The following is a 1,153,433-nucleotide window of genomic DNA, read 5'->3' as shown; positions in this document are numbered from 1 at the left end:
TTCATCGAAAAAAATGACGTTTTGCCATTTGTGCACCCAGGTTCGTCGTTGAGTACACCATCGCAGGCGCTCCTGTCTGTAATGCAGCGTCAAGAATAACCGCAGCCATGGTCGCCGAGCTGATAGTCCATGCTGCTGCAAACGTCGTCGAACTGTTCGTGCAGATGGTTGTAGTCTAGCAAACGTCCCCATCTGTTGACTCAGGGATGGAGACGTGGCTGTACGATCCGTTACAGCCATGCAGATAAGATGCCTGTCATCTCGACTGCTAGTGATACGAGGCCGTTGAGATCCAACACTGCATTCCGTATTACCCTCCTGAACCCACCGATTCCATATTCTGCTAACAGTAATTGGGCCTCGACCAACGCGAGCAGCAGTGTCACGATACGATAAACCGCAATCGTGATAGGCTACAATCCGACCTTTATCAAAGTCGGAAACGTGATGGTACGCATTTCCCCTCCTTACACGAGGCATCACAACAACGTTTCACCAGTCAACGCCGGTCAACTGCTGTTTGTGTATCGGTTGGAAACTTTCCTCATGTCAGCACGTTGTAGGTGTCGCCACCGACTCCAAACTTGTGTGAATTCTCTGAAAAGCTAATCATTTGCATATCACAGCATCTTCTTCCTGTGGGTTAAATTTCGCGTCTGTAGCACGTCATCTTAGTGGTGCAGAAATTTTAATGGCCAGTAGTGTAGTACTAGTGGAAAGATATCTTTGATATCAAAGTAAAAGTTTTTTCATTACAAAATTGAGAGATATCACGAGTAACTAGAATCTGATGTCCAGACGGAGATATGAACACCTTTCCCCCAAGTCTAATGTCTTAAGCACTGCACTACGTTGCTTTTTATGAACGAAGAAACCTACCAGTGATATATGATAATCGTTCCACTTTTTGAGCTATGCCCGTTCGTAAATTGTAGATTGGAGGGATGTAGTCACCGTCAGCGTTTTTAAAACGTACTACCTTTCATCCATGCCATGGCAGTCTACAAATAGCAGAATCTAGTCCATAGAGCTGACACCTGTAGCACCAATAAAGGTATAACCGGTTGGGGATCTAGTCAAACTGAGCTTGGATGACAATCCTGCTTTAACTCTATGCGAGGGTTCACCAGTGTTTGCGTCTGTCGATTGGTGGCGTGCCAGTCTCTCGGATACTCAGGACCAGATGTTTTCATTGGTTGACAGATATGGAGGACGTGCTGGCCATGGCGTCAGTCGAACAGCCTCGCTTTCGAGGTAAGTCAGGAAGCCTTCGTCAGCCCTTCTATTCGAAATTCGATTGACAGTCACGGACAAGCAACGGTCCTGTCGCAGTAGAATTCCGACACGTTGTGGTAGACATCTGTCCTCTTTGCACGTCGCATAACTCGAACTTTCAGAAACAATGAATATCGAAAACCAATTACTGGAAGAAACTTGCTTGTGAACAGGTATATCATTTTCATCCGATATTTTCAAAGTGCATTGCTCTTTATCTATAACACGTAGGTGCCTGGGGTTTTATGGAAACACTGAATGACATTAGGTTAAACAATAGTATAAATCAAACAGCGTATCTCAAACCTTTTGAGTCAAATTGAAACACGTCATTGCGAGTCCACAACTGAATATAATGAGATGAGGAACCAATGGTCACCAATGCACATTTATTGTGTTATGAATACATGGAGTTCTGCCGCACCCTCACAGAAACCACGGGTGCCTGTTGCATACTGGAACAGGCAGCGTGTAAAAAGCAGCGTACATCCCTGACTACCAAACAGACGTACTGTACACAAATTAGCTCATATCACGTGTGCACTGTGAAGACGGCATGCATCGCACCGGCGTAGTAACTTGCACCTCACGCACACCACAGTCTCTGGTGTTAGTTGTTTTTGCGTCAGACAGCTTGTGATGTGTCCATGGTGAGGTGTGTTACTCTTTACAGAGCATGACACGTAGTCAAAGACAGAATGGTACACGTCCCGAGAGTTGGTAGACATTCATTTAATGTACGGTGTGGCAAGATGCAGTGCCCTTAAATCAGCACAAATGTACAGATAATGATTTCCCAATAGACTTCATCTCCGTGGATACCAACTTGCGAGAGACGGGGTTGTTCACGCAGCAGAGGGCAGGCGAAAGTTCCCGCCAAAGACGTGTCCGAACACTAGACTTTGAGGAGATGATGTGGCTCGTGTGTCCGACCATTCAGCAATAAGCACCTATCAACTGCCCGTGGAAAGCACAAGTTGAAAGATGCAGTATGGAGAGTGGAAAAGGTATTACACTCCAGTCATTATAACGTGTGCCAGCATTACACTTCTGTGAATGGATTATCCACCACACTGCTATAATGCCGAATTTCGTACAGTTTTTATTCTTCATGGATGAAGCACCATTCACTCATGATGTTGTTTTCAATAGCCACAACAGCTATGACTGGAGTAAGGACAATCCCCACGCCACTCACATCGGTGGCCACGAGCAACGATTCTCTGTCAACATTGCTCAAGCACATGCGTTTGATATTGGAAACTGTGCTAGTCCAAAAAATGGTTGAAATGGCTCTAAGCACTACGGGACTTAACATCTGAGGTCATCAGTCTCCTAGACTTAGAACTACTTAAATCGAACTAGCCTAAGGGCATCACACACATCCATGCCCGAGGCAGGATTCGAACCTGCCACCGTAGCAGGCGCGCGATTCTGGACTGAAGCGCCTAGAACCGCTCGGCCACAAAGATCGGCTAAACTGTGCTAGCCAATATCTCCAATCTCGTGCAGGTGTGCCGTGAATATCACAAGTTTACATGCTGTGTGGAAAGAGTTCAGTTCACACAATGTCACCAGGATGCAATGTTTTCTCATTAATCTACAAAGTCACTTAACTTCCAGACACGAGTGTACACTTCGGTATTACAGTACTGGCATTATTATTGTAAAATAGAGTGTATGGAACATGACTTCGCAGAATGAGCTATGCTTTTCGAATATCTAAAAAAGGTTATTCCACCTCTGAGTATGATTTATATGAAGTACATTTTCAGATTAACAGCACAAGCGGTTCTGAAACATCAGGTATCGACCCTTGCTGAAAAATCCGTATTAGTATATGGCGTATCCTCCACAGGCGGCAGTGCAGGCGCTGACTCTGGCATCAAGTCGATCGTATAGATGACGAATACTGTCCTAGGATATGTTATGCCACGCCTATTCCACGTGTTCACGTAGTTCTGTAATAGTTGTTGGTGACGAGTCGCACGAGTCACTTCTCGTCGTATCATATCCTACACGTGCTTGATTGGAGATAAGGCCAAAGATCAACCTGGCCAGGGACGTTGCTGCGCGTCTCGCAGAGCACATCGAGTTTCACGGGCAGTGTGGGAGGCCAGCTTTATCCTGATGAAATAACACATCACGCTCCTGCTGCAATAATAGGAAAAGAACGGATCTAAAAACATGTTGCATATACCAAGTCCTGGTTAGTGTTCCATCCAGAAACACCAAAGGTAAAGCACAAATGTAGTTTATCGCACCACAGACCGTAAGTACTGCGTTGGAGCCAGTGTGTTTTGTACGAATGTATTCTACAAGTCAGAGCTCACCAAGTCTACATCGTACTCACAAATTACCATCACTCGCATGCAAGCATCACAGGAGACCACGGCGCCCAATTCCATTTTCCAAATGATCCTCTAATGACATTAGCCGAGCCTCGCACTTCTATGCTGCGGTATGTGTGGAAGACGGGTTAGAGGCGTGCGTGCCCGTAGTCCCACCGCGAATGACCGGTTCCCAACATAAGCATTCTTATCGGTGCTGTGGTAGCTGTACAATCTGCCACTGCTGCCCTTACAATACGACGATCCTGGCGCACGTCTGTGCTGCGTGGACGTCCAGAACCTCTTCTACAGGTGTGAGAATGTTCACGTAACCACTAATGCCAGCATCGTTGCACAACTGATGCAGCACGCCCAACTTGTGAAGCAATTCTCCGAAATGACCATCTCCATCTCGCCACTCGGAAGACCAACATTTGACCCCTTTCAAAGCCCTCTCATTTGGCTGTAGGAAGCACGAGTGCGTCTCCCTGACATGATCGTCTACTTACTTCACACCTCTGCACCACGCTGAGCCTTCTGGCTGTGAGCATTCCTATTAAAGGGTAGACACAGACGGCGCTATTGTAGCTATGCTGCTACCATTCCTATCGGTGGACGACATTGAAAGCATTATCAGTACATCTTCTATCCCGCATGTTGGATATGCCGTCATCGGATCAAAATCGATGTCATGTACCTAGGTAAACAAATCTGTTGTGCGGTTCTAAGTAAAGAAGGGAAAGCAGAAAGGTGGAAGGAGTATATAGAGGGCCTATACAAGGGCGAAGAACTTGTGGACACCATTATTGAAATGGAAGAGGATGTAAATGAAGGTGAAATGGGAGATATGATACTGCGTGAAGAGTTTGACAGAGCAGTGAAAGACCTAAATCGAAACAAGACACCAGGAGTAGACAACATTCCATTGGAACTACTGACAGCTTTGGGAGAGCCAGCCCTGACAAAACTCTACCATCTGGTAAGCAAGATGTATGAGACAGGTGAAATACCATCAGACTTCAAGAAGAATATAATAATTCCAATCCTAAAGAAAGCAGATGTTGACGGATGTGAAAATTACCGAACTATCAGTTCAATAAATCATGGCTGCAAAATACTAATGGAAATTCTTTACAGATGAGTGGAAAAACAGGTGGATGCCAATCTCGGGGAAGATCAGTTTGGATCCCGTAGAAATGTTGGAACACGTGAGGCAATACTGACCCTACGACTTATCTTAGAAGATAGATTAAGGAAAAGTAAACCTACGTTTCTAGCACTTCTAGACTTAGAGAAAGCTTTTGACAATGCTGACTGGAATACTCTCTTTCAAATTCTGAAGGTGGCAGGGGTAAAATATAGGAAGCGAAAGGCTATTTACAATTTGTACAGAAATCAGATGGCAGTTATAAGAGTCGAGGGTCATGAAAGGGAAGCAGTGGTTCGGAAGGGAGTGAGACAAGATTGTATGTAGCCTATCCCAGATGTTAATCAATCTGTATATTGAGCAAGTAGTAAACGAAACGAAAGAAGAATTCGGAGTAGGAATTAAAATCCATGGAGAAGAAATAAAAACTTTGAGGTTCGCCGATGACATTGTAATTCTGTTAGAGATAGCGAAGGACCTGGAAGAGCATATGAAAGGAATGGACATTATCTTGAAAGGAGGTTATAAGATGAACATCAACAAAAGCAAAACGCGGATAATGGAATTTGGCGATTTAAATCGGGTGATTCTAAGGGAATTACATTAGAAAATGAGACACGTAAAGTAGTAAATGAGTTTTGCTATTTGGGGAAATAAATAACTGATGATGTTCGAAGTAGAGAGGATATAAAATGTACACTGGCAATGGCTAGGAAAGCATTTCTGAAGAAGAGAAATTTGTTAACATCGAGTATAGATTTAAGTGTCAGGAAGCCGTTTCTGAAAGTATTTGTATGGAGTGTAGCCATAGTGAAACGTGGACGATAAACAGTTTAGACAAGAAGAGAATAGGAGCTTTTGAAATGTGGTGCTACAGAAGAATGCTGAAGATTAGATGGGTAGATCACATAACTAATGAGGAAGTATTGAATAGAATGGGGAGAAGAGAAATTTGTGACACAACTTGACTAGAAGAAGGGATCGGTTGGTAGGACATGTTCGGAGGTGTCAAGGGATCACAAATTTAGTATTGGAGGGCAGCGTGAAGGGTAAGAATCGAAGAGGGAGACCAAGAGATGAATACACTAAGCAGATTCAGAAGGATGTAGGTTGCAGTAGGTACTGGGAGACGAAGAAGCTTGCACAGGATAGAGTAGCGTGGAGAGCTGCAGCAAACCCTTCTCTGGACTGAAGACCACAAAAACAGTGTAATCCTAATGGAAAAACGAAGGCTGCGTTTAATGTCAGTGAAGCTCATACTGAGTAGAACTCATTGAAGAAGCTGTGGCTGCATTGCTGTTGTGGGCTGTGTAGCTTGGGTTACTGACAAACAAACTTGTAGTGAGTCATTAGAAGTGTGGGAGGTAGCTAGCTAACACTGGAGTACCGGCGGGCGGACTGGCGGGCAGGGATATTAATTCTGGGGAAACAACAGCTCCTGGTAGGCCAATAAATCAACGCCAGCCGCCAGAGTGGAGGCGGAGGTCGGAGTGAGAGTCACCCCGGTGGCTGCCGCTCGCTCGGACACGTCTTACTTGACCCCTTCGTCGGCAGCCGCTGCTGTGCGACTCGTGGGCGGTCCATTAATTAACTGTCAACTGGAGAATGTTTGCTCTCGGACTATCCCTAACCCCTGCACACATACTAGTTTTTTTGACAAGCACTGAGAAAGACTGCGCAACAACTATAAAACTGCTTCATAATCTAGGGAAACTAATTATTAGCAGCAGCCATGAAAGTAATCAGTTAGCAAAGAAAGATAAAAACCCTTGCAACAGATATAACTTACAGACACGTAATGGGTAGTGTGTGAAGTATACCAACGAAAAGACACAATCAGCACGCTCACTGCGCTATAACAATGGTAATGTTACGAATGACAGTGCCACTGAAGCAGAGTCACTAAGCACAGTTTTTCGAAATTCCTTCGACAAAGAAGATGAAGGGACTATTCCTGAATTCGGATTTCGAACATCTGAGTAACTTAGACGTAGACATCGCCGGTGTAGCGAAGCAGCTTAAATCACTTTATTAAGGCAAGGCCTCTACTCGATATTATTTACCAGTCTGGTTCCTTTCAAAGTATACTGATACAATAACCCCTCTACTTAGCAACAGTATACAACCGCTCGCTCCTCAAAAGATCCGTAACTAAAGGCTGGAAAGTTGCACAAGTCACACCATTACCGAAGGAAGGGAATAGGAGTACTCCGCTGAATTGTAGGGCCGTACACCTGACATCGATTTGCAGTGGGATTTTGGAACATATTCTGTCCTCGAACATAATGGCCTACCTTGAAGAGATTAGTTTATTGACAAACATCCAACATCGATTCAGAAAATGTCGTTCTCGTAAACTCAACAAGCTCTTTATTCTCAACAAGCAACGGGTGCCATCGACAGGGGTTGTCACATCCATGCCGTACTTTCAGATTTCCAGAAGGCTTTTGACACCGTTCCTGACAAGCGACTTCTAATCATGGATTGCGTGCCTATTGATTATCGTTTCAGCTGTACTACTGGATTCCTGATTTTCTGTCAGGAAGCTCACAGTTCGTAGTAATTGAAGAAAAGTCATCGAGAAAACAGAAGTAATATCTGGCGGTCTTCAAGGAAGTGTTACAGGCCCTCTTCTATTCGCGATCTACAGGGCGGCGCACGAAATGTGTTACCATTTTGTTTTTGAATATAAACTTTATTGTCAATACAGTCTGAAAGGAAATGTGTCCACCATTTCGTTTCCTAACTTCCTTCAAACGAACACTGAAGTTAGTGATTACCCGACGGCATATGTCTTCCCTAATTTCACTGCAAGCTTGAAGAATAAGTCTTCTGAGCTCCATTAAATCACATGGACGTTTCGGGAAGTTATTTTCCTTTAGGTGCCCCCAAAGAAAGATTGAGGTCTGGACTACTGGGGGGCCAATTTTGTCCGTCTTTGAAGCGACCTGCAAACCTGAGTGAAATGATCCGCATGTCGAAATGCTCGTGTAAAAACTCCAACACAGCGTTTGCAGTATGTGGCCTTGCTCCATCTTGCATGAACCACTGCGTGTCGAAGGGCAATGCAGTAGCAAGAAGCTGTGGAATGAAGCTATTGCGAAGCATGCTCAAATAACGCTCACTGTTCACAGTTTCTTCAAGGAAAAAGGGTCCAATAACTCCGTGACTGGAATTTGCTGCCCACGCTGTAACCCTCGGAGCATAATGTTGTCGTTCATGAAGCACTTGTGGGTTTTCAGTGGCCCAAAAGCGTACATTTTGTTTGTTAACCTCACCGTCTAAATGAAAATGCGCCTCGTCTGAAAACCAAACGTTGTTGAGAGTTTCTTCCCTATCCTCCGCCCACTGAGCAAACAGTAGTTCTGCTGCTTGTGTTCTTCAGTGAGCTTCTGTGCATAGGTCATCTTGTATGGGTACGTATGGAGGTTACTGCGTTGAACGGAGCGTCTGGATATTCCCAGTTGCACTGCTGCCTTTCTACACGATTTCCCGGGACTTCTCTGTACAGCAACTCATACCGCTTCAATATTCTCCGGCGAAAAAAAGGCTTACGCCGAGGTCGCTTCGCTTCCAATATTGTTCCTTTCTGTACAAATTTATTGTGCAATCTGTGGATGGGCTTCTTGAAAGGGACCCATCGTGTGTTAAAGTGTTGTCGAAAACGCCTCTGAGTCACAACAAGGCTTTTCGTTTCATGAAAAAGTAACACAATTGCGGATCGTTGCTGTGTCGCCAGTCTTCCATTGTCAGCCATTGCTGCTTACTAGTCTCCTAGCGGCAGTATCGTGAATTACACGTCATTTCGTAACTCATTTGTTTTTCCAAGCTCTGCTGGTACTGCTGTGGATATCCCAGCGGGATATCTAATGTGCGTCGTAAATTGTGAAAGAAACAATTGGTGACACATTTCGTGCGCCACCCTGTACATAAACGATTTAGGAAACGTCTCGGAAACCCTCTTAGATTGTTTGGTTATGATGCTAGCATTTACCGTGTTATAAAGTCATCAGATGATCAAAACCAACTGCAAAACTATTTCGACAAGATGTCTGTATTGTTCGAGAAGTGGCAGATGACTTTCAATAGTGAAAAGAAATCCGGTAACTTTCTTTTACAGGATAGAACACACAAACCTAAACGCTGTCAATACAACTAAATGCTCAGGGATTACAATTACGAATAACTTAAACTCGAACGATTATATTGATATTGTTATGGAGCAAGCAAACAATAGATCGCGATTTATTGGCAGAACACTTACAAAATGCAAAAGGTCTACTAAAGATACTGTTTACACTACGTTTGTTTGCCATCTTCTGGAGTATTGCTGTGCGGTGAGGGCCTGTACCAGAGAGGGTTGACAGAGGATAACGAAAAAGTTCAAAGTAGGGCTTCAGGTTTTATACTATCACGAAATAGGTAAGAGTGTGCCACTGGTATGATATGTGAACTGGGGTGGCAATCATTACAGCAAAGCATTATTTGTGACAGAATCTTCTCACGACATTTAAATCACCAGCCTAGTACCCTGTGTGTGAAAATATTTTATAGGCCTCCCACCTACATATGGAGGCACGGTCAGCATAAAAAGAAGGTAAATCAGAGTTCGTACGTAAAGATTTAAGTGTTCGCTTTTTCCGCGCGCTGTTCGATGGTGGAACGATAGAGAAATGGCTTGACGGTGGTTTGATGAACCCCCAGCCAGGTACTTAATTTTTAGTTGCAGAGTAATTATGTAGATATATATGTAATTCGTATTATCATAAAGTATGAATAAAAACTGAGAGATATCACGCCTTATGCAAGACACCGTCTGTTTAATTTTGTTTACCCAAATATATATCAATATATTTTGTGCTATTTTTAATGAGATTTTTTAATTTTTTTATTGGTCAGTCTTACTCATAGCTAACAAGCTATTTTATGCAGGTAGCTTCATAACTACCACACATTTTAAAGCCTCTAATGGATTTTTATCCTGAAGCTTTGTTTCCCGTTAGTTTCGCTGTGTTGAGACACTTTATTTCGTTAACGTACTTTGCTTATGGCTACACAGGAAGTTCTATTTTCTCGTGTTTTGTCACAGAAACACAAGGTTTCTGTCGTCACCCAGCGTGCGACAACATCCAAAGATGATTATAAATTGTAAGGTATGAAAGATCAAAAAGACTAGTGATTATGTAATGTTATCTGATTTATAAACAATGTAAAAACTGTAAAAAAGCTCTCTTCGGAACAAGGGTTGCATCTACTTAAGTAAGTTCCGTTAGGGTGGAAATGTAGGGATCTAATAACGTTGTAAGCCTTATTGAAACGTTGTTCTGGTGCGTGAAATCGTTCTTGGGAAATTTCTGTGGTGCTATTTTCGTCGCTCTTCATACAGTTGTCCAACAGGTAATAGCGCTGGTGTTGTAATTTCCGCCCACTAAATGAAACATTTTTTATGGATGTTAGCATACAATATCAAGAACATACTTAGACAAACAAGCTAGCTTTGTCGATTGCATAGTCTAGAAAATCACAAACACAAATATTAGCCCAACTTGCAAGAGGCATCTTGTGATACATTGTTAGATCCGTTGGATGATGGGGAGGTTACTGATGCAGCAAGTCGTTGGTTCTGGCGTCGATTGGTAGACTGGTAGCTTAACATCTGAGGTCATCAGTCCGTAGACTTAGAGCTACCTAAACCTAACTAACCTAACACATCCATGCCCGAAGCAGGATTCGAACCTGCGACCGCAGTAGGAGCGCGGTTCCGGGATGAAGCGCCTACAACCGCTCGGTCACAGCGGCCGGCAGACTGGTAGCATGCTGGCATATAGGCCGTGGCATTAAACGGAAATTTTGTTGAATAATTTGGTTTTGTAGACAGTAGAGTGGAAAATAATATCGTGTATTGGAATCCTGAAGAAAACCAACCTGCTTTCAGAAAAATGTGTGTTGCATTACTCATTGATGCCCCTCGTAATAGCACAAGACCTTGTATTGCCAACGTGTGTGTCCAAAGCACCTAATGTTTTTGTGGTTTTACCGGATTTTTTGTCTTTGGCTTTACTTTGCAACGTTTAGTCGTCGCATTAGAAATTTCGAACAAAGCATGTAAGGGATCAGCCCATAAAACTGATGCTGATGGTTTTGAATGATGTTTCCTTTTTCCTACTGCGTTCGTAAACATTGTAGACGCAGCAGGATAGCATCGATGCCAAGCACAATACATACAGATCTGGATCACACTTTCGAAAAAATTCACAGTCTATAAACTCTTCTGGCTATCAATTGTGGTGCAGTGATCATTGGAAGCTGCACATACCCTTCGTCACGATTTCATTTAGCTGCGGCATAAAGCTTCGCTTCTCCGTCGCGTCATAAGACAAACATACTATGGTTTATCACACACCATTATAACTTCGTGCTAATGTTGCGGGCAGAGAGTCTGCTGTGACTTTTATATCATAGCTTTCCGCTGGAAACAGCACTACAGATGACAGTTCTCCTCGGCAGGCTGGTGTATGATACATAAGGAGATGCAGAGTCCTTACGGAAAGCTAACGCACAGTATATCTCACTCACACTAACCAAGGTGAACTGCAGATCTTGTCAGAGTATCACACTGAGTATGTGGTAGGCTAGTGAAAAAATGGAGGCGAAATCAATGACAAATCTGACTGACACTTTTGTGTTAGCAGAAGAACCAACACCGTGTTGCGAGTGGAGGCCGAAATCCACGCGTTTTAGCTGAAGCAGGCTAGCGAGAGGAGGAAAGAACTATACTGACGTGAGGTCTGGAACATGACAAGGAATGAGAATTCAGAAAGCGGACGTAATTAGTTTCATACTTAACTTTAATCCATTAATGATGAACGTCGCTCTTGACGGTACATGATTCACAATATTATCTGTTCAGAAAACATTCTTGAAGTAATTATAGTAACTGAATATGGCGCCTTGCTGGGTTGTAGTAAACGACGTAGCTGAAGGCTATGCTAAACTTTCGTCTCTGCAAATGAGCGCGTATGTAGACAGTGAACCATCGCTAGCAAAGTTGGCTGTACAACTGGGGCGAGTGCTAGGGAGTCTCTCTAGACTAGACCTGCCGTGTGGTGGCGCTCGGTCTGCAATAACTGATAGTGGCGACACGCGGGTCCGACGTATACTAACGGACCGCGGCCGATTTAAAGGCTACCACCCACTAAGTGTGGTGTCTGGCGGTGACACCACAGACACAATCAAAAATATTATTTGCCAACGAAAATGACAGGAGTATAATAATGGAATGAGATTCGACCGGAACAGATTTGTGGAGAGTAGGTGAGGTAGATAAGGCATTCACGTGGAGTGCAGCTCGACTGGTTGTTAGTCTATTTGGATCCTAGTGATGTAACAAAATTTTGTTGGCGTTCATCGGTCGACAAAGTGAAGAGAGTTGGTATAAAGTTATGATCGCCAGACTTCGCACCAGTCTCCTAGATTAAATTCTGAAGCCCTTGTGCGTGTTGTCCTACAGTGACAGCATGTCGAATGACACTGTTACGCAGGTACTTTGAAGGAAACCTCAGCCACCGAATTCGAAAAGTTTTCTTTCTCTCTTATACAATTATGTTTATGTTGTTGAAGACGATAAGTGGAAGAAATGGTACTCCAAACGCGGTGCCACCACAAAGCCTGCTCCTCTCAGATAGGACCAACGACGCTGAAAGCCTAGCGTTCCAGTGGAACTGACGCACTACTATAAGTGTCGACACAGGCGCTCACGCCATGAAGCACTTCCGAGAGTTCAGGTATTTATCCCTTGTCATTGACACAAAGTCTGGTGATCGAGAGCTATAACACAATATCCCTCCTACGGTTACTGGTTAAATAGCGATAATTATTGTTTCCCTCAAGATGTGGCTCCGTATTAAAGACATCGGAATGTTTCAGAAGGAACAGGCTATAAGTCTCAGACCGGCCACCATTGTTTAACTCCGGCGTGCGTCAAAAATGTGTGTGAATTCTTATGGGACTTAACTGCTAAGGTCATCAGTCCCTAAGCTTACACACTACTTAACCTAAATTATCCAAAGGACAAACACACACCCGTGCCCGAGGGAGGACCCGAACCTCCGTCGGGATCAGCCGCACAGTCCATGACTGCAGCGCCTAAGACCGCTCGGCTAATCCCGCGCGGCCCGGCGTGCGTCCCCTAAATCAGTGAAGCCAGAGTTATTTCTTTCCTTGCCAGTGCCCAGCTAAGCTACTGCTCCGAAATTTCCTGACAAAAATTTGTACGTGACAGTGGCTTCCGAGGGAAATTTTCTTACCAATGTTTCTGTTTTTAATTGTTTTTCAGTCTAAGTGGCTTAAATAAAAAATAAATAAGAAGAAATAATTTCCCTAATGGGACTCGAAACCACGACTTTTCTTACGAACTAATTACTACTTCTCAAAGCTGTGAAACAACTAAAACACCTTTTTTCCCCAGTGGGCTATAGGCCAGAGGAGACAAGATGGCCAGGCGTCGAATCCCATGACGTGGCAGTGATTCCTCTCCCCTCCCATCGCTGACGTGCACCTCCACATGCTCTCTTTTTTCACGTTTGTGCACTGGAAAAACAAAACTATTTCACCCATCCGGAAGCCTGAAAACCCCACAAGGTGCTAAAGGACGACAAACTGATCGAGTCCAAGAGGTAGGCGTGTCATATTTCGTGCGGAACCGGGCGGGCGCCTGCCATACCGCAAACATGCTAGCTTAGTAGGGGCGTGGCGAAACCACTGTTAAGATAATTGGCGCGATAACTGGAACAGCGCACAACATCCGCATGTTCAGTCTGCAAGTACTCCCAAAAATCGAGGAGCTAATGATGAGCATCTCCTTATACGTAGATAAGCCAGCGCCCAGTCCTTCATCCAGAGAACCATTCGAGAATTTATGGCAGGAAAATATTCCAGCGCTGGGCGAAGAAACAACCCTGGATCAATAGCATGCAACGGCACTCGCAGAAAACACGCGACCAGTCGTCGCCCTTACAATCAGACATCCGCAGCGGCTACACAGTTGAAGCGATGGTGGTCGCCGTCGACGTTACGTCCGACTGTGCAGAGAGGAGAATCCGCCAGTCGTATGACATGGAGCCTCTGGTTAGTTGGATACTGCTTACATCATTAGGATTCGAAACGGCTACCAACGAGTAGACTCTCAACTCGCCAGCATGCGTCAGCGACCTCGACTACAGAGGCAAGTCTGGAATTGAAAGAACTAATTGGGGGAACCGAGTATTCTATGTGACTGGTTTTGACCGCCTTTTAGCGGGCCTACGTGAACCTCATTCGGCCAATCTGCCTGATTTATTCGTTGGGTGAACACGTGTTCGATGGATAAGTAGTCTTTGCTGAGTCTGTACCGGCAAAGAGACACAAAATACAGATGATAGAGAGGAAGAATTCTACGAGATGTGATGGGAGATTGTCGATGGATCTCGGTTTGATACTAGATTGTCAGTGTGGTAGCTCTCACAGTCTGCTGTAAAAATCTTTTAATTCGTTCGTGGATAAATACTTGTTTGTGCACTGAAATTCTGGATTCATACTGTGCAGCTGATCCCGGCGGAGTTTCGAGTCCTCCCTCGGGCATGGATGTGTGTGTTTGTCCTTAGGATAATTTAGGTTAAGTAGTGTGTAAGCTTAGGGACTGATGACCTTAGCAGTTAAGTCCCATAAGATTTCACACACATTTGAACATCATCTGGATTCATAATTAAGAGAATCAACAGCAAGGGAGGAATCTATATTAGGATTCATCGCACCACCGACGGGAAAATCGTCAGTGACACTTCAGAAGCTCGGATTTGGGAAGGATGGGAGAGGAATATCGGCCGTGCTGGTTGAAATGAATCATACCAGCATTCACCTCAATCACGAAAACCCAAATATGGAACCCCGAAAGAGAATTTGAAACAGTGTTCTCGCTAAGACGAGTTCAGTGTTTTACCGCTGCCACACCTCGCCTATTAATATAACCTTCAGCGGCAACTCTATTTAACTGTAATGGAGCAATAAAGCTGTGCTTGCGTTATCTTGTGAAACGAAGGATGAGTATTGTGAAAGAAGTCTAATGTGTTGTAGTTGATGGTCGTTGATTTTCCGTTTAGAAATCCTTGCTGAAATTTTTTGTCATGAGGTATGAGGTGAGCGCATGTCATTGCATGCAACTTACGACGGTTTCATCGTAGGGAGACATTTTCTTTACAGAGGAATCCGCGCATAACTACCTGTTATTAGACTGACGGTTGGGCTCCCTTGGAATCATCGATAGTATACACGACTTACGGCCTCCTTTGATATTAGTACTTGCTTTGAAGTTGGACATGGATGTTGGGCAGCATATGTCAAGTGCCAATTTTTTGCCCTAATTCCATATACCACAGATTAAATACAGAAGTATCTTTTACTTACGTACATTGCGGGAAGGAAATGCAACAGTCTCAAGGACCGTGTTCTGTGGCACCAAAGTATAATATGTTCGTATTGAGGATCTGTAGTGTTGCTGACTCATTTGTCAAGGTCGTCGACTATCAGATTGTGCTCAGGTGGCCTGTCTGTGCAACCTCTGTTTTGACTCTGCAGACAGTTACTGTGCTGAGTTTAGAGGTGAACAGTATACGCACCATTTATTCTAGGGTACAACCACGTCCCACCGCCGATTGCGTACTCCTCTTCAACAAAGCACTCCGTCTTCAGGCCACAAGTGGCCCATGGGGACCATCCGACCGCCGTGTCATCCTCAACTGAGGATGCAGATATGAGGGGCGTTTGGTCAGCACACCGCTCTCCCGGTCGTTGTGATGGTTTTCTGTGACCGGAGCCGCTACTGTTCGGTCGAGTAGCTCCTCAATTTGCATCACGAGGCTGAGTGCACCCCGAAAAATGGCAACAGCGCATCGCGGCCCGGATGGACACCCATCCAAGTTTCGGCCACGCCCGACAGAGCTTAACTTCGGTGATCTCACGAGAACCGTTGTATCCACTCCGGCATCCATTTGAACGGGGTCACTTTGTGAGCCTGCGGGAATCTGGAGAGAAGTATCGACGGACGGCTTCACATGTTAGGCGCAATATATCGGTGATCTGCCGCTGCTTTCAGCAGTGCTCTGTGAAAGATTCCCACACATGGTGACCTAGTATTGGACGTAAGCGTAATACAGACGCACGCCTAATCGGCTACCGAACATCATCCAGGGCAAAATTCGTATACACGTTGCACCTGCTATGTCTTCAGGGACAATTGGAAACCGTCTGCCTGCAGTTGGATTAAGATCACGTGCGTCTCTGACCAGGCTACCACCGACACCATGAGACCGCCAAGGATGGCTTCACTGTGAAAGAGTTGACTGAAGAGTGGAATGGTGCTCTGATGTTTCTGTGGCGAGGGAAGGTTCTGTGTTTATGCGAGTGATGAACTTACAGGTGTATAGCGTAGACCTGCTTATTCCACAATGCATTCTCCCATGACACTAGGTCTCATTCCAGATTTCATGGTGTTAGAGCTCATCAGTTACAATTTGAGGTCATATTTGGTGTTTATGCAGAGTAAAGTAACCAGTTCCCGCTACATTGTACAGCCTGTCATCCCCGTGCTACTGCCATTTCTTCGACAGAAAAGTGATGCGCTTTTTCAGCAGGATAATGCATCGACATACAGCAGCTGCGACGCAATGTACTCATCGTGGCGTACAACTACTGCCATGGCCAGCAATATCACCAGAACTTTCGCCCATTGAACACGTATGGGATATGATGAAGCGGGGACATACTCGATCTCTAGAGCGTGCAATAACTATTGCCGAATTGCAACAAATTGCGCAAGATCCTTGGGACACACTACACACAGGATGCCATTCGGGATCTCATGATAGTTTCCTTGAAAAAGTACTCACCTCCTTTGCCGCCAGAGTGCGGTACACCGTGTGCTGATGCGCCTGGTTTGGCACCCTTAACTGTGGTACATGTGTTTCGTTGGGTCGGAATCTGCTATCATCTACTCCTACAGTGATGAACTACCTTTCACCTCACTTGTCAATAAAATGATCTGGCCCTTCATGTGTTGCAGACTTTTATTCTGTCAGTGTATACAAAATGCCATTAGTCATTTCATTAACGAAAAGTTGTTGTGTTTTTCAGTAATAGTTAGCATCAGGATGTGTACCACAACACAAATTTCACGAAGCCATCGCTTTTTTCTCACATTTCTCAGGAACTAAAAACCTTTATATGCCCATAACGCTGCCGAAGCCGTAAAGAACATGAGTGCAGTACGTGTAATCAACAACCGAACGTCACCTTGCTCTGAGAATCACTACTTGTTCATGAACTGCTGTCAGCTACTTACAAATCTGGGCTCGAAATTAAACAAGAAGCATAATTACAGGTAATCGATGTGATTTGAAAGCCAGGCTCTTAACGACGGTTCCTATGTCATTGGCGCCAAATCGTTAAGTTTTAACTCAAGTCAATTTCGCAAGAGTTTGGTGTGGAAACCTAACATGTTTTATTTCTTATTGCGCATATGTTTCAGTAATTTCAGGACAAGGACGATTTATTGACAAGTAAGATGAAGGGTAGTTCATCACTGTAGGAGTAGATGATAGAAAATTCCGTCCAAATGAAACACACATACCACAGTTAAGGATGGCAAACCTGGCGCATCAACAATCAGTGTGCCTCACTCTGGCGGCAACGCATATGAGTATTTTTTCAGGCAAACGATCATGAGATGCAGAATGGCATGCTGTGTGTAGTGTGTCCCAAGGATCTTGCGCAATTTGTTACAATTCGGCAATAGTTCTTGCACGCTCTAGAGAACGAGTAAGTCCCCGCTTGTGCATAGCGAAAACAGCTTCAAGATCAGTGGTATTCCACACACAAGAGAACATCATGTCCTTTACTGTTCGTGAATCAGATTATTTATGAAATTCATTTTATTTTTCGATATTTGGGATCCTCTTACAAATGACTCTCTTATTCCCAAATGCGAGAAAAGTGCGAGTAAGAGTGGATGATTGCTGAGGTCGACATTACCTTCCAAATTTCTACATCCAAACACTATTAGTGTCACCTTACACTGAGGATTTACGGTAGAGAACACAATAACTCCACGAAACTAAGTGAACGACCACAAATCCTCCTTTTAGTCAAAAACAAAACTTCGCCCGAACTGGCCATGAATGCCCAACTGTACCGGCTGGCCGCCGCGTCATCCTCAACCGTCATTGGATGCTGATATTGAGGGGCATGTAATCAGCACACCGCTCTCCCGTCCATATGTTGGTTTACGAGACTAGGGCCGCTACTTCTCGATCAAGTAGCTCCTCAGTTTGCATCACAAGGGCTGAGTGCACGCCGCTTCTCATCACCTCTCAGCAGACCGGATGCTCAACCATCCATGTGCTATCACAGCCCGACAGCGCTTAAACTTCGGAGATCTGACTTCTTAAGAGATTGGAAATGAGGACTGGAATTCGAATCCTTAACCTTGAATTCTTCAATCACTTGGGTTCTTTAGCGTTGTGAAACAGGCTATAAAGAAGCCTAGATTTCTTGAATGATTTATTTTCTTGCTGTTGTCGAACATAAATGCCTACTTCGGATTCCACTAGGTCTCCGACGTCGTTATTTCCGAGTTTGCGGGAGATTTTCAGAACGTATACCTAGTGGATATCAGGAAAAAATATCGCATTTCCACAAACATCTTGACCAGTGCGACAGCGAAAGTAGCAAGGAGCACATCCTTTCTGCTAAAACCAAATCCCCAACTTATTTTCCTTTCACAAATTACTTGCTTGTAATCATCAACACTTCTGTTGAGCGCACTTATTTCTCTAGATGTTAGTGTATTGTTGCGTAAGTGCACCTGAACCTAGAAAGAAGCTTACGAAGCAGAGCTCTAGCTGTTTAAGTTCTCTCAAGGATTTGACCTTCCTATCGGATTTGATCCAGATCTTCGTTTTTATTTATCAGAAACCTCGATACTTCTATCGGTGTTAGCTTAGAGAATTTAAAAAAAATGATAATTCCGTATTCTGTGACAGAAAAACTGAGTTCTTTCTTACTGTTTCCTACACATATTTCGGGGGGTTACACCACCCTCTGTGAGTTCCTATTTATTTTATTTAGCAGCACGTTTGGTAGCTTGTGCTAACATTTTATTCCCTATAACAATTCATATCTGAATGTATTTCATCGCCAGCAATACTTTCTTTCGACAACTTCAATAAATACGTGAATATTTTTTAGATACCAGTTTTTTATTATTTGTTGGGTTTTACAAAAGTGTTTTTTCGCTTTTTGCTGTTTTCAGTGTGTTTCGCACTATTACCCTACGTCATTCTCTAACAATAAATGGCTTGAATACGTAGTACAGTAGAGTTAACTATGGAAAAACCATCTCAACCAGTCGTAAGGAATATTTACATTCGTTTCTAGCGTTTTCAATCCAAAGTGCGCTCTTTAGTTTCCATGGCATTTGTTTGCTTTGTCCTCAAGTGTCGCACGTTACTTGTATTTAGATCGTCGAAAATTGCAGACTTCTACAACATAAACTTCTAATAAACCTGTGAATAGTTGGAAATAGAACAATAAAGAAATATGGGATCATAAGAGGCGACGAATATGACCCCAAAAATGTCAAGACACATCTGGAAAGGCTACGTTGCGATTTAAACCTTTATCGCACAGAATGTGATGGTGGTCATTACTTTTCATGTCGAAGCAATAAAGTCCCAGTGCCTAGCTTTGAGACTGTCGGATGGTCGTAAACCGCGTCCTTTCTAGAGTGAATCGTAGACATATTGTTGGTAAATGAAGGTAATAAAAATTATGTTACTCCCATGAAATCGCCTTAGGGGACAGAGCCGAAGTAAGACAGGAATTTTACACAAGGACATTAAAAACATTCTATGTTATTTCGTACCAACTACAGCTGCAAAACTTCTCTTACACAGTGTCCGTGAACATGGAACGAAACTTCTGCTTTAGCTGTTTTGCAAAGTAAAATCTAGTATTATGTCGATTGTGTAATAGCTGATTTTATAGCCCCCGTCAATTCTCTTGACGACCAAATGATTTCTTGTAACAATCTATGAAATTGTTATTATTGTCATTGTTATTGCCTATTACGCTAATAAAGCCTAATAAATTAGTTCGATATTGCAGTTAGTGCGATATTATCAACCCTTGGTGACAATTTGTAATACACGCATCGCAAGGACTGGAACCCATCCTTCCTGCGTACCGTAGAAAGCCATCCTAGCCAATTAGGCCACTTAAGTACACTGCCTGGACCGATTCAGGCTTTCAGCATGAAATACGTGTCCCCCACTTATTCCTCAACTCTACTGTGTGAACGTGTCTTGTATGTAACAACAACACCTCTAAGGTATCGAATTTGGCTTCACGACAGATCCATTCGTGTCAACAGCCACACAGACCATTTAAATCTCTTCACCGTCGCAGTTACCGTAATATTACTAAGCTATGATGACAATCAAAAATTTATGCCTTATCAATAACTGAGATGTGGCCCTTAAAGGGTGCTCGTATGGTGTAAGTGGTATTGAGTTGAATTCCGGTATAGAAAAAGAGCATGAATTTTTGGAATGGTTTCATTGTCCTTATTGATTCTAATCACTTTAGCAATATCTAACACGTATAGAATGAATGCTTTGTAAACAGTCTCCATCATAGACTGACTTCATTTCCTCAGTATCCTGCCTATAAAAAGATGCCTGACACCTCCTTTACCTACGACTAACCAAACATGATCATTCCATTTCATACCAATACAAAATTAAAACATTTGTTGTTTGCTTGAGCTCAATGAATCCAGTTGCCAAGCACTGATATTCTAGTCATAGGATACTACTGTTCTGTAAAATATTTCCTTTTGTTTTGATTTTTCTCCGACTTCATCTGTTTCACGTGAAACCTCATCACCTCTGACAACTTTGAAATTCAATGTAGAACACTCATGAAGGTTCGTTTTTCGTTTTAGATCGTAAGGCCAACTACAAGACTAGAGCTGTCATCAACGGCACAGCCAAAAGACGGATGATGTCACACTCACTCATAGCAGTGTTTTACACTAGGAATCACTCGACAGTTATATTTGTGATAGCTGGCAGCAGAGTTAGACGAAATTCACAACGAGCTTTTACCGACTCTGTCCCTGCAGACTGTCGGGGGTGGGGGTGATCTGACAGTTAAGGGATAAACGGTACGAGCTAACCGCTAGCGATGGGAGCATGTGAAATGCGGGTTGCCGTCTCTGCAGGGACTGCTGTCAACGCAGCTGCGTGACATAAATATGGCCTTTACAAAGGGACATGAAAATTTCGTTTGAATGAACAATTACGCGAAAACGCCGGGGTTTAGTGGACACCGTGAAATTTGGCTTTGACGCTGTTCTCTAATAAAACTGTAAATGAATCTCACAAAATACAGGAGGCATAAATACAGGACGTTTAACCCATTTGTCAGGTTTTGGTAAAAACTAAAGGCATGTAAACGTATTACACAAACAAATACTTGTTGACATATGAGTATTTTCTGCCGAGAATGGCCAGTACTCAGTATCATGACCTGTTTCTTGTTTATTGCCAATTTCATATGGTTGTGAGGGCAGATGCAAATCCTTTAATCATAATGGAAGTAGGGCATCAGGTCGATTCTAGTGTTAGTATTTGGACAGGAATTCTGAGTGACAGACTCATAGGGCTATATACTTTACCGTATAAATTAACAAGTGCTGCGCGACAAATCATCTTCGGTATTGGATAACGAAAACGTCGCTAAAGGTCTAAAAGGATATGGTTTATAGATGACGGTCACCACTCTATTTTCTACGCCTCTTACGGTAGTAACTAACACAAACGTTTAATAAACAATAGGTTGGTTGAGGAAGTCATGTAGCAATCCCTCACCATTCATCTGACCTTAATACCCTATATATCTGTTCACTGGGGAACTTTAAGGCGTTGTTGTATTCTACGCCCACTACAACGTGCACAAGCCTATCGTCTTATGGTACGTGGCGGAGGGTACCTTGCAGCATTACTTGCCATTTCCTTTTCTGTTCCACTCGCATACAGAGCTGGGGTAAAGCGACTGTCTATATGTCTCTGTACGAGCCCTTCCTATCTTACCTTCAAGGTCGTTACGCGAAATGTACGTTGGCTGCAGTAGAAACGATGTGTAGTCAACTTCAAATGCCGGTTCTCTAAATTTTGTTAACAGTGTCCCGAGAAAAGAACATCACCTTCTCTCCAGGAATTCCCATTTGAGATTTCGAAGCATCTCCGTAACACATACGCTTTAAGACAAAGAAAAAGAAGTTACACACCAGGAAGGAATTGTATGAATGGGACGGAAATCAGTAGATTCGATGTAAATGTGCAGACAAATAAATGACTACAATTTCATAAAAAATATTGATGATTTGTTCCACAGAAAGAGCTTCACAAATTAAGCAAGTTAATAACGCGTTGATCCACCTATAACCATTATACAAACAGTTACTCGGCTTGGTGTAGATTGTTAGAGTTGTTGGATGTCCTCCTGAGGGATAGAGTGTCAAACACGCTCCGCTTGCCGCGTTAGATCGCCAGATGCCGAGATGGTCCGAGGTCCTGTTTGTAGTATCACGCTGAACCACCAATCCTGTCGCAGCAACTCAGCAACGATGTCTGCAGCAGGGGAAAGAAAGGCAATCTGCAAACCAACAGGCTTCACAACAGCCTAACCGGGTACCCAATATCGACGATCCGCCGCATATCAAATTATAAGTTCTTTTCCCAGTTACTCGAAAAATCCATAAAGAAAAACATTAAGCTGTAGCAGATTCACCCTAGAGGATAAGGATAGACGCAGCAAAATTTACCAGTCCCTGTTGTAGAAAAGTTTTATCGTAAAAAAATTTTTCACATTTCAACAAAGCCCCAGAGTTTCTATATGTTCGTTGTGCGGTCTCACATTCCTTGATATCTTTGCCAGAATAAATTAAAATTCTCCTAATTTTTCCTTAAACTATTAATTAAGGTCACTAAAGAATCAATCTTGTTCTCATTTAGCGAAATATTCCACTTTAAAACCGATCTTCTTGACCACAATCGCCGATAAAGTTTTAAAACAAGACTTTAATACCCTTCACAGTATTATTTTCAAAATGTCAATACTTGTCGACTTCTTATTAATAAAACTTTAAACTAGTTAATTATTGAAGATCGTCCACACTCCTGATAAAATTCTGCCAGAATCTCTTCAAGAAGTCTGAATTTTAATAAAATTTACAAAATTCACACATAAGTAATATTTACGATGTATGTCGTAAGAAGAGAGTCAACTGACTGTTTTAACTTCCAACTCGAAGTTTATTTTACAGTTGATAGCCAATTGACATCCAATTACAAACTTTATCATTCCAGATTCAACATTGAACTCCTTTTCATTTTATGTAAAAAAACATAAAACATATTTTAATAATGGTCAGCATGATGTTTCAACGGTTCTTCCAGCCGCCAGCCATCGGCTACGATGCAATAGTGGTTAGATCTCATCGTCCGCCGCGTCTGGAGACCCCACTGGACCATCTTGCTGCCAAGCTCGACATGAAAGAAAAGAAACAAAATCTTTTTAAATAACAAGTCTCCACTTAACATACTACAAATAAATAAATATATACATTAACATTTCTTACCTGGCGTCGCTCAAGCGGTAAAGAAACGCAATGTTTCCTGATTAGACTTTTGAAACACCACAGTATTCCAGAAGTTCTCAGTTGGAAGGAATCAGGCGACCTTGCTGGGCGAGGTAGGAACTGACAACCACGAAGGCAAGTAGTAAAAACTCTTGCCGTATCTTACTGAAGTGTAAGTCCAAAATAGTTTGCCAGGAAGGGCAACGAGCTGGAACGTAGAATATCGTCGACGTACCGCTGAGCTGTAAGGATACCGCGGATGACTACCGAAGGGGTTCTACTATGAACAGAAATGGTACCTCAGAGTATCATTCCTAACAGACGGACCGTATGGCACACGCGGGGGGGGGGGGGGGGGGGCGACAGTCAATTGGTATCCCGCTGCTGTACAGGGAGCCTCCAGACTCTTCTTCGCTGGTCAGTGGAGCTGAATGCAAAGCGTGACTCAATTCTGTTCCAGCCAGCCTATTGCTGTTGCAGGATATCCCAACCTCGGGGTTTAGAAGCGGTGGCTAGCTTATTCCGCCGCATCATCATGCTGAATGATTGTTCTTGCATTCTGAAAATGCTTTTTGTTCTCCATAGTGCCTGGCCATTGAACTAACAGACAGTTCTCCCCCTAGAAACCATTCTACCGAATCTCCACTGGACACTTCATTACGCTAGACTGGGTTGTGGCGAAACAATAGTAACCTCAAATGGCTGTAGGCGCTATGGGACTTAACTTCTGAGGTCATCAGTCCCCTCGAACTTAGAACTACTTAAACCTAACTAACCGAAGGACATTACACACTTCCGTAGCGGTTGCGCAGTTCCAGACTGTAGCACCTAGAACCGCTCGGCCATTTCGGCCGGCAATAGTAACCTCAAACTTTTTGCACATGATGCCTTTATTTGTAATTACGTACTGTACGAAAAAAGCTACAAAAATGCAAAGTCACAGCTTGATAAGATTTCAAAGAAGTACGAAGACTGGTGTCTGACTTCAAACATTTAGAAATAAAAATCTGTGTACTTCACATAAGATAAAAGTGTAGTGTCCAGTTACTACTACTTCAACCAGTCACCAACTGGAATCAGTCAACTCATTGGAATGCCAGAGTGTAACATGACACACACCCTATTAAACCCACCGTTATTGACGAGTGGATTATAATTTAATAGTTTAAAATAGTTGGACCGTGTGCAACTGATAAAGGCTGACCGGTTAATATTTGCACGGGAGTTCTACATCCACACGGATACTCTGTAAATCACCTCAAGTGCCTGGCAGAGGGTTCATCGAACCACCTTCACAATTCTCTATTATTCCAATCTCGTACAGCACGCGGAAAGAATGAACACCTATGTCTTTCCGTCGAGCTCTGATTTCCCTTGTTTTATCGAGGTGATCGTTCCTCCCTATGTAGGTAGATGTCAACAGAATATTTTCGCATTCGGAGGAGAAAGTTGGTGATTGGAATTTCGTGAGAAGATTCCGTCGCAACGAAAAACCCCTTTCTTTTAATGATTTCCAGCCCAAATCCTGTATCATTTCTGTGACACTCTCTCCCATATTTCGCGTTAATACAAAACTTGCTGCCTTTCTTTGAACTTTTTCGATTTACTCCGTCAGTCTTATCTGGTAAGCATCCCACACCGCGCAGCGGTATTCTAAAAGAGGACGGACAAGCATAGTGTAGGCAGTCTCCTTAGTAGGTCTGTTACATTTTCTAAGTGTCCTGCCAATAAAAGGCAGTGTTTGGTTAGCCTTCCCCACAACATTTTCTATTTGTTCCTTCCAATTTAAGTTGTTCGTAATTGTAATACCTTGGTATTTAGCTGAATTTATGGGTTTTACATTAGGCTGATTTATCGTGTAACCGAAGTTTTTGAGTACCTTTTAGCACTCATGTCGATGACCTCACACTTTTCGTTATTTAGGGTCAACTGCCACTTTTCGCACCATTCCGATGATTCTTCTAAATCTTTTTGCAGTTTGTTTTGATCTTCTGATGACTTTATTAGTCGATAAACGACAGCGTCATCTGCAAACAACCGAAGACGGCTGCTCAGATTGTCCCCCAAATCGTCTATATAGATAAGGAACAGCAAAGGGCCTATAACACTGCCTTGGGGAACGCCAAAAATCACTTCTGTTATACTCGATGAGTTTCCATCAATTACTACGAACTGTACTGTTTCGTGTCAAATCCAATAAAGCTAATTAGGATGTCAGGTATCATTTATCGGTACATACTTTGTTGCTAATGTTATATATCTTTCGTCTAAGCAGCACGAATGAATCAGTTACTCCCTTCGTCTCACGAAGTAATAACGGTTAACTTATCACAGGTCGCCTATTAATGTCGTCACACCCCAATATCATTCATTTGGCACTGAATACGCAATCCTCATTGCAATCCAAATCGTGGGTGTCCGGAGCGGTTGTCGCGTAATCACGGTACATAAATGAACACTTAAACACATCAGGTAAATCACTCAATTAACGCCATTTACGTATTTACTGGAGCTCTGGCCCACGGGTTTGGGTGACACACACAGCCGTTAAACAATTGTAAACGTGGTCGGCCGTCCTGCCGAAATCCGCTCTGCTCATTTAGCAGCCAACAACTTACTTGCTTGGAGTCTCAACACTGACCACTCTCTGGGGCACTGGGCGCTCGACCATCGATAATACCTACTGCGACCTGCGTGAGGCAAAGATATATTGTCCTCAATACGTAAGAGGAATCTGACCCCTTACAAACAGCTTTTTGGAATATGAAACGCCCATGTAGTCTCAAATGGCTCTGAGCACTATGAGACTTAACTGCTGAGGTCATCAGTCCCCTAGAACTTAGAACTACTTAAACTTAACTAACCTAAGGACAGAACACACAAACATGCCCAAGGCAGGATTCGAACCTGCGACCGTAGCGGTCACGCGGTTCTAGACTGTAGCGCCCAGAACCGCTCGGCCACTCTGGCCGGCCGTGTAGTCTCATTAGCAGGTAAAGCAGATGGCAGAAATGTATCAGTCCACAAACCAGTTAGTTCACAAAACACTGATGCATCCTTGAATATTCCTCAGCTGTACCAAACAGGACAAATAGTGGATATTCAACGTATACAGAGAAGGGCAGCTTGAATGGTCGCAGTTTTGCTTAAACCCTCAGGAAACGTCACTGATATGCTGGAAAAACTGAAGTGACAGACACTTTATGATAGACACAAACTGTTCTGAGAAAGCCTACTTTCAACGTCTCAAGATCTTCGAATGACGAAACTTGGTATATACTACACCGCCCTAGATATCACACCTGTTGGGACAGCGAGGATAAGAGGAGATTAATTACAGTTAGCATATAGCCACGTAAACAGTCTTACTTCTCACACTCCTGAAGTGAATGTAACGGAAAGAAACACTAATACCTGGTACAATGGGAAGTAAACATCGCCATGCATTTCATAGTAGTTAGCAGAGAATGGATATAGATGTAAATACAGGTAAGGCCATTTTGCTAATTTTAGTTGATACTGTAACTCCCGTAAGAATATGGGACACTTTTCTAACTCTCTGTATATACTTTTAATTATAACATTAAACTGGACAAACTGTTCTTCACTACCACAAACAACAGCGAGTTTCGAGATTTAATCTCTAGTGGAATTTGTCTAAAAAACCAACCACTGGAAATCTTTTCCTGTCACGTGTCTTGAAACCTGAGTCTAGCCGGTTGATTGTCTTTGTCTGATTTTAAAAGTGATGTCCACTGTCCACACTGCACCTTGTATATCAGACACGCATTCCTTCCCTTACCACCAAGACAGCAGTACTTGCTTGAGGTTGGGTCTTGGTGCCATATTGTCCGTGCTAGCGTGGTCGAGCCTGCGTGCATATACCCACTAATCCTGTTAAGTGGTTCCAACTAAAAGTATATCATTGAATCAGAATTATGAATCGGTCGTCGCTGGCCGCGCAACCTTAGTGGCCAATCGAAACGGTCTGAAAAAAGGTTCTTTAATTTATGACTGCAATGGTCTTCAGTGCCAGTTGTCGTTATTATTGTATAAACTTCTCGTCAGAAGGAAAAGAATCTACGAATATCTACGTTTTCCATACTTGGCAGAAAGTTATAGTATTAAATTCGTACTTCCTAAATATCACGAACAATACCTCCCTCTTCAAATACCTTCACCTCTTTACAGAACGTGGTCCTAAGATTTTTGATCTTCTGATTTACCTTGAGTACAGTGTATGTGTGCAAACTTTTTCCAGAATTCGGCAAATTTCGGATTTTCATAAACCTTTCAGATGAGTTTACACCTGCAGTAGAATGTATGCTGTCTTGAAACTTTAGACCAGATTAAAAATATCTGCTGAAGTTCACTCCAACAGCGGACATTGGACTCTAACGCGCAATTGCTCTACCGACTGAGCTATCCAAGCAGGACTCTTGTCCTTACAGCTGTACTTCCGCCAGATCCTTGTCTCCTACCTTCCGAACTTCACAGTAGTAGCCCTGAAACCTTATTTTTCCCGCGCCCGGGTTCGATTCCCGGCGGGGGATCAGGGATTTTCTCCGCCTCGTGATGACTGGGTGTTGTGTGATGTCCTTAGGTTGGTTAGGTTTAAGTAGTTCTAAGTTCTAGGGGACTGATGACCGTAGATGTTAAGTCCCATAGTGCTCAGAGCCATTTGAACCATTCTTTTGAAACCTTATTTGACTAGTACTCCTGGAAATAATCATATTGCGGAAACATGGTTTAGCCATATAGTGGAGAACTGTTTTCGGAATGAACTTATACTCTATAGTGGAATGCGCTGGTTGGAATCTTCATGGAAGATTAAAACTGTGTGTCGGACCAAGACTCGAACCTAGGACCTTCCATCCTCGAAGCAATACCCCAGGCGGTGCGTTTCTCCGTAATATCTCTTCTTCAGCGAGTGCTAGTCAAACAAAATTACTCGAAAACTTCCGTGATGTTTAGGAGTTAGGAGATGATGTCCTTGTGGAAGTAAAGCTGCAAAGGCGACTCGAGAGCCGTTCTCAGATAGTCCAATCGATAGAGCATTTTTCCGCGAGAGGCAAAGGTTTCGATTTCTAGTCTCTATCACACATACAGTTTTAATCTGCCAGGAAGTTTCAAGTTTCATCTTCTGTTGTCTACCAAATTCACAGAAAAGATCTGTGTAACTCTGTGGATCATTTTATAAGTCCTTTAGACGTCTTGTCCGAAGTAGGAACACGCCATGCACCACATATTTACCTATATCCACAAAATGGGATACATTCCTCACCATTATGCTAAATTCTGTGCTACACCGAACTGGCGCCACAAACTAGCCTCGGAGATTTAAAGCCAACTGCCAGTCTGAGGATGTCCTGCTTCAAGGCGAAACCAAGACGTCCACCTGAATCTACCAAAGTGCGTGCATTTCCCGTTTCACTAATATGCATACAATCTACCAATCATCCATGTTTAGGGAAAGTGGGAAAAGGCAGGGCCTACATTGACGCTGAATATCAAGTGTAATAAAAATCTGAATAAAAATCAGCTAGATCGGTATCCAGCACTGCCTTTCCCTCTGGAGTGATAATAAAAGACGGGGGGCGTGGGGAAGTCAGTCTGAAAAGACGTGACATGTAAAAGTATACGATAATGACAGATAATGGTATTAAATTTGTAGTTTTCTCAGTTTCTAGGTTTACTGGTGGCAGTCGCATTGACGTTTCATCACTGCAGCTGGAGGTAAGGGACAGCGATGGGGTACAGTGTGGGATGGGGGAGGGGGGAGGATGTGCAAAGTAAGTGACATATCAGCGTATCTCCCTAATACCTCAAGGAATTTCTACCCAAACTGGCGCACAAACCAGCTGCCATCTGGAATCATTTACCATGATTGCAACAAACCTATAGCACTCCTATGCCATGGGGTCTGAGAAAAAAAGGCGTGACATCAAAGCAAAACTCAGGAACGCCTGCAGAAATTTCAATCAAATTTGATGTATACATTACTCATCTGTTTACATATATATATATATATATATATATATATATATATATATATATATCAAGAAGAGTGTATGTATGTGTGCACATTTGGGATTTCCTCCCAAACCCTGGATGGATTTCAACCAGAGACAGCTGGCCTCGAGTATAAGCACTGTGGGGTTTAAAACCTCCTAGCTTTACTAGGAGCGGAGATAAGGGAAAAAATGTCTTTTTTTTCAGCACCTGGCCTCTAGGCCGCCATGCATGACAGATATGTTATCTGGTAACAGCACAGGTGTGCCTAGTTGAGCTGCTTTGCAGGGATTCCTATATCCCAAGAGCAAGAGACGGTTTTCTGGGCCCAGACATGTAGCTTGCCCTGCATGACAGACATGTTGGGTTGGAGTAGTATTTGCCTGCTTTGTCAACCTGCTTTTGCACGGCAGCCTGTACGTCAGGGGCAAATAAATGATTTTCAAACCCCTGATCAGTCTCCCCTGCATGACAGACGTGTTGTGGGAGTAATGTCAGCGTGCTTTATTGAACTGTGCTGCATGGGCTACATGTGCTAATGAGCATGGCTGTGTACAGGATGAGACTAATAGAGGAGGGAATGGACAGAACAAGGGGACACAGGTACGGACAGAGAAGTGGAAGGGTGAGAGATGCATGAAGCAGTTGAAAAACGTAGAGTGGACAGGGGATGGACAAAGAGTGGAGGAAAAGGACATGGTCAGAGGGTGTGGGGAGGAAGCTAAGGTTAGAGAGAAGGGGTGGAGGAAATGGACAAGGAGAGGGGAGGAGGAGATGAATAGACAGAGCTAATGCAAAAGAGGAGATAAACAAATAGCTATGATAGGATGAGATGGACAGATAGAGGGAAAAAGAGGTGGACACAAAGAGGGGGAGAAAAAGATATGCTGAGTTTATGTATCGAATGCATACACGGGCAGGGTATTGGGTAAAACGCTAGTTATTTGTATAAAACTTCTGTGGGAATACGATTCCCATAGTATTACTAGAGATGGGGATAACCTTGAGAAGGGAAGGCATGTATAAACACCCGAAAATGGTGTGTTGCTATAACTTTCATGTGACTAATTGATTTGGAATATTTAAAAATTACAAATCCCAAACTGTCTGTTAATTTGCGGTATCCAGGACTTCAAGTGCGTGGTGAGAATGTGGACTGCAGCTAGCAGATATGTATGGTTCAAATGGTTCAAATGACTCTGAGCACTATGCGACTTAACTTCTAAGGTCATCAGTCGCCTAGAACTTAGAACTAATTAAACCTAACTAACCTAAGGACATCACACACATCCATGCCCGAGGCAGGATTTGAACCTGCGACCGTTGCGGTCGCTCGGCTCCAGACTGTAGCGCCCAGAACCGCACGGCCACTCCGGCCGTCAGATATGTATGAAATATGTTAAATAAATGTAAAATGTACAGGACATACGCATGCGTGGTGAAGCAAAGAGCGAACATCGATTGAATTTGCCTCATAGTACGAGTAACCGGCAGGCAGAGTGGGCCCTCACTAAATTCCATCAATACAATGTCCAGTTTGGAACACAACGGTTTTAGAATACGATTTCCATACTGTAATGTCCATTCATTCGATACAATTTGAAACGAGACTCGTCCGACCAGGCAACATGTTTCCAATCATCAATAGTCTAATGACCCCACGTAGGTGGGGTGTTGCCATGTTTATCGTGTGGCCGGATGGCAGCTCAACCGCCGTGGGCACGAGCCGCGGGCGGCTTAGGGGCTGTGTTAACGCCTCTCTCCTGAGTAACTTGGCGGGCGATAAAGGATCGGAAAGTGTGGTGTGGGCGCGCGCTCTCGAACGAGCCGAGACAAATGGGCGGTCTAAGTTGCGGAATCTGCGCCGGCCGCGCGCCATATTTCACCGGCAGGTGGTGGGCGCTGGTCTGGGAAATCAGTGTTATGCCAGCCACCCAGGCGGGTAGCGGGGAGCCGACACGACACGGGGGATTGGATGGGATGCCGTGGGACACTCATCGATCGCCGCCGGCCCACTGGCTTGCCGCCCGCAGCTGTTGCCGCGGTAATTCCTTGATGTAGCCTTCTTCTCCGCCCGCGCCGCGTCGCCCTTTCCAGAGTCCGGGTCCCTTTGTTCCTTCGCGGCTTACCGCCCCACTTGCTGTTGATCTGAAAGCTGTACCCTGGATTTCCCAACGGACACCCCAGAGTGAGTACCAAATCGTCCATTGACAAACGCTCATTAGCATCCAGATTAGGAGGGCTCGCGGCGACGTCCTCGTGTCGTTCGAGCGTTGTCACCTTTCAGATTACAACGGCTGCTGGATATTATTTCCTCTGTAGACTGTCGTGTAATAGCTCAACAGCCAGCGTATAGCACGCTCAGTGTTTTCTGTACAAGTACAGGGTATCCATATTAAACCTCCCTGATTTGCAAATTCAATCACACTAACGAGCCAAAGAAACTGGTACATATGCCTAATATCGTGAAGGGCACCGGCGAACATGCAGAAGTGCCAAACCAAGACGTGGCATGGAGTCGACTAATATCTAAAGTAGTGCTGGGGGGAATTAACACCATGAATCCTACAGGGATGTTCATAAATCCGTAGAGTACGAGGGGGTGGAGATCTTTTCTGAACAGCACGTTGCAAGGCATCCCAGATATGCTAACAATGCTCATATCTGGCGAGTATGGTGGCAAGCTGAAGTGTTCACTCTCAGGAGAGTGTTCCTGGATCCACAATGTAGCAATTCTGGACGTGTAGGGCGTCGCATTGTCCTGCTGGAATTACACAAGTCCGTCGGAATGCACAATGGACACGAAAGGATGCAAGTGATCTGACAAAATGCTTACCTACGTGACACCTGTCAGACCGTATCTAGATGCATCAGGATTTCGTGTTCACTCTAACTGCACACGTTCCACACCATAACAGAGACTCCACCCGCTTGAATAGTCCCCTGGTGGAATGCAGGGTCAATAGATTCATGAGGTTGTTTCCATACTGTAATGTCCATTCATTCCATACAATTTGAAACGACACTCGTCCGACCAGGCAACATGTTTCCAATCATCAACAGTCTAATGTCGGTGTTGACGAGCCCAGACGAGGAGTAAAACTTTGTGTCGTGCAGTCATCAAGGGTACACCAGTAGGCCTTCGTCTCCGAAAGCCCATATCGATGACGTTTCGTTGATGGTTCGCACGTTGGCACTTGTTGATGGCGCAGCAATGGAATCTGCAGCAATTTGCGGAAGGGTTGCACTTCGGTCACGTTGAACGATTCTCTTCAGTCGTCGCTGTCCCTGTTCTTGCAGGATCTTCTTCCGGCCGCAGCGATGTCGGAGATTGACATTTTATCGGGTTCTCGGTACACTCGTGAAGTGACCGTACGGGATAATCCCCACTTCACCACTGCCTCGGAGATGCTGTGTCCCAACGCTCGTGCCCCGACTAGAACACCACGTTCAGACTATTTAAATCTTGATAACCTGCCATTGTAGAACCAGTAACCGCTCTAACAACTGCGTCAGACACTTGTTGGTTTATATAGGAATTGCCAACGGCAACTGTGTATTCTGACAGTTTGCTTATCTCTGTATTTGAATACGCATTCCTATACTAGTTTCTTTGACGCTTCAGTGTAAGAAAGCTTTGAGCCACAGTTACGAGGGTTGATCAGAAACTAATGATACAAAACCTGATATGAACCCATGCACTTTATTTCATACAACCAATACAGCCAGTTTATAGTATATATATTGGATCACTTTTCGATATAGTATCCGTATCGGTTTAGGCACTTGTCGCTTCGTGAGATGGGTTTGAATATGTCCCCGTGGTAAAAATTATGTCCTTTCGTGTTCAACCACGTTGTCGTGAACTCTTACATCTCCTCGTCTGAAGAGCATCGTCGGCCATCTAGGTGATTCTCCTGTTATCCTGAATCTGCTCCTATACGCGAGCTGTGTTCAAATCTGTTGATGCCGTGCTGCGTCGGTCGCTGACATCAGCGTCAGCGACGTTTTCTCTACCGGCCGCAAACTTTCGACACCATTCTGCTACATGCTGACGAGACATTACAGTCGCTCCTTGAGCCTCAACCAGCTAATGGTGTTCAGCCACTGTTATACCTTTCGCCAATAGAAACTGATAACTGCGTGGATGTCTTCGCGAGACCACTTTTCTGCACGAGTCGCCTTTTGTGTTTACTTACAACTAGTGCTGTCGATGGCGGGTTGCTGAAACTCTACATAGTAGCCAACAGCATGTATCAGTATTATCGCCGAGTAACAATTTCTCTACAACAGACGAAGCTCCAGGTATATCGACCTTGCAACCATAGTTTCTGATCACTCCTCGTACTTCTTCTTCCGTATCCGGATGCACCAATTATATCTTCCCTTCCCAGTACTTAGCAACGTAGTTTGCTTTGTCATCGACTTTCAAAATATCATCTTTAGTGCATGTTATAGACATATCTGGGCAAATCAATAGGTGGTCCAAGTCCTGTATTGCTCCGCATTCACACCTATCGCTATCACTGTAACCCCATTTAAATAGGTTTGATTTGCACCCAGATACTCCAGTGCGCAGCCGGTTTAATGACCTCCAAGTTGTAAAAGGTAGTTGAAATCCTGCAGATCCCTCCTCAAGTAGTTCCATTGTGGAGTGTGGCACCATTTCTTCCCAAAGAGATAGCCGCCTTGCGACGGGCTTGGTGGCAAGCTCTTCAGTAGTTTCAATGAAACTCCTGCGGGATTTCAGCCTGACACGTTGTTTTCGGTGCTTATGCATTAGGTGTCGAGGATCATTCTTTTGTTTTGATCTTTCGATCTCGGCGGCTACTTGTCTGCGGATAGTGGGTGGTGCTATGCCTATGATGGGATAAATGATGTCTGTGGGAGTTGGTTTGAGGCATCCTGTGGCAATACGTACAGTTTCGTTTACGGCGACGTCAACTTTCTTTGTGTGAGCAGAGTTCCTCCAAACTGGCGCCGCGTATTCCGCTGCTGAGATACTCAGCGCCAGACCCGTGGTGCGCAAAACATGTGGTTGAGCTCCCCACGATGAACCTGTTACCTTCCGCAGTATGTTGTTCCTGGCACAGACCTTTTTTTTAGTGTTGTGACACTGCTGCTTAAAAGTAAGTGCTCTGTCCAGTGTTACTCCCAGGTGTTTTGGGCTGTTTGTATGTTTCAGCTCTTCCCCTTGCCACATGACTCGGAGTTTCCGTTTGGCTTGTTTGTTCCTAAGATGGAAGGCGGATACTTGAGATTTACTAGGGTTTGGTTTGAGATTATTGCCGTCGTAATAGGTAGCAAGTTCTGTTAAGGCTCCTGTGAGATTCTCCTCCACTTGTTCAAAGGTTTTATCCTGAGTGGCCACTGCTGCATCATCAGCATATATGAACATTCGTGTCTGGTGGCTGATGGGAAGATCATTGGTATAGATGTTAAATAATATTGGAGCCAAGACACTACCCTGTGCAAGTCCATTTTTCTGCAGGACCCTCCACGAAGATTGCGTTCACCACTCGAACAACAAGCAATCGGGCGTCCCCTGGAAACGACCTAGTCGGCCAATCCTGCAAACACCGGAGCACTCCTCGTACTTGTGGTTCGCAACATCATGTAAAGTAACTTAAAAAATTTTGCGCAAGAAATTGAGACATGTCAACATCGTCTCCTTTCGTGAAATGTGAAGTGTCTAGTTGGAACTCTGGCTTAACTGATGTACGCTAAGGCACGTCTGGGGTGACGGAGGGAACTGGATCTACATATCTCCTACGTAGATGGCTAAGATCACATACACGCGCGGCATACAAAACGTCTATCCCATACCCTTACAAGAAGAAATGGAGATGGGTTACGTCCGGAGATTGCGGTGGCTAATTGGCTGGTCCGTTAAGTTGTATCTACCGCTGTTGAAATGAACAGTGTAGGCCACGAACATGTAAACTCCATTGCGGTGGTGCACCGTCCTACAACATGACCGCATTTGGTAGCTGAAGGGAAAGAAGACGAAGGATAGTAAATTGCTCAACCATGTCCAGATGAACGATTCCTGTTACGAAGAAAAATGTTACAACTGTGTTGTCTTTCATCGGCATATAACACACATCCGCCTTCTCGCTGTCACTGACATATTCCCGAAAACTGTGAGAGTTTTCCAAGCCCAAGATGCGATTAACCTTCCCACAAGTGCGGAAGGTTGCTATGTTAGAGATAAAGACATTTCCTGGACATTTGGCGTTTTGTCTGACCCGGCCCAACGTCTCAAATTCGTGGCAAAGTCGCAAGTCTTTTCGCTTCACTGCTTGCATAGTTTGAACTTCGTAATGGTGCAAGTGAATTCGTTTACATAGCGTATCGTGAGCCGCTGAGCGACGAAAGCGAAGCTCTCCACGATGTTTGAGAAACTGTCATCTAGGTTTACTAACAAAATCTCTCTGATCTCCTACCATTTCATCAGATGACAGCTTTGTGACAGAATTTACCTGTTTACACTTCCAGTGGCTAGGAACGTATCATAGCAAACAATAATCATTTAAACTAATGGTGGTTCCATTTGAAATACACATCGAAAATATCTTGGGACAGCAATAGATGATTTCTTTCCGTATACCCGATCACGCACTGAGCTCATTATTTAGGTGCAGTAATTTCTCGTAATTATAAGAGGTGATCAAAAAATTTCCGTTCGATTGCCACATTAACCTCTTACTGCAGATCGGTGTTTATATACCCACGTCGGAGTCGCGCTAGGTTACATATATGTTGCCAAACGCCATAATACGGAAGGATTTTATCGTCCCTTGAATTTAGCACTGGAAACAAAACAAAATGAACCGTTTAGAAAAAAAATCTTACGTGATGCCACAAGCCGTAAGTATCTAGGCGTCCTTTTTTGTTTACGTTTGGATATAAGGGAAGCCTTATGTGGACATACAATACACGATGTCTCAGAAGGACACGACCACTGCAGTTCTGGGATTGGGAATTCTTTCAGCAGTTAGTGAAAAATTAATTAATTGCATAATTTTTGAACGTTTACTATACAATATAAAAACCACATAGTAATGTTTATGAGCCATAAACATCAGTTTTTTTTGTACTTTTTTGTTTCTGTGACTGTTTTACATTTGTATGACGTAATCAGATTGCAAAACTAAATAGTAATGAGAAAACCTGTGACATGCCGTAATTATTCTTGAGCAGTGAATCCCAAAGTCTATGTCTTATAGTGTGTGTCGTGGTCCGTGTTCTACGCTTGAAGATTTGGTTTCTGGAGTATGCCAAAAATTTACTCTGTTTTACCTGGAACATGGTGGCGAGACCTAGTTGAGTGCGTAGCTCTGTCCGTGGTGACGTATTTTGGGAAGATGATCAAATTGAAGAAGTGATCCACAGTTACCCTCATTTGTTTGTAAAATATTTTGTTCGTTTGCTTTTCCGGCACCAGATGTTGACATACAAAACTAGTATCGATTGTAAAATCTCGATTAATAATGTTACATATTTCGTGGAACCTTGACAACTTTTCTGAACTTGTTTAAGTATTTTTTTCTCTCATACCTGCGTCTCTCCTGCTCCCTATCAATTTCATCCCAAATATTAGCTTACTAAATACTTTGCACGTACTCTCAAATCGTCGGTCGTCGCTCCTTTCTCTGCTACGATCCGACTCCCACTGGCTTAGCGTCCCTTACGTCGGGCGCACGCTGTTATCACATGAACAGCATTCTGGGGTTGACAGGAACAATAAATCGTCAGAGAATCCCAATACTCTCCTGGACAATTCCATTCCTTTATCGTACTGTTTTAATCTGACAGCTACATAAAATGCTCATTGAGTTCAGGGGCGACGTTAGATGTTCATTTGCATAGAAAGAATTTTAATCATCTGAGCATTAATAAAAAAAATGTTCAAATGTGTGTGGATTCCTAAGGGACCAAACTGTTGAGGTCATCGGTCCCTAGACTTACACACTACTTAAATTAACTTATACTAAGAACAACACACACACCCATGCCCGAGGGAGAACTCAAACCTCCGGCAGGAGTGGCCGCACTATCAGTGACATGACGCCTCTAACCGCACGGCCACCCCGCGCGGCCATTAACAAAAGCGTGAACTGACAGCTGAAGCCTCCGTAGATAAGATCACCTTACAGTGCGGATGCAACCTCGAACAGAGGTTCGGAAGTTCTTAGACGTGACTGTTACACAGTTGATGGGATGCATTGCAGGGGGTCCATGGTCGCGGACGTAGCTTGCCATGGGCTGCACGGACCGGTCAGTGGGTGTTCGGAGAACGTAGAAGGCCGCTGGTGTGACTAGCGGCGCCGGCCGAAGTGGCCGTGCGGTTAAAGGCGCTGCAGTCTGGAACCGCAAGACCGCTACGGTCGCAGGTTCGAATCCTGCCTCGGGCATGGATGTTTGTGATGTCCTTAGATTAGTTAGGTTTAAGTTGTTCTAAGTTCTAGGGGACTAATGACCTCAGTAGTTGAGTCCCATAGTGCTCAGAGCCATTTGAACCATTTTTGACTAGCGGCAGTGTACGGAAGTCCACCGGCGTCCCGTCGCCGCTGCTCGTCGCTGCGCTAACTAGTGCTCGGCTGTCCGCCATGCTCTGCCTTGATTGCCTCTAACCTCCTTTTTTACCCGTTCCATTACCGTGCAAACCTTCCATTCCGTGTCGCTCTGATTGCATCGACACATACATGAATAAAACATTCGGCGTCCGGTCACTTCTGTGAGTGAAACGATTGCTGTAAATATTTACGGAGACCCGCAAGGGTAACTGCTTCGGAGGGCATGTGAGTTCTAGAAGGCGCAAAGTGTGGCTGTTGTCCTTGAAGATTATATTAACGATAAACCGAAAAGAAAACTATTTCTGTGCAAGTGAAAACAGATGCGTCATTAAATTTTTTTTCCGCAGAAGAGCTGGAGTAACTTCGAGAAAGAAAAGTGTATCTCCAGTGTTTCCCAAACCCTTAGTCAATATTATATTGAGTAGGTGAGTAATGTGTTTCGTCGCCATAAAGACAAATCAAAATTCAGACTTTATCATGGAAAAATGAATTGACAGTTTCCTCTCTGTCAAAATTAAAACACTAGCTAGAAAAATTTAACAACGAAACGCTATAAAGCACAGGGCGAATTAGGAGGAAAAATACATGCTTTAAGGGGTGATAGTATTCGTGATTCTGAACAACAAGCTTCATATAGATATATGCCATATTCCGAATGGTTTTCGAGATATCTACACCTACATGGATATTGTGCAAATCACATTTAAGTCCGTGGCAGAGGGTTCATCGAAACACCTTATAACATACCACATTTAATATGAGTTTATTTTGAATAACCACGGACTCCAAGGAACACGTGTGGCTGTCCAAAGTTAAACTTCATTAGATTTCCTACAAAAAGTTGTGTTCCTTTTTCTTCTAGGGTGATAAGTTTGTGCGAAGAGAGCGAGACATACCATTGGAAACCTATCGCGACGGTCATCAGTTGCAGTTTATTTACTTTATTTTCTTTATTCATTTAATATCACCTGATTATGGCCATGAGACATTCTCTTACATCTAACTAGGATTTCACATATACTGTACCTTTTTTACATTATATTTACCTAAAAAATAACAATTTTAGTATGACAAATCGCATGAAAAACATTTGGGTGTCTATAGTGTCACTATGAGTAAGTAATATCGATTGTGAACTAATGACGTTAATACCCACACTACTTGTATTACTGCTGCTGCTGCTGTCACTTAAAGTGATAACAGAGAGTAGTTTTTGTAGGCCACCGACTAGACAGATCACAAGTGTTCCATATCAAATTATTAAAAAAAAAAAAAGGTTCAAATAGCTCTGAGCGCTATGAGACTTAACATCTGTGGTCATCAGTCCCCTAGAACTTAGAACTACTTAAACCTAACTAACCTAAGGACATCAAACACATCCATGCCCGATGCAGGATTCGAACCTGCGACCGCAGCGGTCACGCGGTTCCAATCAAATTATTGGTCTCTAATTCATCTACACTATTGTGGTACTCTGTTAGCAATCACTATGCACTGAACAATACAGAAAATAAATAACAGTGTTAATTAAATGTGTTCTACCAGGGAAACCATTCGGAATTAGGCATAAGTCCATATGAAGCTTTTTTGTTCAGAATCACCAACATTGTCACTCCTCAATGCACGTACGTTTGCTGCTGACTCATCCTATATGTGACGTACAATAGGAATCACTTTCGTTATGGACAGAGGAAAGGTAAACCGAGGTGAAAAGATGCTGAAAATATATCGGAAAATGGGAAGGGGAAGAACTGACTTAAATTTTATTATTTTATAACCCAGAACTAGTAAGACTGATCATATTAATTAAATAAATAAAGCACTTATAGAGCTTCTTGATTTGCAGTTACACTATGTATCTAGTAATACAGAAAAAGTAGAGGAGTTTCAAGAAATAATCTCAAAATTGCAACTATTTTTAAAAGAACGAAGTAGGAAACATGCAAATTAGATGAAATCGTCAAATAATAGGCCAGGAGGAACTATTTAAAATAATAGGCCAGGAGGAACTATTTGTCTCCTGTAAAGAAAGTATATTGGTACAAGAACTTGATTAACTGATCTGTCACCGTGGTTATTGATTTCAACAACATTGTCCACATTTCATGGATTAAGAGATGGGGTAAATGACCTGCAGTACGCTGTGTCAAGCAGTGAAGCTTCTTATGAATCAAACGTGTACGTTTCGCGCGCTGAGAGAGTCGCTACGATAGATACCTAATCATCTTGCACATCTAACCGTGACAAATCACTGCTACGTAGTTCTGGGCATTTGTGCTGTGTCATACATACATACAACGCGTTCTGGCAATACTTACAGCTCTGCTTCGCTAGTGTGTAGCACTGCTGGTTGCTTGAAATTGAATATCCAAGCCGATCTCTCGTTGGTCGCGCCGCACATTCAGGAATTGAGTGTTACTTGTGCAGCTAACCTTGTCACCCCCGCTGCGTGACTAAACTGATTCAGTGACAGAACAGCTGAAAATTTTTAATGAGAGCAAACCAGTTGGTACCTGTGACCAAAGTAATGTGTGCCGATGCTTGTGGAAAAGTTTACCTTTCTGGAAATTAATTGTAAAGGAACGTTTTCACGGGATGTCGCTTGTGTCTACAGCAACATATTTCTATCTTTCATGCGACTTGTATGTGGCTACTGATTGATTAAGGATCTTTTAGAGAACACCAAATCTATTTTTAATAAGGAACAATACCGTAACAAATCGAAGATTTCTGCAAATCAAGTTCTGATCTGTCTTCCAAATTGTCTGCTTAAAAGAAGTGATTCAATCTATACGTCTATTAACTAAAGAACTGGAACCGAAATAACGTGACCAATTCTTCATTTCCTTTGAGATAGTCTTAGATCTTCTCAGATTCGTCTTTTATATGCATTCTGTATATCATGCAAATGTCTGCCGTGTCTTACTTTAGTTTTCTTTGCTCTTTCATGTTCTTGGGCATAGGTTACAGACGCCTCTGATCACTTACTGAAGCTGCCACGGAGGGTCTGTTGTAAGTGAATTTTTCGAAGCAATATTAGAGCTCTCAAGATTTCATGGCTAAATTCACTGGAAGTTAAGATCAAATTGTGGCCGCGAAGCCGTTTCCCGATAGCATCTTGTGTTATAATCCCCTCGCCGTAAGAGCTAGAATGGTCCGAGAACACGCCACCTGGTTTTGTCCCCAACACGCAAACGCCGCACCAAGCTGAGCGTCAACCGCACACTGGGAGCAATTAAGCTACCGCACACTTTGTGGTTTATTACCACTTTCTAATTACCTAATATTCGTAAAAACGCTTATATCTCCCCTGATAGCAAGTCAAGCCTGAGAAACGTGTATATCGGAGTCTTTCCATCATAGGAAAAACACTTCTATTTTGTGCAAGTCATACTAATAAAAAAAAACAGTAAATACGTACGCGTCATAAACGCTTTATAAAAATGTACTACATCCAATTTTTATACATATTATCTGGGTCTGTATTAAAAGACATCATTGTTAGTAGTTCAGATAATATTTACACGGCTAGTATTTACTTCTGTTAAATCTCACGGCCTGAGCGGCCGCACGTGCCCGCAGGCTTAATCAGAAGTTATCATTTTTTATTTTTATTACATAGGATGTGAAAAAACCACACATACAGATTGTTAGAGTTGTTAGATGGCATAAGAAGAAACATTTTTGTTACGAGAAACAAATGCCATATGTGCAACATTTCCCCGACACGAGTCGTTGTAGGATTTGATCTTGGACTTAAACTAGGCCAACGTTCACAGTGCAAAATCCACAACGAAATATCTGGACTTTGTAAAAACCTGTGGCAACTCGTATGTTGTATCATCAACACAGATCTTCCATAAATATGTGGGTTAGTATTGTCCATGACTATCTGATTTGGCTGTATCTTCTGCCTAACACGCTCGGTGGGAAAAATTATGATCCCTTTCTCTGATTTGGCTGTATCTTCTGCCTAACACGCTCGGTGGGAAAAATTATGATCCCTTTCTCTGTGAAACAAATGCCACATGTGCAACATTTCCCCGACACGAGTCATTGTAGGATTTGATCTTGGACTTAAACTAGGCCAAATGTTGGACAACGTCCAGCTAGCAGTACGGCAAAGATTATGGTTCTAGTATGATGGTGCCCTACCACACTTTTCCGATTGTTAGAGAAAGTTTAGACAGTATTGTGCCCAATTTATTAGCAGGGGTGAGCCGGTAATGTGTCCATCACTCCTATGATTTGCTTTTAGTGGAGCAAAATGAAGCGTTTTGTGTACAAGACACCGACAAACACCACCACAACACCTAGTCGTCCGTTTGGTTGAGTCATTATTCGTGAAATACCCGGTTGTTTTGAGCGTCTCGGACAGTTCTCTGCACCCAGATGCTAGTTGTGTGTGTGAAATCTTATAGGACTTAACTGCTAAGGTCATCAGTCCCTAAGCTTACACACTACTTAACCTAAATTATCCTAAGGACAAACACACACACCCATTCCGGAGGGAGGACCTGAACCTCCGCCGGGACGAACCGCACAGTCCATGACTGCAGCGTCTGAGACCGCTCGGCTAATCCCGAGCGGCCCAAATGCTGGTAGTTCATTAATTTTGGCAACATCTCTAAAATAATATTAATTACACGTAAGTCTAAACGGTATCCGTGAACATCACTTGCGTAAAAACCTGGACCACCATTGGGGAAACGGTGCATCTGCGAAACTTTTGTCGCATAAAAGAAGTATTTCCGTTATCTCCTCTTAACACTAAAATTTTTTGTATATGTAGTTCTTTTTTACAGCTTGTATTTCAGCCTCCGGTCACTACGAAGGTATCATTACCAAGTCATGATCAGATGATCTGTAAAAAAGGAAGAAGGAGGTTCAGAGTCTTGTACTGTATGAAGCAACGGAGAGGATGTTTTTAAGAGTGTGGTACAAGCTCCTCAGTAGTAGTCCTTTTGCAAACTGGAGTAAAGTCCATAGGTAATCTTGCTATTACAAAGTTTAGTCTCGCTGTAGTCACTAATCTGGTAGCTGTGCACAGTCGTAACCTGCGATGTGAACTGAGCCCGCTCTGTGATGAACTGACAGACGCCAACTGGAAGAGTCAAGTGAGTGAGGCCAGAAGATCATACGGCGATCAGTAGCTACCACTGGGCCTTCAGAGGCATGTTCCGACTGGAGTTTAGTTTTATGTGGTAAATTATATGGCCGGTGAAACCATCTTGCATAACAAAAATGAAATTACACAATTTCGGAGATTTTACTGGTCTCATACAGATTTTATTTTATGTGTAAAGACTGAAGCGGCGAGTGATAATTTCTGTCGAGGCCGGGAATCGAACACAGGTCTCGAGCTTACTAAGCAGGGGCGTTAGCCACTAAGCCGCTTTGGCACAGCGGTTCACACAACTGTACGGATTACCCTGACACGTCTCCCCCCTCGATCCACATTCTCCCCGCCGACCCATTCTGGTATAAATTTCCCCTTACACACGTAAAGAATTGTTGATGTGGTAGCTATGCACTGTCGTAACCTGCGATGTGAACTGAGCCCGCTCTGAGATGAACTGACAGACGCCAACTGGAAGAGTCAAGTGAGTGAGACCCTCCGGTTAGCGGCGGTGGCCTGAGTGCATGCTGGCGAGAGGGCGTTGTCAGCGCGTTGCGTGTCGGTGTGTCTCTGGCCTCTCTCGTGACAGGCGTGCTTGATCCAGCGCCTACTATCGATCTTCGCTTCATCTTTGCCGACTGGTGTACTGTCGACAAGTCAAACGGACTTTGTACAGAATTACACGTTCTTGAATATGCTACAAAGTAACTTGTCGACTGAGCAAGTCCAGAGAGGTGATCGCAGTCTAACAATAATTTCACTCTGAAAGCAACACATGACTATCGAATCATACACTGCTCTGAAAAACTTAATGACGAGCTGGATAAAGTAACGTAACTTATTAACTACTTGGTGGAAGTCAGTGACATTGCCGGAGCATCTTTCCAGAGATCTTCGTGTCTTGTACACAAAGCTGGATGTCACATGGCGTGGGGCCAGCATGATGCTGTCGCGAAACGGGGCTGGCCTCGCAACACGAGGCAGTTGAAGGAACGGAAAAAGCTAATGTGTCTCAGCCAGAGAGCAGTTACAGTGAGTTGTGGTTGTGCTCTTAATTACAACATGGCCAAGGGACAACAATGGATGACTTCACATGGGAAACAACCACTGGGAAAGTGGAAGAAAATGAAGTGTGATGATTATAGCCAAGGGGCTTGGCATTGTTCACAGCATTGTTTCAAGTAAATGTAGAGTGTTCCGAATCACAGCCACTGTTACCTAAAGAGAAGGAGGTAGTGGATCATGGTCGGTAACAGCAGCAGATAACAGCTACGATGTGATACAGGCAAGCAAGTATCCACCTCAAATTGAGTGTGCAATTGCAACCACACTTAACAGACCTGCAAGACCCCCAGTCTCACGCTCCAGCGTGGTATGGCGACTGCAGAACGTTGTTTTGCCAAATTCATTGGGAGGGATGGGCCAGTAACGTGTCCATCACTCCAATTGCTTGCTTTTAATGAGGGCGTAACAGTTTATAGTGGTGTCAAGAGTACAGGGACTGGAGTAACGGGGAATGGGGTTGCGCTCTCTACTTCAATGAGAGGAGATTTAGTCTGAGTAGTAATGCTGGACACACCCTCATATGGCGAGAGATTGGAACACGTAATATACCGAAGAACATTGAAGAACATGATTGTTTACGTAGTCCAAGTGTTATGGTGTGGTGAGGCATAATGTTGCCTCGGAGTACTGACCTCCATATGGTTAAACACGGTACAGTAACCGATCATAGTTATTGTGATACTGTACTTATTCCCCATGTGCGTCTTCCCAAGACTACATTCGTTCCTGACTTCAGTTTCATGGATGACTATGCGCGGCCACATCGAACAGCGCTGGTGGAGGAGCTCTTCGAATAATAAGATATTCGGCGAATGTACAGGCTTGTGAGTTTCCCGATTTAAATCACTGAGCACGTGTGAGAAGGGTGGGAGAGACGTCGCGCAGCATGCTCACATGCACCATCCAGAAGTTGTCAACTGTGATGGTGTAGAAAATTATTTTCGTGCTTAATTTTGACACATCGCAGTATGAAAATACAACTTCTTAATTATTTAGCAGTTTTCATTCTCCACTCCAAAGAGTAGTGTGTTCTGTTTTCGTTCTGGCCCATTAGACTCACGGTTCCTTTCGTCCACTATCGGCTTTGCCAGAGGCGGTTCCCATCTCTTCGATACTTGTACGAGTACGAAATAAATGCCCAGTCTTTGGAAACGGTAACATTCTTCAAGTATCTGGGTGTGACTATTCGAAATGATCTCGTATGAAATGATCAAATTACACAAGTTACGGGCAAGACGAACTCTAGATGGAGGATTATTGGTAGAAGCCTGAAGCGATGCCTTCAACAAAGGAAATAGCTTACAATAGTTAGTTCGTCCAGTCTTAGAGTATTGTTCGTCTGTATGGGCTCCTTACCACGTGGGTATGATTCAAGAGATTGAGAAGGTCCAAAGAAGAGCGGCAAGATACGTGACTGGTACATTTAGCCATCGCGAGAGCGTTACAAATCTCATAGAAAGTTTGAAGTGGGACTCACTTGCAGATAGACGGCGCGCTAAACGGAAGGGGCTGCTCACTACATTCCGAAATCCGATCTTCACCGAGGATGTAGAGCATATATTATTACCACCGACTTTCAGACCACCACTCAAAGGTAAGGGAATTTAGAGCTCGTACTGAGGCGTTCAGACAGTCGCTTTTCCCCCGCGCGATCCGAGAGTGAAACAGAGGAGGGGGGGGGGGGGGGGGGAATATAACTTCGGCGCGAATTGTGCCCTCCGCCACACACCGCTTGGTGGCTAGCGGAGTATATATGTAGATGTAGAGAGAGAGGGAATGGGAACTTAAGAATTATGCCTCATCACTGGTGATTTTTGTGTAATATAATAGATGTGGATAGATTAACTAGAATTTTGCCGGCCGCGGTGGCCGTGCGGTTCTAGGCGCTGCAGTCCGGAACCGCAGGACTGCTACGGTCGCAGGTTCGAATCCTGCCTCGGGCATGGAGGTGTGTGATGTCCTTAGGTTAGTTAGGTTTAAGTAGTTCTAAGTTCTAGGGGACTGATGACCTAAGATGTTAAGTCCCATAGTGCTCAGAGCCATTTGAACCATTTGAACTAGAATTTTGTAAACTTTTTCGTTTGAGGTTACCAGTAATTCCGGCTTCATCGATTAAATATTAAGATATCCGTTTTTGTTACGTTATGTATATAGACTGTAGGGGTGAATGAAACTTTATACCAAAGCCGGGACTGGAACCTGGGTCTCCCACTTACTAGGCAGGTGCGTTAGCCACTAAGCCACCTTGGCACAGCAGTTCACACAACTGTACGGATTACGCTAACACCCCTGCCTCCTCGATCCAAATTCTCACTGCGCACCCCAATCTACGAGGTGCTATTCCAAAACTTGAAGAGCCTCGACAATTCTTTACGTGTGTAAGGGGAAATTTATACCAGAATGGGTCGGCGGGGAGAATGTGGATCGAGGGGGGAGACGTGTCAGGGTAATCCGTACAGTTGTGTGAACCGCTCTGCCAAAGCAGCTTAGTGGCTAACGCCCCTGCTTAGTAAGCTCGAGACCTGTATTCGATTCCCGGCCTCGGCAGAAATTATCACTCGCCGCTTCAGTCTTTACACATAAAATAAAATCTGTATGAGACCAGTAAAATCTCCGAAATTGTGTAATTCCATTTTTGTTATGCAAGATGGTTTCACCGGCCATATAATTTACCACATAAAACTAAACTCCAGTCGGAACATGCCTCTGAAGGCCCAGTGGTAGCTACTGATCGCCGTATGATCTTCTGGCGACTGGCGTCGTCGGATGCGTGTATGAATGGGCGTGAGATACTAGACTACATACGAAGACCATTACATTCAGCCCATAAAACTGTTATTGTGTGTCTATGGTATTTGTATACTTAATGTTATTGGTTCAGCAGAATGTCATATTATATTTTCTTTGACACAGTTTTTCTTCTTTTTAGGATTCTATACCTCAGACGCTAAAAACTAAAACGGAACCGTTGCAGGATCGCTTCGTTGTCCGTATTATGCTCTGTCTGCCTATCTGTCCGACTGTTGAAAACCTTTTTTCTTAGCAACCGGTAGAAGTAGAAAATTGAAATGTATGGCATATGCTAAAGTCTATAGGCTCTTGGCGGTGTAATAAATATAAGCTTCTGAGCGAATGCAACAAAATTTGCGGCCAGCTACGTCACACAATTTGATACACGCAAACGCACTCATCAAAGTCTGTAGAGTACTTCCAAAACGGTTCAAATGGCTTTTAGCACTATAGGACATAACATCTGAGGTCACCAGTCTCCTAGACTTAGAACTAATTAAACCTAAGTAACTTAAGGACATCGCACACATCTATGCCTGAGGCAGGATCCGAACCTGCGACCGTAGCAGTCGCGCGGTTCCGGGCAGAAACTCCAAGAACCACTCGGCTACAGCGGCCGACGTAGAGTACTTCCTGTTGATCTACAATTATGAAATTTGGCAAGGATTAAGGTTAGGAATGACTGTGTTGCTCGTATGCCACATTTCGGAATTTATCTGTCATCACATATCCAGGAATGAGTACTGCATGTAGATATGGTGTTTCAATCTGTATGTGTAACGAACATTCGCAGACTAGTCATTCCTTACGCGGTGTTTGAGTTTTACGATTGCGATCGAGTCAGTCTGAATGGAAATGGCTCTGAGCACTATGGGACTTAACAGCTGAGGTCATCAGTCCCCTAGAACTTAGAACTACTTAAACCTAACTAACCTAAGGACATCACACACATCCATGCCCGAGGCAGGATTCGAACCTGCGACCGTAGCGGTCGCGCGGTTCCAGACTGTAGCGCCTAGAACCGCACGGCCACTCCGGCCGGCCCCAGTCTGAATGGAGATCTAATTATTATAATAGTGTTCGCCTGTCTCCTGCATAACCTCAAGTCACATTTACATTACTGAAATTAAAACATTCTCGAAAATCATGGAACCACTGGGACCGACGTCTTTCCAGTATTAATGTTAATAAACGGCAAGAATGGGTCGAGATTCTCGATTCCTGGAACAGATGAACTGTATGCAACACAATTAACTTTGCACCGAACTGAAGCACCTAGATCATCTCAGCCGCAGTATCTGGCTAGGATGAGCCACGTTTTGTATATATTGACCACGTTTGTAGCCATAAAACGCAGAGAGGTGTATGCTGAAGCAGTTTTCCTAGAATTAAATTGCAAATCACATAGTGCCCGTGCTAAAATGTGGATACTTTATATGCTGGCGTAAGCTGTCACCAGCACACCGGTAGGCTAAGATGAAGCGAGAAGATCGATTATTAGGCGCTGGATCAAGCGGCCCTATCATGAGAGAGCCCAGAGACACACTCACAAGCAACATTCCACCAACGCCCTCCCGACATCATGTATTTAGGCCGATGCCACTGACTGGAGGATGTGACGTAATCGTCCAGTTTGGCGTATGCCAGTGACTCGCAGAGCGCGTTTAGTTCGTCACAGGCTATGACAGTATATTGTCACCAGATTAGTGACTATAGTGGGACTACTACTGATGAGCTTGTACCACAAACACGAACTCTATTCAAATTAAGTAAATGTTCCAGTTCACGTAAATAAAGAACTGTTTTCATCGATGTGTACATTTGTGTTGTACGAGGTGCATTCAAGTTCTAAGGCCTCCGATTTTTTTTCTAATTAACTACTCACCTGAAATCGATGAAACTGGCGTTACTTCTCGACGTAATCGCCCTGCAGACGTACACATTTTTCACAACGCTGACGCCATGATTCCATGGCAGCGGCGAAGGCTTCTTTAGGAGTATGTTTTGACCACTGGAAAATCGCTGAAGCAATAGCAGCACAGCTGGTGAATGTGCGGCCACGCAGAGTGTCTTTCATTGTTGGAAAAAGCCAAAAGTCACTAGGAGCCAGGTCATGTGAGTAGGGAGCATGAGGAATCACTTCAAAGTTGTTATCACGAAGAAACTGTTGCATAACGTTAGCTCGATGTGCGGGTGCGTTGTCTTGGTGAAACAGCACACGCGCAGTCCTTCCCGGACGATTTTGTTGCAGTGTAGGAAGGAATTTGTTCTTCAAAACATTTTCGTAGGATGCAACTGTTACCGTAGTGCCCTTTGGAACGCAGTGGGTAAGTATTACACCCTCGCTGTCCCAGAACATGGGCACCATCATATTTTTTCAGCACTAGCAGTTACCCGAAATTTTTTTGGTGGCGGTGAATCTGTGTGCTTCCGTTGAGCTGACTGGCGCTTTGTTTCTGGATTGAAAAATGGCATCCACGTCTCATCCATTGTCACAACCGACGAAAAGATAGTCCCATTTATGCTGTCGTTGCGTGTCAACATTGCTTGGCAACATGCCACACGGGCAGCCATGTGGTCGTCCGTCAGCATTCGTGGCACCCACCTGGATGACACTTTTCGCATTTTCAGGTCGTCATGCAGGATTATGTGCACAGAACCAACAGAAATGCCAACTCTGGAGGCGATCTGTTCAACAGTCATTTCGGCGATCCCACAAAACAATTCTCTCCGCTTTCTCGATCATGTCGTCAGACTGGCTTGTGCAAGCCCGAGGTTGTTTCGGTTTGTTGTCACATGATGTTCTGCCTTCATTAAACTGTCGCACCCACAAACGCGCTTTCGACACATCCATAACTCCATCACCACTTGTCTCCTTCAACTGTCGATGAATTTCAATTGGTTTCACACCACACAAATTCAGATAACGAATGATTGCACGCTGTTCAAGTAAGGAAAACGTCGCCATTTTAAGTATTTAAAACAGTTCTCATTCTCGCCCCTGGCGGTAAAATTCCATCTGCCATACGGTGCTGCCATCTCTGAGACGTATTGACAATGAATGCGGCCTCATTTTAAAACAATGCGCATGTTTCTATCTCTTTCCAGTCCGGAGAAAAAAAATCGGAGGCCTTAGAACTTGAATGTACCTCGTAGAAAGAAGATACCAGCCACTCACAACAACATCTTCTCCCTTGCTTCCTTCCGGTACAAGACTTTATTCTTTGGTGTATTGTATCCCAAATGCACGACGTATTTATGGCACAGAGATACACACCACATAAGTTTTTGGGTACATTTGATGTTTTATTAACTTAAAACGAGATCTCAGCAGGAAAGAAAGGAAATCTGTAACAGCCATCTTGCTATAGATTTCTAATAAATCCGAAATCGATAATAATTTGATTCAAATAGGTAGATTGTGCAACTTTGTTGTTCAATTCTTCACGCACACCTCTTCATGTTTGTAGCTAAGCACCTTGAAATGAGAAGTAAATTATTTAGGAATAATAAAGATTTACACAAGAGCTGACAATTTGCGACAAGACTATTTTCTATGTTTTTGTAAGTTTCAGTAGGATCGGGAAGCTGATTCCGTAATTTGTTCTTTCTTTTCTTTTCTGTTTTTCATTCTGTTTATTGAAGTTTGAATGGGGCGGTAATCAAAAGCCACGTTTGACTTCGAGCCCCGACGGACGAGCAAGCGTGCCGGAAATCCGGCAGCGCGGCGCAGTCACGTTCGGCCGGTCGACAACGTGACAGCAGGGCCGTGGCATGGAGTGTGGGCAGGCCAGCTCGCGACCAGGGAAAGCTTTTAGCAGCCGACATCAAATATGGAGCGGCGCGCCGCCGCCTGCATACTGCACGGCCGGCGTTCATATTTGATCGCGCGCGCGTGTCGCCGGAGATTCGGCCGACTGGCAGTCAGCAAGTGTGCCGTCGGTCAGCGCGGGGCATCCCCGGCTGTGGCGTCGCGGGCCCCTTAATGATGCAGGCCCGCCACACGTCTCGCGCGCAGACAGTTTACCGCCGACACTTGGCGGCTGATTTTCCTCCTAATCCACAAATCAAATATCGGCACCTGTCACCGGGACCAGTGCGACATTTCGTGATGTTTTCTTTCCATGAATACCTCATAATGCGTAGTAAAATGCATTTTCGAGCTTATTTAAAATTATCAAAACTCTAGGCTCTGGAAACTAGACATCTACGTTGAATTATAGAAAATGAGGGAGAGTCTGTATAGTGGTGATGTGATCGTGCTAATAACAAACGTGGAGTATGGGAATTTCTTTTCATTGCACAAGGTGATTCAAAAACATTCGTCCAATTTCTGAAGACTATACCTTGTACGTGTATCAGGATAAACTCTTTGGGGAACTTCTTAACATGAACATATATAGTAGTAAAACTATCGTAGCCTACCGTAACCAAGCCTAGACAAAGGTAGTTTTCCTAATGTAAATGTCGTGTGACTAGGGCCTCCCGTCGAGTAGACCGTTCGCCGGGTGCAAGTCTTTCGATTTGACGCCACTTCAGCGATCTGCGCGTTCATGGGGATGAACTGATGATGATTGCCGGCCGGAGTGGCCGTGTGTTTCTAGGCGCTACAGTCTGGAACCGGGCGACCGCTACGGTCGTAGGTTCGAATCCTGCCTCGGGCATGGATGTGTGTGATGTCCTTAGGTTAGTTAGGTCTGATTAGTTCCAAGTTCTAGGCGACTGATTACCTCAGAAGTTAAGTCGCATAGTGCTCAGAGCCAACTGATGATGATTGGGACAACACAACACCCAATACCTGAGCGGAGAAAATCTCCGAACCAGCCAGGAATCGAACCCGCCCTTAGGATTAATATTCTGTTGCGTTGACCACTCAGCTACCGGTGCGGACAGATTTCCTAATAGCTTTGATCAGTTAAGTTTGTAATTTTGTTACCTGTTTTTTAGGTATGTTGCACACCAGTTGGGCATTACCTCGTAACGATCGCTGTCTTTACGTATGCGATCAGTGTTTTACTAGGCTCTTCTCAAACTCGGAAGCGGTAACCCATCTAGAAACTGAGTCAGAATATATAGAAGTGTTTGCACAGCAGTCTCCGACATAATGTAACTGAGGCGGAATAAGGGGAACCAGCCCGCATTCGCCGAGGCTGATGGAAAACTGCCTTAAAAACCATCCACAGACTAGCCGGCACACCAGACCTCGACACTAATCCTCTGGGCGGATTCGTGATGAGGACCGGAACGCCTTCCCGCCCGGAATGCAGTGCCTTAGACCTCAATGCTAACCGGGCGGACAAACTTCCCATACTAGTACACACAAAATATGCACACAGAATCCGGTGTGAGGCGAAAGCTTAGTTTATAAAGGAACGCAGCATGGAGAAATATGCTGTAAAGTGCCTCTGTCATCATCTGGAAACTCTTTCTTGCATTACTGAAGCATAAGCAAAATACTGTGCACGTAAAATCCAGTCTGATGTGTTAAATTAGTTCTGCGTAGCTTCAGTTTCACGTAAGTAAGCTATCTACATTTTACTGCCCAATACATTTCTTTTCATATGAGTTACATCCCCAGCTGCAGAAGGGAAAAGAAGGGAACCAATGGAAAATTTCACCTATCGGAGTACAAAAAATTGTTAATATGTTCCTGTTTATTTAAAAGCCTCTGGCGAAAATTTGGAACCAGCTCACACTCTCTAACTTCCTCAGTACCTCTGAAAATGTTCTCAAAAATTTTATCTTGAGATCATTGTCGGGCTATGTTGTGCTAAGAGAGAAGAATACTGTGTCATTAACAAAGAGAAGGAAAAGCAATAAAAACAGGAAGAAAATATTCACTGGTTGTGTTATAGAAAAAGAGAAGAAGACAACTGCAGTTTGAGAGAAAAAGACGTACAGAGTGCCAGTGGAACATAGTTGACAGTGGCAGAACGGTGCTAGGAAAAGAGCGAAGGATAGAGTATCAGGCGGGAGTGGAAGTGGTTGAGAACTAGTGATACGAGAGAAAGAGTATACGACAAGGATGGCGAGGAGGAGAGGGACACTAACAGGGAGAAGAGACAGCAAGAGTGCGAAGGAAGGCATGAGATAGAAGCACTAAGAGAGATCAACAGGGCGACAGTGGCTGTGAGGGCAGACGGTAGTAGCAGGATAGAACGGAAGGGCCTGTGGCTGTGACACAGGAGAAAATTACAGAGAGACACGAAGAGATAATGATAATGAGTTGGCCTGAATGAGTGAGTGAGAATGGGCAACTGGGAGTAGATGGATATGAGCGACTTGCAACGATGAACTAGTGGGTGAGCAATAGTTAGGGGAGCTGGCTGGAATCTGAAGTGAGTTGCATGTTAAGAAAAGCGCGAATATGTTCGTATGCCTAAATTTTTGCCAAAATTTTTGAAGGTGCTGTGGAAGGTAGAATGGAGCATTTGGTACCCCACGTTTCAGTTAGAGTCTTTTAACTAAGTAGAACATATTCGCATTTTTTGTGGTCCGATAGGACCTACTTTCTGCTGATATATAGTAATGAACAAATGATGTTCCAGAAATGTCAAACTTATTAACACGTGTCAAGTCATTTCCCTTTCCATTTGAAATGATATCTAACAAATATATGGTAAGAGTATACAACGAATCAAATGTGTAGTGGACGATTGACGTGGAGAAAAGGAGGAAGGAATTGGGCTGGGTAAGGAAATAAGATGAAGGAAACGAAACGGAAATAGCTATGGACAAAGAAGGCATAAGTAGTTTTGGCAGTGCCGCAAAGATGCATGTGTTGCTGCTGGATATAAGAAAGACAGATAAGACATTATCAAATCTAGAAAGCAGAGAGCGTTTGAGTTAGAAATGGGGTTACTCGAGAATTTGTTCGAGAGTTATATGGCTGAAACGGTGAACACGGGAAAAGATTTAGTCCATTGCAAAGAATAGCCAAGGTGCTGGACGTATCTGGCCTGTTCTTAAAGTATGGAATGTTGATAGGTGTGCGATAAGCGAGCAGAGATATTAGGGATACCACTGGCTACAAAACCGACGAACATAAGAGAGTGTGGAAGTCACAGCACCTGTCAGGTTAAAGGAATACAGATCCTTCAAAAGATATCGCCTAGTTACAAGTGTACCTGGAGCCGTTTATCGCTAAATCTCAAATAGTTTCCACTCAACGCTAGACATACATAAAGTAGTGTACAAATTAATTGGGACAAGATGATTAAACTTCAACTGTGCACATTTATTTCTATATGTATAATGCAGTTAGTAGCTTACTAAATATTAGTAAGTACTGTATCTTCCTTTTCCTTTAATGAGCTTCTGAATACGTTGTGATATACTGTAGAATCAGCCAGGTTAGAGCAAATTTTTCGCAGTTGATCGTCATAAGACCACACTTGTAACACCTTTACTAGTATGAATGCTTTTGTTGAACAGTCCATTTTACCAAGACGCTTTTTCACAAGACTCCACAAATTCTAAAAAATGGTTCAAATGGCTCTAAGCACTATGGGACTTGATGAGGTCATCAGTCCCCTAGACTTAGAACTACTTAAACCTAACTAATCTAAGGACATCACACACATATATGCCCGCGGCAGGATTCGAACCTGCGACCGTAGCAGCAGCGCGGTTCCAGACTGAAGCACCTAGAACCGCTCGGTCATAACTGCCGGCTCCACAGATTCTCAATCGGACTTTAAGTCTGGTGAATTACCAGGCCACTGAAGCACAGTGATGTTGTTTTTTCCATGAACGCCTTGACTGCTTTAGATGTGTGTCGCCGGGCCACATCGTGTTGAAATCTTCCTCCACCATCAGCAAAACGTCTGTAGGAATGGCACAATCATGAGCCTAAAAGTTTTTATGTATTTGGTTAAATTCATTATGCCATCAACTGGAACTTGCAGCCAAGAAACCACAAAGCATTTTTTGACGGTGTTTTACAGCCTTTTCAAAATGTTCATCTCTCACTATGTCGTGGGTGCATCGTCTGCACTGTATACTTGAACAATAAAATTTTACTCATCACTGGAATTACACATTTCCAGTCATCGGAAGTCCGAGAATTATATATTTTAGCCCATGCCAACCGTTTTCTTCTTAAGGCAGGTGTTAACAAGTGCTTCTTTATTGGATTTGGTTCCCCTCGCTCACAATCGAGAAGCCTACGCTGTACCGTTGAACAATCAGTTTCAACTACATCTACATCTACATTTATACTCTGCAAGCCACCAAACGGTGTGTGGTGAAGGGCACTTTACGTGCCACTGTCATTACCTCCCTTTCATGTTCCAGTTGCGTATGGTTCACGGGAAGAAAGACTGCCGGAAAGCCTCCGTGCGCGCTCGAATCGCTCTAATGTTACATTCGTGATCTCCTCTGGAGGTATAAATAGGGGGAAGCAATATATTCGATACCTCATCCAGAAACGCACCCTCTCCAAACCTGGACAGCAAGCTACGTCGCGATGCAGAGCGCCTCGCTTGCAGAGTCTGCCACTTCAGTTTGCTAAACATCTCCGTAGCGCTATCACGCTTACCAAATAACCCTGTGACAAGACGCGCCGCTGTTCTTTACATCTTCTCTATCTCCTTTGTCAACCCGACCTGATAGGGACCCCACACTGATGAGCAATACTGAAGTATAGGTCGACCGAGTGTTCTGTAAGCCACCTCCTTTGTTGATGGACTACATTTTCTAAGGACTCCCCAATGAATCTCAACCTGGCTCCCGCCTTACCAACAATTAATTTTATATGATCATTCCACTTCAGATCGTTCCGTACGCAGTAGCCAATCAGTCTTTCTCAGAGTTCTTACTTGTGAGGATGAATTCTACTGTTTCTATGTTTAGTTTTGTCAGTTCTGGGGGTGGTCTCTAGGTTTCCTCAACACCTACATTTTCTCTTTGGAGACAATGAGGCACTATAACTGTATACCCTAATAAGTTTTGAAACCCTAAATTTTCCCACTCCAACAACAGAGACAGTGTTTCTTACAGTCATAGATGTGCGTTCATGAAGAGCAATTATTTTTGCGTGCTTCTTAGGTGAATTGTCCATTTTAACATATACTCAGAGTTTTCCTGTTAAGAACATAGAAACAACAGCCGCTGTTGCTTCACATACAAGTACTCAGTTAAACTGGAAGGGATCTACGATTGTTCAATTGTTGTTCATAGTCAAGCCAACATGAGGCCAACAGTTGGGCAGATAAAACTGGCTACAGCTGGCTAACTTCAGTTCCTTGTAAAATGTGAGTTTGTCCCAATTTATTTGCACATTATTGTAATTCCGTCTATTTCGGACCTTGCGTTCGCTTTTGAGGGTCAGCCGCTACCCCGGCTACTGCGCTCCGCGCTTCCATAGACTCCCGCGATAGTGACTTATTTTCGCCGCCTGCCGAAGGCCGCTGTCTTTGTGGTTCCCAATTCACGGCTGCGCCTGCGCCTACGGCTGCGGCTGCGTTATTCTGGTCACAGGCGGACTCCCCAGCGGCGGACGTGGCCTTTTCATCGCCCCCTTTGAGGCGGACGTCACGCCGTCGGCAGTGGCGTCGGCCGGCAGCTTTCCCCTCAAAGCAGCTGCCGCCCCCACCACTACACCAGCCCTCCACCCCCTACCAACACCGCACTGCGCCTTAACTGGTTCCGCATCCACCAATCACTGGTCGGACTTCCGCAATTCTGCTTTTCAGCTGTCCTTACACAGAGGCCCTTTGATAGGTCGGAGATTCATTTCGTTCGGTGTAAAGGAACCCGTTAAAAGTGTTTGGAGTTTCTGTCAATGGGCGCAAGAACACACTTCCGGAGAAGAATTACTTCTATAAACACAGTCTTTATTAAGCTACAAGTATTCTGAAGCAAAGGAACAGTTGAGCCAAGTAAGAACGACAGGCTCTGAAAGCCGATCGAGGTGGATCTTCTTTACGTGTCTGATTGTGGTTGCTAGCGGTGCCTTATGTGTTGCTTCCATGGCAACGCGTATCTGTAGAGGCTTGCGTCTGGCTAACGAAATAAAAGAGACTATGATTCGTTTAAAGAAATTTTTGTAACCTTTCGAGGAGGAGGAGGAGATTAGTGTTTAACGTCCCATCGACAACGAGGTCATTAGAGACGGAGCACAAGCTCGGGTTAGGGAAGAATGAGGAAGGAAATCGGCCGTGCCCTTTCAAAGGAAACATCCCGGCAATTGCCTGAAGTTATATAGGGAAATCACGGAAAACCTAAATCAGGATGGCCAGACACGGGATTGAACCGTCGTCCTTTCGAATGCGAGTCCAGTGTGCTAACCACTGCGCCACCTCGCTCGGTAACCTTTCGATTAGCTGATAGATGATGTATCAGAATATCAGTGTTTCGACGCGACTACTCTTTCTTTACCACTTATTGTTATTGTTGTGATATTTGCAGGAATGTGCTGTTTCTAGCATCAGGATTTTCAGACATGTTTCTTCAGTATCTTCATAGGAAGAATTCGCTGCAGAAAAGTGACTTATCATCGTATTGACATGATATGTCACGCACACAACTCTGAGATTAGATTATCATAACCATTATTATTATTACTACTACTATTATTATTATTATTATTATTATTATTATTATTAGCAGTAGTAGTAGTAGTAGTAGTAGTAGATGCTCAGGATGGATGTAAGAAAGTTACTGAAGTTCCTAATGTTACTAGTCGAAACAATAACATAAATAAATTGTCGCTCTTGTAAAATGTTCTGCTGTTAGGGTTGGGTTGGATTGTTTGGGGGAGGAGACCAGAGAGTGAGGTCACCGGTCTCATCGGATTAGGGAAGGACGGGGAAGATAGTTGGCCGTGCCCTTTCAAAGGAACCATCCCGGCATTTTCCTGGAGCGATTTAGGGAAATCACGGAAAACCTAAATCAGGACAGCCGGACGCAGGATTGAACCGTCTTCCTCCGAATGCGAGTCCAGTGTGCTAACCACTGCGCCACCTCGCTCGGTGCTGTTACTTAACTGGAAATGTATGTAGTATCTTAGCTCGTTAAGAATAAAATAGTTATTTTTTTCTGGAATAACCTTCTCGCCAGCTTATTAATGGCGATATACAGGGTGAACCAGAATTCCCTGACGAACTTTCAGAGGTGTTTTGCTATGAGGGACGCATGATCTCTGTCGGCTCGTTCATAATTATTTCGGCTTCTTTCTTGCTCCCTCTTAGCTTCGTATCTATGTTTCACTGAAAATAGTGCTCGACGATATAAACGTCGACGGTATCCACCGTGTGCTTTCGTTGGAAACAATATTTTTCCATTAATTCAGGGTACTTGCTGTTGACAATAATAAGGCCTAGTTCACTCTTCGTCCCCAAGCCTACATTAAGTACTGCGCAGTTGTCGGTTGGGTTTGTTTCTCTGGCATTGTTATTTGTAAGGTAACAGAGATATACAGCAGTATGGATAGGTTTACTGATGAAGAATCGGCAGGTATGCAGGTATGGGTTCAGTGAATACTATGGAAACGTGGCACGAAGATTCTATCCTCAGTTGTTCGCATAGTGACAGCAAGCACATCACAGTACATTGACTTGACAAAAGTCATGAGATATCTCCTAATATCGTATTGGACCTCCTTTTGTCCGGCAGTACAGCAACTCGATGTGGTATGGGCTCAACAACTCGTTGGAAGTCAAAATCAGATTGTTCCCTTTCTCCTTCTGAATCTGTGTGTCACCAGGAAGACATTTGTTCATAGGTTAGTATTAGACAGACCTGTAAGAATTTTCTTTAGAGTGCCCAAAACAGTTTCAGTAGATCGTATTTATCTGTATTATAGTTCAGTTCTTTTATCTTGGCGGCTCGCGCATACCCGTCCAGACGCGGGAGATTGCTGCGTTGCCAGTTGCAAACGACGCACACGCCAAGAGAAGCAGCGCCATAGTATAGCATAGTTCGCAAACTTACGTTTAGGGGGGAGCGCGCAGTTTATGAAGTAAAGCCACCACGGCCGCATTAACCCTTTCGCTACTACAGAGATGTGCTCCCCGCATTCCGCGATGTGCGTGGTTTTGTCATCATTGTACTGCTCGCCTGTGCAGACACATGGTGTTTCGACTGCTTTGACACACTTTATCATTCGATTTCACAAAAACTATTTGGCCCAAATATTTGATTTTTACACATCTTCTTGACTGATACCTTCCCTCCATAAATGACTTAATTTTGTTTCGATGTTCAGCGCAGTTATTGTGCAGCATTAAATGTAGTAAACCATTGCACGAAATTTTGAAGAGTTTGCAGAGGTAAAAGTCCGTAGCGTATACTTTTCGTATGGTCGATTTTAGTTGCCACAATGTTGAGAATGAAATGTGGACAAGATACCTAAATTTCATATAAAATTCACTGTATAACAATATCTTATTTAAGTACCAAATAGGTGTCGTATGTAATATTGAGAAATATTCCGTCTTTTGCGACTGTAATAAAAGTTTTATTTATACCAGAGTCATTTCGCTTTTTTCTAAAAAGTTCTGATCAAAACAAAGTTGGCAAAGTACACAAAACTGAATTGTGGACGTAATAAAACATAGAAAATAAAATATATTGTCAGTGAGGCGCAATGTGCAAACAATTTGTGCTTGTCACAATGGACAGCAAGTACTTGCCAAACCTAGATCAGTCGACGAAAACATTGAATATGATGATGTTGCCAAAGCAGCGAAGCAAAGAATTGCGTCGAACAATCAGGTAGCTCGGCAACTTACGAGCCGAAGTTCTGCTCTAAATAATACTTTTAATACTGTCGAAAAAGAATATGTCAATATGAATAGTAAAACAGCGACTGTGGAAGAAAAGATATACAAACAAAACAGATAACATGAATATTGTATGTGTGCCTCTTCACTGTTTTTAATTTCTGTGAAAAGAAATATTGGAGGACAAAATTAGAAAAACCTAAAACTTATTATGATTATAATGAAGAGACAAAGCGCTAGAAATTCCAAAAAATTACATTCAAGCGAATAAAAGTCATTAAGTAAGACACTTCGGTATTGTTTTTAAATAAAGAAAATATTAAGCACCACACAAGGTTTATACTAAGAACCTTTTACTTCGCAGCCAAACACCTTAACCATTACGCTAACGCAACTCGTCGTTTAACAGAATTCCTGGAGCACTCTAAACGATGTAAAAGTTCACGCAACATACCGACAAACGCTGTTGGTATGACTATGAATTACTCACGTTTCGTCGAAGTACAATAGGAAATAAACAATTACTGCTGTTCTTTATTGCGAAAAAGCAGTTCATGAAAATGATACAAACACCTTTCCTTGCTGAATTAGGAGGCTTATTGCTTGTTTGGTTTAACTGATTAATAGAATATGAAGCAATTGTTATAAAGAATGCTTTTTCAGACTTACTATAAAAGAAAGTCTGCTATCAAGACATTGCTTTTGTTCAACTACTTTATTTATGACTGAACGTTTCTAAAACTGAGGACACTCGTCCATGCTCTGCACTACAGTCGAGCTCTGGCAACGTCGTTCTTTGTTCATTGGCTTACTGTGTTTTGTGACGTCAGATTTGCAGAACGAACCTAAACTCGGCCGCCGTCGTAAATGACGCACACTATAGTAGACCTTCTGTGTCGATGACAGTTTTTGATAGACCGTACTCATCTGTATAAACACGGTGTGTTCTATGGTAAGTAACCAGTCGTCTGGTTTCTTTGGCTGTAATCCATGTAAAGGTTCAAGATCTGAAGATGTAGTATATTACACCCTACAGTTTTGAATAAATTTTTATATTAGAGAGGCAGGTGCACTGGAAAATGCATGATTAGTCTTATGCCATTTATAAACACTGTGAGAAAGAGGGACACAGACAGGAAACAGAATGATTTAGAGAGGCGAACTAGATGTGTAACGAAAGCAACTAACGGAAGCAAAGATGAAGAGTTGTCTAGTCACTCACTGAATCCTTCCATGACCTCATTAATCTCCTTTAGAAACTTCAGTCACTGTTTTCAGCAGTGTGCTGTTTTGGTTGTATGAGAAACATCTTCAAAGTACGTGTTGTAGATAAAAACAAAAATTTTAAATGTATGTATAGCACGTCAAATTACTCACTTTAACGCATAATTTTCGTAACATGTGAAAAAGAAGTTAGTGGAAAAATTAATTTAATTTTTCGAGCTGTAAATAATTATTATATTTAGAATAGTTAATTATGTATTCGACAAAAATTGTCAAACATCCGCACCATGCTACTTCAAAAATAAATGAAGTGAAATGGACTCTACAACACATTACTAAAACAAGGCAATTGAACATTATGGAAATACAACAAAATTTTTCAAAGTTATTGGAGAGAATGTGATGACGCTGCTGCATTCCAAAAATATGAAGAACCCAACAGAGATAAAAAGACTGAAATATTTGAGTATTCATTCCGATTCCATAGAAGGGAAATTGTAAAGAGTTACCTAATCACCGAACTTATTTCACATGCCAGCAAAGTCGTGAAACGTGCTGGCAGATTAAAACTGTGTACCAGCCCGAGACTTGAATGCCGGACCTTTTCCTTTCGCCGGCAAGCGCTCTATAAACTGAGCTGATCAAGAACGATTCAGGACCAGTCATTACAGCTATACCTTATATTCTACCTCCAAACTTCACATACATACATTATGTACATACAAACACACACACACACACACACACACACACACACACACACACACACACACAGAGAGAGAGAGAGAGAGAGAGAGAGAGAGAGAGAGAGAGAGAGAGAGAGAGAGAAGCTCTCCACTGAAACTTGCGGTACCTGCACTCCTGGAAGAGGGGATATTGCAGAGACACGGATAGCAACAGCCTGGGGAATGTTTCTAGAATGAACTTTTCACTCTGAATCTGAATATGTGGTGGTATGAAACTTCCTGGCAGATCAAAATTTTGTGGCAGACCGAAACTCTCAATCGGGACCTTTGCCTTGCTCTATCAGCTGAACCACTCAGGAGATAAGAAATTATGTATTGGCGGAAGTAAATCTGTGAAGTCGGGATTGGGTAGTTCAGCTGGTAGAGCACCGTAGTGACAAAGGTGAAGCTCCCAAGTTGGAGTCTCGATCTGGGATGCAGTTTCAATCGGCCAGGAAGTTTCGCATCAGTGCACAATACACTGCAGAGTGAAAAATTCGTTCTGGTAGCAAAGTCATGCTTAACATTTTAGAAAACAGACTGCGCCAACATGTAGCCCGAGAGCCATCTGTAAAACAAGCAGGATCTCGTAAAGCAGAGAGCAAACTGCCAGCAATCGATGAATTAGTGAGAAAACTAGAGAATTGCGTAAAGATGTGTATTTCTGCCTTATTGATCATGCTAAGGCCTATGACTGTGTTGACCACAATGAATTATGGTTAGTGAAATCTTATGGGACTTAACTGCTAAGGTCACCAGTCCCTAAGCTTAAACACTACTTAACCTAAATTATCCTAAGGACAAACATAGACACGCAAGCCCGAGGAAGGACTCGAACCTCCGCCGGGGCCGGCCGCACAGTCCATCACTGCAGCGAATTATGGTTAGTACCCGAGAATATAAGAGTACCAGATCGCCTCATTTACCTCATACGGAAATATTCTCTGACCGAGAAGCAATGGTGAGAAACGATTATGGAGCAAGTAAATAGGTGAAGATTTAGAAACGAGTACAGCAAGGCTGTATTCTGTCATATAACACGTATTTATTTTTTATGCAGAATAAAGTACGAGGATTGCTGGCTGAGATGAAAATAAACCGGAGTTAAAATAGCTAGGACAAATATAAGTAACCTTAGATACACGAGTGTTATCATCCTGCTGGCAGAAAGTCAAGAAGAGTTAAAGATTCTCTACTGAAAAGAAATGCGAAAGAAAAAAGGCTAGACTAATCGTGAATATCAAGAAAATGAAAATTGTGGCAACCACACCTATCACTTCATAGCATGTAGGAGGAGAAAGTTGTTACTTGATAGAAAGGGAAGTCCAGCCGTGACAGTATTTTAAGAAACAGACACATACAATACGTTTAACACCTAAGACAAGTATAGTAAGAGCTGTGATGTACCGTTGTAGTACATGGACCCCAAGAAAGGCTGAACGCCATAGAATAGACCCTTTTGAACAATAGCGCTGGAGGAAACTTGTTAGAGTTTCATGGACTACAAAGAGAACGAACAGTTCTACATTACAGCAAATAAAACCAGACTGATCTTCGTAAGCTCTGATAGTGAAACAAAAACTATCCAACTCTCCAAATTTCATGAGAAGACATGATTCTCTGGAGAAGGTCTTATTGTAGAGGATGATCGGTAGCACAAGAAGAAGAGGGCAGCAAAGGATGACATAGATGAAATCACAGAAGAAATGGATTCCAAGGTGGTAAGTCTTCGGGAGGCAGTGCAGGACAGAAGAAACTGATATGATTTACTTCACAGAGAGTCGACTAAACGACTAGAGACGGAGAGAGATGCATCAGAAAATTTCCTTAAATGTTATAGGGTTTTCAAGACCCTTTGTAGACAAAAATCTTTACGATACGTTTCAGTTACTAAAACGGGGTTCTTTGTTTTGTAGTAACTAATTACGGTGTATCTCTATTCTAGTGAGAAGACGTTCTGCGTCTTTCTACAACTTCAGCTACATCATCCTCCGTAAGCCACCTACCGATGTGTGGCGGAGGGTAGTTCTAGTGCCGTTGTTTCTCCCTTCATTGTTCCACTCTCAGGGAAGAATCGTTGTCGGTAAACCTCTGCTACAATTAGCTACATTTTCTCGAATTTTTTCGTCGTGGTGAATTCACGGAATGTATGTGGGAGAATCTAACATGTTGTCTGACTCCTCCCTAAAAGTACTCTCCCGCAATTTCAGTAGTGAACCTGTCCGTGACGCACGACGCCTGTCCTGTAACGCCTGACAGTGGAGTTCATTGCGCATTTCTGTAACGGCCTTGCGTCGACTAAACGGTCCCGTGACGAAATCCGCCACTCTTCGTTGGATCTTCTGCATCTTTTTTATCATTCCTACCTGGTAATGATCCAGATTCATGAACAGTACTCAAGAATCGGCCGAACAATCGTCTTGTAAGCCACTTGAATGAGTTACATTTTCTTAAAATTCTTCCTACGAATCTCAGTCTGGCATCAGCTTTTCCTACTATTTGTTTTCTGTGGTCATTTCAATTAAATTCTCGCTCTAGCTTCAGCTACACTAGAGATAGTGTCATTTAGCAGATAGATCTGTCCAGGTACAAATGGTTTGAATCAATTATATCCGCTTTGACTGCAGACCTCTGTAGCGACTTTATCAGTGTTAATACAGTTTTTGTGTTTCGTTTCTAACCGTGTACGAATGTAAGTCAGAATATGCTTCTGGTCTTTTGCGTTGTTTGTCATATACTGTTTGAGGCATGTAGCTACTTCTTCTGATCCTGGAGAACCTTCTTTTTCTGGACATATGTCCATAAACTCTTTGTTGTTATTGAGATCATGACAACCATAATCGTATACGTACAAGTTTCGTTTACAGTACGCATTTGACGTTGTTAGCTTCAGGTATAAGTATTTAGGGGCAATGCTGAAAAGCGATGATCGGAATATCGAAACGAACTAAAAAACGAAATGAAGTGGGACGATCAAGTGAAATCAGTTTTCAGGAGGGCGAACATAATACTTACTTCATATACTGAGAAGCAAACGCTGTTAGACACTTTGGCCTCCGAAAGCTATAACCAAATGATAACTTACCATGGAAAGTATCGTCATTTAGGGGAGATCGGGTCGGAACAGCCCGCCTAACGTTTACTATCAATGCCGAAAAATATTTTAGAAAAATTAGAAATCGTTTATTCCATCATTTTTGTAATAAAATTTGCAATTTAAGATTACATAAAATAATCAATTTTGTTTGTTATATCAGTAAACTCAATAAGTGTCTTTAAGTCATTTCCGCCCTGTGCACGGGACAGAATGGATTCCGTTTTTATTTTTACTGCCGTAGATGACACATCTTCCAAGTAAGCTGTTGCGGCGGCGCGGTTACTTTCGTCCATTTCCTGCGCCTACCTGTGAACTCGTTGCAGCAGGGAGCCGGTAGGAAAGCCAGGCAGAAACCTACCGTACTGCAACTCACACCAGGCTGCATAAAACATAACTATTCCAAGAATCGGGAAAAGCCACTACTTAACTACTGCAAGTAGTTGCAGTTTACGGCGGGTCATGGCCCATCGAGCACAGGCCGGTGTGAGGTGGAGGTTACACCATTAAGTTAAGTAGTGGCTTAGACTTTGTATATATGTACTGTTTGTGTTTGCCTTTTTTCGTTTGTAAATGTATAGCTATGGTGGTCTTTTAATCATTGACAAAGGTCTTCGTAGGCGCTTGTGGGTTTTATTGTTCTGAGAAAGGTGTAGTTATCTACGCCGAAACCTAGGTTAACACTAGGTGCTTTTTTCGCAATCGAGGAGAGTTTCTAGTTAATAATAAATTAACAGAACAATTCACAAAAGCATTCTCTTGGCCTGTTTCTTGAATGTCTGTGTTCACTACTGTCCTCTAGCAGATCAAAATAAGAAATATGTACTCGACTGAGCTCGCTTCAGACCATCTGTCACTGTGCACGCATATGTCATTATCCCGATACACAGGCCCTAAAAAAGAGCAATATAAGGTGCCACGCGTCACTGTCCTTCAATATCTGTGTCAGCACTCGAGTTTGAGACCACAGTTTGCACTGCTTCCTAAAACTTAAGTCGAGATGACTACACAGAAATGCAAGGACCCAATTTCTCCAGCCATTTTTGTTTCATTGTGGAATGGGTGCGGGCATCTGTTTCGTTCTGCGATTAGATACATTAGTATGTGCGGTACTTTCGTAGCCGTACCAAACTAGCCCTTGCTCCTCATTGGAAACACACTGACATTGTCCACTGACCACGGAGGGACGGACTAGACCAGAATAAGTTTCCGCCCCGTACACATATCTTTTGAGAAAATACTCAGTAAGCACCGTGAACAATTTTTTTCAAACTGGATTGTATACAAAGATAGTTAAGGACATGTTGATTTAGGTAGACTAATTGTTGATGGTGAAGAAAAAAATATGACATTAGGAAATGATCAGGAAAGGTATAACAGAACGATCAATTCTCTTACTTCTCTAGGCAGACTATGCAACTCGAGCACGACAACAGTTGCAGCCTTACTGAACCATAACTGATATTAGTTTGTTAAACATGTATCAGTCTGAGCGCACCCTGTCGCCTCCAGATAGTTAAGGACATGTTGATTTAGGTAGACTAATTGTTGATGGTGAAAAAAAAATATGACAGTAGGAAATGATCAGGTAAGGTATAACAGAACGATCAATAATTTTACTTCTCTAGGCAGACTATGCAACTCGACCACGACAACAGTTGCAGCCTTACTGAACCGTAAGTGATATTAGTTTGTTAAACATGTGTCAGTCTGAGCGCACCCTGTCGCCTCCAGACGAAAATTGACGATGAGACTGCTCCGCCCCGGTACCCCATTCCGCCCCCAGGCTCCTCAAATGGTTCAAATGGCTCTGAGCACTATGGGACTTAACATCTTTGGTCATCAGTCCCCTAAAACTTAGAACTACTTAAACCTAACTAACCTAAGGACATCACACAACACCCAGTCATCACGAGGCAGAGAAAATCCCTGATCCCACCGGGAATCGAACCCGGGAACCCGGGCGCGGGAAGCGAGAACGCTACCGCACGCCCACGAGCTACGGACCCAGTCTCCTCCACTGGTGCAAGAATTAATGAGTTCAGTGAAACATTCCGGCCATTGAAAATATGTACACTAAAGCGTCAAAGAAACTGGTATAGGCCTGTGTATTCAAATACAGAGAAATTTAAACAGGAATAATACGGCGCTGCGGCCAGCAAATCCTATATAAGACAACGAGAGTCTGCTACTACAACGGTTCTGCTGCTACAATGGCAGGTTATCAAGATTTAACTGTGTTAGAAAGTGGTGTTATAGTCGGCGCACGAGCTATGGGACACAGCATCTCCGAGGTAGCGATGAAGTGAGGATTTTCAAGTACGACCATTTCACGAGTGGACCATGAAACTCCAACATCGCTGCGGCTGGAAAAATATCCTGCAAGAACGGAACCAACAATGACTGAAGAGAGTCGGTCAACGTGACAGAAGTGCAACCCTTCCGCGAATTGCTGCAGATTTGAATGCTGAGCCATCAGCTAGTGTCAGCGTGAGTACCATTCAACGAAATATCGTCAATGTGGACTTTCGCGGCAGAAAACCCATTCGTGTACCCTTGATGATTGGACGACACAAAGCCTTACGCCTCGCCAGGGCCCATCAACACCGTCACTGGACTATTGATGACTGGAAACATGTAGCCTGGTCTCACAAGTACCGATTCAAATTGTATCGACCAGATGGACCTGTACGGGTATGGAGACAGCCTCACAAATCCATGGACCCTGTATGTCAGGAGATGACTGTTCAAGCTGGTAGAGGCTCTGTAATGGTTTGGGGCGTGTGCAGTTTGGAATGATATGGGACTCATGATACGTCTAGATACGACTCTGATACGTGACACGTATCCTGTCTGATCACCTGCATCATTTCACGTCCATTGTGTATTCCGATGGACTTCGGAAAAATCCAGTAGGCCAATGCGGCACCCCACTCGTCCAGAATTGCTGCGAAGTAGCTCCTGGAACACTCTTCTGAGTTTAAACACTTCCGCTGGTCACCAAACTCCCCTGCAATGTACATCATTGAGCATATCTGGGATGCCTTGCAATGTGCTGTTCAGAAAAGATCTCCACCCCGTCGGTTTTATGGACAGCCGTGCAGGATTCAGGGTGTCACTTCCCTTCAGCACTACTTCAGACATCAGTCGAATCCATGCCACGTCGTGCTACAGCACTTCTCCGTGCTCGCGGGGCAGGTGTATCTTTGGCTCTTCAGTGTATATATTTCTGTGTGGTTTCCGTAATCAAGAGTAGAAAAATTGTGAAAAACTGAGTTAGTCGACTTGGCTGCGGAGTGGGATTTGATACAAGATGGTGCTTACAGCATTGTCCGAGTCGTATGATTAGTATCCGAATGAGTGAGCCATGCTGGTTGTCGCCATCTGCGGCCGGAGGCGCTGCGGTTCACAAGCTGCGAAATACTACAATCAAGCCGGTAGTTAGTTACCGCGGGCAGCGATGCGAGTGTGTGAAGAACGGCGCCTGCCTCCGCTGCACGCTAGAGCCTCCGGCTGCCGTCCCCTGGTATCGCCGGGCGTCTGTGGCGGATCGCATGTGTCTTCATCCATCACGCGGGCGCCCGCGGGCGCTGTTTCTTAGGCGAGTGCCCCGGGGCACTTCCTCCTCAAACACTAGGCAGCGCTCGCAACGTTAACACCGACCATTTGCTACCACCCTACATCTCACTTGACTATTTGTAGAAGAGCCTTTGGCAGTTTAATTTATTATTCCCGTATCACTTTACTACGGGCACCCTCTTCATGCTACTGAACATTGAAGCACTTTCCTCGTTTCCTTTCTGGTACCCACGTGACAGGCAAGACAAAATGATATGAAAGAGGCATTCCGCAGTAATTCTTTTAAATACAGGTTTCCCATGTACCTTGACCACTGTAAGTATTGCTGCTCCACAAGCAAATTAAAAAAACGTATCAAGCAAATGTTGTTTAGCTGTTACGGGGAAAGCATTCTCCCCTTTCTCGTACTTTTATTCTTCACCGTATTCACTTCAAGGTTTGTGTGTGAAAACAATGTACAACAAGGAAGACGAAATGAAACTTGTACATATTGTTTACTGTACTGCACGTTCCTGAGCTGTAAATACGGAAAGACTATTGCAATCGTTGTTCCAACTTACGTTCTCCGTAGGTAAGTACGCTTTGGCACATTCTCCTCTTTGGTGTACAAAGTATTCACACAGGTTTTCAGCTGGACAGTGGACTGAATAATTGGCGTGCATTTTTCTCGTGTTTCTGTTTGATTACTGGACGAGATACGTTACTCCAGATACTTTCACTGTGTGCTAATAAAGCTGAGCCAAACTCAGTTTTGCGTTGGTGTCTTTATAACGTCACCTTTACGACAACAGCGTATCGTGGTACGTTCTTGAACGGGTCTTCAGGAGAGGAACTGGAACACTAATAAAAAATATAGTGCACCATTCAAAAAAATATTAACAACTGTTCATTTCTTACTACCGAACAAAGTTACAAGAAAGACAATCATGAGGGCTACTGTCCTTCTGGTTACTACACAATATCTGCTTGGTACAATTTCATTTTGCAGCTCGACTTCCTTTGAAGGCCCTCCCAAAATTAAAACACGAATCAATCTATGTGATGACATTTTATCAAAACTTGTAACTTACTTCCTTGAATCATATCGACAAGACACTGCCTGCATTATTTGCGAACTATCAGCCATGTCGTACTAGTGCATAGCGGTTTTTCTACATTGAATTGCGTCGGTGATTAATTTTAATAATCATAGATCACTCTTTGTGATCGGCTGTTTATTACAGGCGTATTGTTACTCATCATCTTCCTCAGTGTCCCTGTAAATTACACGCAAAGATATTACGGGCAGTGGAAAATTTGGAAATGGGATCGAGAATTTTGTCATGCTGCAAAATCACCCGCTCATGTATAACACTGTACTGTAGCCGTTTGTCTTTCAGTGCTCAGCCGGCCGGAGTGGCCGAGCGGTTCTAGGCGCTTCAGTCTGGAACCGCGCTACCGCTACGGTCGTAAGTTCGAATCCTGTCTCGGGCATGGATGTGTGTGATGTCCTTAGTTAGTTAGGTTTGAGTAGTTCTAAGTTCTAGGGGACTGATGACCTCGGAAGTTAAGTCCCATAGTTCTCAGAGCCATTTGAACCATTTTTTTTCAGTGCTCAGATAAAAGACAAGTCAATTGCTTTCGATAACAGTCTCCTGTAAATATTTTGCCTGTTTCAGTAGCTTCGAAAGGCTTCTCTTTTCAACGCCACGCCTATCTTCGTCCGCGTAATCATCTTTCTTGAAGCGTTGAAACCATTCTCTGCACGCTCCTTCACTAATAAGTGCCTTACCTTAGGCCTGCCAAGCTTTTTTTATTAGCCTCAGGCGCATATTTCTTCACGTTAAAGCCGGAAACTTGAAATTCACACAAATGAGGAGACGTGGGCTCATAAGTTGACATACTCAGTCGAGAGTAGTTTTATGATGTAATCACAAGTCGACTAATATTTTGATGGCCTTATATTTACAAATACCTAATCTTAATGTATGACACTAAAGATCTACCACCTGTTCCACCACTTGCCGCTATTTCCATCTATTGCAAAACGGCGTAAGCAAAATTGTAGACCTAATATATATGGCAATAATACAAATCGTTCATTACATCTTATTTTAAAAATCTCAGATCACATATTTTGCGGAAATTGACGCTGATACTTTAGTTTTTATCCCAATCCATTTCTCAGAAGTTACGAGAACTGACAAGAGCAACGATACTCCTCGTCTTATTAAGGAACTACAGGGTGATTATAAGTCTCGATACAAACGGTGAAAGAGGTTACTAATGTTTATTTGATTCGTACTACTGGTACCGTATGATACTACAGTTACAGCATATATTCCAGATGACTCCCGTCCTTGTCGGCGCACACTGATACTCGTTCTAACGCGGCGAACACATGACAACGTATCTTCATTTATTTGTCAGCAAGCTATTGTGATTCACATCATGTCTTTTCTGCTGGTATACACTAAGTTTTAAGGGATCCGACACGCGAAAGTCCGTTTGAGAGAGGTCAGGTGACCTGGATGGGCACTCTAGCTGACCATGTCGGCCTATCTAGTGTCCAAGAATCTACTGCCCCAACCATTCGCGCGCTTGAGTGACACGTCTTGTTGGAGAACGCGGAGAAGTGTCCACTTTCGTCCAAGATTGACATGAAGATATCATTTTTCTGCATCATTCTTCTGACTATGATGCGGTCCTCCACGAATTTTTCTCCTGTGCCAACTACTATATCTCACAGTAGCACTTACAGCGAATATCGTCAATTAATTGTTGGATGCACTTCAATTTCTGTATTCCGCCCACAGTTTTTACCCTCAACAGCTCCCCCAAGTATCTTGATGACTCAACACATGTGCTGTCATCTAGGCCGTTCTTCGTGCCAGTGTTTTCCATATGTTCCTTTCCTCGTCGATTCTAGAGAGAACCTGCTCATTATCTCATCTTATCAATACACCTAAATTCCAACATCCTTCTGTAGCACAGCACCTCAATCACTTCGAGCCTTTTCCCACAGTTCATGATTCATTTTCATCCAGTGCTGTGCTCCAAATATACGTTCTCATAAATTTCATCTTGAAATTAATACCGATATTTGATACTGATAGATTCTTTTTTTCAAAAACTCCCTCTTCGACTACGCTAGTCTGCTTTTTATGTCCAGTTTGCTTCGTCCGACGTTGTCATTTTGCTTCAGGAGGAAAGAGTATGTTCCACTTCGTCAACACATAGTGATCTTCAAATTACACTACCGGAAAGAAATTAGTACAACGTGAAATATGATGACGATTTTGATCCCATGAGAGTATATACCACCTGGGAGATAGTAGATGTACAGACAATGATTTCAGCGTCGTCCACCAACAGAAATCGTAGTGGCGCAGCTATCAGAACGCCATCTGTGTCTACCTTTTATCAGGGAATGCTCACTGCCATAAAAGTAAGTGCGGTGCAAACGTGTGAAGCAAGCAGGAAACCATGCCACGAAGGCGCATTCGTGCTTCCTACAGTCAACTGAGCGAAAGGAGTCATATTGTGGCCCTCCCAGTGGCGCCATGGTCCCATCGAAGAATTGCTCTAGGCGCTTCAGTCTGGAACCGCTTGACCGCTACGATCGCAGGTTAGAATCCTGCCTCGGGCATGGATGTGTGTGATGTTCTTAGGTTAGTTAGGTTTAAGTAGTTCTAAGTTCTGGGGGACTGATGACGTCAGATGTTGAGATCCATAGTGGTCAGAGCCATTTGAACCGTGTGAAGAATTGCCACACACGTCGGACGTGCTGCGTCAGTTGTACACCGATGCTGCTATCAGTGCTCTCGTAAATATTCTCACACCCGTAGACGATGTTGTGGATGTTCACGCAGCATAGACGCCTGTGTCGTAAGGGAAGCAGTGGCAGATCATACAGCAGTCACAGAACAGATAAGAGGGCTTGTGATTCCAGGCGTGCCTAAACGAAATGTTGCAAACCAGTTATTAGCAACGGGACTATTCGCACACACACCTCTATCCCGTCTGCCACAATATCGAGGTTCACGGGGCGATTGGTGCCCCCGAGCGGTTCTAGGCACTATTGTCTGGAAGCGCACCACCGTTACGGTCGCAGGTTCGAATCCTGCCTCGAGCATGGATGGTTGGTTATGTTTAAGTAGTTCTAAGTTCTATGGGACTGATGACCTAAGATGTTAAGTCCCATAGTGCTCAGAGCCATTTGAACCATTTTTTTTATTGGTGCCATCAGACGATCACTTGGAAGATGGAATGGCACTCCTTGGTGTTCAGCTATGAAAGGAGATACTGCGTGCACGTAAGTGACTATCGTTTGCGCATTCAGGGCAGACCTCTTGAGCGCTGTGTCGTAGAGTGCTTTCATTCAAGACACACTGATCCCACGGGAGCCCTTATGGTCTGGAATACGATAAGCTACAACTCTTGTTCACCTTTGGTGTTTCTGGAAGTGATGCTAACCAGCGCTCGGTACGTGTAAAATGTTACTAGACCCGTTCTTTTGCCATTCTTGCAACACGAAGGTGATGTGTTGTTCCTAGAAGATAACTCTCACCCTCTCACTGTCCGGAAACTCAAACCTGCTCTGCAGCAACTTCCTTGGCCGGCACCATCTCTGTACTTGTCTCCACTCGAGTACATGTGGGATGATAGGACGAGAATTCACTCGTGCGACTCTCAACGAACAACTCTTACTGAACCATGTCAACAGACGTTGCATAACATATCCCAGGACAGTATTCGACTGGATTCCAGAGTCGGTGTCTGTATTGCCGCCCTTGGAGGCTACACCACGAACTAATATTGCTGTTTCAGCATGGGTCGCTAGCTGGTACCTCAGAGCCGCTTGTGCTATTGATCTGTAAACGTAATCATTTGATGTACTCCAGGCTGAAGTGGCCGAGCGGTTCTAGGCGCTACAATCTGGAACCGCGCGACCGCTACGGTAGCAGGTTCGAATGCTGCCTCGGGAATGGGTGTGTGTGATGTCCTTAGGTTAGTTAGATTTAAGTGGTTCTGAGTTCTAGGGGACGGATGACCTCAGATGTTAAGTCCCGTAGTGCTCAGAGCCATTTGAGCCATGTACTCTATACGCGCTGTTAAACAGTAAATCTTGAGCGAATTGGAATTTATTCGGCAGTGTATTTTCATTCGTAACCTGAATTTAAATGCTCAAATTCTGTACAACGCCTGACGCAAATACGAAACGGCGGACCCGGCCGCCAGACACGCTAGGCAGCTAGCAGTGGCCCCCCGGCCGCAGCTACAGCTGCCTGCCTGTCCGCCGCTGCTGCTGCTGCATTTCCTAGCGCCGCGTCCCATTTCCTCCCCATCTGGCCCGCTTCCGCGTCCGCTGTCCGGCACCAGAAGCGCTGCGCCCTTCATAACGCGGATTTTTTCCCGCCGTCGCTCTCCATAAATCGCGGCTGGAACTTTGGGTAAACTTGGCGGTGTTTCGGAGCAGCCGGCCCGCTCCCGCCGCCGTATTTCACCCGCCACCGCCGCCTGAGCGCGCTGGCGTCGCGGGAATATTTCCCGCTTTTTTACTCATTAATCATCCCGCTCTTCCCGGTGCCGTCCGCTTTTTCCCTGGGGCTCACTTTCGTCTTGATACCAAAGTAATATTAAAAGGAATGTAAGTGTCTGAGTCAGGCTTCCTACAAAACTTGCTGTCCAAATGTTATCTCCGAAAGTCCAGTTTTGGTTCAAAATGGTTCAAATGGCCCTGAGCACTATGGGACTTAATTGCTGAGGTCATCAGTCCCGCAGAACTTAGAACTACTTAAACCTAAGAACGTCACACACATCCATACCCGAGGCAGGATTCGAACCTGCGACCATAGCGGTCGCGCGGTTCCAGACTGAAGCGCCTAGAACCGCTCGGCCACTCCGGCCGGCTCCAGTTTTGGAACGCATTTGGGAACCACAGTCCACTCGAGCAGCTGGACTACCAGCTATGGCTCTTCGACAAGGAATTCAGTACCCATAAGTGATAGGTCAACAAAAGAGAAGTGGAGGTTCTATTTTGGAAACACCGACGTCAACGGTCAAGTAGGCGGTGACCTAACTTCGTGTCTGCCCACACTAATGACCAGAGATGCCAAGGGAGCCTCTTAATCTAACTGCAGTATTCACTTTTGTGGAAACTAAAGAGTATGTCGACAGTGTTGTCTATATGGATGCATGGTACAAGTGGAGACATGCAATAGTATCCAGCATGCAATGAACATCTGTAAGGAGCGTATGAACAGGGATGGGTTTGGACAAAGGTTTGCTTGAGGTAAAATTTACTATTTCGTGATGAATACTGTAATGGTACGATCCTAAGATCAAGTATTCGAATACATTATAGGCGCTGGACACTTTGTCTCTCTGAGTTGGGTTTACTAAGATGGGAAGGGCCAATATCCAGAGCGTCTAGCGTTTCCAATTTCAGATAAAAGAAACCAGAAATGTTCGAAAATAGTCACCCCAGAAGGCCACAATATTGGTGCAAGTGGGTTTCCGCGAGCAACAACGACACATAACGGTCATCCTTAAGGATGCCTAGCAAACACTGTGCGTCAAATACTGTTTCAGCAAATCACTGAACAGTTAAACACAAACCATTAAAATTAATGTTTAGAAGAAAGAATTAGCAGCTTACCTTAGAGACAAGTCTGATAGATATGAGGATAAGTTCGAAGTGGGACTCACCGTTGAAGACAATTCTACTCCAGTCAATGAGATTCCAGGTCAAAGACGTGACTGGAGAGGCCCCGGACAACAGTGGGTTACAAACATGACTGAAGCATATATGCACCCAGGAGTGCTGGTCTGGGGTGTCATTTCTTTTCATACCTGGGCATCCATGGTTGTTATCCTTGGCACCCTGATATCACAGCGGTAGCCTGACGGTACTCTACGCCCCGTGTTGTTGCCCTTCATGCCAGCCCACCCTAGGCTTACATTACAGCAAGGTAATGCCCATCCTCACACGGCGAGAGTTTCTTCTGGATTTTTTCGTGCTAGCCAAATCCTATCTAGGCCAGCAAGGCCACGAATCGCTTCTCAGTTCAGAACATTTGGAGGGCTATGAGCAGGGCCCTCCAGCCAGCCCGGGATTTTGACGATCTAAAGCGCCAGTTGGACAGAATTTAGCATGATAACCTTGAAGAGGACATCCAACAACTCTATCAATTAATGCCAAGACGAGTATCTGCTAGCATAAGGCTCAGAAATGGACAAACACCTTACTGACTTGCTCAATTTTTGAAGCTCTTTCTCTCGAATAACTCAACCAATTTCTTTCTGACATTGTAATCATCTGGTTTCCTATACCTTTCCCATTCGGGTAATTCCTTCGTTCTTTGTCGTTTCATATGTCTTAGAGTGTAGTAAAAAGTAATAAAAAAGCTCCGTCTGCCCAGAATTCTCTATCACTCCCGACTGAGACGAGATAAAATTGTCTTCTATAAGAGACTTAGTGGCATTGACTTAGTAGGCTGAAGTAGGCGGATTGGTATGCCGTCCTGGTACTTGGTAGCAGTGCTGAAACTCGTTTCTGCCCGTTAAATGTAAGAAACATTTACGTATCTGTGAGAATAAAGAGATTTTTTGGATGGAATTACACTCCTGGAAATGGAAAAAAGAACACATTGACACCGGTGTGTCAGACCCACCATACTTGCTCCGGACACTGCGAGAGGGCTGTACAAGCAATGATCACACGCACGGCACAGCGGACACACCAGAAACCGCTGTGTTGGCCGTCGAATGGCGCTAGCTGCGCAGCATTTGTGCACCGCCGCCGTCAGTGTCAGCCAGTTTGCCGTGGCATACGGAGCTCCATCGCAGTCTTTAACACTGGTAGCATGCCGCGACAGCGTGGACGTGAACCGTATGTGCAGTTGACGGACTTTGAGCGAGGGCGTATAGTGGGCATGCGGGAGGCCGGGTGGACGTACCGCCGAATTGCTCAACACGTGGGGCGTGAGGTCTCCACAGTACATCGATGTTGTCGCCAGTGGTCGGCGGAAGGTGCACGTGCCCGTCGACCTGGGACCGGACCGCAGCGACGCATGGATGCACGCCAAGACCGTAGGATCCTACGCAGTGCCGTAGGGGACCGCACCGCCACTTCCCAGCAAATTAGGGACACTGTTGCTCCTGGGGTATCGGCGAGGACCATTCGCAACCGTCTCCATGAAGCTGGGCTACGGTCCCGCACACCGTTAGGCCGTCTTCCGCTCACGCCCCAACATCGTGCAGCCCGCCTCCAGTGGTGTCGCGACAGGCGTGAATGGAGGGACGAATGGAGACGTGTCGTCTTCAGCGATGAGAGTCGCTTCTGCCTTGGTGCCAATGATGGTCGTATGCGTGTTTGGCGCCGTGCAGGTGAGCGCCACAATCAGGACTGCATACGACCGAGGCACACAGGGCCAACACCCGGCATCATGGTATGGGGAGCGATCTCCTACACTGGCCGTACACCACTGGTGATCGTCGAGGGAACACTGAATAGTGCACGGTACATCCAAACCGTCATCGAACCCATCGTTCTACCATTCCTAGACCGGCAAGGGAACTTGCTGTTCCAACAGGACAATGCACGTCCGCATGTATCCCGTGCCACCCAACGTGCTCTAGAAGGTGTAAGTCAACTACCCTGGCCATCAAGATCTCCGGATCTGTCCCCCATTGAGCATGTTTGGGACTGGATGAAGCGTCGTCTCACGCGGTCTGCACGTCCAGCACGAACGCTGGTCCAACTGAGGCGCCAGGTGGAAATGGCATGGCAAGCCGTTCCACAGGACTACATCCAGCATCTCTACGATCGTCTCCATGGGAGAATATCAGCCTGCATTGCTGCGAAAGGTGGATATACACTGTACTAGTGCCGACATTGTGCATGCTCTGTTGCCCGTGTCTATGTGCCTGTGGTTCTGTCAGTGTGATCATGTGATGTAACTGACCCCAGGAATGTGTCAATAAAGTTTCCCCTTCCTGGGACAATGAATTCACGGTGTTCTTATTTCAATTTCCAGGAGTGTACTACGCGTTGTGTGTTAAAACCAGCACCATGTAGACCAGGGCTTCACAACATACGTGCTCGCGGAGCAAGCTGTGAGCAGCAAGGCGCGAGCACGGAGCAGCGCGAGCACGCTACCCCTACTACCGGACCAGAGCGGAGAGTGGGGAAAGTCACGTGGGGCAAACAACAGCTGCCGCCAGTCAATGTAAATCCGCGGCCACCTGCAGGGATATCACTCACGAATTATAACTGCGACAAATGAAACAAATAAAGGAGAATGTACACATGCCACATAATTTTATTAGCTTAGTGTATGCCTCTACATTCGCATTAATTTGTGAACTGTTACGCAATAAAAGGTGTCACTGAAGCGTGGGATTCTCGGTTATCTTGTACTTTTTGCCCTTTACAATTGCGTCTATGCTCGGAGTAATTGTTCTTGTGCATTTTAGGCGCAGAGTGCAGTTTAAATTTCGATCAGACAATGCGTTTCTCAGGCGCGTTTTGTTACATTTCATTGCAGAGAACAGTTGTTCACAAACATACGTGGAACCGAACATTGATATTATTGTAGCCGCCAGTTTGTGCAAACGAGGAAATCTATCCTGAGGGAAGTGTCTGTAGAATTCCAAAATGTTTTTCTTGTTCTGAAAGTTGTCTCTGTATTCTCTGTCACACTGCAGGTCAATAATTTCTTGCTGCAGCTCAGGACGAATCTCTTAAATATTCGCTGAATATGGAGACGACAGATCAAAATCACTGTCTAGTGCTGTCAGATCTTGAAAGCGCTGATCAACTAAACTATGTGAATAACGTTCACAGTCTTTGTGAACATCTTGCATGGATGATAATTTAGGAAAATGAGCTAGGTTTCCTGTTTCCAGCTGACTCACCCAAAGTGTCAATTTCATTTTAAAAGCTCGTATTCGATCTATGAAATGAGTAATTAGCAGATCTTTACCTTGTAGTAAAATGTTCAAAGCATTAAGATGGCTAGTGAAATCTGCTACGAACGCGAGATCACATTCAAACGTGCGCGCGCATTTCCCCTCCCTGCCCTCCCACCCTACTCAGCGACCTAGCACCTGCTCGCGAGCACGTGCCTGAGCAGACGGGAGTACTCGCGCTCAAAACCGGCCAGTTGTTAAGCCCTGATATAGACGATCTGATATCTGAAATTCTTTGCTGTTGCTTTTCTAAAGGTGTTTACGTGGATTTGAGCTCTCGGATCGTCCGAGAGCTCACATTCCTGGCGACCAGTACGGATCGTAATGTTGTCTGTCGGCCGTTGCAGGCAGAGCGACATACATATAATTATATGTACTAAGGCTTTTCTCGCTCAAGACACTCACGAGAAAAAGCAAGCTTAACGTTCTTGATGCTCTTGTGAGGTGATGGGTGTATATACACTAAAGCGCCAGAGAAACTGGTGTAGGCTTGCGTGTTTAAATACAGTGAGATATAAATAATAAGGTGCTTCGGCCGGCAATGCCTATATAAGACAACAAGTATCTGGCGCAGTTGTTAGATCGGTTACTGCTGCTATAATGGCAGGTTATCAAGATTTAAGTGAGTGAACGTGGCGTTACAGCCAGCGCACGAGTGATGGGATACAGCATCTCCACGGTAGCGATGAAGTACGACCATTTCACGAGTGTACCGTGAATATCAGGAATCCGGTAAAACATCAAAACTCCAACATCGCTGCGGCCGAAAAAAGACCCTGCAAGAACGGAACCAACAACGGCTAAAAAGAATCGTTCAACGTGACAGAAGTGCAGTCGTTCCGCAAATTGCTGGAGATTTTAGTGCTGGGCCATCAACAAGTGTCAGCGTGCGAACCATTCAACGAATCATCGTTGATATGGGCTTTCGGAGCCGAAGCCCACTCGTGTACTCTTGATGACTGCACGACACAAAGCTTTAAGGCACGCCTGGACCCGTAAACACCGACATGCGCCTGTCTATGACTGGAAATATGTTGCCTGACCGGACGAGTCCCGTTTGAAGTTGTATCGAGCGGATGGGCGTATGCGGGCATGGAGACAATCTCATGAGTCAATGGACCTTGCATGTCAGCAGGTGACTGTTCATGCAGTGGAGGCTCTGAATGCTGTGGGGCGTGTCCAGTTGGAGTGATACTGGACCCCTGATACGTCTAGATAGGACTCTGACAGGTACGACGTATGTCAGGTACGTAAGCATCCTGTCTGATCATCTACATCCATTCATGTGCGTTGTGCATCCCGACGAAGTTGGTCAGTTGCAGCAGGACAATGCGACAACCCACACATCCATAATTGCTACAGAGTGGTTGCAGGAACACTCTTCTGAGTTTAAACACCTCCGCTGGGCACCAGTCTCCCCATACATAAACATTATTTAGCATAGCTGGGATGCTTGCAACGTGCTGTTCAGAAGAGATATCCACCCACTCATAATATTACGGATTTATGGACAGCCCTGCAAGATTCATGGTGTCCGTTCCCTCCAGCAGTACTTCAGCCATTAGTCGGGTCCATGCCACGTCGTATTGCGGCACTTCTGGCTGCTCGTGGGAGCCCTACACGATATTCGGCAGGAGTACCAGTTTCTTTGGCTCTTCAGTTTAAATCTACCTACAGATTCAATCCCAGCCAGATCAGGCGTGGAGACAGACAGGTGAGACGTATGTAAGCATCCTGTCTGATCATCTGCATCCATTCGTGTCCGTTGTTCATCCCGACGAACTTGGTCAGCAGGACAATGCGACACCCCACAGATGACAGAAGCATCAGACCTCCGTCTTTATCATAGGCAGTACTGTTATCAACATATTCTTCGCCTGTTTTGAATTCCAGTTTTAATTCTTACAGCACAGTCTTGTTAGTTGATGGTGAAAAATGTGGTGTCACCGCCAGACACCACACTTGCTAGGTGGTAGCCTTTAAATCGGCCGCGGTCCGTTAGTATACGTCGGACCCGCGTGTCGCCACTATCAGTGATTGCAGACCGAGCGCCGCCACACAGCAGGTCTAGAGAGACTTCCTAGCACTCGCCCCAGTTGTACAGCCGACTTTGCTAGCGATGGTTCACTGACAAATTACGCTCTCATTTGCCGAGACGATAGTTAGCATAGCTTTCAGCTACATCATTTGCTACGACCTAGCAAGGCGCCATTATCAATTGCTATTTATCTTGCGATGCATGTACCGTCAGACTGATGTTCACCAATTATGGATTAAAGTTAAGTATTCCAGAAGCTACGTACTATTTTTGCTACTATAAAGACCTTGTCCTGTTCCAGACCTCACGCCATCCTGCGTGAGCTTAAACGTGTGCCTGAATTGACGTATACAGTGATTTTTAAGGCTCATAACAGCCTTTATTTACGCAGGATGTTTCAGTGTGGGATAGAAGTAGTCGCAGTGGAAGGTAGTCTGGGACGCTCATGTAACGGCACTACACATCAGCAGGGGTTTGCGCTACGTAGTTTTTCCGACTGAATCGCCTGACTTAATACGGTGAACTTTTTCCTCTGTGGCATTTGAAAACACTGGTTTACGAATCTCTGGTACAAACAGTTGATGGTTTTTTTTGTATCCAGATGTTCGCCAGAAATACGTAATCATAAGTTATGTTGCAATTCTCGAAGCAGTTTTTCTTAATCGTTAAGTTTGGTAATATGGTATACTTTTTCAGCTTGTTTGACTCTCTTTTGCACCTCATAAGATAGTTATGGTTTATTGTGCATTACTTTTCATTCATACAAATGAAAATAGTTAAACTATCGGCTGTTAATTAACATTTTTAAATGATTGACTGAATACTGAATGAAAAATTTTAAGATGGGCTGTTCGGATGACGTTCTGTAATAATGATTCCCCAATTGTCAACGATGTGCAGTGTTTCTGCGCTATGTACCTAGGCATGGGTTTCTACACCCAGTGTATTCCTCACCCCTCTAAGAAACAAGTAACAATTTACGTGATATATCAGAGAAGTACTTTTCTCTGTAACTTATAAAATAGAATAAATGTTGTATTTGTTTGGATAGTTAAACGTAAGAAACGTTACTCTTTCTGTGGATTAAGAGCATAGTTTATCCAGATGTTTTCCAGTGATTTACAGCTGCGGGTGGTAACTTTTTAAATAGGATACTATTTTTTCTATTACGCAGCCGGCGTATTTAAACAAATCGAATTTCTATCAGTTTTGGTTAAGGAGTTATAAACCTTCAAAGATCTAAGAATGCTTGCAACACCTTGTAGGTAACTGACTGTTTCAGGTGAATATTCTGGTGCAGAATTTTCATTTAAGTGGAGTGCTCATCTGTGTCTGTTTTCCTCAATTCGCCACTCAATGACACCTCTAAACAATCTGTGGATGATAGGTAAAGCTGCTAGCATCGCAGGGCGACAGAAATCCGCTCTTTGGTAACAGAGCTATTCACGAATAGCTGTGTGAACGTCCTCATATTTGGAAAACCTCTTTCTCCCCCAATAAGTCCTTCCAGCTTACCAGTAAGATATAAATCACATGCTGCGAGATCTGGAATTACCGATCAGTATTCACGTCTGTACGGCCTTGGTCGAATTTTTGGCATCATTTCACTACAGTTAGACGCAATATTGCATTTGGTCCACAAAGTGCCAGAATTTCACAGTGAATCTGTGCACAATTTAGGCGTTTTGCCCATAATAATCCTACTCTCCTGCGTATTTTGTCTTTGGAATACGTTTCAGTTGCCGCGCTGTTTCGGTAACACCAGTGTTGCACCTGCTACCTGTACTGCAACAGAACTGCCTCTGCAGGAAACCAGCAACATGTACTCTCTTCTCACATTACGCCACTCCTCTTGCGCGTTGGATGACACTCGTCATCATCATCATCATCCTTTCAAGGATTAGGCCGGTATTACACTATCAAATTTCTTTGTCCAATATCTTTGTCAAAGATATTTGATTGTGTAATAGGGACTTTGTCAAATGTCGTCCAATATTTGATCAAATCTAGGGCCTCGCTGTATATTTGATCAAAGAAAGCGCTTGTCTTCTGTTCACTGCAGTGTGACATGTTGCCACATGGAGCGCTAGCATCGCTGCAGCGTCCTGTCGTCTGTAGTGTTTTTATAACTATTGCCGGTAAATACAATTGGTGTGTGCCGACAACTACAAAATTAATAGAGATGTCTGAAGCTGATGAGGCGCTTTACAACGTGAGCCACCCTGAATACAAAAATAGATTAAGAAGATTGGAGACCTAACCTGACCGAACCTAACCTAACATAAACCTCTCCTGTAGCAAGGAATCGGAGTGTTATAGTGAGCCTGTATTCTGAAGATGTAGCAGTTCTTAAGTGAATATTGTGCTTTGTGATATGAGGATACACTTCATTGAGAACATACAGAAATGTATGCTCATCCATTCTTAAGTAATTGATGTACGACTTGATGTCTTCCACTGTAAGCTCACGTAACAAGTTTTGTTGAATGCTTTTATCGTGTCGTCGTAAAACCCACGGCTTCACCCAGATTAGATTAGTTTTTCGTTCCATAGATCCGTGCTGAGGAGATCCTCGTGGATGTGGAACATGTCGATTTTTTAAAGCTGAAATAACAATACTAATAGTATGAATAAATACAATACATCATTTGTTTCTATTAAAAATTTCGCCAGTGGAGTAGAAGGAGTTGGCCAGTAGTAAGTCTTTCAGGCTCCTTTTAAACTGATCTTTATTTCTAACTAAATTTTTTTATGTTTGCTGGCAAATTATTGAAGATGAGTGTTCCTGAGTAGTGGACCCCTTTTTGAACTAAAGTAAGTGCTTTTAAGTCCTTGTGCAGATCATTTTTGTTCCTGGTATTGTATGTATGAACTGAGTTGTTTGTTGGAAAAAGAGGTATATTATTTACGACAAATTTCATTAAGAAGTAAATATACTGAGAGGCAGTAGTTAGTATACCCAGTTCTTTGAAGAGGTTTCTGCAGGATGTCCGTGAATTTGCTCCACAAATAATACGTATTACACGCTCTTGGACCTTGAAAACCTTTGTTTGACTTCAAGATTTGCCCCAAAATATTATCCCATATGACATTATGGAATGAAAGTATGCAAGCTTTTTCATTTTTATGTTGCCTATGTCTGCTAATACTCGAATTGCAAATACAGATTTGTTAAGGCCTTTCTGCAGTTCTGTGGTGTGCTCCTCCCAACTGAATTTATTATCAAGTTGTAATCCCAGGACTTTGAAGACTGTCAACCTCGTATGTATGGTTCCATTTTTCCCCCCACTTCTTTTCCGTATGTGCACACAATGCAATTGGAGTACGTAGAACAGCTGCGGTTAATAACAAGTTGTTGTCAGCCATCTTGAACTTTGACGAAAAATTTGATGACAGTGCAATACCCTTTGTAGCGCTACGTCAAAGATCTTTGTCAAATATATTGGACGGTATATTGGATCACATCTTTGATCAAATCTTTGACAAAGAAATTTGATAGTGTAAAACCGGCCTTAGGCTGCTGACTGTTCCGAACTCACAAACTAACAAAATCTTTTCTATCTTTTTCGAGATCTTTTGATAACTCTTTTCCCATTCGGCCTGTGGTTCAGCAGATTCTGGGGAATTCTATGACCTAGCATTCTCATGAGGTGTTGTCCCCCGCCTTCACGATATTTCTGAATCTTTTTATTTAATTTGAAAATATTTAATTCTGCTGTAATATCTTCATTTCTAATCATGTCTCTTCCTCCGCAGCCTTCGTCTTCCTTTGGAACCTCATGTATGCTGTTTGAATTTTATTGTCCTGCAATTTTTTTTTTAAATCCAGCTTTCACTTCCGTAAGATAAGACACAAACCGCCATCACATTGTACGAGGGTTGCTCAGAAACTAAGGCACCGCATTTTTTTTCTCAGCTGAAAGCAATGCTACAAATGCGAAACGTTACGTATATATTATTTGAAGTCTTCTGAGAGAGTGCGCCAAGTTTCCGTCGCTTCCAATAGCGTAGCTGCAGAACTGTTTCAAAATGGGGTCTGTAGGTGAGGTACGTTGCAAGCAACGTTCCGTCATTGAATTTCTCAGTGCAGAGAAAGAAACTATGGGGAATATTCAAAAACGCCTGTGGCAAGACTATGCAGCATCTGCTGTCGACAGAAGTACAGTTAGTCGATGGACACGGAGGGCGAGGTCACCAGCAGGAGGTTCGGTGGAGCTCCACGATCTGCAGCGGTCGGGGAGGCCATCCACAGCTGTCACACCAGACAAACCTGACCTAGCTCCCTCGGACTTCACTTGTTTGGGCCATTAAAAGATGCCATCCGTGGAAGACAGTTTGAGGACGACGAGGAGGTGATTCACACAGTGAATAACTGGCTCCGCCTCCAGGACAGGGATTGGTACCGACAGGACATAAACGATTTTGTTTCGCGCTGGAGGAAGGCCATAGAATGGGATGGAGATTACGTACAAAAGTAGGGTATGTAGATAAAACACCATTCTCTCGTGTATGTAATTCTCATTATGTTCAGTAAAGAATTGTTGAAGAATAAAATGCGGTGCATTACTTTTTGCGCAACCCTCGTAGGTTTTCAAGACGATCGTTTTTTGTACTTTATTTCTCAGTGTTCCACTAATGGTACCACAAATAGCTTGCAATTTGTGTATTTTATTTCCAATATAACAATTTTTGATCTGACTGGATGTTTCCCCAGAATGCCATTATTCTCGTTTTATTACTAGACATTTTAAAGCTGTATTTCTTGCATATTTAATTCAGCTTATATATTGATCGTTGGAGGTTATCCTCCTTCCTTTAAATAATAAAGACGTCATCTGCAAACAAATGTGCGTTCAAGTACACCTCATACACCATCTTAATTCTTTCGTTTACTTCACATTTCCATTTACGAAGAATGAAATCAATGCAAATATTAAAAATGATAGGTAATAGTCCACACCCTTGTCTAACATATTGGTTAGTAATTATTTATTCTAATCGATTTCTGCCTGTCTTTCTTACAATGCGAGTATTTTTGTATAGATATTCAGGCATAATCTTGCACAGGCTATCATGGCTCACACGGTCAAAAGCGTCTAAGATGACACGTGGAATCTATTTTCTGAAGTCGCTACGTAATTGTTCAAAATTGGTTCAAATGGCTCTGAGCACTATGGGACTTAACATCTATGGTCATCAGTCCCCTAGAACTTAGAACTACTTAAACCTAACTAACCTAAGGGCATCACACAACACCCAGTCATCACGAGGAAGAGAAAATACCTAACCCCGCCGGGAATCGAACCCAGGAACCCGGGCGCGGGAAGTGAGAACGCTACCGCACGACCACGAGCTGCGGACTACGTACTTGTGATAGTCACTATGGCCAATTAAATAAAGTGTTCGGTATAGTTTCGTCAACTCACTCTCAGAGTGTTTTGTTTCAACTCGACCTAGACCTGAGCCTACTTAGAGATCAATCTGTCGCCACAAGCTACATTCCAAAAAACAATGGAGAACCAAAAGGAATGATGTCATTGATCTGTTTATTGGTGAACACGTTACTTCTGAACTAGCAGAAATTGAAAGACTTCGAGGTGCTGATGCCTTGCGCCTGACCTCTGGAACTAATAAACAAAAATTATTAATAATAACACTATGCACAGCACTATGGTAGCCGCTGCGCAGCTACTGTTGTGTTATGCTGCCAGTAAGTTAGCTTATCGGTTTGAAAGTGAGTAATGAAGCAGTTTACGGTCCGTTGTAGCTTTTACCTGCAACTTAGAGAAGAAATTTTCATGCGACATTAATCATTTATCACTGTTGTTGCAATATAAATGTCAAATGTGTGTGAAATATTATGAGACTTAACTGCTAAGGTCATCAGTCCCCAAGCCTACACACTACTTAACCTAAATTACCCTAAGGACAAACACCCATGCCCGAGGGAGGACTCGAAGCTCCGCCGGGACCAGCTGTTGCAATAGACCCTTGGTTCAAAGTACAAAGGACAGGGTGGTTATAATTAAACTTATGCTTCTACAGCCAGTGTAGACGGAGAACAATCTTGTGTATGGGCATCCAACTTCATAGGAATGATGTTGAGACTGTGCGCTGTAGGATCCGCATTGTTATTAGTGCTAGTGTCGTGACTAGATGTTAAGCATCTGTGCTGATACTGGTACGATGACGTAGGATTGAAACACATTGCAGTTGCAGACGGTCAACCTGGGTTTGGAGAAGTTGAGCGGGGCTTTACTCGAAATCTTTTCTGTCAAAACAGCAGCAGTAGTGCTGCTACTCATGGCGAGTATCGACCCTTTCTCCTGGGGTCACTCGGTTATTCCGTAACACATTTGAAGAAAACTTTAGCACTATCCGAGCGTTCCAAACTGCGTCGCCGCCAAGGTCAACAGATTCGAATATGTGTGATTTCTGGCTGTGAGTTTACCTAAAGGACAGGGATTATCAACGGGACACCATCTATCGCTTGAAGATGAGCATAGTGAGGTTGGTAGCCAACATCCCGCTTGAGGTTTTTTGGGCAGCATTAGAGTATTAAGAAGGGTGTAAGACAAAGCTGTAGCCTTTCGCCCCTACTCTTCAATCTGTACATCGAGGAAGCAATGATGGAAATAAAAGAAAGGTTCAGGAGTGGAATTAAAATACAAGGTGAATGGACATCAATGATACGATTCGCTGACGACATTGCTATCCTGAGTGAAAGTGAAGAAGAATTAAATGATCTGATGAACGGAATGAACAGTCTAATGAGTACACGGTATGGTTTGAGAGTAAATCGGAGGAAGACGAAGGTAATGAGAAGTAGTAGAAATGAGAACAGCGAGAAACTTAACATCAGGATTGATGGTCACAAAGTCAATGGAGTTAAGGAATTCTGCTACCTAGGCAGTAAAATAACCAATGACGGACGGAGCAAATAGGACATCAAAAGCAGACTCGCTATGGCAAAAAAGGCATTTCTGGCCAAGAGAAGTCTACTAATATCAAATACCGGCCTTAATTTGAGGAAGAAATTACTGAGGATGTACGTCTGGAGTACAGCATTGTATGGTAGTGAAACATGGACTGTGGGTAAACCGGAACAGAAGAGAATCGAAGCATTTGAGATGTGGTGCTGTAGACGAATGTTGAAAATTAGGTGGGCTGATAAGGTAAGGAATGAGGAGGTTCTACGCAGAATCGGAGAGGAAAGGAATATGTGGAAAACACTGATAAGGAGAAGGGACAGGATGATAGGACATCTGCTTAGACATGAAGGAATGACTTCCATGGTACTAGAGGGAGCTGTAGAGGGTAAAGCTCTAGAGGAAGACAGAGATTGTAATACGTCAGGCAAATAATTGAGGACGTAGGTTGCAACAAGTGCTACTCTGGGATGAAGAGGTTAGCACAGGAAAGGAATTCGTGGCGAGCCGCATCAAACCAGTCAGTAGACTGACGACCAAAAAAAAAAAAAGGAGTAATCTGTACTGTGGTTTGAAAATGTCGTCGACGCAGGTGGTCTTCACGTTGAACAACGTTTGTAGACTCGAACGTAAACAAGGTACTCAGTTAACAAATGTTACCCTCTCATGTGGAAACTGAGAAATGTTTCTTTCAATGGTTAAATGTTATTTATTTTCCGCATGCCCTTCCAAAAGTTTCTACAAATTTTCATTGTCGTATGATCACTAGTTTTTCATAGGGGCGCCCCCAAGTAACGAAAGTGTATGTCTATATTGAAATATACTGAAGAGCTAAAGAAATTGGTACACCTATCTAATATCGTGGAGGGCATCAGCGAGCAGCCAGAAGAGGTTCAACACGACGTGACATGGACTCGACAAATGTCTGAAGTAGTGCTGGAGGGAATTTACACAATGAATCCTACAGGACTGTCCATAAAACCGTAAGAGTACCAGTGGGTGGAAATGTCATCTGAAGAGCACGTTGCCAGGCATTCCACATATGCTCAATAATGTTCATGCCTGGGGAGTTTGGCGGCCAGTGAAAGAGTTTAAACTCTGAAGAGTGTTCCTGTAGCCACTCTCTAGTAAATCTGGTCGTGTGATACGTCGCATTGTCCTGCTGAAATTGCCCAAATCCGTCGAAATGCACAGTGGACATGCAGGTGATTAGACAGCATGCTTACATACGTGTCACCTGTTAGGGTCGTTTCTAGACATATCAGGGGTCCCGTATCACTCCAGCTGCACACGCCCCACACCATTACAGAGTCTCCACCAAATTGAACAATCCCCTGCTGACATGCAGGGTCCATGGATTCATGAGGTTGTCCATCCGCTCGATACAATTTGAAACGATACTCGCCGCGCGGGATTAGCCGAGCGGTCTGGGGCGCTGCAGTCATGGACTGTGTAGCTGGTCCCGGCAGAGATTCGAGTCCTCCCTCGGGCATGGGTGTGTGTGTTTGTCCTTAGGATAATTTAGGATAAGTAGTTTGTAAGCTTAGGGACTGATGACCTTAGCAGTTAAGTCCCACAAGATTTCAAAACAAAACAAAGAAGAGATGCTCGTACGACATGGCAACATGTTTCCTCTCATCAACAGTCCAATGTCGGCGTTGATGTGCCCACGCTAGGCATTAAAAAAAAGGTTCAAATAGCTCTGAGCACTATAAGACTTAACTTCTGAGGTCATCAGTCCACTAGAACTTAGAACTACTTAAACCTAAGGACATCACACACATCCAAGCCCGAGGCAGGATTCGTGCCGACGACCGTAGCGGTCGCGCAGTTCCATACTGTAGCGTCTAGAATCGCTCGGCCACTTTGGCCTGCCAAGGCATAAAGCTTTGTGTCGTGCAGTCATCAGGGGTACACGAGTAGGCCTCCGGCTCCGAACGTCCATATCGATGATGTTTCGTTGAATCGTGAGTGTCCTTAATGGCCCAGCACTCAAATCTGCAGCAATTCGCGGAAGGATTGCACCTCTGTCACGTTGAACGATTGTCTACAGTCGACGTTGGACCTTTTCTTGCAGAATCATTTTCCGGCAGCAAGCGATGTCAGAGATTTGATGTTTTACCTGATACCTCATATTCACGGCACACTCGTGAAATGGTCTTACGGGAAAATCGCCACTTCATCGATATATTGGAGACGCTGTGTCCCATCGCTCACACAGCGACAATAATACCACGTTCCAACTAACTTAAATCTTGATAGCCTGCCATTGTAGCAACAACAAGCGATCTAACAAATGCATCAGACATTTGTCATAGATTGGCGTTGCGGACCGCAGTGCCTTATTATGCCTGTTTACATAGCTCTGTATTTGAATACGCATGCCTATACAAGTTTGTTTGGCGCGTCAGTGTATATCGAACGGTTTTTATTATTCTAATACACTACTGGACATTAAAATTGCTACACCACGAAGATGACGTGCTACAGACGCGAAATTTAACCGACAGGAAGTAGATGCTGTGATATGCAAATGATTAGCTTTTCAGAGCATTCACACAAAGCTGGCGCCAGTGGCGACACCTACAACGCGCTAACATGAGGAAAGTTTACAACCGATTTCTCATACGCAAACAGCAGTTGACCAGCGTTTCCTGGTGAAACGTTGTTGTGATATCTTCTGTAAGCAGGAGAAATGCGTACCAACGCGTTTCCGACTTTGATAAAGATCGGATTGTTGCGTATCACGATTGAGGTTTATGGTATCGCGACATTGCTGCTCGCATTGGTCGAGTTCCAATGACTGTTAGAAGAATATGGAATCGGTGGGTTCAGGAGGGTAATACGGAACGCCGTGCTGGATCTCAACGGCCTCGTATCACTAGCAGTCGAGATGCCGCGGCTGAACGGATCGTGCAGCCACGTTTCGATCCCTGAGTCAACAGCTGGGGACGTTTGCAAGACAACAACCATCTGCACGAACAGTTCGACGACGTTTGCAGCAGCATGGACTATCAGCTCGGAGACCATAGCTGTGGTTACCCTTGTCGCTGTATCACAGACAGGAGCGCCTCCGACGGTGCACTCAACGACGAACCTGGGTGCACGAATGGTAAAACGTCATTTTTTCGGAAGAATCCAGGTTCTGTTTACAGCATCATCATGGTCGCATCGGTGTTTGGCGACATCGCGGTGTACGCACATTGGAAGCGTGTATTCGTCATCGCCATGCTGGCGTATCACCCGGAGTGATGGTGTGGGGTGCCATTGGTTTCACGTATCGGTCACCTCTTGTTCGCATTGACAGCACTTTGAACAGTGGACGTTACATTTCAGATGTGGCTCTACCCTTCATTCGATCCTTGCGAAACCCTACATTTCAGCAGGATAATCCACGAGCGCGTGTTGCAGGTCCTGTACGGGCCTTTCTGGATACAGAAAATGTTCGACTGCTGCCCTGGCCAGCACATTCTCGAGATCTCTCACCAATTGAAAATGTCTGGTCAATGGTGGGCGAGCAACTGGCTCCTCACAATACACCAGTCACTACTCTTGATGAACTGTGGTATCGTGTAGAAGCTGCAAGGGCAGCTGTACCTGTACACGCCATCCAAGCTCTGTTTGACTCTATGCCCAGGCGTATTAAGGCCGTTATTGCGGCCAGAGGTGGTTGTTCTGGGTACTGATTTCTCAGGACCTATGCACCCAAATTGCGCGAAAATGTAATCACATGTCAGTTCTAGTATATTTGTGCAATTAATACCCGTTTATCGTCTGCATTTCTTGTTGGTGTAGCAACTTTAATGGCCAGTAGTGTATATTCTGGAAAAATAGTTAAGGAAACAAACCCAACAAATTTCGTTTTATTCCCGCCGCTTGGTTACGAATTACTGGTCTACGGTATAATGTAAAGCTGAAATAAATGGGAAGCGCTGGGATCCAGTTTTCTTGTCACAGGCAATATACGGAGTGCTTCCTTATCGTGGCAGCTATCGATGTGCCCCTGCCCACTTGTCAGACAGAATCGGGCTAACGTGACGCGGACTGGTGGCGCGTCCCGGTGCAGAGCGACACGGACGGAGACAGGTGACTTGGCCCGAGCACAGCCCCAGGTCCCAGGGCGGCGGCGACCCGGCGCCGGGACGGAAAGGTGGCGCCCCGAGTTACGGCCGGCATGGACCGCGCCGCGCCGGGCGCCGAAATTGGAAAAGACAGGCGGGGCTGGGAGTCGGAGCCGGCGTCGTTTGCATGGAGAGCACAGCGGGTCCCCAGGTGGCGCCGCCCCGCCCCACCAGCGAGGGCCAACCGCGGGGCAGCGCTGCACAGAGGCGAGGGCGGCCGCTAAGTACGATTTATGCCGACCGCGGGGTGACGGGTGGATGGCAGAGCGCTGTTTGCTGTCCGCCGCGCATCAGCTCTGGCCGGCGGACTCCAGCACTCGGGTGCCAACGTGCCTAGCGCTAATCTTCTGCCCCCGCATTAGGCCTCCTCCGGCAGCAGTACAGCGTCTCGCTCGGGGGATCTACAGCACCGCAATTAATTTCCCCTCTTCATTCTCCGTTCTCATATAGTTTATAGAATGTACGTAAAGTCGCTAAGTGGGCCCAAGGCTTCTATACAGTCACTGGTTCATTAGTCTTATATGGCAGTAGCAGACGGGCAACGGGAAGCCGAACTTTTAAGCTTCAAATGTAAGAAATCGTCCACGCTGGAGAACCGTATTAATGCACAGAGGTAATAGAAGTCATGGGATAGCAATATGTACGTATACAGAAGGCGGTAGAACGCCTATAGAAGTTACAAAAGGGCAGTGCATAACTTTGGCACCAAGGAACACACGTCTATGAACTGTGTGATTAAATGTTCTTTCTGAGAAGTTTCCTGCAATTACTATTCTAATTAAAAAAGCTCGCAAACTGAGTTAGTAACTTCTCTTCTACTTCACTAACTATTAATCCGTGGAATCTCACAACAATCACACACACACACACACACACACACACACACACACACATACACACTTGAATAACGAGTTCAAACATCGTCACTGGGATAAAGAATCACTGGTCAGCATAATATAAAATTTCAGATAACAGTGTCAAGGCTTTCCGTACTGGTTATGCGAAATGGACGAGTGCGGTAAAACGCTTGAATATTGGGGACGAAATCTGTTACGCAGGAGGGGAAGATAAATCAAGAAAATTTCATCAAATTCGGTTTGTCAGATTGTGTTGTTAGCGGTTTAGGCCGATCGTCAGTAGGTGCCTGTTATAAAAAAGCCTGTAACTGCGGCTGTACAGGTTGGTCCACTGATCGTGACCGGGCCAAATATCTCACGAAATAAGTGTCAAACGAAAAAACTACAAAGAACGAAACTTGTTTAGCTTGAAGGGAAAACCAGATGGCGCTATGGTCGGCCCGCTAGATGGCGCTGCCATAGTTCAAACGGATAACAACTGCGTTTTTTAAAACAGAAATCTCCATTTTTATTCCATATTCGTGTAGTACGTAAAGAAATATGAACCTTTTAGTTGAACCACTTTTTTTGCTTTGTGATAGATGACGCTGTAATAGTCACAAACATGTGGCTCACAATTTTAGACGAACAGTTGGTAACAGTTAGGTTTTTAAATTAAAATACAGAACGTAGGTGCGTTTGAACATTTTATTTTGTTACAGCGTGATTACCTGTAAATACCACATTAATGCAATAAATGCTGAAAATGATGTCCGCCAACCCCAATGCATTTGGCAATACTCGTAACGACATTCCTCTCAACAGAGAGTAGTTCGCCTTCCGTAATGTTCGCACATGCATTGAAAATGCGCTGATGCATGTTGCAAGGCGTTGTCGGTGGATCACGATAGCAAATATCCTTCAACTTTGCCCACAGAAATATATCCGGGGACGTCAGATCCGGTAAACGTGCGGGCCATGGTATGGTCCTCCGACGACCAATCCACCTGTCGTGAAATATGCTATTCAGTACCGCTTCAACCGCACGCGAGCTATGTGCCGGACACCCATCATGTTGGAAGTACATAGCCATTCTGTCATGCAGTGAAACATCTTGTAGTAACATCAGTTGAACATTACGTAGGAAATCAGCATACATTGCACCATTTAGATTGCCATCGATAAACTGGGGGCCAATTATCCTTCCTCCCATAATGCCGCACCATACATTAACCGGCCAAGGTCGCTGATGTTCCACTTGTCGCAGCCATCGTGGATTTTCCGTTGCCCAATAGTGCATATTATGCACCGCTGTTAGTGAATGACGCTTCGTCGCTAAATATAACTCGTGCAAAAAATCTGTCATCATCCTGTAATTTCTCTTGTGCCCAGTGGCAGAACTGTACACGACGTTCAAAGTCGTCGCCATGCAATTCCTGGTGCGTAGAAATATGGTACGGGTGCAATCGATGTTGATGTAGATTCTCAACAACGACGTTTTTGAGACTCCAGATTCTCGGCCAGTTTGTCTGCTACAGATGTGCGGATTAGCCGCGACAGCAGCTAAAACACCTACTTGGGCATCATCATTTGTTTCAGGTCGTGGTTGACGTTTCGCATGTGGCTGACCACTTCCTGTTTCATTAAATAACGTAACTATCCGGCGAACGGTCCGGACACTTTGATGATGTCGTCCAGGATACCAAGCAGCATACATAGCACACGCCCGTTGGGCAATTTGATCTCAATAGCCATATGCCAACACGATATCGACCTTTTCCGCAATTGGTAAACGGTCAATTTTAACACGGGTAATGTATCACGAAGCAAATACCGTCCGCACTGGCGGAATGTCACGTGATGCCACGCACTTATACGTTTGTGACTATTACAACGCCATCTATCACAAAGCGAAAAGAGTGGTCCATCTAAAACATTCATATTCCTTTACGTACTACACGAATATGTAGTAAAAAATGGGGCTTCCTATTTTTAAAAATACGCAGTTGATATCCGTTTGACCTATGGCAGCGCCATCTAGCGGGCCAACCATAGCGCCATCTGGTTTCCCCCTTCAAGCTAGACGAGTGTCGTTCTTTGTAGTTTTTTCGTTCGATGCTTATTTCGTGAGATATTTGGCCCAGTCACTATCAATAGACCACCCTGTATGGAATGTGTGTAAAGTCGCTAAGTGGGCCTACGGCTTCTATACTGTCACTCGTTGATCAGTCTGATACGGCAGTAATGGGAAGCCGAAGCTTTAAGCTACAAATTTAAGAAATTGTCCACACAGGAGAATCGTATTAATGCGCAGAGGTAATAGAAGTCATGGAATAGCGGTATGCACGTATACAGATGGCGGTAGAACGCCTATAGAAGTTATAAAAGGGCAGTGCTTAACTTTGGCACGAAGGGACAAACTTCTATGCGCTGTGTGATTAAATGTTCTTTCTGAGAAGTTTTCTGCAATTACTGTTCTAATTAAAGAAAGCTCACAAAGTAATATATTGTGTTCTCTTCTATTTTACTAACTATTAATCCCTGAAATCTCTCAACAATGGCATACACACACTTCGAATAACGAGTTCAACCATCGTCACTGGAGAAGGGATCACTGGTCAGCATAATGTAAAATTTCAGATTGTGTCAAGGCTTTCCGTACTGTTTATGCGAAATAGACGATTGCGGTAAAACGCTTGAATATTGGGGACGAAATCTGTTTCGCAGGGGGGGGGGGGGGGAAGACAAATCAAGAAAATTTCATCAAATTCGGTTTGTCACGTTGTGTTGTTAGCGGTTTAGGCCGATCATCAGTGGGTGCATATCATAAAAAAGCCTGTAGTTACGGCCATATAAGCAGCAACCAAGGGCGGACATTGTTAATTCCATCATCACCGTCATCGTCAGAATTGTGTTCCAGCGGTCCGGCTAGATACTTTGTGAACGATATGCCTCCATTGGTCTCTCTCCTGATACAGCTTTTCTGTCTCCACCGCATCCCACGTTACTCTCCTCCTCTTGTGACCCTCATTAACCTGGTCTGTCTATCTCTTTTCTTCGTACTTCCATCTCTAGATACTGACGTGGAGTTAGAGTCGCATGCATTCGCTAGATATGACCTAACCAATTCAGTCTTTTCTCTATGGGCAAGGCTACCTGCAGATCTCTCCTTACATATCCGTCCCTGACTTTGTTTCTCCTGGTTTTTTGTAGAGCTGACCTAAGGAACTTAATTTCACATGCCTGTATCTGAGTCTCTTCTCTCTCAAGACTAAATATCAAGACCGGCAGCAGATAGGTTTTATACATGATCTGTTTAGCTGTTGTAGGGAATCTTCTGTCCCGGCTTCGGTTTCATACTTTGTGGAACAAGTTGTATCCCTTTGCTACTCGGTTTAAAACTTCTATCTAGTTTGGTATTTCCATTATCTGATATGATACTACCGGAATAACTGACACGTCTCATGCATTGAACCTTCCGGTACGATGTTCCAAGACTTGGATGTCTTACTCATCTTCATTGCCCCTACCTTGCTCTTACTCACAGACAACTTGGATTCCTTAAATTTTTGTTCTGGTTATCTAGTTTTTATCGAACCTCCATTTCCATCCCTATCCCTATTGGGCGCGTCCCAGGTGGCGGATAGGGGGCTCCCCGGACTTATACAGATTGTTTCGGCTAAATAAAATACCACTCTTGAACCAAAAGCAGACACTTTGCAAACGTTATAGTGAAGCCATTAACAGAAACTTACACTGAGAAGAATATATAGTGAAGTCATTAACGGCAACGTGTACTGAGAAGAATACCTCTTTGGTACGGCGCAAGTGGCGGATGAGACACCCTCTCCTTTCTAAGGGCTAATTAAGAGAGGAACCACCGCCATAGGACGAAGAGGGGTCTTCAGAGGCTGGAGTACTAAACCCTGAAAGAAAATCCTCAGATGCGTTAGGCTTAACAGGCCAGCAGAAGAGTAAAAGATGTTATTGCTTTCAATGAAAGAACGAGCCTCTGATTGTTAGTTTACATCTTAAAATATCTTCGCGTCCAGCTCATCGGACAAAACCTTATTCACTCCCTCAAAAGAACACACTGCTCGCTTAGGAGCGCTTTAGGCGGTGTAGAATTTGTATCAAACGATCATATGGCACTACGCCGCGGTCGTAAGTCATGGCATTGGAATGGTGCGGATATGCCTGTCGATTCTATGCAATCAGCACAGTAAGATGGGTCGACGTCGCGACGCATCAGAATGGCAAAGAGGAGCTGCCGAGTTTGGGCCTGTTAATGACAACACCTTGAATGAAGTTGCCCGATTAGTTGCTGTCTCAAAGTAGGCTGCCCAACGTGTCTGCAAGCAGTGATCACTCACTCGCAGCGTATGTAAAAAGGAGTGAGAATAGTGGTCGTATGAAGATCCATTACACAGGGACGGGAGACCACTGCCAGGACTTGTCAATATCAGTAGGGTTTTAACTCACCGGGAATTGCTGCTGATAGTAAATCCAAATCCATCTCAAACCGCTTTAGAGCCAACATTGGGAATGAAACTACACTCCTGGAAATTGAAATAAGAACACCGTGAATTCATTGTCCCAGGAAGGGGAAACTTTATTGACACATTCCTGGGGTCAGATACATCACATGATCACACTGACAGAACCACAGGCACATAGACACAGGCAACAGAGCATGTACAATGTCGGCACTAGTACAGTGTATATCCACCTTTCGCAGCAATGCAGGCTGCTATTCTCCCATGGAGACGATCGTAGAGATGCTGGATGTAGTCCTGTGGAACGGCTTGCCATGCCATTTCCACCTGGCGCCTCAGTTGGACCAGCGTTCGTGCTGGACGTGCAGACCGCGTGAGACGACGCTTCATCCTGTCCCAAACATGCTCAATGGGGGACAGATCCGGAGATCTTGCTGGCCAGGGTAGTTGACTTACACCTTCTAGAGCACGTTGGGTGGCACGGGATACATGCGGACGTGCATTGTCCTGTTGGAACAGCAAGTTCCCTTGCCGGTCTAGGAATGGTAGAACGATGGGTTCGATGACGGTTTGGATGTACCGTGCACTATTCAGTGTCCCCTCGACGATCACCAGTGGTGTACGGCCAGTGTAGGAGATCGCTCCTCACACCATGATGCCGGGTGTTGGCCCTGTGTGCCTCGGTCGTATGCAGTCCTGATTGTGGCGCTCACCTGCACGGCGCCAAACACGCATACGACCATCATTGGCACCAAGGCAGAAGCGACTCTCATCGCTGAAGACGACACGTCTCCATTCGTCCCTCCATTCACGCCTGTCGCGACACCACTGGAGGCGGGCTGCACGATGTTGGGGCGTGAGCGGAAGACGGCCTAACGGTGTGCGGGACCGTAGCCCAGCTTCATGGAGACGGTTGCGAATGGTCCTCGCCGATACCCCAGGAGCAACAGTGTCCCTAATTTGCTGGGAAGTGGCGGTGCGGTCCCCTACGGCACTGCGTAGGATCCTACGGTCTTGGCGTGCATCCGTGCGTCGCTGCGGTCCGGTCCCAGGTCGACGGGCACGTGCACCTTCCGCCGACCACTGGCGACAACATCGATGTACTGTGGAGACCTCACGCCCCACGTGTTGAGCAATTCGGCGGTACGTCCACCCGGCCTCCCGCATGCCCACTATACGCCCTCGCTCAAAGTCCGTCAACTGCACATACGGTTCACGTCCACGCTGTCGCGGCATGCTACCAGTGTTAAAGACTGCGATGGAGCTCCGTATGCCACGGCAAACTGGCTGACACTGACGGCGGCGGTGCACAAATGCTGCGCAGCTAGCGCCATTCGACGGCCAACACCGCGGTTCCTGGTGTGTCCGCTGTGCCGTGCGTGTGATCATTGCTTGTACAGCCCTCTCGCAGTGTCCGGAGCAAGTATGGTGGGTCTGACACACCGGTGTCAATGTGTTCTTTTTTCCATTTCCAGGAGTGTACATCCAGTGGACCTCTGGAGTCGAGGACGTAGCAAAAGGCCATTTCTCACAGAGGCACATATTAAAAACTGGAATAATGGAACTGGACTGTAATCTTTATATATGATAGGCCATTACCCGACCGACTGATTCACTCAGTCACTGACTCATTATCGCCCAACACAAACCACCAAGGATACAACTTGAAACTCGCAGAGGCTGTTTACCTTATACCGTAGATATTGTTTAAGAACAGATTTTTTGAAGTTCCGTCATTAAGTGGCTGAAATAGGGGATGAAAAGTTTTTAAAATATGTAGCTAATAAGGCAGTTTTGAAGCTAGACCTACAAAACTGGTACTTGGTTTCTCGGTCAGAAATAAAGACACCGGTGTTCCAGCATTTTTGGAAATTTAACCCATATTGGGGTGAAATAGTGCGTGAAACATTTTTGAAAATAAATCATTGTTAAAGAACTACTAATTTATTTTTAAAGCTACCTCCTAAGAGGGCGAAGTATGCGATGACATGTTTTATGGAAATACTTCATTACGAAATCATTTTGAAGCTAAAACTATTAAAATTTGAATTTGGTTTCTCGATCAGAAATAAAAACATACATACTTCACTGTTTTTAGAAATTCATCCCCTTTGGAGCTGAAATATGGGATGAAAGTTTTTATGGAAATATTTCATTATGGAACCATTTTTGAAGTTAAATCTATGAAAATTTGTATTTGGCTTCTGTGCTAGAACTAAAACAGAATACGCATTTCACTGTTTTTGGAAATTCAACCCCTAAAGGGCTGAAATACGGTAGAAATGTTTTATGATAATATTAAAATGTGAGAGCATTCTTAAAGTTAAATTTTTAAAAATTGGTATTTGGCTTCTCAATTAGAAATGATAAAATACGTGTATTATTGTTTTTGGAAATTCAAAGGGGTGGGATAGGACCAAACTGAATGACTGGATCCTCATTGTCTAACCCAAACCGCTAAGGATAGGGACATGAAAATTAGAGAGGTTGTTGATGTTATACTGTAGGCATCGTTTAGGGAGGGATTGTTCGAAACTCCACTCACAAGTTGGTGAAATAGTGGATTAAATAGTTTTTGAAAACCTGTCATTCTTAAGACAATTTTGAAACTAGTTCTATGGAAATTGCTGTTTGATTTCTCAGTCAGAAATAAATACGTTTTTCAGCATTTTTGGTAATTCAACCAGAAAGGCGGTAAAATAGTGGCTGAAAGGTTTTTGGAAATAAATCATTATTAAAGAACTAACTAATCCATTTTAAAGCTACACTTATGGAAATTGGTTAGAAATAAAAGATTATATCTTTCAGTATTTTGGGAAATTTAACTGCCGTAAGGTAATGAAAGACGGGATGAAAAGTTTTATAAAATCATAAGAGCCTTTACAAAGCTAAATCTTTGGAAATTTGTATTTGGCATCCCTGTTAGAAATTAAAAAATACGTGTTTCACTGTCTTTGGAAGTTGAGTCACGAAGGGGAAGAAAATTTTTAAGAAAACATTCGTTTCACTTGTAAAAACTGAATCCATGAAAACTGGTATTTCATTTTTCGATTAGATATAAAAAAATATGTTTTGCGCATGAAAGTTTTCATTGAATACGCAAACGATGTGATTAACAAAAACCTTGGAATCCAGCTACCAGAATTGTTTTTGTGGTCAGAAGTGCGTTCGGAAAAGACCATGATTTAAAATCTTTAATTAGTATGAAAAGTTTAGAATGTTTTGAAATTTGTAAACTAAATCAAAGAAATCTGTTTAACAGTCACCTTGACAAACTGACTTCGTCAGAATGGCATATAAAAAGAAACGGCTCCTTAATCATAAATTTTCAGTAGGTCTAAAATATGTTTGTAAAATTATTTTTGATGTAATTATCACGTAAACGTGAGCGAAGCAGCGGGCGCTTGGTTAGTACCGTAATATTTAATAACATTTAAAACAATTTTTTTGTTCCGCGTAAATAAAACGTGTATGAAGTGTGACTCCTCTCGCCACACTTTATAAACTTCCCTCCGTGGTTTATTATTCGTGTAAACTAAAAATTCTAATGTTTACAAGAACATCTGGAGTGGTTTTTGAAGCTCGTGGCGCACAGAGGACAACTTGCTGTTAGGTGCAGGTGACTGCGCGCCGTGGTGGAGTTAAGCTGTCGGGTGCCGCCTGCGCTGATTGAGCGGTATCCAGGGAGAGTGGTTTATCGCGCCACCAGCAGTCGCGCTGAGACAGCACTGCCGTACAATAAGGAAGCCGCGAAATAAAGGAGGGCTACGAAACGCCCGTGTCATTCGCCGCTGCGAACATCCGTCCACTGGTGTGTCCATTTTATGGCGGAGAAACGACGCCGGCTTTATGGCAGCCCGAAACTAGCCTCTCCGTGTTGTCGCCTGTAATCCCAAACCGTGAGGCTGTGCCACGTCTCAGAGAGAGAAATAAGCATTATATGGCGGACTGTATAATTCAGAATAACGCGTCCAGGGGGCATAGATAGACAATATTTTCCACCTAATAGAGCGTGGCCCTTTCAGCAGCAGTGCTTTATGTTTCTGGCAGCAGGTAACATCCCGTGGACACTCATTACCGTGTGAAAACACCTAGTATAGCAACTTTATGATTCAGTTTCCTAAGTTCCCATTTACACCTTTCATATTTTTCCTAGAATTCTCCTTCTTTCTTTAGTCGATTTTGTTCTTGTATCTTATTTATGGATTCTTCCGTCGCTTATTGATAGAACATTCCCATATTGAGGGTTAAATAACACTTAGGCGGTATTTTGTTCTACTGAGTTTTATTTGTATGAACTATATTTCGGCTTATTAGGTAATCTTCAGATAACTAATAGCTATTGTTTACAAGAAAATTGTGTTCTTACGAACCAAACATTCTGGGCTAAGATACAACGCACTTACATGCAATCTTTAGTTGTTGTACTGCCTTCGAAATTGCCAGACGAGTCTTTTGACTTCTTGTTCTATAAAACTGTTCTTTAACGTAATTAATTACATTTCATGGTTTGACAGTACCATGTATGACAACAATTAGAATTATTTAGAATAAGAGTCGAGGGGCATGAAAGGGAAGCAGTGGTTGGGAAGGGAGTGAGACAGGGTTTTAGCCTCTCTCCGATGTTATTCAATCTGTATATTCAGCAAGCAGTAAAGGAAACAAAAGAAAAATTTGGAGTAGGTATTAAAATCCAGGGAGAAGAAATAAAAACTTTGAGGTTTGCCGATGACATTGTAATTCTGTCAGAGACAGCAAAGGACTTGGAAGAGCAGTTGAACGGAATGGACAGTGTCTTGAAAGGAGGATATAAGATGAACATCAACAAAAGCAAAACGAGGATAATGGAATGTAGTCGAATTAAGTCGGGTGATACTGAGGGAATTAGATTAGGAAGTGAGCCCCAAAAGTAGTAGATGAGTTTTGCTACTTGGGGAGCAAAATAACTAATGGTGGTCGAAGTAGAGAGGATATAAAATGTAGACTGGCAATGGCAAGGAAAGCGTTTCTGAAGAAGAGACATTTGTTAACATCGAGTATAGCTTTAAATGCAAGGAAGTCGTTCCTGAAAGTACTTGTATGGAGTGTAGCCATGTATGGAAGTGAAACATGGACAATAAATAGTTTGGACAAGAAGAGAATAGAAGCTTTCGAAATGTGGTGCTACAGAAGAATGTTGAAGATTAGGTGGGTAGATCACGTAACTAATGAGGAGGTATTGAATAGGATTGGGGAGAAGAGAAGTTTGTGGCACAACTTGACTAGAAGAAGGGATCGGTTGGTAGGACATGTCCTGAGGCATCAAGGGATCACAAATTTAGCATTGGAGGGCAGCGTGGAGGGTAAAAATCGTAGAGGGAGACCAAGAGATGAATACACTAAACAGATTCAGAAGGATTTAGGTTACAGTAGGTACTGGGAGATGAAGGAGCTTGCACAGGATAGATTAGCATGGAGAGCTGCATCAAACCAGTCTCAGGACTGAAGACCACAACAACAACAACATTATTACAAAATAACAATTTCTTGGTTCCAGAATGAGATTTTCACTCTGCAGCGGAGTGTGCGCTGATATGAAACTTCCTGGCAGATTAAAACTGTGTGCCCGACCGAGACTCGAACTCGGGACCTTTGCCTTTCGCGGGAAAGTGCTCTACCAACTGAGCTACTGAAGCACGACTCACGCACCGGTACTCACAGCTTTACTTCTGCCAGTACCTCGTCTCCTACCTTCCAAACTTTACAGAAGCTCTCCTGCGAACCTTGCAGAACTAGCACTCCTGAAAGAAAGGATATTGCGGAGACATGGCTTAGCCACAGCCTGGGGGATGTTTCCAGAATGAGATTTTCACTCTGCAGCGGAGTGTGCGCTGATATGAAACTTCCTGGCAGATTAAAACTGTGTGCCCGACCGAGACTCGAACTCGGGACCTTTGCCTTTCGCGGGCAAGTGCTCTACCAACTGAGCTACCGAAGCACGACTCACGCCCGGTACTCACAGCTTTACTTCTGCCAGTACCTCGTCTCCTACCTTCCAAACTTTACAGAAGCTCTCCTGCGAACCTTGCAGAACTAGCACTCCTGAAAGAAAGGATATTGCGGAGACATTTAATAAATACCAAATATTACATTGTTATAGTTGTGTTACAGTTAGGAATGTAAACACATAAGGGTTATTACATTATATTGGGGTGTGAATTTGTTAACTACTGGGACATTTTGTGGTTAGTAGCAGGTTTACTGTATTGTGTAATGTTTAAGAGTTGTGATGTGCTCGGTTGGAGTTGTTCATTTAGAACCAGCTGGGGATTTAGGGCTAATTGTTTGTTAATTTCAAGTGCTTCTAGTAGGATGAGTTTTCTCACTTTGTTGGCTATATGTAGCACTTCTGTGTGTGTTAGATATTTGTCTCCTTCTTTGCGCACATGTTCGGCAAAGGTGGAGTCTGATTTATTTAATCTCCAGTTGCGTTCATGTTCAGTCAGCCTTGTTGATGTGGCCCGGCCTGTTTGGCCATTGTACAGTTTATTGCTATCAGACAAAGTAGCTAGAACAATGAAATCCTAAAATTATAAAAGAGGCACTACAACTAATCTCCTATTCAACAGCAAGGACAAAACAGATAAACTAAGCAACTGTGGAGTCTACAAAATAAGACTGACTGCAAGAAACTGTATATTGATCAAACAGGCCGGGCCGTAGTCCAGAATGTTTGTTTCGAAAGAACAGAAGCACCTTGTAAACAATAGCCAGTAGTTATCTGAAGATGGCCTAATAAGCCGGAAACTAGTTCATACAAATAAAAATCAGTACAGCAAAAAACCGCCCAAGTGTTATTCAACCCACAATTTGTTCTTGTATTACGACAATTGTTTATCTATGTAGGCATCTATCTCAAACTTCCTAGGAATGTCTATCCACTTGGGGTAGCGATACGAACATATACAGTTTTCCGTAGAATCACATACACGAAGTGTAAAAGGGCAGTGCAGCGCCGTCATTTCTATTCAGGTGACTCATGAGAAAAGATTTTCGATGTGGTTATGGCCGCATGACATGGATAAACAGACTTTGAATGCGGAATGATAATTGGAGCTAGACGCATGGGACATTCCATTTCAGGGGTCGTTAAGGAATTCACTATTCTGCGATCCACAGTGTCAAAACTGTGTCGAGAATATCAAATTTTAGGCATTGCCTCTCACGACGGATAATGCAGACAGATGCCTTCACTTAACGACCGAGAGCAGCGCCGTATGCGTAGAATTGTCAACGATAAGAGACAAGAAACACTAAGCGAAATCAATGGGGGTAGCTGATGCGCTGCTTCCTGGACTTGGGTAGGTGCGCCACCCACGGATCGAATCCGCCTGGCGGATTATCGACGAGGGCCGGTATGCGGGCCAGCCTGGATGTGGTTTTTAGGCGGTTTTCCACATCACGCTAGGTGAATACCGGGCTGGTCCCCACGTTCCGCCTCAGTTACACGACTCACAGACATTTTAAAACGTTCGCACTCGACACAGGCAGCTGGGGTACACTTATTCCGTCCTGGGGGGTTCGGAGTGGCGGCAGGAAGGGCATCCGACCACCCTCTGCCACTAACATTGCCAAATCCGTCATAACAAGGCCGACCCTGCGTTCCTGTGCGATAAAGGCCTACATAAAAAGAAAAGTATACGTTAGGACAGTGCGGCGAGACTTGGCGTTAATGGGCTGTGGCAGCAAACGAACGACGCGAGTGCCTTTGCTATCAGAATGATATCACCTCCCGCGCCTCTCCTGGCTCGAGACAATATCATTTGGACCCTAGACTACTGGCAACCGTGGCCTGGTCAGACAGGTCTTGAGAAGGGACAGTGTATTATCGAATAAAAACTATAGGGTGCTGCTTAAAGACGACCTATTCGTATCTTTGTAACGAACCAGTTCACAAAAAGGTAGTGAGGCTTGTTAAAGTCACCCTGGTAATCAAACAACTTTTGCTTCATACATGTTTGTTTATTTTGCTATTGGATAATAAGTTAATCAGGGCGTCGAGATAAATGAGATATCCTAATGCGCGTATGGGTCTGTAACCACGAGCGCGAACCTGTTTCTGTGTGTGTGTGTGTGTGTGTGTGTGTGTGTGTCTCTGTGCGTGTGTGTGAAGTGATTCAGACACTAGCGTTGGGGGAGTGACTAATGCTTGAATACTGTTTGTCGGTGTGGGAGTCTGGTGGTTTAATGGAAGATGTAGGACAGATACATGAGTTCTCATAAGGCTGCTAAATATTATACTTGTAAACGTTACATAAAGACAACATTGCGCATCACATAAGGTTTAAATAAAGAATGAGTGAACGTTCCAGTACCAGTCTTTCATCACGTTACTTCCCGCTCTCGTGTAGTAACAGAGGTACGAATATACGTGCCTCGGCTCAGGTCTTTAAACCAATTCAACAGTATTATACATTTCTTTTCTAAGAACGTAACATCTATTATAGACAGGGCTATTACAAATGATTGAAGCGATTTCATAAATTCACTGTAGCTCCATTCATTGACATATGGTCACGACACACTACAGATACGTGGAAAAACTCATAAAGTTTTGCTACAAGCCCTGACACCCAATGACAAAGTCAAACGCTTTGAATTTTCGGCGCGGTTGCAACAGCTCATGGAAGAGGATGCGTTCAGTGCGAAACTTGTTTTCAGTGATGAAGCAACATTTTTTCTTAATGGTGAAGTGAACAGACACAATGTGTGAATCTGAGGGGTAGAGAATCCTCACGCATTCGTGCAGCAAATTCGCAATTCACCAAATGTCAACGTGTTTTGTCCAATCTCACGGTTTAAAGTTTACGGCCCATTTTCTTCTGCGAAAGAAACGTTACAGGACACGTGTATCTGGACATGCTGGAAAATTGGCTCGTGCCACAACTGGAGACCGACAGCGCCGACTTCATCTTTCAACAGGATGGTGCTCCACCGCACTTCCATCATGATGTTTGGCATTTCTTAAACAGGAGATTGGAAAACCGATGGATCGGTCGTGGTGGAGATCATGATCAGCAATTCGTGTCATGGCCTCCACGCTCTCCCGACTTAACCACATGGGATTTCTTTCTGTGGGGTTATGTGAAAGATTCAGTGTTTAAACCTCCTCTACCAAGAAACGTGCCAGAACTGCGAGCTCGCATCAACGATGCTTTCGATCTCATTGATGGGGACATGCTGCACCGAGTGTGAGAGGAACTTGATTATCGGCTTGATGTCTGCCGAATCACTAAAGGGGCACATATCGAACATTTGTGAACGCCTAAAAAAACTTTTTGAGTTTTTTTATGTGTGTGCAAAGCATTGAGAAAATATCTCAAATAATAAAGTTATTGTAGAGCTGTGAAATCGCTTCAATCATTTGTAATAACCCTGTAAGTCTAAGTCGTCTTTACGAAGCTGTGCATCCGCACATATCAGTATTCTAATTTTCTCTTCGTGCATATCGTTAGGTTCTTAATCTAACTATCTAACTTGAAAAATTTACTTTGCTTTTATCTACCTCCAGCCCTTACGTAGCTCTATGTTACGTACAAGAAAACAAGATAGTATTCCAGTTGCTACCAAACAATAGCCTTTCGTCAACTAAGCTGACTACTGTTTTCGTCCTTTCCCTTTCAATCAGGGCCAAAAATATCCAGTCTCATTAGCTGTGCATTACATTAAGTTACTGCAACATAGAAAAACTGCTCAGTACCTGTGAATTTATTGAAATAAAATATTTTCTTTATATTTTATACTACGCTCACATCGATATGGTTATGCGCTGCTGGAATATTGGATTCTTATCAAGCGAGAGTCACATAAATATTTATTTTTTTGGACCAATATACTAGCACGTTAGTATTAGATTTGTGAAACACTCATAACCATACACACACACACACACACACACACACACACACACACACACACGGACGCACACACGTACATTTACTGACCGAAGCACATTCACTTACATAAAGACTAAAATTCATCACGAACGGACAGATATAACCTTCGTACAATGTTCAAAGCGTACCGTAAAACCAGCTAGCAAATGCAATCGCTGGGTTACGTAGTTAGCTCTCGGACTATCTGCAATTCACAGGACGTCGTTTATGTTAATTTCTCGTAACCAATAATTCGAATTGTTTACAGAGAATTCCATTATGTTTGCTAAATTCACGTAAATTATCTGGAAACGAATTCACCACTGTGAAATGTTCAGCATTCTGAAAATCTAAAGAATTTCGGCAATGTCCAGCAAAAGCTTAGCTAATAAATTTGAGGGAACTGCCTTAAATAAAGACAAAATCTTAAGCCTGGCACAATAAAGAAAATTATACTGTAAACTACAGCCATATACTTCACGATAAATCTGAAAGGTACAAGAAAAATCCGACCACAACGACTGCCACCCTCTAACCACTGATGCCGATCAAAAATGTAGAAGATGTCTGGAAAATTCTGGACTTGGAATTACTCTCAGTGGAAGGTATTCTTTTTCAGCGGTTCAGAAGTTGTCGTGGAATAACTCGAGTCTTAATTTCGAAGAAAAGTACCTTCAATTATTTTTTTAACATCCTTTGTACATATGGGTCCCTACATCAGTTGTGTACCTCGGGGTAAAGGTGAATTAGCGTAACCGTGTGGGACGCCAAGAACTGATCCCGTTGACAAGAAATTACAGCTGTAAGACAAAACCGTGATGTTTAACCCTACTTCAGTCAGGAGATCCAAAGAACCTCAGGCGAACCGCTTTTTGTTTGTTCCGTCAGAAAGTTGCGCTCGGGAAATCGTTCTTATCTAGTGCTCTCGCTGAACTGTTGTTGTCGGAGGGAACTTGGCCAATCACACTCTCGCGACGTTTTTATGGGTTGATTAATAGCTTTGTCGAGAACTTCGGGACGGCAGCTGATGCGCAGAAGTTAGCGAGAAGCGACGAGGGCAGCGATTTCTCTGCGCCCCTCGGAACCGCGTAACACAGTCTTGCTTCCTAACACGAGACAATTTATAGAGGATAACATTATCTAAAACGAATTACATTAATTTAGAATAGATTGTTTCCTTAACTATTTTTCCAGAAGGTATAAATTGGGATAACTTAATACTTTGGATATTACAGTATTTAATTAAGCGAATATATACGGTCGGTATTAATAAATTTGTGATTAACTCCTCGAAGAATCAAGCTGTAACCGTGACGCCGTTCTCTACGCCTCTGCACTTCAATATGACAAAATAATTTCCAGTGATAGATGAGTCACCGGAGACCTCGGATATTGTATGTCTGACCAATGTTCCAGTTCAAATATTAATTCATCATCTTGCTGGGAAAGCTTGCCACATAAAGCATCCTTCATCCCAGGAAAGAGGAAGCAATGAATGGGTGCCATGACCCTAGAGTACGTAAGGTGAGGCTAAATATGACAACCCAAAGAAGCATGTACATATAATCGGGACGTTGCCGTGGAGCAAAAGCACCCCTTTGGACAGCTTCCCACGACGCAATGTCATGATAGACTCCTGTACCCTGACCAGCATTTTACTGTAGCATATTCCTATGACGATGGGCCCTTCATAAGCATAACACATGAGCACACCACCATGGTAGTTCCTAAAAGCATTCAGCATCACCTTTCCCGACATTGGTTAGATCTTAGGCTCTTTCGGCGGTGGTGAATCCGTATGATTCCACTGCTTGCTTTGCTCTTTTGTACGGGGGTCACAGCAATTCATCTAATACTCGTCTAGGTGATTAGGCTGCTAAAGATATCCTCTGAACTGTCCTTACACAGCTGCAACATTCCCACTGCCGTCTCATCTCCGAGAACATTTTAAATGGGTGTGAGCAGTCGCAGTCACATGTCGTAAATTCTTGCAGGATGTTGAAAATAGATCAATGATCGCTTTTCGATTATCAGCTCGATTATGAAACGCTGGCCTTCGAGCACTATGGTCTCCAGTTCTCTTGCGATTCCCGGTTCTTTACAGAGATGATCTAGCACTTTCTTCTTCGTTCTTCAGACTTGTTTGATCACAATGGAAGTCTATGCGCCACCTAGACAATGTGTCATATGGTGGTGCATTGTAGACGTACAATTCAACCAACTCAGTAGAGGTTGTTACAGCATTGACTCCTTCGGCCGGCTGCAGTGGCCGATCGGTTCTAGGCGCTACAGTCTGGAACCGCGCGACCGCTACGGTCGCAGGTTCGAATCCTGCCTCGGGCATGGATGTGTGTGATGTCCTTAGGTTAGTTAGGTTTAAGTAGTTCTAAGTTCTAGGGGACTGTTGACCTCAGAAGTTAAGTCCCATAGTGCTCAGAGCCATTTGTACCATTTGCACTCCTTTGTGGTTTTACCCATCACTGGATGTCTAAACTCAGTTAAAATCCGAGTCCCCATAAGCTAAATGACACCACAAGTCCATATAGTGCACAACATCGGTGGCAACGATGAATTACGTTTTGGCTTTAGACCATTCCAACACACTGATCCCGGGGTTCTCTTGTTCTAATGGTTCTATGTCCACCTTATTAATAAAAAATACGAAAGACTAATGCACAGTACGTAGTTTGTTAAGAAACACTGTTAACAGGAATCATAATTCACCGCTACGGTCGCAGGTTCGAATCCTGCCTCGGGCATGGATGTGTGTGATGTCCTTAGGTTAGTTAGGTTTAAGTAGTTCTAAGTTCTAGGGGACTTATGACCACAGCAGTTGAGTCCCATAGTGCTCAGAGCCATTTGAACCAATCATAATTCAAAACATCCATAATAACAAACATCTCCCATGTTGTTTCACTGTTATCAACTTAATTTTGGCGGACAGTCGCAAAAATTACGCGAATAAGTACGTCACATGACGTATCCCAGTGTCATCACACCCTGAACAGCCTGTGGCATCCCTTAACAATCTATATATAAACATGCCTCTACTCACCAATTCAGGATATATGAGGTCACAAAAACAAAATAAAAATATGTATTTCATAAATAGGTAAGTTGCCCGGTGGCAAGTAATATTTTAATTTATAATACCTTTAACAGTAAAGAGATTGTCACAGAAAAGAGGATCTCAGAAAGTATACAAACGTGGTAGCAATAATACTAGAGTCTTCTACTCCATCCACAAATTGTTCGGCTATCTTAGCGAAGTAAAATAAATCTAGTTCTTACAAAATTTAAAACAACTGAAGAACTTTGTGTAATGTGTCTCGCCTTAAATCATTTGTTGTGCTGATTTAAAAACCGGTCTTGGATTTTGTGTGTCGGTCATATTTCCAGTTATGGATAATGTAACATTAATATTTTTTAAAATTAATTCACCTGATTGTTTGGCATCCAGTTGCAGGTGCGTAACATCTTTTAATTTTTAATTTGATTTTGATACTTCAGAGCGGATTCCTTTGCTCATGTTTTATTCAATTCTGTAATTAGCCAAAAGGATAGGTCCCCCATGAAATCTATTATAGTATCGTGATTTTTGGTTGACATGGATACTCGATTCATGGCAGCAAAGTACGGGGTAATGGATTTATCTGTTTTAAAATTGAAAATATGAATTTCTTACAGGGATCTGAAAATTCAGTTTCATAATATTTGTTTGCTGAAAAAGGCAGCAATGTAATGTTGGTGTTAGAAACGTACGTTGTGTGTATTAAATATAGAATTTACGTAATATCAAGAAAGGTTAGAAAAAAAGAGTTTGTTGTAAGGGGTTGCGACTGACTTTTCTTCAATGTTAGATAGCCGATTACTTACATTCTATCTCACCCTTGAGGTGAGTGAGAGGACGCCATTTTGTACTAGGACTGGAGGCATGTACTTCCAAACGAACAAAACATTTTGAGGTAACCTCACTATTTCGAGTCGATGATTAAAACTCTCATGCACTATTAATGATAGAATAATTTTGATTCCGTTTTCACAATCACATTTCATTATGATTTATTCCATGTAACATAATTACGAAAATTACTCTCCAAACCCGTAAAATAAACATTCATCTTGCAATTTTCTCTTAGGGCAGGTGACAGAGATTAAGACCCTCAACTAACTTTCAAGAAGAGGATTCCACCATCGTTTTCTCACGGTATGCTTAAATTACCAATTCTTTATCTGCACATGCACTATGATGCATTTTCAGTATTTTTTATTTACTATTTGAAGAGCTTTTGAATCTGGAGTTGGGTTTGTGGAGTCGGAATGACTACTGACACTGAGACATGGACATAAGCGTGAAAATCATTCAGATAATGAGGGCGAGCAATAGAAAGTCGCACGTTAGGAATTGTAGGAGAAATATCCAAGTGACGAGGGAACAGAAGACATAGTTATGACCGTAATGCAGAAGAAGTTGAAAGTGGACGGGACATGATTCCAGGCAAATGAGTGTTAGATGGACCAAGGACGCTGTCTGATTGGAAAAATGGCAAGTGACGAGGGCCTCCCGTCGGGTAGACCGCTCGCCTGGTGCAAGTCTTTCGATTTGACGCCACTTCGGCGACTTGCGCGTCGATGGGGATGAAATGATGATGACTAGGACAACACAACACCCAGTCTCTGAGTGGAGAAAATCTCCGACCCAGCCGGGAATCGAACCCGGGCCATTAGGACTGACAGTCCGTCACGCTGACCACTCAGCTACCGGGGGCGGACATTGTAAGAGATAAGAAAGGCTGAAACGACGACGGAGTGGTAGATGAGTCGATGATGTTAGGAAACGTATTGTAGTAACAGGAATGAATGTGGCTGAAGACTTTGACAGAGAGAAAAGCGTATGGGGCAGCATTCAGCATTTATCCAGCATTGTGTGGGGAGTAGCAGATGATGGAAAGTCTGAAGATACCAAAGGAAACATTAGAGCTAAGAACCTAAAGCGAAAAGACATCCCATGAGAATGAAAAGTAAATCGTAGAACAAGGGAACATTGTAATTATGTAGAGAGTGGAAATTAAATACAAATACAGTGATCACACAGAGAATAAATTAGCAGTTTACTGAAATATTCTCGGTAATTAATAGAGCACTGAAAAGCAAACACAGAGCAGTGTTTCAGATTTACAAAATCTAGTCTGTTTCTAAATTATAGTATGCTAATGGAACTTCATCGTGAATAAATAACAACTTTGTGTTCGACAAATAGCAAAAATAGTATTCCTGAAAGCAATGAAATGATGTATTAGATTAAACAGAACTACAATTAACGATATTAGAAATGAATATGTAGTAGAAACTAAAATCAACTAGAATGAAAATAGGTGATTTAATATGTTACCAGAAAGCGTAGTAAAAGGCTGTATCTCAATATCTTAAGATACAATCTTAAAATAGAAAAAGTCGAGGAATATCGGATGGCTATCTCAATAGGTCAATATTTATTACTTTAAATGTAACGAATGAAAGAAGGGAATAACTTGACTGAATATGCTGTCGATTTTCAGTTTACTGAAGGAAAACGGAGTGTGAGGAAAATGACGACCACTTCCTGTTGTTAGGAGCCATTTGCCTTCAACAATTGAGAACACCATGAGAAATTCCAATCAGAATGACATGATCAGGTAGTCCTGTGACTTCATTACAAAATCACTGTTTTCTACATTCAGTTCGTTTCACTAGTAACAACAGTACCGTATTCTTCTACAAGATGGTAGTCTACTAAGAGAAAGAGCTCAAACATTAAAAATATGCAGTTTAGGACTATACGTATTGTCGCGTCGGAGGTTCTCTGCACGTATCACTCAATCTATTGCTCACAGCCAATGAGAGTGTACCCTGCCCTTACTTCAGTGACGACACAGTCTCCTTCACTGTTGTCAGCAGCAATACTTTGTAATGAATAGCACGGTGATAAGTGTCTCCCTGTTCTCTGCATTATATATCTACATATAAACTCCGCTAGGCACCAAGCGGTGTGTGGCGGAGGGCACAATTTGCGCCAAAGTCATATACTCCCCCCCCTTCCCCCCCCCCCCCCCGCCCCGACTCTCTGAAAAAGATTGTCTGAACGCCTCAGTACTACGAGCTCTAATTTCCCTTATCATTGACTGGTGGCCATTGCGCGATTTGAAAGATGGTGATGATAATATATGCTCTACATCCTCGACGAAGATCGGATTTCGGAATTTAGTGAGCATCTGCTTCCGTTTAGCGGTCGTCTGTCTGCAAGTGTGTCCAACTTCAAACTTTCTATCAGATTTGTAACGCTCTAGCGATGGCTAAATGTACCAGTCTCGTATCTTGCCGCTCTTCTTTGGACCTTCACAATCTATTGAGCCACACCTAACTGATAAGGGTCCCATACAGACGAACAATGCTCTAAGACTGGACGAACTAACTATTGTAAGCTATTTCCTTTGTTGAAGGCATCGCTTCAGGATTCTACCAATAATCCGCAATCTAGAGTTCGCCTTTCCCGTTACTTGTGTAATCTGACCATTCCATTTGAGATCATTTCGAACAGTCACACCCAGATACTTGACGGATGTTAGCGCTTCCAAAGACTGGGCATTTATTTTGTACTCGTACATTAATGGGGATTTTCGCCTTGTTATACGCACTCACTAATATTGAGAGATAACTGCCAGCCATTACACCACACATTTATTTTCTGCAAATCCTCATTGATTTGTTCACAACTTTCGTGTAATACTACTTTCCTGTAGACTACAGCATCATCGGCAAACAGTCTAATATCACTGTCAATAGCGTCAACCAGATTGTTTATGTAAATCGTAAAAAGCAGCGGACCTATTACGCTGCCCTGGGGCACACCTGAAGTTACGCTTGTTTCTGTTGAAGTCACCCCATGCAGGACGACATTCTGCTCTCTGTCTGTTAGAAAACTTTCTATCCAACCGCATATGTTATCGGATAGACCGTAAGCGCACACTTTTTCGAGCTAGCTAGAGTGCGGAACTGAGTCGAATGCCTTTCGAAAGTCGATAAATATGGCATCAACTACTACTTAGTACACACTTTCCCTTGCACAGTGCGCTATCATTCCCTCTTAACGCCAACGGCCTTGCCTTTCTGAAGACACCGGTTCCCGTCAGATCACCAAAATTAAGCAACGCCGTGCGTGGCCGGTACTTCGATGGATGACCGCTCGAGTATGCCACACGCTGTTCCCAATTTCTCTTTTGCACGAAGAGTGGTGGCCTACATAAAGATATTTCGCGAGGGAAAGATGCCAGTGTGTGTGAGCTATAGGAAAAAGGTTTCCAATGAATTTACTTGATTAGGTGATTGCAAGGGACTCTCCAGTATCGTGGAGGGCTCGGAGATAGAAATGCGTGAGCAGTTTATACTTCATTTATTGACCCAGACACTGTTCATCAAGACAGTGTTCGATGCCGTGGTGTGGTCGCTCTTTCACAGCCCACAAGAGGCCTCCATGACGGAATGCTCAAGCTGTGCAACAGCTGCAGGTGACGTCGGGTCCTTACCGATCCAGTAGTGTGGCCAGCTCCACGGCGCAACTCGGTCAGTGGCCTGTGACCTGTGAGAAACGTGCAGGAGTTCCAAGTCGACAGGATGCTTGTAGACCGGATGGTTTTTTATTTATTTATTTTTGTGATAAGTTCTATGGGACCAAACTGCTGAGGTCATCGGTGCCTAGTCTTACACACTACTTACTCTAACAAACAAACTTACGTTAAGGAGAACACACACCCACATGGCCGAGGGAGGACTCGAACCTCCGACGGGAGGAGCCGCGCGAACCATGCCAGGACGCTCCTGACCGCACGGCTACCCCGCGTGGAAGACTGGCTTGTGAGTCAGGCGATGGACATAACTGAGAAGCCTCGTACTGGCGTATCCCATCCGTAGCCCTGAACTGTTACCACTGGCTGTCAGTGTGCGGTCCAATGTGGACTGGCCATACAATTGACCAATGAGTGGCTGGGGGACTGCGTCGTTGGAAGGCTGGGTACCGAATATTTTGTCTGCTGAGCCAGGAGTGGAACTAGGTTAGTTGGCTGCCTACAGAAACGCCACGCTGTGCCACTCCACGTAGCAGAATGACACCCCACTGATGATACAACGCTGCGTTGCTGGTTTCCTGACAACCTATCAAGAGCTTGTGCCAGCGCTGCTACACCATCCAAAGGTAGAAATGTGACATCGGCTGACATGCGTATAATTCGATTGGTGGCGAAGGCCCGTTGTTGCTTGGGGCACAGCACCGAGAGTTCGTTTTCACGCACCACTAACAGCACAGCCCCTGTTCTGGTTGAAGTTGTTCTTAGACATTCTAATTGCTGGTTCAAATGGCTCTGAGCACTATGGGACTTAACATCTATGGTCATCAGTCCCCTAGAACTTAGAACTACTTAAACCTAACTAACCTAAGGACATCACACAACACCCAGTCATCACGAGGCAGAGAAAATCCCTGACCCCGCCGGGAATCGAGCCCGGGAACCCGGGCGTGGGAAGCGAGAACGGTACCGCACGACCACGAGCTGCGGACTCATTCTAATTACTAGTGTATCTTTAATAACTGAATCCCTGTATCAGTGTTGTTATAGGAACTCAAGCTAAGAATTCATTGCTCTTTTTTTTGACACCTTGTGTTCCTTGAAGGCTGGTGGATTGGGTAGATCTCATGGAAAATTGGGAATGCAGCTTCATGAAACTCCAAAAAATTGAAACTTCCTGGCAGATTAAAACTGTGTGCTGGACCGGAAGTTTTAATCTGCCAGGAAGTTTCATATCAGCGCACACTCCGCTGCAGAATGAAAATCTCATTCTCCAAAAAATTTCTGCCCTATTGGTGTATTTTTCCATTTTGAAGGGCAGGAAGACATTCTCCTCATGAGCTCCTAGGGACAGAAAACTGCCCTTCTGCCCCCGTTATGTAGAATTTTCCACCCAAGACGCCTTCGAATTTTTTTTTTAATTGCCTCGTGATTCCATTTTGATTTCTTTGAAGCTACCATTCTGACAACAGTCCCTGAGGAAAAAAGATAGCTTCTGTATGCTTGTGTGTACAGTTGATTCTGCCCTGTGTGGCGCTGCACATATTGTCGGAGACAGGGACGAATATGACTGGTTTAAAGACTTACTGGTATTAATACGTAGGTAAGTTTCTTCTACAAAGGAATGCTCCTTTTTCTTAATTAATGCACATTTTAGACAGACTTAGTAGACGTTTGTTAAACGTGTCAGTATAGGGACAAAAATTCCTATGAAGCATTAGTAACAATAGATGTTAACGTAACAACGGATTTCTCATCATTGTGTAAGGGTTCAGTGGGTTCTCAAGTGGGTACGTGAGATAGTTCAATTCACGTTCAGCTTAGAGACAATTGTGACGAAATCGGAAATACCCGGAGTGTGAATAGACACCCACTGTGTGAACCCCGGTCTCAGCATCTGGCTAGCAGCGTTTGGTGGTGGTAGACGCCCGGTAAATCTGCAGTCGGGAGGGCCTCAGTTCGACTCTCGATATGTCGGTACTGTGGCTGACCCCCTAATAGGCGACCCAAATGCATTGTGAACGAAGGTAGCAGCTCCAGTGGTAGTTGCTGAGCAACGACAACCTTACAGCGATGGTGCACCCTGCATCGGTCCCCGATTCAAAGCCATTTGCCATCTGGACGGCCAGTATCTATACGCGCCAGGGCCGGCTTGTTGGTGAGCAGAGCCGGCCGGTGTGGCCGTGCGGTTCTAGGCGCATCATTCTGGAACCGCGTGACCGCAGGTTCGAATCCTGCCTCGGGCATGGATGTGTGTGATGTCCTTAGCTTAGGTTTAAGTAGTTCAAAGTTCTAGGGGACTGATGACCACCGATGTTAAGTCCCATAGTGCTCAGAGCCGTTTGGTGAGCAGATGCCTCATATTGATGCATGCCGCCGAAGCATTCCGGGTTTCGGTAACAGCCGTCGGTCACCGACTGAGCACTCGTGCTGGTACCAAGACGATGGCAAAATGCCGTGCTGGCTGATTACAGCAAGAAGTGCGATTACATCAATAGGAACTTGCAAAGGCTCACGCCGCATCAGCTGCCAAAGACAATAGGAAAGTGATGTGTATAGCAACACGCAAGTGTTCTCCTCTACTTCCGCAGAACCATCTGTTTCTGCTTTCTGGGATGTTAAGAAAAAAAAGAAAAGAAAACTGATCGGCGCTGGTATCTGTCCTTCCCCTATAATAGAATGAGGTGGCAAAAGCGATGGGATACTGATGTACACACATACAGACGGCTGTAGGACCACTTACTAAAAGGCCAATGCATTGGCGGCGTTGTCATTTGTACTTAGTACTTCATGCGCAAAGGTGTCCGATGTGATTATGACAGCACGACGGGAATCAACAGACTCTAGTTCGAGCTAGAGGCATGGGTTATTCCATTTCGAAAAATATTCCGTGACCCACAGTGTCAACAGTGTGCCGAGAATACCGACTTTCGGGCAGTACCTCTCACCTCAGACAACAGAGTGGCCGACGGCCTCCACTTAACGACCGCGAGCAGCGGTGTTGGCGTACAGTTCTCAGTGCTAACTGACAAGCGACACTGCGCGAAATACCCGCAGAAATCAATGTGAAACGTAAGACGAACGTATGCGTGCGGCGAAATTTGGCGTTAATGTGCTATGGCAGCAGACAGCCGACTCGATTGCCTTTCCTAACAGCACGACGTCGCCTGCAACGCCTCTTCTACACTCGTAACCATATCGGTTGGACCCTAGATGACTGGAAACCGTGGCGTGGTGAGATGAGTCCCGACTTCAGTTGCTAAGAGCTCGTGATAGGGTTTGAGTGTGGCGCAGACCCCAGGATGCCTTGGACCCAAGTTGTCTACAGGGCACTGTGCAAGCTATTGGTGGCTCCATAATGGTATTGGCTGTGTTTACATGAAACAGACCGGGTCTTCTGGTCCAAATGAACCGATCTTTAATTGGATATGATTATAATCGGCAACTGGAAGGGCATTTGCTACCTTTCATGAACTTCATGTACCCAAACAGGGATGGGATTTTAATTTCTGCGCCAAGCCGCCAGTCGCAATTGTTGGCAATTGCTTACAAGCGAACCACTCCATCGCATCCCCCTCAGATTTGGTTATAAGTTGGCACGGTGGATAGGCCTTGAAATACTGAACACAGACCAATCGAGAAAACAGGAAGAAGTTGTGTGGAACTATGTAAAAAATAAGCAAAATATACAAACTGAGTAGTCCATGCGCAAGATAGGCAACATCATGGATAATGTGACTTCAGGAGCGCCGCGGTCCCGTAGTTAGTGTGATCAGCTGCTGAACGAGAGGTCCTTGGTTCAAGTCTTCCCTCGAGTGAAAAGTTTAATTTTTTATGTAATCAACTTCGCTCTCTGAAATTCCAGGACATGTTCAGATTTGCTTGGACATGTGCAGGATTTGACGGTCTACACACGGAAAAATTTGAGAACGTTAAAAACATATGTTTTGACAGAGCACAGGGAAAACTGTGCGACTGTGAAACTGTTGCACTCATTTGTTGCAGTTTATGTGACAAATGTTTTCATCACTTTTTTGGGAGTGATTCTCACATCCACAAGAAAACCTAAACCGGGCGAGGTAGAAATATCTTTTTACCCATTCGCCAAGTATACAAGTTAGGTGGGTCGACAGCATATTCCAGTCATGTGACGCACATGCCGTCACCAGTGTCATATAGAATATATGAGACGTGTTTTCCTGTGGAGGAATCGGTTGACCTATGACCTTGCGATCAAATGATTTCGGTTCCCATTGGAGAGGTACGTCCTTTCGTCTACTAATCGCACGGTTATGCGGTGCGGTCGCCAAACACAGACACTAAACTTATTACAGTGAACAGAGACGTCAATGAACGAACGGACAGATCATAACTTTGCGAAAGTAAAGAAAGTAAACTTTTCACTCAATGGAAGACTTGAATCAAGGACCTCTCGTTCCGCAGCTGCTCACGCTAACCACGGGACCACGGCGCTTCTGAACTCAGACTATCCTTGATGTTGCCTATCTTGCGTATGAACTACTCAGTTTGTATATTTTGCTTTTTTTTTCATAGTTCCACACAACTTCTTCCTGTTTTCTCGATTGATCTGTGTTCAGTTTTTCAAGGCCTATCCACTGTGCCAACTTATAACTAAATCTGAGGGGGTTGCGATGGGGAGGTTCCCTTGTTGGAAGAACATTCTGAACTATTCGAGCGAATGATTCGACCACCCAGTTTGCCCGACGTGAATCCCAACGAACATTTATGGGACATAATCGAGAGGTCAATTCGTCCACAAAATCCTGCACCAGCAGCACTTCCGCAATTACGGACTGCTATAGCGGCAACATGGCTCAATATTTCTGCAAGGGAGTGTTTGCCACGTCTAGTTCTTGCATTAAGCCGGGCAAAAGGAGGTCCGACACGATATTAGGAGGTATCCCATTACTTTCGTCACCCCAGTGTGTTGCAGCAAGCCTCGTCAAACTGTGAAAGATTAGTGGAACGCTCGCACTAAGTATGACTCGCTTGTCTCGCTCTGACGGCTTCCTCGCCGCATGACGTCGTTGCTAGGGTTCGCCACAGCCCCTGCAACGCCAGCAACCCGCTTCGCTCGCGCTTGGCGTGGATTACAATCGGCGCTTTCGCCTGCGGTCTCGGCCCGGTCCGCCAGTCTGACGTTTAATTCCACCGCCGCTGCGTTATGGACGTGGCGGCGGGCCGGCGCAGCTCGCAAAATTACGCCGCCGTCTGCGTAAAACGAAAACGCAAAAAATTCTCTCACTCTCAGAACTGGTAGAAGAGCGTGTATGCGCTGGCCGGTCGGGCGTCCGCTGCTGTGCAGTTTAATTAAGTCTGATGTATGACGGGTAGGTTAGGCTGCACCAGCACAGCGGGCACGTCTCTCTGTGTTTTCCTGCAGTCGCCCACACTCGCACGGTTTACCGCGGCCGCATTTTGCGATCCGCGCTATTTTGTCCAATTTGCCCTCATTTCATATTCTAATCTTTTTTTCCGTGGGATGTATATTAACTCAGTAATGTGTAACTGCACGTACGAACTGCAACTAGGGGCCATTTGTTACTATCACAAGGATTTCGCATATTTATTTTCCACTGTGCGTAACAACACCTGAAGTCTTTCAAATATTGCGATGCGTATAGCATCGCTAAGCAGAGGAAACTCCAAATAACGGCCATTTGCAACCATCCCAAGGATTTCACACTTTTATTTTACACTTTGCACATTCATAGTTGTGGTCTGTAAAATGCTGTTACGCGTGCGGCATCGCTAACCATAGAAAATTTATTAGGGGTATACCTAGGTACAGTAAAGTAGAAAAAAATAAAAACACCTAAAGAGTTGGAGCACAGTTAAAGACACTGGACAGGTATTCGAAAGCACGATGGTTCAAATCCACTTCCGAGCACGAAGATTTAGTCTTCTCGTGATTTCCTTGGATTACTTTTTGTATGATCCTTAGAAAAGACCACGGCCGATTTTCATTCCGCAACCTTCCCCAATTCGAGAATGCGCAACACCGTAATTTCGGTTGCTTGTTTGGTTGGTTGCTTGTTTGGTTGGTTGGTTGGTTGATTAGGAGGAGGGGATAAAACAGCGAGTTCATTGATCCCATGGGGTTAGGGAGGGTGGGGAAGGGAATCGGCCGTGCCCTTTCAAAGGAGCCATTCCGGCATTTGCCTGAAGTGATTTAGGGAAATCACAGAAAACCTAAATAAGGATGGCCGGACGGGGGTTTGAACTGTCGTCCTCGAGAATGTCAGTCCAGCGTGCTAACCACTGCGCCACCTCGATCGGTGTAGTTTTCCTTTCTGTTCTTGTAGAGAAGACGTACATCCTTTCCTACTGGCGTAATTTTCTTGTCTAATTATTGTGATGTTTATCAGTCACATACTTGAATACATTGCTAGCTTCATTTACAAAATCGCAACCATCATCACTGGAATACAGAACACATCTGCCGTTCCCAATACATATGATTTATTGTTACTCATTGCAACGTATCTTTGCTTGCTGGCAGATAATGAATTGAGCAAAATAGTTAAATTTAGCAAAAAGAATGTATTGCATGAATAGAGGTTTGCCTAGGGAAAAAGACACATCCCTATTATAACACATATCACTCAATAATCAGTTACCTTGTTATACTGTGTCACATTCATTTAGATTTTGTAGGTCATCACGTAGTATCTTTCTTTTGATGTGTCAGGCCCTGAAGGGTATTGTACGTCGTCATTATTTGAAAGCATTTTGTCTTTGAAAATTTAAAACTGATGTCCGCGTAAAACGTGGTTATAAGTATCAGTTCGAACGTCGTAGAAAACAGTCTGCAGGTTCCACCTTTTAAGAATGTAGTATTTAAACTACACGATACGATAGGCTACCGGTCGTTCTACTTTCAGACAATGTGTGCACAGTTTCTAATAGATTCACCTGCAACATAAAACTCATGCAATACAATTAATATTTCAGTACTTAAAGTTTATACAGTGAATCCATACACATTATTATTCAACAAATGAGATAAATTACAGAGTGTTATCACTCTTACATCCTATAGGTTCGCAAGCAACATTTGAACGAGGCTACAAGAAGAGGAAGGCTTCTCTTCCGACTTTTTTTTTTTACAAAAATTGAATGAGGTTTACCGCTTCCCTCTGACATTTCCCGTATACATTGTTTCTGAATTACAACCAGTATTCATTCCCTACACTTTGATGGTAACGTATTTTATGACATGGATCTTTCACAGGTGAATTATTTCATCGTCAGAATTTTTTAAAAACTGAAAAATAATACATCTTTCTCAAGATACGCTTCATGGTCTTTACTTTCAGTAGTAATGTCTCACTGGTTTGACTATCCGACGTCACCTAAGAACTAACTAAAACCTACCTCTCTCTCTCTCTCTCTCTCTCTCTCTCTCTCTCTCTCTTCCTCCTTTATTTAATTTTTTTGGCGTTCGATAGCGGCACTGCTCCATTATCGACAGAATGGACTTCGTATCAAAGAAGGATGGAACTGCTGAGGTCGTTTTGTAACAGACGGTAGGATAGTGTCGCATTACCTATATAGTGGATATGACGCATTACGGTAGAGGGAACCTACGTGAAAAAACATGAACAGCGAGTGAGTCGACACTTTTTTCGTTCTGTGATGTACTGTACTGATCAAAGTATTGCTTGCACTACTTGGCAAATATTTGTCATTCCATCTATTTTTCGACCTTCAGTTGTGTCCGTACGGTGTGACCGGTCTAATCAATATCCTTCAGACGTGAAGCAGTTGGCGAGCAATTTACGACAGACGTATTTACGCGCTAATACTGTACATGATGATAAATTCAACAGTTCCTTAGCAATACGAGCTGAGTAACTTTTTGTCGCGGTAGGTCGTTACAGCGCACGATACTCTAATGATCTAAGAACTCCGTGTATAACGTCTATATGAGTGTAATAATTATTATGCAACATCTTGTGTATGGCGCAAGATATGTTATTTTCTGGGCCCTCTTGTTTAGGTTGTTAGCTGTTGAACTAATAAATGTTGGGTATGAGCATCAAGTAAAACTGTCATCTTTCCGCTTGCCATTGTGCATCAGACTTTCCACTCGTGATATCAGTGTCCACGGAAGGTATCTTTCTTGCATGATCGTAAGGAACTGAAGAACGACCTATAAATACTTTTCACTTGATTTAGTCAGTGTCAATACTCCTGAAATGCAGACAAATCAAACAAATGTAATATGATTCCTATTCAAAAGAGAAGCGTCGCTGTACGAACATAATCCTATACATTCGCGCTCTGAGGGTTCCGTACAAATTTAATTATGTATACAGACAGTTCATCCGTCATGGGAAATTTGAACTTCGACTATTTTTGCCTGTCACCGACATTCACTCTAGCTAGATATCGAACCCCGAAATTCCAAGACTTTCGATAATGTTTTAAGTTTGAAGTCGGATAAGAAAGGCAGAAATTTTTTTGTGTGTCATGTAATTACAAATTTACAACTTTAGAATTTTTTCCTTCACATCTACTGCGAAACCTTGAGTCTTTCTGATTTTCATTATTGTAGGTCAACGGGAGTTACCCTATAGATTTTGATCAGTGGTTTGAGGAAGAATCTAAATATATAACCCAAATGGGCGTATCTTTTGAGTTCACTGACTTACCTTTAATTCTTTACACCATCAAGGGACGATGGACCTTAGTATGTGACGTAAACTTCGACATGATATATATCTACCCGTTATGAGAAAAAGGATTTTTAACAGTCGGACGTACAGACAGACAGATGGACAACGAAATGGTCTTATAAGGGCTCCGTTCTTACCGATTGAGGCACGGAACGCTGAAAAGAGCCCTACAGTATCTGATTATAAGATTAGTAGTAGATTAATGAAGTCTTTCAAATCCTTATAATACTTATAAATTATATGAACAAGCGGCATTAAACGGAATGGACATATATATTCACCGTTACGGAAAACGAATTGGAGACTTTGATTTGTTGAACGAATGGTACATTAGTATAGAAAATCGCATGCCATGTGTTAGAGGGACAAATTCTTAATTACTGCTCCAGTACACGGGGTCATTGTCAAGTGTATACCACAGCAGACAACGAACGAGGCCGCAGGCGCACTGCTAGATTCGGAAAACGTCAGTACACTCTGCTGGTAAGTTTAAAAATGGTTCAAATGGCTCTGAGCCCTATGGGACTTAACTTCTGAAGTCATCAGTCCCTTAGAACATAGAACTACTTAAACCTAACTAACCTAAGGACATCACACACATCCATGCCCGAGGCAGGATTTGAACATGCGACCGTAGCGGTCACGCGGTTCCAGACTGTAGCGCCTAGAACCACTCGGCCACCCCCGTCTGCGGTAAGTTTTACTACAAATGCTGAAAGAAGTGAAAGTGTAATACTCAGAAGAGAGGCGGCAATGGACCTGTATAAACGTGAGGGTAACTTTAGAGAACCGGCATTCGAATAAAAGTGAGAGACAATTGTGCTACCTACATTACAAACTGTTTGGGCACACATCATCGGAAGGGTTCTCCCATTTAAAGATGCAGCTTATATGAAGCCCCAGTGTTGCGGCTACATGCTGTCTGTGACGGGATACGATAAGTTGGAAGTCTGTTATAGACACGTGGCTAGTGAAGTCGGCAGCACGTCGTTAGGTATCCGATTTTGACCGTGGGATGACATACGTCGCAAGATGCACTATTACAGACTAACGTATCGAAAATTATACAATAATTCCGGTTGTAAAGATCAGCAGCATAGGTTGAATCGTCAGTATCTCAGAGACAATTTCTCGATACACGCAAATCGCTGCACAAGGCGTATACAAATGATTGGCTTTACGCCACTTCCACAGAGCCTTATCAGGCAATTGACGCTTTACTGGAAGTCAGATCACTACCGATTAGAAAGTGGGGCGTCAGCAACACAATTTTACCGGAAGTGCACAGAGAAGGGTGCACAGAATACGTAACTCTTTGGTAGCCTCATGCGCAGTAGTGTGTCACTCCGTTTAAGTGAAGTGACTCCAACATGAGACAGTTCCATGTGAAAATGAATTATGTTTCCCCATCTAAGTTCAAAAATGGTTCTAATGGCTCTGAGCACTATGCGACTTAACATCTGAGGTCATCAGTCCCCTAGAACATAGAACTACTTAAACCCAACTAACTTAAGGACATCACACACATCCATGCCCGAGGTAGGATTCGAACCTGTGAACGTAGCGGTCACGCGGTTCCAGATTGAAGCGCCAAGAACCGCTCGGCTCCATCTAAGTCTTGACAGTTTAGGCAATACAATATATCTCTAGTTGTAGAGTGTTCCACGCTAAATAATTAAGAAACTGTTGAGGGATACAGGGGTCACAGTGTACAAAGAATTAGAGTAACATTAAAACATTTATGCAGAATGTTTCACAATCCATCTCATAAACTTCTAGGGAGCTGTAGAGTGAACATAGCAGATAAATCATTTTGGAGATTGGCTGGCTCTGAGCACTATGGGACTTAACAGCTGTGGTCATCAGTCCCCTAGAACTTAGAACTACTTAAACCTAACTAACCTAAGGACAGCACACACATCCATGCCCGAGGCAGGATTCGAACCTGCGACCGTAGCAGTCGCGCGGTTCCGGACTGCGCGCCTAGAACCGCGAGACCACCATTTTGGAGATTAAGAAGCCGCTTCTGCTGTATTTAATTTTTCTATTACCAGATCAGGAACGGTATCATGGTACTGAAAACCATATCCACAGGAGTCACAGTCACAAGAGCTAAGTAGTCTGGAAAATGGAGACCAACTTTCGTTGTCTGTCCAAACTAGATAGAGGGACGTTGTTGCCCTATCTACAAGGTTAGTAGATAAAGTTTCGGTAAGAAACCTATGGTCAAAATTGTATCGTTGTGACATGTTGTTGTTGTTGTTGTTGTTGTGGTCTTGAGTCCTGAGACTGGTTTGGTGCAGCTCTCCATACTACTCTGTCCTGTGCAAGCTTCTTCGTCTCCCAGTACCTACTGCAGCCTACATCCTTCTGAATCTGCTTAGTGTATTCATCTCTTGGTCTCCCTCTACGATTTTTACCCTCCACGCTGCCCTCCAATACTAAATTGGTGATCCCTCGATGTCTCATAACATGTCCTACCAACCGATCCCTTCTTCACGATGGCCAACGAGAGAATTACCCGAATGGGACGGAAATCGGTAGATGTGATGTATATTTACATACAAACAAATGACAACAGTTTCACAACAATCTGATGATCTGTTCAAGAGAAAGAGCTTCACCAACTGAGCAAGTCAAGAACGCGCTGCACCAACTCTGGCGGCTGCTTCTGGATCACGGGGTCGATTCCGGGCCGGGTTGGGGATTTTCTGTGCCCGGGGACTAGGTGTTTGTGTTGTCCTCTGTGCGAAGACCATGGGTAACATAGAAATAAATAATGGTTATAATAATAATATGTTTGTTACAGTCGTTTAAAAATTATACAGTAACAAGATTTATTACAAGATGGAAGAGAATTTCACATCTTTGTAATTAACGGATAAGAAAGTTTTTCCTTCCCATTAGAGTCACTTCTCCACTACCAGAACACGACTGAAGCTTTGAAATGCACGGCCTAAGCTATAGCAGTGGAAGGTTACAAGTCGGACGCAGCCAGCGGAGCCATTGTGTCAGTAACGATGCCAGGATCTCAAACGGAACACCTCTCACCGGAGAGTGTTTCCTGAGTGGCAGCGCTGCAACAGAGTCGTGCTTTTACCGTGTGTCAGAGCTAGTGTTAGCGGGAGCTCACCAGTACTACCTCACAGCTCTCTCATCCGCCACTAATGATGCCGGAAAGCCGAATTAGCTGCACGGGCTTCTGTCGACTACAGAGGGCCGAGAGAATGATCGCAGCAAAGCCGTATTTTCGGCGCGGACCTTCCGCAAGAGCGTTACTTCTGTATCAGGACGCGGAGGCAGGTTACCCGCGCGCCCTCGTCACCCGGTGCTCCAATATTTAAAAGCACGGCGGCTAATTAGAGGAGGGCGTGGTAACGGATCCGGCGGCTCGACTTCAAAGGGCGCGTCGGTGTGAGTGCGTCTCACGTTGCCCAGTCGCGTCGTTGGCGTCGGCGTTGCAATGCGACGCCGTCAGCTGCGGCATCTGCTGCTACGCGCTGCTGTGGCGAAGCCACGGGCCCAGCAACTGGAGCCGCCGCACCTTCTCTCAAGACCAGCATCTCCTCCTCCTGAGCATGGGGCTTCAATGAGGAGGCCACGAGAGGACGGCCAGACTCGCCTCATCTCAAGTTCAGATGTGACAGCACTTGACATACAAGGGTTTTAAATACTCTACTGGCCATTAAAATTGCTACACCAAGAAGAAATGCAGATGATGAAAGGGTATTCATTGGACAAATACATTATACTAGAACTGACATGTGATTACATTATCACGCAATTTGGGTGCATAGACCCTGATAAATCAGTACCCAGAACAACCAACTCTGGACGTAATAACGGCCTTGATACGCCTGGGCATTGAGTCAAACAGATCTTGGGTGGCGGGTACAAGTACACCTGCCCATGCAGCTTCAACACGATACCACAGTTCATCAAGGGTAGTGACTGGCGTATTGTGACGAGCCAGTTGCTCGGCCACCATTGACCAGACGTTTTCAATTGGTGAGAGATTTGGAGAATGTACTGGCCAGGACAGCAACTAACATTTTCTGTATCCAGAAAGGCCCGTACAGGATCTGCAACATACAGTCGTGCATTATCCAGCTGAAATGTAGGGTTTCGTAGGGATCGAATGAAGGGTATAGCCACGGGTCGTAACACATCTGAAAGGTAGCGTCCACTGTTCAAAGTGCAGTCAATGCGAACAAGAGGGGACCGAGACGTGTAACCAATGGCACCCCATACCATCACGCCGGGTGATACGCCAGTATCGCGATGACGAATACACGCTTCCAATGTGCGTTTACCGCGATGTCGCCAAACACAGATGCGACCACCATGATGCTGTAAACAGAATCTGGATTCATCCGAAAAAATGACGTTTTGCCATTCGTGCACCCAAGTTCGTCGTTGAGTACACCATCGCAGGCGCTCTTGTCTGTGATGCAGCGTCAAGGGTAACCGCAGCCATGGTCTCCGAGCTGATAGTCCATGCTGCTGCAAACGTCGTCGAACTGTTCGTGCATATGGTTGTTGTCTTGCAAACATCCCCATCTTTTGTCTCAGGGATCGAGACGTGGCTGCACGATCCGTTACAGCCATGCGGATAAGATGCCTGCCTGTCATCTCGACTGCTAGTGATACGAGGCCGTTGGGATCCAGCAAGGCGTTCCGTATTACCCTCCTGAACCCACCGATTCCATGTTCTGCTAACAGTCATTGGATCTCGACCAACGCGAGCAGCAATGTCGCTATACGATAAACCGCAATCGCGATAGGCTATAATCCGACCTTTATCAAAGCCGGAAACGTGATGGTACGCATTTCTCCTCCTTACACGAGGCATCACAACAACGTTTCATCAGGCAACGCCGGTCAACTGCTGTTCGTGTATGATAAATCGGTTGGAAACCTTCCTCATGTCAGTACGTTGTAGGTGTCGCCACCAGCGACAACGTTGTGTGAATGCTCTGAAAAGCTAATCATTTGCATATCACAGCATTTTCTTAGTGTCGGTTAAATTTCGCGTCTGTAGCAAGTCATCTTCGTGGTGTAGCAATTTCAATGGCCAGTAGTGTATTATCTCGAAAATATGAGCCACATACTTATTTTTTGTTTGCTTACTTGTTTATGGGTACATCTGTGTAGTAGTGGTACACACACATTGAGGTGACTAAAGTCATGAAAGAGCGAAATGCATATAAGCAGGTGGTGGTAGTATAGTATCGCGTACACAGCGTATCAAAGAACAGTGCGTTGGCGGAGCTGTCATTTGCGCTCATGTTATTCATGTGTAAAAGTTTACGATATGTTAATGGATATTCTGAGATCCACAATGTCAAGAATGTGCCGAGAACACCAGATTTCGATCATTATCTCTTACCACAGACAACGCAGTTGCCGACGGCCTTCACTTAAAGATCCAAAGCAGCGGCGTCTGCGAAGAATTGCCATTGCTAACACACAAAAAATACTGCGTGAAAAAACCGCAGACATCAATGTGGGTCGCATGACGAACGCATCCCTCAGGACAGTGCCTCAAAATTTATCGTTAACGCTCTACGGCAGCAGACGACCGACGCAAGTGTCTTTGTTGACAGCACGACATCACCTGCAGCGGCTCTCTTGGATTCGTGACCATAGCGGCTGGACCCTTGACGACTGGATAACCGTGGTCTGATGAGATGAGTCCCAATTTCAGTTGCAAAAGTTGATGAGAGTATGGCACAGTTCCCAAGAAGTCTCGAACCCATGTAGTTAACAAGGCACTGTGCAAGCTTTTTGTGGCTCCATAATTGTGTGAGTTCTATTTACGTGGAATGGACTGGATCCTATGGGCCAGTTGAACCGATCAGTGACTGCAAATGGTTATGTCCCACTACTTGGAGACCATTTTCGGCCATTCATGGACTTCATGTTCCAAAGAACGATGGGATTTTTGTGTATGACAATGCTCCACGTCACCAGGCCACAATTGTTGGCGATTGGTTTGAAGAACGTTCTGCACAATTCGCGTGAATGATTTGTCCATCAAGATCGCCCGAAGTGAATCACATCGAATATTTACTGGACATAATCAAGTGAGCAGTTCGCGCAAGGAACACTGCACCTGCAACAACACTTTCGCAATCGTGGACGGCTATAGAGGCAGCATAGGTCAAATATTTCTACAGAGGATTTCCAGCAACTGGTTCAGTCCAAGCAACGTCGGGTCTCTGCACTGTGCTGGGAAAAAGGAGGTCCGACACGATATTAGGGGTTATCCCATAACTTTCGTCACCTCATTGTGAATCCCTAACCCTTGTACACTACTGCAGTATTCAGAGTAAAATGGCTCAGCCCATTGATGGAATGAGGAATTGTGCAATTAATTCGTTTCGCACCAGCGGAAACTTTGACGATATGTTACCATGGATTAGCGCTGGGTGCCCATTGTGCCCCTAAGATACTGAATCCAATCAAGCAATAAAAACATGAAGTTTCGCCCAACTGAAAAAGAAGAAGACCCAACTATTATCGGGGAAGGTGACGCTGGGTCTTTTCTTGTGACTGCCATGGCGTGTCGCTGTCATAATATACTCGTAACGGCCCAACTGTCATAAGACAAGACTGAGTAAGGCTGTCAACAGGAACTGTCATGCAAGCTGTTCAAGGGCTATATAGGGTGTGAAGGGTATAAGTCCAGATATGCCTACTGATAACTAAGGATGGTGTACTGAGCAACATTACATCAGAATTTACTTCATAATTATAGCTATTTGGAGCAGTATGTTTTTGGATTTGTTAGTACCTCCAAGTACACATGGCATAAACAAGCCATTAACATTTATTTTCGCCTGGGCAGCAGGTCAGGTACTGAAGCGTGAACACATGAATATAAGGTAGGTAGTCTATACTGACAGGTATATGGTATATTTACATCTGTGCAGAAAATACCAGGTAGTAAATTATGCGATGTTTTGTGGGATGACTGTTAGATGCAGATAAAAAACAACTTAACACACTAAAGTGGATGCATGTTAAGGTACCAACTACAAAAATATCTGTATGTATACCTCTAACACCTTGTAGTACGTTCCACGACAATACCCCACCAAATTCTGCACAGGACATAGTGAAACATGCTGCTACTTTCAGTTATCAAAATATCCATCCTCTCTTCCCTCTCCTCCTCCCACCATTTTGTGCTAACAAGGCACTCAGTGACTTTGTCCCCTTTCCTCAGATAAAAACACATTATGTTGAAGGCCTTTCCAGGATAATGATGTGGTAATTTTCATCGTGGGACATGTCCTTAATAGCCAGAATACAGAATTTTAAGCCGGCCGCGGTAGTCTAGTGGTTCTAGGCGCGCAGTCCGGAACCGCGGGACTGCTACGGTCGCAGGTTCGAATCCTGCCTCGGGCATGGATGTGTGTGATGTCCTTAGGTTAGTTAGGTTTAAGTAGTTCTAAGTTCTAGGGGACTGATGACCACAGAAGTTAAGTCTCATAGTGCTCAGAGCCATTTGAACCATTTTTTTAACAGAATTTTAGAATCGAGGTCTCCGCCAGGTCGTCCGTCGTTGGGGAAAATATGTGTCATTGAAGTTTGAACGTATTAGGAAGGATTTAAACGTCTCCAAATTTCCTATCCCCAGCTTGTTCTTTTCTTTCCGAGGTGATAATTAAAGCTTTATGGCCCAATCACGTGTAACTGTCCTAAAAGGGGTGTCATTTAATTCGCGCATTACATTTACATATTCTGTTGTCTTGTGGAAACATCAGAGACCAACACTACACTTTGTCGTCTTGTGGTAGATTCATATTGACAACGATAACACCAAGTATCGTCATCCATCGTTTTAGGGTGGGGGGAAGAGTTGTCCGCGTTTTTCATTTTAGTCGCGGCAGGCGTACTCGCGTCGTTGTTGTTTTTCGTTCAGGAGTCAAGGTGTGCTTGCCTTACGACTTCCTTCTCACAGCTGACTTGTCCAGTGCATGTCTGTTGTATGCAGTTGCTATACGCCAGGAGTAAAATCAGTTCGGTACTTTTCGGACGTGAGTGTACATAAACATACACTCAAACACAAACGATACAATACATTAATGTAAAATAGTTCTAATCCCCATGTTCCGCCATGGTTTTCGTGTGGTTTCGCTTGGTTGTGAAGCGAATCCACTCCCAAATAATCTCGCTTTGCCCCCCTCTGTCCGACATCTTACATACTGGCGTACGTGGCTGAAAAGAATACAGTTTGTTCCAGAACATCTCGGCCTGTTCTCAGGAGTAGGGAATAAAAATGCGGCGAGCAACGTAAAATAATACACACGTTATCGGGAAGTCATGTTTGGAAACGGTGTACGTTCATATAACATTGCAAATGGAAATTTCCTGGATACAGCATAGTGTCATATTGTAAATATACTGATGAAACCAATGTTTCTACGACGGTTACAGTGACCATCTTCTGGGTCTACTGGTGTATTTTTGCCATCCATAGCCACTTATATTTTTTCATGTATGCTCTGCAGACCATGATATTACAGTAAAATTTTAAAAACGACTGCACTATTTGTCGGCGGTGGCGGGAGGAGTGGGAAACTTCACTATAATAGGTTTCCAGTGGTGGAAGGAGTGAGGAGCTGCTGTTCTATACTGCCTCTTACAATGGGTGCCACGACCGACATTCCCCAGCAAATTGGATGTGGACATTTGGTTTCCTCATGATACCTACTGTAAAAAGTAGTAGATAACAGTAAATCCGCACACTCTCCACCACAGCAAACCTATTACAATAAAGTTTCCCACTTCTTTAGACATTAACGACCAATAACATCGTCATTTTTACAATTCTGTAGTAATCTCATGATTAGCAGAGCATGCATGACAAAATACGAGTGAATGTGGATAACAAAAATAAAGCAGCAGACCCCGAAGGATGCCATTGTATACGTGGCAGGAATGTTGGTTTCATCAGTTATATTTATTCACAGTACGACTCTAAACTGTACCTAGAAAACTTCCATTAAAGCCGCCTACGGCCACAGAATCCTACAGATTTACACGATCCGGTAATCTGTCAGAATCCAGAATAATCACCTTTTGCAGCGTGGACGTATGGGGAAAGTTACCGAGAACGATGTGGAGCCGCTGCGGCTCCTCGGGAGGACGACGGTTCAATCCCGTCACCGGCCATCCTCGTTTAGGTTTTCCGTTATTTCCCTAAATCGCTTCAGGCAAATGCCGGGATGGTTCCTTTGAAAGGGCACGGCCGATTTCCTTCCCAATCCTTCCCTAACCCGAGCTTGCGCTCCGTCTCTAATGACCTCGTTGTCGATGGGACGTTAAACACTAAGCCCCTCCTCCTCCTCCCGCTGCGGCTCCAGTGTCATGGCTAGCTGCGCTAGGTTTCTTTGTTGAGGATCCAAGGTGTCAACAGCCCTATCATGGCGATTCACAGGGTCTTGAGAGGCTATGAATCCGGCGAGTTTGGTGAAAAGGGGAGCATAGTAAACTCATCTTGGTGTCTTAGATCCAAACACACATACTGCGAGCTGTGTGACTCGTTGCACTGTCCTCCTGGTTGATGCCATGGTTTCGAGGAAAAACAAACTGCATGTAAGGGTGGATACGTTCCCCAAGGATAGATGCATACTTGTGTTGATCGACTGTTCCGTCTAGAATGACGAGATCACAAGGGGAATGCAACAAAAACATTTCCCAGCCATAAAACTTCCTCCTCTTTTGTGTACCCTTCCCGACGATAGGTGTTTGCTTTCAGACGTTTCAAGCCTTACACACCAAGGCTGTTTGTCTGATGCAGTATAAATCGAGATTCATGCGAAAACGCCACCTTTCGCCACTCAGTGGACGGTCCAACTGCGGTTGTTGCATACAAATTCCAGTCTTCGTTGCCGATGTACAGCAGTCAGCATGGGCCCATGAACCAGGTGCCTGCAGCAGTATCCCATACACAGCAACATTCACTGAATATTCGTTGAGGAGACACTTTTGGTTCATCTGGGCAGTCAGTTACTCAACAGTAGCACATCTGTACAGCTGTACACATCTCTGCAGCGGTAATTCATCCCTGTCATATGTGGCCCATTGTGCACCAGAGTTGCTTCAGCGCCAGTTTTGGATAGCGCGATTTTGCGATGTATAGTATACTTTAACCAAGACAGTATGTGGACAGTTTACAACTAGGCCGTTTTAGCAATGCTTCCAGCCTTGGCCCGAAAGCTAGTCATCATGCCTTGTGGGATATCACATAAATCCCTCCGTTTCCATGTTACAAGATTACAAGAAGGATTGCACTGTTTTCCGCCCCCCCCCCCCCCCCAAGATACGGTTTACATACCCTCCACTGCATGTGCCGCGAACTGTCGTCTGTGAGTGGGTGTTGCATATTGTCGAACATAGGCGGTGATCACATTAATGTGGCTGGAGAGTGTATATGGAAAATTAATTCCTAGTGATGTCATAAACAACAGAACTAAGCCAAATTGTTGATATGAAGCTATGCTTAGCAATGTGCGTTGTCGAAATAAAAGCGCCATTGAAAATACAGTAGACGGTTTTATTAAGTTTTCCATTAATTTCACTGTCTCGGTTTTGCTAAGAGTAACCACTGTGGCTAACTTAACATATGTTAGTGTTGTAACCAAGTAGCAACCCCTGCTTCGCTTTAGCCTACAACATGCAGGTGTGAGATACCGCTGCCGGAGCCGATGCCTCGCAGGTTGCGCTGCTCCCGGGAGATTTGTCGCTTCCGGCTGGCGGCGCGCTCCTGCAAATAATCCCACGGCGGACCCGCAGCCGCCTACCTGAGCGACGACTCGTAATTAGTCTCTGTGGGCCGCCTGCCTTGTTACGCCTCCTGTTTACTGCCGGAGCGCACCTCTTGTCGGGACACGCAGACGTGTCGTGTTCGCAGTCACCTGACACCACACATACCTTGTCGACACACAAACGCTATGCGCTCCCGAGGCGACAAGTTATGCTAAAGAGCGACTCCTATTTCAAGAACGCAAATATACAGTCTCCCGTCATATTCTACCATCGGTGAAGTTCTGTGAGCAAACATCAGCGTAATGTTGAGAGGTGGAATGGAGCCCGATATCACAATGAAACATTCGTTATACTCATTTGTTTACCAGCTCCCTCCTCCCCTTTTTGCACATGTCTGTGCTCGACACATCCACATTTCGCCTCCCTCTATCTGTCCACCTCATCGGCTCAACTCTATCTGCCTGTCTTCTCCAACACACTATTTCTCTCTCTTCATCTCCTCCTCCTTTTGTCGATTTCCTCCACCACCCCTCTCTGACCTATTTTCCTCACCTTCCCACTGAACATATCCTCCACACCATCTCCGACTCTGTCTTGCTCCTCTTCCCCCTGACCACATTTTCATTCCCTCCTCTCCATCTCCAACTCCCCTCTTTCTTTTCCACCTGTCCATTACCGCTCTACACCTTCAACTTGCCTCATACATCTCCCACTCATTCCCTCTCTCTGCCCATTTCCCACTCCGCCTCACACTCTCCATCCCCTCTTCTATCCCTCTCAACCAGTCTCAGCCATTCTCAGCAAGTGTAGCCCCTGCAATATTAACTACACAACATGCCTATCACGCAGTATACACTTCGTGCTGGGCCCAGAAAACAGTTTCTTGCTTCTGACATAGATACTGACAATCCAAAATATTATGATCACTGCCCAACGCAATGTTGGATGCCACCTGCTGGTGTCGCTGGCACGTAACATGGTAATAAAAGTATGAAAGCGGAGCAGACTCAGACGTGGGATCACCCTAGCGAAGATATGGTCTGCAAATGGGGAAATACATTGAGATAAGCGACTTTGCAAAACGGTAGATTATTATTATTACGCAAAACCTGCGAGCGAGTGTCTCAAAAAAGGTGAATCTGGTCAAACGTTCGTGTGCTACTGTCCTGATAATCTATAGAAAGAAGTAGAAGGACATTGTAACTACTGTTAAACGCTAAATGGTTGGACGTCCATGACTCTTCAAGGGTGTGGCCGAGCGGTTCTAGGCGCTTCAGTCTGGAACCGCGCGACCACTATGGTCGCAGTTTCGAATCCTGCCTTGGGAATGGATGTGTTTGATGTCCTTAGTTTAGTTAGGTTTAAGTAGTTCTAAGTTCTGGGGGACTGATGACCTCAGATGTAAAGTCCCATAGTGCTCAGAGCCATTTGAACCATTTTGAACTCTTCAAGGAACATGGGGTTCGGAGGCCTGCCTGCTCTGTAAAATATGATAGATGGTGATCTGTGGCATCTCTGCTGAAAGAGCACTATGCTGATGCACGCATAAGTCTTTCAGAGCACACCGTTCATTGTATGTAGTTGAACATGCAGCTCTGCAGCAGGTCACCCTTTGGTGTTCACATGTTGATCCAACAACGTCGTCAGTTACGGCGGCAATGGGCACAGGACCTTCAGGATTCAACCATCGATAAATGGAAACGTGTCGGCTCTTCGAGTGAATCACATCTTTGGTACACTAGATAGATGGTCGTCTCCACAACCGCCGTCATCGAGATGAACGGCTGCTCGAAACGTGCAGCGCACCATGGACGCTGGCTGGTGGGAGCAGTATTATGCTATGGGAGCCATTCCCCTGCGCTCCCAAGGGACCTGTGGTAGTCATCGAAAGACACGCTGACAACTGGAGACCACCTACATCCATTAATGCTTGATGTGTTTCCTGATGGCGATGTCATCTTTCATCAGTATAATTGTCCATGTCTCGGAGTCAGAACCATGCTATAGCGGTTTGAGGAGCATTACAGTAAACTCACGTTCACGTCCCGGCGACCAATTTGCCTGATATAAACCCTATGGAACCCAAGTGGGTCGCTATCAGGTGCCATCATCGCATACACAAATCAGTGGCCCGTTACTTATGCAAAATACTTCATTTCTGCACAGACACCTAATTAATGCCACACACATCGACAAACCTACCAATCATCTGTTGGATCTCTGATATGCAGAATCAGGAATGTATTTTGTTCCAAAGATGGACAAACAAGCTATTAAGGAAGTGGTCCTAATGTTTTGGCTCATCAGTGTAGGCTGCCTTGCGAAGTCAATTGATTTGGCAGGCTGATACCGTTTCCACACAACATGCCTGTCATGGAGGGCAGCGTGTACTCCTGGGACTGTAAAAACACGTTTTATCATATCTCCACTTCTACTGGAGCTAGGAGGCTAGAAACCTCACATTGCTGATACACATGATGCCTGTTTTTTCTGTGGCTAATTTTGATGAAATCGTTCAGGGTGTTTGGGAGAAAATCGCAGACATACAGACCTACACACACTCTGATCTATATAAATGAAGAATTTGTTTTCGGTTCAGCCCTTTAGTATCACGAGATACTTTTTCAGTTCGTCTTCTTTCTTCCGAATAACTTTGAATTCTCTCATTCTTCCTGTTTCTGGCTCTATGATATAAATTTTTATTCTATTGTCATTCCACCCACACTCTTCCATTTTATCCTATATAGATGCACCTCTGCATAAGTTTCTCCCCTAATTCCAGTTGGTTTTCAGCTGTACACTTTTGTTAAATAGTTGTACACGCTTTTTTTTTTTTTTTTTTTTTTTTGCTTAGTCAATATAATATCGTCCATCTTTATGATTTACCTCCAAAAATCAGAATATCCAGATTCCTCTCAAAATATATCTCTGCTTTCATTCCAGTCATACTCAGGCTTTCTTTTCTATGGTTCGCCTCTACACACCATGGTCCACCTTACAGTGTGTGACACTTCCTAATTGATCTCATTGAATCTTCTCTACCTTTTCTTTTATACTGCGAGGTAAGAGTAAGCAATTTTTAGCTTATCTCAAGAAAACAGTACCTTTATAGTTGCTTCATTTCGAGAGTAACTTACTTGAGTAGAATCTTGATATCGCTTACTTAAAGTTGGTGCTAGGATTGATGAAAAACTTTCACTAGCAAGAGAATTCTAGTTACATTTGATATGAATTTTTACAATATCTTTTATTTCAGATGATCAATAAAATTTTCTCCATACGCAACTAGTTGTCTGGAGTAAAGAGTGGCAGCAAATATAAATTGTGGACTTGTGCACATTACTGGTATTTAAACCTTTAAGGTAGAGAGAAAATCTATTTCTCGAAATTAGACGTGAGTACAAAATATTCTGCCACATGCTGCTTTTTGTTATATCTCTGCAGAAAGACCGTGGCACACACTGAATCCAGAAATTAAACTAGCAAGAATTAGATAAATCACTGTTTCTGGTAACAGTCTTTATAAAATGTATTTCTAAATCTTAAATAACGAATAGCATACTTGTGGTTCAAGACTCATCCGATATCAGCTTCCACATAACTTACACTTAGGACTAAAAATGTATTTGTGTAAAGGTATGCTATTTAAAGGCATGTACAGAGACCTAGTGTACATTTTGCAGTTGCGTTTGGAATCAAATTTTCAATTAATTTTCACAGATTTTCAGTGTTCCCCAAACCGGGACTACGAGTAGCACGAGAGAGACCCCTCCCAGAAATCACATGGAGCAGATACTAAACACTTGGTGCCAAAGTTTCGATCCTTAAATTAAATTAACCCCAATTTCCTATACTGATTCATGTAGAAGATACAACATTGTCAAAACAGTTCAAGCTCTGTGAAACAAGCTATGTTTTTAACAATTTCTACATTGCACTTTCCTTTATGACTTATTGTTGACAAAATCTGATGATGCCCGTCCGCCGTAAAGTGTTATTACAGTTAATGTGGAAAACAAATGTGCAACCCAGACCATTGTTTTGTTGTACACAGGCGAAGGCCTAAAATTTGGAGATTTCAATAACAACACAAGCCATAGAACGCCAGCATTTGCCGTGTCTGATACGAATTGCTCACTTCCCTTCTGAAGTGGATAGTTCTGATACAGACAAGCACTGACTGTCTGGTATTCCGTGTGTGGGCGCATGTGTATCTACGAGACCGCATAGGTAGCAATCAAATACCGAAGCGAAAGCCAGTCCGGAATGGAAACGGTGCGTACCGGTATTCGCATCGCTCTCCACGTCGCGCCGCCGCGACTAACCCGGCGCGTGTTCGCTATTGGACGCTGCGACTCAGACCGTGATTGGTTCAGTCCCTGTTAGTGCGCCGCGGATGTACCGCCGAGTCTGGGAACTAACCGCCGGCGCTAACACAGATTCGGAGGGCTAAGTCCCCAATAACAGACGGACGTAATTCTCGCTGCAGTACAGGGCAATCAAGCTAAACTCCGGACACGATAGCGCGGCTGCCAGCCTGAGCGGCCGTGAAATCCTCGCCGAGGCCGATTCGAAACCGGAAATCGATACAGCGACGGGTGGCGACGCGCTTAACTGAAATCCCGAACGCGCGAGCGGTCTGTGCCAGGATTAGGCGCTCCACGTTTGTGCTCGCAGCCGCTGCCGCCGCGTCCAATTCGAGTCACTCGACTCGTGTTCCGTGCGGGCAACTTTCGGCAAAGCAGCGCAGCGCGGGGTTGCATACATGCCAGGGACACAGCATCATGACTGCAAGTTCTCCTGTGAGCGAAATAACGGAAAACGGGCCATACTGCGTTACGGCCCAGATATACCCTCTTTTTTTTTTATTCCCACGGAAGTATTAAATTAAAACCGAAGATGGTCCATGATAAACGAATCTCTTTCTGAGCGACGGAAAATGTGTAAGACAGTGGGAAACTTCTTTCATTAATCAGTGTTATTAAATCGTTTCATTTTGCTAGCTGCCAAATAACATCTGAGCACAATAGAATACGAGGGAACTGAGTATCTGAAAAATTTATATGGATGTGTCGGGGGTCACCACAGAATATTATAAGACTACCTCCACAGCCACCGGTGTATTTTGAGAGCAGACACTTAGTATAATGTTGTCATTGGTTCGATCATTACTTTATATTTAAACTGGATTGGCGACCTTTCATTGCGCCAATCTACGGCAATATTTGTTTCCTTTCTTCGTATGCTTAAATTTAGACAAGACAAAAACCAGGTGCAGCGATTGTACCTACAAAAGGAAAATATATCGACTGTTTATACCATAACGTGTTTATATTTCACCTAGTTAGAGTCAACGGTCTTTCAGTATGTGTTTGTAACATTTTAAGTATTTTTGTAGTGATATAAATCTTAAATGAAACCTCCCTGTTGGTGTGCACAGGCTATAATAGTGGTTTATTCCTTGCAATTTCAACATTCAGTTCGCTTTCTTGTGGGGCTCCAAAAAACGAAGGAATAATATCAACACTTAGTCAGATGAATATCTAGCACCCCCGCAGTGTATTTTGTGCTAGTACAAATAGTTCTTCCAGGTAATTCTTAATAAGGCTCCTCAAAAAGTGATGGTTCGACCAAGGTGAATTATACAGCTGCAGTTAAATGCCATTTGTGAGGAGATTACTTTTCATGGAGTCAAAATAAATTAAACGTCGTGTGTCTAGGGCCTCCCGACTGGTAGACCGTTCGCCGGGTGCGAGTCTTTGGATTTGTCGCCACTTCGGCGACTTGCGCGTCGATGGGGATTAAATGCTAATGATTAGGACAACACAACATCCAGTCCCTGAGCGGAGAAAATCTCCAACCCATCCAGGAATCGAACCCGGGCTCCTAGAATTGACATTCTGTCGCGCTGACCACTTTTCTTTTCTTTTGTTAATCTCACTTTCTTCGTTTGCGTTCGTTGTATCTGCTCAGGGCGGACGTCGCAAGACACCCGTTTCAGTTCGTCGTTGATCAATTAACTGAGTTTTTTATTACAGAGGGCAGCTAACCCTCTGACCGAACACGCTGAGTTACCGTACCGGCACTCAGCTACCGGGGGCGGACTTAGGTGGACTTACGGAACCGTCATACATGATCCAAGAGAGGTAGAAGTCGATAGATTATTTATACGTAACAATTCTGCGAGTTCTCTGTTGTCTATTTCAAGAGCAGCTACGGAAATACTGTTTAGCGCAAGGTAGCCTAGTACATCATACCAGATCCAAAGATCTCCATAAATGAATACTTTTTCTGGTCCGCGTCATTACAAGCGACAATGAGCGTGCTGATTAGCTTGTCAAAAACATGCAACAACTCACGCTCACTGTAATACCTCTTACACTGAGCGGTTACTATAGAAAGCGTGCATTTAAGGCTAAGGAGCAATGGTCATCACTGATGTAATGAGAACATTAGCTGCAAAGAACATTGACGCTGGGCTATACGAGAGAACATACCTCAGTTCCTATAGTTGCTTATGTAGAAGTAGCTAATAGCAGTAAATGAAGGACGGCCATATGACTGATAACAAAACGAAACACCTATTAAATTTAATATTCTGTCCAAGTTGCGATTATCGTGAAGCTGTCGGAGAAATCCTGCATTTTTATTTGACTGTGTAAAATAAAAAAAATACTACACGGAGGACTCAAAATTGTGGATCACCTTCACTCCGACTAGTTCTAAGTCTTTTGAGCTACTAAAAATATAAATTCATTAAGCGTGATTATAGGTATCTCGATGGATTTTTTTATGTTTGTATTTATCCTCTCATTGGTTACATAAAATATGAAAAGCGTACCTCTGAAATTCAAAATTTTCAATATCTTAAAATTTATGGAAACAAAGTGTACCAGCGTTAATTTCAAGAATTGCACTACGTTTGTTTCCTATGTATAAAGTAAAAACAATTTGATTTTCCCTCATATTTCTGAATATTGTATGGGTTTTTGCTAGAATCAATTTATAATAAATAAATAACGAAAATAATATATTCGCATTATCCCTCTTCCTACATTTCACATATGACATATAACCTTAGTAAGCAGTATAGAGAAGTAAGGAGAAATGTGGAAAAGGTGTTATAGTTCAGGAATAACAGGTAAAAACTTTAAGGTTTTCCGGTGACATTGTACTGTAATCATAATTTAGGAGATTTTTATTGACACTGTAGAAAATATAGAAACACAAGGCGATACTCATCCTACGATGTACTTTAAAAAATGTTGAAGAAAAGGTAATGCACATTTATATCGTATTTAGGCTTAGAAAAATTCCTTAGTAATGTTTATTGGAATCTCTCTTAGGAATTTCGAAGCTATAAGGGCTGGTTAAAGAAAACATAGAGTTACCTACAATTTATTCAAAACTAGACTGCAGTTGGAGGGTATGAGATGGAGGCAGTAATTAACAAAGGTGTAAGACAAAGTGGTAGCCAATACCCAAATGTTATTCCTAAGTTACCTAACAGAAGCTTATTCAGACTAATTGTCGTTTCCCTACTGACACGGAAAGCAGCACTGGTGAATAATAAGGGCTATGTTACTGGAACACTTCATCTCAGTTCACCAGAGGAAACTGCATTTCACAATTCATTTTTCTTAGCTACTTACTTGCCTTTTCGTCAGACATTCAAACTCATGACATTCACGACATATTCGAGAGCAGCGTACAATGCAGTGGCGAGATGCCATTTAAATATTCATTTACGTAATGAAAATAACTGATCATCTATTCTTAAACAGACCGAGCGGGGTGGCGCAGTGGTTGGCACACAGGACTCACATTCGGGGGACGACGGTTCAAATCCCCGTCCGGCCATCCTGATCTAGGTTATCCGTGATTTCCTTAAATCGCTTCAGGCAAATGCCGGGATGGTTCCTTTGAACCCCAGATCAACTATACCTATACTATACCTAGATAGCACCTTCTCTACTCCTGCTCAACAAGCAGAACGGTGATACTCGCTCCCCCAGAACAGCTCAGTGTTTACCATAGAGCCAGGAGTCGTAATGCTATCTCTCCAGGCTGCTTGGAATGGAAAAGGTCTAATTGTAACTGACTGATACGCACAGTCGGCTCCCACCACTGCAGCACTGCAACAGTGTTCATCTTACGAATGCAGTGCAGGGCGGGACAAAGCTACAGAGACTTGAAACTACTTTGAAATGGCTTGGTTCAAATGGCTCTGAGCACTATGGGACTTAACATCTGTGGTCATCAGTCCTCTAGAACTTAGAACTGCTTCAACCTAACTAACCTAAGGACATCACACACATCCATGCCCGAGGCAGGATTCGAACCTGCGACCGTAGCGGTCACGCGGTTCCAGACTGAAGCGCCTACAACCGCACGGCCACACCGGCCGGCGAACTACTTTGAACTTTCTACGAGTAATCATTCCGCAACACCCACTAAAAAGCGTACACCGACCATTGTGCAAACGAAGGCACGCGAAACTTGGACTTACTTATGCTTGATTCCAATGGAATCGACCACATCCTTGGCATTCCCGTGAGGACATACCTCGTTGTGAAATAAATCTGTACACAAACATGATGGCAGAGAGGACGCCAGTGCTGTAATCTATTATTACGGTATACATTGAGGTAACGAAAGACATGGGATACTTCCTAATATAACGTCGGACCTCCTTTTTCCCGGCGTAGTGCCGCAGCTCGACGTGGCATGGACTCAACAAGCCGTTGGAAGTCCCCTACAAGCACACAGGAATGGCCAAACTATTGGCTTGAATTGCCCAGAACGTTCTCCAAATCAATCACGAACAATTGTGACCCGGAGATATGACAGCGCAGTTTGGGAACATGAAGCACATGAATTGCTGTGAATGGTCTCTAAGTAGCCGAAAATAACCATTTCCAGTCAATAATCTGTTCAGTTGGATCAGTGGACCCAGTCCACCATGCAAACACAGCCCGCGCTGTAATGAAGCCACCACCACTCATCTGACCAGGTGACGCTCTGAAGTCGTCTAGGGTCCAACTGATATGGTCATGAGCCCAGAAGAGGCGCTCCAGGCGATGTCGTACTGTTAGCAAAAGCACTCGGGTCGGTTGTCTGCCGCCATAGTCCATTGACCCCAAATTTGGCCGCGCTGTCCTAACAGATACGTTCGCCGTACATCCACATTGATTTCTGCGGCTATTTCAAGAGCGTTGTTTGTCTGTGAGCCATGACAACTCTACGCAAATACCGCTGCTCTCGGTCGTTACGTGAAGGCCATCGGCCACTGCACTTCCGAGGTGAGAGGTAATGCCAGTAATGTGGTACTATCGGCACACACTTAACACTATGGATCTCGGAATATTGAATACTCTAACGATTTCTGAAGTGTAATGTCCCGTGCATCTAGCTCAAAATACCATCCCGCGTTCAGAGCCTGTTAATTCCCATCACGCGGCGACAGTCATATCGGAAACTTTCTGACATGAATTACCTGAGTACAAAATGACAGCTCCGGCAATCTTCTGCATTATATATCTTGTGCACGCGATACTACCGCCAGCTGTACATGTGCATATCGCTGTCCCATGACCTTTTTACCTCAGCGTGTTTTGATAAATATGAAAACACACGTTTAAAAATCTGAAAGCACATTCGTGACGAAAGTACTTCCCGACAGCTTATCAGGTCACACATTGCCCTAATCTCACCCAATCTTTTGGTTACAGCCTTGTCGCAGTTGTTGAAGATCTTGTTGGTTCCCTTTTTATGACAGAATTGATCTTCTTTGTAGACTGTTGCTAACCTCGTAAGCAGTTATGCCAAAGTCTAATTCTCAGTTAACTCCTACTCAGTATATTGTTACTGCTCGCAGCTGCTCTCAAACTGCACTTTGTTTTCCATTTAATCTCGTCGTAGGCACCACACATTGATTCTAGTTTACAAATACCATTTTATTTCACTTGCATATAAAGCCGCAATAATTCCGCACATAGCCTCTCCCCCCCCCCCCCGCCCCCGTCATTCTACTTAACCAAATCTCCATACTTAGCTCACTCCTGATGACACTATGAAAGGTTTTAAGGCCGATGTAACTTCTGTTATAACATCCGTAATGAGAGGCTGAGATCGATATATGAAATTATTCGCCAGGGTTTCGTGCTTGTCTGCAGAGGACATCTTCAAAGGTGAAGCACAGAAAACTGCGTTGAAACCAGAAGGGGCCACAATTTTAGACAAGCATAATGAGAGATATAGAGGACATCATAATTCACCATTCGATATGGAATCCACTCGATTTTCTCTGACAGGTGGTATTACTGGTAACCGTTACTAATCAATAGTTAGAATTCCACTCTTTAGGCGAAGTCGTAGTCGTATTTCATTTTCTTTAACCTTCATTTCCTTTCTCTCAAAAATATTAGGTCCATGAAAATTCCGTTCTCTCTCTGTACAAGCGCTGGTGACAATGTGTTGGCATAGCTAAATACGAATGAGAGTGTCCGCACGTTCGAACACCGCAGGTATCATAGCTGTGTGTGGCGAGCAGGCAAGCAGAAAATTGGACAGGCTTGCGCATGCTTTGTTGCGATGACGACGGACGCCTGCCCAACGACTCAATGTTCTTTTGTTCACTGGCAGGTCCCCGCAGACATTCTACAAGCGCATATGAATATCTGCGACGCTCTGGTTTTTCTCCAAAAGAAACTGAATGATGGCCCTTTGCTTCAAACACATCTCCGTTACAGACGCTATTTTGAAGGCTTCGAATAGCGCCGCCACCTATTCGAACTTCATAAAACTATAGCGAGTCAAACAGGAATATTCCACCATATCCCACAACAAATTCCGCATTTTTTTAAAACAAAATTGTCCGAGAAGAATAATGTGTTGCATTACTTATTGAACGCCGCTCGTAGCTACGTTTCTGAAATTTAATTCCATACCCTCCCCACTGCGAAGTATGTTCCTAGACAAGACTCAGCAGTGTGTACGAAGAGACAGTTACTCTTGTGTAACGGTGACTGGGTGCTAATACATATCTTCGTTTCTAATATTCAGTGATGGGCCAAAACATGACGACCATTGCCCACCGCGAATTTTAATGCTTCCTGAAGGTGCTCCGGGCACCTTATGCGGTAAGGAAAGTGGAGCGGAAACGAATGGTGAATAATTCTAGAGACGGTATGGCCGAAAATACGGAAATCCACTAATATAAGCGCCTTCGACGAAAGACATATTGTTGTGCTGAGCGCTTAGGAACGAGCACCTCAGAAATGGAGAAGCTAATCGGACCTTCGTGTGCTACTGTCGTAAGCATCTATGGAAATTGCTTGAAGAATCGTTGAAACCACAAGTAGACGACAGTGTATTGTACGTCCCCCATCTTATTACTGAACATGGGGGTAGAAGGCTTCCCTGCTCTGTGAAGCTGGATAATGTAGCAGATCTGGCGGCACAGTGCTATCCTGCTGCAGGCACAACTGTTTCGGAGCACACAGCCCAGTGCACCTATTTCAACATGGGGCTTCACAACAGACGACACATTCATGCCTCTATGGTGAGATAAATGTACCAACCGATCCTGGCTCATATGAGGTGTTCGATCTCCAAATTGAAGACTCAACCCAGAAGTATGCTACCATATAGCTATCTGAAAATGTATAAATGTCAGTATATACCGGGTGATCAAAAAATCAGTATAAATTTGAAAACTTAAGAAACCTCGGAATAATGTAGATAGAGAGGTAAAAATTGACACACATGCTTGGAATGACATGGGGTTTTATTAGAACCAAAATAAAAAACAAAGTATTGCTAGACGCGTGAAAGATCTCTTGCACGCGTCGTTTGGTGATGATCGTGTGCTCAGCCGTCACTTTCGTCATGCTTGGCCTCCCTGGTCTCCAGACCTCAGTCCGTGCGATTATTGGCTTTGGGGTTACCCGAAGTCGCAAGTGCATTGTGATCGACCGACATTTCTAGGGATGCTTAAAGACAACATCCGACGCCAATGCCTCACCATAACTCCGGACATGCTTTACAGTGCTGTTCACAACATTAATCCTCGATTACAGCTATTGTTGAGGAATGATGGTGGACAAGTTGAGCATTTCCTGTAAAGAACATCGTCTATGCTTCGTCTTACTTTGCTATGCTAATTATTGCTATTCTGATCAGATGAAGCGCCATCTGTCGGACATTTTTTGAACGTTTGTATTTTTTTGGTTCTAATAAAACCCCATGTCATGCCAAGCATGTGTGTCAATTTGTACCTCTCTATTTACATTATTCCGTGATTTATTCAGTTTTCAAATTTATACTGACTTTTTGATCACCCAGTATATAGACACTTAATGTAATTAATATGATATTTATGAACTTATTAAAAAGATATACATTGATGAACAATTATTTCTACTTTATTTTTTAAATGTTTGTTTCAAAGATGATTTTGGACGAATAGATCCATATATGATAGTATCGTCTTTGCTGCATGTTGTTGCAGGTAAATCTTTTTTCTTGTTTAGTAAGAGTTTGGAGCACGAGTGGAGATTGCAAAATTTCACTGTACTGAGAAGTGAAACTGCTAAAAATACGTCTACTCAATTGCATAAACTCCACCAATTCTTATGTTATTTAAGAAAATGAATCCGAGCATCCTCTAGACCAGCATATGAAGTCACATTTTAGAATCTAGGAGGGACTTCCGACAACTACGAAGAAGAACAATAACAGATGAGTACTACAAAAGCTGTTCATTTAAATACTACCGCTGGTAGATCTCCTTGCAGTGTATTACTATCTCAGCATGGTATGTGCCGTGAAATTGTGACTAGCCGCCCAAATTTAAACTTACTCCAGAATTAATGAATAGACTTTGGGTTATAAGAGGTTGGTGACGGTCAGACGACATTGGCACAACGAAATCGTCAGTTCCGATTTCAGTGGGCAGGGGACCATAGAAACTGGATCTTGGATCATTGGAAATATGTCACCTTGTCGTGTGACAAATTTACTGTTACAGCAGGTCAGTGGTTGTATCTGGAAACACCGTTATACAGACGAACGAGTGCCCGTAAGATAAAAAACGCCAGGCACACAGACGGGAAAAGTAGTACTGTACTATGTCGGACATTCGCCACGGCCTCCGCAGGACATGTGGTGGAAGTAACCCAAAGTACAATTATGAGCCAAAGTGGTCCCAACGTTAATGACTCCATCATCTATGAAGATGTCGTTGCCGGATGGTAAGCTGAGGAGCGGATGCGATGAACCAGTTCTCTTCCCGAACGGTCGCTAATTTGAATCGGCAGGGGTAATGACAACATTTAGTCAACAGAAATCGATAGAGTCTGAATAGTTTTTGCTCCAGTGGCGTGCGCTGATCCCGGATGGCAGTGCTTGCTTAGCTCAGCACGCAGCAGCGGGAGACGGTCACCAGTGCATTGACGGCAAGCCGAATAGGCAGCAGCAGTGAACTAGCAACGTCAGCGCCTTGGTAGGCGCGGAGATGCGTCACGGCTGCAGGCGGCAGCCTGCAGTAGCAGCAGCAGCAAACCCCAGAGTAGACCGGCAACGCCGTTAGGGGCAAACGCGGCGGACAGTGGACCGGGTGCAAGAGGCACTCAAGAGTGGACAACGTACCAAGGTCTCTCGGATGCCCCCTGGAGTTGATGTCTCAGCTAGCTGAGAGGCACTAGTCCATCTCGCGGCAGCATCAAGGCCAGCCAACCCCGTAGTCCTGCAACTAGCAGAGACAGCGTCTAGTTGTAGTTGTGACTGGCTGAGCATTTTCCCGAAGCAAGCTGCAGAATGTGATAAGCAGACAGGTGGTGCAAATGACTGCGTATTAAGGATAGTAGTGGCATAACACAGCCATTACAGCCGTGGACAGCATACTTTACTCTTTCGTGCTTGTTGTCTTCTTCAGTGGCCATTGTATTTTCCAGCAGGAAAACTGTTCGTGTCACAAGGCCAGAATCGAACTATACTGGTTTGAGGAGCGTGATAGTGACCTCATGTTGATGGCTACCATATGTACAAGATCTGGTGTCGATGGAAATTATGTGGGCGCCAACTGCGCCCCAGATTAACCATTGGCCACTACTTTGCGCAGATTGCTTAACTCTTTCGAAGACGCCTGGTGCCAAATACCTCCGGAAACGCACAAAGGACTTGTGAAATCGATTCCACTCCTAACTGTTGCCATATTGCGTTCCAAATGATAACCAACACACTATTAAAAAGGTTAAGATAATGTTTTGCCTCATCGCTGTACGATTGGACAAAACCCGGGACAGACTAAACTATTGATTCCGAGTAATAAGCTACAACGCTCTAGGCTTGCGTGCCTCAACGATACAGATAGCCGTACCGTAGGTGCAACCACAACGGAGGGGTATCTGTTGAGAGGCCAGGCAAACGTATGGTTCCTGAAGAGGGGCAGCAGCCTTTTTAGTAGTTGCAGGGGCAACAGTCTGGATGATTGACTGATCTGGGCTTGTAACACTAACCAAAACGTCCTGGCTGTGCTGGTACTGCGAACGGCTGAAAGCAAGGGGAAACTACAGCCGTAATTTTTCCCGAGGGCATGCAGCTTTACTGTATGATTAAATGATGATGGTGTCCTCTTGGGTAAAATATTCCGGAGGTAAAATAGTCCCCCATTCGGATCTCCGGACGGAGACTATTCAAGAGGACGTTGTTATCAGGAGAAAGAAAACTGGTGTTATACGCATTGGAGCGTGGAATGTCAGATCCCTTAATCGGCCAGGTAGGTTAGAAAATTTAAAATGGGAAATGGATAGGTTAAAGTTAGATATAGTGGGAATTAGTGAAGTTCGGTGGCAGGAAGAACAAGACTTCTGGTCAGGTGAATACAGGGTTATAAATACAAAATCAAATAGGGGTAATGCAGGAGTAGGTTTAATAATGAATAAAAAATAGGTGTACGGGTAAGCTACTACAAACAGCATAGTGAACGCATTACTGTGGCCAAGATAGACACGAAGCCCACGCCTACTACAGTAGTACAAGTTTATATGCCAACTAGCTCTGCAGATGACGAGGAAATTGATGAAATGTATGATGAAATAAAAGAAATTATTCAGGTAGTGAAGGGAGACGAAAATTTAATAGTCATGGGTGACTGGAATTCGTCAGTAGGAAAAGGGAGAGAAGGAAACATAGTAGGTGAATATGGGGCTAAGAAATGAAAGAGGAAGCCGTCTGATAGAATTTTGCGCAGAGCATAACTTAATCATAGCTAATACTTGGTTTAAGAATCATCAGAGAAGGTTGTATACATGGAAGAACCCTGGAGATACTAAAAGGTATCAGATAGATTATATAATGGTAAGACAGAGATTTAGGAACCAGGTTTTAAATTGTAAGACATTTCCAGGGGCAGATGTGGACTCTGACTACAATCTATTGGTTACGATCTGTAGATTAAAACTGAAGAAACTGGAAAAAGGTGGGAATTTAAGGAGATGGGACCTGGATAAACTGAAAGAACCAGAGATTGTACAGAGTTTCAGGCAGAGCATAAGGGAACAATTGACAGGAATGGGGGAAAGAAATACAGTAGAAGAAGAATGGGTAGCTTTGAGGGATGAAATAGTGACGGCAGGAGAGGATCAAATAGGTAAAAAGACGAGGGCTAGTAGAAACCCTTGGGTAACAGAAGAAGTATTGAATTTAATTTATGAAAGGAGAAATTATAAAAATGCAGTAAATGAAGCAGGCAAAAAGGAATACAAACGTCTCAAAAATGAGATCGACAGGAAGTGCAAAATGGCTAAGCAGGCATGGCTAGAGGACAAATGTAAGGATGCAGAGGCTTATCTCACTAGGGGTAAGATAGATACTGCCTACAGGAAAATCAAAGAGACGTTTGAAGAAAGGAGAACCACTTACATGAATATCAAGAGCTTTCATGGAAACCCAGTTCTAAGCAAAGAAGGGAAAGCAGAAAGGTGGAAGGAGTATGTAGAGGGCCTATACAAGGGCGATGTACTTGAGGACAATATTATGGAAATGGAAGAGGATGTAGATGAAGATGAAATGGGAGATATGATATTGCGTGAAGAGTTTGACAGAGGACTGAAAGACCTGAGTCGAAACGAGGCCCCTGGAGTAGACAACATTCCATTAGAACTACTGACAACCTTAGGAGAGCCAGTCCTGACAAAACTCTACCATCTGGTGAGCAAGATGTATTAGACAGGCGAAGTACCCTCAGGCTTCAAGAAGAATATAATAATCCCAATCCCAAAGAAAGCAGGTGTTGACAGATGTGAAAATTACCGAACTATCAGTTTAATAAGTCACAGCTGCAAAATACTAACGCGAATTCTTTACAGACGAATGGAAAAACTGGTAGAAGCCGACCTCGGGGAAGATCAGTTTGGATTCCGTAGAAATGTTGGAACACGTGAGGCAATACTGACCCTACGACTTATCATAGAAGAAAGATTAAAGAAAGGCAAACCTACGTTTCTAGCATTTGTAGACTTAGAGAAAGCTTTTGACAAGGTTGATTGGAATACTCTCTTTCAAATTCAGAAGGTGGCAAGGATAAAATACAGAGAGCGAAAGGCTATTTACAATTTGTACAGAAAGCAGATGGCAGTTATAAGAGTCGAGGGGCATGAAAGGGAAGCAGTGGTTGGGAAGGGAGTCAGACAGGGTTGTAGCCTATCCGCGATGTTATTCAATCTGTATATTGAGCAAGCAATAAAGGGAACAAAAGAAAAGTTCGGAGTAAGTATTAAAATCCATGGAGAAGAAATAAAAACTTTGAGGTTCGCCGATGACATTTTAATTCTGTCAGAGACAGCAAAGGACTTGGAAGAGCAGTTGAACGGAATGGACAGTGTCTAGAAAGGAGGGTATAATATGAACATCAACAAAAGCAAAACGAGGATAATGGAATGTAGTCGTATTAAATCGGGTGATGCTGAGGGAATTAGATTAGGAAATGAGGCACTTAAAGTAGTAAAGGAGTTTTGCTATTTGGGGAGCAAAATAACTGATGATGGTCGAAGTAGAGAGGATATAAAATGTAGATTGGCAAGGAATGCGTTTCTTAAGAAGAGAAATTTGTTAACATCGAGTATTGATTTAAGTGTCAGGAAGTCGTTTCTCGAAGTATTTGTATGGAGTGTAGCCATGTATGGAAGTGAAACGTGGACGATAAATAGCTTAGACAAGAAGAGAATAGAAGCTTTCGATATGTGGTGCTACAGAAGAATGCTGAAGATTAGATGGGTTGATCACATAACTAATGAGGAGGTATTGAACAGAATTGGGGAGAAGAGGAGTTTGTGGCACAACTTGACTAGAAGAAGCGATCGGTTGGTAGGACATGTTCTGAGACATCGAGGGATCACCAATTTAGTATTGGAGGGCAGCGTGGAGGGTAAAAATCGTAGAGGGAGACCAAGAGATGAATACACTAAGCAGATTCAGAAGGATGTAGGCTGCAGTGGGTACTGGGAGATGAAGAAGCTTGCACAGGATAGAGTAGCATGGAGAGCTGCATCAAACCAGTCTCAGGACTGAAGACCACAACAACAACAACATCCAGAAAAAGAGGTTACTGGGTAAAAATCACTTTTCTGTTGTTGAATCCCATACTATAAGGGATTTACTAGTTTCCATTGTGGAATGTATTATTTGTTTGATGGTTATGACTCAATAATGCTGTTATTTTAATAACTATGTTAACTATCCCCATTCGCAGCCACGAATACACGAAATGTTATGCATATCAGCTGTCGCTAATGAATGAAGTACATTATTTACAGATCTAAGGAACTCATATATGTTTGTTTCAACTTCATGCTTGGCCAGCTGTTTACATTGTGATCATTACAGCTTTTTATCAAGAAGACTAAAATTATTCGGTTGGCATCTGTTCCATATCCTTATTAAAGTGGTCACTCATTTCTTTATCTGACAAAGGAAGCTTTCACCTAACGGGTCGCAGACGTAGTACATACAGCGAAACAATAGATAGTGTTCTAATACCATACTTTTCTCGAAAATTATAGAGAAATCGAGGTTTTTCATTGTACAAATCTAAGGCCCGGCTAAAGCAACATATCAAAATCTGCAAGTACTGCTTTCGAATAACGTCTCTTTTTTCCTGTCCTTCCACTAAATACTTGTATCTCTACAACAAATCATATTTCTTTCTAAAGCAATAACAATAATTACGCTAATCACTGACGTACATTCATGCTGAGGTGTTAACGAGATGTAATAAGAAATCGTGTTGAAACGAACATTTACTTACCGATATATTCATTCGCATGTTAAAAGTTGGTCTCGGTGAAGATATTACACTTACAATTCGTCGCCGTTGTTGGTAGGTTGACAGCGTTTTCAATGGTGTCCATCATAAAACCATAAGAGATGTAATGTAAACTTGCGTCAAACACATTTTAGAAATGTCATTTTTTGCCCCCCCCCCGCCTCCTTTTTATTACTAATAATTACAGAGAAAAACACACCCCAGCAACATTTAAAAATATAGCCGTTAATAAATAATTTTTGGATTCAAAACATGCGTACTTCAGTGTAGGTACAAATACAGGAGGTGTTACCTATGCCAACGAGTGAAACGTAATGTAATCATCACGATTTAAAAATAATTTCTTTGGCTCTGCATCAACTTAGAAACATTATACAATCGTTTAAGGAGCTTTCTTGACTTGGCTATAGTAAAGCATACGTTACAAGAGAGACACAGTGGTGTCACAACTGCTTATTCGACTTCGACTGTTTCTCTTCATGAATGTACCGAAACAGTTATCAACGTTATTATTGCTCCTTTCGGAAGAAATATAGTGATAAGAGAAACTGTTTGGATTGACTCGTGGACAATAGATTCTAAGGACGAAGTTAGAACACAGTACGGGCGGACTTCTGCTCAGCCGCCTTAGCTGTATGCGCTAAATCCGCTGCCCGACGGCTGGCGCTCTCGAACGGTATTCAGCAAACTCGTAAAATGACGAGTGTCGATTTACTGTAAATGCTTGATAAGCGCATCGCACTGCAGTAGCGTCCGTTTCGTGAGGGAGGTTATATAACTGCGTGAAATACTAGTTAAATCGGCGACTCGTTGGATGTACGCCTCTTTTGTGAGCTGCGCCGCTGTAAAATTATGAGTACTGTGGAACGTTTGTTGCAACTGACGGTCCTCAGATTTCACCCCGCTTCAGTAGGCAACCCAAGTGCACGTCGCAATCCGCAGGCTGCCTATACGGCAGGCGCACCAAGCTGCGTGCGGATTAGCACGCCTGGAGCTGCCCGCACCGCTAACTCAGGCTTTCCGCGCAGCGGGAGGCGCCGGTGGTGGTTTAAATCGGCTGGAAATACGACCACGTGGCCGACACGCTCCCACCCCCCCCCCACCCCCACCCCCTCCGACCACTGCCTCTGGAGAACCTGCGCGACTCTCTGCTGTTCATGCCCGATAATACCACCAGCACACACGTACCCACTGGCAGCAAGGAGTAGGCTTGTTTAATGTACAGGGTTGGGAAAATAAAACTGGCCTAGAAAATATTTCATCCATCTTAGCATGAGCAACACAGCTTACATCATCGCACTTAGGACAGATGACGTTAGCTGGGTTGTCCATCTTAAGGTGCACGAAATATTGTCGAGGTCTGTTTTACTGTACAACAAGGGTACAAATGCTGTAAACTAGGGTAGCGCTTTCCAAAACCATGGTTTGGTAGTTTTGGTGCAGTACGTAAATGAAGCAGTAAATGACAAGGTTACCGGCAGTATTTGCAACTCTGGTAGAGAAAGAAACATAAACGGACTTGGTTTGCAGATTTGCACGTAATTAGAACCGCATATCATTCAGTGTTAATCCATTCTGTATTTCATACCCTTAAAGAATATAAATTGTATTTTATAAGAAATAAGAATTTCGGCGCTTCCTTGTAACCAAAACAATTACTATCGATGCAGGTACAGTTTTTACATGCACAAACATAAAAAAATTCTGTGTAATTGTTGTTATTTTGTTCTGAACGGAACGTTCTTCATCGTGACCAAAGGCAAGAGCTTCATGTTATTGTTAATAAATGTGAAATTTGTGTGCGAAAAAACCAAACATGTTTTATGTAAGTTTGACAAAGTATTGAAGCGATGTTTGATGTTTTTTTTTTTTTTTGATAAATTTTTCCTTTTTTGACGAAATTACTTTTTCTGGGCGCTGTGTAACAATCTTTATTGTTTCTTTTACTTTTACTTCACTATCCCTCCATTTCACGTTACAAACCAATATTTTCGAATAAAGTCTGAATTAAACATTGACATTTTCAGTTTTGCTATTAATAAAGTTCATTTGGTTTATTTCCACTCGGCTTCTAGACGGTTCGCTGCTTCCAGTTTCTAGCAGAATCTAGTAGACACTGGCCGCACACATTGATAAAGGCATCGATATGGGGTAAAGCTCGATAGGTATGTAATACACCTGACGTATAGGTTAACGTGCGTACGACTTTAACTGACCATAGCTACTAGCAAAATTACGGTAATCTACGCTTACTTATAATTTAAGGTAACCTACTGTAGTTCCACAACTCTGTGTACAACCAAATTCAAGATCATCGTCAGCCACATGACACACGCTTGTAAGCTTCCCTTCCCTCCCCCTACATTTAAATTGTTGTTATTAGCCGCAAATGACACTAAAGGCAAACGGAAATTATTTAGTTTTCGGGCGAAGAACTCAGATACGACCAAGCAAAGTAAGTTTAAGAGCTCCGATTGTCGGCTTAGTGCCAATCCCATTTCCATGTTTGAGTGTTTCAGTGGTAACTGATTAATAGTAAATGTATACTCATGTAAAGACACGTGGTCCATTTTAGGGTGCTTGTATGTTAAATATGTGATTTTGTATTCGTTTCTGAGCAATGTAATAATGTATACTAGACATTTGTCTCATTTAGAATTCTTACGAACTTATTTTTCGCACCTCTTATTTTTATTAAAATCTTTACATGTTTTCAGTAGAAAATTACATTTCGTTGTCGCTACATCTTAAGCAGAGATACGAGGCCTGTTCAGAAAGTAAGCTCCGATTGATTGCCAAGTTGAAACCACAGTGAACATCAGAAATGTTTTACTTGTAACAATTAGCTACACCTTTCAGCTACTTCTCTACGTAGTCGCCGTTCTGACTTAGACTTTTGTCATAGCGTTGTACCAACTTTTCAATAGCCTCATCATAGAAGGCAGCCGCCAGTGCTTTCCGCCAATTCTCCACGCTGGCCTACACCTCGTTGTCTGTGTCAAAATGTTGTCTTCAAAGACAGCGGTTCATGTGACCAGAGATGAAACTCAGGGGGAGACAATTGCGGACTGTATTGTGGGTAATCTCACATTTCCATTTGAAAACGATGCAGGAGCATCTTCATTGCCCCTGCAGAATGCGGCTGAGAATTGTCTTGAAGAAGAAACAGCACGACAGTTATGTAATGTTAGCTGCATAGCTTCAGGCGAAATTTCTCACCAGACCCTCGTACTTGGCGGCAGACACTATTTTCTAGACATCTTTACGCACTCACTGCGAGCTCAGAAATGAGAAGAGCGACGTGATGCTAACTGGGGTTATACTAGAGACACTACCCAACACATCTGTGCAAAGCTTTATCGGATTTTCATAGTCGTTTCCATTTCGCGACCGATCGGAGCTTACTTTCTGAACGCCCTCGTAGAATAAACTTACTTCAGCAGTAATGGCAAATTTTGATTTATAATGAAATTTTAACTAGCTGTATAATTTCTTATTGCGGTGGAGCTTCAAGGCATGTGCTTCCAATGACGGAGGCATCGATATCCTGCTGTCACATTAGCTTAGATCTTTTCAGTTGTTTAGGTTTTGTAGGATATAGAGTGAAAACGTATTTGCATTGACCATTTCCACGGACATGGGGTAGTAAACAAATAAATTTCTATAGTTCCTATGTGCATGAGATATGTTGTAATGATTATAGTTCCAGTTTTGTCTTGGTGTACCTTATGTTAGACTCCCTCATAATTCTTCCGTTTCGCTACGAGAATGTTAGATTGCATTTGTTCACTTCTGGCTAATTTTTCACCGTAAAGTTTCGGAACACTGGAAACCAGGATCGTAGTCTTTTATGAACACACACGTTAAGGGTTTAGAATACTGACAGGCTTTCAACTTCTTATGCATACCTTATCCTCTGCATACTCTAACATTCTCCTGCTCGTCACAGTTGCACTGCTTAATCATCTTAGACATCTAATTCACATAAATGGTCAGCACTGTTATCTATAATTCTGTTCCATGCCAAATGCCGCCTTCCTCCACTCGGACTGCAGCATCCTAGCTCCTGCGATTTACACTCGACTGCCTCGAAAACGCATTCGAGTTCGAACTGTAAAACTCGAATTGTCAATTCGACAATGCTCAACGAGCCTACCAAAGAACGTGGCCTCTGTTACACATGATACGCTTAGACACTGCTATATGAAGGCCTCCTTCAGAGTTCAGTCATACGAAAGAACGTTATTCCTCACTTTCTCAGACACCATCGCAACGCCATCCTACAGACAGTCGGCTCAGACTTTTCTTATGTCGTACAGGGCGATGTGACGTAGTGTCTAAGACGCTGAAGGAGCACTGGAGGGTACAGTGATACTAATCTCCATATGGCAAGCCGGATGTAGTTTTCCTGTGGTTTCCAAAAATACTCAGAGCCAATTCCAGATGGTATTTTTGACAAGGACATGACCGATGTTTTCCCAGTTCCTTCCCAGTCCAAGCGTGAGGTGAGATCCATGATCACTTAGTTCTGGAAAGTACATTAAACTTTTATTTTGCCAGCCGTCTTCTGAAAGGCTTGATGCTGTCATCCACAACTACTTCTCCATTTCCAAACTCTTCATTCCCCAAAATTCTTTCCATTTTACGTCACTGGTTGCTGATACATCCAGATAGGGCCTTTACATTTCGCCTTTCAGTTTTTGTCACTTCTCTAGTACAAAAAGATTTTCTTCTTCTTACGTTCCCGAATCCTGCAAAGAATTTTCTATCATTCATCCATTCATGTGGCTAGAAGAGGCGAGCAGCCAATTCTATTTCACTTTCCTTACACTATTAGTTACTGCTTCCACTAAAATTTTACTCGTTGTTCAAGAAAGCTAAATACACATCTGACTAACTCCTTCGCTTAAATAGCAGAAGACGAATGTGCATAAGCAGAAGCACAAATTCAAGGGAGAGTCACTCTTCTGCATTCTCTCTCTCTCTCTCTCTCTCTCTCTCTCTCTCTCTCTGTGTGTGTGTGTGTGTGTGTGTGTGTGTGTGTGTGTGTGTGTGTGTGAATATGACCATTGTTCTAAGACTGATTTGCACGTCTAACTGTACCGGAATACGTTAAAATAACAGCTCAATAGATTACGGTTGATTGGTGAGTTAGGAATGAAATAAAAGAACAATGAGTCACTCACCCTGAAAATACATTGAAACATCAAGAAGCTACGCTGCGTATCAGATAAGTTTGAGTACACACACGTTTATATAAATCTGAATATCTTTCGAAACATTTTTAAACACTTTGCTGAATCTTAAAAGACATACAACATTTGTCCCTTCATAATGGACAGATCTGCAAGTGACATAAACTCTGTCCTGTGACTTGTATGGAAAGTACACACCTTGCTTGCTATCTGTGACCCACATTTCCTTTTACAAAACTCCTCGGTATGAGAAATGCAATGACGATCATTCCGTGACGTGACTCGTACATAATCGACAACGTTGTGTGCTCACCAAGATCTAAGAAAGTGATAGTGAAATTACCACCACTCAATACTTTGAACCGATAATGGGTATTATAAAGTTTCTAGGCCATAGCACTCACGATTTTGGCACAGAAAACAATTCTTTGCCATTGCTCAACGTGTCTATTTTTATTTTCTTGGTCTTTTTTTTTAACACAGGTACAATCTGAGGTAGTATACTTACACTAACGGAAATGGGAGCTTTTATACCAAGTAGCGCGAGTCCCGAAAATGGTTCAAATGGCTCTGAGCGCTATGGGACTGCTGAGGTCATCAGTCCCCTAGAACTTAGAACTACTTAAACCTAACTAACCTAATGACGTCACACACATCCATGCCCGACGCAGGACTCGAACCTGCGACCGTAGCGGTCGCGCGGTTCCAGACTGTAGCGCCTAGAACCGCTCGGCCACTCCGGCCGGCCGCGAGTCCCATATTTATCAAACTTTGCGGAGATTTTCATCACGTAAGAGGCATTAAGTAATTAAACTTTCTTTGCATTGGATGCTGATATGAATCATTAACATCTGGTACGAGTCTCGACCCCAAATGGCACGAATACATTCTTGTATTCGTTGTGACGTGGAAGTAAACAGTATCCAGATGTCATTCTGAGGAATTTCATGCCACACCTGAAACACTATTGTGTCCTTTCATGAAGACAGCAGGCAGGCGGTTAGTATGAGAGTGTGCATCTTCGCATCGCCTTCTAGACATGCACCATCAGTCACAAATCAGGGAACTGAGCAGCCCAAACAAGTATTCGTACATTCCTCAAGGCGTTTGTGGTGTGAACTGCAGTGTGTGGCCTTGTATTGTACTACACTAACACCACTCAATGTGCCAGTTGATTATGGCTTTTCATCATGCAAGGTTCTGTTTTGTGTGGTATGGTGTTAATAGCAAACGTCACATGGAAATTGAGCCCTCAAACCAGCTTCGAGTAATCTGCTCCAGCAGTCCGTTGTGACACTCTGCCTGTAACCTTATCGCGGATTTCAGCTGTTGTCATCCATCTATTCGTCAGAGCTGAAAAGTCCTAGCATTTCTTCGTAGTGTAATTTTAAAAGAACCCATGCATACTCTCACACTCTCATTGCCGCACAGTTGTCCTGAGCCCATCGCATCACCTCTCATTCTACACTCACTCCACTACAGTCAGCTGTCTGCAGTCTGTCCGTATGATACTCACATGCCATGGGTCCCAGCTTCATCGAAATCTGAAATACGGCGACAAGCGATCTGTGCACGTCCTCTTTACATGCTGTGTCACCAAATCCACCTGACGACATCCAATAGCACTACTCGTACCCATTAGCCGTAATTTACTCACATCATTCCTCATTTGTAGGAATGCCTTTTTTCCTGTACTGAAAATAAACTCGCCTAAGGATGAAACTTCTATCAACATATGCGAAAGCCATGGGAATCCTGGAGTATCAAGCCTGGCGAAAAACTTCCGTCTTATATCAGTGTAATCCAACACATACCGTCGACTGTTATAACAGCAGGATATTTTCTGTACATAACCTGTCGCTGCCTGCATTTCATTCGTGCTACCTTCATAATTTCAAAGATGTATTCCAATAAACGTTATCAAATGGTTTCTCGAAATATGTAAATGTCATAAGCACAGATTTGTCTTTCCCCAATCTTTGTTCTAAGATAAGTTGGCTCGCGCGTTACACATTTATCTGAAACACAAACGGGTCTCCTCCAAGTTCATATAATACCAGCCTGTCCAGTCTTCTGTAAATAATTTATGTCAGTATTTTTGGAAGTATAGCTTAATAAACAGCTCTGTACGATTCATATGGGTTTCATCTCCATTATTACTATATGAAAATGAAGAAATTCTTCCACGCTGTACACGGACGGTTCTATTCTTTGCAAAAGGGTGTTGCTTTTGTCGCATTACCACAGAAATGACTATCAACAGAGGTACGATACCGAGGATTTCTTGCTAGGAAGGAGAGAGCACGTTATCTTGGATGAAAATTCATCGACAGAATTAGAAATAAGTTCCGGTGTGCCGCAGGGAAGAGTGCTGGGATCACTGCTGTTTGATGTTGTATGTTAATGATGTGTCAATCAATGTTAGGGCTGACCTTAGATTTTTTTCCAGGTGATGTAGTTATTGACAATGATGTACTAGCATTTCACCCACAACTTTGCCTGCATACCCATATGGCATACATATTATTGCATACGTCTCCCCTTCCCCCTCACTCTGTTCATCATGCCCCCATCTTGCCCATTATCTCCATATATCATCTCCTCGCCCTCTCTTTGTCCACATCCTCTTCCACCTCTCTCTGTTCCTTCCTCCTCCCTCCTCTCTGTCTGTCAATCTCCACTTACCCTCTTTTGCTGTCCACCTCATGCTCCCCTCTTACTATTTCTTCTTATTCTCCACCGTCTCTCTGCTCATCCATGCACATCCACATGTACAGCCCCAGCAATACATTCCAGTGCTACCTACATAACAATCCTGTCAATCAGGGCAGACTAGATGTCATAGATTACCAAATTTTATAATCTGTGTCCATTTTTATATGTGTTTATGCTAATTTGAAAAACTTACACAAATATGTGGGTGCAGAGTTTTGCAGCTTGCTTTAAATGTTCAGAAACGCAGAATTCTGCTCTTCACAGACCAGAGAAAAGTAATAACATGTAACTGCAATATCACAATCAATTGATTCGCACAATGGAGCGGATGTAACAACTTGTAGTGGCCTGACTAGGAATTTTCACGTAGGCTGAATACTACAGAATGCAGGCTTCAGGTAACTGGCAGGAGTCTGGGAAAATGCAAACAGTCTGCAAAGGTGACTGCTTTCAGATCCCTTGCGCATCCCATCTTAGTTTATTGATTAACTGCATGGAACTCGTACCAAATACGATTGACATGGAATATTGCACATATGCAAATAAGCGTGGCATGTACGATCACATATTTTTTTAATGTAGAGCATCAAGGATATAGTTGCGATGATGACAGACGCCTCGCCTAAGGTTTCACCGGGCTTTTGTTCACTGCCAGGTATCCGCAGACAGTCTGCATGTCCCTATGAATATCTGCGATTCTCTGGCTTCCCGTCAAAAGAAATTCAATGACAGCTCTCTGCTTGGGAGGGACGACCGTTACAGAGGTCATTTTGAATGCTGCGTATAGCGCCGCCATCTATCGGAACTTCGTGAAATTCCAGAAAGCGGAATTATCCTACGAAGTTACACAACATATTTCGCATTTTTTCAACAGAAATTGGCCGAGAAAAAATGTGTTTCATTACTTAATGAATGGCCCTGGTACATATAGGAGCCGGCCGAGGTGGCCGTGCTGTTCTAGGCGCTAGAGTCTGGAACCGCGTGACCTCTGCGGTCGATGGTTCGAATCCTGCCTCTGGCATGGATGTGTGTGATGTCCTTAGGTTAGTTAGGTTTAAGTAGTTTTAAGTTCTAGGGGACTAATGACCTCAGGAGCTAGGTCTCATAGTGCTCAGAGCCATTTGAACATATAGGAAAATGTAAATTAATGCAGTAGAGTATGAAAACCGTTCGAAAATGTTCGAAAGAGGTATTAGTGGTGTTCTGCTTCATACCGTGTCTTAGATTAAATATTTAGACGTGATGCAGCAAAGTGAAATAGAACAATGACGAAAGGTCACTTGGAAGGAAGAATAACGATTGTCTTCTGTTTCTAGTACAGTGGAGTTCACGTATAAGGTACGCTGCATACAGAACACTTGCACGACCGACTCCTGAGTACTGCTCGAGTGTTTGATATTCCCACCAGTTCCGACTAAGAAAAGACATCCAAGCAACTCACACACTGCTAGATTTGTTATCAGTAAGTTTGAATAACATGCGAGTATTACAGAAATACTAGATGAACTCAAATGGGAAATTCTGGAGGAAGACGACTTTATTTTCATTAAACATGGCTGAGCAGAGGATATTACCGTCAACTGTAGAAATAAAGGTAAAATTCTTTAGGGTGTTAGGCTGCGTCATGTTCCTCTCTACGCGACGACTTGCCAACCCACCTTCTGGGGTGTGCTGGTGTTAGCGCTTAGCTGAACATTGTAGATTGAAGAACTGTCCTACCGCCACATGCATACCTCTCGCTTAAGGACCACGAAGACAAAATAAATCACAATGCGCAAGGATGCATGAAGACACTTGCTTTTTCCTCGCTCCGTCTCCGAGTGGTAGAGGCTAGGGAAAGATTAACAGTAGTACAAGGCACCAACCGCTGTGCATCGTATGGTAGCTTGCTGAACGTGCAAGTAAATATACACTACTAGCCAATAAAATTGCTACATCAATAAGAAAAGCAGATGATAAACGGGTATTCATTGGGCAAATATATTATACTAGAACTGACGTGTTCACGCAATTTGAGTGCATAGATCCTGAGAAATGAGTACCCAGAACAACCACCTCTGGCCGTGGTAACAGCCTTGATACGCCAGGGCTTTGAGTTAAACAGAGCTTGGATGGCGTGTACAGGTACAGCTGCCCATGCAGCTTCAACACGATACCACAGTTCATCAAGAGTAGCGACTGGCGTATTGTGACGAGCCAGTTGCTCGGCCACCATTGACCAGACGTTTTCAGTTGGTGAGAGATCGGAGAATGTTCTGGTCAGGGCAGCAGTCGAACATTTTCTCTATCCTGAAGGGCCCGTACAGGACCTGCAACATGCGGTCGTGGATTATCCTGCTGAAATGTAGGGTTTCGCTGGGGTCAAATGAAGGGTAGAGCCACGGGTCGTAACACATCTGAAATGTAACGTCTACTGTTCAAAGTGCCGTCAATACGAACAAGAGATGACCGAGACGTGTAACCAGTGGTACCCCATACAATCACGCCGGGTGATACGCCAGTATGGCGATGACGAATACACACTTCCAATGTGCGTTCACCGCGATGTCACCAAACAGGGATGCAACCATCATTAGCCGGCCGGAATGGCCGTGCGGTTCTAGGCGCTACAGTCTGGAACCGCGTGACCGCTATGGTCGCAGGTTCGAATCCTGCCTCGGGCATTGATGTGTGTGATGTCCTTAGGTTAGTTAGGTTTAAGTAGTTCTAAGTTCTAGGGGACTGATGACCACAGCAGTTAAGTCCCATAGTGCTCAGAGCCATTTCAACCATCATTATGCTGTAAACAGAACCTGGATTCATCCGAAAAAATGACGTTTTGCCATTCGTGCACCCAGGTTCGTCGTTGAGTACACCATCGCAGGCGCTCCTGTCTGTAATGCATCGTCAAGAGGGTAACCGCAGCCATGGTCTCCGAGCTGATAGTCCATGCTGCTGCAAACTTTGTCGAACTGTTCGTGCAGATGGTCGTTGTCTTGCAAACGTCGCTATCTGTTGACTCAGGGATCGAGATGTGGCTGCACGATTCGTTACAGCCATGCGTGTAAGATGCCTGTCATCTCGACTGCTAGTGATACGAGGCCATTGGGATTCAGCACGGCGTTCCGTATTATCCTCCTGAAACCACCGATTCCACATTCTGCTTACAGTCTTTGGATCTCGACCAACGGGAGCAGCAATGTCGCCATAAGATAAGCCGCAATCGCGATAGGCTACAATCTGACCACTATCGAAGTCGGAAACGTGATGGTGCGCATTTCTGCTCCTTACACGATGCATCACAACAACGTTTCACCATGCAACGCCGGTCAACTGCTGTTTGTATATGAGAAATCGGTTGGAAACTTTCCTCATATCAGCACGTTGTATGTGTCGCCACCGGCGCCAACCTTGTGTGAATGTTCTGAAAAGCTAATGATTTGCGTATGACAGCATCTTCTTCTCGTCGGTTAAATTTCACGTCTGCAGGACGTCATCTTCGTGGTGTAGCAATTTCAATGGCCAGTAGTGTATTATCTCGAAAATATGAGCCACATACCTATTTTTTGTTTGCTTCCTTGTTTATGGGTACGTCTGTGTAGTAGTGGTACAGACACATTGAGGTGACTCAAGTCAGTAGTGTAGATGTGTCGAGAGAGAGTGAGCTCGTCGCAGTATCGACTGGTTGACAAGAACTTTCCCCCCGGCAGGCATGAACCGTGTACCGTGTACTTGCGCGCGAGTTTCCGCTGTAAGAGGCGCCTTCGGTGCAGTGAACAAGCTCGACGCGTGTGGATAATTAGGGAGGTGCAGGTGAGATGCGATGCGATGCCGTGAAAGCCTCCCACGATAAGGGGCGGCATTTGCGCTCGCTACCCCAGGGGAGGCGCACGCATTAATGAGGTGTCCCATTGGCAAGGAGTCGCCGCAGGGCGTGCACGCTCTTTTCATACACCCCACCGTCAGCCGGTGCTCTATACACCTACCTGCAGCAACAGTCGCGCGTCACGAATTTCGCACTCATCCACCTTTGCGAATTTCCATCGTTGCAAGTTATTCATAGCGTTGCAACACCTGCATTCCTTTGCAAGCTTCGACGTTGAAACCTACGTGAAATAAATATCTGTTTTGAAAGAAAAAATTTAACCTGATGAACCATCTGCCCCTGCTTCTGCTCCACGGAGCAAGTTGTTATGTAGGACGTATACCACCGTATTTACGCTGCTGCTCAATGAACCTTCAACACACCGAAGGAGAAATTTTACTCATTTTGCGTATACAGTACAGCTGCACCAATACATTACTAAAGTTGTGAGTAATATAGGAGCACAAAGGGTGCGAAATTTCGAACACATAGCTGCTACCTCTAACATAAACAGTGGTTCCAACACGAACTGAGCCTGGATCGCAGAGGCGAGTACTTCATTCTGTTTTGCTTCAAATCAGGGCTACAGTCCATTAATCATAGTATCTGGCGAGTGATGGAGTAGCATCCTCTCGGAAACCCATGGTCAGATGTTTTCAGTGACTGAGAGATACGAAGAATGAGCCGGCCAAGGCTGAAGTCAATACAAGCCGCCTCGCCGCAAGTCAAGATGGCACGGACAACATGCGGTCTTGCATTACTTTGTTGACGCGTAACATCACAAAAACCTCGTTTGTAGAGCAGGTCGTAACGCGTGAAAAATGTAACGGTTATTCGAACAGGAGGTGATTGTGTTTTGTACCTGATGGCACCCCAAATAATCACGCCAGGCGTTGGGTTTGTATAATGGTGACAAATGCAATCTGGCAACGTTATATCCCCTTATATTGTTCACATGCCGATAAATCCGTGCCGCGCCGGATAGCCGAGCAGTCTGGGGCCTCTTGCCACGGTCCGGGCGGCTGCCGCTGTCGGAGGTTCGAGCCCTCCCTCGGGCATGGGTGCGTGTGTTGTCCTTAGCGTAAGATGGTACCGCAACTACGGTGCCATGTTGACAGTCAGTAGCGCTTCAGACGTCATTGTATTGTACGTGTGAATAGTTTTCTTGTTGCAGATAAGCCGTTTCCTGACTGAAGATACGTGACGTGGCTGAACGGCATTCACTGCCGACGAAGCATATGTCTGCCCTCTCGGGCGCTGGTCAGGTTGCTTTGCGTATAGACCTCACGAACCCGCCAGTTCCATACTTATATGGTAATCGTAATATTTTCTTGGCCACTAAATATTCAAAAACCAAATTCTTCTTCTGGGACAGAAAAAACGGATGGAAGCTAAGGAGAAATTACAGATGACACTTTGATTTGTCCTTAAGTTTCAACAAAATATTTTCCCCCCAAGGTGTTACTGTCCCACAGGAGGAGTTTATATTTTCAAATATTTAGTCGTCAGAAAAATCCTCTAAAGGAAATAAGGTAGCTCAATCGATGAGAGCTCTACTATTACTATGAAACGTCCCCTTAGAAAAATTATATATGTTACTGTGCTATTAAACCTCTTACATTATTTGATTTTCAAACAGCTCAGCAGAACTGAACGCACTTAGACATTTCGCTCTTTACCTATTCTGATCAACACTAAACTGACACACAATATTTTTAGCGCGACGCAATCTGACTTTCAAAAATCTCTACAAAAGAACGGCCCTGACTAACATTAACCTATACGTTTCACAAATCACTTACCTCACAAAAATCTTGGTTACTCGAACTACTGCAATATAGCGAGCGCCACTACTGCCAGCTAAATAAAAGATTCAAACTACGGAAGGCACTAACTACTGATAGGCATAGTTAGCAAATGAAAGATTTTGACAGAGAACAAACAATGTATTTACCTTAATAGTGTTCAAAAGTCATTAAATATACACTCCTGGAAATGGAAAAAAGAACACATTGACACCGGTGTGTCAGACCCACCATACTTGCTCCGGACACTGCGAGAGGGCTCTACAAGCAATGATCACACGCACGGCACAGCGGACACACCAGGAACCGCGGTGTTGGCCGTCGAATGGCGCTAGCTGCGCAGCATTTGTGCACCGCCGCCGTCAGTGTCAGCCAGTTTGCCGTGGCATACGGAGCTCCATCACAGTCTTTAACACTGGTAGCATGCCGCGACAGCGTGGACGTGAACCGTATGTGCAGTTAACGGACTTTGAGCGAGGGCGTATAGTGGGCATGCGGGAGGCCGGGTGGACGTACCGCCGAATTGCCCAACACGTGGGGCGTGAGGTCTCCACAGTATATCGATGTTGTCGCCAGTGGTCGGCGGAAGGTGCACGTGCCCGTCGACCTGGGACCGGACCGCAGCGACGCACGGATGCACGCCAAGACCGTAGGATCCTACGCAGTGCCGTAGGGGACCGCACCGCCACTTCCCAGCAAATTAGGGACACTGTTGCTCCTGAGGTATCGGCGAGGACCATTCGCAACCGTCTCCATGAAGCTGGGCTACGGTCCCGCACACCGTTAGGCCGTCTTCCGCTCACGCCCCAACATCGTGCAGCCCGCCTCCAGTGGTGTCGCGACAGGCGTGAATGGAGGGACGAATGGAGACGTGTCGTCTTCAGCGATGAGAGTCGCTTCTGCCTTGGTGCCAATGATGGTCGTATGCGTGTTTGGCGCCGTGCAGGTGAGCGCCACAATCAGGACTGCATACGACCGAGGCACACAGGGCCAACACCCGGCATCATGGTGTGGGGAGCGATCTCCTACACTGGCCGTACACCACTGGTGATCGTCGAGGGGACACTGAATAGTGCACGGTACATCCAAACCGTTATCGAACCCATCGTTCTACCATTCCTAGACCGGCAAGGGAACTTGTTGTTCCAACAGGACAATGCACGTCCGCATGTATCCCGTGCCACCCAACGTGCTCTAGAAGGTGTAAGTCAACTACCCTGGCCAGCAAGATCTCCGGATATGTCCCCCATTGAGCATGTTTGGGACTGGATGAAGCGTCGTCTCACGCGGTCTGCACGTCCAGCACGAACGCTGGTCCAACTGAGGCGCCAGGTGGAAATGGCATGGCAAGCCGTTCCACAGGACTACATCCAGCATCTCTACGATCGTCTCCATGGGAGAATAGCAGCCTGCATTGCTGCGAAAGGTGGATATACACTGTACTAGTGCCGACATTGTGCATGCTCTGTTGCCTGTGTCTATGTGCCTGTGGTTCTGTCAGTGTGATCATGTGATGTATCTGACCCCAGGAATGTGTCAATAAAGTTTCCCCTTCCTGGGACAATGAATTCACGGTGTTCTTATTTCAATTTCCAGGAGTATATATATATATATCAGTTCATGATATCCAGTCTTACATATTTACTGTCTCTTTCCAGATCATCCGCTATCAAATCTCCGCCATCTCACTCCCCACATCCACCACTGCTGGCTCACCTCCAACTGCGCAACGCTACGCGCTGTTAACAGCCAACAGCCCAACACTACAATGGCCAACAACAATGCAAACCAGCCACAGACTGCATACAGCACAGCCTGTGATTTTCATGCAGAGCGCTACGTGGCGTTACCAATATAAAAACGTAAACAGCCTACTTACATTACCTTCAAAAGACAAAGCGCCGGGTTCGAATCCCATTCTCAGAGAAAACTTCATTTTTCAAAATCCGAAATTTCGAGAGAATCCGAAAATCAGATACTTTCACCTGTCAAAGATATTTCTTCCAGTTTACCACTCACGAAATGAAAAGGAACCGCGTAAACTGTTCCTGGTACGCTAGGGCCCCTCCGTCGTGTACCATATGATGGCTGACGTAGCCGAATTGTAAATGTAGGTATGTACTCCTCACAGTGGGAAACAGTGTTACTATCTCGAGGTAAGCAAACGGAGCAAAACTTTACTTACCCCCACGAGTTATCAAGCTGACAGTGTATTAAAAGCGTCTAGTCTTGATAGCGGCGTCAATCTAGCGAAGAAGAGCATACACAAGTTTCTTCATCTGTACTCTACCCAGCTGAAGTCACTCATTGATAATTAGATTACGTAAAACTATGAGAGTGTGTTTAACCTGCTGTTCCAAACAGCGAAGGACATATTCTATGGGATTACGGTCGAGTGATTTATTGAACCAGTCCAGGCATAGTAGGGAGCCTGAGTGATTATCAAATAAGGAATTTATGCACGTGGCCCTGTAAACAGGGGCATCGTCATCTTAGAAGACAGAAGCGTCCACAGTATACTCATCATGAAGAGAAAGAAAGGGGGCAACGCTTGATCACGGAAAATGTTTAAATAAGCATCGTGGTTCATTACCACAATGTAACCTCAGTGATAGGGTCCAAATCATGGTATGAAAAACGTCCACAAAAATCTTAGAACTATGTCTGGTCCCACCTGTGCCCTCCACACGCACCTCACTAGCCCGTGTTGTCGACACCTTGCATCATGTGAAAAGAGGCAAAATCACCACTCATCGGATCTCACTAAACACACCCTGCAAACTATTTTCCGGTTAATATGTTGTTTGGATCATTGAAGGCGTGGAACTTAAGGTGTCACTTTGACCAGTGAACTTTTACGAGATACACGTCTTGAAATGCCTGTTTGATTAGCAATGATCGTTCAGGAGTTAGTTGATATGAACTTGATTTCAATGACAGCCGAAATTCTTGGCGGGTTTGAAATCAATTGTCGTAAAGAAAGTGCGTTAGTCGGCTTCGGTTTCCGTCAGTTAGGATTCTTTAAGACTACCGTTTTTACGCCGTGTTACTTGGGTGTAGTGCATCATTCCTTGCTGGCACACGCTGGACTGTCCTCACGGTATAGTTACGGGCACGTCCGAAAATGGTAGCGCCGCTAACCCATTCTGTCATTGCACTGATTCGAAACAACCGAGTGGTACATGCACACGTCTCCGCTGCCGTGGACTCCTGCTACAGATTTTATACCATTTGCAGCGCTCGAAACAGACCGGTGTACCCATTTAAGAGAGTGATTGATACAGGAATGGACAAAAATATGGTGACGCCAAAAAGACAACACATTATAATACCTCATACAGTGTGGGAATACCGGGGTAGGAAAACAGCTTCCAGTGGTCTCGGAATGGGTAAATACAGGTCCTGCATGGGTTTCGAGGGAATCTTATATTATTCTTCCTGTAAAGTAATGGCAAATACAGATAACGATGATGGAGGTAGGTAGCGATCACGCACCTTTCTCGACAGAGTAGATCACAAGGCTCAATAACAACCAGATCTGGTGACTGTAGTGGCTAGGGAAGATGCCATCATTCATCCTCATACTCGCAAGCCGGTACTGCACGATGCAGGCTCTGTGAACAGCAGTGTCGACTTGGAACATAACATCACAATTACGAGAGCAAACATTGTACCTAGGGATGAATCTGATCAGCCAAAATAGATACACATTCCTTGAGAGTAATACGACCTTACAGAACACTCATGGGGCCCAAGGCATATCATGATACAGCTCCTCATATCATCACCAAACCTCCGGCATGTTACATGCTTTTGGGACGTAAACTCAGCCAGAAGTAGAAAACAGTGTGTAATAAGGCTCATCCGATCAAATAAGTTTCTACCATTGTTCCATTGTCCAGGTGTTACGGCTTCGAGGCCGTGTTTTCCTGGTACGGGCATTTGCATCACTGATGAACGATTTTGGAATTCCTTGTCGCTCTGCAATTCCGTGATTATGGATGTCCATTCGTGTTATTTTGGTGCTGACAGGATAAGAGAGTGCGAGATTCAGCTCTGCAGTGATTATGCGGCTTTCGTCCTCCTATTTTACGTCATAGTCCGTAACGTCCCAACCTCCCCCTTCCTAATCGGCCTATTGAATTGCGATATAAAAGACAGTGATCGCGTATCCCTAATGACATTTTACAGTGAGTAAGGCTATGATTACCGAAGGAAAATATTGCCGGTTAATAGGAGGAAAGTGTACAACATACCCTTCTGAAGGAAGAATCTATTCTAAACCTAATCTAGATACTGATAATTTTGAAATGGTGGAGTATAGTGCAATCGGTCACGAACCACACAAGAGGAAAACAGTACCACGTGAAATTTGATACAAAAAAATACTGATTACAAAAAAAGGGTAATTAAATGGTCTCCAGCCCACTACGGCAATGAATTTCCAAAACTCTAAGAAAGGCAATGACAAAGAAACTTAAACAAATAATAACGTATGTCTGTAACGCTTTTCCGCAACACAACAGTTCATGAGAACATAAATGAATCAGGAAGCAATGAGTTTGCTGAAACACTAAATTTTCATGGCTCAAATCGTTCAAATGCTCTGAGCACTATGGGACTTAACATCTGAGGTCATCAGTCCCTTTAACTTAGAACTAATTCGACCTAACTAACCTAAGGACATCACACACATCCATGCCCGAGGCAGGATTCGAACCTGCGACCGTAGCGGTCACGCGGTTCCAAACTGAAGCGCATAGAACCGCACGGCCACACCGGGCGGCACTAAATTTTGAAACAAAAGTTAAATAAAATAGCTGCTTAAGTAAATGATTGGCTATACCTGAAACTTTCTTATGTAAAAAATGCCTTCCAGTAACCTCAGCGTAAAGTAATGCAAAGTCTGGAAAAAGGCAAGCAATTTAGTTTTAATTATTGAAAGATTGAATTGAATTTACTTCAAGTAAACCAGCTCCTGATTTACTTTAACATGAGAGCAATAAAATACTGTACAAGACAGCAGTAGTCACTCACTAAGCAAAATACAAAAAAATGAAATTGTACCCTCTTAATTTGTGCTGTATCTTTGCCAACGAAATTTTACGTTACTTTAAGTGAGTGAAGTTAATACTCAAAACTGCAAATTACTTAAGCCTCTGTTATGGAGTACAAGAATTAACAGTTACTGAGGCAGCAAAATTTAGACTGAAACTGGTCATTAGCAAACAAACAAAACTGGCACTAAAAAGTTGATCAGTTTTCATATTTCTACGGCACTCGGTGACTGCATCATGGAGAGGAAAAGGCCCTGCTTGGTTACAGTCCTACCAGTTTTAACTATTGCAGGTTATTGGGCCCTGCTTGGTTACAGTCCTACCAGTTTTAACTATTGCAGGTTATTATTCAAGAAAGTTAGTTATTCGAGTTTGTAAAAGATGCGCCACGGGGTAATGCCTGCAAAGCATTAGTAATGCTGTGTCAGTGAACGGTTTTGGGTGTTGTACCTGTGCGGACGGCTGGGGGCGTGGCCGGTGACAGGCCTGACTGCTGCCGTTGTTGCTGGTTGCGAACCATGAGTCGTTTCCAGAACCACGGATAATTATCAGAGAGGCAATAGTTGTAATTGTGGCCTTAACGGCCAGTCCACTCCGACCGTGTTGTCAATGCTCGTGGGTTGACAGTCATGGCAGCATACCGCGCCTGCGACAGCGACCAACAAACTCTTCCGCACTCTTCCAAGATTTGTGCTGTTCTGCTTCCTCTCAGCTGGCAGCGTCACAGTCTCCCCAAGCTCAAAGATAAACGACGGCACAGCTACTGCCACTTCGTCGTTGCTATTGCCACATTTAAATAAAGTACCGTTTGTTATTACCGAGTAATTTATAACATTTACAGTATAATTACAATCAATTACACTGAAGAGCCATTGAAACTGGTACACCTGCCCAATATCGTGTAGGGGCCCCCCGAACACGCAGGTGCCGCAACATGACGTGGCATAGACTCGACTAATGTCTGAAGTAACGCTCGAGGGAACTGACGCCATGAATCCTACAGGGCTGTCCGTAAATCCCTAAGAATACGAGCGGGTGGAGGTCTCTTCTGAATAGTACGTTGCCAGACATCCCAGATATGCTCAATAATGTTCATGTAAGGGGAATTTGGTGGACAGCGGAAGTCACTCAGAAGAGTGTTCCTGGAGGGACTCTGTAGCAATTCTGGACGAGTGGGGTGTCGCACTGTCGCTCTGCAATTGACCAAGTTCGTCGGAATGCAGGAAATGGAAATGCTATGTGGCTATGGCCTCCCGTCGGGTAGACCGTTCGCCTGGTGCAAGTCTTTCGAGTTGACGCCACTTCGGCGATTTGCGTGTCGATGGGGATGAAATGACGATGATAAGGACAACACAACACCCAGTCCCTGAGCGGAGAAAATCTCCGATCCAGTCGGAAATCGAACCCGGGCCGTTAGGTATGACATTCCGTCGCGCTGACCACTCAGCTACCAGGTGATGGATGCAGGTGACTAGATAGGATACTTATGTACGTGTCACTTGTCAGCGTCGTATCTAGACGTATCAGGGGCCCCATATCAGTACAACTGCACACACCCCACACCATTACAGAGCACCCACCAGCTTGAACAGTTCCCTGCTGACATGCAGGGTCGATGGATTTATGAAGTACATGTCCAATCGCTCGATACAATTTGAAACGAGACTCGAACCACCAGGCAACATGTTTCTAGTCATCAACAGTGTTGACGGGCCGCACGAGGCGTAAAGCTTTGTGTCGTGCAGTCATCAAGGGTAGACCAGTGGACCTTCGGCTCCGAAAGCCCATAGCGATGATGTTTCGTTGATGTTTCGCACGCTGACACCTTTTTATGGCCTAGCACTAAATCTGCAGCAATTTTCGGAAGCGTTGCACTTGGTGTGTCACGTTGAATGATTCTCTTCAATCTTTGTTGTTCCCGTTCTTGCAGGATCTTTTCCGGCCGCAGCGATGTCTGGGATTTGATGTTTTGCCAGATTCTTGATATTCACGGTGCATCGTGAAATGGTCGTACGGGAATATCCCCTCTTCATCGATACCTCGGAAATGCTGTGTACCATAGCTCGTGCGCCGACTATAACACCACGTTCAAACTCACTTAAATCTTGATAACCTGCCATTGTAGCAGGAGTAACCGATCCAGCAACTGCGCCAGACACTTGTCTTATACGGGCGTTGCCGACCGCAGCGCTGTATTCTACCTGTTTACGTATCTCTGCATTTGAATTGGCATGCCTATACCAGTTTCTTTGGCACTTCAGCGTATATACATCGAGAAATAAATACATTATTACGTTTATTACGTAATATAGTTTCTGTAATAAAACTTACAGATTCAGAATTAGCAGTACAGTAGAAGTTATCAACGGATATTGAACGGCGGAAAACTTTGGTATAGAAAGTATTTTATCCACATTTCCGGTGTTACAAGTCCTTTTTAGTGGCCGTCTGTCACTACCACGCCGGCCGGTGTGGCCGAGCGGTTCTAGGCGCTTCAGTCTGGAACCGCGCGACCGGTACGGTCGCAGGTTCGAATCCTGCCTCGGGCATGGATGTGTGTGATGTTCTTAGGTTAGTTAGGTTTAACTAGTTCAAAGTTCTAGGGGACTGATGACCTCAGCTGTTAAGTCCCATAGCGCTCAGAGCCATTTGAGCCACTTGTCACCGCCACTCAACACTCTTTGGTCCACGTTGCGGTATAAATCTTCGAGCGGTGCCTATTACGACACCAAATACGTCGGCGGCCTTGGAAAGACGCACCATACGTTCAAATGGTTCAAATGACTCTCAGCACTATAGGACTTAACTTCTGAGGTCATCAGTCCCCTAGAACTTAGAACTACTTAAACCTAACTAACCTAAGGACATCACACACATCCATGCCCGAAGCAGGATTCGAACCTGCGACCGTAGCGGTCGCGCGGTTCCAGACTGTAGCGACTAGAACCTCTCGGCCACTCCGGCCGGCCCACCATACGTACACCAACCATTTGGCCACGTTCTAATTCACTTATCTCCGACATAATGCACTGATAATTATGCAGAACACTGTTCTGACCAGAACGGACATTCGCACACTTGCAAAGTATTGAAGATGTTACACATGTGCCGTTCGCTGTCAAATGCGACAGCGCGACATGCAGGCTAGGCTGGCGTCTGCACGTATGTTCAATCACGCATTTCTCACAGTGTTTCCATATTTCTATCCAACTCCTGTATGTCGCCCCGTTGATTTATCTTTCACCCAATCGACAAGTTTTGCACTCATCTGCATTGCCCTGCTGCACGTGTGTCTCAGCGTATACAAGCAATGCGACCTTCCTCGCGAGAAATGGCCCCTCTCAGAGAGCTGACGGCGGAACTCGCACGGTTACGTGTATCGATGCGATTCCACGCAATTTCACGGCCGCGGAGCAGCGGCGCGCGTGCGGGCGATAAATCTGAGGTATTCAATCCCGCGAGCCGCCGCTGCGGGGGGAGGCGCCTTGGATATTCCACGCCAGCGCGATAGATGTGGGGCGGCACGGGTCGGAGCTTCGCAGGCGCGCCTCGCTCTCAAAATCATCATCGGAAACCCCGGGCAGCCCGCCGCCTGGGATGCGGAGAAATTGGCCGCGGCCGGTGCCAGCCGATAACGAGGTTTCCGCTGAAATTTTTAAGGAGGAGGTGGGGGCGGAGGGGGACGGAGGGAGTGGTGCTGATAAACCTCGCCACTTGGCGCTCATTTCCCTGTGAAAAAAGGGGCCGGCCCACGTCAAGGTGAACGGCCCTAGGAGGAATCGCAAAAGTTTTCTTTTTCTGTCGCTTACTCTATACGCTGGGAGAAGCAAGTTTAGATATGAAAAAAAAAGAAGAACTGAACAAGCAGGGCACTGATGTGTGATGAGTTGTGGGCTTCCTCTTATTTCAGACACCATTTATTTGCAATTTATCGCCTTCTATTACAACACTACTTGTAAGCTGAATAATAAGGAGCGCAACTGCAACGTATTGACACACTTGGCAAGCAGACAGCGAATATGATAACACTATATGTCGCTGTAGGTGCTATGGTTGTGTGACATATTGGTCGATATGTGGGGGCGTACGTATCATAGCAATGGTGTATGTCACAGCAACCCGACATTCAGGTGCGAAACAACGATTTTTTCTGTATCAGAATCCAGTTTAGCATAATGAGAGCTAGGGTCAGTCTGAGACCCACTAAGAATTTTTTACTATTTTTATTGTTTACTATTTCTATGTTTACTAAATAAAATGGTTCAAATGGCTCTGAGCACTATGAGACTTAACATCTGTGGTCATCAGTCCCCTAGAACTTAGCACTACTTAAACCTAACTAACCTAAGGACATCACACACATCCATGCCCGAGGCAGGATTCGAACCTGTGACCGTAGCGGACTCGCGGTTCTAGACTGAAGCGCCTAGAACCTCACGGCCACACCGGCCGGCTATGTTTACTAAGCTGTAAGCTAATTCTAATTATATTGACAAATGGACGATGGTTGAATGAAAAGTAATGCCTCCACCTTCGTTAATTGGGTTTGGATGGGAATATTTTAATAAATCAAGCGCAGAAATAATCCTTAGAATATGATCTTTAATTAACAATATTCACTTTTCCACATAATCACCAGCCAGTTGGATACATTTCTGCCAACGACGAGCAAGTTTTCTGAAACAATTACGGAAGAAGTTAACACTCTGTTTCCGCAACCACAGTCTCACAGTTCTCTCAACGTCTTTATCAGAAGCATAATGATGTCCCCGCAGATCGTCTTTCATTATCAGGAACAGATGGAAGTCAGACGGTGCTAAATCTGGGCTGTATGGGGGATGCCGTACGGTGGTGAGATTTAGTCTGTATAGTTCTGCTGTGGTGGCACGTGAAGTGTGTGGTTTGGCATTGTCATGCTGCAGGAAAACATTTCCCTTTTCCTTTGCGATCCTTGTTAGCCTTCGTTTCAGAGTTCGCAGCGTTGTAATATAACGCTCTGAATTTCTTTTTGTTCCACGATCAAGGAAATCAACATGGGTAACACCATCTGCGTCCCAGAACACTACAGTCATAATTTTTCCAGCTGAGGGCTGCGTCTTGAATTTCTTTTTCTGGGGCGAGTCCTTTCGACGACATTCCGGGTCGTAATGGTGTACCCACGTTTCGTCTCCTGTCACAATTGAATGGAGAAAGGCGTCACCTTCATTCTCGTAACGCGAGAGGAGTTCCTGACAAATTTCAAGTCTGTGCGCTTTCATTTCAGGGGGCAGCATCCAGGGTAACCGTCGTGCACAGATCTTCCGATAGCTAAACAAACGTTCTTGTGAAATGCCGATTGTGCTTGCAACTTCTCTCTGAGTGATACGACAATCGCCCTGAATCAATCTGCCAACATTTTGCTTTTGAAGCTCGGTGGTTGCTGTCACAGTACTCACATCAACATAATCACCATAAACTTCTCATTCTCTGGTGAATCTCCTTTGGGGTGACATCTTCTGCTGTCAAGAATTCAGTGACTGCGCTTTGCTCAAATCGCATTGACCGACCATGTGCGAAGGGTTCCATATTTTACACTGTAACAACACAACCGTTCAATGCTAGGGCTTCCCGCCAACTGGAGTTGTAGAGAAGAGGCTACGGAGAAAGCCAGTACCTGCCCCATACCAATGCTGCCAACTGTTGAAGAGTTAAGAACGTGGAAGCATTCAGTCAACCCTCGTACAACAATCAGTCGCTGATAATTTGTTCCATGTTTACTAATCTGTAAGTTAATTCTAATTGGACTGACAAATGCACAACAATCTGTCGCGAATAATCTGTTATTAGCAGATATGGAGTTCACTAACAATCTGTTCTATGTTTACTAATTGTGAACTAATTCTTATTGGACAGACAAATGCATAACAATCCGTCGCGAATAATCTATTACCAGCGGATATAGATTTGATTTACTGTGTGCTACCACTTGTACGCTGAAATACATTTCTTGTGACGTATTTCTTATTGAGTTTAATGTGTTCTATTCTAATTGCGAGTTTAACTCGAGTGTTCTTCTACTTCTAATACGCAGCCAGCACACTCTCAGCTAGGCAAAACCTTTATCAGACTCGGTTCCATAGGGAAAGAGTGTGCTCAGCGGACTATTTATAATGTAACGCAAAGCAGTGATAATAACCACACAGTGGTTAAAATATAGATATGCAGTAATCATATCCTACTTCTAACTATACAGGTCTCACCTTTAAATAAACACAATCTCTGACCACACCCCTTATATATGGTATCGAACCTGATAAAAGTTTTGCTTAGCTGATCATGTGCTATGTATTATAAAATACACTGGTAAACCCAAACATTATGACCACTGCCGATCGCGACGTTGGATGCCGCCTGGTGGTGTAGCGGGCAGATGACGGGGGATCACCCTAGCGATGATATGGATTGCAGATGGGGAAATCTATTGAGATATGCGACTTTGACAAAGGGCAGATTATTATTATACAGAATGTGTGAACTAGCATCTCGAAAATGGCGAAGCTGGTCGTATGTTCATGTGCTACTGTTGTGAACATCTACGGAAACAAACAGAGGGGCAATGAAACTGCCACTAGGCGTTAAATGGTTGGGCCTCCGCGACTCTTCACAGAATGTAGGGTTCGGAGGCTTGTCTGCTCTGTAACGTAGCATAGGTGGTGATATGTAGAATCTGCTGAAGGAGCACAATTTTGGTGCACGCACAAGTGTTTCGGAGCAGACCGTTCATCGTACATCGTCGAACATGGAGCTCCGCGGCAAACAACCACTACGTGTTCACATGATGACCCAACGACATCGTCGGTTACGACTGCGGCGGGCACCGAACCTTCAGGATTCGACCGTCAGTCAATGGAAACGTGTCGGCTCTTCGGGTGAATCACATTTTTGCTACACCAAGTCGATGGTCGTCTCCTCAAACGCCGTCATCGATGTGAACGGCGGCTCTAAACGTGCAGCGCGCCGCGGACACATGTTGGTGGGAGAACTATTATGCAACGGGACACATTCTCTTGCGCTTGCATGGGACCTATAGTAGTAATAGAAGTCACGCTGACAGTTGCGGATCACCTCCATGCCTTGATGTTGATATCGTCCTCGACGGCGATGTCATCTTTCAGCAGTATAATTGTCGATGTACCGGAGTCAGAACCGTGTTATAGTGGTTTGAGATACATTATAGTGAACTCGCGTTGATGTCTCGGCAAACAAATTCGCGTGATGTAAATCCTATGGAACCCATCTGGGTCGCTGTCGGGCGCCATCACCGCGCACGCAAATCAGCAGCCGGTTATTTACGCGAATTACGTGACCTCTGCGTAGACATCTAATGCCACATACCTCCACAAACCTGCCAACAAAGTTTCGAATGCCTAATACGAAGAATCAGTGATGTATTTCGTTCCAAAGACGGACAAACAAGCTGTTAAGCAGGTGGGCGTAATGTTTTGTCTCATGAGTGTATATATGACTACTTGAGTTAAACTAGCAGTTACATTCCAGCACGTAAACATCAATATGAAAAGCAACGCCAAACAAGATCTGAGATAATCAGATTATAAGTGAGCGAGTGATTGCTCTGTATCTGTAATAACCAGATAATTAGCGAGTGCCTGCTGTATATTTCTCAACTTTAAGTATACATATTCGCTGAGCCCACCACACCCATATGAAATAGAACCTGATAATTGTAATAAGAAAGAAATGATGGTTAGACGCTACCGAAAAAGTATGGATCCCTCTGATGTAGTACGAAACTTGCTAGTGATCATTGTTGGGTGCCAAGTAAGTCAGACGGCGTTAAAATGCACTGATGTCTGACCTGCTATCGGTTTTCAACTGTATATGGAATTAAGTGTATCAAGTGTACGCTTTTTATGAGTAATCGCATTGTAATGGTGTCCCAAACTAATGTTTGAAGTAGATTTCCTACCCACATTTCCAATCATAGCCACATAATCAGAAATATTGCAGATAAGAACGTTTCCAGTGCACTACTATATCTACTGTGAGGGGCGACATCAACGAAACTTGGTAGGAGGAAGTCCTATCCGTGGATTCGCAAAAGTAATATAAGAAAAGTTCATCTTTTCGCTGCTGTCTTGGATGAAAAGGCAAGATGAGTTTTACTTTACAGCCCCTACGTAACCACCTACGGACTCGTGCCTATGCTGAGAAAGACATACAGAGACAGAGCACGAGGGATTTTGCTAGGTATTGTAAATATGGGGGGGTGGGGGGGGGGTGCTCTATATCCTGCTTCACAATTCGTTTCGTATGTAACGTATTTCTCTCTCTCTCTCTCTCTCTCTCTCTCTCTCTCTCTCTCTCTCTCTGTCTATCTATCTAGCAGTCTACGCATCTGTCTATCTCTCTCTCATTTTCTGCATCTGCATCTACATTAACAATCTACGCTCTTTGTCTGACCTTTATCCATTGATGACACCAGTCACTGCGACGACGGCATGACTAACCCCTACGGGCATGAATACATGAAAATGTCCTTTCGACACAGATACTAGTAGTGCGCCGAAATACTAATCATTTTATATTCAATAATGCAGTGCATTACACGCTAATGTGACGCATGTTGCATGAAGTTAGAATTTTAGTGGCTAGCTGCATACTTCAGGTGAGTGATTCGGTTAACTCGTCCCTTTCTCGTGCCCCAAACAACCTCCAAAAGAAAAAGATGTCATTCGTTAGTTGAGACATATTTAATATGGCTAAAATTATAATATTATGCTAATAAAATACTTTTGTCTACTATCTCAACCTGTACGCTTTTACAGGAGACAGTTTAAATCAAAGCCTCGTAAATTCGACAGAGTTGGTGTTGTTTTTTCAGCTGTACAACAAAAAGTTTTTTAACTGACTACATTTTTCCGTAGTTGAAGTCACTGGTGTTTGTGCAAAAGGAAATCCGGTAATGTGGTACTAGCTGTTGAATAATCGCCAGGTAAAGAGATCTTCATCTTTTAAACATGACAACATTTTCATCGAATCAAATGCATAATTTTCATAATGAATTCCATTTTAATCTTCAAGGATCCTAATGATTTCGTCAAAACAATGATATTGCCATGAATTGGAATATTTTCACTGGTCGTAAGATATTCTTTGAAAGTTAAAGAAAGCCAAAAAAACACCCAGAGAATTAAACTGTCCTTCAAGCATTGATTAGTAAGTAAAATCCTGATTGATAACTTCAAAGAACTGTTGGCGAAAACGGACTTTATAGAAAAGTTAAGGTTTCAAATATACATGACATAAGTTCTTAATAATGTGTGACATAGGCCACTGCCCCCGCACGACCACTTAAAATGTGTCAACGTTTGCAACACTGCAATTCGTGCTCGTAAATGCGAGAGCAAGTTTACGCTATTCACAGAAATAAAAATTTCAGTTAATAGGTCGCTTTAAATATCGTACGCAGCTTGTAATCTGAGAAGCATATCGTCACTATATTACCTCTCTCAATTTAAAAACACTACCGCTAAATTGTTAATAAGAAGAGATGTTTCACAAGAAGTTATATCTGTTGATAATTTATCTTAGTAGAGAGACCAGTTGTCTCATGAGTATTCTGATACACTATAACAGAATTCACTTTCTGGTGATTACAAAAATCATTGATAATTTTCTGGCTTCTGCAAGCAATATACAGTCTTTTAATAAATGTAAAACAATCTACTAAGGGAAAAAATAATCACATAAATATATATCCATAAATTACAGTTAGTTTCTTGTCATAGAATGCTTTGTGATTTTCGGACACAGATTAAAGATTCTCTGAATGCAGAAAAAATTAAAAGTACCAAATTTCTTGGGGCGGTAATTCTACCTGGAACAGTCAAGTAAGCTAGAAGTATTTTTTTCGTTTTGAAATGTTAAAGAAAGATGAGCAGGTAATTGTAAACATTGCACGAACTTGTAATGGACAAGAATGGAGAAGGATAATGTCACTGTTCTTTTTGACATTAATCAACCCGAAATTCATCTTAATCCACAGAAAACCTAAATTTTGATTACCGTACATTCAGCTGCTTCAGCAAAACTCGTCACTGGCACAGTTCTAGGTTCCAACCTTTGACTCCCGCAACTATTTTCACTGTCATTGATGTAACTTTTCATTTCCGTTGTTTCAGATCCTTGTTCCCCAACGGGTATATCAGAACCATCCGGAAACTCAAGGAGTCTTGTATAAACACCTACATTGCACCTCAAAAGAACCTGTCTTTTAGAATTTCTCCAGACCCCAAACAGGCATCTGACCAATGGCTCTTTACATACCCCCGGATGACCAGAACTTCTGCAGGGCTAACTCGGCACAGTCACCCTACTTGTAGAAAGATATTTACCGGCAAAATGCGATAATTCATGGAGACAGTCATGTTGGCTGTCCCGGACGCAAAGTTAGGAACTGCCGTGTGACGCGCGTCTGTTGGTGTGCATATTTTGACGCTTACAGCACCATCTGTTGATCAGATTTTTGTCTTGTTGTTCAGTGGCGTTTCCCCCTGCGTCAATAATATGATGTTTAAAGTTGACGTCATTCTGAACAGTGGATCTCTTTCTACAGAGTTTTGAAACTGGAACTTTAATTACGGACCCCTTGTGTGTACAAAATTCTGTGTAAACACTTTTCACAACCACACAAAACTATAGACTTTTTTGTGCCATTGCGATTCCTGTAGGTGGGATGTAGTGTTAGAAAGCCGAGAGTCCCCCGGACAACAGCAGGATGTTCGTCAATGCAATCCACTTGCAGAGCTACTGGTGACGTCGTGTAACAAAGTCGCACCATTTACTAAGAAGTTGTGAAACCGTATACCCGACGGTAGCACGCCGGTGCTCGCTCATCTTCTGCCGAATGTGTTTGTCGCTTGCGATACAGGAGCGCAGATTGTGTTCAGTTGTATGACTTACGTCACTAGTAGTTAAGTGGTTAAATCAGTGGGCTGCTAACTTTTTCAGTAATGCACCTACAGTTTGTCCGAATTCGTCTGCAGATCAAGTAAAAGAATACTTACTTTCCGTGTCCGGAACCAGACTTCAGACTTCCAAAAATCAGCAGCCAATATGGCATTGTCATTTGTTTCCCATAAGTCATTCATTGTGCAGGGCTGGTCTAAATATGGACAGATAAGCAGGTGTTGAGTATCCTGGACAGAACCACACAGACAGTGAGTGTACTCATTCTCTTTTAGGAAACCCCATTGCTGCAGGTTTGTCTTGCACTTTGGCACTTCTACCCTCATACGGTTTAGGGTTCTCCAGACTGTGTATGGTAGGTCTCTACCAGGCGCCAGTTCTTCTTTTACTTCTTTTGGGGGTTTCTCAGGTCGATTCCCCACCATTTCAAACGATTCTCTGCAGCCGACCCTTCCAGCGCTCGGGTACGTGACAGGGAACTCTTCCTCGAACAAAGCCGTCGGCCAGCGGGCTGGTATCCATATAAAGGGTGACGCATGTCCTTTTCCTGCTTGGTTTTTTCGGCTTCGGCAGCGATGTCACGTCGTATGTTGGGCGGTCCGATCCCCATGATTAAGTACATCTTGTGCACTGGGATTGGCCTCAATCATCCGGTAACAATCCGTGCCATTTCATTCACCGCGACATCAACTTTTCTCGCGTGTGTTGAGGCAGACCATACTGGAGCGGCGTATTCCGCGGCTAACACACTGAGCGCAAGGGCTGAAGTTCTCAGAACTTTTGGGTTTGCACCCCAGGATCCGCTGGTTAGTTTCCTGATGATGTTGTTTCTAGTTGAGACATTTCCCTTGTGGCATTGCAATGATCTTTATAGGTCAGTGTGCGATCCAACGTGACACCAAGATATTTGGGCGTTTTACAATGCTCGAGACGTTCACCTCTCCATATTACATTTAATTGACGATTTGCCTCCCTGTTCTTTAAATGGAATGCACAGACCTGCGTCTTGGAAGGGCTCGGCCTTAGGTGGTTTGCCTCATAATACTGGGAGAGAGCTTCAAAGGTACTGGTTAATTTCTCCCCTACATCCATAAAATTGTGACCTTGGGCTGCAACTGCAGTGTCATCGGCATACATAAATTGGTGCGTGATGTTTGGCACTGGCTGGTCATTTGTCTATATGTTATACAGAGCTGGGGCGAGGATGCTTCCCTGAGGTAAGCCATTTCACTGATTTCTCCACCTGCTTTTCTTGCCCTGGAGACAGACGAAAAATCTCCTATTATACAGGAAAGTACCTATCAGTGATGTTAAATGGTAATCTCTTGTTACATTATATACTTTCCTAAGGAGCCTCCGATGGTTTACAGTATCATATGCAGCTGAAAGGTCTATGAATGCCACTCCCGTGATCTCTTTTCTCTCAAACCCATCCTCAATATGTTGGGTCAGGTTCAGCACTTGACCGCAGCACGATTTGCCTGGTCGGAAAACTGCCTGCTGTGGGATGATCTGTTGTTCCAAGACGCTTTCTATGCGACTTTGCGTTAGGCGTTCCAAGATATTAAAACAGTGACTTAAAAGAGACACAGGTCGGAAGTTTTTTGGATCATTAGAGTCCTTTCCTGGTTTCAGAAGTGTAACCACTCGGGCTTTCCTCCACATCTTTCGAATATGGAGCCTTTCTACACTTGCGTTTATCAAATCTAGCAGCCACTGTAGGGTATTACTGCCTAAGTTTTTAATTTGCTCGACTAGGTAAAAGAATGATATCACTGTTTTATCCGACAGTGTTGTGAAGAATCACACAGCACAGGTTATTGTGAATTCGTGAAAAAGGAATATCAGCTCTGCGGCTGCAAGCTTCGAATGCAACTAGGTGTGACATACGTTTCCTTGGAAAAATAGCTCGCGCCATCCTCGTAGCTAAACGTGTGAAACAAAGCATTTGAGGCATCACTTTCTGAACGTATTTGACTGGGGCGTGATGCATAATAAATCACAGTTGAAACGGAATAATTTCCTATTCGCAATTTCACCCAGTGCGCCCTCAAAACAGGCGACTCCTTCGCCTCCGACTTCAGGAGCGAAGTGTTGCCTCCTAACTCTGCGCGTGACCTCATCACAATACCAAATCAAATACTTGAATTAAATCAGCACGCTGGGACAAGTCGGCCACAAGTGGAATTAGCGCCAGCTCGCGTGCTAAGACTGGGGCGCCTCCTACCATCAGCCTCCCCCCTCTAACTCCCACCTTTCCCCCTCCCCCCCCCCCCTCCCACCCGCACAACCTCATCTTTCACCCTCATCCGCCAGCCCTTTTACCAGAAATCACTTCCTCCGTACGCGCTTTAAATCTTTCCCTCCTCGCAGAACATTCATTTCCAGCAATCTGAACCCAATCTACATTTTAGGTGGACGCCCCTTCTCTTCCTTTCCAATAATGTATTCCATTCCGCTCAAAGTTCAGATCTATGCATACCACCCGCGCGGCTTCTATCGCTTTTTTTCACCCATTATTATATTCTGCTTTCTCTCGCCTCTCCATTTATATTTGTTCTCCTCGAATTCCTTTCAGATTTCTTTTACAACACTACCGGCACATCAATAACGATCCGTGAGACTCACTCTTTGCCGAGTAATCGGCCACTGGACTAAAGCTTCCGTTTCCCTCCGTAGAAAGATGGCTCGAGCCTGTTAACCTCCGATAAGAGCACGTCATTAAATTTTCAATTTCATCCTCTATAGCTGTGCATCTCCCTCACTTTGCTCTCCTAATACAAGTATCTATCAAATTTTTTAATGGAAGAAGCCCTTAGTTCTACCACATCAGACAGGCGACTAATATCAACAGCGTTGCAAAGAAACTAGTTCTTGCACTCTAAAACAAATTTTTAATGCTATACTTTGCAAATGAGCTGCTAACTTCCTCGTTGCGTTATTATTCATCTTCGTTCAAGTTACTTACTGCTTCTTTCTTCTTTCCTTGTTCCTCTTTCTTTTTACTTGCTTTGTTTCTCAATCTTCCCATTTCTTTTAGTTCCAATATTATTTTGCTTTCCTCTCACTCTCATTACAATTTCCACGTAAAATACACTTTTGTTTAATGTTAATGTCTTTCTGTTGCAGGTAAGGCATCTAAATTCTGATGTATAAATGGTGAATGCCGACGAAACACTTGATTTGGAGAATCTTCTGTGGTCCGAGACAGTATGATCTACACAGGGTGAGTACGCTGCGATGTAATGTGTAAAAAAACATGGAGATAACACTAACAATATTGTCTCATGAATCTGTAAACACATATGTTTCGCCATTTTCTACTAAACTGCTTCTACTGTTGGATCGCCGGTTATGCGTTGGAGTCAGTATGTGCTCACACCCTTCAACAGAAATTTGTAATTTGGCATTGGTTTAGTGCATAGTTGTTCCTAATTTTTATTATATAGCAGTTATCACAGCCAAGAAGTAATTGATATCTAAGTGAATCATCCATGATTGATAAAACAAACACACAAGAGCTGTTGTGTGTCAAGTTACCTGTTCGTTGTATCTGATATGAACTCTAAGCAGTTACGCTTCCAGAAGTTACAGTGTGAAGGAGCTAGAGGGAGATGTTGCCCAGATGAGGAATAATCCAGACAAATAGCGAATTTACCAAATATCGCATCAGGAGAACGAAGGAGGCATCGGAAAACCTTTTGAAGAAAGATAGTATGAAATATTTCAGACTGAATGGAAATAAATGAAACATTATTTGCTTTTTCACAGTTCACAGCCCAAAGTACCAACATACTTAACGCTACAGTTGCTTTGAACTAAAAGAGTTTATGTTGCACTTATCCTATAGCGTGTTACAGGGATGGAACTCAAATTTATAATCGTATGTAATCTATATTCCTGCTTTTATTCGAATGCATTATGAAGTTGCAATCTCTTGTCTTTATAAATTGTTCAATGATCACCATTTTGCCTGTGTATAAACGTTCGTGGATTTTATGGAATCATAGTAGCTTCTACCTTGAACTTCACCTTCTATTCTAATTTACAGACGTAATTTCATCAGACTGCACGATTTTTCGACACTTAATCACACAGATAACGTCATTTATATTTATAAAAAACATAATTTTACGTAGTCTTCAAGAAAGTGGTATAACTATGGCAGGATATGTAATACGAAAGGTGGCATGTCTCTCGTTCCAGAGTCGTTACTACCTGATTACCAGCGCCTTGAAAAGCAAAACATGTATGTTCGTTAAAGAGACATCTAGTATTGTCTCTGACAACCAGTTTTATCAAAGTGTCAAATTGAGCTATGCTGTGTTATACACTTCATATTTCATGCAGAGATATCTATTCTTCACTGGGAAGTAAATAACATGTTGTGCTACTGCAACAGAGTGATACACAGAAGTAATACTTTGATCATTCACGAACAACACTTTCGTGAAAATCGGGTACGACTATATCAATGACATACGTTCAAACATTTGAATTAATTTTTAGTAATAATAAAATAGTTAACGAAATACACTTGTATGGGAAATTACGCTAAGCGCATTAAAATCAGTATCGTATTAAATCCGAGGTGCTGAAAGCCTACTAGATTGTATTTGTTTCTTTACCAAGCATCCAAGAAACATCGAATAACGACGTTCTTATGAAAGAAGACACCCATGACCTGTATAATCTGCAACAGGTGAGCAAAAGCGTGAAAACTATCGCAGTTGTAGAACTCCATAAGTTAGCCATGAAGTGGGGACTTTCCCGCACGACCATTTCACTTCGTGAATATCAGGAATCCGGTAAAATATCAAATCTCCGACATCGCTGTTGCCAGAAAAAGATCCTGCAAGAACGGGACCATCGACACACTGAAGAGTATCGTTAAACGTGACAGAAGTTCAGCTCTTTCACAAATTCCTGCAGATTTCAATGTTGTGCCACCAACAAGTGTTAGCGTGTGAACCATTCAACGATATGGGCTTTCGGAGCCGAAGGCTCACACGTGTATCCTTGATGACTGCACGACACAAAGTTTTGCGCCTCATCTGGGCCTGTCAAAACCGACATTGGACTGTTGACGACTGGAAACATGTTCTCTGGTCTGACGAGTCTCGTTTCAAGTTGTATCGATTCGATGACGAGTACGAGTATGGAGACAACTTCATGAATCCAGGGAGCCTGCATGTCAACAGGGGACTGTTCAAGCTGGTGGAAGCTCTATAATATTGTGGGCCGTTTGCAGTTGGAGCGGTATGGGACCCCTGATATGTCTAGATAAGACTCTGACAGGCGATACGTACATAAGCATCGTGTCTCATCACCTGGATCCATTCATGTCCATTGTGCATTCTGACGGACTTGGGCGATTCCAGCAGGACAACGCGACACTTCGATAATTGCTACAGAGTGGCTCCAGGAACACTCTTCTGAATGTAAACACTTCCGCTGGCCACCAAACTCTCCAGACATGAACATTATTGAGCATATCTGGGATGCCTTGCAACGTGCTGTTCATAAGAGATCCCCACCCCTTCGTACTCTTACGGATTTATAGACAGCCGTGCAGGAGTCATAATGTCAGTTCCCTCCAGCACTACTTCAGACATTAGTCGAGTCCATGCCACGTCGTGTTGCGACACTGTTGCGTGCTCGTGGAGTCCCTGTACTATATTAGACAGGTGTACCAGCTTCTTTGGATCTTCAGTGTAACATCACTTACACTCTCAATCAGTGAAGTTTAATTTCGTTTCCTGCTTTTTTTGTCAGGGATCGTTTAAGTACTTCGCACGATCTTAAGTATTGAGTGAAAAAGTTTAACTATAAGACGTATTCCATATCTCAAATTATTAATTGATATTTGCACCTTTTGACACAATGTTTAAAACATTAAACCGCGGTTCGTAACCAAACGAGATGGCGTAACGGTAAGACATCGGATATGCTCTCTGGAGGATGGCAGTTCATTAATACTTAAACTTTTCTTAAATTCTCTAAATCACTTGTGGCTGATAACGGGATGATTCTTTTCAAAAGACACGGCTGATTTCTTTCTCTATCTTTCTCCATCGTAAGGATTGCTCAGTCTCTAATGACTTCGGCGCCTACGGGACGTTGAACATGAAATTCCTTTCTTCCTTACGAAGGAAGAATGGAAACGATGGTGAGACCTGGATCTACGAAATATCCGAACCGGAGCAAACACTTGATAGTGGGGCCCGCTCCCCCCTCTAGCGTTTCAGATAGGACATCAACAATTTAAAAAAAATCTATTTTACTAGAATATGTTGATTTTGTAGCGCACATATTTGTGAAGAGTTTGATATATAAAACATGTATGTTCGAGTAAATGTAAGACCTGTTATTCGGTCTTAAGTGTGCCAAAGTACTTTGCCACGCCTCTTAATACAGCATTCTTCTGTCGCACGGCGCATTTTGATATGTGGAATTCAAATGTGTATTGAAATCACAATTAATAGTAGGTAGGTGGGTGGTATCATTTGTGCCCGAGAGAATAAGAAATAAGAACTCTTCAGAAAATTTGTACTCTTTATTACCATTTACCTAATTGCTTTCTTCCCCGTGTGACATAAAATTAAATATAGGAAACATAAAACCAGTAAAGACAAGAGATAAGCAAGGTACGGTAGTACACATTTCTTCATGCCTTAGGTCGCACCATTTTTTTCTCTCTATCTTGGTACAGTTTTATACGGCGTGCTTCCCTTTCCGTGAAAGAATCTGTTACCTTGTCGAAGTTCTTCAAACGTTTTGCTAAATGAAAAATCAAAATTCCGTTGTCTAATACTGAAAAAGCTGTTAATGAGAATAGTACCCAAGACTGGTGTGATTTCTCAATTTGATTACGTCTATTTCGTCACTGTTTGCTAGATAAAACGAAATAGGCCTTTCTGTTATTGCAGCAGTTGTAACACGCGCCAAATAAGAGAGACAGTTTTGGCACAAATGGTCATTTACAAGTACCTCATTTACATAAATAACACGACAGAATATAATTCACGAAGCACCAGTATCAAATGTCTGTTATTCGTAGTATAAGCAAAAGGTTTATGTTAGAAAATAGTTTGACATTTCATTTATATGCTGCAGTTTCTCAAGCATGAGATCGAAAAGTAATAGTACGAAATTTTTACATGCCTTTGGAATCGTCATATTCTTCCATTAATTTGTCAGCTGTCCCCGTTTCTTTTCCTTCCTCGTTCTAACAGAGAATCTTGGTCATGACTAATTTGCCATTGTCAAAACTTATTCTCCGGTTAACTTCACTAAGCCTGCCGCAATCATTGGTTCAGCTATTCCGCGTTTATTCTCTGGGTAGGTGTTACTAAGTGTTCGTAGAATGCATTTTTCACGCTATTCCAAGAATAGAATAGAAGCGGCTGCTAACCGGGGACTGTACAAGTGGTCCTTGTATTGTATTGTACTGTATGTTAACGGGGGACCTAGAAACGACGGAGATGCTCCGTCCCAGCCGCAGCCGCAGTGGTCCACAACCCCACGACGACTACTGCAGTCCACTTCACCCCTCCGCCGCCCCACACCGAACCCAGGGTTACTGTGCGGTTCGGCAGCCGATGGACCCCTCAGGGAACGTCTCACACCAGACGAGTGTAACCCCTATGTTTGCGTGGTTCAGTAATGGGGGTGTACGCGTCGTGGAGAACCTGTTTGCGCAACAATCGCCGACGTAGTGTAACTGAGGCGGAATAAGGGAAACCAGTTCGCGATTGACATTCATCCTATCGGCTTTATTCGCCTCAGCGCGTGTAGCCTGGTCCCATTTTGTCCGGGGAAAGTCTTTTTATTTCTAGATACGACAGGAATTCCCATGGCAGCATTCAAAAATCAACTTATGATTCATTCAGAAATCAACTTAGAATGAGTTCAAAAATGATCAAAAACTAACTGGGATGTGTTTCAAAATCATATGAACAGTCAATAGACCAACGTACGCTGCCGCGCGGAGCCGGCCGTTGTGGCCGTCCGGTTCCAAGCGCTTCAGTTTGGAACCGCGTGACCGCTACGGTCGCAGGTTCGAATCCTGCCTCGGGCATGGATGTGTGTGATGTCCTTAGGTTAGGTTTAAGTAGTTCTAAGTTCTAGTAAGTTCTAGGGGACTGATGACCTCAGAAGTTAAGTCCCATAGTGCTGAGAGCCATTTGAGCTGCCGCGCGGGATTAGCCGAGAGGTCTGAGGCGATGCAGTCATGGACTGTGTGGCTAGTCCCGGCGTAGGTTCGAGTCCTCCCTCGGGCATGGGTGTGTGTGTTTATCCTTAGGATAATTTAGGTTAAGTAGTGTGTAAGCTCAGGGACTGATGACCTTAGCAGTTAAGTCCCATAAGATTTCTCACATATTTGAAGATTTTGAACAACGTACGCTGGATGTTAGGCGCTTTGTGAAACAACGTTTTTTTCTTCACGAATACGGATTTGGCGCCCCCTGAAATTGCCGCCTGTGGCAGATGAGATACCCCGGTTTGCTTCACCCTCTCCCCTTGATCCGGATCTGTCGATGGTACTGTTTCCCGATAGGAGCCACTCGCAACAGCAGCGTGTTTCGCGGCCAAACTGTGTTCCGGCAGAGGCGCCAGCGCAGGCGAGCGACCTCTAGGTGACCTTGGCGCACAGCCGGCGCCGCAGTAGCGAGCTGTTCCTGCTTCCCGCCTGCGCTGCAGCTGTTCGCCACGACCACTACGGCGGCGCTGCGCGGAGAGCCACTAGCATTTCCGGAACCAATACGTCAGGCGCGCGGCCCCCGGAGCTACTAAACTTTTGATGGGCGCACTCTGGAGCCCAAGAATTAGTCGTAGAATTCGGAATGAGAGGTCCCGAGATGGCAGCACAACGTCCTCGCCCCAACACGGCCACGACTCCCATCTCCGTTACTTCCAACCCGCCCCCCCCCCCCAATCCTCCCCAATCCCCCTCCACACCATTTCCCCCCTTCCACTCCAATCCGTCTTTTTTTTCCTTCTTCAGTTCCGCTCCAGAGACCCTGCTACCTTTCCGCTTGCCCGCTCAGAGGACAGATCGATACCTCATAGTGAGCCTGGGCGGGAGGAAACGTATTGAGGAGCCCCCCGTGGAAATGTATTGGGAATACATTTCGGGTTTCGCCATCTTATCAAATGCTCTTTTCCCCCGGCGCCTCGGCCGGCGTTCCCGGGAATTGTCCGCCGGTCGGCCGGTGTCGGGCGCGGTTTCTCGGCCTAACCGCGCCATCGCGCCTTATCTACGGTTCTGGACCCCTCCACTGTGAGCAGGCCGTTTGTCACGGACGCCGGTCGTTACCTGCAGGCGGCGTTTATTCGAGAAAGACAGCCCGCCATGGAAAGCCTTTCGTCTCGGTTCCGTGGCAGATGATAGCCGACGGAGTGGTTTCCTTCCAAGACGCGAGAAAATACTTATTTTCAAGTTTCGGGGCATATGCTACTATCCTTTTATGCTGCTCTTCTTTTTTGCCACGTTCTACAGTGTATACTCTTTCATTTGTAATGTGACTCTCCTGTGTAGAACTGACAGTTGACGTCTGTCATTTCCCTCTAAGTGTTGCCAAATAAATGACAAAAAATGATAACCAAAGTCATTTGATTAGATAGACACAAAATTGCCGTATTTGGTGATATTCGCACCCATGCGCTTCTACACGTAAGGTTTATGCGCTAACCATCAAAGCTACGCCACTACGCTGCAGAAGAATGTTTTAACTCTGGTCCCAAGCACAACAATGACTTTGCAGCCTTCAAAAATTCGGCTTCACACAGTCTCTCAAAATATAATAAGTGTATAAGTGACGCTAAATCGTGTCGTATGAAGAAGGAACCAGTAATGGTTGGTTTGTGCTGTGTGTAAAATGGATGTATTTTGTTAACATCGTTGGTATGTAGGTAGTGGTCTTGAGTGCCGGCAAGGTAGCTCAGCGTGTTCGGTCAGAGGTGTCAGGGATTTCTCCTGCCTCGAGATGACTGAGTGTTATTGTGTCGTCATCATCATCATTCATTCCCATTACGGTCGGAGACAAACCAGCTCCACTAGGACCTTGCGTAGTACAGCGGTGCGTGTCTCCCGCACCGTTTCTTACGCTCCTCTCATCTCTAACGTCGTTGTGGGTATGCATGTTGGTTTTGGTGTGGTTGTGATATATCATGAGATACGAGATAAAAGGGCGAGACCCAGGATTCGGGATCAAAACATATCAACAAAGAAAGCTTGGCATCGAATTCGAAGTGAAATGACCTTTCTTGTGTCAATTTGGCAATGGCGACCAGTTCGGACGCGACGTTAAGCGCTCTGATTGGAGGAAAGCTTCAACGCGGGAAATGTCAAATATGAAGTAATCTTAGTCGAACTGTACAATACTAGCAAATCCTAGCACGCTCCAATTTGTAAAAGCAATGCTCTATCGTAGACAAAGTTACAACTGGCTCTGAGCACTATACGACTTAACTTCTGAGGTCATCAGTCCCCTGGAACTTAGAACTACTTAAACCTAACTAACCTAAGGACATCATACACGTCCATGCCCGAGGCAGGATTCGAACCTGCGACCGTAGCGATCGCTCGGTTCCAGACTGCAGCGCCTATAACCGCACGCCCACTCCGGCCAGCTACAGTGTTACAACTCATTCTGAGTACAGCATGAAAAATGAAAGTTATCAGAGCAGTTCGCACTTAGCATTAATAGCTCCACAGTAAAGAGCAAGCACAGCAATAGAAAACTGAACAGAGGTGAGTATGAAAAATCGTCTCTAAGGTTCCAGTAACTGTACATGTGTGTTAAGAACTCGTCTTACAGTCGGTCATTGTATAGTGTGGATGTACGCCCCAATTTGTGATCCTAACAGTCAAATATGAATCGCTGGATATGTGTATATCTGTAGAATCAGGTACAGTATCTCTTCAAGTTGTACCAGCGTCACACTCGCCTTACTTACTGTGAAATGTCTTTTTCCAAATAAATATATAATATTTAAAATTGAGGATGCTATCTTTGATGCGTAATTATTATGTGATAATTATAGAATGTTTTGATCAGTACAGCCAAGATTTTGTATCACACTGTCCAATCGTTTAATACGGTGTATTGTATTCTATTGCTTTCGCAACATCCTACAATACATATACTCTTTTAATTTCGAAGATGAGTGGTCTGTTTACAATTTCATTGCTGTAGTTCAGCCATAATTACTTATCAGTTGACGTCTGTCACTTGTCGCTACAGTGCTACATCACTGCCGGCTACCACTCGGTTGTTAAGGACACACAAACACGGCGGGTCACTTCACAAATGCCGTTAATGTGTAAAACGTGTAGCGTTAATCCCACATCCCTGCCTACATGTATTACATTTCGTTACTATGTATTAACGCACAGAACAGGAATATTTTCTAAGATAGGCTAGTGAATAGGTAGGAAAACAAAGCAGACTCATCGAACGACACGCCAGATGATCACATAGCGTGAGCACGGCAGGACGACCAAGAGCCGTATCGTACTGGAGCAGGGAGGGACAGTAGGGATTCACCTACCACTATGGGCGCCAAGAAACGTATCTTTTATCGTTTATATTTACCGTTTAATCACTAATATACGGCTCCAACCATTCTGATGATGTTACTTGCACTGAGGACTTGTTAACAACAATTTAAGTACCAGGCAATGCTCATTACAAATTTTAGTTATTGTCAGTTCTTATTGATCTAAACGATGCACTAGTGCGCACTGAAAGGGCAGGGGCCAAATGGCTAAAATAGATCACTCTTAGTCTATGATCGGTTTCCAAGGAGGTACACATGAACCCATCTGATCTCATGTAAAGATGGAACAGTCTGTTGAAAAATTGCCTCAGATGACGTACTTTTACGATGTTGTGTTAATACACTATTGGCCATTAAAATTGCTACACCAAGAAGAAATGCAGATGATAAACAGGTATTCATTGGACAAATATATTATACTAGAACTGACATGTGATTACATTTTCACGCAATTTGGGTGCATAGATCCTGAGAAATCAGTACCCAGAACAACCACATCTGACCGTGATATCGGCCTTGATACGCTTGGACATTGAGTCAAACAGAGCTTGGATAGCGTGTACAGGTACAGCTGCCCATTCAGTTTCAACACGATACCACAGTTCAACATGAGTAATGACTGGCGTATTGTGACGAGCCAGTTGCTCGGTCACCATTGACCAGACGTTTCCAATTGGTGAGAGATCTAGAGAATCTGCTGACCAGCGCAGCAGTCGAACATTTTCTGTATCCTGAAAGGCCCGTGCAGGACATGCAACATGCGGTCGCGCATTATCCTGCTGAAATGTAGGATTTCGCAGGGATCCAATGAAGGGTAAAGCCACGGGTCGTAACACATCTGAAATGTAACGTCCACTGTTCAAAGTGCCGTCATTGCGAACAAGAGGTGACCGAGATGTGTAACCAATAGCACCCCATACCATCACGCCGGGTGATACGCCAGTATGGTGAAGACGAATACACGCTTCGAATTTGCGTTCACTGCAATGTCGCCAAACACGGATGCGACCATCATGATACTGTAAACGGAGCCTGGATTCATCCGAAAAAAATGACGTTTTGCCATTCGTGCACCCAGGTTCGTCGTTGAGTACACCATCGCAGGCGCTCCTGTCTGTGATGCAGCGTCAAGGGTAACCGCAGTCATGGTCTCGGAGTTGAAGGTCCATGCCGCTGCAAACGTCGTCGAAGTGTTCGTGCAGATGGTTTTTTTCTTGCAAACGTCCCCATTTCTTGACTCAGGGATCGAGACGTGGCTGCACGATCCGTTACAGCCATGCGGATAAGATGCCTGTCATCTCGAGTGCTAGTGATACGAGGCCTTTGGGATCCAGCACGGCGTTCCGTATTACCCTCCTGATCCCACCGATTCCATATTCCGCTAACAGTCATTGGATCTCGACCAACGCGAGCAGCAATGTCACGATACTATAAACCGCAATGGTGATGGGCTACAATCCGACCTCTATCAAAGTCGGAAACGTGATGGTTCGCATTTCTCCTCCTTACACGAGGCATCACAACAACGTTTCACCAGGCAACGCCGGTCAACTGCTGTTTGTGAATGAGAAATCGGTTGGCAACTATTCTCATGTCAGCACGTTGTAGGTGTCGCCACCGGCGCCAACCTTGTGTGAATGCTCTGAAAAGCTACTCATTTGCATATCACAGCATCTTCTTCCTGTCGTTAACATTTCGCGTCTGTAGCACGTCATCTTCGTGGTGTAGCAATTTTAATGGCCAGTTGTGTACAAGGCAGTCTGCGGTCGGTTTTCGGGATGACAACACGCGAAATAGTGAGACATCTTTAGAAGTCGTGAGGAAAGTAACTTGCCTCCAGTTGTGATAGGGAAAGTGATTACAAACATTTCTTGCCAAAATTCACCGTAATTGTTGGCCCTCATAGCGAAAGACATATTCTGCGTTTAAGTGCTGGGTGATACATTACTCACAAAATACGAGAAAGACCTCCACCATGACACAATGAGCTTCGTTTGTATGAAAGGTGCCAAACGCTGATCTGAAAATAGATGGTGTGAAACACACGCACATACTGTTGAATAATAAATAATACATTACAAAATCAAATGCGTACAACCATGTCCCCCGCATATTCTTCCAACTCAACTGTGACACTAATACTTAGGCTGTGCTGGTTACGGAACAGTTTCGAAAAGAACCGGCAGAGAAAATGCAAGTATCCGTGAGAAGACAATGCGTGAAGCCTAAAACAATTTTCATACTCATATCCGGGCGAAGTATCTGTTAGAAAATCCTAGGAAGTCCTGATCATATGATTGTCAATGAAATTATTTAAACATTCCGTCCAGTCTCTCGTAGATCAGTCCTATGTTGCTAGTGTACAACAAACAGAGAGTGACAATAATAAATTAACCTTTTACAGTAGTATTCAGGCGTCGAAACACTGCGATACCAATGTTTGACCGTTTGCCAAATTAAGAAGGAGAAGACACTGTAGGAGGTACCACTGTTATTGAACAAAAATAAAAAATATAGAGACACGATCATACCGAATACTTCCACAAATATGTGATTGTATTGAAGACAGTTTGACCAATAGAAACAGTTACGTTACATTGGACGGCTGATATTCAACAGAAACGAAATAACATCGGATAGGCCCCCAGTGATATTAATAACACCGCTAAAGCTTTTAATGTGCGTATAAGGTACATTATATGTGGTGTGGTCGCACTTTTAGATGTTAGCTGGCGACGCTTTTCTGGGCAACAAACCATCGTTACTGAATGGCTGTAAGTACATTTGGAACGACTTTCTGTTATCTTGCGTTTATCCACATTTAAAGAGAGCTGGTATTCAATGAGATTTCGGACTTGCATCCGGGTGACAACATCTTGCCACGATATTTCGGATGACAATCATTCAGCAATCTTTAGGTGAGTGTTTCACACTAGACAGTGTTGATCCACGTCACTGACTTCAAACCAGGTAGTTATAATTAAAGTGCAGCTACTCACAGAGGTCCGGTGCAGGCTATAATTATTATATGGCGGCAACACTAGGAAGATATTCTAATGCGTCAAACTGAAACCGATTTACTCTGTAAAAAAAGTTAGTTACAGCTTTGGCTACCGGGCGCAAATCTCCAAGAAAGACGTATAGAAATGTTGTCATATGTAATTGTATTAGGAATGGAATGTAGGCAGAAAAGGTTATACAAGTCAGAAAGGCATGATTCTGATTTTATTATAAGTCGCCACTTGCATACGTTGTTCACTTCAAATGGTTCAAATGGCTCTGGACACTATGGGACTTAATATCTCTGATCATCAGTCCCCTAACTAACCTAAGAACATCACACACATCCATGCCCGAGGCAGGATTCGAACCTGCGACCGTAGCAGTCTCGCGGTCCCGGACTGAGCGCCTAGAACCGCTAGACCACCGCGGCCGGCACTGTGTTCAGTATGAGCGTAGGAGACGTCGGCGAACGGTGGAAAGCTCTACAGCGCCGCTTTGCACCTGGTGACCAGATACGGAGCTAATTTTGTCACAGCGTAAATCGATTCCTCATTAACGCATTACTATATCTACCTGGCTTCGCTGACATGACGTAATCATATTCCACACTGGACCTCTGTAAGTGGTTGCACTTCAATTCTAATCACCCGGTACATAAATTGGCACGGAGGCTCACGAGCATATGTCAACCGCTGCATAAGTGCCCTCTGTCCAGTTTACCTCCCTCTGTCAGTGAAGTGCACCAGCAATCTACAGTGTTAAACTAACTTGAATGGGGCTGAATGGTTGTCAGCCGAAATTTCGTGGCAATATGTCCACTTCATCCGCCTGCAAGCCTGAAATCTCGTGGAATATTCATTACACCGGCAGAACTTCGAGAATCACAGGGTTTGTTATTCATTACATCAAGTGTAAAAAAAAAAAAAAAAAAAAAAAAAAAAAAAAAAAAAAAAAAAAAAAGTCGAAACTATTCTGTAGTTACCTTTGAGTTTGGAATATGGACTAGGATTCTGTAGAAAACGGCCATTACGAATGTAATTACATGCACTTATTCTTCAACTCCGTATTATTAACAGAAGCGAGCTGTAATGTTTGCCAAGCACGCGAGGCTATTCGGAATATGCGAAGTTTTGAATAAACCGAGCCACAAGAGAAACTGATACTGCAACGTTTAAATGCGAAACGCAACATGACCGCCCACCTTTTTCTCCTTGAGTATAAGTTCGTTTTCTTTCAGTACTAGGGAAAGCTTATTCTCATATCACCCATTTGTGATTGTGAGCAGCAGTGAAATTTTTGGGCGGCGATTATAACTAGTTCCAAATTTGAATAGCATAGTTCAGTTGTCTGTCTGTTACCTTCACTTTGAACGCCAATTATTTGGAAATTAATATTCTCGTATCACAACATAATTAAGTTATAGCAGAATAAGGTGGAGAGGTGAGATTGAATGGCGCAGTGGAAATGTGGTTGGAGAATACAAGTCACGTACAGAATATTCTCGGCAGCCGCGATAATTTGGCGACAATCTGCTAACAATCTCCGTAACGACTGAGCATTTGTACGGCGTTAAATCTGGTTACAATACACGCCAAGACTGCGAAGCGTTTGATATCACAGAGCGTAGTTATTATCCCTTGCACTTAGCACAAGGCGAGATGATTGGCAGAAAATTAGATTCGTTAACAGTTGCTCGCAGAAATTACCTTCTCGCTTTTGCTAATGCTCCCCCCAGGAACAATCGGAAACAAAACAATGAGCAAGCATCCGCCACAGTGCTGGAGAGCAGCTGCGTACGCACACGCCAGTTGGGCCCTGATTTGATTTTCATTAGCAGGCGCGCCTATCAGCCGACAGCAGTCGTAATTGGCCTAATGACTGTCGACGCTCGTCAAGTTCTCAACTGTTCCCGTATGTCGCCAGAGGCTCTACAAATATGGACAACATTCGGTTCGATTCTGCAATTAGATAACTAGAAATATTACACTTAACGGACTTCTCTCATTGTTAATATTTCTGCATCATCTGTGTTAATATACTAACGGAAATGGAAAACTTCAGTCCTTTATTTAACAAAATTTTTGTTTAGCTGTTCATCACCTAACGTGACGTATTTCGTCAATTCGCATTATAACAAAGTGACGCTAAAGAATGGAAGGCTAATTTTTTTTAGCACCAGTGACGCTTGGTGCGGATTCTACGCGAAGATACCAAGGCCTCGCAAATGTGATGCCGTTTTCTGAGCGTTTCAGAAACTTGCTGTTCCCGCATTTGTTTACGACGCGACGACGCATACACGAGAAATTAGCGTCAATGTCTGGAGAATTGCAGGTAGCTGCAGAGGTAAATTTAGTTCTGAAAGTCATTTGTTTGTTCCATAGTCAAGGGCGCACATACCCAGTGGCAACAGGGGGCACGTCCCCCACCCCTAGCTCTCAGATAAAGGAAAAAAATATAGTGTAGTCAGGCGTTTCTCTTTCAAGAAATTGATTTAAAAATCGGTATTACGCAGGTTTTTAACAGGGTCGGAACTGGATCATTGTTATGACTGCTTACAAGCCATCGTTTGTCTTACAAAACATTAAAAATACTCCATATCCCCGTGTCTTGCTCCCCCGAACCCCTAAAAGCTATCGTATGCACATTCTTGTCCATAGTATCTGTTACGTGACGTAGATTACCTTTTTATGTTTCCCAGAAAGTTTCCCCTAAAACTTCATTCTAGACAACGCAAATATACCGGGTGATCAAAAAGTCAGTATAAATTTGAAAATTGAATAAATCGAGAGGTACAAATTGACACACATACTTGGAATGACATGGGGTTTTATTAGAACCAAAAGAAATACAAAAGTCCAAAAAATGTCCGACAAATGGTTCTTCATATGATCAGAATAGCAAAAATTAGCATAACAAAGTAAGACAAAACAAAGGTGATGTTCTTTACAGGAAATGCTCAATATGTCCACTATCATTCCTCAACAATAGCCGTAGTCGAGGAATAATATAATAGGAATAGGGATATACAGGAGCACTGTAAAGCATGTCCACAGTTCTGGTGAGGTGTTGGCGTCGGATGTTGTCTTTCAGCATCCCTAGAGATGTCGATCGATCACGATACACTTGCGACTTCAGGTAAACCCAAAGCCAATAATCGCACGGACTGAGGTCTGGGGACCTGGGAGGGCAAGCATGACGAAAGTGACGGCTGAGCACACAATCACCACCAAACGACGCGCGCAAGAGATCTTTCACGCGTCTAGCAATACTTTGTTTTTTTTTTGTTCTAATAAAACCCCATGTCATTCCAAGAATGTGTGTCAATTTTTACCTCTCTATCTACATTATTCCGTGCTTTATTAAGTTTTCAAATTTATACTGACTTTTTGATCACCCTGTATATTCAAGTGGGATAATCTCTAACAGTGTTTATTGAATGCCATCTTTTGTGGCTCTTGTCTTTGAAATTGGAGCCACATTGTTAGACTGCGGGGATTTGCCTCACAATATCTGCAACGATTTGCCTTATATCGCCATTTTCTGACACACACGACATTTTTGATTTTCGTGACCAATTGGAACACATATTTCCGGCGAAAATGAAGCTTAAATACAGTAGTTTTAACGAGCAATTCGTTGATTCTTCTTTTCTAAGCCTGCATTATTTAATGTTCAAGTAATACGTCAGAAACATTACAAGTAAGAAGTAACAACTACACTTACCTCTTCTTATCACCTCTGGAACGACCTGTCGGGACGCATTTTCATCGACAATAAGTTACAATCAGACAAATCTACTACCTGGTAATCACGTTCTGAATCGATGGCAGTCAGTTCAAAAACTCGGCGCGGGCTTTACCCCCACCAAACCCCAGTAAAATGAAAGTCTGTGCTATCTAAGTCAGACACACACAAGTAAAGCCAATAGATGCTATTATTTTTGTAAATATTTAACAGTTTCTAAATTGCAGGTAGCAAACTGGAGACTGTAGTGTCGGTAGCTGGACCGACACCGTGAAGTTTATTGTTGAAAATGAAAGCTAGACTAACGCTGTAGCCGATAGTGCACGCAAGGCTAAAGCAGACGGGCGTGAAGTCTGGAACATGAGAACTTATAAATGAATAAGAAGAAAAGTAGGTAGATGCTTTTTACTTATCTTTTATTTAGGCCTTGGAATACATCTCTCTTGAATACTCGTAAGCTATAGGCACTGATCAAATGGCTCCTTGCTAGTTCGTAGCCATTAACTTAGCTGATGGCTATTCTGTCTCTCGGCTAATGAGAGAGAAAGGCTTCGTACAACTGGGCGATAGCTAGGTTCGCGTACAACTGGGCGGTAGCTTGGTTCTCGTACAACTGGGGCCGAGTCCACTCTCGTATCACGAGACCTGCCTTGATGGTGGCGCTAGGTCTGCGATCACAGTGGCGACACGCGGGTCCGACATGTACTACATGGACCGCGGCCGATTTAAACTACCACCTAGCAAGTGTGGTGTCTGGCGGTGACACCACATTCCTCCCCCGCAAATCGGCGAACGGTCGTGTAATAAGGCTTCCGCCCGCCGTGGGGAGGACCACATGTTGACGTATGCGATGAGGTGGGGAGCCTAACAACAGGCGAGGCTGTGCCACCCGCACCCGGCCATCCGGTCCGAGGGGAGCTAGGAAACGCCTGCAAAACTAGTCCAGGGTGCACGTCAACATGCGGTGTATGCGCCCGTAAAGAGACATGAGGTACTGAAGGGTCGACGTCCATGGCGTCGGGGTAGCCGACGCGCGATGACGTCATGTGGTCCGGAGCGGGCGGGCGTTCCATGGCGGAGGACAGCTGGTCACGGGAAGCGATCGGCGGCGCGTGACCCTGGGAGGCGCTTGGCGGCTGCAACGAAGCGTCGAATGCGGTCGGCGGCGGCGGCGGCTGCTGCTGCTGCTGCTGCTGCGGCGGCGGCGGCGCGTCGCCATGGGGCAAAATGGAAGGCATCGTCGGTAACACCTGGGGATGAGGCGAGCCAGTAGATGGGTCCCCAGGGCGCTGACCGGACGGCACCGTCGCTGAAAGCAGACGGGGAGCGGCAGAACCCGAGCGACGACAGAGGCGCAGCTGATTGAGATGCCGACGCACCTCACCAGAGGCCCCCAAAACCAAATACATCGCGCGGCCGAGGCAGCGAAGAATGCGCCCTGCGAGCCAACGCCGTGAACCTCGATAGTTGCGATAAAATACAACGTCGCCTGGAGCAAAAGCAGGAGTCTGCCGCTGCGCAGGAACCTGATGCGGCGGATGCAGCAAAGACATCAAGGTGCGATGAGGACGACCGTGGAGCAACTCAGCCGGCGAGCGACCATCTCGGGGCGGAGAGCGATACGAAGACAAAAAGAGCAACAATGCGTCCTCCCGAGAATGCGACTCTTTCAATTTCAACATCTGTGACTTGAAAGTCCGGACCAATCGTTCAGCGGCACCGTTGGACTGAGGCGAAAACGGCGCGGATGTCAGATGTTGAATACCATTGGCCTGGCAGAATGACTGAAATTCTGCGGACATGAATTGTGGGCCATTGTCGGAAACAATAGTCTGCGGAAGACCTTCAATGCAAAAGATAGCAGACAACGCTTGGATGGTGGCGGAGGACGTCGTGGAAGACATCCGGACAACAAAAGGAAAATTACTGAAGGCGTCGACCAGAACCAACCATCGAGCATTCCAGAACGGACCAGCAAAATCAATGTGCAAGCGTTGCCAAGGGGAAGTGGCTTTTGGCCACGCAAAGACTTTCCGCGGCGGTGCGGACTGTTGTTCGGCACACGCCGGGCACGAAGAACACATATTCGTAATCGCAGCATCGATTCCGAACCAAGTACAGTGCTGACGAGCAAGTTGTTTCGTTCGCACTATACCCCAATGTCCTTGGTGAAGAAGCCGTAAAACAGAGGACTGTAACGAACGTGGGACCACGACTCTGGACTGATCATTATCAGAACGCAACAACAAAACACCACGTCGAACAAAAAGTCTCTCCTTGTGAGCAAAAAATCGGCGAACCAACGGATCCTCGATCCGAGACTTTGACAAAGGCCATTGCGTAGCAACAAAACGTAAAACAGTAGCAAGGACAGGGTCAGCAGCTGTGGCTGTAGCGACACGACGAAAATCAATCGGAAACGATTCGACCACTTCATCGGTTTCCGAATCAATGAACATGCAAGCAAGTTCGGAAGAATCGAATGCTTTATCCTCAGCAACAGGCAAACGGGACAACGCATCGGCGTTTCCGTGCTTAGCAGTGGACCGATACAAGATATCGTAGCGGTACTGCGAGAGGAAAATAGACCAGCGAATGAATTTCTGCGCTGTACGTGGAGGTACAGGCTTGGTCGGGTGAAAAAGCGATGTCAAAGGTTTGTGGTCTGTGATGATGGTAAAGTGACGACCATACAAGAAATCATGGAACTTAGTAACACCAAACACGAGAGCCAAAGCTTCTTTCTCTATCTGTGAATAATTTCTTTGCGCAGACGAGAGCAATTTGGACGCAAAGGCAATAGGGCGATCATGGGAGCCAACTTTGTGCGCAAGCACAGCACCGATCCCGAAATCCGATGCATCTACCATCAACAAAAGGGGTTTCTGGGGATCGAATGGCGTAAGGCAAGTATTAGAAAGCAACGCCGATTTCAACTGGCGAAAGGCGCGTTCACATTCCGTCGTCCAGACGAACGGAACACCTTTACGGCGTAAGCGATGAAGCGGAGCTGAAATGGAAGAGGCATTGCGCACATATTTATGGTAATAATTAATTTTACCCAACACACTCTGTAGCTGTTTGAGATTTTGAGGGGACGGCAAGTCTTGTATGGCACGGAGGTGCTCTGGACTCGGATGTATGCCTTGGGCATTAATGACATGTCCCAGGTATGGTAAGTCACGAGCAAAAAACACACATTTGTCCTTCCTCAAGCGAAGACCATTTTGCCGCAAGACCTGAAATAATGTTCGTAAATTCTCAAGATGATCTTCTTCTGTCTGTCCGGAGATCACTATATCGTCCAGATAGTTTGCTGCAGTAGGGACCGACGCACAAATAGTTTGTAAATATTGCTGAAACAAGGCAGGGGCGGATGCACACCCGAATGGCAGTCTTTTGAAGCGGTACAATCCAAGATGCGTGTTAACCACCAATACGCGCTGGGATTCGTCGTCCACCGGTATTTGCAAGTACGCATCTGCTAGGTCCAACTTTGAAAAATATTTTCCTGGGCACAGTTTAGCAAAAAGATCTTCCGGGCGGGGCAAAGGAAAAGTAGCAGTCACTAGCTGTGGATTCACTGTGGCCTTGAAGTCCACGCAAAGTCTCAATTTTCCGGAAGGTTTTGGCAAAATTACTAAGGGTGAGGCCCAGAGAGAAGCTTGCACACGTTCAATTACACCCTGTGATTCGAGATCGTGTAACGTTCTTGCGACCTCATCATGCAATGCGTGGGGAACATTGCGCGCCCTGAAAAATTTCGGTTGCGCGTTTACCTTCAGTTCTAAATGTGCTTCATAGTTTTTAGCGCAACCTAAGCCCGGTGCAAAAATATCTGCAAATTCGTCACATAAGCGAGAAACACTGTCTGTAGGCACAGTCTGATTCACTGATAGGACCTGATTTACAATAGACATGTTAAACAACTTAAATAAATCTAGACCAAACAAGTTCACTGCAGAAGAAGAACGAAGAACGTAAAATGACACCAGTTTTGTTTGTCCCTTGTATGTGGCAAGAAGACTGCACTGTCCTAACACAGGAATTTTCTGTCCGGAATATGTAGTTAGCTTAACATTTGCGGAACGCAACGGAGGTGCGCCCAGTTGTTTGTATGTGTCGTGATTGAGCAATGAAACTGCAGCTCCGGTATCGAGCTGGAATGGTATCACTTGGCCGTCAAAGTCTAAGTCCACAAAAAGTTTATTGTCCTGCTGACGACAAGAGAGACTGTTTTGTGCAATTTGAATAGACACTGGTACAGAATCACTTGCTAATTGACGTGATTTCCGGCGACGTCGACGCACAGTTTTTGTGGGACGATCACAGTTACTGTTAGAGAAAGTGTCACTGGACGAAGCGGAATGAACGACATGAATGTCCATAGGCGAAGGTCCACGAGCCTGAGTGTCCTTGGTTCGATTCCGGCGCAAAGCAAAGGGCCTGGAATGATTGTGATTGTCTGATCGGAGCTTTTTCTGGCAAACACTTTGAACATGTCCTTTCTTATTGCAGAAAAAGCAAATAGCTTGGCGTGACGGGCAATGTTCACGCGAATGTCTAGTAGCACACCGCGGGCATGATTTCACTGCATTTGTGGGCTGGCGCGGCACACCTGGCTTAGCACGCGGCGTCAGCTGTGCGGACGGCCGCGAGGGCAGTTGACCGGGCCGCGTTGCGCGAGCGCGCCCGGCGGGCCGGTTAATGTTACACACAGCTGGCGAAGTTTCAAAAGATTCCTGAGCACAGTCAAGTGTGTCCTGTCTATCCAATATGTCTATCACTTGTTGAAGGGAGGGATTAACTAGTTTCAAAATTTGCTCCCGTATGCGAACATCAGAAACGTTCTGTGCAATTGCATCACGCACCATTGTATCTGAATAAGAAAGACCACAGTCACATTCAAAGGCACAGTCCCTAGTAAGTCCTTGCAATGTTGCTACCCACTCCCTATTAGTTTGACCGGCCGTACGTTTTGTACGAAAAAACGTATACCGCTTTGCAACCACATTAACTGTTTCTTTGAAATAGGCATCTAATGCAGACAAAATTTCCTCGTATGACAGAGTTGCTACGTCTCGTCGGGGAAACAATTTCACTATCACACGGTAGGTGGACACACCGACACAAGAAAGCAAAAACGGCTGCCGCTCTTTACCTTGAATTCTGTAGGCAGCGAGGTGGAAGGCAAACTGGCGGGACCACTCTTGCCAGGTCTCGTGGTTCGGGTCGTAGTGCCTAAAAGGCGGCGCAACGGCAGGTTGTGGCTGCGGTAGCGGTGAAGCGGCTGCGGCCGCATCGGTGTGAATGGTACGTTGACCCTGGACGAGCTGTCCAAGGGCATCCAGTAACGCCTGCGTCTGCTGAGTCTGCAAGCGATAAAATTCGGACAGTACATCTGGAGAATGTGGCGAAGCCATGACACAATTAAATGTAAGCAATCAGAAATAAATGTAAGCAATCAGAAAAAGGTCCTTTTCCCTCGTCGCCAATAATTGTAGTGTCGGTAGCTGGACCGACACCGTGAAGTTTATTGTTGAAAATGAAAGCTAGACTAACGCTGTAGCCGATAGTGCACGCAAGGCTAAAGCAGACGGGCGTGAAGTCTGGAACATGAGAACTTATAAATGAATAAGAAGAAAAGTAGGTAGATGCTTTTTACTTATCTTTTATTTAGGCCTTGGAATACATCTCTCTTGAATACTCGTAAGCTATAGGCACTGATCAAATGGCTCCTTGCTAGTTCGTAGCCATTAACTTAGCTGATGGCTATTCTGTCTCTCGGCTAATGAGAGAGAAAGGCTTCGTACAACTGGGCGATAGCTAGGTTCGCGTACAACTGGGCGGTAGCTTGGTTCTCGTACAACTGGGGCCGAGTCCACTCTCGTATCACGAGACCTGCCTTGATGGTGGCGCTAGGTCTGCGATCACAGTGGCGACACGCGGGTCCGACATGTACTACATGGACCGCGGCCGATTTAAACTACCACCTAGCAAGTGTGGTGTCTGGCGGTGACACCACAGAGACAATGAACATTTGTCACGGATAAGGCAGCCAGTTAGCTGTAGAAATAAATCTGGAAGTGAGATGCTACTTTTATGAGTTTTCATTGAAATGGTTATGATGTGATGCTTTTGTATGGTAAGAGACTCGGAATGTAGGGAAGGACACATCGCACCACCCAAAGCATCTTAGTAGTCTAGTTCGCCTGATGGAGACACGGGAGGCAGTTACCGATTAGAGTAGGTAACCATACCTCCTCATGTTGTTGTTGTTGTTGTTGTGGTCTTCAGTCCAAAATTTCAAATGGTTCAAATGGCTCTGAGCACTATGGGACTCAACTGCTGTGGTCATAAGTCCCCTAGAACTTAGAACTACTTAAACCTAACTAACCTAAGGACAGCACACAACACCCATCCATCATGAGGCAGAGAAAATCCCTGACCCCGCCGGGAATCGAACCCGGGAACCCTGGCGTGGGAAGCGAGAACGCTACCGCACGACCACGAGATGCGGGCGTCTTCAGTCCAAAGACTGATTTGATGCATCTCTCCGTGCTACTCTATCCCGTGCAAGCTTCTTCACCTCCGATTACCTGCTGCAACCTACATCCTTCTGAATTTGCTTAGTGTATTCATTTCATACAGTTCAGTTGCATGCCCTCCGGAAAAATTACGGCTGTAGTTTCCCCTTGCTTTCAGCCGTTCGCAGTACCAGCACAGCAAGGCCGTTTTGGTTAATGTTACAAGGCCAGATCAGTCAATCATCCAGACTGTTGCCCCTCCCCATACGTTCAGCTAAATACGCCTTTCAAAATTTTATGACCTTGTACTCATGTCGATGAATGTCAATTTTGGTGGAACAGAATTTCGCTCTGAAAATGCTTCTAGACTGGAATCTTGTAAAACAAGTGTGGAGTGGCATACATCCATTAACTTGACGAATGTTTTAACAACAATTTAAATACTCCATATTTGCTCAGCTAACCACAAATTCAACCCTTACATACTTTTGAGGTGGCATTTGATGAATCTCGAAAACTAATAGTCATAATTTCTGACAGCGACAAAAGTCTTTTCTCTTTCATCGGTGTTCCACGCCCGGGTTCCCGGGTTCGATTCCCGGCGGGGTCAGGGATTTTCTCTGCCTCGTGATGACTGGGTGTTGTGTGATGTCCTTAGGTTAGTTAGGTTTAAGTAGTTCTAAGTTCTAGGGGACTGATGGTCATAGATGTTAAGTCCCATAGTGCTCAGAGCCATTTCTTTCGTCGGTGTGGTTGTAACTTCGTCACTTGACGCCACAAACAGCAGTTCCGTATCCGTTATGTAACAGTGGTTTTGCCTTTTTTCTGCAGTGACGTGACACTGACAGCAAACAAAACGTGAAGTTCTTCAGATTATGCTACAACTTCTACAGACACAGATGGAACATTTCATTAAGCAAATAGGGCTAGGGCGTAATAAACAAGGAGGACGTTATCGGTTATGGAAACGATTGTTTACTATGCAGAGCTGGAAACAAACTTATTTTCTGAATGTAAAAAAAAAAAAAAAAATGGTTCAAATGGCTCTGAGCACTATGAGACTTAGCTTCTGAGGTCATCAGTTCCCTAGAACTTAGAACTACTTAAACCTAACTAATATAAGGACATCACACACATCCAAGCCCGAGGCAGGATTCGAACCTGCGACCGTAGCGGTCGCGCGGTTCCAGACTGTAGCGCCTAGAACCGCTCGGCCACTTCGGCCGGCCTGAATGTAAAGAAACGTTATAACCTCGCCGGACCAAATACATGTACCCAATGACGCTTTATGTTTTCGTTTCATTGAAAAAGTTTTCTCCCTAAAATTATCAATTCACATTCGTGGCAAAAACGCCAGTATTAAATACATATATAACGTTTGTTACTTATGAGAGATTTCCTTTTACATTTGCAAAAGAATATCTAATTGGCATAGCTTTAGATGGTGTAGTCGGTGTTTAAAATTTGTTTCCATTCATGAACAGATGACAAACTCCACATACCATCGGCTTAATCGTGAAGCTGTCTATGCCTGCAACGTGCAGAAATGCAGTGAAGTGGCCTCTACGCTCTATGAAGTCCCCTTTAAACAGCGGTGGTAGCAATCACCTTTATTGCTCTCGCCGCATGTAGACAGCCTGTAGGGTAAACCTGATTTCCCGGTTACAATGTGTTTACATGCTTCACATGCACGACCAGTTGCTGTAGCCTCATTTGGTAAATGGCTCCATCGCCCTACGGCCTATTTACCAACGCTTTGTCTCTTGCGTGTTTAGTCTTGCGAGATGAGCCTCAGAACTCATCGGGCACAAACACTTGATTGGCTCACGCTGATACAGTAAACTATACACCGAGCAAACATGACGTTTAACCTAACGGCCAAATTTCTAAATATAATTGTGAAACAACTTTTATTGTAATGGCTTTCGCAAATATTATTTCATGGAGTCTATAACTATAGATGGGCAGGAAAATGATGTTCCTTAAAGTGAGGAGTAGGGCTGGACAAACGACTCTCATGTTCGTCGAGGCTGAGATTTCCCGATAGGCCGCAGATCTCGGTATGGTATCGAGCGTTATTCTAGCAACCACGTGGCATTTGACTCAGGTGGAATGAATGCAAGCGATACTCAAAAAACTTCGAACAAGCTGCAACAAGAAGCTGTCTTAAAACTCGACAACTACGTGAAACGCATGAGCTGATAGCATTATATCTTACGACATACGTCGGTTCTATTTGAACTAATTTGCAGTTCGAGTTCTCGTTCAGTTTGCATACATGCCTAAACATTTACTCTGATTTTTGAGTAAAGGTAACAATCAAGGGTAAAAATGTTATCCTTCAAAAAAATATTACTTGACTTCGAATCCAGTAGAACACAGAATATAATGATTTATGAAGTGGGTTACGAATGAGAATTTCAATCCCTGTTCCAGTTTTGTACTATCACTAATATCCCAATTTCCATCAATCTAGTATACTAACGAGAAATAGTAGGCAGGCTTAAATGTTCCTAATTTCTCAGGTGTGCATATTGACGAAAAGATAAACTGCAAAAACCATGTAGTACGCACGCTATAACATTTAAGTCCGGCTGCTTTTGCCATAACATTAATTGCCAACTTTGGGGATACAGAAGTCAGTAAGTCAACACGCATTGCAAATTTTCATTTTCTGCAGCATTATAGGGAAATGTTCTGGGATAACTCCTTACTCAGGCAAAACGATTCATTGCACAGAAGAAACTAGTTATATTTATGTGTAAATTTCACACACACACACACACACACACACACACACACACACACACACACACACACAGACACATCTTGCAGGAATGTGTTGAAGTAGTTGAGAATATTAACCACATCGCTGAATACATTTATTCACTTGAAAAATTTGCTGTTAACACTTTAACCGAGTTTGGGAGTGACAGAGATACTCATGAGTACAGCACGTATTAAAAATGATCTGCATTTCCCTTTAACGAATCTACTTTGACACATAAAAGTGTGTAATTGTCAGCTGGAAAGAGCACTCAACGCATGGCCAGCACGGACTAATCATATACAGGCTGTTCAAAAATTCAGTGCCCAGATGGACAGGTGAGACGACGGTGACAGCAAGAAATGTATTTCGTTAACCAAGGTGTCGGAAATGCGTACTGAGTGAGTATGGAATATCGCGGAGGTCACTATGTTTCATTATGGTTCAAATGGCTCTGAGCACTATGGTACTTAACTACTGAGGTCATCAGTCCCCTGGAACTTAGAACTACTTAAATCTAACTAACCTAAGGACATCACACACTATGTTTCATTACGAATTAAATAATGTTAAATGTCTTTCAATACGGCCTTAACACAGTGGATACACCAGTTCCCGTGAGATCACCGAAGTTAAGCGCTGTCGGGCGTGGTTGGCGCTTGGATGGGTGACTATCCAGGCCGCCATGCCCTGTTGCCATTTTTCGGGATGCACTCAGCCTCGTGATGCCAATTGAGGAGCTACTCGACCGAATAGTAGCGACTTCGGTCAAGAATTCCATCATAACGACCGGGAGGGTGGTGTGCTGATCCCACGCTCCTCCTCTCCGCATCCTCCACTGAGGATGACACGGCGGTCGGATGGTCCCGGTAGGCCACTCGTGGCCTGAAGACGGAGTGCTTTCAAGTGTCTTTCTATCGTTCATTGCTCTCATCACTGCTGCAGTAAGTACTCAAAATGAGCACCATTAACTTCTTCATTGCGAAGCCCGTATCGATGTAGCAGTGACGCCTTCGTACATCGATGCAGGGCGTTCCGTTTTCGATGGAAAGCTTATGTTGTGCACTGTGTGCGGCCGTTTCAAAAAGTCTTACACACTTCTTTGAGTTTGAACTTCGATTTTCATGTAGCCGTAGAAAAAGAAGTCTAACGGGGTGGCATCCGAGTATCTTGCAGGCAGATGTAGAAAATACGGATTATGCCACATCCTGCTTCCGGTGTAATCCTGTAGCGGTACCTCCTGCATCAACGGTGGCAGGTGCTCTTGCAGGAACAGTCTGTACATAGACACCTGAGTAGAGGAGGCAACATTTGGTGCCCAGACACGTACCTGACCACGATATCGACACGTTTCGTGCAAATTGTCTCTGTCGACCTCTTACAACTGTTGTTTCCATCTGTTCATACATGCAAGTTGTGACAATTGCACATGCTTTCCGGAGTAAATTGAGAGTCATCAATAAGCAGAACAACTTTTGGAAACTGTGGGTCTCCATTATCCTATTGCAGAAGCCAAAGTATTAAAATGAAGCCGATGTGGGTAATCATTTAGTTTCAGGACCGTCAGATCTTGCCCACTCGTCGCTTATAGCGTGCCTAAGGACGCTGCATTCTCGGAATCCTAGACAACAGTTCAGACAAATGAAATTAGTAGTTTATTTCTATAAAGCAAATTTGGCAATACTTAACTTCGGAGTTACATCGTGGTCGCAAGTAAAATGTAAACAGTAAGATTCTTCGCTATAGTCGAAGTCCAGACAAGTAACTGATAAGGATCACAACTAGTGGTTCTTGTAGCACGCTCCGCAAATACGTTCCACTAATGTCAGTACACTGAGGCGATCTGAGCGGACGAGTCTGTCAGGAGTGGCGCTTTTATTCACTTCTTGCAGGGGCGCTCCAAGCGCGGCGTGGTCCAGTTCCACGCACCATTGGCCGACGTTTCCACACCGCCTGCTTTGGTATAGCAAAAATGGTTCAAATGGCTCTGAGCACTATGGGACTTAACATCTATGGTCATCAGTCCCCTAGAACTTAGAACTAATTAAACCTAACTAACCTAAGGACATCACACACACCCATGCCCGAGGCAGGATTCGAACCTGCGACCGTAGCAGTCCCGCGGTTCCTGACTGCAGCGCCAGAACCGCTAGACCACCGCGGCTCTGCGTTGGGCTTGCAGAGCATCGATATGCCGGTATCGCCCGTACGAACGCGGTTTGCAGCTTCTTTGTATAAAATTGCAAATTGTTAAATAGTAACACATACAATTTTCTGGTGGCAGAAAGTAGAAGTATCATTTTTTTCAGCATATTTCGCAAGCATACAGATTAATGAACATACCTGCGATGTTTCAGCGTCCTGCGATGTATACAACCCGCACTGCAGCACTCGGAATACTGTCAGTTTAATTATAACCAGCCGGAACTCAGCTGGAACGTCACACTCTCCGCAGTTAACAAATAAACCACGCAGGTAATCGACGCTCAGTGTGTAATGCAGCGTGCTAGAATCACCGAGAAGGCGTGTACAACAGCTCAGCAGTTCTGGGAGGCCTTTAGAGATAGGGCCGTGTTGTGCCGGCGTTGTACATTTCCGTGGAGTGAGTCGGTGGACAGCCCCGCGCGGCAGCGGACGCCGCGCATTAACCATAAATCTGACGTCGCTCGATGAAGAGGTCGACAGCTGCGACAACAAATGGCCGCCAGCTCCCGCCCACGGCCGCTTATCGCCCGCCTTTATTTCGCTTTTGTATCGGCCGTTATTTACGAAAACTTGTCGTCGCCGCGTCGCTGCCGCTCCACCGGCAGCCCGGCCTGTCGCTTTGCGACCCCCCCCCCCCCTCTCTCTCTCTCTCTGTGTGTGTGTGGGTGTGTTTGTGTGTGTGTGTGTGTGTGTGTGTGTGTGTGTCCGCTCGCTGCTCCCGCCTCCATTTGTTTATCGTGCAGCGCAAACAGAGGCTCGGCGCTCACAACACGCGGCAGTGTGCACATGTGGGTCCTACAGCTGCACCTGCCGCTTTTAGCTGATGAGCAAATACCCCTCTTTTCCTCTAAACCGCTGCCTGCCATTTGGGAACGTTAAACTCAATCGTTCCTGGGAGCCACAGTCTAAAAACAAAAAATAAAAAGAATCCAAGAACAAAGGCAGATAAACAAACATTTCAAAATTTTGGTCTGCAGAGATATTTTAAGCATATGTCGAATGGGACCACAATCTAGATACAATATATCTGTTTTAGGAGTGCCAATACTCACAAATAGTGCGAGACACAGAAAGGGAAGTTGGCTTAATCAAAGCGAACGTCGCCGCGCGGGATTAGCCGAGCGGTCTTGGGCGCTGCAGTCATGGACTGTGCGGTTGATCCCGGTGGAGGTTCGAGTCCTCCCTCGGTCATGGGTGTGTGTGTTTGTCCTTAGGATAATTTAGGTTAAGTAGTGTGTAAGCTTAGGGACTGATGGCCTTAGCTGTTAAGTTCCATAAGATTTCCCACACATTTGAACATTTTAACAAAGCGAACATCAGGCAACGACGAATTTTCTATTACAATTGAAATTGAATACAGGATGTTCCATAAAGCTTCGCCTGTTTTCCTGAGTTTGCGTCTTCTACATGCAAGCTCTCCCGTTTGAATTTTACTTACACTACTGTCTATTTAGTTGTTCGGGAATCGGTCTTCTTAAGACAGGCAATTTACGCAGATCGCTTTCGGCACAGAAATAAACTGTCTACTTATTGTTTATAACGTGTCCCTAGTAAGTTATGCCCGTCGCCTTGGTAATTACACATTATCAGGGTCTGTTGCAAATGACAATACGATTTACATGAAGTTACTTTATCGGTTTCCAACATGAAACGCTCCTAACTATACCTTGCACACCCATACTTTCATGATCCACAGTGATAATTTGTCAACTCGCAGAAGTCACAATTAATTCATCTTGATTCTTTTATTGATACTAGTTTCTACTTTTACTACAGAGTCCTATAGGTCATTGCGTCGTGTAATTTCCAATCAGTAACATTAGTTGTACACACATTAGAAAGACTAACACTCGTTCCTTTCGCTTACCTTTCATTTCCAGGATGTTAGATGTACAGGTTCAGATATTTGTACTGAGATCACAGTACTGAACTACGTTACATCATTATTTACTTCACATGCAGACTAATAATTGTAGCTATTACGAGTAGTGTGTTTTTTGATTAGTTAGCGCCTCTCAGTATATGTGGCACAAGCAAGCCATTAATATTTAATTTCCTCTTGGTATCAGGTTTGGTACTGAGATGTGGACGTTTGGATGCGAAATGGATAATCTATACTGACAGCTGTAGACCACTTCATGGTGGATGCAGTTATGGTTGTGCATAAAACATCAGATAGTAAATTATGTGATATGGTTATAAGAACACTGTTAAACGCAGTCAAAAAGCAACTAACACACTAATGTGGGTACATAATAAGGCACCAGTAATCGCAATATCTGTACGTATACCCCCTAACACACTTTATAGATAATTATTAATTAATATCCACTCAACGTCTTAACACAATCCCTTCTCTCAACACCGCTTTTAGCTTTTACTGCCAGTGCTGGAGCGACTCTACGGTGTTCCCACTACTGAAAACAGACGCGTAAAGCACGCAATGTTCCAGAAGGTCAGACTGCAGATAGCGCATGCTAATCATAGAAGCTGGCCGCTGTTGCCTAGCGGTTCTAGGCACTTCTGTCGGGAACCGCAGTACCTGCAAACAGACAGACATAAATACTTATTGTGATATTTGCATGAAAAAGCAACCCCACGATTCATTTTGGCCAATTTTCAGATTGGAGTATACCGTCAGAAAGACGAATACAGTTAAGAGAGGAAGGACAAAACACATGCAAATATTGCACAAAACACTTAACCTAATGTTTGCACTTGACCATGAGAAGAAATTCACTAAACGCGTCGTGATAAGCATGAAAATGCGTAATTGGTGCAGTGTTTCAATGTTTAGATCATTTTGCTCACTGACTAGTCTGACAAGTGGACATGTACTTTTATATCTGGCACTTTTCAGAGGTCGGTTCTTTTCAGAAAAATCATAGCTACTGTAGCTGGTACTAGGACAAACGAATTCTCAGTGGATTGGAGCTGGTATTTTTTTTTTTTTTTTTTTTTTTTTTTGATTCTGGGACGATATTTCCCAGGCGAAAATATGAAATACTGGCACTGTGTTTTGTTCAAATGGTTCAAATGGCTCTGAGCACTATGAGACTTAACAGTTGTGGTCATCAGTCCCCTAGAACTTAGAACTACTTAAACCTAACTAACCTACGGACATCACACACATCCATGCCCGAGGCAGGATTCGAACCTGCGACCATAGCAGTCGCGCGGTTCCGGACAGCGCGCCTATAACCGCGTGTGTTTTGTGTGTGTGTGTGTGTGTGTGTGTGTGTGTGTGTGTGTGTGTGTGTGTGTGTGTGCAGAATAATCCGATGACTTAACTGACGCACCCCAGCGTTGTACCTTGTGCAGTACAACTGATAGCGTTAAATATTCACAAATTAGATACGTGAAAAATGTTTTTGGTATTGTTCACTTCAAATAACATATGTTTCTCATTTTATTACGTATTTCAGATTTTTTGCTCAGTAATCATAGAGAACAAGCAGAATAGAGCTGATAAATACGTCAGAACGAGGTAAACTGACCTAGTTTATTATCTTGTTGTGCAGCTGTGACGCTTATACATAATACAGACAGACTGTCTCATTCCTCTTTCAGCAACTCGCTGAAATAAACGTTGTGCAGGGTTTTCCAGTCCTCCAAGCGCCACACATTAACAAAACAGTATAAAACAGTTTCTGCCTCTACACGCAACGGAAGCCGTTATCAACGCCTGCCCTCCTCGTAGCTCTGCATTAATATTTCATAGCTCCTACTGGGAGAGATTATATGGTAGCTAACGCCTTCCGGCTCGCTCTCGACTTCTTTGTGCCGCAGAAATGGCCAGCAGGCGTTTAGTCTTAAAGCCGGTACGCTGAAAGCGACGCCTTAGTTTTGTGCTCTGCAACACTGAACTCAATCCAAGTAGGTCTCACCACCTGCGAATCTCACGTCCAGATTGATCCACAGTGTCAGTTTGTTTCGCATTCCCTGCTGGGCAAATGTTTGATTTTAAATTTCGTTGTAGATAAACCGGAAAGCTCTCACCAAACATCTCCTGCTTCATACAAAGGACAAGTAACTTTCTATTTTCTCAGTTAATTTGCGTTATAAAGCTAATTTGTGAATATTGTACGCTATCAGTTGTGCTGCACAAGGTACAACGCGGGGGTGCGTCAATTAAGTCATCGACTTTATTCTGTCACACACACACACACACACACACACACACACACATCACAGTGCCCGTATTTCATATTATCGCCTGGGAAATATCCTCCCAGAATGAAAATAAAAAACAGCTCCAATCCACTGAGAATTCGTTTGTCCTAGTACCAGCTACAGTAGATAGGATTTTTCTGAAAAGAACCGACCTCTGAAAAGTGCCAGATATAAAAGTACACGTCCACTTGTCAGACTAGTCAGTGAGCAAAATGACCTAAAAATTGAAACACTGCACCAATTACGCATTTTTCATGCTTATCACGACGCGTTTAGTGAATTTCTTCTCATAGTCAAGTGCAAACATTAGGTTAAGTGTTTTGTGCAATATTTGCATGTGTTTTGTCCTTCCTCTCTTAACTGTATTCGTCCTTCTGACGGTACACTCCAATCTGAAAATTGGCCAAAATGAATCGTGGGGTTGCTTTTTCATGCAAATGTCACAATAAGTATTTATGTCTGTCTGTTTGCAGGTACTGCGCCTCCCCCATTACCCAGAAAACCATTCACATGCAAACCATCACTCACACTGTTTGTTTCTGAAATCAAAAGATACGAAGATATTATAATATACACAAAGATATTATGACAGTGAGGCTTCACAAAGTTTTTGGATACAGTAGTGTTTTCATATTTTCTGTGGATTACGGTGTTCACATTACCATTACCATTGCCGACTGTTACTGACTGTTTTTGAAGCCATATTGTCATAACATAATTTGATTTCAAAAAAATGGTTCAAATGGCTCTGAGCACTATGGGACTTAACATCTGAGATCATCAGTCCCCTTGAACTTAGAACTACTTAAACATAACTAACCTAAGGACATCACACACATCCATGCCCGAGGCAGGATTCGAACCTGCGGCCGTAGCGGTCGCGCGCTTCCAGACTGAAGCGCCTAGAACCGCTCGGCCACATTGGCCGGCAATTTGATTTCACAAACAGTGTTAGTGATGGTTTGCATGTGTGTGATTTTCTACGTAATGGAGGATACACAGTAGCTGTAAGCAGACAGACAAAAATACCAGGTGTGTTTAATACGTAATGCAACATTTTTTCGCCCATAGTGGTTTCATCCTACAGATCAGAACAAAAATATCTTCGCGCTGCGGCCAAAATGGTTCAGATGACGTTCAGTGGGGTTACAGCATCATGATATGCTGATATAAGGGTGAATCGTCTGGGTGGCAAGGAGGGGGGGGGGGGGCCGGGAGAGAGATGTGTCGACACAGTCAAAGATCGTCAAGAATTCCGTTCTGTAGCACATCACACTGCGAACTGTCGTCTTCGATCATGAAGTGTTTGTATATGAATACCCCAAGTGGTGGTTTCATTTGCATCCATTATACCAGGTCCTAGACCTTTTCGTCTCGATTCTGAACCTGGAACGCACAGTTCTACATCGTCATCTACGTCTACATGAATCTCCGCAAAAAACCGTACTGCGCGTGGCGAAGGGTACCCGTACCATTACTAGTCATTTCCTTTCCCGTTCCGCTACACCTTACAATTCACCACGGCATCGTCAGCAAACAGTTGTTAATTGAGGCCCAACCGGACCGCCAAATCATTTACGTATATAGAGAAAAATAGCGGGCCTATGACTCTTCCCTGGGGCACACCTGACGATATTGTTGTCTCTGATGAACATTCACCGCCGGCCGGAGTGACCGAGCGGTTCTAGGCGCTACAGTCTGGCACCGCTCGACCGCTACGGTCGCTGGTTCGAATCCTGCCTCGGGCATGGATGTGTGCGATGTCCTTAGGTTAGTTAGGTTTAAGTAGTTCTAAGTTCTAGGGGACTGATGACCTCAGCAGTTACGTCCCATAGTGCTCAGAGCCATTTGAACCATTTTTGAACATTCACCATCGAGGACAACATACTGGGCTCTATAATTTAAGAAGTCTTTGAGCCATTCACGTATACGCGAACCTATTCTATATTCTTGTAGATCTTTTAACAGGCTGCATCGTAGAGGCCAATGCTTTCCGGAAATCTAGAAATAGGGAATCTGCCTGTTGTTCTTCATCCACATTTCGCAGTACATCTTGTGAGAAAAGGGCAAGCTGAGTTTCGCACCAGCGGGCTTTCTAAAACAATGTTGATTCGTAGACATAAGATGCACAGTCTCAAGAAAATTTATTACACTCGAACTGAGAATATGTTCAAGGACTCTGGAGCAAACTGACGTTAGGGATATTGGTCTGTAATTTTGTGGGTCCGTTCTTTTGCCATTCTTATACACAGAAGTCACCTGCGCTTTTTTCCGGTCGCTTTGGACTGATATCCATCGCAAAGGCACCAAAGGAAGTGGTGAGTTATGGATGAATTTGGCAGAACTGGGGTGAAATTTCGTGCCATTTTGACACCATTAACCCACATTACACCTCACTTCTTGTTGTGTACATAGTTCAGCGTAGTCAGCACGTACGGCAACTTTCCCACCAGAGCGCGCCCCGCTAAGCACAACAGCACAGGTGCAGCGCTCGTCCGTCTCCGCTCTACGAGATGGTGCTGCCTTAGAGACTGACCAAATCTGCTTCCGCCGATCCACGTATTAATATGTAACGCAGCCAATGAGATTGCTGCTAACGTACAACCTTTTCTCCTCACGGATCACACTCGCGCAGTGATACATGAATGCGCGAGGTATTATAACGAGTGTACAGACCTCCGATTAGTCAGTTTGCATTAGTCTGTACCAGTCTGAATTAGTCTGTACGGGTCTGCATTTATCTGCACCTGTCTGTACCAGTCTACATTAGTCTGTACCAGTCTATAGTCAAGTTTCAGTCTACGCCTAATAAGATTACCATATTCCTGTACATAACCATGAAGATAAATGAATACACACTTTGTCAAGTATCAGAGATATGTGAGAATAAGATTAACGTACCAAGACTAAAGGAACTGCAGATTGTCAGTTGTAAACAGCATCCAGAATCAAGTTACATAATGTCTACGCTTTTTATTATTTTAATAAATGTGTGTGAAAATTAATCAAGTTCTGTTTAAAGTTGGTCACCGTCAATCTGCTACTCTAAGCGTGCAAGCGGCATTTCTATCGTCGTCGCCAAGCCCGAAGGTGACGTTTCAGGGAGCCACGCTTTTCCACCATTATAAAGGAAAGTTGTTCAGGCCTTCGAGCCAAATTTCACGCTTCTGCCTCTCAATGCCAGAAAATGACCGGGTTTCAAAGAAGTGACTCCAAAATTCTTTTGCAGTGAGTAACAGGTGAATTTTTAACTGAGAACCAGGCGAATAGTGCAGAGACTACCCTTGGTGCACGCACGTGCCGTTACGACTGCGCTGGCGGCGCTCTGGTAGCCGCAGCGGGTCATCTGGGCGCCGAGCTCCCGGACGACCCGGACCAGTTGGTCGCTTGCCAGACGCGAGCGCCTGCAGGCTTGCAGCCCGCAGCGCACAGCCCGCGCCCCTGCCCGGATGGGCCGCTTTTTGCCCAGAATATATCATCGCCACCCCACGGTAATCTCTTTCTAACACACGCTTCCGGCGCGCCAACAAGAAGACGACCTGCCTGCGGCGGCGAGCGCGGTCGCACGTGTCGGGTTCCGCGTCTCTCACTCGGCTAGCCCCTGCTCTGCACGCGGAACATGTTCATAGCGCCCTCTGCCGCAGATCTAATTTCCTTCCACCACTTCTTCCTCCCCTCTAGATTTATAGCCCTTCTGACCTAAATCTCGTCATGTACGAAACCTATGGCACCATGCACTCAAAGGAGGGCGACTTCTCACACATACTTGCTATCAGACTTCGCATACACAATCTGAAGGTCGTCTGTCAATTATTTATTTTTGATTTATTTATTTATTCATTTCTCCAATGGTCGCTGTTTAGAACGATATTAGGTACGTTAATGAATATTTACAATTTATAATTCATAGCCGGAGTGAAAATTACAATTTTAGCACTTGTAATATTTTACAACAGACACATATACATACGCATATACCATATACGGGGTGTTCAAAAGGTCTCTCCGCAGTGCCGTATGATTGTTAGCCACGCGTGCCTTATGATTGTTCGCCTGCCTGGGTTACTTCCCTTCAAGTGAACTCTCCCAACATTCCACTGTTTCGTTTATCTCAGCCAGCGTCAGTAGTATCGTTGGTGTGTGCCGTTACGTGTTGACGTGAACGTTCAAGTTTACTTCCTTTGTTCGTTTGTCACTGTTGAAATGCTAACCATTGAAGAACGTGTGTTTATAGTCGAACAAGTGTTCAAAGCTGGCGCTAAATACACAGTTTCAGTTAGTCAAACATTTGATTCAGTTTTCCCGGAGACAATACCCCCACATGACGGGACTGTGCGAGATTTGAGTAACGAATTTCGAAGTACGGGTTCAGTGACAGGTGCACCGAGAAGTGGTCGTCCTCGCGTTTTGTCTGAGGACAAACAACTCGATATTTCCGATAAAATGTCCGTGAGTCCGAACAAGTCAGTAAGAAAACTCGCCCGGGAAATCGATGTTAGTGTCGGAACGGCCCACACAGCTGTAAGGAAAAAATTAGAACTTTTCCCATACAAAGTGACAGTCGTGAGAGAACTGAAAAATACTGATCATGGCAAGAGACTGCATTATTGTCTGTGGTTCAAAAATTTCGTTCAGCAAAGTGGAAGGGATATTCTTAATGAAACGTTTTTCACTGATGAGGCATGGTTTCATTTATCCGGGTACATGAACTCGCAAAATTCGCGTATGTGGAGTACTGCAAATCCATTGTGTATTCATGAGGAACCACTTCATTCTGTGAAAATAGGACTTTGGATTGCAATTTCTAGACGTCGGATTGTGGGTGCCATATTCTTCAACGAAACAATAAATGCACAACAATACTGCAGTGATATTGTGTATCCATTCATAGGAGAACTTGTGTTAAGTGAAATACTGAACGGTTATTTTCAACAAGATGGTGCAACCGCGCATACCTCTCGCGTTTCAGTGTCACTGCTTGCTGATGTTTTTGGTGATCCCATAATTTCACAGGGACTTTGGCCTCCATGATCACCTGACCTCACACCACCTGGCTATTTCTTCTGGGGAGCAGCGAAAGCAAATGTCTATAAAAACCGTCCAAAAACCATCGATGAATTGAAAACTGCAATATCCACGCTCACTGCTTCAGTTACAGAAGGAATGTTACAGCTTGTGTTTGGAAATATGATTAAACGAATTGAACTGTGTATTCAATAACGGGAGAGGGGGGGGACACTTTCAGCATTTAATGTGAAAATTTGTAAGCAAAAAATTAATATACAATAAATTAGTAAATTTTATTTCACTGAGTTTCATTTCGATATATTCATTGCGGCATACGAAATGCGCGGCTAGCAATCATACGGCACTGCAGAGAGACTTTTTGAACACCCCGCATATAATAGATGCAAACACAGTCAATACAAATCTTATTATTAATTTAATTTACTAGATAGAGGTAGAGCCTAATTTCATTTTCTACCACAAAACATGATTGCTAATCAAAGATAAAAATACTGCATGTGTAGTTCTCAATGACATAGTACATTTCTTACGTTGTTGGTTTAGTACTAATGTTTTGTATGTTCTTTTGGACTTACCTCAAAATTTACTATAACTCTGTACAAACATGCGGTGTTCAAGTAGTCTCTTAGCTTTGTTTCCAAGATTTTGAGTGCCTTTAATATTTATAAACTACCCGGTAATCTGTTGTGTAATAAATGAGTTTTGGTTTTTTTTTTTATCATCAGTCTACTGACTGGTTTGATGCGGCCCGCCACGAATTCCTTTCCTGTGCTAACCTCTTCATCTCAGAGTAGCACTTGCAACCTACGTCCTCAATTATTTGCTTGACGTATTCCAATCTCGGTCTTCCTCTACAGTTTTTGCCCTCTACAGCTCCCTTTAGTACCATGGAAGTCATTCCCTCATGTCTTAGCAGATGTCCTATCATCCTGTCCCTTCTCCTTATCAGTGTTTTCCACATATTCCTTTCCTCTCCGATTCTGCGTAGAACCTCCTCATTCCTTACCTTATCAGTCCACCTAATTTTCAACATTCGTCTATAGCACCACATCTCAAATGCTTCGATTCTCTTCTGTTCCGGTTTTCCCACAGTCCATGTTTCACTACTATACAATGCTGTACTCCAGACGTACATCCTCAGAAATTTCTTCCTCAAATGAAGGCCGGTATTTGATATTAGTAGACTTCTCTTGGCCAGAAATGCCTTTTTTGCCATAGCGAGTCTGCTTTTGATGTCCTCCTTGCTCCGTCCGAGATTGGTTATTTTACTGACTAGGTAGCAGAATTCCTTAACTTCATTGACTTCGTGACCATCAATCCTGATGTTAAGTTTCTCGCTGTTCTCATTTCTACTACTTCTCATTACCTTCGTCTTTCTCCGATTTACTCTCGAACCATACTGTGTACTCATTAGACTGTTCATTCCGTTCAACAGATCATTTAATTCTTCTTCACTTTCACTCAGGATAGCAATGACATCAGCGAATCGCATCATTGATATCCTTTCACCTTGTATTTTAATTCCACTCCTGAACCTTTCTTTTATTTCCATCATTGCTTCCTCGATGTACAGATGGAAGAGTAGGGGCGAAAGGCTACAGCCTTGTCTTACACCCTTCTTAATACGAGCACTTCGTTCTTGATCGTCCACTCTTATTATTCCCTCTTGTTTGTTGTACATATTGTATATGACCCGTTTCTCCCTATAGCTTACCCCTACTTTTTTCAGAATCTCGAACAGCTTGCACCATTTTATATTGTCGAACGCTTTTTCCAGGTCGACAAATCCTATGAAAGTGTCTTGATTTTTCTTTAGCCTTGCTTCCATTATTAGCCGTAACGTCAGAATTGCCTCTCTCGTCCCTTTATTTTTCCTATACCCAAACTGATCGTCACCTAGCGCATTCTCAATTTTCTTTTCCATTCTTCTGTATATTAATCTTGTAAGCAGCTTCGATGCATGAGCTGTTAAGCTGATTGTACGATAATTCTCGCACTTGTCAGCTCTTGCCGTCTTCGGAATTGTGTGGATGATGCTTTTCCGAAAGTCAGACGGTATATCGCCAGACTCATATATTCTACACACCAACGTGAATAGTCGTTTTGTTACCACTTCCCCCAATGATTTTAGAAATTCTGATGGAATGTTATCTATCCCTTCTGCCTTATTTGACCGTAAGTCCTCCAAAGCTCTTTTAAATTCCGATTCTAATACTGGATCCCCTATCTCTTCTAAATCGACTCCTGTTTCTTCTTCTATCACATAAGACAAATCTTCACCCTCATAGAGGCTTTCAATGTATTCTTTCCACCTATCTGCTCTCTCCTCTGGATTTAACAGTGGAATTACCGTTGCACTCTTAATGTTACCATCGTTGCTTTTAATGTCACCAAAGGTTGTTTTGACTTTCCTGTATGCTGAGTCTGTCCTTCCGACAATCGTATCTTTTTCGATGTCTTCACATTTTTCCTGCAGCCATATCGTCTTAGCTTCCCTGCACTTCCTATTTATTTCATTCCTCAGCGACTTGTATTTCTGTATTCCCGATTTTCCCGGAACATGTTTGTACTTCCTCCTTTCATCAATCAACTGAAGTATTTCTTCTGTTACCCATGGTTTCTTCGCAGCTACCTTCTTTGTACCTATGTTTTCCTTCCCAACTTTTGTGATGGCCCTTTTTAGAGATGTCCATTCCTCTTCAACTGTACTGCCTACTGCGCTATTCCTTATTGCTGTATCTATAGCGTTAGAGAACTTCAAACGTATCTCGTCATTCCTTACTACTTCCGTATCCCACTTCTTTGCGTATTGATTCTTCCTGACTAATATCTTGAACTTCAGCCTACTCTTCATCACTACTATGTTGTGGTCTGAGCCTATATCTGCTCCTGGGTAAGCCTTACAATCCAGTATCTGATTTCGGAATCTCTGTCTGACCATGATGAAATCTAATTGAAATCTTCCCGTATCTCCCAGCCTTTTCCAAGTATACCTCCTCCTCTTGTGATTCTTGAACAGGGTATTCGCTATTACTAGCTGAAACTTGTTACAGAACTGAATTAGTCTTTCTCCTCTTTCATTCCTTGTCCCAAGCCCATATTCTCCTGTAACCTTTTCTTCTACTCCTTCCCCTACAACTGCATTCCAGTCGCCCATGACTACTAGATTTTCGTCCCTCTTTACATACTGCATTACCCTTTCAATATCCTCATACTCTTTCTCTATCTGTTCATCTTCAGCTTGCGACGTCGGCATGTATACCTGAACTATCGTTGTCGGTGTTGGTCTGCTGTCGATTCTGATTAGAACAACCCAGTCACTGAACTGTTCACAGTAACACACCTTCTGCCCTAACTTCCTATTCATAACGAATCCTACACCTGTTATACCATTTCTGCTGCTGTTGATATTACCCGATACTCATCTGACCAGAAATCCTTGTCTTCCTTCCACTTCACTTCACTGACCCCTACTATATCTAGATTGAGCCTTTGCATTTCCCTTTTCAGATTTTCTAGTTTCCTTACCACGTTCAAGCTTCTTTCATTCCACGCCCCGACTCGTAGAACGTTATCCTTTCGTAGATTATTCAATCTTTTTCTCATGGTAACCTCCCCCTTGGCAGTCCCCTCCCGGAGGTCCGAATGGGGGACTATTCCGGAATCTTTTGCCAATGGAGAGATCATCATGACACTTCTTCAGTTACAGGCCACATGTCCTGTGGATACACGTTACGTGTCTTTAATGCAGTGGTTTGCATTGCCTTCTGCATCCTCATGTCGTTGATCATTGCTGATTCTTCCGCCTTTAGGGGCAAATTCCCCCCCCCCGAATGGATGCTTGGAACCTGCACAGCACCACGGATGCAAGTCGATGGGATCAGTGCTATGTTATGAGTGACGTTCACTTGGGCTTCCACGAGACCTGTGGAAGTAATCTAAGGCATCATGACAGCTATGGACTATGTAAAGGCAGACGGCATCTTCGAGCAGTTTCTGTCCGCATCACAGTGCCATAATCGTGCTGCAATGTTTTGAGAAGCATGATAGTGAACTCACGTTGTCGTGGCAATCAAATTCGGCAGACCTGAAAAAGATATAACATATATGGGATGCTACTGGATGCCAGCTCCACGTCATCAAATCACAGGTCCATGCTTTACAGAGACTGTGTTACCTGTGCGTACGTTTGGTGCCACATACTTCCTGTAATCTACCAAGGACCTTCAGAATCCATGACACGTGCAATCACTGCTGTTTTAGGTTGCAAATGTGTACAAAAACGCTATTAAGCAAGTGGTCACAATTTTTTCGCTCAGTAGAGTGGGTGGAGTACATTAGACATACTGAATTCATTGTATAAGCCGCAAAAGTTATTTATATACAAATCGCTTTGTTGTGCAGATTTAGTAAGAGAGAAATAGGAAAGTTTATTAATGAGTAGAAAATGATCTTCACTTTAGGAGCTGTAATTTTTTTAGGAAATTGTGCTTAACCATCAATAAATACAAACACTTGAAAATGATATTGAAGGGTGTCAGCATTTTCTTCGTGGTGACAGAAACCGGAAGTAATTTAGCTTTTAACATTTTGTCATCGTTCTTTATTGACTGATTACCACATTAATTGTGGAATAGTGTAAGCAGTCACAAAAATCAACTGTCGAGCAGTAAAATCTGAAACACAACCATACAATGAGATACAATGGGACCAGGTTCACAGTGCAGATTCCAAGTTCTGGGACCGTGTAATTAAGGAGACAGCCGAAATAAGGTTGTCGCGAAATCGTATAAACAGGGACGGAGTTTCAATTAAAGCAAAGCGTGGAAATCACAGCTCTGTTTATTAAGATTTCGCCAGTAATACTGTCCGCCGGGCGAAGAAAATACGAAGGAGACGGGTGTTTCACTGAATAGCGGCACAGACGTGGAAATGCAAATGCGCAAAGAAGGTCACAGCAAGCACCCGAATTTAAACGTAGCTATGAATATCGGAGTGACATCGACACTACCTCAGGCTACACAGGTACACTGCACATGCAGTCTTCCACTATCCAATGGTTGTTTTGTTTACTATCTCAAACGTCATTTGACACTGACTACAAAAATTTGTGGCTTATGAGGAGCTGTTCGGCTACTGAACTCCATTCTTTACAGTTCCCTACATCTTTAAAAGTTGGACACAAAGTAAAAAATATCGAAACAAATAGATTTTGTGTTGATCAAAGCTTAGAAGCACGTGCTTGTGAGTTGTTACTTTAGTATACTTCTCTGATAATTGTAACAGTCTTTAGTTCCCCTCTAGAAAACTTTCAGCTATGTATTAGAAATCTAGATGCATTACCGAGCTACCCATCAGACAAGCAGAAACAATAGTTTGTGGAGATTTCAATGTACATTTCGTAAAACATACGAACAGGAAAAATGAATTATGATTATTATTTGGGTGTTACAGTGTAATTTCAGTAGTCAGTTTTCCCAGTCAAATGCGGCACAATAGTAGGACATTGATTGATAACATTTGTATAACATTTCTATAACAATTAATGGGCACCAGATTGCTAATAGACTATCTGATCACAATTACTTTAAATAAGCAGTATGACATCTTACAACCTGGAGAGAGGTTCATACAATGCACTGAGGCTTATTAGTGAGAATAGGACACAATGTTCTACGAGTAAGCTAAAAAGGTTTATATGGGTTGAGGTATTCATAGAAAGAGATGCTGATGTCAGATTCAATTTACTCCATAATAAATTTGGATCAGTATTTAAAAGACACTTTCCTAAAAACTTATCCAGAAGATTCATAAAAAAGGTAAGCCATGGGTAACTAAGGGAATTAAAATCACATGCAAGAGGAAGAGTGAAATATCTGTAAAGAAGAAAGTAAGTCAATATCTGACATTGCTTGCATACTACAAATATGCTTTAGCATTTAAAGAAAAGTCATTAAATGCATATCCTGACAGAAATTAATGATGCAGATATCAAAATAAAAACTATTTGGAACATTGTCAAAAGGGAGACAGGATAGCCAGTCAAAGCAAAAGATATGATGACAGCTAAACTAAATGACCATGCTGCGACTGATAATTCACAAGTTGCAAGTATTTTTAATAATCACTTCCGAAATGTAGCAGCAAATTGAGATTAAATTTTTCAGATCAAGAAGTAAAAGAACTTATTAAAAATGTTATTCCTCAAAGAAATCAGCAATTAGAAGTAGCATCAACTTCTTTCACTCAAATTAATACAGTTGTACAAATTGTAAAAAATGAAAGCTCTTGTGTTGTTGATTGAGTTTCAAACACAATTCTGAAAAGTTGTTACAAGTTAATAAGTAGTGTCCTTAGAGATATATGCAATGCATCACTGGCACAGGACATTTTTCCAGACAGGTTGAAATGCGCAGTTATTGAATTACTTCATAAGGTACATGACAAGACAGACTTATAAATTTATCATTCAATTTCCTTCAAATGGTTCAAATGGCTCTGAGCACTATGGGACTCAACTGCTGTGGTCGCTGATAACCATGCAGTTGAGCGCCCCACAAACCAAACCAACTGCTGTGGTCATCAGTCCCCTAGAACTTAGAACTACATAAACCTAACTAACCTAAGGACATCACACACACCCATGCCCGAGGCAGGATTCGAACCTGCGACCGTAGCAGCAGCGCGGCTCCAGACTGGAGCGCCTAGAACCGCACGGCCACCGCGGCCGGCTTCAATTTCCTTACTGACATCTTTTTCCAAAGTATTCGAAAATGTAATATATTCAGGAGTAGTCACACACTTAAGTGAAAATAATTTACTTAGCGCATCTCAATTTGGATTTCAGAAAGGTTACTCGACTGAAAATGCTATTTACATTATACACTCATCAAAGTGTACAAGCCTTAAATAATAATATATCACCAACTGGTATTTTTCGTGGACTGTCCAAGACATTCAACTGTAGGGATCATAATTCTCTCTTAGAAAAACTCAGGCTTTAAGGAACTGATAGCTTCACACACAGCTGGTTACTTGGTACTTGGTACTTGATAAAATGAACGCAAAAGGCTGTGCTGAATAATCTGAAGAATTTGGGGACGAAGAAAATTTTAGTGACTGGGAAAAGGGAGTCCCACAGGGTTCAAGTTTTCGTCCACTTTTATTTCTTATATATGTGAATGACATTCCACTTAACATTAAGCAAGCAGAATTAGTATCTTTTTTTTTTTTTTTGCAGATGATACTAGTATTATAAAAACTCCCATTAGAGAGGAATCCAGACTAGAGCAAGTAAATCATATTTCCCAAACAATTATTAAGTAGCTCTGCAAATGTTGAAGAAATACACTGCATTCAGTTCTGCATAAGAAATGGAGTCATACCAACAATTGGTGCAGAACATGAGCAAGAGTCAGTAAATAGGGCAGAATGCTCCAAATTTGTTAGTGTAAGTTCTGATGGAAATTTGAACCAGAAGAAGCATACTAGTGAGCTTCTTCAACTTTTAAGTTCAGCTACTTTTACTCTTCCTATAATTACTAAACTTGGAAAGAAATGTATCAACCTCCTAATATATTTTTGCATATTTCCACTTACTAATGTTGTACAGAATAGTCTTCTGGGTCAACTCGTAACTTAGAAAGAAAGTACCGATTGCACAAAAGCAGGTAGTAAGAATAATATGTGGTGTTCACCCACAGACATCTTGTGGGTAACTCTTCATGGAGCCTGGCATTTTTACTGCACCGTCACAGTACATGTTTTCCCTAATCAAATTCGTCCTAAATGATCCATCAGAATTCGAGAAGATCAGTAATGTACACATCTACAACACTAAAGGGAAGAATGACCTTAAATCTATCAGTGGCCAAGGGAGGAGTTCGCATTATGTAGCAATAAAAATCTTGATCATTTGTCCAATAAATGCCTGACAGGTAGCAAAGAAAGTTCTAAATCTAATTTAAAATCATTTCTCCTGGACATCTCCATCTATTCCATTGACGAATATGTACTTAAAAACTGGTAGCCAGTAAAAAACCTAGTTTTTACCTGTAAATGTAGTTGTATGAATAGGAATAGAATGATAATGTGTTCATTAGTGTTAATGCTAAAAATGTATCCATAACATGTAAACTGACTCGTTCCACATTATTTCGATGCAAGAATAGCTCAAATCATCTGTGGAACATGTATGTAACTGACTAACTAACTAGTCCAAGTAGGAAACACGGACTTGAAGACTACTAATCTGAACAAAGGCCCATTTGCCAGTCGGAAGAAGACTGTGCGCGAAATGAGCCGTATTATTAAAATTGAAAATGTCGCAAACAATAACGATTAGCTGTTGGAGGAAATATAATCTAAAGCGTCTTAACGCAGAACCTACTGTCACCACGAAATGTCAGGACTGTAAACCATACTTCGACTACAATCAATGTGGCCATTTTACATAGAAAGTGGTAATTTACACTCAGTTCTCGCATCGCAGTGTTCAGCCCTCAGTGTCCTTTGCACATACTTGATACTTGCTCACTCATTCTATCAAATGTAACTCTTCACCTCTGCGTATCCTCGCAACTGTGAAAATGAAGCATGCTTCCTTCGTTCCATACTTCCTCTAATTTACGTCGCCAGAATGAAATTTTCTCGCTATCACACAATTACAGTAATTACCAGTTTATGCGTCACCACCTCAAGTCCATATCTGACTTGCAAATGACGCTCATTAGACTAACAAACTTTTCACCTACTTATTTTATTAATGCGCCGCGGCGAATTTTAGTGTAGAGCAGCCTTTTTAAGTAGTTAGTCGTCACGGAACGTTGGGAGAATTTGTGGGCTGCTTACCTACACGATATGGAAACAAGGGACTACCAGCGTCCTGCGTAGAGTCGGGCTAACTCTGGTACATTTTTCAGTAGCAACAATAAGAAAGAAAAGGGGAAAGTTAGCTTCAACATCCCATCACGAACGGGATTTTACACTGGATGCAACACTATTTTCTCCCAGTGACGGCTCTTTATTCTTAAGTTATTTTGTTATTTTGTCAGGGCTGTTTGCTTTCGGCTTCGGGCAGCTTCCAAATGATATCAACGTAACAAAGTTTACATACCGCAGACTACTTAACCATAGCAGTACCTAAAGAAAATGATTGCATCGCTATCATAATACTTAAACTCTGTGGGAGCACCCGCATGTGAAATTTGCATGAGTCATTTTTCTGGCAGAAGAAGGCATCTTACATGTACATGTGACAGTTACTCAGGGGCTCAGAACAAGAATGAGTAATTTGTTCCACGTGTACACTTTCAGAGAAACGTGACAATAATATACTACAGCGTTCACTCCCTTTATAGGATCACTTCTCTCAGGAAAATCTAGACGTATCAAGTTAAAATTTATGTCGCATACGAAGCCAACACTCCCTTGGTGGTGTAAACAGCTGAAGCTTTCAAGTCGATGCAGTCAGAAGCTACGGCCTTTTGTCACATATTTTGATATTCGCAAACTCACTCATCAAAACTTAACGGATATTTCTTGCTAACCTAGAATACTGAAATTTGACAGAAAGCAAGGTTTCACAGTGCAAGTAAGGGAAAAAAAATCAAAAAGTTGTCAATGCTTAATTAGATCACATAAAAATATATGATTTGTCTCTTTTTTTGTCAGACTGTCTGTCTGTCCGTCCGTTAAGACTGTTTTCTCTGGAACAGACAAACGAATCAGGTTGAAATTTATTTCACAAACTTACGCCTATGGTTCCTTGGCGGTGTAATAAATTTAAGTTTCTAAGTCAATGTACTCAGAAGATCAGCCATTTATGTCACATAATTTGATGCTCGCAAACTCACTCATTAAAACCTATTGGACACTTCCCGTTGAAGCAGAAGCACGAAATTTCACAAGAAGCAGGGTTTCATAGTACAAGTAAACGAAAAAAATCAGGAAATTGTTCATTTGTAATTATGTCGCACAAAAAATATATGAATTCAAAATTAAAATTTAAACATGCTGGGACTGATATCTTCCCCGCTTCAACGTCAATAACAGGCATAATCATCGAGAGTCGCGATTCCCGCGCTGGATGAACTGTCTGTATAAATAATTGTGTGCGGGACCCTCAGAGTGCGAGTCCTATCGCACCTGGTCAACTTTGCTTGTTCTGTTTGGTTTCTCTTCCGAAAAACCTTTAAATTTCTTGACTTCAGGTCTGAATTAATCTCTTTTGAGTAACGTCTCCAGTTCAATCTCCATTCCTTTAAGTCATTTTTTACCTTATAAAATGGACTTATTTTTCTGTCTGATGATCGGTACTTTTTGTTTCAAAATTACAGGTTAAACAACAAAATAAAATAGATTTGGGTTCTACTCCAATGCTTAGTAAACTCAGATTTTATAATTAATTACATTAAAATAGTTCTATAACATACCATACATCGTAGTTACAGAGTAACCTGTCGTAATGGAAATGTTAATTCACTGCCATATATTATAGCCATATCTCCACGGTATCAGAAACTACGACATATGGTGCTATGTCATAAAACTTTTATACTCTAATTCGATTAAAATATTTTTAAGGTGCCTAAACGTAGGACTAGAACATAACTGCAATTTATTCTTTTGTTTAGCAGATCTCAAGATGGCCACATTGCATAAGACCTGTAATTTTTAAATAAAAATAGCGATCGACAGACAGCAAAGCAATTCTATTTCTTATAAATAAGAATCACTCATAACTCCCTTGTGATGGACGATAAACTTTTGTCTTGTCTCCCCATCTATTTTTTTTTGTCTGCTTTCCTGTTTTGGAAGAATGTTGCATCTTCTTTGTTAATCCGTGTTCGCTCATTCGCTTTAGACGTCCATTTAGTGTAACGCACTGTGTACTGATCTAAAATAACAGATTATTTTAGGGCAGAATGTGTATATTTTCTTATTTGGTCAAACACCCCAGATGCAGTCTCTGTCCTTCATTAGGCCTGATATTTTTCGCAAGATTTGTTTTCTTTCTCTTCTAAATCTTGTAATGCAATTTTGCATCCAGACAAAAGTAATGTTTCGGAACCACAGAGGACTTTTTGTTATACAACTATGTAGTAACGCTTTAATTTAACTTTGTTATAAAACCTTTTTTTGTTTAGATACATCACTTTCATGTATGTCACTTTCATTTTTCAGTTACTATTTTACTTGCCTCTTTTTCATTTTCTATATACGGTTATATTTTCATCCGGATATTTAATGTTGTCTGTTTTCTCTACGTTGCCATACTTCCTTTTCAAAATTCCTGTTCCTTTCCGAAGGAACCTGTTTCACTGCAGGGATACAAGAGTTTATTGAAAGAGTAGGGGAAAAGAAACAACAAAATTATGAGATTAGAAAGTAATACGCACAAACTCCTAGTCTGTTACCTCAGAGAGTTGTATTAATGGTGCTACTCAACGGGTGGTTCTGTCTTTTGAACTTTGATTTGTCAACAACACTTGAGAAGCGCATAGTAGCAAAACTGAACTATTTGCATTCGTGGCGTCCAGGGTGTGAACAACCTTTGTGAGCCTTCTCCTCCTCCTTTGCCGTCCTTTCCTTATCGTCGAAGTTGACATTAGAGTACCAAATCCCCAACTCCTCACCACTCCGACACTGACATCGCTGAATTGAGATCGGGCTTGGTTTACCAAACAGCGTGGAACAGCTTCGTCGAGGGAAGCAGGAGGACAATAGTTTCGCTCAGGAGGAGTTGTCGCGATCTGTAGGGGGGAAAACCAAGTTAGCAAGCCGGCGGCTGCTACTGGGAGGGTAAGGGGATCCATATTTAATGGCAGCGGGGACTCCTGGTTGACATGGTGCCTCGCGGCGGGGGCTGAGTACACACCGTGACGGCTTTAGGCACGTGCGCTGTTCCCTGGCTCCAGGGTCACTAACTTGTCGACGTTACCACCCAACTAGAAGGCAGTTCACGTACAGTGGCAGGACAAGATAATATCCTTCATGTAGCTTCTTCCTAACGCATTTTGAGGCGTGGGGATATGGTTTTAATATATGACAGTGAATTAACAGTTCCATTACGACGGGTTACTCTATAACTACGACATATGTTATATTGTAGAACTTTTTTACTGTAGTTGATTCAGTTTCACCTTGTGCTGTAAAATTTACGGAATTGTTGTGAATGGCCAGTACGCTTCTAACCGTTGAGAATGGTGGCAAATATAGTGTGTTTGACTGTTACACATACGGACGGAAAGGCTGGGTAGTGGATAATAAAATAAACACATAATCCTAGTAAACATATATCAGTAAAGCAATGGTTTTCCCGATACGACGCAGCACAAGTGCTATCATGCCAATGTTACACACATGTTTTGGGTGATGTTCCTTATGGTAAAAGGATGGATGTGTGGTACGTGCATGACGGTGCACTGGCTGACTTTCATGTGGCTGACCGAGCGAGGTGGCGCAGTGGTTAGCACACTGGACTCGCATTCGGGAGGACGACGGTTCAATCCCGTCTCCGGTCATCCTGATTTAGGTTTTCCGTGATTTCCCTAAATCGCTTCAGGCAAATGCCGGGATGGTTCCTTTGAAAGGGCACGGCCGATTTCCTTCCCCATCCTTCCCTCACCCGAGCTTGCGCTCCGTCTCTAATGACCTTGTTGTCGACGGGACGTTAAACACCAATCTCCTCCTCCTCCTCCTCATGTGGCTGTTCGGGAACACATATCACAAATCTTCGACAAATATATCGTTGCCTGCCAATTTGATGACCTCCCAGGTCCCTCGACTTGAAACTGTCGGATTTTTGTGTCTGCGGTTATTTAAAAGCGTTGGCCTATTCTGGCCACATAGATACCATCTTAGCGTATATATAGTTAAGGCTCACCGGCCACTTGACCATCTTCTTCTTCTGTGCGAATGCACAAACAGTGCCCGAACTCTTACGGGAATCGGCAACGCGCCGCGAGTAATGAGTATAATGGGCGGGGACACTACGAATGTAGTGCGGGACAATACGTTGAGAATGTGGGTTTCGCGGGAGGCGTGCCAGAGAAAAATCCCTGCAGTCGCGCTGTCCTCTGTGTCGTCGGTGGCTCAGATGGATAGAGCATCTGCCATGTACGCAGGAGATCCCGGGTTCGAGTCCCGGTCGAGGCACACATTTTCATCTCTCCCCGTTGACATACGTCAACGCCTGTAAGCAGCTAAGGGTGTTCATTGGATTGTAATCACGTAGATAGTGTCGAAAAACTGTGAGAATTCATTGTGGGTGGCTGTCAATGCATTCGGAGATGCCTAGAATTTTTCAACACGTACAGACATCGATGAGGAGAAACGCTGAAACTTGCCTTCATATGAATGGTGGTCAAGTGTTTTTACTCAATCTGCAGATTGGATTCTTAATAGCCCTGTTATAAAGAGTTCATATACCCGGCCATAATACTCCGTGTCAGGGAAACCTCTATTTTGCTGTTGGAAGTAGCCCCGTGTGGATCGACTTACGGTGTTCTTCGTATTCCAAGATGGCTTCTCTGCAGAGAATCGTGGTGGACTGAATCTTGGCAAGCACAAATAATATCAGCTTTTGGATGATGTAATTTCCACCAATGAAACTGTTAAATTACTGTTTAGGAATATTTTCCAAGTTGTTAGTGTTGTTGCTGTGACTGTATTACTTTTGTAAGAAAAGGGAAACAAACAACCTTCAGTCATTAATCGTGATTTATATTACAATACACAATGTGATTCAAGTGCTGGGGGCACATCTTCAGGTTCTTGATCAGTTTCTATCAGTTTCTGAAAGAACTTCTTACATTATTAAGGCAGAAATGAGAATTACTTATTGTTCAGTTTTTAAGTACAGAATTTACGTGGATACAAGCATTCTGTTTCACAACAAGTCGGCACAAAATTTAAACATTTCAAAAAGCATTTAAAACTAAAGTCGTTAAAGTTTTATACGTACGGAGGTTACATGCAAAATGGATTTTTTTCTGTAGACGTCAGATGTGACTGTATAATGTAAAATGGTCAGAAATTTTAAATTTCACCTTCTTAAGGAATAACAAAACTTTTGAAATTTCTGAAGGAACTGTAGCTCTTAAACTCAGTTTGTTCTTTAACAGGTTTTCAGAATTTTTTTCTCTATGTAAGAATGTTTCAAGCTGTTCTAACAGATCAAGTTTTTTTCCAAAATTTTCTGTGTGGGGTGGAGTTAGGCTGTTAAGGATGGCAGATATGTGTTACGAATTTCTCACAGTGATGACTGAGCCTGAAAGCGTTAGTGTGCTCTCTGGAACGCATATAGAGAATGCTTCCTGTTTTACCTATGGAGAAGATAGGATAAATGTTGAATTGTAATTTATGTTTTCCACTATGTTCTCTTACGGGTGTGTCACGTTTACTATGAGAGGAAAATGGTGGCCAAGTTTCTTTTTTGTGGAGAAAGGTATTTTTAAACCGACGTTTCTAAACAACTCTTAGCAATCTTTTTGTGATACTGTGTCGGAGAAGGGAATACTTATGAAGACTTGTGTAGTGTCATTTGTTCCCCATGTAGGGTTTACATTACTGATGTTGGACTGAATTTTGTGGGACATTTTGTCAACTGATTTTTATGAGTACCCTTTTTTCATCGCAATTGTTTTGATGGTATCAATTTCTTGCGTTAGTGTTTTCGGTTTTAATGGTAATATGAATGCCCTGTTCAACAATCATATTGTTATGTGTCTTTAAATGTTGGAACGACTTGCGTATTGTGATACCAGTGTAGGTTGGTTTTCTGTAGACGTAAAAGAGATCTGCTTTTTTTCAGTCAGTCGTTACTAACATTTGTTAGCATGATGCTATGGCCAGAATTTTGCCATGATCAGGTGCATTACAGTTATATGTACATGTAGATGTGATGAGGTTTGTTTGCTCGGAGTGCCGGTGAAATTATGTACTGAAATCTTACAATTTTTTTCTGGATATTAGGGGCGCAGCAAAAGGTACCTTACAACTTCAGCGCCGTGTAATTCGACTTATAATTAACTTAGAAAAAAATGAAGTTTGTGTGAGTCATCAATTCAAAAAGATATATTCTGGCTCTTTAATAATGTTCAACATGCGTTCCCGTTATGGCACATACACTATCCAGTCCATAAAGATGTTTTCGAAGTACAAAGTGCATTGTCTTATGAGGAATTCGCATTTCTTTTGATGCCTTACCAACAGACTTCCTTCGCGAACACTGGAAAACCGGTCGAATTCTTTTCGTATATCCGGAACTTCTCTTTGGCCTGCCTACCCAGTGCTTAAATTCCACACTACGTTATTCCATGAAGTTCTTGTTCCATTTTCTTGTGGATGGCAGAGAGGGTGATGGTTTGCCATACAGCTTTCTGAAATGTTCTTTGAACTTGGGTATCTGACTTCTTTTCAGTCAGCCAAGTCAGAAGCTGTGCTTTTTCCCAAGCAGACTTCATTCTTCTATCTTCGATTCTTTTATGGTGATCCTGACAAGCTACAACAACAAAAATTTTGTCATTTACGTTGTTCTTATCTACTTGAGAGGTAAAATATTATTCATTACCTGAAATTAAAAAAAAAAACCTTTTTGAGTTGGTGTATCAGACAAACTTCACTATTTTTCACTAAGTTTATTAGAAGTCGAATTATTTGAAATTGCAGATGTGAAGTACCTTTCGAGACACCCTCTATCTTCAAAAAGGAATGCAAGCAGTTAATGCGAAAGTGCCAAGTGATGATGTTGTGTTTGTTACAATGTTCTGTGTGGTAGACATATACATATACAGCAAAAATTGTTAAATTTCAGTACGTAAAATCATTGGCACACTCAGCAAATAACTTCATCACACTTCAGATTAATCATATACAGGCGATGTTTCTGAGACATATTATGTCTCACCTTTATCTACGATGATAATATAGGGTGAAGCAGTGAAATAAAATTTGTTCCAGCGCCAGGATCCGAACAGAGGTCTGCTTTTTACTATGCAGATGTGCTGTCCATTGCGCCACTCTGGATCTCCACCTACGAGCTGTGCTCGGGCTACACTAGTATGCCTCCCTCCTCAAGATAATTTCTATATCTCGCCTCAACTGATTGCTTTTCCCGCTTCTAAACTCTCATTAGTATTGCACGGTGATTGAAGTTTGTATCAGGGCGGGAGACATACTAGCATAGTACATGCATATGTGGCAGCAGGAGTGCCAGTTTGGCGCAACAGATAGCACATCTACCTACTAAGCATGAGACTTGGGTTCGAATCTCAGCGATGGTAGAAATTGCAAGTCATTGCTTCAGCTTATATCATTATTATACTCTTTAGTTTAACGTACATGTAACTGTAATGTACCTGTCATGGCCTTATGCTGCTAAAAAATCTTGTTGATAAATATTAGAAAAAAATGACTAAAGCAAAAAGAATTATTTCATAAAATTATAATACAGCTGCAAATTCTGTACGACATGGATAAATTTAAGTAAAAGTTGTGTTCCTGATGTTCATTAATAACTGCGAGGACTGAGAAATCCATGGAAGTAATTGTTTCATGTTCTATAGTAAACTTTAATTTTTTATGCAGTACGTTGAATGTTGTAAAAATTCATGAAGCTCACTTTGGACCACCATCATATCTGCTGCAACTAATTAGCTTTTCAGCAAGATCACTTTCCCATTTCCCTGCTTCTTTCTTTATTTTTTTCCTCAGAGCCCATTGTACACATAACTGTGGCTAGACGATAAGTTTCAAGTTTCTGGTCGCCTAGACTTCAGACTGACGGAGGACGCCCTGACAGCGGAGGTACGTGCAGCCCGGTAGGAAACAAGACGGGTATTGCGTCACAAGCACCCGCTGCCTATCGCCAGTGTCGGCGGCGTCGGTGGCCGCGCAAACAATATTGACTCACAAATGAGCGCCGCGGCGGCGGCAGGCGCCACGTTTACGACTCGAGGCGTCTATCCCCCGTCGTCCTTCCTGCGGAGATGTTGCGACGTTGCGCCGCGGCAAAAACACGGCGCTGGTCTCTGCGTAGGGTCGGATGGTAAATGTTTGTCACTACTTAACAGCCCATCTTGCCGGTGAGAAGTTGTCCTGCAGAGAGAATGTTTTTCACTGTCGGATCCGTTCATACACTACTGGCCATTAAAATTGGTACACCAAGAAGAAAGGCAGATGATAAACAGGTATTCATTGGACACATATATTATACTAGAACTGACATCTGATTACATTTTCACGCAATTTGGATGCATAGATCCTGAGAAATCAGTACCCAGAACAACCACCTCTGGCCGCAATAACGGCCTTGATACGTCTGGGCATTGAGACAAACAGAGCTTGGATGGCGTGTACAGGTACAGCTGCCCATGCAGCTTCAACACGATATCATAGTTCATCAAGAACAGTGACTGGCGCACTATGACGAGCCAGTTGCTCTGCGACGATTGATCAGATGTTTCAATTGGTGAGAGATCTGGAGAATGTGCTGGCCAGGGCAGCAGTCGAACATATTCTGTATCCAGAAAGGCCCGTACAGGACCTGCAACATGCGGTCGTGCATTATCCTGCTGAAATGTAGGGTTTCGCAGGGATCGAATGAAGCGTAGAGCGACGGGTCGTAACACATCTGAAATGCAACGTCCACTGTTCAAAGTGCCGTCAATGCGAACAAGAGGTGACCGTGTAAGCAATGGCACCCCATACCATCACGCCGGGTTATACGCCAGTATGGCGATGACGAATACACGCTTCCAATGTGCGTTCACCGCGATGTCGCCAAACACTGATGCGACAACCATAATGCTGTAAACAGAACCTGGATTCATCGGAAAAAATGACGTTTTGCAATTCGTGCACCCAGGCTCGTCGTTGAGTACACCATCGCAGGCGCTCCTGTCTGTGATGCAATGTCAAACGCAACCGCAGCCATGGTCTCCGAGCTGATAGTCCATGCTGCTGCAAACGTCGTCGAACTGTTCGTGAGGTTGCTTGTTGTCTTGCAAATATCCCCATCTGTTGACTCAGGGAGCGAGACGTGGCTGCACGATCCGTTACAGACATGCGGATAAGATGCCTGTCACCTCGACTGCTAGTGATACGAGGCCGTTGGGATCTAGCACGGCGTTCCGTATTACCCTCCTGAACCCACCGATTCCATATTCTGCTAACAGTCGTTGGATCTCGATCAACGCGAGCAGCAATGTCGCGATACGATAAACCGCAATCGCGATAGGCTACAATCCGACCTTTATCAAAGTCGGAAACTTGATGGTACGCATTTCTCCTCCTTACATGAGGCATCACAACAACGTTTGACTAGGCAACGCTGGTCAACTGCTGTTTGTGTATGAGAAATCGGTTGGGAACTTTCCTCATGTTAGCACTTTGTAGGTGTCGCCACCGGTGCCAACCTTGTGTGAATGCTCTGAAAAGCTACTCATTTGCTTATCAGAGCATCTTCTTCCTGTCGGTTAAATTTCGCGTCTGTAGCACGTCATCTTCGTGGTGTAGCAATTTTAATGGCCAGTAGTGTAAAAATACCACCGAAGAAGTAGCTACACTTTCTCTGGGCCCCAATTCATGCGGGTATCCCAGGGAACGCACTAGCCGACCATTTGGGTAGAGTACTCGACCGACATTCGTTTTGACGCTTCCATGTGTGGATTAGCGGGTGTGAAAAAGATCTCTTCTCACTCGGCGATGGAACATCATCGGATGTCTACTGTCCGCTAAAACGAACTCCACTCTAGCAAATAGACTACTCCTGTATGGCGCTCCTCTTTCCGCTCCTTGTGCATGGAATTCACAATTCTGTGTAGCCTCCGAATCCGTCATAACAGGCTAACCCATAGTTTTTTGTATATGTTGTGGTTGCAGCGCCTTACAGGCAATAGCTCAGATCCTCGTGAAATGCCCCCTCCTGGCTCACCATGCTAAGCATGGTTTTCCAGATTCTTCGCCTAAAATATTGCCGGACGACTCATGCGCATTCGAAATGGGTGTCCTTTCCTTCGTGAAAGTGGTTTTTATTCTCAAACATAGCGTTTTAAATTGCTTTTTGGTCGTGACGGAGTGATTAGGGTTAGGGCGTCTCACACCATATGTTGGCTCTGGGGATTATGGACCCTACCTCCTTTGGCAGCTGCCTCCATCATCCCTCGTTTACTGTGTTTTAATTGTCTTTCTTCTGTTGCACCCTGTTTTCCGTTTTAAGGGTGGAAATCCGATGAACAGCGGGTGCTGCTCCCCTCGAACGCTCGGGCTACAAGGATCGTTCAGTAAGCAACGCCCCAAATTTTTTTTTCTGAGAACATATTTATTATTAAGATTCAGAATTTGGTAACAATATACATCAACATGTCTTGTCCACGTCCTATTTTTCTACCTAGTCTCCATCACGTCCTATGGCCGTACCCCAACGTTGTGGAAGAGCACGTATTCCCTGCTGGTAAAAGCTCTTGTCCTGCAGGCGTAGCTACATTTTCACTGCACGACTGACACTCCCGTCATCTTTCAAGTGTGTTCCCCGCAGAGAGTCTTCAAGCGGCCCGAAGATATGGAAGTGCGAGGTTGGCAGGTCTGGAATGTAGTGTGAATGAGGTAATGATGTCCAACCCAGTTTGGCTATGTGTTTCCGGGTTCTCAGACTTTTGTGTGGGCGTGCATTATCGTGTTGAAGCAAGAATTCTGCTGTATTCTTGTCCGATCGAAGACGTCGGAAAGGATTCTTGAGTTCATTCAGTGTCTTCATGGCATCATATCGACGAGAATGACACCAACACAACCCCCGAAGACTGTCACCAGAACTTTTCCGGCAGAGAGGGTTGTCTTGAATTTCTTCTCTTGTGGTGAATGAGGATGATACCACTCCATGGACTGCCTTTTTGTTTCCGGCGCAAAGTGGTGCACCCAGCTGTCGTTCCCCTAACGATCCGTCGGTCTCAAAACGCTCTATCAATTCAGATGAAATGGCATTTCTCTGAATCTTTCGGTCCACTGTGAGCATTCGTGGAACCCATCGTGAGCACCTCTTTAAATATCCCAGAGTCTCGATCACTGCAGATGCACTTCCAGTGCTGACCAACAACTGTAGAGCCAATTGTCGAGCTGTGACGCGCCGGTTGAGCCGAATAATGGCATCCGCACAATGCAGCGTGTCTGGATCAGTGGCTGTGACATTACGTCCGAGCGTGGCCTATCATGGACTCTGTTGCTGCATTTCCTGAGGCTCTAACTTTCTTTACCCAACTATACTCCGATAAACTGCAACATCGCCATACACTGCACACAAACCTTTATGGATGTTCACCACGGTTTCTTTTTCTGCACACTAGAATTCCATAACTGCATGTTGTTTGTAACGTGAGTGGTATGCAAAAAAAAAAAAAAAAAAAATGTTCAAATGTTTGTGAAATCTTATGGGAATTTACTGCTAAGGTCATCAGTCCCTAAGCTTACACACTACTTAACCTAAATTATCCTAAAGACAAACACACACACCCATGCCCGAGGGAGGACCCGAACCTCCGCCGTTACCAGCCGCACAGTCCATGACTGCAGCGCCTCAGACCGCACGGCTAATCCCACGCGGCAGTGGTATGCAGACGCTGCCCTTCTCTATATACGTTCAACATCACCTTTTATTGCAATGTGGTTCGTGTCCCACTCACTCGAGCTATTTTCTAGGATGGGGCGCTCTGTAAGAAATCTGCTTTGTTAACTGACAGCATTTCTTTACTATTATATGGATGAACCGAAGTCTGACACGTGTATTGCTTACAACCGAGCTTACGTGGACCTTCCACTTTATATACCTACATACTGTTACAAACTCGTATTCATATGAGCAGACCGATTCCAGTTGTGACTCTAGTGAGTCTGTCGTAGAATAGTACGTTTTGTTTTCGTTTTTTGGAGAACACAACTACTATAAACTATCGTACATTTTAAGGAAGGTACAGGGTGGTTATAATTTAACTTTCATTTCTCGAAGGGACACCCATGAGAAACAAATGTTTGTAGGACAACGAAACATTTTGGAATCATATGTAAGGTCAGGCGGAAGAGAAATAATTCTTAAACCATTGAAGGGAACGCGTTTTCATTTCCACATGGGGGGCGTAACATTTGTTAATTGGGTAACAAGTTTACGTTCCAGGTTACAAACGTTGCTCACGGTGATTACCATCTGCATCCATGACAGCCTGTAACTGCGCTACAGACACCACTTCACAATTGATCGCAGCACATTTCAGACGGTGGAACAGCTGTCGTGACGTAGTTTTTGCACTGCCTGAAGATCGCATATTGCGTCCAGAACTCTCAGCCATGGCAACAGTAACTTCTCCAACAATATGTGGCGCAGTTACCCGTCCGCATCTCCCAGGAGTAATTCCCACATCGCCAATGAAATCGAACTTGCGAATCGTGTTCTTCAGCCGTGGAGAGAAAAAGAGGACCTCTCCGTATTCCTTTAACACGTCGGAACTGGCGAAGAGCAACAACGCTATTGCTGTTGTGATAATACAGCCTTACTATAGCCCTGTTCACTTTTCCCAGACCCATTTTCACTGTCTGCAACTGTATTGCACGCTGGCGCTTGTGTTTCACCCTACGTCGTCGCAGAAGTGCTGGCGCCCAGTGACAAATCATGACACTAATAATACCAGCAAAGCAAATCCTGCAGCGCACAGTGTGAAAATCATTCCTATAAAGTTGGTAGCAAAAAGATAAACAGCTTTCTGTCTACACTGGCTGAAGTATCTAAAGTGTAATTATAACCACGCTGTACTACAAAGTGCAACAAATTAGTATGAAACTTCATGGCAGATTAAAACGTGGGCCGGACCGAGACTCGAACTCGGGACCTTTGCCTTTCGCTGGCAAGTGCTCTACCATCTCAGCTACCCAAGCACAACTCTCGCCCCGTCCTCACAGTTTGGAAGGTAGGAGACGAGGTACTGGAGGAAGTAAAGCTGTGAGGACGAGGCGTGAGTCGTGCTTGGGTAGCTCAGTTGGTAGAGCACTTGCCCGCGAAAGGCAAATGTCCCGAGTTCGAGTCTCGGTCCGGTACACAGTTTTAATCTGCCAGGAAGTTTCATATCAGCGCACACTCCGCTGTAGAGTGAAAATTTCATTCTTCGACAGATTAGTAATTAATATGTCAGTGATGAAGGCACAAAAGTAGTAAACGCGTTAGACAAGAAAAGTAAAAAAAAAAAAAAATTATTGTTCGGATTAACAGGCGGAGCCCAATCTCATGAGGATTTTGTAACTGGAGCGATCTAAGGAACGGAAGACTAAGTGTTTGGAATTCCTCTTCCAAAATAGGGCAACAGTAATTTGCAACAGTCGCGACTGATCTTAACATTCTCTTTTCCAAAACTATGCAGAAAAGCGAGTTAAGAGGCGACGCAGTTTTCAGGGGGCGCTGCGCTTTACATAGCGGAGCACGAGAAAAATGTCTCTTGTCTGTGATGAAAAGGGAGATTTCTCAGTGCGCTGTTCAGAGGCGCCTCTCGTTAATTAAGCCCCGCGTCTGCAAAACCATCTTTTCCTTTGCGAAACTTCTCTCCGCCCCGCCGTACATTAAACGTCAAGACATCACGACCCGGACAGGTTAGAGTGCTACCGGGACAAACTGTTCTAACTCCGTCCTGCATCGTAGTTTAATATCAGCACAGTTACCTACCGACGGTCGTACGTAATAAATTCCGCTTCCTAATCCCGAAACTAATTTAAATTTACTGCTCCAACGGAAGCCATTAGTCGTAAGATAAAAGGCGGCGGACACGTGGCAGCGAGAGGTTGGGTGGTGGACGGGGGGAGGGGGGTGGGGGGTAAAAAAAGGGAAGAATTGCCGCCCTTAGCGCAGCCCGGCCCAGACCGGCCGGACACGGTAGGTTGGTTTTATCGCGTAATATCGCGCTCGGGTGGCGAGCGGCGGAATGGCAGCAGATGCGGCAAGCGGCGCGACGCCAGGCATCAGCCGGCAGGCGGCCGCGCGGGACTTAGCGCCAGTTTGGACGCTGCGGGCGGCGAACGACGGAACACTCCGGCGCCGACCGGCGGCGCGTGAAAGCTTCTTTGTCGCACCGCAGCGCCCGCCCCTTGTTCCTTCCGCCCGCTTGCTGATCTGCTTGTCACACGGCTGCAACTTGGCTCCTCAGCTGCTTCGACGACGTGCTTAACAACACTGGCAGAAAATGAACGAACGCGTCGAATCAGTACAGGAGATGATGTGGAGTTTTAAGGGTGTAGACAAGGGTGATACTCGATTTTCCAACCGACGTTCATGATTGTCTTTTTCGATAAACTAACGAACAAATTAAAAACCTGCCTTTACACCTGTAGTGTACGCCCTTAAGTATGTGCACTACTGGCCATTAAAATTGCTACAGGCTAGTCCCGGCGGGGGTGCAAGTCCTCCCTCGGGCAAGGGTGGGTGTGTTAGTCCTTAGGATAATTTAGGCTAAGTAGTGTGTAAGCTTAGGAACTGATGACCTTAGCAGTTAAGTCCCATAAGATTTAACACACATTACAACATTTGTGCAAAATTGCTACACCAAGACGAAATACAGATATTCATTGGACAAATATATTATACTAGAACTGACATGTCATTACATTTTCGCGAAGTTTGTGTGGATAGCTCCTGAGAAATCAGTACCCAGAATAACCACCTCTGGCCGTAACAACGGCCTTGATACGCCTGGGCATTGAGACAAACAGAGCTTGGATGGCGTGTACAGGTACAGCTGCCCATGCACCTTCAACACGATACCACAGATCATCGAGATCAGTGACTAGCGTATTGCGACGAACCAGTTGCTCGGCCACCATTGACCAAACGTTTTCAGTTGGTGAGAGATCTGGAGAATGTGCTGGCCATGGCAGCAGTCGAACATTTTCTGTATGCAGAAAGGCCCGTACAGGACCTGCAACATGCGGTCATGCATTATCCTGCTGAAATGTAGGGTTTCGCAGGAATTGAATGAAGGGTAGAGGAGCCACGGGTCGTAACACACCTGAAATGTAACGTCCACTGTTCAAAGTGCCATCAATGCGAACAAGAGGTGACCGCGACGTGTAACCAATGGCACCCCATACCATCACGCCGGGTGATACGCCAGTATGGCGGTGACGAATAGACGCTTCCAATGTGCGTTCACCGCGATGTCGCCAAACACGGATGCGACCATCATGATCCTGTAAACAGAACCTGGATTCACACTAAAAAATGACGTTTTGCCATTCGTGCACCCAGAATCGTCGTTGAGTACACCATCGCAGGCGCTCCTGTCTGTGATGCAGCTTCTAGGGTAACCGCAGCCATGGTCTCCGAGCTGATAGTCCATGCTGCTGCAAAACGTCGTCGAACTGTTCGTGCAGATGGTTGTTGTCTTGCAAACGTCCCCCTCTGTTGACTCAGGGATCGAGACGTGGCTGCACGATCCGTTACAGCCATGCGGATGAGATGCCTGTCATCTCGACTGCTAGTGTCACGAGGCAATTGGGATCCAGCACGGCGTTCCGTATTACCCTCCTGAACACACTGATTCCATATTCTGTTAACAGTCATTGGAACTCGACCAACGCGAGCAACAATGTCGCGATACCATAAACTGCAATCGCGATAGGTTACAGTCCGACCTTTATCAAAGTCGGAAACGTCATGGTACGCATTTCTCCTCCTTACACGAGGTATCACAACAACGTTTCACCAGGCATCGCCGGTCAACTGCTGTTTGTTTATGAGAAATCGGTTGGAAACTTTCCTCATGTCAGCACGTTGTAGGTGTCGCCACCGGTGCCAAACTTGTGTGAATGCTCTGAAAAGCTAATCATTTGCATATCATAGCATCTTCTTCCTGTCGGTTAAATTTCGCGTCTGTAGCACGTCATCTTCGTGGTGTAGCAATTTCAATGGCCAGTAGTGTATTATGTACTGTGTCGACTACACATGTCGACGAAACGCCTTCGCGGAATGCGAAGGCGGATGGTGGAAACTGTGAACGCTACAATATTCAACAAAGAACAAAATTTCTAAAATTAATTTGAAACTGATAATATTATTTAACCTAGTCCATAAAGATATGTAAAAAACTGGTTTTAATAAAATGGCAGCAATCTGAAATAAATGTCAGTTTCCTCGACAAAACGTCGTTAAAAGTATTGTGCCCAAAAATCGAAATCAAAGTTGAGAGTGTATTAAAAAGAATCATCCGATTTTTTAAATAATCGTAACTATTATGTTATTTGAGGTATGTGTATGAACAGCGTACTGTTCGGAAGAGAAAACTCTCGAGTTTTACATAGTTAAAGCTAGGTAGCAGCAGAGTGCGCCCACTTCAGTTACGGTAAAATGGTGTCGGGACAACAGAAAGGGTTTTGTGTTCTACGTTTTGCGCGGGCGGGGCAGTAATACCTGTTTAGCGTCACTTTCGTCCTAGGTATGGTGTGCATCCTCCTACAGCACAGAGCATTACGCTTTGGCAGGGTCAGTTCCGAGAAACAGGTTGTTTGTGTTAAGGTAAATCGCCAGGCCGTCCCCGAGTGTCTGACACAGACGTCGAACGTATCCGTCATAGTTTCACAAGGAGTTTCAGAAATCCGTTCCCTTGACAGCTCAACATGCCCCCCATGTCCGTCTGGCGTGTGTTGTGTCGACGTGTACACATGAAACCATACAAAACTCAGCTACAGCAAGACCTTTGTGAAAATGGCAAAAACAAAAACGTGTGGAGTTCTGTAATTTCGTTCTTGGAAAGATGCAGAATAACGGTTTTCTTCCACGCTTACCGTTTGGTGACGGGCAACATTCTATTTAAATGGAAAGGTGAAACATCATAATGTGAGAATATGGAGTACCGAACAACCAAATGAAATTCTACAACTTGAGAGGGACTCTCCAAAATTTAATGTACTACAGGAAGCACACATCTCGATATGCTTGAGAACTTTCTTTTCCCACAGTTGAGAACTGATTGGAATAACTTCATTTATCAACAATATGGGGCACAACCACAGTGGCATCTGAAAGTGTGGGAATCTTTAAATCAAAGGATTGCTGAACGATGGATCGGTCACACTGGACAAAATGATTCAGCCTTACATTACTGGCCTCCAAGGTCACCGGACCTGACTCTGTGTGATTATTTCTTGTGGGGGTTTATAAAAGACTTTGCTTATGTGCTTCCGTTATCAGCAACAGTGAATGAACTGAGACATGGCATAACAGCAGTTCTGAAAGCTGTAACTCAAGACAATCACACTGCAGTGTGAAAACAGTTTGAGCTCCCCGTTGACATATGCCGTGCATCTCGAGGGGGGCATATTGAACACCTATGAAAAGGTATGAAAAACTTTTTGAGTTTCCCTTTCACTAAACAACAAAATTCTTTGCATATGTTTATTAGTTTCAGAAATAAAGACATGCCAAATCGTATGATTCTTTTGATACACCCTGTGTATCGCAAAAATCCTCTTTACCGCCGAAGTAAAAACTCCGACTCACAAGTTACAAAAAGGTATCATTTAACTACATGTACATTTCATGAGCTCAACTTCTCGCTAACTTGAAAATGTTAATTTCGTTCATCATAATAGATGTTTCAGGAAAGCCTGCAACTGTGTCATTCATGATTTAAATAATGAAAACTGCACCAGTTACTTATTATTTTATGCTTAGTACAACTCAATTAATGAAACTATTCTCATTTTCAAGTGTATTTGTGTATTTGTTTACATGGATATGTTTGATGATGTTGGGACCTGTGATTTACTGCCGCTCTTGCGTCTTTTTGAAGCTAGAGCATATTGTGCCTCCTCCATTATACAGAATATCACACACTAGCAAATCAACGCTTACTCTGTTTGAATGATCTGCGTGTGTGTGATATTATGTTCAATGGAAGATACCTTATAACTTCAAAAAGACGCAAGAGAGGCAGAAAATCACACAGGCAAACATCATCAAACGTATTTATGTAAACAAATGCACAAATTCACTTGAAAATGTGAATAAAATCTCGAAACACGTTCTGCTAAACATTGAAAATCTTGTTTTTAAAACAAAAGCGTTTAAATTTTCGATTTGTGTTCTTTTAATTTTGAAACTGAACGAATCTGTAATCGTCAGTACAGTTGTCATTTATTTCGCCGATGTCGAAACTCTCTCATTTTGACGAAATTATGTCGAATAACTGGCTTCCGGTTATCAATCGAAGCCTTTTTTATACAACTGGGGTTATTTTTCGAACCTTTTCTGTCCTTGAAATAACGTTTGTTCATTTTTTTTCAAGCGCTCACGTTTAACTTCGTGTAAAAAACAAGCGAAATCATAAGTTATGCAGACGCGAAGCAAGTGCGGTCTTCAAGACTATTTCCGGTAAAAGAATCACGATAAAAAGAGAAATGTTGTTGAGAATAGCATTTTAGTTGATTCTGATGCCCTCTGTGACACTATTCGAAACTAACAGGACCTCTTTTCCGTCGGCAACTACTACAATATTACACGGGTATATTCGATCGCTCGGATACGCCAGACGCCAAGCAGTAAATCGCGGTTTTAACACATTTTAACATTTATGGCACGCTTCATACGAATTAATATTAAAAACTGACTTCATAAGGAATATTTTAAGCCAGTAATAAAATCAGGCTCAAAAATATCGTGTTGAGAGCTAATATTTTCATTTCTTATATAGTCTTTCCTGGAAACACGTGATTTTCTTGAGAAACCTCATTACTGCTGCATACATTTATCATTTTTATAGACATTTATGTCTCGTTTCCATATAGCAAAACAAGTGTACCTATGGTTTTATAAAAACTTTATATTTTGTTTCATTCCATATTTTGCTGTGGAATATTTTCTTATCATTCCATTTACTGCTTGATATCTGTTAATCTTACTTTCTACATCCTTGTCCATATAATAGCTTTCGTCGAATCCTAAGAAATTAAAGCTGGAGACCTACTACATTATTACTTTCGAGTTTTAATTTACTTTGATGATATTGTATTTTCCGTAACTTACGTAGTTTATAAACTGATTTTTGTAAGTCATCTACACTTTCTTCCAAAATTATAACATCACTTGTACACATAAGATTATTAACATAATTATTTCTGTAATCTGTATACCCATGTATCTGGTTCTTAATCAATCCATTAATGCAAACATTAAACAACTTAGTATAAGTCACTTATTGGTAATGACTTCTTCAGTTTTATTATCCGTAATTTTCTTTAGTCATTATGTCCCTTTTTTTCCTCTCTCTTCGCACTGTCAAAAGCTTTTTCGAGGTCCATAAAAGTTACATGTGACTCTAAATTGACTTTTCGTTATTTCTCTAAAATTCTTTTTATACTAAATAATTCATCACTGTAGGGACGGCCTTTTCGGAGTCCACTTCTTTCTACTAATAGGAGAGTCTTTGTAGAACTAAAGTACTCGCAAACTATATGGAAAATTTTCAGTGACCAAAAGGTTGGGACAAGGATTTACATTATTTAAAATCTACTTGAATTCTGCCACATAGTTACGGAAACGTTCCTGCTGTACTAGCGGTGTGTCTATGTACGATGACAATCTATTCACTTTGCATTTTGCTGATGCCAAGTCACTTTACACAGGATGGTGGTGATATGAACTACATCGTTAGAAAGTTGCAAAGTGAATATCAAAAACTGGGTTTAGCCATTACTTTTTGTCCTGGAGGAATGAGTCAATACCAGACATATTTTGGGAGAGTAAGTTCTGAGGACTCTTACAAAAGTTTAGGAGCTATTTCAACAAAGATGAATCCAGTAAATGGGATACTAAGAACTGCGTTGACCGAAGTAGAAAAGCAACCAAACAGTTAACTAGAGTATTTTGCAGCACTCAGTTCATAAATGAAGATGAGGATATTTAAGGCTGTTGGAGGAATTATAGCAACATGGATAAGAAACTTTGAAAACATCTGTACGAATTAATCTGAATTTTTTGCCAAGGGAGATGGGAATTTACAGGTTTTGCTATAGGTTAACACCATCGTATAAAATTAGAAGAGAATGAACTGGGCACCATTGTAAAGTATACAACAGAACCAAAACGGTTTAGATTGTCTGGGCATGTATGCTGGTTGGTTTAGGACAGATGGCCTAACAGGATGATAGAACGAACTCCAAGTAAGGGAAGGACAAGAGGAACCCCGAAAACAACCTGGGAAGAGGGCGCCAGAAGACTTACGCCACAGACGAATTTGCAGGTGGAAGACAGGAAAGATATTGGGTGCTACGGTGCGAGAAACTACTATAATTTTGCATTAAATCGCAAATAAAAGAATAAAGCTGAGGCCATCAAACTAGGTGACTGAGTTAGTACTAATCCACATATTCACTATTTAATGCTACACTTTCTTCCCAGTGATGGATGACTTGGCGGAGACTTTAGTTATGGAACTATGTATTCTGGCCGTACAGGAAACGTTACAGCCCTAAAATCACAGTATTTTCATTCTGGAAATGTCTATCATCCAATGATATCTTCACCCGAGGAAACAGGTAGAAGATGCTTGGTGCCATGTTAATAGAAAGCAGTAAACCATCGATTCTTTAAAGAATTGAACTCGTATGTATAAAATAGCTCCAAACTTCTGATTACTTTACAAAAGAGTTAATGCGTTAAATATTTGATGCTAACCATGTAAGAGAGAAAAATGTTTAGAAAATGTTTGAAATTAGGTGTAACGCTTTTTGTAAGTCGCGTAAATGTTCTCAGCTTCAAATACTGGATGAATATTGTCTGGGTATTTCCGCGCAGTACGTTACACTGGCTTAAGACATGCTCAGTTTCTAAATATATTACTTGACTTACTGGATTAAACCATTACCGTAACATTATACCTTTCAATGAGTACATTTTGACAACATTTAAAAATTTTAAGTCCGCTCAGTAATTATATGAAATTCTGAGAATCACATTTTTGTTATCTCTGAAAGCCGTTAGATATGCAATCTATGATTGGGACTGGATGTGACGAAGCAAGTTAGCCTCTAGCGACATGGATGAGGGATGACGCAAAATTTTATAGCTTAAAAATGCAGCGTATGCAACTTTGTCCTGCTAAAAATAAGCTGTTGCGTTGTCATGGGCCTAAAACACACACACTCGGATAGCTTCCCGTGACGCTTCTATTTATCAACATCCTGTAACCCTGTCAGGAGATTTCGGTAGTATGCTCTTGTGATAAATCGCGGCTTACGACCATAATCTGTTAACACCACAACATGGAAGGAAGGAAGATTACCGATTAACGTCCCATCGATAACGAGGTCGTTAGCGACAGAGTACAAGCTCGAATTGGGGAAGGCTGACGAGAGGAATGAATGGTGCCCTTTCCAAAGGGAACCGGCATTTTCTTCCAGCACTTGTTCAACTGCCTGTTTATATGTGATAACATGTTCACTGGACGATCCTCATTTCGAAAAAGACAATGATGCTGACCCTGAAAAAATGTAATACTTTTTTGCATATTAATTAATACCAAAGCTTAACTTTTAATGCTCTTGTTGCTAATCACTTACTTCAACATTTCTTGGTGTTAAGTACTCTGGTACACGTATAATTTGTAACTGTAGTTGTTCTTACATTGTGTTTTATGAACACATAATTTATGTGGATACTGTATACAAAATGAAATAATTAAATATGTTTAAAAAACGAGCAGTGTAATAAAAATCCCCGACAGCCGGAATCGTGAAGGGCGGACTAACATTTGAACCGTCGTCGTCCTGAATACTGATCTACTATCCAAACCAGTGCATCATCTTAGTCGGTCAAAAACAGAGGTTGACAGTCCCAAAAAAGCACCCAGCACCAGAGGACCCGATGATGGCTGCATCTTTTCCGTTATCTGCAGTGACATAGCCACTTGTTTCCACAGATTGCTTCGCTGCTTTGTCTCAGATTCATAGTTACACATTCGGCATCCATCATTGTTTATAAGGTGGCCATAGAAGTCATCTCGAATGGTCTGATTCAGCTGTAAGGTTTCCATTGCCTTCTCAGATTGGCGGGGTTTTTGAACACATTTGAGCAGGTGCCGAATCCTGCGGGCAGTGGCGTTTGACGTGTTCAAAAGCGCTGTATGTTGAAAATTGACCCATGGCTGCTTGTCACTTTCATCACTATCGCCTGAATTGTCACATGCTGATCTTCGAGAAATGAGGTCTCAACAGCTCGGACGACTACCGTAGCTTCACAGAGAGGTGGTTTGCCACTTCGATATTTGTATTTCAGATTTGCTTGACCACACTGGAAATATCTGCGCCACCGACACAGTGTGTTACATGGAGTGATTCAGCTGCAACTACCGATGGGTTCTATGCAACCCACACCATCTTTGAAGACCACACGCAATACTCTCATATTGTCTCTCTCACTGTGCGCAACTATTACTCCTACCAAAAAAGATGAACATGATCCTTTTGTAGGAAATTCGAAGCAGTTAAATTTTTTTGTGGAATATCTCTTCACTGGAGGACATGGTATCCCTACAAAAAGATACTGTTCAGACTTTTGTAGAACTAGCATGGCTAGTGACAGAATATGAAAATCTTGTGTACAGTTTTTGAAGGAACTGTGGGTTGCATAAAGTCCATCGGTATGGGCAGGTGAATTGCCCTGTTTGATGATGCGCTGTTGTCACACTATTTCAAAGCATGGAGTGTTGCAGTGTTGTTCCCCCTCGAACGCAGAAAAACGTATTACTGCTTGATAGTTCACTTTATGAATGAGTTGCGCCATTTTTTGGGCTCCTCTGTTGACGTGGTGCAAGAATTTCAGTGTATTCCACATGTGCAGTTGTGTACCTGCAAACACAAAAACTACGTAACTACATTTTTTCGAGGTGATGATTAAAACTTTATAATTATTCCTTGTATATATTTATTTACCGTAACCTTCTTCTTCTCTTCTGGTACTAGGCAAAATTATCCAGTTATGGTACCCATCTTTTCTGAGGTCCTCCTCTGTCTCTTCTTTCTTGGCACTTACAATTTCTAGCAGTTTAGGAAAGCCTCTTACTCTCTATTCTTTCTAGCTGCTCGTTCCATTTTCTTCTATAATCTAGAATTTTGTCATACATACTATAAATTTTCAGTTCTCTAGTATCTTGATCGCTCATTCTGTTAGATGACCTTCTCTGGAGTTTCACGTCTTGTGCCTGAATATGGCTTTCTTGCTTTTTGCTAATCGCCTGGTCTCACTATCATAGAATAGTGAAGGAACTGCAACGGTTTTATACGATGTAATGTCAAGAACTTTCCTTGTATTGTTTTCAAGGCTTCTGTTAATGTTTCCACACACCTAGCTCAATTTACTAATCTTAATTTTTTGTATCTCTGCTGTAGCCATAATTCATCTCACATCTTAGGTAACTGAAGTGGTTTACGTTTTCTAAAGTTTTCTCATCTATCGCCGTTTGATTCTAATTTGTTCTATCCCTGTGAAGGCTATTATTTTAGTTTTTCCATTGAGATCTCCATGTCAAATTTCGCCCTTACTAGTGCACTAATCAAATTTATTTACAAAGGTCCTCGTCTTTAGAATCGCTGCATACAGTAAATTATTGAAAAGAGTTCTCCTGTCTAGGTATATACCTCTTCGAAATGCTGTTTACCGTAGATTATTTATTTAAAGTATGTAAATTTTGAACAAAGTTGGGGAGATACTGCAGCAATGTCGTGCTCCATTGTCAGTTGGCATCTCATTAGTCACTTTTCCTTTGAGATTTAGAGTGATAGTCATGTCCTGGAAGTTTTTATCGCAGATGTTAGATATTCTTGATATTCACGATGCGACATTGTCTTCCACTGATCCTGTGAATAGACAAAAACAGCTGTTTTAAAATAGTAATTAAATCAATGTGCGTTTCTTTGTTACACTTGTATTTCTTGTATTTTCTGCTCCAATAAAAATACAGTAATAATAGTGCTGAGTCAGTATTATGAGATAAATTTGGTTATTACCCCACAGTGGAGAACCTAGTTAACCTCACATGCCTTTATTAATTGTGAAATACTTTTTGTACTTGAAAGTTACGTTTATAGTGAATAAGAAGGAAAAGGATTAGAATCACCATAATCATCGTAGTAAATGCTTAGTAGCCTCCCTTGGTGTTGTCAGGTCTTGCTGAAATCGGTACTTGACTTTCAGTGCTCTGTACTGGCCATGGACGAAACAACAGCACCCTCTCCTACGTGCAGACGTAATTAACTTTATCCTCTACCTTAATGTCTGTGATTACGATCCAACGACAAATAGAAAATGGGGACAGGTAGATTTAAAAACTGTCTAAGGATTCAAAGAAACATAAATATTGAATAAAACCCTCAGAAGGACGCACAATCGACAGACGCGGTAGCACTAAAATGAATGGCAACGTGTGCTAAAACTATCAAGCTTTTACCGGTTATTGGACTGGCAGTCATGGTTCGGTCAACAGAACAACATCATACACAGCAAAAGCTACAGTCGAAAGAATTATGGCGAGAGAGATACTGTCAAACGATTTTACGGCAGAAGTAGAACTTCTCCGTTACCTCAAAGGCAAGATGAATGACTCTAAGCAGTCGTACATTCGGTTTACCGTCTTAACATTTGTTAATCAAGTTCTCATGAGGGACAAACAACAAGATGCTCAAAAGGTATTTTATTGGTAACTGAGAGCCTATTTAAATTTTAGAGGCGTCGATACCCAGGTATGCTGCTACAATATGGGGCTTCAACTATTGGCCCATGTGCCGCCGAGTTTGACTGCAACTAACGCAGAAACGTGTTCTGACTTCTTCACAGAGGTGCAAAAGGTGTGCTCGCTTTGGATCAGACAAAAGTGTCATTATTTTTTGTGTCCAACCTTACGTTGTCTTTTACAGGAGATCTCGAAGAAACACTCTGGGACTTACGTTTCCACGTACTGGTGTCTCCTAACAGCCAACTTCATCTTATAGGAGTTTACCTGCGCATGAAAGTGTTCAAGTTTCCACAAAGATTCAGTCTGAAACGAAACCACCGTCTTTTCGATGATTATTAACATCTTACAATTAACTAGTGACTCACAAAAATCAGTGAAAAATATGGTATGTGTATACCTACTTCATTATCTCTGTATCATCTCTCAGCCCTGTACGAGTCACACGTAAAAACTGTACGCAGATTTTTGAACCCACTCGTTTTGGAACTTTCTGTATTAAATTTTTGTCCTCGAGGTCTTCATTTCCTTTAGTCTAATAAAGTTTAATGTTTCGTCGCTATCCCTTGACAGTGTGAATTCAGAAATAGGGTAGATTACACACATTTTACTTTCCCAAAACATATTTGTTTATGATCATGATTAGATTTATTGCAGTTACCCCATAAAAACTTAATGTAACACATTTGATATATAGTACGTTTCAAACAGATACAGCTTATTTGCAAGACCATAATTTCTACATGAAAAAATATAGGTTAGTCTCAGCAGTGCGTATTAGCAGTTTTCATTCATAAAATATTGACTTTTAATATGATAAGCATTCAAAAACTAAGAAATTACCACCTACTAATGCGATTTGCAAGGTGGAAATTACTCAGAGATGCCTTGCAACAAACAAACAAATCGGAGAACAGAGTGGATCTGAAGACGTAATTGCAACTGCGAGCGAGGCGAATGGATGGTAGATGGACCAACGAAGTTCTTTAATGGATGCAAAGAGATAGTACAGAGGTTAAGATAAGGACGTGACTTACGGTGAGTGATTAGAAAAGCAGTAGACGCTAAATGAGTTCATATCGCTACAGATGGCAGTGCATCTACTAGTAAAGGTCTGGAGGGGGGCTTACGGCGTCCAGCACAGGACTGACTGTGGTATCAGACATTATATTTCTTTTGATGTTGACGAGTATCGCATCTACGCTGAGAAATGACCTGATGAAAAAAAAAACAAATTTGGGAAAAACCCAAATATGGGAAAAACCCAAATATGGGAAAAACGCAAAAATGGGTTAAACGCAAATATGAGAAAAACGCAAATACGGGAAAAACGCAAATATGGGGAAAACGCAAATATGGGAAAAACGCAAATGTGGGAAAAACGCAAATGTGGGAAAAACGCAAATATGCGAAAACCGCAAATGTAGGGAAAGAGATATTTGTGGCACAACTTGACAAGAGGAAAGAATCAGTTGGTAGGACATAGTCTGAAGCATAAAGGGTTCACGAAATATGGGTCAAACGCAAATATGGGAAAAACGCAAATATGGGAAAAACGCAAATATGGGAAAAACGCAAAAATGGGAAAAACGCAAAAATGGGAAAAACTCAAAAATTCGAAAAACGCAAATACGGGAAAAACGCAAATATGGGAAAAACGCAAATATGGAAAAACGCAAATATGGGAATAACGCAAATATGGGAATAACGCAAATATGGGAAAAAGGCAAATATGGGAAAAACGCAAATATGGGGAACACGCAAATACGGGAAAAACGAAAATATGGGAAAAACGAAAATATGGGAAAAACGAAAATATGGGAAAAACGAAAATATGGGAAAAAAACAAATATGGGAAAAACGGAAATATGGGAAAACACAAATATAGGAAAAACGCAAATATGGGAAAAACGCAAATACGGGGAAAAACCAAATATGGGAAAAACGCAAATATGGGAAAAACAGAAATATGGGAAAAACGCAAATGTAGGGAAAGAGATATTTGTGGCACAACTTGACAAGAGGAAAGAATCAGTTGGTAGGACATAGTCTGAAGCATAAAGGGTTCACGAAATATGGGTCAAACGCAAATATGGAAAAAACGCAAATATGGGAAAAACGCAAATATGGGAAAAACGCAAATATGGGAGAAACGCAAATATGGGAAAAACGCAAATATGGGAAAGACGCAAACGTGGGAAAGACGCAAACATGGGAAAGACGCAAACATGGGAAAGGCGCAAACATTATCACTAGACTATTTGAACTTCTTCTATAAAGCATCTTCTGTGTTCGTTTTGAAAATACGATACCGTATATATCACATGTCCCCTATAGAAGTACTAATAGATTAAAAACATCATTTATGCATGAAATTGGCTCACAATTGACTTAAGGAGTTTTTGCTCCTTGTTACATGTTCTCAAGTCGCGTGCCTTCGATGTCAGCTGAGATCGTAATCGAAAAAGAAGTCGCTTCTCACAGGTTTTCTTGTGTTATGAAGCTCCGTTTGCTTATGCTACATTTGTGATTTTTCCACTTCGTCTCACTTCTGTGAACTTTACAAGACAAACAGTATTGTATTTTTCACGTGTTCCTCACTCAGCACTCATCGTTTTCCTGTGTAGGTTTTGACTATTGTCAACTTAACGAATGCATTTTTTTTTATTTTCGTGTGTGTGTGTGTGTGTGTGTGTGTGTGTGTGTGTGTTTGTGCGTGTGTGAGTGAGTAAGAGTAAATTAGACGACCAGTAGTCCCCACCCCCGATTCTTTAAACAATCGATCTTCCGTGAATAAAGAGCCACAAACATTTGATTACCTTACACACGAGTTAATGTTTTAAATATTTGACGTTAAGAAAGTGCAACTTTTACGGTTGAAGATGCAAAAGCCGAATTACCTTGGTTTTATTAATCTTCGCTTATTCACCTAATAACTATTGAAGAAATCAGAACCAACAAGTAAATTAATACTTTATTCTTGATGGATAAGTTTCACTGCGTGAATAACAAACATTTAGTATGTGACTTACTGTTTTCCTTTTATTATTTTATGGGGCTGGAAGCGAGGATGGCATTAAAATTATGTTCAACGTTTGTTGGTAGACACTAGGTATTCTCACTACCGAATACTGGATGAGTGTAGTCCAGGTAACTTATGGTCCTTTTTAGGAAAAGCTAGTTTTCACAAAATCCAGAGTTAATGTGGTTATATTTTCTTAAATGTGTGTCGTACAATGAGGTAATTTTGCATTCAATAATAAAGTCGCTAGTGTCTGAAAGATGTGTTATGAATTGAATTAATAGTAAAGAAGTAATAAACTAAAACGTTATATCTGATGCCGAAGATTTACTGCAAGAATAGTGAAAGTGTATTAATCAATAAACTTTTCTCCTTTCTTTATTGTGTGTGTGTGTGGGGAAGGGGGGAGGGGAGGGAGGGGGTGTGGGAGGTTTATTGAAATAGTTGGAATTGTGTGAAGTTGATTGGAAGTCACGAAGCTACCATTCTCTTCTACTCGACGAATAGAATGCAGATAATTGCGCGACCAAAGTTAACGCTGCGTTAGGACATACATACAGGATAATTGGCTAAACGTGTTAAGAACCAGGATGTCTTTGATTATCACACATAAACAAACACCGTCTGGATCACAATTCTTTTATTAACAACTATTGGTTTCACCCTCCAATTTCTGTATCCCTTATAGTAATTTTAATGCTTGCGTTGGTCTCACTGTTCGAGAAAAGTTGAATGGTTTGTCTTGCACTTCCATGCTCGTACACCTCTTTCTATCTGTTGTCAAATGTTCTTTCGTTTGTGCAATAAATCCCCAATAAAATGTATTACACTTCAGTTGATAGGTTCCTGATAAAAATCTGTTTTCCCTTTGCCTTCGGAAAAATGTTTGTAATTGACCTGTTGGTGTGATGAGCTATTTTAATTACTTGTTTTCTGAAAATATGTTATATTCAATGTGTATATTTGCGTTCTGTCATTGTATATCATCTTTCGTTTTCTTTTTATTTCCCATTCTGTGTTGTTCCTCTCTTTTCTTCTTACTTGCACATTTCTTGTTTGGAATTCTTTTCTAGTATCAGCGATAGCTCCCTTCTTTATTTGTCAGATTTGTTACTAAATTTTCTTTATAGCCATTATTTACGGCTATTTACACTACGTTATTTATTTCTTTTTTATAGTTGGCTATGTCCAATGATGCTGTTAGTCTTTGAGGAATGTATCTAAGTGCTATTTGTGTAGTTTGTGTAATTTGATGTTTGGCGTATCATTGCGTCCACTGCTGTGTTTTCAGTATATCTTGAATATGTGTTGGTTGTTCCGAATATTTATGGTAATGTCTAGGAAATTTAATCCTCTATTTTTCTCTTTTTCTGTTGTTAAATTTATCGTGAACAGAATTTATGTCTACATGTAACTAGTCAATTTTTTTGTCCAGTTCGTTTATAAGGCACTGAATATCATCCATACATCTAACTGAGTACAGGATGTTGTGTCTATTTGGCACTGTTTTGTTCAACAAGACATATATTGTTCATAAATGTGTTTGCTATGGTTCCAGACACTGGGGATCGCACTGGTAATCCTTCACTTTGTAAATAGAATTCATTATTGAACTGCAGATAGTTCAATAATGTGATTTTTATTGTTCCTGTTACTGATACATTTGAATACCTGTTCTCTACATCAGATGAAAGGATGATGGATGTGTCAAGAATCTGTACACCTTTTATGTACTGAATCAGTTGGGTAGTGTTCCTTATATTTCTATCCTCTTTTAGTATGTAGTTTTGTTACATGGAAGGTGCACTGGAATTTGCTTCTAATTGCCTTCCTTTTTCTTTGTCTTCAATGTCTTTCAGAGTATTTCGCAACTTTGTATAGAATCTGTTAGTTGGATCTGATTTTAGTTTTGTGTTTTTATTATTTGTGATGAGCACTTGTATCTTATTGATGTATTTCTATTTATCCTTGACTAACAGTGTGTTTTATTTAACTGCTTTTGCAATGATTGAGTTGTGTATTTATTGTTCCTGTTTGGGTTTAGTCATTCTAATGCAGTCTGAATCGGCTTGGTTTCCAGTATTGTCTTTCAACTGTATTACCACGTTTTTGGTTTCTTTGCGTACTACCTCTGTCATTAGACCAGCATTTCCCATACTTGCTTCGTTTTTATTCCCATTATGAAAATGCTTTCGGAACTGACTGTGAGGCTATAAATGTATTTTTCATCTATCTGCGTATTGGCGTTGTGCTCTGTATATTTTTCGAGCAGTTTTATTTCTTTTGTATGTAACACGGTGTCACTGAAATTTACCAATCACGGTTGCAAGTGATGTTTATTATTTGACTAGATGTAATTTTTCGCTTTGATAGATGTTCGCTGAGGTTTTAAAAATGTAGCTTTCTTGTGCTTTCCATTATATATTTTTTATCAGTGTATGTGTGCGACTTCCCTTACTAACAAACTGTGAGAAAACAGTAGTATTATGTAGAAATTTTCGTAAGCTTAAGATGTGCTGTAAATGGCTCCCGATTAAGAGTTTCCTTTGTGGCATCAACGGACGTAGTTTCATTGTTTAGCCAAATTTTTTGTGCTACGTGTTTCGTTTGTTACACAATAGCAGAACTTCTTTTAACTGTGTCTTAATATATTAGGTATAACATTATTAGATCTGGAAATGTTGTTAAATTTACGTGTTAAAGTGTTTTATGTGGGTTGAGATGTATCATTCCAAACTTCAGATAGAAGTTGGGAAATGCCTGATATATCATCGATAGTATGTTCCTTTGCATGGCAATCTTCCGCTGCAGTTATTATAAGGAGTTACGTAAAGCAAGAAAAACCAGATTCATAAAACGCGAAAAACTGAGGAAAACAAACGTGCAGCCACAGTTATGTTCGACTTGCACCTCCGCCAGTAACGAAAGAAAAGCACAGGGCGTCAGAAACTGTAACAAGATAGAGAAAACCGTAAGTAAACTGTTCGTCAGTTTTTTCAATAAATACTCTTTTTAAGCTATAAATATCATACTGTGTACCATATTTCCAGAATGATCACAGAAGGTGCTTTATAAATAAAAGGGAAACGTATGTGGTGGAAAATACTTTATAATTGCAGTAACCTTAAGACAGATAAACAAATAACTATTGGTTACACGTCAACAGTGTAACTTCCTTGTCTTGCGGTACGAACTATGTTTTAATCACATTTTCCATCATGAAATGCGTTAGGACTTAGTGTCATAAGAAGTATGTGCTGTTGTTGAAAGCACTGTAGAGCATCACCTTGATCCCAGGCCATTTCAGCCGGTTTTAACATTACTGAGTCTTGAAGTTGGCGTTCTTCTAATTTGTAAAAAGTATATCAGAAGGGCTATCGTGTTCAAAGTAATTTGGTTTAAGAAATCACATAAATATCGTAAAACCGCATGTCTCATGTTCAAGTGTCTTGAAGTTCCTGCTGCATAAAGGTACTTCTATGATGAACTGTGGGCTGTAACGCAAGCGGATTACTTATTATACCGATTCTGTATACACTGCTCATGGGGCGTGGTAAGTTGTATTTGTCTTCACAGCGCAGGATAAAGTGCTGTAGATTTATTCATGATCATTTCAGTGATTGTTTTTGGTTGTTGTAAATACAGAATTTATTTATGTAGATATATATAATATTTTCAGAAATTCAGTGATGGCTTTTTATTTCTTGTAATAATGTCGGTCTGTGGCCGTACGGTTCTAGGCCCTACAGTCTGGAACCGCGCGACTGCTACGGTCACAGATTCGAATCCTGCCTCGGGCATGGATGTGTGTGATGTCCTTAGGTCAGTTAGGTTTAACTAGTTCTAAGTTCTAGGGGACTGATGACCTCAGAAGTTAAGTCCCATAGTGCTCAGACCCATTTGAACCATTTTGAATAATGTCGGTCTATGCCACTTCTTTGCTTTAATTCCTCGTAAATGGTTGGAAAAAGCTTTGTAAAGTTAAAGTTTAATGATTATGCAAAACAGCAAATACATACATTACAATACGACACTTAGACACAAAAGTACATTTTCATATTTCCTTAGAACTATAAGAAAGTTAGTTTGGTTTCTTTTTATAGCACATAACTTTGTTAAGCTGTGACGTTTCAGATTTATCCTTATATGAGGTAATGTGCACTAGAAGTTGCTCTATGGACCTTTCATGAATTAATTAATGATGAAATAGAGAAACCTGGAGGGAAAATAGGATCATAACATAGATTAATAAGCTACTTGCTTATTCTCCTTAAAAATAAATTGTTCACCTTGTAGATATTTTACAAACGTTTGGGATGGATACTGAATTCACTACCTTCCGGCTGCAAGGCGATTGACCCATATCTGGCGCCTCTTCCCTACTCCTTTCCCTCACTGGTCAGATTTTTAATTTCTCTCGCACCGACTGCACTACAACTCCATTCAAGCCAGTCGAGAGGAATTTCATTGCCTTAGCCGAAGCGGGACGGGTCTAAGGAAATTCGCTCTTCACTTCTCCAGATGGCCATTTCTGTTTAAATTCGCAGCGAGTGCCGGAACGAGGTACGCTGGTATTTTTAATCATCTGAGGAATTCAGGGTCCTCTCCCATCGGTTTAATTTCGGTGTCGGCGTTCGTCATCGGCGGCGATCAATGGGGACGCCTAGGCACGACTCCCGAACTACGCCGTTACTGGCTGCGCGCTCCGGGTCCAGACCATACTACTCACATGCTACCCAGGTATTTCGTGTCTAGCAGGTTAAATGTTTACAAATTGCTCATGTGTGCACTTCTTAAGTATATCTATTGCTCATCTTGCACAAGAAATTATTTTTTTACTCATAGAGGTAAAAACGAAACGGGTGGTTAGAAGACAATGGAACCAGGAAATAATTCTAATAAACGTACATCTAAAAGCCAATGATTTTCCTGATTTCGATTTACTACCACGTCGTCATCATGATCTCGGAGGGTAGCTTTAATTTTTTTGACAGCAGCAGTTGTCTTTGCATCATTCTGTTCCTCCATTACTTGAATCGGAATAACCGCCTATGGCCTCTGTCATTCATTAGTATTCATGTAGCAACTGCTATGTTCCTTTGTTCTTTACATAGGTCTATCTGATTCCAGTCCGAAAGCTGGTGTGGCCTTTTGCTGTAGTTTATTTTCTGACACGTTGCACACTTATTATCACTATTACATCCACATACGATACACACTTTTCGCTGTGTACTAGCACTGAAGTCATTACACCAATTCTTTCCATACACAGGTGTGTTGGAAGAATAAAATGGTTCAAATGGCTCTGAGCACTATGGGACTTAACTGCTAAGGTCATCAGTCTCCTAGAACTTAGAACTACTTAAACCTAACTAACCTAAGGACATGACACACATCCATGCCCGAAGCAGGATTCGAATCTGCGACCGTAGCGGTCACGCGGTTCCAGACTGTAGCGCCTAGAACCGCTCGGCCACTCCTGCCCCCCGAAGAATAAAAAGCATACTTACATGGTAATTCATATCAGAAAACTGAGATCTACGTTAGTATTATTTTAGCAACAGTCAGGATCCAAAGACAAAAATATCACTATCATACTGTACACTGTTATACGATTCACGCAACAAAAATATCAGTCTGATACTGTACGCTATTATACGATTCACGCGAATTTGTATGAAGATAAGAGAGTCCAGAGGAGCGTTTGTACTTTATGTGAAAACATGTGCGGATACTTGCAAACAATGGAACACGTCCTTACCAAGCAAACATATCGAATATCCTGTTGGAATTTATTTTCAGGATGTATCTGATGAAGAAGATTTAAAGTGTCAGAAGTATTGGAATTACAATGGAGATTGTATTATTCTATGGTGAGCGGGATAGTAGATTCCATCATACGATATTCATATTTTAATCGATCCTGACTGTTGAAAAAATAATAGTATACTAAATCTCACAGATTTTTGATACAAAGTGCAACTTAAGAATGCTTTTTATCCCTTGAACCTACATGTGAAAGAATACAATTGATGTAAAGAGGACAGCGCCAGTATTTCCTGTCAACTGTGCGTCGTATATGGATCTAAGATTAAGAGTGACTGTGCAATGTGTAGAAGGCAACATCATGTTTTGGATCGGAAACAGTGCCCCTAAGAAGTATTTGAAGAAGAAACCAACCTTATGTTTGCAAAGAACGTGTTGTTGGTGCAGGAATACGAAATATTGGCGGATGCTGGAAACAGTTATTCTAATTTAAGAAGTGGCTCACTCAGTCACGAAGAGAATGTAGAAGACAGCTGCTGCAAGTGATTAAGTTAAAAGATCTACTGATAATTGATAATGTGGTAATGAGTCTAAACCGGTAATGATACCATATAAGTAACTTGAGGCTGCATTGAAAAACAAAAAACAAAAAATAAAAATAAAAAACAAAAAAATACAAAACGGTCGCTGTGCTTCCTTAAGTTAGTGTCCGTACAGTGTGTAAGAAACTATTTTTTTCCTATCTTAATGTCTAAAAAATCGTAAGGTTTCTCAATGTTCGCTCCAAAAATTTGCCATCGGACGTTGAGCGTTGTTCCGTGATTGCAGTTAACTACAAACACGACAAGATCAAATGGAATTTCGTTGAGTTATTTGTTTGGACTTCAAGCGGTTGGTCAGGATACTTGAACGTGTAAAGCAGCATCAAACCTGTCTTCCTACGGAAGACTGCAGAAATATATAACAACAACAAAAATGATAGATTTGCCATTTTTACCACGTGCTTGCTTCAGGAATATGTGCAGTGGTAATATAATTAATATTCTCTTTCTATTAAAAGCTTGGCCGTAGATAACTTGATAGAAAAGTAAAAACCAAAATTACAGAGCGTTAATTTTCCAATTATTTCCCTAATAATCAGAAAGACAACACACCGCAGATAGTTCATACTAATGGTTAATTATGCCATTATGTTAAGCAGCCACTGCGTTCTAGGAGGAGATAGTTAAAACAAATATCACTAAGAATGTCGAGTAGAGGTTTTTTTTTACCTAGATATTCTCCTGTAACTAGCCCTGTACTAGAAGTTCAATATCTTTTCTTATTCCATTGTTAAATAACACCATTCACCCTTGTGTAATGCGGTCTTTTTCTGAAACTGCAAATATTCCTCCGGAAAACTAAGGTTTTCTAAAATGTGAAAAACTGTTCCAAAGTACAACATTGTCATGTACCTAGGAACAAATGTTCTATTCAAATTTTAAAATGTTGCAGTCGAGAAACACTTGACAGTGGTGTATTTAACAGTCTGTGTCTTACGTTCTTACTGTACTACACACCAATAATCAGTCAGAGAAATCAATTTTAAAAGTATTATCAAAAGCTATCTACAATAAAAATTTGGAAATACCTGACAGCAACTAAAAAAAATCCATTTTCAAGACAGTGAAAATTGTTTATATACTAAAGAAAGTTAGCTCACTTCCAAATTTTACGTGTTTCTTGGTGGAATACTTAGTTCCGTTTCAAAGTACAAGATGGAGCACGACCGACGATGTATGCCTTGACCGTACACACATTATATAACTAGTTTTAAAAATATACGTAATTTTACTCACGCTAAAACTCTCCAACTGAAAAATTGACAATATCTTCCAAATACCTCTAAAATATTGCACAGTACTTAAATATGTAGAACTCGTAATGTTTGCAAACGTTGTAGATTTCAGATGGCTCATACTGCCATACTTCTTAAGCCAGCGAATTCGCTGATTAAAATTCGATGTTTCTTTCTACGCATTAGTGATGGTTTTCGTGAATTTCTTGAAAGTTACGGAGTTTGTTGTATGTTGCTGTCGACAGTTATCGTGCCTCAGTTTCGTTAATTCTGCGACAACTTTGAACGCAAGCCCTATAGATCTGGCAGGAAAGTCATATTAAAGATCGGAAGAAGCAAGGGCATATCACCTCCATTTTGGACATGCCTGTTAATTTCACTGCAGTGTTTAAAACGACATTCGCACTTTGCACAAAAACACTTATAAATTACGTATAAACTATTCGTTGCGATATTGTGGAGCACTGCTCAAAATATTTAAGGTTGCAGTAATAAAAGGCAGGTAGTGAACGTTTATTCATTCCTTGCACAGAAAGTAGACTGCATTTTTAAATTTTTGAGAAGGAAGTGAGACTGAGCTTTATTCTCTCTACGATGATATTGTCTGTACATTGTACAGTCTGTGACTGAAACCAAGGAGGAATCTTAAAAAAGTAATTAAATATCAGGGACAAGAAATAAAATTTTTTGGGTTTGTCGACGGTATTGTGATTCTGTCAGTGACAGCAAAGACCTTGGAAGATCAGCTAAATGGAATGGACGGTGTCTGGAAAAGAGGTTATCAGATAAACATTAATGAACGTAATACAAGAATAATCAGGCAATTCTCAGGGAGGTGCACTAGTAAATGAGATACTGAAAGTAATAGATGAGTTTTTCTATTATGCAGCAAAATAACTGGTGATGGCCACAGTGGATGGAATGTAAAATGCAGACAGACAATAACGAGGAAACATTTATGTCATTTATGTAAAAGAATAATATGTTGATATCGAATATCAATTCAAATATTAGAAAGTCTTTACATAAAATTCTTGTCTGAAGAAAATAGAAGAATAATTGTTACATAGGAATGTCGAATAACAAATGAGGAGGTACTGGAGAAAAAAGACATTTGTGGTACAACCTGACTGAAAGAACGTATCGGTTTATAAGTTCACACCCTGAGACATAGAGAAATAGTCACTTTGGAAATGGGAAGCGACGGACGGGATGAAAATTGTAGAGGGAGAACATAACTTTACTACAGTAAGAAGATTCTAATAGCTATACACGTACGAAACAAATCACAACATAAAAAGTGGAATAATGATATTTCGGGAATACATTTGTTCAGGTAGGCTACTTAAATGGGTAACATTGGAAGATCACAGGTGCATGTAGAGCAAGAAAAGCCATTGCAAATGTGAAATTCTGGTAAATTAGTAGCCGGTGTAACCACCAGACTGTTGGGTGGAGGCATGCAAACGTGCGTACATTGTGTTGTACGGGTACCGGATGTCAGTTTGTGAAAGGAGTTCCATGTTTGCTGCACTTCGTCAGTCAATGCACGGATCAGGCTGGAGTTGTCGTCCGACTATGTCCCTTATGTGTTCGACTGGAGACAGATCTGGTGATCAAGCAGGCCAAGGCAACATGTCGGTACACTGTAGAACATGTTGGGCTTCTAACAGCACAATGTGGGCGAGCGTTATTCTATTGGAGAACACCCACAGGATTTCTGTTCATGAATGGCAGCACAACAGGCCGAATGATCAGATTTACGTACAAATTTGCAATCAAGGTGCCTGGGCTAATCCTGAGAGTGCTCCTGCTGTTATACGAAATCGCACCAGAGACCATAACTCCTGGTGTAAGTCCAGTGTGTACAGCACGCAGACAGGCTGGTTGCAGGCGCTCAACTGACCTCCTCGTAACCAACGCATGACCATCACTGGCACCGAGGCAGAAGCAGCTTTCATCATAAAACTCAACAGACCTCCACCCTACCCTCCAATGAGCTCCTGCTTGACACCACTGAAGTCGCAAATGGCGAGGGTTTGGGAGTCAGTGGAATGCACTTTACAAGGCGTCTGGCACGGAGCTGTCCTAGAAGTAACAAATCGTTGTGTCACTGCAGTGCCAACTGCTGCTCAAACTGCTGCTGCGGATGCAGTACGATGCGCCAGTGCCAAACGCTGAGCAAGATGGCTTCCCCTCTCGGTAGTGCCGCGTGACCGACCGGAGCCCGGTCTTCTTATGACCGTTCATTCTGGTGACCACTGCCGCCAGCAATCATCTACAGTGGCTATAATCCTGGGGAATACGAAAGTGTCCGATTCCACCCGTCTACTTTGACCCATGACGTCATCAATATGGTGGAAATGGCTATTCTAAGCGTCTAAACATGGCGCCTATGATATCACTATACACACTCAGCAACAAACATGAAAATACGTATAAATAAGACAATAACATCTCCCTCCAAAAATATAGTCAAACTAAACCTGACGATACCAAAACACCAACGCCTACAGCAAAAACTATGAAAATTGAAATCATACATTTCCTTTGACCACAGCTGACTGTACCAAAACAACTATACCTACATATAAAAATACGAAAATTGGAATTGGTCATTTTCCTCGACCTATATATGTCAACTATAATTATGACACGAAAAAACCAACACCTACAACTACGAAAAACAAAAGCAAAACCACAACAGCCCAAAAATTATAAACTGAAACAGTCCTACGTAAATTAAACACATTCAGTACACAATAAATACACAAAACATATCATCTCGAGAAAAATAGACCCAAAAGAACAATTACTTACCACCAACAAATTTCGGGGCTGCAAAGTAGCTCGGCCATCACACACACACACACACACACACACACACACACACACACACAAAGGCGCGCGCGCGCGTGCACGCACAGAGGGTGCCATGAAACGCAAGACGACATCGACAAACACAACCAACTCATAAACTCCGCGACGTAATGACTTCACACACCACAGCATTCTTACGTCATGGGTCAAAACAGTCGGGTGGAATCGGACGCTTCCGTCGACCCTAATTCTGCCGTCTTTCTAGAATATCGCAGAAGCAACATCCAGTTTCTCGTAGCCGTATTACACAACCTCGCTCAAACTCAGTGAGGTGTTTATAATGCCGTCTTTGTCAGAATGAGGCATTCTTGACTAACGTCAACTCATCAGCTCCTATTTCAAATCTAACTAACGCTCGCAACTGTTACAGCGTCTATTTGAAGCAAATCTGGTTTACATGCTGATAGTGGCGACACTAGCGCCAGTCTCATGAGATAGGCGCGCAATTTGAATGGACCCCAACTTTCAAATGTACAAACACTGCTACCAATTTTGGTTTAAGTTGCACAACTTCTTGGTGTTGCGATTCTTTTTTGTCATCATTATAGTTTGTTGCCGTTGCGTATAGATGGAGAGTCCTGCTCGGGATTAGCGTGGAGAGCTGGATTGAACCAGCAGTCTACGGACTGAAGACGACATCTAAAAGAACAACAACAAGAACAACAGCATGACTCAGACCAAGTGAAAACGTAAAGATAAGGAGTTTCGTGTGAAGATAACGGACAGGAAGAAGCAGTGAACAGCGTGAGGCCCCAGAAGGCGAGCGTGCTTCCATCGCCGCCCGGCTCCCTGACGTCGGCCGCCTCTGGCAGCGGCTGCCTCTTCAGACGAGTGGCTGGCAGGCGGCTGGTGTCAGCAAGTCTCGCCGGCCAGAGCTGCCTGCCGGCGTCGCCTGGCCTCGACCTACCACTAGCCCTCTGCCGCTGACGTCGACAGACGGCACACTTCACCAAACGCGACCGTCACCTGCTCTCCAGAGACTGGAGAAAGAGTATCAAGCCACGTGATGGAAACGAAACAATTGTGATTCTAAGATAATCACGTCTCCCTCAAAGGACATATTATGGATTTTTGGCAAGAAAAGTACCAGACAGGATGAGATTTTCACTCTGCAGCGGAGTGTCCGCTGATATGGAACTTCCTGGCAGATTAAAACTGCGTGCCGGACCGAGATTCAAACTATGGACCTTTGCCTTTCGTGGGCAAGTGCTGTACCATCTGAGCTACTCAAGCACGACTCAAGCCCCGTCCTCACAGTTTGGAAGGTAGGAGACGAGGTACTGGCGGAAGTAAAGCTGTGTGGGCCCGCCCGGTTTACCGTGCGGTCCAACGCACGGCTTTCGGGCGGGAAGGAGCGCCTGGTCCCCGGAACGAATCCGCCCGGCGGATTTGTGTCTAGGTCCGGTAAACCGGCCAATCTGTGGATGGTTTTTAGGCGGTTTTCCATCTGCCTCGGCGAATGCGGACTGGTTCCCCTTATTCCGCCTCAGTTACACTATGTCGGCGAATGCTGCGCAAACAAGTTCTCCACGTACGCGTACACCACCATTACTCTACCACGCAAACATAGGGGTTTTACACGTCGTGTGAGACGTTGCCTTGGGGGGTCCACCGGGGGCCGAACCGCACACTAACCCTGGGTTCGGTGCGGGGCGGCGGAGGGGTAAAGTGAACTGCGGTAGTCGTCGTGGGGGACTGCGGTAGTCGTCGTGGGGCTGTGGACCACTGCGGCTGCGGTGGGGACGGAGCCTCTCCGTCGTTTCTAGGTCCCCGGTTCACATACAATACAATTCAAATTGTGAGGACGGGGCGTGAGTCGTAATTGGGTAGCTCAGATGGTAGAGCACTTGCCCGCGAAAGGCAAAGGTCCCGAGTTCGAGTCTCGGTGCGGCACTCAGTTTTAATCTGCCAGGAAGTTTGAAAGTATCAGACATTTTGTCGGTAAGGTAAGACACCGTAATATATTGATTGTTATCGACAGCGTCCTAGCATTTACATTTTGACGATGTTTTTGCGTTTCCGGCTCACTGTGTGCTAGAACAAATATTCACCTCCATAGCCGTCCGCAAGATTGTGGCGTGAGGGAGGTGGGCTCGGGGAGCGGGGTACTTGGCCCTTCTGCAATATGTGGTACACTTTTCATTAATTTCAAAATTCTCGCATATTTGTAGTAGTGAATGTATCTGATTGTCTTCAACCGCATGCGAGGGTTAACGTAGTGACTTTAGTATTACAGCGTTTCATTGTCAAGTTATTCATGATATATTGTAGCGTTTTCTTGTACCTGCGGCGGTGGTTTCGGCGTTGCTTTGCAATATTGGGTGCTGTTAATCTTCACAGAACATTTTCAACACAGAATCTTTTCTCCGTCGTGTCCTTGTACAGAAAGTGCCAGTTGCAAAATCTAGCAGAGCATAGATGTGGCTCCATTGCACGTTCGTGGTACCCGCCCCCACGTGCCACAAAAGCAACCTATTTTGTTTCCCATCATCTGAATCTCAGCAGTATGTTTACATTTGACCAATCAAAGCTTATCCAGACTTCGTTGAAGTTTACATGGTAGAGCAGTTGTGATATCGTGTGAAGAAAACGGTCATGATGTACTGTAGGTGTCTTCACCTGCAAGCCCCTACTTCATCTAAGGGCACAATTACAGAAAAAATACAAAGTTCTGTTACGATGAGAGGAAAAAATAGCTGTATGTCAAAGTCGAATAAGTGTTTGGATATTCTTAAAATATATGGTTCTTAAACCATATAGGGCGCAATCTTGCGCGACGTCCATCAGGCAGTTGTGTTTTCTGTAGTCCAGTTGACACGTCTACACAATAATGTGCCAAACTGGATACGCGAAGACCATTTCCATTGAGACGTAGGCTATTAACAGTTAGTTTTACCGATTTCTTTGATAACTGCTTTTACAGATTTCTCATATCAATATTAAGAAAAATAATAATAATGTAAAAGATGTACTTGGGATGTAATAATGAGATATGTTTACCTTTAAGCTACGGCAGTAGTCTAATCACCAAATTTTGACTGGATAACTGCCGCAGTCGTCCGCAACCCCACGACGACTACCGCAGTCCACTTTACCCCTCCGCCGCCCCACACCGAACCCAGGGTTAGTGTGCGGTTTAGCCCCCGGTGGACCCCACAGCGAACGTCTCACACGAGACGAGTGTAACCCCTATGTTTGCGTCGTACAGTAATGGTGGTGTACGCGTACGTGGAGAACTTGTTTGCGTAGCAATCGCCGACATAGTGTAGCTGAAGCGGAATAAGGGGAGCCAGCCCGCATTTGCCGAGGCAGATGGAGAACCGCCTAAAATCCATCCACAGACTGGTCGGCTCACCGGACCTCGACACAAATCCGACGGGGGGCATTCATGCCGGGGACCGGCGCTCCTTCCCGCCCGGAAAGCCGTGCGTAAGACCGCACGGCCAACCGGCAGGGCAAATTATGCTTACGCCCGTATTCATATTCACGATTTTGGTGTAAGTTGTGTATAGGTTAGGAACACTATCCTTTTGAACTTCTATCCCAGGGTAAAACACATCCCATTTCGTATTGTGTGACTGCTTGATAGTAAGTGCCGTACAGGAAACTCCCGATTATCTGGGTTGATGCGGACCCGAGACTGCACGGACAATCGAAAAACGGAGATAATCCAAAAGTACACATCCTTTTTTACCGGAAGCTGATATTCACAGTATCCACAAAACCAGCTACGTGTCACATTTGAAGTCCCACTGCATTATGTACACGTTACTAGTCGGGAACAGCCAGATGGGAAAGATCGAACTTTAGCTTCTCAGAAAAGAGCTAGTCAAAAATATGGACATAAAATAGGTAGTACGCGTTGCAGCAAACAGTACCAGAACATACCTGACGACTAAGTGGGAAGCAACGGGAAAAATGAAAAATATTTCAGGAATACAATAATTCAGGATTATTTTTTGTAGTTTCTTTTCAAAAATCGTCGAACTATGAACAGATAATTCGTAAACCAGACGTTCTGTAGCTTGACGTACTTGATGCTGGTCCTTACAGATCGTACGATTTTCATAGGTCATTAGCAATTCTCATAGTATTTTCTGGCAACAGCAAGCAACAGGCTGTTCTGTTCATTAAGTTTGAAAAGTAATATGTATCGGTTGTGGAACTGAGGGTTCAGTGAGAGACGATATTTATGCGTGTTAAGAAGACTGACTTAAAAAGTAATGTTTTGGTTTCGACCTGAAACTGAACATTTCATCGTCATATATCAAATGGCGACAGCAGTGGTCAGTTACAAAAAGAAATTGTAGGAAAGGCTTTCGGTTGCTGAGAAATACAATCCCTATCTTTCTTTTTGTGTCAGTGTTGGTATAATGAACCATGACGTTCGCTGGCTATCGTTGTGACGTTTTGTCCTCTTGAATTTCCTTTCTAGTCCACTTCCAGGAGCGCTAGTGGAAAGCTAGTTCCTCTCTCCATTTCTCTTCGGTCCATTATTATTGCTATTGGTGTCTCTGTATTAATTTGAGCTATTTTATATGTGTGTCTGTGCTGTATTACAGTAGTGTCTTCATCATCTCTGTGTAAAACGATGTTTTCAACTATCTACTTTTATTTTGCTAGTCATATTATTTACCCATTCTTATATGTTAACTAAATCCAGTTTCTTTGAGTGAAATAATTTCAGTTATGTTACAACTCCACTGACAAAGCTGGCATTTACTCTGTTCTTATACCTCACTCTTTATGCATAATACCTCCTCCAAAGTTATTCATTACGACCGTCTCCTCTTTGACTAGAGTGGTCAGCTACTGTGTGATAATAGCCGCGTAAGCCGAAAACGAATTAATTAGATGAGCTGACACGGTAGGACTCCATAGTCTTTTGCTTTTCATTACAGAGGAAAAGCATTGTTGACTGTTTTTGGGAGTATCCTTTTCCGTAGAGTTGAAGGCAAATATTCGTCACTTTTCTGAAAATATTATTAAAGTAACATAAAATTCAGCACTCACCTTATAAAACTTTTTCTATTGCTCTAGTCGATCGCGAGATCTTCTCAAAGGAAAAGATCCTTTTTTCTAATTGCAGGTTTCGCTGTATGGTACCGTTACACTAAGAAACTTTCACCACCACCGAAAACAATCGATATTTTGCGTACAGCATCAGGTAAATGAAATTTTAAACCTTAACAGCGGGCCGGCCGGGGTGGCCGAGCGGTTCTAGGCGCTACAGTCTGGAACCGCGCGACCGCTACGGTCGCAGGTTGGAATCCTGCCTCGGGAATTGGTGTGTGTGATGTCCTTAGGTTAGTTAGGTTTAAGTAGTTCTAAGTTCTACGGGACTGATGACCTCAGAAGTTAAGTCCCATAGTGCTCAGAGCCATTTTAACTTTAACAGTGGTCTCTTGATCAACCTGTTGGTTCGAAACTAGTAACTGCGCTTTTTTATATTAGTTGAATTACTGAGATTGAGAGGTTGCTGTTTATTACCTTTTACAATGACGAACAACTATCTGTACACACCCACGTTATCACGTCAATTATTGACAGAATATAAAGCTAGTGACACATATGTTTTCTTCACTCTTCTGTGTAAGCACTTCAAATAATGTGTATGCAATTAGAAATTCGTTCTCTCTGACGCTGTTTTTTTTTCTGAATTGTTAGAGCAGATGTTGAATAACTGATTTGTGAATTCATCAGTGAATCAATGAATTGTGGATATATCAGTGGATCACTGAAAACAACAGTGCTGTCATCCACCAGCAGAGCAGTAGGGCTTGTAGCACGGCCACGAGTTCTGCAGCCGTGATTTTCGCATCTCTGGATAATGTAAACAAACCATAAACCCCATATGTAGAACGCGCTTCTCATAGAGCCAGACACTAGAGCCGACATCGGAAATAATAACGGTTAGTGTCACGAGTACCAATCTCAGAATATGATGGACTTCCGGCGCCAGATATGTGGCATGAAGCTCGGGCCAGCTGCCAGTTTCCATTGCCAGGGAGGCCTCGTTCCTAATGAAGCGGGTAGCGCCGAAAAGCCTCGACGATTCCATCAACATCCGGCGGGGAATTGCGGGTGACGATTAATGGGGGGTTCTTTGGCTCGCAACTGCTCTGGGTGCCGCAGCGGACGATGACCTCGGTACCAGCGTCACAGCATCCTCTGCCTAACCCCCCCCCCCCCCCTGCCTGCAAACCCCAGCCCTCCTCACTCCATCCCACACCATCCAGCCTCGGAGCAAGTTTCCGATCTCTATTCTCCAGAGTACTGTCGCTCTGCCAAATGCGATGAGGGACGCCCACGGAATATGGCTTCTCTGCTTTGCAAGTCGCTGCAGTCTATCGACAGTGTGCCATTGCTCCCCGCAGCCCTGACTCACACGCGAGTAGCGAAACGCTAAAACAAACCTCTCGTGTAACTCTTGAAATGTCTTAGTACCTGTTAGACTTCAGTCTGAATTCATTGCAGTTATTACTCCGGTGAAAACGTCCTTTACTGTACAAAGATTTGAACTACGAATGAACAACAACGTGAGATGACTACACATTTTCGCAGCGTAACGGAATGTATGAAGAGTTCTTTAATGCAAAATTATAATCAAGCCATTCAACCATCCTGACGCAAATTATAAGTTTGTTGTAGAGAAGAACGTGCGCAATGCAGATGCTAACTACACCTTGTATTGCCTAATAGTCCGCAGCTCGTGGTCTTGCGGTAGCGTTCTCGCTTCCGGCGCACGGGGTCCCGGGTTCGATTCCCGGCGGGGTCAGGGATTTTCTCTGCCTCGTGATGACTGGGTGTTGTGTGTTCTTCATCATCATTTCATCATCATTGACTCGCAAGTCGCCGAAGTGGCGTCAACTAAAAAGGACTTGCAATACGGCAGCCGAACTTCCCCGGATGGGGCCTCCCGGCCAACAATGCCATACGATCATTTCATTGCCTAATAACCAACGGCAAGAAGCATGCATCACAAAGTGCCAACTCTCAACGTGTTAATGACTACAACACGTGTCTCGAAATTCTCTTTAACAAAAACCTGGATTATACTGGCTGAAAACTGCAAGCAAAGAAAAAGATAATACCTCGGCTGAAAGCTGTTTACAATGCTGTTAATTCTGCTGAAGGTAGCTGATTTCCAATAAGCATTATCAGCATTGCCTACTGACGTGAATATGAGATTAACGGGCCCATGTATCAGGAGCAGGCAAGTGGAAACCAGACAAATGGAAAAAAATAATAACCTGTTTATTATTACCAAATCTATCGCAGTAACTGTTACTACATTTATCATACAGTGAGACAAGACGGTCAATGCCTTCATAAAAAAATGTTTGTGGTTCACTGTGGATCCATGATCGTACCTGGCGTGCACATTTTCGTCTGAAGCAAATCGATGGTCACTATTTCTTTCTGTCTCTAAAAATATATAAATATTTATGTCAGCACTCCAACCATCAACTGCCATATGGCACGCGTCAGTTGGCAGTTGATGGTTGGAGTGTTGCCACATTATCTGCGTATCCAGTAATGGTGGCAACTGATGTGTTACGCTTGGGGATCATATCAACCTGTACCACATCAAAACAGCCTAAAGACGACGCAATGATGCGTTGAAACTGGTAGCGACAAAATAAAATAATATCATAAGGACGGTTGTACGTGTTTTTATTTTTGTCACGATAGTATACGGCCGTCGTCCCAGAGACCTCCTGCTAAAAGGATATATATATATATATATATATATATATATATATATATATATATATATATATATGGATCAGGAGCAGGCAAGTGGAAACCAGACAAATGGAAAAAAAGGAATAACCTGTTTATTTTATATATATATATATATATATATATATATATAAAGGGGCGCACATAAGTGTGACCCTCTTTCGCTTAGACTCATCCACTGAATCGGTTGGAAAATGTGTCATAAGGCCGTTGTATCACTCCCTTAGATTCGCTGGACTACAAATATTGTATATGGTCTTAGATGTGCTGCATACTGGCACTGGGACGAAGTCGACGTCCAAGCTGGTCCCACCATTTTCTACTGGGGACAGATCTGGGGACCTCGCTGACAACGGGAATACGTCAACATCACCTAGGCAGGTCGTAGGACCGTGCCATGTATCGATCAATGCCCGGTGTCCAGTGTCCTGTTGAAAAATGGCTCAAGGACATTGTCGTATGAGAGGTGGCACAGGACGACGCAGGATGTCCGTAACGTGCTGTTGTGCCGTGAGAGTTCCTGCAGTCACTAACAGCCTTGACCTGAAGTCATACTCGGTGGCTGTCCACACCAAGACACGAGAAGTAACACCGCTGTATTTGTCCAAAACACTGGAAGAGTGGGACCTCTTCTCAGGTGAACCACGTACTCGCTGATACTGGTTATCCATCGTATAGTGCAGAATCATGATTCATCATTGATCACATTGCAGCGCCATTCATCGACAGTTCATGCTTTCTGATGACGGCACCAGGGCAAGAATCCAAACGTAGTCGTTTGTGCTAGGGTGTTAACTGCAGCCTATGCGTGGGACAATAATTCCCTATCCCGGCTGCTGCCAGTCCCCGACGAACGTTTGGGTGGTGACACAGAATGTTTCAGGGAGTATATCACTTGTCCTCGGATGGTAGGCGTAGATGTGAAGGATTTACGATCTGCTTGGTGCGCAAATCGGCCATCCCTTCTTGAGACGCTCAGCCAAGGCGTATGGGAACCTTGTGGACGAGTATGCTTCCCAACAGGTCCCCTCGCTGTCCAGCATCGGACCACTGTCACATCCGAATGCCTCACAATTCTGAATATGCACGATGCGGCCTACCGACCAAATGGCTGTTAACAATGACTCTCTGCCAGATGCTGACAAGGCTGTCTCATACGAGTATGCGGGATCTCCGCGTCCTTCACAACGTGCGCTCAACATCTGGTGTCTTTCATGTTCTTCATGTACCATACGAGGCCTAGTACGATCTAGCGTGTTGGCCTTTCAGCCTATTGCAGAGAATTAGAGCTCATTGACATACCCATCGATAGTGCGTACGTGTACGAAGTCCAGTAGAGTTACGGTTCGATAGTTTTGGTATAGTACATAAATAACGTAATAAATGGTAAGACTCCTGCTAGTATTGGTAGCATTGGTAGGGAAAGGATCATAAATGAGTGCATGGAGCAAATTGGGAGCCTAAGATTTCTCTTTGTTTTTTGTTTATTTGTTTTGTACGTAATTAGAACCACAAATCGTTCAGTGTTACTCCATTAACTATTTTATATATTCATAAAATATGTCTTTCATTTTATAGGTACCGTAATAAAAAGTAGCTGATTGCGTAACGTGATTGCGTTTATGTAACCAAAACAATTACTTGTGATGCAAGTGCAGTTTACATGCACAAACCTAAAACAATCTGTATAATTCTTGTTGTTCTTTCGTATCCAATAAAACGTTCATCTTCATGATCAAAGGAAAGAGATTCCTGTTATTATTTGTAAGTGCGTAAGTTATTTAGCAATAACTGAAACATGTCATATATCTCGATGAACTACTGAAGTGATGTTTGATATATTTCTGTTTTGCGTCTTACCCTATTTCGGAGGAAATTGCGTTATCTTGTGTTATACGATAAATGTGTATCTTTTTACTTTTACTGCAATATCCGTCTGTTTTATGTTACAAATCAACAATTTTCGAAGAAAACCGGAATTAAACACTCAAAATTTCGATGTTGGTACAAGTACTGTTTGTTTTTAAGGAAGCCAGGATGATGACTATGTAGAACAAAAATGTGCCGTAGATTGCGCGGCCATTTATACATCCTCACTCAGTTTGTAGACGTTTCATTGCTGCCGGTTCTTAGGGGAATCTAGTGATACAGTGATGACTTACGAAAACATAGCGATAGAAATGCGGTAACTCAAGATAGGTATGCAACACACCTAACATGTCGCTAACGCGGGACAAGGCGCAAGCGATAGATAGCTATCGCTTGCGCCTTGTCCCGCGGTTACGCAGGGCTGGCCATGGTTAACCGGATTTGGCATGTTAATGGTGAAGGGGTGGCCGTATGCCCTTCCAGCCGCCACCCTGTACCCCCCAGGACGGAATTAATGTAGCCCAGCTGTCAGCGAAGACTGTAGATCGTGAAATAGTGTGAATGTGTTTCAAATGTTTGTGAGTCGTGTAACTGAGGCGGGACGTGGGGACCAGCCCGGTATTCACCTAGGAGGATATGGAAAACCGCCTAAAAACCACACCCAGGCTGGCCGGCAAACCGGGCGGATTCGATACGGGGCCGGCGCGCCTACCCGAGTCCAGGAAGCAGCGCCTTAGCGCTCTCGGCAATCCTGGCGGGTCGGTAACGTAGTTACCATCTTAACTGACAAAGAGTACAAGATAGACTACCGTCATGTACGCTTACTTACCGCGGAATAGGTATTTTCAGAAGTCTAACATCCGGTCATGCCATCTGAGCGCTTCGCTTTTTATGTCAGGCAGTTTATAATATAGAGGTGCGCGTAGAGGCTACGACGTACGACATGTCATCGATGGTGACGCTGGCGCGGAGCCGCTCCACGCGGGCGAGGAGTAGCAACGTGTGGACGAGAGTGTGGGGGAGGGAGGGGGTGGCCCAGTTTGTCGGGCGTCGCGACGCTGTCGTCTCGCGTCGCATAGCGGCGTCTCGCCGCCGCAGCCGCCGGCGCCGTCCTTTCTCCCGCGGCCCGTTCATTGTTTAACTGCTTTGTATCCGCGAGATAAGCAACGAAAGAGAAGGGCCTCATTGTTTCTGCAGCGCACGACAAAGAGCTCTCGGATGAAAGGGGATTTGCGAAGAACAAACACATCGCGCCGACGTGCCTGCCTGGCGCTGCTGGCGCGCGGAAACTCTCGCGGGTCACGGTCGCCTAGTGCCGAGTTGTATGTACACTGCTGCACAACGGCCGGGAACACCTTCCAGATCTGGAACCGCATAGGCAGCTGTACCGTCAGCGAGACAAAAGCCCGGCCTATCTCAAATTTCGGGGCAATCACTTTCTTGTTCTAAGAAGAGTGTTACGTCGTAATAATAACAGGGAAGTAACAAACATGTCATGATTAATGAAAACTTGTTGCTGTTGTTGTGGTCTTCAGTCCAGAGACTGGTCTGATGCAGCTCTCCATGCTACTCTATCCTGTGCAAGCCGCTTCAACTCACAGTACCTACCGCAATCTACATCCTTCTGAATCTGCTTAGCGTATTCATCTCTTGGTCTCCCTCCACGATTTTTACCCTCCACGCTGCCCTCCGATACTAAATTGGTGATCCCTTGAGCCTCGGAATATGCCCTACCAACTTCTTCTGGTCAAGTTGTGCCATAAACCTCTCTTCTCCCCAATCCTAATCAGTACCTCCTCATTAGTTATATGATCTACCCATCTAATCTTCAGCATTCTTCTGTAGCACAACATTTCGAAAGCTTCTATTCTCTTCTTGTCCAAACTAGTTATCGTCCATGTGTCACTTCCATACATGGCTACGCTCCATACAAATACTTTCAGAAACGACTTCCTGACACTTAAATCTATACTCTATGTTAACAAATTTCTCTTCTTCAGAAACGCTTTACTTGCCATTGCCAGTCTACATTTTATATCCTCTCTACTTCGATCCTCATCAGTTATTTTGCTCGCCAAATAGCAAAACTCCTTCACTACTTTAAGTGTCTCATTTCCTAATCTAATTCCCTCAGCATCACCCGATTTAATTCGACTACATTCCATTATCCTCGTTTTGCTTTTGTTGATGTTCATCTTATATCCTCCTTTCAAGACACTGTCCATTCCGTTCAACTGTCTCTGACAGAATTACAATGTCATCGGCGAACCTCAAAGTTTCTTATTTCTTCTCCATGAATTTTAATTCCAGCTCCGAATTTTTATTTTGTTTCCTTTAGTGCTTGCTCAATATACGGATTGAATAATATTAAGGATAGGCTACAGCCCTGTCTCACTACCTTCCCAACCACTGCTTTCCTTTCATGCCCCTCGACTCTTATATCTGCCATCTGGTTTCCGTACAAATTGTAAATAGCCTTTCGCTTCCTGTATTTTACCCTTGCCACCTTCAGAATTTGAAAGAGAGTATTCCAGTCATGAGAACATATTAAATGTATTTGCAGTTGCAAATAAGAACAACCATAAGCTATATAAAGGAATGGCGATAACGAAAATTTGTGCCGGACTGGGACTCGAAGCCGGATATCCCGCTTTACGTCAGCAGTCACCTTAATCGCTTTGGCTATCCGTGCCCCACTCATGGCGAGACCCAATGTCGTCGTTCATGCAGCACAGCCTGTACTTGTAAACACATTATGTAATTCCCGTATAGACGGGGAAAATTTCAATTGAAAGTCGCTGCCTGGTACCGACGGATAAACACGAAATTGCAGTACCTGTGTCGTTAGGAAGTACTGTGCAATATTCCTCCGGACCAGGCAGCGACTTTCAATTACAATGTCATCTCCCTGTACAGGAATTAGATAACGCGTACGTGTGAGGTTGTGATGCATGAACTGTGGTGACACCGCCAGACACCACACTTGCTAGGTGGTAGCCTTTAAATCGGCCGCGGTCCGTTAGTATACGTCGGACCCGCGTGTCGCTACAGTCAGTGATTGCAGACCGAGCGCCACCACATGGCAGGTCTAGAGACGTTCTAGCACTCGCCCCAGTTGTACAGCAGACTTGGCTAGCGATGCTACACTGACAAATACGCTCTCATTTGCCGAGACGATAGTTAGCATAGCCTTCAGCTACGTCATTTGCTACGACCTAGCAAGGCGCCATTACCAGTTTATATTGCTATTATACTTCTGTATCATCAAGAGCGATGTTCTACAATTATGGATTAAAGTTAAGTATTACATCAACTACGTACTCTATTTGCTACTAAAAATTCCCTTAACTGTTCCAGACCTCACGTCAGTCTGCGTGAGCTTAACGCGTGCATTTCGGCCTCCTTTAGCAACACGGTGTTGGCTCTTCTGCCAACACTATATGAACGACGACATATCGAAGTTTCGGTCTGGCCGTGAGTCGTGCACGGATAGCCGAAGCGGTTGAGGCGACCGCTGGCCTAAAGCGGCAAATCCTGCTTCAAGTCCCGGTCCGGCACAAATTTTCATTGTCGTCGTTCCAGCATACGGATGATAGTTGTCCGTAATCGCAACTGCGAATGCCTTTCATGTATTTCGTGAAGGCTGTAGTCGCCGAGGGCCTGATCCTTCTGGAACGCATGCATGTACAACAGAACATTACGTAGTGCTTCTACAAAATACAAGCACTGCAATATCGTAATGAAAACTTTCCCAAACCGTTACTCGAATCTCGGTCTTCTAGCTTTCGCAAGAAATCACCTTAACCGTTTAGGTTTCGTGAGTGACGCTTCCTGATCTGGTGGAAACGCTGCTTGTCACTGGTTTTCCTTCTTTTTTTTCTAGTCATCTTACTGCTGACCGCTCTGCACGAATTCATCCATGAGTAGCACATGCACCTTAGGTCCTCAATTAGTTTTTGGATGAACTCCAGTCTCTGTCTTCCCCTACAGTTTTTATCCTCTACAGCACCCTTTAGTACCATGAAAGCCGGCCGGGGTGGCCGAGCAGTTCTAGGCGCTACAGTCTGGAACCGCGCGACTGCTACGGTCCCAGGTTCGAATCCTGCCTCGGACATGGATGTGTGTGATATCCTTAGGTTAGTTAGGTTTAAGTAGTTCTAAGTTCTAGGGGACTGATGACCTTGTTGAGAGCGAATGAAACAGGAGGCTGGAAAATGATACATGTTCCGCATGCACCCACCACTGTATACTGCACGCTGGCTTGCGGAATACCGATACAGCAACAGTACTCTACGTCAAAACATGTTGTCTCTTGCTTGGTTCGTTATCTTTAACGACCTCTAAACTTGGTCTCTTTTTTTCTGCACAGTGACGCGATCCGTCATCGCTGAGAGCTTCGCATCCGCTACGGGAGTGCTTAAACAAATTGCCTCTTACAGCGCTGTCAGCTGTCTGCTGTAACGAACTTTGCTTCAAAAAAAGTTACCGTCCTTTATTTTTGTTCCCTCTAAACACTAAGCAAACTCATCGAGCTATAAACTCACAATCTGACGTCAAAATCAATCCCTCGGTAATAGACTCGATTAATTAGAAAATGAATAATAACTAGTCTGCCACTCCATCAAACTCACGGGCTGTGTTTGACACCACCCTCCACAATATCGATAAAATTATACTTGTTACATGCTTCAGCAGTCACAGGTTTACCCAATTGTCTGCAATAAATACAACGACTGATTGACTGATTGATTTTACCAGGGAAGCAAAAACAACATTGGTCAAGCCCGCTGCTGCCCGCACCGAAACTGGGGTTATTGTGATGTATCGTTCCCTGTGTCTGTAGTAAAGGCAACCAATTCCCTTTAACAGTACAAGGAGATCCTTTACCTGTGCTTTGCTTGACACAATTTCTTCAGGTCACGTTGATCCGAATATTCTGTGTCCTTTAATCTCCAATGACTCGCATTCGAAGATGAAATGTGATGCGGTTTCCTCGCCCACACCACACATAAATACGATACTCAGAATCAGAAAACCCCGAATACATAGAGTTTAACCAAAACCAATAACTGTCGATGCTTCTACTCAAAGCGATCTACGGACTCATTACATCAGTAGGGTTACACACTCGTTCAATATTTAATTCCTATTAGAAATATTATTTTTTGGTGCTCAGATTTCTCCTTCCGATCCATTTTATTCTCCTGAAACTTCTGACGATTGTACCGTTCTGTCTAGATGAAGAACTATGAAAAATTAGTTCGTTTCCATCAAAGCCAATGACTGCCCAAAATCCAAAGAATGGGAGATCCGGAATTATTTCAGTTACGTTATCCGTTCAAGTAATATCCAGCAGAATTGTTCATTACCATCACCTTAAGACTGCAAACGAAATCGCTCACTTCTTGGAGTATTCGTCCTCCTCATCTTCTTCATCTCATCTGTTATTTGCTGCTCTTTGTGCATCTGTCTCAGAATGTAATGCACAGACACATAATTTCAAATACGCTACTCGTCTGTAAATTGAGGCTAACTCAGTAGCTGGCAAGTTACTTGTTCTTCATTTGACCAATCACAATGTTGTATAGAGTTCCCCGTAACGTTACATTTCTCTGCTCTGCGATCAATATTCTTTAACTTTGAGATATTTTAAAATTATTTGTTTTATTATATTTTCAGAACAAAATGACGAGTCAGCTTTAATAATAAGCACAGAACAGTATACATGACTTACCCTTTATCGACTGATTTTTTTAAATTCTTTGGTAATATCAGCTGCTTTGATACCGTAACCTATCTCTTCCTGTTTAATGCCTATCCCTTCAACTTTGAAAATACATTGTACCCAAAGCTCTGTACAATGTGTTCCATATATTTTAGTGTTAGTCCACCCAACAAAAATTCCGTCCTACGGCTCTTTGGAATGCGAAGTTCTCAGTTTTTGGTTACCGTACCATAAGCCCTACTTACAACTTCTCCTATCACATCCATTTCAACTCTTTCTCGTGATTCTTCATTCCGCTCTTTATTTTTACCGACGGTTTTTAATAATCTTCTCTAGCAACTCATTTCATAAGCTTCCCACCTGTTTCCTAAGTTCAGTTTCACATCCTCTTATTAGGTTCTATTTTAATGAATATTGCTTTTATTACGCTCCTATCTGCAAAACGACAAATATTTCCAGTTTCCTGTTATTTCTCAGACATGTTTCACCTCATATGAGTTATCTTACTGGAGTTTGTTTAGTTACTGTAACAATATAGTATAGGTACGATTACTGTTCTGTTTTACTATTCGCGGTCTAAAAACTGCTATATGTGCAACTGCTTTTGATTTTGTCGTTTACCAGCCGCTGCGTCATTTAAGACATGGATTTACGAGCATGGTATGCTCATGTAGATTTTATGGCCTGACAACATGTATTGCAGATGGTGAGCGATATTTCTTACCTTAAAAATAGTTATTTTTGCTGAAACATTTTCGAGGAAAATTGTATTGAATCCCTATAATTTACGTTTTTGTCATATCTTGAGTGGCACACGACATTTTTCAGGCGCTGTATTGCACCACATCTGCAGGGGATTAGTGGGAGAAAAGAAGTAAATTTGTGCTGTAGGAAAACTCATTTACCCACACACAATCCAAAGACCTTACACAAAGATAACAAAGAAACATAACTTACAGATATATAAATAAATGCAAGCTGTAGATCGTTGTTCGGTCCTTAAAATACTCCCCACCCTGGCCTTCGGTCTTTAGTGAGCAACAAGGCTGCTCTCACAATACTATCTCTCCCGCAATGGATCTCACCTATAGGACCTTTTTCTACACGTCTCTCAGACATACTTCTTCCTGCCTGAGTACGTCACCGCCGTTAATCGCAGATAAGCCAGATTTGGGTTGACGGACTTCGCGAATGCTACAGTGTTGCGTAGGGTACGTCTACATGTAGCAAGAATTTGAAGATCTATTGTGTTCGAACATTATGAATTATCTCGAAGAGAACGGTCTATTGACACATAGTCAATACTTATTTAGAAAACATCGTTCTTGTAACGCGCAACTAGCTCTTCACTCACAGGAAGTGTTGAGTGCTATCGAAAAAGGAATTGCAGATTGACTCCGTATTTCTAGATTTCCGCAAGGCTTTTTCCACAATACCTCACAAGCGTCTTGTAATCAACTAGCGTGCTTATGGAATTTCGTCTCAGTTATGCGACCGGATTCGTGATTTCCTGTCAGAGAGGTCACAATTCATAGTAACAGACGGAAAGTCATTGCGTAAAATAGAAGTGATTTCTGGTGTTCCCAAGATAGTGTTATAGGCCCTTTGCTGTTTCTTATCTATATAAACGATGTAGGAGACAATCGGAACTGCCATATTTTGTTGCCTGCAGATGATTCTGTCGTTTATCGTCTAGTAAAGGCATAAGAACAACAAAACCAACGGCAAAAACGTTTAAGTAAGACATCTGTATGGTGCGAAAATTGGCAGTCGACCTTAAATAATGAAAAGTGTGAGGTTATCCACATGAGTGCTAAAAGGAAACCGTTAAACTTCGGTTACACGATAAATCAGTCAAAGCTGAAGGCCGTAAATTCAACTAAATTCCTGGGAACTACAGTTGCGAACGACTTAAATTGGTAAGAATATATAGATAATATTGTGGAGGAAGGCAAAGCAAAGACTGCGTTTTTATTGGTACAACACTTGGAAGATGTGACAGATCTCCTAAAGAGACTGTCTACACTACGCTTGTCCGTCCTCTTTTTGGAGTACTGCTGCGCCGTCAGCGATCCTTAGCAGATAGAATTAACGCAGTACGTCGAGAAGGTTCAAATAGGGGCAGCACGTTATATATTCTCGAGAAATAGGGGAGAGAGTGTGGCGGACATGATACAAGATTTGGGGTAGACATCATTAAAACAAAGGCGTTTCTTGTTGCAGCGGGATCTTCTTACGGAATTTCAACCACCAACTTTCTCCTCCGAATGCGAAAATATTTTGTTGATGCCGACCTACATAGGAAGAAACGATCAGAATAGGAAACCAAAGCTTTCAAGGAAAGATGTAGGCTTTCGTTTCCTCGGCGCGTTGTTTAAGAGTGGAGGAATATACATTTATTGTGAAGGTAGTTCGATGAAGCTTCCGCCAGGCACTTAAGCGTGATTTGCAGAGTAGCCATGTAGATGCAGATGTAGCAGAATGAACCTGCAGCTGAAAGTGTACTGTTGTGAAACACCGTGTGTGACGGACGAGTACTCTAACCCGCTCCGTCGCTTTGCATGCGCAGTGCTCTTACCGACTTAGAACTCTAGCGTAATAATGAAATTGCTTTCACGTAATAATAAATAATTTATCATAATGAGGAATTCTATAGGTTATCTTGACCTCCGATAAAATTTATGCCGCCACGAACACGTCGGCTAGAGACCGCGGTAACGACAGTGTGACTCTGCGGTGGAGGTAAGTGGCGCACGCCTCCTCAACCACGCTCCGTTCGCGAATTCCTCAGGGCGGTGCGGTGCGGCGCTGAAATACATGGCTTCCTTATCTTTATTGCCCAATCTTGGATTATGGAGGGTCCCACGGAGAGCGGGTCGTAAATCGTAATGTAACAGCCAGGGAGCTATCGTGTTTTATACAGCCGCGCGGAGTGCACTATTTATCCGCCATTATTTCGACTAGTACCCCTACGAGAGGACGGCGGAGGCAAGTTTCTTCGGCGGGCAAGCCGCATTGTTTCGTAATACAGCCACGCAGATAACCCCGGACATGCCTCGAATGAGGAACTCTATAAGCAAAGTTGTCCGCTAGCGCCTTGCACTATCTGGCGTGACGCCAAAATGGGGAAGAAGGAGCGTTAGGAGGTTAATGCCCCGTCGACGGCTAGGTCATTAGAGGCCAGAGTAGGGAGATCAAGCCCCAGTTAAACGGATTTCACTTGGAAATTTTTTTCAATATTTGGTTAGATTTATCGTGCATAAGATTCTTTTGTACTATAACATAGTTATTAATGGATAACTTGGTACATAGGGTGTTCCGAAATTCCCGTAGCAACCTGCTGGGACTTGCAGAAGCAACTGAGTACATAATACACTACTGGCCATTAAAATTGCTACATCACGAAGATGACGTGCTACAGACGCGAAATTTAACCTACAGGAAGAAGATGCTGTGATATGCAAATGATTTCAGAGCATTCACACAAGATTGGCGGCGGTGGCGACACCTACAACGTGCTGACATAAGGAAAGTTTCCAACCGATTTCTCATACACAAACATCAGTTGACCGGCGTTGCCTGGTAAAACGTTGTTTTGATGCCTCGTGTAACGAGGAGAAATGCGTACCATCCCGTTTCCGACTTTGATAAAGGTCGGATTGTAGCCTATCGCGATTGCGGTTTATCGTATCGCGACATTGCTGCTCGCGTTGCTCGAGATCCAATGACTGTTGGCAGAATACGGAATCGGTGGGTTCAGGAGGGTAATACGGAACGCCGTGCTTGATCCCAACGGTCTCGTATCACTGGCAGACGAGATGACAGGCATCTTATCCGCATGGCTGTAACGGATCGTGCAGCCACGTCTCGATCCCTGTGTCAACAGATGGGGACGTTTGCAAGGTAACAAACATCTGCACGAACAGTCCGACGACGTTTGCACGAACATGGACTATCAGCTCGGAGACCACATCTGCGGTTACCCTTGGCGCTGCATCACAGACAGGAGCGCCTGCGATGGTGTACTCAACGACGAACCTGGGTGCACGAATGGCAAAACGTCATTTTTTCGGATGAATGCACGTTCTGTTTACAGCATCATGATGGTCGCATCCGTGTTTGGCGACATCGCGGTGAACGCACATTGAAAGCGTGTATTCTTCATCGCTGTACTGGCTTATCACCCGGCGTGATGGTATGGGGTGCCATTGGTTACACGTCTCGGTCATCTCTTGTTCGCATTGACGGGACTTTGAACAGTGGACGTTACATTTCAGATGTGTTACGACCCGTGGCCCTACCCTTCATTCGATCCCAGCGAAACCCTCCATTTCAACAGGATAATGCACGACAGCATGTTGCAGGTCCTGTACGGGCCTTTATGGATACAGAAAATGTTCGACTGCTGCCCTGGCCAGTACATTCTCCAGATCTCTCACCAATTGAAAACGTCTGGTCAATGATGGCCGAGTAACTGGCTCGTCACAATACGCCAGTCATTGCTCTTGATGAACTGTGGTATCGTGTTGAAGTTGCATGGGCAGCTGTACCTGTACACACCATCCAAGCTCTGTTTGACTCAATGCCTGGCCAGTACATTCTCCAGATCTCTCACCAATTGAAAACGTCTGGTCAATGATGGCCGAGTAACTGGCTCGTCACAATACGCCAGTCATTGCTCTTGATGAACTGTGGTATCGTGTTGAAGTTGCATGGGCAGCTGTACCTGTACACACCATCCAAGCTCTGTTTGACTCAATGCCCAGGCGTACCAAGGCCGATATTTCGGCCAGAGGTGGTTGTTCTGGGTACTGATTTCTCAGGATTTATGCACCCAAATCGCGTGAAAGTGTAATCTCATGTCAGTTCTAGTATAATATATTTGTCCAATGAATATCCGTTTATCATCTGCATTTCTTCTTGGTGTAGCAATTTTAATGGCCAGTAGTGTATTTCGAACAGGAAAGCCGGCCTGGGTGACCGAGCGGTTCTAGGCGCTACAGTCTGGAACCGCGATACCGCTACGGTCGCGGGTTCGAATCCTGCCTCGGGCATGTATGGGTGTGATATCCTTAGGTTAGTTAGGTTTAAGTAGTTCTGTTCTAGGGGACTGATGACCTCAGAAGGTAAGACACATAGTGCTCAGAGCCATTCGAACCATGTGAAATGGAAACCATGTTCGAAACGTCGTCAACGACGCTACAGAGCGTCAGAAATATAGGCGCTGTCGCCTGTTAATGTGTGTACATAGGGGTGATTTCCCTGGTTATGCTACAAACGTTCAGGGATGACGGAGACGGATAAACGCACGAATTTGGTGCAAGGGTCCGTAGCTCGGAAACGAACAAATCGATAGTTTCAAGCAAATATCATTCTAATGCCTCCGAAAGTGGGACACATATGCCAGTACTGCTGCTGCTAAGAAACTTTAAGAGAAGGTTGTATGGACCAAAAGAAGAAGATCTGTCTAGTAAACATGGGTTCTAAGGAGCCTAAGGAGCTATGAGCACTTGTTCGTTTTGGTTACGGTGAAACACATCTCTTCTACTGAACAAGTGCTCATAGTTCTTAAGATATGCATTTTAGAGCCAAATTTTTCATGATATTTTTTTCTTATTTTGGCCAATTCTACCAACTCTGAAAGTTGCCTACCCTACAATCTTAGCAACAACAGTATCGGTACAGGTATTCCACTGTTGGAGTTATCAGAACGGTTTCGCTCATAACTTTAGATTATTTCGTTTCCGATGTAGGGATGCTCACCTCAAATTGATAGGTTTATCTTTCTCCATTCTCCTTCAACGTTTGTAACATAACCACGGAATCACCCTGTGTATAAATAAATATACAAGCGTACAACTTCGACGCTCTGCAGCATTGCTGGATACGTTTCCAGACATACGTGCCATATTCAAAATACTATGTACTCACTCCCATCTACAAGTACTAGAACTCTGTAATGGGAATCTCCAAACACTCATACTTCTATCTATAAATTACAAATTAATTTTATGTAGGCCCCAGTCGAGAGTGTATACATGCCTCTGGTGTGGGATTAGTTTATTCATCTGTGGTGGCACGTTTATGCATATCACAGAACACAACAATAAGTAAACCAAACACACTAACAAAATTTTCAGAACACGGTTTTGGACAGTAAACAAAACTACAGTGTTATTTACACCAATTAACATAATAAAATACAAACATTTTAGTGACAATAAACAAAGATTTTCGTGAAATTCCAGCTGGAAACGCATTATTTTTTGTGTGCATAAATTGCAACTGGGACAATGATGATGAATAGGCTTTCAGTTAATATTGATATTTCTATCCAGGCCATAGTCTGCTACAGTTTCTCTTTCTAATCTAATTCGTTCATCATCGTCTAATTTAATTCTGTATTTCATTTCCATTTTCATTACTTTTCTTGAGGTTCATCTTATAATGTCTTTTTAATCATACTAATTACATTGCTCTTTCGTCACTGAGAAAATTTCATTTTCATCAGATATCCTCAAAAGTGTTATTTATTCACCGTGGACTTCAATTATCTGTACAAATTTCTCCTTGGTTTCTTTCATAGCTTGCTCTATGTAAAGATTAAATAGCATCGGGATAGGCTACGGCTGTGTATATTTTCGTAATTGTCAACATGACAGGTTTGGCAGACACGACAGTGTGTAAATGTGCATGATGTCGGGCGTAGTGCATACTCTGCTAATGCACAGTAAGTGGCGTGATATGCACACTGATGCGGTCTGTCATCGTGTACGGGTGCGCAGGTCCGAAGACTGTTTACAAGACGAAGCGTACACTCAATCGCTGCTAATTAGTTGGTCTTATATCCTGTTACAGAATGAATTAGGGGCAATGAATATGTAACAAAGCTTGTGCACGAGGCACCTCTCAAAGTATAGATAATCAGTTGGAAAGAATTATTACTGCCTGTGACATAATGTTGTCATTTATTTATCATATTCAATTGTATTGTAATATTACAAGTTTTCAATCTGTATATTGAGCAAGCAGTAAAGGAAACAAAAGAAAAATTCGGAGTAGGTATTAAAATTCATGGAGAAGAAATAAAAACTTTGAGGTTCGCCGATGACATTGTAATTCTGTCAGAGACAGCAAAGGACTTGGAAGAGCAGTTGAATGGAATGGACAGTGTCTTGAAAGGAGGATATAAGATGAACATCAACAAAAGCAAAACAAGGATAATGGAATGTAGTCTAATTAAGTCGGGTGATGCTGAGGGAATTAGATTAGGAAATGAGGCACTTAAAGTAGTAAATGAGTTTTGCTATTTGGGGAGCAAAATAACTGATGATGGTCGAAGTAGAGAGGATATAAAATGTAGGCTGGCAATGGCAAGGAAAGCGTTTCTGAAGAAGAGAAATTTATTAACATCCAGTATAGATTTAAGTGTCAGGAAGTCATTTCTGAAAGTATTCGTATGGAGTGTAGCCATGTATGGAAGTGAAACATGGACGATAAATAGTTTGGACAAGAAGAGAATAGAAGCTTTCGAAATGTGGTGCTACAGAAGAATGCTGAAGATTAGATGGGTAGATCACGTAACTAATGGGGAAGTATTGAATAGGATTGGGGAGAAGAGAAGTTTGTGGCACAACTTGACCAGAAGAAGGGATCGGTTGGTAGGACATGTTCTGAGGCATCAAGGGATCACCAATTTAGTATTGGAGGGCAGCGTGGAGGGTAAAAATCGTAGAGGGAGACCAAGAGATGAATACACTAAGCAGATTCAGAGGGATGTAGGTTGCAGTAGGTACTGGGAGATGAAAAAGCTTGCACAGGATAGAGTAGCATGGAGAGCTGCATCAAACCAGTCTCAGGACTGAAGACCACAACAACAACAACAACATTACAAGTTTGAAGATTAACATAGAACGAATCTGTAAAATTTTAGATTAACAGAGATAATACAATTCAAGCGATTGCGCCAGGTACTTTCCTTCCCAAATACTAAATTAGAATATATAAAAACTTAACAAATTAATGAATATCATATTTAAATCTATATGTTCATAACTTTGTTTTGAGATATTATTACTAATTTGTTAGCTTTCTAGCATACATCTAAAGTATTTATAAAGTTATAGTTGGTACTCGAATCTTACTGAATTAAAAAGACTGTGGTAATTTATTGTGAATTTATGGACTAAGTCTGCTTTATTCATGGGCCGTCGTCAACCTTTTCCGATATTTGCCTCTCCTGACAGTGTCCCTCTCCTTAGTTAAATTACTGCAAGCTAAAAGCAGTGGTCAGTAATCTAATCTCCTCCTTTACATGTGCACAATGTGTCGTCAGTTATACTGAACTATTTATAATAAGCTTTTGGTTTCCCATGGGCCGTTAACATGGCTGCAAGATTCGGTGATACTGGCTGATGGCTCTCGATCTTCCACCATAACCGAGTCCATCCAGCAAATATGAGGTAGCTACAACAGGAAAAACACAATTATCAGGAGTACAAAATAAGAAAGTGTTTCTTACTTAACTTTGTTGTAGTCCATGTTCTGTTGGCTGACAATTATAGAAGACGTGACTGAACTAAGGGTCAGTAGAATGACATAATTTACAAGTCACCAATCTTGTAGTGACGAATTAGTCTCTCGTAATCTTGAATGTCGAATCCGGTGAATTTGAAGACTAACTTGGCACTGGGCTACGAAGACTTGATGGGAGCAATGATTGAGCTGTAGACGATATGACTGACTAACATCGGCGCTGGCTGAACACTGAGAGTGGCTACGAACTGTAGATGTGCAGTTATGCCAAACACTCCTGCTACACATGAAGTGCCTCGCGGCGAGCGTAAGTACTGCGACTGGCTGTGTACTCTTTGGCTATCGCAGCCGTTCTTCTGTTACGTTTATCGAGAGAATCGCATCCGGCGGATCGAACTCTTAGGCGGCGGTGTGGTCCTATGACTGACGACATCACATTGGCAGCTTACTCTTTAAACGTTGCCGGATAGTAGGAAAATACTGTTTTCCGTTTCCCCGTTTTTAGTTCGTTGCCACTCAATCTTCCACTGGCTCCTTAACTCTTCTCTTAGTTTCTGCGTGTGACGTCATTCGGATACCAACGGTGTTGGAAACGACGAAATTTTGTACAACTGTATCACACCTCTACAAAGAAGATTGGGGATGCATTCATGAACTACAGATGTTAATACAGCATCTTGTGCAGGTTGTTAGGATAAATAAAATTACATTAAAAATGAATCCACTTGAAGTCTGTCGTCATCAGTACCGTGATTTCCCGTATTCTACACCTATGTTTGTCCTTCCTCATCAATTTTAAAGATCTGTTTCTTCGTTGCGAAACCACCCTGCAAACGTCTCTTATTTTATTCAGCCCTAAGGCGGTTAAGTTGTCTCACACTTCTGGTACTGAGTGATACGGTAAGTGTTAAGACACTGCAGAATAACTTTCATGATGCCAGATGGAGCTGTAAAGGGCAAAAACTACAGGGAGAGACAGAGACTGCAAATACATTCAACAAATCATCGAGGATGTTGGGTCTACCAAGTGAATGGTCCAATTCGACAAGGCGAAATTTACACTGAAATTTTTCACGCAGGAGGACTACACTCAATGAAACGCACCGTCATACTTTTATTGCTTAGGCACACTGCAAGTATTTAAAAGAAATGTTAAAGTTACTCATTCCTGCCGCTTATAACAGCGGTCTGTACAATCCTTCCCGCCCAACGCGCGAACCGGTGAACAAGCAGACGCAGCCGTGACAAGAGAACGCAGCGCCGCGTAACGCGAAGTCAAAAGTGCACAGAAATGAATTTTAAGCATTTAAATCATACCAAAAATGTCCCAAATCATTAATTTTTTGAATAACGTGCTGTTAATATCGACAGATGTTTCAGGTTACGCAAGTGGCTAGCAGAAGAAAGACAATCAAAGCCGTGTATGATGTCACATTACAGACGACTTCCATCTATCGGAACTTCAACTTGTTGACAAGAAATATTTTATAGCCATATCTGTAGCACAGCTCCTATGATAATTTCTGAATAATGTATGTTTTACTAACAATGAAACAGTTGTTCGTTTATTCATTCTACTCGTCATAAAAATTGGATGACGAAATCAAACATTTTCCTCGCACCGGGTACACCTGTTAAAAGAAAGTTTAATGCCTTCAGTCACGTCACGGTAATTAGTAGTTTTATAAGAGCAGCTGAACGGAAAGGACAGTGTCTTGAAAGGAGGGCATAAGATGATCATCAACAAAAGCAAAACGAGGGTAATGGAATGTAGTCGAATTAAATCGGGTGATGCTGAGGGAATTAGATTAGGAAATGAGACACTTAAAGTAGTAAATGAGTTTTGCTATTTGGGGAGCAAAATAACTGATGATGGTCGAATTACAGAGGATATAAAATGTAGGATGGCAATGGCAAGGAAAGCGATTCTGAAGAAGAAAAATTTGTTAACATCGAGTATAGATTTAAATGTAAGGAAGTCGTTCCTGAAAGTATTTGTATGGAGTGTAGCCATGTATGGAAGTGAAACGTGGACGATAAGTAGTTTAGAAAAGAAGAGAATAGAAGCTTTTGAAATGTGGTGCTACAGAAGAATGCTGAAGATTAGATGGGTAGATCACATAACTAATGAGGAGGTATTGAATAGAATTGGGGAGAAGAGGAGTTTGTGGCACTACTTGACTAGAAGAAGGGATCGGTTGGTAGGACATGTTCTGAGACAACGATGGATAACCAATTTAGTATTGGAGGGCAGCGTGGAGGGTAAAAATCGTAGAGGGAGACCAAGAGATGAATCCACTAAGCAGATTCAGAAGGATGTATGTTGCAGTAGGTACTGGGAGATGATGAAGCTTGCACAGGATAGAGTGGCATGGAGAGCTGCATCAAACCAGCCTCAGGACTGAAAACCACAACAGCAACATTTAGATAGAACTGGAATTAAGTAAGACATGGTTCTAATGGCTCTGATCCCTATGGGACTCAACATCTGAGGGTATCAGTCCCCTAGAACGTAGAACTACTTACACCTAACTAACCTAAGTACATCACACACATCCATGCCCGAGGCAGGATTCGAACCTGCGACAGTAGCGGTCGCGCGTTCTCAGACTGTAGTGCCTAGAACCGCTCGGCCACCCCGGCCGGCCGAGTAAGAAATGTTCGTGGCCTTTGTTCTGCATCATGTGCTGCGTACCAGGCATAAGTGATCAAAGTGGTAAAATGTGATAATTCAAACAAACACTGCTGAAGTGACTGAACTTTAACAGCAAACCTGAAATGATAAAGAGCTGTCGGAAATTATACTCTCTCAAAAATTTCTGATAAACCTTTACACTGTAGGAAAGCTTTTCTATCGAGAGCCTGAATCACACTATTAGGTTCTGGTGGAATCTGAATTATATATCTTTCGTCGCCCTCTTGATGACAGAGGTATCGTTATTTCCAGACCAAGAGTCCAACAAAAGCAATGCATTATTTTCTGGAAATAGTAAGGAGAAGTTTCGGATGTAACATTGAACATTATTCTTTCCAATTTTTCCAGAGTTTGCAACATCTGTTACAAGATTTTTGCAAAGGAATAGTCCTTTTCTTAAAGTTTTGGTCATAATTTGCCTTTGTGTTTGAAGACACAGATAAAGCTGCGGATAGTTATCACTGGCTTTCTTGTATACAAATGTGTCATAGCATCCATCGACTGCAACTGCGGAAGAGACTGTGTCTTTTTTTCGCTCGAAATGATAAAATTCAGTTTTCACGAAACCTGACTGATCTCCCTCCGTAAGGTGGTTTTGATGAGCAGTTCTAAATCTTTCGAATAGTATTTCTTTCGCAGTTTTGCGATTAGTCAAACGGCTTTGCACACTGCTTAAGTTTAAGCGTTTTCTTCTTCTTTCATTTAAGCAAAAATTTTACAACCTTTGGTTTCTTGCTGAAAGCTGTCGCGGTAAATGTTTTCTTTGGCCTTGCAATGTATCCTTTTTATTGTTTCTGGGCTTTAAAGAGCACAACAGTAATCGATCGAACTACAATTCGTCGTATCGTCCGAGTTGTTTTTTGTTTATTCTCACGTTTCCACAATCTCTACCGAACATCTGACATCATTGGAATGAATGTCCAAGAAATTAAGTAGCAACACATATGTAGGTCCTTAGCAGAAGTATGTGATTTCGATTACATACCATGTTCTTCATATTTCATACTTGTAAGACTGAAAACATTACTGTGAATCTCATGGACTTGAACAAAGACATATTATTAGCAACGTATACTAAGAAATCAAACAGAAGATTAATTCAGTTTTATCTCCATTGCTAATACTTAGCAATACTTCAAAAGTAATTGCTAATTATTATGAAAATTAAAAGAAATGCAGATTCGAGCGTATAGTAACTGGCAACTATTCTGTCAGAAAAACTATCAACGAAAACTAATTTTCGCTTTAAAAATTACAATCGCGTTGTGCCTTGTTATATGTTTACCAATGTGCCGACAACCAAGGTTAGTGCCCGTCCTGTTGCGCATGCGCTGTCAACCACAGGCACAGCAGGGGCGTACATCTATCCAGCCACTTGGCGAGCTACGAATTTTGGATATCTCAAAATATGTGCATTGGGGCTTAGCAGCTAAAGTTTTCACATTGTGTTTCTTTCGGTGTATTCTTCCCATACAAAAAATTTCAGGGCAGGTTTCGACATGTCGGATTGCACAGTTCCCTTTTAGGTCTTACTTTGAAATAATGACACAGGAGAGGAAGCTGTAGTGGTCTGCATCAAACCACTAAGGAGACTGATGACGCTGTTGTAAAATGAGAGTAGCAAATACGAATACTGCAGTTGCTCGCAAAAGCGTCTGCTATGCGGTTTCCTTTACAGGATAATCCTTTCGAAGAATCTGCCTTCCACTCACCTTCCAACTAACTTATTTTATGTGATCGTCTCATATGATACCACTTCGTGCTATTACTCGTACAGTTTGCAGTCTGACGTCCTCAAAATTTCCACACTAATCTTTTTACCACACTGAAATACGTGTTTGGATTCACCCTTCAATACATATGACAATCTCGTCGATATATCCTTAGTTGACTATGTAATTTGACAAGGAGATAAGTGGTGTGTTTCATTAGTGACAATGTAGTCTACGTGCCATGTACCCTTTTCTTTCTCCTGCTTCATCACAAGTGTAAACGTGGACTACTCTTGGTGAATTCAGTCTGTCCTTCTGATACATGCGCCGCATGTGCTGTCGAAAATTTGGCTACTTTCTACTTAGGGCTATCACCGATTCTCAGTTACTAATGTGACATGGCGAGCGACTGTTTTCAATCAGATACGTGATCTCCGAGGCTTTAGCTCGAATATTCCGGCAATTAAAAATCAATATTTTGAGAATCTCTCACTGCCGATTTATTACACAATCTGTTGAAATAACTGGTTTTTCTGAACCTTATTTTTGTACTTGAGCTCTCAGAATTATGCGTAATTTAAAAAAGCATGTTTATTCAGTACTTAGCCTGGTACCTGAGTGGCTGTCGCTTGCCTATCCAGGGTCATTTTGAAGTCCAACTAACACCAAAAAAAGCCCGCCCGGTTGGCCGTGCAGTCTAACGCACTGCTTTCCGGGCGGGAAGGAGCGCCGGTCCCCGGCACGAATCCGCCCGGTGGATTTGTGTCGAGGTCCGGTGAACCGGCCAGTCTGTGGATCGTTTTTAGACGGTTTTCCATCTGCCTCGCCGAATGCGATCTGGTTCCCCTTATTCCGCCTCAGCTCCACTATGTCGGCGATTGCTGCGCAAACAAGTTCTCCATGTTCGCGTACACCACAACCATTACTCTACCACAAAAAGGGGTTAGACTCGTCTGGTGTGAGACGTTCCCTGGGGGGTCCACCGGGGGCCGAATCGCACAACCATCCTGTGTTCGGTGTGGGGCGGTGGAGGGGTGAAGTGGACTGCTATAGTCGTCGTGGGGTTGTGGACGACTGCAACTGCGGCGGGGACGGAGCCTCTCCGTCGTTTCTAGGTCCCCCGTTTAACGTAACATAACATAACACCAAAAAATCATAATGAAGAAAGTCAAAGGAAGCCTGGATCGCTTTCTACTTTTATTCCGATTACTGTTTGGAATTCTAACGGAGTTCATCTTCAGGTACTGATATAATAAAAGATTAAACAGGTGAACATTAGTCATTTGATGATAGAACACTAAGAAAAAGATTGCATACAACAGTAGTATGCAAATAAAAATGAAACATCAAATTTGATTCACAGTAATTACAGTATGATTATATATATGTCACGTTACAATAAGCTGCGTACAATCTTACTCCTTTCTCCGCATTTAATAGATACGGGAAAAAGTTTCGAAAAGGTCTGAAATTATGTGAAAGGAAATCGCTAAGTGCTCTCATTCTCAAGTGTAGCCGTCGCAATTTGCGAACCGTGAGGTATACAGCCTCATGACACGTACATAGTTTATAGCTTTAAAACCTGATACGTTGTGTTAAATCCCTGACACAAGAGAACACCTTTTAATGGGTAGACTATAACAGGTTTTTAAATTTGTAAACTACTCCAATAATTATACAAAATATTAAAATATTGTGTTTGTTGCCCCTGGAAGGCATTAGATGGCGACTTTCAACCATACATCGTTTTGCTATTTAGCAACATGGAATAGTCTGAAGATTATCACTGGCAACAGTCGAGATCATTAATCCGACGTAATATAAAAAGTGAGAGACGATATTTGTGTGGCTTTATTGTATCAAAATGATTACGGAGGTCTCAGACATGATTCTTCAATCACGCCAAAGAAGACTGCCTGCGGAAGCAGCCAGCGCCAGCGCGTCCGCGACGCGTCCTCTCACGACGGCGCTTCGAGAGCGTCTGCCGACGACGCGCGCCGAGAGCCGACGGGGTGGAGCTTCGGGGCCTCCCCTGCGGCGTTCGGCAGCGCTCGGCTCTTTCCGTCGACAATGCGCATACGTAATAATCGATGCGCCATGCAGCGGCGCAGCGTCCCTCGTGGCGGCCGGGAGGGGGAAGCGGCCGGACAGCCCCCTTTCCGTATTTTCGCCACCCCCACCCTCCTAGTCGGGCGCGGGCCCCTAGCGTCGCGGCGGCGGCGATGCACTGTGCGTGCTGTGACGTCACGTGGTCGGCGGGGCGGCCCGCACGCAGCGACGCCAGGGGCAGGACGCGCCAGCCGGGCAGCCGACGTCGCCGCCGCCTCCGCCTCCACCGCACGTGCGGCCGCTGTGTGCGTGCGCCGAACCGAGCCGCGCCGATGCCCGTGTGAGAGGCACCGCGCACCGACAGTGGACAGCCGACACTCGTCATGGATATCTTAGGTAGGCTCAGTCACTTGAAACTCTTCTCTCAGTTCGTGCCATAAGTAAGTGAACGCGGCTCTGCCAATACCGCATCTCGCTATTTTGTGCGCTTCTTCAATATACAACAATATCTCCAGTTACTTGCACTCGAACAAAACTTTTTACAATGAAGTATCTGCAAGGATGATACCTGAAATTACATTGGGACCAGTCAGGTACCCCAGAAACATTTAGCTGAATATTTCTTACATTTGTATTCGAAAAAGGCCCATTATTATTATTGAACTTAGACCTTAACGATGTCTTGTTAAGTAAAAAAGACGGCTCGCTTGAGCAATTGGCTATGATCGAAATCCTGTCGCATATATGACTCTCAGTAGACATCATAATAAAAGGTATTGTCTGAATCCAGAAACAAAGCCATTTTCAGTGGACCACCTTTAGTAATTACAGAGAAAAATCTTAATCTGTAGTTTAGAAAATTATCTGCTTAGGTTAATTCAGCTGCCAGTGTCTTTACTTTTTCTCCGTTTTACAGAACCGTTAATAGTTTTTGGAAGCTTTTGTTGAGACAGAGAAGTTTACCGCAACTTTTCGATTGTTCTTTGGATACTTAAACTGTGTATGTGTGTGTAGCATGCATAGTTTTATTTTCTGAAGTAAGAGACAATGTTCAAAAGTCCTTAAGAAGTCAGTATTTTACGAAATCAATTTTAAATATCCTTAAACGACTCAAAATGTTGGAATGACGTGACGCACATACACGGTGATATATAGGCTAATCGGATATAGGGTGTTTTTCAGAATTAAATACATTTATAATAATGTAATAGTAACACCAACTTCCTAGAATATATTGGGCTTAGTAAATTTAGCAAGTTATTTCCTAATGTTATTTACTGGTAATGACTAACCTCCAAACAATACCTCTCAGCTTCGATAAGAGCTCCATAAGAAAGTATATTTGATGAGTGACCATAAATTTGTAGTGGTTCTGAAACATGAAGTAAATTTCTAAAACTGTGACAGTGTGTCTATTTCATGATAATACACTCGCCGTATTTCGAAAATAAATGCATTAAGGAAAACATAATCTTACAAATTCTTTCATAATCATCGTAAGGTGAAATTATTACATTAGTCGACTTGGTTTCCACAAGCAGTACCCTCAGCACACGAGCCGCTATTCTTAATATGTGTTTTCACCTCTGAATTGCAAGGTTAAATTGATTGGAACGAAAGAGCCTCTCCGTTGAGTTACGGTGGGCGAACCCTTTCATTCCGCACTGCGGGGTTCCGCTAATACCCCGTATCGATTTAATTAGCCGCCTGGGTTACAAGTTACACCAACATTCGATTGGGAACTTAGGATAATATGGACGCCAGAGAGGTAAAGTTTCCTCACACTGCATCAAGTAGACTTCCTGGAGAGACCAAACGAAGTACTAAGAGAGGTGAAGTTTTAGTACTACTCCTCTATGAATTATATATTTCTCTATGGTGAATTCTTGTCGTCCCGGAAAATGAATTGCACAGTTTCTTAATTTTATTGCCCACGGATACACATCCGTAAGGGCTACATATAGATTTTCTTTTACTGAAGGTTAAATTTTATACTACTTACTACTATAAAACAACGGTAGCTTTCAGTATTCGGTTATGATATTATCGTTTCAGGTATGTGCTGTACAGCGGAAGCACACTACTAACGCGAAGCTAAATCCGTTGCAGTCTCTTACAAGTCTCGACATGAGATCTTACAGCAATAATTCGTACTGATCTTGTGCATAAACAGCAGCAATTTCAACTATTTGCTTCAAACACGTACAGTTTTAGGCATAGTTTATCAGATTTAATGTGGATGGCATAATGAGATCTACATGAACCTAATTAATTCATTAACGGATGCCATTCGTGGAGGTGAAACCCACAAATTTTGCTTTGTTTGCAACATTCCCTTTCGTCACAGTGCTAAGCTACTTCATCGTATATCAAATTCTTGCTCTTCGAATCTGTTTATATTTATTATCTGACTATCTCACAAATTTCTCAAATTGTCGTAAGAAATTAATAAGAAATAAGCGCACTTATCTGCGCTATTTTATACGCTGCAGGAGAAGTCGTGTACCAAAGATCTCTGAACTAACAGAGGTTAAAAAGCAAACAGCAAAAAATAACGCAGAGACATTCTTAACGCAACACTTCTTGGCCACGCCCATCGAACTGGTGCGACAGACATTCGATCTGCAACCCGGTCGCATAGCGCAACTCCGGCGTACAACTCAGATATCGGCGAGAACTGAACACAAACTGTCTAAAGAATTTCCCTAAACGTGTTAAAGTATCGCTGATATTTCGATTCTTATCGTTCTAAAAGTAGTTTTAGTTGATCTTGTGACGATGTAGTGAAAACTACACGAAAGACTGTAACGCCAAATGCTTATAAACAGTAATTTATGGTTTTTCTGTATATAATCATTTTTTTACGATTCAAAACACCTTTCATTCTTACTGATTTGTTTGAGTACTCAACAGCTTTCTCATACAAGTAGTAAAACGCCACGTTAACCACACCTGATGATAAAAATATCTTCAAAAGCATATACTGTGAGGAATATGTTATTGCTAGACTCTCGGCCAATTTGACCTGCATGTTTCATACATTTGTTCAATGACCACATTTGCGGAAGCTGTTTGCCACCATTCGCTTTCTCCTATGAATGCTACTGATTAAGCTGTGCAAGGGAGTGTGTGCCGACATTTGAAACGTACGAGCGAACCGGGAGAAGTGACACAATGATTCAGATGTAGAGTTCGTAATATTAATAATCGCCGTAACAGGAGGAAGAAGGAAGATTAGAATGTTACATTTTAGCATTTCCTCTATGTGCAGGTCATTAGAGGCGGAGCACTAATTTGGATTAGAATGCCAATAGTCCGTGACCTACACGATCCGCTATTCGTCCTAGGTGATTTCCGAAAATCACTAAAAACATAAATCACATAAACTGGGATTGTGATGCTCAAATATCTGTCCACCTGTCATGGTTTGATCTTTGTATGAAGTACCAAAATCTCAGACACTGGGATGTTTCACGTGATGAAGCCAGGGTGAATCGTTTCCCCAGTCCTGCTCCAGGTGAGCTACTGGTCAGTCTGAAATGACTTTAGTCAGTTCCACCCACGGTTCAAGAGCAGGACGCAAATAGTGGTAGAGTGTAACTTGAAATCGGACCTGGCAGGATCCCTAATTGATAAGAGAATAGTCCAGAAAAGGCAGAGTTTTGATTTCAAGTTCCAACCCAACGCATAGCTCTCAATCTGCCGTGATACTGAAATTCATTCCTACTTGTGTCTACTGAAGAGAACACATAGAAGAAACATGCAGGTCAATTTGGCGCTCTTTAGTGAACTGAAAAGAAAACTACTTTTTTCCCGGAATAATGTACTCGTCCACTTGCTGAGGCTTACGGTAAACTAATGGAACTGCAAGGAAACTTCACACCGGTTATTCAGTTAACCTTTGTACTTGCACAGTGTGCTGCTCTTGGAGAGTATATGTCAATTTTGTGTTACAGTTTTGAACAAATCTTGAGGATAGAAAGTGGGTTACCGAGTAAAAACTAGTGGGTTGTATTTAAAAAAGAGTTTCTGCTGTTCGTATGTTCCTATCGAAGAAAATTACAAAGAGACAATCATGCTCATTAATGTCCCCCTGATATCTAAATAATATTTGCTTCACGCATTTCTTATTTCTCTTCTGGACGGAAAGTTGCTTGGCGTAATCAAAATATATAGGACACATTATGCAAGATTGTCCTCTTCTGCTGTGGAATCATAGAGGAGCACGTCTACAGATTAGGTCTTTGAATAGGGCCCTAGGATTTCAGGTGCCTCATATGAAAGGAATGTTGCTGAAGAAAGACAGAGATACGTAATCGAATCCAGTGACATTGCCATGTTGCAATTGAATCGAGTGACATTGCCCCATTATAATTATCATCAGCCTTCCTGTAACATGAATATCTGGCTAGAAGGACTGAAGCGAAACGCGGACATCAAAGAGTCCTCTGTGACGGTATTGCGTGATACATGCCTTGCGTCAGTGTACTGGTAAGGCTCCTACGTCATAACAACATGGAATCTCCAAGGCGCCCCTTCCCACGCTGGTGTTGCATATAGCCGTCCGGTTTTCAGATACCTGGCGAAGTGCTGCAGTCGTTGTTTTCTATTGGCTATTTATATTCTCTTGCAGCTGTAATTAGTGTAATGTCAAGGTTCTTTAGCTAGAGGGCTTGTGCTTAAAAGGATTCTATACCACTACCTTTAGTTATCGAGCAGGTTCTGTTCGTTGCGATTTCTCCACCTCTAGTCAACGTAAATTTAATTATTTTTCTTTTATCTTTCCACACACGGATATGACGAAGGTTACGTGAGAGGGAAAAAAAGAGTCATATATGAAGGAAATTTTCATTCTGCATAGGTAAATTGCCTGTTGGGCCAAAAAATAGAAATTATCGAGAAACGGTGAGACGCATCCATGGCTGGAACGACGCTGTGTGTCACATGACCTGCGTACAATCACTGGATACAATACTTAGGACAGTCCCCACAAAAATAAATTATCAGGAAACGACAATCGCACAGCACGTAAATCACAGCTAGAAACTACGCTGTCAGTTACATAGTTTGCAGTCTATTCACTGGAACGGGTACTTAGCTATCCCAATGGACGCATTCTTTGCCAGTTTCGATTTTGCACGCTCCTGACTCTGCAGAATACGTTTCGTTAAACCTTATGATTGCCTCTCGTTGTGTCTCCCGTAGTCGAATAACCGTATTTGACTGTGCTAATACGTGGTCCGAGATGTATACAGAAGCTGGATGTCACGTAAGAATGGCAGATGAAATGTAAAACTCCAGACCTGAGACATAAAAGAGAAATACAATTTTATTCCTCTCAAATAAATTTCGTCATATGTGTGTGTGGAAAGAGACACGAAAAATCACGACGGTTACGTTGACTATAAGTAGATAAATCGCTACAAACGGAACCTGCTTATAAATACATAACCTCTAGGTAAGGAACCTTGACGTTAAACTGACTACAGCTAAAGCACAAAATAACCAAAAGTCACCAGAAAATGATGAATGTGAGCTATAGGTATTAATGTAGCACAGATAAACACACATTCCTGCCCCATATAAAATCACAAATAGCTCTATATATTTGTTTATATTCCTGAATCAGAGACCGGCGCTCTTTTTAGAAAAGGCACCTCCGCTTTTAAAGGATTTTGGAGTATGGGTTTTTCTTCCAAAAACCCGAAGGAAAACACGACGGACGTAGTGAATTCAGAAAGTAATTTACACACGTCGTCCCACGTTAAAACCACTGCGCAACACGAATGGCTCATTGCCCGAAGAGAGCACATGTACCAGGTCTCCTGCATGCAGTTCTAATGGGGTACAGATAAGAGGTTATTTTGCTCTTTCAAATCGTAGTTCTCGAGGTTTACGTTTGGTCTGCCATTCTTACGTCGCATTTGGCCAAACAAGTATCCAGCTAAGATGCAGTGAGCGAGTGAAATGCCGCTGCAACTGGAAACTTAGTCAAGGTACGTGGGACGTATGATTTTTGTGGACTAAACGTCTAAATTGCACATATATTTACAGCGAAATTCTACTGGTATACGCACCAAGTCCAATGTCAGGTCCAGCCGCAGTGAAATGGTGCGAGATATTTGACCAAGGCTGCACAGCAGCGAGTTATGCTAATCGGAAAGAAAGCAGGGTCTCACACCACGCAATTTCCATCTTTTTTGGAAGCTGGCAGACCGTCAGGGGATAAAGAGACTTTCCATTGATGGGGGACGTGGACACATCGGTTCTCGAATGGCTCCGTGACCGAGGAGTGAATGTCGTCGAAGAATCGAGCGACTAGTAGAACGTTCCGGCTGTTGTTTACAGAAATTTGCTGACTATGTCGAATAATAATATCGCGTATCTATGTCACATTCAATAAAAGTGACATGACGAACCAAAGAATGTGTAACGTATTTCTTCAAGCCCCTTCATGCTTTCCAAAGTACATCTCTCTAGTCGCTGTAGAAGTGTTATAATAGTTCCTATATGAGGACACAAGATAAACCTCACTTTCCGTGAAAGTTCTCTGTACTAAAACGTTGGTAATACATTAATGGCAATAATGTACGTCTTATACCCTTCTGGGACCCTTTTTATCAAGTTGTTTGTCCGCCCTGTGAGGAACTGACGTCAAGCTGCAGTAACACTGAAATTTCCAGAATGAATTTTCACTGCGCAGTGCAGTTTGCGCTGATGTGAATCTGCCTGGCATATTAAGCCTATGTGCCTGATCTAGACACGAACGCAGGACATTTGCCTGTCGCGTGCAAATCTTCTAAATTGTAACACAGCGGTTGTCTGTTGTGAACTGAGAAACGTCTGAGGCTAACTAAACAATATTGTCAAATAGCATTACAGCACTTGCAAGCTATCATTGCTTGATTAAAATCAGGTTCCTCGCCAGTTATCTGTTTTACACTGTCTCAAAACCGATATTCTTTCGCCTCTGATTGCCAGTCACACACAGCACGAAAGTGGATAAAAGATCATATATATATATATATATATATATATATATATATATATATATATATATATATATATATATATATATATACTCCGAATAAATAGTACGTTAATTGACGAGCCCTGCATAACCTCCTCCACTACATTATTTGTTCGATGTCTACACGAGCTCGTAAGATACGTCGTACCTTAACACATACTACATCCGTCCGCCTCAAGAGCTGTTGTCTTACTGCCTTAACCGTTGAGGTACCTCTAAAGGTGAGCTCCATACCAGACAAGTAACACCGATGTTCTTCAACCGACTGAGCTATCCACGCTCACCTCACGAACCGTCGTCACGAGAGAGCTACTGGCTGAAATAAAGCTTTGAAGGTCGGTATGAGTCGTGCCCGGATGACTCACTCGGTAGACCATTTGCCCACAAAAAGCAAAGACTCTGGTTTCGACTCCCAGTCCGGCACACATACCTAATACCTAAAATTTGGCTACGAGACATTCGAAACACGTCGTTGACTAATTTTACTGCCTAAGTGAGACTGTATCCTGCACTATCTCGCAGGTTTCCTCTGTGTGACTGATTAATGAAGTTCTTTCAGGTTTCCAGACAAGTTGTTGCTTCCGTTTTATTCGCCATATTACGACAACCGACGCAGTAGTCTTCAGCAGATGCTGCGAGTTGAGCAGCTAAGTTTAAATTTAAACAAGGCTAGGGATGCCTCACACATTTCTCTGAGATCTCGTCGGCTATGAGGATGTGATCAGATCTGGGAAACGCTGCGTTGTATCCACTGGGCAAGAAGACTCCACCCGTTTAAGAGCAGAGTTTGCGGGGTTGCCTGCAAAGCAGGCGCATGTGGCAGGCTACGTGATAATATCGGTCCGACGTAGAGGAGTCGCAGTGGCGAGCCAGAAGGCTGGCTCTGAGCACTATGGGACTCAACTGCTGAGGTCATTAGTCCCCTAGAACTTAGAACTAGTTAAACCTAACTACCCTAAGGACATCACAAACATCCATGCCCGAGGCAGGATCCGAACCTGCGACCGTAGCGGTCTTGCGGTTCCAGACTGCAGCGCCTTTAACCGCACGGCCACTTCGGCCGGCCGAGCCAGAAGGAGCCGACGTCGTCGCACCGTATTGCAGCGCAGATCACATGGACGGAATGAGAGCTTTGCTCATTCCGCTTCTTGCTGTCGAGAATTTATGGGGCTGCACCAACCGACGACTGAAGATCGAGATGGAGAGTCAACTGAACTGGAGAGCCGGCAGGTCTACTTCAGCCAGGCACGATACCGTGCCAGCTAATACTAAGATCGCCACCATCAGTCTTCAATGGCTACGAGTCGCTCGCCAAATTCATAACCAAGCGATTGTATTTAGACTTTGATACCAAGTTATCAGTTGACGAATATTGTGTCTTTAGTCGATGATCTTCAGAAGTGTGTCAACTACTGCATGTCCTTTAGTCGGTAATATACAGAGGGTATAACACCGTAAGAAAAGCATGATTGAAAACAAGTGCTTATGGTAGCCAAACCTGTCAGTGGCGTTGCTCTGGTTCACCTCGAACGGATCCTGTGTAATATCCTCAATATGTTCAAAGTGGCGCTCAAAAGACTGATCAGTGTAGTTGTGACTGCATTATGTCAGAGCCAATTGAAATAGAATGTGAGCTTATTGTTGGTGCGCGTATGGTGAGTGCTTCAGGAACAAAGGTAGCTGAGGTGTTCTGTGATTCAGTAGAACAGTATGGAGGGTTTATACTGCATGCGGAGAAGGCAGAATAACATATGGTAGCCAAGCCTGCTGAAAATGGCTCAAATCGCTGTGAGCACTATGGAACTTAACATCTGAGGTTGTTAGTCCCCTAGAACTTAGAACTACTTAAACCTAACTAACCTAAGGACATCACACACATCCATGCCCGAGGCAGGATTCTAACCTGCGCTAAGTCATGCCGCGGACGAACGTGTGTGTTCAGTGAACGTCACGGACGGTCATTGAAGATGATTGTGACAAAAAATGTGAGGACGACAGCCCTAAAGTCACTGCAGACCTGAATGTCGCACTCATGAAACCTGTCAGCACCAAAACAACCTCTCATTAGTGCTGCAAATGCCTCTAACAGAAACCGTAGTGCCGAAACCATAAAACCTAGACTAAGTAGCAATGGAAGAAAGTCATTTAACCATAAGAGTCTTGTTTCACACTGCTTACAACTTCTGGAACAGTTTCCGTCCCGAAAGCGAAATATGGCGGGGGTTCGGTGATGGTTTGAGCAGCCGTATCGTGCAATTCCATGGGCCCCATTGTTACTCTGCAAAGTCGCATTACTGCCATTGATTATGTGACAATTGTGGCTGATAAAGTCCGTCCTACGATACAAAAAAAAAAGTTCAAATGTGTGTGAAATCTTATGGAACTCAACTGCTAAGGTCTTCAGTTCCTAAGCTTACACACTACTTAATCTAAATTATCCTAAGGACAAACACACACACCCATGCCCGAGGGAGGACTCGAATCTCCGCCAGGATCAGCCGCACAGTCCATGACTGCAGCGTCTGATACCGCTCAGCTAATCTCGCACGGCTACGATACAAAACTTGATTCTCAATGGTGACGCTGTGCTCGAAGACGACAGCGTCGTTGTTCACACATCTTGGATTCGTTTTGTGACACAAGGATGAATTGCTTCATCTCCTCTGGCCACCACAGTCAGCAGACCTCAGTATTATTGAGTCTTTGTCGTCTACTTTGGTAGTATTCCGTTATTTTTGTCCACCACTTTTGTATTGTGAACTGATACAATATTTTATGCGAGACCCTCAATAAAGCGGAGAGAAAGGACATTTCCCGAAAAATTAGTGCACCCTCCAAAAAACAAAACAGCGTCAAAGGGAGTGATGGGCATCGGGAGTTGAACTCGGGTAAAATGGTGGACGAAGCAGTAATAGTTTACAGTCTGTTTGACGTCCAGGCAGTGGACACATGAAGCAGCAAAACTTGCTGCATCTGATGACCACTGGGTCGGTACTTACAATTTTGTGCACGAAATGAAAACAACTTGGCTGTCTCCTATGTGCTGGCAAATTATTGGTTATCCGAGCAGTTTTTATTTTTGTTTTTGTATTTGTTGGTCCTTGGGCTAAACTATTTAGCCAGTGCATAGTATTTTTATTATATACAGCATAGTCATTATAAATTACGTGAATACTAGTTAAACTTCATGATACATTTTGTAGATTCATACTTTCAACGCAATCCATGTATCACAACTTCTCACGCTGTATCCTTTGTGTCTGACTGGATATCCGCTTCGTGCAGAAGTACGGTAACACTGACTTATTCCGTAGTGCACAGCTGCCGTAACAGGTCTTACCATATTGGGGGTTCCTGCCCTGTTCAAGGCTCTGAGGAACTCGTGGCGAGTCTGTTGCCACGTCAAGATCTTAGTATCACGTGGTTGAGCTCTGCCGTTTTAGTTGGGTGTGCTTCACAGTACCGAGGTAGCTGAGCTTTCATTCTATAAACATGTGAAGGATACCAGCCGTTGCCTTTTTTTAAAAAAAATCTTTAGTCATCAAAACCAGTATCATCCAAAGTAACCCACCACCTAAGACATTGGTTGGTCGAAGTTACATACAAAATTACAAATTTTCAGCAGCATTTACCAAGACTCTACTTATTGTTAGTGTCAACTACAGGATGGGAGGTTAGTTACTCTATAGGTATTCCTACTATTTGACCTACTGTTAACCTACCATGCTATCTACTCTATCCTACTCTACTAACAACTACATCCTGCAGCGTTACAAGTGTGCCAGCAGAATACAAACCTACTTTTCTTGGCCGTTCCCACCGAGCTAATCCCAGTGGGCGTGCCCCTGGCACTGGACTGGCCTTAACTGGAAATCATTGCAGGTCTTTTTGAAATATCCTACTATCTATTTCCTACTAGTAATTTTATCTACTAAGTCATAATCGGTGTGCTGTGTCTATAGTCGGTAAGTTCGCACCCTCCCCCTAGTCCTGGACGCGACGGATCCCGATCGTCATGGCGGTCGGCCAGTACGCATCCTGGCGGAATGGTTTGGTGCGTAATGTCACGTTTTGGCACTTTAGTTACTCTATCTCCCTACGATATTCTCTCAGGGCTTTGGCGGATGCCTCGCTGGCTAATTTATCGATGATAATGAAGGTGACTGGGTTTCTAATTAGATGGAAGGTATCTGCATTTGGCAGTGAATTCCTTAACTCAGTGGCAATGTCGTCGAAAATGGGACTCTCGTAGACCGCGTGGTCCGGTGTACCTATCCCGGCACCACAGTAACACGAGGGTGTCGCTCTTTTCCCGAAACGGCAGAGATATGCCTGGTACAGGCCATACCCTGTGATGAAGTGCAGCAGTCCCTTACTAGGCTGAAAATGCTTCATTCTCAATCGTTCTTTGATGTTTGGTAATAGTTGGTGTGTTCTTCTCCCTGTCTCATCCCCATCCAAGATTTCTTGCCAAAGTTCCATCCCCCTTCTTTTGGCCCGCATCTCGTGGTCGTGCGGTAGCGTTCTCGCTTCCCACGCCAGGGTTCCCGGGTTCGATTCCCGGCGGGGTCAGGGATTTTCTCTGCCTCGTGATGGCTGGGTGTTGTGTGCTGTCCTTAGCTTAGTTAGGTTTAAGTAGTTCTAAGTTCTAGGGGACTTATGACCACAGCAGTTGAGTCCCATAGTGCTCAGAGCCAGCCCTTCTTTTGATTGATGATTTATCCCCCACTCTGACCCCCATAATGTTCCCGGTTTTTTCGATCTGCCCCTTTTTTACCCAGTACCTTGCGGCCAGCTCCCTGATTTTTACATCTAGGGGGCACAGCCACATGAGAATCAACAATGCTCCCCCAGGAGATGTACGGTAGGCCCCGACCGAGCACAATAGCATGTTCCGCTGCACTCTCCTCACGACCATAGCAGGAACGACCCTCGTGAGCCTGTGAGCCCAGACTCCGGACCCGTAGCCCACGATGGAGGCGAGGATTGTGTTGTGGTACAACTTGATGAAGTTTGGTGGGAGATGAAATCGCCTATGACCTAGCGTAATGAGGTTATTTAGTACCTCTAGTGACCTAAGTGTTGTAACTTCAATGTGCCGGGCGAAGCTCCATTTCGCATCTACTCCTAAGTATCATGCTTCCCGACTACGTATTACTGGTGTGCCATCTATCCTGACTGTAGCGTTTCTCCCCGATTGGCCTTTTAAGAGTAAGTAGGTGAGATCTACTACGTCTGTGACCGTACTCGAAGGAATTGCGTCTGTACAAAAAAATAATGGCTCTGAGCACTATGGGACTTAACATCTGAGGTCATCAGTACCCTAGAACTTAGAACTACTCAAACCTAACTAACCTAAGGACATCACACATCCATGCCAGAGGCAAGATTTGAACCTGTGACCGTAGCAGTCGCGCGGTTCCAGACTGAAGCGCCTAGAACCGCTCGGTCATAACGGCCGGTGCGTCTTTACACCAGCAGCGTAATCTGTACGTGTAGTGTAGTAAGGTCGGCCGTAAACCACACTTTGTTTCGCCAGGTGATCCGTCAGCTTGTTGAATGAGATGCCGTGCGTGGAGCAGCATGCCCGCTGGGCAGAAGAGCGCTCCTCTGGACGGGGCGGTCCCGCCCTTGTTATGTGGAGTGGTGGGTCTCGGACCACGTGCCGCGGTTGTGTCCCGGCGACCCCGGCCGCTCTTCCGCTTTCTGCGTCGCCTTCCACTCCAAGGCGACGTCGCGTCGCCGGCAGTCCACGCCGCCCCACGCCACGCACTTTGGCCGTAAGCGCCGCACTGCGCCTGTGGGCCGCTCCGAGCCGAGGCCGTGAATTCAATTTGGCGCTGGATGTGGGAGGTGGGGCTGCGAGGGGTGGGGTGGGGTGCTGTGGGTGCCCTCAAAGGGGTGGCCAGGGGGAGGGGCAAGGGGCGTGGCCACTCGATATCCTGCGCGGCGCTCCCCACGTCTTGATTACCACGCCGACGGCTGCCAAGGCTCCGCTCTGACTTATCGACCCGCCAATAGCAGGAGCACTCAATAAGTAAAGAGGCACGGGACGCTAAAGACGGAGTGTTGCCGTTTAAACGTCTTTCGATATCGAAGTCATTAGAGAAACAGCTCTGGCTGTGCTAGAATCGCACGGAGGTCGCCTGAAATGATTTAGGGAAATCGTACAGGTCCGAAATCAGAATAACAAGATTTGATTTGGGGTCCCATATTTTATATTAGTTTACACTACTGGAAAATGCGCCAGATAGATTTAAAGCGAATAAAAATTTCCTATTTGGATAGAAAAGGTTGTGGATTGCAAGGGAAGTTCAGTATCGTTGCGGGACTCAGATTTACATATCGAGATGAACGCAACAGCGTTGGCCACCCACAGCTAGGCGGCGTAGACTTGGCTTCACTTAGCTAGACCCTCTGCGGCCTAAAATAGAAGGAAAGCGTGCGCGCTTTCCTAGTTCAGTTGCGTTCTACATCAGCGGCTACTTGACTACTCCACAATTCACACTTAAGTACCTGACAGAGGGTTGTTCAAACTACCTTCAGACTATTTCTCTCTCCGTTCCCCTCTCTAAAAGAACATGGGAAAAATGAACTCTTAAATCTTTCTGTACTTGCTCTGGTTCCCTTTGTTTTCTACATCTACATCTACATCCATACTCCGCAAGCCACCTGACAGTGTGTGGCGGAGGGTACTTTGAGAACCTCTATCGGTTCTCCCTTCTATTCCAGTCTCGTACTGTTCGTGGAAAGAAAGATTGTCGGTATGCTTTTGTGTGGGCTCTAGCCTCTCTGCTTTTATCCTCATGTTCTATTCGCGAGATATACGTAGGAGGGAGCAATATACTGCTTGACCATTCGGTGAACGTATGTTCTTGAAACTTCAACAAAAGGCCGTACCGAACTACTGAGCGTCTCTCCTGCAAAGTCTTCCACTGGAGTTTATCCATCATCTCCGTAACGCTTTCGCGATTACTAAATGATCCTGTAACGAAGCGCGCTGCTCTCCGTTGGATCTTCTCTATCTCTTTTATCAACCCTATCTGGTACGGATCCCACACTGGTGAGCAATATTCAAGCAGTGGGCGAACAAGTGTACTGTAACCTACTTCCTTTGTTTTCGGATTGCATTTCCTTAGGATTCTTCCAATGAATCTCAGTCTGTCATCTGCTTTCCCTACGATCAACTTTATATGATCATTCCATTTTAAATCACTCCTAATACCTACTCCCAGATAATTTGTGGAATTAACTGCTTCCATTTGCTGACCTGCTATAGTGTAGCTAAATGATAAACGATCTTTCTTTTTGTGTATTCGCAGCACATTACACTTGTCTACATTGAGACTCAATAGCCATTCCATGCACCATGCGTCAATTCGCTGCAGATCCTCCTGCATTTCAGTAAAGTTTTCCATTGCTACTACCTCTCGCTACACCACAGCATCATCCGCAAAAAGCCTCAGTGAACTTCCGATGTCATCCACAAGGTCATTTATGTATATTGTGAATAGCAACGGTCCTACGACACTCCCCTGCGGCACACCTAAATCACTCTTACTTGGGAAGACTTCTCTCCAATGAGAATGACATGCTGCTTTCTGTTATCTAGGAACTCTTCAATCCAATCACACAATTGGTCTGATAGTTCATATGCTCTTACCTTGTTCATTAAACGACTGTGGGGAACTGTATCGAACGCCTTGCGGAAGGCAAGAAACACGGCATCTACCTGGGAACCCGTGTCTATGGCCCTCTGAGTATCGTGGACAAATAGCGCGAGCTAGGTTTCACACGATCGTCTTTTTCGAAACCCATGCTGATTCCTACAGAGTAGATTTCTAGTCTCCAGAAAAGTCATTATACTCGAACGTAATACGTGTTCCAAAATTCTACAACTGATCGACGTTAGAGACATAGGTCTATAGTTCTGCACATCTGATCGACGTCCCTTCTAGAAAACGGGGATGACCTGCGCCCTTTCACAATCCTTTGGAACGCTACGCTTTTCTAGAGAGCTACGGTACACCGCTGCAAGAAGGGAGGCAAGTTCCTTCGCGTCTGTTACGGTCATCATTCCCCCCGATGTAGACTGGCGACTGTAAAATATTTTCACAATCAGAGGAGAAAGTTGGTGACTCAAATTTCGTGAAAAGATCTCGCAGTAAGGAGAAACGCCTTTGTTTTAATGACTGTCATCCCCTCTCGCTCATCATACACGTGACACTCTCCTCCTTTTCGCTACAATTTAAAACTGAGATTACCTTCTTTCAATTTCTTCGATGCCCACCGTCAGTCTTATCCGGTAAGTACCCCATACAGCACAGCAGTACCCCAGCAGAGGATGAACAAGCATCAGTAGGCAGTCTCTTTAGTAGGCTTGTTGCATCTTCTAAGTGTTCTGCCAATAAAATATAGTTTTCGTTTGCCTTCCCCACAACATTATCTATGTAAGCGTCCTAATTTAAGTTGTTTGTAGTTGTAATTTCTAGGTATATAGTCAAATTGACAGCCTGTAAATTTATGCGCTTTATCGTGTAATCGAAATTTAACGGATCTCTTTTTGTACTTATGTGGATGAGCTCAGAGTTTTCCTTATTGAGAGATAATTGGCACCATGCAGATATCGTGTCTAAATCAATTTGCAATTGGTTTTGATTGTCTGATGACTTTACTAGGCAGTAAGTAACAATTCTGAGAGGACTGCTCGGATAATCACTTAAATTGTTTATGTAGATTGGGAACAGAAGAAGACCTGTAACACTTTCTTCAGGAACGCTGGATATCACATCCGTTAAAGTCGATGACTTTCCGTCAATTACTACTAACTGTGAGTGGAAGTCTTGGATCCAGTCGCATTGCTGAAGACATAATACTCGTGCATAGGCACACAATTTGATTAGAAGTCCATTGTGAGGAACGGTGACACAAGACTTTCGTAAATCTTGAAGTATGGAATCTATCTGAGATCCCCTGTCGATAGCAATCATTACATCTTGCCAATATAGAGCTAGCTGTGTTTCACAAGAACGGTATTTTCTGAATCCTTGCTGGCTGTGTATCACTAGACCGTTACATTCGAGGTAACTCATAATGTTCGCCGCGCGGGATTAGCCGAGCGGTCTCAGGCGCTGCAGTCGTGGACTGTGCGGCTGGTCCCGGTGGAGGGTCGAGTCCTCCCTCGGGCATGGGTGTGTGTGTGTTTGTCCTTAGGATAATTTAGGTTACGTAGTGTGTAAGCTTAGGGACTGATGACCTTAGCAGTTAAGTCCCATAAGATTTCACACCCATAATGTTCGAAAACATTATATGTTCCAAAATCCTACTGCACAAAGACGTTACTGATTTGCGTCTGTAATTCAAACGAATACTCCTGCTTCCTTTCTTGAATATTGGTGTGAATTGTGCAACTTTCCAGTCTTTTGGTATGCATGTTTCGTCAAGCGGACGTTTGGGTATGATTGTTAAGTATTGGGCTATTCTGTCACCATATTCTTAAAGAAATCTTACTAGTATGTCATCTGGACCGGAAGACTTGCCTTTATTAAGTGATTACGCTGCATCACTATGTCGATGATACTATATTACCTATTTGACGTACCTGAAGCTTTCTGACCGTCAACGTTACTTTCTTCTTGTTTATTTGTCTCGGTTTGTAATTGTGGTTTTGTTCATAGACTGTTGACCATTTTTGGCTTTCAGGTTTCGCATTCCTCTCGGTTTGTCCTTTTCGGATATGTGTACGGTTTTTGCCGTCTTCATTCGACTCTTTCAGCAAAATCAGTGTTATCTCGGAGAGCGACTAGTGGTACTCGCTCACCTAGGTAATGAGTTGCTAAAAAAAGATCGTCCACTAGAAGCCTATACAGGGAAATTCAATTACATCTACCATTGTCCTTATTAGTGGTATAGAAAAATTGAACAGGACATTTTTGTAGGAAATTTTATGTATTACATTTTTAGTGGGATACTTCTTCGATACAGACTGTAGTTTTCGACTTATTCAAGAAAAACGTACAAAAGTGAGCCTCAAATGCATCTTCATTTCCACACTCAGCTCTCACCGCTAGCATGTTGTTCATCACTCTCTCTCCTACCACTGTACAAAAATACGAGACTGCACTAATTATTTCAATCATCAGACATTTTTTGGTCTTCATTGATTGGCCTTATTACTGCACTGGCTTAGTCGAACACTTCAAAATTGTATATCTGACGTTTGTGTAAGCTTTACCTAACGATAAACAGCATAGAATAAACTTACATCGTTGTAGCTATCAGGCCTTCTGACTACGGAACTACTGTGCTTGCAAGGCTTAAGTTTGAATCGAATTGTCAACATAATTAGTTTTAGCGCAACGTTTATAAACGTCGTTTTTCTTCCATTACCTTGACGGACACGTTTAAACTCAGAACGTTAACGAAACAGTCGACTGTGTTGGTGACGTGATAGCCACCAAAAAAAGGTAGAATATCAGGAATAGCTCACGAACTTGGAAATTTTTGTATAGCTGTAGGATGTAGTGCCACAAGCAACATATTAGAAATCCTGAGTGGTGAAGAATGAGTTTTGGGACGGAAGTGTGGTTGAAGGTCACTTATGCAAGTTTTTCTTGAATAACTCGAAAACTGTGGCCTCCAGGGAAAACGTATCCCAGTACAAAATTTAACTACATTAAATTTCCTACAAAAACGTCGTGTTCATTTTTTCTCCAGGACTAATCGCTTGCGCCCAGCGAGAAAGAAGATATTAAAATCACGAACGCGGTGTCTGAAGGCCACACACAAAATTGGGAGTTCCATAAAACGACATCGATAGGCGCAGCTGACTCACCCCGTATACCTGAAGGTGAACACCAGGACACATTTAGCAGACGTGATAACAAAAGACCGTCAGGTGGTTAGAGGAGTGAAACTAGGATGTCTTCCCATTTATATAGTATGTAATACATAGAAGAAATAGTGGAAAAGTACAGGGTGATTCAAAAAGAATACCACAACTTTAGGAATTTAAAACTCTGCAACGACAAAAGGCAGAGCTAAGCACTATCTGTCGGCGAATTAAGGGAGCTATAAAGTTTCATTTAGTTGTACATTTGTTCGCTTGAGGCGCTGTTGACTAGGCGTCAGCGTCAGTTGATGCTAAGATGGCGACCGCTCAACAGAAAGCTTTTTGTGTTATTGAGTACGGCAGAAGTGAATCGACGACAGTTGTTCAGCGTGCATTTCGAACGAAGTATGGTGTTAAACCTCCTGATAGGTGGTGTATTAAACGTTGGTATAAATAGTTTACAGAGAATGGGTGTTTGTGCAAAGGGAAAAGTTCTGGACGGCCGAGAACGAGTGATGAAAGTGTAGCACGCATGCAGCAAGCATTTGTTCGCAGCCCAGGAAAATCGACTCGCAGAGCTAGCAGAGAGCTGCAAACTCCACAATCAACTGTATGGAGAGTCCTACGAAAAAGGTTAGTTATGAAACCTTATCGTCTGAAATTGGTTCAAGCACTGTCTGCAACTGATCACTGGCCTCCAAGAAGCCCTGATCTTACCCCCTGCGATTTTTTCTTATGGGGGTATGTTAAGGATATGGTGTTTCGGCCACCTCTCCCAGCCACCATTGATGATTTGAAACGAGAAATAACAGCAGCTATCCAAACTGTTACGCCTGATATGCTACAGAGAGTGTGGAACGAGTTGGAGTATCGGGTTGATATTGCTCGAGTGTCTGGAGGGGGCCATATTGAACATCTCTGAACTTGTTTTTGAGTGAAAAAAAAGCTTTTTAAATACTCTTTGCAAAGATGTATAAAAGAAGGTTATATTATGTTTCTTTCATTAAATACACATTTTTAAAGTTGTGGTATTCTTTTTGAATCACCCTGTATTTTAACGGAAACAAAAGACCTGGAATCGATCCCGGTACCTTGGTTTTCGAGGACAATGTTTCTCTCAGCTGAGCTGTGCAATTATGATCCGAAACTACTCTCACAGTTTCTCGTCTTCCAGTACATCTCTCATTCTTTTAGAACTAGGGAAAGTTCCGGTGCAGAGTCTCGATCGAGAGCAGAGTTTTAATCTGCCACAAAGTTTCAAAACAACACATACCCCGCTGCAGACTGTAAAAAAATGTATCTCAGAATTATAATGGGAAAGCAATTATTTAACCATAAAAGTACCTGCTGCGAAACAACTAAATCTGAAAAACAACTGTAGTGTAAGAGTGTCTCTGACTTTCCGGGTAAAACTATCTTTCGACGATTACCTTAATCATCTTCGTCAGGAGCAGCTGGCAGCCTGAACTGCTGATTTGGTAGCCTTATACAGCGTGTAGATGGCTCGTGATTCCTCGGTAATTACATAATTCTATCGCAGATGATGTCAACGTCCGCTCTGGTGGCTTCACCGCTTCCGTAATAGCGTAATCACATCGACTCTGCCTCTTTTCCGCATAGAGATCTCGCTTCTATGAACTGCTAAGTTTATATCCGCTGTCACGGTTGAAGTTCTTGTCACGCTTTCTTATTTCTACAGCAACTTCAATTTCAGAATCCCAATATGCAGGAGCCTGGGACAAAACTGTTGTTTCATAAAACAGTATTTTGTGTATGTAAGGCTGAGCTCGGCAACTGCGGATTTCTCCAGTTTCCGATTTTTAATAAGCCTCTATGTTCTGCGCAGTGCTCGGAAACGGTACGAACTGACTGGCTGTCTGATGTAATTGTTTCCACGCTTACAAGGAATGTTACACGAGGTGCATTCAAGTTCTAAGGCCACCGATTTTTTTGCTCCGGATTGGAAAGAGATAGAAACATTCGCATTGTTTTAAAATGAGGCCGCGTTCATTGTCAATACGTCCCAGAGATGGCAGCACCGTACAGCAGATGGAATTTTACCGCCAGTGGCGAGAATGAGAACTGTTTTAAATACTTAAAATGGCGACGTTTTCCTTACTTGAACAGCGTGCAATCATTCGCTTTCTGAATTTGCGTGGTGTGAAACCAATTGAAATTCATCGACAGTTGAAGGAGACATGTGGTGATGGAGTTACGGATGTGTCGAAAGTGCGTTCGTGGGTGCGACAGTTTAATGATGGCAGAACATCGTGTGACAACAAACCGAAAGAACCTCGGGCTCGCACAAGACAGTCTGACGACATGATCGAGAAAGTGGAGAGAATTGTTTTGGGGGATCGCCGAATGACTGTTGAACAGATCGGTTCCAGAGTTGGCATTTCTGTGGGTTCTGTGCACACAATCCTGCGTGACGACCTGAAAATGCGAAAAGTGTCATCCAGGTGGGTGCCACGAAGGCTGACGGACGACCACACGGCTGCCCGTGTGGCATGTTGCCAAGCAATGTTGACGCGCAACGACAGCACGAATGGGACTTTCTTTTCGTCGGTTGTGACAATGGATGAGACGTGGATGCCATTTTTCAATCCAGAAACAAAGCGCCAGTCAGCTCAATGGAAGTACACAGATTCACCGCCACCAAAAAAATTTCGGGCAACCGCCAGTGCTGAAAAAATGATGGTGTCCAAGTTCTGGGACAGCGAGGGCGTAATCCTTACCCATTGCGTTCCAAAGGGCACTACGGTAACAGATGCATCCTACGAAAATGTTTTGAAGAACAAATTCCTTCCAGCAGTGCAACAAAAACGTCCGGAAAGGGCTGCCCATGTGCTGTTTCACCAAGGCAACGCACCCGCACGTCGAGCTAACGTTACGCAACAGTTTCTTCGTGATAACAACTTTGAAGTGATTCCTCATGCTCCCTACTCATCTGACCTGGCTCCTAGTGACTTTTGGCTTTTTCCAACAATGAAAGACAGTCTCCGTGGCCGCACATTCACCAGCCGTGCTGCTATTGCCTCAGCGATTTTCCAGTGGTCAAAACAGACTCCTAAAGAAGCCTTCGCCGCTGCCACGGAATCATGGCGTCAGCGTTGTGAAAAATGTGTACGTCTGCAGGGAGATTACGTCAAGAAGTAACGCCAGTTTCATCGATTTCGGGTGAGTAGTTAATTAGAAAAAAAAAATCGGAGGCCTTAGAACTTGAATGCACCTCGTAAATCCTTTACCTTGTTAGGAGGTCGGGACTTACACGTCGTCTTCCCAGGACTCTCCCTATTTTGCGGAGTGTATTGCCGCTACAGTACATGACGTTAGTGTTCAACGTTTTCATACATATATACATATATACATATATATATATATATATATATATATATATATATATATATATATATATATTGGAGAACGCTGACTTCATATCACGTCAATCATAACAGTTCTTTAGGGACACGTACATCAGATGATTAATTTCGGAATCCAAGTGGCGCTCGTCAGAAACAAATTTTTCTCTGTATACGAGTGTAATTAAAACTGCTTTCTTCTGCACTGGATGACGAAAACTCTGGGCGCAAAGACAGCATTACTAATTACCATCCAATCACAAGGCGTCTATGGGCTACATAAGGCCACCACAGCAGCAGTTTAGATAGCCAGTTGCTCCTGACAAAGACAATGAAGGTAATAGTCGAAAGCTTGGGGGTTTTACCCTTCACTGACGCGGCAAGAAGTCCGAGAGTGTTTTACACAATAGTGCCGTCACGAATGACATTGCTCTCATAGACAATGACTGGTCTGATATTTTGTGTTGAGTGCCGTTTTGTGTACGGAAAATACATGGACGAGGGGAGAGAGGAAGGCGATTAGATGCCTGTGAGATGCAGGAATACCTTCTAGATACGAAGGGAAATGCAAGGCAGAAGACGAGTGTAGGTGAGACCGAAATGTGAAGCAGGAACAACCGAAGTGGAGAACCGTATAAGACTGAATTAATTTCCAGCTCCTCACTTCTCTCTGTGGCTCTGAATTTAATAAATTTTCGGAAATCATTCATGCAAAAACTTCATTTCTTCGTGCTTTCACACAGGACTCTTGTAATTTCAGGGTGTACGAAGTCTTCTGTTTAAACAATTAATATCCTGAAGCCTAGAACCATTAAACATGCCGACACTACCAGTATCGACATTATGCTTGAACCGATTATAAGAAGTCTGTTCGAAACGTAATGTAACTTCTGTTTCGCGCGGTAACAAAGCGTGCTAGCCGCATCCCGATGGCAACATCGAATCCGTCACAAGTTCCCGAGTAACAACATTGTGTCACGCTTATGACACCACCTATCCTTTCCCAACTGCTAATGTTCGAATGAGACTACGTACAGAGTTTATCGTGATTTTTGCCTTGTCTCATTGATGGAAGCAACGATTGAGCGGTAAATTTCGTGTCAAACTGGCGAAAACATTTACAGAACCATCTGAAATGTCGGTGGAAGTTAACGAGGACGTTACTCGTAGGTCTCCCCGATTTTAAAATACAACTTAAGTTGTAGTTTTAACGACGTGTCTTTTTCGATTTTTATTTTACCACTCTTTGGCTAGATATGCTTCTTCCGTCCCTAGAAAATATTTTAGCTTCTACCTAGTACAAAAATTTTATAATTGTGTATCAGTTACCACAATTTATATTACAGTTTTAATTATATTTTGTATTTTTCGATCTATTGTATATCCTATATGGTTAAGTAGACACTTTCTGTTTCTAGGAAGTATTTTAGCCTTCACCAGCTTCAAAGTTTTATAACTGTATAAAAAGTACTACATTTTACGAAAATTACATATTTATATTGACGATAATGTAAATGTCGTGTGACTAGGGCCTCTCATCGGGTAGACCGTTCGCCGGGTGCAGGTCTTTCGATTTGACGCCAATTCAGCGACCTTCGCGTCGATGGGGGTGAAATGATGATGATTAGGACAACACAACACCCAGTCCCTGGGCGCAGAAAATCTCCGAACCAGCCGGGAATCGAACCCGGGTCCTTAGGATTGATATTCTGTCGCGCTGAACGCTTTTTTTTTCATTTTTTTCGTTTTCGCTCGTTGTATTTGCTCGGGGCGGACGTCGAAAGACACCCATTTCATTTCGTTGTTGATCCATTAACTCAGTTTTTTTTTATTACAGAGGGCAGCTAGCCCTCTGACCGAACACGCTGAGTTGCCGTGCCGGCTGTCCACTCAGCTACCGGGGACGATAATAAGAATGCACAAGTGACCTCTACAGTCAATAAATGTCAATTTGTTCTCCAGTAACTCTCACCTCGTGTACGTTCAGCGGCGTTCTTGTATCAGTGACGTACTTTTTGACTTGTAGTATCAGACAGATGAACTTGGTGAAACGTTTTGTAAATAATGGCTTTAACTTTGACATGCCAATACATGTCAACTATACGGCTAATTAAGATACAGAGGAAATTTATAGCTCTAATTTGGTACTTTCTTTCAGTTTTACCGAGGTATGTTACATAATAATTCATTCTATGTAATGTATTTATGACATTGTATGCTATTTTAATAATTTAATGTTTTACACTTGATGTGCGCTATTTCCCGTTCAGGTGATAACTCTCGTCTCACCAAAACCGCCATTGTAAACAAAGGCTTGACTCATGCGATCTTGGCTGAGAAATCATCCTCCTTTAAGTTGATTCGAAAATAGTTGTCATTTAACTGAAGATGACCCTCATCTAGGAGGCGTTAGACGTGAATCGGTAGCGCTCAGGTGCAGAAACTCAAGAATCTCTGGTGCGCCAATCGTCAGAGAACTTGCAGAAAAAGTTGTAATCTCATTTAGTTCGTGTCACGAAATTTTCATCGAAAAATTGGAGTACATCGGGTTGCAGCACAGAAAAGCGGTAGAAATGTCAAGCGAATATTTTCAAGGAATTCCTCGAACAGGTTGACTTCGACGAAATATTAATACACAAAAAATTATCACAGAAAATCAAAGTTGAGTTAATAGCTGCGACATTCATTTGAAAGTCCAGTTATCATAGTGCACTGGCAAAGGTTCTCCACATTCAAATGAAGGGCGGACAGTCTGAACTCAATATGGTGGTCACAGATTTTCCAATTTCGACGGAATTGTGTATTTCAAATACAATTATTAGTCATTATTGTTCAAGTGTTTTGATAAGTAGTCACAAAAAAGATAACGCTTTTTAATGCTGGATTTATCAAGCAGTTGTCCTAATAAGTAATTTAACCGCTGTTCATAAACTTTCCCACTTCATAATCATGAGCATCAACCAAGTATATACCATCCGAGTACTTCACCATTATTTACGCTACGGCTTCAAACCTGAGCAATAGATCAAATATTAATTTGTGAAATTTATTAGGTTTTTTTTTTTTTTTTTTTTTTTTTTTTTTTTTTAACCGTACGTTGGAACATGACGGGTGACTACTCCTGGACGGAGACCCGCCGGCCGAAGTGGCCGTGCGGTTAAAGGCGCTGCAGTCTGGAACCGCAGGACCGCTACGGTCGCAGTTTCGAATCCTGCCTCGGGCATGGATGTTTGTGATGTCCTTAGGTTAGTTAGGTTTCACTAGTTCTAAGTTCTAGGGGACTAATGACCTCAGCAGTTGAGTCCCATAGTGCTCAGAGCCATTTGAACCATTTGACGGAGACCCTTTAGCTGCACTACGTAAACAGATCTAGCGTCATGAGTAACATTCTGGACAGCAGTAAAAAATAAATACAGTACTCAGGTACCCACAGGCATAAATATATTCACACACACACACACACACACACACACACACACACACGAGCATACAAAAACATATCAAAGCACATGGACGAAACAATAACAAGTAACAGCTGCGCAACAAGAAACCTGCAAATTGTGTCTGCATTATGGATGGCAAAAGAAAACTGCAATGAAGCCGAACACATTTAACAATTGACACACGTATCTACGTGAATTCAACTTTTTTTTATTAAAAGTAATTTTTATTAAAAGTAATTTGGAGGCCTTTTACTGTTATCTTCACAGCAGTGACTTAGCAAGGTTACAGATCTATATTTTACTCAGTATTAATCAAATCTTGCAAATGCCATTTTTCTGGCATTTTTAACAATACAGCACTTCAACAGCACTTGGTGAGCAGCATTTTACATAATGGCTGTCTTTACACTGTGCTACTGTTTTTCACACTGTAACTTCGTATATTCGTCAGTAAGCAGTGAGTACACTGATAAATCAAATATACGTTATGAGACGTAATTACCGGAACAGTGTTCCATACGAACTGTGAAATGTCACGCACTCATTAACATTCCCTATAGGTAGTAGTTACACAACTTGAGAATTCCGTTACTCTTAACTACAACGACGACAGCTAAAATGTATGGTGCAATTAGTTGCTCATTGCAAGTTAACAAGTTTTATGCCGTCTGAGGTTGTAATGTAACGAGATCGCGGGACATGCTTGGGGCATACATAGCTACGGCGCCTATCTGGCGGGATCAAGTTCCCGCCGACACTAGGGCAGCACATTGTAGAGGTGTTTTTTTCGAAAACGCTGTTGCGGGGAAAGCAATTTCCCCCATTCGCTACTCCTCAAGAGGAGGGAGATTTTCAAACGGATAGCGCAAGCATAGGACCGAGGCATGGAGTTCTAAAACTGCAGATAATTAGCAAAGTGCGCGATCTTGTTTAGTAAGGGAAAGATTAAGACTTCTATTCAAGGGAGACGTATGCCTCCGATACAAAGTAATAAAACGTTATTGTTTTGCAACAACTGGAAGAAGTATGGTTAGTGATAGAGCATTTGGCGATCGTCTGTTGATGCAGTTCGAAACCGAACAGCTGAGTGCAGTAAGGACGTCAATCTGATAAAACCTGTGGTACAGGACTTCACTCTTGGCTGTATCTCGATGGACAACGAACATGATCCAGGGGCTGCATATACCGGCTGAATGTGTTCGATGGAAGTGTGGTAGCACATATGGATGAATAAGTAGACACAACATGTACACGGTGGAAACGTTATCTGTTTACAACGTACCACAGTGATGTAGGGGAAGTTGAGACGAACAATTTGATACAGGACGCTTGCAGTCTGTCTAGCCGGGAAACAAAGTCAAATTGACCAACAAAAGCCATCTATACCCCTAAATCGCAAGCGCAAGGCGCGAGACTTTTTATATCACCTCGTTCTCTTACGCAGCCGGCTTAGGCAACTATTTCGTTAACATTATTAATCTAAATTTTCCCGTGAGAAAAAAGAAAGAAAAAAATACCTTTGAAAAGTTATGCAAAAACTAATTATGTTTACAATTCGATTGAATCATAATCTATACAAGCACAATCGTTTCGTAGTAAGAAAATCAGATAGATAAATCTGGTTAGGTGCTAATTTTATGCTGTTAAAATGCACTGTATTTTGAGATTAAATAAATAAATTTACAGAAACGTCAATCTTAGGCTTTTGTAGGTACAAGAACAAGGGGTTTTTAACATTCAAGTACGAGTTTAACCAAAATCTTACGAGGTGTGCATGCGCTCTAGCGTAGGCGGCTCTTGTAGGTCAATTTGAGGTTGTTTCCCGGCTTGAGAGACCACAAGTGTTCCATATCAATTTGTTCATCTCCTCTCCACCTCCATCATGATGTACATTGTAAACAGATATCATTTAACCCCTGTATATTCGTTAGTATGTGAACTGTTTATGGCATGTTTCTGCAAGCACAGATATTTAGTTGAAATAGTAGCACGTAAGAGTGAATATATTAAGATAATTTAGCAACATACTTTCCTTGGTGTTCTGTTCTCATAAAGTAATAAAAATGCATTTTTTCTCTCGTAACAAATGTTTTACTTTGCCTCACGGTACTACTATCGTCATAATACGTTAATGGATGTGTAACATCACGTCATGGACCTTGATACGAAAATCAGCAGAACCTTCTTTCATTTTTTCTAAATGATTAAGCCCAGTTGTGATCCTTTTATCGTAAAGTTAGTTGGAGAGTCACTAGTTGCCTTGTAATAGCGCCTGAGTTATACATCAACGTGCACAAGCCGCGGGACAATGTATAATTGAAAGGGATACGCCAAGGTAATAAAGGAACTCTCGCTGTCGAAGAGAATACCTGATACAACCACCCAGAAGATCCGTGTAACTTCACACGGTCTTTACAGAAATACTAAATACGGTTTCAAAATTACCATTATCGAATGCGACAAGCTCATTGTCGGCAACAAAGATTCGTCACCAACTCCACTGAAAATACGTAATAACATTTCTCTCATACTTAAATATACATTGTACGGTGTAACATGACTAGCATCCAAATTAAATTAACGGATTCGTGCGAGTTATGACCACGTCGCTGATAAAACGCACATATAATTAGCGTTTCACCGGAGTCAGCTATACACGCATCCGCTTGCATACAGTGCCGTAATTACAATTTTCTTTTTTACAGAGCTGTTCAAATACAAACTCTGATCTCGCCCACTGATAAGGCGGTAGTTGCCACTTGCGCGTTGTATCCTATGACGCCTCGCGTAGAAGGGTTAAAACGTATTCAACAAACGTGTATCTATCCATTATATTGCATTTTCATACATTCAAAATGTCGCGAGCATTTACAGTGCATTTTTGTGAGGCGGTGTACTTCCACAATCTGCGCTTCTATATTCCTCAGTCTTTTATTGCATTGGTCCTGGATTCAGACATTAATTTGGACGACAATGTGTGTGAAAAACGAATAGGAAAACAACCTTCTGGACCAGTGTGCCAACACAAGTTCTAGCAAAACAGGTCATGGTCCGTCACCCTGACGATGCGTCAGCACCTTAGTTTTGGCAGTTCAGTTTATGTAACCACTTTCAAGTCACTATCCTCTTAATCTTTCCTTACTCCATTGGCATTCCCCCAGTATTAAAATCAACGCTTAAATGAAACTTTTTCTCCCACTGATGTCCTTCTTCACGCTCACAATTCGCCACTGGAACAGGGAAGGGGAGAAGTGGAAGAGGTACATGAAGTACCCTCCGCTACACACCATAAGGTGGCGTGGGAAGTATAGCTTTGATGAACTATCAAATGTCACTGGCACAGAATAACATTCCAGGGCTCTGTAACTAAGCGGTCAAAAGTGTCACATTGCGAGCGTAGGCAAGTGTGCTCGGTGCCGTAGAAAGGATACTCGCCCAGTACATTGGCGCAATATTGCCACGTGGCATCCACTGGACACTGCCGTCCAACTGCCGATCAGTGCCCGACTACTCACCAAAACCAGGGGCACTTCAGCACACAGTGTACGTGATATTAGTGGCAGAAACACCACAACAGTCCCACTTTGGCAAACATGTACAGGGTGGTCCATTGATAGTGACAGGGCCAAATACCTCACGAAATAAGCATCAAACGAAAAAACTGCAAAGAACGAAACTTGTCTAGCTTGAAGGGGGAAACCAGATGGTGCTATGGTTGGGCCGCTAGATGGCACTGCCATAGGTCAAATGGATACCAGCTGCGTTTTTTTAGTAGGAACCCCCATTTTTATTACATATTCGTGTAGTACGTAAAGAAATATGAATGTTTTAGTTGCACCACTTTTTCGCTATTTTTTGCACGCGTTCTATTTGGCGACGAAGCGTCATTCAACAACAGCGGTAACGTAAACCGGCATAATATGCACTATTGGGCAACGGAAAATCCACGATGGCCGCGAAAAGTGGAACATCAGCAACCTTAGTGGGTTAATGTATTGTGCGGCATTATGCGAGGAAGGATAATTGGCCCCCATTTTATCGATTGCAATCTAAATGATGTAATGTATGCTGATTTCCTACGTAATGTTCTAGCGATGTTACTACAAGTTGTTTCAATGCTGACAGAATGGCGATGTACTTCCAACATGATGGGAGTCCAGCACGTAGCTCGCGTGCGGTTGAAGCAGTATTGAACAGCATATTTCATGACAGGTGGATTGGTCGTCGAGGCACCATACCATGGCCCGCACGTTCACCGGACCTGACGTCCCCAGATTTCTTTCTGTGGGGAAAGATGAAGGATATTTGCTATCGTGATCCACCGACAACGCTTGACAACATCCGTCAGCGCATTATCAATGCATGTGCGAACATTACGGAAGGCGAACTACTCGCTGTTGAGAGAAATGTCGTTACACGTATTGCCAAATTCATTGAGGTTGACGGACATCATTTTGAGCATTTATTGCATTAATGTGGTATTTACAGGTAATCACGCTGTAACAGCATGCGTTCTCAGAAATGATAAGTTCACAAAGGTACATGTATCGCATTGTAACAACCGAAATAAAATGTTCAAAAGTACCTACGTTCTGTATTTTCATTTAAAAAATCTACCTGTTACCAACTGTTCGTCTAAAATTGTGATCTATATGTTTGTGACAATTACAGCGCCATCTATCACAAAGCGAAAAGAGCGGTCCAACTAAACCATTCAAATTTCTTTACGTACTACACGAGTATGTAGTAAAAAATGGGGCTTCGTATTTTTGAAAAACGAAGTTGATATCCGTTTGACCTATGGCAGTGCCATCTAGCAGGCCGATCATAGCGCCATCTGGTTTCCTCCTTCAAGCTAGACAAGCTTCGTTCTTTGTAGTTTTTTCGTATGATGATTATTTCGTGAGATATTTAGCCCGGTCACGATCAATGGACCACCCAGTATACTGGCCGTCCAGCGACATTGGTCATCGGATCGAATTTGTGAGTCATCGAGATGGCTTCCATCATGGCGTCAGCTTCCACCATGAAGTTGCAACCGCTCCATCATCCTGATACGACCATTTGCCAGTGAGGTCAAGCCATTACCTGATTGGCCGAGGGTCGAACTGAGGCACTCCTAGCCACTGACATGGAGCCCCTGGGACGTCCACCAGCGCCAGACGCCGCTTGCCAAAGGGTGGTCATGGGTTCGCACCCCAGATGTCTACGCCTCGGTCACTCGCTATGCCCGGGCAGGTCCCATCTGCCTCACCGACACCGTAGGAACTCGAGACCGCCACGCCTGCACTTGAATGCTGCCGAAATGTTCAACAGGCAAAGTCGCTCTGCGCTCTAACCATTCTCAACATACCAGTTACTGGATCCTCGGGACAACGCTGGCACCCAAGCTCTGAGATCGACGCGTGACAACACCCACGGAACACAGACGGCGTGGATGGACACGGTGTTTCGCTACATGATGAGGACGCCCTCCTATAGCTGATCCAAGCTTGTTGGAGTAATAAACAGTTTCAATGAACGCCGTCTGTCTTGTTGATGCTACCTCCTCCGACGGGACGCTGTAGCCCTTGTCAGCCCATCGAATTCACAGTGTCCAGAGGGGAGAACCGAAAGCCACTCTGACAGCCCCGAGTTCGGGTGTTCCAACACACCGTAGTGGTCATTGCCCACCATTTGTAAATAGAGGAAGGGAGAGCTGTCAAGGAGACATCGACTAGAGTTCTTCAAGTTGAATGAAAATCTTAAGACAGAAAAACGTCGGCTATCTGTAGAACAGACGTCGTACTTAGCAACAACAGCAGTCGTCTTACGTCACATCTTGGTAATTATATGGAGGATACGGTAGCCAGGTAGGGACATGATCTGAGCACAGCATCCGTGGACCTCGGTAGAAGTGCTTCCACCTCTGGAGGTGAGCTGCGTCTCCCTGCAGGGACTGCGACTGTGTACGTAGCACCGCCCCCGCCATTACCTCGGCCTGGCCGTCAGCAGTTCATTACGACGGCCCGCCAGCGCGGCCCGCAGAATGGAGAGTGGCCGTGAAAAATTCAGCAGCTGGGGGTGGCGGCGGAGGCTGCAGGCGCACCGGACCGCCACCTGTCTAAGCAGCCGGCGCGGGTGCTCCTTCTAATGTCACTGGGCGGAAAAAAGTCACTCACGGGCGTTCAGAATCGACAGCTAAATGCAGCAGCACACGTTACTGTAAGATTGACAAGCATGCACTTCTATATATTTTGCGCAAGCATGCACAAAATGTTGTCGACGTCCCACTGTTCAAGAATATTTGTAAAGTTTGTGGTGTCAATATTCCTAGTTTTGGCAATGACGCGATCGCTTTAGCCACATTTGTACTTGTGGTCGGAAAGAAGAAAGGGGAGGAATCGTGATATTTCATCTACTGAGATGGTAATGAAAAGAATCACTTACTCCCTCTTTAACGTACGCAATGACTTGAGGATATATTCACGAGTTTGGAGCAATAATCTAAGGATGAATGAAGAGGCACGTTTGCACCTGCTTACAAATGGCTTTGAGCACTATGGGACTAAACTGCTGAGGTTATCAGTCCCCTGGAACTTAGAACTATTTAAACCTAACTAGCCTAAGGACATCACACACATCCATGCCCGAGGCAGGATTCGAACCTGCGACCGTAGCGGTCACGCAGTTCCAGACTGTAGCGCCTAGAACCGCTCGGCCACTCCTGCCGGTGCACCTGCTTACAAGATTAGCGTTGGATGTTTTGAGCTCGTCACATCCTGTGAATATTTAGAAGTAATATCAAGAAGCGATATTAATGGGACGATTACGTCAGATTACTGTCAGAGGAAATCGACGGGAGACCTAGATTCGTTGGAAGGATTCTGACAAATTCAATACAAGACAAGGAAATTGCATACTTCATACCAATTTTCCCATTGTTTGGAGTGTTTATCAAGTAGGCACGACAGAAGACATCGAAATAGCTGCTAGGATCGTAACAGGTCGGCTTAGCCCACTTGAAAGTCTAAAAGTAACGTCCTGGCAACTCAATTGGGAATTCTTGGAAGAAGAACGATTAAGTCCCGTCGAAAAACTATCAGGTAATTTTTGAGAAGCTGTGTTCTAAGAGGCTTGTGCGACCATTGTAATGCGATCGTCGTATTTGTCGTCTAGCGATCTCGAAAATAATAGAAGAGACATTAGGACACATACAGAGAGAAGTAGCAAGGCTACGAACAATCTGGCGCACTTTGCGCTTAAATGTGGTATTGAAGTATGCGATGTAAGTAACATCACAATCCAAATTGTGACCACTTGATCTTGAGAAGGCCGGCCGGGGTGGCCGAGCGGTTCTAGGCGCTACAGCCTGGAACCGCGGACCACTACGGTTGCGGGTTCGAGTCCTGCCTCGGGCATGGATGTGTCTGATGTCCTTCGGTTAGTTAGGTTTAAGTAGTTCTAAGTTCTAGGGGACTGATGACCTCAGAAGTTAAGTCCCATAGTGCTCAGAGCCTTTTGAACCTTGAAAAGTGCAAGGCTTAATGGGGGTAGGCTACAGGAAAAATCAGGGAGAAAGACCCTGAATTCATAATATCATCAAGCCATGACTCCTAACCCCCCCCCCCCCCCATCCTCTTCCCTCTCCTCCCATCCTCACCCACTCCCGTCTCTAGCCAATTACAGCGGAATACTAAAATGGAACAATCGGTCAAAAATGCAAGATAATGGAACAAGACCAATTGTACTAGTAGAAAAATTAAAAGAAAGCCATGTTCCTCCAAAAAATATGAAGTAACAACACAGAGTTATTAACACGAAAGTAATCTCTTTGATAAAATTATTTATCATTTATGGAGTACAAAGAAGACACACACACATCCACCCACCCACACACACACACAAGCAGCTTGTATTCTTATCATAATATGAAAATATGATTAAAGCCCTATACAAAAATTCGATCAAAGTAACGTTTTCTTATTTCTCAAAATATATAAGAGTTTGCACTTGCACACGTTACGAGCATAATGAACTTCAACTTACATATTCCGACATCTGAATTGCTGTATTACTCATTAAAATACACGTAGCGCATGTATAGGCACTACTAAAATAAATTATAGGTTAATTGATGACAGTAGTTTGATCTTTTATAAACTCATCTAAGTACATAAAAATAGGTTATCAGTTACTAGACCTTAAATAAAGTAGAATTTTACAGAAGTACTATAGAAGTGAAACAATCAACCCTCCTATTTAAAGCCGCCATAAACGATCAAACATTTTGTCAAACTTAACTATGCTTGTCAAATATTTGACCGTATACAGTGCTGCTCGACGTGTTTGTCAAGCACAGATCGTGTTTGGCGTGTTTGCGAGAAATTTTGATTGGCAGAAAGTTTGACAAGATGGTTGACTTCATTTGTGTCCACTTTGGGCCTCGTATGTTTAGGGAAAAATTGTCTTATCACACTTTATCTCACTGTATCAACAACTATGGAAACTACGATCAAGTATAAAAACAAAATACCACTGAAGATTACCAAAATTTAGAGGTATCACAGCTTTCCAGCCATGTATTACGCATAAAGAGGTTATGAAGAAATCGAAGTTCTCCGGTTCTTCCACGTGCGATGTGAGCTATATGTTCTCACACAATGGTATTTTAATGAACTGTCATTAGAGGACCAAGCAGAATCAATTTTTCTCATACTTCTTTATCAGTTTGAAGGTGAAGTACGTCAAACAAGATATTAAACTTTCGCTTTCCATCCGCAGAAAGTTGATATAATCATCAAATTCTGACTGTAACATTTCCATCAACAGGTTTTCAGTTGTATAATTCTCCCTCATTTTAAACCATTCCCTAGATCAGCGTCTTGTTTACTTCTTCTTTAAACACAGTGGCAGAGTCAATGTCAGATATGCTTTATCTGCATTTGTAGCTATTCCCACTAGTGCCAAAATTCTGCAAATACGAGAAGCGTCTGCTTCAAAAGTAAGAGTACAATGACAGGCTTTCCCGGTACGTGTACGAGGTTATTTGACACATCCGTAGCTACATAAAAGCAAACTTGACAGGAAAGTTTGCTATTTTAGGTGGGCATTATCAAGTTTTAAAAAGTTTCATTCTCAGGAAGTTCTTGCATTCATCAAGTTCTGAGAGTAATATTTCCTTTAGCAGATTTTTCATGCGCGAATCTCATTTTAAGCCTTTCCCTCGACCAGAGACGTGTTTTCATCTTCTTCTTTAAAAGTACCAAAGTCAGTTCCAGGACTGCTCTGTCTGCATTTGTGGCCGTTATCACTACTGTCAAAATGCACGCGGACACGAACAACGTCTGCTCCACAGTGAGATAAAACTGGCAAACGTTGTTTGAACGTGTACGGACTTGCTTGGCTAGATCAGAACGATTTTGTCAAGCACGTTTGATCGTTTGCAGGGGCCATAAGATCTAGTTGCTGACACACCAGTGGCTAACACCTCTCCCAGTAGCTGACACACGCAGCAGTTTCCCCTTCCCCCAGTAGCTGATACCCACTGAAGATACAGTATTTCGTCTCTCTGTAACGTTTTAACAAAAGAGGATCTGATACTAAAATATCAAAAAATCAGTTATGCGAGAAGCCTTCTGTTAAAATACCAGAAGCGTAGACTAATGGATGTGTAATACTATATAAAAAAAGAAGAAAATAGTAGATAATAGAAGTGGAAAGAAAGTACCGAAAACTGAATTAGCATCTTAAAATATTAAAAGGGTGAAATTTTGAATAATAAGCCGTAAGGTCTTACTGTGAACGTACTAAAAATGAAATCGTATAAAAAAAATTTCTTAAAATATTAAAAGTGCAGTCCTAGAACAACGGATGTGTAGGACATCAAGATTATAAAATTACTGTGGAATAATGTAGTGGAACTAGAACTGCATGAAATGCCATTAAATACTTAAAAAATGGGATTTCCCATAGCTAGCCTTTCTGGCATTATGGCTGAGATTGTCCTTAGAAAATCAATTTTTCACTAAAAACCCTGCAGTGGTCAGCGAAGTTCTCCACTGTTACCGCTACGGGGATGATGCTATTTTCTTACTTAGAGGAGATCAAAGGAATGTTAATGAGATAGCGGAGAGATTTAGTGCTTTCCAACCAAAAATTGGGTTTACACTCGAGCACGAAAATGAAAGAGCCACCAACTATCTCACATTACGGTTACAAGAGGCAAGTTAATACTGTTTTAGCGTGTACAGATCACCGACCTGTACAGACATTATTGTAGTGGCACCCTGAAAGAATCAAGACAGCATTTTTTAGATCCACGATTAACAGATTATTAAAACTGTCATTAATCGAGCATGAGAGGAATAAATAAATAGCTTCTTGCAGTGGACATCCATTGGTCTACACCTCTGGTATTTTGACCGAACGATTTTTACATAATCGATTTTTTTGCAATTTCTGTACAAGACCTTCTCGTGTTGAGCCCGTGGCAGCCTTTCCATTACCTATTGCCTGCTTTACCTGCTCTTAATCCCGCTCGCTACATGTTATAATTTTACTATTTTATGCCGTTTACGTTTTACACATCCACCGTTGTTCACTACTGGTGTTTCAATATAGCTTCTGTAATTTGAGCAAGACTCCCCTTGTTACCTCGTGATATCCACATCACCTCTTCCCTGCTTCCTTCCACTCCCCAAATCATTCTCACTCCAATTCCCCTTAACCCTCCCACCATCTCCTCTCACCTACCTTCAACTTATATTTAAATCAATGACCACAGCTTCAAAACATAGTACTCTGATGAGTGTTTCTGGATAGGCAAGACGGATTGCTGACGCAGGTACTTATATAAATTCTACATTTGCATAGTAAAATTATAAAATGCACCGAGGGGTATTAAGAGCAAGAAAAGAAGGCAAGAGAGGGGGGGAGGACTGCTACGGGCTTAGAGAGAGAGAGGGCCCTATACTAAAAATGCAAAAAGTAATTATTAGACAATACATATTTTACATATATAGGTTTACCTTGTTTTGGATTTGAGATGATGCTGAGTGATGGAAAAATGTAGTGTTACTAAAAACGTGCAGCTTAAACTGTACAGTAAATGAGAATTATCTTAAGTATCAACTGCTGATTCTCACGAGATGAGTATGTCATCTAAAGTGAAATACAAATTACAGCAGCTTTTGGTGGTTTCGTGATGCCATTCTATAAATATATTGAAGCTGTGCAGCAGTTTTTAAAGAAAACATACGAAATAGTCATTGTACACTGCTTCAACTCTGTCAAAGAGTTCTGCAAACTCAATAGCTAGACAATGGTGGTGTGCCCATCTTCCAGCACCCCATGACTAGGCATTTTTAGTGGATGAGAGAATATGCTGGCTAGGCCAACAGTCAAATGCCCTCTGTATACATGTAGTTCAGAACAGCACAGGCCACGAGCGATTATGCGTTATCTTGCTTAGAGGTAACGTCAAGGAAATCTCCAAGAGAAAGCACAGTTGTTGGTTTTAAAACGTCATAAGTGTAACGCCTGTCGTCCAAGTTACCGGCTCTGCGAACTAGAGGTGATCGTGTTGTGTACCGAATGGCAACCCATAACATACCGAAAAATGCAGGGCATGTATGACTATGAAGGCAGGCCTCGGTGGCCGAGAGGTTCTAGGCACTACAGTCTGGAACCGCGCGACCGCTACGGTCGCAGGTTCGAATCCTGCCTCGGGCATGGATGTGTGTGATGTCCTTAGGTTAGTTAGGTTTAAGTAGTTCTAAGTCTAGGGGACTGCTGACCTCAGATGTTAAGTCCCATAGGGCTTAGAGCCATTTGAACCATTTCTTTTTTTTTTTTTTTTTTACTATGAAGGAAGTAAACTGGCAGATTTCGTTCTTCTTTGAACCTCCATACACGAATACATCCATGATGATGCTGTATGCGGAACCAGGACTCACCTGAAAAGACGATTCAGTGCTGCTGCTGCTGCTGCTGCCGCCAGTGTTGTCGTTGTGCGCAAAACGGCCGACGCGCCTCTCTCCGCTGCTGTGTCAAAGGAACCAGACGAATTGATGACCACGGTGCTTCAGCTGCATACGTTATCTCCCTTTCTATGTCTACACTTGTTTAACTGTAAACAGGCCCGTATCCTGGCTCTTACTATGCGGCATGACTGTACGAACCTGTACTCCGCGCGGGATTAACCGCCAGGAAGCAAAGATACGTTACAATGAGTTAACAATAAATGGTATGTGTTGGTAACGGCAGATGTGTTTGTATGCCAGTGGTGATGGTTGCGGTTTTATAAATGAAGCTAGCAATGTATTCAAGTATGTGACAGATAAACATCCCAACCGGTCTAAGGCGCTGCAGTCATGGACTGTGCGGCCGGTCACGGCGGAGGTTCGAGTCCTCCCTCGGGTATAGGTGTGTGTGTGTGTGTGTGTGTGTGTGTGTGTGTGTGTGTGTGTTTGTCCTTAGGATAATTTAGGTTGAGTAGTGTGTAAGCTTAGGTTCTGATGACCTTAGCAGTTAAGTCCCATAAGATTTCACGCACATTTGAACCTGCATGACTGAGTGAACAATATGTCTGTCTTCTCGGGCGCTCTTCTCCTGGGTCAGCTTTGAGTGTGCCCCTCCTGAAACCATCGATGCCACATTCACGTTATAGTCGTGTATTCCGTCCAATGCGAGCAGTAATCGCGCACTCCACGGACTCCTCACAAATGAACAACATTCGCATGCCATTTGTGAATGAGAAACCTGCACCGTAATCTTTCCTTATACACAGGTTGTATACGGAGTAACTTCTACTTACTGTGTGTGATTGCCTTGAAATTCTGATCATCTGCATACTTACAGCCAGCATCAGTTTTATTGTATGTAACCTTCACGGCGTTGCAACTTTAATGACCAGTAGCGTAATTCACTGAGGCAGGAATTTGTTCAGTTAAACCTATACGCAGTCAGATCGAACTTCAATTTCTGGGTGGTTATAATTAAAGAGCAGCTACTCGCGGAGGTCCGATGTGGGTTGTAATTACCGTACAGCAGCGTAACTTTGTATATATGCCAATGCGTTAATGCGGAGCCGATTTACGCTCGAAAATGATTAGTTCCAACTTTGACCACCAGGTGCAAATATGGCGCTGTAGACCGCTTTATGACGGTATGACATCCATCATTTGACGAGCCATAACGTGCGTGAACTGTATGACTATCGAAAAAGGGAGACCGCGCGCTGCCAGTGAAACTGTGTTATGTGAATGGCAGCGGGTATACTGCTGTATTGTATCTCTAACTGAAAGATTTAAAGAAGATGATAATGAAGTTAGAAAATATGGTTCCCTTGATGCCGTACCTGGAAGAAGGTATTCTACTCCGGTGCAAGCTATTGGAGAGGTTGCTGTTGCTGTTGCTGTAACTGACCATGCTGCACATACCATGCGGGGAGCTAGGGCTCATGCAGTGTCACAAGAATTGCCCATCCCATGGTCAGCAGTACGGGAAAGTCTTGCGGCCTATTTTGCACTAGTACCTTTACAAGTTCCAGGTGGTGCAGCAACTGAAACATCACGATACGCAGCAATGTTCTGAAGTTGCTCGTCGATTTGCGGCACAGATCGAAGTTGATGACATGTGGTCGGGCAATATTCTATAGAGTGACAAGGCACATTTTACGCTAAATGGTGCAGTGCCTACGCAGAACTGCCGAATTGGGGCATTGTTCAACCGCTTGTTGTGCTCGAAGACCCATTGCACTCGCCGTATGTGACTGTGTCATGTCGATTTACGGGCTCATCTATTCTCGGTCCGTTCTTCTTGGAAGAGAATACACCCAGACGGCTTGTCAGGTGTACCGTGACGCCCGCACGTTATCGAGACCTCCTTATATAGCATGTGATTCCTGGAAGATCACAATTGTGTGGAAACCACTGTCTTCATGCAAGATGGGGCAACAGCTCATGTCGCTCGCGCAGTGAAAGATCTGTTGAATGCAGATTTCCACGAACTTGTTATCTCCAGAGGTTTTTCAGATGCATAACCTGCAAGATCAAATGCTACGACTCCATGCCAGTTTCGTTTCTGGGGATATATAAAAGGACTTGTTTGCCATGGACACGTCCGATGGCTATCTGATGTGAAGGAACATGTTGCTCAGATTCCACTGGGACGGCTGCGAGCAACTGTTTAACACGTCGTTTTACGGATGCAGCATCTCGTCGGCGTTTCCGGTCGTCATATTGAATAAATTGTGGAAGCGGCGGTTAATAATTAATTCAACAATATGCCTTTCTCACTTGTTTGACCTTTTCTACCCACGTCCCGTTCCTAATACACAAACAATTGGAAACACTTCTGTAAGTCTTTCTTGCATTCTCAGCGCCAGATTTGCATCTGGTGACCAAAATTGGAACTATTTTTTCCCAATGTAAATGGCTCCACAATAATGCATTAGAATATGTACCAAGTTTCGATGGCATGCAATTATTACAGCCCATATTGGGCATCTGTAAGTAACTGTACAGTCTAACAAATACTCGTACAATCGCGACACTCACTGTTGTGAAAATTGTTACCGGCTGTTGGGGGGCGACAGTAGCGCCCTAGCGGAGATAAAGACATCCTTTTCTTAAATTCGTGTGTATTGTCAATAATGTTTATTTTTATTTCTTTACCTACGTAATTTAGGAAATAATTATTATATTGCGGTGTATGAAACGTTAGTGAAATATCAACAAAAATGAATGACACACAGATGTAGGTGAACAATAAATCAACAGAGTATTTCTTTGAGAACCAATATACAATTGTTTTTTTCTATGCCTGTCTTCCTCCACTTGGTTTCTACAGTATTTCTGTGCTTCTCTGTCCTTAATATGATTGGCAATTTGTTTGTCGCGTAACTATTTTGCACGGAATATGTTTCTGAAATTCTTAAACTTAGCCCCTTTTTCCATCACGTGAAGACATATTCAATGTTATGGCTTCATCCTGAAGAAATGTCTTGCGCTGAAGAGTCTGATGTTTCAGTTTATTATGTCTCTGGCTCTGAAGTAACAACAGTTCTGGAATTTTAGGATTATTGCTATTGGAGTTATATTATCACGTCGGCGTAGCTGTCTTCTCTCCTTCAAAAGTTGTGACTGCATTTATAAAATAAACTACACATTATTTTGTAATTATATGAATTATTTCTGCAGAAGTTTGTCTCTTCAGCTACTTATCAACCATTTCAGTCTCATCAAAATAGACGTTACGGCCGACTAAATGTCTATAGGTTGAAAGAGAATTGTAGCTAAAGTCACGCAATGCTCTATTTCATATCTCTTGCGGTAAGAAACTTCCAGGTGGATCAAAACTGTGTGCCGGACCGGGACTCAAACGTGAGACATTTGCCTTTGACGGGCAAGAGCTGCACAGATTGAGCTCTTTAAGTACGATTTACGATCCGGCCTGCTTCCACCAGAACCTCATCTCCTACTTTCCCAATTTCACAGAATATCACAGTTCTCCACCGTTCCTTGCGGGACAAGCACTTACGGGAGGTAGAAGAAGAGGCTCTGTAATAAGTAAAGACATGGGAGCGGGTCGTGAGTCGTACTTGGATAGGTCGGTCGGTACAGCACTTTCCCGTGAAAGCCAAAAGGACCTAAGTTCGAGTCCCGGTCCTGCACATAGTTTTGATCTGCCAGGGAGTTTCAAACCAGCGCATACTTCGCTGCAGAGTGAAAACTCATTCTCGCCTCTTGGATACTTAGGAAAACTAAATAGTGACAAATGTAGTGCCTTCTTGTTGTTATTCCTGTAATATACTACTGGCCATTAAAATTGCTACACCAAGAAGAAATGCAGATGATAAACGGGTATTCATTAGACAAATATATTATACTAGAACTGACATGTGATTATATTTTCACCCAATTTGGATGCATAGATCCTGAGAAATCAGTACCCAGAACAACCACCTCTGGCCGTAATAACGGCCTTGATACGCCTGGACATTGAGTCAAACAGAGCTTGGATGGCGTGTACAGGTACAGCTGCCCATGCAGCTTCAACACCATACCACAGTTCATCAAGAGTATGGACGGGCGTACAGTGACGAGCCAGTGGCTCGGCCACCATTGACCAGACGTTTTTAATGCTGAGAGATCGGCAGAATGTGTTGGCCAGGGCAGCAGTCGAACATTTTCTGTATCCAGAAAGGTCCGTACAGGACCTGCAACATGCGGTCGTGCATTACCCTGCTGAAATATAGGGTTTTGCAGGGATCGAATGAAGGGTAGAGCAACGGGTCGTAACACACCTGAAATGTAACGTCCACTGTTCAAAGTGCCGTCAATGCGAACAAGAGGTGACCGAGACGTGTAACCAGTGGCACCCCATACCACCACGCCGGGTGATACGCCAGTATGGCGCTGACGAATACACGCTTCCAATGTGCGTTCACTGCGATGTCACCAAACACGGATGCGACCATCATGATGCTGTAAACAGAACCTGGATTCATCCGAAAAAAATGACGTTTTGCCATTAGCGCACTCAGGTTCGTCCTTGAGTACACCATCGCAGCCGCTCCTGTCTGCGATGCAGCGTCAAGGGTCTCCGAGCTGATAGTTCATGCTGCTGCAAACGTCGTCGAACTGTTCGTGCAGGTGGGTCTTGCAAAGGTCCCCGTCTGTTGACTCAGGGATGGAGACGTGGCTGCACGATCCGTTACAGCCATGCGGATAAGATGCCTGTCATCTCGACTGCTAGTGAACCGAGGCCGCTGGATCCAACACGGCGTTTCGTATTACGCTCCTGAACCCACCGATTCCATATTCTGCTAACAGTCATCGGATCTCGACCAACGCTAGCAGCAATGTCGCGATACGACAATCCGAAAATCGCGATAGGCTACAATCCGACCTTTATCAAAGTCGGAAACGTGATGGTACGAATTTTTCCTCCTCACACGAGGCATCACAACGTTTCACCAGGCAACACCTGTCAACTGCTGTTTGTGTATGAGAAATCGGTTGGAAACTTTCCTCGTGTCAGCACGTTGTAGGTGTCGCCACCGGCGCGAACCTTGTATGAATGCTCTGAAAAGCTAATCATTTGCATATCACTGCATCTTCTTCCTGTCGGTTAAATTTCGCGTCTATAGCACGTCATCTTCATGGTGTAGCAATTAAAATGGCCAGTAGTGTATATTGCACTACACTGCCCCCTTTTGTGTAAACCAAGTCACATACGTATTAATATGAACGATTATATTCGCTTTCATCAGAAATTGCATTCAACAGTGTAGCTTACTGGCAGCTTGGCGCGCTGCAGTCACAGTGTACAACAAAAATGAGCAGGAGTGTCGTGACAGTATGTTTTAGTCTGTGGTATTACCCGCTGCCCTCAATTTCTTACGACACGTCTTCAGTGGGCTGAGGAACGTGTGTAAGCGCCTGCCCCGTTCCTAGTGCCACTGTACGTAATAGTGTAGCACGGAAAACTGCTGTTAGCTGGGGGACACACCGGTAATTGGCGCACGGCGACCCGGCCTTGACGCGCTCGGGCCGGCGCGGCGGCTTCCTTGGTGCGCCGTGGGGCTTCGGCAGCCCGCCAGGCGCCTCCGCTAACGGCGCAGTGCTCCTAGGCCGTCGAGGGGGACAGCCGCCATGGCTGCGCTAGCCGGTAAGCACGCGCCACTGCATGCACCCACCTTCCTGACCAGCAGCTGCCTACATAATCTGTACTAATATGATCTCTGCACACTCTCTCTAATGTCGTGGGCACAACTGCTCTGACTGATACGCTGCAGCTAACGAGACAAAGTGCAACAGTTAACTACGCCAATAATAATTTTATTTAAGTTCACGGTGCGTTTCGACGGTTTTTACCTCATCCTCAGGTGCATACAGTCGTTTATATGTGGATCCTGAAGACGAGGGTCTAAACCCACGAAACGCATCTTGGATGTCAGTGAAAAGGAGACTGACGTGGTCAACTGTTTCAATTTTTCACTTGAATACAATCGTTAATATCTGGGTGCTGAGGACGAGATGATATAACCCATCGAAACACATCGTGAACGTTATAATCTCTCCTCCTCCTCCTGCGATATACGTAATTATGTTTAGCTGTGTGGTTGATGAGACTGATGCGAAAAAAAATGTTGCTTACCGTTTTAGTTAAGTATAGTGTTGTCTCCTTCGAAGTAGTTCCCTTCTGATTGGACACTCTTTTTCCAGTGCTTCTGCCATTGATGGTAACATTTCAGGAACTCACATTCTGTAATATCCTCCAAGACCCTCGTCACAGCTTTTTGGACACCTTGTGTTGTGTATTTGTATGGAGTGTAGCCATGTATGGAAGTGAAACGTGGACGATGAATAGCTTAGACAAGAAGAGAATAGAAGCTTTCCAAATGTGGTGCTACAGAAGAATGCTGAAGATGGGTAGATCACATAACTAATGCGGAGGTGTTGAATAGAATTGGAGAAAAGAGAAAGTTGTGGCACAGCTTGACTAGGAGAAGGGATCGGTTGGTGGGGCATATTCTGAGGCATCGAGGAATCACCAATTTAGGATTGGAGGGCAGTGTGGAGGGCAAAAATCGTAGAGGGAGACCAAGAGATGAATACACTAAACAGATTCAGACGGATGTAGGTTGCAGTACGTACTGGGAGATGAAGCAGCTTGCACAGGATAGAGTAGCATGGAGAGCTGCATCAAACCAGTCTGAGGACTGAAGACCACAACGACAACGCGTTGCTTGAGAAACGTGTCCCTTGACCGCCGTTTTGATTCTTGGAAATAGAAAAAAGTCGCACGGAGCGATATCTGGTAATAAGGTGGCTGTGGTAGTACTGAAATTTGTTTTGATGTTCAAAATTGCTGTACTGAGAGAGCAGTATGGGATGGCGCAGTATCGTGATGCAGAATCCAATTATCAGCAATGTTGGCACGGCCACGAAGAACTCTTTTACGAAGTCTTTCTAAAATTTCTTTGTAGTAATACTGGTTAACTGTTTGTCCAGGAGGCACCCACTCTTTGGAATCAAAGCAGCACACTGCGGTCTTCATCTTCAACATTCGTTCTGCATTCACTAAACATTGTATGCCAACCATAAACTTGAGCTCTTGACATAACCTCCTCTCCAAAAGCCTTCTGAAGCTTACCGTAAGTTGGCGTCGCGTTTTCACCCAATTTAACGCAAAAAGAAATGGCATACCGTTGCGCAGTATTATGCAATTCTATTTCCGTGACGAGAGACACAAACACGTGTTAACTTACTACAGCACAACTCACGACTGAGCAGTTGCATCGATGTGCCGCTTGGACTAGAAGCAGCTTATAGACCAAGGTCAAAGATATTGTGTCTACGCAAGCCTGCAGGGTTGCCACATCTTGCAAAGAAAATCAGTCTCATTACTTTATTGTCGCACCTCGTATACAGCGTTTTCATCCTTGTTTCTCTCGTCTTATATCCTTACAATCGATTAGTCGCTCAGTGAGCAATTTTATCTCTGTTGTTTATCTTAAAATGAATTAGACATGCATACACAGATGTAGTTGTCTTCTTGTGCTCGAAGTTAAGCTGAGCTGACAAAAGAGGGGAGAGCTCACGCTTTGAAGCGCATCCTGTTATTAAACTCTGAGTTTCAGAATACACTACCTGACAAAAAAAGATGACCCACTCCGAAGACATGATCGGATGCCTGTGTAGCTCTATACACGTACACATCATCGGTGCGTATATGATTACAGCCGCAAGTCTCTCTAACAGGTAGAACGCCCATCAGAGTGCAATAGTGTTGTTCACATTTAGTGCTATTACCTGGCCTGGTGAGGCAGCGTGAGTAACGTCACACGTCAGTGATCGTTCAAGGACTCAGATATGCCCGGTACTCTTGCGAAACTGCGTTTTCAAAGTGTCCTGATTGAGGGTCTCCATTTGGTCAGCTGTTCGGAAGGTGGAGCATTCGAAAGTGACAGTCAACCGATGTTGGACTGCATTGGATCGTGAGGGCACACGTCCTCGTCAAGATTCGGGTTGGCAACTTCTGACAGCACTAGGGGTCGTCGCTGTACTTTGCACCAAGCGCACTGTAACCCTTTCACATCTGCACCGGCCTTCCGAAAACAAGTAATGGACTATCTGAAACTTCCTGTGTCATACTGCACCGTTGGTCGGAGACTAGCAGCACTCGGACTAGAAATTTACCGTCCCATGCGTAGACAGCCGTTAACAGCGCAACACAAATGATTGCATACGCAGGGTGAAAAGTATTTAAACCGACAAACTCTGGGAGGTTGTAGGGGACATGAAAACAAATATTTTTCCATAATGTCATTTTTTCCTATGAGAAGTATTTAAACCGGTAGAGGAAGATTTCTCTGGTGGCAAATTAATTAAACCAACAAACACTTTCCCATTTTCTTATGATCAAGAGACAACACATTAATACAACCCAATTTCAATTACAGTAGATTTTCAAAAATGCCTCCATTGACACGTAAACAAAGGTTACACCGTCGGATCATGTTCTGTCTGACACGGGCAAAAACCCCAGGAGTATCCTGAATTGTTCCTGCTGCTGCTACTATCCGAGCAACCAGATCCTCTTCTGATGCAACAGGAGTTGTGTAAACAAGATTGCGTATCTCTCCCCACACAAACAAGTCCAGAGGGGACATATCGGGGGATCGAGCAGGCCATGGTACAGGACCACCTCTGCCAATCCAAGTTTCTGGGAACCGTCGGTACAGGAATCGACGCACACGACAACTGAAAAGTGGCGGCGCCCCGTCATGTCGGGTCCACATGCGTTGTCTTGTAGGGAGTGGGACGTCTTCCAGCAATTCTGGCAATGTTCTGGCGAGAAAATAGTAATAGTGCCTGCCATTTAATGGCCTAGGTAGCAGATACGGCCCAATTAAACAGTTCCCAATAACACCGACCCACACATTAACGAAGAACCGCACTTGATGAGCGCTAGTAACTGTGGCATGGGCGTTATCCTGACTCCAAACACGTGAATTGTGCATGTTGAAGACTCCATCACGCCCGAAAGTTGCTTCATCGGTAAACAACACAAAAGATGGAAATGTAGGATGCATTTCACACTGTTCCAGGTACCACTGCGAAAACTGTGCTCTGGGTGGATAACCAACTGGTTCCAGGTTGTGGAGACGCTGTAAGTGAAATAGAAGTAAAAATTTCTCTCGAAGGTCTGTTCTTACATTCGTCTGATTCGTCCCCATGTTACGTGCAGTTGCACGAGTGCTGATTGAAGGATCCCGCTCCACATGCTTCAACACAACTTCCTCAAATTGCAGCTTTCTTACCGCGCGACGGCGTCTCTCTCCAAGTAATCTAAATGCCCCGGTCTCACGCATACGTTGGTACATAGCAACAAAGGTCGTATGATGCGGGATACGGCGATTAGGATATTTTGCTGATGAACCCGCTGTGCAGCTCATAATACGCACCAACCATAACAGTGTACTCCTTCCAAGTGTATCGCTCCATTAGTAAACAGAGACAATGCACAGCAGACAATGGGCAGCAGTTGCCTACACAAGTGAAGAGCGTAATACGCCGTGTAACAACTGAAGAACGTAATACGGCCTCGAACGGTTTAAATACTCCTCATAGGAAAAAATGACATTAGGGAAAAATATTTGTTTTGATGACCGCTACAACCTCCCAGAGTTTGTCGGTTTCAATACTTCTCACCCTGTAGAGTGGCGCCGTAACCGGTAAGCAATGTATGCTGCGACGAATCACAGTTCTGCACTACCCCGGATGAACATCGTCGGCGAATAGGGTGACGATCTGGGGAGAGATTCCATTCTTCCAATGTTCTGGAGAGGTGTATGGTGTTATTCCTGGCATCATGGGGTGGGGAACCATCGGATATGACTTCAGATCACGGCTAGTAGTGATTGAGGAACTACGATGGCACAACGGCGTATCACGGACATTCTGTGACGTCATGTGCTACCTCTCATGCGACAGTATTGTGGTGCTACTTTTCAACAGGACAATGCTCGTCCACACGTGGTACGCGTCACTATGAATTCTATCATCGATGGAATATGTGAGTGACCAGCTTGGACGTCAGCTGCACTCCAGTGGCAGTATCCAGGATATGAAGGACCAGTTATAGCAGTTGTAGAGGGATAGGATACTGCGGCTTTGTGACACACTTCCCTACAGAATCAGTGCACACACCCAGGCCAGAATGGAAGCAACGTAATACTGATAAATGGGCTCACACTGCCAAGTTCTTTGTAAATTTGACATGATATTGTAATCAATGAAATAACACCACATGCCTTCTCAACCCGTAAAGTTTCATTTCGTTTACTTTTCCCCTTCTGGGATTTTTCACTTTTTTGTCAGGTGTGATCTACGTTAATGAATAACCTACTCAGTGATTTAATTTTTATGTTGTTAGAAGAAGAACGGTGAAAGAGAATTATCTTGAAAGGTAAGAAAAGATTTCTTCCAACAATCGCTGTTTGCTATATGAGATTGTTAATAAAAAGGTGACTGACACGGGCAACTGTTTCAAACATTTCTATGTCGTAAGCAGAATTACATGGACCTAATAAGGTTGATGTGCCAAAGAAAGAGATCGAAATATGTCGTTCCGACGCTGTGTGTCGTCTTAAGGCCGGCGTATTACCCGACGTTGCCCAGTTAACCACTTAGCCCAATTTCTCCTAACATAAGGGCACAGGAGAAGTGTTCTTGGCACATTCGGTTCACTTTATAAGGCTATAAACAGTTCTGTTTGTTATCTACGTACAAACATGAAACTTAATGTTATTGAGACTCTCACCATCACCCTCAAAAAGATATGAATGTGTCATTAATATTTCCGATTATTTTCACGAGTCTTCCTTTCCCCAGAGCTATCGCTAACCCTTTGAATGCTGTGGGCTTCTTTCCCGAAATTGTATTTTCTTCCTGTTAGTAAGTTATACAGGGTGTTAAAAAACAGAATTCCTTATTTTTGGAAGGTGGTGACATGGAACATAACAAGAGAAAAATGTCAGTAAACATGAGCTCTAAAATGCATACCTTAAGAGCTTGTTCGTCTCCACTAGAGTAAAACAAATCTGTTCCACAGACCACGTGCTCATAGCTCTTAATATACTCTCTTTACATATCACGTTTAATGAACATTTTTTGTTGTTTTGGTACATACTACCACCTCTCAAAATATGGATATTAAAGAGCTTGCCGCAAAATAGGCGTGTTTCACAGTAGCGAAGATGAACGAGTCCTCACAGCTCCTAAGGTTTGCACTTTAAAACCGATATTTAATGGACAATTTTTACTTGTTTTGGTCCATACTGTCACCCCCTAAAAATGTGGAATACTTTCTCATTAACAACCTGTATATTTACAAAAATGCCTGAAAATCCTGAAGTTGTTCTAGACCTATCCTAGAACAAATACATTCAGTTTCAGGATTTTTCGTTATCTTCCGAAACCTTTTACTGAGAATGCCGAAATTGTTCCTCTGAAACTGACACGGATGAATTCCCCATCATAGTCCATTCCTGGCTTGTGGTCTACTGACTGTCCTTCCCTTCTTGTCGCCGCAGAATATGTGTAGGTCGCTGCCGCATTGTCCGTTATTACGGTCACGCAGATGTTTAAATCGGACTTGCCGCAGTGGTAACACCGGTTCCCGTCAGATCACCGAAGTGAAGCGCTGTCGGGTTGGGCTAGCACTTGGATGGGTGACCATCCGGTCTGCCGAGCGCTGTTGGCAAGTGGGGTGCACTCAGCCCTTGTGAGGCAAACTGAGGAGCTAGTTGATTGAGAAGTAGTGGCTCCGGTCTCGGAAACTGACATACGGCCGGGAGAGCGGTGTGCAGCCCGCATGCCCCTCCATATCCGCATCCAGTGACGCCTGTGGGCTGAGGATGACACGGCGGCCGGTTGGTACCTTTGGGCCTTGATGGCCTGTGCGGAGAGATGTTTAAATATTGAGGCATTCTCTCACTGCCATAGAAACATTTTAATGTTTCCCTTCGAGCTAACAAATCTTCTTTCATTCGCCATTCCTACTACGAGATTACCATATTTGTCCTATTTCACACTGTTTCATACCCCAAACTACTTAAGCGATACGACACTCTCCAGACGTTAACCACACATCGTGCAATCTTTGTAATGGGGATTATCGTGTATTTACTGGTATTTAAAGAATATTGCCATTCAAAATTTGACTTGGAAATAATGTGTAAGTTGATCTGCGTTTCCTTGTAATCTTCTGGTGACAATATTTTCCAGTAGACTAAAGCACAGTGAAAAATCTATGAACCTTACTTACACATCGTGATAAACTGTTAGTGCCTAGAGAGGGTATTAGCAATCATGATACGCTTCATTGCGGCCCATGCGATGTTACTCTTATTTCGATTTTGATTAACATTCGTCATTCATTTTAACTACTGACTCTGTTAATCCTAAATTCATAGGAGCAAAAACCTGTGTATGAAGATAACATTTCTACTTTCGAGCATACCTGTTTGATGCGCCTAGTTTTTTATAGGCGCTATCTCTCTCTCTCTCTCTCTCTCTCTCTCTTTCTCTTTCTCTTTCTCACTTGCGTGCCCACGCACGCACGCGCACACACACACACACACACACACACACACACACACACACACACACACACACGCTATTTTACTAACGTCAACGAAGCGTTCTAGGATTTTACTGATTTGCGTGTGGATGCAATCGATTGCATCTGGATCCCAAAGAAAAAACCGTCGAAACGCATCGTGGATATTAATAAAAAGATGACTGACGCAATTACCTGCTTCAGTTTGTCGTATATCATAAACAGTCCTACATGAACGTAAAAGATTAAAGTGCAAGAGCACGCAATCAATAATGTGCCTTTCGGATGCAGCGTGTGATTTTAAGCCGGGCGTATTACCCGACGTTGTCTGGTTTATCTTAACCTAAGGACACAAGATAATGATTCTTGACACATTTTATTCGCTCTGTAAGGTTTTAGAGAGTTGTGATTGGAATTTTTAAATAACTGCAGATACCGTGCCATTGAGATCATTAAAAGTATGAATTTGGTATATATTGCTTTCCTAAAGTAGTATTTGTTTTCATTTAGGCCTAAGGACCAAAACAAAAAGAAACGCCGTCTATCAGAACAAATTTTTCGGGGCGGACAGTAAACTGCTGAGGAAAATATTTCTGTAATTAAAAAAGTTAGCCATCTGAAGATGGGCATAATAGCCTGAGACCCGTAATGGCGTTAAAATCAAGCTATCTAAAAATATTTATGTCTGGTTGTGTTCTCCACCAACAAAGAGTTATTTCAGTACCTTCTAACTTAATTATTTATTTCCCTATTGCATTATCGTACTTGCGTCCGCTAAGAAAATAGAACAATATTTGTGCGAAGACCAATATAGAGCTATTTTCCTGTTGTCGCAACCGTTGATTGTAACTTCCTACATCCCAGTAACACGCTACTTGTCTTAAATAATTCGTCAGGCTTCCAGTAATAGCAGGCAGTAAGAAACAAAATCAATCGATGACACTTCGCCATGGCAGCATGAGAATATCTCAATATTTCAATATGTGCGTGACTCTAATGAGCCTCTGTGGGAATCTATATTCTACGACCATACGAAAGGAGTATAAAGGGGGGGGGGGGGGGAGGGGAATATCCTTGAAGATCAAACTTCCGGTGTCCAACTATGGGGAAATTTGTAGCGCCATTTTCTTAGCTACCATTCCGGCATTCCTCTCAAACGGTTTAGGAAACCCACGTAAAACATAAAACTAGATGCACTAACTGGCTTTGGATCCCGTTCCTCCTGATTTATTGTACAATATCTTAGCCAACTGGTCACATCAGACGGTATAGCGACACAGAATTTTGGTACCATTTAGGCATAATACTTCATGCGGATCTATACGACGGAAATTCGGAAGCAAGTGTTCGGCAGAAAGCACCTGGTACTCTGATGTAGACTAATATTTGAGAGACTGACTTTCATTGGCCTGTGTTATTACATTATGGAGATCCTTAGTTGAGTCCACAGCCTGACACACACACACACACACACACACACACACACACACACACACACACACACACTGGATGCTTCTAAATCCTTGCTCCAAGCGACTAGGGGTGATAGATTACGTCATAGAGAACAACTTCTGCTGATGCTTCCTTCGGATGACACTAGTATTCCTTTAGTCTTTTATAATTAGTTATGCGCCTGAGAGATGGTAGGGCATATGCACTCTTCAGTGTTGGTGTGCAGTATGTGTTCCATATAAAGCGGTCATGAGCTCTTTGTGAAACAGGGTAGTCCAAGCTTCTAAAATACCTTTCTCTCTTTAGAGACAATCATTTTGAAGGTTTTCTAGTTGAAAATCACTGTATCAATTTACAGGACTAGGTAGTATGCAGAACACCTGCTTAGTAGCCCTTGATAGTTCAGTGAAATCTATTCGTCCCAGGGCCGGTGTTTACTAAAGGACCCTAAGCGACATCAGGTACGTCAGCGAACATTTTGTCTCAAAGATACAAACTAATTTTGGAAGATACGAAAAAAATGTAGCGTACTTAGACTCAGAAGATATGTAATCTCAAGTTTAGTTGAATATAAAGATTAGAGCTGTCTATATCTTTTAGAGAAAACGAAATAAGCCAGAAATCAATTTCTTGTGTCATCATATTTCCAGAAATTTGACTGCATAACTAACCTGGCTACAAGAGTAGTACGTTAGTATTTATGGAACACGCGTCATCCGGAAGACACCTTTCGATCGTTTATTCTTTGTAATTCCAGCAGAGATGGCAATTACTTGAAAGAACAGTTGAACGGATGTTATAAGATAGATGTCAATCAAAGTAAAATAGTTGTATTGGAACGTAGTCGAATTGAATCAGATGAAGCCCTGACAGATTAGGAAATGAGAAGCTGAACGTAGCAGACGACTGCACGGACAGTAAATTAACGGGTGATGGCCAAAGTAGTGAGAATATAGAATTGAGACTGGCAGTAGACAGAAAAACATATTTATGGAAAAGAAAAATTCATTAGTAGCTAACATCAAGTTAAATATTTGCAGCTGTTGTAGGAAAGTATTGTGTGCAGCCTAGTTTGTTTTTTTTTTATCAAAGTGTAACGTGGAAGATGGACAGTAAAGACAAGAAGAGACTATAAGCCTTTGTAATGTGCAGAAAAATACCGAAGATTAAATGGGTGGAGCTGATGGCTAACGCAGAAGTACGAATCTAATTTGTTACACGCTGCACAAAATCTGAAAATGGTACACTCGTATAAACAAACCACTATGGCTCACAAACGCTTCTAAATGTAAGAAAGGCAGATGCCAGAGTGGCATTCACTGGGAGACTCCAATAGAGGTATAGTCCACACATGAAGGTAATACCTTACAATGTCCTCATTGTACCGATGCTTGAGTATCGTTCGTCGTCTGAGATCCGTACAAGATAAGACTGATGGAGGAATTTGCCAACATCCGAAGAAGCACAGGTGAAGACGAAAGCATGCTCATCCGTCTCCAGTGGCAGAAGCCATAAGGGGATCCATGGTACTAGAGGGAGCTGCAGAGGGTTGGTTGGTTGGTTTGGGGAAGGAGACCAGACAGCGTGGTCATCGGTCTCATCGGATTAGGGAAGGATGGGGAAGGAAGTCGGCCGTGCCCTTTCAGAGGAACCATCCCGGCATTTGCCTGGAGTGATTTAGGGAAATCACGGAAAACCTAAATCAGGATGGCCGGACGCGGGATTGAACCGTCGTCCTTCCGAATGCGAGTCCAGTGTGTAACCACTGCACCACCTCGCTCGGTAAAGGGGGGGGGGGGTGTCACTGTGCATCACGTGCAACACATTTTCTTCTAGAAGCAGTTGGTTTTGGTTTTGTTGGGGATTCCTATACACCATATTATTTGCTACAAACCTTTTTTTTTTTTTTTACATAAGCGACGGCCTTGCGCCACCATACTGGGAGGGCCTGTATGACTGCATGGTACCGCTCTACAGGTCGACGTTGGAGAGGTTATTGCAACAAGACGTTGGTTCCCTCATCTATGTACTGCTTCGGCAGAGTGCATCCTTCATTGGGCCAAGCAGATGGAGCTCGGAAGGTGCGAGATCTGGATTGTAGAATGGATGAGGAAGAACATTTCAGTGGAGTTTTGTAGGCTCTTCTCGGGTTCGCAGATTTGTGCTAGGGCTTGCGTCGTCATGGAGAAAGACAAGTTCGTTTGGCATTTTCGTGGCGACGAACACGCTGAAGTCATTTCTTCAATTATCTGAAGTTAGCATAAGACTCTTCGGAGATGTTCGTTGCTCCATGAGGGAAGACATCAGAGTAACCACTTCAAAACCCCAGAAGAACGTCGCCATGGCTTCAACAGCTGAAGATGCAACTTTGGACTTCTTGTTCTGAGGTGTAATGATGTGGCACCACTCCATGGATTGCCGTTTTGTTTCCGGTTCCAAGTGACGAACCCATGATACATCGCCTGTGAAGATGTCACTATCAGCATTGTAACGTGCATGCAATTCCGCTTAGACAGTCCTCCGTTGTTCTTTATGGTCTTCTGTTACGTAGCGAGGAACCCAGCTGGCACACACCTTCGAGTACCCCAACTGGTGGAAGAGTTGTGATGATGTCTGGTTTGTTGGGCGCTCAACTGCGCCGTCATCAGCGCCCGTACAAAGTTCCAATGTGTTCACAGGCCAATTTCCTTACGTAGTCCAATCTAGCCACTGTCACGAATGATGATGATGATGATGATGATGATGAAATGATGAGGACAACAAACACTCAGTCCCCGTGAAGAGAAAAATCCCCAACCCGGTCGGTAAGCAAATCCGGAACCCCGTGATCCAGAAGCAGCAACGATAGATGCTAGACCACGAGCTGCGGACTGGTAGACGAGTTTGCCAGCACTACTAAAAGAGAGTCCAGTTGTGTAGCGGGTGTTGGATTGTGATCCATAGATCACCTCGAATTAAAGTGTCCGCAAGTTCCAACATTGCGGGAGTCACAGTTGTGTGCGGGTGGCCAGCACGAGAATGGGGTACAGGTTTGCTCGCTTTCGTTGTGATGATGACCGACACCTCGCCTTACGATTCACAGCGCTTTTGTTCACTGCCAGGTCTCCGCAGACATTTTGCAGGCACTTATGAATATATACGATGCTGTGGTTTTACGCCAAATTTAAATTCAGTGACAGCTCTCTGCTCGGAATGCATCTTCGTTAGAAAAGTCATTTTGAAGGCTACGGTTGGCGCCGCCGCGTAGAAGAACTTCGTGAAACTGGAGGTACTGAAGCGGAAATAGTCCATCATGTCCCACAACGATTTCTGCATTTTTTCAACCGAAACTGACCGAGAGAAAAGAGTGCTGCATTACTTTTTGAATGCCCCTTGTAATTTCTCAGGAGAGTCAACCACTTTACTGCTTCCTCCACGTACACCTCGCGAAACGACAATGGAAAAAAGAATTAGAGAGACTCGAACTTACACAGAAGCTTACCAGCAGTCGCTCTAACCGAGCATAATTCGCGACTGGAACAGGAGATGGAGGGTGTTGATAGTGGAACACAAAGTATCCTCTTGTCACAGGAACACGGATCATAGATGATATAGATGTAGATGTATCTTCGCCGTGGAGGACGTAGATGGTAAGCTCTTCTCGGGCTCGCAGATTCGTGTTAGGCCTTCCATGGTCATGGAGAAAGATAAAGATCACCTAGCAGGTGAGCTCAGCACTAGCCTGCGTCGCCCTTACAGCAGACGTCATCTCGTCAGTGATTCATACCCCACCCCCTTTCGTGTATAGCCGTCCTTTACTCTTTCCCGTTTTACTTTTTCCATTCAGTCATTAGCGAATACGAACCATAGAGGAGGAACGTATTTCGCACAGTTACACCACACACGAAATTTGAATACCGCTCTATCAGTGAACGTATGTGTAACACAAAACTGTTATAAAATTTTTTGCGCTGAGCTACACTACTGGCCATTAAAATTGCTACACCACGAAAATGACGTGCTACAGACGCGAAATTTAACCGACAGGAAGAAGAAGCTGTGATATGCAAATGATTAGCTTTTCAGAGCATTCATACAAGGTTGGCGCCGGTGGCGACACCTACAACCTGTTCACATGAGGAAAGTTTCCAACCGATTTCTCATACACAAACAGCGGTTGACAGGCGTTGCCTAGTGAAACGTTGTTGTGATGCCTCGTGTAAGGAGGAGAAATGCGAACCATCACGTTTCTGACTTTGATAAAGGTCGGATTGTAGCCTATCGCGATTGCGGTTTATCGTATCGCGACATTGCTGCTCGCGTTGGTCGTGATCTAATGACTGTTAGCAGAATATGGAATCGGTGGGTTCAGGAGGGTAATACGGAACGCCCTGCTGGATCCCAACGGCCTCGTACCACTAGCAATCAAGATGACAGGCATGTTATCCGCTTGGCTGTAACGGATCGTGCAGCCACGTCTCGATCCCTGAGCCAATAGATGGGGACGTTAGCAAAACAATAACCATCTCCACGAACAGTTGGACGACGTTTGCAGCAGCATGGACTATCAGCTAGGAGACCATGGCTGTGGTTACCAATGACGCTGCATCACAGACAGGAACGCCTGCGATGGTGTACTCAACGGCGAACTTGGGTGCACGAATGGTAAAACGTCATTTTTTCGGATGAATCCAGGTTCTGTTTACAGTATCATGATGGTCGCATCCGTGTTTGACGACATCCCGATGAACGCACATTGGAAGCGTGTATTCGTCATCGCCATACTGGCGTATCACCCGGCGTGATGGTATGGGGTGCCACTGGTTACACGTCAGGGTCACCTCTTGTTCGCATTGACGGCACTTTGAACAGTGGACGCTACATTTGAGATGTGTTACGACCCGTAGCTCTACCCTTCATTCGATCCCTGCGAAATCCTACATTTCAGCACGATAATGCACAGACCGCATGTTACAGGTCCTGTACGGGCCTTTCTGGATACAGAAAATGTTCGACTGCTGCCCTGGCCAGCACATTCTCCAGATCTCTCGCCAATTGAAAACGTCTGGTCAATGGTGGCCGAGCAACTGGCTCGTCACAATACACCAGTCACTACTCTTGATGAACTGTGGTATGATGTTGAAGCTGCATGGGCAGCTGTACCTGTACACCCCATCCAAGCTCTTTTTGATTCAATGCCCAGGTGTATCAAGTCCGTTATTACGGCCAGAGGTGGTTGTTCTGGGTACTGATTTATCAGGATCTATGCACCCAAATTGCATGAAAACGTAATCACGTGTCAGTTATAGTATTATATGTCTGTCCAATGAATACCCGTTTATCATATACATTTGTTTTTGGTGTGGCAATTTTAACGGCGAGTAGTGTAGATGATGTAGATGTATTTTCCCTGTGGAGGACGAAGAAGGATGTTACGCAGAAACACCTAGTAGGTGGGCTCAGCCCTAGCCTCCGTCGGCCTTACAGCAGACGTCAACTCGTCAGTGGTGACTCCCCCCCCCCCCCCACCCCCTTTCGTGTATAGCCATCCTGTACTCCCTCCCGTTTTCCTTTTCCCACTCAGTCATTAGCGAAGAGGAACCATAAGGAACGCACGTATTTCGCACAGTTACACCACAAGTGAAGTTTGAATACTGCTCTGTCAGTGAATGTATGTGTAACACGAAACTGTTATCAAAATTTTAGCGCTGAGCTGTAATGTTCAGCCGAGTATAGGAGTGAGGCACGGCAGGGATGTGTAAGTGTACACGTAATGGGCTGTGTTTGTGCAGCGTGGCGTGCGGAAGCCGGCGGACCCGCGGCCTGTGGCTACCCGGCGACCGCCGACGCGTCGGCGCCGAAGCTGCAAAAATCAGATGCTTCCGCGTGGCCGGCCACGGCCCCTGTCTGCAAGCTATTCCTGGGGTCCGGCGCGTATACAGTGCAGCAGGCCACAGCTTACTCGCGTCCACTGGCCGGCAGCATTCAAATCCTCCGTGCTAAAGACTCGCAAATACGCGCGAGGGGTAACTGTCGATCGCATTTCGACCAATCCGTATTGTCCTGTCATTCGTTTAATTACTAATACCAGTACCTCCTACCGATGTTTCAGAAATATATGTGGTATATCGAGAGGTTGTAACAACGGAAAATTGTACTGAAATGCAGGAGAATCTGCAGCGAATTGACGCATGGTGCAGGGAATGGCAATTGAATCTCAATGTAGACAAGTGTAATGTGCTGCGAATACATAGAAAGATAGATCCCTTATCATTTAGCTATTAAATAGCAGGTCAGCAACTGGAAGCAGTTAATTCCATAAATTATCTGGGATTACGCATTAGGAGTGATTTAAAATGGAATATTCATAAAAAGGTGATCGTCGGTAAGGCAGATGCCAGACTGAGATGCATTGGAAGAATCCTAACGAAATGCAATCCGAAAACAAAGGAAGTAGGTTACAGTACGCTTGTTCGCCCACTGCTTGAATACTGCTCAGCAGTGTGGGATCCGTACCAGATAGGACTGATAGAAGAGATAGAGAAGAGAACGGAGAGCAGCGCGCTTCGTTACAGGATCATTTAGTAATCGCGGAAGCGTTACGGAGATGAGAGATAAACTCAAGTGGAAGACTCTGCAGGAGAGACGCTCAGTAGCTCGGAACGGACTTTTGTTGAAGTTTCGAGAACATACCTTCACCGAAGAGTCAAGCAGTATATTGCTCACCCTTACGTATATCTCGCGAGAGAGTTTAGAGCCCACACAGAACCATACCGACAATCGTTCTTTCCACGAACAATACGAGACTGGAATAGAAAAGAGAACCGATAGAGGTACTCAAGGTACCCTCCGCTACACACCGCTAGGTGGCTTGCGGAGTATGGATGTAGATATAGATGAAATGATTATTACCACGCAGCTAAAACAGTGACCCAGTTCCGGCTGCATGTTACTTGCCTATCAGGTTAAAGGCACAACAGAAAGTTAACTCTCATATACTTACTGACTGCACTTAAAAGTTTAAAATGCTGCCATAATCTACTCAGTGAAATGTACAATCTTACGTTGAAGGTTAAATAAAATAAGTCAGGCATTAAAGTTTCAAACAGTATATACGGGGTGCTTCTTATTAACGTTTAAACGTGCCTACGACCAAGTAGATGACTCTGAGACAAGTAGTTTAACATACACTGAAGTGCCAAAGAAACTGGTACACCTGTTTAATATTGTGGAGGGCCCCCGCGAGCACACAGAAATGCCGCAACACGATGTGGCATGGACTCGACTATTGTCTGAAGTAGTGCTGGAGGCAATTGACACCATGAATCCTGCATGGCTGTCCATAAATCCGTAAGAAAACGAGGGGGTGGAGATCTCTTCTGAACAGCAAGTTGCAAGGCATTAAAGATATACTCAATAATGTCCATGTCTGGGGAGTCTGGTGGCCAGCGGAAGTGTTTCAAACTCAGAAGAGTGTTCCTGGAGCCACTCTGTAGCAATTCTGGACGTGTGGGGTGTCGTAGTGTCCCGCTCGAATTACCAAAGTCCGTCAGAATGCACAATAGACATTAGCGGATGCAGGTGATCAGACAGGAAGCTTAAGTACATGTCTAGACGTATCAAGGGTCCCATATCACACCAGCTGCAAACGCCCAACACCGTTACAGGAGCCTCCACCAGCTTGAACAGTCCCCTGCTGACATGTAGATTCCATGGATTCATGAAGTTGTCTCCATACCCCTACACGTCCATCCGCTCGATTCAATTTGAAACGAGACTCGTCCGACCAGGAACCATGTCGCCAGTCATCAAGATTCCAATGTCGGTGTTGAGGGGCCCAGGCGAGGCGTAAAGCTTTGTATCGTGCAGTCATCAAGGGTACACGAATGGACCTTCAGCTCCGAAAGCCCGTATTGATGATGTTTCGTTTAATGGTTCGCACGCTGACACTTGTTGATGGCCCAGCACTGAAATCTGCAGCAGTTTGCGGAAGGGTTGCACTTCTGTCGCCTTGAACGATTCTCTTCAATCGTCATTCGTCCCGTTCTTGCAGGATCTTTTTCCGGTCGCAGCGATTTCGGAGATTTCGTGTTTATGGGACTCCTAATATTCACGATACACTCGTGAAATGGTCGTACTGCCAATTCCCACTTAATCACTACCTCGGAGGTGCTGTGTCACATCACTCGTGCGCAGGCTATATCACCACGTTCAAACTCACTCAAGTGTTGATAACCAGCCATTTTATCAGCAGTAACTGATCTAACAACTGCGCGAGACACGTGTTGTCTTATGTAGGAGTCGCCGACCCCAGCGCGTGTTCTGCCCATTTACATATCTCTGTATTACGCATGCCTATACCAGTTTCTCTGGCTCTTCAGTGTAAAACAGTACATTGAATAGGCCGTTCGCTGCTGCTCTTGTAAAGTGATAAGTGGTTGAATACTGCGAAAAACACCAGTATTCTCCTGTTGATTCCAATTTTTTGAATCTCTGCTCAAGAATCATATTGTAAACTGGGATCATACGAGCATTTGGGTATTACGAATAGTCAGTGCTAAAGAGTGAAAACTGAGTTGGATAACTCAGTTTCTCGTGTTAATTTTTCCATTCTCAAAGGCTCCAAGCAGATAAAGATATTCGTAGATAATATGGGGGCTACTTCGTGTTTTGTGACTGTATAAAAAGTTCTTATTTCGATAAAACACGTTTTTCATTATTTAACTCTCTCTCCGTCCGAACAAGCCTTGGAATGCCCACGGTACCGACCGGCCGCCATGTCATCCTCAGCCCACAGTCTTCACTGAATGCGGTTATGGAGGGACATGTGGTCAGCACAATGATCTCCTGGCCGTATGTCAGTTTACGATACCGGAGCCGCTACTTCTCAATCAAGTAGCCCCTTAGTTTGCCTCACAAGGGCTGAGTGCATCCCGCTTGCCAACAGCGCTTGGCAGACCGAACGGTCACCCATCCTAGTTCTAGCCCAGCCCGACAGCGCTTAACGTCGGTGATCTGACAGGAACCGGTGTTACCACTGCGCCAAGGCCGTTGGCGTTTTGTTTTATTTAAGGCATCAATAATACTCATAGTAACTACTGTGGTTATTCATTTTATGTTTTAGATTAACGATACCACGAACAGTTGTCACGTTTAAAATTAATTTGTAGCATTCACTTTTTCTTTGCACCATACAGTGTTACCATGTGTACGCCTGTACACAGGCGTCCGTTTCTACTTCGCGTGTTTTGGCTTATATAACACATCCACCTCGTCGTTACACGTATTTTATGTTCATTTGAAACGTGAAGAATGCGGACCTCTTTTGTTTTGTTTTTGTGGCTGTGGCATGATGTCTGTTGTCTGATCTATTATTCAATGGTTGTTATTCTATGAGTTTTATTGTTTTTTGAAAATGGTTCAAATGGCTCCGAGCACTATGGGACTTATCTGCTGAGGTCATCAGTCCCCCAGAACTTAGAACTACTTAAATTTAACTGACCTAAGGACATCACACACATCCATGCCCGAGACAGAATTCGAACCTGCGACCCTAGCGGTCGACGGTTCCAGACTGTAGCGCCTAGAACCGCTCGGCCACCCCGGCCGGCGATTACCTTTAACTTTGTTTTAAGTCAGTGGGATATTTTATCAACAATGAAGAGAAATTCTAAGTATCTGTAAGAACTTGATGTTAAACCACCACTTGTCTTATTAAATTCAGATTGCATGTAAAAATGTATCCTGAAACATGCTATGAATAAATGCCCTGTTATACATAGATTTTAGACCGAAGAAATGACATTTTAACGCTGTCTGACTACGACTTTGAGAGGAATGAACAAGGGTTGGGTAGTGATAGCTTATTTGAGCAACGACAGAATAACGAGCATAAATGAGGATACGAATGAATTCTGTGATGGCATTAAGTTGTGATGAACTCATGGGCTGGTAGGCAAGTTACGTGGACTGAGCATGCATGTCGCAGTATGTTAACCTAGCTTCTTCTAACTAGAAACTTGAAATAGAAAAACTCAGAATAATCACATCGTAGAATAAAGTGTTATATCACCAATTTTCCCTGCACCGGCAGCTGACGACTTACTTGCTGGCTTGAAAAACGTGCAAAGAAATACCCGAAGCGTATTGCTGACTACAGTTTTTTAAGAACCGTATATACCGATTGTATTAATGGCCCAGTAAAACTGGAGTTCATAATATGACATGTGAAAGTTCAATACAAATTGTAATGTGCACACACTGACATAAAATTAATTGAATTTTTAAGCAGTCGCTCTGGATTATGAACGAACATGAACGAACTGCGTAAGCTTTGATTCAAATTATTGTTATTATTACTATTGTTATTATTAATATTGTTATTATTATTTCGTCTAAAAGTTAATAACGTTTCATCAGATAATTCTATGCAGATCGCGAAGTGTACACAATGACATAAAAATAATAGAATTTTTAAACAGTGGTACGAGATTACGAATGAACTCCGTAGGTTTTAACTCAAATGATTATTTTAATTTCATGGTGAGGATGATCATGGTCACAGTGAAGCTTACAAATATCCATGCATGAAACACGGCAATACTATTTGGATGCACTAATGTGAATCCAATTCTGCACCATGCCTTGGAAACTAACCATCTCAGCGAAAAAGGAACATTTAATTAGTACATAAATAAATCCACGCTAAATATTTGCAAATGCTGAAAATACTGCTTTGCCACGCAACGCGATGCAAGCAGGACCTCGGCAAGCATTTGTAACACTAAATGTGGGAGTGATCAACATAAAATGACTCCAGTTGCACTTAGTACATTACTCAACCATAGTCTTTACCTCGAAACACGTCGACAGGAAGCTCCAGACAAACAAGCCTCACTTCATCGCGTTTTACCCTACGCTCGCGTCTCATTGGCTAGCGTCTTTGCCCGCCTAAGTGTTTCAAATGAGATGAACCTACGAAATTCGACGAAGACAGTGATGCTTTCAGTGATAGGTCGCTCGGTACAAAAACTTTTCTGTACCGTCGTCAGCGATTTGTATTACGCGGAAGAAAATGAGTTTCTAAAAGTTATGTTTGTCGGAGACAACTTTCAGACAATTTACGATGAATAATATCTTCGGAAATGTGCACTCATTCCATCATCCCTTACATCCTCAGAAGAGAATCTAGTGGCAGCCTTAAATACTTCGTGTTTGTCATGGGAGCGTGTTTTTGTACCTGCGATGTCAGATTTTTATCCAAACCTGAGAGCTGATTGGAGCTGTTAACATTTTGTTTCACTCTTTATCACCATACCTACGGCCAGGTAACACATTGAGTACCTTTAGCATGTACTGCGATTGTCTAATAAAGACTGATGCACTCATGTTACTTTCTTTCCTGCCTATAGGAGCACCTCATTACATCACGATCGCCCAAGGAGGAATTTCATTAAAAAAATTTTCAGAGCCAGCAATCAACAACAGTGCTAGAACCGTGACGCAGTGTAATGCTGGTGCACACTAAATTACGGCATGCAGATTGTAACCTCAAGGCCAGCCGAAATTGTGCCACGCACGTGAGCACGTACATAACCGCTTTAGCTTTCATTATCGGCAAAATACCTGCAAAGCGAAGGACTATAATAATATTAACTGCCTGGAGTCACGCACCTGACTCTATATTCGCCGAGTACGGAAGAATTACAGGAGATGGAAATGTTTTCAACTAATCACGGGAAACTGCAGTTTCTAACTTTAAAAGTTTGTTCGGACATTTTACCACAGTTGTGATTAGAACCCAGTGTTCGGAAACGATTCGGAGTTTATGTATACAAACTGGGTTTCTCCAACGACTGTTCGTTCTAAAGCAATATTACGGAAGAACATACCGAAAGTAATTTTTGACATCTGAGTTCCTTAAAGGCTGTGACGTGTAGACTGTAGGACTTTTCTGTGAGATCCAAATCGAACTGCAATAACCATCTGCTGTACGTAGAAATGCTAATGATGATGAAGTCCCATACTCCGTAACAGAGCGTAGGGGAACGATGCGGGAGACCCGCGCCTCCGTACTAGGCAAGGTCCTAGTGGAGGTGGTTTGCCATTGCCTTCCTCCGACCGTAATGGGGATGAACGATGACGATGAAGACGACACAACAACACCCAGTCATCTCGAGGCAGGTGAAAATCCCTTACCTGCCGGGAATCGAACCCGGGACTCCATGCTTGGGAAGCGAGAACGCCACCGCGAGACCACGAGACCACGACAATGAAAATTTGTGCTAGACCGGGACTCTAACGCGGATTTCCCGCTTTATGGGACCAGTCGTCTTAACACCTTTGGCTATCCGTGCACAACTGACGATCGCGCCCAAACTTCCATATGTCTTCGTTCCTGCTTCACAGCCTGTACTACTACACACATTACGTAATACCCGTACAGGAAACATTTTAACTGAAACCGCTCCTCGGTACCGGTGGATAAATACAATGTTGCGGTACCTGAGTTTTTGAGAAGAGCTACAAATTATTCCTTCGGACATGCATGCAGCGACTGCAGCCGTTATGAAATACATGAAATATATTTTCAGCTGCGAATACCAACAACCATCATCTGTTTAAGGGAACGATGTCAGTAAAAATTTGGGCCAGACTGGGAGCGGAAGCCGGATTTCCCGGTTTACGTGAGTGGTTGCCTGAACCGCTTTGGCATACATGTATGTCCGAAGAAACATTGCATCGTTCTCCTAAACAAAACAAATGTTCAAAGGTGTGTGAAATCTTATGGGACTTAACTGGTAAAGTCATCAGTCCCTAGCTTACACCCCACTTAACCTAAATTATCCTAAGAACAAACACACACACCCATGCCCGTGGGAGGACTCGAATCACCGCCGGGACCAGCCGCACAGTTTATGACTGCAGCGCCGTAGACCGCTCGGCTAATCCCGCGCGGCTTCTCCTAAACAACAGAGGCACTGTAGTATCGTAAGTTTGGTTACTACATACACCCGTCACTAATATCGCTGAATCTTCTTCTTGTTCTTGGCATTAATCCTGTATCTTCATGGGGTCGGCATGTTAATTTGTGGATTTGGTATTGTTAGCGGTGGAGGATGATTAGATGGCATTCTTGTCACAACGCCTCTCCCCTCTCCCAAGAAAACGGAGTTTTTGTACTCCATTCGTCTGCCTCTAGTGTTATCCCATGTGTTAGAGAACCGTGTACCTGAGGCGGGACCTGAGTTGCACGCCGGTATTCACCTGTTTGGATGTGGGAAACAGCCTGAAAACCCTATCCAGGTTGGCCGCCACACCAGCCCTCATTTTTAATCCGCAGGTCGGGTTGAATCCAAGACCACGGCGCCATCCCGAGTCACGCAAACACAGCGCTGAGGCGCACGGCTATGCGGGCAGGTCTCCGTTATCGCTGAATATCTATCATCTCGGTAACACCCTGCATATCGTTCGTGTCATGTAACGCGACTACCTGTTGATCTGACCGTAACATGAACTGCCGTGGGGTCAACAGCGGGCTGCAGTGGTGAAGACTTTAAATTCGCACCCGGAAAGATGACTACTCAAATCCCCGTCCGGTCATCATCGTCTGTTCGTAATGAGTAGTGTTTCACGGTCTGGATCTTCATTTAAATTAAACTTCCGAGCTAAGAGGCCGTGGTCTAACAGTAGAAATTCTTCATTCTGACGTTTCGTTGTCAACTGCGGGCAACACCTTCCGATGAAAGCCATCGACTGGCTGCTAGGCCGTTTGGATCCCTCATACATTGAGCGCATAGAGGGTGCCACCACTCATCATGTCGACAGTGAAACACAAGTGACGAGTGGCGCTGCCCTCTATGCCCTCTATAGGGCCTATAAATTGGACCTCCGCGGCCTAGTAGCCAGTCATTGACTCACCGCGGAAGATGTTGCACGCAGTTGGGAGCGAAACGTCGGGAGGAAGAATTTCTACTGATCGACCATGGCCTCATAGCCCGGAAGTTTTAGACTACTGGCAAATAAAATTGCTACACCACGAAGATGACGTGCTACAGACGCGACATTTAACCGACAGGAAGAAGATGCTGTGATATGCAAATGATTACCTTTTCAGAGCATTCACACAAGGTTTGCGCCGGTGGCGACACCTACAACGTGCTGACATGAGGAAAGTTTCCAACTGATTTCTCATACAAAAACAGCAGTTGGCCAGCGTTGCCTAGTAAAACGTTGTTTTGATGCCTCGTGTAAGGAGCAGAAATGCGTACCATCACATTTGCGACTTTGATAAAGGTCGGATTGTAGCCTATCGCGATTGCGGTTTATCGTATCGCGACATTGCTGCTCGTGTTGGTCGAGATCCAATGACTGTTAGCAGAATATGGAATCGGTGGGTTCAGGAGGGTAATACGGAACGCGGTGCTGGATCCCAACGGCCTCGTATCACTAGCAGTCGAGATGACAGGCATCTTATCCGCATGGCTGTAACGGGTCGTGTAGCCACGTCTCGATCCCTGAGTCAACAGATGGGGACGTTTTCAAGACAACAACCATCTGAACGAACAGTTCGATGACGTTTGCAGCAGCATGGACTATCAGCTCTTAGACCATGGCTGCGGTTACCCTTGACGCTGCATCACTGACAGGAGCGCCTGCGATGGTGTACTCAACGACGAGCCTGGGTGCACGAATTGCAAAACATCATTTTTTCGGACGGATCCAGATTCTGTTTACAGCATCACGACGGTCGTATCCGTGTTTGGCGACATCGCGGTGAACGCACATTGGAAGCGTGTATTCGTCATCGCCATACTGGCGTATAGCCTGGCGTGGTGGTATGGGGTGCCATTGGTTACACATCTCGGTCACCTCTTGTTCGCATTGACGGCACTTTGAACAGTTCACGTTACATTTGAGGTGTGTTACGAGCCGTGGCTCTACCCTTCATTCGATCCCTGAGAAACCGTACATTTCAGCAGGATAATGCACGACCGCATGTTTCAGGTCCTGTACGGGCCTTTCTGGATACAGAAAGTATTCGACTGCTGCCCTGTCCAGCACATTCTCCAGATCTGTCACCAATTGAAAACGTCTGGTCAGTGGTGGCCGAGCAACTGGCTCGTCACAATACGCCAGTTACTACTGTTGATGAACTGTGGTATCGTGTTGAAGCTGCATGGGCAGCTGTACCTGTACACGCCATCCACGCTCTGTTTGACTCAATGCCCAGGTGTATCAAGGCCGTTATTACGGCCAGAGGTGGTTGTTCTGGGTACTGATTTCGCAGGATCTATGCACCAAAATGCGTGAAAATGTAATCACATGTCAGTTCTAGTATAATATATTTGTCCAATGAATACCCGTTTATCATCTGCATTTTTTCTTGGTGTAGCAATTTTATTGGCCATTAGTGTAATTAAAGATCATCGTTCGTAGATTTCATGAGTCGCTTAAGACACTAGCCGGAATGATACGTCTGAAAAGGATTTTCTTCCCCAAATTTTGACCCTTGCTACAACGCTATTGACATCGTAGTCGACGGAACGGTAATCCTTAAGTTCCATCCTTCCTAGAGTGACGCTAAATGGATTACTGAAGACTTATTGACGACGACGTAGCTGGCACTAGGGACTACGACAACAGATCCACACCTCTGACGGAAGCAGTGGGCAAATCCGAAGGACGTCGGTAGGGGCTCGGTCGGGAAGAGCCGGGGCGGGCTGACAGCCGCGGTGAATCCCCGCAGCGCGAACATTCGCGGCGGGCGCGACGACTGACAAATGGGACGGAAGGCGCCATCGCTCACTGTCCGCGCCGCCGCCTCGCGCCCTGCCCTGCCCCGGAATGCGACGCGGAGCCAGCGCGAGCCACCGTCTTGGGAGTGGGCGGGACATCCTCCCGCTAGCGGATAAAGCGGCTGGTGGCGCGCCGGATATGAGCTACGACGCGTGCCGGAGGAATGGCCCGCCGCAAAATAAAGAAGCGCTCTCCACCGCAAGGGGAACGCTCGTGTCGGATGGCTGAGGTAGGCCCGCTAGACTGAAATAAAGTGGCAGAGAAAAGGCTCACGGTCTCTGGAGTAACCAAAAAATTCCTCACCGGCAGTCTTCTTCAAGTGCCTATCTGTTACTGGGCGTTTGCGGTCAACATGGAAATCTTGTCTTCATGTCTGCGTCCCTCCTGGTGTACAAGGCTGGGCGTATATTGCGCAGACCAGGAGCACCAGTAGAATTGTACAACTACCGTCCAGTCATGACAAAACTTTATCATCTAGTGAGCAAGATGTATGAGACAGGTGAAATACCCTCAGACTTCAAGAAGAATATCGTAATTCCAATCCCAAAGAAAGCAGGTGTTGACAGATGTGAAAATTACCGAACTATCAGTTTAATAAGTCACAGCTGCAAAATACTAACGCGAATTCGTTACAGACTAATGGAAAAGCTGGTAGAAGCCGACCTCGGGGAAGATCAGTTTGGATTCCGTAGAAATATTGGAACACGTGAGGCAATACTGACCCTACGACTTATATTAGAAGAAAGATTAAGGAAAGGCAAACCTACGTTTCTAGCATTTGTAGACTTAGAGAAAGCTTTTGACAATGTTGACTGGAATACTCTCTTTCAAATTCTGCAGGTGGCAAGGGTAAAATACAGGGAGCGAAAGGCTATTTACAATTTGTACAGAAACCAGATGGCAGTTACAAGAGTCGAGGGACATGAAAGGGAAGCAGTGGTTGGGAAGGGAGTGAGACAGGCTTGTAGCCTCTCCCTGATGTTATTCAATCTGTATATTGAGCAAGCAGTAAAGGAAACAAAAGAAAAATTCGGAGTAGGTATTAAAATCCATGGAGAAGAAATAAAAACTTTGAGGTTCGCCGATGACATTGTAATTCTGTCAGAGACAGCAAGGGACTTGGAAGAGCAGTTGAACGGAATGGACAGTGTCTTGAAAGGAGGGTATAAAATGAACACCAACAAAATCAAAATAAGGATCATGGAATGTAGTCGAATTAAGTCGGGTGATGCTGAGGGAATTAGATTAGGAAATGAGACACTTAAAGTAGTAAAGGAGTTTTGCTATTTGGGGATCCAAATAACTGATGATGGTGGAAGTAGAGAGGATATAAAATGTAGACTGGCAATGGCAAGGAAAGCGTTTCTGAAGAAGAGGAATTTGTTAACATCGAGTATAGATTTAACTGTGAGGAAGTCGTTTCCGAAAGTATTTGTATGGAGTGTAGCCATGTATGGAAGTGAAACATGGGCGATAAATAGTTTGGACAAGAAGAGAGTAGAAGCTTTCGAAATCTGGTGCTGCAGAAGAATGCTTAAGATTAGATGGGTAGATCACATAATTAATGATGAGGTACTGAATATAATTGGGGAGAAGAGAAATTTGTGGCACAATTTGACAAGAAGGAACCGGTTGGTAGGACATGCTCTGAGGCATCAAGGGATCACAAATTTAGCATTGGAGGGCAGCGTGGAGGGTAAAAATCGTAGAGGAAGAGATGAATACATTAAGCACATTCAGAAGGATGTAGGTTACAGTAAGGACTGGGAGTTGAAGCTTGCGCAGCATAAAGTAGCATGGAGAACTGCATCATACCAGTCTCAGGACTGAAGTCCACAACAACAACAACAAAAACAACAATAGTGAAGACTACATTACTTTTTCTTGTAGCTTTGGTGAGTTAAGGCTGTACCTGCGTTACGTGTCGGGAGCTACCTCATAAAGATCGCTTTCTCTGTGTATGCGGTTTGCGTTTTACTAGATTTCCCTAAGAACCAGAAGCGATGAACCTTCTAGGCACTGAGCCTGGATAAATAAAGAGCCAGGGAACATAAGGAACATTTTCGTCCTACGTAATTATCCTTCTGTCTGTGGCCGAGCGAGTTGAGGTAGTAGTTAGCACACTGGACTCGCATTCGGGAGGTCGACGGTTCAAACCCGCGTCTGGCAATCCAGATTTAGGTTTTCCATGGATTCCCCAAATCGCTCCCGGTAAATTTCAGGATAGTTCCTTTCAAGGGGCACACGCGATTTTCTTCACCATCCTTGACACCATATGAGCTTGCGCTTCGTCTCGAATCGCCTCAATGTCGACAGGACTTTAAATCCGATCTTCCTTCTTACTCTCTGTTACTTAAGAGTAAACAGTACTTTCAGCAAAACTGAAATTGCTAATGTTTAATTCATGTTTTACTCGAAACTTGTTGATTTGTAACGTGAAACAGAGGTACTTTGTAGTAAAAATAAAAAAATACAGATTTATTTTATAGGGTTAGAAAACGCAATTTCCTCAACAAAAAGATAAAATGAAAAACCACAAAACAGAAATGGATCAAACATGGATTCAATACTTCGTCAAATTTATATAAAACACGTTTCCGTTATTTATGAACAGCTCTCTCATTTATCAATAATAACTGGAAATCTTACTGTTCACCATGATGAAGAACTTTCTATTGAGTAAAAAATAACAACAATTAAATGCATTTGCTTGTGTTTGTGCATGTAAATTGTACTTGCACCAAAAGCGTTTGGTTTTGTTTCATAAAAGAGCAGAAGTTAAGTCATCAGCTATTTTTTATTACTTACAGAAACAAAAATTCAATATATATTCTGTAACTTCTGTAACGAAGTGGAATACACAATAGGCTAGCACAAAACAATGTGCGGCCCTAAAAAAAAAAAAAGGAAGTCGTCGGCTCCATTTTCTGCCTTACGCATTTGTTTCTTTCCCTCCTACCAATTCTACCAAGACTACTGGTAGTCCTACAGTTTACTACGTCATTTATGCAGTGCACCAAAACTAACGAATCGCAGTTTTGGTAGAGCTCAGTTCTAGGTACCAGCAAACCTTGTGGCAGGAAGCCCCTACATATCGATGCAGACACATTAGTGATCAGAAACGAAGAGATTTCTAGTCTAATGTTCGGGCTACATACTTCATAAATCGAGGAGGCAATTTTACATCACTGCTAAAGGGCTTCCTTCGTTCCCGCTGAAGATTCGCGACGAGTCTGAGAAGTGAGGCGCTGCGGTCGCTTCATACTCGTCGATTCGTACTCTGTTACCGAGATGTGCAAGAGTGTAAGGTTAGTCGTGGCTTGTTGTTAGTACGGAAGGTGAGTACACGAGTTTAGTGCAGTAAAGTAGCACTGACAAGGCGAAATGACCGATTGTCGGTATCAGATTGCCTTTAACAAAACTGTGTTCTGTCAGACTGTGGAGGGTGTAAGACGAAAAGTAATTGATGCAAAGTACACAATTACAAACGTCTTCCATTACAGGAATTAGTTTCACGCTTCAGACAAAAAAGATACAAATTACGTCCAATGCAAACAACATGGTTGAATTCTTGTTTATTTAACTTCCATCCTGAAAAGACACGTGCTGCGTCAAACGAAAACTGGGCGCAGAGCAACGTCACCGTTATAGCCCTGCGACAAGAAAGGGTGCTATTTCTGTAGCCATTTCTTCATGGCAACTTGCATTTATGGGCTAACAGCGAGTTGTGTACCTTATCATTCATTTCTGTAATTTATTTTAATAACGAAGTACCATTTAGAGATGCAGTTAATTCTAGTGTCATGATTTCTGGCAGTGTCGTTACGGATTTGGTAACACCTCGGAAGTATCTAAATATGTCGACGTAATTATTAGACATTGTCTGAATAGATATTAAATATTAAAATAAATTTACAACAGTCTCAGAGAAAGTTTTATCTATAGAAATTTATGTGTAAACTGAACACTATTCACTGCTAACCGATCAGTCGGGATATAGGTACGTACTTCTGTCATTTATGCAGGTCAGGCATTTTGTGACATTCCAACTTGCCATTCACAACGGCTATAAAGCGAAAATCATGATTATGTGCAATAAAATATTAGTAATTTATGGCGGAAATTTCTGTCAAAACGGTTGCTTATATAGCTGAATGTTGCGAGCCCGCATTTATACTTACAGTCTGGTGTACACCGTCTCCTTTCTGAGAGAATCCACAGCTCGTGGTCTAGTGGTTAGCACTGCTGCCTCTGTATCACGGGGTCCGGGCTTCGATTACCGGCCGGGTCGGCGATTTTCTCCGTCCGGGGACAGGGTTTTTGTGTTGTCCTCGTCATTTCACCATCGTTCAGGAAAATGGCGATACTGGACAGAGAAAAGATTGGGAATTTGTCCGGGCGCTGATAACCACGGCGTGAGCTCCCCACAAATCAAAACCATCGTCATCCTCGTAAGCGAGTCGGGTCCGCTCGTACCCGACGACAGTCTCTGGTGACGAGTGGGCTGCTGCGGACACTCGTAAGTTTAATCTGTGGGCACACGGAGACGGTGTCACAGCGAGTGTATGGAGCTCATTTCTGATCTCTAGAGCTCAAGCGAACGCGCAGCAGCTAACGCGAATCCTCTCTGGTGCAAATGCTAGGTGCGAATGAGCAAATGGTATTCGGTCGTGTTCCGTTCGCATTCGCTACTGTTTGCTCGTGTTTCACTGGCTTTCTATGTTTTTGCAAACCATCAAAGGAATTTTGCCTCCTCTCCGTTTCTGCGCTCGAAGTACAAGGAGATTTCGCCTGCTATTTTGTCTACTTTTTTTTGTTGGATAAAAATTTCTCGGTAAACCTGCAGTGCTTGATTTTAATAAAATACCGAGTTTCCGATAACTATCTCCATCATAACCAAGGGCTATGTCAGCCAGATCAAAACTGTGTGCGGGACCAGGAAGTTTCATATCAGCGCACACTCCATTGCAGAGTGAAAATCTCATTCTGAAAACATCCCCCAGGCTGTGGCTAAGCCATGTCTCCGCAATATCCTTTCTTTCAGGAGTGCTAGTTCTGCAAGGCTCGCAGGAGAGCTTCTGTAAAGTTTGGAAGGTAGGAGACGAGGTACAGGCAGAAGTAAAGCTTTTCTTTTTTTTTTTTTTTTTTGTTTGTGGTTTTAGGGCGCAAAACTTCTATGGTCATTAGCGCCCAGCCCGTGACGTAGAAAACAGGAAAAAAACGAAATTTAAAATCAGCAGCAATGGAAACAAAGTCAGAAAATTTGAGAAACTAAAGGCAGAAGGAATGCTTAAAAGTCCACTATAGAAAGGGGTTGGTTGTCCCCCAAAAAAAAGCTTCAAATGACTGACGTCATTTCACTGTCACTAATAAACTGTAGAACGCGGTCAGCTGAGCGCGTGTCATCTGCTAAAATCGACGATAGATCAGGCGATAGCTGTAGACGGGAGCGTAACGGATTAAAATAGGGGCATTCAATTAAAAGGTGTCTGACCGTCTACAACTGAGAGCAGTGGGGACAGAGTGGGGGAGGATCACCGCTTAAAAGATGTCGATGACTAAAAAGACAGTGCCCTATCCGGAGTCGAGCTAAAATTACCTCCTCCCGACGACGCGTTCGGGAGGAAGAGGTCCAAGCGCAAGGAACGGCTTTCACTTCCCGCAATTTATTGTGGGGAAGTGTTGACCAATGCGCATGCCATAAATGAGTAACTTGGCGACATAAACCGCTCCGTAGATCGGTAAACGGAAGAGACTGAAGAGCTGGCCGAGGAAGAGAGACTGCAGCCTTGGCCGCTATATCGGCCGCCTCATTTCCACAGATACCAGCGTGTCCCGGGAGCCAGAGGAACGCCACTGAGACGCCCCCCAGGTGGAGCAAGCGCAGACAGTCCTGAATCCGGTGGACCAGAGGGTGCACAGGGTAAAGAGCTTGGAGACTTAGGAGAGAGCTGAGAGAATCTGAGCAGATTACGTACTGTATCCGCTGATGGCGGCGGATGTAGTGGACAGCTTGGAGAACAGCGTAAAGCTCCGCAGTATAAACCGAACACTGGTCGGGAAGCCGAAAGTGATTTGGGGTGTCGCCAACAATATAGGCACTCCCTACACCTAACGATGTTTTCGAGCCATCGGTGTAAATAAATGTGGCTTCCGTCATTTGTGCACATAGAGCAGCAAATGCCCGACGGTAAACAAGTGTAGGGGTACCATCCTTGGAAAATTGACATAGGTCTCTGAGCAAGTCGATCCGGGGACGGTGCCAAGGCGGTGCTGTACCCCAAGTGGTCAAGAAGGTTTTAGGAAAGCGGAAGGAAAGAGAATGGAGCAGTTGACGGAAGCGGACTCCCGGGGGTAGTAGGGAGGAGGAGCGGCCTGCATACCCGACATCAAAGGAGGCGTCGAAAAAAGGTTATGGGCTGGATTAGCAGGCATGGAAGACAGATGGCTAGCATAACGACTCAGAAGGACTGCCCGCCGATTGGACAGCGGAGGTTCAGCAGTCTCAGCATAAAGGCTTTCCATAGGGCTGGTGTAAAAAGCTCCAGACACTAAACGTAATCCACGGTGGTGGATAGAGTCGAGACGCCGAAGAATAGACGGCCGAGCAGAGGAGTAGACTATGCTTCCATAATCCAATTTCGAGCGCACTAAGGCGCGATAGAGGCGGAGAAGGACCACCCGGTCCGCTCCCCAAGAGGTACCATTCAGGACACGGAGGGTGTTAAGGGAACGCAGACAGCGAGCCGAAAGATAGGAAACGTGGGAGGACCAGCACAGTTTTCTGTCAAACATAAGACCCAAGAATTTAGCGACGTCGGAAAACGGAAGGTTGACAGGACCTAGATGTAAGGAGGGCGGAAGAAACTCCTTACGTCGCCAAAAATTAACACAAACGGTCTTACTGGGTGAGAAACGGAAGCCGGTTTCGATGCTCCACGAGTGGAGGCGATCGAGACATCCTTGAAGACGTCTTTCAAGAAGGCTGGTCCGTTGAGAGCTGTAGTAGATCGCAAAATCGTCCACAAAGAGGGAGCCCGAGACATCAGGAAGGAGACAATCCATAATTGGATTAATGGCGATGGCAAACAGTACAACACTCAGCACGGAGCCCTGGGGTACCCCGTTGTCTTGGGAGAAAGTACGGGAGAGAGTAGTGTTCACCCGCACCCTAAATGTGCGCTCTGCCATAAATTCGCGAAGAAAAAGGGGCAGCCGGCCTCGAAAGCCCCAAGAGAACAGTGTGCGGAGGATGCCTGTCCTCCAACAGGTATCGTACGCTCTCTCCAGATCAAAAAATATTGCTACCGTTTGGCGTTTCCGGAGAAAATTGTTCATGATATAAGTGGAGAGAGCAACAAGATGGTCAACAGCAGAACGATGCTTTCGGAATCCGCATTGGGCTGGTGTTAAAAGACTGCGGGACTCCAGCCACCAAGCTAAACGGTAATTCACCATACGCTCCAAAACCTTACAGACACTACTCGTGAGAGAAATGGGGCGATAGCTAGAGGGGAGATGTTTGTCCTTTCCAGGTTTCGGAACGGGAACGACAATAGCTTCCCGCCATCGCCTGGGAAAGGTACTGTCGGTCCAAATTCGATTATAAAGGCGAAGGAGGTAACGCAGGCTATGGGTTGATAAATGCAGCAACATTTGGACATGGATACCATCCGGTCCTGGGGCGGAGGAGCGAGAAGAAGAGAGTGCATGTTGGAGTTCGCGCATGGAGAAAACAGTATTGTAGCTTTCGCGATTTTGAGAGGAGAAAGCAAGATGTCGCACTTCCGCTGCACGTTTCTTCGGGAGAAACGCTGGCGGGTAATTTGAAGAGCTCGAAATCTCAGCAAAGTGCTGACCCAATGAGTTAGAAATTGCGACGGGGTCCACTAAGGTATCATGCGCGACAGTGAGCCCAGAGACCGGGGAGAAACTAGGCGCGCCTGAGAACCGTCGAAGCCGACTCCAAACTTCCGAGGAGGGAGTGAAGTTGTTAAATGAGCTAGTAAAGAATTTCCAGCTTGCCTTCTTGCTATCGCGGATGACGCGACGGCATCGCGCACGGAGCTGCTTATATCGGATACAGTTGGCCAAAGTTGGATGGTGACGGAAAATGCGAAGAGCACGTCGCCGCTCACGTATTGCGTCACGGCATGCCTCGTTCCACCAAGGAACTGGAGGGCGCCGGGGCAATTCGGAGGTGCGTGGTATTGAACGTTCCGCAGCTGTGAGAATAACGTCGGTAAAATGTGTGACCTCATCGTCGACGCTGGGAAAGCGACGGTCATCGAATGTCGCTAGAGACGAAAAAAGTGTCCAATCGGCTTGGGCAAACTTCCAGCGTCGCGAGCGCATATATGGCAGTTGAGGCTGCAGTCGAAGAACACATGGAAAGTGGTCACTCGAGTGTTTATCATCAAGGGCGAACCATTCGAAGCGCCGAGCTAGCTGAACAGTACCGACCGCAAGGTCCAAATGGGATAAATTTGCCGTGGAGGCAGACAAAAATGTGGGGACCCCAGTGTTGAGGCAGACTAGATCCGCTTGGTGGAAGACGTCTAGCAATAGTGAGCCACGTGGACAAGGATGTGGAGATCCCCAAAGCGGGTGGTGGGCATTGAAGTCCCCAACCAGCAAATAGGGGGGTGGAAGCTGATCAAGAAGATGAAGGAGATCAGCTCGTGCCATTGGTGTAGACGATGGAATGTATACCGTACAAAGAGAGAATGTGTATCCAGAAAGGGAAAGACGGACGGCGACAGCTTGGAAGGAACTGTTTAAGGGGATTGGGTGATAATGGAGAGTATCATGGAGCAGAATCATGAGTCCTCCATGGGCTGGAGTGCCTTCAACAGAGGGGAGGTCATATCGGACGGACTGAAAATGAGGGAGAACAAAGCGGTCATGGGGACGCAGCTTTGTTTCCTGAAGACAGAAGATGACCGGCGAGTAGGATCGTAAGAGGATCGACAATTCATCCCGATTGGCGCGAATGCCGCGGATATTCCAGTGGATAATGGACATAGGGTGAACAGAAAATGGAGAAACGTGACCAAGGGTGCTGTCAACTCAACGACTGCTCAGAGCTTGCGACCGACAGCATGGAATGGCATTCAGTCGAAGGCAGAAGATCCTGATCCATAGGTTGGTCAGGAGCAGCTCCTGCCACCAACGATCGGCCAGTTGACCGGCCACCAGCAGTGCGCCTCGGCGACACGGAAGATGGTCGAGGGCGATTTCCGCCAGGTGGTGCTGTAGTTGGGACACGCCTTGGCGGAGAAGGAGAGGAACTGTGTTTCTTCGTAGCCTTCTTGGAGGTATGATGTTTAGATGAAGGAGGAACCGATGGTTGTGAAGTTGCAGTACGTAAAAACTCTTCACGAGAATGCTCTTTTTTTGAAGACTTGGCGTCTGACTTTGGGGCTCGAGATTTAGCAGAACCCGACGAAGGGTGAGCCATAGAGTGGGCAGGCGAAAGAGGTGAGGTTGAACGGGCGATCTTTGCGCTGGCCGATCTGACGACCGTGGTACTAAATGTGAGGTCGCAAGTCTGCGTGGCCGCCTCCTTTGTTGGCCGAGGAGAAGCAAGGACAGCGCTGTATTTTCCTTTCTGAGGCACGGTGGGCTGTCGACTGGCGAGTAACTTTCGAGCAGCAAAGGTCGACACCTTTTCCTTCACTCTTATTTCCTGGATCAGCTTTTCGTCCTTAAAAACAGGGCAATCTCGAGAGGAAGCAGCGTGGTCGCCCATACAGTTGATGCAGCGAGGGGATGGAGGTGGACAAGCACCCTCATGGGCATCCCTGCCATACGTAACACATTTGGCCGGATTGGAACAGGACTGGCTGTTGTGATTGAACCGCTGACATCGATAGCAACGCGTAGGGTTTGGGACATAAGGGCGAACGGAAATTATCTCATAGCCTGCTTTGATTTTTGATGGGAGTTGAACTTTGTCAAATGTCAAGAAGACAGTGCGGGTTGGAATGATGTTCGAGTCAACCCTTTTCATAACCCGATGAACAGCCGTGACGCCTTGGTCAGACAGATAGTGCTGAATTTCTTCGTCAGACAATCCATCGAGGGAGCGTGTATAAACGACTCCACGCAAGGAATTTAAGGTATGGTGCGGTTCCACCCGGACAGGGAAGGTGTGGAGCAGAGAAGTACGCAGCAATTTTTGAGCCTGGAGGGCACTGTGTGTTTCTAACAACAGGGTGCCATTCCGTAATCTGGAACAAGACTTTACAGGACCCGCAATTGCGTCGACACCTTTCTGAATAATGAAAGGGTTGACCGTGGAAAAGTCGTGACCTTCGTCAGACCGAGAAACAACAAGGAACTGTGGCAACGATGGAAGAACCGTCTGTGGCTGAGACTCAGTGAACTTACGTTTGTGAGCAGACATAGTGGAAGGTGAGGAAACCATTGCGGAAGAATCCCCCATGATTACCGGCGTCCCCGATGGCGCGCTCCTCCCTTGTGGGGGCCCTCACCGAGGGCACACCCGCCTTAGGTGATTGTTCACACCTCAGGTCACACCTCCCGACAAACGGACGGAGGGACCAATCGGCACTTTCGGAAGGTATCAGCTCGGGTAATCACCCCTCCCTGGGCCTGGCCGTTACCAGGGGGTACGTACGTGTCCTACCTGTCTACCCGGGGCGGGGAATTACGCGTTACCCTGTCACCGGCTACGCATGGAAGTGCGTGGGTCGGCCTTCAGACACGCACAGGGAGGAAAAAAGAGAAAGGGAAAGGAAAGAAAAGGGGGTCTCAAACGCCGCAGCGGAGAAAAGGGCAAGGAGAAGGGGAAGGAAAAGAGAAGGACAGAGGAAGGACGAGGACTTGCAAGTGTAAAAGCAAGGAATTTGGAACAGTTTCGAGCGTCCGTCTCCGGACGTAGGCACAAACCATACTCCCAGAGGGGGAGAAAGGGAAGGAAAGAGCCAGAGGTGAGGGGGGGGGGGCGAAGATGGGGGACGGGGAGGGATGCGGAAAGGGAAGGGAAGGTATGCAGCCCGGAAAGGAAGGAGGGCCACATTAGCTCGGGGTCCCGTGCTCGCTACGCACGTGTCCACAAAAGAGTTGTGGACCCCCCCTGGGGGGGGGAGAAGTAAAGCTGTGAGGAGGGGGTGTGAGTCGTACTTGGGTATCTCAGTTGGTAGAGCACCTGTCCGCGAAAGGCAGAGGTCCCGAGTTCGAGTCTCGGTCCGGCACACAGTTTTAATCTGCCAGGAAGTTTCATATCTGCGCACACTCCGCTGCAGAGTGAAAATCTCATTCTGGAAAGTCCGCAGCTCGTGGTCGTGCGGTAGCGTTCTCGCTTCCCGCGCCCGGGTTCCCGGGTTCAATTCCCGGCGGGGTCAGGGATTTTCTCTGCCTCGTGATGACTGGGTGTTGTGTGATGTCCTTAGGTTAGTTAGGTTCAAGTAGTTCTAAGTTCCAGGGGACTGATGACCTCAGAAGTTAACTCCCATAGTTCTCAGAGCTATTTTTGAGGATAGGGGACTTCTTTTGCTTACAATTAAGAAGATTTAAAAGACATATGTAGTGAAAAGTCCGTATAGTTCATGTGCTAATCCACATTATACTAATTTAGGAGTTCCTGTTTTAAGGTAGTTCTAATTACGATCTTTGTATCTTCTTTAGGTGTGACTATAATATCATGAAATTAGTGGTGATTAATGAATGATTTTGACGCAACTGTTCCGGTTTTCATAATTTTAAATTTTTAACATTTGGTATTATTCAACAACTGCTACGTTTGTAATATAGAAATAAACTTCTTACATGTTGCCTACACCTTATGTATAACCGTATAAAACCGAATAGCCCATCTTACCCCTCTTTTGTTGATGATAACCAACCTTGCTAATGATCAAGATGTCTACCTTGTTATAATCATGTCCATCACTCTCTGAATGGCCATATGCAGCAGTTTCTTCTGTTAACACATAAACATTCATAACTTTTCAACTACGCTTGGTGAGAGTGTTTTTCCAGCGTAACCAGTCTATAGGAACGCGAAGCCACAATAAACTGCACCCCATGGCTGTAGTCTTTATGTACCCAGGTGAGGTTCAGCATCACATCCAGTTATCATATATATAATTTCTCAAGTGAACATCCCTTTTTCTCAACACATACTAATCCTACGGGGATGAATGTGATATCGTTAGAAAGATTTTCTAACCAGCTTCTGACATTGCACACCGATTTTGTGTTAAAATTACTATTTGTGGAAAATTTTAACATAAAACAGACTTAACTATCGTAGGCAAAAGGGGATCGTGCGTGCCCAGCTTCTTACCTATATTTTACGAAACCGACATATTAATCACAGATAAGAGACTTCCTTTTCATATTATCTTATTACAAATTCCATTTTATTTGTTTTTAAGAACTTATTAAATGAAAAATTTGTATATAGCATTGTCACAGATAATAACCGTGACCAGTGTCGTAGTCCATTATCTCTGTCCGTCGTACAAGTTGACTTTTCTAAACGAATATAGTTTCCGAAAAGACAAACATACTACAGCCCATCGTGTTTACTGTCATTGAAAATGTTATTCGGGGTAAAGTTATAGACTATGTGGCCCTACCAACTGTCCCTGATCTCTGCTCGTTGTACAAGTCGGGACAAACATTCCGAATTAAAAACACATTTTTGTGTTCATGGAAGTATGTGTAAAGGATGTATCATAAATTCATTATAATTATTTCACATCGTTCGGCTCATTTTTAAAGCAGTTTTCTCTCCATCCCCTCTACTACCCCTATCCCAACGACGTATTCGAAAAATGTCTATTTAAAGCTAAAGAAATGCGAAATTTTCGCAAGGGTCCCCTGGTACACGCTGTTTTACAAATGGCTCAAATGCCTCTGAGCACAATGGGACTTAACTTCTGAGGTCATCAGTCCCCTAGAACTTAGAACTAGTTAAACCTAACTAACCTAAGGACATCACAAACATCCATGCCCGAGGCAGGATTCGAACCTGCGACCGTAGCGGTCTTGCGGTTCCAGAATGCAGCGCCTTTAACCGCAACGGCCACTTCGGCCGGCGCTGTTTTACAGAATTATAGTTATGGCGTGTGGGCAACGTAGACCCACCACGGTGAGAGGAGGGTGGTGGGGGGGGGGGGGGGGAGGTGCACACAGTCACGTTCAATTTATAACTGCTAGATATTCTAAGGTACACAAATTGTGGAATGAGCTTGAACTTATGTAGTCAGATAGAGTTAAATTTTCTTGTTTATCGAAGTAAATTAGTATTCACAGAGAAGGCGCAAACAAGTCCACTGCACAGGTGATTCCTTTAGGGGACAATTTCATTTATTACACTGGAGATTCTGTACATTCACTGCACTCACTCACTTAGTACTTGACACAACTGTCTCAACGTGACGTTTGAGATTCTCCACGGGGATTTCGATTCGTTCCCAAGCAGCTTCTGGAAGATATTACGGGGGCAGAGTGGCCAGAGGTAAAATTTAAGGAATTCTAACAACCCATGCGCCGGGCGTACGTGACGTTGATTGGCCGCTATTCGCTTTCAACTTTTCGGGACACGCCGTTCGGTGCGGGGCGCTCGCCAAACAGACCTTCTGTCCGCTCACGGAGCTAATTTTAATTAAAATCCGACACGGCGCACCGCCACAGCGGGATGCGGCGGCAGGGCTGTGACGTCACGCCACCGGCGCCGGCGTGCTTCGCTCCTAATGAAATGCAAATACCAGCGCACAGACCCTGCAAGCACCGCGCAGCCCTGCACCCTGGCGGAAGCCGCCGAAGCTAAGCCGCTGCGCCCCCTCAACCCACTGACACTGACACCTGCTGTAAATCGAAGGCCTACAAACCCAATTCGCTACCTATTGCCGTGTTGTGTCTTCCTTTCCAGATGTCTGTCTTCATAACAATTCTTTTCTGTATGGAGGGGTCGAGCGAAGCGGCGCAGTGGTTAGCACACTGGACTCACATTCGGCCGAACGGCGGTTCAAACCCGCGTCCGTGATTTCCCTAGATCGCTTCAGGGAAATACCTGGATGGTTCCTTTGAAAAGGCGCGGCCGACTTCCTTCCCCATCCTTCCCTAATGCGATGGGACCGATGACCTCACAGTTTGAACGCCTACCCCAAATCACTCAACTAGTATGTGTGGAGGATTGTAATCTGCTACCGCTGTCTGGTTATTACTGACAAAAGCGAACAGTAGATCAGGCGTTACTGCGAGACACGGTGATCACTTTAGCCGTCCCACAAGTGACGAGAAAGCTATTGTGTAAGTGCATAAACCACATCTATAGTCTCTTCTAGCGTGGCACATCCTCCAGTAGGGTAGGCATTATGTTAACAAGAAACTGATGATAATGACCTCATTTTATCTTTGTGCTAGGATGTATGGCTCTAGTAAAATCGTATCCGCCACATCACTCGTGGAGGAATACGTTCCATTGGTAACATGTGAAAGAGAAAAGAAAATGTACTGAACCATTCGTCTACAGGACAGTACAAATATCTCAGTATCAGTAAACATAAAAATTAAGCCACTTTTGTAAATACATACGATATTTCGACACATATTCAACGTAGCAAGTAATTTCCTTCACCGTAACACACACTACCGAGACTGAAATTACAGCACCTAAAAACGCAACACAAAGAACGCCACTGCCTGTAGGAAACCCAGGTTAATGTGTACACTAGAGTATTTCGATGCCGAGTCACATATGAAGAGTGGTCCATTGATCGCGACCGGGCGAAATATCTCACAAAAATAAGCGTCAAACGAAAAAACTACAAAGATCGAAACTTGTCTAGCTTGAAGAGGGAAACCAGATGGTGCTGTGGTTGGCCCGCTAGATGGTGCTGCCATAGGTCAAATGGATATCAACTGCTTTTATAGGAACCCCCTTTTTTATTACATATTCGTGTAGTACGTAAAGAAATAATATGAATGTTTTAGTTGGACCAATTTTTTCGTTTTGTGATAGGTAGCACTGTAATTGTCGCAAACATATGGCTCACAATTTTAGACGAGCAGTTGATAACAGGTAGGTTTTTCTAATTAAAATACAGAACGTAGGTACGTTTGAACATTTTATTTTGGTTGTTCCAATGTGATACATGCACCTTTGTGAACTTATTTCTGAGAACGCATGCTATTACAGCGTGATTACCTGTAAATATCACATTAATGCAATAAATGCTCAAAATTATGTCCGTCAAACTCAGTGCATTTGGCAATATGTGTAACATTCATATTTCTTTTGCACTACACGAATATGTAAAAAAAATGGGGGTTCCTATTTTAAAAAACGCAGCTGATATCCTTTTGACCTATGGCAGCGCCATCTAGCGTGACAACCATAGCGCCATCTGGTTTCCCCCTTCGAGCTAGACGTGTTTCGTTCTTTGTAGTTTTTTCGTTTGATGCTTATTTCGTGAGATATTTCGCCCGGTCACTATCAATGGACCACTCTGTATAGTAATGAATCCTGTAGATGTGCCACTGAGACAACAATCGTGCCCATACAGTATTTGTTTTCTCGATATCTACCTAGTATTTCAGGCGGCGAACATATTCACAACCAAACGTCTTCCGCCACTATGGACAAGTGTATAGCTCTCAGGTTTGATGGTTGCACATTCGAGGGTTGGATTCCCTCACTTCTTCGTCGAAGAGTTTCACTGCCTGGGCTACTCTCAGGGTGCACCCTCGACGTGGAAGATCCCCACCCTTGCCTTGCCGTCTGCTCGTCGTCAGTACTGCTCACCGCCGCCGCCGCCTGGTCGCCGCCTGCCGGTGCTCGCCGCCGCCGCCGCCGCCGCCTGGTCACCGCCGCCGCCGTCTGGTCGCCGCCGCCGCCGCCCTTCTTGCGCGCCGCCACCATGTCCCAACCCACCACCACTACCACTATCATTTTCACCTCTCCCTCCGCTGCTCCAACCACCATCACTTGGAGCTCATCCTCCACCCCACTTCCTGTCCTTCCTTCTCTCCCTGTCCACCCCACCCCTGCGCCACTTTCGACTGTACCCACCCCCAACTCCTCTTCCCCTATCACTGTCGCCCCATCGACAGCTACTGACTTTCCGCCGCTCCCCGCACCGCCTCCGACAGGCTCCAAGCCAGCACGGATCTCTGCTCGACGTTCCACAGTCTCAGTGACACCCACGCCCCCACCGTCTGCTTCTTCCGCTGCTCAGGGTGGTCCTGCCCCCCGCCATCTCCCCCTGCAACCCGTCCCCCTGCCCCCTCCCCACCCAGTGGTGTCCACGAAACCTTCCAAGCGCCCGAATGTTGACCCTTCCCCCGAAGTCTCCTCCAAAAAAACCCCCAATCCCCGTGACCCACCCACTCCCATGGACGCGGCCCCGACCCCCACCCCCGACACGCCTGCCACCCACACCTTTGTCCTCTCCAATCCTGACCCTCAATTCCTTGATGCCCGCTCCCTCACTCTCGCCATCCGGAAATACTGCCCCAATGCTCCCATCTCCCAACTGATTCCTCGCAAGGACTCGGTCCTCATAAAATCCCCCAATGCTTCCTTCCACACCGACCTCCTCTCCCGCATCCCTCCTATCCAATTTGGCCAACGTGCAACCCTCACCCCCTACCACACCCCGTCCTCTCCCCGTCAGCCTCAACCTCCCCGACGTCCGCCGACCTTCACCGCTGTGATCACGAAGCTTAGCCCCGTGATCACGGAGGCTGAGGTGTTGGCGGAACTCAACTCCCGGCCCGACATCGAAATCCGCTCGGCCCGTCGCATCTTCAATGATGCCGGGCCGACTTTTCTCATGCGGATATTCACTGAATCCTCCTCCTCCATTGACCGCCTCCTCACCGAGGGAGCCCTCATCTACAATCAGCGCCATAAGGTGGACCCCTCCCGTTCCCCTGGCCAATCCTACCGCTGCCAACGCTGTCTCACCTACAATGACCACGTTACCTCTGCCTGCAAGAACCCCCCTACTTGTCCCCACTGCAAAGCCTCCCACTTCCTCAAGCATTGCCCCAACCTCACCTCTCCCCCCTCCTGCAACACTTGTAATGAACCACATCCTACCTACTCCTCGAAGTGTAAAGCGAAACCTCCACCAGTAACCCCTGAGCTCACTGTCCCTGTCCGTCCTGTTGATGACCCCATCCACCCCAACAACTCGCTCCGCCCTCCCCCTACTGCTGAGGACATCATCCGTTTCACCACCATTGTGCTCCAAAACATCCACCCCTTCCAGCGCTCCCTCACTCTTTCCCAAATCGCCCTCGCTGCCCGTTCCATCTTCCATCTTACCACCTATGCCACTTACTCCCACAACCAGGCCCACTTCACCTTCACCCCCCTCACCACCCTCGTCTAACTCTCCACTCCCATGGTACAACAACCGTACCGTATCCTGTACCACAACATTCGCTCCCTGCCCACCCACAAACTCCTCTTCCTCCACACCCTACGTCAGCACCGCGTGGATGCCTTCGTCCTCAATGAAACCTTCCTTCAGCCCCGTATCTCCGTCTCCACTGCCCCTTACACCCTACATCGTACCGATAACCCGTACCCTCTGGCACGTGGCGGAGTTGCTATAGGCCACCTCAAGCACCTCCCTGTCTGGCCCCAACCTCTCCTTAACAATCCTGCCGAGCATCTCACCCTCAGCCTCTTCTTCCCCGCCCTTACCATCACCTGTGCCACCATTTATGTCCGCCCTCGCACCCCCATCCCGTATGATTTCCTGGCCCACATTGACCGCACCTTCTCCACCTACGTGATTGCCGCCGACCTCAATATCCACAGCCGCGATCCTGCCGACCTCCGGCGGTGGCATCAGTTTCTCACCACTCTCCAGGGAGACCTGGTTCCCCTGCCCCAGCACACCCGGCCCGCATCCAACACCACTCCTGATGTAGTCCTTGCCTCTCCCAACCTCCTTGGGCGCATCACCGCGGATGTCCTTGACCTCATTGGCAGTGACCATGCTCCTGTCCTCCTCACTATCTCTAACGGTCGCCATCCTCGCCACGCTCCTCGCCCTGACGTCCCTCCTAAACTTGTCCATGATTACTCCCGTGCCAACTGGGATGCCTACCGGGATTCCATTCACACCCAGGTTGACAGCCACGACCTTACCCTCCAGTCTCCTGATGACATCTCTCGCACTGCTGCCTTCCTGCACCAGACCTTGTCTGACGCCGTCGCCACCCATATCCCCACCAAAGCCGTCCACCCTCACCGCCCCGCCCTGCCTCCACAGGCTGTCCTTCTCCTTCGGGAGTCCCGCCGCCTCTACCGCTCTTTTCTCCGCACTCGTGACCCGGATACAGTTACCCGCCACCGGCAATTACAGCGACACATCCGCAACCTGCTTGTTGCGAAGAAACGCCGAGCCTGGCGCCAGACATGTACACACCTCAACACCACGCTCCCCATCAACTCTTCCAAGTATTGGTCTGCTTTCCACCGCCTTACTGGGAACCGCCCCACCCCCCAGTACCCTCTCCTCCTTAATGACCGTCCCTTTCCTGACAACCTCAGTAAGGCCAACCACTTTGCCTCCCACCTCTCTGATGTTTTTTCCATCCCAGATGATCCCCACTTTGATTATTCCCTCTTCCCTGATGTCATGGACCGTACGAATACCTCTGTTCCTCCCCTTGCTCCTAGCTTCCAGTACTTGGGCCACACCCCACCATCTGCACTTAACACTCCCATCACTACACAGGACATCAGCCTCACACTCCGCACTAAACGCAACACTGCTCCCGGCCACGACTGCGTTACCTACCGCCACCTCAAACACTGCCCTCCCTCCTTCCTTTCCCTCCTTGCCGCCCTCTACAATGTCATCCTTGCCACTGGCTTCTATCCCGACCTGTGGAAAACCTCCCGTATCGTGATGTTCTCCAAACCCAATAAGCCTCCATCTGATGCCTCTTCCTATCGTCTTATCTGTCTCACATCGGTGTTCAGCAGGCTCTTGGAATCCATCCTTTCCCGGCGCATCCATCTCCACCTCCACCAAAACCACCTCCTCCCAAACACCCAATGTGGCTTTCGACCTTCCTTCTCTGCTGATGACCAACTCCTCCGCCTCACTCATCTCCTCTCCCTCCAGCTTAACTCCCGTCGCTCCGCCATTTTTGTCTCACTTGACCTTGAAAAGGCCTCCGACCGTGTCTGGCATCCCGGTCTCCTGTTTAAACTCCAAACCTACGCCCTTCCTATCAACTACATCCGTCTGGTGGCCTCCTTCCTCTCCCGCCGCCCCTCCTACGTTACCATCCATCATGCCAATTCCCGCACCTTCTACCCCTCTGCCGGTGTGCCCCAGGGCTCTGTCCTCTCCCCTCTCCTCTACCTCCTGTACACAGCAGATATGCCCCAACCCCCCCTCCAGTGCACCTCTTGCAATATGCTGATGACACCGCCTTCCTCGCCCTCGCTCCTACCCTCCAACGGTCCCAACGCCTTCTCCAGAATCACCTTGACCTTTTTGCTGCATGGTGTAACCAATGGCTCCTGAAACTCAATCCTTCCAAGACACAGGCAATCATCGTAGGTCGTACCACTCGCTCCTTCCGGCTCCTGGATTTCTCCCTTACTGTCTGCGCACGTCCTGTCCGTCTCACCCCCACCCTCACCTACCTTGGCCTCACCATTGACCGTCACCTCACCTGGACCCCTCATCTCCGATCCATCCAATCCAAAGCCCACAACCGCCTCCGCCTCCTCAAACTCCTCTCTGGCCGGACATGGGGGTTGCACCCCTCTACCATCCTCCACACCTACAAATCCTTAATCCGTCCCATCCTCTGTTATGCCAGTCCTGCCTGGATATCTGCCCCCCCCCAAATTCTATCAGTCCCTCCAGATCCTTGAGCGTCATGCACTCCGCCTCGCCTTCCGTATCCGCCTCCCGTCCCCCACGCGGCTCCTCTATGATCTCATTCCTTTCCCCCATCTGCTCCTCTTCCTCGAACATATCCGCATCCTCTACACCTCCCGCCGTCTTGAACCCCCTCACCCCCTGGTTGCTCCTCTCCTCTCCCATCCTCGCCCCCTGCCCCGTCTTCACTGTTGTGTCCCCCCTACCCTCCATCTCTACACCCTCCATCTCCTTTCCCAAGGTGGCTTCCGTCAACTCCCCCTCCCGGATGATGCCCTCTCTCCCTCCATTTATCCTTCCTATCAACTCTGATCCTCCCTCCCCCTCCTTTCCTCTGTCCTTTCCCTGGGCTCCCTCTTCCCCCCCCCTTCCGTCCTGTTTCCTCCCCACTACACCTCTCCCTACCTCCCTTCTCCCCCCCAGTCCTTTTGTATTCCCCTCCTCTGCCTACCCCCCTCCCTGTCGCGTCTGCCCCCCACCCCTCTTATGGGTCCTCATCCTCCATCAGCTCCTTTCCCGGTTCCCCCCCCCTTCGTTTTTACTCTCCTTTCCCCCCCTTTTTGTTTTCCCATCTCCTGTTCAGTTTCCCCCCACCTGCTCTCGACTGTGGTGTCACCTTTGCCGACTTTTTCGTGCTGTGTTCTAGTGACTATTCAGTGTTGTGTTGCGAACAGAAACCATGCTGTCGCTGGGTGTGCGTTTTATATACTTTGCGAACAGAATCCAGACTGTCGCCGTGTTTTTTTTAATTGTCTATTGTTTCCCCTGTCTGCTCCGTATGTATTTTTATTCGCTTCATCATCCCTCTGTTGTTTGTTTTCATTTCCCCATTTTCTTTTCACCTTGTTACTCAATGAGTCCCCGATTTTATCTCCTGTTTTTTTATTATTATTTATTCTCCTGCTCTTTGTCAGAAAACCTGTAGGCTGCAGAGCGGCGTCCTAAGCTGCTGCCAGCCCGCCCCCTTCGGGGGGAATTGAAATTCAATAAATGAAAAAAAAAAAAAAAAAGATGGTTGCAACGACCTCTCAAAATTTTTGACACTTTTTTTAACACGCTGTATAGGCGTTTAAAGCGTTCAGGAGATCGCAGAATTAAAGACGTGGGCGATCGTTACACACGTTCTGTAGTGTGTTCAGTAGAGGCCCAGTCTGCAATATTGCTTTCCATGTCGCAGTTGTGCTTCCAGCTGTAAAACTGCAGTAAATAAATCATATTTTTAGCCTTATATACAATAAAGTTTGAACTACTTGAGGTAGGATATTATACTATAGCCAACCAGAATGTTCAACAATATCTATATAATTGAATGCTGGCTGATAAGTTAAAACAATTAACTGAACATCTATAAAGGTTGCTGGTCTAGTTGGCATTTATGCTTATAATCTATCACATGCGCAGAAGATTAAATTCAATTAATAATATTTGTCGTCCGTGACTAGATTTCTCTTTTTGCAGAAGGTAATTCAGTGTCTTTATCATCCACGTGGTGTTGATTGCCTGCCTTAAAGATGAGAAAAATGTGAATGTCGTTAGCTCTTGTAATCCAGCAAACACCAACGCTCCATAATACGTGCATCTGCCAAAAAACCACTGAAAAACTTTGCTGAAATCATTTATCGGCGAATGGCTGACTCTGGCGTGAAATACTGCGACCAATTTAAGAATCAGGGAGTTCGTGTCATGTGCTATGACGAATTTCAGCGTGAAAGATAATCAGATATTCTGGCTATGTTGTACATTAACATTTTTTTAAAAGTTTACTTGAATCGCAAGGACCGCGCTGCAGGATTCGATTAATCCGTCAGCCATCGCGCTTCCCTGTATTTTACGTCGAGAAACTTCATGATGCATGAAATAGGACTCGATAATTATCGAGGAATTCACTGAACGTACCTTGATTAATGTAGATCATCATGTATTTTCAGAATTTCCACAGTTAACAACTTTAGTATCCTTTAATGCAACGAGGAGGTTCTCGTCCCAAATAAGATGTAACTTGGTAAATTACGACTAGTCCTTTAACTAGAAAAAATGGTTAAAATGGCTCTGAGCAATATGGCACTTAACATCTGAGGTCATCTGTTCTCTTACCTTAGAACTATTTAAACGTAACTAACCTAAGGACATCACACACATCCATTCCCGAGGCAGGATTCGAACTTGCGACCGTAGCGGTCCCGCGGTTCCAGACTGAAGCGCCTAGAACCACTCGACCACACCGGCCGCCCTTTAACTAGAAGTAATACGAAGAAAATCCCTTAACTTCATAATGCTGCCCCAAGGAGCAAGTGTCGCTCGATCCAGAGAGTATATAGCTAACTTGCTACAGTCACTTCTCTATCATCGCTGGCCCCACACGGTCGAGTAAAAAAAAACACACATTATGCACTTTACACGCTTACCGAGAAGTTCATAAAGGGCTGTGGATAACACAATATTTTGCACTTCTTTCTATAAAGTTTTGTATTTTACGTGTTCTGAATTGTCTGCTACTGAGCAGAAGCAGTGATCTAATAAGAATGACCTTCGGGTTTAATTAAAAAGTGATAATGATGAAATAATTTTTAACGTATGAGGAAGCATACGGTCAATTTATCCCGCACAGTTTGTAATCGAAGTTTTAAATGCTGATGTCCTTGGTGACTGAACATGGAACTTCCCTTTTTTCCTTGTATCATATTCGTGAGTATTGCAGCTGATCATTTACGTATACTACAGACAGATCAACACGACTAGCATATGGACATGGAGGGGAACGTGCCTGTTAATCTAGCTGACACAGCAGTTTTACGCTCGTCCATTTTCGGAAACAAACTGTCTGCTTTGCGAGCGACGTACAAGCGACAACTGCCACGAGGTAGAGCTGTGGTCACAAATAATAACGAGGAGCACGTTCTGTGTGATGCACAAACTCGTTCCTAAGCGTGCACCAACCACAATATCAACCACGTCTGGCGTGCTTAACGATGAGAAACCTGTCCCGTATGAGGACTGTTTTCGGGACACCCATGTTCCACCATAAAACTGTGCGCGTTGTTAACACGCGGCGCAAGTACTGAAAGTGATCGCGGAAAATGCTTTCGCAGGCAGTCGCGACGGCTCGCTTTGAACGTCATTAAATTCTGAGACAAAGTATACTGTCTGTGGGATACGGTTTCAAAAAATACCAGGAGAAATTGTGAACGAGACGACATAATTTCGAACAAGGCATACTACATCAGATTTCTTACGAAACAATGGAGCATCTGCATTAGAGAAGACACTGGCGCATTTAGATACATTACAATGTGAATAATAATGTTCTCAAAGTGAAAATATACGTGAGATATATATTTAAAAAATAGTACAGGATAGTGTTTCAATTATTGTTCTACACAGAGTATTAGCGTACAGACGAGTAGCTTGCTGCAACGCAAAACGTGTAAGAATATTGATATGTACGAAGATACGGCCACCCATCCCTGTTTATCGGGCGTAAAAACGACGATGCTGGATTCATGGCCAGCTCTTCAACTTATTTTCCCAGGTAATTTTTGTCCCAGTCTTAGATCAGAAAAACGACTGAAAGCTTAGTTTACCTGTAACTGGTATTGTGGACTCGTATTCACATCAGGGAAGTTTTTTCTTTAAATGTTTATAGCACTTCATGTCTCAGTACCTTCCATGTGTTCTGAGTGGTTGAACAAAACGGCTGTGTGTACATCACGTAAGTTTCTGTTCAAAAAATGGCTCTGAGCACTATGGGATTTAACATCTATGGTCATCAGTCCCCTAGAACTTAGATTTACGTAAACCTAACTAACCTAAGGACATCACACAACACCCAGTCATCACACGTACGTTTCTGACCGTAGATTATCTTTTCTTTCATCTACTTGGGCTAACCCTACCATACCGAGTATGAAATTTCATAACGGAGTTTTTTTTTTACTTTCCTAGATTGCAATGACATTACCTTCTCCTGACGAAATGAATGTAAATTCGACAAATGGATAAGTCAGTACTTTGTGATCTAGTAAGCGACTACAGCTGCAACGATAACTCAGATCTTGAATCGGGTAATATAAATTCATTCTAAATTCCTTATTAAACTTTTTAAACTGTTTTCATTTTGAAATAATAATAACTATCAAGATTAAGTTTCTTACAAGAGTTTGTATTATTTCGCTTCACCTAATGATGAAATTAGAAGGTGGGGTCCTGATGACGGCACAGTAGTGCACCAATAACTTCACTAATATTGGTTACATGTTTATTTACATGATTTCTTTTAAAGTACAAAGACATTATACAAATTTTAAACGCTCTGTGAATTAATTACTTGATTACGAGCGGCAACGCAGTGTGGCTATTTCTTACCTTGGAGGTGGAAAAGAGGTAAAGACAGCTGTCGTAATCTGTATTTTAGTGCGTTGTTTCCAGAGTAAGTAGGTAATGCTGCCATCACCCCGAATGTTGAGTTTAACATCAAAGTACTTCACTAGGCATGGTCCTTTTGAAGGTGGCACGCCCTGTCTGCCTCTAACCTTTGAACAGAGTTACCCAGCCAGTTACAGGAGGACCCCCAGTTTAACGTAGACGCAGAACCATGGCGTGACAGTTTTGTACATCATCAAATACTGCCACAGATGAAAAAAGTCATAAGTGACAGATAGAGATCTTCTTACTGGCCAGAAATCTACCTAAAGCCCTTTGTATCGGGCATGGTGAAGTATTTTTAATCTTCCGAAAGATTTCACACAGTCCTTTTCGTTCATTTTGAGCAATTTCGACACAAATGTCAACCGAATTGGAACGACTAAGCCTACAAACTTCGACAACTATGAATTCGACGCTCACGTAATTTTTTGTTATTTTTACATATTTCCCCATCCGCACTCCATCCTCATCACTACAGAATAACCGGCCGGAGTGGCCGATCGGTTCTAGGCGCTAAAGTCTGGAACTGCGCGATCGCTACGGTCGCAGATTCGAATCCTGCCTCGGGCATGGATGTGTGTGATGTCCTTAGGTTAGTTAGGTTTAAGTAGTTCTAAGTTCTAGGGGACTGATGACCTCAGAAGTTAAGTCCCATTGTGCTCAGAGCCATTTGAACCATTTTGAACTACACAATAAATGGCACCATGACTGTCACAGTCTGTTATGGTACCTCGAAAACGCTGCATTCAGCGCTACTCTGAATCAATTTCGATTGTTTTTACATGTCATGCTCGACTGGCACCTACTCTGCCAGTACTACAGCTACACTTCGCATTCCAGCTTAAAGTGTGTGGCGGAGGTACTTCTGGTACGATCTTTTGCCCCTTCCTTTTTTCCTGTTCTATTAGGGAATACGTCGTGGGAAGGATTACTGTCAGGAAACTCTGAATTAGCATTAATTTCTCTGGTTTTCTCGTCGTGGTCCTTTCGCGACAGGTATGTGTGAGAAAGTAATTTGTTGCCCGACACTTCTCGGAACGTACTTCCTCGAAATTTTAACACTTAATCTTTCCCTGATACAAAACGCCTCTCTTGTAGCGACTCCTACAGGTGTTTTTGAGCATCGCGGTCACGCTCTCGCGCCCACTAAGGAATCCCGTGACGAAACGCGCTGCTCTTCTCTGTCTCTTCTTATCATCTAAACCGGTACAGTTCTCAGTCTGATGATAAATACTCAACAAGCTCTTTGAAAGCTACTTCTTTCGTGGATGAATAGCACTTCCTTAAGATTCTTCCAATGAGTCCCAGCCTGGCCTCTGCTTTTCCTACAGTTTTATTAGGTCATTCCAATTTTGGCCGCTCTGGGCTGTTACTCCTAGAAAAAACGTAATCATGCAATTTATTTGCTTATTTATGCGAACATTACATTCATTAACGTTGACGCCTATCTTCTACTTCCTTCACTGATAACACAGGGTGCCTGAAACCTTTTGGGTCAAATGTATACAGGTGAGAGTGGGTCTAGAACCGAATAAGTTGAGACAGGAAACCATTGGTCGGATATGCATATTTATATTGTTATGGACATACATAGCTTACACCGCATAACGCCAATGTAGCTCATAATTTTTGTTCAAAGTGACGATAGCCGGTCTCAATGCATACATGTTAACGTCACATGAAGTTCTTCCGCACTCGCCCAATGATCCCTGGAGTCTTGGTCCAGGAGACAGCTTGTACCCTACCAAGCAGATCTTCATCCGTTTCTAACGGTGTTTCATGCAGTAACGTCTTGATGTAGCCGCAAAGGAGAAAAGTCCAGAGATGTGAGATCTGGCGAACGCGTTAACCATAGGACAGGACATCCCCTTCGAATTCAACGATGATTGAGCGTGTTGTTCAGGTGCTCCCAGACATTACCACGGAAATCGGCTAGTGCACCGTCGTGTTGAAACCACACCCTTTCGCAGACAACAAGAGGTAGTGTGTCCAACAACTGTGGCAGCACATCTCGCAGGAACACCAGGTAACGTGGACCAGTCAAACGGAAAGGCAGCTAACAAGATCTTAGGTGATATTGGACAGTGCCCGCCCATACATTGACAGACAACCGTTGTTGGAGGCGTGTGGATTGTACTCAGTCCAAACATAAAAATACATGTATTGAGACTGGTGGTCATCGCTTTGAACAATTACTAAGAGATACGTTGTTGTTATGGAATGTACGCTGTGTGTCCCCATAACACAATGAGTTTGCATTTCCGACCGTTGGTTCCCTCTCCCAATACAGACTGTTGTGGATCCACAATCACCTGTTTCAATTTGATCCAAAAGGTTTGAGACACTCTGGACATCATCTGCAAGTCTTCCTATAATTCACTTCACTGGCCTTACCGCATTTATGTATATCCAAGTGAATCGTCTACGAACAACTTCATGGAGTTTCCGATGTTAATCAAGAGATCATTAATATATACTGTAAACAGTAACGGACCCATGATACTTCCTTGGGTGCACTTGAAGTTACCTTTACATTTGTCTATTTTGTTCCGCTGAGAGCGATGCGTTGATTTCTGCCTGCGTGGAAGTGCTGAACCCAATCACAAATCTGGTCTGATACTGGGTAAGCTCTTATTTTCTTCACCAAACGACAGTGCGGAACTGTTCATTTCAAAATGTTCAAATGTGTGTAAAATCTTATGGGACTTAACTGCTAAGGTCATCAATCCCTAAGCTGACACACTACTTAACCTAAATTATCCTAAGGACAAACACACACACCCATGCCCGAGGGAGGACTCTAACCTCCGCCGGGATCAGCCGCACAGTCCATGACTGCAGCGCCATACACCGCTCGGCTAATACCGCGCGGTCGGAACTGTTCAACCGCCGACCTAAAGTCGAGGAAGACGGCATCAACATGGACCGTTGCCTACGGCGCTCTGGTATATGACAAATGGAGCAAGCCGAGCTTCGTGAGATCTCTGCGCAATACTTGCTGGTTTTTTAGAGTGGTATAAATTGCCATCGGAATAGTTACCAATCACACATCATTGCCTAAGGCTATGGAGATGCATTTGCGATTACTTTTTACGTGTCACCTCCATTAAAAACACCCACTCCCACCCCCAGAATCACTACTAGCGGTGCTGGGGTGTCTCAATGGCGTGGTATTTCTTCCTGGAAACTAATTCCGGTTATACTTCCTCCACAAATCGCAGAGCTATGCATCACGCCACGTCCTTCGTTGTCTTACACTCATGCACATCCCTAGCAGTGCTATGGACCAAACCCTTAAGGCCACGCGATGCCGACCGGCCGCCGTGTCATCCTATGGCAAGTGGCGTGATGTCTATGCTATGCGAAGAGGCATTGTCCCAGCACACCACATTCCCGGGGGCAGTCGCTACTTCTCACTCAGGTGGCTCCTCAGTTGGCATCATGAGGCTGAATGCACCCGTTCCAGTCCTCCCACTTAGGAAAAATCCCTTTCATTACTTCAGTCCGGAACCGCGCTGCTGCCACGGTCGCAGGTTCGAATCCTGCCTCGGGCATGGATGTGTGCGATGTCCTTAGATTAGTTAGGTTTAAGTAGTTCTAAGTATAGGTGACTGATGACCTCAGACGTTAAGCCCCATAGTGCTTAGAGCCATTTGAATTATTTAAACCCTTTCAGTGCCGGGCATTGGACTCGGGTCTTGGGCAAGAGAATAAGAAGCGTTGGCCATTCGGTTGAGGAGCCGGACGACTACGTGTCGTAGTCCATGAACATGACGATGCTGCTCTCAGTTTACTTTAGCAGATATATATACCCCAGTGTTACATAAGAAAGACGACTAAAAACTTAGTTCACCCGCAACTGATATTGAGGGCTGATGCGGACACCAGGGACTTTCTTTTTTTCTAGTTTGAATGTTTGTAGCACTATAGCGCTTCAGGTCTTAGCACCTTTCAGTGCACTCTGAGCAGACGAACAGAATGGCTGTGTTTACACCACGTAAGTTTGTAACCGTAGACTACCTTATCTACCTATCTGAACTGACCCTGCCATGCCGAGTATGAAATTCTTCTGACGAAGTGTTTTCTGCTGTCCTAGATTGAAATGGCATTGCCTTCTCGTAACGAAATGAATGTATATGAGACGATTGGATAAGTCACGTTAATGCGAGCACAGACTATGTTTGACGTCAACGTGGAATAACCACTCACAGACAGCAACTAGCAACGCTAGCAATTGAGGGTACATACAGAGCGTGCCATGGGGCGCGGAAAATAGTGCACTCGTTGACGTAATGCGAAAACAGAGCGAGTAATCTGATAGTATTGGTTGAAAACAGTCTTGGTTGCAATTTTAGTTTTTTGTAGTTTTCAACGACGCGTTTCGCCTTATTGAGGCATCTTCAAGTTATCTTTTCTAGATGGACGCGAGAGGAAGATCTGCATGACGCGTTCCCGTTCACAAGAGTGAGCAACAGAGTAAGATAATGCTTAGTACCTGTGCTCCCATCTTACTCTGTTAATCGCTCCTGTGAACGGGAACGCGTCATGCAGATCTTGGTGCCTCTCGCGTCCATCTAGAAAAGATAACCTGAAGATGCCTAAATAGGGCGAAACGCATCGTAGAAAAATAAAAAACTAAAATTGCAACCAAAACTGTTGTTAACCAATACTGTTAAGCACTGGTTTGCTGTATGCCACATATGGAGTGGAAGAATTTCCGAGTAATCTGATGTCATTGGCTTTCGGGCCTAAGGGCCTAAGGTGGAAGTATCTGTAACACGGCTAGGTTTGCAAACTATTCGTGCCGTGGTTAAAGTATACCGTGCATGTCAAAATGACGATTTATAAAACCGGCAAATGTGGTGATCCATGACCGTTATGTGACAGGGGTGAACAATGACCGCGGAGAATAGACAAGCAGCTGCTGAGCAACTGACTATCCAGATGGACCAAGGAGTACCAACTGTCTCTTCAACGACCGTTCAAGGAGCCTTCCCGCGTATGGGACTCCGCAGCAGGTGCCTGTTTCCTGCACGCATGGGTCGTAGGTTGGAATTTGCACGCCAGTACTGCAACTGGACATCCACTGAGGTGGCCCTTCCAGATGAGTCACGTTTTATGCTCCATCTGACAGATGGCCGCTGGTGTGTACGGCGGGAAATGTCTGAAATTAAACATCCTCCATCAATCTTCGGAAGGGTCTAGGTCGGAGGAGGGAGCGTTATGGTCTGGGTAATGTTGTCGTGTCATTCGTTTGGTGATATCATCATTCTGAAAGTCACAGTGGGTCAGTACAGATATCCGTCTATCCTTGGTATCATGTCGAGCGCTAGATGCATTTTTTTTCCTCGGCGTGACGGCATCTAATAGCAGGGAATAAAGAATGTCACACATATCGTAGTGTACGAACGTGATTGTAAAAACACCGGCGTGGATTTACCATACTGCGCTGGCCACCAACACCTCCCCCCCCCCCCCCCCCCCGTTTGGCGTCCTCCCCCCCCCTCCCTTCCAGGATTTAATGATTCAAATAGCTCTGAGCACTATGGGACTTAACACCTGAGGTCATCAGTCCCCAAGAACTTAGAACTACTTAAACCTAACTAACATAAGGGCACCACACACATCCATACCCGAGGCAGGATTCGAACCTGCGACCGTAGCAGTCGCGCGGTTCCGGACTGAAGTACTGACAGGGATTTTTCCTAAGCGGGAGAACTGGAATGGGTGCATTCAACCTCATGATGCCAACTAGGCAGCCACCTGGGTGAGAAGTAGCGACAGCCTCCGGGAATGCTCTGTGCTGACACAGTGCCTCTCTACACTGCGTAGACATGACACCACATGCCATAGGATGACAGGACGGCCGGTCGGCATCTCGTGGTCTTGAGAGTTTGGCCCATAGCACTCCTAGGGATGTGCATTAGTGTAAGACAACGAAGGAAGTGGCGTGATGCATAGCTCTGCGATTTGTGGAGGAAGTCCAACCGGAATTAGTTTCCAGGAAGAAATACCACACCTATAACACACCCCAGCACCGCTAGTGGTGATTCTGGGGGTGGGAGGGGTTGTTAATGCAGGTGACATGTAAAAAGTAATCGCGAATGCATCTCCGTAGCCTTAGACAATGGTGTGTGTTTGGTAATTATTCCGATGGCAACTCATACCTCTATATAAAAAAAAAAAAAAAACAGCAAGTATTGCGCAGAGATCTCACGAAGCTCACCCTGCTGTGTTCATATGTCATATACCAGAGCGGGCAACGGTTCCCATGTTGATGCCGTCTTCCTTGACTTCAGGACGGCGTTTGAACAGTTCCGCACTGTCGTTTGGTGAAGAAAATAACAGCGGCCACAGCGATCGGCCTCCCGGATTTAAGCCCAGTTGAGAATCTGTGGGGCCACCTCTTTCGGACTGTTCGCGCCATGGGGACTCAACTCACCGTAGCTGGCCACGAAACTGGCCAAATACGTATCGATGCCTTCAAGATCCTTATTGGCTCTCTTCCTGCATGTCTCGCAGCTATCCGCTCTGAAAAAGGTAGTTATTCAGGCTTTTGACAGGTGGTCACATTAACTTGAGTGGACAGTGCATAGCGTTGAAGATCTTTATAACACCGTACAAGTCTTTCCGAGAGCTTTCGAATTAAAAAGAATTTATACAAGAGACAAGATTATTACCAATACAAAAAAATGCTTGTCGCTCTGTGTTCGTCATTTGGTGAAATCCTCGTTCCTATAACTTCTACCTTTAGCGAAATGAAATGGGTGCAAGATTTAGTTTTTCCACGCTGTATACGGACGTACTTGCAGGTCTAAATTGACAAGGACAGAGCAGGTAATCGGTCGTTAGATAAAGTACAGCTGATGTAATGTGTGACGCTTTTGAAATCCCTCCTTTTGAATCGTGCCGTTTGCTCGCTGGTCCCGCCCATCCCGTGGCAAGTTGTCTGCATATAATTGGGGGGAGCGCTAAATCGCGCCCTCCGCGCTTCCTATTCCCCTGTTACCGCTCCCCCTTCCCCTTTGCCACCCCTCTGCCCCACTTGCTGAGCAACCACAGCAGCGAAGCGCTGAACAGTCTCTCTCCGTTAATCCCCAATTTGCGATGAGAGCGTCCGCCGGCAGTCGCTCACAGCTCTGCGTTCTCCCAGCGGCGGGCCCGGGACCGGATCCTTAATTTGTCAGCGCGGTTTCTTCTCCCGTTGCGTCTCATTCCAGCCTCCGTCTCGCGCAAGAAATACAATTACGCGGGCGGCGGCCGCCTTTTCGCTTCTTTTGCGCCCTCCGTGACATATCTGCGAGGCGCCTGGCCGGGCCCTCGCGGTTTGTCACCAGCGTGGCGACGTTTAATTGGGCCCAATGCGGTCTGTCCCGGTCTGCTTTCTCAGCCAATCTCCATCGCGCTTCGCGTCTCCCGGGGAACCCAAGTGGGCCGGAGAAGTTACGGCGCCCCAGATAATTAGTTCCTTCATTACAAAGCGCTCTGGATACTGTACTATTTAATTAGAAACGACTCCGTGTAATTCTTATGTTTTAGTAGCAATTAAATCTCCAACTAATTTACAACCTAGTAGGCACTAAAGTGCATCTGGTCTCCGTAATTGCGCTCCACAAATTTGCGCTAGTACTGAAACTCTCTGCTTAACTACGGTTTTAGTGAGAATTGTTCCTCTGCGTAGAGCTACAGGGAAACTGATACTGTAGCAAATTATGAAGCCATAGCGGCTACCGATATTGATGATAAACTACACTGAGGTGACTTGAGTTATGGGATAGCGGTATGCATTTGTACAGCGGTAGTATCGCGTACGCAAGGTGAAAAAAGGGAATGCATTGGCGAAGGTTTCATTTGTAGTCACATGTGAATGTCGTGTGACTAGCGCCTCCGAGATGGTAGACCATTCACCGGGTGCACGTCTTTCGATTTGACGCCACTTCGGCGACTTGCGCGTCGATGGGGATGAAATGATGATGATTAGAACAACACAACACCCAGCCCTTGAGCGGAGAAAATCTCCAACCCAGTCGGTAATCGAACCCGGGACCTTGAGATTGACATTCTGTCGCGCTGACCATTGAGCTACCGGGGGCAGACTGTACTCAGACGATCCGTGTGAAAAGGTTTCCGACCTGATTATGGCCTCACGACAGATATTAACGCCGGCCGCGGTGGCCGTGCGGTTCTAGGCGCTTCAGTCTGGAACCGCGCTACCGATACGGCCGCAGGTTCGAATCCTGCCTCGGGCATGAATGGGTGTGATGTCCTTAGGTTACTTAGGTTTAAGTAGTTCTAAGTTCTAGGGAACTGATGACCTCCGATGTTAAGTCCCATAGTGCTCAGAGCCATTTGAACCATTATGAACCAGAACTTAACAGACCCTGAACACGGAGTGATACTTGGAGCTAGACGCATGGGCCATTCCATTTCGGAAATTCTGTAGTCCGAGATCCATAGTCCCAGGAGTATGCCGAGAATACCAAATTTCGGGCATTACCTCTCACCACGGACAACGCAGAGGCCGACGGCCTTCACGTAACGACCGAGAGCAGTGACATTTGAGTATAATTGGTTGAAATGGCTATGAGCACTATGGGACTTAACGTCTCAGGTCATCTGTCCCCTAGAACTTAGAACTACTCAAACCTAACCCAAGGGCATCACACACATCCATGCCCGAGGCAGGATTCGAACCTGCGACCGTAGCTGTCGCGCGGCTGCAGACTGAAGCGCCTAGAACTGCTCGGCCACAACGGCCGGCAGAGAAGAGTTGTCAGTGCAAACAGACAAACAACACGTGAAATAATCGAACTAATCAATGTGGGACGTACGGCTAGCGTATCCGTTAGGACAGTGCGGCAAAATTTGGCGTTTATGGTCCAACAGCACGACATCACCTGCAGCGTCTCTCCTGAGTTCTTGGCCATGTCGGTTGGATCCTAGACGACTCGAAATCCGTGGACTGGTCAGATGAGATCAGATTTCAGATGGCAAGAGGTAGGGTTCCAGTGTGGCGCAGACCCCACGAGGCCACGGACCCGTCAACAAGACACTGTGCAAGCTGGTAGTGGTTCCATAATGGTGTGGCTGTGTTTACATGGAATGGACTGGGTCCTCTGGTCCAACTGAACAGACCAGTGACTAGAAATGGTTATGTTCGACTATTTGGAGACCATATGCAGCCATTCATGAATTTTTATGGATGACAATGCAACATGTCACTGGCCCACAATTGTTCGTGATTAGTTTGAAGAACATTGTGGACAATTCGAGCGAATGATTTGGCCATCTAGATCGCCTGATGGGAATCCCATCGAACATTTATGATACATAATCGAGATGGCAGTTCGTGCACGAAATGCTGCACTGGCAAGACTCACAATTATGGATGGCTCAATATTTCTACAGGGGACTCCCTATCTTACTGAATCCATCCCACGTGCGAACCTGGTTGAGTCATCCCTTTGTTTCCCTCTACAATTTTTACCTCCCTTCCACTCAAAAACACTTTCCTTCAATGGGAAACTGACATTTCCTTGATGCCTCAGAACGTGTCCTGTCAACCGATCCCTTTTTTCTGTCAACTTATTTTGTACCCAGTTTGATTCAAAAGCTTTTCTTCTTCTCTGAACTGCTTATCGTCCTCGCTTCATCTACGTACGAGGCTACAAACGAGGCAAATACCTTCATTAAAATTATTTTGATATTAACCGATTCCTATTTCTCTGAAATGCTATCCTTGGCCGGCCGGGGTGGCCGAGCGGTTCTAGGCGCTACAGTCTGGAGCTGCGCGACCGCTACGGTGGCAGGTTCGAATCCTGCCTCCGGCATGGATGTGTGTGATGTCCTTAGGTTATTTAGGTTTAAGTAGTTCTTAGGGGACAGATGACCTCAGAAGTTAAGTCCCATAGTGGTCAGAGCCTTTTGAACCATTATTGCTATCCATGCTGTAGCCAGTCTGCGCTTTATATCCTCTCCACTTCGGCTATCATCAGTTATTTTGCTGAATATGTAACAAAATGTCTGATCTGATCCTCGCAGCACAACCTGATTTAATTCGGCTACAATACACTGCTCATGTTTTACTTTTGTTGATGCCCATCTTACAACCTCTTTCCAAGACATTATCCATTCCGTTCCATAAGCTCTTCTAAGTCCTTTATTGTCTTGACAGAATTACAAAGTCATCGACAAACCTCAAAGTTTTCATTTCTTCTCCCTGAACTTTAATTCTCTTACAGAAATACAACTTCGTTTCCTTCACTGGTTACTCAATGCACAGGCTGAATATTTGCAACATCGGGGACAGGGTACAACCTTGCCTCACACACCTGTCAACTACTGTTTTCCTTTCAAGTTTTCGTGTCTCAATAAAAAAAAATGGAAGTTCCGTACCGTTGTAAATTTGAATAGTTTTCAATTTGTCCTGTTAGATATGAAATACGAGACATGAGAACAATTAATTTTCTCTGACCTTCCGTTGAAGTACGGCAGCTAGCACTACGAACATGAATTTCTAAACGATTAATTATGATTGATAAATTACGAAAGAAAGACTTGCGTTACTTTGCTTTTATTATTTTTGAGCGTTGTATATGTTAAACTTCCAATATGAACTTATTACATATTGATAGAGTGTGCTTAACGATTATTATGCCGGAGTAATAGTTAGTTGGACTATGTCTTCCTAAAATAGCGACTAAATACGTAAACTGGAGCTTTACAAAGAAGCATCTAGATTATTTAGTTAACGAACCAGAAGTAATCTCCGATACTGTCCGCGTCTCCGCAGAGAGAAAGAAAATTGAAAGTCCAGAGAGAAAAAAATGCAAATCGGTCTTGCAAAAATCGTGGACGGCAAGATATTTAAAATGTATAGTAAGGAAAATGTACTTCTACGCTGGAAGCGTTAAAATTAAGCTGAGATATTGCCGTGCAGTTCGACTGTATAACGCCAGTCAGTTTTCTCTACAGACTATATATAACCATTCACTCCCCGTATCTTACCCCTGCTGCTTCAGTTTGAAAAACTGTTTATTCCAGTCAACATCGTCGAGTCAAAATTTTATTCGGTGAATACTTTAAAGCTTTATTTTATTCCGGTTAGAGGTATTTTAAAGTGGTAATCCTCCTTGATTTTATACCAAAATATGATCATAGCGTTTACCCCTTCCTTTGTGCGAATCAATTAATTTATTCACAACTAATTAGATTTTAGTCGTAATGTAATGTGTGTTCTCCATGGAGGATAGGATGAAGACTGAGTCCATTGAGACCCCTTAGCACTGTTACAATTATTAAAAACTTTTTTGCTTTTTGATAACAATACTTTTTCCCGATACCTTAATATTATTAATATGACGGAGTTCGTTGTATAAATGATCCATTTAGTCGTTATGTTCAACTAATTTCAAATGAAGCTGCTCATCCCGAAACAGTCCCACTTCACTTAGGCGACGAACAGCAGCCGGGCTTTCATCTTCCACATATGTATGTTATAGTACATCAAATGTGAGTTTGTTAACGTGACAACTGTGCCCCGAAATCAAGAAGACGTCTGTAGTCGATCCCTCATCAACGTAGCAGCGCACCATTTCCCACGTTGTATTTGTTATTTTTCATTGCCGTAGGATTGCTTTTTTCTATCTCTGCACTTATCACTAAAGTCCATTTGTAAAACATCTTAGCACATGCCTCAGATCACCGCGAGGTCTTTATTTCAGCCCCATTCAGTCTGGTTTGCTATATTGTAACCGTAAGTGTGGTTCTTCAGTGCATTCTCTTACAAATACGGTACCATTCAAGCATATTCGACTCTCATCGCTCCATGAAAACCATTTGGAGTTCTTGAGATTGCGAAGTATAATTTCGTGACTATAGTGCAAAGATGTTTTGGGTTGAGGAGCCAAGCCAACCTTCTGAATGGATGGATTATTTGCAGATGGCACCGACCGTTTGTAACACTTGTAAGAGATTCACCCAGAGTCTATATGTTTCGTAAAATATTCCCCACATATGTTTACCGCCTATCCTTCTTTGATGGAAACATGGCTAATCGCCGACAACTTCACATTTCAACAAGAGGGGGTACCCAACCCCCAATGGAGTCGCCAAGTGCGTGAATATTTGAATGAAACTCTGTAGAGCAGTTGGATTAGTCGTCACATAAGAGGTGACATAGCAGTTCTCAGTGGTCACTGTATTTGACGTCCTGTAACTTCTTCCAGTGGGGTGAAATGATAATTAAATCAAGAGCCTAAGCTGTCGACAGGCGCTGATATACGTCAACGGGGACAGTTGAAAATTTATGCCCCGACCGGGACTTGAACCCGGGATCTCCTGTTTGCATGACAGACGCTCTATCAACCTGACCAACCGAGGGCACAGAAGATAGTGCGACTGCAGGGATTTATCCCTTGCATGCTCCCCGTGAGACCCAAATTCCCAACATAATGTCCACACACTACATTCGTAGTGCCCCTGCCCATTACACTCATTACTCGTGGCAGACAATCTTACCAAGTCCCGTAAGAGTTTGGGCACTGCGTGTGCATCCGCACAGAAGAAGAAGGTCAATCGCCGGTTAGCCTTAAATATATGAAGATGGTATCTGTTCTTACGGACATGTCCGAAAGACCAGATTCCATTTTCATATCTTCCAGTGGGGTTTCACTAAGGCCGGCCGCGGTGGTCTCGCGGTTCTAGGAGCTGTCCGGAACCGCGCTACTGCTACGGCCGCAGGTTCGAATCCTGCCTCGGGCATGGATGTGTGTGATGTCCTTAGGTTAGTTAGGTTTAAGTAGTTCTAGGTTCTAGGGGACTGATGACCACAGATGTTAAGTCCCATAGTGCTCAGAGCCATTTGAACCACGGTCAAGTCTAATGTAGGCTGTCTCTTTAGTGGGCTTGTTTCATCTTCTAAGTGCTCTGCCAACAAAGCGCAGTCTTTGTTTCTCCTTCCCCACAATATTATCTATATGGTCTTTCCAATTTAAGTTTCTCGGTACTTACATAAAAAAATGGAATATGATTATGCAGTTGGACACTGTTTCAATTCGTCATGTAGTGTGTTGACCACCCTTACACCCAATTAAATTACTACTGTCAGCGAAGATGATTTATCAAACTACTCTCATTTGCACGTTCGTCTGCCCGAGAAGTGTTAGCTGCCGAGAGTGAACGAGATGGCGCAGTGATTAAGAGGTAGGGACACTGGAGGTCTTTATTTGTATGATATGGGAGCTAAATGGCGAGGTCATCCGCATCCTTACGCAAATCAGTCGGAACGAATGTGGTTACAATGTTCAAAATGTAATAGAACAAGTAAGACTACGTCTTACACAATTGCGCTAAGTCTCTCCCATCGGTTACCAGCACCATCATACTGTCTCACATCCTTTTAGGTAGCATAAAATTGGTCACATGTGCTTAAACTGTCAGTTAAAACACAAGAAACACTTTAGTAAAACTAAAATAATTACACAGAGATACGTGGCTGGCTTATTACTTAGAAAAGCCGTGGAGGAGCCAGCCACCATGATATCAAGTTAACAACTTCTTTCTAAAATATTTAGGAACAAGCCCGACATTTCACAAACGCTTAAAAGACAAATGGTTCAAATGGCTCTGAGCACTATGAGACTTAACATCTGAGGTCATCAGTCCCCTAGAACTTAGAACTACTTAAACCTAACTAACCTAAGGACATCACACACATCCATGCCCGAGGCAGGATTCGAACCTGCGACTGTAGCGGTCGCGCGGTTCCAGACTGTAGGGCCTAGAACCGCACGGCCACTCCGGCTGACGTTTAAAAGACATATTGTACTCGTTTGATTGGCTGTTAAAGTAGAAGTTAAGTCTGTCGGTAAATTAAGTACTATTTTTTTGTCTGAAAACAAAACAGAGTCTACTACAATGAGGCGCACGGTTGTCTGTAAGCCACAAGCACCACTCATTGAATGATCTTCTCGCCGGAGTAAGAAACCTTGCGTGATAGAGCTGTGTCTTTGGCGAAGAGGATAAAGAAAGACCTCATCTCGTCTGTGTGGTTGGGAAGTAAGTACTCCGCTGCCGATCTGTTGACTTCATTGGGGTTAGCTCGTTGTCTGTCACTCTCAGCCACTCTTCTTCCCATCAACGCTTGAGTTTGTAACTCAGCAATGTAGCGAGATGTTACGGTCAACTATATGAGTCTTCCTTGGCTTCCTTGGCTGTTACATCCACCGTTTCGTTTCCTTTCATACCCATTGGCCTTGGGACCCAAAAGAAAAACACCTCCCTCGTAATCCTTTGTACGTGGAAAATGGTGTCGTGTTTTTCTCAACTATTTCTCCTGTTGGCTACAAGTGTTGTGAAGATAGAGGGGCTCTCAGGAAGTTAGAACAGACGAAGAGTTTAGCTGTCGGAACACATCTAATCTGCTCCAGTTCTGAATATCGCATCAAATCTCGCATGGAACACAGTGTAATCTCGAGGTAACCGTGTTCTGTAGAGACACTGGACTCACTCTTAGTTGGATGCGGGGTTGCACTTCCCCGAGAGGCCATCGGAATTTAGATCTTTTGTTATTTTCCTCACTCTCTAAATCCGAAGGCTGGGGTTGTTCCATGAAAATGACACGGTAGATCTTGTAGAAAACTGAATCATGCACAAGACGGTCGTCAAGATGGGAATTATAGTGGGGAAATGCATTTTTTCGCCGGCCGGTGTGGTCGAGCGGTTCTAGGTGCTTCAGTCTGGAACTGCGCAACCGCTATGGTCGCAGGTTCGAATCCTGCCTCGGGCATGGATGTGTGGGATGTCCTTAGGTTAGTTAGGTTTAAGTAGTTCTAAGTTCTAGGGGACTGATGACCTCAGATGTTAAGTCCCATAGTGGTCAGAGCCATTTGAACCATTTTTTTTCATTTCTTCCACACTTTAGAGCTTTCAGCTGTGCAAGTCCATTAGCCAGATATACGAATGATGGAGGTCACGGAATGGGTCGGAACAGGAACTTCGTAAGCGAACCGTAGCTTTCACGTTGTAACTTTATAAAAGTTTGAAACGAAAGCTTTGTGCCCTTAGGAAGTATTGAGAACTTTAAGTAAACAGTTGATCCCTCCATGATTGATCCATTCCAATATAATGTCCACGTGTTTAGGAAAGGTGAGCGTTCATTGTAAAGCGAAAATACATGGGTATTTTCTGGTTGGCGCTTCAGAGTTACCCTTAACATAATTTTGTAGCTAATATGTCACGTTATGATTAAATAATATGTAGTATCTTACCGTCATCTACTGACTGAATTTACTGAGCTTATTACTTGAGTTACCTACAGAACATGTTGGGTTAAATGGATTACATAAGTTTTATTTAGGTTGTACAGAAACAGCGTACTGTAGGCTCTGCTGATTGATATGACAAACTACCGTTTTTGAGATCCACTGCTTCTTTTACGAAACTTTTACAGGATGTTTTCAGCCTCCCCTCTTGCTTCATAATTATTAGGCCAGAACTTAATTAATTTACTCTTTTAAATTTTGTTTCAACTTTTATTTTCATTTTATTTTTCTCATACCACGCCTTGCCTCACTTCCTCTCTCGAGCGGAACCGTCTGCGCTTCTCATTTATCTAATTAACTTCAAGTAAATTGAAACTTTTCGCGTAAACTGTCTGGCGAAAACGTTAGCCGTTTTCAATATCGTCGAACGTATTGTTTGTCATTTCTTATCTGATGTGGGTAAATTGAATCAAAAGCTTTTGCAGAACACCAGTTACGTAGATACATTGCGTGGCTATTTTTACTGGGCACTAATAGAGGAATATAAGACAGTAATTGGTGACCTCAGTTATATGCTTTCATACAATTGATGCGCCTCAACGGGAAATGAAAACAGCTTCAGTATGGATGTACATTTGCCGGCCGAGGTGGCCGAGCGATTCTAGGCACTACAGTCTGGAACCGCGCGACCGCTACGGTCGCAGTTTCGAATCCTGCCTCGGGCATGGATGTGTGTGATGTCTTTAGGTTAGTTAGGTTTAAGTAGTTCTAAGTTCTAGGGGACTTAGAAGTTAAGTCCCATAGTGCTCAGAGCCATTTGATGTACATTCACATTCGACCCTCCAGCGGGAATCTAAAATTATTGATCATGGAGGACGTGGACGAGAACAGGGATAGATGGCGCTAGGTGGGAATGTGGGTCAGCCACGGAGCGTGCTAAGAAAGACTGCGCATCTGCGATGAACACCGTGTTCAGTTGGCGCAGCGGTTAACGCAACTGCCTACTAAGCCACTGTTTCCGCATAAAGTCCCGAAGCAGCAGATATCTGTTCCTTTCAATTCTCCCTCCACCACCTTCAAAGTGCAGCCAGTCGTATTGGTATCATCAGATACGACATAAGATGTCTGCGCATTACGGGGTGGAGTACTAGATGACTTGTGTAATACAGAGTGAGCACAAAGTCTTGCCCTGATTATAAAAATTTATAACAGAATAGCCGTTGGACATAATAAGATACATTTGATGCCGTTACATAGGTTAGTTTTACTAGTTTTTTTTTCTTTTAAGACCACTTATGTTTGTAAACCTCACCGTCTCCTCCCTTGGTAGCTCGGAGAATGTCGAAGCGCTATTCCAGTTCTCGTCAGGTGTTTCGTAACATGTGTTCTGTCACAGTACCCACAGCAGCTTGTATCCTAGCCTTCAGTTCGTCGACTTCAGTAACTGGTGTGACGAAGACTCTGTCCTTAATGTAGCCCCAGAAAAAAAATCAAGGGGCGTAATGTCTGGAGAGGGGAGTAATGTCCGTATCGGTGGATTGGAAGGAATGGTCCAACACCCCACTCTCCAGGCATTAAACCCCTTGACTTTTTTTTCTGGGTCTATATCAAGGATAGAGTCTTCGTCACACCAGTTGCTGACGTCGACGAACTGAAGGCTAGGATACAATCTGCTGTGGGTACTGTGGCAGAACACACCTGGCGGAACTGGAATATAGCCTCCACATTCTCCTAGCTACCAAGGGAGCACACGTTAAGGTTCAAATGGCTCTGTGCACTATGAGATTTAACATCTGAGGTGATCAGTCGCCTAGAACTTAGAACTACTTAAACCTAACTACAAACAGTAAACGCAACATCTTATTGAAATAGCCCTCTTTCACAGTCCAGTGCCATGTTTACCATTTGATTGAAGTAAGTGTAGTGCGTTTCACTAATAACATTTGGCAGTATAAATAATCTGGGTCTTTTTTATTTTCCCCCAGGATTTTTTCTTCTAACTGTTTTTTAAGCATGTGTTAGGTGGAATTAGGTGTCCAGGTAACTTAGTTCTTCTTCTCTGTGTCATGTTGATCAATGTGTTTTTTGTCTTTAATTTCTTTTAATATTTGTTTATTAGATTTTCTTTCATTTCGGGGTGTATTTGTGGCTCTTCTCCATACCCAGATCTCTAATGCTCCTTATTTCTTTCTTGTTTTCCAGAGTCAGTCCTTCACAGCCATACCTTAAATGCTCTAAATAAACGTTTTCATGATTTTTTTCTAGCTTGTCAATAAATTAGCCTTATTTGTAAAAGTTTTTATAGTTGTTACTACAATTACAGCCCGACCGGCTTGAGTGGTGGAGCGGTTCTAGGCGCTACAGTCTGGAGCCGCGCGACAGCTACGGTCGCAGGTTCGAATCCTGCCTCTGGCATGGATGTGTGTGATGTCCTTAGGTTAGTTAGGTTTAAGTAGTTCTAAGTTCTAGGGGACTGATGACCTCAGAAGTTAAGTCCCTTAGTGCTCAGAGCCATTTTGAACAGCCCACACTGGACCTCTGTGAATAGCTGCACATTCATTATTACGACCAGTAATTTTATTTTCTGTCCGCCTAGATAACAAAGCTCATTAAAGCACACTCTCCGGGATAGGGGAAGGCGAGCCTGTCCTGAATCGGAATGCGCCTCGCGGATTAGGGAAGAGGGCTGCAGAGCCGGCCAGCCTGGATGCGGTTTTCAGACGGTTTCCGACTTCCAACTAGGTAAATACCGAGCTGGTACCCATATTCCGCCTCAAACACGAGCTACGCAAACATTTAGAATCGGTTCTCACATCTGAACATAGATTTACCTTAGACGCAGACGAATGGGATATACTGTTTCCTCCCGCATTGGACCGAGGAGGCGGCGGCGTCATGGAGTCCATCTGGCCACCAACTACCACTAACATTGCCTCAACCTATGTAACGATGCTAAACCAGTAACAGAGATGGGAAAAGACAAGGCCGTTGGCAGAATGAGGCTGACTTCTTATGCAATTCATTGTTGACAGCCATCTGGATTTGCCACTGTGTCGACTGTGATTGGAAATGGAGAAAAGTGAGTTTCGTTCCATCATTAAACATTTTCATGTGAAGGTATGGACTGTCGCACAAAGCAAAACAGAACTGAATGAAATTCACGCTGGCTCTGCGCTGCCATTGGCGACCATTTTCTTGGGGATCAAAGAATTTAAAAGTGGTCGGACAAGCACCGAAGACGAAGCGCGCAGCGACCTTGCAATTGAGGTCACCACAAAGGGAACCAGTGACAAGAGCCGTGATGTGGTAATGCAAGACCGCTGATCAAAAATTCTTGAGACTGCTCAGAATGTAGACATCGCAACTGGACGAGCGCATAATATCCTTCATGGAGAATTAGCTTTGAAGAAGTGTGCAAGTTGGGTGCCACGATTGCTTACAGTCGGCCAAAAGCGTACATGGCACACCAATTCTACACATTGTCTAGCGCTGTTTGATCGGATTGGACCCTTTTATACTTTATTGTTGCATAGTTTGAAACTTCGTTGAACGAAACAAGACCAAGGTTGGGACGCAAAAAAGTACTCTTCCATCAGGGTAACGCACCACCCCACACATTAGCGATAACAAAGGCGAAAATGATTGAACTGGAATTTGGGTGGGTTCCTCATCCAGCCAGTTACCAGACTTAGCCCCAAGTCACTTCTTCCTGTTCCCTAACTTGAAACTTTGGTTTACTGGGAAGAAATTTTCATCAAATGAGGAAGTGATAGTTGCAGTCAACGAGTATTTTTCAGAGTATCACAGAACCTGTTTTTTTAGATGGGATGAAAAAGCTGGCGGCTCTCCCCGTCAGAGGTTCGAGTCCTCCCTCGGGCAAGGGTATGTGTATTGTCCTTAGCGCAAGTTGGCTTAAGTTGGCTTTTAAGTTGGCTTTTAAGTTGGCTTAAGTTGGCTTAAGTTGGCTTAAGTTGGCTTAAGTTGTGTTTAAGTTGTGTGTAAGTTGTGTGTAAGCCTAAGGAACGATGACCTAAGCAGTTTGGTCCCACTTGCCACAAATTTCCAAAAAATTTCCATTTCTGAACTATCTGTGTATCCCTGAAAGGAGACTATGTGGAAAGGTAATATTGGGTTGTTTACGAAACATACATCTTCTTGCGCATGCGATGGACACCCCGTGGTGATAAATCTACATGTCAGCAACTACATTCATGGTGTTGTCACGTGTTTGTCTAAACACGAGAGTCCATTTGCGGGATTCTGTCATCTCTCTACATCGACACACTTTACTGTGTTGATTACGAGCAACCTACTGGGACATGTAAACAACTTCAATGCTATGACTTACGACACCGGTGGGGAGTGACGTGGCCGCCTTGCACTACTTGTACACCGTCTCCAGCATTCTAAGGCTACCACTGTTATCTTTTAAGAAAATAAGCACTGTTTTGTCCAGGGAGATTATTATTTGATGAAAACGCAGTAGAAACGTTACAACTTTATAAATTCCCAGTATGATAGCCCTTAGGAAATTATTAATGTCCACTTAGGCGCGCAAACTAAAGAAGTGTATACAGGGTGGTCCATCTGAAGTTTCGGATGAGATTATCTCGAAAACTATACATAGGGCAAAAATAGTGGGTAAGACACGTTCGGAAGCTCAAAGGGGGACATCCAATGACACTACACGTGACCTCCATCCCCCGCCCACTTGGGTGGGGGGGGGGGGGAAGCAACTTTTAAATCTTAAATGGAAACCCCCATTTTTTATTGCAGATTCAGATTTTCCATAAAAAAATGGAAGTGAAACGTGGACGATAAATAGCTTGGACAAGAAGAGAATAGAAGCTTTCGAAATGTGGTGCTACAGAAGAATGCTGAAGATTAGATGGGTAGATCACATAACTAATGAGGAGATATTGAACAGAATTGGGGAGGAGTTTGTGGCACAACTTGACAAAAAGAAGGGACCGGTTGGTAGGACATGTTTTGAGGTATCAAGGGATCACAAATTTAGCATTTGAGGGCAGCGTGGAGGGTAAAAATCGTAGAGGGAGACCAAGAGATGAATACACTAAGCAGATTCAGAAGGATGTAGGTTGCAGTAAGTACTGGGAGATGAAGCTTGCACAGGATAGAGTAGCATGGAGAGCTGCATCAAACCAGTCTCAGAACTGAAGACCACAACAACAGCACAAAAAGAATCAACTTTTGCCAGAAACATTTTTTAAACCATTGACAGATGGCACTGAAATCGAGAACTCTGATTTACTTAGAATTATCAGAGAAAGACGCATCAAATCGATAGAAGAATGTGCACCAATTGTTTCGTTACGCCAAATTAAGTTATTTTTCTACAAAATATACTGCAGCCTATTTTTAGCATTACCCAAGAACAACCACATGGACGTAGTAGAATGATGTTCCCATGAGGTGCTTCATTAGTGTGAATCCCCTTGTCTCTCTGAATTTGAGGTGCTTAATTAATGAAATTAGCCACGAAGAAATTGTTCAAAATTATCCCTATTTGCTTCAATACATAAAGTCAATCGTTCGCGAAAGTTGTCCACAGTTTTGAGCAGCACATCCCGAGGTATGGCTGCACACGCTCTTCCAATGCGTTGCTTCACATCGTTTCGGGTTGTGGGCTGTCTTTCATAACCAATATTTTTTAAATAACCCCACAAGAAAATATCAGGAGATGTTAGGTCTGGTGAACGTGGAGGCCACTGAATTGTTCCGCGGCGTTCTATCCACCGACTAGGATACCGTAAATTTAAAAGTTTCCGCACATTTTTAGCATAGTTGGAAGCGGCTCCGTCCTGTTGGAACCACATTCGTTGCCTAGTTACTAAATCAACATCTTCCATTAGCTCCAACAAATCATCGCGGAGAAGTAGTAAGTAAGATTCCCCAGTAACATTTCGGTCAAAAAAATACAGTCCTATCAAGTAACCGTTTAAAATTCCGCACCAGACCATTAGACCATTTGTGTTGATTGTCAACGCGTCTGTACCATAGTGGATTGACAGAGGACCTATAATGACAATCATGACGATTTAATCAGCCATTGTTTTTAAATGAGGCTTCATCGCTGAACATAACGTGTCTAAAAAAATCAGTCACCTCTTAACATTTCGAAGGCCCATTGGCAGGAATGCACTCGTATTTGCATATCTTTCGGCGTTAATGCCTGTGTCAGTCTGATATGATACGCATGATATTTATGTGCCTTCAGAATCCTCAAAAGACTTCATTTCGGTATTACAGTTTGTCTCTGAATCGCACGACTACTAATTTCTGGATCCAGCTGAACACAGGCGAGAACGGTAAGGGTACGAGCGTCAGTTTCATTGTATTCGCGATGAGGAGGTGGACGGTGCATGTATCCATTTCGAGCTCGTTGAGTGCAATTTCGAATAATGTTTTCGATTGGAGGTCGTGAGTTTGGGAAACGATCCGCGCAGCTGCAGTGTAATTGTTATGACAGTCACCTGAAATTAACATCAACAATCTCTGTAGGAGGCTAGTGAGCCAAGTTTCGCGAAAGAATTATTTACTTTCGTCAGTTGATGTTTCCGGTTCACAAACTGAAAGTGAAGTGACGACTGATCGCATTGCACCGACCTTTATACTGAGCCATAGCTCGCAGTTTGGCCACGGTAGCGCCACAGTCGGGTGATTAACGCAATTGTGGAGAGTTCCCTAACGAGATTTTAATACCATTCCTCCTCTCTCCATCAAAAACCGTGGTGGATAGGATACATTTTGAAAAAAATAGCTTAATTTAGCGTAATGAAAGAATTGGTGCACATTTTGTATCGATTTGATGCGTCCGTCTCGCATCATTCTAAATAAATTGGAGTTCCTCCCCAATTTTAAAGTTTCTCGATTTCAGTGCCATCTGTTAATGGTTTAAAAAAATGTTTGAGACAAAACTTTATTTTTTTCGTTGGATAACCCGAATCTGCAATTTAAAAAAATGGGGGTTCCCATTTAAGATATAAAAGTTGCCCCTCCCCCTGCCCCGTCCTAGGGGGAGGCGGCTGGAGGTCACGTGTAGTATAATTTGATGTCCTCCTTTGAGCTTACGAGCTTGTCTTACCCACTATTTTTACCCAATGTATAATTTTCGAGATAATGTCATCCTAAACTTCAGATAGACCACCCTGTATGAATATATTCCTAACATCATTCAGCGACCTGGGTCTACACACTTTCACGTTGGAAAGTGGTCAATGCCTTGCGTTTCCGGCCTGTCCAGACGGCATGCACAAGTGTTAATGGAGGCCCCCAAACAAAGGTGGTGGGAACAAATGAGCGAGGTGAGGTGGGGGCCCCGAGGTGGCCTACCGCTTCGTCCTCGCGTGTTTACCGTCCGCGCGCGGAGCAATTTAAAGTCCGTAATTGGTTCCCGACGAGCTCTTTGTCCGCGGCCGTTCGGATTCATTTACGAGTCTCATTACGGGAACAGCCGCCAATGCAACGGCTGCTTTGCAAACCGTTTTGTCGGGCCAGGGACACGACACAGCTACACCGGCCTCACACACGTCGGGAAGCCACAGGAAACCGTTAACGCGTCTATTACAAACAACGGCAGTTCGATATACCTCTATCGTCTCAAAGTCCGCCCCTGGTAGCCGAGTGGTCAGCGCGACGATATGTCATACCTCACGGCCCGGGTTCGATTTCCGGCTAGGTCGGAGATTTCCTCCGCTCAGAGACTTGGTGCTGTGTTGTCCTTATCATTTCATCCCCATCAACACGTAAGTGGCGTCAGCTCGAAAGACTTGCACCAACCGAACGGTCTACCCGACGTGAGGCCCTAGCCACGCGGCATTTCCGTATGATCTCAAAAACACAGGGCATGTGAAAGAGATGAATTCGATTTCTCATGACTAAGTCTTCTGCACGAATGACGGAAGAAACTTGTAGTCAGTTTCAGCCCACACATCGAAAGTGGAAGTTCACCATCTCTATGTCAGCGGTCAGTAGCTGGTCCACGAGGTTATCGGTAGCGGTCTCAATTGTGCAGCTGCTTCGCTCACTTATTCATAACACAGCCTGCGTCAGCTCGAGATGGTTTCTTTGCACAGTTACGAGAAGATGCGCTGGCACCAGTGAGTAAGGCCGGATCCACACATTGGGACCATCGTTGGTGCCAACAGTGTAGGTTCAGCGTGTGGATCGATGAAATCAGGGCGCACTTCGTGATAGGTCAGCAGTGTCCGTTAACGTTCGTAACATTACATTAATTCCTTTATTAAGTTCCAATGATCATCTTTTTTACTGAAATTGCAATCATCTTATGCGTACAGACTGAAGTGGCGAGTGAAAATTTGTACCAAGGATGGGAATCGAATCCGGGTATCCTGCTTACTAAGCAGGTGTGTTAGTCACTATGTCACCTTGACACAGTGGTTCACACAATTGCACAGATACCCATTTAAGTTCAGATCCCCATTAATATTCGATGCTGAGGTACTATTCCAGAACATGGAGAGCCTCGGTAGTTCTCTTCGGGTGTACGGGAGAGGCCTACCGCGCTAATCCGTGCAGTGGTGTCAAACGGCTGTACAAAGGTGGCTTAGTGTCTAACGCACCTGCTTAGTAAGAAGGAGACTCAGGTTCGATTCCCGGCCTTGGTACAAATTTTCACTCGCCGCCTCAGTATACAGGGTGGTCCATCTGAAGTTTCGGATGTGGTTATCTCTAAAACTACACATCGGGTAAAAATACTGTGTAAGACAAGTTCCTAAGTTAAAAGGGAGACATCCAATGATGCTACACGTGACCCACAGCCCCCGCCTCTTTTCTACTCATAGCTCTTGATGTAAGCACCTTAGAGGCCGATGTCTGCAGATTTTTCTTCTTGTTTTGGTCCACATTACATCCTACCAAAACATGAAAGCAAAGAGATTGCAGTAGAAGAAATGTGATTCACCTTGCATTTAACAGTATCGAAAGTGATTAGGCTTCCATAGCTCAAAAACATGCATTTTAGAGTCCATGTTTACTGTCACATCATGTTCTTGTTTGTTCCACACTACCACCACAGAAAGAATGTCGGTGGACTTGTGGTTCAGCTTCTACAGACTTGGTTGCTGCGGACGGAAACTTCCAGCTGTCTACAAAGCAAATACCACAATAGCTGTTGTTGATTTTATGCCACGTACCGTAATATCTTGCACCATCACTTCAACTTCAATGTTTCTTCGTAGTTTCCGTTCCACCAATTAGCGTTTTACACTCTTATAATACCAGGAAATATTATCGTATTATCTTAGTTTTCGTTTACAATCTTTAGGAGACTGGAAACGGTAAGCGCACAGAAAATCTCATTGAACACTAGTGTTGAGTAAATGAATAAATCTAATAGACTGCTACCGATCTCGCTTATTCTTCTTCCAATACAACAACAGGCATGGTCAGATAATTATTGTTGCTGACGTGAAGTATGTTGGTGTATCAACATCCATTCTTACCGTAAATATACGATGTGCCCATACGATAAATGCTATTAATCCAATTGATAATACGGCATAAATTTACCTAATGTTCCGAATGATTCAATTTTTCCTCTTTCTTGCCATACAGTGTGTGAAATAATACCAAATCCTGGTAAAATTAAAACGTAAACTTATGGGTGTTCAAAGAATCAAATATTTATACAGAATTCGGTCTCCCCCTTCTGTATGCATCGGTCTGTTAGTAATATGGTAAAACGGGAAGTGAAAGAAGAAGAAGAAGAAGGGCTGTGATGGCTACAGACCAAACAAATAAGGGCGTCAGCCATCGAGACCCGCTGTCTCAACCGATATTAATACCACAGCAAATGTCTACGACTATTTGGAACAGCAGGTGACACATAACAACATACCGGCAGTTTTCTAGCTCCCCGTCATCTAATAATCAGTGGGTATCTTGAGGCTGAATATGGCATACGTGAAGAAACTTGTGGAGACTCTTCCTCGCCAAATCGGGCCCATTATCAAGGCAAGAGACGGCATTACACGCTATTAGCAGGAACTCTTCCGGGGGCTCACTAATATCGTTCGATATGCTAATTACAGTTTAGAATCTGGGTCGGCACAACTGCATCTTTTCAGCAAATTAGCCCCCTGGAATTTAATTCGTATTTCGAGGCAGTTTGTCCTCACACGTTCTTCAGTCCAACCGTCTCAATGTTCGACGAAGAAACGGCCGTTATAGCTTAATTTCGGTTTATATTTTCCCCAACCTTCATTAGAAGGATCTGGCCGGATAATTAAATGCAGATGAACATAAGCCTTTATGGAAGGCAGTGATCGAAAACATTAGAGACGGTCCCCTGCCCTTAACGGATGGCAATCTGCATTGAGATTATTCGTTGCGGTCGCCGCGGCAATCTGCCACGCATAATGGCGCACTCCGCCGCGTGTCTTCTCTTGGAGGGGCCGCCGCGGTCCCCGGCGGTCGCTAAAAAGTAATTGCATTCTTCACATTTAATGTGACGAAAATAGCGGCCGCGGAGCACAATGGCCGGGACCGGGCGAGGCGTCGTAAATGTTTCAGACGAATCACAAAGCCGTGCTGTGTAAAGTCCCCCGTAATGAATACATCCGACAAATTACTGCAGTGGGGTGCCGCGCTCGACAGGGATCGGCGTGTTCTTACAGGAAATTCATAACCAGGAGCAGTGCTCCCGTAAAGGGGACGAGTGCTGGCGGAACTCACGCGCCAGGCACACAACATTTTATTCATCCTTTTTAGCACGGCATTCCGTGCCCCTAGCTGTCGGAGGGTTGCTTTTGATTTATTTTACCCAGGACTTAATAAACTTACCTGAGGCATGGATACAGTTAGGTGTATTTTACTGTAGTGAACAAAATACGATCTGCCGCATATCGGGTCGAATTTGTAACAGGACTGTGGATTTACATGCAGATAGAACACATCATGTTGTTCTTAAAGGCATAAAAACAATTGATACACGGGTAATTACGGGAGTACTTCAAGTGACTTTGGTAGGGCCGGTACAGTTAACAATACATCCTCTCCTTTCTCTTGTGCCTTTCTCCTGCATCTATGAGGAAGTCGTCAATGTTACGAGGAGCTTTCAATAAGTAATGCAACACCTTTTTTTATGAAAGTACGTTAATTTTATTCAGGACCCAATAAATCATATTATTCCCTACTCTTTTGGCTACAAAACCCTAATTTTTTAAACTTTATCTCCGTTCAATGCAACGGCCTTATACCACCTTGCTGCCATGCTACATGCCCGCATGGTACATTTCTACTGGTCGACGTCAGAGCCAACGTCTTGCTGCATCTGTAACCTCCCAAGAAAGATCCTTTATCATTTAGCTACAACATAGCAGGTCAGCAACTGGAAGCAGTTAATTCCATATAATACATGGGAGTAGGTATTAGGAGTGATTTAAAATGGAATGACCATATAAAATTAATCTTTGGAAAAGCAGATGCCAGGCTGAGGTTCATTGGAAGAATCCTAAGGAAATGCAATTCGAAAACAAAGGAAGTAGGTTACAGTACACTAGTTCGCCCACTGCTTGAATACTGCTCACCTGTGTGGGATCCGTACCAGATAGGGTTGACAGAAGAGATAGAGAGAAGATCCAACGGAGAGCAGCGCGCTTCGTTACAGGATCATTTAGCAATCGCGAAAGCATTACGGAGATGACAGATAAACTCTAGTGGAAGACTCTGCAAGAGAGACGTTCAGTAGCTCGGTACGGGCTTTTGTTGAAGTTTCGAGAATGTATCTTCACCGAGGAGTCATGCAGTAAATTCTTCCCTCCTACATATATCTCGCGAAGAGACCATGAGGATAAAATCAGAGAGATTTTGAGCCCACACAGAGACATACCGACAATCTTTCTTTCCACGAACAATACATGAATAGAAGGGAGAACCGATAGAGGTACTCAAGGTACCCTCCGCCACACACCTCAGGCGGCTTCCGAAGTATGGATGTAGATGTAGGTCCATATACTGCTTCTTGCGGAGTGTTTCCCTCATTGGGCCAAAACAGATGAAAGTCGGAAGGTGCGAGAGCATGGCTGCAGGGTGGATGAGGAAGAACAGTCCCATTGAAGTTTTGTGAGCTCCTCTCAACGGCGCAGACTTGTGTGACGACTTGCGTTGTCATGGAAAAGAAAAGTTCGTTTCCATTTTTGTGGCGACGAAAATGTTAAAGTCCAGTTTTGCAAGAGTCAAAGCTGTGTGTGGATGTCCGGCACGCGATAGTTCGGACAAGACTGCGCGACCTTGTTGCCATGGTGACAGACGCCTCGCGCAATGACTCTCCGTGCTTTTGTTCGTTGCCATGTCTCCGTAGACGCTCTGCAAGCGCCTGTGAATATTCACGATGCTCTGATTTTCCGCCGAAAGAAACTGAATACCAGCTCTCTTCTTGGAACGCATCTCCGTTACAGACCGCATTTTGGAGGCTACGTATAGCACCGCCACCTATCAGAACTTCACGGAACTGTAGGGACTGAAGCAGGAATATTCCACGATATCCCACAACAAATTTACCATTGCTTCAATCGAAATTAGCCGGTAAAAAAACGTGTTGCATTACTTATTGAACTCGCCTCGTACTATGATACTTTGCATGGTTAATTTAAGGGGCGGCTTAAACACAACATCCATGCTGGACGTTCCATTGGCTGTCGTCGCTAATGCTCCGGTCGGATCCGGTACAGAGCCAGTGGACCTGCCCGAATCACGGAAGCAGGGAGATAACGCGCTCAGGTATCTGGGCAGGTAAAGTTAACAATACATATTAAAGATTTGGTGGATAACGCTATAGCCGGCCGCGGGAGCCGAGCGGTTCTAAGCGCTTCAGTCCGGAACCGCGCGACTGCTACGGTCGCAGGTTCGAATCCTGCCTCGGACATGGATGTGTGTGATGTCCTTAGGTTGGTTAGGTAAAAGTAGTTCTAAGTTCTAGGGGACTGGTGACCTCAGATGTTAAGTCCCATAGTGCTCAGAGCCGTTTGAACCATTTTGATAACGATATAGGGTATTCGAGTGTGATGCTGTTGTCTATAAGAAGGTTGCATCGCCAAAAGAAATACTTGAAGATCTTTGAAGTATCCCCGTTAGATGCAAGCAGTCGCAGTTGAATTTTAGTTTCAATAAATGTGACGCATTGCCCATTATTATTGTTGCACTCTACCAAAACTAAGGTTCAGTCGTTTTGATACAATTCATTAAACACGTAGTAAATGCAGGATTACGGTGGCATCGGTAGTGTTGGTAGGGAAATAAACATAAATGAATGTGTGAGAAGAAACTTAGAGCCGACGGCTTCTCTTTGTGTTTTATTTTATTTTTTGTTTTGTTTTGCACATAATTCACTACTTTCGGTTTCTGGCGGAATCTAGTAAGACACTAATCACATACGCAAATAAAGTATGCAGTTCGCCTAATGTACAGGTAACGCGGTTACGATCTTGACTGTCAAAGGCTACTATGAAAACTATAGCAGTTGGCGCTTACTTGCGACAGTCTATGACAACCTACACTTGTTTTACAACTCTACCCATAGCTAGATGAAGATATTCACTACTGATCGCTCATACTACTGCCGACAAATCACTATAAAGAGTAGTTACCGTAAAATACCTAGGAGGAACTACCGGAGCGACCTAAAGCGGAATGAACACACGAATAGAATTGTAGGAAAAGCAGTGCCAGGCTAAGATTCATGACAGCAATCTTAATGAAATTCAATTTATCCACGAAAGATGTGGCTTGCAAAACATTTGTTCTCGAATACTTGAGTATTGTTCATCACTCTGATGCTGTCACCATGGTGTATTTGACAGGAGAAATAGGGAAGCTCCAACGAAGATTCACATTTCGTCACGTGATCGATTAGCAAGCACGAGAGCTTTACAGAGCTGCTGCAGACGTTATAAGAGAGCCATTGTGCACAAAAGAGAGGTTTTCTGTCGAAACTCCGAGAGTATACATTCTGGAAACAGCCGGGTAATATATTTCTCCATACCACATACGTGTACGTCTCGCGAAATAACCGCAAAGAGAAAATCTGAGAGTACCCACACCATAAGTGATGCGTTACTATCGAATGCAGGAGGAAGGAAATGGTTAGAGTACCAAAACTACCCTCTGCCACAAACCGCAAGGGGACAGGTGCAGAAGTGCGGAGGTATTTCTACTCCATCGCTCATTATACAAGCAAAAACTTCAGAAAGCCTTTGTCTGAAATGTGGGATTCAATAACAAAATGAAAATGCATAATAAAAAAATGTTGAGTAATGGTTGATGCCCCCCCATGAACCATGGACCTTGCCGTTGGTGGGGAGGCTTGCGTGCCTCAGCGATACAGATAGCCGTACTGTAGGTGCAACCACAACGGAGGGGTATCTGTTGAGAGGCCAGACAAACGTGTGGTTCCTGAAGAGGGGCAGCAGCCTTTTCAGTAGTTGCAAGGGCAACAGTCTGGATGATTGACTGATCTGGCCTTTTAACACTAACCAAAACGGCCTTGCTGTGCTGGTACTGCGAACGGCTGAAAGCAAGGGCAAACTACGGCCGTAATTTTTACCGAGGGCATGCAGCTTTACTGTATGGTTAAATGACGATGGCGTCCTCTTGGGTAAAATATTCCGGAGGTAAAATAGTCCCCCATTCGGATCTCCGGGCGGGGACTACTCAAGAGCATGTCGTTATCAGGAGAAAGAAAACTGCCGTTCTACGGATCGGAGCGTGGAATGTCAGATCCCTTAATCGAGTAGGTAGGTTAGAAAATTTAAAAAGGGAAATGGATAGGTTGAAGTTAGATATAGTGGGAATTAGTGAAGTTCGGTGGCAGGAACAACAAGACTTCTGGTCAGGTGACTACAGGGCTATAAACACAAAATCAAATAAGGGTAATGCAGGAGTAGGTTTAATAATGAATAGGAAAATACGAATGCGGGTAAGCTACTACAAACAGCATAGTGAACACATTATTGTGGCAAAGATACACTCCTGGAAATTGAAATAAGAACACCGTGAATTCATTGTCCCAGGAAGGGGAAACTTTATTGACACATTCCTGGGGTCAGATACATCACATGATCACACTGACAGAACCACAGGCACATAGACACAGGCAACAGAGCATGTACAATGTCGGCACTAGTACAGTGTATATCCACCTTTCGCAGCAATGCAGGCTGCTATTCTCCCATGGAGACGATCGTAGAGATGCTGGATGTAGTCCTGTGGAACGGCTTGCCATGCCATTTCCACCTGGAGCCTCAGTTGGACCAGCGTTCGTGCTGGACGTGCAGACCGCGTGAGACGACGCTTCATCCAGTCCCAAACATGCTCAATGGGGGACAGATCCGGAGATATTGCTGGCCAAGGAAGTTGACTTACACCTTCTAGAGCACGTTGGGTGGCACGGGATACATGCGGACGTGCATTGTCCTGTTGGAACAGCAAGTTCCCTTGCCGGTCTAGGAATGGTAGAACGATGGGTTCGATGACGGTTTGGACGTACCGTGCACTATTCAGTGTCCCCTCGACGATCACCAGTGGTGTACAGCCAGTGTAGGAGATCGCTCCCCACACCATGATGCCGGGTGTTGGCCCTGTCTGCCTCGGTCGTATGCAGTCCTGATTGTGGCGCTCACCTGCACGGCGCCAAACACGCATACGACCATCATTGGCACCAAGGCAGAAGCGACTCTCATCACTGAAGACGTCACGTCTCCATTCGTCCCTCCATTCACGCCTGTCGCGACACCACTGGAGGCGGGCTGCACGATGTTGGGGCGTGAGCGGAAGACGGCACGGTGTGCGGGACCGTAGCCCAGCTTCATGGAGACGGTTGCGAATGGTCCTCGCCGATACCCCAGGAGCAACAGTGTCCCTAATTTGCTGGGAAGTGGCGGTGCTGTCCCCTACGGCACTGCGTAGGATCCTACGGTCTTGGCGTGCATCCGTGCGTCGCTGCGGTCCGGTCCCAGGTCGACGGGCACGTGCACCTTCCGCCGACCACTGGCGACAACATCGATGTACTGTGGAGACCTCACGCCCCACGTGTTGAGCAATTCGGCGGTACGTCCACCCGGCCTCCCGCATGCCCACTATACGCCCTCGCTCAAAGTCCGTCAACTGCACATACGGTTCACGTCCACGCTGTCGCGGCATGCTACCAGTGTTAAAGACTGCGATGGAGCTCCGTATGCCACGGCAAACTGGCTGACACTGACGGCGGCGGTGCACAAATGCTGCGCAGCTAACGCCATTCTACGGCCAACACCGTGGTTCCTGGTGTGTCCGCTGTGCCGTGCGTGTGATCATTGCTTGTACAGCCCTCTCGCAGTGTCCGGAGCAAGTATGGTGGGTCTGACACACCGGTGTCAATGTGTTCTTTTTTCCATTTCCAGGAGTGTAGATACGAAGCCCACGCCTTGCTGAAGATTAGATGGGTACACCACATAACTAATGAGGAAGTATTGAATAGGATTGGGGAGAAGTTTGTGGCACAACTTGACTAGAAGAAGGGATCAGTTGGTAGGACATCTTCTGAGGCATCAAGGGCTCACCAATTTAGTATTGGAGGGCAGCGTGGAGTGTAAAAATCGTAGAGGGAGACCAAGAGATGAATTCACTAAGCAGATTCAGAAGGATGTAGGTTGCGGTAGGTACTGGGAGATGATGAAGCTTGCACGGGGTAGAGTAGCATGGAGAGCTGCATCAAACCAGTCTCAGGACTAAAGACCACAACAACAAAATGTTTGATGATGTAGGGACCCATTGCTGTATGGCGAAAACTGACTCTTTAGTACGATGATATCAGTCACAAAACGAACATTGCCTGAAGCTGTCTACGAATAAAATACACACACAATAGAGTAATGCTTGTTTTGCGATTGGTATTGGCACTGATAAAAACCTATTGCAAAAAAGTAATTTGTCTATATGCATTTGTTGTGTGATGAGGTAAAAACACTGCCATAGACTGCATATATGTGGCCGCTTTCGGCAGCTGTCAGTTATCCTACGAATAATCGATGTAGTTGTCAAACTCCTGCACTGAAACGAAACTGCGCAAGCAAATAAAAATGAGAGATTCCTTGCAGCTGTCAGTATACATGTGGAAATTTTTAGAAAAATATAATTCACTGCCGGCCAGGGTGGCCGAGCGGTTCTAGGCGCCGCAGTCTGGAACCGAGCGACCACTACGGTCGCAGGTTCGAATCCTGCCTCGGGCATGGGTGTGTGTGATGTCCTTAGGTTAGTTAGGTTTAAGTAGTTCTAAGTTCTAGGGGACTGATGACCTCAGAAGTTAAGTCCCATAGTGCTCAGAGCCATTTGAGCCATATAATTCACCTGACAGTTATTTACCCACGGCCTCAGTTGGAACTGATACAGAAGGGGTGGACACGGAGAAAATAGCCCGTCACCATGGGCAGATAGTGAATGTACACAGCCAGAACATTATGACCGGGTAACCTGTATGTCCAACTCTGGCACGGATTGCAGCGGCGACGCATCGTGGCATGGCAGCAGTGAGACCTTGGTAGGTCGCTGGAGGCAGTTTGCACCACATCTGCACACATAAGTCACCTACTTTCCGTATATTCCAGGCAGGGGGAGGAGGGGGGGGGGGGGGGTGGCGATGTGAGCTCTCACGCAACGTTGTTACATCTGGGTTGAGATCTGGCGAGTTAGGGGGGGGGGGGGGCAGCCCATCAATTGGAACTCGCTACTGTGTTCCTCGAACCAATCCGTCACACTCCTGGCCTTCTGACATGGCGCATTATCTTGCTGAAAATTGCCACTACCGTTGAGAAACATGGCCGTCATAAAGGGGTGTCAGTAGTCTGCAACCACTGTATGATACTCCTTGGCTGTTTTTAAGGGGGTCTAGTAAGACACTGATCGCATACGTAAAGAAGGTTAGGAGATAACATCCAACAGGTATGCAACAAACCTAACAAACAGGCAACGGTTGTACGACCGTAGCTGAACAAACCTACTAGGAAAACTACCACAGTCTACGGTTACTTATGATACTTTAAGATAGTCTGCGGTAGTTTTACAACTATACTACTTACATATAATTGTCTGTGTGTAACATGGAATAAAAGCTGACACACTTTATTTGAAATATTTATACGACGTTCTCGTCCACTTGGGTCCTACTCGCAGAAATTAATGCTTAGAACGACAATCTGCAAAATAGGCACGTAAATCATCACCATTCCGAATATACTCTCCTGTGCACCAACGATTCCGTCTTGCTTCCAGACAAATCCCGATGTCCGATAGGCAAATGGTGGGGTTATTACCGATCTCTGCCTCTAAAACGCAATAAGCGTAATGAAAATATAAAAACAAAATCAACTGAATGTAAGTGATTTGCAGACAAGTGGCAGTTCCAACAATCCAGGAGCGCCGCTCTCTGTATCAGTTCTGTATCACAGCCAATGGAAAGAGTTGATTATTGTTTGAATTATTTTCTCGGTCGCATCCCACTCACAGCCGTAAATAAGGAAAAAATGCTATTGTTGTAAAACTACTGCAGTTATAAAGTGGACATCTGTCATCATCAGCTGTTTGGCATCTACTGGTGGCTAAAATTCTTCTGTTATGACGCGGAGGGAAACAGAACTGAATGGACCTTCAGAATCGGAGCGTTACACACAGAATTTTTTAGGAATTTTCTGTTCCGGCGTTTTAATACGACAAACAGCGTTAACGTCTAAACGTGACTGATTATCAGCTAAGATAACACTTGAAAAATGGATTTCTCTCGCGCGACCCCAATTTACGCCGAGGAAAAGCCCTGCGAGGCGTATTTTTGTCCGCCATCGACTTGTAACAAAAAGAAAAAATAATACAATTTCAGTGAACTTCGATTACTTTAAATCATTATATGGCAATAGCTGTAAAGTGAAATTGTAAGTGAACTGAAATGCAACAAAAATGCGTTGCAGAGTCTACGTATTTTGAAATATTTCTTACTCGCAACGTAGCTGCATACTTACTTCAGAAGAAGGAAGGAAGACGGACCATAGTGTGATGTTTTGTACATGTCCGCGACAACATACCTGGAATCATAGCTACGTTTTACGGGAATGGCGGTAGGAAGTGGTAATGCCATGTACAAGGTACCATCACGAAATTTCCTTGCACTCATTAAGGGGGAACACGTCATAATCATCACCACCCACTAAAAAGAAAAAACTCCTCAATGCAGACACGTTTCTCTGTCCATGACCGTCGGAACTAGTTCGTTGTAACTACTGCAGTTCTCTCCACTGCCTATACTTTGTCTGCCCCTGGATTCTCATCACAATCTTTTTCCTCGATGAATTCGTTTTGCTGAAAGAGGTTCAAAATGGTTCAAATGGCTGAGCACTATGGGACTTAACATCTGAGGTCATCAGTTCCCTATAACTTAGAACTACTTAAACCTAACTAACCTAAGGACATCACACACATCCATCCCCGAGGCAGGATTCGAACCTGCGACCGAAGGAGCCGCGTGGTTCCCGACTGAAGCGCCTTGAACCACTCGACACAGCGGCCGGCGCTGAAAGAGGTACTTAGTGCTTACTTCCTTTATGATGTTAATGTCCATTTTTCGTTTATCCCTCTTAGTACTTGAGTTTTCCTTTTCTGTTTCTCGAGAACGCATCCATCACAATCTACTTCAAAGGAGATCAAATAGAGATACAATTAGTATCAGTTGTTCTCATGACGTAGACGACAGTGCTCCACACAGCTCAGGCTGTGGCTGCGTTTCGATTCTTACTACCGTCCATTATCCAATATTTGTATCGATCTCTTCTTCGCCGGCCGGAGTCTGGACCCGCGCGACCGCTACGATGGCAGGTTCGAATCCTGGCTCGGGCATGGACGTGTTTGATGTCCTTAGATTAGTTAGGTTTAAGTAGTTCTATGTTCTAGGGGACTGATGACCTCAGCTGGTAAGTCCCATAGTGCTCAGACCCATTTCAACCATTTTTGATCTCTTCTTCGGTTTGAAGAAACCAAACGAAGAACACGTTTGGCGACCCCGTCTCTGGCGGCCGGCTTGAATTTGCGAGTACAATGCCCTGATCAGCTAACTTCAATGGTAATTAACTTGGAACCAGTGCAACGTATCGAACTTTTTTCTAAACATTTATCTCTCAAGACAACCTACTATCTTTTCAGACTGACTATACTAAGTTTACTTATTTATTTATTTTGTGGGTCAGGAGCCATACTCTGTAGCCAACCAATCCCCGACGGTCTTCAAGTTTTTCTCCACACCGTAACTGATCTATGTCGACACTACTTCCCTGTGAATAGACAGCAAATACAAGAGCGGAAAACTGGGTAAAAACTGACAGAACTCAAATTATTATTCAAATTTGAAAAAAAATGTGAAATCTTACGGGAATTAACTGCTAAGGTCATCAGTCCCCAAGCTTACACATTACTTAACCTAAATTATCCTAAGGACAGACATACACACACCCATGCCCGAGGGAGGACTCGAACGTCCGCCGGGACCAGCCGCACAGTCCATGACTGCAGCGCCGTAGACCGCTCGGCTGATTCCGCGCGGCTTCAAATTTGACAACCGAGGATCACTTCATTACGGAGTGTGGCCTTAGGTCTTCGAAATACCGTGTTTCATCGCATCTTACAGAGGTATCTTCTACGATTTCTTGGTGAATATAGAGCAAACATTACGCAGACGAGAAGTAGCTAGTACCTGTCAAATAACGTGGCGCAGCTATGTCACTGAATTCGCAATCTTGAAACTCCTTTGGCTTTCGTTACGGACCAGTAAAAGTTCACGGCACGCATATCAACAGCATATTTCTTCCGCAACTCTGGTTTCAAGAATTTCTCCCACTGATGTTTGCACTTGCGAATGCAATGTCTAAAATAAACAAGTACGGCTTACTCACCACGTACGCAAAACGAGGCCTAGTGTTTCCTCAATAAACATCGCGCGCCGCGGTCGCAGTTCGCTGCAGCACACACAGCCACGAATCCCGCGCCAGCACTCCCTTCCACGACGGTAACTCGCAAGTGTTTACAGGAGCCACTCCGCGCGAAGTGCTGATGCGCCTCCTCGAAAGCTAAGCCGTCACTAGCAGCGGAAACACTTCAGAGTTACTTATTTAGAATTAAACTAGAATCCATATGATCCCTGATACGCCCGCTAAACCCTCCGAGCGGAACAGGTGATAGGATTGTGGAAAGGGCCAAGGGTAGAAGTCAGTTTCTGCTTTTAATTGTCATTTACTGTAATTTAATAACCTTTACAACCAAAACGGCGCGTAGCCGAATCTTTACCGAATACAATTCTTTCACTGCTGAAGGCCTCCAACAAGAAATATTAACTGGATTAAAATCCAGTTAAGATAGCAATAAAATAATTCAAAAAAAGAACAACATACGCAAACTGCAATATAGGTGTCTTAGGGCCACAATTAAATTCCAAAATTTTAGAATATTTTACCATAGGCCTTTAAAGGCAGAAGGCCAGCATGTTTAACAAGAAATATTAAAAATCAATAAGATAAAAATCCAATTAAGATAGCTATAAAATATTCTAAAGAACTAACACATGCAAGGTGTAATACCAATGGCTGAGGGCCACGATTAAACTTCGAAAGTTTAAAATATATTACCATAATCTTTAAAGGCAGAAGGCTACAGTTTTTAAGCTTGAAAGATTTTGCAAAATTTTAAGAAAACAAACAACCATAAGCCTAAAATTTAAAATAGCTGAACAGATAATTAAACACCGGTGGCACTCAGAAGGACTCCAGGGAGGTCGGTCTGCTCACGTTCACATAGGTGAGGCAGGTGGTGAGCTCAACTATACTTGATCCGTCAGAACCCAACCAGGGGACAGCCATGGACCGACAGACACAACGACTTGCTTCCCGTCAGTCAGTACCGTCAATGATACAAACGTGATAATCAACAATGGAGTACGTAATAGCTGTCAAAATTACACACCATGTTGGACAGCGACAACAGGTGAGGAAAGGACGCTTCCTGAAATTACGTTAGGGGCCAGGGCAGGTAACCAGAGCACTAACGGCCACAAGACAGAAAATTCCACTGGTGCACTCAAATCGTAGTCGACCGTAACAGTTAATTGCGCCGCATGGCGGCTAAATCTCAGCAGTAGAACCGCTCGGTGTTGCTCACTGGAAAACCTCCCCAACAGCAAACCACCGAAGCGCTCCACCACAATATGAATAGACGTGGCTTGGGTAGTTGAAACCACTACTCAACTTTGACATCCTGGATCGGTGAACCACGAAGCTCGTAACGATCGGACAGCTCCACACACGCTCCGACACTGCGCAGGGACTGCCAGCGGCCCCAGCCGACAGCACCGCGCGGGGATAACTTCCCTCGTCCGCAACAACCGACCGACTGACTCCAGACCCCCTTGCCGGAAACTATACCAAAGATGGTACACGGCGCAAATATCGATACACATCACAGCTGCCACACGTAGAAGGAGGAAGAACCACGACGTAACCTCGACAAGGGCGGAAAACCGAACACAGATAGACAGCGAAGTTCACGAAAACGTATAGTTGAGAGAGAGCACTGCTCAATCCCGATGCGAGCAGCCATCGTTAAATATAGACAATAGAGAGCAGAACAGCAATCGATCGCAAAATCCGTCATTTTATTACAGCAGGTCTAGATTTCACCTATTGCATAGTCATCTTCAGTGCATATAACAACAGGTGACATTAGTCCCAAGGGTCACGTTAGGCTCCGGGACGCTCTGCACCAAGGGTGGGCAAGACTAAGGTTCACCATTTGTGTCCTGGCCCACATGGCATTGCGCTCACTGAGACTGCACATTTCCCCTATCGCCCCACCACGGTGTCAGAGCAGGAAGAGGCTGAAGGAGGAACGTGCCTTATTTAAATTGCAATGCAACCGTACTGCTTACGACTTGGTTTCATATTTCTCAACAAGGTAGGTCACAAATGAAATAAATTTTCATTACTGCTCAATTATTTTTCATAGTCTGAAGATATAATATAATATTTATCTGGTTCAAACTGTTGGCATGCAGACACACGGAGACAACTTCACAGATTTTCGTGCTCAAGTTCGCAAGTAATCGTGATTTATTTAGTTTCATAATCGAAAAAACGCTTTCACACACACATTCTGATCGAAATATTTTGTCACCTTTGCAAACTCACCATGAAGACGTGAAAACTCTCACTGATGAAAACAATGTAGACTTCCTTGACAGTTTTCACGTCAGAGAGCTCTAATTAATGAAAATCCGCCACATTTGCTCTTTTTAGGACCATTAAGTTCACTTGGCCGGTTTCGTTCTTTATATTAGTCACTTACCAAGTGCATCTGAAAGTTATGCTGTAGGGAAGCAACGCCAAATTATCGTTCCCAAATTTACCATCACAAAATGCATTTCGATTTATAGTACAACCAACCTTGTCTTCGTTTCTTTTACCTCTCTTTTACAGTCAAATAAGTCTTCAACTTCTTTTTACTAGGTGTTTTATAATAACCTTTTTTTCCGGAAATTTGCTGTACTTCTTCACTTTCACACGGGATAGCAATGTCATCAGCGAATCGTATCATTGATATCCTTTCACCTTGTATTTTAATTCCACTCCTGAACCTTTCCTTTATTTCCATCATTGCTTCCTCGATGTACATATTGAAGAGTAGGGGCGAAAGGCTACATCCTTGTCTTACACCCTTCTTAATACGAGCACTTCGTGCTTGATCGTCCACTCTTATTATTCCCTCTTGGTTGTTGTACATATTGTACATGACCCGTCTCTCCCTATAGCTTACCCCTACTTTTTTCAGAATCTCGAACAGCTTGCACCATTTTATATTGTCGAACGCTTTTTCCAGGTCGACAAATCCTATGAAAGTGTCTTGATTTTTCTTTAGCCTTGCTTCCATTATTAGCCGTAACGTCAGAATTGCCTCTCTCGTCCCTTTACTTTTCCTAAAGCCAAACTTATCGTCACCTAGCGCATTCTCAATTTTCTTTTCCATTCTTCTGTATATTATTCTTGTAAGCAGCTTCGATGCATGAGCTGTTAAGCTGATTGTGCGATAATTCTCGCACTTGTCAGCTCTTGCCGTCTTCGGAATTGTGTGGATGATGCTTTTCCGAAAGTCAGATGGTATATCGCCAGACTCATATATTCTACACACCAACGTGAATAGTCGTTTTGTTGCCACTTCCCCCAATGATTTTAGAAATTCTGATGGGATGTTATCTATCTCTTCTGCCTTATTTGACCGTAAGTCCTCCAAAGCTCTTTTAAATTCCGATTCTAATACTGGATCCCCTATCTCTTCTAAATCGACTCCTGTTTTTCTTCTATCGCATCAGACAAATCTTCACCCTCATAGAGGCTTTCAATGTATTCTTTCAACCTACCTGCTCTCTCCTCTGCATTTAACAGTGGAATTCCCGTTGCACTCTAAATGTTACCACCGTTGCTTTTAATGTCACCAAAGGTTGTTATGACTTTCCTGTATGCTGAGTCTGTCCTTCCGACAATCAAATCTTTTTCGATGTCTTCACATTTTTCCTGCAGCCATTTCGTCTTAGCTTCCCTGCACTTCCTATTTATTTCATTCCTCAGCGACTTGTATTTCTGTATTCCTGATTTTCCCGGAACATGTTTGTACTTCCTCCTTTCATCAATCAACTGAAGTATTTCTTCTGTTATCCATGGTTTCTTCGCAGCTACCTTCTTTGTACCTATGTTTTCCTTCCCAGCTTCTGTGATGGCCCTTTTTAGAGATGTCCATTCCTCTTCAACTGTATTGCCTACTGCGCTATTCCTTTTTGCTGTATCTATAGCGTTAGAGAACTTCAAACGTATCTCGTCATTCCTTAGTACTTCCGTATCCCACTTCTTTGCGTATTGATTCTTCCTGACTAATGTCTTGAACTTCAGCTTACTCTTCATCACTACTATATTGTGATCCGAGTCTATATCTGCTCCTGGGTACGCCTTACAATCCAGTATCTGATTTCGGAATCTCTGTCTGACCATGATGTAATCTAATTGAAATCTTCCCGTATCTCCCGGCCTTTTCCAAGTATACCTCCTCCTCTTGTGATTCTTGAACAGGGTATTCGCTATTACTAGCTGAAACTTGTTACAGAACTCAATTAGTCTTGCGATATACGATGTTTATACTGTTATTTATTAGTGGAAATGGAAGTGCCGTGTGGCTAGAGTCTCCCGTCTGTCAGACCGTTTGCCTGGTGCAAGTCTTTCGAGTTGACGCCACTGCGGCGACTTGCGTGTCTATGGGGATGAAGTGATGATGATAAGGACAACACAACACTCAGTCCCTGAGTGGAGACAATCTACGACCCAGCCAGCAATCTAACCGGGGCCTTTAGGTATGACATTCCGTCGAGCTGACCACTCAGCTACCAGGGGCGGACAGATGGCGTTAATGTGCAACTTGTTTTCGCTTGATTTCTTTCGTTATGCCGATTTATTGAATGTTGGAGACATTGCGGATGCTCTAGATAGTGAATAGGATTTGGACGACACAGGTGTCTTTGAAGGGAACTGCAGAACAGTGTGTTCAGGCAGAGAACTGTAAAATGGTGGCGGAAACTGTTTTTTCATTTGGTCGCACTAGGAGTATCGAATGCATTTTGGTTACACAGTTGATTTCATACGAAGTAAATGACAATAACTGATTTTATTATTGAGCCAACAGCCCCCAATAATCAAAATGGGCCAGTAGGCTGTCTGACAGAGAGACATTTCCTGCTAAATTTCATACTCACAAGCAACAAATAAGCCTTCCGTGTGTGTTATGTTTGTTCTTCTCTCCATTGCACGTATAGCCACGATTTCTTAATCTCATTACGAGGGTCGTTTGAAAAGTCCGTCCAAAGTCCGATAGATGGAACCACCGGCGCGTATCGAGGCCATATTTAGTTAGTAGCATCTTTGGAAAGAATGCATACCAAGTTTCAGCTCTATTAGTCTATTTCTTTGTGTTTGGCATTCGAATGACTCAAGGAAGTCGAGTGATCGTACAAAAATGGATGAAAAATAATTTCGGGTGGTGATTAAACATTACTTTTTGAAGGAGACTAAAGAGAAGCTTAATAAACATTACGGTGACTCTGCATCTTCGATTAGAACAGTTTATAAGTGCTTTTAAGATTTTCGGAGTGGCCATATGGGCACAAGTGGTGCTGAATGTTCTGGACGCCCCGTGGAGGTTACGACTCCAGAAATCATTGATAAAATCCATAATACTGTGATGGATGACAGAAGAGTTAAGGTGAGTGAGATTGCTAGTGCTGTGGGCATCTCGAATGAACGAGTACATAATATTTTGCATAAACATTTGGACATGAGAAAGCTATCCTGACCAAAAACGGTATCGTGTGAAGTGCTGCAAGTATTGTTTGCAGCTGTTCAGGAAGAATCCGCAGGACTTTAAGCGTTGTTTCGTCACTGTGGATGAAACATGGATACATTACTATACTCCTGAGACCAAACAACAATCTAAACAATGGGTTACCAAGGAAGAATATGCACAAAAAAGGCGAAGACAGTTCCTTCACTGGAAAGGTTATGGCGACTGTCTTTTGGGATTCGCAAGGGATAACCCTCATCGACTATCTGGAAAAAAGTAAAATTATTACAGGTGCATATTATTCATCGTTACTGGACCGTCTGAAAACCGAGCTGCAAGAAAATCGCCGGCAATTGGACTGAAAAAAAGTCCTTTTCCATCACGACAATGCATCAGCACATACTTCTGCAGTTGTGGTCGCAAAATTAATGGAAATAGGATTCCAACTCGTTTCACATCCCCTCTATTCTCCAGACTTGGCTTCCTCGGAATACTATTTGTTCCCCAATTTGAACAAATGACTGGCGGGACAAAGATTTTATTCAAACGAAGAGGTGATTGCAGCAACTAATAGTTGTTTTGCAGACTTGAACAATTCCTATTATTCGGAAGGGATTAACAACTTAAAATAGCGTTGGACAAAATGTATAAGTCTAAAAGGTGACTATGTCAAAAAATAAAAAAGGTTTACCCCAAACACGTAAGTAGTTTTTATTTTTACACGGACTTTTCAAACGCCCCTCGTATACACGCTGTGCATCTCAGACTTTAGTCGTGCGACCCGTAGACCGAACTGTACGGAATGGCCCACCGTATCAACTAAACGTATCAGCGCGAGTCACTTCTGGAGGGAACCAATGACGCATGAATCTCTTCGTCTGCATGTCGTTATTATTATTTTACTAAAAGTGCTTACTAAAATAAAGAGTATTATGGAAACGACAGCTAGCACGATAGTCAATAAAATCTGAATTATATTTTTAAAAATATTAGTAAATGGAAATTAGAGATGTGTAGCTCATCTCCTGTTGTGGCAGCTCTGTACTGTTAAACTGGCGCAATTTCTCACGGGAACGCTAGCATCTTTGTCTGCACCTTACGTCCCACAACAGCTAAAGCAATTTCAACTTAATTATGAAGCGAAGCTGTTGAATTTTATGGCTCCTAAAACCACAGTGGGAATGGGTGTATAAACACTGATCGTTTATTTAATATTCCATACAGCACCCAGACGGAGTAAAGGACACTCTGCCGAAAACGGTGCCGACATTATGGTTTAAATTTAATTAATTAGTTAATTAAAATACAGAATGAGGCTAATAAAATTCGCCCGGACGAGCGGATATGATTGGACGTTAATGTGCGCATGTAACCATACCCTTTTACGCGCACGCCACATGGACTCCCGCCACGTGATCCACAGCGGTTCAGAGCGTAATGCGGACTATGTCAGTGTGAGTGGAGCAGTGCAAAGGGGACGATGGTGCTCACAGTGGAGCATCGGGTGTTCGTTGTAGAAAGGTACGTGACAACAAAGTCGTGAAAACAGTGTGGTCAGCTGTTTGCTGAGAAGTTTAATGGTGTCAAAGTGCCAGCAAACAGTTCCATGCAACGCTTAGTCCGAAAATGGCGTCAGACAGAATCTACTTCGAACAAGTCAATAACAAAATTCAGTAACGTGCCCGCGCACCAGAAAAACTGGCTGCTGTGTCCCATAAAATGCTTCAGAGTCCTACCAAATCAACCTGACGCGCGTCCCAAGAGACCGGCATCTCACGTCCATCATACGAACAAATACTCTACCCGGACCTGCACATGTATCCCTACTGAATGTCTGTTCTTCATGCCTTAAAACCAGCAGATGCTCCTCAGCGTTTCCAGTTTTGTGAGTGGTTGTTCGCTGAGATAAAATGAATGCCTTGGATACTGATCTGTTCTTTATGTCTGATGAAACCTGGTTTCACCTGAGTGGTTGTATCAGCTCACAGTATCACAGGTTCTGGCATTGGAGAGCCCACATAACTACCACGAAACACCGCTAGATGATCAGAAGGTTGTGATTTAGTGTGCAGTGTCTGCATGCCGCATTAATGGTTTCATCTTCTTTCATCAACATCTTAAAGCCATTTTTGGCAGGTGTAACGGAGGAGGAAAAGACAAAGTTACTTCCAACAGGATGGAGGAACTGCCCATATAGCCGGCCGAGCCTTGAAGCACATTTACAGAATCTTCACTCCTGACAGTTGTAAGCTGAGGTCAGTCTGGTAGCTGTCCATCCAGATCACATGATCTGCCAGTGTGCGATTACTTTGTGGGGGGAGCCCTCAAGTATAAGGTGTATCGCAACAACCCACATAGTCTGCAAGAACTGCAGTAGAAAATTTCGGATGAGGCTGCAGCAATTCCAGCAGCCCAGCTTCGATCCGTCTTCAGCAACTTGTTGACCAGGACCCATAAGTGCTAAGAGATGACTGCTGGTCACTTTCAATATGTGCAATAGACAGGTTAATTCTGTACTTCCTTTCCTCTGCTGCGTTTCTTTGTACCCTGGAACTCTGTTCTCGGGGCCACTTACATTTGTCTCACCTTGTAAAAATAAAAAATAATTTTATAGGATTGTTAATTTAACAGAATTGTTAAATAGGCACTGTTTTTTGCGATTAGTATTAATTTTTTTTTGTTTGCTTCCTTGATCTTATTGACTGTTCGACTTTTAACCTTTTTAATTGCAGTACCACTTTACTATCAAAGATAACATTTACTCGGTGTTTGTGCCTCACTTTTGAATAGTAACATCTTTCTCAGTGGTGTTCCTGAATATTGTAGCTCTTTGACAACGATTGTCGGTTCAAGTATGATGTTCTTGTTGGTCGAATGTCGGTTACTAAAATAATTTATTCTGTACAGCTTACACAATAGTAAGCTTTACACATATAATTACTTCTTCTATAAATAAGAGACGATTGAATCAGTTAACGTGAGCAATTCAAATGCTGTACTCCTAAGATCAGGTGGAAAGTTGTATGACGATTTGTCAGAAAACGATAACTCGCGCCTGAAGTACTCCCTTGTAGTGAACAATGGCACATTTAATTTAATTATCACTTTTAACACGGCAAAGTTACAGCATGCCTTACTTCTAATGACATAATGACATAGAATTTTTTCATCTAATACTTCACTGCATTAATCTATGTATTTTAAAAAAAAAACCTTAAAAGTAATAACTGGCTAACTATGCTCCATCTACTTCATCTCTCTCTCTCTCTCTCTCTCTCTCTCTCTCTCTCTCTCTCTGTCTGTCTGTTCCGCAAACTTCATCACAAATTCATGAGATATGAACTCTTGGAAGCAAAACGATCCTGGCTTAAATTCTATCGAGTGCTCATTCAGTAATTAATTGACTTGACTGTTAATTGCACAAGAAAGCAAGCAGAATTTGATCTGTTATAAGAGAGATAATGTTAATTCCTGGTAATATTCGTTCTCCGTCTGGCACAACAGCAGATCGCGACGTTTGATAGCCAAATAATCGGTTTGCGGCTGAGCTGTAAAAAGAATTTCCATTATCGGTATTGGATCCTGCAGCTGGGGTGGCTGTGCTTCACGGCGTCTGATTTCATTTGGCGTATCCCACAGAATAAGTAAGTAGAATCGCAGAATATAGTAGATTATGTTTCCAATTTCCTCTACCAGATGTAACTCGAAAAAATACGATACAACATTGTAGACCATTTTTTCGTAAATATGTGACCTGAAATAGTGTTTCCCTGATAATACAAATAGTATGTAACGTGCAGCTAATATTTTTCAAAGAGCTCCACATATTGCAGCAATATGTAATTAGTAGTGCTTTGTTCGTGAGTGAAATAGATGCCTTTAATAGAAAACTTATTGCGTGTCGATCGGGTTATCATACGTAGTGGTAGCGAGTTTGAGCGTATGTACAAACTACTTGTTAGTTCCTCACCTCAGTGGAGTTAGGTACCTCTTTCTAGCAGTCATCTGTCACATTAAGTGTATCAGGTCCTAATAGTCTCAATAACAAAGATTATGTGAAGCATTGTGATGTCTTCGATTATTCTGTAACAAATCATAAAGCTTTTTTTAATGAAAAAAGCGAAACTGGTGCCGTTACTTTATTTTACCATAGCACATTTCACAGCTGAATTGACAGTGAAAAGTCGACTTCAATCAGAGTTTCACGTGGTCTGTCTTACGTTAGTTCGATTCAAGGTACTTGTTTTTGCGCGTTGCTACCGCTTAACGTCTTCCTACAGCCAACATTAACGCAGCTGAGAATGAAGGAGCTAATTATATGTCACATAAAAAGTTCTATCAAGATGTAGGATGCCCTTAGTTTCCGAAGTACTTTCAGGAGAAAGATAGTTCAGTAAACAGAACATAGAAGCTTTCTTCCAACACCAAATCTACATGAGGTTGTATTTTGACTCCAATGGCGCGAGTACTGGAATGACTGTTCACGTTGTGATGTTTAATTTACTGTCTGTTCCCCTTGCTTGCCTCTGTTCTTCTTCTCCTTCCTCCTTCACGTCATTCTCCTCCATCATCATCGTCATCTTTTTCTCCTTATTCTCCTGTTGCTGTATGATCTGCTACTCTTCGTCTGCCGTCGGCTAGGAAGTAGTAAAGCGGTCTTCATTCAAGGTGGTCAGTTAAATCGTACAGCGTCTCCCTGAAATCGTGTAAACAGCTTCGAAGTGCGTATTTCAAAGTGAACCACAAGTTACTTCGACAACGGGAACAACACTTGTCATTGCAGCCTTCCGTTTGAATCCGCACACACAGTATGTTAGTTCGCGATGGTTGAGACATAAATTGATCCACATTTATTGCGGTCACGTCGTGGAATTTTCGAATTCACCCAGAACCTACGTTCTATTCACACTTCTTTCAAGCAGTTTCTCAATCAAATGAATCTGAGTGAGCCGCGCGATTAGCCGAGCGGTCTAGGCGCTACAGTCATGGACTGTGCGGCTGGTCCCGGCGGAGGTTCGAGTCCTCCCTCGAGCAAGGGTGTGTGTGTTTGTCCTTAGGATAATTTAGGTTAAGTAGCGTGTAAGCTTAGGGGCTGATGACCTTAGCAGTTGAGTCCGATGATTTCACATGCATGTGTACATTTTTTGAATCTGAGTGGTCCGAGTGGTGTTGGAAATCTAAACCACATTCTTCGAGAACAAAAGTAAATCTCTGGTGCATCCATATGATACTCTGCACACTTCACTGTTTACTACGCTTGATGCTACTGGTAGTGCTACGGCCTTAACTTCTGCTAACCAGCTACACGGCTGTTCCCGTTACTTTGGTAAGCAGGGGCAAAAGAGGTCGACATAGTAACTTGTCGTCCCACTCATAATGCAACATGGCAGTGGGTCATTTTCGAACAAATCTCTCGTAAGAACCGGATAATATAACTGTAACTGATAATTTGTCGTTACCTCTGTTCACTGGATTTTCGTACATTCCATTTCCTTCGGTTCCTAGATTGTAGAATCCCAAAAAAGCCTGGGCGACATGGTACCTCGCGCTTTCGGCAGCTTCCGTTTCAGTTTCGCTATGGCGAAACGACGTGTTATCAAAGCTTTGCCAGGTGCGTTCGCTGGCGACAGCGCCAGTACCGGATATGACGGATTAGCTCTTTCCTGATTCGACGCACTGCCCTCTACGAGCGCCCGTGATTGGTCCGCCTGGTGTGAGTCCGAGAGATGAAAGGATACGACCCGAAACGGATAAACAACAGCATCCGACAGGACTCATCCGCTTCTCCAGAAGATGACAAATAAAAAACTATTCGAAACGTTGCTCCGGAAAGAACATATTACTCGGCTGTTTTCCCGAGAAGAAGGCATGAACTTACGTGAAGTTTGGAAACTAGGAGAAAGTACTGGTAAAATTTGAAACGCTACTGCCAGTCCCGGTTCATAAGAGTTATCGATTCAGAATATCTGACCGCATTCGCAACACCCAATTCACATCGTACGTCACTCTTTTGCCTTGACAAAGAGCCTCTTGGGGAAGGATGAGTTCGAAAATGTGTTTATTTACTGTGTATTTCCACTCATTTGACCCACATCCTTTCCTGTGCACCTTTCTGAGTGGCTGAGAGTGTAAATCAGTATTTTGAAAATTCCGCCAAGAGCCATAATAACAACAGTATGTCTGAGTTTCTGCCAGTATCATTGTACTTTCGTGGTCGAGTAGAGCGCGAATCTCGTATGAGCACAGAGATGTTCCGTTTCTGCCAAAACGTCTGTAGGCTAGGGTTGGTTCTGTACGTAACGGACCATTCTCTCCCCCCCCCCCCCCCCCCCCCCCGCCCCACCCCCCACCTACGTTTAGGATGCACCGTGTGAAATCCGCAAACAGATGAAAGGTCTTGTTCTGAGCGCGTGAGTATAAGATATTGCTCCGTAGAGCTTACCATTACGTCTTGGAATTAGGTTTTGATTTATTTCAACATGTCGTGTTTAATACGTTTCTTTCAACAGTGTGATATGACAGAAAATTTTTTTGTGATTATATTTGCAACCTCTTCGAGTTAGTTTTACGTACAGAATATATTTAAATACAAAGCGCTCTGTTCAGTCCGAAATGCAACCGCGAGTATCCGTAGTCCTTTGTACATGGTCCTCCGTGAGTCGTTTGGTTCTTTATTCATTCAAGTTAACTCCTCGGAAGGTTTAGGAAATTAATCACTCAAAATTATTGTCACCTTTAAATTAAACGCTATTTTTGGAGCTAGGTCATTAGTCTGTTAGATACTACATGTTGCCGTGACCAAATTAAACTCATTCGAAAATGATTTAGAGGAAAGTATGGCGTTTTCAGCGATCTATCTTTGTCACCTCGTGACCCCTTTTCTTTTTCATATTTCACTCGAGTCCACGTGTTTTTATTTATGTTCGACATAATCTTCTTGGGTATTCCATGCCACAAGCCCCTTGTTTTATGCCCGTCAGTTAAAGCGGTTGTCTTTCTTGCAATACGCGAAATAACGTGTATGTAAAGAATTTATTTTCGTTCTCGATTTATAGTTTTTTATGAACTTAAGCTATCACGGAACAGGGTCTGCAGCCCACCTTTGATCTCATTCAGTATACTCCGATGCGCTTAATTGCATTGGTTTCTAAAATTTCGTATAATATGTAGCATCCTAGCACGCTTGGGTAGGTGAATATGTGGGAGTGACTCACGTAGTCTTTGTCCTATCCCACCCATTCCAGATCCATCTGGAACACGAGGTCAGCCGTGACGGTACACTCGATTCCGTTATTTCTTGTCCTGTAAACTGTGTTAAGAGACCCGTTAATTAATTAAATGCCGTGAGAGATCGTGAAGACTATATTATCTACTTCTGTGAACTGTATGCAGATGTTAGAAGCTTCATGTATTTATCTTGTGACTGTCCATGGAACTTCCATGGCTTCCAGTCTTAATTAAACTACCAATACTTGTGATTATGAAACATTTCTTTTCTAGATACCTAGTTAAATTTCAAGTTACAATTATTCTCCTATGCTCAGCTCAATCGAACTTGAGTTGTATGTTAATGTTTTTAGAAAGCTAAGAAAACTGATTATTTTATAATAATGAACTCCACGTGAATTCTTGTGTTGTCATTTTACACTCGGCGTTTTGGTTAACGCCAGGAATACCGACCGGGGGTGTTTAATATAGTCGTGTACTTTATATCTCACAATTTTGAAAATAAGTATCTATTGTTATTGAATTATTCTACTAGATTCCATAATTGTTTTTCTATTTAACTTAGCCCAAAACTTTAACTCTTATTAGTGACACAACGAATGTCATAATCTATATCGTCAGATTCTGGACACACTTACATGTCACTATCTGTTTAAGAAGTATGTTGTTAATAAAAGTCAGTAACAAAGAATGAAATTTTGTTTAGTTTTTTTGTGATGGTTGCGCTTGTAATCGGTATTGATACTTTTATTGAGCCTGTTTCAGTTTCACAAATTCAAACAACCCACACAAGACCAGTTAATCGTAAACGGAACGTAAGCAAACCATTACAATAATTTTCTTGTCCAAGATGTCCTCACCCGAGATTTGTTTGATTAATACCCTTGGCATATCAGCGTAAACTCCGCTGCAGAGTGAAAATCTCATTCTGGAAACATCCCCCAAGCTGTGGCTAAGCCATGTCTCCGTAATATCCTTTCTTTCAGGAGTGCAAGGTTCGCAGGGGAGCTTCTGTAAAGTTTGGAAGGTAGGTGACGAGGTACCGGCAGAAGTAAAGCTGTGAGGACCGGGCGGGAGTCGTGCTTGGGTAGCTCAGTTGGTAGAGCACTTGCCCGCAAAATACAAAGGTCCCGAGTTCGATTCTCGGTCCGGCACACATTTTTGATCTGCCAGGAAGTTTCATACCAGCGCACACTCCGCTGCAGAGTGAAAATCTCATTCTGGAAACATTCCCCAGGCTGTGGCTATGCCATGTCTCCGCAGTATCCTTTCTTTCAGGAGTGCTAGTTCTGCAAGGTTCGCAGGAGAGCTTCTGTAAAGTTTGGAAAGTAGGTGAATAGGTACTGGTAGAAGTAAAGCTGTGAGGACGGGGCGTGAGTCGTGCTTGGGTAGGTTAGATGGTAGCCGGCGCGGTAACAGCGTGTTTCGTCAGACGGTTAGCTGCCCTCTGTAATAAGAAAAACTGAGTTAGTGGATCAACGACGAACTGAAACGGGTGTCTTGCGACGTCCGCCCCGAGCAGATACAACGAACGAAAACGAACCAAATGAGATGGCCGGCACGGTAGCTCAGCGTGTTCGGTCAGGGAGCTGGATACCCTCTGTAATAAAAAAAACTGAGTGAAATATCAGCAACGAACTTCAACGGATGTCATCTGACATCCGCAATGACGAAATACAACGAACCATTACGACGAAAAAAAAGAGGTAGAGCACTTGCCAGCGAAAGGCAAGGTCCCGAGTTCGAGTCTCGGTCCGGCACACAGTTTTAATCTGCCAGGAAGTTTCATATCAGTGTACACTCTGCTGCAGAGTGAAAATCTCATTCTGGAAATACCCTGGGCAATTGTTTTATTGAACATTCCTTTCTCCTTTATCTAAAGTCCGTGTTTAGGTTTTATATTCATTAAAATGCACAGTTATTTTGATATAATCGCTTTCAAAGTGAAACTATGAGTGTGGGCCACGAGTAAATCGATAAGGTAGCTTCTCACAAGAGGCAACGTTCTAGGCTCGAGGCCCGGTGCATACATCTACATCCACACTCCGCAAGCCACCTGACGGTGTGTGGCGGAGGGTACCATAAGTACCTCTATCGGTTCTCCCTTCTATTCCAGTCTCGTATTGTTCGTGGAAAGAAGAATGGTCGGTACCCTTCTGTTTGGATTCTAATCTCTCTGATTTTATCCTCATGGTCTCTTCGCGAGATATACGTAGGAGGGAGCAATATACCGCTTGACTCTTCGGTGAAGGTATGTTCTCGAAACTTCAACAAAAGCCCGTACCAAGCTACTGAGCGTCTCTCCTGCAGAGTCTTCCACTGGAGTTTATCTATCAACTCCGTAACGCTTTCGCGATTACTAAATGATCCTGTAACGAAGCGCGCTGCTCCCCGTTGGATCTCCTCTATCTCTTCTATCAACCCTATCTGGTACGGATCCCACACTGCTGAGCAGTATTCAAGCAGTGGGCGAACAAGCGTACTGTAACCTACTTCCTTTGTTTTCGGATTGCATTTTCTTAGGATTCTTCCAATGAATCTCAGTCTGGCATCTGCTTTACCAACGATCAACTTTATATGATCATTCCATTTTAAATCACTCCTAATGCGCACTCCCAGATAATTTATGGAATTAACTGCTTCCAGTTGCTGACCTGCTATTTTGAAGCTAAATGATAAGGGATCTATCTTTCTATGCAGCACGTTACACTTGTCTACATTCAGATTCAATTGCCATTCCCTGCACCATGCGTCAATTCGCTGCAGATCTTCCTGCATTTCAGTACAATTTTCCATTGTTACAACCTCTCGATATACCACAGCATCATCCGCAAAAAGCCTCAGTGAACTTCCGATGTCATCCACAAGGTCATTTATGTATATTGTGAATAGCAACGGTCCTACGACACTCCCTGCGGCACACCTGAAATCACTCTTACTTCGGAAGACTTCTCTGCATTGAGAATGACATGCTGCGTTCTGTTATCATACAGAGTTGTAATCTGATAGATAGCTTCATCTCCAGACTTTGTTCCGAAACTGATGCCCAGCTTACGAAGGCAATTTGCTGGAGGGAGTAAAGAGTATTAGCGCACCTGCTACGTTTCTGTGCTAACGGCAGTCCTCGGGACCCCTTGTTGGCAGCCTCAGGCAGTGCCAGCAGATAAACTAATCAGAAATGTTTAACGACAGTCTCACTTGGGAGCGCCATAAAATTTGGCCAAGTGCAGGCAGCTGCGAGTTAATCGGCGGCCTTGGGGCGCAGCTAAAGCCCCTGCCGTACAGCTACGTGTTCTCGAGAGACGACGCCGGCTGGTGTAAGCCCGCGAGTTACGCGCCAGCTACCGAGCGAGAGCTAATACAATTACTGGCGAGCACGTGCCGCCTGCCGTGATTTATGGAATCGCCCATTAAAGCGTCAAAGACGCCGAAACGAAGAGGCTCCTGCTACGACGGCGCGTAACTCATTCCGAGGGCTTAATTGTGATTGCGCATGCGCAACGCCCGACTCGGCCCTTTTGTTCGGCATCATTATGTCCGGGAGCGCGCAGGCCCATCGCGTGAGAACGGAAACAACTCCCGTCTCTTCCGCGGATAAAAGCGGAATTCGGAGAACAGCAGAAGAGTGAAATTCGTAGAATAAAAATCCCTCGCTCGCGCAATCGCCGTAGCGATCGGGCGCTCCGGTCTTCTCTGTCGAGCACAAAGAGAACACACTTTTAAATCTCTCGGCTGGTTGGTCCCTCCCTCACCCTCATTACTCACTAAGTTGAAAAATAAGACGCGGCCGTTTTTCAGCGGCTCGCTGTGGAAAGAGCGCCAATTGCGTTCCCAGGCCATTCCCACTGCGGACCCGACAGTTTAGCGTAAAATGCCGAGAAAATCTGTGAAACACCGTAATTCTTTTACGCTCAAAAGTTTAAACCGCCATAGATTTTTTCCCCTCCAGCGTGATAAAATGTGCGATGGCTTATAAATTGTTTTACCGCCGAAGTAAATGCACAGTGCGACACGTACATGGACTTTGCGCTTCGTTCAAGTTTTAGCCAGTTGCGTCGAATGAAGATACCCCTTACTCAGCAAGATACCACTTGCTTATTCAAAACGGATCGTACCTGAATTTTATTTTGGTGTGATTCATCTTCGCGGCCAGAACTTAAATGGTGTGCAGTAGTATTCCTTTAATATACTGTTATAAAAATCCCACTTATCTGTTTTATTGATGATGTTTAATTCACACGAACGATTTAGAAGTCATGCAATTTCATCGTCAGACGTACTCTTGACAAGAAAACTCAATCGAACCATTAAAATACATAAAGGGATCCAAAACATAACTGCGCCGAAAATCAGTAGTGCTGCTATAAGCATAAAATAGACAAGTTCTTGTTACCATGAAATTTCGGTTATTGTGTTTTTGGCCCCCATATCGAGTGCACACAAGGACTAGAATATTTGACACTTACAGTTGCTTCTGACTTTCGATGAAGTTAACCTTTAGTATCACTTTATATATTTTAGTGCTTTGGTTGACATGTACTGCCACAGCCACTTCTGAGGATGACATTGTATATTTTCGAAATCGATAATGCGGAATAAATACCGCTAACACAGCTGTACGGATTATTCAGTAACAGTATATTAATGTACAAAATTTATTTCAGATGTCACAATTCAATAGTAAGTATGTGTACAAATAAAAATATTTCGATTGTATGTTTCCTTTACATACAAGTCAATTACTGCAAATACTTTGCGTTTATAGGACGTAAGAGATAATTGAAATTTTCTCTGAAGCTTTAGGTTCAGTAACTGGAGAGCTTCTGTCTTCAACATCAAAACATTTTCCCTTGTCACTGATAATGTAATGCACAAACTTGTTTATTTTCATCGGTTTTCTATCAGCGGTGTTGTATTGCAACAAATGGTAAACATCTGGGTTCAAAAATGGTTCAAATGGCTCTGAGCACTATGGGGCTAAACATCTGAGGTCATCAGTCCCCTAGAACTTAGAACTACTTAAACCTAACTAACCTAAGGACATCACACACATCCATGCCCGAGGCAGGATTCGAACCTGCGGCCGTAGCAGTCGCGCGGTTCCGGACTGAAGCGCCTAGAACCGCTCGGCCACCACGGCCGGAGTAAACATATGGGCATTCCGAAACAATATTCTTACGATAATGATACAAGCTGAAGAAACGAATTAAGATTTGTGCCACAGCCTGGACCTGAATTGTGTGTCCTGCATACTATTCATGTGCGTCAGCCATTACACCACCGTAACAGTACACGTCTCACAGCTTCACAAACTACCCTAGGCAAGAGACTTCAACTAAAACATTCAGCCTGTTTTCCCCTTCTTAATTTACATTCTCAGCTCAGTCTCTGTTGTTGCTGTTGCAGAGGTGGCAGAGGGCGGATTAAGTAATTGCTGTCTCTCGTCCCCGTATTGGCTATTCGAGTTTTCCGATTGACCCACTATGTTAATCTGGGATCACTCACGATGAGCGCACTGTTCCCGGAACGCTATTCATCTGATTCTTGTGCTGTCCTAATTTTTATTATTTTTTTCTTACGACAGTTCCCAGAGCTATTCAGAGGTGATTTATGGACCAAAATAAGACAAAAATGTCCAGTAAACATGTGCTGTACAATTCATACCTTAAGAAATATAGTCACCTACAGTGAAATACATCATTACCAACTATTTGCTATTATGAACGCCCTCCAGAATGAAGTAAACAAATGCAAAGACACCATTCTGTTACTGTGAGACAGCAGAGCTAATCCCTATGACCTGCAATTTTGAGCTATCGCTAACAGAGGCGCTCAATACGGTATCCATTCATAGTGGGGTTCTGTCCGACGTCTTGTGGAATCACTAACACTCTCAGAAACCAGGGAGGTCATGGATACGCTGCCAGCCATTGGTGAGGCGATCCTGTAGCGTTTGTGCATGATTAATGAGGCTTGCGCACAGCAAAGATTTCTACTGTCTCTACAACTAAAAATCTGAGGGATTAAGATCGCGGGAACGAAATGTCCAAAGTAGTGGACCTACCCAACCAGTCCATTGCCCATTAAAAGTCTGTGCAAGGCGTTCTTGCACAATCAGGGGAAAATGGACTGGTGCTCCATCATGCATCCACCACATCTCTAGTGATTATTAAAACAGTACCTCCTCTATGAGGACAGACAAATCGTTTGATAGAAACTGACGATGCCTTGCACCAGTTAGCCTGTTCCTTAGTATGTAAGTTCGTATTAGTCTAAGGTCAATAATTCCTGCCCGTACATTAATTGAAAATCAGCACTAATGCCTTTCTTCTTCAAAAACGTATGCTATATACATGGGCTACAGCGAAGAAACCTGTCCTCACTTATTTACTACGTTTTGTAGGTTGTTAGTAATAGCGAAGAGCTTGTAGTAGAAGAGATGTGTTTCACATTAGGGAAGACGAACAAGTGTTCATAGCTACTAACGCATGCATTTTAGAGCCCATGTTTGCTGGACATTTTTGTTTTGTTTCGATCAATACTGCCTCCTCTCAATATATGATATACTTCTTTTTGGCATTCTCCTTATTTCAGTTGATGATACGTAGGTGGACTACGCTGGCTAGGAATCGGTGCGCGGAATCACCTCGCAGTGAATTTAGGTGATGTGTATGTAGGCTAAACAAATAGTTACTGGCTATGTGAGAAGTATTCAGAGGCCAACAGAATAACTGAAAAGCATAGACGCCGTCTACAGCATCTGCCGCTTCTCAGACTCCCATTTAATCATTGTCCACCCATCATCTCATCAACCATCCCTTTTGTACTTAATCTCGCGCCCCATGTCTTTTATTCTGGTGCTATCGTCGCGAGAGAAAACTCCGTAAGGTCACATCGTCAATTTACAGTATCGCAAAGCATGGTTGCCAAATTTCAAGTTTTTATTCCAATTCAAAGTGTGAAAAGGTCGCGCAGTATAGGACAAGAGCCATTTCTAAACTCTAAAGCTAGTGACAGAACATACCATGCCACTCCACTGTCAGCTAATGAAGAACAAGATCACTCACGAAAGTATGAATAAAAAGAAGTGCGATTCGGAGTGGCTACAAATTATCTGTTACTAATAAACTTTTCTGTAGAGGAACTCAACTCTGGTGTGCTTTGTTTTGTCAGCAAATACTACTACATTCTTATTGTATCTTTAGATACATCTTTTTTCACTTAGCGTTTTTACCGTCTAGTACGAAGTCCACTCATTCAGAATTTCGTAGATTTTATTTTCTTATTTAAATCTGAGACCCGATCCGCTTCCTAATGGAGAGAAGTTGTATGTGCTATCTATTTGTGAATAACTTTTTATGTGTGGTATACTATTGTCTTATGCGGATTTTGGGGAACAGCCCAGCACTTGCAATAATTAGCTTGGCAAACCGTTTAAAAACCGCACAGAGGCTGGCCGATCTACCGTCCCACAGTAGTTCGTCCGCCACGCAGATTCGATCAGCGCTATCCACGTAAGCTAGCACGTTGCGCCTTACGATCTACTGGCGAATGGGAAATATTCAGTTACAAAAAGAACATTAGGCGATAACCTTAAAGCTTTCGCGAATAAACAAAAAGGTCGCCATGTAACGTGTCTTAGGAAATAACCTAACTCTGTAAAGAATCGAGTTCTGATGTGTAAAAGAGCTTCAAATGTCAGAGTGCTTTACAAATGAATTAATTTGTTAATATTTGGCATCAAGCATGTAAAGCCTTTATTGCTGAAGAGGAAAAAGCATAATTTTGTTTTATTGCTTATGGGTTCTTCGCCCATAGAGTAATGAAGTCAAAACGAAAACAGGTAAACCAAAAACGTAATAAGCCCCTTATATACCCATGTAAGATATGTTTGGTAAATAGTGCTTAGCGTCAAACCGTTTATTTTATGCTTGACGGCTGCCAAAGTAAGCTATGAAATCAAAATCTGTCAATTTCAGTTTAACAATACAATTTTGTGGAAATATTACGGTACCAATTTTGTAATTAACTAGTGGATGTTACAAAATCGTGTGTAAAATGTGTTGGAAGCCGCTAAGGGACGGAAGTTAAAGGAAGGGGAGCTGTAGAGCTGGATATCCCTTCGATCAGTATTTTTACATGCTCATTGTTCATAGTTAATAGGTGTCCTACAATGGACAGTCTGTGGCCTAGGCAGACGACGAATGGATAAGCCTGCGAGCTGCTTCTGCCGGACTTTAACCGGCACACCCACACCACTCACTGATTCTTCAGCACCCACACGACGTGTCTAGTTTTACTGTAAGATGAATATATTTTTCACAAAGGTGGGTGGTGCTTAAAATTATAATACAGTATACTGCTGGCAAAAATCGTGTATAATCTCCAACCAATTTTTCACCACCGGGTTGCACTCTTCTGCAATACGTGCGATTACCGCGTCACTGTCTCTCATATGGGAGAACTAAATCTTCGGAACGTTCACCAACTATTTTAGTTTGTGTACTGCGGTTGCTACATTAATATCTGGAAAACTGAAAAGTAATGTCACTTTTTTTACGTGAGATTCAAACACACAAATTGTTAACATATTTTTATTTTTAACAGTGATGTAATCATCCTCGTTATCAACATCTTTTTGCTATATAACGAGGAAATTTCCAGTGCCAAATCGATAAAAATTAGCTTGATTTCGAGTAAAATTTGCCACTTAGAAAATCTTGTAGCATTCGGAATAAATGGAAATTGATGGCGCAATATCGGGCGATTATGGTGGGTGAGACAACACCTCGCATCCCAATTCATTAATTTTTTCCGGGGTTCGTCTTGCGTGTTGCGGTCTTGCTATTATCGTGTTGCAGAATAACGCCTTTCCTGTTGACATTCGGTAGGCACTTCTCAGTTAAATATGGATTTACTCGAGCAAATTTTCGACAGTGGAAGTCTGCATTAAACGTTTGCCAAGTGTCATCACTGCAAAATAAACGATTGCGCGAATACTTCGTGAAACACACAGAAGCACCTTTTCGGGGTGTAAACCCCGGTTAACTGTACTTCGTGGCGATTTGTTCGTAGAGAGCCACTGCCTTTTGTGTTTTGGATTATCATAGGGGACCATTTTTCATATTCAGTGATTAGGCGATCAAAAAAAGCTTCCGCATTGTACCGCTGACGCAATAAGTTGAATGTAATGCTTGGGCTAGGTTCTTTTGTCTTCACCAATCTGCTGACAACGTTCTTGGATGGTCTGCCAAGGTTGATTAAGAGTAGTTGACAGTTCCCTTGATTGTCCGACACGGATTTGATTGCACGTTAGCCCTTTGTTGTGTCTAGACAAGACAGCCTAGACACAATGAGAGGAAGCCGAAAGGCACGCGCTAAGCCAAAGAGGGTGCGTGGGGTCTGAAACAGGATACATAATGATTGCTATAAAGAAAAGTTCGTAGCTTCTGTAATACTTAACTTTAATCCATCCTTTTGGTACATCTGGAGATTGTGGCGATACAAGTGAGACTCTTTAGATACATGCAATGTTACTAATGGCGCCTTGCTAGGTCGTAGCCATTGACTCAGCTGAAGGCTATTCTAACTATTGGCTCGGCTAATGAGCAATGCTTCGTCCATGTAGTCGCTAGCAAAGTCGTCCGTACAACTGGGGCGAGTGCTATTCCGTATCTCGAGACCTGCCTTGTGGTGGCGCTCGGTCTGCGATCACACAGTGGCGACACGCGGGTCCGACATTTACTAATGGACCGCGGCCGATTTAAAGCTACCACCTAGCAAGTGTGGTGTCTGGCGGTGACACCACACCCTTAATATGCCATTGTCTAAAGGTGTTGGTCTTTCTGATCGATACAAATCGGAAAGATTGAAATTATCGAATTTGAACTTGGAAAACTATCTTTATCAATGCAACTGGATAAACAATTCAAAAGTTTTCAGTAAAAAGTGTTGCGTTACTACCCTTGCGACACTCAGAATGCGTACGTTATCGGATATCTACCTCTTCTGGTGTTTGGCTGGCGATTTCACGAGAAACTGCACAGATAAACGATTTAATTATTTACGAGTGAAAAAGTCACCTTAAAATATCTTTGGCACGACTTTGAAGCATACAACAAAATAGTAAATGGCCAACGAATATCGACATGTACAGAAACGACGTAACTTCTCGGTCCCCCTAATAGTTGATTCTTATGTACTTGTAAATAACTAAGTTAATGTTTTGATTACTTTAAATCGCAGTTACATCACAATTCATAATTCTGTATAATTGTTACGGATCCATGGGCATAGTTCCTCGTGTAGCTACACTAGCCACGCGATGCAGTTTTAAACTCCGTAAGTCTCACTTCTTTTAAAGTCGGCTGCTTAACTTTCACGTTCGTACTACATGATATTAGGGGGAGAAAATATTTTTGTCGGAATTTTTCGTTTTCTAGTAACGATACACGCTCACGAAATCTTCACTCCCTTACTGATTCTGAACACACTCGACTCCTTGCCCCGCTATGCACAGCACCCGTTATCTTTTTTCCCGTGCCCTATGGCAGCCAGTATTGATATCGGCGAGAGTGTAAGAGGCTTAGCGCTGCAGACCCAGAAGTGAGGCGGAACTGGCCGTGGCAGGGATAATCCGCGCGCGCCGACACGCGATGCCGGTCGCGTCAACAGCGCCGCCTGCGGCCGTGGCTGCCCCCCAGTCCGGTGCGTTAGTCCGCCGACAAGCGCTGACGCAGCAGCGAGCCTGTCTGTGGTACCGTGTCCCCCATTAGCGGCAGCCTGTCGCCTTTGTTTATTAACGACGCCCTCTGTCAGCTCTGGCAGTGCCACGGGGTCACGGATAGCCCCCAAAGTTTCGGCTCCATTGTAACAGAGTAGAGTACGCCGCCGTCTTGTTCGCGACAGTTCACAAGCCTGATGAGGCAGCCTCAAATTACTCCGATGTGGGAAGCTCGTTTTATTGATATAAAAAGATACTTAAATGACACAAAATTGCCTTAGTAACTCTGAACAAACCGAGAAATAATAAATAATCATTGTACTGGTAGATAGGACAGCTTGGCTGTGGAAGTGGAAGGGTAGCCCACAACATAGAACACAGTATTCACAATTACAAGCACCGAAGCTTTAATGATCTTCCAGCAATAAAGGCTCTTAACAAATCTCAATTAAGCAAGGACATAAACTTGGTTACAAACATATGTTAACCTTCAACCAATGAATAACACCAATAAAGAATTACCAATCAATAAAACGTAGATAAAGGACTGCTTTACAAGAATGCTTAAATTAAATAAAATCATAAAAGCTAAGTTACAAATTTTATGTTAAGCTTCAACAGGTGAATAACCCCAATAAAGAATTCTCATTTAAATAAAACAGATAGGAAAATGCCTTACCAAAATGCTTGAATTGTGTAAAATCATGAAAAGCTCTGTTACAACTTATCTCACAAACTACTTAGGAAGTTACTGCAAATAAAGAAATTTTATCTCTTTAAGCAGAAGGTAACTGCCAAGTCCAAGCGACCGAAGCCACTCAGAGCAGACGACCGCCCCAACGCTGGTCATCAACCGACATCGTCACGGCCCAGTGGTCACCGTGCTAAAACAGACTAACGTTTCGGTAAGCGACCGACAGCAACACAGGAGTAACAGTGACAAAGTCGGCGTACGCCTCACGAAACACGACACACCCTGAAGCTGGAGCAGGCACAGCTGACTAGCGGCCATACAACCGCGAGCAAACAAATCTCACGCCGCCCGTACTAACGCGGGAAATGATAGCGAGCGACAAGACGCCACGCGCAAAGCAGCAACCGTGCCTACCCCTCGACCACAGAATGTGCCCTGTCTCCTTGTCTATGGTAATACAATTTATAGCACACAAGAAACGATTTAATAACGGCATTAGTTCAACGCAAGATCAGTTAACAGTTAGGTCCGGTGAAGGTTTGCCCACGGATTTACCTTCAAACCAACTTCCGGACTACAGGCGGAAATTAGTAAACTTGGCGTAAGTTTTCACCAGACCGATAAACAAGAAATCAAATTAAACAGTAGCCAAAATACAGTCACGATACGCAAGCCCTTCAAGACCTTGCTATCTTACACTAACGGCGAAACATACACAAATGAATGACAAGAAATTCATGACAAGAAATTCACCATTGAAAGCAAAAAAACACGCCACAAAGGTTAAATTAATTAATTTGCAGACGAGCCAGTCACTGAAAGCTCAGTTTCACAAGATTAGGGCTAACCTCACTCGGCAGCAATACATTTGTGTGCATGATAACTAGGTTGCCCAAACAGGACTCCAAAACCCAAAACAGGTCACACGTTAGCTGTCTTGTTCTCGGATACTAGGCACCACCGGGCTAAGACAATGGCAACGAAAAAACAATATCTGAAATTACAGCTGCCTGCGGCAAAACAAATGAGTCAGGGTGCATGAACGTAAAGCACAAGCCACTGTTCCAGCCGGAGCGTAACCTTTTTAATGCACATACGGACAGAACAACACACGTGGGCATAAAGGGAGCAGCAGATGTGTACCAAGCAAACTATACTGCGCCAAAATATGACCCACGTCACGCCGACAAACCGGAGAACTGCTCCCGGAGCTGGTGTCTGCTCGCCGGACTGCCGCAACTCTCTGTCCCCCGGAAAGCGATGCTGACTGCCGCGTTGCTCAACGCTCCCTTCTCGGCCGTGCACAACAACTCTTCTCTTGTTGCCTCAGAGTGCGACCGCAATGTTCATTCTCCCCTGCTGTCCGCCCAAGACTCTCGTTACTCGTACTCACTCCCCCGTTAGGACCCGCTCCGACAGGAGGCGCTCGCGATCGCACATAGTACCAACCTCAACCAGACGAGTAATCGATAGCGTCTTCCGCCAGAGACCCGCGCCACGGCTCAATCATGCCACATAATGTGTCCTATGACCGAAATATCAGTACGGAGAAAACATTGTAATGTATGTATTGGGTTGGTACATAAGATTGAAGCGTTTTTCCATAATTCAACAATAATACACTACTGGTCATTAAAATTGCTACACCAAAAAGAAATGCAGATGATAACTGGGTATTCATTGGACAAATACATTATACTGGAACGACATGTGATTACATTTTCGCGCAATTTGGTTGCATAGATCCTGAGAAACCAGTACCCAGAACAACTACATCTGGCCGTAATAACGGCCTTGGTACGCCTGGGCATTGAGTAAAACAGAGCTTGGATGGCGTGTACACGTACAGTTGCCCATGCAGCTTCAACACGATACCACAGTTCATCAAGAGAAGTGACTGGCGTATTGTGACGAGCCAGTTGCTCGGCCACCATTGACCAGACGTTTTCAATTGGTGACAGATCTGCTGGCCAGGGCAGCAGTCGAACATTTTCTGTATCCAGAAATGCCCGTACAGGACCTGCAACATGCGGTCGTGCATTATCCTGCTGAAAAGTAGGGTTTCGCAGGGATCCAATGAAGGGTAGAGCCACGGGTCGTAACACATCTGAAATGTAACGTCCACTGTTCAAAGTGCCGTCAATGCGAACAAGAGGTGACCTAGACGTTTAACCAATGGCACCCCATACCGTCACGCCGGGTGATACGCCAGTATGGCTTCCAATGTGCGTTCACCGCGATGTCGCCAAACACGGATGCGACCATCATGATGCTGTAAACAGAAGCTGGATTCATCCGAAAAAATGACGTTTTGCCATCCGTGCACCCAGGTTCGTCATTGAGTACACCGTCGCAGGCGCTCCTGTCTGTGATGCAGCGTCAGGGGTAACCGCAGCCATGGTCTCCGAGCAGATAGTCCATGCTGCTACAAACGTCGTCGTACAGTTCGTGCAGATAACAGTTCTCTTGCAAACGTCCTCATCTGTTCACTCAGGAATCGAGACGTGGCTGCACGATCCGTTACAGCCTTGCGGATAAGATGCCTGTCATCTCGACTGCTAGTGATGCGAGGCCTTTGGGATCCAGCACGGTGTTCCGTATTACCCTCCTGAACCCACCGATTCCATACTCTGCTAACAGTCATTGGATCTCGACCAACGCGAGCAGCAATGTTGCGATACGATAAACCACAATCGCGGTAGGCAACAATCCGACCTTTATCAAAGTCGGAAACCTGATGGTACGCATTTCTCCTCCTTACACGAGGCATCACAACAACGTTTCACCAGGCAACGCCGGTCAGCTGCTCTTTGTGTATGAGAAATCGGTTGGAAACTTTGCTCGTGTCAGCACGTTGTAGATGTCGCCTCCGGCGCCAACCTTGTGTGAATGCTTTGAAAAGCTAATTATTTGCATGTCACAGCATCGTCTTCCTGTCGGTTTAGCCGTTTTAATGGCCAGTGATGTATATTCTCCTTCACTATTTACGCCAGTCTGCCGACGCCGGGGAAAATTTTCGATTGCGCGACTGCAGAAATCATGTGGTTTTGACGCAAAGAACTAGCCGAGCCATGTTTGTAGCGAATTTTCATCCGTAAATGAAGTTCTTTGATGTCTTTTCGTTGGAGAACAGAAAAAGTGAAATTCTAAGGGCACAATATCACATGAATAAGGTGAGTGCGGAATGACTTCCTGTTGTGGACGGGCAAGACAGCCAATCCACAGTGACGGGTAGCCGAAAGGCACGCGTTTAAGCTCACGCAGGCTGGCGTGAGGTCTGGAACAGGTAAAGTAATTGAGACTAACAAATAAAGTGCGAAGCTGCTGGAATACTTAACTTTAATCCATAAGTGGTGAACATAGCTCTTGACGGTACATGCATCACAAGATAAATAGCAAATGATAATGGCGCCTTGCTAGGTCGTAGCTAATGACGTAGCTGAAGGCTATGCTAACTATCGTCTCGGCAAATGAGAGCGTAATTTGTCAGTGAACCATCGCTAGCAAAGTCGGCTGCACAACTGGGGCGAGTGCTAGGACGTCTCTCTAGACCTGCCGTGTGGCGGCGCTCGGTCTGCAATCACTGACAGTGGCGAGACGCGAGTCCGACGTATACTAACGGACCGCGGCCGATTTAAAGGCTACCACCTAGCAAGTGTGGTGTCTGGCGGTGACACCACACTTCCCATCTCCTGTATGGTATTTCTTGCCAGTCTGTCAGTACGCGGGCGGATACTATCGTGGAGTAGCATCGCTTCACGCAGTATTCCTGGTCGTTGTTCTCGGATTGAGTCTGAAAGACGTCTCAGTTGTTGGCAGTGAATGTCAGCAGTGATGGTTACGCCACGGGGAATCAGGTCTTAGTACACCACACCGTCGCTGTTCCACAAGATGTATAACATTATCTTTTGCGGATGCGCACAGCTGCTTGTACGGCGAGTTGCTGCTTTGTTTGGGCTCGACCATTCCTTTCTTTTCCTCTCGTTAGCATAAAGACACCATTTCTCGTCACCAGTAACGATAAACGATAGGAATGGTCGGTGTTGTTCCGAGTCAACTGTTGACGAACAAGCAGAGATGCACACATGGCCACGGCGGATTTCTGCGATTTTGGTTTAGAGCATGCTGTACCCATACACCCAATTTTAGAACCTTCCTCATTACATGCAAATATCGCACGATGGTGGAATGATCACAGTTCATCACATTTGTCAGTTCTCGAGTCCGCAGACGTGTATCATTGTAGATTAAGCATTTAACCGATCTTTATCAAATCCAGAAGGTCTTCAAGAACGTGGAGAGTAAACGATTCTCCTCAAAACGAGTAAACCATTTTCTTGTCGTGCTCTGTCCAGTTCCGTTATCCCCACAGACGGCACAGATGATTTTGGCCGCCTCTGCTGCTGTCACCTCCCTATTGAACTCAAAACGGAAAAATATATCAGAAACTTTCCGATTTCTCCAGCTGTGACATATGCCTAGTGTATACAGCTCTACGCACTATGACAAAATGAATGCCGGCCTTGGGGCCGAGCGGTTCTAGGCGCTTCAGTCCGGAACCGCGCTGCTGCTACGGTCGCATGTTCGAATCCTGCCGCGGGCATGGATGTGTGTGCTGTGCTTAGGTTAGTTCGGTTTAAGTAGTTCTAAGTATAGGGGACTGATGACCTCAGATGTTAAGTCCCATGCTGCTCAAAGCCATTTGAACCACAAAATGAATAAAACAACAATGTGTAAGTCCAAATAGCAACAGTGAACTACAAATAAAAGTAGCAATCGATAAATAAACCCATAGCAACAAAACACCAATATGCAAAACAAAAGCACTATGAACTTACGCACCAACTTATCAACTAAACAAGTTTTATCTTAGCAGTTATATACCTTTAAAATGTTCAAATGGTTCAAATGGCTCTGAGCACTATGGGACGTAACTACTGAGGTCATCAGTCCCCTAGAACTTAGAACTACTTGAACTTAACTAACCTAAGGACATCACACACATCCATGCCCGAGGCAGGATTCGAACCTGCGACCGTAGCGGTCACGCGGTTCCAAACTGACGCGCTTAGAACCGCACGGCCACACTGGCCGGCTTTAAAATGTAATCATCTGTGTATGAAAGAGTGAGGTTATTGCTGTAAGTTTGTTCTTGTGCTCTGTGTGCCAGGTAAGGATATTTCCAGCCAAAATATTAGTAAATATATCACTGAGATTACTTAAACGTATAACATACATAATGGTGCCCTCTAAAGTAGTCAATCTTTTTAATCAGTGACAAAATTCGTTAGGTGACGTCACTGGCACATGAACCAAATAGATTTCACCATACTTCAAAGGAACCTATAGTAAAAGATATCGTACATATAATCCTACAGCTCCTGATCATGGCAGCACGTCATCAAATTGCAGGGAGGAGAACTTAGAAATAACGTTAAATGAATTACAGTCTTGACCAGAGTAAAACATTTATTTCCATGGTAATGCCAAATACTAAGGCCTGGCGGTGTAAGACACTTAAGCTTCTAAGTCAATATAGCTAAAAGACACATTTGTATCATACATTTTGATGCTAACAACTCATTCATCAGTATCTATAGATGAACTGTGTATCTACATAATTAAATTTCTACTAAACCCTTATTTTTAATTAATTAATTTATTTATTAATTATTAATATTACACTACTAGCCATTAAAATTACTACACCACGAAGATGACGTACTGCAGACGCGAAATTTAACCGGCAGGAAGAAGATGCTGTGATACGCAAATGATTAGCTTTTCAGAGCACTCACACAAGGTTGGCGCCGGTGGCGACATCTACAACGTGCTGGCATGAGGAAAGTTTCCAACCGATTTCTCGTACACAAAGAGCAGCTGACCGGCGTTGCCTGGTGAAACGTTGTTGTGATGCCTCGTGTAAGGAGGAGAAATGCGTAGCATCACGTTTCCGACTTTGTTAAAAGGTCGGATTGTAGCCTATCGCGATTGCGGTTTATAATATCGCGACATTGCTGCTCACGTTGATCGAGATCCAATGACTGTTAGCAGAATATGGAATCGGTGGGTTCAGGAGGGTAATACGGAACGCCGTGCTGGATCCCAACGGCCTCGTATCACTAGCAGTCGATCTTATCCGCAAGGCTGTAACGGATCGTGCAGCCACGTCTCGATCCCTGAGTCAACAGATCGGGACGTTTGCAAGACAACAACCCTCTGCACGAACAGTTCGATGACGTTTGCAGCAGCATGGACTATCAGCTCGGAGACCATGGCTGCGGTTACCCTTGTCGCTTCATCAGAGACAGGAGCGCCTGCGATGGTGTACTCAGCGACGAACCTGGGTGCACGAATGGCAAAACGTCAATTTACGGATGAATACAGGTTGTGTGTTATAGCATCATGATGGTCGCATTCGTGTTTGGCGACATCGCGGTGAACGCACATTGGAAGCGTGTATTCGCCGTGACCATACTGGTGTATAACCCGTCGTGATGGTATGGGGTGCCATTGGTTACACGTCTCGGTCACCTCATTGACAGCACTTTGACCGGTGGACGTTACATTTCAGATGTGTTACGACCCGTGGCTCTACCCTTCATTCGATCCCTGCGAAACCGTACCTTTCAGCAGGATAATGCACGACTGCATGTTGCAGGTCCTGTACGGGCCTTTCTGGATACAGAAAATGTCCGACTGCTGCCCTGGCCAGCACATTCTAAGATCTGTCACCAACTGAAAACGTCTGGTCAATGGTGGCCGAGCAACTGGCTCGTCACAATACGCCAATCACTACTCTTGATGAACTGTGGTATCGCGTTGAAGCTGCATGGGCAGCTGTACCTGTACACGCCATCAAAGCCCTGTTTGACTCAATGCCCAGGTGTATCAAGGCCGTTATTACGGCCAGAAGTAGTTGTTCTGGGTACTGATTTCTCAGGATCTATGCACCCAAATTGCGTGAAAACGTAATCACATGTCAGTTCTAGTATAATATATTTGTCCAATGAATACCCGTTTTTTCATGTGCATTTCTTCTTTGTGTAGCAAATTTAATGACCAGTAGTGTATTACTCTCGTTATTTTAATTCACCACACCAGGTTATTGGTTCCCAAGGATAACCAATGGCTATATATTTGCACTTGGGGAGCAGGAAATGTGACAGTGTACTGAACAGTTCACACTTGCTCAGGCATGGCAAAGCACTCGAACCGCCCTCAGAGCTAGGAGTAGCGTTGAATGCTAATCGCTGGCTCCAGCTGGGACGTCCGGTATACCCAGGCACCGCGTATGCCTGTGGGAGCGCTGGCGCTAACGCCACCAAGTGAGAAGTCCCCCCCCCCCCCCCCTACCAACTACCTCACCTCCCCCCCCCTTCCCGACCCCGGCCGAATTTATTGTCCCCCCATTAGGCAAACTGCGCTGCAGGCCGTCTGTTTACCGGCGCTCGGCCCGCCCCCGTCCCGTACTAAAATCACTTTCGCCGCTGTTCGCCCTGGCGGGCAGTTGCAGCCCGTGAAAGGGGAGTTTGGAACGAGGTCTGCGCGAGGTGCGGCAGGGAGCAGGGGTGTTTTCGATGTGGCGGGGGGCGGGTGGGAACTCGGTTACGCGGTTCGCCGTGCAACGGCAGATTAGGGGAAGGCGGGCAGCGCGCTAAATGAACAGCGCCAGGTGAGAAGTTAAGTGCCAGGCAATAAAGGCCGCCAGTCTTTGGCGTGTAATTAGTCGAGCGCCAGTGACGGCAGCGGCTGCAGCGGCAGCCGGAATAATCCGCTAAATAAGAGTTCCGCCCCCTAATGGAAAGCCCGACAGCGACAGCGACGCGAAAACACTTCCAGCCAGCCGCCTGACGCCCGACAAATAACCAGTAGCCGGCATTACGTTACTTCACCGCTGCCGCGCCGCTCCCAGCTTTCAACTTTTCCACCTGCTGTAAAACCTACAACGCTGAAGGGCTTAACCCGATATGTGCATTCTCTGACAGTAAAATAAAACCGCGACCTTTTTTTTTTTTCGTTCCGCCGCCGACTGCGAATCAGGATGGTAAAATCATTGGTCATCCTATCCATTCTATGGAGGGGCCAACACTTTAACACGGAACCCGAATTGCTGTATTACTCACTTCCTTTTCTTTCCCAGATGCGCTAAGTACAATGAAAGCGTGAAATGTTGAATTAAGCGACCTTCTCTGCCCCCTTCCCTTCTCTTCTTTTTCTCTCATCCCCCTTCCCTTCCTAGCGCCACCACTACAATATGCAAGCAGTCTACAGGGAGGCGAACTTAGAAATAACGTCAAATGAATTACAGTCTCGACCAGAGTAAAACATTTATTTCAATAGTTACCCGTTTCAGTCACAATGTGATCATCCTCAGACCATTTATACTGAAATGGACTTCGAGGGATGTCTGACAATAGTAGTAACAGATATAATACATCGTATATAACAAATATTAAAAGAAGAAATTTATATTTTTTATCATATATTCCTGTAGTACGTAAAGAAATATTAATGTTTTAGTTGGACCACTTTTTTCGCTTTCTGGTAGATGGCCTGTAATAGTCACAAACATATGGCTCACAATTTTAGACGAACAGTTGGTAACAGGTAGGTTTTTTAAATTAAAATACACAACTTATGTACGTTTGAACATTTTATTTCGGTTGTTCCAATGTGAGATGATGTTTGGTTTGTGGGGCGCTCAACTGCGTGGTTATCAGCGCCCGTACAATTATCCAATCTTTGCTCAGTCCAATTTCGCCACTTTCCTGGATGATGATGAAATGATGAGAACAACACAAACACCCAGTCATCTCGAGGCAGGTGAAAATCCCTGACCCCGCCGGGAATCGAACCCGGGACCCCGTGCTCGGGAAGCGAGAACGCTACCGCGAGACCACGAGCGGCGGACATTCCAATGTGATACGTGTACCTTTGTGTACTTACCATTTCCGAGAACGCATACTGTTACAGCGTGATTACCTGTAAATACCACTTTAATGCAATAAATGCTCAAAATGAAGTCCGTCAACCTCAATGCATTTGGCAATACGTGTAACGACATTCATCTCAACAGCGAGTAGTTCGCCTTCCACAATGTTTGCACATGCATTGACAATGCGCTGACGCATGTTGTCAGGCGTTGTCGGTGCATCACGATAGCAAATATCCTTCAACTTTCCCGACAGAAAGAAATCCGGGGACGTCAGATGCGGTGAACGTGCGGGCCATGGTATGGTGTTTCGACGACCAATCCACCTGTATTGAAATATGCTATTCATTACCGCTTCAACCACACGCGAGATATTTGCCGGACATCTATCATGTTGGAAGTACATCGCCATTCAGTCATGCAGTGAAACATCTTGTAGTAACATCGGTAGAACATTACGTAGGAAATCAGCATACATTGCACCATTTAGATTGCTCTCGATAAAATGGGGGCCAATTATCCTTCCTCTCATAATGCCAAACCATACATCAACCCGCCAAGGTCGCTGATGTTCCACTTGTCGCAGCCATCGTGGATTTTCCATTGCCCAATAGTGCATATTATGCCGGTTTACGTTATCGCTGTTGGTGAATGACGCTTCGTCACTAAATAGAACGCGTGCAAAAAATCTGTCATCGACCCGTAATTTCTCTTGTGCCCAGTGGCAGAACTGTACACGACGTTCAAAGTCGTCGCCATGCAATTCCTGGTGCATGGAAATATGGTACGGGTGCAATCGATGTTGATGTAGCACTGTCAACACCGACGTTTTTGAGATTCCCGATTCTCGCTCAACTTGTCTGCTGTTGATGTGCGGATTAACATCATCATTTGTTGCAGGTCGTGGTTGAAGTTTCACATGTGGCTGAACACTTCCTGTTCCCTTAAATAACGTAACTATCCGGCGAACGGTCCAGACACTTGGATAATGTCGTCCAGGATACCGAGCATCAAACATAGCACACGCCCGTTGGGCATTTTGATCACAATAGCCATACATCAACACGATATCGACCTTTTCCGCAACAGGTAAACGGTCCATTTTAACACGTGTAATGTATCACGAAGCAAATATCGTCCGCACTGGCGGAATATTACGTGATACCACGTACAGCGCCATCTATGATAAAGCGAAAGAAGTGGTCCAACTAAAACATTCATATTTCTTTACGTACTACACGAGTATGTAATATAAAATGAGGGTTCCTATTTTAAAAAAACGCAGTTGATATCCGTTTGACCTATGGCAGCGCCATCTAGCGGGCCAACCGTAGCGCCATCTGGGTTTCCCATTAAAGCTAGTTTTTTCGTTTGATGCTTAGTTCGTGAGATATTTGGCCCGGTCACTATCAGTGGATCACCCTGTATAAGACAACAAGTGTCTGTCTCATTTAGATCGGATATGCTGTTACAATGGCTGGTTACCAAGATTTAAGTGTGTTTGAACGTGGTGTGAGCGATAGGACACAGCGTCTCCGAGGTAGCAATGAAGTGGAGATTTTCCCGTACGACCATGTCACGAGTATACCGTTAATAACAGGAATCCGGTAAAACATCAAATTTCCGACATCGCTGCAGCCGGAAAAAGACCTTGCAAGAACGGGAACAACGACAAATGAAGAGAATCGTTCAAAGTGACGGAACTGCAAGTCTTCCGCAAATTGCTGCAGGTTTCAATGCTGGGCCATCACCAAGTGTTAGCGTGCGAACCATTCAACGAAACTTCATCGATATGGGGTTTCTGAGCCGAACACCCCCTTGTGTACCCTTGATGACAGCACGACACTAAGCTTTACACCTCGCCTGGGTCCGTCAACACCGACATTGGATTGTTGATGACCGGAAACACGTTGCCTGGTAGGACGAGTGTCGTTTCAAATTGTATCGAGCGGATTCGAGCGGATGGACGTGTACGGGCATGGAGACAATCTCAGGAACCCATGACCCTGCATGTCGGCAGGGGACTGTTCAAGCTGGTGGAGGTTCCGTAATGTTGTGCGGCGTGTGCAGTTGGAGTGATATGGGACCCAGAGCCTAGAAACGACTCTGACAGGTGACACGTACGTAAGCATCGTGTCTGATAATATGCATCCATTGGACAATTCCAGCAAGGCAATAGGACGCCCCACACGTCCAGAATTGCTACAGAGTGGCTGCAGGAACGCTCTCCTTAGTTTAAGCACTTCGGCTGGCCACCAGACACCGCAGAAATGAACATTACTGAGCAATGCTGGTACGCCTTGCAACGTGCTGTTCAGAAGAGATCTCCACCCCCTCGTACTCCTACGGATTTATGGACAGTCCTGCAGGATTCATGACGTCAGTTGCCTCCAGCACTACTTCAGACATTAGTCGAGCCCATGCAACGTCGTGTTGCGGAACTTCTGAGTGCTTTCGGAGGCTCTACACGATATTAGGGAGATCTACCAGTGTCTTTGGCTCTTCAGTGTATAAAGTAACTGCTGTAAACAATAATCCGTCAACATGTGATAAAATATATGTAAAAGATATAACCAGTTACAATCGGTTGTGAGAACACCGATAACCATTTGTAGGGATCTGTCGAAAACTCATAGATCGTGTGTCAATAAAGATAGTGAGACGGCGTCATCGTATCGATATTCGCCACCCAGCAGAAGACGATTTCATTGCTTCTGGAGCCACTGAATGTCAAATTCGTACTGACATGCAGGCCGACATATAGAAAGAAATCCATGTCAGGTATTAGCAGATTGCTCTCAGATCATAGTGCTATTGAAAATACTGCTTGAGTGGCCCTGCTGTTTCTTCAGGAGAATATTCGAAATAACGGTTCATTCGGTGCAATTAATTAAGGTTATTTTTAAAATTCAGTGGTACGATCTATGTCGAAGCTGTTTCGTTACGGAACTAGATTCCACATATACGTACATTGCTGCTCGAAATACTGATTTTTGTAGTGATGAGCCCATGTTACTAACCTCAGATCGTACAAGAAATGTCGCAGCAAGGACCATATACTTCGTAACATTCCTTTCGTTGCTATAATCGTAAGAGATACGAATATGTTGTTAGTTCACACAATATCATATGGCTACTCTTCGAAGCTGCAGACAATTTTGTCTTCCCAGAGTGAATTTTCACTCTGAAGTAGTGTGTGCGGATTTGAAACTTTCTGCCAGATTAAAGCTGTGTGTCAGACCAGGACACGAACGTTTTATTTTGTCTTTGCTCAGTTCCTTTTTTGTAAAAATTGCTTTGAAATCAAAATTATTATTGGGGCACTTGTTGGAAATTAATTACAATAAATAAACTTTACATTATCTGATGATTACCTACATTAACAATATACCTCATTCAGCATCTTGACCAGAATGCCATGTCGACGCTCGCCGACTGCGTCCCGCTCGCGACCGTGACAGGACTAGACCACTACTGCCGACAGGCTACATCACACAACCGCACTGAGCTACTGCTATCGACAGACTGCACTGGCCTACTGCTACTAGCGTACTGCACAACGACTACTACTGTACTGCTCGCAACACTCGCGCGGTCAAGCGCAGACTAACCACGATAATAGGCTCTCTGGTCAAAGATTTTAACGTGCCTCACCATCGCTGCTACGTTACATACGTGTTTCAAGCGCACAAATGTAAATTTTGCCAGTACTATTTTCCGGTATGCTCTATGTATTGTTCTTAAGCTGTATACAGTTTGCGAGTGTATTTATATTTTTCCCATTTTTGCTGCAGATCTGATGATGGTCATTAAAGACCGAAACTGGTAATCTGTTAAACAAAAAAGATTGTGACCATAGGCGTAAATTAAAGGAAACTTATTACATATTAGAGGAGATATGACGTCATAAATATTGAGATTCGCGTAAAACTAGCTTTTCTTGAAAAGTAGAAAAAATTACCCAGACTATAGTCATCCAGTGTTAGATAATGACAGCACGTAGTGACTTCCAACAAAATTTAAACATGTTGCGCCAAAAGAGTCTTATATAAACATGTAAAGGGGTTATCACTGTTTTTGTTTACCATTTATGGGACTGGCTCTTCCATTAGTCTATGGGACAACAATTCGAAACTAATAAGACCAACAAAATTATGGTTTTTCATATCCACCTTACAGATTTTACATGTTGAGCGTCAAATCGTTAACACAATGAGTTGTTGCCGCATATTTCACTGACAAAATGTTATTCTGTACATGTATGATGTCGGACTCCACACACATATACATAGTATATGAGTGCCCTGATAACTTCAGTGTCGGTGCACAATAGTGTCCGTGCCTCTTGCGGGGTCACAATCTTTTTTGTTTAACAGATTACCGGTTTTGGTCTTAAATGACACTACTAGCGTGTGACGACATGAAAATTTGGGTAGGACGGGAAACGTGTCCGGATGGCCGAGGTGGTTAAGGAAACTGCCCTCGTTAACTGGGAGATCCGGGTTCGAGTCCTGGTCCACAATAAGTTTCCGACTTTCAGCATCGAATTATTTTGATGCCCGATTTCAGCTGGAGTCTGTCTCTTTTTTGGAAAAGTATGACATTTCTGAAGTAACTGGCATGTTCTACGTTATAGCAAGAGATAGCAATTAATGCTCATAGAGTACGAAAAATACTAAATGTAGTTTGTTCCTTTCCGTTCAATAAATCAGATAATCAAAACAAAAGGTGTTTTCTGCTTGAGGAACGACTAGGGAAGCTTTCCTGCAGATCGTCAAGAAGGAAAATAGTGCACGTGATAGGTTTTTGTCACGTGAGAAAAGTGTACTTTGAAAATTTCCTGCAGATTAAAACTGCTTGCCAGACCGGAACTCAAATGCGGAAGCTTTGCCTTTCGTTGGCAAAAGCTCAATCAACTGAGCTTTAGTGGTATGATTTATGAACCGTCCTAGAAACTTTACTCCAGCCGGTAACAATCGTGAGTGGATAGCTCAGTCGACAGGGCATTTGCCAGCGATGGGAACATTTCCAGTTTCGGGTCATGGTCTGGCACACAGTTCTAATCTGCCGAGAAGTTTCAGGTCGGCGCGCAGTCTAACACAGGGTGAAAATTCATTCTGGAAAATCTGCCTGATCTATTAGCTTTGAAACATGGTAAACAACATTTATTCTGAAACCCAGTGTAGCGTTGAACAAAAAGTGCCGTCAGTCCAGGACACGGCCACCCCCGCTGTTGTTCCAACCAACACCCGTCACAGCTGTGTCACCACGGGTCGGTGCTCGCACTCAGAAAGAAGCTGCACAGCCGAACCGAGCCAAGGGTCGCTAACGACGCACACGGCATAAATCACGCCACGCCACGCCACAGCGCTCCGGTGGTCTCACAGCGCCACTGCCCGTGATGGCGCTTCGGCCAAGTCGGCCGTTATGCGCCGTAATTAATAACGGGACCGTTGTCAGCGCGCCAGCGACGCGGCTTTCCAGCGCACGCGACATCCGCACAAAAAACCCATCCGCCAGCACTCAGCGGATCGTCGCTGGACAGCTGTTCGGCGATCGGACCGCACGTGGCAGCTCTCCGAATGTCACCATTTGTCCCAGCGTCCACCGTTTCACGTGCTTCGCATTCTTCTCGAGCAGGGGACGTATCAGGTCGACGGGAACCTTTTGGGGTGAACTACGCTCCTTAACTTAGCTAACAGCCACTTAAATAACGGTATCTAAAAATTTTATGTGGCAAATGTCATGATATTCAACCCAACAAAGAAGGAACAAAGATAAGTTTTTAATGCACGGTCGACGACGAGGTCCTTAGAAAAAGAGCAAAGCTCGGATTTGGTAAGGATACAGAAAGTATATTGCCCGGCGGTTTCAGTGGAACGTAATGGCATTCTCCTTAAGGGATTTAAGGAAATTACAGAAAATCTAAATCTGGATGGCCGGTTGAGGATTTGAATTGGCGTTCGCCAAAATACGAGTAGTGTCTTACCGCTGCAAATCCTCTGTCGAATTAACCAAAATTATTCCTCTAAAGTACTGGTTCCCGAACCGCACGATTAGCAGACTTCTCGTCTGAAGCACAACAAAGATTATATCCAGTCACAGTCACGGCTGTTTCACTGGCTACTGAGTGATAAGACGCACTGGTAAACTTGGACTGCATTCAGGAGGACTTGGTCCAAATCTCTTCCCAGTCATTCTCATCTACATCTACGTCTGCATGACTGCTCTTACTTCAGATTGAATGGCTCGGCAAAGCGTTCATAATACCACTTCCATACTATTTGTGCGCCGGCCGCGGTGGCCGAGCGGTTCTTGGCGCTACAGTCTGGAACCGCGCGACCGCTACGGTCGCAGGTTCGAATGCTGCCTCGGGCATGGATGTGTGTGATGTCCTTAGGTCAGTTAGGTTTAAGTAGTTCTAAGTTCTAGGGGACTGATGACCACAGCAGTTAAAAAAAATGGTGCAAATGGCTCTGAGCACTATAGGACTTAACATCTGTGGTCATTAGTCCCCTAGAACCTAGAACTACTTAAACTTAACTAACACAAGGACATCACACACATCCATGCCCGAGGCAGGATTCGAACCTGCGACCGTAGTGGTCACGCGGTTCCAGACTGAAGCGATTAGAGCCGCACGGCCACTCCGGCCGGCCCCACAGCAGTTAAGTCCCATAGTGCTCAGAGCCATTTGAACCATACTATTTGTCCACCGTTCTATCCTGGAATAGCAGTAGGAAAAAATTGACATCTAAATCTTTCCGTTCGAGCTCCTGCTTTTATCTTATTAGGATGGCCATTTCTCCTTCTGTGGGAGGGAGACAACGAAAAACGAGAAAGCTGATGATTGAAAGCTCATGAAAACATCTCTTCGGCAAGATTAATTTCGTTGTTTTAATGATTGCCACCCAAAGTCGCGTATCACAACCGTGACAGTCTCTCCCCTGTTTTACGAGAATACTAAACCAGCTGCTATTCTTTGAACTTTTTCGATTTCATCCGTCAAACCTATCTGATACAGATCGCATATCTTGCACTAGTACACCAGGAGAGGACAGACAAGCGTAGTAAAGGCAGCCTGTTTGGCAGAAGTGTTCCATTTTCTAACTATTCTGCCGGTGAAACGTAGTCTTTGGTTCGCTTTCCCACAGAATTTTCCAATTTGTGATGGTTCCAAGTCAGTTTGTTCATAACTGTAATGCATAGGTACTTAATGAAGCGCCAAAGAAACTGGTACAGGCATGCGTATTCAAATACAGAGCTATGTAAACAGGCAGAATATGGCGCTGCGATAGGCAACGCCTATATAAGAGAAAAAGTGTCTGGCACAGTTGTTAGATCGGTTACTACTGCTACAGTGGCAGGTTATCAAGATGAATTTGAACGTGGTGTTATAGTCGGCGCACGAGCGATGGAATACAGCACCTCCAAGGTAGCGATGAAGCGGAGATTTTCCCGAACGACCATTTCACGAGTGTAGCGTGAGCATCAGGGATCTGGTAAAACATCAAATCTCGGACATCGCTGCGGCCGAAAAAGATACTGCAAGAACGGGTTCAAAAATGGTTCAAATGGCTCTGAGCACTATGGGACTCAACTGCTGAGGTCATTAGTCCCCTAGAACTTAGAACTAGTTAAACCTAACTAACCTAAGGACATCACAAACATCCATGCCCGAGGCAGGATTCGAACCTGCGACCGTAGCGGTCATGCGGTTCCAGACTGCAGCGCCTTTAACCGCACGGCCACTTCGGCCGGCTACAAGAACGGGAACAACGACGACAGGGCGGAATAGTTCAATGTGACAGGAGTGCAACCCTTCCACAAATTGCTGCAGAGTTCACTGCTCGGCCATCTACAAGTGTCAGCGTGCGAACCATTCAACGAAACATCATCGATATGGGCTTTCGGAGCCGAAGGGCCACTCGTGTACCCGTAATGATTGCACTACACAAGGCTTTACGCCTCGCCTGGGTCCATCAACACAGACATTGGACTGTTGATGACAGAAAACATGTTGCCTGTTCGGACGAGTCTCGTTTCAAATTGTACCGAGCGGATGGACGCGTTCCGGTATGGAGACAACCTCATGAATTCGTGGACCCTGCATATCAGCAGGGGACTATTCAGGCTGGTGGAGGCTCTGTAATGGTGTGGGGAGTGTGCAGTTGGAGTGGTATGGGACCCGTGTTACGTCTAGATACGACTCTGACAGGTGACACGTACGTAAGCAACCTGTCTGATCATTTGCATCCATTCATGTCCATTGTACATTCCGACAGACCTTCGGAATTCCAACAGGACAATGCGAAAACCCACACACCCAGAATTGCCACATAGCGGCTCCAGAAACACTCTTCTGAGTTTAAACATTTCCGCTGGCCACTTCCCAGACATGAACATTATTGAACATATCTGGAATGCCCTGCAACGTGCTGTTAAGAGATGTCCACCCTCTGGTAATCTTACAGATTTATGAAGAGCCCTGCAGGATTCATTGTATCAATTCCCTCCAGCACTACTTCAAACATTAGTCGAGTCCATGCCTACCACGTCTTGTTGCGTGCTCGCGGCGGGGCCCTCCACGATATTCGGCAGATGTACTAGTTTCTTTGGCTCTTCAGCGTACTTGAACAGACAACCTTGCATGGCAGTGGGTACGTCCTATAGTACCAATTATTAGTGCTTCTTCCTGTTCATGACTTATGAACTGTGGGAAGAATGATTGCTTAAACCTCTCTCCAGGTCCTAAAATTACGCCTAATTTTGTCTTCGCGATCCCTACGAGAATGATACGTAGGCAGTTGTAGTATATTCCTAGATTCATATCTTAAAGTTGGTTCTACATACTTTCTATGTAGATTTTCACAGAATACCCTGCATATCGTAACAGCAAATTACACAAAGACCTGTATGTTTATTCGCAGTGCAATTTGAATAAATCCATACTTCGTATGCTTTATTTCTGAAGCTTCAGTTGTTCCTAAAAATCTAATTCAGTATGCCTTTATGAAACTACATTGTCTCATTCACACATGAGAGCTCGTTTAATCTGCCAACTTATAAAATCAAATTGTATTATACAGAATGGTTTCTTTTATACAGGGGTATTACAAATGATTGAAGCGATTTCATAAATTCACTGTAGCTCCATTCATTGACATATGGTCACGACACACTACAGATGCGTAGAAAAACTCATAGTTTTGTTCGGCTGAAGCCGCACTTCAGGTTTCTGCCGCCAGAGCGCTCGAGAGCGCAGTGAGACAAAATGGCGACAAGAGCCGAGAAAGCGTGTGTCGTGCTTGAAATGCACTCACATCAGTCAGTCATAACAGTGCAACGACACTTCAGGACGAAGTTCAACAAAGATCCACCAACTGCTAACTCCATTCGGCGATGGTATGCGCAGTTTAAAGCTTCTGGATGCCTCTGTAAGGGAAAATCAACGAGTCGGCCTGCAGTGAGCGAAGAAACGGTTGAACGCGTGCGGGAAAGTTCCACGCATAGTGATGTGAAAGATTCAGTGTTTAAACCTCCTCTACCAAGAAACGTGCCAGAACTGCGAGCTCGCATCAACAATGCTTTCGAACTCATTGATGGGGACATGCTGCGCCGAGTGTGGGAGGAACTTGATTATCGACTTGATGTCTGCCGAATCACTAAAGGGGCACATATCGACCATTTGGGAATGCCTAAAAAAACTTTTTCAGTTTTTGTATGTGTGTGCAAAGCATTGTGAAAATATCTCAAATAATAAAGTTATTGTAGAGCTGTGAAATTGCTTCAATCATTTGTAATAACCCTGTAGTTTCGTTGCTATTCATGAAGTCTACTCCTGTGCGATGAAAGTTTTCAAGTGAAGTTTCTTGTTGTATTGTTCCTAACATAGTAGAAATTGCTGCCTGATAAGATACTTGTATCTTCAATGCGATATTTTATTGTGTACAGTCTTTTTTTTTTGTTTGGTGCACACTATAAAACTACTCTATTCAGCTTAGTGTCACCCCTTCCGTAGCTTGCACGCCCATCGACTTCCTTGACTTTTAACATTTTGTTTACTCATTTTGTCGCATTTTGCGTCAGCACTGTCTACATCTACACAGTCCACATTTAATTTTTTGGCATAGGGATCATAGAACCAATTTTATACTATTTCTCTAGCATTCCACTTAAGGATATCATGAGAAAAATGAACTCCTACTTCTTTAGGTGCGATATCTCATTTCTCATGTTTTTCATGATGCTAATTTCTCCCTGCATAGGTGGGCGTTAAAACGTATATTCTCGTGCGAAAGAGCATTTGATGATTGCAGCTTCGTGAAAAAATAGCGCAACAATAAAATACGCCTTTGTGTTAACGATTTCCACCGTAACCCGCTTATTGTATACGTGGCACTATCCGCTATTTCGAGATAGTGCAAAATGAAGAGTCCCGTTTTCAATGTTTTCGATGTTCTCCATCAATCCTATCTCCCAAGGATCCTATACCATGCAGCTGTAGTCCAGGAGAGGATGGACTTCGTTGAGCCATTTAAGTATACTGCCAAAACTCGCAGTCTTTGGTTCGCTTTCCATACAACGTTCTCTGGGTGATGATTCCAATTTTAGTTATTTTTAATTGTAATCCCTAAATATTTAGTTTAAACATCAAAATTTAAATTTTTGTTATTTATAATGTCATCATCAACATCTTGAGCAGTTTTTCAGCCCCAAGCTGGGACTGTTTGGAACATAAGCCTCGACATCTAGTTCCGTTTTCCCAGCCATGTTCTAAGTTCACTCTCGCCCAGTTCCTCCATACCTTTCACCCATCCATCCCTCGGTCTTCCTCTTGGCTTTTTCCTTCGCATCTTCATTTCATGTATCTTCTTGGCAATCCTCTTCTTTTGCATTCTCTCTAAGTGCCGTAACACCTCGGCGGTGATGTTTCATCCTGCTCTGCAAGGATTCCTCTTTCACTATTTCCCTTACCCTTTCATTCCTCATCATCTATCTCCTTCTTACTCCTATTCTACTTCTGAAGGAATTCATTTCACATGCCTTTAATCTGCATACATCTCTTTTCTTCATGCCTTCGCGTGGTAGAATTGGAATCTAGCACAGAAATGTTTAGTGGACTACATGCTTTATTGGGAAACGAAGAGGACTGTAACGTATATAGGTACTACCGTCTCAGGTATTGGATAATGACGACGAGAATTGAGAAGGAATGAAAGGAGACAGAGAACCAGGAAAGGAGAATTAGAGTTCTGAAACCGAAGGTAAAAGAGATCAAGGAAGAATACCTGAAGATTTTGAAGGAAAGGTTATTAAACGATGAACCAAACAGGGGAATCGGTATGGGGACAGTCTAAAAACGCTTTTGTAGAAGATGCAGTAGCTGTATGCAGAAGTATAAGTGGCAGAAAACGGAGGAAGGAGACACTATGGTGAAATGAAAGAGTCAAAGAGCGAGGGAGAAACAAGGGCATTCTGACCTGGAGATGAGGATAAAACACTAAAGAGGATACGAGTGAATTCTGATGAGGGAGGGGGGGGGGGGGGAGGATCTGACATTGAAAGAAATGTAGATGGCACCGGAGAAGGTGAAAGGAGTAAAGACACATGTTATGGACAAAGTAAGTGTCGAAATGATTAAGGCGGCAGGGGAGGATGGGAAACGGTGGCTGTATCGTGTGATGAGTGAGGGTGATGTCGAATGACAAGAAGAGTCCATAAGATTGGAAAGGGAATTTATTGTCCCTATATTCAAGAAAGGGAGAAACCACGAATTGTAGAAACTGTATGGGAGTCACTCTGATATCTCATTGTGGCAAGGTATACGAAAAAACGTTACTACGTTATTTCGCGCTTGTGTGTGTGTGTGTGTGTGTGTGTGTGTGTGTGTGTGTGTGTGTGTTTAAAAACCCTGACAAAGTACTTACTACAAGAAATTTATATAATGATAACTCAAGGTCTAGAGGTCGTGCTTCTAAGAGTAATGAAATGATCAAGAAAAATGTCTTTGTTAGTGTTCGTTCCCGTTTCAACCAACTTTCTGATGTACCGATGTATTGTGACGAAGTTACTTGAAATACCTCAGAACAACCATGCAGTGATCAGTCGCAAACCATATATCTAATTTGCGTATCAGACACCAACACTTCTCACTCGGTTTTAGGACCCTGGTAGATCGTAAATGAAAAAGGAAAAAGTAATCTCAGCTTACGTCTTGCCTTGATTTGAAGATACTCCAATACAGTTTGTTTAAATACCAATACAAATTGATAGGAAGCACCAGCATACCATGCATTCGCCACAATGTTTCACATTCGTAACATTGAGTTTTTGATGGAATAAATTTAGGATTATTTTCTCCCGTGCTTTGATATGTCCAGAAGAAAATACGACGTTCTGCGCAGGTAACTTAGTGTGATGATGTTAATAATCTCAAACAAATAACTTCTACCCAACATAAGATCTAAAATATTTTTTAATTGAAAATATTGTATCTACCAGTAAATAACTCCGTTACAGGGGCCACTCCAGTGCTCATTATAATGCTAATCACCCTTTAATTAACCATGAATTTCCTTACAATGTTCTATAAAATATATCTGTTAATCTTAGTCATGTTAATAAACAGTTACATTTATTACAAATATTGTTTCCTTTCGTATACTTCTTACCCTGTAGAATGCCAATAATCTAAAGAGAGAGAAATGTACCATGCATCCAGTCCTATAAACTAATTTTCACATACTCTGTTTTACAAAGTTCTTTAATTAATTAATCATTGATAATGTTGGCTCTTCTCCATTATTTTCATCTTTTTACAACTACAGTGGAGTCCGTATATTTTTACCGCCTGATGTAATCAGAAAACTTATTGGCTGGTTCCTTGCAAAGCCGCTAGAATGCGTCTGCGTCCAAGACCGGGCTCCACGAGAAACACGGGCCCCTGAACTAACTTGTGACGTCACACTAGTCGGCTTGTCTGTCACACTTCGCGAACGCCCAGATTCGTGCAGGGCCCACGAGAAATTAGCATGTCAGTGGAAGGTAACCCCTACCGGACTTAACTTTGTCGTGTGTTGTCGAGAGCTTGCAATCATTTAAACGTGCAGTTAAGAACTATAAGAAGTATTAAACTCGCCTGAAATAGTTACTCGCTCCCCGCCGGAGGCTACTGCTGGCACTCGTAAGATCTGTAGTGTCATGTGGTGTGACGTAAGCTCCGCGGCCTGTCTTTCTCGAAGCCTCGGCCAAGATCCAACCACGCCGTAGCGGACACATGAGGTAACTGAAGCACGTAACGGCCGCTATTTGGAGGAACGAGAATAAATACTAGCCTAGTGATATGATGAGTACGAAAGACAGCAAAAGTAAACTGAAGAACATTATAAAGGCATGTTCGCTTCACACTGCTACTATTGACTATTCAAGTCTGTCTTAAACTTCTTCTTAAATGAATGTCATTTCTTATTTTCCCCTATTAGTTCTATATCAAAAGGCGAGAAGATATAGACATATGTTCAAGAATACAGGACTCATTCCTGAGAAGTAGGAGCGACAATGCGGAAAGTTAACGATTCAAGATAGTTACATGAAACTTACGACTTAATCGAATATCAGATAATCTTATCATTCAGTAAGTGTTCACTCTCAGTTCTTATTTAAGGTACTGAGTCTATCTTGTGAGTTTATTTTTTCAAAGTTGTTAACTTACTTTTGTATGGCACAATTTTGTCTATCTTCCCTTCAACGATTTTATCGTATTTTTGCATCAGTTTGCTTGGGCTTGAATATTGTGATCTCCCATAGAATTTCAACCAATTCATTTTCACACTTTTTTCTAATAGGGATATAGAGTCCTTACCAACGTCATTTTCATTTCGTAAGACAGGGCTTCACAGCAAACGTGCTGCGCTTGCAGACGACCTCAGCCCTGCGTGTACTGTGCTCCCTCCACCGTCTCAGGGAATAGATTTGGGAGACGTGTGGAGACTTGGGTCAACGAGAAAATCGATCCACGGGGAAAGGCTTGAAGACCACTAGACCGTGTACATACTCCCTGCTGCATTACAGATCAATTGTTTCAGGCTGCAGATCAACAGGAATTCGATACTGGAAGCTTTTTCATCTTCCTATTCAGTTGAGCCACGAATATAAGATCAATTAGAAATGGCTAAAGCCAAAAGCCGGCGAGTGCAAGTAGGACTCACACTCTGAGGTCTCTGTAAAAAGTTAATTGCAATAATAATAAATGGTTCAAATCGCTCTGAGCACTAAATATCTGAGGTCATCAGTCCCCTAGAACTTAGAACTACTTAAACCTAACTAACCTAATGACATCACACGCATCCATGCCCGAGGGAGGTTTCAAACCTGCGACCGCAGCGGTCGCACGGTTCCAGACTGAAGCGCCTAGAACCACTCGGCCAAACCGGCCGGCCAATAATAATAATAGTAATAATAGTTTCCTGTGGCTCAATGGATTGGTACAAGCCGGCCAAAGTGGCCGAGCGGATCTAGGCGCTACAGTCTGGAACCGCGTGAACGCTACAGTCGCAGGTTCGAATCCTGCCTTGGGCATGGATGTGTGTGATGTCCTTAGGTTAGTTATGTTTAAGTAGTTCCAAGTTCTAGGGGACAGATGACCTCAGATGTCGAATCCAAAAGTGCTCAGAACCATTTGAACCATTTGATTGGTACAAGCCAATCTATTGCTCGCCAATTCCACGACTTGTGTGTCCATAACCTACATCAGTTATCCATCTGGGGAAAGAGGACCTATGGCTACACAAGGAGTCCGAGCCACATGTTATTTATGCCGACTCCGCAATCTTATTTGCTCCCACGACTTGTCAGTTTCTACGCCGCTCTATACCGCTTTTTTCTCTTTTGGGCTACTCGTCTCCCCATAGAGTCCAGCCATTCCCCTCCTTTTTTCCCAAGCAGCTGGAGAACTAGACCAGCAGGAGCGACATGTATATCTCTATAGATTTTGACGAATGAGTTTTCGAGCATCAGGACCTGCGCTATATATGGCTGTATCTTGTGACTGCATAGACTTATAAGCTTAAATCACACTACTGGCCATTAAAATTGCTACACCAAGAAGATGACGTGCTACAGACGCGAAATTTAACCGACAGGAAGAAGATGCTGTGACATGCAAATGATTGTCTTTTCAGAGCATTCACACAAGGCTGGCGCCGGTGGCGACACCTACACCGTGCTGACATGAGGAAAGTTTTCAACTGATTTCTCATACACAAACAGAAGTTGACCGGCGTTCCCTGGTGAAACGTTGTTGTGATACCTCGTGCAAGGAGGAGAAATGCGTACCATCACGTTTCCGACTTTGATAAAGGTCGGATTGTAGCCTATCGCGATTGCGGTTTATCGTATCGCGAAATTGTTGTTCGCGTTGGTCGAGATCCAATGTTAGCAGATTATGGAATCGGTGGGTTCAGAAGGATAATCCGGAAGGCCGTGCTGGATCCCAACGGCCTCGTATCACTACCAGTCGAGATGACAGGCATCTTATCCGCATGGCTGTAACGGATCGGGCAGCCACGTCTCGAGTGAGTCAACAGATGGGGACGTTTGCAAGACAACAACCATCTGCACGAACACTTCGACGACGTTTTGCAGCAGCATGGAGTATCAGCTCGGAGACCATGGCCGCGGTTACCGTTGACGCTGCATCACAGACAGCAGCGCCTGCGATGGTGTACTCCACGACGTACCTGGGTGCACGAATGGCAAAACGTCAATTTTCGGATGAATCTAGGTTCTGTTTATAGCATCATGGTGGTCGCATCCGTGTTTGGCGACTTCGCGGTGAACACACATTGGAAACGTGTATTCGTCATCGCGATACTGGCGTATCACCCGGCGTGATGGTAATGCGTGCCATTGGTTACACGTCTCAGTCACTTCTTGTTCGGATGGACGGCACTTTGAACAGTGGACGTTACATTTCAGATTTGTTACGACCCGTGGCTCTACCCTTCATTCGATGCCTGCGAAACCCTACATTTCAGCAGCATAATGCACGACCGCATGTTGGAGATCCTGTACGGGCCTTCGACTGCTGCCCTGGCCAGCGGATCTCTCACCAACTGAAAACGTCTGGTCAATGGTGGCGGAGCAACTGCCTCGTCATAATGCGCCAGTCACTAGTCTTGATGAACTGTGGTATGGTGTTGAAGCTGCATGGGCAGCTGTACTTGTACACACCATCCAAGCTCTGTTTGACTCAATGCCTAGGCGTATCAAGGCCGTCATTACTCTGGGTACTGATTTCTCAGGATCTATGCACCCAAATTGCGTGAAAATGTAATCACATGTCAGTTCTATTATAATATATTTGTCCAGTGAATACCCGTTTATCATCTGCATTTCTTCTTAGTGTAGCAATTTTAGTGGCCAGTAGTGTACATCTACATGGACTGTTCACAAAATTTCTTGAACGTCGCCCACAAGATTTTTCTGCACTTACCTTTTAGTTATTGTGCATAGTATTCTTCGAAATACTGTCCTCCACAATTGATACCCGGATCCCAATGCCGTTTCCACTTTCGGAAGCAGTCTTTCTCCGCCTCTTGCTGGGTAGTAAGAAGCACCGTCTGAGAATTTTCATCTCGTCTATCATAGCAAATCTTCGTCCTTTCAGCGTGGTTTCCAAATCTGGAAAAATACAAGTCCGCAGAGGCCAGGTCCGAAGAGTACGGAGGGTGAGGCAGCACAGTCATTTCGATTTTTGTGCAACACTCACGCGAACCAGTCAGATGTTTGGTGCCGCAAAGGAAAAAAAGGCACCAGGAGGGAAAAATGGCTCGTCACAATACGCCAGTCACTACTCTTGATGAACTGTGGTATCGTGCATGGGCAGCTGTACCTGTACACGCCATCCAAGCCCTTTGTGACCCACTGCTCAGGCGTTTCAAGGCCGTTATTACGGCCAGATGTGCTTGTTCTGGGTACTGATTTCTCAGGATCTATGCACTTAAATTGCGTGAAAATGTAATCACATGTCAGTTCTATTATAATATATTTGTCCAATGAATACCCGTTTATCATCTGCATTTCTTCTTGGTGTAGCCATTTCAATGGCCAGTAGTGTATTTACACTGATGCTGGGACGTAGATCTAAGTATTTGAGACACGTTTCAACTTGATACCTCTACCCACTGCTGATGAACAGGTGTCTCAGCAGACGGACAGACAGGTAAACAGAAGGACAGACGACAATGTTATACTATACGGGTTCCGTTTTACCGATTGAGGAACGGAACCCTGAAATAAAAGCACATAAATGAGATGTAATGAGTTGTGCAACGGCGATGAGCAAATTATAAGCCTTATTTTTGTATGTGTTTCTGTGTGTGTTTGTTTGCCGAGTGCTATTGCAGCAGCGGCCTACTTCCGCCCTGAAACTCGTGTTTTGCGGAGCAGGCCAACTATGCGAACAGCAGCAGCAGGGGCTGCAGCAGCACAGCAGCAGCAGCTGGGGCAGCGTTGGTTGGCGCCAAGTTGCGATATGAGCGCGCTGGCAGCGCCTCGGCTGCCCTGCGGCCGACCCCGACAATTCATCTCGGCCTGCCGGCCGGCCGCCAGCCGGTCCTAGCCGCCGCGGTGCCAACTTGGAGCTCCGCCAAGCTGGCGCTGGCAGGCTGACCGCGACCGCGCGCCCGCGCCATCTTTACGGCAATTACCTCAACTAAACTCACAACCTGGGCGCGCGCCATTACACTCGGCCGCGGTGCTCGCTATTTTTTTCCTGGCCCCTCCTTTCCCTCTACCGCCCTGCCCCGCCGCCCTGTTATTCCACCCTCCTCCTTGACTGTGCTAGTGATGTATGCGAGCAGCCATTTAGGGGCGGGCCGCGTTCCAGTTCGTTAACTCGGCCGTTCCATTTGCGCCTCGTATTCGCGAGGTATGAAATACTCCCGGTGCGTTTAATTTGGCCGACGTACGGCGGTCGGAGGGGCAGGGGGCTGAGGCAGCATGATTACCGCGCACAAACACGCAGGTAGCGGGCGCAATTACCACGGACTAATAAGGAAGTTTTCCCCGTCTGCGTGTTTATTAAGGGACACTTTTCGTTCTTAATGGCCCCTTTTTGGTCATACGGTCCTCATCTGAATTGCCATGGAAGCGAAAGAGAAGTAGCAAGAGAAAATGAGATTTTGGAGATTACGCCCGAAATTCCGGGAATTCAGAAGAACAGCTTGTGATAAAAACGTGTAAGTACGCACACCTTTGAACCTTCCTGTAAGAAAAAAAAAATCACGCTATCAGTCATTCCAGAAATCGTCGACCCTGGAGGGCAACAACCACAGGTGCAGAATCAGAAATTCATCAGTATCAACTACTGATAATTTTTATATAGCACAACTGGCAGAATGCCTTTTATATGAGTATTTGCAGAAGGAAGAAAACCTGATATCTCCTGAAGAAAAGTTAGACATTCGTCCGACATCATTTTAGCAAATGACAGAAAACCTAGATGGCCGGAGTGGCCAAGCGATTCTAGGCGCTTCAGTCCGGAACCGCGCGTCTGCTACGGTCGCAGGTTCGAATCCTGCCTCGGGCATGGATGTGTGTGATGTCCTTAGGTTAGTTAGGTTTAAGTAGTTCTAAGTTCTAGGGGACTGATGACCTCAGATGTAAAGTCCCATAGTGCTCAGAGCCATTTGAACAGAAAACCTAAATCATGGAGCCAGGACGGTATGTAAGCTCCAATCCTCCCAAATGCAAAGAAAAACTTATTAAGAGATGTCATTTTTGTGAGTAGGCTGTTCGTGTGTTTTGAAATAAATCTTTTTCTGCATTATTCAGCAATCCGTTAATTTGGCCTTCTGCAGGTATTACGAAGTTACATTAAAATAAAAGTTGCTAGGTTTGCAAAATGTTATCTTCTACATATTATTATGTGGAGAAAGCAACATTTCATGGCGTCCCTATTTGATTTTATTAGGTTGACCAAGTGGTTAAGCTAACGTATTTTAATGCGTTAAGTATATTGGCTTAGCGACAGTACGCGCTATCGTTGTGTGAAACTTCTATATAGGGTGCTGCCACATATTACTTTCTCCTCGCATAGATGTGTAGAATATAATGTACAAGATGGGCTAGCATAATATGCAAAAATTGGTTTATTTATACAAATTTTCGTTCATGAAGTCCGTGAAGTTTTTCGTAAACTGCAACAGGCCCTAGGCTGGCTGACACTGGATAGTAGCCGGATGCCAGCAACTTAACGCTCCGTTCACTTGGTGTGTGAACTTCTGCTGACAAGGTAACGCCACGGCAAAACATCACTGAATTTGTCAGACAGCGAACTGTGCAGGATGAAACCAGTTACAGGGACGGAATCGACCACTTGACGCCCTGGGACGATCTGAGGAGCGTTGGCATCATATCGCCTAAACCTTTATGTACTTGCACAATTACATACTGTAAGCACAACAGTTTTTATTGTGATGTAGTTTCATAATGTCCGATGGGTCATAATTAGCAAAAAGCTAAATCATGAAACATCTGTTTTAAAATAAAAGAAAATCCCTCTCAGTAAAATGACTTTCTTTAAGACATTAGCAGCATCTGTGGACACTTACATCGAAAAACGCTATCGAAACAAAAACTGATTTAACGATCAATATCCCTTCGACAACAAGGTTTTTAGAGACAGAGCACAAGTTCAGATTGCGAAAGATTATAGAAGAAAGGCGACTGAGTTCTTTCCAACAAAACTATCTGGCATTTTACGTTAGATATTTAGAGAAATCATGCACTAACTTGCAAGTAAATCTGCATCACCGAACGGGGATTTGAGCCCTTGTCCTCGTCAATTCGAGTTCATACTTGCAGTCACTATGCGACCTCAGTCCACTGTAGGGCCGCGTGGGTTAGCCGCGCGGTCTAAGGGGCCTTGTCACGGTCCTTGCGGTCCCCCACCCCCTCTCCTCGCCCCCCCCCCCCCCACCCGCCCCGTCGGAGGTTCCAGTCCTCCCTCGGGCATGGGTGTGTGTGTTGTCCATAGCGTAGTTAGATTAAGTAGTGTGTAGGCTTCGGGACCGATGACCTCAGCAGTTTGGTCCCATAAGACCTTACCACAAATTTCAGTTTTTTTCAGCTGTAGGGACTGGACTCAGCTGGACACAGCTGGACTCCTTTCTATCGATTCCACGTTTTTAGTTTTCTTATACCATGGTTTAAAGTGATGGGCAGACAAAACCAGTTGCATCAGGCACAGTTGGACCTTTTATTATGAGAGCTATAGAAGACTGGTGTAGAAGTACTAGGAGCACATAAGAGACAATAGTGACACCTACACTCGAGTCTTGCTGAAGTGTTCGAGACGCCCGTCAGTTCACTTTAACAGTTAGAGGCCGTAAAATTCAGAATAAAATGTTGGTAGAACTGCCAACGACCTCTTTAGCCAGCTCGACAGTGCGAAAGAAACGCTCTTGAATCACTGGATGTCAACAGCTCTTAAAAGCGCTCCCATGATGTAATACTGCGACAATGTGAAACACGTGTGTTGGCCCCATCGAAATGCCACAATGGTTAAGACAATGGACTTGCATGCGAAATTTAAAATTCCGTCTGACCACACGGATTTCGCCTTCAGTGGCTACCGTAAATAGCTAAAACAAATGCGAAAATGAATCTTCGAAAGAAAGAGGTCCATTTTATTCTCTGTCTATGTCAAATCGAATTTTTATAGCTACCTGCAGTGACCTATAGTTGGTTGGAATTTAAACCCTGTTCTTCCCTGTTATTGTAAATCTTTCATAAGAATCGTTAGAACCACATAACAGAAAGTATGTCTCGTACGAGACATATCTATAGATAGTATCCCTCTAACACATAATTCCCAAAGCAAAAAGGGTAAGGAAAAAGAGATAGAGGGAGTTAAAAGTATCTTGTCCCATTCAGTTTGTCGGTTCTAGGCGCCACAGTCTGGAACCGCACAACCGCTACGGTCGCAGGTTCGAATCCTGCCTCGGGCATGGATGTGTGTGATGTCTTTAGGTTAGTTAGGTTTAAGTAGTCCTACGTTCTAAGGGACTGGTGGCCTCAGCAGTTAAGTCCCATAGTGCTCAGAGCCATTTGAACCATTCAGTTTGTCATTGTTTGCAAGCTGTTTGTTTGAGATTTGTCATGTTGTGAGTTTCATGAATAAGCATCGGGATACGATAAAATGTCTACACCGGAATACATTTTACGAACTAGTTAATCGCAGAAGTGTCTTTCATAAATGTAAAGATTGTAGCTGATTAATAAGTGACATTAAACAACAGCATGTTTGTTTAAAATACTAGGTATCAGTTTTGTAACTAAATAAATGGCCGATATCAATAAGCGGGTGAAATGGCGAAGTAGTGAGGCATAAGAGTCGTGTTTACCGAACAGGATTCTTGATGTCCCTCAGTCGGTTAAGGCAGAGTAGGGATGATTCCCTTAGAAGAAAAAAATGGTTCAAATGGCTCTGAGCACTATGGGACTTAACTTCTGAGGTCATCAGTCCTCTAGAACTTAGGTTAGTTAGGTTTAAGTAGTTCTAAGGACATCACACAGATCCATGTCCGAGGTAGGATTCGAAACTGCGACCGTAGCGGTCGCGCGGTTCCAGACTGTTGCGCCTAGAACCGCTCGGCCACACCGGCCGGCCCTTAGAAGAGAACAGACGTTTTAGTTTCCCTTCCTTTCCATTCATTCTTGCGTTCTGTCTCTAATGACCTCGTAGTAGACTGGGCCTTAAATTCTTCCTAGTATTTATAAATACCAGTTTCTAACAATTATTATATAGACTTTTTATTATTCAAAACATGCGAGTTGCATGACATGTTTTAGCATTCCAGTTAATAAGCTGTAACTGTGAAGAATAAATGAATAAACTCCAACTAGTGATGAGTTCTACAATCAAGCAACTGTTGAAAGATTTTGTACACGTAGCCTATTCGCAATAAGATCTACCTGTCGCTCCTTGTATTTGCCTTGGAATAACATACAAATTGCAGTTGTTGTACCAATTTTTTGTTATATTTATTTTTCAAGCTGCTTTTGGGGGCCACCATGTACCTAGAACATCATGAACAAATTCTTCACCGTTACGGACATCCTTCGGTCTCTATCTTTCCAGTATCCCTGGTTTTGTAGAGAACCTCCTACAGCCGAGTTTTCTCCTCTTATTACCTGTGCAGACTAGGGCTTTAACATGGAGCATATCCGACAGGTACTTGATAGCCTTTTTTCTACAAATTGTGCAATAAGTCGTTACCACTTACTTCTGCAATTACTTATAAATATAAAGGCCATTCCACGAATGTGCACAGCTGATATTATGAAGACGTTAACGAGAGTTAACGGCAAGTTATAATACCGAAAGGAGCAAACATTTTCTTGTGGGGTGACTACAAGCAACATTGTTATCTGACATTATATTGAACCACCTATGGCGTAATTAAATGTAAGGACTTTTTTTAACGATATTTGTGACCCATTGAAAAGAGAACTAAAGCTACAAGAAGCTCGTTTTTGGCGCAGAATGACCTTTATGCGAGGGGCAATGTTGGAAGCACAGCCCAATTTCATCTCTAAAGCCACGTTAACCTCGAATAATGTGGATCGTAGCTAAGTCTTCGCCACTGCTTCCAGCTTTCCTCTCGACAATGTCTTTGAGAAGTTTCGCAGCGCACCTTAACGTCCCATATATCACGTTTTCATCTTGTCAAGAGCCTTAAAGTGCCGTTAAAGGAAGTACAGGGTGTTTCTCGCACAACGCAACCGCCAAGTCCGATATTGCACGGGGGACTGTATCCCTGTAGGCAAGCTGGAGTAGCCGTATACACTATGAGCCTTACCTCCGATCGTGTACCATGTGGCGTAAGAGCTTTAGCAGAGAAGAAATCTAGACACGATAGGAGCGACCGAGAAAATAAATTTTAGAAATTTGTTGTGTCATTCACCTCTTCAGCTTTTGAATCAGTGGCATCTGTCCACACAGGTATGCATAGTTCAATCTGAAACATCACAAGCTGATGACGGAGCATAAACTTATCAATTCACATACATTTTCTCGACTTCAGTATAGCAGTCAATGCGTGATTGCAAGGTTTATCTGAAGTGCTCTGTTTTTCTAGTGAATCACGACAACATTTATCAGAATACGGTAACTCACAGAAGAACCGACTTTGGGGACCTGAAAATCCTTATCATTTACGCCACAAGCTTCTGCATAATGTGAAAACAGGACCGTAATGAGCAATCAGTGCGACAAATATTACCGAATCCTTTTTTGTCATCAGTCTACTGACTGTTTTGATGCGGCCCGCCACGAATTCCTTTCCTGTGCTAACCTCTTCATCTCAGAGTAGCACTTGCAACCTACGTCCACAATTATTTGCTTGACGTATTCCAATCTCTGTCTTCCTCTACAGTTTTTGCCCTCTACAGCTCCCTCTAGCACCATGGAAGTCATTCCCTCATGTCTTAGCAGATGTCCTATCATCCTGTCCCTTCTCCTTATCAGTGTTTCCCACACATTCCTTTCCTCTCCGATTCTGCGTAGAACCTCCTCACTCCTTACCTTATCAGTCCACCTAATTTTCAACATTCGTCTATAGCACCACATCTCAAATGCTTCGATTCTCTTCTGTTCCGGTTTTCCCACAGTCCATGTTTCACTACCATACAATGCTGTACTCCAGACGTACATCCTCAGAAATTTCTTCCTCAAATTAAGGCCGGTATTTGATGTTAGTAGACTTCTATTGCCCAGAAATGCCTTTTTTGCCATAGCGAGTCTGCTTTTGATGTCCTCCTTGCTCCGTCCGTCATTGGTTATTTTACTGCCTAGGTAGCAGAATTCCTTAACTTCAGTGACTTCGTGACCATCAATCCTGATGTTAAGTTTCTCGCTGTTCTCATTTCTACTACTTCTCATTACCTTCGTCTTTCTCCGATTTACTCTCAAACCATACTGTGTACTCATTAGACTGTTCATTCCGTTCAGCAGATCATTTAATTCTTCTTCACTTTCACTCAGGATAGCAATGTCATCAGCGAATCGTATCATTGATATCCTTTCACCTTGTATTTTAATTCCACTCCTGAACCTTTCTTTTATTTCCATCATTGCTTCCTCGATGTACAGATTGAAGAGTATGGGCGAAAGGCTACAGCCTTGTCTTACACCCTTCTTAATACGAGCACTTCGTTCTTGATCGTTCACACTTATTATTCCCTCTTGGTTGTTGTGCATATTGTATATGACCCGTCTCTCCCTATAGGTTACCCCTACTTTTTTCAGAATCTCGAACAGCTTGCACCATTTTATATTGTCGAACGCTTTTTCCAGGTCGACAAATCCTATGAACGTGTCTTGGTTTTTCTTTAGCCTTGCTTCCATTATTAGCCGTAACGTCAGAATTGCCTCTCTCGTCCCTTTACTTTTCCTAAAGCCAAACTTATCGTCACCTAGCGCATTCTCAATTATCTTTTCCATTTTTCTGTATATTATTCTTGTAAGCAGCTTCGATGCATGAGCTGTTAAGCTGATTGTGCGATAATTCTCGCACTTGTCAGCTCTTGCCGTCTTCGGAATTGTGTGGATGATGCTTTTCCCAAAGTCAGATGGTATATCGCCAGACTCATATATTCTACACACCAACATGAATAGTCGTTTTGTTGCCACTTCTCCCAATTATTTTAGAAATTCTGATGTAATGTTATCTATCCCTTCTGCGTTATTTGACCGTAAGTCCTCCAAAGCTCTTTTAAATTCCGATTCTAATACTGGATCCCCTATCTCTTCTAAATCGATTCCTGTTTCTTCTTCTATCACATCAGACAAATCTTCACTCTCATAGAGGCTTTCAATGTATTCTTTCCACCTATCTGCTCTCTCCTCTGCATTTAACAGTGGAATTCCCGTTGCACTCTTAATGTTAACTATATATGACGGTAGTATCTGTTCCCGAAAGGACAGTTACCGTGGATGACCATGCAGCTTCGCTAGAAATGAAATGATAATTAAATGGACACCCTAGCTGCAAACAGGCGTTGATGTAGTTAATTGGGGACATGTTGAAAATGTGTGCCCCGACCGGGACTCGAACCCGGGATCTCCTGCTTACATGGCAGACGCTCTATCCATCTGAGCCACCGCGGGCACAGATGGATAGAGCGTCTGCCATGTAAGCAGGAGATCCCGGGTTCGAGTCCCGGTCGGGGCACACATTTTCAACATGTCCCCAATTAAGTACATCAACGCCTGTTTGCAGCTAGGGTGTCCATTTAATTATCATTTCATTTCTAGCGAGACTGCATGGTCATCCACGGTAACTGTCCTTTCGGGAACAGACACTACCGTCATATATAGTTAAAATATGGCTTCCCAGCCATTGACCTTCTTGTGCGAACGCACACGCTATGCCCGAACTCGTACGGGACTTGGTAGATTAATCTGCCACGAGTAATGAGTATGATGGGCAAACATCTATTAGGCGCACTACGAATGTAGTGGTGTGGACATGTTGGGAATGTGGATCTCACGGGGAGCGTGCAAGGGATAAGTCCCTGCAGACGCACTATCCTCTGTGCCCGCGGTCGCTCAGATGGATAGAGCGTCTGCCATGTAAGCAGGAGATCCCGGGTTCGAGTCCCGGTCGGGGCACACATTTTCAGCATGTCCCCAATTAAGTACATCAACGCCTGTTTGCAGCTAGGGTGTCCACTTAATTATCATTTCAGCTCTTAAAGTTACCACCGTTGCTTTTAATGTCACCAAAGGTTGTTTTGACTTTCCTGTATGCTGAGTCTGTCCTTCCGACAATCATATCTTGTTCGATGTCTTCACATTTTTCCTGCAGCCATTTCGTCTTAGCTTCCCTGCACATTCTATTTATTTCATTCCTCAGTGACTTGTAATTATGTATTCCTGATTTTCCCGGAACATTTTTGTACTTCCTCCTTTCATCAATCAATTGAAGTATTTCTTCTGTTACCCATGGTTTCTTCGCAGCTACCTTCTTTGTACCTATGTTTTCCTTCCCAACTTCTGTGATGGCCCTTTTTAGAGATGTCCATTCCTCTTCAACTGTACTGCCTACTGCGCTATTCCTTATTGTTGTATCTATAGCGTTAGAGAACTTCAAACGTATCTCGTCATTCCTTAGTACTTCCGTATCCCACTTCTGTCATCAAATTATTATATCTGATAGTTTGTCCCTCACTGATGCTGCTTTATGGTAAACTGTTATGCTAATACAAGCAATCCTCGTCTTAGAACAGTTCCTCTGTTTAAATAAAAGTATCCACATTTCATATGGAAATAGAGGAAATGTATCTGCAAACCGAATTTGCAACACTTTTTTGCAAGTAATGATCGCTGTAGTTCCATGAAGACGAATACGTCTTGTCTTCAGTTCTTCTGTTGTGCACAGTACACAATAATGTAAAATTTGTTCGTATCCCTATGCATTTAGCCTTTTCGTAAAATCAGTAAGGTATCATATCCTAACCACGAAATATATCGCCATGCCGTAACACCACCTTCTAGGTACTTCACTTTGTCACGACACATGGCTGCAGATAACGTTTTCCAGGAACTCGCCAAAAAGAAACCCTACAACAGACTGGAACTTATAGAGAGATTAATCACGCCAAATCATTCATTTTGAGTCATTCACTGTCTAGTAGTGCCGCTCTTTACAACACCTTCTGCGTCGCTTAGCACTAACTACAAAAATGTGTGGCTTATGACGGCTGCTGGACCACTGCGCACGATTCTTTTCAACACATTACGCACAGCCATTGTGCTAGTGGACTGTTGGTAGCTCTTTGCTACTCTCCAGCGATTCATTCCGCAGATTTTATGGGATTTTTTACATGCATCCTCCGTAAGGCGCGTTTCGTCACAGGGTTATTTGGTAAGCGTGATAGCGTTACGGAGATGTTTAGCAAACTCAAGTGGCAGGCCCCTGCAAGAGAGGCGCTCTGCATCGCGGTGTAACTTGCTGTCCAGGTTGCGATAGGGTGCGTTTCTGTATGAGGTATCGAATATATTGCTTTCCCCCTACTTATACCTCCCGAGGAGATCACGAATGTAAAACTAAAGAGATTCGAGCGCGCACGGAGGCTTTCCGGCAGTCGTTCTTCCCGCGAACCGTACGCGACTGGAACAGGAAAGGGAGGTAATGACGGTGGCGCGTAGGGTGCCCTCCACCACACACTGTTGGGTGGCTTGCGGAGTATAAATGTAGATGCAGATGTAATGCTCGACAGTCCCTGTCCGTCCATACATGAGGTCTGCCTGGTCCTGATTTAGCTTCGGTTGGTAATTGGCCTTTCCCGTTCGCAGTCGCATCGCCAACAGCCGATTTTGACCGCTTTAGAAGGATTGAAACTTACCTGACGGATGGTGACATCCAATGACAAGTCTACTTTCGAAGTAACTGTCTTCTACTGACCGACTCATTCTGCTTTATTGCTTCTCTACTGATAACACAATATCCCCGTGTCAGTTTACAGTGGCGGGTTAGAGAGCCTGTACAGGGAGAGAGTGGCCAACCGGACGATACGGCAGCCATTTTTCTGCCAAACTGCGGGTGGGGCCTTTGAATGGCCAGTAGTGGAGTAGTGGAGTACACACTCACCGAATCAAAAGCACAAGACAATATGGCGAAATTATTCGTAAAATGCCTTTGTTTATAAGAATAATGTGTTATAATAATTTTCACACAGCCAATTTACGGGTCTGTTTTCAAATTTAACTATGTATAGTGCAAGTTGTTTTATATGTAGCAAAAAGCAAAAACCACTTACTTCGCATAGATAAGAGTACTTGGTTGGTTTCCACAAGGCTCCCGTTTGATTTATGTCAGCCCTGTTGACTGCATCTGCCCACTGCTTTCGTCTTTCTTCATTGCGTGGAAATGCTAACATGCGAAATCCACCTTCGCCTCTATCGGAACAACCAAATACATCACAACCTGGCATCGTTTACGAACGTCTGCAGAACGAATTACAGATGTCAAAAACAACATTGTACAATTAGTAACGCGTTTACTTCAAACATGTAGGCCTACCGACTTCATCACAAAACGCTTCATTATTTCAACTCGTATTTGACATTAATTAGTACTAAAAACGATATACAACTAAACGGAACATGCATGGACAACGCATAACAAGTCTCTCAATAATTCAAATACTTTTTAATCGTTTCCAAAAGTCCTCTGATCTTCAATTCAACTCAAAAGCACGGCGAACATAGGAAGCGCGAGAGACGTTTCCCGCCATTTTTCTGCCAAAGCTAATCAACCAATCACGGGCAACTTTACCTTTGGCCACTCTCTCTGTATACAGGCTCTCTATGGCGTGTCCGCCTCTCCTGACATCTAGTGGCCAGTTCTGAATTTCATACACCGGCCGTTGTGGGCGAGCGGTTCTACACGCTCAAGTCCTGCCGGCACGGTAGCTCAGTGTGTTCGGTCAGAGGGTTAGCTGCCCTCTGCAATAAAAAAACTGAGTCAACGACTCAACACTGAACTTGAACGGGTGTCACGGGACATCCACACCGAAGAAATGCAACAAACAATATCGAACAAACTGAGAACAAAAAAAAAAAGTCCGGAACCGCGCTGCGGCTGCGGTCGCAGGTTCGAATCCTGCCTCTGGCGTGGATTTATGTGATGTCCTTAGGTTACTTACGTTTTAATAGTTCTAAGTCTAGGGGACTGATGACCTCAGATGTTAAGTCCCATAGTGGTTAGAGACATTTGAACCATTTTTTGCATTTCATACGATTGTTGTGATACTTTTAATCACATAGTGTAAGTGAAAAGTTTATTGCACTCTTCTTTCGGATAACCAACAACTGAAGAAAAGTAATGCGGTTACGTCACGCAGGTACGACAGTAATACGAGGTTCTTTTGATGGTAGATTATTTCCTATCTGTAAAGACATATTACTAACACTTCAATCTGAATAGCTATACGACAACGATTTCCTCAAAATTCTATTCTTGGCTTATTCTAATTCGTCTACATTTTTCTCGGCTAAAACCGATATGCAACCAGTCACACAGTCTGACGAACGGGCCAGAGTCTATACCACAGTTGCATGCTGCTTACTGGGGCACTCCCATTTACTTCGTACGTCAGACGCCTTATACTTTGTTCCCACATCTTCTACATCTAGGTAGACGTGTAGGAATACACAAAAGTTGAGGGAGTTAACCTTCAACAATGCACTTTATCCTTCACTAGCGAGCTTCCAAGGATTCTCTCGGGTAGAACTATGTATTACGACCGGATAACTTCCGTTGCGTAGTAGTAACAGATGATATACACAATCTTTCCTCGTGAATCAGTCTATCTAGCATTAAAAACCATATCAAAATGCCTGAAGTAGTTCTTGGGAGTATCCTTAACATGCAGACAGAAGACGTAATGGGAGTTTTAATTTATTAATGTCTAGATGCATGATACTCAATCGGAAAACAAGTTCTCGTGTCCGGAACCGCTTACGAGATATTAGGAATATTTAAATTCGCGGACGAAATTTGAGAAGTGTGAAAAACAATTTATACCGTTACAACCCACAAAGGACATATCAAGAACTTACGGTATGGCGGAAAATTTAAGTACAGAACATTCATCAATTTTACTACCTGTAAAATTATTTCAAAGTAATTACGCTTTGCACAAAAAACACATTCTTCCGACTACTTTTCAGACGTGCTCTCATGCCATACAACTCAAAAAAGGAAACCAGCTTCTATAATTCCATCTTTAAAATCAAAATGCACATGTTATAATTTCACAACCAAAAAAAGCAAACAGACTACAAATTTTGTATAATATTTTACAGAAATAAAACGAAACACACTGTAGGTGACACATAGGTGACGAAACATGTTTGGATGAAGAATATAAATAAGAAGTAAATTATGCTTTTCTGGAGTTTTTCTGAAGTAGTTTATAACTGTGCTTAATGACTATTTCTGAAACTGAGAGTTCACCACAGGCAAAGGTCAACAGTTCTGAAGTTAAAAGAAGCGACGGCCTCTCGTGGCTCCAGTACACACCTCTGTGGTATTTGTTACGTAAAGAGTTATCGGTTACGTGAATACGAATTTAGGTAATTGCCTCCACCAGCTAGAAGCAAATAAACACGGCATGCACGAAAGCAGTGAAGTATTTCAAGACTGTGAATTACTGGCGAGTTGCTGTGAATCTGACCTGCAAACTAGATAACGAAGTTTCCCGTCGCCACTGTGAAGGACTTGCAGAGGAAGTTCTTCTCCTCCGACATACCGAATGAAAAAACACGCCTATATTGACTCAGTAAAATCAGTGCGAGATGCTACTGCCCACAGAACTGACAAAAAGTGTAGAGTCTGGCAACAATGCGAAGCAGTTCAGGTCTCGTCACTAGGCAACGTTCATGCAGGAACAACCACGCGATGTGTGCGGCTCGCGTTCAGCTTTTCTTGGAATTTTCATTTAGATGCCCTGAAACTGCAGCTCTTTGCGCAGTCCCGGAAATAAAGCAGACCAGTTATCTACAGCGCGCGTCAATACATGAGATTTGTGGTTTGGAAACTCATTAGCAGTGTGAAAGGAGTTTCGCGAACTTCAGCAAAGCATAACCGTGAGTCAAATGTCATAAATTATATTTGAAATGTAAACGTTAAAAATAGCGCTAAAATTAACTATACTGTAGCCTAATACCGAATAGTGGCTTCATGGCTGAAGTGCAGGTACGCCACAACAGAAATTTATTTAATTTAATCGTCACATCTCGTCCTGTTTTCCTTGCCGTAGGCACCATGTTACGAAAGTGAGAGGAGAGACAAGGCTTGCGTCTGTAGGAACGTGTCATACGTCACACATAAGAACAATCAGGGGTCAAGAGAAATACGTAATATCAACTTTCGGTTTTGACCAGTGAAGTAATGTAATGGCTACTTTGACTTCGCTTGCTTGTCCGCTCTTTGATCTGGATTTCCATACAGCGCTATTTGTCGTCATATTTTAGTTCCTTTCGAGAGAAATTATATTTTTAATCTCTGCTGTGTATGAGGACCAAAATGCTTCCCTTGTGCTTCAGAGGGAATTATAATATTTACACAATTTACCAATTTTTTTTGTACAATATATATCAAACTGGTAGTGCGTGTCGTCAGTGGTCCCCATTACAGCTGTAGAGCTAATTTTTACGATATTCGATACGTTTTATTCCCGGTAAATAGTTGACATTTTTCTTGACAAACCCTTTTACGATTTACTATTGGTAACTACATATACTCGGAATTACTCCATATCGCAGTCTCCACTTGAGCTATAAAAGCAAAAGTGCATTTCCCGGTTCTGCCAAGATTAATTTACTATAAATGCTGTTTTGTTCGTACCGTGTAGCGTGGCTTTCATTACAGGTGTCGAGCAGTTTTCTTTTGTGATAGTCTGTTTTCTTTCAAAGAAATGTTTGCGTCATTTGTCTGTGATTAATCATGATATCTGTAATTCGAACTCGTTTTTCCCCTATTTAGTAAATTGTCGTAACCAAAATAGTGTTGTTCATGTTACAAAATATCGTCAACGACATGACTCTATACTCACCATGTTGTTTACGTCGTTTGTCGCAAAGTTCTCTACGTTGCTGCTCAAAGCCTACTGTTACTATCGCAAATTCCTCTTTATACAGTACCTACCAGAAAGAGTTGGTAGCTGACCATCCATAATATCGTTGCGATGACTGTGATACTGTTACGGATAATTTACGTAATTGCACTTCAATATTTTTTTCTTTGGAAGTAGGATACAATACAGAAATCAAGCAGTGTCAATAACAAAGATTATTTTTCCTTTTGTTTACTTTGTTATTTCAGTAGTGTGGTCAACTTTGCACATACGATAGCAGACGTTTGACTAAGGGCTTACTCTCTGTCTTCGGAGATTACACTCAGAATGCCGAACGGTTATTAAAATTTCCTGTTTTTGACAAATGTGTTCATGAGAATTTGGCGAGCTGTACCTTAGTATATACTTTCGAACACCATTCAGTGCAGTTACCGTTTTTAATTTATGTGTTTCTTTATTTTTACTTCGCTTTTTGTTTATTTTTATTCAACATATTTGATCTAGAACTTTAAATATTGGCACCTGGACACTACTTATGCGCTATGTCTAACAACAGCAATATTAATAATAGTTTGTATCGTATGTTACCCGTAACCTACATGGATTTAGTGAGATAGCTATATGTGTAGCATTGTAGCTATTCACCATACTCCGTTCCGCAATTTATGAGATGTATCCATTTGTGTGTGGGGGCTGCTGAGTTACTCAATGTGGAGGAAAGTATTGCCCCGGGCGAAGCCAACGGATTGTACAGTGCAGGGATGAAAAATTTCGAAAGGGGAAAGGCTAGCTGGAGACAGATATCTTCTTTACCTGTTTTTCCGTCTCTTGATACCAACACAACTACAACTACAGTAATTGTGACACGAAAAGTTTAATCTTTCCCTACGTCCTCTGTTAGACGGTCTTGTAAAATGTTGTTCTTATTTTTTGAGGCTGTCGTAGCCTCTTGTTGAAATACTGCCTGTACGCTGTCGTCCCGGGATCTTCAACTGACATTTGCTTAATGATTTTTTCGACGTTTCGCTGCCACGAGTGGCTTGAAATTGCCAAAGATTCATCCACTGGTGGAGGTGACTAAATCGTATACGCGGCCAGATACTGTACATGTCGTGGCAATGTCTGAGGCTCTAAAGATACCAAGAATGCTTGTGAAAGACACAATTAACGTTCAGTGTCTTCTTATCTCCGGCGAGGGGAGTTGAGTTTCCACGCGGTGTGAGTTTTCATCGGTTTCTTATATACTGGAATCTCACCTCGAAAATCAAATATCCGTCTTTACCCTGTAAGTCCAATGCGAGATCTCACGTTTCTAGCATCTTGGATAGGCAGAGGAAGATAGTGACAGTGTGGAAAGATAAGTGACAGGACCTGCAAGAAAAATGTTAAAACTAAAGCAAGTCGATGGCGTGCAGATTACGGAAGGCTGGACATGATGTTAAGCGTTAGTGTGTTACCCAAAGGAGAACAGGCAAAGTGTACACAATAAATATCCCACTGAGAAGGTGGAATAATGTGTTATTAGACTGTAATTTCTGCGTTATTTCGGATGACATAAGATAACATAAACCTTGTGGCAACTTCGCAGTTTTTGAAGCACAGAGTTAGACGTCAAAGCTAACAGACAGATCTGAGAACAACAGTTCTATATGTGACATTTGGTTTGTAAAAGTTTCCAGAATAAACTCGTCTTCATATGCTAAAAGTAGTCCGCTCTGTTTCCTGTTGTTGTGATTGGACTCAGTTTCAGTTTATACCGAGGATTTTTTTGTAGCTGAGAGCTATCTGTTGCACAAATACTGTACTTGACTATCGCTACCTGGCCCTGAGTGCCACATTGGCTGAAATTCCTTGAATATTGATTGAGTATTAGCCCTAGTTTCTATCCTAAGGCGAAAACAGTGCAACGGAAATTTAATTAGTGAACTGCAGAACGACATATCAGGAGTAATTTTCTCACACAGGATAGACGAAGTTAGTGATTACAGGAAGAAGGGAAACAGGCTGTTCTGCACATTGTGGAGAAATTTATCGAACTACGTAGCTACATCAAGAGTATTTATTTAACTGATCGAGCTGACTCCTGGATTTGAATTCACGTGGAGTATACAAAATAATACTAATTGCATGGTTCCATGCGAGCAAATTGTAATAACGTATTAATTATCATTTATCCGCAAGGTTGGCTGGACAGAGGACACGCAACATGGATTGTTAGTTACTCACACAAAATGATTCAAACTCACCGAGTAATCGAAAGCAAAGTTCTCCACTTTCCATTAGTAAATAAATCATCAAGGCCAGCTGCTGACTTACAGCGAAAAGAATCATGAAGTTAATCGTGACTGATTAAAGATCGAATTCGGACCCATCTGAATTTACCTGAAGTGATACTGAAATCATCACTAGAAGGAATGCCGCACTGCTCCTAACGATTGAGTTTATTCGTTACGGTGAATCTCGACTCAGAAATATAACTAATTCCCATCCAGAAACCACTGTTCACATGTGTACAAAACAGCATGCCATACATACTTCATCACGGAGCAGCGACTGATACTGCGATCGACTCCTGCACTTCCCGGTGACTTCTGTCTAAAATCTAATCTAGCCTCTGCGTACAGAGATCGAACAAACGTGGTGAGGAGCACACTGACCAATCATCGAGATGAGTTTTCCAGTAACATCAGTCGTTTCTTCCAACGAGAAGACAATGGTGTCAATAGTTCATTCGTTTATGTAAACTGATGTTCGATTAACCCATTCAGTTGTCTCTCCACGCACAGTAGTGACTTTTGTTATGGTACAAGTCAATGCTTATCACAATGAACTGTAAAGGACAGTTAGACAAACATTGTAATAAAAGTCCAACATAATTGTGTTAACTTTCCTCCAACCTCATTTTTTGTAGAGCTGCTGCTGCAAAAAACCTCTGAAAACAAGAAATTTGCTTTGATCATGCTATTCAAGTACCAAACACATTTTCACGTGTCACTTATTTTGGCGCTTATTTCTTCAGTCAATTTATAAGAGCAAATTTTCTTATCCTTGTTTGTTCCTACAAAAATGAATAACCGCGTTACAGCACGTCTAGAGATGCGGGCCACCAGATCGGCTTCGAAGATTACCTTCTATTGCCATCCCAAGCTGCTACCGCAAAGCTTAGCCAGAAACTTCCACGTGAATTTGTCTAGTTGCATGCGTCTGTAATTATATCCCACATGCATTCAGAACGAGCGATCACTCATGTCTGGGACAGGTTGTTGTATGTACACTCCTGGAAATTGAAATAAGAACACCGTGAATTCATTGTCCCAGGAAGGGGAAACTTTATTGACACATTCCTGGGGGTCAGATACATCACATGATCACACTGACAGAACCACAGGCACATAGACACAGGCAACAGAGCATGCACAATGTCGGCACTAGTACAGTGTATATCCACCTTTCGCAGCAATGCAGGCTGCTGTTCTCCCATGGAGACGATCGTAGAGATGCTGGATGTAGTCCTGTGGAACGGCTTGCCATTTCCACCTGGCGCCTCAGTTGGACCAGCGTTCGTGCTGGACGTGCAGACCGCGTGAGACGACGCTTCATCCAGTCCCAAACATGCTCAATGGGGGACAGATCCGGAGATCTTGCTGGCCAGGGTAGTTGACTTACACCTTCTAGAGCACGTTGGGTGGCACGGGATACATAATCGCTCCCCACACCATGATGCCGGGTGTTGGCCCTATGTGCCTCGGTCGTATGCAGTCCTGATTGTGGCGCTCACCTGCACGGCGCCAAACACGCATACGACCATCATTGGCACCAAGGCAGAAGTGACTCTCATCGCTGAAGACGACACGTCTTCATTCGTCCCTCCATTCACGCCTGTCGCGACACCACTGGAGGCGGGCTGCACGATGTTGGGGGTGAGCGGAAGACGGCCTAACGGTGTGCGGGACCGTAGCCCAGCTTCATGGAGACGGTTGCGAATGGTCCTCGCCGATACCCCAGGAGCAACAGTGTCTCTAATATGCTGGGAAGTGGCGGTGCGGTCCCCTACGGCACTGCGTAGGATCCTACGGTCTTGGCGTGCATCCGTGCGTCGCTGCGGTCCGGTCCCAGGTCGACGGGCACGTGCACCTTCCGCCGACCACTGGCGACAACATCGATGTACTGTGGAGACCTCACGCCCCACGTGTTGAGCAATTCGGCGGTACGTCCACCCGGCCTCCCGCATGCCCACTATACGCCCTCGCTCAAAGTCCGTCAACTGCACATACGGTTCACGTCCACGCTGTCCCGGCATGCTACCAGTGTTAAAGACTGCGATGGAGCTCCGTATGCCACGGCAAACTGGCTGACACGGCGGCGGTGCACAAATGCTGCGCAGCTAGCGCCATTCGACGGCCAACACCGCGGTTCCTGGTGTGTCCGCTGTGCCGTGCGTGTGATCATTGCTTGTACAGCCCTCTCGCAGTGTCCGGAGCAAGTATGGTGGGTCTGACACACCGGTGTCAATGTGTTCTTTTTTCCATTTCCAGGAGTGTATATGATCTGCCGACTATCAACTGTGACTAAGATGAGAATGAAAACACACAGTTTAGATTCCCAGCGTGATCTTCCTTCCTGGCATGTGAAATATGAGCAAATGCAGGCGGAGAAGCGATACTATGACGAACTTAAAAAAAGCAAAACCACGAAGTTAAATGAGGGGCGGATTCATTGACGTCTTTCAGAGACGACGCTGTTACAAAAAAGGTATACCACATTAGAGTTATATAAGGGGCACTCACATGAAAGCAAGACAGGGGAAAAAATAAGAAAACTTTATTATTTCAAAAGTAATCGCCATAAGCGTTGACACATTCAGCCCACTGTAGAAAAGTGTTTGCGTTTGTCTATAGATCCATGATTGTGCCGAGGCATGCACCTCTTCGTCCAAAGCAAACTGAAGGCCAATAATGTCTTTCTTGAGGGCTCCAAAAATATTGTAAGTATATCGCATGGCGAGTGATCGGGACTGTGTTATGAATTAAGTCACAAATTTTCAGGACTAATTACATGGGATTAGGAAAGAGTATTGGACTAGATGGCAATGTTTTATACTTTTTAGTCCGATTTAAAAACGCAATATTTTAAAAATTCTTTTTTATTTAAATAATGATTTCTGTTCATCTGTCACTTGACTCACACTAAAAACCTAAGTGAAGATTTTGAGTAGTACTCGTTGTTTGTAGGGCGCTTGAAACTTTCTGTAGATACCTATGGAAGCATACCTGTTTACGTGTTGACTATAAATTACAAACGAATGAGAAGAAGTTAAAGTAATTAAATTTCTTATTTTCCTTTCTTTCTGTAAGCTATGACCTACATGTGGATCCCATTTCAAATTACTAGCAGTACAAAAGTCGCTTCATTATACATGCAGGTGCCTGAATGCGTCCAGAAAACCGTGGTAAACTCTCTCTACGTTAATTCTTCGCGACTTTGTAAACAATGGAAGCATTTAAAATGCGAAAACCGTAACTCCACGCGGGAGAATACGGCCGACGCATTATATCTCTGTCACTTCTCTCTGCCTCTGCTGCAAAATTTCTCTGGAATCGCTTAATCCGCTATTGTTGTCGGATTATGTGTGCATGAAGGCCTGTCCTGGGGACTTTCTTACTCAGCATAAATAGCAACTTCCGCTTTAAAGACTGGGAAAACCCATTAAAAGCACTTGGCGTGGAACACCTGGTGGGAATGGCTGTACTGGTATAAGCATCCAACAGCGGCTGCAAGTGTCACCAAGAATGAACAAAACCATTCAAACTTTTCAGATGTTCACATTAGCTTTGTGATCAGTTTATATGATACTTTCACTTCTAGTGATGGTCGCTGCATCAAAACTCGTACGTATCACGCTATAAAACGTTCCCCAATATTTACAAATAAAATTTGCAATATACGGCAGCTACATTCACATGAAGGACTATCCCAGTCATAAGAGATTAAGTGTTGTCTAACATACAGAACACACTTCTTCAGTGCAAATATTTAGAAAAGCTTTCTATGCAGTAACTGTTATTGTAATAACTTTATTTACAGTGAGGCATGATTTGTACAACCTCAGCTAAAATTATGGTATGCATTTGACAAGCTACTACTTTGCTCTGCTTATAAAAAATGTTCAAATGTGTGTGAAATCTTATGGGACTTTACTGCTAAGGTCATCAGTCCCTAAGCTTACACACTACTCAACCTAAATTATCCTAAGGACAAACACATACACACCCATGCCCGAGGGAGGACTCGAACCTCCGGCGGGACCAGCAGCACAGTCCATGACTGCAGCGCCTTAGGCTCTGCTTATAACTTAGACGCAAGGGAGTTTCAGTGTTAGCAACTGAGATCCATATTAAGCGAAAAATCACTCACTATGAAGAGCTCAGAGATGAGCCGAAATGTAACGACCTCATTCTTAACAGCGTATTGGTCTATCTTTTTAATGCAATATAGCAGCGAATTTGCATGTCGTAGAATCAACAAGTCATTGGTAGGTTTCGGGAGGTATCTGCGATAAATGGCTACTGCCACGTCTCGCAATTTGCGTGGCTTGTGAGCGCGGAGCTGCCACTCAATAGCGTCCCAGGCGTGTTACATTGGTTTCGGACCAGTGAAATTCGATAGCGAAAAATACAACATGACTTCGCTACTATCATGCTCTTCAAACCACTGTACCAGGTTTCTGGTGTTGTGACACGGACTATTGTCAAATGGTCCAAATGGATCTGAGCACTATGGGACTTAACATCTGAGGTCATCAGTCCCCTAGAACTTAGAACTACTTAAACATAACCAAACTAAGGACATCACACACATCCATGCCCGAGGCAGGATTCGAACCTGCGACCGTAGCGGTTGCGCGGTTCCAGACTACAGCGCCTAGAACCGCTCGGCCACTGCGGCCGGCCGGACTATTGTCCTGCTGAAAGATGCCAACGCTATCGAGAAAATCATCAAGCATGAAATGGTGCACAAGGTCGGTAATTATTTTCATGTAACCGACAGCTGTGACTGTGACTTTAATTATTACGACAGATCTCATGGAAGCCGAGGTGAATGTTCCCCATAGCATATTACCGCTCATTGGCCAGCTCCCGTTGTGTGGTACATGCTTCGAGCAACTGCTGGCCTGGATGCTGGCGTTTACGGACGTTACCATCGACCTGGTCAGTAAGAAACGTGATTCATCGAACGTTTCCGCTGAAGCACAGTTCAGCCTCAGTGATTCAGTGTCCACTTCAATCGTAGCTGATGATGTCCTTACGTCACATGAATACGTAGGGTTGTCTCCTACAGCGCCCCATATTCAACACTGTGCGGTGAGCGTTGTGTTCCAATACATTGTTGGTTGGTTGGTTTGGGGAAGGAGACCAGACAGCGTGGTCATCGGTCTCATCGGGTTAGGGAAGGATGGGGAAGGAAGTCGGCCGTGCCCTTTCAGAGGAACCATCCCGGCATATGCCTGGAGTGATTTAGGGAAATCACGGAAAACCTAAATCAGGATGGGCGGACGCGGGATTGAACCGTCGTCCTTCCGAATGCGAGTCCAGTGTCAATACATTGTGTCTGCACTAGAATGTAGACCATAGTCAGACCTGCCACAGATAGTCACCTGTCCTGCTACACAGGCCGTGCAAGACTCATTCACGTTCTATGATGAGGGATGGATTTCCTACACGTTGTCGCCTACTCGTGGTTCCACAGTCCTTCAACCAGTTTCCACAGATGCTCCGACACTACTATGCGAACAGCCGACCAGTTTCGCCATTCTCGAGATGCGGGATCCCATGTGGCGTCCATAATAATCTGCGCTTTGTCAAAGCCGCTTTTGTCAGCGGGTTTTGGCCGTGCGGTTCGAGGCGCTACAATCTGGAACCGAGCGACCGCTACGGTCGCAGGTTCGAATCCTGCTTCGGGCATGGATGTGTCTGATGTCCTTAGGTTAGTTAGGTTTAATTAGTTCTAAGTTCTAGGCGACTGATGACCTCAGAAGTTAAGTCGCATAGTGCTCAGAGCCATTTGAACCATTCAGCGGATTTTCCCATTGCGGCCAGATTCGTCGCTAGAACGATTCCCCATTCGTCCCTGTTCTGCTTGTTTACTTATTTTGCCCTGCCACGTGCCCTCAAAGCCGCCATGGGGCATTCATTGTTACGGTGGACGCTGGTCGTCATATTTTGCTCGTCACTGTACGTCAGTACTAACACTTACTTGGCGGCCAGTATTTCGACCAGTTGGACGGCGTGGCTATGGGAAGCCCATTAGCTCCATCCATAGCCAACCTTTTTATGGAAATATTTGAAGACATCGCCTTGGACACGGCTACGGCTAAGCCAAGTTGCTTTATCGTTACGTCGATGACACTTTTATCATCTGGCCCCATGGTCGTGAAAAACTGGGAGAATTTTTAGAACACCTGAACAGCATTCACGGCCACATCAAGTCTACGATGGAAGTCGAGACAGATGGTGCACTGCCCTTCCTTGACGTCCTCATTCGACGGAAAACCAATGGGCACCTCAGCCACAGTGTCTACAGAAAACCCACACACACAGATCGGTATCTGCACGCTCTCAGCCACCACCATCCGGCACAAAAACGTGGCATTCTGAATACCCTCGTCCATCGTGCTAAAGTCGTCTCAGACGCTGAAAGTCTGCCACTAGAACTGAGCCACCTCTGAGAAGTTTTCCGGGAAAACGGGTACAGCCACGGACAGGTGTCACAGGCTATATCTGGTGTGATACGCAAGAAACACGCCAACAGAGAAGAGAGCACCATCGAAGAAGAAAGCAAGAAACTTGTGTTTTGCCTTTCTGTGGTACAGTGACGGGAAAGATTAGCCGGCTCCTGAAGAGATATAACATTTCATCGGTGTTCAGGCCTCCAGCAAAAATTCGTCAGCTCATGAGGCCTGTGAAGGGCGATCTAGGGCTTAGGACGCCTGGGATGTACAAGATACCATGTCAGTGTGGCTGTTACTACGTCGGCCAAACAGTACGCACTGTGGAGCAACGCCGGACGGAACACGAGAGGTGCTTACGCCTAGGCTATCCAGAAAAATCAGCCGTGCCAGAACACGCATTAGAAAATGGACCGCGAATTCTATTCCACGAAACATCTGTCGTTATGAAGACGAAGGGATTTTGTGATAGCGTCATAAAAGAAGCTATTGAAATAAAAGCCTCTGAAAACACCATCAACAAGGACGGCGGTTTGCAGCTAAGCACAGCCTGGGACCCGGCTATCGCGATGTTTAAAAGGGCGCGACGGACGCGGGATGAAAACATTACCGCATATGGTGAGGAAGAGAGCACCAGTGACGTCACACGCAGCAGTCCGGCTATATAAGGACGTGGCCACGGCGACACAGCAGTCAGTCTTACCACTTGACTACGACTGGGGAGAGCTCGGTCGAAAGATCGTGGGATTTTAACCACCTGACGCGGCTGGAAGCCCGAGAAAATTTTATTAACTCATATCGTCGCGAAACCATGCAATTTTTATTTTACTTTGGATGGAAATACCTTTCTAAATTCTTACTTTTCAACTTTGTCATGGGTCACGATCTCAGTAACTGCGACATTTCCAGTCCGAGGTAATTATGCAAAGATAGTCAACAAATTTTCCACTTGTACATTGTTACTCTCTTCCAACATTATAACTTTTTCCAGCCAGATAGAGTCCGACCTACGCCAGTAGGATGGTTTACCTGTCACAGAACCCGTCAGTCCTATTTGAAACCACATGGAACTGCCACCAGCGTTTAATGCACGAGATCTGGAGTACCAACAGTATCAAAACATAACGTGCCAACTTCCATTCTCTGTGATGCCATCTCCACTTCTATCACCAAATTGCCATCATGCCGGAGACGTAATGGCCCCGTATCAATCGCACCGTTAAATTGCAGATTTACCTGTAACAAATACATCGTGACGTTGATGTACACGTACAATCTTGCTCACGTTGATACCCACATCCATAAATTCATTGTGGCGGCACTGTGATGAGTGTACGCTCCCACTGCGAGCAGTCTTACTCCGTAACAGAGTATATGATTTATATTTTTGAAGTCACTTCACTCGCGTAAGAGATGGACGTTAAATGTCCATCAAACCGCTCGACGGAAATGGCGCAAGGTAGGTGAGTCTAATCGCGAAGCGTCCAGACGGCGTCGTGTGCTGCACCGACTGTCAAGCAGTCCTGCCACTATAAACACTGACAGCCCGTCTACAGAACAATGAAAACGTTTTGTCCGACACGCCGGCGGATAAATAACGGCTGCCTATTAATTCTGTTCGGATAAAGTAGGATCAGCCGCACGCAGTTACCGAGTATCTCGGCTCCATTTTTATTAACGCGCCTGATCGATGTTGATTTATCGTGCGCCGTGTTTTTTCGCTGTAAATACTTCGGAATTTATGTGTAAAGGGAGAGGACGTTCGTCCGATCAGACTACACCAGAACGTTCGTACCACGAGCGTAAAGAGGATATTTCGTCATTTTGGTTGGAATAATGGTTGGCACCTCCTTTCCCTCTTCCGCTGTGTCACATTTTCATTTTTTGATGTTGTTTCTTGTTAATGCGCAACATTTTGACGTCATACTGCCACATTACATTTTTTTTTCATGACCATTGATATTGTGCTCCTGCGTCTCTCTTACTTCTCTTTGGTAAAAGCCGGAGTATGGGGGAGAAGCTAATTAAAATTGACTATAAAATACAGCAGCAATTTTGCTGCACTGCTTGGACATTTTATAACTTTTTCATGTAGGGATAAAATGCATATAACGTTCAATGGTTACCCACAATCACAGCCATTCATCAATCAGCATTTTTTTTTTTTTTAGGGAAATTCCGGTGCCCTTTGATACTCATGCTGTTCCTTGTTTAAACATGATTTGATGTCATGCATGTTCTGTTAGATGTAAATCTTCGTTAAAACACGTAGCAGGCTAATGTCTCATCGCCGAAAAGTAGAAACAATGTTTTTTTCTCTCCCACTTTCTCTTGTACTGACAGTGTATTATGAAACATGTAGTATTTTCGCTGAATGTTTCGTTTTTAAAGCTATGGTGGCCTCTATATCGCAGTCAGTTTACATTGCCTCCCACTTTTTGAAGAGTAACGATTGTCATCTGGCAGAGCAGCATCTCGCGTCCGAAATATACCGTATCGCGCTGCAGAAACAGATATAAAATGTATTCCTCTTTTCCACGCGTGTCTGACAAAGGCGACAATAATCTACTGTAACTGTTAATTATTACAATTGTAACAAACTAATTTACGCTGTAGCAATGACCAATGATCAGAAACAAATGAAACGCGTTACATTCACACATCAAGTTGAACACTTCCCCTCTTCCAATGGAGACACATTGCATTCGCATATCAAACTGCACACTTCTCTTCCACATCAAAACAGTGGTTAGCATTGGTCAGTGATTCGTAATTTACATTGTATTAGTCGGAAAGGGGCGTTAATTTAAGGGAAGTTAATAACTGAAATAGTCCTAATCTCAAAGTATATTGTTGAAAGTTAAACAAGTTTTTCGATAAAAAATTACTTAATTAGCTAATTATAATATTGTTCTGCAGTGTATATCAATATCATGCAAGTTAAAAAAACTCCTTGCGTGTAAAAATGTGTACCCTGAAGCAGAAAGTTAATTAAGAGCCGGACACGGCTTTAAGACCCAAGTAGTAATTATTTTGCACAATGGAATGGATAACACAAAGACTTAACGCCCCTAGCTATGCATTCTAAAGTGTAGAATTACAAAACATAAATTTAATATGAATGGAAAGTGTTAACAGTAGGAAACTTTGCGTTAAAACGTTAATTTATTCAGTTAAAATACACGTTAAACGGATCTGGCTATGAAAGTATATCAACTGATTTTACGAAAGTCACCTACGTGATTTCTACCAAGCAAACATACTGGATTGCAGCGTTACTTGGACGAACAAGGAAGCATCTTAGACGCAACTGACATTCTGAAACCTACTAACGTTATTTTATCTGAACAAATACAAAAAATGGTTCAAATGGCTCTGAGCACTATTGGACTAACATCTACGGTCAGCAGTCCCCTAGAACTTAGAACTATTTATACCTAACTAACCTAAGGACAGCACACAACACTCAGTCATCACGAGGCAGAGAAAATCCATGACGCCGCCGGGAATCGAACCCGGGCGTGGGAAGCGAGAACGCTACCGCACGACCGAACAAATACACTGAATCGTCAAAGAAACTGGTATAGGCATGCGTATTCAAATACATAGATATGTAAACAGGCAGAATACGACGCTGCGGTCGGCAACACCTATACAGGACAAAAAGTGTCTGGCGCAGTTGTTAGATCTGTTACTGCTGCTACAGTGGCAATTTATCAAGATTTAAGTGAGTTTGATTGTCGTGTTATAGTCAGCGCTTGGAGTCGGCGCACGAGCGATGGGATACAGCATCTCCGAGGTAGCGATGAAGTCGGGATTTTCCCGTACGATCATTTCACGAGTGTACCGTGAATATCAGGAATCCGGCAAAACATCAAATCTCGGACACCGTTGCGCCTGCAGAAAGATCCTTCAAGAACGGGACCAACGACGACTGAAGAGAATCGTTCAACGTGACAAAAGTGCAACCCTTCAGCATTTTGCAGCAGATTTCAGTGCTGGGCCATCAACAAGTGCCCGCGTGCAAACCATTCAACGAAACATCATCGATATGTGCCCTCGGAGCCGAAGGTCCACTCGTATACCCTTGATGACGGCACAGCACAAAGCTTTACGCCACGCCTGGGCCCGTCAACACGGACACCGGACTGTTGATGGGTGGAAACATGTGCCTGGCAGGACGAGTCTCGTTTCAGATTGTATCGATCGGATGCACTTGTACAGGTATGGAGTCACCCTCATGAATCCACGGACCTTGCATGTTAGCAGGGGACTGCTGAAGCTGTAGGAGGCTCTGTAGTGGTGTGGGGCTTGTGCAGTTGGAGTGATATGGAACCCTCGATACGTCTACATACGACTCTGACAGGTGACACGTACGTAAACATCCTGTCTGTCACCTGCATCCATTCATGTCCATAGTGCATTCCGAAGGAATTGAGCAATTTCATCAGGACAATGCGACACCCTGCAAGTTCAGAATTGCTACGGTGTGGTTCCACGAACACTATTCTGAGTTTAAACATTGCCGCTGGCCACCAAATTCCCCAGAAATGAACATTATTGAGCATAGCTGGGAGACCTTGCAACGTGCTATTCGTACTCTTACAGATTTATGGAGAGCCCTGCAGGATTCATGGCGTCAATTCCCTCCAGGACAACTTCAGACATTAGTCGAGTCCGTGCCACGCCGTGTTGTGGCACTTCTGCGTGCTCACGGGGTGGAGGGGGGGGGGGGGCGTGACTACACGATATTAGGCAGGTGTACCAGTTTCTTTGGCTCTTCAGTGTAGATTGGCTGTTCGCCTGATAGTTGTATTGAGAAACTCATGCTTCTACTAAAGCAATGCTGGACTTGTGACAGGTGACAATGATTTCAGAAAATGTGGACCAAGTGTTATCCTACAACATTAATGCTGCCGGCCGTTGTGGCCGAGCGGTTCTAGTAGGCGCTTGAGTCCGGAACTGCGCTGCTGCTACGGTCGCAGGTTCGAATCCTGCCTCGGGCATGGATGTGTGTGATGTCCTTAGGTTAGTTAGGTTTAAGTAGTTCTAAGTCTAGGGGACTGATGACCTCCGATGTTAAGTCCCATAGTGCTCAGAGCCATTTGAACCATTTGGCATCAAAGCTGCTACTAATTATGCTCACCGTAATTAATCAGTATGAGACGTGCAAAACGCCACCATCGTGCTTGTGGCTCTGCGGTACAGGACGAGGATCGAGCCTCCGTCATCATGAACTACGGAGCCCGCTCACCTGCTAAGGCGCGGGCCAAATGCACACAGCTCTCCATCTCTGCATGATTGTTACTGCTGAGCACAAGATATGCACCCCTCCCCGGCTTTGGACCAACCCTTCCGCTGTGCACGAAATGCACACACCTCCCCAACTCCAAGCGGATACCAGGTTTTTGGCTGAACCATACGATGTGGTATTTCTTCCTACCAAACAAGACTACTCTGCCAATCACAGAATATGAACACGTAGCTGGTCAATTGCGAAGTTCCTTCCTGCAGAAAATTCCTGGCAATAAAATCGCACTGCAACAAAATGCCAATGACTTTTTGACTCGCCCTTCTTCTTCCCAAAGCTGTCGATCCTGCTCCGTCTCCATGACGTTACAATCATTTTTTAAGTCATACGTTTTCGCTCCCAGCATAATACCCTCAAATCAGAGGTCTTCTGACAGTAAAAAAACGTACCAGCAGCTACGGTCTTATTTTTTTGCATGCCGTTTTTCTTTGGAAGAGTATGAGACCGTTTTCTCTTGAAGGCACTCTTCAGAGTATGAGAAAGCGCCAGCCTCCCACTGAAAAGAGTCCCTTCCCTGGCCTCAGTTCGACTGCAGGGTCGAGCTCAGTGGTAAATACACAATAGCTGACACCCCCTTTGGCTGGCCTGGCGTGACGACTTTCGTGGAGATACCACTTGCGCCAATGCCAGAGGGCCACATTTTTCGTTATATCGATCACTGCCTTGCCTGTCCCAGGCCCAGTGTGCTTCCCTCGCACCTACAGAAATCATAGAGAAAAACAAAGAAGATCTGCACCGTGTTAAATTTATTTGATACGAAGTTAGTTAGATGTCAGTATATACAGCCACAGTGATGTAATACACTTTAATAAAACATAATGTCGTATTGCACACTGTCATTATTCTCTAATTATTGTGTTAATCTTATACTAAATGAAAAGGGCGTGTAAAATGCTTGCTGCTTTTCAGACTAATAAATGCAACCCCAGGTACGCCAACTGACGCACTACCACTAAGACTGCCTGCGTCTTTTATTTTCGGTCGCCGCTGTGCATACCGATTCGTACTAAGAAAATCTGCAAGGTAAACTCGTTCATGCAAGGCAGTACTACTGGATCGCCACCGCAGTTCGTCTGTATTCTCACCAATAATACTCATGTGGGTGGATGGGATACTACTATTATAAAAGAAACGTCTACTCTTATTAAGTGGTTTCTTCCTTCAACCTATGTGGTCGTCTGGTAGCAGTGAAGGGGATCACTGCTGTCAGCTGCTGCGGGACATTACGCGGAATCAGCGCTAACGAGCGAAAATGTGTCCCGGACTGGGATTCGAACCTGGAATCTCCTGGTTTTTTTTCCGTAATTGTTCGTTATATTTGATCGTAGCAGAAGCGAGATGACATTCGTTGTTGATCCCTTCACTCAGGTTTTTTTTTTTATTTTTTTTTTTATTTTTTTTTTTTAAGAGGCCAGCCTGCTCTCTGATCGAAAGCTTACTAGGCAGGTGCATTAACCACTGCGCTATCCGGGACCGAGCGTTATCGCAACTGTGCGGAATATCTCGGCACGCGTCACGGCCATTCCACATTCCCACTGAGCGCCACCTATCCGCCGTCCTATTCCATCAACTCCATGTTCTCTACTCTGAGATTCCCAAAGGACATCGGAAGTATTTGTGCATCCGTACTGGCGAAGGTGCCTCCGTTGTTCAGCTAGATGTATCAATTATATGAGTACATAGTCTACATGTCCGAAAGAGCAGATACCATGCATTAATGTAAGTAATAATGTTCCAATAAAATAACTGATAACATTGTTACGATACTAAAGGAAAGACTCATTTCTGCAATAGATGCAGTTATTAACTGCTAATCCAACTTAGATCCACCTCGAACATATCCGCATCCTCTACACCTCCCACCGTCTTGAACCCCCTCACCCCCTGGTTGCTCCTCTCCTCTCCGATCCCAGCCCCCTGCCACGTCTTCACCGTTGTGTCCCCCCTACCCTCCATCTCTACACCCTACATCTCCTTTCCCAAGGTGGCTTACATCAACTCCCCCTCCCGGATGATGCCCTCTCTCCCTCCATTTACCCCTCCTATCAACTCTGATCCTCACTCCCCCTCCTTTCCTCTGTCCTTTTCCCGGGCTCCCTCTCCCCCCCCTTCCATCCTCTTCCTTCCCCACCACCCCTCTCTTTGCCCCCTTCTCTCCCTCGCGTCCTTTTACATTTCCCTCCTCTGCCTCCTCTCATTCCCTCTCGCGTCTGCCCTTCTCCCCCTTTATTAGTCCTCTCCCTCCTTGTTTCCCCCCCTTTTCGTTTTTTCCTCTCCTCCCTCCTTGTTTTTCCCCCTACTCCAGGTCCCCCCCACCATCTGCCTTGGATCGGGAGCGCCCTCTTTGTGCCGCCTTTTTCGTGCAGTGTTTTACAGTGTGTTTTTCCAGTGCGTGCTCCGTGTTGTGTCTTTTGGGAAGTGTAGCGAACAGCCATCATACTGTCGCTGGGTGTGCTTTTTATCACTTGCGAACAGAAACCAGACTGTCGCCATGTTTTTTAATTGTGTGTCTACTATGTTACTTGTCTGATTCCTGTGTCTTTTATCTACATTGCCAACCCCTTTTGCTTTCTGTTTTAACTTTCCGCCATTTTACGCCCTTTTACACTTTAAATCGCCATTTTATCACCTGTTTTTCCTTGTTTCTTTCTCCTTCCTTTATTTAAAAAAAGTCTGTAGGCTGTAGAGCAGCGTAGTAAGCTGCTGCCGGCCCGCCCCCTTCGGGGGGAATTGAAAATCAATAAAGAAAAAAAAAAAACTTAGATCCACCTCGGACCAACTACATATATTACCAGCTCGTACTGTCAGAGTAACTCCATCACCCAGCCCAGTCGCTCACGAAATGGTCGAGTATTTCACTGTCTCACAACTCATTTCACTGTGGTACAAAATGAAGGATTCCGGCCAGTTGCAAGCTTAGCTTTATGGAAATTGTTTGGATTTCGTAAATGGTGCATTTTCTTTCATACGCAAATTGGCACGTGCAGAATGTTCGAGAGCCCAGCAGGGGTGGGTCTTATTATGCTCACAATGGTTCAAATGGCCCTGAGCACTGTGGGACTTAACAAATGGCTCTGAGCACTATGGGACTTAACATCTGAGGTCATAAGTCCCCTAGAACTTAGAACTACTTAAACCTAACTAACCTAAGGACATCACACACGTCCATGCATGAGGCAGGATTCGAACCTGCGACCGTAGCGGTCGCGCGGTTCCAGACTGAAGCGCCTACAACCGCTCGGCCACAACGGCCGGCTGCTCACAATGCATTGAGCCTCCAATTCTGTTAGCAAGTTAACTCCGTTGTCTCAGGCAGCTTTGGGAAGGGGTAGCTTGGCGCCAGACAGTATCCGTCCCATCAACGTGACATAATTTTTCTCAAGCCGTGCAGATACATCACAATGAGTAGTCTGAGAATCAAAACTCTCTGTCTTCTAGTACCTGGCTTGCGCCTTTGTCGTGTTATTCCTGTCTCGCAAACCAAAATCCATCTCTTCTACATTGCTCAACAATAATTTAAATTAAAATGCTAATGTTCCCTCTCACAGTTCACATGTAAGTTACTTTCAGTGCAGCCTTCAATGTAATGAACCTGTGGTGTGTAATCTCCCCCCTTCCTTCCTTCTTCCATCTATTGTCCATATTAAACAATGCCCAGTTCAAGTAATTAATAAGCAAAGTCTTTTATGAAGATTTGAGAGGATCGAAGATTACAATGAACTTTGTACTTTAGTTGGCTTTTCATGTTGAGATGGCACCAGTTCTTCTTCTCTAGGGGTCTGATTCTTGAAGCTGAAAATTTTCATCAGGTCTTCACTGCTGGTTTGAACTAAATAAATCTGAAGACTGTTGCTGCAGCATTTTTTTTTTACGTAAATCTGTTTTCTCATATTTTAGTATATTATAAAGTATTTTGATTTTTCATATTAACAAAGCCGAAATTACATTATCCACACAAAATACAAAAATACGACCGACCACATCAGAGGCATGCTTGCGACTCTCACAGTCTGCGGAAATAACAATATTCCAAATGGTTTACAATTTTTCATAACAAATTAATTTCTTACAGTTTTCGTTACATTATTAATTTCGATTGTGTTTTCATAAATGAATCCAGAAATAAATATAGCAAACAGTACAGAATTGCGTAATTAATAATAGAAATATTAAGTATGCCAATAATTCGTAATTTCAAATGTTTCTAAAAAAATAATTTTAACTCATTCTGAACTAGTACTTATCGATTATAACATCGAAACTGAAATATTTTATAAAGTAACTCCTTTTCATAAATTTTAGCTTGAAATACAATATGCTGTGTATAAAACTACATATGAAAGTTTTGAGAAAAGCTACTGAGATAATACTGACCTGTCCAAAATTCGAAAAATAGTACTGGTAGCGACAACTAATGTTGAGGAAAAGTAATGCTAGAAGAGGAAGTCCCGCTACGAGTGGAGACTGATATTTGTGCCCGAACTCGAATCCAAATGTCCTGCTTGCATCGAGCAGCCCCCTAAACTATTGAACTACCTGATTCAGTCTTCCAGTGTCACTGACAGGTTTCCACCTATGATTATCGAACACTAGTACTAAAAGCTTTTCCCACACGGCATGTAAGGGATAGGGTCACTGGTGGAAGAGAGTCGGTTGAGGACTGGCTCAGTACATTGCGGGTTCAGCATATATGGGTGGTTTTCACTTACATAATTTCATGTAATTGCATCTTCATTGGTTGTGTTTTCACACACTCATTCACTTCATTTCAGTGCATTTAATGTATTTCACAGTCTTTATGATTGTTCGGAATACTATCAGCAAATAGGAATCGGTAGAGTGAGAAGTTGCATAGAAGAAATGATTCATCATACACCATCTATTTTTGATCACATGTTCCGCAATTTTGAGATGAAGTTTGTGCAGTGAGCGTAGTAGCCGTTATACTGAACATTTTCTGTCGTTAGCTACATGCTCCATGCGCTCTTATTCTTTCACGCCGCTTATCCAATGTTTATCCTAATTATCCTTTCAACTCTCACCCTGGGGTGAGGAAGTGGATCCTGTATTATAAATTATTAGGTTGTTTGGCTTTCTAGAAAATTCCTATCCTCCCAGAGAATTTTAGATTCTCAAGAAGATTCTAGTTTATGTAAACATTTATCTTTCAGTAAGATCCTCTTCGGAAGAATTTCATTCCGTAAGAAAAGTTTTACTTACTGGGTGGTTATAATTAAAGTGTAGGTGATGTATAGGCTGTAATTATCGCATGGCAGCGAAACTCGGTTGAAATGCTAATGTGTTAATGTGGAACAGATTTACCCTGGAAAATGCAATTGCAATTTTACCTCACGTTGGCGCTGTGCATCTCCGCGACGTCTCAGGTACTCACACTGAACAAGTTCTGTAAGCGGCAGTTAGTAATAAAATCAACGTTACGCCTTTCTCACTTGTTTGACCTTTTCTGTCCATGTCCAGTTCCTAATCCATTACACATGGAAACATTTCTATGTGTCGGAAAAAATTTGTATGTCTCTTTCTTGCATTCACAGCGCCAGATTTGCATCTGGTGGCCAAAATCGGAACTAATTTTTTTTCCTATGTAAATCAGTTCAGCATTAACGCATTAGAATATCTACCAAATTCCGCTGACCTCCGGTAATTACAGCCCGCATGGACTTCTGTGAGTAGCTGCTCTTTAACTATAACCAGCAGGTACTAAAACTTTTTTTTTTTTTTTTTTTTTTTTTTTTTGCTGAGGATAATTTCGAATAGTTAGAATATTTTGCTTTTCGAGAAGAATTTTAGTTTCTACAAGTATTTTACCTGCCAAGAATATTTCTGGTTTCAAGAATATTTTACTCGGCTAGAAGAACTTGGTTGACAAGCGATTTGAATCTATTTTTAATGGCACAGAAGCTCATTTTCAAGTTTAGTTTTTGTACACCATAAGATTAGAAAACGGAACAAAAAATGAAAAAAACATGCTTCGGGAAGATGGCTTATTCGTTACGAGACTGAGATTAAGAAAATATGCTTTAGAAAGGTGACTTATTGGGTGGCAGGTTGGAAATGCAGGGGTCCAGTAGGTACCCAACTGGTTCATAACGTTTCTCTCACATCTGCGAATGACTTCTTGATGCGAAAAACGACAAGCTGTGCCGTCATTTGGGGTCGAAGAATCTCCAACAGGATCATGCCTCGTTGTGCACTGCAGTCTACAACCCAACCTTCAGGTCGACGATAGCTTACTTTTAAGGAACAACCATATTAGTGTGACAGATACAAACAAGATTTTGTTTTCTTTGTAATGTAGGAGCAGAGGTGTTCTGGACACCTTCCCTAAATGAAACCTTAAGTACCGCATAACCCTTTAGAAGAGAGAGTATAATAGGACAAGTGTAACACACTGAAGTCAGTGGCCAGCATTCGGCGTACGTCAGAGCGCTCGTCTGCGCCGCACCACAGCCGATGAAACGTCCCGTTTGACAACGGCAGAAGCGAGTGCCCTCCCCCCCCCCCCCCCTTCCCGCACGCCTGTTCCGTTCCTCACGGGCAGCGAGAGGAGGGGAGGGGAGTGGAGGGGTAGCAGTATGGCTGGCACCGGGTAAACAAGGGCCTGAGGCTGCTGATGAGAAATGCCCTACTTCCGAGCGGATGGCCCGCGAGATGGACCAACTTCCAGCAATGGCGCTGTTTGTTCCTCTCCGCGGTTCCCACTGGACGCTCACCGCGTCGCATTGTCGCCTGCAAGACGATTTTCTGTACATCACCCTCAGAGTGGCCTTTATTTTTAAAGCTTTTTCTGTACTATCACCTAGTTTGATTTCATGGAACGAAAGAAATCATGTGCGTTACGATCTCCAAATACTTCGTAGCTTTTAGAATGGAAGGTCAGCCTCAGTCAGAGATTCTCAATTTCATAACTCTGAGGGTGCACTTATTTTGTGATCTTTGGTTTGTCCAAGGTTTCAGGTGATGACCAGCTTCATTTAATGTTTGAGTGATTTTAAAATTATGAATACTTAACAACAATTAAGCACAATGGTTTTTTTTAATAAAGAAGTAAAAACATACTGGTCGACTGCAATACAGCGTCGTCATTGTTTCCAACAAGCTGTTCATTAGAAATGAAACACCTGAAACTGTTTCTCCCATCACTCTGCAAGTGATTTACTGAAAACTGTCCAGAACTTTCCACTTTCTTTTGATGCAGCGCTATTCTGGCTTGCGAGGTCATTTAACGACGTCAACTAAGTACTATGACAGAAACACGAAAGCCATACGAATTAATTGATCATTTAGAGTTCCAGTGACAATGAAGTGCAGTAGTTGGTATCATTCAGGATCGAATGAATAGTCGAGTTTACTTTTCCTTTATTTTCCAATACGTTTACATGTAAACTTAATAAGTACACACACTGAAGCGCCAAAGAAACTAGTATAGGCACGCGTATTCAAATACAGATATATGTAAACAGGCAGAATACATCGCTGCGGTTATCCTCGCCTATATACGACAACAAGAGTCTGCCGCAGTTGTTAGATCGGTTATTGCTCCTACAGTGACAGGTTATCAATATTTAAGTGGGTTTGAACGTGGTGTTATAGTCGGCGCACGAGCGATGGGACACAGCATCTCCGAGGTAGAGATAAAGTGGGAATTTTCCAATATGACCATTTCACGGGTGTAGCGTGAATACCAGGAACCCGGTTAAACATCAAATCTCCGACATCACTGCACCCAGAAAAAGATCATGCAAGAATGGGACCAACGACGACTGAAGAGAATCGTTCAACGTGACAGAAGTGCAACACTTCCGCAAATTGCCGCACATTTCAAAGCTGGTCATCAGCAAGTGCGAGCGTGCGGACTATTCAACGAAACGTCATCGATATGGGCTTTGGGAGCCGAAGGCCCACTCGTGTACCCTTGATGACTGCACGACGCAAAGCTTTAGACCTCGCCTGGGCACGTCAACACCGACATTGGACTGTCGATGACTGGAATCATGTCGGATGAGTCTAGTTTCAAATTGAACCGTGCGGATGGGCGTGTACGGGTATGGAGAAAACCTCATGAATCCATGGACCCTGCATATCAGCAGGGGACTGTTCAAGCTGGTGGAATCTCTGCAATGGTGTGGAGCGTGTGCAGTTGGAGTGATATGGGAACCCTAATACGTCTATAGACGACTTTGACAGATGATACGTACGTAAACATCCTGTCTGATCACCTGCTTCCTTCATGTCCATTGTGCATTACGAGGGACTTGGGCAATTCCAGTAGAACAATGCGACACCCAGCACGTTCTAAATTGCTACAGAGTGGCTCAAGGAACACTTCCGCTGGCCACCAAAGTCTCCCGATATGAAAATTATTGAGCATATCTGGGAAGCCTTGCAATGTGCTGTTCAGAAGAGATCTCCACGCTCTCGTACTCTTACGGATTTATGGACAGTTCTGCAGGATCCATGGTGTCAGTTCCCTCCAGCACTATCTCAGACATTAGTCAAGTCCATGCCACGCTCTATAGCGGCACTTCTGCGTTTTCGTGGGGGCCCTACACGATATTAGACAGGTGTACCATTTTCTTTGGCTCCTCAGTATAATGCTTAACTTTACAATTTTTGAATTTCATATTCGTTTCGCTCCTGTTTCTTCATGACTGTCTCTATTCACGCGGAAGTTGTGTCAAATAACTGGTGTTCGAGTCCATGTAGGGATCTTTCCCTCATTTCAACCACTGATTGATCAAAAGATGCTTCTTCAAGAGTAATGCTGTTCAAAGTATCATCATGAGCTTTGATCTCACGTTAAAAAAGGAAAGAAAAAAAATGAACCTGCGACGGTCATCCACCTTTTTCTTTTTGTAGTTTGCTACATTGTTGACATTTTTTTACATTTCTAACCCAATTTCTCTACTCGTCTGGTTGAATTCTCTCATTTTCCCGATAAATCATCACTTCCACGACGGAATTTGTTGCTATTTGACAAATAGTTAATTTATAAAATACGTGAAGTTTTTCACAGCTTGATGTTTGCTTCTAGTTATTTCGTGAGAATAATACACAAATGGATAAACTACTCCCGTAAACTAACATAGGACGAAGAGATAGAATTTACTGCTACTTATACCCTCCCCTGAAAGTGGATGTGGCGACCCGATCTCGGTCGTAGAAATGGAAACGGCATACTCTGTGCCCTCTCTACCTGTCTTAAGGATCACTCACCCGTTGCATGACCGGGCCAGTATGTCTGTGAAATGGGAATGCATTCAATTAAGAAGACAGAAGCAAACAACCTGTGTTCATTATACGATGAATTAAATTATCATGCAGAAGTGGTTGTTAATTCAAGCTGCCATCATAGTTACTGCACCGCGTCGTTTATACGACAGGAATAAGAACAGTCTCGGAACTGTTTGGACGAACGGTGTATTTGTAGAGTGCAAGTGAGTGTAATGGATGTCCGTATAGTATACTATACTGTAGTGTTGTATGATGACGTTGAGAGTGGGTACACGGTGAAACCTCCACTCGAATAGTCCCATGGTGGCTGTCGAGCTTACTATCGAAGATGCCACAAACAAATCGCGAGACACCGCAGGGAGGTTCCGAATGTAATCCGGGATATTGGCGCAAAGATGGGTGACCAGGAACCTTTCGCCACCACCCGTCCCCCTCTTGCCGGCCAAATACTGACAATGAAAATTTCATCCACAACAAGGATTGTAACCGGCGTACCTTAAGAGTTCATCCCCACCGCACAGGGGTCGGGTTACGGAGGCGGGTGGGAATTCCAGTATTGACAGGTTACATGTTACTGTTTACTGCACACTCGTATCCGCTAAAAGAGGTGTTCCACGTGTCGTTCTCGCAAAGGACGGAATATGGCACTCCTCTCTCCTCCTGAGTTACGAGTTCTTGCAAACAATACCGGATCATCCCGTAAATCTTAACGAAACTGTACAATTCGCTGCTCTAGTTCGTCACCCTTTCAAAGAGAGTGTTGCACACTTCACGCTTTAGATGATTCGACACACCCAGAGGATTGAAGTGAAGTGATAATAGAGGCTAAGGTACTGGTCCTGCTCCACCTGTCCATCTCATTGGCGCGTTAGATGTCTTACATCAGCAGCGGAATGTGTGGGTACCCCATCATGTGGCTAACATATTGCCCGATTATGGATGATGGATGACATTTGAGCCCACTTTTATGAGGACTTAACTGGAAAGTTTACATTTTAAATACATTTGTACCAACTCTGTCAATATTTCATGCTGTAGTCGTTGGCTGCACGCAATCGTACATTGGCAGTTATCTCTGAAACGATTCTGTTGCGCCGGCCGGTGTGGCCGAGTGGTTCTAGTCGCTTCAGTCTGGAACCGCGCGACCCCTACGGTCGCAGGTTCGAATCCTGCCTCGGGCATGGATGTGTGTGATGTCCTTAGGTTAGTTAGGTTTAAGTAGTTTTAAGTTCTAGGGGACTAATGACCTCAAGCGTTAAGTCCCATAGTGCTCAGAGCCATTTGAACCATTTTTTTTTATTCTGTTGCGGACTCGTGTTTACTTATATACATATATATACACAGGGTGTCCCTGCTATCTTGTCCACCCAAAATATCTCTGGAACAATAACAGCTATTGGAAAACGACTTTCACCGGTATCAATGTAGGCCTGGGGCCCATGACCGTACATATTTGGAAACATTCTAAAACGAAAGCATATGTGTTTTTTAACACAAACTTATGTTTTTTTAAATGGACCACCTATATTTTTTCTTCAGCAATCCATAGTATGACAAAGCACATACACAATGACGTTGATTGCATCGCAATATTCCCATTACATCCCGAGATATTGAGACGCGAAGTTGACGCTTGAAACACCCGACATGCGCTGCTAGCGCACGTCCTGAGGCTCAGGCGTGAACCCCATGCTGCCCGTAATCGCGATGTGATTGACATGTGTAATCACACCTCCATACTTATCAAGAGGGACACTTACTTGTCAATCACATCGCGATTACGGGCAGCATGGGGTTCACGCCTGAGCCTCAGGACGTGCGCTAGCAGCGCATGTCGGGTGTTTCAAGCGTCAACTTCGCGTCTCAATATCTCGGGATGTAATGGGAATGTTGCGATGCAATCAACGCCATTGTGTATGTGCTTTGTCATGCTATGGATTGCTGAAGAAAAAATATAGGTGGTCCATTTAAAAAACATAAGTTTGTGTTAAAAAACAAATATGCTTTCGTTTTAGAATGTTTCCAAATATGTACGTTAATGGGCCCCAGGCCTACATTGATACCGGTGAAAGTCGTTTTCCAATAGCTGTTATTGTTCCAGAGATATTTTGGGTGGACAAGATAGCTGGGACACCCTGTATATATGTATATAGGATGTTACAAAAAGGTACGGCCAAACATTCCTCACACACAAATAAAGAAAAGATGTTATGTGGACGTGTGTCCGGAAACACTTAATTTCCATGTTAGAGCTCATTTTAGTTTCGTCAGTATGTACTGTACTTCCTCGATTCACCGCCATGATTTCATACGGGATACTCTACCTGTGCTGCTAGAACATGTGCCTTTACAAGTACGACACAACATGTGGTTCATGCACGATGGAGCTCCTGCACATTTCAGTCGAAGTGTTCGTACGCTTCTCAACAACAGATTCGGTGACCGATGGATTGGTAGAGGCGGACCAATTCCATGGCCTCCACGCTCTCCTGACCTCAACCCTCTTGACTTTCATTTTTGAGGGCATTTGAAAGCTCTTGTCTGCGCAACCCCGGTACCAAATATAGAGACTCTTCGTGCTCGTATTGTGGACGGCTGTGATACAATACGCCATCTCCAGGGCTGCATCAGCGCATCAGGGATTCCATGCGACGGAGGGTGGATGCATGTATCCTCGCTAACGGAGGACATTTTGAACATTTCCTGTAACAAAGTGTTTGAAGTCACGCTGGTACGTTCTGTTGCTGTGTGTTTCCATTCCATGATTAATATGAGCTCTAACATGGAAAGTAAGCGTTTCTGGACACATGTCCACATAACATATTTTCTTTCTTTGTGTGTGAGGAATGTTTCCTGAAAGTTTGGCCGTACTTTTTTGTAACAACTGCTGAGGTCATCTGTCCCTAAGGTTACGTACTACTTAATCTAACTTAAACTAACTTACGCTACGGTCGACACACACACCTATGCCCGAGGGAGGACTCGAACCACCGACGGGGGAGCCACGCAAACCGTGGTAAAGCGCCTCATACCGCTCAGCTACCCGGCGTGGCTCGTGTTTACTAGATCGTTTTTACTTCTACAATATATTTTCTCCTGTGTCAGTTTTCGTTGTTAGTTATGATACATCCTGTATTTAATAGGTCACGAATGAGTATGGATTGTCGAGACACAGCAGTATACAGCAACATACCAAATTCTGTCTGTCTAATGCAGTATTCCTTTTTCTGTTTCAGGTGAGTGACGGCGCTATCTTTTCGATACCGGGTGCCCAACCGGTAAGTGAAACATCTATCGAAGTTTTTTCAACGGTGATACCTCGCAGAAAGCGGAATGCTGCATTGATGTTTATTTGTCCGCAATACTTGGACAAGGTTACCGCTTACTGCAATACTATTACATTTGCGTGAACAGCTATATGAAAGATTATAGTGAGGGTGTTTTAATCCTTCGAAAAACATAAAACCTTTTATTATGGTTCCCCCTCTTTCGATATACTGGTCATCGGTGAGGGCGCTGAGTTTCAAAGTGGCTGTGGTGAACCACATGCTTAAATATGGAATATACCGTTACGATATGATATGATACTTGGGCCGGTGCTAGCGTGGATGATATGCCGATGAGTGTCTCTTTATTGGTATGTACTTTTTCATTCTTGTGGCATAACTGCTCGTCATCCAAGGAACTAAAATGATGGGAGTTCATTGTGCTTCCACAGCAACAACATAGAAATCTGATATCTGTACGCAGTTGGAATAATCTTAATTAAACTCCCTAAAATTTGTAGTCTTATATGGTATGAACTGATCAGAGAGGTTTCTAATTTCCCTTGCTAATATACTTACTGTGGGAAGTTAAGCACTTTAGGCTCTGTACAAATGTAACGGGTCTGTCCGAGACGATTCCCGAAATTAGTTCGCAAGTGTTCTCGTCTCGGGTCCTTTGACGTTAACTATGAGGTACGTTATTGCAAATTATCCTATCATAAAGAACGATGGAATGCAACAATTGAAACTTGTTTAGGTTACGAAATGGCTATGAAACAGGCAGAAAAGTTTAACAGCTTAGTTATTTAGAAAACTCGGAAATACGTTTATGGCTTAATAAACCTGACTTCGAGAAATTTTAATGAGGTATCTAGATTAGGTACACACTCACAATTAACATTTACTTTCTGAATGAAGTCTACATTTTTTGTGCGTAGACGTATATTTTGTGTACCGTCTAAATCATAAATTTGTTTTTATAATGCTACTATCTGACATCCTGTGCGTTTCGCACAGACAACCCTTTGTGATGCATAAATTTCTGCCACCAGAAAGTGAAACCTGCACTAAAGCTGGTATTTAATTACATTTCGCCCCTGGGCTCCTAAATTATTGCACTTGCCCAGCATTTTTCTCGTGGCTACAAACGCCACAAACACGCGAACTGAAAAAGCACAAAACAAAATATTATTGTTCGTGTCTGTGCCGGGAACTGTTTCTTAGGGTTGAGTATCTTATATCTCTGTTTCAAACATGATGCGTAGTAAGCATCCATGTGCAATCAGACTGTTATGAAACTGATACCCACCTGGTCCATACAGTAATTTGTAAAAAGAAAGTCTATAGTCTCACAGAGTAATCAGAAAAGTTTTACTTGACTTTAATAACGAATGTTCTCGTACATCACATCCCATCTAGCAAACGTATTTCAGATAAATTGCAGTTTATATAACGACAGTAGTATTAATTTATCGACATCATAGGAATACAATTGAGTTTGATGTCGTTCAGGCTTCAAGCATTACTTGTACACTTTTCGTTAGTGCTGCTGTTCAGTAGATCTTTACTTATGAATGAAACTTAAACAGTAACTATGCCAAATCATGTTCACTCTTAAAAACAATTTGCAAAAGTTTCTAAATTTTTCATCAACATTAGACATAAAAAATGTTGTTGATCTTTGCTTGACTGATAATTTGACAGCGACACTCCCTTTTAGAGTTTCATATTCTGAAGGATCAAAAGTTCCTCGCATTTAATTAACCAAAACATATCAAGCTATATTCTTCCGCGCAATACTTGTTATTTCTTTCTCTGCCGGTCCGCCACCTTTCTGGGATCTGCATCACTTATTCATTTTGTTTTATCTATGCCAGTGCTGAGAATGTGTCAGCGGTATAGTTAGGAAAACAAAAATAGCAGCTACCAAGATCTACAAAATAACACCCTCAGTTGGAACAAGTCAAGCAATGAAACTCGAAACTCAGAAACGTAAGACAGATGTTGAAGTTAGCGCATTAACTTTTAACAAGAGGATGTCTGTACAAGATTAACAACGCATGCTGAAACGGTGTAGTTTAGTTCGAAAACCAGGATGGATCACACTAACCCGTACATCACACAACAGCAAGCTGGAAAGTTAAGAGGAGGCAAAATACCAAACTTTATTTTATGGCCGCCCATTTGTGATTACATCGGACTTTTCTTTCGTCCCGAAGGAATGCCGTTCAAATGAATTTTACGCTGTGGATCCATGATGTAGGACGTCTGATTAGGTACACACGGAGCACCGTACCATTGCCGGCAGTCTTTTAGGATGTGTTAACGAATTTTGGAAACAGGATGCTAATAAAAAGTGAATATTAGCGTCAGTATGTGAGATTTTTCCGTATTGCGTTATAACCAGGATTGTCTACAGTGTGGCGACACAGGCCTTCAGTTTCTACCGATAGGTATTGAGATCTTAAGGCAGTAATTAGTTTGAGGGTGGGGGGGGGGGATCGAATCTTTTAATCTTGCTGACTTCTTTCTGTCGATGTTATACGTGAATGAACTGTTCATCAAAAACACTATAGCTTGTATTTCACGTGAATCTGTGAGCAGTAGGCATGGTATTTACAGAAGTTCTTTAGGACATTTACATAATTATAGATTTATTTTACCTGGGATATAAATCGTTAAAGCCCTCTTTCAAACCTAACCTGACATAGTTAGAGAACATCTTTTCAGTTGCCATTAAATTGTCAATAGGAAATGAGGAGCACGTTACGACAAAACTGTTTTATAGTATGGACATAGCTATTTATTAATTTAACTGTAGTAATAGTACCCCCACAGAAATACTCTCCAGCAGTATGGGAAGAATTAGGCCTAGAACTTGGTTGGTCAGTGGAAGACGAAAATAAGGAAAAGTCTGCAGAAGTTATAATAATGTAAGAAGTAAAGGCGATGAAAGCAAGGAAGGACATCGAAACGTGTATGAAATGAATTAGAAGAGTGACGACAGTGGAACAGGGGTAAATAGTGGTTGTTTGACAAGAGGAAGACAGCTGGAACATAACGGGAGGGAAGCTACGACAATGATAGTATGAAAAACTACAGTCCCCTCATGAGCGCAACGAGGTTTTCATCATCTGCCGTTATCTGGGTGGCGTGTCCCACAGACTATGTCCGAAATAGAGAAGGAGATGAAGAAAGATTAAGAGTTATACGTAGGTACTACCAAAATACTGGAAGTAATAGATCTCGAATTGCCTTTACGAAATGAAGACAGGTGTTTTGTATAGGATAAGGGGTACTGACGATAGGATAGTAGCGACTAAGAAATGGATGAAGAATAAATATGTTAAAACATTGTAGGCTATCCTGTCGAATCTACCCTTACTGAGCATAAGAAGAATAGCGTTGTAAGAAATGCCGTTCTAAATGACTGACGGGGTTACAAAATTGTAATTCACAGCGAAATTCGTGTACGAATATGAATAATATTTTATTGTGTACTGCAAGTCATAAAGATTTTTAACAAAGCTACACGAAGTTGTTTTACGCGCATTACAAATTCTTAATCAGTGCAGCATTTGAAATTGCCCTTGTAGCTGAGCGCGTTAAGACGCCCACTTCGGAACACAGGAAGATGCAAGCTCTCCGGGTCGGATCCGCCCGACGGATTGACGACGGGGCCCGGTGTCCTGGCCAGCCTCTATGTGGCTTTTAGATGGTTTTCCACACCAAAAAGGTGAAGTTAGGGCTGGTACCCACGTCACCCTCACATACGCGAAAACGATCTCAAACTTGAACATGAGATTTACACCACACTACGTTCATCATAAGAAAAATCCTGATGTAAACAAACACAAACGCAGTGGTTGTTCAGCTGACATATCACACCTGTACTGGTGTTGTTATGCTCTTTGAAGTAGGTCCTACTTACGTATTAGTTATCGTATTATCATGTCACTGTGCCGGCCGCGGTGGTCTAGCGGTTCTAGGCGCTCAGTCCGGAGCCGCGCGACTGCTACGGTCGCAGGTTCGAATCCAGCCTCGGGCATGGATGTGTGTGATGTCCTTAGGTTAGTTAGGTTTAAGTAGTTCTAAGTTCTAGGGGACTGCTGACCATAGATGTTAAGTCCCATAGTGCTCAGAGCCATTTGAGCCATTTTTCATGTCACTGTAAATGAAGATTTAAGATTTTCTATAACAGCTTTCAACGTTTTTCTTTGTCATACTTTAGCTACGCAGTTTTCGTTTCAAAAATCGTGTACAGTCGCAGTATCTGTGTGCTCTGATTGTCATGCTGTTGACACATACTGTGAAAATGGCTGGCGCTGTCCTCTAGTCCATAGCCAAACACGCGCGTGCAACACCGTTAAAACGTGACGCAAAGCACGTTGTTCTTAGAATGTTTTTCACAAGTTTACAGAGAAATCGGCTTTGAAGATTTACTAGCACGTCTACTCTTCCCTCATTGTTGATGTTTAGGAAGGCGTCTGGGGTGCGCTGCTTCACTTCCAGAAACTCCACCCGTAGAGGAGGGGCAAAATGTTGCTCCTTGACGTACGTCAGACGAAGACATGTCACAGTGTCACTGCTGGTGAAAGTAACTGCCAGAGAAATAGCTTCTGAACACCGTCCATCCCGCGGCTACCGCATCGCAGTGGTGGCTGTTGGTTCAAAGCCGTTGTCACCACTTTAAGGAAATGAGGTGACACGCAACCCTGTTCCAGTATGACACCGTTAATTTGTTATTCAGCTGGCGTAATAACCATCCTGCAACCAGGTCCAGTTGTGAAAGCCCTGACAGTGTCAGTTTAGGGTCAGATAATTTGCTTGAAGTCTCCAGAATGTTCTTCAAACCAGTCGCAAACAACTGTGGCCCAGTGATACGATGCATTGTCATCCATAAAACTTCCACCGTTGTTTGGGAACATGAAGTCTGTGAATGACTGAAAATAGTCCCCAAGTGGCTGAAAAATAACAGTTCCAGTAATTGGTTCAAATGGCTCTGAGCACTATGGGAGTTAACATCTGTGGCCATCAGTCCCCTAGAACTTAGAACTACTTAAACCTAACTAACCTAAGGACATCACACACACCCATGCCCGAGGCAGGATTCGAACCTGCGACCGTAAGCAGTCGCGCGGTTCCGGACTGAGTTCCAGTAATTGATCGGTTCTCTCTATTCCATGTAAACACAGCCCACACCATTATGGAGCAACCACCAGTTTGCACAGTGCATCGTTGACAACTAGGGTCCATGGCTTCGTAGGGTCTGAGCCACCCTACCATCAGCTCTTTCCAACTGAAATTGCGACTCATCTGACGGTCCAACCAACATGGTCACAAGCCCAGAAGAGGCGCTGCAGACGATGTGGTGCTGTTAGCGTAGGCATCTGCTGTCATAGTCCATTAACACCAATTTCGCTGCTCTGTCCTAACGTATCCGTTAGTCGTACGTCCCATATTGATTTCTGCGCTTATTTCACACAGTGTTGATTGTCTTTTATCACAGAAATCTATGCAAACGCCGCTGCCGTCGGCCGTTCAATGAAGGCCATCGGCCACTGCGTTGTCCATGGTTACAGTTTATGGCACAGTCTTAGCACTATGGATCTCGGAATACCGAATTCCATAACGATTTCCGAGTTGGAATGTCCCATGCGTCTAGCTCCAATTGCCATTCCGCGTTAGAAGTCTTAGTTCCCGTCGTGTGGCCATAATCACGTGGGACACCTTTTCACACGAATCACCTGAGTACAAATGGCAGTTCCGCCTATGCATTGCCCTTTTATACCGTGTGAACGCGATACTACCAAAATCTGTATACGTGCATATATTGCACATCTTTTCTTACCTCAGTGTTTAATGTGGTTTGAGATACATTCAGTTCCCTGCTGTCTCTTACAATTGAATTCATAGAGCTACTGAGATATTTTTACCTGAGTATGTGTCAACAGCTCGACAATCAGAGCACACAGAGACTGCGACTGTACACGAGCTTTGAAATAAAAACGTTGATAGCTGTTATAGAAAATCTTAAATCTTCGTTTATAGTGACATGATAATACGATACCTAATACATAAGTAGGCGCTGGGCAGATTAATTCCGGGACCAGCAGTGAAGAGAAGGCGTTTGCCACTCATGAATACCATCAACATCAATCCGTTTCCACAGCCCAGCGCCGTTTTTGAACGGAATACGGAAGGACAACTCTGTTCGCTAAGATGGCCGGATACTAGTTGCGGAAGGATCCATTGGAGGCGTTACAATAAATATCCTAGTAGCGGATACACGGCTAGAGGACAGCGTCAGCCATTTTCACAGTATGTGCCGATTCACTGCAATCGTTTTTACTCTTAGATTAACTGTGGTCTGCCCAACAGTATTACTCTTGACATAATTAGCAAATCAGTTATCATTTAAAGCAGATTGTGGGATAATCGTTGTTCCCTAGATAATCTGTGGTTAGCCTTACAGTGTTACTCTCGATATTGTTAAAAAATCATTTATCATCTAAAGCAGTTGATAAGTTGTTTTGGTCTGTGGTCCGCCCCACAGTGTTACTCTCGACATCGTTGACAAATCTAATGTAATTGATAAGTTGTTTAGGTCCTGAGGTATAGTGGCGTATAGATCCGACAGGTCCCTTAGCAATTTAGGATGAAGCCTCATACGAGCAGAACGCATTTTTTTTCTGATCAGAATGACATATTTGTTATTCAAGCAAACTAAGTCATCAGTAGAAATCTCAGAATGAAGAGTTTTTGTTGGTAGTTAGTACAGCTGGTCATGCGCCTTACATTTCAAATAGTGTTTACCTCCTGACTGAGCACTGACTGGACATCGTCAGATTCGTGGTTGTGAGAAATATTCTCTTCAGGAGTCGTATCTGTTACATCTATCTCCGGATATACTTTGCCTTTACAGCATGACCATTATTGAATTTCGTCACTTAGAATTCAATGGAAAAGGCACTTATACCACTCTGTCGCACATAGCAGCTATCCTTTGTCACTAAACATTGTTGAATGCCCACTCCACGCCCAACTGTAGCTAAGCAAGGTCGTGCAAGCGACGGGTAAGTTCTTGGCTAGCCATGTATCCGCTACTAGGATATTTATTATAATGCCTCCAATGGATCCTTCTGCAACTAGTATCCGGCCACCTTATCGAACAGAGTTGTCATTCCGTATTTCGTTCAAAATGGGCACTGGGCTACGGAAACGGATTGATGTTGATGGTATTCATGAGTAGCAAACGCCTTCTCTTCACTGCTTGTGGCTATTTTGTAAACACTGCTATAACTGCCATCTGGCGGTAACTGGAAGAACAACAATCGATGCACAACAAAACTTAGGGTACTTGCCTATAGTAGGGTACATCCAGGTGTAGACGTAGTTCCTTTAATAGCACGAGCTGAGAAAGAAAATAATAAAAATAAACAGATTGAAATTGTGAAAGCCTACGGTATTTTTGTGTGGCAGTAAAATAACACCAGACTAGAGTAGTAAAAGACGCGATAGAATAAATGCACCAAGAGTAGCCTATTGGTAATATGACAGCCACTGCAAACTTAGTTTAGTACTCAGAAAATGGAGAAGAAAACAAAAAATGTCTTAATGATGCACATTAATATAATTTTCTATGTAGAGGTAGATTTTTGTTTGCAAGAAGTCGCACAAGAGCAGATAAATAAATATATAAAGCTTGTCCGCCTGTCACTGCAACAGTAATAATAGTTGGATTGGTGACATCATACTGGGACGGGATGCAGCCTCGCAGTGCTGTTAGTTTTACAAAAATTTATTTCCGTGTCGATCATAATGAATTTTGATTAACATATGACAGATTTTAATTTTGCATCCACCGTCATCTTATATACACTACTGGCCATTAAAATTGCTACACCAAGAAGAAATGCAGATGATAAACGGGTATTCATTGGTTAAATTTACTATACTAGAACTGACATGTGATTACATTTTCAAGCAATTTGGGTGCATAGATCCTGAGAAATCAGTACCCAGAACAACCACCTCTGGCCGTAATAACGGCCTTGATACGCCTGGGCATTGAGTCAAACAGAGCGTGGATGGCGTGTACAGGTACAGCTGCCCATGTAGCTTCAACACGATACCACAGTTCATCAAGAGTAGTGACTGGCTTATTGTGACGAGCCAGTTTCTCGGCCACCATTGACCAGACGTTTTCAATTGGTGAGACATCTGGAGAATGTCCTGGCCAGGGCAGCAGTCGAACATTTCGTGTATCCACAAAGGCCCGTCCAGGACCTGCAACATGCGGTCGTGCATTATCCTGCTGAAATGTAGGGTTCAAAAATGGTTCAAATGGCTCTGAGCACTATGAGACTTAACTGCTGAGGTCATCAGTCCCCTAGAACTTAGAACTACTTAAACCTAACCAACCTAAGGACATCACACACATCCATGGTTCCAGACTGTGGCGCCTAGAACCGCTCGGCCACTCCGGCTGGCGAAATGTAGGGTTTCATAGAAATAGAATGAAGGGTAGAGATACGGGTCGTAACACATCTGAAATGTAACGTCCACTGTTCAAAGTGCCGTCAATGCGAACAAGAGGTGACCGAGACGTGTAACCAATGGCACCCCATACTATCACGCCGGGTGATGAGCCAGTATGGCGATGACAAATACACGATTCCAATGTGTGTTCACCGTAATGTCGCCAAACACCGATGCGACCATCATGATGCTGTAAACACAACCTGGATTCATCCGAAAAAATGACGTTTTGCCATTCGTGCACACAGGTTCGTCGTTGAGTACACCATCGCAGGTGCCCCTGTCTGTGACGCAGCGTCAAGGGTAACCGCAGCCGTGGTCACCGAGCTGCAAACGTCGTCGAACTGTTCGTGCAGATGGTTGTTGTCTTGCAAACGTACCCATCTGTTGACTCAGGGATCGAGACTTGGCTGCACGATCCGTTACACCAATGCGGATAAGATGCCTGTCATCTCGACTGCTAGTGATACGAGGCCGTTGGGATCCAGCACGGCGTTTCATATTACCCTCCTGAACCCACCGATTCCATATTCTGCTAACAGTCAGTGAATCTCAACCAACGCGAGCAGCAATGTCGCGATACGATAAACCGCAATCGCGATAGGCTGCAATCCGACCTTTATCAGAGTCGGAAACGTGGTGGTACGCATTTCTCCTCCTTACACGAGGCATCACAACAACGTTTCACCAGGCAACGCCGGTGAACTGCTGTTTGTGTATGAGAAATCGGTTGGAAACGTCCCTCACGTCAGCACGTTGTAGGTGTCGCCACCGGCGCCAACCTTGTGTGAATTCTCTGAAAAGCTAATCATTTGCATGTCACAGCATTTTCTTCCTCTTGGTTTACTTTCGCGTCTGTAGCACGTCATCTTCGTGGTGTAGCAGTTTTAATGGTCAGTAGTGTAAAATGCCTGGCTACGAACAGAACGCCAATTTTTATTTAATAATTATATGTTTTACATTACCTTTAAAAATCATAAATCACGGATAATCATTTAGAACAGGCACCACCCTTTTTCCGCCTGCCACGATTCTATAAAGAATTGAACTCCCATGTGCAAAAGAGCTTGAAGCTCCTATTTACTTTACAAATGACGTAATGTGTTGAATATTCGACGCTATGGAGGTAAAAGCGTTATGGGTAATTTGCTCTATATTTTATGAAAAGTTCGTTATTCAGCCAGCTCAGTATTTATATGACGAGGTATATCCTGACTCTGTGTCGTGATATAATTTTGAAAATACATTCAGTGGTATAGAGTTAGTATTGAGGAATTAATGAATTAAAACGTCGTACTTGATGCTAAAGTTTACTGCATGAACAGCAAAAATGTAGTAAGTGATAAACTTTTTTTCCTTCGGTTATTTTGTGGAGGAGAGATGGGAAGGGGAACGGTGGGTGTCTCAGCGGCAAAACGTTCTAAAAGATTTGAAATTATGTAAAAGTTGTTGGAAGTAGTTAACTGTTCTCGTTCTCAAATTCTGCATGAATACAGTCTGAGTAATTTCCGCGAAGTGAGCTAACGTTGCCACAAGACTGTACACAGTTTAATACTTACTGTGTTAAACCTGTAACGTAAGACTAAACCTCTTAGTTAGTAGATTACGATAACATTTTAAATTTTAAATCCACTCAGTAATTAAGTTAAATAAGGAAAATCACATTTTTGTTGCACCTGTAAGTCGTTAGATACTGAACCTGCAACTACGCTCAGTTTGCTGGGCCACTGATTTCGCCGTTTATAATCTAACGCAATGTCCTGACTGAACGACTCACCCACTCATCACCACCCTGTCCAAACTGTTAAGTATAGAAACTTGGAATTTGAAGACGATGTTAATCTAATATTGTGGCATCGATTAAGAAGGAATTCTTTGAAATTGTCCCCCTATGGGGGTGAAGTAGGAAATGAATTTTTTTTTAATATGTCACTATTAAATCAATTTTTAAGCTAGAGCTACGAAAACTGGGACTTGGTTTCTCTACCAGGAAGGTTCGAGTCCTCCCTCGGGCATGGGTGTGTGTGTTTGTCCTTAGGATAATTTAGGTTAAGTAGTGTGTAAGCTTAGGGACTGATGACCTTAGCAGTTAAGTCCCATAAGATTTCACACACATTTGAACATTTTCTCTATCAGGAAGGAAAAAATATGAGCTTCAGAAATTTTGGAAATTCAGCCACTGAGGGGATAAAGTAATTGGCGAAAGTTTTTTTAAATACATGTCATTAATTCAGAATACTACACCAGTTGTGTGTGTGTTTCATTCATAACGTATAAAATATGCTACCAAGAACCCATTGAACAGGTAATCAATGAAAATATTATTAAACTACTAATAAACAACAACCTCCGAATCTAGCTACCAGAATCGGTTTTGGTTAGAAGTACATTCGCAAAAAGACAGTGGTCCTATTGCCTTAATGAGCGTGCATAGTGCATGGGGGCTTAATTATTGTGCAAAAATTTTAGTAGCTGTGTTTTCGGTTACGAAGTCTCGTAACCGGTTGGCCCTGACTAGTATTAGTACGCAATCTGACTGCACAAAATAACAATAAAGAATGAAAGGAAATTTCCGTTAACACAATTGATTAATGAAATCCCCTGCAACTATAAAAGCTACGAAACAACAAAGCACAAGTGTAACTGTTCTGTGTGTGGTAGTGTGATTCAACGTACATGTATATGGCACGATTCTTCCTCAATACGACAAGATATTTTAAACACCATTTACAATGAACTAATTGAAAAACCAGAGATACTATAATTGCACATAGAAACCAGAATTACAAGTCTAATACATGAACACGAGCCAGGTTCTTTGTTGACTGAACCTGTGACCAAGAGGCATTGTCATTAAGGAAATGTGAAATAACCATTTTTTTTGTTACCTCCATATATATTGACGAAAAATACACTGTGATCATTGCAACACCTTCCATCTATACATTACACCAACCGAACAGCATCTACTCTCTCGCCCAACAGAACGACAACTGCACACGACATCCTCTGAACTAATACTGCTCTCGACATGTTCTCAACGAGTACTGCCCACGGCAACCTCTGAACTACTACTGCCAGTGGAGGCGGCGGAATAATAATCTTTGGCGCAATCTCTGGCGCTGTGACTCAGTGTAGCCACCTTTCATTAGTTTAGAAGATGTAGCAGTTTGTGAACAACATAAAAATTCAATTAAAGGAAAAGGAAAAAAATCTACGTAGACCATGCGGTCTGCGTCAGCGAAGCAGCGGGCCCTAGGCTAGTACTGTGTAGAGTGTTGAACGGCGAGAGATGTAACTGGTGGCCGACTAATGCAATCTCGGCAGCTTTCTCGAGAACAAAAGGCACCGCAGACGCATGAGCGCCGTCCAGGCTGCGCGGGGTGTGATTAGAGCGGTGTGGGCGCGCTTGCTCTGCGGTGTCCTGCGAGTTGTTTGCGGCGCCAGAGGGGGTCGCACGACGGATGGGGACGTCGCCGGGCGCCGCTGCGGTAGCGTCTGCGGCGGTGCGGCCCAGATTGGCTCCCCAGCCCCCCTGCTGGAATTAGCGGTGCCTCGCTACCGTCGCAGCCACGCCGTCTCCCGGAATTAATCTGCCCAGCGCCGTGAGTTCCATTGTGAAGCAGCGCATCGTCGTCTGTCGAGTACCGAAGCGCTGGCAATGTGAGCAGGCGATGGACGAGTCGTGAGGCGTTGTCAGTGGATCCAGCACTCGTATCCCCCATCTGAACAGTCGCTAATCGAAAGAACTCGGATTACACGCCCCCTCCCGTGCTTCACGAGAGCCTACAGAAGCAACCGAACTCGTTTCCCCCAATGGGGAGACTCGGAGCGAAAGTACTGCCCAGATTACCTCAACGAAGTTCACGACTTACTCCACGTAGCAGTATACGGATACTGACCGATTACATAAGAAGAGCCTCAAAAAGTTAAAGTAGAACAAAGGTGTGTCGCCCATAATTACACAAGGTGAAAAGTATTTAAACCGACAAACTCTGGGAAGTTGAAGGGAGAAGAAGCAGCAGCAGGATAAACAAGAGGGGGGAGGGATGCACTCCAAAGTCATCCCTTTCCCGGACGTCACCAACCCCCCAGCGGTACTCAAGAAGATCGCGACCATGGTGCGAGATGGGCGGTACGATGTCCAAAGGAAACGCTACCTTTTCGCCCAAGCGGAAGGGAAACGGAAGCCACCACTTCCACACCGGCCGTTCGAGCTTCGTGGCGGATATCGGGCAATTATGCTCGAATTCGTCACGAAGAAGGACCTCCACACCATAAACTCCAACCTGATCTTCACGCCGCGAGACTGGGGCTTCATCTTGGAGGATGCGGTCGTGCGGCTGAAGAAAGAAGTTCGAGATGGAGAGAGGAAGCTCTCACCCGAGCTGGAGTCCGCGCTGAACAACATAGCACACGATGGGAAGAACAACTAGTACCACACTAACATCCAACGTCACCGCCAGCATGCATGCATGCTGGCAATCAGGATTTACGACCAAGCAACACGCAAGGACCATCCAGAACGAGAGGCAACACCATTCCAACCCATGAGGATCTTTGAGGAACAGCTATACTAAGCTTAGACTCCAAACCTCGGGCCAAGGATCAGGCCCGTATGTTTGTTTAGCGTCAGCGGAAGTTGAAGGGAACATCAAAACAAATATTTTTCCCTAATGTCATTTTTTCCTATGAGGATTATTTAAACCGGTGGACGCCGTATTACGCTCTTCAGTTGTTGAAGGCCGTATTACGATCTTCAGTTGTTAGAGGGTGTATTATATGCTCTTCTGTTGTAGGCAACTGCTGTCCATCAGTGTAGTAGTGCATTGTCTCTGTTTTCTAATGGAGCGATACCGCTTTAAGGAGTACACTGATATGGTTGGTGCGTACTACGTAGCGCACCAAAACGGACGAGCTGCACAGCGGGTTTATCAACAACAATATCCTAATCGCCGTATCCCGCATCATACGACTTTTACTGCCGTGTACCAACTCCTGTTGCATCAGAAGACGATCTGGTTGCCCGGATAGTAGCAGCAGCAGGAACAATTCAGGATATTCCTGGGGTTTTTGCCCGCGTCAGACAGAACATGATCCGACGGTGTAACCTTTGTTTACGTGTCAACGGAGGCATTTTTGAAAATCTACTGTAATTGAAATTGGGTTGTGTTAATGTGTTGTCTCTTGGTCATAAGAAAATGGAAACGTGTTTGTTGCTTTAATTAATTTGCCACCAGAGAAATCTTCCTCAACCGGTTTAAATACTCCTCATAGGAAAAAATGACATGAGGTGAAAAACATTTGTTTTGATGTCCCCTACAACCTCCCAGAGTTTGTCGGTTTAAATATTTTTCACCCTGTATACGTTACTAAAGATGGGGCTAGAAATAAGCAAGAAGGAATAGTAGCGAACGTTTTGAGGACCTCAGCTCACCTATCATAATGACAAACTGGACAGCTTAGTGTGAAGCAAGCAATGCCCGTAGACAAAATCCTGAGTGGTGGATTCCTGAGACGTGCTGAGCTCAGTCAATGAAAATAGGAAAAACAACTGGCAGACGCAATGGGATTCGACCGACAACGACGCGCCCCCGTAGGATACGGAAGCTGATGCGCAGTGACGAGTTTTCAGTCAAAAGCGCTGGGCGATTTCATTTGGAAGGGGAGGCCGACAATGTCTGGCACCTTTCGGTCGGTCGGCGAAGACAAAATCGAAGCGAACGCCCTGCAATCACTCTCGAACGATTTTACAGAAATTATTTGATAAAAGAAAATTAATTTCTGCTTTACTTGTAGCTTTGTATGTTTGGTTCATTATGATGTGCCCATCATTTGGTTAATGGTCATAGTTATTGTGATATTTATGTCGAAGTAAGAGACTGCGCTTAACTCGATAAAGTTTGCAATGAAAAATAGAGATCGCTATAATTTTGCATTTGTTATACATATCACATAATACGTTTCTGCATATGAAATTTAGCTAAAATGTTGAATTTTTCTTTGGACTTGGATGGAGATCTCTATCTGTCAGCAACCTCGAGAAAATTGACCTGACGTAGCACACTCATTTGCGATCGCACCGTGCCACGATAAGCCATCCACAACATTCCTCGTATTTTATAAACTGTTTGAGATGTCTGAATGAGATTTTGGGAAAGAGGAGAGTGTTTTACCATGTGGTTATGATACAGACCTTCATTGTCTACTGTGTTATTACAGTAACTACAAACTTTTTCGATGAAAGAATCTAATTTTTGAGGACCATCGATACCTGCTAAACCGAGAAATACTATGGGCTTTGGAACAACATAAGTGAATAAATTACACTTTTTATTTTGCGCCGAGCGTTTGTTTTTAGCAAGCTGTCGACCTTACCTTTCTTCTGTCTGTTCCTCACTTAACAAAAGTTAATAAGCCACTGTTTCAGAGGGAGGGGAGGTTGTTTGGGGGAAGAGACCAACATCGGTCTCATCGGATTAGGGAAGGATGGGGAACGAAGTCGGCCGTGCCCTTTCAAAGGAACCATCCCAGCATTTGCCTGGAGTGATTTAGGGAAATCACGGAAACCCTAAATCAGGATGGCCGGACCCACTGTTTCAGAATTCTCTCACAACTACGTCTATGCAACATGTTAGTAAGGTCAGATTGTGTAAACTCCGCTGTGTTTTGGCAAAAGAATCAAATTTTAACATGGCCGCCAGAGACATGTGTGGATTTTACTCAAAATTCGCCACTCACGACGTTTCTCTGAGAGCTACATATGGTTAACAGCCCGGGCGAAATTAAATCGTTGCATATTCGATAGAATTCGTTTTAGATGCTAACCACAGCAGAGATGACTGATCTTTTTGAGTGACCACCATGCAGGTGTGAGCCTTGAGGGTCCCACTCAATATTTACAAAAAATGTGAGTGTAGGCTTCAGTTTAGAATCGCACTTCGCCTCCACTATTACCACTCTCCCCATGCGTGTCCTGCCATCTGCGTATCTATCGACCATGGTATTCTTCTCGGACCATCTTTACGACCTTTCTGGAGATCAACGCGTCATTGTAAGATGTGCAGCTACCTAATTATTGAACATGGGGCCGGTGTCATTTACATCATTTCTTGGGTGGAATGTTGTCAACATACGTCAAAAAGGTCGGTCTTTGATCACGGTGTCACTGATTGCTATGAGCAAGTATAGATTAATGACTTGACGGATCACGTGTTGTTCACAATGATGTGCCAACTCCACTGGATCCTAGGGGGGAAAATTATCATGTAAATTATCTAATTTGGAGGAGATATATACAAAAATAATTACAAAAATCTACGCAGATACCACATGTAATTACTACAAAATCAGCAAAAAGTTATTATACTGAAACTTACACAGCACGTCTGCTTACTAAGACCGAGTACGGTATAAAGACCAAGAAACAGAAAGTGAGCCCACGCTCGTAAGTAAACAACAAGAGAACATTTTTAATACTCAATTCTGTTTCAGTAACAGGACATCAGGCCACTTCAACATCATTGATCGTCAATGAATCTCTGATAACTGTATCACAGAATACAGTTATTATTATACATCGAATCTATTACAGAAAGAACGTATGTACAAGGGATTGGCTCTTAACTATCATTAACAAAAATGTATTGTTTCTCCAGTTTTGTGTAGCTTCATTTATGTCAAAACACTTTTATGGCTTTCAGCTATCTTTAATTTGCTCTAATACATGTATTTATTGTCAGGACAACATCTTTATGGAATTTTGAACGCTACTGCTCGAATTTATTCTGTGACTTGTAGCTTCTTATTCACCTTTATATGCATAGCAGAAACACTATTACTTTGACTGATGCATTGATACTGCACAGTATTCGCCACGTCGCCGAACTATGCATTAGTAAATACTGATATGTTACATGGTATATTTATTTCAAACAGTAACGCTATTACATTCTCACACACACACACACACACACACACACACACACACAAACACACACACGCAACGCACAACACCCACCCTTCCGAATGAAAAGTCACTGCTGTTGAAAGTGTTCCCTTGGGTTTGCGTTTGTTATTGTACATGTAACTATTTTTAAAATTTCAAATGACGTGGTTCCATGTAATGAGCATGTTCCATCATTATGTCCCGCTGCAACAATGCCGCCACTGAAGTCAGTTCCTTCGGTAAAGAACATTAAGGCTATGTGGTACAGAAATGAACAATACGACAAGGCAACACATACAGGTGTTACCATTAGTTCGAACTTACAAAAGTGTACTTGTTAAATTCGCATTCACAGAAACGTACTGAGATCACAAGACAGGTTCACACACCATTAGTAACTGCAGAGAACAGTTCAGTGTCGGAGAAATAATCCGACCGAGAGAGCTGGAGTCGACACAAAGCCTTTTGATTTGCAGAGAAGTTGTTGCGTCGCGTGAGGCCAATGAAGGAACAGGTCGAGCGCGTTATAAATGGTACAGCTGTTTTCAAAGCATCGCTGCCTTAATTGGGGGCATTCACAGCAGCTAATGACTGGGTATTATAGCGCTATGGTGGGATTTCATAAGGGCTCACAGTCAGACAGAAACGTAATTGTATCTCCCCTCTAATTGAGAGGCCATTGTTACCCAGTAGTTTGTAGCTGGAAAGAATTGTATTAAACGGTAAAGTGCTGGACTATTCTTTGTCGTTATTGTAGACTGAAATTTTTGTACAAGTGGCATAATAGAGAGGTATTGGTGACCAGTCAGATAATGACCACAGAGGATGCTCGTGTCAAATGCCTTCCGGAAAACTTGGAATATACAGTTTGCCTGTTGCCCTCTATCTATGTTTTGTAGATGATGATGATGATGATGATGATGTTTGCTTTGTGGGGCGCTCAACTGCGCCGTCATCAGCGCCCGTACACATTCCCAATCTGTACACAGCCCAATCCAGCCACTTTCATGAATGATGATGGAGTGATGAAGACAACATAAACATCCAGTTCCCGGGCAGAGGAAATCCCCAACCCGGACGGGAATCGAACCCGGGACCCCGTGATCCAGAGATAGCAACGCTAGCCACTAGATCACGAGCCGCAGACGCCCTCAGAGGAGTGGTAATCCATTAAGCTTGTGGTGTTTCCTTACCCCAAAGAAATACTCTGCCTGACACAGAAATGAGGCACCTAGAAGGGCAGGAGGAAGGGAAATGAAGCTTCACGGATTGGAAGGTATATGATTTTATTTCGGTGATTACAAAACCGAGTCAAATTTAGCAAGAAATTGACAGTAGAGGCCACTCCTCGGTATAACATTGCACACCTGATATCCAGAATCTCAGTGTCTTTCACAGTGATAACTCAATATCCAACGCAGTGCATCTCTCTTATATATAGTCTACGAGGCCTGGTAACAACACTAAAATGAACAACACTAACACATTCTGGTGGCCGGTCTACCTGTAACAGCGAATTGCAAATCTTATCATTTACATTCCTGCCAATGGTGTGTACGTGTACGAAGTTACATTGACCTGCGACCATGTTTTCTGGATCCTTCACTTCCGTTGTCAGGGAGCGTAGTTACCCAGAACTGAGAATCTAGCACTGTGGTGTGATATCGCAATTGGTTTTCCATTAATGTGAAACCAGCTAATGTTTCAGTTCGCGAGAAGTTTCCATCACAAGTGTTATGAGCACTTAGATTCTTCTCGTCAGCGTCTGCAATAAACCCCACTTCGACAACCCTTCCTCCACCTAGGCAAAACAGAATTAATAGCGTAATATCTTTCGAGTTTCAGTGGAAAGATTCGACACACCATTTTAGAATGTAGCCATCTTCCTTTTTTATTGTCACTGCGTTTAGTGCGATTACGGTATAATGTCTGCAAGATTTCTTACTGTTGCGTCGTTAGTACCATTTGCGTCATTATAATTGATTTCCTTAGTATTCTACGTACAATATAATAAAATGTATTTTTAGAGATTAAATAATGTTATAATTGTTGATTCGACACATCAATGTTAACTTATAATGTGTTTTTGTTTTAATTCACACTCCAACGTTCGCTTCCATTCGTTGTTAGGGCTAAAAATATTTCGTAAAACGTATAACGGTGACGTTTAGCTAATGCCTTAGGAGCTAAAACGTGATTTATTAATACTGAATATATTACACTGCTGCCCACTGAGATCGGAGCATCATGGAGGCAGAATACAACAAATATCAAACTGGCATGAACCGCACTACGTAAGTGTATAGTGTGTAAGAACACGCATAGAAAATTTTAGAGCATATAGAGAGAGTAAAAAGAAACATTTTTTTATGTGAAAATATCATAGTTGCACTGTTTCCCCGTTAGAATTCCATAAAGTTTTTGATGTTATTCGTGTTCCGAGACGGTGTTTATACTACCCAGTGACGAATATTGTTTCAGAGATGTTGCTGAAAATATAATCGTTTACAGCAGTGTATACCTAGAATCTGTGTGCTAATGATTGTCTATCACGCTTGAAAGAACCAGCAGATTGACGAACAATGGCTGCAGCTTCAGCTAAATACAGTAATTAACCAGCTCTTCTGGAATCTCTTTCAGTGTTTCCTACATCAAATTTGTTTCCCAAACAAAGGTTTTCGTAGTGGTGACACAACAGCTCTAAAACACTATTCATTACAGTCTGAACGCCGTCTCTGTAGATGACTGGCATCAAAATCTTCATGGACTCCTACTGGGAAATCGCTGCACCTATGACCCTTTTGCCATATAAAAAAGTGCTATTTTAATATCGTCTAACAACCCTGAACTTTGTATACATATTTTTTTGTACCCTTTATGTGCATATGATTAGCATTTCAGTCCTTCTGACCAAATCAGATAGCAGTAACACCATCTACATTCTGTACGTAAGGAAAGAATACATTTAAATATTGGGTGTTTGTGAGCAAAACGTGTTATTCCTTATGTAAGAACGAGAAACGTTTAACAGCAAGTGTCGAAATTCGACATCGGGAGGAGCGTCAACTAGTGATACTGCAATCCATCACTCCGCGATTCTTCTTCTCGCATTGTTCGGAATCCGTCAATTGCCTACTAGCGAATTTGAAATCTATGGGTTCAGGAGGGCCATACTTAACATCTCGGAGGATACAGCGGTCCCACGCGACGAGCGCCTGAGAGACGAACATTTTGTTCGCTTGGCCGCGCAGGATCGTACAGCCACGTAATATACCATGAGTCAGAAAATGCCCTTGTTTGAAGCAAGTGTCCACATTGACTGTGGATGACGTCTGTGACACCGAATAACGTTACCGCGGCGGTCATTGGTGCGACGCACCTTAACCCTTTCCGTCACGAATTATTTTTTTCCTGAAAAAAAGTCATGGTTTTCCTATCCAGTTCTTCGAATTAAATTATGATTTTTCAGACGCATAAAACATTCCGAAGTGCCCCCCCCCCCGCCCCCCAAGGGGGGCTAAAACGCGTCCCCAAATGAGGACATTGTGTTCAAGTGCGTGCAGTATAAGTCAGAAAGTCAAGTATTATATTTGATTTCATTTCACCAAAATACATACATTACACAAAGCTTACTTGATGATTATATATACATAAACTATGATTTTACACTTGTGAAGAATGATTATCAAAGAAGCAATTCTTTTTTTCCATCCAGACCTCACTGAATGTTACATTTTACACAATAAAATTAGGCTTTCCCTTTGCAACCCGGTTTCTTGCAGCCGTCAAATGATTTTTTGTCACTGACCACTGGAAGATGCCATGCATTTACACATGCAATATCAGTTGCATGAGCAAACATGCATCCACTTTCAGGTTGCAAAACCGCGGAAAATGGCTATCGAAAATCGTGTTCAGTTTCCAAAGCAGCTAACTGCATGTTGCCATGGGGTGCAAAGCAAGCTAAATGCCCAATAGGCTGGGCTGTCGCCCTGCCATGTCCGGATACAAAGCACGTGAACAGACATCAGACTTAACAATCTGGGCATTCAAAGCTACCTTTCTGTCCATTACTATTAAAATTGATATTTTTCTCGTTGAACTTTACGTTGGCTGCGCTGTAACAAATTAGTAGGCAACAACAACATTCTTGTTGCCAATGCATTGTCGTTTGGATGGGACGAGTGTTTCGTGATTATCACAGTGTCACTTATCATGCAGTTAGCGAGCTTTGCGTCTAGGCTACTCAGCTTACAGTATACCTATGATATAAAACGTCTAACATTACCTCCATCATTGTCCTCTTGTTCAAAATTATCGCCAGGAACATTCACCGTCAATTTGAGATGAATTCAGGAGCTCTATAATTTCTTCTTCTGTAAGAGGCCTTCGCCTATATTGGACACGGGGCATTGTGAAATCACCGTAAGATGGCTAAAACGTTAGCGAAATAATGACCAAAATTTCTATACTATTACAACCGTTCAATCACAATGTCCTCATTTGGAGACATGTATAGGGCTATAAATATGTCACTTAACTTTCGATCTGAAAGACACTTTTAGTTTTCACCTTCAAGAATGCACCTTTCTACGCACAAATAAATTTTTTTACCTAAACTTAATACACATTAACCGGCTTGTGGGAGGTACAAAGATTACTGGGAAGCGTCCATGTTACTGTGAGCATTCAGTTTTGTTTTGTAGTACCACATATTGAAAGATGTCGACACTGTTCTCAAATACACTCTCTGCTTGTGACAATATGAAAGCAACAATTACAAATGGCAAAATTTAACAAATTAATATACTAAGCATTTATTTAGTATGTCCTTATATGACGAAGCCATGACCGAAAGGGTTGAGAAAGAGGGACTAGCTGACAGCTGTGCGCCGAACAACAGCACTGGATACAGAAGTGTTATCACTTCATCTTTTCAGGAGAGTCCTAGTTCTGCGTATGGCATCACGAAGCGCTTATCTGTTTGTGGACGAGAATGAACATTATCAGACTGCATTCATCATCATCATCATCCTAGGCGTCCAGTGCCTGGCGTGTTGGTTTCGGCTGCAGTAGGGGGTCGAGTACCTGGAGTGATGAGTTCAGGTGCAATAGAGGGTCCAGTACATAGTGTGATGATGTCAGATACAATACGGGGTTCCAATACTTGGTGTGTTGGTATTGTGTGTAGTAAGGGGTCTAGTACGTGGTGTGATGATAGCAGGTGCATTAGGCAGTCCAGTACTTGGTGTCATAGTACCGGGAGCAATACAGGTGCAGTACATGATCCAGTACTTTGTGTCATGGTATCGGGTGCATAAGGGGCAGAACACGATCACCTCTTGCTCGCGTAGCCTGTAGTTTGGGACAATAGGGGCAGAACATGAGATAGTTTGAGGAGCAAGTGCTACATTTCTGACATTCTAAGGCCTCTGGCTTTGCAATATCTAGGAGGTGACCCTGCCATTATCTTCCAACAAGATAATACAAAACCACATGTTACCAGTGCTCTCTTGACGGATCTCGATACAGAGAATATTTGATTGATGCCTTGGCCACCACATTCTCCAAACTTTTCACCCCTGGAAACATCTGGTTTTCAAGTGGCGGAAGACAGATCGCCGCAACTAGCCAGCCATTTCTGCAGAACGTGTACAGTATGGCAGCCTGGTATTTAGCCTTGCTATCTGCGCCTGTCCACGGACGAATGGAATTGAAGCAGTTCGACTAAATATTTAATCGGGTTAGTATGACTGTTACTGCCAGAGCTGGGAGCTGGGTCCAATAGGGTTTCTCAACCTTCACACTCCAAAATCGCCCAAAAATTTGAATACAGGATTATTACAAATGATTGAAGCGATTTCACAGCTCTACAATACCTTTATTATTTGAGATATTTTCACAATGCTTTGCACACACATACAAAAACTCAAAAAGTTTTTTTAGGCACTCACAAATGTTCGATATGTGCCCCTTTAGTGATTCGACAGACATCAAGCCGATAATCAAGTTCCTCCCACACTGGGCGCAGCATGTCCCCGTCAATGAGTTCGAAAGCATCGTTGATGCAAGCTCGCAGTTCTGGCACGTTTCTTGTAGAGAAGGTTTAAACACTGAATCTTTCACATAACCCCACAGAAAGAAATCGCATGGGGTTAAGTCGGGAGAGCGTGGAGGCCATGACATGAATTGCTGATCATGATCTCCACCAGGACCGATCCATCGGTTTTCCAATCTCCTGTTTAAGAAATGCCGAACATCATGATGGAAGTGCGGTGGAGCACCATCCTGTGGTACGTTTAGCTCCCTGCTTGCTTTATTCGTCGACTTCCGTCGGCTACGCGTGAAACTTGCCCGCACGCGTTCAACCGTTTCTTTGCTCACTGCAGGCTGACCCGTTGATTTCCCCTTACAGAGGCATCCAGAAGCTTTAAACTGCGCATACCATCGCCGAATGGAGTTAGCAGTTGGTGGATCTTTGTTGAACTTCGTCCTGAAGTGTCGTTGCACTGTTACGACTGACTGATGTGAGTGCATTTCAAGCCCAACATACGCTTTCTCGGCTCCTGTCGCCATTTTGTCTCACTGCGCTCTCGAGCGCTCTGGCGGCAGAAACCTGAAGTGCGGCTTCAGCCGAACAAAACTTTATGAGTTTTTCTACGTATCTGTAGTGTGTCGTGACCATATGTCAATGAATGGAGCTACAGTGAATTTATGAAACCGCTTCAATCATTTGTAATAGCCCTGTATATATTCTTTCTGCAATACTGTTTACACACAACAACTAATATTTCGTTATTTGCTATTCTTCGCGGAGATGAAATTTTGTTTGCCATCAACGTAGAATGAGACATAAGCTAGAGTGTATGAATATGTGCGAGGCTTTTTGAAATACTGGACACAGTATTTCTAAACAATCTAATCGTCAGTATGCACTTTGTTCGGAATGCCTAAAAAGAAAAATAATACCCCTTCGACAGAAAAAGCCCGTATTAAAGACACCTGATGGTGAAGGGGCGTACTTGAAACTTACAGGGTCAGTGAAATGAAATAGAGAGTGATATAGATCTGCCATTTATCATTCCGTGGCAGATAGCCACGAGCTTCATCAGCCTCTATGCCAGCGATGGAGAAGATTAAAAAGATAAATTTCGCTTCAGCACTAAATGATTATGGGAGGGGCAGAGGTGATGGATGTAGTAATGAAGGCTGTATCGATTCGAAAATAATCTCGATACACCAGGGCTACATTTAACTGGTTCGCCTCTGGTATACGTAGTGAGCTTTTAGAACAAAAACATTGCCACCAGTTACCTAGCTAGACGTATTAGTCTCTCTCGTTGCACCGCGACGAGGATGCGTCTCAGTCAAACTAGCTACGCATGAGTGGAACGTGACGTGTATCTGCCGTTTATTAAAATAAAAGTGATTTTTGTGTCAGATAACTAGTGTCCTGTCTTATCATTTGAGTGGAAATACGAGGTGGGCAGTGGGGTCCCTCGCACATTACACTCAAAACATTGAGTGTACGAATCCTGTAGGTTGTGTGGATATTATCCTCCCATGGAACCAGCTCGACTCGAAAACTAGGACGTCTGTGTTTTTACTTTGCATTAAGAACTTATCTTTGTAAACGAAGCCGTTTTCCAACTTTCAGTTATAAGTTACTGTGAATGTCATTCGCCTACGGAACCGGCCTGGTTCTACACTTGGTCGCAGTTGTATCTTTTAAATTTATGTTATGAACTTATCTCAGTACTTCCCACTCCTATCATCTTTATATAGCGAAAACTGCACTAATATTAACTTGGCACTGTTGTAACTACATCTAGCTGTATGGTGTTCGTCTTTTACTGATTTTACATCGAACTCTTTTCGTTATTCTACTGTGGAAATTGCAGTTATGTTGACATGGCTCTGTTGCAACTACTGTTGGCTGTATGGACTTTGCTGCGCAAAGTAAAAAATAAATAAATTAATTAAAAATAATGTGGACGAATACAACAGCCAGATGCCAGAAGTGAATAGATGCGCACAGTTTTGATAAGTACCGAGTGGTTCTTCACAAGCTCTCTGGACAGTTGTCAGGTCTTTACTGCCACTCTAAAGCCAATCTTCGGCATAAGCCATAAGGTTCCCTCCCTTTTTTATCTATATTTTTATGCGTCACCTTATGCACTTTTCACCAGGCTACATTGTGCCTGGCTGTACTTGCTACTGTGTCTTGTGTTATTACACATCAAACCGCAAATTACTCTCTATGTGATCAACTGGATAAGCGTAAATGTATATTTTACCACGTCATTATCGGAGACCTTCGTGCTTCTGGAAGCACTTTCTAGCTTAGCATTAGGGTGCAAAATCCGTGTTGCGGTTCAAATGTCACGTATGACTTAAAATTCACCGTCAGATCTACCGGTAAATTTATTGCGTGCCGTCTGGTTTTTGCGATCCACGGCACCTGATGGCAAATCGTGCAGGTGTGCATACAAAGGAGAGAATTGGATTTAATTCTTACCAGACTTAATCATCACTCATTGCGAGAATGAAAAATGAAACAAATGTTGTAGGACGTTAACGCGAACCTGCTGACAGCTTTTGACACAGCGCTTATCTTGTACCCTTCTCTCCAGTAAAGAATACAACGAGTAAGGCATAGACGTGACAAATCTTCCAAAATATTCCGGCGTCACAGGCAATAGAAATTTTTTTCGTGTTTTCAGCTGGTTTTCACTTGTTTGTCATAGGGAAGACAGAGCGATGAGAATTTTGGTAAACTTTACTGGGTGATATGACAGATGAGCAGGGAGAGAGAATGAAAAGCTAAACTTGATTGACGTCACGACAGAGTTTGATTAGACAATTAAGTGATATTGCGTCACTCATGGACACCAAAACCATATCTGGCACCACTAAGTTTGTGAATTAAGCTGTCAATTCTTTGGTTATAACGAACGCCTGGCGCTTAATATAAAGAATACAAGAACTTTTGTGTCTGGCAGACTATTACGATCCTTAAGACACATGGGCCGAGGTAGCATAAGATTCCATGAGAAATCTCGAACAGAATGACCTAATCCATGCCAACCAGCACTGATTCTGAAAAAATCGACCATGCGAAATCCAACTTGTACTCTACTCAGATGATACCGTGAGAATTATGGATTAAGGCAATCAGGTGGATGTGGTATTTCTAGACGTTTATTCACACAAGTACGATCATAAGGGATTTCCGAAAAAATTTGTGGTGCCATAGGAAACCTGCTGACAGCTTTTGACACAGCGCTTGCAGGGGGCTTTGTTGTTAGGGTGGACGTAGCATACTGTCTTGGATAGAGGATCTTCAACAGAAGTAGAAGTCAGTTCACTTGTGCTACAGGGATGTGGTACGGGATCCTTGCATACAGTATAATTATGACGTGGTAGACAATATTAATAGGAATGTCAGCCTTATGCAGATGTTGCGAGCACCTATAATGAAATACTATCTAAAAAAGGTTGCATAATTGTCCTAACAGATTTTGATAAGATGTAAAAGTGGTGCAACGATTGATAGCTTGCGTTAAATGTACATAGATGTAAAACTTTATTTATTCTCGTATCAGAAACATAGACACTGTACACAGTTTTCACCAAATTACTTTTGCCGAAAATTTGACCACTTTCAACCCATTTTCTGTTCCTCAATGAAATTCATCTTCTATGCAGGGGGCTGGACGCCGTCGTCGTTGAAGCATGTGATCAACAGCCTGGTCTTTTCCACAGTCACACTGAACATCATCATTCGGGAGGACAACGGTTCAAACCCGCGTTCGGCCATCCTGATTTAGGTTTTTCGTGATTTCCTTCAATCGCTTCAGAGAAATGCCGGGATGGTTTCTCTGAAAGGGCACGGCCGAGTTCCTTGACCTCAGTCGTTGTGGATGCGGTTCGTGACCGTTTAGCGTGTGCGTTCTCTCCTACTTTACTCTCTTTCTTTCCTCGTTCGAAAGGGAGGTGGTGCTGTTCCTGCGAGATGGGAAAGCAGCCCGACTGAAGTAAATTTCAAACAATCTGTTATGATTCTGCAGATATGACTGAGAGCTATATCCACCTGTTTTTGTATGTGTTGAACTTTACCAAACATGACATGCATATAACTTTTTCAATTCATCGAGGGATGATATAGCAACCAGTGATAAATATTTTGAAGAGATGAACAGTCTTGGCTGCAAAACAGGTTTTATTATTTTATACTTTGCCAATAACGCGTTTACTCTTGTTTAAAGCATCTTCGGATTGGCATACAAAGAAAATACAAGCTTTTCGTAAAAATGTCATGACCCTGGTTAGGTAAAACTTTGGACTACCAAGGAAAATATTAAAACCAACTTATTGGCGCAACAGATGTTAAACACGTAGGCTGCCGCCCATGTATATGTCTTAACAATCAAACACTGTTGTCAGTTATAAGAACGTAGCGTGGTGCCCCTTCAAAATAAAAATAAATTGGGGTAGAATATCCGATAGTGTTTAGGAGCCAGTAACTGATCTTGTCCACCAAAGACAACCAATACGCACAACCACAAATTTCTTTAAACTGTTTTTCGGGAGATGTTTACTCTTCCGCAGCATAGCTTAGTGCCACTACGTAGCTTCTAAAAGTTTCCGATCGACTAACGCCCCCCTCCCTCCCTCCCCCCTCCCACTGTGATTAGCCAGCTTCCTTAAATGCTTGTTCCTGGTGGAAACTACTGACTTACAGTTCCTGGTTCAAAAATGGCTCTGAGCACTGTGGGACTTAAAATCTGAGGTCATCAGTCCCCTGGAACTTAGAACTGCTTAAACCTAACTAACTAAGGACACCACACACACCCATGCCCGAGGCAGGATTCGAACCTGCAACCGTAGCAGTCGCGCGGTTCCGGACTGAAGCGCCTAGAACCGCTCGGTCACGGCGGCCGGCTACAGTTCCTGCAGTGCTTCCTGAAAAAAGAGATCTGTCAGCTGTGACTCCTAGATATTTTGGGTATCAGTGTGTTTCGGTTGTACACTTCACCATATTATCTTTAATTTGCGATTGGCTTCCCTTTCTCTCGCGTGATAAGCGCGCATTTGTGTGTTTGTGGGACTTGGTTTAAGGTGGTTTGTGTTGTAGCACCTGGAAAACTGTTTAAGAGCATTCATGAGGGTGCTCTCCTCTGATCGATAATCTGTGCTCTGGGTTGCTAGAGCAAGGTCATCGGCATAAAAAGAAGCTCCTTCTGTTGGTCATTCGTGTATATATTGAACAGAATTGAAGCCAGCACACTTCCCTGTGGAATACCGTTTTCCTGGGGTTTCCATCGGCTACGCTGTGCTTGGAAGTTGACGAAAGTAAAATTATGCATTTATTAAAACAAATAAAAGTAGTGTCCTAGGACTACTTTGGAATCGACCTATTCCATACAAATACCTCGATATGAAATAGATGGATGTATGGATACGAAACAAATTAATTGCGTAGCCCCAGTCATCGGTAAAGCAAATGGCAGACTTCGTTTCATTGGCAGGATACTGGAAAGAAGCAGTTTACAATGGAAACCGGTTACAAAACATCTGCGGGTCCAAAACATTCGAGCGGGATGACCCGTTCCAAATCGGAGCAACAGGGCATACAAAGAACGGCAACACGAATGGTAATTGGTTCTTTTGCCTCTTGGAGAGCAACATGGACAGTCTGAAAAAATTGAGTTTGCAGACGCTTGAAGATAAATGCGAATTATGCTGCGAAAGATTACTTACGAAATTTCAAGAACATACGGACCGCGAAGACAAGATTAAAGTAATTACAACGCGCATAGGAGAATTTAACCAGTCGTTCTTCTTGCCCTTCATTCGAGATTGGAATGAGAAGAAAACGATCCTAAGTACACTCTTCCATGCGGCTCAGAGTGACCTGCAGAGTATGGAAGTAGACGTTAAGATAATCGATACGCAATCGGACGGAGAGGGGTTCACATCCCCGTCCGACTATCCAAGTTTGGTCCCGTAAAACAAGTCATGATCGTCATTATGAATAATGAATTATTTGTGTTTTTGTATGAAATTATAAGTATACGACATTCAGATATCTGTGGAGAACTAGGTTTTTTTTTTCTTTTTTTTTTTTTTACGCTCTTGTAATCTCAACTTCGTCCGGCGACTTCTTGGCTTCTTCGTTTTGGCTGTGATTTTATTCTCCGGTCACTTTGAATGTTTCTGTATCAATTACCGCCTGTTTTGGTAACCTGTTCGCCCCATTCTGCTTCTACGAACCAAACTAGCGCAACTCCACTACGCTCCAAATCTTGTGAACATAATTGTGCAGTTCCACTGCCTTCAGTGTGTGCCTAACGCTGTTAGTATCGAGTACCACAGAAAAGTTTGATTTCCTCTGATCTTCAGTTTTACTTCGTGCCCTAGCCCTTATGAGTACCATCACATTTTCCGATACCTTACACCCTCCCTGAAACTCTCAAAATACTCTAGTCGTAAGTGTTAGTACGATTATGCTCAAAATTGTATATTGACAGCGATAAGGCTAATGGAGACCATGACACTATCACGATAGTACCTTCTGATACTGCTTCTCCATAGTTCGAAGTAATCGAATTTTGCTACCAGTTTGTCGTCATTATTGTCGCTTCCGATGGAAGTTAGTGTAACCCAGTCTGTATGCTTGTGACACCCATGTAAGTACTGGTGGTAGTTTGATCAATCTTTGGCAAACTCATTATAACGCACGTTTAAGAAGCTCATTCGCAGGCTAACTACGATCGAGACGGTGGAGGAGAAGTGCTGCAAATTTCATTTGTTTCTTTAAAAAAAGTCTACGTACTAACCAGTTAAGATCACGTAACGACTTCAGATCCTCTTCTTCTGTTATTGTTTCCTCTTTTCCCAGTACTCCTTCACTTTCTTCCTACGTTGCCTTTAGCTGTTCCTGTCCATTTTGTTCCTGATTTCTTCTCCCTTGTAGTCTTTTAAATTTTGTATTTCATTCTTGAAAGGTTTCTATCGGTTATTTTCGATTCTTTTTTCGCGTTTCTTTCCAGTTCCTTACTTATTTCTGTAATCCATGCTACTGTAGATTTCTTTTTTCAGAAATACTGGCATATTTATTTCGTTAACCTGTTCTCACACATCCGGTGGAGGTGTACAAATAAAATTAATGTTCGCTTTGCCATTATTTATGGTACTTTATCGACACTGAAGAGCGAATGAAACTGGTACACCTGTCTAATATCGTGTTGGTCCCACGTGAGCACGCAGAAGAGCCGGAACACGACGTGGCATGGACTCGATTAATGCCTGAAGTAGTGCTGGAGATAACTGACACCATGAATCCTGCACGGCTGCCCATAAATCCGTAAGGGTACGAGGGGGTGGAGCTCCCCTCCGAACAGCACTTTGCAAGGCATCCCAGATATGCACAATAATGTTCATCTCTGGAGTTTGGTGGCCAGCGGAAGTGTTAAACTTAGAAGAGTAATCCTGGAGCCACTCTGTAGCAGTTCTGGACGTGTGGGCGTCGCATTGTCCCGCTGGAATTATCGTATGGCAGCGAAACTTGGTAGACATTTTAGCGCATTAAGGAGGAGCGACAGGCTGAAAGTCGAAAAAAACTCGATTTTTATTACTGAATTAGAATTTATATACAGTGAAGAATTATTCCCCAAAATATTATGCGTGAACTCCAAAAAATAACGATTCTGTGATCGTTCGAAGCCAAGCGTGCGCGGCATGCCTCGGCGTTAGAGAACCGGTTGCCCCAAGTCGTCATCGATGCCATCACCCCTATTTGTACCGATTTGAGTAAACCTGATTTGCTGGAGCGTTGTTTAGGTATCTTTACCCAAAATGTGAACAAATGTTTCAATTGTCTCATTTGGAAACACGCTTCAAAAATAACATCCAGCCGAATCGAAGTTGTCAACATTACTTCAAATTTGGCTGTATGTATATTCAATGTAGGCCATACTGCATTAATGTATGTGGCAAATGCCCTTCAAATCAAGATCGGCCATGAAATGCGCTGATTCTGTGAACGTATAGACGCCAGCGGCGACGTGCTCAGTGACGGAAAGGTCTTTGAGGACGAAAATGAGAGCTTATCAGATCAAAGTAGCAGAAAGCTTCCATCCACTAGGCTGGGCTATATTTAGTATGGACCAGACATCGATGATATCCCCTAGCTTTCAAACTTAGTCCCTTTTCTATATGGCTCAAATGGCGCTGAGCACTATGGGACTTAACATCTGATGTCATCAGTCCCCTAGAAATTAGAACTACTTAAACCTAACTAACCTAAGGACATCACACACATCGATGCCCGAGGCAGGATTCGAACCTGCCACCTAGCGGTCGCGTGGTTCCAGACTGTAGCACCTAGAACCGCTCGGCCACTCCGGCCGGCTGTCCCTTTTTTATATGATAAATATTTGTAAGACTTTAAACGCATTTTTCTCAAGACCGTGTTTTGCGGCATGGCTCTCGTCACCCACTCTACAATTTTCATTCGATTTTAATGAATTTTTGTCTCCCTTGAGCAATATTAATGGCTCAAGTGGCTCTGAGCATTATGGGACTTAACTACTGAGGTCATCAGTCCCCAAGCAAAGTTAATTCACTTCAGTTCATCATAGCCGTTTTTTATGTTGATATTTAGTATTTTTTTCGAACAAAACAGAAGGGTCCAAAAATGACCATTTTTCAAATAGCCTATCTATAATTTCGCAAAAAAACGTTTTGGCAGATCCCTACTATAAACTAAAACTACACGTGTAAACATCAGCGTTATATGCTCATTTCATTTTTTAGATAACGACAACCGGAGTTACAGCGACAACCGTCGGTTTACCTCCTTTCAGAGCTGTCTCGAGAAGATCCCAATTACACAAAGAAGATATTAATATTTTTCAATAAAAAAACCTACGAAAATTTCGATCTATGTTTTATTCATTGCAGCAAATTCCATTTGTCTACTACATTCCAGTATTGAAAAGAAGTTCGAATTTGAGCAGTATTTACGTCCGTCACCCTGTCGTTTCTCCTTAATGCGAAAAACATTAGTTCCAATTTTGGCCACCAGGTGTAATTCTGGAACTGTACAATGATACCTCTGGTGCTCACATTGAAGAAATTGTGTAAGTGGCAGTTAATAATATCAACATTATGTCTTCCTCACTTGTTTGACCCTCCCTGCCCAAGTCCTGTTCCTAATCCATTACATATGGAAACATTTGTATACGTCTTTCTTGAATTCACTGCAGTCCTGCTCCTAATACATTACACAAGGAACATTTCTATATGTTTCTTGGATTCACAGAGCCGTATTTGAACCTGGTGGCCAAAATTGGGACTAATTTTTTTTCTAACGTAAATCGTTTCTGCATTAACGTATTACAATATCTACCAAGTTTCGCTGCCCTACGATAATTACAGACCACACTGAGTCTGTGAGTAGTTGCACTTTAATTACAACGACTAGGTACCATAAATGTGGACTAGCGATGCTACGTAAACGTACTGACCACACAAGCATAAATGTTTAGCAACCAGGAAAATAGTCTCAAGCCGAGAAAAAGAATGAGAGTGTGGTGCTGAAGAATGAGTTAATTACAGAGCCGTGACAAAGAAGAGAGAAGGAGTTGATATACACTACTGGCCATTAAAATTGCTACACCAAGAAGAAATGCAGATGACAAACTGATATTCATTGGAAAAATACATTATGGTAGAACTGACATGTGATTACATTTTCACGCAATTTGGGTGCATAGATCCTGATAAAACAGTACCCAGAACAACTACCTCTGGCCCTAATAACGGCCTTGATACACCTTGGCATTGAGTCAAACAGAGCTTGGATGGCGTGTACAGGTACAGCTGCCCATGCAGCTTCAACACCATACCACAGTTCATCAAGAGTAGTGACTGTAGTATCGCGACGAGAAAGTTGCTCGGCCACCATTGACCAGACGTTTTCAATTGGTGAGAGGTCTGGAGAATGTGCTGACCAGGGCAGCAGTCGAACATTTTCTGTATCCCGAAAGACCCAAACAGGTTCTGCAACATGCGATCGTGCATTATCCTGCTGAAATGTAGAGTTTCGCAGGGATCGAATGAAGGGTAGAGCCACGGGTCGTAACACATCTGAAATGTAACGTCCACTGTTCCAAGTGCCGTCAGTGCGAACAAGAGGTGACCGAGACGTGTAACCAATGGTACCCCATACCATCATGCCAAGTGATATGCCAGTATGGCGATGACGAATACACGCTTCCAATGTGCGTTCACCGCGATGTCGCCAAACACGGATGCGACCATCATGGTTCAAATGGCTCTGAGCACTATGGGACTTAACTTCTAAGGTCATCAGTACCCTAGAACTTAGAACTACTTAAACCTCACTGACCTAGGGACATCACACATATCCATGCCCGAGGCAGGATTCGAACCTGCGACCGTAGCGGTCGTGCGGTTCCAGACTGTAGCGCCTAGAACCGCTCGTGCGACCATCATGATGCTGTAAACAGAACCTGGATACATCCGAAAAAGTGACGTTTTGTCATTCGTGCACCCAGGTTCATCGTTGAGAACACCATCGCGGGCGCTCCTGTCTGTGATGCAGCGTCAAAGGTAACCGCAGCCATGGTCTCCGAGCTGATAGTCCATGCTGCTGCAAACGTCGTCGAACTGTTCGTGCAGATGGTTGTTGTCTTGCAAACGTCCCCATCTGTTGACTCAGGGATCGAGGCGTGGCTGCACGATCTGTTACAGCCAAGCGGATAAGATGCTTGTCATCTCAACTGCTAGTGATACGAGGCAGTTGAGAATTAGCACGGCGTTCCGTATTACCCTCCTGAACCCTCCGATTCCATATTCTGCTAATAGTCATTGGATCTCGACCAACGCGAGGAGCAATGTCGCGATACGATAAACCGCAATCGCGATAGGCTACAATCCGACCTTTATCAAAGTCGGAAACGTGATGGTACGCATTTCTCCTCCTTACACGAGGCATCACAGCAACGTTTCACCAGGCAACACCGGTCAACTGCTGTTTGTGTATGAGAAATCGGTTGGAAACTTTCCTCATGTCAGAACGTTGTAGGTGTCGCCACCGGCGCCAACCTTGTGTGAGTGCTCTGAAAAGCTAATCATTTGCATATCACAGCATCTCCTTCCTGTCGGTTAAATTTCGTGTCTGTAGCACGGCTTCTTCGTGGTGTAGCAATTTTAATGGCCAGTAGTGTAATTAGGAGTGACAAAGCAGAGTTCCCGTGTGATGGGGAGGAGGAGCTGGGGGTGATGACGAGGTGGGAGCGGTGGCGGCGCGTCGGTAGCCGCCGCTGCACCGAGCGATGCGGCGCCACGGGCAGCGAGCAGACACGGCTGCATAATTCAGGCACGCACCCTTATCCGGCCACACGTCCGCCTCATCTCGGAGAGGCTCCGCTTTATGTAAATACGCCGGCTGCGGTCTCGCTCGAGACAGCCTCTTAGACCCCTAACCGTGTTTAGCTGCGACATACAACGGCTTAATATGAATGCGACGTCGCGGCGCAGCGCCGACTACATTACGCAGACTTGCTCTCTCTCAAAGTCTCTCACGGGAGTGGTGGAAAAGAGGTGAAGGTGCGGGGGAGGGCGGACGGGGTGGCAGCCTAAAAAAAAGAGAGGGAGCGAGAGAGAGACACCCCCTACGGAGGGGAAGTTGAGTTGACAGAACGCGAAGGCAGGCAGGGGAGGGCAAGTCGAAAGAAGGCAGCTGCGTGCGCAGTCACTGGAAAGGAACGCTGAAGAGGATCGCAAAGGAAGAAGTTGGGAAGGGGGGGGGGGGGGGGTGGAGGATTTGGAGAAACAAGGTCGAGCGGGAACTTTTCATAAAAGTTGTTTTCCGTGTAGCGGGGGATCGGAACAGATGGCATTGTCGGGGCCGGAAGTTTACCCCGGGTCCGGCGCGGCGCGGCGCGCGGCAGGAGTCAGCGCCGGCCGGCGTGATTTGAATAGCAAACGCGGCCGAGGCTGCCGTGTGCGCTCGCGAGTCGCGGCACGCCGCGCTTTTCGCCTCGTCGCCGGCCGTCACGTCGGCCGCACTCCACTAGCGACCCACCCAGACTCACAGACACCTGCTCCCGTGGCACCCACTGTGCCGGACGTTTCGTCTCCATCGCCGGCGCGCGCCGCGCACGCAAATCCCTACCTCAGATGTCACCAAGTGCGGGTTAAACTGTCACGGAATGGCTTTAATAAGAATGCCACGAATATCTGCCAAGACAGGAATAAAAAGTGCGAATGCAAAATTAACATGTGGAAGTGTGTATCGATTAATAACGCGCCTCATACACTGGGCAACGGCCTTGCCGCAGTGGATACACCGATTCCCGTCAGATCACCGAAGTTAAGGGCTGTCGGGCGTGGCCGGCACTTGGATCGGTGACCGTCCGGGCCGCCAGGCGCTGTTGCCATTTTTCGGGGTGCACTCAGTTTCGTGATGCCAATTGAGGAGCTACTCGACCGAATAGTAGCGGCGCTGGTCAAAGAAAACCATCATAACGACCCGGAAAGCGGCGTGCTGACCACACGCCCCACCTATCCGCATCCTCAACTGAGGATGACTCGTCGGTCGGATAGTCCCGATGGGCCACTTGTGGCCTGATGACGGAATGCTTTTCATACACTGAAGCGCCATAGAAACTGTTACAGGCATGTGTATTCAAATACAGAGACATGTAAACACGCAGATTACGGTGCTGAGGTTGGCAACGCCTATGTAAGACAACAGGTGTCTGGCGCAATTCTTACATATGTTACTGCTGTTACAAGAGGATGTTATCAAGGTATAACTGAGTTTGAACGTGGTGTTATACTCGATGCACAAGCGACGGGACACAGCATCTCCGAGGTAGCGATGAACGGGATTTTCCCGTACGACCCTTCTCTCGTCACTCGAGTCCTTTCCCCCTCCTCCATCCTTCCGGCCCTCTTCTTCTACCCCTCCTTGGTCCCTCCCTCGCTTGCGGCTTTGCTTGGATTTGTACTGCGATCCACGTCCTCCGTTCCACCTGCCAGTCTTCGTCAACAATTCACGGCTCTTCTTGCCTCGTTTCGCGATGCAGATGTAGCCTACACCGATGTGGTTCTGTGGTCGATGGACGCACTGGGTTTGCTTTCATCCATGGCGACTGCATTCACTGCGGAGCTGCTTGCTCTTTATCGTGCACTCGCTCACCTTTCCTTCTGCCCTGGGGAGTCATTTGTCATATGCAGTGACTCCCTGAGTGGATTGCAAGCACTCGATCAGTGTTTTTCGCGGGACCCTTTGGTGCGAGGTATTCAATATCCTGTTTTTGCTCTCGCCGAGTGTGGTCGTTCAGCGAGGTTTATGTGGACCCCGGGCCACATCGGCATTCCAGGAAACGAACGTGTCGATCGGTTGGCCAAGCACGCCACCACTTCGCCACCCCTGGAGCTTGGTCTCGTGGAAAGAAACCTCCGGTCAGCCCTAAATCGCAAGGTCCGCGATGTCTGGAGCTCTGACTGGTCTGTCTTGAACACGCCAAACAAGCACCGCATGGTAAAGTCGTCCACGACCGTATGGAACTCATCATTGAGGAGCACGCGTAGTGACTCAGTTGTTCTCTGCCGTCTCCGAATTGGACATACGTGGTTGACCCACAGCTATCTCCTTCGCCGTGAGAACCCGCCCAAGTGTCGCTGTCAGTGGTCCATCTTCTGATGGACTGCCCCCTTTTAGCCCCCTTGCGGCAGTCCTTTAATTTACCAGCTGCACTTCCTTTAATTCTAGGTGACGATGCCTCTATAGCTGACTCAGTTTTACGTTTTATCCGTGCAGCTGGGTTTTATCACTCATTCTAGTGTGGGCGCTATTGCATGATTTCTCAGGCTACACCGACTCCAGCGACTTTTAATTGTGACGTGGATACGAAAATAGTGTCTTTTGTGGTAACAAGTTGTGTTGGTACCTCTGTAAACGCTTTCCAGCTGGAGGTTCTTCGTTTGTAGTTGAGTGGTTGACCTTTTACCTGATCCATCAACCACTGTAGTCTGTTTTACTCTAGCCAACTATTTGCTCTGCTCCTTTTAAGTGTCCTCTATTTTGTGTTATTGCGGTGTTCATTCTAGCTCTGTACCCCTTGGTGTTCCCTCCCTCTGGGTGTAGAGGTTACGCTATTACTGTATAGGCCTTGTAAAAGTATGTCTCTTTGGAACAGGGGACTGATGACCTCGATGTTTAGCCCCCATCAGACCCCAAAACCAACTAACCGTACAACCGTTTCACGAGTACACTGTGAATATCAGGAACCCGGAAAAGCATCAGATCTCCGACATCGCTGCTGCCGGAAGAAGATCTTGCACGAACGCGACCACCGACAGCTGAAGTGAATCGTTCAAAGTGACAGAAGTGCAACCTTTCCGCAAATAGCTGCAGATTTCAATGCACAAGTGTCAGCGTGCGAACTAATCAACGAAACATCGATATGGGCTTTCGGAACCGAAGGTCCACTCGTGTATCCTTGATGACTGCTCAACACAAAGCTTTACACCTCGCCTGTGCCCGTCTACACCGATATTGGGCTGTTGATGACTGGAAACATGTTGCCTGGTCGGGCGAGATTCGTTTCAAGTTGTATCGAACGGATGGACGTGCACGAGTATGGAGCCAATCTTATGAATCCATGAACCTTCATCTCAGCAGGGAACTGTTCAAGCCGGTGGAGGCTCTGTAATAGTGTGGGGCCTGTGCAGTTGGAGTGATATGGGAACCCTGATACGTCTAGATACTACTCTGAAAGGTGTTACGTGCGTAAGAATCCTGTCTGATCACTTGCATCCTTTCATGTGCATTGTTCATTACGACGGAGTTGGGCAATTCCAGCAGGACAATACCTCACCCCACACGTCCAGAGTTGTTACAGAGTGGCTCCAGGAACACTTTTCTGAGTTTCAACACTACTGCTGGCCACCGGACTCCCCAGAGACGAACATTATTGAGTACATCTGGGATGCCTTGCAACGTGCTGCTCAGAAGAGATCTTCAACCCCTCGTACTCTTACGGATTTATGGACAGCCCTTCAACACTACTTCAGGCATTAGTCGAGTCCATGCCATGTCTTGTTGTGGCACTTCTGCGTGTCCGCGGGGGCCCTACACGGTATTAAGGCAGGTGTACCAGTTTCATTGGCTCTTCAGTGTATAACGCGCCTCACAATATAGTCAGCTTACCGGGAGAACGTTTACACACTATGACGTACAATATCTGATCAAAATATCCGGACGTCACTGTGTAATACGGACTGCCCAATAGATGCCACGTGAGGCAGACCCACCAGCATAAAAGGTGGTGGTTAATTTTTTGTTGTCAGTACAGAAGCAGTAACAGCAGAATACGCCGGTGAGGGTAAGTCGGTGACTTCGAATGCGGACTAGTTATTGGATGGCATCTGAGTAACAATACCATCAGGGAAATTTCAAAAATTCTCAAGCAGCCAAAGCAGATACTTTGTGATGCGACTGTGAAATGGAAAGACGAAGTCACGGCTGTAGCTGAAACAAAATCAGGCAGACTTGATGTCCTGAAGGGTGGGGACAGTAGAGCATTCCAGAGGGTGGTTGAAAAATCTCTTATGAAATTAGCGGACGGAACCACGCGTCACATCCAACCAGCAGTTCACCTAGCGCAGTGACTGTCCGTAGGAAGTTAAAACAATAATCGAGCACTTCTTCATAAGCCACAAATTTATGTAGTCAATTTTAAGCGACGCTTGACGTTGTAAAAGCGACACCACTGGAAAGGGGCTGCCAGGGAACGAATCATGTAGAGTGGTGAATCATGCTACACCATATGGCAATCCGATGGAGGGGTTTGAGTTCGGCTAACGCTGAGAAAATGTAACCTGCCATCACGTGTACTGTACAGGGGACATACTGTTTTGTGGCTAGGGTGTGGTCTCCTTATAGCCCTTAAGAGAACGCTAAATCCGGAAGGATCTGAACATTATTTACAGCGTTGTGTAGTGCGCACAGCAGAGGAACGTGATTGTATCTTCATGACAATGGAACGTACCAAAAAAATATTAAAATCTGTGTGAAATCTTATGGGACTTAACTGCTAAGGTCATCGGTCCCTAAGCTTACACACTACTTAACCTAAATTAACCTAAGGACAAACATACACGCCCGAGAGAGGACTCGAACCTTCGCCGGGACCAGCCGCATAGTCCATGACTGCAGCGCCTCAGACTGCTCGGCTAATCCCCCGCGGCAATGTAACATAAAGCAGCTCTTTGAGGCACTGATTTGTTGCCAATAATATTCCTGTAACGGACTGGACTCCTAGAGTCTCGACCTCAACTCAGTGGAACACTTTTAGGATGAGTTAGAACGTTGACTTCGCTCCAGTCGCCAGTTTCGGACATCGCTACTTTCTGTAGTTTCGGCACTTGAAGAAGGATGGTCTGCTATTCTTCTACAGGCTCCTAGGCAACTCACCACAAGTTTGACTAGATCTGTAGCAGACGGGGCAGAAATATTCTGCAGCCAAGAAACAAGGAGATATACAGTTCATAAAGTTAAAGATGTTAATATTTCTTCATTAAAACTTTGCATGTAGCACTTCGCAGAATAACTCTATATTTAAACATTCCACTTTGCACTGCCCGTAGAGTCGCTGTAAGTATATATTTACATGTTCGGTGGGTAAATAAGATACAGAATCGGCTACAGCAAACCGTACAGCCGCTATAACCCTGTGCTCACCTCAACTGCAGTCCGTCCGAAACATTTCGCTCGGCACACACTGATGGCGCGCTGAAGGTGCACGAAGTGCTTCGTTTGCATTACATCGTAATGCTTAAGTTATTAACGGAAACTGCTAATAAAAATAATATGAACAAGCTGTTTGACAGATTAGAATTGAGGATCTGATAAAAATATCAATCGAATCATAATATAGGCATAAAAGTGTTAGTAAATGAGAAATGTGTCTACATCTCGCTCTATCTCTTACTTCACACGCTAGCTGACATTATCTATCTCATAAGGGGACATTACGGTCTCCGAATTTCAATTCGTACTGAGACTTTGCAGGTTTATAGTATACCTCAGAGGGGTCCACGCATAACCATAATAAAACGCACTAGCCAAAAGATGCCGAAAAAAAGGCTCTAAAGTTTTACGCGCAGCTCATATATAGATCAATTAATACACTACGCCAATACAGCGAAATGGCTGCGGCTGTAGCGGAGTTCCTTGCCACTGGTCATATAGGTTCGTTGCTACCTTCGGGTAGACTTTTATTTTGTTTCCTAAATTTGTTTTAAGATTATAACAAATTGTAGATAAAGTTAATGACCTAAAATATTATCTTCGAAATCTGCTAAGCTAACGATAGAACTGTATATTAAGATTGACAACCGTTGTTTAAAGTCTTAGGCTGGAAAATAAGTTTCTGTAAATTCTTGGCGGCTGCGGAGGACAAGCGAAGCTTCAATTAAGTGAAGAAATCTTTGAGAATGACGAGAAATCACCGGAATGTAAAATTAAAGTGATTCTTCCAAAATGTACCACTCCTGTTCAAGCTTGTGACGTCTGTTTTTATGAACAGGTAAAAAAATCTTATAAAGTGTATACAAAATTGCGCTTATCTGATTGAAAATAATGGAGAGATAAATTCCGGTGAAGACTGTATAGAAATACAATTAACGGTGCATCATCAACCGTCATCGTCCATTTTTAATAAAATGATGTGCTGTGCCTGATACTCTCTCAACTTTCTCATGAAAGAAAGGTTTTCATGATTGTTAACAAAGTTACGTTTTTCAACAGATCTTTAGAAAAGAAACGTTGTTCGTGTAAACAATCGTCCTTCATAAATTGAGCACAAAGGCTAAATATTTTTTGTTTTCAATGTTTTTGTGATAATTAACATTTGGTGCCTGTATGTAAAAATGAAATTGACAACTAAAGATGATATTGTACATTTTGAATAGAATTGGGCAGAAGAGGAGTTTGTGGCACAACTTGACGAGAAGAAGGGACCGGTTGGTAGGACATGTTCTGAGGCATCAAGGGATCACAAATTTAGCATTGGAGGGCAGCGTGGAGGGTAAAAATCGTAGAGGGAGACCAAGAGATGAATACACTAAGCAGATTCAGAAGGATGTAGGATGCAGTAAGTACTGGGAGATGAAGAAACTTGCACAGGATAGGGTAGCATGGAGAGCTGCATCAAACCAGTCTCAGGACTGAATACCACAACGACAACAACAACTAAAACCGAGCACGAAATTCTGTTACAGTGGTAATTAAAGCTTTCATTGACGTCTAGTAAAATTCATTTGAAATTGTTCATCTTTTTAAAAAGAAAATATTAATTGCAAATCATTTATGTTAACTATCTGCAACAGAAATTTCATAAATAAAATAATATTTACTATTTAATTGATAATATTTCAGATCATTAACTTTGTTTAAAAGTTATAATTTTTTTAAAAAAAGCAGTTGAAAAAAAGTGAAATAAAAAGTCACCCGAAGGTAGGATAGAACGTGGATCGACCGTATGGCAAGTGAATCCGCTACATCCGCAGAAATTTCGCTGTGCTCCCGTACTGTATAAATTGACAGGAACATTAGGTCCGCGTAAAAATTTAGAGCCAGTTTTCGCGAAATCTTCTGGCTAGTGCGCTTTAAACATTTTTTGCGTGGACCTCCTTGAGGTATACCTGCGAAGTCTCATCCCAGACTGAATTTCCGAGACAGCTAGGTCGCCTTGTTAACTACGAAGTGAATGCTATGACTCCCAGAAATGCTACAGTGGCTAAGATATTACCCACCTACAAGCAAGTCGCAAGTGGTATGGCCTTTGGTTGGCACAGGCAGTATGTGACTGTGTGTGTGTTATTTGTGTTTATTTGTGTTTGTGACACACACACAGAGAGAGAGAGAGAGAGAGAGAGAGAGAGAGAGGAAGAGAGAGAGAGAGAGAGAGAGAGAGGAAGAGTGAGCGAGAGAAAGGAAGAGTGAGTGACTGTGTGTGAGAGAGAGAGAGATAGAGAGAGAGAGAGAGATGGGAGGGTGGAGTAAGTGGGTGCAACAAGGCGAGGCGAGGCGAGGCGCTCGGCTGCGCCCGCAGCCACAGTGGCGCCTACACACTACACACAGCCACAGCGGACTTGAGACCCCGCCGCGCCACGCCGACCTAATCAGATTGCCTGGTCGCTGGCTGACCTTTGATCCCCTTAGCGCCGTCTCAGCCCTGTCAGCTGCGGCCGCGTCCCACATACGAGCTTTGCCCCGCTCTGTTAACTCGACCCCCGACCAAAGGCAACTGCCTCTTTCTGCAGACACTCTTCTCACACGGCGAATAAAACTACTGGCAACGGTAACTAACACACCGAGGTGACACAATCATGGGCTAATTATATGCAGATACGCAGATGGCGGTAGTATCGCCTACGTAAGGTACAAATTTCTGACGTGATTATGGCTACAAGGTGGGAATTAATAGACTTTACCCGCCAGGGTAGCCGAGCGCGCTAACGCGCTGCTTTCTGGACTCGGGTAGGCGCGCCGGCCCCGGATCGAATCCGCCCGGCGGATTAACGACGAGGGCCGGTGTGCCGGCCTGCCTGGATGTGGTTTTTAGGCGGTTTTCCACATCCCACTAGGTGAATACTGGCCTGGTCCCCACGTTCCGCCTCACTTACACGCGTCGCAGACATTTGAAACACGTCCACACTATTTCACGATTTACACTAGACGCAGACAGTTGGGGTACACTGATTCCGTCCAGGGTGGGTACAGGGTGGCGGCAGGAAGGGCATCTGGCCATCCCTAAGACTAACATTGCCAAATCCGTTGTAACCACGCCGACCCTGCGATCGCTGTGGGACTATGGCGTAAGCGAAAGAAAGAAAGGTGGGTTCAAATGGTTCAAATGGCTCTGAACACTATGGGACTTAACTTCTGAGGTCATCAGTCCCCTAGAACTTAGAACTACTTAAACCTAACTAACCTAAGGACATCACACACATCCATGCTCGAGGCGGGATTCGAACCTGCGACCATAGTGGTCGCTCGGTTCCAGACTGTAGCGCCTAGAACCGCTCGGCCACTCCGGCCGGCACTTCGTCATCATTTTCCTACCTTAGCCTGTCCCGAGAACCACACGCAGATAACTGTGCACTCACGCGCATTATCTGTTTCCTATATGTCTAACGAGCCAGGCAAATGTGCTGTGTTTAGCATCAGGGAAAAAATTCCTATCTGCTCTAAAACTTGGTCGACACTTATTTATGGTGCTTCTCGTGGTAACAGACAGCTGTTTCGTTACTCATTTCAAATGTTCATGGTTCTTTTTTTCTTTTTGCATTGGTACATGTGTTCCATATTCGCTTGAAGACTATATACTTCCCGTAAGACGGAGGGGTTGAGTTTGATTTTATATTTGTTAGCAAGTGTTGAGTGGTTCAAATGTTAAAATGTTTGTGAAATCTTATGCGGCTTAACTGCTAAGGTCATCAATCCCTAAGCTTACACATTACTTAACCTAAAGTATCCTGAGGACAAACACACACACACCCATGCCCGAGGGAGGACTCGAACCTCCGCTAGGACCAGCCGCACAGTCCATGACTGCAGCGCCATAGACCGCTCGGCTAATCCCGCGCGGCTGTTGGGTAGGTTTCCGTGATGACATCTTACCACATGCTTAGCACATGTTGCTAACATCTTTACCTGTGTGTTTCTCCAAACTGTGTGACCACTTTATGTGAGGGCGTTTGATTGCCGTAAGGTGCTTAGGAGCACGTGGAACTCGAGATAGCAAACAACGTTTCGGGCAAATGATAGCAGGAAGAGGTGTACGAAACTTTTTTCTATGGATAACACTCTTAAATCCTCTATCATCATCGATGATATTGAAAATACGATTTTCCTAAAGCTTAGTTGACACTGGAGCAACGGAAGCGAACACAACCGAGTGAGTAGCCGCAAACAGTTCGCCAGTGTTCACTACCATTCGCTTCTATCTGTGCGCAAACGCTTACACCAGACGGAGATCGAACATTTTTTGTGCTACTTTGCAAGGCGAGCTCGCTGTTTTTGACGCAGTAAATAAAATGGTCTAAAAAATACAAACTCAAGAAAGACTGCGATTTATGCTCTGTTTATTAGCAGCTGGAGATATTTAAGTTGCTGCATTTCAATAGCTGCTACGCAGGACCTTCACAAAGTAAGTTACAAGCGTCGTCCCACGTCAAGACCATTGCACAATGTTTTCAGATGAAAGTACATCTTCCAGGTTTCCTGTAGACATATTTCAGCTGCGGCACGGCTAACAGGTGCAATTGAAACGACGCAGCAACTGGAAATGTACTCCAAACTTGAAGTACTTGGGAGCGTACGATTCTTGAGGGCCGAACTCCTAAATTGCACACAGATTTACCGTGAAATTCTGACGCTATATGGACCAAACAACATGTTGGTTCCAGCCGTAGCGAAATGATGCCATCCAGTTGACTTAGGTCACACAGACGCGAATGATCCTTACCGGCTAGTCTAAACCTTATACCGTGCGATTTCCAACTTTTCGGCAAAGGAAAGTACATCTGAGAAGAAGGATATTTTCAAACGATGAGGACATTCACATAGCGATTCCCGAATGGCTTCGAGACGAAGGAGCAGATATCTGTCGTCAAGGAACTCAACGAGTGGTAGAAGCTTCCGATCGTTGTTCACAGAGACTTGAGGATTATTTTGAAAAATGGTTTCCTACCTCTTTGTCACCGTAAAGTGTAGTAAAGATTTCAGTAGAAGTTACTTAGCACGCCATAATATTGTGTAACTTATTTTTTGTATTTCCCACTTCTTGTATTTGTATCTTTTGCAACAGCCATATCTAGACTACATATATAGTGTCTGTTATTTGGTAAGATGTACTCTCTTCTGACAAAACGCCACTCTTATTGCGCAATGGTCTTGACATGGGACGACATGTGTAACTTACTATCTGAAGGTCCTGAATAGCTATCGAAATGCCCAACTGAAATGTCTCCGGTTGCTAATATCCAGAGCGTAAATGATAGTCTTTCTTCACGTTATATTTTCCGAAAGAACAGACACAATTTTGAGCGTGCAGCCACGACGAATCAAGAAACAAAGGAATTAATGGCATTAGATGCCACTGTGTATTGATTAAGTAAATGGGGATAGTGGCTGCAGGACAAAAATGGTACTTGTCGTTTCGGACAAGTCCTAAAGAATGAACACCACATACAGGGTTATTACAAATGATTGAAGCGATTTCACAGCTCTACAATAACTTTATTATTTGAGATATTTTCACAGTGCTTTGCACACACATACAAAAACTCAAAAAGTTTTTTTAAGCATTCACAAATGTTCGATATGTGCCCCTTTAGTGATTCGGCAGACATCAAGCCGATAATCAAGTTCCTCCCGCACTCAGCGCAGCATGTCCCCATCAATGAGTTCGAAAGCATTGTTGATGCGAGCTCGCAGTTCTGGCACGTTTCTTGGTAGAGGAGGTTTAAGCACTGAATCTTTCACATCACTATGCGTGAAACTTGCCCGCACGCGTTCAACCGTTTCTTCGCTCACTGCAGGCCGACCCGTTGATTTCCCCTTACAGAGGCATCCAGAAGCTTTAAACTGCGCATACCATCGCCGAATGGAGTTAGCAGTTGGTGGATCTTTGTTGAACTTCGTCCTGAAGTGTCGTTGCACTGTTATGACTGACTGAAGTGAGTGCATTTCAAACACGACATACGCTTTCTCGGCTCCTGTCGCCATTTTGTCTCACTGCGCTCTCGAGCGCTCTGGCGGCAGAAACCTGAAGTGTGGCTTCAGCCGAACAAAACTTTATGAGTTTTTCTACGTATCTGTAGTGTGTCGTGACCATATGTCAATGAATGGAGCTACAGTGAGTTTATGAAATCGCTTCAATCATTTGTAATAGCCCTGTACATACTTAAGGCGACGACGGCCAACGATCATTTCAGTGCCGATGCACACCACGCTCGAACTGTTATGGGAATCGGCGAAATGGTGCTAAGTATGAGGACAATGGGAAACGGGCACTACATCAATAGTGTGTGGATAAGTTGAGAATTTGTGTCTGACATGAGGCGTGTTAAGGTGGTCCGTGCTGTTGCGCTGGCGCCTGTGTCCGAATGGCGTAGTGGTTAGCGCATCTGCCTCATAAATCTTCCGGCACGGTAGCTCAGCGTGTTCGGTCAGAGGGTTTAGCTATCGTTTGTATTAAAAAAAAAACTGAGTGAACGGATTAACGAACAACCAGAACAAGTGTCATACGACGTCCGCCAAGAACAAAGTCAACGAACAATGCAGAACAAAATGAGATTAACAAAAACAAAAAAAATAAACAGTAGACGCAAGTTCGCATCCCGCTCTGGCACAAATTTTCAACTTTCCCCATTTATTTAAATCAGTGTTTACTGGCAGCTAATATCATTAATTCCTTTGCGTCACGTCTAGACTGATGAATCTCCGTTTACCATACTCATATGAGATTATCAGTAATATTTCTCTGTCAACCTGAGCTGGCATTGTACAAGAAAACCTAAAGGGATCGTATTTGCCTCCATCTCAGCCCATTTGAATGGTGGACGATGCCTGCTTTTCATTCGAATTGAGCTGCCACAATTTTTGAAAAATGTGCATCTTTTCCGTGGAAACTTTTGGTTTCATGATGGCGCACCATCCCTCTACTGTATTAATGACTGTTAGCATCTACATATACTTACACCAAAATGACATTAAAGCACTCCGTCATCAGGCCACAAGTGGCCCATCGGGACCATTCGACCGCCGTGTCATCCTCAGTTGAGGATGCCGATAGGAGGGGCATATGATCAGCACACCGCTCTCCCGGTCGTTATGATGGTTTTCTTTGACCGGAGCCGCTACTATTCGGTCGAGTAGCTCCTCAATTGGCATCACGAGGCTGAGTGCACCCCGAAAAATGGCAACAGCGCATGGCGGCCCGGATGGTCACCCATCCCAGTGCCGGCCACGCCCGACAGCGCTTAATTTTGGTAATCTTGACTTCCGGAAGGCGTTCGATACAGTTCCGCACTGTCGCCTGATAAAGAGCCTACGGAATATCAGACCACCTGTGTGGCTGGATTGAAGAGTTTTTAGCAAACATAACACAACATGTTGTTCTCAATGGAGAGACGTCTACAGACGTTAAAGTAACCTCTGGCGTGCCACAGGGGAGTGTTATGCGACCATTGCTTTTCGCAATATACATAAATGACCTAGTAGATAGTGTCGGAAGTTCCATGCGGCTTTTCGCGGATGATGCTGTAGTATACAGAGAAGTTGCAGCATTAGAAAATTGTAGCGAAATGCTGGAAGATCTGCAACGGATAGGCACTTGGTGCAGGGAGTGGCAATTGACCCTTAACATAGACAAATGTAATGTATTGTGAATACATAGAAAGAAGGATCCTTTATTGTATGATTATATGCTAGCGGAACAAACACTGGTAGCAGTTACTTCTGTAAAATATCTGAGAGTATGCGTGCGGAACGATCTGAAGTGGAATGATCATATAAAATTAATTGTTGGTAAGGCGGGTACCAGGTTGAGATTCATTGGGAGAGTCCTTAGAAAATGTAGTCCATCAACAAAGGAGGTGGCTTACAAAACAATCGTTTGACCTATACTTGAGTATTGCTCATCAGTGTGGGATCCGTACCAGGTCGGGTTGACAGAGCAGATAGAGAAGATCCAAAGAAGAGCGGCGCGTTTCGTCACATGGTATTTGGTAAGCGTGATAGCGTTACGGAGACGTTTAGCAAACTCAAGTGACAGACTCTGCAAGAGAGGAGCTCGGGATCGCGGTGTAGCTTGCTGTTCAGGTTTCGAGAGGGTGCGTTTCTGGATGAGGTATCGAATATATTGGTTCCCCCTACTTATACCTCCCGAGGAGATCACGAATGTAAAATTAGAGAGATTCGAGCGCGCACGGAGGCTTTCCGGCAGTCGTTCTTCACGCGAACCATATGCGACTGGAACAGAAAAGGGAGGTAATGACAGTGGCACGTAAAGTGCCCTCCGCCACACACCGTTGGGTGGCCTGCGGAGTATAAATGTAGATGTATATCTCACGGGAGCCGGTGCTTCCACAGCGGCAAGGCCGTTTCCAAAATGACATTAGCGAAAAGAAAATTGTCTTTTTGAGCAGAAGCAAGTATATTCACTTACTTCTTATAACTTTCGGTGTAAAAGAATTAGAAGGTAACTGGCTCTGAGTTAAAGGCTGTATTGTTTCCGGTTATGTGATCGATCTATTGAATAAGCAAATGCTGCATATAATTTTTTGAACTAAAACTCATTATTTGATATCGGATTCTGGTTTCTTGGTGTGTGTATAAATTATTATGACTGCTATTTACGTTTTGTTGTTCTGTCTGTATCGTTCAGACAGGCGAGGTAATGAAAAACAGAAGGTATGTTTCACAGAGAGGCAGTCTTGAGCCAACTATTAATTTATTTCCCTGCAAGCACAGGAAAACTGTTACGAGAAGTTCGTGACGTTGAGTGTGATTTAGCCGGCCGTTGTGGACGAGCGGTTCTAGGCGCTCCAGTCTGGAACCGCGCGACCGCTACGGTCGCAGGTTCGAATCCTGCCTTGGGCATGGATGTGTGTGATGTCCTTAGGTTAGTTAGGATAAAGTGGTTCAAGTTCTAGGGGACTGAAGACATTTGTTAAGTCCCATAGTGCTCAGAGCCATTTGAACCATTTGCGTGTGATTTACCTGTGATTGTGTATAAGCTCTACAGAGATATCACGTATGTGAACGTTTATATTGGAACGTAATTACTTAATAGTGTTATTTTCCTGCAACCGCGCTACATCTTTCTTTCATATATTAAAGAGTTCCTCAAAGTAAACAAGACGAGGTACAGATCTTAGTTGCAGGTTCCTTTCAGTTCTTCCCACAAAGGAAAGTATTCGCGCTGTTGTTTTCGTGGGGTAAGTAGCTCGCTCCCGAGATTTTTTGTTTTGTTTGTAGAACCAGTTTCTTGACGGGAGCCTTAAAGAAAGAAAGAAAGACTCCTTTTGCCGGCTGTATATTTTTGCGAATTACTCCCCGGTGCAGGCGCTGCTGTGGACTACGGAGCGAACAGGACGGGGGTGGATGGTGGGGGTGGGGGCTGTCAGACGAGACACGGAGCCCGCAGTGCCCGGGGGCAGGAACGCAATCTGTTTCGGGTCGGCCAACGGTGCCATTCTTACTGGCGGGCAGGCCCTGGGGAGCTACAGAGCAGCACAACAGCCAGCGGCCCCTGGGCGCGCCGGGTGCCGACAGTGCAACCAACCCCCATCCACCCCGCTGTCAAGACGCACATTCTCCCGTCCCGGTGCTGAGATGTCTTGCGAAAAGCTCTGTATTGCCTATGCGAAACAAGTAGAAGTCGTGGAATTTTCAACGACACGTTTTTATTTGGTACTAGCTTTTTGCCCGTGGCTTCGCCTGCTTACGCGTCACACACACATACACACACGTGTATATACAGGGTGTTACAAAAAGGTACGGCCAAACTTTCAGGAAACATTCCTCACACACAAATAAAGAAAAGATGTTATGTGGACATGTGTCCGGAAACGCTTAATTTCCATGTTACAGCTCATTTTAGTTTCGTCAGTGTGTACTGTACTTCCTCGATTCACCGCCAGTTGGCCCAATTGAAGGAAGGTAATGTTGACTTCGGTGCTTGTGTTGACATGCGACTCATTGCTCTACAGTGCTAGCATCAAGCACATCAGTGCGTAGCATCAACAGGTTAGTGTTCATCACGACCGTGGTTTTGCACTCAGTAAAATGTTTACAAATGCGGAGTTGGCAGATGCCCATTTGATGTATGGATTAGCTCGGGGCAATAGCCGTGGCGCGGTACGTTTGTATCGAGACAGATTTCCAGAACGAAGGTGTCCCGACAGGAAGACGTTCGAAGCAATTGATCGGCGTCTTAGGGAGCACGGAATATTCCAGCCTATGACTCGCGACTGGGGAAGACCTAGAACGACGAGGACACCTGCAATGGACGAGGCAATTCTTCGTGCAGTTGACGATAACCCTAATGTCAGCGTCAGAGAAGTTGCTGCTGTACAAGGTAACGTTGACCACGTCACTGTATGGAGAGTGCTACGGGAGAACCAGTTGTTTCCGTACCATGTACAGCGTGTGCAGGCACTATCAGCAGCTGATTGGCCTCCATGGGTACACTTCTGCGAATGGTTCATCCAACAATGTGTCAATCCTCATTTCAGTGCAAATGTTCTCTTTACGGATGAGGCTTCATTCCAACGAGATTAAATTGTAAATTGTGGGCTGACGAGAATCCGCACGCAATTGTGCAATCACGTCATCAACACAGATTTTCTGTGAACGTTTGGGCAGGCATTGTTGGTGATGTCTTGATTGGGCGCCATGTTCTTACACCTACGCTCAATGGAGCACGTTATCATGATTTCATACGGGATACTCTACCTGTGCTGCTAGATCATGTGCCTTTACAAGTACGACACAACATGTGGTTCATGCACGATGGAGCTCCTGCACATTTCAGTCGAAGTGTTCGTACGCTTCTCAACAACAGATTCGGTGACCAATGAATTGGTAGACCAATTCCATGGCCTCCACGCTCTCCTGACCTCAACCCTCTTGACTTTCATTTATGGGGGCATTTGAAAGTTCTTGTCTACGCAACCCCGGTACCAAATGTAGAGACTCTTCGTGCTCGTATTGTGGACGGCTGTCATACAATACGCCATTCTCCAGGGTTGCAACAGCGCATCAGGGATTCCATGCGACGAAGGGTGGGTGCATCTATCCTCGCTAACGGACGACATTTTGAACATTTCTTGTAACAAAGTGTTTGAAGTCACACTGGTACGTTCTGTTGCTGTGTGTTTCCATTCCATGATTAATGTGATTTGAAGAGAACTAATAAAATTTTCTTTCTTTGTGTGTGAGGAATGTTTCCTGAAAGTTTGGCCGTACCTTTTTGTAACACCCTGTATAAAACAGTGATTCAGCTGCCTCTACCTACGGATTTTATGCAACACGCAACGCCTTCAATAATAGTGCCCGGGATTTCGTTATTCTCTCGCTCGCTATTCGCCAACAATTGGGCTTACAGTAAAAATGAATTTGACGTTTTAACCCTTTCGTGAGCCGTGGGGAACATGCTGCCCACTGCAGTGAACTCTCTCCTAGTCCCGTGGGATTCACAGTTCCCATCTCTGTACGATGCTACCGCCTAGTGAACAGTATGGGGTATTACTTCCAATCGGAAGTTCCCGCCGTTTTTGCTGTGCCTTCCCGCAGAGGCATTGTATAGCTGAGTGTTGCTCTGTAGAGGAGCCTTTCAGTACTGCTTGCGTGACATTTTGTGATTTTTTTCCTCAAAGCTATAGTATAAGATAAATACACTCCTGGAAATGGAAAAAAGAACACATTGACACCGGTGTGTCAGACCCACCATACTTGCTCCGGACACTGCGAGAGGGCTGTACAAGCAATGATCACACGCACGGCACAGCGGACACACCAGGAACCGCGGTGTTGGCCGTCGAATGGCGCTAGCTGCGCAGCATTTGTGCACCGCCGCCGTCAGTGTCAGCCAGTTTGCCGTGGCATACGGAGCTCCATCGCAGTCTTTAACACTGGTAGCATGCCGCGACAGCGTGGACGTGAACCGTATGTGCAGTTGACGGACTTTGAGCGAGGGCGTATAGTGGGCATGCGGGAGGCCGGGTGGACGTACCGCCGAATTGCTCAACACGTGCGGCGTGAGGTCTCCACAGTACATCGATGTTGTCGCCAGTGGTCGGCGGAAGGTGCACGTGCCCGTCAACCTGGGACCGGACCGCAGCGACGCACGGATGCACGCCAAGACCGTAGGATCCTACGCAGTGCCGTAGGGTACCGCACCGCCACTTCCCAGCAAATTAGGGACACTGTTGCTCCTGGGGTATCGGCGAGGACCATTCGCAACCGTCTCCATGAAGCTGGGCTACGGTCCCGCACACCGTTAGGCCGTCTTCCGCTCACGCCCCAACATCGTGCAGCCCGCCTCCAGTGGTGTCGCGACAGGCGTGAATGGAGGGACGAATGGAGACGTGTCGTCTTCAGCGATGAGAGTCGCTTCTGCCTTGGTGCCAATGATGGTCGTATGCGTGTTTGGCGCCGTGCAGGTGAGCGCCACAATCAGGACTGCATACTACCGAGGCACACAGGGCCAACACCCGGCATCATGGTGTGGGGAGCGATCTCCTACACTGGCCGTACACCACTGGTGATCGTCGAGGGGACACTGAATAGTGCACGGTACATCCAAACCGTCATCGAACCCATCGTTCTACCATTCCTAGACCGGCAAGGGAACTTGCTGTTCCAACAGGACAATGCACGTCCGCATGAATCCCGTGCCACCCAACGTGCTCTAGAAGGTGTAAGTCAACTACCCTGGCCAGCAAGATCTCCGGATCTGTCCCCCATTGAGCATATTTGGGACTGGATGAAGCGTCGTCTCACGCGGTCTGCACGTCCAGCACGAACGCTGGTCCAACTGAGGCGCCAGGTGGAAATGGCATGGCAAGCCGTTCCACAGGACTACATCCAGCATCTCTACGATCGTCTCCATGGGAGAATAGCAGCCTGCATTGCTGCGAAAGGTGGATATTCACTGTACTAGTGCCGACATTGTGCATGCTCTGTTGCCTGTGTCTATGTGCCTGTGGTTCTGTCAGTGTGATCATGTGATGTATCTGACCCCAGGAACGTATCAATAAAGTTTCCCCTTCCTGGGACAATGAATTCACGGTGTTCTTATTTCAATTTCCAGGAGTGTACTTCTGATTTACCCAAATTTATGAAGGAAAACGTAAAATTTGAGCGAGGAGAATTCCAGTTTGAAACAAAAGGAGCCATTTCTGCAGTAAAATGGATGGATAACCGTCCAGTCACTTTCCTGTCCTAAATTCATGACCCATGAGAGACAGCCACAGTGAAAAGGAAAAACAAGGATGGTACTAGTACAGATATTTCTTGTCCTGAAGTTGTGGCAGAATACAACAAAATAATGGGTGGTGTCGATAAGTTTGATCAATTGTGGCACAGAATATTTTATTTCCTGGTGGACGTTGCTGCAGTCAACAGTTTTATGCTGTGGAAAATAAGTAAAAGAGAAAGTGGACAGCATGATCAGCTCACATACAGGATCCATCTAGCCAGACAATTGATTGCTGGCTTCTCATTCCAAAAAAGGCATGGACAAATACCTGTCTTTCTGGCAAAAAGGGGTAAAGTACCTAAAGATTTTCGTCATATGGCTGTAGGGGAGCATCAACCCATTTTAGGAGAAACCTACTGGACGTGCCGTCATTGTATTATCAAAGCTACGGAAAAGAGCATTCGCTGTGTTTGTACATATTGTCAAATACCACTTTGCATAGACCCATGTTTCAGAAAATTTCATGGCAAGTAATTGTGAACAATAATTGTAGCAAGAGAAGTAAATTTATCAAATAAATATGATATATATTGAAAAAGTTGTTTTTGTCATTTAACTCCAAGGAAGGGCAGTGGGAAGAATACTTCCCATCTCGTTGTGTGACCTCACTTTCACAGTTGTAGCAAATTTGATATTCTGTATCATAAATATACCTATCTGTTAACTACTATCTGCTCTCCATTCATTAAAAAAAACTGCTCAATAATTTTGCCCACGAAAGGGTTAATAGGAAATATGGTTTATTTAAATACATTTTATTTTACTGAGATACGTTTACGCTGGTGGCCACGAGTTTCGAGTTAATCAAGAAAAACGCGTTTGGAGGTTAACGAGTTTCGAGTTAATCAAGAAAAACGCGTTTGGAGGTTGCTTAAGTACCTTTTTTTATTATTAATTCGAAAACTACGGGTTCTAGCGCAAACGTATCGCAGTACAGAATTTAACTAGATTAAATCTGCTACAAAAATTTTCTGTTCACATTTTCTGTAGGACTAAAAGTTAGCGTGTAACGAGCTTGAGAATATGAAAATCTTATCTATGGCACTTAAAGATGGTGTGGGTTGCATAAGACCTATCTATAGCGGTGGCTGAATCGCCCTTTTACATAACCTTCATCCGTATCTTTAGCAAATTTCCCTCTACAGTTTCATCTGAATTCTGAGGAAACTGGTACTCGCAGTTCTGCCAGTAACCGATTGCTATTTCGAGATAAGGGACTGTCGCTAGAACTGTCTGATTCTCCACTGCTTTATACCAAGCGATTCAAGAGAGGACGTTAAACGTACCCCTGGTATGGAGCCGTGTGAAATTATTTTTGGCACTGAAATACGATGCGATTGATGCACTGAACAACGCAAATGAGACAGAGATTGCTCTTCATGCTTTTAAAGTATTCCAAGTCAAATAATTACAGGAAGAAAATACCGACAGGTCGTTTTCGGACGTTTCTACCTGTCCGTCACCTCCACCCCTAGGAGTAGCATATATATATATATATATATATATATATATATATATATATATATATATATATATATATTTGTTTAAAATTTCTGCAGGCATTCCTGAGCTAAGATTTTATGTCACGTCTTTTATCCCAAACCCTTAGCTGTATGGGTACTAGAGGTGTCTGATTGTGACAGTAATTTTTTCCAGATAGCAAGTGATACGTATGCCAATTTTTGTGGGAATTGGTTGAGGTGTTAAAGAGATACAGTGTCACTGTCATCGCACCACTCGTCGCCTTTTTCCTAACTAGAATCACATCGTGACTGTCATCAATAAGTCTAGCAACCACGCAAACAATAGGTGTGATACTAAGATAAGTTGTTATCGAATATTTTTACATGTCATGTCTTCTCACCCCTAGATACAGTTGGGATTTGCTACACCCACAATGATTTTATACATATACAAATAAGAAGTCATACATATACAAAATTTCATTGAAATTGCTCCAGACATTCCTGAGTTAGACTTCTGTCACCCCTACCCTCCTTTTTACCCCCACTTCTACAGGTGGTTGGTGGTTCTTACATCCACAGAAACCTTCGTGGGCGTGCTCTCAACAGCTCATCAAAGTTTCATCGTAATAGGTTGAATGGTATAAAACACATAGAAGACGAACAAACAAACATTTCTTTTTATACAGGATTATTCAAAATTTCTATTATAGACTTCTAGAGTTTGTAGATGACTTAGTAGAGGAGGTTTTAATATGGAACCCTTGTCCAGAAGTGTACACTTTGGATGTAATATCATTTTGAGGATCGGATCACTTTCAAATCTCCCTCTTCGTGATACGCACATAGCGGAGACAATAAGCTCTGACCTTTGTGCTCTACAGGAGCCCATAGCATGGGCAACAGACTACGTCACAGAAGAGACATCTGTATTATATGTAGTTCTGTAGATATTCACCCAAGAACGTAACTGGATTTTGGTTTCGTTGAAAAACATTTATTCCTTCAAAGTGTCTTCGATCACTCCTCGATAAGAAGATACTTCAACATTTGAGCAATTTTACTCAACTTTGACAGACTAATCGTATGAAAATGCTCACAGCATTCAGAAGTAAGTAAAGAACCCGGAGAAAGTACATGTTTTCAAGCGTGTCCCAACTGCGCCCATAAGTGACGTAATTGCGTCCTTCATTTTACAGCCGTTCTTCAAGTGTCGAGGTCTTTCTTCAAGGGAATGGCCCATGGGACACACTACATCACTACAACTTCTTCAGAATTCTACTTCTTTTTTTTCTTTTTTACAGAAATAAATAGAGGAAAACAATATACGAACATTAGTTGTTTTCTCCATAACGAAACAAGAAACATGAAAACAGCTATGATTAATGAGGTGATTTCTTTGCTTCCGTGGATTAACCAGACGAAGTTTTGATCACGTGATCCTACGTCACAGTGTAGAATTAATTTTCCAGTCTCCAATACAGAAATACACCACCACAGCTTCTTAAGAACTTATCGCAGTCACCTGTGCGCAATATGAATTCTTGCGGTTCAGCAATCGCATTTGTCCAAGGAAAGAAGAAAACCTTTCCAAATAGGATGAGGAACCTGGTCTCCCAGCTAACAATGTCATTTGATATCCTGTGTCACTCAGCACACGGACAGTCTTTATTTCGAATTTTTTTCTTATTGACTCCTGTCTTCCAGTATCGTCATTTAGTCTAATCCCTGTGCTGAAACATGTTTTTCTCAGTTACTTAAGTCCATTCCTTGTCATAATTTAACGATGCTTATATTGCTTTAAACGTTTCTTACAACTGGATAAATTGTTTATCTCCGTGACTATGAAGTCTTAGAAATCTCTGTGCCATCTCGCTCGGTGGGGAAACGAATAAGTTTTCTCTTAGGAAATTCCTGCCTGATATTTAACACGACTTCTCATTTTTATTTTGTGAAATGGTTCGATGTGAACATAACATGTTCTATACCAGTTGACTTCTCTCTCTAACGAGCTGTCGAATGCCATTATGAAGTAGACTGCTCAGTTTAAATAAAATTCTTACCTTTCACAAGTAAATTTTTCTTTTCTTTTAGCGCAACTGTTAGCAAAATACTCGCCCACACTGCATTATATATTTTCTTCTAAACTGTGTTGTGATAGCTAACGGCGGTTCTCTTATTTATACTGATTCCAGTTTAACTGAGCAAATTTCAGCCTTCAATTCCCGAGCACTAGAGGACCTTAATAATATCTGTTCTGGTAATTTAGCACGGGTGAACCGACCGTAATATGGGCGTAATATAAAAATCCTAGATTATCGAAACTTATCCAGCACATAAAGTTCTACTAGGGCCATAAAATTTACGATATGACTCCGTCTTAGGTACAGGTTCCTGCGGCAATAAAATTTCCGCCGTTCCGGACGTGAGTAGTCCGCTTTAATTAAATTAATAATTAGTTCTCCCCACTCCACGTGTCAAGCAATAAGTAGAAGGAAAATAGCACTGTATGGCAGTTAACGGAAAACAGTCTCCACACACTCACTCATGCCCTCTCGACACATACAATGTAAACGAGGGAATACTCGAAAAAACTAACCTGCACTAGATTCGGAAACCATATTCGCTACACCTGCTAATAACGGACCATTTTTCTTTAAGTGCAAATTACGCAATTTTAAATTGAGTTAATCTGACCTGCCGCAATAAAAGATTTACGTCAGTCAAGAACTAACGTAAGACAGATCCTGGCGTGTACAAAATTTTATTCAGTTCTTCTTTTGCAGGGCAACAGCATCTCCGTGCTGCTTTGCTGATTGTTTTCTCGCCTCCATCAGATACTCAGTGCCGTATGCCATGGTGCTCTATGGCGAACTCCAAAGTTACATGTAACGGGTTTCTCAAAAACAACTGAGGCACTAAGAACTATAATGACCCGAAGCATAGAAACACAGTTTTGAGAAAAATACATGTTTGTAAAAATCAAATTTGTACGCAAACTACAAGTCTCATAGCTGTGACTTTTTTTTTTTCAACCAAGACTCAACAGCCCATATTTCCCATTACAAAATCGTGTACCCATCTCATTTTATGAAATTTTAGTTAATTTTAGGATTATTATTATTCATGTTAATCAAAAAAATTTTCATATATTGCCTGATGGCAGTTGTGTCTTATGACTGTTGCGTAGTTTATAATTAATATGTAACTAGAATCAGAATATAATGAACAGATACTAAACGCACCACTCACACAGATACTTCATGGTCCTCGTTATCATGCTTTTCAAGAAGCACATTCTCTTGGTTGAGATCCAGATAAAACCATCTGTCCAAGTTTGTCAGCAAATCCAGTAGTTTTGTTAAGCCTGCGTCTTTCAAGTTTGATCTAGACGTTTTGTTAAGTCTTCGTCTTTCAAGGTTTATATTTGTCTTCCACCAAAGTATTTGGGCACTTGGTCTTGCAAGGCATTTACAGACTGTGGGGAAATGATAAACAGTGGGCTCCTCCGATATGAACTGAAGAAAACGGTGGCCTCCCGCGACTCCAGTGGAGAACATGTTGCTTTAAGTGGCAGTTCATGCAAACCTGTTGAAAACTTCATCTTTGTCAAATTTCTGAAATGTATATTGATATTAGGAATGGGAAGTCACTAATACTATTAAGGTCCTGAAATCCTAAGCGCACATTTCACAGACTGGAGTGCTGTAACCATGAAACGTGAGGTTTCCATGGGGCATTCCTTCAAGAGCTTACCGCTTTTATGAAGATCTGGGCGTCAGCGTAGCGAGGGAGCGTTCCTGCGGTGATAAAAATATGTTTTTTTGGCCCTTGAGGAAGTGAATATCAGAGAATTCGGTGAGACAGTTTTCGCGATTGTTCATGTACATTGATAAGTAAAAACATTATGGCTACTGCCCGCCGTAACGTTGGATGCCGCCTGGTCGCGTTGCCGATACGTGACGCAGTAACAAAAGTGTTTAAACAGAGCAGACACGAACGGGGATCACCATAGCGAAGAAATGGCCTACAAATGGGGAAATACATTGAGATAAGCGACTTCAGAAAAGAGGGAAGATTGTTATTACGTAAAGCCTGTGAACAAGTATCTCGAAAACGGCGAAGCTGGTCGAATGTGCACGTGCTACTGTCGTGAGCGTCTAAGTAAACAGGTAGAAGGACAATGAAACTACCACTACGTGCTAAATGGTTAAACGCCAACGACTATTCACAGAACGTGTGGTTTGGAGGCTTGTCTGCTACAATAGGTCTATTTTCGTCTCCACAAACGCCGTCATCGAAGTGAACGGCAGATCGAAACGTGCAGCGCGCCACGGACGCAAGCTGGTGGGAGCCGTATTTTTGCAATGGGAGACATTCTCCTGCGATTGCATGTTATCTGTGGTAGTAATCGGAAAAACGCTGACAACTGTGAACCACCTGCATTCCTTCATGCTTCAAGTCTTCCCCGACGGCGATGTCATCTTCCAGCAGCATTACTGTCCGTGTCTCGGAGCCAGAAACTTGCTACTCTGGTTTTAGGAGCAATGTAGTGAACTCACGGTTATGTCTCGGCGACCAAATTCGCCTGATGTAAATCCTATGGGTCCCATCTGGGTCACTGTCGAGCGCCATGACCGCTATCTATGCAAATTACATGACCTGTGCGTAGACATCTAACGTCAGATATCTCCATATGCCTACCAACAAAATATAGGATCACTGATATGCACAAGCAGTGACGTATTTCGTTCCTAAGACGGACAAATAAGCTATTAAGCAGATGGTCATCATGTTTTGGCTCAGTAGTGTATGGAATGGATGAGTACAGCACTCATACGGCTGGTTCATCATAACAGCAACAGATGTCAGGAGCATGCATACATGCTACAGTCTCAAAATCGACGGCAGTGTGCTTTAGGCCCTTAAGGTCTCAGTGCGTCAGTTGTTGTTGTTGTTGTGGTCTTCAGTCCTGAGACTGGTTTGATGCAGCTCTCCATGCTACTCTATCCTGTGCAAGCTTCTTCATCTCCCAGTACCTACTGCAACCTACATCCTTCTGAATCTGCTTAGTGTATTCATCTCTTGGTCTCCCTCTACGATTTTTACCCTCCACGCTGCCCTCCAATGCTAAATTTGTGATCCCTTGATGCCTCAAAACATGTCCTACCAACCGATCCCTTCTTCTAGTCAAGTTGTGCCACAAACTTCTCTTCCCCCAATCCTGTTCAATACCTCCTCCTTAGTTACGTGATCTACCCACCTTATCTTCAGCATTCTTCTGTAGCACCACATTTCGAAAGCTTCTATTCTCTTCTCGTCCAAACTAGTTGTCGTCCATGTTTCACTTCCATACATGGCTACACTCCATACAAATATTTTCAGAAACGACTTCCTGACACTTAAATCTATACTCGATGTTAACAAATTTATCTTCTTCAGAAACGATTTCCTTGCCATTGCCAGTCTACATTTTATATCCTCTCTACTTCGACCATCATCAGTTATTTTACTCCCTAAATAGCAAAATTCCTTTACTACTTTAAGTGTCTCATTTCCTAATGTAATGCCCTCAGCATCACCCGATTTAATTCGACTACATTCCATTATCCTTGTTTTGCTTTTGTTGATGTTCATCTTATATCCTCCTTTCAAGACACTGTCCATTCCATTCAACTGCTCTTAAAGCTGCATGTCCTCGGGAAAAATTACGGCTGTAGTTTCCCCTTGCTTTCAGCCGTTCGCAGTACCAGCACAGCAAAGCCGTTTTGGTTAATGTTACAAAGCCAGATCAATCATCCAGACTGTTGCCCCTGCAACTACTGAAAAGGCTGCTGCCCCTCTTCAGGAACCACACGTTTGTCTGGCCTCTCAACAGATACCCCTCCGTTGTGGTTGCACCTACGGTACGGCCATCTGTATCGCTGAGGCACGCAAGCCTCCCCACCAACGGCAAGGTCCATGGTTCATGGGGGGCGGGGGGGGGGGGGGAGGGGGTGCGTCAGTTAATAAAATAATTTTTCCCCATTTACAGCCTTTATCGTATCATTTAGTTAACATTATCAATGGATCATTCAGTACGACGTTCTGAGTTAACATCCATCCGGGGAGTGAAAAAGTGAATGCACAGCGATTTTAGTTGAACCGTTACAAACTGCAACTTCACTGAGGCTTTTTGCGGATGATGCTGTGGCATATCGAGAGGTTTTAACAATGGAAAATTGTACTGAAATGCAGGAGGATTTGCAGCGAATTGACGGATGGTGCAGGGAATGGCAATTGAATCTCAATGTAGACAAGTGTAACGTGCTGCGAATACATAGAAAGATAGATCCCTTATCATTTAGCTACAAAATAGCAGGTCAGCAACTGGAAGCAGTTAATTCCATAAATTATTAGGGAGTACGCATTAGGAGTGATTTAAAATGGAATGATCATATAAAGTTGATCTTTGGTAAAGCAGATGCCAGACTGAGATTCATTGGAAGAATCCTAAGGAAATGCAATCCGAAAACAAAGGAAGTAGGTTACAGTACGCTTGTTCGCCCACTGCTTGAATACTGCTCAGCAGTGTGGGATCCGTACCAGATAGGGTTGATAGAAGAGATAGAGAAGATCCAAAGGAGAGCAGCGTGCTTCGTTACAGGATCATTTAGTAATCGCGAAAGCGTTACGGATATGATAGATAAACTCCAGTGTAAGACTCTGCAGGAGAGACGCTCAGTAGCTCGGTACGGGCTTTTGTTGAAGTTTAGAGAACATACCTTCACCGAAGAGTCAAGCAGTATATTGCTTCCTCCTACGCATATCTCGCGAAGAGACCTTGAGGATAAAATCAGAGAGATTAGAGCCCACACAGAAGCATTCCGACGATCCTTCTTTCCACGAACAATACGAGACTGGAATAGAAGGGAGAACCGGTAGAGGTACTCAAGGTACCCTCCGCCACACACCGTCAGGTGGCTTGCAGAGTATGGATGTAGATGTAGATGTAGATGTACACTCCTTGGTGAACCGCCTTGCACATTTTCACACAAAAACTTATCAGAGAAATTTGTTTATTTATCTAGCTGAGCAACCAGTAGAAGTCAGACTGCTGTTCGTTTACGGACACTTTACATGTGCTGTATCATCTAGTATTTGTTTGAAGTCTTGTGCGTATAAAAACAACCGCATCGCAGCCGCAACGGGCGTTCCTACAATAGCTCACTCGTTTGCCGATACCTGTCAGCGCAGCGTTACGGCAGAGAAGAAATAAAAACAAAAAGGACTGCACATTTGCCTGTCTGGGCGGAATAAACTGCGGCAGCGTCCTTCCGGTTCGCGGAGCCCGCTGGTAAACAGCAAACTCGTCCATCGCTAGGAAGTCGCCGCGTACTGCGGCGCAGGCTAACAGCCCGGGGGCACGCCAGGGCGCCTCTGAGACAGGACGGCGTGCTCCAGGGAGGCGCCACGTGCGCATCACGTGATCTTCCCGCTGGCGCAGAAGCGACCGGTGGCGCCAGTCACTGGCGGCTCCGCGAACCTCACTGAACGCTGGCACGCCACTCGCCAAACTTCCGGGCTAGATACAAGCCACGCTATGACTTTATTACAAGCGAATATTGCTTCACAGCGGAAAATCAAATCAACTTCCACCCCATTGCAAAGATTAGTGACACAGTTGGGTTGAATAAATTTTAATGCTCACTGTTCCGTCTCCCATAACACATGGCAGAGCTATCGCTCTCAACCAAAAAACCTAAATCGTTCTGGATATCCATTCCAAAAGTTTCATTCGTTCATTGATTCATTCTTTCATTCGTTCATCATAGATCCCATAAAGAAGGAGAAACCTTCGGGAATGTGAATCGAATAGAGCTATACATTAAGAAAAGACAAGGAAACCGTAAGAACATCACCTGTGTCATTGGGTTTTGAGAAGACCCGTTCATTTTATTGTTTGCTTCCATTTGCACTTTTAAGCCGCGAGATGAGTTCACACTCATAGTGCAGCGCCACGATAGTAGTAGACTTTTAGCTACCTTTCGGCATTGCCCGGGGTGTACCACGTGGAGGCAGTCTACTTTTACACCCCAACTAAACAATACCATGAGAACCATAAATGGGACCATTAAATCCATCCCACTACCTTGGCTTCCTGTTCTCTGCAGTATAGCTCCACCACATCTTAGTTAATGAATGTCGTAAAATCTCCTCCAATACCAACCTTCCAATCCATCAGGAAATTGCCCCAAATCTTTCCCGACTAAGGTCTAGAAGACCACCATGGAGAACAGCTCAAAACCTTATGGCTACGTCTTACGATGCTATGGATTCATGGAAAAATGAATGGTCTCAGACTGGACTATCCTAGAACTGCAATGAAATATCACTTGGTGGAAATCTACCTGGTACAGACCTGCCAAGAAGACCTTGCGTTATATTCCATAGACTCAGAACTGGTCATGGCAGAAGTGGCGAGATGCTCTGTAGATGGGGCATACGAGGTTCACCACAGTGCGATTGTGGACATCCAGAGCAAACGATCCAGCACATCATTCAGGAATGCCCTAAACGTGCGTTTAAAGGATCCATTCGAGAACTTTATGCAGCCTCCCCTGCAGCCATCGAGTGGATGGAAAACCTAGACATAGAACTTTAAAGAGACTCGATAGATTCCATATATGTGATTGCTGAATGACCTTATAGCAACAATGTCTATATGATAATTTTAACTTACCTATGACAAGATACCTTATTGTAACAACCTGTGTATGGCTACTCTATCCTTAATTGAATGTCCATAAGATGAGACATTATTTATGTGCTATAATGTATGTTGATTTTATCTTTATCTGTCTGTATGTATTTAAACATGAAACCATTTGTACTTGAAAACCACATACGCTAAATAAATAATAAATCACCTGTGTGTTGCATTAATGGCAAACTACACTATATGATCAAAATATCCGAACACCCCTATGTAATGCGGAAGTGACAACTAGATGTCGTCACCTGAGAACACGCCAGTACGTATGAAGGAATCACTCGCGAGTTCAAGATTACTATCAACAGTCCAGCTGTGTGTGTGTAGGGAGCTGAAAAGAACGGGGTACAATCAGAGTTACAAAATTTCTGTAAGCTACGGTACAGTACCGCAAACTATCATAAGCAAATGCAAACTACAGCAGTTTTCCTAGTATCTTTAGTCAGTTAAGGTCATACTAACGTTACCTGTATGTTAAGTGTGTTGCCTACGTATCGGGAGTTACCTCATAACGATAGCTTTCTTTACTTATACGATCACTGTCTTAATAGATCCCATAAACACGGGAAGCGGTGAACTGTCTAGAAACTGACTGAGGATTTGTAACGGGCCTACAGAACATTCTTGTTCTACATAGTTATCCTCTTGTCTATTACTTAAAAATGAACAGTATTTGTAGTGAAATTGAAATTGTAAATGTTTAGTTCAGATTTTATTCGAAAATTGTTGATTTATAACATGAAATAAAGGGATATGGTAATAAAAATAAAGCAAACAATACAGATTAATCATATTGCGCTTTCAAATGCTATTTCCTCAACAAAAAGGAAAACAAAAAAATACACTAATCAAAAATATGTCAAATCCCGCTTCAATACTCCGACGATATTTCATAAAACAAGTTTCTGTTATTCATAAATAACTTTCGCATTTATCAGCGAAAGGAATTATGATTACAATTCTGTACAGCTCCTCAAGAATTCTACAAAAAAAACCCTAAAGACATCTTTTGTGCAGACAACAGTTTATGAGATAATTGCAATAATGAGAAACCCATTTTTACCGTGTGGCACTGCCGCACGAAAAAAAAATTGACCGTCCACTAAATATGTGCGCGTTGTAATTCGTTAACTAGATCATTAAGGTAATAGAAGAGCCATTTGTAACAGTGGAGCCATGTAGAGGAAATTTTGTAGGTTTCGGATACTATCAGCAGTAGGAATAAGGATCGGAAAGTAATTCACAGTATTTTTTCTCCCCGGTACTGCAGTCGGAACGTAGAAATTTCGCGAGGATATAATTTGTAGTTTGCGCTGTAGAGGGTATCTTGTTTTCATGTGCTGCTCTAGAGAGGGAGCCTAAACTACGAAACAAAAGTGGTGAAAAATGATGCACATCTTGCTGCCGTCAGCTTGTGAAGAGCAGCGAGGTGCAGTTCGATATTTGTGGGTCAAAGGGCAAAACCGAGTGAAATTCACAGGGACATGTGTGGTGTGTATGGGGACGACTGAATGGACCGTAGCAGTGTCTCCGGGTGGTGTGCATTCTTCCATTCTTCCAAGAGGGGCGCGTGAACCTTAGCGATTTCCAACGCTCCGGTCGGCCGGTAACAGCTGCAACCCCGCATAATGTCAGAGCCGTGAAGACAGCAATTTTGTACGACCAGCGCGTGCCAACTGCGAACCTTATCGCAGCAGTTCAACATTTCCTGCGATGCGACGTACGATGTTATGCATAACACGCTGAAATTTCGTAAAGTTATTACTCGCTAGGTGCCTAAGAACCTGACAGACAACCACGAGGGACAGCGAATGAGAAACTTATTTCACTTACCGCGTTACACTGCGGAGTGGCATGGCTTTCTGAAAGGAATCGTCACAGGTGATGAGTAGTGGGCTTATCACTACACGCACGAAACGAAGCAGGCTTCTATGGAGTGGAAACGTGCTGGTTTCCCAGTACGAATAAAAAAGTCAGAGTGACTCAATCTGCTGGGAAAGTATTAGTGACAGTGCTCTGGAACACGCATGGTGTTTTATTGATGCACTTTGCTGAACATAGGATCACTGTGAATGCTACAGCCTACATTAAAACCTTTGTTAAGTTGCGTAGTGTCCTTTGTGACATACGCCACAACACTAATGCTGACAGTGTCAGACTTCTTCATGAAAATGTCTGCCGCTATGCAGCTGCTCATATTCGTCAGAAAATCGCCAGATTTGGTTGGGAGGTGCTCCAGCATCCACCATACAGTCCAGACTTTACACTGTAGGACTTTGATCTGTTTGGACCCATGAAGAAATTTCTGACCGGACAACGCTTTATGACGGATGTGGAAGTGAAATCAGCTGTTAGCAGGTGGCTATACCACAATCAAATGGACTTCTACGAACAGAGCGTATTGAAATTGGTGCGACGATTGTAGAAACGTATTGAGAATGTTGGAGACTATGTAGAAAAGTGGGTAAAAGATATAAGTTCTCTCTTTTTTTTTACCTATTAAATTTTTTGGTAGTAAAATTGTTGTGCGCTAGCCTCAGATCTCCTTCGTAGTTTAGTTTCAGGTCGATGTACATCTTTACACCAGTTAGAAATGTCATAAACGTACCTTTTGGAGTGCTATCCATCTTATTTTTCCCTAACAATTGGGCAGGATCGCTGTCAGCTATTAAACAGGCCATACAGACATCTGAAAAATGTGACGTCGTCATTCACTGCTTACTGGCAACTGTCAAGGCACGCGTCATATAGACTTGAGACTGAAATCACAACGCAGTACTGGCAAACCTACGCGATACTTCATGGGACAAAGTCGGGACGCGCTCCTTTTCTTTTCTTTTATTTTTTTCGTATTCTGTCCAGGTTATGAAGTGAGTTGGCCCACTGTGCGGCGCTACCAGTACTTTACACATTGCACGTTTCACAACTCCAGGTTACGACTTTAATGTAGCATAATGTTTGTAGATGTCCTAAAGACTGGGAGTGTTCAAATGGTTCAAATGGCTCTGAGCACTATGGGACTCAACTGCTGAGGTCATTAGTCCCCTAGAACTTAGAACTAGTTAAACCTAACTAACCTAAGGACATCACAAACATCCATGCCCGAGACAGGGTTCGAACCTGCGACCGTAGCGTTCTTGCGGTTCCAGACTGCAGCGTCTTTAACCGCACGGCCACTTCGGCCGGCACTGGGAATGTTGCTGTAGGTAATAAAGCGAACTACTTGCGAACATTCGGCACTAGCAGTAGCGCAGCTCACTACGATAATAGCAGAAACAGGCGCCCTGAAGTTCGTTAGTTGGAGGCGTGAGATTGTTGTAGCAGCAGCAACACGGCAGTCAGAGGCGGTCGGCTGGTGTAAACTGGATAATTGGCGACGCTTAATGGACGCGGCTGCAGCCCTTTTGTGGCTGCATATTAGTTTGCGCCGCCAAGCGATTGTGGCTGCCAGCGCATTGTGGCCGTCCGCGGGCCATTGTAGCGCCAGCCGCTATTATCCCAGGCCTCGGACACCTCGCCGCTCCCCCAACATCTTTGTGCTACGCGCGGTTCGATGTCCTGGCGGCACAACTGACTTGTTGCCGCATCCGCATCGCGGTCAGGGCGCATTCCAGCGACGCAGTTGTTGTGAAGTACACTCGTTGAGAAATTGACTCGAAAACGACGTACAGACCCCCTCTCACGGGACGCGAAAACGCAAGTGCATGACGAACTGGTGACGTCACAGCGTGGAATTTCAGTTTCCCCTGCATTGCGACGCGTGAAATAAAGAATCTGCCATGTAAGATTTTTGCTTCATGGGCAGGAACGTGGCCAGTGAGATGCGACTTCTTTTAGTTACAAGCAGAATACAGGAGCCGCCATATTTCATGATGTTTAACATTGTACGAGGCGTATTCCGAATGTAAGGTCCGATCGCTAGCGAAATGGAAACCACAGTGAAAATCAGAAGTGTTTTATGTGCAACAGAATCTACATAGTTGCCGCTACGTCTAAGACATTTGTCGTAGCGTTCTACCAACTTTCCAATACCTCCGTGATACACTATTGGCCATTAAAATTGCAACACCAAGAAGAAATGCAGAGGATAAACGGAAATTCAATGGACAAATATATTATACTAGAACTGACATGTGAATACATTTTCACGCAATTTGGGTGCATAGATCCTGAGAAATCAGTACCCAGAATAACCACCTGTGGCAGTTATAACGGCCTTGATACGCCTGGGCATTGAGTGAAACAGAGCTTGGATGGCATGTACAGGTACAGCTGCCCATGCAGCTTCAATACGATACCACAGTTCATCAAGAGTGGTGACTGGCGTATTGTGGCGAGCCAGTTGCTCTGCCACCATTGACCAGACGTTTTCAATTGGTGAGAGATCTGGAGAATGTCCTGGCCAGGGCAGCAGTCGAACATTTTCTGTATCCAGAAACGCCCGTACAGGACCTGCAACATGCGGTCGTGCGTTGTCCTGCTGAAATGTAGGGTTTCATACGGATCGAGTAATGGGTAGAGCCACGGGTCTTAACACATCTGAAATTTATCGTCCACTGTTCAAAGTGCCGTCAATGCGAAAAAGAGGTGACCGAGACGTGTAACCAATGGCAGCCCATATCATCACGCCGGGTGATACGCCAGTGTGGCGATGACGAATACACGCTTCCAATGTGCGTTTACAACGATGTCGCCAAACACGGATGCGACCATCATGATGCTGTAAACAGAACCTGGATTCATCCGAAAAAATGACGTTTTTCCATCGTGCACCCAGGTTCGTCGTTGATCACACCATCGCAGGCGCTCCTGTCTGTGATGCAGCGTCAAGGGTAACCGCAGCCATGGTCTCCGAGCTGATAGTCCGTGCTGCTGCAAACGTCGTCGAACTGTTCGCGCAGATGGTTGTTGTCTTGCAAACGTCCCCATCTGTTGACTCAAGGATCGAGACGTGGCTGCACGATCTTTTACAGCCGTGCGGATAAGATGCCTGTCATCTCGACTGCTAGTGATACGAGGCCGTTGGGATGCAGCACGGCGTTCCGTATTACTCTCCTGAACCCACCGATTCCATATTACGCTAACAGTCATTGAATCTCGACCAACGCGAGCAGCAATGTCGCGATACGATAAACGGAAATCGCGATAGGATACAATCCGACCTTTATCAAAGTCAGAAAAGTGATGGTACGCATTTCTCCTCCTTACACGAGGCATCACAACAACGTTTCACCAGGCAACACCGGTCAGCTGATGTTTGTGTGTGAGAAATCGGTTCGAAACTGTCCTCATAATAGCACGTTTTAGGTGTCGCCACCGGCGCCAACCTTGTGTGAATGTTCTGAAAAGCTGACCATTTGCATATGACAGCAGCTTCTTCCAAACCTCTATTCTCCAATTGCTGTAACAAACGTTATCATAGTTGATTAATACATTTTTACTGTTCACTATTCTGTGTTTCTGTCAGAATGTGTGTGCTTGTGTGTGTGTGTGTGTGTGTGTGTGTGTGTGTGTGTGTTTCACGCCCCAGAACCCATGCATCCGTCCTACCAGAACACCTTTTTTCAGTCTTTTCCACCGACAGCGAGGGTTTCATCAACTTCTACGCCGCTACTCTACAACAATTTGTTGTAATAATATGACGGGACTCTACATGTCTGTAGGTAAAGACCACCGGTAGTTGATGTGTTTATTGTTGTAACTAGAATGCTACGAAACATCCAGTTTGAGTGCTACAGCCAATGATAATCCTTCAATAGCGTATCTTTTTGATTAAATTTGCGTTTTAAATATCAAATAATGACACTTGCAGGTACCGTATTTAGACATGCCAATGCAGAGTCGGAAGTGCGTGGTGATGCTGTAGCACAGTCGATAGCGTCGTGATCTCATTGTTGTAAAGAGAAAGATAGTCAGTTAGCGTCAACCACTTTCCAATTTTTTCATTTTTTGTTGTCTTAGAGATCCTGATGTTGTTGTTGTGGTCTTCAGTCCAGAGACTGGTTTGATGCAGCTCTTCATGTTACTCTATCCTGTGCGAGATTCCCCATCTCCCAGTACCTACTGCAATCTACATCCTTCTGAATCTGCTTAGTGTATTCATCTCTTGGCCTCCCTCTACGGTGTTTACCCTACACGCTGCCCTCCAGTACTAAATTAGTGAACCTTTGATGCCTCAGAACATGTTCTACCAACCGATCTCTTCTTTTGGTCAAGTTGTGCTACAAATCTCTCTTCTCCTCATTAGTTGTGTGATCTACCCATCTATGTTGTTGTTGTGGTCTTCAGTCCTGAGACTGGTTTGATGCAGCTCTCCATGCTAATCTATCCTGTGCAAGCTCCTTCATCTCCCAGTACCTACTGCAACCTACAGCCTTCTGAATCTGTTTAGTGTATTCATCTCTTGGTCTTCCTCTACGATTTTTACCCTCCACGCTGCCCTCCAATGCTAAATTTGTGATCCCTTGATGCCTCAGGACATGTCCTACCAACCGATCCCTTCTTCTAGTCAAGTTGTGCCACAAACTTCTCTTCTCCCCAATACTATTCAACACCTCCTCATTAGTTACGTAATCTACCCACCTAATCTTCAACATTCTTCTGTAGCACCACATTTCGAAAGCTTCTATTCTCTTCTTGTCCAAACTATTTATTGTCCATGTTTCACTTCCATACATGGCTACACTCCATACAAATACTTTCAGAAACGACTTCCTGACACTTAAATCTATACTCGATGTTATCAAATTTCTCTTCTTCAGAAAGGCTTTCCTTGCCATTGCCAGTCTACATTTTATATCCTCTCTACTTCGACCATCATCAGTTATTTTGCTCCCCAAATAGCAAAACTCCTTTACTACTTTAAGCGTCTCATTTCCTAATCTACTTCCCGCAGCATCACCCGACTTAATTCGACTGCATTCCATTATCCTCGTTTTGCTTTTTGTTGATGTTCATCTTATACCATCCTTTCAGGACACTGTCCATTCCGTTCAGATGCTCTTCCAAGTCCTTTGCTGTCTCTGACAGAATTACAATGTCATCGGCGAACCTCAAAGTTTTTATCTCTTCTCCATGGATTTTAATACCTACTCCGAACTTTTCTTTTGTTTCCTTTACCGCTTGCTCAATATACAGATTGAATAACATCGGGGAGAGGCTACAACCCTGTCTCATTCCCTTCCCAACCACTGCCTCCCTTTCATGCCCCTCGACTCTTATAACTGCCATCTGGTTTCTGTACAAATTGTAAACAACCTTTCGCTCCCTGTATTTTACCGCTGCCATTTTAGAATTTGAAAGAGAGTATTCCAGTCAACATTGTCAAAAGCTTCCTCTGCGTCTACAAATGCTAGAAACGTAGGTTTGCCTTTCCTTAATCTTTCTTCTAAGATAAGTCGTAAGGTCAGTTCTGCCTCAAGTGTTCCAACATATCTACGGAATCCAAACTGATCTTCCCCGAGGTCGGCTTCTACCAGTTTTTCCATTCGTCTGTAAATAATTCGCGTTAGTATTCTGCAGCTGTGGCTTATTAAACTGATAGTTCGGTAATTTTCACATCTGTCAACACCTGCTTTCTTTGGGATTGGAATTATTATATTCTTCTTGAAGTTTGAGGGTGTTTCGTCTGTCTCATACATCTTGCGCACCAGATGGTAGAGTTTTGTCAGAACTGGCTCTCTCAAGGCCGTCAGCAGTTCCAATGGAATGTTGTCTACTCCTGGGGCCTTGTTTCGACTCAGGTCTTTCAGTGCCCTGTCAAACTTTTCACGCAGTATCGCATCTTCCAATTCATCTACATCTACATCCTCTTCCACTTCCATAATATTGTCCTCAAGTACATCGCCCTTGTATAGACCCTCTATGTACTCCTTCCACCTTTCCGCTTTCCCATCTTTGCTTAGAACTGGGTTTCCATCTGAGCTCTTGATATTCATACAAGTGGCTTTCTTTTCTCCAAAGGTCTCTTTAATGTTCCTGTAGGCCGTATCTATCTTACCCCTAGTGAGATAAGCCTTTACATCCTTACATTTGTCCTCCAGCCGTGCCTGCTTAGCCATTTTGCACTTCCTGTCGATCTCATTTTTGAGACGGTTGTAATCCTTTTTGCCTGCTTCATTTACTGCATTTTTATATTTTCTCCTTTCATCCATTAAATTCAATATTTCTTCTGTTACCCAAGGATTTCTACTAGCCCTCGTCTTTTTACCTACTTGATCCTCTGCTGCCTTGACTACTTCATCCCTCAGAGCTACCCATTCTTCTTCTACTGTATTTCTTTCCCCCATTCCTGTCAATTGTTCCCTTATGCTGTCCCTGAAACTCTGTACAACCTCTGGTTCAGTCAGTTTATCCAGGTCCCATCTCCTTAAATTCCCACCTTTTTGCAATTTCTTCAGTTTTAATCTATAGTTCATAACCAATAGATTGCGGTCAGAGTCCACATCTGCCCCTGGAAATGTCCTACAATTTAAAACCTGGTTCCTAAATCTCTGTCTTACCATTATATAATCTATCTGATATCTTTTAGTGTCTCTAGGATTCTTCCATGTATACAAACTTCTTTTATGATTCTTGAACCAAGTGTTAGCTATGATTAAGTTATGCTCTGTGCAAAATTCTACCAGACGGCTTCCTCTTTCATTTCTTAGCCCCAAGCCATATTCACCTACTATGTTTCCTTCTCTCCCTTTTCCTACTGTCGAATTCCAGTCACCCATGACTATTAAATTTTCGTCTCCCTTCACTACCTGGATAATTTCTTTCATCTCATCATACATTTCTTCAATTTCTTCGTCATCTGCAGAGCTAGTTGGCATATAAACTTGTACTACTGTGGTAGGCATGGGCTTCGTGTCTATCTTGGCCACTATAATGCGTTCACTATGCTGTTTGTAGTAGCTTACCCGCACTCCTATTTTTTTATTCATTGTTAAACCTACTCCTGCATTACCCCTATTTGATTTTGTATTTATAACCCTGTATTCACCTGACCAGAAGTCTTGTTCCTCCTGCCACCGAACTTCACTAATTCCCACTATATCTAACTTTAACCTACCCATCTAATCTTCAGCATTCTTCTGTAGCACCACATTTCGAAAGCTTCTATTATCTTCTTGTCTAAACTATTTATCGTCCATGTTTCACTTCCATACATGGCTACACTCCATACAAATAATTTCAGAAACGACTTCCTGACACTTAAATCTATACTTGATGTTAACAAATTTCTCTTCTTCAGAAACGCTTTCCTTGCCATTGCCAGTCTACATTTTATATCGTCTTTACTTCGACCATCGTCAGTTATCTTGCTCCCCAAATAGCAAAACTCCTTTACTACTTTAAGTTTCTCATTTCCTAATCTAATTCCCTCAGCACCCCCTGACTTAATTCGACTACATTCCATTATCCTCGTTTTGCTTTTGTTGATGTTCATCTTATATCCTCCTTTCAAGACACTATCCATTCCGTCCAACTGCTCTTCCAAGTCCTTTGCTGTCTCTCACAGAATTACAATGTCATCGGCGAACCTCAAAGTTTTTATTTCTTCTCCATGGTTTTTAATTCCTATTCTGAATTTTGCTTTCGTTTGCTTTACTGCTTGCTCGATATAGAGACTGAATGACGTCGGGGATAGGCTACAACCCTGTCTGAGTCCCTTCCCAACCACTTCCTCCATTTTATGCCCCTCGACTCTTATAACTACCATCTGGTTTCTGTACAAATTGTAAATAGCCTGTCGCTCCTTGTATTTGACTCCTGCAACCTTCGGAATTTGAAAGAGAGTATTCCAGTCAACATTGTCAAAAGCTTCCTCTGCGTCTACAAATGCTAGAAACGTAGGTTTGCCTTTCCTTAATCTATCTTCTACGATAAGTCTTAGGGTCAGTATTGCCTCACGTGTTCCAACATTTCTACGGAAGTCGAACTGGTCTTCCCGGAGGTCGGCTTATACAGGCTTTTCAATACGTCTGTAAAGAATTTGTGTTAGTATTTTGTAGCTGTGATTTATTAAATTGGTAGTTCGGTAATTTTCACATCTGTCAACGCCTGCTTTCTTTGGAACTGGAATTATTCTGTTCTTCTTGAAGTCTGAGGGTATTTCGCCTGTCTCATAGATCTCGATATCCTAGGTCTTTCTTATTCATTTAATAGAAGTATTACCTCAAAATTATTCGCTGCAACTCTTGTTGCAAAGGCCTAAGACTGGAGTGTTTCCCGAGTGGCGAGTTTTACAATAATTAAGCCAGTCCGTCTTTAACCTGTCTTCGTGAACCGCCACGTAGTAATTCTTTCTATCTGTTATGCGGAGATGCTCTCGTAGTTTTATGCCTCTTGCAGAGCCTTAGCAGCGCCGCCGGATTCTGAATGTGCAATACTACTATCTATGTTTCACGTAAAGAAGCGAGAAGAATTTTTTTGTGCAAATAATTTTTACATGGGATGCCATTATGTTGCGTTTATTTAAGAAACGCCGTAAAATAAGCGTGTTCACACTGATATAAGCCAACTATTAATGGTACGAGAGCGTGGTCTACTGCATGACTAGATCGACAGCCATCCTGTCGACGACTGCCGACCATGGCGCCCGGTCTGTAAGTTAAGCGTACGACTGGTATAGTTCATATAAGGTCTGTGATGTTACAAAATAGAAGTGATGTTGCTATTCAATGGAAAGTTGGAAATTGAGATTTAACTAACTGTTTTATCAATCACAATTGGCGTAAGAATCATGGATTGACCATTGTCATAAAATATTGCATTATGAGATGTGAATAGTTTTTACTTGCGGTTTCGCGTGGCTTGAGGCAGTCACAACTAGCGTGCTATTGATTAAGAAGTTGCGTTATCGTCTTTCTAATTACTTCATGATCGTAGATACGATCATACCCGGTTGTGAAGTTATTGTTATGACAAAACAATTTCCTAAGGGACCAGAAAGTTCTTAAGGGCGCAAAAACAACTGTAACATCACACAAAAGGGAAATTCGATATTAAAGCTGATGCAAGAAGACGATAAAACAGTTTTCTTTTTATCAATGTAACACGCACATTAGACTGCTGATCTTGGTGTCTGTAATATTAGCAAAATGCATAATTAAAATGAAAATAATACTGAGGAGATAATAGGAATGAGCACTGCTAAATCATTCAGTATTCCCAGAACAAATATTTATTATAACTAAAACATATATCGTACCTTAAGCTTAATACTACAATGACGGTAGATTTTTATGTCCATATCATGTCCATTGAGCGCTCTTTTATATAGCCATTGTCCTCTTGAGTCGCTCGTGCTTCGTCACGGTAAGTTACAACAGTTCTTCTTCCTACACTTCACTCAAAACTTAGACGGAACACGTTTTTATTTATTTAGTAAAAATAATTAGATCAGACCGCCACAAATCTGCGTCCGTCTTACTCGAGAAAAACAGTAAAAGTCTTTTTAGCGCTCAAGGCTTCATTTGTTCTCCAGCGAACAAAATAGTGAAGGATCGCATATCCATCCGTACTTTTCTGTTTATATTGCCGCCCAAAGACGACGAATTACATTATCCAGAAAATTCCACCGTCGCCATGCGACGCCTTATTATATATTAATCATTCTTTATAAACAAGTATTTGCCTTTTGGCTGAATTTGCTGTTTTAATTAAGCCAAAAATAGCGAATATCACAGGTCGTACATCTTCAGTTATGCCAAAGTTAGCATTTATTTATTAGTATCAACGTTTCCTGGGATTGTAAAACTACTGAAAGATAGCATTCATGACCCATAGACTCCTCCTATGTCTGAGTGGCAAAACGCAACTTTTGTCAGCAAATATTTATTAATAACAATTATTTGACTCGCACCTGAATAAGTGTACTTTCCCTCCCTATCTCTTTGCTGATTTCAAAAATGGTTCAAATGGCTCTGAGTGCTATGGGATTTAACATCTGAGGTCATCAGTCCCCTAGAACTTAGAGCTACTTAAACCTAACTAACCTAAGGACATCACACACATCTATGCCCGAGGCAGGATTCGAACCTGCGACGTAGCAATCGCGCGGTTCCGGACTGAAGCGCCTAGAACCGCTCGGCCACTGCAGCGATTTCTGCATCGGCACCTCATGCCACTGGCCCTGAAAGTGCCAAATGGACAATCACCTCTACTAGCCAGTCTGGGAACCTACCGCTCGCTTCTTACTTCGTATATGCTGCATCGCTGCTACATTCACTTGATGTAAGTGAAATAGTAAAACTGGAAATAAATCAAAATGCGTTCTTATTTGCAAATAAGGGGTACCTTACAAACCACGACTGTGTGGGATAATTATTTATTTGCATTTTCTGCTACCAGTCACTTTCATCTGTTTTAACACGTTTCGGGCATGTTCTGCTCATCTTCACGCATTTGTACATACAGAAAATTGTTACTTAAAAGTAAAATGTGTTGCACGAAACTAACATAGGACATTTTATTTATTGTTCACTGCTGGTGTGGCTGTCGAGGTATTTCGAGACAGAGAGGACAGTGGTCGGCCAAAAATTGTTGTCCAGTGATGTCTCTGCTGGTGTGGAGCACATCACTTGACATCAATTCCTGGCCAACCACTGCCACCCCCCTCCCTCCAAATATTCCAGCAGCTGCACCAGCAGCGAACAATAAACAAAAATTCCCATGTTACCTTAATTCAAGACTTTTTATTTTTAAGTAACAATTTTCCGTACGTATAAACATCTGAAGATGAGCAGAATTTACTCAAAGCGATTGCAGTACGATAAACGAAACATAAAACAAAGAAACGACTGTCAGCAGAAAGCACTGGTAAGTAACAAGTTATTCCATAACAAAATTATTTTTATATGAAACGTGGTAATTTAAAAGCGTTAAACACAATAAAGGAAACGGTAAAAGTAATTAACATAACCAGATGTTCAATGTCCATAATCAAATGCCCTTACAGCTACATCTGGGTCAATATTACAGCCTGAAAATCACGGTGGAATGTGTGGCGAAGAGTAGTTGGCGTTGTACCACATGATGGCATATCAGCCCATTCCAATTGCGTGTGGAGCACAGGGAGAATGACAGCTTAAATATCTTTGCGTAGTCTGTAATTAGTCTAAGTTTTTTCTTCTCGGCCGCTGCGGGCCTGTGACAAGGATTTAGGGAAAAGGTGGAGAGAAGGGGTCTCTGCGGGTTGTCCAGTGCGAGGCGAGGCGAGGTCAGAGGACAGATGGGGACGTCACCGGAAGCGCTGCGGTACCATCTGCGGCGACCAGCAGCATGGCTGAGATTGGCTCCAGGGCTGGAATTAGCGGTGCCTCGATGCTGTAGCGACCGCCGCGCACCGCATCCCGGAATTAATCCGGCCAGCGCCGCTCCTCCCATTCTGAACCGACAACCCTCATTTGTCGAGCTCCACTGCAGTGACGGCGGGAGGAACCCGATGGACGAATCTCCAGTTGGTGCCAATGGAACCGCTACTCGTGTCTCTCATTCTGACGGCCGCTAATCAAAGCTACTCTCCTTGAAGCTGTACTGTGGTGTTGACATTGTCGCCCATCCCATGTGTAAGAGGTCCATGATTAAGGAATTTTTTGCTAGCGCATTCGAGCAGATGTAATTTCGATGGATTGCTCACGCGCTGCCTGCGATATGTAAGCTGTAAGAGAATCTCAGACCAGAGAGCAGTGTTGAATGCAGTAGGAACTGTGTAGCAGTTGTTGTTGTAGTAGTAGTAGTAGCTAGGAGTCTGGTGTTACGTGTTGGCTGGGCTGGTCGTGTGGAGCGATGGCGGTGCCTGAGCGTTATAGTATGAGGTAAAAGCAGCCTCGCGCATATGTACTATTGTAATATCAAGTCCCATGTAAATGTTTATAAAAAGATCTCTTAATAATAATCTTTCTTATAATAATTAACTTTTGACAGTCATTCATCTCAATTTAAAGAATTTACTAATTTCTCCAATCCATGGTCATCCCGATTATTGTAAATAAAAAGCAATTGTTTCTTTTTATACTTGACAAATCTATCGCCCAGCATTGCACTGGACTGTGCCAGAAAAATTTCTTATAGGAGCAGATATATATGCGTTATCAGGCGACCTTATTGAGGTAAGAATTTTAAATTTATTCAGTATGATGTTTCAGAGCCATGACGCAGCACTGCTGACGTCCAAAATTTACTAGTTTAAATCCACAGTCAATTATTGAAAGGTTATAAGTGAGACACAATTTTATTCAGAGGTTAGTCACATTTTTATTATTGGTAGGTTACGGAATTTATCTGTTGGTAGGTTACGCTGAATGTGAATGAATGTTATAATACATAATTATATTTTTTACTGTTGGGAGGTTACACATGCTCCACAAAACTAGAGAAGCACCAACCAATACATACTCTGCTGACCAATGCAACCCCAGGAAGAATAGGAAATAACTATATTTTACTTATCGCGCATATACAGAATAGTCTGGAGAATACGTGTTTAAATTTGTACATGATTTGTGAGTTTACAGGGTCCACAGGCACCTCCGGTAGCAACAACAGATGAGCATCGTGTCGAAATGAACCTGAATGATGGATTCGGGTACGTCATTCCATGCTGCTTCACCTTTTTGGCAGAGTTCATCACTCTTAGTGTGGCTGCTGAGTAGTGTCAACCCAAGACCAACTGTTTTCAGTAGGCTAGAGATCTGGAGAACGTGCTGACGAAGGCAACAGTCGAGCTCCTTGAGGATCGAGATAGGTCAGAACAGCGTGGACAAAATATCCTCACACCCGACGCTAGGCTCGTATGACAATGACAAATGGAATTTGGCAATGTTCGTTCTCATCGGAGCTCCCATACATGGACCTCTCCTTAGGTCGTCCCCGTATTCGCCCTCGATGATCACTCGAGGTGGGGCAGAACTGATTCACTGCTGAACAGATTGAGACGCCGTTCATCACAGCACATCGTTTCCGGCCTTGGCACCACTCAAACGCAGCAGTTTGCGTTGCCATGTTAACAGTACCAAATGCAGAAGACAGTAATTCACTTATGCTGCTGCTGTTAGTCTCTGACCAGTTGTGTGGGAGGAGATAGAATGTTGTAGGGAGTCGATTACTTGTTCTCGGATGGCAAATGGAGATGTAAAGGGGCTCCGATGTGCTTAGTGCTGAAGACACTGGTCCTCCCTTGAGGTGGTCAGAGGGTCGACAAGTATGCCTGCCCCCACGTTCCCATGCAGTCCAAAATGGGCCACTGTAACATCCAAATCCCCAAAAATCTGCATACTGCATGATTCGACCAGTTGGCCAAATGGAGACCCACAATGAGGCCCCTTTTCTTACTCTGCCAGGTGCGAGTATGCAGCATCTCTGTGTCCTTTCATGTATACGTTTCTTGTACGTTTGTCTATTGACGAAGAACGAAATTCTATATGCATGTTCCACCTGAGGCTATTTTATCCACATTTGGTACACATATATGTCGTCTTAAGTCCGTAGATTCGTTCGATGTAGTTCTCCTCGCTAGTCCGTCTTGTACTAGGCTCCTCACCTCTACATAACTATAACAGACTACATTCTTTTGAAGCAACTTACTATAGTCAAACTTCGTTCCCTCTCTTTAATTTTGACTCTCTACATTGCCAAACTACAGTTGCTTTGTACATCTGAGTAGGTTCTACCAACTGGTACCTTCCTTTAGCGAGGTTGTGCCATGAAACTATCTTTTCCCTAATTTGATTCAACAGCTGTTCATTAGCTACTTGATTCAGAAATCTAATCTTCAATGTTCATCTGTAGCACCACAAATCTAAAGCTGTTTTTTTTTTTTTTCTTTTCCTGTCTGTATTGTTTACCATCCACGTTTCACCTCCGTAAAAGGCCACACTCCAGACAAAACCTTTCACAAAAGTCTTCCATACACTTAAATATATATTCAGTGCAAAGAGATTACTATTTTTCAGACATGCTTTTGTTGCTACTGGGAATACGCATTTTATGTATACTCTAGTTCGACGATTGTCAGTTCATTTGCTCAAAAATAGCAAACTTTACCTACTACTTTTAGTTGTAATGTCAGTCCTCGGTAATGCCTTATTTCATTCAACTAAGATGGGCGTTCAGTAAGTAATGAAACATATTTTTTTCTGAAACCAGGTTGGTTTTCTTCAGAATACATACGCACTATATTATTCCCCAGTCTTTTGGCTACAAAACCCTATTTTTCAGCACAATCTCCTTGCAATGCGACAGCTTTCGGTCACTTTACTCAGACGGACCGTATGTCCACATGATACCACTATGGAGTCCACCACTAATTGGGCTAACAGGTGTAACTCGGAATCGGACAGCAGGGCCGATGAAGAACAGTGCAATGAAGTTTTAGGAGCTCCTCATGGTCCTTGTCATGGAGCTTGTCATGGAGAAGCAGATGTTCGTTTGCATTTTTGTGGAGATGAACACACTGTTAAGGTTTCTTCAATTTCCTGAGGGTAGCACTTCCGAGTTGATACTTGCATCACGAGGAAGGACGTCAAACAGAATAGCCCCCTTCGTTGCCCCAGAAGACCTTCGCCATGAATTCACCCGCTAAGGGTGCGGCTTTGAACTTTTTCTTCGGAGGAGATGTGGTGTGGCATCACTCCATGTTGAAATGTGAGCGAAATCTTATGGAACTTAACTGGTAAGATCATCACTCCCTAAGCTTACACACTACTTAATCTAAATTACCCTAAGGACAAACACACACACCCATGCCCGAGGGGGGACTCGAACCTCCGCCAGGACCAGCCGCACAGTCCATGACTTCAGCGCCCTAGACCGCTCGGCTAATCCCGCACGGCATCACTCCATGAATAGATGTTTTGCTTCCGATTCGAAGTGATGAGACCCTGTTTCATCGTCTGAGACAATGCTCGTCAAAAATTGTCAGGATTAGCCCTGTAAAGCGCAAGGAGTTCTGCACAAATGGTCATTCACTGCTCTTTACGGTCTTGTGCTGGGCGGTGAAGAACTCGGCGGGCACACACCTTTGAGTACCCCAACTGTTGGACGAGTGTGCCAGCACTACCACCAGAGACGTCCAGCTGAGTAGCGATGTGTATGATTGTAATCCGTTAATCACCTTGAATGAGAGTGTCTCCACGTTTCAACATTGCAGGAGTCACAGCCGTGCGTGGCCGGCTGGCGTGCGGGAGATTGGACAGGTTTCCACCAACTTTGTTGCGATGATGACAGATGTCTCGCACAACGACTCGCCCTGCTTTTGTTCACTTCCAGGTCTCCGTAGACGTTCTGTAAGCGCCTACGAACATCTTCGATACTCTTGTTTTCCGCCAAAAGAAACACAATGACAGCTCTCTGTTACAGACGCCATTTTGAAGGCTACATATAGCGCTGCCACCTATCGGAACTTCATGAAACTATAGGGACTCAAGTGGAAATATTCCACGATGTTCCACAACAAGTTCCCCATTTTGTCAATCAATATTGACCGTTATCCCATTTCATTTCTATCTTCTTTATTTCCGTAACTACTTTTCAAGGCATTATCACTCCCATTACCACAACGAATACTCAAAAATGCGATTTGTTTTCTTCTAATATCAGTATTTAAGTTATAAGGAGCTCGGATGGAGGTTGCCTTCATTCTAAACCCTATTTTTAAAACGCGTAATCGAAGTACAGTTCTCTGGAGGCCGTACCTGCGATAGTCGTAAGCAAGGGTCTGCAGAGGTAGTCGATGCGATAGACTGTCGCAATACGTATCGGCGCACGGACGAGAGTCTTCCACCTCTCCTAGCTGTTTACGATGTTGCAAACGGTGGATAGTGGGCTGGCGTTAATGATGCGACTCGGCGAGAGACAAAGTGACAGTGGAGTGATGTAAACAGATGATAAGCGAGCACGTGCGCCCCCGTTCTGCCGTATTTGCGCCGCGCGATGCAGATAGCGCGAGGGGGACGGATCCTCCCTCGTGCGGCTGAAAGCGGACAGCCGCAAACAGCTCCCCCGCTGGCCGGCGAGATAAGACGAGCTGAGGCAATTACCACCCGCGGGGCCTGTCAGACGCCAAAAAGCCAGAAATCCCATTACGTTTCGATCAATAAGATGCCGAAATCCCAGGCGTGTTGAACAAGTTGTCACAGCGGATAGCGCTGACATTATCAGTGTGTTTAAACTCTGGAATAGATGCTGCAGCTAAAAAGCGAGCTGGCTCCTCATTTTTTCTGTACCACGTTATTATCAGCCGTCACAAAACGCTTTTGTGATCTCTAAAAGATTTCAAGAGTAGGCATGTGACATAATTTGAGGGTAAGAAATAATGTCTGTTGCTATCTATTACCCGAGATAACTTGCTGAATGAAAGAAACCAATAGATAGAAATGAACTGAAGTCCATGTAAGACCTGAGAAGTTCAAAGAAATTATAAAATACGCCCAGCGAAAGAGGTATTTTCCACAAATAGGATGATTCACGGAAGACGCAATACATATTTTATTTCCTGAACGGTTCGAAATATCGAGCCGGCCAGTGTGGCCGAGCGGTTCTAGGCGCTTCAGTCTGGAACCGCGCGACCGCTACGGTCGCAGGTTCGAATCCTGCCTCGGGCATGGATGTGTGTGATGTCCTTCGGTTACTTAGGTTACTTAGGTTTAAGTAGTTGTAAGTCTACGGGACTGATGACCTCAGATGTTAAGTCCCATAGTTCTCAGGGCCATTTGAACCATTTGAACCATATATCGAAACGAGGTTTTCCACAATTGACAGTATCCTGAACGGCACGTAATGTTTGATATGGATAATACTCTGAACTCTGGTATCAACCGAGATACCGAAACTCATATGGCTTTTAAATGGAACCGCATACTTTTCATAATTGCGTTGAATAGCTCTTGGAAAAACAATTACAGTAATATAGCGCTAGTGAGTATTTACGTTGAAACCTTTCGCAAAAGAGTCCGAGAAATGTCCTAAAATTGGAAAGCAATGCGGCCAGAGCCTGCTATTGCGCTAAGCAGAGTTTTCATGCCAGGTTCCGTAGTTACAACCAGCTACATGGGCTTACCCTACTAAGACAAAACTCATCTCTTGTACGACATACAGTGTCAGCTACGGATTTTGTATATGGATCTATGGTGAATGCTAGCTTCTGGCGCATCAGATTGGGCTGCTGATGTGCAATGCAGACAAGTAAATTGTGGAAAGGCTTCATACAACGACGTAGCCCAGCATGAGGGTGTTTACAACGCAATAGCCGATTCCGGTCGACTTTCTTTTCAATTTTACAATATTTGGCTGAAATGGCTCTGAGCACTATGGGACTTAACTACTGTGGTCATCAGTCCCCTAGAACTTAGAACTACTTAAACCTAACTAACCTAAGGACATCACACACATCCATGCACGAGGCAGGATTCGAACCTGCGACCGTAGCAGCCGCGCGGTTCTGGACTGCGCGCCTAGAACCGCTAGACCACCGCGGCCGGCTTTACAATATTTCTCGGAGTCTTTTGTCTAGAGTTTCAACCTCGAAAGGAACAAGCTTTATGTCACTATACGCTTCTTTTCAAGCGCTTTCGAACGCCGCTGAAAATGTAGGACATTTTATTTAAAAATCATATTTGCCTCTATATGTCGATCGACGAAAGAGTTAAGATTCTTCATTAGATACCAGAGTATGGGCCCCCTTAGTGTATCATCATTTGCCGAAAACTTCGTTTCGATATCTGGAACCGTTCACGAAATAAAAGGGGGTCTACGTCTTTCGTCACTCAACCTATATATATTATATTAGTATTTGTACGTGAAGTTGCCGACACTTCCAAACTCATGTACCGTCAGTCACTGGTTTTTATGTCTGCTGCTACTCTTGCATACCCATCGTGGTGGTAGCCTGTACATGTCTCTGTAACATCTACGAATTTTTCATTGGAAAAAATTCTAGATTGTTCTATAATGTTCTCAAGAGTGTATGAATATTCTCGAAAATTAACGGCTGTTTTCGAATCTTTTAGAATATTCTCGAATGTTCCAAATTCCAGCTTGGAAACGGTACGTGGCACATTGATCCGTACTCCTGGAAAATCGTCTCAACCTATGACTGTGCACTATGGTGTAAACAGAAGAGCAGTTCACCTAAAAAGTGAATCATTTACAAAGAGGAACCACGTAAACAAATAACAGTTCTTTGAGTGAACTGTTTTAACAACAATAAATGACGTAGTTCAACAAGTTAATCAGTAACTGCAGAATATGACGCCAGAGGAAGAAAGATTACTTAAATACATTGATACAATCCTGAATTAAAAAGGAAAGCATTACCTTTCCAACACGTCTCGCAAATTCACTAAATGTTCTCACAAAAAAATTCTAAGGAATATCGCAGATCTGGAAATATTAACAGGAAAAGAAAAGGCAAGTCATTATTCATAACAGGCCGGCCGGAGTGGCCGAGCGGTTCTAGGCGCTTCAGTCTGGAACCGCGCGACAGCTACGGTCGCAGGTTCGAATCCTGCCTCGGGCATGGATGTGTGTGATGTCCTTAGGTTAGTTAGGTTTAAGTAGTTCTAAGTTCTAGGGGACTGATGACCTCAGAAGTTAAGTCCCATAGTGCTCAGAGCCATTTGAACCATTATTCATAACATTAATTTCTCTCATTTCTCGGGACTTATTATTCAGTTTTAAAAAGCACCAATTTTCGGTGCGATTATAGTGCAATTTTACTATCAGTGACGCACAATATCAAACATTCCAATGCTGCGGTGTGAGTTTAATGTTTCTTGCACCATGTTCGCGTGTTGAACAACGACATAACTTATTCGTCAAGCAAAACACCAAATGTACTTTACTGTGAATAGGTCAGACGGTATGCTAAGAACATGATTAATTGTATATTTTTCCCAATTCAGAAAACAAATGAAAAAAGGACCAAATGAAGAGCGTCCTTTTCAGCAAGTAGATAAGATAATTGCCGTAACTGACTCCGCAATCAATATGAATTTTCTGCTAATAATACGTTTTGTGTAGCTTAATGATTTGTCTTATTTACGAGGGCCATTCGGGACGCAAGGTTTGATCGGCCCCCAAATGGAAACCACTGTGAAAATCAAAAATGATTTATTTACGTCATTTAGCTACAACTTCCAAGTCTTAGACGTTTGTCGTAGCGTTGTACCAATTTTCTAATACCCTTGTCAGAAGACAGCCGCCTGTGCTTTCCGCCAGTGATCTACGCTGGTCTACATGTCGTTTTCTGCACCAAAATTATGTCTTAGCCAGCAGTTCACGTGAGCACAGATGGATCTGTGGGGGCTGTATTATGGGTAATGAAACACTTCCTTCGAAAGCGCTGCAGGAACATCTTTATTGCCTCTGCAGAATGCGGCCGAGAATGGTCATGAAGAACAAATTGCATGATAGTTATGTTAGGTGGACTGCATGATATCAGGTGACTCACGAGGCTCTCATACTATTTTTAGGCATTTTCACGTGTTCACTGTGCGCTTAAACTGAAAAGAGCGACGTGATGTGATCGACGGGCATACTAGAGACATTGCCCAACATATCTGTGCATATCTTCATCGAATTTTCACTGTGGTTTCGGTTTCACTTCATATCGGACCTTTCTTTCCGAATAGCCCTTGCACATTACTGCCATGTTTCGTCTAATGCAATTATCACGTCCAAAACATACAAATGTAAAACAAAGTCCAATGTAAGATCCAATAAAACGTACAGCGAGTTGGGGCGTCTACTCGCTTTGACACGGAATTTTCATTCCACAAGTTCTAAGTGTGGGATCTAACTAAGGCAATAGCCGAAACATGTCACTAATGCAATAAACAAAACATGCGTTGTACGCTCTAAAAGAAGTATCACAGGGGTAATTGTGGGGACTTGGAGAGTAATTTTATGTTAATTATTTGCTTTTCGGGAGACGGACAAAGCCGTTGATGCAAGTGCAAGCATCAGAGAATTTATCAGTTGAACTTCGGAACCACAGTCGAATTGGTATACACCCGTTGCCGGCGTCTCTAGGATACTGGGGGATTTTTTACGTATCTGAACATAGCGTTGCACGCGGTAAAACATTCAATTCATAGTAAATACTTTGGTTGAGCTGAGCTATAGAGATAACCCATGACCCAACTAGTACTATGAATATTTTCCGTAAGGAGGTTTTTCTGACAATTACGGTACGTGACAAAATTTGGTTGGAGTAGTTCTACCAGGCGGAACCAACTATTAAAAGATTATTATTAGTCGTATACAGGGCTCAATCAAGAGAACGTCAGTGGATGAGAAACGAGCCACTTATGCTGCAGAGCACGTGCCGACTGGCTAAAAGGCCTCAGGCATTAAATTAATTTCGGGAGCATCTATTAGCTGTCGTAAATCGAGAGAGTCAGTCGTGGCCCTTTGACAAAGGCAGAGGAAAAGTCTCACGGGACCAGAACCGGAGCAATAACGGCATTTCCGCATTGCGTTATATTATCATCGTCTTCTCAACACATGTAAGAGTTACTGAAGTTGTGAATTTGTGTGGGAACAAAATGTATTGTTTCTTTAAAACCTTAAATATTTGATTTTGGACTGATTACATTACCCACATATCTATAATTCTCACCCCAGATTTGTGTGATATATACACTGAAGAGCCAAAGTAACTGGTACACCTGCCAAATATCGCGAAGGGCCATCGCGAGCACGCAGATGTGCCGCAACACGACGTGGCATGGACTCGACAAGTGTCTGAAATTGCGCTGGAGGGAATTTGACACCATAGAATCCTGCGGGGTTGTCCACGAATCCGTAAGAGTACGAGGGGTGGAGATCCAGCACGTTGCAAGACAACCCAGATATGTTCAATAACGTTCATGTCTGGGTAGTTTGGTGGCCAGCGGAAGTCTTTAAACACAGAAGGGTGTTCCTGGAGTCACTCTGTAGCAATTCTTGGCGTGTGAGATGTCGCATTGTCCTGTTGGAATTGCCCAAGTCCGTCGGAATGCACAATGGGCATGAATGGATGCAGGTGATCAGACAGGATGCTTACGTACGTGTCGCCTGTCAAAGTCATATCTACAGGTATCAGGGGCCCAATATCACTCCAACTGCACACGACCAACACCATTACAGAGCCTCCACCAGCTTGAACAGTCTCCTGCTGACATGCAGGGTCCATGGATTCATGAGGTTGTCTCCATACCCGTACACGTCCATTGGCTCGATATAACTTTAAACGAGACCTGACCGACCAGGTTCAAAATGGATCAAATGGCTCTGAGCACTATGGGACTTAACTTCTGCGGTCATCAGTCCCCTAGAACTTAGAACTACTTAAACCTAACTAACCTAAGGACATCACACACATCCATGCCCAAGTCAGGATTCGAACCTGCGACCGTAGCGGTCGCGCGGCTCCAGACTGTAGCGACTAGAACCGCTCGGCCACCCCAACCGGCGTCCGACAAGGAAATATGTTTCCAGTCATCAACAATCCATTGTCAGTGTTGACAGCCCAGGTGAGGCGCAAAGCTTTGTGTCTTGTAATCATGAAGGGTACGCGAATGGGCCTTCGGTTCCGAAAGCCCATATCGATGATGTTTCATTGTATGGTTTGGACGATGACACTTGTTGATAGTCTAGCATTGAAATCAGCAGAAATTTGCGGAAGGGTTGCACTTCTGTGAGGTTGAACGATTCTCTTCAGTCGCCGTTGGTCTCGTACTAGAAGGATCTTTTTCCGGCCGCAGGCAGGAGAGTCGATGTTTTATTGGATTCCTGATATTCCCGGTACGGGAAGATCCCCACTACCTTGAAGATGCTGTGCGCCGACTATAACACACGTTCAAACTCACAAAAATGTTGATAACCTGCCATTGCAACAGCAGTAATCGTACTAACAATTGCGCCAGACACTTGTCTTATATAGACGTTGCCGACCGCAGCGCCGTATTCTGCCTGTTTACACGTCTCTGTACTTGAAAACGCATGTTTATATCAGCTTCTTTGGCGCTTCAGTATATATAGGTCTATAATAACATTTGTGATTTAGTGTGTGTGTGTGTGTGTGTGTGTGTGTGTGTGTGTGTGTGTGTGTGTGTGTGTGAGTGTGTTTGTGTATTTGTGTGAGAATCATCGGAGTACTTTATGCAAGAATTCAGGTAAATATCAAGGCATGTGTCTCCACTTCCGTGGTCAGTTGTTGAATTTTTTCTAATTGCGAATGGAATCAGTTTGCTACAGGTCGGCGTTGTTATTGTCAGAGTAGCGAACTGTTAGCCTTATTTGGCGAGTGAAAATGTGCTGCCGCCCTTATCAAAAGTGTTTCACTAATTTGATAGTGCAGCGAGTTGATCTGGGTTCCGATGATTGACAATTCCTTGCCCAGTTAGCCGTGTGATTATGTAGAAGACTGGTATCGTTTTCTTAAAAAGCTCGGTTGGCGTAGACAAAGACGCGAGTTTGATTTCGTTATTAGATACTGCTTGCACAGACGGTAGAGGATTATTACAAAAAACACGAGCATTGACCAGTCTCTTCAAGATTTCCAGAGTAGTAAATAATTTTAGAAAAGTCAGTGACGGACGTAACGAACACTGACGGCCATTATAATTGAAAGTGACGGACATCAACAGAAATTAGTGAAAATTTTCCCATGAAAGGCCGATGACGATTAAAAGAAGTGATTAAATCTGCAACCAGTACACTAATATTACACACACTTCCATGAGAGCACTTTTCCATTTAGAATGTAAAAATCCGAATGAGCTTCTGACTAGTGCCCCTTTACTTATTCTCAACGAACGATAAAATTAGTTACGAAGTGTGACGATGTTGATATTAATATTACAAGATTGTATCTTCTTACTTTGGGAATAATACGCAATTAATCGTCTAATCACAATTTTTTACTTAGAAAATTATTTCTTCGGGAGATCTGAAGATAAATATTTTCAGTGTTTCTCCTTTCTCTCTCTCGCTCTTTTTGTTTCTTTCTATTTCTGTTCTTCGGGACACACTAATGTTACGTGGTTCATATCATCTTCTTCGTCTCCACATGTACGAAGAAAGGTGCCTATTACTCACAGATAATAAAGGTTTTTTAACGACTATAACTGAAGATTATAAGTACTGTGGCAGCAGATATTATGTCGAGGAACGGGAGTGGTTTTTATGGCCTGTTGGTTGGCATCAGAGACTGCTGATTAGGAGTCCGCCAGTTCCACTCCCGATGAGCACCTAAGACTTCTACGACGCAGAAGTATCTGTAACTGAACTAATTCTATGTAGCCTCGTGTTGACAAATGAAAAGCTACTTCAATAAATAATCAAGGACACTACACACAAGCCACCAAGTGGTATCAGACTGAAAACGTTGCCCCAGCATTGGAACAGTTCGAAACTTTCTGTTTATTTGGTGTGCTTATCAGTATACATATTTTCTTATCGAGCGAGGTGGTGCAGTGGCTATGACAATGGACTCGCATTCGGGAGAGCGACGTTTCAGACCCGCACCCGGCCAGCTACATTTAGATTTTCCATGATTTCCGTAAGTCGCCCCGGGCGAATGCCGGGATGGTTCTTCAGAAGTGCACGGACGATTTCATTCCCCATCGTTGACACAATCCGAGCTTGTACTCCGCCCATAATGACCTCGATGTCGACGAGACGTTAAACCCAATATCCCTTCCTTCCTATAATCCCTTTTTAATGCGGTGTGCAGCTGACAGAAGGCAAAATTACTCTGCTGCAAGCAGGCCTCATTGCCATTAGTCGTAATGTCTTCGACGAGTGGCACACAGAAACCATTACGACTACTGTATACGACGACCGAGTTTTTATGAAGGGCTATTCCCTGGGTCAGGATATTGTTTCTCCCCGTTGACCCAGACAGACGTCTTCGTGGGATCGTTCTTTCTGTTCCGCGCACTGGCGGTTTTCTGTTTGGGGAGCGCCAGCTTTTATTAGCTCGCCAGGAGATGGCAACGTTCCCCCAGGGCAATTCTTCGCAGGAATACCATCGGTTACGAACAGAACGAGCTGCAGTGAAGCCATACGCCAATTGATGCACACTGATATTACTCACACATTATGTCATCATAACCGTTTCAGAACGACATATGCCAACTTTTTACCGATCTCTATAGCCGAGGACTGCTAATTCACGTTTATGCACGACTATTTTTCGTTAGCTGAGTACCGAAAATCCACGCACGGAAACCACCGTTTGGGTGAGCTGTGGAGGATCGAGCTACAAAGGTGTTGGGACTAATTACTATCAGCACCTCCTAACTTCAGAGTAGCCACCGTTGACAGAAGACATGGCATTTGCAAAAGGTGGAAGAGACACAAACACACTCAGCTTTTCAAGCGCATCAAGTACTACGATTTCTGCATTGCTGCGACAGGCACAAGCCCAACGTTGAATTTTGGGGTATGCAAGTTCCGGAAAAACAGACACCATATCCGTATCATTATATAATTCTGGCAGTACTGTCCATGACCTCCTTCTTCTGTGCGGATGCACACATGTCCCCGAACTCTTACGGGACTTAGTAAGACTGTCTTTCACGAGTAATGAGCGTGTTGGGGTGGGCACTACGAATGTAGTGTGTGGACATACAAGGTGAGAATGTGGGTCTCGCGGGAGTCATGCGCGAGATCGTCCCTGCAGGCGCGCTATCTACTGTGCTCTCGCTGGCTCAGATGGATAGACCGTCTGCTACGCAAGCGGGAGATCACGGGTTCAAGTCCTGGTCGGGGCACACATTTTCACCTGTCCTCCTTGATAAATATCAAAGCCCGTGAGCAGCTGACGATATTAATATAATTCTAATTTCGTTCAGATATAATTTTCCATCACTCCCACTTTTTATGTGTCAGTCTCCTAGGATTTAATAATAACAACAATAAATTAAACGAACAAGTTATGTAGCCATAATAGTTCATTTACGTTAATGTGTAGTACATTATTTTATCATAACCAACAATAATAATAATTTACTCTCACTAAAAATGAATTGTGCTCTCATCATTAAGAGTTTTTCACTCAGCACTACGATTAAAAAGACATGTCTGCAAAGTATGGTTGTGTAAGTATGTAAATGGGAGGAGTGCTGTTTCTTTTACCCGTTTCCACCTACGGTCAAGAAAGTCAGTCTCTCTGCTATTTTTTTTCCACTACTGTAAGGCCTTTCGCTCTCGGCCCTGTCTTATTCAATTTTCTGTGATCTTCCAGTTCCACCTGTGGACTTACGGACTGCGTCGTATTTGTTATTCACAGTAAATATTGTCGACTTGTCAATGTGCGTCTTTACCGGGCTGAATTGCCCTCTGCAACCACTCAGCCTGCAGGCGCTTGTATGTGGGTAGACGCTCAAGCGTCTAACGGGAAAAAGAGTTCTGTGTTAAATATACACTGACGGGAAAAAGATGTCAACACCAAAAAGGAGTTGTGCGTCCTAAATTAAAGTTGGTAGGCGTATTTCTACAGCTACGTCTACATCTACATCCATACTCCGCAACCCACCTGACGGTGTGTGTCGGAGGGTACCTTGAGTACCTCTATCGGTTCTCCCTTCTATTCCAGTCTCGTATTGTTCGCGGAAAGAAAGTTTGTCGGGCTGCCTCTCTGTGGGATCAAATTTCTCTGATTTTATCCTCATGGTCTCTTCGCGAGATGTACGTAGGAGGGAGAAATATACTGCTTGAGTCTTCCGGAGTTTATCTATCATCTCCGTAACGCTTTCGCGATTACTAGATTATCCTGTAACGAAGCGCGCTGCTCTCCGTTGGATCTTCTCTATCTCTTCTACCAACCCTATCTGGTACGGATCCCACACCGGTGAGCAGTATTCAAGCAGTGGGCAAACAAGTGTACTGTAACCTACTTCCTTTGTTTTCGGACTGAATTTCCTTAGGATTCTTCCAATGAATCTCAGTCTGGCTTCTGCTATACCGACAATTGATTTTATATGGTCATTCCATTTTAAATCACTCCTAATTCCTACTCCCAGATAATTAATGGAATTAACTGCTTCCAGTTGCTGATCTGCTATATTGTAGCTAAATGATAAAGGATCTTTCTTTCTATGTATTCGCAACACATTACACTTGTCTACATTGAGATTCAATTGCCATTCCCTGCACCATGCGTTAATTCGTTGCAGATCTTCCTGCATTTCAGTACAATTTTCCATTGTTACAACCTCTCGATATACTACAGCATCATCCGCAGAAAGCCTCAGTGAACTTCCGATGTTATCCACAAGGTCATTTATATAATTTGTGAATAGCAACGGTCCTACGACACTCCCCTGCGGCACACCTGAAATCACTCTTACTTCAGAAGACTTCTCTCCATTGAGAATGACATGCTTGCGTTCTGTTATCTAGGAACTCTTCAATCCAATCACACAATTGGTCCGATAGTCCATATGCTCTTACTTTGTTCATTAAACGACTGTAGGGAACTGTATAAAACGCCTTGCAGAAGTCAAGAAACACGGCATCTACCTGGGAACCCGTGTCTATGGCCCTCTGAGTCTCGTAGACGAATACCGCGAGCTGGGTCTCACACCATCGTCTTTTTCGAAACCCATGATGTCATTTCAAATTTCGCGCCAGTCACAAAAGAGTGGCGCTAGCAATACCACTATGGGGATGCAGATCAGGTTTGCTTCAAATACACGCTCTAACATTAGTGAGGGTAAGTTACATTTCAGATTGGATGTGGTGAGTTGATATTGACGCCAAACCACCGCAATTTGCGACTTCAGTAGTGTCAAGCGAGAGCTCAATGGAAGGAAGGATGGCGATCTGCCGTATTTTATAACGAAAGCTGGTTCTGCCTTGGTGCCAGCGATGGCCTTGTGTTGGCCAGGAGGAGGCCAGTTGAGGACTTACAACCAACCTGACTGCGTGCTCCACACACTGGATCTACAACTGGCGTGCGATTTCGTATGACACCAGAAGCACTCTCGTGGCTATCCCACGAAAACTGACTATAAATTTGAACCTCACCGTGGTAATTCGACTGTTGTGCTGCCATTGATGAAGAGCATTCCCTAGAAACAAGCAGGTAGGCAACCACTTGACACACCGCCAGCGCCAGTCGGCTTCCTGCAGGCACCTGGTATTACACTACTGGCCATTAAAATTGCTACACCACGAAGATGACATGTTACAGACGCGAAATTAAACCGACACGAAGAAGATGCTGTGATATGCAAGTGATCAGCTTTTCAGAGCATTCACACAAGGTTTGCGCCGATGGCGACACCTACAAGTTCTGACATGAGGAAAGTTTTCAACCGATTTCTCATATACAAACAGCAGTTGACCGGCGTTGCCTGCTGAAACATTGTTGTGATGCCTTGTATAAGGAGGAGAAATGAGTACCTTCACGATTCCGACTTTGATTAAGGTCGGATTGTAGCCTATCGCGATTGCGGTTTATCGTATCGCGACATCGCTGCTCGCGTTGGCAGAGATCCAATGACTGTTAGCAGAATATGGAATAGGTGGGTTCAGGAGGGTAATACTGAACGCCGTGCTGGATCCCAACGGCCTCGTATCACTAGCAGTCGAGGTGACAGGCATCTTATCGGCATGGCTGTAACGGATCGTGCAACCACGTCTCGATCCCTGAGTCAGCAGATGGGGACGTTTGCAAGACAATAACCATCTGCACGAACAGTTCGACGACGTTTGCAGCAGCATGGACTATCATCTCGGAGACCATGGCTGCAGTTACCATTGACGATGCAACACAGTCAGGAGCGCCTGCGATGGTGTACTCAACGACGAACCTGGGTACACGAATGGCAAAAACGTCATTTTTTCGGGTGAATCCAGGTTCTGTTTACAGCATCATGATGGTCTCATCCGTGTTTGGCGACACCGCGTTGAACGCACATTGGAAGCGTGTATTCGTCATCGCCGTACTGGCGTATCACCCGGCGTGATGGTATGGGGTGCCATTGGTTAGACGTCTTGGTCACCTCTGGTTCTCATTGACGGCACTTTGAACAGATGTGTCACGACCCGTGGGTCTACCCTTCATTCGAACCCTGAGAAACCCTACATTTCAGCAGGATAATGCACGACCTCATGTTGCAGGTCCTGTACGGGCCTTTCTGGATACAGTAAATGTTCGACTGCTGCCCTGGCCAGTACATTCTTCAGATCTCTCACCAATTGAAAACGTCTGGACAATAGTGGCCGAGCAACTGGCTCGTCACAATACGCCAGTCACTACTCTTGATGAACTGTGATATCGTGTTCAAGCTGCATGGGCAGCTGTACCTGTACACGCCATCCAAGCACTGTTTGACTAATTCCCAGGCGTATCAAGGCCGTTATTACCGCCAGAAGTGGTTGTTCTGGGTACTGATATCTGTGCACCCAAATTGCTTGAAAATGTAATCACATGTCAGTTCTAGTATAATATATTTGTCCAATGAATATCCGTTTATCATCTGCATTTCTTCTTGGTGTAGCGATTTTAATGACCAGTAGTGTACTACTAAGATTTTCTCTGTAAAAGCAGATTTTTAAAATTCTCAATAAATGGGAGCGGTTGCCACCGAGTTTTTTGCCCGACAGGGGAGTCTTAGATGGACCCTTTGCCGTTCTATTCACGCATGTGTCAATGTCAGACACCTCTGGATCACAGGAGGGCGTGGAACAGGGGCATGGAATAAGCAGAAGAACCATTTGCTGCTTCAGGTCTTGTTCAGATTTCGTCTAATGGTTTTGACCGGTCCCTAGTGGTTCCTTCCTGTATACCAGAGCAAAAGCTGTGGTCGTGCTGCACTCCAAAGGGATGTGATCACATTCAATGGGGTTGTCCTTAGAGAAGGGTTTAAGCGACAGGGAGATGTCTGCAGTATCTAAGGTTGTCGAGAACGTCTTCTTGTTGCAAACTGTCGTTTGCGACCGCGAAATGTGTGGAAATCAACGTCTCAAGGAGGCCCTTTACGCCACCCCCTGAGGCGTCTTCATGTCGATTCTGAGCGGCGGTGTGACTCTTACGTTTTCCTTACCACTAAGTTCAAGGCAGGGTCTCATGGTTCTGAGGTCCATTCCAGAGCCGTCAAATTAAATGCTGAATCGCGGGTAACAGGGGCTGTGACGAACTTCGCATCATGTCCCACCCATTTCCACGGCGGCTTTTGGCAGAACCCTGGTGGCTATGGGACATCGTTAACCCACTTTACACATGAACTTCTAAGCTTTGGCCTTTCTTTTCGGATGTGACGAAACCTTGCTGTGAGAAACGTCGTCGTGTCCAAGGGTGACGTCGCAGAGCTCCACGTTTTGTACCATTGCAAAAAAAAAAAAGGTTTAAATGGCTCTGAGCACTATGGGACTTAACATCGGAGGTCATCAGTCCCCTAGAACTTAGAACTACTTAAACCTAACTAACCTAAGGACGTCACACACATCCTTGCCTGAGGCAGGATTCGAACCTGCGACGGTAGCGGTCGCGCGGTTCCAGACTGAAGCGCCTAGAAACGCTCGGTCACAGCGGCTTGCCTTACCATTGCAGAGATTGGTTGTGGGCACCTTTGAGCCAAATTTTCAACATATGCGTCGCAGTGGCAGACAATTAAGGGGTTTCGAATTATTGATCCTTTAATTCTGTTGCACACTGTATAATTAGACCTTTGTCGTATATACGTGCAAAAAACAACTTTTCTTCCTTTGACGAAGGTCGATTTGAATCCGCTGCAAAAAAAAAAAAAAAAAAAAAAAGAAAAAAAAGGTTCAAATGGCTCTGAGCACTATGGGACTCAACTGCTGAGGTCATTAGTCCCCTAGAACTTAGAACTAGTTAAACCTAACTAACCTAAGGACATCACAAACACCTATGCCCGAGGCAGGATTCGAACCTGCGACCGTAGCGGTCTTGCAGTTCCAGACTGCAGCGCCTTGAACCGCACGGCCACTTCGGCCTGCTAATCCGCTGCAAAAACATTTAAGCACCGTTACAGTTACTAACAAAATTACAAATCGGACAAGTAAGTGTAATATGTTGTATACATGGAAGAACCCTGGAGATACTAAAAGGTATCAGATAGATTATATAATGGTAAGACAGAGACTTAGGAACCAGGTTTTAAATTGTAAGACATTTCCAGGGGCAGATGTGGACTCTGACCACAATCTATTGGTTATGACCTGTAGATTAAAACTGAAGAAACTGCAAAAAGGTGGGAATTTAAGGAGATGGGACCTGGATAAACTAAAAGAACCAGAGGTTGTACAGAGATTCAGGGAGAGCATAAGGGAGCAATTGACAGGAATGGGGGAAATAAATACAGTAGAAGAAGAATGGGTAGCTTTGAGGGATGAAATAGTGAAGGCAGCAGAGGATCAAGTAGGTAAAAAGACGAGGGCTAGTAGAAATCCCTGGGTAACAGAAGAAATATTGAATTTAATTGATGAAAGGAGAAAATATAAAAATGCAGTAAGTGAAACAGGCAAAAAGGAATACAAACGTCTTAAAAATGAGATCGACAGGAAGTGCAAAATGGCTAAGCAGGGATGGCTAGAGGACAAATGTAAGGATGTAGAGGCCTATCTCACTAGGGGTAAGATAGATACCGCCTACAGGAAAATTAAAGAGACCTTTGGAGATAAGAGAACGACTTGTATGAATATCAAGAGCTCAGATGGAAACCCAGTTCTAAGCAAAGAAGGGAAAGCAGAAAGGTGGAAGGAGTATATAGAGGGTCTATACAAGGGCGATGTACTTGAGGACAATATTATGGAAATGGAAGAGGATGCAGATGAAGATGAAATGGGAGATATGATACTGCGTGAAGGGTTTGACAGAGCACTGAAAGACCTGAGTCGAAACAAGGCCCCCGGAGTAGACAATATTCCATTGGAACTACTGACGGCCGTGGGAGAGCCAGTCCTGACAAAACTCTACCATCTGGTGAGCAAGATGTATGAAACAGGCGAAATACCCTCAGACTTCAAGAAGAATATAATAATTCCAATCCCAAAGAAAGCAGGTGTTGACAGATGTGAAAATTACCGAACTATCAGCTTAATAAGTCACAGCTGCAAAATACTAACACGAATTCTTTACAGACGAATGGAAAAACTAGTAGAAGCCAACCTCGGGGAAGATCAGTTTGGATTCCGTAAAAACACTGGAACACCTGAGGCAATACTGACCTTACGACTTATCTTAGAAGAAAGATTAAGGAAAGGCAAACCTACGTTTCTAGCATTTGTAGACTTAGAGAAAGCTTTTGACAATGTTGACTGGAATACTCTCTTTCAAATTCTAAAGGTGGCAGGGGTAAAATACAGGGAGCGAAAGGCTATTTACAATTTGTACAGAAACCAGATGGCAGTTATAATAGGCGAGGGACATGAAAGGGAAGCAGTGGTTGGGAAGGGAGTAAGACAGGGTTGTAGCCTCTCCCCGATGTTGTTCAATCTGTATATTGAGCAAGCAGTAAAGGAAACAAAAGAAAAATTCGGAGTAGGTATTAAAATTCATGGAGAAGAAATAAAAACTTTGAGGTTCGCCGATGACATTGTAATTCTGTGAGAGACAGCAAAGGACTTGGAAGAGCAGTTGAATGGAATGGACAGTGTCTTGAAAGGAGGATATAAGATGAACATCAACAAAAGCAAAACAAGGATAATGGAATGTAGTCTAATTAAGTCGGGTGATGCTGAGGGAATTAGATTAGGAAATGAGGCACTTAAAGTGGTAAAGGAGTTTTGCTATTTGGGGAGCAAAATAACTGATGATGGTCGAAGTAGAGAGGATATAAAATGTAGGCTGGCAATGGCAAGGAAAGCGTTTCTGAAGAAGAGAAATTTGTTAACATCCAGTATTGATTTAAGTGTCAGGAAGTCATTTCTTAAAGTATTCGTATGGAGTGTAGCCATGTATGGAAGTGAAACATGGACGATAAATAGTTTGGACAAGAAGAGAATAGAAGCTTTCGAAATGTGGTGCTACAGAAGAATGCTGAAGATTAGATGGGTAGATCACATAACTAATGAGGAAGTATTGAATAGGATTGGGGAGAAGAGAAGTTTGTGGCACAACTTGACCAGAAGAAGGGATCGGTTGGTGGGACATGTTCTGAGGCATCAAGGGATCACCAATTTAGTGCTGGAGGGCAGCGTGGAGGGTAAAAATCGTAGAGGGAGACCAAGAGATGAATACACTAAGCAGATTCAGAAGGATGTAGGTTGCAGTAGGTACTGGGAGATGAAAAAGCTTGCACAAGATAGAGTAGCATGGAGAGCTGCATCAAACCAGTCTCAGGACTGAAGACCACAACAACAACAACAACAAGTGTAATATATAAGTTTCGATCTTACAATTAGTGCAGAACGTAAACGTCAGCCTCATACCAACGTCACGTGACTATTTCAGTTTGCTGTCTCCATAGCTGTTGCTACTCCGCGGCCTTGACCGTTGAAGACACACATTGTGGTTTTGAAAACAACTGTAAATTAAGGCTATATTTCTGACTGTTTGGCAAAGATCATGTCCTCCTGTGTAGCCTTCGAAGAATGCTATATTTTAAGGCCGTAACCGCAAATCAATATTCCGCAGCGCGCGGGGTAAATTGGTGGTGGTCCGTGCCAGGCATCGTTTATCGCGCGCGCATGCATGCATTCATGAACTGCCTGCTCTGAATGCGTCCCGTCAGAAGAAAATGCCGACTTTCGCCGGCGCTTTGAGCATTTCCATTGCAAATATAAGAGTGCCAGGCACGATGACCGGCAGGAGTCTCGAAAGTGGAAGCTGACTGCCAGTGATACGGAATGCGTACCGCATCATCAGACTTAGTTGAGAACAGCAATTTTAATTTAAAACAGGGAGACATCATTGAGAAAACAAACATGCAGCCGTAATAGGCGACGTGTCTGGAAATCATATACCGTACCGGCATGAATTAAGCTGTTAGTCGTAATCTGAGTAGGAAGTAACGTTTCATATTATGGCTGAGTCTTTTTTGAATTGTATTTTATTGCATTTTATTAGTAACATTAACAGATTCTAAGTTTATTTTGTTTTCAGATGATATGTGTATGAGGATAAACAGGGAATCAACTATGGGGTGTTGATGGTGCCGCGCGGGATTAGTCGAGCGGTCTTAGGCGCTGCAGTCATGGACTGTGCGGCTGGTACCGGTGGAGGTTCGAGTCCTCCCTCGGGCATGGGTGTGTGTGTTTGTCCTTAGGATAATTTAGGTTAAGTAGTGTGTAATCTTAGGGACTGATGACCGTGGCAGTTAAGTCCCATAAGATTTCACACACATTTGAACATTTTGCTGATGGTATTTTCAGAGACATTAATAAATGCGTTGTTATTTGAATTGGAAAACTCACGGTATACTGTTCAGAATATCATTCTGATTTCCTCGTAGCATGTAAAGAGGAATATAACGACGGTCATTTGGAAAATATTGAAGCTTTTAATTTTTAGAACCCCAATTATATAACAAACTAGACTGGGAAGTACATACTGAATTACAGTTCAAACGTCTACACAAATCTTTATTTTCAAAGTAAATGTTGTCACGAGTTGATGACATAAAAATAAAAATGCTGACATGTTTAGCTTTCTTCCATTGTTTAATATCTTACAGTATCATATTTTGTGGTAAACTGTCAAGTTTTTCCATTATAAATCGTGTCATGCGTTCTATTTGTTGTCTGACTAACAGTGCGCTTCGTAAAAGCTTGTTCATGGAACTGAATATGCTAATACCTTAATAAAGAAAAGTTTCTGTTATTCAGAGACACATTTTCGATAAATTCCCAGCTACTACTAAAAATTTAGCTGCATAAATGAAACATAGTTACAATGTGCTTCAAAGATTCTTAGATAGCAAACTCCATTGACGAATTTAACTGATGTACACATTAACAATATTGCACAATGCGATTTGTATGTAATATTTGAGTTGCGAGCGTGGTATCGATATCGGTAACCTTGCAGCACCCATGTCCGGTTGCAGTAGTCCAAACGCCATCGTATATCCCTTTCAAGCATAATAAATGGTTCTACCACTAACAGTTTGTTCACTGGCTTATACGCAACAGGGATATACAGCGAGTATCGTAACAGTGGTGAACAATGAAATTTTGTCTTAAAAGATTTTTCTTGTGTATTTTTGGTGCTGCTTCCAGGTAAAATACGTAAAATGGTTAGGCAAAAGCAGTTTTGACGTACATTGAAAATTTATGCGAGATGACGGTATGTAAAATGTAGCTATGTGATCATTGTAATAACGCCAGTATTGTTTCGCGATCTTCTGCAGTGTTACCTGCTACAAAATAGTGTTTTATTTCATAGTCTGTAATACAGTTGCATTCCTGTGGGATAGTCTTGGAAAGGCGAAAACTGGACTCAGAAAATCTGGCCAAGTAGAACATCTAATATCGGAGCAAAAAGTATACTATTCAATACTTTGTTTAAAAAAAAATAAAAAAAACAAAGAATCCTCAGCCTTCGTTTTATACAACACCTGAAATTATTAAACAGTTTATTAAAGCCCTGCCGGCCGAAGTGGCCGTGCGGTTAAAGGCGCTGCAGTCTGGAGCCGCAAGACCGCTACGGTCGCAGGTTCGAATCCTGCCTCGGGCATGGATGTTTGTGATGTCCTTAGGTTAGTTAGGTTTAACTAGTTCTAAGTTCTAGGGGACTAGTGACCTCAGTAGTTGAGTCCCATAGTGCTCAGAGCCATTAAAGCCCTACCACAACATGACGACGCTTTCACTTTCAACTACGTGACAAGTAGGTTTTCGAGGCTATCAGAAGTCATACTGAAAGGAGTTTCCTTAGAACTTTACATTCGGAAACGTTTTAAGATAAAATTATAGACTTTGAAAGATTAGCTTGGGTATCCTTTACAAAAGTTATCAACAAGTTTCTCGGTAACTATAAAGCCCATACGTACGAGCATGCAGAAAGAAATACGCTGTATACCTGCGAAGTACTGCGTGCTTCAATAAGCTTGAAGCTATACTACTTGGACTCTGATGTTAGCTACTCTCCAGAAAATCTAGGTGAGGGAGAAATTTCCCTCAAGAAATAAAAGAAACGTATCGGAGCTATCAGGGCGATGGCGTATCGGCATAATAACTGACAATTTCTACGTGCTGTGCTGGGAGTGTCCTCAGGCAGTCCACGAAAGAAAAATTTCGAACGTATTTTTGAGGATAAAAGAAGAAACATTAAGGTTTGTTAATACTGAAGAATATAATATTTCGTTATGATGTTAAAAGCGTACTTTAATTAAGTTTTTTTGAATATATATGATTAATATCAATTTTCTGAATCTTCATCATCATTGTATGAAAGAGCCTTACGTCACAGATAGAAATCCTTGACATTTCTTAATTTAGTATATCCAAAAATATTAGGATCACCTGAAATAATATTAAAAATTTGCAATCTATAAATTTGTAGAGCTGTATAATTAATAACAGAAACTGAAACGGTTGCAAGTATAAGATAGCAAAAGGAAAAATATTCTAGGAAACATATATAGCCCCAATTTTAGAGGCCCTTAGTTAAAAATTATCATTTAAAAAACGTTTCAAATAACTAGAATCATATATTGTAGCGAAGGCAATCGTAGCTCGTAACCAAAGAGCCTTGTCTCGTAAATATCTTGTTGTGGACCTATGTTTACTTCAACGTTTTTGCTTCTGCTGTTGTATGTAGGGTGATTCAGCTGTCGCTATCGATAAGTTTTATGCAACCCACATCACTTCCAAAAACCATTTTCATATTCTCTTAGTTAGTCCTTTAGAAAAAATGAAGAGGACTTTTTTTAGGAAATTTACTGTTGTTAAATTTTAAACTGTATGTTTTCGCTGGAAGCCACAGTTCTTGAGTTATTCAAGAAAAACGCGTTTGAAAGCCACTTTTGTACATTTTCCTAGCGAAATTCGAGAACTACGGCCTCTAGCAGAAATATATCCCTGTACAAAATTTAACTACATTAAATTTTGTACTAAAATGACATGTTAATTTCGTGCGTATGACTAATAGTTTGTGCATAGTGTACAAGAGGATATGACAATCTTGTGCGTAGAACCCGTGAGTAGAGCCAGCTGAATAACCATGCTATTAATTATAATATTCTCTATGCACCTTACATTGTCATCTGCTGTTCGTCCATGAATTGCACGCATCCGCAAAGGCGAAGTGGAATGAGAAGTTTTGCGTATGACTAATAGTTTGTGCATACTGTACAAGAAGATATGAAAATCTTGCGCTTAAAACCTGTGGGTAGGGCCAGCTGAATCACCATGCTATTAATTATACACTACTGGCCATTAAAATTGCTACACCAAGAAGAAATGCAGATAATAAACGGATATTCATTGGACAAATATATTGCACTAGAACTGACATGTGATTACATTTTCAAGCAATTTGGGTACACAGATATCAGTACCCAGAACAACCACCCCTGGCCGTAATAACAGCCTTGATACGCCTGGGAATTGAGCCAAACAGAGCTTGGATGGCGTGTACAGGTACAGCTGCCCATGCAGCTTGAACACGATATCACAGTTCATCAAGAGTAGTGACTGGCGTATTGTGACGAGCCAGTTGCTCGGCCACTATTGTCCAGACGTTTTCAATTGGTGAGAGATCTGAAGAATGTACTGGTCAGGGCAGCAGTCTAACATTTTCTGTACCCAGAAAGGCCGGTACAGGACCTGCAACGTGCGGTCCTGCATTATTCTGCTGAAATGTAGGATTTCGCAGGGATCGAATGAAGGGTAGAGCCACGGGTCGTAACGTATCTGAAATGTAACGTCCACTGTTCAAAGTGCCGTCAATGCAAACAAGAGGTGACCGAGACGTGTCACCAATCGTACCCCATACCATCACGCCGGGTGATACGCCAGTATGGCGATGACGAATACACGCTTCCAATGTGCGTTCACCGCGATGTCGCCAAACTCAGATGCAACCATCATGATGCTGTAAACAGAACCTGGATTCATCCGAAAAAATGGCGTTTGCCATTCGTGCACCCAGGTTCGTCGTTGAGTACACCATCGCAGGCGCTCCTGACTGTGATGCATCGTCAATGGTAACCGCAGCCATGGTCTCCGAGATGATAGTCCATGCTGCTGCAAACGTCGTCGAACTGTTCGTGCAGATGGTTGTTGTCTTGCAAACGTCCCCATCTGTTGACTCAGGGATCGAGACGTGGCTGCACGATCCGTTACAGCCATGCAGGTAAGATGCCTGTCATCTCGACTGCTAGTGATACGAGGCCGTTGGGATCCAGCACGGCGTTCCGTATTACCCTCCTGAACCCACCGATTCCATATTCTGCTAACAGTCATTGGATCTCGACCAACGCGAGCAGAAATGTCGCGATACTATAAACCGCAATCGCGGTGAGGTACAATCCGACCTTTACCAGAGTCGGAAACGTGATGCTACGCATTTCTACTCTTTACACGCGGCATCATAACAACGTTTCACCAGGCAACGTCGATCAAATGGTGTTTGTGTATGAGTAATCGGTTGGAAACTTTCCTCATGTCAGCACGTTGTAGGTGTCGCCACCGGCGCCAACCTTGTGTGAATGCTATGAAAAGCTAATCATTTGGATATCACAGCATCTTCTTCCTGTGGGCTAAATTTGGCGTCTGTAGCACGTCACCTTCGTGGTGTAGCAATTTTAATGGGCAGCAGTGTAATATTCCCTAGGCACCTTACGTTGTCATCTGGTGTTCGTCCATGAATTTCACGTATCCGCAAAGGCGAAGTGGAATCAGGAGTTGCTTAATAAGAGCAACCCTAACTTATCAACTCGCATACATTCCTTCACAATGCTAGGGCTTGAACCAATAACTATTCACTAGACAGCAACTTCGGTCTGATATGTAGTAATTCAGCAATTATTAGAATCCATTCTAAGGACAATCTAGGTCGAGGGAAAACGACGGAGGGCTACGTCTCGAACTAATAACTAGCCATGAGACTTCAAATTCGGTCATGAATGTAGTAATTCGGCTATTATTAGAATACATTGTACGGATAACCTAGTTCGATAGAAAGGCGGCGGAGGCACAAGCCCACAAGCGACGCCGAGGTAGTCCCGCCTGAAAGGCGCCATTGTTACCCCTCCGCCAGCGACGGCAGGCAGCGATAAAGTTGGTGCCGGTAATAATTCAATTTGCGCGCGGGATCTGCGAACCGCAAACAGGCGGCCGCCGCGGACCAAGTTTGCAAAGGCTGCGGCTACGGCAGCGGCGGGGTTTCGGTGTTTGCCGTGCCGGCGTAAGCGCGGCCGCGTAATCCCGCGGAAGGTGCGCGCGCATGAATATTCAGCGACGGCTGTCACTCGGCTCGCCGAGGCGTCGCTCTTCCGATCGCTGACGGCGGGTCCGCTGTCGAATCGGCTTCGGGGATTATAGCGCCTCCGTCGCTTGACCAACTACTGCGCAACTGCCACGCTAGCTTCCCGTCTTACGCCGTGACAAGCTGACATAAGACTAAGCAGTAGAGCTTGTTTCTATGCGTCAAACCTGTCGCCTTAAGAGTTCTGTCGCGTATCACATGACTGCAATCAATGTACGAGAAACTGATCTGTTACCAACTTCTAGTGACAATCCTATTTCTATTTCAATTTAAACTACGCTGGATCTTGTTGCTCTCCGTGACTGTTACGCAGATAAGCAATGCTAAGAAAGAACGCCACTATCCACAAATGCTCGGTGGTTATAATTAAATTGACAGTTTTCCGTGTGCTGCAGCGCGGGATCCATATATCACAGGATGCTGAAACATCCTACACTGAAGAGCTAAAGAAACTGGTACACCTGCCTAATATCCTGTGCCCCCCCCCCCTCCTTCCAGAGCACGCAGAAGTGCTCCAGCATGACGTGGCATGGACTCGACTAATGTCTGTAGTAGTTCTCGAGGGAACTGACACCATGAATCCTGCAGGGCTGTCCACAAATCCATGAGAGTACGAGCGGGTGGAGATCTCTTCTGAACAGCACATTGCAAGGCATCCCATATATGCTCAATAATGTTTATGTCTTGGGAATATAGTGGCCAGCGGAAGTGATTAAACTCAGAAGAGTGTTCCTGGAGTCACTATGTAGCAATTCTGGACGTGTGGGGTGTCGCATTGTCCTGCTGAATTTTCCCAAGTCCGTCGGAATGCACAATGAACGTGAATGGATCAGACAGGATGCTTGTGTATTTGTCACCTGTCAGAGTGGTATCCAGACGAATCACGGGCATCATATCACTCCAACTGCACTGTCCCACACCATTACAGACCTTCCACCAGCTTGAAGACCCCCCCTGCTGACATGTAGGATCCATTGGGTCATGAAGTTATCTCCATACCCGAACACGTCCATCCGCTCGATACATTTTGAAACGAGAGTCGTCCGACCAGGCAACATGTTTCCAGTCATGAATAGCCCAATGTCTAGCACAAAGGACTCGCATTCGGGAGGACGACGGTTCAATGCCGCGTCCGGCCATCCTGATTTAGGTTTTCCGTGATTTCCCTAAATCGCTCCAGGCAAATGCCCGGATGGTTCCTTTGAAAGGGCACGGCCGACTTCCTTCCCTAATCCGATGAGACTGATGACCTCGCTGTTTGGTCTCTTCCCTCAAACGACCCAACCCCTAGCCCAATGTCGGTGCAGATGGGCCCTGGCGAGGCTTAAGGCTTTGTGTCGCGCTGTCATCAAGGGTACACGACTGAGCCTTCGACTACGAAAGACCATGTCGATGATGTTTCCTTGAATGGTTCACACACTGACACTTCTTGACAGCCCAGCTTTGAAATCTGCAGCAATTTGCGGAAGGGCTGCACTTCTGTTACGTTGTATGATTCTCTTCAGTCGTCGTTGGTCCCGTTCTTGTAGGATCTCTTCCCGGCCGCAACTATGAGGAGATTTGATGTTTTACCGGGTTCCTGATATTCAAGATAGACTCGTGAAATGGTCGTACTGGAAAATCCCCACTTCATCGCTACCTATGAGACGCTGTGTCCCACCGCTCGTGCGCCGACAATTACACCACGTTCTAATTCAATTAAATCTTGATAACCTGTTATTGTAGAAGCAGTAACCGATCTGACAACTGCGTCAGACACTTGTTGCCTCCTGCAATATAGGCGTTGCCGAACGCAGCGCCGTATTCTGCCTGGTTGCACATCTCTGTATATTAATAAGCACGCTTACACAGTTTCTTTGGCGTTTCAATGTATGTATGCTCTTTAATCGATGCATTGGGGGTGTATGCTGAAAACCGGCCGGAGTGGCGGAGCGGTTCTAGGTGCTTCAGTCTGGAACCCCGCGACCGCTACAGCCGCAGGTTCGAATCCTTCCTCGGGCATGGATATGTGTGATGTCCTTAGGTTAGTTAGGTTTAACTAGTTCTAAGTTCTAGGGGACTGATGACCTTAGAAGTTAAGTCCCATAGTGCTCAGAGCCATTTGAACCATTTTGTATGCTGAAAAAATAACAGTCACCCTTTTTGTCTCCAGGTGAAAATATGGAGCTTTAAGCAGTCACAATGTGGTGTTCGTCAGGAAAACGGAAGGAACGATCAAACAATCTACAACGATGGTTCTGCCACTTTTATTAGGATATAGTCGTAAGTTACAACGTGTGTTCAGTATGGTCTTCCGCCTCAGCAACATGCTGCATCCACACAGCATGCTCAACACTGGTTCACAGCGTATCCGGTGTAATCAGAGTGATATGTCATCGTATTCTATCCTTCAGATAGTCCGGACACATCCCTGATAGAAATGATGTTTCAGATATCCCCGTAACCAGAAATAACTTGGATCTGGAAAGCCACACATATTTTAACTGCCTACAGATGATGCGGTCATTACCAAAGAGCTCTTAAGGGAAATCTTTCACTGTGCAAGCAACCTGTGGTGTCTCTCCATCTTAGTGGGGTGAACACAGATGCGTCCTGGAATCACGTGTAGATACTTATAACTTGCAGATGTCACTGTACACCTAACAAGCGCGGGAAGTGTCTTCTACTCGAAGAAAAATGGACCAGTAGTGAAGAAGTTTTGAAACCACAACACACAAAATGGCTCTAAGCACTAAGACTTAACATCTGAGGTCATCAGTCCCCTAGACTTAGAACTAGTTCAACATAACTAACCTAAGGACATCACACACATCCATGGGATTGACGCGCCTAGTACCGCTCGGTCACAGCGGCCGGCCACACCACACAGTTACATAAGCTGAGTGCAGTGGATATTTTTACACAAAATGTGATGGAGCAGAACCACATATGTGACGGTTCTGCGCATTCACGGCACCGTGCAGAGCAAAATTTGTCTCTTCCGTCCTGAGCATATACTCCGCCATATGTCATCCATTTCCATGGGCGCCAGAAAACAAAAGACAAAATTATAGCGTTGTAGCATATCGTGGGGCTTCGCTTGATGCACATTTTGAATCATGCAGGGATATCAACCTAAAATGCGCCGCAAAATTTTTTGAAGTGTTGACCAGGGGAGATATGATTCCTGCGACTCAGCTCAGCGTTGGCTGCAGAACGTCAGACATGTCCTGCACAGTCGGCTACAGAATCTTCATCAACAACTGTTATGCGAACGGCCCGCCTCCCTCTCCTTGCTGCACCATCCAATGCACCAGTTTTTTAATTATACTGATCATCTTCATTTATTGACATGTGGCCTCTTCAGATCTGTTTCAGTCTGCGATATTCCCACAATTGAGAGCTGCCATTGCTGCCGTTCCGATAAAACAATTTTACCACCATTTATTCTCAATAGCTATCGCGTTTCGAATGAAAAACAGTAACCTTCTTACGCTTAACACTCCACAACAACTGTCATCACACAAAAGAGACCAACATGCCTCACTAGGCGGTGATCAGAACGCGGACGTCATAGCAAGAAACATTTCAAGTTCTTATTGTTTATAGCGCCTTATTTTCACCTGGTGACAGCAAGTGGAACCGTTTTTTCAAATGGTTCAAATGGCTCTGAGCACTATGGGACTCAACATCTGTGGTCATCAGTCCCCTAGAACTTAGAACTACTTAAACCTAACTAACCTAAGGACATCACACACATCCATGCCCGTGGCAGGATTCGAACCTGCGACCGTAGCAGTCCCGCGGTTCCGGACTGAGCGCCGAGTACCGCTAGACCACCGCGGCCGGCGAACCGTTTTTTTTCCAGCATACTCCGTGAGCGCACCGATTAATGAACTTACCTACAACGTTTCAGCGTCCAGCGATCTATGGAGGCTGCGCTGCAGCATTCGGAACACCTTCAGTTTAGTTATAATCACTCAGTACCTTAGAGAAGCTTTATTTTACTTCTATGATCGGCTCAGGGCATTATACTCATTTTCAGATGCCTTCAGTTTTATTAAAGTATTGGAAACGTTCCCAGTTTCGTGTCTCCTTATGGTTCTAGTGCGTTTCTGTCAGGAAGCATAAAATATTAAAGTGTAAACAGCATGCTCATGTTACACGATCAAGTGTGGCACATAATAGTTTTACAGTATTCTTTGTTACTGCTGCGGCTTCAGAAGTGTGCTTTAAACGGTGCGGTCCGCCCCGATAGCTGAGTGGTCAGCGCGGCGGTCTGTCGCACCAAGGGGCCCGGTTTCGATTCCGGGCTGGGTCGGCAATTTTCTCCGCTCAGGGACTGGGTGTTGTGTTGTCCTCATTATCATTTCATCATCATCAGTTGAAGGCAACGTGAAACCACCCCTGGAATCACTTCCCTAGACGCTGATGAAAAAAAAATGGCTCTGAGCACTATGGGACTTAACTTCTGAGGTCATCAGTCCCCTAGAACTTAGAACTACTTAAACCTAACTAACCCAAGGACATCACACACATCAATGCCCGAGGCAGGATTCGAACCTGCACCGTAGCGGTCACGCGGTTCCAGACTGTAGGACGCTCATGAGGTGGACCTCTCTGACGAGGCCTCTCCCATGACAAGATCTGACGTAAGGCAGAACACTAAGTTTAAACGGTGCTGCAGATGTTGCGAAGAGTACTGCGAAACACTTGTGTTTCACAGTTGTATATTATGTGACGATTGTGATTCTGTAATTAAGAAATAGTGTATCACAATGGCCCAAACCGATAATGGCCGTAAAATAAAGCGTCTTAGAATTATTTGTGACCCGCTGCGCTCCGCCTCCATGACTGTTGGGCCCCAATCCCATTTATGGTGGAATTTCATGGTTATTATTTTATTGATATTCTTCCTTGTCAATGGTAATAAGGTATCAACAAAACTGATATACAAATTGATCCATGTGTTATTAGGTTCATCAACCCTGAGGCTGGTTTAATGCAGTTCTTCATTCCTGTCACCAACTTTTTCATGTAGGCATAACTGTCGTAAGCCACACAACATCGATGATTTGCCTTTCGTGCGCATATAAAGTCTTGACCCTGCGAATTTTTTTCCTTCTATCGTCTCTCTACCTGCTGTTTCCAGCAACGCCTTGCGTTGTAATATTTGCCAGACTCTTTTCTCTCGTCTCTGAGAAGGCCATGTGACATCCGTTGGTCAAACATATCTGGTTCTTCTGTGTGGTGGTTAATTCGTGCTGAAACGTTGTCTTTGCGATATTGAGGATTCACCGTAGACACTGTGAACCCAATTTCTGGTGTAATATACGATACGCTGTAACTAGAGCTGCACTCCATCGAAATTACGGTTCGGTAGTTTCGGGGCAGGATACAAATCATGTAATAAATGGCAGGATTACCTGTCATATTGTAGGCATTGGTAGGGAAAGAAACATAAATGTATGCGAGAGAAACTGGGAGCCGACGACTTCTCTTTGTTTGTTTCTCTGCTTGTTTTTCACATAATTAGAACCACGTATGACTCAGTGTTAGTTCATTGTTTATTTTACATTCCTACAAGATATAAATTGCATTTCATAAGGAATAAAAATTAGTTGATCGCATACTTTACGCGATTTTATGTAACCAAAGCACTTACTTTTTACACAAGCACAATTTACATGCACAAACATAAAAATCTGTGTAATTATCGTTGTTATTTTGTACTTCATGGAACGTTCTTGATCTTAATCAAAGCCAAGTGTTTGTTTTTATTATTGACATATGCGAAAGTTGTTTATGAATAAAAGAAACATGTTTTATAGAAGTTCGACGAAGTATTGTAGCGATGTCTGAAACGTTTGTGTTGTTTTTTCTTAATTTTACCTTTTTTTAGGAAATTGAGTTTTCTAGCGCTACGTGATAAATCTGTATTGCTTTTTGTTAGAACATCGCTTTCTTTCACGTTAGAAATCAACAGTTTTCGAACAAAACCTGAATTAAACATTAACAGTTTGAATTTGCATTAACTGCTACTCATTTTTTAATAAGAGACAGGGGAGTAACTATGTAGAACGAAATTTTCTGTAGCTTTATATATATCGTAACTCGGTTTTTAGACGGTTGACCACTTCCAGTTCCAAAGGGAATCTACTAATACATTGGTTGTTTACGCAAACAAAGCGATGAAGCCGGCCGCGGTGACCGTGCGGTTCTGGCGCTGCAGTCCGGAACCGCGGGACTGCTACGGTCGCAGGTTCGAATCCTGCCTCGGGCATGGGTGTGTGTGATGTCCTTAGGTTAGTTAGGTTTAAGCTGTTCTGAGTTCTAGGGGACTTATGACCCAAGATGTTGAGTCCCATAGTGCTCAGAGCCATTTGAGCCAAAGCGATCGAAATGAGGTAACGCCTGATAAGTATGCAACACTACTAACGTACAAGAAATGCCGTTACAATTTTAACTGACCAAGGTTACTAGCAAAACTACTGTAGTCTAGTCCACCCCTGGTAGCTGAGTGGTCAGCGCAACGAAAGTCATACCTAACGGCCCGGGTTCGATTCCCGGCTAGGTCGGAGATTTTCTCCGCTCAGGGACTGGGTGTTATGTTGTCCTTATCATCATCATTTCATCCCTATCGACACGCAAGTCGCCGAAGTGACGTGAACTCGAAGGACTTGCACCCGGCATTTCCATTACTGTAGTCTACGCTTACTTCTGATAGCCTACAGTAGTTTTACAACTAACTATGAGACAAGCGTCTTGCATCGATTACTATCCCAGTCGAGCAGCTCGTGAATTTCTGCCATTTTCATCATCCACCTGTCTGTAACAGACTGCTCAGACATGGAGCGTCGGGTGCCACATCTAGCCACAACATCCGGACGGCGTGCTCGACTCATCTTTGAAAGGAGCTGCTCTTACCGTGAACTCTGGGCTCTCACTTTAATTGAATGTGGACGGTTATTGTGGAGGACAAGCTGTGTAGTCGATTTTCTCCGCCTTCCTTTGCTGTAAGAGTCAGCATGTATCTCTTTTAACTATTAAGCATGACTTATGTTTGTCCATCCCACATCGGTTTCAAGCTGTAATTAATTCTAATCGAGTGCCAAAACCTACTAATGAAGATTTTGTCAGGTTTACTGATGCTTCCATCGGTACTGGGTAAGACATGACAACATTATTAAAAAGGAAATACTTTTCCGACCTTCTGTAAATACACTCCTGGAAATGGAAAAAAGAACACATTGACACCGGTGTGTCAGACCCACCATACTTGCTCCGGACACTGCGAGAGGGCTGTACAAGCAATGATCACACGCACGGCACAGCGGACACACGAGGAACCGCGGTGTTGGCCGTCGAATGGCGCTAGCTGCGCAGCATTTGTGCACCGCCGCCGTCAGTGTCAGCCAGTTTGCCGTGGCATACGGAGCTCCATCGCAGTCTTTAACACTGGTAGCATGCCGCGACAGCGTGGACGTGAACCGTATGTGCAGTTGACGGACTTTGAGCGAGGGCGTATAGTGGGCATGCGGGAGGCCGGGTGGACGTACCGCCGAATTGCTCAACACCTGGGGCGTGAGGTCTCCACAGTACATCGATGTTGTCGCCAGTGGTCGGCGGAAGGTGCACGTGCCCGTCGACCTGGGACCGGACCGCAGCGACGCACGGATGCACGCCAAGACCGTAGGATCCTACGCAGTGCCGTAGGGGATCGCACCGCCACTTCCCAGCAAATTAGGGACACTGTTGCTCCTGGGGTATCGGCGAGGACCATTCGCAACCGTCTCCATGAAGCTGGGCTACGGTCCCGCACACCGTTAGGCCGTCTTCCGCTCACGCCCCAACATCGTGCAGCCCGCCTCCAGTGGTATCGCGACAGGCGTGAATGGAGGGACGAATGGAGACGTGTCGTCTTCAGCGATGAGAGCCGCTTCTGCCTTGGTGCCAATGATGGTCGTATGCGTGTTTGGCGCCGTGCAGGTGAGCGCCACAATCAGGACTGCATACGACCGAGGCACACAGGGCCAACACCCGGCATCATGGTGTGGGGAGCGATCTCCTACACTGGCCGTACACCACTGGTCCAACTGAGGCGCCAGGTGGAAATGGCATGGCAAGCCGTTCCACAGGACTACATCCAGCATCTCTACGATCGTCTCCATGGGAGAATAGCAGCCTGCATTGCTGCGAAAGGTGGATATACACTGTACTAGTGCCGACATTGTGCATGCTCTGTTGCCTGTGTCTATGTGCCTGTGGTTCTGTCAGTGTGATCATGTGATGTATCTGACCCCAGGAATGTGTCAATAAAGTTTCCCCTTCCTGGGACAATGAATTCACGGTGTTCTTATTTCAATTTCCAGGAGTGTATTTGTAGAACACCAGGAATATTTTTGCTCCTTGCACATGACTTCATATCATTTTGTTCCATCCGCCATGTAACCGTATCGCTTGCGCTAAATCAGTCGATGTAATTTATTTCTTCTTCCGCCTCTTCGAGGTGGCACGCGCCCAGCGTGAGGTTGTGGGAATTTCCGTCGAGGGACGACAGTGTGACTAAGGAATGCGGAGCACATGGTTGTGCTAGAATAGGTGGTCCGTCAAGGATTTAACTGTGTACAGTCAAGTCTGTTTGACTGGAGTGAAATGGATCACGACTAATTTTATAGTGATTTAGTATTGTGTGAAGTCTGATGCTACAATAACTTCAAGAGTACCAATAATCGAGCCACAATAAACTATTAAATTTAGGACACGTTTGATCTGATTTACGTGAAATTTCCCATCGATGGCCCCTTGCTTATAATAACGGTATACTGATTACTGAACATGTTTAAAACATAGACTATAAAGTTTCTCGATCGCGAGTATTGGAGCAGCTAACCGAACACAGTTAAATTAACTGTGAGTGTACTACCAATCTGATATCTGGAGTAAACGGACTGCCCAGAGATAAGAATAGAATTTTGATAGCGAGATGGGATTGTGTGACTACGAACGGCTGGACACAAGAAACCATGTGCAAAATAAATTCAAACACTGAAATTTGATTCTAAGACCGTTCTTATTTCAAAATTTTCATTTGGTTTTTTATTCCATTTGGCCATTAGAGACCATGTTAGGTGACAATTGCGCAAAACCTGAAACCTTCTTTGCAGTCGAAAATCTTGATATTCTTTTTTTGATAAGCTTTCTCCTTTTCTTTGTCCATCCCCTGCTCATTTTCTGTTAATCATGAAAGCCTTTCTAGCGGTAGAACTCTGACCTACAGTTTACGCTCTCTGACATATTCAGCGACATAATCGAGACCTTTGTCGATCCTTTCTCACTTCCCTGAACCATTTGTGCGAAACTTTAGGCCTGACGTCAAGTATATTGAAAATTTATTTTCTCAGCATCTTCTCATCCATCCTACAAACAGACGTTCGTAAAACGTTAGTCTTCTTTTCCTCACTGACGTAACTATCGTTGATTTTCCTTCTGCAATTTTTTTCTCCCTCGTAACCTATACCGCCCATTTACGATCTTTGGATCAATTATCTTTCGGAGGACCTCTCTCGAAATTTTCAGCTGTTTTTAGTCCTGACATTCGTGGCATTCGGAGGCACTCACTGGCATGCACACACCGTTCTAATCTCAACGTGACTCATTTTAGCTCGTCTTGTGATTGCTTTCTCTTGTATGAAGCATGGTGTCCTGCGGAAAACAATGGTCATGTTGTCTCACCTGTTGTTGTTGGCATCTATTTCGCTAGTTTCAGTTGTACTATTTCTCCGAGATGTTTAAAGGTGCTGTTCTTTCTGTTTTACTGTACGCCTTTATTAGGTTATGGCGGCAGCTTTATTTTTCTTGTTTTTTTCATATATTTTGTTTTTAAAAGGAAACTTTAAGGTCCGTAGGTCGTGGTCGTGCGGTAGCGTTCTCGCTTCCGGCGCCTGGGTTCCTGGGTTTGATTCCCGTTGGGGTCTGGGATTTTCTCTGCCTCGTGATGACTGGGTATTGTGTGCTGTTTTAGGTTAGTTAGGTTTAAGTAGTTCTAAGTTCTAGGGGAGTGATGACCACAGATGTTCCATAGTGCTCACAAGGGAACCTCCCCATCGCACCCCCCTCCGACTTAGTTATAAGTTGGCACAGTGGATAGGCCTTGAAAAACTGATCACAGATCAATCGAGAAAACAGGAAGAAGTTGTGTGGAACTATGAAAAAAAATAAGCAAAATATACAAACTGAGTGGTCCATGCGCAAGATAGGCAACATCAAGGATAGGCTGAGCTCAGGAGCGCCGTGGTCCCGTGGTTAGCATGAGCAATTGCGGAACGAGAGGTCCTTGGTTCGAGTCTCCGCTCGAGTGGAGAGTTTAATATTTTATTTTCAGACAATTATCAAAGTTCAGGCACTCACACATAATCATTTTCGCTCTCCAAAATTCCACGACATGTTCAGATTTGCTTGGACATATGCAGGATTTGACGGTCTACACACGGAAAAATTTGAAAGCGTTAAAAACATATGTTTTGACAGAGCACAGGGAAAACTATGCGACTGTGAAACAGTTGCATTCATTTGTTGCAGTTTATGTGACAAACTCTTATGTTTTCATCACTTTTTGGGGAGTGATTATCATATCCACAAGAAAACCTAAATCGGGCAAGGTAGAAGAATCTTTTTACCCATTCACCAAGTGTACGAGTTAGGCGGGTCGACAACATATTCCTGTCATGTGTCGTATAGAATATATCAGACGTGTTTTCCTGTGGAGGACTCGGCTGACCTATGACCTTGCGATCAAACGTTTTCGGTTCCTATCGGAGAGGCACGTCCTTTCGTCTACTAATCGCACGGTATTGCGGTGCGGTCGCAAAACAGACACTAAACTTATTACACTGAACAGAGACGTCAATGAACGAACGGACAGGCCATAACTTTGCGAAAATAAAAAAAAGTAAACTTTTCGCTGGATGGAAGACTTGAACCGAGAACCTCTCGTTCCGCAGCTGCTCACGCTAACCACAGGACCATGGCGCGCCTGAGGTGATTTCATCCTTGATGTTGTCTATCTTGCTCATGAACTACTCAGTTTGTATAATTTGCTTATTTTTTTTCATAGTTCCACACGACTTCTTCCTGTTTTCTCCAGTGATCTGTGTTCAGTTTTTCAAGGCCTATCCACTATGCCAACTTATAACTAAATCTGAGGGGGGTGCGCTGGGGAGGTTCCCTTGTCAGAGCCATTAGAACCATTTTTGAAACTTTGAGTCCGCACTTATCTTCCAAACTATACGTCGTTGAGCAGTCCTTTAGTGTCCGGTTCTCTTCCTCATTTACTGGACGATCTTATCCAAAACACAATCGAAGAGAGCCTTTCTTGTCATTAGTAACAAATAAAGTAAGTTAGTAACAAATGTGATATACGGGGATGCCACCCTGGTACTTGCAAGCCCGTCCGACGCATAAGCATTAACAAACTAGGTAGCTCGAACCTTAAACATTTCATAGGATTCAGGGAATCTGTCTAACGCTGAAATTATCTGCAGTCGCGAGAAACAGTACGCGTCATCTCAGAAGCACCCGTGTTTTGTGCTGAAACGATACAATACCGTTGACGCTGCCTCTGCTGCTCCCATGTATCGCACGTTAGACCGGCTCTGTCGGGAGGGAAGCCGCCACAATTTATCGTCGCGGGCCGCGGGCGTCCCGTAATCCCGGCATGCACCGCGCCGCGCCGCCCCGCCCCGGGCGGCTGGCTGGCTGGCTCCTCGCTCACAGAACGCGACGGCCGCATTAATTTGTCAACTTCCGCGAATAATTAATCAAAAAGGCCCTCCCTGACGACCGTCCATTTTCACTGCAAAGTCCTCGCGTCTGATTAATGTAACGGAAATGTTTGAGGTAAAAAGAGGCGGACGAGAAGTTATAAATTAGGACGCTGGATGATGGCGCTCCACCAAGCCTTCTTCATCTCCGTCTTCAAGCCACCCAATGGACTGCGAGCTTTCCGCGCATTTCTCTTACTTACGATTCCTAAAAGGGCTTTTTTCCCCTCCGTAATTGGCAAGAAATGAGACGAACGTTTTTAGATACCCCTCATTTGAAGGTAAAGAAGAAAATCTCTCTTGCTGAACAACAAACGTTTCTCAAGGACACGACATATATAAGAGCAGCAACATTATGCTTCATCACTTATAAACGTGTAATTTATTTTTTTAAAGTTTCTTTCTGTTTCCCGTATTTCTTCTTAATTATAGTTCAATGCAGACGGGCATTTTGTCTTTAACACGTTAAATTAATACTTCAGTCTCATTTTAAATTAATATTCCTCAATTTCAGCACCCCAGTACCACAATATGCACTCCGTCTTCAGGCCACGAGTGGCCAACCGGGGCCATCCGACCGTCGTGTCATCCTCAGAGGAGGATGCGGATAGGTGGGGTGTGGGGTCAGCACACCGCTCTCCCGGTCGTTACGATGGTATTCTTGACCGAAGCCGCTACTATTCGGTCGAGTAGCTCCTCAGTTGGCATCACGATGCTGAGTGAACCCCGAAAAATGGCAACAGCGCATGGCGCCTGGATGGTCACCCATCCAAGTGCCGGCCACGCCCAACAGCGCTTAACTTCGGTGATCTCACGGGAACCGGTGCATCCACTGCGGCAAGGCCGTTGCCACCACAATATTAATAAGCTAAATTATAGCTAGGTTGGCGTCTGCAACCAGGTGGTAATCCAGAGTTCATTTCTGGGCGGGTCAGAGGTTATTAGTGTTTCACCTTCCTACGATTTTGCTGCACAGGGTAGCCGCTCGGTCTAGGACGCCTTGTCACGATTGGCGCAGATCCTCCCATCGGAAGTTATTCTTGTCTCTTGGGCATGGGTGTATGTGTTGTCCTTAGCGTAAATGATTTAAGTGGTGTGTAAGCCTAGGGACCTATCAACTCAGCAGTTTGGTCCCATAATACCTTACCACAAATTTCCAAATTTCCTACGATTTTAATAATAACTAACGACCTGCTCTGGCTTCGCAATAAGTATCTACGACCAGACCACTTGTCTGGCTTAGCGGCAATAAACTGAATACACAAACGTTCCTCGTGAATCAGATGATCAGTGAAAACAGCACGAATATCTTTGTAGTAGTTCTTCAGATTAGCCTTCATCTACATCTGCATCTACATTCATGCTCCACAAACCACCATACGGCGCATGGCGTAGGATACCTTGTACCAATTGTGGTCATTTTTTTTTAATCCACTCGCAAACCGAGCTAGGAAAAAACCACTGTCTAAAAGCCTCCATACCAGCCGTAATTTCTCCCATCTTATTTTCATGGTCCTTACGCGAAATGTACTTTGTCAGGATTAAAATCGGTCTGCACTCGGCCTCAAGTGCGATTTCTCTAAATTTGCGCAATATTGCGTTGCAGAAAGAGCGTAGTCTATCCTTCAGGGATTCCCATTTGCGTTCACGAATCATCTCCGTTATATCTGCGTGTTGTTTGATCCTGCTGGTAACAATTCTAGCAGCACTCCTCTGACTCTGAATTGTTTCTATCTCTTTTCTCAAAAATGGTTCAAATGGCTCTGAGCACTATGGGACTTAACATCTAAGGTCATCAGTCCCCTGGAACTTGGAACTACTTAAACCTAACTAACCTAAGGACATCACACACATCCAGGTAGGATTCGAACCTGCGACCGAGGCAATCGCGTGGTTCCGGACTCAAGCGCCTAGAACCACCCGGCCACAGCGGCCGGCAGTCTTTCTTCAGTCCGACCTGGTGATCCCAAACACTCGAACAGTACTCAAGAATAGGTCAAACTAGAGTTCTTACGCCATCTCCTTTATAGATGAGCTACACCTTTCCAAAACTCTTCAAATAAAACGAAGTTAAGCATTCGCCTTTCCCCTTCCAACCTGAACTGTTAATTCCATTTAATATCGGTTTGCAATTTTACGCCTGGATATTTAACCGAAGTGACTGTGTGAAGCAGCGCACTAATAATGCTGTAATCAAACATTATGGGTTTTTTTCCGCTCATCTGCATTAACTTACACTTTTCCGACATTTAGAACTAGCTGCCTTTTATCACACCCATTAGATATTTTGTCTGTCACCTTGCTTATTCCTAGAGTCACTCAACATCCCGTACACCACAACGCCATCAGCAAACAGCCGTAAATTGCTGCTCGCCCTTTTCTTCAGGTGATTTATGTATACAATGAATAGAAGCGGTCCTACACACTTCCCTGGGGCACTCCTGACGGTTCCCGCGCCTCTGACGAATATTCGCCCTCGAGAACCGCGTACTGATTTCTATTACTCAAAAAGTCTTCGAGTCACTCGCGTTTCTGGAAACCTAAACCGCATGCTCGTGTCAAGTGCCTTCCGGAAAACGTGGAATATAGAGTTTGCCTGTTGCCCTCTATCTATCGTTTGTAGATGACGATGACGATGATGATGATTGGTTTGTGGGGCGCTCAACTGCGCGGTCATCAGTGCCCGTACAAAGTCCCAGTTTTTTCAACGTCCTTTGTAGCCACTGTCATGAATGATGAGGATGATGATGAAACGATGAGGACGTTACAAACACCCCATCCCCGGCAGAGAAAATCCCCAACCCGTCCGGGAATCGAACCCGGTACCCTGTGATTCAGAGGTAGTAACTCTAGCCACTAGACCACGAGCTGCGGACATCTGTGTTTTGAAGGATATCATGTGACACAAAGGCAAGATGAGTATCGCACGAGCGATGTTTTCTACACCCTTGCTGATTTGTCGACAGCAGCTGTTCTGTCTCGGAGTAATTTATGGAATGTTCTCAATAATTCTGCAGCAAACTGATATTAAGAAGTAACCTGCCTTCTTTTCTGTTCATTTGGGACTTTTCGGTAGGCGGGAGATTCGCGGTAAATCTAGGTTAAGTAAGACGCCAGTGTCGTATATTACTCTCTGTAAAACCGAATTGGGTTTCCATGTGGACCTGGCGACTAATTTGTTTTCAGCTCTTTCCATTTATTCCCTACGCCACGGATGTCAATTTCTTCTTCCTGATACAGAGAGGAAAATGTAGCAAGGGTCGTAAGATATAGATTCTGGTCAAGCTTCACTCCTCTATGGAGCTGCGGCGGCTGTTATCTGTACTGCTTTTCCCACCAGATACGGCCTACTGTGTAGCTGACTCTGTCGTACCTCCCATCACTGCCACGAGCTGTCGCTTGTAAATACGGAACAGATAAAATTACATGTATTGAAACTCATCATTAATATAATTATATATTTTATTTAAAAATGTTCCTCGTGAATGAGCCCCTACTTATCAGTGAAATTGTATTAAAATTCCTACAGTAATTCCCCTCAACCTTCACATACAGCCCGAAAACAGATCCCAGGGAAATTGATTTATAAACATGTATACATAACAATGAAAACATATATGTAACAACATTAAAACTTGTTAAATTTCAAGTACTGAGAACCTATGAACGTGCTTCTTTTGCTGGCTGGAATGATATCTGCAGACAGTCAGCCGATTGCCCTTGTGGACAGGTCACAAGGCACGCAGTTGTAAGATATCCTCTGTTAAACATAGCATGTCGTTTGTACTATTCCTTGCCGTTTAGAATACTCTTGCTTTTCATTCGACTTACTCTTCAAATGTTAGGTGAGAAATTTTCCAATTTATATGTGTAGAGGTACAGGTGAACAAAAGATTTATTTATAAGGAAATATGCTAGATACAGCAATGCAATCTGTTGCAAATGATACCTTTGGTTGGTGCACTTCTTCAAGTGCTGCTGCAGAAACTTTACAGGAATTTCAGACATGGATAGTGTTTCAACTAGACGGTGGACCATAACACTGGGGGTTATTTGTTCACCAGTTCTTGGATGAAACCTTTCCGGTCTGATCGATCAGTAGATTGGGGCAACATGAGCGCCCCAAGTTTACAGACACGCTGAGGATGAAGCCTTCAGTTCACCAGTTCCTGATGTGCAAACTCTTATGGTACGGATACGAAATGGTGGAGAGGCGGTGACAGAAGAGATGTTGCAAAAGACACGGAGAGGAATTGAGTATTGCCTACACATCATACGGGCAACAAACGGAGCACACGCGTAACCGTATCGGTAAAAATCTTCATGAGTTTGGCTACCACTTGCCACAAACAGCATAGTTGTACCTATCTAGCATATGAAAGACATTCAGATCACCCTATATAGATGCTTGTACTAAAATATTTCTAGAGGTATCATGACCCCCCCTCCTCCCCCATCCTGTGCATCCGCGCCTGACTGCAACAAAAGATACCATACTGTTAGCAATGCTAAGAAACCTTTTGTCGTGTTGCAGTAGTGACAAACATTATTTTTTTTTACTTCACTCCGTGGCAATTTTGAAGTTCCAGAACAGAGCCGCTTGACACACACGTTCTTGTGCTTCGCCAGAACGTGTCGTATGCTAAAAGTAAACAAGTTCTTTTGTAAAAATTACGAAAGTCAAATGGTTCTAAGCATTATGCGACTTAGCATCTGAGTTCATCAGTCCCCTAGAACTTAGAACTACTTAAACCTAACTAACCTAAGGACATCACACACACCCATGCCCGAGACAAGATTCGAACCTGCGGCCGTAGCAGCAGCGCGGTTCCGGACTGAAGCGCCTAGAAACGTTCGGCCACAGCGGCCGGCTTTACGAAAGGCAGCAACAGAAGTTTTTCAGATACTGTGTGACGTTTTCGGAGACAGGTGTGCGTCATATATTCGTGTCTTTGCAGACACATATTCTATGGACGACCAACAGATGCCGGCCGCACGTATCAACAATCGCAAAAAGAACGCAAAATTTTGAGAAATAATGCGGAGAGACCAAAGATAGAGTCTTTATGGAATTTCTTCTTTGTTTTTAATAACCTCGTCGTCGACGGAACGCTAAGTATAATCTTCTTGCCTTCCTTGCATGAATAGTGACATGAACATAAAATCTTAATCCTATTTTTCCTACAGGTACAAAGCCTTAACTCTCCCAATACCAAAGGGGAGGGGAAGTGAGAGTTACTTTACGCTCACTTTTAGAAAATATTGTAATGTAGTTGTGTTCTTCATAATTTAAAATTCTGAAAAAATATTTATTGATCTTAAAGATTTTTTATACCAGATTCCAAAACTGTTTTATTCTTTCAGAAAAGCAAACAAAAAAAATTTAAATCTTATTAGTGAATATGACTTTTTGCTACAAATGACACATTTATATTTTCAAGTTCAGGACCCTTCTTATACATTTATATGTCTTTAAAAATGTGTTGTGAATAAAAGACAATGATAACTCACAAAACATGTATTTTTTAATTTTTTGTGGTGGCCTCAAAGTACCCATCTCCCCTCTCCATTATTTAAAATGCGTAGGTATTGCTAAGATTGTGTTAAAAGATATTTTCGTGGTCTGGAACCTACCTATACATCAGTAGCTATTCAAAAATGGAAGTTATCAATAAAATTTAACAACATATAATGATTTTTTTAATTTTTTGGTCGGCGTAAAGTACCATTATACTTACGTAATGTCTCCCCCTTAGCACACGTTCGACTGTGTGACAATGAATTAAAATATTTGTATTACTACAGGTCAAGGGGTCGATAGTAGCTCTGTAGCGATAGAAGTGTTTTTTTCATTGTATATTCTTTAATAGTATTAGCTTTTCTTTGTGTTATTAACATATTACAAGGACTAATGACCATTATAGCGTTTTATTACACATAAAATGTGGCTCGTATGGCCTATTTTAGCTATCTAGACAATAGAATATAATTGTGCAGACTAAGTAAATAAAATAATAAATTCCTTCTGGCCCACAAGTCCGAGCCGATTGTTACTCCCCACACCGGTTACGGCATCTCCCTGCCCTGTCCTCTCGACAGTTTAGTCGCCATTATCCCATAGCCCCTCACACCCAGCTTAATTGCCACGATCCAACCGCCACTGCCAATTCTCACTCGTGCATCCCCCGACACACAAAACCCACTTCTCTGAATTGCTGATCCCTCTCTATCGTTTCACATTTCGCCACATTTCCCCCTCGCTGCTTCCGGAAGCTGATCGCCATACACAACTACAATATCTGTGGACTAACCGTCGCCAGTAACGTTTTCACTCATATCAAAGCTCCACTCACAGAAATGCCGCAGCTATATCATACGAATTCGCAATATCAGCAGCAATATTTAATCAGACGGAAACGTTGCAATTACTTTTCACTTTCATCGTTTCACTTCTTTCAGGGGTAGTATTTTATGTGTATTGTGTAGTTTCAATTTTTATAATAGCAACTGGGCTGAACGACGTGCTTAGAAAAGACGTGGAGGCAAATTCGCCATAAATATAGCCATATCCCATCTGACTACATGCTACGACGTTTATGGCCTAAGATTGCAAGACGTGAAGGTTTCAAACAATAATAATTTCTAGAAGTTAGCTATCATGAACAGTTCTATAATCTCAGTCATTTTTGTGTTGTCATGTAATTAATTTGTGGTGTAAATTGAATTTCATCTACATTTAGATTCCGCTAATCACCTTATTTTGTGTGGCGGAAAGTAATTCATAGTCATAGGTTTTAAACTAGTTGATACAATTTTCAAAAATATTAGTTCATTTTAAAGTACTATAGAGTAATCAACAACAGTATGGCTGCACCATTGTCACATCATCTGCGGAATAAACGAATAAAAATAAATAATTTTAATAAATGTCTATGTCGGAACAAAGACGCATATGTTTGTCTGCTTGCGTTTTGCGCAACGAAAAACATGTTTACAACTGAAAATATGGAACATAGGTTCCATAAATGTATACTGGCTTACAGGAAGCATTGTAAATGTATGTCAAGCCTCTAAATCAGTAGCAGTCATGAGTATCTCCACAATATCAAAATTTTCTTTCCGAAGTACATCATTCTATTTAGCTTTTGTGTAATTACAGTTCAAATGCAAGCTTAAGAACAAATATTTGAAAGCTTCCAATACACAGCAGCGATCCGTAGTCGCTGTTCAATCAAAAGCGTCCACAATTACGTAAACTGAAGTTTAACGTGTCTCTAACAAAAACAGTGCTCACAGACTATAAATGTCTGATCGAAACATAGGTTCATATACAAGGGCTATCAAAGAAATTCATTAGACACTTAGAAGTGCATTTTCATTAACTCGTGAATCTGTTAACCAACACCATTACACACATACTGCTCGAAGTGATTATGAAGTTTTATAACCGACATATCGCACTCGACAGGTGTCATGCCGGATGTTTATGTGTTTACTTCTTTCGTTGAGCGGCTCTTGTACCAAGCACAAGCGACAAAGAGGAACATTGTACTTATCACATTCCAAAAACTACCTATCAGCGTTTCAATCATTACACCGGCACGGTTTTGCCGCCTTATGGGTCTTATTTGATTGCTGGTGTCTACACTATGTAACAGTTACATATCATAAAATAGTTCAAATGGCTCTGAGCACTGTGGGACTTAACTTCTGCGGTCATCAGTCCCCTAGAACTACTTAAATCCAACTATCCTAAGGACATGACACACATCCATGACAGAGGCAGGATTCGAACCTGCAATGTAGCGGTGTCGCGGTTCCAGATTGCAGCGCCTAGAACCGCTCGGCCACCCCGGTCCGCCTACATGTCATACATCATGTGCATGCTTCAGTACCTTTTATCTTAATCTGTGTCTTGTCGAAATGCGGATCACCTGAGTATATTTATACAGTATGAAACATATAGTGACTTAATAAGTGCATCTAAAAGAACAGCTGTGGTGGTTTTCTAAACATTTGCATAAAACAACTGCTTGGAATATCCGAAAATACCTTTCAATGAACTGAACTGAGGAAATTACTAACATTTGAAATTCTTTAATCTGTTATTGGTTGGTTGGTTTTGGGGAAGGAGACCAGACAGCGAGGTCATCGGTCTCATCGGATTAGGGAAGGAAGTCGGCCGTGCCCTTTCAAAGGAACCATCCCGGCATTTGCCTGGAGCGATTTAGGGAAATCACGGAAAACCTAAATCAGGATGGCCGAACGCGGGATTGAACCGACGTCCTCCCGAATGCGAGTCCAGTGTCTAACCACTGCGCCACCTCGCTCGGTAATCTGTTATTCGTGTTGTTCAAACTGACAAAGCAAGGAAGGCAATATGGAGCTGCCAAAATGTTTTAAGAATTGTTGAATTAAATAGAGCGATAATAAAAATAAATGAATAGTCCTTTTGTAATTCCATGGGTTAGAAACTAACTTAAATGATTCTATAACAAAGAATTGGTATTTTAAATGCGACAGTACGCCATTTTAGGCACTATATAACATTAAAACACTCGATAATGGCACTTTAAAGCCGAAATCATGATGGTGTAAATGTAACACTGCAAATAAAAAACAGTCTAATGGCGGTACAGACTTTAAAGAAATATATTGTGACTGTGGCCCCGCATATTGAAAAAAATTATTAAATAATTAAATGCCGGATTCCGTCGAAATTGTTTTCATTCAGGCTCAAGAAGTTCAATAATCAAGTAGGTACCAGCTCAGGACTTTCGAACATATACCAAATATGAGATAGAATGAGTCTATGAGAACTATAACATAAGCTGCGGCCTTGTCACCTCGGACGTATAAGGGGCGATCAAAAAGTTCGCATTTGATGGCGTTGCTACAGCGTCTATACAGCGAAGAGGGACTCCGCTGAGGGTGTGTTAGCACCGACATGTGCACAAGGAATTAGAGTGGCATTTCTGTCTTTCTGACGTGTGTGCGGTAAATGCCGAGACGCGAACTATGGCGACGTTATTACCAAATGCATCCAAACAGGACCAGTTTGCTTTTATTCTTTCTTGATTGCCGAGGGACGAACACCGATAGACATCTATCGGAGAATGAATGATGTGCTGGGACAGCTTGCCTGTCTAAAACCATTGTTGCGGAATGGTATTGCTGCTTTCTGACAAGCATGTCCCCACGTTGCAAATGTCGTCAGGCAGAAGTTACGCCAAGTGGTAAACATTCGTGCTCCCTCCCTATAGTCGTGATCTTTCCCCATGCGACCATCCGCCTTCGGTCTTTTAAAAAAGCCATGAAGGATCGACGACACGTGTCAGATGAGGATGTGCAGTAGGCTGCTTCAGGACTTGGTGTTTTACCAAACGGGTATCTTCAATTTAGTGCGTCGATGGGATGACAGCCTCAATACTCACGGCAATTTTGCGCGATTGCCGTACCAATTCTGGACCGTACGGCCTTGGAACCGAAGCCTTTTGGTCGTCCCTTATAACTTGCAATGAAGGCGTCCATATGAACATAGCCCAAAATCAAAGAGTTAATTGACGCAGGAACAGCGTTGTTAGGCAGCTGAAGTCCCAATAGAGAGTTTTGTGTCATGTAGGAGGATACTGTGAGGGTTATTCAGGATTTGGGTCTGGCCAGTAGAGGTTGCTGAATAACCTAAAGGTGAGGCGACTGCTAGCGAATAACAGGTTCAAATGGCTCTGAGCACTACGGGACTCAACATCTTAGGTCATAAGTCCCCTAGAACTTAGAACTACCTAAACCTAACTAACCTAAGGACATCACATACACCCATGCCCGAGGCAGGATTCTAACCTGCGACCGTAGCAGCCCCGCGGTCCCGCCTGCAGCGCCAGAACCGCACGGCCACCGCGGCCGGCGCGAATAACAGGATACTCGCGTTCGAGCCGCAACTCCTAGCATAAATTTTCTATTATTATTGAAGATATATGACGGTACAGTTAATTAAATGGCACTTCGAAGCTAATGTGCAGTTAAAGGAAGTGTTTGAGACTCCTAAGCACCCTGATTTTCACAAATTTGCCGACAAAATCAGTAGTCTCAAGCAAGCTAATAAAAAATGTCCTAAATTGACGGCAAACAAAATCAGTAATACTAATATAATCTCAGCACTTATGGTGTGCTGAGAGATAAGGAAACGAAAGTGGTTACGACTAGGATGACGGCCATGACAAATAAGACGACGGCAACGAAAGTAGAATGATGATGATAATTACAACGTTATGCCCATAGACACAGGCACGGGCAAATGTCCTCAAGTATTTATACTTCAAATAAATCGTTACTGTCTACCAAAACTGTACACTCGCAGAGGATTTGAAATTTACTGTCATGAAATCTCTCATTTTATAAATTCACTTAACTACCCCTACCTTAGCAAGAAACAATTGCTAACTGTTGTCTTTGTGGTCCTTGAATTTGTCAGTACCGTCTGACAGTATTCGAGCAGTATCTCTCGATTTGTGATAAAAAAATTGTCATTTGGAAGGCGCTGCAGTGCACACATACAGGGTGTTACAAAAAGTTACGGCCAAACTTTCAGGAAACATTCCTCACACACAAAGAAAGAAAATATCTTATGTACACATGCGTCCGGAAACGCTTACTTTCCATGTTAGATCTCATTTCATTACTTCTCTTCAAATCACATTAATCATGGAATGGAAACACACAGCAACGGAACGTACAAGCGTGACTTCAAACACTTTGCTACAGGAAATGTTCAAAATGTCCTCCGTTAGCGAGGATACATGCATCCACCCTCCGTCGCATGGAATCCGTGATGCGCTAATGCAGCCCTGGAGAATGGCGTATTGCATCACAGCCGTCCACAATACGAGCACGAAGAGTCTCTACATTTGGTACCGGGTTTGCGTAGACAATAGCTTTCAAATGTCCCCATAAATGGAAGTCAAGAGGGCTGTCAGGAGAGCGTGGAGGCCATGGAATTGGTCCGCCTCTACCAACCATTGGTCACCGAATTGTTGAGAAGCGTACGAACACTTCGACTGAAACGTGCAGGAGCTCCATCGTGCATGAACCACATCTTGTGTTGTACTTGTAAAGGCACATGTTCTAGCAGCACAGGTAAAGTATCCCGTATGAAATCATGATAACGTGCTCCATTGAGCGTAGGTGGAAGAACATGGGGCCCAATCAAGACATCACCAACAATGCCTGCCCAAACGTTCACAGAAAATCTGTGTTGATGACGTGATTGCACAATTGCGTGCGGATTCACGTCAGCCCACACAGGTTAATTGTGAAAATTTACAATTTGATCACGTTGGAATGAAGCCTCGTCCGTAAAGAGAACATTTGCACTGAAACGAGGATTGACACATTGTTGGATGAACCCTTCGCAGAAGTGTACCCGTGGAGACCAATCATCTGCTGATAGTGCCTGCACAGGCTGTACATGGTACGGAAACAACTGGTTCTCCCGTAGCACTCTCCATACAGTGACGTGGTCAACGTTACATTGTACAGCAGCAACTTCTCTCACGCTGACATTAGGGTCATCGTCAACTGCACGTAGAATTGCCTCGTCCATTGCAGGTGTCCTCGTCGTTCTAGGTCTTCCCCAGTCGCGAGTCATAGGCTGGAATGTTCCGTGCTCCCTAAGACGTCGATCAATTGCTTCGAACGTCTTCCTGTCGGGGCACCTTCGTTCTGGAAATCTGTCTAGATACAAACGTACAGCGCCACGGCTATTGCCCCGTGCTAATCCATACATCAAATGGGCATCTGCCAACTCCGCATTTGTAAACATTGCACTGACTGCAAAACCACGTTCGTGATGAAGACTAACCTGTTGATGCTACGTACTGATGTGCTTGATGCTAGTACTGTAGAGCAATGAGTCGCATGTCAACACAAGCACCGAAGTCAACATTAGCTTCCTTCAATTGGGCCAACTGGCGGTGAATCGAGGAATTACAGTACATACTGACGAAACTAAAATGAGCTGTAACATGGAAATTAAGCGTTTCCGGACACATGTCCACATAACACATTTTGTTTCTTTCTGTGTGTGAGGAATGTTTCCTGAAAGTTTGGCAATACCTTTTTGTAACACCCTGTATATATTCAAGTTGTTGCTCTGGAAGCATCATTTGCCGCCAAAATCTGATTTTTGCCATTAGTTCTCACACTGAATAGAGTTTTATTGCCATTCATGGCGCCACCTTTTCATACTCGGTCTTTCGTCAGTCACATAAAAGCAAAGGAAGCGGGCAATTCGCGTCGATGCTGAGAGCTCCCCCCAGTAACGAGCGAAAGGCGGCGTCACGTCGTCGCGGCCGGTATTAATGAAAGCCCGTGCCGCCGGTGCTCGTTAGTACTGCGCCTGCAGTGGTTTCTCTTGAGAAATTCACGTTGAAACTGGTCTGGCAAGAAATATCTAAAAGTAGTCAATGACAGATGGAGCTGTCTATACATAAGGTGAAGAAAAATTCTCGCATTGGAACGAGCAGTTCGATTCCTCATATACTGGCAACACGAAAACTTCTGTCACAAAATTTCGTCCTGAGCATATTTAGAGCTGTAAATGTACGTTAAAGATTAGCAATCTGGTAATACTGTGATCACATATACGTAACTACCTCTGTCAGAACAGTTAGCAGCGTGGTGCAGTTGGTGCAGCGTATAGTCTTTTAGGTTGGCATGTAGGATGTCGAGGGTTCGATCCTGGGTCGAAGCATATTTCCTTTTATTTGCTTAAAGTAGTCTATGTGGTATGATATCTGGCAGCTTAATCGTTGTGCAGGGATTACAATAGGTGTTCTACAAAAAATTTCGAGTTGCGTACTGTGAACACAGAAATGGAAGCACAATGGTTTCATTGGTTCAGCTTTTAAAGAAGCCTTATGTACGTTGCGGAGGCGAATTGTTCCGCTCCACTGCAATTACTAGATTCCAAACCCGTTTTCTGTGTAGCCTCCCGCAATGTCCCACGGGCAGCCATGACTCTGGCACCCAGTCAGTCGTAGAGAAGGCGAATACTGTCCCGGGATTAGTTAGGACACTCCTGTTCAACCTCTTCATGTAGTTATGTAAGAGTTATTGGGACGAATCGCATGAGTCGCGTCTCGTCTCATTATATCCCACACGTACTCGATTGGAGACTGTAAGTAGGCTGTTTAGGTTTTTATGTTGGTAACGCCACGTAGCGTATGAAAATCACTGACTGTGCTGTGTGCAGTCTGTGGCTGGTTGGCATTGTTGAAATATTCGCTATTGTAGTGTTGGGCAGTTGGATGTGAACAGCGCGTAGCGTTGCGCAGTTGGAGATGAGCCGCCAGCAGTGGTGGATGTGGGGAGAGAGATGGGAGAATTCTGAGAGCGGACGATCTGGTCGTGTGTCCTTCAGCAAGAGTAAATTTGTAATTATATATATATATATATATATATATATATATATATATATATATATATATATGGTGTTACAAAAAGGTACGGCCAAACTTTCAGGAAACATTCCTCACACACAAAGGAAGAAAATATGTTATGTGGACATGTGTCCGGAAACGCTTACTCTTCAAATCACATTAATCATGGAATGGAAACACACAGCAACAGAACGTACCAGCGTGACTTCGAACACTTTGTTACAGGAAATGTTCAAAATGTCCTCCGTTAGCGAGACTACATGCATCCACCCTCTGTCGCATGGAATCCCTGATGCGCTGATGCAGCCCTGGAGAATGGCGTATTGTATCACAGCCGTCCACAATACGAGCAAGAAGAGTTTCTACATTTGGTACCGGGGTTGCGTAGACAAGAGCTTTCAAATGTCCCCATCAATGAAAGTGAAGAGAGTTGTCAGGAGAGCGTGGAGGCCATGGAATTGGTCCGCCTCTACCAATCCATCGGTCACCGAATCTGCTGTTGAGAAGCGTACGTATACTTCGACTGAAATGTGCAGGAGCTCCATCGTGCATGAACCACATGTTCAGTCGTACTTGTAAAGGCACATGTTCTAGCAGCACAGGTAGAGTATCCCGTATGAAATCATGAAAACGTGCTCCATTGAGCGTAGGTGGACGAAACTAAAATGAGCTGTAACATTGAAATTAAGCGTTTCCGGACACATGTCCACATAACATCTTTTCTTCATTTGTGTGTGAGGAATGTTTCCTGAACGTTTGGCAGTACCTTTTTGTAACACCCAGTATATGATGACATTTTAACATCATTAAGGTAAATACATTGTTTGTTGTGTATCGAAATCTTTCATTTGGTAACTATGCCTATCAGTAGATAGAGCCTTCAGTAGTTAGAATCTTTTATTTAGCTGGCAGTATTGGCGCTCGCTGTATTGCAGTAGTTCGAGCAACAAAGATTTTTGTGAGGTAAGTGATTCACGAAAGGTACAGGTTATTGTTAAGTCAGGGCCATTCTTTTGTAGGGATTGTTGAATGTCAGATTGCGTTGCGCAAAAATATTGTGTGTCAGTTTAGTGTTGATCAGAATAAGTAAAGAGCGAAATGTCTGAGTGCGTTCAGTTCTGCTCAGCTGTTTGAAAATCAAATAAACGTAGCGGTTTACCAACACAGTAATTCATTAAATTTTCTAAGGGGACGTTTCAAGACATTTCCGGTGATCGCACTGGCCAGAGTAGTAGATGCGCGTCTTGGAGAGGACGTTGTCTTTCACGGGCAGTGTGTAGACGAGCATTAGCTTTTTGGAACAACACATCGCCTACCTGTTGCAAGAACGGCATTAGGACGGATCTAACAACATTCTGCACTTACTGAGCGCTGGTTAGCGTCTCCTCCAGGAACGCCAAAGCTGAACGGGAGTTGCAGTTTATCGCACCCCAGAACATAAGTCCTAAGTGGGGCCAGTGTGTCTTGGACGAATGCATTCTAATAGACAGCGCTCACCAGGCCTGCGTCGTACACGCAAACGACCACCACTTGCGTGCAGGCAGTATCTGTTTTCATCGCTGAAGACCACGCCACGCCATTCGGTCTCTCAAACAACTCTTTGATGGCACCATTGGAGTCGTGCATGTCGAAGCCGTGGCGCCGGCCGGAGTGGCCGTGCGGTTCTAGACGCTACAGTCTGAGACCGAGCGACCGCTACGGTCGCAGGTTCGAATCCTGCCTCGGGCATGCGTGTGTGTGATGTCCTTAGGTTAGTTAGGTTTAAGTAGTTCTAAGTTGTAGGCGACTGATGACCTCAGAAGTTGAGTCGCACAGTGCTCAGAGCCATTTGAACCATTTTTGAAGCCGTGGCGTGAGTGGAAGAGGGCTGGAAGTGAGCGTGCCCGTAGTCCCACTACAAATAACCGGTTCGCACAGCTCATGCTGACACGTCTGGGCTCACAAGCCCTCCTATCTGTGCTGTGATAACGGTACGATTTGCCGCTGCTATCCTTACTATATGACGACCCGGGCTAGTGTCTGTACTTACAAGGGAACCTCCCCATCGCACCCCCCTCAGATTTAATTTCCATGTTAGAGCTCATTTTAGTTTCGTCCACCTACGCTCAATGGAGCACGTTTTCATGATTTCATACGGGATACTCTACCTGTGCTGCTAGAACAGTGGATAGGCCTTGAAAAACTGAACACAGATCAATCGAGAAAACAGGAAGAAGTCGTGTGGAACTATAAAAAAAATTAGCAAAATATACAAACTGAGTAGTCCATGTGCATGATACGCAACATCAAGGACAAATTGATCTCAGGAGCGCCGTGGTCCCGCGGTTAGCGTGAGTGGCTGCGGAACGAGAGGTTCTAGTCTCCCCTCGACTGTAAATTTTACTTTCTTTATTTTCACAAAGTTATGATCTGTCCGTTCGTTCATTGACGTCCCTGTTCAGTGTAATAAGTTTAGTGTCTGTGTTTTGCGACCGCACCGCAAAACCGTGCGATTAGTAGACGAAAGGACGTGCCTCTCCAATGGGAACCGAAAACATTTGATTGCAAGGTCATAGGTCAACCGATCCCCCCACAGGAAAACACCTCTGATATGTTCTATATGACACAGGTGACGGCATGTGCGTCACATGACAGGAATATGTTGTCGACCAACCTAACTTGTACACTTGGCAAATGGGTAAAAAGATTCTTCTACCTTGCCCGATTTAGGTTTTCTTGTGATGTGATAATCACTCCCAAAAAGTGATGAAAACATAAGAGTTTGTCACATAAACTGAAAATAAAAAATTAAACTTTTAACTCGAGGGAAGACTTGAACCGAGGCTCTCTCGTTCCGTAGCTGCTCTCACTAACCACGAGACCACGGCGCTCCTAGCCTATCATTCTCCTTGATGTTGCATATCTTCGCATGGACTACTGAGTTTGTTTATTTTACTTATTTTTTTCATAGTTGCACACAACTTCTTCCTGTTTTCTCGATTGATCTGTGTTCAGTTTTTCAAGGCCTATCCACTGTGCCAACTTATAACTAAATCTGAGGGGGGTGCGATGAGGAGATTTCCTTGTTAGTGGACGTCCAGAACCTCGCCCACGGGTATAAGAATGTCCACGTGACGACTGATACCAGCATCGTCGCACAGCTGACGCAGCACGTCCAAATTGTGTGCCAGTTCTCTGGAAACACCATCCCGCCACTCGGAAGGCCACTACTTGACTCCTTTCAAACTCGTTCAGTCGGCTGTAGGAACCAGGAGTGCGTCTCCATTGCATGGATTCCTGCTTGCTTCACACGTCTGCACCACACTGAGCCTTCTGGCTGTGGGCATTCCCTAGTAAAGGTTGGATACAGATAGCGCTCTGGTAGGTACACCATTGCGCTCTCTGTAGACAGACGACGTTGAAACAATTATCAGTACATCTACACTCATGCCCATAAATTAAGGATAATTGAGAATGTGGTTCCACACACCGTGGCACTACACAAAACTGGCGCTAACAGCATAGGCACATAGGGAACACACATGAAACAGATCTGTAAGTCCACAGTATTGGTGATAAGTTGAGAAAACCGTCAAGAAATACATGTGCTACAAAACGCCACTGATTCCTGCTAATGTACCCTGACATCAATATGGGATATGATCACCATGCACACGTACACAGGCCGCTCAACGGATTGGCATACTCTGGATCAGGTGGTCGAGCAGCTCCTGGGGTATAGCCTCCCATTCTTGCACCAGTGCCTGTCGGAGCTCCTGAAGTGTCCTAGGGGTTGGAAGACGTGCAGCGATACGTCGACCGAGAGCATCCCAGGTGCTCGAAGGGGTTTAGGTCTGGAGAACAGGCAGGCCACTCCATTCGCCTGATATCTTCTGTTTCAAGGTACTCCTCCACGATGGCAGTTCGGTGGGGCCGTGCGTTCTCATCCATCAGGAGGAAGGTGGGACCCACTGCACCCATGAAAAAGCGGACATGTCGGTGCAAAATGACGTCCCAATGTACCTGACCTGTTACAGTTCCTCTGTCAAAGACATGCAGGGGTGTACGTGCACCAATCATAATCCCACCAACACCATCAAACCACGACCTCCATACAGGTCCCTTTCAGGGACATTAAGGGGTTGGTATCTGGTTCCTGGTTCACGCCAGATGAAAATCCGGCAAGAATCACTGTTCAGACTATACCTGGACTCGTCCGTGAACATAAACTGGGACCACTGTTCCAATGACCATGTTCTGTGTTCTTGACACCAGGCTTTACGGGCTCTCCTGTGGGCACGGATCGGTGGAATGCACCTTGCAGGTCTCCAGGTGAATAAAACATGTCTGTTCAGTCGTCTGTAGACTGTGTGTTCCAGTGGCTACGGTAAGGTCCCGTCCCGAGCAAGGCTACCTGCAGTAGTCCATGGCCGTCTGCGAGCACTGATGGTGAGATATCAGTCGTGTTGTGGTGTTGCACACTGTTGACGTCCCATACTGTAGAGCCTGGACACGTTTCCTGTCTGCTAGAATCGTTGCCATAATGATGAGATCACACTTTGTGGCACACGGAGGGCCCGTGCTAGGACCTGCTGTGTTTGACCAGCCTCCAGTCGCCCTACTATTCTACCCCCCATAATGTCATCAATGTGTGTTCTTTGAGCCATTTTCAACACACAGTCACCATTAGCACGTATGAAAACGTCTGCCCACTTACTCGCTGCACCGTCCACTGACATGCACCAACACACCTCTGCGTATGTGGACTGCTGCCAGCGGCACGTCCGCAGGCCAAATGCACCGCATGGTCATACCCCGATGTGATTTAAACCCGCAAACCGCCCACCAGAGAGTTGTTTCACCATGTATCAGCATTATCCTTAATTTATGAGCATGAGTGTACTAACCACCAGGTGACATATTTCGTCATCGGATCACTTTTTTTTTTAATTTGGTAAAGTATGTTACATGAAATGACGGGTTATTCATATTATTTGCGTTTCTCGCTATGATAATAATTATTAATTTTGTGAAAGATTTTACATTCGTATTTCAAAAGTGCAATAACTCCTTCTATCTGTTCACTTTTTGACAATTTCCGTGCATTAAAGATCTTATAATTAAATGTTTCTCTGAGACATTTAAGCCTCTTTTTATTATCCACTATAGTCCGCAGCTCGTGGTCGTGCGGTAGCGTTCTCGCTTCCCACGCCCGGGTTCCCGGGTTCGATTCCCGGCGGGGTCAGGGATTTTCTCTTCCACGTGATGACTGGGTGTTGTGTGATGTCCTTAGGTTAGTTGGGTTTAAGTAGTTCTAAGTTCTAGGGGACTGATGACCATAGCTGTTGAGTCCCATAGTGCTCAGAGCCATTTGAACCGTATTATCTACTATGATGATCGAAGCAGACGAAATGACTTAAAATTTGTGCCGTAGCTGGGAGTCGAACCTCGGTATTCGTGCTTGCAAGGCAGAAATGCTAACCGTTACACTACCATAGCGCAATAGTCGACATTGCTACACGAACTACCTAAGCTTAGTGCCCTCCCCAACACACACTTCGCCCGCATCTCGTGGTCGTGCGGTAGCGTTCTCGCTTCCCACGCCCGGGTTCCCGGGTTCGATTCCCGGCGGGGTCAGGGATTTTCTCTGCCTCGTGATGGCTGGGTGTTGTGTGCTGTCCTTAGGTTAGTTAGGTTTAAGTAGTTCTAAGTTCTAGGGGACTTATGACCACAGCAGTTGAGTCCCATAGTGCTCAGAACCATTTTGAACCAACACACACTTCAATTCATTTTCCCTTATATATTGACAATGTATAATTGCTTAGGTAGTTCGTGCAGCAATGTCGACCATTGTGCTGTTGTAATGTAATGGTTAGCATTTCTGCCTAGCAAGCAAGAAGTCCTGACCACAGCACAAATTTTAATTCTTTTCGTCTGCTTCGATCATTCCTTGTATTAGTTGCTTGCTATTATAATAATACTTATTGAAACCATGTAAAATTATGTATAATTTTTTAAATATTCGAATTCAAAGCGTTAACTATTCTGATAAAAATCCTACGAACGGCATTCTTGGCGTTATTTTTGGGAAGGTATCTAGAAACGACTATGCTCTGGGCAGCGGTAGCGCCGCGGTGGCGCAGAGCGGAACTAGGCCGCGGAGCTCGCGTGCAGTGTGCTGGCCCGCAAAGCACGCACTCAGAGCGCTGCGCAGAGAGCGAGCCTGCGTCTGGGTCGCCGTCCCACGTGGCCCCACCACCCACGCCTTCCGCAGGCGGTCCCGGTGGCGCCGCCGCTGGCGCTGCCGTGGTGATAAAGACGCGATAGTCGCCTGACGGATCACCTGCAGTCACGAGCCCCACCCTCCGCCCCCGACAAGCAGCCAGCTACTGCTGCTTCTAGGGCGCTGCAGCTCGTATCACGTATACAGTGTAAACTTACTGCCACGTTTCCACACCTCATATGAAAGTACCAATACAATTTGCACTGTTCTGGACACAGGATGTCTCAAAGCATTAATTATACACTACTGGCCATTAAAATTGCTACACCACGAAGATGACGTGCTACAGACGCGAAATTTAACCGACAAGAAGAAGATGCTGTGATATGCAAATGATTAGTTTTTCAGAGCATTCACACAAGGTTGGCGCCGGTGGCGACACCTACAACGTGCTGACATGAGGAAAGTTTCCAACCGATTACGCAGACACAAACAGTAGTTCACCGGCGTTGCCTGGGGAAACGTTGTTGTGATGCCTCGTGTAAGGAGGAGAAGTGCGTACCATCATGTTTCCGATTTTGATAAAGGGCGGATTGTAGCCTATCACGATTGCGGTTTATCGTATCGCGACATTGCTGCTCACGTTGGTCGAGATCCAATGACTGTTAGCAGACTATGGAATTGGTGGATTCAGGAGGGTAATACAGAACGCCGTGCTGGATCCCAACGGCCCCGTATCACTAGCAGTAGAGATGACAAGCATCTTATCCGCATGTCTGTAACGGATCGTGCAGCCACGTCCCGATCCCTGAGTCAACAGATAGGGAAGTTTTCAAGACAACAACCACCTGCACGAAAAGTTCGACGACGTTTCCAGCAGCATGGACTATCAGCTCGGTGACCAAGGCTGCAGTTACCCTTGATGCTGCATCACAGACAAAAGCGCTTGTGATCGTGTACTCAACGACGAACCTGGGTGCACGAATGGCAAAATGTCATTTTTTCGGATGAATCCAGGTTCTGTTTACAGCATCATGATAGTCGCATCCGTGTTTGGCGACATCGCTGTGAACGCACATTGGAAGCGTGTATTCGTCATCGCCATACTGGCGTATCACCAGGCGTGATGGTATGGGATGCCATTGGTTACACGTCTCGGTCACCTCTTGCTCGCATTGACGGCACTTTGAACAGTGGACTTTAAATTTCAGATATCTTACGACCCATGGCTCTACCATTCAAAAATGGCTCTGAGCACTATGCGACTTAACTTCTGAGGTTATCAGTCGCCTAGAACTTAGAACTAATTAAACCTAACTAACCTAAGGACATCACACACATCTATGCCCGAGGCAGGATTCGAACCCGCGACCGTAGCGGTCGCTCAGCTCCAGACTGTAGCGCCTAGAACCGCACGGCCACTCCGGCCGGCCTCTACTCTTGAATCGATCCCTTCGAAACCCTACATTTCAGCATCATAATGCACAACCGCATGTTGCAGGTCTTGTACGGGCCTTTCTGGATACAGAAAATGTTCGATTGCTGCCCTGATCAGCACATTTTCGAGATCTCTCCCCAATTGAAATCGTCTGGTCAATGGTGGCCGAACAACTGGCTCGTCACAATACGCCAGTCACTAGTCTTGACGAGCTGTGGTATCGTGTTGAAGCTGCATGGGCAGCTGTACCTGTACACGCCATCCAAGCTCTGTTAAATTCAATGCCCAGGCGTATCAAGGCCGTTATTACGGCCAGAGGTGGTTGTTCTGAGTACTGATTTCTCAGGATCTATACACCCACAATGCGTGAAAATGTAATCACATGTCAGTTGTAGTATAATATATTTGTCCAGTGAATACCCGTTTATCATCACATTTCTTCTTGGTGTAGTAATTTCAGTGGCCAGTAGTGTACGAGCAACAAAATTCAGTACTGAGTAAAAAAGCGAAGTCAAAGCCTAGCTGACAAACAAAACTTGAAGGAAGACAAAATGCACTTACGGAGATCAGTGCAAGAAGCGTTCAGTGAGTTCCAGTGTACAGTTGAGCCAGCTGATCTGAGTAAAGACCTAAGTTCAAAGAAGGCAGCTCGTTTTGTATTGTCCTTGGCACCGAGGAGTCACCAGAGGCAAGGATATTCCATACAATGGCGACAGGGACGGTAATGGCTCTGAGCACTATGGGACAACTTCTGAGGCCATCAGTCGCCTAGAACTTAGAACTACTTAAACCTAAGTAACCTAAGGACATTACACACACTCATGCCCGAGGCAGGATTCGAACCTGCGACCGTAGCGGTCGTGCGGTTCCAGACTGTAGCGCCTAGAACCGCTCGGCCACACCGGCCGGCCGTCAGGGACGCTCTTGTTCTCTATGTACAAGGAGCGTTCAATAATTAAGGTAACACTTTTTTTTCGGAAAGGACGTTTGTTGTATTCAGGACTCCAATAAACCATTCTTTCTCCTCTCTTTTTGCTACAAAACCCTATTTTTCAACATAATCTCCATTCAGTGCAACAATCTCACGCCCGCTTACTTGAAAGGGCTGTGTACCCACATACCACTGTACTGGCCGACGTCCGAGGCAACGTGTTGCTGCATCAATAACCTCTCTATAATCCGCCTATTGCTTCTAATGGATTGCATCGTACGCATTGAACCAAACGGATGGAATCTCGTTATGGTCTTCTGCTGGACGGCGAGGACTCCAGGGTTTGACTACCCCAACTGGTGGCCGAGTGTGTCTGCACTGCCAGCAGAGATGTCCAGTTGACCAGCAAGATGTTTGATTGTGAGCCTTCGATCATCTCGAATGAGAGTGTCCTTACGTTCCGACTTTGGAGTAGTCACGCCCGTATGCGACCGCCCGGCACAAGTGAGATCGGACAGGTTTGCACGACCTTATTGCGATGACATATGACGCCTAGCCCAACGAGTCACCGTGCTTCTGTTCACTGACAAGTCTTCGCGGAAATTCTGCAAGCGCCTATGGATATCTGCGATGCTCCGATCTGCTGCCAAAAGACACTCTCTCTGCTTGGTACGCACCTCCGTTACAGATGTCATTTTGAAGGCTACGTACAGCGCCGCCACGTATTGGAACATCGCGAAATTACATTGTCTGAAGCAGGGATATTCCACGATCTCTCAAAACAAATTCCTCATTTTTTCAACCGAAATTGCCCGAGAAGAAAATGTGTTGCGTTACTTGTTGAATGTCCATCGTATACAAATGATCCGACGGATAGGATGAGACACAGCCTGAGACTGTTTGCTGATGACGTTGGAGTGTGCGGGAAATTGTCGTCGTTGAGTGACTGTAGGAGGAGAAGGGATGACATAGAATTGCTATTTGGTACGATGAGTAGCAGCTTGCTCTAAATGTAGAAAAATGTTAGCTAATGCAGATGAGTAGGAAAAACAACTACGTAATGTTCGAATACGTGATGTGGTGCTTGACACAGTAACGTCGATTAAATATCTAGGCATAACGTTGCAAAGCGTTATGAAATGGAACGAGCAGCCGGCCGTGTGGCCGATCGGTTCTAGGCGCTTCAGTCTGGAACTGCGAGACAGCTACGGTCGCAGGTTTGAATCCTGCCTCGGGCATGAATGTTTGTGATGTCCTTAGGTTAGTTAGGTTTAAGTAGTTCTAAGTTCTAGGGGACTGATGACCTCAGATGTTAAGTTCCATAGTGCTCAGAGCCATTTGAACCATTTGGAACGAGCAAGAAAGGTCAGAAGTAGGGAAGGTGTCGATTTATTGGGAGAATTTTAGGAAAGTATGATTTATCTGTATATTAGATCGTTTATGTAACACTAGCGCGACTCATTTTTGAGTACTGCTCGAGTGTTTGGGATCCCCACCATGTCTGATCAACGGAAGACATCGAAGTAGTTCAGAGTCGTGTTGCTAGATTCGTTACCGGTTGGATCCAGAGATACAGAGATGTTTCGTGAACTTAAATAGGGATCTGTGATGGGCAAATGATGTTCTTTTCCACGAAACACTATTGAGAAAGTTTACAGAACTGGTATTTGAAGTCGACTGCAGAGCGATGCGCCATTTTTTCACGTATCTCACTGTTTACGACGCAATATCTCCTGAACTATTACAGGTAGGTGGTTCTTACCCCCACAGCGATTGTTGCCTGTCAGTACGGAGTGAGTGTATCAAGTTTGGTGGTTTAGGAGGAGATGCGGAACATACGCATACACATACATACATACACGCATCCACTTTTGTAATATTTGTGAATCTTTGGAAAGAATGAAATGCTTCGTCCGGCACATGTTGCACAACTTTCTTTAGTGACCATACAAAACTAACTCACACAATTTTGGAATGGACAGCGGTATGTGATTCAATTTCAGACACAGTCCAGTCGTTGGCTATCATTTCAGGACAACAAAAATATAAGAGAATCAGTAAACAAAAAGTAAATAAATGTATTTCTAGCTGATGGAAAATAATGTTGCGCAATACTTAGTAACGTGAAAACAGGAAATATACTAAAAACAGCTGGAGAAGTGAAGTAATTACGGACTTGGTGAAACCCGCGAGTATAATCGAGAAAATGAAGATGACTGAAAAAGGAACGACGTTGTGTAGAACCAGCCCCAGCTGGTGATGGATTCGTACATTAGGGCAGAGACGGGTGGTCACGCTAGATGGCCCATGGCCCTCACTGTTCGTAACCCGAAGTTATTTTCTCCTGATAGACTGCACGATATTTGTAGTGGATTCATTCAGTTGATTATCTTTTGGGAATTACCAGCTATTCTTAAGTTTTTATGATCGATTTTATGATCTTCATTTTCCTCTTCTACACCTATATAGACACTGTGCAAGCCACCGTAGGGTGCTAGGCGTAGCGTACCCTGTACCACTGCTAGTCACTTCCTTTCCTGTTCCTCTAGCAAAAAGGGTGAATGAGTAACGAGCGCCTACATGCCTCCATGTGAGCCCTACTTTCTTGTATCTTATCTTCGTGGTTCTTACGCAAAATGTATGTTGGCGACATTAGAATCGTTCAGCAGTAAGCTTCAAATAACGGATCACTAAATTTTCTCGGTAGTGTTCCTCGAAAATAACGTCGCCCTCCATTCAGGGATTCCAGTTTTAATTCCCGTAGAATCTCTGTAATACTTTCGTGTTGTTTGAACCTACCGCTAATGAATCTAGCAGCCCCCCTGTGTATTACTCCGAGGTCTTTCTTTAATCTTACCTGGTGCCGATCTCAAACACTTAATCAGTAATTAAAAACAAGTCGCACTAACGCCCTATACACGGTCTCCCTTACAAATAATCCACATTCTCCTAAAATTCTCCCAGTAAACCGAAACAAACCATTCGCCTTCCCTACCACATTCCTCATATGCTCGTTCTCTTTAGTATCGCTCTGCAACGTTACCCCCCAGATATTTAAACTATGTCACTTTGTCAAGCAGGATACTACTAATGCTGTATCCGAACATGATGGGCTAGTCTTCCCTACTCTACCGCATTAACTAAATTTTTCTACATTTAGAGCTAGCTGCCATTCATCGCACCAACAGGAAATTTTGTCTAACTGATCTTGTATCCCCCTACAGTCACCCAACTTGGACACTTTCCCATACACCACAGCATCATCAGCAAACAACCGCGATTGTTGTACAGCTTGTTTGCCAAATCATTTATGTATATAGAAAATAATAGCAGTACTACCACTCTTCCCAGGGGCAATACTGACGATAAACTTGTTTCTGCGAGCACTCGCCGTCGAAGATGACCTACTGGGTTCTATTACCTAAGAGGTCATCGAGTTATTCACATATCTCCGAAGCTATCACAAACGTCCGTACCTTCGTTAACAATCTGCAATGGGGCACTGTGTGAAATACTTTTCGAAAATCTAGAAATGTAGAATCTGCATGTTGCCCTTGATGCGTAGTTCACAGTATATCATGTGAGAAGAAAGAAAGCTGAGTTTTGCGTGACTGCGTGAGAGATGCTTTCCAAAACCGTGTTGTTTCGTGAACTTAAAGCTTTTTGGTCTCAAGGAAATTGATGATACACGAACTCTGATATCTCCAATAATTCTGCAGAAAACTGATGGGAGCGACATTTGTGTGAAATTTCGGAAGTCTGTTCTTTTAGTTTCCTTATATACAGGAATCACCTGCGATTTTTTCCATTTGCTTGGAACTTCACGCTGCATGAGAGATTCGCCATAAATGCAAGGTAAGTTAGAGGTCAGTGCTGTAGATTACTGTTTGTAAAACCGAATTATAATTCTATCCGGACCTGGCAACTTGTTTGTTTTCAACTCTTTCAGTTGTTTCTCTACGCCGGTCGATTTTTAAAGGCGTGTTTGCATTCCTCTGTCGGAGGTGGCGTATTAAACAGAATATGGGAGATCCTGGCTATGATGTAAAGTTTACGGGCATGTTATAAGAAAAGTCTGATTACTGATTCTCCTTCAGCAGCATAATGTACAGGGGATAGGTAAAATAATGAGACGCCCGTACTTACTTGGGCACGGTTTATTAATAAGGGTTTGGCCCCCATTTCCCCGTAATACAGCCGAGATTCTTCTTGGAATACTGGTATATAATGATTGTATAGTTTCCAGTGGAATGTTATGCCACTCTTCAATTAGAACCCCTTTTAACTTTGTGGTGACGAGGGAGGAGGAAATCTGCTCCGCAGTCTGCACTCCAATTCAATACCACTCACAAGAGTTCGATAATATTCAAGTCCGGCGACTGTGCTGGCCAGGGAAGACGCTGCAGTTCAGCTGCATGCTCCTCATACCATGATTGTACTGTACTGGCCCTGTAAATTGGTGTATTACGTTGGGGAACAACATTTGAATCATGGGGTGCACCTGATCATCTAAAATGTTCAGATAATCGTTGGCTGAACACGGCCTTTGAGAGTAATGATGGGACCAGCGGTATACCATGATATGGCTGCCCACACCGTCACACTTCCATCTCTAAGCTTAACTGTTGGAATCAGGCAGGATTGCAGGCTTCTTTTGGCATTTTCCAGACGTAAACCCGGCCGATGTTGGAAATAACGAAAACGCTGAATCGTCCGACCACATGATGAGTTTCCACTGATCAGCTGTACAGGATGTATGCTCCTGACACCACATTTTACGCTTCTTTGCGTTGATTGTCATCACTAATGGTTTCAGTATAGTAGCTCGTCCATGATGATTCGTTTTATGGAGTTGTTAGCGGATAGTGTCGATAGATACGGGGTCTCGAAGATGGCTACTGAGCTCTACAGTCACTTTAGCCACTGTTGTTTTGTGTTGTTTTCATACAGTTTGTGTTAACGTACGACAACCTCTGTCATTTACTTTTAACTTACGCCCACTATTACGTTTACATGGTGTTATCTTTCCAAGTCTTGTGTAGGCTGCCATGACCGTTGAAACAGTTGCTCTTGAAACATTCAATAAGCTGGCTGTCTTCGTTACTGATGCTCCAGCTAATCGGTGATTTTGGCGAGCTGAATCGACGGCTCCACGGTAGTTTGGGCGAGAATGATGAGATACCACAGTGAGTGGAGGAGATGGAGAGAGAGCTGTACCGCCGTGAGAAAATACCAGAGGTGATTCCGAATGACCTGGAGGATATGTCACAGAACCAGAGCAATATGGGTAATTTTTATACACACTCACATTGCTTGCATGTAATCAGTGCGTATAACAAAGTACTTTTCTTGTTATAATAAGTCTTGACAGAGGCATGTCTCTGATGGCTGAAATTATCTCGGAGTGTCTTTTAGATGTGGAAAACAAGGACTCACAAGCTGCCAGAAAGCAGTCTTTAACAACTGCCGTCATCGAATGTTTTTGCATGTTTCAGCAGTATTTCTGACTCACAAAATGATTCTATGTTTGATGCAGGACTTTTCTACAGGCTTTACAGTGAACGACTACTGTGATTGTAATTTACTTTCACGTTATGAAAATTTCTTCCTTCTCAATTCACTACCAATGGTGAAGTCTTTGTGTACTGTTCTAAAATGGAGTTCACTATTTTTCGTTTTAGGTACGGCTAAAGTAGCATTACATATCAAACATATACATCTATCTTTACGAACTGTAGCAAAAAACTGTAATTTCCGCTCTCCATGGAAGTGGTGTTTATCTGCACTCATTTTTCACAAACAATAGTATCAGCATGTAGGAGGAAAGACAGTTGCTTGGCGCGAGTGTTAAAGGTGGTGAAATGCAAATATAGACGAAAGAGACGAAGGCATTTTTGTCAGATTTACGTCCTGCAAATACCGTCAGAAACACTCACTGTAAACAAACTGGTATTTTAGGAAAACATTTCATCTAGACAAAGGTTTTGAAATATCGACACACAAAGCCATGGCGATAGACCAGTTGATCAAAAAAATGTTCAAATGTGTGTGAAATCTTATGGGACTTAACTGCTAAAGTCATCAGTCCCTAAGCTGACACACTACTTAACCTAAATTATCCTAAGGACAAACACACACACACCCATGCCCGAGGGAGGACTCTAACCTCCGCCGGGACCACCCGCACAGTCCATGACTGCAGCGCCCTAGACCGCTCGGCTAATCCCACCAGTCGATTGCGATCGATGGGTCTGAGCACCTCTGTCTGACACGATCTTCCAATAGACATTCGGACGGACATGACTACATATTTTTAAACAACGATTTACAGGTTTTCTGTTAAAACCAACTCTGAGAAAGAAAATCCAGGGCTGTGCTCTGCTGTGAAAATGTGCGGTTTTCTTTTCTTTCTCATACTCAGACAAACTGTTTCTCCCATATATATTCTTTCTTGTTACATATACTTTTTAAAAAATATATACATAATAATGTGTAATTTTCACAGAAAACGGAGAAGTGGTCTGTATACCTTATCGGGCTATGATTAGAATAGTACTACGGAATACAAATTCACAATAACGATAAGCAAGGCTGGGGGTCAGCGAGGATGGGAGACGAATGGACAGAGAGGGGGCAGGAAATGGACATAGAGAGTGGGAAGGAAGAGACGGACAAGGAGAGGTGGGAGAAGGAAATGGAGAGAGAAGGGAGAAGGAGGAGAAAGCGGAGAAGGTGATGAACAGAGTGGGAAGAGGAGGAGGAGAGGGAGAGGAGGAGAAGGATAGAGAGAAGGAGAAGAAGAAGATTAGGACGTATATACAATTTCCATGCATATTTAACGACTGCGCAGCATTTCCAGGTCCACTAGTGATAAATAAAGACCATCACAGTTCAGCCTTAAAAGAGTTTCAGCAAATCCCTTAATAGTTGCATCTTGAAGTACACCTCTTTGCTTAGATGTGACTGGTTCGCAGCTAGAGCATTCAGCGAGCAGAGAGAAATAGCAGGTGCCGTTTAAGGAGTTCTTGTTCAGTGTAGACCAGCATTCACGGCGGCGTAATTAAGAAGCCCGTGGATGCGAACGCAGCCGCCCCAGTTTCGAAATTAAATTTTAATCTAAATTGAGTGTTGTCGAAGCGAAGATGAGAAAATTGGTAATCGCGATACGGGACGAGCAGCAGAAGACACGGTGCGAGAGCAGAGGCGGCGGCGTGTTTCGCGAGCAAAACAGTCGCCGAGATCCTTAATTACGAGCGGCAACCTTAATAAGGTTCGCCCTAACAAGACAAATTAGTTGGCCATAGGAGCGACAGCAGCTGCGCTGCTTGCAGCACAAATAACGGACGGCGATTCCACGTGCATCGCACGTGCGGCACGGCCGGACAAGGAGCGGGTAGGTTTCAGTTTCGGCGAGAGAGCCACACGTGATTTCCAGACTGGGAAAACTTTCCCCACGAAACATGCACAGCAATGCAGTCTCGATGTCTCGGTTTGTTTCTGGCAGTAAATCGTATTGAATACGGGAAACTAATTACGTTCTTTGCTTCGGTTGGAATTATTCATTTTATTAAGAAAAAAATTGGCTAAGAGCGAGCTGTACGCGCACACTGAGGGTTCCGTACAAACTCAGTTATAGAGTTCATCTGTCCTAGGAATTGAAAATCTCAACGATTTGTGCCTGTTATCAAGATATTGGTCCCAGGAATTCCCAAACCGTATCAGAAACTCTACAGTAGTTTCCCAGTCATAGCCCAGACGTACAAAAAGAAGCAAGCAGTGGAGTTGAGGTTTTATATGTAGAGAGTGAGGACTTAAGAAAACATTTTTCATTTTCTTACTAAAATATGACTGTAGCTTACATTTTATGTTTGCGTGCAGTTCTTTTTGTCTATTACGCTTCTGACAGATGATGAATGCAATCTATGTTCATATGGCAAAAAATATTTTTATGTGATGCAATTACAATGTAACAACTTTCAAATGTGTATTTTACGTGTACAATGGAACCTTGTTTTATTGCCGAATTTCACGATTCTAGGTCAATGGGAAGTACCCTATAGGTTCTGATGAGTGAGTTTGCGAGTTTGGAAATATGCAACATAATTGGCCGAATCTTTTCATTGCACTAACTTAGAAGCTCAAATTTCTTACACCGCCAGGGGACCGTGGCCTCAATATGTGACACAAATTTGAACTTGATACGCCAACCGGTTCTAGAGAAAAATGGCCCTTAACATACGAGCGAACAGATGTAGTTGATGCAAAATGACAAAAAATATTATTTCCCTGTGATATCATTACAAATTGGCGATTTTATGATTTCTTCCTCATTTTTAATGTGAAACGTTGCTTCTTGCCAAATTTCATGTTTCTAAGTCGACGGGAAGTATCCTACAGGTTTTGATGAATGGGTTTTCGAGTTTCAAAACATATGACGTGGCCATATCTTTTGACTGCAACGACTTAGAAGCTCAAAATTTTTATGCCGCCAACGAACTATAGACCTTAGTATGCGTCATAAATTTTACCCCATTCCTGAGGAAAAGGGGTTTTAACAGACTACAGAGATTAGTATGTGACATAAATTTAAACTTGATACTCCAGTATGATCCAGAGAAAATGGCCCTTAACCGGCGGACGGACAGACACGCAGACAGATATAAAATAACAAAAAATATTTTTTCTTCTTATGTAATTGCAAACTAACAATTCTGGATTTTTTCCTTTACTTAAGATGGCAAGAATTATGCCCCTTACAACTTGTAGTGTAAAACTTTGCTCCTTGCCAAATTTCATGACTGTAAATCAACGGGAGCACTCTACAGATTTTGATGAGTGAGTTTTCTTTTCAAAATATGTGACATAAATGGCCGTATGTTTTGACTGAACTGACTTAGAAATTTAAAATTTTCACACTGCCAAGGGACCACAATGTCAATTGAAGCATAAATTTGGGCTCGTTACGTCTCCCCGTTCATGAGGAAGAGGGTTTTTAACAGCTAGACGGACAGACAGAGAAACGGACGGACAAGAAAGCGATACTATAAGGGTTCCGTTTTTTCCACAACGAGGCTCGGAACCCTAAAAAGGAAAGAGTATGGCTTTCTTATCATTTTCATGTACTGTCTCGTCTTCACGTTACGACATTCTTCCTGCGTTGCATATTAGTACAGGGACATTCTGTGCGATGGACGCAGTTTAATAAACATTTATTTCATGAAACATAAATGAAATGATGGTATGTCATCATTGGTTGGGCGACCCCGTCTTTGGTTATTAGGCCGCGTGGTGTGAGTTTTCTAAATTTGACACTGCCTCGGTGGCTTGCCAGGTTGATAGATACGAGATGAAATGACGAAGGTAACAAAACAGCATGTCCTCGAGTAAAGGTAATCTCCAACCCGACCGGGAATCGAACGCGGGATCCCGCTATCTATAGGCAACGACGCTAAACATTCTTTTGTGGGCCTCCCTTCTCCTTCTTATAGGTCACCCATCCTCTCCCCATATTTGACTTCTTCGGCTAGCTTATTTGGTTTACTGTATCTCTATTTTTATAATGAAAATTTAAAAATAAGCGTCTTCTTCTGTTAAGCTGGAAGTTCGTCCTGTCTTAAAACAAAGATACATTTGTATTCTTAAAAAATATTCCTTTGAAATTAAAATTTCGTTCTGTAAACAAATAAATCCTGGGTTCACTGCCGTAGTGATTCTGTTCCTAAGCGAGGAAAAAATGAGAGCTAACGCCTCCTTTCTTGAAAATTACGTCTTGGAAAATCTTTTTGTAAAAGCCAAAATTTTGTTATTCGTCAAAAACTATTTGGAAATTCAGTAGTTACTTAGGAACGAAAAGAGAAGTTCTGACCGAGAGAAGTACGTAATATCATTCAGTATCTACGTATTTCTGTCTGGCTGACGCTCCTTGTAATGTCCCTTGTAGTTATTATATTCGACTGGTCTATCTGTTGTATGTGTACTTCAACTTACAGATGGAAACAAATATTTTTTTTAAAAAAAAAGTATAGAAACAAAGGTTACAAACATTCATTTTTCCCCCGCTTTTCTTTAGACTGTCTCAGGTTCACTTTTGGCAGATGCAATCTGCCCACGCTTTGTCCATGCAGATCAATCCAGCTTGTTGACAGTTCATGGTTTTCTTAGTCATTGTGTCAGTGTCTAATTGAGGGTGAAATACACTTTGCATTGAAACTGCCTGCTGACTTCCTTCTAACTCAAGAAAGTAGAAGAAAAAGTTGTGCTTCTTTACAGCCCCCTCACTGGTAACTGGCGCTAACGGGCTGTCTGTTAGCGCGGGCCCTCTGGCAGTCGGTTATGCAACTATCAGCGCTCTGGCAGCTGTACTCCGAACTTCAGCTTCTCTTATTTCCAAAGGTGTTCAAGTTACTCAATTTCATTTGCAATACACGTTTCAACAAATAACAAATTAATAACAAAATCGCTTACATCTTTTTGAACAAACCTATATAATAACAACTGCTGTTCTTCGCAAATAAATGACCGTTAAATATGAATGGGACCATTAAGGTTCCGATATGAAAACATGGTATTTAGGTTCACGAACGGTGTTTTATTTTTTCATCATCCAGCGGATAGCTAAGCTTCACAAATGCACAACATGCTAGCAACACGAGCTACCTCAAAATTTTTCGTATCGAAATTCTAGATCACTTCTCTATTATCGCCCTGAATTACGACTTCATTTTGCATTCGGCTTCCCTTACTGCCTGTCCAAATATTAACCGAAACATCACAATAACGTTTTCCCGCGATTATGCAGCATTGCGCCTCACAACAATGGCCTGCGAACGAGGACTGGTCTATCTTCTGTATAGCCAATTGTTGGCATTAGCGATATACTTTTCTTGGTCCTTCAGCATCTGGATGTTACTTGATGGTTAGCCAGTCAGGTTCCATATGACATAATAAGGAAAACAAAAATAAATAACACTAAACATAAATAGTCCGCAGCTCGTGGTCTCGCGGTAGCGTTCTCGCTTCCCGAGCACGGGGTCCCGGTTTCGATTCCCGGCGTGGTCAGGGATTTTCACCTGCTCCGAGATGACTGGGTGTAGTTCTGTCGTCCTCATCATTATCATTCATCCCCATTGCGGTCGGAGGAAGCCAACGGCAAACCACCTCTATTAGGACCTTGCCTAGTACAGCGGTGCGGGTCTTCCGCATCGTTCCCCTACGGTCTGTCAAGAAGCAACGGAATTCGTTTCCAAACATAAATACTACCTATAAGAGCACAAGGTCTTCAAATGAAATTCATTTCCTGATTGGTCACTGATCAGTGGCAGACAGTGAAAGAACAGCTTTACATTGTTTCCACTGAAATTGTGTCATGTGTCTTTTACTGAAATACATACATGCAGCCCTCTTTATAAGCTGGTAGACGAAGTAGCAATTCTACATCTGCATCCATACTCTGTAAACCACAGTGAAGCGCATGGCAGGAAGTGCGAGTGCTATTCGGAAAGCAAGATCCAATAATCCGCGAAATGGGAACGACAGCGAAAATCCGATGAAACGTTGCGCAGTCGTATTATGTAGTATCTCTATTACGCCTGTCGATCGCATCATGCCGATCTTTTCAGTTCTGAGCACACAGTGAGCACTTAAAGATGTCTAGAACAATGATGTCCCCCGCCAAGTATGGGTGTCCGCTGCGAGGTTTCACCTGATTTCATGCAACCCCACATTACGTACCTGTCATGTACGAAAATTCTCTGTCGCACACTGCTTGGGCAATGAGGACGACCCCGCAGCGTTTTCGATGATCAGTGCTTGATCACCCACCATACAGCCCGGACATGGCTCCCTCTGATGTTCATGTCTGCTCGCGTGAACCGCTGGCTATGAAGACAACATTTTGGCACAGACAACGCGGACCAGCATAGAGAAGTTGGGGAAAGAACTGGCTGCCTTCTGTGACTAGGGTATTGGAAAGATGGTACAACGTTACGACAAATGTCGAGATCGGAAACGCGACATTTTTTATTTTCACTGTGGTCTTCATTTCGCAACCGATCAGACTTTGCTTTCCGAATAGCCCCCGTACTTAGCATGGTACTGAATGTTAGGTTTCTTCCCGTTCCAATCGCGTATGAAGTGGAAAAAGAAAGTCTCTATGCGTGTTATAATTAGTCTAATTTCGTCATCACTGTCCTTACGAGAGCAATACGTAGCGGCTAAAGAGTATTTCTAGGTTTTTGACGAAATACTGGCTTTCAGAATATGCGCCTATCTTCAAGATTTCATTTCGTATATGTATGCACTCAGTTCTCTTTTTTTTAAAAAAAAAATGTGTTACATGATATGCACTCCAATGGAAAAAGTTTAGTAAGTAATTATCTTTGCAGAAGTAGATTGTGTACAGAATTTCAGTATAAACAATGACTGACTTTTTCCCATTAATTTTGTTGCGTTCCTTGTGCACCCGTGATGCAGTAACATTCTTCTATAGCCAGGCGTTTTTTAGTACAACGAGAAACAGTTGTAAAAGAATTTCAGATCTAATGGTCAAGTAAAAAACTAACATCGATATTAATTTGAGTTGATGGCTTACCTGTTACGTGAGGCAATTTATTTTAAGTTTCACAGTATCTCATGGGCAAATTAATTTATCCCATTACAGAACGGAAATAATGGTGGTAGTGATTATATTTTGATTGAATTTGTTCTGCTCTTTGTGAAGCAATAGAGTGAGATGGCACAGTGGTTGAGGCATTGGGGACGAGTAGCGCTTTTACTGCCGCCAATCAAAAACTTTCCAGACTGAATTTGATAGAGAAAAACTGAGATCGTGGTTTTAATGCCGCGGTTGTTCTACGTAGTCTGTTTCCGCTTGAGTACAAAGTACAGAACATTCATATAACCACGCTAAACTGTCAGAAAAGTTCTTCTTTGGGATGTTAGTCAACGCACATAACCCTGGCTAGAATGTCGGTTACGTTGTCAAAGCGTTGACCTTTCATTTTAGTTTATGCACGTTGTCGTTTTGCTGTAGGATGGTATTGAAAACAGAAAAAGAATTTTCCGCATTTTGCACTTCAGTCAAGTCCCGATACGAGCCTAAGCGTCATTGTTTTTGTTCGGGAGTCAAGCTATGTGAGACAAACATTTTGCATACTTTTCCCCCTTCAAAACATTCAGGAGAGTGCCAGAATTAATTTTCATTCTGCAGTGAAATGTTCGCTGATTTAACCTTCCTGGCAGATTAAAACTGTGTGCCGGGCCAGGACTTGAAACTGGGATATTTGGTTTTCACGAACAAGTGCTCTACCGACCGAGCTATCTTTTTTTCACCTGTTAAAGTTCATCGTCGATCCGTTCACTCAGTTTTTTATTACGGAGGGCAGCTAACACTCCGACCGAATACGCTGAACTACCGTGCAAAAGCTGTCCAAGCACGACTCAAGAGCCGCCCTCACAGCTCTACTTCCGCCTGTACCTGGTGGAATACGTCTTGAACACTTGTTTTAGAAGTGTTGCTCCATTTCGATTTGTGACACACCTTCGTTGACGCACTATGGTCGCACGTGTGCTGTTGAACACTGCCTCCTCACAACAGACTATTAGATTGCACGTCTGTCATCCATAGTTGTTAGGTCAAGCTGGACGGACAGTGTATATCCGTCCAGCCATAAAGAGTTTCAGTGGCTTTCCTAAACTCATTAATGCCAAGGGCTAGACAGCTTCTTCGTCAGTGTGTCACGTTTAGCAACTTACAGAAACGCAAATCATAAGTCGGTCATAGTTCAGTATTCTGTTACAATTCACTCAATTTATATTTCCTTTCAAGTAAGAAAGTAGATGTCGATAAAACAATGAAAAAATTTCAGAAAAATATTGGTGCACTCTTTTCTGAAATTCTTGTACGATCCTCCGCTAATAACAGCACTCTTTTATGCGAAAAAAAGTGATTGTAGACTCGAATCTGAAGCGGAGGCTACAGCGAGTATTTGTTCGAAATGTAAATTCGCAAATAATTCGTTGTGACACAGTGTGCGATTTATAGGCCAGTAAGGAATTGCTGTTAACCTGTAAATCATGATAATGAGGTGATCTGTAATTAAGCTAATAATCGCATACAGCAGGAATTTAAATTTTGTTTGGAGTCTCGTGGCAGTAATTAGCTCATTACTGTTTACAAAATCTCATGAAATATGCGTATCGAGTGGTTTATTGCATGTTGCACCCGGAACAATTTTAAATGTCATGTACATGGTACGCAGCGTGTAGAGGTATGTATTTGTCGAATCTGGGCAAAGCCCCAGGGGGAAGTGACAATGCTGGAAAGCGAATCTAGAGCAGCAGAGGTAATTGCAAAACCACAGCACAAACTCGTTAATATAATATAATGTGCCAGCTACATAAAATTCTCAAGTGTTATCACGCACCGTGCCACGTCTAACACACCGCGATGGCCGACCTAAATGTAAACAGTTTACATGACAATGTAATCAAGTGTGACCTCATCTTGTTACGTTCCAGTGAATTAATTTCAGCGTGTTAGTCAAGAGTGATTAATTCTACTTGTGGGATTCTGAGGTAAAAAATGAAATTAAATTAAATTTACTGTCCAATTCAAAGCCAATAAAGCGCTACTAATAAACTAGTCCTACAACTTCAACAAAGCACACAAAAGCAGCACCAAGAAAATTAATTAACATCGTTCACTGTATTTCATTATGTCTCCCCCAAGTAGATTGTACCAGTGTTGTTCAATAACAGTTTATGCATGCATCGAGATATGCATACAGCCGCTGAAAATACACTGATAGGTCCAACCCCTGCGACTCGCGTAATATTCTCAACAAACCAACACCAAACACATGTACACCAGCTGTCAGATGTAACTGCAGTTCCTACCCCCGTTCTCAACCAGTCAGAACAAAGCACGCTTGTGAGACGTTTTTGCTCAGGCTATGCAATCGAGGATTGCGAATCTGTCCATTTCACAATTAAAATTATTGTTACTTGAGAAAAAAAAGTATCTGCGCAACGTGTAAAATGCAGCAAATGAATGGGAGAATGGTTGGCAATTATTTTATAAATCAATAGAAAAATTGCAGGGAGGGATGTGGAGCAAACACTACATTTATATGTTACTACTGTTGTGGCAGTTACCGACAATACTGTCGAGCTAAGAGAATACTCATCACTTAATAAATGTATGAGGGAGATGATATTAGTATTTGACGTTAGGTATATACAGTTCACTAATTACTCAACAGTAATCACTGTGCATCTGCAATTTACTTTCCCGGGGTTCACATGTTATTTTAAATGTTTTAACCGTGTACTCACGCAGGGAAGTCAACCCTCAAGATGCTCCGTCTCGCCCACGACAATCCTCTCTCTCGTCACTAACGTCGATTGTTCAGTTTCGATAGTCGAAACACACGCTCTTGTAGCAAAGACACCTAACGATCTACATCTTCATCTACATAGATACTCTGCAAATAAACTTAAAAGCCTGGCGGAGGGTACATCGAACCACCTTCGCAATAGTACTCTTATTATTCGATTCTCCAACAGCGCGCAGAAAAAACGAAAAGCTATATCTATTCGTGCGAGCTCTGTTTTCCCTTATTTAATTGTGATAGTCGTTTCTCCCTATGTAGATCGGCGTCTAAAAAACATTTTCGCATTCAGAGGAGAAAGCCGGTGCTAGAAATTTCGTGGGAAGATCCCGCCGCAACGACGAAACGCTCTTGTTTTAATGACGTCAACTCCAAATCCTGTATCATGTCTGTGACGCTCTCTCCTCTATTTCGCGATAATACAAAACGTACTGCTCTTCTTTGAACTCCCTCGATGTACTCTGTTAATCCCATGTGGTAAGGATTCCACACCGCGCAGCTGTTCTCCAAAAGAGGATGGACAAGCGTAGTGTAGGCAGTCTCTTTAGTAGATCTGTTGCATCATCTACGGTAAGTGTTCTGCCAGTAAATCACAGTTTTCGATTCGATTTCCCCACAACATTTTCTATGTGTTCTTTTCGATTTAAGTTGTTCCTAAATGTAATTCCTAGATATTTAGTTTGACTGATTTATCCTGTACCCGAAGTTTTACGCATTCCTTTTAGCACTCTTGTGGATGACCTCACACTTTTCATCATTTAGGGTCAATTGTCAATTTTTGCACCATAAAGATATCTTATCTAAATCGTTTTGCAGTTGGGTTTGATCTTGTCGTGAGTTTACTAGACGATAAACGACAGCATCATCTGCAAACAACCTAAGACGGCTGTCCGAATTGTCTCCTAAACTATATATACAGACCAGCAACAGCAGAGGCAGTGTAACACTTCCCTGGGGAACACCACAAATCACTTCTATATTACTCGATGACTTTCCGTCAGTTACTGCGAACTGTGACCTCCCTGAAAGGAAATCACGAATCTAGTCACATAACTGATACGATATTCCATCAATTTGAAATCCATTGTCAACAGCACTCAACACTTCGTGTGAGTAAAGAGCCAGTTGTGTTTCAGAAGAGCGATGTTTTCTAAATCCATGTTAACGTGTGTCAATAGACCGTACTCTTCGAGGTAATTCATAGTGTTCGAACACATAATATGTTCCAAAATCCTGCTGCATATCGACGTTAATGGTATGGGCCCGTAATTCAGTGGATTACTCCTATTGGCTTTCTTGAATAATGATGTGACCTGCGCAACTTTCTAGTCTTTGGGTACGGATCTTTCGTGGGGCGAGCGGTTGTGTGTGATTGTTAAGTATGGAGCTATTGCATTAGCATACTCTGAAATCATCTTACTTGGTAAGCAGTCTGGAGCGGAAGGTTTGCTTGTATTAAGTGATTTAAGTTGCGTCACTACTCCGAGGATATCTACTTGTAAGTTGGATCATGTTGGCAGCTATTCTTGATTCTAATTCTGGAATATTTACTTCATCATCTTTGGTAAACGACTTTTGGATGACTGTGTTTAGTAAGTCAGCTTTAGCAGCACTGTCATCGATAGTATTTCCATTGCTATCGCGCGGAGAAGGCATTGATTGTATCTTGCGATTAGCATACTTGACATACGACCAGAATATCATTGAATTTTCTGCCAGGTTTTCGAGAAGAAGTTTCGTTGTGGAATCTCGAGTCATCCCAGGGCCGGCGAATACTAGAATATTAAAGGACTCCTTAGCGTGGCTGAGAAGTGTTTGTTGTAACAAAAGTTGTTCCTCATGACGCGATCTACTCCAAGACGTTGGTGGGAAACACTTTGAACTACCATGATTATACATCCAGAATGCTTGGAGTCGCTTTCTTTGTGTGTTTCACGTTTAAACAACAAAACTATTCATTTGATGAGGTGTTGAGAGCTGTCTAATTTGCAACGGTATTCGGAAAAAAAGGAGGGAAGTTTAGAATACAAGGTTCAGTTGGCAGTGGGGTCCGGGAAGGCGGAAGACAAGTTACGAATGACGTTGGATGGGAAATCAAGTCCAATGCGTTAACTACCTTGTGACATCGGTCACAGCATGAAATTAACTGATATATGAAAGCCGCAGAGATCGCTTTGTGTCTCGATAATTTTAGTAGGGATAGCGGAGTAATCTCAAGTGCAGTACGGAACAGTTTCAAAGGAGCGACAGCGATATTTTGACTGAATGTAGCGAATAGTTTTCTACTCGCCGTTTTCAGGCGAAGAGCTCGATTTCTGTAGGAAACGGCCTTATCTCCAGCCTGGATGGTAGCCTTCGTCTGCCAAGGAAGCGTCGGGGTAGATGGGAAGGGGTAGTTAATGTCCTCCAGAGCAGTGGCGGAAGAAACCTGTAAAACTGACTAGTTGGTAACACCTGCGACGATGACAAGTATCTTAGAATATCGATGGGGCACAAACTTACAGATTTTTAACTCCTGGTGGTGTATTTAGAATAAATTACTGACAAAATTGTAAGTTTAACTTTAGTTTGTTACCGTCTTTGTATGAAGAACATTACGACAAAGAAACTCTCTGTCGCGAATGTTTGAACACTAAAGCTACAAGGGGAATAGTTGCACAAAGAAACAGAGGTGAAACGTGTTGCGGTTAGCTGTCTCCGTCCCACTAAGTAACGTTTCTCGGGGCAACGCGCAGGAGGTGGAGTTGCATTTTGATGCTGGCGGAGGCGGGGCAGGCGCCATTAAGCTGTCTGCTACGTACGCGCACGGCGCCGTCCTGCACGCAGCACCCACTCCCCGCCCACAGCTAGAAATTCCAGCGGGAAAACATCGCGATCCGGGGGAAATATGCAGAGTCAGGCACGGCGGGAGGGTTTATTAGGACGCTCCTGGCCGGCCTTCATCACGAGCTGGGCTGCGGCCTCATTATCGGAGATTCTCAGAAGCAACGAATTAACTGCTGTCTGGCTGTTCTCTGAACGAAAAACCCCCAACTCCCTTTTAAAGAGGAAGTAGTTTCGTCCGGAACTCTCACCGCAGCAAAGAGCCGCTTATTACACTCGTTTTTGACAAATGTACGTCGCCTTGTGTGGCGAGTGATGAGTTCTGTTCACAAGATTCATCTGTCAGGAAAAGGCTTTACTTTACATTATCAGTAGCTGTTGTCGGTGCAGAGCAAAATCTGACAGAGACATCTTTTCATTGACTGAAGAGAGAACGAGGCTAAGTCAAAAAGTATGCGTATAACGTTTTCCTAGATTTGTTCAAAACCTCATTTGGGAAATCTGTGTTTTGTGCTGTTTTCGTCTGCCATTTCCGGTGAAATGTAATAGATGTACTGTTGTTTATAATTTGAGCTTTTCTGTTAGCCCAGTACTTCTTCATTTTCCTTCTTAAGTCTGTCGTGCGTTTCTCTGACCGTTTCCTGGCCTCATTGTGGTGTAGTCCAGTGAGAGCGATGTTACAAAGTGTTTTGAAGCTCTACAAGATCTTTCTAAATTTCCTTGACTCATAGGAATCCAGTCGGTTTACCCTTGTTGGCCGCTTTGAAGATCTCATAGGACAGCCCAGATGGTTTTTTTACTGGTTTAATGAGGCCCGCGACTAATTCCTCTCCTGTGCCAACCTTTTCATCTCAGAACCCGATCATTATGGGTGGCCATAGAAAGCTAGTCGTATTCTTCTGATGGCATTTCTCTTTTGCGTAGAGGTTGTACAATCAGATCAGTCTGGTAGGATGCTGGGTCCACTACCTTTCGCAGGAATTTCCTTTGTTGTAATTCGAGAATTATTATTGCGGTCTTCTTGGTTAAAGATATGCATTCTGCTGTTTAGAGGACTGACTGTCTGACTAACGTGTTATGGCGTCTTCGTTTTATGTTCATCGATAGATTTCCTCCGAGAAAGGTCTTTCTGCAGGAATAGTATACCTTATCTAGTTTCATTTTCATATGTTCAAGAGCTACAATTTGACTACGAACATCGGAGATCCATTCTCGAAGGTACTTTGTGGTTTTGGCTCTCTTCTTCACTGATTATCATCACTCTAGGAGAACTTTTGATGTTGGTAATGAATTCGGTCTTTCCGATGTTGATCAATAGAGCTGTGTTCTCTTCCATCAAATTCAGTGGTTGGAGTGTTTCTTTAACAGTAACGTCACGTCATCAGCAAACGCCACGAACGGGATCCTTAGGTTGTTTGCTTTGATTCTCATGCTCAATCTGGTGTTCACTGGTAGGTACCACGCCCATTTTTTCCAAGGCGCAGTTAAGCAATGTACATGAAATACCGTTTCCTTGCCTCACACCTGTATTAATTGGGAAACACACTGAGCGTTGTCCTCGAAGCTGTACTTTGGATTTTGTGTTGTTCAGGTTGACCTGCACCAGCCTACTGAGTTTATTTCTGGTTTGTTACAACACCAGTAAAAAATTTAAGATGACATCGGTTTTCAACATAATCAGCCTAGCTTTCAACGTTCTTGGTCGATCGTTGCATAAACTCTCCAACACTCTCGGAAAAAGTGTTGCTGTTGAACAATAAACGTCACACGCACCTCGACTTTCACCTATCCATTGGAGGCGAATCGACGGCCTCTTAACCAATCTTTAATTGGAACAAAGAAATGGAAATACTACGGGGCGAGGTCAGAAGTTTATGAAAGATGCTCGACAATGCATATTCTGAGGAGTTCGAACGATATTTGGACAAGAGTTGTCATTCAAAAACAGGATGCCGCTTAACAATAGAGTGACGTCTATTTCGAACTGCGGGTTTCAACTCGTTGCAGAGCATATCACTGCTGTGTTGACTGTGAACTGTTGTCTACTTTTCTAAGTTATTTCCAGAACTGTACCTTGTGCATCTCAAAAAATTGTGAGCATCACTTCTTCTGCAGAGGATTGACTCTTGCATTTTTTTCTCGCTAGAGTACTGGAATGTTTGCTATGTGGTTCAAAGCGATGAATCCACGTTTCATCTCCCGAGACAATTTGTTCCTAGAACTTTTGACCTTCATTAGAATTATGGTCCAGTAGCTAGTGAGAGAGACTCTCGGTTAATCGCACTTGCGCTCTTTATCGAGTTTTTGGGTCCATCTTGCACAAGCTTCACGATCGGATATTAGGGATGATCTCATATTGCAGAACTAACGTGCATTTTGTTTGCCACTTCAAAACAGTCATTCCCCACTTATTGAAAACCAAATGTTGGAGTAGCTCATTGTTTGCATAAGGTATTGCATGTGATCAATCACTCTTGTTCGTCAGCTTTTGGGGCAGCCCCTGGTAAACATCTCTCTGTGATTATTGTGTCGACTGCCTTCTATGCATTTCAGGTACTGATACACTTTCAGACTACAAAAAGTGGATTACAGGAATCTGTTTTTTGCTGCTGCAAAAGGAGAGTTGCGCAGCCATGTTTACTTCGTAAGAGTGCAACTGATTTGACGAATCTGAAACTTGCCACAAGCAAATAGAGTGCTACCATATAATTGCTACCGAGTGCACTATGACATAAAGTCAAACTAAAGACATTTAGGTCGTAGATGCAAATACTGATTTACTTACCCTCGAACCAAATATAAGTAATTAATCACAGCCGGCCGGTGTGGCCGTACGGTTCTAGGCGCTTCAGTCTGGAACCGCTTGACCGCTACGGTCGCAGGTTCGAATCCTGCCTCGGGCATGGATGTGTGTGATGTCCTTAGGTTAGTTAGGTTTAAGTAGTTCTAAGTTCTAGGGGACTGATGACCACAGTTGTTAAGTCCCATAGTGGTCAGAGCCATTTAATTAATCACAGCTGCGCTGATATACAGTGGACGCCGTTTTTCACGTATTCAGTTGAATAAGATATGCATTTAAGTGTGACTACAACAATTTAGGAGTAACTACGTGTTCCAGCTGCAAAGAATAGATTACACACATCGGAATGGAGTTTTACTCATATTGAGAGTCAACATTTAGAGCAGAATTCTATAGAATTTGTGTTTCTCGTTGTCTGAGGGCTATTTGGAATGTGAGGACAGATCGGGGACGAAATGTAAACCACAGTGAAAATCGGATGAAACTTTGGACAACTGTGTTGGGCAATGTCTCTAGAACGCCCGTCGATCGCGGTTCGGCGCTCTTTTCTGTTCTGAATGCACAGTGACCATGTAAAGATGCCTAGATAAATAGTGTCTTCAGCTAAGTGTGATGGTTATGTAAGAGATTTCGCCTGATGTCATGTATCCCACGTACCATAACTGTCATACGTTTACTTCTTCATGACAGTTCTCGATCGCACTGTGCAGTGGCTACGAAGATGCTCCTGCAACGTTTCCGGTGAGAAGTGTTTGATCACCCACAACACAGCCCGCAATTGGGTCCCCCTGAGTTTAATCTCCGCTCACGTGAGCTACTGGCTATGATACAACATTTTGACACAGACAACGAGCTATAGACCAGCGTACATAACTGGCGGAAAGCAGAGGCGGCTGTCTTTTGTGACGATGGTACTGGAAAGTTGGTTCCGCTCTGCGACAAATGTCGAAGTCAGAATGGGGCTATGTAAAGAAGTAGCTGAAAAGTGTTGCTGACGGTTGCAAATAAAACATTTTTGATTTTCACAGGGGTTTCCATTTCGCGATCGATAGGACCTTATTTTCCGAATAGCCTTCGTAGTTAGGAAATGCATATGAAATCGTTACCCAACGCACAACATTTAGAGTAGAGAACTTTAAAGAACACTGCAGTACCGAGGATAATGTGTAACGAGGTAACTTTAGAATGGATCCTTGTACGCCTTCAGTGTTCCGAATTTCATTAAGAGAATTGTCCCCGGTGCAGCTTACTCGGAAATCCTTTCTCATAGACGCTCCACGGCATTTATACAGTCAGGCTAATGCACGATGCAGACGATTCCACGAGAGAAGAGCTTCCATTCGTAGCGATGCGACCGAAACGTCCGCCTCTCAGAAACGACCATTAGCATTTAAAATGTAGTTTCGGAGATACGTAAAATTCTATTACAGAAGTCACTGGAAGAGCCGTAAACGATCTTCCCTCTTCAAGGGAAAGAAGGCCCGCGATAACCATCTAGTGGGATGTGTACTGTCACTGTTCCTTTTCGCTAATGAAAATTAGTGTGGCGCAGCTAATTCTTACGGCGGATGAGCAATTGGCGACATGGAAATGACTATATCTAGCTCCTCACCAACAGAAAAAACTTCTACCTTGGTTACGCATAGACTCTGCTGGTGCTAATACAGCAGACTGCCTCAAAGTCTTGTACCTTGAGGGATGAACTGCTTGCTGAGAATGTTAAGTTTTATGTGGACACCCATTTTTCGAAAATAAAACATTGTGAGATAAACTTTTATCCAACTTACAAATATTTACCAATTGTCTCCTACAAATTTCCACTTTTACGCATCGTTGCGTCCCAGAGACCTTTCATTTTGCCATGCAGTTATGGACAGCTTGTTTTGGTACGTCCTTCAATACCATGCCGAAACCATGTACTTCAAGTATTTTTTAAGAAAAACAAGAGAATAAGCCATATAAGGCGAGATCTGAGAACTAATACGAATCGCGATGGCCATTCATCAGATTTTTAGCAGAAAACTCGCGAATTGACTGTGCTGAATGGGCAAGCGCGATGTCATGGTGAAGGTACAGTGAGATGTCTTGCCACAGCTGTTTCTCCTTTTTTTTTAATTTTCTCACATAATCCTCCCAAAGACTTATACATCGATGATGGTTAACTTGTAGACTTTGAGACAAAAACACACAATTCTGCCGGCCGTGGTGGCCGAGAGGTTCTAGGCGCTTCAGTCCGGAAGCGCGTGACCGCTACGGTCGCGGGTTCGAATCCTACTTTGGCATGGATGTGTGTGACGTCCTTAGGTTAGTTAGGTTTAAGTAGTTCTAAGTCTAGGGGACTGATGACCTCAGATGTTAAGTCCCATAGTGCTTAGAGCCATTTGAACTATTTCAACCACACAATTCTGTTGCCGTAAATAAACTACATTACTGGCCATTAAGTTTGCTACGCCACGAAGATAACATGCTACAGACGTGAAATTTAACCGACAGGAAGAACATGCTGCAATATGCAAATGATTAGCTTTTCAGAGCATTCACACAAGGTTCGCGCCGGTGGCGACACTTACAACGTGCTGACATGAGCAAAGTTTCCAACCAATTTCACATACACAAACAGCAGTTGACTGCCGTTGGCTGGTGTAACGTTATTGTGATGCCTCGTGTAAGGAGGAGAAATGCGTACCATCAAGTTTCCGACTTTGATAAAGGTCGGATTGTAGCCTATCGCGATTGCGGTTTATCGTATCGCGACATTGCTGCTCGCGTTGGTCGAGATCTAATGACTGTTAGCAGAATATGGAATCGGTGGGTTCAGGAGGGGAATACGGAACGCCGTGCTGGATCCCAACAGCTTCGTATCACTAGCAGTCGAGATGACAGGCATCTTATCCGCATGGCTGTAACGGATCGTGCAGCCACGTCACGATCCCTGAGTCAACAGATGGGGACGTTTGCAAGACAACAACCATCTGCACCAACAGTTCGGCGACTTTTGCAGCAGCATGGACTATCAGCTCGGAGTCCGTGGCTGCGGTTACCCTTGACGCTGCATCACAGGCAGAAGCGCCTGCGATGGTGTACTCAACGACGAACCTGGGTGTACGAATGGCAAAACGTCATTTTTTCGGATGAATCCAGGTTCTGTTTACAGCATCATGATGGTCGCTCCCGTGCTTGGCGACATCGTGGTGAACGCACATTGGAAGCGTGTATTCGTTATCGCCGTACTGGCGTATCACCCGGTGAGATGGTATGGGGTGTCATTGGTTACACGTCTCGGACACCTCTTGTTCGCATTGACGGCACTTTGAACAGTGGACGTAACATTTCAGATGTGTTACGACCCGTGGCTCTACCCTTCATTCGATCCCTGCGAAATCCTACACTTTAGCAGGATAATTTACGACCGCATGTTGCAGGTCCTGAACGGGCCTTTCTGGATACAGAAAATGTTTGACTGCTGCCCTGGCCAACACATTCTCCAAATATCTCACCAACTGATAACGTCTGGTCAATGGTGGCTGAGCAACTAGCTCGTCACAATACGCCAGTCACTACTCTTGATGAACTGTGGTATCGTGTTGAAACTGCGTGGGCAGCTGTACCTGTACACGCCATCCAAGCTCTATTTGACTCAATGCCCAGGCGTATCAAGGCCGTTATTACGGCCAGAGGAGGTTGTTCTGGGTACTGATTTCTCAGGATCTATGCACCCAAATTGCGTGAAAATGTAATCACATGTTAGTTCTAGTATAATACATTTGTCCCATGAAAACCCGTTTATCATCTGCACTTCCTCTTGGTGTAGCAATTTTAATGGCCAATAGTGTAATAAGGGCATCGTTTTGACATTGGATCGAGACTGTTGGGCTATATTTGATCGTGAAGTTCGTTCTCAGTTCACTGTGGTCATTGGACTTACGTCCCAAACTAGAAGAAGCATCTAGAGACCGTTTGAAAATGTTACAGTGGCCGTTTCGCATCGCGCCGTTTAAGTGAATGACAACGCAGTGTTTGGAGATGGCCGGCAGTGTTTATTTTCCACTAAATATTTTGACAATGTAGCCTACTAAATGCAGAAATTAGTTAACTCACACAAAAAACGCAAGGAACGCACAACAACAATATCTGCGTTAAACACCGCATACTGTACTGCATTATTAGACGGCAAACCGAATCTTTCTCATCCCGTACGGCACATAGGGCTTTCTTCTGCGAAAGTCCATTTCCACCACAACGAGCGCTGCTCGCTCTTCATTTTACCGACAGCCTGCAGCTCAAAATGTAAACGAGATATCTACTACGAAACAATGAGTTTAACCAAGTGGTATGATCCGACGGAAAATGAAGGCCTAATATTTTTGGAATGTCTCTTTTTTATGAGCCCAAACGACTGCTCTGTTCTCTCTGCATTACCATAGAAAAACATTTTTCACCTCCGGTCACGACTGTTCAATAAGCCTTCTCTTACTGCATGCGTAATGGAAAAATTGGAAATTTGTGGTAAGGTTCTTTGGGAGCAAACTGCTGAGGTCATCGATCCCTAGGCTTACATACTAATTAAACTAACTTAAACTTACGCTAAGGACAACACACACACACACACACACACACACACACACACACACACACACACACACTCAAAACACACACACACACACACCAATGCCCGAGGGAGGACTCGAACCTCCGACGGAGGGTGGGGTGTGGGAGGGGAGGGGGAGGGGGGAGCCGCGCGGACCATGTCACGGTCCCCAAGACCTAGAGGCTACCCCGCGTGCCCCTACGTAACGAAACAAAATCCAGTGAAATAGTCATCAACACACAGTCGATAAGATTGAATGTGTTTCTGAACTTCCTCATAAATACTCTCTTCTCAGCGCTGCATCAACGATCTGCTTCCGCCGCCTTCTCTCTCTCGCAGCCTCTCTCCACCCTGTGGAAATTCCTAATGCTGCGATGGCCTTCTCTGTGTCATCTTTACACGTTGTACGAGGTCGGTCCAATGGTCTTGTTGTCTGGAGAGTTCCTTCAAATGCTTTCTTGGTGATTCTGTTGTTGATCTTGACCCTGAGGCTACTCTTTCGTTTATATCCATTGTTATGATATTTTTATCGCTGAAACGTGACCCAAGGTATTTAAACTGAAGAACTGTTCTGAATTTAGAATGTTGGTCAATTTCAAATTAAGAATTAGGATTTACGACTCGATCTCTCAGGCACAGTGCCATCAAAATGACGTTTTTGATTAACCAAGGTCATAAATACTATGCTTGTAAATGTTTATGGGGACAAATAAACTTTGATGCTTTGGAATTTTAAATTTTTTTAAAGATATCTCTCCTTTTTTCAGTTCCCTGAAGTCCATAGACGTACCTTAGAAGCTTTGTCAAAAGCACCCATAATTGTCTTCGGCCTACCAAAAGAACTTCCCCATTGCTAAAGACGGAAGTCGGATTGTTTTCTAAGCTAAACAGTAGTTTACAACCTCGAAGTCACCGTTCAGTACTAGTAACTGCATGATGATGCGATATTGACCATAGTGATAGTTGTGAAACTAAACTGATCAAGGTCATCTCACATTTTTACGGTACTGCCACTTAGTGATAATTTAAAATGTTAGTAAAAATTCCGAACAAAATACCTCACATCTCTATTTTCAGTCTAGAATCTAGGATATGATGAAGCACTTTCCAGAAGAAAATTCTAGTCATTCATTATAGAAGCATTAATATATTTGGACTGAAAAAAATATGAACACTTTCAAAGTACACAAATGCATGTTATACATATTTTATCGGGTATCATGAAACTATTCCGAGGTAAAAAATGAAATACCTTAAGAGAAAGGAATCGGTTTCATATGTGTAACGTCGCCGACGAATTTTCGTCGGTTGGACCTCTTAAGAAAACTATGGAATTAATTTTGGTAACATCTGGGACGACATTATTGTACTATGTCACTTATGAACGCAGTTTACTTACGAATGCTCACCTCAGCAGGAGTAAGAGTATTCCCTATCTGACGAATATCTTTTAGCTGTTGCTGTTACAGAACCTTCGCCACTGCACCCATCACCCCATACGTCGGTACACGCTATGTAGAAATAATTATAGGAACTTTCAAACCAGTATTTTCGTTGAAGTCGAGCGAAATGTATTTGGTCGTAGATTTTATTTAAGCATACTACGAGACTATTGTCCTTGCACAGAAAAAGCGCACTGTACACAAAACTTCGTTCTTACTGCTGCAATGTCTCTGCATTCCATTAAAAATTTTCGTCTGTCGTTACACCTTTTTAATTAAAATCTAAGTGAGCGAAGACGACGAAGAACAGGGTTCAAAATGGCTCTGAGCACTATGGGACTTAAAATCGGAGGTCATCAGTCCCCTAGAACTTAGAACTACTTAAACTTAACTAACCTAAGGACATCACAGACATCCATGCCCGAGGCAGGATTCGAACAAGCGACCGTATCGGAAGAACAGGGATCTCTGAGGCAGAATAACTAATTTTTTCACAGACATTAGGGTTTTTCTAGCCGTCTGGCCGTCTGATGCTCTACTCTGTCGCAGTAACAGAATGAAGTACGGTTATGTGCACTAACGTTTCGTTAACATTGACAAATTCCTTAGATTTCCGATCTTGCTTGTATTAATGTCTTGGAGACCCAAAATGCGTAGTCACAATCTGGACATCCTTGCGATGTTACTGAATTGTTAATAGGGAACACAGTCGGTACGAAAGTAGCACAAGCTTTTGCTGTCAGTTCACCAGTTTGAGCAAAATTTATATCATTCTTGGCTTCTTCACCGTTCGCCAAATCAGTAAAAACATACGTTTGATACAACAATTGTAGTTTGTTTTCGAATGCCTTATCGCTCATTACGCAAAGTGACCGGTGTAGCCACATACCTAGGTACTTACTCGTGCATTACGCTAATTACAATATACAATAAGGTGACAAAAGTTATAGGCTACCTGCTAACACCGTGTCGGACCTCCTTTTGCCCGGCGTACTGCATCAGCTCGACGTGGAGTGGACTCAACATCCCGCTGGAAGTCCCCTGCAGAAATATTGAACTTCTATAGCCGCCCATAATTGTGAAACTGTAGCCAATGCGGGATTTTTTGCACGTACTGATTATGTCGCATAAATTTCAGAAAGGATTCATTGCGGGCGATATGTGAAGCCAAACCAGTCACTCGAACTGTCCAGAACGTCCTTAAAACCAGTCTCATCTACATCTACACTCTGCAAATCACATTTAAGTGCTTGGCAGAGGGTTCATCGAACCACGTTCACGATTCTCTATCATTCCAATCTCGTATAGCACGCGGAGAGAATGAACACCTATATCTTTCCGTACGAGCTCTGATTTCCCTTATTTCATTATGGCTATCGTTCCTCCTTATGTAGGTCGGTGTCAACAAAATATTTTCGCATTCGGAAGAGAGAGTTGGTGAGAAGATTCCGTCGCAACGAAAAACGCCTTTCTTTTAATGATGTCCAGCCCAAATCCTGTATCATTTCTGTGACACTCTCTCGCATATTTCGCGATAATACAAAACGTGCTGCCTTTCTTTCACCTTTTTCGATGTCCTCCGTCAAGCCTGCCTGGTAAAGACCCCACACAGCGCAGCACTATTCCAAAAGAGGACGGACAAGCGTATTGTAGGCAGTCTCCTTAGTAGGTCTGTTACATTTTCTAAGCGTCCTGCCAATAAAACGCAGTCTTTGGTTCACCTTCCCCACAACATTTTCTGTGTTCGTAATTGTAATACCTAGGTATTTAGTTGAATTTAAGGCTTTTAGATTAGACTGGTTTATAGTGTAACCGAATTTAACGAGTTCCTTTTGACACTCATGTGGATGACCTCACACTTTTCGTTATTTAGGGTCAACTGCCACTTTCCGCACCATTGAGACATGTTTTCTAAATCGTTTTGCAGTTTGTTTTGATTTTCTGATGATTTTATTAGTCGATAAACGACAGCGTCATCTGCAAACAACCTAAGACGGCTGCTCAGATTGTCTCCCAGATCGTTTATATCGATAAGGAACAGCAAAGGGCCTATATCACTACCCTGGGGAACACCAGAAATCACTTCTGTTTTACTCGATGAGACTTTCCGCCAATTATTACGAACTGTGACCTTTCTGACAGGAAATCATAAATCCAGTCACATAACTGAGACAATTTTCCATAAGCACGCAATTTCACTACGAGCCGCTTGTGTGGTACATTGTCAAAAGCCTTCCGGAAATCCAGAAATACGGAATCGATCTGAAATCCCTTGTCAATAGGACTCAACACTTCATGTGAATAAAAAGCAAGTTTTGTTTTACAGGAACGATGTTTTTTAAACTCATGTTGATTGTGTGTCGCAGACAATTGTGGCCTGGTGACATGGAGATTCATCATCAATAAAAATTCCATATTTGTATGGAAACATGAAGTCCACCAATGGCCGCAAATGGTCTCCAAGTAGTCGAACATAATCCTTCCCAGTCAATCATCGTTTCATTTCAACTAGGGGACACAGTCTATTTCATGTAAACACAGCCCACATCATTATGCAGCCACCACCTCAGTGTAACGCGGAATACCGATGGAAAAAACCTTGCGGTAAATTATAACGTCGACTGCGCTCCAGACAGCAGCGTCCAACATCCATAACATCTCTGGTTTCGTCTCTTGGGGAATAATGGGCTGCAATTCCTCCATAGAGCCGGCCGGAGTGGCCGTGCGGTTCTGGGCGCTACAGTCTGGAGCCGAACGACCGCTACGGTCGCAGGTTCGAATCCTGCCTCGGGCATGGATGTGTGTGATGTCCTTAGGTTAGTTAGGTTTAATTAGTTCTAAGGTTCAAATGGTTGAAATGGCTCTGAGCACTATGGGACTTAACAGCTGTGGTCATCAGTCCCCTAGAACTTAGAACTACTTCAACCTAACTAACCTAAGGACATCACACACATCCATGCCCGAGGCAGGATTCGAACCTGCGACCGTAGCAGTCGCACGGTTGCGGACTGCGCGCCTAGAACCGCGAGACCACTGCGGCCGGGTAATTAGTTCTAAGTTCTAGGCGACTGATGACCTCAGAAGTTAAGTCGCATAGTGCTCAGAGCCATTTGAACCATTCTTTTCTTCCATAGACAATCATAAACCTTCATGAAAGTGTCACGACAAGAGTTGAGTCCGTTATAAGGACGAACGGTGAGCACAGACCGTGTTGGTGTTCACTAATATGTGTCTGGATACTTTTGATTCGATAGATCATAAACGTTGGACACGCTTTATAACAGCTTCACAGCAAGATAATGGAATTACTCCCTGATGAAATCGGAAGGGACATAATTCCTAAACATTCTGTTGTAGTAATAAAAAAATGGTTCAAATGGCTCTGAGCACTATGGGATTTAACTTCTGAGGTCATCAGTCCCCTAGAACTTAGAATTGCTTAAACCTAACTAACCTAAGGACATCACACACATCCATGACCGAGGCAGGATTCGAACCTTCGACCGTAGCGGTCTCTCGGTTCCAGACTGTAGCGCCAAGAACCGCCTGGTCACTCCGGCCGGCGCTGTAGTCATAGGCTCTAGTTAAAGTCTTGTAGCGGCAGACTTCGTTTATCATTCCTTTCTGTATTTTAAGTTACTCCAGGTAAAACACATTTGGGACTTTCTCTATCTGAGCTAAAAAAAACACCAAAACGGAACGTTTTCTTCCACGTATAGTAAATAACACACTCGCGTACTCTCATACTAACACAAGAAACCACGACCATTCACATGGAGTGTAAACAGAACTGCCGTATGTGATGGCCTTTCCGTTTTTTTAATACTTTTTCGGGGGGGGATCTAGAAGCTAGGATGCACGATACATCTGCAGTAGTACTTCCTCATAAGGGGCTGTGTAGTCTCTGGAGAACGGAACAGTAAGAGAAATGTCTGCGCTTAAACGTCGACTCCGCTCGTTTCACACCAGTGCGGCCCGGTTATGAAGAAACATAAGTTCTCGGCGCAGCCTGTTCTTTGGTATTTACGAGGCCTTTCTTTAGCCTTATTGCGCACTGCGACACGATTTAATCCAACAGTGTAGTTAAAGATGTCGCGATACTTCTAGCCGTATTTCAAGTATTCTGGCAGAATTGAAAATTCCAGCATAAATTTAGACACTAAGTTCTCCATGTAACGCAAGAACTTTTAAAATGTATTCTGAGATGTATTACCTGTATCAAATATTCTAACGTTTACGTGCCTGCTGCTACAAAAGCATTAACATATTGACTCTATCGGCTACCTTACTCCTACATCCAGTGCCTACATAGTTTCAAAAAAGGGGGAAGTAAAGTTATTGTTCAATGTCTATTTATTGCACGACAGGTATAATATTTTACAGATTTAGATGGCAATTTCAGTGCTCTATATTCTGTCCCATGACATCATTAATAAATTTTCATAAGCCGCAAGAGACATCGGTTTTTTGTCAGCAAAATAATGTGGAGTGCGTAGTTCTTTTCTCTCAGCCATTCATGCATCCATTCTTTGTTATATCTGTTTTACAGCTGTAGATAATAAAGTAGCAACAATCTTCCGTCTACTTCCTGCATTCGCTTTGACGTATGAAATACTGAAGTAATTATCCATGCTGTGATGGTGGCATTAATATATTAAAGGACTGACAATATACAAGGGCTATTCAGAAAGAAAGTCCGATCGGTCGCAAAATGGAAACTACTGTGAAAATCAAAAATTTTTTATTTGTAACATCTTGCTACAACTTCCAGCTACTTCTCCACTTAGTCGACACTCCAAATTAGACATTTATCGTAGCGTTATACCAACTTTCCAATGCCCTCGTCATAAAAGACAGCCGCCTGTGCTTTCCGCCAATTACCTACTCTGGTCTATGGCTCTGAGCACTATGGGACTCAACTGCTGTGGTCATCAGTCCCCTAGAACTTAGAACTACTTAAACCTAACTAACCTAAGGACATCACACACACATCCATGCCCGAGGCAGGATTCGAACCTGCGACCGTAGCAGTCGCACGGTTCCGGACTGCGCGCCTAGAACCGCGAGACCACCGCGGCCGGCCTACTCTGGTCTACAACTCGCTGTCTGTGTCAGAATGTTGTATCACAGCCAGTAGTTCACGTGAGCAGAGATGAAACTTAAGGGGAACCAATTACGGGCTGTGTTAAGGGTGATCAAACATTTCTCAGCGAAAACGTTGCAGGAGCATCTTCGTTGCCACTGGAGAGTGCGGCCGCGAATTGTCCTGAAGAAGAAAGCACATGACACTGATGTTATGTGGGATGCATGACATCAGGCGAAATCTCTCACCAGGCCATCATACGTGGCGGTAGACGCTATTTATCTAGGCATCTTTACCTGATCACTGTGCGCTCAGAACTAAAAAAAGCGACGTCTCGCGATCGACGGGCATACCAGAGACAAGGCCATCTCATCAGCCGAAAATTTCATTGGATTTTCACTCTGGTTTCCATTTCGCGCCCGAACAGACCTTACTTTTCGAATAGCCCTCGTAATATTGTTTACACTACAGGCCATTAAAATTGCTACACCACGAAGAGGACGTTCTACAGACGCGAAATTTAACCGACAGGAAGAAGATGCAGTCATTTGCAGTTTCCAACCGATTTCTCATACACAAACAGCAGTTAACCGGCGTTGCCTGGTGAAACGTTTTTGCGATGCCTCACGTAAGGAGGAGAAGTGCGTACCATCACGTTTCCGACTTTGATAAAAGTCGCATTGTAGCCTATCGCGATTGCGGTTTATCGTACAGCGACATTGCTGCTCGCGTTGGTCGAGATCCAATGACTGTTAGCAGAACTGGGAATCGGTGGCTTCAGGAGGGTAATACGTAACGCCGTGCTGGATCCCAACGGCCTCGTATCACTAGCAGTCGAGATGGCAGGCATCTTATCCGCATGGCTGTAACGGACCGTGCAGCCACGTCTCGATACCTGAGTCAACAGATGGGGACGTTTGCAACACAACAACCATCTGCACGAACAGTTCGACGATGTTTGCAGCAGCATGGACTATCAGCTCGGAGACAATGGCTGCGGTTACCCTTGACGCTGCATCACAGGCAGAAGCGCCTGCGATGGTGTACTCAACGACGAACCTGGGTGCACGAATGGCAAAACGTCATTTTTTCGGATGAATCCAGGTTCTGTTTACAGCATCATGATGGTCGCTCCCGTGTTTGGCGACATGGCATCGAACGCACATTGGAAGCGTGTATTTTTCATCGCCATACTAGCGTATCACCTGGCGTGATGGTATGGGGTGTCATTGGTTACACGTCTCGGTCACCTTTTGTTCGTATTGACGGCACTTTGAATAGTGGACGTTGCATTTCAGATGTGTTACGACCCGTGGCTCTACCCTTCATTCGACCCCCGCGAAACCCTACATTTCAGCATGATAATGCAAGACCGCATGTTGTAGGTCCTGTACAGGCCTTTCTGGATGCAGAAAATGTTCGACTGCTGCCTTGGCCAGCACATTCTCCAGATCTCTCACCAACTGAAAACGTCTGGTCAATGGCGGCCGAGCAACTGGGTCGTTACAATACGCCAGTCACTATTCTTGATGAACTGTGGTATCGTGTTGAAGCTGCATGGGCAGCTGTACCTGTATACAGCATCCAAGCTCTGTTTGACTCAATGACCAGGGATATCAAGGCCGTTATTACGACCATATGTGGTTGTTCTGGGTACTGATTTCTCAGGATCTATGCACCCAATTTGGGAGAAAATGTAATCACATGTCAGTTCTAGGATAATATATTTGTCCAATGAATGTCCGTTTATCATCTGCATTTCTTCTTGGTGTAGCAATTTTAAAGGCCAGTAGTGTATAAATACTGAACGATGAACGCTTGTGTACTGGCGGTTTCGGGTAGTATGTGGATACGACAGCTTGAAAGCAAAGATTTGCGGACACCGCAACCTTGGGGAATTGCTTTCCTCGTCCCGAGGGATCGGTGCCAAAACTACCTAGCAAGGGTGGTGTTGGAAATCTGCGGCAGTCCCCGCTGTCCACATATCTCCGTGTCAGCTTTTCTCCGGCATTCCTTTAACACTGGAATCATCTGAACAATAAAACTTTTTTGTTGTTAATTTAACTAGCGTCACAGTTCCCCGAAGTCGCTATCCCGGAGGACGCAGCTCCGCGTGCGTGGTGTTTGGACGCAGTGCAGTCCATCAGGTGTCTCGAGAGAGGGGGCTACCCAGCGTGTGCAGTTTCTGCCCACAAGTCTACGGCCAGCACTGCCACGGGGACCACTTCGTTCTCGTTACGTGAAAGGCGCGCCGTGCTCCGCAGATAAAACTGCCCCCGCGGTCGCCGCGTCTTAATTACGCCGGCGGCCGTTATATTTCGCGGTTATTGCGGCAAACAGCGGGCACCTGCCACCCGCTCGTTTGGTCCTTTTGCCATAATGTCTCTTCGTCCGCTGTACCCTTTGCTGGACACGCCGTCTACCTTCGCGACTCGTCTTGTCCTCGTCAACACTTTTGAAATTTCGCATTTTTATTCTGTGCAGAACGTTAACCCTCCGTCTACTTTTGGTTACTATGTGAAACTACACGTTTTAGCTCGAGTAGCCAGGTTACCAACTGTGTGATAGCGGGACCATGGCACTCATCATTATTGTGAAACACTACTGGCATCTTATTCACACGAAGTAATGTGTTCTATCGACTAGGTATCTCAAGATTCCTCAGCATCTGTATAAATGGTTCAAATGACTCTAAGCACTATGGGACTTAACATCTGAGGTTATCAGTCCCCTAGACTTAGAACTACTTAAACCTAACTGACCTAAGAACATCACACACATCCATGCCCGAAGCAGGATTCAAACCTGCGACAGTAGCAGCAGCGCGGTTCCGGACTGAAGCACCTAGAACCGCTGGGCCACAGCGGCCGGCTCAGTATCTGTATATTTCGAGACCGCTCCTCATGGCTCAAATGGCTCTGAGCACTATGGGACTTAACATCTGAGGTCATCAGTCCCGTAGACTTAGAATTACTTGAACCTAACTAACCCAAGGACATCACAACATCACACACATCCATGCCCGATCCAGGATAAAAACCTGCGACCGTAGCAGCAGCGCGGCTCCAGACTGAAGCGCCTAGAACCGTTCGGCCACAACGGGTGGCCCGCACCTGATAAGTGGATTCTAATTCTGTAGAGCAGGGCTTCCCAACCTTTTCAGCTGGCGGACCTCTTCTTCAGTCGAAAATCCATGGCGGACCCCTAGTCTGTTCCCAATGACCCCCCCCCCCCCCCCCCCCCCCGGAGTTTCAATAATCTTTGGTATAGAGATGAATGGAAACAACTTGAAGGTCAAAAATCGACTTATGAAATAGGTAGTGCACTGACAAAGCAAGTTTAACATTTAATGATGCTTGTGGCCGCATACGTGCCAGCGAGAGCTGTGATTGGTGACAAAGCTCGCTCCGCGCATGCGTAAAAGGTTTCAGCCCATCTACCGCCGTGAGCAGGCGCACAAACGACCCCCGTATTGTTGCGAAACAGTCGATCAGAGATGCCGAATTCTCCGGCTCTAAACTGTGTATGCGTTCTCACTTAGGAACCGCAAAGGCTGCTTGGGAATACGACCTGAAGTAAAAGTACACATTTTTTTCATACGAAAAAAAAAATAGTGATGAATTTGATTTTCACATTTTTATTCAATAATTTTACTCATTATTTTACACGATTTGGTGAAGGGTGGCCGCGGAACCCCTAGCAAAGGCGGGGGACCCCTATGGGGTTCGCGGACCATACGTTGGGAAGCCCCGCTGTAGAGTATCGTCCCATTATGCAACTGGATTCGAGACTTCCCACCAGAAAGGTCACAGTTCGCAACAACTGACGAGAAGTCGGTTAGCAAAAATGAATTTATGTGTGGAAGTCCACAACGACGCGTTATAGACTCTCTGCTGTTCTTGATCTTTACAGGGTGGTCAGCAACTGTCTGAAAAGCTTGCAAAGGTGTTGCAGGATGCTGTGCTGAGAAATAGTTGTTGAAAAAATTCTACACGTTGCGTGATTTCTGAGTTAATTAGCATTGAAGATAGCCAATCAGCCAGTTGCGTGCGTAAATTCAAGTGGCCCGCCAGAGACAGGGTGGCCAGACGTGAGAAGACAGTAACGACCGAACCCGAGCCAAAGACTGAGTAGACTCGTCCATCATCTACGCTACAAGAAGAATTGACACTAATTGTATCTGGCGGGACGCTTGAATTTTCTTGTACAGCGATCTGATTGGCTAACTTCAATGCTAATTAACTTGAAAATGGCGACACGTTTCGAATTTTTTTCTTAAAGATTATTCCTCAGTACAACCTTCAGTTCGTAGTAATAGACGGAAAGTCATCGAGTAAAACAGAAGTAATATCCGGCGTTCCCTAAGGAAATGTTATAGGCCCTCTATTCTTCCCGATCTATATTAACGACATAGCAGACAATGTGAGTAGCCCTCTTACATTGTTTGCACATGGTTCTGTCATTTATCGTCTTTTAAAGTCATCAGATGACCAAAACGAATTGCAAAATGACTTAGATAACATATATGTATGGCGCGAAAGTGGCAATTGACCCTGAATAAAGGAAAGTATGAAGTTATTCACATGAGTACTAAAACAAATTCACTAAATTTCGATTACGCGAATCTGAAGGCTGTATATTCAACTAAATACTTAGGGATTACAATAACAAATAACCCAAATTGGAACGATCACATAGATAATGTTGTGGATAGAGCAGAGCAAAGACTGCGATTCATTGGCAGAACACTTAGAAGGTGTAACAGGTCTACTATAGAGACCATGCTTGTCCGCCCTATTCTGGAGTACTGCTGTGCGGTGTGGGATCCGCATCAGGTGGGACTGACGGATGACATCGAAAAAGTATAAAGATGGGCAGTTCGTTTTGTATTATCGCGAAATAGGGGAGATAGTGCCACAGACATGACACGTGAATAGGAGTGGCAATAATTGAAACAAAGGCGTTTTCCGTTGCGACGGGTTCTTCTCATGAAATTTCAATCTCCAGTTTTCTCCTCCGATTGCAAAATCATTCTGTTGGCAGAAATGATCATCACAATAAATAAGAGAAGTCAGGACTCGTACAGAAAAATTTAAGTGCTCGTTTTTCTCATGCCCCGTTCGAGAGTGGAATGGTAGAGAGACAGCTTGAAGATGGTTCATTGAACCCTCCGGCAGGCACTTTATTGTGAATAGCAGAATAATCACGTAGATGTAGATGTAGACAGCTCGCATGAAGAGATTTAGGTGTCCACTCTTTCTACATACTATTCGAGAATGAAACGATAGAGGTATGGTAGGAACGTGGTTCTCTGCACCCTCCGCCAAACACTGATGTGTGAATTTCTGAGTAATCATGTACGAAAGGACTTCATAAAGTAAGTTACACATCGTTATGGCAGATCACATAAATTTTATTGAATGCTGCACTACACTTCGCCGGCCGATGTGGCCGAGAAGTTCTAGGCGCTTCAGTCTGGAACCGCGCCACCGCTACGGTCGCAGGTTCGAATCCTGCCTCGGGCATGGATGTGTGTGATGTCCTTAGGTTAGTTAGGTTTAAGTAGTTCTAAGTTCTAGCGGACTGATGACCTCAGATGTTAAATCCCATAGTGCTCAGAGCCTTCTGAACCATTTTTGCACTACACTTCAGAGTGACACAAATATATGATACTACTTTTTAAACATCCAAGTTTCTGTAAACAATGTCTGGGGCGTTCTACCAATCTTTCTATTCCTTGGAGATAGAAAACCGCTCCTTAGTCAAAGAGCCAGTCGAGGACCGCTGTGCTAAAGTCCTCGTCGCCAGGAACACTTTGACTGCTGCGAATCGTTTCCTGGATTGCCTGGACACTGTCGTCTATAGTCAATGTCAGTGGCCTTCGTTAACGAACATCATCACCCTCGTCTGTGCGGCCTTGGTGAAATTGTTGACACAATTTCACTATGGGTGGACGCGATTCTGCGTTTGCTCCATATAACATCATAAATTCACAGAGAACCTGTGAGCAATTTAGACGTTTTGTTCCATGAATCAAACTGTCCTCCGTACTTCAACTTTGGAGTACGTTTCCAGTTGCCAGGCCATTTCACTCCGTCACCGTGGTGCACCTGTTATCAGTACCGCACCAGAACTGTGTTTGCGGGAAACACCAACACATGTACTCTCTTCTGACAGTGCACCACTCCTATCGCGTAATGATCTTAGCGAGGGACGACATGCGTCGCTTACTCTTTGAAGTCCCTTCGTAGACGCAGACGTTTATTGCTAGATAACACTAACGTCTACGTTATGTACAAGCAGTCGAATAGCAAATCTTTCGTGTCTTCCCTAGTTTTGAGATAACTGGTATAGCTTATGATTCTTTTGTGCTCTGCTGTCTATAAATTGTTCTGTGTGCCGCAACTACGATAGCTTTGCCTGCCCAGCTAGCCGCGCGATCTAACGCGCTGCTTCCCGAGCGGGAAGGCGTGCCGGTCCGCGGCGCGAATGCGCCCGGCGGATTAGTGTCGAGGTCCGGTGTGCCGGCCAGCCATTGGATGGTTTTTAAGGCGGTTTTCCATCTACCTCGGCGAATGCGGGCTGCTTCGCCTCATTCCGCCTCAGTTACACTGTGTCGGCGATTGCTGCGCAAGCACCGCTTCCATGTACGCGTACACCACGATTACTCTACCACGCAAACATTTGGGTTTACACTCGTCTGGTATAAGACGTTCCCGGAGGGGTCCACTGGGGGCCGAACCGCACAATAACCCTGAGTTCGGTGTGGAGCGGCGGTAGGGTGAGTTGACTGCTGTCGCCTGTTGTGGGGTTGTGAACCACTGAGGGCTACGGCAGGACGAAGCCTCTCCGTCGTTGCTAGTCCCCAGTTTAATACATACATACGATAGCTTTTGTAGTAAACAAGACAGTCATATGTGGTTTCAATTTTTAACCACTGCCAAATGACACTGAAAATGGACTTGTGCCAATTTCTTAATGTGTTTCCTGTGAGTGACACCATAATGATCAGCGAAATTGATATAGGAAATAGAATGAAATTTAGTTTAGAGTTGCTATCATTGCAGGGCTTGTGGGGGCATCAAAGTGTTCTCCAACAACAAGAGCAATGAAGCACTGAGCAATACCTGTTACAGCCGGCCGAAGTGGCCGTGCGGTTAAAGGCGCTGCAGTCTGGAACCGCAAGGCCGCTACGGTCGCAGGTTTGAATCCTGCCTCGGGCATGGATGTTTGTGATGTCCTTAGGTTAGTTAGGTTTAACTAGTTCTAGGGGACTAATGACCTTAGCAGTTGAGTCCCATAGTGCTCAGAGCCATTTGAACCATTTTTTGAATACCTGTTACAAATCAGTCGCTCAACGAGCTAACCGGGAAAATTAAGCTGCATATATGCCTGCATAGAGAAAATCAGGAGTGTATGGGTTGTGGAGCACATTGCGACACCCGCGTCGAACCAAATGAATAAGCCAGACATGTGGTGTTGGACAGTGCGTGAGTAGCAATAAGAATTGTTTTGCAGAGTATCAAAAGACGTGAACAGTCCCTGCTTTACCTGTGGTTTCACTGCGAAACAACAAGCAGCGCACCAGTCTTAAAAACATTAAATATAACAAACATTTGTGGTTTAACAAAGGGCTAATGTGATACCATAACATCTGGTTCGTTCAATTTATCCAAGTAATAGCCTACTTCTCATAACGGAGAGGTTCTGGGTGGGTTATTGCTCTCAGAAAGGATTAATCAGTCATTGATGACGCGAAGTAAGTGAATCTCGTTAGCACGCTTCCAATGCAATACTGTTATTTTTATGAGCTCATGATGCCTGTGAAGCCGAAACCTGTAACCTGTAATCTGTTTCAATAAAACACAATGTGTTCAGGGCTGTAAATTCTTCAGTTTGTTTTTAAATATATAGGTTATCATTCTCCTCCAGAGATGCAGAAGACTCCATTTCGTAGTCTCTAATTCAGTGTATTATGAGAGCGTTATTATTTTTTGACAACTTCGACTGAGAATTCAGTTGAAGTTATTAAGTATTTTTTTTTATTAGTCACAGTATTTCTGAGGCCAAATGTGGATATAACTTGTGGAGGGGAAAAACTACAAGTGGTAGAGAACTTCAAGTACCTGGGAAGCGTGATTGAAAGTAAGGGGGGAAACGCAATGGAAATAAATGAAAGGTGCAGAAAAGCAGGGCAGTTCTACAAATGCATTAGGGGGCTTATTTGGAGCAAGGAGGTGCCACAGAAATCCAAGGGAATAATATACCGAACCTATTTTGTCCCCATATTGGCATACGGAAGTGAGACATGGGTAATGCACAAAAGCGACAAAAGTAGAATACAGGCTAGTGAAATGAAGTTCCAGAGGAGCAGGTTGGGTGTAACAAGACGAGACAGATTGCGAAATGTGTATGTGAGGGAAAGACTAAAGGAGGAACCAGTACAGGACAGGATAGAAAAATCAAGACTGCAGTGGTATGGACACATGAAGAGAATGGATGAGGGAAGAATTCCAAAGAGGATGTTTGATCTGCAACTGGAGGGGAAGAGGCCCAGAGGAAGACCAAGAGATAGATGGGTGAAGGGAGTGAAGGAATGTGTGACGAGAAGAGGAGAGAACTGGACGAAGGTGGAAGACGGGGAATGGTGGAAAGACAGAACACGATCGAGAGGCTTGTGTTCCCGACAGACCCAGCCAGTGGCTGGAAACTGTACAAGATGATGATGACAGTATTTCTGAGAGCACTACTTCCTACAAAGCGTGACCTTTTGCTGCATCGCCGGCCGCGGTGGCCGTGCGGCTCTAGGCGCTTCAGTCCGGAACCGCGTGACTGCTACGGCCGCAGGTTCGAATCCTGCCTCGGGCATGGGTGTGTGTGATGTCCTTAGGTTAGTTAGGTTTAAGTATTTGTAAGTTCAAGGGGACTGATGACCACAGATGTTAAGTCCCATAGTGCTCAGAACCATTTGAACCATTTTTTTGCTGCATCGTTTTCTAAATGATAATTTTGTACATGGGCTATATCTTCTTCAGGGCTGTTGACTTATTTGAAATATTTCGTTATCTTCCAATGACACTGTAAGTTAAGAGACAATTATTATCGTGAAATAACCGTTGAAACACGCTCTCGAATGTTTCTCTTCCAGGCGTAATACGTATAGCGTAATCGTATTGTTGTGAGCACCGTGAACGCATTGATGTAGTCTTCAATTTCAGACGTTATTGGTAACGTATTAAACGTACCGATACCACGTTTTTGCCGAATATACAGGTGTTGCAATATATCAACGGCCGACGTCCGTGATAAAAGTTTTCAGTTATCCCGTAACAGAAATTTCTCTCCAATCACGATGCGTGTATCGGAGAACGGAAATAATTCATCAGCCATTCGAGTTCGGTATTGGCTAGATTTTCTTCTGTCGCAGCATTTTTTTTTTTTTTTCGTATGACGGAGCACACCAGCAATCAAAGAGGAGGAGGTGTCTATTTAATTTACTCCTTGCCGCAGCTGTGTTGAAACACGTGCTGCACTGCCCGGGGGTTCCACAAAGTGTCCGCCGCCGGACAGCACAATACAGGTTCCGCGGCAGCATGCAAACAACGAGCTTTTGCGCTGTTCTCTGGGCCTGCCTTGCTTCTGCTTGTCGTCGCGTCGTCCCCGCTGTATTTTTCAGCTCCTCTTTCGCATTCGGACGGCCGTGTGCATGACCGCTAAAAACGGTGCCAGCAAACTTCTTCCATTTGTGCACCTCTTTCCAACGGTTTAATCGCCATTTCTCTTCCCACATCTGTAGCTTTGCTGATCTTTCCATACCTTCTATGCAAATACACACACACACACACACACACACACACACACACACACACACACACACATACGCTCCCATTGTTGACACTTAAAAGAAGGAAATTAGCGTCTGATTGCAAAGGACAAAAAAAACTGCTTCCTGCAAAGCTTTCTAAATCGAGTTTTATTCATCCACGTCCAGAAACGAAAGCCACGAGAGAGGTGCATTTCACATTGATTGCAAGCGTTTTTTGCTCAGCACGTGTGTGTGTGTGTGTGTGTGTGTGTGTGTGATGGTTAAAAGCAGGACAGAATTGCGGTTAATGTAGCGTTTAGGTCTCCCGCACCGGGCCGCCGGATTTGGCTATTGGCTGGAACGGTCGACTGAATAAGTGAATGGTCGCTGAACTGCCTCTGCGGGTAATCCTTTGCCCCGCTGTTACCCCGAAAATACCGCTCCCTTTGTAGGTGTGCGACATGGCGTGCTGCTTTTCCTTCCCTGTCCGGTAATGCCGCGGGCTTTAGGCCGTCACTTGGAAAAGGAGAATCCTTGGAACCGGTACAAAATCTATATCGTGTGTGGCCGGTGGAGCTCTATAGAAAGAATTAACTGCGTTCTGATAGCATTCACACGCCAGTACTCACAATTTCCGAGCAAAAATCACTCTATTGTAATAAGTAAATCAAACTGCAAGAAAGCGCTTTGAAAATCTCATGTGTTTGATTTAATGGGTCGGTACCTATGATAAACATTTTCCCATTTCTTTTACATAAGTCTCACAAAGAAATGAATCAGTAAAACATTCTCTCCCAATGTCTTTCAATCTCTCCAAACGCTCAAGTAGTATCTCACATAGGCGTCACTTGATTAGCAATTTTTAACAATGAAATTCGCCAAACAGCATTGCAATTGACAAGTTATTTTGTTTTATTTTCGCTTCCAGTTTCGGCAATTCATTATGCCATCTTCAGGCCCATATGCACCTCTCAAAAACAGTCGATACTGGCATACTGGGCTATATGTTTGTGGATGTCATGAATTCTCAAGTGCTACCTTCGAAGGCTTGAGTTGCAGTCAAGTCTTCGAAAGAAGCACTTGAGAATTCACGACATCCACAAACATATAGCCCAGTATGTCAAAAAATGGTTCAAATGGCTCTGAGCACTATGGGACTCAACTGCTGAGGTCATTAGTCCCCTAGAACTTAGAACTAGTTAAACCTAACCAACCTAAGGACATAACAAACATCCATGCCCGAGGCAGGATTCGAACCTGTGACCGTAGCGGTCTTGCGGTTCCAGACTGTAGCGCCTTTAACCGCACGGCCACTTCGGCCGGCCCCAGTATGTCAGTATCGATTGTTTTTAGAGATATTGTGGTGCTTGAAGATGGCATAATGTACTGCCGAAACTGGTAGCAAAAATAAAATAACCTCTTAATTGAATGGCTGATTTCACTGTCAAATGTCTGACCACCCGCTGTCCCTTGTCCACAATGGATCAACAGAGGCTGAGTCAGAATTTTTCCACACCTTTGTAATCAAGATTTCCCTTGAAGTTTGTCTGCCAAAAAATTGATGGAAGTCTGCGAGCACCAAATTGGGAATATATATCATGTATTACAACTAACAAAGAAACTTCTACGTTATCTGATCAAAAGTATCTGGACAGCTGTTATTGGATATTAATATATGTCCACTCTTCAGTTCTATGACATCTTGAACTCTGCTGGTGACACTTTCAATGAGATATCTGAATGATTATTGGGAAAGGGTAACCCAATCTTCCTCAACAGCTGAAACGAGAGAAGATCGTTATGTTGGACACAGGTCTGAAGCGCAATCGACGTTGTGATTCATCCCAACAGTTTCCACAACGAATTTTCACACTTCAGCGTTGTATACGATTATTTGAAACTTCCTGGAATGTTAAAATTGTTGTGACAGTAATCACGACTCCACAGAGTAACGCACCACAATCGATAAGCTGTGCTAGAAACACTCGTAGAGCAGCAGCTATGTGGGTTGACAGTACGAACTCTACCGAGGTACACTATATGACCAAAAGTATCCGTACACGTGGCTGTAAATGACTTACAAGTTCGTGGCGCCCTCCGTTGGTAATGCTGGAATTCAGTATAGTGTTGGCCCACCCTTAGCCTTGACGACAGCTTCCACTGTCGCAGGCATACGTTAAGTCAGATGCTAGAAGGTTTCTTGGGAATGGCAGCCCATTTCTCACGGAGTGCTGCGCTGAGGAGAGGTATCGATGTCGGTCGGTTAGGCCTGGCACGAAGTCGGCTTTCCAAAACATCCCAGAGGTGTTCTATAGGATTCAGGTCAGAGCTGCGTGCAGGCCAGTCCATTACTTGTATGTTATTGTCGTGTAAACACTCTGCCACAGGTCGTGTATTATGAACAGGTGCGCGATCGTGTTGAAAGATACAATCGCCATCACCGAATTGATCTTCAAAAAAAATGGCTCTGAGCACTATGGGACTTAACATCTGAGGTCATCAGTCCCCTAGAACTTAGAACTACTTAAACCTAACTAACCTAATGACATCACACACATCCATGCCCGACGCAGGATTCGAACCTGCGACCGTAGCAGTCGTGCGGTTCCGAACTGACGCGCCTAGAACCGCTTGGCCACCGCGGCCGGCAATTGATCTTCAACAGTGGGAAGCAAGAAGGTGCTTAAAACATCAATGTAGGCCTGTACTGTGATAGTGCCAGCAAAACAACAAGGGGTGCAAGCCCCTCCATGAAAAACACGACCACACCATAACACCACCGCTTCCGAATTTTACTGTTGACACTACACACTGCCATCGGATCGACACATTGTGTACCGTGACACTGGCAAATCCAAGAAGAGATCACGTGAATAAGACTGACACGTGAAGACGAAGTAAGCGTGGCGCTTAATGGCCAGCGCTGAAGATAATGACGGGAAGTCTTACAATAGAAGCTACAGTTCTAGCACCAACTCAGCGTGTATCCGAAGGGCTATAGAGGAATCAATAAAGAAAGGAGTACAAATTTTTGTTGTGCAAAAAAAAAAAAAAAAAAAAAAAAAAAGGAGCGTCCCGTTTTTCAGCGAGCGTCCCTGATCTTTGTTAACGAGCTTCTGCATTAGGTGAAGGACCCCTCGGGGCTGCTCGCATATTTGGCCGCAAACTTGCCCCGAGTTCTGCGCCGCTGCTCATCGCTCAAGTTCTACCTCTATTCATTCATTCAGCTCTTTGTCGGAGAGCCAAGTGTACGCCACCAAGTTGGCACACAAGGCTCTCTGGTCGCTGCAGGGCATAAGTTTATTTACTTGCCAGCTCTCGGCTCGTGCACCGTTCACGGCGGCAAACTTATTCACATTCATTTTCTCCTTCCGCTGAATAACGCCGCGAGTACAAAGGGCAGCGCTAGCAACGACTCTCCGTAGCTTTTGTCATTCCGCTTTCTTTCGGAAAGGGCTTGTTCTAGAAACACAGCATTGTTTCCGTAACGTGGAATCAGAGTCAACAGGCCCCTTCAGCTGGGCTTCAGTACTTGTTTGAAAGGAAGCTAATACAATACCCATGTTCAGGTTCAGATCCTGTTTTCAAGAATACGACCATTACTTTCCTATAGTACCTTACAGTGTTTCATCCTGCAGAGTGTAGTACTTCGCGTTCGCCTCCCTAGCAGTTCTTTCTCTCACCTATGCGGTGCGTGACGAAAGATACACTCCTGGAAATGGAAAAAAGAACACATTGACACCGGTGTGTCAGACCCACCATACGTGCTCCGGACACTGCGAGAGGGCTGTACAAGCAATGATCACACGCACGGCACAGCGGACACACCAAGAACCGCGGTGTTGGCCGTCGAATGGCGCTAGCTGCGCAGCATTTGTGCACCGCCGCCGTCAGTGTCAGCCAGTTTGCCGTGGCATACGGAGCTCCATCGCAGTCTTTAACACTGGTAGCATGCCGCGACAGCGTGGACGTGAACCGTATGTGCAGTTGACGGACTTTGAGCGAGGGCGTATAGTGGGCATGCAGGAGGCCGGGTGGACGTACCGCCGAATTGCTCAACACGTGGGGCGTGAGGTCTCCACAGTACAACGATGTTGTCGCCAGTGGTCGGCGGAAGGTGCACGTGCCCGTCGACCTGGGACCGGACCGCAGCGACGCACGGATGCACGCCAAGACCGTAGGATCCTACGCAGTGCCGTAGGGGACCGCACCGACACTTCCCAGCAAATTAGAGACACTGTTGCTCCTGGGGTATCGGCGAGGACCATTTGCAACCGTCTCCATGAAGCTGGGCTACGGTCCCGCACACCGTTAGGCCGTCTTCCGCTCACGCCCCAACATCGTGTAGCCCGCCTCCAGTGGTGTCGCGACAGGCGTGAATGGAGGGACTAATGGAGACGTGTCGTCTTCAGCGATGAGAGTCGCTTCTGCCTTGGTGCCAATGATGGTCGTATGCGTGTTTGGCGCCGTGCAGGTGAGCGCCACAATCAGGACTGCATACGACCAAGGCACACAGGGCCAACACCCGGCATCATGGTGTGGGGAGCGATCTCCTACACTGGCCGTACACCACTGGTGATCGTCGAGGGGACAGTGAATAGTGCACGGTACATCCAAACCGTCATCGAACCCATCGTTCTACCATTCCTAGACCGGCAAGGGAACTTGCTGTTCCAACAGGACAATGCACGTCCGCATGTATCCCGTGCCACCCAACGTGCTCTAGAAGGTGTAAGTCAACTACCCTGGCCAGCAAGATCTCCGGATCTGTCCCCCATTGAGCATGTTTGGGACTGGATGAAGCGTCGTCTCACGCGGTCTGCACGTCCAGCACGAACGCTGGTCCAACTGAGGCGCCAGTTGGAAATGGCATGGCAAGCCGTTCCACAGGACTACATCCAGCATCTCTACGATCGTCTCCATGGGAGAATAGCAGCCTGCATTGCTGCGAAAGGTGGATATACACTGTACTAGTGCCGACATTGTGCATGCTCTGTTGCCTGTGTCTATGTGCCTGTGGTTCTGTCAGTGTGATCATGTGATGTATCTGACCCCAGGAATGTGTCAATAAAGTTTGCCCTTCCTGGGACAATGAATTCACGGTGTTCTTATTTCAATTTCCAGGATTGTAGATTGCTTACTCGCTGATCAGTGTTCTTGGTTAGCGAGTAGGGTAGAAGAAGGCAATACGAATATCCACCTACCGTATTCTTGTTGTTAAGGTGTTAGTGGAAAATAAGCTCGTTTTGGGCGTATGTATCGAGTACACGTAATTAAGCAAATGGATTGCCTGGCAGACAGCGGATGGCTGCTAACGCAGTGCAAGACAAGAAGAGAACACAATGTTTCTTCAGTGTAGTGTTACGGAAGGAAGATTAGGAATTTTAAAGTTTTAAGGATGAGGGAAGGAACTCGGCCTTGCCCTTTGAAAGGAATCATTCTAGTATTTATCGGAGCGATTTAGGGAAATCGTGGCTAACCTGAATCTGAATGGGCGGACGCGGGATTGAACCGTCGTACCCCGGAAGGCGTGTCCACCTCGTCCGGTGCAGTGTTATGGAATCAGATGGGTATACCGGACGACTAATACGGTGGTACTGAATCAAATTAGCTTTAAAATAAATGTATGGCACAACTTGAGTTAAAGAAGGGATAAATTGGTAATATACTGGGTGATCAAAAAGTCAGTATAAATTTGAAAACTTAATAAACCACGGAATAATGTAGATAGAGAGGTAAAAATTGACACACGTGCTTGAAATGAGCTTGGGTTTTATTAGAACCGAAAAAGAACACAAAGTTCACAAAATGTCCGACAGATGGCGCTGCACAGCAAAACTGCTACCGTGACAGGTGAGAGGTACGCCAATATGTTACAGAATCGCATCATCTCCAGCCTGGCTGATAACCTCCTGGAACGTACGATGTTTATGCAGGATGGCGCTCCACCCCATATTGCTAGACGCGTGAAAGATCTCTTGCGCGCGTCGTTTGGTGATGATCGTGTGCTCATCCGCCACTTTCGTCATGCTTGGCCTCCCAGGTCCCCAGATCTCAGTCCGTGCGATTATTGGCTTTGGGGTTACCTGAAGTCGCAAGTGTATCGTGATCGACCGACGTCTCTAGGAATGCTGAAAGACAACATCCGACGCCAATGCCTCACCATAACTCCGGACATGCTTTACGGTGCTGTTCACAACATTATTCCTCGACTACAGCTATTGTTGAGGAATGATGGTAGACATATTGAGCATTTCCCGTAAAGAACATCATCTTTGCTTTGTCTTACTTTGTTATGCTAATTATTGCTATTCTGGTCAGATGAAGCACCATCTGTCGGACATTTTGTGAACTTTGTTCTCTTTTGGTTCTAATAAAACCCCATGTCATTCCAAGCATGTGTGTCAATTTGTACATCTCTATTTACATTATTCCGTGATTTATTCAGTTTTCAAATTTATACTGACTTTTTGATCACCCGGTACATCATGAGGCATCAAAAAATAATTTTAATAATGAAAAAGGAACTTAGGCGGATAGAAATTCTAGAGGGAGACTTAGGCGTGCTCCCGCCGGAGGTTCGAGTCCTCCCTCGGGAATGGGTGTGTGTGTTGTTCTTAGCATAAGTTAGTTTAAGCAGTGTGTAAGTCTTGGGACCGATGACCTCAGCAGTTTGGTCCCTTAGGCATTCATACACATTTCATTTTCAACTTAGGCGTGAATACAACGACCAAGTTGAAATGAACGTGGGTGGAGGAGGAGGAGGAGATTAGTGTTTAACGTCCCGTCGACAACGAGGTCATTAGAGACGGAGCGCAAGCTCGGGTTAGGGAAGGATGAGGGAAGGAAATCGGCCGTGCCCTTTCAAAGGAACCATCCCGGCATTTGCCTGAAGCGATTTAGGGAAATCACGGAAAACCTAAATCAGGATGGCCGGAGACGGGATTGAACCGTCGTCCTCCCGAATGCGATTCCAGTGTGTTAACCACTGCGCCACCTCCCTCGGTGAACGTGGACTGTAGTAGTTATATTCAGAGAGAAAGAGGCTTGCACAGGATAGTGTAGAGTGGAGAGCTGTATCAGATCAGTCAACAACAACATCGATACTATCACTAGAAGAGACTGACTGCTAACTTAGCAATTGTTAACGTCAGGACTGCCATCAACCGAGTCATATACCCTCAGTCCAAAGACAACTACCACGTCAATAATATTTATTTCAGTCAAAGCACGTGCTCTTCTCACTGAATCATCATCATCATCAGCAGCAATAAAAACAACAACAACCTTATTTTGTCATTCCCTATTGAATAAAGATCTCCGCTAGACTAACGATATTCAAAAGTGACATGCCAGTAGCCCTTTCAAAAAAGGCGTACCTCTATAGATCTTTCCTGTAATAATGAATCTATATACAATTTGCTCATCCACTTACGATTCCTGCCTATGTGTAAACAGATTTCAGTGTTCGTGCCTCATCTGTATAGCTCAGACAAGAGTTGCACAAAATAACGATCGATTTATGCCAAAGAAAGAATAAAATACAAATATGTAAAATAAAATTTTCCTGTCTCGGTACCTGTCACAAGTTTCTATTTGTTTACCTCAGTAATTGAAACAGTGACGGATTCCAGGTGTTAGCCGGCATGGGAAGCAGCGCATTAACTCGTGTCGGAGATGCGTGGGCGTGTTTGTCCAGAAGCGGCCGCCTGGACAAGCAATCAGCTGCTCCCTCCCTCCCTGATGTTGTGCGTAGGAACCACCACAAACAGACCGCCTGCATGCAGCGCCCTGCTGTCGTATGAAGATAAGAGCGCGTTTCACGTCCCTGCCCGAACACTCGATTACAGGTGCGATCATTATGTTCCACACGACATCAACATCATTTCCTTTAGCTGTTCTTTATAGCTTGATGCGTAAGCTCTAAACCTTACTGATCTTCAGTACAGTGATGCTTTGTTATTTGTTCACTTTGCTTCTGCCATTCGTCACTTGAGCTGCTGTACTAATAAAAGACGTTTAATTTAAAGTATTTTACTGGAAAAAAAACTTGATATTTGTCAGCTGAGAAGAACGGAGTGTCGGGCGGAGAAAGTAACTAACAACGCCTCCCCGGCTGTTCTTTTAAAATTAGCGGAGAAGAAAGGCAGTCAAGGTTGACAGAGCTCTGTATAGTTCTTTTTTTCATGTCGACGGGTATATTTCCTTTGAAAACAAACTGAAAAAATGCTTCGTCGACTCGCTGAACGTCGCTTTCCCAAGAGCAATTCGCCTCGTTAAGAGTCTCTTGGCTTCAAGAAGTGAACCCATTAATCATGTAAATCAGTATAGGTGATTGAACATGACCCTCAAACTATCCTGTGAAATTTTCTTTCCGAGTTCGAGGTTTAAAACACGAGGGTGTGCTCAAAAGAGACGCCTCCTAAAATTTTACGTGAAAACTCTTAAGGCTTTTTAAATGAAATAACGTGCATTAACATTTTACGTCTTTATTCTTCATGTGTATGTACTTACTTTTCAACAGTCACCGTCGCGACTAATACACTGCCCGCAGCTCGCGGTCGTGCGGTAGCGTTCCCGCTTCCCGCGCCCGGGTTCGAATCCCGGCAGGGTCAGGGATTTTCTCTGCCTCGTGATGGCTGGGTGTTGTGTGATGTCCTTAGGTTAGTTAGGTTTAAGTAGTTCTAAGTTCTAGGGGACTGATGACCATAGATGTTAAGTCCCATAGTGCTCAGAGCCATTTGAACCATTTTTGACTAATACACTACTCCCAACGAGACACCAGTCTACTGATACCGCCACTGTAGAATATCTGATTTTGCTGACGGTGCCAAAGCCTTACCTCTGCGTGCACCGATTGGTCACTATGAAAGTGAAGTTATTTTTCAAGTATTTGAAACAGACAGAACGTGGGGCGGCCAAGTCTGGACTGTGTGAAGGATGATCGATGACGGTGAACCCAAGACGTCGGGTTGTTGCAGATGTCGCAGCTCTCGTATGCGGCCCACTGTTGTAATGCTGAAAAGGAAGGCGCTCCGTGTGTACACGAAGTTTGCTACCGCTAGAAATTTGATTACAGCAAGCTGTTTCTCACGCACCAATGCAGTTATGTTGCCGACCGCCATGTTACACACTCCAATCCGGAGCCCTCTAGCGGCAGAGAGTTCAACTTGCGCCAGCGAAGCGGGATATTCGACAGCGTAATATGCGTGGCGCCCAATATCTCAACCGATGTTGACAACAGAATAAAAAATTTAGAGGCACAACTTTTCAGCACGCCCTCGTAAAATATGATATCTGTGTCCCGCAACCTCAATTCCGAATAATGTTCAGCAGCCTGCAGTCTTCTATAGTTGTTATCCCCTGCGCAGAAAACAGAATGAGATCGTGTGTCCTTTATCTTGAGGCTGAAATAAACTATTACCTAGGAACTGGTATTTTACAAATAATTAAATTTTGAATTAGTTTGTTATGCGGGATGTAACTCGCTTTTTTTATTAGCAGAATAAACTGCACAGCCATAGTCCACCTAATGAATCACTTATAATTTCTCTTCTTCACACTTTCACAAGAAATAAACAAAATAATAACTTGCGGGTTTGCGTAAGTATTATCATACTAGTTCTCAGTTACGAGTCCAAATAATCAGAGATTGCTAGCTAAGTTATTAACCGATACCGACTGTGGTACACAACATGTCTGTCTTCTGAGACTGCCGAAATAGCTCTCACACTTACAAACCAGATGGCTAACAGCAAACAACATGTCTGTACTCCGAGGCTGCCGAATCAGCTCAGATCTTACAGCCGAACCACTTCGCCCATCATCCAAGTTAGGTGCGATCTGAAGAACTCCGAAGTTTGCATGATCCCCTCGCTTCTAAACTGATACTGCTATTACTCAGCTTAGCCGCGAGTCCATAGAGGGTGGTATATGTGACGTACAGTATGACTGGTCAGCATTTCCACCCGGAATTTGCGAGTGTAAGTCGGACCTTCCTTTATCTCCCTCGGTGGGTCGTGTCGTCGGATTTCCTCCTACCTCTGCGCGGTGCAGCTCTCGTAAATGTCGTCCCGTGCACATTCTTCATTGGCGCATTGGATGTCGGTGGAAGCTAATTATCTCAAACTGCTGTCGATCAACTTTGGGGTATCTAGTTACTCGGAATTAACATTCATAATGCCGTAATATCACTTTTATTCCTATTAGATCAATAATGAAACACTCATGTCACAAACTACTCGTAACCGAGAGCATGGCTACCATCGAACAAGACAGGAAGAGCTCTTAACGCCGACTGCCGACTTTGGCGCGCAGTCCGTATCTCTTACTAGATTCGTTACAGTTCGTGGATTTCCGATCAAGTTCGTACTTACTAAGATATGCGATTGTTAACGAACGGGTGTGAATTTCAACGAAGAAAAATTATGATAAATAGTTTTAAACGTAGAGGCTCCTCCTAGTATTCATTTTGTCATAAATGACTTTAATTATTAAATATAAATAAACAAAACCGGTGACTTTGGCGCCAAGATGGCGGTACTTCCCGTCATGTATATTTCCCAGGCTGACGCTTGTTGCTACGGTCCAGCGCCGAGCCCCACCCCACTACGCGCTTCCTCACCTAGCCAGCCAGCATGGGAAATGCTCTCCGACTCATGGCCGGCTACGGACTACAGCACTTCCTAACTATCGTAAACACATCAATAAGAGACAATAGTTTATTCAAACTGATAAAAATGTCTTCCTCACATAAGAGGCACCTTACAAGTTCTTCGTATGCCTTTTCGTTTAGCAATTCTTTACTATTCTGCTGGTAATCAACATTTTTGGAATAGTGAAATGATAGCCTGCTACTGAGAGATGCTTTTATATGAAAGGCAGGTAAATTCACTGTTTTATAATATTGATAACAGAAGTTTATATTGATAGCAGAAGTTTATCATTTTGGCGCGCTACTTCAGAACACAGCGGCCAATGGTGGAGACGGAATATAATTTAGTCGGTCTTTCTCACGATACACGCATCGAATAAAAATAAACCATCTGTCGCCGGTACATCACACCAAATTACGTCATCTTACCACTGCTGCCTTCTCGACTGCTCGAAGAAGAGTTTCTTGTAGCTAACTATGATGACTCTAAAGTCAAAAATATTACACTATGACAAAGAGTATTCCAGTCAACATTGTCAAAAGCTTTCTCTAAGGCTATTTACAATTTGTACAGAAACCAGATGGCAGTTATAAGAGTCGAGGGACATGAAAGGGAAGCAGTGGTTGGGAAGGGAGTAAGACAGGGTTGTAGCCTCTCCCCAATGTTGTTCAATCTGTATATTGAGCAAGCAGTAAAGGAAACAAAAGAAAAATTTGGAGTAGGTATTAAAATTCATGGAGAAGAAACAAAAACTTTGATGTTCGCCGATGACATTGTAATTCTGTCAGAGACAGCAAAGGACTTGGAAGAGCAGTTGAATGGAATGGACAGTGTCTTGAAAGGAGGATATAAGATGAACATCAACAAAAGCAAAACAAGGATAATGGAATGTAATCTAATTAAGTTGGGTGATGCTGAGGGAATTAGATTAGGAAATGAGACACTTTAAGTAGTAAGGAGTTTTGCTATATGGGGAGCAAAATAACTGATGATGGTCGAAGTAGAGAGGATATAAAATGTAGACTGGCAATGGCAAGGAAAGCGTTTCTGAAGAAGATAAATTTGTTAACATCGAGTATAGATTTAAGTGTCAGGAAGTCATTTCTGAAAGTATTTGTATGGAGTGTAGCCATGTATGGAAGTGAAACATGGACGATAAATAGTTCAGATAAGAAGAGAATAGAAGCTTTCGAAATGTGGTGCTACAGAAGAATGCTGAAGATTAGATGGGTAGATCACATAACTAATGAGGAAGTATCGAATAGGATTGGGTAGAAGAGAAGTTTGTGGCACAACTTGACCAGAAGAAGGGATCGGTTGGTAGGACATGTTCTGAGGCATCAAGGGATCACCGATTTAGTATTGGAGGGCAGCGTGGAGGGTAAAAATCGTAGGGGGAGACCAAGAGATGAATACACTAAACAGATTCAGAAGGATGTAGGTTGCAGTAGGTACTGGGAGATGAAAAAGCTTGCACAGGATAGAGTAGCATGGAGAGCTGCATCAAACCAGTCTCAGGACTGAAGACCACAACAACAACAATGACAAAGAGTCCAGACCAAATGATGCACACATCTCACATTAAAGGGCGTCCAAACATTGGTATCAATACACGGTGAACTTCCTCTGGTTGCAACACAGTCGTGTATTCTCGCATGCAACTATCGTAAAGATGGCGAATGACATCCTGCGACGGACTGTCTCAAGCACGTTGGCCACTTCTTGCAATTCGGCCGTGGTTCCACCAGACCCTGGAGAACGAGGAAGTTCCCGCTTCATCACGTGTTCAATTGGCGAGAGATCTAGCGATCCTGCTGGTCAGGACAGTTCTTGTACACCACGAAGAGCGAGCACCCACATGTGGACATGCATTCACCAGCTGAAAAAGCACATGATCTTCCTGTCGAAGAAATGGCAGTAGCACGCCTGCGTAGTCAAATACAGAGGTATGTAAACTGGCATAACACGGCGCTGCGGCCGGCAATGTATGGCCCAATTGTTAGACCGGCAACTGCTGCTACAATGGCACGTTATCGAGATTTAGGTGAGTTCGAACGCGGTATTATAGTCGGCGCACGAGCGACGGGACACAGCATCTCCGATGTAGCGATGAAGTGGAGTAAAACACCGGATCTCTGACGCAGCTTCGGCCGGGAAAGATCCTGCAAAATCGGGACCAACGACGACTGAACAGAATCGTTCAACATGACAGAAGTGAAACCCTTCCACAAACTGCTGCAGGTTTCAGTGCTGGGCGGTCAGCAAGTGTCACCGTGCGGACCATTCAAGAAACATCATCGATATGGGTTTTCGGAGACGAAGGCCCACTCGTGTACCCTTCATGACTGCACGGCACAAAGTTTTACGCCTCGCCTGGGCCCATCAGCACCGACAATGGACTGTTGATGACTGGAAACATGTTGCCTTGCCGGACAAGTCTCGCTTCACATTGTATCGAACGGATGGACGTGAACGAGTATGGAGACGACCGCATGAATCCATGGACCTGCATGTCAGCAGGGGACTGTTCAAGCTGGTGGAGGCTCTGTAATGGTGTGGGACGTCTGCAGTTGGAGTGATATGGGACCCCTGACACGTCTAGATACGACTAACAGGTGAAGCGTACGTAAGCATCCTGTCTGATCATCTGCAACCATTCACGTCCATTGTGCATTCCGACGGTCGCGGGCAATTCCAGCGGGACAATGCGATATCCCACACGTCCAGAATTGCTACAGAGTGGCTCCAGGAACACTCTTCTGAGTTTAAACTTCCGCTGGCCACCAAACTCTCCAGACGTGGACATTATTGAGCATATCTCGGATGCCTTCCAAACTGCTGCTCAGAAGAGATCTCCATCCCTCCTACTCTTACGGCTTTATGGACAGCTCTGCAAGATTCATAGTGTCAGTTCCCTCCAGCACTACTTCAGACATTAGTCGAGTCCATTCCCAGTCGTGTTGCGGCACTTCTGCGTGCTCGCGGGGCGTTGCACAATATTAAGCACGTGTACCAGTTTCTTGAATGTAAATTAATATCCGAAACTACGATCAACTTTCGTTCTTGTATTCCGGACCGTTGAAATTGCAGATTTTATTCGGAAGCAGATCCAGTTTCCCGTAGTTTCTTCAACAACTGACTCATCAGTCCAGTACGCGCAATATTCCTGGAGTTGTGTGAAATGTTAAAAACTGATGCGCACCTTTTAGGAGACCCCGTATGGCTGACGTCACGCACCGTGTTATCTACAGAGGACTGTGAGAGGCGTGTAGCGTGACCTGTTCCGCATGCTGACTCTGGCTTATTGTAGAAGTCTCAGAGTTAATTAATAGTGACGCCGCGCTAACGCCGCCTGTTCTTTGTGCAATTAACGCACGCTCTCCTCTCACCTGTCGCGTTAATTAGTCACTGCGTACAGCCAGCGGTTCGCCCGCCTGTGAAATCACGGGTCACTCGCCACGGTCCACGCACCAGCCTGTACGGCGGTGGTCCCGCTGCGTAGGCCACCACTTCGTTAACGTCATTCTACAGCGGGTGGACGAACCTGCATGAGCACATATCTAGCTTGACGCACGGCCGGCCTTCTTTGATGTCCACAACACCCTGAATACAGAGGGATCCAGAATAATGTAGACACCCTTTGATAGTATTAATGGAAAAAAATGACACAACGTTACAATTCTTTCTTGGGGGGGGGAGGTAACTTTTTGTGTTCAAAGTGACCAAAATTAGCAGCCAAACAACGCTGATGCCACTGAGCTGTTGACCGGACTACGGCTTTCAGCGCTGCCGGTGTGACAGCCACACAGGACGCCTCGATGGTTTCTCGCAGCTCGTTCAGTGTAGCTGGGTTCTGTTGATCATTTTCCAAGGTCCCCCATTGGTAGCAGTCAAGAGTTGTAAGGTCTCGAGACCATGGTGGGTACTCAACAGCCTTTCGACCTATTCATCGTCCAGGTAGATTTTCATTGAAGTAGGTTTTGACATCTCTGTGGTGGTGAGGCGAAGCGCTTTCTAGTTGTAGGTAAAATTTTTCATTTCCATACACTTCTCGGATGGCAGGTAAAATCGATGTATGCAGCGTATGAAGATGCACCTCGCTAGTTGGGGTACCTTCAAAGTAATCAAATCGCGCGATGACAGACTACACCAGCCAGCCCGGAGTGGCCGAGCGGTTCTAGGCGCTACAGTCTGAAACCGCGCGACCGCTACGGTCGCAGGTTCGAATCCTGCCTCGGGCATGGATGTGTGTGATGTCCTTAGGATAGTTAGGTTTAAGTAGTTCTAAGTTCTAGGGGACTGATGACCTCAGAAGTTAAGTCCCCTAGCGCTCAGAGTCATTTTTTTAGACTACACCACACATAAACGTCCAGTAGAGTACCATGTTTGTCCACGCGAACGTCGGGATTTTCAGAAGTCCAGTACACGCAACTGTGGCGGTATGCAGTCCGTTTAGTTTGAATCGCGCCTCGTCATACCAGATAACCATCCCTGCAAACTGTTCATCCTCGCGCAGCATGTCTTCGAACCATTCGCAGCACTCCATCCAAATAGTTCTCGTTCATAGCGAGCACCGATCTTGGAATGTACACATTCCACTTTGCAGCATTCAGAATTCGTTCGACGCTTGATCGGCTTACCCCGATTTCACATGCATCATTCTTCACAGATTTTTGAGGTGACATAGTAAAACGTTGCACCACAGCAGCGTTCGTAGCTGGACTTGCTGAAGTTTTTCGTCGGCCACACCATTCCTTACGCACATCCCGAGCGGTACCGTCGACTTCAAATTTATCCCGATTATGATAAATTGTTGTACGAGTTGGTGTCTCAGTTCCGTACAAATTACGCCATTCCCATTGTACCTGCATCATGGTTTCGTATTTCCAGTACCTCTTCAATATGGCCTTGCGTTGCTCAAACGACACTAATTCATTTTTGCACTGTCATCTGCTGGAAAACGCGCACCAAGAGCTGTAAAGACTACAACAGATATCACTACCGCGCAAAATTGCAACGACATGTCACTTTGTTCCAAAGATATTAACTATCAAAGAGTGTCGACATTTTTCTGGACCCCTCTGTATTCCTGTGGTTCTGGACATAAAAATCCTAAAGGGTAGTAAGTTGGATTTTATACCAATCTTTCCACAGCAACTGATCCAATGCTTTGCGAGATATTGCATAAGGGCAAGGTTCTCTTCGCATTAACCGTTTGCAAGCCTTCCATAAGCCGAAAATATCCACGTGCCAAGAAATATCCTCATATAGATCAAAATAATCGTTCATATTTTAAGCAGTGTGGAAGAACGAAGATCTTTTCTGTGCACAGAGCATAAACCACTAAACGAACACTGGCTGAGGTCATCGTTTAACAGACATTACCATTTATCTCTCGTTTCTGCGTGACCATAGAATCGATTGGAATCTACAGTGCAAACCATTACGAAACAGCATCATTGGAAAATCAAAGCCGTATTTAAAAGCGTATGGTTCCTGTCATTGTATTTGGTTTCTATCAGACACACACGGCGTGACAAAAACGTGAATGATCGAGAAGTGGAAGAGAACACGAAATGATAACTTACAGATTGAGGAAATAAGTGATGTTATTTCAGTGATTACAACACCGAGTCATATTTAGAAGGAAATTGGGAATATGAGCCCACTTTTCAGTATGGCGTTGCACACATTCTGACCTGGATAAAGGCACTGTTTTGTTGCAACTGATTCTTGTTCCTGTTATCCAGCATACTGGTACTGGTACAGAGTTGACATCAGGAGTAGTCCAATACACGTTCTCTCGGGCAGATACGCGAATCTTGCTGGCCACAGAGTACCTCTACGTCACGCTGACAGTTTTTAAGACACATATGCCATGTGCGTTGTCCTGTTGAAAAGTGGCGACACAATACTTTCGCTTGAGAGGTAACACCCGAGTACGGAGGAGGTCCGTACCTTACCGTTATGCCGTCAGAGTTCCCTCAGTCACTATCAGTCGTTACAGGAAGTCACATCCGATGGCTTCCCACGCGATGATACCAGGCGTGTCATCGATGAGTCTTTCCAAAACACTGAAGAATGTCGCCGCCATACTCGCCGACGATAGGTGCAGCAGAACCGTGATTCACTGTTGAACACACTGTGACGCCATTTATCGGCAGTCTATGCTTCCTCGCCACCGCAACACCACAAGTACAGTTGTTTATTTGGTGGTGACGGTAATGCCCTAGTCCGGGTTCTGCTAGTCTCCGCAAAATGAGACACACAATAACGCCTGTTTCAAACCATGTCCTGTGCTGATAACGCTCTCTCAATCGGGTACGCAGCATGTCCATATCATTCACAGTGACCAAACGACTTTCTTACGTCATTCAAGCGTATTATATGCCGTTACATACTACTTGGCCCTATCAAGTGCCATAAATTGATTGCGAGATCATAATCGTTGCAAGTAAAGACAAAACCTTTCTAGAGAAATGACAAAGTGTAAAAAACCACGAGACAATTATTCTAAACTATTGCAAAAATAGATGCAAGCGAAGGTTAACAATTTCGCACAATGACAACAAAACAGAAGGCAGTTGACACACAAAGTTGCATAGTCATTCCACAGGAAGAGATTAGTCATATTATATTTTTGGAAAGTAATTATGCAAAGTAGAGAGATGTGCAAAATAGTTTATTAAAATTATTTAAATTCAAAATACAAATACTTAGGTATTTTCTGTTTCAAATATAAATACAAAATGGTTTCAAATAAAAGTGTTTAAATACAGAATGGAAAATACTTACTCTTATATTTTCAAAATACCTTTATTCAAAAATAATTCCTCTAGTTAACGCAAATATTACATACCATTTATTTCATTGATTTTAACACCAATAATTTTTCAAATAATTCATCTTTCATGTTCCGCTTATGCGGTCTCATTGTTATCCACCATAGGAAAATGGTCGTTCAACAGGAGTAGAAATTCGTAAACAAATATTATATTTATGAGAATTTTTTTACTGTTGTAATCTAAATTATTGTAATTATCTTATAAATACTGCAAGGTTTTCTCGTCTGTTTTACTGTTGGCACTATCACTGGTTACAGAAGTACCAGAGTCCTCCACAAACATAAAAAGATTCCCTTTTTTTATCAGAATGCCGCAGGATTTTCCTATCTTCTTCTTTCATCTTCCACACTTCTGAAATAAACGGTTCTTTAATGTATTCTCTGTCGGCATTCGGTACCCATTTCAGTTTCAAAAAAGGATGATATATGGATGCTAATACGCTATCCTTGGATCTTGGATCCACTAATTTATAGAATCTCTTAAAACGCCTAATAAGACTTTCTTTAAAAACTTTTATCAGGACACCATAGTACTTAGGGTTATCCATTTGCAAACTGCTTAGCATTCTTTGCATTAGGAGACGTTGAACACAAATTCCAAAGTGCGTGACACGTTGCCATGACTGCATCATTGACTTTTGTGTGAATCACTTTGAGATCTGGCCTTATATATATCTCTTGAAGCTATTAAATGTAATGCATGAGACCTTCCTCCCTGGTTCTTTCAGTTCCTTTGGATGATTTCTGTGCGTTTTACATTAAACAAACAAAAATGGTAAAAATATAATGTATAATGTCTTACGGCCTCTTCTAATAATTAGTCAAGATCATAGTCGATTGACTGGTATACCTCTGGCGCTTATTGTGGCACCTCTATCCTTCGTGCAACTACTTTTGTTTAGAAAGGTGGTTCATTAAATGAATGAATACTACGAAGTGCGAAATGAAAAGATTTCAAGAGAACCGTTTTGCATTTTACAAATACAGAATATACATCTTTTTAGTATTTCAAATTAAACAGAAAATGCTTTTTGGAAAAAAATGCAAAATAAAAATTGGTGTTTTGCATTTTGTATTTGCATTTCGAATTCAAGTATTTCATATAATTCACATCTCTGGTAAAATATGACAGGAACGGTAATTTTAATCTCACAAAATGATCGTAACTCCGGAATAAGGTGGTTACAAAAGACGTAATGTCACCGCACATCCAAAAGAATGAGATTAGATTAGTACTTGTTCCATACATCGCGAATACGACACTTCATAATGAAGTGGAACGTCTCAGGTTAATAAAAGATGTCTATTGGCGATATTACACTACTCGCCATTAAAATTGCTATACCAAGAAGAAATGCACATGATCAACCGGTATTCATTGGACAAATATATTATACTATAACTGACATGCGATTACATTTTCACGCAATTTGGGTACATAGATCCTGAGAAATCAGTACCCAGAACAACCACCTCTGGCCGTAATAACGGCCTTGATACGCCTGGGCATTGAGTCAAACAGAGCTTGGATGGCGTGTACAGGTACAGCTGCCCATGCAGCTTCAACACGATATCACAGTTCATCAAGAGTAGTGACTGGCGTATTGTGACGACCCAGTTGCTCGGCCACCATTGACCAGACGTTTTCAATTGGTGAGAGATCTGGAGAATGTGCTGGCCAGGGCAGCAGCCGTATAGGACCTGCAACATGTGGTCGTGCATTATCCTGCTGAAATGCAGGGCTTCACAGGTATCGAATGAAGGGTGGAGCCAAAGGTCGTAACACATCTCAAATGTAACGTCCACTGTTCAAAGTTCCGTCAATGCGAACAAGAGGTGACCGAGACGTGTAACCAATGGCACCCCATACTATCACGCCGGGTAATACGCCAGTATGGCGATGACGAATACATGCTTCCCATGTGCGTTCACCGCGATGTCGTCAAACACCGATGCGACCATCATGATGCTGTAAACAGAACCTGGATTCATCCGAAAACATGACGTTTTGCCATTCGTGCACCCAGGTTCGTCGCTGAGTACACCATTGCAGGCGCTCCTGTCTGCGATGCAGCGTCAAGGGTAACCGCAGCCATGGTCTCCGAGCTGATAGTCCATGCTGCTGGAAACGTCAACGAACTGTTTGTGCAGATGGTTGTTGTCTCGCAAGTGTCCCCATCAGTTGAGTCAGGGATCGAGACGTGGCTGCACGATTCGTTACAGCCATGCGGATAAGATGCCTGTCATCTCGACTGCTAGTGATACGAGGCCGTTGGGATCCAGCACGGCGTTCCGTATTACCTTCCTGAAGCCACCGATTCCATATTCTGCTAACACTCATTGGATCTCGACCACGGCGAGCAGCAATGTCGCGATACGATGAACTGCAATCTCGATAGGCTACACTCCGACCTTTATCAAAGTCGGAAACGTGATGGTACGCATTTCTCCTCCTTACACGAGGCATCACAACAACGTTTTACCAGCCAACGCCGGTCAACTGCTGTTTGTGTATGAGAAATCGGTTGGAAAATTTTTCTCATGTCAGCAAGCTGTAGGTGTCGCCACCGGCGCCAACCTTGTGTGAATGCTCTGAAAAGGTAATCATTTGCATATCACACCATCTTCTTCCTGTCAGTTACATTTCGGGTCTGTAGCACGTCATCTTCGTGGTGTAGAAATTTTAATGGCCAGTAGTGTACATTACATAAAATATTACATGACACTTAAGGTTTCTGTGGGGGATGGAGAAATTACCCACTTACTATATCCAAAAATTCGTCTAATGAGTAGAAGGAGTTGCCATTCAGAAATTCTTTTAATTTCCTTTTAAATGCTATACGGCTATCTGTCAGACTTTTGATGCTATTCGGTAAGTGAACAATATATAAGATCCCTAGCTCTTTAAATAAGTGTCTCCAGGATGATCTTGGATGAGCTCCAGCAATTATTCTGATTACACGCTATTGTGCAATGAACACTCTTTCACTCAATGATGAGTTACCCCATAATATGATGCCATAAGAAACCAGAGAACGAAAATAGGTGTGGTAAGCTAATTTACTGAAATGTATATCGCCAAAATTTGAAATGACCCTAATAGTATAAGTAGCTGAACTCAGACTTTTCAGCAGATCTTCAGTGTATTTTTTCCAGTTCAACCCCTCATCAACGAATACACCTAGAAATTTTGATTATTCTACTTTAGCTACAGATTTCTGATCGAAGTCTATATTTATTAATGGCGTCATTCCATTTACTGTGTGGAACTGTATATACTGTGGTTTGTCAAAGTTTAATGAGAGCCCATTTGCAGAGAACCACTTGATGATTTTCTGAAAAACATCATTTACAATTTCATCAGTTAATTCTCGTCTGTTGGGTGTGATAGCTATACTTGTATCATCGGCGAAAAGTACCAGCTTTGCATCTTCGTGAATACGGAATGGCAAGTCATTGGTATATATTAAGAACAGCAGAGGACCCATGACCGAACCTTGTGGCACCCCATTCTTGATTGTTCCCCAGTTTGAGAAATCGCCAGTTTTTGCACATTATGTGAACTGTTTATTTCAACTTTCTGCATTCTCCTAGTTAGGTATGATTTAAACCATTTGAGCGCTGTCCCAATCATACCATAGTACTTAAGCTTATCTAGAAGTATTCCATGATTTACACAATTAAAATTATTGAACTGGTGGCTTCCATCCTATGTTGTTGCTAAAATTAAAATCGACCTGTTATAGTCATGTACAATAGAAGTGAAGCAAATACTGTGGTTACACAAACCTGTAAGCATGGGTACGAAAACGAGTAATTGGAGAGTTCTAGCGAATGTTTGGCTAGTACAACGTGCCGATGCCCCGTCATGTATATACTGTACTCACCAACCACGGGCTGTGGGTGAATTTGAGACATATTAAATGCTGACTGAATCGAAAAGTTTACATTTCAGATACATTTGTACTAATTAGGACTATCTTTCACACTGAAATCACGTTGACTTGAATGTTTTTTTCTGCTAGTATCGCATACCTTAATCAGTGCTATTATCCTCTAATAAACTATTCATTTGTACTGAGTGTACCAAAACAATCGCTTTCCCTGCAAGAGTGCAACGCGAAACAGAACTGGTCTCACCAGCAAGCATATGCCTCGTTGGCTCGGGTTATTACAGTCAAGCACAAAGCGGAAAGTATTACTGTTGCAATCTCAAAGCGACAGCTTGATGCATTACAGTCATTATGTTAAGACACCAGTTACGTCAGGGCAGACAAGCAGGCGACACATATTGTGGTCTATTTCGTGACGCACTAGACAATAGGACGTAACTTCTATTCTCGCGCGATTAATCACGCCTAGTGTCTCGCTTGTTGCGCAGTGGGCCAAACAATAACCTTGTCGCGCCTCACAGGACCAGGTACGCCTTCTGTGCAGGTGGAATTGGCGACAGGTGTTTTCTGTCTGGCACTTTCGCTGGCAGCTGTTTTTTTAATCATCGCTGTGCGCCATCTGCTTCGCAGGGTCGGCGAGTCACACACGAGCCTGTCTGGCCGTGCAGCCAGCCGTAACAATTCGCGATGTCACCAGCACAGGTGTTCAGGTACACCTGCTAGGCGCCAGAATCTCTCTCTCTCTCTCTCTCTCTCTCTCTCTGTCCCTCCTCTTCCCCATCCGTTCCCTTTTTTCCCTTTTTTCCGACTCACGGGTGCGATGTTTTTGACATGAAATGAGCGTTATTACACGCCGTGTCGCGTCGCTTTTGCGTCGACAATCAAAGAATTAATCACATCATCGACTGCACAAAGTCCAGCACGGCGCTTCGTGTTTGCTAAATTAGCTGCGTATAAATTTCAAATTAAATAGAAGTAATCAATTCGGACGCAGAGGATTGTGTGAAAATCGCTGGACATGCACACAACTTTTGTTGTTCGCCGCCATGTTGAATATATCTGTCACAACCCTTTCTGTTTGCCCGTGATACATGGCAGCCGTTATTTTAAGCCCATCCGAGTTTTCGCCGGCGTGGCACTTAGTGTCGTGTTTATTGTACGCCAGACGACCGAGCCGATTGCACGGCAACGTATGGGGGATTTCGGCACAGTGAAATAATTTAAATTCTCCACGTTACTGAAATCATGTTTTTCTTCCTCTGCACTTCACGGATTAAACTTTTCAGTCTGATCCGTCTTCAGAAATTCCTCCCACCTCTTTCCATGTCTTCCGAAGTTACTTATTCCACATGATTTTCAATCGAAAGCAACTACGGAAAGCCTTTCATCGTTCATCTTTGGTATTTGTTCGTACCAACTACTACGGTACACGTTTATTTTCTCCTGTACGACTTTCGCCTCAGATTCTTGTCGTATTGCTTCATTTTCAGTTTTCTTGTATATTCTGCTCTAGAGCGATCTCTTGCTCATTTTACAAATTTTACTTGTCGCATCTTGGCGGGTTTTCTTCAGAGCGTGTCGTGGATACTGCCAAATGTACATTCGTATCTGACCATCTTTGTTCCAAGATATTTATCAGCATGATATCCAATTGTACATTCCATGTAGTCTAATCGTATTGCCTGTTCCAATGCCATTTCATGTGAAACAATTACGACTGGATCTTTGCCGCAGAACACGATTTCCTTTGTTTTAGCTCTACAAATTTCTACTCCAAAAGCCTCACCCAAGTTATTTAAATGCTTGAGTACACTTCGCAAATCCTCTTCTGATTCTTGAAGTATAAAGGTATCGTCTGTGTATAGCAAAACAATTAATATATTTTTTTTATTTTGCCATTTCATTACATATCTGTTTAAACTGCATACTTGGGGATGATGTCATTTAGATAAATGTTGGAAAGCCCAGGTCATACCCGTCATCCTTCTCCTTTACATTTATTTATTAAAATTGTTTCTTTGTTTACAAAAATGTTCAGTTTTTTCGGGCTTTTTATAGATTTATTACTTTGTCATGGTATCAGATATTTCTCGTCATTGACAACAACTGTTTCCTAATAACACAGTCGAATATTTTGTCGAAGGCCATAAAAAAACACTTCTTTTCCTTTTACTAATATCTGCTGCAGAATGTATATATTGACTGCAACTGATCTTCATTTACTAAGTCTTTTTTTTTTATTATCCTCCAGCAAGATGTTCTGAAATTGATTTCAGCCTATTGTCTATCATTGTCGCATATAATTTGCATATTGAATTCAGGATACACTTTTTGCAGTATTCCTTATCTTACTGAAGTTAAAATATCTTACTTCGATTACTGCGTAGGGCCTCGATATCCTTTGGTGTTTCTTCACAAACAACCTGACTCTAGTGCTTTAAGAAAAAGGAACCGTGATTGCAATTAACAAATTAAAACTGTGTGGTCGACCATTGTGTTCCACCGTAAAACGTCTTGTACGGGAACTGGCACAGGAAAAATACAAAAACAGACAGATGCTATAAATATTGTTTTCTTAGAATATTATGTTTACTTAGTAGTAGATGCCTTCAAAGTAAGACCCACTGCGGTCAAGCCACGTCCATGTTCATTCCTTCCACCGCTGAAAACGTTCTTGCTTGTCACTTCTCGTGGATCTGCGCAGAATTTCGGTATTTTTTTGATCTTCCGTCAGTCCCGTATCTGTATTGTCAACTTACATATACCCACATTTCACTCCGAAAACAGTTTCCCTATATATATATATATATATATATATATATATATATATATGTTTTCGACGCACATGTTTCTTCCCGCTCCTACCGATTTAAGTTATTCGCCCTCTTCGAATCAGGCAGCTGATAACACCGAGCTCGTTACCATTCGTGCTACATACTGCCCATACTTAATGTGGATAAATAGTATTGACGTACTCGATTATTTACTGACGACCTGTGGTTGATCGGACCACGTATATGGGTGATTTTCTTTCTCTAATCCACACCCTTTTCAACGTTAATTTTAGCAACGCGTATTATGCGGATTTGTTTCCTTTCTTTCTACTCGATTCACAGCTATGTTTTTAACCACGTTTCAGAAATATATAACTTGCAATCGCTCATGTACGCCAATAACGGCTTTGTTTTCACCGTCGTTTTGTATAGAGTTGTTGAATTCAAAATCGTGTACGTTATTCGCGCAGCAGCAAGCGATTTATATGCAATTACCAACCTCAATATCGATTTCGCAGAGTATAATGAAAACAGTGGAACCGCACAAAAATAACTCGCCCATCGTGGTACAATTATGCATAATTTCCTGCTTAAAATATTCGAGGTAATTATGGTGTCCGTTATAGTCCGGAAATAAAGGTTTGCTTGAACGCTTCGGACAGCGTGCACGCAATTCCGTTTTCTGTATCGCTAGCAACACGCTTCTGTGCCACAGGCAACTGTCGACTTACATAACCGGCCACAGGAGTGTAACGTTGGCACTTACTAATTTAAAGAAAAACTATGTCCAGTAGTATTGCGTCGCCTACGAGGTGGATATCTTACTGGGAGCAACAAATCTGCTGCTTCCAGAATAGGTCATGAAATGATTTTGAAACTGTTCCTTCCTCAGACAAGCAGCAGTTTTTACTAACCTTCTGACCTTCCAGCAGACCTATCCCGAAACTTTTCTTAATCTCAGATCAGCTTTTATCGGCCTTCCAGTTTAATAGCATGTCACTTCTCAACCACTCCGATCATTGTTTTCCTGATTATTCGTGAGCTGAGACTTGAATGAAGTGAGATGTCCCACAATCTTGTAGTCCACTTTCTGCACAATCCGAAATCTCGGTAATGCAGTGCTACATGCTACTTCAATTCTCTTATGATAATACTGATGTAGATAACCAAGATAACGATTATAGACAATGTTTTATGTATAAAAATGCCATTACTGCTAAGGGTAAATGAAGGATACCCACCACATGTCGTGACATAGATGCGTGGGGAGTCATCTCTGTGTGTTATTTGGTCTCTGCTGCAGATAGGTATATAGTGTAATGTTTTGCTCTTTGCTTTAGTACTTGTCCCATAGACCACATTCACGATAAACGTTATGATGTGGAATTACGCCGGTCGGAGGTGGCCGACCGATTCTTAGCTGCCCTCTGTAATAAAACAAAAAAAAAAATAAAATAAAAAAAATCTGAGTTAATGGATCAACGACGAACTGAAACGGGTGTCTTGCGACGTCCACCCCGAGCAGATACAACGAACGAAAACGAACAAAATTAGATAAAAAAAGGCGGTTCTAGGCGCTACAGTCTGGACCCGCGGGACCGCTACGGTCGCAGGTTCGAATCCTGCCTCGGGTATCGATGTGTGTGATGTCCTTAGGTTAGTTAGGTTTAAGTAGTTCTAAGTTCTAGTGGACTGATGACCTCAGAAGTTGAGTCCCATAGTTTTCAGAACCATTTGAACAGAACAAACATAGAAAACACATACACAGACAATATACAAATATTTTTTCTTGTTTTATATACACATATGATAAGCAGGCCATTTGCAGGTTTTTCTATAAAAACGGCTACTTGTTTCTATTTTAAAATTGTCCTAGAAGAAGTTGTTGAAGAGAAACACGTTTGTACTTGGAAACACCTCTGCTATCTGTCACACATTTTATTTCCGTAAATAGTTGTATTCATTAAATGGTATTGTAGAACCCAATTCCTTCTCGTGTTGTGCTGGTGAATATCTCTGTTACTCTCAAATTCAGATGGATGCTTGACAAATAAAATTTAATAAGTGAATAAATTGACCGTGTTAATACTCCCAGCTGCTTAGAAGATGCCTCCAAGATGTACATGGCTGAACACACATAATTGTAATCATTTTCCTTTGTGCAATGAATAATTTTTGACTAAGTGAGCAGTTACCACAGAATATTATCCCATAAGACATTAGTGATTGAAAATATGCAAAATATGTTAATTTAGTGACTTCTATTCCTGTAAGTTGGAAATTATTCATACGGCAAAATTATCCGAATATAAGCGTTTTAGCAGGTCTACTATATGCTTCTTCCAGTTTAAGTTTTTATCAACATACGCACCTAAGAACATAGAATCTTTCACCCTGTTTATTATCAAGAGATCATTATTGGTACTCACGTCACATGTCCTTCAAGATTCCCCATAACACCTTGTTTTCTTCACTAGGAGCTGAAGACGTACCAAATACAATATTTATTCGTTGTAACAGCGAGAACTGAAGTTGCCTGGCAGCCCAAGTTGCCTGGCAGCCCAAGTGGTCTGACGTAATGAGTGATGTGTCACAATTGGTAAAACACTGGATTCATATTCGGAAAAATACAGGTACAAGTTCCATCCAATCATGCAGACCTACATTTTCCCCGGATTCTCTGAATCATTTCAGGTGAAAGAGAACGTAATTCCTTTCTCCACATTTGGAACTTCATGCTGTCTCTGTGACGCGGATACTGTCCTCACCAGATTTATAGGTTCATGCCCTATCTGGCGCATGGGTGTAAGGTGTAATTGTGTCTTTCCTCTACATCTATACTTAATAGTGAGAAAAACCGTTACATAAATGGTGATATGTGTGATTACTTATCATTAAATATATGATAACGGATGCATCTGTAGAAACAAGTTGATCTGGCTCACTAACGAAGCAGGCGAAAGGCAAACGAAGTCTGTCCTGCTAGAAAAGTCATCTATAGGTAGACGAAACAGACTGGCAAAAAATGTAGACGTAATCCCTAGTTTTATGGACCCCTAAGTAAAAGTAGTAGTACTGTAAGGCGCAAAATAAATGAAGGTCAAATTCGCACCTTACATAAGAGTTTTATACATTGTAACTGGAAGGTGAATATCACACCTAACTTACTTCGGCGGTAATAAGCAGATATGCCTATAAGTACGTAATGCAAAAGGGGTGACGCTCAATCGATGGTATTAACACACCACTCCTATATAATGCATGTCAATGAGCAGAAGGTGAAACAAGCAGCTAGAGGAAACGGTTGTGTGGACGCCAGTGTGAGCAGATGCAAAGGCCACACCCCAGGAAGCACTACGGAAAACTCTTAAGGGGGGTGTCCCACGGTGGGATTCAGTTACCGGACAGGTGACACGTACTGCAGAGTGAGTAATAGGCCACCAGACTTAGGACAGAAAGAAGCTTTAGAAAACTGCATTTCGGAATTCTAAATGGATACGAACAAAACCAGTGACGCAGTTGATCACATGAACAGTGAACGGTGCACATGTGAGCGGGCACGAAACGTCCGAATGGCGGAAACGAACTAGGAAAGAGTAAAGTGTCGAGATTTTGACGCAGTTCAATGGTAGGGCTCTTGGAATTGGTAGAGAGAGTTTCCACAAAGTAAGAGGAACCTCCTATTGGTAGAAAAAAGCCGTGACATGGAGAACGAAAGAACCGAGGTGGGGAGAGAGTTTGGCTACAAAAAAGACGAGAGCGAAATTTTCGGGGACTCTTCTCTGAACTGGCATCAAGTGCAGAACAGAGCGCAAAACGCTCTGTACAGCACAGAGGAGAAATTTGTGTGAACACTGCATTCACTGCAACTGACATTCAGCTAGATATTAGCTGTAGCATCGTTGAGCTCCCACTATGGAGAAACGTACCAGCCAGTTAGTTAATTGTCCTTGTGAGGACTGAAAGGGCGTTTCAATATGTCCACTGCTCCAGCCATGCCCTTGCATATCGCCATATTCCAAGACTAGGAATGGGTGTATGTTTTCTCACATCACGAGAAACGTAGGGAGAATTTCTTCTGAAAAAATCAGCAAAGGCTTAATTAAATTTTATAGGAATTTCAGTGGGCGAGAACAGCCATCCAGATGACAACTCATCGCGGGTAAGGTAAATACCGTGTGCAGAGGCGTAAACTTGTTGGTTCACCAGCTTGCGTCCACTGTAAACTCGAGCGATCTTGGGTAATCTTTTGCTCAGTTTGTCACAAAACTAACCATCCTCTGTAGACTTGATTGTCATCCTGAATGGTACTCAACTTTGAAACGGAATCAGATGACTTATCATAGTACTGGCCAACATCATAATGTAGTCGTAAGAATAATTTTGTAAAGAAACTTCTAGTTAAAATTTACCATTGTTGTGTTTAGGATTATTTCACTTTCTGAGGACGAGATGGGTTTGTTTGACAACTGTCGTAACATTGTCACACTGTAAACTGTGTAAATACGTATACTTCTGTGATAAGTTTGCAGCATTAAACCAAAGTTATTTACAGCTTACGCAGTTGTTGTTAATGAGACACGAACCTAACAGTGCAACAGTACCTCAAGGGTCTTCATACTCTCCACATCTACATCTACACAGATACTCCGTAAGCGACAGTCCAGTGCGTGGCGGAGGGTTAAGATGTGCCAAACAGGTCTTTTCATCTTTAGACTACGTGGCCTGATACGACAGTTCGGGTGATTCAACAGGAAAGCGTGAGCTATATCAGCAACCATTTCGTTTTTGTGATTCTTACAGTCAACCGCCACTGACGATTACATCGGGTCAATAGGAACACTCACATGGTTACTCGTAGATGAACTCCATTTTCATAAATTTGCTAAGAATGGAGAGCTTTGAAACATTTGTGCCCTGCCCGGCAATATATACTGATGTCAGCTAGGGCACAGAGCATCACTTGCAGTATTTGCTTTATAGGAGGAGCAATCATATAATGTCTACGCGATGCAATTTTAGCGTAATTCGTCTACTTGAGATGAACAGCAAATACTGTAGCATTTGAACTTTCGATTAAATTCATCGCTTTTATGACTATAGCTTCCAGCTCCCGAGCTTTATTAATCAGTCTTTATTAGAATTAATTGCCCGCTTCCGTAGCACATATCGTTGTTGCGCGCTGGTGAGGTGGCCCCCATACGGTCGTACCCCACCTCCATTCCCGGCGATGGATAATTTTCACTTACTGTATTTGGCTCGTAGGGGAGGAGAGGTAGGGGCGTAAATTTCCTGACCATCAGTCTTTGCGTCAGAGACTTAGATTACTTTCCAAATCGCTCTGTACAGGGTTATTACAAATGATTGAAGCGATTTCACAGCTCTACAATAACTTTATTATCTGAGATATTTTCACAATACTTTACACACACATACAAAAACTCAAAAAGTTTTTTAGGCATTCACAAATGTTCGATATGTGCCCCTTTAGTGATTCGGCAGACATCAAACCGATAATCAAGTTCCTCCCACACTCTCGGCGCAGCATGTCCCCATCAATGAATTCGAAAGCATCGTTGATGCGAGCTCGCAGTTCTGGCACGTTTCTTGGTAGAGGAGGTTTAAACACTGAATCTTTCACATAACCCCACAGAAAGAAATCGGATGGGGTTAAGTCGGGAGAGCGTGGAGGCCATGACATGAATTGCTGATCGTGATCTCCACCACGACCGATCCATCGGTTTTCCAATCTCCTGTTTAAGAAATGCCGAACATCATGATGGAAGTGCGGTGGAGCACCATCCTGTTGAAAGGTGAAGTCGGTGCTGTCGGTCTCCAGTTGTGGCATGAACCAATTTTCCAGCATGTCCAGATACAAGTGTCCTGTAACGTTTTTTTCGCAGAAGAAAAAGGGGCCGTAAACTTTAAACCGTGAGATTGCGCAAAACACGTTAACTTTTGGTGAATTGCGAATTTGCTGCACGAATGCGTGAGGATTCTCTACCGCCCAGATTCGCACATTGTGTCTGTTCACTTCACCATTAAGAAAAACTGTTGCTTCATCACTGAAAACAAGTTTCGCACTGAACGCATCCACTTCCATGAGCTGTTGCAACCGCGTCGAAAATTCAAAGCGTTTGACTTTGTCATCGGGTGTCAGGGCTTGTAGCAATTGTAAACGGTAAGGCTTCTGCTTTAGCCTTTTCCGTAAGATTTTCCAAACCGTCGGCTGTGGTACGTTTAGCTCCCTGCTTGCTTTATTCGTCGACTTCCGCGGCTACGCGTGAAACTTGCCCGCACGCGTTCAACCGTTTCTTCGCTCACTGCAGGCCGGCCCGTTGATTTCCCCTTACAGAGGCATCCAGAAGCTTTAAACTGCGCATACCATCGCCGAATGGAGTTAGCAGTTGTTGGATCTTTGTTGAACTTCGTCCTGAAGTGTCTTTGCACTGTTATGACTGACTGATGTGAGTGCATTTCAAGCTTTCTAGGCTCCTGTCGCCATTTTGTCTCACTGCGCTCTCGAGCGCTCTGGCGGCAGAAACCTGAAGTGCGGCTTCAGCCGAACAAAACTTTATGAGTTTTTCTACGTATCTGTAGTGTGTCGTGACCATATGTCAATGAATGGAGCTACAGTGAATTTATGAAATCGCTTCAATTATTTGTAATAGCCCTGTAGTTTCTTGTGTAGTGAAGGCATGTGACACTGTGGATGGTGATCCGTTCGTCGGACTGGGGCGTTAAGCTTGACGGACAGCTTGGTGTTATCGGCAACGCCTATATAAGACAAGTGTCTGGCGCAGTTGTTAAATCGGTTACGGCTGCCACATTGGCACGTTATCAAGATTTAAGTGAGTTTGAACGTGGTGTTATAGTCGGCGCACCAGCGGTGGGACACAGAATCTCCGAAGCAGCGATGAAGGGGATTTTTCCGTACGACCGTTTCACGAGTGTACCGTGAGTATAAGGGAATCCGGTAAAACATCAAATCTCCAACATCGCTGCGGCCGGAAAAAGATCCAGAAAGAAAGGGACCAACGACGACTGAAGAGAATCGTTCAACGTGACACAAGTGCAACCCTTCCGCAAATTGCTGCGGACTTCAATGCTGGGCCCTCAACAAGCGTGCGAACCATTCAATGAACATCGTAGATATGGGCCGAAGACCCACTCATGTACCTTTGATGACTGCACGACACAATGCTTTACGCCTCGCTTGGCAGCGTGAAGATCGGCGGATCACCCTGGATGATCTCTGCACGTTGGTTCCTGAGGTTTCCCGAAGCACAGCTCACAGACTTTTAACGGAAACATTGAACTACCGGAAGGTGTGCACAAGATGGGTGTCACGCATGCTGACTGAGGACCACATGCGGCAACGAGTTGATGCTGCCCGCGCGTTTCTTCACCGCCTTGCAGCCGAACAGGACAACATTCTGGACTCAATTGTCACGGGTGACGAAACCTGGGCATACCACTTTACACCTGAGACCAATCAACAATCACGCCAGTGGCGGCATCCTTCTTCGCCAAAGCCGCGAAAATTCAGACAAACACAGTCTGCCGGTAAAGTCATGACAACTGGTTTTTGGGATCGTAAAGGGGTGTTGTTGGTCGACTTTATGCCCACTGGGACCACAATTAACGCTGACAGGTACTGTGAGACTCTGAAAAACTCAAACGGGCATTTCAGAACCGGAGAAGAGGGAAGTTGAACAAGGGCGTAGACATTCTCCATGACAACGCTCGCCCATACATCTCTCGGCAAACCGTTGCTCTCCTGCAACAGTTTCAGTGGAACATAATCACCCACCCACACTACAGTCCTGACTTGGTGCCCAGTGACTATCACCTGTTCCCTAGGTTAAAAGAACGTTTGGCCAGAAAGCGATTCAGCTCCAACGACGAGGTGAAAGAAGAGATTCATAACTTTCTGAACAGCATGGTGGCGAGCAGGTATGACATGGGCGTACAAAAACTACCACAGCGTCTACAAAAATGCATCGACAGAAATGGTGATTATGTCGAAAAATAGCTACATGTTCAAGCTGTAAACTGATGTAAACCATTGTAGAAATAAACAGATCTATGTACTTATTAAAAAAACAGGAGACCTTTGTTGTGTACATAGTTCCGCGTAGTCAGCGCGTACACAACTTTCCCACTAGAGCGAGCCCCGCTAAGCACAACAGCGGAGGCGCAGCGCTAGTCCGTCTCCACACTACGAGATGGCGCTGCCATAGAGACGGACCAAATTCTGCTTCCGCCGATCCGCGTATTAATATGTAACGCAGCCAATGAGATTGCTGCTTACATAGAACCTTTTCTCCTTACAGATCACACTCGCGCAGTGATACATGAACACGCGAGGTATTATAACAAGCGTACAGACCTCCGATTAGTCAGTCTGCATTAGTCGTACAAGTTCTACATTTGTCTGTACCAGTCTACAGTCAAGTTTCAGTCTGCGCCTAATAAGATTACCATATTCCTGTACATAGCCATGAAGATAAATGTATAGACGCTTTTGTCAAGTATCAGAGATATATGTGAGAATAAGATTAACGTACCAAGACTAAAGGATCTTCAGATTGTCAATTGTAAATAGCATCCAGAACCAAGTTAAGTAATTTTTAAGCTTGTTATTATTTTAATAAATGTGTGTGAAAATTAATCAAGTTCTGTTTAAAGTTGGTCACCGTCAATCTGCTACTCTAAGCGTGCAAGTGGCATTTCTATCTTCTGACCTAACGGCAGAAGATAAACACGCCATGATAAGACCACGAGACATATTGCTGACACTCGCCTACTTCGTTACAGCGAGAAGTCAAATAACCTGATGGTGTGTGTACTGAAGGTCTTACAGTACACACACCACAACCTTACTTTTGGGATTACCCTCATAATATTGCTTCTTAGAATTTTTCACGGAATTTTAAATGAGTGCCTTCATTCCATTTCACATCTTGTTAGCTCATGCATCGCCCTTCGCGTATCAGCTATTCCACTAATTAATCATTAATTTCATTTGTGTACACTTCTCCAACGAACCTTGACTAGAAACGTGCTACATTACAGAAACGGCTAATTTCTGAGGACTTCCTTTACCGCATTCAATCGATTGGCAGTTAAAATTCTCCGTTTCAGTAGCGGCCGGATTAAGAACAAGTAGGTGACGGAATACTAGCGTCCCACTTCCATTAAATTTTCACGGCCCATGCCGTCCACGCCGAGCGGCGGAGAGGAGGAGTCGTATTGCAGCAGGGCAGCGAGCACCCGCCGACACGACGCAAGTCAAGGGCGCCGTTTTGGAAGCTATTTGCGCCAACTGGGGCGGCAAAGCGGCCTGCTCATACATTACGTAACGCGCGGGGTCGATGCCGGCTCGATAGCGCCCGCCTGCGTCCGGCAGATGGCGCCTTCCCCCTACAAAATCCTCTCCCCACGCCAATCCAGCTCGTCGTCTTCCGCCCCAGCTTTACAGTAACACCGGGGGAGCCACACAGTAACTCGGTGTGACCTCGTAGTCCTCTCGCCGGCAACTTTCTAGGCCTAAAGTCGAGTGAACAGATAAAACAAATTCTAAGGGAAGCAGATGCTACACTGAGGTTCATGAAAGAGTCATCATCATCATGAGCCGCGGTGCGCAGCAATAGAATCAGAGGGCAACACATAAGAAGCAGCCTCAGCGTGGTGACATCAAAAGTACGGTCAATCGCTTCCAGATGGCGTTCGTACCAGGAACTACTTCGTTCTTTCACACAAAACATTCTAACAGACCAATCATCCACCAATAGTTACGTCTGCCATCACATAGCTGGCTGAATCCCAGGACTATAATAACTGAAAAACAATAGTACCAACAAGAAGGAGTTGTGCGACATAAACGAAAGTTGGTCGACGTGTTTCTACATCTGAAAGATGATCTCTGGTGAGATTTCGTGCCTGTCACAATAAGAGTGACGCTAGTGGCATCACTATGAGGTTGCAAATCAGGGCCGGCCGTGGTGGCCGAGCGGTTCTAGGCGCTTTAGTCTGGAACCGTGCGACCACTACGGCCGCAGATTCGAATCCTGCCTCGGGCATGGATGTGTGTGATGTCCTTGGGTTAGTTAGGTTTAAGTAGTTCTAAGATCTAGGGGACTAGCGGTCTCAGATGTTAAGTCCCACAGTGCTCAGAGCCATTTTGCAAATCAGGTTCGCTTTAAATACAGGCTGTAACGATTGTGAGCGTTAGTTAAATTTGAGACTGGACTTCGTAAATTGATGTCAGTCAAGAACGACTTCAGGGCGACAAAGCCACCATTTCCAGCAGCTCACCGGGTTTGAACGCCGTCGTGTAATACGGCCACGAGGAGTTGGGTGTTCCTTTTGCGATACTGCAGGAAGACTTATTAAGAATGCAGGCACTGTACATGACTGTTGGCAGCGGTGATCACGATAATGTAAGTCGCAAGGAAACCGTGCTCTGGACGACCACTTGGCACTACCTACAGAGGAGACAATCGTGTTCGGGGTATGGCTCTGGCGCATCATTCTGCATATGCAGCAGCAAATTGATCAGCAGTTGGAACCACAGTAAGGCAGCGAACTCTTTCAAGTCGGTTACTTCAAGGACAACTCCGATCAAATGGTTCAAATGGCTCTGAGCACTATGGGACAACTTCTGAGGTTATCAGTCCCGTGGAACTACTTAAACCCAACTAACCTAAGGACATCACACACATCCATGCCCGAGGTAGGTTGGGGCCCTGCAACCAAACTGTCTGCGTGCTAGACACACTAGATGTACACCTGGAGTTATGGTCTGGATCGCAATTTCGTATGACAGCAGGAACAATCTCTTGTTTATCTCACGCACCCTTAGTGGAAATTTTTATGTCTATTTAGGTTCTATTTAGGGTCTATTTGAGGTTCGCCGATGACATTGTAATTCTGTCAGAGACAGCAAAGGACTTGGAAGAGCAGTTGAACGGAATGGACAGTGTCTTGAAAGGTGGGTATAAGATCAACATCAACAAAAGCAAAACGAGGATAATGGAATGTAGTCGAATTAAACTGGGTGATGCTGAGGGAATTAGATTAGGAAATGAGACACTTAAAGTAGTAAAGGAGTTTTGCTATTTGGGGAGCTAAATAACTGATGATGGTCGAAGTAGAGAGGATATAAAATGTAGACTGGCAATGGCAAGGAAAGCGTTTCTGAACAAGAGAAATTTGTTAACGTCGAGTATAGATTTAAGTGTCAGGATGTCGTTTCTGAAAGTATTTGTATGGATTTTAGCCATGTATGGAAGTGAAACATGGATGATAAATAGTTTAGACAAGAAGAGAATAGAAGCTTTTGAAATGTGGTGCTACAGAAGAATGCTGAAGATTAGATGGGTAGATCACATAACTAATGAGGAGGTATTGAATAGAATTGGGGAGAAGAGGAGCTTGTGGCACAACTTGACTAGAAGAAGGGATCGGTTGGTAGGACATGTTCTGAAGCATCAAGGGATCACCAATTTAGTACTGGAGGGCAGCGTGGAAGGTAAAAATCGTAGAGGGAGGCCAAGAGATGAATACACTAAGCAGATTCAGAAGGATGTAGGCTGCAGTAGGTACTGGGAGATGAAGAAGCTTGCACACGATAGAGTAGCATGGAGAGCTGCATCAAACCAGTCTCAGGAATGAAGACCACAACAACAACAACAATTTAGTGATTCGACCGGTTGTGCTGTTATTCAAGAACAGCATTCCAGAGGGTGTTTCCCAGATACCGCGGTTGCAACCCAACATGATCTACGGAGTATCGACCGGTTGCCTTGGCCTGCTCGATCGCCAGATCCGTTTCCAATCGAGCACATATGGGATATCATAGTACGACAACTCCAGCGTCATCCACAAACACCATTAAACCTCACTGTATTGACCATTTAAGTGCAACAGGCATGGAATTCCGTCCCACAAACAAACATTCGGAATCCGCACAACACAATGCACGCTTGCATTCAACATTCTGGAGGTTACACAGGTTATTAATGTGTCAGAATTTCGTATTTGTAATGGCTTATCTCGCGCTTACATTAACCTGTGACTTTGCAGTGTTAATCACCTCCGACGGGGCGAGCCACGTGAACCGTGGCATGGCGCCCTTAGACAGCGTGGCTACCCCGCGCAGCTCCATGACAGTTCTCGGCCATTCACTGCAATGAGAGCGCCCCTTGATCACCCACCATACAGACCGCACTCGGCTTCCTATAACGTTCATTTCTGTTCACGTGAACCGCTAGCTATGAAAAATACTTTTTGACGCAGACAACGAACTGCAGACCAGCGTAGAGGAGTGGCGGAAAGCACAGGCCGCTGCCTTTCATGATGGGAGTATTGGAGAGTTGGTACAACGCTTCAACAAATGTCTATGTCGGAGTGGCGACTATCTAGAGAAGTAGCTGAAAGATGTAGCAAACTGTTGCATATAAAACATTTTTGATTTTCATTGTGGTTTCTACACTCCTGGAAATTGAAATAAGAACACCGTGAATTCATTGTCCCAGGAAGGGGAAACTTTATTGACACATTCCTGGGGTCAGATACATCACATGATCACACTGACAGAACCACAGGCACATAGACACAGGCAACAGAGCATGCACAATGTCGGCACTAGTACAGTGTATATCCACCTTTCGCAGCAATGCAGGCTGCTATTCTCCCATGGAGACGATCGTAGAGATGCTGGATGTAGTCCTGTGGAACGGCTTGCCATGCCATTTCCACCTGGCGCCTCAGTTGGACCAGCGTTCGTGCTGGACGTGCAGACCGCGTGAGACGACGCTTCATCCAGTCCCAAACATGCTCAACGGGGGACAGATCCGGAGATCTTGCTGGCCAGGGTAGTTGACTTACACCTTCTAGAGCACGTTGGGTGGCACGGGATACATGCGGACGTGCATTGTCCTGTTGGAACAGCAAGTTCCTTTGCCGGTCTAGGAATGGTAGAACGATGGGTTCGATGACGGTTTGGATGTACCGTGCACTATTCAGTGTCCCCTCGACGATCACCGGTGGTGTACGGCCTGTGTAGGAGATCGCTCCCCACACCATGATGCCGGGTGTTGGCCCTGTGTGCCTCGGTCGTATGCAGTCCTGATTGTGGCGCTCACCTGCACGGCGCCAAACACGCATACGACCATCATTGGCACCAAGGCAGAAGCGACTCTCATCGCTGAAGACGACACGTCTCCATTCGTCCCTTCATTCACGCCTGTCGCGACACCACTGGAGGCGGGCTGCACGATGTTGGGGCGTGAGCGGAAGACGGCCTAACGGTGTGCGGGACCGTAGCCCAGCTTCATGGAGACGGTTGCGAATGGTCCTCGCCGATACCCCAGGAGCAACAGTGTCCCTAATTTGCTGGGAAGTGGCGGTGCGGTCCCCTACGGCACTGCGTAGGATCCTACGGTCTTGGCGTGCATCCGTGCGTCGCTGCGGTCCGGTCCCAGGTCGACGGGCACGTGCACCTTCCGCCGACCACTGGCGACAACATCGATGTACTGTGGAGACCTCACGCCCCACGTGTTGAGCAATTCGGCGGTACGACCACCCGGCCTCCCGCATGCCCACTATACGCCCTCGCTCAAAGTCCGTCAACTGCACATACGGTTCACGTCCACGCTGTCGCGGCATGCTACCAGTGTTAAAGACTGCGATAGAGCTCCGTATGCCACAGCAAACTGGCTGACACTGACGGCGGCGGTGCACAAATGCTGCGCAGCTAGCGCCATTCGACGGCCAACACCGCGGTTCCTGGTGTGTCCGCTGTGCCGTGCGTGTGATCATTGCTTGTACAGCCCTCTCGCAGTGTCCGGAGCAAGTATGGTGGGTCTGACACACCGGTGTCAATGTGTTCTTTTTTCCATTTCCAGGAGTGTATTTCGAGACTGATCGGACTTTACTTTCCGAATAGTCCTCGTAAAATGACTCGTTCCACATCACTATGATTTATCATGCAAAATTGTACATGGAACATAAACTAACTAACGAACTACAAAGAAATGGAGAACTGTGCTATACGAGTCGAGAATATGACCTATAAGCGATAAAATGACAAATATAGCTGTTACAACACGGAAATCTACAACTAAATTCGCTGTGACAACTTCAGTAATCTCATCCCTTTTCTTTCTCTCTCCTCCACCTTCAATTCACATACAACATTAGTAGTAGTTTTTAGGTTTTATTTAGTACCTTAAAGCTAGGTAATAATTTTCTGGAGACAATTTTCCAGTAAGCTTGTACATTTCTATCCTTCTTCTGCAGTAAATCTGATCATCGTCAGAGGCCTCCTATGTGATATGTGCGGTTCCAAAATAAATATATCTATGAAGCAGAATAAAACGCATCCGATACTGTAGAGCAGGGGTCTCCAAACTTTTTAGTCCGCGGATCACATTGATTCCTCCACGAAGTCATAACGGCCAAGATCTAGCTAGTGGGATTAAAGCACTCTAGCACACCATGATCACCGTAATGTAAGGCTAAAGGAAAGATGAAATCGCAAAATCTAAGGTTGTGGGAATAGCTAGCACTGAAACGAACTACGATTTTTATTTAATTACATAATTTTGATTGGTGGACGTACCTGACCGAAATTCTGGCGAATTTGACCGACAAAAAAGTACGTCACCGCACATTCTGTATGTATTTTACAACGTAATCAAAAGAAAGTGAAACTTCGCTTAAGAAGCATCTTCCACAATGATTGATTACTAAGGGTAGTCGCCGAAGTGGCGTCCATTTGAAAGACTTGCACCAGACTCGTGAGTAGAATAAAGTGCAAAGAATTTTTTTACTTAAAATGTTTTCGCCAAACTAGTCTGTTAAACGTTCTTTTTTTTCACTATCGCACGGAGAATGGTCTGTCTGTTTATTGTGGATAGCCACAAGTTTAACCATGACCTTCCGCTTTGTAAAGATAGAGCTCCGACAGTGTCGCGATGTATTGGTCGCGATAGGTCTCGAAACTCAATTGTTGCCAGTATAGGTACCACCTCAAATATTTGGTAGGCCGGATACCGGGGATGACCGACCAGCTAACGCGGGCTGGTTTGTCGGGCTTCGCGGGCCGGTTTCGGCCCGCGGGCCATAGTTTGGAAACCCATGCTGTAGAGTGATAGTGGATATTTTATTCTAAGCAGCAGGTAGATAGTAACTGTGATTTAAAGCAACATAATAATCAGTGCTTTTAATAAGCTCCGATCACACTTACGCTGGACCTAGAGTTGTGGGCTCCTACAGTTCTCTTCAAACTGATTAATTCATTTATTACATAACTAATTTCTTACTAGGTCGTAAAAATGTCATGTTGCATTACAAGCATCTACAGCCAACAGTTGTTAACCAGTAAGAGACATGGTAGGCTTTTGGTGTTTTCACTAGCATAAAGTCCGCCTTCGCATTCTAACACCGCACCTCACTTTGAATAGGGAATTGTGGAGGAATATCGGCTTGCGTAACGCAGAGAAATAATATGCATTCATACTAAAAAAAACTGCACCAGAGAATCAAATTTGCTTTATTTTTCTCAGTTGTTTGGCTAACGCGATTCCCACTTGGCAAAGTTTTTCTGATGGTGAAAGAACAGACCCACCTTTGTCTACAAAAGCTGTTAGCCCGACTGCAGAAAATCTTTTGGTCATTATTCTTTCAGAGACTCCTTGTTGACCTTTCGAACGACTTAGAGATTCTCAACAGACAGAAGCCTAAGACACAAAAAGCAGCCCTTCAAGACAGCATCAATATTCACGGCCAATTAACCGTGAAAACTGAAAACCGCCGAACCCACGCAGTTCTTTAGTCGGCGCTCTCTCACCTGCAGCAACTCAGAGAGGTTGGCAGCACTGACTCCCTCAGCAGTTTTTATTTCCAAAAGGCATTACTCTCACTTCTACTGGTCCTGGTAATTTTTAATTCCGTCTGTCCAATTACTCTGAGGTAATTGTCACAACTAAATTTGCGTCGTGATCCCGTTTCTCTTATTCACTGGAATTTATAATTAACCGTTACGAGAGCCACACGTTTCATTCTGCAGAACTGTAACGACCCTCTAGGAATGGTAAAATGGAAGGAGTAATCACCCCGTTGTCATTCCCAGTGCTCCGTAAATCACCCGGAGGGCAAAAAACGAAGCTAAGCCATTGGCAGACTGACCGACAATTTTTTGCCTTTCCACAGTGTCTGTTATTAATAAAACTTGCCATTCACAGGATAATCGCACGAAATGTTCGCAGACGCAATTGAAATCTCGTGCGTCGTTAAAGAAGGATCGGTTGTAACAGAACCAAACAGTTATTCCTGAAGTTTTGTAATGCATGCAGTTGTGAAGTGACGGAAGAGTTTGCAGTTATTTAGCTAGTGTGAAAAGTGGGTAGATCACACAATTATTGCTCAGCATAACACGTTACGTTGCCACAGGTATCATCTTCATATCATATTGCTATTATTACTATAAAGTAACAAATTAGTGCATGTGCTCATTCAGTTTTGATGTCTCTTGCATTTGAATTTGCAAAACTGTGTTAATATATTATCATTACAGTAATGCAATCTTAAGATGGATCTGTGACAACTGAAACCCGCAATTCAGTTCAACAATTGTTGGATAATCATACAAAATGTTTTTTTTTTTTTAGTTCTCGTTGCCAGGAAATTTAATTTACTTAAGAACCACACACATTTCCATTGTTTCTTCTGCTTAACACGCATCGTTCTTATGCATTCAGTAATTAATTAGTGACAAGAAATCGTCAATAATACTAACGTTAGTTACTGGTTTGGAAACAAATAGCTGGCAGTTAACTTCCAAGTAATGTAATCTTGTGACCACGTAAAGGCATACTGGAATTGGTATTGATTCTAGTATTTGTCCAGATACTTTTAGGAACTAAATGCGTAATTGACGACCGCGAGTGTTCTGTAATCCGACAGACACACAGAACAATCTTACATGGTTCCAGCGAACAAATGTGGCCAACGAGGAAAAGGGTTAATTTTTTCGCCAGCGCTTCTAGATTTGCGTAAATATTGTAGGCGCTGTTTCGCGGTACCTAATTACTGTTTTCAGCGTACACTTAATTATTTCAAGCTCTGTTCCATGTTTCTCTATCTGGAGTTCTCTTCAACATTTGCTTCGATCCAAACGTGACCCTCAGATCGCGTTCGATTTACTAGCTCAGAAAGTCTTTCAGTGATCTGTTAGTACTAATTATCACAATCGGTATATTTTCAGATCTGGTGAGCAACGAATTTTAATATAGGCTCATTACGCAAACTACTTTTACCAGCAGCGGCGTCGAAGAACTATCGGTTCATGCACCAGATTTCTCGTGTTGTCAATGAAAGACTGTTATTTTTCAGAAGAAAATATATGTTTTTCGTAATACACTTTGAAGTCTATGGATTGCTTCTTCTGACGCATGGATTCTGTCACTGAAGTGAGCTTGTGAAAGGTCTGAGAAACATCCAGCTATGGTTTACATAACCTCACCGTTGAGTCTAAAAAGGCTTAAGCCATCCTTCACGTGGATGATCTAAAAGTGTATCATTTTCAACAGGATTATGATTACTTTTGATTTCAAATACCTATTTTTTTATCATTTGCAAACAGAAAACCATGATATTTACGAACTTTCACCTACTTTTCGGTGTAACATCAAAAACAATAAAAATAACCGTGTGGGCCCGGTGTTCAATTTTATCTATTTTAACGGGACACAAATAACGCAACTACGTTACAAAGCCATATAAACAACACTTACAGCTGACTTACGTTGTTTTGCATCTAAAAACATAACAGAAGCGAAATTTCACTAGTATCGACGCCCTCTCAGAATAGATCCGAGAGCTATAGCTTGCCCTCGTCGGAAAAGTAGTAAGAGTGATGAGACCCTCATAGCTACGAGGTAACTTTTGTGGCGGTGTTCGTAGCGACAAACACTTGGCTGTAGAAATGGCTTACGAAGTCACCGCCACACTTTTAATAGCGGGCCGACCGGTCCGCTGGAACAGTAAACAGAAAGATGAAACCCCAAACACTCTGATTAAATAAAAGTCGGTACTTATCTTTATTGATGAAGATACAGAAACACAATAGTGAACTCGGTGTCTACAGAATCTGTCTAGTTCGAGTCGGAGCGGCTAGGTCAGCGTCGGCTGACGACAAACAACAACTCTGCCGCGATGAACACACAACTGACTAGCAAGTACACAATTCGGTGGCGAGTATACAACTGAGCGGCGAATACAGAACTGTCCAAGCGCTCGCGACTCCAGCGCTTAAGAAGCCAGAAGCCAGCGGTGGCGCGCGCAGACTTGCGGCGATTTGCTGTCTCGCTGGCGCTGCTTATGCGGACGGCGTCCGGACTTTGATGCTGCCAACCTTTTGGCAGCGGGCTCGGGTGGCATTACTGGCTAGGATATAACAGTAACAATGAATTCTGATTTCTTTATCAGCAGACTTGTACGACTGCGTTGTGGTTGAATTCACTAAAAACATTTTACTGTCTGAAATTATGAGGGAAAGTCAAAAAGTAAAGACTTTTTTTTCAAAATATGAAGTTTTTATTGGTAAAACAGCATTGGGAGTGGCACCATTTCACTATATAATCTCCCTCATTCTCTCTGCACCTGATCCATTTTTTGACAAACCTACCTCCGTCCTGGAAGCAGGTTCGTGACATTGTGCGCATGCTCTCTTGCATCACCTCCACAACCTCGTCATCGCACTAAAGCTCGCATTTGCACAGGTGTTCCTTCATTGGATCAAAAAGGTGAAAATAAGTTGGAGTTAGTGCTCGAGCACCTCGAAACCAAGATTTGAAAGCACTGGATTGTTTCCCAAGCTGTATGAAGACAGACGTTATCCTGAATCAAAACGTGGACTGTTGAAAGCTTTCCTCTCTCCTTCGTCGTGATTTCGGGTCTCAGCTCACGTAGTAGCTTGTAATAGCTGTCACTGTTCACTGTTTGATCTTTAGGAGTGTTATATACGAGGGGTGTCCAGAAAGTAAGTTCCGATCGGTCGCGAAATGGAAAAGACTGAAAATCCGATAAAGCTTTGTACAGATGTGTTGGGTAGTGTCTCTAGTATGACCCTAGATAGCATCACGTCGCTATTCTCATTTATGAGCTCACAGTGAGTGCGTAAAGATGTCTAGAAATTAGTGCCTCCCGCCAAGTACGAGAGCCTGGTGAGAAATTTCGCCTGAAGCTATGCAGCCAACATTACATAACTGTCATGCTGTTTCTTCTTCAAGACAATTCTCAGCCGGATTCTGCAGGGCCACTGAATATGCTCCTACATCGTTTTCAGTTGGAAATGTTTGATCACTCACAGTACAGCCTGTAACTGTCCCCCTCTGAATTTCATCTCTGCTCACATGAACCACTGGTTATGAAGACAACGTTTTGGCACGGACAACGAGCTTTAGGCCAGCGTAGAGAATTGGCGGAAAGCACTGGCGGCCGCCTTCTATGATGAGGGTATTGGAAAGTTGTTTCAACGCTACGACAAATGTCTAAGTCAGAACGGCGACTACGTAGAGAAGTAGCTGGAAGGTGTAGCTAACTATTACAAATAAAACATTTCTGATTTTCAATGTGCTTTCAATTTCGCGATCAATCGTAAATTACTTTCTGGACATCCCTCGTATATCAGCAGCGGACCTCCAGCACCCTCAAGGAACAGTCAGTATCAACTTTACTGCAAAGGCGAGCTTTCAGAACTTTTTTACTGCAGGCGAATATGGACAAAAATGGCTCTGAGCACTATGGGACTCAACTGCTGAGGTCATTAGTCCCCTAGAACTTAGAACTAGTTAAACCTAACTAACCTAAGGACATCACAAACATCCATGCCCGAGGCAGGATTCGAACCTGCGACCGTAGCGGTCTTGCGGTTCCAGACTGCAGCGCCTTTAACCGCACGGCCACTTCGGCCGGCTGAATATGGACATTTCCGTACCTTACTCCGCTGCTTACCCTCTGGTTCGTAGTGATCGAACCACGTCACATAAACGGTAACTACGCAACTCAGAAAGTCTCCTACTTTTAATTCAGATCGCCTTAAATCTAATTTCGTCTCTTCCAAAAGTTTCTGTTTGTATTTTGTCTCGCAGTTCGAGTGCTACCAAACGAGCACAAATTTTGTGATAGTTTATAGATCCACGGACAATTGCAAGTTCTGCAGCTTCGGCACGACGATTATCACGAGCATTCGTTCAACCCTCGCTTTAGTCTGTTATGAAAGTGGATAGCACCCACGAACACTTTTCATCACAGACAGATACGTCCACTTCTGAAGCGATTTACTCATTCGTGAATTCGCTAAGAGAACTGTCACCGTACAGCAGTTGCATTCAGCGAATAACCTTTCCAACTTTAATTCTTTCCGAGTGCAGAAAACTTATCGTTCAACTTACTGCCGCATTGTCATATACGGGCAGCGGAACACTCATTATAAAATGTCCTTAAATCACGAGTAGAGCGATTCACTGAAACAACTCAGCTAAGGCACAACAACAACAGTGGGGTTGAGGCACTGTTGAGCCAATGCTGTGATTGCTGCAGTCTTGTGCAGCAAGAAAAAAAATTACCCTGACTTGCGATCGTATGTTAGCCATGCATGCATAAAGAAGGGAGTATTGTCTATAAAGTGTTCGAAAGAGCTTAGCATGTATTTGGATGTCTGTTAATTCGGTATATTCTGATTAGAGTAGTTCGTATTAAACCGTGACCGCTACCTAACAGGCATGAAATTACGATTGCCGAAATGTGACACTTAGCACATACAATTACATCGTGCACGCGCGCCTATAATGAGCCGCTCACACCCTGGACTTCGATTGGAATTTAGCCGAAGTTTAATTGCTAATCTCCGATTCGTTTCGTCAATATTGTTCGTTGATGAAAGTGCTTTCAACCGTTATGACAGCAACAATACATCTCAGCTCCGATGGAAGATCGAATGCCGCTCCTGAGACTATTTTTTTTTTAAAAAAGCAAAAAAAAAAAACAGCGCTTTAATCAGAAACTGGAGAACTGGGTTATTTTGATGAGGATCGTGCACGTACATCTATCGTGAATTGAGGCTCTTTAGTGTGAAACATTGATTCCAACACACCGCATGACATTCTTATCGTCCGCAGCTCGTGGTTGTGCGGTAGCGTTCTCGCTTCCCACGCCCGGGTTCCCGGGTTCGATTCTCGGCGGGGTCAGGGATTTTCTCTGCCTCGTGATGACTGGGCGTTGTGTGATGTTCTTAGGTTAGTTAGGTTTAAGTAGTTCTAAGTTCTAGGGGACTGATGACCATAGATGTTAAGTCCCATAGTGCTCAGAACCATTAACCAACCTTATTCTTATCAAATATTCGAGCTCTCCACTGCTGGGAAACATCAGCATTTAAAACAAAAGAGATGTGACTTACCGCATTCCTAATTTTAAGTGTATGAGCGGTTACAAGACTACAGAATAAAATGTAACACAAGAAACAGTTCGTGCTAATTATCTCAGAGAAACGTAGCACGGACAGACATGTATGATTGAAAAAAACATTTAACAATTCAATTGTATGTCCTATGGAGAAACTGAAAATAAACTGTTGGAAATATTTTCTTTGTTTTCTAGTCAGTTAACGTGTCAACAAAATACTTTATATGAATAGAAAATTATTCTGCACTTTAAATGCGAAAATTTTTACGGTAGGCTATACCGTGATTGTTATTCATATCGAACGAAACAACAAGTCTACTGTTACCATTAACTCTTTATGTACATCCACCCCGCGTTTCAAAGCTTTAAACCTCCATCGCCAGATAGATTTATATGTCAAAATACGTCATGTTTGTATTGTGCTGCCGGCCCTGTGTCCGAGCGGTTCTAGACGCTTCAGTCCAGAACCGCCCTGCTGCTACGGTCGCAGGTTCGAATCCTGCCTCAGGCATGGATGTGTGTGATGTCCTTACGTTAGTTAGGTTTAAGTAGTTCTAAATCTAGGGGACTGATGACCTCAGATGTTAAGTTCCATAGTGCTTAGAGCCATTTAAACCATTTGTATAGTGTTACGACTTTGGAGTAACCTGTAGCACTGTCTAGTGGAGAAACAATACATTACTTAGCAACATGGTATTGGGGAGTTTTCTGACAAAAAACAAAACGTCATTGTACATGTGAAAATAAAACAACTAAAACAGAACACATCCAGCGGTCACAGGCTGCTTTCCCTGTCGTAATACATCACATGCAAGCTGTCACAATTTGCAACCAAAGATGGTGTCTGAGAATTCCTAGGTGCAAGGAATATGTACCAAAACAGAAACATTATTTCAAAGAACGAAGAACATATAGAAAAAAAACTATTATTTCATAGCATGTTTAAAAGCATTGTGGAGGTCTTCGGTTGAACCGACGAGTACATTACGTTACACCGAATATTTCAAGTGGTACACAATTCCTTTTCTGTCAAGTTTATATAGCTTAAATTTCGTAATTTACGAAATGATATAACCCGCATTAAAAGTGAAACATATTGGTGACAACAGATATAATTTGTCAGCAATAGTGGCTTACAAACTGTCAGTGGTAATAACGTTTGGGGTGACATTGGGATATTTCGCATGAAATGCGTAAATGCTTGCAGACGCCCAGACTCAGAGGGGGTTGGTTATTTTGCAGTGTGGCCATGGCAGGCGTCGTGAGCAGCCCACAGGGCAGAAATTGGACTGTCAGAGGCACCTAGTTTCCCCTTACAATTCACATAAGGCTACTGCCTGTACATTAGAGTATTCAGCCCTTCCTCACGCTACAAATATTCACTGGGCGCTGGTATGCACACGAATCAAGTGACGCATTTTGAGGGAAAACTTTTGTGACATAAAAAGAAACAATCTCCGTTCTGCGATAATGAGTTTCATAAAGAAAAGGAAGCTTATGGTTTAACGTCCCATTGATGATGATACTCATTAGAGACGCAGCACGCTCGGATTGCAGAAGAAATGGAATGTAAATGAGCCATGTTCCTTTGAAACTCACCATGCTGATGCTTAGGAATTTAAATGGTAATCGTTGAAAGAATGGCGCCATTGTTCTTTTGTTTAAACTTAGAAGTACGGCATTTGTAGTAGACTGAGCAAGAATTCTGCTGATTTCATTGTTTGTCTGGCTAAGGGCTCAGGTGGAAAATGTAAGACGTAGCTTAAGTAGGAATGAAGATACTCATTTTTTCTATGCTCCATACAGGAATGTAACAAAATAGGAAGTTGTTCAATGTAAAAACATGACATAGTTTAACATTTTTACCAAACTTCTCGAAAATTTCTTAATTGATTTACTTCAAATTTTTGTGGAATACTCTAATACTCTCTGTCGGACATAGGCTACTTATTTTTCAATATAAAGTGTATAAACATATATGTAACGAATTAGCGGAAATGTTGTTAGTAAAAATCTCGAAAAGTTCTTGAAATTCAGGAGGATCTGCAGCGAATTGACGCATGGTGCAGGGAATGGCAATTGAATCTCAATGTAGACAAGTGTAATGTGCTGCGAATATACAGAAAGATAGATCCTTTATCATTTAGCTACAAAATAGCAGGTCAGCAACTGGAAGCAGTTAATACCATAAGTTATCTGGGAGTACGCATTAGGAGTGATTTAAAATGGAATGATCATATAATGTTGATCGTCGGTAAAGCAGATGCCAGACTGAGATTCATTGGAAGAATCCTAAGGAAATGCAATCCGAAAACAAAGGAAGTAGGTTACAGTACGCTTGTTCGCCCACTGCTTGAATACTGCTCAGCAGTGTGGGATCCGTACCAGATAGGGTTGATAGAAGAGATAGAGAAGATCCAACGGAGAGCAGCGCGCTTCGTTACAGGATCATTTAGTAATCGCGAAAGCGTTACGGAGATGATAGATAAACTCCAGTGGAAGACTCTGCAGGAGAGACGATCAGTAGCTCGGTACGGGCTTTTATTGAAGTTTCGCGAACATACCTTCACCGAAGAGTCAAGCAGTATATTGCTCCCTCCTACGTATATCTCGCGAAGAGACCATGAGGATAAAACCAGAGAGATTAGAGCCCACACAGAGGCATACCGACAGTCCTTCTTTCCACGAACAATACGAGACTGGAATAGAAGGGAGAACCGATAGAGGTACTGAAGGTACCCTCCGCCACACACCGTCAGGTGGCTTGCGGAGTATGGACGTAGATGTAGATGTAGATGTAGATGGAATTGAGCTCAAATTTTTATATGATACTGTGATACACTTTCAGATAGACGTAGGCTACACATTTCTTTAATATATGCCGTACATAAATTTATAGATACGAAGGTATTCGGAAAGTAGGGTCCGATTGGGCGCGAAATTGACATAACAGTGAAAATCTGATGAAGGTTTGCACAGACGTGTTGAGCAATGTCTCTAGCAGGCCTGACGATCGCAGCACGTCGCTCTTTTCGGTTCTGATCTCACAGTGAGAACATAAAGATTACGAGAAAGTAGTGTCTCCTGCCAAGCATGAGGCCCTGGTGAAAGATTTCACCTGTAGCTATGCAACCGACATAACAGACCTGTCATGAGTTTCGTTCTACACGAAAATTCTCGGCTGCACTCTGCAGGGACCACTAAGATACTCCTGCAGCATTTTCGATGGGATGTGTAGAGAATTGGCTGAAAGCACAGGTGGCCGCCTTCTAAGACGATGGTATTGGAAAGTTGGTACAACACTACGCAGATGTCTAAGTCAGAACGACGACTATGTAGATAAGTAGCTGGAAGTTGTATCAAACTGTTACAAATAAAACATTTTTTATTTTTACAGTGGTTTCCATTTCGCGACCAATTGGACCTTACTTTCCGAATAGCCCTCGTCATACATAAAGGGGAAACGTTGTTAACAAAAATCTTGAAGACTTCGCTACCGATTTTACAAGATGGTACTTCAGTAAACGTTCGGACAGACATAGACGACACATGTTTTAAATATCTATGGTACATAAAACCTATGTCTATGCTACTGTATAAAAAGGTCGTTTGTTTAACGTTGTTACCAAAAATCTCAAATAGTGCCTAAACACGGCTTAAGGCCAGAGAGAGGGAAAGAGAGAGTGGAAGAGAAAATAGACAGAGAGACGGAGGCAGAGAAAATGGTCAGAGAGAGGGGTGAGGAAATGGAGATGGCTTTGGAGGGAGGAGATGGACAAAGAGACAGCGAGGAGGAAATGAAGAGACAGGGGGAGAAGAAGATTAGAGGGCATATACATTTCCTATGCATATTTAGCAATTGTGAAGAATTGCCGATTTTGCTATTTTGCTGGTGTTGGAACAAAGACATTGACGCAAATTCTCAACTGATCCTCACACACAAATATATATATAGGGTGTTACAAAAAGGTACGGAGGTACGGCCAAATTTTCAGGAAACATTCCTCACTCACAAATAAAGAAAATATGTTATGTGGACATGTGTCCGTAAACGCGTAATTTCCATGTTAGAGATCATTTTAGTTTCGTCAGTATGTACTGTACTTCCTCGATTCACCGCCAGTTGGCCCAATTGAAGGAAGGTAATGTTGACTTCGGTGCTTGTGTTGACATGCGACTCATTGCTCTACAGGACTAGCATCAAGCACATCAGTACGTAGCATCAACAGGTTAGTGTTCATCACGAACGTTGTTTTGCAGTCAGTGCAATGTTTACAAATGCGGAGTTGGCAGATGCCCATTTGATGTATGGATTAGCACGGGGCAATAGCCGTGGCGCGGTACGTTTGTATCGAGACAGATTTCCAGAACGAAGGTGTCCCGACAGGAACACGTTCGAAGCAATTGATCGGCGTCTTAGGGAGCACGGAACATTCCAGCCTATGACTCGCGACTAGGGAAGACCTAGAACGACGAGGACACCTGCAATGGACGAGGCAATTCTTCGTGCAGTTGACGATAGCCCTAATGTCAGCGTCAGAGAAGTTGCTGCTGTACAAGCTAACGTTGACCACGTCACTGCATGGAGAATGCTACGGGGGAACCAGTTGTTTCCGTACCATGTACAGCGTGTGCAGGCACTATCAGCAGCTGATTGGCTGATTGGCCTACACTTCTGCGAATGGTTCATCCAACAATGTGTCAATCCTCATTTCAGTGCAGATGTTCTCTTTACGGGTGAGGCTTCATTCCAACGTGATCAAATTGTAAATGTTCACAATCAACATGTGTAAGTTGACGAGAATTCGCACGCAATTGTGCAATCACGTCAACACAGATTTTCTGTGAACGTTTGGGCAGGCATTGTTGGTGATGTCTTGATTGGGCCCCATGTTCTTCCACCTAGGCTCAATGGAGCACGTTATCATGATTTCATACGGGATACTCTACCTGTGCTGCTAGAACATGTGCCTTTACAAGTACGACACAACATGTGGTTCATGCACGATGGAGCTCCTGCACATTTCAGTCGAAGTGTTCGTACGCTTCTCAACAACAGATTCGGTGACCAATGAATTGGTAGACCAATTCCATGGCCTCCACGCTCTCCTGATATCAACCCTCTTGCCTTCCATTTATGGGGGCATTTGAAAGCTCTTGTCTACGCAACCCTGGTATCAAATGTAGAGACTCTTCGTGCTCGTATTGTGGACGGCTGTGATACAATACGCCATTCTCCAGGGTGCATCAGCGCATCAAGGATTCCATGCGACGGAGGGTGGATGCATGTATCCTCGCTAACGGAGGACATTTTGAACATTTCCTGTAACAAAGTGTTTGAAGTCACGCTGGTACGTTCTGTTGCTGTGTGTTTCCATTCCATGATTAATGTGATTTGAAGAAAAGTAATAAAATGAGCTCTAACATGGAAAGTAAGTGTTTCCGCACACATGTCCACATAACATATTTTCTTTCTTTGTGTGTGAGGAATGTTTCCTGAAAGTTTGACCGTACCTTTTTGTAACACCCTGTATATATCAATTTGAAGGGTGTTCAGTGTTTTTAATTACTATGTGAAACAGGAGACACTCAGTTATTGTTGTTTATCACTTATCGTTCTCTGGAACCCACCGATGTTCGGAGCGGTGTAACATTATTAAAAGCAGTCAGATGGGTATTCTAGGATGCCAGTCATGATTTTTATACTGGTAAATTACTATTCAGAGAGGACTTTGTGCCCCTTGTAGTGATGGCTCACCCGAGCTAACACGAGGGAGCCGGCACACACTGTGCTCTCAATCTCACTTGATCCTCTTTTATGCTTCCTCAAAATGCCTCTGTCAGCAGTCTACGGCAGGTTTCAAGAGCGGCTGAGCGTTCAAAACACGCGCTGACGCCGCGTATCGCGCGACACGGGCATTCCATCCCCGAGAGCCATTCCTGTGCGCAGCGCTTCGCCAGAGTGCCCGCCAAACTAGGAGACTAGATGAAATTGCTCGTTGTGTGTGTGTGTGTGTGTGTGTGATCGAAGCCAATACACTCCGCCCTGTATGGAAATTGCATTATAGGCCCCACTCTGCCACGGGCACTTCCGCGCGTGGCGTACCAACCCGGCGGGGCCAACGAAGCTGCCGGCGGTTGGCAGCACTGTTTGCGCGCGGTACGTATTTGAAGCGCGCTTCGCAGCGGCGGTGCACTCCATCGGAACGCCGTCACGGGCAAATGTTGACAGCAGTCGTTATGGGCAGTTTATTCGCGGCCCGCCTGCCGGCTGGTTATTGACGCTGCAGCACAGCTGCGCGCTGTTCGCGCACGTGTCGGGAGTCCGTTCGGTCAGCTGAACAGCTTCGCAGTGTAGGCCGTCCGCAGCTCGTGGTAGCCGGCGGTATAGCTGAGCGTGTTCGGTCAGGTGAGTGCCCACCCTCTGTAATTAACACTAAACTGGGTGATGTTTTCATTGTGTCATCGATGGAGTTTCAGACGTATTCTGCGACATTCGCATAGAAACTATGGCGAAAAGTGACGAAGAAACAGGTAGACAGACAGACAGAACGAAAGAAAACGTGGTCTTGTGGTTAGCGACGATGCCTCTAGAGCTGGCGCATGGGTCTGCTCCTGTAAACTGAATCGGTAGGCCGAATGTAGGAAGTGAGTAGAAGCAGGAAAAGGTGAAAAATCTCTCGGTACTGCTCTTAGAAATGGTGTTAGTATATCACAATATTAACTGAATAAATAATACCGGGAATACCTAACTTTGCACTGAGGAGCACGTAGGTGCGAAGCCGGATGTATCAAGTTACACCGTTACGTAGTGGTTCGCCCACTATGAAATAGAAACAATGTTGCTAGGTCTTCTCCTCGGCGTCAAATGGGGAGAATCTGGAGCGGCGCTCGTAGAGCTGAACAGCGCCTGCTACAGGGCGTTGTCGTCGGTGTCGGTGTCCGAGTGCCAACTTATGATCTTGCACCTACGTCGTGGCATCGTAGCTATCGATACCCCACCCAACCTTTCTGAGACCATCACCACAGAGTGTAACCAGATATTGGCTACTATGCCCCTCACCCTCTCTCCTTTAAGAACATTATCGCTTAACTAAACTTTAGAATGAAAAAGAACTTTCTTCGAACTCATTTATTCGTAAAAGAACGAAAGATGAATGACTTTTAATTTTTGTAGGTGTTTGAGTGAACCACGAACAAATGAGTCAATTAGACAAATGTTACTGTTTATTTCTGACAATCTTCTTTATTGACTGGTGAAGAAATTCTGCTACTTACAGCTCCTTTCCCCAAAAGCAGGCTATTGCTTTTTGCTAAGCATGCGTCCGCTGCACCAATCCTGTCCCTAGCGACACTTGTTTCAACCGCATCCTTCACCCTATTTAATATCATCCAAATTAAAATCCGTGTACTATACTTATGGTTTGTAAATCACTGACAGAAATGGGAAGACTACATGTAGTCAATGTTTGTCTTCTGACCTTTACCAATAATAGTAACATAATTATTATAATACTTCTGTGTAGACCCTACAACAACGTAGGAGCAATTACACAGTTACTGTTGCTCGTATTTGTCGAGATTAGATTTATCATTGGCGAAGGCAATGAGGAAGCAATTTCTGGTCCGCTGCACAAACTAGCTGCAATTCGGAGAAGTATTTTCATGAGATATTTAAGAATATGTAGTGTATATATACACTATGTGATCAAAACTACCCGGACACCTGGTTGAAAATGACTTACACGTTCGAGGCGCCCTCCATCAGTAATACTGTAATCCAGTATGGTGTTGTGGCACCTGATGACAGCTTCCACTCTCACAGGCATACTTTCAATCACGTGCTGGAAGGTTTATTGGGGAATGGCAGCCCATTCCTCACGGAGTGCTGCACCGAGGAGAGGTATCGACGTCGGTCGGTTAGGCCCGGCACGAAGTCGGCGTTCCAAAACATCCCAGAGGTGTTCTATAGGATTGAGGTCAGGACTCTGTGCAGGATAGTCCATTACAGGGATGTTATTTTCATGTAACCACTCCGCCACATGCCGTGCATTATGAACAGGTGCTCGATCGTGTTGAAAGATGCAATCCCCATCCACGAATTGCTCTTCGTCAGCGGGAAGCAAGACGGTGCTTAAAACATCAATGTAGACCTGTGTTGTGCTAGTGCCACGCAAATCAATTAGGGGAGCAAGCCCCATCCATGAAAAACACGACCACACCATAACACGACCGCCTCCGGATTTTACTGTTGGCACTACACGCGCTGGCAGATGACGATCACCGGGTATTCGCAATACCCACACCCTGCCATCGGATCGCCACATTGTGTACCGTGATTCGTCACTTCACACAATGGTTTTCCACTGTTCAATCGTCCAATGTTTATGCTCCTTATACAAAACGAGCCATCGTCTGGGATTTACCGGCGTGATGTGTAGCTTATGAGCAGCCGCTGGACCATGAAATCCAAGTTTTCGCACGTCCCGCCTGTCATAGTGCTTGCAGTGGATCCTGATGCATTCTCAAATTCCTGTGTGATGGTCTGGATAGATGTCTGCCTATCACACATTACGACCCTCTTCAACTGTCGGCGGTCTCTGTCAGTCAACAGAAGATGCCGGCCTGTACGCTTTTGTGCTGTGTGTGTCCCTTCATGCTCCCAATTCAGTATCACATCGGAGACAGTGGACCTAGGTATGTTTAGGAGTGTGGAAATCACGCGTACAGACGTATGACACAGGTGACACCCAATCACTTGACCACGTCCGAAGTCCATGAGTTTCGCGCAGCGCCCCATTTTGCTACTGATATCGCTGATACGGAGTACCTGACAGTAGGTGGCAGCACAATGCACATAATATGAAAAACGTAGGTTTTTGGGGTTGTCGGAATCCTTTGGATGACATAGTGTATCAGTTTCACTTTCATAGATACATGGTACAAAGGAAATCTATAATACGTGATCTATGTGAGAAATATGTTATTCATGTATTTCTTTCACAAGCTGTAACCGCTACCACGTTGTGTCACGTGTTAATGTTAGTATTTATTAAAAATGTAATTATTTGTAACTTATGTAATCAGTATTACAGGTTTATGACATAGCGATAATGTAATGGCCTTTTAAAAACAATTTAATTTTTTGACCGAAACACAATCGAAAACCTTTGTTTCTACCCCTCAGAAAATTACATTTTACCTCCCATGGGTTAATTACCTCCAGGCTGGGAACCACTGCTCTAGACGGCAGGGTCCCGGCTCCGGTTCCAGCCTGGTCGGAGATTTTCTTCGCTCAGGCTGTTGTGTTTTCTTAATCAATTCATATCTTTATCGTTGCGCAGTTCGCTCAATTGGCGTCAAATAGAAAGACTTGCAACACAGAACCGAACAACGCCAGATGGTGTATCTGAGCCATAATGCCACACGATAATTTCGTTGCTCACCGTAGGACGCGTGAAATCGAGCGGATGTACAGGTATGGACAAAGAAATATGAACAACGGCCTAATACGGTGTACAATCACCCAAGCCCACAGCAGTTTGAGTATTACTTGGAACTGATATGTATACACCAATGGAAAAAGACCGATAGTAACCTAATTACAAGTTTAGTGATGAAAATCTTGAGCACATGGCGTCGTGTAAGTATGTGCAGGATATTGACCGCCTTGTTTCTAACATAATTAAAAGATTGAATCCGAACGCTAAACTCCTTATAATTTGAGTTTTTATAGTCTGTCTTGGGTGAATCACGGATATAAAGGACCTAAAGTAAAGATTCCATGGAAAAAAATAATATACCATTATAAAAATCATAACTGCAACTCTCTGATTCGCTTCTGACTGCTTCCACTAATGTTCCGTCGCTCTGGGTGCCGATAACGCCCAAAGAGTACTAAATGACAAAGCAAAGGATAAATGATGGTCCCAGCTTCATGCAACAACGAAGAAAAAACTGCACATTGTACAGTTGTTTGAAAATAAGTAACCACACTGTCATACATGTTCACTCAGCAAAATAAATGACTGATCACTTAACAAAAAATATGAATATACCTGTTTTCTGTGAATAGTAATAGACGCACTGCGCCTCTTAACCTTAAATTATGAAGAGTTTTTAAGAAATAATGAAAGATAACTGCAATAGCTCTGGCGCAAGTATGTGTCTGTTAATTCAGAGTGTATACAAATCAATGACAAGTCTAAATCATGTCACCACTTTCTTGCTTCTGCACGACAACCGTGAGTTGTTGATTTCGTATGGCAAGGTCCAGTGTCCCATGCCTCCACCGAATACGTAATCAATTCTCTGGATACTGGATTCCCTGGAACTCGAAGCTGCGTAGCGCTTTGGAAGATCTTCGCCGATTAGATGCAACAACTATTTTCCCAAAAATCTTTAACAATAGGATTTTTCCCCGCCTATCGCATTTGTGCTACAAAAAAGCAACTGACCGAAATTAATATTTTCCTAGATTACGTACGCAATTAACATTAATGTAAGTGGACCGTTACAGTACATAATTGTCTCGGTGAATATTTGAGGACTAGAACACAGTAGGTCATCCTAGAAAGCAAATGCTCCAAACAAGCGAAAGTAACTACGAGTCTGTCGAAACGAAGCGTAATCGGGCCTCTAATATTTTTAATGTATATAAACGATTTATCAGATAGGATCAGCAACGCTTTGTCTACAAGACAGTATCGCCGTTGGAAGTCACAAGAAAAAGAGAAAAGACCTGGATAAATTTCCACCTGGTTTATCGAATCGGAGTTTTGGTTAAAGATGGATGTATTTCAGACACCGCGTATAACAACGGAAAAGTATCCGATTACGTAGTGGGGAGAATCTCGAGCATGACGCATCGTTTAAATATTTAGGGGTAATAATACAGAGAAGCACGTAAGGGAAAATTCACGGAAAATGAGGGAAGAAAAATTGAAGACGTAGATATGTTGGAAGGGCTCTGGGAAAGTGCAGTGCCTCTGCAATGGAAGTCGCATCCAGGACGTTAGCGTAATGAATGGTATCATTTGGAGTCCTTATCAACTAGACATGACAGCAGACATCGAACAAATTCAAACAGGTGCTACTAAGATCGCAACACTGCGGCATAGGTCATCTGGAAATGTGACAGAACTGCTGGGGGAACATAAAAGGGAATCATTGGAAGAAAGAGGGCATAGTTGCCCCAAAACCCCGTTGAGTAAACTGTGGGAGCCTCCATTAGAAGAAGATTGAGGGATCATTGTGTGATCATTATGTCGCAGTCACCGTATATCTCGAAGAGGCATCATAGTAGTAAGAGAAGAGAGGACAAAGCGCGTGCAGAGTCATCGCGACAGCCATTTTTCACTCGTTCAGAACACGAATGGAATAGAAAAGAAAACTGATCGTATTAGTACGATGTACCCTTCGCCTTGTAGTGTGCATTGCTTTGTGAAATATCCGCTGACGGACAACAAATAGCAACACCAAGAAGGAGTAGTGCGAGATAAAATAAAGGGTGGTAGACGTGTTTCTACATCTGAAACATGATGTCTATTCAAATTTCGCACCAGTCGCCTAAGAGAGGCACTAGTAGCGGCAAAATGAGGATGCAGATCATCTTTGCTTTAATACACGCTGTAACAGTCGTGAGCGTTAGTTACCTTAGAGACTGGACGGTATGAGTTAACGTTAGTCAAGAATGACTTTAAGGCGGCACAGACGACATTATCAACTCCTCATTCAATTTGAACGAGGCCGTGTAATAGTGTTATGAGAAGCTGGATGTTCCTTCTGCGATATTGCAGAAGACTTGGCAGTAAAGTAGAAACTATATATGATTGCTGGCAGCGGTGTTCACGAGAATGTACGATCGCAGGAAGACTGAGCTCCGGACGGCACGTGGTACTAAAGAGAGGGAAGACCATTGTGTTCGGTTTATGGGTCTGACCTTTTGTACTGCATCAGCAGCAGCAATTTGAGCAGCTGTTAGCACCACAGTGACACAACGAACTGTAACACAAATGGCCATTAAAATTGCTACACCACGAAGACGACGTGCTGCAGACGCGAAATTTAACCGACAGGAAGGAGATGCTGTGATATGCAAATGATTATCTTTTCAGAGCATTCACACAAGGATGGCACCAGTGGCGACACGTACAACGTGCTGACATGAGGAAAGTTTCCAATCGATTTCTCATACACGAACAGCAGTTGACCGCCGTTGCCTAGTGAAACGTTGTTCTGATGCCCCGTGTAAGGAGGAGAAATGCGTACCATCACGTTTCCGACTTTGATAAAGGTCTAATTGTAGCCTATCGCGATTGCGGTTTATCGTATCACGACATTGCTGCTCGAGTTGGTCGAGATCCAATGACTGTTAGCAGAATACGGAATTGGTGGGTTCAGGAGGGTAATACGGAACGCCGTGCTGGATCTCAACGGCCTCGTATCACTAGCAGTCGAGATGACAGGCATCTTATCCGCATGGCTGTAACGAATCGTGCAGCCACGTCTCGATCCCTGAGCCAACAGATGGGGACGTTTGCAAGACAGCAACCATCTGCACGAACAGTTCGACGACGTTTGCAGCAGCATGGACTATCAGCTCGGAGACCATGGCTGCGGTTACCCTTGACGCTGCATCACAGACAGGAATGCCGGCCGTTGTGGCCGAGCGGTTCTAGGCGCTACAGTCTGGAACCGCACGCCCTCTACGACTGCAGGTTCGAATCCTACCTCGGGCATGGATGTGTGTGATGTCCTTAGATTAGTTAGGTTTAAGTAGTTCTAAGTTCTTGGGGACTGATGACCTCAGAAGTTAAGTCCCATAGTGCTCAGAGCCATTGCAACCATTTTTTGAACAGACAGGAGCGCCTGCGATGGTGTACTCAACGACGAACCTGGGTGCACGAATGGCAAAACGTCGTTTTTTCGGATGAATCCAGGTTCTGTTTACAGCATCATGATGGTCGCATCTGTGTTTGGCGATTACGCGGAGAACGCACGTTGGAAGCGTGTATTCGTCATCGCCACACTGGCGGATCACCCGGCTTGATGGCATGGGGTGCGATTGGTTACACGTCTCGGTCACCTCTTGTTCGCATTGACGGCACTTTGAGCAGTGGACGTTACATTTCAGATGTGCTACGACCCGTGGCTCTACCCTTCATTCGATCCCTGCGAAACCCTACATTTCAGCAGGACAATGCACGACCGCATGTTGGAGGTCCTGTACGGGCTTTTCTGGATACAGAAAATGTTCGACTGCTGCCCTGGCCAGCACATTCTCCAGACCTCTCACCAACTGAAAACGTCTGGTCAATAGTGGCCGAGCAACTGGCTTGTCACAATACGCCAGTCACTACTCTTGATGAACTGTGGTATCGTGTTGAAGCTGCATGGGCAGCTGTACCTGTACACGCCGTCCAAGCTCTGTTTGACTCAATGCCCAGGCGTATCAAGGCCGTTATTACGGCCAGAGGTCGTTGTTCTGGGTTCTGATTTCTCAGGATCAATGCACCCAAATTGCGTGAAAATGTAATCACATGTCAGTCCTAGTATAATATATTTGTCCAATGAATACCCGTTTATCATCTGCATTTCGTCTTGGTGTAGCAATTTTAATGGCCAGTGGTGTACAAACGGTTACTTCAAGGACAGCACCGGAAGCTCTGTAGCGTGCGTTCCGCTGACTCCAATACACCGCCATTTGCGACTTCAGTGGTGTCAATCGAGAGCTCATTGGAGGGCAGGTTGAAGGTCTGCTGTGTCTTCTAATGAAAGCTGGTTCTACCTCGCTGCCAGTGATCAACCTGTCTGGGTGCTAGACACACTGGACCTGCACCTACGGTTATGGATTCGGCTGCGATTTCATATCACAAGAAGCGCACTCTCGTTGTCATCCCACTCACCTCGGCTCCACATTTGTACGTCAGTCTGGTGATTCGACCTGCCCTTCATGAACAGCGTTCCAGGAGGTGTCTTCCAATAGGATACCGCTCGTCCACATACCGCTGTTGAAGCCCAACACGGTTGTAGAGTGTCGCCATGTCGCTTGGCATGCTTGCTCACCAGCTCTGCCTGCAATCGAGCACATGTGGGACTGTGTCATCGGACGCAATTCTAGCCACAACCGCAAACAGCATTACTGTCCCCGTATTGACCAACTGAAATGCCACAGGCATGGAACTCCATCCCACAAATTGACCTCCGGAAACTGTACAATACAGTGCATGCACGTTCGCATTCTTTCATTCAACGTTCTTGCGATTAAACCGGTTACTAACACACCAGCATTTCACATTTGCAATTGCTTACCTCGAGCTTACATTAATTCCCGAAATTTCATTACTCTACATTAACTATGTTTTTGTGTTACAATTTTTTTCGTCAGTGTGTGTAGATGTATAAGCACTCCGTCGTCAGGCCACGAGTAGCCTACCGGGACCATCCGACTGCAGAGTCATCCTCAGAGGAGGATGCGGATAGGAGGGGCTTGGGGTCAGCACACCGCTCTCCCGGTCGTTAAGATGGTATTCTTGAACAAAGTCGCTACTATTCGGTCAAGTAGCCCCTCAATTGGCATCACGAGGCTGAGTGCACCCCGAAAAATGGCAACAGCACATGGCGGCCTGGATGGTCACCCATCCAAGTGCCGACCACGCCCGACAACGCTTAACTTCGGTGATCTCACGGGAACCGGTGTATCCACTGCGGCAAGGCCGTTGCCATGTAGATGTATAGGTACAAATAAAAAACTAAAAAAAAACTCCGCTCGAAAATGCCCTTTAGGCCCAACTGTATCGACCGCCCGCAGTGTCACGCCCAACCCACAGGCGTCACAGGATGCCGATATGGAGGCGCCTGTGGTCAGCACACCGCTCTCCCGACCGTTTTGTCAGTTCACGAGACCGACGGGTATAAATCGCGAATTGAAATCGACTGAACTTTGATCTACTCTTGGCGAAGAAACTGTTTAACTTCTTGCGGACATTATTGTTTCTCCAGTCCACTCACCACAACCGTTGCTAAAATTAAAATGCGAAAATTGTGGAAGGTGAGTGAGTCTTTTAATCATCAAACCAATCTTTGCACATCTAGTAGTATGAGAGAGAGGACTGTCATCTTGGAATTTGCAAGCCCTCTTAGGAGCAATCTGTACACCATCGAACAAGAACAACTGGCTTCAATTATTCCAGCTGTTTTAAAGGATGGATTTACTTTGGCAATCGAATTCTTTAACAACCACAATATGAATTTCCAAACAACTGCAGAAAGTCAACCATTTTTCACAGTTGACAGTCGGAATTTTAGATTATTACGTTACCCTAGCTGTATACGAAAGTAAATACTCCGTTCGGTAGCAAAACGAGTGAAACTTGACTCTATGGGTCGCATTACTTATGTGAATATATTATTCTCCTTGAATCCTGAAATTTATTCTCTAACTATACGTGGTGTACAAGAGGTTTGGCTATAACACCTCAAGTTAGTAATGTTTCGTTCATGCAGTTACTGTCACCACTGTTCGTTGAAGCCGCATTTTTATCATATCCAGCAATCACATACGTGGCGACAGCCTATTTGTTAGATTTAATATGCTGTTTACTGACGTCTTGCATCTGTTATTCACTACAATTTCAGCCGGCCGGAATGGCCGAGCGGTTCAGGTTGCTACAGTCTGGAGCTGCGTGACCACTACGGTCGCAGGTTCGAATCCTGCCTCGGGCATGGATGTGTGTGATGTCCTTAGGTTAGTTAGGTTTAAGTAGTTCTAAGTCTAGGGGACTGATGACCTCAGAAGTTAAGTCCGATAGTGCTCAGAGCCATTTTTCAACTACAATTTCTTTTCCGTAATTGTATTTAAACTGAGGGCTTTTTCGACGATTATATCCTCGTTGATATTCACGGGTATCTGAATGAGTATACCTAAGTTATGGTACGAAAAACGCCACCACGGTTTTTAAATTTCAGATGAACTTCCAGCTCCATCTTGCTCTGTTATCTACAACAAAGCAAATCGCATATTCTTAGCTACTGTTGGGAAACTTATGCGGATGAATTTAAAACATCGTAGAAAGACAAATACAATTGGTAATATCCACGCTCGAGTATTAGTTCAGTCTCTTGATAGTGGCACGATCTTCTGGCACTTACGGTGATTTTCAAATCAGGTGAAGCCCTGTGTGTGTGAAAAAGGCCATGTCGAACGCTTGTCTGACTTCCGTGTTAAGCTGTTTACATCGAGTTTCTCCGGTTTTCTAAGATGGGGAGCCCAGATTTCCAAACACTGTTCTGAGTTGGGTTTCTTTTGTACGTAATTATCCTCCTGCTCTCCAAAATTTTCGCCATAGGTTTCAATGCGCCTCACCACTTGCACATTATTGCTGATACTATCTTTGATTTATAAAGTGATTACGTCGAGAGGTAACTTACCGCTTTTATAATTTATGTTTAGATTGGGATTTCAATCTAATATGTTGGTCAAACGTCAGCACTGGCGTATAGCGGATTAAACAGTGGGAAAGTAAGTGTTTGGCCACACGGTACAGTGTGGAAAAGACCTAGTGGGAACCGCAGCTGAGTCTGCTGCGGATCGTAGACAATCTCAGCCGTGTCTTCCTCCAAAATTCAACAGTATCTCCGCCGCTCTGCCCTCGATCTGTGATGTCACAGGCAATAACGTCCCCAGAAAGCGGTCGCTCCTGGTTGCATACAAAGCGCTCATTCTGCAGGAGCGAGAAGAAGAGAACCAAATACGAGATAGCATTGCACCTGCTGCTAGTTGGATCCGTTCTAAAGAAAGTCTTTCGCGGATCTGGTAAAACAGAAGAGCAAAACGTTCGGATATGGAGACTCAAGTAACTGGACATCGTCATGAGATGCGGGAAAGAGGGTTCGAATCTGAAAATTCATTATTAATTTAACATTCAATATGATTTACGTCACTTTTTCCAGTAATCAAAATTCTGTCACAGGCCTCTGTTTTGACAACACGCAATATTTATCTGAAAATTCATTATTAATTTAAAGTTCAATATGAATTACGTCACTTTCCAGAGATCAAAAATCTGTCACAGGTCTCTGTTCTGACCTCAACTTGCAGTAGGATTTTGGAGCATATACTGTGCTCCAACATTATGAATCACCTTGAAGAAAATGACTTCTTGATACATAACCAAACGGATTCAGAAAATATCGTTCTTGTGCAACGCAGCTAGCTCTTTATTCCCATGAAGTAATGAGTGCTGTCGACAAGGGATCTCAGATCGATTCTATATTCCTAGATTTCCAGAAGATTTCTGATACCCTTCCTCACAAGGGACTATTAATCAAATTGAGTAAATATGGAGTATCGTCTCAGTTGTGTGACTGGATTCGTGATTTCCTCTCAGAGAGGCCACAGTTCGTAATGACAGACAGTAGATCATCGAGTAGAACAGAAGTGATATCTGGCGTTCCGCAAGGTAGAGTCATAGGCCCCCTACTGTTCCTGATTTACATAAATGATCTAGGTGATAATTTGAGCAACCCCCTTAGATTGTTTTCAGATGATCCGGTAAATTACCTTCTAGTAAAATCACCAGACGATCAATTCCAATTACAAAATTATCTAGAGAGATTTTCTACATGGTGCGAAAAGTGGCAAGTGGCACTAAACAAAGAAAAGTGCGAGGTCATACACATGGGTACTAAAAGAAATCCGATAAATTATTGTATACGATAAGTCGCACAAATCTAAGGGCTGTCAATTCGACTAAATACCTAGGAATTACAATTACGAGCAACTTAACTTGAAAAGACCACATAGATAATATTGTGGGGAGGCTAAACAACAACTGCGCTTTGTTGGCAGATCACTCAAGAGATGCAACAAACCCACTAAAGAGACAGTCTACATTACACTTGTCCGTCCTCTGCTGGAATATTGGTGCGCGGAGTGGTATCCTTGCCAGGTAGGATTGACGGAGGACATCGAAAAAGTGAAAAGAAGGGCAGCTCATTTCGTGTTATCGCTCAATAGGAGTGAGAGTATCACTGATATGATACGCGAGTTGGGGTGGCAGTCACTGAAACAAAGGCGGTTTTCTTTGCGGCGAGAACTATTTACGAAATTTCGATCACCCACCTACGTAGGGATAAATGATCATCATAATAAAATAAGAGAAATCAGAGCTAGAACGGCAAGATTTAGGTGTTCCTTTTTCCCACGCGCCATTCGAGAGTGGAATGGTAGAGAAGTAGTACGAAAATGTCTGGATTAACCCTCGGCCAGGCACTTAAGTGTGAATTGCAGAGTAACCATGTAGATGCAGATGTAGATGTAGATGCAGTCAGTCTATTTCCCCATTTGTGGCCCATATAACAGCTAGAATGATTTCTGATTCGTTTCTGCTACTGTCATACACTGGCTGATTATAATTAAACTTTCGCTGCTTAAGAGCGGCCCATTGGGAAACGAGTAATCGTAGAACAATGAAACTTTGTAGAAACATTTGTAAGGAAATGCAGAAGAGAAATAATGAATAAACCATTGGAAGAAACAAATTTTAGATGCCACATGAGAGGGTTCAGTCTATTGATCTGTCTGGTTGCATGGTTTGGAACAATCGGCCAATGATCCTTTTTTCTCTAAATACACTCCTGGAAATGGAAAAAAGAACACATTGACACCGGTGTGTCAGACCCACCATACTTGCTCCGGACACTGCGAGAGGGCTGTACAAGCAATGATCACACGCACGGCACAGCGGACACACCAGGAACCGCGGTGTTGGCCGTCGAATGGCGCTAGCTGCGCAGCATTTGTGCACCGCCGCCGTCAGTGTCAGCCAGTTTGCCGTGGCATATGGAGCTCCATCGCAGTCTTTAACACTGGTAGCATGCCGCGACAGCGTGGACGTGAACCGTATGTGCAGTTGACGGACTTTGAGCGAGGGCGTATGTATAGTGGGCATGCGGGAGGCCGGGTGGACGTACCGCCGAATTGCTCAACACGTGGGGCGTGAGGTCTCCACAGTACATCGATGTTGTCGCCAGTGGTCGGCGGAAGGTGCACGTGCCCGTCGACCTGGGACCGGACCGCAGCGACGCACGGATGCACGCCAAGACCGTAGGATCCTACGCAGTGCCGTAGGGGACCGCACCGCCACTTCCCAGCAAATTAGGGACACTGTTGCTCCTGGGGTGTCGGCGAGGACCATTCGCAACCGTCTCCATGAAGCGGGGCTACGGTCCCGCACACCGTTAGGCCGTCTTCCGCTCACGCCCCAACATCGTGCAGCCCGCCTCCAGTGGTGTCGCGACAGGCGTGAATGGAGGGACGAATGGAGACGTGTCGTCTTCAGCGATGAGAGTCGCTTCTGCCTTGGTGCCAATGATGGTCGTATGCGTGTTTGGCGCCGTGCAGGTGAGCGCCACAATCAGGACTGCATACGACCGAGACACACAGGGCCAACACCCGGCATCATGGTGTGGGGAGCGATCTCCTACACAGGCCGTACACCACTGGTGATCGTCGAGGGGACACTGAATAGTGCACGGTACATCCAAACCGTCATCGAACCCATCGTTCTACCATTCCTAGACCGGCAAGGGAACTTGCTGTTCCAACAGGACAATGCACGTCCGCATGTATCCCGTGCCACCCAACGTGCTCTAGAAGGTGTAAGTCAACTACCCTGGCCAGCAAGATCTCCGGATCTGTCCCCTATTGAGCATGTTTGGGACTGGATGAAGCGTCGTCTCACGCGGTCTGCACGTCCAGCACGAACGCTGGTCCAACTGAGGCGCCAGGTGGAAATGGCATGGCAAGCCGTTCCACAGGACTACATCCAGCATCTCTACGATCGTCTCCATGGGAGAATAGCAACCTGCATTGCTGCGAAAGGTGGATATACACTGTACTAGTGCCGACATTGTGCATGCTCTGTTGCCTGTGTCTATGTGCCTGTGGTTCTGTCAGTGTGGTCATGTGATGTATCTGACCCCAGGAATGTGTCAATAAAGTTTCCCCTTCCTGGGACAATGAATTCACGGTGTTCTTATTTCAATTTCCAGGAGTGTATGTAAAGAAGTAACCGAGTGACGTCACGAGCAGCGTGAGGTGCAGCTACATCGTGTATCGAAACTGAGTGCGAAGCACTTCTCTCCCCTTGAGCAGTGGTCACATGTTGGCGAAGCAGATCAATCACAGTAATGTGTGCCGTTGGCGCTGCGGATTCATCACAGTAACATGTGCCGTTGACGCTGCGTGTCATTGGTTCTTGAAGTCTGAGTTCCCCAAAGAAAAATAGACCAATCGTGAAAATGGTTCAAATGGCTCTAAGCACTATGGGACTTAACATCTGAGGTCATCAGCCCTCTAGACTTAGAACTACTTAAAGCTTACTAACCTAAGGACATCACACACATCCATGCCCGAGGCAGGATTCGAACCTGCGACCGTAGCAGCAGCGCGGTTCCGGATTGAAGTGCCTAGAACCGCTCGGCCACAGCAGCCGGCTGGACCTAATCATGAATTCCACCATTGAGCAGCACCACACATTGCCGCGTTTACTGTGCATCGGGAGTTCATGAACGTTCGTTGGCGGTGACGATCTACACTGTGAGTGTTAACAGTCCCAGTGAGTGTAAAATGTGCTTCATTACTCCACAAAATCTTTGAAAACCACATGTCGTCAACTTCAACCATTGAAAGAAAGGCAAGAGAAAAATCTACTCAAATTCCTGCATTACTCAGCAGAAGGTGGTAAGTAAGGTGAAGTTTATACGCATACCATTTCACAACTGTTCGCAGCACTTTTTGAATGGTGGATCATGGAGTGGTCAGTTGTCGTGACATATGCACTGCATGAAGATGGCACAAGGCGGCCAACATCCTCAACCACAGCAACAGTAACTTCAAAACTTGTGGCGCAGCTGACTTAGATCCTTTTTTCTCCAAATATGTAAAGAAGTAACCGCTCCAGGAACAACAGAACGTCATCTATGAAATTTAACAGGCGCAGAAAACGTAAGGAGTGGTGGAGTTACTGCTTTCACTGTATTAGAACTTCTGTAGAAAGACTTCTTCGCAGATTAAAATTGCGTAACAGTAGTGAGAGGACATTCTCTACGCCATTACTTACATGACAGATATTTTTGTAGTAACCCCAATGGGTGTCGTAATATCTCTCGCCAGATTGTGTAACTGACTCTACTTGCGCCACGAGGATAAAAGTGACACGAAAGCGATACCAATCCATTCACTCAAAAACTGGGATACAAGGTCTTGTGATATTAAGTTTATACCTAAATTAATACTAGGAGGACTGTGACTGTTACTTTAATATGAAAAAAAAGTAATGTTTCCTTCTACCACAATGCGATTCTATGTTTAACCATCATTATCAGGTGCAAGACAGCTTTTACATAATTGTTCCTGGTGCTAAGCATTAATGATATTCTGCGGTAGGCACTGTGATTACTGCGGTAGCATGTGAGATGCCCGAGACGTAGGGTTGCGACCTGCAAGTGCAAGATGAACAGTGCATGTCCTGCATTCTGACGCGGAAAATCGCATATTCTTTTCACTGTACATCAATCACAAAATTTTGTGGCTGCGTCGCGAAGAAGTAACAATGCTTTGCGCAGTATGGTGGCGTGTGACATCTTATCTAATTTAACGCGTAAAAAAATGTTATTCTGCTCGTCACAGCACACATATGAATGACACAGAATGCTCCTCTGCAAAAATAAATAAAGAGATAAAACGAAAACAAAAGAAGAACCAGCAAATTATATCCGAGACACTGAAAGAAATTAATTTAATACTCACTGAGGTGACAATTTCAAAATATTTGGAGACTTGTAATTTAGTCCGTTTATCGTATTGTATTAAGGAAGCTGTAAAACTGAGAGCTTTTTTCATTATAACTATCACTGGTAGTCAAAATACCATCGGACTATATTATAAATTAAAGGTGGAGGGAGGAGAAAGGAAAGGAAAGTGACTAATGCATTTATATAATCCTACCCTTATTGTTTGAATATGTCCGCTAGACAGTAGAATATACGAATCAGTTTTCCAGAACTCCTGTTACTAACTTGTTTCACGGACATATTTGAACTTAGCAATACAGCGCAGGGAAAGTCATGGAAACTAAGAGCGTTAATCACATATAAAATAATCAACTACTTCTGTTTACAAAAAAGTATTTACAAATGTCATGGCGGAAAGTTAACAGTTTTTCAGACATATATTACATTTCTGTTATACAATTACAGGTGCTTCATATGTGACATGCAAACATTTACTTATGTACGAATGAGATCCAACTAAAATCTTCAAACAAAAACTAAATAAGGTTTGCGAATTTTCACTTTACTGCCACTTCCCCTTTTTTACAAATACTGTTCAGATTACACACGGAAAGAAGAATTTGGTGGATGTTATCTTATTTATTAATTCACTGCCAGTGGAACGTCAGAGCTCTGCTTCCGACGTGCAACGGAATCTGATATCTCAAAAATACCACAAATTCTGCAAATCCAGAATTGAATCTCCATGTGAAATGCAAAACCGTGCCTGCAACAACGTTTCTCTCGTGCGCTTCCTGCAGTTGTTTTATTCATTTCGGTTTAATATCACTTGTTATAACAGTGTACTGTAGCCCACAGTTCTAGTCATACAAAATTCAACAGCGTGCTGTCTATATGGATTAAACCGAGCGAGGCGAGCGGTGCTTAAGGCACAGAATAAATATTCGAGAGGAGCAGGGTTCAAATCCAGAATTCAGTTTTCGCTTGGATGATAGCTCCCAAAAGAACCTGGTGCTTTCGTTTCCTAGTCCGATTCCGATCTTGTGCACCGTTTCAAATAATCTCGACGCCGACGGGATAGCCCGTATCTCCCAATTTATGTAGACTAAAACTGATGTATTTCTGGAAACTGGTACTGAAGAGTCTTATAAAAGCTTCTTGCAACAAGAAAATGTTAAGGAAATTTAGAGGTGCATCGTTTTATCAGCAAAACAAACAAGGGCCCAAATCATACCTGGTATTTCAATGAAACGATTCAAAATTAACCACTTCATAAAATTAAATCGATTACTGATCCCTCACTCCACGTAAATCGATTATTGATACACTACTGGCCATTAAAATTGCTACACCAAGACGAAATGCAGATGATAAACGGGTATTCATTGGACAAATATATTATACAAGAACTGACATGTGATTCCATTTTCACGCAATTTGAGTGCATAGATCCTGCGAAATCAGTACCCAGAACAACCACCTCTGGCCGTAATAACTGCCTTGATACGCCTGGGCATTGAGTCAAACAGAGCTTGGATGGCGTGTACAGGTACAGCTGCCCATGCAGCTTCAACACGATATCACAGTTCATCAAGAGTAGTGACTGGCGTATTGTGACGAGCCAGTTGCTCGGCCACCATTGACCAGACGTTTTCAATTGGTGAAAGATTTGGAGAATGTACTGTCCAGGACAGCAGTCGAACCTCTTCTGTATCCATAAAGGCCCGTACAGGATCTGCAACATGCGGTCGTGCATTATCCTGCTGAAATGTAGGATTTCGCAGGGATCGAATGAAGGGTAGAGCTAGGGGTCGTAACACATCTGAAATGTAACGCCGACTGTCCAGTGCCGTGAATGCGAGCAAGAGGTGACCGAGACGTGTAATCAATGGCACCCCATACCATCACGCCGGATCATACGCCAGTATGGCGATGACGAAAACACGCTTCCAATGTGCGTTCCCCGCGATGTCGCCAAACACGGATGCAACCATCATTATGCTGTAAACAGAACCTGCATTCATCCGAAAAAATGACGTTTTGCCATTCGTGCACCCAGGTTCGTCGTTGAGTACACCATCGCAGGCGCTCCTGTCTGTGATGCAGCGTCAAGGGTAACCGCAGCCATGGTCTCCGATCTTATTCCATGCTGCTGAAAAGTCTTCGAACTGTTCGCGCAGATGGTTGTTGTCTTGCAAACGTCCCCATCTGTTGACTCAGGGATGGAGACGTGGCTGCACGATCCGTTACAGCCATGCGGATAAGATGCCTGTCATCTCGACTGCTAGTGATTCGAGGCCGTTGGGATCCAGCACGGCGTTCCGTATTACTCTCCTGAACCCACAGATTCGATATTCTGCTAACAGTCATTGGATCTCGACCAACGCGAGCAGCAATGTCGCGATACGATAAACCGCAATCGCGATAGGCTACAATCCGACCTTTATCAAAGTCGGAAACGTGATGGTTTGCATTTCTCCTCCTTACACGAGGCATCACAACAACGTTTCACCAGGCAACGCCGGTCAACTGCAGTTTGTGTATGAGAAATCGGTTGGAAACTTTCCTCATGTCAGCACGTTGTAGGTGTCGCCACCGGCACCGACCTTGTGCTAATGCTCAGAAAAGGTAATCATTTGCATATCACAGCATCTTCTTCCTGTCGGTTAAATTTCGTGTCTGTAGCACGTCATCTTCGTGGTGTAGCAATTTTAATGTCCAGTAGTGTAAATAATATGTTGATATTTTATTTCATTTGTCACTAAGAAATTGCATACATTTATGTGATTTAATGAAGCTGTAATGGGATCTTTGGTTGATTACACTATTAGAACATGAAAAAGCTTTTAGAATAAAACCGTATCCAAGCATACAGGTGTGATACTTAAGAAAGGTATCTCATGTATTTAGTGTTGCCATCTGCTGTGAAGAATTAAACGGCTAATATATTTAGCAAAGGAACTGTTTTAGGAGCTAAGAGCAAGCCCCATCTCCAAGTATCTCAATATGACTCTGAAAGGCAATTTATGATCTAATATCAACAGTGGTTGCGCTTGCCTCATGTTGTGTGTCTACACGTCTTTTGAAGGTCGACCCTGAACAAGGGACATTATCATCCGAAAACATATATCAGTGTTCACAGCTTGTGTTCTATACATTTTGAACAATACCGCACACTCGCTCGTCGCCGTTTCCCGCATTTTGTAACAAAATTTTGTTTTCATGCGTTTCTCCATTCAAATGTAAAGCAATCTTCACACTCACTCTACAGTACATTGTGTGCGACAGTTTTTCTTGACAGTGTACAGGCATATGCACGAATTTTTTACGCAGGGAGTCATCCAGATATGTCCACCCTCCAAACATTTTGGACGCTTCTTATACTGTATTTGATTGAATATCCTCCTGTGTATGCTACGACGTGACTTACATACATGGTTTAAAGACATGTGTGATGTATTGCTTGAGTCAATACTTGTTTTAACAACTCTGGAGCCACAATAAAACTTGAGTGTGCTGGAGCTATAGTACCATTATATTCTGCAGTAAGAAAAGGCCAAGTTGTCATGCAGACAACTGGAATATGTTTACGTGTCTCAGAAAATAGCTTACGTGCAACATACAGCGACTCCCAGCCCCTTAAGCATTACTGACATCACTTTGGCGGTGGGCGACAAACGCATTACTCACAGGTAATTTTTCTTACTGAATGACGTACGCAATCGTAAATTCTGTAGTCATTGTTAAGTATTTAAATTGTGACCTCACCAGCTGTTTCAGTAACTGTTGTCGTATCGGGAAAACTTCATTCCAGTTTGCTGAATCCGAAAAAGTTAGTGACATGGTTGATATAATGTTGTTATATTCACGTCAGACCTGTATTACTACCCAATTAAGGTTGCACTATGCTCAATCACCACGCTGCCAATCTTTCTTTCCAGCAATTTAACATGTGCACATGCTTTCACGCAGTCTCCAATAGATACTCCTTTATGCTACATTGCGTCAGTAACTTTATTTTTAGCAACTAAATTTTATTGATACATTTACGCCTTTCCTTTTAAAACCCTGTAGTCGTTGTACAGAGGTCGGAAAAATTTCTCGGTGTCTTCAGCTGATCGTGTCTTCTGTCAGCAAGTTGGTGCTGTTTCTCTCAAGCACAGTAAACACATTTTATTTGCAGGAAGCAATTTTTGAAGCTTTACTGTCTTAAAGTGTCCAATATGGGCCACTGTCATGCACAGCTATTGGTTTGTCTGGGAGATATGTGATAATTCGTTAATGCAAGCTCTAATAGTGACTTGTAATGGTCATTTCATATGTTTTCTATAAAGGAATAGTGGGCTCTTCTCATACTATTTTTTGTCCATTTATTGTTGTTTCATCCTCTTTGCCTCATGTCTGTAAGAGGTACAAACATTTCGCCCTCAGCATAATGCTTTTAAAATACATAAAGTGATACAGGATGGGGCAAATAGAAGTGGCCCGGACAAATGGATACGACTGGGCGTGAATGTAGAAACCGTACGCGCACGTCACGTACGCCCACCAGTTGATCCACACCGGTTCAGACCGTAGTGCAGACTGTGTCAGCGTGAGTGGAGCAGTGCATAGGGGAAGATGGTACTCACAGTGGAGCAGCAGGTGTTCGTTGTGGAAAGGTACGTGACAACAGAGTCGTGGAAACGGTGTGGTCAGTTCTTTACTGAGAAGCTCAATGGTGTCAAAGCGCCATTAAAGAGTGAGTGACTGACGTCACACATGATCTGTTCTGAAAAAGTCAAAAAACATTCAGAAACGTGCCGGCACATTAAAATATGTGGCTACAGGTCATTAGAAAATTATGAGTGTTGATCACTTTCAACATCTGTTACAGTCAGATTAATACTGTATTTTCTTTCCTCCGCTGTGTTTTTTTCTGTTCTGGAACGCTACTCTGGGCAATTTTCTTTGCTCCACGCTGAATAACATAACTACACAGCTTAAATATTATTGTGGTTTCTACAGTTACAGAAAAAATGACTTTCGCTGAGGATAAATAAAAAATAAATTGTCGACTTTTTCCTCATTTTAAAATAAAAATGTAGTAATAAAAATATAGTACGAGAAAGTAGGTCAAGAAAGAGGGAATAAACTGAGAAGAAAGATGATGGTGCTTCATTGGTAAAGAACAGGAGAGGAGAAGTTAGTGATTTTATAGGGTTGTTGAATGTGAATAAAAAAATGCGGTGATTAGGATAAGTGAGGAGGGAAGAGGTCTGGATGATATGTAACTGACAGCGAGCAGGGGAATGATGTGCGAGCTGCAAAGAAAATTCGGAATGATGGAAAGGAATGTAACTCTATTTATAACATTTACATCAGTTAATAATATTCCATACGAATTTTATTCTCTGAGATGGTATCGGTTGCGATAATATCTTTGGAGGTGTTTTCATTCGAAAAAACAGGGCGTGCAGACAGTACTTGCGCTGCTACTGAAACACAGACAATACACGTCTTGCAACCGTGTTAGCCGTGATAACGTGCGGAAGATTATATATGAATGTGGATATACTTATCAACCAACTGAGATAGTGACATGTCTTTAAAAATACACGCCTTGGAATAAACACAGGTAAAAGTCAATAAGAAGAAGTAGTCATCAAATGTTCAAATGTGTGTGAAATCTTATGGGACTTAACTGCTAAGGTCATCAGTCCCTAAGCTTACACACTACTTAACCTAAATTATCCTAAGGACAAACACACACACCCATGCCCGAGGGAGGACTCGAACCTCTGCCGGGTCCAGCCGCACAGTCCATGACTGCAGCGCCTCAGACCGCTCGGCTAATCCCGCGCGGCGAAGTAGTTATCAACCAAGGATCTAGACAAGGGTGTAAACTATCGCCTACGCCTTTTAATATTTACATTGACTTAACTTTTCGTAAAAGGAAATGGAAAGTAAACGAAAGAATTAAAGTAGCGAATGATGAGTAACTGAAAGTGCTTCTGTCTGAAGATTATCTCGTTATTATTCAAAACAATGAAGATGACCTCCAAAAATCAGTATACTAGCTCAACGAAATACGCAGGGCATAAAAGTTAATGATTTCTAGTAATAAAACAAACATAATAACATTGCGAGGAAAGTACCTAGTCAGTTCAAAAATTGTTTTAGATAATTCAATTTTAGAACAAGTCCCTTGAACCAAATTCAAATGGCTCTGAGCACTATGGGACTCAACTGCTGAGGTCATTAGTCCCCTAGAACTTAGAACTAGTTAAACCTAACTAACCTAAGGACATCACAAACATCCATGCCCGAGGCAGGATTCGAACCTGCGACCGTAGCGGTCCTGCGGTTCCAGACTGCAGCGCCTTTAACAGCACGGCCACTTCGGCCGGCTCCCTTGAACCTATTACTTATTCTGTGATGTAGTTTGTGATTTTGATTCCGATATTGAAATTAAAATACACAAATTTCAAGCTATCTTTGGGGCAATTAGCAGAAGATTGAGCCAAATGAGCAAAAGGAGACCACCACGAAATTCTACTAAGTGATGTTTCCTCCTGTCTTATCCTATGGGAGAGCTCAAACAGCAGAGGTGAGGTTCCTGACGAGGACAGATGGCTCCTCAAGAAGAGAAATGACCTCAAATTAAAATGTTAGAACAGAATTAAATATTTTCAACACGAATGAAAAAATTTAAAGCGTTGTGAAAGAGAATATCAGGTCACAGAAATCCTCAGAAGGCCCTGAACTAGAATCCGAATGGGAAAACAAGGTGTTGGGAGAAATCGGAAGGGATGAGAACGATTTTGCTGTTAGATGGGAGCAGGCAATAACCCAATCCTAGATAGGAAGACGGCGTAGACGACCGCCGGTACTGATATTTCAGACAGGCAACAACAGAGGGCGACAGGTAAACATAGGGATGGTTGCGGTGAAGGAGCTGGAGACTGGCCACGTGCTGCCTCCTGGCTGCTGAGGAATCGCCGCGCGGCATCGCGCTTGATCCCAGCACTTATCACGCCGGGCCGCTATCGCGGCTCCGTCTGCGCCCGCCTACCGGGGCACAATTCTTCTCCTTCCAGCCTGTCACGCGGTTCTCGGCCGCACTGCCGCCGATAAAGCCGAATGAAAAGTCCCACCTTTGACGCACGTCCGCAAGAGCTATCGCATTCCGCCCTCTCCCCACATCCAACTCCTTGGCCCGCCCTCCCTCACTCTTAGCTAAGAAACCCTCTCTCTTTCGTTCCCTGCAGACAGCGTAGGTAGAAAGCGTTTCCCCGCAAATCCTTTCCGTGACATGCGCTTTCCTTCTTTCCTCTTTCCCCCTCTTCTCTTTTCTCCGACACCTCTCTCCTGCTCCGTCTGTGTGCCACAGTGAGAGCTTTTACGTGTGTGAGCTGTCTTACAACGATTTAGCGTCCCTCGACGGCTGGGTCATTAGAGACATTACATCTAGCTTATCCTAATGGGGTACCATCAGTTAGCCCTGTCTCTTAGTGAAAGGTACACAACGGCAGTAATGCATGGAAATCCGTAATCTTCCGTCTACACTGAGCCTCGACAATCCTCTCATCTGTTCACCTGCTACCAGCTGTATATCGTCATACCACGTCCAACTGTTTCGCTTTTCGTTGTCGATTCCTGCGCAGAGAGTTTTGCTTAACCATTGTAGGTGATGGAAACAGTGATTTCTTCGAAACAGCTCTTTTCTTTTTTTTTCTTTTCTTTTCAGGTTTCCGACTCGAGGGTTCCTACAACTTTGAATATAAAATTTCGAATACATAGCAGAGCATGTCAATAATAAGGTTAAGCAATTACCATGGAGGCAATAAAAACCCCATAATATGACAAAGGACATGCGAGTATACAGGATTTTTCCGTAAGAGCGTGCAAAAATTTAACAGGACATAGAGAATTTGAGACAGAGAACCTGGAGTCGGAGAAGCCAGGTTAAGGGGATATGGAAGTAAACTTCTCCACCGCTTTGTCTAGCATTTCAGCTTATTTACAACTAACATGTGTAGAAGTAGACACGTACTGTACTGTTATTTACGTGCACAGTCTTTATTTCCTGCAAGGAAACAAGGACGAGCCTGTTTACTAGGAAGCCATGATTCAGGTTTTGTTTACTTTACTTGTCGGTAAGGCGGCTCTGTTTTAACGTATTTACATTGTCCCATGACGGAACGTGCTATTAATCAACGACAGACCCATTCATTACTCAGTACTATTCAGAGACGTACAACAATACGATGGAGCAGTATTGGTACAGTTTTTCAGAACTCACTGACATGCATCTTGTGTTTGGGGAAGTACGTTGCAATGCTCTGCTGCTGAAAAGCTGTACAGGGAACGATTTTCTAACAGACATTACCGGTTACGACGAGTGTTTGTTTCTCTCGATCGACCAATGCCAGAATTCTAGCTGTCTATGATATGATTCGAAACACACCAGGGATATTTGACACGGTGCGTTAGAATCTTGTTCGCCGAGGATGATGGCCGTCAGTTCCAGCACGTTTTCTAAGATAAAGTACATATGCTACGTTCATTGTGTCAGTGATGGCATTTGCAGTTAACTGTAACTAATGTAAATAAAAAGTACACTGTAATGGTGACTTTATTTCTATTATCTCCTTAAGCTGGCTTCTCCCAGCCCAGATTCCCTACCTCAAATTGTTCAGCGAAGCATTATGTCCTGTTAAATTTTTGCACGCTTTTACGGAAACACCCTGCATAGCATGGATTCAAGTTATGTTACACGAACTAGGTCATAAGTAAATTACGAGGGCTATTCCGAAAGTAAGGCCCGACTGGACGTGAAATGGAAACCGCAGCGAAAATCCAGTGACGCTTTGCACAGATGTATTGGTCAGTATCTCTAATACGCCTGTCGATCGCGTCAGGTCGTTCTTTTCAGTTCTGGGTGCACTGTGAGTACGTAAAGATGCCTAGAAATTAGAGTCGAGCGCCAAGTATGAGGGCGTGGTAACAGAGTCTGTCTTGTGGTATGCAACCCACATAACATAACTCCTTCGAGACAAGTCTCTGCCGAACACTGCAGGAGCAATGGAGATGCTCCTGCAGCGTTTTCGATGGGAAGTGTTTGATCAACCACAATAGAACCCGTAATTGGCTCCCCCTGACTTTCATCTCTGCTAATGTGAACCGCTAGCTATGAAGACAAAATTTTGGCGCAGACAATGAGCTGTAGCCAGCGCAGAGAATTGGCGAAAAGCACAAGCGGCTATCTTCTATGATGAGGGCTTTGGAAAGTTGGTACAAGTCAAAGCGTCGACTACGTAGAGAAGTAGCTGAAAGGTGTACCTAAATGTTGCAAATAAAACATTTTTGATTTTCACAGTGATTTCCAATTCGTGACCAATCGGACCATACTTTCCGAACAGCCGTCTTATATCTAGTAGTAGATTTACAAGGAACCTTAAACATAACTATCAGACAATATCCATTGTTATTATAAAAAGAACAAAACCTTGTTTATGATTTACCATCTTACAATTGCAACATTACAATTTGCAATATTACAAAACATTATTTTCAATAATGTGTCACCTTGTACATTCTTGACTAACTGAGGATGATGGTTGGGACGTTGTATGTTGTGCGTCAGCCTCAGTTGTATTACTGACGTGGTAACAGTACAAGTTTAGTACGGTTATGTTTGTGCTGGTCATTTAGAGCATATGTTGATATCTGAAGAATGAGTGTGTTGGTTGAGGAAGAAAGTTTTGTGTAAAAGCTTTCAGATATGGAGCTGATATTCTCTGAAGCAGATTTAATTCCTAAGTCATTGTGAATCTTTGTGTTTCTAACGAACCATTTAGCATTTAATATGATTCTCAGGTTCTTATTTTGGACAACCTGAAGTTTGTTGAGATGAGTAGACGCTGCGTTTCCCCATACTAGCCAGACATAGACTGCTTGTATCATCGACTTATAAAGCACAAGCCTGTTTTCCTGTTTAGATAAGAGATTCTGTTTATTAAAGAGTGTAAGACAGATAATACACTGTTCGTTTTCATTTCTACAATGATTCTGTTTCCTAAAGGCAAGACATTTACTAACGTATTCTATCACCATTAGGAGAAGCGATTAAAAATCTTCTTCTAGGTTTTTCGTGCTGCTATGAACTCCAACTTTACCCATTCGAGTTTTCCCTGTCAAACTGCTCATGTTGGCTCTCTACTTACATTGATGTTTACTTCGGTTCTTGACTTCAGCGATACGTAAGTACTTTCTAGTCTCCCTCCTTTCACATCTTCTGACGCAAACTTCTATCACTTTCTAGCTTTGTAAGCGCCGCCATAATATATTTAAGTTTTATCTTTCCATTTATTTGTCATCTGTTTTCTCAGTGATTGAACTCTGGCTACAACCAAGTAACCATCCATGTTAACTATTTGAAATCATCGTATACGCATATTCTACGAAGCGTATTCGGAAAATAAGGTCCAGTTAGGAGCGAAATCAAAAGCACTGTGAAAATCCGATGGAACTTCGCACAGATGTGTTGGGCAGCGTGTTTAGTGTGGCTGTCGATCGCTTCACGTCGATGTTTTCAGTTCAGAACGCAAAATGACCTCGTAGACATGTCGAAAACAGCAGCGTCTCCCACCAAGTATGTGGATCTGGCGAGAAAATTCGCCTGAAGCTATGCAGCCCATACAACATAAATGTCATACGTTTCTTTCTTAAAGACAATTTTCAGCCGCATACTGCAGCGGTAATGAAGACGCTCCTGCAGCGTTTTTGTTTGATCACTAACAATACAGCCCTTTATTGGCTTCCTCCATTGTTCATCTCTACTCACATGAACTGCTGACTACGAAGACAACATTTCGGCACAAACAACGAAAGGCAGACTAGCGTATAGAATTGGCGGGAAACACAGGCGGCTGCTTTCGAGGGTACTGGAAGGTTTGTACAACGCCACGACAAGCGTCTAGTCGGAGCGGCGACTATTTAGAGAGATAGCTGGAAGGCGTGGCTAACTGCTGCGAGTAAAAAATTTTTTATTTGCCCTGTGGTTTTCATTTTGCGGCAGATCGGACCCTACTTTTCGAATAGCCCTCGTAGAATTATTTTTATTAATTGCTATTTACAAAATATTTAACTAGAAAGAAAGATTCAAGACTAACTCTACTTAAAGTAGAAGGCAACCCAGTGCACAAGGTTATACATAAGTACCTCCAGGACCTCATAAGACGATTGTGCTAAAACTGAAACACATGCAGAAAAATGACACATACCAGTGGATAAAGCAACTTCCCAAGTTTCGATTCGTAATACGCGTCGTGACACAGCCACGGAGTGCACCATCGACAGACAGGTCTGTCAGAATTGTCTGATCCGTATTGTCTCCTCGAATGAATTCGCGCCTGCTTATAGGCACCAAATGAAAAGATTTCCAAAGCGGACTTGTGTTGTTGCGCACGCACGCACTTCGCATGTATATCGCACGCTCGTATTGAAGTTTGCCATGTCACAAACGATTCCCATATTCAGCACTTGCAATGTGAGCTCAAAATTTAGAGAGTTGCTCTATCCACTGATATTTGTTTGTGTTCTGTAGCCCTTGTAATTGTTTAGCGCAGTCGTCTTCTGAAACACCGGAGGTACCTATGAAAACCTTGTGTATGAGGTGGATATTGATATCCTTGTAATTAATATCGCTATGAGAAGACACCATATGTTATTTAGTGACGATTTTATTACTGCCCAACGTGCAGATGAAAACAGAATTGCGAGATAGCTGTTATGCGCAAATAATTCACGAACTGTTTAAGATACTATAATTCATTTTCTGTAAGAAAGTCTCTTGTCATAATTTATAGAAATACAGGGTGATTCAAAAAGAATACCACAACTTTAAAAATGTGTATTTAATGAAAGAAACATAATATAACCTTCTGTTATACATCATTACAAAGAGTATTTAAAAAGGTTTTTTTTTCACTCAAAAACAAGTTCAGAGATGTTCAATATGGCCCCCTCCAGACACACGAGCAATATCAACCCGATACTCCAACTCGTTCCACACTCTCTGTAGCGTATCAGGCGTAACAGTTTGGATAGCTGCTGTTATTTCTCGTTTCAAATCATCAATGGTGGCTGGGAGAGGTGGCCGAAACACCATATCCTTAACATACCCCCATAAGAAAAAATCTCAGGGAGTAAGATCAGGGCTTCTTGGAGGCCAGTGATGAAGTGCTCTGTCACGGGCTGCCTGGCGGCCGATCCATCGCCTCGGGTAGTTGACGTTCAGGTAGTTACGGACAGATAAGTGCCAATGTGGTGTCGCTCCATCCTGCTGAAATATGAATTGTTGTGCTTCTTGTTCGAGCTGAGGGAACAGCCAATTCTCTAACATCTCCAGATACTGTAGTCCAGTTACAGTAGCACCTTCGAAGAAAAAGGGACCAAAAACTTTATTGGCTGAAATGGCGAACTAAATGAAACTTTATAGCTCCCTTAATTCGCCGACAGATAGTGCTTAGCTCTGCCTTTTGTCGTTGCAGAGTTTTAAATTCCTAAAGTTGTGGTATTCTTTTTGAATCACCCTGTATTAAGCGCAAACCGACAGCGCTATATTCTTCGTCTTTTGTAATGCACTTGTAGTAGTTTCTGCTGGTAGCATCATCAGTCTGAAGGAGAAGAATTCAACTATGTTTCACTCTCCGAAATCTTACTACTAGTTCCAGAGAAATTATAGTATCAAGAATTTAGCATTCCTTAATTTCGAATATCAAGTAGTTCGCTGTTCACTCTGAAGTTCGTCATTTCATTCGCAATTAAGGAAATACGTCGCATATGATACGGAGGAAATGAAATGGACCGGTGAGATATCGGTATCAGAGAAGCAGAGAAGACATTCAGATATGTGCATTTGTGTGATATAAAATTTTTATTTGCTCCAAGTACCCATCTAAAACCATTCGCGGAAAATACCGACCCGCTTGTTAGATTAAGGTCACAGCAAGTGTTGCGGGAACTAGCGGGTGCTATCCCGCTAAGAAAGTAATTGTGTCTCTTCACAAGGCCCCTTCTGGATGTCCTAAACGGCAGCTACGACGGCTGAGCGGAGGGCAGCCAACGCCGTCCAGATGTTCTGCTTTAAGCAGGAAGCGGCCCACGCTGTGCCGAGAACCATTCCGTCACGTGTTCCCGACTTCTCAAGCGCAAGAGGAACACTATACCAAAAGACTGCACCCAGAGTACGACGACGCGTTGTACACATTTTTACGCGGTTCTCTTTGCCCTCGTTTCTCTGCAGATAGAAGGAAATACACGCGTTTCTCCTCAAATGACTTTCAATGACTGTCATCTCTTTTCATCTGAATAAAAGGACGATCAACGTGTTTTCCTTCAACTGCGTTATTCACCGACATACAGGCATAAACTGTATTTCTTTTTTATACAGATCGACTTTTTTGCTCCAGAAAGACAGATCTTGATGAGGCAAATTAAGCGGAATAATTGTTTTGTAGACCTGACAAGAATGAACTTACGTTGAATATGGAGATTCTTCTGCTGTTGTTGCGACACTTCGAATGGTGGAGCCTCCCCAAAATTTACTCCGCTTTATCTGGAAAACAGTGTCACCGAGGCACGCGATACGTCATGTTTAAGCCACTCTCGCCGGGAACCTGCATCGTTGATACAAGAGATCTTGTTTTTGTTGTTGTCTTCAGTCAAAAGACTGGTCTGATGCAGCTCTCCACGCTGCTCCATACTGCGCAACACTCTTCATCTCTGCGTAACTACTGCAGCCTTAATCCATCTCTATTCAGACCTCGACCACAGACTTCCTCCCATTACCAGATTGAAGATTTACGATTCCTTGATGGCACACGGAGCGTCCCACCCACATACCCCTCCTTATAGTCAAATTATGCCACAAATTTCTTTTCTGCTATTTGATGCAGTATAATTTTCAACACTGCAACTTTTATCTGTAGTAACGCGTTTCAGAAGCTTCTGCTCTGACAATAACAAGAAAAACCGTTTCTGGAAAAAAGAAATTTATTATTATAGAATATATATTTAAGTGTAGGTATTTCTATGGAGTGTAGCCTTGTACGGAAACGAGACAAGAGATACTTCGTTCTGTTTGGCACGTCATTAGTTCACAGCATCACTGAGCACATCGCTTTTCACTATAACGGTCACTTCACTCATTGCTCACAAAATCGTTTTCTACTACCTAGTCATTGTGAGTCCGGTCTCGGAAACACATACGACCGGGAGAGCGGCGTGCTCAGCACATGTCCCTCCGTAACCGCATCTACAGATACTGTAGTCCAGTTACAGTAGCACCTTCGAAGAAAAAGGGACCAAAAACTTTATTGGCTGAAATGGCGAACAAATGAACAACTAAATGAAACTTTATAGCTCCCTTAATTCGCCGACAGATAGTGCTTAGCTCTGCCTTTTGTCGTTGCAGAGTTTTAAATTCCTAAAGTTGTGGTATTCTTTTTGAATCACCCTGTATAATACTTTTTCAATAACTATGTGACGAGGATTGCTAGTCATATGGATCTACTCAGAAGCTATTCGTCCTTAAGTACAAGTGTGCTACTGTTGTCTGATCATAAACTGTGTGCTCGTACCTATACATAAAAGGCTGCCACTGCCGCATATTTTAACCTGTGAGTTCATAAAAGACTAGGACTCCGATTTTTATGCCCTGAAACATTACCCGTTTGTATAAAATTTGACCTATACGTGAATAAACGCAATCTGACTAACTTTATATTAAGTTTCGTCCTAGCAAGAACTTTCGCAAAGTACAACGTAATTAAAAAAATGAGCAATATAAAACTGAAATTATAGTGCTTACAATAGATCTCATGCAATTACTAACCACGCATGTACAAGAGTTGCATGTTATAGACATATTCGTGGCATGCAAATGTTTTTAGCTTACAATACGTTATAATATGAGAAACCCAGAGTTAGGGTGACAGGAGAAATCACCTCGATGTCTTCGTTTTCGTTGTGTCATGTTTCGAAGTTCAACAGCACCATAAACTTAGCTGTATAGCTAAAATCTTTATTTAATAAATTGTAACTTTTGATTAAAGTAGATTATTTTCTCATTCACTTTCATAACTTTTGTTATGTCTTGACCACCCTTTTATTATTTCCAAAAACAGCTAACGCGTTTCGACATTCAGTCATTTTCAAAGGCTATAAAACACAAAAGGTGTTTTTGGAAATAATAAAAGTGTGGACAAGACATAATAAAATGTATTAAAGTGCATCCAAATGGCCACTTCGTCACACAGCATTATCATGCAAGTTGCAGCTATTCGTTCATGGCTCAAAATGTAATTAAAATGACTGTATTATAATTCGCGAACGTACTTCCTGAGTTAACACATGTGAAATATGGAACACGTGGTAGGTTAACTTGAATACAGACCGGGAGGAATGAAAATAAGCCCATAAAAATCCAAAATTATGCTATTCTTTAATAACTGAATACAAGATATCACCTTTCGTATGCAAATCCATGAGCCTTGTATTATCGTCCGGATACAACACACGAAAGAAAATCACCACATATTAGCATTAATGGCCGAAATATTATTTGATGAGTGATAAAGCAACGAGATGTGCCTCTTGAAGCCTTGGATGACTGAAATAATATTGGTTAGTGATCACAGGTGCTCTGAAAAGTTGGATGCGCGAACAAAGATCCTACATTTACCATATTAAACTCTATTACAAAATGTATAATGGAAAGAAGTCTACTGCTCTTTAATGTGGGAAACTAATTAGCGTACAGGTATGTAAATGCAGAGAAACCCTCTCACCATAACCCTCTGTAAATGCTCAATTCACTGTCACAAGACAAAGCGTCTATGCTGCGAGGTAGAATCTGCCCTTCAGTGTAATGACAGCAGGAGGAAGGCAAAAGTGTGTCTTTGTCCTCCCGTCACGAAACTTTGTGAACCAATTCCACCGACAAGCTTCCTTATTGGTGGAGTCCCATCAAAGCTCACACAGATTTGTAAGACATAACTTACAGTTTCTATCCAGAGGTGCACTATCCCAAGAAATAGATAAATTACTACAGATGTTTGAGGCAGGCAAATGTCGATCGCTGTGTGCGCCAATACGCGGCATGGAAGGGTCTGAACAGTAGATGCCTTTCGCACTGTTTAGGATCAGAAAACATCGGCACACTTGTACGTGATGATGAATAGTTTAACAAGTGGTTTACTAAACACATTTTCTTGCCCTCCATCGGAAATAGGCATGTAAGAGGGCTAGGTCAAAAGAATCGAAGACTAATGCTGCGATTTTATGTAGTTAATGAGGATATTTAGCCAATGGCGATCGATTTCGCCATGAGATACGTTTGTATTCCAATGAGTTCTATTGATTCATCCATTCACTGCTGGAAACATCCGTACATATTGCCGTCTGTCCGACAGGCTTCGCACCACCTCCAATTTTCTTGTGTTCCGTTGCAGCTCAACAACACGTCTATTGTAAATTACGCTTCCACAGCCAGAGAGGTGATTGCGTTCGATGAAGTTTGGTGCAGTGTAAATAAACAGTTTAATTTCAAGAAAGAGTTCCGGCCCGATACTGCACAATAAATAATTATTTCCCAACTCCAATTATTTATTTATTTTCAGCTGTCTATGAGCCATTGGAACCCATGTATGACACAGATGTTAAAAATTCTACATTGAGCTTGTTATGAGGAATGCTAGGTTATGTTACGTACCTGTTCGAGATTTGGAGCACACGAAAGCATCTGAAAGACCATCCGACGTGATGTCGAACTTCAGTTGCGTTTCCGTGCAGTAACTCACTGTCTATGTCCACGCAGTGCCGTTGCGCGCTTGATATAGTTCGCCCGACGTCGGAATCTATACTTCACTACTGGTGTTTTCCTGGAATGGCCGTCGATGAGAGAGTGATGTGAGCGTGTATTCGGCTGGGAGCTAAGGCTCTCTCATCGTATTCGTGTTTTGGAATGGAGACACTGTTATAAGCTTACTTTGGGGAGGATCAGTTTGGATTCCGGAAAAATTTAGAAACACGTCAGGCAATACTGCACGTACGACTTACGTCATAAAATAGAAATAAGAAAGCTAAATCTACACATATAGCATTTGAACATTTCAAAAAAGTTTTGCATAAAGTGACAGGGATAAAATACAGTGAGCAAAAGATTACCTACAATGTGCACAGAAACCAGACTCCAGTTGTCAGAGTGGGAGGACATGAAAGGGAAGGAGTGGTTGAGTAGGGAGTGGGATATAGCCGTAGCGTAATCCGATGTGATTTCATCTTTACATGGGTCATGCAGTGAGAAAAACTAAAAAGAAATTTTAAAAGAGAATTAAAATTGAGTGAGCAGAAATAAAAACTCTGAGATTTGTCGATGACTTCGTAATTCTCTAAGGGACCGTAAATTAGATGAGATACCAGCTGAACCGAATAGATACTGTCTTGAAACAAAGTTATAAAATGAATATAAAAATAGTGAAACAAGTGTGATGAAATTTTGTGGTATCAAATTAGGTGATGATGAATAAATTAGCATTGGGCAACAAACTACCTGGCGATGAACGAAATAGAAGGCATGCAGAATGCAGGCTGGCAATAGCAAGAAATTTTTGGATATTTGTGGTAAGGTCTTATAGGACAAAACTACTGAGGTCATCGGTACCTAAGCTTACACACTACTTAATGTAACTTAAACTAACTTATGCTAAAGACGACACACACATCCATTCCCAAGGGAGAACTCGAACCCCCGACGGGGGGAATCAATAGCAAGTATTTTTGCAAAAGACGTATTTGTTAACATTTAACGTAAATTTATGTGACAGGAAGTCTTTTTGAAGGCGTTTGTCTGGAGTCTAGCTTGAGGAGATGCAACGTTGTCGAAGAGCAGATGAAACAAGAACAAGAAATGAATGGAGGCCTTAGAACTGTGGTGCTACAGAAGAATGCTGAAAAACATATGGGAAGAAGTAGGTAGAGCTGTCATCAACCAGAACATCATAGCGCTTTGGTAGGCATGAAACCGTTTGAGGTGTCGTGCCATTATCTTCATCTGATCTTTCAACTAACTGAAGCCAATTATAAGGAGAGCTACGGCATAACATGGGCTCTGAACCACGGTGTAACTCCACTTTCTCAGGTTAACAGGCATTAACAGGAGGGAAAGGAGTGACAAAGAGTTGCAGAATCAAATTAGGAAAAAAAGACATTTAAAGCAAAACTTTACGAAAAGAACGGACCGGTTGCTAGAACACGTCGTAAGATTGCATAAAACTCGTATTCTGACTTAAGACGACGACAACAACAACAACTGTTCCACGCAGTAGTATTCTCTGCTGAAATGGTGGCTCTCTTCACAGTTCGGGAACATCTCGTAACACTGTATGAAGCAAATGTCTTATTGCTGCTTATAAAAGAGTCAACATTCCTCTAAATCTGCGCTACCCTTACATCGAATCATCAACTAAAAAAGAGTCGTTGTTCAAATTAAATTTTGAGCTTCTTTGTGGCTTTTATGACTCGCTTAATATTTTCGTACAAGAACTAGAACTCGTGTTCTACACAACAACATTTCATGTTTCTACTAAATGCTTTTTCTGATCATAAGACTTACGAATATGACTGAAGTAATCGCGTGAAGCTGTGTAATGTTAATAATATTGTCAACGAATGAGATATACCGCTGCAGAATAATATTATAAATGCTACCACAGATTCTGGACGATTCCATAACCCCTATGAACGAATCAAATCACGTAAAAGTGCTTTTAACATCGGGGATGCTGTATTGATAAAAATTTTCAATTTTCGCGTTCATCTAAAGCACACGAAGAGCAACACGACGTTTTGAGAAATCTCTCTGTGTATCAGGACATCGACATGTATTGCCTGTCCTCCTATAATTAATAATTCCAATTTAAAAAATTTAATTTCCCTATAAACTGCGCTGTCTCTCCCTTTTTTTGGGTCCGTCAATATTGACTCTGTCCTCGTTCCAGCGAGTCTTTTTGCGGACGCACTGGTTACCGGGAAATGAAATAGTTGTTCCAAACATTGACTCTGAGATCGTAAACTAATTACTACGTGAAAAAATGAATCCGATATTGACTCTTGGCAGTATACTTTCCAAACACAGTTAGCAAAGAAAGGGAGCCCATAACGGGCGTGGCAAACATAACTGATAGATGTCGCCATCCTAGCGGCCGTCTCACGCTTTATACGATACGGAGAGGCTTTCTGTAAACGATTAAGTGTTAATTAGTGTACTTTAGATTATTTGCTAATAGCTGTACATTTTTAAAAGCTCTACGTGGAGATTGTAGTGGAGTTTCATGCAACGTCAGTAAGTTTGGATAGTCCTCAAACATTATTGTTCCCCCAACAAATGCAAAACAATTGAGCAATAAGATGTCATACGTTCTTTTTAAATTGCTGAGCACGAAATGTTAGCATTAGTACTGCTGCTTTTACCGTCATTTGAAGTATATGCCACGCAGCCAACCCCCCATCACAAAATTGTATGACTAATTATAAAAAATGAAAGAAAAGAAAAGAAACAGCGTACGTAGTAGCTGATTACATTCACAATAAGACATCATAGTATCTCGTAAGAAACATAATAGTTGGACTGTTGAAAGAAAAAATGCTATAGAATGCTCCAATACTCTAAAGTGAAATGTTATGGTTTCCCTATTGCGTGACAGACCATTGAATGGAAAAGAAATTCACCATGGGATTACATTCAGTTATAAGTAATACATCTTGCATCTGTTTTATTTCGCACATCTTCAGGACATCAAAAAGAGGTTTCTGGTGTATTTTAGTATGCGTAATTAGCGTAACTAACAACCGTAGGTCTGGAAATTAACGGTTTCGCTCATATACGTATACACAAGCGCAGTGTTGCTAATGTTATGACAGTGTTAAGGCCTAAGGCTGCGTTAATTTCGAAACACACCAAGTAAGGAGTAAATTACAAGTTACAAACATCACTAATTTGATTTTATCGCTATTCCGGATATAGACTACTCTAAGTCTCGCGACGGGACCCATTGGACTTTTTTGTGTGGGTATACTAAAACGATTCGGTTTATTCCCACCATGTTGATAATTTACAAGAATTCCGGGATCGCGTTGTAGATGGTTATCAGTACATTCGGAAAACGCCGGGGATATTTGAACGAGTACAAACGTCGATGACATGACGACATGACATGCTGAAGCCTTCCTCCACATGAATGATGGTCTTGTGGAACGCTTGTAATGTGTTTGTCCTCTAGGACATATCTGCAGTTCGGATACTCGTAAGCTCTGTTATAAGATGTTCACGTACTCAGTAGTACTACGAGAGCGTATTGAAAAATAATAACTTCGAATTTTTTATCCTAAAACTCATAAAGCTTTTTTTAAAATTAAATAAACGTTATTAACATTCTACACCTCTGCTCTTCAAGTCTGTATATTTACTTCCCAAGATAGTTACGCTGGCTAAGAAAATAGTTCTTCCACCCAGAGACATGTTTACTGATACCGTCACTGTAGAATAATTGAATTTGTTGTCGAAGCCACAACCTCACTTCTGCTTAGATCGCTTGATCGCTATCAGAGTGAAGTCCTCGAATGTGTTCCCTAGGTTTTGGAAACAGACGAAAATCGGATGGGGCCAAGTCAGCACTGTACGGAGCATGATCGATGACAGTGGATCAGAGGCGTCGGACTGCTGCAGACTTCACAGGGTTCGTGTATGGCCTGCCACTGTCACGCTGAAGGAGATGGTGCTCTGTGTGTGGACGAACTCTTCGAATTTGAAACTCGATAACAACACGCTGTTCCTCGCGCAATGACATATACTGAAGAGCCAAAGAAACTGGTACTCCTGCCTAATATCATCTAGGACCCCTTGCGAGCATGGAGAAGTGACGCAACGCGACGTGGCATGGACTCGACTAATGTCTGAAGTAGTGCTGGAGGGAACTGACACCATGGATCATGCAGGGCTGTCCACAAATCCGTAAGAGTAAGAGGGGTGGAGATCTCTTCTGGACGGCACGTTGCAAGGCATCCCAGCTGTGCTCAATAATATTCATGTCTGAGAAGTCTGATATCCAGCGGAAGTGCTTAAAATCAGAAGAGTGTTCCTGGGGCCACTCTGTAGCGGTTCTGGAAGTGTGGGGTGTCGCATTTTCCCACTGGAATTGCCCACGTCCGTTGGAATGCACAATGGACGTGAATGGACGCAGGTGATCAGACGGGATGCTTACGTGCGCGTCACCTGTTATAGTGGTATCTAGACGTGTCAGGGGTTCCATATCACTGCAACTGCAGACGTCCCAAACCATTGCAGAGCCTCCACCAGCTTGAACAGTCCCCTGCTGACATGCAGGGTCCATGGATTCATGAGGAGGTCTCCGTACCCTTAAACGTCCGTCCACTCGATACAATTTGAAACGAGACAGGCAATATGTTTCCAGTCATCAACAGTCCAATGTCGGTGTTGACGGCCCCAGGCGAGGCGTGAAGTTTGTGTCGTGCAGTCATCAAGGGTACACGAGTTGGACTTCGGTTCCTAAAGCCCATATCGATGATGTCTCGTTGAACAGTTCGCAAACTGACACTTGTTGATGGCCCAGCATTGAAATCTGCAGCAGAGTGCGGAAGGGTTGCACTTCTGTCACGTTGGACGACTCTCTTCAGTCGTTGTTGGTCCCGTTCTTGCAGGATCTTTTTACGACCGCAGCGATGTCGTAGATTTGATGTTTCACAAAATTCCTGACATTCGCTGTAGACTTATGAAATGGTTTTACAGGTGAATCCCCACCTCCTCGCTACCTCGGAGATGCTATGTCCCATAGTTCGTGCGCCGACTATAACAACACGTTCAAACTCAATTAAATCTTGATAACCTGCCATTGTAGAAGCAGTAACCGATCTAACAATTGCGCCAGACACTTGTTTTATATAGGCATTGCCGACCGCAGCGCCATATTCTACCTGTTTACATATCTCTGTATTTGGATACGCATGCCTATACCAGCTTTTTGCCGCTTCAGTGTACACCGCACCATGTTACATGCTACAATTCGGATCCCTCCAGCGGCAGATGGTTGCAACGTGCGTCAGCGAGGCGGGAAAATCGAAGGAGTAGCGTGCACGACACGCAGTACGTCAGCCGGTATTGAGAACAGAATAGAAAATTCGAAGGCATTACTTTTCAGCACCCACTCGTATGTCGTATCGGGGAAACCATTGGCAACCAGACCCATGGTGTTAGGATTATTTGCTTGTTTGATTATCTTCTACTCGCCCCTTTTGTTTGTACTTACAGTAATTAAACACCCTATATTGCACTTGCATATGTTAGCTTTGAAACTCGTCGTAGAAGTGTCCGAGAAATACGATAAAGTTGAAAAGCAAGGCAGCCGGAATCGACTGTTTCGGTATAAAAGCTGCTAACTGGTGCTCTCATGCCACTCTCAGTCGTTGCGTTCAGGAAGAAAAAAAATGGTTCAAATGGCTCTGAGCACTATGGGTCTCAACTGCTGAGGTCATTAGTCCCCTAGAACTTAGAACTAGTTAAACCTAACTAACCTAAGGACATCACACACATCCATGCCCGAGGCAGGATTCGAACCTGCGACCGTAACGGTCCCGCGGTTCCAGACTGCAGCGCCAGAACCGCGCGGCCACTTCGGCCGGCCGTTCAGCAAGAAGATAGGACTAAGTTACTATCAATAAGATTAAATGTAGTTCCTGTTGGCCCTACATTATACGACAAATACAGGTCAGCTAGGTTGTTGTAACTGGAACTATATGCTGACTTCTAGCACATCGGAAATGTATGTGCGTATTCACTTTTAAGTGAACAACTTTCGTGCAAACAAATGTGTGGGACACGTACAAAATAGGACTAACAGGGGATATTGAACGCATAGAAAAAAAGTAGCACGAATGGTGATAGTTTGTTTCACACGCGACAGAGAGTCACAGGACTACTGAAGAACCTGGACTAGTACACATTTGAGGATAGACCCTATTACCCTGTGTAATTTTACTTTAAAAGTTGCACAAATCAGTACTGAGTGACTCATTAGGAACGTACAAAAATCTCTACGTATCGCTCCCGTAGGGACAGCGAAGTTCACGCTCTTCATACGCGAATGGAACGGGACGAAACTCTGATAAGCGGTTCAATGGAATGCGCCCTCTGGCATGCACCGTGGTTTGCAGAGTATTGTCGTAAATACAGCTATGGAACAACCTGATAACAAACAACACCATTTCCGACCACACCTGAATAATCGCACGATCGCGGATGTCAGCTGTTCTAGAATGGCTAACGCCTTGGCGGTGCAGAAATGCAACACGTGACTAAAAAGGAAAAGATACGGTTATATCTGGATACTAAGTTAAAGTAGATTACCGATAAGCTGCTGTGACAGTAATTACATTAGTCGTACCTTAATGTGGACGCATTTACCATAGAAAGCCTCCGGTGATGAAGCGTTGTGCTAAGAGCTATCAGCAAGACTGCATTAGCGCTCACGGCGCACAATTGCTCCACCGTTACAGGTGTACCGCGTTTTTCGCCAAAATTAGGGCGCTCCTGTTTATCTGCGTCTCTTTATCCCTCTTAAAGCTCAACACGCGGCGCGGTGCTCCCTTGGGTATCTCTAACTCGTAAAAAAATGGTCTACCAGCCGCTCTGAAGGCTTCTTAATGTTTCCGGAACCGGCAGTAATTTGCCTGTAAATGAGCCAGAAGAACTTCACGTCCATCGTTCCTACTTACGACATTAAACTTAAACATCGCTAACATTTTTCTTACTTTATAAGCTCACTTTCTGCAGCTATTTGCAAAGCAGGGTTAGGGAAGCGGCGATTGAGGTTTCATCTGTAGGAAAACCCAAAACTCGAAAGCTGGTGGAACATACTTTAACCCTTTATAAATCCCACATGATTTTTCCTTTTTATCGCGTATTCATAACTTTTTTCGTATAAGCACTCTATCAGTTCCACCTATTTTCCCATCCTACCGTAAGCCAAGTACGTGACGTGAAGCGTCGTCTAGCGCATGTAAATATGGAGCAGACTATTCGGGTCTTGTGTTATTAATTTTCCTGATTTGCAACAGTAGTGTTTTCTTATTTAACACTCTGCTTAATCTCTAGTGGTTGAATACTATATCTTACTGTCATACATACAAATTATTAGTTACTGGCTTAAACTTACCCAGAATTTTTATAGTTACTGGACTAGGGGAGAGAGCAAATAATGTAGTGATTTTCTGACACATTTTTATTGCATCATGCAACACAGTTCACGAGGTCATACGCCTTTGAGTCATTCTCTTATTTTTTAACAAAATTTATTCATGGCGTATTCTTAACATACTGTAGGATGTACTTAAGCTGAAGGTAAAATCTTTTGGAATATTAACCTGTGTCACGTTACATTTCAGTTTCTTCTACATGATCGACGTTTCGACCCCTCTGCTGGAATCTTCTTCAGAATTTTTTGGTGTTCACTATTAGCTAGGCACTGGGCTCATACAGAGGTCCAGCGTTCTATTCCCGGCACTGTCAGGGACTTTATCCGTGATGAAATTCATATAATGGTGTACACTGAACCTTGTGAGGGCTGAAGGTACTTGATGAGATATACCGACATCATAGGAGGCAAAGTTGAAACTGACCTTGGAGAGCAATATGCTACCCGCAGGTTTCTCCACACCACTTCAAATGACAGAAGGAGACATGGCGGCCGAACATGATCTCAAAGTCAGCCGGACCTGATAGCTGAGTTCGTTAGTCTGTTAACTATTGCAGTAAAAGTGCTACAGAGGGCGTACGTGCGAGCAGTCGTTGAAGAGCAGTTTATAGTGCAGGAATGGCAGCCAATTTGTTTGTGGCCTAAGAGCACAACGGCGTGTTAATAAAAATTGTGATAATTGAAATTTATTTCTACTGAATTCATCAGGTGGTCCCCTGTCGCAAATAAGGAAACCGCAATATCTGTTCAATGAGTTCAGTCTTTAATGAGTGTCACAGTCAGCACTAGATGGACCGTGAGAGGCCAAGGGCTTCAGTTGGACAGACATAACCGTTTCTGAGCCTAGATCTGCTCATGCCAGAATGAGTCCGAGTCTCTAATCTTCCAGATCCAGAATTACACTGGACTTCACAGAAACTTTGTTATGGGGTCTAGATTACATAGGTTGGTTGGTTTGCTTGGGGGAGAGGACCGAACATCGAGGCCATCGGATTAGAGAAAGATGGGGAAGAAAATCGGCCGTGCTCTTTCAAAGGAACCACCCCGGCATTTGCCTGCAGTGATGTAGGTAAATTACGGAAAAGAATACATACATAGGCTGTTAAGGGCGAAGCACTGAGGACCAGTCCTTGAAACATCCAGGCGTCAATGGGACAGTTATTTGACATTTATTTACCTTGCACCTGTCCTGCACAGAGGAAGATCTGGAGCAAGAGATGGGCGCAGAGCAATTGACTGTAAATACTCTGCCAACTTCCGTGAGAGCTCATTGTTCAGAGCAATTTATTTGGACAGTTCATGGTTCCCTTCTAGATGCAAGGACCCTAAGCAACATCCACAATGCAACAACATGTAGTTGGCATCTTGGTCACAAATTTGTTATTTCAGGATGCCAGTCTTCTGAATGATCTGATGTGGCCCGTTATGACTTACTCTCCTCTGCCAACTTCTTCATTTCAGACCAGCTTTTACACCCAATATCCTAAATTATTTATTGGATATATGCCAATCTCTGTCATCCACTACAGATTTTATCTTCTACAGCTCGCTCTAATGCTATGGAAGTTACTCTCTGATGCCGTAACACCTGTTCACTCTCTCCCTTCCTGTAATCAGTGTTTCCACATATCCTATCGTTGCAAATTCTACGTAGAACCTGCTCATTTCTTATGTTATCATTCCGCCCAGTTTGCAAAATCCTTCTATAACATGACGTCTCTAACGCTCGGATTCCCTACTTCTCCGATTTTCGCAGAATTCACCATTCACAAAATTAGATTCTTCACAATAAGACACCGGATACGCACATACAGATGGCGGTAATACCGCATAAACGAGGTATAAAAGTGCAGTGCATTAGCGAAATTGTCATTCGTAATCAGCTGATTCATGTGAAAAGGTGTCCGACGTGATTATAGCCACACGACGGAAGTTAACAGAGTCTGAACACGGAATAGTGGAGCTAGACACATGAGACGTTCCATTTCGGAATACGTTAGACCATTCAGTATTCTGACATCCACAGTGTCAAAGGTGCGCTGAGGATTCCATACTTCAGCTATTGCCTCTCACCACGGACAGTGCAGAGACCGACGGCATTCACTTAACGACCGAGAGCACCGGCGTTTGCGTAGAGTTGTCAGAGCTAACAAACAAGCAACACTGCGTGAAATAACCACAAAAATCAATGTGAGACATACGACGAACGTATCTGTTAGGGCAGTGCGTCGAAATTTGTCATTAATGGGCTATGGCAGCAGACGACCGACGTGAGTGCTTTTGCTAACAAGACGACATCGCTTCCAGCGCCTCTCCTGCGCTCGTGACCATATCAGATGGACCCTAGACGGCAGGAAAACCGTGGCCTGGTCAGGTGAATCCCAGTCTCAGTTGTTAAGAGCTGATGGTAGGGTTCGAGTGTGGCGCGGACACTATGAAGCCGCGGACCCAAGTTGTCAACAAGACACTGTGTAAGCTGGTGGTTACACCATAATGGTGTGCGCCATGTTCACGTGGAATGGGCTTGGTCCTCTGGTTCAACTGACCGGTCATTTTCTGGATATCATGTTCGACCCGTTGGAGACAATCTGCAGCCATACATGGACTTCTTATTCCCAAACAACGATGGAATTTTTATGGATGACAATGCGTCACGGCACTGGGCTACAATTGTACGCGATTGGTCTGACGAACGTTCTTGACATCAGCGAAAGTATTGCCGTTGCAGGATTATGTCCACGAACTGACCTCTCGATTATGACCCGTAAATCTTCGATGAGATTCGTGTCGGTCGATCTAGCTGGCCAAATAATTCGCTCGAACTGTCCAGAACATTCTTCATACCAATCGCGAGCAGTTATAGCCTGGTGTCATGGTATATTGTTACCCATAAAAAATCCATCGAATGGTCTCCAAGTTGCTAAACATAACCATATGCAGTGAGTGATCGGTTCGGTTGGACCAGAGCACTCTGTTCATTCGATGTAAACACAGCCAACATCATTACGGAGCCACCATCAGCTTGGAAAGTGCCTTGTTGGTAACTTCGGTCCAAGGCTTCGTGGGGTCTGTGCTCCACTCAGTCCTTACCATCAGCTCTTACCCACTGAAATCGGAATTAATCGGAAAGGCCTTGGTCGTGTGCTTCCATAGCCCATTAATGCCAAATTTCGGCTCACTGTCAAATGGATATTTTCGTCTTACGTCCCACATTGATTTCTGCGGTTATTTCAAGGAATGATGCTTGCCTATTAGCCCTGATGACTCTACACGAACACTGGTGCTCTCGGTCGTTACGTGAAGGCCGTCGACGGCTGATTTGTGCATGGTGAGGGGTAATGTCTGAAATTTGGTATTCTGGAATACTCTTTGTGGATCTCGGAATATTGAATTCTCTAACGATTTCCAAGACGGAATGCCCCATGCGTCTAACTCCGAGTACCAGTCCGTTACTTGCCGTCGTGCGGCCATAATCACTTCGGAAACCTTTTCACACGAATCTCCTGAGTACAAATGACAGCTCCGCCAATGCACTGCCCTATTGTACGAAATACCACCGCCATCTGTATGTGTGCGTATCGTCTCCTCAGTGTACAAGGCAGTAGGCATGAGTAGTGCCAGGACTGTTAGTTCGAGTTTCATCTGGAGAGCCAGTCCGCCTCTATAGTTGGAAGCTGAGTGGTCAATGTGTCTGTCTGACATTCAGAGGACACAGGCTCTATTGTGAATGGTGCTGTAGTCGAGACGGTCTAAGAAGATAGCTGACAGCTTGCAGAACTGTTGCAAGATTTCAACTGCGAAGCGCTAACGCTGCAGGTGAAAACAGTCGCCGTCTTCACAGCTCACGCAACACTATGACGTTGCTACAGAGACGTTTGCAAAACCACGCAACGTTGTTGGTTGAGGTTTTGGTATCGTCTCGTTGGCACTGCAGGCTTATACCGTAGGAAGCAAGGGGAGAATGTTGTTTGGTGGCCAGTATCCTCTTTCTGTAACACAACTGCACTTACGTATTAACTGGGTTAAATAAGAAAACCACTTCACTTAAGCTACTTGTTGTGGTGCAAGCTCTTACTTAATAGCCCATGTTAGTCTCACTGCTGGTGAAGTACAAGTCCGCTATGTACACTACTCTGGTCGCTATGTGCTACCTGGCTCTGAGCTGGAGGCTGAGCTAACTGCAACTGCGACTCCCACTGTGCTGCGACTGATGATTCGACTCGTTGATTCCCTGGATGACTGACTGGACCCTCCGGTCAGCGGCAGCAACCTAAATACTGACAGTCGAGAAGGCGTTGACGGCGCGTTTCTTGCGAGTTTGTCTTTGGCCTCATAGGCTCGCTTGCTCCGATGCTTACTACCGACCTTCTCGCAAACCCTTTGCCACCAGGTGCGCTGGCGACAGCTCACGCCAGTACAGAAGTAGCTCCATGAAATTGCTACGCCCAGCCCACAGCAGCTGTCAGGGATCAACTTATACTGACTCAGCTATAAGGATCTTTCCTTGGTGGAAGGCCTGGAATAGAGTGGTGACTGCCTCTTGAGACCAGTTGGCAAGGTACACTACTGACCATTTAAATTGCTACACCACGAAGACGACGTGCTACAGACGCGAAATTTAACCGACAGGAAGAAGATGCTGTGATATGCAAATGATTAGCTTTTCAGACCATTCACACGAGGTTGGCGCCGGTGGCGAAACCTACAACGTGCTGACATGAGGAAAGTTTCCCACCGATTTCTCATACTCAAACAACAGTTGACCGGTGTTGCCTGGTAAAACGTTGTTGCGATGCCTCGTGTAAGGAGGAGAAATGCGTACCATCACGTTTCCAACTTTGATAAAGGTCGGATTGTAGCCTATGGAGATTGCGGTTTATCGTATCACGACATTGCTCCTCACGTTGTTCGAGATCCAATGACTGTTAGCAGAATATGGAATCGGTGGATTCAGGAGGGTAATAGGGAACGCTGTGCTGGATCCCAACAGCTTCGTATCACTAGCAGTCGAGATAACAGGCATCTTATCCGCATGGCTGTAACGGATCGTGCAGCCACGTCTCGATCCATGAATCAACAGAGGGGGACGTTTGCAAGACAACAACCATCTGCACGAACAGTTCGACGACGTTTGCAGCAGCATGGACTATCAGCTCGGAGACCATGGCTGCGGTTGCCCTTGACGGTGCATCACAGACAGGAGCGACTGCGGTGGTATACTCAACGACGAACCTGGGTGCACGAATGGCGAAACGTCATTTTTCGGATGAATCCAGGTTCTGTTTACAGCATCATGATGCTTACAACCGTGTTTTGCGACATCGCAGTGAACGCACATTGGAAACGTGTATTCGTCATGTCACCTCTTGTTCGCATTGACCCACTTTCAACAGTGGACGTTACATTTCATATGTATTACGACCCGTGGCTCTACCCTTCATTCGATATCTCCGAAACCCTACATTTCAGCAGAATAATGCACTACCGCATGTTGCAGGTCCTGTACGGGCCTTTCTGGTTACAGAAAATGTTCGACTCTGCATTGGCCAGTACATTCTCCTGATCTCTCACCAATTGAAGACGTCTGGTCAATGGTGGCCGAGCAACTGGCTCGTCACAGTAGACCAGTCACTACTCTTGACGAACTGTAGTATCGTGTTGAAGCTGGATGGGCAGCTGTACCTGTACACGCCATCCGCGCTCTGTTTGACTCAATGCCCAGGCGTATCAAGGCCGTTATTACGGCCAGAGGTGGTTGTTCTGGGTACTGATTTCTCAGGATCTATGCACCCAAATTGCGTGGATATATAATCACATGTCAGTGGTAGTATAATATATTTGTCCATTGAATACCCGTTTATCATCTGCATTTCTTCTTTGGGTAGCAATTTTAATGGCCAGTAGTGTAGTTGGATCTCAAGCAACTGTTCCAATCTCTGGTTGTTGACAATGACTGGAGGCTGGTGTGTTGATCCCGTGTCCCAACATACCCCATCCAAATGCCGCATCTGTAGAGGATGACATTGCAGGCGCTTAGCATCGCCCACTTGCCAGAATGTAATTGCCCATTTCATTTTTTCCTACATTTCGTCTTCAGATGCGGGGAATTATTTGGCGAGGTAGTTCCTCGCCGTACTGGAAATCTGGAAGCCTAGCCCGAGCTCTGTTCAGAATTGCAAAAGGACCCGTCCGTGCCGCTCTCGGGCAGGCTAATCTGGGCGTGGGCGGGCGCTGGTAACAGCGGAAAAATCTTTACGAGTGATGCGCGGGTTGTTCGGCCCACGCCGTTAGAGCAGACTGGTGGTCATCCATAATAGAGATGCGCCGACTACGGTACTTCCGTGAGACAGGCAGTATCGACTGGCCGCGATTCGACCGGCTGGCGGCGTCTGTGTTTAATTCAGAGCTGAGCGGAGCGTCGGCGTGTAGCTGGGCAGCAGCAGTTCCCCCAGCCAGCCAGTCCAGCGGAGAGGCGGCCAGGGCCAAGCGAGGCGAGATGAGCGCGCAGCCGGCAGCGACGCCCCGCGTCCGCCTCGGCCCCCCGTCCGCGGCCGCCAGTGAGTACTCGTGCGGCGCTCCAGCCGTGGTCGGCAGGGCGGTCAGCAGCGCCTACTGCAGCGCCAGGGCCTGCCCCACCTGCTACACCGGTAAGCTCTCCGAGGCGGCGACTGACGGCTGATGGAGGACCAAGAGCGTCTACATCTATACAGGGTGTTACGAAAAGGTACGCCCAAACTTTCAGGAAACATTCCTCTCACACAAATAAAGAAAAGATGTTATGTGGACATGTATCCGGAAACGCTTAATTTCCATGCTAGAGCTCATTTTAGTTTCGTCAGTATGTACTGTACTTCCTCGATTCACCGCCAGTTGGCCCAATTGAAGGAAGGTAATGTTGACTTCGGTGCTTGTGTTGACATGCGACTCATTGCTCTACAGTCACATCAGTACGTAGCATCAACAGGTTAGTCTTCATCACGACCGTGGTTTTGCAGTCAGTGTAGTGTTTACAAATGCGGAGTTGGCAGATGCCCATTTGATGTATGTATTAGCACGGCGCAATAGCCGTGGTGCGGTACATTTGTATCGAGACAGATTTCCAGAACGAAGGTGTCCAGACAGGAAGACGTTCGAAGCAATTGATCGGCGTCTTAGGGACCACGGTACGTTCCAGCCTATGACTCGCGACTTGGGAAGACCTAGAACGACGAGGACTCCTGCAATGGACGAAGCAATTCTACGTGCAGTTGACGATAACCCTAATGTCAGCGTGAGAGAAGTTGCTGCTGTACAAGGTAACGTTGACCACGTCACTGTATGGAGAGTGCTACGGGAGAACCAGTTGTTTCCGTACCATGTACAGCGTGTGCAGGCACTATCAGCAGCTGATTGGCCTCCACGGGTACACTTTTGCGAATGGTTCATCCAACAATGTGTCAATCCTCATTTCAGTGCAAATGTTCTCTTTACGGATGAGGCTTCATTCCAACGTGATCAAATTGTAAATTTTCACAATCATCATGTGTGGGCTGACGAGAATCCGCAAGCAGTAGTGCAATCACGTCGTCAACACAGATTTTCTGTGAACGTTTGGGCAGGCATTGTTGGTGATGTCTTTATTGGGCGCCATGTTCTTCCACCTATGCTCAATGGAGCACGTTATCATGATTTCATACGGGATACTCTACCTGTTCTGCTAGAACATATGCCTTTACAAGTACGACACAAGATGTGGTTCATGCCCGATGGAGCTCCTGCACATTTCAGTCGAAGTGTTCGTACGCTTCTCAACAACAGATTCTGTGACCGATGGATTGGTAGAGGCGGACCAATTCCGTGGCCTCCACGCTCTCCTGACCTCAACCCTCTTGTCTTTCATTTATGGGGGCATTTGAAAGCTCTTGTCTGCGCAACCGGTGCCAAATGTAGAGGCTCTTCATGCTCGTATTGTGGACGGCTGTGGTACAATACGCCATTCTCCAGGGCTGCATCAGCGCATCAGGGATTCCATGCGACGGAGGGTGGTTACATGTATCCTCGCTAACGGAGGATATTTTGAACATTTCCTGTAACAAAGTGTTTGAAGTCACGCTGGTACGTTCTGTTGCTGTGTGTTTCCATTCCATGATTAATGTGATTTGAAGAGAAGTAATAAAATGAGCTCTAACATGAAAAGTAAGCGTTTCCAGACACATGCCCACATAACATATTTTCTTTCTTTGTGTGTGAGGAATGTTTCCTGAATGTTTCGCCGTACCTTTTTGTAACACCCTGTATACACACTCCACAGGCCACCGTATCGGCTCCACTCGCATATAGAACCGTATGCGTCTCTGAGAGCACTAATTTCTCTTATCTCCGCGATTCCTTACGCAAAATGTACGTTGGCGGCAGTAGAATCGCTCTGTCGCGTCCCGGCACAGCCTCACTATACCAAAATTAAGTAAGTGCGAACTGCGTAGCACAATCGGGACGTTAACGACAATGGGTTAGCTATAAATTGCTGTCAACCTTTATATCGGAGATGAGGGGGAGAGAATCTCCTTAGTTTGAAGCAAATAAGTTTCTTGAAACTAGGTTACACAATTGAAATAGGCAGAAAAATGGTTCAAATGGCTCTGAGCACTATGGGACTTAACATCTGAGGTCATCAGTCCCCTAGACTTAGAACTACTTAAACCTAACTAACCTATGGACATCACACACATCCATACCCGAGGCAGGATTCGAACCTACGACAGTAGCAGCCGCGTGGTTCTGGACTGAAGCGTCTAGAACCGCTCGGCCACAACAGCCGGCTAGGTAGAAAAGATTGGTTAGTTTCTATCAAGCTTATTCTTACATATACTTATGTGAGGTGTTGGGCCATAAACCCCTTAGTAAGATTCAGTCTCCTTTAATTTACTTCTATGGTCACAATCTTTTCTGTTTAACAGATTACCGGTTTCGGTCTTTAAAGACCATCATCAGATCTGTCTCATAAAAACAAAGTCCTAATGTACTGCAGCCATAGTGGCATCGTCAAATGTTAAATGCGGAATCAGCACCAGCATCGTCAAATACATATAAATCACATCACATGCACCAGTGATTTGTATGTATTTGACTATGTTGGTGCTGATTCCGCATTTAACATTTGACGATGCCACTATGGGCTGCAGTACATTAGGACTTTGTTTTTATGAGACAGATCTGATGATGGTCTTTAAAGACCGAAACCGGTAATCTGTTAAACAGAAAAGATTGTGACCCTAGACGTAAATTAAAGGAAACTTATTACATATACGGGACACTGTTTTTTCTCGATGATGTCGCAGCTTGTGAAGATTCAGTCTATTTATTCGGACTTGCTACTTCAAAGCTAATTGCCGGTACATATAAGAAACAAGTACAAAGCAATCACATGTTCTTGGTTAGCACTGTAATCTCTCTAAGTAATTGAGACAAAGACTAACAGCCTCTGTTCAACACTATTCCAATGAAACTCTAAAAATCCTGCTTGACCTGCAGTTCCTGAGTGTCCACCAGAGTCTGTCACCGTCTTCACGTAGCTGAAGTCTTTATGAGCTGTATCGGCTGCTACGGGCCTCCTCGCCCCCCCTGGCGTCTCGCTGCGGAATCTCCAAACTGCCGGCACTGGCTCTGAATCTGCATCTGAATCTCTGTCTCTAGCTATATCGCTGCCTGGCTTTTTATTTCGTTTCTCATGTACTTGGGTGCACACGAGTTAATTTGTTTCACACGACCCTTTCATTTCTAAGTGATCGGATTGCACAAGAATGCCTATGGTTCCACACGACACTCTCGTTTCTAATTGGTCGGCTTGCGCAAGAATGCCTTTGGTTCCACACGACATTTTCGTTTCTAGCTGCACACAACTTAATTTGGTTCCACACGAGTCTTTTCCACACATGACTGACACTCTCTCTTGCTGCATTATCGCCCTGGTGTTTGCGTCTTCCATTGCGCAAGTTTGATTCGTGCTGCTTCCTCTGACAAGAAGTCAAACACTAAGTTATTTGATCAACAAGCCATACTAGGCAGCCTTCGCTGCTTATCTTCTTTCTATGTCCTGGTGGACTATTTCTTAATGTCGGCTGGCTGTTTGCCTATGGAGCCTGGACTCTTACTATGGTCACATAAGTAAGAATAAAAATTAAAATTTTCTATGGTCACAACACCTCTGCATTCAACAACAGACGCCAGTTCTCTAAATTCCTCCAGTAGTGCTCCTCGAAAAGTACGTCGCTTTCCCTCCACTGATTCCCATTTGGGTTCCCGAAGCATCTCCATGACACTTGCGTGTTGTTCGATCCTACTGGTAACAAATCTAGCAGCTGCCTTCTTAACTGCTTCGATGTCTTCTTTTATCCTGACCTGATACGGATCCCAAACACTCTAACAATACTCACCGATGGGTCGCACTAGAGTCCTACAAGCGGTTTCCTTCACAGATGAGCTATATTTTCCTAGTCGATCATTCACCTTCCCTACTACAATCCTACCATGCTCCATTCCATTTCGTATTCCTTTGCAACGTTACGCCTTGATACCAGGTAATCAAAAAGTCAGTACAAATTTGAAAACTTAATAAACCACAAAATAATGTAGATAGACAGGTAAAAATTGACACACGTGCTTGGAATGACATGTGGTTTTATTAGAACCAAAAGAAAAAAAAACTAAGTATTGCTAGACGCGTGAAAGATTTCTTGCGCGCGTCGTTTGGTGATGATCGTGTGCTCAGCCGCCACTTTCGTCATGCTTGGCCTCCCAGGTCCCCAGACCTCAGTCCGTGCGATTATTGGCTTTGGGGTTACCTGAAGTTGCAAGCGTATCGTGATCGACCGACAACTCTAGTGATGCTGAAAGTCAACTTCCGACGCCAATGCCTGACCATAACTATGGACATGCTTTACAGTGCTGTTCACAACATTACTCCTCGACTACAGCAATTGTTGAGGAATGATGGTGAACATATTGAGCATTTCCTGTAAAGAACATCATCTTTGATTTGTCTTACTTTGTTATGATAGTTATTGCTATTCAGATTAGGCGAAGTGCCATCTGTCAGACATTTTTTGAACGTTTGTATTATTTTGGTTCTAATAAAACCCCATGTCATTCTAAGCATGTGTGTCAATGTGGACCTCTCTATCTACATCATTCCGTTATTTATTCAGTTTTCAAATTTATACTGACTTTTTGATCACCCGGTATATAACCGGCATGACTGTGTCAACTAGCACGCTACTAGTATCCTACCCCAAAATTATGGGCTTCTTTTACCTACTCATCCGTATTAACTTACATTTTACTATATTTAGAGGTAGCTGTCTTTCATCACACCGACTAGAAATTATGTCAAACTCATCTTACACACTCCTACAGTCACTCAAGTACGACACCTTCCCACACACCACAGCATCGTCAGAAAATAACAACAGACTGTTTCTTACCCTGTCAGCCAGATCATTGATGTGTGTAGAAAACAGTAGCGGTTCTAATACACTTTCCTGGGGCACTTCTGGCGGTACCCTTGTCTCTAACATTCGCTGTCGCGGACACCGTACTGGGTTCTGTTACTTAAGAAGTCTTCGAGCCACTTATAACCTATTCCGTATGCTTGTACCTCCGTTAACACTCGGCCATGTAGCACCGAATCGGTGTTTTACGGAAATCTAGGAATATCGAGTCATTCTTTCATCCTTCATCCGTGATTCGCAAGATGTCGTGTGAGAAATGGGCGAGGTGAGTTTTGCGTGAGCGATGCTTTCTAAAACCGTGCTGATTTGTGGTTAGAAGCTTTTCCCTCTCAATGAAATTTCTTATATTCGAACGGAAAATATGCTCAAGTATTCTGCAGCTAACCGATATTAAAGATATTGGTCTGTAATTCTGTAGGTCCGTGCCTCGCGTCGACATTCTTCTACACAAGACTTTCCAGTTTTCTTGCTGCATCAAATCTGGAAAAAACTTCAAGCTTTAGACTATCACGAAACCAATCCTGGTACGCTGCAGCGCCTATATCGTCACATCCTACCGTGGGTTCACCTACGCCCACTCCATATCCAGTCCCAACTCAATGGCAACCGACTCGTTCTTCCAGACGATGGAAACCATCCCTATATTTATCCATCATACCAACTCTGACTCTCCCCCACCTATCCCACTCCGCGTCAAGCTCCTCCATCCCTCTTCCCTACCCATCGTTCGCCATCCTTCTCCTCTTCATTCTACCGACCTACGTACACACCAGCCTCCGCCCCACTTCCCGCTATCCATACCAACACCTATCTTCATCTCCAAAGTACCTACCTACACAACCCCGATATTTATACCCACGCCCTTTCCTTTAGCCATACTGAACACCTTAACGCAGGGTGTCCAGACTGCGGTCCGGGGGCACACAGCAAGTATCAGTGTAGCCCAAAAAATGAGCTTGTATCACAAGATCGGGAAGAAAATCCGTAAAATTCCGTTTATGTAAAGTTATGGTAAACTGAATATTTTCAATTTGCAACATACGTCACACCATGTTACTCTGCCATTGGTTCGTCCTGTTTTCAACACTGCTGCCTGTGCTGCACTTGAGCCTGCAGTCTCGCTTTTATACAACGCCATGGTCTGTCTCTAACAGCTGTTTCAATTGCAGCTGCGAAACTAGAAGTTCAGAGGCGTAATCCTACAGAAAGAATGAAATACGCAGCCACACTTCTCGATTTGATGCAAGCATTTGAAAATCGGTTTCAGAATTTTCGAAATGTATTTATGCGACAGTTTTTACAAACAACATAGATCAATTACCAGAAGTTTTCCGTATGGAATACATTTACTTGCAGTCTGACATCCAACTAAAAGAAAATTTTGACTATGTGTCTTATTTGGACTTATACAAATCATAGCTGCCCATATCCATTGCTGCACAGCATCCGTTTCGTATGTATGTGTCATCTTTCTTTGAAACCACGTACATTTGTGAACAGTTATTTTCAGGAGTAAAGCGCACAAAGAGTGAAAATAGAAGAAAAACCCAACCGCTTCGATCGAACCTGATAATACATTAGTATCCCAGATTCAAATCCCACATTAGTTCTATATTTGTAAATACTTACATTATAAGATTGCTAATGAAATCTCCTTTAAAACATCAGTTTAAGCCATTCTTGCTTTTTTAGAATAAAGAATCATAAATTAATAAATTCTAAATTACTTAAATGTGTTAACTACGGTCCTTGACCGTCAACCTCTTTTTTGCGCACAGTGGTTACTGTTAGTGTTAATTATATTATGTATGGCCCAAAAATACTCTTCTTCTTCCAATGTGACCCAGGTAAGGTAAAAGCTAAAAGGTCTCAGACCCCTCCGCAAATCCCTTTATTTTGCCCGTCCCCCGCCCCTGAGCAGGTCCTTCAGCTTTGTAATGAAAGTGCAGTGCTCACTTTTAAAGAAAATCGTCGTGTCTTCAATGTGTATGGCTCTCCATAGCACCTTCAGGCGCGTTTTGTTTGGTGTTTCGGCAGATGTTTACAGTTCCGTTTTTGTTCCGTGCAGATGAAGTCGTTCCAAACAAATTCCGTTCATCAAGTCTTTCATGCGACGCCAGGTCTCGAAGTAAAATGTCTCTTTGTTTGAAATACACAAAAAATTATTTTTAAAGCGAAATTTTTTGTGCCCATTCGATGAAAGGACCTACAATAGCTCAGTGTTATATTCGTTCCATAGATATGAATTGACAGTAAAACGTGAAGGACAGCGAGTACTCAAGTAGCGACTGAGGAGCGTTGATGCATAGCTGCAGCAGACTGCGCGAGATAGAACAACAGGTGAGTAGCTGTTGAAGTACCGTTTATTCTTCATGTTTTATTGCCCCTGTTAATACATTTCGATGAAACGAATATCGTGCTAGACTAATTTGGGACTGCTCAATAGAATTGGCACGTAAAGTTCCGCTTTAAAATAATGTTGTTTGTCACGGGAAACAAACCGATGCTTTCGATTGACATTGGGCGTATCATGAAAGGCTTAATGTGCAGTATTTATTTGTGCCAAATCCTGGTAAGCGGAATTGAAAATATTTGCCAAACCGCCAGAGAAAATGTGCCGGACAACTCGTAAGAGAGACGACCGGTATATTTATGCCTTTTAGTCTTTCGGTTCTAATTCAAATAACAAAGAAAATCAATAGTTTTAGGTTATGTAAAGACCAACAACATTCATCTTTTTATAGATTCTAAAAAAATCTAAAAGAAATTTTCAGCGTCTAAAAAAATTTGTTTTGTTTCTATTTATACGATGGCTATTCGAAAAAGAAACCACAGAGAAAATCCGACGGAACTTTGCACAGGTGTGTTGCACAGTGTCTTTCGTATGCCTGCAGATAGCGTCACGTCGCCCTTCTCAGTTCTGAGCACGCAGTGAGCGCGTAAAGATGCCCACAGAATAGTGTCTCCCATCAAGTATGTGTGCCTTCCGGCACATTTCTCCTGATGTCATGCAACCCCACTGCAGGGGCAATGAAGACCCACCTGCAGTGTTTTCGATGGGAAGTACTTTATCGCTCACGATCCAGCCAAAATTTGGCTCCCTCTAGTTTTCATGTCTCCTCAAATGAACCGCTGGTTATGAAAACAATACTTCGGCACAGACAACGAGCTGCAGTCCAGGGTAGAAAATTGTCGGGAAGCACAGATGTCTGGGTTCTATGACGAGGGCACTGGAAAGCTGGTGCAACGCTACGACAGATGTCTAAGTCGGGAAGGCGACTATGTAGAGACGAAGCTGGAAGGCGTAGATAACTGTTGTAAATAAAACAGTTTTGATTTTCACTCCGGTTTCCATTTCGCAATCGATTGTTCCTTACTTTCCGAACAGATCTCATTTTCTTTATATTTTTATATCTTTTGACTCCTAACGAAGACAATGGTGAGGATCGTCAAAAGCTTGAGGTTTTAACGAGATCAAATGTGGCGGGAAAACCGAGAACCTTTCATACGGGCAACTGACTGGTCCTCGACTCCGACGCGTCCTTTGTGTTATAGAGAACTGACGTCCACTATTCAAATACCACGTGCGAGAACATGATCTCTTGTTCATGTTGTGGATCTACATCTACATACACACTATGCAAACACTGTGGAGTGCATTGGCAGATAGTTTCTTCCTTTCCCAGTCCCATACAGAGCACGGGAGAAAGCACGGCTAAATACTTAAGTGCGCGCTGTACATTAGTCTTGTCTTCCTCCGCTCTACCTGCTATAACGGCAAACTCACCCTGTTCTTGGCCGACCAGAAAACTGTGATCTGACAGGCCAGGATTAGAGCTAAGGACGGGGTTAGGCCGCCGTGAGAAATGAGGTCTTCGACAGTCCTCAATCGGCGCTTTTCCAACAAACGTTACGATCTTCGTGAGCGTTTGTCACTTCCTGACACCTGTGTTGCTTGTTTCGTACAACTCTAGAGAAGCCATCCTGTGTTATCCGTTCCCATCCTTCAATGAGAGCCTAGGACGATCACGGACCTGTCTGTCAAACACGTCCTACATAAATACAGTGGAGTTTACTTTGGGCTCACCGCTGACCATTCCATTGGTTTCATGTCCAGGTTTCGCAAGACACCACTGGAGACGCCCACCACATTGTCCCTAGAATTACCGTGGTTGAGAAGGAATTCAGGGTCACCACCGTATGCAGTAGTCACCACATGGTCCAATATGATCTGTTCGATGTAACTATCTGTTCGATGTACTGCCTGGCGGTAAGGCGACCATAGACAACAGCAAGATCCATATATGGTTTTCAACACTGACGCCTCTCTACATCATCACAGAACCTTGGCCTAATATATCAACTTCCTACACAAACTTTGACATGTACCGCTCACCAATGCGTCGCCACACACGAACACGGCCGTTGCGCAAGTCTCTAATAAAAAGTGTTTTCTTTTATTTTAATCGTCCGCCCCTGGTAGCTGAGTGGTCAGCGCGACGGAATGTCATACCTAACGGCCCGGGTTCGATTCCCGGCTGTGTCGGAGATTTTCTCCGCTCAGGGACTGGGTGTTGTGTTGTCCTTATTGTTGTCATTTCATCCCCATCGACAAGCGAGTCGCCGAAGTGGCGTCAACTCGAAAGACTTGCACCAGGCGAACGGTCTACCCGACGGGACGCCCTAGCCACACGGCATTTACATTTCTTTTATTTTAATGATTAAGTAACTGAAAATCTATTTTCAGCAGCTGATATATCTTTACTTCATCTAGCACTTTCCGAAAGACGCCGCAAATGACGTGAAATGCCACATTACAGACGCAGGCACTCTAGATAAACGCCCGGGTACGATGCTGACAAAGTGGTGTCAGTCGACGAAAGATGAAACTTGCAAATCACCAGTACAACCGATCCTAAAAATACGCCGATTGTATTCGCAATTGCAAATATGGACAACGATCAGCTGTTGAATGAAATGACGAGACTGAAAATTTGTGCCCGACCGGAACTCGAACCCAGATTTCCCGCTTATCCCGAGCGGGTGCCTTCCCATTTTTTTTTTTTTTTGTTGATCTAATTTTGTTTGTTATCGTTCGTTCTATTTGTTCGGGGCGGATGTTCCATGACGCTCTTTCATGTTCGTCGTTGATCCATTAACTCAGTTATTTTATTACAGAGGGTGGCTAACCCTCTGACCAAACACGCTGAGTTACTGTGCTGGCTTCCATTTGGCTATCCATTCACTAGTCATTGCCAGATCCAAACTTCCATATGTGATGCATGCGGTGTCGGGGGATAAATACGATGTACCTTTGTATCGTGATTCAGGAGAAACACAGGCACTGCAATGTCGTATACATCCTAAAAATGACTCGACTGAGCCGTATCCGTACTAAATAGGATTAACAGCGGCTTTCGAGCGTATGAAAAGGAGAGCAGCGCGAATACCTACTAGTTCGCTTGATACATAGGAGACTTGGCAGACGCCTGAAGGTAAGCTTCAATGCCACTCACCCATGCCGGTGCGCTATATCCGCTCATGGCCGGGTTAGGACTGATGTGGTACTTGTGTTTTCGTGGAGAACCATTCCTGTGTATAGGCTATTATTAGAGTGTAGTCCTCACTCCAAAACGCATTTTAAAGCTAATGCCAGCTCCACCCCTCAGGGAGGAACGGGTATCCCCCTTCTATTTGTGACTAGTGTGTATCGTATGGTCAAATGTGACTACGTTCTTCAAAATTTTTGCTCATTGCGTAACCGAGGCTGCACCTGGGAGCCAGCCCTGTATTTATGCAAATGGGTGTGGAAAATGACATCGAGGCTGGCCACATCGTTAACCTGCGAGACGTTCCCGCGTCGCCTCAATGCGCTATCCAGGATACATATGTCACACTCGTCGCGCGAAATCCTACTTACAAAATTTCGAGAACCAGTACTGAATGAACAATCTAGGAATATGCTAAGTCTCCCTCCGAAACTTTACCGTAAGCACTGCTATGACAAGATTAGGCGAATCACAGCGTGCACGATCTCATTTAAACATTCTTCCACGCGACATGTGCGAATGGAATGGGAAGAAACCCTAATACATGGTCTGTCTACTTGTGCATCTACATTAATAATCAGCAAGTCACACTTAAATGCTTGGCAGAGGGTTTATCGTACCGCTTTCAGACTGTTCTTGGCTGTTCCATTCTCGAATAGCACACGGGGAAAGCGAACAACTACATCTTTTCTTGCGTGCTGTGATTTCTCTTTGTTTATCACGACGATTGTTTCTCCGCATCTGTGTGTCAGTCAACACATTCGGAGGAGAAAGCTGCAGGTTCAATTTCGTGAAAAGATATCGCTGCAACGAAAAAGTCTTTGTTTTAATTATTGCCAACCCAACTCGCGTATCATATCCGTAACACTCTCTCCGCTGTTTCACTATAGTACAAAACGAGCTGCCATTGTCTGAACTTTTTCGATACCCTCCATCAATGCTATCTTATAAGATCCCATTCTGCACAGCAATACTCTAGCAGACGACGGACAAGCGTAGCGTAGGCAACCTTTTTGGTTGACCTGTTTCGTCTCCTAAGTGTTCTGTTCTTCGCTTCAGCCTACTGACAACACTTTCAGTGCGATGGTTCCAGTTTAAGTTGTTCGTTATTGCAGTCCCTAGGAATTTAGCTGAATCGACAACCAAAACTTTGTACGCTTTATAGTGTAAACAAAATTAACACTTGTAAGTGCCCTCTGTCACGCTCGTCAAAACCATTTTCGGAGTGTACATATAAGCGTAGATCATTACGGTGCTCGTACCAGCTAGATTGTAGTCATAGAAGTTATCGGTTCACATATGTGAGTTCGTCTCCTTTTGGTCTCAGAAGAGAGCTTTCTAATCCTTGAAGATCTTGATTCTGCCCGTCATTAGCATATCGGATGGGCAGCTCATCAGTGTTGATACCACCTAGCAACCTCCCTGCCATGATCCAGGACACTGCCGTAACCACACCGGCTTTTCATTTGAAAAATCGACCTGTGGAAAAAACGAATACCAGATACTGAGTTGCGACGTTACTGGCTTCCATGAATGTTATCGTCTAGACTGCATAGACTGTCCTTAACGATAACCTCTTTTGCGACCACCAACTTCGGATACTGTAAAAAATGGTTCAAATGGCTCTGAGCACTATGGGACTTAACTTCTGTGGTCATCAGTCCCCTAGAACTTAGAACTACTTATACCTAACTAACCTAAGGACATCACACACATCCATGCCCGAGGCAGGATTCGAACCTGCGACCGTAGCAGTCGCGCGGTTCCGGACTGAGCGCCTTAACCGCGAGACCACCGCGGTTCGGATACTGTAATAATAATAATATGAAATGAAACATAACAGACATATTAAAGTATTAAAAGCAGCTCACATTTCTCTGCAATAAATAGCCGAATACACATACCGTCACAAACACGGAGATGCGTGAAAAAGTGCCACATCACGAAACAAGTTTAAATTTATTACTTCGTTGATACTAAGTCTATTCACAACACTTTTCGCAGACAGTACACATATCTGCCACTGAATGTATCTACAAAAATATATCATTGTATGACATATAGTGCAGAAGATATCACGTCATAAACACTGCGATGCGTGAGAAACTGCCGCATCTTGCATGATGTCTTATACTATTTTACTACCAACTCTATTCACAACACATTTCACAGACAATAGGCACGTATAACACTGGATATACTTAAGCAATTACGTAATTGTACAGCACGTACTTCAGGAAATACGACGTCATAAGCAATGACCTGCATGAGAATGAAAGTGCAGGGAGAAATTCGCCGGACTTAGAGGTGAAATACGTGTGAATTATGTTAAATACCTGTGAAATATATATGACATGTACATGCTGGCAAAGACACGTGTAAAATGCTCATCCTAAGTCTGTGGAATGATTTCCATCAAATTTGATACACATATTAATTTCAAACTGGAAAGAAATATTGTACAGGCAAGAACGACGAGCCACCTAGGACGAGTGTGATAACGTGGGGAGAGAAGGACGGACGAAGCGATTGACAGACAACAAGGGGGAAGGAGGAGGTGGGCACAGACAGGAAGAGAAGGAAATTGATAAAGATAGGGGAGAGGAAAATGGGCAGAGAGGGTAAAGGAGGAGATGGATAGAGGTAGAGGGAGGAAGAGATAGGTAAGGGATAGGGGGAGGTGAACACAGAAGAGGAGGTAGAAATGGACAGAGAAAGGGAAAAGGAGAATTTGGTCAGAAAGAGGGAGGAGGAGAAGATGGATAGAGAGAGAGGGAGGAGGACATTGACAAAGAGAGGGGGAGTAGGAGATGCACACAGGCGGAAGGAGGATATGAACAGAGTGAGGCGGCGAAGATCGACAGACGGAGGTGGAACGAGGAGAAGAACTAATAGAAGATTGGGATAATTACATCCCCCGGCCACACCGGGTACTCGTCTAGGAGAAAACAAAATATGAATTACAGTATTGAATCAAATAGACTCCACGTAGAAGGTGAAGCGACAACTAATAGAAAGAGCGAACTAACTCAAATAGGAGAAGGAAACTACTGTTATGCTGGGGCATCTTACAACGCGTTCTGTAGAGTAATTTACATTGTGTTACGTTCCACACAAGTATGCACAGAAGACAACTCAAACCCTGTTTAAGACTGCCGCACGCCAGCGACCCTAGCTGCACTATAGTTTCGTCGCTGCCAACCAACCTACTGCTTTGCTGGAGTTCAGGAAAGGTTAATGTTCCCCGCGTCTTTCTATGTACGCAAAGTCATTACGCAGCGAGACGCAAAGAGTCGGGTCGTTAGCGAAGCTGTTATAAAAATTAAAAGATCTGCGCTAGTGATAAATGAGACAGTACGTCGCAGACGTGAAAAGAAAACTGTACAAAAAAGAAGAAGTGAGACATTGTATGATGTTGGGCGAACGTAAAAAGCTTCGACATGTTGTTGCAGTTGTTTCGTTCTACAAATATAAAATCTGGCGTGCATTTATTCCGCTTTATATTAAGTGTACACGACCTTAATGTCATAACAAATAAGATGCTTAGAAAGATTTAATACCAGCTACTGTTTCATACGAAGTTTTGTAGCTATGTCGACTATATCTGAAAAAGTGCATGTCCCTCACATATTACGGAATTATAACTCACGCCTTTATGACGAACTAAATAATCAAACATCACTCTTTTTCGTTATCCTTGAAAAGACCGTAAAAGTCCACATAATTAAAATGGAATCCCTTTCCATGTAAGAAATTCATGCTGTCTGTGAGTCGATGCGCAAAGAGTAGACTTGTTTCCGTCCCGTTAGCGCGTTTTATCATGACAAGAAGATTATAGGCTAATATGTAAAAGTAACGTACACTATCACTAACTGATATCACTTTATAGCGGTTGACTCACTCACGTCGTTTCGCTCATTTCCCCGAACTGTCGTACAGATAAACGATTTCCGAGATTTCCCTCAGTTACTTAAGGAAATTGCCGAGACGTCCTGCGTATTTCCTTCCCCATCCTTCCAGAAACCGAACAGGCGCTTCCTTTCTTACGACCACAGTGTCTGCGGAACGTTTAACCTTAATCTTCCTTCCTTCGAGTTTATGAGCATTAATTACAAAGTTTGCGTCTAAGATTTTATATAGTTTCCCATAACTTTTGGAAATATTCTGATAAAGTTTGACAGTCTTAAGCGTTCATACCCCGCCCCCACATTCACTCAACCTCATCAGGTCAGATTGCACAACTAAAGAGGTAAAATATCTAAAAATAAAACCAATACTGAAATAGAAAGACGACACCGGAGGTGTACCACCCAGTAACTTACGGGGAAGAGCTCAGAAATAAAACTTGATAGGCAGAAGAGACGTTAGACGGACATGGCGATCTGGTTAGACTTCTGGAACTGGAACAAGCGACAGAGTCTACAACTAGGAAAAAATCTGATAGTGCTGACACGTAAATGTTATACTACAGCAATGAAAATGGAAAATATTAGACCATGGAGCATCTGAAAGACATTTATCAAATTTTGTGCAGATGTGCTTTACTTCAAGGGGAAACGTTCATGAAACTGATCGGAAGTTTTAATTTTCGGTTTAATTTTCATTTATTAGTAGAACTCATGGACAATAAGTTCTCAGAGTTTGAATGATGAAATCGCATCCTAAGTGCCTGAAAAACAAATATGTGACGTGACCTTCCTGCCAAACCCACTTATTGAGGCAACTCTTCAGTACTGGCATGGTGAACAACAATTCTGTGGAACACTTTCAAGCAAACTTGAACGTCGTACATCTAGAAGGCTGTGAGGTATACTCTTTGGTCGTATAGATAATGACTGACTCTGTTCCACATTTTAGAAAAAATAACAAACCAGCTGCTTTGTTTATGATGAAGTAATTCATGTTCCACCAAATTTTCATCTGCTACAGTTCTGTAGTTGTCAGAATTGCAACTTATGATTCAGCTCTTGCATTTGATCATAGCAATGCAGTGAGGATGAAAGTGTTAGAGAGAATGGGCTCTAAGATAGGAAATTTCACTCAAGACCACTTGAGAAACATAGATTTGCAGCAGTCTCTGCAGCTGAAAAGTCAGTTGAAGACCTGATAAAGCAAAGAAGGCAGAAATAAGAAACCAGATGAGAGACCTTGAAAGGAAAGAGGACCAGTAGTATAAATCTGGGGCCTTCTGAAGCGGTAACATAAAAAAGAAACACGAGATCCACATAATCGCGGATAGGCAACGCAACCTGTTGGCACACCGATAATCTAGTAGCTTCCACACTTACGGAAGACAGTGGGAAGTCAATTGACGAAGACATCATGAAAGAAAAATAAATACACTGCTGTTTGTCAAAAGTGCAACACCGAGAAAGAATTATCCGAATAGAGTCACTCTTGGTAGAAGTGGCGACGGATGTGCAAGCAATACGTGATACGTTTTGCGGCGAGATGGGTTACACGTAGGCCGAGCAGAGCCCTCACGTGTCGGTCCGACAGGGTCGGTGTTGCTCCTAGTGTAGTCGGTGCAGAGCTGTCACACAGGCTATAAACAATACAGTGAGTGCCAGTATGCCTCGTCGACGTCAAAGGGAGCCATATCGACATGTGAGCGAGTTCGTACGGGGCAGAATGATCGGTCTCTGGGAAATGGGGTTGTCATACCGCGACATTTCGGCTCGCACAGGGCATGCTGCTACAACAGTGATGCGTGTGTAGAAGCAGTGGATAGAGGAAGATCGTAAGCAGCGACGAGCGGGAACTGGACCACGGAACATGACCACGTCACAGGATAACCGTCATCTTGTCCGCATGGCCATTACGGACCGTACAGCGTCATCCACATTGTTCGCTCGTCGCTGGAGCACTGCAACAGGTGTGAACTTGTCTGCCTCGACGGTTCTTCGCCGTCTGCTGCAGGTTGCACTGGTAGCACGCATGCCATTAAGTCGGCTTGCATTGTCCAGAAACCACAAGCTCCTCCGACTGCAACGGGCAAGTGAACAGCGTCACTGGGGCGCTGAATGGCAACACATTATCTTTTCGGTTGAGTCCCTCTTCAACGTGTCCTACAGTGATGGCCACATACGTGTCCGGCGGTACGGCGGTGAGCGCAACCTGGAGGGCTGCACTGTGAGCGGCATAGCGGACAAACACCAGGTGTGACGATTTGGGGCGCCATTGATTGCAACAACCGATCTCGCCTCGTACATAATGCGGGCACTTTGAACAGCAGCCGGTACCCAACGGAGGTCGTGGAGCCTGAGATACTCCCTCTGTTTCAGGCATCTCCACAGGCCACATTTCAACATGACAATGCCCGGTCACATATTGCGAGGAATTTACAGGCCTTCCTCCAAGAGCGACGGGTACCATTGCTTTCTTGGTCTGCGCGTTCGCCAGACATGTCGCCCATCGAACATGCCTGGGATATGGTTGGTCGGCACATGGTGCGTCACGGTCCTCTAGTAACTGGTGTCACGAATTTGTGCGCTCGGATACAAACTGCATGGAGGGAAATCCCTAAGTATTCACAATATTATTGATTCAGTGCCACGGCGTATAGTAGCTCTAATTCCAGCGCATGATGACCACACGACATACTGAATAGTAGTCCTCAAAGGACATGTACTACAGATTTGAAAAGGTAATCATTTGTTATTTGTCATGTACCTAATCGGTCGTATTAAATTAATTGAGTTCATGCGTTTCCTTCTTGGTGCTGCAATTACCACAAACGGTAGTGTATTTTGGATGTGGGTAAGGTGTTTCTGTGTTGTAGTTTTCTCAAAGATGCTCTCAAGAGATGACACAGACTGTGGATTTAAATTAGTTCCTACATCCTTGGGGCCGGCCGTTGTGGTCCAGCGGTTCTAGGCGCTTCAGTCCGGAACCACGCTGCTGCTACTGTCGCAGGTTCCAATCCTGCCGCGAGCATGGATGTGTGTGATGTCCTTAGGTTAGTTAGGTTTAAATAGTTCTGAGTCTAGTGGACTGATGACCTCAGATGTTAAGTCCCATAGTGCTTAGAGCCATTTGAACCATTTTTTGTACCTGCATGTCAATACGCTCTATCGTAAAACAGCGGTTTGTGGACAATAACATTCCTGAAACCGACTGGTCTGTTCATATCCCCAAACAGAGCCCAATGGAACACCTTTGCAATGACTTAGAGCGCAGACTTCGCTGGTTTCGCCTCTTGAGGAAGAACAGGCTGCCGTTTCTCCACAGCCATTCAGACATCGCACTGAAAGCGTCCCCTGCAAAGTCATGAAGTCTAAGGATGGACACATTCCACATTAATGTCCACTAACAGGTGTCCAAACACTTTTGATCAGGTAGTATACTTCAGTATTGCTAGTTAACAGTATAAGAAACAGATGGAGCTTGACGAGTGAGACAGAAACAGAGTACACTGCAGACGCCACTAATTATTCGCCATCTCAACCTGCGCAGTTGGTATCCACGCAGCTGCCTTCCTACTTACACACCACTTTAACTATTAAGGTGGACGCTCATCCGTTGAGAAGGCGGGTGCCTTGTCTTTGCCCCCGAGCGAGCTGATGGAGTGATTGGAACAGTGCGATTGCATTCGGGAGGATCGGGCTCTAATCCTATTTCAATAAACCAGGTTCTCCATGACCTGAAAAGGATTAATATGAGTTCTGTGATGTTTCCTTTACAAAGGTCGAGTCCGATTCCGTGCGCCATTTTGTCCTACATCCCTTCCTTTCTGTTGTTATTAATTGTTATTATTATTAACTTAAACACAAGAAATGGATTATATATATATATATATATATATATATATATATATATATATATATATATATATATATACACTCCTGGAAATTGAAATAAGAACACCGTGAATTCATTGTCCCAGGAAGGGGAAACTTTATTGACACATTCCTGGGGTCAGATACATCACATGATCACACTGACAGAACCACAGGTACATAGACACAGGCAACAGAGCATGCACAATGTCGGCACTAGTGCAGTGTATATCCACCTTCCGCAGCAATGCAGGCTGCTATTTTCCCATGGAGACGATCGTAGAGATGCTGGATGTAATCCTGTGGAACGGCTTGCCATGCCATTTCCACCTGGCGCCTCAGTTGGACCAGCGTTCGTGCTGGACGTGCAGACCGCGTGAGACGACGCTTCATCCAGTCCCAAACATGCTCAATGGGGGACAGATCCGGAGATCTTGCTGGCCAGGGTAGTTGACTTACACCTTCTAGAGCACGTTGGGTGGCACGGGATACATGCGGACGTGCATTGTCCTGTTGGAACAGCAAGTTCCCTTGCCGGTCTAGGAATGGTAGAACGATGGGTTCGATGACGGTTTGGATGTACCGTGCACTATTCAGTGTCCCCTCGACGATCACCAGTGGTGTACGGCCAGTGTAGGAGATCGCTCCCCACACCATGATGCCGGGTGTTGGCCCTGTATGCCTCGGTCGTATGCAGTCCTGATTGTGGCGCTCACCTGCACGGCGCCAAACACGCATACGACCATCATTGGCACCAAGGCAGAAGCGACTCTCATCGCTGAAGACGACACGTCTCCATTCGTCCCTCCATTCACGCCTGTCGCGACACCACTGGAGGCGGGCTGCACGATGTTGGGGCGTGAGTGGAAGACGGCCTAACGGTGTGCGGGACCGTAGCCCAGCTTCATGGAGACGGTTGCGAATGGTCCTCGCCGATACCCCAGGAGCAACAGTGTCCCTAATTTGCTGGGAAGTGGCGGTGCGGTCCCCTACGGCACTGCGTAGGATCCTACGGTCTTGGCATGCATCCGTGCGTCGCTGCGGTCCGGTCCCAGGTCGACGGGCACGTGCACCTTCCGCCGACCAATAGCGACAACATCGATGTACTGTGGAGACCTCACGCCCCACGTGTTGAGCAATTCGGCGGTACGTCCACCCGGCCTCCCGCATGCCCACTATACGCCCTCGCTCAAAGTCCGTCAACTGCACATACGGTTCACGTCCACGCTGTCGCGGCATGCTACCAGTGTTAAAGACTGCGATGGAGCTCCGTATGCCACGGCAAACTGGCTGACACTGACGGCGGCGGTGCACAAATGCTGCGCAGCTAGCGCCATTCGACGGCCAACACCGCGGTTCCTGGTGTGTCCGCTGTGCCGTGCGTGTGATCATTGCTTGTACAGCCCTCTTGCAGTGTCCGGAGCAAGTATGGTGGGTCTGACACACCGGTGTCAATGTGTTCTTTTTTCCATTTGCAGGAGTATATATATATATATATATATATATATATATATATTTCAAATGAGCGCCAGGCTCCCTACAAATTATTTCAAACGCTTTCGGCGAAATGAAATGCAGGCTAAGTTCACTGACCTAGAATAAATCGTATCTTTGACAGTATACATTTTTTGACGAAATAAAATTAGTGAAGCTTTGCACTTTAGTTAATTGAATAGCTTAAAATGATTCTTTCCGCTCCGGCTGTGGTGATATGATACACAAAAAAAAACATTAAAAACGCCGCGAAATGGCGGCCAATTGTTGCCAGTCAAAGATCACCGCTGATCGCTTCGCAGAGACTGAAAAAATTCTAAATGACTTCTTGCAATTATTACACTACTGGCCATTAAAATTGCTACACCACGAAGATGACGTGCTACAGACGCGAAATTTAACCGACAGGAAGAAGATGCTGTAATATACAAATGATTAGCTTTTCAGAGCATTCACACAAGGTTGGCGCCGGTGGCGACACCTACAACGTGCTGACATGAGGAAAATTTCCAACCGATTTCTCATACGCAAACAGCAGTTCACCGGCGTTGCCTGGTGAAACGTTCTTGCGATGCCTCGTGTAAGGAGGAGAAATGCGTACCATCACGTGTCCAACTTTGATAATGGTCGGATTGTAGCCTATGGAGATTGCGGTTTATCGTATCACGACATTGCTGCTCACGTTGGTCGAGATCTAATGACTGTTAGCAGAATATGGAATCGGTGGGTTCAGGAGGGTAATACGGAACGCCGTGCTGGATACCAACGGCCTCATATCACTAGCAGTCGAGATGACAGGCATCTTATCCGCATGACTGTAACGGATCGTGCAGCCACGTCTCGATCCCTGAGTCAACAGATGGGGACGTTCCCAAGACAACAACCATCTGCACGAACAGTTCGACGACGTTTGCATCAGCATGGACTATCAGCTCGGAGACCACGGCTGTGGTTACCCTTGACGCCGCATCACAGACAGGAGGGCCTGCTAACCATAGCAGCAACGACGAACCTTGGTGCACGAATGGCAAAACGTCATTTTTTCGGATGAATCCAGGTTCTGTTAACAGCATCATGACGGTCGCACCCGTGTTTGGCGACATCGCGTCGAACGCACACTGGAATCATGTGGTGCACGAATGGCGAAACGTCATTTTTTCGGATGAATCCAAGTTCTGTTTACAGCATCATGATGGTCGCATCCGTGTTTGGCGACATCGGGGTGAACGCACATTGGAAGCGTGTATTCGTCATCGCCATACTGGCGTATTACCCGGCGTGATGGTATGGGGTGCCATTGGCTACACGTCTCGGTCACCTCTTGTTCGCATTGACGGCACTTTGAACAGTGGACGTTACATTTCAGATGTGTTACGACCCGTGGCTCTACCCTTCATTCGATCCCTGAGAAACCCTTCATTTCAGAAGGATAATGCACGACCGCATTTTGCAGGTCCTGTACGGGCCTTTCTGGATACATAACATGTTCGACTGCTGCCCTGGCCAGCATATTCTCCAGATCTCTCACCAACTGAAAACGTCTGGTCAATGGTGGCCGAGAAACTGGCTTGTCAGAATACGCCAGTCACTACTCTTGATGAACTGTGGTATGGTGTTGAAGCTGCATGGGCAGCTGTACCTGTACACGCCATCCAAGCTCTGTTTGACTCAATTCCCAGGCGTATCAAGGCCGTTATTACGGCCAGAGGTGGTTGTTCTGGGTACCGGATTTCTCTGGATCTATGCACCCAAATTGCGTGAAAATGTAATCACATATCAGTTCTAGCATAATACATTTGTCTAATGAATACCCGTTTATCATCTGCATTTGCTCTTGGTGTAGCAATTGTAATGGCCATTAGTGTAATTCATGAAGAATTGTTTGCGTGGGTTCTTTAAGTAACACAATGCACTCACTTTTAGTAAATATATTTCCACTAAGCACAGAATAAGACTTGAATTATTCGCTACGAACGAGAACAAATAGAACAAAAGCTACCGCTTTACAATAGCAAGCGTACCTTACATACAGCAAAAGATATCATTTGACTCGAAGTGATTATAAACATCTTTTTTCTCTTTTATTTAAGGACATTATTATTATTATTATTATAACATTACTGTTTCGAGAACGTTATGCACTACGATCTCATCTAATGTAATGCCATTTTATTACATTGCAATCGATCTTTGAAGCTAATTTAATACATTTTCGTAATTTGTAGTTTATGTCCATATAATTTTATTCAGAGTCCTTTTATTATTTACTTCAAATATATCAGCTGGAATATTTCAAAAGGGACACTATATCTCATGTCATGCTCGTCGACGACACGCTAAACCCTCGTCTCCATTTGCCTACCTTTAGCGTTTTGTTCTTTCTACGTAAGCTGGTCCAGCTGTTTGCTCCTCGGTTAGGCATCAGTTCCTTATTGTACACAACGGAACGACTGCAGTGCCAAAGCCGCTTTAACCGGGTAACCGGACAGCCTGCGGAAGGTCAGTATACGCTGTTGGGCACCGCCCCCCGCGACTGCTGGGGATCCTCCAAGCCGACGCTGCTCGCTTCCCAGGCTGGCCTGGCGTCTCCTGTTTGCCGCAGCCGCGTATTGAATTCGAAACCCCTCCCACACCGTCGCCTTCCGCTGTTTTATTTTTCATCCGCTTCGGCGGGCTTGCACCAGAGCTCCACTGTGTTCGGTAAATGTTTATTTTTGCGATGTTTTCTCGCTGCCAGGATTTCCCTTGCACGGCGCCATCGATCCCTGTGCATCCCACCCCCCTTCTTCCTGCCCCCCTAACCCCCCCCCCCCCCCCCGCGCTACATCGGTCCCGCAGCAGCGGTCGTGTCTGTCGCTTCCGGCCACACAGCGGGCTGGCCCGTCCCTCTTCTTGCTCAGCCCTTTTACTGGATTTTCTTTGGTTGCCGGTCGGAGGAAACGAGCTATTTCCTTTCTGTGCCACGAAACAAGCGATTATCGCGTTGCTGAAGTGAGTCAAGTGGTACATGTACTTCAGATTAGGTCAGCAGAACAGTGTACCTCTGGCAGAAAGAACCAAACAGTGGTAAAACGCTTGTAAGAACTGGATTCAAATCTCTTTTGCCATTCTAAAGCATTTTACGCTGATGGTGGCGTAATTTCTGTTTCAGACTGACGTTTTCGACATTTATGCTTGACAATATGCAAAAAACAAAATTCTGTCTTTTGTATGTGAACCTTTTATTTGTTTCTACCAGACATGTTTCAACCTCTCATGCTAGGTATCTTCAGTGGCTACAATATAAAAAAAACTTACTTAACTGCGCATAATTTGATATTTTAACTGTGTGTAATTTGATAGATCTGTCGTGATTCCTGGCAGCGCATTTAAATTATCTAACTGTTTACAAATATGTGGTTTACGTTTTCAACACTTGCAGGCAGCCGGCCGGAGTGGCCGTGCGGTTCTAGGCGCTTCAGTCTGGAACCGCAAGACCGCTACGATTGCAGGTTCGAATCCTGCCTCGGGCATGGATGTTTGTGACGTCCTTAGGATAGTTAGGTTTAACTAGTTCTAAGTTCTAGGGGACTAATGACCTCAGAAGTTGAGTCCCATAGTGCTCAGAGCCATTTGAACTGGTTTATTGTTTTATTTAATAAGAAGTGCTGTCTCGAGTCTTTGTTCCCTGAGACTAGTATGACCTGCCCCCCCCCCCCCCCCTTTTCAGGTCCTGGGTACGCCCTTGGTTTGAGTAGTTCTAAGTCTAGTGGACTGATGACCTTAGATGTTAAGTCCCATAGTGCTCAGTCATCTGAACCATTTGATAGTAGCATTTAAACATATCGCTGCAGACAACCTATCCTGTTACACTCTGCACATGGTCTTGACCTCAAGCTGCACGGCTGACTAAAGGGTCATGGGAGCTTTCGAGATTGATAGTAGGAAGACATATTGGGGTAGGGCTGGAAAGTGGGCGCGAGATGGGTCACAGTCTATGTGTGTATGTGTGTGTGTGTGTGTGTGTGCGCGCGCGCGCGCGCGCGTGTGTGTGTGTGTGTGTGTGTGTGTGTGTGTGTGTGTGTGAGTGAGTGAGTCTGAGTGTGTGAGTGCGTTTTACGGTAAGTTACGTATTAGTGAGAATACTGTCCTTCTGCTATTGATCTTTTATCATTTAGTACACAAGGTGTCTCAAAAAGAATGACCTGATTTCAAAACTCCATATTCATTGATAAAAACTTATAAAAACATGGTATCAGTTGTAAAATACTCACAAAATCTTAAAGTTTTAGCTATGGCACTACAAACGCTGTGTGTGTGTATCAGAAACAGCAGCACGAACAACATCTATACCAAAGCTAAATTCGTCATAAACCTTACTCAGTGTATCTGTTTTTACAGTAGTTATGGCGGCTGTTATTCAGTTCTTCCCTTCTTGTATATTATGAAGTAAAGGGGAAAAATGTGCGGTCCAGTCTGCCTTGAGCAAAACGCAGGGACTGGCATGAACGATCTTCAAATGCTGTAGAACTGACATTTTCCACAACTTCAGGATGAAGATTCACCACACTGGCATAATAATATACGTCAGTTTGCCCATGGCACTCTGCCTCAGCGCTGGGTAGACGCATGGAACCCGAGACACGGCCCTGCATTCTGGGCCTCCGAGATCACCAGACATGAGCCCATGCGAGTTCTTGTTGTGGAGACATGCGAAGAAAAGATTATCTCCCCTTTACCTCGTGCCATAGAACACAGAATAACAGTTGCCATAGCTTCTATAAAAGCAGACGCATTGTCTACAGTTAATGACCAATTTAGCTATCGCCTAGATGTTGTTCGTGCTGTTGCTAGTGGACACGCAGAACATTTGTAATAGCATAGCTAAAACTTTAAGAGCTTGTATTTTGAAATTTATCCCATGTTTGTAGTATATTTGTATCAGGTCATTCTTTCTTAAACACCCTGTATTTTTATATTTATTTGTGGCCTTCTATATGAAATATTCTTACTGTTGAGTCAATATTCCCCTTCTTTTGTTGTTGTGGCATAAGACTGCCATGCTTGTTTATAGCCTGGTGTGGTGGTTGCAAAAGACCGAATATTAATGTGTGATAAAGCACAATTGAAGTAGCAACTGAGGAAAAATTGCTGCCAATATGAACAAAGTATTCGACAATGACGAGCTAAGTAAATGACACTCTAAGGCTACTGCGGCTACCTTGGTCATGTATAGCATTGCAGTTCTGTCTACGTAACTACTTAAGCCGAGAGTGACTATATGCAGCTAAGACCTTGACTTCGTTTCCTTCCCTTTCGCTCCAAAACCTTCGTTTCTGTTTTGGCGGAAGGTGTTATAGCTTACTGAGTATCGCACCAGCACTTCCTTGCAGATGGAACTCAACACGTCGCTCTTAACACAACACAATCACTCCCGGTTGTCAGATGGTGTGGCAGATTACAAGTTTGTAACCTACCGCTGTCCGGGAATCTCGGAAACGTCCTAGGCCTGGAATCTCATTGGAGTTAAACTGTTTTCAGTGATGAGTCCCGCTTCGAAAAGAGCCCCGGTGACCAGCAAAGACGTGTGGTCTGATGCCAATCTGACTGTTGCCAGTCATACGGCCCAACAACCAGTGGTAATGGTCTGGGGTGACATTTCATTTCATAGCAGGACCCCTTCGATTATCATCCATGGCACCCTTACGGTACAGATCTAAGTCGACGATATTCTACGCCCCCGTTTCGTTGCCCTCCATGACAAGCTACCCAGGGCTTACAAAATGGTTCAAATGGCTCTGAGCACTATGGGACTCAACTGCTGTGGTCATAAGTCCCCTAGAACGTAGAACTACTTAAACCTAGCTAATCTAAGGACATCACACACATCCATGCCCGAGGCAGGATTCGAACCTCCGACCGTAGTGGTCGCGCGGTTCCAGACTGAAACGCCCAGAACCGCTCGGCCACCAGCGGCCGGCAGGGCTTACATTTCAGCAAGATAACACCCACTTGCACATGGCTAGAGTTTGTATTGCTTGTCTTCGTGCTCACCAAAACCTACCGTGGCCAGCAAGCCGCCGGATCTCACCCAAATTGAGAATGCTTCAAGCATTCTGAGCAGGCAGTGCCCTCCAATCATCTCGGGATCGACGATCTAACGCGCCAGTTGGACACAATTTGGCACAATATCCCTCAGGAGGACAACCAACAACTCTATCAGTCAATGACAAACAGAATAATTGCTTGCACAAGGGGCAGAGGTGGACCAAAGACTTCGTGAATTTGTGAAGGTCTTTCTCTTGAATAAATCATCCAATTTTTCTGAAACTGTAGTGTTTGTCTGTACACATTTACTGATTTCCGTCCCAGTCGAGTATTTCCTTCGTGGTGTGACGCTTTTTTTGTCTTAGAGTGAAGTAATAACGGCCGGCCGCGGTGGTCTAGCGGTTCTAGGCGCGCAGTCCGGAACCGCGCGACTGATACGGTCGCAGGTTCGAATCCTGCCTCGGGCATGGATGTGTGTGATGTCCTTAGGTTAGTTAGGTTTAAGTAGTTCTAAGTTCTAGGGGACTGATGACCACAGATGTTAAGTCCCATAGTGCTCAGAGCCATTTGAACCATTTTTGAAGTAATAACAAGAAAAGCTCCAAAAAATTTTGTGAGGAACAAATTTTAAGTGTTAGGAGTTCTTTTCTGAGAGTACTTAGCTGAAGGATAGCCTTAAATGGAAGTGAAAAATGACGTGGTAAGTAATCCAGACAAGTCTCAGATGGAATCTGGTGCCTCAGAAATATTTTGAAGATCAGATGGGCAAATTAAGTAATTTAGGATGAGGTACTGAGTTGGATTTGGAAGAAAAGAGCTTGATGGCACAACCAGAGTAAAAGAACGGATACGTTGGTAGCACATTTCCGGAGATATCAAGGAGCAATTACTTTGCTAATGTAGGGAAGTATAAGAAGTAAAACTTGCCCAAGAATGCTGAGGCCTGGTAACAGTGAACCGTTTCATGTTGTTGCAGGTCACGGCAGTTATGCAGAGATGAAGAGACTTACGTAGGATACATTAGCTTGAGAACTGCATCATACCAGTCTTCGCAGTGAAGACCTATTTTAGCATTGTTTCAATGCAAAACGAATGTGAATCATACATTCAGAAGACGTTAATTGCCGTTTAGGGCACACACACTTCACATAGCTGCCAAACCTCATAACGGAAAGTGTACACATTTCTGTGCCAAACTTAAGTTCTCGTTCTTGTATGAAGAATTCGATCCCTGAATATTGACAATATTTGCAGTAAGCTTTATTACGGGTCACAGTCATTGTAAAACCATTACTAACTATTACCTTCCATTAATATGTAAGATTCGTTGATTACATACATTTACATTTCATTATAGATGAATCACAGGTTGAGCTCTGTGGAGCAGGGAGATAGGGGGACTGGGAATTAATGTTGTGCGGCGCCAGGGAGCCAACTGCAGGCAGGCACGAGTAAATCACAATTCTCGTTGGGCCTGTCGTAACACACATCCGTGATTGAATCGCACACTTACACCGCTCGGCGTGCCCGCGGTGATTCATTGCAGCTGTGTATCCCGCAGCTGCTGGCTGCTATTACTGCTGCAGGAACAAACACTGCAATTTCAAACTGATCCAATTTGGCTGAACCAACTCATTCTACGAATATTCAACATGGCTCATATTTTTTTCAGTACGCTCGATTCTGTTGTACTGCAACAGATAGGCCATAAGCGTTAACAACAAATGTCTGTATTTCACGTCATATCATTCGAGATTACATAGCCAAACAGATCGGCTAATGAGTGCAGTAGCTCAGAAGTGCACAACCTGTTGGAACAGGCACATACACTGAATTGTGAGGCATCTTACCTACTTCAGCATGAAAAATATAAAAATTTCGCTTGCTCAGGTAACAGCTTCGCTTCTCCTCCGCCTCCTCCTCCTGCTCCTCCACTGTTTTCTTCTTCTTATTCTTATTCTTCTTCTGTTTCTTCTTCCTTCTTCTTCGTCCACACCACGACTGGTACAATCTCTTCCGGACACTAAGTGTGCTGTTGATTCTCTTATACATTGGTTCGACCAGTCTCGTCTTCCATTTGTGTTGACAGGCATAAACTTGCCCCGAGATCCAGATATGCTTCTTCCGTTGTAAATCCACTACTTTTAATATCGCTTTATTTCTTCCTCTACGATTTTCGGTTCAGCTCAGCCACCGTCTTCATAACTTATCCGTTTTCGAATTACATAATTTAGTCTCTCTTACGTCCGCGCGGATACACGGAACTTAGACTGACAGTCGCTTCATTTTTCCCAGAGATGCAATTTCGTTGACGCCAATATGTTACGCTAATATGTCCTACAATTTTGGAACACGTTTTGTGATCGCGTATTATGACATTCCTTGGTCGTAAAATCTTCTCTGTGTTGCTCTTTTATGGCACGCACATTGGTCTACACTTCCCAATAATAAATTGCGGGACATGAAAGCTCTTCCCCTGGATCTCTTCCTCTCGAACTCGTCGTCGGGAGGAGGTAATTTTAACTAGATTCCGGATAGGGCACTGTCTTTTTAGTCAACGACATCTTTTAAGTGGCGATCCTCCCCCGCTTTGTCCCCACTGCTCTCAACTGTGGACGGTGAGACACCTCCTACTTAAGTGCCCCTATTTTACTCCGTTACGCGCCTGTCTACAGCTGTCGCCTGATATATCTTCCATTTTAGCAGATGATACGCGCTCAGCCGATCGCGTCCTCGAGTTTATTAGTGTCAGCGAGATGACGTCTGTCATTTGAAGCTCTTTTTGGGGAAAACAACCCCCGGTTCTATAGTGGTTTTCTAAGCTTTCCTTCTGTTTTTTAGTTTCCCCACTTTTTGAGTTTCGCTCCCATTGCTGCTGATTTCCAATTTATTTTTTTTTTCCTGAGCCACAGACCGTGCGCTAATGACCGTAGCACTTTTGAGCCCTAAAACCATAACAAGAAAAGAACATTGGTACCGCCAAAAACTATCGTCGAAACACAGCTTTATCTGTTCGTACAGGAAGACCAGCTTGACTTCCACAAGGTAGTTAAGAAAGCCCTCGTCCAAGCAGTTCTTGAACATTGCTCGATAGTCTTGGATCCGTAACAGACAGAAATGATAGAGAAAATGGAGAAGAACTGAGAAGATAAAGTAGACAGATTGAATGACAAACGACGATGTACCAAGGAGGGTACAAGAGCTCTGCAGTGCCTCATTAAGTGAGAGAATGCAATACTGTTGGGTGATCCGTCCGTCGATGGGGACGTTAAGCTCGCCGGCCCCTTTGATCCTCTTCGAGAGGAGCAGGCTATTTGCTGGTAACCGATTTCACCTTCTCCCTTCTCTCATCTCCAGCACAAATGTGACACTACACTACTGACACACCCATTACAGTCACCTACACTTATCAGATACACGCAGAACTCTCATACTTCGCGAAGGAAGGGTGGCTGCGGGTGCGGAGGATGGGGAAAGCCTTTCCAATTAGGCAGCTGAAACAGATAAAAGGAGATACAGCTAGCTGAAGGAAGAAGCGGAAGACAGAGAACTCAGGAGTCATAAATCCCGTATGAACACACTAGGCAGAATACTACATTACTGGCCATTAAAATTGTTACACCAAGAAGAAATGCAAATGATAAACGGGTATTCATTGGACAAGTATATTATACTAGAACTGACATGGGATTACATTTTCACGCAATTTGGGTGCATAGATCCTGATAAATCAGTACCCAGAACAACCACCTGTGGCCGTAATAACGTCCTTGATACGCCTGGGTATTGAGTCAAACAGAGCTGCACATGCAGCTTCAACACAACACCACAGTTCATCAAGAGTAGTGACTGGCGTATTGTGACGAGCCAGTTGCTCGCCCACCATTGACCAGACGTTTTCAATTGGTGAGAGAACTGGAAAATGTGTTGGCCAGGGCAGCAGTCGAACATCTTCCGTATCCAGAAAGGACCGCAACATGCGGTCGTGCATTATCCTGCTGAAATGTAGGGTTTCGCAAGGATCGAATGAAGGGTAGAGCCACATCTGAAATGTAACGTCCACTGTTCAACGTGCCGTCAATGCGAACAAGAGGTGACCGAGACGTGTAACCAATGGCACCCCGTACCATCACGCCGGGTGATAATCCAATATGGCGATGACGAATACACGCTTCCAATGTGCGTTCACCGCGATGTCGCCAAACACGGATGCGAGCACCATTATGCTGTAAACAGAACCTGGATTCATCCGAGAAAATGACGTTTTGCCATTCGTGCACCCACGTTCGTCGTTGAGTACACCATCGCAGGCCCTCCTGTCTGTGATGCAGCGTCAAGGGTAACCGTAGCCATGGTCTCTGAGTTGATAGTCCATGATGCTGCAAACGTCGTCGAACTGTTCGTACAGATGGTTGTTGTCTTGGAAACGTCCCCATCTGTTGACTCAGAGATCGAGACGTGGCTGCACGACCCGTTACAGCCATGTGGATAAGATGCCTGTCATCTCGATTGGTAGTGATACGAGGCCGTTGAGATCCAGCACGGCTTTCCGTATTACCCTCCCGAACCCGCCGATTCCATATTCTGCTAACAGTCATCGGATCTCGACCAATGCGAGCAGCAATGTCCCGATGCGATAAACCGCAATCGCGATAGGCTACAATCCGGCCTTTATCAAAGTCGGACACGTGATGGTACGCATTTCTCCTCATTACATGAGGCATCACAACAACGTTTCACCAGGCAACGCCGGTCAATTGCTGTTTGTGTTTGAGAAAATGGTTAGAAACTTTCCTCATGTCAGCACGTTGTAGGTGTCGCCATCGCCGCCAACCTTGTGTGAATGCTCTGGAAAGCTAATCATTTGCATATCACAGCATCGTCTTCCTGTCGGTTAAATTTGGCGTCTGTAGCACGTCACCTTCGTGGTGTAGCCATTTTAGTGGCCAGTAGTGTACATAATAATAGTAACCGCAAGTAACTCGCGACGTGCTGCCACGTTATTACCACTCCCGTCTTAGACTCTACACACGCGATGTACGCCGCATCTAGGCGAAATGTGCCCGCTGGATCTTCAAACGATACAACCCTCCGAGAGACTTTTGGTCACTCGTTTTATCTAGTAACGCCCTCGTAGCTGCTGATAAGTGTGTGGGGCCGCAGTTGACGGCAGAAGGCGACTGAGGGTATCCCGTAATGAGGATCGCGTGGACGCGGTTCACGGCCCGGCGTGCCCAGAGTCGCCGGCGCGAGCGACGCAATTAGCGGGACCCGAGGGCGACGCCGCTAATTGGAGGGTCGAGCGCTGCACCGCGGCGGGTGTGGAGGGGCAGCGGGAGGGCCTCGGGAGGGGCGGCCGAGCCTCTGCGGAAGGCCAGCACCGCAGCCACGTCTCATTAAGGCGGCCCCAGGCGCGCGGGCCTCACGCCGCGCCACCACCAGCGCTTCCCCTGGCTGCACAGTTCCTCACCTCAACAATAACTCCTACAGTAGTATCTAGCGCCCTACATGAGGTAATGCTTTGTAGCTTTGAAAGCCTACAGTTGTCTTGCAAAAACGTTACTAAGTGTTCAGCTAAAATTTTTTGAGTGAAAATTACTCTGAATTTTGACCAAGCTTTTAAGAACATTCCCTGATAATGCCATCCGACGCGTACTTTCTAACTACGATGGTACTGCTGCTACATTCGCGACAGCGATTTTCATGTGTAAGTTTCTGGAATAAGCTTTCTCACATGCTACGAACACTAAAAGTAATTTACGCTCATCGTCATAAAAAGAGCTCCACTCAGTATAAGATGGATTGCGATCACTATTGGGAAGCAGGTAGATGGCTCCACACGTATGAAATAATTATACTTTCAGCTATGAAGGACCAACATCTATTGCGCTACAAAAAGTACATGGACACAAAAAGAACTTCTTAGTACATGGTGAAAAGTATTTAAACCGACAAACTCTGGGAGGTTGTAGTGGAGATCAAAACAAATATTTTTCCCTAATGTCATTTTTTTCTATGAGGAGTATTTAAACCGGTAGAGGAAGATTTCTCTGGCGGCAAATTAACTAAACCAACAAATACTTTTCCATGTTTCTATGACCAAGAGACAACACATTAACACAACCCAATTTCAATTACAGTAGATTTTCAAAAATGCCTCCATTGACACGAAAACAAAGGTTACACCGTCGGATCATGTTCTGTCTGACACGGGCAAAAACCCGAGGAGTATCCTGAATTGTTCCTGCTGCTGCTACTATCCGGGCAACACGATGGGATCGATGACTTCGCTGTTTGATCCCCTCCCCCAAACCAACCAGTTACAACGCTATAGTGATAAGTGGACTCATACTGCCAAGTTCTCAGTAAATTTGACTCGATTTAGTAATGTCCAAAATAACATCACATACCCTGTCAAGCAATGAAATTTCAATTCATTTCCTCCTTCCCTTTCCGGTGCTTCACTTTTTTGTCAGGCAGGGTAGATTGACTAGAACGAGTTTTGTCTATACGATGAAGTTCATTACAAAGTCAGACGTTAATACACTCGTCGTCATAAACAGCACGCAAAACGGACTGACAGATCTGCTGAAACTGGATGCGTATTGCCGGAGTGGCCGAGTGGTTCTAGGCGCTTCAGTCTGAAACCGCGCGACCGCTACGGTCGCAGGTTCGAATCCTGCCTCGGGAATGGATGTGTGTTCTGTCCATAGGTTAGTTAGGTTTAAATAGTTCAAAGTTATAGGGGACTGATGACCTCAGATGTTAAGTCCCATAGTGCTCAGAGCCATTTGAACCATTTTGACACGATAATTTCGTAGTGCGGCTGCTGTTAATCCCTAACCACCAGCGTGGGATGACGCAGTGTCTAGCAAGTTCTCGGATATCAGTAGCAGACATGAATGCATTACAATGCTTGGTGCACATTACAAATATCCTACTCTTGGTTGACCACTACCTTGATGCTGTACATCATGCTGTCCAACATCAGATCACTGTCACCACCAAATCCTCCATAAGTCTGTATATGGTTCGATCCGACTACACAGCCAAATACAGACCTATAGTAATGCCCCTTTCATCTCTGTCAGGTACTGATTACGCTGCCTCACACTAGTACGTAGTAGCTCCGTGTCTTCACAGTAGTCCGTCAACATTTGTTGCTGTTCACTAGCTCTGCACAAACGCACTCGAGGCGGTGTCGAAATTTCCCGTTACACCACAGCGTTAGATACAGTACCGAGCTTGTTCGAAACAATCACGTGACATTTGACAAGAGCAGCGCGAGTGCAAGGCACACGCAAGAAACTACGAACTAGCCACAACAATAAGCTAAGGCTCTGCTTAAAATTTCACAATTTCGTGAAACATTGGAGGAAAGAGCATTAAATCCTACCACCGCACAAACTCCTATTGTGTTTGAACAAATTTACAGTATGAGTTCCCATACAACACAGGTATGTCTGGATATATCAACATTATGCTGGTTTTTAAATGAAGGTAACAGACAAAGACGAAAATGTTGTCCTCCAAAAATATTAATTGACTGAATACTGTTTAATAATTTAATTGTTTACGAGAGGCGGTAATGATTTCCCAAATACGTTGCAAATGAGCAAAATGCCGAATAAACGAAACATATCACAATAATGTGACTGTAATTTTTATCGCGAGAATGAATCACACCGGCAAGACCCTCCTGGAGATAGCATCCTCAGACGTCGCTAGATCGCTGGCCTTTATGATGAGCTCAATTCGGCGAGGAAGATGGTTCATAAGTTTTTTCAGGCACGCCATATCCAGCTGAAACCACCTGCTGTTAATTCCAACATGTGGAGCTACAAAACTGTGGGGATGTTGGCTGCTACGTTTATACCTCTGTTCGAAATAGTGTCAGATACTATCTACACAATTAAGATTTGTTAATTAAGCTGGCCAGTTCTCGTACGGCCGGCTGGAGTGGCCGAGAGGTTCTAGGCGCTCCAGTCTGGAACCGTGCGACCGCTGCGGTCACAGGTTCGAATCCTGCCTCGGGCATGGATGTGTGTGATGTCCTTAGGTTAGTTAGGTTTAAGTAGCTGTACGTTCTAGGGGAAGACCTCAGCAGTTAAGTCCCATAGTGCTCAGAGTCATTTGAACCAAAGTTCTCGTGCGATATTGGTTTCAGTGTTTATCAAACCAGGAATATATGCGTGCAGTCCCGTCAACACTGTTGTTGTCAGGCTGAAAGACTCTCGTGCCCATGGCATACTCATCATGTATATGCAGTAAAAACCACAACACTTAGTCGCCAAGAATGTTGAAAGAGACTTTCTGGTTCAAGTTACTCCTGACATTCGTTTTATGGGCGTTAGGCGGTGATACAAGGCGTAATTATCTGCTTAACGTTTCGTTTTCCAATACCGGAGACATCATCAGACGCTTTAGCGAATGAGAAGGTTGTTACAGACTCAAACAAGCTCAATTTTTTATGCAGGGTGGTCAGAAACAGTCTAAAAAGCTTGCAAGGGTATTGCAGGGTAGGCTGTGCTGAGAAATAATTGTTAAGACATAATTTCGATACGTTGCCCCGTTTTCGAGTTTATTAGCAGTGAAGTAGCCAGTCAGGCCGTGGCGCGTGCAAATTGAAGCGACCCGTCAGAGGCGGTGTCGCCAAACATGTTCTTCGTCAGGTTTCCTAAAACCAAACAAGAGAGCGATACAGAAATTGGACATGGCACCATAATAAGGATCGAACCCGAGCCAAAGGCTGAACAGGCTCGTGCGCTGCCAACTGGGCTATGGGAACAATTGTCACTAATTGTATCTGACGGGCTGATCGAATTTGCGCCCGCAGCGGCCTGATTGGCTAATTTCAATGCTAATTGACTAGGTAATGGCGCAACGTATCCAATCTTTATCTAACTCTTATTTCTCAGCACAGCATAACCCGACAAGCTTTTCAGACTTTTTGTGAACACCCTGTATGCATCCACCCAACGGTCGGTTCGTGACATCAGATCACTGCCTACGATTGCGGAGTCGAACCGACGTTTGCCATGGAGCTTGTAGTGGGGAAGACGAGCCGCTCTTTCTTTTGTTTAGCACTACGGCCCAAAATTGTCTAATTTCAATTCCTCTTTTTTCGGTGAAGATTGTTTCTGTCCTTTTGAATTTATATTGCCTGTCTGTACATCTTAGCATAGTAATGATGAGATCTTGCTAAAACCATAGTGTCAGGCTGGCAGCTGACACAACACTCTACGCCTCCTTTTATAGTGCTGAGTCCGGCTCTGGTGACATCTAATGGTCTGTTCCGAATTATTAGGAGGACCGGAAAGTAATGTCGTATTTATACATTAAATTTGAGTAGATGAATATTAACAAGGTTTATTTTTAATCAATAATATGACCACCTCCGTTATGAACAATCTTGTGCCATCTAGTGTGCAAATTGTCAATGCCGGATCGATAAAAATTCGTTTTTGATCCAAATAATTGGAGATGGCATTTTGGACATCATCCAAAGATTCACATTTTTCAAAGTACAAAACGTTGTTGCGACCGGAATAAATAGAAATCCGATGGCGTAATATCGGGTTAGTACGGTGGGTGAGGCAATATCTCCCACCCCAATCCATTAACTTTTTTTTCAGGGTTCGTCAAGCGCAATGCTGCCTTGCATTATCGTGTTGCAGAATAACGTTTCTCTGTTGACAACCACTGCGTATTTTTCAATTAAAGACTGATTTTCGCTCATAGTAAAAAGTCTGCATTCACAGTTTGACGAAGTTTCAGCAATTCAAAATGAACGACCGGCGATATACCACCAAACACCCAAATGCGCCTTTATGGGGGTGGGAACCTGGCTCAGCAGTACTTAGTACCGATTCATTCAGAGAGAGCCTCCGTCTTCTGCGTTTTGGATTATCATAGAGGACCCGTTTTTCATCTCCATTGATCAAGCGATCAGAAAACCCTTCTTTATGGTGCCGTTGAAGCAATAAGTTGCATTTGGTGGATGGGTTAGCTTTGTTTGTCGTTAACAACCTTCTGCAAATATTCTTTGACGATCGACCACGGTTGGTTAAGACACAGTTCCCCCAATTTTCTGACAAGCAGTTTCTCCCACTTCTGCCCTTAACGTGTCGTTCTCTAAACGTGTTAGTGATTCTGATCGATACGAGTGAAAAAGATCAAAAGTATATATAGATAGAGAAGCATCTTTGCCATTTACTGACGTCTGATACACTTGGATAAACATCGGAAACGTTTATGGTAGTAACTATTGAGTTACTATCCTTGACAAACTCAGAAGCCTGCAGTGCTGGGTTATGTACCTCTTCTGGTATTTGGGTGGCCGTTTTACCATAAAATGAAAAAAAGACTCGCGCACTGCGGGTTCCGAACAAACTTAATTATGTACATATATATACTTTTTTGCCTATTATCGATATCGGCAAGATATTGGTCCCAGAAATTCCAAGACCATGTCAAAATCTGAAATAGTTCTTTAGACTAGCCCTGGATACAAAAAGAAGCGAGCAAGGGACTTCAGTTTATACATCTAGAGACAGAACATTTAATAATTTTTTTTATTTACTTATTAAAACATGACAAGAACTTTCGTTTTATGTTTGCATGCAGTAATGTTCGTCTATGATGCATTTGACGGATGATGAATGCAATTTATGTTCAAATAATACTAAGATATTTTTACGTGATATAATTACAATTTAACAAGTTTCCGAGTTTTTACTTTGCTTGTACTGATTCTAGGTCAGCGGGAAGTACCCTATAGGTTTTGGTGAGTGATTTTGCGAGTTTCAAAATAGGTGACAGGTTTAAATGGCTCTGAGCACTATGGGACTTAACTTCTAAGGTCATCAGTCCCCTAGAACTTAGAACTACTTAAACCTAACTAACCTAAGGACATCATACACATCCATGCCCGAGGCAGGATTCGAACCTGCGACAGTAGCGGTCGTGCGGTTCCAGACTGTAGCGCCTAGAACCGATCGGCCACCCCGGCCGACCCATATGACAGTAAACGGCCGTATCTTTTAAGTGCATTGACTTAGAAGTTTAATTTTTTTCACCGTCAAAGAACTACAGTCGCTGGTATGTGTCATAAATTTGAACTTGATTCGTCGATCCTTTCCTAAGGAGAAAGGTTCTTAACAGACAAACAAACGGTTAAACAAAGCTCGTTTTATACAATTTCAAATGCGTCGTTCACTTTTACTGTTAAACTTTGCTTCATGCCAAATTTCATAATTGTCAGCCGACGAGAAGTTCCCTAAAGATTGTGATGAGTGAGTTTTGTAATATCGAAGTATGTGACATAAGCGGACGTATCTTTACATTGGATTGACTTATAAAATTCAAATTTTACGCCGCCCAGGCACTATAGATCTTAGTATGTGACATAAATTTGTACGTGATACTCCAACCTGTTCCAGAGAAAAAGGGTCGCAACAGAGGGACAGACAAACAGACAGGCGGATATAAAATAACAGAAAAATATTTTTTCTTGTTATATAATTACAAATTAATAATTTTCGATTTTTTCCATTACTTGCAATGTGAAACCCTGCATCTTGCCAAATTTCATGATTTTAGGTCAACGGAAAGCACCTATAGTTTCTGATGAGTATGTTTTCGAGTTTCAAAATACGTGACATAAATGGATTATCTTTTGATTGAAGTGGCTTAGAAACTTAAAATTTTTGCAGCTCCAAGGGACCACAGACCTTAATACGAAACATTAATTTGAGCACGATACGTCTATCTTTTCGTGAGAGAAAGGGTTCTTACCAGTCAGGCAGACAGACAGACAGTGATGGCCAACAAAGACATCCGACAAGGGTTCCGTTTTAGCAGATTGAGGCACCCAAACCTAAAAATAATAATATTTAGTTATTTACAAGTAAACAAGTCACTCTAAACTTAAAAATGCTTTGATACAACTTTGAAGTACGTAATGAGCTGATAGGTGATAAACAATGTAAGATGGCAAGAACTATGCCCCTTACATGAAGTCATTAAAGATCACCTAACTCACGTTGAGGGAACAGTAGGGCTGAACAAAATGACTGACAAGGCACAATGCATCTTGTAGAGGGGATAGTATGGACGTATTGGCATAATTAATGTCGGGTGATGGTTTTAAAGTAATTCACACGACATGAAAACTTAGTGGAAAACAGTCGATTTACTGGACGCTAGTTTACCCCAGGGAAGTATTTAGAGTTGACCATGGCCAGCTGGGGAACAGCAAAGGGAAGCAACAATAGGCAGCTTAGAGCAGCTCAAGCTCTGAGAAAGCGGTAATGCGGTGCATCCTCCAGCCGCCTTAAGATGAGTGACAGCATGGGTGGTTGACCCCGACTCCATGCTGCTGTACCGGGAAGCAGATGGAGAACTTGTATGCCTGTTGATAAATGTCAGTCGTCCCATTTTCAGGGAAACATGCGAGAAAGTCGCGCAAAGCTATGGTGGAGCGGTCAACAGAGGTCAAAATATGTGTGTTCGTGACTATAGCAACTTCATGCTGAATTTACGGTCCACAGAGTCTGAAGTAAATCAGGTGAAGAGCGACAGAATGATATATGCCGGCCTCTGATGGGAACGTAGGACATGGAATTTGAAGTACTCTCCTGGGAGTCAGAATTCCGGAAAAATTGGTGTTTGTGCAGACGCTAACCTTGATGGGTGGCCTGGGAGGAACAAAATAGAAGAAGTTGAGAGGAAGGGAAATTTTGTGGGAATTTGTTCACTTCCCAGAGCAGGCATTGGTCGCTGCTGGGAAGTGATGCATAATTAACGTGACTTGCACTGCAATTGGCGTAAGTGATTTTGCTGGAGGGGAAACCGAGGCGAAGAGTGGACTGGGAGAAGTCCCAGTAGAGGTCTTCCATTCCCAGCTTGCGTTGAGTGCGGACGTGGCGTTCTTTACTCAGCTTGTCTGAGAAAGAGTGAGCATCTCTGCAGTTTAGGACTTAGCAAATGGAACGATTGAGCTTGGAGATAGGAAGTTTTGGTTCAGCTATGTACTGAGCAAGATTGCTAGGAGTGAATAGACGAGCGAAGCTTTGCAGCACCACGAGGTCGACCGACGTCCGCAAACGACACCGCTCCGCCACGCTGAATTCGGTGATATTGCGCCTGCTCCGGCCACTGATTAATTTGTTGGATCACGTCGGCAAAGTTTCCACGAGGGTTTCATGGGCTGTGTATTCTAGAATTCTTCTCGCACTTCGCATTACGCCTGGGTCAGTCGATAGGAATTACTTTTGATTTATCGCGCTTTACTCCACACAAACGCAATTTATTACCACTGCCTGTTAGGAGAGTCATGTAATGTGACGATTGAAGGCCGTGAGTTAAAAACAAATCTGTGCTAATCGACTCCACCTGTTTTCAATCAAGTAGTTGAAATCCCAAGTCACTTTCATGTTCAACATTTGTATCTGGTGTTCAATAGCTGAATATAACATCAATGTGCACCCCTTTTTAATTAAAAGGGATCAATTCTGAATCAATTAATGTCAACACTGCCACCGCAGTTCAATCGGGAGTCACAGGGCCTTATTACTTTCTTTGCGTTATCCGACATTGCGGCAGTTTTGCACTCTCTGTTGATCTGTTAGTCAATTACCTGGGGTGAACACACACCAAAACCAGATAAGTGACGGATGGGGCGTTACAACAAATATCAGTGTGCGCAGGAAGGATATTACTTTCCAGATACTTTTGGTCAGATAGTGTGTTTTATTGGAGACTGCTGAATTGATCGAGCGACGGCGGCACACTTCTCTTCTCTTGTTTTCTAAAGGAGTACGGAGACTCCTCAGACATCACATGTACGGGAGGAGGAGGAGGACAGTATATGATACATCGGCCGGCCCTGTCGTGCTGGCGGCGAATCGATGCGACTAACGGATTACGCCGCCTCGATTAAGAATATCGACGTGGGGTGGGCGCTGGGGCAGAAATCCATACGTCAGGGATGGCCCTCTCCGGGGGGCGGCAGTTGTCCCACGGGGCGGGCACGGCGGCGGTCGGCTGCGTGCAGCGGCAGTCACGGAAGGAGGGACCCCGTCGCAGCCACGGTAGCGGCAGCGCTCCTGCGGGCGCCGCCATGGCGCACGCCGCCGACGCCGACGCCTCCGCCTCCGACGCCGGCCCCCTGGCAGGTAACACAGGGTGCACTCGAGACTGCCGGGTAGCCTCACCTAGGCGCAACTCCGCTCTAAACACAGTTTCCTATTGAACCTGAGCACCTTCTAGCAAAATTTGCTGCTTATCTAGAACATTAATATTATCTGTAGAGCGACGCGATATAAACGCGACACAAATTTTCATAGACCCGTATGTTCGCAGAACAAGGGACCGATAAATTAGTAGTTTGGTCCCTTCAATCATCCAACCAATCAACCAACAGTACAGTTAACTCAGTTCGTTCAGGGGATCATTTTCGGTCCCGGGAATTTGGTCCTTAATAGAGACGCAAAATACATCTGCTTCACATGACTTGGAACGTTAACCCTTTCAGACCCTCCGGCTGCAGCTGTGTGCATTACCTTTGCATTGGCTGTAACAGAAGTTTTTTTTTTTTTTCAGTGGAAACGTGAGGTTCACATTTGTGAATGTTCAACCTCTTCATTAGGCAAAAGTGCTGCCAAGTGTTGGGCATGACTAGGAAAATATCAGTAAGTTGATGCAGCAGTGCGCAGCAGCTCTTGACCACCAGAATGCCCCAGACGGCGTTGGTTCGCTGTATTGTACTGCTCAACTGAATACTGTTATTGTTATTCTGCATGGTAATTATTGAATTACCATTTTACTGTTTATTTCAATAGATAATATTTCTAATTAGTTGTTTTTGTCCATAAAACGAAGCCAAATGCACAAAATATGTTTTGAAAACGGGCCCATTATCTGTATGCACTGTAAATCTCCATCACACATTTTCGACATCTTCGGCTTTGACGTGATGATTTGAAAATGAGTCTCGGTCCGACATTTGTCATCGAATGAATAAAAAGTAAAAATTTGCGACTTGGACTGGTTTTACGTTCTACTCATTAACAGAGGTTGCTGACCAAAGCTACTCCAGCATGCTGGGAGTACATACATACCTTTTTATAAATCTTGCTTCTAAAAGCTTTAAAAAAATCACCTAAGAGCACTACCACAAAAGAAAAATGTTTCTTCCTTCAGAAAAATTCAGTTCTGAAAGGGTTAAATATCTTCCACTCCATTAGGCCGTCTGGTATAGCAACCGTATGGAGAATATTTTAATTAAAATAGTCCTCGATGCTATTTATTCTGTTATTAACAACGCGTTTCGCTCTTCGTGGGGCGTCTTGAGATTACTTTAAAATTTAAAAAAACACAAAAAGGCTATTTACTATATTGAAGGATGCGTGAAATCAAATAACCCCACAGATGCTTTAATAAAGTCGAACCAGCAGGCCAGAATGGTGCAACGGTAGGACTACTCTCACAAAGAAGTATACACAATTAAACACAATACGAGTGCACAGCGATGCCGCCGCAACTTCACGGCAGGAGCTATTGCTTGTCCGTTCCGGACTGACATTTTCAACATTTGTGTTCTATAATATGCATAAGAACGAAATTCCGTCTCTTACATCTGAATGTTTTATTTGTGTCTACCAAACAAGTTTCATCTACTCATGCTAGGCATCATCAGTGGCTATAACATAAAGAAACTTATTTAATTGTGTATATTTTGACAGGAGATCTGTATTTATTCCTATCAACTCATTTAAATTACGTAACTATTTACAAATATATAGTTTTTACACTTGCAGTCATTTTTAAGTCCGTCTCGTGTTCCCATGTGTTCTTCTGTATGTAATAAATCCTCATAGTACAGGTTTCCAATTGACAGATACATATCACTGCACATAACCTATCCTGTTATGCACTGTATTTGATCTTGCCCACAAGGTGTGGGGCTGACTGATAGATCATGGGAGCCTTACAGGGTAAGAGTAAGGCTGTACACTCGCATTCTTTTTAAATGTGTTTCCTTCGTTGTGAGAGTCCTCGTACTTTATTAAGGCCTCTGCGGGTTTCTCTGATTTGATGTGTGCTTCAGTCTAGCACAGAGCCGTTTTATGGTTTTTAAAAACGTTTAAAATAACCTGCAGATGCCCCTCGAAAGCAAAACGCATTGTTAACAAAAGAATAAATTGCAACCAACACTGTTTGAAATTCATGTATACGAACTTGGAACACTTACTATAGTAACTCATCGAAATACTGGCAACGTATCAAAACATTACAAGCCAAACAAACACTGAGATACAGTTGAGCCAAAACTAATAATTAGCCGAAGCTGGTAGCAGTAATAAAGATTTTCGTAGCGGCTGACAATGTTCAACATGATTTTCGACAAATATCTGCAAGTTGGGAGACATGAACTAATGATAAATACTCGATACTTCCTGTAGGGACTGTATTTTTTACGTATCTGGACATATAATTATTATAATTTTATTTATTTTTATTTTAAAGCCGGCCCGAGTGGCCGTTCGGTTCTAGGCGCTACAGTCTGGAACCGCGCGACTGCTACGGTCGCAGGTTCGAATCCTGCCTCGGGCAAGGATGTGTGTGATGTCCTTAGGTTAGTTAGGTTTAAGTAGTTCTAAGTTCTAGGGGACTAATGACCTCAAATGTTAAGTCCCATAGTGCTCAGAGCCATTTGAACCATTAAATAATTAGCCATGTGGTCGCAGTCGCACACCTGTTTACAATCTCTCAACAATCAATATATTTGTCACATCATTAAAATTTCTTATTACAATTATTTTTCCACATTTAAACAATTTTAGCAGACTTCATGTGACAAGACATTTCGTAGTTTTGTTTAGGATTGTTAATATTAGTTTTTTTCACAAATTTAAGTGTACTTTGAAACAGATATGCGATCTTCTACATATGATTCACAGACTATACCTTATTATAAAAATTCAGATTTCTCGTAAGGTTTGTTGAATGGACTCGTATATTCAGTAACTAAATATTACATGAAATTTTTTATGTTGTTCTGTACGATCTCCCTTCTTTTTATGCGAGAAAATGGTAAATTTTCTCCATTTAGAACAATGAAGTATCCGCGAATCATGTATTATTAGTATTATAAATTATTAGTGACGCTACTTTCGATATTTAAATCCATAACTGAAGAAAACTCTCAAATTATTAACCAAAAGTGTTGATCATCTATCAAACATTTTATATTATGAGGAATAGTCTGAAATAATAAATATACGGGTCTATCTGATTCATCATCATATGAACTGTGTAGAATATTATAATAAACTAAGGCGATTACATTTCAACATACAGGCAATTGACTCTGCATATAGCCGCACGCTTCGCGGAAGGGACAAACGGCCTGACATGAAGTTTTCGTCAGTGATTAACTGAACATGGCAGTCACATTTAAAGGGGAACACTTTCCTCCTATTCTGCAAAATACCGTATATTCAATCTCGAACCGGCTTTCGATTCCTTAAGCCATCGACAGGCGAAAACTGAACGTCACGACCAAACATAAAATGTCGTGCGACGTACACAGATATTAGCGATAGAGATGATACGCAAAGCTGTATGATACATAGCTATTTATTTATTTTCGTGTTCATTGTATCATAATTGTGAGCTCTTTTTATGATTGAAAACGACCCAGTTTCACAATTACAGCACATCTTATCAGCGGGAAATGTGGCAACATTCTTACCATTTATCAAGTTGCTAAGAGTTTTTTCATGTATTCAGTGACATCTATTTAACAATGTTCAATATCTCTCCGCTTCCTCTCTCTTTCTTAAGCATACACATACGCACACAATCATACTCGAACACAGTCAGAAATTCTTCTATGGAGTACAAGGAGCTGTCAAGTATATACGATTTCAGTTTGTATTTGAAATTAAATATATTTTCCATTAAATTCTTTTCATCACTTCGTAGTCTGTGAAAGATTTTTATGGATCATTTTTGCCGGCGATTACCAACAGTAGTGACGTATTTTGTGAAATGCGTGACACACTGCTGTATTAATAGTCATATTAGAACCAGTTTCAGTATTGTGCCATTATCTCGGTATATATATATCTAATGAGTTGGTTTGCTAACAGTATTCCTTGAACCAAATTCTAAGCTTTCTCTCTGTTTACATCAACAGTCATTCGTTGAAGCTGAAGGATACATCACTGCTGTTGGAAATTGCCTGACAAAAAATGTTTATTCTTCTCCGTAACACATCATGACAGGCGGCCCATCTGTGCACTGATTGACTATTCGTGCATATGAACAGAAAGCCTAAAACTAGCTTCAAGGAACACTTTTACCAAAGAAACTCATCAGCTGTATACAGATACCTAAATATTGGTACAATAGCGAAAGCGGTGGTAATAAAAGGCCTCACTCCTTTCTGCGCCAAACTAAAACCGAACACATAATTTCTCCTTTTAGAATTGCATTTATTAACGTCACTGTTGTTTTCAAACTCTGGTAGATTTTTGACAGCAAACTTCGTAAGGCAGCGAATGTACTGTGAGGCTGTGGTCAGTGTGCCCAGGTGTTTGAAGTGATGTCGCGAATCGCCCCAGAATATGGCGCTGTAAGACATTAATGAATGAAAACCTAAAAAGTAAGGCAACTTTTTGACATCCTTATCTCCAAAATCTGACATTTTCCGTAAACCAAGAATTACAGAGCGTTAATAAACGAAAGTATGTTTTATTCTACGCAGAATCGTTACGTTTAAAAAATAAAAATAAAGTTAGTTTCTTTTTCTCATTTCCTAAGAAATCGTAATTATACAATTCATCTGCTGCCTATTTCAGCATATGCCAATGTACATTTCTAAGTCACAGATTGTTAAGCAGGGCTTCCAATCTGTGTAAGATCCTTCATAAAACTGAAGCCCTGCTGACCAAGCTGTGACTTCGAAATGAACATTGGGATAGTGAAACGTTACTGAAATAGACAGTAAATGGATTTTAACATTACATTTTCCATTTGTTCACTGACCTGGTTTTGCTGAGAATGTCAGCAATAGCTACGTTTGAGAAAAGATGAAAATAAAGTTGAATTTACTTCTGCAATCTAACATTAGCATTACTCAAACTTCATTTCGGAGACTGATACAGAAGAAATTGTGCCCAGGCATTTAATAGTAAGCTGGCGTTCTGTGTGATATGCTAGTTAATTTAATGTATTTCCAGTAGCGTCATCTTTCTGCTTTTCTTAACGACACATAAAACATCACTGTCTACATCGTATGGGTGACTTTCTGTAAAAGGAACTTCCGTAAAAGGTGAACCTGTCCTTTCTTGTATCCAGCTTCTCTCATGTCGTGATAACCTAACTGCCACAACTGTGCCATCACATTACATATGATTTTATACACAATACTCCGAGTCAAAGATTTCATTTTGTTTTTCCTACTGAGTAATAATCTAGTTGTCTTGCTGTTACAGTACAATGTAGATCTTTAATTGCGACACTATGATATTTTTTTTTTTTTTTTTTTGCAAGACTATCTAAAAGTATATTGTCTACAGGTGGTAGGGGTGTGTGCAGAATAATGTGGATGGAAGGGCACATGTAGGGAGAGCATTTATGGTACTTTGCGGACAGGTGCTGTAGGGGAAATACGGAGTGCTGGAGGTTAAGTTCCGTCCTAAACAAAAACCTCCGGTCATATTTTTTGTAAATACTAAGTGGAACACCTCCTCGCCCACACTTCCATCGTCACAATTCAAAAAGATCTACTGTCGCTTTAACTTCTTTTTGTACCTAAAAGGAATTCCACAGAAAATGCAACAACTGCAGTGATTTGTTTTCGCCTATCTTTTTGACCATTTGTAACTTTCATAGATGCGTCATTTCCATTGTTGCCATGTTAAAATTTGCATCTTACGCCAAAACACAGCGGTCTTTCCACAATATCACCTCCCTAACACGTGCAGACACAAATGCGAGATAATTCTGAAACAGTGGTTTATTAAGTTTGTTACGTGATGAACCGAGGAAAAGTAACGTCAACAGCTTATGAAAAAGCACATCCACGGTAAAAAAAAATAAAGTGTAATGTCTTCACTTACGTTGTCCCAGAATCCACTGCATTTCACTGGACTCGCATTCGGGAGGACGACGGTTCAATCCCGCGTCCGGCCATCCTGATTTAGGTTTTCCGTGATTTCCCTAAATCACTCCAGGCAAATGCCGGGATGGTTCCTTTGAAAGGCCACGGCCGACTTCCTTCCCCATCCTTCCCTAATCCGATGAGACCGATGACCTCGCTGTCTGGTCTCCTTCCCAAAACAACCCAACCACAACCCTCCTCTTATCGCTTATTGCTCTCACTGCATTTCTCGTTTCACCAGCTGTGGATGGTCGTTAAAAATTACATTGCTTCATCGAAAAAGTCTGTAGTTAGTGGAATAACGTGGTAGATAATGAAGTTCTTTCAGAATAACTATATGCTAAAATACTGCCCTCTTTGTGTGATATCATGTGCCAAAATGTCATTTCTATATCTCAAACTGTTGAAGTAATATCAGGAATGTTGAGGATATTTCATTCTAAAGTTGAAACAAATGAGCCCTCGGTCACAATTTGTAGTTTTATTAACCAGATTTCAACACTTCTAAGAGTGCCTTCATCAGAATTTAAATGTTTAAAGTGGGCTATAACATAATTACAAATTTATGGGAAAAGGAAAGTTTTATATAAAAGTGTTAGTACTGACTGACAACACAAAGACATAGACAGTGCTTACATGTCACGTTTAAACTAAATAACAGGACAGAAGGGCTTTAGTCACAATTTTTTTAAAAAAGAGTGCATGAAGCCAAGCCACTATGGGCTGCTCATATCATTCTGGCTTTATCCCTGGCGTTCGAGATCGCAAATGAGTGTGCTACCTCAGTTCAATTTTATTGAGACTGGTTACAGATAGAGACTAAAGGAAACTTTAACAACATATTGTGTAATATGTAATAAATGCAAAATCACAGGGAGCGGTGTTTTTCATTGCAAACGTTTTCGAATTTCGCGTAGTCTCTCATCTCAATGCAAATATCACAATAACTATGACAATAAGGAAATGATGGTTATGAAGCTCACATATAAAGCTATAAGTAACTCAAAAATGACTTTTTTGTAGAATAGTTTCTATAAAATCGTATGTGAAAGATTGGAGGACGTGCGCCTCTATTCTGTCATCACAGCGCGTCGCTGACCGGCCGAAAGCGGTCAAACCATATTGGCCTCCCCTTGCGAACAAACGAATGAGCTCCCCCAGCGCGTTGGACGAAAATTGGTCACTGCGCATCCCCCACTGTGTCCTGCGTGCACTCTAATGCTGGCTGGTTCTTTTTTGCCAGCATACAGAAGTAGTGTAATTTTTCGTATTTTCCTTTTTCGCAGAATGCTAACAATCAGAACAGATCTGTAATAATTACTGATAGCAATACGGCCAGATAGTCTGCAGTTCTGCTGTAATAGCGTATTCCGAGAATGGAATCGATGTGGGGCAATGCGCCATGGAATGGAAAGTTGCATGTTTGTGATTTTCCGGATGCTAGGAGCTAGCAGAAATTACAGCACCGACAGCTATCTTTCTGTAAACACTAAATAAGGTCGAAGATATTTGCAGAAGAGTCTGCTGTTTATACGTAAGTTACTTTAAAAAAGGAAATTCAGCTTCATTTTCATCGTACGGGAAACGTAATCTCCACATGAGATTTTAAAAAATCGTTTCTTGTTTAACGATCTCTGCGCAGTATTAAAAAGTAATATTTTCCTTTGTAAACTATCTGTATCTTACAATTTTATCTATCAGTTGCATCAGCATTATATTAGTAAGTTGCACTCCATTTTAGCCGTATTTGTGACATTCAGTTGTCACCTGGCGATGGCCTAAGGAACCGAAAATCGGCTCGAAAGTAACAAGGGGAGGCCACGACGTTTGGAACGCGGATTTACTGCAAACTTCGTACACTCCTAGTACTCCATGAGGACAACAAAATGTGTAAGCAGTAGCGCGTACTTCTCAAGCGTTATTGAGAAAACCGCAAGATAATTTCGGTCGTCAAATACCTGTGCGTGGCCATTTTTACCATGCTTGTCAGTGTCTTCAAAATTGTTCGTATTTAATCGAAAGAGAACGAGAAATTGCTTCTCGTGAAGACGCTATTAAAATACATTCGATACTGCATGACCAATTATCAGCGCCGACATTTGACGTTATGCATGGTCTGCTTACAAATTATCGGCTCAAAGAGTGATTTTTGAAAATGTTAACGAGGTTTGTTTTTCCAAGGAAAATCTCAAAAGACCTAGTGTATGCGAAAACATAGCACTTATTCAATGCAGCTGGTGCCGTTGAACTTTGTTTTCTATGTTTTTACGGAAAATACCATTCTGCAACTTGTACTCGCAATGTCGAAAGCGACGATTAATTTTACATCTTTCGAAAGGCATCTGTACCGCTCAAAACTAGCAGGTAACAAGTAGTTTCGGGTCCCTTCCAGGTATAAGGGATTTCTCAAATCACGGACAAGCATATATTTTCAGCATCAGTTTATGCGTTTGGTCGATTACACATCCGATTTCATCCGATTACACATATTTTTCCCATTATATCAATTGTAATATAAATAGTAAAGAAAATGACTTTGTTGAAAATTAAAAAAAAAGAAAACTGACGAACGGAACTCGATCAAGCGATTATGGGGCTTGAACCCTAACCACTCGGCTGCCGGCACTTCATGGTAAAAATGGCCACGCACACGTATATATTTGACGACAGAAATTATCTTGTGATTTTCTCAAAAACGCTTCAGAAGTACTCGTTACTGCTTACACATTTTTTTGTCCTTATGGACGTCGCGTAATATCAAGATACATTGTTTGAGTTTTAATATTATGTTTGGGAGTAAGAATGTATAATACGTCACACAGAAAGCAAGCCCCAATGGCGAATCCTCCAAACGTGGCTGTGCGACTGCCAATTTGTGCAGATGCTGTGCAGTGGTTGTTGTTTAGGCTGCAAATGTATGACATTTACATTAAGTTACGAGCCTCGCACGAGGTCGACTGGTGTGCATGTACGTTTCAGGTCTTAAATCGCTTTATCCAGTCACGATGAACCCCAGCAAGGTTGGCCACGGCAAACCAAACTGCACAAGAACCGTACGTGTCGGATGCGTGCAGACCGAGGTTCGGCTTTGCTCGCGACTTCTCAGAAGTACTAGGTACAACGCGATATTTCATTTAACTTTGCAATGCAGCATTTTTCGGTCTGCACAGTCGTGATGTCACCGGCGTTTCTGTTCGTGGTATGAAGGAAGTTCATAGGTCCAGTGTCTGTCTGCACAAAATGAGGCAGTTTAGCGATCTGTTGTCACAAGCCTTTAAAATGAGTGGGAAGCACAGAAGAGAAGGTTAAGAGTTCTCAATACCTATTACGCGACATACAGTCGCATAATCGAGGAGTGCTGCAGATTTTCTGTGGAACGACAGATGGGAATCATTGCTCCGCACTTTAAGAAGCACTTTGTGCTAAATTTGTAATCATGGAGGACGTGATTAAATCGGCGGTATGAAAAGTATATTTTCTGAAATCGCACGCATTATTCCAGCGTCAGTTGCGACACTTTTCGATGGAACTGACTGAAGGGTATAGAGACTTCATGTATTACTGCAAAGTACGTTAATTTAGTCAAGGGGCATGCCTGAAACGATTTTTCGATTTAAACCCCGCTATTGTTCAATTTACGAATGAAAAAGGAGAGCAGGAACGAAAGTTGGAAGGTCCAGACTGGATTGCAGACCTTACATTTTAAGTGGATTTGATTGAAACTGCCCACAGTAAGACATAGCATAATGAACCACGAGTTATTTATGGTATTATGGGGATGCACTTAAACAGATAATCGCATTGTGGAAGAAACAAATTCTGAGAAAAAACACCGTATATTTCCCTAAGCTCACTGGAGTTAAAGAAACGCGAGGTTTAGAGAACTCATTGTGGCCTTCAAGACATTACAATGATAGTTTTCTAAACCTTTTGAAGATAGATAGATTCATTTCACCATATTTCATTAGTTGAGGCAGTCAGAAGGAAATGTAATAGAATCTACCTCCCTACATGTACAGAGTATACCATTGCTATTGCGACCTGTGTGTGTTTGTGTGTGAGCCTGCGACTTTTATTTTTACGTCACATCAAATTTCAATTTCCGTACTAGCCTGATATATTTAAAAATAAGGGTTCTTCCAGATGCATTAACGCCGAAAATGTGCTCCGTGTATAATACCAAAGGTACGGGTAGGGGAAAACTTTTTTTTTTTCAGTGCTAGGCACTTATTTTCATCGTCAAAGTATTAAAAATTTTCCGCTCGTCGTTTGTGGGGTCGTGATGTAGCAGACTCATCTGACAGAAAGATGGCTGCTACAAAATCTACATAGAATTTGCATTTTATTTTAATTTTAGCTTTCAAAGCTCGTTTGCATTTAATCAACAAAACAATGCTTAATAATGAATAGCTGTGTTTCAAAATAACATTCATGCGACATTTCCTCTTTTTCATAAATTGTGTTTTAGAATTTCGTTTCATCGTTGGGAATAACAATACGGCGAAAACGGCAGCTGAAAATAACTCACAGCTTTTTTGCGTTAATAAAAATAATGTATGACTAACGGATGTGAGAAAATTCATCTGTCTCGTATCTGAAAACGAAAGCTGCAAACTTGCCTCAGGTTACAATTGAAACTGCAGAACCATGGTGTTGATGGATCAGAATCTTCATCGAAGAACAATGTTATGCGTTTCTCTTCAGACGGTCTGCTCTTGAGTGCTTTGTTTACTTACTAGGACGCGACAAACGTTAGCCATTTAAGCAGCCAAAAGGTCTACTCTTAACTAGTATAAAAATCGTTTAAATCATTGTAGCATTTGGCATTACTTCGTTTAGTGACGCGTCATTCCTCACCTGTCGTTTGAGAATGCCGTACATGATTTAAAAAACACGTCTCTCTTTAATATTGAACATAGAGCGCTGTAGTACATTTCTGTCTTAATTCCTTTCTATGTTCTCTCCAGCTAGTTACTCGTAATTTCTGCGAGTTTGTCGTGACGCTTAAAACTAGACCATAATACCTGTTGATTATGTTACTTCCAAAACATAATAGCAAATTCGTTTAAGCGAGGGTAATGCTGGAACTTTATGTTACTGAAGTGCCTAAACCGCTAATATTTTCCAGAGGGCCTGCCGCTGTGGCCGAGCGGTTCTAGGCGCTTCAGTCTGGATCCACGCTGCTGCTATAGTCGCAGGTTCGAATCCTGCCTCGGGCATGGATGTGTGTGATGTCCTTAGGTTAGTTAGGTTTAATTAGTTCTAAGTTCTAGGGGACTGATGACCTCAGATGTTAAGTTCCATAGTGCTTAGAGCCATTCGAACCATTTTTTTCCAGAGGCTATATAAACAGAAATATTATTACGCTTGCTAACTTACTGTCAACGCTCTTACTGGAAATGAAGATGCCGTGTGGCTAGGGCCACCCGTCGGGTAGATCGTTCGCCTGGTGCAAGTCTTTCGCAGTCCCTGAGCGGGGAAAATCTCCGACCCAGCCGGGAATCGAGCCCGGGCCGTTAGGTATGACATGCCGAAGCGCTGACACTCAGCTAACAGGAGCGGACAACGCTCTTACTGTTGTATAAAATATTTTAAACATGCGATTAAATATGTGTTTCTTTAAAAAATTGAATACTTCTACTCCCGCCAGAAAGCTATGCTTCAATTCTCAGACGAGTTTTCGCTTCAAATACCCTATGTGGCTTGAAACTATGCATGTCTAGCTGCATTATGCAGCATCTAAATTCAATTCCACATGAAATTCTTTGCGACCGTCACAAACAATTGTTAAACGGGGCAGTATTCTTAGCCATGGTGTCATAATTACGACGGCTGAAACGTAATGCCTCCAATTTTTTTATGTGAAGGCTCTTAATGCTTTTTAAATGCAACAAACATTAATAACATTCTACATCTTTATTCTCCATGTCTACATATTTGTTTCTCAACGTAGTCACCCTGGCGACGGACACATTTCTCCCAACGAGAGACCAATTTGTTGATTCATTGTAGAATGTTTGACTTCGTTGACGGAGCCACAACCTCACTTCTGCTTGTATCGCTTCATCGCTATCGAAATTATGTCCTCTAAGCTGTTCTTTAAATACTGTAAGCGGATGAAACGCGGATGGGGCTAAGTTGGGACTGTGTGGAAGACGATGGTGACAGTCAACCCAAGGGGTGGGTTTGTTGCAGATGTCGCAGCAGTAGAGTATGGTCTGGTATTGTTATGCCGAAGGAAAGGGTTCTCCATGTATGGGCGAACTCACCAGATTCAAAACTCAATTACAGCACGCTCTTTCTCACGGCCGACATAGTTACGTTATACATCGCCATGCTACAATTCCGAGCCCTCTAGATGCAGAGGACTGTATATATGTAGACGTGAACGATAGTGATGTAGAATGTTAATGAAGTTTGTTTTATTTAAAAAGCTTCAAGAGAATTCACATAAAAAATTCGGAGGCTTTACTTTTAAGCACGCGTCCGTACATCCTACGTCGCTTTCCGGAACGAGAGCTCTAGTGTTCTGTTCTCAAAACAGAAGGAATACTTCACTCTCTGCCATAGTAGTTCCCATTGACTGTTCTTTGTTTCCCATATTATGTTACTGAATTTCAGAAGTTGCTTATTTTCGAAGGGTTATTTTACAAGGGCTATAAAATACTTCAACCTTAATATCGCTTCTGTGAGACGCACTTCTCTTGCGGCATTGACTTCTCTCCATTTAATGGGGACAAGAAGGGGCGTACCGACAATCTTGGCACTCAGAGCCCACTGATCAGGTGAATCTTCAAATGTGTGTGAATTCCTAAGGGACCAAACTGCTGAGGTCATCGGTCCCTAGACTTACACACTATTTAAACTAACTTAAACTAACTTATGCTAAGAACAACACACACACCCATGTCTGAGGGAGGACTCGAACCTCCGGCGGTAGGGGCCGCGCAATTGGTGACATGGCGCCTCAAACCGCGCGGCCACTCCGCGCAACTGACGAGGTGACTAAATCATCTTAATGACGATGGAATGTGATTTGGACAGCCAGGATACTACTTTCCAGACAGTAATAAAAATGAGAAGCACAAATGAAAGGTTATTGAGACTATCTGCATGAAAACAACGTTATTAGAACACTTCTGAGTGCACATTGTTTGATCAAAGCTTCCTTATTTAATGTTGTTTACAATGCTATCAGTGATTCCGAAGCAATGAATCAGTCTATATGAGTCTTTAATCAGACGTTAAGTAAAGTAAGTTTTAATTAAAGGGTGAACTGAAATGCCTCAAATTCCTTCTTGTGGTCTTATTGGACGGAGTCTGTCCATTACCTTCCTCTGTAAAAGCGACTACGTTAAGGGGAAGGGGGTGGATGGAGACTTAGCTTCCAAACGTACATTTAAGAGCCAAGAAACTGGTACACCTGCCTAAGACCCCGCGAGCACTCAGAAGTGCCGCGACAGTATGTGGTATAGACTCGACTAATGTCTGAAATACTGCTGCAGAGAACTGACACCATGAAACCTGCAGGACTATCCAAGAGTACGAGTAGATGGAGATCTCCTCTGAACAATACGTTTCAAGGCATCTCAGATATGCTTAATAATGGCCTGGAGAGGTTGGTAGCTAGCGGAAGTGTTCAAATTCAGAAGAGTGTTCCTGAGTCCACTCTGTAGCAATTCTGGAATTGTCGGGTGTCGCATTGTCCTGCTGGAATTGCACAAGTGCATCGGAATACACAATCGACATGAATAGATGCAGGTGAGCAGACAGGATGCTTACGTACGTGTCACCTGTCAGAGTCGTGTCTAGACCGGGATCCCAAGTTACTCCAACTGCACAAGCTCCACACGATTACAGAGCCTCCACCAGCTTGAACAGTGCCCTGCTGACATGAAGGGTCCAGGGATTCATGAGGCGTACATGACCATCCGCTCGATACAGTTTGATACGAAACTCGTCCGACCAGGTAACATGTTTCCAGTTATCAACAGTTCAATGTTGGCGTTGAGAGGCCCAGGCGAGGCGTAAAGCTTTGTGTCGTGCAGTCATCTAACATACACGAGTGGGCCTTCGGCTCCGAAAGCCCATATCGATGATGTTTCGTTGAATGTTTCGCACGCTGACACTTGTTGACGGCCCAGCATTGAAATCTGCAGCAATTTGCGGTAGGGTTGCGCTTCCGTCACGTTGACCGATTCTCTACAATCGTCGTTGGTCCCTTTCTCGCCGGATCTTTTTCCGGCCGCAGCGATGTCGGAGATTTGATGTTTTACCGGATTCCTGATATTCACGCTACACTCGTGAAATGGTCGTACGGGAAAATCCCCACTTCATCGCTACCTCGGAAATGCTGTGTCCTATCGCTCATGCGCCGACAATAGCACCACGTTCAAACTCACTTAAATCTTGATAATCTGCCATTGTAGCAGCAGTAACCGATCCAACAATTGCGCCAGAGCCTTGGTGTCTTACATAGGCGTTGCCGACAGCAGCGCCTTATTCTTCCTGTTTACATATCTCTGTATTTGAATACGCATGGCTATATCAGTTTCTTTGGCACTTCGGTACAGTTTGAACCTGGAGCCAATGAGTTAATGAAAGTGGTTGTTCCTGTACCAACGCCGGCCGTTGTGGCTGAACGGTTCTAGGCGCTTCAGTCCGTAACCGCGCTGGTGCTACGGTCGCAGGTTCGAATCCTGCCTCATGCATGGATGTGTGTGATGTCCTTAGGTTAGTTAGGTTTAAGTAGTTCGAAGTCTAGGGGACTGATGACCTCCGGTGTTAAGTCCCATAGTGCTTAGAGGCATTTGAATTTGAACTTGTACCAACTCTTGATTCCCTGTAGGTCTCCTATAATTTCGCTACAACTTTCTGGGGCCGTGGGTTTAGTATGTACATCTCAGTAATCGGCGAACATCCCCGCAGAGTTTCCGATGTTGTCTGTCACAGCATTTATGCTGGGTGTAAAATGTTGACTGGACTACACACCTTTAAATTTTGAAGGCACCAGGGGCAAAATACAGGGAGCGAAAGGTTATTTATAATTTCTACAGAAACGAGACTGCAGTCATAAGAGTTGAAGCACATGAAAGGTTCAAGTGATTCAAATGGCTCGAAGCACTATGGGACTTAACATCTGAGGTCATCAGTTCCCTATAACTTAGAACTACTTAAACCTAACTAACCTGAGGACATCACACACATCCATACCCGAGACAAGATTCGAACCTGCGACCGTAGCAGCAGTGCGGATCAAGCCTGAAGAGCCTAGAGCCGCTCGCCCACAGCGGCAGGCCACATGAAAGGAAGTCGTATTTGAGAAAGTGAGACAGTATCGTATCCTAGCAAAGATTTTATTCAATCTGTACATTGAGCAAGCAGTGCTTATGGCGGTTTGTAGTGCACTTTCCTTCAGGTGATTTTAAAATCAGGCTCTAGGTTGAAACATCGACCAGGAAGCGTCATGTGTTCCTAGGTGCACCATCGTCCAAGCACAACACTCTCCCCTACAACACCCGACAGTCAGCTGTGTTCTCACTGAGAACTCTCTTTTAGTTCAGCTATGTTATTCTGGCCAAAAGATACCAAATGAAAATAAATTTCCCCTTTAGCACTAACGAGATGCTACTGCAATGCATTCTGCAGTTCTGACATGAAGTATGGGTGTTCAAGCAGTTGCGCAATTTGATTTGTGGAGAAGTGGAGCCGAGTTATTGGTAGACTGCAAGAGTTGTTACAAGACGTGCTTGTTGTTGCAGGTGCGGTGGGCGGAGACGATGATGGCGACGACAAGGAGAAGGAGGAGGAGGCCGAGAGGGAACGTCAGGAGGCGATCCGCGAGGCCGAAGAGCGCCGCAAGGAGAAGCACCGCAAGATGGAGGAGGAGCGAGAGAAGATGCGCCAGGAGATCCGCGACAAGGTAGGCCCACGTTGTAGCGCTCTGCGTGTATGAGGCGACGCGCGATGGCCTGGGGCAGTGTAGCCAGCTGCAGCAAGATAACCTGCCCCCTGCGCAGAAACGCGTTATCGTTCTCAGCGCAGGGCGAGTCCATGCCTCTGCCCCGAAGGGGCGGCCGCATTAGTTTGCTCTCGCCCACAGAGTTGCGCACGTTATCCATTACGAACGCACCTTCCTTTGCTCACTTCTACGCGGCCGGTGGCTGCTCGCTCTACTGTGGGAATGGAGGAGTGTGTACACCATCTTTCTCAAACAATTTTAAAGAACAATTTTAACTCTCTCGCATCTCGTAGTCTCATTTGTCAGCTTCATGAAGAACTACTTATTATTCCGTTAATGGATACAGTTATGTGATTTTTCGGCTTTAACTAAGGCAGTGCACGGAATTCCAATTGTTTGCAATGGAAAATAGGGGTCAATTTGAGTTTGTGTTTGGTGCGTGTATACACTACTGGTCATTAAAATTGCTACACCAAGAAGAAATGCAGATGATCAATGGGTATTCATTGGACAAATATATTATACTACAACTAACATGTGGTTACATTTTCAAGCAATTTGGGTGCACAGATCCTGACAAATCAGTACCCAGAACAACCACCTCTGGCCGTAATAACGGCCTTGATACGCCTGGGCATTGAGTCAAATAGAGCTTCAACACGATACCACAGTTCATCAAGAGTAGTGACTAGTGTATTGTGACGAGCCGGTTCCTCGGCCACCATTGACCAGCCGTTTTCAATTGGTGAGAGATGTGGAGAATGTGCTGGCCAGGGCAGCAGTCGAACATTTTCTTTATCCAGAAAGGCCCGTACAGCGTACAGGACCTGCAACATGCGGTCGTGCATTATCCTACTGAAATGTAGGGTTTCGCAGGGATCGAATGAAGGGTAGAGCCACGGGTCGTAACACATCTGAAATGTAACGTCCACTGTTCAAAGTGCCGTCAGTGCGAACAAGAGGTGACCGAGACGTGTAACCAATGACACCCCATACCATCACGCCGGATAATATGCCAGTATGGCGATGACGAATATACGCTTCCAATGTGCGTTCACCGCGATGTCGCCAAACACGGATGCAACCATCACGATGCTGTAAACAGAACCTGGATTCATCCGAAAAAATGACGTGTTGCCATTCGTGCACCCAGGTTCGTCGTTGAGTACACCATCGCAAGCGCTCCTGTCTGTGATGTAGCGTCAAGGGTAACCGCAGCCATGGTCTCCGAGCTGATAGTCCATGCTGCTGCGAACATCGTCGAACTGTTCATGCAGATGGTAGTTGTCTTGGAAATGTTCCAATCTGTTGACTCAGGGATCGTGACGTGGCTGCACGATCCGTTACAGCCGTGCGGATAAGATGCCTGTCATCTCGACTGCTAGTGATATGAGGCCGTTGGGATCCAGCACGGCGTTCCGTGTTATCCTCCTGAACCCACCGATTCCATATTCTGCTAACACTCATTGGATCTCTACCAATGCGAGCAGCAATGTCGCGATACGATAAACCGCAATCGCAATAGGCTAAAATCCGACCTTTATCGAGGTCGGAAACGTGATGGTACGCATTTCTCCTCTTTACAAGAGGCATCACAACAACGTTTCACCCGGCAACGCCGGTCAACTGCTGTTTGTGTATGAGAAATCGGTTGGAAACTTTCCTCATGTCAGCACGTTGTAGGTGTCGCCACCGGCGCCAACCTTGTGTGAATGCTCTGATTAGCTAATCATTTGCATATCACAGGAGTTAGAAACTGGACTCGCATTCGGGAGGACGACGGTTCCATCCCACGTCCGGCCATCCTGATTTAGGTTTTCCGTGATTTCCCTAAATCCCTCCAGGCAAATGCCGGGATGGTTCCTTTCAAAGGGCACGGCCGACTTCCTTCCCCGTCCTTCCCTAATCCGATGAGACCGATGACCTCGCTGTCTGGTCTCCTTCCCCAAAACCAGCATCTTCTTCCTGTCGGTTAAATTTCGCGTCTGTAGCACATCGTAGTGTAGCAATTTTAATGGCCAGAAGTGTATATCGTTGCTGCCCCATTCAATTTTTCTTCAACCTTGAGACGAGATCTATATCTATCTCCAATCTCAAGAAAATTGATCATATATAGAGCATGCTCTTCTGCTCGCACTCACAAATGATAGAGTTAAAATGAAAAGTTCATAACATAACTGACATTTCACAAGCAGTTTGAGATATAGAAAAGAGTTTTCTGCAAATAGTAGCACACAAAGCAATGAATATTTCGCCATATAGTTAACATATGAAACTTTGTGATCTATCACGATATAGTTTACAAGTTCTGCTTGTGAGTAATCCTCATCAGTTGAACTGTACTTACAGGGAGATGGCCACCCACAGCGCAACTGCCCCCTCTCCCCCACTATCTTTGTCCCCTTGTCCCCTGCTTCATCACATGGATCAGGTACAGGCCAAAATATTTTGGACACACTCCACATGTAACATTCCAGCCAATAGCGTCAGTGTTCCAGTTGTGACTGCCTGCAGCAGTCTATTGTTATACAAACAATTTTGGTCAATAGCTCACGAAAACTTCATGCTCGATATAAAAATTAACATGTGCGGGTGTGCAAACAGTAAAGACGTTGATTTTTGCATTATTTTAGGCGTGGTGAAGATACTTAGCCACTGTAATGTTCTGTATGTGTGGCATGAAACAAACGCAGCAAGTATTACAGTGAGAAGCGCCAATGATAGTTTTCCGAGCATACAAACTTATCTACGGAGAGCAATAAACAGAAACGTGAGTCCTATATGGCTCTCATCGCAGCGTTGCCAGTTACCATGGCAGGCAACGGATGGAGCACGTGGCGTAAGATAGACACATACAGAACACTGCCACTCCAACCTCTGGGCACAGAACGCATTATGCACCCTCATTCTTATCTACACATGACCACAGTCTCAGCAACATGACTGACCACCAACTCTCCCAGGTTTTTCTGTGTCTTTATCAACAATCTCCCCCACAGAGTAACATGTTCTCGATCAACTTGCCACGTTAAATTCTTCTAAAATCTGAAGCCTTTTATGACCGCTTCCAGGAACGTCGTCAGGGGCTACTCGAGACTGTCATGATTTTCTATTTTTTTCTTAATTCTTTTCTTCCTCTACAATCTGGTGGATATCGGAATGCAGCATGGCCAGAGGACGTACTAGTGCAGCTTATCTATGTAGGACTTTGACAAAGTTCGAATCAGTGGCATGAGGGACATAGAAGCATCACAACGCACATACAGTTGTCCGTATAGCAACGACTGTAGCGCCACTGGTGACTAGATGGGTTCACACAAGTGTGGCAAGAGGAGTAGGCACCGCTGCTTCCACAAAGGCTAAGCTACCAGACGACTGTAGGACTACAGGCTGCGTCTGACGAGCAGAATGACGACAACAGTTAATATCTATGCAGAGGTTACAGGAGAGTGTCATCACCAACTGTCGGGAACATATTACTGCAAGCTGGCTGAATTCCCGAGTTACCACGCGTTATTCATCGCTGACAGCATACTATAAACAACAGAAATTTGCAGTAGAGCCAAAGTGAAGTAGAATAGTGAGTGGGATTCTGTGGTGTTCAACGATGAGGCTCGCTTCTATCTGTGGCAGTCACATCGACGCTAACGTCGTAACCACCCCAGTACATTCGTTGCTGTGTGAAATTTAGCCCAACTTTACCTCACACCTTATAAAAGTCTATGTTTTACGAAACTATGTACTCACGACTGTTATCCAACTTAAACTCAAGCTAATCTTTGACTAAACAGAACCTACTTTGAACTGAACTGTAACTGGTCTGAATACAACTTACCTATGTTAAATACGCATCTGGCCATAATTAAATTTTCCACTTACCTCACGTCCAGCCGTCCGCTGTGGCCGAGTGGTTCTAGGCGCTTCAGTCCGGAACTGCGCTGCTGCTGCGGTCGAAGGTTCGAATCCTGCCTCGGGCGTGGATATGTGTGATGTCCTTAGGTTAGTTATGTTTAAGTAGTTCTAAGTCTAGGGGACTGATGAACCTCAGAGGTTAAATCCAATAGTGCTTGGAGCCATTTGAATCTCACGTCCTGGCAACATTTTTGCAAATTTCTCGAAAGCACAACAGCAAACAGTAAGCAGACAGTGGCTAAGCTAGATTTCTATTCTTAAATAAAATTTCCACACTATTCCCAAACTGTTTCGTGCCACATGGTACAATGTGGTAATGCGTAATGATAAGCAATGTGCTGGGGAGGGTAACTATTCCTATGAAATGATATTCCAGGACAACGATTTTAAAAAAGACAGAGTGAAACTTCGCGTGATCTGCACCTATAACATAGGTCTGAACAATACTATGCTTAACAAAGAGGGGGGGGGGGGGGCGGTTGTTTTGGGGAAGGAGACCAGACAGCGAGGTCATCGGTCTCATCGGATTAGGGAAGGACGGGGAAGGAAGTCGGCCGTACCCTTTGAAAGATACCATCCCGGCATTTGCCTGGAGCGATTTAGGGAAATCACGGAAAACCTAAATCAGGATGGCCGGACGCGGGATTGAACCGTCGTCCTCCCGAATGCGAGTCCAGTGTTTAACCACTGCGCCACCTCGCTCGGTTAACAAAGAGAACGATAATTTAAAGAGGATACAATGTTAACAAAGAATTTGTATAAAAATAGAACAGATTATTCATTTAATATGTTAATGCATGACTCAGGGAAATGGCGTGTTCTTTCTCTCAGCTCTGAACTCGTTAGTTAGTTGACAATAATTTTTCCAACCAATTACTTGTACAGTGCTGCACTCTTACCTCAAACTTCTTCCCTTCAAAAATAACGACATTATTGAAAATATATATTCTCATCTCTTTTTAATATATACATCTTATTTATTCTTGCTGTCCTTTACAGTCAATCTTCCTTCACGTAACAGTTACAAGTCCACAGATCTCTACTAAATACATCCGTCACCTACCACACTTCAGCTAAGAACGTAACACACTACGCAAAGGCAAAGACTATGCCACGATAAGACCAAAGATTGTTTAACACTAATACAACTTGCTCTCTGTCTCTCTGACGTGCACATCGATAACATACAAAAACCAAAATTACATAACCACCTTAAACGTGCTCGTAGGTGACATCGTGAAGAGTCACAGGAAGCAGAGAGTCTAGGGACCTGTATTTGTACCTCTGCGACTTCCGGAATAATGATGTGGGGAGCTATTGCATATTACAATAGGACTGGTTTGGCAATTGTTGAAGGAAGGCTGAATACTCGCCAGTAATGTGCCAGAATCATAGACACCACTGTCATAGCCTTCATGACCAGCATATTCCAGCAGAATAATGCAAGATCTCACAGCGCACTTCACTCAACAAACACGTTGAAAAGCGTACGGATCTGTGTCTGGCCTACCAGGTCCTCCGAGTTGATACCCATAAACGTGTCTAGGATGTAATGGGATGACATGTGCTTTCATAACAGCTTACAGTCAGTAATCTTCATGAACTGACACGGCATGTGTTTCAAACAAGGCAAAAAATTCCTCAAAATGGTATTGTGAGGCTATTCGCTTCCATGCCACGGCGAATAGAAAAATATATTGTGACTGAGAGGAGGGTCACACAACGTTTTGGTGTTGATGATGACTCTGAACAGTTCAAAATGAAATAAAAGTTTACTCATTTAATATCCGTTTAGTGACGAAAATTTCTTTAAAAATGGGTAATTATCAGACTGGTGCTCCTTGGTGTAGAGCAGTTATTAAGTAGTTAGAAGCATGATCCAAAAACGACGTCTGTTCGAACAATCTTGTGCTACTCGCTAGAATGTGCTCGACCATCGCTAATTTTTATATTTATTTCGAGTGCATTTAGGAAACTGGTGACTATGCAGTAGTTATGAGGACCATAACTGGCAAACGACAGCAGTGGAGAGCTACATCAGACCGAGAAACCGGTTACAACGTTCACGTATAACAAAACAAATGAACAGATCACTGTCCAGCGCCTTTCCTTGGAGCCATTAGAAGTAAAAAAACAATCAGGAGTCCTTTTCTCCATTTGCTATAACATTACCACTGCAATATTTCTTTGTTATTGCTCGAGTCATTTCAGCTACTGAACAAAGTAGGTAACGAGGGATAAATTGCTATTTGCATAACTTGAAAGCTTGATGGAAAAAATGCTTCATAATGGACACTGAAGAACTACGTAGATATTTCCATTCCTAGAATTAATAAAAATCCGAATAAACAGAAAGCGATGATTATTCAGAGCATTAATTCAAATAGCTTTCGAAGTGACCACTGTTATTCCATTCCACGATTATTTCTAAACTACGTCTTGTCTGTCTTGCCTTAAAAATTTTCACATGCAGTAGATATGCTAAAAGATCTACCAGCCAAAACGTTAACCAACGGTTCTTATCTAAGATTTTCCGTGTCACACCGACACACAAGAAAAGAAACAGAAATAATTCGGTGAATTATAGGCTCATATCACTGCCATCAATTTGCAGTAGAACTTTTGGAACGTATTCTGTGTTCGAACATTAAGAAATATCTCCAAGATGACGATCTTTGACACACGGTATGGATTCAGAAAATATCTTGCTTTTGCTGCACAACTGGCTTTTCGTTCACACGAAGTAATGAGAGCTATCGACAGGGGATCCCAAGTTGATTCCATATTTCTAGATTTCTAGAAGGCTTAGTCATAATCGGCTTCCAATGAAATTGTGTGCCTATGGAGTATCGTCTCAGTTGTGCCACTGGATTCGTAACTTCTTGTCAGAAGACCACAGTTCCTAGTAATTTGTGGAAAGTTATCGAGTGAAGTCAAAGTGATTTCTAGCATTTCCCCCAAGGAATTTTCGAATCCTCAGGTGTTTCTGATCTATAGGTACTGCTTCGGATACAGTATGAACAACCCTCTTAGGTCATTTGTAGCGCTTCAGTCCGGAACTGCACTGCTGCTACGGTCGCAGGTTCGAATCCTGCCTCAGGCATGGATGTGTGTGATGTCCTTAGGTTAGTTACATTTAAGTAGTTCTAAGTCTAGGGGACTGATGACCTCAGATGACGAGCCCCGTAGTGCTTAGAGCCACTTGAACCCATCCGTTGTAGCCGATTCTGTCATTTATCTTCCAGAGAGGTAGAAGATTAAAGAGAATTGCAAAATATTTTAGACAAGATATCTGTATTGTGCGAAAAGTGGTAACACTCTATAAAAAGAGTGAGGTCCTCTACTTGAGTACTAAAAAGAATCCCTTAAATTTCGGTTGCTCTATAAATCACACCAAGTTGAAGGCTGCCGATTCAACTAAATACTTAGGGATTTCAATTACGAACCAGCATATAGAATTTGTTGTAGGTGATGTATTGGTAGAACACGTAGAAGATACAACAAACTTCCTAAAGAGATTGCCTACACTACGCTTGTCCGTCCTGTTCTGGAGTATTACTGCGCGGTGTGGGATCCTTTGCCAGATGGGAACTGACGAATGACATCGAAAAATTTCACAGAAGTGTAGTTCATTTGGAATATCATGAAATAGGTGAGAGAGAGACACGAATGTGATACACGAGTTGGCATGGCGTTTTCCGTTGCGGCGAGATCTTTTTACACAATTTAAGTCAACAATTTTCTCCTCCGAATGCGAAAATGTTTTGCTGGCTCCGACCTATATGGACAGAAATTACCGTCATTACAAAGTAAGAGAAATGAGAGCTCACACAGAAAGAATTAGGTGTTCGTTTCTCCAACGTTCTGTTTGTGAGTGGAACGGTCGAGACATAGTCTGAAAGTGTTTCGATGAACCATCTGCCAAACACTTAAGTGTGAATTCTGGAGTATTCATGTAGATGTAAAGTAAACTAGCTTAAAGCACAAAATGGTCGCATATCAACGACAACTGTACTTTTCAATTTACGTTGCGCGTTAAAACGGAGTATTAATTTCATATTCTGGAAAAAACTGCCTCCTTTTACATACTCCTTGCAACTGTGTTTCGTTTCAGATTAAATTTAAAGTGTTAGTGGCTTTGACTTAATAATCAGTTAATTAACGAGACGGTGGCTCCTGCAGGCAGGACTCAAGATGGATGAGCTCCACGACGTGATGGCTCATCAATCTACTTGTTGTTACTTTTTATGGCAACAGAGTATTTACGGAAGCATTAGCAGGGCTTCAAAACACATTAGAAGGGCTTAAAAAAACGCACACACACGCACGCACGTACACACATACACACACGCACGCGGGCGAAAAACAACACCACATCTTAATACTGTTGACAACAAAAGGATATTAAGTCCTCCCAATACTTTCTAACGTTCGTCGACAAAATGTTTGGACTGTCTTCACACCCTTTATAAATTGTTTAAAAGAACTTGTCTTCTTCTGGCTGTAAGATTTTTGCTGCAATATGCTGTCTGACCGTTTCAGCTATAATGTCATCTTCAAGAAAATCTTTAACGTATTGTTTCTGTCGCTATTATATGTACGGCAGGCAACAAACGATTGTTCCTCTTTTTTTTTCCTTTCAGTCACTTGTCGTAATAGCTGGGCGGACCCTTATAGAAGTTCGTTCTTTGTGACCAAATGTTCCAGTAAGCTGGCAATGAGACAAAGGGAATCCCAACTGAGAATATTTGGGAGGAGATTTCCACTTCCGGTACCTGCATCATAACCAAGGAAAACCAAGTCAACCTTTCAACAGCAGCCACTGGGCTGTTCAGCTTTTACTATATACTGCCTGGCTTACACTGCCTTATCAAAAGTATCCAAATACGTATTGGAGGACATTAGAGCGGGATGTGTTCACCCTTCGTCTTTATGACTGCTTGAACTCTTCTGGGGACACTTTGAGTGAGGTATTTGAATGCCTGTAGCGGAATGACAGTCCATTCTCCTCCACAGAAGATTGTGATTATAAGCGCTGTAATCTGCGGTAAAGTCGATGTTCTAACTCATCCCAAAAGTGTTCCATTGGGATCAGATCGGAACTCGGGGCAGGCAAATCCATTTCAGGAATATTATTATCCACAAGCCATTACGTCACATATGCTGCTCTATGATAAATTGCGTTGTCATCTCAATATAAACAGTCATCGTCACCGAAGTGTTCTTCTACAGTACACAGTGCAAAATGCTGTAAAATGTGTTGATATCATCACACATTAAAAGTTTTCTTGAGTGTTATAAGGTGACCATACCCTAAACTCGAAAAACAAACCCATACCGTGCCACAATTTTCTCCTTACTTCACTGTTCCACTACACATGATATGGCATTCGCCAAATCCACGTGCTTCCATTGGATTGCCACAGAGTATAGCGGTATTTATCAGTCCAGTCACTCTTTTCCGGTCATCTACTGCGCAGTGACGTCGCCCTACAGATCATCTAAAGCGTCGCTTAGCACTGAGAATAGATATGTGTGGCTTATGAGAAGCTGTTCCTACACTGGACCCCATCCTCGGTCCGCTCCCGGTAGCTGAGTGGTCAGCGCGACAGAATGTCAATCCGGGTGTTGTGTTGTCCTAATCATCATCATTTCATCCCCATCGACGCGCAAGTAGCCGAAGTGGCGTCATATCGAAAGACTTGCACCCGGCGAACGGTCTACCCCACGGGAGACCCTACACACACGACATTTACATTTTATTTACCCCATCCTCGTTAAATACCTACGAACAGTTATTGTGCCAACTGGGCTTATGGCTTTGGAACTGACGAGCAGTTCTTTCGGCTGATACTCTCCACAATGCTCAGTCAGTGCATGAGATCTGCCTGGTCTAGGTTCAAGATGTTCAAATGTGTGTCAAATCTTAAGGGACTTAACTGCGAAGGTCATCAGTCCCTAAGCTTACACACTACTTAACCTAAATTATCCTAAGGACAAACATACACACCCATGCCCGAAGGAGGACTCGAATCTCCGCCGGGACCAGCCGCACAGTCCATGACTGCAGCGCCCCGACCACTCGGCTAATCCCGCTCGGCCCTGGTCTAGGTTTAGCTGTGGTAGTTCCTTCGCACTTCTACTTTGCAGTCACATAACCAACAGTCGAATTGGGCAGCTTTAGAATGGTTGTATGTCTCTGACAGATTTGTTACAGTTGTAACTGAATGTTAGTATTAATTCAGCTCAGACATCCACGGTAGCAGAAAAGTTGTTTCCTGGTATGGTTCATGAGAATGGATGGCAGTTCGCACGCTAATATTATTTATTAAAAACTTGCTTGATGGGGCGACACTATAGTAGAAGTGTGACATAACGATAAGAAGTAACCAATAACATTTATTAACCATACTTAACTTTTGGTAACAGTTCGATGTGTGGCACTTGATGTCCTACACCTAATACAATGAAATCTAGACAGTTCTGCTGTCTCTTCGCAGTCTGTAATATTGTCACTACGAAACTTCCTGGCAGGTTAAAACTGTGTGCCACACCGACACTCGAACTCGGGACGTTTGTCTTTCGCGGGCAAGTGCTCAACCAAATGAGCTACCCAAGCATTACTCACGCCCCGTCCTCACAGCTTTAATTCCGCCAGTATCTCGTCTCCTACCTTCCAAACTTCACAGAAGCTCTCCTGCGAACCTTGCAGAACTAGCACTCCTGGAAGGAAGGATATTGCGAAGACATGGCTTAGCCACAGCCTGGGGTTGTTTCTAGAATGAAATTTTCACTCTACAGCGGAGTGTGCGTTGATATGAAACTTCCTGGCAGATTAAAACTGTGTGCCGGACTGAGACTCGAATTTGGGAACTTTGCCTTTCGCGGGCAAGTGCTCACCAAATGAGCTACCCAAGCACGACTCACGCCCCGTTCTCTTTGCCATGAAGTTTCATATCAGCGCACACTCCGCTGTAGAGTGAAAATTTCATTCACGAAACAACCTCCAGGCTTTGGCTAAGCCATGTCTCCGCAATATCCTTTCTTCCAGGAGTGCTAGTCCTGCAAGGTTCGCAGGAGAGCTTCTGTGAAGTTTGGAAGGTAGGAGACGAGGTACTGGCGGAAGTAAAGCTGTGAGGACGGGGCGTGAGTCGTGCTTGGGTAGCTCATTTGGTTGAGCACTTGCTCGCGAAAGGCAAAGGTCCCAACTTCGAGCCTCGATCCGGGACACAGTTTTAATCCGCCACGAAGTTTCGTATCAGGGCACACTCCGCTGTAGAGTGAAAATTTCATTCTATATATTGTCACTATAACTGAATAATTACGCAGACACTCCTTTGATTATCCTATTGTCTGTAACTTGCAGCTGCTAAGTCGGAATTCAGTATTACGAACGATACACGCGGTACTGCAGGAACTGTAATGAACTGGCTGCAGGCACTGAACTCAACTGTCTGACTGCAGGATCGGAAGTGTTTGAATTTCTATGATGTGTCTTGTTTTCTACCTGTTGCGGAAGTAATAGGTGGAAGTAAAGTAGCCCCAGTTGACAGCAGCATTCTCTCGGCTGCTGGCAAAGCTATATGAGATCATTGTAAGCAATTTATTAACACATTACAAGATTTCAGTAATTCCACAATATGGACAATAATTTTTTTCTTATTCCACTGTGCAGTTACGGACGCCCTGTTTCTCCATTTCTCTTTGTGCTAGGGTCTACAGTCACGAAACATTTCTGAAATGGAATCTTTTTTTTTCTGCAAGGCTGTTTCATTCAACAAAATGTTTCTTACATTATGTTATTGTCCATTTCAACTACATCTTTTTTTTCAGTTTTACATCACACACCTGTCACTGCGTCATTTAACAGCATTATGTTGTAGCTAAGATTTTGTTACATTCTGAAACACAGATATATGTCGATAATACGATACGTTTTTTATGTCTGACAAATACTGTTAACGATCCGTCAGAACTACCTGACTGATGCAACACTCCTGTGAAAGAGGGTTCGTTTCAAAATGACAAAGTAATGGAAATGGGCCAGTCATGAAACATAGATATGTTTTTAAATAAAACAGCATTGTATGAAAAATGGTTTCATGCAGTTATCTTTCTTGTCCTCACTCCGTTGCGTTGGTACGTTGTAGCCTGCTTGAAAATGACATGTTCGTCGAAATCGGTCCACAGCATCTTGCAGTAAGGTGTTGCAGTCAGAAGCAGATAATGACGTCATTTAAACGGTTGACCATACTTACACGCATGACATGTCATCTTTAGTATTCTTGTGTTCTCAAATTTCACTTAATTAACTATTAGGAATAGTTGTTCTGTGTAATCTAAATATGAGAGATAACTCCAAATACCTGGCTTAGAAAGCTATCCTCCATCTCTCGTCTCACTTCTGCATTCACATCACAGCTGTGCGTCATAGCGTGAGAGTTGGTATGTCTGTTCCTCATTATCTGCCTGTGTCCAGGCTTCAGCTGCAAACATACATTGACCTTTTTCGTTGCTTTACACCTTCGAATCCGTATCGTGGCGTAATGTTTACACTCATTAAACGGCTGTGTAATCTGGGAGCTGGTGTACTGTTTAAGGGGCTCCGGAAAGGCTCAAAATCATGAAAAGTTCAATTTTTACTTTTTTGCGTTTTCTGAATCTGCAGACTATTACCTTTTAATAGATATATAATTTATTCAATTCCGAAGACTAGAACTATTTTTAAATTTTTTTGAAATGTATTCTACATGGGCGTGACCCACTGTGGCGCTGTTAAACTGCTGTCAAATGTTGTTATTATTAACGTCCGTGTTCATCAGGTACATTTTAGTGATATAAAGTATGTATTGTGGCTAACCTGTGATGGTTCAATATATATCGCTGGTGTGATTGTCGATTGTTTCATGTTTATTTACTCTGTCGTTATCTCGAAAATATTCGTAATTAATTCTGTTTCTTGAGTCTCTGTTTTGTTGAAGTATAGTAATGAGTAAAAGTAAAGTTATTAGAAATCCTCTGAAGGCTTTTAAGAAAAGGAGAAATGTTGGAAAGCCAAAGGTATGTGTTATTACTGTAAACAATAAAGACGATAACCAAGTGAGTGAACCTAACGTCTCAAGTACACCTACCCATAGCAGTCAAAGTGGGAAAGAAAATACTTCACAGAAGAAGCTTGGTTCAATGAGTGAAAACTATGAATGTTTTATGGGCGAATCGGAAATGAATGAAATATTTGATAAGTCGGTTCTCAAAGGAATTTTTTCAAACTGTGTAAGATGTATTCATTGTAGTGAAGTTGGTCTGGAACTCTCCATAATAAAGCACGTAGGACTTGCTAGTGAAATACTACTGAAATGTGATAAGTGTTCATACATGACCACCTTTTGGAACAGTGTTGCAGTAACTGCAACTGAAGAAAATGGTAGCAAAATCTACGAACACAACAACGAGCGATGCTTGCTTTCGACAAGGAACGCCTTAGGGCTGCAGACAGGGCTGTAAAGAGTCTAGAAATACAAGCAAGAGTAAACAGGAGGAGGAACAAGAGGAAGCTGGAGGAGGAGTTTGCAGAGGATGAAGATAATCCATCCTATGGACCTGGAATGCACTAAAAAGTTAATCCAATCTTTGTCGCTCGATTCCCAAACTTTTATATTCTCATACTAATTACATGTTTTCTAAGGATCTTCCAAACATATTTGTTTCAAACTTTCAGTAAATGTTACACAGTACCTTCTGCATAATTTAACACAGCCTTTTTCCAAAAAACTGTATATTTTTTAATATATAAATAAAAAATTCCAAAAAAATGTTGTGAATTTTCATTACAATTGAAAAAAAATCATCTTTAATAACTGAACTAAAATTTTGTAAAATCCCTGTGTTAAGTTGTAGCCCATATTCCAATAAATAATCTGTAAAAAGTTCAACTTCTTTCCTCAAATACTTTGTAAGGAAAGATGTAATTTATAAGCGTTATTTTAACATTGCAAGTATAGGGCGTTCCGGAGCCCCTTAATGTAACCTGGTTTCTATCTGTATTTAATTGAAGCGTGGATTAACACAGGAAACTCTTTAACATCGATTAAAAATTCAGAAGTGCGCCGGTGGAAATGTACTGAAGAATACGCAGTGAGAATAGCATCTAAAATCATTAGTTTCATGAGGTATATTACGAGAATTTAGAGAGCGCAGCTGTTTACTTTTGAAGATGAGAGAATGCTGCCATTGTGACTACGTGAGGAGGGACATCAGAATACGTTTGTTGTTTAGGGCTATCTAATTACATGCAACGAACTGGTAAGGTTGTCCTTTGGTTGTGCACTAATCATAAAATGAAGACTGCAGCAAACACATTCCGTGTTTGGTTTCCATAGACTTCTTCGATTTCTCTATCGTACACTGTGAAATGTGATAATGACGGCCCCTTAATTCAGCCAAGTGTGAAAACCGGGAAGGGCTGGATCAGTGGGGATCTCACACACTTCATCACTTCATCACTTCATTCACGGGTAGAACACAAAATTATTTTACGAGGTTTCACTCTAATAGTAGCCAATTAAGACTTTTTTTAATTATTTGAAAGCCCAAGCAGTGGGAATCATCTAAAATTGAATGCCAATTCAAATAGTTTACAGTACATTTAAAGTTAAATTTAAACCAAGATGACTTCATATTCTTTAAGGCGAGACACCCCCTATATAAGACACAGAATGAAACAAGGGTAAAGTCGTAATAAACGCAGACGTAAATCTTGACGACACTACCAGAACATACCAGAAGGCCCTCAATTACTAAATGGTGAGAATAAAACAAGATTTAAATTTGACCGATAAAAAAACTAAAACCACACTTAAAACAATGAAAAACAATCTATCAACTATATTTAGGCAAGATAGTTTTGAGCCCAGAAACACGTATGAATTGAAGATATAACACATTCTCCAATAACAGAACAATAATTAAGATACAACAGATTAAGGTATATGTTTGGGTGCCAACGCCCGTCAAAATTTGCTTAAAGTGAAGGCCACAAGCTAAAGGATACAAATTCAGAATTATTCCAAGAATAAACTTAAATCTAACAGGAACATCAAGTAGTGCGGCTGCGGTTGGATGAAACAACTCGAAAGACAGACAGCAGTGAAAGGTGCCAAGTGCATGCACCCCCAATGACGTAAACAGCCGGCTAAGCAAGCCGACGGGGCCTGAATAAGTGGGATCCGGTCCTGGGTAACACGTACCAGCAATGGAGTACAGAAGATTATTAACGACAGTTCCCTGCAGCACAAATAATTTGAATTAGAATTCCAACACAGCCATGCATCAAATAAATAACTCTTGGGGTAGAATTAGTTAATCTGATCTCTTACCAAAAACAATGACAAGCAAAAGTTTTAAGAAACCTGGTACAAATATTTAAAAAAAATAATTTCAGCAATATAATAGTAAAATTAGATTTTTTTCTTTGTAGCAATCAGCCACGTCACTCGCATGACATTCAAAGCTCACACATCAGCCCATAGAGGCTCAGAGAGAACAAATACGTCGTGGAACAGGCTACAATTTATCTAGGCCAATTTAAGTAGAACAGATGCTCCACATAATTTCATAGACAGCGTAGGCCTTTAGCATTAGCTTCAAGGAAACCAGAAAAACAAAAGCAAATTGTAAGTAAGCCAGTAAAATATCAAAACCGACTCACTCTGTCATGAACAATTGAACTTCCGTAGTAACTGGTAATACAAAATAGTTCATTGCGGCCGGCCGCGGTGGCCGAGCGATTCTAGGCGCTTCAGTCCGGAACCGCGCGACTGCTACGGTCGCAGGTTCGAATCCTGCCTCGGGCATGGATGTGTGTGATGTCCTTAGGTTCGTTAGGTTTAAGTGGTTCTAAGTACTAGGGAACTGGTGACCCTCGATGTTAAGTCCCATAGTGCTCAGAGCCATTTGAACCATTTGAAGTTCACTGCGCCCCCAATTGGAAAATGCATGACCAATCATTTACTTTAAAAATCAGAAGAATTAATGGGAGGTGGACAAGAACAGTTTACGCCAGTAATGCACACCGCCAACCTTCCAAATAAGCTTTCTTCTGGAACACAGAGCTTTGCACTGGCTAAAGGCTCACAAGCACAACGGATACATAAGGTTCACACAAAAACCCAATTATAATAAGATATCAGCCAATGAATCAGTCTAACATGTCTACCAGATCTTGGAACCACATTGCCCTTCGAATACCGTGGAGAGACGCGCGTCCGTAGCCAGCAAGCAGAAGGAAGACAGACCAAAATGACGATGAACACTGCACTGACAACTCGGTGCCCTTCTGGTTAGCCACAGCACAACTTCGTTACAACTTCGTTCCTCTGCTCATACTGTCCTCCAAGCTGGCCACAACGCCAGAAGCCGCCACACCGGAGGGCGCTGCGCTCCAGCAGCAACTTGTTAGTCAAAGATCATAAGAATAGTGATTTCGACACATTGCGAGAAAGCCGCCACGTCTCACACTGTAAACAGCCGAGCGAATGCTGGACAGGGGAGTGAAGCGCCATCAATGCAACTAACCTCGCCTATTGATAAAAGCATAGGGAGGAAGAAAAAAATGTACACATGACATTTCTGGACCTAGAGAAAAACATTCGACAGCATCCCACACGACCTAAACTGGCGAGCCCTTCGTTCTCGTGAAGGCCCAAATGCCTGTGTAATTTGAGTACAATTCCAGAATCGCAATGTCACTAGTGTGGTCCGGATCCCAGTTGGGTACTCTCCACCATTACCGGTGTTCGTCAGGGCTCTGCCCTGCACCTCCATCATTCGTTCGATGCATCGATACAGTAAAGACGCGGGGCATTTCATGACGTGAATGATGGACCATAGCGCAAGAAACATATATTAATTCAGTATCAGGTAAAAAACTGGACTAAAAGACTGGCCGAAAATAGGATGCGTCTCAACACCTAGAAGACTGAATACCTGCGATGTGTCCCCAAACCTGTGGTATTATCAAAAGAAATCATTTTAAGTACCTAAAACACACTGTTACCCAAACTGTAGTGCAACTTTTGATATCTTGGCGACGGTAAACCAGCTTGGTTCAAGGGAAGACAAATAGCTTGAGTCCTCTTTGGTAACAAGATACCGTGAAATCTAAAGACAAAAGTTTACAAGACCATGTTAGGTCCACAAACAACTTATGGTGCCTAATGCCGCCAAGTGACGAAAAAACATGAGCAGTCTTTCCATACCTAGATGACGATGCTTCGATGGACTCTCGGACTAATTAGGCGTGGCAAAACAAGGCATAAGGATGCTCGACGAAGATTTCGGTCGCTCTGGTTGTGAAAAAAGTGAAGATAGCTCCCCAGCGCTAGGTGAGATGGCAGGTCGACTCGTTCGGAAAGCAGCTGTCCGACTTCACACAGGTGGTCATACGATCACATGGAAGAGCAACAAAGCCGTGGACTGGCAGGTTCAATCCGACACGCACAACGTTGGTTTAAAATCCGAAGATGTCAATAACAGAGCGATTGAGGGAGATATAATGAAGCATTGTAACTGGTAGGTGCAGGACAAGCCCTAAAAAAAGAGAGAGCCTATAGGTTGAAGATAAACAGTGTGTTCGCACGCGGTATTCGAGACCTTTGGCATGGATTGTAGTACAGAGATTAATCGGCTACACGTCGGAACTGCTTCAGTATTATTCAAAAAAATGGTTCAAATGGCTCTGAGCACTATGGGACTTAACTTCTGAGGTCATCAGTCCCCAAAACTTAGAACTACTTAAACCTAACTAACCTAAGGACATCACACACACCCATGCCCGACGCAGGATTCGAACCTGCGACCGTAGCCGTCGCGCGGTTCCAGACTGTAGCGCCTAGAACCGCTCTGCCACCCCGGCTGGCTTCAGTATTATTCTTTCAAGGACAGCGGTAAGTGGTCTATACATCCATTACGACGTGATTCCTGTCCTCCGCATCTGTTGTTGCTCTTAATATCCCAGAGTCTCTCTTTTTCAAAAGTAACGCAACTTGCTCGCTGCAACTTACTCCTGTGTTGACTCTGAAGGTCTCTGAAACTCAGTCCCATTGGGCACAAGTGGAATACACTTTGATGCTGTTTTACTTCCACCTCGTTTCCAGCGACTACCAACGCCGAACCTTACCGCGTGTATAATTATCCCAGAAGAATCGCATTCCAGACAGGCAGTCGACATTTGTAAAATACCTTGTCACATATAATAAGCGAGTATTATCTGTTGCAGTATTTAAACAAGTTAACAGAGAGAACATTGTGCGTTCCTGTACCATCTGGTGCTAAATGTTATGAGCTCTATTTGATAAGCAGTACTACTTACAATTGAAAACACTTATATTCGTACTATGTGTTCTTCAGTGCACTTCTTGCCAAGATTTTTTTACATGAGTATCGGGTATGTGCGTGAAAGTGATAGAAACTCACAAAGGTGATGAAGAAGGGCCTGTGTATGATTATGAGATAAGCAACGCTGCTCCGCAAACGACAGTCGAAATTTGCGCACCCAAGCGTATTGTCGGAGAACTCTGTTAGTGGACTACGATAACCTACAGGTCTTCAAAAAATGGTGCAAATGGCTCTGAGCACTATGGGACTCAACTGCTGTGGTCATAAGTCCCCTAGAACTTAGAACTACTTAAACCTAACTAACCTAAGGACATCACACACACCCATGCCCGAGGCAGGATTCGAACCTGCGACCGTAGCCGTCGTGCGGTTCCAGACTGTAGCGCCTAGAACCGCTCGGCCACACCGGCCGGCTTCAGTATTATTCTTTCAAGGACAGCGATAAGTGGTCTATACATCCATTACGACGTGATCCCTTTCCTCCGCATCTGTTGTTGCTCTTAATATCCCAGAGTCTCTGTTTTTCAAAAATAACGCAACTTGCTCGCAGCAACTTACTCCTGTGTTGACTCTGAAGGTCTCTGAAACTCAGTCCCATTGGGCACAAGTGGAATACACTTTGATGCTGTTTTACTTCCACCTCGTTTCCAGCGACTACCAACGCCGAACCTGACCACGTGTATAATTATCCCAGAAGAATCGCATTCCAGACAGGCAGTCGACATTTGTAAAATACCTTGTCACATATAATAAGCGAGTATTATCTATTGCAGTATTTAAACAAGTTAACAGAGAGAACATTGTGCGTTCCTGTACCATCCCGTGCTAAATGTTATGAGCTCTATTTCATAAGCAGTACTACTTACAATTGAAAACACTTATATTCGTACTGTGTGTTCTTCAGTGCACTTCTTGCCAAGATTTTTTTACATGAGTATCGGGTATGTGCGTGAAAGTGATAGAAACTCAGAAAGGTGATGAAGAAGGGCCTGTGTATGATTATAAGAAACGCAAACGACAGTCAAAATTTGCGCACCCAAGCGAAAATGGTTCAAATGGCTCTGAGCACTATGGGACTCAACATCTTAGGTCATAAGTCCCCTAGAACTTAGAACTACTTAAACCTAACTAACCTAAGGACATCACACACACCCATGCCCGAGGCAGGATTCGAACCTGCCACCGTAGCAGTCCCTCGGTTCCGGACTGCAGCGCCAGAACCGCTAGACCACCGCGGCCGGCGCACCCGAGCGTATTGTCGGAGAACTCTGTTAGTGGGCTACGATAACCCACAGGTCTTCATTTGTCCAATGTAACAAACTAATTTATTAAGTACATAGGTGCTAACATAGTAGGCGAGCAATACGAGGTGTGGGAGCGGGAAACAATGCTGCTTCACTGGAAGTGGCATGATCTTCGAGCATCTATATGTTTCGAAATAGCAGGAGTTGCCACCGAAGCGCTATAGCATGAACTTTGAAGACAATTCTTGTTGCAAAGCTTTATGACTGCTGAGTTAGCAACACAGGTACACAGACATTACTATGCGTTCTTCAAATGCATTTTCGCCATAGACCGACAGAAGTAACAAGTCGTGTGTAAATACATGCCATAGTTTTATATCCGCACAGGGCTTCACAACGCCGAGAACCGTCAGTATCAGGCGACGATGGCTCGACTGCGAAGCCACAGAGCTGACCCGAGAAGAGGGAACAAAACTCACTGCTAGAGTCAATTCACGTGGGATCAGGAAGTCAGTACATCGCCTAGAGACGAGCACGGAGAAGAACAAACGCGACGAACGCGAACGACTGAACCACTCAGCAAGTGGAACCAAGAGAATGGAACCATACGAGAGCCAGATCCTAGTACGCTGATGTCAATGTAAGAACTCACCGGCCATGCCTGTTGCTGACAGCAAACAAACACCTCATTGGTTGGTTGGTTGATTTGGGGGAAGGGACTAAACAGCAAGGTCATCGGTCTCATCAGATTAGGGAAGGATGGGGGAGGAAGTCGACCGTGCCCTTTCAAAGGAACGATCCCAGCATTTGCTTGAAGCGAATTAGGGAATTCACGGAAGACCTTAATCAGGGTGGCCGGACGCGGATCTGAACCGTCATCCTCCCGAACGTGAGTCCAGTGTGTGAACCACTGGGCCACCTCGCTCGGTCAGACACCTGGGTCAGCGGTTCTGCCCACTCCACACTTCGAGTGCACCCTCCGTGACAGCGTTCTGCACTATTGCGCTGCGGCATCCACGCCATATCATCTGAACCCATCTCGATGTCGCTGACAAAGATACCGAACATCGTGGTATCACCCAGAGATCGCGGTGCAACACCGAAGTTGGAACGCACATCGATACCACAGACATTAGCAATGTTTCGTTTCAGTCCGCAACGCCAAATGGAAGAAACTGAAGAAGACATGCCCCCCGTCTCAGCATCGCAGCGCCATCACACGGAGGTCAATACAGAGTCGAGCTGGGAAGAGTTCTGCTCCAGTTCGTGTGCTCAGCTGCAGCAGACATCATCATCGAGTAGAATTAACGAATTATTCAAGTCTCAGACGGAAACGTACTTTTGTAAACGTTGAACATTGTACTTCAAGAGAAGAATTGGAATTGTATGCATCAAGTGATTCTTTAATAGTCAGTGACAATTGTAAATTATCGAATACCTTTGTGGCAAGTGTTGTATCAAGTTAAGCAAGCGCTTCCGTTCATTCATGTAATGAAGTGAACTAATATTTCGTGTGTTGTACTTCGATGAGCCTTCAGTCAGAGCAATCACAGAAACCAGTTATGGATGGACGACTGTAGTTTGTCAGGTCATAACAAACATAGTAACACTTATCTGTAACAAATCAATTGAATCTGTACACAATATGTACGAATACAACGGCTGTATAGAGTAAGAGAGAGGCTGGAGGGGAGATTAGTTTCAACGTCCCATGAACGACTAGTTCATTAGAGATGGAGCACAAACTCGGATTACGGAAGGATGGAGAAGGAAAGCGGCCGTATCCTTTCGGAGGACCCATCCCAGTATTTGCCTTAAGCGATTCAGGAAATCACAGAAAACCTTAATCAGAATGGCCAGACGTGGGTTTGAACCGTAGTCCTGAATGCGAGTCCAATGCGCTGACCGCTGCGCTACCTTGCTCGGTAAGAGAGAGACTACAGAATAAAAGAAATATATCGAAATGAGCACCATCGAGTCTCAATTCATGAGACTCTGCAGGGAGATTTGGGTTTTAAACCAAAACACCATCGCACCTTTTGGTAATTAGATAACGCACGCATTACTTCCTATCTCCCGCCCCCTTACTCTGACAGTCCAAACACTGGGAACGAACCTACCTTCCAGTGCTAAGATTCGAACTGGCTACCTTCATATCGAGTGCTACAGCACAAGCATGAGTTATGACTTCAATTACGGAGTTTGGTATTGTGTTCTCGCCCTCTGCTTTATTCAGCGTGAAGTCTATCAGAAAGACTGCCATACGAGGTGTGGCTGAGATGCAGGTACGGAACTCGCATTCGGCGAAAGCACGGTACAGTTCCCCATCCGCCCATCCAGATTTGAGTTCCCCATGCTTGGCCTACATTAATTCATGCTGACCCCAGCATGGTTTCTTTGAAAAGTCAGCGGCCGCCATTTATCTTCCCTGAATGTCTGTGGTATCCCCGAGGCTGTGGCTAAGCCATGTCTCCGCAATATCCTTTCTTCTAGGAGTGCTAGTTCTGCAAGGTTCGCAGGAGAGCTTCTGTAAAGTTTGGAAGGTAGGAAACGAGGTACTGGCAGAAGTAAAGCTGTGCGGACGGAGCCTGAGTCGTGCTTGGATAGCTTAGATGGTAGAGCACTTGCCCGCGAAAGGGAAAGGTCCCGAGTTCGAGTCTCGGTCCGGCACACAGTTTTAATCTGCCGGGAAGTTTCATTTCCCTTCCCTCTCCAATCCAAGCTTGAGCCCCGTCTCTTCATCTGCATCTACGTGAATTCTCTGCTATTCACACTTGAGCGCCTGGCAGAAGGTTCACCGAACCATTTTCATACGATTTTTCTATGTTTACATTGTCCAGCAACGCGCGGGATAAACAAACAAATCTTTCCTTGCGAGCTCTGATTTCTCTCATTTTATTACGATGGTCATTCCTCCCTAAATAGGTGGGCGTCAACGCATTCGGAGGAGAAAGAAATTTCGTAAAATCTCACCGCAACGAAAAACACCTATGTTTTAATAACTACCACCAGAACTGGCGTATAATAGCCGTGACACTCTCCCATCTATTTCGCGATAATACAGCTGCTCTTCTTTGAACCTTTTAGACGTTCTCCGTCAGTCATATCTGGTAAGGATCCTATATAGCACAGCAGTACTCTAACAGAGTACGAAAAACAATCTAGGTTGCCTCTTTAGAGGATTTGTAGCATCTTTTGTTCTGCTAATAAAACACAGTCTTCAATTCACCTTACCCATAACGTTATCTGTGTGGTCGTTACAATCTAAGTTGTTCGTAATTGTTGTCTTTTGGTATGTAATGGAACGGAGAGACTTTAGATGTGGGTGATTTGTAGTCTAACGGAAATTTAACGGAGTCCTTTTAATACTCATTCGGATGATTTCACATTTTTCTTTATTTAGGGTCGATTGCCACTTTTCCACCATACAGATATTTTGTCTAAATCATTTTGCAATTGCCTTTCGCCGTCTGGTGACTTTACTAGACGGTAAATGATAGCATCATCTGGAAACAATTTCAGTGGCTGCTCAGACTGTCTCCTGAATCATTTATACATATAATAAGAGCAGCAGAGGGTTAGTGACACTTCCTTGAGGAACGCCGTCTAATCACTTCTGCTTTACCCGATGACTTCCCGTCGCCTGTTCCAATGACCTAGTCGCCGACAGAATGTTGAATCATAATCGTTCTTTCTCATCTCTTATTTCAAGAAAAAAGTTCCTTGCCTCCAAAAAATTAATCAACAGACCAAAATTAGCTGTCTGTAAAAGCAGTGCACAGATAAGTTCTAATGCATAAAGAGTATTCTCCTCCACATCGAATAAACTTGCGATTATGTCATCGTTATGGTCTTCAGTCCGAAGATTGGTTTGATGCGAGCTCTCCATGCTACTCTATCTTGTGCAAGCCTCTTCAGCTCCCAGTAACTACTGCAAGCTACATTCATTTGAGTTTCCTTATCGTGATCGAGCCTTAGTCTCTCTCTACAATATTCACCACCCTCCCCCCGACTTCCCTATATTTCTAAGTTTCTTGTTGCCCCAGGATGTATCACATCAACCCAACCTTTATTTTCATCATGTTATACCAATAAGTAACTTCTCCTCGATTTGATACCTCCTTTACTGGTTTCCTTTCAACCCTTCTCATCTACAGCATTCTTCTGTAACATCAAATTTTAAAATACTGTGTGTTGTTCTTGTTTGGAAATTTTTCTTTACATGTTTCACTTCCTGGCACTTAAAGTTACGTTGGGTGCTACCAGAGCTATATTTTTCAGAAACGCTAATCTTGCTGTTGCCAATCTGCATTAATCTGCATTTTTATATCCTCTATACTTCGGCTCTTACTTGTGCCCAAATAGCACAAATCATCTACTACTTTTAGTTTCTTATATCCTAGTCTAATATCCTCAGCATAGCCTGATTTTACTGAATTACATACCAGTAACCTTGTGTCAATTTTGACGATGTTCGTTTGATACCCTCTTTTGGAGACACCATCCTTCCCTTCATCTGTTCTTCCAAGACCTTTGCCGTCTCTGACAGAATTACAGCGTCATCGGAAAACAAAAAAGTTTCTTCTTTCTTCTCTCTTGAATTTAATTCCCCTTCCAAACTTATTCTTGGTCTCTCTTATTCATTTGTCAGTGTGCAAACTGAAAAATATAAGGGATGGGCTACAACCCTATCCCATTCCTTTCTGAAGTACTGCTTACCTTTTATGTCATTGAACTCTTGCAATTACAGTCTTATTTCTGTACAAGCTGTAGATAATCTGCTACCTTCAGAACTTCAAAGAGTGTATTCCAGTCAGCATTGTCAAAAGCTTCCTCTGAATATGCGTATCCTATAAACGTAGGTTTACCTATGTTCAACCTTTCTTCTAATTTAAGTCGTAGGATCAGTATTGCTTCGCGCATTCCTACATTTCTCCGAAACCCAAACTCATCTTCCCCGAGGTAGACTTCTACCAGTCATTTCATTCTTCTGTAAATAAAGTGTGTCAGAATTTACGGGTTATGTCTGTGGGTCGTACTACGTCCATTGTATCTTCCGTTACTGTCAGTGGCTCACGGAGCTGCTTCAGCAGCGGATCTGGAAGCTTTGTGGACAACTGGACTTCACTGTTGATGCAGCTGTCTCGCCGCTCGTGGGTTTTCTCACTTGGTAATCTAGGGGCATTTAGAGGCTAGCTTTGTAGAGATGTTAGGTCGGCTGTGGATGTCAGCTGTAGGAAATGACTACGTTAGCTTGTAGACATTTCTCCGGAAGAAGACGTTTAACGAACGGAAATTGGTAATTTCCGAGTCTCTGAGCTACTGTAAAGTGATTCACAATTGCGTTTGCTCGAAAAGCAGACGGTAATGCGTTGCGAAATCCTTTAACAGCAGCACTTAACATGAAAGGCAAGTAACAGAAATCTTTTTTCGTGAAGCTGTGTACCATTTCAAACTGCGCGCTGTAATATGGATGAAGTTTTATCACATCCCATATCATCTTACTTCATTTTTATTACTTGTATATTTGTCGTTTTTAATCCTGTTTAGTTATTGCTTGTTTGTGAGGCTTTGCTAAATTTAAATTTTCAATGAAGCTCTATTTGCTTTCGTAGCAGCTTACTAATACGGTTGTCGAACTACGGTCTCTCTTTCTTAGTTCAAGACAGTAGACGGTCCCTACCAATCCTTGTGGGATGTTCGGTTACTCCATTCTGAGTTAAGTGTTATGCGTGTGAAAAATCTCTGACGACTTGTCTAACATCTCATCTACGTATTACTCTGCAGACCAGTGCGATTTTCATGGGAAAGGGAACGGGAAAAGACACTTGCCGGTTCGTCGGGCTTTTTTCCGTTCCATTCACATATGGAGATTGGGAAGGATGATTGCTTAAAAGTCTCTGAGACCCAGATCTCCAGTTGTCAAGCACTCAGATCGGTACCAGATGTTTTAGTCGATAGCGTATCAACCAAAACACCGATGCCTCAACTGTAAGTAAAAGTAACAGCAGAACTACGGAGCACAGGAAAACGATATTTGTCAGCAGCTATTTGTAGATATTGCGTGGGAGAGTTGATAGAGCATAAGTTCGTCGAACCTGAGGTCCCGCGTTCAAGTCGTCACTTATGATATATATATATATATATATATATATATATATATATATATATATATATATATATATATATATATATATATATTTTTTACTGTTCACGCGTGAAATTGTTATATGGGAGAATATTTTCCTGACACTTAAAAGGGCATTTCGGAGTTTGTAGCAATGTTCTTTTGGCGGTCTGCTTTCTCTTCGTTAGTTAAAAGTGGCAAACCTATAGAGTACATTTGTATAGATAGGTGTGGTGTTCTGCCGGACAAGTGTAACAGAACAGACTCCACTGTTGATGAATCAGGTAGTGCATTTGTAGTTTTACAGAATAAACATAAACAGTGGGAACGGTAGAACACACAAAAAATTGCATCACACTTCCGCACGTATGATTCAATTGTTTCTTTTTTTTCTATTCTGACTGTATATTCTGTAGAACTACAAATGTACTCTAGAGGTTAACTATTTTCAAAGAAACGAAACGGAAGCAGACTGTCAAGAGAACATTGCTGTAAACTCCAAAAAGCCCTTTTATATATCATAAACACGTTCTCCCATGAAACACTTTCAGGCGTAATACAATAAGAAAAAGTTATCATCATTGGGGTTTGAACCCAGGACCCTTGGTACTGTGATCTAACGTTCTACCAACATCCCCACTGATGCTATAAGGAACAGATATACACAGTTATGCTTTTTCTGTGCTCCGTAGTTCTGGTGTTGCTGTTAATTAACGTTTACGCCCGTTTTCCTGGACGACAGCACATAGCACGAACTAAATCGGAGTTTTTGAGACTAAAAAATGGCTCTGAGCACTATGGGACTCAACTGCTGAGGTCATTAGTCCCCTAGAACTTAGAACTAGTTAAACCTAACTAACCTAAGGACATCACAAACGTCCATGCCCGAGGCAGGATTCGAACCTGCGACCGTAGCGGTCTTGCGGTTCCAGACTGCAGCGCCTTTAACCGCACGGCCACTTCGGCCGGCTGTTTTTGAGACTCTATCGACACACAGCGTTTGGTACCGATCCGAGTGTCTGCCATCTGGAGGTTTGGAAATTGGAAATTTGTTCTGTGGCACCAAACTGCTGAGGTCATCGGTCCCTAGCCTAACACACTACTTAATCGAACATAAACTAACTTACACTAAGGACAACACACACACACACACCCAAGCCCAAGGAATGACTCGAACCTCCAACGGGGGGAGCCGCGCGAACCGTGGCAATGCGCCCGAGACCGCACGGCTACCCCGCGCGACTGGAGGTTTGGGTGTGAGCATGCTGTAGATAGGCTAATCCAGTCTTCATGATACACATGGCAGAGTTAAGTAAAGAGTTGTGGTATATTCCTAGATTCATCACTTAAAGCTGAACCTTGAAACTTTACAAGTAGTCTTTCACGGGGTTCTTTTGGTCTGTTTTCGCGTCCAGAAGTTCCCCCTCCCACAAGAATTTAAAAATCCTGTCAGTAATCGTCGCACTTTCAAATCTAAAATGAAAAATTTACTCATGGTTCTCTCCTATTCTGTCGAGGAGTTGCTCGAAAAAATGTAAACAAATCCCTATTAATTATGTTAATACGTAGGTTGGAACTTAAATAGTGGCAGCACTGCTGTGGAGACACTATGCAATTGAATCTACTGTTGTCGCTGATAGCACACGTTGTTGACATACCTACCTTACCTCCGAGCAAATGGACTCGCCCGTCCCACGTCACCGGCGTGCGCACAATCGAGGGAAACAGTCACTTGTGAGCGAGCGGTCTAATGTAATGGTGTTACTATGTTTTCGAAACGGGAACAACGGAATCGGATCGAGATTGAATGTACCATAGGTCGTACAGCACGACAGTGTCATCAAGGTCTTAAAGAGGCGTGCGGAGAATCGGCATTGCAGTACAGAACAGTGGCACATTGGGTAAAAGCCTTCAACGAAGGTCGGCAACTTGCGGTAGACATGCATCGGGCAGGGCGGCCTGGCGTCTCTGAAGAAGTCCATGCTGTTGCCGCGTTAATGGACAGTGGTCGACGCCATACGATTCGTGAGCTCGCCCACGAAACCGGAATAGCGCATACGACTGTGCTTCGCATACTGAAGGAACGCCTGGGCATGCGAAAAATTGCATCACGATGGGTTCCGCATGACTTGACGGAAAGGCAGAAATGGATGCGTTACGACGCTGCTCAGACGCACTTCGAACGCTATGAGCGCGAAGGAGACGCTTTCTTACCCCGTGTCGTAATACTGTATGAGACATGAGCCACATCGTACGAGCCAAAACTGAAACGCCAATCCAACGAATGGCGTCATAATGGATCGCCGCGAAAGTCGAAACTGCGTCAGAGCCCCAGTGTGGTGAACGTTATGGTGGTTATGGTGATTCTCGTGTACGACTGTGATGATATTATCCTAACGCATTATGTTCCCCCACGGCAGACCGTCAATGCACAGTATTACTATTCGTCTATGGAGCATCACCTGCGACCAGAGTTGCGAAAGAAGCGGCGATACTTTCTGCGCAACTCAGCCATCATATTGCACGACAATCCCCGGGTGCATACAGCGCAAGCTGTGGCTGCTCTGTTCGGTCGATGGGACTGGGAAGTACTGTGCCATCCACCATACTCCCCGGACTTAAGTCCTTGTGACTTTGATTTGATTCCGAAGATGAAGGATCCGCTTCGTGGCGTTCGCTTCAGAACTGTTTAAAATGGTTCAAATGGCTCTGAGCACTATGGGACTTAACTTCTAAGGTCATCAGTCCCCTAGAACTTAGAACTACTTAAACCTAACTAACCTAAGGACATCACACACATCCATGCCCGAGGCACGATTCGAACCTGCGACCATAGCGGTCGCGCGGTTCCAGACTGTAGAGCCTAGAACCGCTCAGCCACCCAGGCCGGCTCAGACCTTTTCCAGAGATTCGATTGGCAGTAGATCGCTCCTTTTGCACCATCAACAGAACAGACTCTGCTAACGGTATTCTACGCCTTCCAAGTCGCTGGCAACGGGTTCTACACAACGCTGGTGACTACTTTAAAGGACAGTAACTGGTGCAAACATGCGCAACATTGTATCGGTTGTGAGTAAATAGTTGCCACTATTTAAGTTCCAACCGTCGTATATGTACTCAGCAATTTGTTGTATGCATACGATTCGTGAAAATTTTGTTTTACCTGTTATTAACTTCTTTTATGTTCATTCCATGTGGTGACTGGCTCCATGACTATAGAGTTTCAAATGGCTCTAAACACTATGGGACTTAACATCTGAGGTGACTATAGTTCATATGGCTCTGAGCACTACGGGACTTAAACTTCTGAGGTCATCAGTCCCCTAGAACTTAGAACTACTTAAACCTAACTAACCTAAGGACATCACACACATCCATGCCCGAGGCAGGATTCGAACCTGCGACCGTAGCAGCATCGCGGTTCTGTACTGAAGCGCCTGGAACCGCTCGGCCACAGCGGCCGGGACCTATAGAGTTTGTTTCTGAATTTTAGTCCTACGAAAAGAGTGGCTTATAATAAAATTAAAAAAAAAATCTGTAGAATTGGTACTGTGTCATATGCCTTACAGAAGTCAAGAAATAGCATCGGTATTTGGCAGTAGTTTTATGCTTAAGTAAATGTGTCACAGACTACTTTTCGTACCAAGAGTACGAAGGGCGTCCGTGCGATAGTATGGAGGTATGGATCCTTTATTGTATGATTATATGATAGCGGAACATACAATGGTAGCAGTTACGTCTGTAAAATATCTGGGAGTATGCATGCGGAACGATTTTAAGTGGAATGATCATATAAAATTAATTGTTGGTAAGATGGGTGCCAGGTGGAGATTCGTTGGCAGAGTCCTTAGAAAAAGTAGTCCATCAACAAAGTAGGCGGCTTACAAAACACTCGTTCGACCTATACTTGAGTATTGCTCATCAGTGTGGGATCCGTACCAGGTCGGGTTGACAGAGGAGATAGAGAAGATCCAAAGAAGAGCGGCGCGTTTCGTCACTGGGTTATTTGGTAAGCGTGATAGCGTTAGGGAGATGTTTAGCAAACTCAAGTGATAGACTCTTCAAGAGAGGCGCTCTGCATCGCGGTGTACCTTGCTGTCCAGGCTCCGAGAGCGTGCGTTTCTGGATGAGGTATCGAATATATTGCTTCCCCCTACTTATACTTCCCGAGGAGATCACGAATGTAAAATTAGAGAGATTCGAGCGCGCACGGAGGCTTTCCGGCAGTCGTTCTTCCCGCGAACCATACGCGACTGGAACAGGAATGGGAGGTAATGACAGTGGCACGTAAAGTACCCTCCGCCACACACCGTTGGGTGGCTTGCGGAGTAAAAATGTAGATGTAGGTGGAGTATTTTCAATACTTTTGGAAGAAGAATGGCCATATCTTAGTAGACATAAAAGAGTTGTAATTCCGAACCTCTCAAAGCATTTTCTTGAAAGGAAAACGTCTGGCTGCGCTATATTTTCTTTCCTTTAGCTGAGGGCTAGGTGGGGGCCGTGGCCCGCCTTTGCCTCCGGGTATGGGCATCCGTGAACAGTACTTGATCCAGGCGACCTTACTGGTGGCGAAGGGTTAGCAGGAGCAGAGGAGCAGATGCGGGGGCGGCTAGCCCGGCAGGCAGTGAGGGCGAAGTGACCTGGAAACCTTTGACAGGGCATCGATACGGCGGTCGCGGACAGGGCGCGCGGGATATTTCGAGTGGGGATCGCGTGCAAGCGTGCTCGGCGTGCCCTGTGCCGCCCACCGCGAGCGCTCACTCAGACTTGTAAATAGCACCCCCTGCCCCTCCCCGCTCCCCCCCCCCCCTTTGCCTTCCGTGCTGCCTGTATCACGACGATCAGCGGCGTCACGGACCGCTAGCAGCCAATGCCCGCGAGGTGCCTTCCGCATCACGTTACCACAAAAGATGCTTTAGAGGGCGGAAGGGTCAGAATAGAATAGCGCTGATTCCATGTACTGCTGTGCCTGACAGACTAGCTAAGTCCGAGAGGCACGTCGATGCTCGCTGAACGTGGCTGAGTCACGTAGGCCGAAGAATCGGTGTCCGTCCGAGTACGACGCTGGTGGTTACGAGACATTTCAGCCTAAGCATGAACCAGAGCAGTGATTCACAACATAGGGTAATTACTTCACGGGAGATAAAATTAAATTTTGTGGAGACGAGGAGGATGGACGACTTTAAAAACAAATAGCATGTGATTATGCTTCAGTTAAATAACTGATGATGGTCGAAGTAGAGAGGATATAAAATGTAGACTGGCAATGGCAAGGAAAGCGTTTCTGAAGAAGAGAAATTTGTTAACATAGCGTATAGATGTCAGGAAGTCGTTTCTGAAAGTAGTTTTATGGAGCGTAGCCATGTATGGAAGTGAAACATGGACGATAACTAGTTTGGACAAGAAGAGAATAGAAGATTTCGAAACGTGGTGCTACAGAAGAATGCTGAAGATTAGATGGGTAGATCATATAACTAATGAGGAGGTATTGAATGTGTCGTCCGCAGCTCGTGGTCGTGCGATAGCGTTCTCGCTTCCCACGCCGGGGTTCCCGGGTTCGATTCCCGGCGGGGTCAGGTATTTTCTCTGCCTCGTGATGACTGGGTGTTATGTGATGTCCTTAGGTTAGTTAGGTTTAAGTAGTTCTAAGTTCTAGGGGACTGATGACCATAGATGTTAAGTCCCATAGTGCTCAGAGCCATTTGAACCATTTTTTTGAATGTGTCGTATCGGCCGCCGCACAGCAGCCGTCAACTCGGCGCGGCGTGCTACAACACGCGCGGCACACAGCGAGTACCGCTGGCGCCGCACACGACGTCAACAACTGGCGCAAGTGAACGCGTCGTCGCGGGGTTAGCGGCAGCGTACACACCACTACCGATACGGATTACCCTGGCGGCGCTGCCCTTGCCACCAAAGTGAGCAACCGTATAAGGGCGACATCTACCATCACTCTGATTGGCCGGACCTGCGGATTTAAGCGAGCTCCCTGAGCCCGTTTAACCAGTTCAATCTTCACCGATGACTGTGTTACTACCCGGCTGCTGGATTCACGACGACAGAACCGTACTGTGGCCTCCCTGGCTGGAAACTTGCGACGCGTCGGTATCGACTGGTTGGCAGTGGTTTGGACTTGTATTCGCTACTAGTGACTCTGATTTCTCCTTCGCGCTACAGCCAGCGAAGTGTTGTGTAGTCGAACTTAAGTTTTGTTTTGAGTGACAGAAGGTCAAATAAATTTGGTTATCACGGAATATTTGTTGTGTTCTAGTGCGGACATAACACAACAGAATAGGATTGGGGAGAAGTTTTTGGCACAACTTGACTAGAAGAAGGAATCGGTTGGTAGGACATGTTATGAGGCATCAAGGGATCACCAATTTAGTATTGGAGGGAAGCGTAGAGGGTAAAAGTCGTAGAGGGATACCAAGAGATGAATACACTAAACAGATTCAGAAGGATGTAAGTTGCAGTAGGTATTGGGAGATGAAGAAGCTTGAACAGGATAGAGTAGCATGGAGAGCTGCATCAAACCAGTCTCAGGACTGAAGACCACAACAACAACAACAACAACAACAATGATTCTAAACTGTTTTTAAAATATCGTCTGTATTATCAGTTCTTCAATAGACAAACATTAATTAAACCGTTTGTGGCGTTCCTTACATTAGTGCACATGACATCATTTTCGTAAAATTAAAAAAATCATACATTCATATAGGGTGAGAAAATGAGTTCATAAATACACAATTAAAATGCTGAATATCGTTTTTAAATACAATAGCAGTTTCCACGTGGATTTATACTGCGTTTTCGTATGAAATATTTTAAAACAGCCTTGCATATACAAAGCCACCCAGCACGGTTCCCACTGATAACATATCTCCTTGCGAGATGCTATCTCACTTTCTTTCTTTGATTCTGAAGAACAAACACAACATATATGGGAGGCATATTCTGTGCTTGTGGGTGGTTAATATTGCAGGAAATGTATCTGTGTCAGTCAGCCTGCAAATGGTTCAAATGGCTCTGAGCACTATGGGACTTAACATCTGAGGTCATCAGTCCCCTAGAACTTAGAACTACTTAAACCTAACTAATCTAAGGACATCACACACATCCATGCCCGAGGGAGGATTCGAACCTGCGACCGTACCGCCTAGAATCCCTCGGCCACACCGGCTGGCAGTCAGCCTGCAGGTCCGTTTTGGTTTTTTGCAACTGTCGGCAAGGTTGACCGTGAAATCAGCTTATTGTCACTTTCTTGGTCTGAAGTGAACCGTGTGACCAAAATGCATTCGATACTTCTAGTAAAAACAAATGAAAAACAGTTACTGCCACCATTTTACAGTTCCGTGTCTGAACGCATTGTACTGTAGTCGTCTTCAAAGACACCGTGTCGTACAAATCATCTTCACTATCTAAAGCATCGACAATCTCTGCAAAATTCGGCAAATCGACAGTTTCTTCATCAGATAAACCACGGTGCACCATTTCTCTTACACAGAAAACCAATAACGTGCTCTATCCGCAGGCAATAACAATGACTCATAACAAATGAAAAGCCGGCCGGGGTGGCCGAGCGGTTCTAGGCGCTACAGTCTGGAACCGCGCGACCGCTGCGGTCGCAGGTTTGAATCGTGCCTCGGGCATGGATGTGTGTGATGTCCTTAGGTTAGTTAGGTTCAAGTAGTTCTAAGTTCTAGGAGACTGATGACCTCAGAAGTTGTCCCATAGTGCTCAGAGCCATTTGAACCATTTTGAACAAACGAAAACGAGATGCACATTCACGCAATCTATCCGTGCAACTAATAAAAAATTGTAGGAATATCGTACATCGATAGTCAAGGATTCAAAAACAAAGCGCAGCGTTTTTTAATCAACAGAATATGTTAGTCTGTAGAACATATGGGCTCGGCGTTTTTGGAAGGGAGCGGGGCCCGTAGAATCTACGGGCTTGGCGCCGAGAGAGTTAATCTTGTACAGTTCTAGCCCATGGATTGATAGAGCATCTCTGTAGATAAACTGGGAATAGCGTGGTGTACGGATTTTCATCATCGTAGATAATAGTTCGTCAGGAAACAAAAGAATTTTAGAAACATGTGCTCCTCACTCAAGACATCGTACAACCTGACACATCCACTTACGACCGTTGGTTCCTTACTTCAGAATACTTCCTTTTGCTGCTTACAGGCCTTGGTAGATATCAACCGGGACTCGAACCCGAGATCTCCTACTTACAAGGCAGACCCTCTATCGGACTGAGCCATCGAAGACACAGAGGATAGTGCGACTGCAGGGACTCATCTCTGGCACGCTCCCCGTGAGACCCACATCTCCAACTTACTGTCCACACACTACGTTTGCAGTGCCCCTGCCCCCTATACTCATTACTCGCGGCAGTCAGTCTACCGATTCTCGTAAGAGTTTGAGCAAATGTGAGTGCATCCGCACTGAAGATCATTGGCCGGTAATCCTTATCTATATGAAGATTGTATCTGTTCTTTCGGACATGTCTGAAAGAACAGGTACCATCTTCATACTACCTTTAAGATCCTCTACCGTTTATACACAACGTGTTCCAGTTCCGTTGGACAGCTTGTGTGAATTTCGAAACAGCAGTGCTATCTTGTGGCGACTTGCGGTGTTATGATCCTTGAAGTTTCAACAACAGTTGTGTAGAACGTCAAAGCGCTAGCATCGCTGCAGCAGGTGTCCTGGCTACGAATGTGTCTGACGCTCGTCGGAAAATGGCGATAGAGTGATGAGGTAACATCAAGTTTTGTTTAAAATAGGCACATTAGCCAGTGAATTGTCGAATGCGGCACGAATACCGACAACGGCGCAGCCCGCAAAGTAAAGATTGTGCGCGAGTGTTTGGCCAGCAAACGAATCACAGTCGTGGATCACCTGCCGTTTTCTCCGGACTTGGCCCCAGCCTACTTCTGGTTGTTCCCAAAATCGAAGTTGGCAATGAAAGGACATTGTTACGATGCATTGTAGGACATCCAAGAAACATATTGAAATGTTTTCAGCTGTGTGTTGATTCGCCAACGGCATTGCAGTGGAAACACCGGTTCCCGTCAGATCACCGAAGTTAAGCGCTGTCGGGCTGGGCTAGCACTTGGATGGGTGACCATCCGGTCTGCCTAGCGCTGTTGGCAAGCGGAATGCACTCAGCCCTTATGAGGCAAACTGAGGAGCTACTTGATTGAGAAGTAGCGGCTCCGGTCTCGAAAACTGGCAAACGGCCGGGAGAGCGGTGTGCTGACCACATGCCCCTCCATATCCGCATCCAGTGACGCCTGTGGGCTGACGATGACACGGCGGGCAGTCGGTACCTTTGGGCCTTCATGGCCTGTCCAGGAGGATGTGTTGATTCAGAGTGAGACTAGTATGAACAAATCCAGTGATTTTGTGAACATAATCTGTGACTTTTATTTTTCATGGAGACAGTCCTAACAGAACTGGGACACATTGTGTGTAATCTATCCCTAAAGGTATGGATCATTCTGTACATACAAGCAATTCACGTCGCATGTTTTATGTGTGTTCGTAGACATTGTGTTGGGCCATAGAGTACGTACCATAGATGAATAATGTATAGCAACGGAGGTAATTCTGATGAGACAGTTCCATCTTTCATCGAGATTACGATGTAGCTGCGTTCAATATTTGCATCAAGTTTCGATATTCGAGCCGAATATTACAAATCTAGTCTCTTTTTTTTAAAAAAATGGAAAGATTCGTCACGACGGAACGTAACGTGAAAGCGGAATACCTTGATTATTAAAAGCCCTGCGGCATACTCCACCACAGAATCATATTTTTCAGAGTTATTTTTGTGCTGTGACAACATTCCATGCCGCTGAATTCGCGCACGCACAGACAGGCACGTGATGTCTTGCGCTGTCAAGTGTTATTACGTTTTCATTTGCATCCACGCTCGACAAGTCAGGGCCCGTTGCATGGCGAGAGGTATTCCATGTCCTGTTTACGAATGCTGCATGCAAAACAAAGGTCCGAAGTACTTCCGTATGCATTGTAATTTATTTTGCGATTTCCCTCTGACCTTTGCGAAAAATACGTACAGGTAAACGTAAAATACATTCGATACGTCCACTGGAAATTTTCTTTTGGAGATTTCAGGACCAATATCAACAATATTTGATATTCGCCGTGGCTACACGTTTCTCCTTAGCTGATTAGCGCGACTCAGCAATTACATTTACTGTTCACTCCTGATTATCATATCTTCTGTTATTTATGTTAGAGAGCTATTGTTATTCCTAATATCCTCATGGACAAAAATGTATGGGATAAAATTAAAAAATGATATATAAACATATCATTTTTTAATCTTATCCCATACATGATATATATCGCATACGTGATATATAAACATATCATTTTTTAATCTTATCCCATACATTTTTGTCCATTTGTTCTTATTACGTTGGAAACAAGATGTTACAAGAATAAGCAGTGACATCTTTCAGTAAGATTTTCTTGGTGTTCGGACCACGTCATCTGATTCACACTTCACACTATTTCTGTCCACATTTTTTTAGATACTAATCAGAAGATTCAAGGAATTGCTTCCGTTTGTCGCACAGCCTTTAAAGCCAATATCAGAGGTCTCTCTTCGTGAGACGTGTACAACACAGAAGAGTTGAATGACACATGTAACACATTTAACCAAATGTTCCGTATTTCCTTCTCTCTTATTTTTCTATTACAATTGAGATCAAAAATTAAATATTAATAAGCAAATAGCTCGAGTAACTAATAACGTTTGAATATTATGAAGGAGGAAACAGGAGCTGCATCACAATATAAAGGACATTCACGGCTCATCGCATCGCTTTTCATTTGACAATACTGCAAACTGCTGAAGGTATTTCATCAGACAAATTAAAATAATACACTAAATCAAGAAAACGGAGAATAAAAATATGTGATCAGGGCACAAATTGGGTACTCAGCACATTGCATTTCTCCTATGGGAGAATCAACTTGTCAGTGATACATCAGAATTGCGCAAAATCTTTAGTAACCATTAAGTGCCAAAAGTTGAAAAATCGAGTCAAAATTATATTGTTGCAGATAAGTATCTAGAGCTTAGTGTTCCAATCCAACATAAGCATGTATCAATCTAACTACAGGAGACAAGCAGGGTGGAATAGAACAGTTACTAAATACTCAAATGGTAATGATGGAATATTATGTAGGCTTCTGGATATAATGAATCGTTCGTTGGTCCTATACTCAGTCATTTGATCCATGTGTCTACGTGCAGTCCGTTACCAGATGGATACATTTCAGTACAAACTTATAAAAAGGGAGAAGAAATAATGTAGAAAACTACCGGATAGTTTTTTTGCTACTGAGATTTTCTAATGTTTTTTAGAAGGCTGTAAGGGTGTAAGACAGTACTAACATATTTCGGTACACAGAGTTTGGTTTCGGACTAGAAGTTGGTGAATACTGACCAGTTGTTTTTGTTTATCAGTGATCTGCAACTATCTACGAAAGGTATTATAAAAAATTTGTACCTGAACATACTTCAAGTGTCATAGTGAGAAATGTGGATGCAGCAACCAAGGCTTAGGCAGCCTTAGATGGTCGCTTACAGAAAGCAGATTGTCGCTTATTTGTAAAAAAACACAGCGTACAGTTGCTGACACTGCACTTCCGTGTAAGCGAACTTTTATGACGGCAGTCCCAGGAAGTAGCGAACTATTGGTCATTGCCGCTGTGTGGGTTGATATCATGTTTCCATTCAGGGTCGAAGGATTTCCTCGACGTCTTCCCCCAGTGTTCTGTGAGTGCCCGTCGAACCAAACTGTTAGGCCCGTTTCACACTGGGACACAAGTGACGGTCGCCAGTGACGGTCACCGGTAACTGTGGTGAACACTCCTGGATTACCGGTGTCCGACACCGCAGGTATTGCCATTGATTAGTTAGTGAAATGGACTCGAGCGAGGAGGAACTTTTGTTAGTACTTCTATGCAGGAGGAGGATCAGAATGAAGACAAAACGTTTATTACACGCACATCCACTGCTACATGATCGGCTGGAGAAAGGATTCTTTTATACTCTATATGTCGTTTGAGGATACGTTAACTATTCACTGATTGCAGAACATGTCACCTTGTTTAGTCCGTGAAGGAAATATTGCTAACAGTATCAGAGATGACTTTGCAAACTACTTCCTTAGTCCTGAAGTTGAAGTGCCCTGGCAGTTGCAAAAAAATGTAATTGCTAGAACTTATAATGAAAATTATAGAGTGTCAGGAACTTGAACCTCAGTAATATAATAATAAATAAATAAAATTCCTTATTGTAGTAGCCACATATGTGTAAATAATTGTAATTAACAATAATATTTTAACTCTATTTTTTGGACCATAAGGTGGAGGAACGACTTAAGACGACGATAAGACGCACCATTAATTTTGTTATGAATATGTTTAAATATAAGTATTGTTTTAAATTTTCTCTTCATTCGCCCTGTAGGGGAGAGTTGATGGTTTCCACGCTCATCCGTTTTGTCCCTACTTATCGCATTAAGACTGCATAACGGTACACTGGATACTGGTAAACGCAAAGGAAAAAGGGCGAGGGATGCAAATGTACTTGAAGGTTACTACCCTCCTAGCCTCATACAGGAGTAGCAATTAAATTTTGCTAGTCTTTTATGGTCCGAAAAATAAGGTATTAAGTTTGAAAGAAGCACATACAACTTACAAATTTTGTATTTTTGAGCCGGCCGGAGTGGCCGTGCGGTTCTAGGCGCTACAGTCTGGAGCCGCGCGACCGCTACGGTCGCGGGTTCGAATCCTGCCACGGGCATGGATGTGTGTGATGTCCTTAGGTTAGTTAGGTTTAATTAGTTCTAAGTTCTAGGCGACTGATGACCTCAGAAGTTAAGTCGCATAGTGCTCAGAGCCATTTGTATTTTTGATCCATGCTCTTCTCACTGAAATCAGGCACAAACGTCGTTATATGAGAGGCGTTGGAAAACTTCGCGCAAAAATAAAAACTACTTACGTGTTTGGGGTAAACCTTTTTTATTTTTCGACATAGTCTCCTTTTAGACTTATAAACTTCGTCCAACACATTCTAATTTGTTGATCCCTTCCGAATAATAGCGATTGTTCAAGTCTGCAAAATACCCATTAGTTGCTGCAATCACCTCCTTGTTTGAATAAAATCTTTGTCCCGCCAGCCATTTCTTCAAATTGGGTAACAAATAGTAGTCTGAGGAAGCCAAGTCTGGAGAACAGGAGGGAAGTGAAACGAGTTGGAATCCTATTTCCATTAATTTTGCGACCACAACTGCTGAGGTGTGTGCTGGTGCAGTGTCGTAATGGCAAAGACTTTTTTGCGGTCCAATCGCAGGCGTTTTTCGTGCTGCTCGGTTTTCAAACGGTTCAGTAACGATGAATAATATGCACCTGTAATAGTTTTACCCTTTTCCAGATATTGGATGAGGATTATCCCTTGCGAATCCCAAAAGACAGTCGCCATAACCTTTCTGGCCGAAGGAATGGTCCTCCTAAACAGCTGCAAACCATCCTTGTAACACTTCACACGATTCCGTTTTTGGTCAAGCGTGAGCAATCGCGGATAGCTTTCTCATGTCTAAATGTTTATGCAAAATATAATGTACCCATTCATTCGAGATGCCCACAACATTAGCAATCTCACGCACCTTAACTCTTCTGTCATTCATCACCATATCATGGATTTTATCAATGATTTCTGAAGCTGTAACCTCCATAGGGCGTCCAGAACGTTCAGCATCACTTGTGCCCATATGGCCACTCAGAAAATTTTGAAACCACTTATAAACTGTTCTAATCGATGGTGCAGAGTCACCGTAATGTTTATCAAGCTCGTCTTTAGTCTCCTGAGGCGTTTTGCCTTTCACAAAGTAATGTTTAATCACCACAGGAAATTCTTTTTAGTCCATTTTTTGACAATTACTCGACTTCCTTGATTCACACGAATGCCAAACACAAATAAATAGACCAATATGGCTGAAACTTGGTGTGCGTTCTTTCCAAAGATGCTAGCAACTAAACATGACCTCGGAATTTGCACGGACTTTTCAAACGCCCCTCGTAATTTCTTGCCACGCATTCGTTTTCACCACTTCGTTGTTGCAGTCGTTGCTTTTGACATACCAAATGACAGGACGACTTTCTACTTCAATTATAAAATCCTCCGAGTTTATCAAATCTAAACTGATGGCTACAATGTGTACAGTATAATGTACAACGAATGTTACGCGCTACTGTCTCAGAAATGACTGCCTGTCTGTCGGTAAATCTGCAGCGCTGTGTCTGTGGTCTGTGTCCCAGCGCGAACACTCCAATTCAAACTAATGTATGTCCGGCGGTGACTGCTGTGAACACATTGACCGTGTCCGTCGCATGTGGCGAGGGTGAGTCACTGCTGCCTCACAGTGGCTTGGTAAGGCGGTGTAGTGTCCCGGTGTGAATGCTCCAGTTCAAACGAATGTATGTCTGTCGGTGACCGTCGTTGGTGGCCGTCGCCAGTGTCCCAGTGTGAAACGGACCAGTAGAACAAAACCTATTAAAGACAAATTAACTGCAGACTTTGGCTGAGAGTGGGCATGGATTGAAATCGATGGGGAAAATAGAAAATTTGTGCCAAACTGGGATACTTGAACCCGGGTCTCCTGCTTATTGGGCAGTTGCTCTGAGCACTAAGACATCCGGACAGAGTGGTCATCGCATCTGCACGGACCACCCTAGCACGCCTCCCCTCAGACCCAAATTTTCATCTTATCCACACACTACGAATGTAGAGCCCACTGCCCATTACCCACAGTACTCAAGGCATTTCGCCGATTTCCGTGACAGTTCTATTCTGCTGTGCACCGGCACTGAAAACATCATTGACCGTCTTCACCTTTATAATGTGTGTGTGTGTGTGTGTGTGTGTGTGTGTGTGTGTGTTTGTGTGTGTGTGTGTGCGTGTGTGTGTGTGTGGTTTCGTCTCTTCTTTCAGATATGTCCGAAAGAACAGACACCTCAATATATATGCACTTATTTTGAGTCTAAGACAATATATGAGAATTGTGCTATGTCTGTATGAATCAACAAGATTATGATATCAGTACTCGAATGACTTTTTCGCAGCAGTGCATACTAAATATTACTAATATATACTGCTGAAATCTGGTATGTTCATTATATGCCGTATGTTGTATGCAATTTTCAATACCGCATTGACATTTTTCGAGTACCGCATACGCACTACGTATTTTTTTAAATTTTCATTAAAGTAGTACTGAAGCGTTATTTTTTTCCCCAAAGCCGGGTTAATGATTTAGCCGACAACGAAGCACATCAATACTGAAGTTATATTACTGAATATTTATTTACTACCGAAAGGAGTGCAGGTTGCTAAGTTCCAAAGTGCACCGAACAAAACATTAATCACCTCTCTAGAAAAGCACACGGAGTGCTGTACATGGTTTTTATCTGGCGCTCGCAGAGCTCCTATATTAAAGACTGAATCGACCGCGGTTGACCTATTAACGCAACTTTTTACGATATTTCTTATAAAACGTTTGATATTGTTTGCATGAAGTGTACCGAATAGTAATTAATGTGTATAGACGTATTTGGAACTCACTTTTCACATAACAGAAAAACTGAAATGTAACATTACGCGGGTGTAGAAATGTAGGCTCGCAGCTTCCGTGGTAGTTTGTAAATATTTAATGTAATGAGTTAAGAACTCGCTGCCACTGTCTTCAAATATGGGTGTTACGCAGTGCCAACCTGGGCCTATTTATTAGTTTTTCCTCGTATATAGGCACTTATAAAAATGGTGTTTATTTATACTCATAAGTAAGTACTTTAAGAACTGGAACATTTTTATTATGCAGAGGGTGAAAAAGTAGAGTCTCATGTTACAGTGAAACGAATTTTTACTAACATATTCACGTATCATTGAACCAGTATTCATTTTGTGTACTTCATGATAGGTTAGTACAATTCAGAAAAGAAGTGATTAAGAAGTACAGTGTGTTAAGTAAGACCGTGGCCGGGTTATTGAGAAGAAAAATGTATTTGACAACAAACTAGAACATAAACATACATCGTATACAAACAAAAGAAAAATACAGTTACAGTTAATTACACGTCCAGTCACCCGCAGTAACGATAATTTCTTAGCATCTCTGGGTTTTCCCGCTTATTCACGTGGAAGAGACTTCGAACTTCATCAAATTTGAGTTGACAGCTGTTTTGAGAGTGCAGATATTTATTCCTTGCAACTTCTTTTTGAAGTAAGACCATATATTTTCAATACAATTATCGTCAAATGACTGTGTGGGCCAATCCATTACCCGCACACCTTTCTCCTTTCCCGGTCGCTGCAAAGTCTGTTGCGGTGCTTCGGATAATTGTCCTGCTGTTGTATCCAATCTTTATTTTTGTCAGTGATACAACGTCTGGCAGTCGACATCGAACATCTTTGATAAACGCGACGCGTCAACTGCACTCAAGTTTCTATTTGTGTATCTCAGTCAAGAATGCAAAATGAACTAATACTTTATGGACACTGCATGGCCGGCCTCTGTGGCCGAGCGGTTCTAGGCACTTCAGTCCGGAATCGCGCGACTGCTACGGTCGCAGGTTCGAATCTTGTCTCGGGCATGGATGTGTGTGATGTCCTTAGGTTAGTTAGTTTTAAGTAGTTCTAAGTTCTAGTGGACTGATGACCTCAGATGTTAAGTCCCATAGTGCTCAGAGCCATTTGAACCATTTTTTTGACACTGCATGAAGGTCAAAAGTTTCTTCTGTAGGTAGTGAAGGAACATTTACCGTCTCGGTGTAATTCCGAGCAAGCTCTCACTTATCAGACCTTATGAGGTAATATGCGTATAGCTCTATCTTCTATCTAGGTGTAACATAAGCAAGTAACAACGGTTCTGAAACGAACACTTGTTGAGTTCTGGTGAAAACTCTTTCCTTTGATGGTTGTGGTACTTGCGCGGGTTCCCTCAAAATGACCTGTCTGCTATAACAATATCTTGATATTATCACTCGTCCTACCGTACCTATATGAGAAACGGGGTTTATGATAACGATGTATAAATACATCACAACAAATATTCCTCTCCACTTTGACAACTGCGAAAATATTTCAGGAATCGAAAAATTTTGAGACGAACTGCTTCAGCATAGTTTTTGACTGGGGGGAAGAAACACAGTTGTATACAACTGGTTTCTCGTTTATAACTACTTTTATTAAGATATACGTACAATATGAGCGCCCTGAGACGTGTCGGAATGGTAGCAAGGGGCTATTGCATTTGGCGTGCCCAAGCAGCTTGAGAGTAAAGTTGCCCGATACGTTAGTGTATCGATGCGGAATGTTCAACGTGTCTAGAAGGAGTGCTGTGCCACTCGCAGCCACGTAGCGTGGCGTACGAACAGCGGCCGTAAAACGATAGCACAGTCTAACATAACATCCGCGACAGTCCGTCTCGTTTTTGCTACCCTCAGCGACAGTAGCGCCCCAAGCGACCAGCAGGCGACACTTCCGAAAACGATATCGGATGAATGCGAATACTAACGTTAATATTGATTTGCTCTCTTAGCCACGTAACATGGCGTACTAACAGCAGTCGTAAAACGACATTTCGTCTTTGTTCAGCGATAGCAGCGCCCCAAGCGGCCAGCAAGCGACACTTCTGAATACGATATCGCATGAGTGCGAATACCAACGTTTATATTGATTCGTAACTTAGTTTTTACAATAGGTAGCGTATCTGGTGCAGTAAAAATCAACAATAACTAAAAAATGACACCATATTTGTCATTATTTGATTTCCTAAGTACCCTGGGAGGTATTAAACGGTGCATTATAGGACAGTTTATGATTCACTTGTAACGTAAAGACATTTACTGGATAATATTGTTTTCCTTTGAAAACAAAACATTGCTAGTAAACACCGGAAGACCTGACCTTTTGCAGAAAGACGTTTATCTATTCAACAAAGCAGAGTTTTATTCGCTATACTTTCAGCCAAATTAGTGAATGTGAAACGTAGGAAACCTATATGGAAGGTAACACCTATATTATTTAACGTACTAAATAAGCCACCACAACTTTAGTTCCAGGAAAAACCGCACAGATGTGATAACATGTCGTCAAAAGCAATAAATTTGTTCCCAACAATGAAGCAAGCAATTTCACAATTATTGAATCTGAGCTTCAAACGGCAAGAATTCAAAACATTCGCTTTTGAAGCAAATGTGATCTTATTTACAAAAATATTCGTGTTCAAATGGCTCTGAGCACTATGGGACTTAACATCTATGGTCATCAGTCCCCTAGAACTTAGAACTACTTAAACCTAACTAACCTAGGGACATCACACAACACCCAGCCATCACGAGGCAGAGAAAATCCCTGACCCCGCCGGGAATCGAACCCGGGAACCCGGGCGTGGGAAGCGAGAACGCTACCGCACGACCACGAGATGCGGGCAATATTCGTGTATTAGAAAGTAGTGTGAAGTGTAAGAATGGACAAATCATTAGACACCGTAATTTTTTTTTAAAATGTCAAGGAAACTGCCTGTGACAACAACAAAAATCTGTGCTTCTCATGCATGAAATGTGTGTTTCTATTCCTTTACTTTCAGCGTAATAAGCTGCAAACATACACATATTCGAAAAAATTTCTTCGTAAACAAGTTGTAGCTTATGTCACTGAGTCACTGAAAGCCGGCTGTTATTAAATGTATTTGAACAAACTGACGTCTGATGGAAATTTCCTAACGCATGGAATGCAAAAATATAACCACTATTTCGTTAAGTACGTAGAAAATAATTAAAAACATAATTAAAAACTAACATCATTCTTACGACATATGTGACTGTCTGCTTGCTCACCGCTTGGAGCGCTAGTGTCGCTCCAGCTGTCAAACGCTAACATCATTCGCACCAGATAGTGTCGTAACTGTTATCTGTAAAACTGTGACGACAGTAACCGACGGGGAGTGGAGACGAGTGTCGCGTCTTCTCCATGGCAGTTGGTTTCCAACCGTCCAGAATGGCCACTGTCAGTAAATTCAGATCCATCTGAACCAGTTTCCAAGCCATTGCGGCTACAGGAATTACATACAGTGGATATTTGAGTCAGATATTTCTCAGAAGGCCACTGCTCGCAGCGGCACGTCTGTGGACCAAAAAACGCAGCACCTGCGCCGTAGCTGACTGGTGGCCATTATAATGCTGTCCTTGAGTTCATTGCGTATATCTTCCAGAACATTTACTTAAATTGTCGATATGTAATTTTTACGCACTGTTGATTCATCTGGTATAGTTTGATTTAAACAATATTTGCGAAGGAAGCGTTTGAGGATAGGGTTTGTAAGTTTGTGAAGAGGAATATTGCTTGTAATAAATCCTTCACATAGAACGATGTTAAACTAACTAATTGGTTAAAAACAGTCTTGGTTGCAATTTTAGTTTTTTTTATTTTTCGGCGACGCTTTTCGCCTTATTTAGGCATCTACATAGAAAACAGAGAACAAATATATCTATTTAAGAATCGCGATCGCGTTGTGCAGACCTGGATAACCTATAAGCATGCATAAACAGATCACCAATTGAAAGAGCAAATACCTTAATCTGGTATTTCTTAAGAATCCTTTAGTCAGTGTAGCCAAAGGGCATCGTCGAATATATAAGGCCAACATCGCCTTCGTTAAACTCAGTAAAAACTTGGAATATGAAATAGTAAAATCATTACCTTTTCTAGATGGACGCGAGAGGCATCAAGATCTGCATAACGCGTTCCCGTTCACAGGAGCGAGTAACAGTGTCTAGCAAGAAACCGTTTTTTTAATAAAATACAAGTAAAGTCATTATGCTTAAAAAATAACACAACGTGGAAGACGGACGTTATGCGGGTATACTCCCCCCCCCTTTTTTTTTATAGCTACATTGAAATGTGTAAAATGCGTCATCATTAAAGCGACTAACTCGCAAGTATCCTATTTGAGTCAAAAAAACCCTAATGGCTTGGCTAAGAAAACGATATAAGACCAGAGAGGAACAGGGCTCATATTTAGGCAGAACCACGAGAGCTCCAGGATTATATTAATAACACCGATTTCATAACTTCTAAAAAGGCCTGATTGGCGCCAAATATTTGGCCGTTAAGGAGAGACAAATCTTTGTCTTCCATATGCCTAAATATTTCAATTTCTTCCAAATGTTTAACTTCTTACCCTTTTGCGCAAAATGCAAAATCTTAAGTTTTGTACTTGCGGAGGATTGTGGCCACTGGCTTTAAGGTGTTGGGCAAAGGCAGAGCTCTGTTTTACCTGTCTCCATCTATTAACAAGATGTTCTTGCAATCTAATTTTGAAGGTTCTGCCTGTTTGTCCAACATATCCTGCGTTACAATCGCGACACTCCAACAGATATACCCCCGATGCCAAAAGGTTGTTCTTTTTAGGTGATTCATTATGTACGTATATAAACTGGAGATTGGTAGCCGCGGAAAATACTATACGAGAGCCCACTCCCCGGAAAAGTTTTGCCAGTTCATAACTAAAATTGCTCAAAAATAGCAAAGAAATGTAATAGTGCTCCGCGACAGAAGGTGCATTGTGTGAACTCCGAAGGGGCATCGTTGTTTTGTCTTGGTATATCTTATCAACGAGCGCAACACTGTAGCCATTATTACGGGCGATATACTTTAGATTGTCAAGTTCTCTATTAACTGCGTCTTCAGATAATGGTTACCTTTGGACAAATCCCTCCTACTGCAACTTGCTGTTGTCAGAAGTTGTTGGCGTGGTCCTTTCTTCTGCATTCCTACGATATGAAGACTTATCTTGAGATGCTGGTCTATTTGAAACATTTTTTTTGCACGAAAAGTTTTTCTCGCAAACTCGACAATATAAAACAATTCCGTCATATGTAACAGTTACAGGATGGTGAGCCATCCACAAAACGACGTTTCTTTTTTCTGGCGGCTTGGCGCACAACATATTACACGTCGTAAACATGTTCAACTGTGTACAACGAAATAGAAAGCTAAACTGAAACAATGGACTTGCGACTAAAAGTTTGTGTAGTTTAATTAAATTGTTGCGACGCGTAGGTATGACAGCTTGGGAGATTAACCGTAGGCGCAGGCGTAGGAGCATTGACTCTTGTCTGCCTGTTCCTGTTTCTGTTCCTCTTCTGTAATGATTTCGCTAGGCAGTGGCCTCTCGGTTAGCGACTGTATGTAGTTCTAGATCGCGGTCAATGTGTGAGATATCAAAACTAGGCAGAGCTAGCGACGGCCCGACAAAATTTTTAAAATATTGTAAACACAGGGCGAAAATATGCATCGTCACTAGTTTTTAGTTAAAATATGCAACAACCGGTGAAGAGGAGCCAAATAGGCACATGCATATGCAATATACAAATGCATATAACCTGGTCTCTGCTGATTAATGTCCAAGTTTCACTTCTATATATATATATCACTTCCAAATGATACTTTCAAAAACGGCTGTCTAGCCTTCAATATAGATTTGTTGCTATCACACCCCCTTTTACAAGAAACGTTTTCTCGTTACCGCTAGTGTATGTTTTATGTTCCAGTTCCTTCAGTCGTCCGCAGTTACTTTGCAGCCTTAACAGCAGTACGAATACAGTGCTTTCAGCATCTAATGTGCTGATCTGATTCCTTCGGTAATGTCCGACATCATTCGAATACACGCTATTACCCTTGTTTTAATTCCGTTCATCTCACAACCTCTTTTCGAGATACAATAAATTCCATTCCCTTTGTCGTCTCTGACAGAGTTAAGATGTCGCCTATAAATCTTAAAAGTTTTTATTTCATTCTCGTGAACTTTAACTCCATTTCCAAATTTCTTCTTACTATCTTTCACTGCTTTCTCTTTGTACAAGTTCAATTACCGTATTGTACGTATTATAATGCCTAATTTTTCTTAGGAAACTTGCCTCCATAATTCAGGTACCCCTTATACTCGAAATTAATATAGAAATGTCCAGTGTCTGATTGAAAATTCCTGTCAGCCATAAAAACGCCTAAATATTCGATGCCGAGGGAAACCCCTCTCTATCTGGCAACATTGGAGTCAATTGGCAGCAGCGGTGCACCGATGCGACGAACGTGAGTTGCAGGGATTCACGGGTGAACTTTTACCAGAAACAGTAAGTGGCAACATAGCACCCAAATTCAAATACTGCCCACTTACCTCAGTTGATGTCGAACGGTCCTTTTCTGATTATAAAAATGTTTTGAGTGATGGAGGACATAGTCTTATTACCGAACATTTGGAACAGTACTTGGTCGTTTACGTTTACAATAGTAGACAAATGTAAAATAAATTATAAATGATGCTTTGCTCCAATAGCATTAATTCAAAGTTAATGCTGTTCATGAAAATTCATGATTGTATGGCGATTTTTAAATAAAATATTACGGAGTTTTCGATAGTGTCCCTCTGCGTGCGATATATCTCGAAGTCGGTCCTGTGCATATCGATTGTTTCGCTGCGACTTACATCTTATCCGCTTGTTACCGTCAACAATAAGAAAGAAAGAACAATTCTTGAAACACCGTATGCGTCCCCATTGTGCATATTTTTAGAAAATAGTCCCAGAAAGGCCATCTTCCTAACCTCTCCCAGAAAGTATTCAGAAAATGATAACCGTGTTCTAAATGTACCGATTTTCGCGTGGCCGGCGCTCTTCCCCGTAACTGATATCCACAGGATCGACTTGGAGAGGCAATGCACGCAGTAACTATCACGTTTTTTGTTATTATTATTTCGACGCTCTTCATGAATTTTTAAGCATTTTTCTTGCATATTTTCAAGCATATTTTAATGTTTTCATGATGCATATAATCCGGTCTCTACTAATCAGTATACGTATGTTTTGTAATGTTGTGCTGGAAAAGGATGCTGGTGACAGCTTAATTAATTGTAAGGTACTGAATCGAGTGCGGGGAAAAGAGCTTTGCAACTGAGGCATCATGAAATAGGTAATTTGGTAATGTAGGGAAGTGTGGAGGGTAAAAATGATAAAGACTAGACTAGAAAATTCTTGACTAGAATAAGCAAGTTCAAATGGGTATAGGGCGTAATAGTTGCGTATATATGAAAAGTCGTCTACAACATAAAGTAACATAGAGAACTGTTTCAAACCAGTCTTTGGTCTGATGACCGCAGTAACAACTGAATATTTTATTTGCAGCATCGGTCGCTCGTTTTTGTGTCAGACATCGTAGACAATATTTTTTTCTGTAGTTGTGGAGTCAGACCAATTATTTTCAAGTATATTCAGAGCCAGATGGTTTTATAGCTGCAATTGCTCGGAACAGCTCTCGCTGGAAACCACTAATTACCAATTGCTATTCTGTGACACCCTGAGGAGGAAAGTTTCTGTTAAGTTTCAGAGGTCTTTCATAATCACGTTTTATTGTACTGCGAAACTTTCTCAACTCGAATCAAAGAATTTTAATTGAAGTGTATATTAGTTTATTTCGCTACAAGTGACTGCTTCACTTTTACTGAAACAAAGCAGTCGACACGTTTCACGACTAAATACTCATATCAGGTGCAACAAAACTCACAAATCCGTGAACTTAACGACGAATTTAGCCCCTTCTTCACTGTTGTATTGCCGTGTATGCAAACTTGCAGCCCGCACATTGTTGACATGGGGAGCTGACCTCCATCTCCGCTGCGTGATTCCAGTCGGATCTCGTGCAGTCTGGAGCGCCGCGTTTCCGTGTTGATAACAGGCGTAAAGTATTACGCGTTTGCAGATAGCGGCCAACAGTCCCCCATGTCAGCGAGATGCTGGCGCGAAATTTGCATACGTGGCTACGCAACAGTGAACAAGGGAGCGGGGCACACAAAAACTACGTTCAAAAATTTAAAATATCTGTTGCACTTGACCATGGAAATTTATTCCTGAGACGTGTCGACTGTTTTAACAAACAAAATTCGTGACAGGAGTGGTTGGTTACATTGTGCATTTTGATCTTTATCATATTCTTTACAGTCTTATATGGGATAAATGTAAAACAATACATTTTCTTTTCTTTTTCCTTGCCAGCCGAGGTGGCCGAGCGACCACTACGGTCCCAGGTTCGAATCCTGCCTCGGGCATGGATGTGTGTGCTGTCCTTAGGTTAGTTAGGTTTAAGTAGTTCTAAGTTCTAGAGGACTGATGACCTCAGAAGTTAAGTCCCATAGTGCTCAGAGCCATTTGAACCATTTGAATCTTTTTCCTTTTGAAACAAACGAAAGTGGTATGTTAACGCTGTTTTCAGTTATTGATCACACTTGCCACTGCCGAATGACGAATTGTGAGTACTACAACTGTGAAAACATGTGTCTCCTCCAGGCAGCAAAAGAAATATTTTTGACTACATTGCAGTAAAAATAGGATTTTACTCCTTTTTCTATTGTTAAATCTTCACATAATCGGTTTGTGTTTGCTGGTTTTTGTCTCCACGCACCACTATAACGCAACAATAACCGTCATCGGTTTCAAACAGTACATTAACGAGCTTCCCCTATGAAGCTCCCCATAAACCCTAGAGTGCTAGTCCAGCGAGGTGGGTCATAAGTCCTGACTGCATAGACAGGGAGTCGATGAGGAGGAGGATTACCCATGGAAGGCAAAGGTGTGGATTAGAGTTCTGATCCTGTCAACATTTACAATCTTCACAAATGATTCACAATAGCATACATTCCGCTGCAGAAACAAAATGCCATTCTGGGAAAATCCGTTTCGCTTAACCCACTCAACAAAGTACTGTTCACAGAAAACTCTTGTTGGTAGGGAGCGGCGTTAGCCGCTGCCAGTGGAAAACGATTTTTCCATTTATTTGACGACGTACCGAGCGATGTTGCGCAGTGGTTAGCACACTGGACTCGCATTCGCGCGGACCCTGGTTCAATCCCGCGTCCGGCCATCCTGATTTAGGTTTTCCGTGATTTCCCTAAATCGCTTCAGGCAAATGCCAGTATGGTTCCTTTGACAGGGCATAGCTGACTTCCTTCCCCATCCTTCCCTAATCTGATGAGACCGATGACCTCACTGTTTGGTCTCTTCCCCCAAATCAGCCCCAACAAATGGTTCAAATGGCTCTGAGCACTGTGGGACTTGACATCTGAGGTCATCAGTCCCCTAGAACTTAGAACTACTGAAACCTAACCTAAGGACATCACACACATCCATGCCCGAGGAAGGATTCGAACCTGCGACCGTAGCGGCCGTGCGGTTCAAGACTGAAGCGCCTAGAATCGCTCGGCCACACCGACCGGCTTCAACCCCAACCTCCAACTTATTTGACGTACGCTTACCGCATGTGCTGGGGAAAGTATTGTTCTCACAATCATTAAGTTTGTAAAATGGTGTTACTGGTCGTAAATGATGACACCGCTAGCTCACTATTTACTTGAATTTTGATTACTCGCCGTGTGCATCCACTGACAGCGCTGACCTCATGCATATTTCTGTCCTAATGCTATGTTTCTTGACGAGTGCGGCTCATTAAGATCCGCATATAAATCAATAACACAGAGTAATTGTATGATAGTTGACTTACGAGTGGTGCCCTCATTAGAGCTCAGCATCAGTAATCACTAATACTACGAAACTTGTCGTAGCGGATCCAGTAAAAATATTATGGAGTCGAGATGCAATTCCGCAGCTCGTGGTCGTGCGGTAGCGTTCTCGCTTCCCGCGCCCGGGTCCCGGGTTCGATTCCCGGCGGGGTTAGGGATTTTCTCTGCCTCGTGGTGACTGGGTTTTGTGTGATGTCCTTACGTTAGTTAGGTTTAAGTAGTTCTAAGTTCTAGGGGACTGATGACCATATATGTTAAGTCTCATAGTGCTCACAGCCATTTGAACCATTTTTAGTCGAGATGCGAACTACTGCTACTGAAAAGGTATTTATGACCCGGCACGTTTATTGACTCGTAGTGCTAAACAAGTAGTAATATTTATACTGATAAAGAGGTCCATCAGACCCACCTGACAGGCTGAATGTGAGCTTGGCTTTGTTAAGTCGGCCATGTCGTAGGAACACAAGAGTTGCCACGTCGTAGTGAGCGATATGGCGCAGGGGCTGAGGGGCTGGACTTGCAGTAGTGAGGAACAGGGTTCAAATCCCGTCCACCGCTCTGTTGTCTCCCTAAGGAAATAAAGTCTAATGTCAAGATATAGAGATGATTCGGCCGTTTTCTTTCCTCATCCTTTCCATGGTCACAGGTCTGTATGACTCACACGAGAGCGTCACTGAAATACTGCGCCGGCCGCTGTGACCGAGCGGTTGTAGGCGCTTCAGTCCGGAACCGCGTTGCTGCTGCTGTCGTAGGTTCGACTCCTGTCTCGGGCATGGATGTTTGTGATGTCCTTAGTTAGGCTGAAATGGCTCTGAGCACTATGCGACTTAACTTCTGAGGTCGTCAGTCGCCTAGAACTTAGAACTAATTAAACCTAACTAACCTAAGGACATCATACACATCCATGCCCGAGGCAGGATTCGAACCTGCGACCGTAGCGGTCGCCCGGCTCCAGACTGCAGCGCCTAGAACCTTAGTTAGGTTTAAGTAGTTGTAAGTCTACGGGACTGATGACCTCAGATGTTAAGTCCCATAGTGCTTAGAGCCATTTTTTGAAATACTGCAGTAGCTGAGCTGATCGAAACTTGGAAATTGACTCCAACTTCCCTTGAAAGTTTATTTACGAAGTTTCAAGAACTAGTGTCAAGTGTGGAATCTAGGAGTATACTAGAGCCCTGTACATATTATACCTGCAGGGGCCGCCAAGATAAGATTACGCTAATTGCAGCGTGCATTTAAGCAGTCTTCCCGTGAGACGCACGTGAAAGGAATAGAAAGAAACCCAAATACGTTGTGCAGTAGGACGTGCCCTCTGTCATGCACTTTGCAGTGGTTTTCAGAGTACGGTTGTGTATTTAGATGAATGAAATAACTTTGTGAGTGACAGATGTCAATAGCAGTGTTGCCAGTTGCCAGGCAATATGTAGCATGCGACGTGCTCGTGTGATCGACATAAATCACAATTTATCTGGCTCTTCCCCCCTCCTCCTTCCCCTCGCACGCCACCACACTCAACCCACATCCTGTTTGTCCTATCTAGCCTGGCTTGTCTTTGCTTGTACGTACTAAACAGGCAACATACTGTAGCATGCGTACACACGGAGCAAGATAAAGTTCTCCGCTTGGCTGACACCCGGCCTCTGCCACTAGAATCGCTGCAGCGTCATCAGAAAGTTATTTTAATCGCACAGGATGATTCAAAATGACTCACCCAATATCATAAGAATACGTCTACTACGCGAATGAAGATGGAAGTTAGGTGTAAAGTTTAACTTACGCATATGACTTCAAAGTTTTCATTTTCAAAAGGACTATCCGATTTTACAAGGATATATCCTTTACATCGAAGCACATATAACAGGAGACCAAACACCTAATGACTAAAAATTGACAGCAGTTTTATTACGGATCCTTGTCTCAGTCGGTGGAAACGGAACCTTTCATAGGTTCACTTTGTTGTACGTCTGTCTGTCTGTCCGTATTTCTGCCAAGGAGGGTAAACACACTAGCCCAGTGGTCGCCAAACTGCGGCCCGCGGACCACATGCACTCCCCATCTTGTGTTCGTGCAGCCTGCGGTTATCAGCAGTATTTTTATAATAATATGCATCTACTAACAACAGTTCAAATGGTTCAAATGGCTCTGAGCACTATGGGACTTAACTTCTGTGGTCATCAGTCCCCCAGAACTTAGAACTACTTAAACCTTACTAACCTAAGGACATCAGACACATCCATGCCCGAGGCAGGATTCGAACCTGCGACCGTAGCGGTCACACGGTTCCAGACTGAAGCGGCTAGAACCGCACGGCCACACAGGCCGGCTAACAACAGTTACCAAATCTTTTAGCTGACGTTAAGAGCTTCTTAAGAGTGTAATTCTGTTGCCCAGTAACCAACGAGAATACTTACAGAGAATTTAATAGTGAAGCACATGCTAAATTTTTACTATGTTGGTGAATTTGGCGCTGAGCTAAGTCTAGTTTGCTGCTTACGTCAGCGGCACAAGGGTAGATAACGCGGCCAATGCGGGATTAAGGAAAATAACAGGGGGAATGTTTTACTGTTTGTCTTCCAATTTTAACAATACCACACTTGCAAAGTAGGTTAGAAATCAGATCAATAATGTTGCTCACGCAGCATATGTTCGCTTTATCGGGCAAAAACAAAGTTGTTGACTGTGGATGGTATCGTCAGAATGGAAATAATGAGGTCACTGTAAAGAAGTCATTAATTTGGCACTTATCTTGAATGGATTCCCTTCGTAGATTTCGTCGAAGTCGTTATGGCACGTCTTGTTAATTCTAGGGTGATTCCACTTTGACTGCTAGAAGGTCCAGATCTGTATTGTAGCAATATTTGAAGACCTAACAAATGGATTTTTTGGGAAATTCTTAATGATCAAACAAGCCCAGATCAGAAGAATGGTATGGTAGAAGTAATTTTTGACTTGGTGTTCACGATCCACATTTTTACACTCCTGGAAATTGAAATAAGAACACCGTGAATTCATTGTCCCAGGAAGGGGAAACTTTATTGACACATTCCTGGGGTCAGATACATCACATGATCACACTGACAGAACCACAGGCACATAGACACAGGCAACAGAGCATGCACAATGTCGGCACTAGTACAGTGTATATCCACCTTTCGCAGCAATGCAGGCTGCTATTCTCCCATGGAGACGATCGTAGAGATGCTGGATGTAGTCCTGTGGAGCGGCTTGCCATGCCATTTCCACCTGGCGCCTCAGTTGGACCAGCGTTCGTGCTGGACGTGCAGACCGCGTGAGACGACGCTTCATCCAGTCCCAAACATGCTCAATGGGGGACAGATCCGGAGATCTTGCTGGCCAGGGTAGTTGACTTACACCTTCTAGAGCACGTTGGGTGGCACGGGATACATGCGGACGTGCATTGTCCTGTTGGAACAGCAAGTTCCCTTGCCGGTCTAGGAATGGTAGAACGATGGGTTCGATGACGGTTTGGATGTGCCGTGCACTATTCAGTGTCCCCTCGACGATCACCAGTGGTGTACGGCCAGTGTAGGAGATCGCTCCCCACACCATGATGCCGGGTGTTGGCCCTGTGTGCCTCGGTCGTATGCAGTCCTGATTGTGGCGCTCACCTGCACGGCGCCAAACACGCATACGACCATCATTGGCACCAAGGCAGAAGCGACTCTCATCGCTGAAGACGACACGTCTCCATTCGTCCCTCCATTCACGCCTGTCGCGACACCACTGGAGGCGGGCTGCACGATGTTGGGGCGTGAGCGGAAGACGGCCTAACGGTGTGCGGGACCGTAGCCCAGCTTCATGGAGACGGTTGCGAATGGTCCTCGCCGATACCCCAGGAGCAACAGTGTCCCTAATTTGCTGGGAAGTGGCGGTGCGGTCCCCTACGGCACTGCGTAGGATCCTACGATCTTGGCGTGCATCCGTGCGTCGCTGCGGTCCGGTCCCAGGTCGACGGGCACGTGCACCTTCCGCCGACCACTGGCGACAACATCGATGTACTGTGGAGACCTCACGCCCCACGTGTTGAGCAATTCGGCGGTACGTCCACCCGGCCTCCCGCATGCCCACTATACGCCCTCGCTCAATGTCCGTCAACTGCACATACGGTTCACGTCCACGCTGTCGCGGCATGCTACCAGTGTTAAAGACTGCGATGGAGCTCCGTATGCCACGGCAAACTGGCTGACACTGACGGCGGCGGTGCACAAATGCTGCGCAGCTAGCGCCATTCGACGGCCAACACTGCGGTTCCTGGTGTGTCCGCTGTGCCGTGCGTGTGATCATTGCTTGTACAGCCCTCTCGCAGTGTCCGGAGCAAGTATGGTGGGTCTGACACACCGGTGTCAATGTGTTCTTTTTTCCATTTCCAAGAGTGTATTAAAATTCTTGTAAATTCACATATATTTCTTCTTAATTGTCACATAATCAAGAAATCAGTTTTGTATCAATCTTCATATATTTAATTTCCACTTTAACCAAACACAAGATTTGACTGTTCTTTTACAAAGCGAAATAACAACTTCTGCCAAAGTGAAACAAAGACTGCTCTGTGTGCATTCACGCCAAAACGGTTACAAGTAAGTCAAAGATTATGACAATCTCACAGAAATGAATGTACACAAGAACCATATCACTGTAATATATCGATACATCGGAGTACCTATACATTAATAAAACCAAATGTGAATATTGTCACAAAAATATGTCTGTTACTTCGCAGAAAAGTAGTACGATTTTACTGGTATCGAGAACTGGGGTTGGAGTGCCGTAATGGTCACTTAAATAGAGAACCATTACACAATGCTGACAGCTCACGAGCGTGTGCCACCGATCAGCCGCTGTGGTATAAATGTCAAAAGGAAGCAACATGGATTCGTAAATGCGCCTTATAGGGATGAAAATCTTCAAATATGTTAAATGTTTGTAGCAAGTAATATAAAATTAAATTAAGGCAGTTGTAATACATTGCAGTGAGTAAAAGAAATGTGACATTCAAGACATTTAGCAACCATTTGTGCTCGTGCCTCATACTGCAATAACTATTATTAATTAATGTAACATATTCATTCATTACCAGTTAATACTAACGCCGGTAGGGGAAGTGGGCAGCGCTGCTGCCTGATGAGAAGTGGTCGGACTAGTCCTAATGTACATGGACTGCTCGGAAAGTAAGGTCCGATCGGTCGCGAAATGGAAACCACTGTGAAAATCAAAAATTTTTATTTCCAATAGTCACCTCCACCTTACAGCTACTTCTCTACATAGCACCGCTCCGTCTCAGAAATCTGTCGTAGCGTTGTACCAACTTTCCTCGTCATAGAAGGCAGCCGCCTGTGCTTTCCGCCAATTCTCTACGGTCGTCCACAGCTCGTTGTCTGTCGCAAAATTCTGCCTTCATAGGCGGCAGTTCACGTGAGAAGGACACTATTACGGGCTGTGCTGTGGTTGGTCAAAGACTTGCCAACGAAAACGCTGCAGAAGCATCTTCATTGCCCCTGCAGAGTGTGGCCGAGAATCGACATGAAGAACGAAGCGGATGACAGGTACGTTATGTGGGCTGCACGACATCAGGCGAAATCTCACACCAGGCCTTCATACGTGGCGGGAGACACTATTTTCTAGGCATCTTTTCCTCCTCACTGTGTACTCAGAACTGAAAAGAGTGACGTGACGTGATCCACGGGCCTACCGGGGACGCTATCACACACATCTGTGCAAAACTTCAAGGGATTTTCACTCTGGTTTCCATTTCGCGACTGATGGGAACTTACTTTCCGAATGGCCCTCGTACATCGCCAATGTTGTGAATGTGATTGCCAAAGTGTCTTCCATTATTTTTTTTGTAAAAACTTTTCAGGTTTTCAGTCGCCTCATGTGTGAGAAGTCATTTATATTATTCTTGTAACATCACTTGTATATCAAAAACTAAACAATGTCATTTGGCTTACAAATGTAGCTTCTTGTTATTTATTCCCGTTTTATAGTTTTCGCTTTGGACCACCTAGAGAAAGCTTTTGACAATGTTGACTGAAATACTCTCAAATTCTGAAGGTGGCGGGGTAAAATACAGGGAGCGAAAGGTTATTTACAATTTGTACAGAAACCAGATGGCAGTTATAAAAGTTGAGGGGCATGAAAAGGAAGCATTGGTTGGGAAGCGAGTGAGACAGGGTTGTAGCCTGTCCCCAATGTTAGCCAATCTGTATATTGATCAAGCAGTAAAGGAAACAAAAGAAAAATTCGGAGTAGGAATTAAAGTCCATGGAGAAGAAATAAAAACTTTGAGGTTCGCCAACGACATTGTAATTCTGTCAGAGACAGCAAAGGACCTGGAAGAGCAGCTGAACGGAATGGACAGTGTCTTGAAAGGAGGATATAAGATGAACAACAACAAAAGCAAAACGAAGATAATGGAATGTAGTCGAATTAAATCGTGTGTTGCTGAGGGTATTCGATTGAGAAATGAGACGCATAAAGTAGTAAATGAGTTTTGCTATTTGGGGAGCAAAATAACTGATGATGGTCGAAGTAGAGAGGATATAAAATGTAGACTGGCAATGACAAGGAAAGCTTTTCTGAAGAAGAGAAATTTGTTAACATTGAGTATAGATTTAAGTGTCAGGAAGTCTTTTCTGAAAGTATTTGTATGGAGTGTAGCCATGTATGAAAGTGAAACGTGGACGATAAATAGTGTAGACAAAAAGAGAATAGAAGCTTTCGAAATATGGTGCTACAGAAGGATGCTGAAGATTAGATGGGTAGATCACATAATTAATGAGCAGGATCTGAAAAGAAGAGAAATTTGTCGCACAACTTGACTAGAAGAAGGGATCGATTGGTAGGACTTATTCTGAGGCATCAAGGGATCACCAGTTTAGTATTGGAGGGCAGTGCGGAGGGTAAAAATCGTAGAACGAGACCAAGAGATCAATACACTAAACATATTCAGAAGGATGTAGGTTGCAGTAGGTATTGGGAGATGCAGTTTGCACAGGATAGAGTAGCATGGAGAGCTGCATCAAACTAGTCTCTGGACTGAAGATCACAACAACAACAACTTTGGACCACTAATGCCGACACGTCGTCCGATCGGGAAAAGTGGCCAAGGTGTTCACCCATATTAAGAGTTAGTTATTTCCAAGAAAACACGCATTGTGCAACAGATAAAACTGGCTTCTAAACCCTTTTATGCACAAAGCTATCATCCACGATTCTATACCTTTGTGAAATTTCGTATTAAACAAGTTATATTATTTACAACCGTCTCAGCCGGCCGCTGTGGCCGAGCGGTTCTAGGTGCTTCAGTCCGGAACCGCGCGACTGTTACGGTCACAGGTTCGAATCCAGCCTCGGGCATGGATCTGTGTGATGTCCTTAAGTTAGTTAGCTTTAAGTAGTTCTAAGTTCTAGTGGACTGATGACCTCAGATGTTAAGTCACATAGTGCTCAGAGCCATTTGAACCATTTGAACAACCGTCTCGGTTCTGTTATGTGTGGCCTCATACGAAAGTTTGATTGAAAATGGTCTGCTGCAGACGGTTGGTATTCCTTGAGACAGGAGCGTGAAGATGCCTAGAAAATGCTTCCGGAAATCAGAAATGCAAACATGGGGTCCTGTTGTGAAGGCGTTAACCATAGTACCCGCTTAGGTACGGAAAATTGGGCACTATGTGAGCCTTCAGCATGAAGTCCCAGTATACTTTCTTTTTCACTTAAAACCATTTACTGTGTGATAGCTTATAATACAGAGATTCAAAACCTGCAGATTGTACGCTTTTATCAATAACCATGGTTTTGTGAAATTGAATTTCTCGTTGAGTGTTAACACCCATCCTCACCCATTCTCCTCCCCCCTTTCTATGCGGCCGAGGTGTCGTCCTACAATGTAAATCTTGAAAAAAAAAAGTGACTAGTCCAACGAAGCCCAACGAACGACAGACAATCGCTTCGTTGTCAAAAATTTGCGTAGTGTGCACAGGTGGCAAATGGGAACCAACGAAGCAGCTAGCCTTGTCTGCGATTCGTATTGCAGGCGGTAACGTAAAAGTGTTGTCTGTGAGTTGGGCGTAGGACCCACCAACTAGTTTTAACGCCAGGTCGAATATTCGTTGGTTCAATAGTTATTGTCTCTAAAAATATTAGAGAATTGACTCGAATATGGAGACAAGCATTAAAGCTGATATTTTTTATCGTGAACGGAAATGTTTATGGGATCCTACGAACTGCGACGGTAAAAACAAATTGATAAGACTAGGTGCCTGCAGGCAAATAAGTGTGCTGTCAGAAAATAATGTTCACGATATGAAAAATGAAAATGCAATCTTTGTGGATCAATAATAATACAAAATCTGCAGCTCTCATTTTTAAAAGCGTATATAATAGCCCATATTCCAATTCAGCGTTGAGGTCATACATTAATTCCGTCCTCCCCACACCGCTCCATACTTTTTAAACGAGAGGCCGTTACCAGTGTACCGAGCGAGGTGGCGCAGTGGTTAGACACTGGACTCGCATTCGGGAGGACGACGGTTCAATCCCGCGTCCGGCCATCCTGATTTAGGTTTTCCGTGATTTCCCTAAATCGCTCCAGGCAAATGCCAGGATGGTTCCTCTGAAAGGGCACGGCCGACTTCCTTCCCCATCTTTCCCTAATCCGATGAGACCGATGACCACGCTGTCTGGTCTCCTTCCCCAAACAACCAACCAACCAACCGTTAACCAGTGTCATTTTTCTTCTTCTTTTTGTGATGATCAGGTTCTTGTCTTGCGGTAAAATGAACGCTGCACTTGCGACGACAACTAAATGCTTTTCTTCCCCGATAATATCGTCCGGTGAGACTGTTATTAAAACGTTATTCTATAACAATAAAAAATGTGCGTAATCAGGACAAGTTGTCAGAGCCAAACGTGATTTTACAAGGCCGAATACCTTGGTCCCAACCCCTTGGTTGGTGAGAATGGCAGGCCAAACACCAATGCGATAGCGAACAGCATTCCGCCGAATCCATTGGCAGTCGCCGGCCAGAGTGGCCGAGAGGTTCTAGGCGCTACAGTCTGGAACCACGCGACTGCTACGGTCGCAGGTTCGAATCCTGCCTCGGGCATGGATGTGTGTGATGTCCTTAGGTTAGTTAGGTTTAAGTAGTTCTAAGTTCTAGGGGACTGATGACCTGAGATGTTAAGTCCCATAGTGCTCCGAGCCAATTTTTTTCAAGGGGGAAACTCGATGGCGCTATGGTTGGCCCGCTAGATGGGGCTGCCATAGGTCAAAAGGATATCAACTGCGCTTTTTTAAAATAGGAACCCCCATTTTTATTACATATTCGTCTAGTACGTAAAGAAATATGACTATTTTAGTCACCATCATCATCATCATCATTTAAGACTGATTATGCCTTTCAGCGTTCAGTCTGGAGCATAGCCCCCCTTATAAAATTCTTCCATGATCCCCTATTCAGTGCTAACATTGGTGCCTCTTCTGATGTTAAACCTATTAGTTCAAAATCATTCTTAACCGAATCCAGGTACCTTCTCCTTGGTCTGCCCCGACTCCTCCTACCCTCTACTGCTGAACCCATGAGTCTCTTGGGTAACCTTGCTTCTCCCATGCGTGTAACATGACCCCACCATCTAAGCCTGTTCGCCCTGACTGCTACATCTATAGAGGTCATTCCCAGTTTTTCTTTGATTTCCTCATTGTGGACACCCTCCTGCCATTGTTCCCATCTACTAGTACCTACAATCATCCTAGCTACTTTCATATCCGTAACCTCAACCTCGTTGATAAAGTAACCTGAATCCACCCAGCTTTCGCTCCCATACAACAAAGTTGGTCGAAAGATTGAACGGTGCACAGATAACTTAGTCTTGGTACTGACTTCCTTCTTGCAGAAGAGAGTAGATCGTAGCTGAGCGCTCACTGCATTAGCTTTGCTACACCTCGCTTCCAGTTCTTTCACTAAGTTGCCATCCTGTGAGAATATGCATCCTAAGTACTTGAAACTATCCACCTGTTCTAACTTTGTTCCTCCTATTTGGCACTCAATCCGTTTATATTTCTTTCCCACTGACATTACTTTCGTTTTGGAGATGCTAATCTTCATACCATAGTCCTTACATTTCTGATCTAGCTCTGAAATACCACTTTGCAAACTTTCAATCGAATCTGCCGTCACAACTAAGTTATCCCCATATGCAAGACTGCTTATTTTGTGTTCACATATCTTAATCTCATCCAGCCAGTCTATTGTTTTCAACATATGATCCATAAATAATATGAACAACAGTGGAGACAGGTTGCAGCCTTGTCTTACCCCTGAAACTACTCTGAACCATGAACTCAATTTACTGTCGACTCTAACTGCTGCCTGACTATCCATGTAAAGACCTTTAATTGCTTGCAAAAGTTTGCCTCCTATTCCATAATCTCGTAGAACAAACAATAACTTCCTCCTAGGAACCCGGTCATATGCCTTTACTAGATCTATAAAGCATAGATACAATTCCCTGTTCCACTCATAACACTTCTCCATTATTTGCCGTAAGCTAAAGATCTGGTCCTGACAACCTCTAAGAGGCCTAAACCCACACTGATTTTCGTCCAATTGGTCCTCAGCTAATACTCGCACTTTCCTTTCAACAATACCTGAGAAGATTTTACCCACAACGCTGATTAAAGAGATACCTCCGTAGTTGTTACAATCTTTTCTGTTTCCATGTTTAAAGATTGGTGTGATTACTGCTTTTGTCCAGTCTGATGGAACCTGTCCCGACTCCCAGGCCAGTTCAATTACCCTGTGTAGCCATTTAAGACCTGACATTCCACTCTATTTGATGAGTTCCGACTTAATTTCATCCACCCCAGCTGCTTTATTGCACTGCAATCCGTTGACCATTTTATCCACTTCTTCAAATGTGATCCTATTTCCATCATCATTCCTATCTGAAACATTACTGATCGTATTTTCACCTACATTGAGCAACTCATCAAAATATTCCCCCCATCTGCCCAAGGCATCCACAGGATTCACCAGCAGTTTTCCTGACCTGTCCAAAATACTTGTCATTTCCTTCTTACCTCCCTTTCGAAGACTGCTAATTACCCTCCAGAATGGTTTTCCAGCAGCTTGACCCATAGTCTCCAACCTGTTTCCAAAGTCTTCCCAAGATTTCTTCTTGGATGCTGCGATTATCTGTTTGGCTTTGTTTCTTTCTTCAATATAACTTTCTCTGTCTACCTGAGTTCTAGTATGTAGCCATTTTTGATGCGCCTTCTTTTTCCTTTTACAGGCTGCCTTGACTGTGTCATTCCACCAAGCTGTTTGCTTCATCCTACTTTTACACACTACTGTTCCAAGACATTCTTTAGCCACTTCTAGTACTGTGTCCCTGTACCTTGTCCATTCCTTTTCCAATTACTGTAATTGACTACATTCAACTAACTGGTACCTTTCTGAGATCGCTGTTATGTACTTGTGCCTGATTCCCTTATCCTGAAGTTTCTCCACTCTTATCCTCCTACATATGGACCTGACCTCCTGCACTTTCGGCCTCACAATCCCAATTTCACTGCAGATTAAATAATGATCAGTGTCATCAAAGATTCCCCTGAATACACGTGTGTCCCTCACAGCCTTCCTGAATTCCTGATCTGTTATTATATAGTCAATGACAGATCTGGTTCCCCTGCCTTCCCAAGTATACTGGTGAATGTTCTTATGTTTAAAAAAGGAGTTTGTGATTACTAAGCCCATACTGGCACAGAAATCCAAGAGTTGTTTCCCGTTCCTGTTGGCCTCCATATCCTCTCCAAATTTACCCATAACCTTTTCATACCCTTCTGTTCGATTTCCAATCCTGGCGTTAAAATCACCCATGAGCAGAACACTGTCCTTGTCCTTTACTCTAACAACATCACTGAGTGCCTCATATAAACTATCCATCTTATCTTGATCTGTCCCTTCACAATGCGAATATACTGACACAATCCTAATTTTCTTGCTAGACACTGTCAAATCTATCCACATCAGTCGTTCGTTTACATACCTTATTGCAACTACGCTGGGTTCCATTTCTTTCCTGATGTAAAGCCCTACACCCCATTGTGCTATTCCTGCTTTGACTCCTGACAGGTAGACCTTGTATTCTCCCACTTCCTCTTCTTTCTCACCCTTTACCCGAATGTCACTAACAGCTAAAACGTCCAGCCCCAGCTTACTTGCAGCCTCTGCCAGCTCTACCTTCTTCCCAGAGTAGCCCCCATTGATAGTAATAGCTCCCCATCTCATTACCATTTGTTTGCCAAGTCGTATCTTAGGAGTCCCTGGTTTGTCAGTTAGAGGTGGGACTCCGTCACCTCCAAAGGTCCGAGGCATTTTGCTCTGATTGTTGCCAGCATCATATTTAAAGTACCAGGGAAGCAGGTTGCTAGCCTTACTTGCTCCGAGTCCCATTGGGTTTTACCCCTAACGGTTGAGGGACTAACCGGTGGATTTGGTAGTCTTTGCCGTATGAGCACAAAGGTGACCACGACTCAGAATATGTCCGAGATGCCCAGTCTTATTCCAAAGTAACTAGTATCCCGACCGTCGGGACCACTTACTTGGACATCATACGTTGCCCGTGGTTCATGAACTAGGACATGACTACAGGAACCCACACCATGAACCACGACTATTTTAGTTGGACCACTTTTTTCGTTTTGTGATAGATAGCGCTGTAATAGTCACAAACACATGGCTCACAATTTTAGACGAACAGTTGGTAACAGGTAGGTTTTTTAAATTAAAATACAGAACGTAGGTACGTTTGAACATTGTATTTCGGTTGTTCCAATATGATACATGTACCTTTGAGAATTTATCATTTCATACAGCGTGATTACCTGTAAATACCACATTAATGCATTAAATGCTCAAAATGATGTCCGTCAACCTCAATGCATTTGGCAATGCGTGTAATGACATTCCTCTCAACTGCGAGTAGTTCGCCTTCCGTAATGTTCGCACATGCATTGACAATGCGCTGACGCATGTTGTCAGGCGTTGTCGGTGGATCATGTTAGCAAATATCCTTCAACTTTCTCCACAGAAAGAAATCCGGGGACGTCAGATCCGGTGGACGTGCGGGCCATGGTATGGTGCTTCGACGACCAATCCACCTGTCATGAAATATGCTATTCAGTACCGCTTCAACCGTACGCGAGCTATGTGCCGGACATCGATCATGTTGGAAGCACATCGCCATTCTGTCGTGCAGTGTAACATCGGTAGAACATTACGTAGGAAATCAGCATACATTGCGCCATTTAGATTGCCATCGATAATGTGGGGGCCAATTATCCTTCCTCCCATAATGCCGCACCATACATTAACGAGCCAAGGTCGCCGATGTTCCACTTGTCGCTGCCATCGTGGATGTTCCGTAGCCCAATAGTGCATATTATGCCGATTTACGTTACCGCTGTTGGTGAATGACGCCTCGTCGCTAAATAAAACGCGTAAAAATTCTGCTATCGTCCCGTAATTTCTCTTGTGCCCAGTGGCAGAACTGTACACGACGTTCAAAGCCGTCGCCATGAAATTCCTGGTGCATAGAAATATGGTAGGGGGGCAATGTATGTTGATGTAGCATTCTCAATACCGACGTTTTTGAGATTCTCGATTATCGCGCAATTTCTCTGCTACTGATGTGCGGATTAGCCGCGACAGCAGCTAAAGCACCTACTTGGGCATCATCATTTGTTGCAGGTCGTGGTTGACGTTTCACATGTGGCTGAACAGTTCCTGTTTCCTTAAATAACGCAACTATCCGGTGAACGGTCCGGACACTTGGATGGTATCGTTCAGGATACCGAGCAGCATACATAGCACACGCCCGTTGGGCATTTTGATCACAATAGCCATACATCAACACGATATCGACCTTTTCCGCAATTGGTAAACGGTCCATTTTAACACGGGTAATGTACCACGAAGCAAATACCTTCTGCACTGGCGGAATGTCACGTGATACCACGTACTTATACGTTTGTGACTATTAAAGCGCCATCTATCAGAAAGCGAAAAAAGTGGTCCAACTAAAACATTCATATTTCTTTAAGCACTACACGAATATGCAATAAGAAATGGGGGTTCCTATTTTAAAAAAACGCAGTTGGTATCCGTTTGACCTATGGCAGCGCCAACTAGCGGGCCAACCATAGTGCCATCTGGTTTCCCCCTTCAAGCTAGACGAGTTTCGTTCTTTGTAGTTTTTTCGTTTGATGCTTATTTCGTGAGATATTTGGCCCGGTCACTATCAATGGACCACCCTGTATAGAAGAACTATGTACACACATAATTAAGTTTTACGAAACCCTCAAAGTGCGATTTTTACTTGCTTTTGTCCTTTATTTTGTTGTTAATTGTTACTTTACGTCCCTGTCCCGGTGATTTTTTTTCATGAGCAACCTCATAGGTCCCGACTTTCTGAAAACTGCACGCGGAATGTTCGGAAAGGAAGAAACGATAGGTCACGAAATGGAAACCGAAGTGAAAATCCGATGAAGCTTTGCACTGATGTGTTGAGCAGTGTCTCTAGTATGCCCGTAGATGGCGCCATGTCGCTCTTCTATGGTCTGAGATCACAGTGAGCGCCTAAAGGTGCCTAGAAGAATAGTGTTTCCCGCCAAGTACGGTTGCTTGCCGAGAGATTTCGCCTGATGTCATGCAACCCCACATAACATACCTTTCATGTATTTCCTTCCTCATGACAATGCTCAACCGCACACTGCAGGGCAGTGAGCAAGCTCTTGCAGCGTTTCGGTTGGGAAGTGTTTGATCGTCCACAATACAGCCCGGACTTGATTCCTTCTTTTTCATCTCTGCTCAGATGAACCGCTGGTTATGAAGACAAAATTTTGGCACAGACAACAAGCTGCAGTCCAACGCAAAAAATTGTAAGAAATCGCAGGAGGTTGCCTTCTTTGACGAGGGTTTTGGAAATTTGGTACAAAGCTACGATGCTGTCTAAGTCGGAGCGGCGACTATGTAGAGAACTAGCTTCAAGGTGTAGCTAACTATTGCAAATAAAAGAGTTTTGATTTTCACTGTGGTTTCCATTACATCTACATCTACATACATACTCCGCAATCCACAATACGGTGCGTGGCGGAGAGTACCTCGTATCACAACTAGCATCTTCTCTCCCTGTTCCACTCCCAAACAGAACGAGGGAAAAATGGCTGTCTGTATGTCCCTGTACGAACCCTAATCTCTCTTATCTTATCTTCATGGTGTTTCCGTTAAATATAAGTTGGCGGCAGTCAACCTCAAATGCTGGTTCTCTAAATTTCCTCAGTAGCGATTCACGAAAAGAACGCCTCCTTTCCTCTAGAGACTCCCACCCGAGTTCCTGAAGCATTTCCGTACCACTCGCGTGATGATCAAACCTATCAGTAACAAATCTAGCAGCCCACCTCTGAATTGTTTCTATGTCGTTCCTCAATCCGACCTGATAGGGATCCCAAGCGGTCGATCAGTACTGAAGAACAGGTCATATTAGTATTTTATAAGCGGTCTCCTTAACAGATGAGCCACATCTTCCCAAAATTCTACCAATGAACTGAAGACGACTATCTGCCTTCCCCACAACTGCCATTACATGCTTGTCCCACTTCATATCGCTCTGCAATGTTACGCCCAAATATTTAATCGACGTGACTGTGTCAAGCGCTACAGTACTAATGAAGTAATTACGAGATTCTTTTTCCTATTCATCTGCATTAATTTACATTTATCTGTATTTAGAGTTAGCTGCCATTCTTTTCACCAATCATAAATCCTGTCCAAGTCATCTTGTATCCTCCTACAGTCACTCAACGACGACACCTTCCCGTACACCAAAGCATCATCAGCAAACAGCCGCACATTGCTATTCACCCTATCCAAAACATCATTTATGTAGATAGAAAACAACAGCGGACCTACCACACTTCCCCGGGGCACTCCAGATGATACCCTCACCTCCGATGAACACTCACCATCGAGGACAACGTACTGGGTTCTATTACGCGATCCATCGCTCCTTACTCTCCGCATAGTCCTTGTATGTGGCATCACTAGAGTGAAGGCAAGAGGGAACAAATATTTCTCTATTTCTGTTGGAAGTAGCCGGGACCGCGGTTCCATCGGAGTAATTGAACGCGGGACATGAGCTGTCGGTTGTGGCAGAGCTGGCACAGACCGGAGATAACTCTGTGAGACTGGAGTCGTGCAGAATTCACGGCGGCTCGGCGGCAGGACGGCTGTCCTCCACTACCCCTCCTCCCCCGCACTGCAGCGATCGGCCCCAGGCCGCTGAATAAAGCATGGGCGGCGCGGCTGCCGCTGCCGTGACCCCGGCCGCACGCTGTTTACACTCTCCGCTGATTCTCATTTCGCCTCCACTCCCCTTCTTCCCCCGACCCTGCTCCACAGCTAGACTCTAAAGTGCACCACCCTACTCATAGTGGCCGCCTGCCGACTGCTCTCAGGACATTGTTCGGACGTACGACACCACTAGAACCAGTTACTCAACTTTCCTGTCTTATTCTCCCTCGTCAACAGCTTTCAGGGCAGCAGCCTTGCTTAGAGCTCATTTATTTTACTAGCCTGGTGCGTAAGTTCTTAGCGTTTTTGTCTCGCATGTTGGTATTCCGGTTCCTATAGGTTTATTTATCGACTGTCATTTTTTATTTCTAGTTCACTGTTGTTGTTTGATTTTTCATCTTTTCATTTTGTCAATTGGAGATAGCGAGTAGAGCTGTGAACAGTACAAAATACGATGCCAAGTGGAGAAATCGGAACATTTCCGACCTAGTCTTCAGTTACGGGTCAATAGAGGGGTGACGGCATCGGAGGCAGCCAGAAATGGGGGTAATGTCATTGGAAAGACCACAACAAGAAAATGGTTTTAAGGAGCATTGTTTTGACATTAGGGACTTTGCCAGGAATTTTCATATCAGCGCACACTCCGCTGTAGAGTGAAAAACTCAAAAATGGTTCAAATGGCTCTGAGCACTACGGGACTTACTGCTGTGGTCATCAGTCCCCTGGAACTTAGAACTACTTAAACCTAACTAACCTCTGAACATCACACACATCCATGCCCGAGGCAGGATTCGAACCTGCGACCGTAGAATTCGCGCGGTTCCAAACTGTAGCGCCTAGAACCGCTCGGCCACTCCGGCCGGCTGAAATTCTCATTCTGGAAACATACCCCAGGCTGTGGCTAAGCCGTGTCTTCGCAGTATCCTTTCTTCCAGGAGTGCTAATTCTGCAAGGTTCGCAAAAGAGCTTCTGTGTAGTTTGGAAGGTAGAAGATGAGGTACTGGCAGAATTGAAGCTGTGCGGACGGGTTGTGAGTCGTGATTGGGTAGCTCAGTCGGTAGAGCCCTTGCCCGCGACAGGCAGTGCTTAGTTCGAGTCTCGGTCCGGCACACATCTTTAGTCTGCTAGACAGTTTCAACGACCAGGAAGTCTGCGTGAAATGATGCCACTTCACAATAACACCCGCTCGCATTCTGCTATGCAGGAGTTAGGCTGAGAAGTAATTCCGCACCTATCTTATTCACCTGATGTTGTGCCATCAGATTTTCACCTTTTCCGCTCTCATAGACTATCATTTTTTATTTCTAGTTCACGTTGTTGGATTTTTCATCTTTTCATTTTGTCAGTTGGAGGTAGTGAGTAGAGCTGTGAACAGTACAAAATGGAGAAATCGGAATATTTTCGACCTAGTCTTCAGTTACAGGTCAATAGAGGGGTGACAGCACAGGAGGCAGCCAGAAATGGGGATAATGCCATTGGGAACACTACAGCAAGAAATGGTTTTAATGAGCATTGTTTCGACATTAGGGACTTTGCCAGGAAGTTTCATATCGGCGTAAACACCGCTGCAGAGTGAAAATTTCATTCTTGAAACATACCCCAGGCTGTGGCTAAGCCGTGTCTCCGCAGTATCCTTTCTTCCAGGAGTGCTAGTTCTGCAAGGTTCGCAGCAGAGCTTCTGTTAAGTTTGGAAGGTAGGAGACGAGGTACTGGCAGAATTGAAGCTGTGGGGACGGGAAGTGAGTCGTGCTTGGGTAGCTCAGACGGCAAACCACTTGCCCGCGAAAGGCAAAGGTCCCGAGTTCGAGTCTCGATCCGGCACACAGTTTTAATCTGCCAGAGAGTTTCAACGACCAGGAAGTCTGCGTGAAATGATGCCACTTCACAATAACACCCGCTCGCATTTTGCTAGACTGACATAAAACGCTATACAGGAGTTAAGATGGGAAGTAATTCCGCACCCATCTTATTCACCTGATCTTGTGCCATCAAATTTTCATGTTTTCCGCTCTCTATCGAACAACCTTCAAGGAACTTTCCTTTTGGATGAACATGCGTTCCGAACATGGATCGACAAATTCTTCGGCTCAAAATCACTTGATTTCTACAGTCGCGGAATCGAAAAGTTACCCCGGTGTTGGCAGACTGTTGTAAATAGTGACGAATACAGTCTCTGTTATTTGTATCTGTTGTGTTTATTAAACTTATGGAAAGACCTGTTGACAGATTACATATTAGCGATCCAATGGATAACATCGGAAGTTTCAAGAGACTTTTTGAGGCTGATGCTGTTACACACTGTCGGAAAAAAGCACAGCACCTTCAAAGACAATGTTCCGTAGCACCAAGCTATAGGACACGCATGCTGAGGAGTTTTTCTATTGGTGTTGCATTCATCACCGTCATCGGAATCAGATGACAATCAGTAGACCGGGGTTGCGCTCTCTGACTTGACCCTCCAGGCAGTGTGTGTGCTGACTTTAGAGGTGAACAGTGTTTCCAACATTCATTCTAAGGCACAACCAAACACCGCCGAAGAGTACGTACTCTTTCAGCGATTTGAACGAGGTCGCATTGTGGGCGTGCAGCAAGTTCGATGGACGTATCGAAGGATAGCAGTACATATTGGGGACAATGGATGGGTATTGTGTTCCTGCTTTCAGCAGGGATCTGTGGAACATTCGTTCACCTCGCAGATCGGGTTCTGGATGTCCGCATAGTGCAGACGCACGTCAAGATTGACATACTGTGAGAATGGCGGTATGTGACGGAAAATCATGCAGGGACGAAATTCGGCCTGTGTCACCAGCGACCATTTGGAACAGTCTGCTTGCAGCAGAATTAAGGGCACGTATACCTCTGGCAAACAACGATTGAAGAGAATCGTTCAACGTGACAGAAGTGCAACCCTTCCGCAAATTGCTGCAGATTTCAATGCTTGGCCATCAACAAGTGTCAGTGTGCAAACCATTCAACGAAACATCATCGATATGGTCTTTCGGAGCCGAAGGCCCACTCGTGTACCCTTGATGACTGCACGACACAAAGATTTACGCCTCGCCTGGACCCGTCAACACCGACATTGGACTGTTGATTATTGGAAACATGTTGCCTGGCCTGACGAGTCTCGTTTCACATTGTATCGAGCGGATCGACGTGCACGGGTATGGAGACAACCTCATGAATCCATGGACCCTGCATGTCAGCAGGGGACTGTTCAAGCTGGTGGAGGCTCTCTAATGGTGTGGGGCATGTGCAGTTGGACTGATGTGGGACCCCTGATACGTCAAGATACGACTCTCAACAGGTGACACTTACGTAGGCATCCTGTCTGATCACCTGCATTCATTCTTGTCGATTGTGCCTTCCAACGGACTTGGACAATTCCAGCAGGACAGTGAGTCACCCCACACGTCCAGAATTGGTACACAGCGGCTCCAGGAACACTCTTCTGAGCTTAAACACTTCCACTGGCCACCAAACTTTTCAGACATGAATATTATTGAACATATCTTGGATGCCTTGCCACCTGCTGTTCAGAAGAGATCTCCACCCCCTCGTACTCTTATGAATTTATGAACAGCCCTGCAGGATTCATGATGTCAGTTCCCTCCAGCACTACTTCAGACATTAGTCGAGTCCATGCCATATGGTGTTGCGGCACTTCTGATTGCTAGAGGGGAGCATACACGATATCAGGCAAGTGTACTAGTTTCTTTAGCTCTTCAGTGTACGAGCGTTTCGTCACGGGTTTATTTAGTAAGACCGAAAGCGTCACCAAGGTGCTGATCGAACCCTGGCGTCAGACACTAAAGAGAGTCGTTGTATGTCACGGTGAAGTTTACTACTAAAATTCCGATAGTAACGGTTCAGGATAAATCAGCTAATACATCGCTGCCTTCTGCGTACATCTCACGAAAAGACCATGAACGTAGAATCACGATGATCAAAACTCACTCGGAGGCTCGTCAACTATCGTTCTTCTGCTGGGCCATTCGCTGCTGGAACAGAAACGGGGGACGGGGGTGGTGCAGGAAAGTGGGAATGGTACACATAATTAGGTGTGTTGTGGAGTGCAGATGTAGATTTAGCAATCTCGAAGTGCAGTTGACTATTGCACTGGATACCGAAATGATAGAATCCTCTTATGGAGCTATACAGGGTGTTACGAAAAGATACGGCCAAACTTTCAGGAAACATTCCTCACACACAAATACAAAAAAGTTGTTATGTGGACATGTGTCCGGAAACGCTTAATTTCCATGTTAGAGCTCATTTTAGTTTCGTCAGTATGTACTGTACTTCCTCGATTCACCGCCAGTTGGCCCAATTGAAGGAAGGTAATGTTGAGTTCGGTGATTTTGTTGACACGCGACTCATTGCTCTACAGTACTAGCATCAAGCACATCAGTACGTAACATGAACAGGTGGTTTTGCAGTCAGTGCAATGTTTACAAATGCGGGGTTGGCAAATGCCCATTTGATGTGTGGATTAGCACGGGGCAATAGCCGTGGTGCGGTACGTTTGTATCGAGACAGATTTCCAGAACGAAGGTGTCCCGGCAGGAAGACGTTCGAAGCAATTGATCGGCGTCTTAGGGAGCACGGAACATTCCAGCCTATGACTCGCGACTGGGGAAGACCTAGAACGACGAGGACACCTGCAATGGACGAGGCAATTCTTCGTGCAGTTGACGGTAACCCTAATGTCAGCGTCACAGAAGTTGCTGCTGTACAAGGTAACGTTGACTGCGTCACTGTATGGAGAGTGCTACGGGAGAACCAGTTGTTTCCGTACCATGTACAGCGTGTGCAGGCACTATCAGCAGGTGATTGGTCTCCACGGGTACACTTCTGCGAATGGTTCATCCAACAATGTGTCAATCCACATTTCAGTGCAAATGTTCTCTTTACGGATGAGGCTTCATTCCAACGTGATCAAATCGTAAATTTTCACAATCAACATGTGTGGGCTGACGAGAATCCGCACGCAATTGTGCAATCACGTCATCACACAGATTTTCGGTGAACATTTGGGCAGGCATTGTTGGTGATGTCTTGATTGGGCCCTATGTTCTTCCACCTACACTCAATGGAGCACGTTATCATGATTTCATACGGGATACTCTACCTGTGCTGCCAGAACATGTGCCTTTACAAGTACGACACAACATGTGGTTCATGCACGATGGAGCTCCTGCACATTTCAGTCTAAGTGTTCGTACGCTTCTCAACAACAGATTCGGTGACCGGTGGATTGGTAGAGGCGGACCAATTCCATGGCCTCCACGCTCTCCTGACCTCAACCCTCTTGACTTTCATTTATGGGGGCATTTGAAAGCTCTTGTCTACGCAACCCCGGTACCAAATGTAGAGAGAGACTCTTGGTGCTCGTATTGTGGACGGCTGTTATACAATACGCCATTCTCCAGGGCTGCATCAGCGCATCAGGGATTCCATACGACGGAGGGTGGATACATGTATCCTCGCTAACGGAGGAAATTTTGAACATTTCCTGTAACAAAATATTTGAAGTCACGCTGGTACGTTCTGTTGCTGTGTGTTTCCATTCCAGGATTAATGTGATTTGAAGAGAAGTAATAAAATGAGCTCTAACATGGAAAGTAAGCGTTTCCGGACACATGTCCACAAAACATATTTTCTTTCTTTGTGTGTGAGGAATGAGGAATGTTTCCTGAAAGTTTGGCCGTACCTTTTTGTAACACCCTGTATATAAAAGAAAGTGTGTATGCTGCGTAGGAACACTATCTGGCGGGAAAGGGCACAAGACGTTCCGGAATAAAGGTACTTATCGCCAGATGTTTTGCTAATGTCCCGTTTTAAAAACCTAACGTCCTCGTACTGTCCCATGGAGTGACGTAATGCAACATTGTAGGTGATGATCATAAACATCATACGCAAGACACTGTCGTGTACCACCTCACAGCACTGTCACCTATCTCATGCTGTTACACTTTTGAAACGCTGGGCGGAAGCAAGTAGCACGTTTCTTTCCTTGCTTTACGTTGTGAAGAACGGCTACTGAGAGAAAGGCCTCGTCTCGAAAGCCACTCCTACCGAATCATAAAACGCCTGATGAGCATCAAGCACTTGCACGCATATCGCTCGATACTGAATTGCACCAAACTCTCCACTCCAACTTCATTTTACGCCGTGGGGCCACTTAGGTCGGAGTTACGGCAACATTGGTTTTAAACAACGGGAACGCAGCAACGACGAAAGCAATTCTCATTACCTTATCTGTGCCACAGGCCTTTAGCTACAAATATAAAAAAGGGCGGGCATAAAAACCTTTAATAAACACAGAGATAACGGCAGCAACTCAGCGAAACACTAAAAACAAAGCCGTAAAAACGAATAGCGGAGAAGATAGCCTCGGAGTGTAATGCGATCGTGTAAAAATATTACAGATCCGGCGGCGAGAGACAGAGCCGAGGAAATTAAGAGCCTGCAAAATAAGCCGCAGGACTGGAAGTGCGGGCGAGCAATCGCAGCCGCCCACCACCGCCACCGCCCCTTGCCCCGACCCCTGGACGCTAATGACACCGCGGAGGTCAGGAATGGAACAGGGCGTGGCGCGGGCCTGCAACACCGGGCTCTCGCCTGCCCAGCTCCCTGGGGGTGAGCACGCAGCTAGTCTGCGACTGCGCCCTAATAATTTCGTCCAACAGCAGTACACTGCTGCCCGATACAATTGCAGCACTGTGAAGACGGCATCCGACAAATCGGCATGAAGCGTACTACACGCTACCGTATTCAAATGACAGGTACACTCCAAGAAGAAAAAAAGACGCACCACAAAGAAATTATCCGAATGGTACTAAAATCTGCAGATGTGATGCACATGTAGAACCAAACAAATGATTGAAATTTCAGAAAATTGCGTGACTTATTTACACTACTAGCCATTAAAATTGATACACCAAGAAGACGATAAACGGGTATTCATTGGACAAATATATTATACTAGAACTGACATGTGATTACGTTTTCACGCAGTATGGCTGCACAGATCCTGAGAAATCAGTACCCAGAACAACCGCCTCTGGCCGTAATAACGGCCTTGATACGCCTGGCATTGAGTTAAACAGAGCTTGGATGGCGTGCACAGGTACAGCTGCCCATGCAGCTTCAATATGATACCACAGTTCATCAAGAGTAGTGACTGGCGTATTGTGACGAGCCAGTTGCCCGGCCACCATTGACCAGACGTTTTCAATTGGTGAGAGAACTGGAGAATGTGCTGGCCAGGGCAGCAGTCGAACATTTTCTGTATCCAGAAAGGCCCGTACAGGACCTGCAACATGCGGTCGTGCATTATCCTCCTGAAATGTAGGGTTTCGCAGGGATCGAATCAAGGGTATAGCCACGGGTCGTAACACATACGAAATGTAACGTCCACTGTTCAAAGTGCCGTCCATGCGAAGAAGAGGTGACCGAGACGTGTAACCCATACCATCACGGCGGGTGATACGCCAGTATGGCGATGACGAATACACGCTTCCAATGTGCGTTCACCGCAATGTCACCAAACATGGATGCGACCATCATGATGTTGTAAACAGAACCTGGATTCATCCGAAAAAATGACGTTTCGCCATTCGTGCACCCAGGTTCGTTGTTGAGTACACCATCGCTGGCGCTACTGTCTGTGATGCAGCGTCAAGGGTAACCGCAGCCATGGTCTCCGAGCTGATAGTCCATGCTGCTGCAAACGTCGTCGAACTGTTCGTGCAGATGGTTGTGTCTTGCAAACGTCCCCATCTGTTGGCTCAGGGATCGAGACGTGGCTGCACGATCCGTTACAGACATGCGAATAAGATGCCTGTCATCTCGACTGCTAGTTATACGAGGCCGTTGGGATCCAGCACGGCGTTCCGTATTACCTTCCTGATCCTACCGATTCCATATTCTGCTAATAGTCATTGGATCTCGACCAACACGAGCAGCAATGTCGCGATACGATAAACCGCAATCGCGAAAGGCTACGATCCGACCTTTATCAAAGTCGGAAACGTGATGGTACGCATTTCTCCTCCTTACTCGAGGCATCACAACGTCACCAGGCCACGCCGGTCAACTGCTGTTTGTGTATGAGAAATCGGTTGGAAACTTTCCTCATGGCAGCACGTTGTAGGTGTCGCCACCAGCGCCAACCTCGTGTGAATGCTCTGAAAAGCTAATCATTTGCATATGACAGCATCTTCTTCCTGTCGGTTAAATTTCGCGTCTGTAGCACGTCATCTTCGTGGCGAAGCAATTTTAGTGGCCAGTAGGAGAAAGAGCTCCACAAATTTAACAACTCAACGATGCCTTGGTCCACTTCTCGCCCTTAAGCACACGGTTATTCGGCTTGACATTGATTGTTAGAGTTGTTGGCTGTCCTCTCCAGTTGGCGAGTTAGATCGTCAAAATTCCAAGATGGGTGGAGGACCGTGCCTTTAATGCTCCAAACGTTCTTCATTAGCGACAGATCAGGAGACCTTGCCGGCCTAGGTAGGGTTTGGAAACACGAAGAAGAGCGGTATGAACTCTCGCCGTGTGCTGTCGGTCATTATATTGCTGAAATATCGGCCGGGGATGGCTTGCTATGCAGAGCGGCATAACGGGGCGTACAATACCGTTGCCTTACCGCTCCCCCGCAAGAGCGTCACGTCTTCCTCGTTCTTCATCGGGCCGCAGTTCAAAGCGGGACTCACCACTGAACACAATTACGCTCCAGTCAATGAGATTCCAGGCCGAAGACGAGTCTGGAGTCGTCCTGGACAGCGGTGGGATACCAACCCGACTTTCGCCCACCGTACAGCCCAACAAACATGAGTGACGTTCTGGTTTACCATTTCTTTTCATAGCGGGACCCCTTTAGTTGTCATCTGCGGCATCCTTACTGCACAGTGGAACGTCGACGATATTCTACGCCCCGTTTTGTTGCCCTTCGTGGCAATCCATCCTGCGCTGACGTTTCAGCTAGAAAATGCTCGCCCGCACATGACGAGACTTCCTGCTGCTTGGCTTCGTGCTTGACAAACCCTACCTCGGCCGTCAAGGTCACCGGATCTCTCCCAAGTTCAGAAAGTTTGCAGCATTATCGCCCGGCCCCTCCAGCTATCTCTTGATTTTGACTATCTAACGCACCAGTTGTATAGAATGTGGCAGCAACCATATCAATCAATGCCAAGGTTAACAACTGCTTGCAAAGGCCCAGCGGTGGACCAATGCGTTATCCAATACTTCTTAAATTGTGATCATTTGTTCATCTGTATGTGTTCACCACATACATCGATTTTTGTCCCATTCGGATAATTCCTCCATGGTGTTTTGTTTTGTCTTAGAGTGTTTTTCAGCGTAAGCATATACAGAGGGTGTGAATAAAGATGGCAACATTCTGCACGTAAGGAAGATTACGCAGCAGGGTTCTCAAACAAAAGTAGCTTTTAGATGCTTTTTGATCATGAAAAGATCGTCACACGCCTCTCGTAAGAAGCAGAAGCGTCTACTGTGTCGAAATTCGATCGTGACAGAATTGTTGCTTGCCGGTACTGTAGTTTCTCGTTCACCGATAGGGCTGCTCGCGTTTCGCGAGATCCCACGACTGTCATGCGAAAATGAATCACTGGGCACAGAATGGCCATACTGCCATGTTGCCTCTGTAGTTGTCCATGATTGCGGACATATTGCATATGCAGGATTTTGTACATGAACTGACCTATCAACTAAGTTCCATAAATATTCGATGGGATTCGTGACGGGCGTTCTTGGTGGAAAAATAATTCGTACGAATTGCCCAGAATGTTTCTCAAACCAGTAGCGAGCAAGTGTGGCCCGGTGACATGTTTGGGAACATGAACTCCATGAATGACTGTAAATCGTCTCCAAGTAGCCGAACACACCTACTTTCAGTCAATGATTGGTCCAGTCTGACCATAGGACCCAGGCTATTCCATGTAAACACAGCCCATATCATCATGGAGCCACAATCTTGCACAGTGCCTTGTTGACAACCTGGGTCCATGGCTTCATGGTTTCTGCGCCAGCCGGCCGGTGTGGCCGAGCGGTTCTAGGCGCTACAGTCTGGAACCGCGCGACCGCTACGGTCGCAGGTTCGAATCCTGCCTCGGGCATGGACGTGTGTGATGTTCTTAGGTTGGTTAGTTTTAAGTAGTTCTAAGTTCTAGGGGACTGATGACCACAGCTGTTAAGTCCCATAGTTAAAAAAAAGAAAAAAATCATCGGTTATGTCGTCAAAGTGTTGACTTAAGTACTGACCCTCCGTGTGGGTGGCGATAGATTCGTATTGGTAACAACACGTCCCGTCAGCCGTCGTGATATTTTCCTGAAAAGAATTATCCGCGTTTTTCATTTCAATCAAGTCACAACAGGCGTTGTTTGTTCTGGAGTCGAAGTGTGCGGGGCAGACTTCGCACACACTTATCCCGTTTCAAATCATTCTGAAGAATGTCTTAAACACTTGGCTTATAGATGTTGCTCCAAAGCAATTTGTGACGCAACAACATTGACACAGAGTGGCCACACGTCCACTAGTTAACACTGCCTTCTTACAGCTGACTGGTCGAATGTACTTCTGTTCTTTACAGCTTTTAGTGACGGCTGCCGCTGCAGCCACTGAGCTGACGTCACTTGTACGCCAGAAGTAGAATCAGTCTCGGGACTTTCTGGGTGGACAGTGTTACGTTTCCCGACGATTCCTCGAAATTACACTCTGGAAATTTTAACAGTAAACGTCTCCTTGATATACAATGCCTGTTTTGAAGCATCTTCCACTGGACTTCGCTGAGCACGTCCCAAATGCTCTTCACATACTAAGCGACGCCATGATAAACGCAGCACGCACCCTTGGTTTTTTCTAACTTTTTTATCAATACAACCCAGTAACGGTCCCAGACTGATGGACAGTACTCGAGAATCTCTTGTTAGTGTTTTGTAAACTACAACTTTGTTGGGTGAAATACATTTCCTTAAAATACCTTCCTCCGTAGGAGGGGCGTTCAGTAAATAACATATTTTTTAAAGCAAATTTGATTTATTCAAGATTCCAATACATCATATCTAACATTCTGCGTGGTGTCTGTTTGTTCTCAATCGTGTCTCCCTACCACTTTCGCGCAACGACGCTCTGAGCGTGTTTTTTTAGGGAATTGACTAGTTTCAACCTGGGACCTGTTGCTGGTAAGGAGACGCCAGACCACACATGACATGTAGAGTTCAGAAGAGTTCAGTGAGACTAGCGATGATATAACCAAATACTTAATGATTTCAGCGTCAGCTCCACTGCACTCGCTGTAAAAGAATCTTAATACTAACTAAATTTAGTGGAAGGGGTTCAAGGCTTTCCTATTTTTAGTTAGCAGGTAAAATAACGTCGAAAAAGCAGTTAAGTTTACCATTGGAAATTTTAATCTACTGACAAAAAATTGTTTATAAATTGCACTGTTGATAAAAGAAAATATTTTAATACAGGGTGATAAAAACCAACTACGTTCAACAAAAATGTGAACGAATATTCCCTGAATGGGTTTCCAAGTTCTACAATGGCTATGACCTATGCCATATCACATCTATAATCTAGGTTTAAGTTAAGTTTCATAAAAGAGAAACTATCAAAATGGTATACAGTGACCCTCAATTATCTTTAATTGCTTATTTAACTTGTCATAAATTACAGTGGCTGATGTGGCTTCTCAATAATTATATAACAGAAAAATCATCGCGTTTCAGATTTTATCTTCTAATAGCAAATGTGAATACCACGAAGTTTAATTGACGATCGACACTAGTATTACGTAAAAAGGGGATGTAACAGATGAGACTTCTGCAGTTCTGAGTGAAGCTTTATGCGCGCTTATGCAGCATCGCGTGCGTCATTACCTTGTCGGTGGTTAGTCAGTGTCAGGGGGCGGCGGGCGGCGCAGCTCCACACACCTCGCCGTCTTGGAAGCCACTCTTTCTAGCTTCTCGTTACTAAAATTTACTGAAGTTGGTTCAAGAAAAGCTATCTGGCTGTGTTTTCAACTGACCAATCAGGGGCTCAATGTTAACCTTAAGCTCCGCCTACAAAAATTCTGTCTATCCAAAGAGAAACGTTATACTTTTCGTGGTGGGGCAATGTTTTTAATGTTTGCTACGTAACAGAGACGCATATATTCTCACGCTAAAACTTGCAGCTGGGGCGGCCCTTTTAGTGTTATCGTAAGATCTATACTGTTCTTCTGGAGGGCTCTATCTTTTAACACGGGCTGGGAGTGGTCTTGGCGGTCGGCTGGCGACGTGGGTGTCCGTCCCTTATCGTAGGGCCTTCTAACTTAACACGGTTCTGCTCTCGGCTTCTGTTCTCGTTTCTCCCCTCGGAACTGCGTCTGTTTCGCGGTGGGGAGGTATGACATGCATTTAAGCGTTTTTGTGTTAGTCTGCGGTATTCCATTTGCTCACTCGTTGATCGTATTACTTTGGTTAATTTAATGTCAGGATTTATTCGGAGCTATGTGACATACTGCCGGATTTGCTATCATGTAAGGGCTTTCATGGAAGGTGTTGGATTTGCCTGACACCTTACACATATTATTCTCCACTATTTGGCTATGAAACCTTATTTTTCAGTATCGTGTAATCACCGTTCAATGCGGCAATCCTACACCACCTTACTCGTAAGACCCATCAGGCCGCGTGGTACCATTCAACTACTAGATGTCGGAGCCAACTGAAACTTCCCCTTTGAAAATTAAGAATGACAGTGCTAGTAAACTTCTGCGTTATTTGATACTGAAACAGCTGAGTAAAACTAAACGCCGGCCGGAGTGGCAGAGCGGTTCTAGGCGCTTCAGCCTGGAACCGCGCGACCGCTACGGTCGCAGGTTCGAATCCTGCCTCGGGCATGGATGTGTGTGATGTCCTTAGGTTAGTTAGGTTTAAGTAGTTCTAAGTTCTAGGGGAATGATGACCTCCGCTGTTAAGTCCCGTAGTGCTCAGAGCCATTTGAACCATTTTTTTTAAACTAAACGTACTCAGACCGTTTTCTCTTTAATTATTCTGATCATTTCTAAACTGACACACAATATTTTAGCGCAATCTGACTTTTAATAATCCCTACAAAAGAATAGCCCTCACAATAACCTATCCTTCATGAATCACTTACCTCACCAAAATCTTCGTTACTAGAACTACTGGAATACAGCGAGCCCCAATACTGCCAGCCAAATAAAAGATTGTAACTACTGAAAGCACTAACTACTGATGGACATATATATAATTTATGACATCCAGTTTAACAAATTTCTTTTTTCTGACGGACACACGTCCAAATCATCTGCCCACATTGACATCTCAAAACTCTGGCATCTCTCTCCCCACATCCACCACTGCTGGCGGCTCACCTCCAACTGCCCAACGCCACGCGTTGTTCACATCCAAATCCCCAAAACTACACTAGCGAATAATGCATCAGTGAGACCAACCAGACACATACTGGACACAGTGCAGTCAGCGATTTTAATACAGAGCGCTATGTGACGTCACCAACATAAAAACCTAAACAGCTTACTTACACAACGTCTTGCCGCATCAACAACCTTCCCATCACCGAAGTATTGCTTCCCGCCGAGTGCATCTTTCAGTGTGTCAAACAGATGGAAGTGGAAAGGTACGAGATCTGGGCTGTAGAATGTATGAGGAAAAACAGTACAAGGAAGTTTTGTGAGCTCCTCTCGGGTGCGCTGACGGTGCGCTGACTTGTGCGAGGCCTTGCGTTGTCGTGGAGTGGTAGAAGTTCGTTTGCATTTTTGGGACGACGAATACCCTAAAGTCGTTTTTTTCGATTTCCTGAGGGTAACACAGTCCCCTTCAGAGCTGATCGTTGCTCCATGAGGGTGGACATCAAAGAGAATAACCTCTTCAGAATCCCAGAAGGCCGTCGCCGTGGCTTTCCGGCTGAGGCTGCGGTTTTGAACATTTTCTTCGGAGGAGAAGTAGTATGGCGCTACTCCATGTATTCCGTATTGTTTCCGGTTCGAGGTGATGAAACCATATTTCAGTGCTTGTGACGATGTTCGACAAAAAACTGTCTCGATCAGCCTATTAACGCGCAGACAATTCCACACAGTTGGTCCTCTGTTGCTCTTCATGGTCTTCTGTTAGGTGGCGAGCAACACAGCGGGCACACGCCTTTCAGTACCATAATTGATGGACGAGTGTGTCAGCACTACCAACAGAGACGTCCAGTTGTGCAGGGAGGTGTTCGTGATCCGTCGATCACCTCTAATGAGAGTGTCCGCACGTTCCAACACTGCAGGAGTCACAGTTGTATGCCGCCGGCTGGCATACAGGAGATCGGACAGGTTTGCACAACCTTGCTGCAATGATGACAGACACCTCACCCAACGACTCGACGTGCTTTTGTTCACTGCAGGTCTCCGTAGACGTTCTGCAAGTGCCTATGAATATCTGCAATGCTCTGGTTTTCCGCCAAAAGAAACTCAATGACAGCTCTCTGCTTAGAACGCACCTCCGTAACAGATGCCATTTTGAAGGCTACATAAAGCGCCGTCTCGTATCGCGATTTCATGAAACTACAGGGACTGAAGCGGGAATACTCCACGATGTCTCACAACAAATTCCGCATTTTTTAACAGAAATTGGCCCAGGAAAAAATTTTGTTGCATTACTTATTGAACGCCTCTCTTACCTCCCTTCTGGATTAATCACATTTCTTTGAAATTCCTCCGTCAATCTTATCCTAGAATCTGCTTTTGCTACTGATGATGTTCCAAGAATTAGGAATCCTCGCAAGATTGTCAGTGATTTATGAAATTGGTGCGGGTTGTAGCGAGCCAAGTGTGACTACGAAGCACATCCTCCGTGGACGGTGCTCGTTAGTCATACAGTGCAGCCGACGCTAGGCGGGGAGACGTTGGCCGCCTGATGACCGCGTCATGCGCCAGACTCGGCCAGCGGATATCCTCGTTGTGTGAGTGCCAGCGTGCCAGCTCTGGTGTCCCGGGGGCCAGGCAAAGCGCGGCACGAGTACTCCTCCAGCCCACCTCCGCAGCGGTAGGCGGCAGCCGCAGCTCTTCTTCGTGGCTCTATTGTCAGCGTCTGTCGTTCTCGGCTAACAAAAAGGCCGGTGGTCTTGTTTCACACGTCGTTCGAGGCGATAGTATTTCCAAGCTGCTTCTTACATTGGATGGATGGTATCATGAAAAAGAGAAAGCAATATTACACATTGCGTCACCCAAATTCTCAGCCCTCCTGAAGATAGACGTTTACTGTGGATACTGTATCACGGACACAGTCCCTTTCATTGTTCAGAGATGTCACTAAGCCCGTCCAAAGATGTAAATAGCCGGCCGCTGGGACCGTGCGGTTCTAGGCGCTGCAGTACGGAACCACGGGACTGCTACGGTCGCAGGTTCGAATCCTGCCTCGGGCATGGATGTGTGTGATGTCCTTAGGTTAGTTAGGTTTAAGTAGTTCTAAGTTCTAGGGGACTGATGACCTAAGATGTTAAGTCCCATAGTGCTCAGAGCCATTTGAACCATTTAGATGTAAACAACCATCCATGAGCAGCGCCTATTAGACGGAAAGAGCCCGACAGCCGATCAGTTCCAGTCATTCCACCGGGGACGAGGTAGACGCTCGTGTTGTCTGCAATTCACCCATACCTAGACGGTCAATACCGCTGTTCGATCGCGTCCGCATTGTTACTTTGTGCCAGGAAGAGCTCTCAACAAGGAAGAGATACAGGGAGACAGGAACTGTCGATGACATGCCTCGCTCAGGCCACCCAAGTGCGACTACTGCAGTGGATGACCGCTACCTACGGCTTATGGCTCGGAGTAACCCTGACAGCAACGCCACCATATTGAATAACGCTTTCGTGCAGCCACAAGACATCGTGTAACGACTCAAACTCTGCGCAATAGGCTGCATGATGTGCAACTTCATTCCCCACGTATATGGCGAGGTCCATCTTTGCAACCACTAAACCGTGCAGCGCGGTACAGATGGGCCCAGCAACATGCCAAATGGACCGCTCAAGATGAGTGTCGCATATGCCTTCAACCAGGCAATCGTCGGAGACGTGTTTGGAGGGAACCCGGTCAGGCTGAACGCCTTAGACACACTGTCCAGCGAGTGCGGCAACGTGCAGGTTCCCTCCTGTTTTGGGGTACCATTATGAGGGGCCGACGTACGCCGCTGGTGGTCATGGAAGGTCCCGCAACGGCTGTACGACACGTGAATGCCATCCCCCGACCGATAGGTTAACCATATTTGCAACATATTGGGGAGGCATTCGTCTTCATGGATGACAATTCGCGCCCCCATTGTGCTCATCTTGTGAATGACTTCCTTCAGGATAACGACATCGCTCGACTAGAGTGGACAGCACGTTCTCCAGACATGAACCCGATTGAACATGCCTGGGATAGATTTAAGAGGGCTGTTTATGGACGACGTGACCCACCAACCACTCTGAGAGATCTACGCCGAATCGCCGTTGAGGAGTGGGACAATCTGGACCAACAGTGCTTCGATGAACTTGTGGATAGCATGCCACGACGAATACAGGCATGCATCAATGCAAGAGGACGTGCTACTGGGTATTAGAGGTACCGGTGTGTACGGCAGTCTGGACCACCACCTGCGAAGGTCTCGATGGTGGTACAACATGCAATGTGTGGTTTCCATGAGCAATAGAAATGGCGGAAATGATATTTACGTTCATCTCTATTCCAATTTTCTGTACAGGTTCCGGAACTCTCGGAAACTTTTTTGATGTGTGTAAAAATAAATAATAAATCTTCTAATTTATTTCTATTTACACTGAGGTTATAAAAGTCATGGGATAGCGATATGCACATCTATCGCGTGTGCAAGGTATAAAAATGGTTGGCGGAGCCGTCATTTGTACTCAGCTGATTCAAGCGGGCCGGCCGGGATGGCCAAGCGGTTAAAGGCGCTACAGTCTGGAACCGCTCGACCGCTACGGTCGCAGGTTCGAATCCTGCGTCGGGCATGGATGTGTGTGATGTCCTTAGATTAGTTAGGTTTAAGTAGTTTTAAGTTCTAGGGAACTGATGACCTTAGAAGTTAAGTCCCACAGTGCTCAGAGCCATTTGAACCATTTGATTCATGCGGAAAGGTTTCCGAATTGATTATGGCCGCAAGAGGCGAAGTGGTAATTGGAGCTAGATGCATGGGATATTCAATTGGAAAATCGTTAGGGTATTCAATATTCACAGAGTAAGAGTGTCGAAAACGTGCCAAATTTCATGTATTTTCTCTCATCGCGGACATCGCAGTGGCCGACAGACTTCATTAAACGACTGAGAGCAGCGGAATTTGGGTAGAGGTCTCAGTACAAACAGACAAGCAACACTGCCTGAAATAACCGCAGAAATCGATGTTGGCCGTAGACGAACCTATCCATTGGGTCAGTGCAGCGAAGTTTGGCGTTTTGGGCTATGGCAGCAGACGGCCGACGCGAGTGCGTTTGTTATCAGCACGAAATCGCCTGCAGCGCCTCTCCTGGCCACGCCAGGGTGACCGAGCGGTTCTAGGCGCTACAGTCTGGAACCGCGCGATCGCTACGGTCGCAGGTTCGAATCCTGCCTCGGGCATAGATGTGTGTGATATCCTTAGGTTAGGTTTAAGTAGTTCTAAGTTCTAGGGGACTGATGACCTCAGAAGTTAAGTCCCATAGTGCTCAGAGCCATTTGAACCATTTTGAGCCCGTGACCATATCTATTGGTCCCTAGACGTCTGGGAATCGTCTGGTCACAGGAGTCCCTATTTCAGTTGGGAAGAACTATTGATAGGGTTCGACTGTGGCGCAGACACTACGAACCCATGGACCCAGGTTGTCAACAAGGCACTGTGCAAGATTGTGGCTCCATGATGATATGGGCTGTGTTTACATGGAATAGCCTGGGTCCTATGGTCAGACTGGACCAATCATTGACTGAAAGTGGGTACGTTCGACTACTTGGAGACCATTTGCAGTCTGTCATGGAGTTCATGTTCCCAAACATGTCACCGGGTCACACTTGCTCACTACTGGTTTGAGGAACATTCTGGGCAATTCGTACGAATTATTTTTCCACCAAGAACGCCCGACATGAATCCCATCGAATACTTACGGAACGTAAAAGAGAGGTCAGTTCATGCACAAAATCCAGCACCGGCAATATGTTAGCAATCATGGACAACTAGAGAGGCAACATGGCTCAATATTTCTGCATGGGACTCCCAACGACTTATTTAGTCCATGTCATGACGAGTCGCTGCATTACACTAGGCAAACGGAGGTGCCACAAAGTATTAGGCAGTCTCCCATGACTTCTGTCACCTCAGTGTAATACAGCGAAGATTTTCACGGCCGGTGTGTACTTCTGAAGTCGGTCATGACATTTCATTTTAACGTGTGCCTGTGTTCATATGATACTACGCCCTTTATTTGAAGTCAGACCGGTAACTGAGCAATAACGCGATCTGACTAAACATAGCTTACATGCTATAGTGACCAGGAACTTGCTCAAAGCGCAACGGAATAATGCCAGGAGGATTTAACCTAAATTAAACAAAATTAACTGAAACCTAATCTTAGCAACAGACCTCATATAACTACTCCCTATCTGTGTTATTTAATCACTCCTTGCAGAAGTGATTCGTACATTACAAATGAAGTCCACTGTATCCTAGAACAACCAATAAATTGAAATGAGTTCGTCTGGTAAGTAATTCTCCTATAAACCTGGGGCTTCCTTAGCTTGTCACGCGGTTTCCAGTATTTCACCTCTGACAACGTCTCCTGTAAACTCTTATGAGACGTTAGTGAATAATTTACTCAACGATCACAGCCTCTCAGCCGGTAAGGTTAAACAGAATTAACTTTCTGTCTGCCACAACACGATGTTGGTAGCGTTTGTAAAGCTTATGGTTGGTGCCTCTCAGCGAAAGCTCCTTCCTGTACTGACCGAAGCATTAACGTCGCACGTCTGTTGATGACGAAATGTGATACAAGCTCATTACATTGCGATCCAGACCGAACGGATACAGCCAGGTCTCTACTTTCGTGATGGCGGTATTTACCCAAAAAAAAAAAAAAGTTTTTGTCACGCATCTGTATTGCCTTCTGGTCAACAGCTGATTTGTGCGGCACAAATAGGGAACAGATCTTCAGGTTTGGTTTCTTTAACATGGACCTTTTTTTAATAATCCTCTTTGTCTTCGATATCAATCCCAGATATAGCTGCTGATTCTGTAGCAGCGACTGTCTCTCCTACTCTATATTACTCTCTTACGCTTGTCGCTAGCCGACCCACAGCTGCTGTATCAACAGTATTTTCTTTTCCACCGTGAAACCAGTTGTAAAAACATCTGTTGGGATGTTGTGGCCCCCACTCATGCACAAACATCGGGTGTATCTCCACACTTTGACAGTAGGACCCCCAGTCTCTGATGCCTGCGGAGTACAAATGGCAGTATGTCACTGTTTAACTGAATGTGTTCCAAATCTTAACGACAGGAACCTTATAAGACACTATATTACAACCTTCACATTTTTCAGCAATTTAGTGAAGCCATTCCCCGGTTGCATAGCTTGTTACTCCTCCGACAAAAAAGAAAAAAAACACATACCCAAAGAAAAAGAATCAAGGAATCGCCTTTCTCCCATTCAAACTGACACACTCCATTACTAATGACTTCGAAGTTGGAACGTAAGATATAAAAAAATCGCGAACAAGTTAATTCTCTCTCTCTCTCTCTCTCTCTCTCTCTCTCTCTCTCTCTCTCTCTTTTTCTTTGTTCGTTTCAACAGTGAACCGACTGTTGACACAGACCTACGGAGAACTTCACGATTGATGACTTGGGGAACTCAAGTTCAAATATCTATTTACGAATTTTGGTTCGAAATTTCAGTCGATACACTGAACCTCTCCGGGAAATCCTTCAACAGCGGTATTACCAAAGTGCTCCCCTCGTCTTCATCAGACTGTAGAAAAAGGGAGAAAACATAGCACTTCTTCAGCTGAATGACATTGTTTTTGAGAATTACATATCCAAACTCGAACATCTGACTTTCATAACGTGAAGACCAAGGATTCAGCTCACAAGCTTGGTTGGGATATATTGGTAAGCGGTTGTCCACCACTCCATAGATGAATCATGAGCTTAGAACTTTGTTTCTTTATTTCATTCCAGGGATAAGTAATAGGTCATCTTCGTCACTACAACATGTTAACTAAGGTATAAGATGTAATGTATGAACTTGGTTACTTTTTTGTTTATCAAAAATGGTTCAAATAGCTCTGAGCACATGGGACTTAACATCTATGGTCATCAGTCCCCTAGAACTTAGAACTACTTAAACCTATCTAACCTAAGGACAGCACACAACACCCAGCCATCACGAGGCAGAGAAAATCCCTGACCCGCCGGGAATCGAACCCGCGAACCCGGGCGTGGGAAGCGAGAACGCTACTGCACGACCACGAGATGCGGGCTTTTGTTTATCGACTCTCGGCTTAAAGGCAGGTGATCGCCTCATAAGCCGCAAACCACATGACAAAAAACAGTAATACGAGGAGCATGCACTAGTCGTGTTCTCCAGTGTTAAATATGAAATTCGATACCAAACAACGATGAAAGAATGAATTAATGTAGGTGTATTGGTTGTGCGATCCATCACAATAGGTTTGATGAAATAACGACCAATGGAAAGGATGGGGTGGGTAAGAAATACACGAGTACCATACGGATAATTCTTGCATCGCTGTAGGATCATGATAGGCTGTCAGTAAATGACAAGGCGTCCAGGACTCATTAATCTTTTAAATATTTCTTCGCTTCCAGTTTAAGGCTCTTCATATTCATGTGCTTTAGTAACTCATGTTATTTTCCATATACGACCTCAGATTGAAAAATTACACTATTATTGTTGTAATAACATACCAGTGACATCCAACGGATCTCCATGTCCACGCCCTTGAAGCCAAAATTTGCATATGTCGGGCGGGGAAGACTGTAGAATTTCAAACATCCGTCAACCAGCACACGGAAATGTCAGTCGAAACCTAAGTCCTAATAATTTTTCAAGTAGGCATACTTTGAGCAACCGGAAAAATGTTTTAAACTTATTTCTACAGCCTTCCAGTAGTGTCCGGAGACTGGTGAACACACACCATTGCTCGGCAGTCACATATTACAAACATTTATTGCAATTATTTGCTACATAGATTTACAATGAGGTGACAAATGTCATGGGACAGCTCCTAATATCTGTCGGACCTCCTTTGGCCGCCGACCGGTGTGGCCGAGCGGTTCTAGGCGCTTCAGTCTGGAACCGCGTGACCGCTACGGTCGCAGGTTCGAATCCTGCCTCGGGCATGTATGTTTGTGATGTCCTTAGGTTAGTTAGGTTTAAGTAGTTCTAAGATCTAGGGGACTAATGGTCTCAGATGTTAAGTCCCATAGTGCTCAGAGCCATTTGAACCATTTTTTTTTTTCCTTTGGCCCGGCGTTGGGCAGTAACTGGGCGTGGCAGAAATGTTGAGCCATGCTGCCCCTACGGCCATCCATAATTGCCGATGCATGTGTACGAACTGACCTCTCAATTATGTCCCATAAATTTGCGACGGGATTCATGTCGGGCGATCTGGCCGGCCACATCTTCCTTCGGACTATACAGAATGTTCTTCAATCGCGAACAGTTGTGAACCAGTGACATGGCGCCTCGTTCTATGGGAGCATAAAGTCCATGAATGGCTACAAATGGTCTCCAAGTAGCCGAACATAACGATTTCCAGTCAATTATCGGTTCATTTGGACCAGAGGACCAGTCCACTTCATGCAAACTCAGCCCACACCATTATGACCATCAGCTTGCACAGTGTGTTGTTAACAACCTGCATCCATGGCTTTTCGGGGTATGTACCACACATTTGAGCCCTATCTTCAACTCAAACCAACGGAAATCGGGACTCAGGTGACCATGCCATGGTCTTCCAGTTGTCTAGGATCGGACGATATGATCACAAGCCCAGCAGATGCAATTCAGGCGATGTCGGGCTTTAGTAAAGGCACTCGGGTAGGTCGTCTGCTGCCACAGACCACAGACGCTGCCGGCCGAAGTGGCCGTGCGGTTAAAGGCGCTGCAGTCTGGAACCGCAAGACCGCTACGGTCGCAGGTTCGAATCCTGCCTCGGGCATGGATGTTTGTGATGTCCTTAGGTTAGTTAGATTTAAGTAGTTCTAAGTTCTAGGGGACTAATGACCTCAGCAGTTGAATCCCATAGTGCTCAGAGCCATTTGCCACAGACGCTGAATTTTGCCGCCCACGCAATGTTGCTTGTCTGTTATCGCTGGCAGCTCTACGCAAACGCCGCTGCTCTCTGTCGTTATGTGAGTGCCATCGGCAACTGCGTTATCCATGGTGAGAGACAACGCCTGAAATTTGGTATTCTCGGCACACTCTTGACACTGAGGATCTCGCAATACTGAATTCCTTAACGATTTCCGAAATTTAATGCCCTGTGCGTCTAGCTCCAACTAGCATTTCATGTTCATAGTCTGTTAATTCCCGTCGTGCGGCCGTAATCAAGTGGGCTTTCCGGGCGGGAAGGAGCGCCTGGTCCACCCGACGGGTTAGTGTCGAGGTCCGGTGAACCGGCCAGACTGTGGATGGTTTTTAGGCGGTTTTCCATCTGCCTCGGCGAATGCGGGCTGGTTCCCCTTATTCCGCCTCAGTTACACTATGTCGGCGATTGCTGCGCAAACAAGTTCTCCACGTACGCTTACACCACCATTACTCTACCACGCAAACATAGGGGTTACACTCGTCTAGTGTGAGACGTTCCCTGGAGGGGTCCACCGGGGGCCGAACCGCACAATACCCCAGGGTTCAGTGTGGGGCGGCGGAGGGGTGAAGTGGACTACGGTAGTAGTCGTGGGGTTGTGGACCACTGCGGCTGCGGCGGGGACGGAGCCTTTCCGTCGTTTCTAGGTCCCCGGTTAATATTCAGTTCAATTCCAAAACCTTTTTAAGTGAATCACCTGAGTATAAATGGCACCTCCGCCAGTGCACTGCCCTTTCATACCTAGTGTACGCCATACTACCGCCGTCTGATATATGTACATATCGCTGTCTCTTGACTTTTTGTCACCTCATTATAAAGCGTAGGGTATCTTCTTGTCATTATTTTTAACAGTGGACACCGACGCTGGGCATCTAGAAGACGACGCCTGTATGATCTGCTGCCGGCGCTTCATCGGGAATGGACAACTCAACTGGGGTCAAATTGACTCTAGTAGGGAGTCCGTGATTATGAGATGCGACTCCCTAACGGAGTCAGGTTGACCTCGTTGTAGTGAACACAGCGATCGCCTCCGGATGACACGTCGCTGCCTACAGATGAGGCACCCCGAGCCAACTTACCATCCTCTGTGCTTGCTTGCTGCGTGCTTGCTGCGTACTTACTGTGTATACAGTAATTTTTTATCAAATAATTCCAATCCTGTCTCTTCCAGGCGAAGTGTGTGTCTTAAGCATAACTACATGGTGGGCAAAAGAAAACTGACCAAGAAAATACTTCACGTATGTAACTTAACATCATCCTCACCTGGGGCAGATGATGTAAGCTTGGTTCCCTTTATGAAGATGCACGAAATATTTTCCGGAACGGCTTTGTTTTGCCCATCCAGTATATCGTGCATGTGGCTGTCATGAGTGTGTGTTGACTGCAGTATGGTGTCTGCGCATAGCTTACCCCTCTCTAACAGTAACGTAGGTGTGTCGAGGTAAGAGAACCACGCGAAGGACGAATTATCGCTATTTTTTGATTTTCCGTCAAAACGAAAATAGATTATCAGTATTTCAAGTCCATCAAAAAGTAAAGTAAATTGGATGCCTCATAGCGTACGCGGGATTCGAGGAAGTGGCGCCGGCTGTTTGAAATTCGTTCGCTGCCTATTCAACCAGAGCAACTCGCATTCTGTCTGAAATGGCGCGAAAGCTCCATCTCTGGAAAAATCCTGCCCTTTGACTAGCAGTACAGCCTTCCTTCCACGCGGACCCACTGCACACCCCCAGACTTCGCTAATTCAAAGCAACTCCAGAAATGTGTTAAACATGTGGGCTTCACAGACATCAAGTCTGCACAATGCTTGGATTCTTTGTCGGTTACGAGCGTTCTTAGTAATATACCCCCCCCCCCTTTCTACAGCTAAAAACCCTATTGTGCTTGTAACCAAATTAGGAAAACTTGTTTTTGGATCATGAGCCCTCTGACTGGTTTGATGCGAACCGTCACGTCTTTCTCTTCTGCTCCAAACTCTTCATCTCACACACGAACCGCACCTACCCATCTCCCATTTCTTCCAAATTTATGGTATCTGCAGAGCCTGACCAGAAACGAAAGGAAAAGAAGTGAGACCAACACATGGCCATGCATTTAGAAAAAAAATGCATTTTGGCCGCAGATCGGGTGCGGCATGAACCATCCAGGTTAGCGTTGTTTCAAAGCAGTGGCTGGCGCCGCGCAAAGGGTACCGAATAGTAATCCGAGGGTCGCAGGGTCGAGTCCCCATAAGGAAACTTTACTTTACGCTACTCACATTGCATATAAACAGAAACGGTACTCAATATATTTATTCACATTTTCATAAAAGGCATCAAAAGGAATGGCATGGGAAAATATGCGATAGCAGATAAATTTCCGGGAAGGGATTGTATTTACAGCGTCCGCAAGGAATCAGCAAATAACTTTCCAAGAAGGGATTGTAATTCAAGCTACAGGACTTCGTTACGCGTGGCCTGCTGCCAGACTGTCCGATGAGAGGGAACCTTTTCCAAATGTGAACCACTTTTGCTTTTCTATACAAAGCTTAAAAGAGCGATGTAACTGTAAAAATGCGACGTTTATACCACACTCAAGATGTCCAGGAAATTACTACTGCCCCGGTTTTTAAGATGAATATCACGATAGCACGTGTAAATCATTAACTGTAACGTAATAAAAGTATGTAATTTTAAATACGAAGTTCTCGTGTGCGCCTCACTGTTCCTTCCCAGAAATTTATGAAAATATTGAAATTGATGAAAATATTTATAAGTACAAAATATTCAACATTATTTCAGTTTTTTGCAGTTTAAGTAAGGTAAAAATTTAAAATAAAAGAACTTTCCAAGTAGAGACCTGACCACACGACCCCCGGATTACTGTTCCGTATTCATCCCGCTACACCAAGCGCTGCCTGGAAAGAGGCCAACATAAATGACACATGAATGTCCTGACCCAAGCCAAAAAATGCTATTTTTTTCTTCGCCATCTGGAACTCCCACTTCCGTCACTGTCATTTGTGGTCAAGTCTTGCCTCTACAATAAATTTGAACGATATCAGTGATAACGAGAAGATGCGTTTCCCTTGTTAGAGCAGCATTTACACCTAACGTCTTCATTTATTTCTTGGGTATATAGAATATCTGTCTCTCCCTGTAGTTTCTACTCCTTATATCTGCCTGTAGTGCCGTAGAAGATAGTCCCCGATGTCTTAAAACATGTCGTATCCCCTTGATCCTTATTCTTCTCAACGTTTTCCACAGACTTCAACCCTCGACGGTTCTGCGGAAAACCTCTACATAATTTTCAGCACTTTTCTACAGCACCGCGTCTCAAATGCATCGATTCTCTTCTTTTCCGATTTTGCAACAGTCCGTGATTCACTTCTGTACAATGCTCTGCTCCAAAAGAACGTTCACAATTTTTTTTTTCCTTCCATGAAGCTAATTTCCGATCCGATTAGTGTCATCACCCCTCTCTTATATTGGACCGGAGTTTCACACATACTGATTCTTTTTACATTGTAGTTACCTAAGAAATAACACTTTTTATATGACAAATACTGTTAAAATAATTTAAGTGTCTGCAGTGACAGTGTCTGTAAATAATAGTGACTGTGGACTAATAAAGTTAATACTACTACTAGTACTATTGCTGCTGCTGCTACTGCTGCCGCCATTAATGATGATAATAGTAATATTAACATTAAAAATAATAATGACATCTTACGTCCTGCTTACAACAAAGCAACGACCAGAAAAGTTGCCGCAACATCAGTGAAACAATTTCAATACTTCGTGCAGTGGCAAACGTTCCCTGTGTGACATTATTGGTTCAAACGGCTCTGAGCATTATAGGAATTAACTGCTGTGGTCATCAGTCCCCTAGAACATTTTTGTTTTTTGGTCATCAGTCTACTGCCTGGTTTGATGCGGCCCGCCACGAATTCCTTTCCTGTGCTAACCTCTTCATCTCAGAGTAGCACTTGCAACCTACGTCCTCAATTATTTGCTTGACGTATTCCAATCTCTGTCTTCCTCTACAGTTTTTGCCCTCTACAGCTCCCTCTAGTACCATGGAAGTCATTCCCTCATGTCTTAGTAGATGTCCTATCATCCTGTCCCTTCTCCTTATCAGTGTTTTCCACATATTCCTTTCCTCTCCGATTCTGCGTAGAACCTCCTCATTCCTTACCTTATCAGTCCATCTAATTTTCAACATTCGTCTATAGCAGCACATCTCAAATGCTTCGATTCTCTTCTGTTCCGGTTTTCCCGCAGTCCATGTTTCACTACCATACAATGCTGTACTCCAGACGTACATCCTCAGAAATTTCTTCCTCAAATTAAGGCCGGTATTTGATATTAGTAGACTTCTCTTGGCCAGAAATGCCTTTTTTGCCTTAGCGAGTCTGCTTTTGATGTCCTCCTTGCTCCGTCCGTCATTGGTTATTTTACTGCCTAGGTAGCAGAATTCCTTAACTTCTTTGACTTCGTGACCATCAATCCTGATGTTAAGTTTCTCGCTGTTCTCATTCCTACTACTTCTCATTACCTTCGTCTTTATCCGATTTACTCTCAAATCATACTGTGTACTCATTAGACTGTTCATTCCGTTCAGTAGATCATTTAATTCTTCTTCACTTTCACTCAGGATAGCAATGTCATCAGCGAATCGTATCATTGATATCCTTTCACCTTGTATTTTAATTCCACTCCTGAACCTTTCTTTTATTTCCATTATTGCTTCCTCGATGTACAGATTGAAGAGTAGGGGCGAAAGGCTACAGCCTTGTCTTACACCCTTCTTAATACGAGCACTTCGTTCTTGATCGTCCACTCTTATTATTCCCTCTTGTTTGTTGTGCATATTGTGTATGACCCGTCTTTCCCTGTAGCTTGCACCTACTTTTTTCAGAATCTCGAACAGCTTGCAACATTTTACACTGTCGAACGCTTTTTCCAGGTCGACAAATCCAATGAAAGTGTCTTGATTTATCTTTAGCCTTGCTTCCATTATTAGCTGTAACGTTAGAATTGCCTCTCTCGTCCTTTACTTTTTCTAAAGCCAAACTGATCGTCACCTAGCGCATTCTCAATTTTCTTTTCCATTCTTCTGTATATTATTCTTGTAAGCAGCTTCGATGCATGAGCTGTTAAGCTGATTGTGCGATAATTCTCGCAATTGTCAGCTCTTGCCGTCTTCGGAATTGTGTGGATGATGCTTTTCCGAAAGTCAGATGGTATGTCGCCAGACTCATATACACTCCTGGAAATTGAAATAAGAACACCGTGAATTCATTGTCCCAGGAAGGAGAAACTTTATTGACACATTCCTGGGGTCAGATACATCACATGATCACACTGACAGAACCACAGGCACATAGACACAGGCAACAGAGCATGCACAATGTCGGCACTAGTACAGTGTATATCTACCTTTCGCAGCAATGCAGGCTGCTATTCTCCCATGGAGACGATCGTAGAGATGCTGGATGTAGTCCTGTGGAACGGCTTGCCATGCCATTTCCACCTGGCGCCTCAGTTGGACCAGCGTTCGTGCTGGACGTGCAGACCGCGTGAGACGACGCTTCATCCAGTCCCAAACATGCTCAATGGGGGACAGATCCGGAGATCTTGCTGGCCAGGGTAGTTGACTTACACCTTCTAGAGCACGTTGGGTGGCACGGGATACATGCGGACGTGCATTGTCCTGTTGGAACAGCAAGTTCCCTTGCCGGTCTAGGAATGGTAGAACGATGGGTTCGATGACGGTTTGGATGTACCGTGCGCTATTCAGTGTCCCCTCAACGATCACCAGTGGTGTACGGCCAGTGTAGGAGATCGCTCCCCACACCATGATGCCGGGTGTTGGCCCTGTGTGCCTCGGTCGTATGCAGTCCTGATTGTGGCGCTCACCTGCACGGCACCAAACACGCATACGACCATCATTGGCACCAAGGCAGAAGCGACTCTCATCGCTGAAGACGACACGTCTCCATTCGTCCCTCCATTCACGCCTGTCGCGACACCACTGGAGGCGGGCTGCACGATGTTGGGGCGTGAGCGGAAGACGGCCTAACGGTGTGCGGGACCGTAGCCCAGCTTCATGGAGACGGTTGCGAATGGTCCTCGCCGATACCCCAGGAGCAACAGTGTCCCTAATTTGCTGGGAAGTGGCGGTGCGGTCCCCTACGGCACTGCGTAGGATCCTACGGTCTTGGCGTGCATCCGTGCGTCGCTGCGGTCCGGTCCCAGGTCGACGGGCACGTGCACCTTCCGCCGACCACTGGTGACAACATCGATGTACTGTGGAGACCTCACGCCCCACGTGTTGAGCAATTCGGCGGTACGTCCACCCGGCCTCCCGCAAGCCCACTATACGCCCTCGCTCAAAGTCCGTCAACTGCACATACGGTTCACGTCCACGCTGTCGCGGCATGCTACCAGTGTTAAAGACTGCGATGGAGCTCCGGATGCCACGGCAAACTGGCTGACACTGACGGCGGCGGTGCACAAATGCTGCGCAGCTAGCGCCATTCGACGGCCAACACCGCGGTTCCTGGTGTGTCCGCTGTGCCGTGCGTGTGATCATTGCTTGTACAGCCCTCTCGCAGTGTCCGGAGCAAGTATGGTGGGTCTGACACACCGGTGTCAATGTGTTCTTTTTTCCATTTCCAGGAGTGTATTCTGCACACCAACGTGCATAGTCGTTTTGTTGCCACTTCCCTCAATGATTTTAGAAATTCTGATGGAATGTTATATATCCCTTCTGCCTCATTTGACCGTAAGTCCTCCAAAGCTCTTTTAAATTCCGATTCTAATACTGGATCCCCTATCTCTTCTAAATCGACTCCTGTTTCTTCTTCTATCACATCAGACAAATCTTCACCCTCATAGAGGCTTTCAATGTATTCTTTCCACCTATCTGCTCTCTCTTCTGCATTTAACAGTGGAATTCCCGTTGCACTCTTAATGTTACCACCGTTGCTTTTAATGTCACCAAAGGTTGTTTTGACGTTCCTGTATGCTGAGTCTGTCCTTCCGACAATCATATCTTTTTCGATGTCTTCACATTTTTCCTGCAGCCATTTCGTCTTAGCTTCCTATTTATTTCATTCCTCAGCGACTTGTATTTCTGTATTCCTGATTTTCCCGGAACATGTTTGTACTTCCTCCTTTCATCAATCAACTGAAGTATTTCTTCTGTTACCCATGGTTTCTTCGCAGCTACCTTCTTTGTACCTATGTTTTCCTTCCCAACTTCTGTGATGGCCCTTTTTAGAGATGTCCATTCCTCTTCAACTGTACTGCCTACTGCGCTATTCCTTATTGCTGTATCTATAGCGTTAGAGAATTTGAAACGTATCTCGTCATTCCTTAGTACTTCCGTATCCCACTTCTTTGCGTATTGATTCTTCCTGACTAATGTCTTGAACTTCAGCCTACTCTTCATCACTACCATATTGTGATCTGAGTCTATATCTGCTCCTGGGTACGCCTTACAATCCAGTATCTGATTTCGGAATCTCTGTCTGACCATGATGTAATCTAACTGAAATCTTCCCGTATCTCCCGGCATTTTCCAAGTATACCTCTTCCTCTTGTGATTCTTGAGCAGGGTATTCGCTATTACTAGCTGAAACTTGTTACAGAACCCAATTAGTCTTTCTCCTCTTTCATTCCTTGTCCCAAGCCCATATTCTCCTGTAACCTTTTCTTCTACTCCTTCCCCTACAACTGCATTCCAGTCGCCCATGACTATTAGATTTTCGTCCCCCTTTACATACTTCATTACCATTTCAGTATCCTCATACACTTTCTCTATCTGTTCATCTTCAGCTTGCGACGTCGGCATGTATACCTGAACTATCGTTGTCGGTGTTGGTCTGCTGTCGATTCTGATTAGAACAACCCGGTCACTGAACTGTTCACAGTAACACACCATCTGCCCTACCTTCCTATTCATAACGAATCCTACACCTGTTATACCATTTTCTGCTGCTGTTGATATTACCCGATACTCATCTGACCAGAAATCCTTGTCTTCCTTCCACTTCACTTCACTGACCCCTACTATATCTAGATTGCGCCTTTGCATTTCCCTTTTCAGATTTTCTAGTTTCCCTGCCACGTTCAAGCTTCTGACATTCCACGCCCCGACTCGTAGAACGATATCCTTTCGTTGATGATTCAATCTTTTTGCTCATGGTAACCTCCCCCTTGGCAGTCCCCTCCCGGAGATCCGAATGGGGGACTATTCCGGAATCTTTTGCCAATGGAGAGATCATCATGACACTTCTTCAATTACAGGCCACATGTCCTGTGGATACACGTTACGTGTCTTTAATGCAGTGGTTTCCATTGCCTTCTGCATCCTCATGTCGTTGATCATTGCAGATTCTTCCGCATTTAGGGGCAATTTCCCACCCCTAGGACAAGAGAGTGCCCTAAACCTCTATCCGCTCCTCCGCCCTCTTTGACAAGGCCGTTGGCAGAATGAGGCTGACTTCTTATGCCGGAAGTCTTCGGCCGCCAATGCTGATCATTTATCAAAATTTAGGCAGTGGCGGGGATCGAACCCGGGACCGAAGACGTCTTGATTATGAATCAAAGACGCTGCCCCTAGAACTTAGAACTACTTAAACCTAACTAACCTAAGGACATTACACACATCCATGCCCGAGGCAGGATTCAAACCTGCGAACTTAGCGGTCGTGCGGTTCCAGACTGTAGCGTCTAGAACCGCTCGGCCACTCTAGCCGGCTGCGAAATTATTCTGGACAATTTCTCCGAACAACAAAGTTTCAGAATTAGGGGAAAACCACCCATACCCCTAATCTACCGATGAAGTGAGTAACTAAGCATTTTGGAACGTTTTTGGAAAGTCTCTGTTATGTCCGCGTCCGTCTCAATGACTGTGACAGCTTGCGCGTCGCAATTACACTACTAGCCACTAAAATTGCTGCACCAAGAAGAAATGCAGATGACAAACGGGTATTCATTGGACAAATATATTATACTAGAACTGACATGTGATTACATTTTCACGCAATTTGGGTGCACGGATCCTGAGAAATCAGTAGCCAGAACAACCACCTCTGGCCGTAATAACGGCCTTGATACACCTGGGGATTGAGTCAAACAGAGCTTGGATGGCGTGTACAGGAATAGCTGCCCATGCAGCTTCAACACGATACCACAGTTCATCAAGAGTAGTGACTAGAGTATTGTGACGAGCCAGTTGCTCGGCCACCATTGACCAGATGTTTTCAGTTTGTGAGAGATCTGGAGAATGTGCTGGCCAGGGCAGCAGTCGAACATTTTCTGTATCCAGAAAGGCCCGTACAGGACCTGCAACATGCGGTCGTGCATTATCCTGCTGAAATGTTGGGTTTCGCAGGGATCGAATGAAGGGTAGAGCCACGGGTCGTAACACATCTGAAATGTAACGTCCACTGTTCAAAGTTCCGTCAATGCGAACAAGAGGTGACCGAGACGTGTAACCAATGGCACCCCATACCATCACGCCGGGAGATACGCCAGTAAGGCGATGACGAATACACGCTTCCAATGTCGCGATGTCGCCAAGCACGGATGCGACCATCATGATGCTGTAAACAGAACCTGGATTCATCCGAAAAAATGACGTTTTGCCATTCGTGCATCCAGGTTCGTCGTTGAGTACACCATCGCAGGCCCTCTTGTCTGTGATGCAGCGTCAAGAGTAACCGCAGCCATGGTCTCCGAGCTGATAGTCCATGCTGCTGCAAACGTCGTCGAACTGTTCGTGCAGATGGTTGTTGTCTTACAAACGTCCCCATCTGTAGACTCAGGGATCGAGACGCGGCTGCACGATAAGATGCCTGTCATCTCGACTGCTAGTGATACGAGGCCGTTGGGATCCAGCACGGCGTTCCGTATTACCGTCCTGAACCCATTGATTTCATATTCTGCTAACAGTCATTGGATCTCGACCAACGTGAGCATCAATGTCGCGATACGATAAACCGCAATCGTGATAGGCTACAATCCGACCTTTATCAAAGTCGGAAACGTCATGGTACGCATTTCTCCTCCTTACACGAGGCATCACAACAACGTTTCACCAGGCAACGCCGGTCAGCTGCTGTTTGTGTATGAGAAATCGGTTGGAAACTTTCCTCATGTCAGCACGTTGTAGGTGTCGCCACCGGCGCCAACCTTGTGTGAATGCTCTGAAAAGCTAATCATTTACATATTCACTTCATCTTCTTCTTGTCAGTTAAATTTCGCGTCTGTAGCACGTCATCTTCGTGGTGTAGCAATTTTAATGGCCTGTAGTGTAACTTTTAAGCGAACTGTGTTCTCCCCAGCTACTGTTTATTTTGGATGGGAACCAGCATTAATGTATATCTAGAAAAATTGGAAAAGTGTGAAAACATCCTTGAAAAATGGACTTTTATCATAACAGTCTTCGTTAGATTGCTCTTTAGAATTGCGAGCCGTGTTTAGTATTACACCATAAATGCCTTCGGTTCTTCTGACGAAACTTATTTCGATGAGCGGGACACCGAATGTTTTGTTAGTGGATGTACACTCTTTATTTTCTCTCCCGTTTAAACACTATGTGCCAGTTTCACGAACAGCGAAAAAATGAAGGGAATATATTCTACACAAAGGCGCCAAAGAAACTGGTACAGGCAGGCGTATACAACTATAGAGAGATGCAAACAGGCAGAATACGGCGCTGCAGTCTACAACGCCAATATAAGACAAGTGTCTGGCGCAGTTGTTAGATCGGTTACTGCTGTTACTATGGCAGGCTATAAAGATTTAATTGAGTTTGGTGATATAGTCGGCGCACGAGCGATGGGACACAGAAGGCAGCGATGAAGTGGGTATTTTCCTGTGAGACCATTTCACGAGTCCACCGTGAATATCAAGAAGCCGGTAAAACATCAAATCTTCGACGTCGCTGCAGCGGGAAAAAGATCCTGCAAGAACGGGAACAACGACGACTGAAAAGAATCGTTCAACGTGACAGATGCGCAGCCCTTCCTCAAATTGCTGTAGATTTCAAAGTTGGGCCATCAGCATGTGTCAGGGTGCGAAACGTTCAACGAAATATCATCGACATGGTCTTTCGAAGCCGAAGGCCCACTACTGTATCCTTGGTGACTGCACGACACAAAGCTTTACGCCTCTCCTGGGCCCGTCCACACCGACATAGGACTGTTGATGGCTGGAAACACGTTGCCTGGTCGCACGAGTCTCGTTTCACTTTGTATCGAGCGGATGGACGTGTAGGGGTATGGAGACAACCTCACGAATCCATGGACCCTGCATTTCAGCAGGGGACTGTTCATGCTGATGGAGGCTCTGTAATTGTGTCGGGCGTGTGCAGTTGGAGTGATATGGTTCCCCTGATACGTCTAGATACGACAGTGACACGTGACATGTACTAAGCATTCTGTCTTTCCACCAGCATCCATTCATGTGCATTGTGCATTCCGCCGGACTTCGACAATTCCATCAGGACAATGCGACACCCCACTCATCCAGAATTGCTGCAGAACGGGTCCAGGAACACTCTACTGAGTTTAAACACTCCCGCTGCCCACCGAACATCCCAGAAATGAACATAATTGAGCATATCTGGGATGCCTTGCAACGTGCTGTTCAGAAGAGATCTCCACCCCCTCGTACTCTTACGGATTTATAGACAGCCCTGTAGAATTCGTGGTGTCAGTTCCCTCCAGCACTACTTGTGACATCAGTCGAGTCCATGCCGCGTCGTGTCCCGGCACTTCTGAACGCTCGTGGGGGCCCTACACAATATTGGTTGGTGGAGCAATTTCTTTGACTCTTCAGTGTACGTTGTTCGGCATTGGAACAAGTGCGCAAATCATGCTGGACGAGGTTTGATTTCAGGGCCGAAAAGGTTAAAGTAATAATAATTACGTGTTACTTACCGAATAATTTCTTCTCTTCTGAATTCTACGGAACTTCATGAAAGATAAACAACTGGGGTAGTTAAGTCATTGTAAATTTCGCCGCAGTTTTGAGAACCACTCTAGAAAAATTGCCTGTATTCCTTGTAGGTAAACATAATTCCCAAAGCACTCCGTCGTGTTTTGTGCTTCGAATTATGAATATTTAAGGAGCAGCCTTCTCCCCTTTTGAAATATAGAGCCGTGAGGCAGGCCTCCCCTCCAGCGACCGTTCCTCCCCCTTGCGGGTACTGCTGTATTACCTGGGCTAACTTCGTCCCTGCTCTACATTTAATACAATAAACTTCAACTCCAAGTGCTCCTGGAGCGCGGCCACGTTAACTCGTAAAGGTTTGGCTGAATTCGCGGGATTGCTCGTCTAACTCGCATAAGCGTGCCGCTCAAGGCCGTTATTACGAGCAGATGACACGCGAAGATTAAACCTGCCCACGGGGCCCTGAAATTAGCCGCGTATCAGGGCTCGGCCCGTGGGGGTGAGTGCAGCAATATCCGCGGAACATAACCACCTCCCTCTTAGACTCCCCTCCCCTCCCCGCCCACCTAATTACACAGGAGCGGGCATAACGTTCATTCTTCACGAGGGCTCGCATTGCGGTACAAAGGCACTCGTCGGCGCTCTGGCGTCCTCTTCTCCACCTCACGCCTCAAGCGAGCACCGCAGTTTGAGGAATAATTATCTGAATATCATTGGGGCAACATTACATTCGGAAAATCGGTGTGCGCAGCGGTACGGACTAAGGACGCATGGATGTAGATTACATTGTAAGTTCGAAACAAAGATGTCAGAACACAAGTTGGTAGAACTGTTTTTTTATATATATAAACATATTAATATTTTTTAACCTGTTCTACTGTTCCGCAACATTTAACTGCTGGGCCAGATGATTAAAGCTATTGTATGGAATTTGTAATGTTTACATGTTAAATTTGTTTTTATATTATGGTGCTTTCAACTGAGGAATGTACTTTTCTAGTTCAAAATGTTGCTCTGCAAGGCGATAAATACGCAGATTTACTACAGGAGCCACTTGCTGAAAAATTCCCGGAAGTGGCTGCGCCTCACCATAAAGCGGTTCGTCGACTTACTAAAAAATTTCCAGAAGCAGGTTCGTTGTCGTGTGACTAGGGCCTCCCGTTGGGTAGGCCGTTCACCGGGTGCAAGTCTTTCGATTTGAAGCCACTTCGGCGACTTGCGCGTCGATGGGGATGAAATAATGATAATTAGGACAACACAACACCCAGTCGCTGAGCGGAGAAAATCTCCGACCCAGCAGGGAATCGAACCCGGGCACTTAGGACTGACATTCTGTCTCGCTGACCACTCAGCTACCGGGGGCGGACAACAGGTTCATTGCTGCACGGCGAATGTCCGTGTACACCAACTATACAAAATGAACAGAAGCTGTCGGATATTTCGGACGAGGTGCAGCAAAGCCCAGCAAAACCATTGCAGAAGTTGTTACAAGAAAAAGATATCAGGCTTCCAAACGTGCATAAAGCTGTTAGAGAAATATTTAAAGTCTTTCCTTTTAAAGCGACAACAGTTCAAGAATTGCAAGATGCGGGTCATGAAAAATGTCTCCTTTACTGCCAACGGTTTACATCTTTGATTGAGAGGAGTATCATACATATTCTTGATGTCGCTTTATACGCAGATGACATGTGAGGTACCGGTTGAGCTGTGTAGCATACCCTTACAATGCTATAAGACAGATTCCTGGAGACCTACAGAAAAGGGAAGATAAACATAAGATTATGCAAAGTTAAGAAAAATATAATGTTGTGCAACGGAAACGTCTTCTTGAATAATAAGTATTAGGCGTGCCCCAATCAAGCATCAAAATATTGGCCTCACAAAACACGTGGATACATTAATGAAAGGCTTTGGCAGATTAAAACTGTGTGCCGGACCGAGACTTGAACTCGGGACTTTTGCCTATCACTGGCAAGTGCTCTACCATCAGAGCTACCCATGCACGACTCACGACCCGTCCTCACAATTTTACTTCCGCCAGTACCTCGTCTTGGTAGAGCACTTGCCCGCGAAAGGCAAACGTCCCGAGTTCGAGTCTCAGTCTGGCACACAGTTTTAAAATGCCACGAAGTTTCAAAATCAGCGCACACGCCGCTGCAGAGTGAAAATTTCATTCTGGGAAGGCTTCATCTATCTACAGCAGAAACAAGTGGCGACTTTAATGATTTGGGTTATTACCGTACAGCGTCAACATAAGAACTACCTACTGAGAGTGCACTGAGGTGACTAACGTCATGGGACAGCGATATGCGCGTATAGAGATGCGGTAGTATGACGTAAACAACGTATAAAAGAGCAGTGCATTGGCGGAGATGTCATTTGTGCTCAGGTGATTCAAGTGAAAAGGTTTCCAATATGATTATGACCTCACGACGGGAATTAACAGACTTTGTACGCGGAATGGTAGTTGGGCTAGAAGCACGGCACATTCCATTTCGGAAATCGTTAGGAAATTCAATATTTCGAGATTCACAGTGTCAAGAGTGTGCAGAGAATATCATATTCCAGGCATTACCTCTCACCACTGACAACACAGTGGCCGACGGCCTTCACTTAACGACTGAGAGCAGCGACGTCGTTGTGGAGTTGCCAGTGCTAACAGACAAGCAACACTGCATGAAATAACCGCAGAAATCGATAGGGGACGTATGTTGAATGTATCCATTAGGACAGTGCGTAGAAATTTGGCTTTAGTGGGTTATTGCAGCAGACGACCAACGCGAGTTCGTTTGCTGACAGCACGAGATCGCCTGCAGCGCCTCTCAAGGGCTCGTGACCATATCGGTTGGACCCTAGGCGACTGGAAACCCGCGACCTGGTCAGATGAGTTCCGATTTCAGTTGTTAATAGCTGATGGTAGGGTTTGAGTATGGCACAGACCACACGAACCCATGGACCCAAGTTTTCAACAAGGTACTGGGCAAGCAGGCAGTTACTGAATAATGGTGTGGGCTGCCAAGTTGTTAACTAGACACTGTGCAAGCTGGTGGTGGCTGCATAATGTTGTGGGCTATGTTTACCTGGAACGAACTGGGTCCTCTGGTCTAACTGAACCAATCAATGACTAGAAATGATTATGTTCCGCTGCTTGGAGACTACTTCCAATCATTGATGGACTTCATGTTCCCAAACATGTCACCGAGCCACAAGTGCTAGCGATTAGCTTCAGCATACTGGAAAATCCGAGCAAATGATTTGGCGTCCCAGATAACTCAATATGAACACCATCAAACATTTATTGGACATACTCGAGAAGTCAGTTTGTGCACAAAATCCCGCACCGAGAACTCTTTCGCAATTATGGACGACTATCCAACGGCTTCTTGTGTCCATGCCACGTCGAGTTGCTGCACTGCGCAGGGCAAAAGACGTCCAACTCGATATTAGGAGGTATCTCATGACTCTTGTCACTTCAGTGTACTTGCTCCGGACACGTGTGTTACGGCAGAAGTCTGCTTCCGTCACCTGCGGAATAACAGCTTTTTCCTACAGAATGTAGCAATCCACAGCACTGTCTTGCGGAACGGTACGTCGCCATTCTTTTAACGCCCAGCTGTAGCATGTAGTAAGTCAGCTGAGCGATATAACCTGGAAATCTCATCTAAAAATCAAACAGTATCGTAATATCAAATACATCTTTGGTATGACAATTAAACTAGTGATGAGCCTAGTTATCTAGAGACAGTTATCAACAGCTATAAATAGTTAAGAGTGGAAGTGAAGAACCAAGTGACAAGGGCAGTAAGGGCAATCAGAAGCCTGCAGAATACTGTATGAGAAAACAATTTTCGACCACCGGCGGAAAATAAAAATACGAGGGGCATTCAATAACTAGGGGAACACATTTCTTTCTCGGCCACTTTTGCCTGAAAAAATATGGAATTTTTTGTGGATCATTCTTGAATACTCCCGCTTCAGCCCCTATGGTGTCATGAAGTTTCGATACGTGGCGACGCTTTAGGTAGCCTCACTGATGGAAAAACAGAGCATCACAGATAATCATAGGCGCTCGCAGAGTGTCTGCGGGGACCTGGCAGTGAACAAAAGCATGGTGAGTCGTCGGGCAGGGTCATCGCAACAAGGTCGCACAAACTTAACCCATCTCCCACGTGTCGGCCAGCTATTCACAGCTGTGACTCCTGCAGTGTTGGAACGTGCAGACACTCTCATCTGAGGTGATCGACGGATCACAATCAAACACCTCGCTGCACAACTCTCTTGTGATGTCCTCCCTTATGGCGCAACGATCAACACTGTGGTGAACTGGGATACCCTTAGGAAATTGAAGAAACGATTTCATCATATTCGTCGCGACAAAAATGCAAACGAACTTCTTTATGACAACGCAAGACCTCACACAAGTCTGCGCACTCGAGAAGAGCTCACAAAATTTCATTGGACTGTTATTTCTAATCTGCTCTGTAGTCTGGACCTCGCACATTCCGACTTCCATCTGTATGGCCCAATGAAGGATGCACTACATAGGAAGCAGTTCGTGGATGATGGGGAGGTTACTGAAACAGCAAGGCGTTGGCTCCGACGTCGACAAGTAGAGTGGTACCACGAGGACCTACAGACCCTTCCAATAAGGGGGCGTGCGTCAGTCGCATTGAACGGAGACTATGTTGAATAGCAGGGTTTTGTAGCCCAAATAGTGGGGAATAATATGGTGTATTGGAATTCTGAATAAAACAAACCTACTTTCAGAAAAAAGTGTTGTATTACTTACTGAATATCCCTCGTACATAAAACAATGGTGCGTCCTGTTATGACACATGCGGCAGAAACTAGGAGGAAAAAGAAAAACATGAAACGATACTTAAGGGCAATGGAAATGAAGGCACTAAGGCAGGTACAAGCAAAAACCACGTACCACGTAAGGGATCAGTGTGAAATAAAACATATAATAACTAGAGGAAGACAAGAAAAATACATTGGAAGGATCATGTGGAAAGGATGTACCTCACACGTTGTTGTTGTTGTTGTTGTGGTCTTCAGTCCTGAGACTGGTTTGATGCAGCTCTCCATGCTACTCTATCCTGTGCAAGCTTTTTCATCTCCCAGTACCTACTGCAACCTACATCCTTCTGAATCTGCTTAGTGTATTCATCTCTTGGTCTCCCTCTACGATTTTTACCCTCCACGCTGCCCTCCAATACTAAATTGGTGATCCCTTGATGCCTCAGAACATGTCCTACCAACCGATCCCTTCTTCTGGTCAAGTTGTGCCACAAACTTCTCTTCTCCCCAATCCTGTTCAATACTTCCTCATTAGTTATGTGATCTACCCATCTAATCTTCAGCATTCTTCTGTAGCACCACATTTCGAAAGCTTCTATTCTCTTCTTGTCCAAACTATTTATCGTCCATGTTTCACTTCCATACATGGCTGCACTCCATACGAATACTTTCAGAAATGACTTCCTGACACTTAAATCATTACTGGATGTTAACAAATTCCTCTTCTTCAGAAACGCTTTCCTTGCCATTGCCAGCCTACATTTTATATCCTCTCTACTTCGACCATCATCAGTTATTTTGCTCCCCAAATAGCAAAACTCCTTTACTACTTTAAGTGTCTCATTTCCTAATCTAATACCCTCAACATCACCCGATTTAATTCTACTACATTCCATTATCCTTGTTTTGCTTTTGTTGATGTTCATCTTATATCCTCCTTTCAAGTCACTGTCCATTCCGTTCAACTGCTCTTCCAAGTCCTTTGCTGTCTCTGACAGAATTACAATGTCATCGGCGAACCTCAAAGTTTTTATTTCTTCTCCATGAATTTTAATACCTACTCCGAATTTTTCTTTTGTTTCCTTTACTGCTTGCTCAATATACAGATTGAACAACATCGGGGAGAGGCTACAACCCTGTCTTACTCCCTTCCCAACCACTGCTTCCCTTTCATGTCCCTCAACTCTTATAACTGCCATCTGGTTTCTGTACAAATTGTAAATAGCCTTTCGCTCCCTGTATTTTACCCTTGCCACCTTTAGAATTTGAAAGAGAGTATTCCAGTCAACATTGTCAAAAGCTTTCTCTAAGTCTACAAATGCTAGAAACGTAGGTTTGCCTTTCCCTAATCTTTCTTCTAAGATAAGTCGTAAGGTCAGTATTGCCTCACGTGTTCCAGTGTTTCTACGGAATCCAAACTGATCTTCCCCGAGGTTGGCTTCTACTAGTTTTTCCATTCGTCTGTAAAGAATTCGTGTTAGTATTTTGCAGCTGTGACTTATTAAACTGATAGTTCGGTAATTTTCACATCTGTCAACACCTGCTTTCTTTGGGATTGGAATTATTATATTCTTCTTGAAGTCTGAGGGTATTTCGCCTGTTTCATACATCTTGCTCACCAGATGGTAGAGTTTTGTCAGGACTGGCTCTCCCACTGCCGTCAGTAGTTCCAATGGAATATTGTCTACTCCGGGGGCCTTGTTTCGACTCAGGTCTTTCAGTGCTCTGTCAAACTCTTCACGCAGTATCATATCTCCCATTTCATCTTCATCTACATCCTCTTCCATTTCCATAATATTGTCCTCATGTACATCGCCCTTGTATAGACCCTCTATATACTCCTTCCACCTTTCTGCTTTCCCTTCTTTGCTTAGAACTGGGTTTCCATCTGAGCTCTTGATATTCATACAAGTCGTTCTCTTATCTCCAAAGGTCTCTTTAATTTTCCTGTAGGCGGTATCTATCTTACCCCTAGTGAGATAGGCCTCTACATCCTTACATTTGTCCTCTAGCCATCCCTGCTTAGCCATTTTGCACTTCCTGTCGATCTCATTTTTGAGACGTTTGTATTCCTTTTTGCCTGTTTCACTTACTGCATTTTTATATTTTCTCCTTTCATCAATTAAATTCAATATTTCTTCTGTTACCCAAGGATTTCTACTAGCCCTCGTCTTTTTACCTACTTGATCCTCTGCTGCCTTCACTACTTCATCCCTCAAAGCTACCCATTCTTCTTCTACTGTATTTATTTCCCCCATTCCTGTCAATTGCTCCCTTATGCTCTCCCTGAATCTCTGTACAACCTCTGGTTCTTTTAGTTTATCCAGGTCCCATCTCTTTAAATTCCCACCTTTTTGCAGTTTCTTCAGTTTTAATCTACAGGTCATAACCAATAGATTGTGGTCAGAGTCCACATCTGCCCCTGGAAATGTCTTACAATTTAAAACCTGGTTCCTAAATCTCTGTCTTACCATTATATAATCTATCTGATACCTTTTAGTATCTCCAGGGTTCTTCCATGTATATAACCTTCTTTCATGATTCTTAAACCAAGTGTTAGTTATGATTATGTTGTGCTCTGTGCAAAATTCTACCAGGCGGCTTCCTCTTTCATTTCTGTCCCCCAATCCATATTCACCTACTATGTTTCCTTCTCTCCCTTTTCCTACACTCGAATTCCAGTCACCCATGACTATTAAATTTTCGTCTCCCTTCACAATCTGAATAATTTCTTTTACTTCATCATACATTTCTTCAATTTCTTCGTCATCTGCAGAGCTAGTTGGCATATAAACTTGTACTACTGTAGTAGGTGTGGGCTTCGTATCTATCTTGGCCACAATAATGCGTTCACTATGCTGTTTGTAGTAGCTTACCCGCATTCCTATTTTCCTATTCATTATTAAACCTACTCCTGCATTACCCCTATTTGATTTTGTGTTTATAACCCTGTAGTCACCTGACCAGAAGTCTTGTTCCTCCTGCCACCGAACTTCACTAATTCCCACTATATCTAACTTCAACCTATCCATTTCCCTTTTTAAATTTTCTAACCTACCTGTCCGATTAAGGGATCTGACATTCCACGCTCCGATCCGTAGAACGCCAGTTTTCTTTCTCCTGATAACGACATCCTCTTGAGTAGTCCCCGCCCGGAGATCCGAATGGGGGACTATTTTACCTCCTGAATATTTTACCCAAGAGGACGCCATCATCATGTTATCATACAGTAAAGCTGCATGCCCTCGGGAAAAATTACGGCTGTAGTTTCCCCTTGCTTTCAGCCGTTCGCAGTACCAGCACAGCAAGGCCGTTTTGGTTATTGTTACAAGGCCACATCAGTCAATCATCCAGACTGTTGCCCTTGCAACTACTGAAAAGGCTGCTGCCCCTCTTCAGGAACCACACGTTTGTCTGGCCTCTCAACAGATACCCCTCCGTTGTGGTTGCACCTACGGTACGGCTATCTGTATCGCTGAGGCACGCAAGCCTCCCCACCAACGGCAAGGTCCATGGTTAAAATTTATAAACCATCCAAGAGGTGAGAGAGCAGTTGGTGCAGTACATCCTAGGACAAGGAGAAAAAGCTGCAGAATTACGCAGGTGGATGGTATGCACACCTCCTGACTTGCTGCAACGGGTCGCCCGAAGGCGTTGCCGCTACACTATCGAGAATAATAATCTGAGGCCTGTGCAGTATTGCGACCGTATCCCCCAATCTATTGTCCACCGTTACAGTCAACATTTTGGCGATGGATTCGTCTTTCATTATCATAATGCACACGCACACATCACATCATAAACACTTCCCTCCAGGAGCAGCTGTCAACTATATGTTCAAATGGTTCAAATGGCTCTGAGCACTATGGGACTTAACATCTGTGGTCATCAGTCCCCTAGAACTGAGAACTACTTAAACCTAACTAACCTAAGGACATCACACACATCCATGCCCGAGGCAGGATTCGAACCTGCGACCGTAGCAGTCGCTCGGTTACGGACTGAGCGCCTAGAACCGCTAGACCACCGCGGCCGGCTCAACTATATGTAATGACTGTAGTACGTTCTCACATCAGTCTGATCGAGCATACTTGGAACCACTCCCAAGAATCTTCCTCACATGCTGGACAGCCTGAGGAAGGTCACTGTCGAAGTTAGTGGCAGGATTGAGCAGCAGTGTCTCCATCGCCTTGTGAGCAGCACGTGAAGTAGGATCCAAGCGTGATACAGCGAAGAGGTGTAAGAACTCTGTGTTTAATGTTATGCAGCAGCTGACTTTTATACCGCAGATGTGCAAATAAGTACACTATTGACAGAATGCATTTATTGTAGTTGTTTATTGTATTCGTTTCACAGTAAAGTGTTTAACGCTTTTCCTCTTCTTCTCTCTTCCCCTAGAACTTAATATCACACTCGTTCGTAGACATACAGGTGGTGCAAAATATTTATTAGATCATTTACTGGCTACCTAGCAAAGAGACTAGACAGCAATCAGATTTTTGTAATTTTTCATATCTATGTTTGGTGAAACTCAGAACACAAATTTCAAACTATCAAAGCCATTCAATGCGACTCTAACAATTTTTCGAGAAAATCGACTTGTAAGTTTTCGGAATATCGTTAATAACTTAAAACAAGGATACATTTTTGAGAGGTGATGTGGCTCTGTGATAGAGTTGTTACCTGCCACGTGCCATGCGACTGGTTTGGTTTGGATACTCAGCTGATGCAATTTTTCAAACGAAGCTCTGCAACAATTTCTGTAATATGTAAAATAAATAAGATGAAAAAAATTAATTTCTCGCGTTCTTATGGTTCCGTACCTCAATCGGTAAAAACTGAACATTAATAGGACCCCTTTGTCGTCTGACTGTCCATTTTTAAACCAGTCAAAAGATATTGCCATTTACGTCACATATTTTGTTACTCGCAAACTCACCCATAAAAACCTGTGGGGTACTTTCCGTTGACTTCGTATTACTGAAATTTGGCAATAAGCAAGATTTCACAGTACAACTAAAGGAAAAAAATCCGAATATTGTTAATTTGTAATTCTTCTTCTTCTTCTTTCGTTTCACCCTCTTTGGGGTACGTTGGATCAATCTTTTTTTTTGTGTGTGTGCGTGTGTTGTTCTTTACTGAGTGCCTACTATTTCTTCATTCTTTCTGCTCTTGTTTTCCCCTCTTCTTCCGAGATGGTGTGTTTAGGTTTTTGTGTAATTTGGCTTGGAATCTTATATTTTCTTCTTTAGTAATTAATTTAGTTGTTCGATCGGTTAGTGATTTTTCTGAAGTCTTTAGTTCTACTACATCTTTCTAAGTTTCTTGAAATCAGTCTGGCTTTGTTTTGCGGTTACGGAAAAAGTCAAAGATTTGTCTGGTTAATCTGTTAGAATTAATTCTGAGAAGATGCCCATAAAAATTTATCCTTCTTTTTCGTGTTCTATCTGAAAGTTTTTGGGTTTTCTTTTATAGAATTTCATTTTCGATGTATACTGTCTTATTATCTTAGAATTTCAGTCCTATGATTTTCCTTAAAATTTTTGTTCCCTTCATCTCAACTTTCTCCATTTGGTGTTTGAAGTTCATGTTTAGTGTTCCTGCTGCATACAGTGCTTCGGGCTTAATCGCTTTCTTGTAATGTCTAATTTTGGACCCACCTGAAAGGGATTTTTTTCTTGTATGTATCTTTTTTTACTTTCAAGGTCAGTTCAAGTTTATTTTTTCGTGATTCTATTGCTTTGGTTTCCCCAGCAGTCCCATTAATCTTTTCTCCGGGATATTTAATTTCTTTTACTGCTTCAGTCTTTTGTTCCTGGACTTCAAGGTGTTATGACAATTCTTGATGTTTGTCACGATCTCAGTCTTTTGGAAGGAGGTGTGAAGACCTATTTTAGCTGCTTGTTTCTTTAGTTCAAGGATTTGCTCCTGTGCTTCTTCCATTGTTTCGGTAAACAAGGCCATATTATCTGCAAAGCAAGCAAATTTACTTCAAGCTTCTTCTTTTTGCAACGCAATCTTATTTCACTCTTTCCGTTCTCTGGCTGCTTTCTCAAACGCACAATTGATCGGCAACGGTGAGATCTCACCCCCGTTTCTATTTTGAAGCGTTGTTATAGTTCACCCATGAATTTAACTCTCAAATATGTGTTTGTTAAGGTCGCTTTTATGATATTACTTGTTTTCGTATTCAAACTCATTTCTTCCAGGACTACTCACAGAGATTCTCTGTCAATCGATCTTATGCTTTTTTTAAACCAGTGAAGGAGGTTAAATATGTCTTTATCCTTCATTTCTCGTGTTTGATAATGTTTATGAGGTTTAGTACTTGTTCTGAACATGACGTGCCCTTTCTAGAACCTCCCTGGTAGTCTCCGATTTGTAGGTCCAATTGCAGCTCTGCCCTGTTCAGGAGGAATTTAGAAAGAATCTTGTATGTTATATCCAGCAGTGACATTCCTCTACAGTTGTTGGGGGTCTGTCTTTAAGCCTTTCCTGTGAAAAGGGTTGATCAGAGCTGTTCTCGTTCTGCGAGGATCCTTTGTTCATTCCAGATTTTATCGAAAACACGTTGGTTTTCTTCGGATGCTGTGTTGTTTTTCAGTTCTCAAATTACCTTTTGTAGCTCTTCAGTCGTTGGTGGTTCTGAATCCAGCTTCTCACTGTTATTTGGGATGGATTCAAATTTTTCAATGATGGTTTCACAATTCAGGAACTTCTCAAGGTAACCTACTAATACACTCCTGGAAATGGAAAAAAGAACACATTGACACCGGTGTGTCAGACCCACCATACTTGCTCCGGACACTGCGAGAGGGCTGTACAAGCAATGATCACACGCACGGCACAGCGGACACACCAGGAACCGCGGTGTTGGCCGTCGAATGGCGCTAGCTGCGCAGCATTTGTGCACCGCCGCCGTCAGTGTCAGCCAGTTTGCCGTGGCATACGGAGCTCCATCGCAGTCTTTAACACTGGTAGCATGCCGCGACAGCGTGGATGTGAACCGTATGTGCAGTTGACGGACTTTGAGCGAGGGCGTATAGTGGGCATGCGGGAGGCCGGGTGGACGTACCGCCGAATTGCTCAACACGTGGGGCGTGAGGTCTCCACAGTACATCGATGTTGTCGCCAGTGGTCGGCGGAAGGTGCACGTGCCCGTCGACCTGGGACCGGACCGCAGCGACGCACGGATGCACGCCATAACCGTAGGATCCTACGCAGTGCCGTAGGGGACCGCACCGCCACTTCCCAGCAAATTAGGGACACTGTTGCTCCTGGGGTATCGGCGAGGACCATTCGCAACCGTCTCCATGAAGCTGGGCTACGGTCTCGCACACCGTTAGGCCGTCTTCCGCTCACGCCCCAACATCGTGCAGCCCGCCTCCAGTGGTGTCGCGACAGGCGTGAATGGAGGGACGAATGGAGACGTGTCGTCTTCAGCGATGAGAGTCGCTTCTGCCTTGGTGCCAATGATGGTCGTATGCGTGTTTGGCGCCGTGCAGGTGAGCGCCACAATCAGGACTGCATACGACCGAGGCACACAGGGCCAACACCCGGCATCATGGTGTGGGGAGCGATCTCCTACACTGGCCGTACACCACTGGTGATCGTCGAGGGGACACTGAATAGTGCACGGTACATCCAAACCGTCATCGAACCCATCGTTCTACCATTCCTAGACCGGCAAGGGAACTTGCTGTTCCAACAGGACAATGCACGTCCGCATGTATCCCGTGCCACCCAACGTGCTCTAGAAGGTGTAAGTCAACTACCCTGGCCAGCAAGATCTCCGGATCTGTCCCCCATTGAGCATGTTTGGGACTGGATGAAGCGTCGTCTCACGCGGTCTGCACGTCCAGCACGAACGCTGGTCCAACTGAGGCGCCAGGTGGAAATGGCATGGCAAGCCGTTCCACAGGACTACATCCAGCATCTCTACGATCGTCTCCATGGGAGAATAGCAGCCTGCATTGCTGCGAAAGGTAGATATACACTGTACTAGTGCCGACATTGTGCATGCTCTGTTGCCTGTGTCTATGTGCCTGTGGTTCTGTCAGTGTGATCATGTGATGTATCTGACCCCAGGAATGTGTCAATAAAGTTTCCCCTTCCTGGGACAATGAATTCACGGTGTTCTTATTTCAATTTCCAGGAGTGTATCTTGCAATTTTCTGTGTTAATGTGAGCGATGGTCCCATTTACACCTAGAAATTGTAGGGTGGGAACTTTGTATCTTGATAACCTTCGTTTGAATGTTCGGTGAAAGCTTCTTGTGTTGTTTTTAGTTAATTCTTCATCAATTGGAGAAGCCTTTTATTTTCACGAGAGTTCTTAATCCTTTTGTATTTTTATCCACCACTTTTATAACTGTAATGAAATTTAATTTTCTTTCTTCTGTTTTCTGTGAATGCCAATTTTGGCTTGCCTGTTTTCTTTTTTGAATGAGAGCATAACATTCTAGCAACCACCAGGCGCGTTTTTTTTCATATTTATGTTGGGAGCTATCCGTTCGGTCGTAGTAATGAGGTTTCTTCTGATATACTGCCACTTCTGGGTCTGAATCGTTTCTGTTACTTTTGTGAATTCATCTGATTTTGTTATTTTTTCGGTGTTGTATTTTCGACCCTTGATTTGTTTCATGCTGCATTTTCTGTATCGGATGACTTTGAAGTTAATTTTAGAGAGGTAGTGGTCCGAATCCAAGTTCACAACCCTAAGGACCCTAACATTCATGATTTCTTAGCGATTGCCATATAGTCAAGTTGAAATTCCCCTACGTTGGAATTTCGGGATGTCCATGTCTTTCGTTTTCGTGGTAGTTTTTTGAAAGCTGTAGATTTAAGAATTAGGTGGAGCACTTAGCAAAATTCTATTGACTGTTGCCATTTCTGTTCGTTCTTTTATGGGAAGGATAATTTCAAACAATTTTCTTGTTTTTCTGTACCAATCTGTGCATTAAGCTTCTACTATTTTTTTCTTTGTTTTTCTTGTTATCTTCATTAATAGGCGCATGGGCATTGATGATTGCGTAGATTTTGTTTGTGCATGTGAATGTAAGACATGAGAAACTTTCCGATGGGGAATCAAAGTCGACTATTAAGATTTTTTTTGTCGACTATAAACGCTGTTCCTAGATGTAGTGCATTTTTTATCATTCTCGGTCTCATTTTCCCCTTGTACATCCTAAACGCTTCGGAGTCGAAGATACATGTAGCATTGTATCGAGTTTCTAGAGTGGCCCCTTTTAGTGTGTTGTGGTTTTTTAGGGTATCTGTAACATGTTTTAGTTTACACCGTCTTGTCTTTGTGCAGTGTTGCAAACTCCCCAGAATCCGAAAGTCTGCTGACGTACTGACGTACGGTAGATTGTCCATCTGGGGTAACATAATTTACATCACACACCTCCATGATTGATGTAACTTATTTTGGGAGTTGCCCGAGTGTTATGTATGAGGCGGAACTACGGGCCTCATGGAAAATGGGTGATCCGGCAGAGTCACGCAATTTGACTCTTAGTCTGATCACGAGGTGTGGCCATTAATTTCACGCGTTGATCACGTAGGCTTACGTGAGGAACAATGTACTTGACGGGATGTATCTGGAACATCTCAGGTGATCAGTAAGTTAGTAGACAGGAATACAATTGAATACATATCATTAATTCCGCATCAGCGGTGAACGTCGATCTTGACTTTGTACAATAATATTTACAAGTGCAGTTATAGACTGAACTGCGAAATACTTCTTTACAATTCTGATTGCTTCACACATATAGATCAACTGTCAATGAATAAACTGTATGTGGCGTCTGGCTAGGTCGTAGCTACTGACACAGCTGAAGGCTATGCTAACTAGCGTCTGTGCAAATGAGATCTCTGAAGCTATAACAAATGAAACATTCCTATTCAAGTCGGCTGTAGAACTGGCCAGTGCGCTAGCTTGTCTCGTAAGACCAGCCGAGTGGTGGCGCTCGGTCTGCTAGCGTCGACAGTGGCGACTCGCGGGTCCGATGTGTACTGACGGACCGCGGCCGATTTGAAGCCTACAACCTATCAAGTGTGGTGCTTTGCGGTGACACCACAAAGAGGACCACCGAAGATTGTGAGTCCTGGAGATAGTTCTTCCGCTCTCCGCGCCGTTTGAAATTGGATTTTCCTCTTCCGCCTTTGAGACTGTAGACCAGGTTTCGCCTGCGAATCCTAGACAGGGAAGCTTACCGGGTGCTACAATCCGGAGCCAGATGGACTCAGATTTTTTTACGAGGTGTTATTCCTTCTCCACCTCCTTCCTCCCCCCCCCCCCCCCTCCCGTCCTTCATCATCACTTGCGAGATGAGGCCCTGGGCTTGGGACCGACATTGGTGGAGTTTAATTTCTTGCAGTTATATCACACACAAAAATTTGTCACTTTTTATCCATCTGTCTCTCTCTCCGTCCGTCCGTTAAGACCGCTTTTCCCAGGAACGGGTAGACGTATCAGGTTGAAATCTTTGTCAAATCCTAACGTGTAACGTCTCTTTGGAGTGTAATAAATGTAAGCTTCAAAGTTAATGTAATCAAAAGGTACGGCGATTTATGTCATATTTTGATTCTGGCAAACTCACTCACCAAAACCTATAGGGTACTTCCCATTGACCCACAAACCATGCAGTATGGTGAGAAGCAAGGTTTCGCTGTAAAAGTTAAGGAAAAAATCCGAAAATTATTAATTTGTAATTATATCACACACAAAAATTCTTTTGTCATTTGCTATCCGACTTCAGACGGAAAACATGTTCGAATGTCTTGGAGTTCCCGGGACCGATATCTTGCCAGCACAAATGCCGACAACAGGCAAAAACCGCCGAGATTCTCGATTCCTGGGGTCGATTACCTCTCTATATACGTAATTAAGTTTGTACGGAAACCTGAGAGCGCATGTAGCCAGTTTATTTTATTTTTTTTTAATTTAAGCAATCTTTATTAGCAATCTTTCATAAAAGATCGGTAACTAAGAATTTATATTTCCAATGAAAACTGGACTTTTGTGTGCTATATGTAATTAGAAGTAAGAAGACAGGCATTTTCATTTTAAAAAAATACAGTTAGATACGTGTTTATTGTCATATATTTTATGAATTTTATATTTAATTGGTGCATGTATTCGAGCCAAACGAAAAAATAAACGAAAAGAATTAACGACCGAAACGTGACTGGAACCAGCGGTCCAGTAATTACCATTCTCGAACGCTACCATTTTCTTCAACTTTATGTGTTTTATGCTTCACAAAAACGCTCGTGGAGCATCCACCTTTGTTAATAACGTCGCACTGGCCAGGAATCAAACCCAGGTTACCCACGTGGTAGGCGAGCCTTGTACCACAGTGTCACGTGGCCCGCCGAAATCTCGCCCTTGCTTTAGTGAGTTAAAGACCCTTTGAAAACTTCAAAGTCGATTTTTTCGGGAATTTTTCAGCTACGTTGAACTGCTTTGGTGGTTTGATATCTGAGTGCTAAACTTCATGCGCCATAAACATAAAAATTTTAAAAATTATATTGCTGTGTGATCTTTTATTAAGACAATGCCCTACATGTCACTACGTGCTGAATATGCTGATATGAATTATGTTTACATGTTCTGTAATGTTTTGCTCTTTATGGAGAATCTCGCAGATAGTTCCCTAATCTCAAGCACCAAATTCAACGTGCGTGTGTGTGTGTGTGTGTGTGTGTGTGTGTGTGTGTGTCAGAGATCTCCCTGCGGTATCGTGTACACGCTAGGCAAATATGGCGCCGCGTTATTTTTGTCATCAGCGGGTGGAATAAATTGAGCAGGTGATGGAGGTTGGCTTCGGAAATTTATATCGATGAATAATTTCTAATCGTCACTTAATCCTATTAATACTGTTTACTGATGACGTTACGTTCACGAGTGATGGAATCAATTACACGCAAAACTCATTTCGTTCCCGCAACGAAAATTAACATCATATATTGCCGCCACGTTATCAGTAGTCATTCTCTGAAAGTAAATGCTGCGGTGTGATCGACAATGCGATAACTGGGAATCTCATGGTACTGAACGAGTTTACAGGTCAACACATTTTACACAACATACAGATAACTGGTCGCTATTACTCGAAGTGATTTCTTTGGCTGAAAGACTGAGGAAGTTGTCATAGACACTCGTCGTCTGACACATTGTCTGAATCCCTCAGTCTCTGACCAACGTTCATTGATTACCATGGTCACCGGACCTTACTGTAGTAGTTTTTTACTTGGATGAATAAAAAACTAATTTTACAAAGAAACCTTAAACATCAAACACGTATTATTCCATTATGGACTGATTCACTTCCATAAAAGAACATGAGGATTTATGGCGTGAAGAGAGCTGAAAACCGTACTGAAATCGGTGGTGGTATTTTTGAAGTTTTAATTTCAACTGCCCTAAATTATTCGTGTATTTTATCTCCAAAGCATTTTGTCTCTTTGGTCACATTTTGTGGGGTTTATTTCATGCATAATTTTCAAACAGCCGTAACGCTGCTCCCGTTAAAAATGTGCATATTTTTAAATGAATTTTTAACTTAAATTACTCCATGTTGCCTCTTCCTAAAACATTTACGATTCACCTTAAAAACTGCGTAAGTGTTGAATAACTTCACACCTGATTACGCTGGTGCTATTCGGTTACTGGAGTCACATTGAGGAATAATGATGTTTAAAACCCTATCCAGTCATCCTCATTTAAGTTTTCCCTGGTTTCCCTAAATCGCTTAAGACAAATGTCTGTTTTTTTCTTATTCTGGACCCATACAAGTCAGTGTCCTGTCTCTTAGTGAACTCGCCCTCGGCAAGAAGTTAAACTGTAGCTTTTCCATAAAACTCTTCTGGGATGCAGACTTCGGCATATTGCAGACTGATGAAACCATGTCTCGATAGCAAATAGCCTTAATAAGGGTATATAAACCCAAGCAGCTTGAACTCTAATATACTGTTTGAACCATTGCCCCTACAATACGTTACAATCAACGTGAATATAGTCCATCATATGATTGGATGACCGGAGAAAAGACGAGGAGAGGTGATTTTCTATATTGATTATAATTTACGTTGGAAATTTGTTTTCCGACACTGGCAGCAAATCCTTGCGCCCAGATGGATCTCACATTCCCTGATGTCTAGAAAGCTTACGATGCAGTTTCGTATTGTCGCCGAATGAATAAAATACGAGCGGACGAGTATCAGACCACTTCGTTATCAGTACAGAGTTCCTAGCAAACAGAACGCAGCAACTGTTGGTGGCTGTAGTGGTGGTGGCGCTTCATTGTTTAGGGTGTCCATTATTGTGAGGTTCGTAGAGAGAAATTTTCGGACACTGAAGATAACCCCAGAATCTCCATGACGCTGTTCATAGATGATGCTGTTGGACAGGGCGTCCATAAATAAAGTTCCAGTTTCAAAACGCTGTAGAAAGAAAACCACTGCTTAGAATGACGCCGCCTTTGAACAGCATATTATTGACGCGGGGAAACGTCATGGAACTAAAGAAGTTAAAAGGAAATTTTACTAATACATGGCGCTGTAAGCGTCTTAACATAAATGGGGTAAGCTACAAATGACTGACGAACCACATTACGATAGCTATGGTTTGATTGCACATTACACCACCCGTACCTGCATGACTGCACAAGTTCCACCTTCAACAGTTGTGGCACTGTTAGGTAAGCCCATCCACCACGGCAAGGTCGTACTTCATCGGATGGGAAAAATCGATTTTGAAATGACCAGAATGAGAAATTCACTCTGCAGCGGAGTGTGCACTGATATGAAACTTCCTGGCAGACTAAAACTATTTGCATGACCGAGACTCGTACTCGGGACCTTTGCCTTTCGAGGGCAAGTGCTCTACCATCGTCTCCTACCTTCCAAACTTTTTTTTGAAATGTTCTGAGGCCACATAAAAAGCAAAACGACGTCGGTTTTGAATTGTCCTGTTGCCAAAAACCGCAAAAAAGCAAAATGACCTCGGTTTGTCGTGAGACTGGCGCAAGATATGTTCAGTATGCCGATCACAGTTTTCTGCCACAAGATGAAGTCGAGAAACAGCTAGTTCCACAACAGATCTCGCGTTCAGAATGCGTTGCGCAATGCGTGTTTTCCATTCAGCTACGTTCGCATTTGGAGCACTGAACACGACATCTTTCAGATAACCCCACACCCAGAAATCACAAGGATCAAGATCAGGTGATCTGGACGACCAGGCTGCAGGGAAATGACGGTCGATAATTCTACCTTTTCCGAAGCACCTCCGCTTCACTGGCTGTGCAGTATGCGGAGGAGCGCCATGTTGCACAAAAATGATCCTACCCACATATCCACGCTCTCGGAGGGTTGGAATGGCGTTGGTGCGCAAAAGACTCATAAGATTTACCACTGACAGCACAGGTAACAGGACGCGCAGGGTTCATCTCCTCGAAAAAATACGGCCCTACGATAAACGACGAGGCCAACCCGCAACGCACAGTCACCATCGCAGTATGAAGTGGCACCAGTTGATGTGCATGAGCGTTTTCCGTTGCCTACATTCTTCAGTTCTCGTATTGACATGTCCTTGAATGTGACATAGCCATTCGTTGTGCACTTTCACGCGACCAAGAAATACCAGAGCGAACGTTTGTCTTGCTGGCAGGTCAGCAGGAATCATCTCCTGAACATGGTTGATTTTCGTCTTAGGGTTGAAGCTCTTTTTTTCCTCCGTGTGTGCTTTAACAATACGTATGTTATTGGATAGGGAACTATCAGACAAGACTAACGTATAGAGCTCTCACCCCCCCCCCTTCCCACCACCCCAGCCTCCCCTCCCCCAAACACACACACAAAAAAAGTCCTAAAACCTACTGTCTCTCTCTCTCTCTCTCTCTCTCTCTCCCTTTCACACACCACACACACACACACACACACACACACACACACACAATACCTAAAACCTACTGTCTCTCTCTCTCTCTCTCTCTCTCTCCCTTTCACACACCACACACACACACACACACACACACACACACACACACACACGAAATAAAATTTTTTAAAAATCCAAAAACCTACTGTCACACACACACTCTCTCTCCCTCCCTTTTCTCTCTCTCTCTCTCTCTCTCTCTCTCTCTCTCACACACACACACACACACAAAATCACAGACATCTCTGAAAGAGATTCAGAACAACCGCCAGGAACACCTTCAACTGTTCCACTGTCAGGCGGCAGACTTCTATGAGGAGGGTATTCAAAAACTGGTACAACGTTATGACAAGTGCCTCAATATTGACGGAAATTATGCAGAAAAGTAGATTAAGGTACAAGCTTTCACGTAAAAATAAAATTATTGTGATATCTTAGCACGCCTTTTTTTAATTTCAAAACGGTACTTACTTAAAAAAACACGTCTCGTAGTTCTAAGTTCTATGGGACTGATGACCTCAGATGTAAAGTCTCATAGTGCTCAGAGCCATTTGAACCAATTTCATCTCAATAGCTTATACTTTACTTTTCTCTTTTCCTTCATAACCCAGGTTTCTGATGCGTATGTCAGGATCGGGACATAGTACGACTGGTATATAACCTTTTTACTGATTTCGGGTGCATCCTTGCTCCATATCAGGCTTCTGACACTCTTCCGAAATGCTTCTGCTTTTTTCCCACGCTCGTTTATTTCTCTGTCGTTTTTTCAGTCTTCCTGTATCAGGCTTCGTAGGTACTTGAAACTCTCCACTCTCCTTAATCGTTCCCCACCACTTGTTATTCCCGTTGTACCCGGTTATTAGTAAAAAATGAAAAACACGTGTTTTAATCGAGACCAACCAAATACCGAAAAATACTGGTTATTTATAGCTAAAATACCGGTATCGGTCTTAATCGCTTGGTTTTTTTCCCTCCCTATGGCGTACCACGATAGTTGAGACAGTAGAGCACTGACAGATCGTCTGGATTCGTAACCAGTTTTGGGCTCGCTCAGTTAGCACGCACGAAGCGCTACGACATTAACAACGGCACGGGTAGCGGCGCGTTGCGTGTGTTGTATGACGTCAGTTAGACGCCCGACTGCCAGACGGGAGAGCGAGAAGCGCGCCAAGAACGCCGGCCATTGCAGTGCGCAGCTGCGCCGGCCATTACGCGGCGTGGCATCGCGCCATTTATCCCCGGCAAACGCTCCAAATTAGCGTGACAAACCCGCGCCGCAGAGGACGCGTCGTTTTATTCGCCGGCCACTGTTTGGGGAGCCGCCTATGCGCGTATTAGCCCTACGGCTGCATTATCCGGCCGCGCTATGCCCACGGTAAACAACCAGCATTATCTGCCGACATGCCCGCCGTATCAGCGCACCCCAGATCCGTGTACGGCACGCGCGCTGAGCCACTGCTTGTGTGTGTGTGTGTGTGTGTGTGTGTGTGTGTGTGTTTGTAAACGAGGGATCTGGTAGAATCATCGGAGGGGTAATACGAGAGGCACTAATTGCAGCCCACGTTGAAGACGGAGAGGACATTGAGCCGTGTTGTGTTTGATCTGGATCAGTGACCAGTGGAAACTAATTTTATGTACTCAGTGCCGATATTGACGATAGAAGCTATTCCCGGTCACCAGCAACGGTCTTCGGATCCAGCACGATTCAGCAAGTCTGGAGCAGTGGCTGTGACAGAATGTTTTGTATCCCGGCCGGCCAGTGTGGCCGAGCGGTTCTAGGCGCTACACTATGGAACCACGCGACCGCTACGGTCGCAGGTTCGAATCCTACCTCGGGCATGGATGTGTGTGCTGTCCTTAGGTTAGTTAGGTTTAAGTAGTTCTACGTTCTAGGGGACTGCTGACCTCATAAGTTAAGTGCCATAGTACTCAGAGCCATTTGAACCATTTTGTATCCCGCCTGGTGAAGGCGTCTCGTGGGTCTGCTCCTGTAAACTGAAGGGTAGGCTGAATGTAGGAAGTGAGTAGGAGCAGGAAAAGGTGAAAATGCTTCGGTAGTGCAATTAGGTTATAACTCTTTTACTTTGCGTACAGATGAGCACGTAGGTGGTAAGCCGTTCAGGCATCAACGCATACGTTTTCGCGCCAATTTTTTGCTATAAAATTGACTCCGGGAACTTGCAGTCTCCAGTGACGGACACTCACCTGAAGATGGCTGCACGATTGCCAACCGAAATGTCGTGCCAAGAAGTCAACATGATCCGGCTGCAATCCCGAAATCTCATTAAAAAAAAAAATTTCACTTTTTGCATGGTTTCAGATCATCTCATGTACAGCCCCTCGGAAACCTTTCCAAGCTACTCTTATTCACTGGAATAGAACGGCTGTCGCAGAAGCGATAGTAAAATACGAGGGGCGTTTAATAAGTAATACAACACATTTTTTTCCCGAAAGCCGGTTGGTTTTATTCAGGATTCCAGTACACCAAATTATTCTCCTTTCTTCTGAACATAAAAAGTTTTTTTTCGACATAAACTCCGTTCAATGCGACGACCTTACTGGGAGGTCCTGTGTGCTCTCATGCTGCCACTCGAACGGTCGATGTCGGAGCCGGGGCATCTCCAGATACTTGCTCGCCCGTTGTCTCGGTTCAGTTCGAAGCGGGACGCATAACTGAAGACAATTCTACTCCAATCAATGAGACGCCAGCCGAAGACGTGTATGGAGACGCCACAGACAGTGGCGGGATACGAATCTGACTGTCGCCTGCCCGACATTCAGTAGTGATGGTCTGGAGCGGCATTTCATAACAGAACCCCTTTGGTTGTTATCTGCAGCATCCTTACAGTACAGCAGAACGTCGACGATATACGACGCCCCGTTTTGTTGCCCTTCATGGCAAGCAAGCTATCCTGGGCTTACCTTTCAGCAAGATAATGCCCGCCCGCACACGGCGAGAGTTTCTACTGCCGGTCTTCGTGTTTGCCAATCACTACCTTGTCCAGCAAGGTCGCCGGATCTCTCCTCAAAGTTTGGAGCATAATCGCCAGGCCCCTGCAGCCATCTCTGGATTTTTGAATAGCTAACGCACCAGTTGTATAGAATCTGCCACGACATCCCTCAGGGGGAAATCCAACAACTCTATCAATCAATATCTTCTGGTAAACCTTCCGGGATGTAAGGTCGTGGTCCATGAAACACTTCAGCTCCTAACGTTTCGTCCAGAGCTGCGCTGGACATCTTCAGAGGGGTGTTTCTCCTCCGGTGGAGAAACACCCCTCTGAAGATGTCCAGCGCAGCTCTGGACGAAACGTTAGGAGCTGAAGAGTTTCATGGACCACGACCTTACATCCCGGAAGGTTTACCAGAAGATATGTCATCCGGTCGTGAAAGCTTTCATACATCTATCAATCAATGTCAAGGCGGACAAATGCTTGGATAAGGGTCAGACGTGAACAAACGCATTATTGAGTTGCTCAATTTGTGAATCCCTTTCTCTTGAGTAAATCATACATTCTTCTGATGTTGGAATCATTTGGTTGTCTGTACGTCCACGTCACATCCATCGATTTCCGTCATATTCATATAATTCCTTCGTGGTGCGTCGTTTTACTATTTTTTTCCTTATCTGGAACTGCCCGTTCTGATAAAACAGATTTCAAAAATACTGCGGCGCCCTCTTGTCGGAATAATCGGAGATTAACATCTCTCGTGACTACTTGAGTCTCTGATTGTAAGCAACTGCCAGCACGTGAGGGTTACCATAGAGCTTGGAGTGGCCACTGAATTTCGTCGTGCACTTATAAGCTCCGCTGTTCACAGCACTGTAATTAACGATCAATATGGCCGTCTTACTATAAAAACGTAACTTGCTTTTCAGAGGTTTTTAGCATGTTTTACGGCAGTACGAGAGCTGGAAGCCACAGATTACGCAGGCCTGTAATTCACCACCTCTGGTAATGGCAGAGGCGCTGCAGTCACCTTGAACACGAATGATCTCGAACATGACTGTTAGAGGAATTAGGTGGCGTTAACCCAAGATAGCGTTACTGTGGCAGAGCATAGAAAGAGCCGTAGTTTTGGCTTTAGTATTTCCGCTTCCAGTCCCAGTCAAGTTCGCAACTGGGACTGAAAGTAAAATTATTTTGTAAAAATAGATCGCAAAACGTGATGATAAATCTTTAAGTGTTTGCAGGATTGGAAGAAAATAATAGTGAATGGGAAGAAATTACAAAGTGTTCCACAGAATTCAGTTTTGAGTCCTCTCACATTCCCTACATACGTAAATGACTCTTCACTTCACATACAACAGAGTTGGTACTTTCTGGTAATTATATAAGTATAATAATTAATCCAATCAGGAATTTTCCAAACATTAATAAGTGGGAGTCTGCAAATGGTCTCTCATTTAAAAACACAGTATCTTCAGTTCTGTAAAACAAATAAAATTTCACAAAAAAGAATTTAATCGACTCAGTATGGGGGACACAAAAATCGAAATTTTAGTGTGCTCATATTGATGACCCTGCTCTTCGCATAAATCATAGTTTTGAAAAAGAAATGATTCACTTTCTTAACGTGTTTGGCATATTTCCTCTTATTGATGTCTTATGGCATAGTCTTCTAGAGTGCCGGCCGGAATGGCCGAGCGGTTCTAGACGCTTCAGTCTGGAACCACGTGACCACTACGGTCGCAGGTTCGAATCCTGCCTCGGGTATGGATGTGTTCTAAACATTCTGCGTGGTGTCTGTTTGTTCTATATCGTGTCTCTCTACCACTTTCGCGCAACGACGCTCTGAGCGTGTTTTTTAGGGAATTGACTAGTTTCAAACTGGGACCTGTTGCTGGTAAGGAGACGCCAGACCACACATGACATGTAGAATTCAGAAGAGGTCAGTGAGACTAGCGATGATATAACCAAATACTTAATGATTTCAGCGTCAGCTCCACTGCGCTCCCTGTAAAAGAATCTTAATACTAACTAAATTTAGTGGAAGGGGTTCAAGGCTTTCCTATTTTTAGTTAGCTGGTAAAATAACGTCGAAAAAGCAGTTAAGTTTACCATTGGAAATTTTATTCTACTCACAAAACATTGTTTATAAATTGCACTATTGATAAAAGGAAATGTTTTAATACAGGATGGTAAAAACCGACTGCGTTCAACAAAAATGTGAACGAATATTCCCTGAGTGGGTTTCCAAGTTCTACAATGGATCGAAGGATGACCTATGCCATATCACATCTATAATCTAGGTTTAAATTAAGTTTCACAAGAGAGAAAACTATCAAAATGTTCTACAGTGACCCTCAATTATCTTTAATTACTTATCTAACTTGTCGTAAATTACAGTGGCTGATGTGGCTTCTCAATAACTATATAACAGAAAAATCATCGCGTTTCAGATTTTTACTTCAAGTGGCAAATGTGAACACCATGAGCTTTAATTGACGATCGACACTAGTGTTACGCAAAAAGGGGGTGTAACAGATGAGACTTCTGCAGTTCTGAGTGAAGCTTTACGCGCTGTTATGCGGCATCGCGTGCGTTCATTATCTTGTCGGTGTTCGTCAGGGGGCGGCGAGCAGCACAGCTCCGCTCACCTCGCCGTCTCGGAACTAACTCTCCCCTAACTTCTTCTTACTACAATTTACCGAAGTTGGTTAAAAAAAACTATCTGGCTGTGTTTTCATCTGACCAATCAGGGTCTCAATGTTAACGTTAAGCTCCGCCTACAAAAATTCTGTCCATCCAATGAGAAACGTTATACTTTTCGTGGTGGGGCAATGTTTTTAAAGTTTGCAACGTAACAGAGACGCGAAAAAGTCTCACGCTAAAACTTGCGGGTGGTGTGGTCCTAGCAGTTAGCTGGCGACGTGGGTGTCCGTCCGTCCCTTATCGTAGGGCCTTCCAGCTTAACATGGTTCTGCTCTCGGCTTCTGTTCTCGTTTCTCCCCTCGGAGCTGCGTCTGTCTCACGGTGGGAAGGTATGACATGCATTTAGGCATTCTTGTGTTTAGTCTGTGGTATTCCATTTGCTCACTCGTTACTCGTATTACTTTGGTTAATTTAATGTCACGATTTATTCGGAGCTATGTGACATACTACTGGATTTGCTTATCATGTCAGGGTTTTCATGGAAGGTGTTGGATTTGCCTGACACCTTACAGTGTGTGATGTCCTTCGGTTAGTAAGATTTAAGTAGTTCTAAGTCTAGGGAACTGATGACCTCAGATTTTAAGTCCCATAGTGCTCAGAGCCATTTGAATCTTCTAGAGCAGCTTACCAGGAAAGTGTTGATGTCACAAAAGGGAACAGTGAGAATGATACTTCCCTATAGTGACCTCGCAGGTACCCTCTTATGATGTTGAGGTCCCATACTCCGAGGAGCGTAGGGGACGAAGCGGGAGACCCGCACGTCGTAATAGGTGGTTTGCCATTGCCTTCCTCCGACCGTAATGGGGATGAATGATGATGATGAAGACGACACAACAACACCTAGTCAACCCGAGACAGGGAAAATCCCTGACCCCGCCGGGAATCGAACTCGGGACCCCGTGCGCGAGAAGCGAGAACGCTGCCGCAAGACCACGAGCTGCGGACAGATACCCTCTAAGGAGAATATATTGGGAAATTATGGTGTGGGCTGTGTTTTCATGGAATGGATTGGGTCCTCCTGATCATCTGAAGCAATCATTGTGTGGAAATGGTTATTTTAACTACTTATAGACCATTTGCAACCATTCATGGACTTCACGCTCCCGAGTGACGATGGATTTTTGATGGATGACAATGCACCTTGTAAAAGGAAAACGGTTGGTTGCGATTGATTTGAAGTATGTACTGCAATGATTTGTCCACCCAGATCGCTCGATATTAATCCCATCGACCATTTATGGGACATAATTGAGAGGTCATTTCGTGTACAAAATCCTGCACCGTCAACACTGTCGCAATTATGTGCGGCAACAGAAGCAGCATGGCCCAATACGAAGGACTTCCAACTTCCAACGATTTGTTGAGTCCATGCCAAGTCGAGCTGCTGCACAGCACCAGGAACCAGGAGGTCCCACACAATATTAGGCTGTTCCCACAACTTTCGTTAGCTCTGTGTATGGACGAAAATTTAATTAAACACGGGAAATATGTTCAGTATAGACCATAACATGGTCATTTTGTTCTTAAATTTATGTTTCATATGTGCCTTGAATAGCGAAAAGGGACTAATGTGTTAACTGTTGCCGGCAATGGTGGCCGAGCGGTTCTAGGCGCACAGTCCGGAACCGCGCGACTGCTACGGTCGCAGGTTCGAATTCTGCCTCGGGCATGGATATGTGTGATGTCCTTAGGTTAGTTAGGTTTAAGTAGTTCTAAGTTCTGGGGAACTGATGACCACAGATGTTGCGTCCCATAGTGCTCAGAGCAATTTGAACCATTTTGTTAACTGTTATTGAACTGAGTCCTTTGTGCTATTTGATAATCTATAAATGGCCATGATGCAGCTATAATAAAAAACAGATACACGTATATAGAGCTTGTAAACTTACTCATTCCATCTCTTTTCGATCGAAAGCGTACGTACTATCTTTGAAACATCTAATTAAATTACTAAAAATACTATGGCACGGACAGCAGAGAAGTTAGAGAACAGGCTACAGATTTTCGCTGTGACCTGTTTGTTTCCCCAATATGTAGCGTTTCAGGGGTAAAAGTGCAGACATTTTTATATGTGTAACCTTAATATGTACACGTGTTGGTGGTTTTTTCCTCTGTGTCGAACAGCTTTCCCGCAAACATTAACAAAGTTTAAGACCTGATGTTTACTGCATGACTATAACTGCCCCGGTAAAAGACTACGCGTCTCACGATAAACTAACGATTTACGTCCACGTGCCCACATTTCAGCATCTGAGATGCTAACCAGGGGAAGATCAGCATTAATGGCTTGTTCCTGCCACATGTACTTGGAAGTAGTAACCAACATAAAAACATACGACTTGTAACAGCTCTAATTATTAGTCTGGAAGTGACATAAATACTGGTGTAATGTTGTTCGGTAATCTGCACTTATCCTGATTTAGCCTGTCACGTCACATCTGCATGCACATCTACATCCAGAATCTGCAAATCACTCTAAAGTGCGTGGCAGAGTGTATTTCTCATCGTACCAATAATTAGGAATTCTTTCTGTCCCATTCACATATGGAGTGCGGAAAGAATGACTGCCTAAATGCCTCTGTGCGCACTGTAATTAATCTAGTCTTGTCCTCGCCGTTCTTTCAAGTGTGACAGGTAGGAGGTTGTAGTATATTCCTAGATTCATCATTTGAAGCCAATTCTTGAAGCTTTTTAAGTAGGCTCTTCGGGATAGGTTGCGTCTAACTTGAAGTATCTGGCAGTTCAGTTTCTTCAGCATCTCCACGACACTTTCCGACGTGTAACAAGCCTGTGGACATTCTTGCTGTTCTTGTCTGTATACGTTCAATACACCCTGTTAGTCATTTTTGGTAGAGGTTCCACACACTCAAGCGATATTCTAGGAAGGGTCACACGAATGCATTATAAGCAGTCTCCTTTGTAGATTGATGGCATTTCCATAGTATTCCACCAACGAATTGAAGTCTGCCACTTGCTTTAGCTACAACCGATCCTATGTAGTCGTTTCGTTTTAGCCTATACACCTACAAACTGCTACACAGGTACACACTATTCACATGAGTTTACCGGTTCAAAATTCTTTGATTTTGTAGAGATAGAATACTATGTTTTATGAAGTGCACAAGATTACATCTCTAAACATTTAAGAAGTTGCCAGTTTTTGCAGTATTTCGGAATTTTTTTCGGTTTACGACTGAATAAATAAGCTGCTTTTTTTCAGTTCTTCTCGCAATAGGATCATTATAGAGCAGAAGTGAAATATTTGACCATGGCTTTGTTAAAATCCATTTCCGTCGTTTGTCTGAAGTATATCGGCGAACTACGACGAGGACAAGTCGGGACAAGGGAGTTCATTCAGGTTGCTGCAGAAGACGACACATTTTTCTTAACAACGTTGCCTTGTTGCTTTGTCTAAAGTAATGTTGTCAGAGTGGGAACGAAACATCTACATGAGAAACTGGATACGACGCGCGTTCGATAAGTAACGCAATTCATTTTTTCCTCTGCCAGTTTATGTTGCAAAAATGCGAAATATGTCCCATGGCATATTCCAGCCTTAGCCCCTACACATTCATGAAGTTTCGATAAGGTGGTGACGCAATACGTAGCCTTCGGAATGAGGTCTGTAACGGAGATGCGTTACAGGAGAGACCTGTCACTGAATTTCTTTTGACAGAAAACCAGGGTATCGCAGATATTCACCTGAGCTTGTAGAACGTCTACGGAGCCCTGGCAGTGAACAAAAACACGGTGAGTCGTTGGGCGAGGCATCTGTCATCACTGCAACAAAGCCGCGCGAATCTCTCCGTCCGAACAGTTCTCGGAAGACCCAACGATACAGATCGACCGCCATGTTATCCTCATCAGATAGGCATCACTGGTTGCGGAAGAGGAGGGGCATGTGGTCAGCACACCGTTCTTGCGGTCGTTGTCAGTTTTGGTGACTGGAGCCGCTAGTTCTCAATCAAGTAGCTCTTCGATTGCTTCCACAAGGACTGAGTGCACATTATTAGTATTTGCTGCTGTCCTTCCTGAGTTTCTACTACAATTATATTTACCGTGCAATCAAGAATAAATACTACTCGTCTTTTGGAACTGAATGTTTATTTCATTCTCAGTCGAGTCTTTGTCACCTATTCGTATTAGGCATCGTATGTGGTCTATAAAATAAAAGATAATTAATTAGCACTACTCAATTCGTTATGAGTTATCTTCGTCGACCTTACGCGCAATGTATGTCGGCGGCAGTAGAATCGTTCGGCAGTCAGCTGCAAACATCGGTTCTCTAAATTTTCTCAATAGAGTTTCTCGAAAAGAACGTTGGCTTCCCTCCAGGAATTTCTATTTGAGTTCCCGAAGTATCTCCGTAACACTTACGTGTTGTTCAAACCTACCGGTAACAAACCTAGCAGCCCGCCTCTGAATTGCTTCGATATCTTTCTTCAGTTCGCTTGGTACAGATCCCAAGCACTCGAGCAGTACTCAAGAATAGGTCGCACCAGCGTCCTACATGCGGTTTCCTTTACAGGTCAATCACTATTTCGTAAAATTCTCCCAATAAACCGAAGTCGAACATTCGCCTTCCCTACCACAGTTGTCACTTCCTCGTTCCACCTCACATCGCTTTGAAACCTTATGCCAAGGTATTTCAGCAACTTGACTAAATCAAGCAGGACTCTAGCAATACTGTATCCGAAGATTACAGGTTTGATCTTCCTACTCATCCGGATTACATTTTCCACATTTAGGGCTAGTCCCATTCATCACATCAACCGGAATTTTTTTCTAAGCCGTCTTGTATCTTCCTATAGTCACTCCATTTCAGCGCCTTACCGTACACCCCGGCATCATCAGCAAACAACCGCAGATTGAAGCCCACCCTGTCCGCCAAATCATTTATATATACAGAGAACAACAGCAATCCCATCACCGCGACGTCTAGGGCGCCTTGCCACGGTTCACGCGGCTCCCCCCCTCCCTCCCCCCCCCCCCCCCCCCATCGGAGGTTCGAGTTCCCCCTCAGGCTTGGGTGTGTGTGTTGACCTTAGCGTAAGTTAGATGAAGTAGTGTGTACGCCTAGGGACCGATGACTTCAGCAGTTTGGTCCCGTAAGGAGGCACTCCAGGCCATACCCTTGTCTGTGATGAACACTCGCCGTCGAGTACATCGTAGTGGATTCTACTACATGAGAAGTCTTCGAGCCACCGACATATCTGTGAACTTATTCCATATGCCCCTACCTTCATTAACAGGCTGCAACGGGGCACCGTGTCAAATGTTTTCCGGAAATCTAAAAAAATTGCAGTCTGCCTGTTGCCCTTCATTCATAGTTCGCAGTATATCATGTGAGAAAAGGGCAAGCTGAGTTTCGCACGAGAGACGTTTTCTGCAACCATGCAGATTCTTGGACATAAGCTTGTCAGCCTCAAGAAAGTTTATTATACTCGAACTGAGAATATGTTCAAGGATTCTGCAGAAAACAGAAGTGAGGAGTATTGGTCTGTAATTTTGCAGGTCCTTTTACCCTTCTTATTTACTGGAGGTACCTGCGCCTTTTTCCAAACGCTTGGGACTCTGTGATGGGCGAGACATTGACGATAAATGCAAGCTAGGTAAGCAGCCAATGCCGTAGAATACTACCCCAGTAAATACTCAGAGTGATTTTCGTAAAGATAAAAAAAAGTCTCTGAGAGGAGAAACGTACACTACTGGCCATTAAAATTGCTACACCACGAAGATGACGTGCTACAGACGCGAAATTTAACCGACAGGAAGAAGCTGCTGTAATATGCAAATGATTAGCTTTTCAGAGCATTCATACAAGGCAGACGCCGCTGGCGACACCTACAACGTACTGACATGAGGAAAGTTTCCAACCGATTTCTCATACACAAACAGCAGTTGACCGGCGCTGCCTGGTGAAACGTCGTTGTGATGCCTCGTGCAAGGAGGAGAAATGTGTACCATAAACGTGATAAAGGTCGGATTGTAGCCTATCGCGTTTGCGGTTTATCGTATCGCGACGTTGCTGCTCTCGTTGGTTGATACCCAATTACTGTTAGCAGAATATGGAATCGGTGGGTTCAGGAGGTTAATACGGAACGCCGTGCTGGATCCCAACGGCCTCGTATCACTAGCAGTCGAGATGACAGGCATCTTGTCCGCATGGCTGTAACGGATCGTGCAGCCACGTCTCGATCCCTGAGTCAACAGATGGGGACGTTTGCAAGACAACAACCATCTGCACGAACAGTTCGACGACGTTTACAGCAGCATGGATTATCAGCTCGGAGACCACGGCTATGGTTACCCTTGACGCTGCATCACAGACAGGAGCGCCTGCGATGGTGTACTCAATGACCAACCTGGGTGCACAAATGGCAAAACGTCATTTTTTCGGATGAATCCAGGTTCTGTTTACAGCATAATGATGGTCGCATCCGTGCTTGGCGACATCGCGGTGAACGCACATTGGAAGCGTGTATTCGTCATCGTCATACTAGCGTATCACCAGGCTGGTGGTATGGGGTACCATTGGTTACACGTCTCGGTCACCTTGTAATGGTACTTGAATTACGTAACCATTACGGCACCTCATCTGAACCTCTCGATACCAGTAATATTCTACTGTTTTTCTGTTAACTACTTAACATATTTCTGAGACAACACTCAGATTTGAATTCACTTTTGATACATCGATATGTTTATATTGCAATGATACTATTCTTATGTGTATTCATTCTTTTGTCACTATGATCTTTGACGTACTTGTAACTCTGATTTTTGGGCGCGGAAGCGATTGTTAGTTAGTTGTTAACTTGTCTGAGAGTCTGACCTTGAGAAGGTCAAGTGTTAGACGTCATGTTGGAAAGACGCATAACGTAGTCCGCTTATAAAATGTGAACTTTAACAGTGACTGTGAGGAAGATGTTTTCAAGTATGTTTTGTATTGTGACGTGATGTTTTGTGTGATACGTGATATTGCAATAAAAGCGATTAAAAGGAAGTTTAACTTAATTTCGGAGTGCTGATTATTTTTTTACATCACCATTGTCCAGCAAAAGTGAAATCTTCAAGAATGGTTTGTGAAGCGCATCTACAAAACTTTTGAATATATCAGAATAAAACCTAGGCCTCTTTGCATCCGAGCTAGGAATCATAATCACCTAGATTTTCAACGACTGAGCCATGATAATACGACACCAGCGTGGGAAACACAAAAAGATGAGTGCCTAGTTTTTTCATTATTACATGAAATGACTATTAACTGTGCTCTAATGACACCTGCCACATAATATGGCTGTTGTTGCCCGAAAATGCAGGATTTAGCAGCGTGAGCAACACCACAATCGTTATTAAAATTTTGACCTTTGTTGTGGTAGGATTGTTAGAACCTCTTATTCGCATTGACGGCACTTTGAACTGTGTTACAACCCGTGGCTCTACCCTTCATTCGATCCCTGCGAAATCCTACATTTCAGCAGGATAATGCACGACCGCGTGTTGCAGGTCCTGTAAGGGCCTTTCTGGACACAGAAAATGTTCAACTGCTGCACTGGCCAGCACATTCTCCAGATCTCTCACCAATTAAAAACGTGTGGTCAATGGTGGCCGAGCAACTGGCTCGTCACAATGCGCCAGTCACTACTCTTGATGAACTGTGGCATCGTGTTGAAGCTGCGTGGGCAGCTGTACCTGTATATCCCATCCAAGCTCTGTTTGACTGAATGCCCAGGCGTATGAAGGCCGTTATTATGGCCAGAGGTGGTTGTTCTGGGCACTGATTTCGCAGGATCTACGGACCCAAATTGCGTGAAAACGTAATCACATGTCAGTTCTAGTATGATTGTTTGTGCAATGAATACCCGTTTATCATCTGCATTTCTTCTTGGTGTAGCAATTTTAATGGTCATTAGTGTATTTTAGAAGCAAACGAGGAACTTTAATTACACTGGGCGTACCACCTCTCACACAGAGAAGAGGACTCGATTATTTACAAGAAACAAGGGTTTACGCACGCTGAAGAGCGCCTATGCCCTGTCACCAATACTAAAGAACCCTTATGGCTGCCGGCAAGTGTTAGGAAACATTTTGTCTCTAAGTTGTTCCCTATGTCGTGATCTATCACCTCTGAGCTTTGATGCAACGACTTTGAAACATGCCGTATATTTCTCAACAGAAAATGATCCTCTGCGTGTGTCCCATCGTCTCTCAAAGATTGTCGGTAATGTCCTGAAAAAGGCTACACGTCGTTCGTCACACGTCGTACGAGTGCTGCAAAGTATGTCCAAGCGCCGACTTGAAAAAAGTGGTGTATAGTCATTTTTGAGTCTCATGTCACGGCACTGTGCATTTGCATAACCGAAAACTCTCCTTTGCACTGTGCGGCGTCGGAACGCGTTTGCCCGTGGAACGTCAGCGCGTTTCGCGTGGGCAAGGCGGCCGGCCTACAACGCCACACAGCGGCTCCCAGCCCTTTGGTCAGCCGCGCGGACAGCGCCCCGGTGCGTGACGTCAGCCGAGGTCCTGCCGCCGGGGCTCAAAGCGGCCGTGCTCTCTCTCTCTCTCTCTCTCTCTCTCTCTCTCTCTCTCTGGGTGCGTGTGTGTTCGTACACAGCTCAGCAACTCGCCGCCTGCCTGCTTTGCTCCGTTAAGTCTCTCCCCGCATTTCTATCCCTGCATTGTTCTCGAGCAAGACCTCAAACAGTCTCTTGCATCTGCGTATCAACCTGCAACTGTGCAGTGCAAGGCAGAAGGTGCTCGTTGCTAATATTAGCTACTTTATATCCTATTCTCTTCGCACGTGGAGCGAAGGAAAAATCATTCTTGAACCGTAAAATTACTACGAGTTCACCAAAGGTTATTAAGCTCAATCAGTACACAAAATGTAGAGTGGAAGTAGGTGCCAAGGAATAACTGGTGAAATTACACACAATTTTCAGCAACACTCTTTATTCAAATTTGGTGCAAGACTTTACGATATTTAAAAAAACTACAATCATTTAACAAATAAGTCACAATTTACGATAGGAAATGACTTTTAAATTATTAAATTATTATAAAAAAATTCACGCCAGTAAAAGGCAAATACAGGCAAGCAATTTAACATATACAACACGGCGCTGTATAATATTTCAACCTCAGCTAATTTACAGGTGAATTTCACTCCAGTCATTAAATGGCGCAGGATCTATCTTGTCAGCAACATATAAAGACAATCGTGTTTAAAAAAGTTCTCAAAATAGAAAAACCAAAACGCATGAGTCATGCACACGGGGGGACATTTACAGTTAATAACATTAACATTTCCAAAGTATGTAAAAAAACAAAGTTTACAAATTTATGCCAGTTAACTTACGGCAAACACACACGCTCGCCAGGTTGTACTTGCGAACTTTTACAACATTCTCCTTTCAAGGCAACAATTTCTACCCGTAATGAAATGGCAAAATTTTGCATGGCAAGAAAACACACTGATAACCAACTGCCTGTATAAAACACATAAGAACGTTGAGTAAAAGCTTTAAACGGTATTGAATTGGAAAAACACATAACACTTTTTGCTGACTAGAACAATATAAAAAATCCACTACGGCGTACATTAACCTTCCTTGATTATAGCCAAATATACATAACCACAAATTTACGTAAGTTACAGCTTGCAGATAAGCAGGTATTCGTTATGCAATTGACTAGTTCTTGCCACGAGGCAAAAGGAATTTTTCTTCTTTCTTAGAGTACCTTTTACACGTGAGTCTAGTAGTACTAGTTATGGCAGGCGAGAGAATGGATCAGGTCTTAGTGCCTTGCGTTTTAAACAGGACAGAAATTGGTGCCTTAGACTTTCACAGGCATGGCAGGGGCTAACAGTCGAATAAACCCGTAGGTAAGCTGGGAGGGGAAAGAAGCAATCCGAACCACAGATTTACTCTGACTCCCCCCCCCCCTTTCGTCCTCAAAAGGAGACAAACGGACCACCCTTTCTAATATTACCACCTTCCCGCGGGTCAGCAGACGAGAATGAATGGAGGGAACTACGGCTGGTATAATTAACAACAATCAGTAAATTGAATTCAATTAAACTTCATAAAATCTGTTAACAATCAATACTCAGCTTCTGATGCGTTACGACTCCGAGGACTGAACCAACGCAGCACCTCCAAATGCTCTGCCGAGCCGCCCGCTGCCAGCCGTTTCAACGGACGCAGGAAGCAGCGCCGATTTTCAGAACCTCCTCGCCGGTCGACAGCATACGGCCGAGCTGCAGATTAGGCCCCTTGTGGACCCACGCTCAGGAAGATTCCTTTCGCGACGAGCAGTTAACGCCCCATACCACGCAGCCGCTGCTCGCGTCGCTTGCGCTGATACCGCGGTCTGAGTGCTGTCCCTCTAGCACCAGCAGAGAAGTCGCTTCTTGATGCCCCGACTGCCAACTCTCCACGAGAGCCCATACAGCCACTTCTTAAACCTACGCGAACAGCTCACTTCTCCCCTTTCCCACTAGAGGGAGACACCGAAGCTTTCAATTGCGACAACGGCACCACCGCCAGAAAACGGAGGGCGACTACTTCACGCTACGCGCTGCGGCGTGCTTTTCAAAGCTGACTTTACTACTGCTCAATTCTCTACGTGTGTCAGTCTCCTCCGCAGTTATACAGCGTTACAATTATTAAACTATATGAAAAAACAGCATGCACACACTTTATTCCACGTGTAGGCGCCACTACAGATATTAGGATTTAGGTTATGACCTACTCGATACGCCTGCCATCATTGGCGATGATGAGGCTCAGACGAACAGCGAAATTCTGCATGACCCGCTGAAGTGTCGGTACATCTATGCAGTCGGTGACCTCTTGAACGATTGTCTTCAGCTCAGCAATGGTTTTTAGGTTATTGCTGTACACCTTGTCTTTAATATAGCTCCACAAAAAGAAGTCGCATGTTTTCAGATGCGGAGAAAGTGCTCCTCGAGCACATCAAGCACTCTTCTGCTTTCATCGGGTTGAATTCCGTCTTGCATGAACCACATCTTTTCGGAATCAGGGTCACTCTGGATAATGGGGAGGAAATAACCTTCCTGAACCATCAGGTACCGTTCGGTAGTCACCGTGCCATCAAGGAATATCGCACCGAGTATTTCGTGACGGGTCATTGCACACCACACAGTCACCTGTTGAGGTTCAAATGGCTCTGAGCACTATGTGACTCAACTGCTGAGGCCATTAGTCCCCTAGAACTTAGAACTAGTTAAACCTAACTAACCTAAGGACATCACAAACATCCATGCCCGAGGCAGGATTCGAACGTGCGACCGTAGCGGTCTTGCGGTTCCAGACTGCAGCGCCTTTAACCGCACGGCCACTTCGGCCGGCGCCACCTGTTGAGGGTGAAGAGACTTATCGATCGCGAAATGCAGATTCCAAGTCCCCCAAATGCGCCAATTTTGCTTATTGACGAACCCATCCAACAGAAAGTGGTCGGATTCGTGTCGGGGACCAGGCGCTCTGCCGCGCGGGATTAGCCGAGCGGTCTGGGTGCTGCAGTCATGGACTGTGCGGCTGGTCCCGGCGGAGGTTCGAGTCCTCTCTCGGGCATGGGTGTGTGTTTGTCCTTGGGATAATTTAGGTTAAGTAGTGTGTAAGCTTAGGGACTGATGACCTTAGCAGTTAAGTCCCATAAGATTTCACACACAGACAGTCAATTCCCATTCCGTTGATCGCGGTTGGCCGTTGGCGTATCCACAATCGCACCCACTCTTGCACTTCTTCGTCCGACTGAAACGGACGTCCACGTATGTCTTTTTTCAGGTGGCCAAAGATATGATAGACACACGGTGATAGATCCGGACCGGCCTAAGTGGTCGAGCGGTTCTAGGCGCTTCAGTCTGGAACCGCACGATCACTACGGTCGCAGGTTCGAATCCTGCCTCGGGCATGGATGTGTGTGCTGTCCTTAGGTTAGTTAGGTTTAAGTAGTTCTAAGTTCTAGGGGACTGATGACCTGAGACGTTAAGTCTCATAGTGCTCAGAGCCATCTGCACCATTTTTTTGATAGATCCGGGCAGTACGTAGGATTTTGTAGTGCTTTCCAACCAATTAGCTGAAGCCCAACCGTCATCGTCGTGAGGGGGGCGGACGTTATCGTGGAACATAATGATTCCGTCCGACAGCATTCTTAGCTCTGTTTCCGGATGCCAGTCCTGACGACGCTGTCGTCAGGCAACATAAGGCAGGGAAGTCCTGTACGCCACATGTATAGGAATCGTTAAACTTTTTGGTGTGTTTTAAGAACTGCGTTGTACATTATGCAGCTGTAATGTTATATATGATCAGAGATGATCGATTTCGGTCAAAAAACCATCTCATCTATACATTTCCGTAACTGGAATAACCTTTATCATTCAATGGACACAATATTACGTATATATAAGTACATCTGGGAACTGTTATTCCAGTTACACAAATGCATCGCTGAGATGGTTTTTGGACCCGATGATGGTCTGATCCTAGATCGACATCAATCGTCTCTAACAAAATATGCCGTTACGGCTGTTTTATTTGATAGTGCAGTTCTCAACAATCATTAAAGCTGTACAACAGCACCTCCATAAACTATTTTCTTTTGTGTATTATCTTATTTTAACAGTTTGTGTGTCGTCCTCTCCGAGGCGAAATTTGGGCACCAGCCCAGCATTTGTCTAAACAAGTGTGGAAACCACCTAAAAACCACATTCATGCTGCGCAAATTCCATCCTGACCTTAGCTCAGCTCCGTGTACCACACGCTACGACACGAGCGCTTTACGCTATATGAGTATATCGAGTGTTGTGCTCGCCCGGTTGGCCGTGCGGTCTAACGCACGGCTTTCCGGGCGGGAAGGAGCGCCCGGTCCCCGGTACCAATCCGCCCGGCGGATTTGTGTCGAGGTCCGGTGAACCGGTCAGTCTGTGGCTGGTTTTTAGGCGGTTTTCCATTTGCCTCGGCGAATGCGGGCTGGTTCCCCTTATTCCGCCTCAGTTACGCTACGTCGGCGATTGCTGCGCAAACAAGTTCTCCGCGTACGCGTACACCACCATTACTCTACCACGCAAACATAGGGGCTACACTCGTCTGGTGTGAGACGTTCCCTGGGGGATCCACCGGGAGCCGAACCGCACAATAACCCTGGGTTCGGTTTGGGAGGGCGGAGGGGTGAAGTGGACTGCGGTAGTCGTCGTGGGGTTGTGGACCACTGCGGCTGAGGCAGGGACGGAGCCTCTCTGTCGTTTCTAGGTCCCCGATTAACATAAAGTACAATACAATATCGAGTGTTCGTCGAACCTATTGGTAACAAATCAAGCAGCACGCATCTAAATAGCTTCGATGTCTTCCTAATCCTACCTCGTGGATATCTCAAACACTCGAACAGTACTCGAGAATGGGTCGCATAAGTGTTCTGTGCGCGGTCTCCTTTATAGATGACCTATACTTCCCTAGAATTCTCTCAAAACGACCATTCGCCTTCCCTACAACCGACGTTACGTGGTCGTTCCATCTCATGTCACTTTGCAACGTTACGGCCAAATACTTAATCGACGTGGTAGTTTCAAGCAGCACACCGTTAACACTGTATTCTATCATTACATTCGCTATCTCATATATTTTCCAAATTTAGAGAAGGCTTCCATTTATCACAAATGGTTCAAATGGCTCTGAGCACTATGGGACTTAACATCTGAGGTCATCAGTCCCCTAGAACTTAGAACTACTTAAACCTAACTAACCTAAGGACATCACCCACATCCATGCCCGAGGCAGGATTCGAACCTGCGACCGTAGCGGTCGCGCGGATCCAGACTGTAGCGCCTAGAAACGCTCGGCCACATCGGCCGGCCCATTTATCACACCTTTCCCGTATATTGCAACATCATCAGCAAACAGTGCCAGATTGCCGCTTATCCTGTCAGCCGTGTTCTGTGATAAAAATGAATTACAACAATTAGCAGTTAAGTAAAGTCCTAAATTATTAAGCTCTACAGTAATATAGATTCATTTCCCAGAAAATAGATCAGAGACGAGATCTGGCTACAGATGTATAACGTAGAAGTCACAGGCACATGTGCTTAATGTAGGTGCAACGAAAATGCATTTATCAAAACTAGACATGATTGTCTTAATGGGATTTCCGCGATCGATCTTTAAATAAAAATATGGCATTTCAGTTTTGATCGCTATTTTTTGTATTCCATAATTATTGAAATGCCATATTTTTATGAAAATGCATTTTGCGTAGCTACGTATTTAAACAACAGTAATCATTCATCAAGAAGCTATCGAAAATTATATTGCGTGTTTGCTTTCAGCTTATAGCCAAAAATCCGTACAATGAAGATGATTCCTCGTATCTGCAATCACTGAATTCAGACTTCAACAGAAAACTTATTCAAACACGTAGATCAGAGAATAATTTGAGAACGACAGCTCCACATACTAAAGCAAGTAGAAAGTACATCGCTATCATTTATCTCACAGAACACATCATTAATACACCGTAACATTGTGTATTGTGCTGGAAAACATGTCTTCCAGAACAGCATCCAGCGACTTCCTTTCAGGACCTGTAATCGTAATCCACGTAAAGAACAGAATTCATATTGATAATGATCTGCAATGTTAGCATATGATTAACTCATGTAACTGTTCGTGTTACATATGAATATAGATGTACCGAGGCCTGCAGCAACAAGTGTGAGCAAGATTGCGGCAAGACAACATAAAACTACGTTACATAAGATAATAAATGAAATTATTGTAACGGAACAAAGCAAGTCAGTCATATATATACAATCACTGAATTGCTTTGTTCCGTTGTATATATATATATATATATATATATATATATATATATATATATATATATATAGTTCTCAAAACGGTGCAGACATTAACAAACTCCAATGAGTTCTCAGCGTAGTTAATGCAAATAAGTTTCTCGAACAGAGTAAGGAAACCACATTATTTTCATTACACGGCTTCTAGTAAGACAGTAAATTATTAATAATGAAGGAGAGGATGATAAGTTCGAATCTACCATACGACGGATTGAAAAGATATAATTTGACCCTACATCAGCTTCCATTTCACGAAAGTGAGCGAGCTATGAAACTTCACCGCGTGGTGTACTCTCAAGATAATTGTGCAGATATTTGGAATCCACGATTGAAATAACTTAATAATAGCCTGTTAGATACCACGTCAAGTAACTGAAAAGATCTCATCCATTAACTTCATCATTGCAATAATTCTGAACAAGCTCGCATCGACACCAGACAAAGTAAGAAGCAGCACAGGCCAGACAGCCTTGAATTCAACACCAGACAACACCAGAAACAGACACTACACACAGAATCCAGACACAGAACAGTAGAAACTCATTCTAAACCATATAGTTTCGTGTTTCGAAATTTGCGAATTTTTCCCATTGACTGATAGCCCAGCGGAACTTCAGAGATACAAAATGCTTGGGTGGAGATGCAATGAAGTCGCTCAAAGAACTTGTTTCGACTAATCGAATCTGATCACATCACGAACATGCAAAGCATTCCAAACATAAACTCGAGATTTAAAAAAATCAAAAATATTTCGGGCAGAAAATGAATGTGCAAACGAAGAGGCAACCTTCAAGATCATTCACTCATAGAGCAAAAGGCTGGCCCTGCCACGCTTCCCTCGGGCACTACTGGCGATACTTTTGTCTAGGATGAACAGTCACCAGGACAACGTGTTGGATCCTATTACTTAAAAGTTCTTCAAGCCACTCACATACGTATATGAGAATATATTCCTTATGCTCGGTCTTTGTTTAAAGATCTGTCGTGCCTCAATGTCTCAAATGCTTTCCGGAAATTTGCCTGTTGTCTGTCATCCATGGTTCGCAGGAAATTGTGTGAAGCCGGCCGGTGTGGCCGTGCGGTTCTAAGCGCGTCGTTTTGGAACCGCGTGACCACTCCGGTCGCAGGTTCGAATCCTGCCTCGGGCATGGATGTGTGTGATGTCCTTAGGTTAGTTAGGTTTAAGTAGTTCTAAGTTCTAGGGGACTGATGACCTCAGAAGTTAAGTCCCACAGTGCTCAGAGCCATTTCAACCATTTTTTTTTTTTTTTAAATTGTGTGAAAAAACGATAAGCTGTCTTTCGCACGGGAACGCTTCACAAATCCCTGTTGATTTTGAATAGAAGCTTTTCTCTCAGAATCTACGTTAAGTATATTAGTCTAATTTTACAGGTTCGTCTTTTTCCCTTCTTACACTCCTGGAAATTGAAATAAGAACACCGTGAATTCATTGTCCCAGAAAGGGGAAACTTTATTGACACATTCCTGGGGTCAGATACATCACATGATCACACTGACAGAACCACAGGCACATAGACACAGGCAACAGAGCATGCACAATGTCGGCACTAGTACAGTGTATATCCACCTTTCGCAGCAATGCAGGCTGCTATTCTCCCATGGAGACGATCGTAGAGATGCTGGATGTAGTCCTGTGGAACGGCTTGCCATGCCATTTCCACCTGGCGCCTCAGTTGGACCAGCGTTCGTGCTGGACGTGCAGACCGCGTGAGACGACGCTTCATCCAGTCCCAAACATGCTCAATGGGGGACAGATCCGGAGATCTTGCTGGCCAGGGTAGTTGACTTACACCTTCTAGAGCACGTTGGGTGGCACGGGATACATGCGGACGTGCATTGTCCTGTTGGAACAGCAAGTTCCCATGCCGGTCTAGGAATGGTAGAACGATGGGTTCGACGACGGTTTGGATGTACAGTGCACTATTCAGTGTCCCCTCGACGATCACCAGTGGTGTACGCCCAGTGTAGGAGATCGCTCCCCACACCATGATGCCGGGTGTTGGCCCTGTGGGCCTCGGTCGTATGCAGTCCTGATTGTGGCGCTCACCTGCACGGCGCCAAACACGCATACGACCATCATTGGCACCAAGGCAGAAGCGACTCTCATCGCTGAAGACGACACGTCTCCATTCGTCCCTCCATTCACGCCTGTCGCGACACCACTGGAGGCGGGCTGCACGATGTTGGGGCGTGAGCGGAAGACGGCCTAACGGTGTGCGGGACCGTAGCCCAGCTTCATGGAGACGGTTGCGAATGGTCCTCGCCGATACCCCAGGAGCAACAGTGTCCCTAATTTGCTGGGAAGTGGCGGTGCGGTCCCCTACGGCACTGCGTAGGATCCTACGGTCTTGGCGTGCATCCGTGCGTCGCTGCGGTCCGGTCCCAGGTCGACGGGCACGTGCACCTTCCGCCGACCACTGGCGACAACATCGATGTACTGTGGAGACCTCACGCCCCACGTGTTGAGCAATTCGGCGGTACGTCCACCCGGCCTCCCGCATGCCCACTATACGCCCTCGCTCAAAGTCCGTCAACTGCACATACGGTTCACGTCCACGCTGTCGCGGCATGCTACCAGCGTTAAAGACTGCGATGGAGCTCCGTATGCCACGGCAAACTGGCTGACACTGACGGCGGCGGTGCACAAATGCTGCGCAGCTAGCGCCATTCGACGGCCAACACCGTGGTTCCTGGTGTGTCCGCTGTGCCGTGCGTGTGATCATTGCTTGTACAGCCCTCTCGCAGTGTCCGGAGCAAGTATGGTGGGTCTGACACACCGGTGTCAATGTGTTCTTTTTTCCATTTCCAGGAGTATATTTTCGGAAGTCACATGCCCGTTTTTCCGGACGCTTCTGATTCATCGCTGTGCGAGGGATTCGTGCAAATGCAAGCCAAGTATGGGGTCAATGGGGAAGAGTACTCTCTGTAAAACCGAAATGATTTTCCATCTCGACCTGACAAATTATTCGTTTTCAACACTTTAAGCTGCTTTTCAGAGTCAGGGATGGCTATTTCTATGCCCTCAATAATCAACACGACAGAACTCTGAATTCAAAATTATTTGGCCCTTTGTTAGAACATGTTGGTTTCATTACTCCTCGCTAGTTGCCCTCGAGAACGTAAAATATTTTCCAATTAGAATGATGCCTGTTGTGATACTTTTATCTCCACTGTCATAAAGCTTTCTGGACACAATATCCTTCTCTATTACACACTGTAAAATAAATATATATCTACAAGGCCCTATGATATGTAACGTCCCGTCTTCAACAGTCAGTGTTGAATTATAAACAGAGGTAAACTCCATTGTAGGCACATTACAGATTGGTCTATTTTGTTATAAAGGTACCGCCATCTACGTCATTGTAGCAGACAGTTGTCTGTTATGAAATATATGGCATTTAGTAATACCTCGGACCGCCTATTGGTTCCGTATCTCAAATTCCTTACTCTAAGATCCTTGCCGATTGAATTATTTTGACCCCAGTGATCTGGAACACTGCGTGTAGGATCCTCTGTTGACATAGTAATTTTTACCTTAATGATTTAGAAATTACGTGTAAACAAGCTTCTGTCGTTGTGGTATTCAGTTCGAAAACTAGTCGAAGCTAGTATTTGAACTTGCGTACTGCAGTCAGGTTTAGGTTTCCCTGTAAAACTCTTCTCTGCACACACACACACACACACACACACACACACACACACACACACACACACGCGCGCGCGCGCACACACACACACACACGGGGGCGCCCCCCCCCACACACACACATACACACACATTCAAACACTCACATTCATACAGTTCCCTTCCCACCATCACCCAAACTGTACCAGTATCTCTTCATTAGTTATCTGAGCCCCCATCAAACCCCCATCATCCTTCTGTAGCGTCACATGTCAGAAGCTTCTATTCTCTTTTGTCAGGACTGTTTATCTTCCATGTTTCACTTGCATAGATGGCTACTCTCCAGAGAACTGACTTCATGAAATACTTCCTAACACTTAAATTTATATTAGATGTTAGCAAATTTCTCCTCGAAACAGTTTCTTTGCTATTGCCTGTCTGCATTTTATACCTTAACTTCTTCTATCGTCAGTTATTTTGCTATCCAAATAGCAAAACTTACCTGCTACTTTTAGTGTCTTATTTCGTTATCTAATTCCCTCAGAATCACCTGATTTAATTTGTCTACACTCCGTTATCCTTATTTTACATTTGTTGATATTCATTTTATAATCTCTTGTGAAGACACTATACAGTTCGTTCAGCTGATCTTCCAAGACTTCTGCCGTCTCTGTCAGAATTGCAGTTTCATTAACAATCCTAATGTTATTAATTTTTTTCTCTGAATTTGAATTCCCTTTCCAATTTTCTCATTTGTGCCTTTAATGCATGCTGAGTTAGTCAGTTAGTTAGATTCATGTTAAACGGATCACTTTGTACGATAAATCGTAATGATTTGGAACAAGTCATTTGACATTCACATCGCAAATCAATTCGTGAACTTGGCTACACCCTGAACGTTTAGAGGGTTTTTTCTAATGTACAGATGTGAGTTAGTAATTTTATCCATCACGTTGTATACATTACAATAGAAATTTTCCACGGAATAAAAGAAGTCGTCGACAAGAAACCTGTTCAGTTTCTTTTCAAATTTTACTCTACTGTCAGACATTTTATTTCACGAAGTAAACGATCAAAAATTTTTGTTGTAGCATTGTGCACCCCTTTTTGTGCTAAACACATCCTTAGCGTGTGGAATGTCACTTTTTCTTTCGATAATTATATATATATATATATATATATATATATATATATATATATATATATATGAAGTTTGCTCTCTAAGTAGACAACAAACTTCATGAGGGAATAAATACGACTATACCGTGAAACAGTAGTCAGAATGTCCCACTCCTTAAAGAGATGTCCACAAGATGATCGTGGGTAAGCACCACATATTAGTCATTCAGCACATTTATGAAAGATAAACACTTTCTTTCTTGAAGAGGAGTTACCCCAGAACATTCGATATGACATTTCTGAATGGAAATACGCAAAATATGTCAACTTAATGATTTGTCACTCTCCAGGATTGTCAGGGATTCTAAGTGGAAATGTGGTTCAACTAAGTTCTTTTTGGAGTTCCTAAACGTGTTTCTTTTTTCAGTTTAAATTCTAGTCAATATGGACACCTAAGAATTTAAAGTTATTATTTTCCGCGATGTATTACACTTATCACTGATTTAGTACTCCTAGATGTGCAGAACTGAATATATTGTGTCTTTTTTAATATTGGAGGTGAGACCTTTCGCAGAAAACCATTCAATGATACTTTTAAGAACATTGTTTAACATTTTTTGTGTATCTGTATTTATGCTTGGATTGATTACAATACTAGTGTCATCTACAAAATGACCTAAATCTGCTTATTTCACTACTGAATGTGCAGAACGAAGGACATTGGGGATAGGTTGCAACCAGTCCCATTTCCTTCTCAACCACTGTTTCCCTTTCATGTCCTTCTAATACCATAACTAAACTACTAGACATTAAAACTGCTACACCACGAAGATGACGTGCTACAGACGCGAAATTTAACCGACATGGAAGAAGTTGCTGTGATATGCAAATGATTAGCTTTTCAGAGCATCCACACAAGGTTGGCGCCGGTGGCGACACCTACAACTTGCTGACATGAGGAAAGTTTCCAACCGATTTCTCATACACAAACAGCAGTTGACCGGCATTGCCTGGTAAAACGTTGTTGTGATTCCCAGTGTAAGGAGGAGAAATGCGTACCATCACGTTTCCGACTTTGATAAAGGTCGGAGTGTACCCTACCGCGATTGCGGTTTATCGTATCGTGACATTGCTGCTCGCGTTGGTCGAGATCCAATGACTGTTAGCAGAATATGGAATCGGTGGGTTCAGGAGGGTAATACGGAACGACGTGCTGGATCCCAACGGCCTCGTATCACTAGCAGTCGAGATGACAGACATTGTATCCGCATGGCTGTAACGGATCGTGCAGCCACGTCTCGATCCCTGAGTCAACATATGGGAACGTTTGCAAGACAACAACCATCTGCACGAACAGTTCGACGACGTTTGCAGCAGCATGGACTATCAACCCGGAGACCATGGGTGCGTTTACCCTTAACGCTGCATCACAGACAGGAGCGCCAGCGATGCAGGTGCTGTACGGGCACTTCTGCCCTGGCCAGCACATTCTCCAGATCTCTCACCAATAGAAATCGTCTGGTCAATGGTGGCCTAGCAACTGGCTCACCACAATACGCCAGTCACTACTCTTTATGAACTGTGGTATCGTGTTGAAGCTGCATGGGCAGCCGTACCTGTACACGCCATCCAAGCTCTATATGACTCAATGCCCATGTGTATCAAGGCCGTTATTACGGCCAGACGTGGCTGTTCTGGGTACTCATTTCTCATTATCTGTGCACCCAAATTGCTTGAAAGTGTAATCACATGTCAGTTCTAGTATAATATATTTGTCCAATGAATACCGGTTTATCATCTGCATTTCTTTTTGGCGTAGCAATTTTAATGGCCAGTAGTGTACTTTACACCTGCACCTTCAAAATTTCAGAGTGTGTGAATAATGTGTGACTGTTCTGCCCTGCTGTCTTGCTTAGTACAGTCTTTGAATGCGTGATGTTGTTTGATGTTACAGTACAACATAAAGAAGAAGGAAGAGGTGCAAGAGATACCTCAGGAAGAGCCGAATCCGCTAATGCGGAAGAAGAAGACGCCCGAAGAGTTGGCCCGTGAGGCGGAGGCTGAGGAAGAGGACGACTTCACGAGTAAGACAGGTTCAGACGCGAGCACCCCCCCGCCTCGCCACGCTACGCTAAGTCACGCTACGCTATGCTATGCTACGCTAAGCTAAGCTATTGCGCTGACGCTTCAGTTCGCTGCTAGCTGCCAGTTGCAAGCGCCTGTGTGCCGACTGCAGAGCAACGCAAGCCGCTGGCGCCGACCTCACCGCACGACACAGCACGGGCAACGCCAGCAGAGGACTCCGTGTGCTGCCCGCTCGCTTCCCTCAGCTTCCAGGTCTCCTGGGCTGCGACTGGCTGTCACGAGCAACTAATAGAGCCACACACGTCCAACCGCTGAACTGCTTCGCAGACAATTTCTCGCACGTCGCAACGCAGCACACTGACACATGTACATACATCCCAACAGCTTCTCCATTTTAGTTTCCCTATAGTTAAAACACTTACGCACTGTCCACAGCAGATGAATGCAGCTGTGTTGTACATGAATACCAACACTGAATATAGAGCTATTATAAACACTGTTATTGCACTTTGTAACACTGCATTTTACAGTAGACGTAGGTGGAATGGGAACCCTGGTTACTACAGAGTTAGGGACAAACAGAACAAGCTGTAAGTGATGAAGTACGCTACATGATCAAAAGTATGTGGACACCTATTAGTGGACGTTAATATGAAGTGTGTGCGCCCTCTGCCATTAACACTGCTTGAACTCTGCTGGAGACACTTTACCAGCTACCTGAACGTCTGTGAAGGAGTGACAGTGCATTTCTCCTCAAAAGCTGATACCTGACAATGTAGTCATGTTGGACGCTGGAGACTGGTGCTAAGTACACTTGTAACTCATCTCAATGTGGTTCCATTGGGTTCAGTGTGCACTGTCATGTTAAGGGGGGTAGGACGTCAAACGGCCGACTTGGAGCAGGAGAGTCACCACAGGACATTTTAATTTCTGCTGTCTATACTTTTACAAATAAATTCATAAAACTTTGTCACCATGACCAGGAAGGATAGATGACTCACACTCATCGCAGTAGAAGTTCAAAAACGTAGCAAAATACCTTTTTCTATATGTGAAATTTCATCATTTTTTCACTTATTACTGGCTGCATTTGTTGCTGTAGGTACTTTTCTTCCTAAATAAGAGAGATTCTTCGATGAATTTGTCATAGCATACAAACCGTAGTTGCAGGTGTATGAAACTCTAGAATTTTCCAAATCTATTAAAAAACTGTGGAAAAAATTGAGATAATGAACTATAAAACTTGAGTTTTTTCTAAACATGAAGTTTAAAATGTAACAGTTCATACATTTTTTCATAAATTAAATAACTTCTAGCGTTTCATACACCTCTAACCATAGTTTATATGCTGTACAAAAGTCATCGAAGAATCTCTCTTACTTAGGAAGAAAAGTGTACCTATAGCAACAAATGCAGCCAGTAGTAAGTGAAAAAATGATGAAATTTCACATTTAAAAAAATGTGTTTTGTTACGTTTTTGAGCTTCCACTGCTATGAGTATAAATTCTGAATCCTTCCTGGTCATGCTGTTAAAGTTTTATGAATTTGTTTGTAAAATTATAGACAGTGGAAATTAAAATGTCCTGTGGTGCCTTTCCTGCTCCAAGTCGGCCTGTTTGACGTCCTTAATACAAACAATCATCGTCTTCGATCTGTTCTTTTGCTGTACACAGTACACAATCTTGTGAGATGTGCTCATATCTTTCCACAGTTGGCGTTTTCTTAAGAGAAATAACAGAGTCACTTTTTAACCACGAAAACCACCTTTCCGTAACACCACCTCCCCCATATTTCACTTCCGTTGATTTCATGCGATTTTTACAACTATCCTGTGCAATAAATGATATTCTGTGTCCGCCAGTGCATGAGGTCTACCAGGTCTTGGTGTAAGTGTGGTTGTTGCTTCGCTTTTTCAACCCGCAACCACAACCCCAGCAGTCTACTTCGACAGATTTAGGAGGGCTGAAATGTCTTACGGATTTCTTACTCGGGCGACATTAAATAACCATATTAAATAAAAGCAATGTCTCGGGTGGGCATTTTCATGTTGATCCAAAAACAATCATCGTCTCCAACCATACCGTTTACTGTAGGCTGCACACAACGTTGTCAGATGTGCCCATATCTTCAGTATTTGGCGTTTTCTTAAGAGTAGTAACGGGACGACACCCTAATCACGAAAATCACCTACCCGTAACACCACCTCCTGCAAACTTCACTGTTGGCATTACACCTAATGGCACAAAATCGCGAGTGAGTCCTCCTGGTGATTTCATGCGTTTCCACAACCACGCTGTACAGCGCTCTACAGTCCGTTTACGTCAGTGCAGCCGTCTGCCTGGTCTTGCTTAGTCGTGGCTGTTACTTGGCACTTTCAACTGTTCAAAAAATTTTCAAATGTGTGTGAAATCTTAGGGGACTTAACTACTAAGGTCATCAGTCCCTAAGCTTACACACTACTTAACCTAAATTATCCTAAGGACAAACACACACGCCCATGCCCGAGGGAGGACGAACCTCTGCCGGGACCAGCCACACAGTCCATGACTGCAGCGCCTGAGACCGCTCGGCTAATCTCGCGCGGCCATTTTCAACTCACAGCCACATCTCCAAGAGTCGACTTTGACTGCTTTAGGACTGAAATGCCCCTGATGGACTTGTTACTCGGGCGACATTAAGTAACTAGTCAATTTTTGAAGTCACTGACCTCTTCTGGCGGAACCATTCCTCTGTTACTCCTAACAACGCAGTATTCACAACGTCGTTTCACTCTGGCGAGTCCTCCTCTGACGATATCTAGTCATAAATTTCGCATCGCATAGGAATGTCCGTTTACTTTTGATCAGCTGGTGTAATGGAAAGGAAAGTATGAAAAAGAGAAAGTGATAAAGTACTAAACAAAAAAAAAACATAAAAACCGTTGAAACAATCCAGAAATACTGAAATAATTCAAAATTTTTGGGTTACTCTAACCTAAGTTTTCTTGCCCAAACACGTGTGTCATCATCAATGTGTTATTATTTTAGAATAAAATGTTCAAATGTGTGTGAAATCTTATGGGAACTAACTGCTAAGGTTATCAGTCCCTAAGCTTACACACTAAATTATCCTAAGGGCCAACACACACACCCATGCCCGAGGGAGGACTCGAACCTTCGCCGGGGCCAGCCGCACAGTCCATGACTGCAGCGCCTGAGACAGCTCGGCTAATCCCGCACGGCTATTATTTTAGAAAATACAACGTGTTTTATAAAAACAGTTGCGAATGAAAATTACGCCTTATTACTTTATTATCTTCGTTACCAGTCGGTTAAGCTTCATTAACTGCCCTGTGCGTGGTGGATCAATGATTCAATTATTTTCTTTGAACTCGCATCCACAGCTACTATGAGTGACTAAATGACGCCTGTAAATATTAAATTTTATTTTATTTTGCACTATTGCAACTTTCTGTCTTGAACGGTTTCCAGTTAACCTCTGGAGGAGGGAAGGAGGGGGGGGGGGGGGAGAAATTGAACCACTGAACCGCACGACCACTCTGGCTCCAGTGTGGGGCGGCGGTGGATTGGGTGGACTGCTGTGGTCTGCTGTGGGGTTGTGAACCCGTGGGAGGGAACCACATGCGTTAAACCAAATAAAAGTGTTAGTAATTTGTATGTTGTCAACGGAAAAGGAAATTATACAGTTGCCTAGTACATGTCTGGTTCTTTTGGCCTGAGTGAGAGATTAAATCATACATTAAATATTCTACACAGGATCCTAAATACAGGTGCATTAACACATTACAAATGTTTGTCAACAATCTGAGCAAGTTTCCAACCGACACAAATGAAAAACGAGAGCTCCTACACCGTTATGCCACAGAAGGTAGCAACCAATGTCGAGCGCCTCGCCAGGGTCGAGTGGGGCACTTTAAAGGTATGACGGAGGAGACACTAGTTGTTCTGCGTCTCGTTGCGGTGCGTCCTTGCAGTCTTTGTAACAAGTCTGAAGATGATGTGACGGACCACTCAGCAGCTCTGCTAGAATGACGTCAACGAGCTTAAGATAATTTCTTGTGTATGCAGACGCTATTAATTGTTCGCTATCCACTCTTCAGTACCATCTGAGGCAGAAGATTCTTCCGTTTTTGCGTCAAGTAATACATTATTATGTGCAAGACTGAATCCACTACTAGTCGTTCAAAATTTTTACCTCATACCAGTTCGTTGGTGATCGTATCTCGCCTCCACATTTCATTACATTTTACATAGGTTCTAAAATGTAACCTTAGGTGGTTCCCGTTAGTCCACAGGTGTCATATTTTTTCTTTATACAGCGAAGATGGATTGCTGACCGACTCATATGGCGCAGTGGTCAAACACTAGGGCTATATTCTGGAGGACGAAGGTTCAAATTCCCATGCAGACAACCATATTTAGATTTTCCGTGATTTCCCGAAATCTCTAAAGGTGAATGGTTCGATGGTTCCCAGCATGTACTCCATATAGGTCTATAATGACCTCATCGCCGACAGGACGTTAAACTCTAATCTTCTTTAAGTTCTGAACATGAGCTGCTCACTAAAAGCAGTTACAGGATGATAAAGGATGCAGAGTACTTTGGTGGACTATGCCTGTCTTTTCGAGGGTAAGTGTCATGATACGCACTCACACTAAAAGCATGATGAAAAGGATGATGAATGTAGTGAATGGTTCAAATGGCTCTGAGCACTATGGGACTCAACTTCTGAGGTCATTAGTCCCCTAGAACTTAGAACTAGTTAATCCTAACTAACGTAAGGGCATCACACACATCCATGCCCGAGGCAGGATTCGAACCTGCGACCGTAACGGTCTCGCGGTTCCAGACTGCAGCGCCTAGAACTGCACGGCCACTTCGGCCGGCAATGTAGCGAAGTTGGCAAGTGCCTTTAGGTTCAAAAAGTCACGAGATATGGGAGGCATCCTGGAAAGAAGGAAGATTATGGTTTAACGTTTAACGTCGACATCGAGGTAATTAGAGGCGGAGCACCAGCTAGGAAAAATTCAAGGATGGGGAGGAAATCGACTGTGCCCTTCTTAGAGAACCATACCGGCATTTGGCTGGGGTGATGGAGGGAAATCACGGGAAACCTAAATATGTATGGCCGGACGCGGATTTGAACCGTCGTCCTCCCAAATGTGAATCCAGTGTGCTAACGACTGCACCACCTCGTTCGGTGGCAGACATGCAGGAAGGATAGTGGTGATGTTTTTATGTCTTGTTCAGAGCATTGTGACGAGGGTTTTGCAGCTGAATGCTTACAAGCAGACCTCACAGTAGTATCATATTTCCGGAAAATAAGAATGCACTGGTGATAAGGGTAAACAGTTGTTGAAATATGATTGGGCATGAAATCCTACGTACGAAATGCTTGAATTTTATAAAACCAGCAAGGGAACTGAAATTAGCTAGCAAAATATACTCGTTCAGTTGAGGAACAGACACAAAATCGAACTTAAAATCAGATTATGGAACTACGACAGATTGTTAGTGTTCATTTATTCTATAGGCAAAAATAATATTTCTTATACGGAAGCTACCTATCAGACGTCTACAATACACAAACTCTCCATAGCTTCACAAGTTCCTGAACGCTTGCCGAATCTCACAACTTTCTGGAGCCATAGAGAGTCGCAAACATTGCTATGAGGGACGTGCAATAGGTAATACAACACTTTTTTTTTTCTCATCCGAAACAGTGCGGAATGTGTAGTGGGACGTCGTGGAATATTCCCGCTTCAGCTCCTATAGTTTCATGAAGTTCCGATAGGTGGCGACGCCATACGTAGCTTTCAAAATGACATCTGTAATGGAGGTGCGCTCCAAACAGAAACCTGTCTTCTTGCGGGAAAACCAGAGCACCGCCGATCTTTCTTCATAGGCACTTGTACAACGTCTACGGAAACCTAGCAGTGAACAAATGCACGGTGAGTCGTTGAGCTAGGCGTCTGTCATCACTGGAACAAGCTCGCGCAAACCTGTCCGGTCTCCTGCGTACCCTCAGGAAATAGAGGAAACGACTTCAGCATGTCCCTCACCAGAAAAATGCAAACAAACCTTTCCTTTCCATGACAACGCAAGGCCTTGAAGAAGTCTGAGTACCCGAGAGGAGCTTACAAAACTTCATTGGACTGTTCTTCCCCATCCATTCCACATCCCGGATCTCGCACCTTCCGATTTCCATTTGTTTGGCCTAATGAAGGATGCACTCCGCAGGGATCAGTACGTAGATGATGGGGAGGTTAGTGATGAAGAAGACTTTGGCTCCGACGCCGATCAGTAGAATGGTACCATGCTGGCATACAGGCCCTCCCAGTAAGGTGGCGTAAGGCCGTCGCATTGAACGAAGAATATGTGAAAAATAGGAAAAACAGGAAATTTGTGGTAAGTTCCTATGGGACCAATCTGCTGATGTCATCTGTCCATAGGCTTACGCACTACTTAATCTAACTTTTGCTAAGGGCAACACACACACCCATGCCCGAGGGAGGACGCGAACCTCTCACGGGGAGAGCCGCGTGAACCGTTGCAAAACGCTTAAGACCGTGCGGCTACCCCACGCGGCGAAAAATAGGGTTTTTTAGCCAAGAGAATGGACAAGAATTTGGTTTACTGGAACCTCGAATAAAATAAATCCGCTTTCAGATAAAAATTTGAGGTTTTACTTCTTGATGCCCTCGTACACTCATCGTTGTAAAACAACTATTTATTACTAACATTTCCTCACAAGAAGCAATCACACAGCTACAGACTAAAAAAAAAAAACAGCGAGAGTAAGCTGACACAATAAACCCACTGTGCTCTGAAAAATAAGTTACTTAAAAAATCTTAGAAACTGTGAGATAAATAGATCTTTTCAATTGCATTTCCAGCTTTTCACTTGGAGAAATGTAATGTCCTCGAGTGAAACGTCTATTCGGCCAACATGTTACCACCTCATTAGTTATCTGTTCTACCCACCTAATCTTCAGCATTTTACCATAGCACCACATTTCAAAAGCTTGTATTCTGTTCCTTTGTGAAATGTTTGTCGTCTGTGTTCCACTTCCTTATGCGCTTTCACTCCACACAAATACCTTTGGAAAAGACTTTCTAATATTTTAATTTCTGCCCCGTGTTATACAGAAATGTTTTTCTTGGCATTGCCAGTCTGCATTCTACATCCCCTTTACGCCGACCGTCTTCAGTTATTTCGCTGGGCAAATATCAGTTTCTATCTACTACTTTCAGTGTTACGTTTCCTAATCTTATTCTCTCAGTATTGTCTTATTTAATTTGTTTTGGGCTTGATGATGTTCACCTTATACCCTCTATTCATGACATCCATTCCGTTCAACTGACCATCCTAGACCTTTGTTGTCTCTGGTGGAATCGACGAACTTAAAAGTTCTTATTTGTTCTCTGTGAACTTTAATTCACTTTCCAAATTTCTCTTCACTTGCTTTTACTGCTTGCTCAATGTACTAACTAAATAACGTGGAGATAGGCTACGACCAAGTCTCAGTCTCTTCTGAACTGTTGCTTTCCTTTCGTACACCTAGCTCTTATAACTGCAATCTGGTTTCTGTACAAGTTCTAGCAAGTTATCGATAACCTTTCGCTCCCTATTCCTGACGCCTTCAGAATTTCAAAGAGTGTTATCCAGTCGACATTATTGACTGGAGGGACTCAGTAGGAGATACACCAGAGAAGAAAAAGTTTTTCTCTCGTCAACGAAATTAAATCATATTAGACACTATATTATCAGTGTATAAACTGTTATGTGATCTATATTCGCAAAAATTAACATTCTGAAAACAAATTTAATTTCAGTTTGTTTGTTTCAATAATATTTTTTTCCAAACAGGAAGCGTGGAAATTTCAGAAAGGAAATGAAGTCAAATGAGCGATTATGCTTTCGAAGACTGAAGTTTAACAAGCTTCAGCAATAATCTCCACATTTTTTTTCTTCGACATAAATTAGTGCAGCTCCGAGCAGCTGATTATTAATTGAACGTCATTCAATGTAAATCTCAGATCTGTTCAGCCCTGTAGAAGACTACGGTGGAAGTCAAGCACGATGTGCAACTTCCATCGCTTCTCACCTCTGAGAGCAGCAGCTGCTTAGATGAAATCCGCAGGTGCTTGCTGTGATTAGGAGAATGAGCAGACTTGTTGTACCTTGCACCTGATTTCGTTTCGAAAAAAGCGATAAATTTGTGTTGTTCATCTGTTCTGTATTTCTCTACCACAATAAAAAAGGAGTGTCTTTATCAGTATGCCTCATACTGGTTTCCTGTTTGTTAATTTCCATCTCTCTTTCGACGAATGAACAGTCAGCGTATAAATAGCTCCATCGAAATAAGTAGAGTTCAGTAACTGTATGCTCCATCGGTACAGTCGATAAATCGATAATAATGGGAATACAAGTAGAACAAATTTCAGTATCCACATCAAGATGTAACGTAGACAAGGTGGCACTTTTACTCACAACAGTTTTCGTTTCAGCACATGGATATACATTTATTTTCTACATTTTTAAGGTTGATTTGATACCCAACATATCGCTCTCTCTCTCTCTCTCTCTCTCTCTCTCTCTCTCTCTCTTTCTTTCTTTCTCCCCCTCTATCTGTCTAGATATCTGTTCCAAACGGGTGCTACTACTCTTTTCATATCTGAACATGTACTAAACCCCACAGACAGCGATAGTTCGTTCACGCTATTCTGTCTAGTCTATATCTGCTCTTTTAGGAGCCAAGTTAACTTATCACCGACGGTTTGATAAGTTTACCACTAGCCTTCCATTCTTCTAGTGTCAGTCTGTCGCGCACTTGTTTCCTGACACACGTTTCTAGTACCTCTTCATTAAGTAATTTATCTTATCGCTTAATTTATAAGATTTTTATGTAGTCCACATTTCAAATGCCTAAAATTACGTTTATTCTACTTTTCTCTTGCTCCACATTTCCCTTTCGCGCAATGCTGTTTACCGTAAGGAAGTTACGGGAACTTCCTATTGAAATATTTCCCTACCATCATTAATTACCTTCTGATGGCGCAATGTTTCTGATACCTTGTATAATCGCCTTTTCTACACAGAAGAATATTTTCGCTTGTTCTTCTTAAGCGTCTTCCATATTTCTGACTTGTACCAACTCACTACTCCGCTGTCTCGAACTGTTCATCACTTTTCTGTTTTCTTTGTTCATTCTAATTTTCTGTGCTGAGAGTTTTGTGCAGTATATTCAAAAGGTATTCGAGATCGACCTTACAGTCGCACAGAAGTCTTCGAAACCATTTAACCTCTCTGTTGTTTTATCCATTTTCGATATTGTGAACTCCGCGGACGTTAATGATAGTTGATGAATAACAAAACCAGCCTCAAATACTTTTGAAATATTTTATTTCAATGCCATAACCGGTTTCGGGCTACCATGCCCATCTTTCAGATGGCTAACATTTCCAATTACACTGATGATTTGGTCAGCGGGATATCGTCTGCTCCTGCACTGAACAACAATATTTAAGTATTTAGAGCCACTCCTTATGTTCTGTCATTAATAAGAACACGCTAATGTGTCTGAATTAATTAAAATTTGAGGTAAACTAGTTGTAAGTGCTTTTGTGTACAACACAAAGGGTATCCATTAAGCAAAGATATAAAGATATCACTCATTTCTTATTGAGCAAAGATGTAAACTAAGCAGAAAATATGTGTGAGAAGTACAAGGTGTAAATAACAGGCAAAAAGGTTGTACTCTAAGGATAAACTTAGTATCAAAGGACTACAGTACTACCTGATTTCGCGGGCCGCGGTGGCCGTGCGGTTCTAGGCGCTTCAGTCCGGAACCGCGGGAACGCTACGGTCGTAGGTTCGAATCCTGCCTCGGGCATGGATGTGTGTGATGTCCTTCGGTTAGTTAGGTTTAAGTAGTTCTAAGTTCTAGGGGACTGATGACCTAAGATGTTAAGTCCCATAGTGCTCAGAGCCATTTTGAACTACCTGATTTCAGTAGCTTTTTCTTAACAACTCACAGCAGAAATATTTCGTTTAAATTTCCACTGCCAACTGTTGAAAACAACCATCTTGCTGATAACATTTTTTTAAAATTTCCGATTCCTTCCTGTAAACAACTTGTAGTATTGTCCTCTACCAGTAAGTTCACCTATAGAGTTCAGATATTTTTCTGTTGTTTACATGTTGCACATCTCACATATATTCCTTATGTATTTTACATTTTTTCTCAGTAAGAAACGAATGATATAAAGAGATCTATTATACCCATTAAACAAAGATATATTTATATGGTTCAAATGGCTGTGAGCACTATGCGACTTAACTTCTGAGGTCATCAGTCGCCTAGAACTTAGAACTAATTAAACCTAACTAACCTAAGGGCATCACACACATCCATGTCCGAGGCAGGATTCGAACCTGCGACCGTAGCGGTCGCTCGGCTCCAGACTGTAGCCCCTAGAACCGCACGGCCACTCCAGCCGGTTATATTTATATCTTTGTTTGATGTATACTCTTTGCATTGTAAACAAAAACACCAAGGCAAGAACAAGTGTGAAGCTCAAACTGAAACTAAGAAAATTATGAAGTCTTCCACAGTGCTTTATTAACAATATGTGTGCTGCCTGCAATACAACAGCTTGTACCGTGTCCTGGAAAACCTTAAAGACCATAGCAAAACGAATCTCCGTCCACTGGAACATGCATCAGCATAAGCAACTGGCTCACCTTGTATGTAAATACATGCGGGCACAGTAGCATGTTTTTATTGCTGAAATAGAATATAAATAAAGTGGCTCTAAATATTCAAATATTCTTATGTAGTGAAGGAGCAGACAATGTGCTGCTGACCAAAAAATCCATGTAAGTGGAAATGAAGATTGGCTTGGGCATAGTAGGCCGAAACTCATTACGGAATTAAAATATTTTAAAAGTATTATTAACTTCATCCTGACACACTTGCGTCTCACTGCACGTTTTCCCATAAAGCAATACAATTACCGTCTCTGTTGGCATTGGAAATTACCGTATCTGATGTTAATCTTAGCAGGCATTCCCACCTGAAACACAACTGCTCCTCTCAAATAGCACGAAACAGGCTGCAGAGCTTGATTCTCCACGAATATACGATATAATGGTGAACTGTTGGTTACGGGACAGCATGTTATACTAAATTAAGTGCTTAGGGCAACGAGAACGCTTTTGATCACCAGTGTCTTCTGAATATATATTCACAGAAAGTGATTAAACTTGTGTAGCTGGAGCACAAAATATGAGTATTGTTTACGCGTTTCCCGTCTACGACGGTAGGCGCCTTAATGTGTCATAGATCTCCCGGCCCTTTATTTCACGCAATTAACGCCACGAAAGATTGACGCAATTTTTCACCTCCAGCTACTAGTGAAACAGCACCCAAGTCCACATAACTGAAACAGGCAATATGTTAGTGACTTTAAGGTTCCATTTGCAGTCTGTTTTCTTTCAATTGCTTCAGACTGACGGACAAATTTCGCATTTGTAAACTGCTCGTGAAATAATATTTACTTTGGAAAGAGTACTACACGCTTGAAACACAAGGCCATGCGCTTTTATCTTCCGTTCGTAGAGTATCCAAAACACTTTGTGTATCAGACGATAAGTAAGGATAAACTTTGAATTCCGTCAGGATATCTGGCTTATTCGAAAAGTAATGACTGTTCAGAAATAAAAAATATGTTCATTACAAAAGCTTTTATTAACGGTTTCAGTTTCCTACAAACTTACTTCCCTTTCCCACGTAGTCACCTTTCACTTCCAAACAATTTTCATAAAATGCACTAGTGTCTTCAGTCCTCTGTATAGATATTCTCCTCTTGGGAACTGAAACAGTATCCTTGAGTTCCTCGTCATCTGCAAATCTTTGTTTACAAACCATTGTTTCAAGCGTGAGAAGAGATAACAGACGCCAGGTGTGATGTCCCTTCTGTGGGCGGGAAGTAGAAAAGTATGAAACGGAAATGCTGAATCTTATTCTTTATACGGGGAACTGTGTGTGGACTGTGGATGCGTGTTGTCATGGTGGAGAGCTACCTGGACCCTGGACAATCTCCCGCGTAATCAGTTCTGGACACTACGTCCCAGTATGGTGAGTGTGTAACACCCCCCCCCCCCCCGTCACTTATCTGGTTCTGGTGTGTGTTCACCCCTGGTAATCGACTAACAGATCAACAGAGAGTGCAAAACTGCCGCAATATCGGATAACGCAAAGAAAGTGACTCCTGATTGAACTGCCATGGCAGTGTTGACATTAATTGAGTCATAATTAACCCCCTTTAATTAAAAATGAGTGCACATTGATGTTATATGCAGCTATTCGACACCAGATGCAAATGTTGAACATAAAATTGATTAAGAAAGTGACTTGCGATTTCAACTGCTTGATTGAAAACGGATGCAGTCGATTAGCACAGATTTATTTTAACTCACGACCTTCAATCACCACATTACATGACTCTCCTAACAGGCAGTGGTAATAAATTGCGTTTGCATGGAGTAAAGCGCGATAAATCAAAGGTAATTCCTATCGACTGACCCAGGGGTAATGCAAAGTGTGAGAACAATTCTACAATACACAGCCCATGAAACCCTCGTGGAAACTTTGCCGACGTGATCCAACAAATTAATCAGTGGCCGGAGCAGGTGCAATATCACCGAATTCAGCGTGGTGGAGCGGTGTCGTTGTGCGGACGTCGGCCAACCTCGTGGTGCTGCAAGGCTGCACTCGTCTATTCACACCTAGCTATCTTGCTCAGTATATAGCTGAACCAAAACTTCCTATCTCCAAGCTCAATCATTCCGTTTGCTAAGTCCTAAACTGCAGAGATGCTCACTCTCTCTCAGGCAAGCTGAGTAAAGAACGCCACGTCCACACTCTAGGCAAGCTGGGAACGGAAGACCTCTACGGGGACTTCTCCCAGCCCGCTCTTCACCTCGGTTTCCCCTCCAGCAAAATCACTTATGCCAATTGCAGCGCAAGTCACGTTAATTATGCGTCACTACCCACTGCCGACCAATGCCTGCTCTGGGAAGTGAACTAACTCCCACAAAATTTCCCTTACTCTCAACTTCTACTATTTAGCTCCTCCCAGGCCATCCATCAAAATTAGCATCTGCACAAAACACCAATTTTTTTGGAATTCTGACTCCCAGGAGAGTACTTCAAATTCCTTGGTCCTATGTTTCCATCGGAGACCGGCGTATTTCATTCTGTCGCTCTTCACCTGATTTAATTCAGACTCTGCAGACCGTGAATTCAGCATGAAGTTGCTACAGTCACGAACACACATATTTTGGCCTCTGATGACCGCTTCACCGTAGCTTTGCGCAGCTTACTTGCATGCTTCACTGAAAATGGGTGGACAGACATTTATCAACAGGTGTACAAGTTCTCCGTCTGCTTCCTGGTACACTAGCATGGGGTCAACTACCCACTCACTGTCACTCATCTTAAGGCAGCTGGAGGCCGTGCCCCGTTACCGCTTTCACAGAGCTTGAGCTGCCCTAAGCTGCCTATTGTTGCTTCCCTTTGCCGCTCCCCAGCTGGCCACGGTCAACTCTGTATACTTCCATGGGATAAACTAGCCTCCAGTAAATCGACGTATTTCCGCAAAGTTTTCATGTCGTGTGAAGTACTTTAAAACCATCACCCGACATTAATTATTCCAATACGTCCATACTGTACCCTCTACAAGATGCATTGTGCCTTGTCAGTCATTTTTGTTCAGCCCTACTATTCGCTCAACGTGAGTTAGGTGATCTTTAATGACTTCATGTAAGGGGCATAGTTCTTGCCATCTTACAAGTGTATCGTAGCGCACATCAGCTGTAATTTTTTACCCATGTCACACAAAAGCAGCAAAATGAACATCTTTCTCATTCCATAAAACTGCAGCCAATACTTTTCGACTCAAGCAGGGAAACACTGAATTTTTCGTTTTTGGCGAAGTTGAATGGCGTCACTGCATTGAATGTTGTTCTGATTCCACAGTGATGTAACAAGATGGGTAAGGAATTCATCGATAGCAGTCTAAATACGATTTCCCATTTGACACTATTTCCACTTTGTGTGGATTGGTAGCATTGTCAGAAACCATCTTGGACCCAGTTTTTCTTTGACAATTGTGGAAACGCTGAAACGTCCAATATAACTAAATTCATAAGTGAGAGCACCAGTTGTCAACCATTGATAAGCATTCAGTTTCTGGGTCACTAATTGCACGATTTTATCGGCGTCCATAGTGGGCCTCTGTGTCCGCCACTTTGGTTTTCATCGCCCAGATTTGTAGGGCCTTTTACAACCTCGACACCAGTTTCTAACCTTCCATTGACTCATTATTGCTGGCACAAAAAGTAGACCCAACTCCTGAAGAATATGAGCTGCTACAGTTCCTTTTCAACACACATACCCAACATCAAATACTTCACAACTGGAGGAAGCAAGATTTTCGAAATCATTTCAGTTTGCAATCACCCAGTCAAAGACTACTAAATAGACTTAGTGAGTTCTATCGCTTCATAAACAATTAATACATGGCACTTCATTCGTTCAGTTTTGTTCTAAGCTGCCAACATTTAAATATATCCATAGGGAACTTACTTTTCGAATAAGCCTAGTAATAAATAGGTAGGAAAATGTTATACTGCGTTATGCATTATAATATATGCTAATATACTAATCCTGGTAGTCCATGATATGGTTCTAATCTTGGGAAGAATTCTTGGACCAGTACACAGAAAGGTGTGGATCTGGCAACGTTAATTATTACATCATCACGGTAGCACAAAGTTGTGCGCACCTGCCGACTGGTGTGGCCGTGCGGTTCTAGGCGCTTCAGTCTGGAACCGCGTGACCGCTACGGTCGCAGGTTCGAATCCTGCCTCGGGCATGGATGTGTGTGATGTCCTTAGGTTAGTTAGGTTCAAGTAGTTCTAAGTTCTAGGGGACTGATGACCTCAGATGTTAAGTCCCATAGTGCTCAGAGCAATTTGAAGCATTTTTGTGCGCACCTCAATGCAGTTGTTTGATGACCCTCCCTCACTTGGAATGAGTACGTGTCAGTTACTGAACACTGCATATCTAAAACGAACTCTGATTCTTTCGACGTTCCCAGACCTACACTAACGAGAAAAGAATCCCAGCACCAAGAAATAATTAATGTAGACTAATGAAATTTCTGTAATACATTTGTCTAGGTGCTATACACAAGCTATTACGGCTTAAATATCACAGATCAATGTAAGCGAGGGATAAGCGATTGCAAATGTGAAATACTGGTACATTAATAACCGAGGCAACCGCGAGATACTTGGATGAAAGCATGTAAACGTGCATGCATTGTGTTGTACAGGTGCTGGATATCAGTCTGTGGGATGGAGTTCCATGACGATTGCACTTGATCGCTCAATTGAGAGACGGTTAATGCTGGTTGTGGATGACGCTGGAGTTGTCGTCCAATGATGTTCCATGCGTGCTCAATTGCAGACAGATCTGGTGATCGAGCAGGCAACATGTCGGCACTCTGTAGAGCATGTCGAACTACAACAGCGTATGTGGGCGAGTGTTATCCTTTTGGTAAAACACCCTCTGGAATGCTGTTCATGAATGGCAGCACAACAGGTCGAATCACCAGACTGATGTACACATTTGCAGGCAGGGTGCCTCGGATTACCACATAAGTGCTCCTGCTGTCATACCAAATCGCACGCCAGACCATTAACTTCAAGTGTAGATCCATTGTGTCTAGGCTGCAGACTGTTTGGTTGCAGGCACCCACCTGGCCTCCTTCTAACCTACACACAGCCATCACCGACACCGGGGCACAATCAGCTTCCATCAGAAAACGCAACAGACCTCCACTCTGCCGTCCAATGAGCTCTCGCTTGACACTATTGACGTCACGAATGGCGGTGGTTTGGGGTCAGTGGAATGTTCAATACATGGAATCTGGCTCAGAGATGTCCTTGAAGTAACCGATTTGTAACAATTCGTTGTGTCACTGTAGTGCCATCTGCTGCTGAGATTGCTGCTGCAGATGCACTACGATGCACAAAAGCCATACGACGAACACGATGGTCTTCCCCTCGGTAGTACCACATGACCGTCCAGAGCCCAGTGTTCTTGTGACCGTACATTCTTGTGACCACTGATGCCAGCAATTATTTATAGTGGCTAAATTCCTGCCACGTCTTTCTGCAATATCACGGAAGGAATACCCATTTTCTCGCAGCCGCATTACACGACCTCGTTCAAACTCAGTGAGCTGTTGATAACGGCGTCTTCGTCGGCTTAAAGGCATTCTAGAATAACATCAGCTCTCGGAAGTTATTTTATTGATGTTTTTGCTTTAAATGCGAACATTTTTAGGTTAGGCTTTACCGTGACTGTTACTGACATTAAATGAAACAACAAGTTCACTGTTACCAGTCACCGTTTTATTTATTTCCACGACGCGTTTCGAAGGTGTGTTACGACAACAAAAGGAACCTGTGACCACTGAAGGCAGTGCCACAAGTTCCTCCAAAAATCGTAACTCAACACACACATAAATGTAACGCTTACTAATGTAAATCCACCCGATGATGGAGGTTTAAACCTTCGAAACGCGTCGTGGAAATAAACAGAACGGTGACTGGTAACAGTGAACTTGTTGTTTCATTTAATTGATGTTTTTGGTCTCAGCCTAACAACGTAATTTATACGTTTTCTAGTTATTTTTCAACATAGTGCCCCTTAAAGTCATGGATTTCATTCCACGCTCTTTCAGAGAGCAGAGAACATCCGAAAGGTACGATTCTAGAAGATCTGCAATATATCCAACTACAGCTACCATAACTTCACCATTGAGCTCAAACCAGTTTACTGCCAGATGTTTTGATCTGATAATAAGCTCATCCGATAGAATATTAGCCACCCATTTCGTTAACACATGCTTCAACTTGTTAGATTTTATGTTATGAAATTGCTAAGCTGTTCTCCCATAATTGTTTATATGTGACTTCTATCATGCCACAATAACGACTTCTGAAATTGCAGTACTTGAACGATGCCCAACTCGTTACACAAATGTGCGATCGACACGTGTACATATATGGAACCGTCTTGCTCCCCTTCCGTGTAATACTGTGAGTATTTATCGAATGCTGACCCAGACAAAATAATTTCGTAATATGTAGAAGGACATTTCGACGAAGTTTCCCTTTATTTTAAGCAGCGTACTTCGTTAATTTACCGCTAGAAAATAGAGTACCTTTAGTTTGCAACCAATGTTGCCGATCCCTTCAGTCGGTCATACAAATTTATACAATTACATCCTGGTTTCAATGTTAAACTACATCCTTATCGTACTCTATCGACATGCAGACTGGGTATAAAAGGGCAGCTTTTCTAATCCCTTGTAATTTATTTTTACCCAGGTCCTCCCCAGGTAGTAGTTGCTGAAACAAAAACTTTATGCAGTACTGTAAAATTTGTTTATATTTTGCATTATAATGTTTGGGAAAGCAATAGTCAGAGGCAATTCGTGAGAAACGATATCTGTATTACGTTTTATAAGCGTTAATGTTACCTCTCAGCTTGTGTGTGTGTGTGCCAGAAGGTGACTAGCGCTTGAAAATCATTGCTGTAATAATAATGTGCTCGTTTTAAGGAAGACTGCCAGTTTATTAACGTAGAATTGCACAACTGTTAGTAGTTTTAGCCTTATCACTACATTTTTTGCGCTTACGAATAAATAAAAGTCAGTACTTCAAATTTTCCAAGACATTTTAGTTAAATCATCTTAGTGTTTTACGCACAGTAGTAACTTCACTCAGTAAACAATAAGCCAGAAATGTTACATTATTATTGCTTCCCAATTGGCTGCTAACCAGCAATGCTTCTGTTACTGTATTTAAAGAAAATTAAGTGAGTAATATTCCACTGTTCTAAATATGCCACTGTTTTCATTTTTTGCAGAGCTGAAGAACACGATAGAATCTCAGGTGAATGAAATCAAGTCCCAAATTGAAAGTAAATGCGTCTTGCAGTGAGAAATCACTGGCATATAAAATTACATCAACTTTAGTGGTTCTAAAAAAAGGTCATCAACAAGAGGCGACCAGATTAACAACATTAGCTTATGTGGTTCCAAAAATTGCTAAGAGCAGGAAGGACACAATATATGCAAGATGAAACCTGTTCTTGATAAACTCAATAACTTGGTTTTTTAAACAAAAATAAACCACACGTAAGTTGATATAACAAGAGACTGCGATATTTGTAGTGACCAATCTACAATAATAAATATTGTTAAGGATATTCAAGTAAGGGCAACATACCATGAATTAATAAATAATCATGCTTGCCATGCTGTTAGAGTTTTGTAGAGTTAATAATATTACTGAACACCTAGAATGTAAGTCAAAGTTTAAATCAGAAATTTTTATTATGAACGAGTCAAAGAAGAAATAATTTTTTTAATATGTCAGAATGGGTAAATGAATAGATGAGGTGGAGGAGAATAGAGAGTAATGGTAGAATATATGACCATTGATATAAAATTCGCAAGTCCTTTACCAATTTCATGCACGTGAAAAATAATTGCTGCTCACTGAATCGTTAATAACTGTAGCTGCCTAGAAAATTTGTGTTTAATCTGTTTCATTTCGAATATTATGATCCACATAAAGTTAATGATTTAAATATCTAAGAAGACAGGACAACAAATAAGAGAATAAGGAGTCATCTCAAGAAAGACTGAGGAGCACTGCAGTAAGTTATTACTTATCTTCTGACACCATGGAGAATTATCTTCAAAAGATATAAAACTAAAAGATTTGTGTTCAAAATGTAGTGCTATGAACTGTACATTTGTATCTAAAATCCTGAATGTAAGTGTGAATGGAGGGAAGTTTTTCTGTGTACTAAATTTTGTACCTTATTATTTGTTTGAATATAAGCGCATGGGAATTTTATACTATATAGATTTTGAAGAAAGTAACTGGCAAAATGACAAAACCATAGATTAAATATACATTAAAGTGTTCTGAAATAATTTACATATATGTTTTCTAGATTTTCTAGAAAATAAATATATTTTGAATCTTGTAACTGTGCAAAAATGTTCAAAAGTTATTAAACTGTTGTATATAATCGTGATATTCCAGTTAATTTCATGTTGTTGTTGCTACTGTTTTATTTGGAAACTGTAGTAAAATTTTTCTATGTAGAAACAACTGTAAACTGAAGTGATAATATGTTCCTCCCTGAGAAAGATATGTTTGTAAGCATCAGTCAGTCTGCTCAAAAGCAGTACATCTGGCCCATGGCTGTTTGGTACTCATCCAAATTCCGTTAGTTTTGTTCCTAACAAGCACATTCCTTACAAAAGAAAGGTTCCTTGTGCTCAGTCAGTGTAAAGTATCATTTGTTTCAACATCGTTTCGAAAAAAGTGAGTAACAGAAATATGATTGCATTTCTGTAACTCAGAAATTTTATATAGTGTATTTTCTCTTTGTAAAGAAATGTCTCACATACTGTATATGTATTTCTTAAAAATTGGTTGCTGCCAGATTGACTTAATATGTTTACAATTCTCTCTCAATTTCTGCTAAACCTTCTTTTAATCATAATATGACTTTTTTTCCTATGAGGATAAATGATATGCCTCTCTTCAGAATTTTTTATTCCAGTGCTCATAATAAAAAAGTTACTGGAATCAATTCTTCTGATAGGGTTCTGTCTGTATGAAATATTCACAAACACACTGTCTGTGGAATGTGTAGTTGTTGTGATCCTTCTATTGATGTGCTCTCTCCTTTCTCTTCTTCCTCATCCATTGTTATCTCTTGCCACCCATCCTAGTAAGCTTCTATAACTGCAATATTTTAGAACTGTATGATCAATATGAAGGCTTATATAGTAGTGCATCTGTAAGACACAATTTCATTAGGTATATTTATTATTGGACTTTGCTCTATTGCATATTGCTTGTCTCTTGTTGACCAACTTTACGCAAAAATGTACTTAATGTTGATAAACTAACTGTAGCCAAGGGAATTCATAGTAAAGCTATATATTTAAGCTGTACAAGTAATATGAGATTTTTTAAATGTTTTACAAAGGATATGTTCAGTTTTAGCTGATAAATTACAAATGGAAATGTTTGTTTTTATTTCAAGTCTTATCTTCTTGCTCATAGTTGTAACAATTCGTTCTAATCCAAAAGGTCATTCAGCCAGTGGAATATATGCAAAAAAGACAAACATTTTCAGCAGTATATTTTTATAACTAGACAGTCTATGTAGTTGACTCCTGAATTGTGCATTTCATATTGAAGTTAGCTTTATGTTAATATAATATGTACTCAGTGATAAGGCAGAAAAAATTATAGAATGAAGATATCAGTCCAAGTTTTCATCTGTAGAGTTCCCTTAATGTTATTCTACATAATAAAGCAAATCAGAAACATACCTAAAACATTCATTTTAAACTGTGGTTTCTCTAAGTAAATATCTGATAAAATAAATGAACTAAAATGTAAAAGATAAACTTTTAATAAACTTACATCATATGACCCTTAAAATTTTTCCTGTGCTGTTATTTACTGTATTGTAGATTTGTAATTCAATAACGACCTGGAAACTGAAACATCACAATGTGAGCAACCTATTATTTGAACTCTGATACACAGTTTCTTCGTGACCCAAAGACCAGCAGTTTTGAAGGTGAAATAGCATTCAAGTTCTTCATTAGTGACATGTATGAAAAATGTGTATCACCTCCTATAAAGGTGGTCAGTATTACATTTTATTCCAGGAGTACTATTGTAGATGAATGTATATTGTCCATTTAAAGATGTTTGATAATATAATTTCCTGAGTTGATACAGGGCTGTAAAATCTGTGATTTAATAACCTCCAATGTCAGCCACAGGACATTTTTATCCAGCAGGTTTCTTAATGCATTTGACTGAGCTCAAAATATGTTCTAGAACCAATGTACCAAATTTTCTCAGACATTCATTGATAGTCATAGTTGTGGCATATGTATGCTTTTGGTGTAGAGGTAAAAGATATTCTAATTAATTTATCAAGCGAAGATGCTGCTATAATAAAACAATAGTGACTGTCACCATGATATGTCAGCTAGTGTGTACATTTGAACTTACTTGTTTGTGCAGATTTTAGTGAGCAGGGAATAAAGCCCTAAGAATGTGTGGCCCATTGAAATATTCTGTAGATGTTATCACCTAAGTAGACATTAGCATGGAATTTGGGTGAAATCGATTAACCATGGACAGTGACCAAACAAATGAAATAGACATAATAAGACATTATGTGACGAAAACATTATCCAGCCATTCGATTCACACACTATTATTGAAGCAAAGGTAATTCTTCTGGGCTCTTTTTCTTTCATTAATGCTCTTGTACGATATTTACTCACATTGGAACAATTGTACACTCACTTCAATAAACGATTTCCATTTTCGTCATAAGTTAGTATTTGGTAAACCTAGTATCATTCCCTTTCTTAACCACCAAAAGCTGTAAAAGATAAAAAAACAGATTATTCAACAACAGCTGAGGTAAACATATAATAAGTTTCAAATATAAATTACTGTTATTTAGTTGATCTCACCTCAGTTTTGTGCTTCTCTCTCAAGAGGTGTGTACTATCATAACAAAAACTGTATTTCACTGAAGGTGTGATTCAGCTATTTTATTATGTAGCAACTAACATAAGAAACAACACATTAAATTTTCATTTATAGCAGCCTGCATATTTTATCTATCCATTCAATAAAGAACTATGACAGCTATCACAAACCATTTACTTCGTTTTCAGTCTCATAATGGCTTGTTATGAACACGAAAAAAGGGAGGACAAGTACATGAAACCATGTTTTACTTAAATTTCTTGTTCTTTCTGTTTCTACCAAAAGCATTCAGAAACTTGTTACTTACACCTTTTGACTGTAATACGAAGACCTGTAGCCGAAATTGATTATATTTCTGATTTTATGGGTAACCTTTTCTCTCAAAATATATAAAAATGCTTTCATCGCTATTATTTGACAATCAAATTAAAACATAGACGTCTTCAGTACTATGTTAAATGTTGCACTGGTTGTGGTATAATAGAAACATTAAATATTATGACTGTGCATTTATACAGTAGTTAAATTTCAGTAAAACATGTACAAAATACCACGACTACAAACGTCACCATGAAAGAACTTTCCCCAAAAAGCCTTAACACAGTTAATTGTTGTAGTTTAATATTACAAATATGTGTCATTAAATTCTTAGACTGAATTCAACATAGATGTAAGGAAAAGAAATAATATACAATCCACAGCAATGTGGTACAATTGTGATAGAAATAATTGTTATTTATTGTTTTGTAAGTATCCCTCCAAGAATTACTATTGTGCACTTCTTGACGATGTTTATGTGTATGATGCCTTTGTTAAAAGTTATTGTTGCACACTCTGTATATTGTGTAGAGAAAACTGAGACCTAGTCACATATTTAGAAGAAAAGTTGTTACACTTGTATTTCCAGTGTTCAGTTTTACTGCAAATATTAAAACAAAAAAGTGTGAACCACCCTTTTATAGGATTAAAGCACTATTCGTAATACACAACATTATTTATAACTGTTAACTGTAAATTTTTATTTATTCCTTGCCAATCTTTCTGTACATGTAGTTTTCTTTAGTTTTTTTTTCTACTTACAATCAAACAGTTTTCTTTTTTAGCTACAACTGCTTCTTGCTTCCTTCCAGATTTAGTCAAGTTAAGTGCTAATTTTATATAACCAAACTTTGGAGTTTATTATTAATGAAAATGTAGTTACTAAACTATTGAGTTCTCCTGAACCTTGATTCTGAAATAATTTGAGACAAATTTTTTATGTTTCCTCAACAAGGGCAGTTTACGAGTAAATGATGGTTCAATGATTTCTGAAGTCAAATTTCCAATGCTTGAATGCTGTCCCCTGTATATTTACTTCTAACATAAATTGTTTTATTTGTGTATCTCTAGTACTATTGTCATAATCTAAAGGAATACTTGTAAGATTTCATTTTATTATTTGCCAAATCAATTTTTTTCAACCATCCACCAATTTTCCTGAAACCATGAGACTACCTAAAAACAACGACACGTACATTACAAATTTATAATAATGTTAATGTGTTTGTGATCAAACATGAAAGCTTGACTAGATTGCCGAGGAAGTTGTTAGTTAAACAAGTTATACATAAACATTATACCATAAAGCTCTGAAAAATGTTATACATTTTCTGCCAGCCCTGATAAAATACCTACAATAAAGGACTTTTCGAATTATTTCAGTAAAAGTATATCTGTTAAAAATCTGTTTACTTGTGTAATATTTATTAATGGGGAAAACTTATCTCAAGTAAGTTACTCATATTAAGTCATATATCACCTTTCATTTCATGTTAACTACTGAGTTAAAGTATTTGGACAATTCAGTGCACATCAATTTTTATTTTTTGGATGTGATGTAACATTGTGCTAAATCATATGGTAATGTTCACAACCATGAAATTGAATAAAATAGTTACCCTAGACCCAATATTATTTCTTATTAGACAGCATTATGAACCATGAGCCCTTTCTGTATTGTTCTCATTGTCTTATGAATTACTTTTAATACTTTTTGCCAGTCAGAGGTGGCTAAAATTCTGAGTTTCTCAATATTGCAGTAATGAGTCAAATTTATAGTTACTTCTCTGAGTAGAATGAAGATTTAAAAAAATCAGTGAAAGTTTGTTTTGTGAGGCTAAACGTGACAGCAAGAAAAAATAAAACTTAATGAGTAATTTTGCTATAATTTCATTACAGCATCACAACATCATACCACACTAATGCTGCTGTTCTAAACTTCACCTCCATCCAAGAGCCATGAAGGAAATAAGATACTCTCTTGTTCATAATATATTATAGTAAAGAACATAGACAAAAGAATAAGTATAACATTGACACCATTCATTTACGTATTAAGGACTCTACAGCTCTGGACATTAATTTAGGCAATTAAGACCTTGTCATAATTCGATTTTAAGGAAAAGGTAAAACTGAGCACACTCATTTATGTGAATGTACAACAGTGAGAAGAAATTTTAGGCAAAAGTTGTGTGAAAATTTTCTTATATAATCAACATTTCAGTTATAATGCAGTCTTCATGCGAGAAGCACTGTTTTGAATGTGCATAAATCATTATTTGTTTACAAAACAGTAGTCACTGTTTGACTGGTCATGACAATTATTAAGTATTGGGTTGGACACCGCCATATACCCATTCAGACTAAACATTTCCCTGATATTACCTACATATGTCGCATTATGGCTCTGGACCTGACAGGCAGAAAATAACTGCAAACATATCCAAGTGTCAAAAAAATCACTGCATCAAAATAAAAGCCACAAAAGAAGTAAAAGAAACAGCAATTGCAAATGACAAGTGATAGTAGCCTGAAGTACTACTTAAGCTGATAACCACTGACAAAAATTTGTTGCATACTGATACTTAAGTGTTTGTGAAAGATATACTCCTATAAATGTAGAGTCTGATGCTCCTAATAAAACTACCAAGGCAGATCAATTCAAATGAAAAAAAAGATATGGGTGGTGTCGATTATACAGCTTATCCAATAGCCTGTGTTGATTGGTAACACTACATGATGAAGTATACAACAAATGTGTATCACTTTCCACATATTATTATGCACACATAGCATATGGCACAAACAAAATTACATATTATTTGCCATAAACGTTTTGAACAGTCTCTCGTTTGGGAGGATATATGTGACTACAAGTTTTTGTGTCATACGTCTAACATCAGATACGGTAAAATATGTTGTCATTTTGATGTCTTTTGATTAGTGATGTACTGAAGATGAGCAGTAGACTACTACCTTCGATAGAGATGTATATCCAAGTGAATACACCTTTGGAGGAATGGTACCAGCATTCACCAGGAGAGGTAAGAGAAAAAGTACATGTGGAAAGTGAGAGAAAGAATAAAATCTCTACCTACATTACATGAAAAAAAAACGAACAAAAGATGTCGTATTGCATGACACTAATGTACAGCTGTAAAAGGAGGCAACAGAAAATATTGATACAAATGATCATCAATGAAAGGTAAATCAAATCTGGGAAAATAACAACAGAATCCATCTATAATCTAGCTTGGTTACTTCAGAACACAGCAAAATAGAACTCATTGTTGCTGAATATCAGCGCAAAAAAAAATTCAGAAATTGTCACTGAATTCTAGAGCCGTAACGATATATGCAATGTGACTGCTGCAGTAAGTTCTTACCCTGTCATCCACAGTGTAATAGAAATTCTCTCTCCCCAAATACATCATATGGAATGGCTCTTTTTTACAGAATTATCGCCCTGTCTAAACCATCGGTCCTACAAATATGAAAGTTGGTATAAATACGTATCGCAGACTCTCAATGAGAAGTGATTTTGTAAAACTCATAAGTGGCCAAAGTGGATATTAATATAATAACAAAAAACTTTTAAGAGCAAATGCATTACATAATGTGGGCCTCCTATGAGAAAGAATTTTGCCAACTTACACCCTTTAGCAGTTGAAATGAATGTCAAAAATTCCCTTTTGCGCTCGCTTCTCATACAACTAATAGATAATGTGGACTCCATTGCTCTCCCTTAGTGGAAAATAATGTAAACAGCTAGTAATGGAACAAGAGTAGCCAGTATCTAAAAGAGTAAAGAACATTGTTTACAAACAATTATTGTTAAAATCTAACATTCAATTTTATATTTACATGTTGATCTCAGGTACTAAAGGAGAGTGTTTTGTGTTTGTGTTTCCGTCTGATTCAACACAAGCTATTCGATCCTCTTCTTCACAGTCCGAAGACTAACCATCAGATGCAGTGGGTAAGTAGGTGGGAGATGTGGAGCGCTTAGTAGATGAAATGTTCAATAAATGACAATATGAAATTCTCTAATTTTTGCATTTGTGCTTCGTATACGCCTCGCCACAAACACATACTCCTTTCCTCATTGTCTATTCTTGTCACCCGAGCATTGAATTCCAATAAAAGAAGTGACTATATTCCCTCACCATTCTTTAACATCCATTGTGAAGCACATCTAGTTTTAAATAAGGTCAGCTAGTACCATCATTTCGCGTAGGTGTCTCAGGTTCATACGGAAGGTGCTTGGCTGCAGTGGGGCAAAGCAGGACTATTCTTCTGTGGTGGATGTGAAGTGTTGGCTATGCATGAGTATGAGTCAGGGAAGGTACAGGCTCTCATCACACTCGATTTCGTCAGCAGCATCACACAGATTCTTGCCTGGATTGCCACATCAAACAAAGTCAGCCATAGATGATTGTACAGTGAACATACACTACTGGCCATTAAAATTGCTACGCCACGAATGTGACGTGCTACAGACGCGAAATTTAACCGACAGGAAGAAGATGCTGTGATATGCAAATGATTAGTTTTTCAGAGCATTCACACAAGGTTGGCGCCGGTGGCACCTACGACGTGCTGACAAAGGAAAGTTTCCAACCGATTTCTCATACACAAACAGCAGTTGACCGGTGTTGCCTGGTGAAACGTTGTGATGCCTCATGTAAGGAGGAGAAATGCGTACCATCACATTTCCGACTTTGATAAAGGTCGAATTGTAGCCTATCGCGATTGCGGTTTGTCGTATCGCGCCATTGCTGCTCGCGTTGGTCGAGATCAAATGGCTCTGAGCACTATGGGACTTAACACCTATGGTCATCAGTCCCCTAGAACTTAGAACTACTTAAACCTAACTAACCTAAGGACAGCACACAACACCCAGCCATCACGAGGCAGAGAAATTCCCTAACCCCGCCGGGAATCGAACCCGGGAACCCGGGCGTGGGAAGCGAGAACGCTACCGTACGACCACGAGATGCGGGCGTTGGTCGAGATCCAATGACTGTTACCAGAATATGGAATCTGTGGGTTCAGGAGGGTAATACGGAACGCCGTGCAGGATCCCAACGGCCTCGTGTCACTAGCAGTCGAGATGACAGGCATCTTACCCGCATGGCTATAACGGATCGTGCAGCCACGTCTCGATCTCTGAGTCAACAGATAGGGACGTTGGCAAGACAACAACCACCTGCACGAGCAGTTCGACGACATTTGCAGCAACATGGACTATCAGCTCTGAGACCATGGCTGTGGTTACCCTTGACGCCGCATCACAGACAGGAGAGCCTGCGATGGTGTATTCAACGACGAACCTGGGCGCACGAATGGCAAAACGTCATTTTTCGGATGAATCCAGGTTCTGTTTACAGCATCATGATGGTCGCATCCATGTTTGGCGACATCGCGGTGAACGCACATTGGAAGCGTGTATTCGTCATAGCCATACTGGCGTATCACCCAGCGCGATGGTATGGGGTGCCATTGGTTACACGTCTGGGTCACCTCTTGTTCGCATTGACGACACTTTGAACAGTGCGTTACGTTTCAGATGTGTTACGACCCGTGGCTCTACCCTTCATTCAGTCCCTGAGAAACCCTACATTTCAGCAGGATAATGCACGACCGCATGATGCAGGTCCTGTACGGGCCTTACTGGATACGGAAAATGTTCGCATGCTGCCCTGGCCAGCACGTTCTCCAGATCTCTCACCAATTGAAAACATCTGGTCAATGGTGGCCGAGCAACTGGCTCGTCACAATACGCCAGTCACTACTCTTCATGAACTGTGGTATCGTGTTGAAGCTGCTTGGGCAGCTGTATCTATACACGCCATCCAAGCTCTGTTTGACTCAATGCCCAGGCGTATCAAGGCCGTTATTACGGTCAGAGGTGGTTGTTCTGGGTACTGATTTCTCAGGATCTATGCACCCAAACTGCGTGAAAATGTAATCGCATGTCAGTTGTAGTATAATATATTTGTCCAATGAATACCCGTTTATCATCTGCATTTCTTCTTGGTGTAGCAATTTTAATGACCAGTAGTGTAGATGAAATTAGAATTAAAGTCGCATCTAAAGTCTCAGATGGATCCATTATAACTTGAATAAAATATCATCATAATCACCCTCATCGTTTGCTATCAAGTACAGCCCTTTTTGCGTCTTGAGCTCCTTGCAGACGACCTATGTTTTCAGCAAGACAATGCCCCACACTACCACTTCGAAACTGCGTCAGAATGATTTAAGGACTGCTCAAGAGACATGAGGATACTTATGACACTGCACGACACCTACCTCCAGTCCTTGTGAATATATCTAGGACGATATCAAGTATGATGAGTGCCTTTTTACCCAACTGTTATCAATTTACGTGCGCTATGGGCGGTGGTTCACAAATCAGGCTGGCTCCGCCACACTATCAGTGTCTCGTGGAGTCCATGCCCTGATACATGGCCACTGTCGCTAGTCCGAAAAATGGGTGTTATATGCTGTGAAGTAGATGTTTTTAATTCAGTTGCTCATGAATGAACATCAAGGGACAGGGTGATTACAATTAAACTTTCAAACCGCTGTAGAAATAACACCACTGGTCAGAATGACGTCAAATTGCAACGTAATATTATCGCAGAAGGGGGAAAACGTACGTCAGAAGAAAAATAAATGGTGATGGTGTTAGGACAGCAACCAGCCACAAATTTACTTTCAGTTCCTTTATTCAAAGGGTACCGTTACCTGTTTCGAATCGTTGTGATTCATTCTCAGACGGTTTACACGTTTTCTTTATGACATGTGGTGTGTATTTTACAGATTAATTGTCGTGAAACGTCGGTTTGGAGTGTTTGTTTTCTTAACATTCGTCCAACAGATGTAAACACATTCCCACTGCATTCTTATTGTTGCACACGTAAATGTATCAAAACATGTGGTGCGTGGTAGAAATCTTCTCAGTGACAAATCTAAAGTGTTCAGTGAGAATAATTTACGTGTGCAACTGTCGTCTCGGCAAATGAGAGCGTATGTAGTCAGTGAACCATCGCTAGCAAAGTCGGCTGTACAACTGGGGCGAGTGCTAGGGAGTCTCTCTAGACCTGCCGTGTGGCGGCGCTCGGTCTGCAATCACTGATAGTGGCGACACGCGGGTCCGACGTATACTAACGGACCGCGGCCGATTTAAAGGCTACCACATAGCAAGTGTGGTGTCTGGCGGTGACACCACACTAACACCATCAACATTTGTCTTCAAACAACAGCGACGGTCTCCATCATGTCATTATATGACAAAATTGCAGAAAAGTAATTAGTTACAAAATGTAGTAATAGATGGCGCTGTAAGCATCATAGTTTAATAGTGGTAAACTGCAAATGATAAATAAATCATACAAAAATGCCTAAGGTGTAGGTTTGACGTTAAACAAACTGTACATGGGTATACAGGTGTGACATTGTTAGTTACGTAAGCCCATCCACCACGGCGAGGTCATATCACATCGGATGGGAAAAATCGGTTTTTAATGGCCCTGAGGCCAAAAACCGCATAAAAATCATCAATCAAAATCAAATCGATTATTAATTTCCGTGTGACTGGCGAAAAACATATATAACATCCTGTCCACCATTTTCTGCAACAAGTTGAAATCGAGGAACAGCATGTTCCACAACTGATCGAAGTGTTTCCGGGCTCACGTTCAGAATGTGTTGTGCAATGTGTGCCTTCAATGCAACTAAGTTTGCAACCGGAACAACATCTATCAGATAGCCCCACAGCCAGAAGCCACACGGATTGAGATCAGGTGATCGGGACGGCAAGGCTGTAGGGAAATGGCGGCTTATAATTCTGGCATTTCCGAAATGGGGCTTCAGCAGCTGCGTAACTGGATTTGCAATGTGCGGAGGTGCGCCACCCTGCATAAAAATGATCCCAACCACACATCCACGCTGTTGGAGAGCTGGAATGATGTGCTTGCGAAAAAGACACTGATAGCACTTACCAGTGACGGTACAGGGAAAAGTACTGGAAGCACCCGTCTCTTCGAAAAAATTTGATACTATGATAAGTGATGACGTAAACTCGCACCGCATAGTGACCTTTTCAGGATGAATTTGTATTGGTTGCCCTATTCGACAATTCTGTGTATTGACATATCATATCAGATAGAAGTGGGCTTCGTCTGTCCACAAAACCTTCCATGGCCAATCACTGTACACTTCCATGCGAGCAAGAAATTCTAAAGCAAAGGTCGCTCTTGCTGGCAGGTCGACAGGAAGCAACTCGTGCACATGGATAATTTTGAATTGATAGCAAAGTTTACGCACCATGCTCAGAGTATCTCCAATGTTCCGGCAATTCTCAGTGCATTACACGCTTGCACCTCACAGCTCGTTTCCTTCTGCATTGCTGTGGCCATTGTTTCCAGTGTCGAAACAATTCGTTTTCTCCCTCTACCAGGTTGCACACCAACAGAACCCGTCTTTCCGAATTTTCGAATAATTTTCTCCAGACCCACGGCAGTCATCGGACAAACGCCTTTTTCTAACCCTTCAGTGTCCAGAACTTCTGCAGAGTGACGTGTACAGTGTCATTATTCTTGTAATACAGCTTTACAAGCAGAGCGCGATTCTGCATTGAGATAGTAATGGCGAACGTCGCAGACGCGGAAGGAGAAAAATCCATGTATCCAGCGTGTTGATACCAACTTCAGTGGGTCGTGCGCATGACAGGTGTTTTCATTTACTCATTCTGACACATACAGCGCCATCTATTGATCAATTTTCACACTATATTTCTTCTTCTGGCATACGCTTTCCCCCTTCTCCGATAATATTCAGTTGCAATTTGACGTCATTCTGAGCAGTGGCGTTTATTTCTACAGCGTTTTGAAAGTTTAACTTTAATCATAGTGACCCTGCATAATATGTTACGAATTAAGTAAAAGAAATATAATTCAGTTCAAGCATGTCATATGGGAAGGCGCCTCAATAAAATACTTACAACAGTACTACTGCCAAAACATCGTTAACTTTTTGCAAACAAAAGAAGTTTTTCACATCATCGAGGTACAATATGTAAAGGTTAACTATAGATAAAATATTTTGTAAGCTCTCTTGATGATCCGGGTATCTGACATATTCTCTGTCAAAGGTGTGACACACTAAAGGATGTTGATTGTGAACTTGTAATTGTCGTCAGAATCCGGAATTTGTCATATTTTCTGTGAAATGTGTGACACACTAAATGGTGGTGATTGTGAATTTGTAATTTTGGCCACACAGCATTTCCTTTACTGTCGAATGAGTTACGTCACCCAAACTAAAAACAAATCGTCGATTTGCAGATCAAACAAAAAGGAAAAAGACATCACAAACTTCAGAAACCAACGAGCACCTAAGGTTGTTGGTTGTGGTAACAATGTTCTCACATCTGTATTTTCTATCGTGAAGTGCACACACAGTCCATTCTCAAGGTGCACTCACAAATGAACAACTGCTGGGTGTCGTTCACGGACAGGAAGTGATAAAATCCGACACACTGCTTCATTCATGTACCGCACTAGCTGATATTAGTCGATTTCATCAATAGCTCCGGTTGAATTTAACATTCCAAAAACTGCCATATCGCTTTCCTTTGTTGATATATTTGCACATATAATTGATCGATTTCACTGAATTTCAATACTCGACACTGATATGTGCTTTGTAACTTTTCGAGAGTAACGGTGAGTACGGTACAACTAGACGGAAAAACCATAAATATTATGTATCGAAAAGCACGTAAATAAACACATAACAAAACCAAACACTTTTTGCTTTCCGTGGCAATACAACACATGCTGGGTCCAGCCAGTAAATCAGCAGGTTAGGCAATCTGACAATCTCTTGAGAAAGTGGGAATTTTTAGTTCACCCTGCATCGAAAACTTTGAACGAACTACAAATTAACACTTGTTTATTAGCTGATAACCAGTGAAGTACATATGATGATAAAGAAAAACCACAAACCGCTGTGCCCAAGTTGAGTCGATTGTGCCAAGAATATAATATGACGATATTTAATCATAAAACAGAAATAATGGGACTGCAGCATCATCACAACAACTCCTTGTGCATATTGCTGAGCACCGTGACCACACGAACCAAGAGTCGCCGGCCTATATGGATACCAAATATTCTTGGCACCTGTTGAGGAAGCAGACTAGAGGTCTTCTCGATTTGATTTATTCACCCGCTCGCTGCCCTGACCCTCTCTCTCGTATCATCGATCTTTCGTTCCACGATTATTTTTTCGAAGCTTTCATCTCTTCTCACAATGTGGCCAAAGTACTGGAGAAGAAAGACGCCTGATAATATTACTTAGCTTAATACTGGACACATTTTATGCGCAGCGTTCTGCGCCAGCAGCGAAGTTCAAATATGTCAGTACACTGCCAGTTTCTGACATTGGTAGCACATGTTTCGCAACCATAAGAAAGATGGAACAAGCCGGATATTTGCACTGTTCATTATCGCTCTGTTCTCCCAGATTTTTGTTAGCTGCTTCGTAGCCACTTGCCCTAGCTTCATCCTTCTCATGTCATCTTCACAACTTCTCGTGCAGCAGATGATAGATCCAAGACAGATAAATAAATCCATAATTTCTTAACTCTTTGATCGACCTGTGAATTGGACCTGTGCTCCTCGATCATGAGTTTGGATTTACTGAGACTGATGTCTACTCCAAGTGATACACTAACAACCCTAATTTTTGTCAGTAGCTCAGCAGATATCATCATAATCACCATCATTCTTTGCTATCAAGTACAGCCGTTTGTTCATCTTGAGCACCCTGCAGTGGACCTGTACTTTCAACAAGACAATGCATCACTCCACTGCGTCAGAATGGTTTAAAGACTACTCAAAGGACATGAGGATACTTGAATGACATTGCATGACACCCAGCCTCAGTCCTAGTGAACCCACTTGGACCGATATTGAGCGAGATGGGTGCACCTGCTCGCTAGAAGTACAGAGTCACCAGCAAAGCACAAATTGTTAATAGTTCTTCCACCAATTGAGAGGACTTTTGTCCAACCCATCAAGAGCTTTCCTAATGACATGTGCGGTATACATGTTGTACAGTTGGAGGGTAGTACAAAGTCTTTTCTTATTCCTTTAGATACAGTGATGAAATCAGATGTGCTAGAACTTCTCTTCACAACTTCAAGGTGATTACTGCATTGGCTTCCTGGTCAGTTATCATTCTTTCATGTGTGGTGGAACACCAGTCTCTGCAAGCACCTGCCACAACTTTTCTCCAAATATCACAGTCAAAGGCTTTCCTATAGTCAAGGAAGCAGGTGAAAACGGGAGCGCAGAACATGGCAGCTACATCTAAATGTATAAAAATGTGGATTAATGCAGATCAGCACCAAAAAGAATGCCGTAATGTTCAAATACAGCGTGCTGCTTGACACGGTCACGTCGATTGAATATCTAGCCATAACGTTGTGAACTGACATGAAATGGAACGAGTACGTAGGAAAGGTGAATGGTCTGCTTCGGTTTGTCGGCAGTATTTTAGGAATGTGTGGTTCATCGCATATACGAGGGTTGTCCAGAAAGTAAGTTCCGATCGGTCGTGAAATGGAAACCATAGTGAAATCTACATAGTCGCCGCTCCAACTTCGAGTTTTGTCGTAGTGTTGAATTTTCCAATATCCTCGTCATAGAAAGCAGCCGCCTGTGCTTTTGGCCAGTTATCTGCACTGGTCTGCAGCTCGTTGTCTGTGGAAAAATTTTGTCTTCATAGCTAGTGGTTCTTGTGAGCAGAGATGAGACTCAGGGGGAGCCAATTACGGACAGTATTGTGGGTGATCAAACACTTCTCATCGGAAACGCTGCAGGAGCGTCTTCATTGCCCCTGCAGTGTGCGGCCGCGAATTGGCATGAAGAAGGAACTGCTCGACAACTGTGTTATGTGGGCTGCATGACACAGGCAAAATCTCTAACCAGGCCCTCATACTTGGCAGGAGACGCTATTCCCTATGCATCTTTACGTGCTCACTGTTCACTCAAAAGTGAAAAGAGCGACGCGACACAATCGACGGGCATACTAGATACACTGCCCAACACATCTGTGCAAAGCTTTACCGGATTTTCCCATTGATTTCCATTTCGCGACCGATCAGAACTTAATTTCTGGACAACCCTCGTAGAACACTAGCGTGACCCATTCTTGAGTACTGCTAGAGTGTTTAGGATCCCCACCAAGTCGGGTTAAATGCAGATACCAAAGCAGTTCAGAGGTAGGCCGCTATATTTGTTGCCGAAAGGTTCGATCAACACTGAATTATTGTGAGTATGCTTCGGGAACACAAGCGGGAATCCCAGGAGGGAAGATGACGTTGTCTTTCAAGAAAGCCTTGGATAAAATTTAGAGATCCAGCATTTGAAGCTTACTGCATAACGATGATAGAAATTAGGGCTCTTACGGAGCCATATACGTAGGTGGTTTGCTCTCAGTCTGTTTACGGGCGGAACAGGAAAGGAACGACTAGTGCTAGTACAAGGTACTCTCCGTCATGCTTCATACGGTGGCTTGCGGAGTCATCCACAGAGGAAACAGAGCATCGCATTTATATGAGGCAAGACCAGTCCACGCAGCAGCTAGCTCCATCTTCTCGGCTGACGATCTTTGCAACCATTCGCAACCACCCAATACCAAACAATATTTCAGAGAATTGTTATTAGTTATTTGTCGTATGTTGAGGATCTGTTTACGAGTCCTTTTCCTACGACAACACCTGCTTGTTCTGTGCATATGTGAGGTTGAATTTCAGTGAAAAGAAATCCAAGGTAAGAATTGTCCAATTATGCCGGCCGTTGTGGCCGAGCAGTTCTAGGCGCTTCAGTCCGGAACCGCGTGACTGCTACGATCGCAGGTTCGAATCCTGCCTCGGGCATGGATGTGTGTGATATCCTTAGGTTAGTTAGGTTTAAGTAGTTCTAAGTCTAGGGGGACTGATGACCTCAGATGTTAAGTCCAATAGTGCTGAGAGCCATTTTTGTCCAATTGTAGAACAAGTGACAAGTTTTAACTATCTTGGAAATAATATCCGTACTGTAGAAGTTCTGTAGGGAAAAAACTTCCATAATGCAAATACATTGGGTGTCCCAGAACTGTTGCGACAGACATCAAAGGGTTGTAGAGGGTGCGTTGAGGAACGAATCGAGAACTATAATCCGAGTCCAGAAATATCATCCAACGGCGCTACAGTGCGCTGGTGCCTACCACTAGACCATCCCTTCGGCAGAAAACATGACTTTGGACACTGAAGACCGTACGCGGAACATCTTGCAATGTTATTTGGTATTGAGTTTCCGCGAATGATTGCAACGATATTCAGTGGAGGGGATGGAAATGGTTCAAATGGCTCTAAGCACTATGGACTTAACATCGGAGGTCGTCAGTGCCCAAGACTTAGAACTACTTAAACTAAGGTCATCACACACATTAATGCCCGAGGCAAGATTCGAACCTGTGACCGTAACAGCAGCGAAGTTCTGGACTGAAGCGCCTAGAACCGCTCGGCCACAGTGGCCAGCTGGAGAGGATGGAGCTAGCTGTTCTGTAGACTATGAATGCGATACGCTGTTTCCTCGGTGGATGACTGTTTCGGACAGGAGTTTCCATCTGCAGTTTATAGCGAAAACCACTAAAGGTTTTTTAGAATGTTCCAGGAGTAAAATAACCTGGAAATGGAAATCCATATCCACAATTCTTATCCACAGAGGTAACAGAACATAAAATTCATAGGAGACAAGGCCTCTCTATGCAACAGCTAGCTACATCTCCACTGGCGATCGTGGCAATCAGTCGTCATTACTGAATAACAAATAGGATTGCGAGACATTCTGCCTCGCTCCGCCGGCGTACAGAGTCAAATTTGTCACCAAAGTGGTGGCCTCGCGACAGGCGCCGGTGTCTCTAAATCCGACGTTCTGTAGCGTCGTAGGACGTCGCTCCTGAACACGAATTCCTATCCTCGATCTGTTCCTCAAGACACCCTCTACAATCCCTCAAAGTTTGTCGCAACTTTTTTGGGACACCCTGTATGTGTGGTAGATGACAGACTTGTAGCTTGGCACACTTTTCAGATTTATAGCCTCTAGCGAGCACTGTAACAGAAGTTTAATATATTTTCTTACTCCATTTGTAAATGATGGCATTCAATTTTTATGTGCTGCAGTCTTTTTCTGAAATTAAAAAAAAGAATATTCCGGAGAATTAAGATCTTCTCAAATGTGAAATAATGTTCCAAAGTACAATGTGATCATGTACCTAGGCACAGACATTCGTTCTCTATTTAAAATTGAAAGCGTTCCAATCGAGAAAATCTTGTCAGTACGGTATTTAGTCTTCTAACCTGATACATTATTACCTTATTACACACCAATTATCAATAAGTGAAATCGAACAATGAAAAACAAGTTAGAAATTACGTATATTTTGAAACTGAAGCTATTGGAATCCGACACAAATTTTCATTTTTTAGAAAGGTGAAACTGTTAAGGCATTAACGAAACTCAGTTGATTTATGAAGATCTCACGTTCCATGATAAAAGACCTTTTGTTTCAACGTACAAGATGCTGCACGACCGATTAAATATGCCTTGCAGTCCACACTTTACATAATTGGTTTTAAAATATAGATAATTTTACTTGCCATAAAATTCTGTAATTGAAAATTTACAATATATTCCAAATAGTTAGATATATTACACAGCATTCCAATGTGCAGAACGCGAAATATTTGCAAATGCTGCACAAAATAGAACCTCATATCTAAAAACAACAAAGCTACACAAAATGGTGGAAAGTGCGTATGGCATTCCTTCATGTGGTTCTAAAATCAGTCACTGGACTGAAGTACTGACCAAAAAACATCACGCGTTCCTAGGTACAGCATCCTCTGGGTAAAACACTCAGCCTTACTGTAAAAAGAACTTTACAAAATGAGATGAGGAAAGAAACTAATAATATATTTTGTAAAACAATGGCAGTTTCTGTTCTTCTGTATGGCAGAGAGACCTGCAGGACCAGGCGACAGATGAAGAAGATTCAAGGATCTGAAATGAGATTTGTAAGAACTGTGTGCAAAATTAGAGAAAATAAAAATATAATTATTACGAAAGAGGTAAAAACCAAACCAATAAAACAATATAGATTTAAGTGGAAGGACCATATTAAAGAACATTAGAGCGGCATTTACTACTGTAAGCCACGAATATGTACGACATGACAAATAAGTATTAGAAGACGCAAGAAGGGATAGCATGATTAAGGCTAGAAAAGGTGGCACGTTTAAACCCTGAATGTGAAGACAAAGAAGAAGAACATAGTATCGATGGTGATGAATTAAGTTTCTCAGTGAAACGATTCAGGAAAATGGATTCGAAACGAAGGCTTAGAAGGTAAAGAAATATTTATGCTAATAAAGACTGTATACCAACACACAAAAACTAGCTGCAACAAAAAATATTTTATCAAACAAACAGAATTAACCCATAACGTCTCTTTGCATCGAAAACATAACTTAACTACTTGGGTCTCTAAGATTTGCAATATTTCATTATTTACACTCCATGCCTTAATATCTATCTCTTGTTCAGCGTCAATCAGTTGAGACAAAATACCAGGTAAGTAGTCAAATTCACACTGACGCTAGTACACACAGATTAAAGCTTACGGCCGTATGAAGAGAATGGTGCCAGATTAAAGGTGAATTTTACGAAACCATAAGTTAGAAAAAAGGTAGGGAGCAATGTGATAGTTGTCCGAACTTTAAAAGTCACACAATTCATGACCTTCCAATCTGAAACTCAAAAGTGGCAAATTGACCATAAGGAAAAATCTACGGAAAAGACCGAAGTAACTTGGCAAAAAGCGGGAAAAACAGCATAAGAAAGGTCATTTCAACACAGGCTAAGTTCTCAAAAAGTATCTTAGTCTGCAGTCGTACTGCATCACGTCAGGTGGTTCATGTGAATGCATCTCTCGACACTGATTATACGTCTTTTCATCTGTGACTGTGACCTCAGCAGTTTGGTCCCATAAGACCTTACCACAAGATTCCAAAAAATTACTAATCGAGTAAACAATATAATTACGTACGTTCTCAGATGAAACCGTTGCTTTTACTCTCACAAAATCATTTCTCTTCACTGCTCTTGAACAATAAATGCTATCTGAATAGATCCACCCGCATAAAACCATGGGGCTTGCCGTTAGTGGGGAGGCTTGCGTGCCTCAGTGATACAGATACAGATACCCGTGCCGTAGGTGCAACCGCAACGGAGGGGTATCTGTTGAGAGGCCATGCAAACGCGTGGTTCCTGAAGAGGGGCAGCAGCCTTTTCAGTGGTTGCAGGGCAACAATCTGGGTGATTGACTGATCTAGCCTTGTAACGTCAACCAAAACAGCCTTATTGTGCCGGTAACGCGAACGGCTGAAAGCAAGGGGAAACTACAGCCATAATGTCTCCAAAGGGCATGCAGATTTACTGCATGGTTAAATGATGATGGCTTCCTCTAGGGTAAAGCACTCCGGAGGTATAACAATCCCCCATTTGGATCTCCGGGCGGGGACTACTCAGGAGGACGTCGTAATCAGGAGATACAAAACTGGCGTTCTATGGGCGGGAGCGTGAAATGTCAGATTCCTTAATTGGGCAAGTAGTTAGAAAATTTAAAAAGGGAAATGGACAGGTTAAAGCTAGACATAGTGGCAATTAGTCAAGTTCGATGGCAGGAGGACCAACACTTCTGGTAACATGAATGCATGGTAATAAATACAAAATCAAATAGGAGTAATGCAGGACTAAGTTTAATAATGAATAAAAAAATAGGAACGCAGATAACGTACTACCAACAGCATAGCAAACGCATTATGTAGCCAAGATAGACGCGAAGCCCACGCCTACCACATTAGTGCAAATTTATATGCCAACTAGCTCCACAGAGGATTAGGAGATTGAAGAAATGTAATTAATTAATTTAATAGTCGTAGGGGACAGGAATTCGATAGTAGGAAAAGGAAGAGAAGAAAAAGTACACTACTGGCCATTAAAATTGCTACATCACGAAGATGACATGCTACAGACGCGAAATTTAACCGACAGGAAGAAGATGCTGTGATATACAAATGATTAGCTTTTCAGGTGGCGACACCTACAATGTGCTGACATGAGGAAAGTTTCCAACCGATTTCTCATACACAAACAGCATTTGACCGGTGTTGCCTGGTGAAACGTTGTTGTGACGCCTCATGTAAGGAGGAAAAATGTGTAACATCACGTTTCCGACTTTGATTAAGGTCGGATTGTAGCCTATCGCAACATGGACTATCAGCTCTGAGACCATGGCTGTGGTTACCCTTGACGCTGCATCACAGACAGGAGCGTCTGTGATAGTGTACTCAACGACGAACCTGGGTGCACGAATGGCAAAACGCCATTTTTTCGGATGAATCCAGGTTCTGTTTACAGCATCATGATGGTCGCATCCGAGTTTGGCGACATCACGGTGAACGCACATTGGAAGCGTGTATTCGTCATCGTCATACTGGCGTATCACCCAGCGTGATGGTATGGGGTGCCATTGGTCACACGTCTCGGTCACCTCTTGTTCGAATTGACGGCACTTTGAACAGTGGACGTTCATTTCAGATGTGTTACGACCCGTGGCTCTACCCTTCACTCAGTCCCTGAGAAACCCTACATTTCAGCAGGATAATGCACGACCGCATGTTGCAGGTCCTGTACGGGCCTTTCTGGATACGGAAAATGTTCGCATGCTGCCCTGGCCAGCACGTTCTCCAGATCTCTCACCAATTGAAAACATCTGGTCAATGGTGGCCGAGAACTGGCTCGTCACAATACGCCAGTCACTACTCTTGATGAACTGTAATATTGTGTTGAAGCTGCATGCGCAGCTGTACCTGTACACGCCATTCAAGGTCTGTTTGACTCAATGCCCAGGCGTATCAAGGCCGCTATTACGGCCAGAGGTGGTTGTTCTGGGTACTGATTTCTCAGGATCTATGCACCCAAATTGCGTGAAAATGTAATCACATGTCAGTTATAGTATAATATATTTTTCCAATGAATACCCGTTTATCATCCGTATTTCTCCTTGGTGTAGCAATTTTAATGGCCAGTAGTGTAGTAGCTGGATCTGTACTGGGGGTAAGAAATGAAAGAGGAAGCCGCCTGGTAGAATTTTGCAACAGTGCATTACTTAATCATAGTTAAGCTTGGTTTAATAATCATTAAAGATGTTTGTATACGTGGAAGAGGCCCGGAGACACTGGAAGGTTTCAGATAAATTGTGTAATGGTAAGACAGAAATTTAGGAATCAGATTTTAAATTGTATGACATTTCCAGGACAGATGTGGACTCTGACCACAATCTATTGGTTATGAACTGTAGATTAAAACTAAAGAAACTGTAAAAAGGTAGTACTTTAAGGAGATGAAACCTGGATAAATTGAAAGAACCAGAGGTGGTAGAGAGTTCCAGAGAGAGTATTAGGATATGATTGACAAGAAAAGGGGAAAGAAATACAGTAGAAGAAAATGGGTAGCTTTGAGAGATGAAATAGTGAAGGCAGCAGAGCATCAAGTAGTTAAAAAGACGAGGGCTAGTAGAAATCGTTGGGTAACAGGAGAGACATTGAATTTAATTAAGGAAAGAAGAAATTATGAAAATGCAGTAAATGAAGCAGACAAAAAGGAATACAAACGACTCAAAAGTGAGATCGACAGGAAGTGTAAAATGGCTAACCAGGGATGGCTAGAGGGTAAATGTAAGGATGTAGAAGCATACATCACTAGGGGTAAGATAGATACAGCCTACAGGAAAATTAAAGAGACCTTTGGAGCAAAGAGAAGCACGTGTATGAATATCAAGAGCTCAAATGGAAAACCAACACTAAGCAAAGACGGGATGAAGAAAAGTGGAAGCAGTATATAGTGGGTCTATACAATGGCGACGTACTTGAGTGCAATATTATAGAAATGGAAGAGGACGTAGATGAAGATGAATTGGGAAATATGATACTGTGTGAAGAATTTTACAGAGCACTGATAGACCCAAGACGAAACAAAGCCCTACGAGTAGAAAACAATCCATTAGAACTGCTGATAGCTTTGGGAGAGCCAGGCATGACAAAACTCTTAGATCTGGTAAGAAAGTTGTGTGAGACAGACGAAATACCCTGAGACTTTAAGAAGAATATAATAGTTCCAATCCCAAAGAAAGCCAAGTGATGACAGGTGTGAAAATTACCGAACTATCAGTTTAAAAAGTCACGTTGGTAAAATGCTAGCACGAATTCTTTACAGACGAATGAGAAAACTGGTCGAAGCCGACCTCGGGGAAGATCAGTTTCGATTCCGTAGAAATTTTGGAACACGCTGGCCGATGTGGCCGAGTGGTTCTAGGCGCTTCAGTCTGGAACCGCGCGACCGCTACGGTCGCAGGTTCGAATCCTTCCTCGGGCATGGATGTGTGTGATGTCCTTAGGTTGGTTAGGTTTAAGTAGTTCTAAGTTCTAGGGGACTGATGACCTCAATGTTAAGTCCCATAGTGCTCAGAGCCATTTGAACCATTTAAAACACGCGAGGAAATACTGGCTCTACGAGTTAACTTAGAAAATAGGTTAAGGAAAGGCAAACCTACGTTTCTAGCATTTGTAGCCTTAAATAGTATTCCAGTCAACATCACCAAAAGCTTTCTCTGAAGGTGGCAGAGGTCAAATATAGGGAGCGAAAGGCTATTTACAATTTGTACAGAAACTAGATGGCAGTTAAAAGAGCCGAGGGGCATGAAAGGGAAGCAGTGGTTGGGAAGGGTGTGAGACAGGGTTGTAGCCTATCCCCAATGTTATTTAATCTATATATTGAGCAAGAAGTAAAGAAAAAAAGAAAAATTTGGTGTAGGAATTAGAATCCACGGAGAATAATTAAAAACTTTGAGGTTTGCCTATGACATTGTAATTCAGTCAGAGGCAGCAAAGGACCTGGAAGAGCAGTTGAACGGAATGGACAGTGTGATGAAAGAGGATATAAGATAAACATCATCAAAAGCAAAACGAAGATGCTGGAATGTAGTCGAATTTAATCGGGTGATGCTGAGGGTATTAGATTAGGAAATGAGACGCTTAAATTAGTAAATGAGTTTTGCTATTTGAGGAGCAAAATAACTGATGATGGTCGAAGTAGAGAGGATATAAAATGTAGGCTGGCAATGGCAAGGAAAGCTTTTCTGAAGAAGGGAATTTTGTTAACATAGAGTATAGATTTTAGTGCTAGGATGTCTTTTCTGAAAGTATTTGTATGGAGCGTAGCCATGTATGGACATGGACGATAAACCGTTTAGACAAGAAGAGACTAGAAGCTTTCGAAATGTGGTGCTACAGAAGGATGCTGAAGATTAGATGGGTAGATCACGTAACTAATGAGGAGGTACTGAATAGAATTGGGAAGAAGAGAAACTTGTGGCACAATCTGGCTAAAAGAAGGGATCTGTTGGTAGGATAAATTCTGCAGCATCAACGGATGACTAATTTAGTATTGCGTAGAGGGCAAAAATCGTAGAGGGAGACCAAGAGATGAATACACTAAGCAGATTCAGAAGGACGTAGGTTGCAATAGTTACTCAGAGATAAAGGGGCTTTCACAGGGTGGAGTAGCATGGAGAGATGCATCAAACCAGTCTCTGGACTGAAGACCACAACTACAACGACATGAATAGATCACGTGCATTGCCATTATACACGTGCAGCTGTCAGTACGATGCTATCGGAATTTGAAACATAACACGTTGTAGCGCCTGCCGACATACTGAAAGATAATGTCGTATATTACTTAAAATGCGTCCATTAACGTGAACGTAATGTGAGAATGTTCATACATACGCGAACATGAGCTCTGCACCTATTCACTACCCATTCAAAAAAGGTTCACATTTCTGACTCCCTCTCCCATTCCTCCGCTCCGACCTTAAGGAGTGAGTCAAGCAAATCATGTAATGTGTATTTCGTCGTTGTGAATAATTTCATCCTCCTCCTGCCAAATTAAGATCAAGCATTTAATTCCGTTTCATTCATACTTTACACAAACATTTTACTTCGATCTCTTGCCTGTGCCGCAGCCTTACCGTAGTTTGTTCCTAAAAATGTTTCGTTTCCTTCAAGCATAATATTATCAACATAGAGAAAACCTTTGTCTCTGAGTGTTGTGGTGTAACATGGTATTATTCTTCCTCTTGTTATTGTTGTTGTGGTCTTCAGTCCAGAGAGTGGTTTGATGCAGCTCTCCCTGCTAATCTATCCTGTGCAAGCTTCTTCATCTCCCAGTACCTACTGCAACCTACATCCTTCTCAATCTGCTTATTGTATTCGTCTCCCTCTGCGATTTTTACCCTCCACACTGTCCTCCAGTACTAAATTGGTGATCCCTTGATGCCTCAGAACATGTCCTACCAACCGATCCTTTCTTCTAGTCACCTTCTTCCACAAATTCCTCTTCTCCCTAACTCTATTCAGTATCTTGTGATTAGTTACGCGATCTACTCATCTAATCTTCAGCATTCTTCTGTAGCACCACATTTCGAAAGCTGCTATTTTCTTCTTGCCCAAACTATTTATCGTCCATGTTTCACTTCATACATGGCCACACTCCATACAAATACTTTCCGAAACGACTTCCTCACACTTAAATCTATACTCGATGTTAACAAATTTCTCTTCTTCACAAACGCTTTCCTTGCCATTGCCAGTCTACATTTTATATCCTCTCTACTTCGACCATCATCAGTTATTTTGCCCCCCAAATAGCAAAACTCATTTACTAATTTAAGTGTCTCATTTCCTAATCTAATACCCCAGCATCACCCGATTTAATTCGACTACATTCCACTACCCTCGTTTTGCTTTTGTTGATGTTTATCTTACATCCTCTTTTCAACACACTGTCCATTCCGTTCAACTGCTCTTCCAGCCCCTTTGCTGCCTCTGACAGAATTACAATGTCATAGGCAAACCTCAAAGTTTTTATTTATTCTCCATGGATTTTAATTCCTACACCAAATTTTTCTTTTTTTTCTGTACTGCTTGCTCAATATATAGATTGAATAACATTGGGGATAGGCTACAACCCTGTCTCACACCCCTCCCAACCGCAGCTTTCCTTTCATGCCCCTCGGCTCTTATAACTGCCACCTTGTTTCTGTACAAATTGTAAATAGCCTTTCGCTCCCTATATACGACATATGCCACCTTCAGAGTTTGAAAGAGAGTATTCCAGTCAATATTGTCGAAAAGCTTTTTTTAAGTCTAAAAATGGCAGAAACGTAGGTTTGCCTTTCCTTAATATATACCTTCTAAGATAAGTCGTATGGTGAGTATTGCCTCACATGTTCCAACATTTCTACGGAATCCAAACTGATCTTCCCCGAGGTCGGCTTCTACCAGTTTTTCCATTCGTCTGTAAAGAATTCGTGTTAGTATTTTGCAGCCGTGGCTTATTAAACTGATAGTTCGGTGATTTTCACATCCGTCAACACCTGCTTTCTTTGGGATTGGAATTATTATATTCTTCTTGTTTCTTCCCCTTCTTGCTCTTAGACCGACGAAAGATGTTCGTGGTATCTGAAACAATTTTTTATCAAAACACTTGTGAAAACGGACACTGTGGCCAATGTCAAGGCTTAAAAGGAGCATCCCATCATCCCAGCTCACCGTCCTGACCGTTAAGTATAGCGTCGGATTATTTTCTTACTGCAGGCTAATTGGCTTGGCCTAGCGCTTGATTATAGTGATAATGGCCAAATATAATTAAAATTCGGGATAGAATGTGTCAGTACGACTCTACTCCAACAACAGTCGACTAAAGATACAATTAAACATTTATTTATATTACATCATTGAGAACAATAATCAATAGTTTAGCAAGCACTTACATGACTGGCTTTCAGTGCTGTTACCACAGCGAATCAATGGTTAAGGATCCGCCACACAGTGTTCAGTCAATAAGGAGAAACTACACACAATAAATCGTCAAACACTTACGAATACAGAATTCAAACATGCAAATTACGGCGAGCAATGATACACAGCAGTAGATCGCTGAAGATCAGTTAGTAGCAGCATAGAAGAGCCTGAAGTCCGGCTGCGGAAAAAATGACGATTTATCAAGATAATTTCGATGTGTTTAACAGTAACGACTAGTGAGCAACAGGTTAGTAAGCTGTTTTTCTCAACAAAACAGTCTTTTCAGAACTTCCGAGTCCTCAGGCATTCAAATAAACTACTGCATCATGGTACCTAAGCTGTGGGTCCGGGTACGACGGTGCTCAGTTGGAGTGTGATAGGAAAGGATGTCTACTGTGAGCTGTTACAAGAACCATACCAGCGTTCACTAGAGGTGACAAAAGGGCCCTAATAAGAAACCTAAATCACGTCAGCCAGTAGTGATCAGGAATGATTTCTTTAGAAAGATAAGTGTAGTATTCTAATCTTTGCATCATGCCGCTCATTGCTATCTTCAGTTTACAATGTGGGAAATTATCTTCCTCGCCAGTTACAGGTAATATCTGTATGGTCGATGGTAAGAAAAATTTTAATTTATATTAATTTCCTGACGTTCTGAAAAATTTTATTTCTTTTGTCACGAACCAGCTTTTGACTACTTACACAATCTTCAGGTGACAACTGAATGTTGTAAACATATGTGCGATAACGTGCGACACACAGACACTATTTACAGAGAAGATACAAAATATACGAAAATGATTACATGAAGATTCATTACATAGAAAAGTATTAATTTTTTCCATCTCACGCAAACATAATTACAGTATATAACAAAGGAAACAAAGTTTTTTTCTGGAGGTACTTTTAACAACGGAAAAGTAACTGTGAATTTATAATTTCAATCCATTAATTTTAACTAAAACATAATTTAAAAGAGGGAGAAAAGGAAACTGCCTTAGAATATTTAATACTAATGTGGTATCTGTGTCATACGTTTGTTGATTCCCAGAATTTCTTGCAGGGTCATCTTTCTACTTTGCTTTTAAATTATTTTCCTCCACATTGTTGGAGAAATAATTGTCAAGTCCCTGAAGATTAACAGGTAAGGATAAGATTATTTGTGACGTTAAAAATCTGTGCAGGATGGGATTCAAATCTAAATATGGCTCTCCTTGGTGAGTCAACTGAGCACCCATTACAGACTCAAGAATTCAACTTCGTACACGACTGTTCTCATTTCTCCCGAACACTACTCAGACTGTCACATGATGCTGTACTGCTAGCGTCCCAGGAATAATGGACTGTTTTGATCAGTATATACAGTCAGAAGAAAACATTCTCTTGCTCATGTGTTAGGCTAATGTTTTGCTGCTAGTTCGGTATTGACGACAGTTAGCAGCTGAATAAGAATAAAAAAGGCACTCCGTCTTCAGGCCACAAGTGACTCTTCTGGACCATCCGACCCCCGTGTCATTCTCAGCTGAGGATGCGGACAGGAGAGGCGTGTGGTCAGCACACCGCTCTTTACTAAGGATAACCCTGGAAACATATTCAACAGTAAGTGCAGAGTGCATTTAAGAGCGGTTGCTTGGCTGGACATCATTGGGAAATTTTTCCTTGCAAAACCATGTACTAGCAGAAAAATCAGTGGCAGTCAATCTAGACAGCTGGATCCTAGCAAGTGAAAAGACCCTCACCGTGTCCCTCAACAGAAAATCAAATAAATACAGCTTCAGAGAGCCATCGATGAGATGCCCACTGAAAGTGCCGAACAAGAAGAGGGGAAAATTTATCTCTGATGGAAAAATGAGTACAGTCACAAGGTGAAATGTGGTTCTAGGTAGGTAGTTCTGTTAGGATTTAGAATAAATGACAGAACTCAGTTGTCTCTGATTGTGTGGTAATTAGGCTCCCAGCAAAATACTCGATGTTGCGCGCAAAGTTGCATCGTATTTATCATGCAAATCACAAGTGTTAGAGAGAAAATCTGGGTAACCGCTGCCTCTGAAGTGAAATTTCTGACTAAATAGTAAAACAAATCACTGCATTCCTTTTTTCCCCATTTCCAGAGTGAGTACTCGAATATATCATGAGCATCAAAAGGAGTGAGTGAGATGTACTATACTTGAGCAAAGCAACGAAGGTAGGTGATTGCGTAATAACATTTCATCTGGATTTGCAAAGCTGTTAGTAATTAATAGATATTCATCTTGAGGACAAAGCTCACTTTCTGTCTGTGTTTGCTTTCAAAAATATATTTTTTGGAAAAAGAATTCTGCCCATATTTCTTTATCACCCACACATGTGTCAGGAAAATTTCTCCAAAATTAGTGGGTTCAGGTAAAAATTTGCATGATAATATATATACACTTTTGAGATTATGGTAGTTTACTCATAAAATTTTAACAAAATACATACCTTAATAGGATATACAGCTCTCTCCCCACACTCACCAGTTTACAAAGCCCATCACGAGTAACAATTGCTCACAATGTATAAGTAGAAACACTTTCGAAAGCCATTACAATAACCTAGCAAACAAACATTGAATGATAACTAACAAAGTACTATGCACTGCGGAATGAAACATTTCAATAACTGCAGTTGTATAATGTAACATTAACACAACACGGAAAAAATCCGGACACCAATAGTTTCATGTTAGGACTAAAGATTTGGAGATTTGTGGTAAGGTCTTATGGGAGTAAATTGCAGAGGTCATCGGTCCCTAAGCCAACACATTACTTAATGTAACTTAAACTTCCTTATGGACAACACACACACCCATCATGCCCGAGGGCGGACTCGAACCTCCGACAGGGGGGAGCCGCAAGAACCATGACAAGGCGCCCTAGGCCGCGCGGGCTTAGGACTAAAGTTTCGTTCAATGTAGTATAGACAAATCCATATTAGTTACAGATGGGAAACTGTAGCAAAACATCAGAAGTACTGCAAACAATTACGTGAACGTATGTGCTATTCAGGTAAATTGTTAAAATGCTATGCCTATAATGAACATGATCCCAAAACTGTATAAATTAACATGAAAATCTTTACCTGTTATTAGCTGCAAAATAAAGGGAATCCGTTGGTAACAGTGAAACTGCAGAGATACCTTTGTGGATGAAAAAGAAGAAAATCTTGTTTTTTCAAAGCAGAATCCTTTATCCTAAAAATATTCAGCTAATTAAACATATTTTGTTTGCTCAAGGCAATTACTAAAATATATTTAATTAAATTAAAAATATTTTACAAATTCTCTATGTCACTCATGTGTCATCTACCTACTTTAAAATAGCTTGTTTCACAGTTAATCACCATCTACAGTGTTACCTCTAGTTTCACATCAAAATTCGTTTTCTCTTGAATCATCGTCTAGCGAACCCAGCAATACTTTGCAGATGCTGTATATGTATGGGAAATGTATATGCATCCTGACCTCTTTCTTCGCCCTCTGTCTGACCATCACCTCCTCCTCCTTTCCCTCTCTGTGGCCACTGACACTTTACTACCCTTAAGTAGGTTCAAAAACAGTAATTGCAATGACTTAACATAAATTCAAAAAAAAAGAGTTGGTGTCACCACATGATGGTTGCGCCTATTATCGTTCGCAATACATATGGATCAGAGAGATCACACAGCCAATGCTTCGTACCGAGTTCGGCGTGAAGCTGAGAAATTAACCAAAATTAAAAAATTTTTAATGTTCGTGGGGCCCGTGTCAGACTAGTGTAGGCCGTACGACGACGTCGTCGTTAGTAAACGAATGACCGGATAATTCTTTGCAGGGCTTGCATAACAATCATGCAAGGTACAATGAAAATAATCGCTCCAATTATTTAGGGACATAAAGCATAACACGCAATGAAAAACAATGTGCTGTCACGCCTCTGTTCCAGCCGCGATCCTCAGGAAGCACATCATACAAATTAAAAATCATATAAAAGTGACATGACTTTTGTTTGCAATAAAATCCAGAATAACTTTAACTTCATACTGTGTTAAGAAAACCTAATTATCATTTAGATAATAATATTTACAATGAGCACAGCAGAATGGTGTCCGTACCTTACGAGAGCGGGACAACAAAAGATAAAACTCGCAAGAGATAACAATACATCAGATGAATGAAATTAGTCCAGGGATTAGGTATGTAGTTTTAAGAGTCGATACACTCATGTAAATGTGTAAATTTAAAGTAAGAGCACAGGTACCTCGCTTACAGAGCTATTTCACAAACAGTTCACACATACAAAATAGGATGACATAACAAGTAATAATACGTGACCTCCTCGAAGGTTTGAAGGTATGCGAAACACCGAATACCTTCAAGTTTTCGACCAATGTTTGGTAAAAACCATGGTACAATGGGTTGCCATAGTTTTACTACACAAAGCATTTCAGTACATAATATAAGTTGGTACACAGATTAAGTATACATTTACCATTAGAAATTCAGAGCTTATTACATACAGTAGAATCAGTGATTGTGATTTAGTTACTTGCATAGGTTATAGTTATTTCAGTAAATTATAATTCATATTTAATCTTAAAGTATTTGCATTTTTACAAGTGATACATGGATCCGCAGATCGGTGATAACTACAAAAGATTAAAATTTTTCATAAAAGTGGAATGTTTTACAAATCAAATACTTCACAACTTGTTTGCTTAAAGATTTCACATACTCTAGCAAATTCCAATGATTTCATGTCGTAAATTTGCAAAGAATGAATTTTGGAAATATCATGCTTCAAATCATTACTATTGTCTTGATATTTGACCTGATATAATGCTAGGACGACTCACCTTCAATGCAGATCGACAGTCAGCAATGGTCCAAAGGAAGATTGAAATTATATAAATACAATGTAGGCTCGGTAGCCTTCCTGGATGGCTGAGCAATTCCGTTTTACGAAAAGTGAATTTATATAAACACAGAGTAGACTCATAGTCTTCTGATGATGGTTGACATAGAAAAGTTCGAAGCTAATCAATTCATACAAAGCAAAGTAGACTCGAGATGTTCTGGTGACGATTGTCGAAGAAAATGTCTAATTTGTAAAGAATTCATATAAATCAAAGTAGACTCAAGGGCATCTTGTTGTTGTTGTTGTTGTTGTTGTTGTGGTCTTCAGTCCTGAGATCGGTTTGATGCAGCTCTCCATGCTACTCTATTCTGTACAAGTTTCTTCATCTCCCAGTACCTACTGCAACCTACATCCTTCTGAATCAGCTCAGCGTATACATCTCTTGGTCTCCCTGCGATTTTTACCCTCCAAGCTGTTCTCCAATACTACATTGGTGATCCCTTGATGCCTCAGGACATGTCCTACCAACCAAACCCTTCTTCTAGTCAAGTTGTGCCACAAACTTCTCTTCTCCCCAATCCTATTCAATACCTCCTCATCAGTTATGTGATCTACCCATCTAATCTTCAACATTCTTCTGTAGCACCACATTTCGAAAGCTTCTATTCTCTTCTTGTCCGAACTATTTATTGTCCATGTTTCACTTCCATACATAGCTACACTCCATACAAATATTTTCAGAAACCACTTCCTCACACTTAAATCTATACTCGATGTTAACAAATTTCTCTTCTTCAGAAACGCTTTCCTTGGCATTGCCAATCTACATTTTATATCCTCTCTACTTCGACCATCATCAGTTATTTGTTGATGTTCATCTTATATCCTCCGTTCAACTGTTCTTCCAAGTCCTTTCCTGTCTCTGACAGAATTACAATGTCATCGGCGAATCTCAAAGATTTTAATTTCTTCACCATGGATTTTAATACCTACTCCGAATTTTTCTTTTGTTTTCTTTACTGCTTGCTCAATATACACGTTGAATAACATCGGGGAGAGGCTACAACCCTGTCTCACTCCCTTCCCAGTCACTGCTTCCCCCTCATGTCCCTCGACTCTTATAACTGCCATCTGGTTCCTGTACAAATTGTAAATAGCCTTTCGCTCCCTGTATTTTATCCCTGCCACCTTCAGAATTTGAAAGAGAGTATTTCAGTCAACATTGTGAAAAGTTTTCTCTAAGTCTAAAAGTGCTAGGAACTTAAGTTTGCCTTTCCTTAATCTTTTTTCTAAGATAACTCGTAGGGTCAGTATTGCCTCACGTGTTCCAATATTTCTACGGAATCCAAACTGATATTCCCCGAGGTCGGCTTGTACCAGTTTTTCCATTAGTCTGTAAAGAATTCATGTTAGTATTTTGCAACTGTGACTCATTAAACTGATAGTTCGGTAATTTTCACATCTGTCAACACATGCTTTCTTTGGGATTGGAATTATTATATTCTTCTTGAAGTCTTAGGGTATTTCGCCTGTCTCATACATTTTGCTTACCAGATGGTAGAGTTTTGTCAGGACTGGCTCTTCCAAGGCTGTCTGTAGTTCTAATGTAATTTTGTGTACTCCCAGGGCCTTTTTTCAACTTAGGTCTTTCAGTACCCTGTCAAATACTTCACGCAGTATCATATCTCCCATTTCATCTTCATCTACATCCTCTACCATTTCCATAATATTGTCCTCAAGTACCTCGCCCTTGTATAGACCTTCTATAGACTCCTTTCTGCTTTCCCTTCTTTGCTTAGAACTGGGTTTCCATCTGAGCTCTTGATATTCATACAAGTGGTTCTCTTTTCTCCAAAGGTCTCTTTAATTTTCCTGAAGGCAGTATCTATCTTACCCCTAGTATTCCTTTTTTGCCTGCTTCATTTACTGCATTTTTATATTTACTCCTTTCATAAATTAAATTCAATATTTCTTCTGTTAGCCAAGGCTTTCTACTAGCCCTCGTCTTTTTACCTACTTGATCCTCTGCTGCATTCACTACTCCATCCCTCAGAGCTACCCATTCTTCTTCTACTGTATTTCTTTACCCCATTCCTGTCAATTGTTCCCTTATGCTCTCCCTAAAACTCTCTACAACCTCTGGTTCCTTCAGTTTATCCAGGTCCCATCTCCTTAAATTCCTACCTTTTTGCAGTTTCTTCAGTTTTAATCTACAGTTCATAACCAATAGATTGTAACATAAGATGGCCTTCTAGAGATACTAGAAGGCCGTCTTATGTTGAGTAATGTCGGAGTGTTCTAGGAAAATGAATGTATACAGTAGCAATGTAGACTCGTGGTCATCTGGCGGAGTTGTTTATAGAATTATTTAACTGATACAAACTCAATATAGACTCGTTGTTGGTATTTTCATTCCGTGCCCTAGCGGAAGAGCGCTCGGTGGAAGAGGGGTAGAAAGGAAGCGCGATGGCGGTGTGCAGGAACCAGGAGCGTCGAGAGCGCAGGCATACGATGGTAGGCTATAGAGTGTTGTCAACTGTTTGTCGAGTACTCCACAGGCTTCATGAAACAAAGTCAGATTCCACCATCAGTGTTTAATAAAGACTCCTTCATGCATTGCCACCAACCACATGTTCTGAACTGTTCTGATGTCCAGACGCACTTTCTGGTTTTATGCAAAGCATTGGTCATGATACGCTTCACTGGGGACTCGCTTTATGTATACTGTCTATAAGTTGGCACTATACGCCCTATCTGCTGTCTCAACATATACTAGTATTCAAAGCATTTAATCCTAAACAAACAACACTGCACGAGAGATCAGAAGTATCTCTTAAATACACATTTATACTAAAATGACCCAACACGCACTGCCAAAGTGTCCATATATGGCACACAGGTAAAGTGTTGCTGCCATAGCAGAAAGTTTTGAAGTTAAATAATGCACATGCCGTTACAATAATCAAATCATAGTTGAGTCTTTTTCCCTTGGCTACCTCGCACGCGCTGGCGACTCTTGAATTCTCGCGCTATTAAATTCGTCACACGCGTGTTTATTCCGTGATAGTGATTGTGAAGATTGCACTACCTGCAGGATCACAGAATTATAGTGTCCAAGGGATTCGCAGTACATCAGTACGATACCCGCTCGAGGCCAGGCAGGGGTGAGCAAACACCACCATTTTACACATTCTTGTGTTCCATGTTTATAGACCTCACACGGAGGTGAGAAAGTTTTGCTTCGCCAAAGCGTTTGCGAGTTTCTTCATTTCACAGAGTGTCTATGCATCATTGTTCGTCACACGACTGTGTATGAATAACTTGTGTACGAGAACTGAGCGTAATATTTGTACTACAGTCCCAGGATCGTGACAACAGCCTTTTTAAGATACTTTTTCGTAAGAGTGTGCTTTCCAATCAATTACAATTGATCAGTTAACAATTAATCAGTGATTCTTAAATACAAAGCGTAAGTAAAAGTCGGCTGTATTTTCCATGTTTGGAATTTATCAGTTAATCGGACACCTGCCAATGGTCCCAGGTCTAGCAGATCAGACAATAGAGATAAAAGATTGGGACATCAAGCCCCTTAGACCCGAACATGACCGAAACCAAAACAAAACGACCAAAGCCAGGAAAACAATAAGGCTCGCGAACGGGAATGCCAACACGGCAGAACGTCAGAAGCTAACCTTACATGACGCACTTTAAACATCTACACAATAACTTAGTTCCGCATCAAGTTCGAAGCGTAGACAAAATAGACGTACGTACATACAACTCAAAGCATAAATACAAATACACTTGAGAAAAACATATCATGCAATACATTACAGAAACCACAAAAATTATAGAATTTAAAATTAGTTTACTAATTAGGCACTTACGAACCATTTCCACTGAAGTATTCAGTTCATGAATCTTAAAACTACCATATACAGTTTGGTTTGAGGGATCTGTGTCTCGCAAAAAGTTGCTAAATAGCGACTAGCGCTAAGTCCATGTTTGCTGCGATTAGTAGTATATGTAATGACTGGTTATGAATGTTCCTATTAGACGCGCTGTAGGCGCATAAGTCATCCTCACACAGGTAATTAGAGTGAAATTTCACTCACTAATGACACATTTAACGAAAGGAACCACATCCTCAATGACTAAATTCTAGATTATTATTTACATTACATAAAAGAACACATTAGGCAAATGACAAGCTAAAAACTATTAGCTTGAATTCACTTACCTTGCTAAAATTTGTAGTGCAGAAAGCACTATCTGGTTTTTTAGAGGACACAATCCGCAAAACATGAATCAGCGTTATAATTCAGCATAGGTTACCATAAAATCTGGCATCAAAGTGAATAGGTTACTACTTGCACTTGCCTCATACGTACTCAGTATTTCAAGCGACAAGCTCTATCATTCATGCATTATTTGACGAAATATCGAGTTATTTTACACTGACTGCCGGCCCGAGTGGCCGAGCGGTTCTAGGCGCTACAGTCTGGAACCGCGCTACCGCTACGGTCGCAGGTTCGAATCCTGCCTCGGGCATGGATGTGTGTGATGTCCGTAGATTAGTTAGGTTTAAGTAGTTCTAAGTTCTAGGGGACTTATGACCTCAGAAGTTAAGTCCCATAGTGCTCAGAACCATTATTTTACACCGACATATTTACATATACAAAGCATAAGATAAAAATATGTCAAAATAAAACAAGTACAGATATAGCCATATACAACAATAAAAAGAAAATTCTACAATATACATGTGATAGACGTAGCCTTTGACAATGCTAGGTTTTTTAGACAAAACACGCACACACGTCGCCAATAAGTGCATAAGTTCATTCTTTTGCTGTTCCTCAAGACATTCAAATTCCTGAGCGTTGGTGCAAATTTTGTTTACTTCGAGTAGAACGTCACTCGCATTGACTGACACTCGTATTGTAGTTTTGGTTGGTTCAAATGGTTCAAATGGCTCTGAGCACTATGGGACTTAACTACTGAGGTCATCAGCCCTCTAGAGCTTACAAGTACTTAAACCTAACTAACGTAAGGACATCACACACATCCACGCCCGAGGCAGGATTCGAACCTGCGACCGTATCGGTCGCGCGGTTCCAGACTGCAGCGCCTTGAACCGCTCGGCCACCTCGGCCGACGTAGTTTTGGTAAAATGACTGTCTGCCCCCAGTACATTTAAGCCAACTAACTTGATTGACAGAATCTGGCATAATCTGCTCTGACGTTCCTTGGTACGAATTAATTTTAATTTCACTTCCTTCTCATAAACGAGTAGGGTGCATTTTCCGTCTTGGAGGCTGACGCACGCAATTCTCCGTCTTAGGAACTCCAGCCCTACCAAGGAACGTACGATCAGAACCTTAACCACCAAAAGCACTTAACAGCTCCGCTCTCAAATTTTATTAAAACCAGTAGCTGCTCCTCCACTCTTTGCGTGCGGGCGCCAGTAGATCCCGAAACAAAACAATTCTGTAGCGTCAGTGTCGAAATCTTAGTTCTTTCCAAATGAGTGGTTATCACGCTCATTCTAGCCCGGTGTCAGCACTATGGTGACCGGAATCTCACTACACCATTCACTGCCACTTGTACCGTATATTCTTAGACTTTCATACATGATATCGGATTACTACACACTTCAACACGGATATCTTCATTATCATTATAATGAAGCATGTTCCTTGGATTACAAGAACTGTTGCCCTATTAATTCCCACTGCCACTATCAAAGGAGGACGATGAGACCGCAATTAGTTTGACGCATTCTTCGTTTGTGGAGACTGCTCATCCACACAATCCACAATCTGTATTGTCTCATTTCGCGGGGTTTGTGAACGTCCTGTTGGCGGTCTCAGCCCGGAAACAAATTGAGTCCAGCCGTGATTTCCGTTCGATGGATTATTATTGTGTGAACAGTTTTGTCTCCACGGGTTACTATGGGTCTGCCCCGATGACCACTGCCTTGCATGCGATTCATTCCTACCACACTGACAGCCTGGGTTGAACCTATTATTCCGGTTTCTACGCTGGAATCCGGTGCCGTTATGTGCGGGTTTTTTTTCCAGTTCGTGTTTCGCTGTGCTTCTGGCGTTGGAGGGGTCGCACAGTTGCGAGCAGTGCAGCTCTGGCCATTGTTGTTACGGCTGCGGGAAAGCACTGTTGGCGCGCCGCCGTTTCCGTTCGTGTGTCGCTTGTCGTCATAGATTAAACCAAACATCGACGACAGACAGGAAAGTCTCAGTGTTATCTTCTGACGTGTGAATTAACTTTTCACGTTCGTCCACCGGTAATTTGCCTTATAGTACGCTGAGCACATCCTTGGGTGCGATGGGATTACCCATTATCGTGACTTATTAATGTGCCACTCGAAATATTTTCCAAGGCTCCCTTGCTTAGGGTGGTACATTTCAGAATTAAAATCTTCCCGTCACAGGCAGGCTTGCATGTGCGGTGACCAATACTTGGCCAAGTACGCCTGCACAAAATGATCGTATTTAGAACATTATTCGGCGGTTGCTGTCGCCCACAGTGCAGATTCGCCTCGCAGGCAAGCTGTTGTGAATTATACTTTCTGGCGATCTGTGCAAGATGTGTGCAACGCTCCTTTAAGACTTCTTTCACTACTGGCCATTAAAACTGCTACACCACGAAGGTGACGTGCTACAGACGCGAAATTTAACCGACAGGAAGAAGATGCTGTGATATTCAAATGATAAGCTTTTCAGAGCATTCACCCAAGGTTGGCGCCGGTGGCGACACCTCCAACGCGCTGACATGAGGAAAGTTTCCAACCGATTTCTCATACACAAACAGCAATTGACCGGCGTTTCCTCGTGAAACGTTGTTCTGATGCCTCGTGTAAGGAGGAGAAATGCGTACCATCACGTTTCCGACTTTGATAAAGGTCGGATTGTAGCCTATCGCGATTGCGGTTTATCGTATCGCGACATTACTGCTCGCATTGGTCGAGATCCAATGACTGTTAGCAGAATATGGAATCGGTGGGTTCAGGAGGGTAATACGGAACGCCGTGCTGGATCCCAACGGCCTCGTATCACTAGCAGTCGAGATGACAGGCATCTTATCCGCATGGCTGCAACGGATCGTGCAGCCACGTCTCGATCTCTGAGTCAGTAGATGGGGACATCTGCAAGACAACAACCATCTGCACGAACAGTTCGACGACGTTTGCAGCAGCATGGACTATCAGCTCGGAGACCATGGCTGCGGTTACCCTTGACGTTGCATCACAGAGAGGAGCGCCTGCGATGGTGTACTCAACGACGAACCTGGGTGCACGAATGTCTTTTTTTCGGATGAATCCAGGTTCTGTTTACAGCAGCATGATGGTCACATCCGTGTTTGGCGACATCGCGGTGAACGCACATTGGAAACGTGTATTCGTCATCGCCATACTGGCGTATTACCCGGTGTGATGGTATGGGGTGCCATTGGTTACACGTCTCGGATACCTGTTGTTCGCATTGACGGCACTTTGAACAATGGACGTTACGTTTCAGATGTGTTACGACCCGTGGCTCTACCCTTCATTCGATCCCTGCGAAACCGTACATTTCAACAGGATAATGAACGACCGCATGTTGCAGGTCCTGTACAGGCCTTTCTGGATACAGAAAATGTTCGACTGCTGCCCTGGCCAGCACATTCTCCAGATCTCTCACCAATTGAATACATCTGGTCAATGGTGGCAGAGCAACTGGCTCGTCACAATACGCCAGTCACCACTCATGAGGAACTGTGGTATCATGTTGAAGCTGCATGGGCAACTGTATCTGTACTCGCCATCCAAGTTCTGTTTGACTCAATGCCCAGGCGTGTCAAGGCCGTTATTACAGCCAGAGGTGGTTGTTCTGGGTACTGATCTCTCAGGGTCTAGGCACACAAATTGCATGAAAATGTAATCACATGTCAGTTCTAGTACAACATATTTGTAGAATGAATACCCGTTTATCATCTGCATTTCTTCCTGATGTAGGAATTTTAGTGGCCAGTAGTGCATAAACCCAACGGGCGTGGGAATTTCTTTTCAGGAATGAAAATCTGAAATTGGCGATGCTTCAGTAATCCTTCCAACAACACTGCGGTTAAAGTCGTTGCCGCCGCCACGGGTTCCAATGGGGAATTTCCATACAGACTATAAGTTTCAGTATGTTGTGGTAATGTTACATTGTTTCCTCCCGCACCCTGCGAATTATCATGCAAAAACGGTGGTTCAGATACTATTACGTGCGGCGACTCGTATCTGTCGGGCTTGCCGCTTTAAGTCATCGACTTGTTGCTTTCACCCCAACAACTCATTTGTTAAAATATTTTGTATCTGATCGAATTCATTGCGAAGAGATTCGCCTGATGTTCCCGGTTCGGACAATACTTCCGCACCGACTGCTTGCGCTGCGGCGCGTATTCCTTCTCCACTTTCTGAAGTATGTCCACATTGCGTTCAGAAACACATTCATCTAAAACGTTATTTAATTTTCCACCTTGAGCAGCGAGATTTTTATGCGTCTTGTGATCTTGCTCAAGGAAAATATCGTTAAACTGCTTTGTCAAATTTCACATTTTTTATTGCACAGCTCTCTGAGTGTCTTCCAACTCTTTTACACCTTCAGACAACCTTTAACTTGAACAGAAATTTCACGGTGTGCCTCTGTGAAGTCGTAGTCTCGGTTCTGATCTGCGTGAGTTCTGCATGTAATTGACCGTTCACATCTGTCACCATAGTCTCAAATTTCTCATTCATATTTTTGGAGAAGTCTTGAAATTTCGAATCTAATTCAGTGCTCTGCTCACTAAATTTTAAATGTAATTCATTACCTGAGTCTTCTGATACGTTATCAAATTTCTCTTGAGTGTTTCTGGTTCAAATTTTACGTTTCTTAACACCTTTGTCAAGTCAGCACTTTGTTGTGCAGTAACCTCAGTCACCGTATTAGCTGGCTTTTGGCATATGGCATTGAATGATGCAATCGGTTACTCAGTTGCTACACTCGTTCTCGGTGGCATCTCCTCTGACGCAAATAGGTTGGAAAATTTACGACTCCGGATTCCGAAACGTCCTTCTCGGAATCCGTGCGCGCTGTTATTGGATCGGCAGCAATGCCGCCAGCGACATGTGTTTGTCTTATGCTGGTATTCATGTTGGAAAATTTGCGGTATTGCGGCATTTACAGTAGATATGACTATAAAATTGATATTAAAAATAGTAATGAATCTGAACTTCATAATGACAAAGTACTGATGTGTTAATAATATGCGCAGCTGCAATAATGATAAACTTCAAAGATAAGACGGATGCCTGAAGGCAGGCCAAAACATTTGGAATAGACGTATGCCATCTTGTCGTGGCACAACGCAAAGGCAGACATGTATGACAACTTCTGGCAACAATGAAAATTGACTTTGTAACGAAAATTAACACTTATTATACAACTGCTTGAAAAAATATGCCAAAACATGAGCTACTGAGCAACTACTTAAAGCCGTCAAACATGTAAAACAGTCTAGGTGCGTAGATGTCCCTTACTTTTTCCACAGATGTGTTGTACAGCTTCGTAATTGTGAGACCCCAGAATTTTGCACTACTCGTTTTCCCTACCTCGCCGACCAAGCAGCTTCTCATCAGTAGTCCGTTTCTTTTGAGTTACAATAATTTTTCACCACTTCGGCTCTCGAAATATGGTACGCGAAACACGGAACACAGCACAGATTCGCACAATAGAAATGTTGTCTAGCTCAAGCTGGAAGCCAGAATCGCGTGGTATTACCCTTAAATGGATTCAAAAACAGTTATTTCATTGATTTACTATAAATTTTAAAGAATCGGGTAGGTGCCACTAGATGGTGGTTGCGCTTATTGTCATCCGCGATACGTACGGTTCAGTGCGTTAATAGAGGCAATGCTTCGTACCGAGTTCGGTGTGAAAGTGAGAAATTAAGCGCCATCAAAAACTTTGTAATGTTCGTTGGATCTGTGTCCAAATGGTGTAGACAGCACAACGACTTCATAGTTAGTAGACAAATGACCGAATCATTCTTTGCAGAGTTTGCGTGAAAATCATGCAAGATACGAATAAAATGAGCGTTCCAAGTATATCAGGGACGTGTGGCGTAAGACTTAACGAAAAGTAATGACAGAACACGAAAAGTGTTTGGTCATTAACGTCCACGAACAATGTGCCATCGACGCTTCTGTTCCAGCAGCGATCCTCTGAAAACACATCATACAAATTAAAAATCACATAAAAGTGTCACGTTTTTTGTTAGAAATGAAGGGCAGAATAACTTTAACTTCATATTATATTTAGAAAAGCTAACTATCATTTACATAATAATCTTCACAATGAGCACAGCAGAATGCTACGAGGCAACGAAAGACCAAACTTACACGAGATAACAAAACATCCGAAGTACAATAGGACACCCGCGTCCAGCCATCCTGTTTTAGGTTTTCCGTGATTCCCCTAAATCGCCTCAGGCAAATGCCGGTATGGTTCCTTTGAAATGGCATGGCCGACTTCCTCCCCTTTTTCCCTAATTTAAGCGGACCAATGACTCGGTGTATATTCCCCTCCCCAAATCAACCAACCAATCTCTTCCCCTCACTATCTCACCTTCACCCTTGTTTATTGTTATTGCAAACGAAATGTTGACTGGAAACTGAAGTCACTTAGAATGAATGGGTAATCCTGTTGGGATCAGTGGCTGCAGGGTATGACAGAGACCTCTCCTGCTGCTGGATTTGTGAGGATAGTGACTTCAATGATAGTATTTTGCAGAGTTTTCATCTGCGAATGCATAGGATTTCAAATTTCCGAAAGATTAAATTTGAAGTAAATCAGTGTGCAACTTTTCGAACTTTTTGCTATAAACGGTTTCTCTTTACATATTACATAAACCATAATACATCATATATATGAAAAAATATGTATCATATGTCCTCAGCCTGAATGTTTATTAATCATGTAAAAGTCTGAAGCAAATCGGTCAAGATCTTTTCAAGATTTTTACTAATATTAACTAACTACTAAATGCTGTGCAAACATGAAATCATTTGTTATCTTGTAAATGTCATGTTATGTAAAATGTTTCTTCAGTGATGTGAAGTAATTTCATGTACACACACTCACTGACACAAACACACATTATATACATGTAATGTTTCTTCAGTGATGTGAAGTAGTTTCATGTACACACACTCTCACACAATCACACATTATACAGGGTGTTTCGCTAAATGTTTTTGCCTCTGTAGGTTACGAAGTAATAGGCGACGGAAATATTTATTGTGGTAGGTTACCATAAGAAACGTTACACTATCTGTGGAGCTATGAACATAGTTTATTAGTTAGAGCAAAAAGATACAATTTTTTAAATGGAACAATAGTTGTTTCTATCATGCATTGAAATTAGTAACACCAGCTTTGTATACATCAGTTTAAATTCACCCTGAAGAGAGACATTCATGGTTGTCGATTTGCTTTGGATGATGTGGTGCACCACTAGGTTTTGTAGCCATCTGAAAATATTTGTCCATGAAAACATTGACTATCTTGCCTCACAGTGGGATAAATGTATTAACAGCTATGGTTATTATATTTGAAATAATAAACACTTAACTTACTTCTTTTCCATCTCTTATCACTTTCATTTGTGTGGCCCTTATACTACTCTAAACCACAGAAAATTTAACACTGAATGTATGAGTCATTTGCAGAAATAAGCAAAAAGAGACACATTAATGATGGCATAGAGATGTTGGACTACGTTTGGATGAGCACAAGAACGGAAAAGTTTTGTCTTTTGCACAACAACATGAAACTAAGAATTCCTACATTTGCAAACTGAGTGATTTTAATTGTAACCTATGTTGTGAAAATTAAGTTACATAACAGAGAAGAACTGGTGAGCTTCAAGGCTCACAAAGCTACAGTTTACTTACGCATGCGAATTACAAAGTCCGGGAAAAACGGGAGGGAAATGAATGCGAGCAACGAACGAGCAGAGAGGTCCGCGTCGCGGGCGTAATCCCCCTGAAATAATAGCGGGCCACCCCCGGGGCGAGCAACAGAGGCGGCGGCGGCGGCGGCGCTGCCGGCGGACAAGGCTCGCTGATTGGCTGCGCTCCCCTGAGAAATCCGACAGCCGCGCTCCGCCGGACGCCATTAGAGGCCCGGGGGAATCCCCGGCAGGGGGCGCCACGCTAAAAACCACAAAACCACTGCCTCCGGTGCGCGTGCCGGCCTGCTGAGCACCAACGAGCGCCGGTTCAGTAACGGACACCAGTACTGAAAGGGACAGCTAGAGCCATTTAATACTAAGCTCATTAATTACGAAACCGGAAGATAGCAATATAATGTCCGCCCTTACAAACACTCATCAAATATTGCAGTTACAATATGAAAGGATCGAGTCTGTCCAATTCGTTGTACAATAGTACTATACTGTACAATGCATGAAAACTTCAACAAATTAAATGAGCGATATTGGCAGTTTGGAAATTGAAGCAGTCCTGTGGATACGATGATGTACTCAGAGTTTGATCAGCATTATTTGATTTCAGCTCGAACAGTTCAGCAAAATTCTATGAGATGCTTGCTTCATTTGGTGTCTGGTGTAAGAAGACTTATCAGCATGTCTCCAAAAAATCATTTTGATTACATTACGAGAAAAGGCACAAGCAGATGAATGCAACAAATATCAGACGATCGCTTTGACTTTTTTTCGTTTATATCTCCTGGACCAGAATCACATACTAAAAGTCAGAGAGCAACATTGAAGAGACGAGTTAGGATCCAAAAAATGTGAAGGTATCAAAGTAGGAAGAAGGAAAAAAAATCAAGGGTACCATCTGAGCAATTGCGGAAAGTCTTCAACAATGAAACGTGGAATAACACGTCCATAATGCTCAACTGACATACGATTTATCTAGTTTATTTATAAAAATGGAATACGAACAATATAAGCGGTAAATCATGAAGTATAACTTCACCTTAAGTACGCCATAAAGCAGGCTTATACCTTTGTGTTGTTTGCAATTTATATCATGCAAATGAATAAAGTGCTACAGTAACTCAGAAGATCAATAAAAATTCAATCTATGTAGATACTATTGCTAGCAAGCAACCCCTTGAGAGCGACGTCGCAAGTTTAGTCTTTAGTAAGGTTCATCTGAAAGCGTTGTGTCGCCATGTACCTTAGGAGGGCGACAGAAAACAAGTTTCCTGGAGATGCAGACAACAAACTGCTATAGGGTGCATGTATTACACTTTACAGAATGGACATCGTCGACATTCAAGAAATGTTCAGAACAAATCATTAGCTTGCACCATGAACGTCGAATGAAAAATGGCCGCGCAACAGTGATCACAGAGGTTCGCGCCATCAAGATCGAAGGGGAACTGCTAGGCAGTTACAAACATCAGCACGTTCAGTTAGGTGTCCACTATTAAAGGATGCACATAGAAACATATTGGTGTAACACGATGATGAGAACCAATGCAATGTGATGGCATGCAGCCGGATGTGGAACAGTCTGTCGTGGAACTTATCGTGTAGCTGGCCATCCTTGAAGATGTAACTGCAGACATTGGGATAATATGTTCCATAGGCAGGGAAAAAAGAAACATTCAGAAGCTTAATTTGTCAACTGGCTCCAGGGGGTATGAATTGCAATGTACACTCTTCATAGGAGACATAGTTTGCCCTAAAGCGTTATGATTTTAATAGGCAGTCCAGGAAAGAAACAAAAGCAAGTTATTATGATCGACTATTGCCTAGGAAAAGGATGAGAAGGAAAAGTAGAAGGTGAATATGGAGTGGGAGTAAGGAATGAAAGAGGGAGCCACCTGGTAGAATTTTGCACAAGGCATAAATTAATCATAGCTAACACTTGGTTTAAGGATCATGAAAGAAGGTTGTGTACGTGGAAGACGCCTGGAGACACTGGAAGATTTCAGTTAGATTATATAATGGTGAGACAGAGATTTAGGAACCAGGTTTTAAATTTTAAGACATATCCAAGGGCAGATGTGGACTCTGACGACAATTTATTAGTTATGAACTGTAGACTAAAATTGAAGAAACTGCAAAAAGGTAGGAATTTAAGGAGATGGGTCCGGGATAAACTGAGAGAACCAGAGGTTGTAGAGAGTTTCAAAGAGAGCATTAGGGAACGCCTGACAAGAACGGAGGAAAGAACTATAGTAGAAGAAGAATGGGTAGCTTTGAGAGATGAAATAGTGAAGGCAGCAGAGCATCAAGTAGGTACAAAGACAAGGGCTTGTAGAAATCCTTAGGTAACAGAAGAAAAATTGAATTTAATTAAGGAAAGAAGAAAATATAAAAATACAGTAAATGAAGCAGGTAAAAAGGAATACAAACGTCTCAAAAATGGCTAAGCAGGGATGGCTAGAGAATAAATGAAAGGATGTAGAGGCATATATCACTAGGGGTAAGATAGATACTGCTTACAGGAAAATTAAAGAGACCTTTGGAGACAAGAGAACCACTTGTATGAATATGAAGAGCTCAGATGGAAAACCAGTACTAAGGAAAGAAGGGAAAGCAGGAAGGTGGAAGCAGTACATAGAGGGTCTATACAAGGGCGATGTACTTGAGGGCAATATTATGGAGATAGAAGAGGATGTAGATGAAGATGAAATAGGAGATATGATACTGCGTGACGAGTTTGACAGAGCACTGAAAGACCTGAGTCGAAACAAGGCCCCGGGAGTAGACAACATTCCATTAAAACTACTGATAGCCTTGATAGATCCAGCCATGACAAAACTCTACCATCTGGTGAGCAATATGTATGAGACATGCGAAATACCCTCAGACTACAAGAAGAATATAGTAATTCCAATCCCAAAGAAAGCAGGTGTTGACGGATGTGAAAATTACCGAACTCTCAGTTTAATAAGCCACAGCTGTAAAATTATTTACAGACAAATGGAAAAACTGGTAGAAGCCGACCTGGGAGAAGATCAGTTTGGATTCCGTAGAAATGTTGGAACACGTGAGGCAATTCTCGCCCTGCGATTTATCTTAGAAGATATATTAAAGAAAGGCAAACCTAAGTTTCTGTCATTTTTAGATTTAAACAAAGCTTTTGACAATGTTGACTGGAATACTCTCTTTCAAACTCTGAAGGTGGCAGGGGTGAAAAACAGGGAGCGAAAGGCTATTTACAATTTGTTCATAAACCAGATGGCAGTTATAAGATTTGAAGGGCATGAAAGGGAAGCAGTGGTTGGGAAGGGAGTCAGACAGGGTTGTAGCCTATCCCCAATGTTATTCAATCTGTATATTGAGCAAGCAGTGAAAGAAACGAAAGAAAAATTTGGAGTAGGAATTAAAATCCATGGAGAAGAAATAAAAACTTTGAGTTTCGCTGATGACATTGTAATTCTGTCAGAGACAGCAAAGGACCTGGAAGAGCGTTGAATGGAATGAACAGTGTCTCGAAAGGATGAACATCAACAAAAGCAAAACGAGGATAATGGAATGTAGTCGAATTAAATTGGGTGATACTGCGGGAATTAGATTAGGAAATGAGACGCTTAAAGCAGTAAATGAGTTTTGCTATTTGGGGAGCAAAATAACTGATGATGGTCGAAGTAGAGAGGATGTAAAATGTAGACTGGCAATGGCAAGGAAATAGTTTCTGAAGAATAGAAGTTTGTTAACATCGAGTATCGATTTAAGTGTCACGAAGTGTTTTCTGAAAGTATTTGTATGGAGTGTAGCCATGTATGGAAGTGAAACATGGACGATAAATAGTTTAGACAAGAAGAGAATAGAAGTTTTCCAAATATGGTGCTACAGAAGAGTGCTGAAGATTTGATGGGTAGATCACGTAACTAATGAGGAGGTACTGAACAGGATTGGGGAGAAGAGGAATTTGTGGCACAAGTTGACTAGAAGAAGGGATCGGTTGGTAGGACATGTTCTAAGGCATCAAGGGATCACCAATTTAGTATTGGAGGGCAGCCTGGAGGGAAAAAATCGTAGAGGAAACAGAGAGATGAATACACCGAGCAGATTCAGGAGGAAGTAGGTTGCAGTGCCCATACCATAGTAGTAGTTCTACGCCTATGTTCCCATTATTGCTTGCTGTGACGTAAATATTCCACTCTGCAGTTGCAAGAACTCGCACACGAGAAAGAATCTTAGGGAGAAGAGCACCTCCAACAATAAACAATGTTCCAGCCAATTTACCACCCAGATTAACAGTCGGCATAATTGTATACGAATAAGTGAAGGCATTGATGTTAGTTGATCTTGATACAACTGTCTTGGTACCTCTAATTTCCAGGGTTTCTTTCATATGCATTTCCTCTTCAAATTCCGATTGGTCGGAGTTGAGCACAAATTCCTTGTTGAACAATGGTATAAGTTTGTTTATCTCAAACACAAATTTTCAGGCCGATTCCGCAGTTTACTGTGCATCCTCAAGTTGACGCTTTGCTTGAAATTGCATTATCTTACGTTTTCCAATTCTGTAGCACTGTTTGAAGTTATGCAACCATCCACTGCTTCTCTTGAAATCACTGTAATCTATGTCGCGTGCAATTTCAAGTGCATAATGTAGTAGATTACTATCTTATCTTGCGCATCCTGTAAACTGTATGTAACACCTTTGAAACCTGCAAACCCAGGATTTTAATTTTTTTTTTTTCACATGTGCTCGTTATCCTACCTTGAATATCCGTAGTTTTTCATATGTTCATATGCACTACATGGTAATATTTCTGCCGAATTATTGGAAATCTGTTCATAATTCATTTTCTACTATGCTGCGGATTATCTTCCACGTACGTAATTGTGTTTAGTAGCCTTGGACAAAAATTGACCTTTACTACGTTGTCCTGGAGACGGGTGATAAGCCACATGGCTCGAGGCCTGTTTCGCTATCATTTTCTCTTGTTAAGCACGTATCGTCATCATTGTACTCTTATGTACATTCTCCACACGGTTGAGCCTATACGACTCCACACATTCCACTGATTCATCTTGCAGAAACGCTAATATTTCATCTCCCACTTCTTTCTCACTCTGCGAAATTCCTGTGATTCCTTTCTGACGAAATGTCAACTTCGGCAAGTGTTGTAGCTATAATGCAATACTGTGTATCAACACCACTAGCTATGCAGCACTGTTGTGAGTTACTTGTCGGCTAAACAGTTCAACTGCGCTCCGTAGTCTTATGTTGTGCTCACCATTGAACACCTTCAGCCCAGCCCTCTGTTGCCATTAGCAGCCAATATTGTGGTTACATGGTAGACAATATGTGGGTCGTCGAATGCCATAAACGTCACTGGCCTTTTGCGACCTCGCATTCAAGGGGTTTCTTGTTAGGGTCTTTGGAGCGGTCCTGGGAAACTTAAATGCGCCGTAAAGAAAGTCAGGTACATAACATTAGTGCAAACAACGCTAAGATATTTCTACAGTATTTGCAACATTTATCAATTACGCATGACAATAGCCATCGAAAGGATTCACTGACAAACGGCTCGGATCGTAACAGATTAGTAAGTAATTGCAAGAGGAATGCTCTAGAAACTTGAATTGGAGTCCTTAGAAGACACAATTCCCTTGAAACCTTGGTGGGTAAATTTAGAGAACCTTTATCTGAAGAAGACTGTACGCCAATATTGCATACCTACTGAGTTGTCAAAAGATCATAAAATGTAATTATCGTGAGTAACATAAGTCAACAGACCGAAATCATATATCTGTGTCTTGGCTACGGTGGCACCGAAAGATGGTAAAATGATGACGAAGTACTAAATCACATTCAAATAGATATATCTGTACCGTTATTGCGGACTTTCGAATGACGTGCCGAGGTAAGCAGTATGTGATGATTATGTCATTCTTGAGCGTAGAGTAAAATAAACGTCCGGGCAGTCAGTCAGTTCAACGGCCGCAATATCACCATAAAACACACATATTCAATATAAATTTATTTCCCAATTTTTTTTCAGGCCTAGGAATTAAATGTGGCTCTGATGTGTCTCAAAAAGATCTGCTAACAAGAAAATATTGTAGTTGAATAATTTTTAGCTGTATGTAATGAAGAGTTTTGTCACGCTAGTCTAGGACTGGCACAAAAGCCAAAATCTGAACTTGCACTGATGTACAATCCGTCGGCAGTGTCGCTCAGAGAAATCGAATTTACTCAACTGCTAGAGACAAAAGACTCCTCTAATACATGCCTGTCATTCATCACATGCGATATAATAATGAAACTGCTCTGCCTTGCACGAAACGTTAGCAAGTGATGAAATGCGCTGTCACCAACAAACTGTGTTGCTTGCTTCGCCGACTGATCGCATGTTATTAACCCGAATCACTTGCATCTGTTCCTGTCACATTGTGGTAGTCACTTATTCATAATGTACCAGTTTCTGTAATGCTTTTGGAGTTCAGTATGGGAGCCATTACATTGTTCCTTCCCCGTCTTCTCGTTGCCTAGTCGTAAAAACTCTACTTAACTGAGTCAGTTTCTTTGAAAGTAGTTTTCTCGGTGAACGTGAGTCTACTTCCTACAGGGAAACGGTTAATATTTCCATGTTCTATTTTTCTACGTAGTCTCCATCACGTTCTATGGCCGTACGCCAACGTTGTGGAGGAGCATGTATTCTCTGCTGGTAGAAGCTCTTGTCCTGTAGGCGCAGCACGTTTTCCCTACATGACTGTCACTCTCGTCATCTTCAAAGTGTATTCTCGTAGATAATCTTTAAGCGGCCCAAAGAGATGGAAGTCCGAGGGTTCCAGGTCTGGACCGTAGGGTGGATGAGGCAGTGATGTCCAACCCAATTTGGTGATGTGTTCTCGGGTTCTCAGACTTGTGTGTGAGCGTGCATTATCGTGTTGGAGCAAGATTTCTGCTGGATTTTTGTTCGATCGAACACATCGGAAACGGCTCTTGAGTTTATTCAGAGTCTTCAAGTATATCTCTGAATTGATGGTTGACCCTCTTGGCATCACATCCACGAGAATGACGCCATCACAATCCCAGATAACTGTCACTATGACTTTTCCGGCGGACGGGGTTGTCTTGAATTTCATCTTTTGTGATGAATGAGGATGGTGCCACTGCATGGACTGCCTTTTTGTTTCCGGCGCAAAGTGGTGCACCCAGTCGTCCCCCGTAACGATCTGCGACTGAAAGGTCTCTCCGTCGGTCTCAAAACGCTCCAGCAATTCAGATGAATTGGTCTTTCTTTCAATCTTGTGGTGCGCTATGAGCATTTGTGGAACCCATCGTGAGCATCTCTTTGAATGTACGAGAGTCTCTATCATTGCAGACGCACTTCCAATGTTCACCGACAACTTTAGAGTCGATTGTCGATTTGTGATCGGCGGTCGGCATGAATAAAAGGGATTCGCACAGTTCAGCATGTCTGGAGAAGTGGCTGTGACAGGACGTCCCGAGCGTGGCTGATCATGGAGCTCTGTTTCTGCATTTCCTGAGTCTGTAACCTTCTTTGCCCATCGCCCAACTGTACTCTTATCAACTGCAGCAACATCATACACTGTACACAAAGGTTTATGGATGTTCACCACGGTTTCTTTTACTGCACACAGGAGTTCAATAACGATACGCTGCTTGTAACGTGAGTCGTATGTCGACGCTATTTTGACGCTGTAGTACGGCTCTGCCATCTACCAGAACGGTTCGAAACTTCACCGGCGCACAGAGCAAACATCAGATGTGAAGCACGAACAAGGACGTTTCTCTATGTACACTAATAGCTTTTTTTTAAAAATGTGGGGCATTACTCATTGAACGACCCTCGTATACAGATTGAGTCGGGTAGGACGTAACACACCTTTTATTTCATAAACGGTTTCACATAACGAAACGGTGTTTTCGGCAAATGTTAGAGCGTCGAGAGGCACGTAGTTTTTTGTTTGTTCAGTTTTTTAGCGCTTGTATCAACGGAGATACTGAAGCAAATACGTTTTTTAAATGGAACCATATGATTTTTATAAATGCATTCGATAGCTCATGAGAAGACAATTACAACAATATAGTGTTGACTAGAAGAAGGGAACGGTTGGTAGGACATGTTGTGAGGCATCAAGGGATCACCAATTTAGTATTGGAGGGCAGCGTGGAGGGTAAAAATCGTAGAGGGAGACCAAGAGATGAATACACTAAGCAGATTCAGAAGGATGTAGGTTGCAGTAGGTACTGGGAGATGAAGAAGCTTGCACAGGATAGAGTAGCATGGAGAGCTGCATCAAACCAGTCTCAGGACTGAAGACCACAACAACAACAACAACAGCGTTAGTTAATGTTGACATTGAAGGCTGTCATAAAAAGAAATTCGAGAAGTGTCCTAGACTTGAGAGCAAGGTGGTCGGAATCGGCATTAGCGGTGCAAACACCGCCAAGCAGAGCTCTCGTGCTACGCTGTGTCAGAGTGTCAATACGTTTGCCTATTTACTTGTCTGCTTCAACAATCGTTGCGTGCAGTCATGTACACCAATGAGGAGAAGTTGGATATACTACTTTCTGTGGTGAACATGAAAGAAATGCCCTAAAAAAACAGCAGTATAGTGATATCTATCCGGATCGTCAATGTCCGACGTGGCAGGCAGTTGCACGAATTGTTAAGACGCTAGTACGGACTGCCTGCTTGAACATCAAAAAGAGGACGAGAAAGAAGAGTGCAACTAACAGAGAACACAAAGAAACTGTTTTGACTATGACGCTAAAGAATCCGGATAGTGGTACGAGACATATCGCCGTGGAATGTGGAATCAGCCACACTAGTGTCATTCGCATCCAGCATTGACAGAGTTTTCTATCCCTGTCACCTGTCACTACACCAGGCGCTGGACGACTGTGATTCGAACAACGCCGTACAGAATTTGGTCGGTTTGCCCTGCAGCTACTAAGAGCTGGCCCTATGTTTTTCCAGCGCTTACCCTTTAGAATGAAGTAACTTGTACTAACCACGCTAATGCAAGTTATCATAACATGCACTACTGGGCAGCCGAAAATTCACACTGGCTTCGTCAGGTCCAACATCAACGGTCGAAGAGCGTAAACGTATGGTGTAGGATCGTAGGAAATCACATTGTGGGACCTTACTTCATCTCAGGCGTCCTAACAAACATTCGTACTCACACTTTCTGACGAACATTCCGCCGGTTCTTCTAGAAGAGTTTCCAGTGCATATTCGACAGTGTATGCGGCTGCAACAAGACGGTTTTCCAACTCAATCGTCCCGCTTTGCAATGCAAATACTGAGTGAGAGCTTCCCTGGACGTTGGATAGGACGAAATTCTGTTGTCAAATGGCTTACGAGGTACCCCGATTTGACTCCAATCGATTTCTTTCTTTGGGGAGCACTCAAAGATGTAATCTATAACGAAGCCCCAACGAACGGCGATTACAAATGTGCCTTTCAGTCCATGGTCAACAATTTGAACACATGCTTAAATAAAGGATAAGGTTATTTTTTTGGAAGACGAAATTTATGATATGTGATTTGCGTGGTTACCAAATCATTGTTATTAAATTGTTTATTTCATTTACGCGTATACGAAATAGCACTGCAGTGCCAAGTGAGTCGACAGCGTATGTTGCAAGTAGCTGGTAACACTGTCACTACACGCTTACATTAAGCATGAAACGACATTTTTTTTTTATTTTATGGTGTACAGGTGTCACCACATCATTTTTAACAAAAAAATTTAATTCAACGAATGTATCCCATATGACATAGTAGCAATATAGGTAGGGACAGTTGTGCGACAGCATGTATTTTAAGAAGGAGCCATGTACAGGAAAAGAGACGTCAAATCTTCCTTCTTGCTTTTAGGTATTTATTTCAGTAGTGGCTATTTGCAGCGACGAAGACCTCTTTATTTTGGAAGAATGAACACTTGATTTCGCTTTTTCAGCCCACATAAATCTGAGAGGATAAACAAATGTGAAATGGTTTTCCTAATTCCTTTGTGACACGCTAGATTCCACCCTATGTTGTATTGCCATATACAACATTCGTAGGTGAACCTGCATCTAGGTCATAAGTTGGTCCAAGGGGAAATAACGCTTTATTCTCGTAGTGCAGGCCCACCATACGGTATACAGCTACGCAGCCTGGTCCGAGACGTCTGCTTGGAAGTGTTTGCCCCGCAAATGCCGTTTCCAGCCACCGTGCTCTCACATCCTAGCGCAGTTGTAAAAGGCATACAGTTCCATTTTAAAAACCCGCACTTGCTTCAATATCTCCCTCGGCACTCTAGCATTTGCCGAAAACCGCATTTCCATATGTGTAACTGTTCACGAAATAAAAGCCGTGTTACGTCTCATGTGACTCACCCTGTATATTTACTTTCAGCTAAACTTTAAATGTTTTCTGTATATGTGGGCGTAGGTGGAATTCAGAGTGCCAAATACGGTGTTACAAGAAGTCTTACTTGAAAACCAATAGTTTTATCCATAGTCAAAGCACCACTGTAGACAGATGGCTTTCCTTGACGAAAACTGATTGCAATCCAAGCATTTCCTCAAATATTTCTCACCCAGTTTTTCACACATAATATAAATTTAAATGTTCTGATGTATTTTCTAACAGTATTTGTCTTGAGTGTTCCTCCGTACGAATGTTAAATGTTGCCAATAAAGATACAGATAACAACAGAGTAGAAACTTTTGAAATGCGGTGCTACCGAAGAGTACTGAAGATTAAATAGGTAGATTGGCAACCAAGGAAGATGTATTGAATCGAACTGTGGTGAACTATGTTTGTGGTACTACACTCCTGGAAATTGAAATAAGAACACCGTGAATTCATTGTCCCAGGAAGGGGAAACTTAATTGACACATTCCTGGGGTCAGATACATCACATGATCACACTGACAGAACCACAGGCACATAGACACAGGCAACAGAGCATGCACAATGTCGGCACTAGTACAGTGCATATCCACCTTTCGCAGCAATCCAGGCTGCTATTCTCCCATGGAGACGATCGTAGAGATGCTGGATGTAGTCCTGTGGAACGGCTTGCCATGCCATTTCCACCTGGCGCCTCAGTTGGACCAGCGTTCGTGCTGGACGTGCAGACCGCGTGAGACGACGCTTCATCCAGTCCCAAACATGCTCAATGGGGGACAGATCCGGAGATCTTGCTGGCCAGGGTAGTTGACTTACACCTTCTAGAGCACGTTGGGTGGCAAGGGATACATGCGGACGTGCATTGTCCTGTTGGAACAGCAAGTTCCCTTGCCGGTCTAGGAATGGTAGAACGATGGGTTCGATGACGATTTGGATGTACCGTGCACTATTCAGTGTCCCCTCGACGATCACCAGTGGTGTACGGCCAGTGTAGGAGATCGCTCCCCACACCATGATGCCGGGTGTTGGCCCTGTGTGCCTCGGTCGTATGCAGTCCTGATTGTGGCGCTCACCTGCACGGCGCCAAACACGCATACGACCATCATTGGCACCAAGGCAGAAGCGACTCTCATCGCTGAAGACGACACGTCTCCATTCGTCCCTCCATTCACGCCTGTCGCGACACCACTGGAGGCGGGCTGCACGATGTTGGGGCGTGAGCGGAAGACGGCCTAACGGTGTGCGGGACCGTAGCCCAGCTTCATGGAGACGGTTGCGAATGGTCCTCGCCGATACCCCAGGAGCAACAGTGTCCCTAATTTGCTGGGAAGTGGCGGTGCGGTCCCCTACGGCACTGCGTAGGATCCTACGGTCTTGGCGTGCATCCGTGCGTCGCTGCGGTCCGGTCCCAGGTCGACGGGCACGTGCACCTTCCGCCGACCACTGGCGACAACATCGATGTACTGTGGAGACCTCAAGCCCCACGTGTTGAGCAATTTGGCGGTACGTCCACCCGGCCTCCCGCATGCCCACTATACGCCCTCGCTCAAAGTCCGTCAACTGCACATACGGTTCACGTCCACGCTGTCGCGGCATGCTACCAGTGTTAAAGACTGCGATGGAGCTCCGTATGCCACGGCAAACTGGCTGACACTGACGGCGGCGGTGCACAAATGCTGCGCAGCTAGCGCCATTCGACGGCCAACACCGCGGTTCCTGGTGTGCCCGCTGTGCCGTGCGTGTGATCATTGCTTGTACAGCCCTCTCGCAGTGTCCGGAGCAAGTATGGTGGGTCTGACACACCGGTGTCAATGTGTTCTTTTTTCCATTTCCAGGAGTGTATTTAAATAAAAGAAGGGATCTGTTAATGGAACACATCCTGAAGCATGAAGGGATACTCAGTTATGAATGGAGTATTGAATAGGAATAAAAATTGTATATGAGGCCAAGGCTACGATAGAGTAAACAGCTTCAAATGAATATAGGTTTCAACAGTTACGCTTGTACAGCATAGAACAGCGTTGAGGTCTGCATCAAACAGTGTTCGGACTTTTGTTGTGGTCTTCAGTCCTGAGACTGGTTTGATGCAGCTTTCCATGCTACTCTATCCTGTGCAAGCTTCTTCATCTCCCAATACCTACTACAACCTACATCCTCCTGAATCTGCTTGGTGTATTCATCTCTTGGTCTCCCTCTACGATTTTTACCCTCCACGTTGCCTTCCAATGCTAAATTGGTGATCCCTTGATCCCTCAGAACATGTCCTACCATCCGATCCCATCTTCTAGTCAACTTGTGCCACAAACTTCTCTTGTCCCCAATCCTATTCAGTACCTCCTCATTAGTTATTTGATCAACCCATCTAATCTTCAGGATTCTTCTGTAGCACCACATTTCGTAGGCTTCTATTCTCTTCTTGTCTAAACTATTTATCGTCCATGTTTCACAACCATACATGGCTACACTCCATACAAATACTTTCAGAAACGACTTCCTGACACTTAAATCTATACTCGATGTTGACAAATTTCTCTTCTTCAGAAACGTTTTCCTTCCCATTGCCAGTCTACATTTTATATCCTCTCTACTTCGACCATCATCAGTTATTTTGCTCCCCAAATAGCAAAACTCATTTACTACTTTAAGTGTCTTATTTCCTAATCTAATAACCTCAGCATCACCCGACTTAATTCGACTACATTCCATTATCATAGTTTTGCTTTCTTTGATGTTCATCTTATATCCTCCTTTCAAGACACTATCCATTCCGTTAAACTGCTCTTCCAAGTCCGATGCTGTCTCTGACAGAATTACAATGTCGTCGGCGAACCTCAAAGTTTTTATTTCTTCTCCATGGATTTTAATACCTACTCCCGATTTTTCTTTTGTTTCCTTCACTGCTTGCTCAATATACAGATCAGATTGAATAACATAGGGGAGAGGCTACAACCCTGTCTCACTCCCTTCCCAACCACTGCTTCCCTTTCATGCCCCTCAACTCTTATAACTGCCATTTGGTTTCTATACAAATTGTAAAAAGCCTTACGCTCCCTATATTTTACCCCTGCCACCTTCAGAATTTGAAATAGAGTATTCCAGTCAACATTGACAAAAGCTTTCTCTAAGTCTACAAATGCTAGAAACGTAGGTTTACCTTTCCTTAATCTAGCTTCTAAGATAAGTCGTAGGGTCAGTATTGCCTCAAGTGTGCCAGTATTTCTACGGAATCCAAACTGATCTTCCCCAAGGTCGGCTTCTACTAGTTATTCCATTCGTCTGTAAAAAATTCGCGTTAGCATTTTGCAGCCGTGACTTGTTAAACTCACTTGTCACGAAAAACTAGCTCACAACAAGAAATCAAATTTGGAGAGACACTTTACAACAAAATATGTGTCATTTAGTACTCCACGTCGGTCATGAAAAGAACAACGCAGCTGTGTAACTTCAGGCGATCAAGAATCTTCCAGCAATTTTAATATTGTGCCCAAGACACTGCTAAGAGAGAAAAACCATATGTAAACAGCGAATATAATGGTTCAAATGGCTCTGAGCACTATGCGACTTAACTTCTGAGGTCATCAGTCGCCTAGAACTTAGAACTAATTAAACCTAACTAACCTAAGGACATCACACACATCCATGCCCGAGGCAGGATTCGAACCTGCGACCGTAGCGATCACGCGGTTCCAGACTGAAGCGCCTTTAACCGCAAGGCCACACCGGCCGGCGCAGCGAATATAAAACAGGCGTTCAATAACTAATGCAAAACCTGTTTTTACTCAGCCAGTATCCGCTGAATAAATGCAGTATTTGTTTTTTGGGGAATCGTGAAATATTTCCGCTTTAGCCCGTATAGTTTCACGAACGCAAAATACTAATGCAAATTCTTCACAGGCGAATGGAAAAACTAGTAGAAGCCGACCTCGGGGAAGATCAGTTTGGATTCCGTAGAAATGTTGGAACATGTAAGGCAATACTGACCCTACGACTTATCTTAGAAAATAGGTTAAGGAAAGGCAAACAACGTTGACTGGAATACTCTCTTTCAAATTCTGAAGGTGGCAGGGGTAAAGTACAGGGAGCGAAAAGCTATTTACATCTTGTACAGAAACCAGATGGCAGTTATAAGAGTCGAGGGGCATGAAAGGGAAGCAGTGGTTGGGAAGGGAGTGAGACAGGGTTGTAGCCTATCCCCGACGTTATTCAATCTGTACATTGAGCAAGCGGTAAAGGAAACAAAAGAAAAATTTGGAGTAGGAATTAAAATCCATGGAGAAGAAACAAAAAGACATTGTAATTCTGTCAGAGATAGCAATGGACCTGGAAGAGCAGGTGAATGGAATGGACAGTCTCTTGACAGGAGGATATAAGATGAACATCAACAAAAGCAAAACGAGGATAATGGAATGTAGTCGAATTAAATCGGGTAATGCTGAGGATATTAGACTAGGAAATGAGACGCTTAAAGTAGTAAATGAGTTTTGCTGTTTGGGGAGCAAAATAACTGATGATGGTCGAAGTTTGGTAACATCGAGTATAGATTTAAGTGTCAGGAAGTCGCTTCTGAAAGTATTTGTGTGGAGTGTTACCATGTATGTTAGTGAAACGTGGACGATAAATAGTTTGGACAAGAAGAGAATAGAAGCTTTCGAAATGTGGTGCTACAGAAGAATGCTGAAAATTAGATTGGTAGATCACATAACTAATGAGGAGGTAACGAATAGAATTAGGGAGAAGAGATATTTGTGGCACACCTTGATTAGAAGAAGGGGTCTGTTGGTAGGACATGTTCTCAGGCATCAAGGGATCACCAATTTAGTACTGGAGGTCAGGGTGGAGGGTAAAAATCGTAGAGGGAGACCAAGAGATGAATACACTAAGCAGATTCAGAAGGATGTAGGTTGCAGTAGGTACTGGGAGATGAAGAAGCTTGCAGAGTAGCATGGAGAGCTGCATCAAACCAGTGTCTGGACTGAAGACCACAACAACAACAACAGTTTCATGAAATTCTGATAGGGAGCGACGCTATACAAAGCCCTCAGAATGGCGCCCGTATTTGGTCTGGGATCCAAGCAGAGCACTGTCACTGATTTTCTTTTGACGAAGAACAAAAGCATCGCAGATATTCATAGGCACTTGCAGAATGCCTAGGAGACCTGGTTGTGAACAGAAGCCCAGTGAATCGTTGGGCGAGGCGTCTGTCACCATCGCAACAAGGCTGCGCAAACCTGTTCGATCTCCCGCGTGCCACGCGGGGTTAGCCGAGCGGTCTAAGGCGCTGTAGTCATGGACTGTGCGGCTGGTCCCGGTGGAGGTTCGAGTCCTCCCTCGGGCATGCGTGTGTTTGTTTGTCCTTAGGATAATTTAGGTTAAGTAGTGTGTAAGCTTAGGGACTGATGACTTTAGCAGCTAAGCCCCATAAGATCTCACACACATTTGAACATTTTTGTTCTCCTGCGTGCGAACCGGTCGCACACAGCTGTGACTCCTACAGTGTTGGAACGGCTTCGGGGTGTCCGTCGCCACAAAAATGCAAACGAACTTCTCCTTTTCCATGACGGAGCAAGACCTCACACAAGCCTGGCACCCGAGAGGAGTTCACAAAACTTCATTGGACGGTTCTTCCTCATCCATCTCGACAGCACGGTTCTCGCACCTTCCGACTTCCATCTGTTTGGCCCAGTGAAGGATGCAATGCGCGGGAAGCAGTACATGGAAGATGTTGAGGTTATTGATGCAACAAGACGTTGCCTCCGATGTCGACCTGTAGAGTGGCACGGTGCAGGTATACAGGTCCTTCTAGCAAGATGGCATAGCGCCTTCGCGTTGGACGGAGATTATGTGGATGAATAGGATTTTGGAGCCAAAAGAGTGGGGAATACACTCCTGGAAATGGAAAAAAGAACACATTGACACCGGTGTGTCAGACCCACCATACTTGCTCCGGACACTGCGAGAGGGCTGTACAAGCAATGATCACACGCACGGCACAGCGGACACACCAGGAACCGCGGTGTTGGCCGTCGAATGGCGCTAGCTGCGCAGCATTTGTGCACCGCCGCCGTCAGTGTCAGCCAGTTTGCCGTGGCATACGGAGCTCCATCGCAGTCTTTAACACTGGTAGCATGCCGCGACAGCGTGGACGTGAACCGTATGTGCAGTTGACGGACTTTGAGCGAGGGCATATAGTGGGCATGCGGGAGGCCGGGTGGACGTACCGCCGAATTGCTCAACACGTGGGGCGTGAGGTCTCCACAGTACATCGATGTTGTCGCCAGTGGTCGGCGGAAGGTGCACGTGCCCGTCGACCTGGGACCGGACCGCAGCGACGCACGGATGCACGCCAAGACCGTAGGATCCTACGCAGTGCCGTAGGGGACCGCACCGCCACTTCCCAGCAAATTAGGGACACTGTTGCTCCTGGGGTATCGGCGAGGACCATTCGCAACCGTCTCCATGAAGCTGGGCTACGGTCCCGCACACCGTTAGGCCGTCTTCCGCTCACGCCCCAACATCGTGCAGCCCGCCTCCAGTGGTGTCGCGACAGGCGTGAATGGAGGGACGAATGGAGACGTGTCGTCTTCAGCGATGAGAGTCGCTTCTGCCTTGGTGCCAATGATGGTCGTATGCGTGTTTGGCGCCGTGCAGGTGAGCGCCACAATCAGGACTGCATACGACCGAGGCACACAGGGCCAACACCCGGCATCATGGTGTGGGGAGCGATCTCCTACACTGGCCGTACACCACTGGTGATCGTCGAGGGGACACTGAATAGTGCACGGTACATCCAAACCGTCATCGAACCCATCGTTCTACCATTCCTAGACCGGCAAGGGAACTTGCTGTTCCAACAGGACAATGCACGTCCGCATGTATCCCGTGCCACCCAACGTGCTCTAGAAGGTGTAAGTCAACTACCCTGGCCAGCAAGATCTCCGGATCTGTCCCCCATTGAGCATGTTTGGGACTGGATGAAGCGTCGTCTCACGCGGTCTGCACGTCCAGCACGAACGCTGGTCCAACTGAGGCGCCAGGTGGAAATGGCATGGCAAGCCGTTCCACAGGACTACATCCAGCATCTCTACGATCGTCTCCATGGGAGAATAGCAGCCTGCATTGCTGCGAAAGGTGGATATACACTGTACTAGTGCCGACATTGTGCATGCTCTGTTGCCTGTGTCTATGTGCCTGTGGTTCTGTCAGTGTGATCATGTGATGTATCTGACCCCAGGAATGTGTCAAAACAGTTTCCCCTTCCTGGGACAATGAATTCACGGTGTTCTTATTTCAATTTCCAGGAGTGTAATATCGTGTATTGGAATCCTGAATAAAACCAACCGACTTTCATTTTAAAAAATGATTATTTTACTCATCGGACGCCCCTTTGTATACGAGGGTACCTCAAAAAATAAGTTACACTTGTCTCCCCAAGATAAAACCATTGCACAACAAGAATAGCGTATTGAGAGGAGACACTGCGTGTTTTGGGTTTGTGGTCTTGCCGTTGGGGCGCCGTTCAGCTACACTCCATAAGAAAATTTTGGTTTTAACAACTTATGTAGACTGTTTTATGCTCATTCTCACACTCCATAAGAAGTTTACCTACCTGATATGAATCTTGAGATATTCCATCGATAGCTCACCTGAAGATAGCTCGCAGGTGTCCAGTCGAAATATCGTGGGATGAATAAACGACTATGAGTGCAGGTCCGAAATTTTTTTTAATATTTGCCTGCCTGTTTTGCAAGCCGTATGTGTTTAGGCGTGAAAATAGCCTTCAGGTACTTACTTCAGAGTTCCTAGTCATGTTTTCTACACCAATTTCAGGTAAATATTGCACTTTTCTGCATTGCTGATTCATTTTGCGAACTTGGAAAGAATATTGTGACGGTTGACAACCATCGTAGATGCGCTAAGTAATTAATTTAAGGCTCCGTTGCGTCTTATGCTATGGTATAACAATCGAACTTCGAACATGTAGCAGTGCAGGCGTCTGTTGACAAAGACAAGTAACTGGAGGAGAGAAGCAGCAGTTGATTTTGTTTTATGATTTCGAAGCTTTGGGGAATAGTATTTAACGTAAAACTCATGCTCAGCGACTACATAATAATTTGTTAATTACTTTGAATACTCAAGTCCTTGTTTTTAACTATTTATGGAAAGTATACTTTAAACTTGATTTAACATTCCATAGCAAATGGTATACAGCTTTCACTCACATTTACAAAGCACCTTGTGAGCCAGTCCATAAACGATTTTGTAAATCAGTTAGGGAAACATGGTTGACAAAATTTTCGTCATTTTACGCAACTCAGATACTTTTTAACGGTGTAACGTATTTTTGATAAATAATTCAGGTCGTTTGGATGGTTCTGAACACAGCCAAAATGGGGCTACACTTTAATTTGCTCTTTCATTTTAATGATGGCTGAAATACTATGCTCTGACTGCAGGAGAAGAGAGGCATGTGGTAAATTATGTAGTGTGTGTTTGGCGGGGGAGGGGGGGGGCGGGAGGGGGGAACGGGAGGGCTGGTGCGTGAGGGCTTATGTAGCTTTTGAATAAATACTTTAGATAATGAGGCAAGAAGAGCTTTCGTATATTTTTGAGCTCTTTCTAAGCACTCCTTTGTGTGTGTGTGTGTGTGTGTGTGTGTGTGTGTGTGTGTGTGTGTGTCTGTGTGTGGGTGTGTACTTATGTAATTCAGTGTCAAATATCTTACTTAAATATCTTTGACTCACACTAAAATAATCCATACCTTTGACTTGGGCGAGCGGGCATGCACACTCTTTCACTTGTGTTATTGTATGCGCGTGTGTGGGAAGGATGGGGGTGGATGGGGTGTTCACACACTTACAACTCGGAGGCAAATATCTTTGACATAGTGTCTGTTAAAGTCAAGTGACTTTTTTCTCCATATTTGACATTTGACAGTATTATAACACGTCCTTTTAACACTACATATCGACTGTAAAGGAGGCGAGGGTGAGGCTACATAGCACAACTGGACCAGTTGAATTTTTGGGCTCCTTCATTTCGAGCCGGCCGCTGTGGCCAAGCGGTTCTAGGCGCTTCAATCTGGAACCGCGCGATCGCTACGCTCGCAGGTTCGAATCCTGCCTCGGGTAAGGATGTGTGTGATGTCCTTAGGTTAGTTAGGTTTAAGTAGTTCTATATAAGTTCTAGGGAATTGATGACCTCAGATGTTAAGTCCCGTAGTGCTCAGAGCCACTTGAACCATTTGAACCTCATTTTGATACTATTGTGAGATAGGCTAAGAAAGGAAAGGGGCATGGGGCACAAAGCACAGTGGGCTAGTTTAGACATCTTAATTTGTTAAATGTCTTGTATTCACTTATTTAAATTATTTAATCATTATAAATATTTAAATCAAGTATGACACAGTTGTAGGCTTCATCGATTATGATGAAATAAATCTGTACAGCTCCACACTTAATTGCTTACGAACGATTTTCAACACTGGCGGCTGAGGGATGTTCAGTTCTGGACTATGTCGGCTGGTAGATTTTGTGGTACTTCACAACGTCACGTCCCTCGCAAAGTCAACTGTCTGTTCTGACACACCCGATCGGCCCGAAAGTTTTGCATCGCACAAAGAATGATCCCCCTCGAATTTCTTGTACCACTGCACCATACTGTTGAAAACTGATGGTGTGTTGTGAAACTTACCACGGAAAACTCTTTGGACACTCACTACCGATCGGCAACGGACAAATTCTAACGTACAAAATGCTTTGTCTGCTTGGTTCGTTAATATTTTCAGTAACTACGGTCGGAGGCTCCCTTGCAAGCAGTTACATTCTATAAATTAAATTACCGGTAACATGTTAAGAAACAAAAAAAAAAAAACTTTGAGAGTTGTCTTTCGTTTTGTTGTTTCACCTTTTAACATTTTAATGTTCGTATAATAAGTTGCCGTCTCTTAAATCTAAGAATCGATTATCAATGCAGCTAGCCGCTATCTCTGTGTAATGTCTTGTCTGTATAGACGTGTATCTGTTGTCTTTAAGATCCCTTCACCTTCACACATAAGTCTATACAGTAAAGTAAGGCCCTCCCAGTTCTTGGCTGATCCGTGATAAGACAGGCGAAAAATTAGACTAATGGAGGATTCTTAGTATTATCTCTATTTTCATTCGCTCTCTCTCTTTCTCTCCTTTATCTATGTATAGTTTTTAATATAAGATTTCATTACGTGATATAGTGATAAAAAGAATCAGCCAAATAGAATCTTTGGTGGCGTCCTTCGTCTTGGTAATCAGCGGCTGGCTTGCTGTAAGAGATCTTAACATTTATTATTACTGTTAAACACTGCAGTCAGTCTGGAGAATCAATCGTTTGGACAATTTGTTCCCTTTACGAAAGATTACGAATTCCAGATGTGTACGAAGCCTTTTTGGACGATTTAACACAGACTCAGTGATTGCAGGCTCTCTTCGACACTGCTGAAACTTCCCCACTAATTACAGGGCCAACGTGATCAACAAATGATTCAGAAAAAACTCATTCGTTCATTCACTCAAATGGTAAGTGGCTCGCTTTAGCGAGAAGAAAAGCAGAATATGTTGTTGTTGTTGTTGTTGTGGTCTTCAGTCCTGAGACTGGTTTGATGCAGCTTTCCATGCTACTCTATCCTGTGCAAGCTTTTTCATCTCCCAGTACCTACTGCAACCTACATCCTTCTGAATCTGCTTAGTGTATTCATCTCTTGGTCTCCCTCTACGATTTTTACCCTCCACGCTGCCCTCCAATACTAAATTGGTGATCCCTTGATGCCTCAGAACATGTCCTACCAACCGATCCCTTCTTCTGGTCAAGTTGTGCCACAAACTTCTCTTCTCCCCAATCCTATTCAATACTTCCTCATTAGTTATGTGATCTACCCATCTAATCTTCAGCATTCTTCTGTAGCACCACATTTCGAAAGCTTCTATTCTCTTCTTGTCCAAACTATTTATCGTCCATGTTTCACTTCCATACATGGCTACACTCCATACGAATACTTTCAGAAATGACTTCCTGACACTTAAATCAATACTGGATGTTAACAAATTTCTCTTCTTCAGAAACGCTTTCCTTGCCATTGCCAGCCTACATTTTATATCCTCTCTACTTCGACCATCATCAGTTATTTTGCTCCCCAAATAGCAAAACTCCTTTACTACTTTAAGTGCCTCATTTCCTAATCTACACTCCTGGAAATGGAAAAAAGAACACATTGACACCGGTGTGTCAGACCCACCATACTTGCTCCGGACACTGCGAGAGGGCTGTACAAGCAATGATCACACGCACGGCACAGCGGACACACCAGGAACCGCGGTGTTGGCCGTCGAATGGCGCTAGCTGCGCAGCATTTGTGCACCGCCGCCGTCAGTGTCAGCCAGTTTGCCGTGCCATACGGAGCTCCATCGCAGTCTTTAACACTGGTAGCATGCCTCGACAGCGTGGACGTGAACCGTATGTGCAGTTGACGGACTTTGAGCGAGGGCGTATAGTGGGCATGCGGGAGGCCGGGTGGACGTACCGCCGAATTGCTCAACACGTGGGGCGTGAGGTCTCCACAGTACATCGATGTTGTCGCCAGTGGTCGGCGGAAGGTGCACGTGCCCGTCGACCTGGGACCGGACCGCAGCGACGCACGGATGCACGCCAAGACCGTAGGATCCTACGCAGTGCCGTAGGGGACCGCACCGCCACTTCCCAGCAAATTAGGGACACTGTTGCTCCTGGGGTATCGGCGAGGACCATTCGCAACCGTCTCCATGAAGCTGGGCTACGGTCCCGCACTCCGTTAGGCCGTCTTCCGCTCACGCCCCAACATCGTGCAGCCCGTCTCCAGTGGTGTCGCGACAGGCGTGAATGGAGGGACGAATGGAGACGTGTCGTCTTCAGCGATGAGAGTCGCTTCTGCCTTGGTGCCAATGATGGTCGTATGCGTGTTTGGCGCCGTGCAGGTGAGCGCCACAATCAGGACTGCATACGACCGAGGCACACAGGGCCAACACCCGGCATCATGGTGTGGGGAGCGATCTCCTACACTGGCCGTACACCACTGGTGATCGTCGAGGGGACACTGAATAGTGCACGGTACATCCAAACCGTCATCGAACCCATCGTTCTACCATTCCTAGACCGGCAAGGGAACTTGCTGTTCCAACAGGACAATGCACGTCCGCATGTATCCCGTGCCACCCAACGTGCTCTAGAAGGTGTAAGTCAACTACCCTGGCCAGCAAGATCTCCGGATCTGTCCCCCATTGAGCATGTTTGGGACTGGATGAAGCGTCGTCTCACGCGGTCTGCACGTCCAGCACGAACGCTGGTCCAACTGAGGCGCCAGGTGGAAATGGCATGGCAAGCCGTTCCACAGGACTACATCCAGCATCTCTACGATCGTCTCCATGGGAGAATAGCAGCCTGCATTGCTGCGAAAGGTGGATATACACTGTACTAGTGCCGACATTGTGCATGCTCTGTTGCCTGTGTCTATGTGCCTGTGGTTCTGTCAGTGTGATCATGTGATGTATCTGACCCCAGGAATGTGTCAAAACAGTTTCCCCTTCCTGGGACAATGAATTCACGGTGTTCTTATTTCAATTTCCAGGAGTGTAATATCGTGTATTGGAATCCTGAATAAAACCAACCGACTTTCATTTTAAAAAATGATTATTTTACTCATCGGACGCCCCTTTGTATACGAGGGTACCTCAAAAAATAAGTTACACTTGTCTCCCCAAGATAAAACCATTGCACAACAAGAATAGCGTATTGAGAGGAGACACTGCGTGTTTTGGGTTTGTGGTCTTGCCGTTGGGGCGCCGTTCAGCTACACTCCATAAGAAAATTTTGGTTTTAACAACTTATGTAGACTGTTTTATGCTCATTCTCACACTCCATAAGAAGTTTACCTACCTGATATGAATCTTGAGATATTCCATCGATAGCTCACCTGAAGATAGCTCGCAGGTGTCCAGTCGAAATATCGTGGGATGAATAAACGACTATGAGTGCAGGTCCGAAATTTTTTTTAATATTTGCCTGCCTGTTTTGCAAGCCGTATGTGTTTAGGCGTGAAAATAGCCTTCAGGTACTTACTTCAGAGTTCCTAGTCATGTTTTCTACACCAATTTCAGGTAAATATTGCACTTTTCTGCATTGCTGATTCATTTTGCGAACTTGGAAAGAATATTGTGACGGTTGACAACCATCGTAGATGCGCTAAGTAATTAATTTAAGGCTCCGTTGCGTCTTATGCTATGGTATAACAATCGAACTTCGAACATGTAGCAGTGCAGGCGTCTGTTGACAAAGACAAGTAACTGGAGGAGAGAAGCAGCAGTTGATTTTGTTTTATGATTTCGAAGCTTTGGGGAATAGTATTTAACGTAAAACTCATGCTCAGCGACTACATAATAATTTGTTAATTACTTTGAATACTCAAGTCCTTGTTTTTAACTATTTATGGAAAGTATACTTTAAACTTGATTTAACATTCCATAGCAAATGGTATACAGCTTTCACTCACATTTACAAAGCACCTTGTGAGCCAGTCCATAAACGATTTTGTAAATCAGTTAGGGAAACATGGTTGACAAAATTTTCGTCATTTTACGCAACTCAGATACTTTTTAACGGTGTAACGTATTTTTGATAAATAATTCAGGTCGTTTGGATGGTTCTGAACACAGCCAAAATGGGGCTACACTTTAATTTGCTCTTTCATTTTAATGATGGCTGAAATACTATGCTCTGACTGCAGGAGAAGAGAGGCATGTGGTAAATTATGTAGTGTGTGTTTGGCGGGGGAGGGGGGGGGGGCGGGAGGGGGGAACGGGAGGGCTGGTGCGTGAGGGCTTATGTAGCTTTTGAATAAATACTTTAGATAATGAGGCAAGAAGAGCTTTCGTGTATTTTTGAGCTCTTTCTAAGCACTCCTTTGTGTGTGTGTGTGTGTGTGTGTGTGTGTGTGTGTGTGTCTGTGTGTGGGTGTGTACTTATGTAATTCAGTGTCAAATATCTTACTTAAATATCTTTGACTCACACTAAAATAATCCATACCTTTGACTTGGGCGAGCGGGCATGCACACTCTTTCACTTGTGTTATTGTATGCGCGTGTGTGGGAAGGATGGGGGTGGATGGGGTGTTCACACACTTACAACTCGGAGGCAAATATCTTTGACATAGTGTCTGTTAAAGTCAAGTGACTTTTTTCTCCATATTTGACATTTGACAGTATTATAACACGTCCTTTTAACACTACATATCGACTGTAAAGGAGGCGAGGGTGAGGCTACATAGCACAACTGGACCAGTTGAATTTTTGGGCTCCTTCATTTCGAGCCGGCCGCTGTGGCCAAGCGGTTCTAGGCGCTTCAATCTGGAACCGCGCGATCGCTACGCTCGCAGGTTCGAATCCTGCCTCGGGTAAGGATGTGTGTGATGTCCTTAGGTTAGTTAGGTTTAAGTAGTTCTATATAAGTTCTAGGGAATTGATGACCTCAGATGTTAAGTCCCGTAGTGCTCAGAGCCACTTGAACCATTTGAACCTCATTTTGATACTATTGTGAGATAGGCTAAGAAAGGAAAGGGGCATGGGGCACAAAGCACAGTGGGCTAGTTTAGACATCTTAATTTGTTAAATGTCTTGTATTCACTTATTTAAATTATTTAATCATTATAAATATTTAAATCAAGTATGACACAGTTGTAGGCTTCATCGATTATGATGAAATAAATCTGTACAGCTCCACACTTAATTGCTTACGAACGATTTTCAACACTGGCGGCTGAGGGATGTTCAGTTCTGGACTATGTCGGCTGGTAGATTTTGTGGTACTTCACAACGTCACGTCCCTCGCAAAGTCAACTGTCTGTTCTGACACACCCGATCGGCCCGAAAGTTTTGCATCGCACAAAGAATGATCCCCCTCGAATTTCTTGTACCACTGCACCATACTGTTGAAAACTGATGGTGTGTTGTGAAACTTACCACGGAAAACTCTTTGGACACTCACTACCGATCGGCAACGGACAAATTCTAACGTACAAAATGCTTTGTCTGCTTGGTTCGTTAATATTTTCAGTAACTACGGTCGGAGGCTCCCTTGCAAGCAGTTACATTCTATAAATTAAATTACCGGTAACATGTTAAGAAACAAAAAAAAAAAAACTTTGAGAGTTGTCTTTCGTTTTGTTGTTTCACCTTTTAACATTTTAATGTTCGTATAATAAGTTGCCGTCTCTTAAATCTAAGAATCGATTATCAATGCAGCTAGCCGCTATCTCTGTGTAATGTCTTGTCTGTATAGACGTGTATCTGTTGTCTTTAAGATCCCTTCACCTTCACACATAAGTCTATACAGTAAAGTAAGGCCCTCCCAGTTCTTGGCTGATCCGTGATAAGACAGGCGAAAAATTAGACTAATGGAGGATTCTTAGTATTATCTCTATTTTCATTCGCTCTCTCTCTTTCTCTCCTTTATCTATGTATAGTTTTTAATATAAGATTTCATTACGTGATATAGTGATAAAAAGAATCAGCCAAATAGAATCTTTGGTGGCGTCCTTCGTCTTGGTAATCAGCGGCTGGCTTGCTGTAAGAGATCTTAACATTTATTATTACTGTTAAACACTGCAGTCAGTCTGGAGAATCAATCGTTTGGACAATTTGTTCCCTTTACGAAAGATTACGAATTCCAGATGTGTACGAAGCCTTTTTGGACGATTTAACACAGACTCAGTGATTGCAGGCTCTCTTCGACACTGCTGAAACTTCCCCACTAATTACAGGGCCAACGTGATCAACAAATGATTCAGAAAAAACTCATTCGTTCATTCACTCAAATGGTAAGTGGCTCGCTTTAGCGAGAAGAAAAGCAGAATATGTTGTTGTTGTTGTTGTTGTGGTCTTCAGTCCTGAGACTGGTTTGATGCAGCTTTCCATGCTACTCTATCCTGTGCAAGCTTTTTCATCTCCCAGTACCTACTGCAACCTACATCCTTCTGAATCTGCTTAGTGTATTCATCTCTTGGTCTCCCTCTACGATTTTTACCCTCCACGCTGCCCTCCAATACTAAATTGGTGATCCCTTGATGCCTCAGAACATGTCCTACCAACCGATCCCTTCTTCTGGTCAAGTTGTGCCACAAACTTCTCTTCTCCCCAATCCTATTCAATACTTCCTCATTAGTTATGTGATCTACCCATCTAATCTTCAGCATTCTTCTGTAGCACCACATTTCGAAAGCTTCTATTCTCTTCTTGTCCAAACTATTTATCGTCCATGTTTCACTTCCATACATGGCTACACTCCATACGAATACTTTCAGAAATGACTTCCTGACACTTAAATCAATACTGGATGTTAACAAATTTCTCTTCTTCAGAAACGCTTTCCTTGCCATTGCCAGCCTACATTTTATATCCTCTCTACTTCGACCATCATCAGTTATTTTGCTCCCCAAATAGCAAAACTCCTTTACTACTTTAAGTGCCTCATTTCCTAATCTACACTCCTGGAAATGGAAAAAAGAACACATTGACACCGGTGTGTCAGACCCACCATACTTGCTCCGGACACTGCGAGAGGGCTGTACAAGCAATGATCACACGCACGGCACAGCGGACACACCAGGAACCGCGGTGTTGGCCGTCGAATGGCGCTAGCTGCGCAGCATTTGTGCACCGCCGCCGTCAGTGTCAGCCAGTTTGCCGTGCCATACGGAGCTCCATCGCAGTCTTTAACACTGGTAGCATGCCTCGACAGCGTGGACGTGAACCGTATGTGCAGTTGACGGACTTTGAGCGAGGGCGTATAGTGGGCATGCGGGAGGCCGGGTGGACGTACCGCCGAATTGCTCAACACGTGGGGCGTGAGGTCTCCACAGTACATCGATGTTGTCGCCAGTGGTCGGCGGAAGGTGCACGTGCCCGTCGACCTGGGACCGGACCGCAGCGACGCACGGATGCACGCCAAGACCGTAGGATCCTACGCAGTGCCGTAGGGGACCGCACCGCCACTTCCCAGCAAATTAGGGACACTGTTGCTCCTGGGGTATCGGCGAGGACCATTCGCAACCGTCTCCATGAAGCTGGGCTACGGTCCCGCACTCCGTTAGGCCGTCTTCCGCTCACGCCCCAACATCGTGCAGCCCGTCTCCAGTGGTGTCGCGACAGGCGTGAATGGAGGGACGAATGGAGACGTGTCGTCTTCAGCGATGAGAGTCGCTTCTGCCTTGGTGCCAATGATGGTCGTATGCGTGTTTGGCGCCGTGCAGGTGAGCGCCACAATCAGGACTGCATACGACCGAGGCACACAGGGCCAACACCCGGCATCATGGTGTGGGGAGCGATCTCCTACACTGGCCGTACACCACTGGTGATCGTCGAGGGGACACTGAATAGTGCACGGTACATCCAAACCGTCATCGAACCCATCGTTCTACCATTCCTAGACCGGCAAGGGAACTTGCTGTTCCAACAGGACAATGCACGTCCGCATGTATCCCGTGCCACCCAACGTGCTCTAGAAGGTGTAAGTCAACTACCCTGGCCAGCAAGATCTCCGGATCTGTCCCCCATTGAGCATGTTTGGGACTGGATGAAGCGTCGTCTCACGCGGTCTGCACGTCCAGCACGAACGCTGGTCCAACTGAGGCGCCAGGTGGAAATGGCATGGCAAGCCGTTCCACAGGACTACATCCAGCATCTCTACGATCGTCTCCATGGGAGAATAGCAGCCTGCATTGCTGCGAAAGGTGGATATACACTGTACTAGTGCCGACATTGTGCATGCTCTGTTGCCTGTGTCTATGTGCCTGTGGTTCTGTCAGTGTGATCATGTGATGTATCTGACCCCAGGAATGTGTCAAAACAGTTTCCCCTTCCTGGGACAATGAATTCACGGTGTTCTTATTTCAATTTCCAGGAGTGTAATATCGTGTATTGGAATCCTGAATAAAACCAACCGACTTTCATTTTAAAAAATGATTATTTTACTCATCGGACGCCCCTTTGTATACGAGGGTACCTCAAAAAATAAGTTACACTTGTCTCCCCAAGATAAAACCATTGCACAACAAGAATAGCGTATTGAGAGGAGACACTGCGTGTTTTGGGTTTGTGGTCTTGCCGTTGGGGCGCCGTTCAGCTACACTCCATAAGAAAATTTTGGTTTTAACAACTTATGTAGACTGTTTTATGCTCATTCTCACACTCCATAAGAAGTTTACCTACCTGATATGAATCTTGAGATATTCCATCGATAGCTCACCTGAAGATAGCTCGCAGGTGTCCAGTCGAAATATCGTGGGATGAATAAACGACTATGAGTGCAGGTCCGAAATTTTTTTTAATATTTGCCTGCCTGTTTTGCAAGCCGTATGTGTTTAGGCGTGAAAATAGCCTTCAGGTACTTACTTCAGAGTTCCTAGTCATGTTTTCTACACCAATTTCAGGTAAATATTGCACTTTTCTGCATTGCTGATTCATTTTGCGAACTTGGAAAGAATATTGTGACGGTTGACAACCATCGTAGATGCGCTAAGTAATTAATTTAAGGCTCCGTTGCGTCTTATGCTATGGTATAACAATCGAACTTCGAACATGTAGCAGTGCAGGCGTCTGTTGACAAAGACAAGTAACTGGAGGAGAGAAGCAGCAGTTGATTTTGTTTTATGATTTCGAAGCTTTGGGGAATAGTATTTAACGTAAAACTCATGCTCAGCGACTACATAATAATTTGTTAATTACTTTGAATACTCAAGTCCTTGTTTTTAACTATTTATGGAAAGTATACTTTAAACTTGATTTAACATTCCATAGCAAATGGTATACAGCTTTCACTCACATTTACAAAGCACCTTGTGAGCCAGTCCATAAACGATTTTGTAAATCAGTTAGGGAAACATGGTTGACAAAATTTTCGTCATTTTACGCAACTCAGATACTTTTTAACGGTGTAACGTATTTTTGATAAATAATTCAGGTCGTTTGGATGGTTCTGAACACAGCCAAAATGGGGCTACACTTTAATTTGCTCTTTCATTTTAATGATGGCTGAAATACTATGCTCTGACTGCAGGAGAAGAGAGGCATGTGGTAAATTATGTAGTGTGTGTTTGGCGGGGGAGGGGGGGGGGGCGGGAGGGGGGAACGGGAGGGCTGGTGCGTGAGGGCTTATGTAGCTTTTGAATAAATACTTTAGATAATGAGGCAAGAAGAGCTTTCGTATATTTTTGAGCTCTTTCTAAGCACTCCTTTGTGTGTGTGTGTGTGTGTGTGTGTGTGTGTGTGTGTGTGTGTCTGTGTGTGGGTGTGTACTTATGTAATTCAGTGTCAAATATCTTACTTAAATATCTTTGACTCACACTAAAATAATCCATACCTTTGACTTGGGCGAGCGGGCATGCACACTCTTTCACTTGTGTTATTGTATGCGCGTGTGTGGGAAGGATGGGGGTGGATGGGGTGTTCACACACTTACAACTCGGAGGCAAATATCTTTGACATAGTGTCTGTTAAAGTCAAGTGACTTTTTTCTCCATATTTGACATTTGACAGTATTATAACACGTCCTTTTAACACTACATATCGACTGTAAAGGAGGCGAGGGTGAGGCTACATAGCACAACTGGACCAGTTGAATTTTTGGGCTCCTTCATTTCGAGCCGGCCGCTGTGGCCAAGCGGTTCTAGGCGCTTCAATCTGGAACCGCGCGATCGCTACGCTCGCAGGTTCGAATCCTGCCTCGGGTAAGGATGTGTGTGATGTCCTTAGGTTAGTTAGGTTTAAGTAGTTCTATATAAGTTCTAGGGAATTGATGACCTCAGATGTTAAGTCCCGTAGTGCTCAGAGCCACTTGAACCATTTGAACCTCATTTTGATACTATTGTGAGATAGGCTAAGAAAGGAAAGGGGCATGGGGCACAAAGCACAGTGGGCTAGTTTAGACATCTTAATTTGTTAAATGTCTTGTATTTACTTATTTAAATTATTTAATCATTATAAATATTTAAATCAAGTATGACACAGTTGTAGGCTTCATCGATTATGATGAAATAAATCTGTACAGCTCCACACTTAATTGCTTACGAACGATTTTCAACACTGGCGGCTGAGGGATGTTCAGTTCTGGACTATGTCGGCTGGTAGATTTTGTGGTACTTCACAACGTCACGTCCCTCGCAAAGTCAACTGTCTGTTCTGACACACCCGATCGGCCCGAAAGTTTTGCATCGCACAAAGAATGATCCCCCTCGAATTTCTTGTACCACTGCACCATACTGTTGAAAACTGATGGTGTGTTGTGAAACTTACCACGGAAAACTCTTTGGACACTCACTACCGATCGGCAACGGACAAATTCTAACGTACAAAATGCTTTGTCTGCTTGGTTCGTTAATATTTTCAGTAACTACGGTCGGAGGCTCCCTTGCAAGCAGTTACATTCTATAAATTAAATTACCGGTAACATGTTAAGAAACAAAAAAAAAAAACTTTGAGAGTTGTCTTTCGTTTTGTTGTTTCACCTTTTAACATTTTAATGTTCGTATAATAAGTTGCCGTCTCTTAAATCTAAGAATCGATTATCAATGCAGCTAGCCGCTATCTCTGTGTAATGTCTTGTCTGTATAGACGTGTATCTGTTGTCTTTAAGATCCCTTCACCTTCACACATAAGTCTATACAGTAAAGTAAGGCCCTCCCAGTTCTTGGCTGATCCGTGATAAGACAGGCGAAAAATTAGACTAATGGAGGATTCTTAGTATTATCTCTATTTTCATTCGCTCTCTCTCTTTCTCTCCTTTATCTATGTATAGTTTTTAATATAAGATTTCATTACGTGATATAGTGATAAAAAGAATCAGCCAAATAGAATCTTTGGTGGCGTCCTTCGTCTTGGTAATCAGCGGCTGGCTTGCTGTAAGAGATCTTAACATTTATTATTACTGTTAAACACTGCAGTCAGTCTGGAGAATCAATCGTTTGGACAATTTGTTCCCTTTACGAAAGATTACGAATTCCAGATGTGTACGAAGCCTTTTTGGACGATTTAACACAGACTCAGTGATTGCAGGCTCTCTTCGACACTGCTGAAACTTCCCCACTAATTACAGGGCCAACGTGATCAACAAATGATTCAGAAAAAACTCATTCGTTCATTCACTCAAATGGTAAGTGGCTCGCTTTAGCGAGAAGAAAAGCAGAATATGTTGTTGTTGTTGTTGTTGTGGTCTTCAGTCCTGAGACTGGTTTGATGCAGCTTTCCATGCTACTCTATCCTGTGCAAGCTTTTTCATCTCCCAGTACCTACTGCAACCTACATCCTTCTGAATCTGCTTAGTGTATTCATCTCTTGGTCTCCCTCTACGATTTTTACCCTCCACGCTGCCCTCCAATACTAAATTGGTGATCCCTTGATGCCTCAGAACATGTCCTACCAACCGATCCCTTCTTCTGGTCAAGTTGTGCCACAAACTTCTCTTCTCCCCAATCCTATTCAATACTTCCTCATTAGTTATGTGATCTACCCATCTAATCTTCAGCATTCTTCTGTAGCACCACATTTCGAAAGCTTCTATTCTCTTCTTGTCCAAACTATTTATCGTCCATGTTTCACTTCCATACATGGCTACACTCCATACGAATACTTTCAGAAATGACTTCCTGACACTTAAATCAATACTGGATGTTAACAAATTTCTCTTCTTCAGAAACGCTTTCCTTGCCATTGCCAGCCTACATTTTATATCCTCTCTACTTCGACCATCATCAGTTATTTTGCTCCCCAAATAGCAAAACTCCTTTACTACTTTAAGTGCCTCATTTCCTAATCTACACTCCTGGAAATGGAAAAAAGAACACATTGACACCGGTGTGTCAGACCCACCATACTTGCTCCGGACACTGCGAGAGGGCTGTACAAGCAATGATCACACGCACGGCACAGCGGACACACCAGGAACCGCGGTGTTGGCCGTCGAATGGCGCTAGCTGCGCAGCATTTGTGCACCGCCGCCGTCAGTGTCAGCCAGTTTGCCGTGCCATACGGAGCTCCATCGCAGTCTTTAACACTGGTAGCATGCCTCGACAGCGTGGACGTGAACCGTATGTGCAGTTGACGGACTTTGAGCGAGGGCGTATAGTGGGCATGCGGGAGGCCGGGTGGACGTACCGCCGAATTGCTCAACACGTGGGGCGTGAGGTCTCCACAGTACATCGATGTTGTCGCCAGTGGTCGGCGGAAGGTGCACGTGCCCGTCGACCTGGGACCGGACCGCAGCGACGCACGGATGCACGCCAAGACCGTAGGATCCTACGCAGTGCCGTAGGGGACCGCACCGCCACTTCCCAGCAAATTAGGGACACTGTTGCTCCTGGGGTATCGGCGAGGACCATTCGCAACCGTCTCCATGAAGCTGGGCTACGGTCCCGCACTCCGTTAGGCCGTCTTCCGCTCACGCCCCAACATCGTGCAGCCCGTCTCCAGTGGTGTCGCGACAGGCGTGAATGGAGGGACGAATGGAGACGTGTCGTCTTCAGCGATGAGAGTCGCTTCTGCCTTGGTGCCAATGATGGTCGTATGCGTGTTTGGCGCCGTGCAGGTGAGCGCCACAATCAGGACTGCATACGACCGAGGCACACAGGGCCAACACCCGGCATCATGGTGTGGGGAGCGATCTCCTACACTGGCCGTACACCACTGGTGATCGTCGAGGGGACACTGAATAGTGCACGGTACATCCAAACCGTCATCGAACCCATCGTTCTACCATTCCTAGACCGGCAAGGGAACTTGCTGTTCCAACAGGACAATGCACGTCCGCATGTATCCCGTGCCACCCAACGTGCTCTAGAAGGTGTAAGTCAACTACCCTGGCCAGCAAGATCTCCGGATCTGTCCCCCATTGAGCATGTTTGGGACTGGATGAAGCGTCGTCTCACGCGGTCTGCACGTCCAGCACGAACGCTGGTCCAACTGAGGCGCCAGGTGGAAATGGCATGGCAAGCCGTTCCACAGGACTACATCCAGCATCTCTACGATCGTCTCCATGGGAGAATAGCAGCCTGCATTGCTGCGAAAGGTGGATATACACTGTACTAGTGCCGACATTGTGCATGCTCTGTTGCCTGTGTCTATGTGCCTGTGGTTCTGTCAGTGTGATCATGTGATGTATCTGACCCCAGGAATGTGTCAAAACAGTTTCCCCTTCCTGGGACAATGAATTCACGGTGTTCTTATTTCAATTTCCAGGAGTGTAATATCGTGTATTGGAATCCTGAATAAAACCAACCGACTTTCATTTTAAAAAATGATTATTTTACTCATCGGACGCCCCTTTGTATACGAGGGTACCTCAAAAAATAAGTTACACTTGTCTCCCCAAGATAAAACCATTGCACAACAAGAATAGCGTATTGAGAGGAGACACTGCGTGTTTTGGGTTTGTGGTCTTGCCGTTGGGGCGCCGTTCAGCTACACTCCATAAGAAAATTTTGGTTTTAACAACTTATGTAGACTGTTTTATGCTCATTCTCACACTCCATAAGAAGTTTACCTACCTGATATGAATCTTGAGATATTCCATCGATAGCTCACCTGAAGATAGCTCGCAGGTGTCCAGTCGAAATATCGTGGGATGAATAAACGACTATGAGTGCAGGTCCGAAATTTTTTTTAATATTTGCCTGCCTGTTTTGCAAGCCGTATGTGTTTAGGCGTGAAAATAGCCTTCAGGTACTTACTTCAGAGTTCCTAGTCATGTTTTCTACACCAATTTCAGGTAAATATTGCACTTTTCTGCATTGCTGATTCATTTTGCGAACTTGGAAAGAATATTGTGACGGTTGACAACCATCGTAGATGCGCTAAGTAATTAATTTAAGGCTCCGTTGCGTCTTATGCTATGGTATAACAATCGAACTTCGAACATGTAGCAGTGCAGGCGTCTGTTGACAAAGACAAGTAACTGGAGGAGAGAAGCAGCAGTTGATTTTGTTTTATGATTTCGAAGCTTTGGGGAATAGTATTTAACGTAAAACTCATGCTCAGCGACTACATAATAATTTGTTAATTACTTTGAATACTCAAGTCCTTGTTTTTAACTATTTATGGAAAGTATACTTTAAACTTGATTTAACATTCCATAGCAAATGGTATACAGCTTTCACTCACATTTACAAAGCACCTTGTGAGCCAGTCCATAAACGATTTTGTAAATCAGTTAGGGAAACATGGTTGACAAAATTTTCGTCATTTTACGCAACTCAGATACTTTTTAACGGTGTAACGTATTTTTGATAAATAATTCAGGTCGTTTGGATGGTTCTGAACACAGCCAAAATGGGGCTACACTTTAATTTGCTCTTTCATTTTAATGATGGCTGAAATACTATGCTCTGACTGCAGGAGAAGAGAGGCATGTGGTAAATTATGTAGTGTGTGTTTGGCGGGGGAGGGGGGGGGGGCGGGAGGGGGGAACGGGAGGGCTGGTGCGTGAGGGCTTATGTAGCTTTTGAATAAATACTTTAGATAATGAGGCAAGAAGAGCTTTCGTGTATTTTTGAGCTCTTTCTAAGCACTCCTTTGTGTGTGTGTGTGTGTGTGTGTGTGTGTGTGTGTGTGTGTCTGTGTGTGGGTGTGTACTTATGTAATTCAGTGTCAAATATCTTACTTAAATATCTTTGACTCACACTAAAATAATCCATACCTTTGACTTGGGCGAGCGGGCATGCACACTCTTTCACTTGTGTTATTGTATGCGCGTGTGTGGGAAGGATGGGGGTGGATGGGGTGTTCACACACTTACAACTCGGAGGCAAATATCTTTGACATAGTGTCTGTTAAAGTCAAGTGACTTTTTTCTCCATATTTGACATTTGACAGTATTATAACACGTCCTTTTAACACTACATATCGACTGTAAAGGAGGCGAGGGTGAGGCTACATAGCACCACTGGACCAGTTGAATTTTTGGGCTCCTTCATTTCGAGCCGGCCGCTGTGGCCAAGCGGTTCTAGGCGCTTCAATCTGGAACCGCGCGATCGCTACGCTCGCAGGTTCGAATCCTGCCTCGGGTAAGGATGTGTGTGATGTCCTTAGGTTAGTTAGGTTTAAGTAGTTCTATATAAGTTCTAGGGAATTGATGACCTCAGATGTTAAGTCCCGTAGTGCTCAGAGCCACTTGAACCATTTGAACCTCATTTTGATACTATTGTGAGATAGGCTAAGAAAGGAAAGGGGCATGGGGCACAAAGCACAGTGGGCTAGTTTAGACATCTTAATTTGTTAAATGTCTTGTATTCACTTATTTAAATTATTTAATCATTATAAATATTTAAATCAAGTATGACACAGTTGTAGGCTTCATCGATTATGATGAAATAAATCTGTACAGCTCCACACTTAATTGCTTACGAACGATTTTCAACACTGGCGGCTGAGGGATGTTCAGTTCTGGACTATGTCGGCTGGTAGATTTTGTGGTACTTCACAACGTCACGTCCCTCGCAAAGTCAACTGTCTGTTCTGACACACCCGATCGGCCCGAAAGTTTTGCATCGCACAAAGAATGATCCCCCTCGAATTTCTTGTACCACTGCACCATACTGTTGAAAACTGATGGTGTGTTGTGAAACTTACCACGGAAAACTCTTTGGACACTCACTACCGATCGGCAACGGACAAATTCTAACGTACAAAATGCTTTGTCTGCTTGGTTCGTTAATATTTTCAGTAACTACGGTCGGAGGCTCCCTTGCAAGCAGTTACATTCTATAAATTAAATTACCGGTAACATGTTAAGAAACAAAAAAAAAAAAAACTTTGAGAGTTGTCTTTCGTTTTGTTGTTTCACCTTTTAACATTTTAATGTTCGTATAATAAGTTGCCGTCTCTTAAATCTAAGAATCGATTATCAATGCAGCTAGCCGCTATCTCTGTGTAATGTCTTGTCTGTATAGACGTGTATCTGTTGTCTTTAAGATCCCTTCACCTTCACACATAAGTCTATACAGTAAAGTAAGGCCCTCCCAGTTCTTGGCTGATCCGTGATAAGACAGGCGAAAAATTAGACTAATGGAGGATTCTTAGTATTATCTCTATTTTCATTCGCTCTCTCTCTTTCTCTCCTTTATCTATGTATAGTTTTTAATATAAGATTTCATTACGTGATATAGTGATAAAAAGAATCAGCCAAATAGAATCTTTGGTGGCGTCCTTCGTCTTGGTAATCAGCGGCTGGCTTGCTGTAAGAGATCTTAACATTTATTATTACTGTTAAACACTGCAGTCAGTCTGGAGAATCAATCGTTTGGACAATTTGTTCCCTTTACGAAAGATTACGAATTCCAGATGTGTACGAAGCCTTTTTGGACGATTTAACACAGACTCAGTGATTGCAGGCTCTCTTCGACACTGCTGAAACTTCCCCACTAATTACAGGGCCAACGTGATCAACAAATGATTCAGAAAAAACTCATTCGTTCATTCACTCAAATGGTAAGTGGCTCGCTTTAGCGAGAAGAAAAGCAGAATATGTTGTTGTTGTTGTTGTTGTGGTCTTCAGTCCTGAGACTGGTTTGATGCAGCTTTCCATGCTACTCTATCCTGTGCAAGCTTTTTCATCTCCCAGTACCTACTGCAACCTACATCCTTCTGAATCTGCTTAGTGTATTCATCTCTTGGTCTCCCTCTACGATTTTTACCCTCCACGCTGCCCTCCAATACTAAATTGGTGATCCCTTGATGCCTCAGAACATGTCCTACCAACCGATCCCTTCTTCTGGTCAAGTTGTGCCACAAACTTCTCTTCTCCCCAATCCTATTCAATACTTCCTCATTAGTTATGTGATCTACCCATCTAATCTTCAGCATTCTTCTGTAGCACCACATTTCGAAAGCTTCTATTCTCTTCTTGTCCAAACTATTTATCGTCCATGTTTCACTTCCATACATGGCTACACTCCATACGAATACTTACAGAAATGACTTCCTGACACTTAAATCAATACTGGATGTTAACAAATTTCTCTTCTTCAGAAACGCTTTCCTTGCCATTGCCAGCCTACATTTTATATCCTCTCTACTTCGACCATCATCAGTTATTTTGCTCCCCAAATAGCAAAACTCCTTTACTACTTTAAGTGCCTCATTTCCTAATCTACACTCCTGGAAATGGAAAAAAGAACACATTGACACCGGTGTGTCAGACCCACCATACTTGCTCCGGACACTGCGAGAGGGCTGTACAAGCAATGATCACACGCACGGCACAGCGGACACACCAGGAACCGCGGTGTTGGCCGTCGAATGGCGCTAGCTGCGCAGCATTTGTGCACCGCCGCCGTCAGTGTCAGCCAGTTTGCCGTGCCATACGGAGCTCCATCGCAGTCTTTAACACTGGTAGCATGCCTCGACAGCGTGGACGTGAACCGTATGTGCAGTTGACGGACTTTGAGCGAGGGCGTATAGTGGGCATGCGGGAGGCCGGGTGGACGTACCGCCGAATTGCTCAACACGTGGGGCGTGAGGTCTCCACAGTACATCGATGTTGTCGCCAGTGGTCGGCGGAAGGTGCACGTGCCCGTCGACCTGGGACCGGACCGCAGCGACGCACGGATGCACGCCAAGACCGTAGGATCCTACGCAGTGCCGTAGGGGACCGCACCGCCACTTCCCAGCAAATTAGGGACACTGTTGCTCCTGGGGTATCGGCGAGGACCATTCGCAACCGTCTCCATGAAGCTGGGCTACGGTCCCGCACTCCGTTAGGCCGTCTTCCGCTCACGCCCCAACATCGTGCAGCCCGTCTCCAGTGGTGTCGCGACAGGCGTGAATGGAGGGACGAATGGAGACGTGTCGTCTTCAGCGATGAGAGTCGCTTCTGCCTTGGTGCCAATGATGGTCGTATGCGTGTTTGGCGCCGTGCAGGTGAGCGCCACAATCAGGACTGCATACGACCGAGGCACACAGGGCCAACACCCGGCATCATGGTGTGGGGAGCGATCTCCTACACTGGCCGTACACCACTGGTGATCGTCGAGGGGACACTGAATAGTGCACGGTACATCCAAACCGTCATCGAACCCATCGTTCTACCATTCCTAGACCGGCAAGGGAACTTACTGTTCCAACAGGACAATGCACGTCCGCATGTATCCCGTGCCACCCAACGTGCTCTAGAAGGTGTAAGTCAACTACCCTGGCCAGCAAGATCTCCGGATCTGTCCCCCATTGAGCATGTTTGGGACTGGATGAAGCGTCGTCTCACGCGGTCTGCACGTCCAGCACGAACGCTGGTCCAACTGAGGCGCCAGGTGGAAATGGCATGGCAAGCCGTTCCACAGGACTACATCCAGCATCTCTACGATCGTCTCCATGGGAGAATAGCAGCCTGCATTGCTGCGAAAGGTGGATATACACTGTACTAGTGCCGACATTGTGCATGCTCTGTTGCCTGTGTCTATGTGCCTGTGGTTCTGTCAGTGTGATCATGTGATGTATCTGACCCCAGGAATGTGTCAATAAAGTTTCCCCTTCCTGGGACAATGAATTCACGGTGTTCTTATTTCAATTTCCAGGAGTGTAATTCCCTCAGCATCACCCGACTTAATTAGACTACATTCCATTATCCTTGTTTTGCTTTTGTTGATGTTCATCTTATATCCTCCTTTCAAGACACTGTCCATTCCATTCAACTGATCTTCCAAGTCCTTTGCTGTCTCTGACAGAATTACAATGTCATCGGCGAACCTCAAAGTTTTTATTTCTTCTCCATGAATTTTAATACCTACTCCGAATTTTTCTTTTGTTTCCTTTACTGCTTGCTCAATATACAGATTGAACAACATCGGGGAGAAGCTACAACCCTGTCTTACTCCCTTCCCAACCACTGCTTCCCTTTCATGTCCCTCGACTCTTATAACTGCCATCTGGTTTCTGTACAAATTGTAAATAGCCTTTCGCTCCCTGTATTTTACCCCTGCCACCTTTAGAATTTGAAAGAGAGTATTCCAGTCAACATTGTCAAAAGCTTTCTCTAAGTCTACAAATGCTAGAAACGTAGGTTTGCCTTTCCTTAATTTTTCTTCTAAGATAAGTCGTAAGGTCAGTATTGCCTCACGTGTTCCAGTGTTTCTACGGAATCCAAACTGATCTTCCCCGAGGTTGGCTTCTACTAGTTTTTCCATTCGTCTGTAAAGAATTCGTGTTAGTATTTTGCAGCTGTGACTTATATATGTATCTCTCAGAAACACGTCAACCCCTCCACCGATACTCCAGAAGCTGTCCTCGTTACCACTCTAACAACCATGGAGAATGCATATATGCATCTCTCTTATTTCAAAGAATAAATGCACTAGAAAATACTTTGGCGTCGACGAGCCGTCGCCGCATGTATTACGAGAAAATCAGATCAGATAACTTTTGCAGAGTGAATGAATGTGGATGTTTTGATTGAAAATGATTAATTGGTGAGTGGTAGAGGGTATTTGCTGTGGGGACATTACAACCTGTTACTTTATGCTTAACCACTGACCTATACCGATATTTTGAAATTTTTCATGTATTTTATAATTACTCTGTATATTACTTCTGACTAATAGGACAAAACAGAAGGAACCAGATGTCATAGAAATTATAGAAGAGAGAAGAATTAAAAAGGGCTGCACACAAGCAGGGATTATTACCTGTTTGATACAGTTCATCGCTGATCTCAGCCATCCTAGATCGCTACATGGATCATCAACGAATAATACTCATCTTCGGCAAGCTTGATGGAATGCTCAGACAGCACATTCCATGTCCAGACGTCGAGTCTAACAGGATTAAGTCATTCCCCCGGCGCCGGCGAGGCGTCAGAAGGTAATCTTTTGGCAGTATTCTCGGCAGACTGAGTATTTGAATTCGACAACGAGATCATCGAAGTAGAGCATAAGTACGGATTGTACAAAGACGTCAAAGAAAATCGGCTGCAGCGTTTGTAAAGAAACCAACCCAGCACTCGCCCTAATTTGAATCCTGACCCTCTAGGACGCGAGTTTAGCGTCGTAAGCACCGCTCTTTCTATGTTCCCGACGGGCGCTACGAGTGATGTTCAATAAGTAATGCAACATAGTTTTCCCTGAAAGCAGGTTAGTTTTATTCAGGATTCCAATACGCCACATTATTCCTCACTCTTTTGTCTACAGAACCCTGTGTTTCAACATAACCTCCATCAATTGCGACGACCTTACGCCACCGTACTGGGAGAGCCCGTGCGCCCGCATGGTACCGGGCGACGGCGAGAGAGGAGAGGAGCTTAGGGGTGCTCAACGCCGAGGTTATCAGCGCCGACGTCGGAGCCAACGCTTTGCTGCATCAATGACCTCCTCATTATCCATGTACTGTTTCCCGCAGAGTGCATACTTCATTGGGCCAAACAGATGGAAGTAGGAAGGTGCTACATCCGGGGTATAGGGGGGATGAGGAGGAACAGTCGAATGAAGTTTTGTGAGTTCCCCTCGGGTGCGCAGGTTTGTGTAAGGCCTTGCGTTGTCCTGCAGAAGTAGATGTTCATTACCATTTTTTTGGCGACGAACAAGCTGAAGTCGTTTCTTCGGTTTCATGATGGTAGCACAGTACACTTCAGAACTGACTGTTGCACCATGAGGGAGGACATCTATCGGACTAACCGCTTCAGAGTTCCAGCAGACTGTCACCACGGCTTCCCCAGCTGAGGTTGCGGCTTTGAACTTTTTCTTCTGAGGAGAGGTGGTCTGGTGCGACTCCGTGGATTGCCGGTTTGCTTCCGGTTCGAAGTGATGAACCCACGTTTCTTCGCCTGTGCCGATGTTCGACAAAAAATTGTCACGATCAGCCTTGTAACGCACAAGCTATTCCACACAGTTGGTCCCTCGTTCCTCTTCATGGTATTTGTTACGCGGCGAGGAACCCAAGGGGCACACATCATCGAGTTCAACAACTGGTGGATAAGAGTGTCAACACTACCTACAGAAACGTCCAGTTGTGCAGCGCGGTGTTTGATTCTTCGATCAGCTCCAATGAGAGTGTCCGCACGTTCCAACATTGCATGAGTTACAGCAGCCCGCAGCTCGCAGCCGGCCGCTACGTACTAGGTTTTCGCGACCTCTCCCTCGCCGAAGTGCTTTTGTTCCCTGCCTGATCTCCGTAGACTTTCTACAAGCAGCTATGAATATCTGCAATGCTTTGGATGTCCGTTACAGATGCCACTATGAGGGCTACGATAGTGCCATCATACATCGGAACCACATGAAACTGTGAGAGCTTCAGAGGGAATGTTCCACGACGTCAAATTCCACATTTTTTCAGTCGAAATTGGACGAGATAAAAAAAATATGTTGCATTACTTATTGAAAGCTCCTCGTAATAACGGATGCACCGAACAGGTGATACATCTTGGTTTCCTGGGAAAACGTCAATAAACATTTTAGCAATGTCGTATGATTCAGTTTCACCGGCATTCTGCATGTGGAATAGACCGAATAATTTCTCTTGGTTCCCAGTACCTGAGGTACTCCGTCCGTATGACGTATCGTGAATTCTGCGTGACGTAGAAGTGACCTTTCTGATTGTGGAAGAGTTCTCGTGGTGTTTCCGTTCGTCATATATTCCTGCACTATACAGCATCTTAGAAACATGACAAACTGTCATTCATGTTCATCCACTAGACAAAAATGGTTCAAATGGCTCTGAGCACGATGGGACTTCACAGCTGAGGTCATCAGTCCCCTAGAACTTAGAACTAGTTAAACCTAACTAACCTAAGGACATCACACACATCCATGCCCGAGGCAGGATTCGAACCTGCGACCGTAGCGGTCGCGCGGTTCCAGACTGAAGCGCCTAGAACCGCTCGGCCACACCGGCCGGCCCATCCACTCGACACCATCTTAGATATGTGGCAATCTGTTATTCCTACGTAATCGGGCTTTTGGAGTGCATCGTCAAACGCACACTTAGAAACATTCTGGACTCAAGGAAACAATACTATTGAAATTCCGTGTGAAAAACTACGCAAAATTCCAAGCAGTTATTTGGAGGTCACAGTCATACTTACAGATGAACTTGGAGGCGCAGTTGTATGTATCCTGAATATTGTCGTGCTGTTCAGATTCTGCACATATACAGGGTGGTCCCGAATTCATGGTACAAACTTTAATGGTAGGTACAGGACATTGTAACAAGGATTTATTGTATAGGAATGTATAGTCGCAGGTGACGCGGTGAGGCGTAAACAGGGGAAAGAGAAATGGAGTGATCGGTTGGTGTCACTGCCGGTAGAGGGCAGTAGATGAACATGATGTATCGCAGTAGGGACAAGCGCCATTCACAATTGTGCTGCCGTAGACGATGGGTGACTTTACGTATGCAGAAAAAGCAGACATGCATTACATGTACGGCCGTGCAAATGGTAACGCCAGAGCTGCGTTACGAATGTATCGCGCGGAGTATCCTAATCGACGAATGCCGGATCATAGAATTTTTCAACGGTTACATCGTCAACTTTGTGAAACAGGTACGTTCGACGTCAACAGACATGACGCCGGTCGATTAAGAGCTGTACGCACTCCAAGACTGGAAGAACGCATCTTGAACATAGTGGCTGATAGACCCGAGTCAAGCACAAGAACTGTTGCGCGTGACGTACATGTGAGTCATCAGACTGTATGCAGAGTGTTAAATGAAAATCGCTTACACCCCTTCCATTTTCAAAAAGTACAAGCATTGAATCCGGCAGATTATCCTCTTCGCGTGAACTTCTGCCAGTGGTTGTTGCAGCAATGTGCGTTGCAGCCGGATTTCGTAGGTCATGTGCTATTTACAGATGAAGCGACATTTTCACGCGAGGGTGTCTTTAATGCGCACAATTCCCATGTGTGGGCAACAGATAATCCACATGCAACGCGTCCACATGCGTATCAACAACGTTTCGGTATTAATGTGTGGGCTGGTATTGTGAACGACTTTTTGATTGGGCCATACTTACTACCCACGCGACTCTGTGGCGAAAGCTATCTTATTTTTCTGCAAGAAGTGTTACCAGAACTGCTGCAAGATGTTCCGCTCGCCATTCGTAACCGCATGTGGTTTCAGCACGATGGAGCGCCAGCACACTTCAGCACTGCTGTACGGAATTACCTGAATGCCACGTTTGGTGCTAGATGGATTGGGCGTGGTGGACCAGTCCCTTGGCCACCCCGATCTCCTGATTTCTCTTGCCTCGATTACTTTTTATGGGGACATCTTAAGAGTCTTGTTTATGAGACTCCAGTTGACTCAGATGAGGATCTCGTTGCTCGCATATCTGTAGCTGCTGCAGGTGTGCGTGAAATACCAGGCATCTTTGAACGTGTACGCCAATCGCTGCACCGACGCTGTCAAGCATGTATCGCTCATGGTGGACGCAATTTTGAACACTTACTGTAAACATGACACTTGTCAACAACGATTTCAATAAAATCTTTCGTTTTCCTTTCGGCCGTTATTTCCCCTGTTTACGCCTCACCGCGTCACCTGGGACTATACATTCCTATACAATATATCCTTGTTACAATGTCCTGCACCTACCATTAAAGTTTGTACCATGAATTCGGGACCACCCTGTATATCTAGGTTGTGCCAATTCTGACTTTCATTTGCGAATAACGCAGATTCTATTCATATATACCAAGGCTGTGACAATACCGGTTTTCATTTGCAATTAACGAATGTAAAGCTGTTTACAAGTCACAATAGTGTTCCGCATCGAGCAAAACTGAAAACGTCATAGGGGTTAAGGCTCTCATGAGAATAAATGTCGTCACCAGTGAAATTGTTCGGATAACGTCTGTGTCTGTATTATTATTATTATTATTATTATTATTGTTATTATTATTATTATTGTCTTCAACGAACGAAAGGAAAATTTGATACTTTCTCATTTTTGCTTGTATGTCAACTTTCGATTTAGTCTTGCCCGGACAAGGCTTCAATAGCTCAAACTGATATATTTGCCCTTTTGCGCCGCCCCTGAAAATCTGTGTCGTTATCACAGAAACACCCTGTACGCACGACACTGATTTCACATTGTCAGTACCGCTGTAATAAGTCACTGAATGTGTATTTAATGTACTGCACGTGATGTATTCATTTGTTCGTGACTGTTATTGATTGAATGATGAATGTTCGGGGTAGTTTCTTCAGCTTCCTTGATGTGACTTTGGCAGTTTGTGGTTAAGCAATGTCAAGACGAAGCGAGACATCTACATCTATATCTACATCTACATGATCACCCTGAAATTCACAGTTAAGTGCCTGGCAGAGAGTTCGTCGAACCACCTTCAAGCTATTTCTCTATCGTTCCACTCTCGGACAGCCCGCGCAAAAAGTAAACACTTAAATCTGTCCGTGCATGCTCTGATTTCTCTTATTTTATGGGTGACAACAAAATATTTTCACACGCTGAGGAGAAAGTTGGTGATTTACTCCGTAAATGAGAGTGCGTTCTGTTTCGAACCAGTACGAACTTTGAGAGACCGTTTACTTTACCAAAGTACGCAACAATCACAGTTCATCAATAAGAGAAAACCCGTATACACGCAGGGTGTTCAGAAACAATCCGAAAATATTTTAAGGATGTTACAGGGTTGGCTGCACTGGGAAATAATCATTCATACAGGTTAACTTTTACATAGAAGATAACAGTAGCCAGCCACTTCTTAAAATGTTATTTATTTATTTATTTAAATAGCGCCGTTACCAGTTTCGAACATTACAGATTCATCCTCAGACGGCTAGTTCACCTTAAGATACATTTTACATTAGCTTTCACTTTTTGTTTTCCCAAATGATGAAATTTCCTCGAGGCGGTGATGTCGACGAAAACTCAGTGCTGTTACGTTTCACTGCTAACCGGTTGTGATCATGCAGTAGCAAAGACAGTATAACGTACTTTTCTTTATGTATATGGATACACATAATCTACAGCAACACGCAAACATCAAGAAGTTTCACCACATGGAAATATGTATACAAAGACGGCCATCTTTTTCAACAGCACTTGAGAAAATTTCATCATTTGGGAAAACAAAAAGTGAAAGCTAATGTGAAATGTGTCTTAACGTGATCTAGCCGCCCGAAGTTGAACCTGTAATGTTCGAAACTGGTAACGGCATCTTTAAATAAATCAATAGCATTGTAAAAAGTGACTGGTTGCTGTTATCTTCTATGTAAGAGTCAATCTATATTTTGTACACAGCCACAGGCTCAGAATGTCAGTTTTCAACAAAGTAGCAATAATCAATCCGAAAATAAGCATTGAAGTTAGCCACTCAGGCCGTTGAGCGAGAAAATTCGAGCGCCTCACCAGATAAATTAATATCAGCTGTTTTACTACGTATATGATGGCGCACCAGACTGCTCAGCCGTTGACTCGCGTTAGATCCCTACTACCGCGCAGTGTCCAAATTTTGTGTCGCTCTCTTATTAGGTTTTAGAAAACCAAACGGAGACAAGTTTGGCGACATCGTCTCTGCCAAGGTCTCAGTCGGCATAAATTCCTACTTACTTAATATTTGCAGATCCTGAATAGATGGAAATGAAATGAGCGTTTGGCATCACTGGCCTGGGGGCCCCTTGCGGGGCAGGTCCGGCCGTCTTGGTGCAGGTCTTATTACACTTGGGCGACCTGCACGCCGGATGGGGATGAAATGATGATGAAGACAACACAGAGTCCCTGAGCCGAGAAGAATCTCCGACCCAGCCGGGAATCGAACCCAGTCCCGTAGGACGGCAATCCGTCACGCTGGCCACTCAGCTAACGGGGCGGACTCCTGAATAGCTAACAGAAACGAACTGCACAGTAGGCATTTATACTCACATGAAATCATCGTTATGTTACAGAAAGAACTGCAGTAACTCGAACGACACGAAGCAACTGTTAGGTTTACATTCACATGCTGCACTCTCCACTAAAGAGTAAATCGCTGGTTTTTCCTCAGCTGAGATAGGTTAAACAGTTATTTTGCAAAATGTGTTATCGCACTAAATGTTTTGATGGTTATTAAGAACTGTTAGTTATTCGCGTTGTCGCTGGCTGATGGAAAAACAGACCAAACAATTTCTGAAAATAAAACGGCGTAAAGTGGTATGCCAGTTGCCAGAATCACATTTTATTTCCGAATTCACTGTCAGTCATGAGTACATTTCAACATTTCACTACGTCCTGTCCATCATACTTCACTTATTCTAACAACAGGTTAGCTGTATTTGGCAGTTGTTTTAATAACTACCAATGCTGCGCATCAGCTGTTTACCGAAGTGCTTGCTTCGGGCACGTTCTATTTAACCACAGATATGAGCATTATGGGTCTATGATACGTGCTTTTCAATGGGAATAACAGGTTATTTCTATAGATATACAAATATGGGATTCCTGTGTTCCTCTGTGGCAATAATTTTCCTCGGAATGGAGGTAATAATAATAGAATGCACGCTGAATTCTCATCTACATGCAACTAACCGCTAACGCCGCAGAGTAAAAATACTGAATTATGCAGTTGACAGTTAATTTGTAGTTCTGCAGAAATAACCAAAATTCGGAGATTTCACATTTCTCATTTTAGTAGCCAAAGTCACATGAAGAAATAGAAAGCCAACCATCTGTTATTCCTCACAGTCTTCAGTAACGAGTTCGCCAAACGTTATTTATGCGGGAAAAAATAACATTTAATTTCTTAGCTGGTGTAGATTCTTAATCTCGTCTTTCATATTTACTGGCAGCTAATTAACGACAGGATCCCATTCTAAGTCCTCGTAATTATCCTCATAATTAACTTCAAGACTTAAAACGTCATTTAGCCACGAATATAATAAAAAGTACATGCACAAGCAGTCCAACAATTTCTTTTCGACATGCCGTCCTGCCGGCCGCGGTGGCCGTGCGGTTCTAGGCGCTTCAGTCCGGAACCCCGCGACTGCCACAGTCGCAGGTTCGAATCCTGCCTCGGGCATGGATGTGTGTGATGTCCTTAGGTTAGTTAGGTTTAAGTAGTTCTAAGTTCTAGGGGACTGATGACCTCAGGTGTTAAGTCCCATAGTGCTCAGAACCATTTGAACCATGCCGGCCTCAAATCTGAAAAACTCATTGATTTTGTTCCATTTTTCCGCAATACAAATCCGTCAAAAACTTTGGATGCGATGCACGAGAAAATTGTCTGTCAAGACTGGACGACAAGCGATTAGTATTTATATAAATAACATACACAATCTCCATTCGTAATTAATAGTTGCACTAATAATCATACTGATGTACAGATTTCTGAAGGATATTACCGGTAAAATATTAAACTATAGTCAAGATGAATTCGACAGAAAGGTACCAGGTTATATGTAACCGGTAAGTTATTAGAGACTAGTAAAACGTATCGTTTAACATCGTCAAGTACTATTTTCAGTTGAAGTACGCTGCAAAGATTCCGCAAAGCCTTTTAAGGCTTTGCAACTATGGGCTGTTTTTTATTCAAGACCTTTAGGGGTATCTAAATCGAGAATGTGTAAACTGCTGGATGAAACTGATTTGAAACTTCTAGAATATACGTTGAATGACTAAGACGATAACACATACTGCCGGCACATCTGTTACTTCCGTGGAACCTTACAATAATTCTGACATAACACTTGTAATTATAATTTACAAGTGTTAATTTTTCCAGTATGGTAACAACTTTTTCGATATTATTCCCGACCTTACTGTAACAGCCAGCAGTTCAATGACCTAAACACAGTTTCTCGCCTGTATTTTATCAGTTTAAATATAGCTCTCTTCAACTTGCAACGTGCTATGTTTACGTGATCCACAACTTTCAGAAGACGAAACTGAATTCGGCAGACCAGTTTTCGCTCCCCCGTTTACACGGAAGGCCTGAAGTGATTTTGCTAGACAGGTAATATTTGGTTTTCTGATCTTTTCTGTTTTACTCAAATGGCCTCTGGTAACCAGCTATTTCGATTTGCAGTTCAGTCAGCGCAATAGTTGTTTCTTTTCAATTAAATATCTGAGGTAGGCAACTTCGAACACAGTCCGATATATCTACTTCTCCTTCACAGTACAAGTCACTCCGTCCAGATTAGACGAAAATTTTTGAAAACAAGACGTAATCCGACAACCAAGGTACGTTTCAAAAACGGTTGTACGTTTACGTGGGAGCAAAAATCGATTGTGGATCAGGAAATCTGGCAACTAAAACCGTATTTGTAGGACCTATTTTGAAGCGTTTACATGATCAACCCGACACGGTACCGGGAAATCGGTCTAGGAAATCCGGTTTTGGGTGCCCCATGTAAACGTAGAGACATATATTCGACATAAATTATACATGTCCTCGTTCACATGAACTTATCCAAACAGAAGATGAAAGAATGAAACAAGTCTCGTGTTTTATTTATCGGATGAAATGAAATAAAATGAGCGTATGGATTTGTTGGCCGGGAGGCCCCATTCGCACAAACGAATCTTTGACGACGACGCCAGCGTTGTAAATGAAGAAATACGAACCAAGTAAACGCGTTGGATCTATCTTCGTAAACAGTAACTATTACATGCCCTCTACACGAACACACACACACACACACACACACACACACACACACACACACACACGCACACACACAATGTGTCTAAGGCGCTGCAGTCATGGACTGTGTGGCTGGTCCCGGCGGAGATTCGAGTCCTCCCTAGGGCATAGGTGTGTGTGAGTTTGTCCTTAGGATACTTTAGGTTAAGTAGTGTGTAAGCTTAGGGACTGATGACCTTAGCAGTTGAGACCCATAAGATTTCACACACATTTGAACAGTTTTGACACACAATGTCCTCAATACGCTGCAAGTGTCAGTTGCGGTCAGGACATTAAAAAATGGTTCAAATGGCTCTGAGCACTAGGGGACTTAACATCTGAGGTCATCAGTCCCCTGGAACTTAGAACTACTTAAACCTAACTAACCTAAGGACATCACACACATCCATGCCCGAGACAGGATTCGAACCTGCGATCGTAGCGGTCGCGCGGTTCCAGACTGAAGCGCCTAGAACCGCTCGGCCACTTCGGCCGGCGCCAGGACAGTATTCTGTGTAGTTGTGAGTGCACTGTGTCGGAGCTAAGTGATTCCAACATGGGAAAATCGTTGTTGTTCGTACGTTGGGTGCTTGAATAACCAAGGTAACCGTAGCGCCTGGTGTTTCAAGAGGCACGCATACAGGAAAGGTGGGAGAACATCATTCGCTAATTCACAAGTGGTCGTGACGCACTGCTATTGAAGAGGATTATGAATAATAATAAGAGCGCGCTAGGTGCAAAAGTCGCTGCATAACTGAATGTCGCACCGTGAACCCTGTCAGCACCATATATAAAATTAAAGCGAGGCAGCCAATGATCTATTCAGTCCAGATGCACACCACGCTCTAACTCTTACCGGAATCCTTAAAATGCCGAAAGTAATGAGGATAATGGCCAAGGGGCACTACATCAGTAGTGTGTGGGTGAGATGAGAATTTAGGTCTGACGGGAGACGCGATTAGCGCACGCAGTTGCGTTGACCACTGTGTCCGGATGGCGCAGTGGTCAGAGACCCGTGACCGGCTTCGACTCTCTGTCCAGCACAAATTTTCAGCTTTCCCCCACTGGTACCAATTAATGTCCTCACGCAACCAATGTGTCAGGGTTGTAATCCCAGGACCCGGATATTTATCACCTAATACACCTGGAAAATTATCACTAAAAACATGAAAACATAGTTAAAATTAAGTAGGCCTACAGAGGTTACAAAACATACGTTAAGTGAGTTATAAGATGAGTTAGAGTAATGAAAAACTTATTGGGAAGTTAGAACTGAAATTTCGAAAAGAATAATTAATTTCAAATTGCTACGTCGTTTTTCAAGAAATCTTATTCTCTGAAGATGTGCCCAAAAAGTCGTTGCATAACCATCTTGGAACTGTTGCAGTACTTGAGAAGTCATGTGTTCAGCTCGTGGTATTGTGGCTGGTGTCACTGTGCCTAAATCATGGGGTCCCGGTGTAACACTTATATCGATTAGGGGTAGGTTTATTTCAAGTAACTGTGTATCTGCAATTTATGAAGTGTGCACTCTGTGTTGTTTGAACTCCTTGATGTACTGCAAGAAAATTAGAGTTTTGTAATGTATATATAAAAAAGCAAAAGAATATACTGAAGTTTTAATTTGTTATAATATGAATATGCTTATGAAAGGAGGATGTTTGTTAAAAGCAGGTTCATGCTTAGGGCACTTGTATTTGTAACATGGAAACGCTGTAGGGAAGTCCCTCCTCAACGAAAGTGGCATGGCGCGATGTAAAAGATGGGTTTGGCGGTCAAACTGAGCGGCTCCTTTGTGTGAACGTCACGCAGTGTATGGCTAGCCTTAGCACGAAACACCTCGACGGTGCTAAGAGAGGCAATTGGAAGCTGCATTAGAAGGGATTTGCCTCGGATGTGGATCTGGCTATTATTTCGTATTCACGAAATAACGGAATGGCACTAATACACTAGTGGCCATTAAAATTGCTTCACCAAGAATAAATGCAGATGACAAACGGGTAACCAGTGGACAAATATATTATACTAGAACTGACATGTGATTACATTTTCACGCAATTTGGGTGCATAGATCCTGAGAAATCAGTACCCAGAACAACCACCTCTGGTCGTAATAACGGCCTTGATACGCCTGCGCATTGAGTCCAGCAGAGCTTGGATGGCGTGTACAGGTACAGCTGCCCATGAAGCTTCAACACGATACCACAGTTCATCAAGAGTAGTGACTGGCGTATTGTGACGAGCCAGTTGCTCGGCCACCATTGACCAGACGTTTTCAGTTGGTGAGAGATCTGGAGAATGTACTGGCCAGGGCAGCAGTAGAACATTTTCTGTATCCAGAAAGGCCCGTACAGGACCTGCAACATGCGGTTGCGCATTATCCTGCTGAAATGTAGGGTTTCGCAGGGATCGAATGAAGGGTAGAGCCACGGGTCATAAAACATCTGAAATATAACGTCCACTGTTCAAAGTGCCGTCAATACGAACAAGAGGTGACCGAGACGTGTAACCAATGGTACCCATACCATCACCTCGGGTGATACGCCAGTATGGCGATGACGAATACACGCTTCCAATGTGCGTTCACCGCGATGTCGCCAAACACGGATGCGACCATCATGATGCTGTAAACAGAACCTTGGTTCATCAGAAAAAATGACGTTTTGCCATTCGTGCACCCAGGTTCGTCGTTGAGTACACCATCGCAGGCGTTCCTCTCTGTGATTCAGCGTCAAGGGTAACCGCAGCCATAGTCTCCGAGCTGATAGAGTAGTCCATGCTACTGCAAACGTCGTCGAACTGTTCGTGCAGATGGTTGTTGTCTTGCAAACGTCCCCATCTGTTGACTCAGGGATCGAGACTTGGCTGCACGATCCGTTACAGCCATGCGGATAAGATGCCTGTCATCTCGACTGCTAGTGATACGAGGCCGTTGGGATCCAGCACGGCGTTCCGTATTACCCTCCTAAACCCACCGATTCCATATTCTGCTAATAGTCATTGTATCTCGACCAACGCGAGCAGCAACGTCGCGACACGATAAACCGCAATTGCGATAAGCTACAATCTGACCTTTATCAAAGTCGGAAACGTGATGGTACGCATTTCTCCTCCTTACACGAGGCATCACAACAACGTTTCACCAGGCAACGAAGGTCAACTGCTGTTTGTGTATGAGGTCGGTTGGAAACTTTCCTCACGTCAGCACGTTGTAGGTGTTGCCACCGGCGCCCACCTTGTGTGAATGCTCTGAAATGCTAATCGTTTGCATATCACAGCATCTTCTTCCTGTCGGTTAAATTTCGCGTCTGTAGCACGTCACCCTCGTGGTGTAGCAATTTTAATGGCCAGTATTGTATGTTGAAAATACGACGCCAAGAAGAGATTTTATAGAGCATTGGCACATCAAGAGCCTTGAGTACAGTTAGCCGCCATTTCGCCTGCCACTAATCTTCACCACTGCTTCACAGACTTCGTACATTAAGTTACGTAATATATATTGGCATGGACTGGCTAATTTGTGTGTTGTTTCAATAGTAATCACATAAAACGTCAATTCGTGTTCGAAACCGTAACTTCAATCCTGATCACGAACCTACCCCCGGTCCTCACCTAAATGCTACTAATTAATCGAGTAGGAAGTACAAAAATTTAAAGATCAGTCAACAGGAAAGTGAAAACCTTAATTATTTAAAAGCTAAAACCATAAAAGTGAAGTTGGATGGCTTTTGCTAAAGTATCCTTAGTTTATTATAAAATATAGTTCTGTAGGATTACAGTGCAAGGTTGTATAAATATTATTGCCAAGAATGCCTGCTTCACAGGTGATTAAAGTACAAGTACATACGGATCTTTAATGAACCGATTTGCGGTAGTACTGTTAGAAATGCAGTTATGCACATTTTCAAAGATAGTGTAGTTTTGGTACCCACCATGAATGGTTCCTTTTGAAGTTAATCAAGCCCAGTGTTGCATTTTATTAGCTTGAGAAGTCATCTAAGTGAATGATTAGCTTTTAGTCATAGTTTTTACTTTTGCAATAATCAAAGAACCTTGGCTACTGAAACTATACCAGTTTATAGGTCCCCATCATATTCTCCCCCTATTAAGGAAAAAAATTGCTATATGCAGAGGGGCTTAAACAGTGTATGTAAGATATTACTTATCTTTATTTGTGTTATTCATATCTGTCAAGCTAGTAGCCCCTTATGTCCAAAATTAGTTCTGCACCACATGCAGTGATGTTTCAGTATTTTGATTAAGTAATGCTATTGATTGTGGGCGTCATTAGTATGAGTTGGTGTGTGTGTGTTACTTTTGTTAAATCCCAAGGTTAAGACCCGTTTGCAGAATGGGATTTTCACTCTGCAGCGGAGTGTGCGCTGATATGAAACTTCCTGGCAGATTAAAACTGTGTGCCGGACCGAGACTCGACCTCGGCACCTTTGCCTTTCGGGTGCAAGTGCTCTACCAACTGAGCTACCCAAGCACGACTCACGCTCCGTCCTCACAGCTGTACTTCCGCCAGTATCTCGTCTCCTACCTTCCAAACTTTACAGAAGCAATATCCATTCTTTCAGGAGTGCCAGTTCTGCAAGGGTCGCAGGAGAGCTTCTGTAAAGTTTGGAAGGCAGGAGACGAGGTACTGGCGGAAGTTAAGCTGTGAGGACGGGGCGTAAGTCGAGCTTGGATAGCTCAGTTGGTAGAGAATTTGCCCGCGAAAGGCAAAGGTCCCGACTTCGAGTCTCGGTCCGGCACACAGTTTTAATCTGCCATGAAGTTTCAAGACCCGTTTGGTTTTACTGTCAACTTCACAAAAATCGAAATTATGGTCCGATAGCCTTTTCCATTAGATACTCGCACGGCCGAACTTTGAAATACTCTCAGAAGGTAACATTAGCGTGTTTCACAGCACGTTAGTGTTATACGTAGCTTTTCCCGTGAAAGGAATAAAGGTTCAGTTATTAGGGAGTAGTGTTATACCGGGTTCGAGACCCTGCTGGGGTGGATATTTTCTTTTCAGAGACTAGGTGTTCTGTTATCCTGATCACTTCATCTTATCTTCGACGATGCGCAAGTCGCCGCAGTGGCGTCGAATAGAAAGACTTGCAACAGGCGGCCGAACAATCCCAGACGGGGTCGCCCGCCTAACAACGCCATACGATCGCTTCATCACATAGTCAGCAGTCTAGGGTTCTCGAAAAGCGAGGAAACGTCTGTTATCGGATAACACGTCCTTCTAGTTCGAAACAACTGGAGTGTGCCCTTACTGTTCTCCTTTAGCTACAAAAGAAAATCTAAAAAATCGACACACGAATATCTAAATTTCACAAATGGACATTATGTCTGGTACAATATCGATGTTTTAATACCCGTGCCTGGTAGAAGTTCACAACATTGAGGCGGCAGGGACAATAAGCAGACGAACCATTAATCCATTTTCAAGTCGCACGAGTACATCAGTGAGCAACACTGTAGCGTTGTTCCTAGTGGCATGGCATTGTTCATTCTTGCCAACATATAGATATAGAAGAATGAATTGCTGTCACATAAATGGACGATAGACACTAACTTGTGAAGAATGAAGCAAAATCTTAAACATTACAACATCCTTGAATTATTCAATAAACCTACGTGACGAAAAGCGTAAAATTAAATTTACATTTCAATAGCCTTCTGGTCAGTATTCCCGATGTAAGAAATTACATGGACAAAATGGGAAACTGGAGAGTCCCAAAAGTAATGGATTTTATTGAGTTCATGGCAGCCTTACAAAAATTATAATTTCAAGAATGATGCATAAAGAGAACATTTCAAAAGACTGTCATTATATCCATACGTGATTTATTGTAAAGCAGATAATGATACACTACGTAAGTTGAGTGTGCCTTTCCAGCCACATATAATTCATGGCAGTATCACTGCACAGTTATAAGCAAAAAGTTTAATGAATCTGCAAAAATGCAAACGAATTCGGAATGACATAAAGATATACAAAAAATGTAAAGTAATTTTATTAATACTATGACAGACCAGACTAAGAAAGTAGAAGAACTCCTCGATAAGAGTCGTGTAAAATTAGTACAAACTAATCATGATAATCTGGAATCATATGTTTATTGAGTATTGTTTTGTACGTTACATGACTTAGCTTCTGAGGAAAAACAAACTCAGTTCCTGTTTTATGTAATTTATTGCGGTTTAGAGCACAGTCAGGTGAGGAAACATCATGGGGAGATTTTGAAAGTACCCATAAAAATGCCAATTGCATTTCTCATACAACCCAAAATGATTTACATTGTGATATAAACTGTCCAGAGCCTGCCGCGTTGGCCGAGCGGTTCTAGGCGCTTCAGTCCGGAACCGCGCGACTGCTAGGGTCGCAGGTTCGAATCCTACCTCGGGCATGGATGTGTGTGATGTCCTTAGGTTAGTTAGGTTTAAGTAGTTCTAAGTTATAGGGGACTGATGACCTCAGATGTTAAGTCCCATAGTTCTCACAGCCATTTGAACCATTTGAAACTGTCCAGTTTATGTTGTGCGTTATACTACAGCTAGTGTGTGACTGGCAAAGCGGTGTCGTTTGTATAGAACTCAAGCAGAAAACCGTTGGTGAATCTTGTGGTAGTGGTTGAAAACTGCAAAATGCAGGAAATTTTGTACAACTGAGAGAAAAGGACTTAACGACGAGACCAACAGAAAGTATCGTAAATTCTTGGAAAGAGAAAATCTGGGATTGTAAAAACAGGTTTTACTCTAATTATACTGTTAGCTTGTTTATGTTTATAACAGTGACCAAGTATAAAAGGGTACATACTGATGTGCTAGAACAGTGCTCGGTGGAGCAGTATTTGAGCAAGTAACAATTTTAGTGATTACACTGTGGTACTATTTTAATTAATTGTAAACCGCTGTTAAGACCAAGTTACGTTCTCCGTAAGTTGTCAGAATAATATACACTTGTTCTATTTCGTTTAATATTGGTTAATTGATTACCATTAAGATTAAATGTATTTTACTTACAAGGGACGCCTTAATTCGAGGCCGCAAATTCAATCTTTAGCAAACCTCTTTTGAAAAATATGAGTTAACAGTTATGACAGGAAAAATATTAGCTGTTAATGACTCACCAGGTGCATCAGGAGGGCGACAGAAAATGTGTGTCCGGAAGGTGCAGAGATCAACCCTCTATGGGATGTATGTATTACAATTCACAATATGGACATCGTCGACATTCAAGAAATGTTAAAAAAAATGGTTCAAATTGCTCTGAGCACTATGGGACTTAACATCTATGGTCATCAGTCCCCTAGAACTTAGAATTGTCCGCAGCTCGTGGTCGTGCGGTAGCGCTCTCGCTTCCCACGCCCGGGTTCCCGGGTTCGATTCCCGGCGGGGTCAGGGATTTTCTCTGCCTCGTGATGACTGGGTGTTGTGTGATGTCCTTAGGTTAGTTAGGTTTAAGTAGTTCTAAGTTCTAGGGGACTGATGACCGTAGATGTTAAGTCCCATAGTGCTCACAGCCATTTGAACCATTTGAACTTAGAACTACTTAAACCTAACTAACCTAAGGACATCACACAACACCCAGTCATCAAATGTTCAAAAGAGGCCGTTAAGTTGCACCATGGACACAGAACAAAAATTGGCGCGCCACGGTGATCACAAAAGTTCTCACTATCAACATAGAAGGCGAAATTCTTGAGAGTTACAAACCATGCAGGATGTTAAGCTAGGATCCACTCTTAAAGAATACATATAGAATCAGATTGGTGTAACGGGGTGTGGAAACTGATGGAATGTGATGGCATGCAACTGCATGCGACACAGTCTGTCATGGAGCTTATTGTGAAACTGGCTGCAGATAGTTTGATAATATGTTTTATATGCATAGAAAAGCAAATATCCAGAGGCTGAATTTGTCCAGTGGTTTCATGAGGTACAAACTGTAATATCACACACTTTTCAGGATGTATAGTTTGATTTAGAGGAGTATGGTTTTTATACCCAGATCAGGGATCAAGCAAAATCAGGCTATTTTGACCACCTGACCAAAAGCAGCGCTCATACCGTGGTTGTACTTCTCTTATGCCCATTTTCCCACTCTTGCTTTCTGTAGTGTAAATATTCCCTACTGCCCTTGCAACCTCACGCACACGAGAAAGAATCGTAGGCGTTAGACCACCTCCAGCTTCTCGCAGCGCAATAAATAACTTTCCAGCCAACTTACTATCCAGATTGACAGTCAGCTTAATTACATATGAATGAGTTAAGGCACTGATGTTAGTTGATACAACGCACCTGGTACCTCTAATTTACAGAGTTCCTTTCATATGCATTTCTTCTTCAGATCCCGATTGGTCGGAGTTGAAAAATTATTCGTTACTGAACGATAGGATCAGTTTGTTTATCAGACCTACAAATTTTCGGGCCGAATCCGCAGTTTGCTGAATCGTCAAGTTGAAATCTCGTTATCTTTCGACTTCAAATTCTGTAGCAATGTTTGAAGTTATGCCACCTCCCACTCCTTCCCTTGAAATCACTATAATCTATGTCGGGGAAGTTTATGTGCGTGACGTAGCAAGTCACTATCGTGCACATCCTGCAGATTATATCGAACATCCTTGAAACGCGCAAACACCAGTTTTTGTAACAAGTCCTCCTTTCAATATCCGTTTTTTATGCACTACGCGGCCATATTGCTACTGACGTATTCGAAATTTGCTCATAATATTGTTTGTTAACTATGGTGTGGATGATTTTCCACGTACGTAATTACGTTTAGTACCCGCTCCTTGGAAACGACTGCCTTTCACTGGAGACGGGATTTGTGACTCCCTGTCCAACAAGGATATGAAATACACGGCTCGACACCTGTTTCAATATCACTTTCACTTGTTAAGCACGTATCGTCATCATTGTACTCATGTACACTGCCCGTACAGTCGGTCGTATACGACGCCACGCATTCCACTGACTCAACTTGCAGAAGCGCTAATATTTCATCTACCACCTCTTTCTCATTCTGCGAAATTTCTTGGTTTCCTTTCAGACGAAATGTCAACTTCGGCAACTTGTTGTAAATATAATGGAATGTTTGTTTTGTTTATCGTTGCCATTGCTCTGCTTTGTCTCAACACCGCTAGCACTGTTGTGAGTTACTCGTCGACAAAGCATTGGATATCTCCGGTCCCGCCCCCTGTTGCCGTTAACAGCCAATATTGTGACTTCATGGTAGACAATATGTGGGACGTCGAATGCCGTAAACATCATTGGCCTTTTGACCTGGCACTCAAGGGGTTTCTAGTTAGTGTTATAGAGGTGCACCTTAATATGATCAATGTTCAAATGATGAATCTTGAGCACTCATCTCGGACATCATTAGCGTTCCTTTTCAATGCTTCATATTTTTATTGTGGAATAATATACTTATGGCTAACGTTCAATCACAGCTCAACTCAACTCACTTCCCCGTTCCGTTAGAAATGAACAACAGTAAGCTCTAAAAATTTTAAAAACATTTACATATTTTACATTTTTCATTATTTTTGGGAACTATGTGTTCATATTTTATTTCTGCTCTCAGCTGAAGAACAGTTACGTACAGCTGTCGGACCAGACAAAAAAAAAAAAAAGATCTAGAACTAACAGGGTACATCGCTATAGTGAAGTTCACTCATACACCAGCATTCCATTGGTTTCTATATTACTGAAAGGCTGAAACGGCCACACGGTTGTTACATGTTGCCTATCTAACGGCTTCCAGGGACAAAGAATTATTAGTTGAATCAAAAAACCAAAAATTCTGTATAATCCGGGCAATGACTAATAACTTATACTAAAGGTTTAACACGATAAGTCCAATATTAAAGTTAGAACTGTGTTTATATATGTCTTCAGAGACCGTTAAGTCATCACGCGCAAATTATTCGGACTACACTACTGGTCATTAAAATTGCTACACCAAGAAGAAATGCAGATCATAAACGGGTATTCATTGGACAAATATATTATACTAGAACTGACATGTGATTGTATTTTCACGCAATTTGGGTGCATAGATCCGGAGAAATCAGTACCCAGAACAACCACCTCCGGCCGTAATAACGGCCTTGATACGCCTGGGCTTTGAGTCAAACAGAGCTTGGATGGCGTGTACAGGTACAGCTGCCCATGCAGCTTCAACACGATACCACAGTTCATCAAGGGTAGCGACTGGAGTATTGTGACGAGCCAGTTGCTCGGCCACCATTGACCAGACGTTTTCCATTGGTGAGAGATCTGGAGAATGTGCTGCCCAGGGCAGCAGTCGAAGATTTTCTGTATCCAGAAAGGCCCTAAAGGACCTGCAACATGCGGTCGTGCATTATCCTGCCGAAATGTAGGGTTTCGCAGGGATCGAATGAAGGGTAGAGCCACGGGTCATAAAACATCTGAAACGTAACGTCCACTGTTCAAAGTGCCGTCAGTATGAACAAGAGGTGTCCGAGACGTGTAACCAATGGCACCCCATAAACATCACGCCGGGCGATACGCCAGTATGGCGATGACGAATACACGCTTCCAATGTGCGTTCACCGCAATGTCGCCAAACACGGATGCGACCATCACGATGCTGTAAACAGAACCTGGATTCATATGAAAAAATGACATTTTGCCATTCGTGCACCCAAATTCGTCGTTGAGCGCACCATCGCAGGCGCTCCTGCCTGTGATGCAGCGTCAAGGGTAACCGCAGCCATGGTCTCCGAGCTGATAGTCCATGCTACTGCAAACGTCGTCGAACTGTTCGTGATGATGGTTGTTGTCTTGCAAACGTCCACATCTGTTGACTCAGCGATCGAGACGTGGCTGCACGATCCATTACAGCCATGCGGATAAGATGCCTGTCATCTCGACGGCTAGTGATACGAGGCCGTTGGGATCCAGCACGGCGTTCCGTATTGCCCTCCTGAACCCACCGATTCAATATTCTGCTAACAGTCATTGGATCTCGACCAACGCGAGCAGCAACGTCGCGATACGATAAACCGCAATCGCGATAGGCTACAATCCGACCTTTATCAAAATTGGAAACGTGATGATACGCATTTCTCCTCCTTACACGAGGCATCACAACAACGTTTCACCAGGCAACGCCGGTCAACTGCTGTTTGTGTACGAGAAATCTGTTGGAAACTTTCCTCACGTCAGCACGTTTTAGGTGTCGCCACCGGCTGCAAACTTGTGTGACTCCCCTGAAAAGCTAATCATTTGCATATCACAGCATCTTCTTCCTGTCGGTTAAATTTCGCGTCTGTAGCTCGTCATCTTCATGGTGTAGCAATTTTAGTGGCCAGTAGTGTATAGTCAACCAGTGTTTGAGAATGAGAGCACTTAGCGAGTACTAACAAACTTTACGCGCAATTTAAACCATTTTCGGAACTCTTTTCAGTTGTCACTTGAGCAAAAAATGACAAAAATAAATTTATCGCTTACTACAATTTCGTTATCATGCAGTAAATCTTCAGCATTAGGCATGAAATTTTAGTTCTTTACTTCTCTGCTACTAACTCTACTTGCAATACATGTTTCAGAGACTGTCCAAATGTACAACAGACTGTACCTGCAATATTATGTCATGCTACGACATATAGTTCAGGAGATATGTTGTCATACACATTGAAGTGAGTGAAAAAGTAGCTGTTCTTAAAACGGAGCTGTTTTATAGATGGATGTTCGATTTTTTAAAGAATCTGCGGTTGGGGGTGACTGGTATTTCCTAATTAGAGATGTTCGTTTCGTGTAACACATCTCTACTAAACACGTCTACTGTGACTATTATCTATTCATTCTTCAATTCTTGAGCATTACAAACAAAACATGCATTTATAATTCAGAACCATAATTCATTAGCGTCTTCAGGGCTGAACTAGAATATCTGTTGTTATAAATGTCTTGGCCTCGGGCATCTCATACTACGATGATTTCTATGCATGTAATGCATCAGTTTTATGTATATACTTTAAATTTATTTTTTTAAACAATGATTAAATGTTCCACACTCCAGTCTGCTTTCATACCCTGTCTGCTGATCTGTCACATCTCACACACTTATGAAATTAATTTCCATACATTTTTTCCAGTGTGCCAGTGTCTCACTCCCGTACAACGTTAAGGACATCGTCAATATTTTATATTTCTTTTATAATTCTATGTTTGAGAACTCTGTGAATCGTTTCATGTACATGAGTAAAGGCGCTATTTTATGACAGTCTTCTGTGAGAAATATTTCAAATTTATCTGAGAAAAACAGTTTTTAAAACAATTTTCCTCCAAAATAGACTTTTGTAAGCACCACGAATAAAAAGTCTTTCTTTTCTGTAAGCAGTTTACGAGGATAAATATTCGCAGGGTTAATTTGAAAGGATAGAAATGAATATGCAAAAATTACTAGAATGCGGATGTATTTTGCCTATGTGTATATATATATATATATATATATATATATATATATATATATATATATATATATTCTGTTGACATATTCCTGCATTTTCAAAACTTGTATGGCTATAAATACGATAATGCAAGGGGGAGTAATAACAGGATTTTTTAAGAAGGAGAAGAAAAAGCAATTCATTCCTATCGTGACACTCACCAGTAAAATTTTTAAACTGTCCTTTTGAATTAGTTCTTAGTTTAAGCATCAAACTCGATCAGCAAAAGCCAACTCAAATAACTTAATATTTATAGCACTCGTCACTACCAGAATAATATATGACTGACAATAGTGTTCATTTAAACAGTGAGCTTTACCAAACAGTAGCCTATATAGTGTTATGCATGCGAGGAGAAAGCTGTATTATTTGGTTCTGCTGGTGTAAGCACGTATCAGTTTATTACGACATTCTGCATTTGTGCTGCGTTCGGATGCAATTCATCGCGATTGGCACGGATGCATGGGTAGCGAATCTGAGCGGTGATTAATTACGCCGCTAATGTTATTCGCACCAGTTCCGTTTAGCTACGGCGAATAGAATAATTTAGCTCCGACAGAGCGGGCGTTTGGGTTGGGATGCTCAGTCTCCTATTTTCTGCACTGCGGCTGGGATGATTTTCTTGCTCGACTAGAATTTTTGGATGTTGCAAACTTCCATTACAGAACATGACAAGTATAAATACCTTGTGTGATGTACATTTCTGAGAACGGGTCCATTCAAGATTTTGCGTCGTCTTTGTTCTATGAGAATTTACTCGTGACATATGCTATAAGACTTCCTTTCGCCGTCTACTGAACTACGGTTGAACACAACAGTCTTGTAGTCAAAGCCAGAAGCAGTTCTTCGGTGTTCACTAAGCTGCAATACTACATTAGGAAGGAGACACTGTTCTTGCCTAACTTAGCTGTTCACAAGCTCGCGTGTTTTCTGTTGCCGTAAGTTCCAGTTAGTGACAAGTTATTTGCTACTAGCGAGTTTCTGGCATGCGTTGCAATGCCTTCAAAAAAAGACAGTGCTTGTGTTAAAATTCTGTTTTTCTTAAACAGCACATTTGTTCTTTGTCCGTCTGGTGCATACGCGAATAATTCAGAAGGTTTTCTGACGAATGAGCTGGCTAGATAGAGCTGTCCATGTGAGAGACTTGGGTCTGCCAATTTTAGTCCACAGACTTGTAGCGGCTGTCCCTGTGTTTTGCTGATTCTCACTTCAAAGAGGTGATGGCTTAAAATCCCGGATCACCAGTCTTTGCACCAATCTCCTGGATCCAAATCCAAACCCTTGCCCAGTGTCTCACCTAGTGAAGGCTTGCGACACTGTTGGTGATCCGTTCGTCCTATGAGGAGGTTATGTTCGGCGGTCCCCTAAGTGCTATTCGCAAGTAGTAGTCTATGTGTCGGCACCGGGTTTCACCCACTACCTTCTCTCATTATTTCTAAGACGAAGATGACACCACAATAAACACATACCATTACAGTCACCTATACTTAACAGACACACTTATGCACATAACTCTCATTCTATGCGTAGGAAAGATGCCTGTGGGCCTGATGAATATGAAAACCTTTCCAATTAGGCGGCTGAACCTGCCGTTCCGGGTCTCCCAGACGGTCAAGCCATACAACTTTATTTCTTTTTCTCTCTGCCTGTAAATGTTCCATTTTAAATTGTAGCTTCGGTGATATTGTCTGTCATCTTTTTCACTGAAATCCTGGTACCATTTCAAAGTCGTGCCGAATTCCCGTTTCGAAGAATAATCATAGGTACGCTAATTTTCAATGTTAAAACGTGAGTGGCATGCCTAGCAAATTAATTGAATTCAAGAATTCAGTTGGACAACCGACAACTTCATATAGTGATGTGTTCCACTTCGCCTGGTATTTCGCTTTGAAAGTTCAAACAGATGGTATTAACTTCGTCTTTTTTTTCCTTGCTGCCAATACAGCATTTGCACTAAGTCACTGATCATTTCTCCAATTTTGTGCTGTATTTGAGAAAACTTTTCGAATCAATTCGTGTGTGGTTGCTGTGATTTCACTGAAGTTTTTTGGCAAAGCGAAACATTCTATGGACTCGCCGATTGCCATTTTTCCACTCCCAACATTCAACAATTCTTTTGCGAAAAGTACGGCGGAGTTTGTCGAAAATAGCCAGACAGCAAAATGAGTGCGCACAACTCACCAAAGTTTCGTTGTTGAAACGACTCGTGCATCACATATTGTAAAATGGTTGTACTAATTCAGAAAGTTTCATTGGCACCCCTACAACAGTGCACTTCGCTGATTAGGACCGCCGTTTAATTGTAGTAAGAAACTGTGCTTAAACAGAAAGAAGAATGTATCTGAGTTTTTATAAACAGGCTTAAGCTAAAATTCTCGTGGCAGAATAGCTTATGGTTCATGACGCATTCATATGGAACAAGTCTTTACTTTGGTACGTTTACTTCCTTTGATGACGGATTACTACTACAAACTGAGGCAACACAGTTGTGTTATTTACACATTGATATTAAAATTACCCTAATTTTTCTGTCGATATTCATTATTTTAGATTTCAGATAATACTGATAGGCTTATATTTATTTAACTCCACCATTGCCGAAGTAATTTTCCTCGAGAGGAACTAGAATGGATGCTATATATTATCGCAAAAAAGGATTCCCCAGAAAAATCAGCAGCAGTTCTACGGACTCTGTAGTTTGGTCTTCTAAAAGAACCAGTATTTCGGTCGTTCTCTGTTTGCAGTAATTTCAAGATACTTTAACATAAAAAGCTACTGTTACTAAAATACACGTGAGGCTAGAGTAGACCCACTATAGGTTCCATCCTAAAGCATGTGGCAGCAGCCATAGCTGTGAGCACACTTTTACAGAGCAATACAGACGGTCATATAATCGCTGCTACGTTATTTGTTCTATCCGTTTACTAGTTCATTTTAAAGCTCCGATTGGGTTCCGATCAAATGAGGCTACTCTGGCCGACAAAATGTAGCACACAGAATGGGAGAGAGGGGGGGGGGGGTGGAAACGAGGGGCAAGGGGTGGAAACGAAATGAAATTCATTGGTTGAAAGGGTATGTGATTTTATTTCAGCGATTACAAACTCGAGTCAACTTTCGCATCTACAGCTACATGGATGCTCTGCAAAATCGAATCACCTTCACGATAATTCTCTGTTTCCCACTCTCTAACAGCGAGCGGAAAAAATAAACACCTATATGTTTCATTGCGAGCTCTGATTTCCCTTATTTTCCGTCAGAGTTCCTTCAATTACTACCAGTCGTGGCCTGAAGCCATACTCGATGGCTCCTGACATGTCATCAGGAATGACACAGCTATGTCTCTCCAGAATACTGGAGGTGTGGGACGTCTCTTCATGTCGCCGCCATACTAGCCGACGATGTCATCCAGGTAGTGCAGAAAGGCGTGATGCCATCCACACTTGTGCTCCAAACGCTCCTGTTTGTAATGCGCGTTAACGGCATCCTACGCGTGGGACAGCAATTCCCTAGTCCTGTTGTTCCTAGTCTCCGATCAAAGGTGCGGAATTGCGTTCAGCGAGCGGTCCAGACGCTTAATGACACTGGATGGTTCAAATGGCTCTAAGCACTATGAGACTTAACATCTGAGGAAATCAGTCCCCTAGACTTAGAACCACTTAAACCTAACTAACCTATGGACATCACACACATCCGTGCCCGAGGCAGGATTCGAACCTGCGACCGTAGCCGCAGCGCGATTCTGGAATGAAGTGCCTAGAACCGCTCGGCCACACCGGCCGGCAATGACACTAGAGACTGGAGAGGTCCGTCCAGTCAACTAACATGAAGATGGTTAACTGGAATTTTGAAAGAGTTATGGAACTCTGTCGGGAAATAATCGAATAAAGGCAAGACTTGAATAACTACAATCTTTAATTGCCCGTCTGAGCAAGAATTAGATAATGACTTGAAATAAAGTACTCTACTCCTGATCGCAAAATCCCATCGAGGGAGTTACGTGGCTAAGTATGAGCGTTAACAGAGCCAGAGTTCGTACTACAAGTCAAGGACCCAGGCCTGACCGATACAATAGGTCGTCCTGGACCAGTGTCTTTACTGAACTCCACCACGGGCTACGCTGCCTTCATCTTTATACTGTGTGGCAGGCCACGCCGCTCATTTCCCGTTGGCGCTTCCGGATACTGCCCCGCAAGGCCTCGTTTATCACCAAGTATGGTCACCACCAACGCACTGCTGCATCTCGCAGCTCGACACGTGATACCTCGCGAATCCACGTAACCATGTAACATTTCCAGCCAATGACCAAGCCTTTGTACTCTGAATACTTTCTAGAAAACTTATTCGTTCTGGATGCTGTTCTGTTGCCTTTCAGGCGTCGCATTTTTTTTAATATGTGACGTCTCTACACCCCCCCCCCCACACAGCCCCCACCCTTAGGGATAAATCTGTAGGTACTGTCCTCAGTAACTACAAATTTTTATTCCCTTAATGGGGGAACATACATACACACTTTAAAAAAAAGTTTTGCAAGGCCTCGGCTTCGAGAGTTCCGGAACATGTACAGAAAACTGGAATAGAGATCAACATAAACATTTCCGCACTTTTTATTGCTCAGAAAAACATAACATTGCATGTTGTACCACCATACAACGAGACCTTCAGAAGTGGTGGTCCGGACTGCTGTACACGCAGGTACCTCTAATACCCAGTAGCACGTCCTCGTGCACTGATGCATGCCTGTATTCGTCGTGGCATACTATCCCCAAGTTCATCAAGGCACTGTTGGTCCTGATCGTCCCACTCCTCAACGCCGATTCCCTCAAAGTGGTTGGTGTTTTCCATAAACAGCCCTTTTCAATCTATCCCAGGCATGTTCGATAGGGTTCGTGTCTGCAGAACATGCTGGCCACTCTAGTTGAGCGATGCTGTTATCCTGAAGGAAGACATTCGCAAGATGTTCACGATGGGGGCGCGAATTGTCGTCCACGAAGACGAATGCCTCGCCAATATGCTGCCGGTATGGTTGCACTATCGGTCGAAGGATGGCATTCACGTATCGTACAGCCGTTACGCCGCCTTCCACGACCACCAGCGGCGTACGTCGGCCCCACATAATGCCACCCCAAAACAGCAAGGAACCTCCACCTTGCTGCACTCGTTAGACAGTGTGTCTACGGCGTTCAGCCTGACCGGGTAGCCTCCAAACACGTCTCCGACGATTTTCTGGTTGAAGGCATATGCGACACTCATCGGTGAACGGAACGTGATGCCAATCCTGAGCGGTCATTTCGGCATGTTGTTGGGCCCATCTGTACCGCGCTGCATGGCGTCTTGCTTTGTACCGCGCTGCATGGTGTCCTGCTTGCAAAGATGGACCTCGCCATGGACGCCGAGAGTGACGTTGCACATCATGCAGTGTATTGTGCACAGTTTGAGTCGCAACACGTCGTCCTCGCGCTACACGAAACGCATTATTCAACATAGCGGCGTTGCTGTGATGGTTCCTCCGAACCGTAATCCGTAGGTAGCGATCATCCACTGCAGTAGTAGCCCTTGGGCGACCTGAGCGAAGCATGTCATCGACAGTTCCTGTCTCTCTATATCTTCTCCATGTCCGAAAGACACCGCTTTGGTTCACTCCGAGACGTCTGGGCACTTCCCTTGTCGAGAGCCCTTCTTGGCAGAAAGTAACAATGCGGACGCGATCGAACCGCCGTGTACCTCCTTCCTGGTGGAATGACTGGAACTGGTCTGCTGACGGACCCCCTCCGTCTAATAGGCGCTGCTCATGCATGGTTGTTTACATCTTTGGACGGATTTAGTGTCGTCTCTGAACAGTCAAAGGGACTGTGTCTGTGATACAGTATCCACAGTCAACGTCTATCTTCAGGAGTTCTGGGAAATGGGGTGATGCAAAACTTTTTTTGATGTGTGTATTTGCTTTACAATAGCGTTCAAAAGACACACATAGCTGCTTTACAACTGGCCGTGGCAGAAATACATACAAATCGATCTTGTCCTGTTAGAGAAACATTTACAATTCGCACACAATATCATTGTCACATGTTCTAATACTTGGAATGAGCTTCATTTTATTTTACAATATGAGACATTTCTGGTAGGATGGCTATTATACTATTTTACGATCAACTTTACAATGAATTACACTTGATACACTGATATACATTTCATAGTATAATTACGATCCCATTACGTGAAAGAGAAAACACTTCACACTAGTTTCTTTCGCACTTCCTACCAGTGTTACCATTCTTCAACGTTTGTCCGTTTTTGTCTTAACACTTCGATAAACATGGCTTATAACTTCACTTCTAACATGTCTAGCAGGCATTAGAGATTTGTCATACTCGATTGCTCCCGATATCATGTCACCAGGAGTGACACGACTATGACTCTCCAAAATACTGGAGGTATGGGACGTCTCTCAAGGTCGCAGCCATACTCGCCGACGATTGTCATCCGGATTACTGCTGAAAGCCGATTCATCGCTCAGCATAATGCGATACCATTCATGCTTCCATTCCAAACGTTGCTGTTCGGTGCACAATAAGCAATCCTGTCTTGTGGTGATCAGACGGTGTCGACCGCAACCTCGGCGACTTGAGTCACTATATAAATACCACAAAGGTGAAAAAAGGTTTTAAAGTTTAGAAAAATAATATATGCAGAAACCTAGAACCAAAACTTTTAGACAGAACTGAATATATGAGTACAAGTAAACACCACGTTACCGGCTATGCATATTCACTTAGATTAGTGAATGAGTCATTAAAAGTACCAAGTTCTCGTATTTCGGCAGCAAAATAACTGACGATATCCGAAATAGAGAGGATATAAAATGCAGACGGGCAATAGCAGGAGAAGTCTTTTCTGAGAAAAGTAAATTTGTTAAATGTTTTAATGAATTTGAGTTAGGAAGTCTTTTCTGAACTGTATATAGCATAACTTCCGAGGAGTTAGTCAATCAAATCGGAGGAGAAATCTAATTTATGGTACCACTTGACTAGAAGAGAGGCTTGGGTGATAGCACACATGTTGAGGCATCGAGAACTCGGGGACCGAAGTTTGACCGCAATAAGCAGGATTGGTTGTCGCAGGTTGCAGTAGTTATCCAAAGATGAACGAACCCACACAGGATAGATCAGCGTGGCAGCCATTGGCACAGAATCTCGACAGATTGTGTCAAGAACAAATGATTGGACAAAGAACGAACACTGGCCAAAACTCTGAATTATGTATAAGGTTCACAGATTTACAAGAAATTTTAGATAATCTCTGAAGAACGGCAACATATCCAAATCTGATTACCAGTATAACAAAAAACTTCAGGCAGCTATGAGACCTAAAGAATACATTACATAGAAGAAAAGGTGCCAGTTGGAAGATAAATGCCAATAATCAAGACATCGTAAAGGGAAATATTATTTGCAATTACAGTCAAACATTGAACATTGAATCTCTGGTTCCACACAAGTAAGGTGAGAAACATGTTTGTAAGTTCCATAATTCGAATTAAATTTAATCATTCTACCTGCCATTTTCACTGAATACGCGTTCAAGGTAAGTGTTAATGTAAATGTGATGTAGCGATAATATGAGATATCAGATTTTTACATGTGTTGCGCTATTAGGCATGTAATGTGATTATTAAAAATTGTGTAAAGCCAGGATGAGCAAGAACTCTGCTTATGTGCAGTGCTCGTGCACGAGTGCCAGTCTCTCTCGCCTGATTGCACACTCCCCCCTCCACCATGTCACACTGAGTGGGAAGAGGGGGAAAGGAAGAAACTGCGAAAGTGCCACATGCAGCATTCAGCTTTGTTTCATATTTCATATTTCTCAATAACATAGAATCACAAATAAATCAAATTCCTAATATTACTTAATTATTTTTGATGCGTCGAAGACATAATATAAATATAACTGGCACAAATTGATGATATACGGACACATGCAGAGAGTTTCGCAGTCACTCAGGTTGCCACGTAATCGTGACATTTAGTCTCATAATCTAAAAAAAAACTTTTGTTGATCGAAACGTTGATGTCACGTTTCTAACCTCATTATGGAGGTATGGAAACTCTTCCTGAGGAAAGCAGCTTAGAAATCCTGGACAGTTTTAACGTAAAAGAAGATGTATTTTAAACGAGAATTATACTGTATAGCGACCATCTGCACCTGGACAGGGGCGCTTTCACATTCAATGGCAAGCGATCTCAAAGAAAGCTCAGAAATAGATGTAAGATTGGTAGTGACCTCGAACGTTTACAAAGGAACTCCTGTAATTCTTTCAGTGCCACACTGGATCTTTCGAAATTCGCGTTTTGTTTAACACCAGTGAGCTCAGGGGAATAGAAGATGTCCTTGTCAGAAGTTGTACCTTCGACAATGGTTTTTCTTTTTAAATGCTTCCTCTTTCGCTATGAAGTCAGAAGTAGGTCGCTTCTCACCTTGCAATGTCTTACTGAGCGCAGTCTGCAGTCAACAGCATTTAAAGCGTAAGGTGTGCAATCCATTCAGGATCTCCTAATTTTCGTTCTTGCCTTCCTTTTTCCTTCAGAAATTCACCAGTAGCAGATCTGAAATCGAAAATTCGTTGCAGACATGTCCTTTGACTTAATCAACGTACTTTGCAGTAATATACACTGAAGAGCCAAAGACTCTGGTACACATGCCTAAAATCGTGTAGGGCTCCTGCGAGCACGCAGAAGTGCCGCAACACGACGTGCCGTGGACTCGACTAATGTCTGAAGTAGTGCTGGAGGGAATTGACATCACGAATTCTGCAGGGATGTCCATAAATTCGTAAGAGTACGAGGGGGTGGAGATATCTTCTGAACAGCACGTTGCAAGGCATTCCCCAATATGCTCGATAGTGTTCATGTCTGTGGAGTGTTTAAACTCAGGAGACTGTTCCTGGAGCCACTCTGCAGCAATTCTGGACGTGTGGTGTGTCGCATTGTTTTGCTGGAATTGCTCAATCCCGTCGGAATGGACAATTGGCATCAATAGATGCAGGTGACCAGACAGAATGCTTCCGAACATGTCACCTGTCAGAGTCGTATCTTGACGTATCAGGTGTCACATATCAGTCCATCTGCACACGCCCCACACCATTACAGAGCCTCCACCAGCTTGAGCAGTCCCCTGCTGACGTGCAGGGCCCATAGATTCATGAGGTTGTCTGCATACCCGTACACGTCCATCTGCTCGGTACAATTTGAAACGAGACCCGTCCGAACAGGCAACAAGTTTCTAGTCATCAACAGTCCAACAGGGCATTCCAGTTCACATCCGAGATAGTTGAGACAGTATCCTAAATTCCACAGGGTTCCTAGTACGTGCGGTCACTAGTCACAAGTACGAGCGAAGGCAGGCGTAGGACTCGCTGAACGATGCTGTTGCAGTGGCCTATATACCGTCCTGGTAGTCCGGGAATACCGCGTGCGGTGGCGTCAGGGGCCGAGTGGAGACTCGCTCCCATCTCGCGACATCGCCCTCTAGCGGTCATCTCGAAATGGATCACGCGGCCGGTCCGCGTGTGTTATATTTGCAGCTGGCCACGCTTTGCGCGTGTTGACGTCCGCCGCTGTCGGCTGGTGACTGAGCGATGGCGGATACCACAAATGGCTCTGAGCACTATGGGACTTAACTTCTGAGGCCATCAGTCCCCTAGAACTTAGAACTACTTAAACCTAACTAACCTAAGGACATCACACACATCCATGCCCGAGGCAGGATTCGAACCTGCGACCGTAGCGGTCGCGCAGTTCCAGACTGTAGCGCCTAGAACCGCTCTGTCACCCTGGCCGGCGCGGATACCACAGGTTGCACTTTCGTCATGTTGAACGATTCTCTTCACTCGTCGTTGGTTCCCTTCTTACGGGATCTTTTTCCGGCCGCAGTGATGTCGGAGATTTGATGTTTTACCGGATTCCAGCTATTCACGGCACACTCGTGAAATGGTCGTACGGAAAAATCCGCACTTCATCGCTACCTCGGAGATGCTGTGTCCCTTCGCTTGTGCGCCGACTATAATACTACGTTCAAACTCACTTAAATCTTGATATCCTGCCACTGTAGCAGCAGTAACCAATCTGACAACTGTGCCAGACAATTTTTGTCTTATATAGGCGTTACCGACCGCAGGCCCGTGTCTGCGTTGTTACGTATCTCTGTATTTGATTACGCATGCCCATACCAGTTTCTTTGGTGCTTCAATGTATGTCTCCGAACTCCCTGTTCAGTTCCATCCACAACTGTTGCAACTGACGGTGAAATAATGTGTGTCACTTCAGAAATTTTACTGTTTGCATCACCAATTACATCAAGGGTTCCATACTTGCATATTGAACACATAGTGGTTCTTGATGTGCAGAAGTATGAATCCCGTACAGATCGTCTCCATCGTTATAATTTGTATGTCTTTCATCGTCAACTGAATCTTTAAATTCCTTGTGCATGGTGATGTAATGCCGTGTCACAGCCAATACGCGACAACAGTCAATTATGAGCCTCCACCTCTGTATATGAAAGGAAGCGTCCTGACTGCTTCGCTGACTCATCATCGCGCAGCCCAAACTGAAAAGAACAGAAATTTGAAATCTGGAGAGGGTTCTGATCTTATGCTAGAGGTATTATTTAAGAAGAGATTTTTCAAAATTCCACTCCTAAGGAGGTGAAATAGTTCTTGATAATATGTCGACTAAGGCAATTTTCAAGCTATAACTACGAAAATTTGTACTTGTTTCTCGGTCAGAAATAAAAAAACAGACGTCTTACAGCGTAAATAGAAATTTAACACCTAAGAGGGTGAAAATAAAACATTATTAAAAGACTACTAAAGCATTTTTGGAGCTACATGTATGAAAATTGGTACACTACTGGCCATTAAAATTGCTACACCACGAAGGTGACGTGCTACAGACGCGAAATTTAACCGACAGGAAGAAGATGCTGTGATATGCAAACGATCAGCATTTCAGAGCATTCACACAAGGTGGGCGCCGGTGGCGACACCTACAACGTGCTCACATGAGAAAAGTTTCCAACCGATTTCTCATGCACAAACAGCAGTTGACCGGCGTTGCATGGTGAAACGTTGTTGTGATGCCTCGTGTAAGGAGGAGAAATGCGTACCATCACGTTTCCGACTTTGATAATGGTCGTATTGCAGCCTATCGCGATTGCGGTTAATGGTATCGCGACATTGCTGCTCGCGTTGGTCGAGATCCAACGACTGATAACATAATATGGAATCGGACGATTCAGGAGGGTAACACGGAACGCCGTGCTAGATCCCAACGGCCTCGTATCACTAGCAGTCGAGATGACAGGCATCTTATCCGCATGGCTGTGACGGATCGTGCAGCCACATCCCGATCCCTGAGTCAACAGATGGGGACGTTGGCAAGACAGCAACCATCTGTACGAACAGTTCGACGACGTTTGCAGTAGTATGGACTATCAGCTCGGAGACCATGGCTGCGGTTACCCTTGACGCTGCATCACAGACAGCAGCGCCTGCGGTGGTGTACTCAACAACGAACCTGGGTGCACGAATAGCAAAACGTCATTTTTTCAGATGAATCCAGGTTCTGTTTACAGCATCATGATGGTCGCATCCGTGTTTGACAACATCGTGGTGAACGCACATTGGAAGCGTGTTTTCGTCATCGCCATACTGGCGTATCACCCGGCGTGATGGTATGGGGTGCCATTGGTTACACGTCTCGGTCACCTCTTGTTCGCATTGACGGCACTTTGAACAGTAGACGTTACATTTCAGATGTGTTACGACCCGTGGCTCTACCCTTCATTCTATCCCTGCGAAACCCTACATTTCAGCAGGATAATGCACGACCGCATGTTGCAGGTCCTGTACGGGGCTTTCTGGATACAGAAAATCTTCGACTGCTGCCCCGGCCAGCACATTCCCCAGATCTCTCACCAATTGAAAAAGTCTGATCAATGGTGGCCGAGCAACTGGCTCGTCACAATACGCCAGTCACTACTCTTGATGAACTGTGGTATCGTGTTGAAGCTGTATGGGCAGCTGTACCTGTACACGCCATCCAAGCTCTGTTCGACTCAATGCCCAGGCGTATCAAGGCCGTTATTACGGCCAGCGGTGGTTGCTCTGGGTACTGATTTCTCAGGATCTATGCATCCAAATTGCGTGAAAATGTAATCACGAATCAGTTCTAGTATGATATATTTGTCCAGCTAAATGTATCGCCGGCCGGTGTGGTCATGCAGTTCTAGGCGCTACAGTCTGGAACCGCGCGGCCGCTACGGTCGCAGATTCGAATCCTGCCTCGGGCATGGATGTGTGTGATGTCCTTAGGTTAGTTAGGTTTAAGTAGTTCTAAGTTCTAGGGGACTGATGACCTAAGATGTTGAGTCCCATAGTGCTCAGAGCCATTTGAGCTAAATGTATCAAAATTGGCATTTGACCTCTGGGTTATAAATAAATAAAGGAATATTTGTTAGAGAATGAAAGTATCGATGAAAATATCACCACAAGAATTCAAATGGCACGATAAACAAAAACCTCGCTTTTTTGTCAGTAGTCTGTTCAGAAAAGACCACACTCCTATGGCCTTAATTAGCGTGAAAAGTTTAGAAAGTGTTGTAGTTGTGATCTAAATCAAAGACAGCTGTTTAATAGTCACCACGACATATTGGCTTTGTAAAAATTGCATAGGAAAAAAAAAACGGATCTTTATCACACTAATTTTTCAGTATGCGTTACGTACGTTCACAAAATTATTTTTGTTTTAATTACTACGAACACTAATCATTACTGATGAAAAAATAGACATCACATTTACAAGAATATCCGTTTGAGATGAGAGAATTCAGTACCGGAAGTGAGACTGGAACTAATAACTACCAAATTTTAGTATCCTGTCTGCATATTAGTTTGCTTTGACTAGATACGCGCTTTGCATATTGCGTAGATTTACATATGAGCAATGGACATAACATACAAATTCGATTATTGGAAAACAAAAAGAATGGGCAGACCATACAGTCTACCTGAGTCAAGCCTCTGGTGCTATGCTGTGAGCCGGCCGGCGTGGCCGTGCGGTTCTAGGCGCTGCAGTCTGGAACTGGGCGATCGCTATGGTCGCAGGTTCGAATCCTGCCTCGGGTATGGATGTGTGTGATGTCCTTAGTTTAGTTTGGTTTCATTAGTTCTAAGTTCTAGGCGACTGATGACCTCAGAAGTTAAGTCGCATAGTGCTCAGAGCCAGCTAAGCTGTGATCCACACTCAGTTTCAAGGGATTGTGAAGATAAATGGTTCAAATGGCTCTGAGCACTATGGGACTTAACATCTGAGGTCATCAGTCCCCTAGAACTTAGAACTACTTAAACCTAACTAACCTAAGGACATCACACACATCCATGCCCGAGGCAGGATTCGAACCTGCGACCGTAGCAGTCGCGCGGTTCCGGACTGCAGCACCTAGAAGATTGTGGAGATAGATCGCTAGCTCCCTCTTTTTGTGCTAAAAGCTACTGGACCTCTGAACTTCCTTTATACCACGAATAAACAGCGAATGATAAACAACGCAAACACCACGATTCTGCCGAAATGAAAAGTCTTGCCGACCAAAATAAATCAGACCAGTTGCCGGAACAAAGTTTCGTTTCACACTGCTAAATGAAGCAAAGCCAAGATGTAGCGAGTACTGCCGAGACAAGCCGAGCCTTAGAGCGCACGCACGCAGTACACTGTGCACCTGTAAAAGTTTTACACGCTGTAACGACCGTATCATGGAAGGCTGCCAGAAAAGAGAGTCAAATCGTCCAAGTACGAACATTAGCTGCAAGCCTCGTAACTTAGGTGGAGGCACACAATGCGAACTGCTTTCGTCAGCCCATTAAGAAGTCATACACATTGAGAAAGCGCTGATTTCACGCCCAATGATTTCGAATTGGAGGTAAAATCGACGCAGTCACCTTTCATCCATAAGCAAACAGTCAAGCAAGGCAGAGTTCGACAGACTTCAAAAGATCCAGCAAAAGACATCTTGGGTGAACGAGCCTACAGTGGGCGCTGTGCAAGTGAGCTGTCAGACTCAAATCTTCGTGCACTACAAAAGACTTGCAAGCGCTTGCCTGTACGTAGAGGAAAGGTGCCTAATATGAGACACACTTTTCTAAACCAATTTGAAAGACCTAAAAGTAAATGCAATTGTAGTTTTTATGATGGTAATAAGATCTTGCATTATTTAATTTTATCATACAATTATCGTCTTTGCAATAATAAACAATCTTTCAGAGTAGTTAGAAATCTTCACATACAAGGCATTTCGTAGAAATGAGATCAAGGTTTCCTAATATGAGACAGTAATAATATTTTGCTGTAATTATTTTATTACATAATAATGACATATGAAAATAAAATTTTTACATGTTCATTCATTTCTGTTATCCTTCACTCATTTCACACTACTTTGGTTTATATTTACGACATCCGGGACAAACAAAATTGTCTTCTGTGACACCGCAATCTTCGTGAGCCCAGCGATAACATTTAGTGCACTGTGCCCATTTCTCCCCGTGTTTGTCTCCAGAAAAGCCCCCAGTACAGAAAAGACACTCCGCGTCATCGTCATCACTGCTGTCTGAATCCCCACTGTCATCAAGATGGACATCGGATGCCGAGTCACTAGACGATTCTTCTCCTTTGGGTCTACGATCGCAAGATTTTCCACTCTTCTCCCCAAACAACTTTCTCGCTGCTTTCTTAGCTACAGCCTCTGATTTCTTCGGTTTAGATTCTTGCAATTGCTTCACATTAGGAGTTGAAGTTAGTAACGCAGCAGAGCACGAACGCGATGTTTGACCTATTTGACTAACTCCAGGTGGTTTTGCGATGTGTGGGAGAGGTCTGATGTCTGCCGGGCTGACAGCTTGACCATCACCATCAGTATTTTCATTTTCGTTTTTGGCATCTCTTTCTTGAAGAGCGTTAGCATGGCGATGAATTGAAAATTCATGTTCCCTAAAGATGTTTCTGTTGCATGGGATGAGACCTTTCTTCTGAAGGCATTCACAGATGCTTCCATTGTTGCTGCTCGGTTGTAAGCGGCCCCAAATAACTTGGCTATTAATAATGAGGTGATAACACGACCTAGGTTACTTTCCAACCACATTTCTATCTCTTGGGCATAGTAGGTTTTCAAAGGCCCCATAAATACGACGTCAAGTGGTTGCATTTTATGCGTTGAGTGAGGTGGAAAACATACAACATGAACATTGTTTTCGCGTGCTTTATCTAACACATCGGGATTCTTTGTGTGGGAATAATGCCCATCAAAAATCAAAATGACAGGGTCATTTGAAGATGGCTTTACGTGACTCACAAAATGATCAAACCACTGAGTAAAAATGTGAGTTTGTATCCAGCCACTTGGACGACAAGCTGATATTGATCCTGCGGGTGCACCATCCATCACGTTCCAGAAAACATTCGAATTTCTAACCATAAGACTAGTCAAAGTAATCCCTGTTAATCATAATTTAATCGAATTAAAATAAACGCAATTGCCAAAATTTTACTACAATAAATGAAGAAATATTGTTATCTCATGATAGTATTGCGTAAATTACATATAACAAATCGTGAGAGAACGAGTCCCCCCAGTATGCGATAGGTATCGTAATATGCGACACTGTCGCGTATTTGGATCCCCATACTATTGCATATTAGGAATTTCGCCATCTTATACAAAGAATCACGTACTTGCTAACAACGTTCGTTGGAAAATGAACCTAATTGTCAATAATTATAGGTAATGCCGTTACAAATAACAACAATAAAAGAGTTCAGTAATATCCACTCACCTCTAAGCTGAAATATTGTCTCAACACCGATGTCGCAAAAACTCCAAACACACGAAATTTTGTATTAACCTCGACGTACTTTGTCTGGCTCAACTATGGCTTCCTACTCCCTGTGTCGTCGTCTGGCACACAATAGACGTGTTTAAGAAACTCTCCACCAGAGTGCAACCCCTAACATGAGCACATTTGAGGTGTCTCATATTAGGGAACTATTGCATAATAGGCACCTTTCCTCTACCTCTTGGCTAGGGTTATTGGTATCCATCATATATTTGTCTACATATACCTATGTCGGTATGTCACTTACCTTGTCATGACTGCCTGAATGTAAACAATAGAATCTGGCACCTCCATGGTTTGCGGTCTATGGTACGATACATTCCTGAGTATACCCGAGTCGAGTTTTAATAAGGTTATAGGCCAGGATGGCTATTTGTTCTGGTACCTGATTGGACAATCTACTAAGCCTTATCTCTGCTTTTGTAAACCAGCGTCTGTCTTCGTGTGCATGTATATTGCTAATGTGTGAAGTGGCAATAAAAAGCAGATCAGTAAGCCAACACAGAATCTAATTTCTCCTATCATCACCATGTCTGTCTTTCTGTATTGTCTTTAACCAAAGAGACCTATCGCCGTTTCACTCCTGTACGCAACCGCTATTATACTAAGAAACGGAATACCTCAAAATCCGTCTTCTGAGCAAAGAGTAAACTTCGAAAGTCAGTATGTCGTGACACACGTCGGTTTAAGACATCCCTGTGGCCGACCACTGTTAAAGTAATAAATTGGTACAGCGAGGAAGCTACGACAATTATTCGGGTGTCATTGTGAAGAGCTTGCGGAGGACTAATGGAATCAAAAGCTCCCCAAAATATAAGCGAAAACAGTATTAAATTGAAATTAGAAAATAATGAAAAATGTCGTCTCATATGACTCGTAAATATGCCAGGGATTATAGAAAAACGCAAGTCATAGGAAAGCTCGCATCGAAAGGAATCCACAAAACCTATAAAGCCCAGTACCGAGCAAATTCGAGAGCTATGGCAGCGTCGGAGATCTAATGAAAAACGGCGTAGAAAGATTATGTCGTTGGCCCGTTCGGCATGTAATGGCACAATATTATATCGAGGCCACCGCAGCTCATATCATGTACGTGTGTGATCTGCTTCAGGTGGTTGTCTATTTTATGAAAGATCATGCTGACGTCATCGATGATGATTACTGCGCACACCGTTAAATGTCGCTCGAGACTCATTCGACTTCATGACACCACAGTCCCTTGCTACCTGCGAAAAACCTGTGACTCACGTATTATATAACCATTGTTCTACTTTGTGCAACTACTGTATTAAAGAGATTGGTAATATAATTAAATAAGATACAAAACACTCGTTATGATTTTATCAAAAAAATCTGCGGCGTAGACCCGAACTGTGCACGGTAATGTTTTTCGACTGTAAACGATATGCACCCACCAAATTGATTTCATACAACACTTAATCGAATTACCATTACAAAATGATATAGCAGCTCTTTCTCCTCAAATAATGTATCAGTTTTAAAACTAATCATGAAATTTTTAAATAAATGGAAATTTAGTTTGTAGAGTCGATCAGCGTGGAAAGCTAGATTAAACCAGTCTTCTGACTGTGACCACAACAGCAACAACAACAACGCTATCTGAAGCAGGCATTCTCTATGTAGTTAGTACCCTAGTATCAAGGAACTGTTTCGTCGCTCAATGTTAAAACGTTTCCAGGCGTGCTGCTCATTCCCTACGCTTTGAGCATCTTCTGTGTTATATAACACTTTAACATGCTGCAATGTAACTACACATTATGATACTTAAGCTCATAGGATCAATTTCTTTGTTTAGATCCCAGAAATTATTCCACATCCTTTGTTAAAATTTTAGGAACACTCAGTGTAAAACGTTCTCTTATTTTACTATCCATAACACTCTTAATACCTTAACATATCGGTAGGGGTAATTTCTCTTAAACTTAGATTACTTCATTATGATTAAAGGTCATGCTAAAATAAATTCCACATGAGAAGAACAGAAACAAAATAAGCACCGCTGTCGAAGTACAGCAAGGTGCGGGCAGCTACTGGGTCTGCTGCTTTTACAGAGGCGCAAAAGCAGTGCGTCTGTTTAAACAAGCTACTACTACAGATATAAGTATTTTCTCTTCAAACGGAAGAAAAATATAATAATAATTCGAAAATGTTTTATTATTTGACAGTGTGAACTTTCGTACAGCTCTTTTCGGAGTGGACCGCACGTCAGCCAATAACTCTTTTTGCATGTTTGCCTAAGTTTTAATTTAATTTTGTTTACCTGTAGCAATTCATACTCTGACCAGGACGCACAGATCCTGTTATTTCCCAAATATTTTCATGAAAACTAACAGATTACTAACGAGTACTGTTAATAAAGTGTATTAGCTCATTTCACTGGAAATTTCTGAGACAGAAGTTGCAGACTGTAAAATGGAAATTGGTGCCAGTAAGCTGAAAGCACAGTTTGCCTTAACAGAATTACATTGAATACTACGATACGGCGGCAGGACCCTCGCCATATTTGCCCCTTAGGATGTCAACTCGGCCAGATGTTGGGAACAGTGTGCAAAAAGACTCATCCGACCATCTCACTTCCTTCCATTGCTCTATAGTTTTTCTAGCTTCGGTAACGCGTTTTCCTATCCTGCGAAACAGAACACGGGACTCAATGCAGAAGCCTGTCGCAGGATAATCAGCAAGAGCCTAGTTTCCATATCTCCAAGAACTTCTCGTCGCTGCGCTCTCATTAGTGTGATAGGGTACATCATCTTTCTGCTCGGAGCTCAATCGATAGCAAGGGTCGAAGAACTGTTGTAGGTACGATGCTGGTTCCTTTCTGGTTTATTCCAACGGTGGTGTGTGTCTCTACGACGCTTTCAGAGAATGAGATTTTCACTGTGCAGCGTAGTGTCCACTGATGTGAAACTTCCTGGCAGATTAAAACAGTGTGCAGGACCGAGACTGGAACTCGAGACCTTTGCCATTCGCGGGCAAGTGCTCAACCAACTGAGTTACCCAAGCACGACTCACGCCCTGTCGTCACAGCTTTACTTCCGCCAGTACCTCGTCTCCTACCTTCCAAACTTTACAGAAGCTCTCCTGCGAACCTTGCAGGACAAGCACTCCTGAAAGAAAAGATATTGCGGAGACATGGCTTAGCCACAGCCTAGGGGATGTTTCCAGAATGAGATTTTCGCTCTGCAGAGGAGTGTTGTACAACGCTTTGTCAATGCTGCGGTTTTAATGCCGGTTGTACATAGTTTGCCTGCCTCTTGGGTTCTGAGGCCATCCTCGGCTTCTTCCAGCGAATGACTGGTTTGGTGATAGCAGCTAGCATCGCATGTGGGGTGTAAGCTAAGCTATTTGTAGAATCACACCCAGGGTCGATCGCGGTCCTTTGGTTTTGAGCAGAGTGGAGCATCTAAACCAGAGGCTCAGACGGCTCTGAGATGCTGTCGTATGTGAATTTCTCAACCTCTGCTATCAGGTGCAGAACTTACGGTTCCCCTTAATAGGTCAGGCCCCTCACTACACGCAGGAAGCAGATACTAGGGTAGCGGAGTACCTATGGAACACGTAAGGGGCTTGTTTCTTTAATTTAGGGAAACTCCCCTTCCTTTGGATCAGAGACGAAATGCACGCCAAAATCATACAACAGCTACAATGTTATCAGAGAATGGTCGTCCTTGGAGATCGGAAGTAGAAATAATTAATATGATATTAGTAAATTACAGGAGAATCCAAGGAAAGTACCCAGGTTCCTACATGAGATAAACAGCTCTGTAGACAACGGCACTGTTTAGAATGTATATAAACGATCTCGTAGAAAGCGTCGGAAGCTCTTCAAGACTGCTAGCAGATGATACGATTGTCTATAACAAAGTTACAGCGCCAGAAGGCAGTATCGATTTGCAGAATGACCACAGAGTTTTGATGAATATCACAGGCTCTGGTAGTTGACCCTGAACGTGAATAAATATAACACGTTTCGCATACACAGGAAAAGAAATCCACTACTGTACAATCGCATTATTGATGACAAGCTGCTGGAAACAGAATCTACGGTAAAATATCTAGGAGTAACTATCCAGAGCGACCTTAAGTGGAATGACCACATAAAACAAATAGTAGGAATAGCAGATGCCAGACTGAGGTTCATAGGAAAAATCTTAGGGAAACGTAACTCCTCCAGGGAGGAAATGGCTTATAAGGCCCTTGTTCGATCGATTCTTGAATACTGTTCATCAATGTGGGACCTTTTCCAGGTAAGATTGACAGAAGAGCTAGATGAAATCCAACGAAGGGCGACGTATTTCGTCACGAGGTCATTTAGACGGCCCGACAATGTGACACAGATGCCCAACACACTGCTGTGGCAGACGTTACAAGAGAGACGTTGTGTATCACGGAGAGGTTTTCTATTGAAATTTCGGAAGAACACTTTCCGGAAAGAATCGGACAACATATTACATCCTTCCACATTCATCTCGCAAGATGACCACGACGAGAAAATTCGAGGTAATACAAAGGCTTAACAACAAGCATTCTTTCCAGGCGCCATTCGAGAGTGCAACAGGGAAAAGGGGGGTGGGGCAGTTAGTGATACCAGAAGCGTCCTCCGACACACACTGTTATAGGCTTACCGAGTATGATGTAGATAGTTATATTGCTAGATCCAGATGAAATACGTATTACAAAATCCTAGCACGTTTAGGTCAACATTTTAAACATGGCTGAAGCCGCAACTGTTGAAAATCTTCACAATTTACTACAACATTTTGTTCGTTTTCGCTAGTATGTATCCTAGTCTTTAAATTGCGCAAGATTCTCGCGCGTAACACTAGTGCCCTCTCTTGTTAGATATGTTCCTTAGCGCAAGCTTCACCTGCTTGCCCCTAGGACACTGGCTAATTGGTGTTCATATTTTCTATTGTATGTAGGTGTTTTAAATGGTTTTGACTTGTTTTATCTATTAAGACAGAGGGTTTGAACTAGCACAACCTTTAAAATTTTGATACGTTTGAGTATGTATCCCTGAGTTTCAATGTGCGCGGGTGTCTCGCGCATACTACAAGTGCCTCTATCTCGGTGAAACGGTCTGGCCTAGGGTTTCCCCACTCTCTTCACGCTAGTTCACAGGCTAACTACTGATAGTATGCGGTGTTCGCATCGACCAGCTCTTCATAATTATGCTGTACAGATGGAGGTGATATCTTAATTTTAATTACTGACGACGCATTGGCACGGTTGTTTCATGTATCTCCACTGCAGTATGTGATTTTAGTAAGTGACCAACAGTTTTTGTGCTTGTAATACTTTGGTAATTTTCATGGTTACTTAAAGTTATAAGTGTTTGTTTTTTCCTTCTATCTCAGTTATGGTGCTAAGTTTTTTGCTAATGAAGGTGTCTTCCTGTCCGGGTGCATTTTTGCTTCTGATGAAGGTATATTTAGATATACAGAAACCGTGGTCAAGGATTTCAATAAATCTCTATCCTGCAATTGTTTGCCTGTTATCATTTACCGTGACGTTTAGGTCATTTGCAAAGGCAATAAACGGATTAAGACCGTTTGTCTAGTCTCTCTTAGTCAGTCTGGAGTTGAAACTGAAGAGAGCAGGTAAAAACCCAATATAATACATTTCATGTGTCAAAATACGTTTTTGATCCACACACAGACATCTTCCGCTTAACGGTACGCACACAGTGGAGCCGAAGATCTCCGACCTGTGTGCTACACGTGCCATCCCTCGGTGTATCTATGACGCAGGCTTTCGTACATATGCTCCCTAAAACTCTGGTGAGCTTCTGAGAAGCCCTGCTAGTTACCAATTACTCGCGGCCGTTGATGTAATAGGACGAAAATGGTATGTGCTCGGCTAAGGCGTTCCGGAAACCTTCTCGATACATTCTTTGTGAATTTACACCATTGCGCATCGTATTGTGAAGCGGGAGATTTGAAAGTGATCCGATCTTCAAACTTCCAAACGGTACACTTCTGAACATGGGTTCCTTAGCTATTAAGTCCCCTCCATAACATCTAGAGATCCGTAATAGGATTACGAAACACTCTGTACATATACAGATTAGTGATACTGAATTAGGCGCTCCCAGTACTGAATAATAACTGAGACCACTCACGACTAACAAGACACCCGGCCCTGAAAAACTTCTAATTAGATTTTACTCGAATAGGTCGCAGAATTTGATTATTTTCTAGCATATTGTTGTCGAGAATCTCTAGGACAGCGAAGAATACTTTTCGACTGGCAGAGAGCGTGAAGCATTGCTGTGTCAAAATTGTAAAGAAACGGAACACGCAGTTATGGACCAATATTCCTACTGCCCGTGTCTCTCGGAATCATAGACCATGTTATAAGCTCGAACATAACTTTCCGAGACGGAAATAAGCTCTCCTACAGAATCTACATCTGTTCTGGAGAAACCACTCCTGTGAAACAAACACCGTATCTTGCTAATAGTGGATGCTAGATTTCCTAAGGCATTAATTAAGTCAGCTCAAAAAGGGGGGGGGGGCTGGACAAATCATATGAAGGGGGGGAGGGCGCAATGATAATCTCACGATAACTTCTTAATTCAGAGAATATACGTTATTATAAAGGATAACATTTTCTTTTGAATAATGAATCCCACGCATAGACAATACAGTTCCCACCAATCGTTATGGATCCTCTGATCTGAACTGCCGTGATTCCTTGATTTGAAACGAGTGCCGCACAAATGCTAGATTTCCTTCGGGAAGTTCTCTGCTGCGTCGTTCGAAGTCACTACGTATCAGTTAGTGAGTTAGTCGAGATATTCTGCTACGCATATAAAGCCGATATTATCGTGTTCAACATGAATTTGTACCAAAACTTTCACAATGCGCGTGTTAAGCGATATGCCGACAAGTCGAAACACACGTGCGTACAAGTTAATTGTTTGTTGAAGGAAGCTAAGCTGAAGTTCACCAAAAACAACACTCTTAATGAGCATATAAATCAAGAGATTGAAAAGTTACGCGATCATAATGTTCGAAAGAAAGTACATACGATGTTGTTTTTCATCTGCAAAGTAAGTAAAGGTTCATTGATGCATCTATATAGACGCCAATAACAGGTCGATTTTTTTATGGATCCATCAAAACGGTTAACACCATTTTCGTTGAGCCTTTTCGCCCGTCTGTCTCTGTGTGTCTATCCGTCCAAATACTACTCAAGAATGGTTGTTTAAAATCACTTGTAAAAAACTGTTCAATGCACTTTATAAATAAAACCTGGTTTTATAAAGTGTTTAATCAAAGTTTAAAACAAATTTTAAAAAATTTCATTTTTACGTATTTTTACGCGACTACGCGCTAGGCCTCATGTGAGGAAGAGTGGGAGGTTCCCATCGTATCTTACAAAAACTCGCCAAATGGGATTGGGGTTGGGAGGGGGGGGGGAAGGTGGGGGGAGCCATGCTTTAAGGAAAAGGCGTCACGTAACTAATGAACATTCCCAAAGGCTTTGGCCACTGTACCGTGCTATTGACTCACAAACGTTTGCAGTATGTCGCATCAGTTTTGCCCATTTTCCACAAGCATCGTATTTTTATTAGGATATGTCTGGCGTAGACAGTTCTAATCATGTCATCACAGTGAAATGTATCTCATATCTTGACTGCCGAACATTATGAGATCCTGGTGTCAGCGGTATTTTATATACAATGGAGAATTTGTTCTTATTGGATTACGCTGTGTGCTACGCTGGACTACTTATCGTAGTTGTTATCCTAATTTGGATAATGAAGGTATGAGATACATTTAAGTGTGATGACATAAACAGGACAGTCCACACCAAACATATCCTAAATAGAAATACGTGGCTTGTGAAAATGGGAAAAGCTCTAAACTAGTCAATCGGTAAATAAACAGTAGCTTTGGTACGAAACTTCCTGGCAGATTAAAACTGTGTGCCCGACCGAGACTCGAACTCGGGACCTTTGCCTTTCGCGGGCAAGTGCTCTACCATCTGAGCGTCGTGCTTCGGTAGCTCAGATGGTAGAGCACTAGCCCGCGAAAGCAAAGGTCCCGAGTTCGAGTCTCGGTCGGGCACACAGTTTTAATCTGCCAGGAAGTTTCATATCAGCGCACACTCCACTGCAGAGTGAAAATCTCATTCTGAGTAGCTTTGGTGTCAAAGATTTAAAAATTTCTTTTCTACAATAATATCGACCCATAACCATGATACAATCATACGAAATATGATCACAAATATATGATCGGCTAGTAGAATTTGTGATTAACAGAACCCAGTACGTTACACTGAATGTCGAATGTTTAACAAAAAGGAAAGTAGCATCACATGCGCTCCAAGGAAAGTATTAGAAATGATAATGTTTCCTATATGCATAACACAATGGTGTGCAAAGTAACAGAAGTAACTGTCACTGTATGTGTCAGTACCAAATAACGTAACTCGAATAAATTTGGATCATACATACAAAGAACTATTACAATACAGTATAGTACAGTTTAGTATAGTATAGTATAGTACAGTACAGGATTTATAAAAAAGAATTATCCTATTTGGCACGTCTGTAGTTTTGAAAGTAATAGACAGATACAATGAATTATGCTTTCTTATGAACGGGAAACTCAAAAAGCTTTTTTTTCATAGGTGTTCAGTATGCCCCCGTTGAGATGCATGGCATATGTCAATGTGGTATTCAAATTGTTCCCACACTGCAGCGAGCATGTCTTGCAATCATTATTGTTGGTAACGCAGGCACATAAACAGTCTTTTATAAACCCCCACAAGAAATAATCACATACAGTGACCTTGGAGGCCAGTAATGTAAGGCTGAATCATTTGCTCCAGTGCGACCGATCCATCGTTAGTAATCCTTTGATTTAAACATTCCCGCACTTCCAGATGCCAGTGTGGTGGTGCCCCATCCTGTTGGTAAATGAAGCCGTTCGAATCAGTCTCCAACTGCGTAAATAGAAAGTTCTCAAGCATATCGAGATATGTGCTTACTATAACAGTGTTCTCGACAAGGAAAAGTGGACTATACGTCTTTTCCCCTTGAAACTGCACAAAAAACATTAAGTTTTGAAGAGTTCCTCTCATGTCGTACAACTTGCTGTGAGTGCTTCGTACCCCATGTTTTCACATTATGACGGTTCAACTTTCCTTTGAAATGGAATGTTGCTTCGTCACCAAACATTAAGTGTGGAAGAAAACTGTCTCTTCCATCTTGCCATCTTGCCAAGAACGATATTACGGAACACCACACGCTGTTGTTTGTCACCTTCACGAAAATCTTGCAGTGGCTGAATTTTGTATGGTTTCATGTGTAAACGTCGACGCAACACAAGTCAGACTCATATCTGGAGCATGTTGAGCTGTCGAGGTGCACGGCGAACGGATTTCTGCGGACCCCTTGTGAAACTATGGGGGATACGTTCGATGTTTGTGTCAGACACTCGGGGACAGCCCGACAATTCGCCTTTACAAAAACAATCTGTTCCTCGGAATTGTCCATGCCATCGTCTGACGCTCTGTGCTGTAGGAGGATCCACACCATACCCAGTACGAAAATCACGCTGGACAGCTATTACGGACGAGCACTGTGAAAAACGTCCCGACACCATTTTTACTAGAACTGAAGTGGGCACGCACTGCAGCTACCCAGCGGAAACCATGTAAAACTCGGGAGTTTGTTCTTTCCAGCAGTATGTAGTTCACGCACATGTCTCAAATAACGTAATAGTACGAGGGATGTTTTTTAAGTGAGGTCCGTTTGAACATAAGTACACAACGAAAGGTTATTTCAGAAAAGTAAATTTATTTTCAGAAAGTACATATTTCACTGTATTTTTTGACATAGTTGCCAAGTTTGTTGAAACACGTATCACACCTCTCAACCAATTTCATAATATCCTCTTCATAAAAACTTGCAACCTGCTCCGATAACCAAGAGTTCACTTCCGTTTTCACGTCATCGTCATCAATGTAACGGTTGCCGCTAAGGTATTTTTGAGGTGGAGGAACAGACGGTAATCGCTCGACGCAAGATCAGGACTGTAGGGTGGGTGGTTTAAAATGTCCCAGCCAAAATTGTCCAATAAATCGCGGGTCTGACCTGCAGTGTGAGGTCTTGTGTTGGCATAGAGAAGGACAATTCCCTTTGTCAGCATGCCACGTCTTTTGTTTTGAATCACTCTGCGTAGCTTTCTCAGGGTTTGGCAGTATGCTTCTGCATTGATAGTGGTTCCTCGTTGCATGAAGTCGACCAACAAAACACCATGTCTATCCCAAAACACCGACGCCATGATTTTGCGCTGGGACAGAGTCTGTTTGGCCTTCGCCTTTCCAGGCGAGTGTGAGTGTCTCCATTCCATGCTCAGTTGCTTCGATTCGAGTGCGATACGCGAAACCCATGTTTCGTCTCGAGGTACGATCTGACTCAAGAAGCCGTCACCCTCTTCGTGATAACAAGAAATTAATCGCACACTCAAATATTTGGCTTTTGTGGTCCTCTGTTAGGAGTTCCGGGACCCAACGGGAGCACAGTTTCCTAAACTTTAGGTGTTCAGAAACAATGTTGTAAAGCACTGATCTCGACACGTCAGGAAATTCGTTTGAGAGACCTGTTATTGTGAAGCGCCTGTTGTCATGAATCCTCGCTTCAACTGAAGCCACCAAATCGTCTGTAATCAAAGAAGGGCGACCGGAGAGGTTCTTATAATGGACGTTGTCACGGCCATCTTTGAATTCTCGTACCCACTTACGCACTTTACTTTCACTCATAACATCATCACCGTACACTTCGCAAATCTGTTGCTGAACTTCTTCAGCAGACAGGTTCCTTGCTGACAAAAACCGTATCACTAAGCGAACCTTACACGCGGCGGGCGAGTTGATAGTCTTAAACATTTTGAAAGCACAGAACAAAACCGTAGAGGTTAGCTACAGAGCTGAAATTGAGCACAGTTGTTTCCAAGGCATGCCGGTACACGACGCACACGCTCGTTGCGGTATGCGCGCGAACTACTAGTGTCTACAACAAAACGGACCTTACTTAAAAAAAAAAAAACACCTCGTAGCTTTTTTTTTAAAGTGGATGATTCTTTTTGGTACAGCCTGCATAGAAGGTAATGAAAGAAATATGGAATGACACTTCTATTCTAAGACAATATTTACATTGAAGTCACCGAGATTCATGATGGTGTCACGGACATTTCAATAGGTGGGACACGGTTATTAATAGGGTGAGTGGTCAACACAGACAGCAATGCATGCTCTCTAGTGTGCTCCCATACTGGCCAAAAAGTTGGTGAGAAGCTCTTGTGATAGTTCGTTCCAGTCCTCCACCATCCCTGTTAACAGCTGCTTGATGTTCGTCGCTGCCAAGTGCACATGCTACAATGCATCTCCCCAACGCATTCCATACGTGTTCGATGGGTTTTAAGCCGGTGTATTGGGCAGGCCAGTCCATCCGTTGAACGTTCTCTCGCTCCAAGAGCTCCAACACTAGTGCTGTTCGATGTGGTCGTACTACGTCAGCCATAAAAATGAAGTCAAGGCATACGTGGGAAGTACAGCGTCACCATCACCCTGACCTCATGAGCGTACGGCGTTTAAGGATTTGGAGATCAGTACACTCACACAACATTATGGCACCCACAGCATATTACCTGAACCAACAAAACCACCGTATTCGACAATGTTCTTGGGTGCAATACGCGTTCCCACATCCCGCCATATGAAGATACGTAACCCACCAGGGATGCATTCTGTCCTGACTTCGTTTTTGTAGATGGTAATGCGCGACCGTAGGAGGAGCTATTGGAACGACAGGATATTCGGCGAATGGATTGGCCTGCCCCTTCCCCCGACTTAAATTCCATTGAGCACGAGTTTGAAGCGTTGACAAAACGTATTGCAGCACGTCCACATGGACTGACGACCATCCAACGATTGTCAATCGCGCTTGTATCGGAATGGAAAAGCCTTGTCCCACATTTTTAATGTCCAGAAGACCATCATGAATCGTGGTGACTTCAATGTGCATATTGTCTTTGACTAAAAGTGTCATTCTGTTCGTTTCAATGAAAGTATCTATTACACGATAGCAGTTCTTTCTGTACATGATCCAAGTTTCATGGAGTTGTGTGACACATCAAGCGGAAGTTGTTTCGTCCTTAAGTTTTGCACGCCACTGTATAGGGTATACACAATTAAAGTTCCAGTTCTAAAGAGAACTACTGCTCAGAATGAGGTCAAATTCGGATAGCATATTATTGGCGTAGGGAGAAACATCATGGAACAAAAAAAATCTAACGAAAATTTTACATAAAGATGGTGCTGTAAGCGTCTTCACGTAAATGGGGACGGCTACAAATGACAGATGAATCCCAATAGGGCGGCTACGTTGCACAATACACTATCCGTACTGTTCAATGTGCATGACTGCACAATTTCGGCAGTCACCAGTTGTGGCGCTGTTGTTAGGTACGCCCACCCACGGCGGCAAGGTCGTAGCTCATCCGGTTGGAAAGATGGGCTTTTAAGTGTCCTGAAGCTAAAAACCCAATAGAAAGCAAAATGACATCGGTTTTTATTCTTCCTGGGACCAAAAACAGCAAAAAAGCAAAATCATATCGGTTTCTAATTGTTGTGAGCCCAGCACAAGACATGTTCAGAATGCTGCCTACTGTTTTCTGGCACAAGTTGAAATCGAGTAACAGACAACAGATCGAAGTGTCTCGGGGGTCACGTTCAAAATGCGTTGATAATGCGTGCCATAGTTGAGCTAGGTTCGTAACTGGAGCACTGAAAATATATTTCAGATAATCCCGTAGCTGAAAGGTTTCATCTCCTCGAAAAGATACGGCCCTACGATAAACGATGCCGTCAACCCCACCTTTAACCCCCTTTGCAGAATGAAGTGGTACCGGTTGACATGCGTGAGGATTTTCCGTTGCCCATATTCTGTAACTCTGCGTATTGACATGTCCTTGGTCAGGGAAATGGACTTCGCCTGTCCACAGAGTCTTCCATGGCTAATCACTGTGCATTTCTATACGAGCAAGAAATTCCAGAGTTTGTCTTGCTGGAAAGTTAGCAGGAAGCAGTTACTGAACATGGGTGATTTTGTATGGAAAGCTATGCACGATGCTTCTTAGGATTTAATGCACCGTGCTCGCAGGCAAATCTAACGTTGCCGGCCGAAGTGGCCGTGCGGTTAAAGGCGCTGCAGTCTGGAACCGCAAGACCGCTACGGTCGCAGGTTCGAATCCTGCCTCGGGCATGGATGTTTGTGATGTCCTTAGGTTAGTTAGGTTTAACTAGTTCTAAGTTCTAGGGGACTAATGACCTCAGCAGTTGAGTCCCATAGTGCTCAGAGCCATTTGAACCATTTTGAACCAAATCTAACGTTCTTCCAATTCCCGTGCACTGCATGATCGCACATCACCGCTCGAACCCTCCTGCAATGCGGTGGTCACATCTTTGGCAGACGTCGGATTAATTGCTTTCTCCAACTGCCACACAGAACTTGAAAAGAACCAGTCTTTTCGAATTTTTTTTTTTCATTTTCTCCAGACTCTTAGCATACATCGGACGAATGCTTTTTTTCACACCCTTGAGTGTCAGGGACTACTGCAGGGCTAACTGGCACACAGTCGCCGTTCTTGTCCAAGAGCTTTACTAGCAGCGTTCGATTCTTCATGGCGACAGTCGTGTTGTGCGTCTCGGACGCAAACTGAGGAACAGCCTTGCGCCGCCCGACTGTGGATATTCTTACTCTTACCGCAGCGCCATCTATTGGTCAGATTTTCGTTTGTTTTCTTTTTCATGACGTTTCCCTCTGCGTCAATAATATGCTGTTCAAATTTGATGTCATTCTGAGCACCCACTTACGATGAAAGTGTAGTGGTCGTCTTAGTGGCGTACTTCAGCTACTGTTTGCGCTTGGAACGTTTTCATCGTGTCAGGTCTGCCAGTTACCTGTTGATGAACGACTGCCTTTAGAAACTGTTCTGGTGGTCCATCTACTGCGTCCCACCGACTTGTACGAACTTGCTTTTTGGGTGATACCGAAAAGTTACGTTACGACGACTACTTCGAGGTATTATATAAACTCCGAAATCTCATTTGCACTCCCTTGTACTTAAAATCTTCAAGTCTCTCAATGACATATCCCAATAATTAGAACTCAAAGTAGTTTAATCAAAGATCAAACATTAACACCTACTGACCCTTAGGCCGTACATAAAAGTTCTCTTTAACATGAAAGCGATTCATTTGTTTCGTGTCCCCGTTGACATTGTCGACATCCCCCTTACTCCAAGCTGTCAGTGACACGGCCAACTAGGAATGCCAAAGCATATACATAGTCTTGTACAGCATGTGAACGCCAGGCATAAGACGATTTGTCACCGTGTACAAACACAGACCGCGTGCATAGTATCTGCTCCTGTTTTATACACTTCTTAACAAATATCCGCTATCTCGAACGTTTTTAACTGGGACGAATATCAATAGTGAACGCTACATATCCCGGCGTTCAGGCTAAGGCTGTCGTGCAAAATGGCTTATTCATATGCATCAATATCTTTAGTTTCTCAACAAGTTCGTCATTTATACGTATCACTAGTGCATATTAATGAATCTCAGGTTTAACAGTATTTGATAAAACATGCTTCGTCCATTATAAGTTTCATGTGTCATTTTTAAAAATTATACCTTATCACGGCTCTTTTTGTTACATATTAAACTCATTTCTTTTAAAATATTCAAGCCTTTCCTTTGAAGGTGGATATCGTTTGTTTCCTTAACATATTAACTCAATAAAGGGATTTTTTACATATTTGTTCCCTTATACATCTTTTTACCATGTTTGACTTTTTCAGAAGATCATTTCTTGACTGGACATCCTTTCTTAAGCGTATACATCAGAATTTAAAATATTTCCGCCTTCAAATACATGAAGATGTAAAAGGTTCCCATACACTGTAATTGGGAAAAACCTCTATCTTAACTAGTTGGGAAACCCATTCCTTGAACGTGATCGGTTGTCACTGTAACAATATAAATCGTTTCATAAAAGAATTGCTCAGCCCTTTCTGTGGGTAGATTCTGTACAACCTTATTTTAATTGTGTGAAAGTGCC

General features: G+C 43.7%; 1 protein-coding gene, 2 non-coding genes and 4 pseudogenes across 7 annotated transcripts; 3 read left to right on the top strand and 4 right to left on the bottom strand.

Moving 5' to 3' along the window:
- The first annotated feature begins 298,537 nt into the window (after positions 1-298,537).
- LOC124788337 (complexin) lies at positions 298,538-1,022,287 on the top strand. Of its 5 annotated transcripts, none has more exons than XM_047255595.1 (4): positions 298,538-298,666; positions 849,509-849,669; positions 998,765-998,903; positions 1,016,907-1,022,287. In XM_047255595.1, the coding sequence occupies exons 1-4, from the start codon at positions 298,654-298,656 to the stop codon at positions 1,016,978-1,016,980; spliced, it is 387 nt and encodes a 128-aa protein (XP_047111551.1). In that variant the 5' UTR covers positions 298,538-298,653; the 3' UTR covers positions 1,016,981-1,022,287. The 5 variants fall into 5 exon arrangements, with proteins under 5 accessions (XP_047111551.1, XP_047111550.1, XP_047111549.1 ...); XM_047255594.1 differs by lacking the exon at positions 298,538-298,666 and adding an exon at positions 340,514-340,591; XM_047255593.1 differs by lacking the exon at positions 298,538-298,666 and adding an exon at positions 793,721-793,797 and having other exon boundaries at positions 998,765-998,894.
- On the bottom strand, positions 357,921-358,038 carry LOC124791150 (annotated as a pseudogene).
- Positions 483,464-483,538, bottom strand: Trnat-ugu. Its single transcript has one exon. It is a non-coding gene; the product is annotated as a tRNA-Thr (tRNA).
- Positions 483,967-484,041, top strand: Trnat-ugu. Its single transcript has one exon. It is a non-coding gene; the product is annotated as a tRNA-Thr (tRNA).
- Positions 632,286-632,402, bottom strand: LOC124790600 (annotated as a pseudogene).
- On the bottom strand, positions 755,736-755,853 carry LOC124790646 (annotated as a pseudogene).
- LOC124790184 lies at positions 884,435-884,549 on the top strand (annotated as a pseudogene).
- Positions 1,022,288-1,153,433: the final 131,146 nt, after the last annotated feature.

This window comes from Schistocerca piceifrons, chromosome 3 (genome assembly GCF_021461385.2).
Source record: "Schistocerca piceifrons isolate TAMUIC-IGC-003096 chromosome 3, iqSchPice1.1, whole genome shotgun sequence".
NCBI classification, from domain to species: domain Eukaryota; kingdom Metazoa; phylum Arthropoda; class Insecta; order Orthoptera; family Acrididae; genus Schistocerca; species Schistocerca piceifrons.
The sequence above is the reverse complement of the archived record's forward strand: the minus strand, read 5'-3'. Positions and strand labels throughout refer to the sequence as shown.

What these genes read in the sequence shown, in the direction of transcription:
- LOC124788337 (XM_047255591.1), top strand. Translation starts at nt 793,737, where the DNA reads ATGAGCGCGCAGCCGGCAGCGACGCCCCGCGTCCGCCTCGGCCCCCCG. An exon ending in CCCCCCGTCCGCGGCCGCCA is followed by an intron (nt 793,798 to 849,508) that starts GTGAGTACTCGT and finishes TTGTTGTTGCAG; the next exon opens with GTGCGGTGGGCGGAGACGAT. An exon ending in GCCAGGAGATCCGCGACAAG is followed by an intron (nt 849,670 to 998,764) that starts GTAGGCCCACGT and finishes TTGATGTTACAG; the next exon opens with TACAACATAAAGAAGAAGGA.